The sequence below is a fragment of the Rhinatrema bivittatum genome, chromosome 7, assembly GCF_901001135.1.
Source record: "Rhinatrema bivittatum chromosome 7, aRhiBiv1.1, whole genome shotgun sequence".
In the NCBI taxonomy this organism is placed as follows: domain Eukaryota; kingdom Metazoa; phylum Chordata; class Amphibia; order Gymnophiona; family Rhinatrematidae; genus Rhinatrema; species Rhinatrema bivittatum.
In genome coordinates this window covers 142,629,025-143,782,457 of record NC_042621.1, presented here as the reverse complement: position 1 = coordinate 143,782,457, position 1,153,433 = coordinate 142,629,025, and the positions used below count along the sequence as shown (strand labels likewise).

Genomic DNA, 1,153,433 nt, shown 5'->3' with positions numbered 1-1,153,433 from the left:
TTGTATGATCTTTATCCTGTTGGACTCTATACCCTCCCGGTCATAAAGTGCCACACCCCCACCAAGTTGATCCTCCCTATCATTACAATATAATTTGTACCCTGATATAGCACTGTCCCATTGGTTATCCTCCTTCCACCAAGTCTCTGTGATGCCAATTATGTCAATTTCATCATTTGCTGCTATACACTCTAACTTTCCCATCTTACTTCTTAGACTTCTGGCATTGGCATTCAGACATTTCAAAGTGTGTTTTTTGTTTGTTTTAACAACCTGCTTCTCAGTTGTTCGGGATAATTAGGAAATCATTAGCTTTGGTGATTTTTTACATATAGGCATATGGACTATGTTTACTTTTAATGGAACCTCTCTGTTGGGTTGCCCTAACTCTCCTGTTTCATTAGTATCCTTCAAGGTTACATTTCTCCGAACCATGCACTGCTGAGTGACTGTCGGCTTTCCCCCTTGCAAACTGCTAAGAGATCGTACTACATTCAGAATGACATGAAATTTGTTATTTATTTTATTTTTGTATTTCTCATCTCATGTCCTGATCTTTAATGAATATGTATTTGAGAATTCAATTGATAGATGTTAAGGTCTGTTTATGAATACTTCCTATGTAATTATCATTCTCTGCTGATTTATACCTATGAATGTCATTATTGTAAACCACTGTGATCTTTACATGGCATGACGGTATATAAAATGTCTAAATAAAGAAATAAATAATGCTGTTACGTAAACAGGCATCTTAGTTATGAGTGTGTGCACTTTCATAGCTGCCCTTTGAATATTTTATTCTGTTCTATATTTTAGCTGAATATTAGGTTGATGTACCAAAGTGCACCAATGCTTTTACTAGTGTTAATGCGCATAGAAAGCACTATTAGTGCATGAATCGAATTGATGCATGTTAATAGAGCTTTAAGTAAATGTTAATTAACTTTCAAGTGTTTTAATATAAAATGCTGGGATAATGATATGCTAAACTATACAACACAGCTCATTACCTATTATAGCATAGAAAAATAGCATGCAATTAAATTCACATAAATGAACACAGTCCCGTTAACCCAAAAATCCTATCTATACTTCAGGGAGTTAATTTTAAGTTTTGTGATAACATCTACATTAAGATGCTGACTTTAATACTAGTAAATTAATGCAAAACTCATTTACATGTCATTAACATCAGTCATTAACACAAACTAACTTGTTAACAGATTATGTTAATGCTCTTTAATTCATTGGTCTCTATTTGAATAGATTATGGACAGTAACAACTAAAATAAGCTGTGCCAATCACATGCTTAAAAGATTTTAAACAATAGATAACTGTTCTCAACCCTGTCCTGAAGTCATACCTAGCCAGTCTTGGTTTCAGGATATTTGCGATGAATATGCAAGAGATACGTTAGCTAACATTAGAAACCCAATGAATAGAATTTTCTCTCATGCATATTCATTTTGGCTATCCTGAACACTAGAGTTGTTTGGTGTATCTCAAGGACAGGGTTGAGATATGTGCATGAGCATACATTAAGAAAAGTCCTGAAAATATTTTTGCTCCTATTAAAAAGAAAAAAAAAGTCCCATATTTTAGCCATCAGTGTCTCTTTTTCTGTAAAATGATGAAAATATCTACAACAGTGGAAGAAGCAGTAGTTTGGGGGGGGGGGGGGGAGTGGGTTGTTTTGGTAGCTAGCAACAAGAACTCATGGCATTCACAATCGACTCCACTGAGTTTAATAGAAATGCACCAGATCTGCTATGGCCCTTCCTCAGATTCCCATCACTCATTAGCAATCAGTATTTTTTCAACGTTATGTAATTAACATTTGTTGTATACTTCACTGTACGTAAGTAGCTATTATGTCCCACTGTAATTCCTGTAAGGCTTGTTTTAAACACATAAAAGTTACATTATACAAGTCACAGTGCAACCATTGCTTCCTCTGTTTATCAAGGCGCACACAGTACAAGTGCCAGCTACATAAACGTCGTGCACAGCTACTGAAAACAGTAATGTACCCAACGCTTAGGAGCTCCCTCAGGCAGTGTCTGTGCATCCAGTGGGGCTGCTTGCTACATTTAAATGAGCAGCAGTCCAGACTTGCCCTTTATGTTGTTAACTGTAATTAAACCTCTTTTCTGTATAGGGACCATACATATATGCCTCATGCAAACATATGGCCTTATTTAAAAGCCTTTTTCCTATTCCGTGCCTATGGAAAATAAATCTTTATTAAATAATGCTCATAGACTCTAATGATATATACTTAAATTAAACAGAGTACAATGGATGTCATTAATAACATCACTAGTTAACTAAACTATCAGGGAGGATAACTTTCAAACGAATGCGCAAGGCAGCAGATATGCATGTATATGGTCATGCATAGTTTTACTGCAGTATTTTTTAATCTGCCATTATGATATATTCCTTTTTTTTTTTTTTTTAATAAAATATGCATACCCTTACCCCTCAACATACATATGTGTGTAGTTTTACGTGGAATATATGCATTGTATTAAAACCGAGAATATATTGCATTGAACGTGTGCACTTTTCCTACGTATTTTAAATATAAACATGCGTATATTTTACATGCAAAAGTAAAGTAAGACTTATTTGGGTATATTGGGTTTTATGCCTGCAAGCTGGCCAATTTTAAAACGTGCATGTGTCAAGCAAATTCCCAGTTTTACTATTTACTCCACCAGTTCGCCCAGTCCATTGCCAGGTCATTGAGACCCTCCTGGCTTTTTAACCTGAACTTCCCCCCAGTATACTCAGACCTCTCACCCAGCCAATAGTATACAAGAACATGTTTAATATCACTTATGCCAGATAATTAGCAGGTGTATAAAGACATGAGTAAGTTGGCAAATGTTCATGCGTGTCTTTTAAAATAGCAACTTACCCATGTAAGTGTTGCCACGACCCAGAATATCCCTAGACCTCCCCCTATTTTAGATATGTATATGTGTGCCCAAAAGTGAATATACACATTTTTTTCTACTTTTATAAAATATGAAATATACAAGCTATGTACATGTACATATGCTAATTTTTACATGCATACATTTTTAAAAATTCACCTGACAGTGTCATCTAGTCTGGATATAATACTGAAAAATAAAATATATATTTTATATTTAGTAAAGTTTTGCTTTACCCATACACTACACATATGGTTACATCCTAATTAAAAAAAAAACAGTTCTCCCTTAACAATGCATTTGTTTGATTGCCAGTGCTACAGAAATTCATGTGAATTTTTATGCTATTATAAAATGGACAGTTCTCGCTTGCTGATCTGAAACACCAATATCATCTTCTCAAGCACAATCTTTATTTTTCTACAGATCTAGCTGCAACATTTACTTTTTGAAGAATTTTCCACATATCAATCTCTCAAGTCAATTAAAGAGCAATTTCTGATTTGCAACAAAAGTTTTATCAATTTTAAGAAGCCAAAAGCAAAAAAATAGTATTGGAAAAGGGAAGACAAAGAAAGAAGAGAAATATTGCACAAAGTTTAACTGCTAGAAAAATAATTGTCCTCCATCTGCTTATCTGTGAAGCCCCAGCACCACCTACTGTATTTCCTCCACTGTGTTTTCTTGGTTCACAGAGAATGCTGCTAATCTGCTAAGGATGTCATAGAATGAAAGACTGAAGGCTTAGAAAAATACATTCTAGGAAAGGGCAGGGCAGGAAAGGGTTTTGTCCTTTTATTAATTGGACAGACTCAGAAGCAAATGTAATAACTCGCATTGCACATCATGGAAATGAGCATTAGTGCACAATATGTTTCTCGCAATAGCGCATAATCATTCAAATTCGGTTTGCATTAATTTTTGTGCATTTAAGTTTGTGTGAAATTGCAGACTTGTTATTGTTTGTAAGGGTTTGGTTGGACCCTTGGACACTGTGGCAGATGACCATGCCCATGGGGGGAAGTCCCGTGAGGGGCCACAGGTCAGGCTCAGCTTTAGGACACACAACACAGAATTATCTTTTAGTAAACAGAGTTGAGAAGCCACCAGAGGTGGCAGTAGTGAGCAGAGATGAAGCCTGGCTGGGCTTGTAGTCCCTCAGGACACTGGAACAGCGATCCCTCAATAGCTGTGCTGTAGTGGAGAGAACCTGAGATAGTGAGTACAGTGGAGCATACACAGGGTCCTGGTATAGACCCTCGTTGGTTGATTACTCACACAGCGGTTTCTCTCGGAAGGTAACACAGAAGGCTGGAATAGAGGCAGGCCCTCGAGGAGCGAGTACCTGGTTCCAGGGAACAGCTCTGAGAGAATATAGATGGTAACTCACTGATGGTGTAGGCAGCGGTTCTTCCAAGCAGAAGTGAAGTTCAGGCAGAGAGTCCGAGAACACAGGCCTTCAAGGAGCGAGTACCGGTTCCACAGTGACCTGAAAGAAAAGAGAGAGGTCCCCGAGGAGCGGGTACCCCGATAGAGTAAGTCCAATTAAGAAAAGGAAGAGTAACTAGGTACGGAGAGCGAATCCAATCCGTAAGGAGTCCCTTGCTAACTCGATTAGGTAGCAGAGTAGGCTTTTGTATCCGGGATGAGCGATGTCATCGCAGGGGGACGCCCCTGAGGTTCGCACCAAAGAAGGAATATGAAGCAGGGCTGCATGGCGCGTGTGACCTATGGCAACTGAACAACATGGCGGGATTGTTAGTGTTTGTGGTAGTTGTGGGTGGATCCGTGGGCCGGTAGCAGATGACCACATCCCTGGGGGAAGATCCCGAGAGGGACCACCGGTCAGGCTCAGAGTATGGAGATAGACACACACTAGTTCTTTTATTAAACAGTATATTGAGAGGCAAGATGGCAGCATAGTATGTGACACGAAACGCTCGAGCTGAACCTGTTCTGTTATTTCCTGTAAACTACAGCATCATGCCTGCAAAGAGAAAAGGCAAAGTGAGGATTTACCCCTCTGAATCCTTACCGCCACTTACTCAGCTCGATATTGAACGTTTCCTGTCCACTCCAGAGGAACGCGGAACTGATGAGCCCGTTGGGAATCCCTGTGAAGGAGAGCGGGGAGTTCCCCTGGAGGAAGCTTCCCTGAGCCCCGATTTATGTCAGCCCCCAGCTCAGCGCGATTTCGGAGGAGAATCAGCCCAGGCGCCTACCGATGATGCGGTGAAGGTGACAAGGCAGGAGGGGGGACTCACCAGCGAAGCGCTGAGTGCTGCAAGCTCTCTGAACACCGCGGAAGGAATAGACCAAGGCGACGGAGGAGAGGAGACTGGACGGTTGGAGAACCCCGGAGAGATTGTGAGAGAAGGGGTGTCTTCACAAGAACAGCGCGTCCAGATGTCATCGAGTACAGGGGGTGAGTCAATTGCAATACCACCCAGACCGGAGAATATCACTTTGGAGTCTATTTGGGAGCTGATGGTGGGGCTTGGGGCTTCACTGAATAGGTTGGAGAGAAAAATGGACTCTATGGCCTCTAATTTTCAACAGAAAACAGATGTAATTCAGGAACAAGTTCAAGAAATATCAAATAAAGTCGGTGTGGCAGAGAACAAGATAAAAGCTATACAAGATTTAAATGGGACTATTCTTAGAGACCAGATATCCTGTTTAAGACATTTGGAAGTCATTGAAAATAATTCTAACCACCTCAATATAAGGATTTTAAATTTTCCTAAAATTGCAGGAGAAGTTCTCTTTATTACATTAAAAAGATTTCTTACAGAAGCTCTCTCTTTTTCATCTGAAGATATTCCCTCTATTAATTTTTGTTATTTTTTGAATAAGAGAGCTTCATTAAGAGGAACAAATGCAGTAAATATACCAGCAAATTTGACTAGCTTTTTGGAAAACTCTAATATTGAGGTTATAGAGAGGAATACTCTCTTGGCATCTTTTTTGTACAAACAGGATGTAATTAATATTATGAAATCCTATTTTAGGAAGTTTCCATTAATGTTCTATGACCAGCCGGTAAAGTTATTTCCTGATTTGGTCCAGGTCACTCAAATCAGGAGAAAAGAATTTCTAACTTTACGTCAGAAAGTTATTGATTTAGGTTTTTCTTTTATGTTACGATATCCGTGTAATTGTATTTTAAAAAGAGGCATAGAGGTATTTATATTTTTTCAGTTTGATCAGTTTCAAAGATTCGTGGAATCCAGACAGCCTATTACCTCATCCCCAAATATTTCCAATGATGTTGGGGTTTAAATAAAAGAAATCCTGGAGTTTAAGCTATGTTAATGCCCTTGATGAAGAATTGTTTAGTTTTTCCTTTTTTTTGAAATCTCCTCAATGTATTTCACTTGCCTCCGAGTTCCAAGTTACCTATGAAGTTAGTTGCTAAAATATGATTTGAATGATATAATTATGATAGTGATTAAATTATCATAGTATAATGTTAATATCACCAATATGGTTAATTTAAGTTTTCCAAATTGTAAAAGAAAAATAGAATAAATAAAGAATTTAATAAACAGTATATTGAACCACCAGAGGTGGCAGTAGTGAGCTAGAAGTGCCCGGCTGGGCTGTAGTCCCTCAGATACTAGAACAGCGATTCTGGATAACTGAGCTGTAGAGAAACTGAATATAGTGAGTAGGCAGGGTAAGCAGAGTTCAGGAACAGAACCTTGATGGTAACACTCACACAATAGTCTCTTAGAAGCAGCCCAGGAGCGGGAATGAAGTAGGCCCTCGAGGAGTGAGTTCCTGGTTCCAGGGAATGCTCTGAGAGAGAGATGGTAACTCACTGGTGTTTTAGGCAGCGATGACTTCCTGGCAGAAGTAGTATTCAGTAGCAAGTCTGAGAAAGTGGGCCCTCGAGGAGCAAGTACCGGTTCCAGACTGCGATCTGAAAAGCAAAAGAGAAAGCGAGGCCCCCAAGGAGCGGGTACCCCTCATAGGTCCGAGGAGGCAGAGTAGCAAGGTTTGCAGAGAGCGAATCCCATCCGCCGATACCTGGAGGAAAACCCTTGCTAACTCGATTCGTTAGCGATTTCAGAGACCTTAAATATCCGATGAGGGTGACGTCACCTCAGAGGTTCGCGCCACTGCTGGTACTTGAGTCGGGGCTGCGCCGTGCGCGCGCGCCCTTAGGCTGCTGGGAAACATGGCAGAGTGTAGCGTCTAGCCGGTCCGGGGTCGGAAGCCAAACGTCCAACAGGCAAAGAGGGAGTCGCCAAAGAGGTAAGGTGGGCGTAGTCGAGACGTCAGGCAGCAACAGTCGCAACAGGGATGCAGCGCCCAAGCCGGACCGGGGACACCAGAGAGGACGGCAGGCAGACGCCGCGGCAGCCAGATGTCCATCAACGCGGGAGGAGTCACCAAAGAGGTAAGTACCCCCGTTCAAAGGGCGGTCTCCTCTGCGGGCACCAGGTTTAGGCTTCAAAGGATGCGTGAGATGAAATTGACGGAGCATCTCTTTATCAAGGATGTTAGCCTGAAGCTCCCAAGAGTTTTCTTCGGGGCTAAAACCTTCCCAAGAAAGAAGGTATTCAAGTGTTTTGCCTCATCTTCAGACATCAAGAATTTCTTCGACCTTAAATTCTAGGTCATCTTCTGTGTTGATGACAGGTGGTTCCTGAGTCTTGGAAGAGAATTCACTGAGTATGAGAGGTTTCAAGAGTGAAACGTGAAAAGTCTTGTGGATGTTTAGTCTGGGTGGTAGCTTCAGACTGTAAATGATGTTGCCAAGATGTCAGAGGATTGAAAATGGTCCAAAGTAGTGAGGAGCAAAACGAGTGGAGGGTAACTACAGTCTGAGATGTTTGGTAGATAACCAGACTTTGTCACCAGATTTGAAGACAGGCGCTTGAGAATGATGAGCATCATAAAACTTCTTAGCGCGGTCACTCGCTTTAACTAGCATGTCTTTCATCTGAGTCCACAGATTATGGATTTCATCAGCAGTAGATTGAGATGCTGAGGATGTCACTGAGAGTTTCAGTGGAAGTGGTGGTGTTGGAGAGCATCCATATACCACTTCAAAAGGTATTGATCCAGTTGATGTTGCTGGATGAGAATTGATGGCGAATTCAGCCCAAGGTAACAGTTCAGCCCAATTATTCTGACGGCAACTCACATAGGCTTGAATGAACTGTTTTAAGGTTCTATTCATCCACTCTGTTTGGCCATTTGATTGCGGATGATAGGCTGAAGTGTAGTCTAGAGAGATGTCGAATAACTTGCACAAGGCTCTCCAGAATCTTGCCGTGAATTGAGATCCTCGGTCTGAATCAATGTGTCTTGGTAGGCCGTGAAGGTGAAAAATGTGTGATATGAAGAGCTTCACAAGCTCCAAGGCTGAAGGTAAGCCAGGCAGTGCCATGAAATGGGCCATCTTGCTGAAGCGATCAAATGTTACCCAGATGGTATTCATTCCTCCAGAAAGGGTAAATCGACTACAAAGTCAATAGCAATGTGTGAACAGGGCTGTTCCGGAACTGGCAGTGGCTGCAGCAATCCCCATGGTTGGCCAGAAGCAGGTTTGTGTTTGGCACAGTTGGTACAAGATGCCATGTAGGATAGGGTATCTTTCTTGATAGTAGGCCACCAATAGAACTTCTGGATCTTGAGCAGGGTGCGGTGTTGACCAGGATGTCCAGCCATCTTGGAATCGTGTGCCCAAAAGAGCACTTTCTTCCTGAGGTGTTTAGGCATGATGGTCTTACCAGCAGGCACAGAATGTGTAGTCGCCAAGATGACTCTCTTCGAGTCAATTATGTGCTGAGGTTCTTCAGGCACATCCTCCGAGAGAAAGGAGCATGACAAGGCATCAGCTCTGGAATTTGTGTCTCCGGAGCGATATTTGAGCACAAAGTCAAAATGATTGAAGAATAAGGACCATCTAGCTTGTCTGTGGTTAAGACGTTGCGCATAGCGGAGATACTCTAGATTTTTATGGTCCATGATTTGATGTTGAATGCCTTCGAGCCAAGGCCGTCATTCCTCGAATGCTAGCTTAATAGCCAAGAGCTCTTTATCTCTGATCCCATAGTTCTTCTCTGCCAGGGAGAAACTTCGTGAGAAGAAAGAGCAGGGACATAAGGATTTAGAGTCTCCAGTTTGGCTCAATACAGCCCCCACGCCGACATCCGAAGCATCAACTTCTACAATAAATGGCTTGTTGGGGTCAGGATGCTGCAAGCATGGTTCCGTGGAAAAGGCAGTCTTTAGTTTCTCAAAAGTGGAAATGGCCTCCGCAGACCATTTTGAAGCATTGGCACCCTTGTGGGTCATTGCGGTCAAGGGTACTGTTAAAGAAGGGTAGTTCTTTATAAAGCTTCTATAATAGTTGGTAAACCCCAAAAATCGTCTCAGGGCCTTCAGTCTGGTAGGTTGGGAACAATTTTTGATACGCTCTAGCTTTTGAGGGTCATCTGGAAGCCATCTTTAGACATGATATAGCCAAGAAAAGGCACGGAGTCGTTATGAAATTCGCACTTGGATAGTTTGGTGTAGAGCCAGTGTTCATGGAGTCGGCGTAGTACTTGCTTGACATCCTCTAGATGAGTGGGCAAATCCTGAGAAAATATCAGGATATCATCCAGGTATACCACGACACTCTTATACAACAGGTCCCGCAAGATGTCGTTCATCATGTTCTGAAATATAGCGGGTGCATTGCACAGGACGAAGGGCATTACTAAGTAATCAAAATGGCTGTCTTGAGTGTTGAAGGCTGTTTTTCCATTCGTCGCCACTGCGAATGCGAACTAAGTTGTAGGCCCCCTTCAGGTCAAGTTTTGAGAATATTTTGGCCCCCTGAATCTGGTCAAACAGCTCTGAGATTAAAGGCAGGGGGTAGCGGTCTTTAATCATGATCTCGTTCAGACCTCGGCAATCGATACAAGGACGTAAGGTACCATCCTTCTTCCCCACAAAGAAGAAGCCTGCGCCGGCTGGAGACTTCAATGGTCTAATAAATACCTTCTGTAAATTCTCCTCGATGTATTCGGACATCGCCTTGTTTTCAATCGCTGAGAGTGGATAGACACGTCCTTTAGGAGGTTCAGTATTGGGTTTTAGTCTTATGGCACAGTCATAGGACCTATGCGGAGGAAGATTGTCGGCAGCTTCTTTGGAAAACACATCACTAAAAGATGCGTATTGGGGCGGCAGTCCCGGCATCACTGGAGTTGTAGGCATGCAAATGACAAGAGCAATCTCCTTAAGGCACTTTCCATGACAACCTGGGCCCCAGCGGGAGAGTTCCAAGGATGTCCAATCAAATTGGGGTTGATGTGACTGGAACCTGGGTAACCCCAGGTCGATAGGGTGCATGGCCTTCTCTAACACAAAGAAGAGAATTGACCTGGTATGTAGAGTTCCGGTGCGAAGAGTTACTGGTACAGTTTGGTAAGTCACATCACCCGGTAAGGGCTCCCCATGGATGGAAGATAGGAGAAGTGGAACCTTCAAAGTGACAAGGGGGATCCTCAAATATTCCACTAGGCATCAAAGAATAAAGTTGCCTCCTGCCCCTGAATCCACCAGGGCAAGAGTTTGAAACTCAGACGGTCTGCAGATCAAGGAGACTGGGAGAGAGAGCAGAGGAGAGGGCATAGTAAGGCCTAAGAACAGTCCTCCTGCAGGACTTAGGTCCATCCATTTCCTGGATGAATTGGGCCTGTTGGGACATCGTGACCAGCCTGTCCACAGTACATACACAGACCATGCCTCTTCCGAAGTCTTCTCTGTTTGGAAGTCAAATGACTGCAATCAAGTTGCATCGGTTCATCTCCACTGGCAGCAGGAATTACTGGAACCATCCGAGGTGCAGGTTTAGCACTAGTCTCCTGCTGACCTGGTCCTCTATTAGGCCGGAGTTCTTTCACCTTATCACGAAGTCGGTGGTCGATCCTAGTAGCCAAAGCCACTAGTTCATCCAACGAGTCAGGTGTTTCATGAGTGGCCAGTTCATCTTTCAAGTGAGTATCCAGGCCTCTGAAGAATAGAGTTTTCAGGCATTTGGGGTCCCAGCAGAGTTCTGTAGCAAGAGTCTTAAACTCTATCGCAAAATCAGCCAGTGGCCGGTTGCCTTGCTTCAGGTCCACCAGAGCAGAACCGGCAACGGTCACATGGGCAGGATCATCGAAAATGGATTTGAATAAGTCCAAAAATCCATCTATATTCTGCAAAATAGGATCCTTGCATTCCCACAGTGTAGAGGCCCAAGAAAAGGCTCTTCCATCAAGATAAGATAGAATGTAAGTAGTCTTGGCAAAAGCTGTGGGGAAGTGAGAAGGCTGTAATGCAAAATGCCTGCAGCACTGGTTTAGAAAGCCCCTGGTCTTCTGAATCTCTCCTGAGAAACGAACTGGAGCAGCCAGCAGTACAGCAGTCTTTAAAGTTACCTCAGGTAACTGACCTTCATTACTGGAAGTAGCGCTTTGGGTCTTCTGTGCGTGCAGCTGATGAAACGCTGAAGTGAGGTTCTCCAATGTGTCTTGCTGTTCCGAAATGTGAAGGGCCAGGTCCGGAATGGCCTTCAGGGCATTGAGCTGTGCCGGATCCATGGAGTTAGCAATCTGTTATTGTTTGTAAGGTTTTGGGTGGACCCTTGGACACTGTGGCAGATGACCACGCCCACAGGGGGAAGTCCCGTGAGGGTCAGCAGGTCAGGCTCAGCTTTAGGACACACAACACAGAATTATCTTTTAGTAAACAGAGTTGAGAAGCCACTAGAGGTGGCAGTAGTGAGTAGAGATGAAGCCCGGCTGGGCTTGTAGTCCCTCAGGACACTGGAACAGCGATTCCCTCTATGGCTGTGCTGTAGTGGAGAGAAACTGAGATAGTGAGTACAGTGGAGCATACACAGGGGTCCTGTTATAGAGCCTCGTTGGTTGATTACTCACACAGGGTTTCCCTTGGAAGGTAACACAGAAGCTGGAATAAAGGCAGGCCCTCGAGGAGCGAGTACCTGGTTCCAGGGAACAGCTCTGAGAGAATATAGATGGTAACTCACTGATGGCGTAGGCAGCGGTCCTGCCAAGCAGAAGTGAAGCTCAGGCAGTGAGTCCGGGAACATGGGCCCTCGAGGAGCGAGTACCGGTTCCAGACAGCGACCTGAAAGAAAAGAGAGAGGCCCCCGAGGAGTGGGTACCCCAATAGAGTAAGTCCAATAAGGAGAGGCAGAGTAGCTAGGTACGGAGAGTGAATCCCATCCGTAAGGAGTCACTTGCTAACTCAATTAGCTAGCAAACAGAGTAGGCTTTTGTATCCGGGATGCGTGACATCATCACAGGGGGACGCCCCTGAGGTTCTCGCCAAAGAAGGAATAAGAAGCAGGGCCACGCGGCGCGCATGCCCTATGGCAGCTGAACAACATGGCGGGATGCAGGACTCAAGCTGGACCGAGGACGCCGGAGAGGATGGCAGGCAGACACCGCGGCAGCCAGACATCCATCAACCACAGGAGGAGTCGCCAAAGAGGTAAGGAAGGCAGAGTGGAGACATCGGGCAGCGACAGTCGTAACAAAACTTTAACAAAATCTTAACAACACCTCCCAAAGGTTCAGTTTTGCACACACAGGCAATTTTGCACATCTTATCACATGAATATGAACTTTGCGAACATAGGTGATGGGCTGATTTGCATAATTTAACTCATTATCTATTTTGCATCTATTTTGAATTTTTTACACAAATGCAAAGTACCATGCATTAAATGTGTCTATTTACAGTGCTTTTTTTTAAGGAATATTAAGTTTGCAAATGTAATTTAATACTTCACTACTCAAAACTTTAATACTTTACTCTCAAAAAAGGTTTGCTTGATTTTGATTTATTCTGGAAACCAGAAAGTTTACAATTACTTAAAGATACCTGCTATCTTTGAAGATATAGACTTACCTCATAACCTCCCCAAAAATTAGATGTATTTTTGTGATTTTATTCTACTTATTATGTTTTATTATACTTATATGTATGTTATCTTGTATATCTCTTAGACCTATTTTTTAGTGTTAGGCGATTCATTAATTTTAATTAATGTAAATATATATATATATATATATATATATATATATATATATATACACTAACAAGAAACACTCCAAGGAGTGGAGTAAAAGCACAATGTATTTATTCCAAATCAATCTTTTTTATTGTATTCAGAGAAAATTATAAAAAACAAATGTTCACAATACATTAACCATTCATAAAATCTAAGTTAATCATTCACATCTTTATTTGATCACATCACATAAAAACCATACCCATTCATACTCGTACGTACTCAAACATATAAATTGCATTCAAAACATACTTCCAAAATTATACAATCCTGAATATTTTTTTGCAAAAAGCAATAAATATGTTTTTTTTACAGAAAACAATCAATACTCAGTATTTCAATACAACAATTTTAGAACACAAAGCCCTTGATGTTTACATTGATATCTCAAAGCAGAAATCACACAATATTAATTTCAATGTTTTCATCATTAAGAATAACCGGGCCCTCGTTTCACCTTACGGCTTCATCAGGGGAATTTAAAATCGTTGAACTAGTAATATTCGTATTGAAACATCATGTGCACGATATTCTGCCAATTTGATAGACACACCACTGGTCTTCCTTGAAATTCCAATTTGCTTCAGTTAACACTCAATTTCTTCATCTGCATTTCTGCTTACAACCCGCTGACTTGACTTCTCCCGTTGACCATCACAAAGCTGTAACTTGTATCTCTTCAATTCTATTCAATACTGCTTAATTTTCTTAGCCGCAGACTTTGTCCTTCATAGACTTAAATGCTTCATACTTCCGCTGCGTCTTAGCCTCAGAAATTAAATCTCCAAATGTTTATTCTTAATACCTCCTTCTGCTCTCCTTGCGGCTTTACAAACGGCTTTACAAACTGACTTACATTTCCATCAGTTATGTGACTTTCTTCTGTTTGTTTTTCTTTGTTTTTCATTTTTTTTATTTGTTTCTCCACTTCTAAAGTCACTGTTCTTTTTCTCTTTTTTCTTACTGTCATCCTGTTCTTGCCTTCCTTTTGTATTTTCTCCAATCATCTTATCCCCTTCTCTCTCTTCCCCAGAGTAAACACAAACTTTGTCCTTCATCATCAGCCTCAGCGCTGGCATGCATTCTTTTACCTCTGATGCCAGTATCAGTATCAGTCTGCAGCCTCTCTTCTTTCCTGTTGACCCTGCCTCCACCACATAACCTCACTTTCCTCTTCTGCTGTTCCTGGTATTGGCGTACTGTCTCTCTGTCATTTAGCCTCTCCCTGCTCTAACACAGAACTCAACAACAGTGGACAGCTTCTCCTTTCCTCAATATAAATTAAATAATCTCTCATTCATTTCCCACAAGCTTTGACACACAGGAACTTATGTTCTAAAACTTATCATGCATGCTAAGGCCATTCAGTATATACATTAAACCAGTTATAAAAGTTACACATGAAGGTCCTAGCATGCACATTAAAAGTTATACATGATGGGGCGGATTTTAAAAGGCGCGCGAATAGCCTACTTTTGTTTGCGCTCCAGGCGCAAACAAAAGTACGCTGGATTTTAGTAGATACGCGCGGAGCCGCGCATATCTGCTAAAATCCTGGATCGGCGCGCGCAAGGCTATCAATTACGTATAGCCGGCGCACGCCGAGCCGCGCAGCCTACCCCCGTTCCCTCCAAGGCCGCTCCGAAATCGGAGCGGCCTCGGAGGGAACTTTCCTTTGCCCTCCCCTCACCTTCCCCTCCCTTCCCCTACCTAACCCACCCGCCCGGCCCTGTCTAAACCCCCCCCTTACCTTTGTCGGGGGATTTACGCCTCCCGGAGGGAGGCGTAAATCCCCGCGCGCCAGCGGGCCTCCTGCACGCCGGGCCGCGACCTGGGGGCGGGTACGGAGGGCGCGGCCACGCCCCCGGACCGCCCCGGGCCATAGCCACGGCCCCGTACCCGCCCCCAAAACGCTGCCGACACGCCCCCGAAACGCCGCGACGACCGGGCCCGCCCCCCCGACACGCCCCCCTCGGAGAACCCCGGGACTTACGCGAGTCCCGGGGCTCTGCGCGCGCCGGGAGGCCTATGTAAAATAGGCTTCCCGGCGCGCAGCGCCCTGCTCGCGTAAATCCGCCCGGTTTTGGGCGGATTTACGCGAGCAGGGCTCTGAAAATCCGCCCCGATGGTCCTAGCACACACATTAAACTAGATATAAAAGATGGCAGTGTCACACAAATTGTGTGCCAGCATGTAAATGAAGGAATATCATATGCAAATAAAGCTTTTGTGGGCGCACACAAATAGCATGGCATGCTCTACTCCACACACTAATTAGTGCATACTTGTTAATGCCTAAAATTTAACATCTGGGTTGGACCAAGTACTAACTTTTTAACATGCATGCTGTCAAAAGGGCTCAATTGTCAGTAAAAATTTTGGCTGAAATGGGATGTAACTCTCCACAATTGAGAAAGCACAAGGCATTTACTGTCTCTAATAGAGTCATTCCACAATACAATAGCATCATTGTAATGATGATCATTGCAGTTATGGATGTGGATAATTTAAAAAAAAAAATTTTTTCTAGCAATAAGTTCAGATTGATGCAGGTGAAAAAGTATGGTTGTACATTTTACTTGGGAGTGATAGCTCTACCTTCCCCACTTTCTAAACAGTTTCTCTTCCTCTTCTAATTGTGTGTGTATATAATATAGGGAGGTTAATTTTTAAAGGGATTTCTGCAGGTAAAGTATTGATTTACCTGCAGAAAATACGCTTAAAGAAACTGTGCAACCAAAACATACATAAAATTACTTTCATACTCACTGTATACATATACTTTCATGCGCACAGGAGAAAGGCATTACAAGGGATAGAGTTTGGGTGGGGCTGGGACTTACATCCCAACCTCATGGGATCACCATCGTCTTAAAAAGCTGCTGGCCCCAAAACAAAACTAACCACGGCCATACAGGGAGGATGAGCGGGGGTCAATGCTGACCCCCTATTTCAACATGGGGCTGCCAATTGAGGTGCCTCCAACTCCTCCAAAAACTTTAAAAAGTGAAATAAAGAACAGTGTGGTGATGACCCCTGTCCCCTTCCCCCTCCCCAAAGCACACAATAACATGTGGCCCCAATATCACTAACCCTGGCCCCACAAAATCCCTCACATATCACCCTCCCCACCACCAAATGCAATCTTCCCCGCCTTACCTGATGGCAATCAGCACAGCCCCCTTGAGGGAGCCATGGGATGAGTGGCTTTCACATCAAGGGGGGCCAGGGAGTAGAGGGATGTGCTGATTTCTGTCAGGGGGGAGGCTTGGGGGTAGGTGGAATGTGTAGATTGCCATCGGCAGAGGGGCTGAGGGAGTGGGTGGAGTAGTAGAATGTACTTTGTGGGGCCAAGAGGCAGGGATGGGGTTAAATGTATTTCAGGCGGGCCACCTTGAGCTGCAGACCCAGGTTGAAACTGGGGTCAGCACTGACCCCCGCTCAACCTCCCATTTAGCCATGGTTGATTTATTTTTTTTTTAATGGTGTTGAAACTTTAAAAATCAACTTCAGAGTGCTGCCCCAAGAACACACAGAGGTCCAAATTTAATACAAACAAATTCAAGTTTATTATTTAATATTGAAAGCCAATCATATGAGACTTCTGGAAGATCCAGAGTGAGAGCTCCATCTTTTTTAAAGCTCTCCCTGCGTGTCTTAGCGTTTGTCAGTGAGTGCTGACTTTTTATAGGTAAAACATACCATGATCCCTAATAGGACATCATAGAGTATCAGGTACCACGTGTCCTGTGTCCAAATCAGACAGACTATATCTAAGATACCCTGGTCCCACCTCCCATATTGAGATCCAATTAGACCTAGCGGATACCCACGTGTCTACTGATTACTTTCAGTAGGCCTTTGTTCTGTCACTCTTTCCAGTCTTTTGATCAGACTCGTAATCTCATGGGGATCTCCAGTTATACTGGGCCCCTCAAGTCGAGACAGTATTCTATGAGAACATGGCCTAGTCCATGTGTTCGTTGTGACCTCATAACCCTCCATCATATCTGAATAGGTTTGAATTCATTCCAGATGTCTCCCAGAAGCCATTCAAGCTCGGGTCAGTCTGAGTTCCTTGTATGCCAGAAATTTCAGTTAGGCTGAGACAGCAAAGAATTCTGGATAAGCTGAGTGAACTAAAGTCTGAGCCAAAGCCTTCATGTTAGGCTTCCCATAATCTCATTTCCCTCTTGTGCCACTTCAAATGGCAAAAGTGGCACACCAAAGCATCAGAGACGATGACAGCAGACAGTCTAGGGCAAATAGTTCTATAGGTATATTCTAGCCACTAACCTTTGGTTTGTGTTGGGTGTGTCAAGCATGTGTTCCTCTAGATCCCTAAATTAGGTATGTGATACTCACAGATTCAAGCAGTCTTCAGATAGCAAATGGCAGCATTAAGGCTGAAGTTACAATAAAAGTCAGTCAGCTCTGTCGTTGAACTGCAAATACATCTAGATTATCATAACATTAGTCTTAAGCTTCAATTTACATTACATAAGTATCAGAAAGCAGTGTAAAAAAACTAATCAATTGGCAGAAGGAAGAAATCATCCTTAAAGGGTACAGAGAAAGTAATAAGAGGCAGTCCATTGTAGTGGACAAAGAAAAAGAAGAAAGACATAAAAGAGCAGTGCAGGAAAAATGTTTGAAATCACATATAGTATTTTCTAAGTCAAAGCACTACATAGTGTTGGAGCCAGGATAAGGATGAAAAGAACAATGAGAAATTAGTATGCAAAAAAGATATAGTAATAGAATAGTTTCATATTCCTATGACAGTGAGCATCATGTATAAGGGGTGCATTTTTTGCAAGGACACCAATCTCATAATAAAAATCAAAGGCCACACTACCAGGAAACATTAGTGAGAGGGTGTAAACAAACTCTAGGTAAAACCTAATAGGTAGTGTTACATGAAGAGATGTTCAAAAAGGGTTACAGGGAAGAAATCAGAGTAAAAAGGGAATAGGATATTGAGATATTAAAGACCAGCAAAGTGATTACCATAGGAGCAGGCTGCAGAAGAAAGAATAAAATAAAAGACAACTTGTGCAGAGGCACCAACAGTAAGGCAAGCGAAAGAATGCTAGAAATAGCTTACAGCAAATAGAACAGCATGTATTTAACATATGCTGGTGTGGCAGAAATATATATATCCCTCTTGAACCGTGAATTATCACTGAAACCGCAAAAGACACAATAAGAAAAAGAAGATCCAGAGAAAAAGCCAGATACTCAAAAATAAGGAATTCAAGAAAACATTTGATCCACACTGAGACATATCACACTCTAAAAGGGCAAGCAGTGGGATATGGTATTTGAGTAGTGAGATCAAAACAGCTTTCATTGTCAGAGGTAAAGAAATACATATTACATAATCATTTAGCTGATTCAGCAAAGAAATGCATATAAGTATTAGAAGTTCTAAGACTGGAAAATGCTACAAAACTTGGAATGTACAAACTAATAAAAATGGCATCACTTCAGACAATGTCATTAACTTAAGAACCTAAGCAATGGCAGTTGCAGATAGATACTTAACCAGATATTAACTAGGAATATCATAAAGAATAATTTTAGTGGCAATCAGTTATCACATGTCAGAAGCCTCAGAGAACAAAGGAAACCAGATTCTAAGTAAAGCCACTCCCGTAGAACAAGAAAAAACAAAGATCAGGTATAAATTGTAAGCATTTCAGTCCATATAATGCATGATGACTTCTGTAGCAAAGGATAATTTCTGAAATCAGTGCATATACAGTTCTCTCAGTAGGGTTCAGTGCTGACATCGGAACAGAGTCTTTCAAATCCTTATTAGATTAGATGCATATTTATGAATTAGAGCCTAGATAAGAGTATAAACAATCAAATTAATCAATAAAAAAATTCCATCATTTCATGAAATCCCTGCATCTATTAATCCCTACATCTGCATAATATTCCCACGTTATTTCAAAGCAGCATGCGATAGTCCAAACCACAAACAAATTAAGTACCCAGACATTACATAAAAACATATATTTCACTGAACCAGTTACATGAATGCATGCATTCATTCATTCTTCAGTTGCAATGACCCACAAGTAACACATAACAGACAACAGTTGACAAACATTTGAGCTCAAAATTAGAATAAAAATTATTAAAAAGTACTTAAAAAATTAAAAATAATTGGATCGATCCAAGAATAAAACAAAAATCAGAATTAGAATAGATCTATTTAAAAATGAAAATGAATCAAACTGGAAAAAAAAAACTATAATCGTCATCTCCCATGGGACAGAGAAGGATTTGCTTTGTTTGTTCACCCTGGAAAGAAATCTAGCATAGACACAATTAATGTAATGATTAAAATTAAATTTAAAAGTGACATTACAGTTTTCTTAAAACTTAGCAGTCTGATATACCTTAATTCAGCAAAAAGCAGTCATAAAGCTACTTTCCTGTCTCTAGCGTTCTACCTCTAGGAGGCGCTGTCCCTTGTGATAAGAACTACTTCCATTTACAAATCTAAAACCTCATTTAGTGGGACACACAAAAAGGCTTCATTTGTTATACTAGAAAGCAATTAATTCCCTTCTGTCCGCTACATTAATATGCATTAGCCAAGATCTAAAACTGTATATGAGGGATTTCCTTTTTTTTTTAAACACCGGCTTACGAAGCATTGCTGACACATGAACTGATGCTAACCACCATTGTTGCTTAAACTAGCAAATACTGCTATTCACTGTCCCACAATCTATTTCTCCTTTTGGATATTTATTTATTTATTTAAAATCTTTTCTATACCGTCGTTAAGCTAGTTGCCGTCACAATGGTTCACAATAAGGCACATAATTTCAAACTTAAATGTGTTGAATTATATTAACTAAACAGGTGCCATCAAATACTGTAACATAGTTTCATATTAAATATTACTTAGTGGTTGTGATAAGTCATGTCTACTTTAAGTATATCAGCTATAAGATAAATTAACACTTAAGTCTGGTCCTCTGTGGTTGCAATCTAATAGAGGTAAAGTAAAATAAAATATACACACACACACACACACCATTCGAGTAAACTGATGTGTGTGTGTGGGAATTCTTCGGACTGCATCATACAATTCCCTGGATTCTACTCTTCATTCCCTTTGTGGTATGCTTGCTTAAATAGCCATGTTTTTAAACTTTTTTTGAATGCTTTGATGTCTCTTTGTGTTCTGATTTCTAAAGGCATTGTGTTCCATATTATAGGTCCTGCTAGGGATAGGGCACTATCCCTTACTTGCGTTAGTCTGGCTGTTTTTACTGAGGTAATAGTTAGTAGGGCTTTGTTTGCTGATCTCAAGTTTCTATTAGGGACGTGTATGTGAAGGGCTGTGTTCAGCCATTCTGCCTTTTCGTCGTGTATTAATTTATGTATGGTGCAAAGAGTCTTGTATTGAATTCTTTGTTCAATGGGTAGCCAGTGTAGTTCAATTAGGGTTTTGGTGATATGGTCTCTTTTACTTTTACCGGTTAAAATTCTTGCAGCTGTGTTTTGTAATACCTGTAGAGGTCTTATCGTGGTGTGGGGTAATCCTAGTAGAAGGGCATTACAGTAATCAGTGCTTGAAAAAATTAATGCTTGTAGTACTGACCGGAAGTCATTTGGTATTAGTAGTGGTTTAAGTCTTCTGAGAGTCATAAGTCTGGCGTAACCTTCTCTTACTTTTAGAGATATATGTTGTTTCATACTTAGTTCCATATCGATAATCACTCCAAGGTTTCGTACTTTCTCTGCTAGTTGTATTTTTTGGTTGTTATTGATTGTGATTGGGTTTTGAATGATTGTGATGTTTTTTCGTTCAAGATGTAGGAATTCTGTTTTCTCTATGTTAATAACTAATTCCATCTGGTTTAAGAGCTGTTTTATTATATCTAGATACATGTTGGCTAAGGTTAATGTTTTCTCAATTGAGTCATTAATTGGAAGTATTAATTGAATATCGTCAGCATATATGTAGTGTGAGATGCCCAGACCAGCTAACAGGTGGCATAACGGCAGCATGTATATGTTGAATAGTGTGGCAGATAGGGCTGATCCCTGCGGAACTCCTGTTTGAAGGTTTATTCTTTCTGACATTGCTTTTTTGATTTGTACTTGGAAATATCTGTTATCTAGGTATGATTTGAACCATTTGATTGTTGTGTTGCATAGCCCTATTTCTTCTAATCTGTTTAATAGGATCTCATGATTTACTGTGTCGAATGCCGCTGATAGGTCCAGCATTACTAAAATGTAATGTTTACCACTGTCAAAACCTCTCATGATGTTATCAGTTAGCGTTAGTAGTAGTGTTTCAGTGCTATAGTTTTTGCGAAATCCATGTTGTGATGGGTACAGAATATTATTGTCCTCTAAGTGTTCTGCTAATTGATTTTGTACGTTTTTTTCTATTAGCGGTAAATTTGATACTGGTCTATAATTGCTCAGGGTGAGTGGATCGCTGTTCTTTTTTTGTCTCAACTTTCCACAATATGAACGTTCAATACCTGAACTCCCACCAAAATAAAAAACCCAATTCATTCCCTTCCTCTAGCTCATTTCCTTCCTCTAGCTCCACCATCCCTCTTCCAAAAGTTTCAATCTAGTGAGGTATAAGCAACACTGAGAGATGTCTATCATCATTAGAATATAACATAAGTTCTTTAATTAACAAATACTGCAGCATGGAGTTCATGCTTTTCTTTTCTGACCTTTGTTTAATTAAATAACTCATATCTTCAATCTACTTTCCTCAGTCTAACACATTTAACTTGCCACATTTATAGCATCCATTGACATATGGGAAGCCTAACATGAAGACTTTGGCTCAGAACTTTGTTCACTCAGCTTATCCAGAATTCTTTGCTGTCTCGGCCTAACTGAAACGAACATGCCCAGTCTCCCAGTTTTGCAATGTCCTCTTGTAATTTCTCATAATCCTCTTGTGATTTGACAACTTTGAATAATTTTATGTCATCAGCAAATTTCATCACCTCACTTGTTGTTCCCATTTCCAAGACATTTACATATATATATACATATATATATATATATATATATATATACACACTAAAAAACCCCCAACTTAGAACTATGGGGGAAAAATAATCACTCTCATTAATCAATAAATCATTCCAACAAAATAATGTTTCTTAAAATTATTGATGTTTTATTGAAAATTTAATAAAAATATTAATTTATCAATATTCTATGAAATGAATCTGTAATGTATCAATAATTTAATTTATACCTAATAACCATGATCACTAAATCTTATTTTAAGTCCATATGATCATAACCCTCATCCCTATCCTGCTTCTTACCTCAATCTTGCCCTAGATGGACTTTACAATACTTAAATATGTTAATGTTGTGGTTGGTCTTTTATGCTGGAAACACCACTATAATTATATAATATTAAATCTTAAACTATTCAGATCACATTACTGTCTTCTTTAATTAAAAGTGTGTTCCATTCAGATGGTTTTATCTTCTATCCCTGTAAAGTCCAGGGCTTTAAAGGACTGTAAAGTCCATCTAAGGCAAGATTTAGGTAAGAAGCAGGATAGGGATGAGGGTTATGATCATATGGACTTAAAATAAGATTTAGTGATCATGGTTATTAGGTATAAATTAAATTATTAATGATACATTACAGATTCATTTCATAGAATATTGATAAATTAATATTTTTATTAAATTTTCAATAAAACATCAATAATTTTAAGAAACATTATTTTGTTGGAATGATTTATTGATTAATGAGAGTGCTTATTTTTCCCCCATAGTTCTAAGTTGGGTTTTTTTGGTGTATAACAGTCACGGCACCGGAGGAGACTATATTGCCTTTCCTTTTTTGATTTATATATATATATATATATATATATATATATAAGCATCATTCCCAGAACAGATCCCTGGGGCACTCCACTATTCAACTTTTTCCACTGGGAAAATTTGCCATTTAGCTATATGCTCTGTTTTTATCTTTTAACCAGTTGGCACTCCAAAATAAGACACAGTCACGTATCCCATGACTTTTTAATTTCCTAGGAAGTTTCTCATGAGGGACTTTCTCAAATGTTTTCTAGAAATTCAGATACACTATATCAACTGGCTCACCTTTATCCACATGTTTATTTAGAACTTCAAAATAATGTAGCAAATTTATGAGGTGAGACTTCCTTTGGCTAATCCATGTTGGTTTTGTCCCATTAAACCATGCAGATCTATATATTCAGTAATTTTGTTCTTTGTTATAGTTTCTACCATTTTGCTTGGCAAAGCCATCAGACTCTCTGGTGTGTAATTTCCTGGATCACCCTTTCATCCCTTTTTAAAAATGGGAGTTACATTGGCAACCTTCCAGTCTTCAGGTACCATAGATGATGTTATTGATAGTTTACAAATTTCCAATAGCAAGTTCATAATGTCATTTCTCAGTTCTTTCAGCACTCTGGGATATATGCCATCTGGTCCAGGTAATTTGCTACTCTTTTGTTTGTCAATTTGCCCTAGTACATCTTCCAGGGTCACTGAGATTTGTTTCAGTTCATCTGGCATGTGTATAATCTCTTAAATCTTCCTCAGTAAATACTGAAGCAAAGAATTAATTTTGTCTCTCTGCTAAGTGCTTCTTTTACCCCTTGATCATCTAACGGTCCAAATGACTCCTTCTCAGGCTTTTTACCTTGAATGTACCTGAGAAAGGTCTTATGAGTTTTTGCTTCAACAGCAAGTTTCTTTCCAAATTCTCTCTTTGTCTTCCTTATCAATGCTTTGCATCTGACTTGCCAGTGCTTATGCTGTTTCCTGATTTCTTCATTCGGATCCCTTTTCCATTTCTTGAAAGATGTTCTTTTAGATATTAAAGCCTCTCTCATCTTACCTTTCAACCATGCCAGTAGTCATTTAGTCTTCTTTCCACCTTTTATAATACATGGAATACATCTGTTCTGGCCTTCCAAGAAGGTATTTTTACAACATCCATGCCTGAGCTAAACTCTTAATATTTGCAGTTGCTCCTTTCAGTTTTTTCCTAAACAGTTTCCTCATTTGAAAGTTAAATGCTTGTTTGTGCTTCCTCCAGTTATTTCATCAAATTTGATAATGTTGTGATCACTATAGCTAAGTGGCTCCAACACTGTTACCTCTCACACCAAATCCTGTGTTCCACTAAGGACTAGATCTGAAATACTTTCCCCTCTTGTTGATTCTTGTACAAGGTGTGATGAAGAAAAACCATCACATTTGTATTACTTGAAAGATGTGAGAGGATTTGGATATTTGGGCAAGGTTTTTGGCTGAGTTTAATGGGACATCTTTGTGGCAGACTAATGCCATGTCTAGCCAGGACTTGGAGTTGTTTATTGATGCAGTAGGAGTTTTCGGTTTTAGAATTTATTTTCAAGGTTCCTAGTGTGCTGCTGCTTGGCCTGAAGAGTTGAAGCAGTTGGGTACTACTAGTAACATCACTTTCTTGGAGCTGTTTCTGATTGTGGTGGCCTTGTATCTGAGGGTTCACAGTTTCATGACAGGAGAGTGGTATTTTGATGTGATAATCTTGGGGTAGTGGAGATTATCAACAAAAGATCAGCAAAGAGTCTGATAGTTTCTTATTTGTTGCATGTCCTGTGCCCGGGGTAGCTAATGTTCTTGCTGATTCTGTTTCTCATGGCAAGGAAGCTCAGTTCCAGAATCTTGCTCCAGAGGCAGGGCGGCAGTGCCAAGTTTCCTATGGAGGTTCGGTTCCCGGAGGCATAAAAAACTGCTGCGAGCATCCTTAGCTCTATCTAATTGGATGGGATATGTTTATGGAGTTAATAAGGTGCCATCTTTTGTTTTTCACTAGGTTGGTCATAGGGCTCAATTTCAGATGTAATGTTATTGCAGTATATTGAAAGGGCTGAGTCAATGGTATGTCCAAGGTGGCCATATCAAGGCATCTTTCCAGATTCTCCTTTTTCATAAGGGCACACAGGTGGAGCATTCCCACGGGGCATTTTGTGGTACTGCGTTTATTGTTGGGTTGAGCGAGGGGGACAATGAAAGCACCGGAGGCATGGTTTCTCATCACGCATGATATATTGCTTGATTTGTGAGATACTCTTCTTAAGATTTGTGTTTTAGGCTTTGAGTCATGTTTGATTTGCTTGGCCTTTGTGTTGGCATTTTTTGGGGCCTTTCATGTGAGTGAACTGGTAGCTAGAGCAGGGCTGAGTGATGAACAGATGGGCTTACAAATCCAGCCTGTAATATTTGGTGAGAGTAATATAACCTTGCACATTCCTCAGTCTATTTCTGCCAAGGGGGAAGAGGGGCTACGTTGGTTCTATGGGCGGTGAGAGGTTTACAGATTTGCCCAGTTGCCAATGCAAAGGCTTATTAGAACATTCATCCAGTGGGGGTAACACATTTTTTGGTACATGAAAATCTCAGATTGCTAAGCAAATATCAGTTCAAGATGGTTTTGAGAAAGGTTTTGAAAGCCGTTGGTCTGGATATGAGTCTGTTTGATACAGCATCCGCGGCGCTTTCAGGCTTCTCTGTAGAGGTCATTCAGAGGACTGTGCATTGGAAATCCAATGCTTTTGAATCTTATGTCAGGTCTGGGTTTGGGTTCTGTTAAATGTGTTGACTAGTTGTTTTCACGTTTTAGATATCGAATGGTGGGGGTGCAACATGAGGATAGTGTGGCATTCCTATGTCGTATGGGATATAAGCATGCACATTGGTGAACTTAATATATGCACCTGGGCTTGGCAGTGCACAAAGTGACTGTTCATTGGTTGGGGCAACAGGGTATGCTGTGGAAAGAACTGTTATTGTGTATGCTATAATGGCTAAGTCAGATGGTTCAGCCGATGGCATTGTGCTGGTAGGGTTGCTTGGCCCGAGGTAGGGGTTGTGCTACCCTTAGGGCAAGCTCCATGGGTCCCCACCGTTGGGAGACAGAGAAAACTGGGGGACGGAGGCTGATTGGAGCTTCGCCAATACCAGCCCTCATTCCCCGCAGGTTCAGCTCTTGGGTCCCAGGGCCGGCTGTCTTAGACAGGCCTCTGTCAGATGACTCCCAGTGGAAGTTGTAGCAGGTAGCCAGGGACCAGTAGAGGTATCAGAGGGACCGAGGCAGGTCTGGATGAGGCAGGAATCTAGAGGGCCGGGCGACAAAGACAGTCCAGGAACAAGAGTAGGTGATGCCCGGGCAGTAGAATGCTGAAGCCTAATAAGGCCAAGTCCAAGGAGTTACCAGAGGTGAGGTCAGGAACAGGCTGGAGTTGGGGCAGGTGGCAGAGCTAGGCGAGGTACAGTAGAGCAAGGGTCAAGACAGGGAATCAGTCCAGAGCGTAGTTCAACGAAGCAAGGGTCAAAGCCAGAAATCAGTCCAAAGCAAAGGATAGGTAGGAACCAGGAACGGTGTCAGGAACAGCAATCAGGAACGAAGTCAGAAACAGGAACCAGGAACAAAGTCAGGAACTGGGACGAGCAACTAAGCACACATCTAGCGTGGAGACCTGTCGCCAAGGAAAGGAATGAGTGGCAGGCCCTGCCTTAAGTAGCAGGGCCCAATGATGTCATCATCTTGGGCCACAGGTTAGTTTCCCGCCGTGGGCCCTTTAAAGGTCAGCAAGGCACACACACGCACGCCTAAGAAGAGACAGGATGCTGGACGGCGGCATCTCCCTGCAGCACACATGGGGAGACTTGCCGGGAGCCGGAGGTGTCCACAGAGGAGCCGGAGGTGTCTGCAGAGGAGCCAGGAACGCCCGAGGAGGCAACAGGGGTGCAGGAGTGCAGACGGCTGCCTACCGCCACCAGAGAGGACGGGCCAGGTCCGGGAGCCAGGCACTGGAGGTGAGTAGGCCCAGTTGCGGGCCTGTCGTGCAATATCTCTTGCTAGTCCAAAGATTTGGATCTCACTCCCCACAGAAATACACCTACAACAAAACTTAGAGATATTTAAGATGCTCTTTACGAAGGCTCTTTACGAAGGCTTTCAATGATTCTAATTAAGTTACTCGTATACACTAACTTTTAATTTATTTTTTTAATATCTTAAGATTCATTTTAGGTGCTAAACATGCCATTCATTTATATGCTATTTTATTTCATTTTATTGTAAACTCTATTTTAATGTTATTTTATGCTAATTCAATTTTATTGTAATTTTATTACTGTTGTAAACCGTTATGATGGCTACACTGAATGATGGTATATAAAATCAATCAATCAATCAATAAATAAATAAATAAATAAATAAGCAAACATTAATTTGACTTGTCAAATGTTTATAAGTATGGTTCACAAAGATTTATTGATAATTTCTGTTTGGCTGCCTAATGCAGTGATTTACTGAACAGACATCATTCCCAGGCCTGCTGAAATGGAACAAGTTGTTTAATCCTACACACATCCGGTTCAGAGTAACGCTGAGCAGTGCCTTATTTCCACTAGTCTAGAAAATATATACTTTAATAAGGACACTGGTCAATGGTTTTCCTGACGTGAGGAACCGTTATTTTACCGTCAAAAATTATTTTTAACACAGGTACTACTATCCAGAGAAATAAAACAATAAGGAATTGTAGTGACACATTGATACCTTATGAAGATAATACCTTGCTCAGCTAATTAACAACATAGGAATATAGAGTGCTATACAACCCCTGAGGCAGCCCATTGGTTTGGGCAAAACTCGGCCCAAGTCGGGTAGCTTCTTTGCTACATGATTAAATAAAAGTCTTTCCCTTGACATCGATCCACCCCTTTTTTTTTTGTCTGTCTCTAACAAGTTGTATGGAGGCATAGTAGGGCCAAGGCTAATCAGCAGATTGGCTCTTGGTGGGTCTGATGCGGGAGGGGGGACACATCATATTAAGATTGAATGGTCCTGGAGTGTGGGTAGTAGTCTTTTCTAGTCTGATAGGGTGCACCTGTTCTTTATTGGGCAGGGTTTGCTGATTAATACATTTCAGGAGGCCTTGGAGAGTATTCTGCTTTAGTAATCAAGGCCTCATCTTTGGGGGTCATGGGGCAGAGCTAGCTGCCTGTGCTCGTGGCGGGTTGCCCAAGCCGGGATTAAGGTTTTTGTGCTACACTAAAGGGTTTGTTGACTTGATGGTATGGTTAGGTAGGGGAAATTCTTGGGCTGGAGCAATTGGGTGCTGTTGTTCCAGGGATACCTCCTTGTTGGACTGTGGCAGGGGCTGTGCTATCAGGTGGCTTGGAGCTGCCAGTAGCCTGCAAACCGGGTGGCCTAGGGCTATGTTCATCTTGCTGGCGGCATGGTGGATGACCACCAGGACTAATTATTTAGGGTTGCTGGTTGGCTCTGGCTCATTGATATGTTGTTGGCTATTAAAGCTATGGTCTATTTGAGTCCCAAGCAGGTGTCTGTGTATTTATTTTTTGTGTTGTGTGGTTATTATAAAAGGGCATATGCAGGGAAATGTCATGGTCCTGGTACCCATGTTATGTGAAGGACAGGCAAGATGATGTGCCAGGCTACCCAGGATAACATGGGTACCAGGCCTGACCTCGACTGTCTCAGGTAGAGGGAGGGGTGATTGAAGAGTGGGCTTGTGGGATTGGTATAGCCATTAGGGTTTGGGTTAATGGTAAGACATTCATAAGGCAGAAGGGTAGATTCAGGCAGGCTGATTGGTTAAGGGCTGCCAGGACTCAAGGGAAAAAGGGAGGAGTTTGGGGGAGACAGTGGACAGGAGACAACAGAGTTACTTGTCTTCTGTCTTTCTGGTGGTGAGCTGCATCCCTCCCACCCACCCTTATTGGTTTTTACGTGTGGTGTTTTATTGTTGCAGCATGGGGTTAGGCAGGTTGCCTGAGCCATATTAAGGTTTCTGTGTATGCTAAAGGGAAACTCTTGGGCTGGAGCAACTGGGTACAGTTGTTCCAGGGATGACTCCTTGATGGACAGTGGCAGGGGCTGTGTTATCAGGTGGCTTGTTGCTGCCAGTAGCTTGCAAGCTGGGTGGACTGGGTACGTGTTCATCTTGCTGGGAATGTGGCGGATGACTGCAGGGGCTAGTTATTTGGGGTTGCTGGTTGGCTTGGGCTGGTTGATATTTTGTTGGTTATTAAAGCTGCAACCTATTTGATTCCCAAGCAGGTATCTGTGTATGTATTTTTTGTGTTGCGTGGTTATTGTAAAAAGGGTGAATGCAGGCAGCGGTCCTGGTCCTGGTTATCCATGTTATAGCAATGTATTGGTTACACTTTCATTGTTTCTTGTTATATTGTTATCCTGCTTTAGTGCAGATCCTATACTGCATTCCTGTAACATGTTTTGATTTCTTATGCTGGAAGAGCATGTAATAAATAAATGATTGCATGATTGATTGGTTGATAGAGATGTACCAAGTTTTTCTACCATAGATTCAAAATGGGGAAAAGCCCATAGTACATCTGGCCCTTAGAAAATTGTTTGCAATTTTAGCTGCTTGTATTGGTCATAGAATAAAAATGTTTTTTGAAGAGTCATATCTAGTATGCTGTGTTTTGGTTACTTTTTTCCCTTTGGAGTTCAATGTGCTGGCAGATGATATCTTTTAGAAACATTAATTTTTACTCTTACCAGTTATTGTTAAATTAACTGAGGCATACGTCACTAATTTAGATACTACCCAGTACACCTTCAATGACATAATAAATGCAATGATGAATCACATGTCATTACATAGTCCCCACTAAGAAGAAAAAAAAAACAGGAATGAGTCCATTAAAGCTGCAGAATTTGTCTAAAAAACTACTTTTAGTTTTGGAGCTGAAAAAGTACAGAAACTCTGTTCCAACTGGAATAAAGCTATATTTCTCAACTCACCCTTAATACAAGGGTGAAACCCTTCATAAGAAGACAATCACCCTTGCAACCACATAATTCCTCTCCAGCGACTTCAATGGCATCATTCTATTAAGTACAAAAATGTCTCTATTATAGCTGATGAAAGCCAAATAACTCTCATTCCTCAGCAACTCAGAAGGTAGAGAGGTAGTCTAAAGCCCAGCATGTCAAAATTGAATTCTCAACCTTGGTCACATAGGGAATACATAGCTTACAAGTGAGCTCTCATATAAGATCTTGTAGCCCCTAGAGCAATCCCATTTTTATTTCATTTTAACATCTATTACAATATGAAAATATTTAGAAAAGGGATACAAATCAGTAAAGTAGGAATTATAGAATAGTCAGGATTAAACTTAATATTTTGTAGCAAGTATAAATAAGTGGTCCCGGAAGTCTGGTTTGTTCTTATATTTATGTTTTCCAGATATTGATATCTCATATTTTTCTCTTAAACATGCAATGCTCCGCCAGAAATAGATATCCAATTGCTCAATATAATCATTATTCCAATAGACAGCAAGATATCAATTCTACTCTTTTAAGCAAAGTCCTTTTAAAAAAAAAAACCTTGCTTACTGAATTCAAAATACACAAAGTAAACTGCATACAGTGTTTGTTTTATCAGTTCAGTTTTGCCGTTATATAGCAAATAAATATGTGGATTCTCAGTCCATTTGTTCCAAAGGGAAATTACAGCCATTCAGTCCTCTAACCACTAGGCCACGCACACTTTTCCCTCTTTATTCAGGAGGCAAAATTCTCAAACATTATTTTTATCTCAAGAATAGAACAAAAGCTAAAATAAAATAGGAGTAAAGAAATGTGCTTGTTTCCATTTCAAGATATAAAAAGAAGCAAACACTGAGCCATTGCAGCTCACAAACTACCATGGGCCATATGTGCTCAACAGTTCCTCCCACTGTGCACATTCCAAAAATGAATAAAACATCTGGTTCTAGCCTTCTATTCTGCAAAATTCCTGAGCAGGGTGTCTAGCCAATTATCTATAAACAGCTGACCCATAGCATGTTTTCTTATGCTGCAAAAAAATCTTATTGGCACCAGCTTGAGAAATACTTGTCTTTCTGCAGAGCCAGGCATTCTAGGTGATCACCTAGAGTGCAGCAATTTTGAGGGCGGCACCAGCAGCTTCCATGGAAGAGCATACAGGGCTCTGCTGGATGAATCTATCGGTCAGTGCCTGAATCTCAAGGAGCAGAGAAGCAGGTGCAGGAAACAGGAGCTGAGGGGAGGAGGAGAGCCTAGAGTACACATAGCAGAGAATAGATCAATAAAGAGTCATATGTAGTCCAGGATGATCATACTTTCCCTTTCACCTTTTAGGAACTTTTAGGATGGGCAATTTTCAAACAGATCTTTTATGCAACTAAGTCGGTATTTACCCCTGTTTTGAAAATTGTCCTCCGTATAACCAATTATGTGTTTTTGTTTTTTTTTTTACAGTATTGATCTAGGAGGAATGATGGTGACGTCATCATGATTGTTGAGTTTAATTATCAGAATTGTAGAGGATTTTTTTTTTATTGAAATATGATTATTAATATCACAACACAACCACTGCAGGTATAAGCAATACTTTTATATTACCAATTGAAAGCAAATTTACAGGATAAGAAACATGAAAACGAATCTGAGGACAAAATATTTTCATCCCATTACTACCCTACCCCTACTCCCACCCCACCCCTATGTCATCTCATTAAAAGTGGCTGCCTTGAAAGTCTAAAAGCATACAAATGTTCTGGGCTGATCTTGCAAACAGTGAGCAACAGGCTGCCATAATCATTTGTGCCGTGCCTGTAGCTTCGTCATTTCAGACTTAGCTGTCTTGCCCTCCAGCAAATAGAGATCAGAAATTATAGTTTCCATAAGTCCAAAGAAGGGCCAGTGGGCTGCATCCACTGTTGTAGAATTAAATGCAAGGCAACTAAACAATCCTTTGGTCAACAGCAACAAATGATAAGGATGTATTTCTTCCTCTTTGTTGCAAAGCCCTAGAAGACGAAAAGCAGGAGACCAACAAGGCACCAGCAGATGCAGCAAGCCAAAGAACTTCTGTACAGAGCTCCAAAAGAAGTAAATTACTGGACAGTCCCATAAACAATGAATAAAATATGATAACGGATGGGAGCATTTCAGACAATTTCCACAATCAGCTTTATAAATTGCATATGCTTTGTTCAGCCAAAACACCAGCCTGTGTAGTACTTTATAATGTGATTCCCAAAATCTCACTCCCTTTATAGCTTTACCAATTCACATTTCACTAGCAGCCAGATCTTTCACTGAGATAGTGAGCTCAAGCTCCTGTCCCCATCTGGCTGCTAATACATTACATATTTTATAAGAAATAGTGGTATGTAGAAATGTATAAAGCTGTGATAAGAAAAGCTTGGGAGCAGAGATTAGGCTTTAAAAATGCTGAAATGGACCGTTAACAATATGGTCCCAGTTTCTTTGCGCTAACTGTCTAATGTAACTGCATAATTGCAAATATAACAGGAAGTCCTTTTGTGAAAATTGTAAGTTTTCTATACAATGTTGAAAAGAATACATAGATTTTGTTTGTAAGTCAAGGAAAGCTAACAGTAATGTCAACCCATGAGAGCGTAAAAAGTTGTTTAAATTTCCCTCCCATCCTGGTACAAAATTAGGATTACCAACCAAAGGCAAGCATAAAGAGATTTGCTAACTTAAATTTCAATGGGAATGCGGTGTTTTCCAAGCTCGTCTCATCGCTCGAGGCAACATTGAGTTCAGAATAAACAGTGGTAAGCTTTCAGAGTGAGCTTGGAGAAGATATTGTAAACTAAATGGTTGAACAAATGTGCTTCCCTTGTGTGCAATGGAGCCAGGTATTAAAGGCCGCAGCCATTCACTTAGGATTAGTAGTAAACAAGCATGATCATATTTTCGTAAATCAGCAAATCCCAAACCGCCTTCCTCTTTAGGCATGACAAAGTATTGCAAACTTCTGTCTTGCCCTGAGACCTTGCCAGAAGAATTGCATAAACAAACATTGTAGTAATTTGAGCTATTTACTAGAAATATAAAAGTTTCGGTATAAGTATAATTTTGGTAATAGTCAATCTACCTAATAAAGATAGTGGAAATGGCATCCAGCTAGACAAGTTACATTTTATTTCTTGTATGAGAGGTGGGAGGTTTGCTGAACACCACTGTCCTGGGAGCCTGAGGACGTTAGTGCCTAAATATTTAATAGTATCCGAGGCCCAGCCCAAAGGGAACTGAGGCCAAGGAGAACGCAAATGGCCAAATATGTCCAACACTTCAGATTTCTGTAAATTAAATTTTAGCTCTAGAGGGGAGGGTTTGACGTGCATTTCTCAATATTAGGAGCATGTCATCTGAGAAAAGCATCATCTTTATTTCATGGGTGCCCACTGTTACCACTGATATTTCACAGTCTTGCTTAAATTTACAAGTTACATAAAATATAAAGCACTGGCAATAGGGGGCATCCTTGTCTCGTACCTCTTTGTAAGCTAAATGACTAAGAGAAAGAGTTATTGACATTTATGTGAGTCTTTGGACACTGATATAAAAGACATATAGGGGCAGATTTTAAAAGCCCTACGCACGTAAATCCAGCTGGATTTACACGAGCAGGGGGGTTACGTGCGCCGAGCCTATTTTGCATAGGCCCGGTGACGCATGTATATCCCGGGGCTTGAAAAAAGGGGTGGGGCATGGGCAGTCCGGGGTGGGGAGGGGCATGGCCAGAGGCCTTCGAAGGGCTGCTAGGCCGGGGGATTGCACGCCGGCACTCGGCCGGCACGTGCAACCTATGCCTGCCCAGAGGCAGGTGCAACTACTAAAATAAAGGCCAGGGTTTTTTTTAGGTAGGGCTGGGGGATGGGTTAGGTAGGGGAAGGGAGGGGAAGATGGCGGGGGGCGGAAGGAAAGTTCCTTCCAAAGGCCGCTCCGATTTCGGAGCAGCCTCGGAGGGAACAGGGAAAGCCATCGGGGCTCCCCTAGGACTCGGCGTGCGCAAGGTGCACAAGTGTGCACCCCCTTGCGTGCGCTGACCCCGGATTTTATAACATGCGGCTGCGCGCGCATGTTATAAAATCGGGCTTAGATTTGTGCACGCTGGGTTGTACGCACAAATCTACGCCTGTGCGTAGGTATTAAAATCTGCCCCATAGTTTGAAGAAAAATCCTTGAAAACCAAACTTCCTTAAAATTGTGAAATGGTAGTCCCATTGCACCCTATTGAATACTTTTTCAGAGTCAAAGCTAATTAGTATTAGGTCATGGGGACGATAGTGGTGACAGGCTTCCAACCCTAAAAGAAAGCACCAAATATTAATCTGGGATTTGCAACCGTGTATGAATCCAGTTTGTTCCAAAGATACAAAGCCAGGCAATATGTTTTTGTCTATTGCTAATATTTTCATATACATTTTGATGGCTTGGTTTAAGAGCGAAATGGGGCGATAAGATCTGGGGTCAGAGGGGTCTCTTCTCAGTTTAGGCAACATTATAATTGTCGCTTCAGCCATAGAATTTGAGATTTGCTCTTCATTTGCCATGGTGTTAAATAATACATCTAGAGCTGGCATAATGTGAGGTTGTAAGATTTTATAAAATAAAGAATTAAGACCATCTGAACCGGGCGATTTGCGCAGTTTTAAATCTTTAATCACCCCAGCTACTTCATGGTCCAGGATAGACATATTTAGGCCATCTAATTGTTCTGGGGTTAGTTTGGGCAGACTTAGGGGGTCATTTATCAAAATGAGATAAGGCGTTTTCGCATGCGTTAAGGGCTCATCGCATGCGAAAAGCCCCGTTATCGAATGCGATCGCACCATATTGTATGGTGCGATGCAAATTCAGAAAATAGGAGGAGTTAGGGGTGGAGAGTGGGCTAGGTTAGCCTGTCTGCGAGCTGCTGTGACCGTGTGGTAAGGTTTCATTGCCATTTGTGATGTCTCCTGTAAGTCCTATTTCAGGTGAATTGATGAGAGAGAGAGAGAGAGAAACTGGCCATAATGTCATGGCCCATAGGTAGGTATTTGTATCCCTATGGTAGGCCCACCTAGTAACTCGAGGTGGGGTTTAGGTAAGAGTGTAGGGGATTAGGGACCACTTTGACATTCTACATGACCCCTACTAACAGAACAGTGGTCTTGTGAAGATTTACTGGCCTTCGGAGTGAGGAAACTCACTCCAAGATGAGATTTGGGCAATGTTCTCTCAACCTAGCTTGATGTTACCCAGGTAGAGAGTCCCTTACTAGGTAGGCCTACCTTAGGGATACAAATACCTACCTATGGGCCATGACATTATGGCCAGGCTCTCTCTCTCTCTCTCCCCTGTGTGTCTAGGAAAATGGTATCACAATTTGTGCTAACTTAGCTCTTCGCACAGGTAATTAACATAAATTGCGATAAATGATATATTAGCATAAAACACGCCCCTTTTGCTATCGCATGCAGTACTTACCGCATTTTGATAAATCCACCCCTTAGATTGTAAAGAAATGCTTCCTGATTTGCCATATCCGAGTTTTCCAAGCTGTATAGAGATTGATAATAGTCTCGAAAAACTTCTCCTATATGCAAAGTAGTGGTGGCTATTGTACCATTGTTCCTATGAATATTACATATAAATTTAGATGGGCGTTGCGATTTAGTTACATTTGCCAATAGTCGTCCAGGTTTATTCCCTTATAGGAATAACTTATGCCTTTTGGTGTAATAGGTCATTCCAAATACGCTGTGCAGAGAAAAAATCATCTTTCCATACCATCAGTTGAGTAGAATTCCATTGTTCTTTATAGAACATCAATTTATTCCCTAAGAATCATTATCTCCCCCCTCATTACGGCTTTTGCTGTTTCCCAAAACAGGCTAGGGTTTGTACAACGTATTTTGTTAAATTCTTCCTACTCTCACCATTTCTTTATCAAAAAGTCATGGAATTACTGATCCAACCCAAGCCACTCTGCCATACACCACTGAGACAAGCAAATTACATAGTATCGGACAATGATCTGAAATAAGCAGTTGTCCAATTTCAACTGAGGAAATGTTTGAAAAAAGGGACTCTGAGGAAAGAAAGTAATCAATTCTGGATTTTGTTGGATGGACCTTTGCATAATGTGTATAGTTCCACTCCCCTGGGTGTAAAGCCTTCCAGATGTCTTTCCCCAATTTAGGGATCTTGGTAGAGGAGTGACAATCCAATTCAGGATCTGCAACAAGGTTAATATCACTGCCCATAAGCACTTCACCTCCTCCCAAGGAAATCCAACCCTCTATAATACAAGAGAAAAAAAGAGTGTTCATACTGATTCAAAGCATAAGCAGAAATTAGAGTAACTTCTTATCTGAACAGGGCACCCTTAACCATAATAAATCTTCCACTAGTATCCTTCCAAACCTTAACATGCTGAAATGAGATCTGGGAATGAATTAAAATTGCCACCCCCTTATTTTTAGTAGAACCAGATGAAAAAAAATACTTGTGAGAATCCCACCTTGCCCAACTTTTCGTGTTCCCTGTCTGACATGTGCATTTCTTGGAAAAACACAATATCCCCTTTAGATCTTCTTAAATGAGATAAAATGTTTTGCCTCTTAACCGGGGAACCCATGCCATTTATATTCCATGATATATAAAGCGAATAGGCATAGCTATTCCTAAAGTATGGAGGACTATAATCTGAAAATCCCACTAAACACAGTATTAATCCAATGGGACAAAGTTAGATTCCCCCTCTCCATAAATTATTTCCACCGAAATTAACCACAACCGACTGATGAAAGGAATTACAGCCATGAATATCGCACAGAATGAAGAAACAAAGCTTATGGATGACCCCTCCCCATGCCTCCTTATCCCCCCATCCCCCTTTTCCCTACTACCCCTGAGCCCGGGTCAGTCTTGTGTGTTCAGGTCTCTCACCCCTAGAATAAAGAAAAGTAATACAATTTGCTAACCATTGTTACCGGCCAAACGTGCATCCTGAGATGCTGTAAGTTAAAACCATTTCATACAGTCTTAAAGCTTTTAAACGAGAGAAATGTAAATGTGGTGACCATAAAAACCCTGTACACCTCTATCCAACAAATTATTAAGTACAGATATCTACTTCGAAGTTTCCTTCATATCCCATTGACACAGGGGATTTGTGCAGTAACTCCAACGTTTAATAAATGATCCTGCACAGTTAAAGTAGGAATGGTTGAAAGCTGGATTTAGGTGTTATCTCTGTTCATTGCTTCAATTAGTTGACAAGGTTTCCACAAATTGTGATGCCATGGTAGAAGAGTCAAATAAATGGATTTGATTCTCATGCCACACCCAAAGTTTAGCTGGGAATTGTAAAGAAAAGCACATTTGTTTCTTTGATAATATGGAACAGACAAGCGCAAATTCTTTCATCTTCACTACAACGGTAGGTGAGAAATCCTGAAATATCTTGACTGGAGAATCGCCATATGTTAGTGAGCTTTTCAGCACGAGGCAGCCCAGATGAGCTGCCTATGCTCGAAATTCAAAAAACATGTAATGACAATTCAAGGCTGTGTCTCTGTGTTCTTTCGGATTCCCAGTCTATGGGCCCGTTCTATTGCCAGATAGGAAACAAGAGCAGGACGGAGTCGGCGGTGTCTGAGGTGAGAGGTGGCGGCTCCCGGCCGTGGGAGAAGTCTTGGCAGTGGCAGCAAGCCGCGAAAACAGTTGGCAGCATCGGAGCAGATAAGTAGGTGGAGAGGCATGCTCGTGGAAGGTAGCTCCGCGGGCAGGAATCGTAACAGGTACATCCTAATATATTCCAAGATCTTGCTATCTCTCTATAGGAAGATATTTTAAGCATCTTATCTCTATTGGGCTGAAGGAAGGAGAATATGGTGGACCTCAGGACAATCTGAAGGTGAGGGGTTTTTCTGAGTTTTGTAAAGACACCTAGGAGAAACATAAGGCTTTTCTGGGGATGCATTCCAGTCTTGTCTCTCTGAGAGTAGATTTTTTTTTTTTTTTAATGTATAGTAAAATATAAGGGGTGCATTTCGGCTTTTTTGCCCCATCTCAATTGAAGAAATTCTTACAAGATCATTCAGATGAGCAGCCTAATCTGTTTCCATTTAATTTATGTCTTCTCTATTATGGCAGGGTCAGGGGTACCTTTAGATATTTAGGGATCATTTAGCTTAATCAAATCTGACATCTTATTTTCCTATTTAAAGTAGACAACAACTGAACGTATTTGTTATATTTTCCACTGGATTTTCAAATTTTTGTCTCCTTTCTAATAGAGGGCTTGAAGCTTATGTGCCAAACAGTTTTTCAAAACTTCTTCCTGCTGTAGTCTACTCTCCATGGTGCAGTAGAAAGAGGTCTTGAAAAACTGCTTCTCCAAATAGATTGTCAGTTCTTGATGTGTTATTGAGGCAGTAATGGGACATGAAAGTGCAGACTGAGGACCACATCGCAGCTTTGCAGATGTCTTCAATGGGAACCTCTCTGAAGTGGGCAATTGAGGAAGCCATTGCTCATACTATATAAGCTTTGACTGAGTCTATTAGCTGAAGTCCAGCCAAGGTATAATAGTGTTGAATGCATTCTGCTATCCAATTGGCTAAAGTTTGCTTTGTAACCGCTACTCCAAGATGGTTAGGATCAAAGACAAAAAGCTGGTTCAATTGACGATGATACTGAGCATGTCATTTGTAATATGCTAAGGCCCATTTGCAGTCTAGAGTATGAAGGGCTTTTTCCCCATCAGAATTGCTCCACTGCAATCCTCAGCTTGGAACTTAACCATGTAATGGCTAATTTAGCCTGCTTATTGACAGAAAATGCATGTTTGCTTACAGTAAATGGTGTTTTCTGTAGATAGGAGGGAAAATTAGCCATGGAATACCTTCCTACCTCTCTGAAGAGTCAACTACACAGCTAGCTCAACTCTGTTACTGACTGAGGAGGCTCACAAGGCAACACCCAAGCAGGAATTCTCACACATGCTCAGTAGAGCTAAAAGCTCTACAGGTTGGAAAGACAACTCCATTCTGTGCCAGCAGATGATATCATCCACATGTAATGGCTAATTCATCCTGCTATCTATGGGAAACACCATTTATGGCAAGCAAACATGCTTTCTCCCATGGAGATCTGAAATTCAGGGGATGGGGCTTATTGCCTGGATAGTCTGTTCATCTTAGAAATTATTGTTAAAATTGAGAAATAGAAAATAATAATCATTAAAAAAAAACCATCCCTGGTTCCATATCAAGCTACTTGGCTAGCTCAGCAGATTGAAAATAAACTAGGTTAAGCCTGCTCTACTTCCACAGTAGATGCCAAGCCTGCTCACTAGGAAACTGGCCTGGTATCACAGCCTAGCTTTAGATGTGAGGTACTATATCATGACCTCTGGTTGCACAGCAAACATCCTTTTTGGTTGCACAAGATGGCGCCGGCCGTCCATTGCTCCTACCATGTGACAGGGGCCGACCAATTGCACCGGTAGCCCCTGTGATATAGTAAGGGCAAAGGCTATTGGCGCCATTTTGAATACCGGCAGCCGACAGCCCGAGTGCAGGAGATCACTCCAGGACCCCCGCTGGACCACCAGGGACTTTTGGCAAGTCTTGGGGGGGTCAGGAGGGTGAGGGGTTATAGTTAATTAAATTTAAAGGGTTGGGATGGGGGTTTTTGGGGGAAACGAATACATATGTAACTAATGAATGGATCGGGGTCCCTCGAGAACGGATGCAACGGATTTGGGTCCCAACGAATACGAATACCGAATGGGACGAACCGTCCCTGCTGCACATCCCTAGAAAACACCAAACCTCTACCCCCCTCCTAAGCCTAGAATTGCAAATCTGTGGGGGAGAAAGCACCAACAACAAATCTAACCCAGTAATAACTTTGAAACCTCCAGCTCCAGCAGAATCAGCAAGGGAGGAGAGAGATCCAGATGCACCCCATCCCCTTAGATCACAAGGAATTGACTGAGGGTCTAATTCTTTCCTTTTGCTGTATGTAAAATGTTGTACTATTTGTTTGTCTAATGAGTGTTGTTGGCTCTCATATAATTTGTTTTGTGTAATGCTGTGACAAGCTGAATAAGAGTTTCTGCTGAACTCCAGTGGACATGTTGTGCAGAGTGAGACATGTGTTCATTAACTTGTATGTCAGAGAAAGAAATTGCAGGTAGTAATGCTACAGGAAGTAAGTGTGAATGATTCATGCAATGCTGTAGGACAGTAGTATTTGTGTCTTCTGCCGGGACAGGTTTGGCATGCCAGCCCACCTAGGCACTGATTCAGTGACCATGCATTGCTGATCCCCCAGCCAAACGGCCAAGAACTTTATGGTGGCTCGGCTCCCAGCTCCAGTGGTGATCCTCACAGTGAAGGAAGCACAAGGACTAAAATAATGCTCAAAGTCTCTACCCTCCACGTGGTATCCCAGAGAGGGCAGGGTCTGGGACCGCAGGCTTAGTCTCTGGGCTTACTTCACTATGAAGATGAGCATTGGAGCTCTGCGGGGCAGTAACGGCAGCAGCATCGGTAAAGCAAGATTGCAGGGTGGCAGAAGGTGAGGAAATTTGCCTCCACAAATTTTGCTGCCCTGGGCAGGCCTGTGTGTAAATCCAGGCTTAGTCTTCAGATTTCTCTACAGGACTGGGGATCGAGAATGCCATGGATGTGAGCTGAATGTTAGATGAGTAGTGACAAGTCAAAAAGGGGTTTTATGCATGTAAATAGTGAGGTGGAGATGCACCTGATAGAAGAGTAGCTCCTTAAATTTCAGAGGAAATCTCTATGGAGTTATTTTTAACATACAAAACTCTATATAGCACTATTATTACATATTAAATTGGTACTGTTATTAAATATTTCAACATATAATTACATTTGTTCTTACACTCATTGAAATGCTACTGTAAGTCATCTGAAATGAATCACCCACTTTCTTCAAAATAAGGAGATAACTACTGTTCTCTTTCCTGAGACAGGGAAGTTCCTTTGTTCTCAGCTGTGGCACTTGTCTGAGCTTCTAGCAGGAATAATAGTACTTTGGCTTGTCACATCACCAATTAACTAGCCTCAAAAATAGTAGTGTCCACAATGTTCCAGGAGACATATTTAATAACATTTTTAAAAATCTATAACAGTATGAGAAGGTACTGCCAATATAATCTTAACACAGCATTAGTATATATAGCCATTGAATAATAAAAGACTGGCTGATAGTTTTAGCTGCTCCCTCCATCTTCCTTGCCAGAGCGATGTTAGTTGTGCACAAAGACTTTGTTACCATAAAAATAAATAAAGACCCTAAACCACAAATGCTCAACTAAGAACTCTATTTCTCTGAAAATCAATGCAATATGTAAGTGGGCTTCCACTGTTGGAGGATATTAGATGCAGTCAATCGTGTCCCTCTGGCATTTCCATATATACTTCAGACCGGCTATTTGTAAAGTTAGACCCACTTCCCTGCAGCTTCACTTAAAAGATGGAATTAACAGATTTGTCAGTTCTTCTGCCATATTTAATTAGAACGCTACTCTTAGATTTCTCTCATACATTTCTGACTCCTATCTCCCACTTTTTCCCCTTTAAAGTGGCTGTGCCAGTTAGATTCCTCAATATATCAGCTTCCCTATTTCTTGGATATTATTCCAAGATCACCTTTATTTTTTGTCCAAATATATATTATTTCTTATATTTCTATGCTTTAGGCATTCTTTATAGTAAGTGAGTGCCTCATGTCCTCAGTGATTTCTATCTAAGTCCTTTTTCAACTTAAGTTAAAGACACAGTCAGAAATAGCCCTCAGCATAGTGCACCATCATTATGATTAGTGGCTCAGTGGATGCTGGGCATGGCAGGGGGTTTAGATATTTATTTGGGATATCTCAAAACACAGGCAGCTTGGTATCCATGAGGACTGGAGCCTGCCAAACCCTGCCATCTCTTCCCAGGTCACTGATGAGTTGGCTGGCAAGCAATGACTTGCCTGGAGATGGCAGGATTAACTGGGCCAACATCAATTACCTGATGGGTGGCAACTATCAGAAAGGTTTCCATAAAACCAAGGTACCTGCTGCTTCCTCCTCCTCTTCCTCTGGGAGGGAGGACAGAAGCACAAAGCAAAGACTCAGTGGTGCTCCAGCTCCTTCACCCAGGGCTGGTGCAAGAGTATTTTGCACCCTAGGTGAAGCTTCAGCCATGCACCCCTCTTCCCCAATTTACCTACTGATGGCAGCTCCAGCACAGCACTCCCTTCTTTGCCAGTATTGGCTTGCCCCAGCTGGGCCCTGCACTGGTGGGATTTTGCTGCCCCCAAAATTTTGACACTCTAGGCAACTGCCTAGTTTGCCTAATAGAAACACCGGCCCTGCCCCCACCCCAAGACATACAGGAACTGTAGCCTGGAAACTTTCATCTGAGCATCCCAGTCCTAACCAAAAGCAGAACCAGGGAATTATAGAGGACATAAGCAGAATATAGCATGTAAAAATTTCAAGAGAAAACATTCCAGGTGTCAGGAATGTTAATTAGGGCTTCCTGGGACAAGCCTATAAAATACATTTTAAAAAACAGATAAATATGAAAAAGTTACAAACATAAGATGATTGAACTCTATGTACTAGTAGAAGTGCCTGTTTTTCACAAAGTTGAAAGATTTTCTTCATAAGAATATTTGTAAAAAAAATGTAATGTAATCTTCCTGATGTATGGTAGTTGCTGTTTTCCACTTGGTGAGAAAATGCACAGAAAATGTGGACCTTTGAAAATTTGCACATGGTATATATATTTGTATTAGTGTATGGGTGAATGCTAGTGGGACTTTTTGTGTGAATATTGTGTATCGTGTATATTTATGTTTTGAGTTTGCATTTACATGTCTGTGCTTTTTTGTGTATGTCTGTAAGTTTCTATATGTCTGTGACTGTGTGTGTTTTGTGGATTCATGTGTATCTGGGTTCATGGCTAAAAGATTAGTAATGTGGTAAAGTCTCATTAGCCATTGAGCAGGAGTGGTCATCCAGTAGTTGTACAGATTGGTCAACAAAACTATCACATTGCAAACTCTTCAGTCAGGAACCCAGACAGAAATCCAGCCAGCCACGCAAAACCCTTTACCATCAAATGTATTTATTTAGACATGTTACATACGTGGTTCCATGTACAGATGAATAAATAAATAAATATGTAACTCGATATCTTGCCTTTCCAGGCTAGGAACATGGCAGGTTAATATTAACATATTTTATGTGTTTATTGGTGCAATTTTATATTCTGTTAAATTACAATAAAATCGATCATAGTGGATTACAATGAAAACATTCATAATTTAATAAAACAGTCAGATAAAACTGAAATAAAGTATAAAATATAATCCATACAAAAATGTGATAAAACATAGCATTCTTACCTAGCCATCCTAACCACAATTTCAATCCAACCACCTCAGCTGCAATCCACAACCCCATGAAAACCTTAAAAAAAAACCCAAAACAGTCTAATATCTGCTTCAATCATTTCAGATGGAAACCATTAAAATGTCCCTCAGGTAAATATCCTTTCATGATACCCTCAACCCTTCCATACTACAAAACCTCAAATATATTTGTCCCCAGTCAATGACTTCTCTGAACACTTTGGCCAAATAAAGACAGAAAGTCTTAGGGACCTTCATTTCCAGTTTTTATTTTATGTTTCCTGGGAATTTAATGTTGTGCTAAAAAATAAATCATTGAAAAAATGACTATTATAACACATAGGAGAAAAATTAGCGGAGAAGTAATTTTTCCACCAATATCTTTTTTTTTTTTTTTTTGCAAAATCTTTTTTATTGCAAAGACAGGCATTGCCACAAGCATGAAGAAGTACACAAGAAAATCGATACCAACAAGAGAACAATCAGTACAGTGGTTATGCAAGTCTCCTTTTAAGTAACATCATCCACCCCTATAATCAAACGAAACCCCTGAACCAATCCCCATTCACATTCAAGCTATGCATACCAGTCACGCCTCATACGTCCCACTCATACAACCACCGCATCCAACAGACACAGCCTCACCCCCCCCCCCTGAACCCTGCCCAGAATAAGTCCCAGCAAAAAAAACAAACAAAATAAAAACTGAAACGAAGGTCCCTAGTCATACTAAATATAACTGAGGGTAATTTACAACAGTCCACATAGGGCTGAAGTCCGTGACTACAAAGTATACGCAAACTTCAGTCTAATTTTCAAAGTGGACCATTTTGAAAATTAGTGGGATCTTGTGCACAGCATAGGCAAGTACATATAAACCTACTAGAGAGCAGGTATAAATCTAAAGTACTCAGATAAATGATTTCCCAGTCTCCAACTCCACCCACGGGACTACTACTTTGCAGTACATGTAAAGGTACACGCAAAATCACTTCCACATGCATTTTATGCCTACAAGCCCTGGGATAATTTTAAAAAGCCAATTTATGCACAAAAAAACATGTTTTATGCACATAAATATTCTTTTAAATCACTCCCTTTATTTGTATACCATGTATTAAAGCTTGAGATGTTACTATTTGTTGACCTACAGCTTTTATCCTTGCTTTCATTTGATTTATATTCAGTTTTCGGCACTTCAAAGCGGATTACATTCAGGTAAGTCCCCTGAGCCAATGGAGGGTAAAGTGACTTGCCCAAGTCACAAGGAACAGCAGAATTGGTTCGGACAGGCTGCTACCATGGTTCCCTGTAAACTGTGCATGTGCAGAGCTTCCCATTCCCCCGCACACAGCTTTCTCTTCTGTGCACGCTTTGCCTGACTTTGAAACCAGTGGCGGCACAGAAGGGAAAAAAAAAAAAGGAGAACGACAAGATCTACAGCATGCTCAGAAGTGCTAGCTGCAGCAGAGGGTCTCTCAGATGCTCAAAACTAGCTAGCCCCTGCTAGTGCAGCACAAAAGAGTCCCCACATTCTTTTTCTGATTGGGCTAGTACAGGATTAGACCTAGACTGCCTTTGCCTCTGTCTCCTGGCACTGTCTGACCCTTTGTGCTTCTCTTAAAGGGAAAGTGTGCATGCAATTTCAACTGGTCTGTGACTGTTAGAACAAATTAGTTTGGTTCAGAGAGCTACTTTTTATAGATGTGGAGTCGAGTGGATGAGGTTTTATATGACAAGGGGCAGAGTTTGATACTGAGGGAGAGGGGTAACTGGGGGGGGGGGGAGCAGAGATGTCATGGAGAAAATCAGTTGGGGGCATTAGGGTCACGATCAAGTTACCCAGCTGTAAGAGAGAGATTTCAGCCCAGTCCTGGATTTCTGATTCATTATGGGACCTGCAACACTGATTTCAATAGGTAAACTCAGGAATTACTAATTACACAGTACTATAGGATATAGGTTCAAAGCCAGGATTGGCCAAAAATTCTCCCTCTGGTTAACTTGGCAGATCAGAAATTGGGCAGGGGGTTGGGAGAGCAATGGGCTGCATAAGGACACCACTAGCTGAGGAGGGGGTTTCAGATAAAGGATCACCTGGAAATGGGGATTAAACCCAATATGGGGAGGAGCAGAGGATGGATGATAGAGCAAGCAGTAAAAGCATGAGGGCATAGGAGTAAAATAGTGGGGGCTGGGGAAGGGGAAGGGGTGAGAACAGTGCTTTTTTTCCTTGGAAGAAAAAGTACCAGTACTACCATATCCTTACACAGCTTGTGTCACCTCCTCATATTATACTCCTCCCCCCACCCAAAAGTCTCCCTACCTCTCTGTCATAGCCCCACCCTGTCTCCAAGTAGCAATCTCTCTCCCTCTCATAGCCACCACCTTGCCCTCAGGCAGCAGTCTCTCTCTGTCTCTCTTGCTCTCATAGCCCCCACACTGTCCCCAGGCAGCTGTCTCTCTCTCATAGCCTCCACCTTGTCCCCAGGTAGCAGTCTCTCCCTCATAGCCCTCTCAAAGTGCCCAAGCAGCAGTCTCTCTCTCTCATAGCCCCACCCTGTCCCCACATAGAGGTCTATTGCTCTCATTTCTCCCCCACCCTGTTCCCAGGTAGCAGTCTCTCTCTCATCTCCCCACCCTGCCCCAGGTAGCAGTCTCTCATTCTCTCTCTCATCCCCCAACTTATCCCCATGTAGCTCTATCTATCATTCCCCCCACCCCCTTATCCCCAGGTAGCAGTCTCTCTCTCTTTCATCTCTGTCATGACCCATTCCATTGGGGCTGGAGAGTAGGCACCGTGTCTAGGTAGGGGCATACCTTGGAGAGTCTGGGTGATCCGGAGCAGTTGTCTTCTGCCTGAAGCAGCTGCCATTACTTACAGATTGAGACCTTGGGTGCAGGTGGCTGCCAGGACTTCCAGGAGGAAGCAGGAACCAGGTAAGATTGAAGGCCGGGTCCAGAGCCAGAAGGATTGTAGATGAAACACAGGACTGGAGCAGGAACTAGGAAATGCAGGAATACAGTTAGGCAACAGCATATCACAGAGCATACTCTTTGTGGACCTTTGGACCAGCGTTCCTAGAGGAGCTAAGGGAGACAGAGATATATACAGAAGACCTTCAGGGACATAGTAGAGAAATCCAAACCCCAATCTGCCTTGGAGGAGAAAAGTCACCTGGAAGGTGATATTTATTTATTTAACATTTTTTTATACTGGGATTCATGTAAAATTTTACATATCATCTCGGTTTACATTGTAACTGAAAACAGGCATGTGAGAATGCAATTACATAGAACAGGGCATAAAACTTGGATCAGAATACATGGGGAAAAAACTTGGAGTATAATAAGGGGAAAAAACGCATATTTTTATTATTAGGTGCATATATTTAATATGAGAGACATAAAAACTTTGGGGTAAGCTGATGTAGAGAAAGGTTACTAAATTGTAAGGGTAGTATGATTGGATAGTCTTAATTTAGGGTGATGGATAGTGCGATGGTGTTGAGGTATGTTGTTATCATAATTGGAATGCTTGCTCAAATAGCCAGGTTTTTAGTCTCTTTTTAAAGTTGATTGGGCAATGTTCTGAACGGAGTTCTGGTGGTAGAGAGTTCCATTGTGTTGGACCTACTACTGACATGGCTCGTTTGCTTAGAGAGGATTTGATGTATGTTGTAAGGAGAGTGTTTTTGTATGCTGTTCTCGTCGGTCTGGTTGGAAGATGTGGTTGAAGAGGAATGTTGAGTTCCAGTGGAGTGAGCTTGTAGATGGTTTTGTGAATGATCGTTAGTGTTTTGTATAGGATTCTGTACTTGATTGGGAGCCAATGTAGGTTCCTTAAGATGGGGGTAATATGGTCTTCTCTTGTTGGTCTTAGTCAGTATCCTGGCAGAGGTGTTTTGCAACATTTGAAGAGGTTTAAGGGTGTTAGCTGGAAGGCCGATTAGCAGAGAATTGCAATAATCAATTTTAGAGAAAATGATTGCTTGGAGTACTGATCGGTAATCTTGGAAGTGTAAGAGTGGTCTGAGTTGTTTAAGGACTTGCAATTTATAGAAACCCTCTTTAGCAGTGTTATTGATGAATCTCTTTATGTTTAATTGATCATCCAAGATGACTCCGAGGTTTCTCACCTGGGACGAGAAGGAAGGCTGATTTACAGGGTTCGAGTTTGGCCTAGCGTAGTTACCATCTTGAGAGATGAGGAGTATTTCCGTTTTGTTGGAATTGAGGATTAGGTTAAGGCTTGAGAGCAAGTTGTTGATGGATATAAGGCAGGAGTTCCAGAATTCTAGTGTTTTTTGAAGGGAATCTTTAATTGGTATCAAAATTTGTACGTCGTCTGCGTAGATGAAATGTTTAAGTTTTAATTTGGAGAGGAGTTGGCATAGCGGTAAAAGGTATATGTTGATATAGGATAGATGTCTAGGAGCATGTTCCCATGAGGAAGGGTTAGGACGGCAGTTATAGTTGGTGATTCAATTATTAGGAAGGTTGATAGTTGGGTGGCTGGTGGACGTGAGGATCGCTTGTTAACTTGCCTGCCTGGTGCAAAGGTGGCGGACCTCATGCATCACATAGATAAGATTTTAGATAGTGATGAGGAGAAGCTGGCTGTTTGGTATATGTGGGTACAAAGACATAGGAAAGTGTAGGAGGGAGGTTCTAGAAGCCAAAGTTAGGGTTTTAGGTAGAAAGATGAAATCCAGAACTCCAGGTAGCATTCTCAGAAATGTTCCCCGCTCAGCAGCGCATGGTTCGAAGAGATGTATCTTTAAAGGATACTAATGATGCATTAGAATTAGGGCATCCCGACAGTGAGGTTCCAATAATTAGAAAAGTAGTCCAAGTACCTGTAACTAAAAACTCACCTGAGCTAAAAAATTCTAACTTATCCCTATCAATTAAAAAGCAGAATAAAAATACAAACAAAAAACAAACTTTGAAATGTTTGTATGCTAATGCCAGAAGTCTAAGAAGTAAGATGGGAGAATTAGAATGTATAGCAGTAAATGATGACATAGACTTAATTGGCATCTCAGAGACATGGTGGAAAGAGGATAACCAATGGGACAGTGCTATACCGGGGTACAAATTATATCGCAATGACAGAGAGGAGCAGTCGGGAGGAGGTGTGGCGCTTTATGTCCGGGATGGCATAGAGTCCAACAGGATAAACATCCTGCATGAGACTAAATACAAAATTGAATCTTTATGGGTAGAAATCCCTTGTGTATCAGGGAAGACTACAGTGATAGGGGTATACTACCGTCCACCTGGTCAAGATGGTGAGATGGACAGTGAAATGCTAAGAGAAATTAGGGAAGCTAACCAAATTGGTAGTGCAGTAATAATGGGAGACTTCAATTACCCCAATATAGACTGGGTAAATGTATCATCGGGTCACGCTAGAGAGATAACATTCCTGGATGGAATAAATGATAGCTTTATGGAGCAATTGGTTCAGGAACCGATGAGAGAGGGAGCAATTTTAGATCTAATTCTCAGTGGAGCACAGGACTTGGTGAGAGAGGTAACGGTGGTGGGGCTGCTTGGCAATAGTGATCATAATATGATCAAATTTGATTTAATGACTGGAAAAGGAACAGTGTGCAAATCCAAGGCTCTCGTGCTAAACTTTCAAAAGGGAAACTTTGATAAAATGAGAAAAATTGTTAGAAAAAAACTGAAAGGAGCAGCTACAAAAGTAAAAAATGTCCAAGAGGCGTGGTCATTGTTAAAAAATACCATTCTAGAAGCACAGTCCAGATGTATTCCACACATTAAGAAAGGTGGAAAGAAGGCAAAACGATTACCGGCATGGTTAAAAGGGGAGGTGAAAGAAGCTATTTTAGCCAAAAGATCTTCATTCAAAAATTGGAAGAAGGATCCAACAGAAGAAAATAGGATAAAGCATAAACATTGGCAAGTTAAATGTAAGACATTGATAAGACAGGCTAAGAGAGAATTTGAAAAGAAGTTGGCTGTAGAGGCAAAAACTCACAGTAAAAACTTTTTTAAATATATCCGAAGCAGAAAGCCTGTGAGGGAGTCAGTTGGACCGTTAGATGATCGAGGGGTTAAAGGGGCACTTAGAGAAGATAAGGCCATCGCAGAAAGATTAAATGATTTCTTTGCTTCGGTGTTTACTGAAGAGGATGTTGGGGAGGTACCCGTAATGGAGAAGGTTTTCATGGGTAATGATTCAGATGGACTGAATCAAATCACGGTGAACCTAGAAGATGTGGTAGGCCTGATTGACAAACTGAAGAGTAGTAAATCACCTGGACCGGATGGTATACACCCCAGAGTTCTGAAGGAACTAAAAAATGAAATTTCAGACCTATTAGTAAAAATGTGTAATTTATCATTAAAATCATCCATTGTACCTGAAGACTGGAGGATAGCAAATGTAACCCCAATATTTAAAAAGGGCTCCAGGGGCGATCCGGGAAACTACAGACCGGTTAGCCTGACTTCAGTGCCAGGAAAAATAGTGGAAAGTGTTCTAAACATCAAAATCACAGAACATATAGAAAGACATGGTTTAATGGAACAAAGTCAGCATGGCTTTACCCAGGGCAAGTCTTGCCTCACAAATCTGCTTCACTTTTTTGAAGGAGTTAATAAACATGTGGATAAAGGTGAACCGGTAGATATAGTATACTTGGATTTTCAGAAGGCGTTTGACAAAGTTCCTCATGAGAGGCTTCTAGGAAAAGTAAAAAGTCATGGGATAGGTGGCGATGTCCTTTCATGGATTGCAAACTGGCTAAAAGACAGGAAACAGAGAGTAGGATTAAATGGGCAATTTTCTCAGTGGAAGGGAGTGGACAGTGGAGTGCCTCAGGGATCTGTATTGGGACCCTTACTGTTCAATACATTTATAAATGATCTGGAAAGAAATACGACGAGTGAGATAATAAAATTTGCAGATGACACAAAATTGTTCAGAGTAGTTAAATCACAAGCAGACTGTGATAAATTGCAGGAAGACCTTGTGAGACTGGAAAATTGGGCATCCAAATGGCAGATGAAATTTAATGTGGATAAGTGCAAGGTGATGCATATAGGGAAAAATAACCCATGCTATAATTACACGATGTTGGGTTCCATATTAGGTGCTACAACCCAAGAAAGAGATCTAGGTGTCATAGTGGATAACACATTGAAATAGTCGGTTCAGTGTGCTGCGGCAGTCAAAAAAGCAAACAGAATGTTGGGAATTATTAGAAAAGGAATGATGAATAAAACGGAAAATGTCATAATGCCTCTGTATCGCTCCATGGTGAGACCGCACCTTGAATACTGTGTACAATTCTGGTCGCCACATCTCAAAAAAGATATAATTGCGATGGAGAAGGTACAGAGAAGGGCTACCAAAATGATAACGGGAATGGAACAACTCCCCTATGAGGAAAGACTAAAGAGGTTATGACTTTTCAGCTTGGAGAAGAGACGACTGAGGGGGGATATGATAGAGGTGTTTAAAATCATGAGAGGTCTAGAACGGGTAGATGTGAATCGGTTATTTACTCTTTCGGATAGTAGAAAGACTAGGGGACACTCCATGAAGTTAGCATGGGGCACATTTAAAACTAATCGGAGAAAGTTCTTTTTTACTCAACGCACAATTAAACTCTGGAATTTGTTGCCAGAGAATGTGGTTCGTGCAGTTAGTATAGCTGTGTTTAAAAAAGGATTGGATAAGTTCTTGGAGGAGAAGTCCATTACCTGCTATTAAGTTCACTTAGAGAATAGCCACTGCCATTAGCTATGGTTACATGGAATAGACTTAGTTTTTGGGTACTTGCCAGGTTCTTATGGCCTGGATTGGCCACTGTTGGAAACAGGATGCTGGGCTTGATGGACCCTTGGTCTGACCCAGTATGGCATTTTCTTATGTTCTTATGTTCTTATATGCAGGACCCCAGAAGCAGGCAGAGCTCCAGAGTCTCAATGCATGAATGAGACGATGGTGCAGGGAAGAGGGTTTTAGGTTTGTTAGGAACTGGGCTTCATTTTGGGGAAGGGGGGGGCGCTTTTCAGCAAGGATTGGCTCCATGTTAACCAGAGTGGAACCAGACTACAGGCAATAACCTTTAAAAAGGAGAAAGCACATCTTTTAAATTAGATGATGGGGGAAAGCAGACACTCAGAAGTGCATGGTTCAGAATGATGTATCTTTGAAGGATTAAGAAATGGTTGGATAAGTTCCTGGAGGAGAAGACTATAAACTGCTATTAATCAATAGGGAATAGACACTACTCATTGCCGGTGTTAGTAGCATGGGATTTATTTAATGTTTGGGTACTTGCTAGGTACTTGTGACTTGGATTGGCCACTGTTGGAGGCAGGATAACTAGGTTTGAGGTACCCTTGGTTTGACCCAGTATGGCATATCTTATGTTCTTATGAGAGATTCTAATAAATGCCAAAGTGGACCAGATGTCTAAGTAAAGTGCAGAAAGATTCCAAATTACCCCTGTCAACTGTTGAGCAGGTTGTTAATACAAACAATAAAACATACATTGACATTTCAGTATACAAATGCTAGAAGCCTAAAAAATAAGATGAGAAAGTTAGAGTGTACAGCACTGGATGAAGAGGTGGATATAATTGGCATCTCAGAGACCTGGTGGAAGGAGAATAACCAATGGGACACTGTGATACCAGGGTACAAATTGGGCCAGATTTTAATTTTATTTATAGAGGAGGTTACGCGTGCCAGCGACGCACATAAAGCCCCGGATGCGTCTAAAAAAGGGGTGGGACAGGGGCGGGGTGGGGCGGTCTGGGGCGGGTGAGGGCGGGGCCAGAGTCCTCCAGCACAGCGGCCACATGCTGCTGTGTCGGAGGATCATGTGCCGGCAGGCTGCCGGCGCGTGCAACTTGTGCCTGCCCGGAGGCAGTCACAAAAGGTAAGATAGAGGTCAAGAGGGTTAGAATAGGGCTAGGGGGTGGAAAGGTTAGGGGAATGGGTGGGAAGGTTAGATTAGGGGGAAGGGAATGGGGGAAGGTCACGGGCGTCAGCGCGTGCAAGATGTACTAGTGTGCACCCCCTTGTACTCACCGACCCCCAATTTTATAACCTGCACGCGCATTTTATAAAATCATGCGTCCATGTGTACATGCCGGGTAGTGCGCAAACATGTACACCCACACGTACCTTTGAAAAATCTACCCCATTATGTTGAAATGATAAGATGGAGCAAATTTTTGGAGGGGTGGCACTATATGTTAAAGGAAGCATTTGGTCAAACAGGATAAAAGTTCTGCAGGAAATATAATATAATGTTGAAACTTTATGGATAGAAATTCCAGGTGAAAAGAAGAATAAAATAGCAGTGGGGGTGTATTACCATCCACTTGGCCAGAATGAACTTACAGACAATGAAATGCTAAAAGAAATTAGGGAAGCTAACAAAATCAGCCAGCAGCACAGTAATAATGGGAGATTTCAATTACCTCAGTATTGACTGGGTGAAAGTCACATCAGGACATTCTAGAGATATAAAGTTCCTAGATGAAATAAATGACTGCTGCATGGAGCAACTGGTACAAGAACCAACAAGAGGGAAACTATTTTAGACCTAGTCCTTAGTGGAACACAGGATTTGTTGTGAGAGGTAACAGTGCTGGAGCCACTTGACAAAGGTGATCACAACATTAACCCATTTGACTTAATAATTGGAGAGAAAGCACTATAGAAATCTACTGCGACAGCATGTAACTTTCAAAAAGTTGACTATGAGAAAATGAGAAAAATGATTAAGAAAACAGCATATTTAGAAAAATTCCAATGTGGAAGTGATTGATAGATCTACTTTGCTTGTGTCCTTCTTTTCTGAGCAGGATCTATGTCTTGTTATGAAATTTTACTTTAAGAGTTTGAATGTTTCCTTTCTTGAGGGCATAGTCCGAATTTATCCAGATCTTGCCAGAGTTACTCAATTACGTCGCAAAGCTTGCCTGGAAATGCGCCCTGAAGTTATTGTTTTGGGTGCAAGCTTCTTGCTATGTTATCCTTGTAAATGCATAATCAAGCTACGTGATAATACATATTTTTTTTAGTTCAGAACAGTTGCCGGAGTTTTTGAATGCTAGAGAGACAGTCCCTGCAATTAATTTATAGATCGAGTATGTGGGTTATATTATTATGTGTATGTCATGGATTAAGAAATGCTGCTATTTCTTTTCAAAACCTGATGAAAAAATATTTTGTGATATGCTGGATCAGAGTGTAATTATATATCTGACATCTTAAGATGACATCTTGATATTTTCCAAAGATCTAGCAGAGCATGACCAGTGTGTCTCTCAGGTCCGGGAGCGACCTCCTGCACTCGGACCGTCTGCTGCCAGTAATCAAAATGGTGCCAATAGCCTTTGCCCATACTATGTTACAGGGGTTACCGGTGCCATTGGTCAGCCCCTGTCACATGGTCGGAGCACAAGATGGCACTGATGGCCATGTGACAGGGGCTGACCAATGGCACCAGTAGCCCCTGTGACATAGTAGGTCAAAGGCTATTGGTGCCATTTTGAAACCAGCACCGAGGGTGTGAGTGCAGGGGATGGCTCCTGGACCCCCCCGCTGGACCACCAGGGAGTTTTGGTAAGTCTTGGGGGGGGGGGGGTCAGGAGGGTGGGGGTTTGTTTAAATTGGTTTCTTTAGATGGCCAAATAATTCGGCGAAGATTCGTGTATTCGTGGGGAATCGCGATACGTTTCGCTTCCCCATGAATACAACGAATATGGCCACATCCATTGCAGATTGCCAATACGTAGGGACCGAGTGCACTATCCATCTCTTATCATGGAGTTAATGTGTTTTTTACGATAGGGTTCTCATGTGCTTTAACCTTCAATTGTATTTACCTGTCTCTTTCTGTAATGTGTTCATATGACAATATGGCTGCTTTCTCCAGATCATGAATCTGGCTGAGCTGTTGCATATTGAAACTAATTGTCATCATGCACATATGTGGTAACAGACGTCAGTTACTTATTATATATCTAGCATAATGTTGTAGGGACAAAAGGAGGTGATCAATCAGCTGCTCAGAGGTATACTCGTTCGTTTTTCATGGTGTTAATAGCTTTTCTTTGCCTCTTTTCAACATGGTCAGCTCTCATTATTTGAAGTGTTGGCACTTTCAGTAATGTTCTGCTTTCTGATATCTTACTGTGAACTTTTTTTCTGTCACTGTTTCCTTCCTCAGTTACTCTTCACCTGTCTTCTGTGCCTCTTCCTGTGTAGAAATGGAGTTAAAGATGGGCATTGTAAGTGGCTATCTAGGCTTTAAGGAAGGGTTTAAGTACATGATCTTGTCTCTCTTCTTTTAAAGCCACACAACTACATTCTGCACTTGTGACTGCAGGATTAGCCAAGCAAAAATAGAAAGAGGAGAAGGGGAGGTGGACCCCAGTAACTCTTGCCTACCATACCCCCCACATACACCTCCAGTAGCAAAAAGAAAGGAGGCAAGGGGTCAAGGCATGCCCCATTCCATCATCTCTTCAGCCATCAAGGAAGAGGCTTACAGTCTGGTGAGAGATTGCTTATTTTCTTTGTTCTGTAAATATACTGTACACTAGAAGTAGATCAAATATATTTGATCTACTTCTAGTGTGTCTTGACAGTTCATGAAATAAAGGTTAGCAAAAAAAAAAAAAAAAGGTGATACCTTTTTATATTGGATTAATTTAATACATTCCTTACTAGCTTTCAGGAGCCATTACTCCCTTCCTCAGGTCAGAACAAAATAATCAAAAGATTACATTTACCAGAAGATATAAGTGAATCATAACAGGCATTCCAATAATAATAATGTGAAAGTTAAGAGAGTTGGGGGGGAAGGGAACTGTTGAATAATCAGAACTCCCACCTCCAATTCCCTTCCCCTTTACATTATCATTCAAATGTGTTTTATGATATACTTGCATTTTCAAATAATGCCATCTTGGGCTCATTCTCTTCTGACCCGAGGAAAGGAGTACTAGCTCCTCAAAGCTAGTCAGGAAATGTATTAAGTTAGTCCAGGAAGCAAGTTTCAGTGTTTTTTGTTTGCTGATGATATTTAGGTGGTGGCTTATATCCACCAACTGAATCTTGCGGAGCTGAGGAATTTTTATGCTTGTCTTAATAGAATTGCCCATTCGCTGACAATTCATAAACTAAAGATGAAGCCAAAAAAGACAGAGGCACTATGGATGAGTAGGAAGAGGAAGGCTTTTCCACTTCCTCCAGTTATGTTGGATCTTCTATTCCACTGAGTGATGTGATTTCTATTCCGGGGATTAAGATTGATTCCTGTCTATGATTCATCAGTTTGCTTCCCTTGTTTGTATTTGGGGTTTTTTTAACCTTCTCTTTGTTAGGCGTTTGAGACCTTTATTGATTAGATCTGATTTTATTAAATTGTGTCATGCTACTCTATTACAACATTTTATAACAAGGGACTTCCTACTTCTTTGAGGAGATTGCAATATTCTTGCAAAACACTGCAATGAAAGTTATTTAAGGGTTAAGGAAGTATGATTATATGGGATCAATTTTGTCATATCTTCATTGGCTTCCAGTTTTTTATAGAATAGGGTTTAAGATATTGCTTCTTGCTTTTAAGGCATTACAGACAGATCAGTCTCAATATGTGGCAAATTTGCTGATCCATTGTATACCAGAAAGACTGATACACTCCTATGATTAGATCTTTTGTGATTGTTATCTCCTGTTCAGATTAGGCTTGAGGCAACTTGTTATCATACATTTGATTATCAGGCCCCAACTTGTGCAATTCATTAAATTTAGATTTGTGCTCGGAGTTAAATTTGATAAGAATTTAAAAGAGTTTAAAAATATGCTATTTAAACGAGCTTTTGTTAATTGACTGGGAATTATATTTCTTTTAATTGTTTATGCAGAAATTTTAGATTTAATTTTTATTTATTAGTATATGTTTTATTAATGTTCTATTAAGGAATGAGGCTAGTTAGAACTCATTCACAGGCCTTTTCTATTATAGGCCCAAATCTATGGAATGCTTTGCCTAAGGATCTATACTTAATATCTAATATTAAAGTCTACCAGAAGCAGCTTATTTATGTATTAAAATTTTTTAGATTACACCTATATTGATATCTATCATGCTAAGCTTAAAGCTTTTCTATTGTTGGAAGCTTTTGGAAATAGTTTGGGCAACAACTGAGAGTTTATGCATTGAGAGCAGAGAGTTTAGAGTCCAGACTCTAGTAGAATTCAATTGTTCTATTATGTGATGTATGTAATTATTTTATTTTCTATTTTTGTTTTTGATTTTATGTCTAGGTTCATAGATTTTCTTTTATTGATGTATTGTTACTGATATTTGAATATTTTTTATAGAGAGTGGATGCTGAATTCACCAGTACAGAAACAGGCACTGGACCTTTATTTACAGCTTGTGCTGACTTCATTGATATGGAAGCAAGCACTGGAGCTATAGAGACAGCCAGAGCTGTATTAATGGGCACAAGAACTAGAGCTGACGCTGTAAAGACAGAAAGCAATTACTTCACCAGTGTGGAGATAGACACTGGAGCTCTAATAGCAGCTGGCACTGACTTCACTGGTGCATGGACAAGAACTGGAGCTGAAGAGGCAATTGATGTGGAATTCACCAATGCAAGAGCAGGCACTACAGCTATAGAGACAGCTGACATGGATTTCACCAGTGCAAGGTCAGGAAATAGACTTGAATAGACAGCTGTCTTCACTGGTGCAAGAACAAGAACTGAAGGTGAAAAGGCAGCTGTCATGGACTTCAGCTGTGTAAGAGCAGACACTGGAGCTATAAACACAGTTGGTGCTAATTTCACTAAAGCTAAGGCAGAAACTGGCTCTTTATCTGCGGCCAGGTAGTGGTAAGCACCTCTTCTAGATGCAAGCTCATATGAGGAAAAGATGGAGGCTGGTTCTGGAAATGGAGACACAGATTGCATAACACCCCCTTCTAGGTGCAAATCCAGGTGAGTTAAAGTCAAAAGCTGATTGCATGATCAGACATTTTCCCAGATAAGGCCCTCACAAATCCTTGGTAATATTCAAGGAGAAGGCTGTTACTCTCTAGCAAGGGCAAGCTGGGCTTAAAGACTTCCCCAATATTAGGAGAATCAGCAGGGCCACCTTAATCTTGTCACTTGGGTAGTGATGAGGAAATTGCTGAAACAAGAAATAGCTTTACTCTTTAAACTTAAAGAACTTCCTTTGAATACCATCAAAGTGATCTTAGAACCACTGCAAGGGTCCTAAGGGGGCTGGTGCAAGAGTCATCAAAGCAATAGCTGGTTCAGCGTCGAACAGAATCACTTGTGCAGGGATAGAAGCTGCTGTAATAGCTGGAATCACCAGTGCACAGACTGAAGCCGGAACGGATGGAACAGCTGGAATCACCAGTACATATGCTGAAGCTGCATGTACAGGCTGGAGTGGAGTCTTTGGCACTGCTGGTGCAGTCTTTGGCTTTGTTGGTGCAGCCTGGAATAGAGACCTTGAATTTGCTGGTGCAACCTGCAGTGGACTCACTAGCAGGCCGATACAGTAAAGTCCACTCGCCGGTGCACGCAATTCAGTATTTAAATTAGGCCTGGCAGTAAAAACGGGTAAAAGGAGACGCTAGGGACACTAGCGCATCCCTAGCGCCTCCTTCTTGACAGGAGCGGCGGCTGTCAGCGGATTTGACAGCCGACGCTCAATTTTGCCAGCGTCGGTTCTCGAGCCCGCTGACAGCCACGGGTTCGGAAACCGGACGCCGGCAAAATTGAGCTTCCGGTTTTTGGCTCAACAGCCGTGGGCCGAATTAAATTTATTTTTTTTTAACTTTTTTTACTCTTCAGGACCTCCGACTTAATATCATAGCGATATTAAGTCGGAGGGTGCACAGAAAAGCAGTTTTTACTGCTTTTCTGTGCACTTTCCCAGTGCCGGAAGAAATTAGCGCCTGCCTTTGGGTAGGCGCTAATTTCTGAAAGTAAAATGTGCGGCTTGGCTGCACATTTTACTTTCTGAATCACGCGCAAATACCTAATAGGGCCCTCAACATGCATTTGCATGTTGAGGGCGCTATTAGGTGCCGCGGGTTGGACGCACGGTTTCCTCCCCTTACTGAATATGGGGTAAGGGAAAATGCACGTCCAAGAGCAGGCTAACAGTGTGCTCCGTCGGAGCGCACTGTACTGTATTGGCCTGTAGAGGAGCTTGCTCCTATGGGACAAGATCCCAGTCTGCAAAACTGATCGCAAGCATGAAGTCTTTCATACTGTTTAAACCCTAATCATAGGGGTCCCCTTTGGACTATCAGGGCTCGACTATCAGAGACTGCCCCAGAAGGAAGGTGATTCTAGACCTGAGGCATGATAGTGGAGCCCAGGGGCTGGTCAGGATCCAGGAGAGAAACGTGGAGCAGGAGCATTGGACCTAGATTACAAGGCAGGGATTTCAAAGCAGGAACAATGGAGCAGGGTCAGAATCAGTGGCCAAACAAACAGAGTTTCTATGGGGCAGATGATGAGAATGCTGTTGGATCAATAACTGTTTGCTTTCTTGGAATGCCTTATATGTTGGTGTCAATTTGAGGCATACCTAGTGCTGGTCTAATTGAATTGCTGCAGAGGCGTGTCTAGCTATCCCTAGTACATAGGGTGAAAATGCTAGGAATTCTTGGCGTAGCCCCTTTAGCTTCATAGCAGTTTTACAGCCTGAAACTTGTAGGGCTGTGTGTTCAAATCCCATCAACCCTGACAGAAAAAGGTTAGGCACATAGTAACCTCCTCCTATACCCCCCAACAGCAACACTCCCACATTAAGTAGAGATCTAAAAGACCCGAGTTTTGAACTTCAAAAAAACAGACTATGGGGAAATATCTAGAGGCAGAACTTGAAGACTGGGAGAAAATGGGAGAAGTCGAACAACAGTGGGTCAAACTAAAAGGAGCAATTACAAAAGCAACAAATTTGTATGTTAGAAAAATAAACAAAAGTAAGACAATTAAGAATCCAATCTGGTTCACAAAGGAGGTGGCTGATTTAATAAAAGCAAAAAAAATCAGCTTTTAAGAAATATAAAGAATCCCAAAAAGTGGAACACAGGGAGGATTATCTGGTGAACCTAAGGGAGAAGAAGTAGTCAAGAAAGCAAAAAGTCAGGCAGAGGAAAAGATTGCCAAGGAGATAAAGTGAGGTGACAAAACATTTTTCAGATATATCAGAAAGGTACATAGTGGTATAGTGAAATTGAAAGGGGATAAGGATCAGTGGGTGGAGAGAGATGAGGAATTAGCAGAAATATTAAACAAATACTTCTGTTCAGTGTTCACAAAAGAAGACCCTGGAGAAGGACCGTCATTTGTTATCAAGACTATAGAAGGGGATGGAGTAGACAAAACTCCATTTACGGAAGAGAATGTATGGGAAGAGCTAAGAAAGCTGAAAGTGGACAAAGCCATGGGGGGCCTGATGAGGTTCACCCCAGAATACTGAGGGAACTCAGAGATGTGCTGGTGTGTCCACTATGTCGCCTGTTCAATAGATCTTTGGAAAAGGGTGTAGTGCCTAGTGACTGGAGAAGAGCGGTGGTGGTCCCGCTTCACAAGAGTGAGAGCAGAAAAGAGGCTGGAAACTACAGGTTGGTTAGCATCACCTCAGTGGTGGGAAAATTAATGGAGACTCTGCTGAAAGAAAGGATAGTGAACTATCTACAATCCGGTGGGTTGCTCGATCATAAGTAGCATGGATTCACCAGGGGAAGGTACTGTCAGATGAATCTAATTGATTTATTTGATGGGGTGACTAGAGAACTGGATCAGGGAAGAGTGCTTGATGTAATTTACTTGGATTTTAGTAAAGCTTTTGATATGGTCCCACACAGAAGACTCATCAACAAAATGAGAAGCTTGGGAGACAGCTCCAAAGTATTGGCATGGATTACAAACTGGTTGATGGATAGAAGACAATGGGTGATGGTAAATGGAACCTATTCTGAAGAGAGAATGTTGTTAAGTGGAGTGCCACAAGGATCGGTGTTGGGATTGGTACTATTCAACATCTTTGTGAGCGACATTGCAGAAGGATTAGAAGGTAAAGTTTGTCTATTTGCGGATGATACTAAAATCTACAACAGAGTGGACACGCCGGAAGGAGTACAGACAATGAGACGGGATTTAAGGAAGCTGGAAGAGTGGTCGAACATATGGCAGCTGGGATTCAATGCCAAGAAATGCAGAGTCATGCATCTGGGGCATGGTAATCCAAAAGAACTATATGCGTTGGGGGGTGAAGGGCTGATGTGCACAGAGCAGGAGAGAGATCTTGGGGTGATAGTGTTTAACGACCTGAAGTTGACGAAGCAGCGTGACACGGTGATAGGCAAAGCCAGAAGAATGCTAGGCTGCATAGAGAGAGGAATATCTAGTAAGAAAAGGAAAGTGATAATCCCCTTGTACAGGTCCTTGGTGAGGCCTCACCTGGAGTATTGTGTTCAGTTCTGGAGACCGTATCTCAAAGGAGACAGAGACAGGATGGAGGTGGTTCAGAGAAGGGCAACCAAATTGGTGGGTGGTCTCCATCAAATGACTTATGAGGAAAGGTTGAGGAACCTGAATATGTATACCCTGGAGGAGAGGAGGAGCAGGGGTGATATGATACAGACCTTCAGATACTTGAAAGGTTCTAATGATCCATGGTCATCAACAAACCTTTTCCATTGGAAACAATTTAGTAGAGCTAGGGGTCATGATTTGAAACTCCAGAGAGGAAGACTTAGAACCAATGTTAGGAAATATTTCTTCACTGAGAGGGTGGTGGATGCCTGAAATGCCCTTCCAGAGGAAGTGGTGAAGACTAAAACTGTGAAAGATTTCAAAGGGGCATGGGATAAATACTGTGGATCCCTAAAAGGCTAGAGGATGGGAATAAATAAAAAAGCTAAACCGGCATGGAATGGCAGTTACTACCCTTATGGGAAACATGGGGGTAACCTGCACAGAGCGGCAGTTACTACCTTGGGAAGCTTGCTGGGCAGACTAGATGGACCATTTTGGTCTTTTTCTGCTGTCATTACTATGTTACTATGTAAAAAACAGAGAACTATAAATAAGTGAAGATTAACAAAGTAAAGCAGCACCAGCAAATACCCCCAAAAAGATTATACATTAACAAAGAGATTTCCTCCTGCTAACAAATGTTTAATATGAAAACTTCTTAGAGGAGGTCATGGCTTTTATAGCATGTGTGGTAGGACCGAACCCCCCCCCCCCCCCAGTTTGTCCACCAGCTCTCATTGTCTCTGTATAGAACCCACTTTAGAAGGAGCTATTCTATTCCTCTCAGTCCCTTCCATCTGGAGGGTCTGGATTGAATGCCTCAACACTATTTAGCTCATCCATTTTAGAACATTTTGAAGCAGTTTGAGGAAAGCTTTGAACAGTAAGGATGTTTAAGGTTTACACTCTGGTGAAGCCTCCCAGCTTTACCCAATTGGAGTTTCATTTAGAAGTGAAACCTTATTGTGCGCTTCCTGCCAGTGGATCCTTCTACTAATTTAAAGAGAGATGGAATTTTACATCTGAAACCCTTTTGGGGGCAATAGGGCTCTCACAAGGGGACCAAAGACCTGTGAACTTACTCTAAACCTTAGGAAGGCAAGCACCAGTGATGGATCCTGCTGCGAGAGACAGTGAAGGCAGATTATATATCTAGTTTAATTTTTGAAGTATTGTTTGGACTTGAACAGAGTAGGAGGCATTTGGATCCCCCCTCCTCACTGGGATTGCAGTGCTGAGAACTAGCCTGATCCCTCCATCCATGCAGAAACAACAAATAAGGATGGAAGAACAAGATCAGGAGATCCCAACTGAATCTCCACACATATGGCACCAGGACACCAGGTTGGGTGTCTGAGGAGATGATCACCTAAGGTAGGATTTTTGCTGTGATGTTGAGGACTTGTGTTGTTTTGCCCATTGATAATGTCACTGCCCAGCAGTGGGGGAGGGTTGATGCTGAAGATGTGAGCCAACTGGGCTTCTCTCTTTGAGTGAAAACCTGAGAATGGATCCTGTCAAGTTTTATGTCATAATGCCTCTGTATCGCTCCATGGTGAGACCACACCTTGAATACTGTATACAATTCTGGTCACCACATCTCAAAAAAGATATAGTTGTGATAAAGAAGGGTGACCAAAATGATAAAGGGGATGGAACAGCTCCCCTATGAGGAAAGGCCGAAGAGGTTAGGACTGTTCAGCTTGGAGAAGAGACGGCTGAGGGGGGATATGAGAGAGGTCTTTAAGATCATGATAGGTCTTGAATGAGTAGATGTGAATCAGTTAGTTACACTTTCGAATAATAGAAGGACTAGGGGGCATTCCATGAAGTTAGCAAGTAGCACATTTAAGACTAATAAGAGAAAATTATTTTTCACTCAACGCACAATAAAGCTCTGGAATTTGGTGCCAGAGGATGTGGTTAGTGCAGCTAATGTAGCTGGGTTCAAAAAAGGTTTGGATAAGTTCTTGGAGGAGAAGTCCATTAACTGCTATCAATCAAGTTTACTTAGGGAATAGCCACTGCTATTAATTGCATCAGTAGCATGGGATCTTCTTGGAGTTTGGGTAATTGCCAGGTTCTTGTGGCCTGGTTTGGCCTCTGTTGGAAACAGGATGCTGGGCTTGATGGACCCTTGGTCTGACCCAGCATGGCAATTTCTTATGTTCTTATGTACACAATATTGTTCTTATGTACACAATATTGTGGTATTTATCACTGAATGATTGGGCTTAGATGAATTGGTAGACGATTATAAAACGTAGGGGGAAATCCCCAGGCTCACAGTGGCAGATCCAGTCCCCGGTTCCAATTGAGCTGGCAGGCCAAAGGAGCAAGAAGAATCTGCCAGGCCCTAAAACATAAAACAAGACCAGCAATTCAAAAACATTTAGATATATCGAGGAAGAGCCCTTCAAAATTGTTGTGCGTCCTGTCCGCGCTTGGGCCTGCTCACCTCACTAACTCCTCCACGGGTCCCGGGTTCGTCCTCCCCAGCTGCAGCAGCAAGTATAGCCAGGCCTTGGCATCCCGCGGCAGCGGTCGCCGGGCCTTCCACCTCCAGCCAGGCCTCACGGCAGGGCTCGGCATCCTCTGTGGCGTTGGCCTCATCCCTAGGCACGCACATGCGGACCGCCCAGTCCCTTAAAGGGTATGGGGCGGATCCCAGCTCTGCGGCGCACCCTGATTGAACGCTGTATAAGAGGAAGTACCTGCCATCACTTCCTTGTCTTGGCAATCACTCAGTGATTTCTAGTTTGCCTCTGCGTTTCCAGTCTTTGTTCCAGTCTCATTCCAGCCTTGTTCCAGTTTTGTTCCAGTCTCGTTCCAGTGTCCTTCTGTTCCAGCATCCTTCTGCTCCTGCTTCTCCCCAGGTAGTACCTCTCAGACTGTCTTCTCGGTACTGACCTCTGCCTGTTCTTGACTACGTTGATCACCGCCTGGATTTGACCTTTGCCTGTTTCACCGACCACGTCTACACGCTGCCTGGAACTGGCCTCTGCCTGATTGCTGACCACGTCTGCACGCTGCCTGGAAATGACCTCTGTCTGACCTCTGACCACATCTGACTACTGCCTGGAACCTGACCCCTGCTTTGGCTGGCTATCCACGGACTGACCACTGGTATTGACCCCTGCTTTGGCTGACTACCTTGATTCTGGCCTTGATCCTTACGCATACATTCAGAGACTCTCTTCTGGCCTTCTCTGGCACCCCGGACTTCTAGCCTGAACATCGACCGCGTACCCTTGATCGTGGTGGGCACACTTCTGAACTTTCTCTTGAGATCCTGCGAGGCCCACCTAAGACCAGGCGGCCCGGGTAACCAAGGGCTCAACTTGCGGGAACCCCGAGTTGCTAGGGGGTGAAGCTCCAGCTAGCTTCTGTCTCCTCTTGTGCTCTGCCTCCTGGTGGCAGGCGCTCTCTGGGTCCGACCAGGGAGCCTACCAAACCTGCACTAGGTCAAGGGTCCACCTCCCGGCGCAACAAAAACATTTACATTATAAATAAACTAGGATAACACTGTAACCTACTATATGAAAGAGGCAAAACTCTAAAAAGGACCAGAAGAGAAAAATATTGCAGCTTGAAATTCTGTATGACATCTTGAGTATCATACCTATAAAATCACTGTCAGCTTAGATTCATTATTTTACTAATATGGCTAGAGCAAGGAATAAAAGATGCTCCTGCACTGGAAGGGATATCCAGTTCCCTATCACCTCCAATCACCCACACAGGGCAACAAATTTCATGATGCCCTGTGTGTCAGGATTCCCTTCTGGATAGTACAAAGGGAGAGAAGACGATAGGCCAGTATGAACCCTTTGATTTCTGGCTGTCTGGATTGTGATCTAATTATTTAATCAGATTTCCATGAGCATTGCTTGTCTGGAATTCTCAGTTATTTAGAAGAGATTATTCACCAGTTCCTATTAAAATGCACAGGATTTTAGATGTAACATGAAATGTGCACCTTTTCTCATTTCAATTATTCCTCGTCTGTCATAAGCTCTGACAGTGCACAAGACCCGCAGACTGGTGTGTAGTAAAGACCGGTGATTGCACATATAGGCCAATGTTAATTGTTAGGTTAATAAGGCGAATGTGATTGAGATATATTATGGGGTTGATGCAGTATCGGCGTGTAGAAAGCGGGTGCTGAAAGCTGAGTGCCTGCTTTCTTAATGCTCACCCAACCACCTCTCCCAGGGATATGATGTCATACTTCAATGGCCTGCCGCACTAAAAAGGATGTGCTAGAGAAAAATGTGCACCCTTAGCATGTCCTTGACATTGGGTGCCTAGGAAACATGGCTGACCTGCCCTAAGCGCTCTCCCCCCAAGGTCTGGCCCGATGAGCCAAGTGGTTCGGGTCAGATCTGGGGGGGGAGGGTTCAGTACCTAAATGGAGGTCCTTAGGAAAGCCCTTTGAAAACTTCAAATCTTCTCCCTCCCACGAGCTGGGAACCCCTACTGGAGAACCTCCTCCGATAGGGCTGGTCCCAATTGGTCCTTTTCACTGACATTTGTCAGTGAAAGGACCAATCCCCTTTCAGAACAGCCTTCTGAAAGGGGATTGTTTCTTTCACTGACATGTGAAGGTGAATGGACCAATCGGCAATAAGTGAAGGAGTGAATAAATTAATATTAAGTCCCCGACACTTTAATATTGATCTATTCACTCCTTCACTTATTGTCGATTGGTCCATTCACTGCCACATGTCAGGGAAAAGACCAATCACCTTTCAGAAGGATTGGTCCTTTCACTGACATGTGACAGTGAATGAAGTAGTGAATAAATTAATATTAAGTGCCCAACACATGCACTGGGATAGAACCGGGAGGGCCCTAGGAAAAGATAGTAAAAAAAAACAAAACTCTGCAGTCTTTTTTTTTCTTTGGTGGTCAGCAGAGCCACACCCTTTCTTCAATTGCTCAGAAGCTGCACAACAAACTGTTCCTCATCACAGTCCTCCCTGGGCTGATTTTCTCCTCTGTGCCTGGATTAGAGGGATCCCACCTCTGCCACCATATATGGTACAGAAGTGGTCAATGGCATGGATAAAGCCAGAGGAATGCACACATTCACTCTGGCTGTGCTTTAAGTGCTCCTTATTTACAGTGATGTGAGACAGCAAACATTGGGCAGCAAACAAAGCAGGCGCCTTGAACTCAAGCAGTCTCTGCCTTAAACATATATAGGTTTACCCACCTCACAGATATGTGGGCTCTCTGTTGTCTGAGACTCCTTCAGCTCCCTGGGGACCATCTAGCTTGTCTAGGACCTTAGGTTTTATGCTCAGGGTTTGAACTCCTCCCTCTTCCTAGGATATCTTGGGGAGTCCAAGCTTAAGAAGGACCCAGTGGAACATCTGAGTCTGGTTCTTTAAGGTAGTCTGAGAGAGTCAGCTATACACTCCTTCACACTGCCTATATAAAGCTCTACTTTATCTAATTTAAGTTTAATTAGCTCCTCATGAACATGCTTTTCTGAAAACCGATTAAGATTTACTTCACTTCCAATCCTAGTTTTTGTTTTATATGGTCCAGCTCCTGGCTCTTCTAATGTGAACAGACATATTTGTTAAGTAATTTTACTTTTTCCTCATCAGCCTCTCTTTCACCTCCAAGTCTCACAATACCACTTGAACATTTCCTCCCATCATTAATATACTTGAAAAGTCTTGTCCCCGTCACACAAATACACCTACTTTACCATTTTTGCTATTTTTACTTCCATTTATGTTTGCATTCCTGACTGCGTTTCCATATTCTCTTAGCTTTTCCAGATAATCACCTGTCTGCTTCTTTCTATAGTCTCTTATAGCTTATGAACACTTAACTTTTATTTTGTTTCTTTTTCAACTATTTCTTTAAAAAACCATAGCAGCCTCTTTTTCTTCTTTCCTTTCTTTCCTTTCCCAACAAAACTTTCATTATCCTTACATCATTTCCTTTTAGTTTTTCACCCTGTGCTTCCATTTCCCCTAAATTTTCCCAGCCAGCTAATGAGTGATGACACTTTGAAGTAGTCCCCCACTTTAAAAAGTTAGTTTTCTTAAAATCTAGCACCCTCACCTAGAACGAATCCTCACCAACTCTGCTCTGATTCTGAACCGTACCATCTGGTGATCACTGGTTCCCAGATGATTGTCCACTACAGCATCAGAAATGCTGCTCCCATTGGTGAGCATCAGGTCCAGTATCTCCCTTCCCCATTCACTTTGCAGTTCCTTTTTATTGCACTTCTTTGATTTCCCTATATACTCCTCTTCCCAAGCTTTGAATATCAGGTAAGCTACTCTCACCTGCTCTCTTTTTCCCCATTGCCAAATCTCATCACTGCCCCTTCTGTCTTGATGCACCAAATGCCTGGAATGGACTTCCTGAATGTTTGGGACCCAGCCTCTCTCTATTACCAGATTCAAAGCCATCCTAAATGTTCACCTCTTTGAGGTTGATTTTAATGCCTGAACTTCAATTCTTCCTGTTCATGTAACAGAGTTATCAATCTAAGGACAATGTCTCTCAGTTTCTTACATAGAACTGGAGCTGATATTCCATACCTACTTCACAACACTATCAGTTTCTTAGACAGGACTGGGGTAATAGAAATTCATACATCCTGCCACAAAAGCTGATTAGCAGCCTTTAATGTCATATTTGATTATATACTTTTGAAAGCTACCCCTGCTCAATTTAATGCCACCTACCCTTAAATCTTCTCAGTCATGACCTTGCTATCTTACCCAATATCTCCTGCTTGTTATTCATTGTGTGTCCTGCCTTTCTGTCTTAACCAGATTTTAAGCTCCAATGAGACTGGAATATCCACTATGTGTCTCTGTACGGTGCTCACTGCTTAATACATCTGGTATGCACTATACAAATCATGATGATGACGATGCTAATAATAATAATAATAATCTATTAAAAAAGTTAAAAGGCAGAGCTTTGGCTATCCTTAAGTATGTAAAGCAGATACAGGCCTTAAGAACATAAGAAATTGCCATGCTGGGTCAGACCAAGGGTCCATCAAGCGCAGCATCCTGTTTCCAACAGAGGCCAAAAGAACCTGGTGTTGTGCTTGGGGGTGGACCCTTGTCCTGAGGCAGTGGAGAACCGCCTCCTGGTAGGGACCAGGAGGCAACTGCCCCCAAGGGGCGGAGCACTGGAGGAGATAGAGGCTAGGAAGAGTTTTACCACTGGAAGCCCAAAGTCCCCCCGGGAGGAGCCAGTAGGAACCCGAGCTGCTTGGACTTAGGTGGGCCTCGCAGGGTCTCCTGGGAGAGTGGAAGTACGGCGTGCCCACAGGTAGAGGGGGAGTGCGGTCAGGTTCGAGACTGGAGGTCCGATGTAACAAGGAGGACCAGAATAGCATAGGTGATGACAAGGCTAGGAACAGAGCCAGAATCTAGAAATGAGGTCAAGCAGGCAGAGGTCAAAGTCCAGGAATCAGTCCGAGGAGTGGTCAACAAAGCAGAGGTCAGATACTGGAGGTCAGACAAGGTCTCAGGCAGGCTGAGGTCAGGAGGCAGGCAGCAGGCAGGTGAGTCGAGTAGCAGGCTGGAGTCAGAAGACAGGCAGCAGGCAGGCAGGTTGAGGAGCAAGCTGGAGTCAGAAGGTAGGCAGCAGGCAAGCAGGTCAAGGAGCAAACCGAGGTCAGTATCAGAGAGTCAGTCCGGAGGTACTACCTGGGAAGACGGACAGACGAACAGGAACAGGAGGACGCTGGAACTAGGATGCAAGAACAAGGCAGGAACAGAACTGGAACAGAAGGATCCTGGAACGAGACTTGGAACAAGACTAGGACAAGAATCAAATGCAGTGACAATCTAGCAGAACGCCGACCCAATTTCCAAGGCAAGGAAGTACAAGCAGGGACTTCCTTATAACAAGGAATCAATCAGGGCACGCCGTGGAGCTAAGACCCGCCCTTGGCCCTACAAGAGGCCAGGTGGTCCGCGCGCGCATGCGTAGGGGCGTGGCCAAAACAGCCGAGGATGCCGAGCTCCACCATGAGGCCTGGTGTGCAGTGGAAGGCCTGGCGACTGCCACCACAGGACGCCAAGGTCTGGAAGTGTTAGCAGCTGCCGCTAGGGAGGCCAACCCGGGACCTGCTGTGGAATCATGAAGGTGAGCAGGCCCGTGCGTGGGACGGGTGCAGAAGGGACACGTAACACCTGGCAAGAACCCAAACACAAACACTAAGAAGATCCCATTCTTCTGATGCCAGTAATAACTGAGACCATTCCCTAAGTCATCTTGATTAATAGCAGTTAAAGGACTTCTCCTCCAAGAACGTATCCAAACCTTTTTTAAACCCAGCTACACTAACTGCACTAACCACAACCTCTGGCAACAAATTCCAGAGCTTAATTGGGAGTTGAGTGGAAATAATTTTCTTCAATTAGTCTTAAATGTGCTACTCACTAACATCATGGAGTGCCCCCTAGTCCTTCTATTATCCGAAAGTATATATAACTAATTCACTTCTACTCGTTCAAGACCTCTCATGATTTTAAAGACCTCTATCATATCCCCCCTCAGCCGTCTCTTCTCCAAGCTGAACAGCCTTTATACTGTCTTAATGTAAATGTGGTGTTATTCAGCTCAGAGATCGCCCACCTCCATGGAACCAATATCAGTGCAGTTCCACAGGGGTCTCATCATTGCTAATGTGCATCATTATTTACAAGAGATTCCGCATCCTGCTCTAAACTTAATAGGTTATAATAACCCAGCCTCAGACTTAACATCCTGGAATCTCTTTTAAAGATGAAACCTTTCTTCTGATGTGTTTTAATTTTATAAAAGTGATGAAACAGTCTATATACCCAGCATAAATTAAGAATTTGTTTTCTTTTTAACTACATTCATGGTATAAAAAGAAATCAACAAAGTTGGTTGTATTTTTCAATCTTCAATTTCCAATTGAGAGGATTGATGAGAAGACTTTTTTTTTTCACTGATTGAGGGTAGAAAGGAAGGCACAATCCCATCTAAATTAGGAACAGATCTCATAGCAGTAATTCCATAAAATGTATCCAGTAGGGATGTGAATCGTTTTAGGACGATTAAAATTATCGTCCGATAATTTTAATATCGTCTTAAACCGTTATGGAACACAATACAATAGAGATTCTAATGATTTATCGTTATAAATCGTTAGAATCGTGAGCCGGCACACTAAAACCCCCTAAAACCCACCCCCAACCCTTTAAATTAAATCCCCCACCCTCCCGAACCCCCCCCCCAAATGAGTTAAATAACCTGCGGGTCCAGCAGCGGTCCGGAACGGCAGCGGTCCGGAACGGGCTCCTGCTCCTCAATCTTGTTGTCTTCAGCCGGCGCCATTTTCCAAAATGGCGGCGAAAAATGGCGGCGGCCATAGACGAACACGATTGGACGGCAGGAGGTCCTTCCGGACCCCCGCTGGACTTTTGGCAAGTCTCGTGGGGGTCAGGAGGCCCCCCACAAGCTGGCCAAAAGTTCCTGGAGGTCCAGCGGGGGTCAGGGAGCGATTTCCCGCCGCGAATCGTTTTCGTACGGAAATGGCGCCGGCAGGAGATCGACTGCAGGAGGTCATTCAGCGAGGCGCCGGAACCCTCGCTGAACGACCTCCTGCAGTCGATCTCCTGCCGGCGCCATTTTCCGTACGAAAACGATTCGCGGCGGGAAATCGCTCCCTGACCCCCGCTGGACCTCCAGGAACTTTTGGCCAGCTTGTGGGGGGCCTCCTGACCCCCACGAGACTTGCCAAAAGTCCAGCGGGGGTCCGGAAGGACCTCCTGCCGTCCAATCGTGTTCGTCTATGGCCGCCGCCATTTTTCGCCGCCATTTTGGAAAATGGCGCCGGCTGAAGACAACAAGATTGAGGAGCAGGAGCCCGTTCCGGACCGCTGCCGTTCCGGACCGCCGCTGGACCCGCAGGTTATTTAAGTCATTTGGGGGGGGTTCGGGAGGGTGGGGGATTTAATTTAAAGGGTCAGGGGTGGGTTTTAGGGGGTTTTAATGTGCCGGTTTTGCGATTTTTAGATTTTTAGATTTTTCACGATTTTTCACGATATTTTACCCCCCCAAACGGCAACAATACGATTCCCTCCCCCTCCCAGCCGAAATCGATCGTTAAGACGATCGAGGACACGATTCACATCCCTAGTATCCAGCTTTAGCGGATGATCAAAATCAGTTCCCAGTATCTCAGCCAGCAGCACTGTGATCCTTCCTGTAAGAGAGCCCTCAAAATACTTCTCTTCAGCACTTTCAAACAACCAATAGGTCTAATATTTCTAGTTCTCAATCTATGTATTAGTCTTCTTACAATGCTGCCAAACATTATCTTTCATTGCCGCTCTGAATGCAATGCCATTGGCTTCTGACTGATCCTTAATCTTACTCAGTTTCACTATCAAGTCCTTCATTTCCTTCTTAATCTCTTTTATACAGTTTAAATATTTTTTCAGTTTATCTAAACTCCTAAATTTTGATTTGTTTATAACAAAGTTTTAGTTTGTTGTTTTTTGTTTTGTTTTTTTTTTAATCGATACCAATTGATCTAGCAGAAAAGAACCACGACCTGAAACAGGGGGTCCTCTCTGAAATACCCTCTGTTCCTAGAGTCTTCTGTAAAAGCAGCTGATTATCCCAGCTAGAAATGTGAAGAGAAATTGAAAATCATTTCTATTCTTTGTTAAGAATTCTGCAGGTTTAGTGGTGGAGACACTGTGGCAGAATTCCCATCCCAACAAGGCTACCTGTCCCCCTTTTACATCTGTCAGCTTGTCTCTAGCAATCTGGATCCTGCTGTAGATGTAACTTTTCTGCTCTCTCCATGTCTGGCAGTTCTGATCTAAAATGTTAACCAGAGTCCCTGTAGTAGGTCAAGTAATTAAACTGAAAACCATCATATCCAATGCCCTTCTTTAACTTTCTGCCAGCATCCCATAGCAACAAATGCATTCTATGTTCAAACATATGTGCATGCATTCCCTCTGAAGACTGGTGTAACTTATGTTGTGCATTTGCCACATAACTTACCTGCAATGAACAAATAACCTTCTCTATGTGAAGATCAATAGTTCACAAATTAAAAAAAAAAATTAAGTATCTTGGCGTGACAATAACAGAAGAGGGAAGAACTGCAGTGAAAGTGTAACAATACAAGATGTGTAAAAGCAAACAGTGTTAAGAGAGTTGAAAGCCTTGCGCCAACAAAAATAGGGAATTCTTGGCATTGGGTGAAGAATAGTTTTATTTTATTTATTTTAAAACGTTTCTTACCTGCCCTTCCTAAGTTCGGGGCAGGGTACAACATAACATCCATAGGGCCCGATGCTATATTAAACGCGGAAGCTGACTTTTCAGCGCATGGTGCCCGCAAGGGGGGGCGACATGCTATAAACAAATTAGAGGGTCGCGCTAGCAAGGAGGCACTAGGGTCGCTTGCGTGACTTTAGCGCCCCCTTGCTAACGCGACCCCGCCGTGGCTGACAGTTACAAAAACCTTATCGGCGTCCGTTTTTGTTACTGGCAGACGGCTGGTTATGAAAACTGATGCCGAGTTTACCGGCGTCGGTCTTCATAACTCGGCAGTCTGCCGAGGTTTGTTTTTTTTCTTAAATAAAAAAAAAAAAAAAGTACAGAAAAGCAGTTTTTTCTGCATTTCTGTACTTCTTTTACAAGTGCTCAACTATTAACGCCTGCTCCAGGCAGGCGTTAATATCTGAGAGCTAAATGTGCATCTGAGACGCACACTTTTTTTTTTTTAATGCGGAGTGAATGAATAATAACCTCATTCACATGCATTTGCATGTGATGAGTGCTATCGCATTCACTCCGCATCGGACACATGTTAAATAGATGCTATTAATCCCCCTATTTAACCCGCGTCCGAGTGTGGGTTATACAGTTTGTTAACATAGTGTGGGTTTTCCCACAAGGCTGCTGTGGCAGCCCTGAAGGTCAACTCGAATCACACTGGCACTATTGCCAGCTAAGATAAACAATGGAAGTGCAAATAGATGGATCACAATACAGACGACATGGAAACAGAAAAAAAGTTACAATATAGGAAACAAATTACAAAGCTCGCAAGAATAAATGTTTCAGTGATGGAGAATAAAGAAGAAAAACAATGAGATTTTGGAGAAATCTGTGTGTTGGGCCTGGCAGATATACAAAAAAAGTACAACGGAAGAAAAAACAATGCACAAAGACTTCATGATGAAGGACTCAGCAAAACATGAGACAGCTTTCATAATCAACCTGAGGATGGCAATGAACGTCTTAAAAATAATAATAAATTAAAAAATGTATGTAAGAGCATCTCTAAACTAAGATTATAAAATGACATGGAAATTGAAACATTCCTACAAATATTTGTCCCATGTAATGACACCTATACTGAAGAACATCTAGATTAGTTTTTAAGAAGACTCACATTTGGACTATGGATCCAAATGACAATTCAATATCAAGCTATCTAAAGAACACATCAGCTCTTTCTTTCCAACACACCCCAAATAAATGCATCAGAAACATCTTCTCTAAACTCCCTTCTTTACATCCCTCTAGCTAGCACCTTTTGTTATAATTGCACTCTCACCCCTGCTACCCCATCCCTTATTATCTCTCCTTTACCTGGCCACCTCAGTTAATAATATATGTGTCTTTCACCTAAATTGTGTCTTATTCCTAAATTGTATGAAGTCTGAACACAAAGTTAATGTAATCAGTTCCTATAATATTTATGTCATGATGTAAACCGTTGTGATTTTCACTTGGAACGATGGTATAAAAAATGACTAAATAAATAAATAAATAAATAAATAAATAATTGATGATTTTTAATTGCATGGTTGATACAAATAGGAAGGATTATGAGAAATGTTTGTGCCCAAAAGAGGATAAGAATGATACCAGAAATGTATAAGGAGAGAGAAAACTTGCAATGTGTATTGAACATGATCTGTTCATAACAAACACATTTTTCCAGCATAGAGAATCTCAAGTTTATTAATGGAATGGCCTAAAATTAAGGGCTGAATCTTGGAAGCCATTTACATGTAAATGAACCTTGCTTGGGGATCTCCCTAGTCCCTTCTGTGAGTATCTTCCAGGAGCAATCTCCAGTTGCTCCTGTCTCACCATCATCCTTTTAAAAAATGGTGCCTGTCAGCCCTGAGAACGACGGCAAGTTGATGACAACAAAATGGCACCTGTCTCAGGGCTGACCTCTGCCATTTTGTTGCATGGCCAAATATTTGTATGGACAATGTAACAAAGAACTGCGGCACTCGTCTTACCAATCAAAACCCAAACGTCAAAAAGACGAGATAGAATAATCTCCACTGCTGTGCAAACTTTTAATAGATCGCAAATTTTCATAAATTGAAATGTAACCGCATCAGCAAGCCTGACGGCGGCAGTGCAAATCACTTGCCGCCCGGACTACTCGTCACTTGCGGTGTATAAGTATTGAAAGTTGTATATGAAGAACAATCCTGAAAGTTATATCTAGAAACTATCTTAGGATATCAGCTGGTCCCTCAAGGTATGCTTCAGAAAATCCCCGACAGCGGCCGGTGTTTCGCGATACTGCGATCGCTTCCTCAGGAGAACTCTTATGAAAGTTAAAGCGGGTGCTGATAAACAAAAAATCAAATTGTCAATAGTATTTAGAACACACTCAAAGAAAAAATACTTATCTTAAAGCGGCACAGCATTCACACCTTCTATACGGACGAAAGCATCTCAAGCATAATAGTAAACGGGACAGCAAGAGCCTTGAAGACGCCGTCTCTTTAAAAAGCCCGCGTTTCTTAAGCGTGATGACGTCAGAATACCGCAAACGTCGCTGACGTATCTGACGTAATATTACCATGGTTGCAAGTAAACAGACCCAAAAGGGGAAACGATTAAAGAAACACTTGGAGTTCCAGAGAAGAATTGCGACCTTCAGGTTCCACGCAGCCAAGTCGATGAATCCAACGTTGTTCGGCTCGGAGGAGCCGAACATTAAAGTCCCCTCCTCTCCAACTAGGAGTGAGTTGTTCTAACACACAAACTTTCAGGTCATCAAAGGTATGTTGTAATTGAGAGCAATGAGCAGTCAGCGGAGCTGTTAATCTGCCTGTAGAAATGCATGATCGATGCTCAATTAAACGAGTCTTCAGTGCCCGTTGTGTTTTGCCAACGTACAGGAGATGACAAGGGCATTGTATGATGTAAACAACCCCTGTGGAGCGACAGTCTGTAAACCGTTTGAGAATGAAGGTAAAATCCTTTCTCGTGAAATAAATAGCTGATGTATCAATCATCACGTGACATACTGAACATGTGCCACAGGAAGTATGAGCTCCTATCACGTTAGCTGTATGCGGTACTGTAGAATCGGAGTGAACCAAGAGATCTTCCATATTGGAACTCCGAGTGAAGGAGAATCTTGGAGCATCCTGAAATTCATCATGTGTCTGTAAAATGTGCCAATTGTGATGTACAATATTTTTCATACTCCGTGTCATTGTGGAGAAAGGCATCACATAAGTCAAGATATCTGCAGATTCTGTTGAGCGAGGTAAAAAAAGCCACTCTCTATTAGTGAAACGTGCTCGTGTATAAGCACGTTTGACACATCTTGGGGGATACCCTCTGTTAATAAAGCGATCTTTCAAAAAGCCAGCTTGATAGGAAAATTCTTCTGTGGACGTGCATAGCCTCCTTAATCTGAAGAACTGGCTGACCGGAAGATTATTCTTGAGAGATTGAGGATGTGCACTAGTGTAGTGTAGAAAAGTATTAGATGCAACAGGTTTTCTGTAAATGGTAGTGTCAAAACCAAAGGATCTCTTCAAAATCTTAATGTCCAGAAAATGAATAGTCGTAGTATGAAACTCTAGTGTGAAATGTAGATGAGAATTCCGCATGTTGAGCCAGGTCAAAAAATCTTGAAGCAGAGTAGATGATCCTCGCCATAAGAGAAGAATGTCATCGATATACCTTTTCCAAGTGTGGATGTGTTGTTCAAAAGGGTTGTTTTGGTATATCCAATTGTCTTCAAAAGTGGCCATATAAAGATTGGCCAAATCTGGGGCCATAGTCGCACCCATGGCGGTGCCACAAATCTGCTGGTAAAAAGTACCTTCAAAGGCGAAGAAATTTCTGGTCAAAGCAATGTCCAGTAAAGATGACAAAAAACTTGTGGGTATTCTATGAGGACGCGGTCTGGCTTCAAAAAATGTGGATGCAATGTGTAACATGTCCTGTTGCGGAATGCAGGTATAAAGAGCTTCCACATCTAAAGTAACTAACAATAGTTGAGAAGTATCTTCTTCAAATGATTCCAAAAATTGAACAATCTGCTGGGAATCTCTAATGTAAGAGGCTTGAGTGTGTACAAAAGGTGCTAGGAAGTGATCAGATACGTCAGCTAGATACGTCAGCGACGTTCGCGGTATTCTGACGTCATCACGCTTAAGAAACGCGGGCTTTTTAAAGACACGGCGTCTTCAAGGCTCTTGCTGTCCCGTTTACTATTATGCTTGAGACGCTTTTGTCCGTATAGAAGGTGTGAATGCTGTGCCGCTTTAAGATAAGTATTTTTTCTTTGAGTGTGTTCTAAATACTATTGACAATTTGATTTTTTGTTTATCAGCACCCGCTTTAACTTTCATAAGAGTTCTCCTGAGGAAGCGATCGCAGTATCGCGAAACACCGGCCGCTGTCGGGGATTTTCTGAAGCATACCTTGAGGGACCAGCTGATATCCTAAGATAGTTTCTAGATATAACTTTCAGGATTGTTCTTCATATACAACTTTCAATACTTATACACCGCAAGTGAGGAGTAGTCCGGGCGGCAAGTGATTCAGGACCTAAGTAAGTGGTGGCGGTAACTCAGTAAGGCCTCATTTTGTTTATTTTTGGAGAGGGTTAAAATGTCTACTCTGATTTGGCAAACAAACCAACCCAAATAAACATTAAAATGAATACCACTAGCCCTCTCCCCAAAATGAAACAATGAAACAAAATGTTTCATCCATATCAAATATTATCATAGGCACAAGTCATAAAATGGTGATGCTTACAAGTAGGGAACTGAAGAAAAGAGGGAAATCAAAGCTCATGAATAAGAAAAAAGATATTATTAAAACATTAAAAAGAAAAAGAGAATGTGAATGTGAATAAATAAAAAGAAGGTAAAGGAAGTCTTCACAGGACTATCTGAACAAATAAGACCAACAGAAGGCAAGGTCTATGGAATTAAAAAAAAGTAGTAAAGTACGTGAATGATCAGCATGATGTACTGGAATAAATCAGTAGATAAAGAAAGGGGAAAAGAAAGCATACAAAGCTTAGATCATCTGGAGAATAGAAGAAAAATAAGAGGCTTATAGATTGGCCAAAAAACAAGGGGTAGATTTTATAATTTTGCGCGAGCGCGCACTTTTGTTCATGCACCAGGAACGAACAAAAGTACGCTGGATTTTATAAGATACGCGCGTAGCCGCGCATATCTTATAAAATCCAGGGTCGGCGCGCGCAAGGGGGTGCACATTTGTGCAACCTGCGCGCGCCGAGCCCAGAGCGCTGCCTGTTCCCTCCGAGGCCGCTCCGATTTCGGAGCGGCCTCCTAGGGAACTTTCCTTCGCCCTCCCCCCACCTAAACCACCCCCCCGGCCCTATCTAAACCCCCCCCCTTACCTTTGTTGGTAGATTTATGCCTGCTGAAAGCAGACGTAAATCTGCGCGCGCCAGCGGGCTGCTGGCGCGCCATCACCCGACCCGGGGGCTGGTCCGGAGGCCTCGACCATGCCCCCGGGCCGGTGCCACGCCCCCGGGCCCGCCCCCGAAATGCCGCATCACGCCCCCGAAACGCCGCATCATTTATGCAACGCCCCCGACACGCCCCTTTTACGAAGCCCCGGGACTTACGCATGTCCTGGGGCTCTGCGCGCGCCAGCGGCCTATGCAAAATAGGGACGCCGGTGCGCGAGGGCCCTGCGCGCGCCAGCGGCCTATGCAAAATAGGGACGCCGGTGCGCGAGGGCCCTGCGCGCATAAATCCAACTGGATTTACGTGCGCAGAGCATTTAAAATCCGGCCGTAAGTGAATAGAGAAATAAGAAAAGTAAAGTAAGAACTCTGAGATGTCTTTCATAAGATATTAGCACAGGGTAGAAATCAGGGATTAAAACATTCTGTAAAAATCTAAAAGCAGTGGGGACTGGAGATACAGAGCACAGTCCAACATAATTTGTCAGTGATAAACAAAGTAAGGTCAATACTGCAACCAGCAGATATAATGGAAAAGTAATTTGTTAAACCCTCAGGAATATTCACAAGCAAAGTAGGAAAAAACCATAGGGCAACTAAGCTTGAACCAGCTATTCTACTTTCAAAAGTGGTAAATACTATGAAAAGGGCAATTTTCAAAGCCAATTACTGGTGTAAATAGTGATTTACATGCATGAATTTGCCGTTTGAAAACTGACCTCCCTTAATGCAACTAAAAGTAAATGGATTATTCCATAACATGCATACTTTACCCTCATTAAAGAGGAATTCTCGGGGAGGGAGGGTGAGGAGATTGGTTAAAGACAGACAATAGGGAGGACTTACTGGCTGGACAACTCTCGCAAGAGAGGAAGGTTCGGGGACCTGATTCAACTCTCCTTTTTTGCCACCTGGAGTGATACATCTGATCGGCACGAAACCGAGCCCCCCGGAAGTGACGTCAGCAACCGGGTTGAACGCCGGGATAAATCCAGCACAAGCGCGACTTGTAAGTGGAGGACTTACTGGCTGGACAACTCTCGCAAGAGAGGAAGGTTCGGGGACCCGATTCAACTCTCCTTTTTTGCCACCTGGAGTGATACATCTGATCGGCACGAAACCGAGCCCCCCGGAAGTGACGTCAGCAACCGGGTTGAACGCCGGGATAAATCCAGCACAAGCGCGACTTGTAAGTGGAGGACTTACTGGCTGGACAACTCTCGCAAGAGAGGAAGGTTCGGGGACCCGATTCAACTCTCCTTTTTTGCCACCTGGAGTGATACATCTGATCGGCACGAAACCGAGCCCCCCGGAAGTGACGTCAGCAACCGGGTTGAACGCCGGGATAAATCCAGCACAAGCGCGACTTGTAAGTGGAGGACTTACTGGCTGGACAACTCTCGCAAGAGAGGAAGGTTCGGGGACCCGATTCAACTCTCCTTTTTTGCCACCTGGAGTGATACATCTGATCGGCACGAAACCGAGCCCCCCGGAAGTGACGTCAGCAACCGGGTTGAACGCCGGGATAAATCCAGCACAAGCGCGACTTGTAAGTGGAGGACTTACTGGCTGGACAACTCTCGCAAGAGAGGAAGGTTCGGGGACCCGATTCAACTCTCCTTTTTTGCCACCTGGAGTGATACATCTGATCGGCACGAAACCGAGCCCCCCGGAAGTGACGTCAGCAACCGGGTTGAACGCCGGGATAAATCCAGCACAAGCGCGACTTGTAAGTGGAGGACTTACTGGCTGGACAACTCTCGCAAGAGAGGAAGGTTCGGGGACCCGATTCAACTCTCCTTTTTTGCCACCTGGAGTGATACATCTGATCGGCACGAAACCGAGCCCCCCGGAAGTGACGTCAGCAACCGGGTTGAACGCCGGGATAAATCCAGCACAAGCGCGACTTGTAAGTGGAGGACTTACTGGCTGGACAACTCTCGCAAGAGAGGAAGGTTCGGGGACCCGATTCAACTCTCCTTTTTTGCCACCTGGAGTGATACATCTGATCGGCACGAAACCGAGCCCCCCGGAAGTGACGTCAGTAACCGGGTTGAACGCCGGGATAAATCCAGCACAAGCGCGGCGCGCAGCCGCCGGCGCGCAGCCGAAGCCGCGCGCCAAAGGGGCGCGCCCCTGGGTAAATTTTTTTCCTAGCTGCCCTACTGAACTTGTATGGGCAGAAAAAGAAAAACGAAGGCTTGGACTTCATCTCCGGCGGTGTCGCAGGCTAAGGGTCCGATGGATTATCACTTGTCGAGACGGGTGAGTCAAAATGCCCGTGAGGCAATACCAGATATTTCCTTTTCATCTGGAGCATCGGCTAGCCCCATCCAGCAGCTGATACCGATACCTCTATTAGAATTATCTAACCCACCACTACCAGTTGCAATTGAATCGTTGAACAATAGTAGTGACTCTAACTTGGTAGTAGGAGTCCAGGGTCAAGATTTGGGGAACGCGGGAGGAGCCGACCTACAAAAGATAGTGTCGGACCCCACATATCCCCAAAATATAACACTGGTAGATGTTTGGAGGGCAATAAATGAGATGCAAAAAGTAATGTTAGATTTTATGGCTCAGAGTAATAAGTCATCCATTGAAACCAGAAATGTATTGGAAGTTCATGGGAATAAGCTGAAACAAATAGAGGAAGGAAGTAAAGTAGTTAAACTGCAGATAGATACTTTACAATCAGCTAATAATGTTTTTATTAAAGATAGTGTAAGTATCCACAGGCAGATGGAAAGTCTTGAGAATGATAACAGAGTGAGAAATATTAGATTCTTGAATTTTCCTATTACGAGACTTCTATCTCCTGTTGAACTATTAAAAAAATATATTGTGGAAAATCTAGCGATAAATTCATTGGATGACAAATCATTCTCTAAGATTTATTATTTAACAACTACTAAGCTAAAAAAACAGGAAGGGGAGGAAGAGATGGATCTTATCCAACAACAGTCTCCAAATTTAACAGCATTTTTGGAGTCTTCCTTGGATGATATTCCGCAGAGATCAACATTAATTGTCACTTTCTGTAGAGAAAGTGACAAAGTATTAGTTATGCAGAAATATTTTAGAAATAAAGAGATTTTGTTTTGTGGGCAAAGAGTTCAACTCTTCCCAGACGTGTCACGAACCACACAGGTTAGGAGGAAGCAATTTCTGAATTTGAAACCTAGAGTGTTAGCTCTAGGAGCAACATCCTTCCTAAGGTTTCCGTGTAAATGTATTGTAGTGTATCAGAGAAACAAGTTTATTTTTCAGGATCCCCCTCATTTGGAAACCTTCTTGTCAGATAAAGAAAGAGGTTAAGTAGAGATAGCTGCAAGAAATAGATAAAATAGCCAGATTATGTAAGATGTATTACATATTTCTTGATAATTATGTTATATGTTCCTCCCTTAATGTGGACTAAAAAAATTTTTGTCAAAATACTTATGTATAGATATGTTGATTATTTACCTCTGACAAAATTTTGTTCTTTGATTTTTTGCATTGTAAAAATGTGTTAAATCTTAATAAAGTATAAATTAAAAAAAAAAAAGACAGACAATAATGCACGTGGATTGCATTTTCAAATCTATACATGTTATTTTCCACAAAGAAAGTACCTGTAGAAAAAAATCAAGTGTCATGGTCCATGAGTACTTTGAAGCCATGGCAAATTTCAAAGCAAAATTATGCATATACTTTTGCTTTCAAAATTGGAAAAAAGCCTGCAGGTAAAAAATTACCCATAGATGTTGTCCCATAATGCGTAGGTTGCCAATTGTCCTCTACGTATGCATCAAAATATAAAGGGGTTCATTTTAAAACATAGTGCGCGCGCAAACAAAAGTACGCCGGATTTTATAAGATACGCACGTAGCCGCGCGTATCTTATAAAATCCGGGGTCAGCGCGCGCAAGGGGGTGCACATTTGTGCAACTTGCGCGCGCCGAGCCCTGCGCGCACTGCCCGTTCCCTCCGAGGCCATTCTTAAATCAGAACGGCCTCAGAGGGAACTTTCCTTCCGCCTCCCCCCACCTTCCCCTCCCTTCCCCTACCTAAACCCCCCCCCCGGCCCTATCTAAACCCCCCTACCTTTGTCGCACAAGTTACGCCTGCTCGAAGCAGGCGTAACTTTGCTTGCACCGGGCCAGCTGCCGCACGCCATGTTCCGGTCTGGGGACTGGTCCGGAAGCCACGGCCACGCCCCCAGAATGCCCCTGGGCCGAAACCACACCCGCAGCACCGCCCCAGATGATGCGCCGACCACGTCACGCCCCCCGAGACGCCCCCGATGACGCGCCGACCGCGTCACGCCCCCAGACACGCCCACCCCAAGAAGGCCCCGGGACTTACGCGAGTCCCAGGGCTTTGCGCGTGCCGGAAGCCTATGCAATATAGGCTCGGCGGTCGCAGGGGCGTTTTAAAAGGGTTATGCGCGTAACTCTTTTAAAATCCGGCCCACAGTGCTTAGCATAGATGAGTTATTAAACGAATGAGTAAAACACGACAAATGAGGCCATTTTTGGTTTATTACAAATGACACAAAAGGAAAATAACCCCTGATGAAAATTCTCAAAAATCTTTGTGTATTTTCATATTTGTGTAATTTTTTTTTTTTTAAATGGGCCTCTAGTGGGACCAGGCCTTGGTGATAGGATCCAATCTTGAGCCAAGCATGACATCAGGCCTAGGATCTCAGTGATGGGACCCGGCCCCAGCCCATTTTCTCTTTTTACATTGAAGTGAATGGGGTCTATGGATTGTTTCTCACATTCACTTCAATGTAAAATGAAAAAAAGAAATGAAACACACAAAAAATATTTTTTTGGTTTTGACGTTTTTGACATACAAAATTAATGAATGAATGAACCAAAACAAAATATTTGACTCTGAGCACCCCTATGGATTATCAGTAGAAAAAATGCACAAAGGATATTTGTGCACATCAACCATATTTTATACATGGAAAACATGATTTGGGCACATATACCATGTTTTCTGAACAGAAATATGATTTATGCACATAAATCATGTTTTGCTGTGTGCGCTAAACTCTTTCCTTGCACATATTTTCAGGTTTGTGCACATTGTTTAACTCCTGATCTACAGCATGCCATTAGCTTACTGAGTCAGGAGAAAATAATCTGTGCATTAAGAAATTATGCACTGAATTTCAGTGCACAATTTTAATGCTCAGCTTTTTCCATCGACCCCTATATTAGGCAACAGCAAATTGTATGGTTTGGCCATCTTCTTAGAATGTCCTGGAATAAGCTGTGCCAGAAAGTTTACAAATAGTGATAGAATGGTTAGGAAGCCAGAGGAAGATCACATAGAAGATGGGTAGATGGCAAAATAAATACATCAGAGCAACATCAAATAGAAATTATAGAAGCAACATCAAGAGCTTATGACCATTCTTTGCACTTTTCCTGAACACCTAATGAATAATAGATGATAGGAAAATATAAGAAAAAGTTTCTTGGAAACCCAAAACAGTTCTAAGACTAGCATTAGTTTCACCTTTAAATATGAAAAACTGGAATGTCAAACAAGCACATGAAACTCTGGTAGAAGCAAAAGCATAAAAAAAAAAAAATCAACACATCATCAATTTCATCAGCAGTGTCAGGTTTTCAAGCTATCCATAAAGAATATGCATGAGATAGATGTGCATACAATGGAAAAAGTACATTCAAAATCTATCTTATGCATAATCATTGTGGATATCCTGAAAACTCAAGTGGCTGGGAGTGTTCCAAGGACTGGATTGAGAAGTACTGTTGTAGAAGAAACTATTTTAACATGTCCAATGATGTGGTAGAAGGGTGCAGGAAAAACTGTGGGGCTGAACCCTCCCCTCCCCCTTTATTATACAATGACTGCTGGGGATGCAGTGATGAAGTTCATTTATATGGCAAATATGGTTCCAGTGTCCAGTGCTTCTAGCATGCCACCCTGTGCTAATGTATAAAAGAAGGCTGTAAGATCATGACACCAATGCTGAGGTTGACAATTGCATTGTGTGCATGGAAAAAAGTGTGTAGCCTAGGTCCTATAAGAACTGTCCCTCCATAGATGATGAGTAAAGAATATCTAGATGGAAAAAGGTGTTTTTATATTTTTACGCATGAGGTCTGTAGTGCAGCTTGTTAAGTCAATTGCGGGCACGCTGGGCATTGAGGAGGTTCCACACTGCAATAAGCAGTTGGTATGTATGTGAATGTCGGGGTATTTTTCTCATTAACTCCTATGAAGCTGGGACAAATGAGTCTAAGAGCATGCAAATGAGACAGTACTGTGATTGAAGGGCTTCTTGTTTTTAATTCAAGTTGATGCAATCTTTTTCTTTAAGAGACCAGTGTCATTTGAGTGATTTTGCATGACTGAAAAGGCATAATGAGGGTCAAGCACATTGTAAAGAAGCTGATGATACAGTCTGGCCCGGTCTCAAATGCCTCATTATGCACTCATTATATGATGGAATTACTATCGTTTGACCTTCTGCACATCCTCTCCTCAGACACTGAATTATACAGTATTTTTATTTGCCTGAGCAGCCTCAAATTGAATATATTGGCTATTATTTCTATTTTCTTCACAATTTGGTCAAAGCACCTTATGTGGGGCATTTAAACAACTGATACTATTAGTTTTAAATTAGATTATAAGTACCGGATGTGTCAAGAGAAAATCAGTGTTATCTTTTATAGTTACATACAATTATAAATTGATGTTCATGTCAAAAGGACATAAACCAAATTGTAAAGACATATATATATGCTATAGGTAACACCCCCAGTCAGTTGATTTTCAGGCTATCCACAATGAATATGCATGAGATAGATTTGAATACAATAGAGACAGCACATGCAAATCCATCTCATGTATATTCATTGTGGATAGCCTGAAAACCTGACTGGCTGGGTTTGTCCTGAGACTGGATTGAGAACCACTGCTATAGAAGATGAAGAAAAAAAGAAGAAAAAAAACCCAGGATTTTACAATGAAGGTGTACAATATCCTGAAAAATATTTTGATGAAAAATGGATGAGATGAGCACTAAACCTCATCTCCCAGGGGTTTTGCACTATTGCCAAATATAAATGAAAGCTTGAGTAGCTTAAAGGATGCAAAGTATTCCAAACTATTTATCTTCTGCTTACCATAAAATTTCCCTGATGAAAGAATGCCCCAGCTGCACCACAGTCATGCTGACAGAAGGACTATTAAAATACAAATGAGCATTCTCTGAACTTGCATCTGCAGAATCTGTCTTCCAAAGGATACAGAACATTTTCAGGAATATGCCAGGGGAGACTTTTCTCAAGACGACATCTTGGTATTGGAGCAATTCAAACCAGACCATAAGGCAGCTGTATGGAAAGTACTACAGAACCTAAGAGACCATGAATTGACAATGATATGCTAATGCAGATTAAATTTGGTTCCATAACTAAGGCACCTGATCAAAAATGAAGAAATAAGCCAGATCATTTAAAACTACCTTTAAAGCCCCTGAACCAGAAATTAAGAACCACCTACAGGATCTATGTACTAAAACACGTTATCACCAATAAGGATGTTTAAGGTACGCAAATGGCCACATTAGACATTGCACAGGGTCTTAGGGTCCTAACACATGTTATATGAACATTAATGTGCCTCCATTAACCCTAGCAAGGGCCCACATTAAAGCAATGTTGACATTCATGTTAATGAGTTTGATGAGATGCAAATTTATTCTTTTTTTTAATGCATTTCAAACATTAAAAAAACAAACAATGTTGTATACATGTAATACAGAAATGTTACCATGAATGTTAACAATTTTAGTTGAAATAAACTAATTACATTTCTGTATGTTCTCTAAGCAATTCAGGAGAGTTAAGTTTTAAAGAAAATGAGCAAACCTTAAGAAAAATAATAAAGGAATATTCTCACTGATCTGAGATATCAGCCAAAAACTCTCTTTTGCTCCTAACCTAATGCTGAGTTTATGGGGTGGGACTCCAGAAAGGCGTGTAAATGAGTTATCTTAAAAAAAAAAACAAATTTATGCTCCCTATAATTTATCTCACATCGACAGGGATACCTTAACATAAATCTTGCTCCCTTGCTAACATTTCAGATTTCAGCTTTAAAAATTCCTCTCTCCTTAATTGGGTCACTCTCACCAGATCTAGATAGATCAGGATAGATCCAGATCTGTTGCCCATGGAATTTCTCTGTGCGATGTCTTAAGAATAATCTTAGAACTGTGTCTCTTTCAGTTTGGAACAAGAAAGAGACATATAATGTAGCTCTTGAAGAAATCTCAGTATGCAAAGAGGTTTCTAATATTTCGGTCAAATTCAAAGAAACTTCAGGCTGTATCTTACCCCCTTGATTTCCTGTCACATCTTTTAAAGGTACATAATACATTTTTGCAAATACAGATATAGCTTGATTCGACATTTCCAATACTTTTTGTAGATATTTTATAAACATATCTTTTGCAGATACTATTTTCTGGAAAGGAAAATTTAAAACCCTCAGGTTTGAGTATCTCAGAGTATTTTCCAGATATTCTACCTTCTTTATATTAGATAGCTCAGATTTAACAAAATTTTTCTGAAGGTTTTCTACCTTTACTAATCTCTCTTCGTAATTTATCATTTTGTTGTTACATAAAGATATGACATTTTCCAAATCTAATACTTTTTGTTGGAAAGTAGCAGTTTTTAAAGTCAAATTTGTTATTGCTGATTCGAAGGATTTCATTGCAATCCACAAGGTCTCCATTGTAATTTCTGAGGGTTTAGATGATGATAATATAATCTCAAATTCTGGCCTGGGTCCTCCAATCCCCTGGCAGCATGGTCCCCATTCTCCATCTGCTGTTTAGAGGCAATGTTCCATTCACCCGAGGCCTCTTCAAATGCAAGAGGACCTGTTTCATTTTTTGTTATAACTGGTGGGGAGGGAGTGCAAGGAGCACCGGGGCTTAATGATATGACTTTGGCTTGTGGGTTCACATCTCGCTCAAGAGTGATACCCTCTGCAGCCCTTTCCTCTGGTACTATATTGACTGATGGCAAAAAGAAGGATGGTATCTGGGGTTGCAATGCTAGCAGGAGGGGAGACAAAGTCATTGCCTCCCTTATCCGCGCTTTCCTTTTAGTATGTGGCATTAATATAAAAAGATAAGAAGCCAATTAAACAGAAAAGTTCCATGGTGAAATCCTCCTTTCTTATTTCTCAGACCATGAGTGTTAACTTATCTCTCCTGATGCGGGGGATCGAGAGTGAAAATTAACTAAATTTACTCACTTATTTAGTATGTTCTTCCTTGTATGTTTCCCAAAAACCGAGAGACTCCAGCAAAGCTGTGTGTCCCGTAGGTGCGCGCGGCTTGGGCTGCGCGCCGCTAAGAGGGCCTATTAAGTACCTTCCGGTCCCTCAGTAGTGATGCCAAAAGTGTGGCGGTGACTCCTCCTTCAGGGCCGGGAACAGGTCCTGACCCGCTTTGAAACAGGTAAAACTTTATGAAGAAATCCAGGTAACTGCCGTCGCCGCTAGATGTTTGCACTCTCCTCTCCCCCAAGATGCAAATTCATTCTAATAAACTTATTACATTGTAATATGGGTGTGATGAGGTGGGTACCCCATACAGCCAGAGATGGGGAGTACATATCTATCCATGCAGTGCCAAGGGCAATTAAAGAAAATCCCAGAGGTAATAACATTCTAAGAAAGAGAAGAATAGAGAACTGGAAAATCAATCAGAAGCTCTTCAGGAGGATGCACCTAGCTCTTTAATTAGCAGGTTTAAAAGATATATCCCACTAGAGTCCTAAGGTCAGCTGACCAGGGCTTTCTACAGGTACCCACTATTAAAACAGCCCGACTTCAGATAATTCATATTAGGGAGTGTTCTGTTATTGGCACTAACCTCTGGAATGAGCTGCCACAAGAGTTACGGGTCAATGCAGATAAGAAACTTGTTTTAAAAGAAAACTAAAGGCCTACTATTTTCAGGTAGCCTTCCCTTGGGTAAGTCCTGCAATTATTTACAGTCTGTTTTAATATGTTATTGTTTTGTGCTGCATTTTATTGTGAAATATGTTCTGTATTAATAATGTATTGGTCTGTACACTGCTTTGCACTGAATGTCCAAATTAAGTAGTATAGATAGAAGCACTTTCAAAAAATATATATAAATATTAATGATAAGGTTCCTTATTATAGCCAAGGAATGTGATAGCGCCAGTGCTGCAAGTAAGCTTGTCAGGTTTCTTTTTATACAATGCGCAGTTACAATAGTAACTGGACACTGTAATCTCCTGTCGAGCAGGGAGCCTGCGTCATTGCCAGTGCAGTGCTGCCAATGGGAGCTCACGTAATTGCGGTACCCATTTCTGTCCCAGTTCTGTGACACTTCTCCAGAGGACCCACGCAACCCCAGAAGAATAACATGGAAGATGGGTGCAGCAACTGGGCTTGCATGGAACCACTGTCATTGCCTTTCAACCAGGGCCGGTGCAAGGGGATTTGGCGCCCTAGGCGAGCCTTCTCCCTTGCGCCCCCCTCCCGGGTCGCGCCGCCACCCCCCGGTCTCAGCCCCGACTCCTACCTCATTCTCGATCACGCCCGCCGACTGTGTGGTTTTCTGGGTCACGAGCAGGATGGGCACTGCTCGCAGCCTGCCAAATCTCCACTCCTCTTTGCCACCGCTTGCGGCCTCATATGGCTCGCAGCCAGTGGCGCACCAAGGGTCTCTGGCACCTGGGGGCCAATGCATTTGTGTGCCTCTCCAGCATCCCCCCCTTAATCTTTCTTGTACTAATGCTTAAGGTCACAGAAAATCAGTGGCGTCTCTAGACAGAAGAATTGTTGGGGGGGGGGGGGGAGCCAAAATGACATTTCTTCATCACAACCACCTCTATAGCATGGATCCTGCTTTAAAATTGGTTATAAAAAAAAAAGTGTTAATAAAAAAAGTCCAAAGGGTCTTCTGCTTAATTTAAAAAAGCTGGCCAATTTCACACTATAAAATTATTTGATAGCCTCATTCAACTAATTCTATATGGATTATGAGAGTGAAGTCTGGAATATATAGGAAGGGACAGAATATCAATACAAATCCTGCGCCTCCAGTTCTGTAACTCTGTGCATCCACTGAAATTCCCCCAAACAATCGAGCTTGGATGTTTCCCTTACAGCTCATCATACTAAAAGATATTTTCAAATTCTGGTGTCACCTCACAGTAACAGCAGCACAAACACCTTCCACTGCCAGGCACATTGTGAACTAACACAAAACCCTGCAAAAAAGACACTCAAAATCTATACTGCAATCCCATTGTAACATAACAGTAATAACACCAAGGACTCAAACAACAATAACCCTATGTTGTGATTACTGTGGTAGTGATACAGTGGACCCTTGGGCTGGACTGCAAGGAGGCTTCCTAAGCAGACCGGGAGGCGGAGTCTATGGGTCTGGCAAGGCTTCACCCGGGACCCAGAATCCCCCCAGGAGGAGCCCGTAGGGATCCGGGCCCTTGGGACTTAGGCTGAAGGTGGACCGCAGAGGGTATGGCAGAAGCAGGCCCAGGGAAGGTAGAGATCAACCAGTAAGTTCAGAAGCAGGCCTGGGGCAGACAGGCTGCTAGCCCATAGAGTACTGAGGCCAGACTGGGTCAAGACAGATAGCAGGCAAACAGAGTTCGGAAGTGGGCCAAGGGCAGGCTCGGCAGCCAGTAGGCAGAGTTCTGAACAAACCGAGGTCATGGCTGGCGGCAAGCAGGCAGAGCACTGAAGCAGACTGGGGTCGTGGCTGGTGGCAAGCTGGCAGAGTGCTGAAGCAGACCAGAGTCGAGGCAGGCGGCAGGCAGACGAAGAACTGAAGCAGACCGGAGTCGAGAACCAGGAAGACAATCGAGAAGTCTCTGAGGCAGGAACGGGAACGGAACCAGGAACCAGCAGAGTCCGGAAGGCAACTAGCATTCAAGGAACTTCATTGCAAGGTGTCAACTAGGAGTCTAGACGCTGGTTAAATGCAGGCCCAGGGTGTGACGTCAGCTCGGGGGCTGTCCCGTACATCCGGGTGCTGGACGCACATAAGGGCTTTCCTCGCGCGCGAGGCAAAGTGGGGGCGGAGCTTCTGGCAGCCTGGACGGCGTTCTCCACATGGGGAAACTGCGACCATGCGGCCCACAGGACCGGGACCTTGGCGCGTCTTCTCGGGGACCGGAGTGGAGGTAAGCGGACCCGACCGCGAACATGGAGGAGGCAGTCGGGACTGCAACAGTACCCCCCCCCCCCCCCTTTTACGCCCTCTCTTCAACGGGCCAGGTTTCCCTGGATGATCGAGGTGGAACTGTCGGAGGAGGGATTTGTCCAAGATATTGCGGGCAGGCTCCCAGGTATTGTCCTCATCTCCGCAGCCCTCCCAGGCTAAGAGGTACTCCATCTGCGATTGAAGAAGCGCACATCAACGACCTCTCTTACTTGGTACGTGGGATCTTCGGCCACGGGTGTAGCAGTGGTGTCAGGAGGTTTGCGGTGGAAGCAGGAGAGGACCAGTGGTTTCAAGAGGGAGACGTGGAAGACGTCGTGGATCCATAAGGAGGATGGCAACCGCAGCCTGTAGGAGGCCAAACCTACCCTTTCAGCTATCCGAAAGGGTCCGCAGAACTTGGGTGCAAATCTCCTTGAGGGCATCCTTAAATGGATGTTCCGAGTGCTGAATATGAAGAAGTGGTACGGACAGAATTTATTAAAAGCCAATCTTTATTCTACTATGGTCAAAATTTAAAAAAAAGTGTTTTTTATATAGAGACAGAAACCTCAGAACTGGTAAACCTTGTATTTTTTGCAAAGGTTTTTGAAGAACCAGTAAGTTCGATCATAGGTTTCCTGTTGTCTCTTTTTTTTGTTTTTTCTTTAAAAAGATTTTTAACTTATATATATCTTATTGGACATAATGTTCTAAATGTTTAGTGAGACTTGACATATTATGTTGGAATGAACTTCCCTTACAGTTTTGTGTTACCATTAGTAGCACAGCCGTTATTTTCTGGCTTGTAAATTTTAAGCTGATTCGGTTAATATACCATAAATTAACCTCAATGTGTATTTAGTTCAAATTTTTCACTGAGAAAGTTCTTATGCCTTTTCACGTTACAGAATGTCCTTTGAGAACAGTGTCCGTATCAACATGGGAATACAGCCCAGGTTGGAGCAGGCAAAATAGTTATTGTAACTTTATGCCTTTAGACAAAATGACATGGTTTGAAGACTTATTGCTTTGCCTTCTATAATGTAGCACTAATTTTGTAAACTTGTTGCAATATGAATGTTTCAAAACAAGTCTGTGCTTATAATCCCCGCCACAGTGTTGCACTTATCTTTCAAACTTGTTGCGATATCTTTCACCGCTTGAAACAAGTGTGTGCCTAGAATCGCCAACGTCAACGTTTCACATGTAGTTTCTTCAGGGCAGCCCGCTTGTTACCAGCCACAGACAGTTTCAATCTGCCCTGAAGAAACTACAATACAATAACTATTTTGCCTGCTTAAAGAAAAAACAAAAAAAAGAGACAACAGGAAACCTATGATCGAACTTACTGGTTCTTCAAAAACCTTTGCAAAAAATACAAGGTTTACCAGTTCTGAGGTTTCTGTCTCTATATAAAAAACACTTTTTTTTAAATTTTGACCATAGTAGAATAAAGATTGGCTTTTAATAAATTCTGTCCGTACCACTTCTTCATATACAGCTGGTCAATTTTTTCTTTTGTTCCGAGTGCTGAGCCAGACGCGATCCCCGGGAAGGAATACTGGAGCGGGTCGGCGGTGTCAATCGGCACATTGCTTGGCTGCCATGGCGGCGGTGGCAAGTTTGTTTTGGGTAGCCTGCCACAGGCTCTGTAGCTGTTGCGCGGATAGCTGAGCAGCGGGAGAGGAACTGGGTGTAGCAATGGGCAACGGAGGCTTGAGTTGCTTCCTGTACACAATCTGAAAAGGAGAACTTCCGGTGGCAGCATGTCTTTGGTTGTTATATGCGAACTCCGCCCAGGGTAGGAGCTCGGTCCAGTTATCCTGTCTCTAATTTATGAAGGTGCGCAGGAAGGTTTTCAAGGAGCGATTCATTCTCTCGGATTGGCCGTTACTTTGCGGGTGGAAGGCCGTGGAGAAGCTGAGCTGAACCTTGAAGCACTTACAGAGAGCTCTCCAGTATCGGGCTGTGAACTGCGGACCCCGGCCGGAGACGATGTCCTGGGGGAGCCCATGGATACGGAAGATATGCTGTGCAAACAAGAGTTCTAGTTCCGGGGCTGACGGTAGCTTGGGTAGTGGACGAAGTGGGCCATTTTGGAAAAATGGTCCACGGTAACCCAGATTACCGTTTTCCCTTCAGAAGGAGGCAAGTCTACCATGAAGTCCGTGGCAATGTGGGTCCATGGTTCTGTAGGAATCGGAAGCGACTAAAGGAGGCCACAAGGGGGTCTGAGGTTGGGTTTCTGTTGAGCATAGGTGGGACAGGAGCTCACGTAGACCCGAACGTCTCGACGGAGGTTGGGCCACCAGTAGTATCGGTTCAGTAGCTCCAGGGTCCGCTCCTGCCCTGCATGACCTCCTGTCAGAGAGTCGTGGGCCCAGCGTAGTACTTTTAACCGGGCGCGCTTGGGGACCACAGTTCTACTTTGGGATAGCACAGTCAGAGCCACCAGGCGAACTTTAGATGGGTCAAGGATGTACTGCAGGGGTTCTTGGTCTTCCTCAGACATCGAGGTCCGCGACAGCGCGTCGGCTTGGACATTCTTAGAGGCAGGACGGTACTGAAGTGTGAAGTTGAATCGGTTGAAGAAAAGCGACCACCTGGCTTGTCGGGGGTTCAACCGCTGAGCTTGGGACAAGAATTCCAAATTCTTATGGTCTGTGAGGACCGTTACCGGGTGAGCTGCACCCTCTAGCCATTGCCTCCACTCTTCGAAGGCGAGCTTGATGGCTAGGAGTTCTTTGTCACCAATGGAATAGTTAGCCTCGGCAGGCAAGAATTTCTTAGAATAGTACGAGCAGGGTAGTAATTGTCCAGAAGGTGAGTGCTAGCTAAGGACTGCTCCTACTGCGACGCTGGAGGCATCTACCTCTACTACAAAGGGGCGTGACGGATCCGGGTAGTGTAGACAGGTGTCAGTCAAGAAGGCTTGTTTAAGGTTGGTGAACGCTTCAGCAGCTGAATCGGGCCAAGACTTGACATCAGCTCCCTTACGAGTCAAGGTCGTGAGAGGAGCCACTCTACGAGAGTAATGGGGAATGAAATGTCTATAGAAGTTGGCAAACCCCAGGAATCTCTGCAGAGCCTTCAATCCAGACGGGCAGGGCCAGTTGGTGATGGCGGATATCTTCTCGGGGTCCATCTGGAAACCTGTAGAGAAGACTATGTAGCCCAGGAAGGGCAATGATTCACACTCGAACAGGCACTTCTCCAGTTTGGCGTATAGGCGGTTATCCTTTAAAACCTGTAACACCTGCTTAACGTGCCGTCTGTGGGACTCCAAATCTTTGGAATATATCAGTACATCGTCCAGATACACGATGACATGGGAATGGAGCATCTCCCGCAGGACCTCGTTCATGAGGTTCTGGAAGACTGCCGGGGCGTTGCAGAAGCCAAAGGGCATTACGAGGTACTCGTAATGCCCATCCCTGGTGTTGAAGGCAGTCTTCCACTCGTCTCCAGGGCATATGCGGACAAGATTGTAGGCTCCCCTAAGGTCGAGTTTGGTAAACAGCTTGGCTCCTTGGAGCCTATCCAAGAGCTCAGGGATCAATGGGAGCGGGTAGTGATCCCTCTTGGTGATGGCATTCAACCCCCGATAATCGATGCAGGGGTGGAGCGAGCCGTCCTTTTTCCCCACGAAAAAGAAGCCAGCCCTGGCAGGAGATCGAGAGGGACGAATAAAACCCTTGGCGAGATTTTCTGTGATATTCTTGGACATGGCAGTAGTCTCCGGCAGGGATAGGGGGTATACCCGGCCTCGAGGCGGTGTGGTACCGGGTAGCAAGTCTATAGCACAGTCGAAGGGCCGATGTTGAGGGAGGATTTCCGCCATCTCCTTGGAGAACACCTCTGCGAATGCTTGGTAGGGCGCTGGTAAGAGGTTCGAGGCACTGAGCAGGACTGGTCGTGGAGGACGTGGTACTTGGAGGCAGTGCGAGAAACAGAGAAACACTGGGTCAATTGGAGAGTGTCCCACTGAATCACGGGGGAGTGGCGGCGCAGCCACGGAAGTCCTAGTACCAAGGGATGCACGGCCCTTTCCAACACTTGAAAGGATATTTCTTCGGAGTGGAGCGCCCCTGTTTGGAGAGTCAAAGGCGCGGTGGAGCGAGAGATGGTCCCGGGGAGCAGGGTGCCACGGATGGAGGTGATACGTAACTGAGGATGTCTGGGCAGCGTGGGCAGGCGTAATTGCTGAACCAGGTCCGCTACTATAAAGTTCCCCTCGGCACACACACATTGACACACACAAGCACCCTCCCTGTCTCACATATACAAACACATACAGAAGCAGCCTCCCTGTCTCACGTACACAAAGCAGCCTCCCTGTCTCACATACCCATTACACTCTGACAGAAGCACTTTGCTTTCAGACTTGCAGCATTTTTCACTTTTACTAAAAGTGAAAGTGATTCTCCCAACCATTAAATAAGAAAACCACATTCCTATCAGAAGGCAAAATGACTCCCTTCCTTCAGGTTCTGCCCTCCCAAGAGACAGCCACCCACACTGCACAGCTTCTCTTGTTTTACGCTTTCAGTCAATAAAGCAAGTGTCTTTCTTCAAACTATCAGTCATATGATTATTCAAGTGGGAGATATGGAACAGAAAGACATCCTTAGTCAGCTTCCCTTTTAAATGGGAAGATTCCAGTCTTAGTCATTTAAAAATATACATTTTCTAAAGGCTTAAAAAAGAAAAAAAAGCAAAACCGTTTCAGATTGGAACTATTCTAGTCTTCATGCTTAAATTATGCTTCAAAAAAAACAAGCAAACCCCACCTGGCATCAGTATCTTAAATTTGTGATTTTGCTGAGATGAACATTTTAAATACTTTAATTTTTTTTTGCTTTAGTATTTGTCTCTACCCACTTTGTTAAATTTTATTTTCCAGAAGAGGGATGCTTAAAATTCAGTAATTTCATCTTTCATCCAACTTTTCAAAAGTTGCGCTACCAGCACAAAAGTTGAGGTATATGTATTACCACATTTCTTTTTTTTTTTAAACTGGCAGATTCCTTTCTCACATACACCACACATTTACACACACAGAAAGAAGATTGGCGCAGCCGGTCTAGCTGATCACGTGGCCAAAGAAAGGAAGATTGGCGCAGCCAGAAACCAGACGCCGAGACTTAGGGGGCGCCGTGGCAGGCAGCCAGCCCCCGACACGCCCTGCCCCCCCCCCCAGTGCCACCCTCCCGACGCCCCTGTGGTGGTCCAGCAGAGGGCCCGGGAGTGATCTGCCACTCCCAGGGCCTCGGCTGCCACTAACCAAAATGGCGCCGATGGCCTTCAGCCCCTACCATATGACAGGGGCTACCGGTGCCATTGGTTGGCCCCTGTCACATGGTAGGGACTACAGGTCACCGGTGCTATTTTGCTTACTCTCAGCCGAGGCCCCGGGAGTGGCAGGTCGCACCCATGACCTCCGCTGGACCACCAGGGGGGGCGTCGGGAGGGGGGCACTTGGGGGGGGGGGGAGGCAGGGCGAGTTGGGGGCTGGCAGAATTTTGAAAGGGTACTTTTTGCCCTTTCAAAATTCTGCCGCCTGCCGCGGCGCCCCCTAAGTCTCGGCGCCCTAGGCACAGGCCTAGCTCGCCTAGTGGTTCCTCCGGCCCTCAACCTCTGGAGCAGACAGCAGTGTTGGAAGGGTGATTATATATTTTTTTTTTCAATATTGCATCACAGAGTCCGTCTTTTGGGGGTTTCTATTTCAAGTTTTTCATTTCTAATTGTCCATTATTATGTATTTGGTGAGGGTCTGCCTGTGCTGTGCGTCCATGGCAGAGATGAGATAGTCTGCTAAAGTGTAGTTTCTGAGTAAGGATCTCTAGTTCTCTGGGGCCACTTTTGTCCTTTCCTCCACTACCTGTGCAAGGGCATGGAATGAGGGATGAGGTGGGACCCTCCCTACAAACACACACTGCTCAAGCACCAGTGCTTTGCAGTGCACAGAGTGAAAAGTCAAAAGTAAAACCCTTGACAGAATTTCCTGCATAGAGCAAGGCACCTAAATGCCAGGAGGAAGCCAAGAGAAGAGGGTGAGGACCTATGGCTGGATTGCAAAGTGAAAAGCATTTTAGGAATGCGGGAGGGGGGGGGGAGTGAGGGAGAACCAGAATAGCAGCAGGAAATTGGGGAGGGGGGGGACAGGAATACATTTGAAAAGCTCTTACAACCTTGCCTCTATTTTTGAGATTTAGGGTACTTATTATAGCCACTGTTTTTCCTCTGAAGTGGTGTCTGTGCCTGATCTGAAATTTCTGCTTCAGAGACTCAGAATACATTGTGCCTTATCTCTGTCCTCTTTTAACTGATCTGCCTTCCACACTTCTTAGGCTTCAGATACTCAGCACTACTAAACCTCTGCTCTGAAAATTTTCAGAATGATTAGATGAACCCCAGAATTCAATGCCAGGTTCATTATTTCTTATTTTATCCGCATTCTGTATTATTTCAACATCTGTATTTTAGAGATGGGCTTCTTCTCTCTTTTTATGAGTCAGTCTGTGGACAGGGTTGATCTGGAAGCAGTTCACCAGAAACTGAATCTGCAAATCACAATCCATGATCGGGCTGTTTCCAGGTCTAGCTTGCACTGAAAACCTTATGCATTACTTCTTCTGGTGATTGTCAGAACATTACAGCTTTTGACAGCTCTGAGTATATGCAGATAACTCTTACACTGCCATTTCAGTACAGCTCTCAGCATGGGAGCTTGAGCTGAGTGTCTCTCTGATGCTGGGAGGAAACTGGAGAGAAAAGAAAGACCAAGATAAAAGCCAGGATCAACAGTGAGAAAAGGGCAGTTAAAGAAAGACAAACATTCAGGCTGATCCAATAGCGGCAAGCGTAAAACAGGCGCTTATGAATGAGTGCCCACTATCATAACGTGCATCGATCCACCTCTCCAGGGCGCCCAATGTAATATCTAAATGGGCAGCAGCAGTAAAAAATAAAGAAGGAGCATGGGGAAATTGTGTGCCCCTAGCGCCTCCTCGGCATCGGGTGCCCAGGACATGTGGCTGTCAGTGCGGGTTAGCAAAATGGACGCTCAATTTTACGTGCATCCGTTTTCCTAATCTGTGCACAGCCATGAGTTAGGAAAATGGATGCTCGTTTATTAAGCGTCCATTTTTTTTCCCTTACTCCTTTTTGTGGTTCCTCTGACTTAATATAGCCATGATATTAAGTCTTTTGGATTTTGGATGCTCGTCCAAGCACATGTAAAGCCGTGTGTTTGGCTGAGTGCACTATACTGCATCGACCTAATTCTGAGATACATTTAAGAAGAGAGAAGGAAAGTGAAAGGGGAGGCAAGTGGAAAAGGTGGGGAGGAATGGGCAGTAAGAGTGAGATTCGCATGGTATACCTGCTTGGCTGGGCAATGACAGAAACTCAATGGGACATCAATTGACCAGACTATTCCTGATAATAGTGGGGAGGCATAGCCAGCTGAAGAGAAGACGATAATGAAAGCTGCTTTACCCACAGAAATGGACGGCTTGATTATTGCCCATTTTCTATGCAGGTAAAAGTATATACGAATGTCAACGTGAGTGCTTTGGCATGTATTTCCGTAGGCATGCCCAGGTCAGGGTTAGGTCGAAGGAGGCAACTACATGTATGTATAGTTTTGGTTATTCAAAACTATGTGCTTTGTCATGCCTTAATTAAAAGTGTTCATATAAAAAGCAGGCACTGATTTGTACAGGCACTTTTGAGGGGGCAATAAAGCAAAAACTACCATTATATAGGTTTGCTTTGATTATTTGTTGCAAATCTAGCAGGTAAAATTTCACAGGGTTTGCCAGACAGCGGGTAATTTTGTTATCTGCCCCCTAAGTGAGTGAACATGCTACCAAAACCTTCCTCCATCCAGTATACAACTGAAACACAATAATAACACACTCATACACACATTCCAGCAAAGCAGATGGTGCCAGCATTCCCAGCAACACCCTAAATAAGTACAAATGTATACTGGCAGAGTGGCAGCAGTAACAGCAGGAAACCAAAAACTGACAATCTGAAACTACTTCTATTCTCCATGTTTTGATAGCTGTGGGTCCTCCAATGATAAAAGTCAGTGTGCAAAAAATACTACCTTTGCAGTACTTCTGGGTGACTGTTTTATGATTTTGGAGTTAGGATCCCTATAGTGAATGTGGTTCGCACTGATGATATGCTTTGATCACTGGATTTGTTGTTGCTGTGTCTATAAACTCTAAGGAGCAGATTTTAAAAGGCCCGCGCGCACCAGCGCACCTATTTTGCATAGGCCGCCGGCGCGCGTAAAGCCCCGGGACGCGCGTAAGTCCCGGGGCTTTCGAAAAGGGGAGGGAGGGGGCGTGTCCGGGGGCGTTCCCAAAACGACACGGCATTTCGGGGGCGGGCCCGGGGGCATGGGGCTGGCCCGGGGGCATGGTCGAGGCCTCTGGACCAGCCCCCGGGACCGGAGGACGGAGCGGGGCTGCCGGTGACGCGCGCAAAGTTACGCCTGCTGAAAGCAGGCGTAACTTTGCCGACAAAGGTAAGGGGGGGGTTTAGATAGGGCCGGGGGGGTGTATCTTATAAAATCCAGCGTACTTTTGTTCGCACCTGGTGCGAGAACAAAAGTACGCGCTCGCGTATTTTTTAAAAATCTGCCCCTAAGGTTGGATTGTTGGGTTTTTTTTTTTTATGATGATGTTATTATAAACCGTTAGTAAAAGTTCAGCTCACTCTTACAGTAGAACAGAAAATGTAATGAAAAGAATGGTGTGGAATGTCTAAGAGAGCTGGGGTTAATGCTTCCTCAAAATCTGGTGCTGGTGCAGCATTACCAACCTATTAAAATACAGCACAGCACCTCCTTACCAGTGAGGAAAATTGACCATTGATTGCCATGGAACAATCAATTTTCCAGCTCAGCTTCTCGACCAAACTATGTCCACTAACTTACAAAATTTAAAAAAAAATTGCTGTTATAAGCTATTGATTGAGGTTTAAAAAAACAATAATTCCCTGAAAATTGATCATTTAGAGCAGTTAACATTTGGTTCATGAGGCTGTGCTGCAGACTGTTAGCAAGATAAGCCACTCATTAATTTGCAGAAATAATGGTCAGTCTTTATATTTATCAGTCTGACAAACAGCAATGTGCTGTATTAAGCTGCAGGGTTCAAGAAAAGAGAGAACAAGCTTGCAAGACAGGAACACAACTTGTAATGCATTATAGGGAAGGCTTTCATTTCAAATATTCTCTCTATTTTTTCATGTAATTATGAAACTGAAACATAAAAAAAAGCACACAAAATTTTGCATGTATTCATTTTATTTTCATTTTCCATGCACACTGTTGCCATTCAGTGCATATTATTTGCAATAGTGTGCATTGATTTTATTAAGCACTATGGTAATTAACGCACACTAAATACAAATAATGTGCACTAAAATGTTACCCAGCAGCTTTGAAACCAGTGGGGGAAGCAGTCTGTTTGCTTCCCACTGATTGTCCATTGTTTTGTGCTGCTAAAGTTTCAAAGTAGACTGGGGGATGAGAGTGGGCACTCACTTGGGCCGAAGGTACTTTGTAACCAAACACATAGCTTGAATTTTCCAATCCAGGATCCAATCCATGTGGCAAATATATAGTTTGAGTCTGTCAATTCTGCTTTGTTTGCAAGGGTCCATGGCAAGTGGCAAACGCATGGCTTGAATCTGCCAAGCGTACTTTTTTTTTTTTTAATTTTGTTTTCCTAATCTGAGACCAGATATATAAAGGGAATCTGACATGGCTGCTGCTTTTTTTTTTTTTTTTTTTTTTAGTAAAATAGATGATATGGTGACTGCAAATTAATCATTGAATTGGGTGATTGATTTGTGTCATGACCAGTCTGATTAGTGTTACTCTGTGTGTTTCAGCTTCACTACCTAAGATATGGTACTTACTTTGTGCATTTGGTCTGTAAGACAATATCTAAAAGACTGGGAGAGGAACATTTTAGCTGTGGCAGACTAAGTTTCTTCACACAGTAACACTCTCTGCCTAGCCTTTTCTGAGAAACTGGGTTCTTTTTTGAAAACTCCTTTTCTTTTTTTCTGGCCAGTGATATGTCAGAAGCACACTGGATCATGTCATAATCATCTGACAAAAGACATGGTAGCAGAAGTACCTTTAGACAGGCAGCAACAGTAGGCAATGACACTAACGACCACAGCAGCTCCCCAGTCAAGATACTGCAAGGACTCTTTGGAAGAGGAAAGACATGGCTAATTTAGGTTTATCGGAAAGAGCAGCTGAAGATGGCATGGAGGCTCAAGGGAGGAGGAGTAGATCCAGAGGGGCAGCTAAAAGTAAAAGCAATACAGCATACCCTCTTCTTAGATAACCAGCCAGTGCTAGACAAAATGTCAAATTGGATATCTTTGGGAATGTAATTCCTAGGCTGATATCTGATGCTGAGGAGAAGACTAATGGAAGTGCAGTTGTAAACCAGAGTGTGGTGTCTGAGAGCAGCACCCCCTTTCCCATCTGTTCATCTGTCAACCAGTGCCACTGAATTATGGCTTCCCATACATCATTAACTGCAGCAGTAGCAAAGCCACAGGAGCAAAGAGGAGGTTCTAGTCAATCTCTTATCCTGATTCCCCCAACCCCCACCCCAGCCCTCATCCCTATCCTGGCTGCAGCAGCAAGCTACCACAAAGCAAATAGAGTTCTGGGGCAGAAAGCAGGCAGTATTCAATGTAGCTTCACAGTGCATTGGAGAATTGATTGCTTTGGATGATTAGCCACCTGCAAGTGGTAGAGAATGTGAGGTTTAAGAAGCTGCTCTACCTCTTAGCACCAAATTGCAAAGTTCCCTGTAGAATTACATTTAGTCGGCCTTCAATCTCTACCCTGTAGAGATAGTGTCATGCCCAAATGAAGGCTCGGCTGGCTAAGGCAGAGGAGAGGTGCATTCATTTCACAACTGACATTTAGACTAGTCAGAATGTAATGCGAGCACATCTGTCCCTCATGACACACTAGATGGAATTTCACATCTTATGCTACAAAGGTTGGTTGAATAGCAGGCACTACTTCACATATTGTCTCTGGAATCTAAAACTGGGCTGGCTCAGGTGGTGTATGTTGCAAAGTCTTTCTAAGATTTTACAGAAGTTCCAAATTCAGTCACGGCCTTCTTGGGTGGGGACATTCCTGAAGTGAACTTCCTGGAGAGGACATTAGAGGGCTTTCAACAGGAGCAGGAATGTCAAAGGAGGTGTTGGTGCTAGCTGAATGCTTACTGTAGCAACTTGAAAAAAAGGCTAAAACCTCTCACCCAGACAGACTGCTGCATGTTAACCACTGTGTGTGGCCCATGGATAAAAGGCAATATTACCCTCAAGTCCAATACTTTAACACACTGGAAAAAGAAGCTGATGGCTATGGTGGAGAAGGAATTTGTCAGAGGGTCAATGCAGGGGACAGAGTAGGTTCCCATTCCAGCTCTGGTAGTATCAGCAGCACCCTATCAGCTGTATCCTCATCCCCTTCCTTGGGTGACTGCTATCCTCTACCACTGAAGGAATGACACTCATGACAAAGGCCACAGTGGCATTAACATTTCCCATAGGAGAACCCTACAGGAAATGTGGTCAGTGATTATCTGTCTGAGTCAATTGAGATCATTGCCACAGACTTCTTGTAAGTGATACAAGGTCATAGTCTGGCTACACCTTGCCATTGCAGCACAGCACTTTCTTTCATAGCCCCCAATCAGTGTACCTAGTGCAAAGGTTTTCTCTATGGAAAGGGTTACTGGGAATCCACATCATTCACTCTTGGCACTAGAGTTGGTAGCTCTTATACGAAGGTCACCTCATTAATCATCTACACACAGAGTAGTTGAAATGTTCCTCCAAAAATATACAAGGTTTTTGAATATTTGTCTCTTTTTTCTTTTTGCAAATAAAATCAGTAATCAACTTATCTTAAACGATTGCTTGCGATCTTGCGATCTCATTCTCCCGACATGCGCTATATTTCAAAAATTTCATCTGCATCAAGAGATTTAAATTGTCAGCAAATATTTATTCAACATTTCTCTATAAGGGAGCATAGTTATTATTATTAGATAAGAATGCAGCTTCTAGCACACACAGGGGCCAATGCAATATTTATGCGCAGAAAGCGGGCAGTGAACAGTCAGTGCCTGCTTTAACGTGCTTCCAGGCGCTCCTCCTGGGGGCGCCAAGCAATATTTAAATTAGGGGTCATGTTAGCAAGGAGGTGCTAGGGTCGCTTGTGCACCCCTAGCGCCTCCTTGCTAACGAGAGCCTGAGAGCATCGGCTGTCCGTCGGTTAGGAAAACCGATGCCTAGTTTATCGGTGTCGGTTTTCCTAAACGCCGCACTGCCAGGAGTTCAGGAAACGGACGTTTCTCAATTGAGCATCCATTTCCTGCACCGGACTGCAGGCACTTTTTTAAATTTTTTAAAATTTGTTAATTTACTTTTGTTTTTCCTCCTACTTAATATCGCAACGATATTAAGTAGGAGGCAGTACAAAAAAGCAGTTTTTTCTGCTTTCCTGTACTGGTTTTAGGAGCGCTCAGTTGTTATTGCCTGCTCCAGGCAGGCATTAATTTCTGATTGCTAAAATGTGCGTCTAGGACGCACATTTTTTTTTTTTTGCAGGAAAGTGAATACCTAATAGTCTTAGTCTCATTCACATGCATTTGCATGTGATGAACGCTAATAGATTCACTCCGCATTGGAGCTGTGTTGCAGAGGCGCCAATCCCCTTGTTGCATAAGGGAATTAGTGAGCGCACTGTATTGCATCGGCCCCAAAGTAACAACTTCACTCAACACCTATATTTCACCTTGGTATCCAGGCTCAGAATCTCAATTTAAGGTAGCCCAATTGAAACAGATGATTAGTAGTGTTGCATGAATTCATTAGTAATTTTAATTATCCATTAAATAAGGGAATACCATTTTAACTCAGTGTTCAGTCCCCATGGAGTAATAGAATTTAAAGAATAAATCCAAAACTGTTCTCTAAAGTTGAGTCTTGCATCTAACATCTCCCTTTGATTTGAGGATGGAGCTTGATCGATAATCCACCACCACAAATCAGTAGATTCATGGGAAAACTCCATACAATGAGCAACCATCAGTGGCCTGTATGGTTCAAAAAGCTGATAATTGAACTGTGCAAGCACAAATGAGATAGAAGAACCCTGGGGCCAAACTGTAAATGTCATTCAGGGTTTGGAGAAAGGATATGAATGGGAGAAAGAAGCAGGGGTAGGGCAGCTGCAACAACCAGCTTAAAGCTAGAGAGGGAAGCTAGGGGGGCTAGAGAGGATGCAGAGATTTGGGAGAATATTAATTTTAGGATGAGGGGTGGGGGAGAGTGGCAACTTGTGAGAACATAGACTTGGGGACTGGGAGAGCAGGGACTTTGTGATTGGATGGGAGAAGAATTAGGATTTGATGGGGAAGTGGAGATTCAGGTATGAGTGAGAACGTCCAGATTTCATGCATGAATGGGGAAGGAGGAATAGAGTGTGGAGAATTTCAGGTTGTGGAAAGGAGGGGGGAACAGCAGGGAGTCCTAGATTGGGAGGAAGGGGAAATGGAGATTGGGTATGGGTATGGGGGAGAGGATAGGGGCTCTGATGTGTAGGCAGAGTGTAGATTTAGAGATTTGGAAGGGAAGAGTAGGCATTTTGGGATTGAGAAAGAAGAGATTCTGCGATGGATGGGGGAAATAGGATCTCAGTAATTGGGTGGAGAGATGAGTGAGTGTGTGTTAGATGTGCTGAGAGGTATGAAATGGATGTGAGATGTGGAGTAGGAGAAAAGGACTTATCAGTGGGGAGGGATCAAGATAGGGTGCAAAGGACAAGGAAAGCAAGAGAGAGAGTAAAAGGGCAGTAGAACAGGTGGGTCTTGGTCTATGAAAGGGGTAAGAGAGGGTGGAAGTTGGCTAAGGAGGAGGTGGCTGGGTAGGGGGTAAGAGACAGAGGTTGAAGGCTGAAGGAAGTGAGCCTAGTGAGGGAAAGAAAAACAGAGAAAAGTAGTTGAGGGCTGAAGAGGGAATGAGTACAGAGGGTGGGAATGGGTTCAGAGGGAAATGGTGAAAGACAAAAGGGAAAATAGGTAAGGAAATGGCAGAGAGAAGATGAATTGGAGGGCTGGGATGGGTATCAGAGCAGGGAGGGGATGAACTGGGAAGGGGATGAACATGGGAGATTAAAAGCTAGTAGGTTAGTGTGAGGTGAAAAGAGAATGAAAGAGGGGAGAAGAAGGGATGAAATTGATCTATGATTGAATAAAAAGGCAGAAAAGAAAAAATGGATAAGCATACATTGTGACATGGTAAAGACATCATAAAAAGACCAAATGGTCCATCCAGTCTGCCCAGCAAGCTTCTTATGGTAGCAACTGCCACTCCATGCAGGTCACCCCCATGTTACTGTTAAGGATAACTGCTGCTCCGTGCAGGTTACTCCCATGTTAATGTTAAGATTAGTAACTAACACTCTGTATAGTTAACTCCAAGCCTTATGATAACCCATCAAAATTACTGCTAGGTACATTTTTATTGGATGATGAGCCGTTTTGAAAATTCAGACAGTGCTACTTAACTTGCTTTGCTTATGGATTTGGGCATAGAAGCAGTCCTGTGCTTTTTCTCTTATATCTGCGTATCTCTAGGCCCATGATGGTTGTCATCTGAATCCAATTCCCCCTTCCCCACACCGCCTAAGTGGAGAGCAATGTTGCAGTTGCATCAAAGTATCAAGGCTTATTGGTCAAGGGCAGTAATCCCCATGCCTTCTGTTAAGAGTAGTAATTGTTGCTTCGTGCAGGTTACCCCCTTGCTTATGAGTACTCCAGAACATTGCTCCTACCATGTGACAGGGACTGACCAATGGCACTGTTAGCCCCTGTGACATAGAAGGTCAAAGGCTATCAGCGCCACTTTGAATACCGGCAGCCGAGGGTGTGAGTGCAGGAGATGGCTCCCGGACCCCCTGCTGGACCACCAGGGAGTTTTGGTAAGTCTTGGGGGGGTCAGGAGGGTGGGGGGTTGTACTTAATTCAATTTTAGCCGGGAAACGAATAAGAATTAACGCATGTACGTATCGGGGGCCTCCCTTGCCGAATGCAACATATCTGCCCCCCGACGAATATGAATCCCGAATGCAACGAATGGCATCCCTCTGCACATCCCTAGCCTCTCCTCATAAATCTTCAGATACAGACCCCCACCATTTGGGTCATCCTTCTTTGGACCACTTCTATTCTGCCTCTATCCTTTTTGAGTTGTGGGCTCCAAACTGAACACAATACTCTAGGTGAGGCCTCACCAAGGACCTGTACAAGGGCATCACCACCTCCTTTTTCTTACTGGGTATTCCTATCTCTATGCAGCCAAGAAGAGAGATTGAAAGAGAAAAATCAATGTCAGAGGCAGATATATGGGAGGAAATGAAGAAAAAAGGAGGCAAGAGAAGAAAAATAATGGACAGGAGACTTTGGAAAAGGAGAAAGAGGAAAAGAGGGGCCAACTTGATTAGAAAAATAAACTCTTCAGACAACAAAGGTAGGAAAAAAGCATTTATTTTTAGCTTAATTATTGGAATATGTCAGTTTTGGGAAATGTGTGTCTAATATCTTTGTGGTTTACTCACTTCAGGAGGAAATGTATTTCAATTTGTTTAATGATGCACTGCATACAGTCAGGCTTCTCAGAGTTTCCATTTCAGTTTTTATTTACATAAATAAATAGATACACATCTATATTTCAAATTTGTGAGCACTTATTCTGTATTTGGTGTGAGTCTATGTGACACAAGTAGAATATTTTGCTAGTGTGTAGAGTCTGTATAGGAATCTATAACATTCTGGCTTGTTTTGTTTTTTTTCAGTATGAGGTATTTTGCTGTTCTAGGGATGGCTGTAACATTTGCATTGCTACCATTTCATGGGTAGATTTGATACTGTTTGAGTCTTGTAGTTATTGTGTTATGGGATGGCAGGTTTGCTCTATTGTTACTTCACAGGATTGTTCTCTGGGGGAGGAGGGGATAGGAGAGAGCTGCTGATTGTGACTGAGTTATTTATCAAAACCTCAGAGAAAGAGAGACAGAGAGGGAAGGCAAATGCTTACGGACCTATGTCCTGTAGCTTTTAAATATTTAGCAATGTTTCTGATCCTGCTTCAACAGCAGGAGAGGACAAGTTTTACATCTTTAATAACTTCTTCTTGATACCACTTTCATGGTGGTGAGGCCAAGGAGACAACGTTCCCCCAGCTCCTCTTCACCTTCTCCACTGGGAGAACTGTTAGATAGTCCTGTATCTAAGACAAAACTTTGAACTGAAACTTTCCTCACTGTCACGGAATACGAGTCCTTAGACTGTGGCATGGTTGATACAGCCCAGCAGGTGAATCAGCTGGGCCCATGCCGACAGCAGGCAGACGCACTCAAACTGGGACTAGGTCTGAGTATCACCTATACCAATCCCTTGACCCACAGGTTGAGCCTTTGGGTTCTGGGACCAGCAGGACTTAGTCAATGGTCCCCAGAGTGGTCAGGCAGAGTCAATAGGCAGACTAATGCCGGAGCAGGCAGAAAGCAAACAGCGACAGTATCCAGGCAGTGGTCAGGGCAGGCAGAGATCAGGCAGTATTGATATCCAGGCAAAGGTCAAATCCATGAGACAATCAGAAAGAAAGGGGGATACAGTGGAAGGAAGAGCAGGTACTAGGTCAAGGGACAAGGAAAGGAACTGGAGCGGTGGCAACCAAGGCACTGGAACGCAGGCAAGGCAAGGACAAGAATAGAAGAGAAATATGTACTGCAGGCAATGCACAGCAGGGGGCTAGTTACGAAGGCACCAGCTGGGCGTGCAGCAGAGGTTTAAATAATCTGCTGTACTGACATCATCTCAACACGCTGCTCCACTGTTTCCTGCCAAGAGGCCTTCTCAGGGAGGTGCATGGAACATGCGGCTAGGGCCAGCACTATGCGTATGTTGGAGGGACAGCAATTGTGGAGTCTTGATGGTGGTGTTAGGAGCATCAATATCCTGGGATGAGTGCGGCCAGTCATGGGGCCATCCCCTGGCTGGCCAAACATTACAGTAACCCCCTTCTAAGCCCCCTCCTCAAGCTCTTGTTTAGGCTTATGAGAAAAGAGGTGATGAAATTCTGCAGTGAGATGGGGGGGGGGGGGGGCTTGGACATTGGAAGCAGACTCCCAGGTATCTTCCTTGGGACCAAAGTCCTTCCTTGAGATGAAATAATGAAATTTTCTTCTGATGCGCCTGGAGTTCAAGATGGACTGCACTTCATATTCAGTATCCACTTCCAAAATCACATTGGTAGGTTTAGGTGTAGTGAAACATGGCCAGGACAATAGCAGAGGCTTTAGCAAAGAGACATGGAAGGTACTGTGAATTCTTAGAGTGGGAGGCAGTAAAAGTTGATAGCTGACCGGTCTTACCTGGTGAATGACTGGAAAGGGACCGATAAAGCATGGAGAGAATTTCATAGAAGAGTCTTTAGTCAGAGGTTTCCTGTATTGAGACACACTCTGTTCCCTGGTCTGAATTGGGGCACCAAACGCAGTTTCTTGTATTTTTCAGTAGCAGAGACAAGGGGTTGTCGAGTCTTCTGCCAAAGTTCTCCAAGATCCTGAACTAGGGTATTAGCCGTGGGAAAAGGAAAGGTCAGAAGAACCGGAAGTGGAACTCAAGGATGCTTGTCGTAAACTATATGGAAGGACGAGGTGCCCGCAGACTCACCAGGCTGGTTATGATAGAATTCTGCCCATAGTAGTAGGGAAGCCCAATCATCTTGCTGGTCATTTACATATGCCCTTAGTAAGGCCTTGAGAATCTGATTAGCCCATTCCGTCTGGCCATTGGTCTACAGATGGTAAATCCAAGGGGACTTTAAATTTTAGGAAGAGATTCCTCCAGAATTTTGCCCAAGAAAAAACTACCCACAGAGATCTGCAGCTGCTTTTTTTTCTGTGGGTATGTTTTCCCTTCAAAACTACTCACCTTGTTGAATTTCCTGACCTATCCCTGCCCCTCCACTCAATGCAGGTAAAAATATGCCTGTTGTAGAACAATGCATGTATTTTACCTAAGGGGAGCATGGGGAATTTTCAAAAAGCCCCTTTGCTTTCTTAAAGGTTACTCTGCACTTGCCATGGAAACATCTGCTCTCTGCAGCTGTGTGTATGCTCAGACATATTCAGCCCTATTAAAACCCAGTTTGCTCGTGTTTGCTTTGTTTTCTAAGCTCTCTGATATTAAGGCCTGATGTTCAAGTATCAACAGAGGACTGATTTTCTCCTTCAGATACTCCCTGGGAGGTGCAAATGAAATCATTCCATTGAGATAAGAAAAGCTACACTGCATAGTTTTTCTTTCAGGATTGGTATACAAGAATTCCAAGAAAAGTTTCACCCACTGAGTGCAACAGATACTTAAGTGTGAAGTAATCCTTGAGGTGATTATTTTTTACTGGTACAAAAGGCTGTAGGTTATCTAGCATCCTAGTATTTGAAAGTTATTAAAGGACCATTGGATAACCTTATCCAAGAGGTTTTTTTTATTGCTTTCAAAATGCTTTGAAAACAAAACCAAAAACAAAAAAGTAAAGAATGGAGAGAGAGAGAGAGAGAGAGACAGAGCAGGGAAGAAGGGAGGAGCAAGACAGTATTCACCAGGTGCATGCACAACAAAAAAGCTCCAATGTAGGGAGATGAAGAGCTGCTTGGAGTTTGGCTCTTGCTTTCCATTTTGTTATTCTGTAAAAAGTAAGAAATCAGAGTGTGTTTGGTAAAGGCCCCTGCAGCTGCGAATGGCCCTATAGATACCTTTGCTCATCCTGTGGTGGTGTTTATTCCCTCAAGTGGAACTGGGAAACAGATGGAGGAATCGGAGTTCATACCCAGCAGCCTTGGAAGTGTCTTCCACCTGGTTCCCCTTTAGATGTAGGGTTGCCAGATGATGATATACCTGACAATGCAGGAGACTGATCTCGTGGCTCAGATGCTGATGCCATGACAGGAGCATTGGAGTTGGGGTGAGAACAAAGCTCGCAGTACTCCTCCAACCTTAGAGAACTTATGAGTGGTGACACTTCATCTAAGATAGGATCCAGAGGAGCTACTGGAGACTGCTTTTTTGCCTGTCACAGTGAAATTTATACCTTCCTTACTCCAGTAGCACCCTAAATAGTCTCCTGGCAAGAAATTTGATCTGTCTCAAGAACTGAATCTTCCATGACTGGATGTCTTGGTTAGTTCTGTACTTTCTCCAAAATGCTGCCAAGATTGGAAATCAGGAACAGAAATTAAGGCTTGTAAGGTATTTCTGCAGAGACATGAGTTTTACCTCTTATCCTTGCATGTAATGGATGTGGTCCTGTGCAAGGACAAGCTGCATTTACATAATAAGTAGGCAAATCTTGAAAATGCGGTTAGCAAATGCATTTTAAGATTTATTAATTTTCCTAAATCTTCTGTTTCTTCTCCATGAAATATGTTAAGTTAATTAAATACTACTATGAAATACTTTATTTAAAATGTCATTACCCACACACGCCACTGTTTATTTAAAACATTTATTATCCACTAATATCAGGCCTACTGTAGCAAGCGGAGTACAAAACAAAAAGCAATAAAAAAATAATATATACATTATCAACCTGAAATGAACAGATATTATTTTCTACTAGAACATAGACTGACATCTTACCATATGCTTCCTGAAACAAGAAGACTTTTAGCTGCTTCTGGAAGGAAGAAATCATCAATGGGTCACAAGGCCTCATGCAAACTGTTCCACTGGGAAGGGCCCACAACTGAAAATGCCCAGGCCCTACTTTCTTTTAAGCGGGCAACCTGCACAACAGGGATAGACAATAAACCCTTCCCCTGAGACTGAAGGCTCTACAAAGGAACATAAAAGTCAATAAATTTGATAAATAAAAAAGGCCGTCCATTTTTAAATATTTAAAAATCAAAACCAAAATCTTGAACTTAATGTATTGCTCCACAGGGAACCAATGCAATTGAATTAAAAGAGTTACATGTATCCAATCCATTGCAAGCCTCTTAAAATCAAATGAGCAGCTGAATTGTGTAATACATGCAATGCTTGTAAGTGAGAAGATTGACAACATATAGACCATTACAATAGTCAATGGATGATAAAACAAATGATTAGACCATTATGATTAGATATGGATGTGCACACACGCGTTTTAAAATCTATCCTTTAGTGTATTTAGCTCACACTTTTTCACTGTAGCTCAAGGCGAGCAGCATTCAAGCACTGTAGGTATTTTCTGTATCCCTGAGGTATAATTTTGGACCAGCAGATTTTTGAGGATGGCCATGATGAAGTGAGATGGCTCATGTCTTACCTGATCGTGTTCATCAGAGCTACGCTGTCGCCCTTGCCTAAATCGTTGCCACCAAGGTATATGATGATCAAGTCAGGCAGTGTCGGATTCACTCTTCCCGAATGCAACATGGGCCAGAGCTGGTGCCAACATATGCCTCCTCGACCCAGCCGTTTGATTATACATCCTTTCTCCACCTACCCAAGCTCAAGACCAAATTTCCCTTTTAAGGCCCTTTTCTGGGCATGCCTGATGAATGAGTGACCAACGATCTATGCAGAGTGACATTGGATGGTAGCTGTAAGTGAAATGCAAAACTTAGGTCATTGCGCACGCCCAGCGACAGCACAGGGGAACCGTCATCATGCCTAATGTTATGACGCATAGGCTCCAGACCTCCATCGACCCATCTGCTGTATAACTGTCTGAGGAATCCTGGCGGTGGCAGCACTGGAAGCAGCACTGATGCAGAATGAGTGAATGCCAGCAGCTCCGTTCAGGGCCAAGGAGGAAGAGGCTGTGCGCTGAAGTGAGGTGGTGGGTTTTAAATTGCCCGCTGGTTGCTCCCCCCCTTTGGTCGGTGGTATATGTGCTACTCTGGGCCAATCGGGTGGCCTGGCATTGGGGTGCGCCTTGATGACATCACTGATCCTGAAGCTGGGCCAACCTGGGGGAGCGATATCATCGGTGGCACCACCACAAAGAGAACCCAGCAGTGCCAGCAGCACAATGCCAGTGCCATCATGGCCACCACGCAGAGGGGCGAGGAAAGGACCCCCCTAGCGGAGGTAAGGCCATGTGCATCAAGGGCACAAGCCTACATAGGTAGGCTTGTGCCTACATAGGTAGGCACAAGCCTACATAGGTATATCGGGTGCCCGGTTATTTGCGGCACTCACTGAGGGGCCACCCATTTCTCAACAGTAGAAGGAACTTTCCATTTAAGATGAGACTGCTGGACAATCTTTCAGACAGGAACTTTTACTTTGACAGTAAACATTTGTGTGTTAATGTTGTGATAATTGCTTTTTAATAGATTTCAAAATCCTTTTGTGCTGCTTTGCTCCTTATTGTGATAATAAGTCATAAGCAAGTACTTTGTAGCTTGAAAGAACTGAAAGTGATATCAGGATATTCATTTTGCACATGTGCTGACTTTGCTATGGCTCAAGGGCTATATGATTTGGCAAGCCATGGCCATTGTTGAAAGTGTTGTCTTCTGAGCTATAGTTCCTATAACAATAAATGCCTGGCCTTAAACTGGCCTGATTGGTAGGGTTCCCTTATTCCCTGCTAGCTGAAACACTTATAATATACTTGTTTTCACTTATACATGATATTAAGTGCTCCTTTATGCATACAAGTCTTTAGGACGTTTGTCATTTTTTTCTATAAAATTTGTATGTCCTCTGTCCTGCAAGATTTGTATCTTTGGGGGCTTGAATGTCTTCTAAAGGCCATTTCTATTACTTTAGTTAATTCTGTAAGTTTGTTCTGTAGAGCATGCAGGCCGAATGTTGATTCTTGTTTATTTACTAAAAAACTTGCAAAACTCCTTTGACTGCATAAACTTGATTTGCACAAGCCTATGGTAATCCAGCTCTAGCAATTTGTATCCTTCCAGGACAGGATACATTTCTAGTTTATTCATAGATAAATCAATTATACTGTACCATAACTCCCAGAACAGTTGTTCTGCTTGAGATTTTATCAGAATCTTTATTTAGCAGCTGTGTTTTATGCTTCTATTTATTTAGAAAGATGATCTTGCTGTTCCTTCTGGGACTAGCAAGCAGATCAACTCAATGAAATAGTCACAAAAAACTGAAATTTCTTTTTCTATCAAATAGAGAATTTTCACACACATTATCTGAAACTTCAGCAGCCAGATATGGTGGCAAGCCTTTGAGATAAAAGTAAACAGTTTACATTAGTATACTCTTTCTATAGCACCATAACAACTGAAATATATAAATAACTGATTTTCAGGAGACAAATACAATACATAGGTTATATGTGTTGGGTGGATAAAATTAAACCGCTACCCAGACTGTCTATAACTGCACTCCAAATGCCCCAACTCCCTTTCAGGACCCAGTCTGTATATCCAAAAAAAGTACTTGTCAAACCACATCTTTTTATTCTTCTTATTCTTCACTGTTTACACATTACACTACTCCTATGATATTTATTGTAAACAAAACCACATCCTTTTTAAACTTCACTAATTGCACATTACATTACATCTATAACATTTATTGTGTAATCAATGTTATCTGATATGTATGCCTAACTCTCACTATTTTGTTTCAAGGTGCAATAACTGATTATGCACACTGGTTTAACAGATGGTCTCCAGGAGTTGAAGGCAGAGGGGCAAAAAATTGGCTGCCCATTGCTCCCTGTTCCATGTGCAAGTACCCAGAGGCAGGCAGACCTCCGGAGATTCAATCTGTGGATGAGACGATGATACAGAGAAGAGGGATTCAGTTTTGTAAGGAACCGGGCAACTTTTTAGGGAAGGTGGAGTCTTTTCCAAAAGACCGGGCTCCACCTTAACCAGAGTAGAACCAGGCTGCTGGTGCTAACTTTTAAAAAGGGGATAAAGCAGTTTTTAAATTAGAACAAGGGGGAAAGGCGATCATCACTCGGCAGTGCATGGTTCAGAGGGAGATATCTTTGAAGGATACTAATGAAACAGGAGAGAGGTTCCAATTAAAGCAAAAGTAATCTATGTGCCTACTGCCTATAAGTAAAGAATCACATGAACTAAAGGATTCCAAATTATCCCTATCAACTGAAAAGCAGACTAATAAGACAAACAAAAAACACACTTTGAAATGTCTATAAGCCAATGCCAGAAGTCTAAAAAGTAAAATGGGAGAGTTAGAGTGTATAGCAGTGAATGATGAGACAGACAGAGACCTGGTGGAAGGAGGATAACCAATGGGACAGAGCTATATCAGGGTGCAAATTATGTCACAATGATAGGGATGATCAACTTGATGGGTGGTGGTGCTTTATGTCCAGGAGGGCATAGAGACCAACAGGCTAAAGATCATACAAGAGACTAAATGTGCAGTAGAATCTATATGGGTAGAAATCCCTTGTGTGGTGGGTAAGAGTATAGTGATAGGAGTATACTACCTAGGGATGTGAATCGGGCTTCGGACGATTGAAAATATCGGCTGATATTTTCAAAATAGTCAGAAATCGGGGGCTCCCCCAAAACGATAGGAAAATCCCACGATATTGATCGTGGGGGTTCTCTTATCATTTTGGGGGAGGGCAGGAAAAACGACACACAAAAATAACCCCTAAACCCACCCCGATGCTTTAAAACTAATCCCTTAGCTTCCCCCACCCTCCCAACCCCCCAAAAAACTTTTTACAGGTACCTGGTGGTCCAGTGGGGGTCCCTGGAGCGATCTCCCGCTACTGGGCCATCAGCTGCCACTAATCAAAATGGCGCCGATGACCCTTTGCCCTTACCATGTGACAGGGTATCCGTGCCATTGGCCGGACCCTGTCACATGGTAGGAGCACTGGATGGCTGGTGCCATCTTGTGCTCCTACCATGTGACAGGGGCTGACCAATGGCACCGGTAGCCCCTGTGACATAGTAAGGGCAAAGGCTATCGGCACCATTTTGAATACTGGCAGCCGACGGTCCGAGTGCAGGAGGTCACTCCCGGACCCCCGCTGGACTTTTGGCAAGTCTTGTGGGGGTCAGGAGGGTCCCCCAATACTTGCCAAAAGCCCCTGGTGGTCCAGCAGGGGTCCAGGAGCGATCTCCTGCACTCGGGCCATCGGCAGCCAGTAATCAAAATGGCGCCGATAGCCTTTGCCCTTACTATGTCACAGGGGCTACCGGTGCCATTGGTCAGCCCCTGTCACATGGTAGGAGCACAAGATGGCACGGGCCATACAGTGCTCCTACCATGTGACAGGGTCCGGCCAATGGCACGGATACCCTGTCACATGGTAAGGGCAAAGGGCCCTCGGCACCATTTTGATTAGTGGTAGACGACGGCCCGGGAGCGGGAGATCGCTCCAGGGACCCCCACTGGACCACCAGGTACCTGTAAAAAGTTTTTGGGGTGGGTCAGGAGGGTGGGGGAAGCTAAGGTATTAGTTTTAAAGGGTCGGGGTGGGTTTTTTGTTTATCGGCTCGGGCGCAGCCGATAAACAAAACCGCGATCGGGCCCGATGAAAAAAAACCACATGTGAATCGGAACTGGAATCCAAACCGATTCCGGTTCCGATTCACATCTCTAATACTACCATCCACCTGGCCAAAATAATGAGACAGATGATGAAATTCTAGGAGAAATTAAGGAAGCTAACAAATTTGGCAGTGCAGTAATAATGGGAGATTTCAATTACCTGGAAGAAGACGTTGTAACAAGAATTTGACTAAATAGGTATCAAAGCTTAAACTCTAGTATTCACACTAGCATATCGCATTTGTAGCTTAGGGACCTTCATAACATCCACGGTGCTGCAAGTTAGTACTTGTGTTTTGCACTTTTGTGGATCATGTTTAATCATAGGTCCATTAGTCCATTAAATAAGCACAGAGTTATATGCATTTTAAAACTTTAGTTATATGCATTGTAAGACTCTGATATTGTATTTTTTTCAGTTTTTGAATTAATGTAAAACTGAAGGGATTACTTCCCTATTTGTGCTCAGCTCAGCCAGAGTCAGGGGTCCGACGCGCGCGTTTCGCGGTCTGCTGCTTCAGGGGTGTTTCTGGCTGACTTGCATGGCTCGGTGCACTTCACAGCAGTGCTGCTGCGGGTACAAACTCCACTTTTACGAATTCACGGAGGTCCCGATAGTTATTTCTAAAAGATGAGACACTTTGAAATTGTAATATCATTTAAAAGAACTTCATCGACAAACTTTTACATAAACTCAGTCGCCAAACTATTTATAAATGAACACATCGTGCTCAGTGGGAAACACCGGCACTTACCGGACCTGTCTTCACATACAATTTCGTCATGTCAGTGGCTATGAGGCTGGAAAGACCTCTATTTTATAGGTAGATTTCCTGATCTCACCTGATGCAATGAATTGGCTATGATTTTACCAGGAAATCACAAGAAGTGATGCCACTCGATCTCCTTATTAAGGCCACCCGGGGTTACTGATTGCAATAAAAAAAATCCACTTTTGTTCACATTGCCGCAGCTGTAAAACTCTGTCACCGCCCCTCCACTGTGGTTTTACTGTCTCCAGGATTGTCCACTTAATATCCTTAAAGTCATGTTTGTGTTCCTTGAAGTGAGCAACCAAGGGTTCCTCAAGTCTATCTGTATTCAAGCAACACTTATGCTCGGTTAGCCGGGTTTTAATTTGGCGTTTAGTCATACCCACATAAGTGAGTGGGCATGGACAGAAAATTGCATATATAACAAAGGTGGAATGACACGTGAATTTGGGTAACATAAAAACTTTGCCAGTGGCTGTAGTAATGGAATCCTGTGTGGATTTGAGAGGATAGCACATGCACTTAGTGCATGGTTTCAGCAGCTCAGACCTGATATATGCGATATATGCGATTTTCTGTCCATTAAAATCGTCCATTGTACCTGAAGACTGGAGGGTGGCCAATGTAACCCCAATATTTAAAAGGGCTCCGGGGGAGATCCAGGAAACTATAGACTGGTGAGCCTGACTTCAGTACCTGGAAAAATCATAGAAACTATTCTAAAGATCAAAATCACAGAACATATAGAAAGACATGGTTTAATGGAACACAGCCAGGATGGATTTATGAAAGGGAAGTCTTGCCTCACAAACCTGCTTCATTATTTTGAAGGAGTTAATAAACATGTGGATAAACGTGGATGTAGTGTAGTTGGATTTTCTGCAGACCTTTGACAAAGATCCTCATGAGAGGCTTCTAAGAAAACTAACAAGTCATTGGATAGGAGGTGATGTATTTTCATGAATTGCAAACTGGCTAAAAACAGGAAACAGAGAGTAGGATTAAATTGTCAGATCTCTCAGTAGAAAAAAGTAACAGTGGAATGTCGCAGGGATCTGTACTTAGACCAGTGGTTTTTAATATATTTATAAATGATCTGGAAAGGGATATGATGAGTGAGGTGATCAAATTTGCAGATGACACAAAATTATTCAGAGTAGTTAAGTCGCATGTTGATTGTGATAAATTGCAGGAGGATCTTGCGAAACTGGAAGATTGGGCATCCAAATGACAGTTGAAATTTAATGTGGACAAATGCAAGGTGATGCATATAGGGAAAAATAATCCATGCTGTAGTTAGTTACACGATGTTAGGTTCCATATTAGGAGTTACCAAACAGGAAAAAGACCTAGTGGACCATACATTGAAATTATCACCTCAGTGTGTTGCGGCAGTCAAAAAAAGCAAACAGAATGTTAGGAATTATTAGGAAGGGAATGGTGAATAAAATGGAAAATGTCATAATGCCTCTGTATCGCTCCATGGTGAGACTGCACCTTGAGTACTGTACAATTCTGGTCACTGCATCTCAGAAAAGATATAGTTGCACTGGAGAAGGTACAGAAAAGGGCGACCAAAATGATAAAGGAGATGGAACAGCTCCCCTCTGAGGAAAGGCTAAAGAGGTTAGGGCTGTTCAGGGCTGAGGGGGGATATGATAGAGGTCTATAAACAATGAGAGGACTAGAATGGGTACATGTGAATCAGTTATTTATTCTTTCAGATAATAGAAGGACTAAGGGGCACTCCATGAAGTTGGAAAGTAGCACATTTAAAACAAATTGGAGAAAATATTTTTTCACTCAATGTACAACTAAGTTCTAGAATTTGTTGTCAGAGGATGTCATTAGTGCAGTTAGTGTTGCTGGGTTTAAAAATGGTTTGGATAAGTTCCTGGAGAAGAAGTCCATTAACTGCTATTAATCAAGCTGACTTAATGAATAGCCACTGCTATTAATTGCATCAGTAGCATGGGATCCCCCACCTCGGCTCAAGGGTCCACCTCCTGTGCAACATTGGCCTGGTCCTGGATACTGTCTACTCACTGCTAGCCCTGACTGATGCCTTACCTGGACTCTCCTATAATGCCCATTGAGGGACATTTTCCTAAATCCTGCCAGCCCCTAGAACCCAAAGTCTCAATTTGTGCCGAAGCTCCAGCTTCTATCCCAGCAAGAACATGGCCACCAGCCATCAGTGTGAGCCTAATAGGTTTTCCTACTGGGTTGCGTTAGCCATGGCACAGCCTAAAGACTCACTGACCATGACAGTGTTCAAGCTTCAGCAGCCATTTTGTTTCTATAGGGAAAAGAGTATTCTTTAAAGTCCCATTCAGATCAAAGAGCCAATCAGAACATCTCAAACATTCAAGAGTCAATCTATTTGCTAAAAATCAAAATTATAATCCCAATATTAATGACTTAATTGAATGTTAGTATCCCTTAAAATATCTTAATTCATAAAAAAATAACTCCAATGGTTACATTTAAATCTCTAGCAAAAATTTCCAGAGTTATTGCTACTAAATTATTTGGATTCCACAATCTTCCGTGCAGAGGTACCAATATACAATAAATGACAATATTATAAATTTGATTAAATGTTAATATCCTTCAAAATGCCTTAATTCATAAAAAGTGGCCCCCATTAGATGGCTACTCAGACATAGAGAATGTAAGTGTAAGTGAAAAATCCCACTGTTCCAAGGTTTATTGTCAATAAACATAGATGAAGTCGAAAGATAGCATAAATTGAAGCCTCGTGTAAATGCAAAGCATAGAAGTGCTTTAAAACATTCATGTAAAGATAAAATGCTCCAATGTTTACATATAATAAAGACAATGTTTCTACATAGATTTGAAAACTATAACAGACAACCTCTGGAGCAGAAATCTAGCTTTTGTCTTTAGGATGTAATAAACTCTCTGTTCAAATACAGTTCTCATTTATATGCTCACCATACTGCAGGAACAGGATATCCTCGCTGAATAAATCGAACTGATAAAATCCGTGCTTGATTTTTAAACTCACCAATTTGTGAGCAAAGACAATGATATTGAAAGAACTGAGAGTATAGAAGATTATACCTCAAATGTTGTAGATACATATTTGTAAAATGTAATACTGCATATCTGTCAGTTGGTTTCTGAAAGAAGATAGCTGCAAACTCTTCAGATATCTTCATTATCCAAACATCCAAAAACAAATTGCCACCAAATCATACTTGAAAGCAAAATTAATATGAAGGTTGCACTGATTCAGCCAATCAAAAAAACATCTCCAATGATGTAACAGGACTTTTTCATAAAAGAAAAATGTCTTATGAAGCACTTCCAAAGAGCAACATGCACTGGAGAAGACCGAAGAATAAACCTAACATGACTCAAATTCATTGCAAATCTGTTTGACTAGATGGTACAAACATGGCTCCCATTGCTATCCCCAAGATCTGTTCATACAGTTGTCCAATTTGAAAATAATTATTTTTCCAAAGATATCATGGCATGATTAAGAATAAAATCAGTAGGGACTTGAAAGGGTCTTAGTTTATCTTCCACTGCATATCTGACAACCTCTACAGCTTCGTCCTACAGACTTGATGTATATAAAAAATTCACATACAGGCTGATACAGTAAGGGCGCGTAAGAAAAAGTGCAGCAGTGCCAGGCGCCCGCTCGTTTGCTGCGCACACAGTCCGGATCACATACCGCTTGATACAGTATTTAAATGGCATGCAAATGCAAGCCGCGTCCAAAGCGCGTCCAAGAAGCGTCCATGAAGTGCAATCCATTTTACTGTATAGGCGCTATACAGCGCCTATACAGTATTCTGGGTGCGCTAGAACCTGTCATTTCAAATGTCATTTAAAATGACGTTTGAAATGACAGGTTCTCCTGCAGACCCCGCTACCTTGAGTGCCCGGCACCAGCAAGCCCCAGCAGCCGGCGATCGGAGGCAGGGAGCGCAACAAAGCACCCTCCTTCGGACGGGCAAGAGAGAAGAAATTTCACAGTCCCAAACCAAACCAACCCAATCCAAGTCCCAGCAGAGAGAGACGAAATTTCACAGTCCCAAACCAAACCAAACCAAACCAATCCAAGCCCCAGCAGAGAGAGACGAAATTTCACAGTCCCGGGCATACTTTCTCCCAGCCCCCGCTCACCTGCCCTGGCCGCGCCCATGCAAGCCCCCAGCAGCAGCAGTAGAAGGGCGTCGAGAGAGAATGGCTTCAGCAGCCCGGGGCGGATCGGGCGCTCCCCATGCGAGGCGGCTTCCAGCAGCCCCACCAGCGAAGGTGAATACGTGCACGCCTGTACATCCAATAAGGGCGCTCAAGGCAGCAGGCGCATGAACGCACGCCGTGACCTGAGCGCCCGGCTGGACGTCGGAGGTCACGGCGTGCGCGTATTCACCTTTGCCGGCGGGGCTGCTGGAAGCCGCCTCGCATGGGGAGCACCCGATCCACTGAAGCCGCTCTCTCTCGCCACCCTTCTACTGCTGCTGCTGGGGCTTGCATGGCCGCGGCCAGGGCAGGTGAGCGGGGCTGGGGGAAAGTTTGCCCGGGACTGTGAAATTTCATCTCTCTCTGCTGGGGCTTGGATTGGGTTGGTTTGGTCTGGGACTGTGAAATTTCATCTCTCTCTGCTGGGGCTTGCCTGACGCTTGGATTGGGTTGGTTTGGTTTGGGACTGTGAATTTTTGTGTGAAATTTTGTAATTTACCGCCTACCCTGACCCTGGCATTAGTGTGAAACCACACTAACGCCAGGGTCAGGGTAGGCGGTAAATTAGCAGGTAAAAGACGCGGCAAGATAGCAGGTTAAAAAGGAGATAGTCGGGGCTCACGTTACTGTATGAGAGGGGATAGCTAATCGGATCATTTACATACATATACATTCCGCGGGCGGAAAGGGATATGCGTCGAGTAAAAGAAGCGGTAAGGATTGGTAAAAACAGATAGTGAATCGCGGGTTAGACTTACGCGGCCAAATTGTGAGTACACAGCGGGTTAGAAACGAGCTAACTGCGGCCGCGCTTTACTATATCGGCCTGATAAAGAGTAACTAATATCCAATCTGAAACATCCTCCTGAATCGTTGATACCATTCAAAAATTGTGATGAATCTTTAACATACGAAGGACTACATGGCACCATAGAACTTACTGAACAGACAGATTTCATAGTAGAAATATGCAACAGGTAACAGATAGCTCTGGTACAACCTTCTGTCAACCCTCCCTTTTCTCTTTGAATTCAGAGGATGGTTTTCAGTAGGTCTAAATAGGGACAACAGCTGCCTAAAATTTGTCACAGATTTTTAATCAGCAGCAATAAGATCTGGGCTGTTCTAGAAATCTGATTATCACTGCCCACAAAAATACACAAGGTGGGGTCATGACCATATGCATACTTTTCTGCAGGTAGATAGTACACATGCAATTTGCAAGAATACTATTTCTAGTTCCTGTGTGTGCTGAGCATGTGCTAAGATGGCACTGAGGGCAAGGAAGTCCAATTTCACCAGGACTTACTGCTCCTAACTGAGCTGTACCTGCTGGAAGTGGGCTACCTCTTCTTAACAGCTTGGAGGTAGAGCCACATAATCACGATGCCCGCTTCCTGGCAGACTCTCCTCTAGCAATGCAGCTGCCATGCATCCTATCTAGGGAATGTTGGAGGATCTTTAAAAAAAAAAGTCAGGAGCTCCATCTCTACCAATATGGAGGCTGCTGATGGTAGTGTAGAAAATTGGATATCATACTGCATTAATTCTGCTCAGTTGAATTAGAAGTACTGTCACTGTAAGTCAGATATTTCAACACTACTGGGTATGTCTTTCTCTTGATCTTGTGATTCTGTGCACACCCGCAAATTTCCAAAGTGAATTTATGTACATAAATCCACTTTGGAAACTCAGGCTAAAGTCTGCGAGTAAAAAGTACCCTGAGCTTTTGCCTTATGTGGCCCATTTAAAAATACTCTCCCAAATAGCAGTCCTATGGTAGACGTCTAGGAGGTCCTACACTTACAAAATCTCATGTGACATGATACAATATAACAATTTTCAAAATCACAATTATCTTGCTATTTCCTGCTCATTTCATCCTGCATTTTTAGTCTCACAAAAGTAAAATACACTAAAGGAATATTCCTTTATGAATAAAATACTTTGAAAACATAGATATGGTTATTTCTTGTAACCCAATTACAAAATGGAGCCTTTTAAAACTCAAAGTAGTTGATACTATTACATTCTTAATAGGGAATAAGGGTAACACTTTATTTTAAGTGTTCATTAACTCTTGTTTAACTAATGATGAATGGTAGACAGAGAAATAATGGTGAAATTCTCATGAATACCAAATGACTTCTTTATGATCAGGGCTGTTTCAATGAATACCTAAGGCCTGCAGAAAGATGAGTCAGCTAAATCATTACACATGCAAATAAAACACACAAAAAGAAAATTTCTCAGAGTTTATTAAGCAATTCATCTATAATGATTCATGATAGGTAACACATTCCATTTTTTTTAATTGCTTACTTATGAGCAATGGATAGCAGATGTCTAATGCTGCTGTGGTTTTTATATTTCAGATATCTGGAAAGTTCTTTAAGAATCCAAGAAACTGTTGTGATTAGTTTGGTTCTGCAACAATTGTGTTTTGGATGTAGTTTAAGGAATAAACTTCCAGGTCCAATTCTACAGAATGAAGACAATACTCATTTAAATTCGCTCTTACCTCCGTTGGATCCGGGCCCGACCACGCGGCTACCTGTGCCATCCCTGCCGCCCTCCGACCGCACGAACGCCGCGAAGGCCCGCCCCCCACCAGCAGCCAGCCAACCACAAGGGGCCCTGAGGCTCCTTAAAGCCAGCTGCAGCTCCGGGATCCCCCTCTTCACCGGCGATCCTCTGCAACCACGACGACCGGACCGAGCGAAGGCCTGCGCGATCGGCGCCACGGACCCACCGGGGTAAGGCCCTTTAAATTCGCTCTTACCTCCGTTGGATCCGGGCCCGACCACGCGGCTACCTGTGCCGTCCCTGCCGCCCTCCGACCGCACGAACGCCGCGAAGGCCCGCCCCCCACCAGCAGCCAGCCAACCACAAGGGGCCCTGAGGCTCCTTAAAGCCAGCTGCAGCTCCGGGATCCCCCTCTTCACCGGCGATCCTCTGCAACCACGACGACCGGACCGAGCGAAGGCCTGCGCGATCGGTGCCACGGACCCACCGGGGTAAAGCCCTTTAAATTCGCTCTTACCTCCGTTGGATCCGGGCCCGACCACGCGGCTACCTGTGCCGTCCCTGCCGCCCTCCGACCGCACGAACGCCGTGAAGGCCCGCCCCCCACCAGCAGCCAGCCAACCACAAGGGGCCCTGAGGCTCCTTAAAGCCAGCTGCAACTCCGGTGCCGCGCGCCGTGCGTCGCGCGCCGAAGGAGCGCGACAAAGGGGCCCGCCCCTTTGTGCGCCCCTTCGTGCAGCCCATTCGGACTGCCCTGAAGGACCACGAATCTTGATCCAGACCACCCTCGCTCTCTCAGCAGGCCCACTGGACCCGAAGCCCACCTGCCAACCCTCAGCCAAGACCAACCTGGCCTCAGGAACGCAGGAGTGAGTAGGCACCCCCACAGATCCTTTCATCCCCTTGCCCCTACCACGGGACTACTCCCCACCCTAACATCTTAATACGCCCCAAGCCGTATTAACTGCATATTACCTACATGGTCTTGCATTGTTACCTGCATAACCTGCATTGTCTTACCTACATAGCCTTACCATGTCTAAGAACTGCACATTATCTGCATTGTTTTGTATTGTCTAATCAGTACTAACTGTATATTACCTTCATTGTCTAACCTGCAATACCTGCTTTGTTTAACCTGCATGGTGTACTATCGACATTACTCGCACTACTGCACCAGCACTGTACCCTTTCCCTCAGCCAAACTCTCCCTATACCTTAAACCCCGCCCTGTATTGCCCTCCACGCTCTCACTACAGACGCCACCCTGTTTTTATTCTCTGTTAGTCCCCACCACCCAAGTCCCCTCACTTTTCTAGAACCATGTGCCTACTCCCCATCCCAACACGGCACTGCCCACTACTACGCAAACCCCCAACAACACCCCCCCACCCACCCATACTTCGCAAATCCCTCATACCAATTATGACCCCACCTTTCTCACAACTCCTAGGTTTAACAACAATAGCCATTACTCTCTTCAATGCCCAATCCATACAAAAAAAAGGAACTATACTAAATGATCTGCTTACAGACGACAACCCCGACCTTTGTGCCATTACCGAATCCTGGTTAAAAAATACCGACCAGGTTTTCCTAAACCAGCTCCCCATAAAGTCATACGACCTCCTCTCCATACCAAGGCTGAAAAAGAAAGGAGGTGGTCTACTCTTGGCAGCCAAGAAAAGACTCAACCTCAAACTCCAAACCACTCAACCACCACCCAAAATTGAAATTGCACTATTTGCATCCAGATCCCTTCAAATCTGCCTAGTCTACGCCCCCCCAGGCCTAATTGAAAAAGATCCCTCACCCATCACTGAATACTTCACCGTCAACCTCAAAACAGACCTTCCTACCATTATTCTAGGGGATTTCAACCTCCATGTAGATACCCGCCCCACCACCCCCGCCTGCGAGACTCTACTGGACACCCTCAAAGCCCTAGATTTCAACCAAATCATCGCCGAACCCACACACAAAGCAGGCCACACACTCGATCTAATATTTGTGAATTCTAAAATAACCATAGCCACTCCACCCGTAGTCACCCCAGTACCATGGTCCGACCATTTCCTCATTAATGCAACCCTTGAAACCAAACCCCTCACACCTTCCACACAAAAACACCATAAAACCATCGCCTTCCGTAAACACTGTAGTACGGAAGAGCTCACCCTAGCTTTCAACAAAATAGCTAACAACATCGATCTCACCAATCCAGACACCGCACAACACTCCTGGAACAATCTCACTACAACCATAGCCAATAAATTATGCCCCATTATTCACAAAGAAATACCCTTTACACAACAGGAGAAAAGGAAACCTTGGTTCTCCGCCAAGCTAAAAACCTTGAAACAAGAGCTAAGAGCCAAAGAACGCGCCTGGCGCAAACAACCATCGGCTTCACTTAAAGCCACATATAACAACACTTTACACGCATACCGTCATGCAATTACCCAAGCCAAGCGTGATTTCCACGCGGCAAAGATCCACGACTACCAATTTAATGCAAACGCCTTATTCACATATGTCTCAGAACTCACCAACCCCAATACACCAACACTCAACGATACTGTCTCCAACAAAAAATGCGAAGAACTAGCCCTATACTTCAAGAATAAAATCGACAATATTCTACTCCGCTTCCCAGACAACACTACCCCCCTCCCCCCCATCCCCAATGACAAAAAGATCACCCTTAAAACATTTGACCTCACCACCAACATAGAAGTAGAAGCAATACTAAAAAAGATGAAACCATCCACACACTCTTCAGACACCATCCCTTCAAAAACCCTCCTCTCCATCATCCCCGCCATCACCAAACATATTAAGGACTTTATCAACTGCTCTATTACTGCAGGCAGTGTCCCAGACCCACTCAAACTGGCTATAGTCAAGCCCCTTCTAAAGAAACCCACCCTCGACCCCACAGACCCAGCCAATTACCGTCCAATCTCCAATCTCCCTTTCTTATCAAAAGTACTAGAGAGGGCTATTAACAAACAACTAACGGAGTTTTTAGAAGACCACAATGTCCTCCACACTCAACAGTTCGGTTTCCGTAAAGACCGAAGCACCGAAACCTTACTACTAGCCATGACAGACACCATACTTAAAGGTATGGACCACGGAAACTCGTACCTACTCGCCCTACTAGACATCTCAGCTGCCTACGATACTGTCAACCATCAGATACTAATGACCCGCCTAACAGAAATAGGTATCACCGACACAGCCCTCTCATGGCTCTCCTCCTACCTCACACACAGAGAGTATCTAGTAAAAATAGACAAGCACGAATCCTCACACATACCTATCACGCAGGGCGTACCCCAGGGATCATCCTTATCCTCCACCCTGTTTAATATTTATCTCATACCCCTATGCCACCTTCTCTCCAAACTGGGCCTGAAATTCTTCCTGTATGCAGATGACGTACAGATTCTCATCCCGTTTCAGGGATCCATAAAAGAACCTCTGCAACGCTGGGAATCCTGCCTTGCCACCATAAGCGCCTCACTATCCGAACTCCATCTAGCTCTAAACTCGTCAAAAACAGAATTACTCGTCATTTCTAAGCAGCCTGAATGTTTCACTCTCCCCATGCGACAGAACACTCCCCAAAATACAACCACAGCCACCCCTCAGACCCAGGTTGTAAGAGATCTGGGCGTCTACATAGACCAACACCTAAGTTTCAAACCCCACATCAAAAACCTATTAAAGGGGGGTTTCTATAAACTTAACATCTTAAAAAAACTCAAACCCCTCCTCCACACCCACGATTTCCGCACAGTCGTACAGACCACAATGCTCACAAAACTAGACTATTGCAATTCCCTATTGCTAGGACTCCCCGCCACCACCATCAAACCCCTCCAAATTCTGCAAAACTCCATGGCTAGAATCATAACAGGCACACAAAAAAGGGAACACATCACCCCCATACTAAAAGACCTACATTGGTTACCCATCTCCTTCCGCTCACAATACAAAACCCTCACCATCCTTCACAATTCCCTACACAAACATAATCACACCTGGCTCGACGAAATGCCTCGTTACCGGTCATCCGACCGACCCACAAGAACAACCCATGCAGGTACTCTACACACCCCATCCCTAAAGGCAGCACATTCTACTCACACCAGAGAGAGAGCCTTCTCCATCGCTGCCCCCACCCTCTGGAACTCCCTCCCCACCCTCCTACGCCAAGAGACATCCCTGCAAATTTTCAAGAAAGGAGTCAAAACATGGCTATTCTGACAGGCCTATCCCGACACAAACCAAACTTAATTTCTCCCCAGCCCCCCCTGTTCGAATTTCCCCCTCCCCATCCTAAGTTTCCCCCCGCCCCTCCCATGGATACCCTAGAAGAAACAACATTCCCCTACGGCTTAATTTAATTTATTTTTTGATCAAGATCGGTTAATGTGTACTTTTGTAAGAAATAGTATGTTGCTCCAAGATTACATTGTTATGGTTTTACTTTATTTTATTCTTTATACATCGTTTTGTTTTAATGTTTTATTGTATCGCCCATCTGAGTTCTTTGTAAACCGGCATGATGTGCTGCACGAATGTCGGTAAATAAAAGTTAATAAATAAAATAAATAAATAAATAAATACTAGAGGTGTGCATCCGTTTTCCACGTATTTGTAATCCGCAACTTATTTTTTGCTATCTGTTAAATACGTGGAGAGGCGAAACGCATCGCGACTCCCCACGTATTAAACAGATTTCTGTTTTATTCGGCCTCCTAAATAAAAATTTAAACCCCCCACCCTCCTGACCCCCCCAAGACTTACCAAAACTTATTGAGTATAGAGAACCTGTTAATTTACACCCTCTGTATTAGTGTTACACTCAATATCTGAGCAGGATCCGTTGCTGAGGCAAAGTGCTGGAGTCAGGGCCAGGTATATATACCCGCCCTGGCTGATGTCATCTTCACTAAATTACAATGAAATCTACAAATTACTTCAGAACCATTCATACAACCTCAACAATAGTGCAGGCACTTTGTCACAGTAGAGGCACCGTATGACCATGCATGAAAGAAATAAGGGTTAGGACTGCTTAGTTTGTGTCATAGTTCTGCCTGCTATGCAGCCCCAACACCAACAGGCTATCATCAGCCTCACTCACAGCTGCTCTAGCCTCCTTCTTGCTGATTACTTGACATGGCAGTTCCAGTCCTATTTAACCCAGCCTTTCCATACACCACTTGCCTCTTTAACAAATCACCTCGGCTCCTTAACTTGGCCATCCTCACCTTCTTTCCTTCCTTGTAACCTTCTCAGCCTCCTACCTCACCTTGTGGCCTTCTCTGCCTCCTGCCTTGCCTTGTGGCCTTTTAGGTTCACCCAGGTCTTGTCCTGTCCTACTCAGTCAAGTCTGTTTCCAACCCTGCCTGTATTCAGCTCTCAGCCAGTGCCTTGTTCAAGCTAAGTCCTGCCAGCCACCAGAACCCAAGAGCTCAACCTGCAGGGGAAGTGACTGGTCCAGGCAGAAGACTTTGCTCTGCCCTGTCTAGAAGTCCTGTGCTGCCCCTTGTGGGGAGTCCCCTAGTCCTAGCCGTATTGCCAGTTTGACAGCACGAAGACGCCAAAAGAAACCCACCGGAGTGGATGCAGGGTTCCCTGCCAGTCTGAGTCCAGAAAAAATGTATCTCATCCTGCAGTCAAAGTCATTGCCTCAGCACTGAAAGCCATCCCTGAAACTGCCCTTTACTGGGTATTCCTCAGTTGCTGAATCCAGAACCCACCACCCTTTCCAGAGTGTTTTAATGCCATTTCCCTAACTCTGCCAAGTGGGTATATAAAGAGTGTCGGTTTGCAAACCCTCAGTTCAGATACCTGTTTTGGCTGTGATTAATTGAAAATGGCTTTCCAGCTACAGACAGCAGCCCAGCAAGCTTAAGAAACAGAGATTGGCAAGCCACAAGCTAAGATAGCTTCTGTGTTTACAAATGCTAGTAATTCTATGCCAGCATGAAATCTGCTGCTCAAAGTTCCCAGCCCAGCAACCCTGAAAATCACAGCACACCTACTCACAATTAAAAGCAGCCAAAGCAATTTAAAATCAGTACCTCTAAAAGTAAATTCTGCTTCAAAATCCAGCACTCTGTCTGATCTTCGGCCGCTGTGTCACATCGCAGGAGTTTCAAAGCCAGTTCCTGTGACTCAGCCACCAGCCTAGCAGGCTGTTGAAGAATCCAGGTCTACAAGGGCTTCAGAGTCCACCCCCCTAGTTTGTAGAGTGCAGCATAGCTTTGAAGATCGTTAAGCCATCATCTGTTTCTAGCCCATTTTCTCCGCATCCAGACACTTTAATCTTAACACTGACCTCTCCAAATCAGCAGCTAATCCAGCCCTGAAAAGAACTGCTTGGACCACAACAAGGGTAGCTTGTGCCTTTCAAGTTAATGCAGCTCTGAATAAATCACATGTGTTTAACCTATCCCTGCTGTGAATGCCTCAGCCAAGCTGAAACTAGTGCCAGCTTCCAGGACAGTTCTTGAATCCATCCCTTTTACATAGAGATCTGCACCTGAGGATACCTTAGTAGGTAAAATCCCAAAACTGCCTCTGCTTGCTGAAAAAGAGGGTAACCGTGAGTCTGAGTGTAAACCTAATACCGAGTCTGTTCCACAGAATGGATTCCGGGCTGCTGTACCACCTCATCAGAAAATTCAGACCAAGCTTCTTCCTACAGCACCTCCTCTGGATATGACCACAGCACATCCTAGGACTCCAGCTCTAAATACTCCTGCAATCCAGTTCAGACTGCTATTCCCATGAAAACTAAAGCTCTGTCTACAAAGAAGTCAAATACTTCTGTTCAGTCATCGAGAGATGTGGTAACTCCTCTGATGCTTTCTGGCTACTCTATGTTGCCTTTCCTACCTGAGAGAACAGCTTTTGCAATATCTACTATAAGCTATGCCAGTTTCTGCTATGCCACAGTACCAGACTAAATCAGCTGGTGTTCCAGGAGGGGCCCAGTCCACTCAATCCACTCCCATAGCTCCGCTATAGGAGCCTACTCCCACAGCCCAGTGCCAGAGAAACATCAGTCCAGCACTTGAACATCCAAGAGACTCTGCTCTAGTATCTCAGCTTCAAAGATTCTAGTGTATCACTTTGGCCCCAAGCAACCTTTTCTTCCCACGAAGCATGGACTATGCTGCCTGTGACCCCCAGAAAATCCATTTCCTGCTGGCCAGACACCCAAAGTTCCTGCTTTTGCCTTGAACAACCAACCTACTGGCCACAACTCCCATAGCAAATGGGGCCCAGGAGGAGAGGATGTTAAAAGGAGGGATACTGTCACGATTCTGCCTGCTATGCTGCCCCACTACCAGCAGAGATTATCAGGAAGCCTGGCTCACAGCCACTCTAGAAGCCTCCCTGCTGATCACAAGGTGCAATAGTTCCAGGCCTATTTAGCTCAGCCTCTCCATGCACTCTTTGCCTCTTCATCAAGTCACCTTGACTCCTTGATCTGACCTTGCTTGCCTTCCTTGTGGCCTTCTTGGCCTCCTGCCTTGCCTTTGGCCTACAATGGCCTCCTGCTTTGCTCAATGGCCTTCCAGGTCTCCCTGCCTTGCTCTGTGGCCTTCCTGCCTTACTTAGTAGCCTCCTGGACCTACTTGTCCTGCCTTGTGGCCTTCAAGCCTTCTAGCCCTGTGCCCTGTTGGGCCTTCTTGTTTATTGTTGCTTTTACTTCTTCCCTGCCCAGTCCAGTTCTTGTCCTGTCCAGTGTGTTTCCAGTCCTGTCTGTATTCAGTTCCCAGCCAGTGATTGTTCCAGCTAAGTCCTGCCGGCCACCAGAACTCAAGGGCTCAACCTGCAAGGGAGGTGGCTGGTCCAGGCAGAAGACTTTGTTCTGGTCTACCTAGAAGTCCTATGCTGCCCTGTGGGGGTTCCCTAGTCCTAGATGGACCACCAGCTTGATAGTCTGCTAATTGCTGATGTCTTGTGCATATTTTTAGTGTGCTGAAAGTATTCCCTATTTAGGGAGGGTTTTAGTATATCAATCTGTAAAGGAACTGCATATGTAATTACTTTCAATGCAGGCAAGCATGCTACCAATTAAGGCATTTTACTTGACCTTTAGTGCTGAATCTTTTTCTTAACTCCTGGGTTTTAGTAAAGGTTTATCATCCATTTAATTGTATAGGAAGTAAATGGATGTTTAAACAAAAAACAGCACCCAATGACATGGGATCCCTAAGTTGGGAACTCTGACCTAGGATTCCTGGACCTAGACCCTCTGGGCATTGACCAGGGACTCTCATACTCAGGAACCCTGCACCAAGGAAGCCCAGATCTTGGAACCCCCACTGCAACATGCCCCCAGCCACCCACCTAAATACCACCCACTAACCAATTTTCCACCGACCTATATCCAATCTACTCACTAACCCATCTCCTTACTCACACATACACTAACCCAGATGAATTGCCTCCAGAAAAGGAACCAGTGGAAATACTCAGATCTTGGGTATATGGCTGGCTCCAGAAATTAGCCAGACAAACCCTTTGAATATTGACTTTTATATTATTGCTATACTATATGTGGATGATATCAACCTCTATAAACTCTAGGAGTCAATATTTTCAAAGGGGTCTCTCTCACACAATATTTGCTTTTGGCAAAACTGTTTAGAAAATATTTATTTATTTATTTAATACATTTATATACCGTTTCACCAAATACTAGAAATGACCGAAGCGGTTTACAATATTTTCAAAAGAAATTTAAATTAGTAAGTTTTATAGAAAAATAAAATAAAATAGGGTCCCCTAAAGCCTTCAGCTTATTAAAGACAGCAAAAGCAATATTCACTAGCTCCTTCAATAAAGGAATGTATTATTGGTGATGAAAAAAGCCGATTCTACATTGATTCAAAACTCATTAAATATATCTTTGGAGCTGTTCCAGATAAGGCAACAGTAAGGCTGCCAAGGGGCAGGGTAGGGAACAAACCAGGATGTGAGGAGCTTGTGCAGTTTCTTACGTTTAAAGTGCAACAATTAGCCAATGGTTTTGCAACTAATGCTAATTGCGTGAGAACACCTTTAGTTACCTCATTGGAAGTTTTCTGGGCTGAATTTAACTGCATATCTAAGAATTCTTTGGAAGGGATATGTGGGCAGGTGAAATTGTCAGCAAAAGAATTGGACCCATGCCTCTCCTATTAGTAAAGAATAAGTTTAAGATGTTTGTGAGTTGTTTATTGCAGATTATTAATCTCTTTTAATTTCAAGGGTTGCTCCTGCAAGTTTAAAGAAAGCCATAGTTAAGCTTTGTTAAAATATTCTTCTATCTCTGGTGAGCTTTTAACTAATTATCATCCAATTTCTAGTTTGTGTTTTCTTGATACATTTTTTAAAAGGTATATTTTACAACACTTAAAAGTGTTTTTAGATGATCACTGTATACTGGATGGTAAACAGTTTGGATTCCATAAAAATAAAGGTACGAAAATACTGCTAATTTCTATGTTGGATGATATTATTTATTTATTTAAGATTCTTATATACCGCACAATGGGTAGGGGACTATCCGTCTAGGCGGTTTACATATTTGCACATACACAAGCAATATTACACATTAACAAACAAGTCATAAAATTGTTGAGATTTGATCAGTAAAAAGACTGGTATTTTGGTACAGTTAGATATAAAGGCTGCCTTTGATACCATCTCATATGCTGAGTTAATCGATAGGTTGGCTGAGATTGGTATCGGTGGTACAGTCTTAAAATGATTTATGTCTTTCTTTGGAAGGAAGAATGCAAAGAGTGCAAATGGGGACCAGTCATTCTGACTGGCAGCCTCTTAAGAACATAAGAACTTGCCATGCTATGTCAGACCAAGGGTCCATCGAGCCCAACATCCTGTTTCCAACAGAGTGCTGGACTTGAGGAGTTCCACAAGGATTGTCACTATTGGCGGTATTGTTTAACATTTCCCTGCACCTTTATGTGCATTGTTGTCATCAAAACAAATAGTTTATTACAGCTATTGAGATGACATTCAATTTTACCTACCAAGTGTTGTCAGTGAGTTTCCAGTAGTTTCACTCATAGAATATTTAGGTAAACTAAATATTGGTTTCAGGAAAATGGGTTGGTGCTTAGACAGGAGAAACCCAAGATATTGTGGTTGGTTCAGTGCTGGCACCTTCTTTATCTCATATACCAACTTTAGGTAATGGTCAAGATTATCTGATAAACAAACAAGAAAAAGAACCACAACTTGTCTTGTTACTGTAAATACGAAAAACCAAAAAGACTAAGGATCCACTTCTTTAAAACTGTATACACCCGATATGCTGATAATTATTAAAGATTTATAATTTATAAATTTATAATGTTTTTGATAAGACCGCATCAGCAAGCCAGGCAACGGCAGTAGGGTAACTTGCCGTCCGGACTATTCATCACTTGCGGCGTTGTTGTTAATAACTACTCGTCACTTGCGGCATTGTTATTAATAACAATGCCGCAAGTGACGAGTAGTCCGGACGGCAAGTTACCCTACTGCCGTTGCCTGGCTTGCTGATGCAGTCTTATCAAAAACATTATAAATTTATAAATTATAAATCTTGAATAATTATCAGCATATCGGGTGTATACAGTTTTAAAGAAGTGGATCCTTAGTCTTTTTGGTTTTTCGTATCAAGATTATCTGATGCCAGACATGTAATTTAGGGTTTATGTTGATTCTAAATTGTAATTGAAGTCTTAAATCAAAAACGTGGCTAAAACTGCATTTTTTTAAAACTCAGGCTGTTACGACTTTTACAATCTATATTTTTACCACTCAATTTAAGTCTTATGGTTCAAGCACTGGTATTGTCACATATTGGTGATTGCAATGCTCTTTAAGGCGAGTTGCTAAGTATTTGATATGGATGCTGCAAATAATTTAAAATTCATCAGAACAATTTTTGGTTTGCAGGGAAATATCAATATTTCTCCATATTTGAAGGATCTTACTGGCTTCTGGTTGCACAAAGGATTAAATTTAAGATACTAACATTAGTGAATAAAGTCATCTATGCAGGTGCATTTGTCTAAGAAATATAGCATGTTATGTGCCCCATCGTGTATTATGCTCTGCTTCGCAGTATTTGTTATCTGTACCATATTATCTGTTGCTCATTTGGCTACTACTAGGTCTAGGGCATTTTCAGTTCTAGGCGCAGAGCTTTGGAACTCTTTACCATGTCAGATACATAGCAACAGTGATTATCTGAGTTTTAGAAAAAAAAGTAAGCACATTACTGTTTATGAACATCTTTAATTGATGTTGTGCCTTATGTTCAATATAAAGCACTATGCACAGTTCATAAGCTAATAAAAGACGAAAACACAGACTGGCTAAACACCACGTTACGACTACACGTCCCCCAAAGAAATCTCAGATCGGCCAATAAAGCTCTACTAACCATACCCTCAGTCAAAACAGCAAAGTTGACCCAAGTTAGAGAAAGAGCACTATCTTTGGCAGGACCATTACTATGGAACACATTACCACTAGAATTAAGACTAATGAAAGAAATAAAACTCTTCAAAAAAGGCTTAAAAACCTGGCTCTTCAAAAAAGCATTTCACAGTGAGGTAATGGAATAACAAATGCACAAAACAGGAAATTGCCAAGATAAAGCAGTATTGCCTACTTTTGTTATTTTCTCACAATCTAAGTATTAAATTATAAAGACAGTTAATAGTAAATGGTAACCACACCCTCTCACATTTAAGTATATTATCGAACTATGTAACCGTATAATAATGGCACCCTTGGATAAATTAGAAACGACATATTTGTGCCTAACTGTAAACCGTTGTGATGGTGCTCTACTATACGACGGTATAGAAAAGTTTTTAAATAAATAAAAATAAATAAATAAATGTTTACAATTTATTTTAATTTGTACTTTTATAATCCACATTGATAAGTGCAGAATATAAATAAATGGAAATAAATAAATTTACATGGGAAAATGCCAGGTAAATTGGAAGTGGGAAATTTTCCAACCCCTTTACCTAGATAAAAGTATGCACAGGGCTCAAACTCACATACTTTTCCTGAGTAAGAAGTTGGGGTTTTTGGAGGTCAGGAGAGAGAAATAACCGGGCGGATTTTCAAAGCCCTGCTCGCGTAAATCCGCCCGGATTTACGCGAGCAGGGCCATGCGCGCCGGCGCGCCTATTTTCCATAGGCCGCCGGTGCGCACAGAACCCCGGGACGCGCGTAGGTCCCGGGGTTTTCGGAAGGAGGTGTGTCGGGGGCATGTCGGGGGCGGGACCGGATGACGCGGGGGGCGTGGCGCCGGCCCGGGGGCATGGTCCAGGCCTTCGGACCAGCCCCCGGGTCGGAGCACGGCGCACCAGCACTCCGCTGGCGCGCGTAGATTTACGTCTGCTTCTCGCAGGTGTAAATCTACGGACAAAGGTAAGGGGTGGGTTTAGATAGGGCCGGGTGGGTTAGGTAGAGGAAGGGAAGGTGAGGGGAGGGCGAAAGAGTTCCCTCCGAGGCCGCTCCGATTTTGGAGCGGCCTCGGAGGGAACGGAGACAGGCTGCGCGGCTCGGCACATGCCGGCTGCCCAAAATCGGCAGCCTTGCGCGTGCCGATCCAGGATTTTAGAAGATACGCGCGGCTACGCGCGTATCTTCTAAAATCCAGCGTACTTTTGTTTGCGCCTGTTGCGCAAACAAAAGTACGCGAACGCGCTTTTTTTAAAAATCTACCCCAACATGCATAACTTTTCATTTTCAAATCTATGTGAATTATTTTATACAGAACAAGTACCGACAGCAAAACCTGGTACAAGTCACTGTCAGTAGTTTTCCTCAGGGTAGTTGTCAAAGGGAAAGTATACAACTCGTGCTTCCCCTTTGAAAACTGGCGCAAAGCAGATGCATGAAAGTGCCTGGGAATTTTGCCTCAATGTGGGCATTTTTTTAAGTATTGACTTCATTATGACTGGTTAATAAGTTAACAAGGAAAAAAAAAAAAAAGGAATCACCAAGTAGAAGGAATTCATGGGTTCACCCCAGGATGGGGGAAGGTAAAGTGTTCAGCGGTGTTCAAAAGAGACAAAACATGGATGTCTTCCAATAAAGAATCCTCTCTTGTAAAAAGAAAAAAATCACTTTGGCAATACCCAAGCAATAGAGGTCATAATAAAGAGAAATTTAAAAGGAATGTGTCTGGGTAACTAAGGAATTACCCAAGCAAATTCCTTGAAAATTGCCCTCTAATCAACGGTCATAATTATGCATTCATAATGTTAGCGATGAGAAAAAAGGGGCTGGGGCTGGAGCAACAGGACTTCAGGGGAGGTAAGGAACATGTGAGGATTTAATTTTGAAATCTCCATGGGTAATTTGCACTTATTGGGGTAGATTTTCAAAGGGTTATGCACGTAACCCCTGAAAACCTACCCCTGCTCAGCAGCGCGCACAAGTCCTGGGACGCATGTATGTCCCGGGGCTTCGAAAAAGGGGTGGCCTGGGGGCATGGCTGGGGGGCATGGTGGCGGTTTGGAGGTGAGCAGGGGGCATGGTGGTGGTCCGGGGCGGGGTCGAGTACTCCGGCACAGTGTGCTGGCAGCCTGCCGGCAGGCATAACCATTGGAGCGAAGGTAGGGGGGGGGGGGATTTAGTTAGGGATGGGGGGTGGGTTAGATAGGGGAAGGTGGGGGGGAGGCCGGAAAAAAAGTTCCCTCCAAGGCCGCTCCGATTTCAGAGTGGCCTTGGAGGGAACGGGGAAAACCATCGGGGCTCCCCTCGGGCTCGGCGCGTGCAAGGTGCACATGTGTGCATCCCCTTGCATGCGCCAAGCCTGGATTTTATAACATGCGCACGGCAGCGCGCGCATGTTATAAAATCAGGCATAGATTTGTTCGCGCCGGGTTGCTTGAACAAATCTAGGCCCGCACATAGATTTTAAGATCTGGCCCATTGGTTTTACAAAAATCTCCAAGAAATATTTCATCAGCTACTTAGTGGATCCTTGTTGCTGTGGTGCAGTTCATACTAGACGTCGAGGACCACCTCTGAGAGTGCCCTGTGACGCTGCCACAAGGTGCATCCTTCTGCTCTCCTTAGGTGTGCACGCGCCTGACCTCCTCCTATTTAAAGGACCTCTTCACCGACAGCTGGCAAAGGTTCTCTGGTGGGAGACTGGTCTAGGGCTTCACCTTTGCCAGCCCCTTTCCCCACAGGTTGAACTCTTGGGTTTTGGGGGCCAGCAGGTCTTAGGCAGGAGTCTCAGAGAATGGCATCGTCAGTGGTCCAGGGCCAGGCAAGGGTCAGAGGCAGGCAGTAAACAAAGAGTAGTCAGTCTCTTGGCAAAGGGTCAGTGGCAGGTGGCAATCAAGAGTAGTCGGTGTCCAGGTAATGGGTCAAATCCAGTGGTCAGTCCGAAGAGAAGACAAGGAGGAGGCAGGAGCAACTGATACAGCAGGGCAGGAAGGGTGTACAAGGACAGGCTAGAGGGACGAGGCAGGACAGGCTAGAGGGACGAGGCAAGACAAGATTCAAAGCAGGGCAGGCTGGAGAAACAAGGTAAGGCAGGACAATACAAGGCAGGGCAGGCTGAAGAGATGAGGCAAAATGAGCAGAAAGCAATGTGCACTACTGCAGGTAGGAGGACCTGTTGCAGAGACAAGGCAGGGAAGTCTGGAGAGCCCTTATACAGGGCCAAGGGGCTGACATCATCTTAGAGTGCCGTGGAGCCCTTCCCATGGTGGGCCTTTAAATAAGAGGCAGTCAGGCTCATGCACGCCTAAGGAGAGCAGAGGGATGCACGTTGTGGCAGTGTTCCAGGGCACTCTCAGCGTTGGTCTTGACAGGCAGTATCTAGGCTATTCAGGGACACAGATACACATGGAGCTCTCAGGGTTGTCCCATGAGTTGCCACACATAAGGGAAAGGGCTGCTTTGTTGTTGAGAGATTTGCTTTGGGGGGTTTTTTCCTGCCTTTTTAGGTTGAAAAGTTCAAAGAGGGAGATTTGTTTGAAGTCTTTGCAGTTTAAAGGAGCTCATTATCTGTGGATGAGGCATTAATTGTGTTTCCTAAGAAAGTGACCTCTGTGCAGTATATAACTTAGTCAAGCCAAGAGTCCTCTGCCATTCTTGCAGTAGTTAGATTACAAAGATCATTTTCCTAACTATTGATTCAAATGCTGTGACTTAATTTTGAAAAAGGGATAGGTTTTCAGTTTTTGAAAAAGGGATTCTTTTTGGCATTGCTTTTCTGTTTACTGGGTTATTATTACTGCTTAATTTATAGAGGGAAAGGACTGCTTTGCTGATTGGTTATTTCTTGCTTTTGTCTGCCTTTTTAGGTTGAGCAGTTGAAAGTGGATGTTTGTTTGAAGTCTTGGTGATTTAAAAGGACCTTATTATCTATGGTAGAATTGCAAATTTTATTTACAAGGAAAGAACCTGTGTACAGTTTATAACTTGGCCATGCCAAGACAGATCTTCTTGCATGTTTTATTTACTTTTATTTTCAATTTTTTATATTCTGCCAATAGTGATAAGGTCATACAAGGTGGATTATAATAACTTAATATACATGGCTGAATTACAAATAGGGGCATTTTTTCCTGGGTATTAATTCAAATGTTATGATTTAGTTTTTAAAAATTGATATTTTCTCATTGCTTTTTAATAGTTTTTGAAAAGGGGATTTTTTTCATTACTTTTCTGTTTACTGAATTAGCATTACTGCTTAGTTTATAGAGAGAAAAAGCTAACTTGCTGTTGGGAGATTTTCTTTTTTTTTTTTCTGCCCTATCCCACCCAGCCCATATTATATTATTATTATTTAGGCTAACCACTAATTAGAGGGTTGAATAACTTGAAATTGGTTCACAGGGAAACATAAGTATGTAGTTTAGAGTAATTGTTAGTCATTTGTAAAAACAACAGTTAAATACATTTCAGAGAGCTTAATTAGTAATGTCAGATTTTTCAAGTAATTATTTTTATTTGGTGTGATCTTTTGTAATCAAAGCAATATGATTTTTTTTATAGAATAAACACCAGATACATACAAAAAAACATTTTATAAACTAAAATATAAGATACATTACGCCATACCTCACAATTACTTATGAGCAAGCAAATAGGATCGCACAAAGGGAATCAATCTGTAGGTGCTAGATTTCACAGAAAGGAAACCCAGTATCTTGCCTCCAACAGTGGCCAATCCAAGTCACAAGTACCTGGCAAGGACCCAAACATTAAATAGATCCCATGCTACTATTGCTGGCAACAAGCAATCGTTATTCCCTATTTATTAATGTATGGACTTCTCCAGGAACTTATCCAAATATTTTTTAAACCCAGCTATACTAGCTGCCTTAACCAAATCATCTGGCAACAAATCTAGAGCTTAATTGTGTATTAAGTGAAAAATAATTTTCTCAGACTTATTTTAAATGTGTTACTTGCTAACCTTCTGCAGTGCCTCCTAGTCCTTGTATTATCCAAAAGAATAAATAACCATTTTATATTTACCCATTCAAGTCCTTTCATGATTTTCTAGCCCTCTATCATATTCCACCCTCAGCCATCTCTTCTCCAAACTGACCATCCCTAAGCTCTTCAGCCTTTCCTCATAGGGGAGCCGTTCCACGACCTTTATCATTTTGGTTGCCCTTCGCTGTACTTTCTCCAGTGCAACTATATTTTTTTGAGATGCATTAATTAGAACTGCATACAATATTAAAGATGCAGTCTAACCATTGAGCATTACAGAGGCATTATGACATCTTCCATTTTATTTGCCATTCCCTTTTGAAAAATTCCTAACTTTCTGTTTGCTTTTTTGACTGCCACAGCACAGTAAACTGACAATTTCAATGTAATATCAACTATGATGCCCAGATTTTTTTTCTTGGGTGGTAACTCCTAAAATGGAACCTAACATGTAGCTACATCATGGGTTATGTTTCCCTATACACATCACCTTGCCCATCTGCATTATATTTAATCTGCCATATGGATGCCCAATCTTCCAGTCTCGCAAGGTCTTCATGCAATTTATTACTAACCACTTGTGATTTAACTACTCTGAATAATTTTGTGTCATCTGTAAATTTTATCACCTCACTCGTCATACCTCTTTCCAGATCATTAATAAATATATTTAAAAGCACAGTTCCAAATACAGATCCATGAGGCACTCCACTGTTTACCTTTTTCCACTGTGAAAACAGACCATTTAATCATGAATATGTCATTGACAAGCTTTGTGTCTTTACTTTCACATTAATAAACCATTTTGTATAACTGATCAATTGACATTTGAACATTTGACCTATAATTATACATAAGGAAGATGATAATGAGGTGAAAGCCAATCTGATGCTTACTAAGATGTCAACTACATTATTTCATGCAAATTAACAGTTAAGGTTTCTAGAAAAAAGTACAGTAGAATGGGATATACAGTTTGTTGACATATGATTTGTTACCAGAAGAAGATTTTATGGGGTGAATTTAAGAGTTGCTCTTGTTAAAAGGCCCATATACAAGATTACATGGGTCGAGCAGAAGCAACATATTTTAAAACCGGCAAATTACACATGCAACTAAACAATATTTAGTGAGTACAAACTATTAGCATGTAAATGCTATGCTTTTAAGTGTTAATGTATACACTAATAAAAAAAAATCTAGGCATCATAGTGGATAATACTTTAAAATCGTCGGCTCAGTGTGCTGCAGCAGTCAAAAAAGCAAACAATGTTAGAAATTATTAGGAAGGGAATGGTTAATAAAACGGAAAATGTCATAATGCCTCTATATCGCTCCATGGTGAGACCATACCTTGAATACTGTGTACAATTCTGGTCGCCGCATCTCAAAAAAGATATAGTTGCGATGGAGAAGGGTCAGAGAAGGGCGACCAAAATGATAAAGGGTATGGAACAGCTCCCCTATGAGGAAAGGCTGAAGAGGTTAGGGCTGTTCAGCTTGGAGAAGAGACGGCTGAGGGGGGATATGATAGAGGTCTTTAAGATCATGAGAGGTCTTGAACGAGTAGATGTGACTTGGTAGAGGACATTAATGAAGAGTGGGTGGCTCACGGGAATGACGGCTACTGCCTGGAGATTATACCCTTATTCAATAAACATACACACAGTTAATGTGACTCCAACATTGCTCTAAGCTTCAACGGCAAGAGGAAGTGTGGAAAAAAAAAAGGATTTGCATTCACAAAAAGTGGGGAGTAGCTTGCTTGTTACGGCAGTTACTACCCCAAACTAAACAAGCCAGATACTTTACTTTCAATGCTTATCCAGCATAGCTCTCTGCTTCTACGGCAGGGGAGAAAGTCTGATACTTCACTTTCAACGCATATCCAACACAGCTCTCTGCTTCTACGGCAGGGGGAATGTAGAAAGGTGGATCTATAAACAGACAATAACCAACAAGGACTGAGTTACATAGTCTGGGTAAACAAAGGCATAGATGTAGCTTGCTTATTGCGGCGGTTACTACCCCTAACTATGGTAGATATTCACTTGGATGCAGTTCCATCACTGCTCTCTACAATAATGGTGTGGGTGGAAGGGAAATAGAACTAAAAGGTCACTAAGAGCCAAGAGTAACAGAAGTATGAGAGAAATTAAAAAAAAAAAAAAAGTGCATAGCTTGCTGGGCAGACTGGATGGGCCGTTTGGTCTTCTTCTGCCATCATTTCTATGTTTCTATGGTTATTTACACTTACAAATAATAGAAGGACTAGGGGGCATTCTATGAAGTTAGCAAGTAGCACATTTTAAGACTAATCGGAGAAAATTCTTTTTCACTCAACGCACAATAAAGCTCTGGAATTTGTTGCCAGAGGATGTGGTTAGTGCAGTTAGTGTAGCCGGGTTCAAAAAAGGTCTGGATGAGTTCTTGGAGGAGAGAAGTCCATTAACAGCTATTAATCAAGTTTACTTAGGGAATAGCCACTGCTATTAATTGCATCAGTAGCATGGGATCTTCTTAGTGTTTGGATAATTGCCAGGTTCTTGTGGCCTGGTTTGGCCTCTGTTGGAAACAGGATGCTGGGCTTGATGGACCCTTGGTTTGACCCAGCATGGCAATTTCTTATGTTCTTATGTACACAATATTGTGGTATTTAGTGTGTGCATGAAAACATTTAGTACATTGCTCATTAAGTGGCATTTTAGCATGCACATTAACATATAGATATTTTTAAAAAAACTTAGCAGGAGTTTTAATGCATAGGCTCCAAAGTCACATTAATTTATATTATATTAGCAGATGGTTGAATCATTTTATCATTTGATTTATTTGTTGCTTGTATTAAAGGTAGGGGACCAAATAAGATGTTCCTTAACATTGGTACCTTATGTACAAGGACAGCCCTGCATACAAGAAATCATTAATTTTTGCTGCATTAGGCTGGCGGTGGTTGTCATAGGAACCGTACACTGTCTGCAGTACTGATATTTAACTTTTGTGGGTCTATTTTATAAAGTCATTTCTCTCCTGGTAATCTGCTTCTGCACAGAAGACGAGCACTCATTTTGGATGTTTGCTACAGCAATAAAGCCAGTTTCCATATTTTGTGTGTCTAACCATATCTGTCAAATTCACTCTAAGGTAGTTACTTTATTTAATATCTCGCCTTTCAGTATTGTATCAAGGCAGTTTTAAAAATGCAAGTTGTAATTATTCATCTGCAACTCCTCCTTCCCTTCCCAGGTGATAGCCTTAAAATCCTCTTAAGTCATATTAAAGTGACTTTGATTGAACACCTTTTATTACACTTTATCTTTCTAAACCCAGTAATGTGATGCTAGCAAACCAGTTTATTCTTTTAAGCTTTATCCCTTGTGCTTTGTCTTTTATTCAGAGGCCGTGGCCAACAAAGACTAATGTGGCTCTGGGAAAAACTAAATAAATTGACTTCCTTGCTTTGACTTGTAAGAGAATCTTGTGGGATACATCAGAATCCACTGTCAATATAAGTTATGGAGCAAAGGGGCCTCCACAGTCAAATACATCCCAGATACATGAAGCAGTTAGAGCATCTGAGAAGCAGAGAACTCCAATAATGCTACTTTATGGAAAAGTCTACTGAGAATGTGTTGCCAGAGGGACAGGACCCAAGATGCCAGGTGAGGATAATCAAGGTGTGGTTTAGGTCAGAGAGAAAGAGGTGGGCCTGACCCGAATGGCCAGAGCCCACCCATAACCAATGCACCGCCCCCCCTCCCCCACCGAGGACGGCGTCCCGGCAAAAGGGGGGGAGGAGAGGTGTGCGCCGACGTGGCAACAACGGCGCGCGAATGGCCCACTACCTGTCCCCTGTACGCGCGAGAGCGCGATGATGTGGGGCTAGGCAAGCCCCGGCGCCGGCGCACAGGAGGAGCATCGGCGACACCGGCCGATGACGTCATTGGCCCTTTAAAGGGCCGCAACGGAGGCCAGGACCCCCCTTTTCGCCCAGCATGTGCCCATAAAATCAGGATCGTGGTAAGGTTCTTGAAGGGGATCGCCAGCGGGGGCCCAAGGAGGGGAGTCAGCCCGATTGCGGGGGTTTGTCTCGAGCACATTGGAGGGGGCACGGAAGCATAGGGATCCTGCAGCCAGTTTTGGGGGCATGTTAGGGTCGGGTTATTGCTGTTACCAGCCGCGAGGTAGGACAGCCAAAAAGTTTCAGGGAGGCCACCGCGTGCAGGGAACGTCGCCGTTCGGAGGCGGTGGGGGGGGGGGGTTTCACCCCGGTAAAAGAGGATGGATGCGCTATAATGCCGGTGGTTGGCGCATTAAGGGATATGGCCTCTGAGAGCACTGGTCGGGTTATTGCTGTTACCAGCCATGAAGTGGGACAGCCAAAAAGTTTCAGGGAGGCCACCATGTGCAGGGAACGCTGCCGTTCGGGGGCTGGGGGGGAGAGGTTTCCCCCGGTAAGAGAGGTAGGACGCGCTTTAATTCTGGTGGCTGGCGCATTAAGGGAGATGGCCTCAGAGCACTCTGGGCCATGAATGTAAGAGCTGCCTGACCCGAGGGGAGTAAAAAATTAAAAAGCCACAGATGGGGAGGATACTTTTTATCTGGCTGGGGGGGCCTAGTAACGACGGGAATAGGGGACTGTTCCCCGAGTACCAGGGGCCGTAAGTTAATTTGGGTGTGCGGAGTGCCAGAGGACTGGGGGAGGGGGATAGACCTAGGAGGAAGAGGCAGAGGATAGGGATGGCGCCGCCTAACTGACAGGGGAGGGGGGGGGGGGGTTTGCCGAGCGGATTCTCACATGAGGATTGGGGAGGTGATAGTGGCAGCAGACGATCCGCAGTGCGCAACTTCAGAGACAGCATGTGACACAAAAAACAAACAAAAAAAAATGTATAGTAAAATTAATCAGAAATAATTCTTTTTCACGCAATGCACCGTTTAACGGTGAATTTATTGCCAGACGATGTGTGGGGGCAGTTACTGTGGCTGTGTTTTTTGAAGGGTACTGGATAGTTTCTGGGAGGATGGGTCCATTGCCTGCTATTAATTAAGTTGCCTGACAATATAGCCACCGCAGTCGCTACCAACAGTGAGATGGAATATACTTAGTTGTTAAAAGCAGAAGGCTGGGCTTGAGGGACCCTTGGGCTGACCCAGTATTGGCATGTTCTTATGTTATTACGAGGGTGACCGGACCGGAGGTCGGGACATAGGATGGGATGGACCCACCGGAGAGGAGGTGTCTCAGGTGAAGGAAGTTGAGATGGGCTGTGCGAGTGGCCCCCTCCGGGAGTGGGAATTGAAAGGAGATGGTAGTCAGTAGAACAATAGGAGAGGGTAGGCAGTGAGGCAGTGGGTCTCCATAGAATGAGTGCCATAATTTTCAGCCCACTTAGGAATAGGAAGTGAGGTTGAAAGTGTGTATGAGTCAACTTTTTATTAGGGGGGGACGGCACTGGAATGTGGAGCTTGCAGGGGTTGGCACAGGGATGTTCCAACCACGGCACCCCACGGTTAGGCGAGCCGGGGGGCCTCACTGTGGCCCACACAAACCAAACACCCGAGAGGGGGCGAGGGACAGGAGTGGACCCCCAGTCTGGTGGAAACCGGCATCCCAATTGGGGGGCAGAAGGAATGGAACAGCTCCCCTATAAGGAAAGATGAAAGAGATGGGGACTTTTCACCTTGGAGCAGAGACGGCTGAGGGGGGAGGGATGGAGGTGTTTAAAATCATGTGAGGTATAGAATGGGTGGATGTGATTCGGTTAGTTGCTCTTTTGGATGGTGGAGGGACTAGGGGGCACCCCATGAGGTTAACACTTTTCACTCAACCCAGAATTATACTCTGGATTTTGGATTTCGCTGCCAGAGGATGTGGTGAGTGCAACTAGTGTAGTTATAAGGGATGACTGGATGAGTGCTTGGAAAGAAGATGGAGGAGTAGGCTAGTGGTTATGGCAGTGGGCTAAAAACCCATGAAACCTCGGTTCAATTGGATAAGTGTGGGGAGGAGAGGCCCATTGCCTCCTGTGGAGTTGAATTGGAGGATGGCCGCAGTGGTAGCATTGAGTAGACTTGGTTTTGGGGTGCTTGCCGGGGTCGGAGGGGCCACTGTCGGAAACAGGATACTGGGCTCAGGCACTCTTGGTCTGACACAGTATGGCATGTTCTTATGTTATGGTAGCAGAGGGCACGGAACACAGAACAATAAGCACTGTGCGGCCGACAGAGTACATTTGGATTGGAGGGTAGAGAGGGGAATCCATTGTAGGAAATTGCGATAACCACTCTGCATCCATACTCAGGGGTGTGGCTGCCCTGGCACCAGTAGAGAGGTGAACCAGTTGGCCTAAGGGTGGTATCACACAAAACAAAACAGGATGACATCAGGGAACACCATTACACACGGATACAGCAGGTCCCGCCGGATCTCATTCATTATATCTTAAAACACTGCTGCTGCGCGGCTTAATCTAAAAGGCATAACGAGATACGCGATAGGGCCCATCGTGGGCATTAAGGCTGTTTACAATCATTGCCAGAGCGGTTAGGCTTCAAGATCCAATTTAGAGAAGATTTTTTGCTCCCTGGAGTCCGTCAAACTATTCTGATAGTAAAGGCTAGGGATACAATCTTGGAAAGTAAGCTCATTCAGACCCCTGTAATTGTTGCAGGGCTAAAGGATACGGTCCTTTTCCATAAACCAGAGTGAAGGCCTCTAGCTGAACTTCGGTATTTAAAAAGCACAAAAAAAAAACAAACCTGAGCCAGCCAGGGATTGAGAGGGTCTGATGCATCCCTTCTGAAGGTTCGCTGGTAGTTAGGCAGACATAGCCTTACTCTCTGATTTAGGCAGACATAGACTTACTCTCTCCTGCTGAGAGAGGATAAACCTTCCCGGGGGAGGCGCAGATTTAGGTTTCAAATTGCTAGCACAGCCAAAACCAGGTGAGGAGGAAGTACATATGTTGCTTTTTCGAGAATACATCCTACAACGCGTAGTGAGGAGGGATGCCCGATAAGATGTTATAGTAAGCATACAGCGTACTGGAACGACTTCTGAAAGGCAGCTACCGAACAGCCAGATCCCTATCATTATAGTTCCAAGGGGGCCCAGTTGAACTGCGGCATAGGGTTGGGTAGCCATGGCTATCCGAGCATCACAGGGTGCAAGTCTTTTCCAATATGAAGAAATGTAGGGACTCGGAAAAAAGCACCCCATTGCATAGGCCTAAGGGCTGTTTGGTCGATGAGACGCCCCAGGAAGGGTTCTCCATGTATCGGGCATACAATGGCATGGCCATGGGTGTAGTGGGATACGTTGATGTTCCAACAATCCTTTTAAGATAAAATTGTCTTCTGGCCCCAGAGTCCTCAAAGACAAGGGTTTCAAAATACAGGCTTTTGCAGATCAGCGAGATAGGCAAAGAGTGTGGGAGCGGTTACTCCAGGAAGAGTCATGTGGATCCTCGGTCTGCAGGTTTCCCGGACAGTTGGGACAACGTCAATGGCGGGGATGGATGGCCATTGTACAGGCATAACCCTATGCTATTGTGAATATGTCTCTCTTGGAAGTTAAGTGCTACGACCTATATGGCATAAGCTCATCGGCTTCCTCGAAAGGAGAAGGTAGACCAAAGTATGAATGGGTTTAGGACAATTACTTGCCTGGACATGCTTACAAGGACTCCTGGCCTCCAGAGTCCGGTATCGAATGTGGCAGTCAATTCTTCCAGACAATTATTGAGAGACTCAAGGGTATCAGGTAAATTACGAGCCAATACTTCGTCCTTCAATTGGGGGTCACAGTTATACATCCTAAGTCCCTGCCCATTCCGGATGCCAAAGTCTTAAAATTCCACCGCAGAATATGGTAATAATGGTTGGTAACAGGGTAGATCCAGCAATGGCTCATTGAGCGGGGTCATCAAATACGGACTTAAAGAGATCCAAGAAGCCAACCAAATCATTCAATATGGGATCACTGCATTCCCATACTGGTGAATCTCGCATCAGGGCTCCTCCAGCAAGTTGTGATAGAACATAAGTGGTCTTGGAGGTCCATGTAGTTCGGCGGCAAAGAGAAAAGCATAGTACATCTGTTCATAAAGTCTTTGCACAACCATGCTTCCCCAAGAAGTGTTTAGGTGTTGATAAATGCACAATAGCTGACAGACACCACTGGAGATACAGTTTCTGGTTCAGTTGAGCATGTAACGCTGTAAAAGCGGCAGACAGATTTTCAGAAGACTTTGTGGACCCTTTGCCCTACTCCTCCCATGGGGAGGGGCCCCGAGGGGAACCTCAGCGATGGGCTAGACCCAGTAGTAAGCACACAGGGGAAGATGCTTTACTGTACAGCAAGGGCATACCCGAGGAGCGGGCAAGCCTGTAGACTTGTGATTCTGCTGCCAGAATCGGACTACAGTCGTAGAGTGCTTTCACTTGGTGGTCCGCAGAGCGGGATAACTCGAGAACACGACTCCAGCAAGACTGAGGTAGATCTGGTAGGTGTCCGCAACATGCGAGGAGCGGGTGTCCTGAGTGGTTAAAGCGAGGCAAACCCCAGAGGGTTGATAGAAGCAGAAGGGCCCCGAGCGGGTACTCAGAGCAATCAGTGAAGTACTCCTAAGGGTTTTGCTCTGGATGAGGTGACCATAGCTAACAAAAGGCCTAATTATTTCATGCACATGCAACGTACATAAACGGTTTACACTGGTCTTGGGGAGTCAATATATATATGCGGAGGTCAAGGTCCGATAAGTGAGCTCATGGATGACCCTTTGGGCTATACGTTAGGTTGGCACTGCCAGGGTGGGTCTCAAAGCATAGCGTGCGTTCAAAACAGTTATTACAACAGATATGGTGCCCGAAAGGCATGAGGGTTGCTACACAGGTAATAATAATAGTAAGGATACAGATGGGGGGGGTAAGGACTTTTGACACCATGGACCACACTTACGACCGGCACAACCGAGGTGGGTCGTCAAATGGAGGCGAGAGCCTGGCGTGTCAAGAACTACGGCACCCAAGAGTTCGAGGGTTGCTAGAGGGAGGTAATAATAAAGGACTAGTAGGCTCTTGGATGACTGAGCCATATTTAATATGCTCCACGGGAGGCTATTGGGGCAGAGTAAGGCAAGACAAGGCACAGGCCGCAGCTTATTCATGAAGTGGGGGTCACGAGGCAAGGGTCCATCCACCCTACCTCGTGTTTTGGCGGTTACCCGGGCCGGTTGGGCATATTGCAAGTAGTGCTGGTGACATCACAGGACGGCGTGGTAGCTGATCAGCGCCTTGGGCGGCGCAAAAGGTGGGGGCGTGGAATGCGCTGATGGTCAGGGGCCCCCTTGCTGGCAGACAAGGTGGGGGACCAGGGATTAAGACTGCCTTGCTTGGTCCCTACGGCGGGCAGTGGTGGAGACATCACATCGGCTCGGGTACCCAGGGAAGTTTTTTCTGGATGTGTTAAATAAAAGCTGCGGCCTTATTTATACCAACGACAGTTCTCTGTGTTTTTCATGTGTATAAAGTGAATGCTTACATGTCTAAGGCGAGTAAGAAGTCAGAAGGTAGGGACGACGGCCACGTGGGTAAAAAGTGGTGGCTGCTAGAGTTAATGTCTCCTGGAGAGAATGCAAGAGACACACCTCAGAGGGCCAGAAACCTGCCAAAGGAGGCAGGAGCTGGACTGGATGATACGCGAAGAAGCAGCAAGTCACCACTTACGTATTTATTTGTTTGTACGTGAACATCTGTGTAAGCAGGGCGAGTCTGCTACTGGGCTTAGAAGTCTGAAAAGCCACAGTAGCTAAAGTTGTTGGATTGCTGCATAGGGCTCACGTCAGTCTGTCTATGAGACACTTGCCCTACTGCCTGGAAAGTCCTGCTGTTTAAGGAAATAAGACTTGTATTGCTCTCTGTGGAAGAACAGGCTACACAAAGAAAGAAATGCATTGTTTTAGTGCAAGTGCTTGGTTGTTTCTGGCAGTCTGACAGTGGCCAAGTGCAATGCGTTGTCATGATATAATGGGATCCCAATACCAAATGTAACTTTTCAACAATGAAAAAGACCAAAGGCCCAGTAAAGAGCAGTCATGTTTGAAGCCACAGCCCAAAGACATTCAGAATTAAGGCTTTCTGCAAACAATAGTGAATGCAGCAACTGTTGCCTTAGAAAACGGGTGACACAGAAACTGTCCGAGGTGACCAGTTAGGGCTGGTGCGAGCTTTTTTGCAGCTCTGTGGGAACAATTACTGTGCTACCACCCCCTGATTCATTCAGTGTCTGTCCTGGGCTCATATAAAAAAAAAAAAAAACAGCTCCCTCCAGCAATCCTTTTTTGTTTTTTTAAATCTGACACCCTCCCCCAAACAGAACCCATCGTCAAGGGAAGGGTATTAGGTAACCTAGGCAAACCTTACAGCCTTGCACAAACACACACACAATTCAATTATTCATTTATAAGATTTTACATGAAAAAAGCACATTCAAAAGTACAGTCTTCTGAGGCAAAATGTCACTTACAACATGCATATTATATTTTCTTGCACTGCTGTGGTATGAACCAGAAAACGCTGCAAAAAAAGACACTTTGAACTCCTATGGAATTAGACTTTTTGTAATGCATGCTGCGTGTGGGCTTGGCCCTCAGAAAGCCATGAATAAATGGAGTTATTACAATCTAGTAAATCTCCCATACCAAAACAACCCTAACTGCCAGCACTCAAAACAGTAACAACTGTATCTATAAAAAGGCAACACTATACAGTATTCCCCTTTTTTCCTGTACAAATTTTGGTTAGCCCTGAACCCTCTTCTCGTATTTTCCAGCTTATATCCCTTCTGCCATTAATTTTCATTATCACTTACCATTGTTATTATCTATCATTGTCATTACTTACCATTGTTATTATTCACCTTGTTAGCCCTGTGCTTTATACCCCATTAATATCAGTACAGACCTCCTCCTGCTTCTATTTAGCATTCTTATTTGTCATTATTCTTTGTTATTATTTACTTTGTTTCCCCAGCACTTTACACCTCCGTGTATTTCAGTACATACCCCTTCCTTCTATTATGTACCATTTCCCTCGTATATGCATTATCTTGTATTATATTGTATTTTGTACCATCCACCTTGTATTTACATTATTCCAGTTTAAAGATGGCGCCGGCCAGCCAGTGCTCCTACCATGTGACAGGGGCAGGCCAATGGCACGGATACCCTGTCACATGGTAAGGGCAAAGGGCCATTGGCGCCATCTTTATGATTGGCAGCCAACGGCCTGAGGACGGGAGATCGCTCCCGGGACCACCACTAGAGCACCAGGTAATTTTAAAAATGTTTTGGGGGGATCGGGAGAGTGGGAGAAGCTAAGGGGTCATCTTTAAAGGGTTGGGTGGGTTTTTCTTTTTAATCGGGCCATCAGCGCCATTTTTGAGTGGCAGCCAAAATGGCGCAGATGGCCCGAGAGCGGAAGATCAGTCCCCGCGCCCCCACTGGACCACCAGGTACTTGTAAAAAGTTTTTTTGGGGGGGGGAAGGTAAGGGATTAGTTTTATAGGGTCGGGGTAGGTTTCGGGATTGTTTTGGTGTGCCAGTTTTCCCGCCCTCCCCCTAAATAACTTCCGTTAGTGGACACTAATGGGAGTAACGATTTTTCATGATAAATCGTGAAAATTTCTATTGTATCACGCACTGTACCGATTTTTGACAATTTAAAAAATATCGGATGATTTTTTTAAATAGTCAAAAAACGATTCACATCCCTACCATCCATCCTCTTCTTCACTTCAGGCCATGGTGAAATGAGCTCCACCATGGCCCATGGGTTTGACTTTCCTTTGGCCCTGCTGGCCTTCTTGTGATTAAAGGAGAGGGAGGGGCAGGGGCCAGAAAGAATTTTTTTCTTAAAGACACCCGGTCTTGACAAAATTGAAAACGGGACATGAAAAAATTAAAAATGGAGACTCCTGAAGAAGCATTCAGTAGAATGCGAAACACCGGCCGCTGTCGGGTCTTATACATTAACAACGGGTACAGACCGAGCATTTAAAATAGTGATCTAAATTCTGCTGTCAAAGCATCGAAAGGTGCTTTTATGAACTTTGCCACATATGAGGATAAGACCGAACGACTTTGCTGTGTGCATCGTCTGTATCAGGGTTGCTGATGCGGTTTTCTTCAAAAATCAAAAACTGAATTTGAAAATTGCTAGCGTGGGCACACGTGAAATATCAAAAAAAGTCCTTTTGCTGTTTGGGGTTTTAAATGAGCCAGCTATATATATGTATTAGGCAATTGGAATAGTGTATGTGTCAGACTGTCAGAATCTGCCTTAAGTAGGCCCAGATTAATGACATCATCTCCGAGGGCCGGCAGCTTTTGCCTGCTGCGAGCCCTTTAAATAAAGTAAATAAAGCACGCAGCTAAGGAGCTCAACATGAGGAGCAGTCTGTGGCGGCATCCCCACCATGTTCCCGAACACGCCGGTGGCTGGCAGGGCCATGAAGAGAAGTGCAGCACTGGGGGTACCCCCTCCACATTGTCAGAGAGCCGGGCCCGCCCCTGGCGAGGTGGCGCGATGCCAGGTAGGGAAGGCTGGTCGCTATGACTGTGGCCGGCCGATGCAACACTATCCTCTTTAGCTTTCTTCATAGGGGAATTTTTCCATCCCCTTTATTATCTTGGTCACCCATGTCTGTACCTTTCCTAATTCTGCTATATATTTCTTGAGAATTGGTGCCCAGAACTGAATACAATACTCAAGATTAGGTAGCACCATGGAACGATACAGAGGCATTATGGATATTCTCTGTTTATTCTGCATTCCTTTCCTAATAACCCCTAGCATTCTATTTGATTTCTTGGCTGCTGCCGCACACTGATAAGATTTCAATGTATTTTCAATGATGACACCTATATCCTTTTCCTGAGTGGTGACTCCTAATGTGGAACCTTGCATGTTGTAGCTATAATTTGGTTACTCTTCCCTAAGTGCATCACTGTGCACTTGTCCACATTAAATTTCATTTTCCATTTGCATGCCCATTCTCCCAGGTTTGCATTGTCCTCTTGCAATTTCTCAGAATCCTCTTGTAATTTGACAACTTTGAATAATTTTGTGTCATCGGCAAATTTGATCTCCTCACTTGTTGCTCATTTATAAATATATTAAAAATCATCAGTCCCAGAAGAGATCCCTGGGGCACTCCACTATTCACCTTTTTCCATTCAGAAAATTTACCACTTAGCCCTACTCTCTGTTTTCTATCTTTTAACCAGTTGACAATCCACAATAGAATATTGCCACCTATCCCATTACTTTCTATTTTCCTAAGAATTCTCATATGAAAGACTTTTTCAAATGCTTTCTGGAAATCTAGATACACTATATCAACTGGCTTACCTTTATCCACATGTTTATTTACACCTTCAAAAAAAATGTAGCAAATTTGTGAGGCAAGACTTCCCTTGGCTAAATCCATGTTGGCTTTTTCCCCTTAAACAATGCTTATTATATGTTCAGCAATTTTGTTCTTTACGATAGCTTCTACCATTTTGCCTGGCACAGACATCAGAGTCACTGGTCTGTAATTTCCTGGATTACCCCTTGATCCCTTTTTAAAAATTGGTGTTACATTGGCATCCTTACAATTTTCAGGTACCATAGTTGATGTTATTGATAGTTTACAAATTTCCAATAGCAGGTCCACAATTTCATTTCTCAGTTCTTTCAGCCCTCTGGGATGTATACCATCTGGTGCAGGTGATTTGCTACTCTTTAGTTTGCCAATTTGCCCTAGTGTATCTTCTATGTTCACTGAGATTCATCAAGGGCTTGTCCCATAGACAAAGAATGGGGGAAAATCCTAGTCAATTGACCCCAGAGCAAGTGGATAATTATAACCTAAATGCTGGAAAAATATATGTGAAACTGGTTGCTAAGAATGAGATCCCTGAATTTTGTGTAACTGGTGGAATAACTGTGGGTAGAAGAAAGGGTTCAAACATCCCCTATATGACTAGTATATTGCAGGAGCTAGCTTGACACTGTTGTGGTTAGTAACCTCAGCATAACTGCTAAGAATTGACTTGTCTTATTCAAAATTATAGTAAACTATTCTCCCACTCCTAGCTCTAGTTACTCAAGATAATATGGAAAATCTTTTACTGCTACAGTCTTTGCTGTATCTGTTCCATATATAATAGGATTGTGCCATGTATAAAGAGTCAGAACTTTAGGATATAGGATCAAAATTCTAGTAATATATTCCACAGATATGATCTGACATAATATTCAAAAGGACAAGTCAATTGCAGCATAACAGCCCCAAGGAGGGAGGGAGTTAAAGTCATTGATTAATTGTGACACCTAGTGATCATATTTAGGACTCATGATTGCAGGATTCTGAAAGGAGCCATCGCTTCTGATGCAGGGCTATCATTGCAAAGTGTTGTGAACCTGCCCGCGAGGAGTGCAGGCAGGTCCTCTACCTTCGCGGCAAGTTGGGCTGCTGACTCACCTCTCTGCCCCACAGCTGTTTTCGGCGCGGCAGTCCGCCGCCGATGCCGTCCTCTGCGGCATGGAGGCCGCGTTCCTTCTTGCCCTGCATGGCTGGGCCGAGCCGCCAGGAGCCCTCTCATGCGGCTGGGACCGCCGCTGCCGCTCCTGCTCCCCGATGCTTCAGTCTTCGTGGCTGGAGCCACTCCCGAGGTCCTTGCTGCTGCCGGGGTCCTTGCCTGGCAGGAAAGCCGTCCCTGCCAGTGCTGCTGCTGACCTTGTCCATCTCCCAGCAGGGAGGCCATCCCTGCCGGTGCCTGCAGCCTTCTTGCTCCAGTCTTCGCGGCATGGAGCAGCCCCTGCAGCCTGCCTTTCGTCCATCTTCTTGGCAGGGCTGCTCCCGCTGCCTGCCTTGTTCTTCAGGCCTTCCACGTGGCTGGGAGGATGCCACCAAAGATCCTACCTGACCTGGATTTCCTTAGGCGCGGGCCTGCGCCTCTCTTCTGTGTTTCAAGGGCCAGCCAGGTGTGGCCCTCTGCATCTCTACAAAAGAGCCCAGCGTTCATTCTGGCTTTGCCTTCACAAGGAATTAGATGCTGCTGGATGTTCCTGTCTTCGCTCCAGGAGTTTTCTCTGTTCCATCTCTTCTTCAAGGTCCTGTGTTCTTTGTTTCCTGTCTGAGCTCCATGTCTCCTCCTGAAGTCTGTGATCTGTTCCTGATTTCCATCTCCTGTTCCTGATTTCCGTGTTCCAGTCCAGTTGTCCTGAACCCCTGGTTCCTTGTTGCCACCCTTCCTGGCATGCCACGTCGTGGTCCACGACCAGTCCCATGGGTGGGCTGTGTAGGGCGCCTCGTGGTGCAATGCTTTCCTCTCTTCTGCAGCACAAGCCTCCGGGAGACTTCCTCTTGTAACCTTGTCCAAGAACACACATTCCCCTGGTAAGCGGAACCGCTCTCCTAGCACTCCCTAACACAAAGACTGGACTAAAGTTGGGAAGGGGTATAAAACAGGAGATATAATCACCAGCTAGTTGTAAATGATTGCTCATTTTGGCAGATCCCAGCCCTGGTTCCAACTGAGCCAAAAGTAGAAAAGAAACTTCCTGGTCAAAAAGAAAGACAATCCAAAATAAGCCATAAGCAAAAACTAGAACTACCAAATAATGTGGATCATCACAAATCAAAACATTTCACATTAGAGAAATACTAATTAAATAATATAGAGCTCATATTCAAAGCATCATAGAACCTTGAATGTCTCTGCAATATGTGGGTATAATCATAGGCAACATTTATTTTTCTAAATGTATTTTCTGTGATATATTTCAATGTTTGATTGTATTCAATCAGCATTTCTCTGATGTGAAGTGCTTGATTTGCAGCAATTCACATTACCTTGATAGATGGACATAGTATTGACATACCCATGCAAGCAGTCAATAACAAAACATTACAGGACATGCTTGGCCCATTTTTACATCCTACTATAAATCATCTTGTTCAAATATACTATTAAAAGGATAGTGCCTATGGGAATAAACGTGGATACTTCAGCATGCTGACTAGTCGTGGTTTGTCTTCAACAACATAGTAGGCTGGATTCTATGCAGGCTATGATATCTTTTATTGGACCAAGACCAAAAAATATTCAGAGATAGTGTATGTATAACTCAGTTATTTTACAGCGGCACAACTTGCAAAGAATTCAGTTGCCTCCAAAACAGTATGGCTACTAGAATTTGATTTTACAAGAGTAAAAGGCAGTGAGACAGAGTGAATAAGACATTCATTTCCTTTTTTTTTTTTTATCAAATAGGCCGAACTGGAATCATTCAAGATGCAATTTTAAAAATACTCTGCCTGTTTACTTAACATAAAAAAAAATATTGTAAGGCATCTAGACCACCAAAGAATTTAAAGATATGTTGTTGAAAGAAAGGAAGAAAACCAGAATCTGTAGATGTCAGGGAAGCATCTCTGAAGGTTGGGCATTTCCATGGCTTCAGTGCTAAAAGGTTAATTCATGATTATTCTAACCAACATATATTTAAAAAAATGGCATGGGGAATGATTAAGATAAAAAAAAAAAAAACTAAAGATGCTCAGAATCCCAAAGAGTGTTTGTGCTAGTTGTAATGGCTAAGCCTAAAGCCCCCCATTCCCCTACCTGTGCAATATTATGCCTCAAGTGCCATGTTTTCCTTCCAATCCTTACCCCCCCCCCCTCCCAGTCCAGACCAGTGCCGTAGCTCTGAAACGGTGAGTCACGCTGTGCATAGATACTTCCCATTGATGTCCTGTGTTTTTCTGACAATGTTCTGGGGGTCAGGGTTGGAAGGCAGATATGGCACTTAGGGGCTTAATATTGCACAGGCAGAGAGATTAAAGGATTCAGATGCTAGTCATTAGAGTTGTGTATTTTAAAAAAAAAAAAAAATTTAATTATTGAAGGGGATGGGACAGGTATGAAGAGTGCGGGGGGCCAGCACACTTGTACTCTTTCATTCTTGGAAATGGGATTGGAAGGTGGAGTTAGCAGGAAGAGCCCAGCACATATTCATTCATGACAAGGGGATCAGGAGGTGGGGATAGCGTGTGGCACCCTTATGCTGCAGGGTTTTTACTTAGGAGATCAGCACATATTTTCAATGCTAACCTGCTAACTTTAGCCAGATGGAGGAGGGGATAGTTAGTAAGATGGCAATTGGCTTAATTTACCCAGATAATATTATTAGGGTCACTTTAGTCAAGTATGTCCCGCTGACTAGTTGGCTAAAGTTACCCGGGTAGATAAAGGTGAACCGGTAGATGTAGTGTATTTGGATTTTCAGATGGCATTTGACAAAGTTCCTCATGAGAGGCTTCTCGGAAAAGTAAAAAGTCATGGGATAGATGGCGATGTCCTTTCGTGGATTACAAACTGGCTAAAAGACAGAAAACAGAGTAGGATTAAATGGACAATTTTCTCAGTGGAAGGGAGTGGGAAGTAGAGTGCCTCAGGGATCTGTATTGGGTAGGGATGTGAATCGTTTTTCAACGATTAAAATTATCGTCCGATAATGTTTATATCGTCTTAAATCGTTATAGAACACGATACAATAGAAATTCTAACGATTTATTGTTAAAAATCGTTAAATCGTGTTAGTGCGCACTAACTCGAGTTAGTGCGCACTAACTCCCCGTTAGTGCGCACTAACTCGATTTAGTGCGCACTAACTGAAAATGATACAAATAAACACTTTCCAGGTCACTGAAGGTCAGTTAGGAATGAATATGTGTTCCTATTGGCTGGCTGCCCTCTTATCTATTGATGTTACCAAGGTTACCACTGAGGTGATGGTTGGGGGGATGGGAAATGGAACTGGAAACTAACGAACACCAACAGAAGATTAAACAAAGTGTTCACACTTCCCAGGTCAGTAAAGGTCACTTAGGAATGAATATGTATGTATGTATTCCTATTGGCTGGCTGTGCTCTTATCTATTGATGTTACCAATATGGTTGGGGGGATGTGAAATGGAAACAGTTGGAAGCTTGACAAAAAAAGTAATGTAATGATCAGCACTCACGTGACTAGAACTTGTTTGTTTATTATTTTTGTTAGCAGGCACCTGAAATGCTAGTGCATGTTGAATTTGCCAATCACTGTGCATTTTAGAAAGGTGGTCCTGGCTGGAACTGTACACAGTTCAAATATATGTAATTGATTGTTGGTAAGTGTATTTTTTAAGTAGCCACACTGGCACCAGTATGTTTACTTTTCCTCCTACTTAACTCACTAGCTCAGCTTTGTAAGAAGGGCTTCTCTGCTTGTGTGTTGTTTTTGTTTGGTGTGAGGAGAGCAGAAACATCAGATCTTTATTCAATCTACTACAGTCATCTCTTACAGTGCCCTATCCCTATTAATACCAGGAGTGTTGTGATCTTCCTGCACACAGTGCCCTAACCCTCATACCAGTCTGAGACAGCTCCCTCCCTGCATTACTAGTGAGAGGCTGGCTTCACAGACAGGGGGGAGCTGCCTGACCCTCACTCTTGACTTCCCCCATGTCCCAGCTAGTGAATGGTGTGTGGGTGAGGGGGGGGGGGGAGGATGGTGAAGTCTGAGACAGCTCCCTCCCTGCATTACTAGTGAGAGGCTGGCTTGACAGACAGGGGGGAGCTGCCTGTCCCTCACTCCTGACTTCCCCCATGTCCCAGCTAGTGAATGGTGTGTGGGTGAGGGGGGGGGGAGGATGGTGAAGTCTGAGACAGCTCCCTCCCTGCATTACTAGTGAGAGGCTGGCTTCACAGACAGGGGGGAGCTGCCTGACCCTCACTCCTGACTTCCCCCATGTCCCAGCTAGTGAATGGTGTGTGGGTGAGGGGGGGGGTGGATGGTGAAGTCTGAGACAGCTCCCTCCCTGCATTACTAGTGAGAGGCTGGCTTCACAGACAGGGGGGAGCTGCCTGACCCTCACTCCTGACTTCCCCCATGTCCCAGCTAGTGAATGGTGTGTGGGTGAGGGGGGGGGGGGGGATGGTGAAGTCTGAGACAGCTCCCTCCCTGCATTACTAGTGAGAGGCTGGCTTCACAGACAGGGGGGAGCTGCCTGACCCTCACTCCTGACTTCCCCCATGTCCCAGTTAGTGAATGGTGTGTGGGTGAGGGGGGGGGGGAGGATGGTGAAGTCTGAGACAGCTCCCTCCCTGCATTACTAGTGAGAGGCTGGCTTCACAGACAGGGGGGAGCTGCCTGACCCTCACTCCTGACTTCCCCCATGTCCCAGCTAGTGAATGGTGTGTGGGTGAGGGGGGGGGGAGGATGGTGAAGTCTGAGACAGCTCCCTCCCTGCATTACTAGTGAGAGGCTGGCTTCACAGACAGGGGGGAGCTGCCTGACCCTCACTCCTGACTTCCCCCATGTCCCAGCTAGTGAATGGTGTGTGGGTGAGGGGGGGGGGGTGGATGGTGAAGTCTGAGACAGCTCCCTCCCTGCATTACTAGTGAGAGGCTGGCTTCACAGACAGGGGGGAGCTGCCTGACCCTCACTCCTGACTTCCCCCATGTCCCAGCTAGTGAATGGTGTGTGGGTGAGGGGGGGGGGGAGGATGGTGAAGTCTGAGACAGCTCCCTCCCTGCATTACTAGTGAGAGGCTGGCTTGACAGACAGGGGGGAGCTGCCTGTCCCTCACTCCTGACTTCCCCCATGTCCCAGCTAGTGAATGGTGTGTGGGTGAGGGGGGGGGGGTGGATGGTGAAGTCTGAGACAGCTCCCTCCCTGCATTACTAGTGAGAGGCTGGCTTCACAGACAGGGGGCAGCTGCCTGACCCTCACTCCTGACTTCCCCCATGTCCCAGCTAGTGAATGGTGTGTGGGTGAGGGGGGGGGGGGGGGAGGGTGAAGTCTGAGACAGCTCCCTCCCTGCATTACTAGTGAGAGGCTGGCTTCACAGACAGGGGGGAGCTGCCTGACCCTCACTCCTGACTTCCCCCATGTCCCAGCTAGTGAATGGTGTGTGGGTGAGGGGGGGGGGGGAGGATGGTGAAGTCTGAGACAGCTCCCTCCCTGCATTACTAGTGAGCGGCTGGCTTCACAGACAGGGGGGAGCTGCCTGACCCTCACTCCTGACTTCCCCCATGTCCCAGCTAGTGAATGGTGTGTGGGTGAGGGGGGGGGGGAGGATGGTGAAGTCTGAGACAGCTCCCTCCCTGCATTACTAGTGAGAGGCTGGCTTCACAGACAGGGGGGAGCTGCCTGACCCTCACTCCTGACTTCCCCCATGTCCCAGCTAGTGAATGGTGTGTGGGTGAGGGGGGGGGGAGGATGGTGAAGTCTGAGACAGCTCCCTCCCTGCATTACTAGTGAGAGGCTGGCTTCACAGACAGGGGGGAGCTGCCTGACCCTCACTCCTGACTTCCCCCATGTCCCAGCTAGTGAATGGTGTGTGGGTGAGGGGGGGGGGGAGGATGGTGAAGTCTGAGACAGCTCCCTCCCTGCATTACTAGTGAGAGGCTGGCTTCACAGACAGGGGGGAGCTGCCTGACCCTCACTCCTGACTTCCCCCATGTCCCAGCTAGTGAATGGTGTGTGGGTGAGGGGGGGGGGGGGAGGATGGTGAAGTCTGAGACAGCTCCCTCCCTGCATTACTAGTGAGAGGCTGGCTTCACAGACAGGGGGGAGCTGCCTGACCCTCACTCCTGACTTCCCCCATGTCCCAGCTAGTGAATGGTGTGTGGGTGAGGGGGGGGGGGGGTGGATGGTGAAGTCTGAGACAGCTCCCTCCCTGCATTACTAGTGAGAGGCTGGCTTCACAGACAGGGGGGAGCTGCCTGACCCTCACTCCTGACTTCCCCCATGTCCCAGCTAGTGAATGGTGTGTGGGTGAGGGGGGGGGGGGGGAGGATGGTGAAGTCTGAGACAGCTCCCTCCCTGCATTACTAGTGAGAGGCTGGCTTGACAGACAGGGGGGAGCTGCCTGTCCCTCACTCCTGACTTCCCCCATGTCCCAGCTAGTGAATGGTGTGTGGGTGAGGGGGGGGGGGTGGATGGTGAAGTCTGAGACAGCTCCCTCCCTGCATTACTAGTGAGAGGCTGGCTTCACAGACAGGGGGGAGCTGCCTGACCCTCACTCCTGACTTCCCCCATGTCCCAGCTAGTGAATGGTGTGTGGGTGAGAGGGGGGGGGGGGAGGATGGTGAAGTCTGAGACAGCTCCCTCCCTGCATTACTAGTGAGAGGCTGGCTTCACAGACAGGGGGGAGCTGCCTGACCCTCACTCCTGACTTCCCCCATGTCCCAGCTAGTGAATGGTGTGTGGGTGAGGGGGGGGGGAGGATGGTGAAGTCTGAGACAGCTCCCTCCCTGCATTACTAGTGAGAGGCTGGCTTCACAGACAGGGGGGAGCTGCCTGACCCTCACTCCTGACTTCCCCCATGTCCCAGCTAGTGAATGGTGTGTGGGTGAGGGGGGGGGGGGGAGGATGGTGAAGTCTGAGACAGCTCCCTCCCTGCATTACTAGTGAGAGGCTGGCTTCACAGACAGGGGGGAGCTGCCTGACCCTCACTCCTGACTTCCCCCATGTCCCAGCTAGTGAATGGTGTGTGGGTGAGGGGGGGGGGGAGGATGGTGAAGTCTGAGACAGCTCCCTCCCTGCATTACTAGTGAGAGGCTGGCTTCACAGACAGGGGGGAGCTGCCTGACCCTCACTCCTGACTTCCCCCATGTCCCAGCTAGTGAATGGTGTGTGGGTGAGGGGGGGGGGGTGGATGGTGAAGTCTGAGACAGCTCCCTCCCTGCATTACTAGTGAGAGGCTGGCTTCACAGACAGGGGGGAGCTGCCTGACCCTCACTCCTGACTTCCCCCATGTCCCAGCTAGTGAATGGTGTGTGGGTGAGGGGGGGGGGGGGGGGATGGTGAAGTCTGAGACAGCTCCCTCCCTGCATTACTAGTGAGAGGCTGGCTTGACAGACAGGGGGGAGCTGCCTGTCCCTCACTCCTGACTTCCCCCATGTCCCAGCTAGTGAATGGTGTGTGGGTGAGGGGGGGGGGTGGATGGTGAAGTCTGAGACAGCTCCCTCCCTGCATTACTAGTGAGAGGCTGGCTTCACAGACAGGGGGGAGCTGCCTGACCCTCACTCCTGACTTCCCCCATGTCCCAGCTAGTGAATGGTGTGTGGGTAAGGGGGGGGGGAGGATGGTGAAGTCTGAGACAGCTCCCTCCCTGCATTACTAGTGAGAGGCTGGCTTCACAGACAGGGGGGAGCTGCCTGACCCTCACTCCTCCGGGGTATTGTGATCTTCCTGCACACAGTGCCCTATCCCTGATACCAGGGGTGTTGTGATCTTCCTGCATGCAGTGCCCTATCCCTATTAATACCAGGAGTGTTGTGATCTTCCTGCATGCAGTGCCCTATCCCTATTAATACCAGGAGTGTTGTGATCTTCCTGCATGCAGTGCCCTATCCCTGATATCGGGATGTGTGCAAGAAGATCACAACACCCCCGGTATCAGGAATAGGGCACTGTGTGCAGGAAGATCACAACACCCCCAGTATCAGGAATAGGGCACTGTGTGCAGGAAGATCACAACACCCCTGGTATTAGGGATTGGGCACTGTGTGCAGGAAGATCACAACACTCCTGGTATTAATAGGGATAGGGCACTGTGTGCAGGAAGATCACAATACCCTGGTATCAGGGTTAGGGCACAAGTTCTAGTCACATTGACTGATCACATTACTTGTTTTGTCAAGCTACCAACTGTTTCCATTTCCCATCCCCCATATACTGTCAGTAGGAAACTTGGTAACATGAATAAATAAGAGGGCAGCCAATAGGAATACATATTCATTCCTAAACTGACCTTAACTGACCTGAAAAGTGTCAAATTGTATCATTTTCAGTTAGTGCGCACTAACTCCCAGTTAGTGCGCACTAACTCGAGTTAGTGCGCACTAATCGGAAAAAACGATTTTTAACGATTTTTTAACTAAAAAATCGTGCCTAAGACGATTTTCTTGCCCTGCCACACGATTTATATCGTTAAGACGATATGGAAAACGATTCACATCCCTAGTATTGGGACCATACTTTTCAATATATTTATAAATGATCTGGAAAGAAATACGAGTGAGGTAATCAAATTTGCAGATAATACAAAATTGTTCAGAGTAGTTAAATCACAAGCAGATTGTGATAAATTGCAGGAAGACCTCTTGAGACTGGAAAATTGGGCATCCAAATGGCAGATGAAATTTAATGTGGCTAAGTGCAAGGTGATACATATAGGGAAAAATAACCCATACTATAGTTTCACAATGTTAGGTTCCATAATAGGAGCTACCACCCAAGAAAGAGATCTAGGCGTCATAGTGGATAACACATTTAAATCATCAGTTCAATGTGCTGCGGCAGTCAAAAAAGCAAACAGAATGTTGGGAATTATTAGAAAGGGAATGGTGAATACAATGGAAAATGTCATAATGCCTCTGTATCATTCCATGGTGAGACCGCACCTTGAATAGTGTGTATAATTCTGGTCGCTGCATCTCAAAAAAGATATAGTTGCGATGGAGAATGTACAAAAAAAAGCGGCCAAAATGATAAAAGGAATGGAACAGCTCCCCTATGAGGAAAGACTAAAGAGGTTAGGACTTTTCAGCTTGGAGAAGAGACGGCTGAGGGGGGATATGATAAAGGTGTTTAAAATCATGAGAGGTCTAGAATGGGTAAATGTGAATCAGTTATTTACTCTTTTGGATAATAGAAAGACTAGGGGGCTCTCCATGAGGTTAGCATGTGGCACATTTAAAACTAATCGGAGAAAGTTCTTTTTCACTCAGCGCACAATTAAACTCTGGAATTTGTTGCCAGAGGATGTGGTTAGGACAGTTAGTGTAGCTGTGTTTAAAAAAGGATTGGATAAGTTCTTAGAGAAGTCCATTACCTGCTATTAATTAAGTTGACTTAGAAAATTGCCACTGCTATTACTAGCAACAGTAACATGGAATAGACTTAGTTTTTGAGTACTTGCCAGGTTCTTATGGTCTGAATTGGTCACTGTTGGAAACAGGATGCTGGGATTGATGAACCCTTGTTCTGACCCAGTATGGCATGTTCTTATGTTCTTAAGTTATGTTCTTAACTTCACCCAAATAATTTTTTATTGGCTGACTTACTGATAGTAGCCGGTCCACTGTTTGATCGGTAAAACTGCATCCGGGAGTATTATGGGTCCAGATCCAAGTCTGGATTGGGGGAAAGTTATCTTCCTGGGCCCCTGGCAAAGTCAGCCACAACTACAGTCAAAGACTCACACTCTAGTTCAAAAATCATCATCAGATGCATAGGTGTCCAGTATAAGTGTAAGGAAGCCAAAAGTATCAAAATGGGTAAAAAGAAATACTCACACCAGTCTCCAACCATTCAATCCGTGCAGTGGGACACAGAAGGAAAAACCAAGTAAGAGTCCAAAGTGGAGTTCAAAATAATCTGTTTACTGTAATTTAAAAATATCAAAGCCAAAATCACATAAATAAAAAATGTCACATGTGCTCCTACCATGTGACAGGGGCTGACCAATGGCACCAGTAGCCCCTGTGACATAGTAAGGACAAAGGCTATTGGTGCCATTTTGAATACCGGCAGCTGAAGGCCCGACTGCAGGAGTTTGCTCCAGGACCCCCACTGGACCACCAGGGACTTTTGGCAAGTCTTGGGGTGGGGGGGGGGGGGGGTCAGTAGGGTGGGGGTTGTAGTTAAAGGGTTGGGATGTTTTGTTTTTTTTCAGGAAACAAATACATAGGTAACTAATGAACGGATCGGGGTCCCCCGAGCACGGATGCAATGGATTTGGGTCCCGACGAATACGAATACAGAATGGGATGAATCCATCCCTGCTGCACATCCCTAGTGCACATACAGTGGTCCCAGCTGTAGTGTACATCAAGGCACTGCATCTGTGGGCAGTTTTGCAGACTCACATATATTGGGACAGCGGTGCTCTTTGAAGCCAAATCCCCAGTAGGCCTCTTTTGTAGTTACAAGTTTGGGGTGCACATACAGCGGTCCCAGCTGTAGTGTACATCCAGGCACTGCATTGTGGGCCTGAGGGCAGTTTTGAAGACTCACATATATTGGGACAGCGGTGCTCTTTGAAGCCAAATCCCCAGTTGGCCTCTTTTGGAAATAATTCTTTTAAATGAAATCTCTAGTAGGCAGTGACATTAAATCCATGATGTCAGGGAAAGCTAGACGTGGTCGAGTGATTGGGACTGGCAGAGGAGGCACTTCAAAAGGCAGTGCCAGTCCCCCATTACAGTTAAAAAGGGACCTGTTCCAATCTAAAATCTCTAGAGGGGCAGGCAGTTCCATCCGGAAAAAAATGAAATTTAAAGATGATGCATCACCACCACCTGTTTCAGACCCTGTAGTTTTGGAGGTGAGGGAAGGGGAGGCTGAGTCATGCAAGACTAAAAGGCGAGATCCAAAAGCAGCAGTGCGACAGCAGATTTGGCTTAGTGTTGAAAATGTAGCACAGGCACTGTTTGCTTCTGAATCAGATGAAGAATCATCTTGTGTGGGATTCTCATCATCAGAAATGGAAGAAGTAATAGTTGAAGAAGGTTTAGGAAGATTAGTTAGTTCTGTCTTAGCCTCCACTTCAGTGCTGCAGGGCAGAGATGAAACTGATGATGATGAGGAGGAATAGCAGTCAGCACAGGCAGTGTGTAACTGATGCCCCTGGCATTGCTTCTCAGGGTGCACCCACTACTTCAGCTCCAGTGCCAGCATCCACCCTGAAGGCTATAGGGAAGGGATCATGAAAGAAATCTGCGATCTGGAGCCACTTTAAAGTGACGGAGCACCCACATTTTGCTCAGTGTAATTACTGTGCCAGGGCTATTAGCAGAGGCAAGCAAATAGGACATCTAACTAATTTTAGCATGATGCATCATATGCAGAAGCAACACCCAACAGTACTGCCATCTGGGGATGGTGGCAGTACCAGTCAGGGGACCCCTTTTTCCAGGCAGCGTAAAGTGGTTGAAAAGGAGCAGAGTCACCCCACGCCCTCAGCCCCTTCTAGCAGTCAGGTGACAGGCCAGCAGCCCCCTGCCATGTGTCAGAAGCGACAACCCACCATGGAGGAAAGGGGGTGGTCTTCGGTAATGCTATCCCAGGGAAGGAGGCAGGCATCCTCAAAAGTTGTAACCAGGAGCTTTGGGGAAATGATTGCCCTTGATTACCAGCCATTGCAGATAGTGGAGAATGTGGGTTTCAAACATTTGCTGAAGATCTTAGTTCCAAATTACAAAGTCCCCTCCAGAACCATATTTAGCAGAAAGGTCATCCCCAGCCTGATCAACCAGTGTCACAGTCACAGCCAAGCACTGCTAGCTAAGGCAGAGGGGAGTATGCATTTCACCTGCGATATCTGGACCGCACTGAATGCTGCACACTCTTACCTCTCCCTGACAGCACACTGGTGGGACCTGGCTGAGGCAGGGGCAGGCAGCAGCTCTATTAGTGAACAAGTATCAGAGTGGAGGTGGCCTTTACTGCACACCCACCTGACGGATGATGCCCATACCTCAGCCAATATTCTAGCATGCATCAGACAGATGCTGGCGGGCTGGCAGCTACACCCGAGAGGCAGGGTTGTCACAGACAATGGTGCAAACATGGTAAAGGCAATATCAGACGGGGGGCTTTCAGAATATCTGACGTTTTGCACACACTCTGCACCTGGTAGTGAAGTCAGCTCTGGGGTTGGAGTCCAAGCACCAAGAGAATGAATACCTGCAGGACTTAATACACAAGTGCAGGAACATAGCAATGCACTTCCACAGAAGTGTGAAGGTGGGGCAGGTTCTCCGACAAAAGCAGACTGATTTGGACATGCCTCACAAGCGTCTCATTCAAGACATTGCCACCCGATGGAATTCCATCTATATGATGCTGCAGAAGTTAGTAGAGCGAAGGTACACAATAAGCAACCAGATGTCCGATCTTGTAAAAATTTATTGTGTAGAACAAATGTATGCAAAAGAGCCCGACTCCAGCCGAGTTTCGCCCTCTTTCAATAGGGCTGCATCAGGGTCTAAAAACATACAATAAATAATATAAAAATAAATTAATGAAATTAATAAAAACATATAATAAACAAACAAACATATAAAATGATACATATAAAATGGTAACATGGATATATGTGTGTAAGCATAAAAACCACAAGATAAAAGTGAATATAAAATTGTGAAATGAAATTGTACAACCTGCACAGTAAAATTAGCAAACACCAGCTAACAAAATGTGTACAGTACATAAAAATGAATATTGCCTATCACTATACATTATTAATACAAATGCCATTGGTAAAAAAAAGTATTAATTTAATTAAAAACCATTATAAATGAAATGAATATGAAAAGCTCACCACGCCTGTGAAAATGTGTTGTTTTTTTTTTAAAAAAGAAAAAAGGAAAGAAAACAAGGACAAAAATGAGATGTGCACAGTGAAATAGGTGAAGAGCTTATAGATGCTTACTATTTGCGTGTATAAATACTATATCTTCATCAAATTGTTGTTTGTGTGAGCTATGGGTGATGCCTATGGGATTGATATGAAAAATAAAAATTCAATAAAAAAATGTTACATTAGGTAGCATCTGTAATTGGACATGCCCATAACAGATGTGACCTAATGTAACATTTCTTTTTCATTGAATTTTTATTTTTCATATCAATCCCATAGGCATCGCCCATAGCTCACACATACAACAATTTGATGAAGATATAGTATTTATACACGCAAATAGCTGGAGGTTTTATCACAAACCTGCAGACAAAGGGGGCATGATAGTCTTGATGAATCGCACACAATATTCTACAGAAATACTGCAACAATTACATGATAACGCTTCTATAAAAGATTATCTGAGAATCCTACGGAATCCATCTTCAGTGAAATTGAACTTCTAGTAAAAGAAGGTACAGAAGTTTGTTTTTTGACATCTCAAGAAGCCTCTTTTCTTCTTCGTAAATGCTCTCAGGTCCCAGTTTTTTACATATTGCCTAAGATTCACAAAGACATTGATAACCCCCCAGGAAGACCCATAGTCTCTAGTAAGGGTTCACTGTTGGAACCTCTGTCCCAATTTGTGGATTTTGTTTCTTGTACCTTTTGTTCGACAATTAAAACCATATATCAGAGATTCTCAACAGCTAATACAATTTCTAGACAATTATCATAATGATCATGTTGATTTTTCATCAATACATTTGGTAACCCTTGATGTGGAAGCATTGTATACGAACATTCCCCAGGAAAAAGCGATTGATATTGCAAAAGATTTAAAAGATTGCGACCTCACAGGATCCCGTCCTCTTTCTTGGTGGCATTGACACGCATAGCATTGACAAAAAACTTTTTTGCATGGGAGGGGACTTTCTATCAACACATTTGTGGGACAGCCATGGGGGCCACGATGGCCCCTGATATAGCCAATTTGTTTATGGGCCATTTTGAGGATGAATGGATATATGTGAACAATCCTTTCTCACGGTATATTTCCTCGTGGAAAAGGTACATTGATGATATTCTCCTGTTCTGGATCGGATCAGTGGAGATTTTTCAAGATTTCTTGGTATGGCTCAATAATTGTAATACACATTTGAAGTTCACAGCGAACATACATACAACACAGATTGATTTCTTAGACATTCATATTTCAAAAACGTCAACTGGTTTTGAAACCACCCTCTTTAGGAAACCAGTATCAAGCAATACTCTGTTTCATTTCTCGAGTGCCCACCCTAGGTCACTAAAAGAGAGTTTACCTACCAGCCAGTTTTTTAGGCTGAGGCATCTATGTACCACTCTGTCTGAATTCCAACATCAAGCGAAAGATCTATGGACGAGGTTTCTTCATAGAGGATATCCATCCAAATGATTCAAGAAGGCATACATGAGGGCAAAGTATACACATCGTGACTGGCTTTTTTTGCCACGAGTTGATGATAAGGATGACATTAACTTGTATTCTGCCCTATTCTTCAATGGCATCAAAAATGAAGCACATTATTTCTCAAAACTAGAATATATTGCAATTATACACTGAATTTCAAAATAGTCCAAGATTCACATACACACGTGGTGCTAATCTAAAGGATCAGTTGGTACATTCAGACTCTTCAGTGCATGGTATTATCCATCATTCGGGTTTTCATACGAAGTGTGGCTCTTGTACTGTTTGCCACATTATGATTTTGACCTCTGTACTACATTTCTCTAGATTGAACAAGAATGTGATTTTGCATCACAATACAGACTGTCTATCATCAGGGGTTATTTATATCATACAATGTCCCTGCAATCTATGTTATGTGGCCAAAACAAAAAGGTCACTGAAGACACAGCTAATTGAACACCGTTCATGTATTAACATGCAAAGAATCACTGCTCCTTTAGTCACCCATTGTCTAGAATTTTCACATACTTTTGATGATTTGAGAGTCTGTGTGCTCGAACAGCTGACTCCATCATGGTGGAGACTTTGATAAAAGACTACTTAAAGCAGAACAATGATGGATCCACCGTCTGGACACAGTTCACCCGCGGGGCCTCAACAACATTCTGGAATATAATGTTTTTCTATGACAACTCTTTTTGACGGACATGTTCCGGCGTTTTTTGTTCTCAGTTCTTTTGTTCTCAATTCTTCTGATGGTTTGCCTTGCTTTTGCTTACAGGTTACGTTACCTGCAAGCGTCCTGTTTCCATGGTAATTGTAAACGTCCTCTGACGTCATCACGCCCGTAAAAGAGCGGGCTATTTAATCCTTGATACCGGTTTAATGTGGTCTCTAGCCCGGCGTTGTTCAATGGGATTTCATCGAGACTTTATGTCCTGCTATGAATAGGTGGCTACACCGTTGCTAGTTAAGTATATTCTATTTTGTGTTTATTATCTAGCACCAATAGATTTTGTTTTTCATTTTTTAGACATGTCATTAAGATTATTTGACTCCTGAAGAAGTAGCCATAAGGCTGCGAAACACGGCCGCTGTCGAATCAGCATTTAACACACATTGAATACAAGATATGTGTATCAACAGTCATCTATGTTAAACGGATCATACTATGAGACATCGAAAGGACAATGATAATCTATCCTGCTAGAGAATAGTGCTTGAGGCTATTGCGCTGTTGGACTATTTAATTTAATTTAAACATCTTTTGAGAGTACAATGTGAATATATAAGCTGCACATACTGATATATAATTTGAGCAACACCGGAGGGTGTGATTCCAGCATACAGGCTGCAAATGATTGAAAAGACCGGACGGCTCGGTGTGTCCTTACTGAGCACGTCGACAATGGCTTGCTGATGCAGTCCTGTTTACTCTAAATATTTTTTGGCAAATGGTGGTAACTGTAGGTGTTTGGCGTTACCTTTTGTGTTTTTACCACTAAGATTAGATAGGTTCGCAATATTTGCTCTTTGTGATTTGCTAGTGATCCCCATTTCAAAACATGATGACCATGCTAGGATAAATCTTTTCCTTAAAATTAGAGGTCATTTACTGTCTTTTGTTATACTGATGTGGCACCCCTAAGGACTAGCCCCTAGAAATCACTAAATCCCTGTATAGAACACACTATCAATGAGCCTTCTATCCCTTCACAGCCCCTCCCAAGATGGAGGATCTGGATTGGATGTCTCAACCCTATTTAGCTGAGCCATTTTAGGACTCTTTGGGATCAGTTTTAGAAAGCCTTGTGAAAATAAGGATGGCTTGTTTTTACACTCTGGTAAGGCTTTCCAGTTTTATCCTGGAGTTTCAGTTGGAAGTGATATCTTGTCGTGCACTCCCTGCCAGAGGAATCCTTCTCCTACTAATTTACGCAGATAGATTTTCATGCCTGATTCCTTTTTGGGGTAAAAGGGCTCTCACCCAGAGGACTGAAGACCTGACAGCCCCCTCTAAACCATAGGAAGGATCCTGCTGGGAGAGACAGTAATGGGTGAATATGTATCCAGTTTTAACTTTAGAAGTATTTTTTGGACATGAAAAGTGTGGGGAGGTATTTGGATCCCCCCTCCCCATTAGTAGGCAGTGCTGGTATGGCTTGATTCTATTTGACTTTTCCCCCAAGAGAATTCCCCAGAAATATCAACTAAGGATGAAAGAACAAGATTGGGAGTCCCCCAACTGGATCTCCACCCATGGGACCAGAATGGGCTGGGTGTCCAGAAAGGAGATGGATTAAGGTAGGACAGTTTTTTTATGTGAAGTGGGGACCCCTCCAATAAGATTCCCGGTTAGCTGCTGGATGAGCTTTGCACAAGTAAAAGCATCATGGGAGCTCTACCCAGAGGCCTGAAACAAAGGAGACCTACCTAGAGAGAAAATCATTGATGTGTCAACAGTCAGATGTAACTTCACTATTTATGGACAAATTGACTTATTTAACTATTATCAAATCAGTACTTTAACACCTTAAGCCTAGAACCCAAAAAATATTGGATAAATCACAAGCTACTGTTGCTTAATAATTACCTTAATAGCAATTTATGAATTTTTCCTGTTGGAAAAGTATGACACTATGGTCCTGGCCATAAGTGAGAGCTTCCCCCCCCCCCCCCCCCTAGAAAGAGTTCACCCTGGGATAAAGAGTTTGAACATAGGAGTTAACTGCTAGTCAGGGCAGCCCCAAAGAGTATACATAAGTTTGTATGCCCTTGGTTTTAAAATCCCCACTAAGGGTTACATGAGTTGGTGGATGTTTTAATGCAAGACAAAATTTTTTAAAAAGACACAGATGTTAAACACAGACTGAGACCAATGATTATAATGGTGATGTAGGCACCAGATAAACATTAAGTTGTGCTGGTCCACATCTACGCATGAAGGTCTCTAATTTTCAATACAATATACAGATTTAAACTGTATTTTTGACAGAAGGTTTAGAAAGTGGGTTAAAATTGTATATTTTTCAAGGTCTCATTGTTAATCTATGGTGTTTTGTTTCTTCGTGGAGTATATTACTACTAATACCATTACTATTTTGTCATTTCTATGTATATGTAGCACTGACCAAATATGCATAAGAGGCAGCCACTTCTCAGTAGAGCTTACAATGACAAACAAGAGCCTTAGGACATATATTTATTATAGAGGAGAGGTTATGATGTAAAAGCAGCCTCAAAAAGGTCCATTTCAGACTGGATTTAGATATGAGCAGAGAGGAAGCATGATGTACTGACTCAGAAAGTCCATTCCAGTCATATAGCATTGGAAGGTGGAAAGCACAGAGTTGAGGAGGAGGACAAAAATAAGAGTAACTTTCCCAATGAACAGAGGAAGGGTGTAGGGAGAGAGAGAGAGAGAAATAGGATAGGTAATGAGGGGCTGCAAAGTGAATGCATTTGTAGGCGAGCAAGAGAATTTTGAATTGCATGTGGAAATGAATGATATAAAGAAATAGACTCATACAGCCAGGTCACTGTGTCCCAATGCCATTTAAGATCACATCCATAGAATGGCTTCTCAGTGGCTCAGTAATACTTCAGGGTGCATTATCGCTGTAGGGCAAATGTCAGTGATTAAACCAGAATGTGCTTCATTGAACTTGAGGCCTGCTGCTATGCACACAGACTAAACCAAAAAGTACAGACTATGCAACACAGAGATGGAGACTTAGCAACTTCCGATGAGACTGATTCACACAAAAGAGAAGAAGCTGTGATTGTTCTTCTATATCAGACATTTGTCAGCACTCACAAATGAGATGAGAACCTTAGTCAAGAACTGTGTACATGTCCTTGGTGAAAATTGAAACCAGCTATGAAATGGGTATTGTTCTATACCTGACTGCTGATTAACTTTATGAACTCCACTAACTTGCATTGGAGATACTCATAGGCATCTGAACTTATGCATCTGGACTCAGATGATGACATTTGCATTCTACCAATCCTGTGTCTATAGAATATAGTAACAACCAATCAAGATCAATGATGGATCCTAAAAATATCCCACTGTGCTGACATCATCAATGGGTGACTGCAGAAGTTTTCCTGCCTCAGGGGCCCATGTAATGTGCATAGTGATTTATGCACCTATGGCCAGTGGGTCAGTAAGAGCTTGGCGTTGTGGCGACACGCCTGCCACTGGAGATCTTATGGGGTGAGAGTGGCTGGGTGCAGGGTTGTCCTGCAGCCAGTGCAATATTACGGTCCTTTCTAAGCCTCCTCCCCCGATTTCTGCCTATGGGCTTATGTGGGAAGAGGCGGTGCAATTCTCGAGTGAGATGAAGAGCTTGGACAATGGACACAGGTTCCCATGTATTTTCTTTTAGACTGAAGCATCTCCAAGAAATAAAGTAATATAACTTGCTCCTAATTTGCTTGGAGTCTAGGATGCCTTCTTCTTTGAGTGCAGTATCTTCAACAGTAGTTACACTAGTAGGTTCTATGATGAAGTGAGATGGCAAGGGCAAAAGTAAAAGTCTGAGTAAGGACAAATTGAATGTATTGTGAAGCTTAAAGATAGGGATAGCTTGATTTGAAAGCTGACAAGCTGGGTAAGAATTTCATAGATGGGTCTTCCACTGAAGATTGCAGATACTCAGCCAGACCCTCTCACCAGGTTCAAAGTGTGAAGCTGGGTGGTGCTTTTTGTCCACTTGCCTTTTGTACTTCCCTGCCGCTAGGACCAAGAGCTGTCAAGTTCTTTGCCAGAGTTGTCCAAAGGTCTGGCCTATGTTATTAGCAGAGGGGAAAGGGTTGGTGAAAGGAACAGGCATGTGGGTACGTGGGTGCGTACTGTACACAACCTTAAAAGGTGATAAGCTAGCAGCCTCTCCGGTGATGATGATGTGGCAGAATTCTGCCCATGGCAAAAGAGATGCCTAATTGACTTGTCATTCGACATATGCATGTAGAAAACATCTGAGGATCTGATTGGTCCTTTCAATTTGACTATTGGTTTGTGGGTAGTATGCTAAGTAGTCCAAGAAAACCTTAAACTTACAGTAGTGTTTTTTTCCAAAATTTAGCAGTAAATTGTGTTCCACGATCCAAAAGGATATGTTCAGATAGACCATGAAGTTGGAATATATGTTGAAAGAAAAGATGTGCTAACTTCTGGGCTGAGGGAAGCCAATGAGAGGAAAAAAATGGACCATTTTCGAAAACTGGTCTACCACCACCCAAATAATAGTGCAACCATCACAGCTAGGAAGGTCTGTGACAAAGTCCATGGCAAGATGTGACCAGGGTTTCTCATTGGCTAGCAAGCATTGTAGTAGACCCTACAGATGGGCATGAGAAGATTTGTTGACGACACAGTTGTGGCAAGATTCTATATAGAGTTGTACATCATCCTTCACTTATGGCCACCATTAATACTGCAAGAGCAGGTCTAGAGTTTTCTTAGCACAGGGATGACCTGCAAAGCGAAAGTGTGTGCTCAGCATAGGACTTTCTCCCGCAGATGCTTTGGAATAATGGTTTTCCCAGGAGGCACAATGAAGACTATAGTTCCAGCAAAATCTTTTGTAGCTGCAATGTGATGAGGTAGTTCTTGCATGTCTTCTGCCTCAAAGGAGCAAGAGAGGGTGTCCACACATTGATTTTCATAGCTGTTCAATACTTGGGTTCAACTCAAAATGACTGTCATAGATTCAGGTGTTGTGCCTGTAGTAAATATTGCAGATTGTGTGGTCAGTATAAATCATGACTGGATAAGTGGTTCCCTCCAGCAAGTGGTGCCATTCATCCAAAGACAAGTTGTTAGCCAGGAGCTCTCTGTCTCCAATAGTACAGATTCTCTCCAATAATATGAACTTCTTAGAATAGAAGAAACATGGTATGAGAGTACTCTTGTCATGTTGCGAGGGAACAGCCCCTATCACAGTGGCAGAGGCAAGTAGCTCGACAATGAAGGGTTTTTCATGGTATAAGGATGCTGGAACCAAGAGACTTTGAGGAAGGCTGCTTTAAGATGAGCAAATGCCTTGATGGCTTCTTTGGACCTTCTTTGTATCCGAGCCTTTCTTGGCAAAGGAGGTGAGCGGTGTGGATAGCATGGAAAAATTGTGAATACATTGTTGGTAATAGTCCTTGAAGCCCAGAAACCATTGCAGGGCCTTACGGCCCACAGGTTGGGGCCATACTTGAATAGCCTTCTATTTTTTGGGGGTCTATCTGAAGCTCATGATGTGAAGTGATATAGTCCAAGTAGAGTAATTCCACCTGCTTGAAGATATATTTCTCCAATTTGGCCTACTCCTTAGCTTACCAAGTGATTCTCTTGAAGTCTCTGGAGTATCAATTTAACATGCTCTTGGTGCTGGGTCAGGGAATGGAAAAAAAGAGAATATTATCTAGATAGACCACCATGTAAGATTGAAGGGGATCCCAGAATTTATCATTAACAATACAGTATGCTGGAACACAGCCAGAGCATTGCAGAGGCCAAACAGCATCACTAAATATTTATAATGCACATCACAAGTATTAAATGCCATCTTCCATTCATCTCCATCACAGATGTGCTTGAAGTTATAAGCACCCTGAGGTCTAGCTTGGTAACTACTCAGGCTCCTTGCAAACAATCAAATAGTTCCGCAATCAGTGGTAGAGGGTATCTGTTCTTCCAAGTGATAATGTTAAGGCCCCTGTCGACAATGCATTCCTGAGGCACCCATCCTTCTTTCCCACAAAGAAGCAGCCTGTCCCTGCAAGAGACAAAGAAGGTCGAATAAACCTGTGTTCTACATTTTGCTCAATATAATCAGTCATGGCTTTGGTTTCTGGGACAGACAAGTATCCCCTTACCTCAGGGATGTATTTTCTCAGGATGCAGGTCAATGGGGCAGTGATAGGTTCTGTGAGGTGGTAACATCTCAGAATGTTTCTTGCAGAATACGTCTAAAACTCAGCATATTGTGGAGGAAGACCAGAGGGAACTAGAATGGAGGTCCAGGCTATGGCTACAGATGAGGAAACCTAGGGAAAACATTGTTACCAGCATAAGGATTCCCAATAGAAGGTTGAAATGTCTGCCAATCAAAAGTCAGATGGTGATTAATTAGCCAGGGCAGACAGAGGATAATTGGATTCACTGCCTTCGAGAGGATGAAAAAAGGTGATCAATTCCCTGTGCAACATTCCAACTTGCAAGGACAGAAGAATAGTAGTCGTGGTCAGGAGACTCTGGAGGGGTTCTCCATAGACAGAAAAGATTCATACAGGAGAATCCAGAAATACCTCCAGGAGATTGTATTGTCCAATTAGGGCCTCCTTGATAAAGTTACTCCCAGCTCTGGGATCCAAAAAGACCTCCATGTGGACCTCTATACCATTAGATGAAAGAGTAACAGTTACTAGAAATGGAGGAGAGGCTAGTGAATAACCTAGGGTTGCCTCTCTGATCAACCCTAGGCTTGGAAGTTTCCCACCTTCTGGGGATATTGGGAAACATAGTGCCCCTTACTAGTACAATAAAGACAGAGATTAAGTGATGTCATGTCTGCTTCTCATCATCTGACAACCTGGCTCTTCTCAACTGCATGGGTTCTTCAGGCATCAAGGCCAAAGTGGAGTTCTTAGGAGGAGAAAGCAGAGGATGCTGGAACTTAGGAGCTTATTTCAGATGATTCAGATAGATGTTTTCTCCCTGGCATGTTCTTGAAACTGGAGCTCAGTTTTCACACTCAGCACTATGAGATCTTCGAGAGTGGAGGAACTTCCCTGCCTGTGAACTCATCTTTGATGCAGTCAGCCAAACTTTGCCAAAATATGGCAGTAAGACTCTTCATTCTACTTCATTTCAGAAACCAAAGTTCTAAACTGGATGGTGTAGTCACCCACCATCTTAGATCCTTGTTGGAGATGAAGCAGCTTGGTCGCTGCAAAGGAAGAGCACCCAGTTTCATCAAAGGCTAGCAAAAATTATCTGAGGAAGTCCCTGAGATTTCTATTGATAGGGAAGCCAGAAGCCTGCAGCTCAAACTGTATCAGACATTGGTTTAGGAAATCCCTGCAGGTCTGTGGAACTCCAGCATACCTGGGAGGTGAAGCCAGATGGAGTATTGGCCCCAGAGCACAGTTTGAGCTGGAGCAGTCTGTGCAAGTGCTAGTAGTCGGGCCTGTATGGCATCCATTTGATCTGCCAATCCATGGAGTACGCCAGCAATTTGGCTTAGCTGTTCCTGCTGCTATTGAATGTAGAGAGCCAGTCCCAGAATGGCCTGACCTGAGGACAAGTCCCTTGACTCAGCAATCTGTCACAGGGTGTGAACCCTTCTGGCTGGGGCGAGATTAATGCAGCATCATAGGCAAACTTGCTAGGCCCACCCTGATAGCTGATGAACATGCTCAGGCTGAGACAAGGACAAGCTTCACTTATACCTACCCCGTTCCCTGCTGGTTGAGCCCTTTGGCTCATGGACCAGCAAGTCTTAGACAAGGGTCCCAGGGAGAAGAACAAAGTGAGGAAATGGGCCAAGGTCAGGGCAGGTGGTAGGCAGAAGAATAGCGATCCAGGCAAAGGTCAGGCACAGAAGAGCAGTCTGAAGGAAGGAATAGGGTAGGACACAAGCAGAGCTAGAACAGGGAATGGACCAGAGATATGGTGGGATGAGGCAAGGCAGGGCAGAAGCAAGGCAAGATGAGACAAGGCCGGGCAGAGGCAAGGCTCTGACAGCAACACACACTGCAAATGATATTGGAGGACCTGTTGCTGAAGTGCTGGCAGGGAGCACAGCGGGGGTAAAAATACCCCACTGCACTGATGTCATCAATGGGAGACTCCAGGAGGGTTCCTGGGGTGGGGCCCATGTAATGTGCACAGTGGCGAGCGCCTATAGCCAGTTGCATCAGAAGAGACTTGGCACTGTGGCAGTGTGTCTGCCGCTGGAGATCTTCATGGCATCGTGGGGTGCATGTGGCCAGTTGTGGGGTCATCCTGCAGCCAGTCCAATGTTACAACTTCATCTCCAACTACAACTGAGAGGCACCACACTGAAGCTATATTCAGGAGAGCGCATAGTGTCCTTGGAACATTTTCAAACACAATGCAGCATAGGTGGACGTACTTATGAGCTTGAGATAGTGAAAACCACTCAGAAACCACTGCTGTCTAGTTTAACATGTGCGCACCTTGATTTGATCCAGTTCATCATTCCTGCTGAGCTAAACTGCATAGAGCATCAGTGCAGCAGACTGTTGTGGAGACAACAACTGATCAATGCATACGATGATGTGTTTCATAGAACAGTGGAATCTGTTCCAGGAGAAGTCTAATTTGAGCTTGATCCCAATATTTCACCATGCAGTATACCAGAATCCATAAAGCCAGAGGCAAAAGCACAGCTGGACAGGCATGAGGTTGATGGTCATCTCGCACCAGTGACTGAACAGACTGGTTAAGCAACATGGTTCTAGTAAGAAAGCAAGAGAAACTGAAAATTTGTTTGATCTACAGTTTCTAAATCTAACATTGAGGAGATCTCACTAATTCTTACCACCACATGAAGAAATTTTATACAAGCTAAGTTTTATACTTGTTGATGCAAAGGATGCGTTCTGGCAATGTAAGTTAGATGAGAAAAACAAACAGTCTCATGACAATGTTCTGGATCCCCTGATGCAGAAAAAGATGGTTCAAACTACTTTTTTGAGTCTCAGTGGCACCAGAAGTGTATCAGAGGAAGCAGTACAAACTATTAGCAGGGCTAAGTGATATCAAGTCAAGAGCAGATGACATCCTCCTTGTGGGCTGTGGAAGCTGATGAGGAAGTAGAGCACGACCATGCCAAATTCTTGGCCCTAGTAGATCCATGCAGACAGGTGAAGCTAAAGGTTCACTGCGAAGAAATTGCAATTCAAGATGAAGGAAGTCTGCTTTCATGGGCACATCCTGTCCTCACGGAACTGAAAGTGGACCCAAATAATCTTAAAGCCATACAGAATATGCCACAGATTAAAGATGTAAAATCTGTGCAGCGCTTCATTGGGTTTGACTTACCTAGCAAAATGTATGCCATGTATATCAGAGGTATATGAGCCCTTTGACGACTTCTGGATAAGAATGCCATTTGGGACTGATTTCTAAAGCATGACCAGGTAGTGCAGGAAATAAAGCACTTAATTGTAGATCCACCTGTATTGAATACTACAATGTCAGTAAGCCTGTTGTGATACAAAGCAATGCTAGTAAAAATGGGCTTGGAAGTTATTTGATGCAAGAAGGTTAGCCAATGGTCTTTACTTCTAGGGCACTTACCCTAAATGAACAGAACTAGTCATAAATCGAAAAGGGATGTTTGAGAATTGTTTGCCTACTACCATTTTCATCATTACTTGGTAATGATGAAACTGGTTTTAAATATGCAAAAAAAAATGAAATTATTTGGTTAAATAGAAAATAATCCCTTAATAAATCCATTACAGGTTACAATAGGGAATTGCATGAAGGAGATTGTTGATAAAGTTTGGGATTTAGGGGTGATAATTGACAAAAAGACATCAATACAAAAATTAAGACTGGTTACAACAAGTTGCACCTATTAAAATGATTAAAACTATTGCTGAACGCAGGTGACTTTCACACAGTTTTGCAGACTATGATTTTTTCAAATCCTGATTACCGTAATGCGCTATTATTGGGTTTGCCAATCGCAACCTTAAGATCTACAAAATGCCACAGCAAGAGTTTTATCCGGAGGCAAGAAGCATGATCATATTACCCCAGTTTTGATGTCATTGCACTGGCTACTATTTAAATTTTGCATTCAATATAAAGTTCTAAGCATTATACATAAAATAGCATGTAATAAAGAAGCAGGTTAGCTGGCAGCAACATTACATTTTCATACCCCTCAAAAAAATTTAAGATCAGCAAACAAGGGTCTGAAAGTATTCCAACAATTCAAAGCGCCCATTTGTGAGAAAAGAGACCCATTTTGAGAAAGAGACCCATTTGTGAGAAAGAGACCCATTTTGATTGCAAGGAATACCCTGCCGGAGGTGCTAAGGATGCAGAAACATCTTATATCTTTTAAGAAGGAATTGAAAACATGACTATTTAGAACAGCATTTGAAACAGTTCAAATTAAAAAAAAAAAAAAAAAGGAGCTGATAGGTATGAACGAATCATTTAAAAGACGCTTGTCAAATTATGTGTTTCATTCATGTTTTAATTATAAATGTTAACTATTGTAAACCACCATGATTGGATTACAGAACAATGGAATGTAAATAAATATAAATAAATACATTTATAAAATACCTTTACAGTTGTAATTTTATTATATGTTCAGTAGCATGGGATCTTCTTGGTATTTGGGTACTTGCCAGGTTCTTGTGGCCTGGCTTGGCCTCTGTTGGAAACAGGATGCTGGGCTTGATGGACCTTTGGTCTGACCCAGCATGGTAATTTCTTATGTTGTTATGTACACATGATCAGTTGGTTCAGATGTGAAAGCAAGGCTGAGCATTGATAGCAAACAGGGTAACTAGTCACTGGTTGGCCCAGTTCCTTTGTATTCTGATACAGCACTTGTGGTCCTGAGGTACTTTTCTACATGAACTTGCTCCACAAAGCACTGAAATGTGAAAAACAAATTACATGAGATGTTTGCTAATAATATGAAGGCAGGCTTGCCTGTATAGTCAATTTTCCTTTCTTGCATTTTGAAATAATGGACATTTCTTTTTATCATTCAGATTGTTATGCCCTTATTTCTCTCTGTATCATCCAGTACATTTCATTTCAGCTGTGTACACAAATTCTGATAAACAGAAATCAGTAAAATGACAATACCCTTTACGTCGATATTTTTTTGTAGTATTACTTCAAACACTTTTTCTTGTTCTATTATTCAGATATTCAATACACATTCAGGTCATCTCTGGTCATGATAATTTGCAAAGAAAAACAGGGATAAAAAGAACATTTTTCAGTGAAATAATGAACCATATTTTGTATTAATGTTGAGCAGTCTTCAGGCAGGATTGTGCTACTGTTGCTGCTTCATGACAGTGACGAATAGGACAAGAGACTATGTGACCTTAATTGAGTCATAACAACAAAAGAAGATAAGATTTGCCATACTGAGTCAGACCAAAAGGGCATGAAGCCCAGTATTCTGTTTCCAACAGTGGCCAATCCAGGTCACAAGTACCTGGTAGTATCCCAAAGGGTAGATAGATTCCATGCTGCTTATCTCAGGGGTAAGTAGTGTATTTCCCCAAGTCCATCTTCATAATGGTATATGGATTTGTCTTCCAGGAACTTGTCTAAACTTTTTTTTTTTTTAAATGTAGCTACACTAACAACTTTCACCACATCCTCTTGCAATGAATTCAAGCTTAATTATGCACTGAGTAAAAAAATATTGTATTAGTTTTAAATGTACAACTTAGTAACTTCATTTTGTGACCCCTAGTTTTTGTACTTTTTGAAAGAATAAACTGATTCACATGTACATGTTCCACTCTACTTATTATTTTATTGACCTCCATCATATCTCCCCTCAGCTGTCTCTTCTCCAAGCTGAAGAGTCTTAACCTCTTTAGCCTTTCCTCATAAGAGAATCATTCCATCCCCTTTTTCATTTTGGTCACCCTTCTCTTTACATTTTCTAATTCTGTTATATCTTTTTTTAAAATATGGTGACCAGAACTGCACACAATACTCTCACGATAAGGTCACACCATGGAGCGATACAGAGGCATTATGATATTCTTTGTTTTATTCTCCATTCCTTTTCTAATAAGTGCGAGCACTCTATTTGCTTCCTTAGCTGTTGCTGCACACTGAGCAGATATAAAATATTTCATATATATTTTCACACTTCCAAGATTATCACATAATTAGATACACATGCATATCAGATAAACCATACAGTCAAAATCAGACAGATCAAACACTATTTATAAACAGGAGCTCTTAGAGCATAATTTGACTTCCAGAAACCAATACTGTAAAAGATTTACTTTGGCACAGGACTTCAGTTTATTATAAAGACAGACTTTGATATAAAGAGCAATGATTGTATTTTGAATCCAGGTAATATCAAATATATGGAAATTTTATTTTAAAATCCCATGGCATGCATGCAAACAGAATCCACTGTACAAAGGGAAATGCAGAGAAATAGTACATTTTCCAATATCAACATTCTGGCTAATGAGACCAAAGTTAAAATGAAATGCTACATTTCACACTTGTACTCCCATACTACAGTAGTACAGCAAACTGAGAACACGGGGGGTGGGAGAGGGGAGAAGACAGCTTTTGAAACAGCCACTGAAATCTCATGCCCAGCCCAGGGACTGCCAAGTTTTTAGAAAAATGTCCCACAGAGGACTGAACTTCTCCAGCAGAATCAAGATACCAGCTGTGATATTACAGTTGCCTACCCCATGGGCATTTTCCATTTCTTAAGACAGATACTGCTACCTAGTCCTTCTGGAGCTGTATGCTGTCTAACCTGAGGCAAAGAGTAACAACAATCAACAGCAGGAGAAAACCACAAAAAGAAAGCAGCAGCACATACTACAACAGGATCAAGACGACTTCAGAATCCCAAGCTACATTTTGCTGGCATGTGGCTCTCTACACATAACAAATCTCAACTGAAAATGAAAGTGCTTTTTATTATAATGATAATGATTACCTTTTCTGTTTTATTGAGCTCAGCTGCCAAGATGGCTCAGTGAGAAAAGTGGCATGCCGTGAAGCTTTTCAGAGACTCCAAATAAATATTAGCTGTTTAATGTTTTGTACAAGCCATCTAATAAGTGGGTCACAAGAACATCGACACAAAAGAGGTACCAAGCATCACAGCTGAAATTTCTGTTTGTATCTAAAAAAAAAAAAAAAAAAGCTATTCTTTATTTTTTCAAAAAAAAGAAAAAAAGATTGAAGGTTACTTTATAAACAAAGGAAAAAACACCCTTTCTTGCTTTGCAGTTATGTCAATGGTAGCTTTTGTGATGCAAATAGGCTGCCACAGTGGAATCATGTAATGTAAGTAAACGAGAATTTTGACTTTTATTAATGTGACATCAGTTAACAAGGGGCTAGCAATGCCGATCCTGGAATATTACAGTTCAGTCAGATTCTCAAGGCATTTGAAAATTATACATAGATACAGTAGATAAATTATCAAGTACAATCTTTAATATGAAAATTGGCACCTGTGAAGAACTAGTTCTCTGGATGCTACTTCTACTTCTTACTTCTAAAGTGCTAGTAGATTTTGTAGCACTGTACACAGAGTTAGTTCCTGCTCCATGGAGTTTACAGTCTAGTTAAGACTACATGACAAACAAAGGTCTTGAGGAAGCATATTAGCTATAGAGAAGTGGCTATGATTTAAACGCAGACTCAAAAAGGTGAGATTTTAGTCTGAATGTGAATATGATCAAATAGAGAGCTTGATGTATTGATTCAGGAAGCCTATTCCAGGCATACAGCACAGCAAGGTAGAAAGTGTGGAGCTCGCAACAGAGGAGACAGGTACAGATACAGTAAAGAGTGACTTGCTTGTAAATGAAGTTCACAAGAAAGAGTGCAGGAAGCGAAAAGCAAAAAAGGGCAGTCCTAGAACAGGTGAAAGAAATGACAGAGAAAGACGAACAATGTCTGGAAAAGTTACATAGAAACATAGATATGACGGCAGAAGAAGACCAAACGGCCCATCCAGTCTGCCCAGCAAGAACATAAGAACATAAGAACATAAGAAAATGCCATACTGGGTCAGACCAAGGGTCCATCAAGCCCAGCATCCTGTTTCCAACAGTGGCCAATCCAGGCCATAAGAACCTAGCAAGTACCCAAAAACTAAGTCTATTCCATGTAACCATTGCTAATGGCAGTGGCTATTCTCTAAGTGAACTTAATAGCAGGTAATGGACTTCTCCAAGAACTTATCCAATCCTTTTTTAAACACAGCTATACTAACTGCACGAACCACTGGCAACAAATTCCAGAGTTTAATTGTGCGTTGAGTAAAAAAGAACTTTCTCCGATTAGTTTTAAATGTGCCCCATGCTAACTTCATGGAGTGTCCCCTAGTCCTTCTACTATCCAAAAGAGTAAATAACCGATTCACATCTACCCGTTCTAGACCTCTCATGATTTTAAACACCTCTATCATATCCCCCCTCAGTCGTCTCTTCTCCAAGCTGAAAAGTCCTAACCTCTTTAGTCTTTCCTCATAGGGGAGTTGTTCCATTCCCCTTATCATTTTGGTAGCCCTTCTCTGTACCTTCTCCATCGCAATTATATCTTTTTTGAGATGCGGCGACCAGAATTGTACACAGTATTCAAGGTGCGGTCTCACCATGGAGCGATACAGAGGCATTATGACATTTTCCGTTTTATTCATCATTCCTTTTCTAATAATTCCCAACATTCTGTTTGCTTTTTTGACTGCCGCAGCACACTGAACTGACGATTTCAATGTGTTATCCACTATGACACCTAGATCTCTTTCTTGGGTTGTAGCACCTAATATGGAACCCAACATCGTGTAATTATAGCATGGGTTATTTTTCCCTATATGCATCACCTTGCACTTATCCACATTAAATTTCATCTGCCATTTGGATGCCCAATTTTCCAGTCTCACAAGGTCTTCCTGCAATTTATCATAATCTGCTTGTGATTTAACTACTCTGCACAATTTTGTGTCATCTGCAAATTTGATTATCTCACTCGTCGTATTTCTTTCCAGATCATTTATAAATATATTGAACAGTAAGGGTCCCAATACAGATCCCTGAGGCACTCCACTGTCCACTCCCTTCCACTGAGAAAATTGCCCATTTAATCCTACTCTCTGTTTCCTGTCTTTTAGCCAGTTTGCAATCCACGAAAGGACATCGCCACCTATCCCATGACTTTTTACTTTTCCTAGAAGCCTCTCATGAGGAACTTTGTCAAACGCCTTCTGAAAATCCAAGTATACTATATCTACCGGTTCACCTTTATCCACATGTTTATTAACTCCTTCAAAAAAGTGAAGCAGATTTGTGAGGCAAGACTTGCCCTGGGTAAAGCCATGCTGACTTTGTTGCATTAAACCATGTCTTTCTATATGTTCTGTGATTTTGATGTTTAGAACACTTTCCACTATTTTTCCTGGCACTGAAGTCAGGCTAACCGGTCTGTAGTTTCCCGGATCGCCCCTGGAGCCCTTTTTAAATATTGGGGTTACATTTGCTATCCTCCAGTCTTCAGGTACAATGGATGATTTTAATGATAAGTTACAAATTTTTACTAATAGCTTTCACATTTTTTTTTCTCATAAACTTATCTGTTACTCTTGGCCCTTATTAGTAACTTTTTGGTTCTAATTACCTTCCACCCCCACCATTGATGTAGAGAGCAGTGCTGGAGCTGCATCTAAGTGAAGTATCTAGCTTAATTGGTTAGGGGTAGTAACTGCTACAATAAGCAAGCTACTCTCACGCTTATATGTTTACCCAGCCTGTGCCATTCAGTCCTTGTTGGTTGTTGTCTGAATATAATTCCTCTTTTTCTTTATTACCCCTGCCGTTGAAGCAGTGAGTTGAGCTGGATATGTATTCCAAGTGAAGTATCTGGCTTAATTGATTCGGGGTAGTAACTGCCGTAACAAGCAAGCTACACCCATAATTATGTATTTACCCAGACTATGTAATTCAGTCCTTGTTGGTTGTTGCCTGAATACAAATCCTCTTTTCCTCTTTCTCCCCTGCCATTGAAGCAGAGAGCTATGCTGGATATGCATTGAAAGTGAAGTATCAGACTTATTTGGTTTGGGGTAGTAACCACCACAACAAGCAAGCTACTTCCTGGTTTTTTTGTGAATGCAAATCCTTTTTACCATATTTCCTCTTGCTGTTGAAGCATAGAGCAATGCTGGAGTTGCATTGATAGTGAGTATGCTTATTGAATAAGGGTATTAATCTCCAGGTAGTAGCTGTTATTCCCGCAAGCTACCCCCATGCCTCTTCTCTTCATTCACATCTTCTAGACTTTATGGATCCACAGTACTTATCCCACGCCCCTTTGAAGTCCTTCACAGTTTTGGTCTTTACCACTTCCTCCGGAAGGGAGTTCCAGGCATCCACCACCCTCTCCGTGAAGAAATACTTCCTCACATTGGTTCTGAGTCTTCCTCCCTGGAGTTTGAAATCATGACCCCTGGTTCTGCTGATTTTTTTTCAATGGAAAAGGTTTGTCATTGTCTTTAGATCATTAAAACCTTTCAAGTATCTGAAAGTCTGTATCATATCACCCTCTGCTCCTCCTTTCCTCCAGGGTGTACATATTTAGATTCTTCAATCTCTCCTCATAAGTCATTCGATGAAGACCCTCCACCTTTTTGGTCACCCTTCTCTGGACCGCCTCCATCCTGTCTCTGCGCCTTCGGAGATACAGTCTCCAGAACTGAGCACAGTACTTCAAGTGAGGCCTCACCAAGGATCTGTACAAGGGGATAATCACTTCCCTTTTCTTACTCAATATTCCTCTCTCTATGCAGCCCAGCATTCTTCTGGCTTTAGCTATTGCCTTGTCACATTGTTTCGCTGACTTCAGATCATTAGACACTATCACCCCAAGGTCTTTCTCCTGCTCTGTGCACACCAGCCCTTCACCCCCCTTCGAATACAGTTCTTTTGGATTTCCACACCCCATATGCATGACTCTGCACTTCTTGGCATTGAATCTCAGCTGCCATATCTTCAACCACTCTTCCAGCTTCCTTAAATCCCATCTCATTCTCTCCACTCCTTCCGGGGTGTCCACTCTGTTGCAGATCTTAGTGTCATCCGCAAAAAGACAAACCTTACCTTCTATCCCATCCGCAATGTCGCTCAAAAGATATTGAACAGGACAGGTCCCAACACCGATTCTTGCGGCACTCCGCTTAACACCGCTCTCTCTTCAGAGTAAGTTCCATTTACCATCACACATTGTCTTCTGTCCGTCAACCAGTTTGCAATCCAGGCTACTACCTTGGCACTCACTCCTAAGCTTCTCATTTTATTCACCAGTCTCCTGTGCGGGTCCGTATCAAAAGCTTTGGTAAAATCCAAGTAGATGACATCGAGTGCTCTTCCTCGATCCAATTTCTTAGTCACCCAATCAAAGTCAATCAGATTTGTCTGACAGGACCTTCCCCTTGATGAAACCATGCTGCCTCTGGTCCATCAATTCTGCTGCTTGTAGATAGTACACAATTCTTTCCTTCAGCAGCGACTCCAATACCTTTCCCACCACCGAAGTGAGGCTAACTGGCCTGTAATTTCCAGCCTCCTGTCTGCTCCTGCTCTTGTGAAGTGGGACCACCGTCGCTCTTCTCCAATCACTCGGCACCACACCTATTTCCAGGGAACTATTGAACAGGTCACACAGCGGAGCTGCCAGCACATCTCTGAGCTCCCTCAGTATCCTGGGATGAACCTCATCAGGCCCTATGGCTTTGTCCACCTTCAGTTTTCCTAGCTCTTCCCAATCATTCTCTTCCGTAAACAGAGTTTCATCCATTCCGCTTCCCTCCAGTTTCTTGTTAACTAGTGTCGGTCCTTCTCCGGGGTCTTCTTTAGTGAATACCAAACTGAAGTATTTGTTTAATATTTTTGCCATTTCTTCATCTGTCTCTACCCATTGATCCTTTTCACCTTTCAATTTCAGTATACCACTTTGGACCTATCTCCTTTCACTGATGTATCTGAAAAATGTTTTGTTACCTCGCTTTACCTCTTTGGCAATCCTTCCACTTGAATTTTCATTTTCTTGTTTGCTTTCTTTGTCTCCCTCAGTTCCGCCAGATATTCTTCCTTGTTTTCCTCTCTTTGGGATGCTTTATATTTCTTGAACGCTGTTCTTTCAGGGGGTAATTTTCAAAAGGAGTTACACATGTAAATGTAACTACTATTGTAGCAATTTTCAAAAGCCATTTACTGGAGTAAAGTGCACTTACACAAGTAAATCCTATGGACAATTCAATGGCATATATTATAGCAATTTTCAAAAGCCCACTTACTCAAGTAAAGTGCATTTACTCGAGTAAAACCCTGTTTTACTCGAGTAAATGCTTTTTAAAATCAGGCCCTTAGCTTTTATTTTGTCAGCTACCTCCTTTGAGAACCAGATAGAAAAATAAAGAAAAACAAGAGAAAAATGAATCCTAACATATAGATTAGTTGCCTTGGTAGCTGTTCCTTTTAGTTTGGTCCACTGTTCCACATCTCTCTCGTTCTCCCAGCCTTCTAGTTCTTCCTCCAGGTAGTTCCCCATTTCATCAAAGTCCATGTTTTTGAATGGCAAAACTCGAGTCTTCGTGCTACTTCTCCATATCCTATTTGTGATATGAAACCATACTGTATGATGATCACTGGTGCTGAGGTGGGCACCCACCTGGACATTAGAGACATTATCTCCATTAGTGAGAACTAAGTCGAGTATAGCTCCCTCCCTCGTGGGTTCCATTACCATTTGTTTGAACAGAGCCCCTTGCAGGGCATCCACTATCTCTCTACTACTGTTAGATTCTGCAGAAGGGATTCTCCAGTCTACATCTGGCAGATTAAAATCTCCAACAATCACCACTTCTCCCTTCTTTCCCATCTTTTGGATGTCTTCAACTAGATCTTTGCCAAGCTCTTCCATTTGATTTGGAGGCCTGTAAACCACTCCAATAGAAACGGAAGCCCCATCATCTTTTTTTAGGTCGGCCCATAGTGCTTCTTCTTTGCCCCATCTTCCTTGCATCTCAGATGCTTGGAGATTGTTTCTGACATAAAGAGCCACTCCTCCCCCTTTCCTGTCCTCTCTGTCCTTAAAAGAAGATTGGAAAGAGGTCAGGAATGCAAAGATGCAAATGTAAGAAAAATAGCACATATGGAAAAAAGGGAGAGATAAGACTTTATTTTTTTTAAGACATGTTACTGATTAGAGGAAGTCCAAAAGTGACATTTCAAGACTCAGAGGTGAAGGGGAAGAATATGCAGTGCCTGATGAGCAAAAAGCCAAATTGATTTACAAATATTTCAGTTTGATGTTCACTGTGGAAGGGCTGCAAACATTTGAGGAGTTCCTGTACCTGCTGAGGCTCCTTATGCAAATGAATGCCTTTCAGGGTGGCCTCGCTGTAAGGCCATTCACCTAATATATCTGTAATAGTTTGTCAGTTTTCTGGATGTGATATTCTGCTACATCATGGTGCAGCTAGTTTCTGGTAAGTTGTACACAAGTTCCATAATCTACTTTGCAAGGCTTATAGAAGAGATTGGTGTGATGTGCTACAGCCCAAATTTTGTCACAAACCACTATACTTCCTTGGAGAACAAAGGAAAAATTCAGTAAAGGCAGTGAGCTCTTGGAAGAAGAACCAGGACATAAGGCATCCTTGTTACTTCTCAGGGTGATTCTGATGACATTTCAGAAAAAACTCTTAAGTATGGTGGTAAGGTTGAAGACTTCCTCCCCATTAGGTTCTCCTTGAAGAGAACTGCACATTTCATATAACCCATCTTGGAGCTCCAAAGAAAGGAGAAGACTGATCCTGTTGATGTTTTTGGCTACTAGAGCATGGGGTGAGCTAATGAATTCCCTAAAGTAATGATCACAACAACCAAAAAGAAGCAGCTACCTCTCTGATTGATCACCAACTAAATACAAGGAGCGAGGAGACAGAATATAATCTATAACTCCACGAACTGTTTTCACATGATTCTTAATCTCACCAAATGACAATCTCATAGATTTAGAGCTCTATAGAACTTTAATCTGCAGCCTCTCGCCATGCAATGGGCCGCAGGCTGTATTCAGCCTTTAGAGCATGTTTCTTTTTAATCATTTATTGTCATTTGTATCTACACACTGTTACTTTATTGTACTAATAGTTCTTTATCCAATCTTATACTATTATGTTCAACGTATCTTACACTCTATCACCAAACACCAAAAGTAAAAAGAATACTTAGCCAACAAATCTGTTATATCACCCAGCTATGCTGTTTACAGATGCTCCCAACATGAATCATGTTTCAACTGAACCTCAGTCTTCTTCAGGGGAATTATTTTAATTTCATATAGGCCAAAATATTCTGTTAATCCCGGACACATATTCACCGTCTCTAAAGGGATTCAAACATGTCCGGGATTAACAGAATATTTTGGCCTATATGAAATTAAAATAATTCCCCTGAAGAAGACTGAGGTTCAGCTGAAACATGATTCATGTTGGAAGCATCTGTAAACAGCATAGCTGGGTGATATAACAGCATAGCTGGGTGATAGCTGGGTGATATAACAGATATAAATCTGTTATATCACCCAGCTATGCTGTTTACAGATGTAAGTATTGGCTAAGTATTCTTTTTACTTTTGGTGTTTGGTGATAGATTGTAAGATACGTTGAACATAATAGTATAAGATTTGATAAAGAACTGTTAATACAATAAAGTAACAATGTGTAGATACAAATGACAATAAATGATTAAAAAGAAACATGCTCTAAAGGCTGAATACAGCCTGCGGCCCATTGCGAGGCGAGAGGCTGCAGATTAAAGTTCTATAGAGCTCTAAATCTATGATATTGTCATTTGGTGAGATTAAGAATCATGTGAAAACGGTTTGTGGAGTTATAGATTATATTCTGTCTCCTCTCTCCTTGTATTTAGTTGGTTCCCTAAAGTAATTGCATAATTCTGGGGAATGCAGCAGAGAACAGGTTTCAAAGAATTTCCCTTACTGCTAAGTGTCATCGCTTTCACTGAAAGTAAATAAGATATCATATGATACATTAGCCCTATACTTCATCCAGGAAAATAGCATTCAACACAATGGACTGAATTTTCAAAGGCATATGCAAAATGCACTAAGGCAGTAAGCTCTTGGGAGAAGAACCAGGACAAGAGGCATCCTTGTTAAGTTTTGTGTGTGTATATAGGCCTTTTGAAAATGACCCTGTGAGTTATACACAATTTCATGAGCATTATTACACATACTTGAAAGAGGCATTCTTGGGCAGAGTTAATGCGGGGAAAACATTTACAACATATACTTTTGAAAATTCAAAGTGTGCATGTAAACATAAGTGTGAACATTTACTCTTGCTGTCATGCAAGGATTCACACCTAAGTCCACTTTGAAAATCAGGGCTGAAGTCTGGGTGTATTTCAGCTGTAAGTGCTATGTTACAAAATTGCACTCAATGGGCCAGATTTTAAAAGCCCTGCGCGCGTAAATCTGGCCGGATTTACGCGCGCCTATTTTGCATAGGCCGCCGGCGCGCACGTAGCCCCGGGACACGCGTAAGTCCTGGGGCTTCGTAAAAGGGGCGGGGGGCATGTCTGGGGGTCAGGGGGCGGTTCGGGGCAGGACTGGGGACGTGGTGCCAGCCCGGGGGTCTGGTCAAGGCCTCCAGACCAGCCCCTGGGTCAGGGATGGCATACCAGCAGCCCGCTGGCGCGCGCAGATTTACGCCTGCTTTGAGCAGGCGTAAATCTGGCAACAAAGGTAGGGGGGGGGGTTAGGTAGGGGAAGGGAGGGGAAGGGAGGGGAAGGTGAGGGGAGGCGGAAGGAAAGTTCCCTCCGAGGCCGCTCCGATTTCGGAGCGGCCTCGGAAGGAACAGGCAGCGCGCGCCGGGCTTGGCGCATGCAGGTTGCACAAATGTGCACCCCCTTGCGCGCACCGACCCCGGATTTTATAAGATACGCGCGTATCTTATAAAATGCGTAAATTTATGAAATCTACCCCAATGTGTGGAAGACTCCTTATACAAGATATATACATATTTATTATTATATTTTATTTTAAAATAGAGGATACATATAGAAAAAATATCTAAGCAATTGGTTAGCCAGCCATATTTTCATTTCTTACCCTGGGCAGTGGATTACTGAATGCATTTAATTTGCTGTGTTCATGCCAACCTTTAACCTAGAGCAAAGGCTTTTAATAAAAAAAAAAAAAAAGTCCCACAGCTATAGTTAGTAATATGGTTGTCAGACTGCAATTGGTGTCTTGATAGATAATTATAACTTCATTAATAGATACCATCAAACGTGGCCTAGATAATGGTCAGCAATTTCTACTAGTTTCATTAGATATCTCTTCAGCTTTTGACACTATTGATCATGAGATTTTTTGTTTTCGTCTGTGTGAATGTGGGAAACAAGAACCAGTTTTAAAATATTTCCTATCATATTCATAAACGGACCCATTAAGTTAAATTCAACAATCAGTTCTCTACATTCTATCTACTAAAATCTGGTGTCCCTCAAGGTTCTGCCTCATCAGCAGTGTTATTTAATATTTATCTAGCTCCAAGTTCCAAACTTCTTGCCAGTGTCACAGATGGTTACAAAATATATGCTGATGACATTCATTTTTTCATTCATTTGCACCCTACATGGGATAAAAATCTTTGAACATCTTCAACTTTGTATTTCTTCTTTTAAACAAACTTTCCCTTAATACTGCAAAAACCAAGTTTCTATTAATCCATAGGCCTCACTCTGTTTCTCAGGACGACTCTTGTCCGTTGACAACCTCAATTTTCCTATTAACCCACCCATAAAAAGTTTAGGTGTCTGGATTGACTCCTCTCTTTCTAACCCTAAATCAAGTCTGTAATTAAGCTGGTTTCTTTAAATTACGTATAATAGCCGGACTACATCATCTTTTACATTATCAAGATTTTCTCATCATCATTCATGCGATTATTTTTCCTCATATTGACTATTGCAGTAGCCTTTAATTTGGTCTTCCCTCTAAATTCTCTATATTCATTACAATGCCTTAATTCTGCTGCAAGACTGATTACTGGTGTTAAATGTTTTGATCATATCACTCCTGTTCTTGAAAAATTGAAGTGGCTACCAATCCAACAAACAATACATTATAAAATTGGCATGACTATCTTTAAGCTCTTGTGCAGATTCTTGTTCATGGGCAAATGCTTTATTGAAAATCTATAAACAATCTCGAGAATTGAGATCTTCTCAACGTGGACTTTTGGACATCCCATCTATATCTCATGCCCGCCTTTCAGTAACAAGGGAGTCTGCTTTCTCTGTTGCAGCACCTATTTTTTGGAATTCATTACTGATGGATCTCCAGCTACAAGACTGTCTTAAGAAATTCAGACTTCTTTTAAAAAGTTTATTATTGAAGCAAGCATTTCTTTGATAGCAGTTTGCTAGATTTCTTTTATTAGGCATTAGCAGCTCGTAATCATTTTTTGTTTGTCTTCTGAATGTTTTTATATGTTTTATGTTTATATTTTGATATTTATGTTTTTATTATGAGTATTTTTATTGTAAATCGCTTAGACCTTTTTGTGTTAAGCGATTAATAAATTTAATAAATGAAATTAAAATTATAGAACATGGCCTTTTGGTCCAGCAAACACACTACTTTGTGTTTCTGTTTCCCTGATATGATACAAGATATCACATCCACGAAACTAGTCTGTAAAACATTCCCACCTTTCCCCATCTATTCTCTCTAAACACTTGGAGAATCGTAGCCTGGCTTTTTCTGCTGAAAGCTCTTCTGAAAAGGTGGTGTAGAATCAAGTGAATCATGCTCAGAAGCGAGGGTAATTTTATAATCCTGCACAGCAGGGTAAAGTCTGGGCGTACCTTGTACATGCAAACTTTACCCAGAATTTCCACAGTGATCTTAGAAAATTCCCACCCAAGTATTCTGGTACGTGTGCAAGGGTGCACCTGCTCTATTGTGGACATAACTAGAATGCACATGCCAGGTTCTTGTGGCCTGGTTTGGCCTCTGTTGGAAACAGGATGCTGGGCTTGATGGACCCTTGGTCTGACCCAGCATGGCAATTTCTTATGTTCTTATGTTCACAAGTCGCAAACTCCTCTCCCTGCCCCCAGGAATGCCTCTTCTCAGCGCACATATGAGTACATATGAAACTGACGTACGTGTGTACTTTTAAGCCCACTGGGCCCTGGTTGATTTTCAAAATGCCGATTACATTAATGGAACAGGGTTCTGTGCATGTAAGTCATTTTAAAAATGAAGGTCTCATTGTGTAGCATTTCATTAATGCTGCAAAAATATGATCTGATCTATCCTCTGGAACTATAGTTTGTATTTCTAGAAATCCAAGAAACAAAAACTGTACCATAAATATGATTAGGGTCCATATTCATAAAGAGTCAATAATGCAAAACAAAGGAAGCTTTATAGCTCAGTGTCCATATTTTAATCATTGAAAGAAAGGTGCTAGAAACTTGCAAGGACCTTACACCTTTCCTTGAATTATTGGAATTTGGATACCCATTAAAATATGTACACTGAACAATAAAGTTTCCTTTGTTTGCATCATTGACTCTTTATGGATACAGACCCTAATCGTATTTATGGTAAACTTTGTTTCTGGGATTCACCAGCATGTGTACCTTTCTGTGTTTCCACTTAATATTTTTCCATTCCAAGAAATCCAGTCCTTTCAACTCATTTACATTGTTTCCATCACAGCAAAGAGATTTGCAGCTCTTTACAACTTTGCCCTTCTCTAATATATCATACATGCGTGTAGTCTATGTAACCTTCCATCTCCAGCATGCATCTCTAACAAGTCGAAAGATCTGGGATTCTTCTAAGCATCTGAAAGATCTTGCATGCTAGCCAAGAAAAAAGCATACAGCATAGCAAAATCAGAGAAAGACCAAACCCAGCTTAGGAATTCCCATTTGGTACTCTTGAAGCAGTTACTGTTTCAGGTGAGTGTGTTTATCAGGTTACTTATTTGTTTGCTTGCTATTCTTTGTCGTTTTGCCTTATCGGGCCCACCTTATAATTTAAATTGTTTTCTTCTGTAGTTTAAAGGTCCCTTCCAATGCAGCTTGTTGAAACATGGTTCCTTGTTGGGGGACCATGTAAAACTCATCACTTAACCTACAGTGCCATCCTAAAGCTGTGAATAAACCTGATCCTTTTGCATTTTGAATGCCTTTGTGGACTTTGACATTTTTGACCACCTTCGTGTTTTCGTGGTTTAAAGAAAAACCAAAACAGTTCCCTTTCCAACAAAATCATTCAGATGCCTTACATGCTGGTCCATATAAAATTAAAATAATTTTTATTTAAAAACAAAATTAAATCAATGGTTTCTTTTTCTTCACATAAAGCAAATCAGATAAAAGCTTTTCCATTAACAGGTCATATAAAGATAAAGCTATACCTATTGGTCTTAAGTTTTCAAGTTAACATTCTGCAGCTCGAAGCACAATCTATTCATATTTCCCAAACACTGAACAGCAATAAAATCTATTACAGAAAATTCCATTGACTCCTCGGTCTCCAGAGGACCTAATCTGCCCCTCCTCCCATGCAGAACTGGCATGAGTAATGAACAGTTCCTCAGAAAACCTTTTTGTAGAGGAAGAAAATAATGCTAAACCTGAGGCAGGTGGTCATAATCTGTGGCCATGCCAGAGAGGGTTTTCCTCATTAGGGTTTTCACTTCTCGTAAACTGATGCAATCTGAAGAGTGTCCCAAACGTTTTGGATCAGGATCGGTTGCGGAGCAAAATTTCCATTTTAAGCCGCATCATGCTCCCAACTCCAGTTCCCCTTCATAAAACCATCAGATGGCGAAAACATTCTCAGGGGAGATGGAAACGGGACTCCCTCCCATGGATTAACTCCCAGGTTACGTCTTACCTGCTATTCTCAGGATCTGACTCACTAGAAACATCCTAGCTACAGTAATAGATTCCAACTGAACAGAGGGGAGTGCTAGGCAACACCATTCTATAATTAGCAGTGAGTTGCATACACAATGTGCTTGCAGCAGTGTAATGTTCTTGCAGTTGAACATTATATGAGATTCAGCACTTGTTGGAAATAAAACAGATAACTATGGCAAAGTATTTTAATATATACATTAACATTTATTGTGACCATATATAATCAAACATTATTACATCTGTGTAAAGTTTCTCTGCATTTTACAATAAACATACAGAGAAAGGTAGCCAAAAGACAGAGAAAGCCATAAAGGCACATTTCTCTTTGGCATATTGTGTCTAGTAGAATGCCAGTTTTTATTACTGACATTTCAAAATTATAGGAAAAGAACTAAGACAGAAAGCCACTGAGATAGAGGAAGAGAGCAAAAGGAAAATAAAACTTGCCGTGCTGCTGAACCCTCTCCAGTATTAGTCATAATTAGAAAGTATTTCTCCTTCTGCAGTGCAAAAAAACTTACTTGACCTGGCATTGCCCTAAGCAGATGCTAGACAACAACTAGACTACTCAGGCTGTCTGAACAATAAACATTCAACTGCATCAATAAAATTACTTGCGGCACTCTAAAAACACAGCGATTGATCCTTGGTCTTCAGCAAGGGGTCTAGGCTCTGCTGAGAGCCAGCCTACCAAATTGCAATATCATCACATGACTGGAAGACAAACACAAAACAGCTGTCCCCACGCAGGTTAACAGAATGCAAATGTCAAGATTAAAGGTTAAAAAATGCATCCTTTATGGGGGAAGGGGAGATGAAGGGTACGAGGTAATTAGTATAGCTCATCGATTCAAATTCACATAGGTCAGGGCCACCACCGTTTGTTGCAATCCAAAATTGAGGGCCTATGCAGAATGAGTTGGTGGTCAGAGTCCTGTTTCTAGGGGGGGTCAGGTAGAGTTGTCCCTCAGAGGCTGATCCAGGTCTGGTTTAACCCCCATTGATTCTATGGGCTTGTAGGAAAGACAGGGGCTACACAACCTCCCGGGGGCTTACCTGACTCAGGTGGCAGGCCTATGGACAGCTGGTATCCATAGCATTTATTTATTTTGCTCCTGATATGTGGAACACTGTGCCATATGATTTTCATTCAGAAACTTTATATCTGATTTTTATCAAAACATTGAAAACTTGGTTTTACAAGCAAACTCTTTTAAAAAAATAAATCTCTTTATTGCATGGGAGATATATTATTGCTACTGTTATTTTTATATTTGTTAATCAAGATGTTTTTCTATTGCTAATCTTTTGCTGAAGCTTAATTTGAAATATTATAAAAATCAATGCAAATAAATTATCTGCTTCGGTATGTTTTTTCATGGGAAGTAGACTACAAAATTTGATTTTAAAATGAAGCAAAATAAAGCCAAACCTTTAAACACACATACAGTTGTGCTCATAAGTTTACAAACCTCTGGCAGAATTTTTAAGATCTGTAGCATTTTAAGAAAACACGAGTGATCAGACAAACATATTTTTAATGCGTTTCAAATTAAACTATTATGCAACAGATCTTTAAACTTGAAAATATTAACCTCTCTGGAGCCTGATCACCAGGGCCAGTGCAAGGGGATTAGGTGCGCTAGGCACCTTCTGTTTGCGCCTCGCCCCCCCCATCCCCACGACACACCCTCCCGTCCCCGATGGCAGCCCCAACTCCCACCTCTCGCAAGCGGTGGCGGCAAAGAGGAGTGGAGATTCGAATCCGCGCTCCTCTTTGCCACTGCTGCTTGCGGCCCCACATGGCTCGTGAGTGGCAGCCTCTTACCTCCCTCTTCTCTCTCTCTCTCTCTCTCACACACACACACACACACACACACACAGAGAGAGGAGGTATGTCGCATATCCCAACCAAGCCTGGGAGGGTTCACCCCCATGAAAACTCCTTTAAGTCCTCGGTCCTTACCTCCGGCGACAGCGACAGGAGGTTCGGGGCTGCTCGGGGTCTTCCAGGGCCCAGCAGCGGGAGGCGCACTTTGCCAGCCCGGTTCGGGCTTTCTTGCGGCAGCGTCTCCATGAGGGAGACGCCGCCAAGTCTCGGGATCCAGCTTCTCCCTCTCTAGGCGCGCGGCTAGTACTTAAGCCGGCGTCTGCTTCTTCTCTCTACCTTTCAACGAGGTTCCTCTTACAGAGTGCTAGTTGCTTCGTGTTCCTCATCCAGCTCCTGGACCGGTTTCTGACGCTCCTGTCCTGCTCCTGCTCCAGTTCCAGCTTTCCTGCCTTCTGTGCCTCCACTTCCGTCCTCCCTGGTTGGTCTTCCTGGCTTTGACCCCGGCTTGCTCCTGGTTCCGCTTCTGCCGCCTGCCTTGACCTCGGACTGTCTCATCTTCTCCCTTGCTCTTGATCGCCTAAGTCCCAGCGTGCTGGGACCTCACGAGCTCCTCTCGGGGGGGTTCGCAGGCTTCCAGGGTGAAGACTCCGGATCGTCGTGTGACCTGACTCCGCCCGCCGGCCTGCTTCTTCTCTGCAGAGTGCCGTCCTCTTCTTCCATCTCACTCTGCCAGGCTGGTCCAAGGGTCCACTATTACGCCAGTAACATATTTCCTCAAAATATTCCACAAAGTCCATACTGACAAACTGTCCTGATGCAACCTTTTGCCTTCCTACCTGGTACGGTATAAGATTCTTAAGCAAATGAAAAAGTTTCCTGGGTCTGTTCTCTGACACATTTATTTGCTTCTGACAAATTTATTTTTTTAGCCTCTCAGCTCTTCTCTATGGACATGAACCTTTGACTTACAATGTAAACTCACTAGGAAAGATCTGTATTTATACCACCAAAGCTCCAATTGGTGTGCATGTTGCGTGAGCAAATGCAACCTGCTGCGATACCATGGTGCTTTCTTAGTAATCAAGCTTCTATATCTTCACAATGAAACCACTTGGTTAATAACTTGGTTCTCAGCTTGATGTTCTTGGTATTGACCAATTTATCAATTTGTACACCTTCAAACTCTGTATCTTAAAAGGTAACTTTAATCTTATTTGCTAACTCCTCTAAAGCCACATCCTTTACATTTCTGGAAATGAACTGATGTCACATTTGGTTGCATTATTTTCTACTATCTGCTCCATGCCAGGCTGCTGTACTCAGGGCCCACCCCACCTGCCATCTACTCCCTCCATCCTCTCAAGCACTACTCAGTGGACCTAAGGGGCAATGATCATGAAAACATGATCTGATTATTGCTCCTCTGTGAGTAAACATGAATACGTACATATGTCCACTGTTTGTCCCTAGTTTAGGCCATGGGTTTGTGTAACCCCTGGATGGGATAGAATCTTGATACTCTCCCTAAAATCACATAAAAATAAAATAGACACTATCTGCAACCACTTTTCCATGGACAGCTTTTCCCTTCTGATGTCCAGGGCTCCCTGTTGGGAGTGCAGAGGGGGGAAATAGCTTCAAGATCCTTTTGCATTTACCAACATAGACAGCCCGGTTCCAGTTCTTCTAAACAGCCTATAGAAACAATAATCACATTAATGTGGTTTCCAACTTCTTTACTGATAGTTTATATTTTTGACTGAAGATTCTTTACAGCACTTAGATGTTCAATAGAATTTATGAACAATAATGAATAATAAAGTTGAATAAAGTAACCTCACTTCTAGTAATGTCTTTGAATTTAGAGAAGTCGCTTCCTTATCAATATCTCTACTCCTTTCTAATAACTCAGACTGAAGAAAGCATAATCCTTCTTCCAACTCCCAAATGTATCTCAATCTTCTCCCCACTATAAAATGGTTAGAATTTAGTTCTAATTACTTATCAGAACACAAGTCCCAATTTTCATACCTTTCCTGCAGTTTTCCTTCTGTATTTTAGATCTCCTTCTGAAATCACCAGTGGGCACACTCCTTTCATATGCAGCACACGGAGTCCTCTGATAATGGAAAGGAATCCATTTCTCTCTGATGAAACCTCCACTCCTCAAGGATTTTCTAAATGAAAGACACCTCTTCCTTCCAATGAATCGGGAAATGGGTTCCTGGTATCAAGGGCACTCAGATCCAAAGGAAAAAGAGAACTGTCTTAAAAAGTGGGAGGGGGGGGGGGGGGGAATGAGACAGGAAGGGTGAAAAAACTTCTTTGTCTCCCAAACAAAGAACAGTCACTGAAGAAAACGGCTCAAATGTGGAGTTCCTCTGCATTGGGTCATTGACTGATCTATTTACTAGAGACAAGAGAGAACAGAATCTTAACTACCCCTTGATCTAACCTTACACAGGGACTCCCAAATCCTCTGTGAAGGAGTATCAATGATTTCACAAGGAAGGTTTCCAAAACTGGATCAAAAAGAGTAAATAAGCCAAAATAAGTCAGACAAAAAACTGATGCCAAAAGGGCCACTAAGGAGTCCTAAAAGACTGGCAAAACAGAAGACACGAAACTCCTAGTTAACTAAAAATCCAACTAAGAATCCACTGAGGTCTAACTAAAAATCCAACAAAAATCCACACCGTAAGATGGTAGCGAGTGTTTATATACTGCTGGAGCACACCATCTGCAGCTCCCACTTGGGGGAGCCAAAAACAAACTTCTCCATTAAATCTCTCTGAACCTGCCCAGCTAGTTAGAACATTCCTTCTGGTAAGGAAACCAGAGGTTCCTTACGGTATTATTTAAGGAATAGTAGAGGCAGGCCATCCCTGACAAGCACTTCCAGTGAGACTGCCTGGATTGGTCAGCTAGCCTGTATAAAAGCAAGCAGAGCGGGAGGTCAGTATGGGAGATTTCAGTTAAGTTTTTGTGAAGGAGGTACGCACTGTTTTCAAAGTTTCCCTAGTCTCCAACTTTAGACCCTAATGGCCTGGTACCTTGGAAAGGGGAAGAGGCACATCCCTATTTCAATATTTCAACCAGTCTGGAAGGGGGTGTCTCAGAAGAGAGAGAGTGTTTTAGAGTCTTTATTTTTGTGTGAATCCTAGCTCTGCCTCTGGGAGTCTTACTTCTGCCTGGAGGTGTTCAGGAAAAGAGCTGCATTTCTCTACCTGCACTACAAGAAGGGACAGCAGGGTCTAGTAATCAGAGAAGCAAGTTATATTTTTGGAGAAGATTTTTGTTCCTTTTGTTCAGGAGGACTTTTTCCCCCCTACTCCTGTCTGTGAGAAGGAGCTTTGGATGATAGCGTTTGTGGTTTTTGGGACTTTCTACCAGAAATATCCTTGGAGATGGAGGAGAGACAGGAGACCCGGTACACCCACTTAAAAACCTTTACTTCCAGGTGGTGAAAGCCAAGTTATCTTAGCACTGTGCCATTCTGAGGGGCACTAACAGAGGACCTGGACTGAGACTTTTTTTTACCTTGATTTAGAAGATTATGAGAGAATATTTTTGTGATTTTCTCTAAAGATTTGGTTGCAGTAAAGTTTGTTTGTTTGTTTTGGTTTTTTTTGAACTCCCTGTCCCTGTGATTCATTTGGTGCTGGGTACAGATATTGAGTGAGAGAGAGGTCTTCAGCAAACACTGACTACTCCTGAGAGTAAGAGAGAGAACAAGAGAAAAAGAGATTATATTCTCCTCCTGCTATACCTTGGAGGTTCAGCCTCCCCCCTACTCAAAGAATCCACACCCCAGGGTGAAAGGACTAAAACTGGTGAGCTGGAACTTAGCCAGGAGATTGAGCATGTCCCCTGCACCAATTCAGCCATAACACTGAAATATGAGCCTACACACTGTTCACAGCATTGCATACTTTTAGCTGCAGGGAAACGTGGGTGGGGTTAGGTCAGGGGAAGGAAATTACATGCGGAGATTCACCTCGAAATCTCAACGCATTGCTTCTGGCACATACTTTGCTCCTCCACACCTTCCACCCCAGGTCTGATCCTTGACTCTTTCTCCCTCTCCCTCCCCTCATGACAATGTCCTGGTGATTTAGAAATGGCCAATGAAAGGTGTACTGCTAGACCTGGCATTACGCAAGGAGCTTGGTGGCACTGCTGCCAGCAGCAGGTTGTCCTGGAGGGCTTTGCTTGGGAGGTGATGGTGGTTGTGGCCTACAGCTAGCAGGAAGCTCTGATTGTGCAGAAAGCCTTCCTGAAGAACAGTCCATGGTACTATATAAAGGGTTCTGATTTTCTATCCCATCCCTAGACCACATTCACAATAGGTTCTTATTGCAGAGGGGGTCTTGCTTACCCAACAAGAGTAGGGAAAAGTAGTAAACCACTGCTGAGGAGACCATTTGAGGACAGCTATCTTCTGCAAAAGAAAACTTTTCTGTGAATGCTGGGGTCAATATAATAATGGTTTGCCAGGCTAGGTTCCAGACTTAGCCATACAAAAACTCCAGGCTTTTAAAATTCTAGGACTCTGAACACTTTCAAATTATCCAGCTAAATAGCTAACTGAGTAAAATGTATCCAGATAACTTGGAGGTGATCTGGGTGTATTCCAGGATAGAATTAAATTAACCAGATAAATTACCTGACTAACTTCAATATTCAGAGTTGTCTGGATAACTTATCTAAGTCTGGTCATGCCAGAGAACAGACCTAAAGTTAGCCAGTTAAGTATATCCAACTATATTCAGCAAAGTGCTTAATCGCCAACAGCGATCCACTCCCTCTGCTGCTGAATATTGGGCTCACTGTATTGCAAGTCTCCTACAGATGAAGTAATCTACTATCATCTTGCTTCTTTTACCCAACTCCTAGTCACCATATTTTCCCAGCAACTAACCGGGAAGGTCGGATGGTGGGAATTGTTCTCTAGATCCAGATTAATCTCAGCTGGAATTTAGTACCTTGCAGCAATATTGCAATACATATTGTGGACAATTGATATTGACACTTTTTCAGGGGAGTACAAGGTACCACCCTCAGTAATAGACTTTTGAAGGGAACTTTTAATATTCCATATGTGCCCTTGTCAGAATAAGTGAATATGTAGAGTTCATTGAATTTTTTCTCTGCCAGATACCTTGGGAGAGACACAGGAATAAAGAGAGCCAGGGTTAATATGCATATCCTGCATCATCTAGGAACAGACAATAGCTTGGAAAAATCATGGAGATTTTCCTTAGACAGCATGAGCTTATGTGTTGCTAAATAGGTTGTTAACATTATAGATGTTGCAGTTATGTATGTCTTCCAGGCCATGTACATGTAAGGATGCAGGAAAGTGCTTAATGAGTGGCAGTGTTAGGTAGCTGTACTTGTAATGCAGAGGCTCTTGCTACCTGTGTTTCCTTGTCTTTTTTTTTTTTTGGCTGTTGCAAGAAGAGGTACCCCTGAAAATCAAGAGTAAGTGGCCACAAATCAGAAACAGAAACATGCAGGCAAAAACTGAACTCAATACCTTCAGAAGCCCGACTCTGCAAGCAGTGCAACACCAGAACATAAAAGTTGAAACACATTTCCTCCTATGCTGTGCAATTTATATCAGAATTCACATTTTCTAAAACTGACAGAGATAATACCTCCCCCCACCCTCATAAAAAATGAGTAGCAAAAAACTCTTTATAGAAAAAACATGACAGCTGAAAAAGACCATACGGCCTATCTAATCTGCTTATCCACACCAACTATTCAGTTTTAAAATCCCTATCACTCCCCTAAGAAATCCTCTGTATTTATACCAGGGATGCTCAAACTGGTCCTTTGGGTACCCCCAGACAGTCAGGTTTTCAGGATCTCTCTAGTGAATATGCCTGAGATGTATTTGCATGCACTACTCCTATGTATGCAAATATTTCTCATGCATATTCATTAGAGAGATACTGAAAACCCAACTGGCTGGGGGGGGGGGGGGGGGAAGAGACCCTGAGGACTGGTTTGAGCATCCCTGGTATAAACACAGAGTTTATACCATACTTTCTTGAAGTAAGATACTGGCCTTGTCTCCACAACCTCCACGAGCAGGCTGTTCAATGCATTCAATATCCTCTCTGTAAAGAAATATTTCCTTAGATTACTCCCAAGTCTATCTCCTTTCACCCTCATTCTAGAACCTCCTTTCCTTTGAAATAGGCCTGCCTCCTGCACATGGAAACCTGGGAGGAATTTAAATGTCTCTATAAATGTTTCCCCATCCAAACTTTCCTCAAGGGTATACTTGTATAGATCTTTAAGTCTGTCCCCATGTGCTTTAGGATGAAGACCGGTGACATTTTATTAGCCATCCTTTGACATTCTCCATCCTGTTATATCCTTTTGAAGATGGTTTCCAGAACTGTTCAGTATTTCAAATGATGTCTCACCAGTATTGAAACAGGGGCAATAACACCTTTTTTCTGCTGTCCATTCCTCTCCCTAAGCAGTCAAGCATTCTTCTGGTTTTGGCTATCGCCTTATCCATCTGTTTGGCTACCCTAAGATCATCCGATACAACCACTCCCAGATCCTGCTCTACTTTAGTGCTTAGAAGAAATGTCACTCCTCATGCCGCTCCCTTTGTTTTTTCCAGTCCAAATGCATAACTCTGCACTTTTTACCATTAAGTCTGAGCAGACTCTAGATTATTCCTCAAGTTTTGCTAGATCCCACCTCATGTTTTCCACACCTTCCTGGCTACTTACCTTGTTGCTGGTTTTGGTATTATCAGTCAAAAGATAAACCTTTCCCAACCAATCCTTTCACAATGTCACTCAAAAAGTTTGAAAAGAATTGTCCAAGGACTGATCCCTGCAACACACTGCTAGTAATGCACCTCTCCTCAGAGTGAATTCCATTTATCATTACCCTTTGTTGTTTCTCACTCAACCAGTTTGTAACCCAGTCACTTTAGGGCTCAGTTTATTTATAAATTGCCTATGCAGAACCGTGTGAAAGGTCTTGGAAATCCAAGTACACTACCATCTATCGGTCTCCCCAGAACCAACTCTCTGGTTACCCAGTTAAAGAAATTGATCAGATTATTTTGACCAGTACCAGAACCCAGGAATTGTCCTGGTTATTGTCCTTTCTGTACTCAGTCATTTTATTTTACTGTTAATATCAATTATGTATTTTATTTTAACCATCTTGAGGGCAATTTTATAGCTCCCTGTATAGTGGCAAAGTCTATATGTTCAATGATGATGGAGACTTTGTTGAACATTTTCATAGCAAACTTATGCACATAAATTTGCTTTGAAATCCTCTTATGTATTTATTTTATTTAGGCATTTTGTATACAGTCGTCCCAGAATAAGATCACAACTGTTTACAAAATCAGCTTTCAGTTACTGATTCAACAATCCCATTCTGTCTCATTTTTCATATTCTAGGTCAATATAATAGTAAATACATTTTCTAGGTCATATTAATACATAGTCTATTTAGTCTCAAAAGCAAATCTGTATTCAGAGTCAGTACATCAACATTAAGTACAAAGTAATTAGGGTGCTTTGATGTAGAGTTATTACCTGTGTTTCCATTTCATCTTCCTTCATGTTATACTCAGTATATATTTAACATCATTCAATACTTACTGCTCAGTCTGTTAGCATAGGCTATGGTTCTGACAGTGATGTAATCAGCATATTGGAGTTTTGTTAGTTCATAATCATATGCATTTCTAAAAAGCCATGTTTTCAGTTCTCTTTTGAAACTCTTTTGGTTATCTGGCATAGAGAGACTCAGGAAGAGAGTTCCATAGTTTAGGGCCCACTATGGAAAACATTCTGTCTCTTATGTGTGTTAGGTGTGTGTTTTGCATTGTGGTACCTTTAGAAGTCCTTTGTTTTGTGATCTTAGGGCTTGCTGCAGGTTGTATGGTTAAAGAGTCACTCCTATTAAAAATGGGATAATTTTGTTGATGATATTAAAAATTATAGTTAATACTTTAGAATGAATTCTGGATTGTACAGGAAGCCAGTGCAGTGCGATCAGCGAGGGGGTGATGTGGTCAAATTTCCTTGTCCCTTGTAAGAGTCTAGGTAAGGCATTTTTTAGTAGTCCTGAGGGTAGGCCTAGTAATAGGGAGTTGCAGTAATCTATGTTTGAAAATATTAATGTTTGTAAGACTGTATGGAAGTCTTGTATTGTTAGCAATGGTTTTAGCTGGTGTAGTATTCTCAGCTTGGAGTATCCTGATTTAATTAGTTTGCTTATATGCTTTTTCATTGAGAAGTTCTAATCAATCTGAATTCCTAGGTCTCATACTTGATCTGTGGGTGTAATGTTAAAATTTCCTAGGTCTAAGGTTGGTGGTTTGATTATTATGGAATTTCTCCTTAACCACATAATTTCAGTTTTTTGTGTTTACAGTTAGCTTTAGATGAGATTGTTTTTGTTAAATTGCCCTCATGTAGGTTGATAGGGTCGCAGCTTTTTTTTCAAAAGATTTGTCAAATGGTATGTAGAATTGCATGCCATCAGCTTATAGGAAGAATTCCAAGTTCCACTTGTAATGTACATAGAGGTAGCACTTATACGTTGAATAGTGTAGCTGAGACTGCTGACCCCTGGGGGACACCTGTATCGATTGGGAAGGTGTCGGATAAGGGATTGTCTAATTTGACTTGGAATGATCTATCTGCTAGGAAGGAAGAGAACCCATCAATGACCTTTCAGTCTATTCCAATTTTTCTAAACTGATGGTACTATGGGCCTCATTTTCCAATATCGCATTGGTAACGCATTAGGGGGCGTTACCAATGCAAATGAGGCTTCTTTCGTGCAGTGGGGAAACCGTGTGCGGCGATGTTTTCGCCATTCACGGAAACATTAGCACCGCACGCGATGTTTTCCCAGTGTGCGATGATTCTTTCGGTGTTTCTCCTCTTGGAGTGAGTTTCCTCACTCCGACGGCCAGCAAATCTTCACTAGAGACCACTGTTCTTTCCGTAGGTCTCATGTGGAATGCGAAAGTGGCCCCCAACCCCCGAACGCTGATACCTAATCCCCACCCCGAGTTAGTAGGTGGCCCTCCATAGGGATTAAAATACCTGTCTAGGGCATAGGCACTATAGTAAGGCGCTCTCTCTCGCTCTCTCTCTCTGCCTGAAACAGGCTGTCCGGGACTATCGTGGATGGCGATAATCCTTTTCTGGCCCGTAGCGCAGTCCATAACGCAAATTTGAGGGTTGTAGTTAGCAGCCGCGCTAACACTGTGGCTGTTTCGCCGCACATGATAAACAGGTTCCCGCTTTACATATGCTCCGCCCCAACTCCGCCCCCTGAATACCAAATTACTAATTTGCATTCGCAAATCTGTTAACGCGATTTGCAAATTTATCGCACGCGGTAAAGTGCTTGGAAAATGAGGCCCTATGTCAAAGGCTATGTAAGATCAAGTATTACTAGGACATATAATTTATCATTGTCAAATCCCTGTAGTACTGGGTCAGTTAGGGAAATGAGTAGGGTTTGGGTAGAGAATACCATTATCTTCTAAGTAGTTTTCTAATTGTGATAGCACTGCTTTTTCTAGGACTTTGGCGCAGGTTGGATATTGGTCAATAATTGTCCCTATCATCAATTCTGCAGTTTTATTTTTTAGGAGTGGTTTAATCCAGCTTGTTTTGCTCTGTCTGGGACTAATCCGTCTGATAGTGAGTACTTGATCATAGTTGTGATTGTTGGAGTTATGTACTGTTTTCAGAGAAGTTGTGGGGATTAAGTTGACTGGCTGGATAGCAAGTTTAATTTTTATAATTATTTGGTTAGTTCCAAGTTTTGATACTTGCTTGCTCATGGTTTTTTTTCCTGTTCTTTTGTTGGTAAGCCGGTGGAGAATTGTGTTTTCAAGCTATTGATTTTGACTAGCAACGATGTGGCATATTCATTACAGGAATTGCTTGTAAATTTCTGGTTATTCGAGACTGATGTTGATGGGTCTTTGATTAGGTTTTTGACTATTTTGAATAATAATTTTGAGTTAAATATTACACTGCATCCTCTTGTTGTCGCCTCTCCAAAGTTGGGGCTCAGGTTGAGGTGAGACATGGCTCCCTGATGTCAGGACTCAGGTGAAGGAGAGACACATCTCCCTGCTGTTAGGTTCAGGTGGAGGTATTTAGCATGAATACACAAAATTACACCTGCTCCAAAGCCAGTATAACTTTATTATGGTAACTTATGTGAAGACTTTCGAAAATACAAAACTATTCAGCCAAGTTATATCCCTACCCCAACTTTACTCTCTGGAATATCTCTCAGTGCACTTAAAAATAGGTGTGAAATAGGGTTACTTTTACACCTATTGGCTCCTGATCAATTTCCAAAGTGGCACTTTTGTGCACAAATCAGGGTTTCATCTATGTAAATCGCTTTGAAAATCTGGCCCTTTGCAGGTTACTCTGGCAATATATGTACAAACTGAATCAACATGTAGGTTAAGAGTTGACCTAAAGGAGTACTTACTCACCACCATGTCTAATAATGCTCAGAAATATTTGACTTCAATCCACAAGGATGCTCAGGAGAGTTTGAATGCAGCTGCTGACATGATACCTCCAAGAAGCATTCATATTTAATAGTGCTTTGTCCCAGCAAATGGAATTCTTATAGCAACAAAAAGAAATGATCTCTAATTACCAGGCTCTTGCTGGAAAGCCCTGGAGACATGACATCAAGGTGAATTAATCCGTGTCTCCCTTGGGAAAAATCACTACACCACAAAGTTTACAAGCTCTTTTCAAAGAATAAGCTTTTTCCTTCCCAACTTTCAATTTTCCAATAGGTTACTGTTCTTCAGGGAAGGCACAGGATCCTGCACTGTTGCCATGATCAGGTGTTGTAACAGAGCAAAACATTAGGGACATCTTAGGAGATGCTGCCTCTTTCTCCAGCTCGCTCAGAAAAAGTTTAAACCTTCCCTTTCTACCAAAATCTGTTTACCTCTTGTGCATTACATAGACTTTTACTCCCATTTATTCTTCCCGTACATTTACACCTTTATGTCACATTCTCAGCTGCTTTTACTGTGGTTATCAATATCATAAATACACTCTGATAGTTACATTGATGTCAAACTTGAAACAACTATATTACGATTTTAGCATTCACACACAGAATAAATAAAATGCATGATTTTAAAAAATCATTTATTAGATGCAGAGTTTTCTTTTTCTTTTTTTATATAAACTATTCACTCATGAAAGGAAAGGTTTTACCACTCAAAAATTATAAAACCCTGCCCTCACTCATGATCAGGAGGAATGGCCAACTGCTATATTTAGTGGCAAATCTCTCCAGCTGCACAGCTGAGTTCATTTAAGTTATTGTTAATGCAAGCTGTCAAATGTGTAAAATGCATATAGTATTAAACTCACAGTATCTTTCTCTCTCATCACTAAAACAGATTAGTTGTGAAAACTGTACTTTTTCTGTTTGCCAAAGGCATTGTTCTATCAACTCTTCAGAAACATCTAAAGAAATGATCAATCTATAACATTTTCTGTTCCTACCTTGTATTGCAGTGCCCTCTACTGTATACATATGCTAATAAAGCAGTGGGTGTAACAAGAGATCCTAAAAGTGAATAGAATAGATAAAAATGTGACCAAAATTGTGTAATTGTAATTCTGATACCAGACATTCTTTAGAAAATTGTTTCGAGTTTTTTGCAGGTTGACTGAACATACAAAGCTTGAATTAGCACAAGTATGAAATTTGTGAGCCCTAGCACAAGGCATCAACCTTGTAGGATAAATATAACTGAACTACTTTCTTGTGCCAACTAACCATGTATTGGTGGCTCCCTATGTATGCAATTATTATGCTATAGAGTGAAATGTTGTTCTTTATTATATGAAAAATTCAAGGTGGTCCATCTTGAATTATACATTTGTTTAAAGTTATATTTAACCAGGAGATGTAAACCATCACTGGCAGAGGCTGATGGGGTTGCTTAATCAATGAATCAGGATTCGGGGTGCACAATGAAATAATTTCATCTGATTTAGGTGTAGCCTCTGCCCCAAGTCGTTTTCGGGGACAGGGGCTCACATAGGATATCATAGGCTATTCCAGCTTCCATTTTCTTGGGCTCTTCTTGCACATAGGGGGTTGGGAGAGGTGGAAAGAACAAGTCTTTCAAGGCAACAATCCAGTAAAAATAACATACACCACCACTGTGTTGTTCAAAAATAAAGCCTATTACTGGTAAACCTGATTATAGGTGAAAACTCAGTTTGTACACAGAGGTCGATATTCAGACACCAAATAGTCAGATAAGTAGGACTTATCCTGCTATCTAGCAGTCGCTGAATATCCGATTATATTCAGTGGCTTCTAGATAGCCAGATAAGTCACTTATCCAGCTATCTTGTTAGCTGTATGAGTTGTGGGCGGGCAATGAGCAGATCAAGGCAGCACTATTTAGCCAGATAAGCAATCCATCTAAGTAGCAATATAGACGGATAACTTATCTGGCTAAGTTAGACCTGCCCAATAGCAGGTCTAAACTTAGTTAGATAAGACATTTGTCTAAGTAGCAATTTCTATGGAGATATTCACCAGCATAGCTATGCTGCTGAATATTCTAAGTTAGCTGGATATGTCTGTCTATCTGGCTAACTTAGCTAACCAGCTAGCTTTTAAATATCTACCCCACTATGTTTAGTGGACATTCAAAACTGAAAAAATAAAGTTCCATGAAATCAAAGCCTCAGTCGATATTATAGTTACACATAAGAACATGCCATACTGGGTCAGACCAAGGGTCCATCAAGCCCAGCATCCTGTTTCCAACAGTGGCCAATCAAGACCATAAGAACCTGGCAAGTACCCAAAAACTAAGTCTATTCCATGTAACCATTGCTAATGGCAGTGGCTATTCTCTAAGTGAACTTAATAGCAGGTAATGGACTTCTCCTCCAAGAACTTATCCAATCCTTTTTTAAATACAGCTATACTAACTGCACGAACCACATTCTCTGGCAACAAATTCCAGAGTTTAATTGTGCGTTAAGTAAAAAAGAACTTTCTCCGATTAGTTTTAAATGTGCCCCATGCTAACTTCATGGAGTGTCCCCTAGTCCTTCTACTATCCGAAAGAGTAAATAACCGATTCACATCTACCCGTTCTAGACCTCTCATGATTTTAAACACCTCTATCATATCCCCCCCTCAGTCGTCTCTTCTCCAAGCTGAAAAGTCCTAACCTCTTTAGTCTTTCCTCATAGGGGAGTTGTTCCATTCCCCTTATCATTTTGGTAGCCCTTCTCTGTACCTTCTCCATCGCAATTATATCTTTTTTGAGATGCGGCGACCAGAATTGTACACAGTATTCAAGGTGCGGTCTCACCATGGAGCGATACAGAGGCATTATGACATTTTCCGTTTTATTCATCATTCCTTTTCTAATAATTCCCAACATTGTTTGCTTTTTTGACTGCCGCAGCACACTGAACCGACAATTTCAATGTGTTATCCACTATAACACCTAGATCTCTTTCTTGGGTTGTAGCACCTAATATGGAACCCAACATCGTGTAATTATAGCATGGGTTATTTTTCCCTATATGCATCACCTTGCACTTATCCACATTAAATTTCATCTGCCATTTGGATGCCCAATTTTCCAGTCTCACAAGGTCTTCCTGCAATTTATCACAATCTGCTTGTGATTTAACTACTCTGAACAATTTTGTGTCATCTGCAAATTTGATTATCTCACTCGTCGTATTTCTTTCCAGATCATTTATAAATATATTGAACAGTAAGGATCCCAATACAGATCCCTGAGGCACTCCACTGTCCACTCCCTTCCACTGAGAAAATTGCCCATTTAATCCTACTCTCTGTTTCCTGTCTTTTAGCCAGTTTGCAATCCACGAAAGGACATCGCCACCTATCCCATGACTTTTTACTTTTCCTAGAAGCCTCTCATGAGGAACTTTGTCAAACGCCTTCTGAAAATCCAAGTATACTATATCTACCGGTTCACCTTTATCCACATGTTTATTAACTCCTTCAAAAAAGTGAAGCAGATTTGTGAGGCAAGACTTGCCCTGGGTAAAGCCATGCTGACTTTGTTTCATTAAACCATGTCTTTCTATATGTTCTGTGATTTTGATGTTTAGAACACTTTCCACTATTTTTCCTGGCACTGAAGTCAGGCTAACCGGTCTGTAGTTTCCCGGATCGCCCCTGGAGCCCTTTTTAAATATTGGGGTTACATTTGCTATCCTCCAGTCTTCAGGTACAATGGATGATTTTAATGATAAGTTACAAATTTTTACTAATAGGTCTGAAATTTCATTTTTTAGCTCCTTCAGAACTCTGGGGTGTATACCATCCGGTCCAGGTGATTTACTACTCTTCAGTTTGTCAATCAGGCCTACCACATCTTCTAGGTTCACCGTGATTAGATTCAGTCCATCTTGTTACAAAGTTTTATAATAAACCCCACTAATCACCAAGGTTAGTAAAGCAGTGGTTAAAAAGAAAAGAGAAAAAGATGTGGTCTCCCCATACTAATTAAAGTTTGGGTTCCAAACATGGTCCGCCATGCAGGTCCATCCAGCCTTCTTGGAACCCCTTGTCCATCCTGGCTGGCACTTTTTGATTGGCTACCAGTCATAAATGGTTTTCCATTTTAATGTCATTATGAATAGCTTGCTTTCATGGCCTCCGGCCAAACTGAGTTGCTCCAAATGATTGGCAATACCATCCAGAGCGGGATTGTATACCCCCAAAATTATGCCCTGACCCACAGCAACACAAAGTTGTGTCCATCCCAGCCAGCACTTTCTGAACTGCAGCAACATGAAGCACCTGTCATCTTTAATCCTGTGTCTGAGAACTTTTCCAGATCAAAATGCCCCAGAATGGACTGTTCTGAGCATGTTACGCCTTCCTGAGTGACTTACCTGTCTGTTGGACCCAGGGAAGGAAAGAAAGGCATCCCACCCAAAAGTTTGGACCGCACCGTTCTACCAGTCCTATTTATGGTTGCAACCACCAGTTCCTGCAGATTTACCCAATGCTTTCTTGGAGGACCAATGAAATCATAACACTCTCGTTTACGGTTGTAACAGCTGCTCCATGCAGATTAATCCAGTGCTTCATGACCATCCTCATGTCCAGGCTTCCTCTGCATTTATCCCATACTTTTTTCAATTCCATTAATGTTTTCGATTCCACCACCTCTTCCGAGGTGGCATTCCAAGCATCTGCCACCCTCTCCATGAAAAAGTATTTGCTGGTGTTGTTCCTGAGTTTACCTCCTTGGAGCTTTATCATCATGACCGTTAATTCTATAAGTCCCTTTCCATTTAAAAACTTGCTTCATGTGCAAGAATACCTTTCTGGCATTTAAATGTCTGTATCATATTCCCCACCCCCATCTTGCCTCTCTTCTAAGAAAAACATATCAGGTCCTTCAGTCTAATCTCATAGGGCTTTTGGTACAAACCCCACACCAGTTTAATTGCCTCTGTCTGGACTGGCTCTAGCCTATGTCCTTTTTGAGATATGGCCTCCAGAACTTATAATACTTTAGTTGAGGCCTCACCAGAGACTTATACAGAAGAATTATCACCTCTATTTTTCTACTGGTAATGCCTTTCCCCAAGCATCCCAGCATCTCTCTGGCTGCATGCATATCTTTTTTAGGGTGTAGCATATTATTATTAGCCAGTAATTTAGATTTGTTTGTGTTGTAACTAGAGATATAAATATACTGGAATTTTCTAATTGAGAAAAACAATGAAGAAAAGCAAGGGGTTCATAAGATGCCATTTTCTGGAACTATTCCTAAATGGTAGGGAAAATAGTTTTTTTTGTTTATTTTTACCTGTAGGTCTGTTGTATGGAAATGCTAAAAACATGTTATTGCATTTCTTTCTGCAGTGTTATTAACTATTCTTCTTATGCTGCTGATAGAGTTGCAGAGGTAGAAGACAATATGTGGTCCTGAAGAGTAAAGCTGGGAAAGTGAAGGGTGACAAAAGTTGGGCCCATAGCTATCAACAGGATGCTCATATTTTAAAGAAAAGAGAGCACTGAAAAAAAAATCATTTCACAGCAACTCATTCAAAAGCTAAAAAGTGAAGATGTGTGTACTGAATGCCAAAGTTACAGGGAAGTTTATACTTTTATGGAAGCTATTCTCTCTAGTGTACATAGCACAGAGATATTTGAATTGGCCAAGCTAGAATACCTTTAAAATGTGAAATTTAATTTGTGTCCATTACATGAAAATTTTCTTACTTCCTCATGATAAGAAAACAAATTAAGGGGGGGGGGGGATAGAGAAGGTACATTTACGCAGAACAAAAGGAGAAAAGAAATTACTTACCCTGGATTAGGGAATAATCCTGGCTTTCAATACACCAAATAAATGTAAAGCACTTTCTATTTATTTATTGCCATGTTTTTATATGCTGCTTATACAAAGCTCTAGCCAGTTTACATTTAAAAATATTAAACATCCTTACTCCCTTAGCATCTTAAATAACTAACAATTCAACTATTAATCTGCAAACATGATTATGAATGGAATGGAGAATAAAACAGATTATCATAATGCCTCTGGATTGCTCCATGGTGCAACCACATCTTGAGTACTGTATTCAGTTCTGGTCATGGTATCTCAAGAGAGCAGAATTAGAGAAGGTACAAAGAAGGGCAATCAAAATGATAAAAAGGGATGGCATGATTGCCCTGTGAGGAAAGGCTAAAGAGGTTAGGGCTCTTCAGCTTGGAGAAGAGATGGCCAAGGTCTATAAAATAATGAGTGGAATAGAATGAGTAAACACAAATCAGTTGTTTACTCTTTCAAAAGTCAAAGACTAGGGGAAATACAATGAAGTTATCAACATTTAAAAAAGGATATAAAAATTCAAAGAAATGTTTAATCAAAATTATATAAATTTAAACAAATGAACTATCCAAAAATCCAACCCATAAAATTCACAAACCACCACATTAAATCACCCCTGTTCTACTGAGCCATACCCACCAACCACACACACAAATCATTCGTAACTCCACTAACACATCATTCACACACATATTAAAAGAAACATTCCCACCCTCCCAACATGTTTTGCTTAATCAAGCTTCTTCAGAGGAGAAATACACATTGCATATTAAAAGTAACATTTGTTAGAACATTAAAAAATGAATTAACACAATCTCTCTTAAGAGTTTCAAATTTGGTTTTTCTTAAACCCTAATGAAGAGTTCAAATATAATGTTCTAAAATTCAAATACATTCCTTCACAAATAGTCGTGGAGGATTCCATGATAGTATTCCAAATTTCAATGCCGTATCCCCCACAGCAGAGCTTCTCAACTAGTGTGTCGCAGCAAGATTCCTCCTGTGCCATGGTGGACTCTTTCCCCACTCCCTTCTCCCATGGTAGTGTTATGGTAGCCAACTGGACAGTCCAGTTTTACAGCCGGGTGAACAGCGTCCAGTTACAAAGGTAACCGGATACTGCAAAGCTAGGTCAAGCAAGGCCAGGGTCAATCAGTGATGAGGACATGAAGAAGCTCCAATAACCTGTCCTCTCTTTTCTGGCACAGCCGCAGGAGAGACAAAGATACATGCTCGGAGCTGTCCCTTCGCCTGCCATCGGTCATTTTCAAAGTGCAAGGGTCCTGCAACCCCTCTGGCCTGCTGTTCCTTTCTTTTCCTACGGTTCTAAAGTTGGCCCTCGATTGTCTGCAAGGCAGCTGCTGCCTACCCATTCCTGTGGGGCTCGACTCTCCTCTTCAACTCCTGTTTCGCCAGTGCAGTGACTCCCACAGCCATGGGGCAGAATTGCCGCTGATGCATGCCTGTGACTTCCTTAGTTCGGCACAGCCAGACAGTATTAAGCAGCATAGCTCACACCAAATTAAAGACAAGTACATTTGTTGCACCTCAATCACTGCTCAGTTACACTGCTTGCTGCCTCCTTCTTCTGAGTTCTGGGCTGGTCCAGACATCTCAGTATGTTTCAACCAGGTGGCCTTATAAAAGTAAAGTTGTATTACTGCTGTACTTATACAATTTGCATCCCGCTTCAAAAAATTAAGGTGCCTTGTACTGCTGGCTGCTGCTACTTAATTCAGTCACTCACTGCCTGCTTCCCTCTCCTTGGCTGTCTCAAGTCCACACAAACAGCATCCTTGGTCTACACTCACCCCTTTCTCCCTCCTTCAGGTCTCATTCTCCATCAGGCCTTGTCCTGGTTACCATTATCAGTCACCAAGAAACAAGAAGAGAGAGAGTGAAAGAGTATGTGTGAGAGTGTGTGTAGGTGAGAGGCTGTGTGTGTAAGTGAGAAAGCATGTATGTGTGAATAAAAATGAGAAAGCATGTGTGAGGGGGTTTGTCTGTGTGAGGGAATATTTATGGGAGCATGTAAATGTGAGAGAAAGAAAGTATGTATATGAAATGAAGAATGTTTGTGTAGCCCCCATCAATAATCTATGACAATCTGTGTCACTGGAAATAAAAAAAATTCCCAGGTATGGATAGCAGGGGATTTTTAAAATCCTTATTTGTTTTAATTATTTGGTGTTATTTGATGTGTTAGAGATTTGAACTATTTTACTGGTGTTTTGAAATAATAAAAAAAAAAAAAAACTATATGAATTTTTAATTACACTGGGCAACAAATTTTCACAAAAGTCATGTTACGGAAATGAAATTAGTCAATTCTTATACATTTCTGTGTGCTAAACACGAATGTGACTGTGAAAATGCAAAATTGGCTCTACTTTTTTTGTAATATGCAATAATATAATTACATCTTGAACTGTATGCCAATAGTAGGAGATCTATGGTTAATACCGTTTGAAAAATGAAGTCATAGACTAAGTCTTAGATTTCTTTGCTTGTCTCTTGTACACCTGTTCGGGAGCATCTCTGTGGAGTGTCCAGCAGCAGTTAGCCAGCATGAATATTTCAAATGCTCACCCTTTCTGACTGGGCTTCATATAGTACACTGCTGACGTCAGCTTACTCAGCAGCAGCATGGCAGTAGAACTGCATTGCATCAGAAAATGATGTAATAAACCCTGGATGATGTGTGCATGATGGTATTATGCAATATTACATCATTCTAGGCTTATTTACAGTCCTACTGGATAAATTTACATGACTAAACATAGAAAGTGAACTATATTAAATATCTTCAAAATGAGAGCCAATAAAAACTTTTCATGGTCATATTCACGTTCAGCACATCAAGATACTAGAGAGTAGAGATGTGAATCGTGTGATCAATCGTCTTAACGATCGATTTCGGCTGGGAGGGGGAGGGAATCGGATCGTCGCAGTTTGGGTTTTTTAAATATCATGTAAATCGAAAACCGGCACACTAAAACATCCCTAAAACCCACCCCGACCCTTTAAAATAAATCCCCCACCCTCCCAAAATGCCTTAAATTACCTGGGGTCCAGAGGAAGGGTCCCGGTGTGATCTTTTACTCTCGGTCCTCCGTGCGTTGTAGAAATGGCGCCGGCACTACCTTTGACCTGTCATATGACAGGTCAAAGGTAGCGCCGGCGCCATTTTGTTTTTTTGTCCCCCGACGTCAGGAGCGTAGGAGATCACTCCCGGACCCCCAGGGACTTTTGGCCAGCTTGGGGGGGACCTCCTGACCCCCACAAGACTTGCCAAAAGTCCAGCGGGGGTCCGGAACGATCTCCTACCGCGAATCGTTTTTTCCGTACGGAAAAACGATTTGACTGCAGGAGGTCGTTCCGGACCCCCGCTGGACTTTTGGCAAGTCTTGTGGGGGTCAGGAGGCCCCCCCAAGCTGGCCAAAAGTCCCTGGGGGTCCAGCGGGGGTCCGGGAGCGATCTCCTACGCTCCTGACGTCGGGGGGACAAAAAAACAAAATGGCGCCGGCGCTACTTTGACCTGTCATATGACAGGTCAAAGGTAGTGCCGGCGCCATTTCTACAACGCACGGAGGACCGAGAGTAAAAGATCACACCGGGACCCTTCCTCTGGACCCCAGGTAATTTAAGGCATTTTGGGGGGGTTCGGGAGGGTGGGGGATTTATTTTAAAGGGTCGGGGTGGGTTTTAGGGTTGTTTTAGTGTGCCGGTTTTCCCGCCCTCCCCCTTCCCCTTCCCCCGATTTATGATTTTTTAACGATAAATCAGGGGAATTGTTATTGTATTGCGGCTCTAACGATTTTTGACGATTTAAAATATATCGGACGATATTTTAAATCGTCAAAAAACAATTCACATCCCTACTAAAGAGTAGGACCTTTTTAGGTCAGTAATACTTTCATTGTTGCCCAGTGTTATTAGATGTTTTGTCAGCTGTTGTTTTGCACAAATGGAAGGAAATGGATTGCTGTTTCCTTTTCTCCAGTGTTGCACTGCATACAGAATGTCTTCTTGGGGTTTCCATTTCAGTTTTTGTCTGCATCTTTCTGTTCCTAGTCTGTGATCCCTTATGCTATGTAGTGTTTAGTGAGGGTCTGCCTGGTTTTTATGCATTTGCGACCAACGTGAGGTATTCTGCTGGCGTGTATTTTCTGTGTAGGGATCTGTAGCAGTCCATCTTGTTCTGTTTTCCAATTTGCTCCCCCCCTTCCCCCAATAGGATGTGTATTGGTATTCTAGGGCATGTTGCAATATTTGCATTCCTGTCTTTTCATATGCCAGGTTATAATTGTTTGAGGGCAGGTTTGCTACATAGGCCCCGAGTCTGTTTTTCCCAGGGTTTTGTGTTATTTCAGAGAGTAGAGGAGGGAGTTTGTGTCATTGTTATTGAGATAATGCCAAAATTTGAATTTTCTTTTTTACATGAGTAGTAAGGGCAGGCATTCTAATTCTGCTCTGCACCCACTATTAGGGGTATTTCTGTGGATTCAAAGTATCTGTTTGCAGAACAGAAAGTATATGATTTCTACGGGAGTTGAGTCCCATTCTTTATAGTTCAGGATTAATGAAAGACCCTACACCTCTTACTGAGGGATTGTATTTGTCCAAAGGTTTCTTTCTTACATATAGTATAGGGCTCTAGGAACCTTTTCTTGTACTTCTTACAACATATATAATACACTTGTTGTAAGGGATATTTTTTACCTCAGAAGTCATTTAAATACTTGAAGGGCATAAATGATGATTGAGAATTGAACCTTTTCCAATGGAAAGAAAGCTGTAGAACTAGGGGTCATGACATTAAACTCCAAGGGGGTAGGACTCATGAACGGTGTCAGGAAATACATCTTCACAGAAAGGGTGGTGGATGCATGGAATGCCCTGCAGGTAGAGGTAGTAAAATGAGAACTGTAATAGAATTTGGGATAAACACAGAGGATCCCTAGTGGCTAAAGGATGAAAAAGAAGATACAGGGTAACCTGCATTGGGGTAACCTGTCTACAACAGCAGTTACTACACTTAACAATATCAAAAAGTAAATAAATTAAAAGAATACATTAAAAAAAGCTTGTTGGGCAGTCTGGCTGGACCACTTGGAGCTTTTTCTGCTATCATTTACTAATGTTAAGACTGTACCTTGAATGTCTTTTTTCATGTAAAATTTGTTATAAATGCATAATTTTTGCAGAGGTCTTTTAATTCATACACAGATGCATTCCTTAAGTTGTTCACACACAGGCAGGATCTAAAATGTATGCAAATGAGGGACTTATTTCTCCCCTACCAGTGTCCAGTTCTGATATGTAGAAAAGCTGGCAACCCCAGGTAGTAGCTAAGTGATTTACACCCTCCGTCATGCACTGCAGCTTGGCCTATTGGGGGATCGAGCATGCCCTGGTGGACCAGTCTAGCCCTTTCATGTGGTAACCCCCAGCCCCGCACTAGCTCCTACTTTGCATTGCTGCTCTATGTGCCTGCACTGTAGTGGTGAACAGCACAGCAGACTACCTGACTGCTTCTTAAGTTTATTATGCAATTTTGCTGCTCAATAAACTGGTACCAGGTAAGATGGCTTGATCACTCATTTGTTAACATATGACACAAACAAAAAAGTGTTGTTGGTCCTGCTCCCCAATAAAACGTAATCGCTTTTTTCTACAGATGCCACCCAGTAAAATTGGGTTCATAGGTTTACGTTGGCCTCCTTTTAAAATAAAAATTAGTGTTGCTGCTGCAGTGCTGCAGATCCTGTGGTGGAGTGGCTGTAGTGCAGGCAGCAAGGCCACCATCTTCCCATGTTCTTCGGTCATCAACCCACCAATTACCATCTCTCTCTCGATGAATCAAGTGGTGGGGCCGGGTGGCAACTAAAAAGGCTAGAAGATGGTGGGCAGGACCTACACTACAGCTGCGCCCCCATGGGACCAGATGCCAGTCACTATGGATCAGAAGCCTTTTTTTCATGCCTACAGCGATTCAATAATTAGGCAGGGCTGGCCTTCTATGGTGCAAAATATTAGAGAAGCAGAAAATGCCCCCGCAGGACACATACACCCCTGGGGTGACCATTTTGTCTTGCTCCAAATGCCAGCACAGCAGCAACCAGCAAAACGAGTACCTGTACAGCCGCACTCAGAAGATTTGCCATAGATCATGCTGTAGGCTAGGCAGGCTGTGGGCCCAATGGTGACAGAGTAGGCTAAGAGAAGTGGAAGATAAGGATAGGGAAGGGAAGCTGGACTGGGAGGGAATCAGGGAGCTACTTAGAAGGGACAAGTGACTGACTGGGGGGGGGGGGGGGAAGGGGGAATCAAATGGTGGAGAAGTGAGAGGAAGGGAATGGAGTGAAAAGGGTTTGAGAGGGAAGGGTGTGGAAGAAAGGGAAGGAGGTGACAGAGGGTTGAGGAAGGGAAGGAAAAGGGGTGTGAATGAGGGGGGACTGAAGGTGAGATAGAAAGGGGATGTTAGGGAGGTGAGGAGGTGAATGAGTGGGAGTTTGAAAGGGGATGTAAGAGGGAGGGGGGGGGGTGAATGAATGGGATTTCAAAGGAAAATCCCACTCATTCAGCCCTCCCTTCTCACATATCTGAAGCCCCTGATCCACCTACAGCCCAAGCTCCTCCCCTCTACCTACCTCCAGAACCATAGTGCCATGTACAACCTGGAGCCACATCACTATCTACACCCCAAGCCCCAGAGCCACCTACAGCCCCAGAATCACACCGCCATCTACCACCCTAGCATTAGAGCTATTTCCAGCTCACCCTAACCACACCCCCAGAATCACAGCACCACCTGCAATAGTGGAGCTACATCACCACCTACAACCCAACAGTCCCAGAGGCACATCTCCATCTACCACCCTAGCACCAGAGCCATCTCCAACCCTCCTCACCTACCAAAACAACAGTGTCACTCAATACTGGAGCCACACCACAACCTACCATCTTAGCCTTCCCACTTATTCAATCTCTGCTCTCCCCTCTCACATCCTTCCTTCCGACTTACCTCCCATTTCCCATTTACACCCCCCTTCCATGTCATCTCCAGTCACCCCTTTCTTCTCACTCCCTTTCCTTCATTCACACCCCCTTTCCTTCTCTTACTTACCCCTCTCTTATCTCCACTGCCTTCCCTTTCATATCATTCTCACTCACCGCATTTCTAAAATATATAAAAGCATATGTTTTTATATATGAGAGAGAGGAGAATAGTTTGTTTGCTGCTTCCTTTCCCCCTCACTAACACTCAACAATCTCAGGGTGACTGGAAATCAAAAGTTCCCAGAAATGGAGAGTGGGAAATTTCTATATCCTTATTCATTTTAATTGGAGGTTGTTTGATACATGTTATTTTGAAATTTATTTTGTTTCTGGGAAATGTTTAAAATTTGTATTTTTTTTTATCCTTTAGCTTTAATTAGTAGATATTATTCAATTTGTTTTGTGTTTTCCAGTTCATCTTTTGTCTGTTTCTATTTATACTTTTTGGTCTCTTTATTTTGTATTTTGTGAGGGTGTGTGTTCTGCATTTGTGACAGACGTGAGATATTCTGCTAGCCAACATGTAGTTTTCTGTGTAGGGATATATAGCAGCGTGGCTTGTTTTAATTTTCCAAATAAGAAGTGAATTGGTGTTTTTGGGCCCTGTGTAACATTTTGCAGTGTTACATTTTCATAGGTAGGGGTTGCTCTTGTTTGGGTGCACTGGCTTGGAGTTTCTAAAATCTACTGTTAGGAAATTTAAATATGAATGGGGAGTAGAAACCTGCAGGGAATGCAAAGCCGGCTTGGGGAAAAAAGTAAAAGAAAAATCACAAAAATATTAGAAGTGCATACATTGCCATTGATTCTGCCATGATCCCCATCCTATATTTCTGAACTTATCTAATTATATTTTAGAATGTTCAATTTAGTTAAAAGTACTTTTCTTTTCATGTTTACATCACATGATCAGTTACCAGCAGGTAACGAACATATGACAGTGTAAAATTTGGTTCAGTGCACCTTGAGGATCAAGCAAACTTGAAAGTGTGCCCTGATATAAAAAAGGTTGAGAAGCTCTGCCCCACAGCACCAACGATCGAAGATCCAGTTATATCAAAGTTCATATGTCAAAGGTGTTCCGTTTCTTCAAATATCAGAAGAATCAGAGATACCTAAAAAAGAAAAAAACCCCAAACCACGTAAGATTATAAAATTTCACTACTTCACTTGGCAAGTCTGAAATCCAGAAACTCTCTTCATAAGAAAGCAGAGTTGCTTACCTGTAACAGGTGTTCTCACAGGACAGCAGGATGTTAATCCTCACATATGGGTGACATCATCAGGATGGTGCCCAATCACGCAACACTTTTGTCAAAGTTTCTAGAACTTTGACTGGCACCACTGGGCATGCCCGGCATGCCAACAACCCTGCATCCAGCAGGGGTTCCCCTTCAGTCTTGTTTATAGTAAAAAGTACGTGTGAAAAATAATAAACCGTAAGCGAACCGAACTCTGCAGGGTGGCGGGTGGGTTTCGTGAGGACTAATATCCTGCTGTCCTGTGAGAACACCTGTTACAGGTAAGCAACTCTACTTTCTCACAGGACAAGCAAGATGGTAGTTCTCACATATGGGTGAATAGCGAGATGAGGATGCCCGAGCAATGCACCAAATGCACCCAAAGATGTGCAAGAGGCACAACAGGGGTAGATTTGGGTAGGAGGGCATCCTGAAAACCCTGAACGGGTCCACTGGAAGGATGTTGGGAAGTTAAGCTGAGAATAAGTTGCATAGAACAGACGGGCCAAAAATAGAATCTTGCCTGCCAGCCTTATCTAGGCAATAATGGGCTGCGAAGGTATGGAGAGAACTCCAAGTAGCAGCCTTACAGATGTCAGTAAGTGGTACCGAATAGAGGTGCGCCAGAGAGGTTACCATGGCCCTGATAGAATGTGCTTTTACACGTTCTTGTAGTGGAAGGCCTGCTTGCTGGTAGCAAAAAGAAATACTGTCCACCAGCCAGGAAGAGAGGGTCTGGTTTGCCCACCGGATTACCCAATTTGCTTCCATCGAAAGAAACAAATAGTTGAGTGGATTTCCTGTGGACTGACTTGTGCTCTAAATAGAAGGTTAGGGCACGTTTACAGTCCAAGGAATGCAAAGCCTGTTCTCCTGGGTGTAAGTGGGGCCTGGGAAAGAAAGTAGGCAATATGATGGATTGATTGAGGTGAAACTCCATACTACTTTTGGCAAAAACTTAGGGTGGGTGCACAGCACTACCCTGTCATGCAGAATTTTAGTATAAGGTGGGTAGGTCACCAATGCCTATAACTCACTAACTCTGCGAGCTGACATTATAGCGAGAAGAAATAGCACTTTCCACATGAGATAGTGAAGATCGCATGAGTGGAGAGGCTCAAATGGAGGTTTCATGAATTGTCCTAAAACCACATTAAGGTCCCAAGCGGGGGCCGGAGGGGCATAGTGGAGGTTTTAGGTGGAGTAAGCCTCTCATGAATTGCACTAAGGGTTGTGTTGAAATAGACACATCCCCTATCCCTTTATGGAAAGCAGCCACCGCACTGACATGCACCCTTATGGTGGAAGTTTGTAGAACAAACTCTGACAAGTGCAAGAGATAGTCTAGGAACTTCACAGTGGAATAAGTAAAGGGGTCTATGGACATGGAAGCGCACCAGACGGTAAACCTCTTCCATTTGGAATGATAAGAGTCTAGTGGAAGGCTTTCATGAAGCTACTAGGACTCGGGATACAGACTCAGAAAGGTTAAAGGGTCGAAGTATAAACCTTTCAACATCCAGGCTGTCAGTGACACAGCTGGGAGGTTGGGGTGGTGTAGTCGCCCGTCATTCTTAGTTATCAGTAGCGGGTCTGCCCCCAGACAAATGTGCTGATGTACTGAGAGGTCCTGGAGGATTGGAAACCAGACTTGGCACAGCCAGTGAGGGGCTAAGAGAATTATTAAGCCCTTGTTCCTTCGTAACTTCACGAGAGTCTTGGTAATGAATGGAAGTGGAGGGTATGCGTAGAGGAGTCCGCTGGACCATGAGAGGGTGAAAACATCACTCGGCGGTGACTGGTGGCTGCGAGTGAGTAGAAGTTCTCTACTTTGCGTTTGCAGAGGGACGCAAAGAGGTCTATGTGCGAATAACCCCAGCATTGAAAGATTGTGTCCGCTACCCTGGGATTGAGAGACCATTCTTGTGGATGAAAGGTTCGACTCAACTTGTCCACAAGAACATTGTCCATGCCTGCCAGATAGGGTGCTCTGAGGTACATCAAGTGGGAAAGAGTCCATGTCCATATCTGTGCAGCTTCCTGTCACAGTAGGTAGGACCCAGTTTCCCCTTGCTTGTTGATGTACCACATCGCCACTTGGTTGTTGGTTTGAATCAGGATGGTTTTGTTGGATAGGCAATCCTGAAAAACCTTCAGGGCATATTTGATTGCCCGAAGCTCCAGGAAATTTATCTGATATTGGCATTCCTCTGTAGACCAGGTTCAGAGTCTGCAGGTCATCGACATGCGCACCCCAGCCAAGGTTGGAAGCGTCCATCATCAACGTAATTTGAGGCTCTGGAGCCTGAAAGGGAAGGCTTTTTAGGAGATTGGACTGTTGAATCCACCAGGCCAGCGAGAGGCGGAGCTGGCTGGTGACTTGACAATACTGGACATTGGATGGTAAGCCTGAGCTCCCTGGAACTTCAGGGTCTACTGTGTTACTCTCATGGCTAGATGGGCCAGCGGAGTAACATGCACCGAAGATGCCATGTGACCGAGCAAGTGAGAAATTGATGAGCTGTTGTGTATCAGAGCCTGGAGTTGCTGCGCCAGGCCAGAGAGAGAGTGCAAGCTCAATCCTGTGGGAGAAAGGCCTTTGCCTGTATAGCATCCAAGTCTGCTCCTATGAAGGAGAGGATCTGAGACGGAATCAGTTTGGACTTGGGATTTTATTTATTTATTTATTTTTAATTTTTATATACCGGAATTCCTGTATGCAATACAAATCAGTCCGGTTTACAAGTAACGAAAAGGTTGCCCTGGTCTGGTAGATTAGACTGGGGTTTTTTTACATAGAACATAGAACAATAACAATCAACTATTGAACATTATTACAAGGAACAGTGAAAGTAACAATAGTATTTAACAAACATATAATATTATTATAACATTATTCGTGTTCACGTTTTACAAGGAACTTTGGTAGCGTAAATAGTCTGCAAGTAATCGGTTAAATAATATAATATGAAAGGATGACTTAAATAAATAGATATTGTGAATAATCAAGTCCGTGTATGAAATTGAGTGTCAATGTGTTTGTGACACCTTGCAATGGTTGGATCTGAAAGACAGGAGGAGGTGCCTAGTTTCACTCTGGGAATTGGAATGCTTGCCTGAAGAGCCAGGTTTTTAACCTTTTTTTGAACTCTGGTAGATTGGGTTCGAGTCTTATGTCTGGTGGGAGCGCATTCCATTGATGTGGTCCCGCAGTGGATAGTGCTCTTTTTCTTAACGTTGATTTGGCGGGAACTGCGACTAATGTGCCTTTGTAGGCACTTCTGATGGGTCTGGCCGATGATTGTAGACGAAGTTGGGTTTGTAGAGATATAGGTGCGACGTTATGAATTGTTTTATGGATAATGGTTAAGGTTTTATATATGATTCTCTGTTTGATGGGTAGCCAGTGGAGGTAGCTCAAGGTGGGGGTAATATGGTCTCTTCTATTAGTGTTAGTTAGGATTCTGGCTGCGGCGTTTTGTACCATCTGTAGGGGTTTGATGCTGTTGGAGGGGAGGCCCAGTAAGATTGAGTTGCAGTAATCAAGTTTCGAAAAAATAATGGATTGAAGAACGAGGCGAAAGTCATTGAAGTGAAGGAGTGGCTTTAGCTTCTTTAGGACCTGTAGTTTAAAAGAAGCAGTCCTTGGTGGTTGTGTTTATGAATTTTTTAAGGTTAAGTTGATTGTCAAGCCAAGTACCTAAATTCCTGACGTCTGCAGAGAGCTCCATGTTTAAAGATGTGGTTTGTGCCAGACTAGGTGGGTGGTTGTTCGGGTTTTGTGAGATTAGTAGCAGCTCTGTTTTGCTGGAGTTTAGAATCAGGTTTAGGCTGGAGAGTAGTTGTTTAATTGGTTTAAGACAATTCTCCCAGTAGACGAAGGTTTTTTGAATTGATTCTGTGATGGGGATTAGGATCTGGATGTCGTCTGCATAGAGGTAATGAGTAAGCTTGAGTTGACTAGAAACCCAAGTGTTGACTAGAAACCCAAGTGACTAGTTGACTAGAAACTAGTTGACTAGAAACCCAAGTGACTAGTTGACTAGAAACCCAAGTGACAGAAGCACATGGAGGGTTAGATGTAAGGAGGTTAGTACGTCCTTTTGGGATGGAGCCCTTATCAACCAATCATCGAGATAAGGGTAGACATGAACCCTCTGCCCCTGAGGTAGGCTGAGACTACTGCGAGGCATTTGGTGAAGACTCGAGGCACCAACGCTAGGCCAAATGGCAGTACACGATACTGGAAGTGTGGGGAGCAGACTAAGAACCGAAGGAATTTGCGATGAGACTGAGTTATCGAGATGTGTGTGTATGCGTCTTGGAGGTCTAGAGAGCAAAGCCAATCTTCTCTTTGGAGAAGAGGAAGAAGAGAGCCCAAGGTTACCATCCTGAACTTTTCCCTTTGGAGATATTTGTTTAAGGTACATAGGTCCAGAATTGGACGAACGCCACCTGACTTTTTTGGAATGAGGAAATATCGGGAATAGAACTCTTGTCCCTGTTGGGAGGGGGGCACTGGTTCTATCGCCCATGAGTTGAGGAGGGTTAATACCTCCTAATCTAGAAGAGTGGAATGGTCGGATGATCCCCATGTCAGCCAAGGTGGGGAGGCCGCCGGTACAGTTAGGAAGTTGAGATGGTAACCTTGAGTCACTACAGAGTGTACCTATTGATCTGTAGTGATCATGTGCCAGACGTTGGTGAAGTGGCACAACCGACCGCCGACTGGTACAGATGGTAGAGGAGATTGGCATATGCTCTCCAGTGAGGAGTCAAAATCCCGAAGCTGGTCCCGGTTGAGAAGCTGGCTGGGTCTTCTGAGGCCTTGATTGCCGGGACTGACCCATCTGGTAAGGCCTGGAGGGGGGGCCCCAAGTCGCAGGAGGATAATAGCTCCGTGGCTTGAAGGATGGCCGCTTAGATTCTCTTCTGAATGGCTTCTTGGAGGTGGATGAGAAATCAGAAAGCACCGAAGAAAGCTGACATAGCGTTTCGTGGTGGTCCTTAAGCTGTGCTACAGTTTCCTGGATCTTGTCCCAGAAGAGATTATCTCCAGCACAGGGGAGGTCAGCCGACCGGTCCTGTACATCTGGTCTTAGATCAGAGGACTTCAGACAGGCCCACCTCCGAGCACTAATCCCCACTGCAGACACCCTAGAGGCTGTGTCGAAGATATCATATGCAGCGCGGACTTCATGCTTGCCAGCATCAGTTAAGTTGATCCTGAAATTGGTCAGGCAAGGAATCAGAAAAAATCCTGGATTTTCTTGAAAAGGTTCCTGTTATACTGGGTCATGTACAGTTGATTGGAAGCAATGCGGGAAACAAGCATGATCCATGAAAAACACGATGACCAAAATTATCCAGGAACCTTTGCGCCTTCCTGGAGGTGTGGAAGAATGGGGCTTAGAATGACGTTCCTTCTGCTGGGCTGACTCCACGACCATAGAATGATGAGAAAGCTGTGTCTTCTGGAATCCAGGGGCTGTCTGTACCAGGTAGGTAGCATCTGTTTTTTGGTTTACTGGTGGTACAGAACCCAGATGCTTCCAGTTTCGCTTGAGCAGGTCAAGAAGGACTTCATGAACAGGGATGGACATGATTTCCTTGGGTGCATCTACAAATTGGAGCACTTCCAGCATTTTGTGTCTGAGTCCTCTTCTGTCTGAAGCTGGAATGGGATAGCCTCAGACATTTCTTTAATAAAATGTATAAAGGACAGGTCCTCTGGAGGAGAATGTCTTCTCTCCTCAGGGGGAGATGGTTCAGAAGGTATATCATCTGAATCCTGAGAAGAATCATCTATACAAGGTTGGTAAGGCTGGTCCCCAGCTCCTATGGGATCTTCAGGGCACCGATCAATGTATCCAGTCTATCCAGCAACGGTGCGAGCACCATGGGTATTGGGTCTGCGAATGGAGCCAGAATTGGTGCTGGCATCAATGGAGGCTGGAAGCCTTGTAAGCGCTTTAACGATGACCTCTTGGACCATCCAATCCAATTCCTCGCGGAAGCCTGGGGCCTACAAACCCAGTACCGGAGTAGGAGGCAGCACTGGCGTAGTCAGAGGGTCCACCGGTGAAAGTCGCGGCTCCCGGCACCAATGAAGGTGGGAACGCCTCTGTGACCCAGTCTCAGAGGAGGATGGGGGCTTCTCTGGACGGGATTTTTTACTGGGAGGCTCTATCAACACAGATGCTGAGGGCTTGCCTGGATCAGCAGACTGAACCTTACGATGGCGGTGCCGGCGTTCCTCCCAATGCTTGCCTCGGTCCTTTTCCAGTGCCAAACACAAAGAGGTGGACGACTTCGGAGCAGCTGACGGACGGGAAGCTCAGGTATCCAGCTGCTGACGAGAGATCGACGGTTCCGGCTCAGATGATGTCGAGGCCTTCACCGGAGTCAGTGGTTTTGCCTGGAAAAGAAACTCCATCTTTTCTGAGCGGGCCTTACGGCCCTTCGGTATCATTTGGTGCATGTTAAGACGTCATGGTCCGCCCCCAAACTCAGAACACATACCCTATATGTGTCTGTGATAGACATTGTCTGAAGACAATCGGGGCAGTGACGAAAACCTGACGCCATGACTTTGACAAAAAATTTAGCCACGGTACGGTCGATGGCCGGTAGGCTCTGAAGGGAAAAACTGACGGGAATAGACCGCAATGGAGGGTAAAGCCTTACCTACATGACCATGGGTATGGAATAGATAGGGGGACCCCGGATGGGGTAAACATTTTTAAACTTCAAAGAAAAATTCCATGAGGAAAATTCCTGTCAGGAATCTCTAGAGAGCTGCTCAACCCGTGTGGCTACTGCTGCGCGGAAATAAAAAAAAGACTGAAGGGGGACCCTGCTGGATGCAATGTTGTTGGCATGCTGGGCATGCCCAGTGGTGCCAGTCAAAGTTCTAGAAACTTTGACAAAAGTGTTTCGTGATTGGGTTCCATCCTGATGATGTCCACCCATATGTAAGGGCTACCATCCTGCTTGTCCTGTGAGAAAAATTATATCCTTGTTTCAATATAATAAAAATCCAAGATTTCAAATACATTACAGTGATTCCAAAGCTCATGAACACTCTCCACTGGGAAGATAGATTTTCTCATCTCATCATTTTTCATAGAGTAAATACAATGGATGGTCATATTCACCAACACATTCTAGAAAAATAATTTAAAAAATGCTATAAAAAACAAGCCCAAAACAAGTAAATAAAGATTGAAACTCACCAAATAATAATGCAAGCTCAAAACCATCTAGCATTCTCTGTTCTAAGACACCATTGTTTTTTTAACTAATTACATGTCCAAACATCTAATCAGTTGTTATATCCACACATGCAAAAAACCTACCAATCAAAAATAAGACTCATTGGGAAGAGAGTCCGCCCCATGAAATAAATATTGTGCTGTTCAATTTCTCCCCTTCCATCCCAAGTTTATTTTCCTTGTTTTTTGTAACTTTCCCTCTCCCTTTTTCTGATTCACTGTATTTAAAGTTCAAGGTTCTTATTGAAAATATTGTTTTTTACGTTACGTTATGCTTTACACTCCTTGTTATTTGTAAACCGGGTTGATGTGATGCCTATCATGAAACTCGGTATAACAAAAACAATAAATAAAATAAATAAATAAATAAATAAATATCCTAAATACAGTGATTCCAATCAATTTTGTCATTTAATCCTCCAAGAGCAATTTTCAAATTAAAAATCCATCATTGCTCAATCTGTAATAAAATTCTGTTGATGTCCCCATACCAAGGACTAACAATCTGACATATCACAAAGAATTGAAGATCATCAATAGAATGCTCCAAATTTACTGAATGATGTACCAAAGGTGCTTCCGGCACCCTATAGCGCATCATGCTGCAGTGGTTCTACAATACAAGAACGAATCTTCCTAATTGTTTTTCTCACATACAACCCCCCACAAGGGCATCTTATAATATCAACAATAGCTGCAGAATTGCAAGAGGTGGAGTACCTTAAAATCAATTCCTTGCCTGAAATTGGATATAAAAATGATTAAAGAGTCATTGATATATCACAGACAGAGCAGTGGGAACAAGGACAATAACCAGTAGGAGTGACATCCAAAATGGATGGGGAAAGAGACTAAGCCATATAGATAACTTCAAGGCATGACTGAAAACTTGGTGTAAAGAACAGTTTTGGATATATTGAGGGCTAGGGCCATATATGGAGCAATAAAAGGCTCTATATCAAAGATGGCTTACATCTGTCTGTGGCAGGAAAAAGGATCTTAAGTGATAAATTCAAATCCTATGCCATTAGGCATTTAAACTAGAGGATGGGGTGGCAGAAAGAAATTGGAATGTTACCCCCCCAAGTCTCAAAGCAATGGGTGAAGGGGATAACAAAAGTCAGATGAAAAAGGCACAAAAGAAGTCCAAGAAGAGCAGTAACCTGAAGGAGACAGGCTAGAAAGCTGTGAGTACAAATGCTCATAGTCTGGGCAATAAAATCCCAGACCTGGTGGAGGCGGACTTGGACATTGTTGCTGTTACGGAGACATGGATTCATTGATTCTCATGATTGGGATACAGCCATACCGGGCTATAACTTGTAAGGAAGGATAGAAAGGACAGAAAAGGGGGAGTAGCAGCTCTTTATGCCAAAAACAATATCCAAGCAACTGAACAGCAAGGAATGCGGGGTAGAGAAGAAGCATTATGGGCCACCTTAAAAAAAAAAAAATGATGGTGCATCCGTTTTTACTGGAGTGGTTTACAGGCCTCCGACTGAAATGAAAGAACTGGACAGAGATCTGGTCAAAGACATCCAAAAGGTGTGAAAGAAGGGAGAAGGGTTGATTGTTGGAGATTTTAATCTGCCGGACAGACTGGAGAATAACTTCTGTGGAATCTACCAGAAGTAGAGAGATAGTGGATGCCCTGCAAGGTGCTCAGTTCAAACAAATGATAATGGAACCCATGAGGGAGTGAGTTATACTTGACCTAGCATTCACTAACGGAGATGTCTCTAACGTCTGGGTGGGTACCCACCTCATCACCAGTGATCATCAAATGGTATGGTTTGATATTGCAAACAGGATAGGGAGAAGTCACATGTAGACCTGAGCTATTATAAAGCCAACAAATCTATATGTTAGAAAAGCAAACAAAAGTAAGAGAAATAAGAAACCAATCTGGTTCTCCTAAGGAGGTGGCTGAAAAAAGAAAAGCAAAAAGAAAAGTGTTTAAGAAATAAAGGATCCCAAAAAAAAGGAACACAGGGAAGAATATCTGGTGAAACTGAGGGCGACAAAGAAAGTAATCAAGAAAGCAAAAAGCCAGGCAGAAGAAAGGATCGCTAAAGAGGTAAAGGGAGGTGACAAAACATTTTTCAGATACAGAGAAAGGTTCAAAGTGGTGTAATGAAATTGAAAGGTGACAATGATCATCACCCCGCCGAATAATCTTCAACTGTATATATTGTACTTAGAATATTTACTGTTCCAAACTATTCATACTCTGTAATTATCTTTTTTCCAGCTTATATGCTTTTTCCATCTCTAGACCAGTTATACATTCACCTAGTTAATTTACTCTAAATACCACCATGTAGTTTTTTGTTCCCTGTAAAGGCTTTTGTCTGTGTGACAACTGTCCTGTTCGAGTTTCAAGCTACATGTAAACCGATACGATGTGCAAACAGTTATTGGTATATAAAAATGTTAAATAAATAAATACATAAATGGTGGAAATATTAAACAAATACTTCAGTTCAGAGTTCACTAAAGACAACCGTGGAAAAGGACCATAACTAGTTAACAAGACTGTGAATGGGGATGGAGTAGATAAAATTCCATTTACAGAAGAGAATGTATGGGAAGAGCTAGGAAAACAAAGTGGACAAAGCTATGGGGCCTGATGAGGTTCATCCCAAAATACCGAGGGAGCTCAGAGATGCGCTGGTGGGTTCGCTGCATGACCTGTTTAATAGATCCCTGGAAACAGGAGTGGTGCCGATTGATTGGAGAAAAGTGGTGGTGGTCCTGCTTCACAAGAGTGGGAGTAGACAGGAAGCTGGAAACTACAGGCCGGTTAGTCTGACCTCATTGATGGGAAAATTAATGGAGACTCTGCTGAAGGAAAGGATTGTGAACTATCTACAGTCAGGAGGATTGCTGGACATGAGGTAGCATGGATTCACCAGGGGAAGGTCCTATCAGACAAACCTGATCAATTTTTTTGATTGGGTGACTAAAGAATTAGATCGAGCAAGAACACTCGATGTGATCTACTTGGATTTCAGCAAAGCTTTTGATAACTGTCCCGCATAGGAGACTTGTGAATAAAATGAGAAGCTTGGGAATGAGCGCCAAGGTGGTAGGGTGGATTACAAATTAGTTGATGGATAGAACTCAGCATGTGATGGTAAATGGAACCTACTCTGAAGAATGCAAAGCAATGTTAAGCAGAGTGCCACAAGATCGATGTTGGGACCGGTCTTATTCAATATCTTTGAGTGATATTGTGGAAGGGATAGAAGGTAATGTTTGTCTATTTGTGGATGATACTAAGATCTGCAACAGAGTGGACATGCCAGAAGGAGTAGAGAGAATAAGAAGTGATTTAAGGAAGTTGAAACAATGGTTGAAGATATGGTAACTGGGATTCAATACCAAGTAGTGCAGAGTCATGCATCTGGAGTGTGGTAATCCAAAAGAGCTGTATGTGATGGGGGGTGAAGGGCTGTTGTGCACAGAGCAAGAGAGGGACCTTGGGGTGATAGCGTCTAGTGATCTGAAGATGGCAATGCAATGTGACAAGACAATAACTAAAGCCAGAAGAATGCTTGGCTGCATAGAGGAATAATCAGTAAAAAAAAAAAAAAAAAAAGGTGATAATCCCCTTATACAGGTCCTTGGTGAGGCCTCACCTGGAGTATTGTGTTCAGTTCTGGAGGCCATTATCTCATTAGGGACAAAGACAGGATGGAGGTGGTCCAGAGAAGGGCAACAAAAATGATGGGGGTCTCCATCAAATGACTTATGAGGAGCATTTGAAGGACCTAAATATGTATACCCTGGAGGAGAGGAGGTTCACAGGAGATATAATACAGACCTTCAGATACCTGAAAGGTTTTAATGATACACAATTGACAAATCTTCTCCGTTGGAAAGAAATCAGTAGAACTGGAGGTCATGAAATGAAACTCCAGGGAGGATGACTCAGAACCAATGTCAGGAAATATTTCTTTATAGAGAGTGTGGTGGATGCCTGGAATGAACTTCCAGAAGAGGTGGTAAAGTCAAAAAACAGTGAAAGTTTTCAAAGGGGCATGGGATAAACACTATGGACCCATGAAGGCTAGAGGATGAAATGAAGAAAAGAGTGCATGGGTGTAACTTGCTGGTGGGGCGGTTACTACCCTTAACCAATAAGGCTTCATACTGTTAATGTCCCTTCAACAGTGCTCTTTGCTTCAATGGCAAGGGAATAAGAGGAAAGAGGGAATTAGATTCAGACAATAAAAAAGGACAGAATTTTGTGGTCAGGGAAAACAAATAAGCATAGGGGTAACTTACTGATGCGGCTGTTTCTACTCTTAACCAGTAAGCCTGAAACTCTTGATGGAACTCCAACATTGCTCTCTGCTTCAATGGCAAGAGGTAACGGGCAATTGCACTCAAACAGCAATCAACAAGGGCCCTTACACTCAATTTCCCAGAAAGTGAAAGTTAATTATGAGAGTGACTTGGACAGCCAGAACTTGCTGGCTGTCCAGAACCACCATGAACTTGCTGGGCAGACTGGATGGACTATTGGTCCTTTTCTGCCATCATTTCTATGTTTCTATAAACAGAATTTTATTACGAACTGAGCAGTGGTGGATTTTCAATTTGAAATTGATTGCTCCTGAAGGATTAAACAAAATTGGATTAACTATATTTAAAATTATCTCATGGGAATGATTCTCTTCTCAGTGAGCCCTATTTTTGATTGTTAGTTTTTTTTTTTGCATGTGCGGATATAACTAACCTTGACTGGATGTGTGATGGGCATGTGATTAGTTAAAAAAATTGATGACGTCTTAGAACAGAAAATGCTTGATGATTTTGAGCTTGTGTAATTTGGTGAGTTTCAATCTTTATTTACTTTTTTGGTTGTTTTATTATGGCATTAAGTTTTTGTATTTTTGGAGAATGTGTATTGGTGAATATGACCACCCATTGTATTTACTTTCTATGACGAATGACTAGATGAGAAAATCTATCTTCCTGGTGGAGAGTGATCATGAGCTTTGGATTCATTGTAATTTATTTGAAATCTTGGATTTCTATTATATTGAAATGAGGATATAATTTTTCTTATGAAGAGTGTGAGTTTCAGAATTACCAAGTGAAGTAGTGAAATTTTATATTTTTATGGGATTTTTTTTTTTTTTAACATATTGAATGTGTAATGAAGAAGCTTGGTGAAGTGAAACATGGGAGGGTTGGAATGATTCTTTTAATATGTATGCAAATGATAGTGTGTTAGTGTGCTTTATAAATAGTTTGTATGTATAACTGTGGTTATGTCTCAGTAGGACAGGGGTAATTAGGTGTGGAGGTTCCATGAAGAAAGCTGCACAAGTTCTTGGATTTTGCCAGCACTTGCAAAATGTTCCTAGGCCACCCCGGGGACAATGAATGGCCTGCTAGCCTGTGAGGCCCTCACTTTCCTGTGAAAGTGCTTGCTGCTGCTCAGTTAAGATTGGAATCCTGGCAGGAAGAAACCTCAACCAGTAGGTAATGTGGCAAGGTAATGAGCATTCTCTAGAACAACATATAGCATGTTGGCACTTGTCAAAACAGTTGCAAACTCACTGCTGCTGCCACTTCATGCTTCTTCCCCCCAACCCAAGTTTAAATGTATGTTCGGCCTGTGCTGAACACACATTTTACAATCTACGTGCTTTTTTAAACTCCTGACGCATTAGCATATCATTAGCTTACTGCATCGGGAGTTAAAAAATGTTTTAATCTGTGCATTCGAACTGTGAGCTGAAATCCAGTACACGTTTTCTTAACTCACAGATTACTGTATCAGCCTGCAAGTGTGTTTACCCATTTACTCAAGTTACCTGATAGGGAATAGGGCATGTGATCTCCATCCTCTTATGAAACATCTGAACTGGCCTCTTTCACAGTGACATCTGCTTTTTATCTGTGATTAAAGAAGCAAGAGAATCTCGTGCAAAAGGACACAGTGGTAGGCATCCAAATTAACACTTACTAAAACCCTTTATAGATTGTTGGCAATTGATGGGGTGTCCATCCATACATCAACAAGCATGAAAACTCCACCATCCACTAAGGAGCATACTCTTGGAGATATGTGCATACCTTGGGACTTACATATGTAGCTCAGAGGCTGGTGGGATGTGCACATGCTCCACACTGCTGAACTGCACATGTTTATTTATTTATCGAGTTTTATATATGTTATTCGGGTTTGCCATCACAATGGTTTACAATTGTCGATGGGAGGGGGTATGTTAACAGGTTAGCAATTCAATATGTTAGATATAAGTTACAATATACAATTACTGTTAATTGATGATGGGAAAGGGAAAGTTAGCAAATCAACATGTTTATAATCAGATTACAATATACATTTACAGGATTAAGATTCAAATTACAATATACAATTACTGCAATAAGTTTGTTTGTAGGAGCTATTGAGTATTTGTCTCTTTTGGTTTGATGGTTGCTAACTGGATGGATGGTTTTCATTGATGTATGGTTTTCATTGAGTGTCTAAGTAGGGTTTGGTGAATGGTTTTCAATTAGTGTCTGAGTAGGCTTAGGTGGATGGTTTATTGAGTGCTTAAGTAGGCTTTGGTGAAAAGCCAGGTTTTTAGGTCTTTCTTGAAGATTTTTAGGTTGGGTTGTGTTCTTATTTTGAATGGAAGGGAGTTCCATAGTTTGGGGTTTCCAATGGATATGGCTCTTTCTCGGGTTGTGTTGAGTTGCGTGGTTCGTGTGGGAGAAATTTTTTGGAGACCTTTGTTTGTTGAGTGTAGGTCTCGTTTTGGGGTGTGGAGTTCGATTGTTTTAGTTAACTAGCTGGTTTGTTGACCTATGATAGTTTTGTGTAGTATTGTTAGTATTTTGTAGTCTATTCGATATTTGATTGGGAGCCAGTGTAGCGATATGAGGGATGGAGTGATATGGTCGTGTTCTTTTGTTCCAATTAGTATTCTAGTGGCTGTGATCTGTAGGATTTGGAGTGGATGGATTGTGGTGAGAGGTAGGCCGAATAGTAAGGAGTTGCAGTAGTCGAGGTTGGAGAAAACGAGTAGCTGTAAACTGTTCTGGAGTCATCTTGAGAAAGGAAGGGCTTGAGTCGTCTTAGGGTTAGAAATTTGTGGTATCCTTCCTTTGGTGATGTGGATCTTGAAGGATAGTTCGCTGTCAATGCTGATTCCAAGGTTTCTGGCGTGTGTGACTGGCAATATTGATGATTTTAGGTTATCCATTTTGAGTGGTGGTGTAGTAGCATTGCTGTTTTCCTGCCTAGGATGATTATTTCTGTTTTATCTATGTTTATTATGAGTTTCAGAGCATTTAGCAGTTGTTTAATCTCTGAGAGATATATAGCTGTTTTTTTGTAAGTTTCTTCCAAGGTGTTGTCTAATGGGATTAGTATTTGTATGTCATCTGCGTATAGGAAATGAGCCAGACCAAGGCGATCTAGCAGGTGACATATTGGAAGGAGGTAAACGTTGAAGAGTGTTGTGGACAGTGCTGATCCTTGTGGGACTCCTGTGTTGAGGGTTCCTTTCTTTGAGAGGATGTTGTTGAATGTTACTTGGAAGCTTCTGTGTTCTAGGTAGGATGAGAACCATTGTAGTGTTTTACCAGTGGCTCCAATTTCAGTCATTCTGTCAAGAAGGATTGTATGGTTTACTGTATCTAATGCAGCTGATAAGTCCAGGAGGATCAACAAGTAGCTTTGGCCCTTGTCGAAGCCTCTGAGTATGGTGTCATTTAGTGAGAGGAGTAGTGTTTCTGTGCTTAGGTTTTTTCTGAAGCCAAATTGTGAGGGGTGTAGGATGTTGTTCCTATCTAGGTGTTCAGAGAGCTGGGTGTGGACAACTTTTTCTATGATTTTGGCAATGAAGGGTAGGTTGGATATGGGTCGATAGTTTAGTAAATTTTCTGGGTCCAGATTGTACTTTTTTTTTTTTAATAGGGGTTTAATTATTGCTGACATTCAGGCCGATTCAGTAAAGTCCACGGGAGAGCGGAAGAACGCACCGGCCACTCGCCAGTATGCGTGATTTAGTATGCAAATTAGGTGGTGCAGTAGAAACGGGCAAAAGGAGGCGCTAGGGACACTAGCGCGTCCCTAGCGCCTCCTTTTAGCCCGGAGCAGCGGCTGTCAGCAGGTTTGACAGCAGACGCTCAATTTTGCTGGCGTCTGTTCTCGAGTCCGCTAACAGCCACGGGCTCGGAAACCGGACGCCAGCAAAATTGAGCGTCTGGTTTTCGGCCGGACAGCTGCCAGCCCATTAAAAATTTGTTTTTCTTTTTTAACTTTTTTTACACTTCGGGACCTCCGACTTACTATCGCCATGATATTAAGTCGGAGGGTGCACAGAAAAGCAGTTTTTACTGCTTTTCTGTGCACTTTCCCGGTGCCGGCAGAAACTAGCACCTACCCAAAGGTAGGCGCTAATTTCTTAAAGTAAAATGTGCGGCTTGGCTGCACATTTTACTTACTGTATCCCACGGGCATATCTAATAGGGCCATCAACATGGATTTGCATGTTGAGGGCGCTATTAGGTGCCGCAGGTTGGACGCGCGTTTTCCTCCCCTTACTGAATAAGGGGTAAGGGAAAACGCGCGTCCAAGGGCCTCTAAGCAATCCGAGTAGTATCCTTCCGTGAGGGAAAGGTTCATTATGTTGGTTATTGTAGGCTCGATTATTTTGATTGTTGGTATGGGGATGCTGTGAATGGGATGATTTGCTGGATTCATTTTTTTGATGATTATCTGTATTTCCAGTGAGGAGGCTGGCTCGAGGTTGTGCCAACTTGTTGTTGTTTTGGGTATCATTTCTATGTTATGGGTGTTTGTGCTGAGATTGTTCTTTACTAGATTATTTTCTCTGTAAAAAAGTCTGCAAATTCATTGCATTTATTTATGTTGGTTGGTATTCTTGGTTCATTTGTTGACTTGGTGAGGCTTTGGACTATGGCGAATAGCATTCTGGGGTTGTGTTGGTATTTGTTTATTTTGCTCGCGTAGAATTCTCTCTTTGCATTGTGGATCGTTTTTTTGTAGAAGGCTAGTTGTGTTCGATAGGCGGTGAGTAGGGATGGTGTTTTGTTCTTGCGCCAGGGCTCTCTTTTTTTCTGAGTTCACGTTTTGCAGTTCTTATGCTGTCGTTGTACCATTGGATGTGAATCGGAACCAGAATCGGTTCGGATTTCAGTTCCGATTCACATCTCTAAGGTGTTTTGTGTTTTATTGTTTTTTTGATGATGGGGTTTATATTGTTTGCTATAGCTTTGGTGATATTGATCCATGAGGTTGTGGCCGCTTCCGCGTTCGTCAGGTCTATGTGTGAGTTCAGGTTGTAGTTTTTGTTGAAGTGTTTCGCTATTGAAAGGAAGATGGTAAGAAATTGTCAGTGGATTGTTTATTTCTAAGTTTGGAGTTGGTCTGTATTAGAGAGTGATCTGACCAAGGGATTTCGGTTATGTATGTTTGGTGAGTTGACCAGGTGTTGGTATTGATAAAGACAATGTCTAGTGTGTGTCCAGCTTTGTGAGTTGTGCTCTTGATAATTTGTTTTAGTCCTAGGGGTGCTAGAGCTTCTGTAATTGTTTCATATGTGGATGAGAGGGGCAGTGTGTCCATGTGTATGTTGAAGTCTCCTAGCAAAATGATGGGCTTATTAAGTGTGAGGTTGGAGGTGATAAATTCAATTAGTGGGAAGCAGTTTCGGTCTAGAGAACCTGGGGGGCAGAATACTAAGCATATCTGTAATTTCGCTGAGTCGAATAGGGCAATTTTGAAAGGTGAGCATATTTTTGTTGGGATAATTTTCAACTGAAGGTTCTTTTTGGCGATTAGCATGACTCCTCCACCTTTTTGTTTCGGTCTGGGGATTGAGAAGGTTTTATAATTAGGGTTGTAAATTTGATTGATTAGAACGGTGTCTGTTTTTTATCTATGTCTCCGTTATTACTATGAAGTCTGGTTTTGAATCGCTGAGTAGATCGGAAAGTATGGGGATCTTTTTCACTATGGACTGTGCATTAAATAGGATGAATGATAGGATAATGTATTTGCAATATATATATATATATATATATATATATATACACATTACACACACACACTCATGAACAGATTATTATATTATTATCAAGAAGACATAAGAGAAAAAGCACAGGACAGCTTCTATGGCCAAGTCCCAAAGCAAAGAACATCAAGCAGCATTCTCTCAATTATCAAGAAGGCTCTTCACCCAGTAAAAGTGTTGCTAGCAGTAATTTATGGGTTTGACAGTTTCTTGATTTTGATTGATTGCAAATATTGCTACTCTTTTCATAAAGGCTTGGGGGTAACTGCATGCAGCAGTAGTTACTACTCTTGAGAAAAACATGGGAGTATCCTGCACAGAGCAGCAAAAACTACTATAAGAACCTTGCTGGGTAGACTGGGTGGGCCATATAGTCCTTTTCTGCCGTCATTACTAAGTTACTATGTATGTTACATATACATTATAGCAGCAAAAACAAGAAACAAAAGGCACAAAACAGCAAAAACAAGAAACAAAAGGCACAAAACAACAAAAGTTCAAATACCTTCAAAAATCGTTTTACAAAATTATAAAGAACACAGCATCAGAAAAAAACTGTGTAACCTGATATACATCCATCACCTCTCGCCTCGCAATGGACCACAAGCAGTATCAGCAATGGACACCTATGATCTCATTCATTTGCAGGTTCAGACACAATTTTTTGTACAAACCACAGTTACCAATAAACCTCAATAATAAAAATAAATATGAAAAACAAGGTTCACACCTTAAGCATCTATCCCACCACTCTTAAATCGTGATAGAAAAAATCTTACTATATCTTGCAAATGTAATGAATCTTCCAAGCACAAAAAATGTCCCTTCTCGCTAACTCTTCACAACTCAGGCCACCCGAATGAGCCCATGATTCGGCTCATGTCGGGTGGCCTGAAGTAGTTACTTCAGGAGTAACTACTTAGGCAGGGACAACCATTACACAACATTCTGTTGCCCAAAATCTGGCAGCGCGATTCTGTAGGTGCCCTTTAAAAGGCTCTCTGGCACCGGCTTATGGTGTTCCCATGGTGCTCCCGCTGATGTCAGGAAGTGGGAGTGGCTGTTGGTGTCGAGGTGGTGAGGTGTGTGGGCAAATCCCTGTGTCCGTTCGGGCCAGGTTTTGTCATCGAGGGGAGGCGGAACAGCTTCGCTCTTCCCCTTCCTCTCGGCAGCCTCCTCTGGCGGCACGGCCCAAAATCAGGGTTATAAATTTCACCCGTTCAAAGACAGGAACTTCTCTTGCTCAAAACAGTAATAATGGCGAAGAATGCTCATATACATATACATTATAGACATATTAGAGGGAGCATATAATCATGATATAAAAAAGGCCCACATAGGAAAGCTCTTAGAATGTAAACAATGATAGTCATCTAGGCATTTACAAATATTACTCTGAATTTAAAGGAATACCTTTTAAATAACACTTTAAATTAACCAGTAACAGATTTTTTCTGTCAATACTCAATTAAGTTGGTAATCTAGCTAAGTTTAAAAAAATTTGGAGGCTCTGGAGGACAGGCCCATTAACCATTATTAGCCAGGTAGACAAGGAAGTCTCTACCACTTACTTCTAAGAGACTTTCATATTGGGATTTTCTGGGTACTTTGCCAGTGGCCAGTCTGAGTCATCTGAAGAGATAGTATGCTGGGCTCAATGGACCACTGTTTAATGTTAAATAAGCATTCGCAATCTAGAACAAAACTGAATAAAATGAATTCCTTGCATAGTCTATTTAAAATTAATAGACCGATTTCTTACCTGTGTGATTTCATTTTACAGAACTGTGCCCTACTTATAACTGGTGTCAGTTCTGAAGAACAAATCAATGTCAATTTATCAGTCATTAAACATTTACAAATTTTAAAAATAAGATTTTAAATTATAAAATGTTACCCCATTAGTAATTAGATGAAGTTTGCATGCTGTAAGTCATCACAGCTAAAGGGAAAAATCACATGTTTAAACAAAGTATGTCACATTGCGAATGCAGAGTGCTCAGAAAATACCTGCTGGGGCAAGAACTGTTTTCCTCGGGTTTATTGGGACCAAGGATGTCGCTAAAGCAGTTTTCATGGCTCAATGGAGGGAATCTCAGCTACTGCACAACAACGATATCTCAAAGCTACTCGGGAAACACACATACATTCTGGAGAAAGCAGTGGGCTGGCCCATGCCTTAGGATTGTTGCAGAGATAGTTGGGCTTGGGGAGGAAAACTAAAAATGTGGAAAAGCCCAGGATAGTAACCAATGAAGGTTATTGTACTAAAGACCAGCGGAGAGTGGTTCTGAGCTGGAAACCCAAAGGAGCAGAAAAACTCATAGTGAAAACCCTGAAGAGGGGGGTAGGCAACTCCAGTCTTCAAGTTCCACAAGCTGGTTGGCTTTTCCAGATATGCACACTGAATATTCATGGGATGCATTTGCTTGCACTGCCTCCATTACATGAAAATGCATCTCATGCATATTAATCCTGGATACCCTGAAAACCCAATTAGCTTGTGGCACTCGAGGACCAGAATTGCCTATCCCTGGCCGAATTCATAAGTTATTACTTTTATGAAATTGCTACCTTTTGAAGGAAGGATTCCTGGGTTTTGTTTCAAATGAAGTGGCATTTGATAATCTCTTTATACCTTATTTAGGAATAAACTGTTCCAAAATCACAAACACTGAGTAGGAGGCAGCATTACATCCTGGGTTCCCCCTACTAATGCAGTGAGTGCTTCTTAAGGATTTTCCACTCAAGGGAAACCATAAACAGGGTAGAACACATTTTGAAATTATTTTCAAAACTGGAACAATTGAAAAATTGTGGGGAATACAGACAAAATCCAGCAGCCATTTCAATTGTAAGTGGAAGATTTCGGTGCTCTGGGCTATATATATATATAAGCAAGTTGTTGGGACTTCAATGGAATGTATGGTCAAACAGTAAAATATCACTATAGATGGCATTCCCATGTGAATGAGGTGTTCTGCTTGTGAAAATAATTAACATTAGCACAGACCAGCATGATTCTTAGACATTTATATTTTCACGCGTGCAGGCACACATGCATGCCAGCTCACAGCAAAGGACACCTCCAATTTATAACATATGCACGTATATGTATGCATGTACGTGTGCGCACAATGAATCCAGCTGTAAGATTGGTAAATTGAATTTTGTCATGCTAAAGGTACTGAACCTTGAGAAACTTTATATTTACCACTGGTTATAAGCCCATAGCTCTGAGGAGAAATCATCTTCAATGATTCCAGCATTTGCATGAGGTACAAAAATTGATACATTTTAGTTTTTACAATAGAATTCACAGCTGAAGCATACATCAAGACAGTCCAGACTTTAGAATTATCAACCTTTATTTTGTCAGTTTTAATACTGAGGAAATTTTTACATACATACAGTATTTTCAGATATCTTTTTACAGGGTAATTCCAATATACAGTATTTACTTTGAATAAAACAAAGGATGCAGATGTTTATCATGTGCTCAGCTCAAGATATTAGATGATAATTCTTTCTAAATTATGTAGCTTCCAAACCCAAGGCAGAAGTGAATAGCTGTGCCACAACACTGACTGACACAATTGTGTTTCACCTGCTGGCATGGGTTTCATTTCTATACAACTGCTACATGTTGCAAAATAATTTATATATTGAAGGAGCTATCCGTCTTTCTACAAAATCACTGCTTGCTTTTGACATTCAGTCCAAATAAGGTGACCAGCAACCTATAATAAAATCAATTTATTTTCTGTCCTCTAGCTGATTGAAGCTGGTATGCCATATAAAACATGATTTTATGCTGTTTCAATATTTTGAAAAAAATTACCATTTTATAAGCATTGAATAAAGGCTTCTTACTGGAATGCCAACATCAACACCAACCACCACCACCTAAACAAAGCTTTCCTGAGTGCAGAGAATGGCTTGCTGCTTTCAAAACAAGGCTCTGTTTAGGTGGTGGTGATCAGAAACCCATAGCCAATTACTGTATCACAATTTAAAATTGAAACTAGATTTTGTATCTGAGGATACTTACTCCACAATCAGTTGTACGATGGAAAAAAATTCTAAATTTTGTTTGCCTGGGTAATAATTTATTAGTGAAATTAGTTTAGGCAACTATACTTATTCCTTATTCATGGCATACTGAGAGCAATGTTAAATCAACCCAGCTTACAATTTGGATCCCAAAAGAAAATGTCTCAAATTTAAACACCAACAAAAAGTAAAACAAGACATTGTAAATAGCCAATTATATATTGCACAGCCATTTTATCTTCCTTTCATCATCTGTATTAGAACAGTTTATTTTCCCTTGGGAGACTGAGGAGACATTGATTGGTAAAGTAATGTAATATAGGTCTCAAACTCATCATCTTAGTAGACAAGGATAACTGCTGATGTTGACAGATCAGAAAAGGACTAATGAAGGAAAACAGATTAATATTAAAAAACAAACCATGGAACATACCCTTTCTCCTCTGAAAACAGTTTGAATAAAGAATACTTGGCTAAATTATTACCATGAAACCGCCCTGCATGTAGGTGGCTTTAAGTGCTAAAGTACATAAAAATAATACTTGTGCTTTTCTAGGGCTTATCCATTATGCAATTTGTCCATGGATTAAGTTTTATTACTTTTTGAACAGTTGGAAATATTTTGTGTTATTTGAAAGGTCTTTAAAAAAGTAGCAGCTTTTAATTTATGTCCTGGGAAAGTTCTCTTTTCTCTCTCTCTGTACCAACCATTTTTACTATCTGTAAGCAGAGATAGAGACCTTAATGTTCTATTTCTGCTCTGATTCAGAGCAAAAACATGGACAGTGTGCCAGGTTTTATTTTAAAAGGGCAATACTCTAAATATGTAGTCATCATATATTAGTTATGCAAGAAGAGGAGATAAAATGACCAGGTTGGCAATATAAACAATTTAAAAGAAGGCAATACCTTTAAAACAGTTATAGAAAGCAAAAATGCCCATTACATAAATATTTTTATTGTTAATTCAATTTATATTTTCAAGCTGCCCCAGAAAGAAGCTATGCTGGCAACAAATTACATCCCTGTTATTGTATCTAACTGGCGCATACTAAATATGGTCCTGCAAACATCTTCTCACAAACTGAATGAATGAGCTATTCACAAGTGTGATTTTGACATTCCTGTTAATATGGTCACTCTTCTGTATACAATAGAATTATAGGAGTATGGTTTACAAAATAGAAAAATGATGTATGGTTTTTATTTCTAAACAGAGAGGGGGAAGTCTTGCAGCTTATGATATGTACTATTCAAATTCTGATCAGTAATACGGGGTACAGATTTCTAGTTTAAAATAAATACTGTAAATTTTTCTTTTCAATTATATTCAGTTTAGACTGTGACTACAGCATTAGGGGGAAGGGGCAGCTAATGATAGCTTGACCTCGATGACATGGGTGGTATAAGATGAACAAACAGCTACATGTTTTAAATGTCTGGGTAATCTACCCTAGACTGCTGTTCACGAGCACCACGCAACTGTAGTGACCTGCTGTTACAATACAAATAACTACAGTGGGATTTTAGTGGTACAGTAAGTTAAAGTAGGCAAGCCTCCAGTCAGAGAAACACACAGTGAAGGCCAGTGTGTAGGAAACCCAAAATTCAGTAAACAGTCATGAAACAAAAGGGTTAAAGTAAGTGTACAAAAAGGACCCACATTAGTTGCAGCCCTTATACAGAACTGACACTGAGGGACCGTATTAAATGCTTATATTATGGCAGTCTTTTTTTTTTGTTGTGATTTGGACTCCTCAAAATAAAGATTCCAACAAAGAAAATTTGATTTTAAGTGGCCAGGTGATGATTCTCTTCTCTTACTTATCAATGAGTTAAGTGCATAGTATATGTGGTTCTTACCATTACCACCACCTGTGCTGCAAAGAACATTGTTTTCGGAGGGCATACCAGCACCAGGAAGAAAGGCATCAATGTGCTATATTAATGCCAATAAACCTTTTATCATGAGAAAGAAACATAACCCTATCAGTGGAATACTAACATGCTATGGTGTGTAATATTTATGTGCAGTACTGCAGAGTGTCTGTACCTCAGAAACAGTATCTATTATATAAATTATTCTCTCTGTTTTATAAGCCACACACAGACGCACAACAGGAGACATTTAGATTTTAGGCACAACTTCAAGCATTAAAGCTCATTTAAAGTGCAATTCTGTTGTCCTGCTTGTATTATGTTATTTCTTAAAATGCTAATTGTTACTTTTTAAAAATATTTATATATATATAAACAAACAATTGTATATATTTATGAATGTGTGCACATATACACACACATACATGTATATACACACATAGAGCAGTAGTTTATGCGTGCTTTAGAGGATATTGCACAAATGAATACACAAGAGGGAAGGACCCAAAGATGCACGTAAACTAGATGAGAATGATTAGTAACTAAAGACAACTTGGAACACACAGTAATGAACGAATTCTTTATTTTTAGGGCTAATCAAAATTGGGAATTATCTGGCAATGCTCAGAAATCATAGGCCTTCAAGCAGTCTGCAACACCAATTTCCTTGGGCTGCCGGCAGCACAAAAACCTCAGCTGCTATGCTGACAGGAGTCTGCACTGAAGGCCACTCTGACCAATCGTGTTGCTAGCTTTGCCAGATAATCTACAATTTTCAGAAACCCTGTTTATTTGGTGTACATACATCAGCTACTAGGAAGAGTGCAGTCACCTGTTTATTTTATGCACATCTGTACTATCTACAGTTAAGTTTGTGCTCAAAAACAGTTTCTTGACTTTCAAACAGTGCATGCAATTGAAAGCCTTCTGTTGGAGCTTTATTCTACTCTGCCCATCTAGATAAGAGACGTATAATGGGATCCAATCAGAGGAATCAGCTGTCTATAGGCAGACTTTTTGATTGAACCCTACTGCCTGTGAAAGGGGAGTGGAGAAGGGGCTGGGGCCAGAGATAAGAGGAGTCCTGAAGCAGTAACACCACAGCAGCAAATGGAATGAAGCACAAGGCAATTATTAAAAAAAAAAAGAAAGGACAATCAGGTGGCGTTCTTGATTTTATTATACATCAATAACAAGGGACACTTGTCAAAAGAGTTTTGTGTCTATTCCATTCTACATATTTTCTTTTTTCATTTTGGTGGTTGCTTTAGTGCATGTCAGGCTTTTGCTACCTTAAATTTTCATCTGTTAAGCTCACTGTGATCCAATGTGCATTAATATTTAATAATACTGCACACAGGTAGCAGCCAAGTTTAAAAGCACAGAAAACATGTTCATGAATATCCTGTTATGTTCTCGTAAAAACATGTTCTTCTGAATTAAGATTCCCAATTGTTTTAAAATAAAGTACATTGGATGAGAATATGCAATGTTTTCCTGATTTCTCATCTCCACCTGAGTTTCTTCCTACTAAGCCTTTTTATTTCACACTGGGCTTTAGAATTCTTTAAGGCCAGGCAGAAACAGATGTTAAAAAGAATATACCAGGCCAGTGTACCTGATTTCTCTTAACATGAATATGTCATGGGAGAGGACACTACTGAACTCTTCTTTATACGCTATACCTTATTCGCTATACTCAGTTACTGAATAATATAAACCTTATAATGAAACATAGGGTCAGAAACCTCATTTACTGATTGGTTATACTAGTGGATGCCAATTGTCTGCTACCATAAACAGAAAAGCTCCTCCTTTTCCTTCTCACCCCCCTGCATAAACTGTTTATTACGTATTCTCAATTATGTGAGTGCCCAACAGGTGAGATATTTCATATTTGTTTATGACTGACTGCATTACAGACTTGTGATGAAATCCTATATTTCATTAAATTCTGGACAATAATGCACTGTACTTTGTTATTCAACTTTCCTGAACCTAGCCAGAAAGCTGCAGAGCCTTCTAAAGAAATATCCATGTAAGTTATTAAAATGTCTTAATTTAAATCCAGGAGAAGTTTTCTGTATTTCCTATGAAATTGTTTTAGCTTTTTACTTTGACAGCTTTCCATTTCTCACTAACATTTGGGGACTGCCATGCCTTTGTCTCTGTATCTGCCCAATTCACCTGTAACATCGCTACACCACTTCCATCACCCTTACATATTAGCCCACACAAGCTCATATATTTCATGATGCAGGAAAAGAATTGCAGCCGTATTTTAATTGGATTTTCAAACATTTGATGTTGAGGTATTTTCTACTAACTCTGAGAAACATGGAAGTGAACAAGTTGGATGAAATAGATAAAAATCACTTTATGCCCACTCACTTTTGACCAAAAATAAGAAAGCAGGGGCACTGCTGCTTTAAGCATTGCTGAGCCTTTTTCATCATATGCACATTAAGTAAAGGTGCAGCTTTGCTCTATCATTAAAAGAGTCACATGTGGAAAGAAAGCTAAAACATAGGAACATGAAAACATTAGTAATTGTGGCTCCTGAACCAAATTGACAACAGTTGGACAACATGGAAAATTACAAGAACATTATATCCCTTTCATCTCTATCCCATTAGTAAAAAAGCTATCTTGGAGAAACTGTGGTGTGTATAAAATTCTTTTTCGATGACATCATATTACTACAGTTATATTTTGGACTGATACCATCAACAAAATCCAAACATTTTAAAATGACCCTACACTGAATGTCCCTTCCCCCCTTCTCCCACATAAAAAATGTTGCTGTGATTAGTTTGAATTTTTTAATTCAATTTTCTATTCCCTAATATGCATTTATGGAAGTTGGAGGCACTTTTCCTGGTTTCTCCTCTGAATACTAAAACACAATGTCTTAGCTTTAATTCAATATATGAAATGATGAGGAATCTTTGAGGCATAGACTGAAAAGAAGAGATGTTTCTTACAAAAGATACTGCATAAAATAACTTTTTTAATGTGTGTGTATATGTATATATATATATATATATATATATATATATATATATATATATATATATATATATATAATATATATATATATATACATACATACATACACACACACATATATACACACACACACACATATCTCATTTCAGTCCAGAACAAGCAGCTTCCTCTGCAAGGGAAAGTACACTGCAGGGCAAGGGAAAACTACAGACTTGTGGAAAAGTTTCCTGCACCCTCCACAAAAAAAAAAAAAAAATCTAACTCTCTTAATGATTATTAAAATGTCAGTAAAAATTCAATGAGCAGCACTTTGTTACTTAAGTGTTTTATACTGAATCAGTAGTTCTGTCAATCTAGATATTACTTTGGAAGGAAGGAGTTGATGCCAAGAAAGTACTATGATTTACACTGAACAGCAGTGTAATTAATTGGTTACTGGTGATCTGATCTCACATAAAAATTGAAGGAAATTCGGCATCAAACATTGGATCACAGGAAAAATCAGTCACTGCTTTAAGCAGCTGAGTAACGAGGTATGTACTTATGACAGTATTTATGTAGCCTAGCTGGAAATATCCATTTATGTCTTCACATGCCATAGGTTTAAATTGGTATCAGTCACTGAGGCCAATATATTTTGGGGTCTAGGAAACAATGAAGTTAAAAAAAAAAAAAAAAGTGTGTATGGAAGGATGTAAAGCTCAAGAATGTACCATTAAAGGAAAACTATTGAACATATGTTGCAGTATTTGACAGTGAATACTTTGTTTAATGAATTAACATTTATGGTGTCTAAAGAAAATAAAACTAGCATTTTAATATCTTGTTCACTGACACCAGATTATCTTTTTAAGTAACTTAAGAAGCTCAGAAACTAATTTCAACTCATTATTTTACTGCCAGCCTTGAAATAAATCAAGGAAAGCACCGTCTACCAGGATACATGCCCAGTAATGTTGCACCAGTAATGTGACTAACAAACACACTGCCCTCCAAATTGGTTCTGAAAGTCCATCCCATGATAAAACTTTACTGACATGCTAAAATGTCACAAGAATGTAACAATACAGATTGCTTGTACTGTGACATCTTTAGGAATTTTGGCTGCCATTTGTGCTCAGGAAAACTGAATTTTCACTTTTTATTATCAAAAAGTAGATTTATGCGAGAAGTTAAAAAATAAACCAAAAACATTCAAACCTAAATTAAATAACAAAATATATTAAATACATCAAGTCATGAGATAAGTACTGATAAATAGGACATTTCTTTTTACACAGGTTGCTAAAATGAGTAAGAATTATAGCCACTGAAGTAATAACCAGATTTTGTAAATATTTAGCACAGGTCCCCATAAAATTGCTAATTAAAATGTCAGTTTACAGTCAGAACCCAGCCAGCAGAATGGGCAGTAATCTCAATTTTTAATATTCTAGATTAATATGGATTCCAAATGATTTCTGGGGATAAACTATCTGTGAATGGAAGGTGCAGAAGACTGATAATGCATTTAGCTGTAAATGCAGGTTCCACTATATGCTAAATTGTCTGTTAACTGGATTGATGAACAATGCAATCAATTTCTACTGCAGGCTTTTCATACAGCTAAATAACCATTATGCTCACTTAAGGAAAGCTGCACAATTCTGATAGTGTGGGCTTCAAATGGAGACTCAGAATGGAATAATGAAATCTAATGATGGCCGCCAGTCTATAATGCAATTCAGGACTTGCAGACTCTAGATAGAGAAGCACTTTTCTGATGCAACAGATGTATGGCAAGCAAGTACAGAGTAAATCAACCTTTCCAGTGGAATGTGCACATAGAAGTTATATCCCTAATGTGTCTTTGGTTTTGGGAGTCGGGAATGTCGGTTGGAAGCAGTCTTCTCCCCAACATACAAACTATTACTCTGGGATTGCTGCATGCTCTCCTTTTTCTGTGGCTGTGACTTTGAAACTTTAGAAGTTGCAGCCTTAGAGGAGACATTCTGAGATTCTTGAGGAACAGCTGTAGAAGGGATAAGAAAGCTCATTTGTTTGGATTTAGACAGCAAAGCGTTTGGTGGGCGAAGCTTAGAGGTTTTTGGGCTCTGTATGCTTTTCTGACTTGGACTAGTAGCTGGTCTTCGTAGTTGCGATGGGCTGGTGGCTGGAGTTTGCAACCGCGGCGATCTAGCGACAGACGCCTGCAACCGCGGCGATCTAGCGACAGACGCCTGCAACCGCGATGGACTAGCGACAGACGCCTGCAACCGCGACGGACTAGCGGCAGACGCCTGCAACCGCGACGGACTAGCGGCAGGCGTCTGCAACCGCGACGGACTAGCGGCAGACACTTGCAACCGTGGACTAGCGGCAGGCGTCTGCAACAGAGACGGACTAGCGGCAGGCGTCTGCAACAGAGACAGACTAGCGGCTGGCGCCTGCAACTGCGAAAGACTAGCGGCTGGCACCTGCAACTGCGACAGACTAGCGGCTGGCGCCTGCAACTGCGACAGACTAGCGGCTGGCGCCTGCAACTGCGAAGGACTAGCGGCTGGCGCCTGCAACTGCGAAGGACTAGCGGCTGGCGCCTGCAACTGCGAAGGAGTAGCGGCTGGCGCCTGCAACTGCGAAGGAGTAGCGGCTGGCGCCTGCAACTGCGACAGACTAGCGGCTGGCGCCTGCAACTGCAAAGGACTAGCGGCTGGCGCCTGCAACTGCGAAGGACTAGCGGCTGGCGCCTGCAACTGCGACGGACTAGCGGCTGGCGCCTGCAACTGCGAAGGACTAGCGGCTGGCGCCTGCAACTGCGACGGACTAGCGGCTGGCGCCTGCAACTGCGACGGACTAGTGGCTGGCGCCTGCAACCGCAACAGGTTAGGGATAGTTGGTTGCAGTGCAGATGAACTGTTATCTAATGAGTGCAATGGCAACTGAATAGCAACTGGTGACTGCCTTTGTGACAGATTATCAGCTGTTACTTGCAGTAATGGACTAGGATCTGGAAAATACAGCTGCTGATCATTGTTATCTTGGGAACTTTGAGATGATACAGAACAGGTCTTTGTATGACACGTCAAAGTATTCTGTCCTTTGGATTTGAAAAGGTACGATGTCTTCATCCGAGATGCTGGACCTATCATTGATGCTTGACCTTTTACAGCTGAATTAGCTTGTGGCTCTGTTATTGTACTATTTAGAGTAGTTATCTGAATGGAGGAGGGTGAAGTCTGTATATCTAATAGTTCATTATATGTTTGCTCTCCAGACTTGATTGGGTTCTTTTCTATTTTCTGATTCTCCGCTGGTGGCACATCCTCTTCAAGGTCCTTTATTTTTAGCTGTGTACTTAATAAATCACTTAGCCCAAAGGGGTCATTTTCAGCACAGTTTACAAACTTTTGTTTCTGGTGGTATTTACTTTCATGCAAGACCTGGTCAGTATGTTTATTGTGGTCCTCGATATGTGCTGTTTTTATTAAGATTCCCTGGGTGTGGTCTGTGGAACCGAGGGTGTTGCTGGAACACTGTAGTACTGGATGCTGTTTAAGAAAAAAAAAGAAGGAAAAATATGTTATGATACTTTATGCTACAAGTTGGATAGTCACACAACAATCCTTTGCAAGCAGCACATGGGGTAGTTAGCTACTCAATACTGCCCAAGTCCATAGGCTTGTACAAATACACATGTAGAGTCCTAAACAATGTATATATATATTACTGGTAAATCATTTGAATAAAAAAAAAAGCTACACTAAAAGGACAATCCCAAGATTGCACAAATCTCAAAATATAAAATATAAGTAATACAATAAAGAAAATGCATCTTTCTTTTTTATTTAATGTATAGAAAGAATAATAGATTTGATTCACTTGAAATCTTCCATATTTTGCGTTTCTGTTCCACCATAGTAAATGTAAATCAGCTCCTCTCAAGATACTAGCAATATTCAATGGAAAGGTCCTTAAAAACTAAGAAAATATGAGTTCTTCCATTTGAATATGATGGAATCCTCACGAGAATAAATATTATGAGTAGCATCTATACCAGCTTTGATCTATTTTAAAGGTTTCTTGGGAAATGGATATGGGGATATTGGTTGCTGGCTATATTTATGACTGATTTACATTTTAAGACCATCTTTTCAAAGACTGAAACTTCAGAGCAAACCTAGATAGGGACAAAGGACTTGCAATGAGAACATCTTAGTCAAATTATTGAGCAGATTTATAGAGTTTTACCTTAAAAGGCATTATATTTACCTATAAAAACATGCTGGCTTTTATATTGTTATTCACAACTGCATCTGGAACTGGCAAGTTACCTGCTGATAAGCAAGTTTAACAAAGATGCTGCATTTTCTTGGAGATAAGATTCCGATTTTATAAAGGTAGAGAATTGCCAATATATCTTTAAGACACGTATTCCTCCCAAAGCAAGAATTTTATTGGATTAACGCGACATTTCACTGTTGAAGCGAAAGCCTCTTGTATGCTAATCAGCCAACAATTTTCTGTATTTTGAGAACGGGGCTTGCTGATCTAAAGACTTTAAGATGTTTAAATGAGATCTGTAATGGATTTTTCACAGACCACCACTGTTGCGCTGAGATCAGCTGTGTAAAACTGGTGAATATTAGAAACAGAACATCTGATGCCACAAGGCTTCCTTTTCAGAAAACCATAATTTAAAAACATAGGGCAAGTTTTCCAAAGGTGACACAGATAAGTTAAGCATGTAGTTTTACCTGCATAGCTATAGGTGGATTTTCAGTCTCAAGCTACTTACAGTTTGAGCGTGAAAATCTGCTACCTCTAACTCCTTAAGTTACACGGGAAGATCCTTTGAAAAAAGATCCCTCTCTTCCCTCACTGCAGACCTCCAATCTTTGTATGAGGACCCAACCCCAGCAATGAAATCTCCTCCTGGACTATGCACTCCTCCCCTGCCCCCCAACTGGTGGCATTCGGAGCTCAATGCTGAAGCAGGAATATACCAATCAACTACTAACAATCCCAATTAATTGTCTCTGTCTGCTCAATCCATTTAACTATACAAATATACACTTAAATGTATACATTTTTATAAATGGGCGGTGGCAATTTCATATATTGGCTCTAGTACCAACCACGGTTACCGTGTCTTCATCATTTTAACCTCCAATGCCAACTACCCATCCCTTTTTTTTTTTTTTTAAAATTAAATTGCATCACCTCTCCTGGGCGTGCGATGCTATATTTTAATGAGATACTGCGTTAAAAAGCATCAGGCGCCCAGAGGAGTTGTGGCTGTGCGTACGTTAGGAAAATGAACACTCAACGAGCGTCAGTTTTCTCGCCCTGCAGGAATATGAGAGAATGAACAAGGCGAGCAGGGTGGCTTTTTTGCAGTGGGAGGAATGATACACTTTGCTTGAATACTTAGTAGGTAGAAAATACATCTATATTGGGACAAACAAAAAAAATAAAATATCCAGCTAAAAGTGAAGGTGTCGAGAAAGGACAGCGTGGCTTCTTGCAGTAGCACATCCCTCCCCATAGAAAAGCGTTTTTTTTTTTTTTTTGTTGAGCCCTGGATGCGTGGCAAGACTTGATGCCAACTCCAGGGCTGGGGTTAAATTTGCCATGTTAAGAAAATGCGCATTGGACGCATGGTGATTTTTTGAATTGGGGATAATAGCTAATAGCCTCATCTATATGGCATTTACATGTTATGAGCGCTATAAGCTTCACATTAGTTTAGATGTGTGCTCTGGATGCGCTAATTCCCTTATTGCAACAGGTGTTTGTCTAGCACGTCTAAAATGCGTGTCCAAATGTAGGTTAACCTGTGTGCTAGGCTGAGAGCACTTTATTGCATCGGCCCCTCAGTAGGCATAGGAAGCTATATTCAGATCCTCCATAGGGTAAACGTATAAAGAAGTTGGATCGAACTGCCTAACTCAGATATATATATATATATATATATATATATATATATATATATATATATATATATAAGAACATAAGATATACCATACTGGGTCAGACAAGGGTCCACCAAGCCCAGTATCCTGTTTACAACAGTGGCCAGTGCAAGTCACAAGTACTTGGCAAGTACCCAAACATTAAATAGCTTCCATACTATTAATGCCGGCAACAAGCAGTGACTATTCCATACTATTAATAGTTTATGGACTTTCCTCCAGGAACTTAAATAACCCATTTTTAAACTTAGCTATAGTAACTGGCTTAACCACATTCTCTGACAATGATTTCCAGAGCTTAATTGTGCACTGACTGAAAAACTTTTCTGTTTTAAAAGTGGTACTTGCTAACTTCATGGAGTGCCTCCTAGCCTGTATATAATCTGAAGGAGTAAATAACTGATTCACATTTACCCATTCAAGTGCTTTCATGATTTGTAGACCTCTATCATATCCCCCCTGAGCCATCTCTTCTCTAAGCTGAATAGCCCTAGCCTCTTTAGCCTTTCCTCATAGGGGAACCATTCCATGCCCTTTATCGTTTAGGTCACCCTTCTCTGTACTTTCTATAGTGCAACTATATCTTTTTTGAAATAGTGATCAGAAGCGCACTCAGTATTCAAAGTGCAATCTCACCATGGAGCAATACAGAGGCATTATGATATCCTCCATTTTATTTGCCATTCCCTTCCTAATAATTCCTAACATTCTGTTTGCTTTTTTGACTTCCACAGCACACTGAGCTGACAATTTAAATGTAATATCAACTATAACTCTCAGATTTTTTTCCTGGGTGGAAGCTCCTAATATGGAACCTAACATCGTGTAACTAAAGCCATAGGTTATTTTTCCCTATATGCGTCACCTTGCACTTGTGAACATTATATTTTATCTGCCATGTGGATGCCCAATCTTCCAGTCTTGCAAGGTGCTCCTGCAGTTTATCACAACCCACTTGTGATTTAACTACTCTAAATAATTTTGTTTCATCTGCATATTTGATCGCATCACTCGTCTTACCCCCTTTCCAGATCATTAAAAAGCACCAGTCCAAGTACAGATCCCTGAGGCACTCCACCATTTAACTTTTCCCACTATGAAAATAGACTATTTAATCCTAGACTCTGATTCCTGTCTTTTAATCAGTTTACAATCCACAAAAGGACATCACCTCATATCCCATGATTTTAGTTTTCTTAGAAGCCTCTCATGAGGGACTATGTTAAGCAGCTTCTGAAATTCCAAATACACCACATCTACCTGTTCACCCCTTCATCAAAATGTAGCAGAATTTTGAGGCAAGATTCCCTTGGGTAAATCCATGTTGGCTGTGTCCCATTAAACCATGTCTATCTGTAATTTTATTCTTTATAATAGTGTCCGTGATTTTTCCCAGAACTGAAGACAGGCTCACCAGCCTATAGTTTCCTGGATCACCTCTAGAGCCCTTTTTAAATATCGTGGTTAGATTGGCCACCTTCCAGTCTTCAGGTACAATGGATGATTTCAATGATTGGTTACAAATTACTTGTAATAGGTGTGAAAAGTGTTTCCGGAATGGATACTCCCCAATGTCCTCATCAGTAAACATCATTTAGTCTTTCCGTGATGGCCTTATCTTCTCTAAAAGCCCCTTTAACTCTTAAGTCATTTAATGGTCCGACTCCCTTGCAGGCTTCCTGCTTTGGATGTTTTAAAAAGTTTTAATTATGAGTTTTTGCCTCTATGGCCAACTTTTTTTCAAATTCCCTCTTAGCCTGTCTTATCAATGTTTAACATTTAACTTGCCAATGCTTATACTTTTTCTTGTTTTCTTCAGATGGATCCTTCTTCCAATTTTTGAAGGAAGATCTTTTGGCTAAAATAGCCTCTTTCACCTCACATTTTAGCCATGTCAGTAATCATTTGACTTTCTTTCCATCTTTCTTAATGCATGGAATGACGCATCTGGCTGCGCTTCTCAGATGGTATTTTTTTTTTTTTTTAACAATGTCCACACCTGTTGTACACTCTTAGGGGTAAATTTTCATACCTACGTGCGGGCGTACATGTGTGCGTGCTACCCAGTGAGCGCACATGTATGCCCGATTTTAACATGTGCATGTTATAAAATCGGGGGTCGGCGCGTGCAAGGGGTGCACACTGGTGCAACTTGCGCATGCCCACGCCCACAGCTATCCCCCTAAACTAACCTTCCCACCCCTTCACCTAACCTTTCGCCCCCCCAGCCCTATTCTAACTCCCCCGAACTCTGTCTTACCCTTTTGCACCTGCCTCCGGGCTGGCACGTGATCCTTCGACAAAGTGGCAAATGGCCACTGCCAGAGGCCTCTGGCCCCGCCCCTGGACCGTCCCTTTTGTAAAGCTCCGGGACTTAGACATGTCCTGGGGCTTTATGCACGTCGCCAGGCCTTTATAAAATAGGCCCTACGCTCGTAGGGCTTTTAAAATCCGGCCCTTAACCTTTGTAGCTGCATCTTTCAGTTTTTTTCTATTTTTCTCATTTTATCAAAGTTTACCTTTTGAAAGTTTAGTGCTAGAGCCGTGGATTTACTTATCTTCCCCTTTCCAGTCATTATTTCAAATTTGATCATGTTATGATCACTACTGCCAAGCAGCCTCATCACCATTATGTCCCTCACCAAATCATGCGCTCTACTAAGAATTAGATCTAAAATAGCTCCTTCTTGCATCAGTTCTTGAACCAATTGATAAATAAAACTGTCATTTATTCCATCCAGGAACTTTCTCTCTCTAGCATCTCCTGATGTTACATTTATCCAGTAAAAATTTGGGTAATTGAAATCTCCCATTATTACTCTACTACCAATTTGCTTAGCCTCCCTAATTTTTCTTAGCATTTCGTCTGTCTTATCAATTTGGCTAGGTGGACAGTATTATACTCCCATTGCTATATTCTTCCCCACACACATGGGATTTCTATCCAAAGAGATTCTATTTTGAAGTTTCTTGAAGGATCTTTATCCTGTTGGACTCTATGCTATTCCGGACATAAAGCGCCCCCCTCCTACCAAGTTGCTCCTCCCTATCATTGTGATATATTTTGTACCCTGGTATAGAACTATCCCATTGGTTATCCTCTATCCACCATGTCTCTGAGTTGCCAATTAAGTCTCTCTCACCATTTACTGTTATACACTCGGACTCTCCCATCTTACTTCTTAGACTTCTGGCATTGGCATACAGACAATTCAAAGTGTGGTTTTTTTGTTTGAATTAATCTGCTTTTCAGTTGACAGGGATAATTTGGAATCTTTTAGATTAGATGATTCTTTACTTATAGGCACATGGACTGCTTTTGTGGAACCTCTCTGTTAGGATGCCTCCTGCTTCATTAGTATCCTTTGAAGATACTTCCCTCTGAACCATGTGCTACTGATCGACTGTCTGCTTTCCCTGTGGTTCTAGTTCTAGATGTATGGCTAGATCCTTTAGAAAATGTACCCCAAAATATAACAAAGATTATGGTTGGAAAGGGTATGAATAGCTTACTGACTGTCTATCTGGCTATTTAGGTGAAAACTGCTGTAAATGATAACTGTATAACTACTAATCTTCAGCGGCGGACCACGAATGCCGGTATAAAAAAGTGTTAAATAAATAAATACTAATCTCTGTCATGGTAATAGAAGCACTATTGTTAGTTGGTTGGGAGACAAAACCCTAAAGTTAAGTGGTTCTTTCTACTTCAAGTATTTTTATTTATTTATTTATTTAGACATCACATGAAATTACGCAGATGTATAATAAAAGCAGGTGTGAATTTGATATTTGTAAGCACTTTTTAAATTGTATTTTAAAAAATGTTAGGTGGGGGGAAGTTAGGTTAGTGTAATGGAACAGTTTTGTTGCTGTTTTTTTGGATACATGCACACAGGACAGCACAACGGGGCACAAGATGTTCAACCAGTTTATAGCAATCTGACTGAAAGTATATCTTTTGATACTTTATGATTAGATAAGCAAAGAAATATCCTTGCAGATATTTTAAACATTTGAAAACCTCTGCAAGCAATCTAAGATACCTATGGCTGGATTCACTAAAGCTTTTTTCCTGTTATCTATTGAAAAATAAAAGGTATAATAATCTTGGAAAGAGGATATACAATGGATGATAAAAAGCTTACTGGAAATTTTGGTTTTATTAAAAATGCCTTCTCATGTTTTATATTTTTCAAGATACTATAAATTCAATTTATAATTTTCATGAATACCCTGAAAAGTAATTAGAACAGATAATATGATACAATAGGGATTCTTCTGAGACTGCAAAGGCAAAATTTTCTCTGTACATAGCTCAGTTTAAAGGAGACAGCCATCTAGCATAAATGACCTTCATTTATGAGTTTGTGGTAATCAAGAGGACGGCAAACCCCTCTTCTATTACCTGTGAAGCCCCCTGCCCCAAGGGAGAGAGAGTAAAGTGCATGCTACCATTTAAGTAAACTGCAGCAGAGAAAAAATAAATAAATAATAAAAAGAGAGAGGACAATGCAGCCATGTAACATGATGTACCAGCCCAGGAAACCCAGAATGAGACTGAAAAGTTTGCCAAGACCTCTTACTGTAAAGGTGCTTAAATGACCATTGAATAGATGAGTCAGAGAATCAGGTAGGGGAATTTGCATGTCACAGCCCCCTGGACCTACTGTTGGTAACTTGCAGTGAAATATCACTTAAAATCATACAGAAATATGACTGGAAAAGTCCTACACTGGAGAATTCTCAATGAGATAGGGATTTGTGAGAAAAATGTACTGCAAAACAGTCCTAGGAAGCAAACAGATTCTCACCTTGACTAACAGGGGAAGTCAGACCCCTGGGTACCTAGTTCTCAGACAATAGAAAGAAAAGCCAGGCAGGATGGAAGGATGTGCACACATTCTCTTTCCATGGTCCTGCTTGAGTCTTGGTCTTTTAGCTGAGAGAAGGTGACAAATCCAGGCTGGGTAACAGTGAATGACTAGCCATGAGCTTAATGGAGCTAAAATCACTAAAAGCTGAAATTGTGGAGGGCCTGAATCATTGAATGCTAAATAAGCCATAGGCCTATTGGAGCTGTAATCCCAAGCCAGGAAAAGCCCTTCTACCAAGGGAGAGGCACCGAAGGACTGAACCAGATTGGAAAGTGACCCAGCAGCAGATTAAGTGGTCCTCCAGGAGTCTGTGGACCTCAGCAGTAGATCAGGAGGTGATCTTGGGTCGTCCCCCTTGAGCAAGGGGCACCCAGTAGCAGATCAAGTGATCCACCAAGAAGGTGTGGACCTCAGTGCCAGGTCCAGAGGCACATTTGGGTTCCTTAGGAGGTCGTGGACCCTAGCAACAATCCAGGAAGCAGTTGGGTCCTCCAGAAGGGTGTGGATCCCTGCATTTGCACGGACCTTTCAGCAGAACAGAAGTGGCACCAAGGAAATGGCAGTGGTTTAGATAATATGGACCCCCCTCAGGCCAACACTGCCCACCTGTCTAGTTGCATCTTTTCACATGGGTGAGACTTGGGAAAAAAAGAGGGAGGATAACAACACTTGATTAAGTGGGAACTCAAGAGGTTCCTTCTAATCTATATGGTGGTATACTGTGGGAGCAAACAACCCTAAATTTTCAAATATTAAATGTTCTTGCTACCTTGTAGAAATGTATATAGTTGTATGGCCTGAGACTATTAACCATGAGTAGATAAGTGTATTGTTTGACATCTTATTAGCAATGAACACAGTCATGTAGAAATATATATACTTATATAATCTAATAAACCTGTGTATATTTATACATACTGCCAGCCACGTTCACAGTCCCATTTTTTTTCCTAGATGAAGGGAGGGAAATCCCATCCTCTAACACCTTCTTCCCCAGGTGGCGGCACTAGGCGCCAAGAACATGAAGACCAACGGAGTCTGCCATAGGGAGGGCTCCCGCCAGGTCGGTCCCAAACCCAGGAACGTCCCATGAAGTAAGCAGTTAAGGAGGCATTACACTTGTACAACTTTAGAGAGAGTCCCTAAATCCTAATATACTACATGGATTTAAGACTGGATAAGGACTGTCAAAATAACTTTCCACTAGCCACTCTGAAGGCAATGAATACAGGTATTGCAAGAGAGAATGACACCAAATATACATAATGTAATATATTAAAACTTGATATGGCAAAGTCATATGTACACTGTATTGATGATAAAACCTGTTTATAGTTCAGATTATTTTTTTTTTTAAGATGCTGTCCTGCAATTCAATTCCCCTGACCTCCAAAGGATTTATATTTAGGTCACTGATCGTAAACTCACAAATAGTGGCTACAATTGGCTTATTTTGGTAAGGATGTCATAAATTAATCAGTATTATAAAACTGTATAACTGCTTCTCACCGAGTTGTTTAAGGGGAACTGCAAAAGGAAGGCTTAAAGAACTTCAATAACTGAATGACCATTCTAAAATTAAATACAAAAAATGTGAATGAAAAAATATCACCACTCAGTACAATAATCCTTAACAAAAAGAAAGGGTGAAAAATGTAGAGATTACTTACCTGATAATCTCCTTTTCCTTAGTGTATGTAGATGGACTTAAAACAAGTGGGTATAGTGTGCTCGTGCTAGCATTTGGAGACGGATCTGACGTCAGCACGGGTACATATACCCCCACAGGAAGTGTAGCAATTCAGTAATCTTCCTTGCAAAAGCTGTAGCTGACCGATCGTTTAAATGAACAGGATTACCCTGACCAATTGATGGTAGCTGGAGACCGCCAGTGTTCTCAACCAGAAGGCGTCGACACCCGGCAGGGTGGAAGCCCTATATAAGCAAAACATGGCTTACCGTGAGTCGGCGAATCCCCATGTATACCGGCAGCTGGGCGGGATGCTGAGTCCATCTGCATACATTAAGGAAAAGGAGATTATCAGGTAAGTAATCTCTACATTTCCTAGCATGTAGCAGATGGACTCAAAACAAGTGGGATGTACAAAAGCTACTCCCAGACTGGGCGGGAGGCTGCCCGAGGACAGTGTAGGATTGCCCTCGCAAACGCTGTGTCCTCCCTGGCCTGGACGTCCAGACGGTAGAATCTGGAGAAGGTATGGAGGGAGGACCACGTCGCCGCTTTACATATCTCTGCAGGCGACAGCATCCTAGTTTCTGCCCAAGAGGCCGCTTGCGCTCTGGTAGAGTGAGCCTTGACCTGTAGAGGCAGTGGTTTTCCCGCCTCAACGTAGGCTGCCCTGATAACTTCTTTGATCCAGCGGGCGATGGTTGGCCATGAGGCCGCTTCCCCTTGCTTCTTCCCGCTATGAAGGACAAACAGATGATCCGTCTTTCATACTGCTTCTGACATTTCCAAGTATCTGGCCAGTATTCTGCCGATGTCAAGATGACGCAGTATTCGACCTTCTTCTGACTTCTTTAAACCTGCCGTAGATGGCAATGATATGGTTTGGTTGAGGTGAAAGTGTGAGACCACTTTGGGTAAGAAGGAAGGAACCGTGCGAAGATGGATAGCTTCTGGAGTGATTCTGAGAAACGGATCACGGCAGGACAGTGCTTGTAGCTCTGAGACGCGGCGTGCTGAAGACACAGCCAGCAAGAACACCATCTTCAGGGTTAACAAACGGAGAGACAGGCCTCGAAGGGGCCTGAAGGCAGATCCCGCTAGAAATTCCAACACTAGGTTGAGGTTCCACAAGGGCACTGGCCACTTCAGTGGCGGGCGAATGTGTTTGACTCCTTTCAGGAAACTTGAAACGTCTGGGTGTTTGGCAATGGTGTTGCCGTCACTCCTGGGACCGTAGCAAGACAGCGCTGCTACCTGAACCTTGATGGAGCTGAGGGACAGACCCTTCTGAAGTCCATCTTGTAGGAAGTCCAAAATGATAGGAATCTTAGCGGCATGTGAATTGGTGCTGTGAGAGTCGCAACAGTCTTCAAAAACTCTCCAGATCCTAATATATGTCAATGATGTGGAGAACTTGCGTGCTCGGAGGAGTGTATCTATTACCGGCTCCGAGTATCCTCTTTTCTTCAATCTATTTATTTATAGATTTTTTTTATACCGGTGTTCCTGTATGAAATACAGATCACATCGGTTTACATTGAAACAGAACATAAATTTAAATAAATTTAAATAAACATAAATCTAGCCCTCTCAATGGCCAGACCGTAAGAGAGAATTGAGTTGGATCCTCGTGGAGGATGGGACCTTGCCGCAGCAGGTCCCTGTGTGGAGGCAGGCGAAGAGGATTCCCTGCCAGTAGTCTTCTCATGTCTGTGTACCAGGGTCTTCTTGGCCAGTCCGGGGCCACTAGAAGAACTAGGCCTCTGTGTCGCTGAATCTTGTGTATAATGGCACCCAGCAGGGGCCACGGAGGAAAGGCATATAGCAGGATTCCCTGAGGCCAGGGCTGTACCAGGGCATCGATCCCCTGGGATAGCGGATCCCGCCTGCGGCTGAAATATCTGGGTACTTGAGCGTTGGACCTGCTGCCAATAGATCCATGCCCGGGGTCCCCCACTGATCCACAATCATCTGGAAAGCTGTGGGCGACAGCTGCCATTCCCCTGGATTTAGGCTTTCTCTGCTGAGAAAGTCTGCCATGGTGTTCTCCTCCGTTCACATCGCCAGGAAGGACATGTCCTGGAGATTCGCTTCCGCCCAAGTCATCAGAGGGGCTATTTCTAGATATACCTGTTGGCTTCTGGTTCCGCCCTGTCGGTTGATCTATGCCACCGTGGTGGCGTTGTCTGACATCACTCTGACCGCTCTGTTGCGAAGTCTGTGGGCAAATCACAGGCACGCTAGCCTGACTGCCCGTGCCTCTAGTCGGTTGATGTTCCACCTTGACTCTTCTCTGTTCCACCGCCCTTGGGAGGTGAGTTCTTCGCAGTGTGCTCCCCATCCGTTCAGGCTGGCATCTGTAGTGAGCAGGGTCCAGGTTGGGGAGGACATTCTTGACCCCGGGCTCATGTGGCCGGGCTGCAACCACCACCGTAGCTGATTCCGCACTCTGGCTGGTAGAGGTAGGTGTACGGTGTAGTTCTGTGATCGTGGGCTCCACCGAGAGAGGAGGGCGCGTTGTAATGGTCTCATATGCGCCCGCGGTATCACCTCCAGAGTGGATGCCATGAGGCCGAGGACCTGTAGGTAATCCCGAGCTGTGGGCCGGCTGGCGCTCAGAAGGGCCTGCAGATGATTCCGGAGTTTCGACTTCCTTTTGGAGGTCAGGCTGACCTTGTCTTCCTGGGTGTCGAATTGAACCCCTAGGTATTCCAGCGAGTGGGACGGCTGTAGGGAACTCTTGTTTATGTTGACTACCCATCCTAGGCTTTCCAGAAGAGCTATAACTCTGTTGGTTGCCCGGTGGCTCTCCTCCGGTGACTTTGCCCTGATCAGCCAATCGTCCAGGTAGGGATGGACGAGAATTCCGTCCTTCCTGAGTGCTGCCGCTACTACCACTATGACCTTGGTAAAGATCCGCGGCGGCTAACCCGAAGGGTAAGGCTCGGAACTGTAACTGCTGATTCAGGACTTTGAAGCGTAAATAGCGCTTGTGATCCCGATGGATTAGAATATGCAAATAGGCTTCTGACAGGTCTAGGGAGGTGAGAAACTCCCCTGGCTGTACTGCATTCTTGACAGACCGTAGAGTTTCCATGCAAAAGCTGGGGACCCGCAGGTATCGGCTGACTGACTTGAGATCCAGGACGGGCCTGAAAGTGCCCTCCTTCTTGGGTACTATGAAATAAATGGAATAATGCCCAGAATTTATCTCCTCTGCAGGCACTGGAATTATTGCTTTTAGTGCCAGGAGCCTCTGTAAGGTCACTTCTAGTGCCGCTTTCTTGAGAGGTGAACAAGGAGATTCCACAAATTTGTCTGGCGGGAGCCGAAGAAAATCCAGGAAATAACCTTCTCAGATGATGGCGAGGACCCACTGGTCCGAAGTAATCTCGACCCACCTGCGGTAGAAGAGGGTTAGCCTGCCCCCTATGGCCGCTACCGCCGGATGGGTCGGCTGATTGTCATTGTGGGTTGCGGCCGGGACCAGAACCCAAGCCGGTTCTCCTCTTGTTGTGCTTAGCCCGAAAGGGCTGGTTCCTGGCCTGAGAACGAGGTGCTTGATAGCGAGCCCTGTAAGGGTTGAAGCGCTGAGAGTTTCTACCTCTGGATGGTCTAGAAAACGAACGCTGGCTCCTCCTCGACCTGTCTTCTGGGAGACGGGGTAATGGAACAACACCCCATTTATTAGCCCATTTCTTGAGATCGCTGCCAAACAGTAGGGATCCCTTAAAGGGCATTCTTGTGAGGCGCGTCTTGGAGGAAGAGTCGGCAGCCCAATTGCGTAGCCAGAGCTGTCTCCTGGCTGCCACTGAGGATGACACTCCCTTGGCTGCCGTACGGACGAGGTCGGAGGCTGCGTCAGTGAGAAATGCGAGAGCTGATTCCATGTCTTCTCCCGGGGTGTTTCTCGCTTGTGATAAACAGGAACGCATCACCACGGTGCAGCAGGTCGCGATTCTTAGGGACATGGCTGCTACCTCGAAAGCTTGTTTCAGAATGGTGTCCATGCGCCGGTCATGTGCATCATTGAGGGCCGCTCCCCCCTCCACCGGAATTGTGGTGCGCTTCACAATTGCGTTAACTATGGCGTCTACCTTAGGGCACGCCAGCAGCTCCTTGGATGCCAGGTCCAGAGGGTACATGCCTGACAAGGCCCGACCCCCTTTGAATGCAGCCTCCGGCGCAGTCCATTCCAGGTCTATTAGCTGCTGTGCTGCTTGTAGGAGGGGAAAATGGTGAGCTGTTTGGTGCAGGCCCTCTAACACGGGGTTCATGTGAGGGTCCCCTGGGGTGACTCGGCCCGGAATGTCCAGTTCTGATAGGCATTGTGAGACCAGGCCTGGAAGATCCTCTTTCCGAAAGAAGCGTCTCATGGTCCGATATGGTTCTATCTCCAAGGGACGTTCTCCCTCCTCGGGGGGCTCCGCATCTTCCTCGGAGCAATCCGAATCCCCATACGTGGGGCTTCTGGGTGGCAAGTGGCCGCACCTAGGTCTCGAGGGTCCAGGGGCCGGATCATCTGGAACAGAAAAGCCCATTCGAGGAGCAGACTGCATCTGGACAAAGGCGTGGATTCCCTTGAATAATTCCACCCAGGAGAGTGAAGCCGGATCTGGCCTTAGGGGCACCAGGTCTCTCGGGTTCCCTGGCTGCTCACCGCGGCCTGCTAAGTCCGGAGTGTTCCCTGAGGAACCGCTGGGCTTGGACCGGTCCTGTCCTGAGACTCCCATGGCCTCCTCACATTGGGCACATAGTGAGTCTGCTTCCTCGCTCTGTGTGGCTCTGAGGTTGCATGCTGAGCAGAGGCTTAGAGCTCTTATGCCTGATTCTGGAGGTGCCGGCTCTGCGGAGGTATGGGCTCTCTGATGCTCCATACGCTTTGCAATATGTATCGCCTACTAATATGCGCTTATGAGCGTGCGCTTATCAACCTGCGCTTAGCTGCTTGCGCCTATAAACGGGCGTCTCAGGAACGTGCGCCTACCAACAGGCGTCTTATGATCGTGCGCTTATCAACGGCGTCTTAGGAGCGTGCGCCTATAATGTGCGCCTATCTACGGCGTCTTATGATCGTGCGCCTATCAACGGCGTCTTATGAACGTGCGCCTATCAACGGCGTCTTATGAACGTGCGCATATAACGTGTGCCTATCAACGGCGTCTTATGAATATGCGCCTATGAACGTGCGCCTATACTATCGGCGTGCGCCTCGCCCGCTTGCACCTATCCGCGTGCGCTTAGCGACGTGCGCCTATCTCAGTATGCACACAGCAACGTGCTGCTAGGTAGTGAAGGTGAGTAGGCAGATAAAATGGCGACCTCCTCGGCGGGCTGCCCATGAGGCAGGCCCTGCGAATCCTCACTTCCTCGGAGACCACAGTAAAGATGTACGCCTTACCTTGTCTTCGGCGCTTCCCGGCTGCGACCCGGGCTGTCTCCGGCTGCGGGGGGAGAGGGTGAGTACCTTCACCGCCGCGCTCGAGGAAGTGCACCCACTGCCTCTAGGCCGCTCCCAAACTCGTCTCGCTCGGGGGCCAGACCCCGCCGGGACCGAGGCTGCCTCTAAGCCACTCCCGAGTCCTTCTCACTCGGGGGCTAGGTCCCTGCCGCGGATCGGCCACCGGACCGAGGCTCCTACCTCCAAGGGACCACAGAAGTCAGCTCGGGAAACTCAACTGGGTGAGTGACCGACTGGTATCACCACAGGAGTGCGGGGCTCGTCTTCAGTAGGTTTTCTTCTAGGAATTTAGTTGTTAGAATTTGGAAACACGCTCAGCGAGCATGAGGTAGCTCCAAACTGCTTTGGAGACGGAAATTACTGAATTGCTACACTTCCTGTGGGGGTATATGTACCCGTGCTGATGTCAGATCCGTCTCCAACTGCTAGCACGAGCACACTATGGGGTAGATTTTCAGAGCCCTGCTCGCCTAAATCCGCCCAAAACCGGGCGGATTTAGGCGAGCAGGGCCCTGCGCGCCGGGAAGCCTATTTTACATAGGCCTCCCGGCGCGCGCAGAGCCCCGGGACTCGTGTACGTCCCGGGGTTTTCGGAGGGGGGCGTGTCGGGGGCGTGTCGGGGGGCGGGCCCGGTCGACGCGGCGTTTCGGGGGCGTGTCGGCCGCGTTTTGGGGGCGGGTACGGGGCGTGGCTACGGCCCGGGGCGTGGCCGCGCCCTCCGTACCCGCCCCCAGGTCGCGGCCCGGCGCGCAGCAGGCCCGCTGGCGCGCGGGGATTTACGTCTCCCTCCGGGAGGCGTAAATCCCCCGACAAAGGTAAGGGGGGGGTGTAGACAGGGCCGGGCGGGCGGGTTAGGTAGGGGAAGGGAGGGGAAGGTGAGGGGAGGGCAAAGGAAAGTTCCCTCCAAGGCCGCTCCGATTTCGGAGCGGCCTTGGAGGGAACGGGGGGAGGTAGCGCGGCTCGGCGCGCGCAGGCTATACAAAATCGATAGCCTTGCGCGCGCCGATCCAGGATTTTAGTGGATACGCGCGGCTCCGCGCGTATCTACTAAAATCCAGCGTACTTTTGTTTGCGCCTGGAGCGCAAACAAAAGTAGGCTGTTCGCGCTCGTCTGAAAATCTACCCCTATGAGTCCATCTGCTACACGCTAGGAAAATCACAATGTGAAAGAATGTCAAAGGCCTAACTCACAATGGCTGAATATAAAGGGGCATCAGATAAAAGTGGAAAGTAACTCAAAAGCCCTAATTAAAACCACAATAATCAATCACGTATCCCTGAAGTGTATATATTTTTTTAAATGTACATAAAAACTAGAAATCTGAAAATTACATGGTAATGCTGATTCTAATGGAGACTTGGAGACAGTCCCAATACCAATCAATGTTTTAGTGTTGCCAATATGGCAGTGCCTGCTTCAGAGGAGGACACACAAAGTACTCATCTGAACAAAGGGCTCAATAATGGCTGATACTCTGTTTCATGATTACACAAAGCAGCTGCATAAAGTGGCCTAAGATACGGGAACCACACTTGACTTCACCATGATAAACCAATAAGAATCATTCATGTGTGATCCTGAAGCACATTTAAACTAGCCTTGCAATCAATAGGACTGGAGGACAGGCATATAGAAATATCCCAACATAACCGAAAAACATAAGGAACTGAGCTGAACCTACTTGGAAGTATGGAGCAAAACTTTCCAACTTTTCTGTTGCTCTCTGTAGCACATAAGCCAATTGTTGGCTGACTCTAAAGGTTGAACAGACCGTCCACTGCACCTATTGATCCCATCAACCATTCATGGGAAAATAAGACTCGACTGAGGTGGCCCACTAGAATGTTTTGGGATCAGAAACATATATTACTAGCAGATAAGTTCTGTTGTGGATAGCACATGCCCAGATCCTGAGGGCTTCTCAACTAAAGGTGAAGGAGCCTGTGCCCTTCCTTGCTTGTTTACACAGAAAATGGCAACGTGATTGTCTGAAACAAGATTCTCCTTCACACTAGAAGGTAAAAGAAAGCTTTCAATGCATACCAGATAGCACATAGCTCCAAATGTTTGATCTGAAGACTATTCTGCGATAAGGACATTGTCCCTTGGGTTGGAGCTGTATGTATATTATCTCCCCACCCCCTGGTGGAGGTGTCAATGGACAATGTCACCTGCAGGGGGAGTCCAAGAACCAGAACTGATGGTTTAAACCCCAAAGATCTTTCTTCATTCTGGCTAATACACTGTTGTGATGGGCCAATGGTTGTCTTAACTAGTCCCACTTACACCAGAAACCTCTCATATGCAACCAAGTCAATGGGATGACATGAACTGCTGCTATGTGTCCCAAGATGACTAGGGCTGATCTTACTGGATCTTGATTCTGCAGCAGGGGGATCTTTATATTAGTATATAAGATTTGCCATACTGGATCAAACCAAAGCATACTTTTTCCAACTGTGGCCAATCCAGATCATAAGTACCAGGCAGGATCCAAAGAGGTAGATATATATTAGCCCCTTTAGCATTAAGCTTGATCCCAAACTGATTCTATGCATGCTTCTATGAACAAATCCTCTGAATAAGAGTGAGTGTTAATTTGGTTAAGCTGATCAGAAAACCTACGGAGTGAAGATGTTTGATGCTTTTCTCCAGGAATTCTATAACTACCGAGTGGGAGCAACCTATTACCAACCCATTGTCCAGATAGAGGAAGATGCAGAACTTCATTGGGCTGCTACCACCGCCAGGCACTTGCTGAATAGTCTACTGGCAATGAGATCCCTCGACTCTGAACCTAAAGTATCTCCACTAGAAATGATGAAGTGGGATATGCATAGGCATCCTTTAGATCCAGGGCACCAATCCAGTTGCTTGGCTGAATGAACAGAAGGATCATATGGAAATGAAGAAAAGAGTGCATGGGAGAAACTTGCTGGTATGGTGGTTACTATTAACCAATAAGCCTTCATACTGTTGATGCAACTTCATCATTGCTCTGCTTCAACTGCAGTGATAAAAGAGGAAAAGGGGAATTAGATTCAGACAGCAACCAACAAGGACACTGAATTTTACGGTCTGGGAAAACAAATAAGCATGGGGGGGTAACTTGCTGATGTGGCTGTTACTACCCTTAACTAATAAGCCTGAAACGTTTGATGCCACTCCAACATTGCTCACTACTTCAATGGCAAGAGGTGATGGGGAACTGGACTCAAACAGCAACCAACAAGGGCCCTGATTTTGATGATCTGGGAAACTGATAATTTGTATGGCATGGCAAATATTACCATAAGCTTGCTGAGCAGACTGGATGGACCGCTTGGAACTTTTCTGCCATCATTTCTATGTTTCTGTATAGAAGTGATTTCATCTTGAACTCTGCCCACATCAGAAGTTTGTTCAGCTTTTGTAAATCCCCCAGTTTATTGAGAACGAGGAAATAATGGGAGTAAAATCCCTGGCCTTGTTCCTACAGAAGAACCAGCTATCAATCTCTGTTGAAGGAGCAACTCTATCTCCACATGAAGACAGACCAACAGACAGATCTGAATTGAAGACTGAAAATTGCTGGTTTGAGAGTAGGCCAGAGAGGTGCAAGTGGTAATCACATTCCAAAATTTTCAGGCCCAGAGATCCTTGGTGATCTTTTTCCATTCTGAGAAAAAAGACTGGACCCTCCCCCCCACCTGAAGATGGTGGGTAGTTGGGGCTGAGACATCAAAAATTGGGCCCAGGTAACACCTGCAGTTGCTGCAGGGCATTTGGTTGATACCTTTCCCTTTGTGGTCCTCTGGCAGAAAGCTGTTGCTCTTGTAAGAAAGGAGCGATAAAGGACACTAGTAAGAATGGAAGGGGTGTCTCTGGAAAAACACACATCTAACAGAAGTACTAGCCCCTGGGAACCAGATGATGGTCATCCCTTCCCAATGAAAAAGACTGAATAGCAGCCTGATACTCCTTAATCTGTGCTACAGTCTCCTTAACTTTGTCCCCAAACAAGTTGTCCCTAAATAAGAGACATCCGCAATGGATGTCTTACCAGACAGCTTACAGACTGTAGTTTTGAAACCTTTATAGACCAAGTGGACCAGAAGCCATTCATACTCTTCAGCATCCTCAACTGCTTTACACACTGTGGCCTGCTTATGGTTTAAGGACTCCATTAAGGGCTTCATCTTCATAATAGATTCATTCTTTCTGATGTACAACCATACGAGCATGGAATTTTGAAAAACTTTCTTCCCAAAAGTTTCCAGCATCTTTGGGTTCTTATCCGGTTGAGTGTTAGAGATTACCCTAGTTTTCTTGGTTCTTCTCAGAGAAGACTCCATCACTACTTGATAGTAAAGGGGGCAAACACCACACCAAACTTAGGAGCTGGCTCTACTCAATATTTTAGATCGAGTTTATGGTCACTGTCAAACATGTGATGGAGTTTTGCCACATCCTGAATGGGAAATCCCGGAGCAATCTGTATACAGGGATTGCTGCCAAGTCCATGGGGGGTTCTAGTTGCTGAGGAAGGTAAAAACCTGCATTCTTGGATATGCCTCCTTCCTGACATTAATGTCTTTGTCAACTTATCTAGGAAGCTAGAATTGCAGAAGCCCTCAGGTGGTGAAGAGAACTGTGATAATTTCAAGAAATTCTTGTTGAGCCTTCTTCTGATTCAGGCAGTGGGGAATTCCCATTGAGCCTTCTTCTGATCCAGGCAGTGGAGAGACACTGATTCATGGCCCAAATCATTAACAGTGCAACCAGGGCAGAATTTTGTCACCTCAAAGAAGACATGTCTCAAAGGGATGCTGACTTAGGGGAAGCTCCCTCATTGACTTCCATCTGAGGATGGGTCTCCTCAACCAGGGGCGGATTGGCCTATCAGGGCTTTGGGCATGCCCCGGTGGGCCGGTCAGCCCAATCAAGTAGTTGGTGTTGGTCACAGCGGTCCCATGCTTACAGAGTCACTATGCCTAACCCCACCCCACAGGAGCTCTTCTTTCTGTTCATGCTGCCTTTTCATTTTCAGGCAGCATGGCCCTGGGACCTGCTCCCTGAATTCCTCCCCCATGCAGTACTGTGGCAGCAGGAGCTACTCTAGCCGCTTCTTCTTGCAGCCTGCCTCTGCCTTCCACGCTGTCATGGTTGAAGAAAAGAGCTGCTCTGCTGTGAGCCACTGGTGGGACCAAAAACAGTTGCTGCGGACCGCCACAGGAGCTTAGGCCAACGGGGCCGAAGCACAGGAGCTGCTTAACCGGGGGCCATCGGCAGGCCCTGCAGCAGTTTTATGTTTTGGTTTTTTTTTTGGTTCCCCCTAAGGCTCTCATTTTTTGGATTCACATGGTGACAGCAGTGATAAGGTGGCTACATGGGCCTGCGCTTGCTTCTCTTTTCTCCTGCTGCCTTCCTCACACCTGCCTTGTCACATTTGGTCTCGAGCCTCCTCTGCCACAGACAAATGCACAAACCTCCCAGGACTACCTCACTGGGGACTGAGCACTTCCTGCTGCTCCCAGGCGAGACTGCTTTCATGCTCAGCCCACTACAAAAATAATAAGCAGAGCCCCTTGTTAGCATCTGGGCCTTCCAGCCTGCCCCTACCTTTAGGGAACACCACCTGCTGGAGTAACATGGTGCCTACCCAGACCCTATTCTTTTGGAGCCCTGTTTGAATATCCCCTTCACCACCAATGTAAAATCAAGTAACTTTTTTTTTTTTTTTTAACTTATTCACAGGCAGAGTGAAAGTGAGTCACTGCCTATATATGAGCCGGTATGAATTTTGTGCATGTGTGAGCCTGTGTGTCACTGAGCATATGTGAGTGTGCATGAGAATGCATGTGTGTGTGTGCGTGTCAATAAGCATATGTGAGCACACATACGACGGAGTATGTATGAGAATGAACATGTGTATTAGAGAGTGTGTAAGTCAGAAGAGTGTGTGCACCCCTGTGCCTGCCTGATCCATGACAATCTCAGGGTGATAGGAATCAGAAGTTCCCAGGTATAAAGAGTGTGGGATTTTTAATCCTTTTAAATTATTAAATGTTATTAAATGTGTCCGCTGTTTTAAAATTTCTATTGGTTTCTGATTATTGGATGTTTTGTCAACTGTTTTGAAAATTTATTTTTTTTTTTTAGTATGGTTTTACTATTATGGTTTAAGTTTTATATTTTATGAAGAAAGATGGTGATTCTGTTTTTCTATTGTTGCGGTTTCCAGTTCAGTTTTTCCTTGGATGTTTTTGTTTATACCTTATGGTCTTTTTATTGTGTTTGAAGGTCTTTTTTTTTTTTTTTTAATTGATAGGGATACATTGGAATCTTTTAGTCAGGTGAGTTTTTAATTACATGCACTTGGACTACTTTATTTATTATTGGAACCTCACTGTTGGGATGCCCTAATTCTAATGCGTTATTAGTATTCTTTGAAGATACTCCCCTCCGAACCGTGTGTTGCTGAGCGACCGTCTGCTTGCCCCTTTGTTCTAGTTTAAAAGCTGCTCTATCTCCTTTTTAAAGGTTAGCGTCAGCAGCCTGGTTCCACCCTGGTTAAGGTGGAGCCCATCCCTTCGGGAAAAGACTCCCCCTTCCCCAAAAGATTCCCCAGTTCCTCACAAAACTGAATCCCTCTTCCTTGCACCATCGTCTCATCCACACATTGAGATTACGGAGCTCTGCCTGCCTCTGGATACCTGCGTGTGGAACAGGGAGCATTTTAGAGATTGCTAACCTGGAGGTTCTGGATTTCAGCTTTCTACCTAAGAGCCTAAATTTGGCTTCCAGAACCTCCCTCCACATTTTCCTATGCCATTGGTGCCCACATGGTACCACGACAGCTAGCTCCTCCCTAGTCTCATCTAAAATCCTATCTAGGTGACCTGTGAGGTCCCCCACCTTTGCACCAGGTAGGCATGTTACCAGGAGAACCTCACGCTCATCAGCCACCCAGCTTACATGCCTAATAATCAAATCTTCAACTATGACGGCCAAACTAATCCTTCCTTCCTGGGCAGTAGCCCTTGGAGACATCCTCAGAGTGAGAGGACAATGTACCACCTGGAGAGCAGGTCCTTGCTATAGGATCCTTTCCTGTTGATGATCTCCGATGATTTTGATGTACCTTCGATCTGACTTGCTAGACTTGATATGACTAGAAAAAGAGCCTTTTCTGTTGCTGATCCGCTATTATGGAACTCCTTGACAGATTCACTTCGCCAGACAAACAATTCAAAAGAATTAAGAAAATCTTTTAAAACGTATGTTTTTGAAAGCATTTAATACACTAAATACTGATCATATTTAACCTTTGCACTGATATTACCATGATTTCCTTCCCTCCCCTTTTTTTCCCCGATTTAACATTTTATTTTTAATTTTACTTATTTTACTTAACGTATTTATTTATCCCTTAGATTTATACTTTGCTTGTTTTTAATTTTTATGTATTATTTCTTTTATTTATGAATGTATTGTTACTTATTTTATTGTGAATGGTTTTGATCTTTTATTGAAAGAGAGGTTATATAAATCAATGTTAAATAAATAAATGAGACCTTCTTCCTCCAAGGCAGCACCGGGGCTACCAGTCGGGAGTTGGGACTTGGCTACCTTGTCCCTGAAGGTTTTAACTATATACCTCTCTGTCTGCCTCAGCTCCTCCAGGTCTGCCACTCTAGCCTCCAGAGATCAGACTCGTTCTCTGAGAGACAGGAGCTCTTTGCATCAGATGCACACATACAACTTCTCACTGGGGGGTAAAAGAAATCATACATGTAACACTCAATGCAAAAGACTGGGAGGTCCCTCTCTTGCTGCTGGACTGCTGCCTTCAACTGAAATTTGTTCAGTTCCTAGTTAAATTTTAGGTTGCTAAGGGTACAGGATTGCGTATGATTAGGGTCCTTTAAATGTATTAGTGTATTCACTATATAACTACAATGGAATGATCAAACTCTTGATAAGTTGTGGGGAATTTCTGAGTTTAAATTAAAAGGCTGATTTTTATTTATTTATTTTTAAGTGTGAAAGTGACACCTACCTATAAATTAAAGGCTGAGCTAGGGATGGGTGGGAGAAGGGTGGGAGGTGGGGAAAGCAAATGTTGCTTACCTGTAACAGGTGTTCTCACAGGACAGCAGGATGTTAGTCCTCACATATGGGTGACATCACAGGATGGAGCCCAATCATGGAACACTTTTGTCAAAGTTTCCAGAACTTTGACTGGCCCCTACTGGGCATGCCCAGCATGGCACTAACCCTGCAGCCAGCTGGGTTCCCTACAGGTAGTGCCGAAAAATAAAATAAAATGAACCCACCACCGTGGGGTGGCAGGCGGGTTTCGTGAAGACTAACATTCTGCTGTCCTGTAAGAACACCTGTTACAGGTAAGCAACATTTGCTTTCTCACAGGACAAGCAGGATGGTAGTCCTCACATATGGGTGAGTACCGAGCTGAGGATGTCCGAACATGCACCAAATATAGCCAAAGGCGTGCAACAGGCACAACAACTGGGGCGGAATTTGGTAGAGGTCATCCTGAACCCCACCGGGCAGGCGGAAGGGTGTTGGTACATCACGTCGTAAATAGATTACGCAAGACAGACTGGCCGAAGATTGAGTCTTGTCTTCTGGCTTTGTCTAAGCAATAGTGGGCTGTAAAAGTATGGAGAGAACTCCAAGTGGCAGCTCTGCATATGGTAGGAAGCGGCACCAATCATAGGTGTGCTACTGAAGTTGCCATGGCCCTCACAGAGTGTGCTTTAACACGGTCTTGGAGTGGAATGCCCGCTTGCTGATAGCAAAAGGATATGCAGTCCGCTAGCCAGGAGGAGAGAGTCTGCTTACCCACAGGCTGCCCCAATTTGTTAGGATGGAAAGATACAAATAATTGAGCGCTTTTCCTGTGGGCAGCTGTACGGTCTAGGTAGAACGCTAGAGCCCGTTTGCAGTCAAGGGTATGCAGAGCCTGCTCTCCTGGATTGGAATGGGGCCTGGGAAAGAAGGTAGGTAATATAATGGATTGATTGAGATGAAATTCTGATACTACCTTAGGTAAAAATTTAGGATGAGTGCGAAGTACCGCCCAGTCCTGCAGAAGTTTTGTGTAAGGCGGCTAGGTAACTAGGGCCTGTAACTCACTAACTCTGCGAGCCGAAGTGATTGCCAAAAGGAAAATCACTTTCCATGTGAGAAAGTGAAGTTCACAGGATTGGAGAGGCTCGAATAGTGGTTTCATGAGCAGACCCAAAACCAGGTTGAGGACCCAAGAAGGGGCTGGAGGATGCAGTGGAGGCTTGAGGTGAAGCAAGCCTTTCAGAAATCGTGTGACAAGGGGTTGTATTGAGATAGGGACATCCCCGATACCTTTATGGAAGGCGGCTACTGCACTGACATGCATTCTAATGGAAGAAGTTTTAAGACCTGACTGACAAGTGCCAGAGGTTGTCTAGAAACTTCGGGATTGGACAGGTAAAATGATCAAGGGCTTGAGTAGAGCACCATGATGTGAACCTGTTCCATTTGTAGGAATACGATTTTCTTGTGGAAGGCTTCCGTGAAGCAATCAAGACACGGGAGACTGGATCAGAAAGGTTAAGTGGCTGAAGGATTAACCTTTCAACATCCATGCTGTCAGAGACAGGGCATGAAGATTGGTGTGACGAAGGCACCCATTTTGAGTTATTAGAAGCGGGTCTGTTCCCAGAGGAATGTGCCTGCGAATGGAAAGATCCTGAAGGATTGGAAACCACACTTGGCGGGGCCAGTGGTGTGCTATCAGGATCATGGTTCCCTTGTCCTGACGTAACTTCACGAGAGTCTTCGAGAGAAGTGGAAGTGGAGGGAATGCGTATAGGAGAGCGGTTGACCATGATAGGGAGAATGCATCTCTTGGTGGATAATGTTGGCTGCGAGTGAGAGAGCAGAAACTGCCTACTTTGCGATTCTGGGGTGACGCAAAGAGGTCTATTTGAGGATAACCCCATTTTTGGAAGATGGCGTTCGCTGAGAGGTTTAGAGACCACTCATGCAATTGGAAGGTGCGACTCAACTTATCTGCCAACACGTTGTCCACTCCCGGCAAGTAGGTGGCTCTGAGGTACATTGAGTGAGAGAGGGCCTCCGTCCATATCTGTGAAGCTTCCTGACACAGAAGGTAGGATCCTGTCCCTCCCTGCTTGTTGATGTACCACCTGGCTACCTGGTTGTCCATCTGGATCAGGATGACTTGATTGGACAGGTGATCCTGAAATACTCTGAGAGCGTATCTTGTTGCTCGAAGTTCCAGGAAATTTATTTGGTGTTTGGCTTCCTCTGGAGACCAGGAACCTTGTGTCTGGAGATCGGCCACATGGGTTCCCCACCCGAAGTTGGAAGCATCGGTGGTTAGAGTTATTTGAGGGTTTGGCGCCTGAAAGGGCAAGCCCTGTAGAAGATTGATGTGATTCATCCACTAGGCGAGAGACAGATGGAGTGAGTCAGTGACGTGGACAATGGTCGACAGGGGCTGAAGGGACTGTGTCCATTGCAACCTTAGAGTCGCAATGGACACAACTGAAAACCTCGAATCTGAGCCAATCGATATCACAAGGGGTGTCCCCCAAGGCTCCTCCTTATCCACCCTCTTTAACATATACCTCCTCCCCCTCTGCCAGCTACTCTCAAATCTCGACCTCCCACACTTTGTCTACGCAGATGACGTGCAAGTCCTTATACCCATCACAGATTCCATCGCCAACGCCCTAAAAAGATGGGTAATGCCCTCTCATCCATCAACTGTCTACTCACTCAACTCAACCTAGCGCTAAATCCCAATAAAACCGAACTTATGATCATTTCACCCCAACCCACCAATCCTTTACCCACCTCCTCAGCCAACTCCCCCCTTGCTCCCCCAGTTATTCTTGGGGTTATTCTTGACCCTCAATTCAGCTTACAGAAATTCATCTCCTTCACCCTCAAAGACTGTTACTATAAATTACACACCCTCAAAAAACTTAAACCCATCCTGCACTTCAACGACTTTAGGACAGCCTTACAATCCCTAATATTATCTAAAATTGACTACTCAAATGCTCTACTCCTAGGTCTCCCGAAGAACAGCCTTGCCCCCCTGCAGTTGCTGCAAAATGCAGCTGCACGCGTATTAACAGGCACCCATAGAAAGGAACATATCACACCCATTCTCAAGCAACTTCACTGGCTCCCCATCACAGCCAGAATTCAATTCAAAACCCTTACCCTTATCCACAAAGCCATACACAATCCTGACATGCATTGGTTCCCTGACAGCTTACATATCCGTTCCTCTTCCAGACCCACCAGAACGCCCTACACCGCAAACATTCACACTCCCTCTCCCAAACTCTTCCATCTCACAGCCACTAAACAACGTGCAATTTCCCTAGCTGGTCCATCTTTATGGAACGCTATGCCCACCCACCCTCGCCTTGAGAAATGCTCTAAAACATTCATACAGAATCTCAAGACCTGGCTGTTCACACGAGCCTACGCATGAGTCGCACTTCCCTTCTCTTCTATTCCCCTGCACCGATTCTTTCGCCTTCCCGACTCAATTCCCCCCCTCAATCCTCTCCTCCCAGTATAATATTATACATTTTCTTGTATTTAAGTATGATTTTTGCGTGTAAATATTTGTACAGTTTAAAATTATTTTCCCTTAACCCTCTACCCCCCTCCACATCCCCTCCCTCAATTTCTCCTCAGTTTCTTTGTTAAGTCTCCTCCCTCCACCCCGTCCCCCCCCCTTTCACCCCCCTCCCCTCTAGTTCTTTTATCAGTTGCATTGTAAAGCCCTGTTGGCCAATTATTGTTCTATGGAAACCGATGTGATGTTTTCTTAACGAATGTCGGTATATAAAAAACTTTAAATAAATAAATAAATAAATAAATAAATAAATAGAGTCCACTGCATGACTCACATGGCCAGGGGGGCCATTGGTGTGACCTGAACTGAGGACGCCATGTGTCCTAGAAGGATGAGAAAACGATGAGCAGTCGTCGAGCGTTGAGACTGCAGCTGTTATGCCAGAGACACGAGAGTGAGGGCTCGTTGTCGAGGCAGGAAAGCCTTTGCCTGTAAGATGTCCAAGTCTGCCCCAATGAACGATAAGGTTTGAGATGGGACTAAGGAGGATTTGTCGTAATTGACGAGAAATCCGAGTGAAATTAGAGTGTGTAAGGTGAGATGTAGGGATGACAAAGTGAATTGCTGAGTCGGAGCCCTGATTAACCAGTCGTCCAGAGGTAGACGTGAACACCTTGAGTCCTGAGGAAAGCGGCAATCACGACAAGGCATTTTGTGAAGACTTGTGGTGCAGATGCTAGGCCGAATGGAAGCACTCGGTATTGATAGTGCTTGGGGCCTAAGAGAAACCTCAGGAATTTGCGATGAGATGGAGTTATCGCAATATGAGGGTATGCGTCCTGGAGGTCGAGAGAGCAGAGCCAGTCTCCTCTTTGCAGAAGAGGAAGCAGGGAGCCCAAGGTTACCATCTTGAACTTTTTTCTCTGGAGGTACTTGTTGAGGGCTCGTAGATCCAAAATTGGACGAACGCCTCCTGATCTTTTGGGGATTAGGAAGTACCGGGAATAGAACCCAAGGCCTTGCTGAGGCAATGGTTCTGGTTCTATTGCTCTGGACTGGAGTAGGAGGGAGGCCTTCTGCTCCAGGAGCAATGAATGGTCAGATGTTTTCCACATCATTAGAGGTGGGGAATCCAGCGGGATGGAGAGAAAGTTGAGATGATAGCCTTGAGCAATTATTGCTAGGACCCAGTGGTCAGACGTGATTGATTGCCATATGTTGTTGAAATGGCACAAGCAGCCTCCCACTGGGAAATTTGGTAATGGAATCTGGCTGCTGCTCTCTATGCGAGAGTCAAAAACCAGAAGCAGGGCCCGGTTGGGGGGCTGTCTGTGGTTTTTGCTTTCGGATTTGACGAGACTGTGATTTGAGGAATGGTCTTGCAGAACGGCATCTAGCTGCTGGTGGGTAGGACTTCTTTGGTCTATAAAAAGACTTTTTAGAGTCCTTCCGGAAAGGCTGTTTAGAAGGATAATCCGAAGGAAACAGAGAGCTGTCTGAGAGTCTCATGATGGTCCTTTATTTCAGCCACTGTCTTTTGAATCTGCTCGCCAAATAGACTGTCTCCTATGCAGGGGAGGTTGGACAACCACTCTTGCACTTCTGGACAAAGGTCTGAAGACTTGAGCCAAGCCCATCGTCTTGCTGAAATAGCGGCTGCAGATACTCTGGTTGCAGTGTCAAAGATATCGTAACATGATCTAATCTTATGTTTGCCTGCCTCCAAACCCTTATTAAGTAGGGTGTGGAACTTTTCTGGAAGCGACTGAGGCATGGAGCTTGTCAAGTTTTGTAGTTGCTTAAAAATGACTATTATATTGGGTCATATATAGTTGGTAAGCAGCAATTCAGAGGATCAGTATTGATCCTTGAAAGACTCAGCGACCAATGGTATCCAAAAACTTCTGTTCCTTGCTTTCTTTTGTGCAGATTCAACCACCACAGACTGGTGATCCAATTGAGGCATTTGAAAACCTGGAGCTGACTGCACCAAGTAGGCAGAGTCAGTTTTCCTGTGGACTGGTGCAATGGAGCCAGGATGCTCCCAGTTCTTTTTGAGAAGGTCATGAAGAACTTGATGGATGGGGATGGAGGTGATTTCCTTGGGTGCGTCCAGGAATTGAAGCAACTCCATCATCTGATGTCTGTCGTCCTGTTCCATCAGTAACTGGAAGGAGACCAATTCAGACATGTTCTTCACAAAATTTATGAAAGAAAGGTCCTCTGGAGGAAAATGCTTTCTACTTTCAGTGGGTGAAGGTGGTGAGGGTAAGTCATCAATGTCTGGTGAAGAATCATCAGTCCAGGTATCATAAGGATCAGCACCTGTCGCTCTAGGAACTGTAGAGGGACGGGGTAGTTGGATACCCGAAGGTCCAGATTTAGGCTCCGAAGGCATCGGATGAATAACCGGAGGCAACAATGAAAGTAATGAAGGTCCTGGCGCAGGCATCGATGGCATCGATGGATGGCTCGATGGCGCCGATGGAGGTATCTGTATCTATCTCAATGGCTGAGGCAGAACTCCCGATGGAGGAATGCGGAACGGTGTTTCTCCTCCCGATGAAAAAGTCAGCGGGGAGGGCACCAGAGCCATCGATGACCTGGGGTCCACCGGTGGAAAAGCGGCAATAAGCACTTCCATCCTCGATAGCGGTGCCAATGCTGCTGGAATCGTGTCAGTGCTCGGTTCCACTATCGGCACAGATAGCGGTGCTGGGGGAACCTGAAGTCGTTGCATCGCCTTGTCGATGGTCTCCTGAACCATCCGGTCCAGTTCTTCTCGGAGTCCTGGAGCAAGCAGCCCCGGCTCCGGAACAGAAGGAGGCAGAGGCATAGCCGGAGAGACCACCGTTAAAGGCGGCGTTGCGGCTCCCGACACCCTGTCAGGTGAGGATTGCCTCGGTGACCCGGTCGCCGAAAAGGACGGTGCCTTTTCTGGACGGGGTTTCTTTGGCGGCGGCTTGGACGATGGCGAGGTAGATGGTTTTGATGCCTCGATGGTCCGAGATTTTCGGTGCCGATAGAGATGTTTCTCCTTACGATCCCCTCGGTCCTAAGAGGGAGAAGAGGGTGTCGAAGGCCGGGAAGGGATCGACGCCGGGCAGTTACCGATCGGTGGACAATGCTGGCGCGACGTTGATGGTGCCGGTTCAGATGACGTTGATGAAATGGACGGAGTCAGGGTTTGAGCACAGAAGAGAAGTCCCATCTTCTCCATTCTAGCCTTGTGACCTTTTGGTATCATTAGGGCACATTCGGTGCAGGTCAAGACATTGTGCTCTCGTCCAAGACACATTACACAGACTTTATGCGGGTCTGTAATTGACATGGTATGAGTACATTCTGGACACAGACGGAACCCTGATGCCATGGCCATAGAAAAATCAAGCCGCAGTACGGTCGACGGCCAGTAGGCCGCGAGGGCCAAACTCGACGGTAATTGACGGAAAACAGGTAAAAACCTACCGGAGTACCGCGGACTGAAAAAGTTAATGGAGGGACCCCTGTGGGGCAATTTAACTTTAAATAATTCCGTGAGGAAAATTCCTGTCAGGAATCCTTGCAGAGCTCCTTAACCGCGTGGCTACTGCTGCATGGAAAAAAGAAGACTGAAGAGGAACCCCCTGCTGGCTGCAGGGTTAGTGCCATGCTGGGTATGCCCAGTAGGGGGCCAAAGTTCTAGAAACTTTGACAAAAGTGTTCATTGATTGGGCTCCATCATGTGATGTCACCCATATATGAGGACTACCATCCTGCTTGTCCTGTGAGAAATACAAAACACAAAAACTTCAGTTTGTTGCCTGACTTTCTGACTCCCAGGCCTGAACAGCTTTTGATGGGAGAAGAAAAAAGGATTCACACTCACAAAGCGGGGAGTAGCTGGCTTGTTACGGCGGTTACTACCCCAAACCAAATAAGCCTGATACTTCACTTTCAATGCATATCCTGCTTCAACGGCAGGGGAGAAGAAAAACTGATACTTCACGCATATCCAGCATAGCTCTCTGCTTCAACGGCAGGGGAGAAGAAAAACTGATACTACAAGCATATCCAGCATAGCTCCCTGCTTCAACAGCAGGGGAGAAGAAAAACAACCAATAAGGGCTGAATAACACAGTCTGGGTAAAACAAATAAGCATGGGTGTAGCTTGCTTATTGCGGCGGTTACTTCCCCTACTACCCATAACTAATCAAGCTTGATATTTCACTTGGTTGCAGCTCCATCACTGCTCTCTACATTAATGGTGGGGGTGGAAGGGAAATAGAACCAAAGAGCTAAGAGAAACAGATAAGTATGAGAAAAAAATGTGAAGCTTGCTGGGCAGACTGGATGGGCCGTTTGGTCTTCTTCTGCCGTCATTTCTATGTTTCTATGGCATCTTCCTGCAGAAAGTAACATTGAAATGTTTGTGGCCTTCACCCAACACTTATAGCAATGCTGATGATAATCCATCAAGGATATCAGGGAACCTTTTGAGCACCTCTTGAAGCTCATAGTTTGCTTTTCAAATACTTGATGCAAAACTGAATGATGAAATATTTTAAACCAAGAATGATTCAAGAGAAAAAAAAAATGTATATATACCAAGCCACAAGCATCCAGTGAGAACACTGAGAAGAGGGTCATCTTGCTGGTGGCTGTAGAGAATCTGCAACTACTGCTTTGGGACATTTTAAAACTTAAAAAGTTTTGGGGAGAAGTAAACTATTGGGGTATATTCTTTAGTGTGTACATGTTTGTTTTAAAATGCTAGATAGAATGAAGGCAAAAGCTAGGGTGTTTGTGTTTGTCTTTCCCTTCCTCCCACCCACCCCTACCTTATCCCTTGATTTATAAGCAGGAGAAACTTTCACATTAAAAATCAATTAGCCTTTTATCTTAAACATAGGATTACCCCAAGCCTTATAGTCTAATTATCCCGCTGCAAGTTACTATCAGATTAATAGTGAATACACCATTAAATTTAAGAGACTCAATTATACATTTCTAATCCCTTAGCAATCTAAACTTAACTAAGAACTAAACAAAATTTAAAATGAAGGCAGCAATCCAGCAGCAAGAGGGGGCCTTCCAGACTTATACACTTTTAACCGCAGGGTGAGAGGTTGTACGTGTGCACCCAGTGCAAAGAGCTCCTGTCTCCCAGAGAACAAGTTGAACTCTGTAAGCTAGAGTGGCAGATCTAGAGGAGATGAGGTAGACAGAAAGGTATATAGATGAGACATTCAGAGACATAGAGCCAAGTCTCAACTACAGTCTGGCAGCCCTGATGTTGCTTGGAGGAGGAAAGTCTCCTGGTCAGAGAGCATCAACCTGGAGCAGCAGGAAATGATCTTGTAGCAAGGACCTATGCACTAGGTGATGTATTGTCATCTTGCTCCAAAGATGTCTCCTATGAGGGAAGGGTTAAGCCATCCATCATAGTTTGTAATTCAATTATTAGGAATGTAGACAGCTGGGTAGCTAGTGGGCATGAGGATTGCCTAGTAACATGCAAAGGTGGCGGACTTCACTCATCACCTAGATAGGATTTTAGAGTGCTGGGGAGAAGCTAGCTGTCATGGTACATGTGGGCACCAGTGACATAGGAAAATGTGGGAGGGAGGTTCTGGAAGTCAAATTTAGGCTTTTAGGTAGAAACCTGAAATCCAGAACCTCCAGAGTAGCATTCTGTGAAATGCTCCCCATTTCACATGCAAGTCCTTAGAGGCAGGCAGAGCTCTGGAGTCTCAATGCGTGGATGAGACGATGGTGCAAGGAAGAATAATTCAGTTTTCTAAGGAACTGGGGGAGTCTTTTCCACAGGGATGAGCATCCCAACAGATGTTCCAATAATAAGAAAAGTAGTCCAAGTGCCTATAACTAAAGACTCACCTGAGCTAAAAGATTCCAATGTATCCCTGTCAACTGAAAAGTAGAATATTAATTCAAACAAAAAACACACTTTGAAATGTTTGTATGCTAATGCCAGGGTACAAATTATATCGCAATGATAGAGAAGAGCAACTTGGTGGGGGGAGGGGGGGTTTGGCGCTTTATGACAGGGATGGCATTGAGTCCAACAGGATAAAGATCCTGCAAGAGACTAAATGCATGACCAAATCTTTATGGGTAGAAATCCCTTGTATATTGGGGAAGAGTACCGTGATAGGAGTATACTACCATCCACATGGCCAAAACGATGAGACAGATGATGAAATGTTAAGAGATTAGGAACACTAACCAAATTGGTAGTATAGTAATAATGGGAGATTTCAATTATTCCAATATTGACTGGGTAAATATAACATCAGGACACGCTAGAGAGATAAAGATTCTGGATGAAATAAATGACAGTTTTATGGAACAATTCATTCAGGAACTAAACGAGAGAGGGAGCTACTTTAGATCTAATTCTTGGTGGAGCGCAGGATTTGGTGATAGAGTTAACAGTGGTGGGCTGATTGGCAATAGTGATAATAACATAATCAAATTTGAATTAATGACTGGAAGGGGGACAGTAAGTAAATCCATGGCTCTATCACTTAACTTTCAAAATAGAAACGTTGATAAAATGAGAAAAATAGTTAAAAAAAAACAAAACAAAAAACCTAAAAGATGCAGCTACAAAGGTTAAGAGCATGAAGCAGGTGTGGACATTGTTTAAAAAAAAAAAAATTAAAGCGCAGTTCAAATGTATTTCATGCAATTAGAAAGTTGGAAGGCCAAACGATTGCCGGCATGGTTTAAAGGTGAGGTGAAGAAAACTATTTTAGCCAAAAGATCTTCTTCAAAAATTGGAAGGATCCATCTAAAGAAAAAAGGGAAAACCATAAGCATTGGTAAATTAAATGTAAAATATTGATAAGACAGGTTAAGAGTGAATATTTGGCCCTCGATGCAAAAACTCAAAAACTTTTGTAAATATATCTGAAACAGGAAGCCTGCAAGGGAGACAGCTGGACCATTGGATGAGCGCGGCATTAAAGGGGCACTTAGGGAAGTTAAGGTCATCGTAAAAAAACAAAGTATTCTTTGCTTTGATGTTTATAGATGAGGATGTTGGGGAGATACCTGTTCTGGAGACAGATTTCAAGGGTGATGATTCAGATGAACTGAACCAAATCACGGTGAGCCTGGAAGATGCAGTAGGCCAGACTGACAAACTGGACTGGATGGTATACACCCCAGGTTTCTGAAAACTCAAAAATGAAATTTCAGATCTATTGCAATTAATTTGTAACCTATCATTAAAATCATCCATTGTACCTGAAGACTGGAAGGTGTCCCATCTAACCCCAATATTTAAAAAGGGCTCCAGAGGTGTTCTGGGAAACTACAGACCAGTGAGCCAGACTTGACTGCCAGAAAAAATCGTAGAAACTGTTAAAGAATAAAATCACAGAACATTTAGATGAACATGGTTTAATGGGACACAACCAGCATGAATATACATAAGGAAGTCTTGCCTCAAAAATCTGCTATTTTTTTTTTAAAGGGGTGAATAAAGATGTGGACAAAGATGAACAAATAGATCTGGTATATTTGGATTTTTGGAAGGCATTTGACAAAGTTCCTTATGAGAGGCTTCTAAGAAAACTAAAGTCATGAGATAGGAGGCGATGTCCTTTTATGGATTGCAAACTGGTTAAAAAACAGGAAAAAGTAGGATTAAAATGTCTGTTTTCACAATGCGAAAAGGTAAACAGTGGAATACCTCATGGATCTGTACTCGGACCAGTACTTTTTAATATATTTATAAATGATCTGGAAAGCGATATGACTAATCAGGTGATCAAATTTGTGGATGACACAAAATTATGCATAGCAGTTAACTCACAAGTGGATTGTGATAAATTGCAGGAGCATCTTGTGAGACAGGAAGATTGAGCATCCAAATGGCAGATGAAATTTAATGTGGACAAGTGCAAGGTGATGCATATAAGAAAAAATAAGCCTTGCTGTAGGTTAGATGATGTTAGTTTGCATATTAGGAGTTACCACCCAGGAAAGATCTAGATGTCACAGTGAATAATACATTGAAATAGTCGGCTCAGTGTGCTATGGCAGTCAAAAAAGCAAACAGAATGCTAGGAATCATTAGGAAGGGAATGGCAAATAAATAGTGGATGTCAAAATGCCTCTATATTGCTCCATGGTGAAACCGCACCTTGAATACTGTGTGCAATTCTGGGCACCACTTCTCACAAAAGATATAGTGGCACTGGAGAAAGTACAGAGAAGGGCAACCAAAATGATAAATAGCATGGAACTGCTCCCCTATGAGGAAAAGTTAAAGAGGTTAGGGCTGTTTAGCTTGGAGAAAGGACAGCTGATGGGGGATATGATAAAGGTCTACAAAATCATGAAAGGACTTGAACCAGGAAAATGTGAATAATTTACTCTCTCAGATAATAAAAGGACTAGGAAGCATTCCATGAAATTAACAAGTAGCACATTTTAAAAAAAACATGAGAATATTCTTTTTTACTCAACGCACGATTAAGCTCTGGAATTCATTACCAGAGGATGTGGTTACGGCAGTTAGATGTAACTGGGTTTAAAAAAAGTTTGGATAAGTTCCTGGAGAAGTCCATAAATTGCTATTAATCAATAAGGATAGTAGCTTGGGATCTATTTAATGTTGGGTTGTTGTCAGGTACTTTTGACTTGGATTCGCTCCTGTTGGAAACAGGATATTGGATTTAATGGACTTAGGCTGACCCAGATTGGCAACTCCTTATGTTCAAACAAGGATGCAAGCCTAAAATGCAATCACAGTAAGGCAGCAATGAAAGAAATTTGAAAAACTGCTTAAAAGCCTAACTTGTGAGACAAAAAGAAGAAAACATGGATATCCTGTATAGAAATAGGGTTAGATTCCTTAACAGACAAAAGAAAAGTATTCTTATATTTGAACACCAAATACATCAGTAATTTGGCAAAGCAGCCTCCTTCAAAAAAATTGAACAATGGAAGTACAATGCTCAAAAGCTAAGAACATTCTAGAACAGTCCTCCAGCTTCATATCTGATGCAGCTCATGTGACTTAGTGTTGCTCAATGTTGTAACTTTTTTTTAGGATAATATAGACTCTGGCACCAAGACAATGTTATGCAAATTTTGCAAAGCCTTAACAACCTATAAATGCTAAAACAATACTGGAAATCTTAATCACTCAGGGGAAATTTTCAAAGGGATTTGGTAACTGATTGTTACCTGTGGGAAAAACCCTTTGAAAACTGCCCCCCCTACTCTGTGAAGGGAGAAGGGACAGCATGGGGGTGGGGGTTAGGTGAGCCTGGTAAAGTACACATGGGGATTTCATTTTGAAATCCCTGCATGTTCTTTACCCTGTGTAGTTTGCAACTGCAAATTTCATGGCGTAAATAATCTCCATACTACTAGTCTAATGTGGGAGTCCGTAGGTACAAAGTGCCCATAAGCCTGTAAGTACAACAGGAAGTATGGTTAACAGAATGCATGAGGGTAACCTGTATGGAACAGTAGTTACTACCCTTAACAGAACACATGGGGGTAACCTGCACGCAGTGGCATTTACTACCCTTAACAGAATGCATGGGGGCCTGCTGCTCCATGCAGGTTGTTACTACCTTTAACAGAACACATGGGGGCAACCTGCATGGAGTGACAGTTACTACCATAAGCAAATTGCTGGTCCTTAACTGTCATCATTACTGTGTTACTATGTTTTTACTATGAATTTGTTCTCACTAGATTTCCCCACTGAATAGCAGCACAAAATTCAAAGTGCAAGATTCATACTCTGGCTGCTGATGCATATCTTCTGCAAACTGGCAAAATACTTGCTGAAAAAAGCTAAAAACATTTAACCTGGCTGATTCTGCATTTTCTGGTATATATGTCCCCTCTGTGTAGGAGATATGTACCAGCAGGTAGTTGAATTAGCCTCATGGTAGATGCAACCCTGAGAAATAATATTCTGTTTTATTATATAAGAGGTTATACACACAATAGCTTTGGGGAAGAGATGTCTGTAGATGAATGGGGCTGTAAACCTGTGGACTGACTAATGGTTAATCTGACGACTAAAGAAAAGATATTAACGATAAAATACATTCACTCAATATATACTAACAATGGATATACAGATGGCTTTTATGGCACAGTATTTTTTTTTGTGGTTGCTTTAGCTGCTTTAAAGGAACAAACAGATTTTATGTTCATTTTGTTCTCATCATAAAGGGAAAAGAATCTTTGATCAATTGCATTATGCATGAAGCTTAATATACATTATAATTAGAAATGTTCCAAACTGCCCAAAAGTAATTATGTTTGTCAGCAAACTGGGGTTAACAGAATATAAAGTTAACATGAGTATGAACAACACAACCATGAGTATGAACAACACAACCACTAGAATGACTCATCAACAATCATCTACATCTCCCACCACCCTGAACAGATTTTATAATCAATGAAATTTAACAGTGGCTTAACGTTACTATTATTTGGGTCATACCACTGCATCTTAGAAATATATCTACCTACCTGGTTAGAAGCACATTGTCTCGGGTTTACTGTCACTAGTCACAGCAACCAACTTAGATGCATCAATGAGCTTCTACAAGCAGGCATGGAAACTGAGTAAGTAAAATTGAATTAGCTTCACTGTCTGCCAATAGAGGTGCTAATAGAGGATTACAAAGGTTACTAAAGGATTACTGTGCAGCTTGGTCTGGAAAACAGTGCAAGAAATAAGCATTTAACAAAAGAGCTCTATGAATGGTCAAGAATATAAATTGAAAGACAGCTATAAGAGATAAAAGGACAACATATGGAAGCAAAAGAGAAACGACGCACAATGAAGGCTGGGAAAGAAGAGAAACAAGAGGGAGAACCAAGTTTTTCACAATAAAAAAGAAACCTATGGACAGTGATTTAGTGAATGTCATACAAGGATATCGCTTATTTTGTCTTCTTACTGATTATCATCCTGGGAAGATGAACATAAGAACATAAGAAATTGCCATGCTGGGTCAGACCAAGGGTCCATCAAGCCCAGTATCCTGTTTCTAACAGAGGCCAAACCAGGCCACAAGAACCTGGCAATTACCCAAACACTAAGAAGATCCCATGCTACTGATGCAATTAATAGCAGTGGCTATTCGCTAAGTAAATTTGATTAATAGCTGTTAATGGACTTCTCCTCCAAGAACTTATCCAAACCTTTTTTGAACCCAGCTACACTAACTGCACTAAACACATCCTCTGGCAACAAATTCCAGAGCTTTATTGTGCGTTGAGTGAAAAATAATTTTCTCCGATTAGTCTTAAATGTGCTACTTGCTAACTTCATGGAATGCCCCCTAGTCCTTCTATTATTCGAAAGTGTAAATAACTGATTCACATCTACTCGTTCAAGACCTCTCATGATCTTAAAGACCTCTATCATATCCCCCCTCAGCCGTCTCTTCTCCAAGCTGAACAGCCCTAACCTCTTCAGCCTTTCCTCATATGGGAGCTGTTCTATCCCCTTTATCATTTTGGTTGCCCTTCTCTGTACCTTCTCCATCGCAACTATATCTTTTTTGAGATGCAGCGACCAGAATTGTACACAGTATTCAAGGTGTGGTCTCACCATGGAGCGATACAGAGGCATTATGACATTTTCTGTTTTATTAACCACTCCCTTCCTAATAATTCCCAACATTTTGTTTGCTTTTTTTGACTGTACACTGAGCAGACGATTTTAAAGTATTATCCACTATGATGCCTAGATCTTTTTCCTCAGTGGTAGCTCCTAATATGGAACTTGCCACAAACGCCATGAGGCTCCTGAGGAGCTAAATCCCACATCACACAGTATGTACAACCCTGGTAGTACTGGGTATAAAGTTCTGGCCATTTGAATAGCCTGTTTGGCTGCTTCAAAGAAATCTGGACATTCCTGATCAAGAGAACTGAACCCTTTTCTTGCATAACCTATGAAAGGGACGTAGTAACAGAAAAGTGTCAAATATGTGCCCTCAAAAAGTTAAACACCCCACACACTTGTACTTCTTTCTTTGTCTAGGGGACACACATGCATTGCACTTTATATTTCACTAATTGGGGGGGGGGGGGGGATCATGCAAGCACCCAAATTCCATTGAAGCCCTAAAAATTTCACTGAATGTGCCAGACCTCGCACCTTAGCCCTATTCACTTTTCATCCTTGACTCTCCAAACCTATCAACATACTTAATATTTTTCTCAACTTCCTGTTTCTCTATCACTATAATCAAGATATCATCTACATAGTGACCTGTTAATCCCCTTAGGTAACAATTTTCTCCAGATCATCTGCCACTCTCCTTTGACAAATGGTGGGACTATGAATGTAACCTTTTAGCAGATTGGTGAAGGTATATTGGCAATCCTCCCACATAAAGGCAAAGAACTTCCGGTATCCTTCTGAGACAGGTATTGTAAAGAAGATGTTACTTTATACAGGGAGCCCACTCAAAATCCTGCTTTTGACACTGTTCCTCCATTGTGTAGTGGCAGGAACTGCTTAAGGTAAAGAGGGTGTTGCCTGATTCAGGAGACAGTAATCAATAGTTACCGCCCAGAACTGTCTGACTTGGGAACTGGCTACACTGGACTATTAAAGGAGGAGTGCACCGGTTTCAGTACTCCTTGCTCCAGCAGATCTTTTATGATCTCAGAAATGTAATCACTGTAATCTTTACTGTAACCGATTAACTATATGCTCTGGATCCAGGACAGTTACTAGGTCTACTACTTTTCCCAACCATATAGCAGAAATCAAAGCTTTAAAGTCATTCACTCCTAGAGATACTTACCCTTTTAAAAGACAACAATCAAATTTACTCAGGAAATCAATACCCAATACATTGTCCTTTTGAGGAGAAATTATTTCAGGGTGAGTGAATACTAGGCCCCCATTGATTTGTAATTTGTGAGTTACCTCTACTCCTTTAATTTCCTGTCCTATATAGCCTATCAATGTGACACAATGACCCCTTTCATTTATCGAGTTGCCTGGGTTCCCACAGATAATGGTGGCCTCTGCCCCTGTATTCACATACAGTGACGCATATCACTGTGGTAAATGGATACAGAGGTTTGACCAATTTCCTAGGGGCAAGGGGCAAACAGGTAGACAGTTGGATCGAGACTCAAGGGGCTAGATTGTTTGACAAGCAAATTGGGCGGTCTCCACAAATCATACTGTTGACCAGTTCCTCTGTTGGGAACCCATCAATGTCAGGCTTGGCAACTCCCATATAAAACAATCCAGTGGGAGCACAGAGGAGAGGATCACCTTGCTGGTGGCTGAAAAGAATTGGTAAGTACTGCTTGGGGAAATTTTAGAACTTAAAAGTTTTAGGGAGAAGTAAACTATTGGGGTATACTTTAATGTGTTTCTGTGTCTGTATTAAATAGTTAGTCAGAAGGTAGGCAAAAACCAGGAGTTTGTGTGTTTTTCTTTCCCTCTCTTCCACCCCAGCTCAACCTTTAATTTAAAAGCAGTGACACTTTCTCACTAAAGAAAACAAACAAAACCCCCCCAAAAAAAACAATCTTTTATCTTAAATTCAGAAATTCCACATGCCTTATCAAGAATTTAATCATTCCCTTGTAGGTCACTACCAGATAAATAGTGAATACACTAATACATTTAAAAAGACCCTAACTGTATACATTCCTACTCCCTTAGCAACCTAAACTTAACTAGGAACAGAACAAATTAAAGATGAAGGCAACAGTCCAGCAGCAAGAGGGGGGCCTCACAATCTTTTGCATCAAGTGTCACGTGTATGATTTTTTACCCACCGGTGAGAAGTTGTATGTGTGCACCTGGTGCAACGAGATCCTGTCTCTCAGAGAACAAGTCCGATCTCTGAAGACTAGAGTGGCAGACCTGGAGTAGCTGAGGTAGACCGAGAGGTATGTAGATGAGCCCTTCAGGAACATAGTAGCCAAATCCCAACTCTAGTCTGGCAGTCCTAATGCTACCTTGGAGGAGGAAGGTCCCCTGATCGGAGACCATCAACCTGGTGCAGCAAGAAATGATCCTGTAGTAAGGACCTGCACTCAAGGTGGAGCATTGTCCTCTTGCACCAAAGATGTATCTCCCACAGCTACTGCCCAGGAGAGACCGGTTAGGTCAGCTGTCATAATTGGTAATTTGATTACTAAAAATGTAAACAGCTGGCTGGATGGTCGGCAAGAGGATCACCTGGTAACATGCCTACCTGGTGCAAAGGTGTCAGACCTCACACGTCGCCTATGTAGGATTTTACACAGTGTTGGGGAGAATACAGCTGTTGTGGTACATGTGGGCACCAACGACATAAGAAAAAATGGGGGAGGGAGGTTCTGGAAGACAAATTTAGGCTCTTAGGTAGAAAGCTAAAATCCAGAACCACCAGGGTAGCATTCTCTGAAGTGCTCCCTGTTCCACGTGCAGGTCCCCCAGAGGCAGGCAGAGTTCCAGAGTTTTAATGTGTGGGTGAGACGATGGTGCAAGGAAGAGGGATTCAGTTTTGTAAGGAACTGGGGAATATTTTGGGGAAGGGGGGAGTCTTTTCTGAATGGATGGGCTCCACCTTAACCAGGGTGGAACTAGGCTGCTGGTGCTAATCTTTAAAAATGAGATAGAGCAGCTTTTAAACTAAACCAAAGGGGAAAACCAACAATCGCTCAGCAGCCCATGGGTTGAAGGGAGGTATCGTCGAAGGATACTAATTAAGCATTAGAGTTAGGACAACCCAACAGAGTTCCAATAATAAGAAAAGTAGTCCAAGTGCCTATAATTACAGACTCACCTGAGCTAAGAGATTCCAATTTATCCCTGTCAACTGAAAAGAAGATATTAATACAAACAAAAAACATACTTTGAAATGTTTGTATGCTAATGCCAGAAGTCTAAGAAGTAAGATGGAAGAGTTAGAATGTATAGCAGTGAATGACGACTGACGCAATTGGCATCTTAGAGACATGGTGGAAAGAAGATAGCCAATGGGGTAGTGCTATACCAGGGTACAAATATTGCAATGATAAAGAGGAGCAACTTTGTGGCAGGGTGGCGTTTTATGTCAGGGATGGTAGAGAGTTCAACAGGATAAAGATCTTGAAAGAGACTAAATGCATAATCGAATCTTTATGGGTAGAAATCCATTTTGTGTCGCAGAAGAATATAGCAATAGGAGTATACTACTGTCCATCTGGCCAAAATTGGTAGTGCAGTAATAATGGGAGATTTGAATTACCAAACCAAAAACAATAGGAACTGTAGAATTATATCTCATTAATCAAGAAAGCCTAAATGAAGGTGTCAGCAAGCTAGACATTGCATGTTTCAGAACAAGCCATGAGAGGTTTCTAAGAAAACTAAAAAGTCATGGGATAGGAGGCAATGTCCTTTTGTGGATTGCAAACTGGTTAAAAGACAGGAAACAGAGAGTAGGATTAAATGGTCTGTTTTCACACTGGAAAAAGGTAAACAGAGGAGTATCTCAGGGATTTGTACTTGGACCAGTGCTTTTCAATATATTTATAAATGATCTGGAAAGGGGTATGACAATGGAGGTGATCAAATTTGTGGATGAGACAAAGTTATGCAGAGTAGTTAAATCTCAAGCGGATTGTGATAAATTGCAAGAGGACCTTGTGAGACTGGAAGAGTGGGCTTCCAAATGGCAGATGAAATTTAATGTGTACAAGTGCAAGGTGATGCATACAGGGAAAAATCACCCTTGCTGCGGTTACACAATATTAGGCTCTATCTTAGGAGTTACCCTCCCTGAAAGAGATCCAGGCATCACAGTGGACAATACATTGAAATCTTCAGCTCAATATACTGTGGCAGTCAAAAAAGAAACAATGTTAAGAATTATGAAGGGAATGGCGGATGTCATAATGCCTCTGTATTGCTCCATAGTAAGAAAACACCTTGAATACTGTGTGCAATTCTGGTCGTCACACCTCAAAAAAAGATATAGTTGCACTGGAGAAAGTGCAGAAAAGGTTGACCAAAATGATAAATAGCATGCAACGCTCCCCTATGAGCAAAGGCTAAAGAAGGTTGGGCTGTTTAGTTTGGAGAAGAGACAACTGAGGGGGATATGATAGAGATCTACAAAATCATGAAAGGACTTGAACAGGTTAATATAACTCTCTAAGATAATAGAAAGTCTAGGGGGCACTCGAAGTTAGCAAGTAGCTCATTAGAATTCGTTGCCAGAAGATGTGGTTAAGATAGTGTTGCTGTTTTTAAAAAGGTTTGGATAAGTTGCTGGAGGAAAAGTCCATAAACTGCTATTAATCAACAGGGAATAGCCACAGCTTACTGCCGGCATTGGTAAAATGAGATATACTTGTCTGGTACTTGTCAGGTAGTTGTGAATTGGACTGGCAACTGTTGGAAACAGGATGCTGGGCTTGATTGACCCTTGGTCTAACCGAGTATGGCATATCTTATGTTTGTTCTTAACAGGGTTTTCCAAATTTTTAGTCATTGAGACCACTTGTTGGGGTCTTGGGAGGCATATGGGGGCAGAGGTGCCCTACCGCATTGAGTGTGCTGTTCTACTGCCCTGATAGCTCTACCCTTTTCATGCGGAGGGGCAGTAGGTCCCCCACCAGTTTCAGAGTTAGGTACCAATTTCTGAAGGGCTCATACTTTGCCTGAGAGGTGATTATAGGAGTCATGACCTTGAGTTCCCTCAGTAATTGCTTGTTGCAGATGTCCCATTAAGGAAACCATGGTGAAATATCAAGAAGGAGCAGCAGAGTCACACAGTTGGTGCACGTCACTGGAATGAACAGCAGTATCCAAGGGTAAGCTTGCATCATCTCTCCTCAGCAATGTCCTGTGCAATACCAGTGCAGTGACCCTGTCAGCTAGTTCCTGCAATGAGCATATAGCTGGTCCCAGTGCCTTAGCCACCATCTATCCTTCAGAAATAGAGTGGCCCACCACGTCCCCTATCACTGTTAGGATATTTGGGATATCTTGTCTGCATGGCAGTTTGTGCAGTGCTTCTCTAATGGCCGAATTTACATGGGCATACTGTGTTCGCCCATATTCTATATTTCAGTAAACGAGAGGCAGATAATCCCTGCCTCATCCCTAATAATTGGCATAACTATTCCCAGAAAGATTCCTCTGGTTTCTGCTACAGCCTTGTACTTAAACCCCCAAGCTCTTTGGTTATGAAAGAGCACACCGAAGGTTCCCATTTAGTCTCTTTCCCTCCTACAGGTTTTCTTGAACTTTCACTGCTAATCAAAAGATCCTCCTCCCCTCTCTCCCTCTGTTCTGCCTCCTCTCTCATTTCAATTTTAGCAGGTGCAGTTTCCTGATGTTGCGACCGTCGCTGCCCGACATCTCCACTCTGCCCATCTTTGGTGACTCCCTCTTTGGTTGATGGAAGTTTGGCTGCCGCGTCGTCATCTTGCTGACCTCCTCCAGCGTTCCCGGACCGGCTAGACGCTGCCTTCCGCCATGTTCTCCTGAGGTCTAAGGGTGCGGCACGCGCGCAGCGCGGCCCCGACTCAAGTACCAGTTATGGCGCGAACCTCAGGGGCGTCCCCCTGAGATGACACCATCATCGTCAGATATTTAAGGTCTCTTGTTTTGCTAGCTAATAGAGTTAGCAAAGGGTTTTCTACCTAGCTGCCTCCAGGTATCGCTGTGGATGGGATTCGCTCTCCACTTACCTTGCTACTCTGCCTCCTCGGACTTTACCAGGGGGTACCCGCTCCTCTGGGCCTCGCTCTCTCTCTTGCTTTTCAGGTCGCAGGCTGGAACTGGTACTCACTCCTCGAGGGCCCATGTTCTCGGACCTGCTACTGAATATAACTTCTGCCAGGAAGTCACCACTTCCTACAACACCAGTGAGTTACCATCTCTCTCTCAGAGCTTTCCCTGGAACCAGGTACTCGCTCCTAGAGGGCCTACTTCATTCCAGCTCCTGGGCTGTTCCAAGAGACTATTGTGTGAGTGTTACCATCAAGGTTCTGTTCCTGAACTCTGCCTACTCACTATCTCAGTTTCTCTACAGCTCAGCCATCCTGGGATCGCTGTTCCAGTGCCTGAGGGGCTACAGCCCAGCCAGGCTCTTCCAGCTCACTACTGCCACCTCTGGTAGTTCTCCAAAACAGTTTAATAAAAGAACTAGTGTGTGTCTGTCTCCCAACTCTGAGCCTGACCAGTGGTCCCTCTCGGGATCTTCCCACGTGGGCGTGGTCATCTGCCACTGGCCCAAGGATCCACCCACAATTCTCACAAATAACACCTGAACTGTTTCTGTATTATCTTCAATGGATGCAACTGGTGCCTTACCTCCTCTTCCTGCTGGATATGGTCAGTCACACAGTTCTCTACCATTCTTGAACATTGTTTCTCAGCAATTTCTTTTGCTCCTGTGCCATCTGCACAAGGCACTGAGGTTGCAAAATGTGTACCCTTAAGAGCTGGGTTTTCCACTTGGAGGGTGGCGATCTGAGTGTGGGCATCAATCCACAGGTTCTGTAACATGCAGCAGCCTGTCAACATGATCCAACACCCCTAGAGCGCTCCAGGGTGCTTATGTAGTTGTAGCACTCAAGCCTGGTACATATGGCTAAATGGAGAGACGTCTGTAGTTCAACTATACTTGTGTGCCAGTCCCACACCAGTAGAGACTAGGCAGGCTGGTTTGGGAAACTAAGGGTCACTAGCTTTCCACCCATAATGTGCAGAAAAGGTGCAACATCTTTAGATTTTTTTAAACACTTTAAACAAAGGAGGAGGCAGTAACCAGAAGGTAAACAGTGGGGAGTGGATGAGTGTTACAACAATCCTATCAACTACGCCAAGTGTAAATGCTCATGACCCACAGGTTTGCAGGACTGTAATTCACTCATGCACACAAAAAGGAAACTCCCACGGCTGAAGGGTGAACAATTCTTATTTATAAATCAGTAGAAAGTTCAAGATAGTGATTCAGTAAAGATACAAGGAAGGTATATAAGATAAGATATAAAAGACAAAAAAAAAAAAAAAGGGTAATAGTTACACAACATTCTTTTAGCAATATGCTGAGAGAGAGTCCCCACCTTTTTTCTCTTCCTTGCTGCAGGTGAATTTCTGGGGAAAGACTGTACCAGGGCACAATCCCTTGTCTACAGTCAGGCAGGATCCAAAGTGCTGCCTCTAACTAACAATATTTATATTCTTTTCCCTTTGGATGTGCATACAAAGTTACAGCTTCTATGTTTATACTTCTCTATTTTTTGTTATTGGGTGAAAAGGGAACAAGGAAAACAGCTGCAGACTGCCTTTCAGGGGGAGTGGGCTTTCAGACACTGCATGGGTTATGTTTCATGTCTCCCTAAGTCTTGCACGTCACATCTAGATTTCTTCACACTAACTGCTCTGAAAGCTTTCTTTAAATTTAAACCCCTCATTACATCTGGCAACTTTCTCCCAATTCCAAAATTTCAATCAGTTTCCCTACTTATTGAGCATGTCTGAAACAAGAATGTGTGCATGTTTTTGCATGGTCACTGCTCTCTTTTGCTAAATCCTAATGATGTATCCATTCTCACTAACTAATTATATTGCAGGAGTCAGCAGGGATGTGAGAGAGACAGCCAATGGGAAAGCCCTGTAGGCAGTGATCTTGAAAGCATGTTTAATCACAGGAAGAAAGAGTAAGCCAAGGGAAACTCGAATGCCTACAACTGCAATGGGGGGGGGGGGGGGGGTACCTATCTGCGATGACAAGTAGCAGGATGCATAAGCGTACAGTCAGCCTGGCTGTGCTACAGTGAACCCACAAGGAAAGAGGCATAGGAATCTGGTACTGAATGAGTATGTGCATATGGGGTCTGGAGGCTAGCTTTACCATTTTCGGCAGCATCTTGTAAGGAGTGTGTAGGAATATTTGCAGATGTCAGAGAGTTAACTGCAATTATTTGTGAAAAAAAACAAAATATAATGCAGAGAGAACAATCCATAGGAAAAATCTATTTTGCTTTTTACTGGATTTTTGTTTTAGTTCTAACTGCAGACTACAACAATTACATTTTTTTTAATGAAATGCTCTCTCTTTAAAAAAATAAAAAGTGTCTCTACATTGCAGTTTGCATACAATTTTTAGGATTAAAAAACTAAAAAAGATAAAACAGATCAGTTATTAAACGAAGATGACATCAGAAGATAAGAAAAGTTTTGGAATGTAGGAAGATGTATAGAGATCAATTGTTATATAAACTTGCTCTATACTTGCACAAACAAAAAAAACATAGTTGAGAGTAAACAGTAATGTTAAGATAGCTGCTGGTTTGGTGGTAAAATTAACTGCACTACCGGATGCTTTCTCTATCAACTTAATCTGAAGTACCTCAAGAGTGGCTGGACTGGAGCCTGGTAGTATTTCCTATGATTGTTCAGGGTAGTAGCAGTGCCTATCCTGGCCTAATGAAGCTTGTGTGTGAGGGAGCAGCAGGCCAACTGGAGACAAAGCCAGAGAGTGAGGGAGAAAAGAAAATGTAATGGGGCTGCTACAAGCTGGGGATAGGCTGAGAGCTATTTTAAGAATACACATGACAATGCCAGCCAGCTGGTGAGGGTTGGGGAGAACACATAAGCAATGGAACAACAACAGAAGTATGTTTCAGACAAAGAAAGGATGCTGTGCATGTTTGTGTCAGTTTGTGTGGGTGTAGAGACACCTCTCACCAATCTACACCAACCTTAGTTGGTGTAGATTGGTGAGAGGGAGAGATGGAATAAAACTGATTATTTAAAAAATTATTCAATAATAAGTATTCTTGGGTGAAAAGGTACATGAATCCTTCTTTCGGTAATTGGAGGTACCACCATGGGCAGCAATAAGTACAACATTTTCTGTAACTGGTGATCAGTCTCTTACATCTTCACTGGAGAATTTTGGCCCATTTTTCTATGCAGGACTGTTTCAACTCTGACATTTGAGGGCTTGCCACAATATTCCAATAGGATTTAGAGCTAATCTGACTTGGCCAATCCAAAATCTCTTCTTCAGTCATTTTATAGTAGATTTACTTGCATGCTTAGGGTCACTATCTTGCTGCATGATCCACTCATCTCAGCTTCAGTTCAGACATGGACAGCTTGACATTGTCCTCTAGAATTTTCTGTCATACAACAGAGTTAATGGTTTCATTAATGATGGCAAGCTGTCCAGGTCCTCATGCAGCAGAGCATCCCCATGCTGTGATATATCCATCACCATGCTTGACAGTCAGAATGAGGTTGTTACTTTTAAAGGCAGTGCTTTTTAGCCACATTTCTTATGGTTATTGAAAAGTTCAATTTTTGACTCATCTATCCAGAGAACACGAGACAAGACCTCTTGTGGTTCATCCAAATGTTCTTTGGCAAACTTGAGGCAGGCAGCAATGTTCTTGGTAAAGTGGTTTTTTTCCTACTTTCCCAAGAAACCATTCCCATTCAGATTTTTCCTGATGGCAGATGCATGAACCCCCATATCAGCTGAGACAAAAAAGGCCTACAGAACTTTAGGTTAATCTAGTTTTATTTTTGTTTGTTTGTTTTGTTTTTGAGATTTCATGGATGAGTTTTTTATTTGCTCTTGCAGGATTTGATCTTGGCAGGATGATCACTCCTTGGTAAAAAGTCTCTATAGTTTAACTTTTTCTATTTGTAGATTGTCTGCCAGCAGATGGATGAAAGAGCCTCAAACATTTAGCAATGGTCTTGTAACGTTGTCCAGAATTATGAGCATCAACAATTCTTTTATAGGACCTCTGAAATTCCTTTTGGTCATGGAATAAGGATGTCCCATTAACTTTAATGGTGAAGACCAAACAAAACCTTTTGGACCTTTACATAAAGAAGGATGCTCAAACGCAAGTCATGCAGATTTAATCTGCAGGGTAGTTTACTTGTTAGTCAACTATTTAAGCATCTGATTTTTTTTTATAACTATTTATAACTTTACAACGTAAATAAGAAAACTACACAACTACACAAGGCACATGTCACAGAGTTAAAACAGAATGGTGATAAATTAATATTACTGAACTGAAACCTCTCTCCAAAATGTAAGAGCACATAATCCAAAGTCAGAGTCTCCGCAGATCTATCTGAGCTTGTTTCCCCTTCCATATAAAATGTATTCATGCATTTGTTTAAGTCTCTAAAAAAGGAGGCTGGAATGAAACAGGGTTCATGTTGAAATAAATATAGTAATTGCGGGAGGAGATTCATTTTAAGTAAACTGACTCTGCCTGTCCAGGAGATAGTCAAATGGTCCAAGGCGGAGAGCTTCTGCTTGAGGTGAGGTAGCAATGGGGCAAACTTCCTCCAAAAAAGATCCTTAAAGTTTTGGAGGATGAAAACTCCTAAATATTGAAATCCATGCTGAACTACTTTAAACTCCCTGAGCGATTCCGTGATTAATAATTTCGGGTCAACAGGAAAGAGCTCAGACTTATCAAAATTAACTTTGTACCCAGCCAAACAGCAACAGTACCTCAAAAGGGTATGAAGGGCCTGCCCAGAGGTTTTAAAGGAAGTCATGACATCATCCGCATATAAAGAAATTTTGTGGGTTTGGCCCCCAAACATGAATCCAGAAATGTGGGGATGCAGCCTGATAGTGGCTGCCAGGGGTTAAATAGTAGTAAATCACCCAGATGGTATACACCCCAGGGTTCTGAAGGAACTAAAAAATGAAATTTCAGATCTTTTAATTAAAAATTTGTAACCTATCATTAAAATCATCCATTGTACCTGAAGACTGGAGGGGTGGCTAAAATAACCCCAATATTTAAAAAGGGCTCCAGGGACGATCTGTGAAACTACAGACCAGTTAGCCTCACTTCAGTGCCAGGAAAAATAGTGGAAAGTGTTCTAAAGATCAAACACACAGAACATATAGAAAGACATGGTTTATTGGAACAATGTCAGCATGCCTTTACCCAAGGCAAGTCTTGCCTCACGAATCTGCTTCACTTTTTTGAAGGGGTTAATAAACATGTGAACTGGTGGATGTAGTGTATTTGGATTTTCAGAAGACATTTGACAAAGATCCTCATGAGAGGCTTCTAAGAAAAGTAAAAAGTCATGGGATAGGTGGCGATGTCCTTTCATGGATAACAAACTGGTTAAAAGACAGGAAACAGAGAATAGGATTAAATGGACAATTTTCTCAGTGGAAGGGAGTTGGCAGTGGAGTGCCTCAGGGATCTATATTGGGACCCTTGCTTTTCAATATATTTATAAATGATCTGGAAAAGAATACGACAAGTGAGAATCAAATTTGCAGACGATACAAAATTATTCAGAGTAGTTAAATCACAAACAGATTGTGATAAATTGCAGGAGGACCTTGTGAGACTGGAAAATTGGGCATCCAAATGGCAGATACAATTTAATGTGGATAAGTACAAGGTGATGCATATAGGGAAAAATAACCCATGCTGTAGTTACACGATGTTAGGTTCCATATTAGGAGCTACTGCCCAGGGAACAGATCTAGGCGTCATAGTGGATAATACATTGAAATCGTCGGCTCAGTGTGCTCTGGCAGTCAAAAAAGCAAACAGAATGTTAAGAATTATTAAGAAGGGAATGGTGAATAAAATGGAGGATGTCATAATGCCTCTATATCGCTCCATGGTGAGACCGCACCATGAATATTGTGTACAATTCTGGTCACCGCATCTTAAAGATATAGTTGCGATGGAGAAGGTACAGAGAAGGGTGACCAAAATGATAAAGGGAATGGAACGGCTCCCCTATGAGAAAGACAAAAGAGATTAGGGCTGTTCAGCTTGGAGAAGAGACGACTGAGGGGGGATATGATAGAGGTCTTTAAAATCATGAGAGGTCTAGAATGGGTGAATTTCAATCGGTTATTTACTCTTTCGGATAATAGAAAGACTAGGGGGCACTCCATAAAGTTAGCATGTAGCACATTTAAAACTAATCAGAGAAACTTCTCTCACACTCAACACACAAATAAATTCTGGCATTTATTGCTAGGTGATGTGGTTAGTGCAGTTAGTGTAGATGGGTTTAAAAAAAGGTTTGGATAAGTTCTTGGAGAAGTCCATTACCTGCTATTAATCAAGTTGACTTAGAAAATAGCCACTGCTATTACCAGCATCAGTAGTGTGGGATATACTTAGTTTTTGGGTACTTGCCAGGTACTTGTAGCCTAGATTGGCCACTGTTGGAAACAGGATGCTGGGCTTGATGGACCCTTGGTCTGACCCAGAATGGCAATTTCTTATGTTCTAATAGCCAGGTTGAAGAGCAAGGGAGAGAGAGGGCAGCCCTACCTCGTACCCTGCAACATGCTGAAAAAGGGGGAGAGACGTCCATTGATGTTCAGTCACACTCAAGGCCCCTCAGACATAGCCCAAATTCAGGCAATTAAGAATTCTGAAGTCCAGCATTTTCCAAAACGACAAATAAGAAGGGCCAAAGGACGCCGTCAAACGTCTTTTCAGTGTCGAGAGAGATGATGGCTCTGCCACAGCCCTGGTTTTAGCCAAGTGGAGGAGGTTGAACAATCTCCTAGTGTTGGAAATGGAGTACTTGCCCTTCACAAAACCTGTTTAGTCAGGATGTACCTGGTGGGGTAGTAGGGTCTAAGGTCGCAGTTGTTATACCTTCGCAAAGATCTTAATATCAGAATTCAACAGGGAAATGGGCCGATAGGAGCCGCATTCTAGAACATCTTTACCTTTCTTATAAAGAGGGTAATTGTCACGTCAGCCATAGACCCCAAGGAAAGCTCTCCATATCCAGCCCTATTAAAAACTGGGAGGAGAAAGGGAGAAACCTGAGCAAAACATTTCTTGAAAAATTGAATGGAAAAGCCATCTGGACCTGGAGATTTCCCTCCCAGCAAAGCCTTCACCGCTGCCTGAATCTCAAGCAAGGATGTAGGCTCAGCTAGCATCTTCTGTTGAGGCTCAGGCGGAGAAGGCAGGCCCAATCCAAGTAAAAACTCTGGGAGATGATTACCCTCCAGCTCTTGATACAGGTCAGAAAAGTATTTCAAAAAGGCATTTTCTATATCTTGGGGGGCTGATAGCTACACCCTGCACAGCTTGGCATATTTGGGCAACATGCACGCTCTCCTTTTAGTCACCCTAGGCAAAAAAGCCCCAGGCTTATTGAATATTTCATAAAATAGAAGCCTGGTATATTTTATAATTTTCCCAATTTTATGAACCTCTAATGATTGCAAGTCTTTTCTGCATTTTTCCAGCATGTTAAGAATCTTAGTGGAACTGGATCATTATTGAATAGCTTCCAAATCTTTAATCTGAGCCATTAGAAGAACCTTTTTTTGTTTCCACTCCTTGGGGAGGTGGTAAGCAAAGCTAATAATTTTACCCCAAAAGAAGGCTTTAAAAGCCTCCCATCACAGGACTGGGGCATAATCTGCTTCTGGGTTGTGTGTATTGAATTCTGCAATTGCATCTTTCATTAGATCCGGGAACCTTTTATCAGCTGGAAGCAATGTATTAAGTGTCCAAGTAAAGGATCTAGGCTGGGGAGCTTCAAGGGCCAGGCAAAACTCGACAGGGTGGTGGTCTGAGTGCATGCAGGCAAGGAGGTTGCTAGCAGTCACCTTGTTAAACAAGTTGGGGGAGCAAAGGAAATAATTGATCCTGCTATAAGAGTGATGTGGTGAGTATAAGGTCTAGTTCTTGTCTCCGGGGTGGAGCTGGCACTAGGCATCTAACAAATTAAATGTATGAATTAGGTCCTGGAATCCCAAGTTATGAGGGCTTTACTGTCAGGAGTGAGAAGATCTATCCAGCACTGGGTCCGGATTTAAGTTCTAATTGCCTCCCAGACATAAGTAGTCAAATCCAAACTGGGCTATTTGATCAGTAAGAGCATGAAAAAACACCGACTGATCTGTGTTAGGGGCAAAAACATTGACAAGGGTAAGAGGAACAGAGTGAAGCAGCCCCTCAATCATGACATACCGGCCAGCTACATCTGCAAGGCAGTGACGGATAACAAAGGATAGGTTTTTGTGAATTAAAATGCAGACACCCCTGCTCTTGGAGTTATAAGAGGAATAATATATTTGACCCACCCAAGCCCACTTTTAATTTTTCGTGCTCAGAGTAAGATGAGTTTCTTGTAAAAAAAACCAAAACAAAAAAAAAAAAAAACCATCTGAGCATTACAATGCTGGGTTGTCTGGAGAATATATGTCATCTTTTGATCAGAGATGAAATCCCCCGAATATTCAGGGATAGCCATCTAGTAGTCATGACCCCACAATATATGCATAGTATATGAAGAAATTCCAAAAACTGTGCAGCGCTTTCAAAGAGTCGCCAAGTACAGAGGTATCTGACATAGGTCACCAGAAATACAATGTATACAGGAAGAAATAACAGAACACGATAAGAGCAACCTGATCCTTGTGCCAGTTAAGAAGGGCTATAACACTGCCTAAGAGAAAGACATGTGCCTTTAACTCCCCAACTTTCCTATTATCTATAACCCCCCAACCCACCTCTTGCCCTTTGTAATAAATCACAACCCGGCTTTCCAATACAAAAAAACTCCATTTAATTGTATGTACATATTATATTATATTATATTTATTATTACTATGTTAAATTGACATCCGGTTTTATTGTTCCTTATGTTCTACAGTTCTATGTAAAGCCCCCATCTGCTGTTGGGCAGTTCATCGTTTTATGTAAACCGGAGTGATTTGTAATTCCAACAAGAACTTCGGTATATAAAAATTAAAAATAAATAAATAAATAAATTCCTAACCTAATCCTAACACACTTTAAACCTACCACTACCCCCCCCCCCAAACATTGATCCAATCTCTTCAAACCTCCCAAACACCCCCCAACCAAAATTCCAAACTGAGAAATAAGGAGCGATTAACCCTGTGGGACCTAAATAGAGACCGAAGGCACATCTTCCCTCCCGCAACCAGACCCTCTAACCTTTAGGGAGCTGGTGATGTGGACACCTACTACCCGCGATACTACCCATGAGATGCCCAATATATAAAAAGGCGTTGAATCTATAAGTATAAGAAACTAACTGCCCCAACCATATATGGTCAGGGGTTAAGGTAAGGCGTATAAAAACTGAAAAGTACCGTCTAAGACAGAAAAAAAAAAACATTCATGACAGCAAACAAATGTTCAATAGCGATAAAAATGGTTCATAGTAGCAACGAAAAAAAAGGATAAACCGTAAGCATTCCCTGGGAAGATGGCATTATACTGAGATGCAGCTTTGGTTGTGGTGAAACCGTAGAATGGTCAGGTCAGGGCTCTCGCTGAGCTATGCTGGGCTGTGAAACAAAGTAGTAAGGTGGCAGAACTAGGCCAGGACGTAGGAGTTAATCTGAATGCTCTGCTGACAGATTGTCTTTTAGCCATTGTTCAGCCGTTGCCAGGGGCGGATTGGCTGAACAATCACTAGACACTATCCTAGACTATCCTAGGCCATTTGACTATCCTAGACACTGTTGCAGCGGCCCCTGGCCGCTGCAACAGTGTCTAGGATAGTCAAATGGCCATGGCTGAAAACAGAGAGGTGGGCAGGGTAAAGCAAGGCATATTTGTAGTTACACCATTGTAGCTTTTTCTTAAGTGCAGCAAAGGCCTGCCGCTTCCATTGGAGCTCAGTAGAGAATTCTTGAAAGATCATAATCCGGGAATCTTGGTAGCAGATATCATTAATACTGTGAGCCGTGTTCAGGATTTTCCATTTAAGAACATAAGAAAATGCCATACTGGGTCAGACCAAGGGTCCATCAAGCCCAGCATCCTGCTTCCAACAGTGGCCAATCCAGGCAACAAGAACCTGGCAAGTACCCAAAAACTAAGTCTATTCCATGTTACCATTGCTAATGGCAGTGGCTATTCTCTCGGTGAACTTAATAGCAGGTAATGGACTTCTCCTCCAAGAACTTATCCAATCCTTTTTTAAAACACAGCTATATTAACTGCACTAACCACATCCTCTGGCAACAAATTCCAGAGTTTAATTGTGCGTTGAGTAAAAAAATTTTCTCCGATTAGTTTTAAATGTGCCCCATGCTAACTTCATGGAGTGCCCCCTAGTCTTTCTACTATCCGAAAGAGTAAATAACCGATTCACATCTACCCGTTCTGGACCTCTCATGATTTTAAACACCTCTATCATATCCCCCCTCAGTCGTCTCTTCTCCAAGCTGAAAAGTCCTAACCTCTTTAGTCTTTCCTCATAGGGGAGTTGTTCCATTCCCCTTATCATTTTGGTAGCCCTTCTCTGTACCTTCTCCATCGCAATTATATCTTTTTTGAGATGCGGTGACCAGAATTGTACACAGTATTCAAGGTGCGGTCTCACCATGGAGCGATACAGAGACATTATGACATTTTCCGTTTTATTCACCATTCCCTTTCTAATAATTCCCAACATTCTATTTGCTTTTTTGACTGCCGCAGCACACTGAACCGACGATTTCAATGTGTTATCCACTATGACACCTAGATCTCTTTCTTGGGTTGTAGCACCTAATATGGAACCCAACATTGTGTAATTATAGCATGGGTTATTTTTCCCTATATGCATCACCTTGTACTTATCCACATTAAATTTCATTTGCCATTTGGATGCCCAATTTTCCAGTCTCACAAGGTCTTCCTGCAATTTATCACAATCTGCTTGTGATTTAACTACTCTGAACAATTTTGTGTCATCTGCAAATTTGATTATCTCACTCGTATTTCTTTCCAGATCATTTATAAATATATTGAAAAGTAAGGGTCCCAATACAGATCCCTGAGGCACTCCACTGTCCACTCCCTTCCACTGAGAAAATTGTCCATTTAATCCTACTCTGTTTCCTGTCTTTTAGCCAGTTTGCAATCCACGAAAGGACATCGCCATCTATCCCATGACTTTTTACTTTTCCTAGAAGCCTCTCATGAGGCTTCTAGGAAAAGTCGGAGAAATTCTGCAGTTTGATGACTACGGTACATGGCCGGTCACCAGCCACCGGGGCAGGTCCCAGGGCAGGTCCCGGGGCCCTCTGAGTGTGGTCGATTTTAATAAGGGCACAAGGCTCCTCAAATTGCAGCACAGCCGGCAGCCATTTGCCGAAGAAGGTGACAGCATCGTCTTCTTCCACCTTCTCAGGCATTCCTAGGATACGAACGTTCTCCCATCGCGACCTATTCTCGAGCTCATCTAGTTTATCTTGCACAGCATTGTATCGCCGTTCGAGTTGATTTTGGCTCCGGTGAAAGTCAGCGCCATTTCTAGGTTGAGTATTTTGCCACCTTGCACTTCAATCCTGGTGGAATTATCCTGAACCGATTCCATCAACTGGGCTAACTTGTCCACTATTACGGCCAGACAATCATCTAGTTTAGTGGAAATTCATTCCGTAAATTCTTCCATCTAGGCCCAGATAGAGGTGGCCTGGTCGTCTGCCTCACTTGGCACAGCAACCATGTCTTCCTCTAGAGCAGACTCAGGCGTCGTAGATGGCCACGCTGTATCAAGCTTTTTAGCAGATTTTTTAAGCGTTACCGCCCGATCAGCCCATAGGGACGGCAGAGACCGTTTCCCCATCTCCTTAGTTAGTGCCATGGCTCACCGAAGTAGCTCACCCGGAAGGATTAACAAACAAAATGATGATTATTGGCAGGAGCTCTCACGACATGCGGCTGCCTCGCTCAGAGCATAACCGGAAGTCAAGCATCTGATTTTAATTAGACAATTAATTTTACTAAGCAAGCTAAAGGTTCACTTGCTATTTCACACACACTGATTCTGAATTAGCCTTTTTGTTCCTTTTGTACCTTATTTTGTCTCAAGAAATATGGAACTGTTTAATCTATGCACTTTTTATTGTGAATGAAAAGCCCATTCTCACTTAAACATAGAAACAGAAAACATGATGGCAGAAAAAAAAACATATAGTAACATAGTAATGAGGCAGAAAAAGACCAAAATGGTCCATCTAGTCTGCCCAGCAAGGTTCCCAAGGTAGTAAATGCCGCTCTGTGCAGGTTACACCTAAGCTTTATTTATTCCCATCCTCTAGCCTTTAGGGATTCACAGTATTTCATGCCCCTTTGAATTCCTTCACAGTTTTTTAGTCTCCATCATTTCTCCTCTGGAAGGGCATTCCAGGCATCCACCACCCTGTCTGTGAAGAAACATTTCCTGACATAGGTTCTAATTCTTCCTCCCTGGAGTTTCAAATTGTGACCCCTAGTTCTATTGGCCTATCTAGTCTGTCTATCCACTCAACTAATTTAGCTTTACAATTCCCACTTTCTCAGAGATCCTTTGTGTTTATCCCATGTATTAATTCAGATAATGTTCTTATCTCCACCACCTCTACTGGGAGACTATTCTATGCATTCACTTCCCTATCTGTAAAGAAATATTTCCTAAGATTACTCCTGAGTCTATCATCCTTTTACCCTCATCCCATGAACCCTTGCTCTACAGTCTTCTTTCCCTTGAAATTTTGGGAGGTATTTAAATGTCTCTATTTTATCTCCCCTATCCCACATTTCCTCTAGGTTATACATGTTTAGATCTTTAAGTCTGTTCACACATACTTTAGAAGGAAGACCATGGACCATTTTAGCAGACACTCTTTGCACTAACTTCATCTTTTTGAATGTACTGTTTCCAGAATTGTACACAGTATTCCAAATGAGATCTCATTAGGGTCCTATACACGGGCAATATCACTTCCCCTTTTCTGCTGACCATTTTTCTCCCTATGTCGCTAAGCATCTTTCTGGCTTTTGCTGTCATTTTATCCATCTGTTTGGCCACTTTAAGTACATCAGATACAATCACCCCCAAATCCCACTCTTCTTTTATAAGAACTTGTAATTCTCATTTTTATAGGTGGGGTTCACAAACTTTCACAGCACTGTACAATAGATTCATCAATTTGTGCTCTAGTTGCTCAGTTTCTTACATAGAACTGCGGCAGATATTCTATACCTATTTACACTCAATAAGAAAAGACTGATTAGTAATATATAGACCCCAAATATTTCATTAAATATTTATAGTCCCCAAAATCCTCAATTTAATCCCATCTATAACAATCAACTTTAATTTTTTTCCATCATGGCTTTGCTGATTTAGATCAAAGGCTGTTTTTGTTTTATGTCTTGTCTGTCATAATTAGACTATAAACTCCAAAATGTAAGGACTGTCTATTATGTGGCTCTATGCAGCGCTGTGTATATCTGGTATGCAATATACAAATCATGATAGCACTAATTTATTTTAATTGCATTGCTTTATCAATCTATTTTTTATTGTATTTGTATGGAAAGGCAGTATATAAATTAAAAAAAAAAAAAGTGGCATGCCTATTGGGATAATCAACTAACAGGAATACAAATCAAATTCTTTATTCTGTCAGAGAAGAAAAAAGGGATTCTGACTTTGTTATAGTTCATTTGAGGACTAATGAACTAGCAACAAATGAAGTTAGTGTAGCACAAACAAAACCTCAAATTTAGGGATCAAGCTCAGGTACCTGGCACCTAAGGGAGAAGACAGACTCGTATTGCTGATGACAAATTTCAGGCAAGTAAGCCCTAGAACCTCTGTCGGATTAGTACAGTCTAGTTCACACAGACATGGAGTAGGCCCTGACAGACAGCCGCTGATGTGTCACAGACTAAGTGGTCACCTCTGACAAAGAAATGAAGATTGTGGAGAAAATCACAAAAGTAAGAAGCTCACTAGTCTACTCTTGTGCAACAGGTTAGGTAAGGTGAGCATGTATGAGGCTATAGATTATGTAGACAAGCCAAGGAGAAACAGTTGAGACTACCAGGCTAATTTTAATATAAGAACACATGTGCCCACACAAACGCATGCTGGCGTGCGAGCAGAGATAAGCTTGAATTTTAAATAATGTGCACACTTAGGGGTAGATTTTACAAATTTACGCACACGCGCACTTTTGTTCGCGCACCAGGCCAATATCACGGAGCGTAAGGTTTCCATGCAAAAAATAGTCACCCTCAAATGACGACTGACACTTCTGAGATTCAGGATGGGATGAAATGAACCCTCCTTCTTGGGCATGACAAATTAAATGGAATATTGCACCATACTTTGAGACATAGGCACTGGAACCACAGCCCTCAGCCAGAGGAGCCTTGGAAGCATAGATTCCACTGCCTGCTTCTTCTGCGGGGAGTGGCAAGGAGACACCATGAACACGTCCTGAGGAATACTGCGAAATTCCAGTACATATCCTTTGTGTATCACTTCCAGGACCCACAATTCACCTCTGATGAAAGAGAGAGAGGCATCCCCCTATCTCGTGTTCCTGAAGATGGGTCGGCAAACCTTCATTGGGAAGCTTGGGAGGATCCACCACCCGAGCCCGCTCCTCTCTTGGGCTGTTGAGGAAGAAAGGACTGAGACCTACTGAAAGTTTGACTCCTCTGAAAGGTTAACTCTCTGTAGGGACGAAATCACATGGAACCCCAAAGACGACCCCCTCATATCAGAGGGGCGCTGCAACTGCTTCTTATCCACCAGCAACCCAGGAACCGGAGAAATTACTGGCCAATTTCTCCAATTCACTCTCAAACAAGAGTGAGCCTTTAAAGGGCAGTTTCATAAGATTAGCTTTGGAGGCTGCGTCAGCTGTCCAATTTCACAACCATAGTGGATGCCTGGCCGCTATCACTGAAGCCAGTCCCCTGGCCAAGGTACAGACAAATCACGGCCCACATCTGCTAAAAGGGCAGCAGCGGGTTCCATAACCGCTCTGAAATTCACTCCAGAATTAGCTTCCTGAGAGAGAAGCAGACAATATTGTGCCACTAGGGTGCAACAAGATGCTATCTGTAAAGTCATCGCCCCTGCTTCAAAGGCTTGCTTAAGGATAGCCTCAATCCTCCTATCATGGACATCCTTCAAGGCCGCTCCTCCTCAACAGGCATAGTTGTCCCTTAGAGATGGCACAGACCAGCGCATCCACTTTGGGAAAACACAAAACACTCTCTCACCACTGGTTCTAGGTGGTACAGGCCTTCCAATGTCCGACCCCCTTTGAAATTTGCTTCTGGGACACCCCATTCAAGATCAATCAATTCCTGAATGGTGTCCATAACAGGGAAAAAAACAAGAGGCTTTATGCAAGGAAACCAAAATAGGATTCATCTTCAGCTCAGACATGGAATCTAAAGCAGGAACACCTAGCATCTTCAAGGTCTGGGAAATAAGGGCCTGAAATTCATCTCTATGAAAGAACCGAAACATGGTCTGATACGGTTCCAGTCCCGGAGGAATTTCCCCATCTTCCAGGGAATCAGGATCTGCCTCATCATCAGTGCCATCCGGGTTCCTGTCTGGATTACCCGCAACGAACAGAGGTGTGCTCTGGCGCTTAAACAAAGGACTGGAAGAGGGAGGGGCCACCGGCTGAGAGTCCGACATGACGGGATTGGGCGAAGCAGAGGACTGCACCTGAAGAAAGAACTGCAAATCCTGAAAAAACTCCACCCAAGAAAAAGCAGCTGGATCCAGGCCAAACCCTCTATACTGTCACTGCCTCTAAATTCTTCTTCTTTTTTTTTAAATTTACCTGAGGTCAGCCCTTACCAGCTGAGTACAGAGATGGTCTCCAGATCTGGGGGGAGGGGGAAGAGGGTATGTGCAGTCACCGCCGTGCTTGGCCTCTTACACTTGCTGCCTTTAAGCTGTACAATCAGCTAAGTCAACTAGGGGAGGGACCATCTGTTATCACCGCAGGAGAGTGGGGATTTTCTTTTTCTATGTTAAATTCGCCTTCCAAAATCTGAAGCAATTCCACTTAAGGACATGCACGTCCACCATCTGCTGGAGACTGAGAATACTGGCAGGCTGGTGTCACTGCAGGAATATATATACTGTGATGTTAGCTTGCTCCGTCTCCATCTGCTGGCAGGGGAGCATAACCCACTAGTCCTGAGTCCATCTGTCTACACGCTAGGAAATAATTGTTTTTAACCATCTGTATACATACTTTTCAAACTATCAAGGTAGCATGAAAATTTGAATAGATTGTCAGATTAAATTTGTTTTGCTTCTATTTTCATGTCACTAGTTTTCTTGTATTTAGCTAAGAAAAATTTACCAGAAAGATACATTTAAAAAATGTTTAAGATTTATGTTGCTGTAGTAGAAAAAGATTGAATTATCACACGTGTGTGGTAATTAAACTCCTTTGTATGTCTGTCTATTACCATATGTACAATATATAAGCACAAATGTTTCAGCTGCTAAAGCAAAACAGCCTTATTAAGCAAGGATTTATTTTTACCACAAAATTATTTTTGGGCATGGCTTCACAAGGAAAGCAGGGAATGGAAAAACTGTACGGAGGCCTTGAAAATGATAAGAAACAGGAAGAGAAAAGGCAAAGGAAGTAACAATTATTCTGGCATACCTAGTTTGATTTTAAGAATTCATTATGCTATTTAGGGCCTGTTCCTACTAGAGCTCTGACACCCGTTTAATAGCTTAAATGTGTTTCACAGTTGCTTCATAATGAAGTGCTATTAAAACAGATTTCAGGAGGCGTTTTGAAGATTTGCTTACAGAATAATCTCAAGCATGGACCTACAGAGACCATTTTTAGCCCAAATTTTCAGCCTTATACCTTTACTAAAGCCCTGATTAAACCCATATTACTACTTCTATAATGGGCATAACTAGATCAAACACAAAACAGAGCAGATGACAGCAGAAAAAGATCAACTGTCCTCATTATTCCTATCAACATTGCAAGGATACATCCCAGCTGCCAGCCATAAAGCACAACCACTTGTAAAATATCTCTGCTTATTAAGGACTACTTTTGTCATCTTTTTCAGATGGGCAGATAAGCATACAACTTCCTCAATGAGTTTACACCCAGCTGCCCTCCCATCCCATATCTATCCACAAAGTTAAATTACTAATTTTAACAAATCCTAAATGTGGATGCCCTAAATCAGTTTAGTTATACTGGTTTGGAAAACAGATAAAGGTGCACAGAATATTAAGTAGTGTGGATTTACCACAGTGTATCCCATGTTTTGATCTGTAGCATTTACAGTAAACACTTACAGTAAATAAAATACAACGGATAATTATGCCTTTAAAAATCCATTTAGAACTGATCTAACAAGTTTAAAAGTTCCTTTATTGGTATTCATGTTTCCTGTTAGATTGTCTTTCTGGGACAAGGACACATACTGAAAGTACAAGAGACAGCATGATTGTATAACATGCAGGGTGTCTTGACACACATGCATCATGCAAGTAGCATTCAATAGTCATGAAGGAGGAGGCAGAAGAAGTGAGAAGAAATCTGAAATTTGTACTATACCACGCTTTATCACAGAAGTAATGGACTAATTCCTCAACTCCTTGCCAATGGCATAATGGGAAAGCAGAGACAGAAAAAGACAAGGACAATGGCATCAGAGGAACACACGCAAAAATGAGCATTGTTATGACTGAGCATTGATTCATTACAGTACATTCCAAACATTTCACATCTCAGAGTGTAAAGTTCTAAAGCTAAGTATGTTTAAAGATAGTGGTGCTTAGATATAAACTATAACTTACATTAAAATAGAAAGATTATACACGTGCATTTTTAGGTATTGAATATAATACAACAAGCTGGAGTAGTGCTTATTGTAGATAATCCGAACATTTATAATTCATACTTTTTAACACAACTAATGTAGACTAGTAGATACATAAAAACAAGTATTCATATATCAAGATTATTCAATATTTACCTTCTGCCACTCTGCCAGCTCCTCATCAACCTGAATATCGTCCACTACTTATATGCAGATGATGTTCAGATACTGATTCCAATTACCGAATCTCTCCAAAAAACTCTGGACTTCTGGAACTCTTGCCAACAAGCCATCAACAACTTACTCACTAACCTCAACTTGATCCTTAATCAAAACAAAACAGAATATCTCCTCATTTCCCAAAACGGAACCTACACACTTCCAAGTACCATCTTGTCAACTCAATTAACAATAACCCCACAAGTCAGAAATCTAGGAGTTATATTGGATAACCAAATGAATTACAGATCACTCATAAATAACATTGTAAAGGATGGATTCTTCAAATTACAAGTCTTAAAAAGACTGAGACCACTCCTACATTTCAAAGACTTCCGATTAGTTCTACAAGCAATCATTCTCACGAAAATAGATTACTGCAACTCTCTTCTACTGGGTCTCCCTGCCAACGCCATAAAACCGCTACAGATGCTGCAGAACGCTGCAGCGAGGATCCTAACCAAGTCCAACAAAAGAGACCACATCTCACCCATCTTAAAAAGCCTACACTGGCTTCCCGTCAAATTCAGAATACTATTCAAAGTGCTCTCAGTAACCCACAAGGCAATACACAACCTGGCACCACTCGAGCTCACATTCCCTCTCCAACTCCACACATCTTCCAGACCAGTGAGACAAGCCTACAAAAACAACCTTCAAATTCCACCGATGAAGTCAGCATTAAGTAAAAGAGCTTTCTCCACAGCTGGGCCTAAACTCTGGAACTCTCTCCCATCAGAGCTCAGATCACTGCAATGCTCCACTACATTTAAAAAAAGGCTCAAGACTTGGTTATTCAAACAAGCTTTCCCATAACATCAACCTGCGAAATATCCCTGCCAATATCCCCTCAGTGGTAACACGCTAGAGAACTATATAGATCTTCTCTAGAAATCACATGATCTTTGGCAGTCTATTATCTTTGGCAGTCTATCATTAAAACCCAGCCTCTAGCCTATATTAGGCACCGCTCATGTTAATTATGTTATTACCCCCATATATCTTAATCCAAGTTAATTCGACCTGTTCATTGTAAGACATTTACTTGTCATTGTTGTTATTGTTTAAAATGTAAACCGAATTGATCAATAATTTTGTTATTGGAAAGTCGGTATAGAAAAATGCTAAATAAATAAATAAAATCAAGAGCTCCATTCCCCAAGAGTTTTGTCATATGTGCAGAAAGAATACATTTGAAACTAGGGTTTAAATTTATCATAGTTTCTGACCTTTCATGTAAAGCAGGCAGTAAGATTCAATATTCTATATATACTCTACATTGTTGGGGATAAGGAGCAAAACCTATTTTCCATTACTTCACTGTTGCTTAAATCAAAACAAGGACGATATAGATAAAAATACTTCAATTAGCATCTACTGAATTTGGAAGAGGAAGCATTCAGGCATATTTTAAGATATATCAGAAGAACTATCCTTAGAAAATGAACAGTGCATTAGTAAAATGCCATCTATATACCAAAGGTTAGCAGAGAAGATTGGAATTCAAATTAGATTATTCTGCTTAGCAGTATTTAAACTCCAAAATGGCTCATTTTTAAATCCAAATCAGAACAGAGATGTCATTTAACAGAATTATTACCATTACCACCATTATGTTTGTTTCCACAATGGGCCACAAAATGTAATGTTTAATTGGTTCAGCAATTTAACACCAAAAGACATTTTAACACATTAGGTGTCAAACATTTGAAGCTCCTTATTCAGACTCTCAGAACCACAATCTAATCAAATCTTACCACTCAGATAACCAGATAATACAATAAAATATCTAGAGACTTATGTATTAAAGGTTGATCATACTTTTTGTAAGAAAAGAAAGCTTTTCCCATGAAAATATTACAGTCCTGTGTACTAAAAAACCTAAAAGTGGCAAGATAAACCTATGATGAGCACATTAATGGATTGTATATAAGAACACAAGATATGCCATACTGGGTTAGACCAAAGGTCCATCAAGCCCAGTATCCTGTCTCCAACAGTGGCCAATCCAAGTCACTAATGCCAGCAACAAGCAGTGGCTATTCCCTATTGATTAATAGCAGATTATGGACTTCTTATCCAAACCTTTTTTAAACCCAGCTACACTAACTGTTTTAACCACATCCTCCAGCAATGAATTCCAGAGCTTAATTGTGCTTATTTGCTAACTTCATGACGTGCCTCCTAGTTCTTGTATTATCCGAAAAAGTAAATAATCGTTTCACATTTACCAGTGTTCTTACAGATTCCGTGGCACAGGTACTGACCCACTTGTTTATGCAAATGAATATACTGTTCAAAATTAAGCTTTTTGTGATATGTACAAAACCATGAGAATTCTTAATGCAGTGAAAAATGTTTCTCACAACCTTAAGGATGGCAAAAACAGGACTTGATAGTCTTTAGTATGAACAGGCAGAAGGTAACCCCCCCCAATCCTCCTGCTGGAATCTACAGGACTCCTCTGGTGTGGAGAAGGAAGAGTGGGGCCTGTCAGGCCTATCTTCACTTTATAGAAGGGTGGTGATGAGGCCCATCAGACCTCCACCTCTCCCTTCCCCCTTAATAGGAGGAGGGGGCACAAGCCACAAGGGGGTCTCACTTCTACCCCCAAATATGGTGACTAAGAGCTAAGAAAGAGGAGGAAGACTGACACACTTTTCAGGCTTCTTGTCCTTCTCCTAGCAAAGAGGCAGCAAGAAGGAGGTGCTTAAATTCATCAAGCAGTCTAGTCTCCCATGAAGAGAACAGGAGGTGCCTATGGGTCAACCAAAAAACAATGCAATAAACATTATTTTTATTCAGATATGAATTAGGTATGCAAACCACTTTGAGGTGATAATTTTACACACCTAATTCTTAGCAACTACTGTGAAAACACGGTATATTTTTGCAACAGTAAAGTTGGAATTTGATCAATTTTACCAGGGTTCAGTACACAGGCCCCACATCATGCAAATAAAATGATTATTAGCATTGGCTATGGGGGATAACACTTAACATTTAAGCTTCCAGATATCTGTATTTACCTTCTGGAATATTTTATTGCACCCTCAGCTATCTTTCCAAAATAATATGTTGAAGGCTACCCTTTGCAGGTATTATCATACCAGCATCCTTTCCATTTCTATCCATCTGTAATCAATGCCCATTAACAGCAGAACTCATATAGGGGCCGATGCGGGTAGTATAGGCGCTAATCAATCCCCTAATGCAATAAGGGGATAGCAAATGTTGCTTACCTGTAACAGGTGTTCTCACAGGACAGCAGATGTTAGTCCTCACATATAGGTGACATCACAGGATGGAGCCCAATCACAGAACACTTTTGTCAAAATTTCCAGAACTTTGACTGGCTCCTACTGGGCATGCCCAACATGGCACTAACATTGCAGCCAGCAGGGGTCCCCCTTCAGTCTTGTTTAAAAGCTACAGGCAGTGCCGAAAAATAAAATAAGAAAACATTACGAACCCAACACCGCGGGGCGGTGGGCGGGTTTCGTGAGGACTAACATCCTGCTGTCCTGTGAGAACACCTGTTACAGGTATGCAACATTTGCTTTCTCAAAGGACAAGCAGGATGGTAGTCCTCACATATGGGTGAGTACCGAGCTGAGGATGTCCAAGAATGCACCAAACGTACCCAGGTGTGCAAGGCACTAGGACTGGGGTGGAATTTGGCCGAGGGCATCCTGAACCCTAACGGATAGGCAGAAGGGTGTTGGTACGTCACATTGGAAATAGGTTACAAAGGACAGACTGGCCGAAGATGGAATCTTGTCTTCCGGCCTTGTCCAAGCAATAGTGGGCTGCAAAGGTGTGGAGAGAACTCCAGGTGGCAGCCCTGCAAATGTCAGGAAGCAGCAATGGTAGGTGTGCTACTGAAGTCGCCATGGCCCTCACCAACTCTGCGAGCCGAAGTGATTACGAGAAGGAAAATCACTTTCCATGTGAGATAGGGAAGATCACAAGATTGAAGAGGCTCGAATGGTGATTTCATGAGCCGACGCAAAACCAGAATGAGGTCCGAAGAAGGGGCCGGAGGACACAGTGGAGGCTTGAGGTGAAGCAAGCCCTTCAGAAAACGTGTTACAAGGGGTTGTACTGATATGGGCACATCCCCGACACCTTTATGGAAGGTGGCTACCACACTGGCATGCATTCTGATGGAAGAGGTTTTTAGACCTGACTCTGATAAGTGCCAGAGATAGTCCAAAAACTTCGTGATAGGACAGGTAAAGGGGTCAAGGGACTGAGAAGAGCACCAGGACGTAAACCTGTTCCATTTGTAAGAGTAAGATTTTCACGTGGAAGGCTTCCGTGAAGCAATCAGTACATGGGAAACTGGTTCAGAAAGGTTAAGTGGCTGAAGGATTAACCTTTCAACATCCATGATGTCAGGGACAACGCTTGAAGATTGGGGTGGCTGAGGCACCCGTCAATTTGAGTGATCAGAAGCAGATCCTTTCCCAAGGGAATGTGCCTGCGAATGGAGAGATCCTGAAGTATTGGAAACCACACTTGGAGTAGCCAGTGAGGTGCTATCAGGATCATGGTTCCCTTGTCCTGACATAACTTCACGAGAGTCTTTGAGAGAAGAGCAAGTGAAGGGAATGCATAAAGTAGACCAGTTGCCCACGAGAGGGAGAATGCGTCTCTGGGCTGAGAGTGTTTGCTGCGAATGAGAGAGCAGAAGTTCTTTACTTTGTGGTTTTGAGGAGATGCAAAGAGGTCTATCTGAGGATATCCCCATTGTTGGAAGATGGAGTTCGCTACTGAGGGGTTGAGAGACCACTCGTGTGGTTGAAAGATGCAACTCAGCTTGTCTGCCAACACATTGTCCACTCCCGGCAAGTAGGTGGCCCTGAGGTACATTGAATGGGAGAGAGCTTCCGCCCATATCTGTGCAGCTTCCTAACACAGAAGGAAGGAGCCCGTGCCTCCCTGTTTGGTGACGTACCACATGGCCACTTGGTTGTCCGCCTGGATCAGGATAACTTGATTTGAGAGGTGATCCTGAAATGCCCTGAGAGCATATCTGATTGCTCGAAGCTCCAGAAAATTTATTTGGTGTTTGGCTTCCTCTGGAGACCAAGATCCTTGTGTCTGCAGATTGGCCACATGGGCTCCCCCACCGAGGTTGGAAGCATTGGTGGTGAGAGTTAATTGAGGGTCTAGAGCCTGAAAGGGCAAGCCTTGGAGGAGATTGATCTGATTTTTCCACCAGGGAAGAGACTGATGGAGTGAGATGGTTACATGGACAACGGTCGACAGGGGCTGAATGCTTTGAGTCCATTGAGACCTTAAGAGTCCACTGCATGACTCTCATGGCCAAACGGGCCATTGGTGTGACCTGAACTGAGGACGCCATGTGTCCCAGGAGGATGAGAAAGTGGCGTGCAGTCACGGAGTGCTGAGACTGCAGCTGGTGCGCAAGAGACACGAGGGTGAGAGCTCGCTGTCGAGGCAGAAAAGCCTTTGCCTGCAAGGTGTCCACAACCGCCCCAATGACAGACAATGTTTGAGATGGGACTAAGTAGGATTTGTCGTAGTTGACGAGAAATCCTGATGAGATTAGAGTGTGTAAGGTTAGATTGAGGGACGACAGAGCAGCTTGCTGAGTGGGAGCCTTGATTAATCAATCGTCTAGATAGGGGTAGACGTGAACACCTTGAGTCCTGAGGAAGGCTGAACTACTATGAGGCATTTTGTGAAGACTCGTGGCGCAGAGGCTAGGCCGAATGGAAGCACTCTGTACTGATAGTGCTTGGAGCCTACTAGAAACCTCAGGTATTTGCGATGAGATGGAGTTATCGCAATATGAGTGTATGCGTCCTGTAGGTCCAGAGAGCAGAGCCAGTCTCCTCTTTGTAGAAGAGGAAGAAGCGAGCCTAAGGTTACCATTTTGAATTTCTCTCACTGGAGGTACTTGTTGAGGGCCCGTAGGTCCAGAATAGGATGAACGCCTCCTGATTTTTTGGGGATTAGAAAGTACTGGGATTAGAATCCTACGCCGTGCTGAGAGTAGGGTACGGGTTCTATTGCCTTCGACTGGAGAAGTAGGGAGACCTCCTGATCCAGAAGGATGGAGTGATCGGATATTCTCCACATCGGTAGAGGTGGGGAGTCCGATGGCACGGTGAGAAAGTTCAGATGGTAACCCTGAGCAATTATCACCAGTACCCATTGGTCTGAGGTGATTGAGTGCCATATGTTGTTGAAGTGTCACAGTCGACCTCCCACTGGAATGTGAGGTAATGGAAGCTGGCTGCTGCTCTCTAGGTAGAAGTCAATAACCTAAAGCATGACCTGGTTGAGGAGGTGCTTGCGGTTTTTGTTTCCGTGTCTGACGAGACTGGGCTTTTTGAAAAGGTCTCGTGGAATGGGATCTGGTTGGTGGCGGGTAGGACTTCTTTGGGCGGAAGAACGACTTCTTTGAGTCCTTCCGGAAGGGCTGTTTTGAAGAGTAGTCAGAAGGCATCAGAGAGAGCTGTCTTAGGGTCTCATGATGGTCCTTAAGTTAGGTGTGCTATAAAATAATACCAGTTTAACCAGTTTTGATTTTGTTTACAAATAAGGTTACTGGAATGCACTATTGGTGTACTGGTGGGTGTGGTTGGTGATTGGTCCTTAAGTTCCACCACCGTCCGTTGAATCTGTTCGCCAAACAGATTATCTCCTACACAGGGTAGGTCGGATAACCTGTCTTGTACCTCAGGGCGAAGGTCGTAAGATTTAAGCCAGGCCCATCTCCTTGCCGAAATAGCAGCTGCAGATACCCTAGTAGCAGTATCAAAGATATCGTAAGATGATCTGATCTCATGCTTGCCTGCCTCAAAACCCTTGTTTATCAGGGTTTGAAGCTGATCTTGAAATTGCTGAGGCAGGGAGTCTGTGAAATCTTGTATCTGCTTAAAAATGATCCTATTATATTGGGTCATATAGAGCTGATAAGCGGCAATTCGGGAGATGAGCACTGATCCTTGGAAGACACGGCGACCAATGGCATCTAGAAACTTCTGTTCCTTGCCAGGGGGAAAAGAAGTGTGAGGCTTTGATCTCTTTGCTCTTTTCTGTGCAGATTCTATCACTACAGATTGGTGGTCCAATTGAGTTTTCTGAAAACCCGAAGCTAACTGCACCAATTAGGTAGTGTCAGCTTTTCTGTGGTCTGGAGCAATGGAGCCAGGATGTTCCCAGTTCTTCTTGAGGAGATCCAGAAGAACCTGGTGGATAGGGATGGAGGTTAATTCCTTGGGAGCTTCCAGGAATTGTAGTAACTCCATCAGCTGATGTCTACCATCCTGTTCAGTCTGTAATTGGAAGGGAACCAATTCAGACATTTCCTTCACAAAATTTATAAAGGAAAGGTCCTCTGGGGGAGAATACTTTCTGTTTTCAGTAGGTGAAGGTGGTGAAGGCAAATCATCGGTGTCTGGGGAGGAATCATCAGTCCAGGTATCATAAGGATCAGCATCTGCTCCTCTGGGATACCCAAGGGTCCTGGTCTAGGTTCCGAAGGAATCAAAGGAATAATTGGAGGCACCGATGAAGGCATCAAAGGCACCGGCGCAGGCATCGATGGATGGCTCGGTTGCGCCGACAGGCGTATCGGCAGAGATGGTTGGACCGGTGGTGATGGATGTATCGGCATCAATGGCTGAGGTAGAATTCCCGATGGAGAGATGCGGAATGGTGTTTCTCCTCCCAATGACATAATAAGCGGCAAGGGCATCGGAGCCAACGATGACCCAGGGTCCATCGGTGGAAAAGCAGCAATGAGTGCTTCCATCCTGGAGAGCAGCGGTGCCAATGCTGCTGGAATCAGATCGGTGGGTGGTTCCACAATTGGTACCGGTGCCGGAGGAACCTGGAGTCATTGCATCGCCTTGTCGATGGCCTCCTGAACCATCCAGTCCAGTTCTTCTCGGAGACCTGGAGCAAGCAGCCCTGGCTCCCAAACAGAAGAAGGAGGCAGAGGCATAGCCGGAGGGAATACCTTTAAAGGCGGAGTCACGGCTCCCAATACCCTTTTGGGTGAGGGTTGCCTCGGTGATCCGATCGCTGAAAAGGTCGGTGCCTTTTCTGGACGGGGTTTCTTCGAAGGCGGCTCGGACGATGGAGAGGTCAATGATTTTGCTCCCTTGATGGTCCGAGACTTTCGATGGCAATGTTTGTCTCTATGATCCCCTCGGTCCTGAGGTGGAGTAGAGGGTGTCGAAGACTGAGATGTCGTCAATCATGGACAATCACCGGCCGGTGGTCGATGCTAGCGCGAAGTTGACAGAGCCGGTTCTGATGACGTCGTCGATGCAATGGACGGAGTCTGGGTTTGAGCACAGAAGAGAAGTTCCATTTCTCCATTATGGCCTTGCGACCTTTTGGTGTCATTAGGGCACATTTGGTGCAGGTCAAGACATCGTGCTTTCGTCCAAGACACATTACACAGACTTTATGGGGGTCTGTGATGGACATGGTGTGATTACAGTCCGGGCACTGACGGAACCCCAATGCCATGGCCATGAAAAAAATTGAGCCGCGGTACGGTCGACGGCCAGTAGGCCACGAGGGTCAAACTCGATGGTAATCAACAGAAAATGGGTAAAAAACTTACCGGAGTACCGCGGCTTGAAAAAGTTAAAGGAGGGACCCCTGTGGGGCAAATTAACTTTTAGTAATTCCGTGAGAAAAATTCCTGTCAGGAATTAATGCAGAGATCCTTAACCGTGAGGCTACTGCTGCATGGAAAAAGGAAGACTGAAGGGGGACCCCTGCTGGCTGCAGGGTTAGTGCCATGCTGGGCATGGCCAGTAGGGGCCAGTCAAAGTTCTGGAAACTTTGACAAAAGTGTTCCGTGATTGGGCTCCATCCTGTGATGTCACCCATATGTGAGGACTACCATCCTGCTTGTCCTGTGAGAATACTGCATATTCAACGCACGTCCAACGTGGAGTGAATCTAATAGCGCTCATAACATGCAAATACATGTGAATGAGGCTATTAGGCATTCACTCTGGATGCAAAAAAAAAAAAAAAAATGTGCGTCTCGGACGCACATTTAACTGTCATCTACTAACGCCTGCCTGGAGCAGGCGTTAATAGCTGATCGCATCTAAAACAAGTATAGAAAAACTGCTTTTCTGTACTGCCTCCTACTTAATATCATTGTGATATTAAGTAGGATGAAAAATTAAAGAAACAAAAAAAGTTAAAAAAAACAAAACAGTCGGGTTCAGGAAACGGCACTAGAATGACAAGCATTCGCTTCTGAACCCTCAGCATCTGTTTTCCTTACCAGCGGACAGCCGAATCACGAAAACCGATCGGGTTCTCGTTAGCAAGGATGCGCTAGGGTCGCGCAAGCCTCCTTGCTAACGCGGCCCCCTAATTTAAATATTGCATGGCGCGTTAAGAGAGCAGCCGCTGACTGCTCAGCGCCCACTTTCTATGCGCATTTATTGCATCGGCCCCATAGTATTTTCTCATGACTATATTTTACCAACCCCTCTGTATAAGAAGGGTGGGTCAATACCTGTACCACTGAATCTGTAAGAATACTTTGATCAATCATTTGTTTCTGGGATTTATTTATTTATTTATTTATTTAAAGGCTTTTATATACCGATGTTCATGTACTAGTACATACCGCGTCTGTTGACATAGAACCAAAGTTGGAAATTACATCAAACAAGTGGGTACAAATAACAGGGATAACTTCATAAGAACTTAGATGGGGAAAGCAAGTTTGGATTTAGGCATAGGTAACAGACAATTGCCAAGGGTACCAAATTTTGAAGGCACTCATTGCCATGGCACTCTCTATGGGCACCACGATCTTAAAGCTAGCCCTGGGGGGACGGACCCTTCTGAACATAGTGTAACCATGCTAGAGACAGGCTCCTTGGGTACCACTTTCCCATTTGAATAAGCCACTGCTTCTGGTAGTTATAAAATAATCATCACCATAAATATTTACATATCAGTACATTTTCATAAAGTAACAGTTTAACAGTCTTGCTCATAGCCAGATACTTTTTGCATGCTGAGTCTGCATAGGATTCTCTATACAGAGCCTCTGTTAGCAGCATAGGTCATACATTTGCTTCCCTTTAGAATCATGAAACTTATCTGCAAAGACAAGATCATATACATTAGAAATAGAGATGGTGTGAGTTTTGGGATCATGAGGATTGTGATCGCTCCCCCCCCCCCAAAAAAAAAAAAGGATCCATCTCTAACAAGGCAATGTGAGCAAATCTTCAATAAGGAATAAGCAAAGTCATCTCACTGATGACTTACTATAAATTGAATTTGAACCCAGCTCTTCAAAAGGTAAAAGACTAGTGCACCAACCCAATAGAACATCCTCCAAAAGAATAACACAGCTCATGAGTAGACTATAACTAAAACAATTCTATGAGCAGACTAATCCTTGTGCATAATCAAACTCCATAGTAGCACTTGTCATCTAAAGTAAGCAAGGCCTGAGAAACTGCCCAAAGTTACATTTCGACTAACAGTATGGATATTTGAATCAATGGGACATATTCCTAGTTTTATCTTCTTAGCTTGGGGAAAGCAATGGCCTACTGATATTTGATGGCACAACTAAAAGCACACAAAGGAATCAATATTTCCTCTGTTTAAAATAACTTACTATGCAGTCACAAAACAAAAGCAAATCAATATGATTTCTTTTAACAAATAAAAATAAGTCCATAGAGAGGGGCCAAATATTTCCTCTAAAGGATTTGAATCTTTGTAGGTTGAGATGTCTTGTATCACACTAAAATAGAATAATCTAAACATGCTGTGCATGAGCTTTCAAGACCACAGATCTGCAGAGCTATCAGAACTCTCTCCACTTAAAAAAAAAAAAAAAAAAAAAACCACATTTGGGAGGTTTCCACATTTGAAACAATGTGGGCTGTATTCTGCCATGTTCAAAATAGGAAAAAAAAAAGATTTGATTCTGGTTAGCAACCTTAAGTCTAAAGTAGGTTAAAATAATCTTTCAAGAAACTTTTTCATAACTCCATTATCCAACATCTCATTTTTACTACAAGTAGAAATTTTTATACATATTTTAGATATCAAAATATGATCAAAGATTGTAAAACGTCTTAGTATTTCAGGTCTATCTTACATTCCAAAGTTTAAAAGTTTGTTTGCATTTAGAATGGTATTAAATTGTTTTAAATGTTGATCCAATATTTGTTTTATTTCCTACTGTTTCTTCTCAAAATATTTGGGAGAATAAGTGAATAAATATATAATTTCATCAATTTATTTTATTTTTTTCTCCAGACACTTAAATACATTAAAATAAAAAGGGAGACCATCTTACCATTTTGTTACTATACACAAAGAATAAAGAGGTAAATCTGAATCTTGCAATTGCAAGAAAGTGAAAGCTTGCATGCATTTTCTCTCATGCATATGTAAAAGCAGTGAATATTAGTATAACATGCATGCCACTGGCTCATAATATAGTAAGTTGTGTTTCAAAAGAAGCAATGCAGAATCCTTCTGGTCACTAAGAATGTAACAGTTGCTATTGAGTGGGCATATCTCTTATTTCAAGATGAAAATGCTCCCACATAATATCATAAACAGCACAATCCCACATGCCATTTAGTAGATTAATTTCAATGCATGACAGTAATCCCACTTATTAAACAGTGAAAAAGATCCTACACAAAGTATATAATAAATTCCCATTCAAAATTTACTAAATTAATTTATATCAGTTGCAGCAGCTCCAATTGATTTCAATCCATTTGAGCAGTCCAATTTCAATGGACTGAAATCAATTGTAAATATAATACATTTTGAGTGGAATTGTGTTATATATGTTATTGTGTAGAATCTTTTTCAGTGTATAATAAGTGAGGATTACTATCAAGCATTGAAATTAATCTAGTAAGTGGTGTGTGGGATTCTATTTATGGTATTATGTAGAAGCATTTTCATCTTGAAATGAGATATTTATAGAGGTGTATAGGTGCAATACAACATTTTTTAGGGAAGTTTTATGGGAATGTGTGAGTGGGTAGTGAATGGAGTTTGTGCAGTGGATAGAATGAACGAACATTAATGGATATGTGTTGAGTGCCAGTTAATTGCTGTCCGTGAAGCGTTTTATGCAAAAATAGAAATGTAATAATTTTTTTTGATAGTGTACAATAAAAAATGTGTGAAGTGAAATGGTATAGGGTATCAGAGGCATTGTTCTTTATTTATATGTGTACCCAATTTTGAGTATTCATAGTGTAAATTTGTTTAAAGCCAATATTTTCCATACTATATCTATATATCTATCTATCTATCTATATATATATATATACATACACACAAACATATATCAAACATGGTGAGGCTTGTGTATAATATTGCAGCCCTATAGCATGGAAACATAAAAAGTAGAATAACATGGTTCTTATAATACTTTTATAATCATGTTTCCATTGTGTAGGGCTGCAGTATTATACATGAGCCCTGCCATTCATGTTTGAAATTATATATTTAGATTATATATATATATATGTACATGTATGTATAAACATGCATGTATATAAACAGTTACAGAAAAATTCCTAGGCAAGTTTATTTTTACAGTCTACCAATTATGATTTGATCTAAATATAGGACTTTTTTGGGTATTCATAAATTTTGGTGTTTGATATTTATGTATTTTACACTCCTTTGTAGAGATGTTAAATATGCTTTTTTGGGAATTTCACAAAATAGTGTATGCTCCTTCCTCCCCTCTGACTTTTACTTTCCATTCTTGTTACTTCTGATTCTCATGAGAACAGTACAGAGCATGGGCACCATATGGCTTACAATCATCAAAGTCTGCATGGAGCTAGACGTATCAATTGTACCAGGAATGGCGCCTGAGATGAGAACCAAAGATGGCATTGACAGAGCTGGGGCAGGAGATTAAGAGTGCTAAAATCTTCAGTTATCTTTGGGCAATTGCCTGGTTTGGCCTCTGTTGGAAATAGGATGCTGGGCTTGATGGACCCTTGGTCTGACCCAGCATGGCAATTTCTTATGTTCTAAGTCTATATTATATACAACACGTTTTTTGGTAGTATGGGTATTTAATGTAAATTTTCTTCAATTAACACCCCCCCCCCCCCTAAAAAACAGAAGCCCTAAATCTAGGTAAATCAATCAGAAAGCCTCAACTTAGTAGCATGTGGATATGAGTAACTATAGCACTATGTATCAGAGATCACCAAGACAAGTCTTGCTGTGGCCTGTCAAGCAGGCTCAAATGCGTGCATATATTTGAGATACATTTGAAACAGCTGTGATTCAACGTGTGATCACCAAGCTGGAAAGATTTCCTAAACCAGTCCTCTGTGTGCATTGTGCTGATGCTCTTTTACATGGCAAAACTCCATAGCAAAACTGACAAAGCCTCAGTCAGTAATGGAAGAATGAAGAGAATCAGAAATCAGCTAGTTCATCAAAGACTTACAGCAGCAAACAGTATTGTCATTCTCTTCATGTCTGCACAATATTTTATATTTAGTCTTGTTTTTTGTTCCATTTTAGTAAGATGTTCTACTTGTAAACCCAAAGTCTTTTTTCCTACTTTGCTATGTGCAAAAAAAGATCAGAAACCGATCTGCAATTTTATATACTTGCAAACAGCATCAAGACTGAGTCAGGATAAACCCTGTGCTTTAGGACCAGTAGTTTTCAACTTGGTCACTGGGAATCACCTAGTAGGTTTGGTTTTCAGTATATCTAGAATATGCAAATCTCTCTTACATGCTTCATTGTGGATATTGTAAAAACTAGACTAGTCTGATGCTCCCCAAGGACCAGGTTGAGAAATGTTGCTTGAGACAAGTGGTGCGCACAATGGGGAGCATACTATCCTGGGAGGGTTTGAACTATCTGGCTAAGAGTTGTGAACAACAGTGACGTAGGAGGTGGGCAGCAGACCAGGAGATTTGCAATCAGGTGAGGGGAGAGCTTTAAACTAAGAAGTAAGATGGGAGAGTTAGAGTGATAGCAGTAAATGATGAGATTGACAGAATTGGCATCTCAGAGACCTGGTGGAAAGAGGATAACCAAAGGGACAGTGTTACATCAGGGTACAAATTATATCACAATGATAGGGAGGACCAACTTGGTGGGAGTGTGGCAGTTTATGTCCAGGAGGGTATAGAGTAAAACAGGATAAAGATCATACAAGAGACTATATGCTCAGTAGAATCTATATGGGTAAAAATCCCATGTGTGTTGGGTAAGAGTATAGTAATAGAAGCATACTACCATCCACATGGACAAAATGGTCAGACAGATGATGAAATGCTAAAAGAAATCAGGGAAGCTAATCAATTTAGCTGTGCAGTAATAATGGGAGATTTCAATTACCCAAAATCAAAAAAGAGTCCAACAGTTACCCAAACAAACCAAAGCAAAAACAATGGGAACTACAAATTTATCTCTCAATGAAGCCTAAATGAAGGTGTCTTACAACGTCAGGCTTGCGGACACCTTCATTTAGGCTTCATTGAGATATAAATTTGTTGTTCCCATTGTTTTTAGATTTCAATTACCCCAATACTGACTGGGTAAAGGTAACATCAGGACATGCTTCATGGAGCAATTGGTTCAGGAACCAATGAGAGAGGGAGCTATTTTAGATTTAATTCTTAGTGGACAGCAGAGTTACTTATCTGTAACAGGTATTCTCCCAGGACAGCAGGATGTTAGTCATCACACATGGGTAACATCATCAGATGGAGCCCTGTCACAGAATACTTTTGTCAAAGTTTCTAGAACTTTGACTGGCACAATGAGCATGCCCAGCATGCCACTACCCCTGTGGCCACACAGGGCCCCCCTTCAGTCTCATTTGTAGCAAAAAGTACGAGCGAAAAATAAAAGAAAACGGTATCGAACCCAACTCTGCAGGGTGGTGAGCGGGTTTCGTGAGGACTAACATCCTGCTGTCCTGGGAGAACACCTGTTACAGGTAAGCAACTCTGCTTTCTCCCAGGACAAGCAGGATGGTAGTCCTCACATATGGGTGAATATCAAGCTACAGGCTGACTCATAATGAAGAGGTCAACCACAACACAACATGTGCAACAGGCACAACTGGGGTGCTGTTGGCAATGATGAGGCAGCCTGAAAATTCACAGTGGGTCGAGGTAGGACAGTTTGGGTTTCTACACTGGGAATAAGTTTCGTAGGACAGACTGGCCAAAGACTGAGTCTTGTCAACCAGCCTTGTCAAGAAAGTAGTGGGCTGCGAAGGTGTGGAGAGAGCTCCACACCTTCGCAGCCCACTACTACTACATGGCAACGTCAGTAGCCATGGCCCTTACTGAGTGCGCCTTCACTCGTCCCTGAAGTGGAAGGCCTGCTTGCTGGTAGCAGAATGCAAAAGTATCTGCCAACCAGTTGGAGAGAGTCTGGTTGCCCAACGCAACTTCAAGCTTGTTTTTATCAAAAGAAACAAAGAGTTGGGTGGACTTCCTGTGGGTTGCAGTGCGGTCGAAATAAAATGCAAGCGCACGCTTACAGATCAAGGTGTGCAGAGCTCACTCACCCGGGTGAGCGTGAGGCCTTGGAAAGAAAGTGGGCAAGACTATGGACTGATTTAAGTAAAAATCCGTTACCACCTTAGGAAGGAATTTAGGGGGAGTGCGGAGAATCACCCGGTCATGGAGAAACCTTGTATAGGGCGAGTAGGTCACAAGGACCTGTAACTCACTTACCCTGCGGGCAGATGTGATGGCTACTAAGAAAATTACTTTCCGTGTAAGATATCTGAGTTTGCAGGAGCTCAAAAGGATGCATGAGCCATGCAAGTACCACATTTAGGTCCCATGCCACGATTGGTGAATGTAAAGGAGGCTTAAGTTGTAATAAGCATCTCATGAAGCAACCTACAAGGGGTTGAGTCGTTATCGGGGCATTCCTTGATGATATGCAGAGATGGCACTAAGGTGTACTCGTATGGTGGACGTCTGGAGACCAGATTCCGAGAAATGCCAGAGATAGTCTAGGAGTTTTGGTGTGGGACAAGAAAAGGGATAAAAGCCCTTCTGTGTGCACCACAAGGTAAACCTCTTCCACTTAGAGTGGTAAAATTTTCGCGTGGAAGACTTTCATGAAGCTACGAGGACTTGAGAGACACTACTAGAAAGACTGAGGGGCTATAGTATCAACCTTTCAACATCCAGGTCGTCAGAGATAGGGTCTGGAAGTTTGAGTGGCGTAACTTGCCATGATTCTGTGCTATGAGGTTGGGCGCCGTGCCCAGGCGAATGGGTTCCTGGACAGATAGGTTGAGAAGTATAGGAAACCAGACTTGGTGCGACCAATACGGGGCAATGAGTATCATTGAGCCTCAGTCCTGTTGTAACTTCATGAGAGTCTTGCTTATTAGCGGAATCGGAGGTATGCATATAGCAGACCTGTGGTTCCAGGGGTAGGCAAAGTCATCCATGGTTGGTGCTCTCGATCCCTATGCAGGGAGCAGAAGCATTCTTTGCGGTTCTGAAAGGATGCAAAGAGGTCAATATTTGGCTGACCCCACCGGTGGAAGATTCTGCTCACAACAGAGGGATCCAGAGACCACTCGAGGGGCTGGAAACTTCGGCTGAAGCGGTCCGCTACTACATTCTGTGTGCCTGCCAGATAAGTGGCTCGCAGTAGCATTGAGTGCGATAGGGCCCAGGCCCAAATCCTAGCCACCTCTTGGCAGAGCAGGTAAGAGCCCGTGCCCCACTGTTTGTTCAGGTACTACATTGCAACTTGGTTGTCTGTTTGAATCAAGACTACTTTGTTCAAGAGGCAGTCCATGAATGCATAAAGCGCGTACCACATCGCTCGAAGCTCTAGGAAGTTGATCTGATAGGTTGCTTCGGCTTTTGTCCAAATCTCTTGGGTTTGAAGGCCTTCGACATGGGCTCCACAATCTAGGCTGGAGATGTCCATGGTTAAAGTCAAGTGAGAAGCTGGTTGCTGGAAGGGAAGACCTGTTTGTAAGTTGGCCTTGTGAGTCCACCAGGCAAGGAACAGATGAAGCTGTCTCGTTAAGTGGACAAGGGAGGAAAGTGGTTGAGTGGCTTGCTGCCACTGAGATTTTAGCGTCCGTTGTGACACTCTCATGGCTAGGCGTGCCATTGGGGTGTCGTGGACTGTTGACGCCATATGGCCGAGCAACGTGAGTAATTGGCGAGCAGAGGCTGTTTTTGTTGATGGCGGATAGAGCTGGTGAGCTTGGACAGCATGATTGTGTGATCGGGTAAGAATCCCTTGCTAGTGTGGTGTTCAATTCTGATCCTATAAAGGAGAGATGGTGAGACGGTGTCAAGTGGGATTTTGGGTAGTTGAGCAGAAATCCCAATGAGTGCAGTAGACATATGGCGAGAACAAGGGAGTTGAGAGCTCCTTGCCTGGACTGGCTTTTTATGAGCCAGTCGTCTAGATATGGAAAGACATGGACACCCTTGCGGCATTACTGCGCAGCATGACTGCCAGGCACTACGTGAACACATGGGGCACCAAGGCTAGGCCGAATGGTAGTACCCTGTGTATTGATAGTGCCCGTGACCCACCACAAATTGAAGGTATTTGTGATGAGGAGGAACGATTTCAACATGGGTGTATGCATCCTGAAGGTCCAGAGAGCATGGTCCCCAGGGACACCATTCTGAACCGTTCCTTGTGAAGAAATGTGTTTAAAGCACGGAGATCCAGAATAGGCCGGAGGCCGCCAGTCTTTTTTGGGATTAGGAAGTACTGGGAGTAGAAACCTCTCCCCTGTTGAGTCGAGGGAACCGGTTCTACAGCCCTGACTGACAGAAGGGTCGAGAGCAAACAAAATGTTGGGAATTATTAGAAAGGGAATGGTGAGTAAAACGGAAAATGTCAATGCTTCTGTATCGCTCCATGGTGAGACCGCACTTTGAATACTGTGTATAATTCTGGTCGCCGCATCTCAAAAAAAATATAATTGCGATGGAGAAGGTACAGAGAAGGGCTACCAAAATGATAAGGGGAATGGAACAGCTCCCCTATAAGGAAAGACTAAAGAGGTTAGGACTTTTCAGCTTGGAGAAGAGACGGCTGAGGGGGGATATGATAGAGATGTTTAAAATTATGAGAGGTCTAGAACGGGTAGATGTGAATCTGTTATTTACTCTTTCGGATAATAGAAAGAATAGGGGGCACTCCATGAAGTTAGCATGGGGCACATTTAAAGCTAATCGGAGAAAGTTCTTTTTTATTCAACGCACAATTAAACTCTGGAATTTGTTGCCAGAGGATGTGGTTAGTGCAGTTAGTATAGCTGTGTTTAAAAAAGGATTGGATAAGTTCTTGGAGGAGAAGTCGATTACCTGCTATTAATTAAGTTAACTTAGAAAATAGCCACTGCTATTACTAGCAACAGTAGCATTGAATAGACTTAGTTTTTGGGTACTTGCCAGGTTCTTATGGCCTTGATTGGCCACTGTTGGAAACAGGATGCTGGGCTTGATGGACCCTTGGTCTGTCCCAGTATGGCATGTTCTTATGTTCTTATATGAGGGGATGATATTGGATCCAATGCTGACCAATGAGGACAGAGTTTCTAATGTCATAGTGGATGATCATCTTGAATCCAGAGATCACTGGATGGTGTGGTTCAGTATAAGAGCATAGAAAGTGATGGTTCATTCTAAGGAGAGGGCCCTAGACTTCAGAAAAACTAAGTTTGTTGAAATGACTGATTGCTGGGGTGGGTCTACCTCAAGAAGTTGTTAGTTTGATGGGAAAATCTAGAGGAAGTAGAAGAGCCGTGGGCCAAACAAAAAGCAGTTACTGTAAAGGCAATTCATCTTTTCATTAGAAAAATAAACAGAGGTAAGAAGAAAGAGGCTATGATATTTTTTTTAAAGCAACTGAAAAGAAAAGAAAAAATGTTAGCATTCATAAACTACAAGACTGGAAAAAGAGGAAGACAGGCAACAATATCTGGAAAAGGTAATAAGCTGGGAAAACAGGAAAGTTAAAATGCAAATATGATAAAATGAGGGACTTTTTTTTTTTTTTAATCTTAGTGATATGAGGAAATGCAAAGTGTTGCATTTTGAGACTTAGTAGATTATATGAAGAGGATGAGGAGGGAAAAAAAAGGAATTGCTAAAATTTTCTGTTCATTGTTCAGAGGAATGGCCAGGAGTAGACACTAGACAGACGCAAATAAGATTAGAAGGGCTAGGTATATCTCAATTTTCAAAAAAGCATTTTCAAGGAACTAGCAACACAAAGTATATAAAGCCATGGGGGCCAGATAGGATGCATGAGGGTTTTAAGGGAAGTTCTAGAGGTTTCACTGGCTGACATTTTCAATGCTTCTTTTGAGTCAGGAGTAGTTCCAGAAGTCTGGAGAGAGGTGGATGTGGTTCCTCTTCATAAAAGTAGTTTGCGGCGGCTAGGAACTAAAAATCACTTAGACTGTGATGAGTTAATGGAATCCCTGCTAAAACAGAGGATAGTGCAGTTTCTGAAATCTAACGGATTACAAGATCCGAAGCAGCACGGGTTTACCACGGGTAGTTTTGTCAGACAAATTTGATAAATTTCTTTCACTGAGTGACCAATGAGTTGGATTAGGAGAGTGTATTAGATGTAGTATACATTGATTTCAACAAGGCCCTTGACATGTTTCCATATAGGTGGCTTATAAACCAAGCACCATTGGTGTAAACCCTAAAGTGACTGATTGGGTTACAACTGGTTGAGTGGGAAGTGACAAAGAGTAGTGGTAAATGGAGCTCACTCCAAGAAAAATAGAAAATGGGCATTACTAGTGGTGTGCTGCAGAAATCAGGAATCAAACCTTGGACAAGTTGCTTTATTTAACATTTTCCTAAGAGATATTGAGGAAGGACTATTGGGAATGGTTTGGTTTTTTGCAGATGGTACAGAGGGAGGCTATTAAAATAGTCACTGATGTTCATTGTAAAGCACATGGGGCCATATTTAAAGATCTCAACATGTTTATGCCTAGAGAAAAGGCAGGATGGGGGATGTATGATCGAGATATTTAAATTCCTTAAGGTATCCATGCAGAGGAGATGGGCCTCTTTAAAGGTAAAGGTGGCTCTGAAACAAGGGGTCATGGGATATGAGGGTCAAAGAAGTATTCTATATTTCTTTACAGAAAAGCTTGCAGATGCATGGAACAGCCTCCCAGTGGAGGTGGTAGAGACAGTATATGAATACAAAAAAGCATGGACAAGCACAGGAAATCTCTGATGGTGTGATAGAAATTACAAGCTGAGCAGTTTATGGATGGGCAGACTAGATAGGCCATATGGTACTTTTCTGCTGTCATATTTCTATATTTTTGTGGGAGAAAGACTGGTGGGTATAGGGTTTGAGAGTGACAGATTGCTAGAACTGAGGAGGAGAGAAAGATTTGATAGTAAAAACATGGATTTAACACCATATCTAACATGCTTCATCTAATACGAAAATACAACTGGGCAGGTGTGAACCTTTTTTTTTTTTTTTTTCAAATTAGAAAACAAAAAAAGGTATCCTGCACATTTTACCCTGGTGTAGTCAGGAACAAAGTATACATTGGATTAAATTGGAGGAGGAGACACAACAAATCTTATACATTGAAAGGGCCACAACCTGAAAAGTATGCACGCCATTGACCCAATGAAAAATACCTTCTGTGGTGTATGAGATCTTATCAGAGCTTTGATAGTCAGTAAAAAATAAGTGACATTGTTTATAGTAATTTAGAATCACTCACACCTAGACACCCTATACATACATGAAAATCCCAGGTGATTATGCAGGCATACATGTATGTATTTACATAATCTCCAAAAGCTTCATGCTCATATAGTTTAAACAAGGCCATCAAGGAATTAATCATGCTGTGGTGTATCACTGAAACAATGGAATTATAAGACATGCAGGCAGGTTTAGATCAGCCTCAAGTACTCCTACTGTGATATGCTTATATTATTTGCTTTAATGGCATAAGATGCAGCTGTTTGAAAATGGACAAAGCAGCATTTAGAGTTAGATGACATCAATTTATTACTTATGTTTGAACATCTGAGGCTGGAAAGGAGGGGATACTAGTTGAGGAAAAGGGCATGCAAGGGGATACATCTAGTGGCAGTGCAGGATATGAGTGAGAGATACACAGACTCACTCTGTCTGCGGTGCGGCGGACCAGTCCGAGGGATGCCCTGGAATGAGCCCTGCCAGGGAGAGAAGGAGGGAGCAGAATACGCACCCTGTGCAGAAAAAAGAGAGGGGAAAAAGTATAATAAAACAGAGAACAAGAAAAAAAGATAAGCACTAAAGCCATACTCTTTCCTTTCCGAACAGGTAAATTAGTGTTGCCAACAGATCCTGGGATGCTTTTCTCATACAGTAAAGTGCACAATATATAAAGCTAGATATATATCCAATTTCTTAATTTTAATTTTCTTTAATGCCAGGGCTTATTTTATTGCTTGAGTTTTTATCTACAACTGTACAAAACTAGGACTGTGTGAAATACTTTACACTATTTTGCCCATTTGTGAATATTTGCAAATTTAGGCAAATGGTTGTCAATAACGGCTTTTAAACTTTTAAACTTGGTTTAATTTTGCAAACAGTCTGTGAACTCTAAGAGGCTCCATAGGTGGATACTCCTCCCCCCCCCCTCCAAAAACAACTTTAAAAAAGTGAAAATTTGCAAACATTTACAGCTATAATCTGGAAAGTATACATATCCTGTTTTCACAAATTAATTAGCAAAGCAAAAGAATGATGTACTCACACAGTCATAAAAAATAGGATACATTTAAAAAAAATTTACTGTATAAATGCTAAAAATTGACTTTAAAAAGATAAATTTTTTTAAAAATTAAATTCATGTCCGACAAAAGTTTTGCAGAGAAAGCATGGCTTTAAAGTGTTTAATTATATTTCCCCAAAACAACACCAAGTTAATCAGATAAAGAAGGGCCATACTGATTCAAAAGAGAATTTTATATCTTTAGTAATCCAAAGCAATAAAAATAAAGAGGAGAATTTTCAAAGCCACTGATGTGGCTAAACAGTGATTTATGCACATAAACTGGTAGGCCGAAAATTGCCCCTCATTGTAGCTGCATTTAAAGAAATTCCCTATGAAACATTTCAGACAGGGAAGGAAAATCATGCATGTAGATTATATTTTCAACACTACATGTTTGACTTTCCATGGAAACAAAGTACCCACAGACAGAGCAGAAGAAAATATCTTCAACTACATTGCATTTTCAGCAATTTTCGCTTTGAAAATTGGTGGAAAACCCCTGGGTAACAAGTATCCCCAGACCTGTGTTCCAATGTAGACAGTCTGAATATTTGCCCCCATTGTGTGCAAGACAGCTCAATTTCATACAAGTCTTCAGAAGGTAGACATGAGAAGTGTCTTAACCTGCTCCCCCCCCCCCCCCCAAAAAAAAAAAAAAAAGGGTAAGAACAAACATCAAAAGAAAATGGATGGAAGAGACACTTATTAGGATAACAAATGTCTTGAGGTGCAAGTTTTTGGGACCTCGAAGGTCTCATTTTTAGGCAATGTAATATAAATGAGGCTGGTTTCTTATGAAAGGGGTTGCAGGTTGTGAATATCTGTGCATCTATCAAGCTTCACTGGCATTTTAAATAAGATTTGTTAAAAAGGAATAAAACTGCTAAGTTGCCAAGTTGTAAAGGTGCTAACTGGTAATTTTACAGTTTAGAGCTGTGAGTTAAAGGTGGTATTCATGGTTCATTTTTTTTATTTGAAGCTCACCTTCCAGATTGTCAACTTTATTTTTTCTATAAACGTTCTCACCCCACTTCTATGTCTGCAACTTTCTGATGCTGCACCAGTATGTGCTCATTTTTTTTTTTTACTCTCTGGCTCACTGTACCAATACAAAAGCTATGAGTCAAGCTATGGCCAGGGAACATTTCATATAACAGTCACTGCTTAATAAGACAGTTTATGTAGCAGTGAGTGAAAACTATGCAGTAAATTTTAAATGCAAGCATGATTAAATATACTTTTTTCTAATTTTTCTGCATCCTATGCTTTCCTCCTCCATTCTTCTTCCATCTCATTATCCATCTATTTTTCTTTTTCTTCAGTTTTTTCATACTGCTTTGTCATTTCTGGTGTTCTTTCACCAAACTAATCCTCCTTTTACTTGCACTCTTCATTTTGATAACTCCATTCCCTTCTTTTCCTCCCTTCAGTACACCTCTGAAAATTTTCATTCCCTGTCAATATTAATTTCCACACCCTATATCTCTCTTCAACCTTCTAACACAACCCCTCACTGTGCAGTCCTTTTTCTGACACCCCTTACTCCCGTTCACCCCTGACCCCTCAACTCTACTTGGCTCCTTCATCATACCTCCAGAATACCACAGCCTTACACAACCCAATTCACAGGCCATTGAGGCTCGCCTGTTCCCATTAACCTATTCCTTCTCTTTGTTGGCCTCTCTCACACCCAACTCCTTCAGTCTCCATCCCTCCAGTGTTTGGCTAATCCAGACCCACTGATCTGGTACCACATCTCCCACCACTGGCCTTAGACTCCAATCGCAGCCCTCAATGGCTTTGGCCCTGTTGCTTCTGCTGGTTGACACTGATGGAAAGAACCATCACTCTTTTTACTGGCAACTTCTACTGTGTGGAAGATGCCAGTCTCCTTCATTCAGCAGAGGGCACTGATAGGAGAGGAGTATTGCATTGCTATTCATGCATTGTCAGTCTGATATTAAAATTAATAATGCAATATTGTAAACAGATTTTGCATCCCTTGTATTAGAAGGAAATATCCCATATTTTATAGCACAATAAAGTAATCTGATTCTGGCAATAAGCTATTTCTGGTTTCTGTGGTTCTTTGTAAAACTTACCTTAATTTCCCGTCTTTGCAAAGGATGGACTGGAGATTTTTAGTGATCCTGTGTATGACTTCTAGCTAAGTGTTGTAGCTGACTATTAGGTGAACTCTTAGTTTTCTGTTTCTGCATCTTAAAATCATTTATAAATCTAATAAACCTATCACCTGTAATCAACTACTTTGTTTACAGTTTATAAGAGTATCATTGATCTCTCTCTACATTATAGTATCAACTGAGGTAAATCTAGAAAGGATTGTTGGAAAGAGAATAAAACAAAAAAAACCCCTAAAACTCAACAATTAAGTCTACATGCTGCTGTTGAAATGTTCACCTGACAATGGGTTCTTTTAATGAGATTGATGTTTCTGTGAAGTAAGAACATTGCCACTTGGATTTAAAATGCAATTACATTTTCTGTTCAGTTAAAATGTTAATTGTAAGGGATTTAAAATGTTTTAAAAGCACAGCCAGAACTTGGTTTGAGTTAATAAAGTTCATGTATACTACAAAAGCTGTTCTAGTACATAGATCTGTTGGCAAGCCTAAATTCTGTACATAGGGTTTAGTATATATCTTTCACAGTTGGCTGGATCAGTTACTGAATGAAGAAGAGGAATAACAATTATTTTTCTCAGCTTATCTTCCCTTTGGTAGCTCCCAGCATTATGATTCCAGTTAATACAGAAGCTAATAATTAAACATTGAATAAATTTGGGCTTTCAGAATAAGTTGCTCATATTGCTCCATTCCATGAAGTAGCCTGATGATGACATTTAAGGGGTATAAAAATACAACTTAGTTATTCCAGGCTTTCTACTTAGCGCAGCACACTGTGGTACGATTAACTTCTAAATCATCATAATTAAGCAGGTCCAAATCAACAAAACTGTATTTTATTTAAAACATTTCCATTCCATCAACAACAGCTGCTGTCCTATGCAGATAAGGTCAAAGTGAATAAAAACATACATATCTTTGAAAATATTACACAAAACAGGCACAAAGGCAAGAATGCAGACTGGCCAATTCTGCAATTAGGCCATATAGGCCAAGCTATACAAAGGGTACAATATCCCACTCCTTATAAACCAAAATGACACTTTCAAACATCCTTATCTTTTAAAGATTTATATTTTTACGCTCAATTCTTTTTAAAAATCTGACAAAAAGTCACATTAAGCGAAAAAGCCAAAAGCCACACAAAATACTTCACAAACAAGTATATTTTAAAAGGTGCGCGTGTGCACCCATAAACATGTGCATTGGACACACAAGCAAAAATACGCTCGATTTTATATCGTGTATGCAAGTACACGATATAAAAAAGGAAGAGAGAGAGAGTGTGACAGAGCCTCTTTTAAAGTTCAAATCACAATATATATATATATATTCCACTGTAAAAGGGGCACTTTCAACTCAGGGTGAGTTTTAGGGGGAGCAGTGTTACAAGGGTCTACAGACCCTTGCGCCCTACACAGACCAATGTAACACTGTCCCCCCCCCCCCAAAAAAAAAAAAAACACAACCCTGAGTTGAAATGGCCCCTCTTACATTGGGATATATAGAGAGATTGTCAATTGGCTTTTTAAAAGAGTCTCTCTCTCTCACTCCCATTGTCAAAATCTCCAGACTTGTGCCTCATCAGGACGAGTAGTAAAGTTACCTGCATAACTTGGCATGCGTTGCCATGGTCAGTCTTGCAAAATTCAGGGGCTCTGCGCAGATGTCTTGGCCCCACCCCAGAGCACCTATATCCCACCCTTTTTCTGCCTCCTTATGCTTCTTAAAATTCATGCTGCTTGCGCGTGGCCCACTTATACGTGTATGGGGCCATTTTTCTGTGAGCAACACTTAAAATCTACCAACCAGATTAAAAAGATTCTCCAAAAAAATAAAAAATTTGGAGAAAAATAGCTCTCATACGGATAAGTACCATCATCAGTTAGAAAAAAAATCCTTCCAACCTAATTATATTTTTTATATTTTTATTTCAAAAAAGGGAAACCTCACTTAACTTTTATATATTAAAATTGAATGGCTGCAGCCCATTGGATATCCTGAAACTTCAGACAGGTCCACTGCATCTGTCATAGACTACTAAATATCCTTTTATTGAAAGACAACCACAGCTTCTTAGCTGTGCATTAAAAAGAAATTCTGGTACCTCCAGGTTGCTCAGACTTGCAAGTAGAGAGGTAAAAGCCAACAGCGCTCTCAAATTTCATAGCTCTCTTTGTTGTTAACAGGCTGAGGACTCAGTATATTAAGTAAGTGGCTAAGAATCCAACTCATTTTCAATGTGAGTTTTTGCATATATAATTGTTTTACAAATGGACATGAATGTTTCCTCTATTGCTAGGTATTAATGGAAAACTAAAGGGAAACGGAGATAACAAAATATTTATTTCATTAATTATCAAAATTATTGCATGCAATGCATGCCTATTTGACCACAATTTGATTAAAATACTTTGATCTTTATATAAATGAAATAACACAATTCAGTTTCTGTGGTCACTGAACTACATGTGCTTCCCAAAGCTGAAAGGTCTCAGTCTTTGCCCTTGGGCCTTGCAATACACTTATTGGCTGCATATTTAACTCTACTAAGGATGTACTTTTGTCATCATTGTTTCCTTTAGTTTGAGCTGACAATAGCCAGTCCAGGTCACAAGTACTCAGCAGATCCTAAAAAGTAGATCTATTTCTTTATACTACTCCAGAGATAAGTGATGGTTTCCCTTATTCTCTCTGTCTAATATTTTAAGGACTATTGTTCCAGGAACTTGTCCAACCCTTTTTTAAACCCCATTATGCTACACAGGCTACACAGCTTGACTGCACACTAAGGGAAAAAGTACTTTCTCTGATTTGTTTTAAATCTGTTGATGGTTAGTTTCATGGAGCATCCCTTGTTTTAGTATTATTTGAAAGGGTAAATAAACCATTCTTTATTTATATATATATGCATTCTTTATTTACCTGTTCCAGCCTACTCATAATTTTATAAACTTCTATTATGTCCCCCTACCCACTTGCCTCTTTTCAAGCTGAGGAGTCCTAACCAATGTAGTCTCTTATTAATAGGAAAGCCATTCCACCCACTTTATCATTTTTGTTGCCCTTCTCTGCATCTTTACTACTCCTCTATGTCTTTCTTGAAATAGGCGGCCAGACTGCACAAAATACAAAATTTTCCATTTTATTTGTCATTCCTTTCCTGATCATTCCTAACACTATTTGCTTTTTGACTGCCACCACACACTGAGCTTAGAATTTCAATGTATTGTCCATAAGAACTCTGAGGTCCTTTTCCTGAGTAGTGTCTCCTAATAAGAAACCTAGCACTGTATGCCTGGAGTTGGGATTATTTTTCCTGATATGCACTTTGCACTGTTCCACATTAAATTTCATCAGCCATTCAGATGTCCAGTCTCCTAGTCCCCCTGCAATACCTTGTAATCTCCTGATATTTTAACAACTTTGAATAATTTGGTGTCATCTGCAAATCTTATCATCTCACTCATTGTTCCTTTTCCAGAACATGTATGAATATGTAAAACACAGGTCCCAATATGATCCACTAGTGCTGTTTCTCCATTCTGAAAACTAACCATTTAGTCCCATCCTCTGCTTCCTACCTTTTAATCAGTTACCTGTCCATAATAGGATACCACCTCCTATCCCATGACTTTTTAATTTCCTGAAGAGTCTCTCAGGTGGGACTTTGTCAACAACCTTTTGAAAAAGCAAGTGTTGCTTACCTGTAACAGGTGTTCTCACAGGACAGCAGGATGTTAGTCCTAACATATGGGTGACATCACAGGATGGAGCCCTGTACGGAAAACTTTTCTGTCAAGTTTCTACAAAGCTTTGACTGACACTGGCACACTGAGTGCACTGAGCATGCTCAGCCTGCAATTATCCCTGTGAGCCACAGGTTATCTCCCTCAGTCTCGTCTTATAGCTAAAAGCGCAAGTGAAACTAAAATAAACGTAAAAACATATACAGACCCAACTCCGCGGGGTGGCGGGTGGATTTTGTGAGGACTAACATCCTGCTGTCCTGTGAGAACACCTGTTACAGGTAAGCAACACTTGTTTTCTCACAGAACAAGCAGGATGGTAGTCCTCACATATGGGTGAGTACCGAGTTGAGGATGTCCGAGAGTGCACCAAATGTAAGCGAAAGGTGCAATGACGGGGGTGGAATTTGGATCGGAGGGCATCCTGAAACCCTTAACGGGTTGGTGGAAGGATGTTGGGTAGTGAAACCGAAAAGAATAAGAGTAGACGGACTGGCCAAACATGGAGCATCATGCTGGCTAGTTGTATCTAAGCAAGAATGGGCTGCGAAGGTATGGAGAGAACTCCAGGTTGCAGCCTGATAAATATGTACAAGCAGCAGCGGCCAAGGGAAGCTATTAAGGCCAGGACGGACGCAACAGAGTGTGGTGACACACAGTGTTGTAGTGAAATGCCTGAGAGATACAGACCATCAATTAGGAGGAATAGGTCTGGTTGCCCACTGGAACTCGCAGCTTGACTCTTGCCACAGAAGGAAAGAGTTAGGTGGAATTCCTATGGAGTGTAGTGTGATCAGATAGAATGCAAGTGCACTATTACTGTCCAAGGAGTGTAAAAACCCTCTCGCTTTGGTGAGAGAGAGGTGTTGGGAAAAATGGGCAGAGTATATTCTGAGTAAGGTGAGATGCAACGTCTATCTTAAGAAAGATATGAAGTTGAATATGTAAAACCACTCGGTCACGGAGGAACGCAGGGTCGGATGAGTATGTAACAAGGTGTGTAACTCACTGACCCTGTTGGCAGAAATGACATTTATGAGGGAAAGAATTTCCCATGTCAAACTGTGAAATGAGAGGAATGGAAAGGCTCAAAAGGAGAATGTATGAGGCTTATAAGGATAACATATAGGTTCCATTCCGTGACTAGTGAAAATAGAGGTGGCTTGATCAGTGGATAATCCATGGTAAGCTGACTCAGAAGGGGTTTACCGTTAGTCGGGTATCCCCACTCCCAAACGATACACCAATTGCAACAGAAGTGTACCTATGCGGAGGATGTCTGGGGAGCAGAATCCAAGGGAGCAAGAGAAAAGAGTGGTGTAGAAAAAGAAAAAGGGAAATACCCTTTTGTATGCGTCATGTGGTAAATCATGCTTTTTTGAATGGTAGGATTTATTTGTGGAAGATTTTGTGACGCTACCAGTACCTGAGAACATCAGTGAGTCTACGATTTGTGTCTGACTGGTGAGAAGGCGAATTGGTTACTGGTGTGATAGATTGAGAAGTATGGGAAGCACACTGGTCTCGGCCAGGACGTGGGTCTGAGGAACAATGAACCCCGTCCTGGTTCAGCATTAGAAGAGAGCTGGCTATGAGAGGCAGCGGAAGAGACATATTTAAGAGGCCCTTGATGGAAGAAAGGCGTCTATGGGAACGCATTGGAAACATGTGTAGCGAGGAGAATCCGTGTACCGTATGGTTGGATGCGGACGCAGAGGGCAAGTTTGGTTGACCTCAACACTAGAAGATTTTTCACGCCACAAATGTAGTCCGAGACCATTCGAGAGGATGGAACATACATGGAGGTGGTCTATTAGTGCGTTCGGTAAATCTCTTAGATAAGTGGCCCTAGGATGCATAGAGTGAGCAAGGGCTAAGGGTAGAGCTGCGCAGGTTGTGCGTGCTTGTGTGTTGGTAAGCACATTGTCCCTATGCTGTCTGTCTGTATGCACAAAGATTTGTTGCAGAGGCAGTATTGGAAGACATAAGGGTATAATTCATTACTACAAGCTCCAGGAAGTTTATGTGAAACTGCGCCTGAAGCAGAATAGACGCATATTGGGTTGAGAAGATTTTAGGTCAAACTTACAACCCTGAGGAAATGCGAGCATGAGCGGGATCAGACTAGGATTTTGGTTCTAGATCTGCAATATAGATGGGGGACGAAAGCGGTTGAACAGCTTAGACCCACTGATAATGGAATTTCACTGAATCTAACCCATAGCAGTTTTGGATCTATGAGGAAAGTGCATAGTGAAAAAACCCCATAGCCAGACACTGAAGAATTGAGGGGCTTAGGTTATGGAAAAATGCGCGCAGGGACAGGTAAGAATTTATTAGAATGTCTGAGTGTATGCTGGACAGGAAGGTCATTGTGACTGTGGTGTCCAGAAGTGTTGTATAAGGGATTTATGGCAGTGACAGTAATCCCAGTTAGTAAATGTATAGTGAGTCATGAAGAAGTTAGAGCTCCTTGCGTGGACTGACTGTGGTTATGCAGCTGTCCATGCAAGGAAAAGCGTGAATGATGTTGCACTCCGCAGAGAAGCAGCATTCAACGATAGTGATTCAATGAATACCCCCAGTTGCTGAAGCTGGTGCAACCGGCAGAGCTTGGAATTGTAATATTGTTGACTCACCATGAAGCACATAGAAAGATTAGAGGTAATGTACTTACTGCGATATGGAAGCATGGTAACGAGAGATACCATTTTACCTGTGCCTTCTGAAGAAAGTTGGTATTTCTGAGGTCCAGAATGGGCAGAGAGTAACTACTTTCTGTTGAAAGAAAGAATAGTGTAATTAAAACTCCCCAACCCCCCCTTCCCCCCTCTGCGCTTTGTAGCGTCTGGGGGAGTGTACGGGGAACCTTGGTACAAGGTGGGGTGGCCGCTCTGGTATCCGGCCAGTTGGGAGCCCAGGAGATATCCAGATTACATCAGCTCCCTCCAGTTGGACATCATGTAACCTCCCACGGGAGAGTGAGCGGTAAAGTCTTACCCGCATTTCTGTGAGCTGTACAAGGAGACATCGAGACCTGTCATCAGCATCGTTGCTGAAAACGGGAGGATGTCGTGATGCAATCCCAAAGAAAAGATAGAGAGGTTCTCTTGGTATTGTGGCTGACATTGCTGGATTAGCGATATGTGACACTAATACGGTTCTTGGAAGGTACATGACCTAGAACTTTTCGAACCATGTGGCCCGAATTAGAGAACACATCTCAATGGAAATGCCGCAGAAGCGGGTACTTATCATCCAACGTGGATCGCCAAAGGACGAGCTGGTGAGGATTGCTGGCTCCGTGGATTCCAGGAGTCAGAGGGAGTAGACGCCCGTCTCAACTCTGATGCCTGGTATGGTGGCGCAGGTATAAAGGAGACATGCTGAGCGTGGCTGGCGCAACCACGGTAGTATTTTGTGGAGGGCCACAATCCCCCACCGATGTCAGTGGGGCATGCCTTGGGAACAGGGGAGCCGATTAACGAGCTCATGAACCTGGCCCTCATCGCAGCAGCTCGATGTCTCGTGACTCCAGTGCAGAATTCTTCGGAACTCATTCCGGTGTTTCTGGAGCACCAAAGACTGCAAAAACTGTGCGGAACAGTGCCGATGGCAGTGGTGACGTTGCTCAACCCGAGCATTGTCCAGCATCGAGAAGGATAGCACCGATGTGCTGGATGGCATCGGTGACGATGCATGCCACGGTGCTCGGCCCGGTCTTTCCCCGGCACCGAGATGGATGCCCTCGCTATCTTGAATGGCGACTGATGATGGACTGTCAGCATGCCTGCACTGCTCCTGGCACTATGTAGTGTTGTAGGCTAATACGGGGCTTTAATAAGAACCCAAAGCATGGAGCACTGTGTTTAGGCGAGGGCATTACGTGGCAGTGCTATGTCGGTATTGACGGTGTCGATGGCGGCCGAAGCGGCCTCGAGGGTATCGTCAAAAATATATATGAAAAAACATCGATGACTTGGCTAGAGCAATGATGACAGTGACTGAGCACTGACAGCATCGGCGTAGGTATCTATGGGAACGATGTGGCATCGAATCGAAAAACCATCGTTGGTAACGGAAAAATGATACCAGCATCGACAGGAACGTCGAAGACATTGATGGAAACAGACCTGGGCATCGATGGCATCCATAAAATAAAGGATGGCATAGATGGAAATGACCCTGGCATCGAGGGAAGTGCCTCGGGTGACGGTGACATCAACCCGAGCATGGAAGGCAGCGACAAGACAAGGTGTACGTCGATGGCATCCATCCGGGCAATGATGGCACCGATGAAACCCAAGGAAAAATCAGTGCCATGGATGAAAAAACATGGATGGCACTGATAGAAACGATGCAGGGATGATGGCATCAGAGTACCGCGGGGGGAGGGGTACCGATGGCATCTAAGAGTCCAGGACGGTCTGAAGGGGGTACAGACGGTAGCGATGGGGGCATCGACTGCGCGAGGGTACCGAGGAAATTGAAGGACCTGAATCGACAGGGGCCCTGGCAGCAACGGAAACCGTGGAGGTCCCTGTCCCTCTAGCGCTAATAACCAGGCAGAATGTCACAGAGGGACACTCGCAGGCTATGTGTGGCTAACTGACAACATAGGGAGAGGGAAGGCCGCAGTCGGCTGGCAAGCCAGGGAGGTGACAGGAACAGACCGAAAAAACAGGGCAAAGTACTCACAGAGTGTCAAATAAATGTACACGAAGGGAGACCCGTGCAGGGAAAAAGTGTTTATGAAGTAAAAGTTGAAGTATTTCCGTGAGAAAAAGTGTTAGAATTTCTCAGAGCTCCTAACCGCTATGCTGACTGCGGAGCGGAAAAAAGAAGACTGAGGGAGACACCTGTGGCTCACAGGGATAATTGCAGGCTGAGCATGCTCAGTGAACTCAGTGTGCCAGTGTCAGTCAAAGCTTTGTAGAAACTTTGACAGAAAAGTTTTCCGTACAGGGCTCCATCCTGTGATGTCACCCATATGTGAGGACTACCATCCTGCTTGTCCTGTGAGAATTAAAATATACTATTTCAACCAACTCATCTTTATCTACAAGTTTATTTACATCTTTAAAAAAACTGAATAGATTTGTACAGCAATTCTTCCTTTTTCTGAAATGTTGATAAAGTTTGTATTTCTATCCCTAAGCGTTTCTACAGCTATAAATAGCTTTTTCCCCCAAAGTGAGAAGTTCTGATTCTGTTAAAGCCTTTGGTGAAAGAATAACTAGAAATCCTTATTTAAAGAAATGTTATTGTAATAAAGAAAGCACAGTTGCTTACCTGTAACAGGTGTTCTTCTAGGACAGCAGGATGTTAGTCCTCACAGATGGGTGACATAATCAGATGGAGCCCGGCACAGAAAAACTTTTGTCAAAGTTTCAAGAAGCTTTGACCAGCATACTGAGCCCAGCATGCCACTATCCGCACGTCCACGCGAGGTCCCCCTTCAGTCTCATAACATTGATAAAAGTAAGAGTGAAAAAAGAAAATAAAATGCAGAAAAAGCCCAACTCTGCGGGGTGGCGGGCGGGTTTTCTGAGGACTAATATCCTGCTGACCTAGGAGAACACTTGTTACAAGTGAGCAACTGTGCTTTCTCCTAGGACAAGCGGGATAGTAGACCTCACAGATGGGTGAATACCAAGCTCCAGGCTGTTCCCAATTACATTCAAGACCAACAGCTACCAAACAAGGTGCCAACGGACATAACTGCGGTGCTAATGATCAGCAGGGGGACAGCCTGGTCCAATCAGGGGTCTCAGGTAGGGTTGGGTTTAAACCTGGAAGAGATTGCGCAAGACAGATTGGCCGAAGGCACTGTCCTGTCAACCATCTTTGTCTAAAAAGTAGTGAGCAGTGAACTTGTGCAGGGAACTCCATGTCACTGCCTGGCAAATGTCTGACAGGCACTGCTTGCAAGTGGGCTATTGACGTCTCCATGGCCCTCACAGAGTGAGCTTTGATTCGGCCTCCAAGCTGAAGGCCCGCTTGTGCATAGCAGAAGGCAATACAGTCTGCCAGCCAGATAGGACCACGGCGCTGGTTGCAATTTCCTCAGAGGAGGACCCAATGATGGGAATTGCTCACGAGGGGGGCATCGGTGGCTGCTGGGGAACTGAGGGTCCCTCAGGCACCGGTTGCATTGGAAGGGTGCCCAGGCGGATGTCCAGATACTCAAGCAGGGGCACCAATATAGACAGCGGAGCCTCTGGCACCGGTACGGGGGCCGATGGCAGAGGTGGCTCAATGCTCTGTAGAGCTCGGAGCACCACACTCTGCACCCTGCAGGCAAACTCCTCCTGAAAGTCCAGTGAGGCCAGGTCTGAGGGAGGGGAACATGTCGTCACCAGTGCCTCCTTGGGTCTCCAAGGGGGCATGGTGCCTGGCACTGATATCGGTGGGGGAACACCTGGTACTCCCAGGTTTATCGGAGGATGGGGCCTCCATACCATGGGGGCCGCTTCGGTGGTGGTATGGCAGCCAATACCACACCGGAACCGGAGCCGTGTGCTGACGGCGACCAGTGTCTATGCTTGCAGGATCTCCCACGGTGCTCAGCCTGGTCTTTCCCTGGCACCAAGGAGGCGGAGGATTCCGATGTCCTGGAGATCAGTGAAACTAAGGGGGCTCGGTCACCAGCCACTCTGTCTTTAGACGATGTTGGGGACATGGCAAGTGGGAGCATATCGAGCAGTTCCCCGTGACCCCCGAGTGTCGATGACTCCGATGCAGGCGTGGATGGAGCAGATTTTTTGGATCTAAAAAGTTTCTCAATTTTGTTGAAGAGCGCACGACGGCCCTTGGGGGTCATCTGATCACACAGTTGACACCCTCTGACGTCGTGAGATGCCCCCAGGCAGAGGATGCAGACCTCCTGCGGATCCATGATTGACATGATCCACGGGCATTGGGAGAACCGAAGGAAACCAGACAACACCATGAAAAATAGCTGGCATGCGGTCGATGACCGGGGGCCACCGAGAAGTGGGATGCTGGGAATAGACTGAGAAGAAGGAAAAAAATTTTTTTCTACCTACCGTGCCGAGGGGATAACCTGACTGGCGAAGGGGGGGACCTGTCGATGTAACGGAAGAAAAACAATATTTTATAGCCAAAAGGCAGAAGAAGCAGAGCTCGAAAAACTGAGAGGCAACTGCACCGCGGAAAGAGAGACATTGAAGTGGGACCTCGCAAAGACACGCGGATAGTGGCATGCTGGGCATGCTTAGTGTGCTAGTCAAAGCTTCTAGAAATTTTGACAAAAGTTTTTCCATGCTAGGCTCCATCTGATGTTGCCACTCATCTGCGAGGACTACCATCCTGCTTGTCCTAGGAGAATAATGTAACAACAATTTTTTTCACATTTCCTCTAATACTTTCTCAATAGTGATAAAATATGATAAATATTTAGTTTCAGTCACTTTTCTATAGGTAAACCCATACCCAATATGGGTAACAATACATAAAAGATATTCAACAAATCAATTAACTATATCAGCATACACACACATATATAGATACACACACTATTCTCCAATAAATCCACAAACTAATCTATCCTAAACTGTGGACGTTGCCAGAGGATGTGGTCAAGGCAGGTAATATAGCTGAGTTTAAGAAAGGTTCAGCCAAATTTCTGGTGGACTTGTCCAAACAGACTTATTTCTCCACCTCTTACATCTGAGAGTGAACAGCATGGAATGGACTTTCCTATTGGATTTGCCAGGTACTTCCAGGTGACCTGGACTGGCTATTGTTAAGAGACAGGATGCAGGCTCGATGGAACATTAGTTTGACCCAGCATGGTACTTTCTATGTTTTTATGGCCATAAGTAGTACTACTTATGGCCATAAAAACTTTCTATGTTTTTATGGCCATAAGTAGTACTCTATTTCACTCAAGCTTTTACAGCGTTAGTTGTAGCCTTCTCCAAGTTTCTGTCTCTGGAGGGAACCGCGAGTTAGGGAGACTCAGCAGGTACGGGAAGAAAGGGTGTTCAGTAGTATGGAAGAAAGTAAATGAAGCTTTAAAACATGAGAAGATGGAGGCAATTCAACACCTTTTCTTTCATTATTCTTGTACTCAAGAGCAGTGCATATTGTTTGATAAGTTTGTTAATAAAGCTGTTGCCTTGTTTATCACAAGAATAGCGGTTAAGTAGTATTTGGATTTTTGGGGGGGAAGTGGACTGTAAGGATGACAGAGGGTGGTAGCAGGAGTAACACATAGTGACCTGATTAAAGGGCATCTGATCAAATTATTGAGGTCCATATTCAGCTGCTGGCCAGCTAAGACAGTCAACTGGATAAATTTATTCAGCTAAATTAGCCGATATAAGTCAGTGGCATGGGTATGCCGCTTATTAAAATTAGCCAGATAAACTTTAGGACTGCTCACCTGTTGTCCTAAAGTTATCCGCTTATACTAGCCAGATGTTGAAACACTTATCTGACAAACTTAGAGGGTCATTTACCAAGCTCAGTTAGACGTTACCATGAATTATTTTACCCTCCAAGAACACTAATGAGCTATTTTGCATGTAAATGCTTTGCAAATGCATGCATAGTGGCTCATTACTGGGCAATTTTATGTAAAGAAAACAACTTGCCTGAAAAATCACAAGTTGCGTTATTTTAATGAAAGTTAGCGACAACTCAGGAGTTGTAGATAATTTTTCCCGGGACCATTGGGACACTAAAGCAGGCCCTGATGCTCCCAAAGCTAGAAGTTAAAGGGCCAGACCACCCCTCTCCACCCCTGGGACTACTGTGAGATACCTGTCCCATCTCCTCGCCATCCCTAGAGGTGACCTCCGTGCCCAATAAAATAAAAAAGATACAAATGTAGCGTAGGCTCCTTCCTTCCCAATCCAGCCCCTTTATAAAAAATACCCACCTTTCCCCGAGTCATACCCTCTGGAGTCTGCTCTGTATGAAAAAAAATGGTGCTGGCTGGCCACATTTCAACTTGTGCTCCATCACATGGAAGAACCTTAAACTATGTAATGAAGTGCAAAGTAAATCTTCACTGTAAAAAGCAGAACTGTAAAAATTATCAGACTACCAAGTGATTTAAAAAAAATTAAAACATTTTCTTACTTATCTTGCTTTTCCATTTGATATAACTTCTTTTGTAGAATGCCATTCATTCCAAAGCAATAAAACAAAGCTTTACAAATGTAATGTCTATGCTTGATTTACAATGCCTAAAAAGCATGGACTTGAAATGCAATCCTCTTCAGCTGTCTTATCTACCTAAGCCAAGAGTTTACAATAAACTACAAATTAAACTGGAACGAAACTGTGTCCGAGAGCTTGCGGTAGCTCTGTCCATGTCCATTTGTGTAGCTCTTAATCTAATTTATACTCTGTTCCATGGCAGAAACACAAACACACACAGACTGCATTTAATTTTATTGATTAGCTTGCAAGCCATAGGCTATTTTATGCTATAAATCTTCATTCTTTTAACCAATTCCTTTACTGCCCTCCTCACCCAATATATTATGCTTCTAATACAAGGCAGCTAGGCTTTTCATACTCTAGTTCATTATTTTTCAAATCTGCAATCTGATGTCACTCTTCAATATTCAACAAAAGCCCCCTCCAGCGCTATATAATAATCAAGCTGTGCAGATGAAGCACGCATGTAAAGAAACCTAAAGGCACATACTTGGGCTGGATGATTTGAAGCTTGTATGCATATACAGTATCAAGTTCTGCCAAATTTTTATTGCTACAATTGATTGGGTACTAAGGATTTTTTTTTTTCGCAATGGATACACAATTAAAAGAAAATCTTTAGTTACTAGGAATTTTATGGTAGCTGCTTATTAACAACTAATTGCAATTTACAACAAAATTTAAGAAATCTAAGTTGCAGCAGCTTACTCTTCAGGTATTCATTTTTTTTTTAAGTGGCCTAACTATGGTGTGCTGATCATAACACTGGCCTCATTATACATTAAAATAATGTCTGAAAGACTGCATATTTCTAAAAGTCTGTCAGACTTTCTCTCAACAGTCAGATCAGTTTGGTAAAGCAATTCAAATGTTCTTTTATAGTGTAATAATGGTGAGTTACTGACTTGCTTCATTCAGCCAAGCAGAACATAGGTACACCATCCAAATATACTTCTTAGGTTTACCGCATATCAGGGATTGGAAACCCCGGCACATGGCCACATGGCAACAAACAAAGATACTGCGCATGGCAAACTTTTCACTGAGCTAGTATGCTGGCATCACAAGTATTTTCAAGATCTTGTGACAAGATTAGCACTGCTCACCAATGAATTCTGAGAATGCTTATGGTACTGGCAAAATAGCAAAGTTGGAACAACATGCCAGGTGGGCAGTGCTGAAGCAGGATTCATGGGGGGGGGGGGGGGGGGGGGGAGAGAAACCTCTGGCACTTCAGCCCCAAGTTTATATTAGAAATTATAACTCATAGAGAATATTCTATGGCAGGCAATATACTGGTGAAAGAATGTATCTGAAATAATTTACCAGGCACTAAAACAAGAAATGACCACTTTCTTATTTATTTCTTATATTTATAAATCACCCAAACCTGGCAGGCTCTGGGCAATGCATTAAAATATAAGAAATTGAACAAAAGAGTTGTGGAAAAAAACAGATGCACCCTGTCCAAATGAAAATCCACAAAAATAATTTAATAATGGCAAAAATACTTCACACATCTCAGATACAAGTGCTAGGAATATCCCAACATGGGCTGTGTTCTGCATAAGCTGCATCGAGAGGGACAAATATCTGAAACACAAAGAATCATATAATAAAGTCCAAATCAATACAGGCAAATAGCTGTATATGAAATAAGAGTTATATAACTTACCCACAATTCAGAGTAATTTAAACAATAAACACTAATGCAAACTAGCATCATGTATACTATGAACAAGTCAGCTCTTAAAGTACTACAAATGGCACCAAAATAATCACAAGAATACACAATCACAAAACAGAAATAACTTTTAAAGAACAATATCATAAAAAGTCAATAAAAATATAACAAAGAATTTAACCTTATGGACATAAAACATGCTATACATAAACGTACAAAAATCTTATGTACAATTATTTAATAAGTAGCTCTAGAAAATCATTTTGTAAATGGAAACCAATCAAAATTACATGCATATGCAGAGTAGTCCATCAACACTGGTGTATAATGAAAAAATATGAAAAACCAGAAGGTTAAATAAAAAGATCATTTGATTCCTTATTCATGCCTCCAGTATGTAATGTATTTAAAACATAAATCCAGCATTGTACATGCTGGAGGAGATAAAGGGAGAAATCCCCTTTATAAAGAGGTTTACAGTATTCAAAGACTAAAAAAAAGCTGCCATAGATAAAAATGTTGTGAATACTGTATAAAAAATATATCTAAAAAATGTATTTATACTAAATTTAAAGTAAATAAGACATAAAAATATACAATCATTAAAAAACCACCAAATTATATATAACCATGCTAAAAAGAGCTGCCATGGCCATGTTTTGGATAACGCCTGCATCAGGGGCTGAACATAAAATCTATAAAAATAGAATGATAAAAGACAAATTAATACATTACCATAAATTATATAAACATATAAAAAAAGGTCAGACAGAAATAAAACTAAATTTAAAATGGGACCATACCTTGTACATGTAAAAACAACAGTAAAACAGCAACAAGAAAACCCTGAGATACCTGTATTGAAAAATATGTAGACGTAATATAAAATCTCAAAAATTAAAAAAAAAAAAACCTCATTTACAAAATAAATACAAAACAAAGATAAAATGTATAATGTATCATGTTTATAAGTATAGCCCAAAAACTTAAATGAAAGTTGCTTGTTCACTGCAAGGGTATTGCTATTGTACCATCCAAATATCTGTTGGTGCCACACTCCAGGATGCACATACAATATCTAGAAATAAGGGGAGGGGAAGAAGACAGGAAGGGGGAAATAAAAGAAAAAAGAAAGAAAAGGTAAAGAAGAGAGGTGGAAGGGAAAAAGAGGAGGAAAAACAAGACAAAGATGGGGAAGGGGGTGGAAAAGGAAGCAATGGAAGAGGGGAAAGGAAGAGGGAAGAAGGTTGAGAAAAAAAGGAGGGAGGTGGAAGGGAAGAAGAGACAGAAAGGAGGAAGGAAGAAGAGAAAAAGGGATGGAAGGCAAGAGTGAGAAGGGATAGAAGAATTGCAAACAGTAAAAATTACCCCAAAGTAAAACTGATTAAAAATTAAAATAACTACCTCTTAAAAAAAGATACTAAGTAACGTCTATAGATTCTATGATGAGCAAACCTACTCGAATGCTGTCTCCACACAGAGTATAACTTTCCTGCACCGTACTGTGTATTCTCTCCAAAAAACAGTAGTGCACAATACCTCCTGCAACTTTAAGAAACCAAAAGCAAGATTTTCTCTCTTCAGTTTACCCCCCCTAAAAAAAAAGGTATTTTCAGAAAAAAAGTGGATATACCGTAATTAAGGTTTCCATATGTGTGTGTGTCAGTGTTTCAAAGCAAATTACATTCTGGTACTTTTAATTATTTCCCAGTCCTCAGAGGGCTTCCAATCTAGGGGGCTTCATTTACTAATCATCTCATACAGAATGGGAGAGACACCTTAGTAAAAACAGGCCCTAAGTTTGTCCTGAGGTAATGGATGGTTACCTTCTTATTTTAACTATACAGTGATGTGCATCTTTATTATAAAGCTAATAAAGGCAGAAATTATATTGAAATGTTATAATTACCATAGAAATTTGTTGAAACCTCTAGTAAAACCCACAAAAAGAAAGACAAACTCAAGGCTTGTTTAAAAAAAAAATGCAGGAACACATGCCATTTTTAAACATACGTCTTGATTGACAGGCAATCTCCAAAGGAGAGAGAATGCCATGCAAGGGGAGAAGCCATGTGTATCCAAAGCCCCAAGGAAGAACATCACTCATTTTAACCTTCATTAGGTTAACATACTGGATTTTGCTTTGGTTACAAAAATGAAAAATGTAATAAATGATGGAAAAAACAAAAAAAAGGTGAAAAAGTAGTTCTAATCTCCTTATGATTATAAAATGTTTTAATATTTTATTGGATTTTTTATGTCCTTTGAAAGTTGTTTCTGCTTTGTGATTGATTATTCTTGTGTGATTTTTTTGGCTGACTTGTTTTGTTTATGGTATACAAGTGCTAGTTTTCATCAACATTTATTGTTTAAATTACTCTGAAGTATCTAAGTTATGTAGCTCTTGCTTCATTTACTGCTGTTTGCCTGTATTGACTTGTCCTTTATTATATGATTTTTTTGTGTTTCAGGTATTTGTCCTTTCTGACGTATCTTGAGCGAATCATGGTCCTTGTCGAGGGATCCTGGCACTTTTATCTGAGATGTGACTCATTTTTGCCATTAAATTATTTTTGTGGATTTCCATTTGGACAGTATCTTTTCCACACCTCTTTTTTCCATTTATTTTTTGGTGTGTGTCTTTCCACCTCTTTTGTTTTGCCAAACAAAAAATAATAAAAACATAGAAAATAATAAACAATATAACATAATGACAACAAGACCATATAAAAAAATACAATTCCAAAAATGAAAGAGACATCCCCAAAAGACAAAGCCAATACTACTATTTTATACATTACCATCAAAGCTCTAAATTAAAATGAAATTGCTTGAAGAAAGGACCTTACAAATTTTGGAAGTCTGTATTTTGAAATCTTTGCTAGCCTTTAAATTGTATCATCTCTACCCAGCTATTTTGTTAATCTTAGTTTAATTACTTTAGTTTCTAATGTTAATACAAGAAAAATGTATAATTTATTGATGCCAGAAGTAAACAATAATCACAATCTTATACATTCACTACAAAAAATCCCAATGTATCAAACATCAGAAAATGAAAAATGATACAAAAGAGTTATATCCTCAGATATCTGGTCCTCTAGGAAGCAAAGAGTCAAATATTGCATTTTGCTGATTGGCTACTGTTACAAAAAGGCATTTCAAAAGGGCTTGAGTAAATAAATTCATAGTGCACAAGAAATGGAACCCTCTCTAAAACCTTTATCCCAAACATTTATTCCTGTTCAGAACAGGAGCAAGTCTGGTCAGCCTCCCTTTGCCTGCATAGCTCCCATCATTTCTCAAGGGAGGAAAAATATTTTTTTTAATTACTTTCCTTCCAAGAAAAATCATGGCAGCCAACCCATGCTACTCTCTTCTTTTTATTCTATCCAATTTCACTGGATTGGGATTGAACAAAAAAAAAATCTCAGGATAGAAGTGCAAAAACACAAGTCTGCTTACCTGTAAACAGAGTTCTCCTTAGACAGCAGAATGAGTTCGTCATTACACACAGGTGATGTCAACTGACATGGACCCAGTTCTCACAGCTTAAGAGAGGAAGATGTCTCTCAAGGGAAGTGAGTGGATATAAAGAATGGATAATTTATTCTGCTGTCTATGGAGAACCCTATTTACAGGTAAGCAAACTTTTTTCTCCATTGACAAGGAGGCATGAATTAGTTATGATTGAAGAGTCACAAGTTGAGGGTTGCTCTGCAGAAGCAATGCATCCCCACCAGATAAGGTATGAGCTACTGGATGAACATGCTGTCTTCAGAGCTCAAGGAGACAAAGAAATTCTTCACTATTTCTGATAACTAGGCTTCCACCGGATGAAGGATCCCCTAGGCTAGAGCTGGAGGGAAGCATCCTTCCTTCAGAGACCCAGATCTGCTCATCCTGACTCAGGGCTGCTGATAAAGCAGAATAGGAACCCAGGGCCATGTTTGTATCCCTCGCCACACAGAATGCCTGTTCTGAGGTGCTCCATGCTGGCTGCTTCGGCAGCAACTGCCAACTAGCATCCTGTTACAAAAATGGCTCTGGCTTTTCTTATGCCATAGTAGGGACTTGGCATTGAGGGCGGCCCTTCTTTATGAAGCCCTGTGCCAATGGTGCTGACTTTTTCTTCGGCTTTGAGGGGGATGGGGTTAGCCCCAAAAGGGAGTCCCCCATTTACTTCATTCTTTTCTTGGCACCTTCTCCTGCGACACAGGCCTCTGTGCCATATTAGCCCTTAACCTGAGGTGCATCCAGATGCTGGTGCCACAGGGTGGTGAGGGAGGGGGATGCAGAATAGGGAGAGCTATCCCATGCTTGAGGGATCAGAAGGAGGACATGTGACGTCTTGTGTCGGGAGCCAGAAGATGCTTCACTTTTCAATGAGAAGTGGTTTCACCTCGCACAAAGGTTTAGAGCTTTTACTCACTGACACCTTTCTCAAAGCTTCCATTCTCCAGGCACTGTATTGCTATATGCTTGGTGACACATGACCACAGCTATAGCAATTTAGAGAGTCATGGTTAGGACCTAAACAGCAGTAGCACATGGAGTGTGTGTCTGATGGAAACCCGGTGCTCACAGACACAGACTTTGGACCCTCTGACTATGGGGCATTTGGGTCTTGGTTTCTCCATGTTTCTCAACATCTTTTCAACTTTTTTTTTTTTTAAATAACTTAAAAAGTTGTGTTTGAGAGGCTACTGAAGCACCAGCAGAAAAGATATTCAAGCAATAGGCAGGTCCAGGCACAAGTTTAAGTTTCCAAAACGAGAGAAATATCAAGAGACTGGGACATGTCATGCAGTAGCTCACACAAAGACAGACTGAGGGGCTCATGAGGCAGCATGCAGATTTGGTAATTCCCATGCATGATCAGCAAAGTCTTTAATGAGCTCTGAGAGCTGGGATCTGAAAGCTGCCATCAGATGACCTCACCCATATGTAATGGCTAATACATGCCTGTTTGTCAATGGAGAATGCCCCATTTTAGAGCTGTTGCTTGCCATTTTCTATAGACAGACAAAGTATAGTGTTCAACACATCATCCAATGGCAAACCTGTGGTAATAAGCAGCTTTGCTAAACCTACCTATCTGACAAGCATCTTAACACTACTCAACTGCTCCTTTCACCAACTCCCTATTCATGCCTGTTTCCCATAATCAGTCATAAGTATACATTATCTGAACATTAACCTGTCATTCTGTACATACTCACTCACATTCCGACCCATCATCCATGCACACTTGCCCCCAAGCCTAGGCAAAACTAAAAAGGACACAAAATGGCAACCAGAGAACAGAATTTGTATATCACATAGCCAATTTAATTGTATTTAACATTCTTCCCATTTCCTTGGGGAAAGGGGGTCAGGGTCAGACAGAGAGGCAGAGAATTCTGGGCTTCTAGAGTTTCAGTGTAGTGTGGGAGTGACCTGCCTTGAGGGTCCTATTTTCCTTCTGTTGATCCCAGAGCAAAACCATGTCCAGGTGAGGCCAGCAAGCAGCAAGTGAAAAGCAAGAGAAGGCAACAGATAACTATGATGGTAACTCTGAAACAGCCAAGTGGGCGCACATGTACGCATGTATACCGGCCCAAACTAAAGGAGACGGCCATATAACATGTGCGCGTGGTATAAAATGGACTGTACACGCGTACATGTGCGCACAATTTTAAATGGATGCGCGGATGTCTGCACAAATACCACCTTTACTGCGTAAGTGGGGGGATTTTAGTAGACATGCGCACTAACTCAATTACCAGTTTTCCCAGGTAAGGGATTGGACTTCCTAACCCCCCTCCCCCCTTAGTTAAACAGCCTCCCTTATAACCTGTTAACACCAAGCCTTAAAATTCCACTGACTAGCCTAGAATTTTTTTTATTTTATTACTTATTCACCATCCATAGCAATAGGAAAGTTACACGGCAGGGAACCTTAGCGTGCGCTAGTGCACGTAAATACCTATGCATACATTGCATGTTAAAGCCCTGGAACGCCCAAGTCCCACCCAGACCACATCCACACCTCATCCATTTTTTGCAACTTATTTGTGCATGTACTGGGAGATACGTGCATTCTCGATCGCCTTATAAAATGCAGTGTGCGCCGGCAGGACATACTTTCATATCTCCCGGCTTTGGCGCATGCTGGGCTTTTAAAATTCATCCCATACCTTCAGTAGGGGAGCAACTCTTCACCTCCAGAATAAACTCCAGGGGATGGATGTATTCATCCACTGGTGTCATCACTGGTTTACAGAACAATGGGCCTTTAAAGAGGCTACTATGTGCTTTGAGTTTTCCAGAGGAAAAGAGAAATGGAAGACACTCAGATACAAGGAGGTAACAGTTATGCCAAAACATGAACAAAGACAGACAAAGACCAGCATCATGACAGAAACTATTCAGAGAACATGAAAACGTACATATCTTTCCACTGCATGCAACAAAGAATTGTCATTCAAGTATGAAAAGGAAAGAAAGCTACAAATCACATGTAGAAAGAGATAAAAGGTGGGAGCATAAAATCTGGAAATTAGATAAATGATGAAGACAAACAAAATTGGAGAATACAGCTGGGATCTTTATTTTCAATTTTTCTTTTATTTCCTCAGGAATTTATTCATGTTTATCAAAACAAAATATACAGGAAAAAAATCAGTGAAAAGAGACACACTGTTTTCTCCTCTGATATTAATCCCATTTTTGTTCATTATGAAAGACACTGATAAATATCTGGAGAAAATAAAACTGGAAAAAAAGGTCCCTAAATATAACAGATGCCGGACAGATACCTCATGAAGGCACTTGCAGACACAGGGACAATGGAAAATACTCATTCACTAGATCTCCTCCATCAGCCACAGCTGGTCCTCCAGACCCTTGTATCTAACCTTGTTCTAACCTCATTAAGCAACCTATCCTGTAAATACTGATATGTTCCTTGTACCTTTCTCAGTTGCTGTCTTTCCTCCTTTACCTCTCTCCCCCCTCTTCCCCCCCCCTCTTTTCACTCCTGCTCCACTCCCCCACTCCCTGTTTTTTGTAATTTCCTCCTTTCTCAAGTTTATTGTAAACCGGCGTGATGTGCTTGCACGAACACCGGTATATTAAAAGCTGTTAAATAAATAAATAAATAAATAAAAATGAAGTTCCCTCTATCGGTCAATGGGGAAACCTTGCCCATTCCACCCTCTCTTCATATTCTTCAATCCCTAAACCCGAATCAACCACCTCATAGGGTCTGAGTCAGTCTGAAAAATATCCTTCCCCCACATAAAAAAACAAAAATAAAACATACCAAAAAATGACACTCATTACTGGACTGAGTCCAATAAGTGCAAAGCAAAGTCTTAGTCAAGAGAAAAGACTCAGTCTAGTAGCACCCAATGGAATTCATCAACAATGTGTGCAGATCAAATCCTACACATACACACAAATAATCAAGACGATACATGCCAAAAGACTTATTGAAGTTGGCCAGGATGACATACCAGTGATAGTCTTCCATGTACCACTGTTAATCTGGAGGACCAGCTACCTGAATGTAAACTGGTGGAGGCTAGGGGTTTCAGTGCAGGTATAGGTTGACATCTCCTTTACTCAGTCAGGTAATGAGCATTAAGTACCATACTTTGTTTCCAACCACCACTAGAGGGATGGATTACTAGCATTTAGCATATCCATAACTGTTTTTACTGCCTAGAAGCAAATGAAAATCATTCTGTACTCTCTGGTGATCCTAGACAACAGGTTTTGGGGCAAAACAATGAGTGACAATAGTCACTCTTTGGCCTCTTGATATGTATGCTTGTATATGGCACGGTTACTGCTGTTAGTATTGACACATGCATCCCTATTCAATGCAGTGACAACAGATACTAAACAGGCCATACTATCCCAGAAGGCACCATGCCAGCCAATATAAATAATGGCTGTGTTGTAAAAGGTAGAAAGAAGCTTTCAAATGTGAGACAGAACGCACATTTTTATTGCATTCAACTAGGGATGCAGGAAAAGAAATGCAGGTGAGGTAATACAGTTCAAGAGTCCTTGTGTGCAACAGATAAGCTCCACTGACCAGTCTCTCTAGCCTTATCAATTGTTGTATAACAGGGTTGTAAGTTTGCAAGACCATGACAACTATGTAGGGATTAAGCACTGCACGGTGTGTGAAAGAGAAAGATGTGTGATTAATACCTTGTCAATGTTTTCCCTTGATTTCTAAATTTAATTTCTGCATGCATTTTATGTGATCTAACCCCACCCTCAAGTACTTTTCCCCATATGGAAGGAAAGATTTTAAAATATTTTCATCATAGGTAAACAACTGTTTACTCAAGGAAATACTTTTGAAATTTTTCACCTTTACATGTATGTTGGAATTTCCCCCTGTAATTTCTATAGACCCAGGGTGAATAAGTATTTCAGAGTATGCAAAATGAGGAAGTGTGGGGTAATTATTGTCTTGTTGTAAGTTCACACTGATATCATGTCTTGAGAACACTCAGTGTTATTTCCTGCATTTTTCTATAGGGGAATGATGTCATATGAGTTTCTCTGTATGTCCAAATAGAGGTAACCAGGCTCATGCATCAGGAAATATATCAACTAATCATTTCAGCAGCAGGGCAGGCCCAATACACTTCATTATAAGGTTATTATTGCCCAATTTGCTACAGAGTCTCCCATAGATTTAAATAGCAATTATTTGTATTTGCTGGCCTTTCCAAATAGCTATACATCTCAGTTTCTTTTTCAGCCTTAAACTGGGTATATTAACTCAACTTCTTGCTGTGCTATAAAACTGGTAGGAAGAAAGTTTAGTGTAAAACAGATCAAAGGGAGGACTAAATGTTAAGGGAGAGGCATACTTAGTAGAAAAACAAAACGTGAAAATGTCTTAATACAGGTTAATAGCAAAATTTCACCTCTAATATTGCGTCCAATGCTGAAGGCTGTACCTATGAAAGGATACAGACAGGGTGGAGGCAGTCCAGAGAAAGATTACCAAAATATTGCCAGGATTACAACAAAAGCCATAAAAGATGAGACAAACTAATAAATATATTCTAGAGAGTAGGGATATGATAGACATGTTCAACTATCTAAAAGGTAAACCATGGGCACAAGAAGCAAACCTTTGTCATAAAAAAACAATGCAGAAGAATAAAAGATCACAATAGGAGGCTCCAAGGAGGCAGTCTAAGGAGCCACATTAGAAAATATTTTTTCCACAGAAATGGGATGGATGCACGGTGGAAGTGGAGACAAAAAACAGTAACGATGCAATTAACCATTGGATTAACACAGAAGATCCTTAGGGATGAGAAAACCAAAAATCAGTTGCAACTGGAATGAAATTGGGCCAATTAGATACACCTTACAATCCTTATCTAACATCATATCCTATGTTTCAAACCTACAAACCTTCATTTGTTTGCAAAATAAATCTTGCCATACTCACAGAACTTCTCCTCCACGATGTCTGTGTATATTTGTCAAAATGTGTATGTCTCCCGCCTTTAACATCTGGGCTCTCTCTGTGGCACTTGCACCTAGTTGTCTTTACAGCAAACATGAAAGACGAAAAAAAAAAATCCCATGATAAATGAATCTCCATCAATTTGTTTTGCATTCATAAGGGATGAATGTCGTCATTGTAATGTCATTCTAATATTAATACCAGAAATATTTTATGTTTTGCTAATGTTCTGTTTGCTTTTAAAAGTCATGTCATTTAATCTTGTATTTTAAGACTGAAATGTTCCACAATTATACAAGACAAGAAACAATATCACTAAGAGGCCCATATTCAGTAAGCCAGCAAGCGGACAAGTTATCCAGCTAAAGTTAGCCAGATAATTTGACCAAAATATTCAGAGGGATAAAAGTTAACTGAATATACGCGCCTAACGTTATCTGGCTACATGTAGCTGGATAACTTAAAATTCTAATCAGTTATGTTTGAATATCACAAGTTAGATTTCTTAAAGTATGTGACCGTGTGTGGCTAGATAACTTGCTACTTAAACTGGATATCTTCAAAGATATCTAGCTAAGTTGCACTGTGAAAACTTTTTTTTTTTTTTTAAAAGAAAATCTCGGAATATAACCAAGTTGGTATTTTAACTTTAAGGTCTTGATAACTAAGTTTAAACATCAAGTCACTTCAAGAACTACAGTAATGGAGAAATTACTTACCTGATAATTTCGCTTTCCTTAGAGTAGACAGATGGACTCAGGACCAATGGATATAGTGTACTCCTGATAGCAGTTGGGAGACTGAGTCGGATTTCAATCTGTCAGCCTACATATACCCGTGCAGTAAGTGCAGCTCTTCAGTATTCTCCTCAAAAAGCAATTGTGGATATATATGTGTTTTAATAACTTGATTAACTTGTGCTGGTTGAATTTATTTCCAACTGGAGACTGCCAGTGCACTCAACCAAAAAACGCCAACACCCGGCATTTGTCTTACTGCTGGGGATTGTCCCCCGAGGTTTCCGGATTTTGGGGCAGCAGTGAGCGGGATGCTGAGTCCATCTGTCTACACTAAGAAAAACAAAATTATCAGGTAAGTAATTTCTCCATTTCCTAGCTTGTAGCAGATGGACTCAGGACAAATAGGATGTACAAAAGCTACTCCCGAACCGGGTGGGAGACTGCCCGTGGCCCACTTAATACTGCCCTTGCGAATGCTGTATCCTCCCGGGCCTGGACATCCAGGCGGTAGAACCTCGAGAAAGTATGTATGGAGCACCACATCGCTGCCCGACAGATCTCGGCGGGTGACAGCATCTTGGTTTTTGCCCAGGACCCTGCCTGGGCCCTTGTAGAATGGACCTTGATTTGTAGAGGTGGAGGCTTCCCTGCCTCTATGTAGGCCATCTTGATTACTTCTTTGATCCAGCGGGCTATGGTTGCCTGCGAGGCCGATTCCCCCTTTTCTTCCTGCTGTGAAGGATGAACAGGTGGTCCGTCTTTTGTACAGATTCCGATCTTTCCAGGTATCGGACTAGGAGTCTGCTGATGTTCAGATGGCGAAGGCGGCGTGCGTCTTCAGAGTCCTTATGCTTGTCTGGAGATGGCAGCGAGATGGTTTGGTTTAGATGGAAATGAGAGACCACCTTCAGAAGGAAAGACGGGACAATGCAAAGCTGTATGGATCCCAGTGTGAACCTGAGGAACGGTTCCCGACAGGATAGTGCTTGAAGCTCGGAGATATAGCAGGCTGAGCATATTGCCACTAGGAATGCAGTCTTCAGGGTCAGGAGCCGTAGTGACAGACCGCGTGTAGGCCTGAAGGAAGCTCCCGCGAGGAAGTCTAGTACTAAGTTGAGATTCTATAGGGGGACCGGCCACTTTAGAGGTGGTCGATTTTGTTTGACCCCTCTCAGAAAGCGGGAGACATCTGGATGGGATGATAGGTTGATGCTGTCCACTTTGACTCTGAAGCAAGCCAGTGCGGCCACCTGAACCTTGAGGGAGTTGAGAGAGAGAACCCTTTCTTCAAGCCGTCCTGCAGAAATTCCAGGATCATAAGGATTTTGACTGTCCGCGGAAGGATGTTGCGGTCCACACACCAGGCTTCGAATATTCTCCATATTCGTATACAAGTTAGAGAAGTGGAAAACTTGCGTGCTCAGAGCAAGGTGTCAATCACTGCTTTGGAATAACCGCTGTTCGTCAGGCAAGTCCTCTCAATGGCCAGACCGTAACAGAGAATAGAGTTGGGCCTTCGTGGAGGATCGGTCCTTGCCAGAGAAGGTCCCTGTGTGGAGGTAGATACAGAGGGTTCCCCACAAGAGGTCTTCACATGTCTGTGTACCATGGCTTTCTTGGCCAGTCTGGGGCCACTAGAAGTACTAGCCCCTTGTGGTGTTCTATCTTGCAAATGATCCCGCCCAGTAGTGGCCACGGGGGAAAGACGTACAGGTCTTCCTGTGGCCAGGTCTGGATGAGGGCGTCGATTCCCTGGGATTGTGGCTCTCATCTGCAGCTGAAGAACTTGGGAACTTGGGCGTTGGACCGGGTTGCCAGAAGATCCATGGCTGGGGTTCCCCAGCAGTTTATTATCAACTGGAAGGCTGTGGTCGACAGCCTCCATTCCCCTGGGTCTAGACTCTCTCTGCTGAGGTAATCCGCAGTGACGTTGTCTTTTCCCGTGATGTGGGTGGCTGAGATTCCTTGGAGGTTTGCTTCCACCCACGCCATTAGGGGGACTATTTCCAGGGACACCTGTTGGCTTCTGGTTCCTCCCTGGCAGTTGATATAGGCAACTGTTGTGGCATTGTCTGACATGACTTTGACAGATTCGCCCCACAGTCTGTGACTGAATAGCAGGCAGGCTAGTCTGACTGCTTGGGCTTCCAGTCAGTTTATGTTCCATCCCGAATCTTCCTTGTCCCTGGGCCGTCAGTTCCTGGCAGTGGGCTCCCCACCCTCGTAGGCTCGTATCCATGGTGAGCAAGATCCAGGTCGGTGGGGATAGCCTTACTCCGATGGTTTTCTTGTAGCCACCATTGGAGCTGGGTCCGCACCTCTGCTGGTAGCTGGAGACTAACGGAGTAATTCTGGGACATCGGGTTCCATCGTGACAGTAGGGAACTTTGCAGTGGTCGCATGTGGGCCGACTTCTAGGGTCAATGTCATGAGGCCGAGGACTTGGAGGTGGTCCCATACCTTGGGGCGAGCATACCTCAACAGTTTTCACAACTGGTCCATCAATTTCCTTCTCCTTGTAGGGGGAAGAACAACTGTCTTGTTTGGTTTGGTGTCGAACCGGACTCCCAGGTACTCTAGCGATTGGGAGGGCTACAGGCAGCTCTTGGTTGTGTTGACGACCCACCCGAGATTCTCAGCAGTAGGTTCTTGATTCTGGTGGTCGCCTGGTAACTTTCCTCTGGAGATTTTGCCCTGATCAGCCAATCGTCCAGATACGAGTATACAAGGATTCCTTATTTCCTTAGTGTCGTCGCCACTACAACCATGATTTTGGTAAACGTCAGAGGGGTAGTAGCTAATCTGAAGGGTAGCGCCCGAAACTGGTAATGATGGTCCAGTATCACGAAGCATAGGAAGCGCTGATGGTCGTGATGGACCGGATGTGGAGATAGGCTTCTGAGAGATCCAGAGAAGTCAGGAACTTTCCCAGTTGTACTGCCCTTATGACTGAGCGTAGGGTTTCCATGCAGAAGTGTAGTACCTCAGGTAACGATTGACGGACTTTAGATCCAGGATGGGCCGGAACGTTCCCTCTTTCTTGGGGACGATAAAATAGGTGGAATAATGACCAGTATCCGGTTGTTGCGTGGGCACCGAGGTTATCGCCTTTATGCAGAGTAGTTTTGTCAGTGTGGTTTCCACCGCCATCCTCTTGGAGAGGGAGTGGCACAGTGATCTTACAAATTTGTCTGGAGGGATGCTATGGACGTCCAGGTAGTATCCCTTTCGAATGATGGTTAGGACCCACTTGTCTGAAGTTATCTCAACTCATCTTTGGTAGAAGAGGGCAAGCCTACCCCCCCCTATGGCTTCTTCCAGTGGATGGGTCTGTTGATTCTCATTGGGTGCGGCTGGGTCCTGGACCTGAGCTGGCTCCCCTCTTGTTGTGTCTGTTCCGAAAGGACTGGCCCCTGCCTGCAGGGCGAGGTGCTTGGTATGTGTTTTTGTATGGTCTAAAACGCTGGAATCCTCTGCCCTTGGATCTTCGGGGAGAGAGGCGTTGGTTCCTTTTGTTTCTGTCCTCCGGTAACCGAGGTACTGGGTATTTGCCCCATTTGTCGGCTAACTTCTCCAGTTCGCTTCCGAACAGGAGGGCTCCTTTAAAGGGCATTCTCGTGAGTTTCGTCTTGGAAGTCGCATCGGCTGACCAATTTCAGAGCCAGAGTTGCCTTCTGGCTGTCACTATGGATGAGACGCCCCTGGTTGAGGTGCGCACCAGGTCGGAGGTCGCATCTGTGAGGAAAGATATTGCCGGTTGTAATGTTTCAACGGACATGGTTGCGTCCCTGGAAAGGGACAAGCAGGCACGTGAAACCACAGGGGAGCAGGCAGCAATCTGCAGGGACATAGCTGCGACATCAAATGACTGTTTAAGGATGGACTCCTGACGTCTGTCCTGGGTATCCTTGAGTGCAGCTCCTCCTTCGACTGGAATGGTGGTGCGCTTTGAGATGGCACAGACCATGGTGTCCACTTTTGGGGAACCCTAGTAGTTCTGTGGCTAAGGGTTCCAGGGGGTATAGGACTTCTAGGGCCTGTCCTCCTTTGAAGTTGGCCTCCAGGACATTCCACTCCAGGTCAATCAGTTGTTGTACGGCCTGTAGCATTGGGAAATAGCATGAGGCCTGAGGAGAGGCCGAGCCGGAGATAGAGAGGTCTGGGGTACTATTGTTGATGGAGCCGGATTCCTCTACTGGCAGAGAGGGGTTTTGTCTCGGTTCCCCCAGAGCCTCTTCGCACTGCAGACACAGGGCCAAGGCCATTTCATGTTGCGCAGCTCTCAGGTGGCAGGCTGGGCAGAGGGCTTGTCCCTTGGCTTTCGTGGCTGGTGGTGCCATGATTTCTGCGCGTGGAGTGGCTCAAAACTCGTCTGTGCACGTAGGTGCGCACGCTGGGAGGCTTAGTTGTGCGCTCTGGGTGCGCCAACGCTGTGCGTGCACGTGCTAAATGTGCGCTTAACGGGGATGCACGTGCCGCTATGCGCCCAGCACAAATGCGTGCGCCGCTGTGCAAACAAGTAGTTTTTGTGCCCGGCTCGTTGCTGTGCGCACGGCTCAGTTGTGCGGACAATATGGCAATCAAGGGGGGAAAAATGGTGCCAACGACCACGCGGGCAAGATGGTGACCCCCCCCTTCCCCTGGAGGGTCTCCACTTGGAAGGACCCTCGCACCGGATCGGGGTCTAGCCTGGATGGGGCTACTCAACCTAATAGACAGACGTCGGAAGGACGATCTGTGCAGCTTGCTGAGCCTTGGAGACCGGAGACTTTAAGAAAGTTTTCTACCTTACCTTGTCTCGGCGCTTCCTGGTCTCATGCCAGGCAGTCTCCGACTGCGGGGGGAGAGGGAAAATACCTTCACCACCGCACTCTGTATTGCACCCACTGCCTCTCAGCTACTCTGGGGCCTAAGTCTACGCCGGGAACCGGCTTCCGGACCGAGGCTTACCTCTGAGTGATCTTGGAAATCACCTCAGGAATTCTCGACTGGGGAGAGACCCTTAGGTATCACCACAGGAGAGCGGGGCTCGTCTTGTAGAGGTAAGATTTTCTTCTTTGGTTTGGATTTTCTAACACTGAGTGAGTGTATATGGAGTCCCAAACTGCTTAAGAGACTGAAAAATACTGAAGAGCTGCACTTCCTGCACGGGTATATGTAGGCTGACGTCTGATTGAAATCTGACTCCATTTCCCAACTGCTATCAGGAGTACACTATACCCATTGACCTTGAGTCCATCTGCTACACACTAGGAAAAGAGGAAATTTCTAAACTGTTCATGGGTACTTTTTTCATGGAAAATAGCATGCTTAGATTTGAAAATGAAATCTGCATGTGTTATTTCTCACCACTAGGAACAGTTTCCTCTTACTGCAAGTACAAGGATGTATATTGTGAAATAATGTGGGGATTTCTAGCCTCGTTAAGGAAGGGTCATTTTCAGTTAATCTATTAACACAGGTAAAATGCTTTTTACATGCATAACTTGATTAGGCATATACTTTTCCCCAACATTTGCTGTAGGCATTCCATGGAGCAGAGCTATGGCAACGACAGCATTTACACACTTACTTTCAATGTGTGTAAATGTACATGTAGAAAGTTAAACCTGCTCAGAAGCAGATGTAATTGTCCTGTGTGTATGTGGACATATGTGTAGAGGACACCTGCAAATTTTGCAAAGCGGATTTATGCACATAAGCCTCTTTGAAAAATGTGGTCCTGTTGAAAATTACCCTCCATATGACTAACAAGAAAGATTTGAAGTACATGGGCTTACAAGATCTCATAGACCTCATCACAAAAAGCTGAGCTTCATAAGTGCAAAACAGCATCATCATAAAAACAATTAAAATAAGAGGTATTGAGGTAGAGGGAGAAAAGACATTTTTCATGTGTATTACAGTAGATTTGTGAGTATTAGGATTTCTTGTATGAGGCAGAAGTTAAATGCCATAATAAAATAGCTGAAAAATTCTCTGGGATCCTAGAAGAGTCAGGTCTGAAAATGTTTTAGGTGTGAAGGTGGTTGAATAAAGCAGCAGAAAAACTAGGTAACTGACACTGGCACCAATGACATATAAAACTGTCAGATTCAACATACCGAGGCCTGTTTTTCAGATTCCCTGCAGAGTTTGCAGGCCTGCAAGTACTTTGTATTCATGTGCCTGCAAACTCATTTTCAAAGGAAAATGCCAAGCCTGGAAGGATGCACTGGAAATTAAAATAAAGTCCATGTGCACACTTTGCCAGGATATCCTGGGCTGGGCTCCACCCTTTTCCCTGCATTCGGGAGGAAAGCAATTTTTGAAAGGGCTTTAATTGTAGGTTAACACCTATTAACCCATGAAAAATTCCTCTGAAAACTGCCCTCTTCAAAAGAAAATAACCCTCACTAAGTCTCTCTTCCTTCTTGACATCCTACCTTAAGATGAAATTTTAATAAGTGTTGTGGGTTTTTAAGGAAATTTTTTTTTTAAATAGTCAACTAATATAAGAATGCCTTATGTGCTACACATTGGTATCCATCAGCGTCCATCTGTGTCCTTTTCCAACTCACCTAAACAGGACATTTTATGCAGGCAATTTTCCTGACAGCAAAGAGTTAAGCACACAAATTTAAGAAAAACAAAAAAACAGATGCACATTAGCAAGCAGAACCAAGGGCTAAAAGGGAGCAGCCAGTTTTGGAAGTACAATGGCTGTTGGGGATTCTTAGGCCTTGCCAGCCAAAGCTATGAGGAGCTGGTTTAGGGACAGCATGTAACCAAGCAGGGCCAAAGAATGCCATTTCCTGGAAAGCAGAGTTGCTTACCTGTAACAGATGTTCTCAAAGGACAGCAGGATGAAAGTCCTCACACATGGGTAAGATCATTAGATGAAGCCAAGTTTCTAGAACTTTGACTTAGCATCTCTGAGCATGCCCAGCATGCACTATACTATATATCCACATGGGGTCCCCACAGTCTTATAATACAGAACTGAAAAATGAAAAAGACACAATGTGGAAACCCAATACCATGGGGTGGTGGGCAGGTTTCGTGAGGACTCAGATCCTGCTGTCCTCGGAGAACACCTGTTACTGGTATGCAACTCTGCTTTCTCAGAGGACAAGCAGGATGGCAGTCCTCCCACATAGGTGAATTTCTAGCCACAGGTTGCCTTCCCCCCACCCCAACACAAAACGGGACCAACAAAACACCAAAACAAGTGATCTCCATGAGAACTGCTCGCAAGTGAGCCACTGACACTGCCATGGCTCTGACAGAGTGAGCCTTGACATGACCCCCAAGAAGCAATACCACCTTGGCACAACAGAAGGAGATGCAGTCTGCTAGCCAATTGAAAAGCATCTGCTTGGCAACTGCGATCACCAACCTATTCTGATCAAAAGAAACAAAGTTGGGTGCACTGTCTAATGGCTTCTGTCCGCTCCAGATGGAAAGCTAAGGCACTTAAGCAGACCAAAATATGCAGTGCTCATTCACCTTCGTGCAAAGGGGGACCGGGAAAAAATGTTAGCAGGATGATGGACTGGTTAAAATGGAAATCAGACACCATCTTAGGCAGGAACATAGGGTGTGTGTGCAAGACCATCCTATCATGAAAAACTGTGTGGAAGTTGGCTAAGTCACTAAGGCCTGGAGCTCACTGACAGCGACCAAAAATATGACCTTCCAGGTCAGGTACTTCAGGCCATAGGAGGCCAAAGGCTCAAAGGGAGCTTTCATCAGCTCAGTTAAAACCACGCTGAGGTCCCAGGACACAGCAGGAGGCCTTAGGGGAAGCTTCAACTGAAGCAAACCCTGCATGAATTGTACAACTGTACAAAGATGGACTTACCTTCTACACCATGGTGATATGCGCCATTTGCACTGAGGAACTCTAACAGAGTTTGTCTTCAGACCAGTCTCTGAAAGGTGTATAAGATAGTCAAGCAGTTTTTGTGTGGAGCAGAAGAAAGGATCTAGGGCCCTCTGCTTACATCACACTGAAAACCTCCTCCACCTTCAGTGCATAGGACTTTCTAGTGGAAGGCTTTCTGGAAGCCACCAGGACCTGAAACATATCCTGGAGCGGTTATGGTATCAGTCTTTCAATATTCAGGCTGTGAGCGACAGGGCTGGAGGTTGGGGTGCTACAACCTGCCTCGATCTTGAGAAATGAGATCTAGAGAAGTCCCCAATCTGTCAGTTTCCTGGTGGACATCTCCCAGAGGAGCGGAAATCAGACCTGTCTCGGTCAATGAGGGGCTATGAGGATCATAGTCCCTTTGTCCTCTTGAAGCTTCAAAGTCTTCGACACCAGTAGAATTGTAGAGATTACTTACCTGATAATCTCGTTTTCCTTAGTGTATGCAGATGGACTCAAAACAAGTGGGTATAGTGTGCTCGTGCTAGCAGTTGGAGACGGATCTGACGTCAGCACGGGTACATATACCCCCACAGGAAGTGAAGCAATTCAGTAATCTTCCTTGCAAAGCTGTCATAGCTATATGAGTGCTGACCGATCGATTAATTACACAGGATTACCCATACCGGTTGATGGTAGCTGGAGACTGCCAGGATTCTCAACCGGAAGGCGTCGACACCCGGCAGGGTGGATGCCCTATGTAGTAAAACATGGCTTACCTTGAACCTGTGAAATCCCATGTATGCCGGCAGCCGGGCGGGATGCTGAGTCCATCTGCATACAGTAAGGAAAACGAGATTATCAAGTAAGTAATCTCTACATTTCCTAGCGTGTAGCAGATGGACTCAAAACAAGTGGGATGTACAAAAGCTACTCCTGGACTGGGCGGGAGGCTGCCCGAGGTCCATGTAGGATTGCCCTCACAAATGCTGTGTCCTCCCTGGCCTGGACATCCAGACGGTAAAATCTGGAGAAGGTATGGAGGGAGGACCACGTTGCCGCTTTACATATCTCAGCAGGCGACAGCATCCTCGTTTCTGCCCAAGAGGCCGCTTGCGCTCTGGTAGAGTGGGCCTTGACCTGTAGAGGCGGTGGTTTACCCGCGTCTACGTAGGCTGCCTTGATAACTTCTTTGACCCAGCGGGCGATAGTTGCCCTTGAGGCCGCTTCCCCTTGCTTCTTCCCGCTGTGTAGAACGAACAGATGGTCCGTCTTTCGTATTGCGTCGGACACTTCCAGGTATCTGGGCAGTAGCCTGCCTATGTCGAGATGGCGTAGAACTCGACCTTCTTCTGACTTCTTCAAACAGTCTGTGGTAGGTAAAGAGATGGTTTGGTTGAGATGGAAGTGCGATACTACTTTGGGTAAGAAGGAAGGAACTGTGTGAAGATGGATGGCTTCTGGCGAGATTTGGAGAAACGGATCACGGCAAGACAGTGCTTGTAGCTTGGAGACACGGCGCGCGGGGCAAACAGCCAGCAGGAACACCATCTTCAAGGTTAACAAACGGAGGGACAGGCCTCGAAGTGGACGGAAGGCGTGTCCCGCTAGAAAGTCCAAAACTAGGTTGAGGTTTCACAGAGGTATGGGCCACTTCAGTGGCGGACGAATGTGTTTGACTTCTTTCAGGAAACGTGAAACGTCTGGGTCTGTGGCAATGCTATTGCCATCACTCCGTGGACCGTAGCAGGAAAGTGCTGCCACTTGGACCTTGATGGAATTGAGGGACAGACCCTTCTGAAGACCATCTTGCAGGAAGTCCAAAATGATAGGAATCTTAGCGGCATGAGGATTGGCGCTATGAGCTTCACACCAAGCTTCAAATACTCTCCAGATCCTTATATAAGTTAGCGATGTGGAGAATTTGCGCGCTCTGAGGAGCGTATCTATTACCGGTCCCGAATATCCTCGTGTCTTCAGTCTAGCCCTCTCAATGGCCAGACCGTAAGAGAGAATTGAGCCGGATCCTCGTGAAGTATGGGACCTTGGCGCAGCAGGGCCCTGTGCGGAGGCAGGGGTAGTGGAGTCCCTGCCAGCAATCTTCTCATGTCTGCGTACCAGGGTCTTCTTGGCCAGTCCGGGGCCACTAGAAGAACTAGGCCTCTGTGCCGCTGAATCCTATGTATAATGGCACCCAGCAGGGGCCATGGCGGAAAAGCGTACAGCAGAATCCCCTGGGGCCATGGTTGCACCAGTGCATCGATCTCCTGAGACCGAGGATCCTGCCTGCGGCTGAAATATCTGGGTACTTGATCGTTGGACCTGTCCGCTAGTAGGTCCTTGCCCGGGGTCCCCCACTGATTCACAATCATCTGGAACGCTGTGGGTGACAGTTGCCAATCCCCGAGATGTAGACTTTCTCTGCTGAGGAAGTCCGCCGCGGTGTTGTCCTTCCCGGCAATGTGGACAGCGGAGATGTCCTGGAGATTCGCTTTTGCCCAAGTCATCAGAGGAGCTATTTCCAGTGATACTTGTTGGCTTCTGGTTCCGCCCTGTCGGTTGATGTATGCCACCGTGGTGGCGTTGTCTGACATCACTCTGACTGCTCTGAGTTGTAGTCTGTGGGCAAGTTGCAGGCACGCTAGCCTGTCCGCCCGTGCCTCTAGTCGGTTGATGTTCCATCCTGACTCTTCTCTGCTCCATCGCCCTTGGGCGGTGAGTCCTTCGCAATGTGCGCCCCAGCCGCTCAGGCTGGCGTCTGTTGTGAGCAGGGTCCAGGTCGGAGAGGACATCCTGGACCCCCGGCTCCTGTGGCATTGCTGTAGCCACCATCGCAGCTGATTTCGTACCCTGGCCGGCAGAGGGAGGTGTACGGTGTAAGTTTGTGATCGCGGGCTCCACCTGGATAGGAAGGCTCGTTGTAACGGCCTCATATGCGCCCGTGCCCATGGTATCACCTCCAGAGTGGATTCCATCAGGCCGAGGACTTGTAGGTAATCCCAAGCTGTGGGCCGGACGGCGCGCAGCAGGGCCTGCAGACGATTCTTGAGCTTTTCTCTTTTGAGAGTCAAGCTGACTGTCTGCCTGAGTGTCAAATAGGACTCCTAGGTATTCCTTCGACTGAGACGGCTGTAGGGAACTCTTGTTTAAGTTTACTACCCAGCCTAGGTTCTCTAGAATTTGGAAGAACGCTCAGCGAGCGTGAAGGAGCTCCAAACTGCTTTGGAGACGGAAATTACTGAATTGCTTCACTTCCTGTAGGGGTATATGTACCCGTGCTGATGTCAGATCCGTCTCCAACTGCTAGCACGAGCACACTATACCCACTTGTTTTGAGTCCATCTGCTACACGCTAGGAAATGGATGATAGGCATACAGAAGGTCTGCGCCCCAACGATGGGTGAAGGCTTATAAGGCTGGTTTATCGTGTGACATGTATAGGGAGCAGAACAGAGGAACTTTCCTGTTTCAAGGCACCACGAACAAATCCACGTCTGGGCTTCCCCACAGTTGGAAGATCCAATTCGCTACCCCTTGCTTAAACAGACCATTCGTGGGGTCTGAGGGAATGTCACAGCTGTCCCCTATTGCATTCTCCGATCTGACCAGATACATGGCTCTGAGCATCATTCCTTGGGAGAAGGCCCAGGACCAGATCTGAACTGGTTTCCATCGCAGGAGGTACGAGCCCATATACCCCTGTGCTTGCTGACATACCACACTGCCACTTGGTTGTCAGTTTATATCAAAACAATTTTGATGGAAGCTGATCTCTGAAAGCCCACAGAGCATACTGGATTGAACAGAGCTCCAGAAAATTGATCTGTCACATTTGTTCCCAGGCAGCTCAAAGACCTTGGGTGCGGGGACAATCTACATGAGCTCCCCAACCCAGGGTGGACGCATCCATGGTGAGGGCAATTTGAACCACAGGTCTTTGGATTGGGATATCCTCTGTTCCAGATTGGAATTGACTCACCACCAGGACAAAGACTCCTGGAAAGATGGGCTGACCCAGTTGCAGTACCAAAGCTCGAATAGCATGGCACCACTGGCATCACAGTATCCAATGGGTTCGCTGCATATGTAACTTTACTCAGGAGAGTGATGTGTACTGTTGTGGCCATGTGACCCAAAAGCCTCAACATGTGTCACACAGACCTGGTGGCTCTCTTGAATCTCCATCGCAATGGTCATCAAGTTGATGGCCCTGAACTGTATCTAGCAGGGCTCCTATGAAGTCCAATTTCAGTGACAGGCTGAGATGGGATTTGGGGTAGCTGATGACAAACCCTAGCAATGCCAATACCCAGATGGTCAAACACATGGGCTCTTTGGCCCCTGCCCAGGAGGTGCTCCTGACCAGCCAATCATCCAGGTAAGGGAAAACATGGACTCCAAGTCTGCGAAGTTTTACCACCACCATGGCCAGGCACTTTGTAAAGACAAGTGGAGTTGACACTAGCCCAAACAGCAGAATGCAGTACTGGAAGTGGTTTCCCCACTACAAATCTGAAATACTTCCTGTGACCCTGGAAGACCTCAATGTGGATGTACACATCCTTCAGATTGACAGAACATAGCCAGTCCCTTTTTTGCAACAAGGGTTATCACAGAGCTCAGAGAAACTAGCCTGAATGTTACCAGTTTGAGAAACTTGTTCAGAGCCCTTAAATCTAGATTGGGATGGAGTCCTGTTTTCTTTGGAATCAGGAAGTACCGGGAGTAGAATCCCCACCCTCTTTACCCTGGTGGAATGGGCTCGACCGCTCTGGCCTGTAAGAGGGAGGACAGCTCCGTGAGGAGTACTTCCTGATATGCTACTGGCGCCCCAATAGGGGCTTGGGGAATAATTTGGTGGGATACTCAAAAGATTACATTTTTACCCTCCATGGTCAATGGACAAGGTCCACTGGCTGTAGGTTACAGTGGGACACCACTTCATGTAGAACCACAGCCTCCCCCAACTCGGGGTCCAACGCTCCTGGTACAGTGGAATTGGCTATGCTATCTGCAATCCAGTCAAAACCCCATCCAGGAGCTGACTGGAACATTGGGGCCTTCTGCAGCCTGAGATGGCTGTGAGGGGCCTACTGCTGTTGATGGGGTTAAGGAGGTCGAGGTTAGTATCTCTTCGGGCGGAAGAAAGATTTCCTCTGGCCAGACCTTGAAGGCCTCCTAGCAGAGGAGGATGGGTCCTGGGTGCCGGCAGAGAGTCTTAAGTATCACATGATGCTCCTGCATCTAAGCAACCATATGCTTCACTTTATCTCTGAATAGATTCTCTCCAGTACATGGCATGTCAGTGAGTTGTTCCTGCACCTCCTGGTGTAGATCGGACACTCTCAGCAAGGCGAGTCTGCGGGCGCACAGATTCCAGCTGCAGAGACCCACGATGCCATCTGAAAAACATCATAGGTCTACCGGACCCCATGTTTTCTACACTCCAGGCCCTTATGCACTAGTGACTGGAGTGTGTCCTGCTACTGAGACAACTGCTCGGTCACCTCTTGCACCTGCTTCCTGATATCCCACGTATACTGATTCATATAGAGCTGGTAAGACGTTATTAGGTCGATAAGCACAGTGTCCTGAAAACCTTCCTCCCAAGAGCATCCATGGCCCTCTGATCTTTCCCTGGGGTGCTGAAGAATGGGTCTGAATGCGCTTGGTCTTTTTGGGGAGCGGATTCGACCACCACAGATTGTGCAATAGCTGAGACTTGTCAAATTAGAGCACTTTCTGGACCAGATACAACACATCTGCCTACCTACTGATGGGAGGAACTGAGAGAGTGTGTTCCCACATCCTCATGAGCAGCTCCACAAGGATCTCGTACACTGGGACTGCCACAATCTCCTTGGGTGGCTTCATATACTGAAGCATCTTGGGTCAGGTATCCTTCTCAGTCTGTAACAAATTGGATGGCCTCTGCCATTACCCTCAAATCCTGTGAAGGAGAGGTCTTCTGAAGGAGACTTCCTTCTGTTGGCAGGAGGAGGCGGGTCTGAGGGCAGACCATCCAACGGTTCATCAAAGACAGTGGAGTCATCCCCTCAAGGGTCATAGGGGCCCTCAGCCTTACTGCCTGAAGGCAGAGACAGGGCCCTAGATGCTCGGTCACCTGCCAATAGTATTGGTATAGAATCAACTCACCATGGGGGCTCAGGCCCTAGTGCTGTTTTGGTCCCCAGAGAAAGAAGCTTCCTCCCCCAAGGAACCATGAACCAGCACTGGATCAGCCAGTGAGACCACCGATACCACTCCAGGAACCTACACAGGCTGCATCAGCAACACTCCTATCAGCACATGCAGGGATTCCAAAGTGGCTCGAGGATGGACGATGCCAATCCCATTGCCCCAACTTCAAACCTCCACACTGCTTTCTCCATGGCAGTCTGCCCAAGCCTCTCCGGCTCCTTCTTGAACAGCCAATGTCAAGACCAACTGGGACCCAGGTAGTATAGCCACATCCTCTTTGGAACTGAGAGGAGGGTCGCTGGCAGGTATCAGACCCAGTGGAGACCATCGCATATCTCGGGTATCTATGGAAGCTTAGCTCCCCTTGCCATGTGGGCGCTTCAGGGGCATCACAGCCAAAGCTGGTACATCCCTATGCCCGGGACCATGCATCGGAGACCGATCCTTCTATGCTTGGATCGGTCCATCCCTGGCACAAAGGCCAAAGATTAAAAACCCAATGTTTTTGACCTGGGGGAGGCAGACAATGGCCTGTCTCAAACATCTGTGGCAGTCAACAACAATGATGGAATCAACGATCCTGCAGATGTCAATGGCTCGGGTCCAGTGGTGTGGTTCCGTGTGTCCTCAATGCAGATAAACCAACCTTCTCCGATTGAAAGAGTCATTCCATCTTATTGATCCAGATCTTACATCCTTTTGGGGTCATGTGGGTGCACTTGCTGCAACCCTGGACATTGTGCGATACCCTCAGAGGATACACTGATCATGGGGGGTCCATATTCGACATAATCCTCAAGCACCAAGGGCAAACAGTTGCTTACCTGTAACAGTTGTTCTCCTAGGACAGCATGATGTTAGTCCTCACATGTGGGTGACATCATCTGATGGAGCCTGGCATGGAAAACTTTTCTCAAAGTTTCTAGAAGCATTGACCATCAGACTGAGAATGCCCAGCCTGCCACTTTCCTCACGTCCATGCGAGGTTCCCCTTCAGTCTTGTAACATAGCAAAAATATGAGCGAAAAATAAAATAACAAACCGAAAGGAGAACCCAACTCCATGGGGAGGTGGGCGGGATTCCTGAGGACTACCATTCTGCAGTCCTATGAGAACATCTGTGACAGGTAAGCAACTGTGCTTTCTCCTAGCAGGATGGTAGTCCTCACATGTAGGTGAATACCAAGCTAAAGACTGCCCCTGCGAACATCAAAGACCAACAGTGACCAAACAAGGTGCCAACAGGCACAACACAACTGCTGTGCTTTGTAACAGCAGGGAACTGTCTGGTTACCACAAAGGCACAAAGAGTTGAGTTCAGGCCTGGAACAGGTTGTGCAGGACGGATTGACCAAAGGCACTGTCCTGACGTCTGTCTTTATCCAAGCAATAATGAGCCGCAAACATGTGAAGAGAACTCCAAGTTGCGGCCCGGCAGATCTCAACGACGGGGACTGCACACAAATGCGCCACAGATGTCTCCATAGCCCGCAAAAAGTGAACCTTTACTCTGCCAGTTAGCGGAAAGCCCGCCTGTCCATAGCAAAAGGCGATGCAATCCGCCAGCCACTTCGACAAGGTCTGTTAACCCACCGCCGCTCTCAGCCTATTGGAGTTAAAGGACACGAAGAGCCAGGTGGACTGTCTGTGGCTGGCAGTGCGATCGAGGTAGAAAGCCAACGCCCTTTTACAGTCCACGGTATGAAAAGCCTGCTCTCCCAGGTGGGAATGAGATTTCAGAAAGAAGATGGGCAAAACGATGGACTGGTTGATATGAAAATCAGTCACAACCTTGGGCAGAAAATTCAGATACATACGCAAGACCACACTATTGTAGAAGAACTGCGTAAGTAACCAGAGCCTGAAGCTCACTAACCCTACGAGCCGAAATAATTGCCACCAGGAATATGACTTTCCAGATGAGGAACTTCAGGTTGCAGGAGTGCAGCAGCTCAAATGGAGGACGCATGAGCCACGCTAGGATAACATTAAGGTCCCAAGACGCAACTGGAGGCCGAAGAGAGGGCTTCAGCTGGAGGAAGCCCCGCATGAAGTGGCCCACTAATGGTTGGACCGAAATGGGCGTGCCAGAGACACCACAATGATACGTGCTGACGGCACCAAGGTGCACTCTGACTGAGCTAGTTTGAAGCCCAGACTCGGACAGATGCCACAGGTAGACCAACAGCCAGGGGAGGGGGCATGAGAAAGGATCCAAACCATGGCCCTCAACAAATGGAAAATCTCTTCAAGCTGTAGGACTTCCTGGTGGAGGGCTTTCGGGATGCCACCAGGACCTGGGAGACAGTCCAAGAGCTCCAGAGGCTGGAGGTGTATGCGCTCAACATCCAAGCCGTGAGGGCCAGTGTCCGGAGGTTTGAATGGTGCAAGGCGTTTGAGAAAGCCCTCATGAGAGGCTTCTATGAAAACTAAAGCCATGGGATAAGAGGCGATGTCCTTTTGTGGATTACAAACTGGTTAAAAGACAGGAAACAGAGAGTAGGATTAAATGGTCAATTTTCTCAGTGGAAAAGGGAAAACATTGGAGTGACTCAGGTATCTGTACTTGGACTGGTGCTTTTCAATATATATATATATATATAAATGATCTGGAAAGGAATACGACGAGTGAGGTTATCAAATTTGCAGATGATACAAAATTATTCAGAGTAGTTAAATCACAAGCAGACTGTGATACATTACAGGAGGACCTTGCAAGACTAGAAGACTGGGCATCTAAATGGCAGATGAAATTTAATGTGGACAAGTGCAAGGTGTTGCATATATGGAAAAATAACCCTTGCTGTAGTTACACGATGTTAGGTTCCATATTAGGAGCTACCACTCAGGAAAAAGATCTAGGCATCATAGTGGATAATACTTTAAAATTGTTGGCTCAGTGTGCTGCAGCAGTCAAAAAAAGCAAACAATGTTAGGAATTATTAGGAAGGGAATGATTAATAGAACAGAAAATGTCATAATGCCTCTATATCGCTCCATGATGAGACCGCATCTTCAATACTGTGTACAATTCTGGTCGCCGCATCTCAAAAGATATAGTTGCGATAGAGAAGGTACACAGAAGGGCAACCAAAATGATAAAGGGGATGGAACAGCTCCCCTATGAGGAACGGCTGAAGAGGTTAGGGTTGTTCAGCTTGGAGAAGAGACTGCTGAGGGGGGATATGATAGAGGTCTTTAAGATCATGAGAGGTCTTGAACGAGTAGATGTGACTCTTATTTACACTTTCGAATAATAGGAGGACTAGGGGGCACTCCATGAAGTTAGCAAGTAGCACATTTAAGACTAAATCGGAGAAAATTCTTTTTCACTCAACTCACAATAAAGCTCTGGAATTTGTTGCCAGAGAATGTGGTTAGTGCAGTTAGTGTAGCTTTTCAAAAAAGTTTTGGATAAGTTCTTGGAGGAGAAGTCCATTAATGGCTATTAATCAAGTTTACTTAGGGAATAGCCACTGCTATTAATTGCATCAGTAGCATGGGATCTTCTTAGTGTTTGGGTAATTGCCTGATTCTTGTGGCCTGGTTTGGCCTCTGTTGGAAACAGGATGCTGGGCTTGATGGACCCTTGGTCTGACCCAGCATGGCAATTGCTTATGTTCTTATAAGGTGTCCTGATTCTGCGAGATGATATTGGGTGCCATCCCAGCCAAATGGGTGTCCACACAGGCAGGTCCTGCAGAAGCGGAAACCAACCTGTCGGGGCCAAGAAGGTGCCACGAGTATCATGGTCCCCTTGTGCTGCTGAAGCTTTGGTAGAGTCCTCAAGAGGAGCGGTAAAGGGGGAAACGTGTATAATAGGCCCTTCCCCCAATGGAGGGAGAAAGCATCACAGGCCAGATGGCTTTCCTATGACACCAGGGAGCAATACCTGCTCACCTTGTGGTTTTGAGGGGAGGTGAGGACATCCACATCCGGCATATCTCACTGGTGAAACAGTGCTGCCGCCACTTCTGAGTTGAGGGACCACTCATGTGACTAGAAGGAGTGGCTCAAACGGTCTGCTAGCACGTTGAGATGACCCAGCAGGCAGGTCACTCGCAGAGACATTCCATGTGAAAGGGCCCACACTTGTACTGCCTCGTGGCAGAGGAGGAATGAACCCCTGCCGCCTTGCTTGTTGACATACTACATTGCAACTTGGTTGTCTGAATTAGGATGTCCTTGGACAACAGTCTATGAATGCCCAGAGTGTACTGAATTGCTCGCAGCTCCAGGAAGTTTATCTGAGAGCGGGCTTCGAAGGCAGTCCAGAGTCCTTGTGTGAGGATCCCGTTCACATGGGCTCCCCCAGCCTTGAGAAGCATCGGTGGTGAGAATCACCTGAGGCAGAGAAGGTTGGAAGGGAAGTCCTCTTTCTAGATTGGAAAGATCTTCCCCTCAGGATAGACACACTATGAGAGGGTCCGTGACTGAGACGGGTGCCTCGAGATCCTGGGAAGCCTGCTGCCACTGGGACCTTAGGGTCCATTGGGCTTGCCTCATGCAGAGGTGAGCCAGAGGGATCATATGAACAGAGGCCGCCATGTAGCCTAGCAGGTGGAGAAGGCGGCAAGCTGGCACCCTCCGGCTGTTCCAGACAAGGGTAGACAGCGAGGCAAGGACGATCGCCCGGTCTCGGGGAAAAAAAGCTTTTGCATACACCGTGTCCAGCCTGGCGCCTATGAAGTCCAGCTGAGGAGACGAGCAGAGATAAAACTTGGGGAAGCTTATAACAAACCACCCTGCCAGAGCGGGAGTCACTCTTGACCAGCCAGTCATCCAGGTAAGGGTATATGTGCACCGAGCAATGCCTGAGGTAGGTGGCCACCACCTCTAAGCATTTGGTGAACGCAGAGGGGCCAATGCCAGCCCGAAGGGCAGCACTTTGTACTGGTAATGTGCTTTCCCCACCATGAAGCAGAGGTACTTCCAGTGGCTGGAGAAAATTGCAATGTGTGCGTAAGCCTCCTTAAGATAGAGGGAGCAAAGCCAGTCTCCTCTCTGGAGGAGTGGGATCAGCATGTTCAGAGAGACCATCTTGAACTTTTCTCTAACGAGAAACTTGTTCAACACCCTGCGGTCAAGAATGGGGCGCAATCCGCCATTCCTCTTCAGAATGAGGAAATACCTCAAATAGAACCCTTGGCCCTACTGATGACGAGGGACCGGTTCTATTGTGCCCGCTAAGAGGAGGGCAGCGAGATCCATCTGGAGTATGACCTGGTGGGCAGATGAACCTCATGAGAGACATGGGGGAGAGGTCTCTGGGAGCTGGCTGAAGTTCAGACGGTACCCCTGATGGACGATAGTGAGGACCCATCAGTCCAAAATTTTTTTTGGACTGATGGGTTAAAAAAAAACCCAAAACTTATGGACATTGCCAAACTTATGGAGAAACTAGTCAACACCCAACTCTCTGACTATCTAGACACTCACAAGATCCTGTTCCCTGCTCAGTTCAGATTCCGTAAATCACACAGAATCCCTCCTTATCTCCCTCACTGACAACATCATCATGGGTCTTGACAAAGGGCAATGCTACCTACTAGCCTTACTGGACATCTCAGCGGCGTTTGACACGGTAAATCACTCCATTCTCATTAATCGCTTAGCTGACACTGGCATCTCAGGCTATGCCCTTAGCTGGTTCAAATCATTCCTCAGCAACAGAAACTTTAGGGTCAGAATAAACAACAAAGACTCACACCCCATAAGCTCCACACATGGAGTACCTCAAGGTTCATCACTCTCTCCCACTCTCTAACATTTATCTTCTCCCCCTCTGCCAACTCCTTGAAATTTTAAAATTAACTCACTATATCTATGCCGATGATGTACAGATCCTGATCCCCATAACAGAATCCATCACCAAAACCTTTAACTTTTGGAAAAGCTGCCTCAATTCAATCAACCACCTCTTAACTAGCCTCAACCTAGTCCTCAACACTACAAAAACAGAACTTCTCCTCATCTCTACCAACATCAACTCCTCCATCAACAACTTCTCTACAGCCACCACATCACATGTGAGAGATCTTGGAGCCACTATAGATAACCGGCTGGACTTTAAAAAAATTAATCAATAATACAACAAAAGAATGCTTCCATAAGCTACACACACTAAAAAAGCTCAGACCTCTCCTGCACTTTCACGATTTCCGCACAGTTCTTCAAGCCACTCTTCTCAAAAATAGACTATTGTAACTCTTTACTACTTGGCCTCCCAGCAACCTCCACCAAACCTTTACAGATGCTCCAGAACGCCGCCGCAAGGATACTAACCAATTCTAAATCGAAGAGAACATATCACACCCATCCTCAAGAATCTACATTGGCTTCCCAATAATTTCAGAATCCTCTAAGTCCCTCACCACCATACACAAAACTATCCACAATCAGTCCTCCCTACAGCTAAACATACCATTCCAAATTCACACCACCTCCAGACCGATTAGAACTGCCTACAAAACGTCCCTGCTCACCCCCTCCGCCAAAGCTACGCTCCACCCCTCACTGAGAAAATGCGCCTTCCCTACCGCTGGACCTATGCACTGGAACGCTTTACCCCCAGAGCTTCGCCAGGAACAATGCGCGCTCACCTTTGGAAAGAAATTGAAGACCTGGTTATTCAGACAAGTCTTTCCTTAACACTAACAAGGACTCCTGATGCAGTTAACGTGCAATTCTTGCTGTTACTACGTCAAATTTTCTCTCCCTTCCTGACCCCCCCCCCCGGCCTCTCCCTCCCCCCAGTACCCCCTTTTTACCCTGTCTCTATTCAAGAACAGTACTATGTTCGGATATAGTCTTTAATCTAGTTTTTTCCTCACATGAGGTTTTTCTTCTACACTGTTTTTTGATCAGCCCTTGTTATACGTTATGTCCTGTTATACTTTATTCTCTCATCTATGTTTACATTTTAATTGATTTGATTGAAGATACTTGTTATTTGTAACTTTTCCAATTTTGGTTTGATGTAAACCGGTGTGATAAGAATCTTCGTCTTGAAAGTCGGTATAGTAAAAAGATGTAAATAAATAAATAAATGAAATGATCTCCCAGCGATGGGTGAAGCCCAAGAGCCTGCCTATAACTGGGGGATCCGGCGTCAGGGGTATGGTCAACTGACCTGCGCTCACTCACTGCCAGTCAAAAGCCCGTGGCCGGGGCTGGCTGGGGTGCTGGTTGGGGTCTGGGTACTCGCTGTTGACAAGTATGGCCCCTGGAACTGATGAGCGGTGTTTCAAGCCCAGGAGGCTGGAGGATATTGCCTCTGCCTGTAAAAGGGCTTCCAGGAACCCGGCCTGAAGGATTTCCTGGCCGAGGACGGGCCTTCAGAGGCACTAGCGGATAGCTGCTGAAGGGTATCATGATGGTCCTTCAATTGCACTACCGCATCCAGGATCTTGCCCCCAAAGAGGTTTTTACCTGTGCAGGGGAGGTCGGCCAGCCGATCCTGAACCTCTGGCCGGAGGTCAGAGGCCCAGACCCATGCCATTTTCTTGGTACCAATGCTCACTGCTGCTACCTGGGCCGCTGTCTCGAAAACATCATAGGTGGAACGCACCTTATGTTTTCCCACTTCGAGACCCAGCACGGCAATGGCCGAGAGGGCATTTTGCTGCTGTTGAGGCAGGCCCTCAGCAAAGTCCTGGACCCTTTTCCAGAGACTGCAGTTATATTGGGTCATGAAAAACTGGTAGACGGTGATGTGGGCCACCAGCATGGCACCCTGGAAGCTTTCCTGCCCAGGGCATTGAGTTCCCTGTGCTCACGACCCGGAAGAGCAGAGGCATGGGTGTGGGAGCATTGGGCCTTACTTGAGGCAGACTCCTTGACCACCGACTGGTGGGGGAGGTGCTGCTTCTCAAACCCCATGGCCTGCTGGACCAATTAGGTGGCATCAGCCTTTCTATTGACGGGGGAGAAAGAAATGGGGTGCTTACACATGTGGAGGAGGAGGCCCTTAAAAGATATCTTGGATAGGAACTGCCACGATCTCCTTAGGAGCGTCGAACTGGAGGACTTCCAGCATCTTATGTCGCACATCCTTCTCTGTAAGGAGCTGAAAGGGAATGACTTACAAATCCCACAATGGACAAATCCTCAGGGGGCCATAGGTGCCGCTCCACCGGAGAAGGTTCCAAGAGGGGGTCGTCCGAATAATCCGAGGACGAGTCTATGCAGTCATCACCCCAAGAGTCGTAAGGCTCCTCCTCCTCACTGGGACCAGCATGCAGAGGGCAAGGTCTGTGAGGGGTATCAACCCTGGGCTCCAATGGCTTCGGAGGCCTAGAGGGGGCCGCAGGCACTGACTGTTCCCCTGGTATCAAGGGGATAGGAGGCCGCGGTAGGCTGGAGAGACCCGGCACAGCTCGAGGAACCGTGGTCTGGGAAACATGGTACTGGCCTTATCTTCCTCGGAGGACCCGAGAATCGAGATCGCTCCAGTGGGGGGCATCAGTGGCTGCTGGGTAACAGAGGGCCCCTACAGCACCGGTTGCATCGGAAGGGCGTCCAGGAGTATGACCAGACACTCCAGCAGGGGTGCTAGCATTAAGGGCGGAGGTCTTGGCACCTGCAGCTCAACGCTCTAGAATGCTTTGAGCACTGCGGACTGTGCCCTGTGGTCCAGCTCCTCCTGAAAGTCCAGAGTGATCAGGACTGATGGAGGGGGAACGTGGCGCTACCGGCTCTTCCTCTGATCTCCAAGGGAGCACAGTACCCAGCAATGGTGTCGGTGGGGAATGCAAAGGATTACCAGGGGCATCGAAGTATGGGGCCTCTGATGGCCACTGTCGCTTCGAATGTGGCTCGGCAGGCACCGATGCCGCGCCGCAACTGGTGCCATGCGTCGATGGTGAACAGTGTGGTGCTTGCGGCATTTCTCTGGCACTCTACCCAGTCTTTCCCTGGTGCCAAGGAAGCAGAAGATCCCATCAATGATCTGTTACCATCAACTCTATCCTTAGAGGTACAAGCGAGAGGAATAGCCAGAGGACATGTATCCGAAGGTTCCCCAAGACCTCTTGGCGTCGATCGAACTGATGCAGGAGCAGAAGGTGTGCCGAAAAGTTTCTCCATCTTATCCAAGTGCACCCGACTCACTTTGGCAGTCATCTGATCACACATATGGCACCCAGGGACGTCATGTGAGGCCCCGAGGCAGAAGATGCAAACCTCATGTGGATCTGTGATGGACATGGTCCACAGGCACTGTGGACACCGACGAAAACCTGTTGACGCCATAAAAACACCCAGTGTGCGGTGACCGGCAGTCACCACAAGGCGAAAGTCGGGAATCAACCACAAAGTTGGGAAAAATGGGTAATAGAAAATCTACCAGACTGGGGAAATACAGACCGCGAAGCAGGACCCAATAAGGAAAGACGACAAGAACGTGAAACTTGATCAAGAAAACAAGAAAATTAAAGAGATCCACGATCACGAGGCAACTGCACTGTGAAAAGAAGAAACTGAAGGGGGACTTTGTGTGGATGTTTGGATAGTGGCAGGCTGGGTATGCTCAGTCTGATGGTCAAAGCTTCTAGAAACTTTGACAAAAGTTTTCTGTGCCGGGCTCCACTGGATGATGTCACCTACATGAGGACTCCCATCCTGCTTGTCTTAGGAGAATGGCTTAAACCAGGACATGGACATGCTGACCCAAAACAAAAGGGACACAAAATTGAACTCAGCAGTGGTGGCCTATGAAGGTTGGTGAGCACTGAAAGCACCACTGCCCAGTGGTAGCGACAGTGAAAGAAAACTTACCTGGCTAAAGACACTAAGGGGAGAACCGGGAGGACTGTGTCGATACTACAATGAAAATTTTTAACATGTGAAAAACATGAAAAAAGAAAACTTCAAAGAAGTTTGAGAGAAAAATATTCAATGCCATGACCTACAAGGCTCTGCAGAAAAAAAGGAGACAGTTCCTGCGAGGATGCATGTTCTAGTGTATACTGGGCATGTACAGAGAGACTCAAACTTCTAGAAACTAAGTTTTCCCTGCCATCCGACATCGTCACCCATGTTTGAGGACTGCTATCCTGCTTGACGTCAGAGAACCCAATGCTTCTGACATAGCCACAGAGGCTGAAAACAGCCAACACCTCAAATAAGAAGATCATTATTTCAGCCCTCATCAGACTGGGATTATAGAGAGCACTGCTGAAAGAGGGAGGAGGAGGCAGAGGGAAAGAGAGAGAGAGTGGTGGAGGAGGGAGGGAGGAGAAAGAGGGCTGTATGGGGAAAGGGGGTGTGAACTAGTAAGGAAACCAATACACTCACCATGTACTCCTATCACCCACCCTACTCAAACCTTGTGTGTGTGGAGGGGGGGGGGCGGGGGGAGAATGTATCTTAGATCAAAACTACTGGCATGATACTGTTACCTATATCTACCACTCCACTTTATCCATCACACTTAATAGTAGCAAAGAACCCCAAGTTTACTCTCAGATGTGACAGAGAAAGCTGGTATCACCAGGAGCTTTTATTTCATGGCAGCTGATATTTTCAAGAACAAACCTTCAAAGCTTTTGTTTCAGCCTCTGAAGATGGGAAATCAATTCTGCAAATTTTATTATAGCTAGGAAGGCAGCATCAGGGGATCCTGAGTGGTCAGAGGGAGAATTCTAATGAGGTTACTCTCTCTTTAAAATGTATGAAATGTAGGCAGTAAGATTTGTTTTAAGAAAAAAAATATGAAAAACAAATTAGTGATATTTTATTTTTTTTATTTTTATTGTACCGCTTCAATTTATGAATCATTCTTCCAAGGAGATTCTCAGTGCTGAACAAGAATAAATATCAATAAAATAAACTATTTAAACAATAAAAACATACATAATACTAAAAATCCACATCTCAGACAATAGAAGGTAAAAATTTGTAACCTATCATTAAAATCATCCATTGTACCTGAAGACTGGAGGATAGCTAATGTAACCCCAATATTTAAAAAGGACTCCAGGGACGATCCGGGAAACTACAGACCAGTTAGCCTGATTTCATGCCAGGAAAAATAGTGGAAAGTGTTCTAAACATCAAAATCACAGAACATATACAAAGACATGGTTTAATGGAACACAGTCAGCATGGATTTGCCAAAGGGAAGTCTTGCCTCACAAATCTGCTTCACTTTTTTGAAGGAGTTAATAAACATGTGGATAAAGGTGAACCAGTAGATGTAGTGTACTTGGATTTTCAGAAGGTGTTTGACAAGGTTCCTCATGAGAGGCTTCTAGGAAAAAGTAAAAAGTCATGGGATAGGTGGCGATGTCCTTTCGTGGATTACAAACTGGCTAAAAGACAGGAAACAGAATAGGATTAAATAGACAATTTTCTCAGTGGAAGGGAGTGGGCAGTGGAGTGCCTCAGGGATCTGTATTGGGACCTTACTTTTCAATATATTTATAAATGATCTGGAAAGAAATAAGACGAGTGAAGTAATCAAATTTGCAGATGATACAAAATTGTTCAGAGTAAATAAATCACAAGCAGATTGTGATAAATTGCAGGAAGATCTTGTGAGACTGGAAAATTGGGCATCGAAATGGAAAATGAAATTTAATGTGGATAAGTGCAAGGTGATGCATATAGGGAAAAATAACCCTTGCTGTAGTTACACAATGTTGGGTTCCATATTAGGAGCTACCACCCAAGAAAGAGATCTAGGGGTCATAGTGGACAACACATTGAAATCATCAGTTCAGTGTGCTGCGGCAGTCAAAAAAGCAAATAGAATGTTGGGAATTATTAGAAAGGGAATGGTGAATAAAATGGAAAATGTCATAATGCCTCTGTATCGCTCCATGGTGAGGATAACAGAATAGATTAGATGCCCAAAGGTAGTCCCAAAATGAGCTTTATTTCAATGGAGACGTGATGTTTAAAAGTGCCCGACTCAGGCCGAGTTTCGCCCCACGTAGATGCTGCCTCAGGAGCTGTGTGTAGTTCGTCTTTAATGTATATGAGTGTGCTCTCATAACATTAATTCACAATTTCTCTGATAGTCTGGTGGTCTGTGGGTAATGCATAAACGTTTTGTGGATATAGCGATCAAGTATCGTCCCCACTCGAAAAGCAGAGGTTAGGACTTTTCAGCTTGGAGAAGAGACGGCTGAGGGGGGATATGATAGAGGTGTTCAAAATCATGAGAGGTCTAGAACGGGTAGATGTGAATCGGTTATTTACTCTTTCCGATAATAGAAAAACTAGGGGGCACTCCATGAAGTTAGCATGTGGCACATTTAAAACTAATCAGGGAAAGTTCTTTTTCACTCAACGCATAATTAAAATCTGGAATTTGTTGCCAGAGGATGTGGTTAGTGCAGTTAGTATAGCTGTGTTTAAAAAAGGATTGGATAAGTTCTTGGAGGAGAAGTCCATTACCTGCTATTAATTAAGTTGACTTAGAAAATAGTCATTGCTATTACTAGCAACAGTAACATGGAATAGACTTAGTTTTTGGGTACTTGCCAGGTTCTTATGGACTGGACTGACCACTGTTGGAAACAGGATACTGGGCTTGATGGACCCTTGGTCTGACCTAGTATGGCATGTTCTTATGTTCTAAATATCCCATAAATCTATTAAAATGGGATAAAATTAAAAACATCACAGTAGTAAATATCCACACAAAATTATACAGTAATAGATACTCAAAACATCCTAACTTAAATGACCACATCTTCACGGTCTATCTAAAGTTCATGTATTCTGTAGGAAGCTTCCTGATCACAAGTCTTTTTAATATGCTAAATTTTTCCCTCTTCCTCATAAATCTATTATACCAAATTATTTATAGCATGTTCAATATAATGTACCATTGGATCAATTTTCAAAGTATTTAGGCTCCAATGTTTTGGAATTAGGTTCCTAAATTGGCAATTCTGAAAATTTACCAGTACTGAGTGCCTAAATTTAGGATCCTAATTTCACTAGGTCCATAAATTTAGGATCTTAAAAGTGGATTACTAAGTTTTTGGCTCCTAAATTTATGTGAATTTTCAGCTGAAAACTTAAGACCCTAAGTTCTGCAGAAATAGGTTCTTAAATAAAGAACCTAATTTAACATTCTAAAATTAGAATCTTATGGGGTTTTTTTTTATATTAGCCTCAATGTTTATAGACCAGCAATACAATCAAGATGCTTCAATGGTATTTTCAACTGATCTTAGCACACCTTTTATTTTAAGATCATAAGAAATTGCCATACTGGGTCAGACCAAGGGTCCAACAAGCCCAGCATCCTGTTTCCAACGGTGGCCAATCCAGGATACAAGTACCTGTCAAGTATCCAAGATCCCGTGATACTGTTGCCAGTAATAGCAGTGGCTATTCTCTACATCAACTTGCTTAATAGCAGTTAATGGACTTCTCCTCCAATAACATATCCAAAACTTTTTTAAACCCAGCTTCACTAACTGCACTAACCACATCCTCTGGCAACAAATTCCAGAGCTTAATTGTTATTTGAGTGAAAAAGAATTTTCTCTGATTTGTTTTAATTGTGCTACTTGCTAACTTCATGGAGTATCCCCTAACCCTTCTATTATCTGAAAGAATAAATAACCGATTCTCATTTACCCGTTCTAGACCGCTCATGATTTTAAAGACCTCTATCATATCCCCCCTCAGCCATCTCTTCTCCAAGCTGAACAGCCCTAACCTCTTTAGCTTTTCCATCCACTTTATCATTTTGATCGCCCGTCTCTGTACCTTCTCCATTGCAACTATATCTTTTTTGAGATACAGCAGCCAAAATTGTACACAGTACTCAAGGTGCGGTCTCAACATGGAGCGATATAGAGGCATTATGACATTTTCCGTTTTGATTCACCATTCTCTTCCTAATAATCCCCAATATTCTCTTTGCTTTTTTGACTGCTGCAGGACACTGAGCCGGCAATTTCAATGTATTATTCACTATGACACCTTGATCTTTTTCCTGGGTGGTAGTTCCTAACATCGTGTAAATACAGCATGGATTATTTTTCCCTATATGCATCACCTTGCACTTATCCACATTAAATTTCATCTGCCATTTGGGTGCCCGATCTTCCAGTCTCTCAAGGTTCTCCTGCAATTTATCACAATCCACTTGTGATTTAACTACTCTGAATAATTTTGTATCTGCAAATTTGATTACCTCACTCGTCATATTCCTTTCCAGATCATTTATAAATATATTAAAAAGCACCAGTCCAAGTACAGATCCGAGTCACTCCACTATTTACCCTTTCCCACTGAGAAAATTGACCATTTAATCGTACTATTTCCTGTCTTTTAACCAGTTTGTAATCCATGAAAGGATATCATCTCCTATCCCATGACTTTTTAATTTTCTTAGAAGCCTCTCAGGAGGGTCTTTGTCAAACACCTTCTGAAACTCCAAATTCACTACATCTACCAGATCACTTTTATCCACGTGTTTATTAACCCCTTCAAAAAATGAAGCAGATTCGTGAGGCAAGACTTGCCTTGGGTAAATCCATGCTGACTGTATTTCATTAAACCATGTCTTTGTACGCTCTGTCATTTTGATCTTTAGAACAGTTTCCACTATTTTTCCTGGCAGTAAATCAATCTCACTAGTCTATAGTTTCCCAAATTGCCTCTGGAGCCCTTTTGAAATATCGAGGTTACAATGGCCACCCTCCAGTCTTCATGTACAATGGATGATTTTAATGACAGGCTACAAATTTTAACTAATAGATCTGAAATTTCATTTTTGAGTTCTTTCAGAACCGTGGTGTTCATACCATCTAGTCCAAGTGATTTGCTACTCTTTAGTTTGTCAATCTGGCCTACTACATCTTCCAGGTTCACAGTGATTTGTTTCAGTTCACCTGACTCATCCCCCTTGAAATCCATCTCCAGAGCTGGTATTTCCCCAACATCCTCATTAGTAAACACAGAATCAAAGAATTAATTTAGTCTTTCTGCAATGGCTTTATCTTCCCCAAGAGCCCATTTAACCCCTCGGTCATCTAACAGTCCAACCAACTCCCCTCACAGGTTTCTTGCTTCAAAAATATATTATTATGAGTTTTTGCCTTTACTGCTAACTTCATTTCAAATTCTCTCTTAGCGTGCCTTATCAATGTTTTACACTTAATTTGACAGTGCTTATGCTTTTTCCTATTTTCTTCAGATGGCTCCTTCTTCCATTTTTTGAAGGCTAAAATAGCCTCTTTCACCTCACCTTTTAACCATGCTGGTAATCGTTTTGCCTTCCACCTTTCTTAATGCGTCACTAGATCCCACTTTCACATTACCAAAGTTAATAAAAGGTGTCTAATCATATTTTCTCTCATCTAGTTTTCTCTCCAATAAATCTATTTTTACTCTCTAATCCCATATGGCAGGTGGCCCAAGTCATCAGTAATGTATATTTTTTTATACTCGTGTAATCACATAATTACCGTATAATGCTGCAAAGAAACCTATGTAAACTTAAGACCTGACTAGTCTGATAAAGAAAACTTAAACTCTTTATATAGTTGATTAAAGCAGTTTCCACTTTGAATTGTGTAATATATTATCTTTATTACCAGGGTTTTAAAAATCTACTTGCCCACTTTCTTGGGGCAAATGGATTTTTTTTGGCAGGTGAAGCAGCAGTATCTTTGGTACCGATCTATTGCCTTGGCAGTTGCAGATAATTGTATATTTGGCCCTGTTCAGACATGTAGTGTTTTTTTACCTGATCCAGCCTGGAAAAAAACTGCAGACAATGTGGGGGAGGGGGGAGAGAGGATAAGAGACAATGGAGAATTGAAGGAGAGGACTGCACCTGGGTGACATGGGTACAGAGGAAGATAGGAAGTGGTCTACATGGGAGTGGGGTGGAGGATATGGGGAAAAAAATGCACGCACTATTGTAATGTAAGCAATACTGTGGAAGGGCTATTGTGAAAGTTTGCCTTTTTGTAGATGAATCCAAAATTTGCTACAGGGCAGACACACCCTGGAAAGTGTGGAAAATTTGAAGAGGGATCTAGCCTAGAGCTTGCCAGGTTAGATTTAATGCTTAAAAAAACCCTCCACAGGGTTATGCATTTGGAATACAAAACCCAAAGGAGAAGTACTGTATAGAGAATGAAGTTTCTTTGCATAAAACAGGAGCAAGATGTGGGAATATCTGATGATCTTAAGATGGCTAAACAGATAGACAAGATGATAGCAAAAGCCAAGATACTTGGGGCCATAGGGAGAAGCCGGCAGGAAAAAGGCAGTGATAATGCCTCTATAGAAGTCTCTAGTCAGACTTAATTTGGCATATTATGCACAGTTCTGAACAGCGTACCTTCAAAAGGTTATATACAGAATAACTTCAATCCAGAAAGCAGTTACTAAAATGGTCAGTGATCTTCATGACGTATATGGGGACAGACAAAGATGTAAACATGTATTCCTTGGAGAAAAGGGAAGATATAAAACCATTTAAACACCTCAAAAGAATAGGAGGCAGGCCACTTTCAACAGAAAAGAGGATCTGTTTGCAGGGTCATGGGATGCGGGGGAAAGAAGGCAGGAATAAACTAAGGTTTTGTTTTGTTTTTTTTACAGAAAGAATGGTGGTTGCATAGAACAGTCTTCCCTATGGAAGTGGTGGGGACAAAGTATCAGAATTCAAGACAGCATGGGTTGAACACAGAGCAACTCTGAACGAGAGGAAGGGAGCTGAACTGGAGAAGTAGATGGGAAGACTGGATGGGTTGTATGGTCTGTCCTGTTCTCCATTTCCCACCATCATCCATTCTCTTCCCCCATCCTCAAAAAAGTAAATCACTGGTGGGGGTGTAATGGTGGGAGGGCATACAGAGTGCTTCCTCTACTTGGCAAATAAATCCTGGAGAAAACTTTAATACCTCGTTTATCAGACTAGGCATGAATCTCGCTACCCCTTTCCCAATATGCAAAGTTGTTCTTTTGCCATCACCAATCTCTAGAACTGGGCAAAACAAGCACTAGCAGGCCCAGACTGTGATTCGGACTGAACTGCAGGGAAAGAAGCTAAAACATACCTTCCCACTCCAGTTGCTCAGCTCATTCAAATATGCTCAACACCACAGGAGGCAATAAGGATAAAGGAAAATTATAAGTATATGGGAACTGTACACAAAAGGTCTAACAATAATTAGAAGTGCTAGATGAAAGCTCCTAATACTTTGACAGCATTGGCTGTACTTACAATCTGATGTTCTAATTGCTTAATTCTTTCATCCTTCTTCTTTGCTTCTTCTTTAAGCAGCCTGATCTCATTCAGCAGATCATCAGCCTATGATAAGAGAATAAATAAAATAATCAGAAGTTTGCAACATGATCTAATTTAGCATTTTTCCAGAAAAAAGGTACATGAGGTTCAGAAGTTTTACTAGGGAAATGTGCATGAATCATAGAGAATTCATCCTAGAACATGTTATCCGGTGGTAGTAAAATAAAAGCAGAGGCTGAGTATTCATGTACCCACAAACAATGGAAATAACTTGATCGAGTTGAGTCTTGAATCAAATGGATGAGATTCAACAAAAATGTTCCCTACTGTTTACACTGTGCTATTTGTGAGAACATTTTGGCGGTAAATGAAAGCATACTTCATCTCCTTGTTACGAGGAGAACCATAAAACTGATGAGCACAGAAAACCCAGACTCAAGTTTGCCATCAAAATGTTATAAATAAATTGCAATTCAACAATCACTATAATGCTGCAAAGAAGAAAGCTGAATTCTCATGGTATCGTAAAAGCACAAGAAGCAGCACAGTGGAGGATATCAATTTATTTTTCTGTATTATTCTTCATACACTCAAATGTGCTGAAGGATAGCTCTTTCTGGGCAGGAGACGACCGGGTTCGGCTACTGCAATATTGTTACTTTCAAAACAAAATACAGTTTTACACCTGTACAAAGAGGTGAACAAATATGTAGAGAAAACAGGCATGTACATTTTCCTTTGGTATCGTAAGGCACCATCTGAATAGTATCACTATTTGAGATTTTCAAACTGGACAAATAAGAGCTCATACTATCACTGAATCAATCGCTTTCAACTTCAGAAAATATAGTCTGGAGGCTATTGCTTTTGTCTCTAGTCATTTTAAATATTTATTTGTGCACTAGCTTCCACAGTTTACAGTTGGTAGAAACAGCCTGCCTGATCCTGGTTTAAGTTCACTAAATTTATGGCATCTACTGACTTCTTTTTCTTTGAGATGAAAGATTTTGGTGTACAGTTTTATACAGAGTGGCCCATAGAAAAGTAGCCTGCCTCCAATACCAGTACCAGAGGCAGGCTACTTTTCCCATTGGCCACCCTGTATCTATGAAGCCAGAAAAAAAAAAATTCACAAAGGGCATACTGCTAGCTGCTTTTCAATAATGAAAAAGAAACCAACTCTCTCATAATTGTTCAAGTGGAAAAGTGCAAGATGGCATGAATAAAATCAACAGGACAAAAAATTAAGGTAGCAAAATGAAAGTTAAAAGAAAGCAAAAACAGGACCAATGTTAAATGCAGAAGTAATGCAACATAATGACTTAAAAAATAAATCCTCATTTTGCCATGAATGTTTGAGAAATCCCAGTCTTGCTTCTATTTGTTATTCTTAGCTGTGACTTACCCTTAAAAATCTCTAGATAGTTCCATAATAAAATTTATCACCAATAAACAATGGCAGGGACATTTCCATAACCCAATAATCCTTTCAAAACTATCATAAAACTAAGAACAGCAAAATCAAGTTAGCTTGTAACACACATTATCTCTACCCCTGAATTCTGCATGCTCATTAGATCTCATTCTCCTTCATTAGCAATAAATCCCTTACTTATTCCACAGCAAATACTGGGGCCGATGTAATAAGCTGCGCTAAAACTGCAGCAGGATTTTGTGATTACTTGGTGCGTGTTTTTCCAGCTCTACTCGTACACATGTACGTAATAACGTGGTCAGCGTGTGAAAAACATGCGCATAAATCCGCAACTGGTTTTCTGAGAGTGCATGCAAATGGCATGCAAAAGAAGCAATTAACTATTCACGGGCTATGCAGGGAGCCGTGCATCGGTTAGTGCGGGATTTTGTACGTGGGTGTTTTAGCACCTGGGTCAGGGCAGGAGTTAAGTTAAAGTGAGTGTCTGGAGGGCCGGTTTATTCCATCACTGGCAACGTGGTTGTGAGTCCACCCGGCTCTGGGATAATCATGCATTACCTTCACTTTTTCCGGATACTTTGGTATTTGCAGGTCAGCTGAAGAAATCTCTGCTGTATTTCCTGCTCTTACTGGCATCTGCCAGTACAGCTGCCATGCGATCAGAGACGGAATATGAAGGGGGTTAGACATTGCCCTACCCACCCTTCAGTCCCACTCCCGGACCATTAACTTCTTCACTATTTTATGAAAGGGGAAGGCTTTTCGCCCCAGGAATCAGTCATGGGTCACCACATTAATGCGGGTTTCAGCACGGGTTTCTGTGTGGTTTAATACATAGGGCCTTGACCGCGCGAATTTGTGCCCATTTTACTTTTGCATGCATCTCATTTGCATACCCATTATTTATTACATCCAATGAAGGCTCCTACTTTTGCTGCATACACTAAAAAAAATATATGCACAGACAACTGGCGCAGACTTCACTGTTGGTTTTGTTACATCAACCCCACTGTTATTTGCAGCACTGTATTCAGTTCGCCCATGTGTTCAGCATATATGACCGAAACTTTGTTTCCACTGATAGTGGTAGTGGTTGTTGCTCTTTTAAGAGCACAGTGGAGATGGCTGTTTACATTGCATACAGTTATTCCAGAAGAAAGCAAATGTTGCTTACCTGTAACAGGTGTTCTCACAGGACAGCAGGATGTTAGTCCTCACATATGGGTGACATCACAGGATGGAGCCCAATCACGGGACACTTTTGTCAAAGTTTCCAGAACTTTGACTGGCCCCTAATGGGCATGCCCAGCATGGCACTAACCCTGCAGCCAGCAGGGGTCCCCCTTCAGACTTGTTTAAAAGCTACAGGTAGTGCCAAGAAATAAAATAAGAAAATGTTACGAACCCAACACCGCGGGGTGGCGGGCGAGTGGTGTCACGGCTCCCGATACCCTGTCGGGTGAGGGTTGCCTCTGTGACCCGGTCGCCGAAAAGGTCGATGCCTTTTCTGGACAGGGTTTCTTCGACGACTCGGACCATGGCGAGGTCGATGATTTTGCTTCCTCGATGGTCTGAGACTTTCGATGTCTATGTTTGTCTCTACGATCCCCTCTGTCCTGAGGGGGAGTAGAGGGTGTTGAAGGCCGAGAGGTCCTTGATGCCGGATGGTCACCGGCCAGTCGTCGATGCTGGCGCGAAGTTGACGGAGCCGGCTCTGACTACTTCGATGCAATGGATGGAGTCAAGGTTTGAGCATGGAAGAGAAGTTCCATCTTCTCCATTCTGGCCTTGCGACCTTTTGGTGTCATTAGGGCACATTTGGTGCAGGTCAAGACATCGTGCTCTCATCCAAGACACATTATACAGACTTTATGGGGTCTGTGATGGACATGGTGAGATTACAGTCAGGGCACCGACGGAACCCCGTCGCCATGGCAAAAATTGAGCCACGGTACGGTCGACGGCCGGGAGTCCGCGAGGGTCAAACTCGACAGTAATCGACAGAGAATGGGTAAAAAACTTACCGGAGTATCGTGGCTTGAAAAAGTTAAAGGAGGGACCCCTTGGGGCAAATTAACTTTTAGTAATTCCGTGAGGAAAATTCCTGTCAGGAATCTCTGCAGAGCTCCTTAACCGCAAGGCTACTGCTGCGTGGAAAAAAGAAGACTGAAGGGGGACCCCTGCTGGCTGCAGGGTTGGTACCATGCTGGGCATGCCCAGTAGGGGCCAGTCAAAGTTCTGGAAACTTTGACAAAAGTGTTCCGTGATTGGGCTCCATCCTCTGATGTCACCCATATGTGAGGACTAACATCCTGCTTGTCCTGTGAGAAGATTGCTTTCTAATGGCACCCTGAATTTTCATGCCCTTCTTTAATATTCCTGTTCCTTGAAGTGACTCCAATTGTGTACACTGGAACAAGCTAATTACATTTTTACTTTGACTGCCATCTAAAAAATAAAATGAAAGCAAAACATGTACTGTCTTTAGGTGGTACCCAGCACCATTGAGGTTTTGCTTTTACAGTTTCTTTCATAAACCTTTAAATTCCCAACAAATGTTATGAATAAAAGAAAATCATCATACATTTTAAGATGGTATCATAAGACAGTACAAATTTCAATAAAGTTAGGTATGGTCTATAACATCATACCCCAAAGAACAGTACTACTGGGATGACATTTCCAAATTCTGGGGGTGTTCAAATGTTCTTTATAGTGTGTGTACTGTAGAACACTGGTTGAATTATGATGGTGAGGTGCCATTTTAACACAAAAAAATGCATATTATTTATTGCATGTCAATGGGACCTATTCACTAATACTGCCCATTTTTCATGTTAAAACAGTACCACATCTATGTGAATCAGCCCCTTTATGTGCCTGATGACGTGTTCGTCTATGCCCTTTTTTTTATTTGTACATGTGCCAGGCTCAATGTGCCACTTATACATATACTGGAGCTAATTTTCAAAGAAGTTACATATATAAATGTAACATACTATCATAGCAATTTTCAAAAGTCCATTTACACGAGTAAAGGGCATTTACACATGTAAAACCCAGTTTTAAGCATGTAAACCCTTTTGAAAATTACCTCCAATGACAGACCCTGCAGGAGGCAGCAAAGCTTTCATCCTGAACAGAGCCTGTGAGGTAACGGTGGTGGTGATGGCAGCAGAGAAAAGCAGCCCTGGACTGGCACATGCTGCCAAATTGACCCAGCAGTACACTCTTCCCCCCACCTGCTGCTGATCTAGGCTGGTAGGAAAGGAGAGTGGTGCTGCCTTAGGACACGTTGTCCTCCTCTACAGCCTGGAGTCTGGATGGCACTTTGAATCACATGGCAGTACAGTTTAAAGACAAAGTCAGGATTTGGGCAGCAGAGGAGGACATGGCTCGAGACAACATCACTCTGCTCCTCCTGCTGCTGACCCAGATCAGAAGCAGTGAGAGCGGTAGGTGTTGGAGTGGATCAATTTAGGAAGGTGTGTGTATATGAGAAGAGGCTGAGGGGGATTTATTTATTTATTTATTTAAAATTTTTATAGACCGACATTCATCAGGGATATCACATCGGTTCACATTGTAAAGCAAACAGACGCCTGGGGAGGCGTTTTACATCGAACAGAGTTATATCAACAATTTATAACAAATTAACAAAAGAACAATTGAGGGGGGGGGGGTAAGAGGGGGAATATAAGGAGGGAAAGTAACATTGAATGTTAAATGTTAAGAATAGGCTTTACTAATATATATAAAATAAAATAATATTATAACAGTATATACATATCCAATATGTATATGAAAGGAGGACAGACTGGAGAGAGGTGGAGAGTGACTGTGGTGGATGTGCGGCTGGGGTGGTATAAAAAAAAGGCCTGGGGGGGGGGGGGGCGATGCTGCGAGGAGAGTCTGATGCAGGATTAAAGAATGATTGGCTGGAGCTGAATGGAGGGAGCGTGAAGAAGACTGTCTGGGAGGAGTGACTTGGGGGGGGTGTTGAGGCTCAACTGGGGCACAAGCAAGGGAATGGATGGGGGGATAGTTATGAGGAGCTGTGGGTGAGAGAAGATTGGCTAGGAGCATTTACAATAGAGAGAGAGAGAGAGAGAGGGAAGAAGGGATGTATGTGAGAGCAGAATGATGAGGATGGGAATGAGTAAAAGGCATGTAGAGAATACCTGTGGAAATTTGTACTTGAGGGAGGAACCTTTTCCAATCTTGTTTTATTCAGTTTCTTACACAATACAATAAACATAGTAAACTGTTCATTCATACCACAGTAAACCCAGAGACAAAATGGAACTGGCATTCAAACTATCACCTACACTGTAAGAAAATAAGAGTTCCAAGAGGCCTCTATGTTGAGATGAAAATTATTCAGAGGAGTAAGGGGGTTAATTTTCCATTTGCAGCTAAGTGCAGGGTACAGGTGTCCTTTTATCTGTGCACTTTATAGGAAATTTTTAAAGAGAAAGTAAATGGGAAATTTCTCTTCAGGACACCCATTGGGTAAAATAACCAAGTTCCCTCACCCCATTTTAGGGTTTCTATAATCAAAGTACAAAAAACTAGACTGCACACATTAGCAACACAAGCGAAAGCAGTTTGGCTGCTACAGTTCTGTAACGCTCAAGGATGACTTTGGATTTACCTTATAAACAGGTTCAGCTTCCTGAGGTTCTGGGGATGGCGGCACTGATAAACGGATGTCCTGCAGTGATTCAGCCTCATCGCTCTGCTGAGAGAAAGGCAAAGGACAGTCAGCTGGTTTGCTAGAATTCCTCGCAGCTATGTTAAAAAAAAAAAAAAAAGTTATATAAATGTACAGATAAACAATTGTTTAACAATATGTAAACTCCATGAAGAATGAACATTTAGGACTTGGCTTGGAACTTGGAAATTTTCCTGCCAATAATACTGTAGTATCCTGAGAAGTTTTCCTTTCAGCATAATTTTTCTTCCTGTTTTAGCCTGCAGTAAAGACACAGTCACTGAATTTGCGAGGTCATTTATTTCCATAATACATAATGAAGGCCAACTCTAATCAAGGTTATTATGGCTTTAGAGTTTAAAGGGAAAAGTTAAATTAAAATACCTACAACTTAAGTAATACAGTATAGAATCTAAGAGGTAAATGAAAACCTCTTTCTTCAAAAATTAATCTCTTTTCTTTTAAAGATACATAGAAAGCAATACCTTTTTATTGGACTTAACAAATCCCTGACTAGCTTTCGAGGGCTATGACCCCCCTTTACCAGGTCAAAGCAAAATGAGCCTGTTACCAGACTTTTTTTTCCCAGTAACAGGAGAGGACTGGTCTTCCTACTCTGCCCAATTATTCCTGTCAGTGCTGCAAGATATAGATAGCCTAGCTGCCAGCTATGGAAGCTTGACTGCTTGTAGGATATCACTTGGTATCCAAGGCAGTTTTTAATTGACCTGATGAGAGTGAGGACATGGTTTCCTCACCAGTCATAATCCTGCTGTCTCTCTAATATTTATTTATTATTTTTATATACCGACATTCGATCTGAGATATCACATCGGTTTACATTCAGGTACTGTAGGTATTTCCCTATCCCCAGGGGGCTTACAATCTAAGTTTTGTACCTGATAATAAACCTGTTACTAGTCATCTGAGACCTATCATTTAAAACATCCTGATAAAGGAAAGTAGCACTCCAAAGCTAGTCAAAAAGGTATTAATTTAGTCCAGTAAAAAGGTATTACCTACACTTTTTTGTTGACCTTTATTTCTATATATCCAAAACTAACGAATGTGGTGACCACAATACTTTTAAAGAAAGACAATGATGATAAAAGGTTATTAGTGAGCTGGCAAAGACAAGTGGGTGGCCTGTACAGGATATTTGCATTGAATTTACAACAGGTGTTGGGCGGTTGTTTCACATTGTTGATTGACAATATGTGCATTATGCCAAATAGCTTTTTTCTGAAGCTTAAGATGTTATATACACAGGTAACAATTTGTGGTGAACTTGGAAGTTCTTTTTAATCAGGTGAGTGGTACCCAAGCAAATAAGACTTATTATATCTTTAAGCCACATTTTCATGGACTTTGATTCAATGTCTTGGTACCTGTTGTTCTTCTTGCTCTCCATACATGGTACAGAATAGTCTTTGTACTGACATTTCTATTAGTAATGCGTTTTTGTTGTTTTCTCCTTTACCACTATGTCTAATTTTCGAGCATGAAACATTTAATTGATTTGGGAATGAATAATCATAATCTATGATTTATGCAAAGAATGTATGTAAGATAGAATGTAAATGTAAAGTAAAAAAAAATTGGCAGTGGGAACATGGGTGGAGCTTGGCTGCCACCTCCCCCCCGCACATCCAAAAAGGCATTCCACTTCCTCTTAATAAATGGATAAGTACTCAAATATACTTAAAATGAATGCAACCCTTCTTCCTTAAAAAGTTTGGAATGTTTTATGCTTTCACATTTTTTTAAAACACGCACAAACATTTGAAATTCTAATAGCAATACCTGACAAGCTGAGGCTGAAGGCATGAGATGCCATGTCTAACCAGGATTACTCTACTAACAAATATTTTTTTTTATTATTATAATAGAGCACCATTTACACCTGTCAATCCATTATCCAGAAACTCGTTATCTGGAAAACAGATCTATGGCAGGGTTCTTCTCCCTTCGGTGTGATGTACAGCTCACAATAATTTATGGAGCACACCGCAGTTCAAACAGCTGATTGGAGCCATGAACCAGGTGGAAGGGAGAGATAGTGGAGACACGAGAAGCAGGTGAGAGAAGGGCTGGGCCAAGTCGGATCCGGGGACAATTGGGTCAGGCCATAAGGAGGTGAAGAGTCTAGAAAAATCCATTACCAGAATGATCTTGGTCTTGACCCCAACTATTCAGGATAAATGGTGCTCCACTGTTCCTCAAAAATATGTCCACATATAAAAGGTGCTAAATGTCCTTTGTGGCAATACTTTGCTTTCTGCAGTAATTTTGGTGGTTCAAACATACAAGTATTTTGTTTTCCTACTCTCACAAGAGGCCAATAATTTGCTTTAGTAATGTGCCAGTTTAACCCATTCTTCTTATGAGCCAAAATGAGTTAGACAGTGGCAAGTCATTATAGAATCCCTGGGTAACAACAGATCTTCAAACTATGTACTTTTTGGCAAGTAAATTTACAATGCAATGAAAACTGCTTCTATTCAAATTGAGCTTTTTTCTTCTTGAATGAAAAACTGAGGAGATGAAACAAAATGTCTAGGGACGTGTAATTCATGTTTTTTAAAAAGCCCTCAAACCGTGACCTGAATTTGAAAACTAGTACAACTAATAAAGCAGAAAAGAGAACAACTAGATATTCTGGACAATAACCTTTTCCTCTACCCCTATCCTCCCAAACCCTTTAGCTTTTTTCCAAGCAGATATTCACTTAAATATCTGTTAATACAGCACATTTGATACAGCACAGAGGGCAAGCTGCAAAAAACATTTACCTGGGTAAGTACCAACTCACTAGGGTTCAAAAGCTGTTTGTGAACTGCTCATTCTTAACCCGGCTAAAAGCATGCGAGGTCTTCCGCAAGGTGTGCACTTTTAACCACTGTGGAAGGTGGCAGTCCCAAGAGCATGTTTAGGTTAGGAGAGGAAAATAATGCACATGGGGATAATTTTCAAAAGGATTTATGTGCTTAAAATTGGGTTTTACATGCATAGACTTTTGAAAATTGCTACGATATATACTACTTTTAGGCGTGTAAATCCTTTTGAAAATTACCCTCAGAGATTGCACTTTCAACTCTGTGCACATTTTTTCCTCTGGAAAAAGTATCTGTAAAACAATGTAGGAACAAAAGTGAAAGTGTAATGTAACTTAGAAAATGATTCCCAAAATGCATTAGTTTACTAAGCTATATATTTGTGGATTTTGTACAATGGAGACCAGGGGAAGGAGGAAGCCCTACACAACAGAAACCTCCCTTCTAGGTCTCTGTATAATAATTTATTTTTTTTTTAAACTTACCGGAACTCAACCTTACCTGGCTGAGTACAGAGACAGACTCCGGCTGTGGGGAAAAGGGCATGTGCCGACACTGCCGCACTCTGCTTCCTACACCCACTACTTTTCAGATGTTCAAGCAGCTAAGTCTATGCCGGCTGAAACCAGCTACTGAACCAAGGCACTCATCTGAGGGACCATGGAAATCAACTCAGGAATTCTCAACTGTAGGAGGGACCATTTGGTATCAACGCAGAAGAGTGGGGAGAATTTATTTCTTTAATTCTCCTTTTCTTTAAAATGAAGCAATCCCCAGTGGGGAGATAAAATGCCACCATCTGCTGGAGACTGAGAATACTGGCAGGCTGATGTCACTGCGGGGGTATCTATACTGTGGCATCAGTTTGCTCCGTCTCCATCTGCTGGTAGAGGTGCATAACCCACTGGTTCTAGACACATCTGACTGGAAGCTAAGAAATGAACATGTAAACTACCACTGTACAAACAATTATATCAAGCATGCATTTTCCATCAAAATATTTAGTAAAACAAATTACATAAAATCCAACCAAACCAAAATCTCAATTCACAGAGAGAAGCTCGTGAAAGGAAGCTTTTTCAGTAGGCTAATGTCCTAATGACAGCCACGTTAGAATCCACTTTTCTCTGCTGTCTATGAACAGTCACTCAGTTAAGCTTTGGCATTAGCAGAGAGAAACTCCTTGTCTTCTCTATATGCACACATATGGCACAAGGCACCAGAAAACAGAATGAAATTCACAAACAGCACTGACCTCCAAAAAATCCTCCAAAGCAACTGAACTACAGATTCATAGCATACACATTGTAGCCTAGATAAGTGTAAGGATTAAGACTAAAAAAAAAATAAAAAAGAGATTCAAACAAAAAAAGCTAAGGAAATATCAAAAGGGGTAAGTAAACAATTTGAATGCCAGTCTCAAATTCATTGTACAAAAAAGCTTTACACATTTAACATGATTGCACTGCCCTGGATGCCGAAACTGTTTGCTACACTTATCTCCTAGCTTCACCAGCTGAAGAATGCCATAAAAGAGCCATAAAAATATCAGAAGCACGATAGTGATTTACTGCAATTCCTGTATCACACCTGGGAATGGCGTGCTTACAGTATTTCTACATTAACATGAAAATATGCCTCAATCACAGTAACACAATACTAAGGCAGAGAATGCAAGTTCCTGCTCATCTCAGGCAAGACAGAATGCAATTCCCAAATGAATCCTCTAAACAAAATCTGGGGGCCACCTACGTTTCATTTCACCTTTTCATTACTCGTATGTCAATAAGATAGCAGAATATGTTTCTTTAACACAATTATTTGCTTCCAGAAGTTAGAAAATCTGTCTCTTCTGAGAAGACAACAAAAAACAGATGTGTTAAGACCTAAATGCATGTAAATTACCTTTTCTATTATTTCAGACAGCGGTGCAGAGTTCCAATAGCTGTATTAGTCTTGCAGCTAAGTGGTCTTTAAAGCTCATGCACCATATCATTTTCTTGGTCCAGTTAAAGGTATACTATAATTACCAAGAAAGCCCCTGATGTATACCCCCAAAACCTAGAACATAAAGAATGATACAGGGTATTATAGCTTAATTGCCAAACTCCAAAGTCTAATACATCCACTATAGGTAGTAACCATTCTCTAGGTCAGTGATGGCAAACACCAGTCCTCGAGTGCCACAAACAGGCCAGGTTTTCAGGATATCCACAATGAATATGCATGAGAAAGATTTGCACGCACCGCCTCCATTGTATGCAAATCTATCTTATGCATATTTATTGTGGATATCCTGAAAACCTAGCCTGTTTGTGGCACTCAAGGACTGGAGTTTGCCATCACTGCTCTAGGTTATGATGTGAAACTATGTAAACACCGTTTTGCTTTCATTCAAACAGCAATTAATGTGATCTCATAAATATAATTTTTAAAAATATTTGTGTATATGCAAATAAAAACTTGCCGCTAAACTGCATTCAGTCTCTTTATATGAAGCAACAAATTCTCTCGATGTCTACTTTCTCACAATTATGGAGGGAATAAAACTTGTTGCACTTATCTTGAAAGTTATTCTGGTTGGATTTACTTAGCAACTTCCTGTTCAATATATTTTCCTTAGTTGTGACAAGTGCCTGCCTGAGACTGCCAGTGTTTCGACACCACGCGTCTGCTTCAAGGGCTGGAGAGAGTTGAAAACAGAATTCTTCAATTATATGGTTGCCATCTACTCTGCCATTTTCAACTCTTTTCATCCCCTAAAGCAGACGCGTGGCGTCGAAACACTCATAGTATTGGGCGGGCACTTGTCACAACTAAGGAAAATATATTGAACAGGAAGTTGCTAAGTAAATCCATCCAAAATAACTTTCAAGATAAGTGCAACAAGTTTTATTCCCTCCATAATTGTGAGAAAGTAGACATCGAGAGAATTTGTTGCTTCATATAAAGAGACTGAATGCAGTTTAGCGGCAAGTTTTTATTTGCATATACACAAAAAATATTTTTAAAAATTATAAGTATGAAATCACATTAATTGCTGTTTGAATGAAAGCAAAACGGTACTTACATAGTTCCAGCTCATAACCTAGAGAACAGTTACTACCTATAATAGAGTTACCGGACATTAGAGTTTGGCAATTAAAGCTATAATACCACATATCACTCTATGTTCCAGTTAAAGGTATACTCTATGCTAATCATCATCATATAGATGGAAACTGTTGTATATAATATTTTTGTGAGTAAAGACCTCATATATAATTTAGTGGAGGTAACTTTCTGTTTACTCACACTAAGTAGAGACAGTTCTTGCTTAATGTACCCTGTAATTCCACATTGAGTTTAGCATCGAGTACCAGTTAAAGGTATGACAACCTACAAAGATTACTATTTTAGCCAGAGACAGCCAATGAGCCCCTGTGATAAACTACTTCATAGATAGCCCCTGTGATAAACTACTTCATATATAGTCTTGTCTTTCAGCTGGTAATGCAATTTGAACTTGAAATACAAGATGGACGCATTATGGAACAGAATACAGGTCTTGAGTTTTTGTCTGTCCTGAGGCAAAGATGTGCATCAAATGTATGGGCCTTATTCAATAAGGGGCAGATTTTCAAAGGGGTACAGGTGTAAGATACGCCCGTACCCCCTGAAAACCTGCCCCAAGTTCCCCCTTGCTTGCGCTGAGCCTATGTTGAATAGGCTCGGCGGCGTGCATAAGTCCCGGGGCTTTCCTGGGGGTGTGTGCCAGGGACCTGTCAGGGGGCGTGTCGTGGCGGCGAGTCATCTGGGGCGGGGCTGAGGCCTCCGAAACTACTCCCGGGCTGGGGAATTGCGCGCCGGCTGGCACGCACAAGTTGCAGGCATAACTTTTCGAACAAAGGTAGGGGGGAGTTTAGATAGGGCTGGGAGGGGTGGGTTAGGTAGGGGAAGGGAGGGGAAGGTGCAGGGGGGGGGGGGGGGGGAAGGAAAGTTCCCTCCGAGGCCGCTCTGATTTCGGAGCGGCCTCGGAGGGAACGGAGGCAGGCTGTGCGGCTCGGCGCTCGCAGGCTGCCGATTTTGCACAGCCTTGCGCGCGCCGACCCCGGATTTTAAAGGCTACACGCGTATCTATCCCCATACAGTTCTTTTTACTCCTCATGTTCCTCTTTTTTCTCTCTCCCAGTTATTCTACCCCTGGTTTTTTGTAACTGCTTCCCCCTTCCACTAGTTTAGTTCTACTGTTCAATGCACCCCTTGTTTCTATGTAAACCGGCATGATGTGACCTGTTCATGAATGCCGGTATATAAAAAATCCAAATAAAATAAATAAATCTATTAAAATACGGCGTACTCTTGTTTGCGCGGGCGTACTTTTTAAAAATATACCCCTAAAGTTTTTCTTCCACAGGCACAGAATAGAAAAACAAATTCTTATTTGGATAATCCTTTGAAAAACATAGTATTAATTTCTTAAAATTAAAGTTAACACTACAACAGACTATTTTCCTTGGACATAAAATATACCAGAGACCCTGAGGAGCACTTAAAAGGCAAACCTTTTGAATTTAAAAAGAAAGTTTATAATACACTCCACATGACTCCTCTTTGCTTTTCTTACTAAAGGAAAAGAAGTACCTCAGAACTATTCACTATGCCTTAAAGAATATGCAATGTGTATTAAACAATGAACTTGATTTATAAAAGGCTTTTAACATAGGCAAAGAATATCAGAAAACCCTTGAGAAATCTGACACTGTTTTCCATTATATAAGCATGGTCAAAACAAGCAATACAGATTAGATGAACAGAACAGAGATTGTGCATTTTCTTACCATAAAAATAGTTCTTCAGTAGTAAATAACTGACCCAAAGACACTCTTTAAATTCAATAGGTTTTGTCATGATATAATAGCCTAGATCACATTTTAAAAAGAATGCTTTTCTCCTCAGACTAGCATTGGGATCAGAGTCCTAATAATCTAGACACTCCATACACAGCCACCAGACTGATTTGACCCCAAAAGTTTAGTTAATTACAGAATAAAATATAAATCCCAAAGAAACAAGAAGTTCTGCCCAGACCTAATCCAGCTTGCTTTCCAGGATAAGCATGCATGTCCAAGTCAACACATATGGATGGATTTGGGGGACCCACCCCACCCCCACCCCCCTCTCCATACACACAGACAAACACGCTAGTCACAATTCTCAAGTCCCCTTGACAAATTCTGAAACTTGTGTGTTGACATCAACATTTTTTTTTATTGGGGGGCGTGGAGTGAGGGCAACAGGGACACATGTATAGACATGGTGAGTTCACGAGCTCTCTGTCTTAGGAAAGTAGGTTAATAAAAAGGGAAAAACAAGCATACAATAGAATTGGCAAATACAATCTCATCTGAATTTTGCATAATGAAAACAAATTACAATCATCACAACCAGCTAGGGATTAAGACAATTTTCCCTGATTTCCTCAATTAAAAACAGATTCTGGCAAGAGGAGGTGAGAAAATGATTCCAGTAATTCCTAAATAGTCTTCAAATTTGTTTTGCTGAAAATAAGCTAACAGATATGATCTAGCATCACTTAAACGAACCCTTCTACCACTGGGGACCTGGGCAACACTGAAGTTTTGCTTTGTATTGCAAGGACTCTAGCTTTCTGTGTTTATCTATATGTGAAACTTGACATTTGCAGCTGGGCTGCAAAATAGTGTTTGTAGAACAATCCTACTACTGAACTTTGTCTACACGAGCTACCACTTGCTCAGTATGGCACATTTTTTTTTTTATAAAACATTAATTGTTGCACTCCCTACACACCTTGCCAAATGAGAGAATTGCATATTTCTGCTGTAATATACATGACTTTTTTTTTTAATCTGTATTTTGGGTTTTTTCGCCAACCAATGAATACCAGAAATTATTCTAGCTCTGAATCAAAGCACAATACAGACCAAGCTAGTCAATAGTGGTGGGGACAGGGGGAGGGGACTGGAATTAAGAGTTTTTGTTAGTAAAAATCTGATAGAAGCCGTTATTCAGATAGGACACCACAGCCATCCTCAGGCTTACATCTCATTTAGACAGCACCCTGAGCCAATAAAAACTCATTTCTATTATCTAACACCAGGGGTGAGCACTCAGACTTGATGGCACCCTAACCGTTTGGTTTCAGGATATTCCTAATGAATATGTATTAAAATGTATTTGTATGCACACTCCCTTAACTGTATGCAAATCTCTTTCATTCATATTCATTAGAGATTTCCTGAAAACCCAACTGATTAGGGCAGGGCTTCCCAAATTGTGGCTCAGGACCCCAAATGGGGTGACAAACCTTTTAGCTGGGGCTCACAAGTGCCTCAACTGGCAGCAGCATTAGTAGTATAAGTTAGCGCGGGACCTGTGAGCCAGAATGTATTCACTGGCCCTGCTGTATCCCTGCCCTTGCACAAGTTTATGTAGTAACAGGAAACCCTGTATGTGGAGGATTTAGGGCAGTGATGGCGAACTCCAGACCTCAAGTGCCCCAAACAGGCCAGGTTTTCAGGATATCTACAATGAATATGCAGGAGAAAGATTTGCATGCACTGCCTCCATTGTATGCCAGTTGAGTGCCTTAGATTTAAAAAAAAAAAATACAAATTAAAAAACATGACTGGTCTCCATGTTTCAAGGGTAGCATGGATCAAGTACATTCAGAACATCCTTTGCTGATATGCGGCTCAATGTGAAGGTCTGTCATCTGTTTCCATGGACCCAGTGAGGAATTTTCCAGTGGAGAGAACAGTGATGACCTGGTGCATGCTATTAAATGCAGAGATAAATCACTTAAAAATGTTAGTTTGTTTATGTTTGTATAATTTTTTTTAAACTTGTTACAGGTGCATTCTATAGTGCTATATACTTCTTAGGAAGAACTTCAACACGGGTTATTTTTAAGCCAGCTGTTGTAGTGCTACTATGAAAATGTAGTAAGATTATACATTTAATTTATTACTCTTGTAAATTAAAAAAAACAAAACCAAAAAACACACAAATAGAGTTTACATTAAAAGCTAGCAAAATGCTAAGATTACCCACAAGGTAACTGGCCTCCCATTTCTGCATGTCAGACTTCATTTCATTTAGTCTTACCCTTTCTTTAATGAAACACCTTCCCTTTGTACAGAAAACTAAGTGGCAACTGGACAGCCATCACCTAGTACCCAATTTTATTTATTTATTTAGCACAGTTTTCCGGCAGTAAATCTGTGCGGTCACTTTTCATCTGTTTAAACCAGACACTGAGCTGCTTGGAATTTTGCAATCACAGTAGTTACTATTCAGAGTGGCACTTAAATTTATTCATGACATTTTTATTTCAGTCTTCAGAGCAGGGGATGAAGCAGTCTGTAGCCCACACAGAGAAAGTTATCATGCCAATGAAATCTGGAATGGTTTTCTTTCAAAGCGCTTATATCAGGCAGACTAGTTGATTTTTTTGTCTTGGAGTGAGCCTAATGGGGTTTTATTACAGTACACCTAGGAATAATGTTTAACATTCTTTCATTTCAGAAAACATCAAGCTTTTCAGCTGCACTTACTTTATCTTAAATTGTACATTTACTGTGTATGGTAGAGCTCAGTTTCATAATTTTGTTTTAAATACTAAGGTTTATGAAATGCTGCCAATTTGGATATCTAATAGTATATTAATTGGAAGCACATTATTTTACCCATTTTAATGCCAGCCTAGGAAAACATTCCTATTGAACAGCAAAGTTAAGATCACATAGTCTGCCTGATATAAGCAGACTATAAGATGAAGATGGTTTGGTACAAAAAACCCCCCCAAAAAACCAAAAAAAACCCAAAACAGTCTTTTGGCTTCCCAGTCTTTTGCATAGAGTGTCACATGTATGATTTTTTACCCACCAGTGAGAAGTTGTACATGTGCATGCGATGCAAAGAGCTCCTGGCTCTCAGAGAACGAGTCCAATCTCTGTAGGCTAGAGTGGCAGACCTGGAGGAGCTGAGGCGGACAGAAAGGTATATAGATGAGACCTTCAGGGACATAGTAGCCAAGTCCCAACTTCAGACTGGCAGCACTGGTGCTGCCTTGGAGAAGAAGAAGGTCTCATGATTGGAGAACATCAACCTGGTGTAGCAGGAAAGGATCCTGTAGCAAGGATCTGCTCTCCAGGTGATGCACTGTCCTTTTGTACGGAGGATATCTCCCGAAGGCCTACTGCCCAGGAGGGAAGGGTTAGGTTGGCAGTCATAGTTGGTGATTCGATTATTAGAAATGTAGAGGTGGCTGGTGGGCATGAGGATCGCCTGGTAATGTGCCTACCTGGTGCGAAGGTGGTGGATCTCACATGTCAATAGGATTTTAGACAGTGCTGGGGAGGAGCCAGATGCCGTGGTACATGTGGGCACCAACGACATAGGAAAATGTGGGAGGGAGATTCTGGAAGCCAAATTTAGGCTCTTAGGTAGAAAATTTAAATCCAGAGCCTCCAGGGTAGCATTCTCTGAAATGCTCCCTGTTCCACGTGCAGGTCACCACAGGCAGAGCTCCGGAGTCTCAATGCATGGATGAGACAATGGTGCAAGGAAGAGGGATTCAGTTTTGTTAGGAACTGGGGAACCTTTTGGGGAAGGGGGAGTCTCTTCCGAAGGGATGGGCTCCACCTTAACCAGGATGGAACCAGACTGCTGGCGCTAATCTTTAAAAAGGAGATAGAGCAGCTTTTAAACTAGAACAAAGGGGAAAGCCGACAGTTGCTCAGCAGCGCATGGTTCGGAGAGAGGTATCTTTAAAAGATACTAATGATGCATTAGAATTAGGGCATCCCGACAGTGAGGTTCCAATAATTAGAAAAGTAGTCCAAGTGCCTGTAACTAAAAACTCACCTGAGCTAAAAAATTCTAACTTATCCCTATCAATTAAAAAGCAGAAAGAAAATACAAACAAAAAAACTTTGAAATATTTGTATGCTAATGCCAGAAGTCTAAGAAGTAAGATGGGAGAATTAGAATGTATAGCAGTGAATGATACTGAGACAAATAACAATATCATCTCTTAATGAAAAATATTTTTTAAAAAATGTCTAAGATTTCACCGAAATTATTCTAGTCCTACCTGAGGGTATTTTCAACATTTATATGTTTCACAACAAAATTTCTTTTCCTCAAAAACTGAAAAAAAATTTTAAGGATGGTAGGAACGCCCGTGGATGTCTGAATGGAGGTAATTAGTGCTTTTTGGGAACAGTATGAACAGTTTCCCCTGCATATTGTATTCGCCACCACTGTCGGTGGGTTGTATATGCTGGAGTGTACAACTCGATCTTTGATATTTTGGCCTCTTGAATAGGCTATCCGAATGGGGTCTTGTAATTGAAGGTGTATTTCCTGCAAGATCCTCCAGTGTTGTCTGATGGCTCTGCTAACAGCAGGAGCTGCCAGTGTGTGTCGCAACACCACAGTCTGTGGGTTTGAATCCTCCCGATTTTTGGGCAAAAACAGATAATCTCGGTTTGAGTATAACGCTCTACGATATGCCTTTTTAACACTGGAAATAGGGTATCCTCGTTGTAAAAACCTTTCAGCAATGTTTTGTGCTTGATTCTTGAATTCTCTGTAATCTGTGCATATACGTCTCAATCGCAAAAAATAAGTACAAAAGACCATTTTAAGGTTCTCAGGACCAATGATTAAAGATGACCCAATGTGGCTGAGAACACAGGCATAAAATGCGTGTAGACCACGGGTGTTATGACGGTCCTTAATAGGTTAGCAAACGCATCATATTTAGTATAAATACACACATCAAAATTGAAAACATTTATTGTACAACGTTCTTTTCAATAGTGTTTACATAGTCGTATTTTGAGTAAACTTGGATATTTTTGGTAGACTTCAATTACCCCAATATTGACTGGGTAAATGTATCATCGGGACACGCTAGAGAGATAAAGTTCCTGGATGGAATAAATGATAGCTTTATGGAGCAATTGGTTCAGGAACCGATGAGAGAGGGAGCAATTTTAGATCTAATTCTCAGTGGAGAACAGGATTTGGTGAGAGAGGTAACAGTGGTGGGCCGCTTGGCAATAGTGATCATAATATGATCAAATTTGATTTGACTGGAAGGGGGACAGTAAGCAAATCCACGGCTCTCGTGCTAAACTTTCAAAAGGGAAACTTTGATAAAATGAGAAAAATAGTTAGAACAAAACTGAAAGGAGCAGCTACAAAGGTAAAAAATGTGCAAGAGGCGTGTTCATTTTTAAAAAAATACCATCCTAGAAGCACAATCCAGATGTATTCCACACATTAAGAAAGGTGGAAAGAAGGCAAAACGATTACCGGCATGGTTAAAAGGGGAGGTAAAAGAAGCTATTTTAGCCAAAAGATCTTCATTCAAAAATTGGAAAAAGGATCCAACAGAAGAAAATAGGATAATGCATAAACGTTGGCAAGTTAAATGTAAGACATTGATAAGACAGGCTAAGAGAGAATTTGAAAAGAAGTTGGCCATAGAGGCAAAAACTCACAGTAAAAACTTTTTAAAATATATCCGAAGCAGAAAGCCTGTAATGGAGTCAGTTGGACCGTTAGATGTTAAAGGGGTTAGAGAAGATAAGGCCATCACAGAAAGATTAAATGATTTCTTTTCTTCAGTGTTTATTGAAGAGGATGTTGGGGAGGTACCCGTACTGGAGAAGGTTTTCATGGGTAATGATTCAGATGGACTGAACCAAATCATGGTGAACCTAGAAGTTGTGGTAGACCTGACTGACAAACTGAAGAGTAGTAAATCACCTGGACCGGATGGTATACACCCCAGAGTTCTGAAGGAACTAAAAAATGAAATTTCAGACCCATTAGTAAAAATTTGTAACCTGTCATTAAAATCATCCATTGTACCTGAAGACTGGAGGACAGCTAATGTAACCCCCATATTTAAAAAGGGCTCCAGGGGCGATCTGGGAAACTACAGACCTGTTAGCCTTACTTCAGTGCCAGGAAAAATAGTGGAAAGCATTCTAAACATCAAAATCACAGAACATATAGAAAGACATGGTTTAATGGAACAAAGTCAGCATGGCTTTACCCAAGGCAAGTCTTGCCTCACAAATTTGCTTCACCTTTTTGAAGGAGTTAATAAACATGTGGATAAAGGTGAACCTGTACATGTAGTGTACTTGGATTTTCAGAAGGCATTTGACAAAGTTCCTCATGAGAGGCTTCTAGGAAAAATAAAAAGTCATGGGATAGGTGGCGATGTCCTTTCGTGGATTACCAACTGGCTAAAAGACAGAAAACAGTGTAGGATTAAACGGACAATTTTCTCAGTGGAAGGGTGTGGGCAGTGGAGTGCCTCAGGGATCTTATTGGGACCCTTACTTTTCAATATATTTATAAATGATCTGGAAAGAAATACGACGAGTGAGATAATCAAATTTGCAGATGATACAAAATTGTTCAGAGTAGTTAAATCACAAGCAGATTGTGATTAATTGCAGGAAGACCTTGTGAGGCTGGAAAATTGGGCATCAAAATGGCAGATGAAATTTAATGTGGACAAGTGCAAAGTGATGCATATAGGGAAAAGTAACCCATGCTATAGTTACACAATGTTAGGTTCCATATTAGGTGCTACAACCCAAGAAAGAGATCTAGGCGTCATAGTGGATAACACATTGAAATCGTCAGTTCAATGTGCTGTGGCAGTCAATAAAGCAAACAGAATGTTGGGAATTATTAGAAAGGGAATGGTGAATAAAACGGAAAATGTTATAATGCCTCTGTATCGCTCCATGGTGAGACCGCACCTTGAATACTGTGTACAATTCTGGTCGCCGCATCTCAAAAAAGATATAAATGCGATTGAGAAGGTATAGAGAAGGGCGACCAAAATGATAAAAGGGAATGGAACAGCTCCCCTATGAGGAAATACTAAAGAGGTTAGGACTTTTCAGCTTGGAGAAGAGACGGCTGAGTGGGGATATGATAGAGGTGTTTAAAATCATGTGAGGCCTAGAACGGGTAGATGTGAATCGTTTTTTTACTCTTTCGGATAATAGAAAGACTAGGTGGCACTCCATGAAGTTAGCATGTGGCACATTTAAAACTAATCGGAGAAAGTTCTTTTTTCACTCAACGCACAATTAAACTGTGTAATTTGTTGCCAGAAGATGTGGTTAGTGCAGTTTATATTGCTGTGTTTAAAAAAGGATTGGATAAGTTCTTGGAGGAGAAGTCATTACCTGCTATTAAGTTGACTTAGATAATAACCACCGCTATTACTAGCAACGGTAACATGGAATAGACTTAGTTTTTGGGTACTTGCCAGGTTCTTATGGCCTGGATTGGCCACTGTTGGAAACAGGATGCTGGGCTTGATGGACCCTTGGTCTGACCCAGTATGGCATGTGCTTATGTTCTTTTATCAGTATCATTCATAGCCTACGGGAGGCTCCCTTCCTCCCTTCCAAAGAAAGCTCATACAGATTTTACCAAATTGCTGGCAAACAGAACTTGATAATTCTAATATGCTAATTCACTGGTTTTCAAGATACATGATAGAAAAATGGATACTGGTTTTGAGCAATATCACAGCATGCATTTTGAGACAATTTTTAAAAAATCTTAGATTTAAAGTTTAATATATTTTACTGCTGAATGCTTTCTTTACAATAAACATTAAGTATGACTGTAATATGTGGAAATAGTATCATTTTGCCAGTCCAAAAGAACAGATGAATCAGGGTTCAGATACCATTTTGTGTCTATTGTATAGATTTTTAGAACATAAGCTGCTTAGCCTTTCTTGTGAAAAAAGGCATAAATCAAGGAAACAACTTTTAAAGAATAGTATGCAAAATAGAGACCATTTTATATAAAAAAAAAAAATTCTCCATGAGAAACGGCAAAAGCAAGTATATAGTATGACAAACAGGGAAGGCTGGAATGTCAGCATCCACTCCTGTTTGTGATCATGCATTCATTAATACAATATGAAAAGCTGTCAACTTCCTGGACTCTACCACAAATGACCAGCTCTGCTCATTTACAGGATAAAAGTATTGGGGTTTTTTGGGAGTAGAATAATAATGTACACTGCTTTTGCATAATCTTGTCAATTTATTAGAACCTTCAGTAAAAAGACTTTGGATGCCAATGAAATACTAAGGTGACTAATCATTGTACCCTAGTAATCTGCACTGGCATTTAGATAATAGATTTTGTCCCATGATACTTGCTAAATACTACTTGCTGTCCTTAAGTTGCAGTGTTTTAGGATAGACTACGTAATGCACCTGAAGTCACATTTAATATTCTTCATTGTGTAAAAAATTACAATGTCTGCATGTTTAATCTAAAAATAAAAAACCAAAATACTGCACCAACCTGAATACCAAGTCAACATTGCAATTTAAGCATAATTGACAGTGGGACTCGGTAAACTATAAGGAAGAAACAACTCCATTGGATGAGCAGCATAATTTTTAGGTTTGTAAAACACCACTCTAATTTCTGGAAACGGACTCTTCTTTCAAAATGTGGCACTTTCTAGAATATTTCAAGCTGTTCAGTTAAATGTTGAATGGCTTTTCAGGACACAAGGGGTACAGTTCTCCAAAAACATGCTTCTGAACAAAAAAATATGGCTGTTAAGCCATTAGTTGAAACACAAAAGAAATGTTTATTCTTTTAAATAATGGTTGATAAAAGTTGAAGTCTATACCAAGATGTTTACAGAAAATGTCTGGTCTCAGGAATCTTACAGAGGCTCAACTTATTATTGATCTGCCTGTATTGTTGGGGCTTACATATTTTGTATGTATAGATGCATACACACAGTAACATAGTAATGATGACAACAACATAGTAATATTGGTCAATAGTCTGTTTTATTTATTACATGTTAATGCTTTCAAGGTACCCACTTAGAATAGTTGTTCTATGGTAAGTGGAATATAAACAACTTAAATAAAGCTGGCAAACGCTGGCCTAAATTAAACAAATCGGTAACCGATCCAGTGAGCTGTGTAGCAGTGCCGACAATGAGAATCGGATAAAAGAAAGCCCTTTATTAAAACGCCCGACTCTGGCCGAGTTTCGCTCTTTTGCACAGAGCTGCCTCAGGGGCAACTAGAAATGGACATATAAATAATTAATATACATATATATGAAATAAAACAATATTTGACATACATAAATAAAAAACTGAATATAGACATATATTGATTTGAGTTATGTTATAAAATCATTGTGTTATAAATAGCATAAGATCAAAAAAAGTTAATACATATATATGTGTTTAGACTTATGGATACAATAACTTAAAAAACAACATGTATATATGAAAAAAAAAATTAATATGAACTGGTTGTAGTGTATCAAGGAGTAAAAAATGTGACAATGTAAAAATGCAAAGAATTTAGAGGTGGTGGTCCTGTGTCATAGACAATATATGAAGCTATAAACAACTTGGAGTCAATAATGGTTTTCAGATGAAATTTAAATAATATAATCGTTATATATTTCATGCGTATTGATTGTCCTAAATATGCAAAAATTTGTTTGTTTTTGCATATTTAGGACAATCAATACGATATTTTCTACATTGACTTTTCCAAGTCCTGCTTGAATGAAGTAAGCATGAAATATATAACGATTATATTATTTAAATTTCATCTGAAAACCATTATTGACTCCAAGTTGTTTATAGCTTCATATATTGTCTATGACACAGGACCACCACCTCTAAATTCTTTGCATTTTTACATTGTCACATTTTTTACTCCTTGATACACTACAACCAGTTCATATGAATTTTATTTTTTCATATATACATGTTGTTTTTTAAGTTATTGTATCCATAAGTCTAAACACATATATATGTATTAACTTTTTTTGATCTTATGCTATTTATAACACAATGATTTTATAACATAACTCAAATCAATATATGTCTATATTCAGTTTTTTATTTATGTATGTCAAATATTGTTTTATTTCATATATATGTATATTAATTATTTATATGTCCATTTCTAGTTGCCCCTGAGGCAGCTCTGTGCAAAAGAGCGAAACTCGGCCAGAGTCGGGCGTTTTAATAAAGGGCTTTCTTTTATCCGATTCTCATTGTCGTCACTGCTAAATTAAACAAGACATTTTTAATGAATTTGTCCTTGGAAATGGTTAATATACACATTTATTTTAAAAGAGAAAAATGGAAATGTTTCTAAGCCGAAGAACATATCATCATAAGAATTATCATATTGAGTCAGACCAAGGGTCCATCAAGCCCAGTATCTAACAGCAATAAATCCAGGTCACAAGTACCTGGCAAGATGCCAAACAGTAGATAGATCCTATGCTGCTAATGCCCAGGGATAAGTGGCTTTCCCGGAGTCTACCTGGTTCATAACAGTTTATGGACTTCTCCAGGAACTTGTCCAAACTTTGTTTAAACCCAGCTACACTAATTGCCTTTACCACATCCTTTGGCAATTAATTCCAGAGCTTATCTGTGCATTGCGTGAAAAAGAATTTTCTCCAATTTTTTTTTAAATGTGCTTCTTGCTAACTTCATAGAGTATCCCCTAGTATTTATATTTTTTGAAAGAGTAACTGATTCATATTTACCAATTCTATTCCACTCATGATTTTATAGACTTCTATACCCCCCCTCAGCTGTCTTTTCCAAGCCGAACACCCCTAACTTCTCTAGCTTTTCCAATTCAGTTATATATTTAAGCTGTAGTGACCAGAATTGCATACAGTACTACAAGTGCTGTCTCACCACAGAGCAATACAGAGGCGTTATGACATTCTTCATTTTATTATCCATTCCTTTTCTAATTCCTAACATTCTGTTTGCTTTACTGACAATTTCCACACACTGAGCTGAAGATTTCAAAGTACTGTCCACAATGATGCCCAGATGCTTTTCCTGGGTGATAACTTCTAATATGGACCCTAACACCATGTAACTAAAATGTGGGTTACTTTTCCCTATGTGCTTCACTTTGCACTTGTCCACATTAAATTTCATCTGCCATCTGGATGCCCAGCTTCCAAGTCTCATGAGGTCCTCCTGCAATTTCTCACAATCTACTGGTGATTTAACAACTAGGAATAATTTTGTGTCATCTGCAAATTTGATCACCTCACTCATTATTCCCTTTTCCAGATCATTTATAAATATATTAAAAAGCACCAGTCCCAGTACATATCGCCAAGTCACTCCACTGTTTACCTTTCACCAATGAGAAAACTGACCATTTAATTCTACTTTCTGTTTCATGTCTTTTAACCAGTTTGTGCCAGGAAAATGGTAGAAACTATCAAAGAACAAAATTGCTGAACATATACATTGTCCCATTAAACTAAGCCAACATGGATTTAGCCCAGGGAAGTCTTGCTTCACAAGTTTGCTACATTTTTTTTAAGGGCACAGATAAACGTGGATAAAGGTGAACTAGTTGATATAGTGTATCTGGATTTCAGAAAGCATTTGACAAAGTCCCTCATGAAAGACTTCTTAGGAAATTAAAAAAAAGTCATACAATAGGAGGTAATGTCCTTTTGTGGACTGCCAACTGGTTAAGAGATAGAAAACAGAAAGTAGGGCTAAATGATAAAGTTTCCCAATGGAGAAAGATGAATAGTGGAATGCTCCAGTGATCTGTTCTGGGACCACTGCTTTTTAATATAGTTATAAACAACTTGGTAATGGGAACAAGTAAGGTGATCAAATTTGCTGATGACAAAATTATTCAAAGTTGTTAAATCATAAGCGGACTGTGAGAAATTGCAGGAAAACCTTGAAAGATTGGGCATCCATATGGCAGATGAAATTTAAATGTGGACAAGTACAAGCTGATGCATATAGGAAAAAATAACCCATGCTGTAGCTACACAATGTTGGGTTCCATTTTAGGAGTTACCACCCAGGAAAAAGATCTGGGTGTCATAGTTGATAATACATTGAAATCATCACTTCAGTGTGCTGTGCTGTCAAAAAAGCAAACGGCATGGCAAATAAAACGAAAGATGTCATAATGCTTCTTTATCGCTCAATGGTGAGACTGCACCTTGAATACTGGGTGCAATTCTGGGTGCTGCACTTCAAAAAAAAAAAAAAAGATATAGTTGCACTGGAGAAAGTACAGCATTTGCTGTGATGGCATATCAGTTTTGGAAAGCATTACCTATTACTGTGCAGGATGAGTTAAATTACTAAGATTCCAAAAGATGGTAAAGGCACTAATATTTCCTTCAGAAACTTGAGACAAAGGCTGTATTAGGGGGAGCTAAGTTATATCTGGAATTATTTTTAAGAAGGGAGGTAGCTGGGAAGGTGGCAAAAAGGACCATGGAAGAGTCTGGGCAGGTGCAGCAAGGGGTTGTCTGTTGATTTTTGTTGGATATTTTTTGCTATGTAATGTAGTGCTCATAGTTTGTACAATATTTTTATGTATTTTTATTTTGTATGTGATACTGTACATTGCTTTTTTCATCTCGTACATTTTCTGCAGGCAATACATTTCTTACCTAAATAAATAATCTGATCTAATGTCACAAAAGGCAGAATGTAAATAAAATTTATTTATACACATTTGATATTCTTTCTGGTCTCAGGGTAGATTGCTATCAATTTACAGTTGAATTCCTGTACATTAGCATTTGGTTTACAATAAGCATTAAAAAAAAAAAAAAAAAGAGGCATGCATAAGAAATGGTAGAGGTTCAAGGAGGGTTGTAGCAATTACCTAAGAATTGGTGGTAGTAAGGGACTCCTAGATTCCTTACACAGCAGGGTAATGGAAGATACCTAGAGACCTTTATTTGCAATTTTTGTTATTGTTCTTTATTTTTCCCAAGAATTTATCAGGGTTTATCATGATAAGAAAATAAACAGGAGAAAATCAGTTGATAAAAATAAGAAAATTGGTTCTTAACTGCTAATTTTCATTCCTATAGTACCAAAGATCAGTCCAGAGAAGTGGGTTGTGTATCCCTACCAGCAGGTGGAGTCCGAGAACAATTAGAACTTTGGGCACTGCTACATAACGAGAGTGCCACCTGCAGTCCCTCAGAATTGACCTGTACCCAAGCCAAACAACCAATACTAACAGGCGAAGGGGTGACCAAAAACCACTGTCCCACACTTCGCCCCAAGGAAACATGAGTAAATAAACAGTTAGAAAAAAATTGCTCCAACAATCGTATTCTGCAAAAAAGGAGCTCTATGAAAAACTAGGCAAATTGTAGCCAACACAGTCTTTCGTTAACTGAAGTAAGGGGTAGGCCTCTGGACTGATCCTTGGTACTATAGGAACGAAAATTAGCAGGTAAGAAACAATTTTCTTTTTCCTATACGTACACAGATCAATCCAGAGAAGTAGGATGTACCCAAGCAACCCTACACTGGTCAGGAATCCGAAAGACCTGCACCGAAGGAAGCCTCATCAGAGGCTTTAACACCTAAGCAATAATGCTTAGTAAATGTGTGCAAAGAGGACCACACCGCCGCCCGGCAGATCTCCTGAGGTGATAGCAACTTACACTCCACCCAGGAAGTAGCCTGAGCCCTGGTAGAATGAGCTCGGAGACCCAAAGGCACTTGGCGGCCGCGGACCAAGTTGCTGAAGTAATAGTCTCTTTAATCCATTGAGAAATGGTCGCTTTAGACGCCTTGTCCCCTTTCTTTGCACCCTCGAAAAGAATGAACAAATGATTGGAGCGTCTGAAGTCATTGGTAACCTTTAGATAACGCAATAAGACCCGACGCACATCCAAAAGAAGAAGATCCTTGTCCTGAGGCGACCCCCTGGAACCCTGGAAGCTCCACTGTCTGATTAACATGAAAGGCCGAAGCCACCTTAGGAACAAAGTAAGGAACTGTGCGTAACGTCACCCTATCGTCGTGAATCCGCAAAAAAGGGTCACGGCATGACAGGGCCTGCAATTCAGAAATCAGACGTGCCGAGCAAATGGCCACCAAGAACACCGTCTTCAAGGTTAGATCTTTCAGGGAAGCGGTGCATAGAGGTTCGAAAGGAGCGCCACAGAGAACATGCAATACAAGATTTAAACTCCAATCTGGACACACCGCACGGACAGGAGGTCGTAAATGTTTGACGCCCTTGAGAAATCTAACAATGGCAGGGTGTGCCTCAAGCGAACCACCGGCAAACTTTCCCTGCAAGGCTCCCAAGGCCACTACCTGGACCCGAAGAGAATTGAACGCCAAACCCTTCTTGAGCCCCTGGTTGCAGAAAATCCAGTACCAGAGAGACCTCGACCATTAAAGGATCACAATAGCGCTGATGACACCAGGTCTCAAAGAACCTCCATACCTCACATAGGTCAGGGAAGTGGACGGACGTCTTGCCTGCAACAGAGTGGAAATAACTTGTTCAGAATAACCACTCAATCGTAAACATCGCCTCTCAAAAGCCAAGCCATGAGAGAGAAGCGATCCTCCCGATCCGAAAAGATGGGACCTTGAAGTAGATGCGGTAGATGAGCCAACTGCAAAGGACCCTCTAGGGTCAAGCGAATCAGATCCGCGAACCATGGGCAGCATAGCCACTCTGGAGCCACCAGCACCACCCTTCCGGGGTGAAGTTCTATGCGACGGAGAAGCCGACAGATGAAAGGCCAGGGGGGAAAGGCATACAACAGAATCCCTGTTGGCCAGGGGCACACCAGAGCGTCGAGACCGACTGAGCCTTGTTCTTTTCAACAGCTGAAGAAGCGTTCTGTCTTCGCATTCTCCCGCGCTGCCATCAGATCCAACTGTGGGACCCCCTCCCCCATCTGGCACAAATGCGGTTCCATGCTTCGGGAGACAGTTCCCACTCTCCCGGGTCGAGTTGTCGCCTGCGGAGAAAATCTGCCTGCACGTTGTCCACGCCTGCGACATGCGATGTGGCAATTCCCCCGAGATGATGCTCTGCCCAAGCGAACAGAAGACATGCTTCGAGGCCCACTGTGGGACTTCTCATCCCGCCCTGTCGGTTGATGTAGGCCACCATCGTCGCATTGTCGGAGAACACCCGAACCATGCATCCCTGAATCCAGGGTAGAAATGCTTGAAGGGCAAGACGTACCGCTCTTGTCTCGAGACGATTGATGGACCACGAGCCCTCTGTTGGAGACCAAAGCCCTTGGGCGGATCTGGTTTCGCACACAGCTCCCCAACATGACAGCCAATTCGGTGGGTTCAAATCCACCCCCTTCTGCAGATTGTCACGCGAAAGCCACCATGACAGACTGGCTCTGGACTCTGGAAGCAGAGACGAGGGTAGGTGGAACTGCTCCGACACCGGACTCCACCGTGACAACAGCGCACGCTGTAGCGGACGTAAGTGGTTGAACGCCCACGGAACCAAAGTCTAAGGTGGACGCCATGGATCCCAGAACTTGCAGATGATGCCACACAGCGGGTGTTTGTCTGAGAAGAAGCGCCTGTATCTGGCTCTGCAACCTGGCTACCCGGTCAGACGCCAGAAAGACTCTGCCTCGCAAGGTATTGAAATAGGCTCCCAAATAGGTCAGCTCTTGGGTGGATTCCAGGTGACTCTTCTGAAGATTGATGACCCATCCGAGCGATCTCAAAGTGAACATCACCATGCGAACTGATCTTTCGCAGTCCTCCCTGGTCTTGGCACGAATCAGCCAGTCATCCAGGTATGGATGGACCAGGATCCCCTTCTTGTGAAGGAAGGCTGCTACCACCACCATGACTTTGGTGAAAGTTCGAGGAGCAGTTGCCAGACCAAATGGAAGGACCTGAAACTGGAAGTGTTGTCCCAAGACCTTGAAGCGTAGAAACCGCTGGTGACATAGCCATATCGGAATATGCAGATAAGCCTCCATAAGATCCAGGGACGCAAGGAACTCTCCCGTCCGAAACGCAGCCAGTACCGTCCGCAGGGTTTCCATGAGAAAACGAGATATTCGGAGACAACGGTTCACCTTCTGTAGGTCTAGGATGGGACGAAACGTGCCCTCCTTTTTGGGAATCACAAAGTAAACCAAGTAAAGTCCCTGACCCTCTTCTGCCTCCGAAACTGGGAAAATGGCCTGTAGCTGGATCAGGCGCTGCAGAGTCTCCCGTACCGCTTCCTGCTTGCTGTGCGAAGCCACGCGGGACTCCACGAACACCTCAGGCACAGGACATGAAAACTCTAGAGCGTAGCCTTCTCTGATCACCTCCAGGACCCAACGGTCTGAAGTGATCCTTGCCCATTCCGTGTAAAAGCTGGACAATCTGCCCCCGACAGCTTCGATGACGGTATGGGGACTTGTGGCTTCATTGGGAGGGTTTACTACCTCCTGTCCCGAGGTATCCAGAATCCTGGCCGGGACGACGACCCCTCAAAAGGACTGTTGCCGTCCTGAGATCTGCTTAGATGTGGAAGGCGAGGAATACTTGCCGGAACGAAATCGGCGTGAATCCCGAAAATGCAGCTGCGAAGGAAACACCTTTCTGGTGGGCCTTTTATCTTCCGGCAACTTATGCCCCTTAGATTCTCTGAGTAGCTTTACCAACTGCTCCAGTTCCTCACTGAACAGGAGTTTATACCCTTAAACGGGAGGTTACACAGCTGAGATTTTGAAGACAAATCCGCTGATCAATTGCGCAGCCACAGCAGTCCGTGCACAGTCACTACAGAAACCATGCTGCGCGCTGAAGTTTGCACTAGGTCGTAAAGCGCATCTGCTACATATGCAATGCCCGCCTCCAAACAAGTGCCCTCCAAGGCGGCACCACTGCCAGCTCCTATAGTGGCGTTAGAGGCCTGAACCCAGCACAAGCATGCCCTCTGCATGAGGCTGGCGCAGATCGTGGCCCGAAGACTCAATACAGCTACTTCAAAGACTCGCTTCAACTGGATCTCCAGCTTATGATCCTGCATATCTTTTTTTTTTTCCTATGTCTTTTTTATTAAGTTGATATGCATACATAGTTTAATGTGCGTATTGTATAAACAGTAACAGTAGCATAACAAACTATTTTAGAGAGGCATTGAATTACAGAAAAGAGTCATTAACTGTTGCCAGCCCAATGTGAAAGCTGAACCTTCTCTGAGCCAGCTTCTTTTTCTACCCTTCCCCTCTTCTCCCTTCATTTAGCCCCCCCCCATCCCTCCCCTCCCACCCCGTCCTGCTGATATGTTGCTATTCTGTTTTGTAGGCTATGTTTATGACTATATTTAAACTGTATTTAGACTCTATGTAGACTGTATTGCGACTGTCTTTAAATTCCAGTTATTTATACTATGATCTGTTACGGTGTGATATTGCCTCTGCACGTGTACCCCCTCAAAGTACAACAGTACAGCAATGAGCAAATGGTAACATAGTGGTAAACAGGAAGAAACAAGTAAAAAGATAGATATAGAGATAGGAGTACGCTCTATCATTTACATTAGACTGTGGTTAGTACCTCACTTCTTTGTAGCTTAGCAGTTAGGCCAAGAAAGTCCTAAACATTTGTTGAATCTCCGTGGTATGGCTTTGTATATATGGGGTCCATATCTCCCTTGTGATTTTCCAACGAAGTCCATGAGCTGGGTTAATTGTCTTGCTTTCGAAAATAGCCATTTTCAACATCTTGTTTGTCCAGTGTTGAAATTCCGGGGCTTTCTCCGATAGCCATTGGGATAGTATAGTCTGTTTAGCTAACAGGGCAGCCTTGCACAGAAATAGTTTTTGTGAATTTCCAGATCTTGATTGGTCCACCACAAACTGCCCCAACAACCATACCTTGGGGTCTGCCGAAATAGAGTGAGGATACAGAGTAGAACATAAAGCTATAATTTTTGACCAGAAGGAACATATCACTGGACAATACCAAAAACAGTGGAGGTAATCTCCCTCAGATATTTTACATTTAAGACAAAGTGCTGATTGACATATTTTCATCTTAAAAGCAGTGGCAGGATCGTAGTAAAGTTGCCAAATGAATTTAAATAGTAATTCTCTATGGTTTGCATTAACAGACACCTTGTGAATGTGTCGTATGTATTGTTTAACATCATGTTCTGAGAGGTCGAATTGTGGATAGTGTGCCCATCGTGCTACAACCTCCGAATAAAGTTTATTTGGTATATTGTCCCTAAACATTTTAGCATAGTGCGAACAAGATATCTTACCTAAGCGTGTATTTGAGAAAATGCTTGTTAACTTGGTAAGGTGATTTTCAGGGAAAGTATGCAAATTCCAAGTAATCACATAATGTCTAAGTTGCAAATAAGCATAAAAGTCTCTGCTGGATAATTGGTACCTATTCTGTAATTCCTGAAAAGTGTATAGAGCCGCTGGTGAGTGCGTGAGAATCTGACTGATGGTAACTAACCCCTTCTGTGCCCATTGACGAAATATTGCTGAATCTGATCCGGGAGCAAATTGGGGGTTTCCCTGAATGGTTAATAAGGGGGTAAGTGTGGACCTTAGCCCGAAGAGCTTGCACACGAATTTCCACGCTAGTCTTCCAGATTCCAAAATCATGTAATTCCTAAGTTCGCTAGGTACCGAGGAGGGTGGTATCTGAACTAAAGTAGCCAGTTCATAGCCCTGGAACCAAGTCTGTAGATGGGTATGTGGTGAGCAGTATGTCGTGCCTGTGAACCAGTCTTTCAGATGTCCCATTAGACATGTAACATTATATTTCCTAAAATCTGGACATGCCAAACCTCCCTCTCGAGAGGGTGCTCCTAACCAATGAAATGCCAGCCTAGCCCTCCTTCCTCCCCATATAAAGTGACGAAGGCATTTATGGATTTCTTGGAGGTCCTTCTTATGCAACCATAGAGGAAGCATCTGCATTACGTACAACCATCTGGGCAGCTCAATCATTTTGAAAAGATGTATTCTTCCCGTCAGAGATAAAGGCAGTGATGCCCATTGTTGTAAGTGAGATTTAAGTTTCTTCAGCATTGGGAGTATATTACTATGGTAAAGTTTGTCAACTTCTGTAGGGATGATCACCCCCAAATATTTGAGGTGAGTAGTTGACCATCTAAGCGGGAAGTGAGTGCCCCAATTTTGCTGGAGGTTACCGTGCACTGCCATGGCCTCTGACTTCTCCCTATTTATTTTGAGCCCGGAAAAACTACCAAATTTATGCTGATGTTCTAAGACTTTAGGCAATGAGTGTTGGGGGGTAGTAAGAAAAATTAAGACGTCATCAGCAAACGCCGCTACACGAAAAGAGTGTATTCCCATTTCCAAGCCTTGGATGTCATTATCCTCAGCAATAGCCCGCAATAACGGGTCGATGGATAATATGTAGAGGAGTGGTGAAAGAGGGCAGCCCTGCCGCACTCCTCTTCCAGGAAGAAAGGCATCTGTGATCATGCCGTTAACCAACAAATGTGACGTAGGGTCTGAATAGAGAAGAGACAGATATTGAATAATTGCCCCCGAAAAGCCATAGCGTTCTAAAACTGAAAAAAGGTAAGGCCATGAAACCCGGTCGAAGGCTTTTTCAGAGTCGAAACTGACCACTAATGATGGTATCTTATGTTTGTTACAGTAAGCCATGGCTGTGATAAGTTTATTAATATGTAGACTTGCCGATCTGCCTTTGACAAAACCCACTTGATGATTAGATATCAAATGAGGAAGGATAGCACTCAACCGAGTGGCCAAAATGTTAGCTAACAGTTTCAAATCACAGTTAAGTAAGGATATTGGACGGTAAGATGCTGGTTGGGTCAAATCCTTCCCCGGTTTAGGAAGTATTGTTATATATGCTTTATTAAAGTCTGGGGGGAAAAACCCTTGGGATAGGCCAGCTTGGAAGAATTGACATAAAGGCTCTTGTACTTGGTTCTCAAGTATTTTATAATAGTCATAGGAGAACCCATCTGGGCCTGGGGATTTGCCTACCTTGCAGTTTTTAATGACCTGTGAGACCTCTGAGGGCATGATGGGTTGATTCAAGATTAATAGTTGTTGGGGAGTTAAATGAGGTAACTGAATATTTTTAAAGAACTCATTTTCCTCTAGTTTCCCCCCTCCCCTGTCATCAGTGTATAAGGCAGCATAAAAAGCACGGAGAGTCTCCCCTATTTCCACCTCCCGAGTCGCCCAAGTACCCATAGGGGTTCGTAGTTTCTGTATAAATGTCTTGCTACGGCGTGATCTGACCAGATTTGCAAGTAACCTTCCGGATTTGTTGCCGTACTGAAAGAAACTATGTTCAGCAAATTGGAGTTTCTTAACTGCTCTCGGATGTAAATAATTTTGTAATGTACTAAGAATGGTATGATATTGCGTCATATGGATTTCAGAAGGGCGTTGGATCATCAGCTTTTTGGCTTGTACTAATTCTCCTTCTAATTGTAAAATGTTTTCATTTAGTTTCTTATTTCTTTGTCGCAGGTAAGATATTATTTCCCCCCGTAGCACGGTTTTGCTGGTTTCCCAAAAAAGCTGGGCATTTTCCAGGTGTTGTGCATTACTCTCCTTAAAAAGAAGCCATTTAGAGCGGAGGAATTGATGAAAATCTGGGTCATTTTTCATATATGCGGGGAAACGCCACCAGCGCGTTTGCTGTGCCCGAACCCCTATGTTGAGGTCCATCCATATCAAGGAATGATCCGAGACACTCGCATGCCCTATGCTGGCATCGGAAACAAATGGAAAAATCTCCTGGGCCCCCAAAATGTAATCAATACGGGAGGAGGTTTTATGGACCTTAGAAAGGTGTGTGTAATCCCTTTCTTCTGGATGTAGGAGCCGCCAGGGGTCCAGAACCTGTAGGTCCTTGCAGAGGTTTGCTAGACAAGTATTGGATGGGCATACCGTTCCCTGATATGGTGTTGTGGATCTGTCTAGTAGGGGATCCAAACTGTATAAAATCCCCTGCAATAATTAGCCAGCCTTGCCTGTGGGTCAGCAAGAGGTTTCTTATATTTTGGAAGAAACTCGGAGACATGGAGTTAGGACCATACAGATTACATATCGTAACTTCTTTCCCCTCTAATGTTCCTACGAGTATGGTATATCTGCCTTCTGGGTCTGCAATTTCGGTAACAAGTTGAAAACTTACATTTTTGTGAAATAAAATTGCAACCCCAGCTTTCTTCCCTTGTGCCGGAGAAAAGTATACTTGACCTACCCATTCACGGTGCAATTTTTTTACTCTCGACTGAATTCAGATGGGTCTCTTGTAAGCATGTTATATCTGCTTTCACCCTCCGGAGAGCCTGTAAAACTTTTGCTCTTTTAATAGGTGTCCCCAACCCATTGACATTTAAGCTTGCTAATCGTATCTTAACTTACCTAAGATTACAAACAATTGTAATACCTAGTGTGATGTCTGCTATAATGAGTCTATGAGCCCCCCAGCCTAGGCTCACAGACTTGGAGATCCATCTCCATACTATGTTATGACAGTTTAAATAATAGTGAAGCAATACCTGAACAGCCAGACCAGTTTCTCTCCATTCTCCAGCTAGGACTCCCACCCCTCTCTCCTGAACCCCCCCTTCTGCCCTCCCTTCTCTCCCCCTCCTCCCATTTCCCATCCCTTCTAAAACACATTAGTAAAGTTACTACCTCTAAAATTAGGGGTAGTTAAGAGGACACGTTCTGATGTGTTTCAGCACCATCCACCAGGTAAAAAAACATTATTACAACTTTTAACAGGAAAAAAACCCCACAAACAACATTTTACCAGACTTTAAGAGAAGAAAGAGAGGATCCCTTCAGCATTGAAAATGTTACCAAAGCTGCAACTGTTCGGATGCTGCTTGAGGGTATAAACAAAACAAATGCTTGAACACTCCCTCTATTCTCACTCCTCGATGAGTCACTGATTAGATACCAGGTGGCTGGGGTCCCGTCCTCAGTGTCAAGCTCTTGTATTCAGCCAGCCCGAAGAAAAAAGCAGTGCATAAACCTCTGCATCGCAGGATCCCAGAATGCTCTCAAATTACATGGTTCTCCCTCTATCTGCAACGTGCTGACATCATAGGGAAAAAAAAACAAACAAACCACTGAAACTTTATTCTGTGTGGTTAATGAACAGGAAACAACATTTTCTTTATCAGAATTAAACTTTCATAACTTGAAATCTTCCTGACGGTTAATTCTACTGTGACCTGCTGAGGAGTCCCTGGTGGTGTTTCCTTTCCTTCAAAGTTTTGTTTAAGGTAAACTGCCAGTATTAGCATATATATTATTCAATTCCTTCTGCAAAGGCTTTTGCTGCTTCTACCTCGGAGAAAAAGTGAGCTTTTCCAGCATGCCATATTTTCAGCGTGGCAGGGTACTGAAGTTGGAATCTGATGTTTTTCTGATAGAGTGCTGTACAGATCGGACTGAAGATTTTCCGCTTTAGAGTAAGGGGTGCAGAAAAGTCTTGAAACAAGCGCACTTGGGATGTTTGATACTTAAGATTCCCCTGAGTTCTGAAGGTTTGTAGTATTTTTTGTTTGTGGGACCAGTTTATGATCCTTGCAATAACCATTCTTGGTCGGGGTTCCCCATCCTTTTTTTTACCTAAGCGGTGCGCACGTTCAACTCGTAGTTTTCCTTCTAATTCTGCTAAACTCAGTGCCTCTGGTAACCATTTTTCAAGAAACTGTTCCATAGTTTGCTCTTCTATGGACTCTGGTAAGCCTGTTAGCCTGATATTATTTCTTCTGGACCTGTTTTCAAGGTCATCAAGTTTATTTGTTTGTTCCTCTACTTTCTTTTCCAGTGTGAGGATTTTTGTAGTCAGGGAAATATTGTCATCTTCTAAACTGGAAATACGAGCCTCTGCATGGTCTAAGCGAGGTGGAAGTTCGCTGATGGTGTTTTTAAGTTCCTGAAACTGAGAGGCCAACTCAGCAAATCGGGAGTCTAAAGCCTTCACCACCGCTTCTGTAACTTGAGTTGTTAAATCTGGCATAATGTCTCTATGCTGCTCTGTGGCTTGGGGGGAGGGGGGATTTCGGCCTGGTGCCAGCGCCATCTTGTCTGAGGTTTCCTTAGCTTTATCTTTTTCTTTTTTTCCCCCTCTCAAGGGCATGCTAGTTGCCGATTTAAGCATAAATTTATCGATAGACATGTACAGCACTTATCTGTTGCAGAAAGAATAGTTTTTCCAGTCTATGGAGGCAGATTACAGTGGATTAAGGTGGATGGTGCTTAGAGCTGGCACGAAGCACGTCCTTCCAGCTTCACCACATCACATGACCTCCATCCTGCATATCTTTTAAAGCGGCAGCACCCGCTACCGGAACAGTGGTCTTTGTCACGGCCAAAACCACCGCATCCACCTTCGGAATTTTCAGAAGATCCAAGACATCTGTTGAAAGAGGATAGAGCTTGGCCATAGCTCTGCCCACCTTGAGTCGTGCGTCCCACTTGCGGGTCACCAGCTTGTGAACCTTTTTAGGCAGTGGAAAGGACGAAGTGGGCCCCTGTATTCTGTCAAGAACTGGATTAACCCCATCACTATCTGATTATTCCTGAGATCTCTGAAGCCCCAGAACTTCCAACACCTGGGGAATAAGGGGTCATAGTTCCTCCCACTTAAAAAGGCAGACCATGCTGGGATCATCCCCTTCTGTAGGTGGCAAATCATCATCTGCAGCATCTTGATCAGGGTCTCCAAGATCAGGAACCAAATCCGGAACCTGAGCCAAATCTGGATTCCGAACTCCGGAGGGTGGGGCGGGGTCTGCAGCCCCTGGGGACCATCACTTCCCCCGTGGGCCTGCTGTTCCTAGAGTCGACCCTTCTTGAGCAGCGGCTTGGAAAGACCCACTGACTGAATTTGCCTCCTGAAGTCCACCTGCTTTCTGGCCAGGAAAGCCTGGTGCATTAACAAGACAAACTCCGGGGAAAACCCCTCCGGGTCTCCATTTGCCGGAATGGGATCCTGAGGAGCCGGTTCACCCAGTCCCCCCAGCGCTGTCCTCCGCCACAATGGCTAAGACTGGAGGGGATCCCTCCTCCCTTGAGCCTCGGCATGAAGACCCGCCATCCTGGGGGAAGGGCTCAGGGCCCGACGAACTCTCCATCCCTAGGAAGGATAAGGGAGGGAAACAAACCTAAATTCTGCCTTCGCGCCCACATGCCTGACAGAGCATGGAGAGAAAGCGAGGGCCCCTTGAAAAAAAAAAAAAACGCGCAGCCACATGGCCCAGGAGCTAAGGGGAGGAACGGAAAAAATAGAAAAAAATGGCGAGATGTCTGCGGTCCGATATTGGGAAGGAGCAAGGCTGCGATAACTTCCCCCACTGGAGCTGAAGAAAAAAAACGCGCACCAAAACTGAGGCAGGAGAAAAGATGCCGACAGACCTGTTGCAACGGGTCATGCTGCCGAGCGTGGTGAGCCGCGCCAAAAACTGGCCGGCGAAAAAAACACTTACCCCGTTCCTTCAGAGCAACCCGGAGCCCCGGGAGTAGAGGGAAAGGGGGCTGGAGGGCTGCCAAACACCCCGGAGTGCCTGCAAGGCTGGCTGTCCCGACCCAACTCCTTACCTCAGCTCAAAACCACAGAGGAAGTCCCACTCACTTTTTTTTTTTTTTTTTAAACTTTACTGAGTCCTGTAGAGCAGTGGTCCCCAACCCTGTCCTGGGGGCCCACCAGCCAGTCGGGTTTTCAGGATATCCACAATGAATATACCCCAGGACAGGGTTGGGGACCACTGCTGTAGAGAAGAGAGGGTGGAAGGAGCAGCTTTGGGGGGAGCAGCCACGGAGGTGAGTAACCAGGAGCCCCTGGTCTTTACACTCCGAGTGGTGACAGATGAAACCCAGACGGAGGTAACCAACCTCCCGGACGTCCAGCTTCGACTGAAGGATGGCCCACGAAGGTGCCTAACACCTCAGGAAGCAATCCTGAAGAAAAAACCCGGAGAAAAAAATCTAACTAAACTGAAAAATTAACTAAGACTGCAGAAGCCTCTCTTCCAGCTGCTGGAGTCAGAGAAATACTGAGGGACTGCAGGTGGCACTCTCGTTATGTAGCAGTGCCCAAAGTTCTAATTGTTCTCTGACTCCACCTGCTGGTAGGGATACACAACCCACTTCTCTGGACTGATCCTTGTACGTAAAGGGAAGGCTCATTATCTTTTGGGGTAAATATTGGAGTTTATTTTGGTGTACAGAAGCCATTATCTGATTCTCCCATCCACCCACTCAGCAGCATCCCCATCTCTACCTCTATCTCCTGTCTAACATGCCCCTCTCTCTCTCCTCCCCTCCCCCCACATACACACTGCAACAGCATTCATCCTTACCGGTGGTGACTACAGGCTTCTCTCTCTCTCTGCAGCATGCTTACTGAGGCTCCCTTGCTCTGCAACACTGCACTTCTGCTTTTATGCAGAGCTAGGGAGCCTGCTGGAAACTGCTTCTGCTGGACAGGGCCTGCTTGAAATGCATTCACAGCACCAGACAGCAGGCACTTTGGCTGCTTCGGGGGGTGAAGAGGCAGGACTTGAAAAAGGCACTGGAGAGTAAGCATTTTCACTGGTGGAGGGTGGGACTTGAAACACAGCATGTGCTTTGGCCCACACTGGCTTCCAGTAGTGGCTGGACGTGTTGAAACGCTTCATCTGCAGCTCTGGAGCAGTTATTTAATCAGTGTAAAATTAGGGTGAAAATCGGTTTAAACAGACTGTCACCTTTGGAAAAATCCAAGAATTTATTAGTGAAAATCAGTTTAAACCGAAAACAAAGAACCCTAAAGAAACCTGAGGGTGGACACACTGATAAAAGGCAGGCACTTAGTGCAAGAGAAATGTAATTAATAAGAGGAAGTCCAGAGGGTTGAAGATATGGTTTCATGGACAAGTTCCAGTAGTTAAGTGGCAAAAAGGGAGCCTGTTATCTAGTCGCAGTTGACAGTTTTTCAAATGAGTTAGAATAGTCTAAAATGGCCTATACTTAAAATTCATGTTAGGGTTAAATGAGATCTGCATCGCACAGCACAGTACTAGATAAAACATATGGCTGGAATGTCTTTGTCCCAAAGAGTTCATATTATATACCTGAATAAATGGAGGTTAAGAGACAAGCTCTCACAATCACCTACTTTATGGAAGGAAGAAAACTGAACTGGGTCTTGAGGATTCACAACTATTTTCTTCCCACTATACTATATTTCTTGCCCAAATATAACCTCTGAAGTAAGAATAGCCAAATTACTAACTCAGAAGCAAAACAGTCTTGTGAAATTTGAGGATTACAAGGTCTATGATTAACAAAACAAATACCTCCAAACACAAACTGTATATAGAGTAGTTTCAAAGGCACATAATGTAGTGGATCTAATGGTGTTATCTATCACTTAATCAGACATAAAATTCTGCTGACTTGCATTTTATTAAGGCTCCTACTGCAGTAGCCATTTAGTATTTTAAACAGAATATAATGGCAGTTAAAGACTGTAAAGCTTATCTAAGTCTGCCCATCCCTTGCGCTAAATACCAAAAATTATTTGATCTTTGACAGTACCTTCACTTCCCCACAACTAAAGATCCTTCGTATGTATTTCATGCTTTGTCTCACGTCAGCATTCATGGTATTACTTTTTTTATCCTACTGTTCTCTCTGCAATTTATTTTTTAATGTCTCTTACAAAATTGCATAACTAAGTTATGATCAGAGACAAAACCTTCCTCTGAATCAGTCTTGTGAACATAAACCCTCCCTCAGAGTGCCTCAAATGCATCTTTGCTCCCCATCTCATATAAGCATGCCAAACCCCAGTCTCCATGTCATGTACACTCCAACCCTGCACTTCCTCTCACACAAACCAAGATCAAAGGGACAATTTGAGAAACCTTAAGTCTGCTTCCTTCTGTCTTTCACCCCTCCATGTCCCCAACTTTTACCCCCTCCACTGTCCCATGATCCATCCACCTTCTCTCTCACCCTCTGTCTTTTCCTTTCCATTTATCTTCCCTCCGGTGCCATGACCAAGGCATCATGAGAAGAGCAAAGCATTTGATGTGAGATATCACATCTGTTTACATTCAGGTGCTCTAGGTATTTCTCTATCCCCAGAGGGCTTACAATTTAAGTTTTGTACCTGAGGCAATGGAGGGTAAAGTGACTTGCCCAGGGTTCACAAGGAGCAACAGCAGGACTCAAACCCTGGTCTCCTGGTTCATAGCCCACTGCTCTAACCACTAGGCTATTCCTCCTCCTGAGAGCTTCCCTGAGAGCTTCCAGTAGTGCCACAAATGACAACATACATGATTGACCTGGCCTGTTACATTACATAAGAACATAAGATATGCCATACTGGGTCGGACCAAGGGTCCATCAAGCCCAGTATCCTGTTTCCAACAGTGGTCAATCCAAGTCACATATACCTGGCAAGTAACCAAACATTAGATAGATCAAAAGCTACTACTGCTTATTAATTACCATCATAGCAGTTTATGGATTTATCCTCTAGGAACCTATCCAAACCTTTTTAAAACCCAGTTACACTAACTGCTGCAAACACATCCTCTGGCATTATTTGAGATACAGGTCAAATATGTCTATTCTCAAGGATGCAAAAGGAAATGCAGAAAGAGCCTTCAAGCTTCATATGTGAATATCTGAATGGTACAGGAGTTTTCTACCCTGTGCACATAGCGAAACTTTCCTTTAAATGGAAACCCCTCAGCCAGTACTTTCATGCCTTGGTTTCTGTAATTATTTTTTTCTTAAAACTGCTAGTCAAACTGTTCTCTTGCATACAGTACCTACTGCATCCTTTTATCTCCAGTTGTGAGAGTGGGCAGACAAGTGGCTTCCCGCAGAGCAAATACTCTTCCTCTGCTGTCAAGCGCCCCTGAGCTGGGGGAGGGAGGGGTGACTCCTTTGTATAACATCTCAAATTCTAAGATGCTCAGTTTTAAAAATAACATTCAAGGCTATTTTATTCACATTTCTGTATCCAGAATTTTAAGTGACACCTTAGAATAAACCAGTAAATAGTGCAATATTCTACTTTTATTTATTTAAAATTCTATTGTTTCTTTCATAACAATATTCAAATCAGATTACAAAGCAGCAAACATTTATAATATAAATCTCATTAAAACAAACCAATCTTATTCTACTCAAAGTTGGAAAAACAAAAAAAAAACACAGGAGGCATAAGAGAACTTAGGTCACAAAAATGACTGATAAAAAAAAAACAAAACCCAAAAACAAACACACCTGCACAACCATTTGGATAAAACAAAAAGTAAAAGTACTAACAGCCAGAGTGAAAAAGTTCCACCTCATTTCAATCGCCATTTTATACAGCAAAATTGATAATTTTATGCCTACCCCCCCCTTGCCAAGCTAGTCACCAACTGCAAACTCCAGGGTCTAATTCTGCCCAAGGACCTACCACTATACCAAGGGGTCATTTACTAAGCTGCAAAATGGATACAATATGCGAAAAAGCATTTATTGCACAATAAATGCTATATATGGTGCAATATACTAATATCGCTTCAATACTGCATGTTATTTGGGGCCGAAACACTCTCCTATTAAGATGAGCTGCTTTGCATGCGATTTCCAGGCATACATTTTGCAAATTGCATGTAAGCAGCTCATGCCTAGATAATAAAATGAAAGTGACTTAATAGGGCTTGCCAAAAAAAAAAAATAAAAAATTGCAAGCCATGTTCATTCCTGAAAAGCTAGCAACAAATCAAATGGTGTAGCTAATTTTTCTGCACATCCTGATGCTCCAAGAAAAAATGTAAAGGGCCAGCACTGGTCCTAACCTCTGCTTGCCAAACTGTAAAAGTCCACTTGGGGGGGGGGGGTATCTTGGCAACCTCCCCCCCCCTCCCCACACCTCTAGAGTTAGCTCAGCAGGCCAAAAAGTATTTAAAAAGTGTGCAACACCCTACTCCCTTCTAAAGTCACTCTACTTTTAATAAAATTAACCTCCCTAGTTCTTGCCCCCTCCCTCCTAGATTGCATGTTTCCATAGAATCAAATCTCTGGTAGTCTAGTGGGCCATACCATACCTAGAGAAGACATCCCTGGTATTTAGTGGCGGCCCTGAGTGCCCCGGGCCAGTCAATGTGATTTTCCAAAATGGCACTGACTGGCCTTTGCCCCATCAATTATGACTATGCTGTCAAAATAGGGCGAGAGTCCAATGTAGAAATCTCATCCTTGTGTACCTTTCCTCATTCCAAATCACATGAAATCTTCACTGATGTGACTGTGCTATTTGTACCTCTGACTGTGTATGTAAAATTGCACCCCAAACCCTAGACCACCACCAAAACCTCACCTTGAGTTACTAATTGATCCTCCTTCACTAGTATAAATAGATGTCAAAAACGAGTGCCATCCCAGAGACTCTCTCTCTACTTTACTCCTCTCCTCCTCCCTCTCCTGCCTGAAACGCCATGAGTGAGAAATATCGCAAATCCCGGTTCGGGCATATCGCACAGCATAACGCCAGGAAAAAAGGTGTAGTTATTTCCAGCATTAAAACATTAGATAATGTGCATTATGCTATCGCACACAACATTAAACACCCCTCATTTTCATAAACTCCGCCCAAACTCCTCCCCTTGACTACATTTTGAAAATTTGCATACGCATCTCACAATACAAAAAATAACACATGCGTTATCATGGGCATTAGGGCCCTAACACATTTTGATGAATGACCCTGTAAGTTTGCTAAGCCTACATGCAGCCATTTTAGTTTACATAACAGTACAAATGATGGTACACAAAACAGGAAATTTGCAAGGCAACTCTACAACAGTGCAGGTGTCTTGAGTTCTGAGGGTTTGGGGTACTGGTATAGAAGTGAATTGGTATGCAACTAAGCCATTCAATTCTCTTTCCTGCATTCCTAGATCCAGCACTGCTTAAGTTATGTCTTGAGAATCTGTAATTGATTTTGCCCAACAGTAACCAGTTTTCCACTTTATAAAGTATTTATTGTCTGCTTTATCTCAAGTGTTTTAACCAAATTTTACCTAAAACAGTATGCAAACCTATTTTAATTATAAGACATCCTCGTTTATATTATCTGAGGTAGCCAATGAACTCTATAAAATCAGGGCAAAATTTAGTCACCAAAAGTATCCTGAACAAGCTTTCATGAGTTATGGAGAGGTAATTCTGCTTCCAGTACTAATATCTGCAATATATTTATTTCTAGAGTGAAACAGAAAAACTCAGAAAACAGGTTAATGTCATTAGGTTAATTATTATATTTTAATTAGATGAAATCTGAAACAATAAGTAGTCTTGGTGCAAACCTATAGTTTAAACACAAGAGTGCATAATCATGTACAGTATTATAACACAAAACCTGATGTCCTAAACAAAGGCCAAGCAGTGGGGATGGTTGGATACTAGTGCAGTAGGATAACAGATTAATACATTTGGGATTTTGGGTGGGCTGTTTTGTCTGCCTCCCTTCATTAATTTTGCTCATGCCTTTTTTCATCAGTAGCTCAAAGTGAGTTACATTCAGGTACTATAGGTATTTCCTTATCCCCAGCGCACTTACAATCTAAGGGCCTGATTTACTAAGGCTTTTCTCCCATTCTATGTCTATGCGGGATAAACCTTAGCAGTTTGTAGTTAAGGCAATGCAGGGTAAAGTGACTTGCCCAAGGTCATAAGAAGTATCAGCAGGATCTGAACCCTGCTTCCCTGGTTCTCAGCCTGCTCTCAGAAAGTCTGCCTGCGAGATCCTAGTCATGTGTGATGGTTGAGGGCTGGAAAAAATCTCTAGGGCTTAGCTCTGAATCCTATAGCACTCTGCTGGTCACTAGGGGTGTGCATTTGTTTTTGCCGTATTGGCGATCCGCAACGTATATTGCACTATTCATAGAATTCGTGGGGAAGCGAAACGTATAGTGATTCCCCACAAATACACGAATCTTCGCCGAATTATACGGCCACCTAAATAAAAAATTTAAACAAACCCCCCACCCTCCTGAACCCCCCAAGACTTACCAAAACTCCGTGGTGGTCCAGCAGGGGTCCGGGAGCCATCCCCTGCACTCACACCCTCGGTGCCTGTTTCATCAAGGAGCCGATAGCCTTTGTCACAGGGGCTACCGGTGCCATTGGTCAGCCCCTGTCACATGGCCATCGGCGCCATCTTGTGCTCCTACCATGTGACAGGGGCTGACCAATGGCACCGGTAGCCCCTTTGACATAGTATGGGCAAAGGCTATCGGCGCCATTTTGAGTACTGGCATCGGACGGCCGGAGTGCAGGAGGTCGCTCCGGGACCCCCAGGGACTTTTGGCCAGCTTGGGGGGGGCCTCCTGTCACAGGCCCCTGTGACATAGTGAGGGCAAAGGCTATCGGCGCCATTTTGAGTACTAGCATCGGACGAACGGCGTGCAGGAGGTCGCTCCCGGACCTCTGCTGGACTTTTGGCAAGTCTTGTGGGGGTCAGGAGGCCCCCCCAAGCTGGCCAAAAGTCCCTGGGGGTCCAACGGGGGTCCCGGAGCGACCTCCTGCACTCCGGCCGTCCGATGCCAGTACTCAAAAAGGCGCCGATAGCCTTTGCCCATACTATGTCACAGGGGCTACCGGTGCCATTGGTCAGCCCCTGTCACATGGTAGGAGCACAAGATGGCGCCGATGACCATGTGACAGGGGCTGACCAATGGCACCGGTAGCCCCTGTGACTAAGGCTATCGGTGCCATGATGAAACCGGCACAGAGGGTGTGAAAGTGCAGGGGATGGCTCCCGGACTCCCCGCTGGACCACCAGGGAGTTTTGGTAAGTCTTGGCGGGGGGGGGGGGGGAGTTTGTAGTTAATTTTAATTTTAGCTGGGACACGAATAGAAATCGCCGTATTAACGCATCGGGGCGCCATACGGCCGAATGCAACGTATCTGCTGCTCGACTAATCTGAATCACGAATGCAACGTATGGCGTCCCTCTACACATCCCTACTGGTCACTCTCTCTTCACCAAAGTGGAACCCATTACAGACAGCTCTGAGTCCGGTTGCTTAACCAACCTCTCACCCAGTTTATAATTTTAACTCCTCCCAAACTATTTTGCTCACCAATTTTGAAGCTGGCAAAGGATTCCCATCAAGTAAGAAGCGCTGCTCTCCTCCTGTCAGCGGGAAGGAGGGCAAAATCACTAGAGTTCTGGTGGATGAATCAAGGACACTTGCTCCATGTAGTGCTAGTAGTGAGTGAGTTTATTTTGGTGGTTGGGGGAAGTCTGGTGGATTGTCCGCACAGAAAATTGTACTAATCTAATCTACTCTCAAAATATTCTTAAAAGCACTTTTTTTTTTTTTTAAGTTCAGTTATCACAAAATATGTTTTAGCCCAATACAAAATCCTCCATGCTGGTATGTCCTGCATACAAGAGAAAGCAGAGTTGCTTACCTGTAACAGGTATTTTCTTAAGACAGCAGGATGTTAGTCCTCACATATGGGTGACATCATCAAATGGAGCCCGGCCCAGAAAACATCTGTCAAAGTTTCAGAACTTTGACTAGGCACACTGAGCATGCCACTATCCACCCATCCACGCAGGGTCCCTCTTCAGTCTCCTAATATAGAATTCACGAAAAATAAAATAAAATATTAGAAACCCAACTCCGTGGGGTGAAGGGTGGGTTTCCTGAGGACTAGCAACATGCTGTCCTAGGAGAATACCTGTTACAAGTAAGCAACTCTGCTTTCTCCTAGAATAAGCAGGATGGTAGTCCTCACATATAGGTGAAAACCTAGCTACAGGCTGCTCCCATATGTGCCAGGGTCACAGACTTAACTGGATGCCAACAGGCACAACAAACTAGTGCTGGTGACGACAGAGGGAGTCAGCCTGAACCCGAATAAGGGGCATAAGGCCAGAAGAGTTGGGTTTAATTACTGAAAAGGTTCTGCAGGACCTACTGACCAAAATGACTGTCACGTCGACCTTCTCTGTCCAAGCAGTAGTGTGAAGCAAAGGTGTGGAAGGAACTCCAGGTTGTAGTTTTGCATATTTTGTTCATAATGACCGCACGCAAGTAGGCCACCAAAGTCGCCATGGCTCAAATGGCGTGAGCTTTGACACAGCCACCCAACTGTAGGCCCACCTGCATGTAGCAGAAGGAGATTCAGTCTGCGAGCCAGTTAGACAAGGTCTGCTTGGATACGGCAACTCCCAGTCTATTTTTGTCGAACAAAATGATGAGTTGTGTAGACTATCTATGGTCTGTTGTTCATTCCAGATAGAACGCTAAGGCCCTTTTACAATCTAGGCTGTGCAGAGTTCGCTTACCCCGATGCGAATGAGGCTTAGGAAAGAAGACTGGTAGGACAATGGACTGATTAAGATGGAACTCTGTCACCACCTTAGGCAGGATCTTAGGTTGAGTTCGGAGAACCACCCGATCATGGAAGAATTTTGTGTAGGATGGATAAGACATCAGCAGCTGAAGTTCACTAACCCTGCACACAGAGGTAATCGCTACTAAGAAAATGACCTTCCAGATCAGGTACTTCAGGTCATAGGAGCGCAAAGGCTCAAAGGGAGCCTTCATCAGATGGGCCAAGACCATATCAAGGTCCTGAGGGGAGGTTTCAGCTGAAGTAGACCCGCACATGAAATGCCTCACAACTGGCTGCATCGAAATGGGTGATTCATCCACTACTTGGTGGTAGGCTCCAATCGCACTGAGATGCACTCTACCTGACTATCAATCTGGATGAGCACGACCTTACCAGACAGTTGCTCCCAAAACGCCCAAAGGGCATAAAGGACTGCCCGCAGCTCCAAGAAATTGATCTGGCACCTCAGCAACTGAACTGACCAACAACCCTGGGTGTGGAGATACCCCACATGAGCTCTCCACCCCAGATGGGAGACATCTGTGGCAAGCACAACCCAAATGGGGGATGCATAGAACAGAACCCCCACCTCCAGATTGGGAAGGGCCATCCACCACGATACTGTGGTGACCTGAATTTGTGCCCTAAGGTCCTGAGTGGTCTGGCACCACTGAGACTGAGGGTCCATTGCACCATGCCCATGTGAAGGAGAGCAAAGGGGGTGACAGTCATGGCCATGAGCCCCAGCAAGCGCAACATGGTATGCACTGAAATCTGGCGACTTCGCAAGATTATCACCGCTAATGAAGCCAGGATGATTGCTCGATCCCTAGGCAGAAACGCCTGGGTTTGAGATGGGTCAAACCTGATCCCTTGAAGTTTAGATGCGAGGATGGGAGTAGCTGGGACTTGGGGTAATTGATTAAAATACAAGTTCTCCAAGATGTGAATCGTGGCCTGTAGGGACTGCAGCACTATGTATGGAGGTGCTGTTGACCAGCCAGTCATCCAGTTAGGGAAAGACTTGCACACGTTGCCTTCACAGATGCGCAGCCACCACCGTAAGGCACTTGGTGAAGACTTGGGGCATGGATGCTAGTCTGAAGGACAGCACCCTATACTGAAAATGGTATTCGCCCACCACAAACTGTAGATATTGTCGGTGGGCACAGGCAATCCCTAATGAGAATAGGCATCTTGTGGATCGAGGGAGCAAAGCCAGTCCTCTTGGTGCAGAAGGGGAATAAGGGCATCCAGCGAGACCCATCTTGAACTTCTCCAAGTGAGGAATTTGTTCAAGGCCCTCAGATCCAAAATCGGGCAAAGGCCTCCTGTCCTCTCTGGGATAAGGTAATACCTGGAGTAGAATCCGCTTCCCCACTGACCAGGAGGTACGGGTTCGACTACGCTGGCCATTGTTAGGGCAGAGAGCTCCTTAAGAAGTATTTATCTCTGGATGTTTTCCAGGATTGACACAGTGGAGAGTTCAGCGGGGTCTCCTGGAAATGTAACCTGTATCCCTGATGGATGATGGAGAGGACCCACCGACCTGAGATGTTGGCTCTCCAATGGTCCACAAAGATGTGAGCTGACCTCTGACCGGAGGGCCCACTGCTGGCTGCACTGGGGACTGGCTTAAACTCTCTTGCAGCCAGTCAAAAACCAGTGATAGGAGTTTGCTGCGGTGCCTCCTGGGTTCTGGGGACAAGCTGCTGTCTAGGCAGAGACCTTGGTCCAGGCCTCTGAGTTTGTACTCTGCTTGTTGGAGGGCAGTACTTCCTCGGACGGTAGAATGGTCATCGAGGACTCTGCCTCAAAGACTTTTTGCCTGAAGACTGGGGGTCCAAGATGCTTGCCAATAGATGCCACAAGGTCCCGTGATGAGTTGTGCTACTGCCTTCTTGATTTTTGTCACTGAAGAGGATCTCTCCAGTACAACATAAGTTAGCAATGCGGTCCTGTATCTTGGGTCGGAGATCAGATGCGTTTAGTCAGGCCATATGACTAGCCCCAATGCCCACCGTGGCCACTCTTGTCTCTGTCTCAAAGACATCATATATAGATCGAACTTTGTCTATTTCCAATCCTTGCTGGACAACTTAAGAAATTGTCCTGAAATTGTTGAGGGAGGTGGTCTATCAAATCCTGCACCTGCTTCCAGAGATTTCTGGAATAATGGCCCATATATAACTGGCAGCAAGCAATTGCGGCACAGGAAGAACTTCCCTGAGGCTCACTGGTTGAGCAGCACTGCTGGATTGCTTAGGATACTATAACTGGAGCCCCTGATTTCCTGCAGCAGATTTTTCAAGATTCTGTGGCAAGAGTTGGCAAATTCTGTGGCAGATTTTTCAAAATTCTATGGCAAATTTGCATAATTTTGTATATATTTGGAATTTAAAACGGTTTTTACTTTATAAAAATAGCTGTTTTCTGATATTTCTGCATCCAGTTAATTTATTTGTATTTTTATTAGTGGAAAAGTGATTGGGGCTGAGGAGGAAGAAGGAATCTCAGAATGGGAAGAGAGGAGATCGTAGAGAAGGAAAATGAAGTAGTCTTAGGCAAGAGTAGAGAGATAAGGGACTGGGAATGACAGAGGCACAGAAGGAGAGGTAGGAGATTATGGGGGATTCAGGGAGGATAAGCAAAGGGAATAAGAAAGGAGGGAAGGGAAGAGAGATGAAGAGTGGTGAGGAGGAAGAAGGATTGGAGGTGGGGAGGTGGGAAGAAAGGAAGTACTGGTGATATAGGTAGAAGGAAGGAAGACTGAGATGAAAAAGAAGAGGAGCACATAGGGAGGCCTAGGGATAAGGGTAAAGAAGAAAGGAAGCCACAGGCCCCACCCCTCCCAATTATACCCCAATCCCCTCTTTCCCTTATCTTTTCTTCCAAAATCCTGATCTCTTCACTTTCCCTCTTTCACTTTCTCCCCTGTACACCCCTCTCTCCCCCGGTTCAATCCCTCAGATCACTCACTCTGTTCCCCCCCACGCCAACAGGCTACTCAGTTGGTTCACTCCCTTTCTGCCCCTTCCGGATCCCTTCACTCACCCACTCCTGTCATTAAACAGGAAGAGGACGGTGACATCCTTCTAGCTTGGAATCACATGAATCAAAACATGCCAGTAAGGCCTCAGGAGGCCAATGACAATAATGTGCTGGCAGAATCACAAGGCTGCCATGCTCCTCTTCCTGTTTTGTAATAGGGGCAGTTGAGGGGATACAGTAAGAGCAGATTGTGCCATCCCACTGCCACCAATGTTTCGGCAACATGTCACTGCTGCCAATGCTTTTCTTCTGATAGGTGCTTGATGTTCCGTGGAAATTTGGCCAGAACTGGCCAATTCCACAGCAAGGGCTGAATTTTGTGATCCTTGCCACAGCATCACAGGAGACCAGGGACTCTGTCTATAACACACGGGCTTCAAGGTACTGCACTATTCTGTCCTTCAAGAGTGTTTCCATTGCTTTGCCCACAACTAATAGGAATGTAGTTTTCTGCTTACTCTGTTTGTGGAATATACTTATCTGTCCTTCTCATTTAAAGTGATATGAGGAATAAAGCTGTGAGGGATACAATCAGTTCCTCCTTATGCTCCTTTGGGTATTCTGGGATATACCCCATCAGATCTCATCACTGTCTACTTTCATGTTTGCCAGTATCTTGAACATTACCCTCCTTAGTAAATGGTAATTTGTTTGCTCCACAGTTGCATACGGCCTTGTCTTTTTGTTTTTGGTCCATCACCTATTCCTTGTTGTTTGAATACTAGGTAAACGTATGTGTTTAAGGTATCTTCTTTTTATTGCGCCTCCTCTACACTAAACCTCTTTTCACTAATATATCTAAAAAAAGGGTTATCCCCTACCTTTAATGCTCGAAAAACACCTACTTGTTTGAGCCATGGTCTTTGTATCTTCCCTTACTGTCTTACTTTTCTTGGTAATTCTGCCCATCTTCTCTCCTGTGTCATTTGTATTTTTTTAAATGCTTCTCTTTGCTTATTTATTCTTCTAATTCATTAGTGAATTATTATGATCTGTTTATTTTCTTCTCCTAGCTAACATGGCTGTCAAAAATATTTGTTGTAATTTTAGCACTCCTTTTCATTGCTGACCATAGTTTCTCTATAGTTTAAATAAAATGTCCATTTTGTTTTATTACAAAAAAGGTTGCAAGGTTAAATTTCCCACTTTGTGCTATCACACACTGCATGAACAGTTGAACAGCAGTTAATGAACGTTTTATGCAATGGATCAGATTTAAGAAGCTCAGGTTGTAATTTTGTTTTACAAGCTATTTCACTCCAGTGCTTTATAAAATAACCTACTGTACACTTTAAACCGCTGCCCACTACTAAATTAAACCTAAGAACAACATATATATTCTCCTGCATCAAAGTATTGTGTAGTGCTTCAATCAATTTTACAGAAAAGGTTGCAGTTTGGTAAAAATGACCCTATAAAAAAAATTCCAAATATAAGGTAGCATAGGCAGTAACAAAACCTCCAGAATGTTATTACACAATGTTATGAAGCACAATTGTGCTTCAATGTTCACAGCTAACAATTTACAATACTATTTTCCATGACTGATTTCATTTCTCCCTTTACTGGATACCACATTAGACAATACTACTGAAAAATTAAGTTACTTACTTACCTTTAATGGATGTTCTATGTGTACAGCAGAATAATCAGCCAAACAAGTAGACAACACTCAACTGACACAGAACATTTCTTCAAAAGCTGTAGAAAAGTCTAGAAAAATTTGACATACAAAGAACTTCCTGCCCTACAATGTGGGGTGCATATAATAGCTTACAGTGGTTCTCAACCCAGTCCTTAGGACACATCTAGCCAGTCAGGTTTTCAGGATATCCACAATGAATATCCATGAGATAGATTTGCATACATTGGAGGCAATATATGCAAACCTCTCTCATGCATATTCATTGTGGATATCCTGAAAACCTGATTAGCTAGTAGGGTTGCCAACTGTCTGGTTTTGAAGCAAACAGTCCAGTTTTCTGTTGACCTATAACAGTATCCGGTCAGAAGAACTGACCAGAAACTAAAAATGACTCCTGCGGAAGGCAGCTCCTTTACCCTACAGCCTGTTTACAGATCAGGGAGGGGACTAAGGCAGAATGAGCAGCTTGAGAGTGGAGCTGCAGGCCTATCCTATCTTCTCTCTCCATGCTGTGACTGGCAGCTGTGGGGAACAGGGGAGGGACCTTACCTGAGCACACTCTCCTTAGCAGCTACTCTACAGCTCTTCTCCCACCTCCTCTCTACTGGGACTGGAAGCTGTGGGGAGAGGGGACAGGGACACAACTCAGTCTCTCCTTCCTGTCGGCTGCTCTAGCAGTGCTTCCTGCACATCTCAGGAATGCCTCAGAGGAGAGAAGAGAGAAAGAGGCAAAGAGGCAGCAAAAAGGGATGGGAGAGGAAAATAAGTATACAATGAATGGAGATGGAGGGAGGTAGCACAGGCTGGATAAGAGAGCTAGAGGAGACATGGGAGAGAGGGGCACAGGAGATGGAGAAAGGAAGAAAGAAAGAATAGGGGTACAGGGCTAAGGATGGAAAGAGACAGGAGGACAAAGTTGATGAGGTAAGAGGGGGGGCCTAGGGCCTGGAGGAGGCAGGACATGAGACACGGAAGGGCACAGGAGAAGGAGGGTGAGAGATGGGGGCAGCAGGAGGGGAAAGACTGTCGAGCCACCCTGAACCAAATCACAGTGAACCCAGAAGATGGGGTAGGCCTGATTGACAAACTGAAGAGTAGTAAATCACCTGAACCGGATGGTATACACCCCAGGGTTCTGAAGGAACTAAAAAATGAAGTTTAAGACCTATTAGTAAAAATTTGTAACCTATCATTAAAATCGTCCATTGTACCTGAAGACTGGAGGGTGGCTAATGTAACCCCAATATTTAAAAAGGGCTCCAGGGGCGAGCCGGGAAACTACAGACCAGTTAGCCTGACTTCAGGGCCAGGAAAAATAGTGGAAAGTCTTCTCAATATCAAAATCACAGAACATATAGAAAGACATGGTTTAATGGAACAAAGTCAGCATGTCTTTACCCAAGGCAAATCTTGTTCACAAATCTGCTTCACTTTTTTGAAGCAGTTAACATGTAGATAAAGGTGAACCGGTAGATGTAGTGTATTTGGATTTTCAGAAGGTGTCTGACAAAGTTCCTCATGACAGGCTTCTAGGAAAAGTAAAAAGTCATGGGATAGGAGGTGATGTCCTTTCATGGATTACAAACTGGCTAAAAGACAAGAAACAGAGAGTAGGATTAAATGGACAATTTTCTCAGTGGAAGGGAGTGGTCAGTGGAGTGCCTCAGGGATCTGTATTGGGACCCATACTTTTCAATATATTTATGAATGACCTGGAAAGAAATACGAGTGAGGTAATCAAATTTGCAGATGATACACAATTGTTCAGAGTAGTTAAATCACAAGCAGATTGTGATAAATTGCAGGAAGACCTTGTGAGACTGGAAAATTGGGCATCGAAATGGCAGATGTAATTTAATGTGGCTAAGTGCAAGGTGATGCATATAGGGAAAAATAACCCATGAAATATTTACATAATGTTAGGTTCCATATTAGGGGCTACCACCCAAGAAAGAGCTAGGCGTCATAGTGGATAACACATTGAAATAATCGGTTCAGTGTGCTGCGGAAGTCAAAAGAGCGGACAGAATGTTGGAATTATTAGAAAGGGAATGGTGAATAAAACGGAAAATGTCATAATGCCTCTGTACTGCTCCATGGTGAGACCGCACCTAGAATACTGTGTACAATTCTGATCGCCACTTCTCAAAAAAGATATAGTTGCGATGGAGAAGGTATAGAGAAGGGCGACCAAAATGATAAAGTGAATGGAACAGCTCCCCAATGAGGAAAGACTAAAGAGATTAGGACTTTTCAGCTTGGAGAAGAGACGGCTGAGGGTGGATATGATAGAGGTGTTTAAAATCATGAGAGGTCTAGAACGGGTAAATGTGAATCGATTATTTACTCTTTCGGATAATAGAAAGACTAGGGGGCACTCCATGAAGTTAGCATGTGGCACATTTAAAACAAATTGGAGAAAGTTCTTTTTCACTTAACGCACAATTAAATTTTGGAATTTGTTGCCAGAGGATGTGGTTAGTGCAGTTAGTGTAGCTGTGTTTAAAAATTGGATAAGTTCTTGGAGGAGAAGTCCATTACCTGCTATTAATTAAGTTGACTTAGAAAATAGCCACTGCTATTACTAGCAACAGTAACATGGAATAGACTTAGTTTTTGGGTACTTGCCAGGTTCTTATGGCCTGGATTGACCACTGTTGGAAGCAGGATGCTGGGCTTGATGGACCCAGTATGGCATGTTCTTATGTTCTTAAGGAGCAGAGCGAAAAGAGAAGAAACAAGAGCATGGGACAAATATATGAAAATTTATGCTAATGTAAGAAACTGATGGGGAGCCTCCTCCTCCCAGTCCTGAAGAATCCAGTCATGGTCTATGGAAAAGCTGGTAACCCTACTGGCTAGATGTGTACTGAGAGCTGGTTTAGGAATTTCGGACTTAAAACCAAGACCAAGTCTAAAAGGAGAAGTTGGAGGAAGTACATGGTTGATTACCTTGCTGTCCACAGAATACACGTTTCAAGTAAACAACTTAGTTTTCTCCATAGGCAAGCAGCATGAAAACAGCCACACAAGTAAGAATCCCTAGCTAAAAGTTGCCATTCAACAAATAAAGGGAAACAGCAACAAATGACCAACAGGAGAAAATGCTTTTGTGGGTAAAAACCTATATAGAAAATAACCCAAAGGCATATAAGATGTCCAATGTGCGATAGAGCTGGATTCTGTCCCTCAAGAATACCCCAGAGGACAGACTTAGCAAACCTATGGTCACAGTGGGTGTCAGTGTCCAAATAGTAATAGGAACTAAATGTGTGGATAGAAGTCTGTGTCACAGTCTTGCAAATCTCCTCAGAGAATGAGCTATGACTACATCAAGCTTCCAAGGCGGCAGTGGGGGTAACCTGCATGAAGCAGTGGTTATACCCTGTCCAGCAGCACTGGGACTGCAGCGCGCTTCCAAAATGGCTAGGGTAACTTGCATGGAGGAACAATAGTTAAAAGCCTAACTTCAATGAACGTGAGGGAGGGGTTTTTTCCTCCAAGAGCCTCACTAATTTTACTGACTGTAGGAATTATTATAAAACTTGGTAAAGCAAATGTTGCTTACCTGATGTAACAGGTGTTCTCACAGGACAGCAGGATGTTAGTCCTCACAAATGGGTGACATCGAGGATGGAGCCCACCACGGAAAACTTCTGTCAAAGTTTAATAGAACTTTGACTGGCCTCTACTGGGCATGCCCAGCAAGGCACTGACCCTGCAGCCAGCAGGGGTCTCCCTTCAGTCTGATTTTCAAAGCTACAGGCAGTGCCTAAAAAAGTAAAAACTAAAACGAACCCAACACCGCGGGGTGGCGGGCGGGTTTCGTGAGGACTAACATCCTGCTGTCCTGTGAGAACACCTGTTACATCAGGTAAGCAACATTTGCTTTCTCACAGGACAAGCAGGATGGTTGTCCTCACAAATGGGTGAGTACCGAGCTGAGGATGTCCTGGCTTGCACCAAATGCACCCAACGACGTGCAACAGGCACAACAACTGGGGTGGAATTTGGGAAAGGGCATCTGCACCCTACTGGGAAGGTGGAAGGGTGTTGGTACATCATGTTGGAAAAAGGTTACGCAAGACAGATTGGCCGAAGATGGAGTCCTGTCTTCCAGCTTTGTCCAAACAATAGTGGGCTGCAAAGGTATGGAGAGAACTCCAGGTTGCAGCCCTGCAGATGTCAGGAAGCGGCACCGATCGAAGGTGTGCTACTGAAGTCGCCATGGCCCTCACAGAGTGTGCTTTTACACGGTCTTGAAAAGGAATGCCAGCTTGCTGATAGCAAAAAGAAATGCAGTCCGCCAACCAGGAGGAAAGAGCCTGCTTACCCACAGGTTGTCCCAACTTGTTAGAATGGAAGGAGACAAACAATTGAGTGCTCTTCCTGTGAGCAACTGTACGGTCTAGATAAAACGCTAGAGCTCGTTTACAGTCTAGGGTATGCAGAGTCTGTTCCCCAGAGTTGGAATGGGGCCTGGGAAAAAAGATAGGTAGTATGATGGATTGATTGATATGAAACTCCGAAACTACCTTAGGTAAAAATTTAGGGTGAGTGCGGAGCACCGCCCTGTCTTGCAGGAGTTTAGTGTAAGGCGGATAGGTGACTAAGGCCTGTAACTCACTAACCCTGCGAGCTGAAGTGATAGCCAATAGGAATAATACTTTCCATGTGAGATACTTCAATTCACAGGAGTGCAGAGGTTCGAAAGGTGGTTTCATTAGACGACCAAGAACCAGATTAAGGTCCCAAGATGGGGCCGGAGGACGTAAGGGTGGCTTCAGATGGAGCAAGCCTTTAAGAAAGCGTGTCACCAGGGGTTGTACTGAAATAGGGACACCTGCTATACCTTTATGGAAGGCGGCTACCGCACTGACATGCATCCTAATGGAAGAGGTCTTTAGACCGGATTCTGATAGGTGCCATAAATAGTCCAAGAACTTAGAGATTGGACAGGAAAGGGGATCAAGGGACTGAGAAGTGCACCATGATGTGTACCTTTTCCATTTATATGAATAGGATCTTCTGGTGGAGGGCTTTCGTGAAGCTATCAGGACACGAGAAACCGAATCCGAAAGGTTAAAAGGCTGAAGGACTAACCTTTCAACATCCATGCCGTCAGGGACAAGGCTTGGAGGTTGGGATGGAGGAGGCATCCGTCGTTTTGAGTGAGCAGATGCGGATCCGTTCCCAGAGGGATGTGTCTGCGGATGGAGAGATCCTGGAGTATGGGAAACCACACTTGGTGTGGCCAGTGGGGAGCTATCAGGATCATGGTTCTGCTGTCCTGGCGTAGCTTCACGAGAGTCCTTGACAGAAGAGGAAGTGGAGGGAATGCATAAAGCAGACCTGTCGTCCACTTGAGGGAGAAGGCATCCCGCGGCTGAGAGTGTTGGCTCCGAATGAGAGAGCAATAATTGTCCACTTTGTGGTTCTGAGGGGACGCAAAGAGGTCTATGCGGGGAAAACCCCACTTGTGAAACAGAGAGGTCACTACCAGAGGATCGAGTGACCACTCGTGTGGCTTGAAGACACGGCTCAGCTGGTCTGCCAATACATTGTCTACTCCCGGCAAGTAAGTGGCCTTGAGGTACATGGAATGGGAGAGGGCTTCTGCCCAAATCTGTGCAGCTTCCTGACACAGAAGGAAGGAGCCTGTGCCTCCCTGCTTGTTTATGTACCACATGGCCACTTGGTTGTCTGTCTGGATTAAGATTATCTGATCTGATAGATGATCTTTGAAAGTTCTGAGCGCGTAGCGAATTGCTCGAAGTTCCAAGAAATTTATCTGGTGTTCGGCTTCCTCTGGCGACCACAACCCTTGGGTTTGTAATTCGTCCACATGGGCCCCCCAACCGATGTGGGAAGCATCGGTGGTTAGGATTACCTGTGGATCTGGGAGGAGAAAGGGTAAGCCCTGAAGGAGATTGACTTGAGTCGTCCACCAGGTTAAAGACAGGCGTAGCGCTTGTGTAACTGTGACGATGTAGGACAGAGGCTGGAAAGCTTGAAGCCATTGGTGTCGCAGAGTCCATTGCGTTACTCTCATGGCTAGTCGGGTCAAGGGAGTAACTTGAACCGAGGATGCCATGTGTCCTAGGAGGATGAGGAATTGGCGAGCTGTGGCAGTGTGTTGAGACTGGAGCTGGCGAGCTAGAGACATGAGAGTTTGGACTCGTTGAAGTGGAAGGTAGGCTTTTGCTTGTAAGGTGTCCAAGTCTGCTCCAATGAAGGATAAGGTCTGAGATGGGACCAAGCAAGATTTCTCGTAATTGACAAGAAACCCTAAGGAGAGGAGTGTGTGAATTGTTAACTTTAAGGAGGATTGCGCAATTTGAGGGGTGGAGGCCCTGATTAGCCAATCGTCCAGATAGGGGTAGACGTGGACACCTTCCTTCCTGAGAAATGCTGCTACTACTACGAGGCATTTGGTAAAGACTCGTGGAGCAGATGCCAGCCCGAAAGGTAGTACCCGGTATTGATAATGGTCGTGGCCTATCAGAAAACGCAGATACTTGCGATGAGATTGTGTTATCGCAATGTGGGTATAAGCGTCCTTGAGGTCGAGAGAGCACAGCCAATCCCCCTTTTGCAACAGAGGGAGCAAGGCGCCCAGGGTTACCATCTTGAACTTCTCTTTTTGCAGATACTTGTTGAGGGCCCGAAGGTCCAGAATTGGACGTAACCCCCCTGATTTCTTTGGTATTAGGAAGTATCTGGAATAGAATCCTTTCCCTTGTTGACAAGGAGGGACGGGTTCTATAGCATTTGATTGTAGAAGAAGGGATACTTCTTGATGTAATTGAGTCAAATGGCTGGTTAGACTCCATGCCTGAAGGGGCGGGGAGTCTGGCGGAAGTGTTATGAAGTTGAGGTGGTAACCCTGTGCGATAATTGCTAGCACCCACTGATCTGAGGTAATCTGTTTCCAACGGGGTAAGAAGTGGTACAGCCGACCTCCCACAGGGATGTGTGGAAGAGGGAGTTGGCATGTGCTCAATACAGGGAAGTCAAAGGCCCGCCGCAGGCTCAGGAGGTGGGGCTACAGTAGGTCTTTGCTTTCTCGGCTGACGAGGCTGAGGCCTGTTAGAGGACCGTGCAGGACGAGCCCTAGTTGACGGAGGGTAGTAGCGGCGTGGTCGAAAGAACGACTTCTTAGAGTCCTTCTTTTGCGGTTGCTTGGAGGTCACCTCAGGTGGGACAGATGAGAGTTGTTTCAACGTCTCATGGTGGTCTTTTAACTCCGCCACAATCTGTTGAATTTGCTCTCCAAACAAATTGTCGCCTAAGCAGGGCAAATCAGCAAGACGATCTTGGACCTCTGGGCGAAGGTTGGATGACTTTAACCAAGCCCAACGTCTGGCTGAGATGGCTGTGGCTGAAACCTTCGTGGAAGCATCGAAAATGTCGTAGGCAGTCCTAATTTCGTGCTTCCCTGCCTCAAATCCCTTGTGAAGAAGGGCTTGAAGCTGCGGTTGGTATTGGTCCGGCAACGTGTCAGCATAGTCTTGCATCTGCTTAAGGATGGCTCTGTTGTATTGAGTCATGTAAAGTTGATATGAAGCTATGCGTGAAATCAACATAGCTCCATGATACACTTTCCGTCCCACACTATCTAGGAATTTGTTGTCCCTGGTAGGTGGGGTAGAAGAGTGCGGCTTAAGACGCTTGGCCTTCTTCTGCGCGGACTCAACCACAACAGAGCGATGATCCAGTTGAGGTTTTTGGAAGCCTGGTGCTGACTGGACAAGGTATGTGGAGTCAGATTTCTTGTTAACTGGTGACACCGATGAAGGAGATTCCCAGTTTTTCTTGAGCAGATCCAAAAACACCTGGTGTATAGGGATGGAAGCGATGATTTTTGGAGCATCCAGAAATTGAAGTAGTTCCATCATCTGGTGTCTGTCATCAGCTTCAGATTGTAGTTGAAAAGGTACAACTTCTGACATCTCTTTCACAAAATTAATGAAAGATAGATCCTCAGGAGGAGATCTTTTTCTACTCTCTGTAGGAGATGGTGGCGAAGGCAAATCTGTGTCAGAAGAGGTATCATCATCATCACCCCAGGTATCGTAGGGATCATGTGGGGCTTGTAGCCCTCATGGACCTGGCTGAGGCTCTGAAGGCATCGATGGAAACAGAGGTGGAATCGGTGCGGTAGGTGGAACCAGAAATGGCATCGATGGCTTCGGTGCTGCCGATGGAATCGGTGCCTGGCGCGGAATCGATGGAGCCGAAGGATAAATCGGTGGAGATATACCAGAAGGTACCGATGGAACTACCCCAGAAGGGGGAATTCGAAACGGTGTTTCTCCTGCCGATGAGAAACCAGTCGGAGACGGTGGTGTTGTCGATGGCACTGGAATCATCGATGGAAGGGCCGTCATGAGTGCCTCCATGCGGCTCAGTAGCGGTGCTAGCGCTTGTATCAACGGCTCGGTGGCCGGTTCTCTCCTCGGTGGTGAAGCCGGTGTCGGTGCCGGGGGCGGCACTGGAACCGGTGCCGGAGACGGTACCGATGGTGGTTGTAATTTCTTCATCGCTTTCTCGATGGCCTCCTGGACCAGCCGGTCCAGTTCTGCCCGGAGACCAGGGGTAACCATACCCGGCTCGACGGGAGAGGGAGGCTGAGGCAGGGCCGGAGGGACCACCGTAACCGGTGGGATCACGGCCCCCACACCCCGAGAGGGTGAGGTTTCCTCGATGCCGGCGAACGAGACGTGGAGGGCGTCCGGTCTGTTCGCGGCTTCTTCGTCGGTGGCTCGGCTTGAGCAGAGGTCGATGGCTGTGGATCCTCGACAGGCCGAGACTTGTGCCGTCGATGGCGGTGCTTTTCCTTCCGATCCCCTCGCCCATCCGGGGAAGGGACGGGAGTCGACGGCCGAGAAGCGATCGATGGCGGACGGTCACCGGAGGGTTGACGATGATGGTACAACTTCGACGGTGCCGGTTCCGATGACGTCGATGCTATCGATGGCGTTGGGGTGGGTGCATGGAAGAGGAGCCCCATCTTCTCCATCCTGGCTTTGCGACCCTTGGGTGTCATTAAGGCACATTTGGTGCAAGTCAGGACATCATGCTCACTACCCAAACACATTACACAAACCCTGTGGGGGTCTGTGATGGACATAGTCCGGGTACAATCCGGACAACGACGGAACCCCGTTGCCATGGCTGGAAGCCAAAATTTAGGCTGGGGATCGGTAAGTGCCAACAGGCCTCGAGGGCCAAATTCGACGGCAGTCGATGGAAGAAGGCAAAAAACTTACCGGGTTCCGTAAGATGACTAAAAAATTTGTCGAAGGGAGACCCCTGAGGGGCAAATTTTCTTAGGAAATTAATTTCCAAATTCCTGTCAGGAACGTGGTTAGAGAGCTCCTTTCGCCGCGTGGCAACTGCTGCGCGGAAAAAAGAAGACTGAAGGGAGACCCCTGCTGGCTGCAGGGTCAGTGCCTTGCTGGGCATGCCCAGTAGGGGCCAGTCAAAGTTCTATTAAACTTTGACAGAAGTTTTCCGTGGTGGGCTCCATCCTCGATGTCACCCATTTGTGAGGACAACCATCCTGCTTGTCCTGTGAGAAAATATTATATATATATATATATATATATATATATATATATATCTATCTTCCTAGATAAACGAAGCTTGACCGACGTGCCGCAAATGCGCAGTAGAGACCAGCTCTACCGCGCATGTGCGGGCGAGCACGTCGGTCTGAGCCAGCGTCAGAAAGAAAAAAAATGGCGGCGTCCAGTGGCAGCAGCGGGCGGCGACGGCGGTAGCGGCAGCGAGCGGCGGCGGCGGTAGCCGGCGGCGGCGGCAGTAGCGAGCGGCGGTAGCGGCCAGTAGCGAGGGAGGGAGAAGAGAGAGAGAGGGAGGGACGGACTGAGTGGGAGGGAGGGACGGAGAGAGAGAGTGGGAGGGAGTGACTGAGTGGGAGGGACTGAGTGAGAGGAAGAGGGGGGACTGAGTGAGAGGGAGTGGGACTGAGGGAGGGAGTGGGACTGAGTGAGTGAGAGGGAGGGAGAGGGGGAGGGAGTGACTGAGTGAGAGGGAGGGACTGAGTGGGAGGGACTGAGTGAGAGGGAGGGGGGACTGAGTGAGAGGGAGTGAGTGGGACTGAGGGAGAGAGAGGGAGGGAGAGAGAGGGAGAGGACGGAGGGAGTGGGACTGAGTGAGAGTGAGTGGGACTGAGTGAGTGAGAGGGAGGGAGAGAGGGGGGGAGGGAGTGAGTGAGACTGAGTGGGAGGGAGGGACTGAGTGAGAGGAGAGGGAAGGTAGGGAGGAGTGGGTGAGGGAGGGAGGGAGGTAGGGGGTGGTGAAGAGTGAGGGGAGAGAGAATGAGGGGGAGGTGAGAGACAGAGGGATGTAGCCCGTTTTAACGGGCTTAACGGCTTGTATATATATATATATATATATATATATATATATATATACACACTACCTTCTCTGCAATTTTTATTGTGGATATAAGAATCAAAATTGCAGAGAAGGTCTGATGCAGACTACCAGCAGAAATGGAGGGCAGCATTGTGGCACATTTTAGGAATGCTTGGGACAGAAAAAGAGGGCAATGGTAGGTAAAGGGTTGAGAGGTCAGGTAAAAGACAAAATGGTGTGGGGAAAAATCTGTGCTGGGTTGCATATGGGAATTTATGTGCTCACCTGCTCAAAGTGGAAGAATGTGAACTGGGTACCCCAATTTGGTCTTTACCTACTGTCACCTGCAATTTAAGTAATTATACAGTGCCAAATGACTGTGGATTTTGGGGGAAGGGTGGACAAACACATTCTGAACTACTTAACATTAGCACTAAGCACAAATCTGAAAGGATCAAAAATCTATGCACAGAATGTTTACATGAGTAACCTAACACACACACACTGTTAATGTAATTCACTTTAAAATGTCAGATGATTAACTAGCTCCCCATCTAGGCCATTTGATAAAGAGAGTAACGATACTCTCCTGAAAGAGAGAAGCACAAACTGAATTGCCTCTTGTAATGTTATAGTAAAAGGGTGGGTGGATTGGGTTGGGATGAAAACATTTCTATTGGCTTGGTGCGTAAGAGAGACAATTATGACTATGCTATATGGTATATTCTGTTGGTTAATAATGAGATTAAAACAAACAGATTTGTTAATCAGCAAGTCTAAATCTTCCAGTCCGTTCTCTTTCATTGCAATTTCTGTCTCCCTCATATTTGCAGACACTGGCACATAAATATTGTTGTCCTCAGGAACCATACATAGTACCTGCTCAAATATGCACAATCATAATCCTATTCACAGATACACACAGCACTCATATGCAGTCACAACCCCTGCAGAACAGATGAGCAAAAGTACTTATGGCACTCCTGTTTCCCAGCCCCACTATGCTTATCTTTCCCCCAGTTCTATACCTCCAGGGTTTATTAAGTTGCAGTATTGCAGCTTTTTTAAATCCCACAATATTTTCTCCCCCGAGAACAGTACTGGATCTTAGCAAATAGGAACTTAAGATTGTACCTGATGCAAAGAAAGATGTGACTTGCCATTTGGTCACAAGGAGTGTCAGTGGGATATGAACTTTGGCTTCACAAGTTCTTAGCCTGCTGCCCTAACCTTTAGGCTACTCTTCCACTACATGATACACTATACCTGTGCTCCTACTTTCCTTTCTACAACTGCTAAGCCTTCCTTTACCCCAGAACACTGAGCTCACTTAAAGTGGAATGCAAATGAAAGGACTATGGGACAAACAGCAGTCCTCGTCCAAAATGATCTGTGGATCACATAAAACCTGTGTAATGGTTGCTGGTTCATGGGATGCCACATGGCCATTACTGGTCTGCATAATATTTATTGACAATGTTTTAAAAGGATTTATATCCCACCTCTTCAAAGTTAAAGATGGGTTACATAGTACACATACAAAAAATGTTACACAAAAACAAAAATGTACAATAAAGCTCAGGGAGTCATCAGGACGTTTTAACTGCAGCACTGCCCAGAAAGATGGTTATCTCAATAATGAGTTCTCCATTAAACATGCCTTCAGTTACTGCTGAATGCTTCTTTTAACAGAGAAGTTTTAAAAAAAATTTTTTAATTTAGCCTTGCCAGCAATCAGCCTGATATTTTCGGGGAGTGAATTCCAGAATGAAGAGCCTGCCACAGAAAAAGTGTGATCTCTAGTTTCAACGAGATGGGCAAGATTTATTGCCAGGGTTTCGAGCAGACCTTAAACTACATAATGGTTGGTAAATTTGGGGTACGGAACTTGGCCATAAATTCTCATGGATTTTCTTTCCCAAATTTCAGAATCTATTGAAAGTTCAAGTAACTCAGATATCCAATATATTCCGCTCTTCTTTTCCCAGAACATTTCTTTGAGGCAAATAATAAATCTTTGTACAAACAGGCAAATGAGTATCCGGAATTTTCAAAGCTTGCTTCATGTAAGTTTTAAACAAGTCAAATGGTGAAATGATTCTGATAACAGGAAAGTTTATAACTCTCAGATTCAGTATCCTCAAAGTATTTTCAACTTTCTCCATTTTCTTCTCCATAACCAGATCGGACTTTATGGTATTCTTTTGAACAGTTTCAATTTGTGTAATTCTTTGCTCATAACCTTCTATCTTAGAGTTGAAAGTAGTAATCAACGAATTATTTAACAGTCTGATTCTTGGTTTCTAAAGTTGTAACTGTTAAAGTTTTTAACGTGGCTTCAATTGTCTTCAAAGCAGACCAAAGATTTTGTAAAGAAATTTGCTGAGATTGACAAAATGTAATACTTACAGATGCAGGGTCTGACTGTTCCTCTCACCTCCCCAGAGGCTTCAGGCAACTCCACACCCGTTGTGATCATCTCCACGGGTCTCAACTGACTCTCCTCCCCGAGGGAGCCAGACCTCCGCACCAGTCGGGCGACTCCTCTTCATGGGGTTCCACTCACTTCCTCCCCGCTCTCGGACTCAGTCTCCTGCCAGACCATCTCCTGCAAGCCGGATGGAATTCACTTTTGGTCTTTGTTGTTACCGGGGGTGCCGCAGGCTGTGCCGGCTTAGTCGGCTCGCTGGGGCTAAGAGTTACTTCCAGGGTCAGAGGGGACTGCGTTTGCTCCTCAGCAGTCCCCTCAGCGACCAACCCCTCCGGCGTTTGAGGTACTCCTTCGGGGAAGAAACCCTCAATTCAACACTGAGAAGGGTCTATGTCGGGTAAGCGAGACAAGGCTCCCCCTATCTCGGCCCTTCCTTTTGGTATGGGGCATTTTTTTCAAAAGTGTAAAAAATTATACGTATAAATCGACGAGAGCCTCTTTCTACCACGACCTATCAGGCGGCCATCTTGCCCCCACAGGCTTTGCTAAGTGTCTTAATATGTTATGCTTATTTCAGGTAACAGGTGACTAATGCACTTCGTTTGGATCATAGGGCATTCTTATGTCTGCTAGGCACATAAACGAGCTGTCAAGTCCATGGGGAATGGCAGAAGCTCTAGTGACAGTAATGTGGATGGGAAATCAGGGAATGAAGTGGGACCAGCTGATGCCCCTAATTTGGAGATTGCACAAGGAGCAGACACCTCCCTAGGCAATAATTCTGCACCTGTGGGGGAAACAATATTACCTCCAGGCACAGTGCTGCAGTTCCATTGCAGGTTACTTCCCGGGGGCTTACATAGTCTGGTCCTGCATCATTCCTAGGAGGGTATGGTGGGGCGAGAGAGATCCCACCAAGCAGTAGAAAAACATGGAGGAAACAAGTGGATGTGCAGGTTTATGCCCATTTTAAATGGGTAATACCTCCCACATGATTTAATCGATGAGAGTTGCCCAGGTCTATTCAATCCAGATGGAGTGTATTTGTCCGACACTGGACTAGATATATTCATTAGCGGCTTACATGATGTTATTGAGTGTGTCTCAACACTGTAGGGCTGCAGCAATGGATTTATAGTGGGGGTACCCTGGAAAATGAGGTTCCATTACCAGGGGGGCCGTGGTGTAGGAGGCTACCCTGCACAGTTAGTTAGTTATTTTTATATACAGACATTTGAACTAGTATATCACATCGGTTTCCAAAAAATAATCAGGGATGTTTTCAAGCAATGAACATGATTGGTTACATAGGTATCTTACCAGAGAATCTTAGGGTAGTATATAAAAATAACATAGGTGATAGTGTATTATGGGGGTAGAATGATTTGGTGTGATAAACGTTTTTGATTTTAGCAGACTTAAGTGAAGAGGGAGGTAACACATTAAGCAACATTATAAACAGGAGACATTTAACTTAGAACTGTTCAAGTGGTATCTATTTCGTCAGAATGGGTAGGGGGTGGGCAAAGGCGAGTGCGACATTTCTTGACAGGATGCACTAAGGGGGGCAAGGTTGTTTCAGAAAGAGGGAATGGTGGTTGTTGACAGGCTGGTTGTGTTCATCCGAAGGCTTTTCGGAATAGACATGTTTTTAGTTTTTTCTTGGGTCCCGCTAAGGATAGTGCATGCTCTCAGTGTGTGTTCAGGTGCGCTGATTTTGGGGAGGGGGTTGGGAAACTACCAGTATCTGAGGATCGTAGGTTTCTTTGAGGTATCTGAAAATGCAGGGTGGTGCTGAACCAATCTATGCTCTTGTTGTACAGTGTTTTATGGATGAGAGTCAAGGCTTTGTATTGGATTCGGTGTATGATCAGTAACCAGTGTAATTCTTTTAGTATTGGGGTTATATGATCTGATCTTTTACTATTTGTGACCATTCTTGCAGCGGCATTTTGTAGTAGTTGCATTGGTCGTAAGGTGGATGCTGGGAGGCCTAGGAGGAGAGCATTGCAATAATCTAGTTTAGAGCAAAGTAAAGAGTCAGTTAGCTGACTCTGCGTGGAGAGTGACATTTGACAGATATGGCCTCCACCAATGAATTGCTGGTTGGCAAGCTGAGCAGCTGCATGCCATAGCGACACTTTTCTGTTTCAATGGAGTGAAGTGGAAACAACATAACTGCAATTGATCCTCTGCTTCGATGGCAGGGGATTGCTGAGTCAAGGTGGGAGCTAATGCTTACTATGCTTACAGTTTATGCAGTGCAACAGCTTTGACGGCTGAAGCAAGCATATTGTTATGGATGTGATTGTGAATCCTTTAGTAGACAATAGTCTTACCTTAGGCCGTGGTGAACACCCTAGAGCAGAGGTTTGAGTAGACAGTGGAGAGCAATTCGCAAGAACAATCCAGAGTCAAGGCAGGCAGCAGGCAAAGAAGAATCAAATCCAATCCGGTTCGTGGGTAGGCAAGCAGGCAGGCAATTCAAAAGGTACAGTCCCGAGTCAGGGCAGGCAGCAGGCAAAGAAGAATCAAATCAAATCCGGGTCATGGGTAGGCGGCAGGCAAGCAATCCAAAGGTACAGTCCAGAGTCAAGAACAGCAATGCAGCAAAAACAAACGAAAGCACCAGCACAAGCAAGCCTGTAGCCGAGGCATTGCTGTGCTGGGCTCAGGGCTTTAAATCCAAAATGTTCCCACACAAATGAGGGACTGGCTGGCGCCATTTTTTATTACTGGCAGCCAACAGCCCAAGAGCAGGAGATTGCTCCCGGGACCCCCCCTCCCCCCGGACTACCAGGGAATTTTGGCAAGTCTTGGGGGGGGGGGGGGGAGTGGTCAGGAGGGTGGGGGTTGTAGTTCATTTTTTTTTTTATATAATATATTCGCTCCATAAGACGCAGAGACATTTTCCCCCCACTTTTGGGGAAAAATAAGTGATTCTTATGGAGCGAAAAATACGGTATGTGTCTATGCTGCAGCCCATTATTATTTCCACATAAAGATACTTTTCGAATAAAATGTGTCTGTCTGTCTGATCTTTTGCATGGGGGTACAGGGGTGTGTCTTTTTTACAAATACACATGTTGTGTATGTAGGGCAAGTAATGTACTAGATCTTTAAGTTCACTGTCCTTTCTGCCTGATAGTATTGCTTCAAACAGCCAAACTTTCCATGTTAAGAATTTGAGAGAAGATAACTCCAATGGTTCAAATGGCAGCTTCAAGAGTTGTGTAAGGATCATGTTTAGATCCCATTGTACAGGAAGTTTGTGACCAGAGGTTAGTCTGCCATAAACCATAGCCCTTTTAATTTGGACACTAACAGATAAATGGAGATAGCTGCTTACTATACTCAGATCAAGAATAAACCTATTGCCCTGAGATGTACTGAGTTCTGAAGCAGACAAAGAAAACAAGTAGTTAAGCAAGTTTTTGGGGCTGCATGAGAATGGGTCCAAAAAATGTAGCTGACACCATGCGGAAAACCTTTTCTATGTAAACCCATAGGCTCTCCTAGTTGATGGTTTTCTTGCAGATAATACAATGGCCTCAACTTCTTTTGATAAGACTAACCAAGCAATTATTCAGTGCTTAACATGCATGCTGCCAAATTGAGAGATGGTAGGTTTGGATGAAACAAGCTACCTCCTTCGTAGATTAATAAAGGCAAATTTGACCAGAGATGGATTCGAGGGCTGCTAGATAGTTGCACTAGATATGTATTAAAAACTTGTCTGGGCCACACTGGAGCTATGTGAATCAGACAGGCCCAATCTTTGAGCACAGTTTTGCACCATTCTGGATATCAGTGGGAATGGTGGAAAAGCAATTCAAGACCCACATTCCAATCTAGTAGAACAGCATCCTGAGCTGTTCTGAGTTTGCTAGGATGAATGGAGCAAAACCTTTCTAATTTTCTATTTTGTTCTGAAGCAAATAGGTCTATTGCTGGTAGACTCTGCAGACTGACAAACTTGTTGACTATTGATTGTTATAGAGATCAACTGTGTGGTTGAAAGACTCTGCCAAGGTGATCTGCCAGCATATAGGAGATTCCCGGAAGGTACGCTGTATGGTTGCCCATTCCCATATCTTTATCGCTTCTAGACGGAGTCCATGACCCTTTGCCGTCTTATTTTCATAGAACACTATGACCTAGTTGTTGGTCTGAATGAGGACGGTATTTTCCTTAAACATTCGTGAAAAGGTTGTTAGAGTAGAGTGTATCTGATTTCTCTTAGTTCTAAGAGACTGATTTGAAACTATCTTTCTTGGAATGACCAAGTCCTTTGAGTCTGAAAAGGGGCTGGTGTGGGCTCCCCAAACTTTTTAAGGTCTTTTATAGGAGTAGTAAGGAAGCCTAATGGAAGGTGGTTCTTCTGGTCCTTCAGAGAAGGACCAGACTGCTACATTCCGTTGTCTGATTTGTGCCACTGTTACCCTGATCTTTTTTCTGAAGAGGATGTCACTGAGGCAGGGTAGATTCATCAACTTTATGTGGACATCATTGCGAAGGCTACTGGCTCTGAACCAAGCCATCCAGTGTACTCCCATGGAAGCTGAGGAAGAATGTGCAATTATGTCAGATGTCTGATAGATGGAACAAATCAGATGACATATACATTCTTCAGTATCTAAAAGTGGTTGAGGGAATACAATATTACCATCTCTAGCTAGAAAAAAAGGACTTTAGCTTTTGTATATAGTCATGTAAGTACTGGACTATGGGGAATTGATGGCTAGAAATCATTGCAGTTAGCATGGAGCTTTGAAACATTTTTCCAAAATTGTCTAGAAGGCAGGGGTCCCTCCCTGGTGGAATATTTGAGTATATCCTAGTTTTCTTCACTTTCTTTAAAGCCAATTCTACCATTACATATCGATGGGGTAGTTGCACAATTCCAAACCCTGGAGATTTTTGAATCATATTTTTAAGGTCTAGTTTCCTTGATACTGGGATGCAGGTAACTATTTTCTCCCACATTCTCATTTATAATTCTTGCAAGATTTGATGGATTGTAAGGACTGCTGACTCTGCTAGAATTTCTAGAATTTGGAAGAGACCCAAAACATGTGTGAGGGTCTTTGTCCTTATGCAGATTTACAGCAAGAGTTTTTCCCAACTTGTCTAAAAATTTTGAGTAGGAAAGATCTTCTGGGGCAGACAAGTGTTCCAGACATTCTGGAGGAGGGTCAGATGGTGTTATTAAAGCTCTGTTGTAAAGCTGAGAGATAGCAAACTGTTATTAACAGAGTTGGAGATAGCAATCTGTTATTTAGAATAGTTGTGGGTGGATCCTTGGAACAGTGGCAGGTGACCACGCCCCCGGGAGAGCTCCCGAGAGGGACCACTGGTCAGGCTTAGTGTAGGAGACACACACTAGTTCTTTTATTAGACAATATATTAAACCACCAGAGGTGGCAGTAGTGAGCTGGAAGCACCCGGCTGGGCTATAGTCCCTCAGGTACTGGAACAGCGATCCCAAGGTGGCTGAGCTGTAGAGAAACTAAGAAAGTGAGTAGGCAAGACATTCAGAGTTCAGGAACAAGTCCTTGGTGCACCATAGTCTCTTGAAGCAGCCCAGGAGGAGTTGGAATGCAGTAGGCCCTCGAGGAGCGAGTACCTGGTCCCAGGGAAAGCTCTGAGAGATAGATGGAAACTCACTAATGTTGTAAGCAGCGATGACTTCTTGGCAGAAGTGATATTCAGGAACTGGTCTGGGACGTGGGCCCTCGAGGAGCGAGTACCAGTTACGGACTGCGACCTGAAAAGTAAGAGAGAGAGCGAGGCCCCTGAGGAGCAGGTACCTCTAAGTGAAGTCCGAGGAGGCAGAGTAGCTAGGTTTGCGGAGAGCGAATCTCCTTGCTAACTCGTCTTGTTAGCGAAAACTGAGACCTTAAATATCTGGAGCTGATGACGTCATCTCAGGGGGACGCCCCTGATGTTCGTGCCAATGCCGGTATATCAGTCGGGCCATGCGCGCCCTTAGGCATCTGGTCAACATGGCGGCTTGCAGCGTCGAGCCAGTCCGGGAACGCCGGAGGAGAACAGCCTGGAGACGCCGCCGAGCTAGCCTTCCATCAACCCCGGAGGGAGTCGCCAATGAGGTAAGGTGGGAGGAGCAGAGACGTCGGACAGCAACGGGCACAACAGATGGTATCCAAGTTAAACACTCTTCAATTCTCAAAGGTAGGGGCATGCTAATCCAGGACTCAAATGATGAAGAAAATAACTGCGTCAGGGTCTTTGGTAATCTTGAAGGGGCCTGATATCCATCCTTCAGTGGCTAGAGTCCACTGCAAGAGAAGGCCACAGACTAGAACTTCCTTTAGGGATTGTAAATGGCATATACCATAAGTATGAACTGGAGTCAGTGACACTCTTTCACATGGGAATAAAGTTGAAATTTTGGAAAGGAGAGGCTAGTATAAGACCCACAAAAGTCTTGAACCACTTATCCTAAGAATGGTAGGCTGAAGCCCTCCCGAGTAAACTATGCTTATGGTAGAAGCAGTAGTGCTGTCACTTTCCAGGTACTGTGGGCTAGGCTGCACCCAGCCAGAGGCTCATTAGACCGAAAGTAGTCCTACCCTTTCAGAAAATTCTATGCTGGTTCAATATTATTCCCTATCCTTAGGACTGGGTCTGAAGACTAATACACTGAATTTTATCAAGCTGTTTAGACCTCAATCTTTGCTTGCCCAATAAGGGAAGCCTTCTTGGATTATTCATCTATTCTCCTGTATTTTTGTAAGACAGGAAGCAAAGGTTATGTTTGATTTATGCTCCTTTCATTAAAACTGTTGATGAAGTGAGCCTATTGTGCCTGTGTCTTAAATCAGCTCCTCAAACAAACGTTCAAAAATTGCAAAGAAGTGGAATCCAAATATCAAAAACTTCTCATAAAATACTATTTCAAGATACTATAGGTAGTTTCAGGGAATGGTGGAGTTTTAATTTTCAAAGGATGTTTTATTTTTGCAGTATTGACTGATCCCCTGAGGCAGGCACACTAGTGCCGAAACATCAACAATGCTGGGATCTCCATGAAAGAAATTATATGACATTTGTTCAAACTGAGTGCAGTCATTTTTTAAGATAAGTTTTTAATTGGGTTTTCTAAATTGAAAGTCTTGAGAATAAAATATAGATTAAGTACGGGTATTGATAAGTGATTACATATGATTATACATAATTGTATGATGTCTACAAGTTTTAGTTGGGGCATTTTGTAGGGGGTCGTATTTAAAAGGAAAGAGTTTGGATGGCGACCCCTGGTGATATTAATGATCCTTATCAGAAGTATTGGTGGCTTATGATTTTGGTGGTTAATAATTGCAGAAGTGTATTTTGTTTTTAAATATTTGTTTTATACTGTATTTTTAATGTAAATCGCTTTGGGCATTTTTAATACTAAGGTGATAAATAAGTGTAATAAATAAATATACCATTTATTAAATAAATGGTATATTTATAAATAAATTATACCATTCAATGCACTATATGACTACAGTTTAAAGCCCATTGCGGGCAAAAGATTACAGATTGCAAATTGCATTATAGGATGATATAATTCCCTCTCCTGAAATAGTATTTTATGAGTTTTTGATATTTTGATTCCACCTCTTTGCAATTTTTGAACATTTTTGTTTGATCTTATCTGAGGTGGAGTGCTCCTTCATATATTTTTAAATAAGATCTTGACAACTGGATGATATACTCTTTTTCCTTAACCATCAGAGGTAAAGACATCTTTCACTATGGGGGTTAAGTGGTTGGCATGTCCACTAAGCTGGCGTGGATGATAATCATCCTCTTCTGAAACTAGGACTGGAATGTCTTCCAGACTCTGTAAAATTTGAGACAGAGGTTAGTTAGAAATTAGAGGCCCTAGAGATCAGATGGCATCCGGTATTCCTAGATACGTTCCTTGGCAATACTGATCTAGTGACCGTGGGGGGGAGGTTAGCGATTATACAACTTCAATGCTTCTAACTGTAAAAGTGTCAAGGAATTATGTGTAGATGATTTATATGTCGATAGCATAGACTATACCGATGCAGCTCTGTACGCCAATGGTGTCAATGCTGCCTGTGCACTCAAGCATCAATACTTCTTCGATGCAGAATACTCAGTGATTAGTGGAGTGGCACCTCTTTCTTAGATGCATGCTGGCTATGTCTACTTGACCTGATGATCTGTCCTTTTCTGATGGGGAAGATATTTTGATGGAGTTCCTGCTCTACACCCTTCCCAATGAGGAAGATGAAGCTGTACTTAAGGAGGACTGACTTCTCTAAGCCTTCTACAGTTCCTCTATTTTATAGGTCCTTGCTCTCTGTGTATGCGGGGACATAATGTCCACAGTTATAACAATTTCCTCATCATGATCAGGATCCAGATAAATTTAGACATTTTATATACTGTCGTTCCAAATGAAGATCACAATCGCTTACAAAAGTAACTTTTATACTATAGATCAACACAACAGGGATTAATATAAATCTACTGTGATTTTCTAATACATATTAACTAAAGGTCTAGGACAGCAGGTTTGTAGTACAGAAGTTCTATTTCAACAATTTTTCACATAAGTCAGTGAGTTGTTTTAAGACAACTGTAACTAAGATCATGTCCAACTGTAATGGACATTTTTCTGCTGCAAATGAAGTCAAAAAACCACTTACTGTGGACTTCTTTCCTGACATTGTGAGGTAGAAATCTCTTCTCTCTCTTTAAAAAAGTAGCACTGCTGTTTGGGGGCTGCTGAAGCAGAAAAAATATATACGCAGGAATGTAGAGCAAGAGAGATAGAGGTTCACGTCCATGCTGTTGCTTGAACAAAAAAAAAAAAAAAAGACTGAGGTGCTCATAAGACAATGCCTGAGTGGGAATTACCGCACATGCCCAATAGAGTAAAAGCGCTACTAGCTGAGAGAGGTCCGATCGGCGTCGCCGAATGACATCACCCAAGTGTCATGGCTAGTTCAACCCTACTTATTGAAGGAAAATTAATTAAGAAGTTTCAACTAGAAACTATTTATACCATGATATTATTGTGTGGAATATAACAACTCACCCTGGGCTGCAATGAAATGGCATGTAATCAAATCAATAATAAATAAAATAAACAGATTGTCAATACTATTCTCTGTTATATCCCAAGGGTTCTCAACTGTATGTAAATCTACCTCACGTATATTCATTGTGGATAGCCTGAAAATCTAACTGTCTTAAGGATTAGTTTCAGAACTATTGGTTTAATCAGTCTCCTGTGAGACAGATAAGATTTGACTCTCTTACCCTGAATCAAACATCCATCCCCATACCAGGAGTATGCAACCACTAATAGAAACACCTGAGCACTGAGACAAGACTCAAAAAGTCATATTAAAGTCTTAGATTATGATACCTTTTAAAAGAACCAACCAAAATGATGTAGGCAACCCTAATCCGAGTGCCACAAATCAATCAGGTTTTCAAGATATCCACAATGAGTAGTCATATGCATTTGCATGCACCAACTGCACTGCATGCAAATGCATCCCATGCATATTCATTGTGGATATCCTGAAATCCCAACCAGCTTGCGGTACCACAAGGAATAGAACTGATGTAGCATAAGAGCTTTCAAGAAAACACAGATCCTTTCCTCAGATGACATCTGATGGAAGAACCTATACAGTGTCAAAAAAAAAAAAAAAAAAAAAAAAAAGAGGTGGGGCGGGAAAAATATTTACATACACATTTCTAAAAATCAACATTATACACATGAATTTAACTTGATCTATAGTAGGTATTTGTGCATACATTCACATGCCTACTTCTGAAAATCAACAATATACAAGAAAGCCTGCCCAGATTTTCACAGCCCTAATTTTCAAAGCAGATTTACACAAGCAATCTGGGTTTTTACTCACTAACTCTACGCGCAGAATTATAAAGTTACCCTCCATGTTGGGAGAAAAACATATTATAGAGTCTGAAGAGGTGCAAGTGGCCTTTGATCATTAGATTGTGTAACATGATGCTACACTGAGGTATCTTAGTGGAACACAGCTGTCACTACCTGATACAAGGGTGTCAAACTCCAGTCCTCATGAGCCACTGAAACGTCTGGTTTTAAGGATATCCATGATGCATATACATAACATTTAGTGCATGCAAATCTATCTCGTGCATACTTGTTATGGATATCCTGTAAAACAGGCCTGTTTGTGGCTCTCCATTTCTAATATACTTCAACCTCAATCTGTCAGAACATCGCTACATATGCTATAATGGGCATTCTAAAACTTAGTACATATCAATGTTATCAGTCTGCAACAACAGAATGCATACCTATACCTCTTAAAATAGGGAAAACTTTATAGATTTGTTAATGAAGGCCAAACCTAGTACGGTCTCGTTTATGTACTAGGTATAGCCTAAACAGAGTGGGGATAATGATTTTAACACTGAAAAGAAAAATAGTGTAACAACTATGACAAGCACAGAAAGCCCAACATGCTAATTTGTGTAATTTTCTTATAGAGCTGCCACTGTGTCTTACAGAAGCTCAAAGATGCTGTACTGCAAGTTTGAATAGATCTCTTCTGTAAATATTCAAGGATTATCGTTCAAGTACATGTGTATATGCAAAAAAAGGTCCCAGTTTAAAAATCCAAATCCTATTATTGAGCATAAAAAATGTAAACATGTATACATATTGTTACACAAAAATTAATTACAGTTAAATACTTCTGAATATAAAAAGTATTTATCAGGTAAAATACTACTCTAAGTGAAAGAAAATAAAAATAGGTAACAGTGAAATTATACCTAAAATACCACTAATACTCTTAAATAGTGGGGTTAAGGTCAAAGTTTTCAATAACATGAGTACACAAAGGTAAACTTGGAAGTGTTTTGTGTCTACATGCAATTACATCTTGGCATGCCTATTATGGACTTCATGGTGATCAATTTTCCTCAGATTCCTATTTGGTGAATTTCTCTCCTTGGATTGGTTCAGTCAAATCTTTAATTCGAACAGGAAGGATAAGCCTCCATCAATTAATTAATGGAAAACTTTCTTAGCAGCAAAGAGAGAAAAGTCTTCATAGGTGCTAACAAGTAAAACTAATTAAGCCAGACCTACCCACAGAAGCTCTCACTTTACCATTACAGGTACTAATTTCAATATTTTCTGAATAATATCCGTACTACTAACCTCCTGCATCAGACGTTTCAGCTTCAGTAATTGTGTTTTCACTGATGTGCAGTCTTGGACCATGTGAAGAAGGGTCATTTCATCAAGCATCACCGTGTTCTCATGCAAACCAATTTGTTTACTTCTAGGAGATTGGTAAAACTGTGCCATTCCATAGCTTTCAACAGGTCCAGGAGGAGGTTCAAGGTAAGCAGACCCCCTAAAAAGAATAATGGTGCTGAAATTAACTGGATTACATTTGCAAGTCTTCTGTGCTGAGAAAATATCTGAATTGGTACTGTTTAATCCTTAAATATAACAGAGGCAAAAACAGTTTGTAAAGTACACTAATGGTTAATGGTTATGTTCTTATCAATTGATACTTACAAAGGACACATTTATTAAATATCATCAAATGTGATGTACTCTGCTCAGTCATTTGAAGTGAGTAAATGGCAAACCAGGTGGATAAAAGAGCACACAAAGCCCAAGAATATGGCAGCCAATATAAGTTCACTCAGTCTTTTATATTTTACCAGTGGATTTTTAGTCTTGTTAAGGGAGTAAATTAATATTTTTGGTGTGCCCAATTGGTCCCTTCCCCCTTTCTAACTTATATACTCTATTATCCTGAATTCTGGGCTTAAGCAACACTGGAGGCATGCAATAAATTCCCTATGCTCTACACAATGTAAGAATAAAAAGTTTTCACATAACCCAAAGAAGGTAATACAAGGGTGTAGCAGACAACCTTGAAACCTCTGCTCAGAGAAGGGAAACCAAAATTCTGCTAGCAGGGCAAGGAAGCGCATGACAAGCCCAAGAGCTAGGGTGGAGCTTGAACAGGCACAAACAGGCCATGAATCAGAGACTACAATTGAACTAGAACAGGGACACCGGTGGGGTGAGGGTCGAAAAGAAGAGGAAGGCAGTCTTTAGAAAGTATACTACCTTACTGATACAAATGCTTTCAGTCAGAAATCAATTTCTTCTCCAAAAATGAAACACTGAATCAACACTATGCATTTCTAGTAATGTATTAATTGTTACCAGGCCTCTACCTATTTAGATTGTTTTTGCCATTGTGATAGTGATCAGCATTGCCTAGGTGGTAGTGTTCTTTTCCACTCCAGCGATGAGGTGCCCTCTTCCACAGTTCTGGTTGCTGTTGTCTGACATTTCTGTCTGGTCTCTCAAAATGACTCATAGTTGAACTGTCAACTGTAAGATAAACATGTCACAAATACACATTAATTGGCTGCTAATGGTATGCTCAAACAGCTGCTTCATTAGTAACAAAAATCTGAACTGCATCACCTCTAAAAATACCAACTCCAGCATAAAACAGACTGCAAGTTAGTCTGAAGAATACATAAGCATTGCATTAAAGCAACATACAACTAGTACTCCAATTAAGAGAGAGTACTTAAACTTTTTGGTCAGATTATGGATTTTTTTTTTCATCAAAGAAAAAGGAAAAAAAGAAACCCCGTCTCTCAAACATAGTACTCATAAGATTAATCAGATTCAGAAACAATGGAAAAAAAAAAAGAACATGTTTTCCAGGGGTAAATTAAAGCTGCTTAGCATTTAGTATGCATACCTAAATACAGGCAATAGGGATATAAGCCAATATATAAGTCCTGGTGGTATTACAATGATCCAAATCAAAAACATCTAGTACGAATCACATCAACGGAGATTAAAGATAATTATCTCTACAAAGTCCTAATGACAGATAATTAGACATACTGCAGAAGTCCAATAAAACTCAAATTACTGCAATCTCCATCCATTAAATCCCCACAATATAATGCTCTCAGACAATAACTTTTTTTCTGACCAAAGACATGATTACAAAGTTATAGCAGGAGAAAGTCTGCTCTACCCTGGAATTCATTTACCCCTCTTAAAACAAGGTTCCACCATGGAACCAGACCATTTAGTTTTAAAATCCCTTCTTTTCTAGGTTCAGTAACGCATGCATGGGGAATGACCCATGCCGATCAATCAAATATGGCTGTTATCTGACAACCCCCTGCTTCCTACACCAGGCTGGAGCATGCAGGGAACAGGAGAGGCGGTGGTGGTGAGAGTGAACAGTGATGAGTAGAGAAAAGCTACTCTGCTTCCTAATCTAACCCCTTCCCCTCCTTCCTGCACAGAATAGAGCCTCTGTGCCCCTAATGTTGCTAAGCATTCTGTTTAAATTTTCTTGGCTGCAGAATAAAAACAAAAAGCCTGCTGCTAGATGCTGGTTAGTTAGGCTTTCTGGTTGGTTGAGTACCAGATAATGGGGCTTTTACTGTTTTCACATTAATGAATCTCATCTTCCAAAACTAGCTTGAAGTGATTAACAAACATAAAATAAAGTATAAAATAGTTTCTATCCATAACACACACATACACACATTATACAAGCACAATCCTCGTGAAGCTACCAGCCCAATCTAACCACCTTAAAGACATTTAATTCCATATAAAAAAAAACTCCCTCTCCCAACCCTTAATTATAAAAATAGGGGCATCATAGTAAATATTACACCTAAAATCTCAATTTATACCTGTTACCTTGCCCCTCTAGAACAGCCCAGATAGTCTTAGGGGGCCAAGTACCAACTTCTAATAATAAAAGGTGCGCTTATCAAGCCATCCCCATCAATTTAGCATTACTTATCACAGTCATTAGTGGTTTTAATGTTTTGTTATAGTTTTTCTAACTCATGTTTCAAATAATAGACTTCTTTTTTAAATAGCACTGGAATTTTATTTTAAGTTGGGTTTCAATTAGATGCAAACTTGTCTTTACCTCAAGATTGAGACTGTTGATAAACTGTTTCGGAGCACCTCAAGAGTGGGTAGAAGGCTCAGAAAGGCCCTCTTCCTACATAAGCAGCACTCTTGATATCAGAAACTCTTTCTTTAACTTCAGCTTTAGAGTGAATAAAGATATACTCCATCAGTGCTGGGACAACCCACAGCAAGTCCTCAACATTCAACTCAGCAGCTGGCTCATTGCCTCCATGCAGCATTTCTACCTTTAAAAGTATTAAGCCCCACAGGAAAACAAAACAAACTAGCAGGCAAGCAGAAGACATCCCAATCATTCAAATGCCACAAAGAGGCAAAAATAAGTGCCAGCTTCAATGGCTGAAAGCAATTCTAACCAGAAACCCACCAAAGCCATGTCTGTACAAGATGGCCATCTTCCCGTTTGTGGCTATGTCCAAGACAGTAAACACTACCAAGCCAAGCAGTGGTTAAAACCTATTTTAATTTTTAAAACACAACCAAACAAAAAAATTCCCAAACAGCAAGCAGTTGCTTAATTCACATCAGTTTGTTGAAATGTACAAAAACGCAAGAATAAAAAATAAATTATATAACAGCCATCAATAGGGCTACTTGCTCCTTTATGACAGTATTCTCGTTCATTTTAAATAACTTATAAAGACTGTAAAACAATATTTTAAAAGGCTGTTATCCTTTTAAAACTAGGAATTTATAGAAAATAAAATATATATATATCACATAAATACACACGCACACATTTTTTCTTACAGTCTCAATCAACTATACAACTAATAGATCAGACAGCGTGCCTCAGAAAATAAAACTACTGTAGTTTTAAAGTTTTCAATAAAACCATTGTTGAAAATATTTTATAAATCCTCCATCCTTCCCATACATTAATTTAGAATAACTTCTTGTTAAATTCAAGAAGCCAACACACTGAGGTGAAAAAAAAAAGTCATAAGAGCAGCATTCTCTAAAAATACTCAATTTGGTAGCTGCTGTATTCTCCTTCAAACACACTTTTAGTTAGAAAAATACCTGAAAAAGTTATAAAGGAATTATCTTACTCTGGATGTTCTTGACATTTCAACCGACTATACAGACAAAAATAACTCTCTAAAGCGTTAACATCTGAGAGTTAAACAAGGTGGCTGTATTTTCCACAAAAGCCTCACATATTTGGCAACTTCTTACATAACCACTAAAACGAAAGCCAAAAAACAAAACACTTTACTGTGCTCCTCACTTCCACCAATCAAAACAAAATCTGTGCGTTTCACCATGAAAAGTTAAAGAAAAAGCCATCAGGATTTTTAATTCACTTACCCAAAGACGTTTTTTTCCTTCACATTGTCAGACACTCAAAGCAGTAACTTTACACAGAGAAAACATTATGTCATCCTAAGTCGAGTAGGCCGAAGTTCCACATACGCCGCCGTATAAGCAAACCTTCCTTCCTACTGAATTCCCAGCCTATGTGCTGCTGGGAAGTGGGCCTAGTTTTACCCTGTGACTCCTATTCTAACTAAATCACTTGCATAGCTGCAGAGCTAGGGCTGTGACTATAAATATAGTCACCACCCAAACTCAGAATGGGAGGAGGGAAGTTATTTACAGTAGGCCAAAGCAACAGTACAATGGCTAAGTTTCAGTTAACTTGCACAAACACAAGACTGCCTAAAGGCTCCAGAGAGGCTTGCAAGCTACAAAACAAGAAAATGTTGAAACAGTAATGTAAAAAAATAAGCCATGAAGAATGAGAATAAAAGAAATGCAGAACCCCACCTTGGGAATTGTATGCAATTCTGGTCACCACACCTCAAGAAAAAGTATAGTAGAACTAAAAAACGTACAGAGAAAGGCAATAAAAATGATTGCGGGGCTGGATCAGCTGCTTTAGGAAAATAAGCTGAACAGCTTAGGACTCTTCAGCTTGGAGAAGAGACAACTTAGAGGGGATATAATAGAGGTTTATAAAATGTGTGGTATGGAACACGTTAAAAGTTCTAGGACTAGGGGACACTCACTGAAACTAACAGGTTGCAGACTTAAAACAAGTTTATAAAAAAGTATTTTTTCAGTCAACATACAATTAAGCTTTGGAACTTGTGTCTAAGGCTAGTAGTATAACCATTTAAAAAATGCTTGGACCGGTTTCTGGAGTTAAGGTCCATAAACAGCCAGACTAAGTTTATTTTCACCACAATTCTTGCAGACAGCAACATGAAACAGACTTTCAAACAGGGGACTGCTGGATACTTCCAGGCGACTCAGACTTGCCACTGTTGGAGATGGCTTGCTGGGCTCGATGGGCCACTGGTGTGACTCAGCATGGTATTTTTTTTTTTTTAAATATAAAAGACTGCCCCCAAGAAGAATCTGAATTTAAAGTAACTACAATTACCCATTTAACACACACACTCCTTTAAAAAGTGACATTGTGCATAGTAATCATTAAAATCTAAAATGTTTACATCATGTTGTGTATCTACTTTTGTGGTTGGGCAAGCACTAAAGAAGAATTTCATTTGTCCCAGGTGATCAAACTTCTTTGTTCTCTTCAGTTCTGTTTGGATCGAGGTCTCAGTGTTTATCTGGTACAGTGATGTATTTATACCTTTTTCCAATTAAGAAGCTGCGCCACCCTGCTGTGCCTCTATGTATACAAGCCTTCTGACTTCAGCACGTCATACCCAGTGACGAGATGAGTAACTGTTCCCAGTTTTGTTTTAACCATATTTTCTATGCTGGCTATGAGCCATCTTTGTCCATAGTCCACTCTCCGGTGCTGCAATTATCAGTCTCAACTTTAGTCTAAGTGTGACTCTCCTCAGCCAAGGCAGTGTCAAATTCTGATCAATGGGGTTTCCAAAGTAACTTTTATAATTCCCACTATATGATTCTGCCAATTGTTTTTTCTTGTTTACTGAGCTGATTCTGTAGTTTTTTTTCTCCTCTTGTTTTGCAAATTCTGTTGCTTCTTTCCCCTTGTGCGCTAGCAGATTCTCACTCATTTTTTCTTATATGCCGAACATTTGTCCAAGCTTTAGAACAGAGACCGACAGTAGCTGTTCACTTTTGTACTTCAGCACTTTTGGGGTATTTGAGTGTTTCTGCCATTTAGTATGCTAGAAAGCTTATGATGATAGCTCCATTTTTGTAATCTATTCCTATAAGGCCCATGCCACCTTCAGCTCTAGGGATGTACAATCTCTGCATACACTTGTATTTATAGATTACCTGATTAGCACATAGGAGTTTGGGGGTTTTTTTAAAGATCTTTAGGGGCCCAGTTTACAATTCCAAAAACTGTACGAGTTCTTTAAGATCATGAGAGGTTTTGAACTAGTAGATGTGAATCAGTTATTTACACTTTCAAATAATAGAAGGACTAGGGGGCATTCCATGAAGTTAGCAAGTAGCACATTTAAGACTAATCGGAGAAAATTCTTTTTCACTCAACACACAATAAAGCTCTGGAATTTGTTGCCAGAGGATGTGGTTACTTAGTGCAATTAGTGTAGCTGGATCCAAAAAAAGGTTTGGATGGGTTCTTGGAGAAGTCCATTAACGGCTATTAATCAAGTTTACTTAGGGAATAGCCACTGCTATTAATTCCATCAGTAGCACAGGATCTTCTTAATGTTTGGGTAACTGCCAGGTTCTTGTGGCCTGGTTTGGCCTCTGTTGGAAACAGGATGCTGGACTTGATGGACCCTTGGTCTGACCCAGCATGGCAATTTCTTATGTTCTTATCGGGATTGCAAGCTGTTTGACAGTTTTATTTTATTCTGTGCTGTAAAACACTTTTCAATATCAGTTTCTAGGGACGTGAATCGTTTTTTGACGATTTAAAAAAATCGTCCGATATTTTTTAAATCGTCAAAAATCGTTAGAGTGCGCGATACAATAGCAATTTCCCCGATTTATCGTGAAAAATCGTAACTCTGGGATTTGGGGGGAGGGCGGGAAAACCGGCACACCAAAACCACCCCTAAACCCACCCCGACCCTTTAAAACTAAACCCTTACCTTCCCCCACCCTCCCGACCCCCCCAAAACTTTTTACGAGTACCTGGTGGTACAGTGGAAGCCCCGGGACCGATCTCCCGCTCTCGAGCCATCGGCGCCATTTTGATGCCACTAATAAAAATGGCGCCGATGGCCCGATAAAAAAAAACCACTGACCCTTTAAAAACAGACCCCTTAGCTTCCCCCACCCTCCCGACCCCCCCAAAAATGTTTTAAAATTACCTGGTGGTCCAGTGGGGGCGCGGGGAGCAATCTCCTGCTCTCAGGCCATCGACTGCCACTAATAAAAATGGTGCCGATGGCCCTTTGCCCTTACAGGGTATCCGTGCCATTGGCCGGCCCCTGTCACATGGTAGGAGCACTGGATGGCCGGCACCATCTTTAAAGATGGCGCCAGCCATGGCCCGTGCCATTTTTTTTTAAGGGTTGGGGTGGGGTTTTGTTTATCGGATCGAGCGCAGCTGATAAACAAAAACCCAATCGGGCCGGATGATAAAAATTAAGATTTGAATCTGAACCGGAACAGATCAGATTCCGGTTCACATCTAATTTTTTTTTCCCTCAGTGATCTGTGCTTGATTGTTGCACTTACTTGTAGATATGCATATACACCTTCCTCTAAAGTTCCTTTATATTGCAGTCTTCAGTCAGAGAGATGTTTTTAGTTTTACGTAGTTTTCCTCTAAGTAAGGTCATCTTTGCACATTTGTCCAGGCGAAATGGGAAGCTGAGACGCTTTTCACTATTTGTAGTTATTCTGTTAAATGACCATCTCAGGAGCTGTAGAGTTTTGAGTCATCTACAAACAGCAGGTGATGTAAATCAGTTGGGCACTAGTAGCTCTAAGTTTAAGGCTAACCCCATAACACAAAGGAGTTAATGAGAGCACTCACAGGATTTAGTGCCAGACAAAACAAGAGTGGTGATGGGGAAACTCTACAAAATTTTCTTAGTTGAATCTTGATATTAGGAATGATATGTTGCCATCGTCATAATTCAGATGGCATGTCTGACATTTTCATGCTGAACGCGATATACTATGTCAATTCAGGGTTTACTCTGTACACGTCGATGCAATTTATTATCAAAAAGAGTAGAATGCTATCAAAAGCATTCTTATAGTCAATGCATGCTGTACTGAGGTTTTGACCTTGCTTATAGCTGGCCATAATGGTTTTATTCATCATCAAATAGTCTTTGCTTACATATGCTCCACTCTTCTAGCACAATGTTATTAGTGCCGATATGACTGTATATTCTACCTGTGTCTTGCAGTGAACAGCTTATAGATCATAAGCAGGCTGTTAGGATTTTGCCTTGTTTCACAGGCTCATCCTGCACTGAGTCCACCTATGACACCTCCTCACCAGCAGAGGTCTCCAGTGAACTCTGTTCAGAGCTATCCAAGTCAGCTCCTCAATTGAATCCTGACTTAACCTCACACCAAGAGTCTTCAGTAAGCTTAGCTTCTAGCCTTGCCAAGCTCCTCCTCTCTGCCTGCACTATTATCCAAGCTCCAGCCCCATTTAACACTGACTTGTCAGTGTCACCCTTAGCTCTGTGACTTGGCCCTCATTCCTTGCCTTGCCGTCTATGGACCTTCCTGCTCCTTGGCTTGCCTTGTACGGCCATGGAGGAAAGGAATATAGCAGGATCCCCTGAGGCCATGGCTGTACCAGGACATCGATCCCCTGGGATAGAGGATCCCGCCTCGGCTGAAATATCTGGGTACTTGAGCGTTGGACCTGTCCGCTAGTAGGTCCATGCCCGGCGTCCCCCACCGATCCACAATCATCTGGAAAGCTGTTGGCGACAGCTGCCATTCCCCTGGATTTAGTCTTTCTCTGCTGAGGAAGTCTGCCGTGGTGTTGTCCTTCCCGGCGATGTGGACGGCGGAGATGTCCTGGAGATTTGCTTCCACCCAAGTCATCAGGGGGGCTATTTCTAGGGATACCTGTTGGCTTCTGGTTCCGCCCTGTCGGTTGATGTATGCCACCGTGGTGGCGTTGTCTGACATCATGCTGACCGCTCTGTTGTGAAGTCTGTGGGCAAATCGCAGGCACGCTAGCCTGGCTGCCCGTGCCTCTAGTCAGTTGATGTTCCACCCCGACTCTTCTCTGTTCCACCGCCCTTGGGCGGTGAGTTCTTCGCAATGTGCTCCCCATCCGTTCAGGCTGGCATCCATAGTGAGCAGGGTCCAGGTTGGGGAGGACATTCTTGACCCCTGGCTCATGTGGCCGGGCTGCAACCACCACCGTATCTGATTCCGCACTCTGGCTGGTAGAGGTAGGTGTGTGGTGTAGTTCTGTGACCGTGGGCTCCATCGAGATAGGAGGGCGCGTTGTAATGGTCTCATATGAGCCCGCGCCCATGGTATCACCTCCAGAGTGGATGCCATAAGGCCGAGGACCTGTAAGTAATCCCAAGCTGTGGGCCGAGTGGCACTCAGCAGGGCTTGCAGACGATTCCGGAGCTTTGATCTTCTCTTGGAGGTCAGGCTGACCTTGTCTTCCTGGGTGTCAAATCGGACTCCTAGGTATTCCAGCGTCTGAGAAGGATGTAGGGAACTCTTGTTCAAATTTACAACCCATCCTAGGCTTTCCAGAAGAGCTATAACTCTGTTGGTTGCCTGGCGGCTCTCCTCTGGTGACTTCGCCCGGATCAGCCAATCGTCCAGGTAGGGATGGACGAGGATTCCCTCCTTCCTGAGGGACGCTGCCACTACTATTATGACCTTGGTAAAGGTTCGCGGCGCGGTGGGTAACCCGAAGGGTAAAGCTCAGAACTGGAAGTGCTGGTCCAGGACCTTGAAGTGTAAATAGCGCTGATGATCCCGATGGATTGGGATAAGCAGGTAGGCTTCCGACAGATCTAGGGATGTGAGAAACTCCCCTGGCTGTACTGAATTTTTGACAGACTGCAGAGTTTCCATGCGAAAGCTGGGGACCCGTAGGTATCAGTTGACTGACTTGAGGTCCAGGACGGGCCGGAAAGTGCCCTTCTTGGGCACGATTACATAAATGGAATAATGCCCAGAATTCATCTCCCTTGCAGGCACTGGGATTATGGCCTTTAGGGACAGGAGCCTCCGCAAAGTGACTTCTAGGGCCGTCCTCTTGATGGGCGAATAAGGAGATTCCACAAACCTGTCCGGCGGAAGCCAAAGAAAATCCAGGTAATACCCCTCTCGGATGATGGCGAGGACCCACTGATCCGAGGTAATCTCGACCCACCTGCGGTAGAAGAGGGATAGCCTGCCCCCTATGGCCTCGACCCCTGGATGGGTCGGCTGATTGTCATTGTGGGGTACGGCCGGGACCCGAACCCGAGCCGGTTCCCCTCTTGTTGTGCTTAGGCCAAAAGGACTGGTTCCTGGCCTGCGAACAAGGTGCTTGGTAGCGAGTCCTGTAAGGGTTGAAGCGCTGAGAGTTTCTACCTCTGGATGGTCTGGGGAAGGGGCGCCGTTTCCTCCTTGACCGGTCTTCTGGTAGACGGGGTTATGGAGAGGCGCCCCATTTATTGGCCAGTTTCTCAAGGTCACTGCCGAACAGGAGGGATCCCTCAAAGGGCATTCTCGTGATGCGTGTCTTGGAGGAGGAGTCGGCCGACCAATTACGTAGCCAGAGCTGTCTCCTGGCCGCCACTGAGGATGACACTCCCTTGGCTGCCGTACGGACTAGGTCGGAGGCTGCATCAGTGAGGAATGAGAGAGCTGATTCCATTTCTTCTCCCGGGGTGTTGCTCCTAGCCTGTGATAAACAGGAACGTGTCACCACGGTGCAGCAGGTCGCAATCCGTAGGGACATGGCTGCCACCTCAAAGGCTTGTTTCAGAATGGTGTCCATGCGCCGGTCATGTGTATCCTTGAGGGCCGTCCCCCCCTCCACCGGAATGGTGGTGCGCTTCACAATTGCGCTAACTATGGCGTCTACCTGGGGGCACGCCAGCTTCTCCTTGGTTGCCGGGTCTAAGGGGTACATGCCAGCCAAGGCCCGACCCCCTTTGAATGAGGCCTCCGGCGTATTCCATTCCAGATCGATTAACTGCTGCGCTACTTGTAGGAGGGGAAAATGGTGAGACGTTTGGCGCAGGCCCTCCAACAGGGGGTTCATTCTCTGTTCCTCTGGGGCATCATGGCCCGGAAGAGCCAGTTCCAACAGGCACTGAGAGATCAGGCCTGGGAGATCCCCTTTCAAAAAGAAGCACCTCATGGTCCGATATGGTTCAACCCCCGAGGGAAGTTCTCCCTCCTCGGGGGACTCGTCTTCCTCAGGGCAATCTGAATCCCCATAAGTGGGGGTCCCGGGTGGCGCGTGGCCGTGCCTAGGCCTTGAGGATCCAGGGGCCGGGTCTTCCGGTATGTATGGACCCGCTCGGGGAGCAGCCTGCATTGAGACAAAGGCATGAATCCCCTTGAATAATTCCACCCAGGAGAGCGAAACAGGATCTGGTCTGAGGGGTACCAGGTCCCTCGGGGTCCCCGGCTGCTCACTACTGCCGGCTAAGTCCGGGGTGTTCCCTGAGGAACTGGCAAGTACGCTGGGCTGTGACCGGTCCTGGCCTGGAACTCCCAGGGCCTCTTCACATTGGGCACATAGGGAGTCTGCTTCCTCGCTCTGTGTGGCTCTGAGGTTGCATGCCAAGCAGAGGCTCATGCCTGATGTTGGAGGGGCCAGCTCCGCTGATGCCTGGGCTCTCTTACGCTCCATGTGCGTCTAGGAACGGATGCTTATCAGCGGGCGCCTATGAACGTGCGCTTTACACCGTGCGCGGAACAGCGTGCGCCTAACAAATCAGGCAGAAAAATGGCGACCTCCGTGGCGGACTGCCACATAGGCAGACTCTGCGAATCCTCACGTCCTTGGAGACCAAGTAAAGATGTATGCCTTACCTTGTCTTCGGCGCTTCCCGGTTGCGACCCGGGCGGTCTCCGGTTGCGGGGGGAGAGGGTAAGTACCGTCACCGCCGCGCTCGAGGAAGTGCATCCGCTGCCTCTGGGCCGCCCCCGAACTCGTCTCGCTCGGAGGCCAAGTCCACGCCGGGACCGAGGCTGCCTCTATGCCACGCCTGAGCCCTTCTCACTCGGGGGCTAGGTCCCTGCCGCGAGCCGGCCACCGGACCGAGGCACTTACCTCCGAGGGACCACGGAAATCGCCTCGGGAAACTCAACTGGGGGAGGGACCGACTGGTATCACCGCAGGAGTGCGGGGCTCGTCTTCAGGTAGGTTTCTTCTATGAATTTAGTCGTGTAGAACTTGGAAACACGCTCAGCGAGCGTGAGGGAGCTCCAAACTGCTTTGGAGACTGAAATTACTGAATTGCTGCACTTCCTGTGGGGGTATATGTACCCGTGCTGACGTCAGATCCGTCTCCAACTGCTAGCACGAGCACACTATATCCCACTTGTTTTGAGTCCATCTGCTACACGCTAGGAAAGGCTGCTTTTCGCGCCTTGCTCCGGGAGGAGGGGAGAGAGGACTGGCAATCTCAAGTGGCTGCGAAAAAAAAAGTTAGTCGTTGCTTTACACATGGGACTGTGAGGAGGCCTTAGCTGCTGGGGGGAGCAGGGAATTGAAGTGGTGAAAACGAGAGTCCCCCAAAAGAAAACAGGCAAAGTGCTGGAAGAAAGTGGAGGGAGGGGAAGAAAAAATATGGGAAAGCTTCAAAGCGTTTCAGGTAAATCCAGTAAAGTAAAGTAAAGCAGCCTTGCTTCGGGAGGAGGGGAGAGAGGACTGGCAATCCCGACCATCCACTTCATTGCTACATTTTTTTTTTTTTTCGCTTTTTAGATTTTTTCCGCTTTTGTTGCTTCGGGAGGAGGGGGAAGAGGACTGGGGCTGCCCCAGAGACCAGCATCCATTGACGCGGCCAGGGCAGGTGAGCGGGGGCTGGGGGATAGTTTGCCGCCTACCCTTACCCCTGCCTCTAACACAGGGGTAAGGGTAGGCGGTAAGTTAGCAGGTTAAACGCGCGGCAAAACAGCAGGGTAAAAAAGTGATAGTCGGGGCGCGCGTTACTGGATGGTAGGGAATAGCTAATTCGATCGTTTACATGTAATATACATGCCGCGTGCGGAAGGGGTTACCCGGGGATTTAAGGACGCGGTAAGAGTAGGTTAAAGGGGATTGTGGATCGCAGGAAGGGCTAACGTGGCCGGAAAGTGAGTAGAAAGCGGGTTAGGAGCGGGGTAAACGCGGCCGCACTTTACTGGATTGACCTGTGAATTATCAACCCATAATCATTTAGAGGCTATTACCCAAACTTAGTCCAAAAGCATTAAAGAAAACACTTTACACAGTCTCAAAAGGAGCCTTAACAGAAAGAAAAACAATTGCCTGGGTTAAAAAAAAAAAACATTTGGCTGAATATTTTAAATAAAACATTGCACCTATAATACTTGAGATTTTAGGACCTTTAAATATGCTAAAAGCAATAATTGTTTGTGAGCTGATACACAGTTTAAGGTGACTAGGCGTTTATTTATTTAAAAAATTTCTAGACCAGTCACCATTTCTTGGCAGATTACAGCATAACATTTATAATAATAATAAAAGAAACAAATTATACAGAAAATACGACAACCAGTTATCAATTGTCTTCCCAATGTCCATTACAATCATCCCATTGGTACTGTAATGCACATTGAGAAAGTTGGGTGTCAACACAGAGCCTCTCTGCAGATTATATTTGATGTTCTACTCAAGCTCCACTATTCTATATTCTAGATCGGACCTTGGATGAACATCTGGCACAGCATGTAGATTATTGTAGTAGATAAGGGTTCATGTTAAATCCTGGTGAAACTGTCGAGCATAAGCTATCTTCATAATGCTAAGGTCAAACAGGAAATGAATATACAGTCATTTTACATTCACACACACAAAGACAGGCAGGTGCAAAAACAAATAGTCAGAGGTTAATGTACAATCTTACACAGATACATCTGGGGGTAGCAATGGATAGATCTTGACCATTCAGGAACATCTCAGAATAACTTGCTAGCTAGGCTATTGTGGACAATGTTGGAAGCTGTTATCTTGTCATACTCAATAGCAAAGTACAGCACACTTGTGTGGCACAGGACATCACTCATACAACCTGGCTGAACACAACTATATGCATCATATCTAGACTTTTCCATTCAACACCTCTTTGCTTGTTCCCAGTCCTTGCTAACATCATTCTCTTGCATGTCCACTAGTAATGATGACCCAAAATCTTGTCAACCATATGTTTGCTGCACCCTAACTACCATTACAGTATATGATGACCTACTCAATCAATCTACTGCTTACTTTTCATCATAATGCCCTAAATGAAGTAGCCTTACTGCTCAGGATGTATCTATAGACATGCTTTGGAATAAAAAATGGGATTCAGCAAACAGAAAGAACAAAGCTTGTGACTAATCCCACTCACCGCTCCAACAAGTTTGATTTGCCACATAGTGGACTCTATTCAATAGTCTCAGAACAGGCTATTAATCTTTACCGTGGAGCTTTCACGTGAACCTTTAATACAGCTGTAGTGAAATTCAGACCATGTCATATACTATTCAGGGACTGTCTTACCAAATTTAGGAGGAGTATAACCAAAAGTGAACTGAGCATATGAGGTAGTAGTCATTTGGCTTCATGAAATATTACTCATGGATAAAAAACCTAATCCAACTCTGCCACCTCTGACAATTCCTGACAAACATATCATAACTATACTCCCTACCAATTATACCAGAAACCTTGGAATTACCATTGATAAGGAGCTTTCCTACAAGAACCACATAAACAAAACCAAGGAAGGATACCACAGACTCCTTACACCATTCCTCAACCCCCACGATTTCAGAACTGTACTCCAACTTCTTATCTTCTCCACCTTCGACTATTGCAACTCCTTACTAATTGGTTTACCTCTCTCAGCCCTCAAGCCTCTCCAAATATTACAAAACTCAGCTGCCAGAGTCCTAACTGGAACAAAAAGAAGTGAACACATCACACCAATTCTGACCGCACTTCACTGGCTACCTATCAACGCACGTATTGCATACAAATCAATGACTATAATCCACAAAATCCTAAATAATGATAATCAAGGTCTTAACTCACTAAACATAATCCCTCAAAAGCCTTCAAGAAACCTACTCTCCAATAACTCTGGTTACCTAAATATTCTCCCTGTCAAAGATGCGCATCTGGCAACCACGAGAGAAAGAGCATTCTCAATTGCCTCACCCAAAATGTGGAACACCCTACCTAAATTCATACGAATTCAACATGACCTAAAAACATTCAAAAAGGACTTAAAAACACTAATGTTCCGCAAATTCCTCACTGACTTTAAGTCATCTAATCATCCCAACTCTCAACTGAACTCTCAATTGTTTACCGCATAATTCACCCCTTCTCCCTGTACCTGCATGCCCTCCCCCTCTAACCTAATAATAATTCATTCTGGACTTGATATCCATTTCTCTGATATTGTTTAAATGGTTTTGTACTGCTACCCAACTGTTAAGATTCTGTTTAATGTTCTTATTACTGCTCAATTACAAGATAAATGTATACTTTTGTAAACCGTTATGATGGCTCAACCGAATAACGGTATTATAAAACTCATCAAATAAATACATAAATGGTTTTATGTTTACTAAAACATCTACATATCAAAATGGCCAAAATGACAATCATACTACTGGATCACTATTGTTAACTTGAAGAATTATTGCATTTAAGTACTTCCTCAGATAATAGTGGAGACAAACAAGACAAACAAGGCCAATACCAAGCACAATCAAGGAAAAATTATGTTGTGACAAAACTGCTAATCTTAGAATAAGGCATTCAAAATCACATCTATTATCTCTGTTACAAATAGAGGGAAAGGATCTTGATATGCTTCAACCCTTTGAAATCTGGAGCTTCTAATTTCTCAAAACTAATTCTAGCAAATTTTGCTAGTTTACACAAAATATTACTCTCAGAACAATACGCTTAAAGGCAACAAAAACTGGGCATCTATCTCTATAAAGGAGAAAGCCATATAGTTTACAGTGAAAAATAATTATCCAAGCTTAAATTAGTATATAATGCTATATAATTATCTACAAATTCTACAAATTGAGAAATTACTACTTATCTGATAATTTCCTTTTCTTTCGTATAGACAGGTGGATCCAGAACAAATGGGTTATGCATCTCTACCAGCAGATGGAGATGGAGCAAAACTGACATCATAGTATATATACCCCTGCACTGACATCAGCCAGCCAGTATTCTCTGCAAAAGCCAACTGTGGTCAGACTAACAAAACTCGATTATTAAATAATCATTCCACCACTGATACAGCAGAAAAAACAGTGAGCTCGGACAAAGAATGTATTAACACTAGTCTAGGGACTGGACTAACACTTACCAGTAACCCCTGGAACACACAGCCACACAGGAGGACAAAAGCACACCCCGCCGGCAGCCAAGGGGGTGGAAGATGGATCCACCTGTCTATACCAAAGAAATGGAAATTATCAGGTAAATAGTAATTTCTCAATTTTTTTAGCATTTAGACAAGTGGGGTGTACCAAAGCTACTCCCGAATATGGCAGGAGGCTGCCTGCGGTCCAGTCAAAACCGCATATGCAAAGGCTGCGGCCTCCCAGGTCTGCACATCCAGATGATTATACCTGGAAAAAAGTGTGTAAGGAGGACCACGTCACAGTTTGGCAAATGTCTATGGAGACAACAATCTAACCTCCACCCATGACACTGCCTGAGCCCTACTGGAATGAGCCCTAATCTGACTAGGCAACAGCTGCTCAGCATCCACATACGTGGTCGTGACTACCTCCTTAATCCAGCAAGCTATTTGTAGCCCACAAAGCCGGCTCGCCCTGTTTACTTCCATCGTGGAGAACAAACAGACGATCTGTCTTCCTGAGAGATTTAGAAACCTCCAGATACCTCATAATATGTCTCTTGATATCCAAGGGCTGCAACAGGCAATATTCCTCTGCATCTCCTTCCCTGTCCAGAAACGGCAGGGAAATAGATAGATTCAAGTTAAAATCCGAAACCACTTTTGGCAAAAAGGAGGAACAGTATATGCAGCTGTATCACCCCTGGAGTCACTCAAAGGAATGGCTCCCGGTAAGACAAAGCCTGCAGTTCGGATAGTCTACATGCCAAAAAATATTGCCACAAGAAACAGAGTTTTCAAGGTCACTAACTGCAAGGAGAGGGCATGCATCAGTCAAAAAGTAGGGCTCGCTAAAAAATCAAAAGCCAGATTAAGACTCCACAAGGGCAGCAGTAACTAGCAGTAACTGCAAAGGAGGATGAAGATGTTTCATTGCTTTCAAGAAAAGGGTCATATCTGGATGAGCCATTCACCTGATCTCTGAAACAGGCAAGGGGGGGGGGGGGGGGGGGGGGAGTCCACCAGGAACCTTTGCAGATCTGTATACCATGGTATTCTTGGCCAATCTGGCACCATCAAAAGTACCATCCCCCTGTGATTCTCGAATATCCAAATCATACTGCCCAACATGGACCATGGGGGGAAGGAATACAGAAGTTTGCTCTCCAACCATTCCTGCACGAGTGCATCGATGCCCAGGGACTTTGGATCTCTCCTGTGACTGAAGAAATGAGGAACTTTTGCAGTGCGAGAAGTCGCCAGCAGGTCCAGGAACAGAAGGCTGAAACATTCTCTTAGGTTCAAGACTGTCTGCTGAGAAAGTCTGCTCGTACGCTGTCTTTTCCTGCAATGTGAGAAGCTGAGATCTCCTGAAGATGCACTTCCGCCCATTCCATAAATTGGGCAATTTCCTGTGACTCTTGCTGTCTTTATTCCTCCTTGCCGATTGATGTAAGCCACAGTTGTTGCATTGTCCAACATTACTCGGACCACTCGGCTCTGTAACCGATCGCTGAACCACAAGCATGCCAACCGGAAAGCCTGGGCTTCCAGCGGATTGATGTTCCAGATAGACTTCTGTATTCCAGCACCCTTGCACTGTCAGCTCCTGACAGTGAGCTCCCCCAACCCTGGAGACTCGCATCTGTCGTGAGTACTAGCCAGTCCAGTGATTTTAGGGAAACCCCCTATTCTCAGATGAACCGCTTCTAACCACTGCAGAGGTGTGCAGACGTCCATCAGCAGGTGAAGCCGAATCGAACAGTCCTGAGACTGTAGACTGCAACAAGACAGCAGAGTGTGCTGAAGTGAATGTTTATGCACCCTTGCCCACAGCACCAGGGTCGCTGCAATCAATCTAAGTACCTGTAAATAGGACCATACTGTCGGGCGCATTGTGTTCATCAATAGATGCACTTGCATCATCAGCTTCTGAATACGACCCACTGGCAGGAACACCCTGCCCTGCTTCATGTCGAACCGAACACCATGATATTCTAACAACTGAGATGGCTGAAGACTGCTCGCATCTAGGTCCTTGTTACCAGACCTAGATGCAAGTCTCTAGGTCCGGTAACAAGGAAATCACCTTGCGCGACACCTGAAGGCTCTCTTCCAGAGTCTTGGCCTAAATCAGCCAGACGTCCAAGTACGGATAGACTAGAATCCCATCCTCTCTCAACACTGCTGCCACCACCACCATACCCTTGGAAAAATTTCTGGGAGTGGCGGTCAAACCAAAAGGTAGTGCTCAAAACTAATAATGACCCGGAGACGCCCACAAGATGGCTGCCTGAATAGACGCGTCTGTGAGAAGCTCCCGAGGTTTCGTCTTTAAACTGTTTTCCTGAAGAACGTTATGCCCCATACTAAAAGAAAAGCGAGGGTACGGGGGACAGAGATGACATCTACCCCGTTGGAGTCAAGTCAACCCCGCATCGGGAGTTTTTTCGCGGCGGTCTTGCCTGGAACACCCGGAGAGCAAGTCGCTGTGGGAGCGGATACGGAGCGTGATCTGCTCTCCCTGACTCTCGAAACATCTCTTAGCCCCGGGTCTCCACGTAAACTGGCACCACCAGGACTCGTGGAGGAGAGAAGAATGTTGGAAGCTGTAGCCCCCCAGGAGTGGGAAGAAACAGCTGGACGAGAGATACCACCGGAAGGTCGTGGAAATCTAGAGCAAACGGCAAAGGTACAGCCCCAGAGGGGTAATGGCGTCCTGGGACTGGAAAGTGCTGTTAGGCTGTGTAATCTGAGCCTGGATATTGGTGCCGGGGAGATAGTGGGCGGAGGAGACGAGAGGGAAGATTTAACTAAGACTGAGAGAGTTATAATTTCTTCAACAGAAATTTCCCTAACAATGATCTGGAATGCTTTGCAAGCACTGGAAAAAGCAGTTGTGGGTCTCACTAAAGAAATTCGGGAAGTTAAAAACCAAGTAACAAAAAATGCAATTGAACTTACACAACAAGAAGTGAGAATACAAACAATGGATGGACGTATAAAGGAAGTGGAAAAAACACAACTAAATTTAATTCAGAGTGAATCAATTGCTAATAAGAGGCTTGAGAATATAGAAAATTCCTTGAGATCCCACAATCTGAGATTTTTGAATTTCCCGGTTTTGAAAAACATTTCCCCACTTGATCTGTTTAGACTTTATACAACTCAAATTTTGAAAATGCCTGAAGAGGTGAAACCTGTAGTAACGAAAGCATACTACCTACCAACAGCGGATTCTAATCCTGGAAATATAGATGAACATTTACTACCTGATGTTACCACTTTACTTGAATCCTCACAAGAGATGATTGTGATCCAGAGGAGAACTTTACTGATTTCTTTTGCGTTTCTTATGGATAAAAATAATGTTTCTAAATATTTTTTTAGAAACAGTCAAGAAAAATTCTTTGGTCATAAATTGTGGTGCTTTCCTGATATTGTTAAAGCAACCCAAACCAGGCGTAAACTTTTCATTGATATGAGAGCTGAAGCGATTCAAAAAGGGGCTCAATTTAAACTGCATTTCCCGTGCAAATGTTTTATTTTTTACCAGCAACAGAAATATATTTTCTTAGAACCCTCCCAGCTTAGGGATTTCTTGGCTTCTCGCCCCTAAGAAGTCTCACTATATAAGTGGAAATTGAAATAGGCAAGAGTTCTATCAGGCTGTTAATTTTCACGTAGTAATAGATTACCTTAAAATCGCTCCTTTTATGAGGTGTCTCCGTATTTCCTATATTATTTAAAATACAAATAGTATGTTGCCTTATAAGATGTAAAGATTATTGTGTTTCCATTTGTACTTTATAATTTTCAAACAAGTTTTGACTTGGATGTATATTAAAATGAGAAATAAAAAATTTAAAAAAAAAAAAAAAAAAAAAAAATCTAATAATGACCCTCCAAAACCGCAAAGCGCAGAAATTGTTGATGCTCTAGCCAGATGGCAATATATAAGTACACCTCTGACACATCCAAGAACGTCAGAAACTCCAACTGAACTGCCATTATCACTGAGTGCCTGGTTTACATGAAAAAACGAGTCAGCCATAAATGACAGTTGACCCCCTTGAGATACAGGATGGGACAGAAAGAGGCCTCCTTTGCGGGCACAAAAAAGTTAATGGAATATTGGCCTGTATTTTCTTGAGACGTGGGCACTGGGACCACAGCCCTCAGATTGAAGAGTCTTGACAATGTACACTCCACTGCCTGCCTCTTCTGTGGGAAGTTGCAGGGAGACACCATGAATACTTCCCCGAGGAATACTGTGAAACTCCAGCAAATATCCATCTCGTATTACCTCCAGGACCCACTGGTTAGATGTGATTTCGACCCAATTTTGATAAAAGAGAGAGTTGATTCCCTATCTCCTGTTCCTGGGCACACCTTCACTGGGAGGCTGGGGGGGGGCTCCACTGCCTAAGCCTGCACCCCGTCTGGGCTGTCTGGGATGAAAGGACTGAGACCTACCCAAAGGTCGAGCCCTCTGAAAGGCACCTCATCTGTAGGACCAAAAACGTTTGGATTCCCTAGTTCGAGCTCTCATGCTAAAGGATCGCAGTGTTTGTTTTTTTATCCTCTGACAACCAAGGAATCTGGGACTCGCCCCACTTTTTGGTTTTCTCCAGCTCGCTCCCAAACAAAAGTGAGCCTTTAAAGAGAAATTTTGTAAGGTTAGACTTGGAGGTTACATCGGCTGACCAATTTCTCAGGCATAACTGTTGCCTGGCTGTTATTACCGAAGCCTCCCTTCTGGCAAAGTGCGGACCAAATCACAGCCTGCATCTGCCAAAAGGCCAGCTGCCAGATCCATCACAGCCCTGGAATTCACAGCAGATTCATCAACCTCCTGAGAGAGAAGTAAACAAGAACAAGCCAACAGAGAACCACAAGAAGCTATCTGCAAAGTCAATGCCTTTGCTTCAAAGGCTTGCTTAAGGATGGCTTCAATTCTATCTCACGCATCATTCAAGGCTGCTCCTCTCTCTAGGTAAATTAGTCGTCCTCTTAGTGACGGCAAACACAAGCGCATCCACTTCGGAAAACGTAATTACTCTCTGGCCACCGGATCCAGGGGAGTACAGTCCTTCAAAGAACATAAGAACATAACATAAGAAATTGCCATACTGGGTCAGACCAAAGGTCCATCAAGCCCAGCGTCCTGTTTCCAACAGTGGCCAATCCAGGCTAAGTACCTGGCAAGTACCCAAACACTAAGTAGATACCATGCTACTGATGCCAGTAATAGAGTGGCTATTCCCTAAGTCACTTGATTAATAACAGTGAATGGACTTCTCCTCCAAGAACTTATTCAAATCTTTTTTAAACCCAGCTCTACTAACTGCACTAACTACATCCTCTGGCAACAATTCCAGAGCTTAATTGTGCATTGAGTGAAAAAGAATTTTCTCTGATTAGTTTTAAATGTGCTACTTGCTAACTTCATGGAGTGCCCCTAGTCTTATTATCCGAAAGAGTAAATAACCGATTCACATCTACCCATTCTAGACCTCTCATGATTTTAAAGATCTCTATCATATCCCCCCTCAGCCATCTCTTCTCCAAGCTGAACAGCCCTAACCTCTTTAGCCTTTCCTCATAGGGGAGCTGTTCTAATCCCTTTATCATTTTGGTTGCCCTTCTCTGTACCTTCTCCAGTGAAACTATATCTTTTTTGATATGTGATGACCAGAATTGTACGCAGTACTCAAGATGTGGTCTCACCATGAACAAATATAGAGGCATTATGACATTTTCCGTTTTATTCGCCATTCCCTTCCTAATAATTCCTAACAGTCTGTTTGATTTTTTGACTGCTGCAGAACACCGAGTCAAAAGACTCCTACCCCTTTACAATTGATCTTGAGTGGTATGCCCCCGGAAGCTAATCAATTCTTGAATGGCCTCCAGAATAAAAAAAAAAATCAAAATGGGATATTTCTTAGACTCAGACATGGATTCAGCCACAGGACCTCCCAGCATGTTCAAAGTCTGGAAAATCAGAGCCAATATCTCATCTCTATGAAAGAACTGCAAAATATCTCTATGTGGCTCCAATTCTGGAGGAATTTCCCCCATCCTCCAGGGAATAAGGATCGGCTTCATCATCCATGCCATCTAGATCTCTATCGGGAAGACTAGCAAATGATCTAGGCGTACTCCAACACTTAGCTGCACCACCAAGCGTGCAGGATTTCACCACCTGCGACTGACCTGGTAAGATTGGTCGGGGCCGAGGACTGAGCCTGGAGAAAAGACTGCAATCCAAGAAAAAATTCCATCCAAGAAAAGGCAGAGGGATCCATGCCAAAACCAGGGGGCATCTATCCTGTGCTTACTGAACTATCTTCCCCCGCTGACAAACCAATTAGGGGAGTTCTAAAGTCAGAGGACACTTCTGGCATCTTTTTATCCAGGCCTGCATCAGGCTGGGAAGAACCAGGCTTAGTAAACTCAGACGAGAGCAATTCCCCCTGAGCTTCCAAGCAACACTGACAAGTTAGAGGGAATGCCAGGCTGAGGTGACAAGCAGAACAGAGAGTAAGGCGCTTAGGTTTCTTCGCTATAAGTGCAATGAGTCTATCAGCATGCTCTAACAAGTGACTGAGAAGTGTGCATCCAGGTGTATCCACGCTGCAAAAAACTAGGCGTCCAAAATTTAGGGGTACAACCCTGTGCCTCTAAGAGCGTCCAAAAACTGAGCTCCCACAAAGCCACTCAGATTGTGTGCATAAGTAAGCATGTACACAAACGCTCAACTAGGCACCTAACCAAGCATCCAACTAGGTGCCCAACTGGATATACAAACTGGGCACAAAGCTGCACTTGCATGAACAGACGGAACTGAAGTGGGCATGCCTAATGCACAGGAAAACGTGCGAAACAGAGCCATTGCCTATCACGCAGCGAACAAGGGAAAAAAAAACAACCTAAGAGCGGGACCTAACCAAAAACAGCTGCTTATGGCCCCCCAAGCCCCTCTAGAGGCAGAAACAAACGTCAAATCGGCACGCCAAGCAGGGAGACTGAAGGGAAGAGGAATACCTACAAAAGAATTCTGTTTTTCTTTAGTTTTTTTTTTTAATTCTTCGTTACCTGAGCTCAGCCCATCCCGGCTGAGTACAGAGTGTCTCCGGCTGCGGAGGGAGAGGGCATGTACCATCACCGCCACCAGGAATTTTGAGGCCCCATACAGCAAGCAGACAGCGACGGCCCGCGCGCTTTGCCGGCGCATACTGTCTGACGCGGCGGTGACGTCACAGCCGCGTCAGACAGTGAACGCTGGCAGGACAGAGCGCGCGGACGAGTCTCTGTCTGCGGTGCTCTGTAAATCAATGCTATGCGTGTCTAAAAGACACGCATAGCATTGATTCTCTCCCTTCTCTGGGGCCCGCACCCAGGGCCGGCTCCAGGTTTCAGTAGGCCCCTGGGCGACAGACTGTCGGAGAGAGCCTCAGTGGGCCTCTTTGCCATGAACTAATACATCCCCCAAGCGCACCTGCCGCCTGGCGGCTGCGGCGGCCCCCATATGTGGCAGTAGATCCTGGGGCCCCATACTGCAGGCCCAAGAATACTGCCCTGATGGCGGCCCTGCCGCCACACTCTGTTTCCTACACCCGCTAGCCTTTCAGCTGTTTTACAGCAAAGTCCACGCCAGTTGAAAACCAGCTACTGGATCAAGGCACTCATCTGAAGGAAGGATACAATATCTATCACCTCAGGAATTCTCAACTGAGGGAGGGACCATATGGTATCACCATAGGAGAGCAGGGCGAATTAATTTTCCTTCTTTTCTCCTAAAAACTTTAAGCAATCCCCAGTAGGGAGATTCATGTCCACCATTGGCTGGAGACTGAGAATACTGGTGGGCTGATGTCAGTGCAGGGGTATATATATATCGTGACTTCAGTTTTGCTCCATCTCCATCTGCTGGTAAAGGTGCATAAACCCATTTGTCCTGGATCCACCTGTGTAAACACTACGAAAAACACAATTTAAAACTGCATCTTCACTTCCACAAAAATCAAAAGAAAAATGATGTTGAAAATAAAAAAAGATTGAAAATAAATAAACTTAACCAATGATGATTTTAGAACTCATTCCAAATAATTATAGAGCCTTAAAATAAAAAATTACGATATTTGTTTTCCTTCATTTAGATTAGAACCAGCAACAATATGAAAAGCAATTTGATGCAAGAAAACTTGTAGGCTCAACTGAGATGTGAATTATGTTCAAGTTTCAGGTTTGGTTTAATTGCCAGTTTTAATTGTTATACAAACCATTATCATAAAGCGTATCCTCAGGGAGGTCCACATCCAACATGAGGTCATCATCTTCCAAATCACATGAGTCAATGTTATTCAGAATATCCTACAAGAGAAACGATAAGAATATGAGGAGAGGAATGGTGTATGCAACAAACATTTTTGCATTATATGAACCCTGATTTTCTACATGATTACACTTATGATATACAATGTACTTGCATTATAACATTAGAAAATCTGAGTTGACAAGTTTTTATCTAACTAATCTTGCAATTAATACTTTCTAAAGACAATTCTTCACATATGAGAATTATTGACCATATTACTAATAATTCTGGTATAACTAAAGTGTAAAATATAAGTGTAAAATTGAAAGAACCTCTACATTTGAAATTGTTCGCCATGGTGAAATCAATTCTATGAGAGACTGGAATAAGATATGAAAAAATAAGAAACAGATCAAACATTACAGATGATTCTAGTCCTAGAGTAATATGACAAATGAGGAAATCATGGACCATTTGTATTAGGGAAACAAGATAACAGAAAAATGTTAGGAAAATTTTGTCACAAATTCCAGCTTTTAATATGTAGCTTAAATAAAAAGGATGGGCTAAACAAAAACATTAGCACATGGTGAAATTAACAAAAAAAAAAAAACAAAAAACCAACATTGTTCATAGAAAAAAAATAGCATACTTATAAAAAGCAGCCCAATTAAAAGCATTAATTTAAAAGATGTAAAAAACTAAGAATATCAACACAAATTAAGGAATAAAGGAACAAATTAAAAAATAGATTCAAATCAAATGATCTTGAGGAGACTCCAAATTTGACTACAGATAAGATTCATAGAAGATAAGAATTCACTACAGAATTATGCATAAGGCCATTACCACAATATTTAAAGCCATCCATCACCAAGCTCCACTAAACCTACAAATCCCATTCAGAAAACATACCTCCTCCAGACCTACTAGAGAAGCTTACCGAGACTCACTACATGTCCCCCATGCCAAAACCTCTCAACATATATCATTCAGACACCAAGCTTTCTCTACAGCAGGACCATCTCTATGGAACTCCATTCCTCCGGAACTTAGTCAAGAACCGTGCCTTCGAACATTCAGAAAAAGGCTTAAGATGTGGTTATTCAAACAAGCATTTCCAGACCCTATTTGAATCGTATATTAACGACAACCACAATCAGACATTCTTATAATACTGTAAATAATAGCTCTTACCGTTAAGTTCCTTTAGACTTTCTTCCACCCAGTTTTAGCATCCTGTTTTATTGTAACTTCAGAGTTTTTTCAATACACTTGTTACAGTTCTGTTTAGTTATTTATTTTACACCCCCTTGTTTAATGTAAACCAGCATGATGTGATACTAATCTTGAATGCCGGTATAGAAAAACGCTAAATAAATAAGAAAATTGTGGAAAAGTGGACAAAACATGAAAGCACATGAAACATGAAAGCAGCATGCATAACCACTAAAATCCTAATTAAAGAATCTTAAAAAGCTGAACAATGAGATTAACAAAGTTAATATATAAGTAAATAACTAGAAAACTTCAAGAAAGATTGTAGAGAAGTGAAAGATGCTTTCAATCAAAACAAGAAGAATTCCAAAAACTGGAAAAAGAATACCTCCTACTGTTTAAAATGTTTTTATTTTTTATATATATGAAACAAATATAGAATGAAATTAAGCATAAAAGACAATGAAATTAATTTACAAAAGAGGGAAAAATTATCCAAGAATAGAAGAGTTCTTGGAAAATAACTTTACAACTATTACCTGCAGTTAAAACTCCTTATATCCACTAACAAAAAAATATCGCTATCATCAATGAAGAGGAAGTAAAAAAATGGAATGCTGAGTTTGCCAAAAAATAAAGTGCCTAGAGCTGATACATTTGCAGAGTTTCTGCAGAATTCAGGTGAACTAAGATTTAGAAGAGAAAGAGGAACAAGAGATGTATCTACTTACTGTGGAATGCTCAAAATTATTCAAGAAAGATCAATCTGTTTGATTATGCCAAGCCAACTGGTAGAGTAACTGATGGCAAACTGGTAGAAATGTGTGGCTCTGATAAACCAAAATATGAAGGGTTTGATATTCAAAGCTATATATGCACATAAAACATGGTTTTATGTATGTAAACAGCTGTTATAAAATAGCCCGAGGCTTTATGAGCATTAAAGTATGCACACAACCTGGTTTAGCATGAACTTTTACGCAATCTGGGGAGAAGCAGTTTACAATTAAAACCTATGCACACATTTTTGGATTTTAAAAAGTATGCAAACAGTGTCCAATCACACCCTCCAAAGTAACTTTGTGCAAATTATTTTGTGCATGTACCAGGCCCAATAATTGTAAATTTTCAAAGCAATCATATGCACATAACTTTGCTTTAAAGGTTCTGGGTAAAGTCTGTACGTGAACGGTAATGCACAGACTTTCCCCAAGCTTGAATAGTTACTAAACTACCTTCAAAATCAGGTTAATAAGAAATTATTACTTATCTGATAATTTTGTTTTCCTTAAACCAGACAGATGAATACAGGACCACTGGGTTATTCACCTCTACCAGCAGATGGAGACAGAGCAAACTGAAGTCACAGTATATATATACTACTACAGTGACATCAGCCTGCCAGTATTCTCTTCAAAAGCCAACTGTGGACAGACTAGCAAAAACTTGATTAATAACAGACAACTATTTCAGCACTCACCAACAAGAAACACTGAGCTCAGACAAAACGTATTAACACTAGTCTAGGGACTAGATTAACACTTACCAGTAACCCCTGGAACACATAACCACACAGGAAGAACACAGCACAATCATTTGGCAACCAAGGGTGGAAAGCTGAATTTATCTGTCATCTGGTTTAAGAAAAAGGAAATTATCATGTAAGTAGTAATTTCTCATTTCCTAGTACCCATACAGATGAATTCAGGACCAATGGGATGTACCCAAACTACTCCTGAATAGGGTGGGAGGCTGCCCACAGTCCTGTCAAAACCGCATGTGCAAAGACTGCATCCTCCTGGGCCTGCACATCCAGACCTGAAAAAGGGGTGTAAGGAGGACCACATCATAGCTTGGCAAATGTCAACGGGAGACAACAACGTAACGTCCACCCAATACAGTGCCTGAGCCCTAGTGGAATGAGCCCTAACCTGAACAGCAAATGGCTTGTCAGCATCCTCATATACATCTGTGACTACCTCCTTAATTCTGCGAGCTATTGAAGCCCGCAAAGCTGGCTCAACCTGTTTATCTCCACCATGAAGGACAATCTGGCCAGTCCTGCACAAAAGCATCAATACCCAAGGACTTTGGATCTCTCCTGCGACTGAAAAATAGAGGAACCTTCTCATTGCGAGAAATTGCCAGCAGATCTAGAAATGGAAGGTCCCAGCAATCCACTATCAGCTGAAATGCCTTGTCTGACAATACCCATTCTCCTGGGTTCAGACTCTCTCTGCTGAGAAAGTCTGCTCTTACATTGGCTTTTCCTGCAATGTGCGAGGCCGAGATCTCCTGAAGATGCACTTCCACCCATTCTATAAGTTGGTCTATCTCCTTCAACACTTGCTAGCTCTTGGTTCCTCCCTGCCGATTGATGTAAGCCACTATCGTTGCATTGTCCAACATTACCCGACCCTGCAACCTGCCACTGAGCTGCAAGCATGCCAACCAGATTGCCCAGGCTTCCAGACGATTGATGTTCCAGAGAGACTCTTCCACACTCCAGCGCCTTGCGTTTTAGTTTCTGACAGTGAACTCCTCAACCCTGGAGGCTCGCATCCCTTGTGAGTATTAACCAGTCTGGCAATTTCAGGGAAACTCCCTTTCTTAGATGATCCACTTGCAACCATCACTGGAGGTGAAAGCAGACTTCCATTGGCAGGTGGAATCGAATGGAATAGTCCCAAGACTGTGGGCTCCAACAAGGCAAAAAAGCACTCAAAAGGACGCATATGCACTCTCACCCATGGCACCACTTCCAGGGTTGCAGTTATCAGAGTACCTGTAAATAGGACCACACTGTCGAGCATATAGTGTTCATCAAGAGATGCACTTGTGCCATCAACTTCTGAATATGAGCTTCCAGCAGGAAAACCTAGCAACTCCCAACGACTGAGATGGTTGATGGCTGCTCTTGGCTAGGTTCACCTCCCAACCGAGCTCCAGCAATAGGGAGGTCACCAGGCAGCTCTCTTCCAGAGCTTGGCCCGAATCAGCCAGTTGTTCAAATATGGATGTACCAGGATCCCATCCTCTCTCAACTCTGCTGCCACCACCATCACTATAACCTTGGAAAAAGTTCTGGGAGCTATGGCCAGACCAAAAGGCAGTGCCAAAAACTGATAATGGCACCCCAACATTGCAAAACACAGAAAATGTTGGTGCTCCAAATCGGATGGGAATATGGAGATATGCCTCAGACAGATCCAGGGAGGTCAGAAATTCCCCTAACTGCATTGCCATTATCACCAAGCGCAATGTTTCCATGCGAAAATGAGTCACCCATAAATGATGGTTAAACCCTTTAAGATCCAGGATGGGACGAAAGGAGCCCCCTCTTGGGCACAATGAAATAAATGGGATATCAACCCACATTTTCTGGAGACATGGGCACTGGCACCACAGCCCTCAGACTGAGGAGCCTTGACAATGAACACTCCACTGCCTGCTTCTTCTATGGGGAGTGACAGGAAGACACCATGAACACGTCCCAAGAAACACTGCAAAACTCCAGCGCATATCCTTCTCATATCACCTCCAGGACCCACTGATTTGATGTGAATTCGACCTACCTCTGATAAAAGAGAGAGGTGCCCCCCCATCTCCTGTTCCTGGGGGTGGGTCAGCAAACCTTCATTGAGTGGCTCGGGAGGTTCCACTACCTGAGCCTGCACCCCACCTGGGCTGTCTGAAGTGAAAGGACTGAGACCTACTGAAAAATCGAGTCCTCTGTAGGGTCAAAAATGCTTGGAACCCCTGGTATGACCCCTCATGCCAAAGGGGCATAGCGTTTGCTTCTTATCCTCATATAACAGAGGAACTGGAAATTCACCCCACTTACTGGCCAGTTTCTCCAATTCGCTCCCAAACAATTTATCAGCCATAACCGACGCCTGAGCGCTATTACGGAAACCGCCCCTTTGGCTGAGGTGCGGAGCAAATTGCACCCCGCATCTGCTAGAAAGGCAGCAGCTAGCTCCATAACTGCCCTGGAATTCTCTCCAGAGTCATCGACCTCCTGAGAGAGAAGTAAACAAGAGCAAGCCACCAGGGAACAACGTGAAGCTATCTGAATGTCACTGCCACTGATTCAAATGTTTGCTTAAAGGTGACCTCAATCCTCCTATGTGCACATTCTTCAAGGACACTCCTCCCTTCACGGAAATACCCGTCCACTTAGACACAGCACAGACAAGCACATCCACTTCGGAAAACGCAGATGCTCTCTCATCACTGGATCCAGGGGGTATAGGCCTTCCAAAGCCCAACCCCCTTTGAAATTTGCCCCCAGGTCATCCCATTCAAGATCAAACAATTCTTGAACAGCCTCCATAAACAGGGAAAAAACAAGAAACTTTACACAAAGTAACCAAAATTGGGATTTTTCTTTGACTCAGACATGGAATCTGCCCCAGGTACTCCCAGCATCTTCAACATCTAGGAAATCAGAACCAGTGGCTCATCATTATGAAAGAATCATAACACAGTCCCGGAGGAATTTCTCCATCCTCCAGAGAGACAGGATCAGCCTCTTCATCAGTATCATCAGGATTCCTATCAGGAGGACCTGCTGCCAATCTAGGTGTACTTTGGCACTTAACAGTAGTACCGGATGAGTGAGAGGCCACCGCCTGTGACTCTGACCTGATAGTATTGGATGGGGTTGAGGACTGCGCCTTAAGAAAAGACTGCAATCCTTGAAAAAAAATTATACCCAAGATAAAGCAGAAGAATCCATGCCAAAACCAGAAGGTACCTGTGCTGCACCCACTGAGCTACTGTCCCCCGATGATGAACCAGTTAAGGAGTTTGAAGGACAGGAATCCCTTCTGACATGGCCTTACCCAGGCCCTCATCAGGCTGGGAAGAACCAGGCTTAGTAAAATCAGAGGAAGATAATTCTCCCTGAGCCTCTAAGCAGTGCTGGCACAAGTTAGAGGGTACTCCAGGCTGAGATGCTTGAATATGACAGGCAGCATAGAGGGAAAGGCGCTTAGGTTCATAGCCACATGCACCATTGGTCCATCAATATGCTTAACAGGCGACTGAAGGTGTGCATTGAGCTGAATTCATGCTACAAAACTTAGAAGCACAAAATTTAGGAACACACAATTTAGGCACCCCAAGGCTAGGTGTCGCAAAACTAGGTGCACTTCCGCCATGCCAAACTCAAGCACACAACCAATGCATCCCAGACTGTGCACAAGCAGCGCGCCCAAAAGAAACCAGGCACACAAATCAGACGCACAGCCAGACACACTTGCACACAAGACAGTCCGGAAGAGAGCAGCCTAACACGCAGAAAATAGCTTGCGGAAATGCTGCCACAGTCTATCGCACGGTGCACAGAAAAGAAAACCTAATAGCAGGGCCTAGCCCACCCAGGCTTTTCAATCCGCCAGGCTGCCCAATTCCCTTCACCTCCCACGGGAGTGGGAGCGGGAACGAATGTCAGAATTTCGCGCCGAGCATAGAGACCAGAGGAAGGGGAAGGCTTACAAACAATCCACAGTCTACCTTTTTTTTTTTTTTTTTAAACCTTACCTGAACTCAGCCTTTCCTAGCTGAGTACAGACATGGTCTCCGGCTGCAGGGGGAGAGGGCATACACCTACACTGCCATGCTCGGCTTCCTGCACCTGCTGCTTTTCAGCTGTTTTAATCAGCTAAGTCCACACCGGCTGAGAAAACCAACTACCGTACCAAGGCACTCATCTGAAGGACCATGGAAATCACCTCAGGAATTCTCAATTGAGGGGAGGGACCATTTGGTATCACCGCAGGAAAGCAAGGCAAATTAAATCTCCTATTTGTCCTCTAAAATTTGAAGCAATCCCCAGTAGGGAAATGAATGTCCACCATCTGCTGGAGATGGAGAATACTGGCAGGCTGATGTCACTGCAGGATTATATATACTGTGATGTCAGTTTGCTCCGTCTCTATCTGCTGGTAGAGGTGCATAGTCCACTGGTCCTGAATTCATCTGTCTGGATGCTAGGAAATCATGAATTTATATTGGAATCAAAGAGCTACAAACAGAACAGCAGAAAATATGAAGAAAGTGAAAATAAAAAGAATATAAAGACAAACATGCACACTCTCCCCTCTTTTATTCTATTTATTGAATTTTTAGATCTCAGTTGTGAAATAATAGGGCGACAAACTTGAATGGAGGAACATTTGATATGCTGATACAGTACTACTGATTCTAATAAAGAAGACCTACAAGAAATGATAGATTATGAATAACCTGTAACATCTATGAAATAAGTTGAATACAAAGATGATGAATTATAAGTCAGAATAAAGAATATTATAACAGAGATATGTGCTGACCCTAACAACCTAATCAAACAAAATAAATACTCATATTTTCTATCCTCTGTGATCAAAACTATTTAACAGAATTAAGGAACCGGGAAAGCAAAAATTTATTTTTTGGGATTGTAGGGAGCTTCTTAGTAGTAACAGATGTAAAGCTAAAAAAGGCTACCGAATACATACATTTTTGTGTAATGATATGGAAGTGAAACATGAAAGTACAGTAAAGATATCAAAAAGAAAATACAGGCATATGAAATGTGGTATGATAGAACAATTATGAAGATAAGCTGGAAGAAAATGATATCAAATTGGAGGTGGAAGAACCCTGCTAGGAAAAAAGAAAGATTTACTGGTCATGCACTTAGAGATTCTAGTTGCAAATTAACAAATTTAATAACAGAGAGAACAAGAAAGAGGAAAGCTAAGAGCAGTTTTGGGGAGTGGCATTAAAAATGGTCAAGATCAGAAAACATGGGCGAAAGAAGAGAGATTCAGCACATACAGAACTGGTGCATCATAGTTGCCAACCTTTTTATCACAGCTAGTATTTGATGATGACACCAAAGCTCTCTCAATTCAACAGTAAATGATAAATCTTCAATAAGTGCACATTTAAATTTAATACTGTGAAACTATGCAAGTCTTGAGCTTTCCCTACTGAAACAATGGTTACAAGATATAGACTTGCCCATGGCATGCGTTTCTTCCCTTTCATGTCCAGTCTGACCTCATATGCACATTCTGTACTACACAACAATAGCAGTCAGGTCATAATGACTGGCTCCTAGCTCAAGCAGTTGGCTGACTTTTTTGTAAACCAGTTATACTCTCAGTGATTGCACACACACACACACACACAAATACACACCCCTCAAATGCCTTAAAGGAATACCGACAATCTTCCTGTAATCATTTACTCTGTGGAAGGTAGGGCAACATATTTGCAATTTTTCAAGTATTCACATTAGACTAATATAATGCAACTAACAAGGACAACCATTTTTTCTAACCTGCATATAAGCCCACCAGGCCAGCAGCACGTTACTTTTTGAGTATGTTTCATACATATTTACAGTTTAAAGAAACAAACAAGCAAAATGTACATAAAAATACCACAAGATTGTGGGTGGAATGAATGACTGGCAACTGCTAGTGTCTATATGAGAAAAATGGTAGAATATCAAAAGTTGGAAATCGTGATAGATACCATATTTTTTGCTCCATAAGACGCACTTTTTTTTTCCCCCTAAGAGGAAAATGTCTGTGCGTCTTATGGAGCGAATACTAAAACAAACAAACAAAAAAAAAACCTAACTACAACCCCCCCACCCCCCTGACCACCCCAAGACTTGCCAAAAGGCCCTGGTGGTCCAGCGGGGGTCCGGGAGCAATCTCCTGCACTCGGGCCGTCGGCTGCCAGTATTCAAAATGGCGCCGATAGCCTTTGCCCTTACTATGTCACAGGGGCTACCGGTGCCATTGGTCGGCCCCTGTCACCTGGTAGGAGCACAAGATGGCACCGGCCGTCCATTGCTCCTACCATGTGACAGGGACCAACCAATGGCACCGGTAGCCCCTGTGACATAGTAAGGGCAAAGGCTATCAGCGCCATTTTGAATACTGGCAGCCGACGACCAGAGTACGGTGAGAATAGTTGGATTCAAGACTGGAATAGATTGCGGAGGACAGACTGGCCAAAAGCACTGTCCTGGAGACTATCCCTGTCGAGGCAGTAGTGCTGCTGTTTGCTCCGGCCAACTTGCCTTGCCTCCTGAACCATCAGAGGCCCCGTTTTGCTCCTTCCTGACTGCCGTGGAAGCAACCTCCAGCTCGGGAAATACCGCGTTGCGCTGTTCACCCCCGGCTGCTGCAAGTGACGTCATCGGCATGTGCCGAGGGGGTCCTAAGCACAGCGCAGGGCCCGAAGGTGCCGTGTACCGAAGGAGTGCGACTAAGGGGCATGCCTCTTAGTGAAGCCCTTCAACACTCGTCCACTGCTAAGGGTACAATAATGGTGTGCAACCCATTATACACGTTTCCAATTCCAATGTGTATCAACCGAGGTAATTATGGTAAGAAAAACATAAGAAAATTGAAAAAAAAGACATCACCACCTAAGGGAAACTATTTATACAAGGAATGTAATATCAATCAATCTAAAAGAATCCAACCTTATTAGTAATATTTTATTAATATCTTTTTTACTTATCAACGCACAAACAACAAAAAATGGCCAATCGTGTCAAATTTGCTGCAAGATTACAAACCGGACTTTATCGCAATTACAGAAAATTGGTTAAAGTCTACAGACTCTGATCGCCAATCAAGTCGCCATAGGAAATTATGAGACATTTTCTTTACCCAGGGAACACCGCAGAGGAGGACGACATGCTAATAGCAAAAAAAGAACTTGGCTTTAAACTTTTACCATTGAACATATCCCAAAATTTAGTAACATAAATGAAATAAACAATGCACAGTCAAAATATACACCAGTACCATGGTCAGATCATTTTCTTATTCATGCAAATATTTCTTTTAACCATAACCTAGAGTTAGATTCAAGATACCCCAAGAAGTTCCAATATCGACCCATATTTAATACGGAAGAAGTACAAAAGGAAATCATTGATAATATTGATGAAATAGATATATCCACTGGAAATACTGCAGTAAATACCTGGATTAATGTGACAAACAGGATAGACAGGATAAATCCAATTAAAACAGTTAATATTCCAAATGCTAAAAACCAACAGCCTTGGTATAATAACCAAATCAGAGAAGCCAAAAGAATGCTGAGCAAAAAAAGAAAAAAAGACAATGGAGGAAAAATAAATCTATAGAAACATTAACTGCCTATCGGGCCTTCCTTGCACATTATAAAAAATTGATGGAAAAATTAAAGAAAGAATACTATGGATCAAAAATTCAAAAGTTCGCACATAATCCCAGACCACTTTTTAGCATAGTAAATAAACTTACTAATGACAACAATCAACACACACTGGAACTCCCTGAACAACGATGTGATGAAATTGCAACGTTCTTTAAAAAGAAAATTGATAACTTACTAGAGAGTATAAAAATCTATCCAACAGAGGAGATAAAAATGCTTACCAGAGAGTTAACTAAGTGGACTAATTTTAATGAAGTATCAACATTAGAGGTAGAAAATATGATAAAAAAACTAAATCTGGCAAACCATATAATTGACGCGATACCCACACTGGCGCTAAAACCTCTAGTACAATTTGTAGCACCATATATCACTACTATTGTTAATCTATCATTAATGGAAGGATCTTTTCTAGATATACTAAAGGGAGCTATTATCAAACCTATTAAAAAGAAAAAAAAATTTGGACTCATCTGTCTTAAGCAGCTGTAGACCCGTATCTAATTTACCTTTCCTGGATAAATTAATTGAAAAAACAATACAAATTCAACTGACTGAGCATTTAGAAAGTAATAACATTATATATCCTTCCCAACATGGATTCAGAAAACACTATAGTACTGAAACATTATTATCATTAACAGATATAATACTTAGGGGATTTGACAACGGCCAACAATACCTACTGATTTTACTAGCCCTGTCTGCCTTCGATACAGTGAATCACGCAATATTATTGTAAAGACTTAAAGAAATAGGACTTAGCGGCATTATCATACAATGGTTTGAATCATACTTACAGAACCGATTTTATCAAGTACAGATAAACAATAAGCTTTCAGAAAAAATCAGGCTAGAGACAGGAGTACCACAGGAATCGCACTTTCAGTTACGCTTTTTAACATACACATGATGCCGCTATGTCATCTTTTAGCCGGATTGGGGATTATTCATTATCTATATGCGGATGACATCCAATTGATTTTACCAATAGCCGATAACCTAGTCAAAACTTTTAAACTAGCAGCCATGTATTTAAACATAATCAAACAGCTTTTAACACAAATGGAATTAGTAATAAATACTGATAAAACTGAATTTATTTAGAAAGAAAAGCATCTCAAATTACTCAAACACCAATAATAATGACAATTTAACAATTAATGTGATAAGGTACGTGATCTGGGAGTGATAGTGAGCTCAGTCTAAAATAACATGTAACAGAAGGTTAGAGAAGGCTACAGAAAATTGATATTAAAATGATTAAAACCATTACTTAAGCCATAAAGATTTCAGAACTAGACTACAGTCATTAATATTCACAAGTACCGACTACTGTAATGCACTTTTATTGGGTTTACCGGCTTCCACCATAAGACTATTACAAATATTACAGAACGCAGTGGCAAGAATATTAACAGGCAGTAAAAAAAAAAGGATCACATCACTCCAGTATTAGCGGAACTACATTGACTCCCAGTTGAATACCGTATTCAGTACAAAGTTCTTAGCACATTACACAAACTGATTTACGATGAACATGCAAGCTGGCTCAACACTACAATACATTTACATACTCCACAAAGGGCTCTATGATCAGCAAACAAAGGCTTATTACCAATTCTGTCAATAAAAACAGCATATCTCACACAAGTCAGGGATAGGGCCATTTCACTGGCAGGGCCAAAAGTCTGGAATGCAATGCCAATAAATCTTAGACTGCAACAAGACTACAAGCAAATCAAGGAGGACCTGAAAACTTGGTTATACATACAGGCTTTTAAACAAATGGAAGGAGATCCTAAGAGCAAATAGTTGGTATTTTTCTTAGTCTTTTATTATTTGATTTCTTTTATGCTTTTTTAGTAATTTTATATTTATTCAACAATGATTTTAAGTTTTATTCTGACACTATTTTATTATTTACTTAAACCTTTAGTATCATTTTATAATAATTTGAATTATAATAGTTATTTATATTTTATTATGCGATTTGTAAACCATTGTGATGGTACCCCCAAACGACTGTATAGAAAAACTGTCAAATAAATAAATAGTGAGCTGCGAATGTGTGGAGTGAACTCCAGGCTGCAGCCATGCAGATTTTGATGATAGGGACTGCACGCAGATGGGCTACTGACCCCGCCATAGCCCACACAGAGTGAGCCTTCACCCTGCCAGCCAGCTGGAGGCCTGCCTGCTCAAAGCAGAAGGCAATACAATCCGCTAGCCAGTTGGATAGGGTCTGTTTCCCCACGGCTGTTCCCAGCCTGCTGTTGTCAAAGGACACAAAGAGCTGGGTGGTCTGTCTGTGCCTCGATGTACGGTCCAAGTAGAAAGCGAGCACCTGCTTGCAGTCCAGGATGTGAAGAGCATGTTCCCCCGGGTGAAAATGAGGCCATGGGAAGGATAACTGACTGGTTGATGTGGAAAGCAATCACCACCTTTGGCAGAAATTTTGGATGCATGTGCAGCACTACATGATCGTGGAAGAATTCCGTGTAGGGAGTGTATGTAACCAGGGCCTGGATCTCGCTGACCCTGCAAGCGGAAGTGATCGCCACCAGAACATAACTTTCCAAGAGAGGAACTTCAGGTCACAGGATTTGAGAGGCTCGAACAGATGCCGCATGAGTCTCACAAGGACCACCATGAGATCCCATGGAGTTGCCGGCAGGTGAAGCGGGAGCTTCAGTTGAACTAGGCCCCGCATAAAACGCCTGACCAGAGGCTGGACTGAGATGGGCACCCCCGTGACACACTGATGGTAGGCGCTGAGGTGTACTCAGACGAAACTGGTCTGGAGACCAAACTCAGACAGGTGCCACAGATAATCCAGCAGGTGGGGGATCGGACAGGAGAAAGGGTCCAGTCCATGGCCGCCGCACCAAGTGGAGAAACGCTTCCATTTCGAGCTGTAAGACCTCCGAGTGAATGATTTCCGGGATTCAATCAAGACTCTGGAAACACCATCCAAGAGCTGTAAGGGCTGGAGGATCATGCGCTCAACATCCATGCTGTGAGGGCCAGGGGCCAAAGGTTTGGGTGGCACAGGGTGCCCTGGTTCTGCGATAGGTGGTCGGGAGCCGTCCCCAGCAGAACCGGTGTGCTCATGGACAGGTCCTGGAGCAGAGGGAATCATACCTGCCTTGGCCAGGAGGGTGTCACTAGGATCATGGTCCCCAAGTCCTCTTGCAGCTTTGTCATATTTCTTGAGAGAAACGGAATAGGTGGGTACGCATACATGAGACCTTGTCGCAGGCTGGACGGTCCTTCCCCAGAATCAGGGAGCAGAACATGCTCACCTTGTGATTGAGGGGAGAGGAGAACAAGTCCATGTCCGGCATGCCCCAGCGACAGAACAGGTCGGCTGCCACCACTAGGTTCAGGGACCACTCGTGAGGATGGAAGGACCAGTTCAGATGGTCCACCAGTGTGTTCAAGTGGCCCATCAGGTATGTTGCCTGTAGGTATATCCCCCGGAGAGGGCCCAATCCCAGACCTGTATTGCTTCCTGGCACAGGGGGAGCCCGTGCCGCCCTGCTTGTTGATGTACCACCTCGCCACCTGGTTGTCTGTTCTGATGAGAACAGCCTGTCCTGGAAGGCCCACAAAGTGTACTGGATCACCCGCAGCTCCAGAAAATGTATCTGGCAGCGGGACTCTGCCACAGTTCACAGGCCCTATGTACATAGGCCACCCATGTGGGCCCCCCACCCCTGAGGCGAGGCATCAGTGGTGGGGGTCACCTGGGGTGGTGCAGGCTGGAATAGGAGCCTGAGTTCCAGATTGGACTGGGCCTCCCACCAGGTTAAGGAAAGGCAGAGAGGGTTCGTGACAGTCACTGGTGCTTCCAGATTCTGGGATGCCTTGAGCCACTGGGACCGCAAGGCCCACTGCAGGTCCCTCATGCAGAGGAGGACCAAGGGGGGTCATGTGGACTGAGGCTGCCACATGGCCCAGCAGGCAGAGCAGCAGATGGGCCGGTACCTTCTTTCTGTTGTGAACGAGGGTAACCAGCGAGGAGAGGGAGACCGCTCGATCCCTGGGCAGAAAAGCTTTCACTTGTGCCATATCCAGCCTGGCACCGATGAAGTCCAGCCGTGGAGATGGATGGAGATGAGACTTGGGGAAGTTCATAACTAATCCCAATGACTGTAAGGTTTGAATAGTCAAGGCTAGAGTATCCATGGCCCCGGAGTATGACTCACTCCGGATAAGCCAATCATCTAGGTACGGGAAGATGTGTACTGAGCGACGCCTGAAGTAGGAAGCCATCACCGCCAAGCATTTTGTGAAGACGCGTGGGGCTGAAGCCAGCCCAAAGGGCAGCACTTTGTACTGAAAATGTGCTGTCCCCACCAGAAAGCAGAGGTACTTCCAGTGGTTGAGGCGTAAGCCTCCTTTAAGTCGTGGGAGCAGAGCCAGTCTCCTCTTTGGAGGAGCTGGATCAGCGTGCCCAGAGAAACCATCTTGAATTTTTCTCTTACGAGAAACCGGTTTAACGCCCTGAGGTCGAGTGGAAACCATTGCTCGCAGGGGACTGGTTCTACCGCATCTGCTGTTAAAAGGGCGGAAAGCTCCAATTGAAGGACGACCTGATGGTCGGCTATACCCCATGATGAACATGGGGGGGGGAACGGTCTCTGGGTGCCTGCTGAAATTCAGGTGGTAGCCCTAGCAGAGAATGGATAGGACCCAATGGGCCGAAGTGATAATTTATTTATACTTTAATATACCGACGTTCAAGACCACAGTCTTATCATGCCTGTTTACATCAAACTTAACCAGGGAAAATTACAAATAACAAAAAGAGTAATGAAGATAAACAAGGTAAACATGATGAATAAGTTACAATAACTGGTGGAGTGAACGATAAATAACTTAAGTAAATCTAGAGTGATGGAATTTGAAGTTAGATTCCATTAGATTTGAAAGTTCCATTGAAGTTAATCTCCCAGTGGCGGGCGAAGCAAAGAAAACTTCCGCCAACTGGGGGATCGGCTGCCATGGGAACTAGCATTTGGCTTGTGCCCCTTGCTGCCAGTCAAAAGCCAGCAGATGGGGCCTGCTGGGGGGCTGGTTGACCCTCGCAACTCACTGCTGCCTGTCACAGCCTCAAGGGCTGGACAGAGGCGGGCGAGTACAGGCAGCCGGAGGGAAGTATTTCCTTGACTGGTAGAAGGGCTTGCAAGAGCCCGGCCTGGAGGACTTCCTGGCGGTAGAAGGAACTGGCAGAGAGTTGCTTAAGAGTATCATGCTGATCTTTCAGCTGCACCATGACCTCTTTCACTTTATCCCCAAAAAGGTTCTCTTCTATAAAGGGCAGGTCTGTGAACCTATCCTGAACCTCCATTTGGAGGTCAGAGGCCCGAAGCCAAGCTAGCCATCTGGCGCAGACTCCACCAGCAGCTAGGCGGGCAGCGGTTTTGAAGACGTCATAGGTGGACCTGACTTTGTGTCTACCAGCCTTGAGTCCCAGCAAGGCAATGGCTGCAAGGGACTCTTCCTGTTGCTGGGGGAGGCCCTCCGCAAACTCCTGAACTTGCTTCCATAGGTTGCAGTCATATTGGGTCATGGGCAGCTGGTCGGCCGTATTACGGGCCACCAGCATAGCTCCATGGAACATCTTTCTCCATATGCCATTGAGCTCCCGGTATTCGCACCCCGGAGAGGCAGAAGCATGTGTCCAGGAGTGTCTGGCTTTCTTAAGCGCGGTCTCCACCACCGCAGACTAGTGGGGTAAGGTACCACTGTTCAAAGCCCATGACCTGTTGAACCAGATAAGTCGCATCAGCTTCCTTGTTCACCAGGGCAACCGACACCAGGTGTTCCTACATACGGAGGAGGAGCTCTTTAAAGAAGTCGTGGACCGATACTGCCACGATCTCCGAACTGGAGGACCTCCAGAATCTTATGACTGGTATCCTCCTCCACAGGTCAAAAATAAACGTATATATACGTTCGCTGTACAAACATGCTGTGATTATAGGGATGGTATGTTTTCTGGTTACAGGGGAAGCTTGAGTTTTTTCATGATGTATGAATTACAGGGACTTGTGATTAAATTATGTTAATTGACATGATGGGTAAAGTAAGTATAAGTTGTTAGAAAGAGGTCCTTGCGTGTATGTATGGATTTATGACTGGAACTGTGGCGGGATTTGAATGCGTTATAGAGACGTCCAACAAGTGAGCCGGTTCCCGGATGTGTTAAAATGATGGCAATATAGTGTTCAAGTTTGATAAAGTTGATTGAATAGTAAATGTCCCGGATGTAGGGACTCTCACGTGCACACGTAAGAGCGTGCAGTACGATTGGTTATACCTCATTTAAATAAGCCCGGAGTGGCGTTGGTAAATTATCCAACCATACAGGATCTGCACGTTTCGGTGGGAGAATATTTGAAGGTTGCTTTGAGTAAGTATTGGGTTTCTGGGACTGGTTGTAGTAGAATATATATTGAGTGGTTAACCGGATAAAAGAATTAATTCCTTACCGTGAAGTTTAGTGAGCTGTGCACGGGTCCAGATTGAGTATTTCAGATATTATTGGAAGAACATAAGGCAAGTTAATATGGAAACTTTTAGGTCTAATGTTAGCTCTATCATAATCTTGATGCAAACACTATGTGGATAGGGGTTAATTTCCAGTATATATTTATGTTACAGATATGGGAGCATATAAAGCTATATAAGGAACCAACATGTGATAGTCTTGTGACTTGATCATAAATCCCATGAAAGGCAACACCCTGATGAAGAAATGTGTTGGCTGTGAGATCTGCCTGCCCAAGATGACATTAAGCTGGTATTGTCCATGTGAATGGTATTAGTATATATAAGAAGGTGTAACACTTTGGGAAGATGAGATAATGGTTGCTTGATAATAGTACGTTATTTGCTGTGGTTTATAGATATCACTGCTATGGAATAGACCTCATGCAGTACTAAAGTACTTCTATGGAAATTCATTACTGATCCATGAATATTGTGAGGAAATACATCGCTTGATGATAGTCTGATGAAAGTTTGATGATCCATATTAGCATTGTAGTTCCCTGAAGAAGCCCTGTTCTGAGGGTGAAACGAGGCTCTCATTGGAAGTGGAAGTGGATATATACAGAAGGGACAGTAAAATGTTCAATGACAACAGGATTAAGCGTATACAACATTAAAGGATTGGAATTTAATGTATAAAGCAGATGTATATTCTTTTGAATTACATTTCATTGTGCAATGTGTGGGTTATCATGTGATTTATACATTAGAATGTTCACTGTATTCATCACATGTACGTGGTGAGGTATCACCTGGGTCATTATTATGGAAAATCAGCAATGTTAGGCTCATGGGATTATGTTTTAAGTGATATTTGGTATGGATGGTATGAGTGATGTGAATGAAGGTTAATGTATGAATGGAGTGTGTTTTTAAATAAAATGAGTATGAAGGTCACATAGCAGTGTCATGTTGTAAATGCTGTTTAAAAACTATGTAAACAATAAAGTGTGGGCATAATACTTTGCCGAGTTCCTATGAATTGATTGAGCAGTATGGTATCCTCCTCCAACAGCTGCTGGAAGGGAATGGTCTCTGCCATGGCCCTCACAAAGCTGGCGAAAGACAGGTCCTTGGGCAGAGAGCGATGCTGCTCCTCTGGAGGGGAAGGCTCCGAGAGAGGGGTCGTTTGAGAACTCTGATGACGCGTCCGAGGAATCATCGCCCCACAGGTCATAGGGACCCTCCCCCTCGCTAGGGTCCAGACGCCGTTGGCAGGAGCTGGGAGGAACAGAAGGCCTGGGCCCCAAGGGCACTGGCAGCATCGATGGATGCCCAGGCAGAAAGGGGTATCAGCCACGGTACTGTGGTAGGAACTGGCAGCGGTCCGGGGAACCACGGGAGTGGGCGCCCGTTCCCAGAGGCCTCGTACTCCTCAGAGGACCCAGGAATCTGGATTGCTCCACAACCGCGAGGCTACTGCACAGCAGAAAAGAAGAGACTGAAGGGGGACCCTGCGTGGACATGCAGATAGCAGCAGGCTGGGCATGTTCAGTCTGCCACTCAAAGTTTCTAGACAAAAGTTTTCCGTGCCGGGCTCCATCTAATGATGTCACTCATATGAGGGCTACCATCCTGCTTGTCCTAGGAGAAAACTGGATATCAACTGCATATATTTTTTAATCAAGATTAAGATGGGCCAGAATTCTGCAAATTGGGCAGACAGATATATATAGATAGAAAGATATAGATTTATCTATAATCTATATATATATTAAATAATGTGGCCAAAAAGTAGAGCCTTGAGGAATGCCCACCATGAATGGGAACCAAGAAGAGTGCAAAAATTGATTAGCCTGCCTGCCAGCTTTCACCCTGCTTGCTTCCTGACTGCCACTACTTCCAGGTCTGCCAACAGACAACTGATTTTCTTTTTCTTGTGTTTTCGTCTTGGGCCCAACTTCCAGGTTTGCCTCTGTTATTTGCCTATCAGACAGCAGCAAACCCAGAAATCAGGCCCATGTTGAAAAAGAAAAGTAAAATCAGCTGTTCACCAGCAGAAAAAGGAGGCCATTGCAAGGCTCAGTGCTCACTACAGTACCACATGCAGCTCAGGCACTGGCAGATCTGTATAACTGCCTACCCCCTCTGATTCTCTCTCCTTCCCTTCCCACACTAATTGGGCAGCAAAAGGGAAGAGAGCAGAGGCAGCACACTGAGCCACATACTCTTCTGCCGCCAGGGGTCAAACTGCCATTTTGATCCGCACAGCTGTAGTGTGTCCTGCCTGGTTCAAAACAGAATCATGCCCCAAGCAGTAGAAAAGGATGATGGAGCCAGAGGTCATGTTGAATTCCTCTTCCTTATTGCTACATCAGATCTCAGCCTAGAGAGATGGCCCAAACTGTGTTTGGAACACCGGGAGAAGTGAGTGCTTACAGCGAATGCATCTGGGAGTTGTGTGAAAGGGGTTGGGTGGAATATGTGAAAGAGGTTGTAGGGGAGGTTAGGTGAGGGGTACTGAGGGAAGGCTCTGTGAAGCATGGCAGATGGAAAGGTTATGTGAGGCAAAGGCCAAGAGTGGGGGTTGGGGGTGGAAGTCCAACATCAGGTAGGGACTTCCTATGGCGCTGGCTGATGGCATCACATCCTGTATGAGTATATAAGGAAGTCCTTTGCAACCAGCTAGCACCTCAGCAACAGGTCCCTACTGCCTCGATGCAGTGTGTGCTGTTCCTGATCCTGCCTTCGTTCCAGCTCCTGACCTTACCTTCCCACTCCAGTTACCTTGCCTCTGTTGCCTGACCTTGTTCCTCTCTTTGCCTCACCTGACCCACTCTCTGCCTCCGTGCCCTCTGGACTGATCTCTTGGGCTTGACCCCAGCTTGCTTCTTGACCTTGCTTGTACGCTGCCTGCCCCGCCCTCTGCTTGGAATTCTGTTTATGTCTGAGCGCTGCCATCCCAACACCTGCCTGGTAACCATCTATGCCAGCCCCGATTACTACCTGTCCTGATCCCTGGTCTGCCTCTGCTCATTGGGACCTCGCCTCTAAGACCTGCTGGCTTCTGAACCTAAGGGCTCAACCTGTGGGGAAAGGGGTTGGTAGAGGTGAAGACTAGCCTCCGTCCCTGAGAGTATCTGCCTACTGATGGTGTGGGCCTAGTGAATTTGCTTATTAAGCAATGCTAGTCATGCCTCAGCACAAGGACTCACCAAATGTGACAACCCTCCACCTGTTTCTGCACCTCTCTCATTAAATTAGGGGAAAGGTGGTGTGTCTCCTATTCCTTTCTCTCCTCATCAGCAGTGGAAGTACCAGGAGGTGGTGACTGGAAGGAAAAGTTGGCAGGATAGCGAAGACTGGAAAGCACAGTAAAGGGAAGTGGCATTAGAGAGTGAGAGAGGTTAATAGCAAAGGCAAATCAGTGATGGGAGCAGAGAGACAATGCAGCACTAGGAAAAAAAAAAAAAAGGGAGAGGGGAAGAGAAGCAAGACAGAAAGCACAAACACTGGGTGGGTGAATGCATAGGTCCCCATAACTCCTGTGGTTTTCCTGTTTAGCAATAAAGAATGCACTGGAACAATGAAAAGGAATCACAGGGACTAAAAGCATCCACTCACTGTCCCCATGCTGCCAAAGCATCGATACTTAGGGACCTTCATTTTTCCCCCCCCAGGAAGGTATCACAATTTATTATGAGAAGAACAAAAACAAGAGAAAATCAGTTCAAAATATAACTCTTTTTTTTTTTTACGGCTAAAGAGAGTTTATTTTAGTGGACAGAAGCCAAGACAGTAAAATATTAAGCAGATTGCCCCACCTATCCACTCAGCAGCATATCCCTCTCTACTCCCATGCCCTGCTTAGTATGACTCTCTTTCTCCCTGCCCCCACCAAGAATCTCCCTCTCTTCTTCCCCTAATAAAACAGCATTCACCCTTACTGATGGTGGCTCCAGGTTCCTATTCCCTCCTTCTTTGGTAGCATGCTTGCTGTGGCTTCTGCGGTCTGCACTTCTGCTTTTGTGCGGTGGCAGGGAATCCGCTGAGAAGAGGTTCTGCTTGGGGCGGGGGAGAGGGGGGCCCACTTCAAACGCCACATCAGCAGCACCAGATAGCAAGCAATTCGTTTGGTTGGGGAGGGAAGACACGACTTGAAACATTGCATCAGCAACCATTTTCACAGGAGGGGGCTGGCGATGGGACTTGAAGCACAGCATGTGCCTTTGCCCACACTGGCTTCCGACAGTGGCGAGAGGCCTTGAAACCCTGCATCTGTAGTTCTGCAGCTGCTCTTTAGTCAGCCTAAAATTAGGGCGATAATCGGTTTAAACAGATTGTTGTCACCTTTGGGAAAAACCTGGTAATTTATGGATGAAAATAAGTGAAAACTAAAAATAAAGGATCCTACTGATAATCTAGTCCTGCAGGAACAAGCCATCCCAAACGTAGGGCTTGCTATGCATCAAAGAGTCATGCTTCAGTTTAGGAAACCTTACTTTAGAGGACAATGTCTTTACTGGATCTTGTGACCAATGCGTGCAAAAATTCCTAATGACAACATTTAAACACTCTAGCTCATGCTTTGTCTAGACACTTCAATGCTTCTTGGGCACGCAGACCTTTAGCATCATGTCTTTGGGGGGGGGGGGGGGGGGGGTAAAAGGCATGTTGAAACAGCCAGGTATATTAGAGAAGTATTTCTCAAGCTGGTCCTGGCCAGTCTGGTTTTCGGCTATCCACAATGAATATGCATGAGAGATTTAAAAGCACTATCCCATACCTATTCACTGTGGATATGCTGAAAACCAGACTAGCTAGGGGTATTCCAGGACCGGCATGAGAAACATTGCATTAGGAGTACTCTCTTGCATGTCTTAAAACTATATTAGTACATAATAGAAAGTGTTCTGATTCATAGACAACAGCTTGGATATATGAGTTCTAAGAGTTTATGCTGAGAATTGCAACAGTCAAATAAATCACAGCCTTTAAGATCATTTCATTTACTCAATTTGACCTTAAAAGTTTTGGAACATCTTTCAAGGGCTTCCACTGAGCATTACAATACATACACAATGACAGAAAAGTAGTTGTATCCATTACTCAATTTACATTTATTGGTTCCCAAACACAAAATATACAATTTATAAAATATATAGGATTAAGGGAGCTTTTTGACTGCCTGAGAGCACTCCCTGGGTATACTAGTATTGTAAAGTATAGTTTGAATCTAACTTAACTTATCACTGCGTCACCTATCGACATACCCAAGACTGGAAAAAAAAATAATGCTCAAAGATACTCTCAATTTAAATAATCAAATTTAAATCACACAGCTTTCAACCTTCAATTTAGATTCCATTTCAAAGAAAACAAAAAAAAAATGCAACCTCCAATTTTAATTTTTTTCCTAGATTATTTTTATCCTTATATCTATAATGCTACTAGATATATAGAGCACTGTATAGTTACATAATCACAACTACAAGATTTCAGTTTCAAAGTAATACTTGAATGTTAATATATTTTAAAACATTCAGGGGGCGGATCCAAGATGGCTGCTCCATAGACTCGCTCTTTCGGGCGTGTATACTTTGTTAACTCTTGCTGTAAGTTTCTTGCGATGGGGAGGAAACGCAAGCCAAGGACAGAACTTTACCCTCCGGTCCCTCCGACGATGCCTTTCTCCGGCCCGATGGATGCCCATGTTGTGCGCAGCGACACAATGTCAGGGCCTCAGCCGCTGGAGAGTGGGGGAGGGGAATTGGAGCTCCCTTCTCTCCCTGGCTAATTATCTCCACTTAGCCCTGCAGAGAGAACACCGCCAGACAATCCTACCGCTATGAGAGGTGCCCTGGAGTTGAGGGAGACGCCACCAGACCACTGTGCTGGAGGGCAGAGCCCTGTAGGGTCCGACAGGGCAGCGTCAGTGACAGTGAGCCCGGAGCTTACATCGGGGAAATCCGGTTTGGGAAGAGAGGTACTGCCAGAGAATCCCCTGTGGTGAGAATATCTGCTGTGGGTAAGACCTGCAGTTTTCTCTCTTCAGACTATATGGGAAACTATAGTGGAAATGAGAATTTCTATACTACAACAATTACTTCCAGTAAATGTTAAATTTAAAGAAGTAGAGGATAAAATCAAGGCGTTGTCTAATACAACTATAGAGCTGGAACAACAAGTATCTTCCATTAGAATTCAAGTAAATGGAATACAGCAAGTTCAGTCAGCAATGACTAGAGAAAGAATTAATTTGTCTTTGAAAATGGAAAATTTGGAAAACATGGTCAAAAATAGAAACTTGAGATTTATAAAATGTCCCTCAAGTACTGCTAAATTCTCCTAAAGAACTGTTTAGAAGATATCTTATTTAATATTTATTTATTTATTTTAAATCTTTTCTATACCGTCGTTAAGATGGGTACTGTCACAACGGTTTACAGTGAGGCACATAAAAGTAGTGATACTACAATCTGTCAGTTTATACAGGTGCCATAAGGTTCGGTAACAGTTTGTAATCAATATTAATTGTTGAATGTGATAAATGTCCAGGTCTCTCTATATCAGATTTGAGTACAACACTAGCTTTGTAATTGTAACTTATCCTTTAGTGATAAACTATCAGTTAAAAACTACACACTTAGTGATTCCTGCAGTGTGTGTGGGTGTTCAATAGTTCATACCTTGCACTTCCCTGGGTTCTATTCTCCCTTCTCTTTTTGATAAGCTTATTTAAAGAGCCAGGTTTTTAAGTTTTTTCTAAAGATTTTGCTGTCTCTTTGTAATCTTAACTCTAAGGGCATAGAGTTCCATAGTGTGGGTCCTGCCAAGGATAGCACCCTCTCTCTTACTTGGTTAGTCTTGCTGTTTTGACTGATGGAATAGTTAGGAGTGCTTTGTTGGCTGACCTTAGGTTTCTGTTAGGGACGTGTACGCGAAGGGCTGTGTTCAGCCAGTCTGCTTTTTCGTTATGTATTAATTTATGTAAGGTGCATAGTATTTTGGAAACTCTTCAAGTTACAGAAAATGCAATTCCACCAATTTCAAAAATGTTCTACTTGCCAAAGTTTAAAAGAAGGGAAGAACAAAGTGAAAGAATAACACCTTTAATACCAGTTCATGACCAAAGCTTGAATATTTCAGCTGTTTTGGAAACCTTGGATACTGAACTAGCAGTTCCTGTGACGTTGATAGCGACTTTAGCACTTGAACCGGATAAAGAATGGCTAATGAGACTGTGTTTCAGGCACAGAAATGTTTTCTTCCTTGGATATATAAAATGAGTGTTCCCTGATGTCTTACGTGAGACTCAAAAAAAGGAGGAAAGCTTTCCTCTTATTGAGGCCGCCTTTTTCTTAAAATTCCTATGCAAGTGATTGGTAAAATATACAAATATATACAAATAATACTTTTGTATTTTATGACCCTCCGCAATTGACACAGTTTTTGATAGGGAAATCCTCCGTGATACCAGGAGTGTACAGTCCATTACACTGAGTTCCCCATAGATGGAATAGGGTTGCTGTTGTTCTATTGAGAATTTCTTAGTATATAAAATGTTACTTTAGGTTGGGGTCAATTCTCCCCCCCCCCCCCTTTGAGGACTTTATTTCAGAAAAAGGAATAAGAACTTGCTTGGTGTTTTTTTCCTGTAACTAGATGTATCCTATTTTCTATGTTTCTGTTCAAGATTGTATCTTGTAATTATTGAAAATGCATAAATAAAAAATGAAAACATTCAATTTGTTACATGCAACCACATTTAAGCTAACATGTATAACTGCTATTAAGGCTATGAACCACAAGTTCAGCATTGCAGTTCTCGGAATCCCAATTTAAACGGAGGATGTATATTTGAAGAAGAGACTTATCTGCTTTTCAAAGTTCAAATACAGCATCTTTTCTTTGTAGGTCCTTTAAAAGGTATTGTAACATACAATTCCATTTGTCAGAGGGAAAAACAACTGGATGTTTCCGAAGGAGTACTCAACAGGTGGTTTAGCCTCTATCAAGAAAAAACAAGAGCAGTTCAGAGGGAGTAGAGGTACAACTGCCCACGGACTGCAGAGTTAAGCAGTTACTTAAGTGGAGATTTGATTTTTTAAAAATGGGACTAAGGAAATGTTTTAATTTCCCAGTCAGTACCTTACTTGCTATAAAATTAAATTTCTTCAGGAAGAAGTGAAACTACTTCTTTGTCTAATAAACGATATTCCAAGTTTATTTCTACAAATAAAGCAAATGAAACATAATAATGCCTAGCTCCGAGCAGCAATGCTGTCCTAGCTACAGATGTTTTTTTTCTACCCATTTTAAATGGTAATGTGAGAACGTGAACAGAGATTCTCAGAGTTCTGTTCTTTGGCAAAAAGAACTTCGCAGAAAATATGCTAAGTGTTCTTTCCTATCGCTCTCCAGAAATAATGAAGCACACACAGAACAAAACTCAACTTTACAATAACTGAGCAAACTGTATACAATCCATCATCACAGCAAAATATTCTACTTCGCAGTCAAATTCAGCTTATAATCATTGTTCAGTCCCCAGCAGTGGGTGCATGTTTGTATCTGTATATACTGTAGTTTATCTGTGTTTAGTGCAGTCCTTCCTTCTGAGTATTCTTGATACTGAAACACTTTTTGTAACCCATGATAAAAAAGTCTGTGAGCCTTGCCTTTAAGAGGAGCCTTTGCCCTTAAGAGAAGCTCCCTCCCCCTCCACTTTCTCACTATCGGAAGAGCTTGAATGCCCCTCAATCTAACCTGAGTCTTCCTAGATGCCTTATAGGCTCAAGAGATTGCCCTTCATGCTCCCCGTGTCACATAGTTCTTAGGCTTGCTGCCATTGGACCTTGCCCCCTGCCCCTAGCTTGTGGAGGTGTTTCCTTCAGCAGCTGTTGACGAGAGTTCAGTTCACCCCACACTTCCTTCCGAGCCAGCAGCGCTCTGTAAAACTCCCTGAAACGATCGAGTTTTTACCTTTTTTACTGCCTTCATCTGAAGACTAAATCAGCCTCATATCCCTCAAGCTCCCTACCCCTACCATAAACTAACTCCTGCAACACAAGAAACTTCCTTCTCCCTCCTGCTACCCTGTCTCCAGTTACCAAAGATCTTAGCCTTGGGGCTTACGTTTGAGATGCAACAATTGTAAGTAGAATCTACCTGTACAATAAATAATTTCAAACTTAAAGAATCTTTGTCTTGAGGACTGATTGGAAAGAAAGTTTATCTGCCTGGATGGCAAACTTGGATGTCTGTCTGATCCAGAACAGTCATCTTGGTAACAAACATGGCAACATCCTTGTAGGTATGGAGATTAAAAAAAAAAAAACCCAACAACATTGATTCAAAACTGTTCAATGACGCTTCACAAGACTTGGCAAAAACAAAATCAATGTATTTTCCACCTAACAGTATTTCAGAATGGTGTCTTAGCTGAGAAATTCTTCAGGAGTTCTTGGACTTCCTTTGCTGAGGTTTCAAATCTAATTGATGAAGCACGACAACATGGACTTCTATCCTATTTACAAGCCAATTAAAAAAATGTGTGGTATATTAGGATTTTTTGAACACCAATAGTTGCCCACAAATTCATTGAACCACCACTAGCTCTGAAAGAAACACCTTTTCCTTGGTTGAGGAGACACCAAACTAAACTCAGTAATCATCTATAATATAGCTGTTCAGATATAGTTTACTCATGGGAGGAGGGTGAAGGGGTAGATTCAGGAGTAATCTAAGGAAATATTTCTTTCTAGATATGGTATTGGAACAACCTCCCTGTAGAGGTGGTGAAGACAACAATATCTGAATTCACAAAAGCATGGGATAAACATAGGGGATTTCTGAAAAAGTGGTAGGGACTGTAAAGCTGAACTAGTTGGTGTGGGTGGGCAAACTATATGAGCTATATGGTCTTGTTTTGCTATCACATTTCTATATTTCATGAAAAGCAAACAGCCATATTCAGTCAGCTTTTGATTTCTTCTGGAAATACTGCCCTATTTACCTAGCTGGCATTTTAAACAAGTTTTGGTACTTTGATAGTTGTCATTTCCAAATCAAGAATTAAAATAAAAACCTCTACCCTCAAGCACTGATCTCTTATGTACCCAATCAGACATAACTAAAACATAGCTTAAAAAACTGACCAATAAAAAAGCATTAATTTCGATGATCTTGAAAAAAACATATTTCTAAGCCTATGGTGTTGAAGTGACTGCTTTTTCACCATTTTCTACACATTCTAGACTTGTACTTACAGTGCTCAAAATGGGCTGAACAAAGTGCAAATATAAGAAATGAAACATTATATATGGATAGTTCTTTACTATAGATATGTGTGATCTATAGCAGGGTTTAATTCTTAAATATAATAAACTCATTAAAACTTCCTTTTAGATGTACGTTTTAATGAGAAAAAAAGAACCTCTTCATTATGGTTCCTGTAAAGGGGTATACACAAGAAAACCTCAGAATACCTTAAAGGGACAGGATCCAGAGATCTGGCCTTGTCCATCGTAAGCCCCCATACAACAGGGAATCCTGGTTCAGGAGGAGGTCCCAGGGAAGGTAGATATCTAGTCAAGCCCAGAAAGGTACAAGAGGCCCCAGTGAAACAGGAGGAACCTTAGGAAAGGCCCAGCCAAGAGACGGTAAGTTGTGATACTGCTTCTTTGTTGCTACAAAGATATGCAGAGTTGTTTTTCAGTTGTGAATTAATAAAAATTAATGAATATTCAGCCATAGCTAACCTGCATCTATTCTCTGGCCATTCTGACTGCACACAGTGCCATAGTTCCCTGGAAGGATTATTCTTGTAGAACTATTTTAGGTTCCAGGTATATTACCAACAGTTTTAAACTGCTAACTATCCCCCCATGCACTTGCTCCATCATCTTCCATGGCATCAAAGAGAATCACTGTAACAAGTTAGGCAGCAATTTAAAATTGGTAGTGCTGTAATAAGTTCTCAAATTCTATGTAATTGCTGAAAATGTTTTTGAAAGAACTATATTCTTCCATTCTTAATTATTCCGTTTATCCAGTCTTTACACTGATTTCTTAGCAAACAATTTTAGGAACATAAAACATCCCACCATGCATAACACATTCTGGAATCTTTTTCTGATTGAAAATGATCAGGTATTTTCTCTTACTGCTTCATGAATTCAGGCATATATTACAAGAGATATTTACTATTGGATTATTGTGATGCTGGCTCATTGTACAAACTAAAAATCTGATCTAAACAGGATTTTTGTGATGGTACAAATGTGTGTACATTTATCGTGTTTGTGCCAATACTGGTCATTTTCTCCCAAACTTGATACTGCCTGGGAGTGTTCTCTACATCAAGAGCAGCGGGACTGTTTCCAAATTAAATAAAAGCATGCCCTCAAAGCCCTCAATAGTGTTACTTCACATAAATCTCATAAGCAGCTAATTTATCATCACTGGAGCTCTACTGATTATTTAGATTCCATTACAGAAGAACTATTCAGCATTTGTAAGGCATTGTCGTTTCCTGTTACCAAAATGGGCCCTTTTTAAAGACAAAGGCCCCAGATACCAATTCCTCCAGGAGAACAGCTAATGGTTATGGACTATGTCCAAATTAAAGTAACTTAAAAGAAAAATTTCACATCAGGCCACAACTTCTTATTTTATTGTAAAAAAGATATTAGAAGAGAACTAGTGGCAATCACTAAAGCTGTTCTGAATCTCCAAGCACTTACAATCAGTTATATAAATCATAAATTTCATTGAATACATATCAATCCCAATCTATAATTGTGATGTCCTTACGTATTTCCCACTTAGAAAACAAAATCTGTACAAAACAAATGATGGAATCTTATAATGTCAACTTTCTAAATACCATCAAATTAACAGTGCTTGCTGTAGCCTGAATTTTTGTAAACAGTGAGACCTCATAAAATGTGGCGGGCTCACCGTGTGAACGCCCGGAACGCCACTTTCAAGGTAGTGCGGTGATAATTTTTCGAATACACTGTCAAAGAAATTCAAATCATCGGTCTCTCTGTTAAGATTTACAATAGGGTAATGGCAACTTGTGTCAGTTTGCTACAAGGTAAGGCAGTGAAAATTCAGTATCATAGCGTGTCACTTATCGTAGCGTATTGTAGCGGAGTATGCAGTAGGGATATGGAGCGTTGGCACTGGCCAACGCTCCATATCCCTACTGCATACTCCGCTCCATATCCCTACTGCATACTCCGCTGGGCCAGTGCCAACGCTCCATATCCCTACTGCATACTCCGCAGGGCCAGTGCCAACGCTCCATATCCCTACTGCATACTCCGCAGGGCCAGTGCCAACGCTCCATATCCCTACTGCATACTCCGCTGGGCCAGTGCCAACGCTCCATATCCCTACTGCATACTCCGAAGGGCCAGTGCCAACGCTCCATATCCCTACTGCATACTCCGGGCCAGTGCCAACGCTCCATATCCCTACTGCATACTCCGGGGCCAGTGCCAACGCTCCATATCCCTACTGCATACTCCGAAGGGCCAGTGCCAACGCTCCATATCCCTACTGCATACTCCGCTACAATACGCTACGATAAGTGACACGCTATGATACTGAATTTTCACTGCCTTACCTTGTAGCAAACTGACACAAGTTGCCATTACCCTATTGTAAATCTTAACAGAGAGACCGATGATTTGAATTTCTTTGACGGTGTATTCGAAAAATTATCACCGCACTACCTTGAAAGTGGCGTTCCGGGCGTTCACACGGTGAGCCCGCCACATTTTATGAGGTCTCACTGTTTACAAAAATTCAGGCTACAGCAATCTTACGTATTTCCCTGCATCATATTCTAAAGTTCAGATGCTATGCCCCTAACCAATCATGGGTCCAGTCTACCAATCCCAACCACTTATTACCCCATATACCTATGCACTAATGCTAAAGCAATACCCTTTTTCCTCCATCTTAGATCTCAGTCATTTCATGCTTTAAAGCAATGTGTCTTTAGGCCCTCCATTTTGAGAGCTGGGCATCTGTAGCAATACTAATGCAATACCTCATGATGTTTTTAATTATACAAACAGCAAACAATATTCACTGTGACTTAAGGATCCAGGTGCAGATCCAAAATAACCTTATTTCTTTGATTTCAACACAATTTTACCATCATATCATAAGACTTTAGCAGCTTATAGTAAACAACTGACTTGCTACGCTTTGCAAAATATATGTTCCTCAGTATCATTCTCTGTGTAGCTGATCTACAAATGGAGATCTCAAGACCTACAAAATAATCTTTCTACTCTAATTCCACAGTTCCTCCCTTTTCTTGGGTCTCCATAACCTAGCCCAGCATTACCCCACACTGACCAAAGGTCTCAATCAACCCGGATACAGGCATGCCACAATTTGAACACTAATCCTCTCCATCTTTTCCATCCCCACACTCCCTGATCTCCCTCATTTCAATATGCTTGTTTTTTTCAGGCCAATCTATTTTAATCTCAAATTTACATTGCCAAGATGGGAGATGCAGAGGTCATAGTCTTTCTACACATTGGCAACCCACACAGAACAATAAGACTCCAGCTAATCCCACCACAATATTTAATATTCAGTCAACAAAACTTTTTCCAAGTTTTCATATACTTTATGGGCTTTATTGGACAGGTCATTAAAGAATGTTGACACGTGGGCCATACATTTTGAATAAAGTATTTATAGAATGAGCAATATGTCCAGAATTGTCTACATATGCACAGCAGGAGACACTGATCACTTGACATATACCTCCCTTTTCTGCCAATAAGATGTCTAAAGCCATCTTAATTTTAAGAACCACCCCTGCCAGGGCCTTGAATTCTCCCTGCAATCCTGTAAGGGCAGCACTTGTTTCAGTGGAAATATTTTCCACAATAGCAGACAGGGTTCTAATATTTCCACTGAAATCATCTAATTCCACATTAACAGTGACAATCCCAACATTGGGCAGGAAAAATCCTAAAATAGCTCCCCAAATTGATCTTCTTACTCAACGGCCAGGGTGATATTTGATTGATGTTTGTGCTGTTGAGTCATGAGGATGAGTGAAATACTGGAGTTTAAAAATGGAATGGTGTATCCCAAAGAAACAAAAATAATCTGTATGTTTATAGCTTTCACAACTCAAAAGAACTTGTTGAAAATATTGATCTTTACAATCTACAATAGATGTTAAACTTATATAGGAAAATGGTATCAAATGTTAAATCAATAGCGATCACTTTGGCTACAGAGCCATTTATAATCATTTAACAACCCCTCCCTTATACCCTCCTTTAAAAAGGGCCCATTTTGGTAAGAGAAAATGAAATTTGGTGTTGAACTCTTAATGACTTTTTTTTTGAGCACTTTGCCCACTTCCTCCAGTAAGTATTTCCTAATACTTTACATACTCTCTGCTTGTTAGTGTATTTTATATTTTTTTCTGCTTAACAAGCACTCTCTTTGTTTCTTTCTCCTTCCCCAACCTCCTTTGATCCAGCCCGGTTACCCTTTCAGGCTTTGGGACTGTCCAAGAGGTGGTGTCTTGTGGATACTGGTTGGTTATTCAGGTTCAGCTGCCAGCTCTCTTCTTGCTCCAGTGTTCTGCGCTTCAGAGAAAGGAAGTCATCTGATTTTGTATGTGGTTGTTGTGGTGGTGCATGAGATAAATATAGCCGGCTTTTTGTGATTTCCCTCTAAGTATGAAGCCCATAGGAAGAGAACTGATTCTCATTTCGTATGAAGTCCTGAATTTAGGATGAGGGTATAAAGTCCCTCTGATTTCTCATACGGGGTATGAAGTCCAGGAATTGAAATCTCTGTGGGTGATGAGGGTATGAAGTCCTTCTTATTCACATGCACTTATAAGAACAAAAGAAGTTGCCATACTGGGTCAGACCAAGGGGCCATCAAGCCCAGCATCCTGTTTCCAACAATGGCCAATCCAGGTTACGAGTACTTGGCAAGTACCCAGACATTAAGTAGATCCCATACTAATGCCAGTAATAGCAATGGCTATTCCCTAAGTCAATTTGATTAATAACAGTTTATGGATGTCTCCTCCAGGAGCTTATCCAAACCTTTTTCAAACCCAGCTACACTAACTTCCCTAACTACATCCTCTGGCAACAAATTTAGAGCTTAATTGTGTGATGAGAGAAAAAGAATTTTCTCCGATTTGTTTTAAATGTGCTATTTGCTAACTTCATGGAGTACCCCCTAATCCTATCTGAAAGAGTAAATAACCAATTCACATTTACCCGTTCTAGACCTCTCATGATTTTATAGACCTCTATCATATCCCCCCCTCAGCAGTCTCTTTTCCAGAGGTCACAGTGAGCAATAAACCTATAATGTAGCAGTAGTATTGCTACAGATACCCAGTATGGCATAGCTCTCAAAATGAAGGCCCTAGAGATATATCACCTTAAAGCATGAAATGGCTGACGAAATCTGAAACCCCAGACTAACATCTGAAACATCCTCTTCAGTACAAGGGTGATACCTAAATACTTTGGGTAATAAAGGCAATGAATTAAGATCATATCAAGCTAAACTGGAAGCCACAAAGCTCAGAGACATATATAACACTATTTCCCATCCAGAGTGTATTCAGACCTCATCAGGTGTGCCATGAAAAAAAAAGTCACCACTGTCTGATGCAGGCCAGTGCCTTGAGTTCTATTCTCAGCACCTTACATCAATGGCTATTACATTTTGAGGAACTCCTTTCTGAGAACAGGCATAACCATGCCTGCCTCTTCTTACTAGTTACAGCATGAGCTCTGGAGTGTGGTAATTAACGGGCAGCATACAGGGCATGGAGAGCTGGGACCTCCTTTGTGTGGCACATAATTGCAGAGTACTTCCTCATCTTCTCCGTCTGATTTCTTCCAGCCTCTTGTCTTACTCCCATGCTGAACACTGGATATGACTCTGGCAGATACATGCGGCAACCTAGCTAACAGAGCTGACTGCCCATACCACACAGACTTCTCCCTTATCCTGCACTTGCATATAGAGGGAGCTTGGTCCACCATTATGGGTTTATGTATGTCTCCACCCCCTCTCCCTTTATTTTTAAATTTGGAACAGACTAATGGGGCTTTGCAGTAATTTCCTAGCTTTGCTTTTGGGCATATGAGTCCTCTCCATGTCTGCATAGCCTGCAACATGGAAGTTAGGTATGCTACACAATATTTTTGCTAATGTAGGAGTACTTTGAGCATGAAAAGGTTAGGAAAGACTGATATACAATAAAGATTTCTGTGTTAGTTTAATGCATTAAAAAAAAGCTGAACTGGGCATTCATCACCTACATATAACTCATATAACTTGCCATGTATTGAACAAACTCTGCCTCTGTTTCCTCTTCCAGTTTAGTTCTTTCATACTTTGTTTCATCTGGATTTTCTGGGTAAAATATGGAAAGTTTCAAAAAGGCTATTAACTCATTATGAAGTATGCAATCAAAGATACTAAGCAGCTGAAATTAGGCCTACTTGTACAGTTTAATATGGCAATAAACTATCTCATGTCCTGAAATATATCATATTACAAATGAAGTTTAAATATGAAGTTTAACATTTTAAAAAAATATAAAAACTTTTTCATTTCCTTTACCCTCCTGTTCATATTGATAGTTTATATGCTTTGTAAACAGTATTTCTTTTCTCTTATTTCCTGTTAGAAATACTCACGTAGACCCATAAAGATAATTGCCTTGTTTCCTGAACACAACTTATGTTCTCTAATATTCTTATAGACCACATTTTCTAGCTTTTCAACTTTTAGATTCAGCTGAATAGCTCCAGAGTCATTTTTCTATTTAATTTAACTACATTTATAGGCTGACTTTTCATAAAATATGGTCAAGGCAGGACAAAAATACTTAAGATACAGCATTTAAAGAAAATATACAACACAAAAATATAATAAAATCTAATAATAAAACACAAAAAAAGAAAAATCTTGTATTAATAGATAAAATATTTACACAATAAAAAGCAGCACACAGTTATCTAACAATAACTAAAATAGTTTAATCCACCCAAATCCCAAATTTGGTTCACCTCTGGAGTTTGCTTCCTACATTCCTGTCCTGCTCTGCAGATCATCATTAGTTGAAGTCTCATTCCAATGTTAACTTTATTCATTTCAAGTTCATTCTCAGACAGCATGCAATGGTAAATGGAACATATTCTGAAGAGCGAATCATGTTAAGTGGCTTTGCCACAGGAATCTGTTTTGGGACTGGATCTGTTCAATATCTTTGTGAGTAAAATTGTGTAAGGGCATTGTAAGTTCAATGTAAACAGATTTGATTTGCATATAATGCAAGAAGACCAGTATATAAAAACCAAAAATAAATAAATAAATAAGGGACAGAAGGTAAAGTTTGTCTATTTGTGGATATTACTAAGATCTGCAACAGAGTGGACAGTCACGCCTGAAGGAGAAGAGAGAATGAAAAATGATTTAAGAAAACTTGAAGAATGGTTGAAGACTTGGCAGCTGGGATTCAATGCCAAAAAGTGCAGTCTCATATCTGGGTTTTAGTAATCCAAAAGAGTTGTATGCTATGGGGGTGAAAGACTAACGTGGACAGATTGGGAGAAGGACCTTGGGGCGATAGTGTCCTTTGTGGCGAAGCAATATGACAAGACGATAGCTAAAGGCAGAAGAATGCTGGGCCGCATTGAGAGAGGAATAACCAGTAAGAAACAGGAAGAGATAATGCCCTTCCACAGGTCCTTGGTGAAGCCTCACCTGGAGTACCGTATTCAGTTCTGGAGACTGTATCTGAAAAAGGATAGAGACTGGATGAGGTGGTCCAAAGAAGAGCAACCAAAATGGTGTGGTGTCTATACCGGAAGACTTGAGGAGAGGTTGAAAGATCTGAATATGTATACCCTGTAAAAGAGGAGGTACATGGGAGATATGATACAGACCAGATACCTAAATGGTTTTAATGATCATGTTCCTCAAATCTTTTCTGGAGAACTAGAAATCACGATATGAAACTCCAGGGGGGATGACTTAGAACCTGAGATGGTCAATATAGTGTGTCAATTTTCAGAAGGCATTTGAAAAAGTCCCACATGAGGCTTCTCAGTAAAATTAAAAATTCATGGAATAGGAAACAATGTCCTGTTCTAGACTGGTAACTGCTAAAAGACACTTTTTTTTTTTTTTTTTTTTTTATATAAAGGTGGTGGTGGGCAGGGGGAGGAGCCTGGATTCTCATTTTCCTTTATTTAAACAAAACTAATCTAAATAAAACAAATGAAATGAAGCAGAATGAAGAAAAGAAGCTAGACAAAACCAAAACTTGATTGCATATCCCTAAAATCACTGGAAGAAAAAAAAAACTACACATACAACGCAGAGTTGGACTTTTCAAGCTGATTGCAATGATAGTGTAAGGGGGAAATTGGTATCTCATCCCATACTAAAAAAAGATTTAATAACATAGGTGATTTAAAAACTCCTTCCTATAGCATTCCAAATTTTTTCCACTTACCTCTTAAAAATTCAACCCACTTATTTTTTTCAATTAAAGATGTATACAACTAATTTGTCACTCTGTTCCTTTTACAGGGGCCTGTAATTTCAAGGATAAAAAGGGATTCTTCATTCTGAATACAGTTTCACTCAAGTACCACCTTCAGTATGAAGGATGGCAGCTATGATACCCTAGTTCTCTCTCTGCTCAGGTTTCATTAATGTTGTCTGTTTCCATCTTGACCAAACTACATTCTTTTTCTCTTTTGCCCTCTACATGCCCTTCAGTACTAATGTGGCAGACCCTCCTGGTCTGGCCAACAGATGTCACGGACCCTGTGTTTTAACACTCTAGTAAGAAGCCATCCAAACCCTTCAGTCCCTCCCCACCTGAATGCCTCAACACTATTTAGCCCAGCCATTTTTGGATTCTTTGGGATCAGTTTAAGGAAGCCTTTGAACAGCGAGGATGTTTCACTTTCATACTTAGGTGAGGACTCCCAGTTTCACCCAGATTTCATTTAGAAGTGATTTCTTATCGTGAACTCCCTGCCAGAGGGTCCTTCTCCTACTAATTTACAGACAGATTTTTGAGCCTGATATCATTTGGGGCAAAAGGGCTCTCACCAAGGGACCAAAGACCTAGGAGCAACCAGTGATGAATCCTACTGCAAGAGACAGTAAGGGCAGAAGATGTATCCAGTTTAACTTGAGAAATATTTTTTGGACTTGAATAGCATGGAAAGGATTTTGGATCCCCATTCCCCACAGGGACTGCAGTACTGAGGTAGCCTGATCCCAATGACTTTCCCTATGAGAAGTCCGCTTGAAAGAACAACTAAGGAAGGACAAGATCAGGAGACCTCCATGAGGATTTCCACCCAAAGGACCAGGACAGGCTGGGTGTACAGACAGGAGATGGAGTAAGGTTGGACTTTTTGCTGTGACGTGGGGCCACCTCCAATAGGATTCCTGGATAGCTGAGGTGAGCTTTACACATTAAAATCACCATGGGAGCTCTATCCAGAGGTCTGACTAAAGGATACCTTCCTACAGAGGAAAAATCATTACTGTACCATCAGTCGGATATAAAGTCATTTTTATGGACAAATGGACTTAATTTAATGACTTTAATAAATAAAAGACTTTAGATATGATTTTAAACACCCAGACCCTAGTCCTGTCTAATTTATTATAGCCTCTCACTGCTTGAGATGCACCTACAGTCTACACACACACTGGGAGCAACACAGCACCATATGGGCCATAAGCGAGAGCTTAATCCCATAAAAAGACTCTCCCCCACCCCCCCCCAAAAAAGAAAAAAAGGATTAAAAGTCTACCATGAGAGTAATTTGCTAGCTGGAGCAGCCTCTAAAGAGAAATAAATTAGTTTGTGAACCCCTGGAACTAAACAACCCCACTAAGGGTTACACTAAATTAACTATTTTGCCAGAAGAACCCCTGAATATAACACCAACAAATTTAATTTTCCTTATGGTCAGGTCTTCTACCAGGGTTCTTCCATCTCCCATTATCTTGCACATACTTTCCTTTAGGGTAAATCGCTTTCCAGCTAATTTTCAGAATTCTTCTGTAACACCGTATTTCAAATCCTTGTTCCTCTTCTAAATCCTAATCATGTCTTGTCTAGATGCTGTTCAACGATCAGTGGTTCAATTTTTAATAACCTGCAAACCATCTTAGAAGATGAATGGGATATCAAACGTCTTTGTAATCTCCACACTACAATGCTTTGTTGATTTTTTGGATTAAAATTAAGGTATTGACGATTTCACTACATATTTAAAAAAAAAAAACAAAAAAAAAACTAGCTGCAGTTATAGGAAGAATTCAACTTTTAAGCATGCAAAGTATCACCCATGTGCAATTTTGGGGAACAAGGATTTAAATTTTGCAAATTCTATCTTTAAAGTCTTTAATGCATTTCATTTTGCATTCTTTGGATTCAGATTTTTCATCCACATTTCTAAATGATGCTCAAGAGAGTTTACATCATTAATATTCAGATACAATAAGTCCTGGCCCAAAGAGCTTGCAGTGTAAGTGGGTTGCAAAGGCAACTGAAGATAGTTCAAAGTCACAAGGAATATCAGTTCTATGACTTTATAAGTGAAGTACCTTTAACACAGTTTAGCTACTAAGTGCTGAACTAGAAAGAAACTTCAATCTGCTGCTGACGAATCCAAGAGGAGGCATGCTCTGTTTCTTATGCTTCTATGAGTTTTGTTACTGAAGTCATAAATTCAAAGATATATTGCTTGCTCTGCAATTATTTTCCAGGAAAGATAGATAGCTTAACACAGGACACAACAACATGGCTGGAACTAGTACTGTATTTCAAATTAAAGACAGACAGCACTATATACTATAATGCAATAATTACTTTCCTTCTTAACTTAACCTCCATAACTGTCACATGTATCATCTACTCAAAGATGAGTCTCAGCTATATCTAAAAGGCCTTAAAAATGTACATAAATCTAAAAACTACAAATACAAAGTGTCACATTATTCCTATGATGAAATCCTGATTTGCTTTATCCTAATTATGCAAGTCTTTGCCTCAAAATCTGATCCCTGCTGTTTTCACATAATTAATCCTATCACTTACTGTTATAATTATGGCAAACTGATCTGTTGTGATTTTTTAAATATACCCATGTGCCTAAAATGAATAAATATTGGGGGCAAAGGTAAAACAGACAAAAGCCCATGTTCATGTACTGTAATCTGTATTTTCAATTACTTTTCGTTGCTTATCAGAAAAGATTAATTCATACTGCATTTTATTCAAATAGAATCCCAAAGTGCAACAAATGCTAAGTTTTGCTCTCATGACTCGCCTTTCTAGGCCCATTCTCAAGGCGAGTTACAATTCAAGTGCAGTTGGTAGGTCCCTGCCCAAGACGGCTTATAATATAAGCTTGAGCCTGAGGCAAATGATGGTGGAATGACTTCTACAAGGTCACAAGTAGCTTCAGAGAGAACAAGAGGATATGAACCCCTGGCTTCTCAGCCTGCTGCTCTAACCACTAATCTACTCTAAAATGTTTCTGAAGAACAAAAATGACAGCACCTCTGAGGTAGAAAACCAGAAAAACTATTTGCTAGCACTTGAGTCGCATAACTGTTTTGTGAAGGGAGATAAATATGGCACAAAATTCTAGTTATTATTTAAAATATTTTTATACTGCCAGTCAGTACACAACTGGAACATTCATAATAAAGTCAGACAATGATACAAATTAAATATTAACAGATGTTAATAGATTAAAAACAAAATAAAAACACTTTGTAAATAAATATCACAGCACAATAAAGACTGACCTCTCTCCTCACTGCTTATCAATTAATTAGCCACGCTCAGAGTATTATTCTATTATACTATCGGTCTGATGCTTCCATTTACAAGCAATTCTCATTTTTTTTAAATTTGGGCCTACAATGAGAGATTCAGCTACAATGCAGGGTATAGGTGCTACCCACACCAGAGAAATCACAACATGCAGAGGCCAAAAAAGTTATAGATTATGAGATTCCCTGCTTTTCTTCTTCCTCCCTCGCCCCACATCTCATTTTCTCAATGCAGTTCAAAGCAAGTGAGCCTATTGAATGTGGTCTTAAAATTAGCCAGTACTTGCAAAATTTAAGCCAGAAAAATGTTGCCTAAGGCATTAGTCGATGACATCTCAATGGACATGGAGTTCCAAGTATCAATTTTGGCAAAACTAATCTCATTTCTAGCTTTCTAGTATAGATAAAATGAGTATCAATAGTAAACACTGGCTGTTAAAGCAATTTGAAGAATGCTTTGGACATGTAGGACTATAAAAATTGACAATGTTAATAACAGAAATTAAGTAAATATAGCAAATTGAAGACAAAAGATCACACTGCAGAGAAACTCAGGCATTTGTTACCTTTTCCTGTTCCACAACTCCAATCTAATACCCCAAGAATGTGTCTCTCTCTTCGGTTAGGAGTATAAAATATGCACTACAGACGCTCCCATTCTCTGAGATGAAGGGTAAAGTAGCTACAGAGCAGCACTGCTCTTCCCACATGCATCACCTCTTTCCTTTATATCCCTGCAATTACTCAGCTGTTAATCCTTGAATTCTCCCTCAGTGCTCAAACAAGTTGCTTCAAATCCCACTACTAGGAATAAAATTGGCAGAGTTTTGAAAATCCACTCATTCATTTGCCTGGAGAGAATGTATTAGCTTGGCTGCTATTTGTGGTCTATAGTTTTTAAATAAATAGCCCCAGAAGCAGGAGGCATAGTCACTCTGATCAAAGTGTGGAAGAAGGCAACAGTGGAGGTGTTTTCAGTTCCAAATGGAGCTTAAAAAAAAAGTGCCATCATCAGCTCTGATGAAGTTTCTGGGGTTCTGAGGAGGTGGCATCTTTGGACTTAATAGGAGCCTGGGAGGTGGAAACAGGGTCACAGAGGGCATAGCTACAGTGAGGCTGGGGAGCAAGAGGAGGATTCTAACAGAACTGCATCCCAAGGCCCCATTCCTCCCAAAAAAAAAAAAAAAATTATTGGAGGGGAGCCTGAGAAATTTGCAACTGCATTTCATCCCTGACTACTAAGTCCTGAAGGAAATTAATATCCAATGAACAGGGAAACATTTAGCTTCACTGTATTATGGGATGAAATTTCACAAAATTATGTACAATAAAGCTTCCCTAAATAGTTGGACCTCAAGTGCATCACTGAGGTAGTGCACTCAGGCTCAGCGTGGGTAGTAAGTTGGCTGCTATGGTGGCAGCCCCTCCAGTCAGCTGGGGTTTCCCCGAGATGCCCAAGCATGCCAAACCTGGAGGTGGAGGAGGAAACAAGAGAAATCAAAGATGAAAGGATTAACAAAAGGGGGAAAAGAAAGAAAACATTTCTAAATATATCCAAAAAAAATCAGTGTATTTTTCCACTGCTTTCTCACAAGTAGTATATCTGAACAAACTTACCAAAGGAAAGAGCAAGATAAAAAAAAATTAAAAAAAAAAAAAGATTACAAATATACTTTTAATAAATTAATTTGCTCATCTTAAAATGTTGCACAGAAATATTTACCTCTCCTTACAATCCTATTCATATGCTTGATCACTTTATAGTCTAAATTATTTTCCCCCTTACCCAATCACTCTAGTAACATTGAATTGCAGTAATCTAGAATAGCCATGAGGGATGTGCATTAATTTAAAATGAATAAGAAATCTGAACCAAATAAGGTAGATTTGTTTTAGATCATAGAAAATGAATACGAATGGACAGTACCCCTAAAGTCAGCAAACATTTTCATTTGAAATTGATTTTATTTCCCATTAAAGTCTATGCGAGACCAGCAAAACTGCAGGGATTTTTTTTTTCTCCTGAAGGCAGCTAACAACTAATCATGTTACACATGACCCTAGATTGACCAGAGCTGGGAAGAGAAGGGACAGCGAACTGACAAGGAAGCAAGACTAATCAAGGTCAAGAATGTTTTCATCCTATCCTAGGTACATCTGCATGAATCGATGGTAAAATCTTTTTCAAGCTGAAAGTAAAGAAGACTCTCAGGCTCTATTTTGAGCTCATTTGTTTCTAAGTGGGAAAACAGTGATTGTAGGTTTTTAGCAAAATGAGATGAAGAAAAATTGAAAAAAAAAAAAAGTGAGAAGGGAGTAGGAGAATGGTAAGATGGGCTTAGGTTCATTTGCTGTGTCCTTTTCTGACACACTGTAGCTGTGTCAAAAATCTTTTCTCCGTCTTTTTCATTGTCCTAGGTGTACTAACAGTAACAGAGTATTAAACAGCAGAAATGCAGTGTAAATGACTAGATAACGTAGGAAAATAGCCAGGCTAGAATGTTTCCTTCTGAGTCTCATCCTGGAGTGGGAAAAGGATTCGCCCCAAGTACAGTGTGTGTATGTGGTGTGCTGTCTTTCCATAAAACTCATCTCAAGAGAAAAACAACCACTACCAGAAAAGGAAGCCATTCATTAGTCAGGCAGTGGCATTGCAGCAGTACTTGTACAAAGACAAAACACCTGCCATAGTTGCTCAATTAGTGACTGTGTCAAATGTCTATCATGCCATAAAGAATGGGAAGAGGAGGAAAGAACTGTGGTAACAAAGGCAGGAGAAAAAAAAACAAAAAACCAAAAACTTCCTCCTTCTGGAAAAGCATTAGTAGTATAGATTTAGGTACATCTGGTAGTAAAAGTACTCTCCCACCCACGTTAGAGACTATTTTTTGCAGGAGGAAAAGACAGGCACAGGTAGCGTTAAGCAAGCAGCAGCTGAGTCTGGAAGAGATTATGATGCCTTGATCTATTCCTGTGGAGCAGGGGCAGGAGAAAGAAAGTCAGTGGAGGGTGGCGTTGGCACTGGAGGGGAGAGAGCAATACTAACAGCAGAACAAACAAAAACAGCACAGAGCTCCTGAGAAATGTCTGCAGCAACTGCTACCAAAAAAAAAAAAAAGTACACATTCAGTAATCATGTGAAGGCTTCTCAGAATTAGATAGTGTAGAACAGCTATTAGCTGAGGAGAAGATGGGAAATGTAGTTACTAGGGGTTGATGCCTCTCCTCTTGCTGTGTTGCTTTCCACCTATGGTTTATCTTTTACAAATTGCAGTGCTCTTGCTGCTCCAAGCCTTTATAACTTAACTGAACCAATTGGCAATGATCCCTTTCTCTGGGATACAGAAGCATTTTTATCTGTCAGGACTTTATAGATGTTGCTTCACCAAATCATGTAGACCTGAATTGCACAATGATTGCTATAACAGCTGTAAATAATACCTTGATAAATGTGGTGGACTAGTATACACTTTTTCCAAACATCTGCCACACTTTTGCAAAATAGGGATTAGCCAGACATGTACAACTTGAAAAGCCTCTTGTACCATTTCTACAACCTTTTAATATTACTATTTCATGCATGACATCAGCATTGGAAGTGTCACGTTTATCATCCATGCAGATTTTATTGCCAGCTTGCAAGCATTCCCCCCTAATCCAATCCCAAAACTCTACCTTCTTCATCCTAATTTTAGCACTCTTCACACAACTGAAAACCAAGGATTATTTTCACCTCTGCGCAAACAGATCTATTTTATAGTATCTGCCAGAATGACGAGTACTTGTGACCCAGATTGGCCACAGTCAGAGACAGGCTATTATCCTTGACCTGACCCACCATGGCAGGGCACATCTAATCTTATGTTTTTATTGTTAGGCAATAGTTATATTTATCGGTAGCCTAATTCTAAAAAAAAAAAAAAAAAAAGCCAAACAAGCAAGATGACAAAAATACTGTTGAAGTCTTACACAACTACAGAGCAGGAGAAAAATCCTTAAAATTCTCTCTCAAGCTGATCATGACAAATCCCAAGACTTTGCAGGGGCCAACTGAAATTGCCTGTCAAAATAAATCTTCCCAAGCCCACTCTCCCTACCACCAACTCTAGCATTCTCTTCGCCCCACCACTGATGCCATAGGGAATCTAGCTACATCAGGACTGCCTCATACCTCCTCCAGAATTTCCTCGGACTTCTGCTCACTGTTCAGAATGCCTTGCTCCATTCATAATGCCTTCAAGAGTTCTTGCTACTGCACACGACTACTCTGTCCTTCTCATGATGCTTTGGAGGTCTTCTCGTCACTGTTTGTGCTGATTTGACCTTCCACTGGTGTTGGGGTATTTCCTGCTACATTTGCTGTTTTGTTCTCCCTCTCATAATGCCTTGGGTTGTTCGTGTCACTATTGGTGCTGCTTTGCACCTGTTTTGCTGCATTGGGGGCTTCATGCCACAGTTGTTGGCGTCCTTTGTTCCTTTTGGAGTCGTGGGGTATTCTTGCCACTTTTTGGTGCTGCTTTGTTCCTCTCATGGCAGTATGAGACCAAGTCCTACAAGAGACCACCCTCCAAGACCCTCCTTGCTAGCAAAGGCATAACAACTCAAAACTGTGTGTCTATGTGTGGGGATGTGTTACTAAAAAGAAAAAGGAAAAGACAGAACAAAAAAAAAAACTATTTAAAAAAAATTCCTGAAATGCTTGCAATTTATCTGTTAAAATTAATTCAGGCCATCTGTATTTGTAGATTCAAAAAATTAACTTGAACAGACACATCCACATAACAAATACATCAAATCACATATTAAAAATGCAACTTTTGTAGCTTCCGGTGATGCTTGATGCCTGACTGGATGAGGGATTTGAGTGCTGCTGTGGAGCTCCCCCTGTGATCTTTCATATTTCCAGTTCCCTCAATTCTGATTTACTCTAAATTATGATCTTGGTTCAGGGAGCTCTATGAGAGACAGGAATGTGAAATCGAAGAGAGTGACCAGAGCCAAACTTCGGAATGGAGAAAATAAAATGGCACTGGAACCCACCAGAGAATCACCAGAAAAGTCTATGGCAGAGCTGTCTGTGAAGGAAATTAAAAACATTTCCAAAAATGTTTCTGCAGCACTAGAGGGCAGATTATCGAAACTGCAGTCCATGATGGATAAAATCTGTGCGAATTCTGAGTCTTATTCGTAGAATAAGCAGAACAAAGGATTTTGATGTAAGAGGAGAGCTTTGTGTAGCTTGAGCAAGAAGTGGCGGACCTCAAGCAAGCAAAACGAAAAGCTTCTTGATCACAGAAGAACAAGAGAATAGGGGCTGTTGCAATAACCCAGATCCGATTGGAGTGCCTGAATCAGTGAAGGAAGGGGGGGGGGGGGAAATCTTCCTCAGATGTTTGTGAAGTGGTTTCTGGAGAAACTTGGCCTTGGAGACACGCTGCCAAATATTGTATGAGAGCAAGCACATCGGGTAGATCTTTATAAAGAGGGAGCTACTAGGCCATGGCCTACTGTGGAAAAATTTTAAATTGGAACCACAAGACTACACTGATGCAAGACTTCAAGGAGAGAGAGAGAGAGAGACTATGGAGGACATCACCTGCTGCTTTTTCAATGATTATAGAGCACTAGTGGTTATGCAGAGTCAAGAACTCTCCCCAGTGTGTGTGCAGCGCTTTCATACAGGGATCTGTTTCACGCTTCTTTTTCCTGAAAAAATCTGGGTCTCCCACAAGGGTAAGAATATTTTCCTCACAAGTGAGGAACAGAAAGGTTTTTTTGAGGAGTTTTTTTTGTTTTTTTTTACAGCAGTTTGGTTCCTAATGACTACTACTAATTATCCTCACTAGCAATTGAGTTGATCTAATACTGAGATAGAAGAACAACATTTAGCCAGGTGCTCATATGGAGAAATTGTTTGACTTTTCACAGAGCCCGTTGCTAAGTCAAGTTGGATTTTCAGAGACAGAGTCCTGTTTACTTTTTCATATGCATATAACATAAGTATGTTCAAGTGTTTTGATGAATGAAAAACGATGTTTTTTGGGGGTGGGGGAGGGGTTCTATGTGATTTTACTGGATTTCTCACAATGATCAATCTTTCATGCAGTTTGGGATAAAGAGATGGAGTCCCATTATATTTTGTTATGTGCTTTTGCACTTTAATCTACAATATTTACTATGGCCCATGTCTTGGTGGTGTTTTTTCTTCAGCAAAGGTGTTTAGCCTCTTCTAGAAAGCATCTGGACTTTTTAGTAGACTAGTATTCTCGTCCATTGAGCATGGTCTGAAATTCTCTGGACCAGCAATTTTTTTTTTTTTTTTTTTTTATTGCTTTGCCATAGAGCAGGGGAGGCCAGTTCCGATCCTCGAGAGCCTCAAACAAGCCAGGTTGTCAGGATATCCACACAATGGAGGCCAGTGCATACAAATCTCTCTCACACATTCATTGTGGATATCCTGACAACTTGGCTTGTTTGAGGCTCTCGAGGACAGGAGTTGGCCACTCCGCCATAGAGTATTTTGCTTTTTTTTTCATGGGGAAAATTTTAGACCTTCCAGAGGGTTCATTATTTTATCCAGCTTGTGATTTAGAGCCAGAGATACATTTTTCTTTTTATATTCTTTTTTACAATCGGATCTGCAGCCTTTTTTCAGACATATTGTCTGGTTGATAAATAGGAATTATTGAAGTGACCGAGCAAAGAGTAACCTAAATTAAAAAACTGAACAAATTATGATGTATCAGTAGTCAACAGCTAATCCACAAAAAAGATCCCATGTCCTAGTTAAAATTAAAATGAGGTGACAGTTCACTAAATGGCAAATATTTAAAACCCTGCGCACACCAAAGCCGGAAGATACGCATCCAAGTTGGACCGGCGCATGCCGAGCACATTTTATAAGCCGCCCATGGATGCACGTATCTCCTGCTAAATGCACAAAATGTAAGGTTTTTTTGGTTTTTTTTAAATGGGTGAGGAATGGGCTGGGCATGTTGGGGGCAGACCAAGAGGTGTGTGTGTAAATACTTATGTGCACTGGCGCACACCGGGATCCTCTGATGTGCAATACTTTTGCTATGGATGGTGTGTAAGTTAGAAAAGTAAAGAGGTGAGCGGTGTTTTAAAGGTTGGTATTAGCAGGGTAAAAGGGTGGCTATTTAACTAGGGGGGGTTAGGAAGTTCTATCCCTTACCTGGGAACAAACTCAGAAATCTGGTAATTTTGTCGGCACACGTGTCTACTAAAATTCCCCCACTTACATGGTAGAAGCAGCATTTGCATGTGCCTACTTAAAATTGCACACAAATACGTGTGTACAGTCTATTTTATTCATATACGCATGCATGTTATAAGATGGCCACGTCCCTGGATGCGAACCGACAAACACGCACTTGTGCGCCCCTATAGCTGTTTCAAAGTTATCGTCTCTGTATTCACTAAGTTATGCAATATATGTTTCTTATTTTTATGGGTTGAATCTGAAGGTGTGAACTCTTATGTACATGTTAGGATTGTATGGTTTCAATTATGGCCATTTCCCTTCTGCTGCAACTAAGATGTAGGTCAGTGTAAATGCAGATGTATTGTGGTCTCTTGGAACGAAGGAGTTTGGCTTGGGATACTATTGATATCTGTTGGATGGCTAGGAGTATGACAGCATGAGTTGTATGGTGTGAGGCAGTAAGTGTGGGGGGAATACGGGAATTGAGGATTGTAACAGAATGGATAATATAGAGGTGGCGATTTTAGGATTCTGCTGAGGGGTGTGCTCCATTGGGGCTCTTTGTACCTAGGCTGGGGGAGTACAGGGAACCTGATGGTATTGGTTCAGTCAGAGACTTTTTATAATTTTTTTGTATCGGCAGACATAAAATTTACTCTTAAATGTAGACAATATGGGCCGGATTTTCAAAAGGGTACGCGCATAATCGGTCATATGCACGCCGGGTCATTTTTCAAAAGGCCCAGCGACGCACGTAAAGCCCCGGGACGCGTGTAAGTCCCAGGGAGGGGCCAGAGGCTCCCGGCACAGCGGCCATTTGGCGCTGTGCTGGGGATCGTGGGCTGGCAGTCAGCCGGCACATGCAACTTACTTCAGCCCCAGGGCTGAAGTAAGTTTTACAAAAAAAAAAAAGATAAAGGTATGGGGGAAAGGGTGGGGGAGGTAGGGGGAAGGGAAAGGAAGACGGTGTGGAGGAGTAGGGAATGGGGGGGGAAGGCAGTGCGGCTTGGCGCGGGCTCGGCACGCACAAGGTGCACAATTGTGCACCTCGTTGCACGCGCTGACCCCCGATTTTATAACATCTGCGCGCCTGCTCGCGCATGTTATAAAATCGGGCGCACATGTACTCCCGCGCGCACATCTTAAAATCTACCCCTATATTTACTGGTAAAAACGTACAAAATGTCTTTGCTAAAGAAAGCTAAAGTAGGTGTTGCATACTTACAAAAAACTTGCTTATCTGATGAGAACTCTTGAAATTGAAATGAGACAGTATTTGTGGCTATGCCTCTTACTCCTCCTGTAGGCAGAGAGGAATGGCAACTTTAGTTCACAGAGATGTTCCTTTCCTTTCAGAAAAAATAATCAAAGATGAGGAGGGTAGATATCTATTACTGCTTAGAAAATTGTAGGGGATTAAATATATATTGGGCAATGTTTATGCTCCTACAATATATTCCCAGTAATTTATTTCTAGGTTAATAGCTACATTTTTGAGTTATCCAAATTATAAACTGATTCTAGGGGATGACTTTAATGTGGTAGCAGATGGTGGAGAAGACTGCCAACCTCCCAAGACCTCAGGATGACCTGAGGGGGTTAATCTGTTAATGCAGAGGTTAGGACTGCTGGATATCTAGAGAATATTCACCCAGGGGAGAAGGATTTTACTTTTTTTTTTTTCCCTAACCCTCATAAAACTTTTCTAGAACTGATTTTATTTCTTATTTTAGAGGGATTCTTCCCAGCAGTAAAGTCTTCTTCTTTAGGTTCTATTACTGTTTCTATCATGCCCGGGATTTCATATCTTAGTTTTGGGAGAGAGACAAAAACAATTTTTTTCTTGGAGAATGAATTCTGGCTTATTCTGGGATGCAGAATTCTATAACCTATTTAAAAAATAAATGGTCTGAGTATGCTGAACTGTACACCACCCCAGGAACAGCTCCACTTCTTTATGGGACATGGGTAAAGCTGTAATGGGAGATGAGATAATGGCTTATGTAGTCAAAAAGAGAAAGCAGAGTGATGCAGAAAATTTACATCTATCCAAATTGTTGCAGAGCTGTAAGAGGGCACATATCTCTTCTGTGTCTGACGAACACAAGCTAAAACTGGATGAAAACTAGGGCTTCACTGAAGCACTTGTTCCATCTCAAAGCCATTTGCTCTATGAACTACTTTAAATTCCAATTTGACAAACACAGAAGTAGGGCTGGGAAGCTAATTGTTCATCTGGTAAAAGATGTGAAACAGTAAAGTGTTTACACAAGGTTACAAGATGAAAATGGTAGACCAGTAAATGGTAAAGGAGAAGTCTTGGATATTTTTTAAGTCGCATTACCAAAAGGTTGTACTCTTGCCGGGAGGTGAACGAAGAGCAGTGAAGTATTTTTTGATGGTCTGCAACTATCCACAGTCCAGGAGGAGTATATGTATATTAAATGTACACATTTGAGAGATAGAGGGTTTTTTTTTGAGTCATTAGCAAATTAAAACTGGGGAAGCTGTCTGGTGCTGATGGGTCTAGACCCTGAATTTTATAAAATTACGGTTGCTCATGCCACTATGTTTAATTATGTTCTGCAGCATGGATTTTCAATTCTGCTATGAATCAGGCTGTGATAATAGTGTGGCCGAAAAAGGATAGCGATCTTGGAAGTCCTTCAGCTTACCGACCAATTTCTCTCCTACACATGGATCTCAAACTTCTTGCTGCCATTTTGGCAATGCAACTAAGTGGAGTGTTCCCCAGAATTGTGGAGGTGGATCAGACATGATCTGTGGTACGCAGATGTAGAGATAATGTACATAAGTTACTAGTGGTACTAGAACGTCCTAGACAGTGACAGAATACAGGTATGGTGCTAAGTTTGATGCTGAATAAACTTTCAATAAAATTATTTGGTCATATATTTTCTGGGTAAGAGATAAATGGGCATTCAGGGGCACTTTGTGAATTGAATAAAATTGTTGTACATCTCTCCTAGTCTTAGCTATTAGTAAATGGCTCTTTATCTCAGCAATATGAGCTTCAAAGGGGAGACTAGGTAGGGATGTCTCCTATCCCTGCTTTTATTTGTATTGACAGTGGAAGCTCTAGCAGTGAAGTTAGGGGAGTTGGAGAATATACAGGGTATTCATGTTCATAACTGCAACTTATTTTATTTTTATGGTTTTATTTATTTGTATTCTGCTTTTTGACACTTCAAAGCGGATAACATTCAGGTACTTAAAGATGAGTGTTAGTGGACAACATCCTTCTTTTCTTGGAATACGCTAAAAGTGCTAGAGATCACATATTGAATTTTTCAATGCTTCTGAGTCCTTTGCAGGACTGAAGATTAAACTTTGAGATGTCTGAGGCTATCCTCCTTCTGTATTACTCTAATGCAGGGGTCGGGAACCCATGGCTCGCGAGCCAGATATGGCTCTTTTGAGGGCTGCATCTGGCTCGCAGACACGTGTCGCCATACTTCGCGGTTCCCCGCTGACCCAGCTGCTCCCCGGTCCTCCGTCGCCCGGGCTTAAAATGCTGTCAGCCAGGGCGGAACGCGGCAGGACAGCTGGAGTCAGCAGCACCGGCGTGCTCTCTTCTCCTCCCCCCCCCCCCGCGGCCCGGAAGAGGAAGTGGAGAGCATCGGGTGCCTGCGCGGGAAGAAGAGACCACACTAGCGTGGTCTCTTCTTCCGCGCAGGCACCCGATGCTCACCACTTCCTCTTCCGGGCCGCGGGGGGAGAGGAGAAGAGAGCACGCCGATTGGAGTCATCCGGGTGCCTGCGCGGGAGTCATCGGGTGTCAGCCGGGTGCCAGCGCTGGAGTCATCGGGTGCCTGCGCGGGTCTTCCCGCGCAGGCACCCGATGCTCTCCACTTCCTCTTCCGGGCCGCGGGAAGAAGAGAGCACCGGCGTGCTCTCTTCTTCCCGCGGCCCGGAAGAGGAAGTGGAGAGCATCGGGTGCCTGCGCGGGAAGAAGACTGCAGCGCGGCTCGGAGGAAAATGAAAATCTTCAACCGCGGCCGATGGGACTCCGCCTTCGCCTCCGCGAGGGCTGAAAATGAAGGAGGTTAGCGTTGGGAGGTGGCTGCTGCTGCCGCGAGTTCCGGGGGGGGGGGAGAGAGTGAATGAATGAGCGAGCAAGCATGTGTGTTTGAGATCCTGTGTGTGTGAGTGAGAGAGCATGTATGTGAATGATTGAGAGCCTGTATATGTGAAAGAGAGTATGTCTGTGATTGAGATCCTGCCTGTGAGAGAGAGAGCATGAATGTAAGTTTACCATTGGGAACCTGTATGTGTAAGTTTGTAATTGAAAACCTGTTTGTTTGAAAGAGTATGTGTGTATGATTGAGATCCTTTGTGTGTGAGAGAGATCATGTGTATGTATGATTAAGAGCCTGTGTGTATAAGTAAGAGAGAGATCATGTGTGTCTGTGTCTGATTGACAGCTGGTTTAGGTGATGGAGCATGTGAGTATGTGATTGAGAGCCTGTGTTTAAATGAGAGAGAGAGACCATGTGTGTCTGTGTGTGATTGAGAGCTGATTTAGGTGAGGGAGCATGTGAGTATGTGATTGAGAGCCTGTGTGTAAATGAGAGAAAGAGAGGACATGTTTGTAAGCATGTGAATGAGAGTCTGTGTGTGAGAGAAAAAGACAGCATGTATTTATGTGATTGAAAGCCTGTGTGTGTGTAAGCGTGAAAAGATAGACAGCATGTGTGTAAATGTGTAATTAAGAGCCTATATAAGTGAGAGAGAAAAAACATTTGTATATGTGAGTGACTGAGAGCATGTGTGTATAGGTGTGTCATTGAGAGCCAGTGTGAGAGAGAGCGCTGGTATGTGACAGAGAGGAGAAAGTTCCAAGCAAACCACCCCACCTCCTGCTAATTCAGAACAATCTCAGGACACCTGGATATCAAACGTTCCCAGGCATGCAGAGCAAAAAAATTTTTGTATCCTTATTATTTTTCATTACTGGATCTTTGTGTCTGCTATTTTGAAATATTTTGTTGGTATCTGGAAATGTTTTATATGAGTTTTTAATTATTGGATATTCCACTCATCAGCTGTTTCGAAATATGTTCTTTTTGTTAGTACAGTTTTACTGCTGATGATTTTATATTTCTTGATTTGTTTTATAAGGATGTGTGATGTTTCTTTTTTCCTTTGTTACACTGCATACAGAGACTCTGGCTTGTTGCAGTTTCCAATTCAGTTTTTGTCTGCATGCTTCTTGTTATGCGTTTTGGTCTCTTTATTCTATGTTAGGTGAGGGACAGCACGTGATTCAGGTGAGGTTTTCTGCTGGCGTGTAGTTTCTGTGTAGGACTCTATAGCAGCCTGACTTGGTCCGTTTTCCTAATAGGAGATGTATTGGTGTCTTAAGGCCTGGTGTAATATTTTCAGAGACTTATTGTACTTTAAAAGTGTGATCTTACATAAAATGCACACATTTACTTGTATTTAGTTTTAAACATATTGTATGGCTCTCATGGAATTACATTTTAAAATATGTGGCGTTTATGGCTCTCTCAGCCAAAAAGGTTCCTGACCCCTGCTCTAATGGAACAGTGACAAGATAATTTCCCTTTTCATTGGTCCCCACTAAACAAATATTTGGGTCTCTGAATCCCAAATGATCTCACTTTGCTGTATTAAAATTTAGGGATCTGCTTGAGGGGTTTCTTATGCAATTAAAGACATGGCATAAGCTGCAAGTGTCTATACTGGGGAAATGTGCACTTTTCAAAATGATTTTATTACCAGAGTTGCTTTACCCTCTGCAACTGCTTCCATGATGGTTGACGCAGAGTGATTTGCCATTGTTGAAATCCATATCTATATGGTTTATTTAGCGAGGGAGAGACTTAAAATAGGGTTTGACAAATTGATGCAGGGTAGAGATCAGGGGATAATAGATGGCCCTAATTTTCAGTTTTACAACTTAGCTTGCCAAATGCATTCCTTAGGGGAAATACCAGGAGAGTATAAGTATGATGTTTTTAATCAATGCAATGCTTTAGTGTTCCCATTGTCCCTTTTAGGATTGTTACATTTATCTAACATTTCTATGCCCTCAGAGCTTAAGGGTAATTTTTGTTGAGGCCTATGATGCTGCTGGGAAGTTTTTTCATAAGCCCGGGATGCTGTTATGAGGGGAAAATGAATTTAATTCCTGAGCTAGAAAATAGAAAATTTACAGACTGATGTGCTGGAGGGATAGCATACATTAAATACCTAATGATCATGTGGGGGACCTGTATAGTTTCACCAATTCATACAGGTCCATCATTTCTCATTTTTAGCATTTCTTCTGAATTAATTTGGAGGGAGATTAAGATGGCCTATGATATGGAGCAAACTGGTAGGGGGAAGAATTCTAATAGAATAAATATTGTAAGCAGAATAGTAGAGAGTGGAACATGAGGGATCTGGCTGCATATTGGCAAAATGAACTTGTGGCTTCTTTGAATTCTGAAAAGATGAGTTAATTATTCAGAGAGGCTCACAAATTCCTCATGGACACAAGTCTTAAGGAGATACAGTACAAGATTTTGCATCACTGCTACATTGATGGCATAAAACGGAAGAGGATGAGGCTAGCAGCTACTGATATCTGGCATAAATGCAAATTGAAGGGGGAGACTATGGTTCATCTTTTTCTTTTATGTAATTAAAAAAAAAACTTTCAATTTTGGCAGGAGCTGCGTTCTGTTTTGGCAACATTTACTGGGGTCACACTGTTCTTCCAGGGAGAAACTTTATTACTAGGGGATCTGAAGTCAGGAGCAGTCATTTCTGCTTATGTGGGTTTCCTTTGTTCTGTGAAGTTGGCCTTATTAGCTGACCGTAAGTACATCTCATAGGTCTGGATAGTAGAGGGCCCTCTGCTTTTATGGTATGGCAGGAGAAAATGTTGGCCTTTATGCAGGTGGAACATTATACATCTTGGCTTATAAGGTCTCTAAAGAGTACATATTAGTTTTGAAAAGATTTTACGATTTATTGCCAAGGTTAATAAGGTTTTGAGTGAAATAGGCTTCCACACTGAAGAGCAGTGGGATATTGAGGGGTTTAATTTCAATGAGAGGGATAGGATGGAGTTCTGCAAGTGTGATATCCATGGGTATGAATGTAGATGTGAGTGTGAGATGGGAAGGGGAGGGCTACAATGAATTGAAAACGGATGACATGGAGATGATGATAATAATGGGAAGCATGTGATACTGTACAATATCCTGCATTTGCAATGGTCAATATTTTGCATTGGAGGAAAGAGCTCAGCCCTCTGACAGCTGGAGCCACGGTCACACAACCGAAAAACTAAAAGAGAGAAATTGGCAGCAGCATATCTAAACTTTCGGCATGCCAATAAACAGATTTTGAAAAAGAAAAAGCAACTTTTGTTGGAATTGTTTTAATGTATGCATGCTATGCTGCCTGTCCATACAGTTGTTTATGTTGCTAGACAAATTATTTAATGTGACTCAATCATTAAGGAGGAAGATATGCAAAAATCATTAAAAAGCTGAACTAAACAGGTTGCCTTGAGATGTCTCTGAATGGGCATACCAATTCAGAGACATCTCCAGGCAACCATAATACACCTACAGTTGCTAAAAGAACTGGGAAGGTAACTTTATATTGACAAAGCAGCATAGAGTACATTCACATTTTATTTATAGTATTTTGTTTTAAAAGACACTAGTACCAGTGCCTACTGCAAAATCAATGTTTACAGTAAATGGGAAGGATAAAGTAAAAAATTCTTGTATAGTAGCAGCAAAGCATTTAAACATTTATAGAAAAAAATTTCAGAGTGGAGAATATTAGTCGCTGTATTTTTCAGAATCTTAACTCTTCCTCAGTGCTTCGACCTTGGCAAGCCAACCAATTTGCTATCTTCTTAAAACAAGAAAATCCTTTCCAGGTCTTTTTCTTTTTTTTTTTTAAATGACAGTACATATTCTTTCATTTGCTTTCTTAAGTCTACTTGCTGCAGACGTTTCTGTTGTAGCACACAGGAGGCTGTGCCGTTTTAAAAGCAAAGAATGCAGCGCACTGATCTAGAAATTACACACTATTAGAGGATGCAAGAGTGGCTTAGAGAGAGACCATCTGTAGCTGCCACTGCTTTGTATCATGGCTTCTAAATCCAGGCACCTGGTATCACCCTTAAAACGAGGACCTTGATTCCCCCCACTGGGGCTATTGATGCTGTCTCAGTAGCAAACACCTAAATCACATTATGATTTGCTGTGAACAAAAGCATTGCCAAAGATCATAGTAACTTCAAATGTAGATTACATGAACTTGACGACCAACAAAATAATATACAAACAGCAAATAAAAACTAATGCATGATGTTTCTTTACCAAAGAAAGAATATACACTAACATTATCCATATGAAATTCAAGGTACCATGATTGAAGCAATATTCTGGAGTTACACAACATCATTAGAGTAAGATTTTATTTTAGGGCTGCTTTTTAAATTATTGGTGGGAAAAAAAATTCATGAAATCTTTGACTTCCTTAAGTGGTGAATACAGCCACAATGTCTCAAAATCCATCTCAATGATATATGATCAGTCTGTGCTAGTCACAATGTCACAAATGACAGAGACAATGTGTGCAAGTATAAGCACAAATGCATCCACATACAATGAAATTTGTGAAACCCTGTACAATACAACCTCACAGGAAAGCTACTGCTTTTGAGGGTTTTTACATAACGTAAAGGGAAATTTTAATTTATAAATCACAAACTCTACCTTTCACTACATGTGACTTTCTGAAGTGCGCACAACTTATTGTATGCTATCTCTTCAAAATATTCTAGTATGATTGTTTATATTGTACACTGTTGTGGGCTTCTAAATAGAATATACATTTAAATTAAACAAAGATATCAATAAAGTAAACAATCAACACAAATTATAGACCAGGACAATGTCAGATATTATACAATATAACAATACAAACAAGGCAAGGACGAACATAAGCAATTTACAGATCAACTGTAATCAAAACATCATGCAGTTTTTTTTGCCAGACCCTTGATACATGACTTAGGCACTGAATTTCTCTGATCCAAGAAATATGCTGCAATATTTGCTTTTTGTTGGAATGGCCTGATAGCACAGTGGTAGTGCTGTAGACTACCAAGCTTGAGAACAAGGTCTGATTCCCAAAGTCAGTTTCCTTTCCTTTGGCTGGCCAAGGTTGGAGTACTGTGTAGACAGCATTCACAGTCCCCGAGGAGATAAAGTCTCAGTCATCACGCAATGACGACGTCCAATGGCCAGACTCAGAATGTGAGAGCCACAGTATGCAGCCTCTGATGAAAGCATGACACTAGAATGCCTGATCTAAATGGAATTGAGAGCGTTAGTAAAATTAGGCAAAGCCCTCCAACCCCACCCCCATAGATGCAAATGGAGCTCAAGACCTGTGAGGTCAAATCTGATTAAGATGGAAGACCAAAAGAAGCAGAAAGAAACTGACTGGTCAAATTATAATTATAAATTCTATTTTCTACTGTATGCTTGTCTAACTGTGTCCAGTGCAGTACTAGAAGCCATATTTATTGTGTAGGAAACTAGAATCTTAGTATATTGTCAGTCCAAAAGAGCAACAAAAATACTGTATGTTATAATAGAGAAGCTTTCAAGACTACACAAGTCCTTGTTCAAATGACCTTTGTGATCTTCACATGTTGGTCTTTTGGAAGGTATCACAATATATTATGACTAAATACTGTAAATCTAGATCTCATGGTTTTAATTTTCAATTTAAACTATAAATGTGGTTCGTGCAGTTAGTGTAGCTGTGTTTAAAAAAGGATTGGATAAGTTCTTGGAGGAGAAGTCCATTACCTGCTATTAAGTTCACTTAGAGAATAGCCACTGCCATTAGCAATGGTTACATGGAATAGACTTAGTTTTTGGGTACTTGCCAGGTTCTTATGGCCTGGATTGGCCACTGTTGGAAACAGGATGCTGGGCTTGATAGACCCTTGGTCTGACCCGGTATGGCATTTTCTTATGTTCTTACTACTGGGTTGTGCAATTTAATTACGATACACAAAATAAAAAACACACACAAACATTAAGTCCAGTAAAACATAATTCCTATTCATGGCAGAGAACCAAAGTCCACCTTACTGCTGGCAAAATTACAGCGTTCAGGAAGAAACATCAGCCTATAAAATCTGTAACTGAAAAACCTGTTACCAAGCAAATAATTTCTCCATTCAAATTCATGACAGCAGTCATTTGAGAGAAAATGCTACATCTCTGTGAATATTGCTTAAACTTACACTGTCAGCTTTCTGAAAAACTGAAATCATTTTTTCTCCTCTGAAATCTGTGCTGTGGGACTAAACTGCATAATGCATTTTGTTACCAATAATCAAGCAGATGTACTGTATGCAGTTAAATGAAAGAGTAACAAAAGTCATATTTTGGTTGGTTAGTTATATAAATAGGGCATGCTTAAGGAATTAAAATGAGACTAATTACAAATGTACTTTGCTACATGTGTAAAACATGTTCCAAAAGTAGTAAAATGTCACAGTAACATAATAAACAGGAGAAAAGGATGAATTGGCCAATCCAGTTCCACTACACAAGTGAGGACAAGGAGGAGGCATGTAACTACAAACTAGGAATATGCATTCATTTTTTCCATTTTGTTTAGTGCACACAAATACTCACTAATAGCCACATATCATACAATGACACCAACTAAGGAACCAGATCCTTCCAGAAACTTAGATGCCACCAACTCTATCCACATATTAACTCCGGCAACACCATTACATGACCCATCAACTTCAACATCCTGAGCTCATTCACCTGCTCTTCTTCCAATGTAATATACACCATCACCAGCCAGCAATGTTACTCTGCTGACTACATAGGATAAACAAGTCAATCCCCAAGTAAAAGAATAAGTGACATAAATCTGACATAAGAAATGGCAACATTCAGAAACCAGTAGAACATTTCAACCTTCCAGGATATTCTCAATCTGACCTTAAGGCTGCTCTACTCCTACAAATGAACTTCAAAGGGATCACACTATCAAGAAATTGCTGATTTGGATCTCATCGAAAAGCTTAGGTTTGAACAGAGAAAATGGGCTTCATGACACTACAAATATCTATGAATTTAACTATTCTCAGATCATCCTAGCTTTTCACACTTACCTCAGTTGCCAGTAGGCTACACTCTAATCTATTAACACTATTCTCATATCCTGCCTTGCTTTATTCAGTGCCACCTTTTTGCTCTATATCCTTCCTCCCACCCAAACATATTTTACCCACCTCCTCTACTAAAGGTCATGCATCTGACAAAGTAGACTCTATCCTCGAAAGCTCATGCCTCAAACTGGTTAGTTTATAAGGTGCCATTCACTTCTTATTTTTGCTACACCAAACACAGCTATCCCTCTGAAGATACTATTTAATGTGATTGTGATTTGTATTTAATGTATTGGGGTTTTCCTTATAATCCATTTTCAGCATTTTGCATAAAGAAGGGTAAGAAAAGAGTACATGTATATGGTATTAAAATTTGTAAGCGAACAGACAACCCTAAAATGGATAAAAAAAAATAGAAGGGACATGAAAAAACTAAAGAAAGATCAAATGTTTGGAAAATGGAAGGCTAAAGTGTAAAATTATGCATTTGGGATGTTAAAATCAATTAACTACATATCAATTAGGAGGACAAGAACTGAAACCTGTCAAACAAGAAAGATCTAATAGTAATCATCTCATATGACCTTAAGGTTATAGGAGCACTGGTTAACAGCAAAGTTTAATCCTAGATGCAGTTTTAAATCAATAGCCATTCACTTCATTTTAGGTACACCTGCTGTGAGAAAATGTTGGACACAGCACTTAAATATAAACATTAAATTCAAATCAGATTAAATAGCCAAAGGGCAGAATTATAAAAAGGCAAAAGGTACTTTAAAAAATTCCAGTGCTAAGTAACCCTGGTGACTATTTAGACAAAGAATGGCTATTGTTTAAGTAAATTTAGTAGAAACATGAATGTCAGCAGAAAAGGACAATTTCATCTCCCCATTTCTATCTGCGTACTGTGCAGCCACAGGTGTTACCTGATCTTTGGTCTTCTCCCTCCCATTACCACTGAAGTCTCTCTGTCCCAAACAAAAATAATTTTAAAAAATGCACAGATGTATACAGCCGACCCTTCAAGAAGCTTTGGTTTTTAGTTTAGAATCAGGTAATAATTACAAAGATGAGAACTGGGAGTTATATATAGTAGTTATATAGCACAGAGCTGCAGACTTAAGACACTTCTTTAAGTTCTCTAGCTATTCACTGTGACCTATACTCAAACAGATATTGTAAGTATTTAAACAAAAAGGTTTTGTAAACGTGAATTTTCATGTGTGGTGCATTGTATAATTTCATTTCATTAAACCACTGTTTCTACCAAGCAAATCCAAATGGTGTCCAATTTAAAGATTTACATATATAATCTAATACAGAGTCCTACATTAAAACAAAACAAAGCCATACCACAACAAAATAGACAAACTAAAAAAAAAAAAAAAGTTACTTCCAAATATACAAGATGTCTTACAAAAATAAACTAAAAAACAAGAGTAAGTCAAGAATTAAAATATATATAAAAAAAAAACCACCCTGATTAAAAAGTCAGAATTTTATATTCTCTCTCAATTTTAAATAATTATGCTTCTGCTGCATAAACATATGCAAATGGTGCTACAAATAAATATATTGCTGGGTGGTAGAGATACTGAGTGGTCCATTAATACCAGAATGAGTAGGATGGGATGACAATTTCAAATTATTATTCAATAGTGTATAAATGGAGCTCCTACACCTTAAGCTTAAGGTCAGCTTAAGTCTTCATACTACGCATCATATGTTCAAGATGGACGAAAGTAGAATACCCATTTTTCTATGCTGCAGAAATGTAATGATGGGGCAAGGAATTTAAGATATGTAATATATTATTGTAGCCTGTATTCTTCCTGGTTTAATATGTACCTCCTAGCAGATTCAGAAAGCATTTGTATAAGTTTTCTCCATTACAGGAGTCTCTTCATAGGTTCCTTGTACCAAAAACAGGGAAGGAGAAGATGGGGCAGAGAAAATACTTTTGTCAAACTCAGACTAGGTGAAGAGCCACAAAGCAGAGATACACTCCATGTCTCCTTTTCATATACAGACTTCTGTTACTGTAGGGTACTTTATAATTAAGATTTGAATCATAAACCCCTTTCTTCACAAAGAAAAGCCTACACAAGCATGACTTTATATTTTTAACAAAGTAAAAGCCTGCAGCACTACAGGAAAGTTATATGATAACATATTTCCTTGTGTGATAAAGATAGTCTACAAAGCAAGCTTGAAAAATGCTAACAAAAACTACAGAAAGCCTCTTCTCGTGCATTGCTTAAATTGTAATTATTCAATTGTTAACTCAGTTCCCTACATTTTTCAGTTTTTTATGGTTTATTTTGCACATCGTGTATATAGACTATGTCTTTCTACACATATAAAAGACCCTCATGTTTGTTTATTTTCATGCTCCCTCTAATAATCAAGAAACATGCATGGACTAGTAGTTAAAGTATGGAACAAGCTATTAAAGGCTCCTTCAGTTCATCTCTGTCCAAAGGCTGTGTGGGATACCTTAAGCAGGGCCCCTGTCTGCCCCCCATGATTCTGCATCATGGGCTGCAAAAATCCATTTCTTCACATGGAGTTTGTCCATCTCCACAGAATTATCGCAGGAAACTGGGAGCCCTGTTGGCAACACATTCTAAGTCTCTCCCTTCCCTGCACTAATCTAATGGCAGAGAAAGGAGGAAAGCAGTAGTAGCACATCGGGCTGCTTCCCTCTCTCTTACTGCTCAGGCCAAACTGCAGCTTTCAGCCATATGACTGTGTTGAGCTACACGGCTGAAAGTTGCAGATGGGCCCAGGCAGCAAAAAAAGAGGAGGACACCGTCCACCACCATGCTGATGTTGCTTTCTTCTTCCTGACACTGTTCAGCATAGGGTGGCAAGGAGTACTCAGGAAAGAAAAGGGAGGTAGAAAGGCTTGAGGGATAGAAGTAAGTGACAGGATGGGTGGTAGAGACAGGAGTGAATGAGGGGAGAAAGAGTGAATGAGAGATTTATGCAAAAATGAGGCGTTGGGGGTGGTAGGCGATTAGAGTGAATGAGGGAATGGGGGTGAGTGAATTGGAGGGCATGAGAGGAAGTGAATAAGGTGATGGGGCAAGAGTGAAGGGATGGGATAAAAAGTGCCCTCTGGGTTATCCATATGAGAGTGTATCTTGTGAAATAAAGACAGGAGGAGGGGTGCTGGTATTATATAAGAAATGTTTAGGATGAATAAAGATTCCTTTTAAATGTATTGAGGGATGTGAAGGATTACTATTGAAAACAGAAAATTGGGTATTTTGTTTGGTTTTTTTTCTCCCCCCAAATTGTATTGCTGAATGAGTTGATGGAATTGTTAATGGCTCTTTGTGTTCAATACAATAGTTTACTCATATTAGGGGATTTTAATATTCACTGGATGCTAATACGTCTTATATTGCAAGAATTTTAAGGATTTCCTTTTGTCAACAGGAATTTCTGAGAGGTTTACTACACCTACACATAATGCAGGTCATATTATTGATTTAATAATATCACCAGAACAATTCATTAATGATGTTTATATATCAAATATAAAAATTGGGTAAATACCATGGGAGGTGCACATATGATTTTAAGAATGTCCTTGTGCAAAAATTGTCTTTGAGATACATGTGATGTTATGACCATTTCTTATCTTAAAGGGTATTAATTACCATGTGAACCAGACGGGTGTCAAACCAAGACCTTGAGTACCAAGTAAACCTTTGACGGGCATTAAACCTTGCAATTTTTGAGTTCAGGTATAACAACCTTTTGATGTGGATACAGTCCCTGACGCAGCGCAAAGCGAAACGTACGTCGGACTGCGCAAGCATCTTTAACATCGAAAGTTCATCCCTTCAAAGCCTTTCCTGAACAACCTTCACCTGCAAAGCGCGGTAGCGCTGCAGACGAAATCGGAAGCGTGGAGGCGCTCAGCACAAGTAAGGAAACACCATCTCTTGGAAGCGCGGTGGCGCTCAACACAAGTAAGGCAAATACCGTCCTTTATTACTGTTAACACCGTCACATTCAAAATCATTTTAATAATAAAAAGAAGAAAATATAACCAGAAAAACATCAAAAAGAAAAAGAAAAAAATTGATTTAATAATAAAGCGACATTTTGAGGAATTAAAAACTATAAGGGACCGATGATTAAATATGACCCGCTGTGGTTGACAGCTTGGCTTACTGCCTAAATCAACCCTGGGTGGTATGATGGTCCATCACCTTTAATAAGTTCATTGCACAGAAAATTTAAAAAACCATAGCTAGCGACGTCTTTTGTGTAAAGTAAATACCATGGTCCAATCTGTTACTTTTCTTTTTACAATTGGGCACAAATTTTAACTTGCCCCAATGTGAGAACAGGATAGTTCGAGGCAAGTTGGATTTAGAGATTAAGAATTCATGGAAGTAGAGATTGCTAATGATTCCAATGAACAGAAAGTAAAATGGTGGAATTCTACATGGCAGCAAATATATAATGTTGCTGCACCAATTGCAATAGCATGCAGAAAAGTGCATCATAATTATGCCCCATGGTATACTAAGGCGTTAATAGGAAATCGTAAACTTCTGTGCCAAAAGGAGAGAAAATGGTAGTATAGATTGAGATCTATTGTAAATAAACAGGATTGGGAGGAGATAGCCTAGTGGTTAGAGCAGTGGGCTACGAACCAGGAGACCAGGGTTCAAATCCTGCCGTCACTCCTTGTGACCTTGGGCAAGTCACTTTATCCTCCGTTGCCTCAGGTACAAACTTAGATTGTAAGCCCTCTGGGGATAGAGAAATACCTACAGTACCTGAATGTAAAACAGATGTGATATCTCAGATCAAATGTCGGTATATAAAAATAATAAATAAATAAATGATCTGGCCATGCCATCACATAAATCTGTATTAGAATCTACTAAAAAGATAGCAAATTCCTTACTTGTAACAGTTGTTCTCCGAGAACAGTAGGATGTCAGTCCTCACACATGGATGATGTCATCGGATGGAGCCAGGCCCGGAACTTTGGTCTCAAAGTTTCTGGAACTTTCAAACACTGAGCATGTGCATCTGTAGATATCATCCTGCCCCCTAGGCAGAGTTCCTCAGTCTATGATGTAGCTGATGTATGGAGAAATCAACTCCCAGGGGAGGTGGGTGGGTTTTGTGAGGACAGACATCCTGCTGACCTTGGAGAACACCTGTTACAGGTAATCAACTCTGCTATCTTTTTAGTAGATTCTAATATAGATTTATATGATGCCATGGCCAGATCATATTCCTGCTTATTTACAATAGATCTCAATCTATACCATTTTCTCTCCTTTCTCTGAGGACAAGCAGGATGGCAGTCTTCACAAGCTATAGGCTGCCTGAGAAGGACAAGCGGGAAACCGGAAAGTGCTGAAAACATCACTCTCCCCCCTTTTGCCTGTGTGGCAGCCAACCCAAAAACAGATCTAGGTGGGAAAACAGTCGGGTTCTACAAAAAGAAAACCATAGAACAGATAAAACCCCAATGCGTAACAGAGGCGCCTAAGGTAGGGAAGTGATGCGAATGCTAGCAAGAAACATACTTCACATCACAAAAAATATAACTAGGGTTTCAGATCAGCAATCCCTGCCAACGCATTAGGTCTAGTTCTGCTTAGATACAGGAAAAGGCCTAGAGAAGCAACCAAGAGAAAAACTCTTGGATGAAGATCATACAGTTTCCTTCGATGTCACAAGACAACTGAAAAGTCAGCTAGCACCAGAGAGCCTTCAGGAAAGAAACTGCAGTCCACTGGCATCTGAAGGACAGAATGCATTTGCAGAAGTATGCCCCGTGTTTGGCTGATAAGCACAATGGGCATTGTCAAGTTAAGTGTAAAACATTGATAAGACAGGCGAAGAGAGAATTTGAAATAAAGTTGGCCATAGAGGCAAAAACTCATAATAAAAACTTTAAATATATCCAAAGCAAGAAACCTATGAGGGAGTCGGTTGGACCATTAGATGACCCAGGGGTTAAAGGGGCTCTTAGGGAAGATAAGGCCATTGCAGAAAGACTAAATGAATTCTTTACTTCCATGTTTACTAATGAGGATGTTGGGGAGATACCAGTTCCAGAGATGGTTTTCAGGGGTGATGAGTCAGACAAACTGAATGAAATCACTGTGAACCTGGAAGATGTAGTAGACCAGATTGACAAACTAAAGAGTAGCAAATCACCTGGACCGGATGGTATGTATCCTAGGGTACTGAAGGAACTCAAAAATGAAATTTCTGATCTATTAGTTAAAATTTGTAACCTATCATTAAAATCATCCATTGTACCTGAAGACTGGAGGGTAGCCAATGTAACCCCAATATTTAAAAAAGGCTCCAGAGGTGATCCAGGTAACTATAGACCAGTGAGCCTGACTTCAGTGCCGGGAAAAATAGTGGAAACTATTCTCAAGATCAAAATCGTACAGCATATAGAAAGACATGATTTAATGGAACACAGTCAACATGGATTTACCCAAGGGAAGTCTTGCCTAACAAATCTGCTTCATTTTTTTGAAGGAGTTAATAAACATTTAGATAAAGGTGAACTGGTAGATGTAGTGTATTTGGATTTTCAGAAGGCATTTGACAAAGTCCCTCATGAGAGGCTTCTATGAAAACTAAAAAGTCATGGGCAAGGAGGTGATGTCAGTTCGTGGATTACAAACTGGTTAAGAGAAAGGAAACAGAGAGCAGGATTAAATGGTCAATTTTCTCACTGGAAAAGGGTAAACACTGGAGTGCCTCAGGGATCTGTACTTGGACCGGTGCTTTTCAATATATATATATATATATATATATATATATATATATATATATATATATATATATATATAAATGATCTGGAAAGGAATACAATGAGTGAGGTTATCAAATTTGCAGATGATACAAAATTATTCAGAGAAGTTAAATCACAAGCGGACTGTGATACATTACAGGAGGACCTTGCAAGACTGGAAGATTGGGCATCCAAATGGCAGATGAAATTTAATGTGGACAAGTGCAAGGTGCTGCATATAGAGAAAAATAACCCATGCTGTAGTTACATGATATTAGGAGCTACTACCCAGGAAAGAGATCTAGGCATCATAGTGGATAATACTTTAAAATCGTCGGCTCAGTGTGCTGCAGCAGTCAAAAAAGCAAACAGAAAGTTAGGAATTATTAGGAAGGGAATGGCTAATAGAACAGAAAATGTCATAATGCCTCTATCGCTCCATGGTGAGACCTTGAATACTGTGTACAATTCTGATCGCCGCATCTCAAAAAAGATATAGTTGCGATGGAGAAGGTACAGAGAAGGGCAACCAAAATGATAAAGGGGATGGAACAGCTTCCCTATGAGGAAAGGCTGAAGAGGTTAGGGCTGTTCAGCTTGGAGAAGAGACGGCTGAGGCGGGATATGATAGAGGTCTTTAAGATCATGAGAGGTGTTAACCGAGTCACATCTACTCGTTCATTTACACTTTCGAATAATAGAAGGACTGGGGGGCATTCCATGAAGTTAGCAAGTAGCACATTTAAGACTAATCGGAGAAAATTTTTCACTCAATGTAAAATTAAGCTCTGGAAGTTGTTGCCAGAGAATGTGGTTAGTGCAGTTAGTGTAGCTGGGTTCAAAAAAGGTTTGGATAAGTTCTTGGAGGAGAAGTCCATTAACGGCTATTAATCAAGTTTACTTAGGGAATAGCCACTGCTATTAATTGCATCAGTAGCACGGGATCTTCTTAGTGTTTGGGTAATTGCCAGGTTCTTGTGGTCTTGTTTGGCCTCTGTTGGAAACAGGATGCTGGGCTTGATGGACCCTTGGTCTGACCCAGCATGGCAATTTCTTATGTTCTTAAAAAACTCAAACACCACTTGTAAGAAGAATCAGCAACAGTAGTATCTGTGGCAGACCCTACCTACCAAAGTACCAGACATAGCTGATCAGCATAAACAGTGTCAGGGGATGAAAGGCAATCCCTGAAATGGGATTGCTAGCCCAAACCCCCCAAGCAGAGAGTTAAACTAGGCTTGAAGCTCACCCACACTGCACCCTGTCAAGGGTAAACCTATCCATTTTTGTCTACAAGATAGCTCAGGTGAGCGGGCAGGCACTTTGGACAACCCAGTGAAGTATCAAAAGCTAAAGGCAATAGTGGCAAGAACCTGGCGAAAAAACAGGGAAAAAGGTGGTGTATTGTTCCCTGCAGGTATACACTAAGGCAAACCATGAATGTCCTAGCTTTTCTTTCCCTCCCCCTGACATTCCTCTGTCAAAATGCAACCACAGAGTATGTGATGGCACCCTCCTCGCCAGTGTCCCCTAGCAGATGACGAAGCTGATACCTTGACATGATGGCAGAAACCTGGTATGGCTGTGTACCACACAGACACAGAGAATGCCGCTTGCCAGCGCCTCAGGCCATGGATGAGCAGACAACCCCCACCGTACTTGACCGTGCAATGCTGCGCTCCACTGTCGCACTAATGCCTAACTGAGTCAATAGGAACAGTGAGAGCCTCCCCAATACCACTGGGGCTCTGATTATGGTATGGTGGTGGGCAGCATTCTGTGAATAGTCTACTGCCTTTTCCATAATGTTAACGGCAGTAGCGAGGTCCATGGTGCTTTGCAGCAGTGTTCTGCAGCATCCGACCTTGTCCACTGGTGCCTACTATAGTAATGGCACCCATGGTGCCCATAGCGCTCTCACGCTCACCAACACTGGATCTCATCAATTGTGCCAAAAGATGCTGCTCCCAGGGCTTCAACGCTGCAGGCTTGCAGTACAAAGGTATACAGAGCTGTCAACAGTGCCCCAGGCACCTGCGGATGTTGACAGCCTGGCAGCACCCATGACCCTTGGCACCTGAAGGCACTGATGATTCACTAACACCAAAATTTGAAACTTTGTAAAGGGGGGGTCGGCACTCCAATGGAGATCCTGGTGCCGAAAGGCATCCATGGACCCCAAAGGAACGGATGACTGCCGGCACCCTCGACTGCTCCCCTCTGCTCACCTATATGCTGAAGGGTGACGATGCTGCAAATTCAATGGTGTCCCTCGCCAGCACCGATGTCTGACAGTAGCCTTGACAAACCCAAGTGCTCCTCAGCACTGATGGTGCTCAAAGTCTGAAGCCCCTGTTGCCCAAGAGTTTCAGTGGCACTCGAGGCCTCTCAGGAGCCCTGATGGTCGGAGGACTCTAGAGTAACCAGGGTGCTCAATGGCAATCCCAGTGCTTCATCAATGGTGCTCGACATAGTCAAAAGTGGCAACAAATGGAGTCGCTGGCAAACATGCTCCTCGATGGCCTCAAAGGTGACAATGGCACTTGACGGCAGTCCTGGTCCCAGTCACGATCCAGATCATGACACTAGAAGTCTGTGCCGCTACTCCTCTGCATCAAGGCCCATGGTGCTCGATTACACTTAGGTCGATGCTGTTTCTCCAGTGCATCGAGTGCCCATGGATTTTAAACAGGCATTGATAAGACATGTATTGAAAAATAGCAGAGCCAAGTTCAGCATTATCTAATCAACCAGTGTCAACCTTTGCTCTTTGAGCAAAGTATTGGAGAAATGTATTTTGATACAGTTGGGGGAATTTATTGAAGAAAATCAGATTTTACATAAAAATCAATTTGTTTTTTTTGTAAGGGATATGGGATGGAGACATTGTTAGACTCATATAGTATTTATTCTATTTTATTGCACTTTATATATTTATTGCTCCGTTCACCCCTTCTTTATTTTCCTACTCCAAGTTAAGGCTTCCTTGTTATAATGTAACTGTATGCTCTGTATCTCTTGTTGATTGGTTAATTGTATATTCTACTTAGTTCATTGTAAACCGAATTGATTTGATTTGTATCAAGAAATTCGGTATATAAAAGCCTTAATAAAATAAATAAATAAATAAATGATATATATAGAGAGATCTAGAGATCATAATCAACCTGGTGTACTTGTGCAGTTAGATGTCAGTGCTGCTATTTTACACTATCCCTCACAACAAGCTCCTATAAAATTTAAGTGAATCAGAAGTTGGAGTAGTTATTCCATGGTTTCAACCATATTTGGCTGGTAGACAGCAGCAAATCCATTTTAATACAACTTCTTCTACATATTACCATTAGCATGGGTGTTCCACAGGATTCTTCATTATCCTCTGTACTATTTAATATTTATAATTGCTCTCTCACTGATGTGATAGAATCACTTGGTGTTTTATTTTAGGCTGATATTCAATTTTATATTCCAAGCCCATTATTGAAAGAATTCTCTCTTGAAAGTCTTACTCACTGGATGAATAGATTAAATAAGTGGATAAATGCACATGGTTTGGTCTTGAAACATTGTAAGATCACAATAATGTAGTTAGGTAAAAGTGATCCACCTCGTTGTCCTGTTGATTTTAAAGTTATATGATCACCCTGTACAGTTACATGATACAATAAGTAACTTGGATTATTTTAGATACTAATTATTGTTGAAGGATCAAATAGCTAATATAGCAAGAGTATCTTTAAGTTGAAAACTATTCACCCTCTTAAGCATATTCTTTTTTTTGATGATTTCAGAATGTTGGTGCAAGCGATTATATTAAGAACTACTACTAAACATTTCTATAGCACTGCAAAACTTATGCAACGCTGTACAAACATACAAAAAGACAGTCCCTGCTCAACAGAGCTTACAATCTAATAAGGCAAACATACAGGACAAGAGACCTTAGGAATTTCATAAAGCAAGACAATGGTTAAAAAGAAAAGAAAGTTAGTTAAGACTAAAAGTAGACAATCAGGCATAAGATTTAAAAGCAGTTTATAAAAGGTGGGTCTTTAGATGGGATTTAAACATGGTAAGAGGGAGCATGACCCACCAGTTTCAAAAAGGCAGCTTGATTATTGTAATTCATTATATTTAGGATTACCTAAAAATTTAATCAAGGTTTTAGAGTTAGTACAGAATACAGCCATCTGTATGATTTTTAGTTTACCCTGGGGAGCCAGCTTGATAGCATATAGAAAGAAATTACACTGGAAGTCTATAGCTAAGAGAATTCAGGTTTAAGGTTTTAACTATTGCACATAAATCCCATTTTCTGCATAATTATCGACTTGCTGATAGGCTTAATTTGCATGTAATCCATAATCATCAGATCACAATTTGATAGCAATTCCATCAGTTGCTTCTTTTTGATTATAAGCTACTTTACATTAGGTTTATTCTTTAGCTGTGCCACAATTATGGAATTTATTGCCATTGGATGTATGGTGGGAATGTGATTATTTAATATTTAGAAAGGTGGTAAAGGCTTTTTTAGTTAGAAAAGCATATACTGTTTTGGGGTGATCTTTCTGAACTGTGAATACTGTAATTATGCTTTGTTTTAATTGACTAATATTTGAATTATGCTGTATTTTATGCTGGTTTTAAATTGTGCATAATGTATGTAATGTAATTATTAGTGCACTATAACATGGAATAAGTAAATGTGGGGAAAGAAGGGAGTTTATGGGGGGATGGGGCAAGAGTAAATGAGAGAATGAAGGGTAAGAGGGAATCAGAGGGAGGGGAATGGACAGTGAGTAAATGGACAGGGGCAAGAAGAAGTGGAGATCAGAGGATCAGAGGGGTGTGAATGGAGGGGAAACAAGTGTGTGAAAGAAGAAATTAATGTTGGGAGGAGGTGTGCAAGTTAATCTTCCCTTCCTGTCAACCCTGCTTCCCCTCTTTTTTTTTTTTTTTACCTCCCCCCTCCCTTGATCCCCTTACCTCTCCTCCACTCATTCCTTTTCCCTCTGATCCCTGATTACACCTATCACCCCCTCCATATTTCTACTCCCTTCTGCCTGAGATTCATTCTCCATTGTCCTCTCCCCTCCATTTATCAAAATGTATATCCTCTATCTGCCTCTGTATCGCTCCATGGTGAGACCGCACCTTGAATTCTGTGTACAATTCTGGTCGCCGCATCTCAAAAAAGATATAATTGCAATGGAGAAGGTACAGAGAAGGGTGACCAAAATGATAAAGGAGATGGAACAGCTCCCCTATGAGGAAAGACTAAAAAGGTTAGGACTTTTCAGCTTGGAGAAGAGACGGCTGAGGGGGGATATGATAGAGGTGTTTAAAATCATGAGAGGTCTAGAACGGGTAAATGTGAATCGGTTATTTACTCTCAGATAATAGAAGACTAGGGGGTAGTCCATGAAGTTAGCATGTGGCACATTTAAAACTAATCGGAGAAAGTTCTTTTTCACTCAACGCACAATTAAACTCTGGAATTTGTTGCCAGAGGATGTGGTTAGTGCAGTTAGTATAGCTGTGTTTAAAAAAGGATTGGATAAGTTCTTGGAGGAGAAGTCCATTACCTGCTATTAAGTTGACTTAGATAATAACCACCGCTATTACTAGCAACGGTAACATGGAATAGACTTAGTTTTTGGGTACTTGCCAGGTTTGGCCACTGTTGGAAGCAGGATGCTGGGCTTGATGGACCCTTGGTCTGACCCAGTATGGCATGTTCTTATATTAAATCAGTAGTTACTAGATGGGGGTCACAATTGCATCAAAAGTCCCTGTGGCATTAAAAAAAAAAATCCAAAACAAAACGCATGCATAGCCAGTATCATGTGACCGCCTCATGCAAACAAGTAGGAGTTTCCTCAACAGCCATGTGCACCTGGTGGCCGAGAATGCTTAAAACGGATCAAATGGGGAAATGTGAGAGAAGGACTGGAAGATGTAAAAGATCAGATGGAGGGGGAGTTTGAGAGGTGAGTGATTTTTGTAGAGAGAGCATATAATATATATATATAATTTGTTTTGGTCATTTTCTGGGGGGTCATGTAAATTTTTAAGTGCTAAAATTTGGTCACATTGGCTAAAAGCTTGAAAGCCTAATTTCTCAGATTCCCTTTTTCTCCAATCCCCTCTGCCCTCCCCTGTAACATGATAAATGGCAGATAAAGACCAAAATGGCCCATCCAGTCTGCCCAGTTGAGATTCATCCTCTTTTAGTAGATGCACATATAAAATTACCAAATGCAATCCCTCACCACTCTCCCCCTTGAGTCTTTCACCCACTAAGATGCCTTCCCCCAAAAAGAACCAAATAAATTAACTGGACACGTGTTCGGAAAGGACTTTTATAAAATAAAATAGTTCAAAAATATGTAAATATATGCACAATTATACAAATTTACATATAAGATTTTTAAAATATCTGACAGAATTTACTATTGCCACAGAATCTTGAAAAGTTTGCCAAAAGAAACCAAGGGTATTGACTGCAAGCAATTCATTTAATCTCTCTCAATTAATACAGCTCCAAGAATAATAAGAACATAAGAACATAAGAAATTGCCATGCTGGGTCAGACCAAGGGTCCATCAAGCCCAGCATCCTGTTTCCAACAGAGGCCAAACCAGGCCACAAGAACCTGGCAATTACCCAAACACCTAGAAGATCCCATGCTACTGATGCAATTAATAGCAGTGACTATTCCCTAAGTAAACTTGATTAATAGCAGTTAATGGACTTCTCTTCCAAGAACTTATCCAAACCTTTTTTGAACCCAGCTACACTAACTGCACTAACCACATCCTCTGGCAACAAATTCCAGAGATTTATTGTGCGTTGAGTGAAAAAGAATTTTCTCCGATTAGTCTTAAATGTGCTACTTGCTAACTTCATGGAATGCCCCCTAGTCCTGCTATAACAAAATATCCTTACACAGAGCAACAAAAACATATCACATGGTAAGAAATCCAAATTCAATCAATTCTGTAAGCTAACTACGAGAGGTTCAGTGAAGAACAGAAGTTGAGTCTCTGGATCTTACAGCTTCTTACAGATCTTACAGCTATCTGATTTCAACATTACACTTATTTGCCAGATTACTATTTATGATAGTTTCTATTTCCCCTCTCACATTTCAAAAGATAGAATTGGCAGCAAGCTCCTCCATTCCAAATTTGAGCTTTATGAAGTGAAAAGAATGAAGCATATTGCATCATTGGTTACAAAACACCTTGTTGGCAGATGGCACCATTTATGTCATCTTCTACTATATTATTTTTTAAAGATATAACTCTAAAATAAATGTGTTTCATCTAATCACAAAATTTGTGGATAATGGCCTAAAACAGGAAGGGCAATACATAACAGAATAGGAGATTTAATCCTCCTGATTTGGCTGTGGTTGTAACATTATGTCCCAAGTGGGGATATATGGTAGGGTTTTAAATGCTCTCCCTGCTCCTCCCCCCCAAAAAACAAGGCTTAGTATTGTATAGATTCACAATCTCAGCCAAAAGCTCAAGAAGGGTGTGTCCTCTGCCCACAGCTCAAACCTTCCACTTGATCTTAGCCAAGAGGTTGAGAAGCAATTAACACATATAGCAGCATATCCTGATATTCTGTTTATGGTGGCCAGTCACTTGTGTATGTTTGTTTTTTGAATATGCTGTTTTTTAAAAAAAAATTTGGTCAGCACTGTCTTTTATAATGTATATTTTTCTGGGTCAGAAAACATTCCACAAATCAGTAAATTAAGCCCCTTAAAGATCAGCTCTAAATGGTATCAAAGAGCTGCCTTTACAGCAACATCGTCAAGGCACTCTGATAGTTGCATTCAAAATCAGAACAGCCAGAAAAAAAATACAGACAATCTGATTGTCCTCATCTTCACCTAGATCATGAGCTGTCAGGAGGTTAGATGAGAAAGACCATCACCTTCAGTTAGCAACAGCTGTGTGCAAGCCTTACAAGCATGCCAGCAAAAAAAAAACAAAAAACTTCCATCATACTGATTTAAAAATCAGCAAGTCAATGACCTGTTCCCAAGAATCTCTTGCCTTCCTCAGGAAACAGAGTGCAGTCAAAAGTATTTAGATGAGTACCATTCTTTCAGAAAGCTGGCAGTTTAGGTAGTGATATCACAAACCACATCTCAGATAATTAAACATCACTATTACTCCAGCATCTATCTGCTAAGGCCTTCTCTTTGAATACAATGAGAATCATTTTTATTTCCTGGTCAATTTCTGATGAAGAGGAGAAATCAGGCATTGCCCTTCCGTTAGCTGGAGACAGAATGGTGAAAGATTCAGAGCTAGTACTACCACTGCCTGTTTGCAGGGAGAGTATGTTACATCTGGCATGATCGTGTTTGTTTGCACAGTTAGGAATGAAGCATTAGTTTTGCAAATTGAAAGCAAAAATCCCACACTATTAGACATAAAAATAACCAACTCCCCTGAAGCAGATCCACATATTTATAGGTTATGCAGCATTCACCCTTCTACAAATATTGAAACGCATTGATCTTTTTCAGCAAAGAATAATGTTCCTTTACTGCCATCTCGTGGGCTAATTTGTGCCTTTTTTCTTCTTTTTATTTTTTCATGCAATCTGGTGCAGAATGCCACCATATGGATTTAGAAAATCTCGCAAAGCTGTTTAATTCCAAAACAGAAGTGGAACTGACACATTCCTTTGGCACATATTACTGCTATTTTGACACTAATTCCTTTTAACCTGCAGAATGAGTCATATTTTTAAACAGATACAAAAGATTAACTACACGTTATCACAAATAAGAATCAAAGCCAGAAAAGCGATACTGTAAGAAAATACCCAATTGTTAGAATATCCCATGAGTTACACAGGTTGCTGAATTTTAGAAAAGGAAGTTATTACTACAGCAAGCTAGCAATGTGAAGGTTTGAAACCAGACAAACTGAAGTATTCTGTAGCACAGTGCCTTCTAAACTAATATATTTAGTTAATGCTTAATTGCCCTGAATGAAAATTCAAAAACAGTAAGGGGCGGGGGGGGGGGGGTGACCCTTTTGTACTAATTGTTACTGGGGCAGTGATCAATAAGCCATCAGCCCACCTTTTCCTAGAGCAGCTGCAAAGTACAGATCAACTCTGTACTGTGAAAAAATAGAGACAGACATCAGGAACAGTATTTTCAGTGTTTCCTATTAGGGGCTAGGCCATGACCAGTTGTTTTTTCAATTTAGAGCTACCAAGACAGAGCACTGGGTAGTTAGTTATCTTAGTTTAGATATCAGAATATTGCTGAACAAGATCCAGTGCCAATGACCTCACTCTGCAATTGTTTATTCCTTTTGAAAGGTGGGGGGGGGGGGGGGGATTTGGAGTAGTTTCATTAATTTTCTGCTTCCAGAGGGGTAGCTAGCTGTGTTAGTCAGCAAACATGTCGCAGAGGCTGAGAGCATCCTACAGACTAATAGGTTTATTGAGGTGCAAATTTTCAAGGACAACTTGAGTCCACTTTGCCAGATGCGTATGGACTCTGATCCTTGAAAGCTTGTGCCTCAAATCAGATTAATTTTCAAGTTTCAGACAGGATTCTACTACTATACAAAGGGAAAAAAAGAGAAATTATGGTGTTCCAGAACAGCGCTTCTCAACCAATGTATTGAGATGCACAGGGGTCCCGCTGACCCGGCTGCTCTTCCCTCCCCCCCCCCCCCCTCTGCCCCCCCTCTGCCCCAGGGAGCCACGAGAACTCTTCCTTCGCCCAGGTTGAAAATGCTGACAGCCTGGGTGGGATACGGCAGCAGCGTTACTGGAAGCAGCAGCAGCACGGCCTCTCCTCCTTCCCACCATCACGGCCCAGAAGAGGAAGTGGTGTGCAATGAGCCCCGACGCAGGAAGGAGTACAGGCTATAGTACAAATAGCATAAGCCCTGGGTCCAATTAGTTAGCAAGAAGAGAGCAAAAAGAGCAGGTGGCAGTCGTCAGGATCAGGAGGCAGAGCAGTGTCAGCCCCACAACGAAGGGACTCTTCTTTCTTGAGGATGTGGAGGCAAAGGACCCCCTCATTCACACACAGGAATAGGCTGTTATAGAGCAGACTACCCGAGCAAGACCAGGCACATTTTACTAGTATTAAAAAAAAAAAAACGAATAAAGTATTTTTTTTTAGAAAAAAAATATAAAAATGTAAAACTTAATTTAATACATTTTCTCAATATACATACATATTTCTCTCTCCAGCAACTCTACAAATTTTGCCCTGAATCATTAGGTGCTGGGACTGAAGCTTTCTTCCAATGCTAGTTTAGCAGTTACATTGCTCATCCTGGTAAATTCAAGTGGTTAGAGTACATGCAGCAGTACGTTTGCTCCTGCGTTTTGTGTATTGTCAAAAGGTGCTAGCAATATAGCTTCAGAACAGATTCAGTACATGCTAAGAGAGATTTTCTCAAACAAAAAGTATAACAAGTTTTTCCTACTTTATGAAAGCAGACATGTGGAGGATAATATTTTTAAAGGCATTTCTGCACGAAACAATGCTTTACCCATAGAAGTGGGCTTTTTAAAATTTAAATTGCCCTCCCTATGTGCAAGTAAAAAGTCTGTAGAGCCTCTGTGTATGCACTTTTACCCACAGTGAATAGGTGGTGTTCCCAGGGGCGGGGCTTGCACTGATTTGTTCATGTCTATTTTTAAAACTATGAGTGATTTTTCCCCAAATAATCTACCTGTACAAACTGCCAGATATAAATGTGAAAAAGTAGTTTTATCTGGGATAATTTTTAAAAGGGAAAGCTTGTGCATACTTTCCCTTTGAAACAGTGAACAGTTACACAAAATGTTCATTGCACTAATGCAGAGCAAATTACAGAAGAGATTGATTGGGTGGTACTTGATACATACTTGCCAAGCAAAAGGATATGCCTTAGCCTTCTCTTAAAATGCATGGTACGAGATAAACCTGTGCTAGAGATGAATAATGGAAAAAAATTGTCATTTCTCTGACATGCTATTTGTACTTTACTTGCTATTCCCTAGCATGCAGTGACATTTTCATTCTTTTATGCTTTTTACATCTGTTCAAAAAAAAAAAATATATATATATATATACACACACACACACACATATACATACACCAAACGATTTTCTGAGACCAGGAGACGCCGAGAAGTTGGCGCGATGGTATATATAAAGCAATAAGAGTGGCGATGGTCTACTGGGATTGTTTCGGAACGGAGTATGTGTCTAAACGCTTAGAGGTAGATCTTCAAAACATACGCCAGCGCAAACAAAAGTACACCAGATTTTATAAGATACGCGCGGTCGGCGCGCGCAAGGCTGCCGAGCCGCGCAAAATTGGCAGCCTGCGCGCGCCGAGCCGTGCAGCCTGTCTCCGTTCCCTCCGAGGCCACTCCGAAATCAGAGCAGCCTCGGAGGGAACTTTCCTTCCACGTCCCCCCACCTTCCCCTATCTACCCCCCACACACACACACACACCTTTGTTGGGCAAGTTACGCCTGCTTCATGCAGGCGTAACTTGTGCACCGCCCCAGCATCCCCCGGCACAGGCCGCAGTGCCGGGGGACTCGGGTCCGCCCTCCCGGCCCGCCACCGAACCGTCGCCACGCCCCCAGACCCGCCCCCTCCCATCCCTTTTACGAAGCCCCGGGGCTTTGCGCGAGCCAGCGCGCGAGTGACCTGCGCGCGTAAATCCTCCCGGATTTACGCACGCAGGGGTTTTAAAATCTACCCCCTTACCCAGAGATGACCAGGACGGCTGATGAAAAATATGTCAGCTGCATGTTTTAAGCCCTAAAAACTTTTTGAGCACATGAAAGTCTCTTTGTTTAGAACTGAGGCAAATTCCAAAGAGGAAGTTCAAGAGAGGTTTATGCCTCTGGTACAAAATCATTTGGTGAGACTCTCCTGCCAACGAGCTGAAAAAGTCACAGAGCGGTTTAGTTAAATCAAGAGGTGGGGCTGATTTATTTACTGTTGATCGGTTCCTTTCGAGTTATTTCTCCTGAAGAAGCCAGTAAGGCGAAACAAGGGCCTTGTTGGGAAAGAAAATAATTCAACCAGGAAACACTACAAATCAGGGTGTTTTAATGTGGTATATTTTGGACATCTGCATGTTACAGTGGAGATTACAAATAGTGGTTTAAATACTATACAAAGAATTGTTAAATGGTAAAAGCACTGTCATGTTGATGAATGTAAAAATAATTTACTGTAGTGTTTTTTGTTAGTAGTGATCAACACTATACGATTAAATTGAATATGTATTACATCTCAGTGAGAGATTCAGTTTAGTAGTAGAGTAGTGTTAAGGGCTATAAATATTTATATGGACATGTTTGTGGAGACCTGTTGAGGAATTTGAACATCATAGTATTTTCAAAGAGGAATATTATATGTGAATGGTTTTATATAAAAAGAATTGAAACTGAAAAGAAATTAATTGTTTTAATAGATCTGAAATAAATTGTTTTTAAATATTTGAAAAAAATATTGATGTATGGTATCTTTTGAAAGTCAAAGTGCTTTTTTCCTTTTCTCCTAAAATTTGCTTTTGGGGGGTAATTTTGTGTAATACAATAAGCACAAGTTGAGATATACACATTGGATGTTTCCTTGTTAAGAGAAGTCTGCTCTCCTTGTTTGCATTCAGAACCAACAGGCAAATATATATATTTCCTACTGCTGCTGTTTGAACAATTATATATATAATTGCCTGTTGGTTCTGAATGCAAACAAGGAGAGCAGACTTCTCTTAACAAGGAAACATCCAAGTGTCTGGATGTTCTAGGATATTAAAAATCATGCAACTACTTCAAATTTTACTCCACAGAAGCTATTGTCACTAGAAAATAATTTAAAGTACCACATAGCATAAGGATTGCTAATGTAGCTACTTTGAGATCCATTAATACCCAGAGATAATCATCAAAACATTTAGCCTAATGACAATAAAAAAGTTTCAGCCTGTCTTTTTTTTTTTATTATTATTATTTTTATTTCCTACTGCTGCTGTTTGAACACAGCCACCCAAAGGAAAATATTGCCCTCCTCTGACCACCACATGCAATAGAGTCAGCCTCTCTCTCCCGGATCTGGAGTAGTCAAAACAGGCAGGAGCATATTTAGACGATTTCACTTTCTATCTCTAAACATATCTGTCAAAAAGTTCACCTTGAATCACTCACCATCCTATCAGGTGATGCCAAACAGTCCCATCACATTTTTTTACACTCACAATAACTTGATAAAAATACAGGCTATGCAAGTTAGCATTCACTGCCAGCGTGTTTTAAACACATAGGGGTGGATTTTCAAACACTACGCGCGGGTACTTTTGTTCGCGCCACTGGCGCGAACAAAAGTACACCAGATTTTATAAGATACGTGCGTAGCCGCGCGTATCTTATAAAATCCGGGGTCGGCGCACGCAAGGGGGGTGCACATTTGTGCAACCTGCGCGCGCCGAGCCCAGCGCGGCCTGCCTGTTCCCTCCGAGGCCGCTCCGATTTCGGAGCGGCCTCGGAGGGAACTTTTCTTTGCCCTACCCCCACTTTCCCCTACCTAACCCAACCCCCCGGCCCTTTCTAAACCCCCCCCTTAACTTTGCGCGCGTTGCCGGCAGCCTCGCTCCGTCCTCCAGTCCCGGGGGCGTGGTCCGGAGGCCTCGACCACGCCCCCGGGCCGGCACCACGCCCCAGGCCCGCCCCCGAAACGCCGCAGCACGCCCCTGAACACGCCCCCTCCCTCCCTGTTTCGAAAGCCCCGGGACTTACGCGCGTCCCGGGGCTATAGGCGCGCCGGGGTTTTAAAATCCGCCCCATATTGTTTTTGTAGTGTACACATCATAGTACTATAAAAATCGCAGTAATTTAAAAAGCATGTCATACATTTTCTTTTCTTTTTTTGTGAATGCATGTACGTGTTTGATGGGGGGAGCTCAATGTGCAGCTGAAAGGTAAGAGGGCTGCAAGAACAAAGAATGTGCTACGCCTGGGGAAGTTCTGCACAAAAATATTACAAATTCTACACACAATATTTTAAAAATCTGCAGACTGATTATATTGTGTTATCTGAACATTATCTTTGAATAATATATTTAAATAAATAAATAAATTACAATGCAGAAAAAAGTTATTACTCAAAGATGCAGATTTTAAATATTTTTGGGCAGAATTTTCCTATCATAAGGCCTGGCACCTCCAGACTGTTTGTGCCCTCCCCAGCTCTCTCCCACTTATGGCTTGAACCTCTTTCCCATGCTTCATTTTTCCTCCCCCTCAACTTAATCGCTACATCCCCCCATTCCCATCCTTTTCCCTCAGCAGCATTTTCTTTCTGCCCACCAAGCTCAAACCCATTCCCCAGGAAGACCCTCTGTCCCCCCTCCCCAGGCTCAGTTCACCTTCCCGCCAGCTCTCTTCCCACCTCAAGCAAGATCCCTAGCTTTCTCTCACTTAAAGCAAATCCTCCAGCTTTCTCCCCCTCCCAAGACTTTATTCCCCCAGCTCTTGCTTCCTGCTCCCCACAAAATTCTAACCCCCCTACTCTCTCTGCTCCTCCACAGTTCTCTCCTCTCACTTCAGCAAGACCACCAGCTTTCTCCATCAATCTTTGACCCTTCTTTATAAAGACCCCAGTTCTCTCTTTTCTTCCCCAAAACTAGCTATTCACTTCTCTCATTCAGGCTCCACTGGACCCTCGCTGCTCTCTCCTTTGTTTAAGCTGTGCAGCAGGCTCATCTCTCCAACCTGTGTGGGCCAACGCCAACTCTCCCAACTCTATTAAGTCTCGTCGGCCAGCCCACTACTGCTCCTGTCTCACTTCCAGTTGATACACATTACATTTCCTTCATCTTCAGCCCACAAAAGCCTCCACTGACATTGCTGCTATTTCCTGGTCCCTGATCCAAACTGTGGGGCAAATGCAGAATTCTGCATGGAAGGAAGGGAACACTGGCAACACAGAATTCCCCCAGGAGTAAATGTGCTGTACTTCACCAATGAGGGTACAGCAGCAATTCAGATTAAACATTGCTTCATAACATGGGGTTCCTCATCACTGTTTCAACAACCACCTACTCCCAAATGTGAAAAAAACTTATACGATATCGATCAGACTATATTAATATTAAATAAACATGTCATTAAGAACATAAGATTTGCTATACTAGGTCAGAGCAAAGGTCCATCAAGCCCAGTATCCTGTTTCCAACAGAGGCCAATTCAGGTCACAAGTACCTGGCAGGATTCCCAAGGGGTAGATATATTCCAAGCTGCTTATCCCAAGAATAAGCAGTGGATTTCTGCAATTCTACCTTAATAATGGCTATTACTAGCAACAGTAACATGGGATAGACTTAGTTTTTGGCTACTTGACAGGTTTTTATGGCCTGGATTGGCCACTGTTGGCGACAGGATGCTGGGCTTGATGGACCCTTGGTCTGACCTAGTATGGGATGTTCTTATGGACTTTTCTTCTAGGAACTTGTCCAGACATTTTTTTAAACGCAGCTTCACTAATAGCTTTCACCACATCCTCTGGCAACGAATTCCAGAGCTTATTTATGCATGGAGTTAAAACAAAAATTATTAGTTTTAAATGTATTACCTAGTAACTTCATTGTGTGTCCCCTGATCTTTGTACTTTTTAAAACAGTAAAGAACCGATTAATGTTTACTCATTGCATTCTACTCATTTTATAGACCTCCCTCATATCTCTCCTCAGCAGTCTTCTCCAAGTTGAAGATTCCTAACCTCCTTGGCCTTTCTTCATAGGGGAATTGTTCCATCCCTTTTATCAATTTGATCACCCTTCTCTATACCTTTTCTAATCCTGCTATATTTTTTTTTATGAGATGTGGTGACCAGAACTACACACAATACTCAAGATATGGTCGCACCATGGAGCGATACAAAGGCATGATATTCTCTGTTTTATTCTCCTTTCCTAATAATCCCTAGCATTCTATTTACTTTCTTGGCTGCTGCTGCACACTGAACAGAAGATTTCAACATACTTTCAATGATGACACCTAGATCCTTTTCCTGAGTCGTGACTCCTAATGTGGAACCTTGCATTACACGTAGCTATAGTTTAGCTTACTCTTCCCCAAGTGCATCACTTTGCACTTGTCCACATTAAATTTCATTTACCATTTGCATGTCCAGTCTCCCAATTTTGAAATGCCCTCTTGCAATTTATCACAATCTTTTTGCGATTTAACAATATTGAATAATTTTGTGTTATCAGCAAATTTGATCACCTCAGTTGTTGTTCCCATTTCCAGATTGTTTATAAATATATTAAAAAGCAGTGGTTCCATAACAGATCCCTGGGGCACTCCACTATTCACCTTTTTCCATTGGGAACATTTACCATTTAGCCCTATTGGGATTTTTTATTTGCAATGTACCATAAGCAGTAAAATGTCACCAGTAAATAGTTACTATAAAACAATCTCATGGTCAGACAGAAAATAATAAAAAATATTTATACAAACTAACTGGGAGCTTGTATCATCACTAGTAACTCTGACACAAATGGTATTGCAGAAGATATGGGTAACAAATAATTGCTCAGATTTTTTCAGGTCATATAGTTCCCAGTTTATACAACTTCCTTAATTAAATATTACTGGCTCTCCATTGAAAAGTAGGCATGAATTAGCATTGGGTGATGTCAACGAACAGCATCAACATGAACTTAGCTCTCCAACTTTACTGAGCATGAGAGGGAGTTCCCACAAACATATGCTGCATCATGAGCTTCCGCATGGACTGTGTCCTGGTCTCCATTTTTTTTTCTTTTAAAATTTTTACCCTTGTGTCTTGTTGCTTCTTCAATTTTTGCCAATGCCTCCACCTCCATTCAAACAAAACTTTTCAGTTCTAACAAAAAACTGAAGAAAGAAGAAATCAAAGATGGTTATGGAGGCCAAAAAGCCAGTGCTCAACAGCTTCAAGGCAATGGGTGTCTATCATGGACACAGATGTCATCTGGTATCACTGCCTGGACTATGACACCTTCAACTGTTATTAGTGATCAGTTCTCTCCTAAGATGAAGTAGCATCACATCTAGAAAACAGAGGCCCTAAGGAAAAGGCGGCAGGTAAGAACCCCAAGCCTTGGCACAAAGCTGGGCAGTGGAGACGCTCCTAGTCCATGAGCAAGGCGTAGGTGGGCTCTTGTCTCAGGAAGTCAAGGCAGGAACCCTCTCCATATAAATCCCACAAGCATCAAGAAGGCTCCCCTTTGAAAGTGTTGTTTCCCTGACTCACCTCATGTCAGGGGTTGAGCGTGGTATGAAAGTATGTGGTGCTGACTGAGGCACCAATAATAATGCCCAAGCAATATGAAGGACCCACTTCGGGGCTATCCCCCTCAGAGATGAAGCAGTCTGTGGCATTGGTGCAAGGCTCCACCAAGATGGGAGATAGTCTCCCCAGCACTGGTCACTATATCCTTTATGACATGGAAGATTCCCATGCTCCTCAGCTGCTTTACCAGACCTGGGTCACACCAGAGTTCTGTCCACATCCTCAGCATAGGGCTTGCACTCTAAACAGAGTGGACACGTCAGAAGGACTGGAGAGAATGAAACTGGATTTAAGGAAGCTGGAAAAGTGGTCGAAGATATGGCAGCTGAGATTCAATGCCAAGAAGTGCAGAGTCATGCATATAGGGTGTGGAAAGCTGAAAGAACTGTATTTTATGGGGGGTGAAGGGCTGATGTGCACGGAGCAGGAGAGAGATCTTGATGTGATAGTGTCTCACGATCTGAAGTTGGCGAAACAATATGACAAGGCGATAGCTAAAGCCAGAAGAATGCTGGGCTGCATAGAGAGAGGAATATCTAGTAAGAGAAAGAAGTGATGATCCTCTTGTACAGGGCCTTGGTGAGGCCTCACCTGGAGTACTGTGTCAGTTCTGGAGACTGATTCTCCAAAGGGACAGAGACAGGATGGAGGCAGTCCACAGAAGGGCGACCAAAAAGATGGTTGGTCTTCATAAAATGACTTATGAGGAGAGATTGAAGAACCTAAATATGTATACCCTGGAGGAGAGGAGGAGCAGGGGTGATATGATACAGACTTCCAGATACTTGAAAGGTTTTAATGACCCATAGTCAAACCTTTTCCGTTGGAAAAAAATCAGTGGAACTAGGGGTCACGATTTGAAACTCCAGGGAGGAAGACTCAGAACCAATGTCAGAAAGTATTTCTTCACGGAGAGGGTGGTGGATGCCTGGAATGCCCTTCCAGAGGAAGTGAAGACTAAAACTGTGAAGGATTTCAAAGGGGCATGGGATAAACACTGGGGATCCATATAGGCTAGAGGATGGGAATGAAGAGAAGAGCCATGGGGGTGGCTTGCTGGAATGGTGGCTACTACCTGATGATTACTACCCTTACTCAATAAGCCATCACACAGTTAATGCAACTCCAACATTGCTCTCTGCTTCAACGACAAGGGGAAATGTGGAAAAGAGGATTTGCATTCAGACAACCAACAACGACTGAACTACAAAGTCTGGGTAAACAAATAAGCATGGGGATAGCTTGCTTATTGCAGCGATACTACCCTAAACCAATTAAGCCTGATACTTCACTTTGAATGCATATACAGTGTTGCTCTCTGCTTCAACAGCAAGGGGAAATGTCTGAATATAAATCTTCTTTTCCACAACATCCAACAAGGCATTGATCTGTGCAGTCTGGGTAAACAAGCATCAGGGTAACTTGCTTGATGCGGCAGTTTCTACCCTGAACCATTAAGCCTTATACTCACCTTTGATGCAACTCCAACATTACTCTCTGCATCAATGGCACGGGGTGGCAGGAAATTTGAATCAAACAGTTACCAACAAGGGCCCTGAACTTGATGGCCGGTGAAACAGATAAGTATGGGAAAATAAGTGTGGGAGCTTGCTGGGCCGATTGGTCTTTTTCTGCCATCATTTCTATGTTTCTATGTTTCCTTGCCCTCCTAACAATGACTACTACTTAGCTTCTCCCTCCTCTCAACTTTTTGCCAGGTCTAGACATGGGAGCAGCAGCTGTGCAGCAACAGAAAAAATCATCTCTGTCTGTATCTCTGTCTGTGTGTGTTTCATGCAGCAACCTCGCCCCTGGCTCAAGTTTTCTTGGTTATAGGAAACCCATACAGGAAACAGCAGGACCACTCATGATGATTTTCATTGCTGCATGGATCACAAAAGACCTTCTCGGCTCCCCAGGCATTCTTGCATCACAGGAGAGGGTGTAGAGAGAAATAGGAGAGATAATGAGCTGCAGAATGAATGTTTGTAGGTGAGTAAGAGAAGCTTGAACTGCATGTGGAAGTGAATAGGAAGCCAATATGTTGTGATTTTTCTTCTCTAGAATATATAGATTTATGTCCTTGACTTCCAATGTGTAGAAGTTTTGTACAAGTTTCATTTTCAAGTGATCTGCTTCCTTCTTTTGTATTCTTCTGTGGTTTATTTATTTTTATTTTCCTTGCACATAATTTGTAGATGTTAAATTGGTATAACAATTTATGAGCCAACACTGGACTGTAGCCATGGATGCATCTGGGTTACAAGATTTTTTTAAAACACATTACTACTTGCAATACTGTGATGGTGGTCTACCTTATACAATGCCCATGTCATCTTCTTTATATCGGCAAGACCAAAAGGGCTTTAAAAACTAGGATGATAGAACATCGATCAAATATCAAAAATAAAAGAGAAGATGAACCTCTTGTAACACATTGTATGGAATTAAATAACACTTTTTCAGATTTGCTTTTCTGTGGAATTGATCATATTCCACCGCATTGGCGTGGTGGAGATCGAGAACGCTTACTTTTGCAATCAGAACAACGATGGATTTTTCGATTGAATACTGTTGCTCCTATGGGACTGAATGCTGAGTTGGATCTATACTCCTTTCTTGGATGACAATGGGAACTTCATTATTTTTACTACCTACCCTGATGGATGTCGTCAGATGATACGTCATGAATATCTGGCGTAATTAATGACATCATGAAATCTCGTACGTTTAAAAAGACGTGTGGTTTGGCTTCTCCTTTCCTCCCTCCATTTTCCCGGTTTGAGACGTGATGTCCGGATGAATTGGTAGCTGGCTTAACTTAAAGATAAGTACAAGTTTTTCTAACCTTGAGGATAAAGAATGTAATTGTTGCTTTATTACTATTATAGGATGCAGACTCTTGTCTATATGTTGTTCATACGCCCCTGAGGAAGCTTTCGGGTGAAACACGGGCCGTGTAGGGCCGTATTGAAGTTAAGCATTTATGTTTTAAGAGTCTATGACTGACGGAGGACATTTTAAGAAAAAAGAAAAAAGAAAAAATTTTTGAAAGTAAATAAATTTAAAAGAAGGCGAATGATTGAAAAGACCGGTTGGTGTCTCTGTAAGAATACACACAACGTCAGGCTTGCTAACACCTTCTTTAGCCATTATCTCTAAATATAATTTTGTTCCACTTTTGTTGCTGGTAATTGAAATCTCCCATTATTATTGCAGTGCCAAATTGGTTTGCTTCCCTGATTTCTCTTAGCATTTCATCATCTGTCTGACCATTTTGTCCAGATGGACGGTAGTATACTCCTATCACTATACTCTTACCCAACACACATGGGATTTCTACCCATATAGATTCTACTGAGCATTTACTGTCTTGTATGATTTTTATCCTGTTGGATTCTATACCCTCCCGGACATAAAGTGCCACACCCCCACCAAGTTGATCCTCCCTATCATTGCGATATAATTTGTACCCTGATATAGCCTTGTCCCATTGGTTATCCTCCTTCCATCAAGTCTCTGTGATGCCAATTATGTCAATCTCATCATTTGCTGATATACACTCTAACTCTCCCATCTTACTTCTTAGACTTCTGGCATTGGCATACAGACATTTCAAAGTGTGGTTTTTGCTTGTTTTAACAACCTGCTTTGCAGTTGTTTGGGATAACTCGGAAATCATTAGCTTTGGTGATTTTTTACATATAGGCATATGAACTATGTTTGCTTTTAAAGGGGGGTAAATACCTAATTTGAAACATTAAGGTATAAGCACAGATGTACCCCGTTGGTATCAAGTGAAGGGAAAGCTGGAGATCAAATGAAGTCAATGGTCTTACAACAAATTAAACTGAGCAGCCTCTATGGGTCTTACTGTTCTGTTCTTGGAATATAGTGACTGTCCACATGTACTGCATTGTATGGCATGCAGGATTTCTGAACAATTGCATTTAAGTAAAGTATTTGGTAGGCAAAAGCATAGCAAATCATGGGCAATCAATCACTGGTACAGAGGTCTGTAAAAGTCTTAACATCTGAGTATATTTTTCACATTCTGATGTCTATAAATTACATATAAAATACTAAATTAAGAGTTTCACAGATCTATATATCATTCTATTCTTTCATCATTAAATAAACTTTAGAAATATTTCAAAAGAAATTAAGAATAACACAAAAAGTCTTAATTGCATAAGTCTTCACACCCTATGTCACAGCAAGCCTAAATATGCTCCAGTTCAAAAAAGCCAATTTAACAAGGCCCATAATAAGTTACATAGAGTCCGCCTGTGCCAAACACAGCAGATGAGCTCATTCAAATATTCCTGGATTAAGAATTAAGCTGTACCTGTTATATATCGTAAACTTGATACAAAGGTAAGAACATAACAGAGCTGCTGAAAGAACTCCGGGATAAAGTTATTAAAAGATAGAGATTGGGGGATGGCTATAAGAAAACTTCAATGTGCCTGAATATCTCTTCCGTCACTATCAGATCCATCACTGTAAAGCAGCAATGGGCACCATCAAGATACTGCCATGACCAGGCCCTCCGGCTAAAGTCAGTAACCCTAGGTTATAGAAATTGCTGTGGAAGGTCATGTGGCTTAAAATTACTTTAAAATCACTAGAGATATCTCTGGCTGACACTAGGGAAAATGTTGACTGTTCAACAATTTTAAGATAACTCCATAAACATGGCCTATATGGGAAGGGTGGCAAGGAAGCAAGGCACTGCTGGAGGGGGGGACAAAATATAGCCGTATTGTGTCAGGGGAGCCCTCCGGCTACCTCTGTCATGGGATGAATTGTGAACCTTTTGGACCACTGCTGGATTGATGCTGCGAGCAGATCTGGCTCCAATAGGTGGCAGCTGATAAAAGATGTTGGTGCACAGAACCAAGAAAGTGGTGAAACCAGACAGGCAAGGTTTGGGGCAGATGGAGTCTGTTCACAGAGAGAAGTACCAACCCAAGGTAAGGGCGGGCAGCAAGAACAGAGAGGTCAGAACAGTCTGGATCAAAGCAAAAACAGCAACAGGAGGCAGCAAATACTCCAGGTTCAAAGTAACTGGATCTGTTGCTTAGGCAAGTGTGAAATGAACTGGCCTTCCTTAAATACTAAAACAATGCAGGACTTAGTCTTCAAGCCCTAAAAAGTTCAATATTTCTTGGGCGTGTCCCTAGTCAGCTGCAGGATGCAGGGCAGAGTCAGGACACAAGCAGCCATGCTAGAAGGCCGCAAAGCAGCCCAAGAAACCAAACCGGGCCCATAGTACATGCCACTGGATTTGGTGACACAATACACATATAAAGTACCACATAGTATTTACAAAACACTTAGGGGATAGTGTATGCATGTTGGAGAATTTTTTTTTGTTGTCCGATGAGGCCAAAGTGGAATGTTTGGTCTCAATGCTAAGCGATGTGTGTGGCATAACACACAGCACATCACCCTAACATCATCCCTACAATAAAGAATAATGGAGATAGCATAATGCTGATGAGATGCTTTGCAGCAGCAGGGACAAAGAGGCTTGCAAAGAATGAGAGAAAGACAGGTGGTACAGAGCACAGGAAGAAAACCTATTCTAGTCTGTCATATACCCGGGACTAGGGAGAAGATTCAGCAAAACAATGATCCTAAGCACAAAACAAAAGCAAAGCAGTGGCTCAGTAAGAAGAAAGTGAATATTGAAGTGGCCTAGACAAAAGCTCAGACCTGATGACAAGTCTTGAAGACAGCAGTCCACTGACAATCCCCAACCAACTTGAAAAAGCTTGAGCTATTTTGCAAGGAATGGGCAAAAACTGTACCATCCTACTGTGCAAAATTGGTAGACACCTATCCTAAATAATTCATGGCTGTTCTTGCTACAAAAGGGGCTTCTAGCAAGTACTGAGCAAAGGTGTGTGAAGACTAAAACCCACCCAAAATCTTGGTTAAAAAATTCTTACTTTTGGAATATTTCTATAATAGTTTTATCACGATGAAAGCAGAATTGCTTACTTGTAACAGGTGTTCTGAGGAAAGAAGGATGTCAGTCCTCACATGTGGATGAAATCATCAGATGCAGCCCAACATGGATGTCCAGCCTGCTATACATCCAAGTGGGGCTTCTTCAGTCTATGATTAGCTCAGAAACCTGAAGACAGAGGCAGGCAGGTTTTACGAGGGTTGATATCCTGCTGATCTTGACCACCACCTGTTACAGTTAAGCAACTATTTTTTCAGAGGACAAGGAGAATGACAGTCCTCACATCTGAAGAATCCCTAGCTACAGACTACCTTGAACAAAAAGAAAGAAAAAAAAACCATGACTGAGAAAAAAAATGTTTGATAGCAACAGGCTATTTTAATAATTTTTCTGATTTTATTTTTTAATGCGACAGTCGGGATAAAAAAAACAACAGACCCTAGTGGGGATGGAGTGTAGTTTTACACCTCAAAAAGACTCCACAGGACAAACTGGCCAAACTTCTTACATCAGGAGTCCCTGACAAATAATATGATGAGAATGTGTGGAGAGAACTCCATGACATAGCCTTACAGATCTCCTCCATGGAGGCTCATCTTAAGTGGGCTTAAGATTCTACCATGGCTCTGAAGCTATGAGCTTTGATATGTCCAACCAGATTTAGGATTGCCTTGGCATAACAGAAGATGATGCAATCTTCTAGCCAATTAGTAAGAGAGCACTTGGCAATGGCAATATTAGGTTTATTGGGTCAAAGAAAACAAAAAGCTGGGTGGACTTTCTAAGGGCTTCAGTTCACTCTACTTGGAAGGACAAGGCTTTCTTCAAACTGTATGTTGCTTGTTCATTTTTGTGGGTATGTGGCCTGGAAAAAATGCTGGAAGGACGCTTGACTGGTTAGCAGGACTTCCACCTTAACCAGAGTCAATAAGTGAATGCAAAAATTACCATGTAGAATAAACGTCACTCACATTATACAAAAGGCTCTACAATTTACAAGTCCATCCTGCAAATACTCAGTAATATAATTATAAGTCCTGTATGGCTTCAATTTTTTCAAAATTTTACTGCATTTAAAATATGTTTTTTAAAAAAGTGTGTTACTTCCCTTCAAATGAATCAAGTATTCAGCCTGACACATCACATTTCAAAGCACTAGGTTCCTTCATATTATTGGGATTCTTTACCAGTTTTTAAACCAATAGTATATGACTTATGCCACACATTTAAAACATGAAAGCAAAAGTACTAATATTAAAGGAAGAGAGCTCAATCAAGGTCAGTGTTCAAACCCACTAGATTAAGCATTTTTTATTTATGAATTTTACAAAATTAACACAAGAATTCTTGTACCAGAAAAAATTGAGAGATGTGCCATATAATAGACATAATTAACATCATATTGACATCATATTAACATGTGAAAAATACAGGTAATCATTTCCGCACATTTCTCAAACTATTTGTAGGAAAAAGGGGAGAAACAAGAAAGAAAAGGAGCGATGACCATTGAAAAAGGAAAAGGAGAAACGTACCAGACATTATTTTCAATTACCATACTATCTTAATGAGCTTCTTGGGCATGCGAATCCAATCGTAGTTGAGAAGGTTCAAAATAAAGATAATTAACATTAAGATGTTTCACTACACATTTACATAGATATCTCATGGTAAAGTATGCACCTAAAGACATAACCTCAGATCGCATGGAAAGAAATTTCTTCCTACATTCCTGGGTTACTCTAGTTAAAACAGGAAATATCCAAATCTACTGACCATAAAATGGCAATGATCTGTTACAAAAGAAAAATCTAAGAACAGCATTTCTATCATTCAGAAAAGCAAATGAGACCAATAAAGTTCCCCTTTTAGATATAAGAACATCTTGTGAAGACTCAAGAAAGTCCGTTAGATTTAAGGAAAGATTTTGTTCTTAGTCTTCACAAATGCCAGCAAACTGCTGTGGCAAATGGTACGCTTTAGTGATAACAGGCATTGCCTCCTTGGAAATCTTGAGAACTTGTGAAATATAATTCTTGAAAAGTTCCATAGGTGGAATCAATTTAATAACTGGAAAATTGAGAACTCAAGTTCAAACTTCTCATAGTATTTTCAATGTTCTCAAGTTTTTTTAGATTGAATTTTTTATTTGCTTTTATATACCGACATTCAATGGGATATATCACATCGGTTTACATGTTAACTTGGAGAATAGTAAGACTAATGTCTTATTTTTACATGGTAATGGAGGCAAATCAGCAGTTAATATAATTACATTTTAACAGAAGAGAACATTGTAAAGCATTAACTCAACAATTCAACAAGACAATAACTATAGTTACATTAGGAGGTAGGCATCTCAAAAATTATTACATTGGAAAAATAAATACATAGGAGACCTAGTAGGGCTTATTGTGGTACGCGGGCATGAAAAAGGCTAAGAAGGATTGTGACATTTTCATTTTATCATGAGATTGGGATGGGGAGGGAGGGGTTAGGCCTGTGGGCTGAGTGAACTAGATTAAGCAATTTTAGACAGAAAATCCATTCCTGCTTTCTCCAATGTAGAAGCTGTTCCCAGTCTCCACCCTTCCAGTCCACTCACACTTGATCGATCGGATATATATTGAAAAGAATGCTGATGCTATAAGAAATGACTAACCAATAGTGTTTCTAGCTTTTCAGTCCCAATTCAACTTTTGTGTTTCTCTTAACCTAGTTTTCATCATTAGTTTCATTTTTACAACAGTTTCATTGGATGAGCATTCTACTAAATGTTGCTTTACAATTGGCAAACTATTTTTAATGATTTTTTGACCTGTATGTATTTTTTTTTTCAGAACAGGTTCCATATGCAAACTGAAGTGGAAAAAAAGAAGCAAACAATAACTGGATAAGTATTAAATTGTGCTGGATGTTTGCTAATAAATTTTAAGTTATATTTTGTATTAAAAAAAATTACATCTCCTTTAATTGCAAATGACAAACATTACAATTTCCACAGCATAAACAGTTTCCCCTTGTTGTTGCATGTTTCTGGGTTGCTAAAGTCTATGGCTTCACTAAAGAGGACTTTACCACGAATTCCTTAATATTTTGTCCCCCTTGAGGAAATAAATAGAAAGAACAAGAGTGGATTTTTCAATAACATGAGGGAATCTAAAGTGCACAACCCATCCGATTGGCTGTTATGGACATTTAAACCTTTCTATAGTCATGTTTGCAGTTACTTTCAAAGTGAGACGGTATCTGTTTTGAAAAGTGGCTATTTGGACAAGAAATATAGCCCCCAAAACAGAGCCTAGTGCCTTGAAATGTGACATGGCAGGCTGAACATTTGGTTCAACTGAAGAAAAATAATCTGAAACTGAAGCCATAAGGGAACAATGATTATATTACTGAGAATTTGCAGGGTGAAATCAGAATATCCTGTGCTTCACATATGATGGTCCCTTAGTTGAACAGTAGAGCTTTTGTATAATGTGAAATATTGTGACTGCTCTTTATTCTATAAGGTACCGGACAGAAAGTCATTCAGTTTAGATCATTCCTTACTAAAAGATCCTTTCAAAGTTAGGACTGGGCAACACAATTCAAGTTGGAACACTTGAGATCTGCATTATCGGCTAGTTTAACATCTACCTGCAGCCTTTAGGGTCTGTGATTTCCATCTGATATAAAATATATTTATGCAGATTTGCAATTTACTGTACCTGTTAATCCTGATTTGCCATCTACTCTTCTTCATCTAGCATTAAAGCTGTTAATTCATGGGATGTCAGAAAATATGATAATGCTTAATATACAAAAGACAGATATGCTGGCTCAAACATACCATCCCAGTTCCTACATCACAGCAGCTCCAGTTGGAAGCTTTGATCCCCTTTTCTGAAAAGATGTGTAACCTTGAGATTATTGTTGAGACTATTCATTTCATATAGTCACTGATTAATTCTGTGCTTAAAACTACTTTTTACAAACTAAAGTTGATTTGCTGTATTAGGCATTTAGTTGATAAAGGGGATTTTAGGATTATTGTGCAATCACTTGTTCTTGGCTCATTAGACTATTCTGATGCTTTATATGTTGATTTTCCAAAAAATAAATTAAATGTACTACAGGCCGTACAGAAGTTTGTGACAAATTTAACAGATTGTCCCTTAAGAGATATTTAACCCAAACTGCAGGAGCTCCACTGGCTGCCTGTTGCCTTTAGACTTAAATTTGTTTCCTTTTGTTTAAAGCATTACATGAAGATGCACCCAGCTATTTAATTAAATAGATTTCCAAATATGTCCCTCAGCGTGGTTTACTTTCACAGCAGAAACATGATTTGTCTGCTCCAACCGTAAAACTAGTTCACCTTCAGGAGTCGAGAAAAAGAATGTTTTCTGTTATCAGTCCAATTTTGTGGAATTTACTCCCAGATTACGTGCAGAAAATTTCTAATTAGAAAGATTTTAGGAAGCAAGATAAAAAGCATATGCAAAATAAGCTTTAACTAACTAAAATGAGCCTCGACTTTTTTTAAATCTGGCATTTTTAGCCTTTTAATCCAGATTGTGTTTTTGTCATTTGATGCATCGTTTTATATTTATTCTTTATTATTTGTTATGAAGGGTGAGCTTGTTACCCACTGAGAACAAGATGTATTAGATGTTGTGGGCTACAACCATTTTTAAATAAATACTTTAGGCAAAAACTTAGGGTCTTTGTGCAAAACCACCCTATTCAGAAAATTCTTAGTGCAGGGCTTCCCAAACCTCTTTTGGGGACTCCACAACTAGTCAGGTTTTCAGAATATCCATCATCACAATCCTAACTCCTAGACATCATCCCCACTAGTAGAGATCCTCACTGAGTCGTGCTTTCTCCCGTCTAACCACTTACTTGATGGCCAGCCTTATTTAGCCATGCCTCTTCATAGAGTCGCCTTGGCTCCTTGCATTAACCTACCTTGTCTTGCTACGGCATGCCCCTGTGGACTTCTTGTCTTATCCTGCAGCCTCCTTGGCCTTCTGGCCCTGCCTTGTGGCCTTCAAGCCTTCTAGTCTTGCCTTGCTCCACTTTGTGGCATGCTTAGGCTACTGCTTGTCGTATATGTATCTTGTTTTACATTAGTTCCCTGCTTTCCTGTGTTTGTATTTTATTTGCCCTATTCTAATGTTCCTTATAGTCCTAGTCTTGTTCTGTCCAATCCTAGTATTTCCCTGTCCTTGTCTTGTACTGTCAAGTTCTCCCTGTGGTCCTAGGCTCCTTGTGAGCCTTCAGTTCCAACCCATGTCTCCCACTACCTTGCCTCCAGTTCCACCCCTTATCTACAACCCCTGCCAGACTCCAATTCCAATCCCTGCCTTGTCTGCAGTTCCAGCCCTGCCTTCCATTCTAGCCTTGTTTCCAGTTCCTGTCCTACCCATTAGCCATTATGTACCATACCAAGAGTCCTGTCTACCCTCAGAACTTGCAGGCTGAACCAAGGGGGGAGGGGGCTGGCCAGGCGGAAGACCTTATCCTGCTCTTTCCCGAAGTACTGTACCAATCCTGTCGGGGAATACCAGAATCCTAACCATGATATCCACAGTGAATATGCAAGTGATAATTTGCATATCATGGGGACTCTGTATAGGCAACTTTATTTCATGCATATTCATTGTGGATATCCTTAAAAATAGACTGGCTATGAGATCTGAAGGGCAGATTTGGGAAGCAATGACTTAGTATAAGATGGATAAGTCACTGGAGCCTGGAGCTCACTGACTCTGCACATTAAAGTGACTGCCACCAAGAATATGACCTTCCAGGTCATCTCCTTCAGCTCACAGAAGTCTAGAGGCTTGAAGGAAGCATTCTTCAGCTGAGTCAGTACCAGACTGAGGTTCCATGACAGTGTGAGGCTTAATGGAAGACTTCAGATGAAACAAGCCCCACATGAAATCGCCAACTAAAGGCTGTACAGAGATAGGCTCACCTTCTACATGGTGATCAACATCAACTGCACTGAGGTAAACTCTAAATTGGTTTTCAGACCTGACTAAGAAAAATGCAGAAGATAATCAAACAGTTTTTGCATGAAGCAGGAGAAAGAATATAAGGCCTTTCCCTTGCATCAAAAGTTAAAACTTCCTCCATTTCAAACCATAGGTGGAAATCTTCTTGAAAGCCAGAGGAATGAGACAAACCTTTCGCTCTCCTTGAGTGGGAGGACCCAGGCAATAGTCTGTCACCTTGGCCCTGTCTGGTGTTCACTGTCGAAGGGAAATCAATAACCTTTTGATGTCTATGCACTGCCAGTGGTCTGTGCAGCTCCTGGATCCTTCAATATCAATGCCTCCAATGCAGATACTGATGGGCCAGACTTGCAATACCCAAAGTCATTATCCAGAAGGTCAATCTGGGTGGTTGGGCCTGCACGAAAAGGTGTATCTATCATGGTGATCTGTGATAGACACTATCCATTCGCACAGGAGGCACTTTTTGAAGCTGCTGGCTATGATCAAAAAATTAATGAAGCAAAACCAAACAACTCTATGGCAAGAACATGGACAGATAGTGTACTATATAGGTTTTTTAAGTATTATTTTGTTAGCTATCTAAAGGTGACTAAAGGGATACAGAAAACGAGTGGGCTTCTCAGATAACAAATCCTGTGATTCTAGGAAACAAAATCCCTGGCAAGCAGAAGAGAGTTTGGCTCTATAGAAAAAAATGAGCCAGAAGTGGCACAGTGTAAACCCATGGATATATATATATATATTAATTCAGAAAAAGGCTTAAGACTTGGTTATTCAAACAAGCCTTCCCCAAGTCTAACTGATGCTCCAAAACAACTATTAAGAGACCTTTCAGCACAATGTAAATAACTACTACTTTAAAAGTTACTCTCTCTTGTCTCCTTCCTCCCCCAATTCTTGCAACCCTGTTTTGCAGGTGGACCTATGTGGTATCAAAAGCTCATTCACATCATCATACTATTACTAATTCTTTCTAGACATACACAATGCTGTACAGATACACATGGAAGATTCCCTGCTCCTTGGAGTTTACAATCTAGTCAAGACAAACATGACAAGAGTCTATAGGAAATGCATCTATTATAGAAAAATGGTTAAGATTTAAAAGCAGCCTCATGAACATGAGTTTTTGACAGAATTTAAATAAAGTCAGAGAGGAAGCATAACTTATCAAGTCAAAGTCTATTTCAGAAATACAGCACAGAAAGGTGGAAAGTGCCAAGTCAAGTTGATAATAAAGGAGATCACCTTTTGATAATTTCTATTTTGGTCCAATAAAAAGTAAAAAAAAAAAAAAATTCTACCAAAAACATTAAGTTAGAACAAACAAAACCATTGAAATCTCTATAAATGGATGCCTTTTTATTACTCTTACTTAGAATAGCCATGTCTATTATGATTATTACAGCAGTGCTTTACAAGCAGGGACGAGGAGAAGGGGAGACAGGGGTTATGGACATACATCACAGGGAGGGAGGAACAGATTAGCCAGCATTTTAGGAAACAACCCACCTGTCCTACCAAAGAAGAAATGAAAACAAGTGGGGCTCTCTCTTCCTCTCTTCTGCCTATTCTATGAATAAGATGAGTGAGATGAGCAGAGCAGTCTGCCTCCTCCTTCTCCTCATACCCCACCCTCTCTGATTTTCCTCAGACCTCATCCCATCATAAGAGAAAAGGGAACCATCTGTCCTACTAGAAAAAAATGGAACCAGATGTAAATTATGAACTATAGAAGAGAAATACAAATCGAATACTGTAAATGTAATGTGATGTGCAACAAATGGGTCATAAATCTTAAGAGATATACAATAGTTCTTAGCTGGTTTAGTGTTGGAAAATATTACTAGCATCATTCATTGTGGAACGCCCCATCATAAAGATGAGATAGGATGTAGATGAATGGACCCTGCTGTGTTGTTTAAGAAAAGCTAGTCAGACAACAGTAACAAAGGAAAGGAATGAATTATAAAGTTAATTTTAAGAAATTACTTCCAGTGCAGACTATGCAATTATCACCCTAAATTCAAATCTAAGTCATATGAAGGCTTTGAATATTGCAGGCATTTTTCAGTCTCTTGCCAGCCATGCAAACTACTTGATAGATAAGAAATCCAAATCATAGATTTCTTCATGTCCAATCAGAGAATGCATATCTTAAATTATTAAACAGGATTCAGGGGAACCACTGTATATTTCATTTGTGTAGCCATATGCATCCTACATTATTCAAAATAGATTTCCATTACATTGATCTTTAGACAATAAATGACCTTGAACAGAGTGTGTGTTTCACTCTAAGGGTCTGATTCATCAAGGTCTTTTTCCAATGGAGAGAAGAAAAGCCTTAGACTCAGGTAGGTAGCTTTCAAGATCCACTGCCAAATGAAACCAAGGACAAAGTCTATGAAAGTTCCATATTTTAAGACAAAAGAGTTGTACACTAACATATTAAAGTATCCCTCTAATGATGAACATCATTGTAAAAAAATAAAATAAAAAAAAAACAAGGCCTCTAGGCTGCCAAAAGGGCCTCTAGGTAATTTTTAACTCGTACTTGTTCAGTTGACAGTATAACAAATATAGATACAGAAATAAAGTATTAACAGGATGGTTCTTTTCAGAAGCTCGTGACAATTATCTAACATAATACAGACACACTCCTATTGTTGCGTGTGTAGTACTAACATTTGAAAATGTATTTATTTATTTATTTTTAACTAAAACTGGTTAGCTGTAACTAGGAAGTTACAAGGTAATCATACATGGACAACCCCTGGATCTCGCTTTATATGAGAACATATCAGTGGGACAAAAAAGAAAATACAAAGTCACTTGTGGAAGACCAACTGGTGTTTCCCAGACTGGAGGCACAAAGCCTCACTGACTCCAGCCTTTTCAAATGCAAACAAACTTTTATTTATAGAACAGCAAACATCATAGTAGACCATCTTACGTCTAGACAGTGTACATTCCATATCTTCATACAGCCTCTCAGAGAGGTTCAGGAGCTCCTGGAGACACCTCCTGACCCCAGCTGGGCTCACAAACTTATCCTGCCCCAGTTGGTCTCACCCTCAGCACTCTCCCTGCCCAGCAGGGTCCCACCTATAGAGCCTGGTCCTGCATAGGTTTAAAGGGGAAAATAGGGGCAACTCTGTCACATACCTCTTCTTCAAAAGTTAAAGCTACACCCATTGCAAAATTCTAATCTGCTGCAGCTATGGACTTGTTAATGGATACCTAGATTGGTTTTAACCCCCCTATCAATAACCAGGTCTCTCACAGATTTCTAAGCTATTCTAAGCATTTTTTATAAAAATATAAATGTATGTAATTTGGAGCATTAATACTAAACAGAAAAACTTAATAGATTGCTAGATTGACATATAGTAACACAAATTCAAAGTATTCTTAATTTCAATAAGCACCTCCTAAAATGTTAAACTAGGAAAGAATGTTTACAAGATACTGGGATCTGTAAGCTGCAGCTTTACCATAAAAAAAGAAAAAAAAATGTTACCAGAAAGCAGTGCAGTTTATTTCACTAGCTATAACTTCTGGGTCTCATCACAATCCTTTGAGCGATTTCTCTGAGCTTGTCATAAAAAAAGAATCATCACCACTTAAAAGCTATTTATCTCAGTTTTCCAGAGATATTAAACCATTTGGGGGACAAATTGCCCCCAAGGTAACATAATAAAACTGTTTGGTGTAGAATGGAAATATTCTAAAATACCAGTTTAAAATAAATGGGACACAGAAGCTTCCGTAGCCCTTCAGATGTGTCAAATGTGAAACACTGAAAATAGCCCAAATAAGTTGTAGCAAAATGGGGGGTAAAAAAAAAAAAAAAAGGAAAGATTACTTTTATTGTTCTTTTAGACAGCTGACTTTCTGAAAAGGTTGAAAGTTGTGGTGGAACCTGTCATTTTGATTAGCACTTTTTTAGATTCATAATATTTTTCAGTATAGTATCAATCAACATGAGCAGAACATCTTAATAAATATGTATACAGATAAGCAGGACCACAAGCTCAGCCAATCAGAAATCTCTCAGTCCCAGCCCATTTATAATATATAAATAAATTCCAAGCACTCAATGCTCAAAACAGTGTTCAATTCCTGGAAATAGCTTCATTCAATAAATTTAACTGTTACATATCTGAGTTTCTGCTTTAAATAAAACCTCAAGTCAAGCAATTAAAAATATATTTAGAAATGTATAGCCAGTATAAAATCAATTACCTTTGCACATGCCATGCATGTCAGTTTATACCCTACATGAATCAAAGCACTCCACATTAGGTTTGGGTAAAGTATGTATATATTTAAACAATTTATATTCTGCTGATCCATAGTCTCAGTAGATTACAAGTAACATACACAAAAATATTTAATGACAGCAACATTACATCATGAAACAGCAACTGATTACAAAACAAATAGTGAAAACCAATAAAACAGTCAGAGTATCTTAACTTCTGAATCTGCAGGATGCTGCTTGAACCATCTCAGTTCTTTTCATTTCCCTTTTCAAATCATATTTATCTACAAACCTATTTCCCCGTTGTTTTTTTCAATTTCTCAGGAAACACGGATGCCCCCCCCCCAGCACGGATGTGCAGGCGCCACGAATAACCGGACACCTGATGCACCCGTGAGGCCCCCGCTAATAGCTCCCCTCCGGTCGGTGGAGGTAAAGGTCCGACACCCTTGCCCTCCATGTGGTGCTTGGAATGGTACCGGCATCATGTTGCAGCACCGTGGCGCCGCCTATAATGTTGCACCCAGCCGACTGGCCCGGCCTCAGGAGCAGAGTCATCATCAGGACGCTCCCCGATGCCGGGGCACCACGCGACGTGACATTGGGGTGGGGGGGGGCGGCCGGCAGGCAATTTAAATCCCGATTCCCTGTTGTCCGGTCTCTTCCAGCTCAGCCTCAACCGGAGCTGTTTCTTCATCCTTTGCACGGCGATCGTACCGGCTCCATCCCGGCATGCCGAGGGTTGAACTGGTGAGTACTGCTGAATCAGCACTCCCATTCCTTTGTGTGTTAAAAAAAAAAAAAAAAAGGAAGACGACTTCCTTTCCCATTGGGGATTCTAAAGCTTGAAGCATTACCCATTTTCTCTTAGCTAAAAAAAAAAAAAAAAAAAAAAGTTTTCTGGCATGAGCCATTTATTCCGCTCATTCCTCCTTCGGCTCGATCCCCTGCTTGCTCGGGCTCAACCTCAGCTCCCGCCTCTGCTGCCGGAGCTGCAAGTGTGCCTACAGCCCATCCAGCTCTACCCCTCAGAGGGTCCGTCACTTCTGACCCTTAGATAAATGTAAAGTTAGGGTCTTGGGGGTCCGCAGAAGTTACTAGGTAATTCATATTAGGGAGATGAGAGAGCAAATCAGGTGACTCACTCTCTTCCCTTACCTGCAGGCCATGGAGCAAGGTAAGCTGCATGCAGTTACCCGGGGCTCTCCCCATGTGGCAGCCCAGCCAGTTCATCTCCCCTCATTTTTTCTGGTTGCTCCCCTCCCCCCCGCATTTCATCCCCTCTCCTATTCAGGGGTTCACTCCCATTCATCTCCCTCGGACCCCTTCCTCCCAGGGCTGTGTTGAAAGGAGAGGTTAATACTCCCCTTGATAAGATTGGAGGTCCTCATGGCCTTTTCAACACGCATATGATTAAGGTATGGCCACTTACTTCATCGCTCCATGATCTCAGACTACCCATCTGCTTGGGGGGGGGGGGGGGGGTGGAAAGTTGGTAAAAATTGGAGGGATACAGTGTTGCAATGCTGTGGGCAACTGCCAGGGCCGGGAGCTCAAAGCCCAACCAGCAGTTTGTAGGGGCTGTGCCACCAAACTGTTGGAGCACTGGGGAAGGGGGGGGGGGGGTGTGTGTGAGAGGAGAGCAATACTTATAATTGCCCCTCATGGTCCTACAGAGCATGACTCCACATTCCTTTGCCCTCGTTGACCCCTGTGTCTGGGTGGTGGCATTCATGTAGCTCCCTAATATCTCTGAGCAAGCCACCTTGGATGGCTGATCAGGGGCAGGAAGCCATCATGTCACAGTCAAAACACGGACACCAGGATAAGGGTTACCCACCCAGTAAGGGTCAGGTAGAGTAGGATACCCAGCCGGTGGGAGACTCCACCTATTTATTCCCCAGCTGATCCCTGCCCCAGCATAGGAGAGGCACTGTAAACACATCAAGGAAGAGGCAGGAAGTGCACCTCTTATACCATCACAGAAGGAAGCACCTGACGAACAAATGCAGTGCGGCATTGACAGAAGCATGAGGGCTTGTGTTCCCGGCTCACGGTTCTTTTATAGATGTACAGTATCTGCTAGCGGTGCCGAGACTGCTGTTTAAAAGCATCCAGCATTACAGGGTACAGTTTGGCATTCTCCTGCATGTAGGGCGGGAGCAGAATGATATCTGACCCACACAGCCCCAGTACTGTTTGGTCGTTATTAGGCAGCCTTCTAGTTCCAGCTTGTAAATGTGCATTGGGGAAAGGAAACAACATAGCAGCTGTGCTGATTTTTGGCCCTACCCTCATGGAGCGCTTGCATTCACAACTGCAACAAAGCAAATCCATTTCTCTTTGCTAACTGCTGGTCCTTGATTAACTTCATGCTGTACACCATACAGCAGGGAATGCCCAGGAACATGGTTCATTACTTTAAAGGGGAAGTGACATTCTGCTCCCAGAAAGTTGTTATTGGCGGTGGAAAATTAGTGTTTCTAAGAATCTGAATCAGTTTCCTCCTAAATCGGTGCCGCAGTAGCTGTGCAAAGCAGAGGAAAACTTATACGAGAACATTTCTGTTCATTCACTTTAAGATTCCTTGTCTATAAGCGGGAAATGTTTCAGAACTTTCTTTGCGGTGAGGGGGAGCAGAGACAGCCACAAATGTTCACCAATACGTAGTTCAGTATTTGCAGGCAAGGAACAAATTATTCACTTAAGGAAAGCATATTTTCCCCTACTGTTCTTATCTGCATCTAAGAATAACAGTTTGGTTCTTCTGGAACAGTGGCCTGCGCAAGACAGAAGTCTTTAGAATAGATTTAACACTGCCGGCAACAAATTGCAAGGTGAAAGCGCTCATACAGACATGCCTGTAAGTTTGTTCATGTTTCGGATTTCTTTTGATTGGCCGCGTGGAGCAGCACTTCGCCATTTAAAGGATTAATGCTCGGTGGAGCCAAGGGGTCCCCCTGCCTCAGTGTGATGTACAAAGGCCTCTGCCGCATGACCCACGTTCATGGCTTTGATGAGTCTTGCCCTGTTAGCAATAGGCGAGTTTGAGACTATGCTCTTCCGGCTTGCATTCTCACTGGCCCTCTTTGGAGCCTGGCACGTTTACAGCGCCATTGTGTAAGGCATCACAGCTACGTGGCTTAATGGGGGATTGCCTTATACCTAGCATGAACAGCCTAGCTCAAGACCAAAGAGGCTAACCTTATGCCCAAAAGGAGACTATCTGTTTTATTTCATCGCAATAAATCCCCTTTAGCCGTTACCAGTTTTCGAGAAACCCTAACAGAAAAAGGGCTTCAGAGCAAATATTGCTGCGCTCACTCATCCCACGTTAAGCTCTTCCAGTGCTGCCACCGCCGATATCCCACCAGCTGTTATACAGCAGCTGTCAATGGAGGTCAGGAGCTTACACTTGATTCATTGACCTCGATGGGTACCTTTGTCACGTGCATGCTAAGATTTAAGTTCTCCTCAACCCACTGCTGTCGTCCGATGTCGTTTGGCGTGGATAGTCGGCTAATTATCTATCATGCACGAGAAATGTATGTGGACTGGACTATCAAATGCCTCATTCAAGAAGGCACATGATGTCACCTGGCCCTTGATGCAGTAGGGAAGAGTGAGTCCAACAGCAGGCCAATTAGTAAAGACCTGGCCCAGTTGTACTTATATTATTCAAGTATATGCCAACGCATCAGGAGCCAGCAGTTTGGTGTTATGTCGAGGAAGCTTGGTGCATATCGTGCTGCCCAGTCCACTGGACACAGGTTGCTCAACCAGGAACTTCACAGCTGTCTCCCCATGGTAATCTCCCCATCATAGTCGGCACGTGCATCTAAGGTGATGTGCTTGATCATTGACGGGGATATTTTGGCAAGGCAATGCTCGGTTGTCCAGTCAGCAAACAAGCAGGCTTCCAGGAGTCCTGGCATTGGAATTGCGGTGGGACTTCATGTTCTACGTGCGCATGTACATAATGACCCGAGTGAGGCATGTTCTCGGATGTGTGGTGAGAACGCGGATTTTCTCACGGCACAAGCTGAGATGAGCATTGGAGAGTTACCCGGGCAGCTGTGGTCCTTCGAAATCTGAGGGCACACGAGATGTGGCATTCTTTTTGTTCTTCACTGCGATACCATGTTCCAAAGGGTCTCTATTAGCTGCATAGTTTACATTAAACGGTAGGGACCATCTAAGGACTTGGTACGTTCGCACCTTGCCGCTCGCTCGAAGCTGGAAATGGGCCATGCAGAGCTCTCATTACCACCTTGGCACGTCTTCAGGGCTTTGGAGCGTTCTGCCCATGGCAGCAGCAGGCACGTGCATCAGTGAGCTGCAGAGCCTTGACAGAATGTGTTATAACAGCGGAACACATTAGAGCTGTGCAGCTTGAGGTGGGAGAATGTCAACATCTGGAACAGTCCAGGACAGATCGAGGTGTATGCGGTATGATCATTTCTCATCAATCTGACAAAGTCGGGGGGGGGGGGGGGGCAAACTACCCAGTACCCCCTCTGGTGAAGGTGGTCATAAGGGGAACTCGCCAGGTGCAGGACCCTATTCAGAAGCTCTGGATTATTCTGCCACATCAGGCCTTAACAGCTCAGTGGCTGGACATGTCTGAGGGGCTGGTTGGTCCCACCACATAATAGACTGCCCAGGTCCCCTCTGGTGAAGACTGTCATAAGGGGTATTTGCAGGGAGCGAAACCCTGTTGGAGAGCATGCGGCCTTGTGGTCACCCCTCAGCACTTGAACCTTGGGCGCTAAGGTCAAGCCCAGAGATTAGGCCTGATGGACAAATAGCTGGACACATTTGTGAGGGGCCCTGGAGGGTCTTGCTTTGTGGTGGACTGCCCAGGATCCCTCAGGTGAAGGCAGTAATAGCAGGACCACCCCTCGACACTTGTGTTGTCAGAGAAGAATGGATAATCGGGAACAGTGAGCTCGACACCACCTGATCTTATCATACACTGCAATGGCAACAATTTAGGTAATGGCATCAGCATCAATCACGGAAGACTAGAGTTGCCTTGCCTCATCGTGGCCATCCACAAGAATCCGCTGGCCAGAAACCATACTTCAAAAGTACATTAAGTGAATTGGGGGTGGGGAAAGCACACTGCCAAGTGCAACTGGCAGGTAGCCAAAACTATACAACGACAGGGTGGTTATCACTGGCAACATGGTGGTATCATTTGCGACATGAATGAGTGGATAGACATTGAGCAGAATTATATGCCCCTGACTGAGTACACTTGTAGAACTCTGGAAACAATCTGTTCCTGCAAGCTATATAGGGGCTATTTACCCATCCAATGTAGTAGCTGTAGCCATTGTTTGGGGGATGCCCATCACGCGCGGGCGGAACATACTTCCTGATCCACGTATGCTGGGCCCCTGTGGCGGCGGCAACAGAGTCCAGCAGAGCATTTGCAAATGCAAAGGGATTAGAAGTAAGTTGGGAGGTGCCAATATGTACATGAGAGGCCTAAGGGCCTTCACTCGTTGCCACAGATGATCAACATCGGGCCCGGGCACACCTCAACTGATCTAGGGCTGAAACCTCCAGCAGATGGGCTCTGGCAAGGGGCATGCTTTGTGGTGGTCCGAGCTGGGGAGCCCATCCAGTGCTTGGCAGTCACAGCACCTGTTCCAGGGGCCTGCTAGGGGTGGGACCCCATGGCTCCGCGGGGACGGAGATTAAAGTATCAGCACCTGCCCAGCTGCAATTTCTGTAAACGTTACAGACTAGCACCTGATTAGACTCCCATGTTAGGGATTCTAATAAATGGCTACGGCCTTTGCATCCATAGAAACATAGAAATGACAGCAGAAGAAGACCAATCGGTCCATCCAGTCTGCCCAGCAAGCTTCATACTTTTTTCGCATACTTATCTGTTTCTCTTGGCTCTTAGTAACCTTAGGTTCTATTTCCCTTTCACCCCCACTATTAATGTAGAGAGCAGTGATGGAGCTGCTTCCAAGTGAAATGTTAAGTTGGATTAGTTGAGTAAGCGGCAGCATAGCTCTCTGCCCTTGAAGCAGAGATGTGTGTGAAGTATTAGTTTTTCTTCTCCCCTGCCGCTGAAGCAGGGAGCTATGCTGGATATGCATTGAAAGTGAAGTATGCCTTGAAAGTTACATTAGCTATCATCAAATATTGAAAAGCCTAATAATTGATAATTGAATAAGCCTAATAATTGGTAATACCTATAGCCCATGAACCCATCCCTGTTTTTTTTTTTGTTTTTTTTTTTGTTTGTTTTTTTTCTTTTTTTAATTGGAAGATGGCAGCCCTCCATCCTTCCGCTCCATGAAGGTGAAACACCAACCACTGGCATCCCGCTCCGTGAATGCCTCTGTGGCTACTGCCGCTCCGTGCAGTGTTTTGCTGCCTGCTCTTTATACGCGTCCTCTAGACCTGATGGATCCACAGTGTTTATCCCACACCCTTTTGAAGTGCTTCACAGTTTTGGACTTCACCACTTCCTCCGGAAGGGCATTCCAGGCATCTACCACTCTCTCCATGAAGAAATACTTCCTGACATTGGTTCTTAGTCTTCCTCTTTGGAGCCTCAGCTCGTGACCTCTGGTTCTGCTGATTTTTTTCTGACGGAAAAGGTTTGTCGTTGTCTTTGGATCGTTAAAGTTTTTCAAGTATCTGAAAGTCTGAATCATATCACCCCTGCTCCTCCTTTCCTCCAGGGTGTACATATTTAGATTCTTCAATCTCTCCTCGTATGACATCCGATGAAGACCCTCCACCACCTTTCTGGTCGCCCTTCTCTGTTTTGTGTTTTCCTTGTGTGTAACTGGTGGAGTCCAGCAGGCTGGGGTGGGGGAGGATTAGAGCCCAAGAGTGTCTGGACTGCCTGTTTATTGAGTCTTCAGACAAGTAAATTTGAGATATACTCTCTACTTTAGACACTTTTTTTTTAGAAGATGATTTAATTATGAATGTGTATGAAAGTTGCGCAAAGGACACTAGCCAGGGTTGAAACCTTGACAACTGGGGCTACTGCTCATAAGCTTCAAACCTATACTAATTAAACTCCATGCATCTGTAAATATGTCCAATATATGCACACATATTTTCCTGATATATCAAGAAAACCTGAACATTTTCTGTACCAAAAAATACTCCAGAAAAAAAAAAAAAAAAAAAAAAACATTTCAACCATAATACTATATCAACAGAACAATTAATCTCGTGCTATAAAATGAAGTTACATATTACTCCATTTCTAAATGATCAATGGAAGTAAAATAATGTACAATGTAATATTTTCTGTTCAGATGCTATAAGGGTAAAATGAAATTTGTCTCCATCATAATAAAGTGTTTTTAAGGACATTTGGCATCTATCCTATTTTGTCTACCCTCACAGCGTTCATAGATTGCCTTCCTTGCTGTTTTCTGGGCCCATCCCTGTTTAGATGCTGGTCAGACACACATTAGCAATAAGTATTATCAAAGGTTTTCCTTCACAGGGCCCACATCACATACATCCTTGGGAAAGTGCACAATACCACCCTGCACTGCTAGTACGAAGGTCACTGGATGTCATGCATTTAACCCTCAATAATATGTAACTATTACAGGTAAGCTAGCAGACAGCTAATTAATGCCAGTTGTTTCCTCAGATACACACAGATGATCCAATCTATAATAAAGTGTTCCACACAGGAAATATGAGAGTTTAATTATCCCAAGTTGAGGCAGTGGTAATGGGCGTGGGAGGCGGGGGGAGGGAAATAACCACTCGAGCGGCATTTTTTGCTGTCTTCTGGAAAACTGAAATGATTGCTAAATTAAATCACAGCATGCAAAGCTGTGATAAATACAAGCACAAATCAAGGTTATAAAGCTAGCGCTCTATCAATGAAATCCTATTTAGTGTTTTTCTTCCTCAGTTTATAATCAGATACCTTGCTATTACTACACAGTCAGACTGATGAAATATAACATTGGAAGCCTTTCTTGAGTTCTAGTTTTGGGTTAGCTGCTACAATGAAGTTTAAGCCTGCAAACAGAAACTGAGAACTAGGATGACTAACACGTACTTTCCAGAGTAGAATTACGCAGAAGAATTGGAATGGGGCTGGAAAAACACAATCTCATGCCAGCTGCTAAAGACAGGCTGCTCAGTATAGAAATGTACTGCTGCAGTAGCTCAGATTTGGTCCATGAAACAAAATGCAGCTTTTCAGCAGATGTCTGTAATGTGAGCATTATCCAGCTTAACCCAAGCAACTTCAAGTCCACGGGAAGAAGTCCTTGATTTAAGGCACTTCAGCTACAATGATTCAGTTACTTTTCTAAACTGATAGCCATTAACCAACTTGCAACATTTGTTTTAAGACAACCAAGAGTCCCAACAGGTACACAATGCTATGCTGCCTGGTGAAGTTATGTTAGTAGGAAGCATACCAAGGACTTCCTCTCCTCAAAACAATGTCAGCACAATGTCCTGTTAGATTGCCTTGGCACTTTCCACTCTGTGGATTCAACTAAGACAACGGTGGGAGAATTAGGAGTGGCAACTATTTCCTTAATTTATAAGAAAGGGAAAAGATGCATCTGAATGTGGCTCATACTGCCCTATATCATTATTGAATTCAGACGTAAAGATATTAGCAAACATTTTACAGTTCAGGTTGGAGAACTTTCACCCACTGTTGATCCACTGAGACCAAACAGGCTTTGTTAAGAGGTGGCTCTCTACTCAATACCTTGCACTTAGCCAAGTGGAGCAAGATGACAAGCCTGGTCTCTGACGTGGAGAAGGGTTTTGATCGCGCCACCTGGCCGTTTTTATTTGAAGTGCTTAGTAATGCTAGGTTGTCTGACAGTTTATGGCATGAACAAAGGGTCCGATAACAGTACCTTATCCCCCTTTTTCATGGTTGGTCGTGGCACACCATAGGTGTGCCCTTTATCACCCTTATTGACTGATCTAGCCATAGAGCCACTGGTGGCAGCTATTAAGAAACATCCTGATATTAAAGGTTTTCAGCTAGAGGGGTGCAAGTACACAATATCTCTCTCTGCTAATGATGTTCTAATATATGTCAAATCCATGAACTTAGGGTACTTTGCTTATAGCACTTCACCAATATGGTGACTTGGCCAAGTACAAAGTCAACTATGATAAATCTGAACTCTTTCCCATGGGTCCTGCGTCGTTTACACAGTCAGGTAATATATACAGTCCTAAAACCATAGTTCCGGATTGTATGTTGGCCTTCAAGCAAGTCCGAGAAAGGTTTAAATATATGGGGATTTGTATCCCTAAGGATTTTAAAGACCTGTTCTCTAAGAACTATGACCCCCTTCTAAATAAAATTAAGCTAGATTTCCAGGTATAGATGGATTTACCTATATCACAGGCAGGTCGAATAAATTTACTAAACATGAACATTATTCCTAAATTACTTTATCTTTTTCAGCATATCCCTTGTAACATTCCCAATTATGTGTTGGAAGCCCTGCAAAGTACAATGTCCAAATTTATTTAGCATCATAAACAGGTGCGCATTAAGCTAAGCCAGCTCTGGCTCCCCAAACAGAAGGGTGAGGTGGCACTTTCCAATTTACTGATAGATGGTATGCTTGGTCACCAGTTTACTGATAGATGGTATGCTTGGTCACCAGGACAAGCCGTAGTTGCCCTTGGAATGCCTACAAGCTGACATAGCAAACCTGGACATGTTGCCATTTATCACTGTTTCCTCCCTTTGTTACACAGAGTATCCAGAAAGAGTCTGATTCTGGTACACATGCTTAAAATGTGGGGCCAAGTATTGGATTATTTGGGGATTAGGGGGGATAGGATCTCTCCACTCACTCCTATACATGGGTATGTGAATATCTCAGGCCACACTTTTTCCTGGGTGTTTCAGGACTGGAGAGCTAATGGTTTATTTTGCATAACCCAGCTATCAGAAGATGGGATTTTTCAAACCACTGAGTCGCAATATCAAGAGTTTGATCTCTCCACATACACGCAGGCTGACTATTTGCAGCTCCGACAGGCCTTGGGTAGCATAGTAGACTTATCAACCCCTATGCAAGAGCTGAATAGTATGCAGAATTTCTTAGGTGACCCTGATGCCGCTATTAAAGTATTACTACTATCTATTGAGGAATACTGTCCAGCAAATTCAGATCTGAAACTACGCAATCACTGGTTGATAAATGGAATTTGGATTTGGGCACAGAGCTAGACACTAAAGATTGGAAAGGTATTTCGTTAGCTGCCAGTCATAGTTCACTTTGTATAAAGAGAGTGGAGTTAAGTTCTGTGTAACAGTTGGACAATTATCATACACCAATGTTTTATATTAAATTCTCTCCGCATGATGATATTATGAGTTGGGGGTATGGGGAAGTGGGCACTCACAGCCACATGTGGTGACACCGTCCAGGGATAGAGCAGTTTTGGTCACTAGTAGCTCAAGAAATTGTTGATATTCTGGGCCAATCAGTCTTTATAGTGGGAAAATGGGACAGGTCCCTAGTTCCTTGGAAACATAGGAAACTTTTGGGGTGGTTGTTATTAGTGGCTCGATTAGCTAGTGCCACATTTTGAAAGCATAATCCCTGTTTAGAACATTAGCGTGCCCAAGTAAGGGTGACAGCCGATACTGAACAGTTGCATTATGCAATGAAGAATGAACAATACAAATACAAGGCAGTGTGGTAATTGTTTCATAGATTTTATACTGCAGCCAGGCCTTAATAATTTTGTACAGATGGGTAAAGATTTAGGCCACATGATGTAATGTATTTTGGGTCACACTGAATATATGTATGCATGCTGCTCCAGTATAACTACTGTTATTGATGTTTCCACAACTATTACTTAGTTTTTTGCATTGATTGTATGCCAAGAAAGTGTTTATAAATAAAGAGTTTCAAATGTAGTGCATGGAGAACTGTAGTTATCTAATCATAATGGGATGCACCTGTCAAAATCCTGTCTCCTGAAATTTGCACAATCTGAAAAGCCCTAATAGGATATTGAGGTAACCCTAAGTAAATAGAATTACAATAATCAAGCATTTATAAAACTAGGGAATGAAGTATAATTCTAAAATCAGAAATCTCAAGATGAGGTTTAATCTTTCTTAAGATGTAAAATTTGATAAGATTTTTTTTAACTTCTTTCACATGAGATTTAAAAGAAAGATCAGACTCCATTATGATTCCTAAGTTTCTAACCTTTTCTGATACAGGAAGAGATTCCTTCAACCTGTACTGCAGTAGAAAAAGTAGACTGAACAATGGCTTAATCTGATAAATCTTAATGTCTCAAACTGAAATTTACTTGTTAAAACCACCAAGGTAGAGAGAAAACTGGGGGGGGGGGGGGGGGGGGGGGCGGGGGGGGGGCTGTAATTTGCATTTAGTGAGTAATGTAATTCAAGCCCTGACAACAAAGCTTTTGATATGGTCCCACATAGGAAGCTTGTGAAAAAAATGAGAAGCTTAGGCGTGAATGCCAAGGTGGTGGCAGGGATTACAAACTGGTTGACTGATAGAAGACAACGTGGAATGATAAATGGAACCTACTCTGAAGAGAAGGCTGAGTTAAGTGGAGTGCCACAGGGACCCGTGTTGGGACCGGTTCTGTTCAATATCTTTGAGAGGGACATTGTTGAAGGAACAGAAGGTAAAGTTTGTCCGTTTGCGGTTGATACTAAAATCTGCAACAGAGTGGACACACCTGAAGGAGTAGAGAGAATGAAAAGTGAGTCAAGAAAGTTTGAAGAGTAGTTTAAGATTTGGCAGCTGGGATAGAATGCCAAGAAGTGCAGAGTCCTGCATCTGGGATGTGGTAATCCAAAAGAATTGTATATGATGGGGGGGGGGGGGGGGTGTGAAAGAGTGATGTGCACAGACCAAGAGAAGGATCTTGGGGTAATAGTGTCTGGTGATCTGAATATGGTGAAACAATGTGACAAGGCAATAGCTAAAGGCAAAAAAATGCTGGGCTGTACAGAGAGAGGATAGTCAGTAAGAAAAAGGATATGATAATGCCCTTGTACAAGTCCTTGTGAGTCCTCACATGGAATACTGTGTTTAGTTCTGGAGTCCATATCTCAAAAGGGAGAGACACAGGATGGAGGCAGTCCAGAGAAAGGTGACCAAAATGGTGTGGGGTCTGTAACAGAAGACCTATGAGGAGAGTCTGAAGGATCTGAATATTTTCCATGGGAAACAAAACTATAAAACTAGGGGTCACAAAATAAAACTCCAGGGACGACGACTCAGAACCAATATCAGGAAATATTTCTTCACCAATAAGACTTGATACTTGTAACTAGAGATGTGAATCGGAACCGGAATCAGTTCCGGTTTCGGGGACTATCGGGAACATTTTTTTCCCGCAGTCCGATTTTTTTATTTTTTTTATTTTTTTTTTTTTAAATTGGCTGCGCCCAAGCCGATAAACAAAAAACCCACCCCGACCCTTTAAATCTGATTCTTTAGCATCCCCCACCCTCCCTACCCCCCCAAAACTTTCTTAAAGTACCTGGTGGTCCAGCGGGGGTCCCGGGAGCGCTCTCTCCCTCTCGGGCAGTCAGCTGCCAGTAAACAAAATGGCGCCTATGGCCCTATGCTCTTACCATGTGACTGGGGCTATCTGTGCCATTGGCCGGCCCCTATCACATGGTAGGAGTAATGGATGGCCTGCGCCATTTTTAAAGATGGTGCCGGCCATCCATTGCTCCTACCATGTGACATGGTAAGAGCATAGGGCCATCGGCGCCATTTTGTTTACTGGCAGCTGACTGCCCGAGAGGGGGAGAGCGCTCCCGGGACCCCCGCTGGACCACCAGGTACCTTAAAAAAAATTTGGGGGGGAGGGGGATTCAAACTAATTAAATTTAAAGGGTCAGGGTGGGTTTGGGAGTTGTTTGTGTGCCCTTTCTTCCCCCCCCCCCCCCCAAAATAATGAGAACCCCATGAAAAATGTCATAGGGTTTTCCTATCTGATTCGGGGCTTCCCAAATTCTGAAGAGTTTGAAAATATCTTCCGATATTTTCAATCGTCAGATAAACGATTCACATCCCTACTTGTAACTGCAACATTGTTCCCTGCTTAGCTGGCAAGAGGACAGAAATGAAGAATAGCTTGCAGGGGAGTAACTTGCTGGTGCAGCAGTTACTATCCTTAACAGATGCTCCCCGCTCAGTCGGCAGGGGGGAAAAGAGGCCTAGGATTCAGACAACAACAGGGGGCCCTGACATCTATAGTCTGGGATACTGATACACAGACACAAGGGAAAAAGCACAGGACTGCTTATACGTCCAAGTCCTAAAGGAAATGAAGAAAGCATGCATGGGGATAACTTGCTGGTACAGCAGTTACTACCCTTAGCAAAAAGCATAGAGATTACTACCCTTAACCAATAAGCCTTGATACTTTAAATGCAACTGAAACATTGCTCCCCACTTCAATGGCAGGGGAAAAAAGAGAAATGGATTCAGACAACAAACTAGAGGGCCTCTGACTTATGCGGTCTGGGGTACTGAAACACAGGCATAAGGGAAAAAAGCACAGGACTGCTTCTACAGCCATGCCCATAAGCAAAGCAAGTCAAGCAACACTGCCTGAATTTTCCAGAAAGCTCATCACCCAATAAAAAAAAATGTTACTAGCTGAAATTTTTATGGGTATGATAAGGTTTTGAGATAACTGCACATAGCAACAGTTACTATCCTTAAGAGAAATATGGGAGTAACCCAGAGTGGCAGTTATTATCCTAATCTTGCGAGGCAGACTGGATGGTCCATTTGGTCCTTTTCAGCCATCATTTCTGTGTTTCTATAGGATGAAGATATATATTAAACAAGGAGGCTGAAAGTGATGATCCCTGAGGGATCCCTGTAGAAACTAGGTATACAATACAAAGTTTCAAAGGCTGTAGATAAATCAAGAGGAACCAATATATAATCTTTGCCTTGATCAAAGTCACAGTATAGTGAAAGCTTTAAAACATGCCTGTGCTATACTATATATTACTATACAGGTACTATATATTAAAATACAAGTTATTTTGGTGAAAACAGAGTATTGAGTCCTGGTGTTGGAACCAATTCCTTCTCCCCTTCCCCCCCCCCCCCCTCCTTTATAACAATGTTCTTAAGGGACAATCTTACAATCTACCACATTTTGACTTAAGACAATTTCCAGAACCAACTGTGTCTTATATGAAAAATGGAACAAGACTGCCCAATACAATACGTTGACTCTCATTTCACTATAAATCACTGGGGATCCAAGGCTGAACATGTTACAAGTGGCAACTGCGTAATATTTCTAGTAAAATTCATTAGGGCTACAGTTTTGCGAATTCTAAAGATATAATGAATATTGCACAAAATATTCATTGACCCATTGCTCTGCTTCCACAGTATGTAACAGCTCTTCTGAGACCCATGAAGCAGAAAGATGTGTGAGAAATTGCAAACGTAGCATACCATCAATTATATAAGTTTTCCCCCTAGCAGCTCCCTTCTTCCTCTTACCTAACATTTAATCACTTTTAGCCTGGTGGGAATACAAAAACTAACTAGCAGTGAAATGCATTACGGATTATTAGCCTGGAGGACACTGCAGAAAAATTTGTAACAATATAAGTTGCCAATATAAGTTTGCCATTAATAGGTGGGCCTGGACCGAATGGCCATAGCCCACCCATAACCGATGCGCCGCCGCCCCCCCCCCCCCCGGGGACAGCATCCCCTCAAAGGGGGGAGGAGAGGTGCGCGCCGACGCGGCAGCACCAGCGCACAATCGGGCCATCACCCGCTCCCCCTGTGCGCAAAAAGAGTGGGGCTAGGCCACGCTCCCAGGGCCGGCGCACAGGGGAAGATTAGACGGCGCAGGCCAATGACGTCAACGGCCCTTTAAAGGGCCGCGACAGAGGAGAGGACCACCCCCCCCCCCTTTCAGCCCCAGCGTGCGCCCAGAAATCCCACCCACCCTAAGAAAATTATTTTGCTGAAATGGAGATTGTTTGTAAAGAGTGAGCGTACAATGAAAAGAATAACACTGTAGCATGTTCAGCTTGCAATATTATAAGTGTACACTCTTATACCCGATTAACTTATGCATCAGATAGCATATTTATGTTAGGCACACAATATTTAAGTGTACATTTTATAACAGATATACTTATGCAGCTGATAGCATACTTATGTTAAACATGCAATATTATAAGTGTACACTCTTATACCCGATTAACTTATGCATCAGATAGCATATTTATGTTAGGCACACAATATTTAAGTGTACATTTTATAACAGATATACTTATGCAGCTGATAGCATACTTATGTTAAACATGCAATATTATAAGTGTACACTCTTATACCCGATTAACTTATGCATCAGATAGCATATTTATGTTAGGCACACAATATTTAAGTGTACATTTTATAACAGATATACTTATGCAGCTGATAGCATACTTATGTTAAACATGCAATATTATAAGTGTACACTCTTATACCCGATTAACTTATGCATCAGATAGCATATTTATGTTAGGCACACAATATTTAAGTGTACATTTTATAACAGATATACTTATGCAGCTGATATAATATTGCATGTTTAACATAAGTATGCTAAGTGTACACTCTTATACCCGATTAACTTATGCATCAGATAGCATATTTATGTTAGGCACACAATATTTAAGTGTACATTTTATAACAGATATACTTATGCAGCTGATAGCATGCTCATGTTAAACATGCAATATTATAAGTGTACACTCTTATACCCGATTAACTTATGCATCAGATAGCATGCTCATGTTAGTTAGTACAATTCAAATGCTATTCATTGCTGGGGTTATTGTCGCAGCTGTGAGGGAGAGGGCGGTTACCCAGGCCAGTAGGGCATATTGCAAGTGATGCCGGTGACATCACAGGACGGCGTGGTAGCCGGTCAGCGCCTTGGGTGGCGAAAAAGGTTGGAGCGCGGAACGCGCCGATGGTCGGGGTCCCCCTTGCTGGCGGACAAGGCGGGGGGCCCAGGGAGTAAGACTGCCTTGCTTGGTCCCTACGGTGGGCAGCGGTGGGAGACATCATATCGGCTCGGGTATCCAGGGAGGTTTTTATCGATCTGTTAAATAAAAGCTGCGGCCTTATTATGCCAACGATAGTTTTCTGTGTTGTTAATGTGTATAAAGTGAATGCTTATGGGATTAAGGAGAGCAAAGAGACAAAGGTAGGGACGACGGACACGTGGGTAAAGTGGCGGCTGCTAGAGTTATAGGATTTTGCCTACTGAATCCAGGAACTTATTTCAAAAGAAAATTTTCTGTTCTCTATTTCAGAGACCTTGTGAGATAATAGAATTAATAATCATCCCTCAGGGAAAAATGAGGAACGGGTAAAGTCACAAGTAACTTTTTGGAAACCATACCCTCATGAGAATTACTACATGATGGAGTACCTTTACATGTATCAATCACAACCTATTTACCCAAAACCACTGTATTCCAGTGTACCGAACTGTCTAACAACAATATCAAAAATACTGGTACATCAGGTATATCTTAAATACCTCGAAGGTTATCTTAGCCAAATATATGTAGGCCCCTTACTTCGAGGGTCTGTATTGTGTGACAGACTCTATTATTGTGCAGGGTCACCTTACTTTAATTTTAATATTCACTCATCAATCCTATCTTTTTTTAGTAGAAATTTTTCTTTATAATAAAATCAGTCATTGACTGTCAAGCAATCTTCATGAATACACACAAGAGACACTAATACTCATCTACTCCATTCCTGGTAGTTCACCAGACACAGCTGTGTTTCGGACATCATCGTCCTGCTTCAGGGGGTATCCTTCAGTATCGACACAGCTGTGTTTCGGACATCATCGTCCTGCTTCAGGGGGTATCCTTCAGTATCTCCTTATAAGAGCGTTGTCACGGAGCCTTCTTTAATTTGTTGGCTTACTTCTTCTTTTTAATTCCACGACAGCCCCGTTGGGCTGCGTCTGCTCTTGAAATGCCAACCTCCTACAGTGATCGTTATATACCCTCCAAACCGGAAGTCTTCTTCGCCGGAAGCTGTAGTCTTCTTTCACGTCCACAACGGACGCTGTAGTCTTCTTTCACGTCCCGTGTTCCCGTCTGAAGCAGAAGCTATTCAGGCGGCGGCCCCCGTCTTATATCACGTCCGGTTAGTTGTTTTTAAAGGCACATACTATACTCTGTATTCCATTATATGTTTTTCAAAGACACATGCTATACTCTAAGCTGTGATCCATTATATATCCGCCATCGAATCCAATAGCTTTCATGTCGTATCCAGTCTTCTTTCACGTCGTCTGCATTTAAATAAACTCCTCCTCTACCCCCTCAGTTCACCACTCTGATCTATCTTCGCGTCATCGAAACTGTAATCGAAATTATATTCAATACTTGATTCATATTTCTTCTTCCAATCCAGATCAGCATGTATTAACAAAAGTTAACCATACGTATGAAAATTCAACAATGTCTCCAAATTCAGCTCACATTAGTCTCCTGCTCGTACTTATATTGACTCTTCCTTCCACACTACGACTGATACCACTTCCAAGTAAGCTACTAGATGAGCGAGTACCAATTCACTTTCTCATTCAATCCTGCTGGATCTACTGTATTTAAAGAATAGATCCAATATTGCTCATGCATATTTAGACGGAGTTGGATATCCCCCCCCACGTGGGTCTAAGCGCACCTGTTCAAGGACTAGCCATTTTAGATCCGTAAACTCATGCTGTTGTCTAATATAATGTGGTACCATCGGCGCAGTCACTTTTGCAGTTCTTATGCAACTTCTGTGCTCAGACGAGTTCTTATTTTGCGTTTAGTGCGACCAATGTACAGCAGTTGACACGGACATTGAATGGCATAGATCACTCGTTCAGACTCACAATTCGTAGATCCATCTAGTATGAAGATTTTGTCAGAATTGGGTGCTTGCCACTGATTCCCTGTCACTGCCAAGGTGCACATATCACAGTGACCACACTCTTGGTGGCCACCGGAAAGCTGGGGTACAATTGTGGACTCAAACGTGGATTTAACCACTATGTCTCTAATGTTTTGACCCCTAAAGAATGCAAACCTTGGTTCAATCTGGAAGATGGAATGGAGGGTCAAAACATGCCAATGAGTTTTAATAATGTTGATTAGTCTACCCACTTGTTTCAAATACTGGAGGGTACATGTAGTTGTCTGGGAGAGGCATAGGGAACATGCAAAGAGACTTTCCATCCCAGACCGTACAGAGGACACAGAGGCGAGAAATCCTCGAACTGGCAAAGACCGACAACACGGGCACAACATCGCAGCCAACAGAATTTTTGAAGTCGGTAGATAATCAGGAGGGTCCAGGAGTAATAAACATCTCTAATTTGGAATTATCGGATACAACTTTGAAAGCACTAGAAAAGGGTTTATCATATATACCCCTATGTAAATACAATCCATTCAAAACTAGGATAGATTTATACCGGTTCTTTAGAAGACTACAATTGAAGTGGTTTTTCAAAGATTGCAATCTGCAGGATAATTCGATAATTACACCACGCTCCATGTGGATCCCTCCAGGTCCTATGGACCCGGCCATCGCAACATTCATACAATTGGTTTTGAGAGATTTGGGACAATTAGAAGAACAAGGCTCGATGTATGACCAGACTAGGGCAGTTGATTGGTCTTATGACCAATATCGGGCTATCAAACAACTAGCAGATAACCCGCAGGTCATAATTAAGCCTGCAGATGAAGGTGGAGCGATCGTTATCCAAGACACCAAGGATTATCTATTAGAGATTGATCGCCAACTTAGCCAAACAGATTATTATCAAGTTTTACTTGTTGATCCAACGGAAGAATTACAAGATATGATTGACATCCTTGTTGAGAAAGGGTTACAAGAGGGCTTTCTCACTTCGAGGGAAGCCCGGGCATTAAGGGTGAAACAACCGGTTACTCCGGTGCTATACACCCTCCCGAAGATACATAAAGATATCAGGACCCCACCTGGTCGCCCCATCGTATCTAGCAGAGGCTCAGTTTTCGAACCTCTGTCAACATTCTTAGATTTCTTTTTAAAACCATTTGTTGTGGAATCAACATAGTTTTTGCAAGATACTTCACATATGCTGCGGATTTTGGATGAGGTGTCAGATCTACCAGACGAATATTGGCTAGTCACTTTGGACGTTACTGCATTATATACGAACATCCCCCAACAGGAGGCATTTGAGTTATTAGAAAAAAAATTTTCATTCTCGTCCACGTCCACATGATGTACCTACCAATTTCTTACTTGATCTGTTGAAATTAGTCTTGTTCAAAACCTTTTACAAATTTGATAAGACACTTTATCTTCAAGTCAAGGGTGTAGCAATGGGGGCCACAGTTGCCCCAGATATTGCTAATCTTTATATGAGTGATTTTGAAACCCAAATATTATACAAATCGCATTGGTATCAATGCATGTGGGTATATAAAAGATATATTGATGATATATTTTTTATTTGGGTGTCTTCTGTGGATAATCCTCAGTTGTTTTTGACTTGGTTAAATACAGTAAATAACAATCTAAAATTCACAGCACACTTCAATCATCAATCCATAGCATTTTTAGACATCTTGATTCAACGGAACAACGATGGTATCAGTACAAACCTGTTCAGGAAAAAGTCAGATCGCACCAACTATTTGAAGTACTCTAGTGTCCACCCCTTGGGTTTAAAGAACGGCTTGCCCATTTCTCAATTCTTAAGATTGCGGCGCATTTGCTCATTGGTTCAAGAATTTCGGGTTCAAGCAGCAGAACTAACAAATAGATTTGCCCTAAGGGGATATCCGAAATCAATTATCAAAAAGGCATATAAAAGGGCACTATATGCCAATCGAGATCTCCTATTACAATACCAACAACGCCCTTTCTCCCAGACAACTACATGTACCCTCCAGTATTCGAAACAAGTGGGTAGACTAATCAACATTATTAAAACTCATTGGCATGTTTTGACCCTCCATTCCATCTTCCAGATTGAACCAAGGTTTGCATTCTTTAGGGGTCAAAACATTAGAGACATAGTGGTTAAATCCACGTTTGAGTCCACAATTGTACCCCAGCTTTCCGGTGGCCACCAAGAGTGTGGTCACTGTGATATGTGCACCTTGGCAGTGACAGGGAATCAGTGGCAAGCACCCAATTCTGACAAAATCTTCAGACTAGATGGATCTACGAATTGTGAGTCTGAACGAGTGATCTATGCCATTCAATGTCCGTGTCAACTGCTGTACATTGGTCGCACTAAACGCAAAATAAGAACTCGTCTGATTGAGCACAGACGTTGCATAAGAACTGCAAAAGTGACTGTGCCGATGGTACCACATTGTATTAGACAACAGCATGAGTTTACGGATCTAAAATGGCTAGTCCTTGAACAGGTGCGCTTAGACCCACGTGGGAGGGATATCCAACTCCGTCTAAATATGCGTGAGCAATATTGGATCTATTGTTTAAATACAGTAGATCCAGCAGGATTGAATGAGAAAGTGAATTGGTACTCGCTCATCTAGTAGCTTACTTGGAAGTGGTATCAGTCGTAGTGTGGAAGGAAGAGTCAATATAAGTACGAGCAGGAGACTAATGTGAGCTGAATTTGGAGACATTGTTGAATTTTCATACGTATGGTTAACTTTTGTTAATACATGCTGATCTGGATTGGAAGAAGAAATATGAATCCAGTATTGAATATAATTTCGATTACAGTTTCGATGACGTGAAGATAGATCAGAGTGGTGAACTGAGGGGGTAGAGGAGGAGTTTATTTAAATGCAGACGACGTGAAAGAAGACTGGATACGACATGAAAGCTATTGGATTCGATGGCGGATATATAATGGATCACAGCTTAGAGCAGGGGTCAGGAACCTTTTTGGCTGAGAGAGCCATAAACGCCACATATTTTAAAATGTAATTCCATGAGAGCCATACAATATGTTTAAAACTAAATACAAGTAAATGTGTGCATTTTATGTAAGATCACACTTTTAAAGTACAATAAGTCTCTGAAAATATTACACCAGGCCTTAAAACACCAATACATCTCCTATTAGGAAAACGGACCAAGTCAGGCTGCTATAGAGTCCTACACAGAAACTACACGCCAGCAGAAAACCTCACCTGAATCACGTGCTGTCCCTCACCTAACATAGAATAAAGAGACTAAAACGCATAACAAGAAGCATGCAGACAAAAACTGAATTGGAAACTGCAACAAGCCAGAGTCTCTGTATGCAGTGTAACAAAGGAAAAAAGAAACATCACACATCCTTATAAAACAAATCAAGAAATATAAAATCATCAGCAGTAAAACTGTACTAACAAAAAGAACATATTTCGAAACAGCTGATGAGTGGAATATCCAATAATTAAAAACTCATATAAAACATTTCCAGATACCAACAAAATATTTCAAAATAGCAGACACAAAGATCCAGTAATGAAAAATAATAAGGATACAAAATTTTTTTTGCTCTGCATACCTGGGAACGTTTGATATCCAGGTGTCCTGAGATTGTTCTGAATTAGCAGGAGGTGGGGTGGTTTGCTTGGAACTTTCTCCTCTCTCAGTCACATACCAGCGCTCTCTCTCACACTGGCTCTCAATGACACACCTATACACACATGCTCTCAGTACTCACATATACAAATGTTTTTTCTCTCTCACTTATATAGGCTCTTAATTACACATTTACACACATGCTGTCTATCTTTTCACGCTTACACACACACAGGCTTTCAATCACATAAATACATGCTGTCTTTTTCTCTCACACACAGACTCTCATTCACATGCTTACAAACATGTCCTCTCTTTCTCTCATTTACACACAGGCTCTCAATCACATACTCACATGCTCCCTCACCTAAATCAGCTCTCAATCACACACAGACACACATGGTCTCTCTCTCTCATTTACACACAGGCTCTCAATCACATACTCACATGCTCCCTCACCTAAATCAGCTCTCAATCACACAGACACACATGGTCTCTCTCTCTCATTTAAACACAGGCTCTCAATCACATACTCACATGCTCCATCACCTAAACCAGCTGTCAATCAGACACAGACATACATGATCTCTCTCTTACTTATACACACAGGCTCTTAATCATACATACACATGATCTCTCTCACACACAAAGGATCTCAATCATACACACATACTCTTTCAAACAAACAGGTTTTCAATTACAAACTTACACATACAGGTTCCCAATGGTAAACTTACATTCATGCTCTCTCTCACAGGCAGGCTCTCAATCACAGACATACTCTCTTTCACATATACAGGCTCTCAATCATTCACATACATGCAATCTCTCACTCACACACACAGGATCTCAAACACACATGCTTGCTCGCTCATTCATTCACTCTCTCTCTCCCCCTTCCCCCCCCCCGGGAACTCGCGGCAGCAGCAGCCACCTCCCAACGCTAACCTCCTTCATTTTCAGCCCTCGCGGAGGCGAAGGCGGAGTCCCATCGGCCGCGGTTGAAGATTTTCATTTTCCTCCGAGCCGCGCTGCAGTCTTCTTCCCGTCGGACACTAGGGTGCCTGCGCGGGTCCGATGCTCTCCACTTCCTCTTCCGGGCCGCGGGGGGGGGGGGGGGGGAGGAGAAGAGTGCACGCCGACTGGAGTCATCCGGGTGCCTGCGCGGGAGTCATCGGGTGTCAGCCGGGTGCCTGCGCGGGAAGACCCGCGCAGGCACCCGATGACTCCAGCGCTGGCACCCGGCTGACACCCGATGACTCCCGCGCAGGCACCCGGATGACTCCAGTCGGCGTGCACTCTTCTCCTCCCCCCCGCGGCCCGGAAGAGGAAGTGGTGAGCATCGGGTGCCTGCGCGGAAGAAGAGACCACGCTAGTGTGGTCTCTTCTTCCCGCGCAGGCACCCGATGCTCTCCACTTCCTCTTCCGGGCCGCGGGGGGGAGGGGGAGGAGAAGAGAGCACGCCGGTGCCGCTGACTCCAGCTGTCCTGCCGCGTTCCGCCCGGGCTGACAGCATTTTAAGCCCGGGCGGCGGAGGACCGGGGAGCAGCTGGGTCAGCGGGGAACCGCGAAGTATGGCGACACTTGTCTGCGAGCCAGATGCAGCCCTCAAAAGAGCCATATCTGGCTCGCGAGCCATGGGTTCCCGACCCCTGGCTTAGAGTATAGCATGTGTCTTTGAAAAACATATAATGGAATACAGAGTATAGTATGTGCCTTTAAAAACAACTAACCAGACGTGATATAAGACGGGGGCCGCCGCCTGAACAGCTTCCGGTTTAGACGTGAACACTGGACGTGAAAGGAGACTACAGCTTCCGCTTCAGACGGGAACACGGGACGTGAAAGAAGACTACAGCGTCCGTTGTGGACGTGAAAGAAGACTACAGCTTCCGGTGAAGAAGACTTCCGGTTTGGAGGGTATATAACGATCACTGTAGGAGGTTGGCATTTCAAGAGCAGACGCAGCCCAACGGGGCTGTCGTGGAATTAAAAAGAAGAAGTAAGCCAACAAATTAAAGAAGGCTCCGTGACAACGCTCTTATAAGGAGATACTGAAGGATACCCCCTGAAGCAGGACGATGATGTCCGAAACACAGCTGTGTCTGGTGAACTACCAGGAATGGAGTAGATGAGTATTAGTGTCTCTTGTGTGTATTCATGAAGATTGCTTGACAGTCAATGACTGATTTTATTATAAAGAAAAATTTCTACTAAAAAAAGATAGGATTGATGAGTGAATATTAAAATTAAAGTAAGGTGACCCTGCACAATAATAGAGTCTGTCACACAATACAGACCCTCGAAGTAAGGGGCCTACATATATTTGGCTAAGATAACCTTCGAGGTATTTAAGATATACCTGATGTACCAGTATTTTTGATATTGTTGTTGTACCTTTACATTTAACATATGCCATTGTTAGTTTAATAATAAAGCACAGCAAGCTACAGAACCAGTAGTTAAGCATAATACTTTGCTGTATTATGCCAATGAACAGGAAATAAAACCTGCTAAATAGTTTGTAGAAAAATACAGGAGTTCAACTAGAAAAGCCACCTGACAAGGCATACCTTTAATATGCATCAACAAGATGAGAAAGGTGTATTCTATAGGGTAACATTTTCAAGAGGTGTTCTTTACAGTGTCCTTTTCATGTCCCTCTTCCAGTGTTGCTCTGTTCTTACTGGTGCAGGCTCTCTCACTGGGGCCTGCACCTTCTTTTATGTAACCTCCCCCCCCCCCCCACCACTTCTTTCTCTCTCTCCCTCCCCAACCACTTTCCTGGCCAAGCTGCTTCCTCCCAATCCCCGATTAGGGCCAAAGATCAGGAGTGCTCAAACTGGTCCTTGGGCGACCCCCCCCCCCCCTCCCCTCCCCCCAGTCAGTCAGGTTTTCAGGGTATCCGTAATGAATATGCATGAGATTTATTTGCATGTCCTACCTACATTTGCAAATATTTCTCATGCATATTCATTAGGGGTACCCTGAAAATCCGATTGGCTGAGGGGGGGGGCAAGGATCGGTTTTGAGCACCCCTGCCATAGATGGTCTCCTGCTCTTCAGCTGGTGAGGACTGGGGAACCCCACCTGCCGTGCTGCTCCTGCCCCGACTCCACTTCATGTTGTCAATCCTTATGTTAAACTCGCACAGAACTTTGTTACCTGCGTAACTTTGCATTGCCAATAAAGTAACGTGTGTAAGTTTCTGCACATGCACAGATGAAAAACAGATAAACTTATCGTGCATGTAAGTTTTTACAGTACTTACTGTAAAGAATACCTAAAAAGAAATGAGGGTAGTTAGTTCAAATTATTACAAATGCCACCTCATGGTATATGAAAATTGTGAACATTTCCAGTAGGGCTTCCCAAATTTGTCCTGACAGCCAGTCAAATTTTCAGGATATCCTCAATGAATATACACGAGAAATCTCCATACACCAAGTATCACTGTATGCAAATTTCTTAGATGCATATTTATTGTGGCTATCCTGAAAATCCAATTGGCTGTGGGGTTCCCCAGGTCAGGTTTGGGAATCACTCACCTAGTGCTTGGGAGTCACTTGGTCTTATCCTGCATATAAGTCATATGTTGCCATCAATGTGATCATTTAATTTACTATATGGAGAATAAAAATAACGAACCCAATATTCAAAAGCAACTTAGCCTGATAAGTATGACTTATCTGGCTAAGTGCTGACTGCTGCCTATCTAGTTTTGTTCAGCAGTCTCCACTTAGATATGTCACTTATCCAGTTATGTAGATAGCCAGATAACTCAGGGGTAGGGAATGGGCAGATTAGGGTAGTGCTATTTATGTCTAATATAGTTGATAAGTTAAATCTGCCACAGAGCAGGTCTAAATAGAGATTTGTACATGGATATTCAATCCCATGCAAGTTAGCCAGATAAATCTTATCTGGCTAATTTACACAGATGGATAATTTTGAATATTTTGGCCCACATGAATAAAATCATATTATCTAGTTACACCATATAAGAACAAATGAATAATTATGTATAATAAATCCCTAAAGCAGTTAAGCAATGTCTTATGGCATCTAAATGAAAATGTACTCTCCATGATCTGTGCAGTGTTTCAAAAGTAAAGTTAATACTCACCCTCCACCAACCACAAATAGAAATGAGTCTTTTTATTACTATTATTATTCCTTCAGCTGCCGGGCTGCAAATTTTCCTGGTAATGTCTGAAACATTGTAACAAAGCCTCACACAGAATGGTCTGTCTGGTTGATGCAGTCTCTCTGCTGTCATATGTGACATCACAGTTGATACTAATCTATTGAATTTAGTGAATGTGAGTCAACACAGGGCTCTTGTTCACATGATTCCTACCAGTGCCATAGGAAATTTCAAAAGAGCTAAAGTATTGTAAATAATGAATTTAACACTAATATTTGTAATTGATGAAGGGTGATCATTACTGCCTAAAGGGTGTGATTCTGAAATATAGCAAAATTGCTTACCTTGTAATAGGTGTTATCCCAGGACAGCAGGATGTAGTCCTCACATATGGGTGACGTCATCCACGGAGCCCTTAAGCGGGAAAACTTCTGGCAAGTTTCTAGAAGCTTTAAACTGGCTGCCTGAGGCTACTGAGCATGCCCGGCATGCCATGATATTCCCTGCCACAGGGGGTCTCACTCCAGTCTTGTATGTAGCAATAAGCGATAGCAAAACGAAAATAATAAAGTCTGATGCCCAACTCCTCGGGGTGGTGGGTGGGTTTCGTGAGGACTACATCCTGCTGTCCTGGGATAACACCTATTACAAGGTAAGCAATTTTGCTTTATCCCAGGACAAGCAGGATGCTAGTCCTCACATATAGGTGATTAGCAAGCTAGAGGCTGAGTCATTGTCCATGCAGGAAGCAGTGATGCATGTTAGAGGAAATGATGCAGCCGAAGATCACATCAGGCTGGATGTAGAGGGAGTTGGGATTAAACTGGAAACAAGTTCTTTAAGACAGATTGTCCATAGGCGGAATCTTGTCGTCCTTCCTTGTCTAAAGAGTAATGAGCTGCAAAGGTGTGAAGGGAACTCCATGTTGCTGCTTTACAAATGTCAATGATTGGTACTGAACGAAAATGTGCTACTGAGGTTGACATTGCTCGTACTGAATGTGCCTTTACTCGCCCTTGGAGAGGAAGGCCTGCTTTTGTATAGCAAAATTGTATGCAGTCTGCTAACCAATTAGATAGAGTATGCTTTCCCACTGCTTTACCTGGCTTATTTGGGTCATAAGAGACAAAAAGCTGATTGGATTTTCTGAGGGACGTAGTGCGATTCAAATAATAGGACAATGCTCGTTTACAGTCCAAAGTGTGTAAAGCTCTTTCGCCTTGATGAGAGTGAGGCTTTGGAAAGAATGTGGGTAGAACTATAGTTTGATTTAAGTGGAATTCCGTAACTACCTTAGGAAGGAATTTTGGATGTGTTCGGAGAACCACTCTGTCATGGAGGAACTTTGTATAAGGTTCATATGTGACAAGTGCTTGCAATTCACTAACCCTCCTAGCTGATGTAATGGCTATGAGGAAAATAGTTTTCCATGTGAGAAATTTAATTTCACAGGTATCTATGGGTTCAAAGGGAGAACGCATTAAACCTGTTAAGACCAGATTGAGGTCCCATTGTGTAGCTGGGGGCCGAATTGGTGGTTTAAGCTGAGTTAGACCTCTCATGAATCTACTGACTAGAGGTTGTGTGGAGATAGGTGCATCTCCTATCTTGTTATGATAAGCTGAGATTGCACTCAAATGTACTCTGATTGACGATGTCTGAAGACCAGAGTCTGAGAGATAGTACAGATAATCTAGAAGAGTAGTTGTGGGGCAAGTGAAAGGATCCGTATTGTTTTGCTTGCACCAGGAAGTAAATCGTTTCCATTTGAAAGAATAATTCTTTCTTGTGGAAGGTTTGCGGGAAGCTATAAGCACTTGAGAAACATTAGTTGAGAGATTAAGTGATTGTAAGATCAAGCTTTCAACATCCATGCTGTCAAGGATAGGGATTGAAGGTTGGGATGGCGCAACCGGCCCTGATCCTGAGTGATGAGAGTGGGAGCTACTCCCAGGCGTATTGGATCCTTGATTGACAGGTCTAGCAGTGTGGGAAACCATACTTGTCGAGGCCAATATGGGGCTATGAGAATCATGGACCCCTTGTCCTGCTGTAGCTTCACCAGCGTCTTGGTGATAAGCGGTATTGGAGGATATGCATATAGTAGGCCTGAGTTCCAAGGGCGAGCAAAAGCGTCCTTGGCTGGCTGGTTCTTCTGGTTGTGTAGAGAACAGAAGTTGTCCACTTTGTGGTTCAGGTGCGACGCAAAGAGGTCTGTTGTTGGTTGTCCCCAGCGTTGGAATAGTTTGGTCGCAACAGAGGGATTTAGAGACATTCGTGCGGTTGGAACTGGCGACTGAGTCGGTCAGCTAGCACATTTTGAATCCCTGCTAGATAAGTGGCCTGTAGGAACATTGAGTGAGTCAAGGCCCAGTCCCAAATTTGTGCAGCTTCCTGACACAGGAGATACGAACCCGTACCTCCCTGTTTGTTGATGTACCACATGGCTACCGTATTGTCTGTCTGAATTAGCACCGTCTTGTGTGAAAGGCAGTCCTTGAACGCATGCAGCGCATAACGTATAGCTCGAAGTTCCAGAAAATTGATTTGATAAGTGGCTTCGAGTTTTGTCCAAGTTCCTTGCGTTTGGAAAGAGTTCACATGAGCTCCCCATCCCAAGGTGGATGCATCTGTAGTTAATGTTATCTGAGGGATCGGTTTCTGGAAGGGCAGGCCCTTGCGCAAATTGTCCTTGAGTGTCCACCATTGTAGCGATGAGCGTAGCTGGTGGGTTACTTGAATGCGCGAGTGAAGCGGTTGAATGGCTTGGATCCATTGTGAGCGAAGAGTCCATTGGGTTAGTCGCATGGCAAGTCTTGCCATCGGAGTAACATGAACTGTGGAAGCCATGTGGCCTAGCAAGATGAGAAACTGATGAGCTGTCCCTTGTGGTTGTATGGACATGGAGTACGCCAACTGGGACAGTGTTTGAGCACGATCTTCTGGAAGAAAAGCCTGTGCAAGGTTTGTGTCTAATTCTGCTCCTATGTATTGTAGCAGATGAGACGGATGGAGGTGGGATTTTTGAAAATTTATGAGAAAACCCAGTCTGTGAAGTAACTGTATTGTGTAACGGAGAGAAGTTAGTGCTCCTTGGTGCGACTGGCTTTTTATTAGCCAATCGTCTAGGTAAGGGAAGACATGAACACCTTGTTTGTGCAAATGTCCTGCTATTACTGCTAGGCATTTGGTGAATACTCTGGGAGCTGAGGCGAGGCCGAATGGTAGGACTCTGTATTGAAAATGCTGGTGTCCCACCTTGAATCTTAGGTACTTGCGATGAGGTGGGAATATAGGTATGTGCGTATAAGCGTCTTGGAGATCCAGAGAACAAAGCTAATCCCCCCTTTGTATGAGAGGAAGCATGGTGCCTAATGATACCATTCTGAATTTTTCTTTTTTTAGAAATTTGTTGAAATTCCTGAGATCTAGAATGGGACGAAGTCCTCCGGTTTTCTTTGGAATGAGGAAATATCGGGAATAGAATCCTCTTCCCTTCTGTGAGTGTGGTACGTGTTCCACAGCTTTTGCTTTCAGAAGAGTAGATAATTCCATTTGCAATTGAGGAATGTGTTCTAGATAGGAGGTTTGTGGTGGAAACTCCTGCGGAAGAGTTGTGAAGTCCAGGCGGTAACCCTGATGAACTATGGATAAGACCCATTGATCTGTGGTGATACTTTCCCATTCGTTGTAAAATTGGGAAATTCTTCCCCCTACTGGTAAATCTGGAAAGGGGTTTGGTTGGCTCTGTTCTCCGGGACTGCTTTCAAAAGCCAGAGGTGGAAGCTGTTTGGGGCGGAGGCTGCGGCCTTGCCGCTCTCTGCTGTCTTTGCTGAGGCCATTGTTGAGGCCTTGTAGAGCGTGGTCTAGAGGTCTGAGGGTAATATCTCCTCGGCCTGTAGAAAGGCCATCTGGTGTCTCTACGTGGAGGCCTGCGGGCAGGGTGAGTTGTAGGATCATGGGACAAAGTAGAGAGCTGTTTTAACGTTTCAGAGTGCTCTCTAAGCTGTGTTACGGCGTCTTGCACCTTTGTTCCGAACAAGTTGTCACCTTGGCAAGGCAAGTCCACTAGTTTATCCTGGACTTCTGGACGTAAGTCCGAAGCCTTCAACCAGGCCCATCTTCGCGCACTGATGCCTGATGCTGCAGTTCTGGAAGAAGTCTCAAAGGCATCATACGCCGCTCGCACCTCATGTTTGCCCGCATCCAGACCCTTCTGCACAATCTGTTGTGCTGCCTCCTGCTGTTGTTGAGGTAGAGATGGGAGAAATTCCTCAATCTGCTTCCACAGATTTCTTTGATGCTGTGTCATATACAACTGGTACGCAGCAATCTTAGCATTCAGCATCGCTCCCTGGTAAATCTTCCGCCCCATAAGGTCTAAGAATCTGTTATCTTTCCCTGGAGGGATAGAGGCGTGCGTTCTAGACCTGCGTGACTTCTTTTGCGCAGATTCCACAACTAATGAGCTATGTGGCAGTTGTAGCTTCTGGAACCCTGGGGCTGCTTGGACTAAATACGTAGAGTCCACTCTACGATTTACTCCAGGTGTTGTACACGGGTGCTCCCAAATCCTTTGTTGAAGTTGCAGCAGCACTTCGTGTACTGGGATAGCTAAGTTATGTTTTGGGGGATCTACAAATTGTAGTATCTCCAGGGTCTGCTGTCTTTCATCCTTCTCCGCTTGTAGCTGGAAAGGGATGGATTCTGACATTTCTTGAATGAAAGAAGCAAAGGATAAATCCTCAGGAGGGGATTGTTTCTTGGCCTGAGGCGGAGTACCTTCTGATAAAAAATCCTCTGAAGAATGCGCCGATTGTGTATCTGACCATGTATCTGTTGGGGGCTGGTATGAATGATGGTCCCCCCTTTTAGCTGGTGATATCCCAGATGGTCCTTGTAAAGGATCTTGGGTGTCTGGCACACCATCACTGGCATCACTTTCTTCCTCAGGCTGTGAAGGCAAGGAAGCTAAAAGATCCTGATATCTTTTTGTAAGAATTGCATGAAGTTGTCTTTCAGAAGAAACTTCTGGGGCCTGCAGGGATGTGTGCTTAGACTTCCCTGATGCCTTTTTTCCTTGCCCTGGAGCTCTAGAGGGAGCTAGGGTGTATTGTGGTGTTACTTGTGCAGCAGGAGGAAGTGCTGAAGTTAGAAATGAGAACATGGAAATGGTAATCAATGAGGAGATAGGCCTGGAAGCCATTGTGGACATCGAGGTTTGTAAAATAGTCGATTCCATCGATGGCCCTGAGAGCTGTATCGAAGATGAAGCTGTAGAAATCATTGGATCAGCCGATATCACTGAGGAGCAGCTGGCCGCATCCATCGGCATGGAAAAAACTGTTAACGGAGATGCGGCAGTCGTCCTCTGCATCGAGATCGACGATGATGGCACCGGCATCGAGATAGACGATGATGGCACCGGCATCGATATCGAGGAGGGCATCGACTCGATGGTCGGCATCGATTGAACTATCGGCATCGGCCCGATGGCCGGCATCGACTGAAGAGTCGGCATCGGTCCTAGGGCCGGCATCGGCGATGTCGCCGGCATGCTCTCTTTAAGGGCATCCGTAACAATTTTCTTAATCAAAGCGGTTAAGTCTGTCACGGACGTCGATGGTATCGATTCCTCTGTAGGTGTTGAGGAGGTCGATGACAACTTCCGCTGTTTAGATACCGGTTCCTCCGGCGGTGGTAATGGAGGAATTGAATGATGTCTGCGATGCTTATGTTTTGTGCGAATCTCAGACACAGACTTTGACGATGCCACAGATGGTGTTGGCGATGAAGCATCCCCCGAACCTTCTGGGATTCTTGTCTTTAGAAGTATCTTCTTCGATAAGCCTACCGGTGAAGATTTAGTTGATGACGAAGGCGATGCCCGGATTTGAAAAATCTGAGCCATTTCTCATGGCGAAGTTTCCGTCCTTTCGCCGTCATTTCTTGACACTGGGCACAAGAGGCGATGTCATGGTCTCCACCCAAACAGCGAACGCACTCGACGTGCGGGTCAGTGATCGACATAGTCCGGTTGCAGGCCGGACATTTTTTGAATCCGGAAGTTTTTTCCGTCGACATTGTCGATTTCGGATTCCTTTTTCGCGAAAAAGAAACACGATGTTTGTCACCAGCCGGTGACAAACGGAGCGAGACCCGTAAAGGGTAAAAAAATTGAAATTTAAGTTTGTCGTTGTGAGGTAACTCACGGGGCTCCTGGAAACCGCGATGCAGCTAGCAGCGCGGAAAAAAGAAGACTGGAGTGAGACCCCCTGTGGCAGGGAATATCATGGCATGCCGGGCATGCTCAGTAGCCTCAGGCAGCCAGTTTAAAGCTTCTAGAAACTTGCCAGAAGTTTTCCCGCTTAAGGGCTCCGTGGATGACGTCACCCATATGTGAGGACTAGCATCCTGCTTGTCCTGGGATAATGCACAATACAACCTTTTGGTGCCCTTATTTCAGAAACTTGTTCCAAGCATTCCCTTCAGTAAGTCAGAACAGGAAAAATAGCACAAGACATGCCCTTTGGAGGATGAATTGGCACAGTTTAAAAAGAAATATATATAAAAAAAAAAAACAGACTTGTTAAACAATTCTTAAAATAAACAGCACTATAACAAACCATAATGTAACAAGTAATACAAATATATAAACAAAAACTTTGTTTTTTTTGTTTTTTTGGGGTTTTTTTTAGCTGTAAGAACTGCTTCCTATGACATTGTGTAATATTGGGAATATATACATATGCTGACCACAAAACAACTTATCCTTGTAAGTACAAAATTTCTGAAAAACTTGGTTCTTATCTTGTTCTACAATAAAGGAACAAACAAACCAAACAGGACCAGCAATATAATAAATTTGCAGAGCGCATCTGTACCAAAATATATTATAATCTGTCTCCAAAGAGGTGTCAGCAAGCCGGGAAGCCAGTGAAAGACCACCTAAAAAGGTAATTGCCCGGTCCTCTCAATCATTCATCCCAGGAAACAGTGTGGAACAGAGTAAAGTCCAACTCAGAACAAAGTATCTTTTTATATTTTTCAATTCTGCAATTAAAATGTGCTTGTGAATCAGTTGTGATATGCACAATGCTATTAGCAAGTCCGTCTCCAACTTAGTAATTGCATACACATAAAATGAACCCCTCTCTGACTCAGTGATTACATACACAGAAAACAAACCACAACATCAGCTGATGTTTCAGACTACCCTGCATCAGGGTAAGACGACGTATTTTAAAGTTTCCATGGTGTATCTGTGAAACGCTTCCTGTAGATCCTCCGGTCTTCAATGTCTTCTAAATAAAACAGAGTGGCTCTAGATAGTATATTATCTATACAGGACTCCAAGAACTCAAAAAGAGTAGGACTCTCCATCAACAGGGAGCCAATTACTCCTTCTGATGCTACCACTCTCCTAAGCTTTGGAAGGCAATAAATGTTTGAAAGAACAGAACACTTATTCTCAGAAATAGCCAAAATCCCTATGATATACTTCTTAAATAACTCATCATGCAGAAAGCAATCTTGTCTGAGGAAAATCTCAGATTTTTTCCTCCAATTGGTTTTCCATATTTTTCATCTGTGTGTGTATTACACAACTATCTTTAATGTGAGCAAGAGCAGCAGTTTGCAAAGAGCTCTGCTGGGAGTTCACATTAGACAGAGAATCATCAATACCATTATGATGAGAATCTTTTTAATTTAGACCTAGTATCTGCAGTTATTTATTTATTTAGAATTTTTATATACAGACATTCTTGATAAAAATATCAAATCATATCGGTTTCCATTGAAATAGAACAGTCGCAGCTATGGCGTTACATTGAAACAAGTCGTCAAATCATTAAATAACAGGTGAATATAGAAAAAAATTATAAATAAGCAATTATAAATAAAACCATTATAGATAACAGTTGATTATAAACAGGTCGTCAAAAAAAAAAAAAAACGAATGACAAATATAATGGGGCAGCATAAACAGTGGAAAAAAGTGATACATAAAGTAAGGCATCTAATATATATTGCTATGAGTAAGCGGAATAGAAAGGGCGTGGCGGGGCCCAGAGGAATCAGGTGGCCATGAGGAAGGAGGGGGTTGAGAAGCTCAGGCTGAAAGATGGATTGAGAAGATCAGGTTGAAGGATGGGGGAAAGGAAGAGCGAGGAGGGGGAGGGATGAGTGGCATTAAATCAGGATCGGGGGATATGCTAGAGAGGTTGAGTCTCTCTACGGTTCAGTTAAGTCCATTGACCAGTGTCTCCCTAATGTCCTGTTATGTCCTTTGACCAGTGTCCGAAAGTTCTCGAGCCTCCGGGAAGGCTTGTCTGAAGAGCCAAGTTTTGAGGTGTTTCTTGTATGTTTGAAGACACAGTTCTTGTCTCAGCTCCGGAGGAAGCGAGTTCCAAAGGGTGGGCCCGGCTGTAGAAAAGGCGCGTTTTCTTAAAGTGGTTTTGATCGGAGGTGCGTATAAAGATCCTTTGTAGGCGTTTCTGATTGGTCTGGTAGATGTGTGTGTGCGAAGTTGAAAGCTTAGCTTGAGAGGAGCAATGCCGTGAATGTCCTTGTGAATCATCATCAGTATTTTGAAGGTGATCCTGGATTTTTAATTGCATAACTGAATTAGATAAGGTCTTTTCAACCTTCATAACTTCTCATCAGATTATGAACGGCAGGGGTGAAAGTCTGATACTTCACTTTCAATGCATATCCAGCATAACTCTCTGCTTCAACAGCAGGGGGAATGAAGAAAGGTGGATTTATATACAGACAACAACCAACAAGGACTGAATTATTTAGTCTGGGTGGGCAGGTGGGTGTGGGTGTGGCTTGCTTATTGCGGCAGTTGCTACCCTAACTACTACAGATGAGCTTCGTTTTTTACTACCAGGTCGTTTTTTTGAGTCGGACGCTTCGGGGTAAAGTTCGGTTTTCCTGTTAGTTTTTTTGAAAAACTAAAATCGGGGAAAACCGAAACCGGCCCCAAAAACGACGCGGGAAAATGAAGCTAAAAAAAACCCACCCCATGCATTAAAACTTACTATAAAACATTAAATACAAACCCCCCCCCCCCCCCCCCCACTATCCCGATCCCTCCCCAAGACTTACCAACATCCCTGGCGGTCCAGCGGGGTCCCGCGACCGATTTATCCCTCCATGCCCGGAGTGCCTGCCTCGCTCAAAATGGCGCCAATAGCCTCTGACCTACTATGTCACAGGGGCTATCGGCGCCATTGGTCGGTTGCTCCTACCATGTGACAGGGGCTGACCAATGGCGCCGGTAGCCCCTGTGACATAGTATGGACAAAGGCTATCGGCGCCATTTTGATTACTGGCAGCCGATGGCCCGAGGGCAGGAGATCGCTCCGGGACCCCCGCTGGACTCCCAGGGACATTTGGCCAGCTTGAAATTTGCTGCCAATAAATACAGTCATGGCTAGTAATATAGCACAGTTTTAAAATGTTTTTCAGAACTTTCCTCAGTATTGGTCAGTTACCATCAGGGCACACTGTCTCCCACGATTCCATGGGCATGGGATGGGAACACAAAATCCAGCCCTTCCTGCAGAAATAGCCAGTTCCTGCAGAATTGGCCGCAGGAGACGGGGACAAAACTGGATCCGGAAAATAAGCTGTGGGCATGTGATTAACTTACCTTCCCCTCTACCGGCTAAGTTCTCCACCCGTGGCAGCTCTACCTACCTCTTCAGATCATGCAGCAGGGAAAAAAAGAGCCACGGGAGCAGTCAGGCCATGAGTTTTTCCTCTGCCACCTGCGGCCAGGCAGCTGCTTCCTGCTACCCATCTGAAGGGAAGGGGTGAAGTGAGTTAAAAGGAAGATGGAAGAATGGCTTAATGGGCTGGGTGGAGGGCTGGCTGGCCAAAGACACAAAGCAGAAGAAATTCTGCTCAAAGGCAGGAGCTTCTGACTGCTTTTTCCCTTTTTTTTTTAATTTTTTTAAACTTTATTGAAGGCTACAGAGAACAATTTAAAGCTCAAACTACAGAAAAAATAAAACCTAGGTGGCGTTTTTTTTTTTAGGATATGAAGGATCAGAAAGGGGGAAGGGATTGCAAGAAGAGGGAGCAGGAGTGAGGAGTTGCTGGGGGGAGGAATTGTAGGAGAAGGAGTGAGGGGATCAGAGGACTTGCGAGAAAAGGGAGTGAGGTAGCATGAGTGAGGGGTATGGGGAGGACTAGAGGAGACATGAAGGGATGCAGGGAGTTAGTGAGAGGTTCAGGAGGTGCTGTGGGGTGTCAGTGAGGGAATGGAATGAGCTGTGCTCTGTGAATAAGGATCTAAGAAGCACTTCAAAGTGCCCCAAACTGGCCATTGTTGGAGACCAAAAGCTGGGCATAATAGACTGTTCATCTTGGCATTTATGTTGTAACAAAAAAATATTAGAAAAATCAAAGTGTCAATGTATTCAAAAGGGAGTACTATGATCTCAAACTGGAAAAAAGAACATGGCTCCATTCATCACTAAAGAAATGGCTGCATCAGGGAAAGAAAATCTGACTGATCAATTACTACAAGAAAAATATTCCTAAGGGTTATTATTTGAAAATAAGGCAAACAAAATGCCTGCACTCAACATAAAAATTCACTGCTGTTCCACTCTAGAAAGAGCAGGCTTACATAGCATCTGATCTTAGCAATAATAAAGAAATGACAATCATCCACATTATGCCTCTCCATCTAAAGGGGCTTCAGTTCTACTGCTCTTGAAATAACGCAGATGTTCAATGAAACAAGTCTTAATAGGGCATTTACTCTTGCCAACATACAATAAACCATATGAGCATAACATATGACTATTAGAAACATAGAAATGACAGCAAAAGAAGACCAAACGGCCCATCCAGTCTGCCCAGCAAGCTTTCACACTTTTTTCTTTTTTCTCTCACATACTTATCTGTTTCTCTTGGCTCTTAGTAACCTTTTTTATTTATTTCCCTTCCAACCCCGCCATTAATGTAGAGAGCAGTGTTGGAACTGCATCTAAGTGAAATAGCTTAATTAGTTAGGGGTATTAACCACAGCAATAAGCAAGCTACACCCATGCTTATGTGTTTATCCAGACTATGTAATTCAGTCCTTGTTGATTGTTGCCTGAATATAGATCCACCTTTCTTCATTCCCCCCTGCTGTTGAAGCAGAGAGCCATGCTGGCTATGCATTGAAAGTGAAGTATCAGCCTTGCTCCCCTGCCGTTGAAGCAGAAGGCTATGCTGGATATGCATTGAAAGTGAAGTATTAGCTTATTTGGTTTGGGGTAGCAACCGCCATAACAAACTACTCCCCGCTTTTTTGTGAATGCAAATCCTTTTTTTCCACATTTCCTCATTGCCGCTGAAGCTTAGAGCAATGTTGGAGTCACATTAACCGTGTGTATGTTTATTGAATAAGGGTATTATCACCAGGTAGTAGCCATTGTCCCCGTGAGCCACCCACTTTTCATTCACATCCTTTAGAGACTTTATGGATCCACAGAGTTTATCCCATGCCACTTTGAAGTCCTTTACAGTTTTGGTCTTCACCACTTCCTCCGGAAGGTCATTCCAAGCATCCACCACCCTCTCCGTGAAGAAATACTTCCTGACATTGGTTCTGAGTCTTCCTCCCTAGAGTTTTAAATTGTGACCCCTGGTTCTGCTGATTTTTTTTCCAACGGAAAAGGTTTGTCGTTATCTTTGGATCATTAAAACCTTTCAAGTATCTGAAAGTCTGTATCATATCACCTCTGCTCCTCCTTTCCTCCAGGGTGTACATATTTAGATTCTTCAATCTCTCCTCATAAGTCATTCGATTAAGACCCTCCACCTTTTTGGTCGCCCTTCTCTGGACTGCCTCCATCCTGTCTATGTCTCTTCGGAGATACGGTCTCCAGAACTGAGCGCAGTCCTCCAGGTGAGGCCTCACCAAGGACCTGTACAAGGGGATCATCACTTCCTTTTTATTACTCGATATTCCTCGTTCTATGCAGCCCAGCATTCCTCTGGCTTTAGCTATCACCTTATCACATTGTTTCGCCGACTTCAGCTCGTTAGACACCATCACCCCAAGGTCTCTCTCCTGCTCTGTGCACATCAGCCCTTCACTCCCCATCGAATACAGTTCTTCCGGATTTCCACACCCCATATGCATGACTCTGCACTTATTGGCATTGAATCTCAGCTGCCATATCTTTGACCACTTTTCCAGCTTCCTTAAATCCCATCTCATTCTCTCCACTCCTTCCGGTGTGTCCACTCTGTTGCAGATCTTAGTGTCATCCGCAAACAGACAAACCTTACCTTCTATCCCGTCCGCTATGTCGCTCACATAGATATTGAACAGGACCGGTCCCAACACTGATCCTTGCGGCACTCCGCTTAACACCGCTCTCTCTTCAGAGTAAGTTCCATTTATCATCACACATTGTCTTCTGTCTGTATTACAGTTTGCAATCCAGTTTGCAAGAGACTATTTAAGTAATTAAAGAATTACTATTAGAGCAACTGGAAGGGGAAGTGATGTGGAGTCTACTCTAGCCAGAGTTGAATTTTTATGCTGAATACATGAAACCTCATTGTACAATTTACAATTGTAAATCCATATAATTTTCAATGTACCAAGTCTTGAATATTTGGCTATTTTGACTCAGTTATATATATTTTTATGCCCATTTATTGTATGTGCCTAGTATTATGATTGTTTGTTTTCTATCAGACTGTACTGTGGTTCAACAAAGCAAAGTATATCTGTCTTCATTTAGTTACTATTGTAACAGGTTCGATTTCAGTAGGTTTTTCTCATTTATTTTAAATTTTTGTAGTTTATGAATAAAGCATTTTTAAACAAATTTCACACAGGTGCTTTCTTCCCTTTTGGGGAATTTTTTTTGCCATAATTTGAAACCCTGATAGTGTTGTTCTTTCCCAGAAAACAACTTATAGATCTAGTCAAAAATTGAAAAAAAAATCATTTTTAGAGCTCCAGTACCACCAGTGCACAACAGATGGCAGTATTCCATTATTATAAGAAGTACTGACACTTTGCGGCCACTGTAAATACTTCAGCTTGCAGAGATAAATGGATACCACCAGTTACCAAAATTATTAGTGTTGGGAGAAAAAAAGCTTCTTATAATAATTGCTGTGCAAATCATCCCTTACTAGTCTCTTGCAGTAATAGATCCAAAGGAATGTTTCTCTCTAATGTAGCCATTTTTTTTTTATACAGACTTGTCTTAGATGAAACAGATTAGCATTTTTTTCCCAAATTATTTCAGATATTCACACTTAGTTTTTGCAATAATTTTATAACTTGCATTCACTTGTTCTTCATTCATACAGAAAAAAATGTATGATTATACTAGCTAACCTACCAGTGTTATTACCATTGTGACTGTAAAGCAATAAATATGATAGTACCTACATATATTTGATCTGAAATCGTTTTGGTCACTTTTTTTTTTTTTTTTTTACACATTTTGAATGGTGAAAACATGCAGAGGCACACACTGAAGGCCGGATTTTAAAACCCCAGCGAGCGTAAATCGCGGGGTTTATGCGCGTGGCTGGGCCTTTCGAAACGCGGGGCCAATTTTCAAATGGACCCAGCCACACACGTAAACCCCGGGACGCATGTAAGTGCCGGGGCCTTAAAACAGCAGTCCGGGGAAGGGACAGGGCTAGAGGTGTCCAGTACAGTGGCCATTTGCAGGAGCAAAACGTGAGTTAAAAAAATGGGAGGGGGGCTAGGATAGGGGGTTGGGAAGTTCCTTCCCAGTCCGCTCCAATTAAGGGAACTGGGGAAAGCCCCAATGCATCGTTGCGCAAATTTGCTAAGTTATACCCCCCTTGCGGCACAGACCCACAATTTTATAACATGCACGCACTAGCGCGTGCTCACGTTATAAAATTGTGCGTCCATGTGCGAATTTTTTTTTTTTTTTAAATCTACCCCTAAGTGAGCCTTTTACCGCCTTTTAAAATTTATGAATTCAATTGACTCTATAATCAGAAAATCATTATAGAGATCAGTCTGTTAACTTTGTAGTCATGAAGTACTCTATTTAGAAATATTGTATTAAACACAAGGCCCAGACCAGAGGAACATCTCCAGTGCTCAAGGGATGCAATCGGATTAGTTTTCAGAACAACCAATTTATTTATTATATATTTTATTTGATTTATATTCCTCCTTTGAGGTACTTCGAAGCAGATAATGTTTAGATACTGATGGCATTTCCCTATCCCCAGAAGGCTTACAATCCAAGGGCCTTATTTACTAAGCATTTTTTCCACAGATGCAGAATATCAGAAAAGCCTTAGTAAATCTGGCGCTAAATTCATACCTGAGGCAATGGAAGGTAAAGTGAGTTGTTCAAGGAGCAGCAGCAGGTTTTGAACTCTAGCTTCCCTGGTTTGCAATCCTCTGCTCTGACCACTATACAACTCCTCCACGATTTAATATTCATTTTATATAGAAATATAAACATTGTTGGCAAAAAGAACCACTTAGTCCACTTTGCCCATTTATGCCTGCCTGTGCTGGCACAAGTAATTTGTGGTCTTCTCCCTTCATTCCCCTGCCAGTGTGTCTGTCCTTTGCATGCTTGAATTCTGCCACTGTTTTAACTCCTACAGTCTCCATTAGAAACCTGTTTTAGGTGTTTACCTCCCCCAGTGAAAATGTCAAATTCCTTCTCAGCTTCCTTCCCTTCAGCTTCATAGGGTGATATCTTGTCCTTTTTTTTATTCTATAGAAAATGCTCCCTTCTGACATTTTACTGACGCTTCTAGGTAGTTGAAGTGTTAATATCTTATTTACCCTTCCCCTCCTTTAAGAAAATACATCTTTATTTCCTTAAGTCTCTCTATGTAGAGTTTACAGTAGAGATCATGCACTATTTTGGTGGCCCCCCTTTGAACTGTTTCCACCTTATCAAATCTATTTTTGTACATCTGGTCTCTAGAATTACATGCTGTATGCAAGGTGGGGCCTCACCAGAGACCTTTATATCTCAATTGAGATCAAATGTCGGTATATAAAAATAATTAATAAATAAATAAATAAATTAACCTTTACCAAGGTAATATCAATTCCCTCTTCCTACCAGTGATACAATACTGTTGGCTTTCCCAACTGTTATGCACACACATGGGCTACCTTGACAGAGTCTGTGATCTAGCTAGCTAGTTGGACAACATGCGCTTGGCTACAACTATTCACTGTTGGGATCAAAAGAGACAAAAAGTTGAGAAGCCTGGTGATGCAGTTAAGTGGTCCTGTTAAGAATGGAACAAAATTTGTCAACTTTCCTGTTGGTCTTCTAACATGAACAAGTTAATTGACAAACCCTCATCCAAAGGTTGAATAGTTATCTGCCACACTCATGGTGACACAAAACCCCACTGCGTCAATCTGCCAGCACATTGGAAATTCCAGAAAAATAAGTTGCTTGGAGAAATATTGTTTGTTTGGGGGGTTTTTTTAATGTTTTCAAAAGTCAAATATCTTAAGATTTCAACTGAAAATTCATTTTCTACCTGCTTGGGTCACCCTGTTTTCAATCTCTCTTAGGTTTTGTCTGTCTCCTAATTTCTTTGGCTCTGCTTCTTCCTCCATTTTGCTCTCCTCTTCATATGACTAACTAATATCTAATTGTTCCATGCTACTATTCCCTCTTCTCCCCTTACCATCTACCCGACTGCTCTGTCTGCCTTGCTTCCAACCTGGCACCAAGAACTTTGCCATCTGTTTCCCATTTTCAGGTGCTTTCCACTCTCCCACAGTTGGATCATCTTGGCCCCACCCCCAGTGACATCTCTGCAGGGACATTTGAGACCAACAGCAATATCAAATCAGCAAGTACCCTTTGCATGTGCAGTAAGGGCTGCACAGTATGGTTTTGGTTTTAATGTTGTATCTCTACCTTTAATGTTATTTGTACAAGATCTCATCATCTCAGTATTTAACGTTTTTATATACCGTCATTCCATATTCAATCACAACAGTTTACAATAAATACAATAGTAAAATAAAGAAATTATAAAATATAAAATTACAATAAATATCTTAATAAAAACAAATTACCAAAATAAAAACAATAATAGTATTAAATACAAACCAAAAGACAAAGTTAAAATAAAAAAAAAACATGTGCCTCATTATTCAAAAGTTCAATAAAAACATCCTTGCCAAAATATCAAATTATTCCATTCCCTGAAAGGTTTCTTTTTTTTTTTTTTTTTTTTTTTGGGGCCTCCGACTTAATATCGCTATGATATTAAGTCGGAGGATGTACAGAAAAGCATTTTTTTCTACTTTTCTGTACACTTGCCCGGTGCCGGGTAGGAGTTAATTTCTGAGAGTAAAATGTGCAGCTTGGCACATTTCACTTTCTGTATTAAGCGTGACTAATAGGCTCATCAACTTGCATTTGCATGTTGAGCGCGCGCTATTAGTTTCGGGGGGGGGGGTTGGCCGCGCACTTTCCATGCGCTATTACCCCTTACTGTATAAGGTGTAATAACAGCGCGTCGAAAACGCGCGTCCAAACGGGGGCTAATGGTGCACTCTGCCTGAGCGCACCATACTGAATCGGCCTGTAAGATGGGCCATGCGCACGGAGAGTATCACCAAAAGACCTTTATTAGACAATCTTAAGTTTCTTTGAGGGGTGTAAAAAATGCAGTGCTGCATTGAGTCACTCTGTTTTTTAACCATTAATACATTTATATAAAAGGCAAAGAACTTTAAAATCAATTTTGTATTTTACTGGTAACCAATGCAAAGAAATTAAAATTGGTGTGATATGATCAAACTTTCTACATCCAGTTAAAACCCTAGCTGTAGTGTTCTACATAAGCTGCAATGGTCTTGTCGTATTTTCTGGAAGGCTAAGTAAGAGGGCATTAAAAGAAATCTAATTTTGAAAATATTAGTATCTGGAGTACAGTACGAAAATTTTCATGAGTGAGGTTTTAAACACCTTAATGTAAGGAGTTTATTATAACCATCTCTAATTTTTCTACTTATGTGCTTTCTCATGTTCAGGTCACTGTCGATTATTCCTCATACATGGGCGACTAGTTCAATTTTGGTAGAATCCATTTGAAAAAAAAAAAAAAAAAGAAGGGTTAATCAATCTCAGAGTTTTCTTTTTAATATAATCTTAGTTTTATTAAGGTTCAAAACCAATTTCATATGAGCTAATAATATTTATATTTCTGCAATTAAAGAATTAACTAATTTCAGAGTATTATCTATCGTATCTTTACTTTGTACCAGAAATTGAATACCATCTGTATATAAATAATGTGTGATACCTAATCCAGCTAATAGTTGACACAGAGGTAAGAAATTATTAAAGAGAGTGGCAGATAAAATGATCCTTGTCATACACCGGAATCCAAAATAATTTTCTCAGATATTGAATTACCAATTATCACTTGAAAAGATCGATTCTGTAAGTAAGAACTAAACCATTGCAAGGTAGTGCCACTAAGGCCAATTTTGGACAACCTACGAATTAGAATCAAGTGTTTACCATATCAAAGGCAGCTGACAGGACGAGTAATACCAATAAATATGACTGGCCTGCATCAATTACAGTGTCTGACAGGGTAAGCAATAATGATTCGATATTAAAATGTTTTCTGAACCCATACTGAAAAGGGAAAAGAATGTTATTTGTATAGATATGCTCTGCGAGTTGGGCCTGTACCACTTTTTCTAAAATCCTGGATATAAATGGTAGATTTGAAACAGGACTGAAATTATCTAAAATATTGGGGTTGGAATTTTTATTTTTTAAAACTGGTCTCACAACCGCACATTTTAAAGGGGGGAGGTATCTTGCTCTCAGATAGAGCAAGATTTATTATGTTAGCAATGGGAGAAGAAATCGACTGAACCACTGATTTTAAAGCTGAGGTGGAAATTGAATCTAAAGGATGTGTAGAGGATTTAATTTTTTTTTTTTTATGATTTTTTTCAATTTCTATAATAGAGACATTTTCGAATAAGGACCACGAAGGTACATCTCGTGGTTTCAAAACGATTGATCTGTGGCTGAGGGGATCTTATTGAGAAGGTTGTGACTCTTTCCTTAAAAAAAAAAAAAAAAAAAAAAAAGCATGCAAGCTCATTACATTTATTGCCTGGTAAGATTAAGTCATCCCCTAACATATCTTTTGTTGGATTTTGGACCATGGAAAAATAATATTCTAGGGTTAAACCTAATATCATGAATTTATTTTTAGTAAAATTCTCATTTTGTAGTATTAATTAATCTATATTTTGAGAGGAAGACTCTGTAAATCCCCAATGTTTTGTTGGACGGATACTTTCACTATGTTCTTTATGTCTAAAAGTCTTTTTGACTTATTTCAATATTACACCAGGTCTTGTTTTTCCCGTTTCTAAAACTTTTAGTAATAACAGGGCTAAGTTAATCAGCAATGATGGTAATAATGTCAAACCAAGACTCAATAGCATTATCAATATTAACATAATTAATATTCAGAACCTCTGGCTGCTTTACAATTAAGACACCATCTTGATCGATTTACGATAAACATTCAATCATGCTTCTTGGTAGCAGGAGGGTTAAATTTGAAGGATATGGTTACTTGAATAAGACTGTGATCAGACCAGGGAAAAGAATATAATTATTTATGAATAATAAATCACAGGTATGTCCAGCCTTATGAGTAAGATTCCTTACAATTTGTTCCCAACCTAAAGCAGAGTATCAAGAAATGTTTCACATGCTAAGGATAGCAGTTGGGCATCTACATGAAGATGGAAAAATATGGAAGGGGCATCTTTATCTAAATTATTTGCTAATAATTCAATAAGAGGAGAACTGTTATGGTCTAAAAGACCCGGGGGGGGAAATAGACTAAACATACCTGAAGCGCTTTTGATTTAAATAGACCAACTTCAAATGGTGGAGCAATAGAAATCGGGATTTGTCTTATATTTAATTTTTTTTGGCTATTAACATCAAGCTACCACACTTACGATTTGTTCTTGTTGAAAAGACCTCAAAGTGAATTACCAATTTTGTTTACTAACACTGAATCATGAGTTTTTAGCTATGTTTCTGTAACACATAAAAAGGCAGGATGAAAATCATCTAAAATATCATTAATTACTGGAATTTTTTTTGCAATCGATTGAACATTAATTAGTAGAATGGTTAAGACAAAAAAAGCAGGCACAAATGTTTCAAAATTAATGGGAATTTGAAGAAGAGATCTATGTCTTTTTTGTTTTGAACTGTGAGGGATTACCCTTTCGTCATTTGAAATATAAAGGTAGAGTCCCATATCTTCCTCTGTTTAATATAGTGTTTATAGGATTATCATAAAGTTGAGCCATATTATCACTCACTTATATGTAAAGTCCAAGAATCAAGGGGAGAACCTGAATACTTTCTTTGGCGGGGTGACAATAAGGGGCGCACAAAGAGGCCTGCTCCTTGTATGTGCTCCTTCAGCACGCGGTGCCTCTGGCGCCGCGCTCATGTTTCTATCCCCTCGCAGCACGAGATGATGCCAGAAGGGGGTGGAGACAACATCCGAAGGGGAGTCTAGCATGGCAGTGTTCCAAAGCTGAAGAGAAGGTGCAGAGGATGCTGGCAAGCCTCGGGTGTCAACAGGAGGCAGTGGCAGAAAGGAAGCAAGATGAGTCTGTGATTAATTTGTTTCAGATTCCTTAGGTCTCTAATGTATCACAGTGGCTGTTACAACTGATACAAACATTTCTACACAATCTATTTTGGTACAATCTGGTCGTAGGTATTATGGTAACCTCACTAGGGTGCATCAAAGAAAGCAAAATGTTGCTTACCTGTAACAGGTGTTCTCACAGGTCAGTAGGATGTTAGTCTTCACAAATGGGTGTCATCACAGGATGGAGCCCAATCACGGAACACTTTTGTCAAAGTTTCTAGAACTTTGACTAGCACCTACTGGGCATGCCAAGGATGGCACTAACCCTGCAACCAGCAGGGGTCCCCCTTCAGTCTTGTTTGAAAGCTAAAGTGCCAAAAATAAAAATAAGAAAACATAACTACCCCAACACCGCGGGGTGGCAGGCGGGTTTTCGTGAGGACTAACATCCTGCTGACCTATGAGAACACCTGTTACAGGTAAGCAACATTTTGCTTTCTCACAGGTCAAGCAGGATGGTAGTCCTCACATATGAGTCAGTACCGAGCTGAGGATGTCCGAACATGCACCAAATGTACCCAAGGACGTGCAACAGGCACAACAACTGGGGTGGAATTTGGTAGAGGGCATCCTGAACGCTCTACATCAAGTTGCAAAAAGGTTGCACAAGACAGATTGGCCAAAGATGGAATCTTGTCTTCCAGCCTTGTCTAGACAATAATGGGCTGTAAAGGTATGGAGAGAACTCCAGGTAGCAGCCCTACAAATGTCAGGAAGTGACACCGAGCATAGGTGTGCTACTGAAGTTACCATGGCCCTCACAGAGTGTGCTTTAACACGGTCTTGAAGTGGAATGCCTGCTTGCTGATAGCAAAAGGATATGCAGTCCACTAACCAGGAGGAGAAAATCTGCTTACCCACAGGCTGCCCCAATTTGATGGAATGGAAAGAGACAAACAATTGCGTGCTTTTCCTGTGGGCAGCTGTACGGTCTAGATAGAATGCTAGAGCATATTTACAACTTTCTAAATACCATCAAATTAACAGTGCTTGCTGTAGCCTGAATTTTTGTAAACAGTGAGACCTCATAAAATGTGGCGGGCTCACCGTGTTTATGAGGTCTCACTGTTTACAAAAATTCAGGCTACAGCAAGCACTGTTAATTTGATGGTATTTAGAAAGTTGACATTATAAGATTCCATCATTTGTTTTGTACAGATTTTGTTTTCTGAGAGCATATTTACAGTCAAGTGTATGCAGAGCCTGTTCTCCTGGATTGGAGTGGGGCCTGGGAAAGAAGGTAGGTAGTATAATGGATTGATTAATGTGAAACTCTGATACTACCTTAGGTAAGAACTTAGGGTGAGTGCGGAGTACTGCCCGGTCCTGCAGAAGTTTAGTGTAAGGCGAATAGGTAACTAGGGCCTGTAATTCACTAATTCTGTGAAATAGCGAAGATCACAGGATTGGAGAGGCTCGAATGGTGGTTTCATGAGCCGACCCAAAACCAGATTGAGGTCCCAAGAAGGGGCCGGAGGGTGCAGTGGAGGCTTGAGATGAAGCAAGCCCTTCAGAAAACGTGTTACGAGGGGTTGTACTGAAATAGGAACGTCCCCGATACCGTTATGGAAGGCGGCCACCGCACTGACATGCATTCTGATGGAGGACGTTTTTAGATCTGATTCTGACAAGTGCCAGAGATAGCCTAGAAACTTTGTGGTGAAACAGGTAAAGGGATCAAGGGACTGATAAGAACACCATGATTTAAACCTGTTCCATTTGTAAAGATAAGATTTTCTCGTGGAAGGCTTTCGTGAAGTAATCAGGGCACGGGAAACTGGTTCCGAAAGGTTGAGAGGCTGGAGGATTAACCTTTCAACATCCAGACTGTCAGGGTCAAGGCCTGAAGATTAGGGTGGCGTAGGCACCCGTTCTGCGTGATCAGAAGCAGGTCCTTCCCCAGGGGAATGTGCCTGCAAATGGAGAGGTCCTGAAGAATCGGAAACCACACTTGACGTGGCCAGTGAGGTGCTATCAGGATCATGCTTCCCTTGTCCTGACGTAGCTTCACTAGAGTCTTCGAGAGAAGTGGAAGTGGAGGGAATGCATATAGGAGACCGATGTCCCATGACAGGGAGAACGTATCTCTTGGCTGTGAGTGTTGGCTGAGAGTGAAAGAGCAATAGTTTTCTACTTTGCGGTTCTGAGGTGATGCAAAGAGGTCTATGTGAGGGTAACACCAAAGTTGGAATATCGAGTCCGCTACTGTGGGGTTGAGAGACCACTTGTGTGGTCAAAAGGTGTGACTGAGTGTGTCTGCCAACACATTGTCCACTCCCGGCAAGTAGGTTGCCCTGAAGTACGTCAAGTGGGAGAGGGCCTCTGCCCATATCTGTGCAGCCTCCTGACCACAGGAGGTGGAAGCCTGTTCCTCCTTGTTTGTTGCTGTACTACATGGCTACCTGGTTGTCCATTTGAATCAGGATGACCTGGTTGGAGAGGCGATCCTGAAATACTCCGAGCATATCTGATTGCTTGTAGCTCCAGGAAATTGATCTGGTGTTTGGCTTCCTCTGGAGACCAAGTCCCTTGAGTCTGTAAATTGGCAACGTGTACTCCCCAACCGATGTTGGAGGCATCTGTTGTAAGGGTTATTTGAGGGTCTGGAGCTTGAAAAGGTAGGCCTTGAAGGAGATTGGCCTGATTCTTCCACCAAGCTAGAGATAGACGAAGTGGGTTGGTTATGTGGACAACAGCTGAAAGTGGCTGAGATGACTGAATCCACTGTAACCTTAGAGTCCATTGTAGGATCCTCACGGTGAGACGAGCCATGGGAGTGACATGGACTGAGGACACCATGTGTCCTAGCAGGACTAGAAAGTGACGTGCAGTGGAGTGCTGTCGAGACTGCAGCTGATGGACGAGAGAGGAGATGAGAGCTCGTTCTAGAGGAAGAAAAGCCTTTGCCTTGGGGGTGTCCAAGACTGCTCCTATGAACGACAGAGTTTGCGATGGGACCAAGCTGGACTTTGGATAATTGATGAGAAAACCCAGAGAGATCAGGGTGTGCAAGGTGAGATGTAGGGACGTCAAAACAGCTTGCTGTGTGGGAGCCCTGATCAACCAATCGTCGAGATAGGGGTAGACGTGGACACCTTGAGTTCTGAGGAACGCTGCTACTACTACAAGGCACTTGGTGAAGACTCGTGGAGCAGAAGCTAGGCCGAATGGTAGCACTCTATATTGGTAGTGCTTTGGGCCTATGAGGAATCACAGAAATCTGCGATGAGACAGAGTTATTGCGATGTGTGTAAGCGTACTGGAGGTCTAGAGAGCAGAGCCAGTCTCCCCTTTGTAGAAGGGGGAGGAGGGAACCCAAGGTCACCATTTTGAACTTTTCTCTTTGGAGGAACTTGTTTAAGGCCTGAAGATCTAGTATCGGGCGAACGCCACCTGACTTTTTTGGGATTAGAAAATACCGAAGGTAGAATCAGAGGTCCTGTTGAGAGTAGGGCACTGGTTCTATTGCTCTGCAGTGGAGGAGGAGGGAAATCTCCTGTTCCAGGAGCGGTGAATGGTCTGATGTTTCCCACATCAGCCGAGGTGGGAAGTCCGGTGGAATGGCAAGAAAGTTGAGATGATAACCTTGAGTTATTATGGTGAGCATCTACTGGTCTCTGGTGACTGAGTGCCAGATTTGGCTGAAGTGGCACAATCGGCCTCCCACTGGTACATGCTTCAGTAGAGTCTGAATGTTGCTCTCTAGGAAAAAGTCAAAAACCAGATGCTGGACCTGGTTGAGGAGTTGTTTGCGGCTTTTGCCTGCGAGGTTGCCTGGACTGGCCTTTCTGGTAAGGCTTAGTAGAGCGACCTTTGGATGGAGGAGGATAAGATTTCCTTTGGCGATAAAAGGATTTCTTCGGCTCCTTTCTGAATGTTTGCATAGCAGGATATTCAGAAGGTAGCAAGGAGAGTTGGCAAAGAGTCTCATGGTGATCCTTGAGTTGCGCCAGTCTTTTGTATTTGCTCACCAAAAAGATTATCTCCAGTGCAAGGCAAATCAGATAGTCTTATTCTGGGCCGTAGGTCGGACGACTTTAGTCAGGCCCATCGCCTTGCAGAAATGGCTGTTGCTGAAACCCTGGAAGAGGTGTCAAAAACATCAAAGGCAGATCTTATCTCATGCTTGCCCGCTTCTAAACCCTTTTGAGCTAGGGCGTGTAATTGGTCTTGAGACTGTTGAGGTAGGGATTCAGCAAAGTCCTGTATTTGTTTAAAGAGGACCCTGTTGTACTGGGTCATATAAAGTTGATAAGAGGCGATGCGGGATATAAGCATAGCCCCTTGAAAGATACGACGACCTATAGCATCCAGGAATTTTTGTTCCTTTCCTGGAGGATAGGAAGAATGAGGCTTGGATCTTTGGGCTTTCTTTTGGGCTGACTCAACCACTGAATGGTGGTCCAATTGGGACTTCTGGAAACCAGGAGTTGACTGGACTAGGTATGTAGTGTCAGCTTTCTGATTGACTGGTGCTACAAAATCAGGATGTTCCCAATTTCTTTTGAAAAGATCCAAGAGGACATCATGGATGGGAATAGATGTTAGTTCTTTAGGAGCATCTAAAAATTGAAGAAGCTCCATCATCTGATGTCTATCATCTTGTTCTGTCTGAAGTTTAAAAGGAACCACTTCAGCCATTTCCTTCACAAAATTAATGAAGGACAAGTCCTCTGGCGGAGAAGGCTTCCTGCTTTCAGCAGGAGAGGGTGGCGATGGCAAGTCATCGGTATCCGGGGATGAATAAATCTGTCCAGATATCATAGGGATCATCTCCAGCACCCCCAGTATCCTTGGAGGGACGAAAAATTGGTATACCTAAAGGTCCCGGACGAGGCACCAAAGGCATCAATGGTGTCACCATTGGCACCGAGGGCACTGATGGAAACAAAGACGTAATCAGTGAAACAGATGATCTAGGCATCAGAAGGACTCCTGATGGCGGAAGGAATGGTTTTTCTCCTTAGTCTGCCGATGAAAGAGGAATCTGAGAGGAAGGCACCAGGTCCATTGGAGTCGTCTGATCCCTCGGAGGAAAAGCAGCGATCAGCACTTCCATTCTCAATCGTAACTGTGCTAGCGCTACTGTAATGGATCGGCTACCGGTTCAGGCATCGGTACTGGTATCTGCGTCGATGGAACCTTGAAGCCTTGCATCGCTCTGCCAATGGCCTCCTGAATCATCTGATCCAGTTCCTCCCGGAAACCTGGAGCCCCGATGCCGGAGGAGAAGGCGGAGGTGTAGCCGGAGGGACCACCGTTGGAGGTGAAATTGCGGCTCCAGGTGAAGGTTGCTTCGGTGACCCTGAACCAGATAGGGACGGTGCCTTTTCTGGACGGGCTTTCTTCGATGGCGGTTCAGACGATGATGACATCGAGGCCTTGCCTGCGTCAATGGTCTGAGACCTGCGATGTTGATGCTTTTCTCGACGGTCACCTCTGTCCTTTTCATGAGAGGGAACAGATTGTCGATGGCCGTGGAGTCGTCGATGCTGGTCGGACACCGGCCAGTGCCAGATGATGGTGTGACGTAGACTGTGTCGGTTCAGACTACGTTGATGCTATGGACGGCGTCAGGGTTTTTGATCGAAAGAGAAGTTCCATTTTCTCCATTCTAGCCTTGCGACCTTTAGGTGTCATAAGGGCACATTTGGTGCAAGTAAGGACATCATGCTCGCTACCCAGACATATTACACATACCTGGTGAGGGTCAGTAATGGACATTGCCCGTACTGCACCCGCACATCGACGGAACCCAGACGCCATGGCCTGTGAAAAAATTTAGCCGAGGTGCAGCAGACGGCCCATAGGCCGTGATGGCCAAACTTGATGGGAATAGACCAGAATCAGGTAAAACGCTTACTGGATCACCGCAGACGTAAATATGAAAGCAGGGGACCCCTGTGGAGTAGAAAGTTGTATAGTAATTCCGTGAGGAAAATTCCTGTCAGGAATCTCTGTGGAGCTCCTTAAGCCACGTGGCTACTGCTGCATGGAAAAAAGAAGACTGAAGGGGGGGACCCCTGCTGGTTGCAGGGTTAGTGCCATCCTGGGCATGCTCAGTAGGTGCCAGTCAAAGTTCTAGAAACTTTGACAAAAGTGTTCCGTGATTGGGCTCCATCCTGTGATGTCACCCATATGTGAGGACTACCATCTTGCGTGACCTGTGAGAAATTTACATACTAGAGCTCCTTGTCTCCCACTTGTATCTGCAAATCTGTTATATATTTAGCTGTTTCGCCCCTATCCATTATGCTGGTTAATGTACAATCAATTAAAAAGAAACCCCCTATTATATATGATCTGCTGCACATGAAATCTTCCAACTGCCTTTTTTGTGATGGAAACTTGGTTGTTTGACTATTTCGCCTGCTAGGTCTGGGTTGAGAAAGCAAATGTTGCTTACCTGGTGTAACAGGTGTTCTCACAGGACAGCAGGATGTTAGTCCTCACAAATGGGTGACATCATCAGGATGGAGCCCTGTACGGAAAACTTTTCTGTCAAAGTTTCAACAAGCTTTGACTGACACTGGCACACTGGGTGCACTGAGCATGCCCAGCCTGCAATTATCCCTGTGAGCCACAGGTGTCTCCCTCAGTCTCGTCTTATAGCTAAAAAGCACAAGCGAAACTAAAATAAAAGTATACAGACCCAACTCCGCGGGGTGGCGGGCGGGTTTCGTGAGGACTAACATCCTGCTGTCCTGTGAAAACACCTGTTACACCAGGTAAGCAACATTTGCTTTCTCACAGGACAAGCAGGATGGTAGTCCTCACAAATGGGTGAGTACCGAGCTGAGGATGCCCGAGAATGCACCAGATACACCGCAGACACGCGAAAGCGTAATGACGGAGGTGGAAATGGGAACGGAGGGCATCCGCAACACCATAATGGGTTCGTGGAAGGATGTTGGGTAGTGAATTGAAAAAGGTAAGAGTAGTCGGACTGGCCAAACATGGAGCATGCCGGCTAGTCAATGTAAGCAATAATAGGCTGCAAAGGTATGGAGAGGACTCCAGGCTGCAGCCTGATAAAAAAGTACAAGCAGCAGTAACCAAAGGGAAGCTGTTAAGGCTAGGACGGAAACAACAGTATGTGGATACCCACAGTGTTGTAGTGAAGTGTCTGCTTGTTGGTAGCAAAGGAAATACAGACCACTTAGTCAGAAGGATTAGATCTGTGTGGCCACTGGAAGTCGCAGCTTGAGTCTTGCATGGAGGAAAGAGTCAAGTGGAATTCACATGGAATGCAGTGCAATGTAGATAGAATGTAAGTGCAGCATTACTGTCCAGGAATGTGGAAAACCCACTCTCTCCCTAGGGCGAGAGAGAGGGGCTAGGAAAAATTGGCAGAGTATTTCCTGAGTAAAGAGAGATGCAACATCTACCTGAAAAGGATAGAAAGATGAATGCATAGAACCACTCAGTGACGGAGGAACGAGTCAGGTGAGTATGGAAAGAGTGCATAACTCACGGACCCTGCTGGCAGGAATGACATTAAGAGGGAAAGAAGTTCCCTTGCCAAACTGTGGAAGAGAGGAATGGAAAAGCTCAAACGTAGAATGTATGAGACTTAAGGAAAATATATATGTTCATTCCGTGATTAGAGAAATAGAGGCGGCTTGATCAGTGGATAATCCATGGTAAGCCGACTCAGAGAGGTTTACCGTAAACGGGAACCCAACTCCCAAAATGATACACCTACTGAGAGAAAGGTGTAACTATGTGGAGGATGTCTGGAGAACAGAATCCGAGGGAGTAAGAAAAAATGGTGGAAAAGTAAAAGGAGTAATACCTCTTTTTTTTTTTTTTTAGCGTCAGGAGGTAAAGCCTGCCATATTAAACGGCAAGATTTATGTTTAGAAGGTTTTGTGACGCTACCAGAACCTAAGAACATCAGTAAGTCTATGATTTGGGACTGACTGGTGAGAGAATAAAAGGTTACTGATATGATGGATTGAGAAGTATGGGAAAGCATACTGATCTCAGTCAGGGAGTGGGGAAAAGAATACTGAACCCCATCCCAGTTCAACATTAGAAAAAATGCTGGCTAAGAGGCAGCAGAAGAAATATATTGAAGAGGCCTTTGATGGAAGAAAAGGCATCTAAGGGAACGCATAGGAAACATGTGTAGGGAGCAGAACCTGTGCATCGTATGGAATGATGCAGACGCAGAGGAAAGTTTAATTAACTCAGCGTGAAAAGATTTTCCCTGTACACATGTAATTGAGACCATTCGAGAGGATAGAACCTACGTGGAGAAGGTCTGATAGAGCGTTCATTAAATCTCTTAGATATGTGGCCCAAGGAGGCATGAAGTGAACAAGGGCCAAGGTAGAGCTGCGCAGCTGTCTAGCAGAGCAGCTAAGAGGTAATGCGTGCTTATGAGTTGGAAAGCACATTGTCCCTATGCTGTCTGTCTGTATGCACAAAGAATTGTTGCAAAAGCAGTATTGGAAGGCATAAGGGCATAACTCATGGGTGCAATGTCCAGGACGTTTATGAGAAACTATGCTGGAGTGCAATAGACGCATAATGGGTTGAAAGCTTTCAGGAGAAACTTTATAACCCTAAGGAATTGCGAGCATGAGTCGAAGGAGACTAGGTCCTAGTTCGAACTGGGATAAGAATCAGGGACGAAAGCAATGAAACCACTTAGGTCCATTGAGTATAGAATGTCACTGAATATAACCCATAGCAGTTTTGAATTATGAGAAAAATGCATAGTGGGAAGAAACCCCATAGCCCAACCATGAAAAGTTGAAGGGCTGAGGTTATGGAAAATATGCACAGGGACATATACGAATGTATCAGAATGTCTGTGCGCATGCTGGACAAGAGGGTCTTAAGACTGTGGTGTCCAGAAGTGTTACAGAAGGGATTTATGGCAGTGACAGTAATCCCAGTTAGTAAATGTATAGTGAGTCATGAAAAAAGTGAGAGCTCATTGCATGTACGGAAAGTGGTTAGCAGTAGTCTATGCAAGGAAAGTGAATGATGTTACACTCCGCAGAGAAAACAGCATTCACCATGATGCAAGAGACAGTTCACTTACCGAAGCTGGTGCCAACGGCAGAGCTTGGGGTTGTAATGTTGACTCATCATAAAGCACATAGAAACATTAAAATAATGTACTTACTGCAATATGGAGTGATGGTAACCAAAGATACCATTGTACCTGTGACTTCTAAAGAAAGTTGGAGTTTCTTAGGTCCAGGATGTGCGGAGAGTAACTATTTTCTGTTAAAAGAAAAAATAGTGCAATTAAAACTCCCCAACCCCCCTCCCTTCTCCCCTCTGCACTTCGTAGCGCCTGGGGGAGTGTACCGGGACTTTGGTACAAGGTGGGGTGGCCGCTCTGATATCTGACCAGATGGGAGACCAGGAGGTGTCCCAATGGAGGATATCATGTAGGCTCCCGCAGGAGTGTGAGCGGTAAGTGGTACCCGCATTTCTGTATGCTGTACAAGGAGACACTGAGACCTGTGGCCAGGCTTCAAGGTGGACTTGTACATGGGGCAATGGTTGCTGAATCTCATGTTTAGCAGATCAGCCAATGCAGCTGGAACTTTGGTTGGGAGGGAACCAAGAGTCAGAGCATTGGTCGGCACAGGGACTTGTTACTGACAAGAGAAGAAGCCCTGCTGCAATCCCAAGAAGATAGAGGGGTTCTCCTGGTATTGTGGCTAACATAGCTAACATAGCGATATGTGACACTAATACAGCTCCTAAGGCACATGACCCAGAACTTTTCGAACCACGGTCCGAATGGGAGAACACAACTCTATGGGAATGCCGCCGAAGCGGGTACTTACCATCCGACGTGGATCGCCGCAAGACGAGCCGGTGAAGACTGTTGACTCCGTCGGTCTCTGGAGTCCTCGAGGGTAAGGCCGGGGACGTAAACGTCCATCTCACACTGAAACCCAGTATGGTGGCACAGGTACAGAGGAGACAGGCCAGGCGTGATTGGCGCTTAGACTGCTAAGTGTAACAGATGGCCACAGTCCCACACCACTTGACGGTGGGGCACGCCAGGAACAGGGGAGCCCTAACGGAACTCATGTTCCCTTCCCTCATCGCAGCGGCTCGATGTGTCGTGACGCCAATGCAGAAGCCGTCGGACCTGGATCCGGAAGTTCTGGATCACCAAGGACTGCCAAAACTGTAGGAACAGTGCTGATGGCAGTGGTGATGTTGCTCTGCCCGAGCGTTGTCCAGCCTGGAGAAGGATGGCACCGACGTGCTGGATGGCGTCAGCGGCGGACGATCACGATGTCGGCAATGATGGGTGCCACGGTGCTCGGCCCGGTCTTTCCCCAGCGCCGAGATGGAAGCCCTTGTCGTCCTGGAAGGCGATCGATGACGAACTGTCCGCACGCCTGCTCTGCTCCTGCAACAATGGAGTGTCTTAAGCTAATACGGGGCTTAAAAAAGAACCCAAAGCGTGGAGCAATGTGAGGAGGCGAGGGTATTATGTGGCGGTGTGCTATGTCGGGTATTGACGATATTGAAGGCAACCTAAGGGGCTTCGAGGATATCATCAAAATGGGTATGAAATCGTCGATGACTGGCCAGGAAAATGATGACAGTGACGGGCACTGACAGCACTGGTATAGGTATCTTTGAAACGATGTGGAATCGAATAATCGAAAAACATTGCCGTTATTGAAAAAGATACCGGCATCGACTGAGTCGAAGTCGAATCGATAGGGCGTCAAGGACACCGAAGGAAAACGTAGGTGTCGAGGGCATCGATGCATGGAGGCGGGCATTTATGCCTTTTGTGGCATGGCCACAGGCATCAACTATAGGGCCACAGACGTTGACGGTATCGATTTGGACAGACTCAGATTTCTAAGTGTACATGGTATCGGTGCCCCAGACATGTGTGTCGGTGGCATTGATATGGGCACGTATGGAATCGATGGCATGGATCTCCCAGTCGATGAATTCCATCCCGGCATCAACGCCAGTCCTGGAATCGACATGGGCATCAATGCCAGCCATAAGGCTGGCAGTGGCATCGACGCCCATCCGCTGAATCGAGCCGGCATGGATACCCATCGATGGGACCCACCTGGGCATCGAATTTCACCGATGGGAGCAGCCTGGCATCGACTGCCCTCGATGGATGCATTCTAACATAGATGCCCATGGATGAAACACCTGGGCATCGGTGTCCATCGATGCAAAAGGACCTGGCACCGATGCCATCGACGGACGGCCATCCGGCACCAATGCCATTGACGGACAAGCCATCCAGCACCGATGTCCACCGATGGGGACCATCCGGCACCGATGTCCACCGATGGGGACCATCCGGCACCGATGCCCACCGACGAATCGATGTGGCACCGATGCCCACCGATGGAAAAGGGCTGGACATCGGTGGGGAGGATGGGGCATCGATGGCATCCCCAAAAGGGGGGGTGGCATCGATGAAGTGACCCTGGGATCGTTTAAAAAGTGTCTCGGGCAGCGGTGGCGGCGACCCGAGTATGCATGGCAGTGACTAACAGCGTGTGCGTCAATGGCATGCATCCGGGTAGGGACAACACCGAGGAAGCCCAAGGAAAAAAACAGTGCGTAGGAGGAAAAAGCCTGGTAGCACTGAAAAGCAAAAAACATGGATAAAGGCATCAGGGCACCGTGGGGGGAGGGGCGCTGATGACATATAAAAGCCCAGGGCGGTTAAGGAGGGTACCGGTGTAGCGATAGGGTATCGACTGCGTGAGGGTACCAGGGAACGAAGGACTTGAAGCTACAGAGGTCCTAAAGTTAAGGAAAAAATCCCTACCCCATTAGCATAAGCAAGCAGAGTGTCACAGAGATACTCGCAAGCTGTTTAAAGCTAACTGAAAAATGGGGAAAGGGAAGGCTTCAGTCAGTTAACAGCCTTAAGATAGTGACAGGAACCGACCGAAAAATAAGAATTAGTACTCACCGAGCGTCGTAAAAACGTACACAGAGGGAGACCTGTGCAGGGAAAAGTGTTTTTTGAAGTGAAAAGTTAAGTGTTTCCATGAGGTAATTAGTTAAAAAATCCTCACAGAGCTCCAACCGCTATGCTGACTGCAGAGCGGAAAAAAGAAGACTGAGGGAGACACCTGTGGCTCACAGGGATAATTGCAGGCTGGGCATGCTCAGTGCACCCAGTGTGCCAGTGTCAGTCAAAGCTTGTTGAAACTTTGACAGAAAAGTTTTCCGTACAGGGCTCCATCCTGATGATGTCACCCATTTGTGAGGACTACCATCCTGCTTGTCCTGTGAGAAAATACAGTACAACGAAGTGGGCACATTTTATTTAACAAGACTGAATCAATGGCCTGATTATAATCAAAAACAAGTTTAAACTTCACAAGTCATAACTGATTCAGTATGAGTTCCTACTAGTTGCCTTAACAGTAGTAAATATGTCTCCATTACTATCACTCTGGCTATTGTTCCATAACATATTGCTTCTGAAGTTCTATCCGCTGAGAGAGTAGATTTATAAGTTACAATAGTTCTTGAAGACTAACATCCGTGTTGACCAGAGCCCTCTCTCTGTAGGAGAGCTTTTTTTTTTTTTTTTTTTAAATCATGTCCAGTCTAGGGTGGGAACAATTTGTGAACTGTCCCACCCACAGACATGGTCAAACATTGGACTTAAACCTAGGACACAGAAAAGTTAATACACAGACACCTCCCAACAGACCCCTCCCAAAATAAGAGTCCCAAGTCATTCCTTGGTCTAATCACTATTTCCTGTGCCTGCTTTTTTTAAATCTAACAACTTCAGACTTTAACCAGTATATAACTAAACGTGGATACATGGACGCTGAATGCTTCAAAGAGCAATTAGTGGACTTTTCTGTGGAGAACTTAGATCAAGCAGTGAATTAATACCACTCACCCATCTTGTCAGTTTATCTAAATAGCCCATTTTAGGTTTGTACATGTAAAAACCCATAAATCACCCCATGGTACAATTTAAAATCATTTAAGCGAGAGTTGAGGCGACTAGAATGTAGCTGGCATCGACACCCCTCTGCAGCCACTAAAACTTCCTATTTAGTATTTATTTAAAATTATGTATAACCTGCACCCTCTGAATAGTTCAGTTGGCAACCTATCAAAAACAGATTAATACCACCAAGAGGCAATACTTTAGGTACAAAATTCACCTGGATAGAAATAATTTGAATTGTTTCATCTGGTTAAATCCTTGACATACAAAACAAAAACCATGGATTTTGTGGTGCTGCCACTGAGCATGCAATAATGAATTTGCAGCTTATTTTTCTTCTAATATCTCTAAAATTTGCAGTGGATTCATCATTAATTCCATGGAGGTCTCATGACCCTATTCATGAATTCCTCTGTATGGGATGCCTTTATAACAATTTCTGAAGATATTATTGTTTGGATGATTGCCAAAATGAATTCATCATCCACCCCCTCAATCCTTGTTCAACTGCTATCTTAAAGTTAATAAGGAATGCAGTTTGTAAACTCATCACTAATATTACAAATCTTCAATAGACTGGAAGATTACCAGATTCCCTCAAAAAAGGCCTCAGTTTGGCCTATCTTGAAAAAGCCCACTGTTGATCTTGCAATATTTCCAAACTATTGATCAATAGCCTCTTTTGTCATTTCTCACTAAAGTAATCAAGTCAGTGGTCTTAAGTCAGCTCACAGATTTCATTGAAGAGAATGCCATTATTAACCAATTTCAATTTGGCTTCAGGAAGTCACTTAGTACCAAGACTCTATTAAGAAGTTTTGACAACATCATAAGAGGGTTTTAATAGAGACGTGGACTATGTAATGGCCCTCTTAGATATTTCGGCTGTGTGTGACACATGGCCATGTCATTTCCTTATACTACTTCCGATCTTTTGAAATATCATGAGCTGACTTAAGCTAGTTTTCTTCCTACCTGTCAAACTGCACTGGCAAATCAGAATGAGTTCTGCCATGTCAGATTGGAATGCTGTAACCACAAGTTTTTGCACTACAGTTACCCTATTTAACATTTATCTCTCTCTACCTTGGCTTGTCTAGATGTACACTACAAATTTACACAGATATCCATTGTTTTGTACCATTTCACTCATGATCGGAAACATTCAACCCAGTGACGTTAAGTTTAAACTTCTGAAGCATTGACTGTACTTCTAACAAGTTAATGTTAAATGTAGATAAGACAGAAGTATAACATTGTATTTTTATCTTTTTTTTAAATTTCAAATAAAATGCACTTGTACTTAGCTTCTCTGCTGCAGTAGCTATGACCCCGATATGGAGCCGTGTTTCCTAATCTGCATCAGAGTCAAAAACATAAGCATTTACAAAAACACCATGATTCTGGCGCACAATTTAAACACATCAACATCTAAAGAGCTGATATGCATAGCTCAGAACTTATGTGCACATTCAACAAACTAGGTACATAGCTCTTGGTGTGCATGTGTATCGGAGTCACATGTGTAGACACAAATTCCAAGTTAGAGAGGAGATGGAGTATACTTGGAAGAGGATAAAGAGAAATGAGCTTGCGTTGGGAGGGACGGACAGCATATTCCGAGCTCTGGCTGGAAGGGAGGAGAAGACTGCTGGGTTCAGGCTGGGGACAGGGATTCCACCTGTGTTGGGGTGGGCTAAGGATGTGAACAGAAAACTCCAGGGAATTTCACCAGGTATCAGCTAGTGAATTAATTATTAGCGTTAATTTGGGGTGTTTTATTTTTGTAATGATAGGTAATTTTTAAAATGAAGTTTTACTACCAGGTATCAGTCAGTTATATCTTCCTCACCCACCTGCCCTTTCTTTTTTTTCTTTAAACATACATTTCTGGAGAATGTGGAGGAGAAAATATTTTCAAAGCTGTATTTAGTAATTATTCTTTGTACCTGAAAAAATGATAAATAACTTTGAAATCACTGAGTGTATGGCTTGATTCTTATAAAGATGTCTAAAATGTGCAGCAAACAGTCTAAGGACCATCAGCAGAGCAAAACATAACATCCAGCTGTCATTATACAACAAGCCTACAATATTCAATTCTGAGGAAGTTATTTCTAGAGCTCCAGATAAAAATTCATCTGAAGAAAGAGAAAGGCTTTCATCCTAATTAGGTTTTTGTTTTGTTTTTTAACCTCAGGTGAGATATACATTCTTCCTATTCTTACATTTTAAGCCACATGTTTTTCATAATCAGATAAATCATGTAGTCTGCTCTTGGTACTCTTTCCCTGCAGGCCTCCTGTAAAGAAACAATTCAACTCAGCACACCACTTGGCAATGACATACAATTGACATTACCACAGGCTTCCTAACACAATCCTCAGAGACCATCAGAGCTCATATGTCACAAAGATATGGCTATCCTGCATTTCTTTAATTATGCATCTGAAAAACAAAGGTGTAAAGTTCTGTGGCACTCTTGCTTCCCCAACCCAGGGGACCACTTAGCTCCAGGTCTTGAGAAACAAGCCCATGCTTATTCTTTCAACGCTAGTTGCAGAGTATTCTAGTCACTGTTCAATGTGAAAATCTTTAAGAAAGGAGCTGACCGACTCACTTTCTTTGGTATGACCTAGAATCAAGTGATCACACTAAGGCAAAGGAAAGTAGGGCACAACAAAATCCGCAAATTCAAATGTCTACAGAAATTGTCCAGCTGCTCCAGCTTATGCTGTGTAGTCCGTTTATTACAAACCACAGCCACATTAAATAATTTAATCTCAGTAACAGACTGCTCCAAACTCACAATCTTCCCTTTATATTGCAAAAGGAAATTATCCCACTGTTGTGACAAAAACTGAATAGAGTTAAAAAGATAAAAAGTCACCATTTCAGAAGAATATTTTTTAAATATACAATTCCATGTCCACCAGCATGAATCAGGGGTAACTATTAGAGGCTTCACCAGAGAGAGTCCGACTTCCCCATCCATCACCAAGGCAGAATGATCCAGAGACCTTCAAGCTTCGCCCTACGCAGAGGTTTATCCTTCTACTCTCACATTAGAACATAAAAACATATCAGAAATGCCATGCTGAGTCAGACAGACTTCATCAAGTCCAGTATTCTATTTCCAACACTGGCTAATACATATCAAAATTTCCTGGCAAGAACCCAAACTGTAGATAGAGTTGCTTAACTGTAACAGGTGTTCTCCCAGGACAGCAGGATGTTAGTCCTCACATATGGGTGACATAAGATGGAGCCCCGTCAAGGAATACTTTTGTCAAAGTTTCTAGAACTTTGACTGGCACACTGAGCATGCCCAGTATATGCCACTAACCCTGTGGCCACACAGGGTCCTCCTTCAGTCTCGTTTGTAGCAAAAAGTATGAGCAAAAAATAAAATAAGAAAACTGTATCGAACCCAACTCCGCAGGGTGGCCTGCTTGCTGGTAGCAGAATTCAATGCAGTCTGTCAACCAGCTGGAGGGAGTTTGCTTGCCCACTTCAACTCCAAGTTTGGTTTTGTCAAAAGAAACAAAAAGAGTTGGGTGGACTTTCTGTGGACTGTGGTGCAGTCTAAGTAAAATGCAAGTGCACGCTTACAGTCCAAGGTGTGCAGAGCTCGCTCACCCGGGTGTGAGGCCGTGGAAAGAAAGTGGGAAGACGATGGACTGATTTAAGTAGAAATCAGTTATCACCTTAGGAAGGAATTTAGGGTGTGTGCGGAGAACCACACGGTCATGGAGGAACCTTGTATAGGGCAAGTATGTTACAAGGGCTTGCAACTCACTGACTCTGCGAGCAGATGTGATAGCTATCAGGAAAATTACTTTCCATGTAAGATATCTGAGTTCGCAGGAGTGCAGGGGCTCAAAAGGAGGACGCATGAGCCATGCAAGTACCACATTGAGGTCCCATGCCATGACCAGTGGTTCTGGAAGACTATTCCAAAGGGTGTAACCTGTGATACTGTAAATACAAGAATGTGACTAAGCTAAACAAATGGACTTATGTGTAGGGGTTACCAATAATCTATGATCTGCTGAGCTCAAATTGCGAGGACATTAAAAAAAACTGGTTGTGGAAAAGAAGAGGAAATAAGACCCTTAATAGCTTTAAAAATCAGAGTAAGTATTTTAAATTGGATCCGCTGCTCTATTCTGTTAAGGTGCATTTTGTAGGGGTCGTATTTAAGAGGAAAGTTTGTATGATAATCCCTGGTGATATTAATGGGCCTCATCAGAAGTGTTGATGGTTTATGATTTTTATGATTAATAATTGAATAAATCCATTTTAAACTTTGTTTTAAATATTTGTTTTATGCTGTATTTTATTTTAGTGTACATTGTTTTGGGTGTTTTTAAACAGTAAAGCGATTAAGAAATGTAATAAATAAAATATTAGGAACCAGTGGAGTGCAACCAAAACTGGGGCAATATCTGCATGTAACGAAGTGCCAGAGATCAGGAGGGCTGCTGAACCTTGGATAAGTTGTAGCACATGAATTGTGTTTTTTTGCAGACCTAAATAGAATTACAGTATTCTAGTGAGTTCATGATCAATGTTTGAGATACCAGCTTAAAATCTGAGAGACTTAATGGAGTATAAAAGGAGGAATTTATGGAAAGTTCCCCCTCACCAAAAGATGGTATACGAGGTCGTAAAGAGAGCTTAGAGTCAGTCAAAATGCTCAGGTCTCTAGCTTCAGACCTGCTGGGAATAGTAAGGCCATTAAATAGCCATCTAACTAGGAAATTGTCCAGTTCCAAACAATAAGATATTAAAATTCAGGGCTAGATTATCATCAGAACGCCATCTGCTAATGTGAGAAAAGCAACTGGAAAGTTTATCAAAATGCTGCACAAAGGGAAGTCGTAATGGGGAAAAAAATGTCTGTCATCTGCAAACAGTTTAAAATATGAAGCTGAGACAAATAATACAGAGTGGTAACATGTAAATATTAAAAAGAAGCGGAGAAAGAGATGAACCCTGAGGAACACCTATATCCAATAGTAATGAGCTACAACTGGAATCTACTCAGTAGGAGCGATTTGAGAGGAAAGAAGAAAACCATTGAAAGACTGCAGATGTAATATCTATGGATTGAAGTTGGCCTAAGAGATTAGAATGGTTAAGCGTGTCAAATACTGCCGAAAGGTCCAACAATACCAAAAGGTATTTAAGTCCAGAATCAAATCCTGTCCAACTGAATCAATTAGTTAGAAGTAGTGCCTTCCATATTATGGCAGGGGGAAAAATCCAAAATCGAGCCTCATGTAGAATGTTATTGTCATCTAAGAATTCCTGTAGTTGGGTGAGGACTACCTTCTCAATGACCTTCGCTAACACTGGAAGTGAAGAGATGGGATGATAATTAAAGTCTAAGGATCAGTGCCTGATTTCTTAATGATAGGATGGACAACTACAGACTAATACTGATGGTAAGAAGCCTTCAGACAAGGAAGCATGTACTGCAGAATTAATATGTATTAAACAGGCATAGATTATCCTTCAATGAGACCATAATAGAACCGATTTCTGCTGTGGGAGGAAGGCAAAAAAACCTCACTCCAACCAGGATCAGTGGCGATAGCGATAAAGGTTCACCAGAATTACTAGAAAAGCTTGTCAGCTGTATTTTTGTTACGGAAAAAAATTCTAGGTTCTCACAGAAACTTGAGGGCTCAGAACAAGAGCCCTCCCCCCCCCCCCCCCCATTAAGTGATTACACTAAAGAGTGAATCACTCTGAACAATTTATGAAGGTGGGAAATGGAAGCCAGGATTTTACGTGAAATATAATCCCTCTTAGCATAATCAATGGCAACTCTGTAGGCAGCCAGTTTAGATTGGTAAAGGTCCAAATTGTTAGTGGACTTCATTTTCCTCCAGATACGTTCTGCACACTTCACCTTTCTTTTTAAAACTTCTCAAATTGAGAGAATACCAAGGAGCTTGGTTCTTACGAGAAAAATGATAGTTTCTTTGGAGCTAGGGCTACCTTTCACAACAAATGTTGCGTGCCACTAAGAATTAGGATTTTTTTTAGTTTTTATTTTATCTATTTATTTATATGCTGGCATTCTGTACACAATCATGGTAGTTTGCAAAAAATTAAAATGCAAAGCCATCTAAAACGAGGTTAAAAATACATTTATCATGACAAATGCAATATATTGTAACATTTTGTTTGCCTTTCTCTCTCCAACAGTTTTACTTTTACCTTTGCGATTTTTCAATTCAGTTTATTGTTCTCAAATGGCTCATCTTATTGGTTCCCAGACCAATTGCTCCATAAAGTCAAGATTTAGAACCTTTACCCCAATATTGACTAGGTACATATAACATCAGGACATGCAAAGAGGTAACTGAAATTTCCCATTATTATTGGACTGCTAAAATTGTTAGCAGGTCATCATTCATCTTGTCATGTTGGCAAGGTAGATTGTAGAATATCCTACTACTACTCTTTTCCCATCACATATGGAATTTCTACCCATAAAGGTGTGCCCTACTAGAAGCCTGCGGCGATGCTGTGTTAGCACTGCTGTCTCTGCCCTTGCCTGTGCTTAGTCTAGAACTGAGTGCAAAGATGATTGCCAATTATCAACTAATCTCTGTACATCAGCATGGGCTTGTACATCAAGCAGTGGAACCCACTGTTCACGTAAATAGTCAGCTTCAATATGTGGATATCGAGCAACACTAAAAATCCAGGCTGGGGTGTGCAAATCCTGGCCTGGAACAAAGGGCACCAAAAAATAAATAAATTAAAAATCAATAGTAGTCTGACCAGGGAAATGGTAAAACTTGATAAGACATTTGTAAGGGTTGCTTGTAATCCAGTCTTCCCAAGTAAAAATCAGGTCTCACATATGTCCTAACTTGTGGGTTGGTGAGTGAATTAACTGTGACCAGCCAAAAGATTGCATAAATGAAAGAAATTAGTCACACTTTGACAAGAGGGTGTAGTATCAGCATGAATGTTGAAGCCCCCTAAGATAATTACTTTTTTTGTTTAATAAAACAGTATCTGAAGGAAGAAGCCAAGACTCAGTAATGCATAGGAGGTCCAAAGAATAGTCTAGGATTAGATCAATCAGTATTGGAATTTTGCAACAAATTGCTTGTCCATTTATGAGACAGAGTTAAAGGGAACCAATACTAGTTGTTGTAGGGTTAGGACTATTCAGTGGTACCTGAATAACTGCTGAGCTATGTTCACCCATGTTCCTAAAACTGGGAAAGGAGGCAGGGAGAGACCCATACCATCCTTTTCCTCATACCACAAGAATATATTCCCCCATAGCTAGAATAGTCACAAAAAGTACTAGGAATGAAAGGGGTAGGATGCACAAGGGAACACAGCTAATCACAGCGCTGCCCTGAGAAAAACAAAAATGAGCACTCTCAGTCTAGAAGCAAATCAGGCAATCAGAATCAGTGTCAGGAAGCAGCACAGGCCACAGCAGAGATAGCAGTGCTAACACAACATCACTGTGGGCTTCAAAGTAGGGTATCCCTTTATGGGTGGAAAGTCCATGTGTGATGGGGAAAGAGTAGCAGTGGGGGTATTCTACAATCCAGCTGGCCAAAATCACAAGATGAATGATGATATGCTAACAGAGATTAGGAAAGCTAATAATTTTAGCAGCACAGTCATAATGGGAAATTTCAATTACCCAATATTGACTGGGCAAATGTAACATCAGGACATGATAGGGAGGTAAAGTTTCTAAATGTTGGCTTTATGGAGCAGATGATCTGGGAACTGACAAGAGAGTAAGTCATTTTAAACCTACTTCTTAGTGGTATGCAAAATTTGTTGCAAGAGGTAACAGTGGTGGGGTCACTCGATAACAGTGATCTTAGTGCTATCAAATTTGATTTAATGACTAGAGGGAGGATGTCAAGTAAATATAGCATTAAATTTTCAAAAGGGAGACTGATAAAATGGAAAGGTGCAGCTACAAAGTTTAAGAGTTTACATCAAGCATGGTCATTGTTTAAAAATAGCACACAGGAAGGACGGAGTAAGTAGCACACACACATAGTTAATGCATGGCAAATATAAATCACTGGTCAATACGTCTTAACATGAAAAGTCTTTATTGTTGATACAGTCACATCAGTGGTACACATAAATCAAGGAAGTTGGGGTTAATGGTGTAGGAACAAGGACCCTGACAGGGCCATGTTTCGCATCAGGGCTGTGTCAGGGGGACCAGACTGTGCAAATCTTACATAGGGGAACTTTTCAGTGCAAACAAACTTTGGAGATGACTGTATATGATAGGGAACACTGTCAATGGAGACGCAGAACGGGTTCTTGCCTTTAGAAGAAGTGATTATAATGGCAAGGTCAAGCGCTAGTTGCTGTGGGTCGGCGAAGGAAACCAGACCGCGGCATAAGGGGAGTTATCTGATCTTATAGATAGGACGCAGAGTGGGCTCTTGCATATGAGAACAGTGGTTTATAATGATGGGGTCAGGTGCTGTATGCCAGGGGTCGGCTGGGGAAAGCCAACCGTGGCATGAGAAGTTAACAGGTCTTTAGACAGCGAGATTCCTTAGAGCAACAAACCAATTAGGTAGAAGTACTGACCCCAAATTTTCAGTAGAAACTGTATCTTTATCAGTGTTTGAAAAGGCTTTGTGCAATTGAATACAGAGTAGCGATTTTGAAAAGAAGCTTTTCATAGAACCAAATTTCACAATAAAGTTTTTAAAATATATCTGAAGCAGGAAGCCCGTGAGGAAAGATTGGACAGTTAGATGATAAGTGGTTAAAGCAGGCAGGGAGAGACCCATACCATCCTCTTCCTCACACCACAAGAATACACTCCCCCATAGCTACTAATGCATAGGAGGTCCAAAGAATAGTTGAAGATAAAGCCATTGCTGAAAGACTAAATTAATTCATTGCTTTGGTGTTTACTGAAGAGGATGTTGGGGAGATACACGTGCCGGAAGCAGTATTCAATAGTGATGATTCAAAAGAACTGAAACATTATATATATCTTCCAGCTTCAACATGATTTAAGTCAGACTGACAAATTAAAGAGTAGCAAATCACCCAGACCAGATGGAATACACCCCAGAGATTTAGAAGAACTCAAAAATGAAATTGCAGATCTATTACAAGTAATTTTTAACCTCATTAAAATTGTCCATTGTACTCTAAGATTGGAGGGTGGCCAATGTAACCAGAATCTTTAAAAAGGGTTCCAGGGATGATCTGGAAAATATAAACCTGTCTGTATGACTTCAGTACCGGGAAAAATTGTAGAAACTATTCTAAAGAACAAAATCACCATAGAAAGATATGGTTTAATGGGACATAGCCAACATGGATTTATACAAAGGAAATCTTTCCTCAATCTGCTACTTTTTTTTTTTTTTTTTTTTAAATGTGTTAACAAACATGTGGATAAAGATGAGCCAGTGGACGTAGTATATTTGGATTTTCAGAAGGCATTTGACAAAATGCCCTATGAGAGACTCTTAAGAAAATTAAAAAGTCATGGGATAGGAGGCAATGTCTTATGGATGGCAAACTGGTTAAAAGATAGTATGAGAGTAGGACTAAATAGTTTTCTCAGTGGAAAAGGGTAAATAGTGGAATGCTTTAGGAATCTGGACTGGGACTGGTATTTTTTAATGTATTATAAATGATCTGAAAAAGGGAAGAATGAGTGAGATGATCAAATTTGCAGACGATACAAAATTATTCCAAGTTGTTAAATCACAGCAGATTGTGAAAACTGCAGGACCACTTTGCAAGACTGAAAGACTGGGCATTCAAATGGCAAATGAAATTTAAAGTGGGCAAGTGCAAAATGATGCACATGGAGTAAAGTAACCCATGCTGTTATTACACAACATTAGATTCTATATTAGTTACCGCTGTGAAAAGGATCTGGGCGTCCCCATGGACAATACTTTGAAATCCTAAGCTCAGTGTACAGTGGTAGTCAAAAGAAGCAAACCATGTTAGCAAAGGAATGGATAATAAAACTGAGAATCTTCTAGTGCCTCTATCGTGCTATGGTATGGCTACACCTGGCATACTGTGCAAGTTCTGATTACCACATCTCAAAAAAGATAGCTGCATTGGGAAAGATATAGAGAAGGGCAACTAAAATGTAAAAAGAATGGAACAGCTCCTCTATGAGGAAAGGCTAAGGAGTTTAGAGCTGTTCATTTTGTAGAAAAGATGAGTGGTGGGGAGGAAATATGATAGAGGTCTATAAAATCATAGTGGAACAGAACTGGTAAATGTAAAATCAGTTATTTACTCTGAAAAAATACAAAAATTAGAAGACACTCCATGAAGTTAGTAAATAGCACATTCAAAACTAATTTGAGAAAATTTCTCTCATTCAAGACACAATTAAGCTTTGGCATTCATTGCCAGAGGAAATGGTTAAGGTAGTTAGTGTATGTGGGTTAAAAAAAGGTTTGAACAAGTTCCTAGAGAAGTCCATAAGCCATTAATAGCCAGTAGATTTAGGAGATAGTTACTTGTATAACTCCTTCTTTTAAAATTATCATAGCAATTTTAAAAACCCATTTATGCATGTAAAATGCACTTACATTTGAATATGTATGGCAGAGGTTCTCAAACCTGGCCTGGGGGACCCCCCAGACAGTCAGGTTTTCAGGATATCCACAAGGAATATGCATGAGAGAAAATTTGCATGCTATGGAGGAGATGAATGCAAATGTATATTCATTGTGGAGATCCTGAAAATCCGACTGACTGTGGGTCCTCCAGGACAGGTTTGGGATTCACTGACCTATGAACAATTCAATGGCATATATTGTAGCAATTTTCAAAAGCTCACTTACACAGGTAAAGTGCATTTACACATGCAAAACCCAATTTTAAGCGATAAATGCTTTTGGAATCAGCCGCTGTGCAATAACAGCATGGGATTTATTTACTGTTTGGGTTCTTGCCAGGTATTTGTGACCTGGATTGACCACTGTTGGAAACAAGATACTGTGCTTGATGGACCTTAGGTCTGACTCAGTATGGCAAATCTTATGTTCTTAAAGAGATATAAAGCAAAAGAATGGGGGAGGGGAGGAGGATGTGTTTGTAGAGGGGCGAAAAAATTGAGGGAGACGAGCATCAGGATTTACTGTGACAAGAGCACTATGTATGGTAAGATACAAAAAAGGAATTGAAATAGCACAAGTCAAACTTGTAAGCTGTAGCACCAGCGGTAAATTTCTTAAGAAACAAGATAACAGGTCAGGGATAGCAGCAACCTTCACTTTCCACTCCAGTTGCAATGGGAAAAAGGAAGTCAATTCAAAAAAGCCAGGTCAGCAACCTGGTAGAAAAAAAAACTACCGAGCAGTGTCAATTGTCAAGGCTTCAACCCTGGTGTGTATGTTAATGGGTGAGGAAACATATGTTAAATCCACTTATGTCTGTCTGTTTCAAAGTATTTTTTCAGGGTAATTTCATACGTTTTACATACTTGGATAGTTCTGAAGTTTTAGCATCCTGATTAGGTGAGCATTCACGCAATAGTTTGGCCCCAAAAAATGTAACTTCCAATTCTCTCTGTAATGCATACCTTGTGTCTGTAAAGATTTAGTCTAGTATTTTACTACTTTAACACATCACAGAGATTAGAAAGGTGACAGTTCTGTGGGGGGTATCTTCCATTAAGACATTCAAAATTCAAATGATCATACAAATACAAAAAGGCATGTAAAAAGGACATTGGTTTCCTGGACCAATGTAGCTATAAACTCTGCTCTTTTGTCTCCCTTTGCTTTGTGTAACTTTTGTAAACATATTCCCTCCATCCCTAACCCCCACCATCCTTTTATGCTACAACTCTTTACAGTTTTCTAAACAAACACCAACACTAAATCACTGGCCCTGCCATAGCTCAACAATATCTAATATTTAAAAAATTATAAACCTTTCAACCTACAATTCTTGGCAGTTTACAGATTCACATTCATAATTTTAACAAACAAAAACCAAGGTGTCATGTGATGTGCTACACGGGGGACCAGATGTGGTTTTTGCCTGCTCTGGGGGTCATCCATGATCCAACTCAATCTGCTAACTAAACTACCCCAAAATTGGGAGATAACAGACTATATCCTTCATAATTGTTCAGTGAGTGCTTGAGAGTCAGAAATACAGAGGGTATGTCACCTAAAATAGTTTAAAAAAAAAAAAAGAGACAAGAAATCAGATCTCTTGATTCTAAGGTGGTGGATCCTGCAGCTACATCTGGTTGATCCACTAGAAAGTGACACCTTAGTACAAGCGATCACAACTGCGGTTGTTACGATGCTGGATGAAACATTTCAGCAATTACATACCAAGTTGATGGAGTCTGCAACCACTGTAGCAACTTTTACTAATAGAATAACTAAGATGGAACAACCTTAGAAGATGAAACTCATGTAAAGAGACTGTGGGTGTAATTGCCCTAAAAGACCTTCTGCACAACTACGAAGATAAGCTTGATCTGGAAAATAGGTTGCATCGTAATAATACTCAATTTGTGGGCCTGCCTAAAAATATTGCTGACCATGAGCTCAGGGGATACTTGGATCCTAATCACACTGCAGGAGGATAAAGATCTTGTCCTCTTTAAGATTGAGCACATGTATCAAGCCAAGACTAAGTAGGCTGGTTATAGCGCATGTGCTGAATTTTTCACAAAGAGAGCAAATCCTTTAAGCAATTCTAAAAGGAATATCTCCTACTACTGATGGCAAAAATGGTTTGATATTGCAAGATAATTCTGCCAAACTGGTGATGAAATGTAAGGAATTCTCCCCCCTCTATAGTAATTTGTTTGACCACATTGATTCGCTTTATTCTGCAATACCAAGGCTGCGTGTATTCAACAACAGGGAAACGTTTTTTTATTTGCGCCAGCATCTGCCCGCGCTTTCGTTAATGGGTGGGGGGAAGGTGGCTCAGCTTAATTTTTTTGTCAGGTTGTTTTCCATATTTAAATGCTCTTGTTTCACGGATCATCATCATCATCCAAGTGAATGGACGAAGGTCCTTTGAAACTGAGTTGGAGCACTTTCATAATGGAATTTATAGTTCAGTGTATTGGATAGAGAAAGTTTTCTAGATTTGACTTTTTCATTGTAAGAAGTCTTACAGGATGTAGAAATAATACTCTTCCTTCTTTTTCCGGTGCTAGTGACTACGCTTTATCTAAGTTTATCAGATGGCTCCTGCAGTTTGTTTTGTACTTTGCCTTTCACAAAACTATGCAATATTTTTAAGTACCATGATACATTGTCCCAGTGCAGATGTTTTGAACTACAGAATATGATGTTTTATTTTTCCTCTTCTCCTACTGGGGTTCTAGTTTGTGCTTTCTGTTTTTAATAACAATTTGACATCATACCATGATATGGGTTATTTAGTATTTTACAATAATCAGGTTATTGTAAAATACTAAAGAACCCCACTAAATAACCCATATCACGGTATGATGTCAAATTGTTATTAACATCTTAACTTGACTACCTAGTTATGGGTTTCCTGAAGGCTAGTGTAATGGCTTGGGGAAGTGAGGAATGGATACTAGGAAAGGATAGGGAGGGTATGATGGAAAGAGGGAGCTGCTGGGTTCTAAAAATGTTTGTTGATGAGAAGAGAATAAGGTTTTTATGGACTATCTTTGGAGTGGACTGAAAATTCGGGGCAAGTTTTTTTGTTTTTTTTTGGGTTTTTTTTGGGGGGGGGGGGGGGCTCCCTTAGTAATGGGGATGCTAAACTATTAGGAATATTTCTTTTGATGATGGCATTGGTAACGATTTTTTTTTTTTTTTTTTTTAAAGGTTCATCTTTTTGAATGCTGCTGGTATTAGTTCTCCAATCAAGAGGCACAACTTCCATGTTTTTCTTAGGCAGAAAGTACACACTGCAATGTTATAGGAGACATCTTAGCAATGTAGAACATAAACTGAAATGGTGGGTGGAAGAGGCAATTTGGGCTTCATCAGGCACAAGGAGAAAAGGAGTGGTCATTCTAACAAACAAGTGTCCTTTGTGTCAAGGGTAAGTTAATGGTGTAAATCTTGTATCGTCAATGCCTAACACCTAATAATTATGACCACAAATTTTATACAACTTTGCTACAAAAATTGGATCCTTTTGATAGTTATCCTATATTATATGGGGATGATTTTAATGCTGTTTATGACCCATCTCTAAATACAGTTGTGCTCATAAGTTTACATACCCCTGGCAGAATTTATAAGATGTGTAGCATTTTAAGAAAACAAGTGATCGGACACAACACATGTCTGTTATTTTTAATGCGTTTCAAATTAAACTATTATGCATCACAGAATATTACAATCATTAAACAAACCATAACAATAAGGGAAATAATAAAATGGTCTTGTTCAAAAGTTTACATACCCTTAGTTCTTACTATCGTCTATCGCCCCCTTTTGCATCAATGACTGCTTCCAGTCTTTTGTGATAGTTGTGAATGAGGCTCTATTTTCCCGTGTGGTAAAGCTGTCCATTCCTCTTAGCAAAAAGCCTCCTGATCCTGTAAATTCTTTGGCTGTCTAGAACAAACTGCATGTTTCAGTTCTCCCCAAAGTGGCTCAATGATGTAGAGGTCAGGAGACTGTGATGGCCACTCCAGAACCTTCACTTTCTTCTGCTGCAGCCACTGAAGGATTGACTTGGCCTCGTTTTGGATCATTGTACAGCTTCCTGGCTAATGAATGCAAATTCTCCTCCAATATTTTCCGATAAGGTGCTGCATTCATCCCGTTATCAATTTTGACCAAATTCCCTGCACTGCTGTAGCTCACACCCCCAAAACAGCAAAGATCTACCTCCATGTAGGGATGGTGTGCTTCTCGTCATTGCGTTTATGGGTGTGACCACTCCAAATTATTTTGTTCCAGACGTTTTGAGGCTTCTCTAGGTGCAGTTTGGTGTATTGTAAGTGGGCTGTTTTGTGGCAACTCTACTATGCAGCCCATTTTTGTTCAAGTATCTCCTTATTGTGCATGCTGAAACGCCCACACCACTGTTTCAGAGACGCCTGTATTTCAAAAGAATTTGCTTATGGGTTTTTCTTTGCAACCTGACAAATTTTCCTGGCAGATGTGTCTAAAATTTTTCTTGGTCTACCTTGGTATTAATGGAACCCATAATTTTCCAGGGACAGGGTCTGCCGGCATGCAGAATTTACTCCTACTCTGAGAAGCAGGTAAGTTCAGCAACAAGAAAAATGAGGACAGATAGGAAAAGGGAGGAAGGGTAGGTAGGGGGGATAGGAAAGTTCCCTCCTAGTCCACTCCTTAAATGAAGCGACTGGGATGGAACTGGGGTAAACCCAATTGTGTCGCCACACATTTTTATTTTAGAAAATCCCCCCTCCCCCATGCGCGCAAGTCGCAACCTGCCCACATATGCGCATGCCTATATCTCCAAAACAAAACTTTCTGAGCAGACCGGATGGACCACCTGGGTCTTTCTACCATTATTTACTATGAAAATATTTACTCTTTCGGATAATGGACTAGGGGGCACTCCATGAAGTTAGCATGTGGCACATTTAAAACTAATCTGAGAAAGTTCTTTTTCACTCAACGCACAATTAACCTCTGGAATTTGTTGCCAGGGGATGTGGTTAGTGCAGTTACTGTAGCTGGGTTTAAAAAAAGGATTGGATAAGTTCTTGGAGGAAAAGTCCATTACCTGCTATTAAATTAGCAGTGGTTATTTTCTAAGTTATTACTAGCATTAGTAGCATGGGATAGATTTAGTTTTTGGGTACTTGCCAGGTTCTTATGGCCTGGATTGGCCACTGTTGGCAACAGGATGCTGGGCTTGATGGACCCTTGGTCTGACCCAGTATGGCATGTTCTTATGAGGCTGTATGCATACAGTGAGTCCAACATTTGTAGTAGGCGAGCACACACTTGCAATCCAAAGTATGGAGTCTCCCTTCACCCTCGTTATGGTGTGGCTTTGGATAGAAGGACGGAAGGGCTGTGATCAGATTGAGGTGGAAGACTGAAACCACCTTGGAAAGGAACACCAGATGTGGCTGCAGTGTTACCTTATCATGGTAGAATTCCAGGTAAGGCAAGTAGCGTACCCGTGCTTTTAACTCACTGACGCGTCTTGCTGAGGTGAGGTAGACTAGAAATAGTACCTTCCAGGAGAGGAAACTCGGGTGACAAGTGTCCAGAGGCTCAAAGGGTGGTAGCATTAGCTGCTCTAGGACTACGTTTACCCATGGAACTGGAAGTTTCTGGATCGGCGGCCTCAGACGGAGAACCCTTTTCATAAATTTGGAGACAAGTGGGTGGCAAGAGATTGGGGCCTCGATGAGAAGGGAATGGTAAGCTGCTATGGCACTGAGACACCGTGGCCCTTTTCAATAGAGCAGATGGAGGTATTCCAGCAGTTGCTCAGGAGGGCAGGTGAATGGATCTGAACTGTGTTCAGAGCACCAGGTGGAGTAGCAGACCCACTTCCTTTGATAATTCTGTTTGGTAGAGGGTTTTCTGGAGGAAACTAGGATATCTTGAAGCTGCGAGGAGAGATTCAAGTGGTGGACTACCACCCTTTCAATCGCCATGCAGTGAGATGCAGGGATGACTGAAGGGGGTGAAGCAGGGAACCCCCTTCCTGGGTGAGCAGATTCAAACTGCTGCCCAGCGGAAATCGGTGTGTCCACAGATAGCTGAACTAGATACGCATACCACGGTTGCCTGGGCCATGCTGGAGCAACGAGGATCCGATCTGCATTGTCCGCGATGCACGATATCAGGGGTATGGGAGGAAAAGCGTAGAGAAGACCCCCCCCCCCCCCTCCATTCGATGAGGAATGCATTCTGAGCTAGGCGCCGGGTACTGGGGTACACTGAGCAGAAGGTCTGCAACTTGCAGTTTTGCTCTGTAGCAAAAACATCAACACACAGAAGACCCCAGGTTTGAAAAAGAGTCTTTCCGCCACATCCTGGCAAAGTTCCCACTCGTGGGGGTGAAACATTCTGCTCAGTCTGTCTGCTCTGGAGTTGTTTATGCCCAGCAGGTAAGTGGCCTGCAGGGTGATGGATTTACTTTGCCCATTCCAGGATCCTTACGGCCTCTCTGCACAGGTTCCAGGAACCAGACCCTCCTCCTTTGTTGATGTAGAACATGGTGACCTGGTTGTCCGTGTAGACCATAACAGTCTTCCCCGAAGCATGTTCCGAATGGTGCATAGTTCCAGGTTGATCTGTTGCGACCATCCCCAGTTGGACCACAGGCCTTGAGTCTGGAGGTGGACTAGATGGGCGCCCCACCCCTCGATGGAAGCATCTGTGGCGAGGACAGTGCGATGTACTGGGAGGCCGTAACGGCGCTCCCACTGCGAGCACCAATGGTATTAGCCACCACTCCAAATCCCGTTTCATGCTGGACGTGAGGGTGACTGAAGTGGAGAGAGAATTGAAGAACTGGCTCCACTGGGACTTCAGACCCCATCTGAGACGACGCATATGGAGGCGTGTGTGGGGAACAACATATACAGATGTGGCCATGTGGATATTGTTCAGCCGGGAAGGGTAAGGTCTATAGGCACGCTGCTAGTTGTAAGGCTTTCTATGATGAGTAGTACCGTCAGGCAGCCGCTGAATCTGAAGGGGTGGTTAATGACATGACTGCTACCTTCTGCTCCTTGAGTTGTGCTATAGTCTCCCGTGACTTGTCTCCAAAACATTTGTCCAGGAGACAAGGGAGGTCGGCCAGCTTTTCGTGCACGTTCTCACGAATTGCACTCGCCCGAAGCTATGCTAAACGACATGCCGCAATGGCATTTGCTGTAGATCTGGCTGAAGTGTCGAAGGCCTCAAATAGTGTGGACGAGGTGCCGCAGTCCTTCCTCCAAGTCATGGAACTGGTCCGGAGATCAGTGGCCGAGGAAGCTTCCTGTAGCAGTGGTTTTAGTGACTGCAGATACTCAAACAGCTGTTGTGTAATATAAAATTGATGCTGTTGAATTTTGGCATTGAACATCCGACTGAAAGGCCCGCTTCCCGAAGTCAACCAAATACTTGCCATTTTCCTGGGGGGGGGGGGGGGGGGGGCGTGTTTGAATGCAGACGTGACTTCTTTGCTTTCTGCATCGCCGTCTCTACTACAACTGAAGCATGTGGAAGCTGATATCATGGAGTAGAACGGGGATTGCTTCATATGGAATTTTAAATCCGTTTTGTGGGAGATGGGCAGACCAGCAAAGGAGGATTCCCAGGCTCTGGTCAATACTGCATCTAAGACAGCGTGGGAGCATAAAGCTATGGATTTTGAGGAGGGGACTCAAAAACTTTTAGGATACCCAGGACTTCTGCTCTTGGGTCAGGTATTTTCAGTCTCGATGTTTAAGCGTTGCCCCAACTTCTCCACAAATTTGGAGTATGAAAGATCCTCCGGTGGAGATACCGTTTCTGGCTGTCCTTCCACAGGATATCCGGTGGAGGAACCCACAGAAGTGGAAGGAGCTCGGGGGGGGGGGGGGGGGGGGGGGGGGGGGGGGGGGGGGGGGGGAAAGCCGGTGAGCATGGACAAGGAGAAGAAGGACCCTGGCTGAGGCTCTCCTGTGGAGATGGAGGGGCCTCCAGGGACGTCTCATCCTGGTGCTTTCCTTGATGCTCAACAGTTTTAAGGAACTGAGATAAGATGAGCAAAATCTGTGACATAGCCTGGGAGCTAAGGTGTCCTGGGGGGCAGGCGTAGGCTCTCTGGGAGCACCCTGGGTGGTACTGATGCGAGAAGTATGTCCGAGTCTGGTCCCCTTGGTCTGTGGGTGTCCTTAGATGGCCACTTCTCTTTTTTCTTCAGCGGCTCCTGGAGGCTTGATTTGTCCTTGTGCTGGGAAGCAGTAGACAGGCCCGAATAAACTCTAGATGAAGTAGAGGGGCTGTGAGAGGCAGCTGGAGATGCCGAAGCTACATCAGAGTTCACCACCAACAGAGGAGAAGGTTCCCTATGGCGTTTATGGACGGACGAGTGCTTCTTCGGGGCTTTGGGAGCACTGTGCATTGATGGAGTCTGCGTCTGCATCATTTTGCATCACTGCGTCGTTGACGCTTTATGCTTGTGCTTCATTGAGTGCTCATGTGGTCGACACTGACTCTGTTGCGTCGGGGCTTGACGCCGAGCGGCACTAATGGCAGCGGAGGAACAGACACATCCCCTGCATTATGCGTCACTCCAATGGGAGCTCACTTCGGTGCCGGCCTGGATGAACCAGGCCCTACAGAGGAGGCTCTTCAATATGTCGACAGTTTGGAGGTCTGGGGGGGGGGGGGGGGGGGGGGGCCCAAAGAGGTCTTGGCAGACCCCTCAGAGGATGCATACGAATCAGATGCTGCTTCTTTTAGCTTGGAGATCCTGGTGGCCCGCTGCCGCTAGGCCCGAGAGGACAAGCATCCGCAGTCCCTAGGACCAAGGCAGATGTAACACTTGGCGTGACTGTCAGTCACGGACGTTATTTTGCCGCAGTGGCAAAATTTAAAGTCAGGCAGCAGCAGCATTCTGATGAAAAAAGACAAAAAGACTTTTCAAACATCTGCCAAATTCAGAAGAATATTTGTACTGAGTGTCAGAGTTTGTTTTTTTACCTGACAATCCAATTTTTTTTTCTGTCAGTATTGCTGTGTAAACATCTGGGGAAGGAAAGCTTTTCTCCCCTCAAAGATTATGCAGAATAGGGAGGTGGAGTGAGCCAGAAGAGAGAAAAAGCCGGGACTGTTGACTATACAGAAATTTACATACATCTTAAAAGACATTTACAGACAGATCCATTTTTCCACCTCCCCCCCCCCCCCCCCCCCCCAAAATCATGGGCGGTTGGCACTCCTTCTCGGCAAAACTCTCCTTCCACTGCTTCCATTCCCCTGGAAAGTTCTCCCTTCTCTTCCTCCCTGTCCCTAACAGTCTCCCACTCCTTTCCCTGGCAAGCTCTATTCCTACATTCTTGCCCACACTGGACACAAAAATCATCATTCCTTCTCCCCCAGTGGCAGTTGTGTCTTGGCCTATTTATTTATTTAAAGGTTTTTATATACCGATAACCGTTTGCACATCGTATCGGTTTACAATTAACGTATAAAAGATATAGAAGTTACATGGAACAATTTGGTTACATGGTATAGTAAGGGAAAGGTATATAACATAGTATGCCAGCAGTTGATTCTGGACCATGGCCATGGGAGATGCTATGATCTAAAAATCTGAAATGAGGTAGCACTACCCATTCGCCTTGAACCATGCTATCTCACCTTCCAGAAAAAAGCAAAGGCATGGCTATTCAATCAGGCCTTCCCCTAGCCAGTCTGTTAGAAGCAAATTAAGTTCCTATGTCTGGTCACACTGGAAGTATGACTGCTCACGATACTTAACTAATGTAACTGCTCATGTACTTGCTAGTCTTAAAATTGACTAATCTGCTCTGAGACCAATACTGGAAAATACTGGAATATCAAATGTTTGTAAATAAAATGGCAGCAATGGCATCACAGGTTTAGAGTCTAGGCCATAACATCACTGACATCTTGTGTAGTATTTCTGATGCAGTCAGAGAAAGTTTTTTGCCCCTGCAGGCATCACCTGACTCCCAGTGACAGAGGGAGTCAGAAAATATGTGGCAAATGAAAAGGCTACAACGAGAAATTTAGGAACTTTACAGACAGGTTCATTTTCTTACATTTTTATTTTTATAACACACAGTTGACAATCTTAAATGGTAGTCATAATTAGACTACATCTTAAAAAATGATTTCTAAAACTAAATGAGGAATTTAGGAATAAATTAACTTTTCTAGGAGTTACAACTGGCTGGTTGTTGGCGATATCCAACAAGGCCATGGGATCTAGGCAGCTGGATATTCAGGAAAGTACTTCACTAGTTTTGATGGCTGATTAGATTATTACAAGGTTTGGTGTTAAAAATGGAATAGGAGAAGTTTGGGAACTTGTACATTTCATCTATTCAACATAGTACAGGACTAATGAGGAAGACAATGACAATACAGCTGGCAGCTGAAGATATCCTTAGTGTGGACTGGAATAATTGGGCAAGTCTTTATCTGCTATTAGCAATGGTTACATGGAATAGACTTAGTTTTTGGGTACTTGCCAGGTTCTTATGGCCTGGATTGGCCACTGTTGGAACAGGATGCTAGGCTTGATGGACCCTTGGTCTGACCCAGTATGGCATTTTCTTATGTTCTTATCTACTATACTGCAACTTAACTCCAACTAATGTTAAATAATTTGTCCCAAGTGTAACTCACTAACATCTATGGAGTCCCATGCCTCAATGCTTTCTATCAAGAAACCTCAAACCCAACCAAACTATATTGTTATGATCACTGTATATATCAGTTTTCAAGAACCAATAAAGTTCTCAGATCTAGTACTTCATGAAAATCAAATTTTACATGGCAAATTCTAGCTTTATTCTGCTCCCACAAAGACAAGTGAAAACAAATCATATATTAATGGATTTTGAAATGCCTTTCAATTTTGAGCCATTGAATATTACCTCACCCTTATCAAGTCGCCATTTTCAATATGGTAGATCCCAGGTCTATGGTCTATTTTCTCCTCTTTCCCCCAAATTATCACCTGTTCAGTCCACCAGCAAGTTAGCATGCCTCAGGACGGATGGATTTAACCAGTGCATTAGTGCCTTACAGGTTTGATAGAATAGCTAAAAAGATCCAGAACAAGTACATACCAGGCTGTTCATTTCAGAAGAGTCGTAGCTTCCACATGGATGAACACTTCCAATGGGCTCCATGCCTTCCTCATCCCACATGTATGTTCCATCAGAGCTATCAGATGGGGAAAGCTCTAAAGATGAACCTTCTCTGTAATTCATGTCTGGGGAGATCTGGCGATTCCCAAAGGAATCCTCTGTATTTTCATTTTTACTCTGTACTGCTTAAGCAAAGAAAGAAAACAAACATCAATCAACAAAAAAAAAAAAAAAAATTAAGAATATAATAATGGGGAAACAATGGGGGTAAATGTACAAACGTTTTGCTCAGTTTTAACACAGTAGGTTTTTCCTTCTATAAAAATACTGTGAATTAAAATATAGCAAATGTGGAGCAACTTTTCCATGGGAGCAAAATTAATGGTGCCAAGAGAATTCTGTCTCATTTCAGAAGCAGGAATGCAGCTAAATTTATGAATCTTTATGATGTCCAAAAATGTAAACTCACATTTTTTAGAATTGTATTGCTCTGCACTATTCTTGAGCAATTACTTCTAACCTCTAACCTTTGGAGACCCTTTGAAGGAAAACCCTCCACATAAAATAAACCATAGCCCTCATTGGGAAGAGAGATTTAGTGAACATAGAATTAAGTCTTGGTAAACCCTCCAAGGTCCATACTCAGCTGCTGGCTGGCTAGCAAATTTAGCCAGCTAACTTTGCACGGATATTCATTCAGCAGCACGAGCACAGGCTATCCCCTAAGCAAGATAATTTTTTCTGATCAACATAACCAAATAATTTCAGAAAGCCAAACAGCAATCCTAAAGTTAGTCAGATAATGCTGAAAATCTGTTTAACCAGCTAAAAGGTCTATCCAGTAACGAGCGGTAGGAAGAGCTGCGTTAGTGCCTGGCGCACCTGCGGTTGCCGCACGCACAGTGCAGCTCACCTACCGCTCGATCCTGTATGTAAATAGCTTGCAAATGCAAGCTGCGTCTAAGAAGCGACCGTGAAGCGTTAGGCCCGCGCAACCCATTTTTACTGTATAGAGCGCCTATTCAGTAACCTGGGTGCGCGGGCCTAACGCTTCACGGCCACGCTGGTATCTGTCATTTCAAATGTCATTTGAATTGACAGATACCAGGAAGTCGGGATTGCCAGTCCCCTCTCCCCTCCTCCCGAAGCAGGGCGCGAAAAGCAGCCTTGCTCCGGGAGGAGGGAAGAAGGGACTGGCAGTACGAAGCGGCGAAGCGACTTACTTTTTGCAGCCCCTCCGGACATCGGACGACCTCTCCTGACTCCAGCTGCTCGAAGATGGACGCCTGCACGGCCGCTGAAGACATGACGTCACGACGTTTGGCGTCACGGCATGTGATGTCACGTCTTCAGCGGCCGTGCAGGCGTCCATCTTCGCGAGCAGCTGGAGTCAGGAGAGGTCGTCCGATGTCCGGAGGGGCTGCAAAAAGTAAGTCGCTTCGCCGCTTTACACTGCCAGTCCCTTCTTCCCTCCTCCCGGAGCAAGGCTGCTTTTCACGCCCTGCTTCGGGAGGAGGGGAAAGGGGACTGGCACGGGGGAAGCCACGATGTCCGGAGGGGAGCTGCAAAAGTACGTCGCCGAGCGTAGGATTGCCCGTCCTCTCCCCTCTCTCTCTTGCAACTTTTTTTTCGCTTTTTTTTTTGCTTCGGAAGGAGGGGAGAGGACTGGGGCCGCCCCGGAGACCAGCATCCATGGACGCGACCAGGGCAGGTGAGCGGGGGCTGGGGGAAAGCTTGCCGCCTACCCTTACCCCTGCCTCTAGCGCAGGGGTAAGGGTAGGCGGGAAGTTAGCAGGTTAAACGTGCGGCAAAACTGCAGGTTAAAATAGCGATAGTCGGGGCGCGGGTTACTGGATGCTAGGGAATAGCTAATTCGCTCGTTTGCATGCAATATACATGCCGCGTGCGGAAAGGGTTACCCGGGGATTTTAGGACGCGGTAAGGGTAGGTTAAAGGGGGTTGTGAATCGCAGGAAGGGCTAACGCGGCCGGAAAGTGAGTAGAACGCGGGTTAGGAGCGGGGTAAACGCGGCCGCACTTTACTGGATAGAACTTAGCCAAATAGGGGTGTTCTGAGGCAGAATTGGCTAAGTTAGATGGATAACTTTACAGCATAATAATAAGTTATCCAGCTAACTTGGGGCCAGTCGGCACAGCCAGATTTTCAAATCCCACTATTTGCCCAGTTAAGTCCACATTTAGCCAGACAAATGGCACCAAATAATTGCCCTCTTCATTTCACTTGTGGTGTTAACTTACATGAGATCTGCATTTAGAATGAATCAAGAAGCTAGAACTGGGAACTAAACTATAGCAAATCTTTGTTACAGAAATAAAACTCAGTCCCGGATCAGAATAATGAATGTTGCTTGCCTGTAACAGGATGTACTCTAGTGACAGCAGAATACAAGTCCTTATAGACGGGCAATGTCATCCATCAGAGCTCACCCAGTGAAACTAGGGGGAGGGGGGGGGGGGGGGGGTTGATATACAAAGCAAATTATGTACCCATTATAACTAAAATACACTCGGACCTTCAGGAATGGAAGGGTTTATTGCTCTCATGGGCAGAGGAGTCCTCCTGAAAGTGAATATTCTACCTAGGCTGATTTATCTATTTCAACATGTTCAATGCTCGCTGCCCAGGTGTTTTTTCACAGCTCTGGCCGTGAAAGATAGATGCCCAATCTATTGGGATGAGGCAGTGTATGCTAAGAAGTTATTAACTGGCTTTCCATCCTCACTCGTATGTGCAGTAGTATTAAAAATTATCACAATATTTTCCTTATAATTATTACAGGTTGAAAGTCCCTCGCTTTTTTTTTTATTTTTGCATTGCAATATATATACACACACACACAAACATATAGTCAACATATCAACTCACTATATTAGTGACTCTAGCTATAACATTTCAATATATATCTTTCGCAGTTAGCCAATTTGTATGTATACTTACAAGATAAGTTTAGATCTACCCAAGCATCAGTTTTACAGCGGGAGATGTTATTTTCTGCCAGAGATTTGAATGACAGTGATGCATCACTTTTAAAAGGGTCTTTTCGTAGAGATGTTTCCACTGGCTGGACATGAAGGGTTTGATTTTGATCTCCTAAGTCTATGAAATCATCACTAAAGTCTTCACTCAACTCATTCTTATCAGAGGAAGACAAAGATGATATGGATATTTCATCTACATCATCGCTCAAAGATCTAAGTTTTGCATCAGTTTTGTCCACATCACCACACACAGTGTAATTACCAACTTGCCTGCTGGTTTCAACCAACTCTTTTTGCTTATCTATAGCTTCACGTGTGTTACTTGATAAAGACTGTGCTTTTCCCACTGTGCATGAATCTGTGGCAAAATCTGTACCGACATCCACAACAATCTCTCCAGAAAACAGGGGTTTATTGGATTTCAGTAAAGAAGGTCGGCCCATTCTGTACCCTAAAGGGGCCGCTATTCCAGATCCATTTGATAGTCCCGGCTTTTTCAAACTAGATCCTGCATATGTCCTAGTAAAACCAGATTTTATATGTGGTTCAATGCCATTGGGTATTTCTGACTGCCTTGCACTTCTTGACTGTAGATTTGACCTTTCAGATGTTCTGCTGCTAATGTGCTGATTCTGAGGAGGCCTTGTAAGATCCACTGCCCGGTTAAAGGAATATGATCTGGTTAAGGATGTAGTAGGGAGCAAAGAACTCTGAATGGAATGCGAAAAACTTTGGGATCTAACAATGCTCTCACAAGAAAGAGATTTCATACTGGCAGTGGGTTGCATCAAACTTTCTTTAGAACTGTTCCTGCTTGTACTGGAGTTCGCTCTAGGTCTTTGCAATCCAGTATTGGATAGATTTGTGTAAAATCCATTAACATGTGATTTAGCAGCATTCAGTCCAGAATAGGCAGTCCTTCTTAAAAATGAACCTTTGGTAAATTTAGCTGAATTAGATAGCCCTGATAGAGACTTTGGGTTCAGATCTTCCAAGGGTGAAACAAGCATGTTTGTTTGCTTTGTCGGCTTTGATGACAGCAGAGATGAGCTCTTCAAAGTCACTTTGGAGGCATCCTTATTACCTGCCCCTTGGGATTGGGAATTTTTTGCATCATCTACTTTATCAATGAAATAAAGAGGCGGCCCATCAGGATTCTGATCATTTTGTTGGGGTCGCTGTGATTTTCTCCAGTTCAAAGAAACAGAAGGCATGTGTGCAATGCCACTGTGCTTGTTGTAGGTTTTACTGTTCGAACTGCCCTGTAAACTAGCAGCAGGGGCATTTGGCATAGTTTTCAGGAGCCTTTCCTCAGATTTTATTCTTCCAAATTTAGGTAACTTGGAACTCAGAGAGGTCCTGGCACGAATTTTTTCTTCCATGAGCTGTCAACTGCATTGGTCCTTTCAAAAACTGTCTGAATCTGGAAAAAACAAAATAAAATAGTCACAATATATAAAATATCAAATTTTAAAACTTTCACACTAGGAAAACATAAGATTTCTATTTCACTTTATGTTATTAGCTTGTGTTACCATAAAGCAAATAGGACATGACATTTAAAAATTCATAGCAAAAAAATTATATACCCACACACACACACACATATATATATATATATATATATATATATATATATATATATATATATACATACACACATATATACACACACATATACACACACACACATGTGTGTATGTATATACATACATACACACAGACATACACACTTCAAAAGAATATAAGTAGCATTTTATGAAGGAAGAATAGGCACACTGCACCTGATCAAGTTAATATATGCCAATGAGATATCACTCAAGTTTTGTTATTTCTCCTCTTTGCCTAATTCCTTCTAGGAAAAATAAACTATACAAAAATTTCTAAACTGTATTTTTATTCAAATATACAACTCTTCCTGATACTGTTCTATATAGCAGAACTCACAGTACTGATCAATGTAACCCAAAAATTACACCCAGAAAAGTTTATGCCTTATATGCAAGTCAGATTCTACTTCAATTTCATTACATAAACACTTCAAAAGGCTTCCCAAATCTGAATTGATGATCCCACAGCCAGTTGAAATTTCAGGATATCACAATGAATATGCTTGAGAAAAATTTGTATAAAAACTGGAACTCTAATATATGCAAATTTTTCTCAAGCATATTCATATGCACAATGATTTCTATTTCACTTTATATGCACCAGCACTCTGGAATTCCATCCCTCCGAATCTCCGACAGGAGCCCTGCCTCCCAACATTTCGAAAAAGACTTAAGACCTGGTTATTCAAACAAGCTTTTCCTGACCCCTCCTAATCGCTGCCTTAGCAACTTCCACAACTCAGTCACAACTGCCCTTGTAAATAACACCACGAGATGTTAATCCAATTCAGTATTTCTCGACACCACTAGTTCGATGTTAATCTACTTCTGTATTTCCCTTCTCTCCCAGTTCGATCGCCCTTGTTATTTGTAACTGCAATTTCCTTGCACGTGTTTTTAGTTTTAATGTATTTGCACCCCTGTTTAACTGTAAACTAGCATGATGTGATTGTATCATGAATGCCGGTATATAAAAACCTTAAATAAAATAAATAAATAAATGTTTTGGAAGTCCTGAGTTAATAGAAGGAAAATCAAACACACTTCTTCCACAAACAAAAATATAAGGAAAGCAGACTACGCCAACATCTGCCAGATATTCGAGTACAAGACATCTGGCTATACATCCTGGCCCATGGTAGCATCTGCATGTATGATTTAAATCTAGCAGCAGTTTTGCAAACATAGAAAATTCAGTGTCTATTTTGTCATGCAGTACACACAGCTGAACCTCCTAAATTAAAATTTCTTTGTAAAGCTTCAAGAGTGTCAGAAGTGAAAATATTTTTTTAAAAACTGGGTGCCAGGATAAAAAGTTTCTTTAAAAATTTCTCTGTATATTATAAGAATATTAAAGACTCATGTGATCATTTCAGCACAATTGTGCATGTGCATGTTCCAATGCACGCAACAGTTAGCAAATGGTATGGGAGGGCTGGTTCCACCTAGGCAAAGAAACAAAAACGCCAAGGGGGAAGGACTAGACAAACTGCTGGACAGAAGATGAATGCATTCTGCTGCTGTTTCACACACCCATAGAGTCAACGAGGGGCCGGCAGAAACGGCTGGCAAGAAACAGACAAACAAAACATTCAAACTCCTACCAGGGCTTTACAACATCAGAATCTGTGACAATTGGGTTGGGGGGAGGGCAGCAAGCCGAAAACCAATCTGCAAACAAAACCTGCCAAATTTCAGTCACAATCAGCAGCTCACTGGTCAAGAGCATAATAGGAGGAGGAATGGGGAGGGCAGACAGGTGTAGCAAATGCATGCAGGTGAGAGGAAAAAAAGGTCAAGTAGTAGTAAGACAGTAGGAAGGATGACAAAGTGGGAACTGCAATCAGGGGAAAACAAAAAAAAAAAAAAAAAAAAAAAAAGTGTCCACACTCCTACACTCACCTCCCACAACAGTTCTCCCCATACCCCATAATGCATGCAATCCACAAACATGCCTCTCCCCCATCCAATACCATTCACCCCCCAAATACCCACTCACCCCACAGACACCATCCACTAGCTACAAAAATATATCCTGACACATCCCTCTTGAAACCCCCACCCACAAACTCACCACAGCCATTACCAGAAAGCTACTCACAACACTCACCCGACCTCTCAGATACCACCACCACCACCCACCCACACACACACAACATAACCCGTAACTTCACCCCCACAAACCCTGCTAACCTACTACTGGAACCCAGCGACTAACCCCCCCCCCCCCACCACCACCACATAAACACACACACCCTGTAACCACAATCATCTATACCACGCAAACCGCTGAACCCTATCACAATACTCGCCCCTTCCCTACATATAGCCACTTACCACTTCACACAACATCCACATATGCCCTCCACAGCCCTATAAAACCAACTGCAACACTCAGTCCCCCTGAAAGTTTACTCATCCCTAGCCATTCATTCCCAACACCACAAAATCATCTAATCACACAGCCCTCACAGTTACTCACACAACCAACTATGGGGCCGATGCAATTTTGCACGCTGAAAGCGGGCGCTGACTTTTCAACGCCCCGCTTTTTTAACACACGCATAACACATGAAAAGGGGGCACAATGCAATATGGAAATTAGAGTGTCGCGCTAGGAAGGAGACGCTAAGGTCGCTTGAGCAACCTTAGCGCCTCCTAACACGAGCTGCCGGTTATGAAGACCGACGCCAGTAAACTCTGCCTCGGTTTTCATAACCTGCCTGACTGCCAGTAATAAAACAGACGCCGAGCTTACCAGCTGTCTTCATAACTTGACGGTCTGCAGAGTTTTTTGGGGTTTTTTTTTTTAACTTTAAAAAAGAAGAAGTACAGAAAAGCAGTTTTTTCTGCACTTCTGTACTTTTCAATGGCGTTAATATCTGAGACGCACATTTATCTTTTTGCATTCGGAGTGAATGAGTAATAGGCTCATTCACATGCATTTGCATGTGATGAGGGCTCTCTCATTCACTCCGCAGACGCGCGTTAAATAGGCGCTAATCCCCTATTGTGTTAGGGGGTGGATTAGCGCCTATTTATCCTGCGACAGACTGCGTTGGCCCTTATGTAACCACACTCATCCCAACTTAACCTATTATTTTAACCTAATACACCGTTATGATCTAGTGTTTCTGACCTGGAATGACTGTATATAAAAATTCTAAATACATTAATTTGCCTTTCCCAGAAGCACCACATATGCATCCTTCACCTCCACCCTTCCAACTATACCACGTGCACACTACAAACCCACTTGCCCCCCCATTCACCACAGACTCAACCTTCACATCACCACAACCAACACATTCCACCAATGTGCCCCCACACATACACCCAATGCTTCCAAAATAACCCTCCCCACACCCAAACCCTATCCACAAACCCTCTGTGCTATCCACATGCCACTCCAACCTCAAAACAAGGAAAGCACTGCAGCACCATATGTGCATGTGCATACATAGCAATGCTCATCCAGAGCAGGACAGGCCAGCACACCACTGAAGTCGATGCAGGAAACTTTAGATAATACAAGGCCAGGGCTGGTGCCGAAGAGGTTGGGAGGTGACAGCAGCAACAGAAAGGCATCTGGAGTTTCACAGACTCCACTACAGGAAAAGAAGAGAGGAGCAATGGATTAAGAACATAAGAAATTGCCATACTGGGTCAGACCAAGGGTCCATCAAGCCCAGCATCCTGTTTCCAACAGTGGCCAATCCAGATTACAAGTACCTGGCAAGTACCCAAACATTAAATACATCCTGCACTACTAATGCCAGTAATAGCAGTGACCATTTCCTAAGTCAGCTTGATTAATTGCAGTTTATGGACGTCTCCTCTAGGAACTTATACAAACCTTTTTTAAACCCAGCTACACTAACTGCCCTAACCATATCATCTAGCAACGAATTCCAGAGCTTAATTGTGCATTGAGTGAAAAAGAATTTTCTCATATTAGTTTTAAAGGTGCTACTTGCTAACTTCAGGGAGTGCCTCTTATCTGAAAGAATTAACAGATTCACATTTACCCATTCTAGTCCTCTCATGATTTTATAGACCTCTATCATATTCCCCCTCAGCCATCTCTTCTCCAAGCTGAACAGCCCTAACCTCTTTGACCTTTCCTCATAGGGGAGCCATTCCATCCCCTTTATCATTTTGGCTGCCCTTCTCTGTACCTTCTCCAGTGCAACTATATCTTTTAGGGATATGGTGACCAGTACTGCACACAGTACTCTTAGGTGCAGTCATACAAAGGCACTATGATATTAATTTTATTTACCATTTTCTTCCTAATAATTCCTAACATTGTTTGCTTTTTTGACCACCACAGCACACTGAGCCAATAATTTCAATGTATTATGAACTATGAAACCTAGATCTTTTTCTTGGGTGGTAACTCTTAATAAGGCACCTAACTGTGTAATGATACGTGGGTTATTTTTCCATACATGCATCACCTTGCACTTGTCTACATTAAATTTGATCTGCCATATGAACGCTCAATCTTCCAGTCTTGTAAGTTCCTCCTGCAATTTATCATCAATAGTCATGTGATTTAGCTACCTTGAATAATTTTGTATCACCTCACTCATCTTATCCCTTTCCAGATCATTTATAAATATTGAAAATCACCGGTCCAAGTACAGACAGACCCCTGAGGTACTCCACTGTTTACCTTTCTCCATTGAGAAAACTGACAATTTAATCCTACTCTTTCCTGTCATTTAGTCAGTTTGCAATCCACAAAAGGAAATTGCCTCCTATCCCATGACTTTAGGTTTGTTTGTTTTTTTATAGAAGCCTCTCATGCAGCACTTTGTCAAACACCTTTTGAAAAACTAAATACACTACACATCTACCAGTTCATCTTTTTCCATGTTTATTAACTCTTTCAAAAGAGTGTAGCAGATTTGTGAGGCAAGTCTTCCCTTGGGTAAATCCATGCTGGCTATGTTCCATCAAACCATGTCTTTCACTATGTTCTGTGATTCTGTTCTTTAGAATAGTTTCCACTATTTTTCCTGGCATTAAAATCAGGCTCACCAATCTATGGTTTCCCAGATCATCCTTGGGGCCCTTTTTAAATATCAGGGTTACACTGGCCAGCCTCCAGTCTTCAGATACAATGGATGATTTTAATGGTAGCTTACAAATTTTTATTAATAGATCTGAAATTTCATTTTTTAGTTCTTTCAAAATCCTGGGGTGTATACCATCCTGTCCAAATGATTTGCTACTCTTTAGTTTGTCAATCTGGCCTTCTAAATCTTCCAGGTTCACAGTGATTTGGTTAAGTTCATCGGAATCATCACCCTTGAAAATCATCTTCGGAATTGGTATCTCCCCAACATCCTCATTAGTAAACACAGAAAAATAAATCATTTAGTCTTTCCATGATGTACTTATCTTCCTAAGCCCCATCAATAGCAGGAAGACTAGGATGGAAATGGATAGCGGGGAAGGAAGTCAGACGGTGGGCATGAGTTACAGGAGTTAAATGGGAAACAGGAGAGGAGGTGAATTACAGGAGTGAGGGAGAGGGGAAGGAACATTGAGGGAGACAAGCAGAGAATATGACAGGGAAACACACACAGGCTTCCATACCCCCTTTACCTCACCTCCATACACCCACGCCACTATTGTGCCCCTACCCTCTCACAAAATCACCCCCACACCCACCTGCTCTATAAGCATAGCCCCCCCCCCCCCCCCACGCACACACAAAGGGTAAAGGAGATGGGGAAGAAGTGTTTTTATTACTGGCAGTCAGGCAGGTAATGAAAACAGAGGCAGAGTTTACTGGCTTCGGTCTTCATAATCGGTTATTTGTAATTTCTATTTCCTTTTCTCCAAGAGTTTATTGTGAACCGGTATGATGTGTCCCACGAATATCGGTATATTAAAAGTTCTTAAATAAATAAAAATAAAATAAATAAGTGGAGAGTGTAGTGGGAGAGCAGGACAAAGTAGAGAGTAAACACAGAAACATAGAAAGGACGGCAGAAAAGAACCAAATGGTCCATCCAGTCTGCACAGCAAGCATATGGAAGTATCTGTCACACCATACAGATTATACCCACACTTATTTGTTTTCCCAAACCGTAAAAGTCAGAGTCCTTGTTAGTTGCTATCTGAATCCAATTCCCCTTTTCCCCTGCCATTGAAGCAGAGAGCAATGATAGAGTTGCAGCAACAGTATGAAGGCTTATTGGTTAAGGGTAGTAACCGCCACACTAGTAAGTTACCCCTGTGCACTCTTTTCTTCATTTCCATCCTCTAGCCCAGGGGTCAGGAACCTATGGCTCGGGAGCCAGATAAGGCTCTTTTGATGGCTGCATCTGGCTCGCAGACAAATCTTTAATAAAAAAGTAAAAATCTAACAAAATCCCCCACCCTCCTGATGCCCCCCAAGACCTGCCAAAAGTCCCTGGTGGTCCAGCGGGGGTCCAGGAGCGGTCCGGGAGTGATCTCCTGGACTTGGCCTGTCGGCTGCCAGTAGTCAAAATGGTGCCGACGGCCCTTTGCCCTCACTATGTCACTGGGGTCGACCAGTGGCGGTGGTAGCCCCAGTGACATAGTGAGGGCAAAGGGCCATCGGCGCCATTTTGACTACTGGCAGCCGACAGCCCAAGTCCAGGAGATCGCTCCCGGACCCCCGCTGGACCACCAGGGACTTTTGGCAGGTCTTGGGGGAGGGGTTAAAGGATGGGGGGTTGTAGTAAATTAATTTGGCAGGTCTTGGGGGCGTCAGGAAAGTAGGGGGTTGTAGTAAATTAATTTGGTAGGTCTTGGGGGAGTCAGGAGGGTGGGGGGTTGTAGTTAGTATGGCTCTCACGGAATTACATTTTAAAATATGTGGCGTTCATGGCTCTCTCAGCCAAAAAGGTTCCCGACCCCTGCTCTAGCCTTTAGGGATCCAGTGTGTTTATCCCATGCCCTTTAGAATTCTTTCACTGTTGTTGTCTTCACCACCTCCTCTGGAAGGGCATTCCAGGCATCCACCACCCTCTCCATGAAGAAATATTTCTTGACGCTGGTTCAGAGTCATCCTCCCTGGAGTTTCATTTTGAGATCCCTAGATCTACTGATTTCTTTCCAACAGAAAAGGTTTGTCAATTGTGCATAATTAAATCCTTTCAGGTATCTGAAGATCTGTATCACATCTCTCCTGCACCTTCTCTCCTCCAGGGTATACATATTTAAATCCTTCAACCTCTCCTCATAAGTCATTTGATAGAGACCCACCTCCACTCTGTCTCTGTCCCTTTTGAAATAGTCTCCAGAATTAAACACAGTACTTCAGGTGAGGTACACAGTACTCACCTGAAGATCTAGGAGTCTCAAAATGAAACTCCAGGGAGGATGACTCTGAACCAACGTCAAGAAATATTTCTTCACGGAGAGGGTGGTGGATGCCTGGAATGCTCTTCCAGAGGAGGTGGTGAAGACAACAACAGTGAAAGAATTCTAAAGGGCATGGGATAAACACTGTGGATCCCTAAAGGCTAGAGGATGGAAATGAAGAAAAGAGTGCACAGGGGTAACTTACTAGTGTGGCGGTTACTACCCTTAACCAATAAGCCTTCATACTGTTGATGCAACTCTATCATTGCTCTCTGCTTCAATGGCAGGGGAAAAGGGGAATTGGATTCAGATAGCAACTAACAAGGACTCTGACTTTTTCTATACTGGTTATTCTTCTCTCTGTACAACCCAGCATTCTTCTGGCTTTAGTTATCGCATTCTCACATTGATTTGCCGTCTTCGGATTCCTAGACACTATCACCCCAAGGTCCCTCTCTTGCTCCGTACACAACAGCCTTTCAACCCACATCACATACAGCTCTTTTGGATTACCGCACCCCAGATGCATGACTCTGCACTTCTTGGCATTGAATCCCAGCTGTCATATCTTTGACCACTGTTCAAGCTTCTTTAAATCACATCTCATTCTCTCTACTCCTTCCTGTGTGTCCACTCTGTTGCAGATCTTAGTATCACCCACACAGACAAACTTTACCTTCTATCCCTTCCACAATGTTGCTCACAAAGATACTAAACAGAACCTGTCCCAACATCGATCCTTGTGGTACTCCACGTAACACTGTTATCTTTTCAGAGTAAATTCCATTTACCATGACACACTGTCTTCTATCCATCAACCAGTTTGTAAATCCATGGCACCACCTTGGCGCTCACTCCCAAGCTTCTCATTTTATTCACAAGCCTCCTATGCGGGACCATAACAAAAGTTTTGATGAAATCCAAGTAAATTTCATCAAGCGCCCTTTCCTCGATCCAATTTAGTCACTCAATCAAAAAAAATAAAATAATCAGATTAGTCCAACAGGACCTTTCCCAGGATTTTTGCAGCCTTGAAATGTATAATTTTTTATATAGCCACCTCATTATTTGGAAACTATTGAAAACTGTATACACAATAGTGATAAGTAAATGGATAACAAACAATCAAAATTTTGCTCATTAATGTCCAAAAGTTTCCAACATCTGTCAATTCAACCACATTTCACAACTTTTACCAAATATTCAATATATGCAAGGTAGATTCTGGTAATATTTTAAACATATAAATAGAATACTGAGCCAAACAGCTAATACTTATTAATGGCTCTTAACATTACATGCTACTGAAACATTTTTGCCTTTTTGTACACTCTACTCTTTATTGAAGAAGGGGTGCTGCAGCTATACTTCTAAACCCAGGTATTTAAAAAAAAAAAAACAACCCTACTCTGCCTTGTTACTTTAATCTTCAATTCAGTCAACCATTACACAAATTCTTCAGGCAGCCTCTTGTACTTCAAAACAATTATTTTTTTTCTGATATACTCAGCAGAACTGTAGAGTCTGGGTGGGGTAAAATGTAGAATGTTTAACAAACTACACAGGGCCTAGACACTGCAAGCAATTTACTTGTCAGGACACACCATAAGAAAACCTTCATGTGAAAGTTCAACTCCAACAACATTCCATCTGAAACTTAAAAAGGTACACAAACCCTTGTAAAGCACTCAGAACACCTCATATGAGCAATCTTAGAACATAAAATATTCATATGCTTTGCACTATGCTTGGCCAGTCCTTTTCCCCATTCTTTTTGCTTCACTGCAGATAGTTCTACGAAACAAATACACTTGTTCAGACTGTTCCCTTTGCTGTACCTTGCACAAAAAGCCAAGAGCCAAATCATCTAACATATTCATGCAAGTGACTAAATCATTGGGGTTTTTTCCCTGTACTGTCACGTACAGAAAGTAAATGAGCCGAACACATAGCTAAAAATGATAATGATCATAAAACAAAAAGGTCATGCTTGAATATAATAGCTGAAAGCATATCCTGAGACATCTTTAAAAAATACAGAATCACGTAGTTTTCAAAATCATAAGTTCATCCTAAAAAGTTACCATGTATTTGTAGCCCAGTCTGTCTCAAAAATTGTATCCATGACAATTCCTCAGGACAAATTTTCTATTTGCTAAATAGTTTCTGGAGCACCTCTGTAAATAAATAAGCAGCCTCACAATTAGTAAAGATAAGTAAAATAAATAGCAAGTTGGTTATTTAAGCATTTGTATGTTTGATAATCAATTCTCAGTATATACAGGAAAACAAATAAATTGGGAACATAATTACAACAAAAAAAATATTTTACATCCTTGCTTAACAGCTGTGCAACTATTTGATTATAAATGCAAATCAATTAGCAATATCAACTATGCTGCAGGCTTCACCTCAAAATAAACTATACATTAAAAGCCTTGTAAAGAAGTTATGCCTTTAGCTGCTTCCCAAAATAAAAACAGGATGATTTGTTCCTAAGTTCTTCCGGAATGGCATGCCACAACAGTAAAGCTGTCTGCCAGATAATATGCATATAAAAATTATGACTTTTAGACATAAATACCACAGCAGTCTTCCTGGGAAGTATTGTCTCCATCTTAAACACAAAGTTAAAATATCAGTTAATAGCTTTGTGACACTTGACTTCTTGTCTACATGATGTCTGCTCTTAATGACAGTTGTACTTTCTCAGATCAGAGCCACATACAAGTCTATCTACAGGATCTTAATTCTCATGAGGAATCTTAATTCTCATGAGGACCACCAACCAGTCGTGTTTTTAAAATACCCCGAGAGAGATTTGCATGCACACTACTTTAACTATATGCAAATCTATTTCATGCATATTCATAGCTATCCTGAAAACCCAACCAGATGGTGACCCTCAAAGGACTAGCCTTACCCATCCCTGCAGTATACCACTGAGTTTTTACAGCAGACAGTATTAGTCACAGACAGTAATAATTCCATCTCAAGGTTTGATATAATTTTTTTTTAATTTCTGTTCCAGATTGGGGAGGCAGGGGAAGGGGGAATCACATGATGTGCTGAGCAGGAGAAGTCACGCACTCATGATTCAAATAACACACTAAATTCAGCTTTGAAATTTAGGAGAATTTTATAAATTTACCCCTGAACTGTGTTTCAGAGACACTGATGATCCAGAGCCTGTTAGTGGAATACGTTTCTGCCATGGCCACAAAAGAGTCATGCAAAAATAAAGAGAAGACCAAGAAAGCAGACAAAAAAAGGCAGATGGCCCACAGGACACAGCCCCAGGCTATACCTGACTCCTTGGTAAGCGATGTCACTGTGATGGTAGCCTTTGTTTTTTGGAGAATAAATTTGAGAAGCTTTACCAGAAGATTGAAAAGATTCAAGTACAGATAAGAGATATTGCAAGAAACATGAGGCAGAAACTCTAATATTGGGAGTTGAGGACAGAACAAAGGTGCTAGGATCTGAAGTTAATCGATTAAAAACTGTGACAGAGAAACTAGAAAAGAAACTGAATGATCTAAAAAGTCACTCCCTTGGAGTTATTTGCAGTTTATCGGGCTCCAAAGGAAACTGCAGATGTGGGCATGATGTGAATATTCCTGGTTGACTAGATGAGCGATTCTCAACCCAGTCCTCAGGACACAGCTAGCCAGACAGTTTTTCATGATCTTCGTAATGAATATGTATGCCAATGTATCTCATATACTGGAGGCAAGGCATGCAAATTATTTCATACTTGTTCATTGTAGATATCCTGAAAACATGACTGGCTAGGTATGTCCCAAGCACTGGGTTGAGAATCCCTAGATTAGAGAGTTGCAACTTGGGGTGGACTCTGGGTGTTTGAGAATCAAAAAAGGCATGTAGGCTAGGCCCGAAGCCTGGACTGGTGAATCATCCATATGTGGTAACTGCCAAGATGCTCAATTTTGTTCATAAAATGGAAGGACAGCATATGGGAGGAAAAATAAGACATATGAAAAAGAATTATGATTTTTCAAGATTATTCAGCAGGATAGCAACAAAAAGGAAATATATTTCTCTGGTGTGCATACAATGCTAAGAAAAACAAAGTTCACACTTCAATTTCCAGCCAGATTACAGCTACTATTTAATGAGGAGCCAAAGATTTTTGAGTCTGTGGAGGCGGCCAGAACTTTCCCTCAGGATTTGGAATTCACCTGGTCTGCTGAATTATTCAGGATTTTGATCTTTTGCCAGAAGAAGATTTAAAGTTTGCATAGGATTCTACAATGAAATAGAAAATTTTGACACTGCTCAAAAGCTACAATCGCCTTTTTTTGAGGAGGAGGATTCTTTGACTGGATAAGGACTTGAACAATGAATTATTTGCAGCCTTTTTTTTTTTCTAAGATTTTAAGAGACATTTGCCGAGAGCTTGGCATTATAACTCACATAATTGGGGACAGAAGGAATGATAAGTTTAATGGTAAAGGATTAATTTGGTAACTATATGGGAAAGGGAAATATAATTTTGGAGTATTTTTTGTGGGGCGGAATTCTATGTCATACAATGAGAAAAATAGTTATAAAAAAATTGAAAGGAGCAGCTACAAAAAGGTAAAAAGTGTGCAAGAGGCGTGGACATTGTTAAAAAATACCATCCTAGAAACACAGTCCAGATGTATTCCACACATTAAGAAATGTGGAAAGAAGGCAAAACGATTACTGGCATGGTTAAAAGGGGAGGTGAAAGAGGCTATTTTAGCCAAAAGATCTTCATTCAAAAATTGGAAAAAGGGTCTAACAGAAGAAAATAGGATAAAGCATAAGCATTGGCAAGTTAAATGTAAGACATTGATAAGACAGGCTAAGAAAGAATTTGAAAAGAAGTTGGCCCTAGAGGCAAAAACTCACAGCAAAAACTTTTTAAAACATATCTGAAGCAAAAAGCCTGCAAGGGAGTCAGTTGGACATTTAGATGATCAAGGAGTTAAAGGGGCACTTAGAGAAGATAAGACCATCGTGGAAAGATTAAACAATTTCTTTGCTTCGGTGTTTACTTAAGAGGATGTTGGGGAGCTACCCGTTCCGGAGAAGATTTTCATGGTTAATGATTCAGATGGACTGAACCAAATCACTGTAAACCTAGAAATATGTAGTAGGCCTGATTGACAACTGAAGAGTAGTAAATCACCTGGACCAGATGGTATACACCCCAGAGTACTGAAGGAACTCAAAAATGAAATTTCAGATCTATTAGTAAAGCAAAATTGCTTACCTTGTAATAGGTGTTATCCCAGGACAGCAGGATGTAGTCCTCACATATGGGGTGACGTCACTGATGGAGCCCTATCATGGAAAACTTTCTCTCAAAGTTTCTAGAAACTTTTGACTGGCACACTGAGCCCACTGAGCATGCCCAGCATGCCATGATCTCTCGAGCCACAGGGGTCTCCCTTCAGTCTCAAATGTAGCAATGAGCTCCGTGGGGTGGCGGGTGGGTTTCGTGAGGACTACATCCTGCTGTCCTGGGATAACACCTATTACAAGGTAAGCAATTTTGCTTTATCCCAGGACAAGCAGCATGCTAGTCCTCACATATGGGTGATTAGCAAGCTATAGGCTGAGTCATTTTGTAGTGAACCAACACTAAAGTATTGTTGGAGAAATTGAGGCAGCCTAAAATCACAGCAGGTTGGATGTAGAAGGAGTTGGGATCAACTGGAAACAAGTTCTTTAAGACAGATTGTCCCATAAGCTGAATCTTGTCTTCCTTCTTTGTCCAAACAGTAAATGAGCTGCAAAGGTGCGAAGAGAACTCCATGTTGCAGCTTTACATATGTCAAGAATTGGCACTGAACAATCATGTGCTACTGAGGTTGACATTGCTCTTACTGAATGCACCTTTACTCGTCCTTAGAGAAAGGCCTGCTTTTTCATAGTAGAACTCTATACAATCTGCTAGCTAGTTGGACAGAGTTTGTTTGCCCACTGATTACCCGGTTTGTTTGGATCAAAAGAAATAAAGAGTTGAGTGGATTTCCTGTGGACTGCAGTATGGTCTAAATAGTATGCTAGAGCACGTTTACAGACCAAGGTGTGCAAAGCTCTCTCATCTTGGTGAGAATGAGGCCTTGGGAAGAAGATGGGCAAAACTATGGACTGATTCAAATGGAATTCCGTAACTACCTTGAGAAGGAATTTTGGATGTGTACGAAGTACCACTCAGTCATGCAGGAATTTTGTATAGGGTGAGTATGTGACAAGTGCTTGTAACTCACTAACCCTTCTAGCAGATGTAATGGCTATTAGGAAGATAGTCTTCCATGTGAGAAATTTAACATTGCAGGAATTCATGGGTTCAAATGGAGAACGCATGAGTCTTGTTAGTACTAAATTAAGGTCCCATTCTGTGACTGGTGGCCATAATGGTGTTTTAAGGTGAATTAAACCTCTCATAAATCTACTGACAAGAGGTTGCACGGATACTGGTGCATCTCCTATTGTATGATGGTAAGCTGAGATTGCATTTAAGTGTACTCTTACGGACGAGGTCTGGAGACCAGAGTCTGAAAGGTGCCATAGATAGTCTAGTAAAGATGATGTGGGGCAGGAAAAAAGGGTCAATACCTTTTTGTGTACACCACAAGGTGAATCTTTTCCACTTCGAAGTATAGGTTTTTTGTGTGGAAGGTTTATGTGAAGCTATAAGCACTTGAGAGACATTAGTTGAAAGATTGATTGGTTGTAAGATCAAGCTTTCAACATTCAGGCTGTCAGAGATAGGGATGGAGCAACCTGCCCTGGTCCTGAGTTATGGGAGTGGGAGCTATACCCAGGCGAATTGGCTCTGTGATCGAGAGGTCGAGAAGTATGGGAAACCACATTTGTCAAGGCCAATACGGGGATATATCATTGACCCCTTGTCCTGTTGTAGCTTCACTAGGGTTTTGGTTATTAATGGTATCTGGGGATACGCGTATAGAAGACTTGAATTCCAAGGGCAAGCAAAGGCGTCCTTGCCTGACTGGAGTTTCTGTTTGTGAAGAGAGCAGAATTTGTCCACTTTGTGATTCAGCTCGGATGCAAAGAGGTCTATTGTTGGTTGACCCCAACATTGGAATATCTTGGTCACTACTAATGGATCCAAAGACCATACGTGAAGTTGGAACTGACGACTGAGGCGATCTGCTACTATGTTGTGAATGCCCGCTAGATAAGTGGCCCGGAGAAATATGGAGTGTGTCAGGGCCCAATCCCAAATCTGTGCGGCTTCTTGACAAAGGAGATACGAGCCCGTACCTCCTTGTTTGTTTAAGTACCACATGGCAACTGTGTTGTCAGTCTGCACAAGTACAGCTTTGTGTGAAAAGCAGTCCTTGACCGCATGTAGAGCATAACGTATAGCTCACAGTTCCAGGAAATTGATTTGAAATGTTGCTTTGAGTTTTGTCCAAGGACCCTGGATTTGGAGATTGGCTATGTGAGCTCCCCAACCTAAGGTGGATGCATCTGTAGTTAAAGTTATCTGTGGAACTGGTTGTTGGAAGGGTAGGCCCTTGTGCAAGTTGTCCTTGTTTTCCCACCATAGGAAAGATGAACGTAGCTGGTGGGTTATTTGAACTGGAGACGACAGTGATTGAATTGCTTGTATCCATTGTGATCTCAATGTCCACTGGGTTATTCTCATGGCTAATCTGGCCATAGGAGTAACATGAACTGTGGAGGCCATGTGGCCTACTAAGATTAGAAACTGATGAGCAGTCGCCTATTTTTATAAGCATAGCGAGTTTACTAATCAGGAGAGTGTGTCCGCCCGATCCTCTGGTAGGAAGGCTCTTGATAGTATTGTGTTCAACTCTGCTCCGATGAATTGCAGTAGGTGAGACGGGATGATGTGGGATTTTTGGTAATTGATGAGGAAACCCATCGATTGGAGCAGATTGATTGTTAGTCTGAGAGAAGCAAGAGCTCCTTGTTGAGATTGACTTCTGATGAGCCAGTCATCCAGGTAGGGAAAAACGTGTACACTTTCCTTGTGTAAGTGTGCCGCTACTACTGCCAGGCATTTTGTGAATGCTCTGGGTGCTGAGGCAAGTCCGAATGGTAGAACCCGGTATTGGAAATGCTGATGACCAACCAGGAAATGCAGGAACTTGCGATGAGGAGGGAATGTGAGCATAAGCAACTTGTTGATCCAGAGAACAGAGCCAGTCTCCTGTCTGAAGAAGGGGAAGCATGGTGCCTAAAGAGACCATCCTGAATTTCTCTTGCCGTACAAATTTGTTGAGATTTTGGAGGTCTAGGATGGGACGTAGGCCTCCTGTTTTCTTTAGAATGAGGAAATAACGGGAGTAGAATCCTCTGCCCTGCTGAGGCCGGGGTCCCGGTTCCACAGCTCTGGCTCTCAGAAGGGTGGTCTCAGAAGGGTGGATAATTCTGCTTGCAAAAGAGTTTATCCAAAGAGACTTTGGTGGAGAGTCTTTTGGAATTGATAGGAAATTGAGTTGGTAAACTTGTGATATAATGGAGAGTACCCATTGATCTGTTATCCTTGGCCAATGGTTGTAATAGGAGACTCAACCTGCTACTGGTATGGTTGGGCTGGGTTGAGTTGGCTGCTATTCTCTGGCATTGTCTCAAAAACCTGCAGCTGGGCCTGTTTGCGGTGGCGGTTGAGACCTAGCGGTTCTAGGTTGTCTGGGCTGAGATCTTTGTTGTGGTCGGGAAGATCTGCCCCGAGGTGCTGGTTGATAGTACCTCCTTGACCTGTAGTACGGCTTCCTTGTATCTTTTCGTGGCTGACTGTGTGACACTGTGGAAGAGTCTTGTGGGACAGCAGATAATTGATGCAGTGTCTCTGTATGTTCTTTAAGTTGGGCTACTGCGTCCTGAACCTTTGATCCAAAGAGGTTGTCGCCCACACAAGGTAAGTCTACCAATTTGTCTTAGACCTCAGGCCCAAGATCAGAGGCTTTAAACCAGGCCCAATGGCGTGCACTGATCCCAGAAGCTGCCACTCTGGAAGAAGTTTTGAAACCGTCGTATGTAGCATTATCCATAAAGGATTAGAAGCTGTTTTCCAGCTTCTAATCCTTTATGGATAATTGCATTAGCTGCATCCTGATACTGCTGAGGTAGAGAATCAGCAAGCTGTTGCATTTGTTTCCAGAGATTTCTCTGGTATTGCATCATGTAAACTTGGTAAGCGCTATCCTGGAATTAAGCATTGCTCCTTGGAAGACTTTCCTTCCTGGAGTGTCCAAGAATCTGTGTTCTTTCCCTGGTGGGGTAGATGAATGAGGTCGTACTCTTAGATGTTTTCTGAGCCGACTCGACCACTATTGATTGGTGTGGTAGTTGTGCTCTTTGATAACCAGGATGTTCTGTCCATTCTTCTATTGACTGGCGGGACTGAACATGAATGTTCCCACAATCTATGTTGTAAATCTACCAGAACCTCATGAATAGGGATGGCTAAGACTTCCTTAGGGGGTGGGGGATCTACAAATTGAAGAACCTCTAAGGTTAGCTGTCTCATATCCTCTTCACACACTAATTTAAAAGGAATAGTGTCTGCCATGTCTTTCATAAAAGTGGTGAAAGATAAGTCCTCTGGAGGTGACTTCTTTCTTCCTTCAGGAGGAGATGGTTCAGACATAAAACTTTCTGACGAGGAATCAGTGTTTCTATCCTCCCAGGAGTCATATGGTGTATGCTTGGAAGGAGAAGCAGAAGACATCGGTGGCATCGATGGTATAAATTGGTCTGGACAGTCCTAAAGTTCCTGAGGATCGTATAGTGGGGATGTACCAGAAGTATCTCCCATATCTGCTGGTTTCGTAGAGACAGGTTGTAAAGGTATAGCACCGATGAGGGCATCGAGTTTTTCCATTAGAGGCTGAAAAATCGATACATCTGGTTGTATTGGAGTCCCTGGTAGTGGTACAGGTACCGGCATCGGGAATGGTGATGGGATCAGCATTGGTGCTGGTACCGGCATCGACAATGGTGTCTGCTTCGGTGAGAGCATCAGCATCGGAGGAGTCATCGGTGTCAATGAAAGTCCTGAAGCGCTTCTCACACTGTCTGGCGGATGAATCCGCTCAGTTCCTCCGCTATAGCTGGTGAAGTTAGAGCAGCTATAGGTGGTGGCAGTGAAGCGTCACTGGCTCTACCACAGGGCCCTGTGGTGGCTTGATGTCCGGCACCTCTAGAGGTGGGGAACGCCTTGGGGTAGCAGGCATCGGTGACTCTTGTAGACGAGGTCTGTTGGCCACTGGTTGTTCCGGTGATATCAGGGCCTCTGGAATCGAAATGTGTCAATGCCGATGTTTTAAACGATGTTCGGTGGCTTTTTCAAGCCTGGACATTGATTTTGATGATGCCGCAGATGGGGGTCAGTGACAACCGGTCTCCCGCGCCCACCACTCCACGTTTTCGGATAACTAAGTGTTTTGACACTCCGGCCAGAGACGAATGAGTTGACGTAGACGTGGAAGGCATTAGCTGGATGTGGAAAAGGTGTTCCATCTTTTCCTGACGTGCCTTTCTTCCTTTGGTGGTCATTTCCGCACATTTTGGACATGAAAAAACGTCATGGGATTGCCCTAAACATAAGACACACTCAAGGTGTGGATCAGTAACCGACATAGTTCTATTACATTTAGGGCATTTTTTAAATCCTGTGGCCATAATAACCAGGACAGCCGTCGATGGCTTTCTGACCAAAAAATTTTTAAAACTCGAATCGAGTCGGAAGAAAGAATTTAACTCACCGGCCAGTGGTCGAAAAGAGACACTGATGTGGGGAATGAGAAGGATTTTAATTTGTTTTCTACACAAGATTGTGTGAAGACATTCACACAGGGCTCCTTCTCCATGATGCTAACTGCAGTGCGGAAAAATGAAGACTGAAGGGAGACCCCTGTGGCTCGAGGGATCATGGCATGCTGGGCATGCTCAGAGAGCTCAGTGTGCCAGTCAAAAGTTTCTAGAAACTTTGACAGAAAGTTTTACGTGATAGGGCTCAGTCAGTGACGTCACCCCATATGTGAGGACTAGCATCCTGCTTGTCCTGGGATAAACATTTTTCACCCGTCATTAAAATCATCCATTGTACCTGAAGACTGGAGGGTAGCTAATGTAACCCCAATATTTAAAAAGGGCTCCAGGGGCGATCCGGGAAACTACAGACCAGTTAGCCTGACTTCAGTGCCAGGAAAAATAGTGGAACATGTTCTAAAGATCAAAATCACAGAACACATAGAAAGGCATGGTTTAATGGAACAAAGTCAGCATGGCTTTACCCAAGGCAAGTCTTGCCTCACAAATCTGCTTCACTTTTTTGAAGGAATTAACATGTAGATAAAGGTGAACCGGTAGATGTAGTGTATTTGGATTTTCAGAAGGCATTTGACAAAGTTCCTCATGAGAGACTTCTAGGAAAAGTAAAATGTCATAGGATAGGATGCGATGCTCTTTCGTAGATTACAAATTGGTTAAAAGACAGGAAAGAAAGAGTAGGATTAAATGGACAATTTTCTCAATGGAGAGCCTCAGCGATCTGTACTGGGACCCGTACTTTTCAATATATTTATAAATGATCTGGAAAGGAATATGCGAGTAAGGTAATCAAATTTGCAGATGATACAAAATTATTCAGAGTAGTTAAATCACAAGTGGATTGTGATTAATTGCAGGAAGACCAAATTCATCTGCCATTTGGGCTTCCAAATGGCAGATGAAATTTAATATGGATAAGTGCAAGGTGATGCATATAGGGAAAAATACCCACACTATAGTTACACAATCTTAAGTTCCATATTAGGAGCTACCACCCAAGAAAGATCTAGGTGTCATAGTGAATAACACATTGAAATAGTCAGTTCAGTGCACTGCGGCATTCAAAAGAGCAAACAGAATGTTGGGAATTATTAGAAAGGGAATGGTGAATAAAATGGAAAATGTTATAATGCCTCTGTATCGCTCCAGGGTGAGACCGCACCTTGAATACTATGCACAATTCTGATCACCACATCTCAAAAAAGATATAGTTGCGATGGAGAAGTTAGAGAGGGAGGGGGGACCAAAATGATAGAGGATGGAACAGCTCCCTTAATAGGAAAGACTAAAGAGGTTAGGGCTGTTCAGCTTGGAGAAGAGTCGGCTGAGGGGGGATATGATAGAGGTTTTTAAAATCATGAGAGGTTTAGAATGGGTAAATGTGAATAGATTATTTACTCTTTCAGATAATAGAAGGACTAGGGGGCACTCCATGAAGTTAGCATGTGGCACATTTAAAACTAATCGGAAAAAGTTCTCACACTCAACGCACAATTAAACTCTGGAATTGGTTGCCAGGGGATGTGGCTACTGCAGGTGGTATAGCTGGGTTTAAAAAAGGATTGGATATGTTCTTGGGGGAGAAGTCCCTTACCTGCTATTAAATTGACTTAGAAAATAGCCATTGCTATTACTAGTATCAGTAGCATGGGATAGACTTAGTTTTTGGGTACTTACCAGGTTCTTATGGCCTGGATTGGCCACTGTTGGAAATAGATGCTGGGCTTGATGTCATGAAAAAGACCCAGCGTGTGGTCGATGGCCAACGGGCACCGGGAGGTGGAGAGTCTAATCGACCGCAAGATTGAGCAAAAGCTGAAAAGAACCTACTATACCGGGAGGGCACCAACCGCGAAGGGGGACCCGATGAGGATTAGAGAGAGCTCTAAGAAATGTAAGAAAAAAAAATTTGAAAAAAAAGTGGAGCTCCATGGACTGCATTCAACTGCACCACAGAAAAGAGGCTGAAGGGGGACCTCGCATTGATGCGCAGATAATAGCAGGCTGGGTATGCTCAGTCTGCTGGCTAAAGTTTCTAGAAACTTTGACAAAAAAAGTTTTTCATGCTATGTTCCATCAGATGATGTCACCCACATGTGAGGACTACCATCCTGTTTGTCCTAGGAGAACAAAATATTTCCTGAAATTACTATTAAATCTTCCCCTTTTTCCCCTCATCCCATGACTCCCTCATTCTACAGCCTCCTTTCCGTGCAAAGAAGCTCACCTCTTCTATATGCTAAACCTTTGAGAAATGTAAATGTCTACCTTGTCTCCCATATCTTGCCTTTCCTCTAGGGTATATATGTTTAGCTCTGTAAGTCTATCCCCTTATGCTTCAGAATGAATACCACTGACCATTTTAGAAGCCACTCTCTGGACCAGCTCCATCCTGTTTATATCTTTTTGAAGGTGCAGTCTCCAGAAATGTATACAATATTCCAATTGAGGTTTCACTAGGGAACTATTCAGGAGCAAAATCACTTCCCTTTTTCTGCTGGCTATTCCTCTCCCTACGTAGCAAAACATCTTTCTGGATTTTGACGTCCCTTTATCCAGCTTAAGATCATCAGATACAGAGGAAGTGAGAGGAGAGCCGGAGCCAGGTGTTGGGAGCTGGTGGAGAGAGTCCCCTCCCACGCTGTTTTACCTGCACACTGACATCAGAGAGAGGTCTGGCCTAACAGCTTATTTCATTTCAGGCACTAATGGCGAGCCACCACTGGTATGCAGTTGAAACAGTGCGCCAAAGGGACACACCCCTTAGCACCAATTTTATTTCTTTGCATTTCTATGGGAAGGAAATGGAAGGCCAAAATCTTTATGACATCTCCCACTGTCCAGGGCCCAATGGATCGTCGTCTTATATGGCAAGTAGGGGAAGCCAGAGGATTGGCAAGGAAGTTGTCTTCAATATCAGGGACCTCCCTAAGTCCTGGCATGAATTTACTACCTCTTAACCAGAAGTAGCTACCATCACTCCTATTTCAAAAAGCTAGTCGGTGGTGAGTCTCCCTGGATTGAGCAGAGAGGGTCGGATGCCCAGTCTTCTTTGATTTATAGACGCATTCATTATTGCCCTCCTCAGTTAGTTAAATATCCTCCCCCCTCCCCTTGTTTGGGAGTGCTTCCTTACCTGCAATTTTGTCTTATTCTGAGGAGTCTGTTGATACTTATAATATCAAAGATATTATTCTTGTGGACCTTTGTTAGGTGATAACTCAGCTCAATAAATCTTTACCTAATTCTATGTCACAGCTATGTAAAATAACATACTAGAGGTAAATTATATGAGCATTATTTACATTTGAAATCCCCTGATGAGTCTATTGCAATGGGAAACCTCAAAGTGTGCTATAGGCTTCTAATATTACTTATATTAAGGACAGTATAATATTTCATACCCAAATAGATAATCTGGGAAACCAGTTCAGAAGTAAAAACTTGATATTCTTGAATTTTATTTAAAAACTTTTCTATACTGTCACTAAGTTAGGTATCATCATAATGGTTTACAATAAGGCATAAATATTAATATTGGAAAAGATTATGAATTCTATCATTATACATGTGCCAAGACTTTATGGTAACAAAGTAGTTATAAAAACTCATAATTGGATGTGTTATGTTATGTCCATTTATTTTGAGCGGGAATAAAAGAGAAACTATGTCATCTTATTCTAGATATTTGAGATTAAAGATTAAAATAAAATATGTACCCGTGTTGATTTGGGTAGTGTGTTTAGGGTGTGCTGCCAATCGCTTTTCTTTTTCCCAGTGTTCTACTCTCCTTTCTCTTTGTTGTATGCCTGTTTGAATAACCATGTTTTTAAAATGTTTTCTGAAGGTTTTGATGTCTCTTTGTAAGCGGATCTAGACGGGCATGGAGTTCCATAGCATAGGACCTGCTAAGGAGAGCGCTCTTTCCCTTATTTATTTTTTATTTATTTGCATTTCTTATATACCGGCATTCGCGATGGGAGTCGCATCATGCCGGTTTACAATTAACAGGGTGTGACAAAAGAAGAAATACTTAGAACATTAACATGTGATAGAAGAGGAAATAGCAGTTACAATAAAACAGGGACATAATGCAACTTGGAATGTAAAGAAAGCGATAGAGAAAATTAACAATGAGGTAAAAGAAACAACAATGTAATAAACCTGCCAATTTAAAAGAGAAAGAGTCTTATGGAGTTGTCGAATTTGTTGATTACACTTATATAATAATATAGGGGAGGTCTTAGTTGCTTGGATTGAAAGAAAGTTCAATTGGTATCTGGAAAGGCTTTCATAAATAACCAAGTTTTTAGTCTTTTTCTAAATGTAGGAAGGCAGGGTTCCTGTCTCAGTTCTGGTGGGATGGAGTTCCACAAAGTAGGTCCTGCTGTAGAGAAAGCCCTGTCTCTAAGCGTCATATGGTGAAAGGTTTTGGCAGGAGGAACCTGTAGTGAATCTCTGTAGGACTCTCTAATAGGTCTGGTGGAGGTGTGTTTTTTAAATGGTATTTGGAGGTTAAGCGGAGAGAGTTGATGGAGTGCTTTGTAAATGGTGGTAATGGACTTGTATAAGATTCTATAGTGCACTGGCAGCCAATGTAAGTCTTTGAGAATCGGAGATATGTGGTCACTTCTTGTGTTTGTCAGAATTCTGGCTGCCGTGTTCTGAACCATCTGAAGAGGTTTCGTATGGGAAGATGGGAGACCTAATAGAATGGAATTGCAATAATCTAACTTAGAGAAGATTATTGATTGCAAGACTGTTCTGTAGTCGTGGAAATGGAAAAGTGGTTTAATTCTTTTTAAGACGTGCAGTTTATGAAAGCAGTCCTTCGTGGTTTGATTAATAAAAGATTTTAGATTTAGCCGATTATCAATGATGGCTCCTAGGTCTCTTACTTGTGAAGTTTGAAAGCCGGTTGGAGGATTTGAGGTGAGGTTACTGTTTTCGGGGGAAATTATGAGGAGTTCGGTTTTAGCGGAATTTAAGATTAGATTTAGACTGGAGAGGAGGTTGTCAATATTATGTAGGCAGTTTTCCCAGAATTTAATAGTTTTAGTGAGGGATTCTTTGATGGGGATGATAATCTGGACGTCATCTGCGTATAGAAAGTATTTGAGGTTCAGATTTGTTAAAAGTTGACATAGGGGTAGGAGGTAAATGTTAAAGAGCGTGGGGGAAAGAGAGGAGCCCTGTGGAACTCCTAGCGTGGAAGGATAAAACTGTGATTCTTTGTTATGTATTTTGACTTTGTATCCTCTGTTTTCCAAGAATGACTTGAACCATGTAAGTGCTGAGCCTGTTATTCCGATGTTCGCTAGTTGATTTAGGAGAAGGGCGTGATTCACGGTATCAAAGGCGGCCGATAGGTCGAGGAGTATCAGCAAGTAGGCGTGACCTTTATCGATGCCCATGATGAGGTAATCTGTCAGAGATATGAGAAGTGATTCTGTACTTAAAGATTTCCGGAAGCCGTATTGGGTGGGGAATAATATATTGTGGTCTTCGAGGTATTCTGATAATCTGGTGTTGACTAATTTTTCTGTAACCTTAGCTATAAAAGGGAGGTTAGAGATCGGGCGGAAGTTGGAAGGATCTTTAGGATTTAGATTAGGTTTTTTTTAATAGAGGTTTGATAGAAGCAATTTTGAGGTCGTCTGGATAAATTCCTTGGGCTAAGGAACAATTTATGATGTCAGTCAGGGTTTTGGCGATGGTGTCTGGTATTAACAGCAGAAGTTTGGAGGGGATATGGTCAAATGGGTGAGATGAGGGTTTCATTCTCTTCAATACTGACATGGTTTCTGATATTGCAATGGGTTCGAAGGCTTGTATAGCAATGTCTTTGCATTGATGGCGGTATGTGCTGAAAGGAGTTATGGTATTTGGTTTTAGTAGTGATTGCAGGTTGGAAATTTTGTTACTGAAGAAGATGGCCAGCTCCTCAGCTTTTTCATGCGCTTGGTAGAGTGGAATGTCTGGAGCGTTGACTTGAGTTAAGTTCGAGACGTAAGTAAAGAGGGCTCTTGAGTCGAAGATGAGGTGATGTATCTTGTGAGCGTAGTAGTCCCTTTTTGTTTTTAATGTGGTGCTCTTGTATATGTGAAGAGCGAGTTTGTATGCCGAGAGGGAGGTCTGAGATGGTGCTTTACGCCATTTATTTTCTTTTTGTCTGAGTGAAAGTTTGAGTTTTTGCAATTGTTCGTTAAACCAGGGTTGTCTTCTAGATGCATTATGTTTTGGTTTTTTTGTTGCCAGTGGGCAGAGTTTTTTTGCTGCCGATACTGTGATGTTGGACCAAGAGTGGAGAGCAGAGTTGGGAGTGGAGATGTCTATATGAGGGAGTTTAAGGACAAGGTGTTCGTGAAGTTCATTGGATGAACAGAGGTTTCTGTAAGTAAATTGATGTTGAGGATCGTGTTTGTTGCTTGATTGTGCCAGCGAGAATGTGGTAGAGATTAATGCATGGTCTGACCAGGGGACTGATTGGCATATGGGTGGTGCTGAGTGTGAGATGCCTGAGTTAACAAAAATGAGATCCAACGTGTGTCCTGCTCTGTGGGTAGGATTGTTGATTATCTGTTTGAATCCCATGGCAGTCATGGCGTTTAGGAAAGTTTCACAGTTTGTAGAAGGAGAAGGGTCGTCAACATGTAAGTTGAAATCTCCTAATATGATGGCTGGAGACTCAAGATTTAGGTTAGTGGCTATTATTTCTAGAATGGGAGAGGCGTCTGAATCCAGAAGTCCCGGAGGGGCGTAAACTAGAATGATTTGTAGCAGGTCTGATTTGAAGAAGCCGGCTTCAATTTTTGTAGGAGAGTGTACTGGGAATTGAGTAAGTCTCAGCTCTTTTTTGGCTGCAAGGAGAATACCCCCACCCTTTTTTTTCTGTCTGGGAATAGAGAAGAAATCATGGGTTTCTGTTGGAAGTTGGTTTATTAGTGCAGTGTCCGTGTGTTTAAGCCATGTTTCCGTTATTGCGCAGAGGTCGGGTTTAGTGTCCAGTAGAAGGTCATTGAGAATTAGTGTTTTTTTGGTAAGAGATTGGGCGTTGAATAAAATCAGAGAGAAAAGTGCTAGGCCTAGCGTCTGTGTAAGGGGGGAAATCATAATGGGAATGAGTGATTTATAGGTAGGTGGACGTGAGATCACTGAAGGATTTCTTATGAAAAAGGACCTTTGTTTGAAAATTGGAATAGGGAGACCAATATGCATCGTGGTTTGTGGTTACCGGAAAGCTGGTTAATTAGTCAGTTAGGAGGTTTGTCTGTAAAGATTGATGAATATTGGAGGAGTGCTGAATCCTCGAGTGTTGGATGTGGAAAGGTGACTGCTGGAGTGCTGGATGACTGCTGGAGTGGAAGGAAGAGCGCTGGATGATTGCTGGAGTGCTGGATGATTGCTGGAGTGGAAGGAAGAGCGCTGGATGATTGCAAGAGTGCTGGATGACTGCTGGAGTGCTGGATGACTGCTGGAGAGTTGGATGGCTGCTGGAGTGCTGGATGATTGCTGGAGTGGAAGGAAGAGCGCTGGATGATTGCAAGAGTGCTGGATGACTGCTGGAGTGGAAGGAGGAGCGCTGGGTGGTTGTCTGTCTAGGACTGGTGTATTAGGAATTGTAAGGTGTGGCGAGGCTGGGTATTGATGGTATGAGTTACTATTATTATTATTACTGTTGGAGTTTCACCCTGACTTCAGAGTCTCACCAAGGGGCTCACTAAGGGGCAGGCCCCTTAGTACGCGCCCCTTCGGACGCGCGACGCCCGGCGAGCGACGCCGCCTGAGACGCGCTTCTTTAAAGGTCTCCGGCTGCAGTCTGATTGGTCTAATGCCCTTCCGGGGGCGTGGTTGACTCACCGCGTGGGTCTCTTCTTTTGGCTTTCCTTTTTATTTAAAGTATTCTTTCAGTTCTTCTCGGCGCAATTTACTTAGGATGCGCTTGCCTTACTTCTGCACGGCTCACCAAGGAGAGAGCGGGCTCTAGCCCCGAATGGGCCACGGGAGCCCCGGCAGAAGGGGAGAGGTAGGCGCTGGAAGCGGGCGGGAGGCGAAGAAGAAATGCCGCCGGGAGACGCGCTTCTTTAAAGGTCTCCGGCTGCAGTCTGATTGGTCTAATGCCCTTCCGGGGGCGTGGTTGACTCACCGCGTGGGTCTCTTCTTTTGGCTTTCCTTTTTATTTAAAGTATTCTTTCAGTTCTTCTCGGCGCAATTTACTTAGGATGCGCTTGCCTTACTTCTGCACGGCTCACCAAGGAGAGAGCGGGCTCTAGCCCCGAATGGGCCACGGGAGCCCCGGCAGAAGGGGAGAGGTAGGCGCTGGAAGCGGGCGGGAGGCGAAGACTTGGGTTAGTTTGGCTGTTTTGATTGAGGGGATGGACAGTAAAGCTTTATTAGCTGATCTCAGGTTTCTGTTAGGGACGTGTACGTGGAGAGCTGTATTCAGCCAATCAGCATTTTCATTATGTATTAGCTTATGTATTGTACAAAGGGTTTTATACTGTATTCTTTGCTCAATGGGTAGCCAGTGTAATTCCATCAGGGTTTCCGTGATGTGGTCTCTTTTACCAGTCAGAATTCTGGCGGCCGTGTTCTGCATTATTTGGAGTGGTCTAATTGTTGTGTATGGTAAACCAAGTAGGAGGGCATTACAGTAATCCGTGCTTGCGAAAATAAGAGCTTGTAACACTGAATGGAAGTTACTTGTTGTCAGTAGAGGTTTTAGTCTTCTGAGGGTCATGAGTTTGGCATTTCCTATGTGTTGTTTTAGGTTCAGTTCTGTGTTAATTATTACTCCGAGGTTTCTCACTTTCTCAGCTAGTTTAATTTTTTGGTTGTGATAGGGTTTTGGATGATTTCAATGTTTTTGCGTTCCAAGAGTAGGAATTCTGTTTTCTCTATGTTAATCACTAGTTCCATCTGGTTCAGTAATTGTTTGATGATATCCAGATACATATTAGCTATGTTCAGGGTCTTTTCCACAGACAAGGCTACTTTCTGCTTTCAAATTATTGAAAAAGTATTTTGTGGAAGTTTTAGGGAACCCTGAAAGCACATGCCCTTCTATTTCTAATATATATTATCTTCCCTTAGGTAAGAGGGTAACTACTGTTGAGGGGGGTATGGACTCCTTATCAATTGAGAGTCCTAACCTTACTGAATTCTTGAATCATTCACCGATTATATTCCTACTAGAGCCACCCTTCTTGTTTCCTTTGCATATGAACAGGATAAAAATTTTATTCTTGTAAAAATAGAGATTGTTTTGTGGACAACAAATTAATGATTTTCCAGATGTTTCTAGAATAACAAGCCCATCAGAGGCAATTTCTAAAGTTAAAGAATAGAATTATTGATTTGGGAGCTACGTTCTCTCTTAGATAGCCAAGAAAGCATTTGAATATCTTTCAAGGAATGAAATTCGTATTTACTGATCCTATTCATCTTGAAACATTTATTAGGGATAAGACATGTTTAGAGGGTTGAGTAACTGTAATTTGTATCTTTCTCCAATAAATATTTTGCTTAACATATATTCTTTTTTATTCTCTCCCACATATATTTATATTATGGGGGAATTTATATTATGAGATTTTCTCTTTTTTCTGCTTTGGTATTTCTGTTTGTTTTATTGTTATGAAATGAATAATAAATAGTAAATATTTAAAAAAAAAGAAGATCAGAAGCAAATCAATCCCACTCTTCTTTTGCACTTAGAATTGCACCTCCAATAATGTACCTCTCCCTTGGGTTTTTTCATCCTAAATGATTATTCTGCATTTTTTAGCATTAAATCTTAGCTGCCAGACCCTAGAAAGTTTCTCTACCCTCCTATTTTCAACACCATCCTGGCTGACTACCTTATTGCAGATTTTGTTATCATCCACAAAAGGCAACAACATTTTCCTGACAATCCTTCTACAATGTCACTCACAAAAATGTTGAAAAGAACCAGTCCAACGACCAATCCTTAAGACACGCTGCTAGCAATGCCAACTTTCTTGGAGTGAAATCTATTTACCACTTCCCTTTGTTGCCTCTCACTCAACCAGTTTATACCTCAGTCAGTCATTTTAGGGCCCATACCAAGGGTGTTCAATTTATTTATAAGTTATCTATGCAAAACCATATCAAAGGCCTTACTGATATTTAAGTACACTACATCTAGCATTCTCCCTTCATCCAACTCTCTAGTAATCCAGTCAAAGAAACTGATCAGATACATCTGATAAGAACTACTTTTGGTAAAACCAAGATGCCTTGGATCTTGCAATCCACTGGATTCAAGAAACTGCACTATTCTCTGTTTTATAATAAATCAAAAGAGCAACACCTCCCTAAACAAAACAAAGTCAAAAAAAGGGGGAGGGACAAAAGCTAAATGATCACAAAAATATCTATATATAAACCAATCTCATATTCCTATGTTATCATTAGAAGGAGAGAAGATATCAGAGAAACAGATACAAGGATTTTAATCTACTGTCTTGCCCGCAACAGGCTTCAGGCAGTATCAGTATATTAAACACCAAGGAGTAGATTTTCAAAAAGTACGCGCGCGCGTCCATGCTGGCGCGTGCATGATATAAAGTTCTGGGTCAGTGCACGCAAGCGGGAGTATAATTTTGTACATATGCGTGGCGACGCATCAGGGCCTTCCTCAGTTTCCTCCCAGCCCACTCCAAATGGCCGCTGTACCGGGCGCCTCTAGGCCCGCCCCTGGTCTGCCCCTTTCAGGAAGACCCACACTTATGAGCGTACCGGCCTTTACGCCAGTGGCCAGATCTTTTTGAAAATAGGCTCGGAGCATGCATGACTTTTTGAAAATCCGCTCTCAAAGATTCAAATCATATACGGTCACTCCTCCGGTCAATATATCTAAAAGAAACTTTCATTTATAACTTTCAAATATTCCAAATGTAACTATCAAAAAAATTATATCAAAAACATTTTTTTTTTAAATATACTACCAATTCAAAAATGGCAACCAAGCTTGATCAAACAGTTTATACTTTAACCAATAATTGTCCATTGAATACTTAGCTCTAATAATTAGACAGGCTTTACTTTGTGAAATTAAGCTGGTGGAGTTTTCTATCACCACATCAACCCAATATGGCCCATGTTTCAGCATAAAAATGCCTTCTTCAGAATGTCATTAATGTATCACTGTTAAGAATAGTGATGCATTAATGAATTCCTGAACAAGGCATTTTTATGTCGAAACATGGGCCATATTGGGTTGATGTGATTGCAAGATTAAGCTGGTAGAGTTTTCTACTAAGTAAAGACTGTGCAATTATTCAGCTAAGCATTCAACAGGTAATTGCTGGTTAAAGTATAAACTTATTTGATCAAGTTCAGTTGCCATTTTTTAATTGGTAGTATATTATTTAAAATAAAATTTTGTTGATATTTGATGAAAGTTAAAGTTTTGTTTTGTTTTTTAGATATAGTGACCGGTGGCGATTTGAATCTTTGGTGTTTAAAATACTGATACTGCCTGAAGTTCATTGCAGGCAAGAAAATAGATTACAATCTTTTACACTTGCTTCTCTGACACCTTTGCTTCTAATGATAATATACGAATATGAGATTAGTTTTACACAGACATTTGTGATCATTTAGTTTTTGTCCCTATTCTCTGTTTTAGCAACAGTTCCATTAATTTGCTCACCACAAAGGTCAGGCTAACCAGTCTGTAGATCCCAGCTTCCCCTTACTTCCATTTTTATGAACAGGAGCCACATCTGCCCATCTCCAGTCCTCTGGGACTACTCCCAACTCTAAAGAAGAATTGAAAAAGATCAGCCATTGGAGCTGCCAGAACGTCACCAAGTTCCCTTAATACCCTTGGAGATATCCCATCTAGCTCTATCACCTTATCTACAATGTTTAGTTAGCTCCTCACAAACACATTTTTCTGAAAATCTACTGAGGTTTACCTCACTCCCAATTTTATTTGCATTCATTTTATGTGGTCCTGCTCCTGGCCCTTCCACAGTGAACAGAAATATCTGTTAAGCAATTATTTTTTTCCTTAGCCTCTACATATACCTCCCCTTCACTTCTGAGTTTCACAATGCCACTTATGCATTTCCTTCTATCACTAATATCTAAAAAAAGTCATCTCTCAGTTTTACCACATTTTGTTATTTTTTTCTTCCATTCCCGACTACTTCTCTCAACTTTTTAAGCTTTTCCAGATAATGTTGCCTGTCTTCCTTTGCTGATAAAAACTGCTGATGAGCAGGCGCTTAAGAGCAACATTTTTTTTCTTCCTTTCTGAAATAAGAAAAACGTAACATTTTTCTCAAATCTTAGTAAAACAGAAAATACTCTTGAACTACTTTTCAAATTGGTCAGTTTTCTGGCATCAGCATTGTATCTACCATGTCACATTCAGAAGTACTGACCGCCAAAGTCTTTGCCGCGATCTTTTCAGATACAATACAGAAAATTCAAGCAAACTTCATCCCAGCCATTTCCTCACTTCCATCTAAAACCCTAGAAGCTTCTATAGACAAAATAGATAATACTCCTGTCGATGTTATTCCATCAGTATTGTCACTTCCTTTTGAGACTTTGAATAATTTGATAAAGAGGCATCCAGTCATCAAGTATCTGCTTTTAATAAGATCTCTTTAACCACCTGCCACTGATTTTAAAACAAATTAACAACGTCCTCTCTTGCACAGGATCCATTACTTTTCAGGTTGCCTTTAAACTCTGGTCTTGATTTGTCACCATTTCTTGCCAATATTGTAAATATCAGACACAAGGCTTTTCTCAAATGAATTAAAGAATGCTAAGATCTATCCCATATTTGAAAAGTCACACTTTGATCCCACTATTTCGGAGAATTATAGGCCCATTTCAAACCTGCGTTCTCTTTCCAAAATTATCAAAAGATTAGTATTCGCTCAACTTTCAACTTTTCTTGACAAAATCTTTGTTCTTCATCTAAAAGTCAGGATATCGTAGGGGTTTTAGTACTAAAACACTGTTAGCACTTTTTTTCAGAAATCCCTTTGTATCTAGATAATGGTTGCCTTTTTAGATACGTCAGCTGCCTTTGATACCAGTGACCGCCATTTATGTATCTCCCAGTTGATTGAATTTGGTCTTTCTAGTTCTGCTTTAGAATGGTTCAGATCTTCTCTTACCAACTGAGTTTTTCAGGTAGATTGGAATTCCAAATTTTCAGACCCATGTTTTCTTGTGGTGTCCTGCAAGGCTCAGTACTGTCACCTATTCTTTTCAATCTTTACCTTTCAACTTTAGCAACTTTTATTCAGAGTCTTGATTATAGTCCTTTTTTCTATGCTGTCATCCAAATTGTTGAAAGCAAATGTTGCTTACCTGATGTAACAGGTGTTCTCACAGGACAGCAGGATGTTAGTCCTCACAAATGGGTGACATCGAGGATGGAGCCCACCACGGAAAACTTCTGTCAAAGTTTAAACAGAACTTTGACTGGCCCCTACTGGGCATGCCCAGCAAGGCACTGACCCTGCAGCCAGCAGGGGTCTCCCTTCAGTCTGATTTTCAAAGCTACAGGCAGTGCCTAAAAAGTAAAAACAAAACAAACCCAACACCGCGGGGTGGCGGGCGGGTTTCGTGAGGACTAACATCCTGCTGTCCTGTGAGAACACCTGTTACATCAGGTAAGCAACATTTGCTTTCTCACAGGACAAGCAGGATGGTTGTCCTCACAAATGGGTGAGTACCGAGCTGAGGATGTCCTGACTTGTACCAAATGCACCCAATGACGTGCAACAGGCACAACAACTGGGGTGGTATTTGGTAAAGGGCATCCGCACTCTACTGGGAAGGTGGAAGGGTGTTGGTACATCACGTTGGAAAAAGGTTACGCAAGACAGATTGGCCGAAGATGGAGTCCTGTCTTCCAGCTTTGTCCAAACAATAGTGGGCTGTAAAGGTATGGAGAGAACTCCAGGTTGCAGCTTTGCAGATGTCAGGAAGCGGCACCGATCGAAGGTGTGCCACTGACGTCGCCATGGCCCTCACAGAGTGTGCTTTCACACGGTCTTGAAAAGGAATGCCAGCTTGCTGATAGCAAAAAGAAATGCAGTCCGCCAACCAGGAGGAAAGAGCCTGCTTACCCACAGGATGTCCTAACTTAAACTGAAACTCTTCTCTTATCACTAACTGACCATCTCACCATGGGCTTGGACAAAGGACAATCGTTCCTACTAATTCTACTAGACTTGTCGGCAGCCTTCGATACGGTCAATCATGCCACCCTCCTCAACCGCCTTTCAGACATTGGAATTACAGGCTCTGCTTACACTTGGTTCAAGTCTTTCCTCTGTAACAGAGGCTACAAAGTTAAAATCAATAATAAAGAATCTCCCCGCTACAATTCCTCACAAGGAGTTCCTCAAGGCTCCTCACTATCCCCAACCCTTTTCAACATATACCTTCTTCCTCTATGCCAACTGTTAACCAACCTACAACTAAAACATTTCTTATACGCCGACGACGTACAAATCTTGATACCCATCAAAGAAACCATCTCTAAAACCCTCAAATACTGGGAAAACTGCCTACAAGAGATCAACCAACTCCTCGCTAACCTAAACCTGATTCTAAACTCGGCCAAAACAGAACTCCTCCTCATCTCCCCTGAAAATAGCAACTCCCCACACTCTGCAACAGTTAACACCATTGCTACACATGCAAGAGACCTAGGGGTAGTAATAGACAAACACCTGAACCTAAAAGCATTTATAAACAATACAACCAGGAACTGCTTCTACAAGCTGCAGGTAATCAAGAGAATGAAACCACTACTACACTTTCATGACTTCAGAACAGTCTTGCAATCAGTAATTTTCTCCAAGATGGACTACTGCAATTCAATATTGCTAGGTCTCCCAGCCTCATACATAAAACCACTTCAGATGCTACAGAACGCGGCAGCCAGAATTCTGACAAATTCCAGAAGAAGAGACCACATCTCGCCAATTCTATCTAATCTTCACTGGCTGCCAATACACTACAGAATCCTACACAAGTCCATCACCATCATCCACAAATCCATCCACTCACAGGCCCCTCTCAACCTCCAAATCCCCCTCAGAATGCACTCATCATCCAGACCTATCAGAGACGCCTACAAAGGCTCCCTGACCGTTCCTCCAACTAAATCTACACTCCATAAGGCACTTAGAGACCGGGCCTTTTCTACAGCGGGCCCCTCTCTTTGGAATACCTTACCACCGGACCTTAGACTTGAACCCTGCTTACCAACATTCAAAAAAAAACTTAAGACTTGGCTATTCAGGCAAGCCTTTCCGGAGTCAAATATCCATTGAGAGACCTCACTGCACAATGTTAATATCCATAAAGAGACATCACTGCACAATGTAAATAAGTTACCTCTGTAAATTTTTACGCTACTATCCTTATTTCCTTCCTCTCCCAGTTCTACAACCTTGTTTTATTGTAACTTTTGCTTCCGTTGCACTTGTTAAAAGAACAGTTTTTGCACCCCCTGTTATATGTAAACCGGCATGATATGATCTTATCATGAATGCCGGTATAGAAAAACCTTAAATAAAAAAAAAAATAAAAAACTTGTTAGGATGGAAAGAGACAAATAATTGAGTGCTCTTCCTGTGAGCAACTGTACGGTCTAGATAAAAAGCTAGAGCTCCTTTGCAGTCTAGGGTATGCAGAGTCTGTTCCCCGGAGTTGGAGTGGGGCCTGGGAAAAAAGATAGGTAGTATGATGGATTGATTAAGATGAAACTCAGAAACCACCTTAGGTAAAAATTTAGGGTGAGTGCGGAGTACCGCCCGGTCCTGCAGGAGCTTAGTGTAAGGCGGATAGGTAACTAGGGCCTGCAATTCACTAACCCTGCGAGCTGAAGTGATAGCCAAAAGGAATAACACTTTCCATGTGAGATACTTTAATTCACAGGAGTGCAGAGGTTCGAAAGGAGGTTTCATTAGACGACCAAGAACCAGGTTAAGGTCCCAAGATGGGGCCGGAGGACGTAAGGGTGGCTTCAGATGGAGCAAGCCTTTAAGAAAACGTGTTACCAGGGGTTGTACTGAAATAGGGACACCCTGTACACCTTTATGGAAGGCGGCTACCGCACTGACATGCATCCTAATGGAAGAGGTCTTTAGACCGGATTCTGATAGGTGCCATAAATAGTCCAAGAACTTAGAGATTGGACAGGAAAGGGGATCAAGGGACTGAGAAGTGCACCATGATGTGTACCTTTTCCATTTATATGAATAGGATCTTCTGGTAGAGGGCTTTCGTGAAGCTATCAGGACACGAGAAACCGAATCCGAAAGGTTAAAAGGCTGAAGGACTAACCTTTCAACATCCATGCCGTCAGGGACAAGGCCTGGAGGTTGGGATGGAGGAGGCATCCGTCGTTTTGAGTGAGCAGATGCGGATCCGTTCCCAGAGGGATGTGCCTGCGGATGGAGAGATCCTGGAGTATGGGAAACCACACTTGGCGTGGCAAGTGGGGTGCTATTAGGATCATGGTTCCTCCGTCTTGGCGTAGCTTCACGAGAGTCCTTGACAGAAGAGGAAGTGGAGGGAATGCATAAAGCAGACCTGTCGTCCACTTGAGGGAGAAGGCATCTCTCGGCTGAAAGTGTTGGCTCCGAATGAGAGAGCAGTAATCGTCCACTTTGTGGTTCTGAGGGGACGCAAAGAGGTCTATGCGGGGAAAACCCCACTTGTGAAACAGAGAGGTCACTACCAGAGGATCGAGTGACCACTCGTGTGGCTTGAAGACACGGCTCAGCTGGTCTGCCAATACATTGTCTACTCCCGGCAGGTAAGTGGCCCTGAGGTACATAGAGTGGGAGAGGGCTTCCGCCCAGATCTGCGCAGCTTCCTGACACAGAAGGAAGGAGCCTGTGCCTCCCTGCTTGTTTATGTACCACATGGCCACTTGGTTGTCCGTCTGGATTAAGATTATCTGATGGAATAGATGATCTTTGAAAGTTCGGAGTGCATAGCGGATTGCGCGAAGTTCCAGGAAATTTATCTGGTGTTCGGCTTCCTCTTTGGACCATAACCCTTGGGTTTGTAATTCGTCCACATGGGCTCCCCAACCGATGTGAGAAGCGTCGGTGGTTAGGATTACTTGCGGATCCGGTGGAAGAAAAGGTAAGCCCTGAAGGAGGTTGACCTGAGTTGTCCACCAGGTTAAGGATAGGCGCAGGGCCTGTGTGACTGTGACTATGGAGGACAGAGGCTGAAAAGCTTGAATCCATTGGTGTCGTAGAGTCCATTGTGTTACTCTCATGGCTAGTCGGGTCATGGGAGTGACTTGAACCGAGGATGCCATGTGTCCTAGGAGAATGAGGAACTGGAGAGCCGTGGCAGTGTTTTGAGACTGGAGCTGGCGAGCCAGGGATATTAGGGTGTCGACCCTCTGAAGAGGAAGGTAAGCCTTTGCCTGCAAGGTGTCCAAGTCTGCTCCAATGAAGGATAAGGTTTGAGACGGGACTAAGCAAGATTTCTCGTAATTGACAAGAAACCCTAAGGAAAGGAGTGTTTGAATTGTCAATTTTAGGGAGGATTGAGCTATGTGTTGGGAGGAGGCCCTGATCAGCCAATCGTCCAGGTAGGGGTAGACGTGGACACCTTCCTTCCTTAGGAATGCTGCTACCACTACGAGACATTTGGTAAAGACTCGTGGGGCAGAAGCCAGACCGAAAGGTAGGACACGGTATTGATAATGGTCGTGGCCTACAAGAAACCGCAGATATTTGCGATGGGATTGTGTGATCGCGATGTGGGTATAAGCGTCCTTGAGGTCGAGAGAGCACAGCCAATCCCCCTTTTGCAACAGAGGGAGCAAGGCGCCCAGGGTTACCATCTTGAACTTTTCTTTTTGCAGATACTTGTTGAGGGCCCGAAGGTCCAGAATGGGACGTAGCCCCCCTGATTTCTTTGGTATTAGGAAGTATCTGGAATAGAATCCCTTCCCTTGTTGACAAGGAGGGACGGGTTCTATCGCATTTGATTGTAGAAGAAGGGATACTTCTTGATGTAATTGAGTGAAATGGCTGGTTAGACTCCATGCCTGAAGGGGCGGGGAGTCTGGCGGAAGTGTTATGAAGTTGAGGTGGTAACCCTGTGCGATAATTGCTAGCACCCACTGATCTGAGGTGATCTGTTTCCAACGGTGTAAGAAGTGGAACAGTCGACCCCCCACAGGGATTTGTGGAAGAGGGAGATGGCATGTGCTCAATACAAGGAAGTCAAAGGCCCGCCGTAGGCCCAGGAGGTGGGGCTACAGTAGGTCTTTGCTTTCTCGGCTGACGAGGCTGAGGCCTGTTAGAGGACCGTGCAGGACGAGCCCTAGTTGACGGAGGGTAGTAGCGACGTGGTCGAAAGAATGACTTCTTAGAGTCCTTCTTTTGCGGTTGCTTGGAGGTCACCTCAGGTGGGACAGATGAGAGTTGTTTCAACGTCTCATGGTGGTCTTTTAACTCCGCCACAATCTGTTGAATTTGCTCTCCAAACAAATTGTCGCCTAAGCAGGGCAAATCAGCAAGACGATCTTGGACTTCTGGGCGAAGGTTGGATGACTTTAACCAAGCCCAACGTCTGGCTGAGATGGCTGTGGCTGAAACCTTCGTGGAAGCATCGAATATGTCATAGGCAGTCCTAATCTCGTGCTTCCCTGCCTCAAATCCCTTGTGAAGAAGGGCTTGAAGCTGTGGTTGGTATTGGTCCGGCAACGTGTCAGCATAGTCTTGCATTTGCTTAAAGATGGCTCTGTTGTATTGAGTCATGTAAAGTTGATATGAAGCTATGCGTGAAATCAACGTAGCTCCATGATACACTTTCCGTCCTACACTATCCAGGAACTTGTTGTCCCTGGTAGGTGGGGTAGAAGAGTGCGGCTTAAGACGCTTGGCCTTCTTCTGCGCGGACTCAACCACAACAGAGCGATGATCCAGTTGAGGCTTTTGGAAACCTGGTGCTGACTGGACAAGGTATGTGGAGTCAGCTTTCTTGTTAACTGGTGACACCGATGAAGGAGATTCCCAGTTTTTCTTGAGCAGATCCAAAAACACCTGGTGTATAGGGATGGAAGCGATGATTTTTGGAGCATCCAGAAATTGAAGTAGTTCCATCATCTGGTGTCTATCATCAGCTTCAGATTGTAGTTGAAAAGGTACAACTTCTGACATTTCTTTCACAAAATTAATGAAAGATAGATCCTCAGGAGGAGATCTTTTTCTACTCTCTGTAGGAGATGGTGGCGAAGGCAGATCTGTGTCAGAAGAGGTATCATCATCATCACCCCAGGTATCGTAGGGATCATGTGTGGCTTGTAGCCCTGATGGACCTGGCTGAGGCTCTGAAGGCATCGATGGAAACAGAGGTGGAATCGGTACAGTAGGTGGAACCAGAAATGGCATCGATGGCTTCGGTGCTGCCGATGGAATCGGTGCCTGGCGCGGAATCGATGGAGCCGAAGGATAAATCGGTGGAGATATACCAGAAGGTACCGATGGAACTACCCCGGAAGGGGGAATTCGAAACTGTGTTTCTCCTGCCGATGAGAAACCAGTCGGAGACGGTGGTGTTGTCGATGGCACTGGAATCACCGATGGAAGGGCCGTCACGAGTGCCTCCATGTGGCTCAGTAGCGGTGCTAGCGCTTGTATCAACGGCTCGGTGGTCGGTTCCCTCCTCGGTGGCGAAACCGGTGCCGGTGTCGGTGCCGGGGGCGGCACTGGAACTGGTGCCGGAGACGGTGCCGATGGAGGTTGTAATTTCTTCATCGCTTTCTCGATGGCCTCCTGGACCAGCCGGTCCAGTTCTGCCCGGAGACCAGGGGTAACCATACCCGGCTCGACGGGAGAGGGAGGCTGAGGCAGGGCCGGAGGGACCACCGTAACCGGTGGGATCACGGCCCCCACACCCCGAGAGGGTGAGGGTTTCCTCGATGCCGGCGAACGAGACGTGGAGGGCATCCGGTCTGTTCGCGGCTTCTTTGTCGGTGGCTCGGCTTGAGCAGAGGTCGATGGCTGTGGATCCTCGACAGGCCGAGACTTATGCCGTCGATGGCGGTGCTTTTCTTTCCGATCCCCTCGCCCATCCGGGGAAGGGACGGGAGTCGACGGCCGAGAAGCGATCGATGGCGGACGGTCACCGGAGGGTTGACGATGATGGTACAACTTCGACGGTGCCGGTTCCGATGACGTCGATGCTATCGATGGCGTTGGGGTTGGTGCATGGAAGAGGAGCCCCATCTTCTCCATCCTGGCTTTGCGACCCTTGGGTGTCATTAAGGCACATTTGGTGCAAGTCAGGACATCATGCCCACTACCCAAACACATTACACAAACCCTGTGGGGGTCTGTGATGGACATAGTCCGGGTACAATCCGGACAACGACGGAACCCCGTTGCCATGGCTGAAAGCCAAAATTTAGGCTGGGGATCGGTAAGTGCCCACAGGCCTCGAGGGCCAAAATCGACGGCAGTCGATGGAAGAAGGCAAAAAACTTACCGGGTTCCGTAAGATGACTAAAAAATTTGTCGAAGGGAGACCCCTGAGGGGCAAATTTTCTTAGAAAATTAATTTCCAAATTCCTGTCAGGAACGTGGTTAGAGAGCTCCTTTCACCGCGTGGCAACTGCTGCGCGGAAAAAAGAAGACTGAAGGGAGACCCCTGCTGGCTGCAGGGTCAGTGCCTTGCTGGGCATGCCCAGTAGGGGCCAGTCAAAGTTCTGTTTAAACTTTGACAGAAGTTTTCCGTGGTGGGCTCCATCCTCGATGTCACCCATTTGTGAGGACAACCATCCTGCTTGTCCTGTGAGAAAGTATTAATCCCAAATCCTCTTCATCTATAGCTGAATTTAAGATTGGTTAAACAAGATTGCAAATTGGCTTTTTCTCCTTCAAATTAAAAGTCATCATACATCAGAAGCAATATGGATCCCATGACCCTTTCTTCCCTCCTTCAATGACTACCATCATCCAGCTAAGAGTTCATACTAGGTGCCAAGATTGACACTTGACTATATTTTTCAAGTCAAGTCTCAGCACTTGTTCAAAAATCTATTTTTTACAGCTTATTCACAGATTAAAACCTTATTTGAATAAGCATGATCTCAAAGCTTTAACATATTCTTTAATTTTAAGCCAGATTAACCAGTGTAACCTGATTTACCATGGTCTTACTTCCAATTTAAATTCACAAACTCCAGATTGTGCAGAATACAGCAGCTAATTTATAGCAAAAAAAATTTGATCATCTCTCTCCTCTTATACAAAATCTTTATTGGCTCCCAATTTCCACCAAACATTTAAAGTCCTTCACTGGGGTATCCCACCATACTTAGCAAAATTTCTGGTTCCTTACCAACCTGCCAGAATACTTTGTTCTTCTCCACAAGAACTTCTCAGATTACCTTCTTCCAGAGAAACACAGTTAGAGCACACATGCAAAATGCTTATCTTTTATCTTGCTCTGAGCTTTTGCAACATCCTTCCATTAATGTTACACTTGGAAAAGGACCTATTTGAATTTATAAAGAAGCTTAAGACTGGCTCTTTACAAAAACTTGACATTTGAGGGTCTGTGAAACAAATTACCTTTACGGGGCATGATCACTTGTGATAGCATTTTGGAATTAATATGTTTTTAAGGTATCATCATCTCATTTTACTATGTTGATTTTTACTCTTCATAATCATGTTTTAGTTACATCCTATTCCATTTCTATTAACTTTTAATTCTCATTTTGTTAATTCATAGGTTCTATTTTTTTGTATGTACTATGATTGATTGTATTTTTAGTGCTTTTAATTATATTGAACATTGCCTTGATTTTATCCCAGAAAGGCAATTTATTAAATATAAACTAAAACTGATCTCTTGTATTTATTTAAAAGCATTTATATACTGTTTTTTTAAAAATAATTTGTCAAATCTGTTTACAAAAATATGAAATAAACAAAATTAAAATATAAATTAAAAGAATTAAAATACATAACCTGGTATATAACTAGTAGGTAACAATTTTAACAAAAAATTTAATACATGGGGACTGGGCCATGGATCGCTTTGAGGTCATAGGAAGGGGAAGACAAGGGAAGGACTAGAAGTTATCTAGGGAAGGATAGTCTCAAAGGAAATAGGGAAGGGAGTGAATGTATCTGTTTTTTAAAAGACTGATGGGGGGGAATAATATGAAGGGGAAGGGGAGGGGGAATGGTGTTGAGTAGTGGAAATTGAGTGGGTTGGTAAAATGTTAAATAAATATGTTTTTAGAGATTTTTTGAAATGTAGTGGATTTGATAGTAAACGAAGAGGGTTTGGTAGAGAATTCCAGAGGAAGGGTCCTGCTACAGAGAACACCCTCCTTCTGGTGATGTCTAATCTTGCCTGTCAAGGTGATGGAATGTTTAATAGATTTTGTGTTAATGATCTTAAGTGCCGAGTGGGTTTGTAAAGGTGAAGCAGAGAACAGAGCCAGGTGGAAGACAAGTTGTGTATTAAACCATGAATGATAGTGAGTACTTTATATTTTATCCTGTATTTTATGGGGATTTCCATGGAGAGATAGAAGAGTAGGTGTGATGTGATTTCGGAGAGAGACGCCAGATAGAATGCGGGCTGCACTATTCTGAACCAGTTGTAGAGGGTAGATTGAGGAGTCAGGTAATCCTAGATAAAGAGCGTTGCAGTAGTCTAGAGCAGAAAAGATTAAGGACTGTAGAATAGTTCGGAAATCATGATGAAAAAGAAAGGGGCGAAGACGTTTTAAGAGCTGCAGTTTCTGAATGCTAACTTTTTCTCACCTACCATTTCAGTTACATCTTTAGAAAACCATAGGGGCCTCTTTTTCCTCTTTCCTTTAATTTCCTAGCAAAAAGTTTAGTTGCCCTTACAATATCTTTTAGTTTTGCCCACTACTCTATCTCCCCTGGATTTTCCAATCCAGCTAATGACTCAAGTTACTCCTCATTTTAAACAAAGTTTTCCTGAAGTCTAGGACCCTCGCCTTTAAATGAGCCTTTATCTCCTGTGCTCTAATACTGAACACCATCATGCAGTGATTTCCTAGATTCCAGAAGATCATCCACAAGACAGTATCCCTGTTGGTAAACACCAGGTCCAAAATCACCCCCTCCTGTGTGGGTTCTGTTACCAGTTGATAGAACTGTTCTCCCTGCTTCTAGAAGATACCACATTCAGGATGACCCAATCAACATCTGGCAGATTGAAAAGCCCTAACAATAGCACCTCCCCATTCATAGCAATTTTGTGAATATCCTCCATTAAATCTCTATCCATTTCTTCTGCCTGTATATTTCACCAATATAAATATTTATTCCCTCTTTCTGGATTAACCCACAGTGCCTCCTCTTTTCCATGTAAGCCTTGCAATTCTGTTGCATTAAGCTTTGATATAGATATATCTTAAAGCTTAATGTCTCCCCTAACTCCTTCCTTGGTTCTGAATTCTTTGCTGTCAAAGAACAAGGAAGGCTTTGGAAATATGAATTGATCATGTTGGGGATAGAAAATTAATCTGAAGGTTCATTGTCATTATAAAGTTGTTTGAAATTAGAAGAACAAGTGGTTAGATAATAGATTCATAAATTTACTCTGAAAATTGACCGCAACTGAACACAGATGTATATGGAAGTATTTCTTGCTGCTGAATGAGAATTGGAGTACATTTTCAGTTTAAAAAGGAATGCTGTTTTAATATGTACAGAAAATAAACAATCAAGCAGGGTCTCACAGCTGTCATTAGTTCTAAGCACACTGTGCATCTGTCAAGCCTGTGCATTATGGAACTATTATCCACATTACAGAAGAGTAGACCGAGCAACAGCCTGAAGCAGGGACCTTAGTCTTACATCTTTATACATGTATTAGCTTAAGACATGTCTCCCCAGCTCCTTCCTTGATTCTCTTTGCAAATTGCTTTCCTAAACATCTAGGATTCTCCATGTTCTGCAATACTGTACTAGTTCAGTTCAAATTTGTTCAGATCCCAAAAATCTTCTTATTTGAGTATATACTTAGTCCTCACTCTGTCCCAAACAAAAGCCAAAATGCTTTCACATAAAGAACTATAACAGAACAGAACATATCCATTACCACAGATTTTTTATGTTTATCAAGTGATCCATCCACCTCGGTTGCAATGGTTCCCACATGACATGAAAACATTTAAGCACAACTCAATAAACAGCTATGAAAGCCAAGACAACCTTTGGTAGAAATTTCGGGTGAATGGGAAGGACTACCCGATCATGGAAGAATCACATGTATGGGATATAGTGAACATGAGCTTGGAGCTCATAGACTTATTGCAGAGGTAACTGCAATTAAATGCACTACTTTCCAGGTCAGGAAATTAAAGAAAAGGTAGTCTGTAGTGGCCCAAAAGACATCTTCACATGTTGAGAAAGGACAACATACAAGACCTACATAAGTGAAGGTTATCATGTCAGGGGCTTAATGCGGCACAAGCTGTTCATAAATCTCAACAACATTGGATAAGTACAGATGGGTTTAACATGTACTTGAATGTGATAAGCCACAGAGATATACATTCATCAACTATGTGGCAAGGCCTGAATTGGAAAATAGGAGCAAGAAAATATATCCAAGATTTTGTGATGGTACCACTAGGAATATTCAATCCATTTGAAGGCAAAGCTGTTTTTGGTCAGTAGTTTTCTAGCTGTAAGCAAAATGTCCTTGATCGCTGAAGGGAGAGAGATGAAGGTTTGGATGAGAAAGTGTTCTTTTATTCTGAGTGAATAACGTAGGGTCTGTTCAGATTTATAGTGAGAATGTTGGAAAGTTGTACGATATATGAAGAGCATATCTGTCTGGACCATGCTGGAGCTATAAGAATCAAACAAGCACGGTCTTGCAGCAGTTTTTGCACTGTCCTTGGAACCAGCAGTGTTTGTGGAAGGAAATCAAGAAGGAAAGAGACCTGAGCTAGTCAGATTGGTGGGCAGAATTGTGGAAAACAAATCTAGTTTTCTGTTCTGCTCCACTGCAAACAGGTCATTTGACAGCTAACCCTTATGTCAACTAATTTGTTGGCTGTCAGCGTCACAAGAACCATTCATGGGTTGGAATACTCTGCTGAGGAGATCTGCCAGCAAGATGGCAATTCTTGGACGATAGGTGGCTTGCAGGGCAGGCCATTGTCTGGTTGCTGTAATGAACGTGGACTCTTACGCTGTGGCATGGTTGGCGCAGCCTAATAGGCAAACCCACTAGGCCCATGCCAACACCTGGCAGACACACCCTGGGCTGGGACAGAGCTGGGGATTCACCTATATTAGCCCTGTTACCCACAGGTTGAGCCCATAGGTTCCAGGGACCAACAGGACTTAGGCAATGTTCCCACATGGCAAAGACTCTTATAGCTCCAGCATGGCCCAGACAGACATGTTCTGCATATAAAATTGGGGCCAAGCTGAGATCAGGGCAGGCAGGAATCAGAATCACCAGGCACACACCAAGGGTCGGGGCAGGCAACAAAAAGAGCATAATCCGGGTCCAAAGTAATAGTGACAAGCAGCAGGCAAGAGAATGGTCTAAGTCTGAAGCAAAGGTCAATCCAAGTCTAGGCAGGCTGGATAAGACGAGGCTAAAGCAAGGAAGAAACAGGATTATGATGAGCAACACATACTGAGAGACAAGGCAAGAGACCCATTGCTGAGGCAAGAAACCGCATGCTAGGAGGGGCTTATCTAGACCCAGGCATGTGATGTCAGAGCACCACAGGGAATTTCCCACAACAAGCCTTTTAAAGTATAGCCATGCAAGTGCCTAGTCCCCAGAGGAGCATGAAACATGTTGGCGTTCAGATGTGGTGCTGGCATGGCAGCACCCCGGGGTAAGTCAGCAGGTCACAGGGATGCCCATCGTTAAAGCTGCATACTCCCAAATATTTAACACTTCCTTGCAAACAGGCCACAATTCTGTGCCTCCGTTTGCTGACAACAACCTGGTTGTCTGTTTGAATTAAGATGTTCTTCACTTGAAGATGATGTATGAACATTGATAGTATGCATCTGATCACTCTTAATTCCAGCAGACTGATTTGAAAGTGGTTCTCCTTGCAAGACCAGGTGCTCTGAGATCATCATGATCTCATGCGTGTGCCACCTTCTTTCAAGCTGTCAGCTACTAGCGAGAGACTCGAAGAAGAGTGCCAAGCAGCGCTCCATCCTGAAACATGTGGGGGTTTTAGTACCAGCATAACTCTCACCTTAAAAACCTAGACTGTGGTTGATAATGGGTATGAAGGCGGGTCAGTGGGACTGCCTGCAGTGGCCACTGCCCTAACGCACGAAGAACCACTCTGGCTGCCACGCATTGAAATGTCTGTAGTTTGTGTACGAGCAAATCATCTCTCCTGCAGCTATTCATGCTCCAATTGATTTTATCCTCTAAGATACTAAATTTGACTTCTCAAAACTGATCAGAAAGACAAAATTTTGTAATAGATTGACTACCTTGTTCAGAAAAAAGCAATGCTTATTCCTGAGAGCTTGCTGTGACTAACCAGTCGTCCAGGTACAAGAACTCCAAATCCCCTGGTGACACACATACTGCTGTAAAGCATTTGGTAGAAGCTCGAAGCTGCAGATAAGGCAAGCAGGAGTACCTTATACTGGCAGTATGGAGGGAAAAAAAAAATCCAACCTTGAAGCAAAGATAGCACTAATGGGAAGAATAGATGTGTATATGAGTATATTCATCCTTCAGACTAATAGCACACATCCATTCTTGCCCTTTGGATTTAAAGTAGAATAGCGATGAAGGAATTAAATTCAAATTCCTCTCAAAATAGATGTTTAAGAGTCTCTGATCCAGAATGGGCCTCAATCCTCCTGATTTTTGGGGGATAAGGAAATTTGAGAGTAGAAACTGTCTATGCAGGGAGGCAGGGACTAGTTCTAATCATTCGCTGATGAAGTGATCACATTTCTCGGTGTTGGGCCTGTTGTGTAGTCTCCTGCTGACAGAGGTTACGCTGTCGGGATCCGACCAGAAATGGTTGCCAACACTGTGCCAAAACCCAAGAATGGACGCCTGTGAAAGTATGACCATTTGTAAGCGTAGAAGGTACTTCAGGGACCCTCGAAAGAGCTGGACTACTACATTTAAATTTCTTAATTTGTCACCCACACCAAATGTCGACTGGTGATTTCTCATGAACATCACAGATGCTACTTGCCCTGAGCCTCATCATATGCCATACTCCAATTGAAGCAGAGGAAATGCATGGCAAACGGAGTCAAAAACTTCATGGACAGAATGGAGGAGATACCAAATGAACTCTTCCATCTTCAAAAGCGGTTGTTGGTAATAAGACCCTCCTTCCGCAGGTTGTAGAAAAGCCTTCAGACTGTGAATACTGTCATGAGGATATTGCACCATACAGTAAGCAAGCATGAAGCTTTGGAAGACTCTTGCCAAAATTGTCTAGCAGCCTTTTTCAGGGTGGACTCAACATCAACTGACTGATGCCACTGTTGGAAGACGATGAACTGTGGAGATATCTGAACTCAGAATTTGAGATCTAGCGTCCTAGCTTTAACACCAGAGATAGATGTTTTCCACATTCTCATCTGCAACCAGAGTAGAATGTTACGGACTGGGAGAGCCACAGGATCTGATGGTGCGTCCAATATCTGGAAGAGCCTAAAGACTTAAGCGGGGATTTTTGACACTAAGCTTTGTCCCCATCTTTTTCAAGAACTTTAAATAGAATAGGTTTCCCAGGGCGAGGTATGGTCAAGTATATGCAGACGTGGGCTAGAAGGCATATCTTTAGAACCCTCTGCTAAAGGGGGGAATTTACCAACCCATGACCCCCAATGATAATGGTGAACTGCAGGGAGGAGAGGAGGGGGCTCTTCCTGTTGCCTTAAAGGGGAAAAATCCTTGTCAACTGCATCTGACCATCTTGATTCTGCTGCCATTGCGTAGGAAAATGAAAAACCCCATATCAAGGGTTCTGATGATGTGTTCACTTCAATGGGAAAAAATTGGGATTTCAGTCTGAGGCATCACTGCAGCAATGTGAGAGGGAGCAATTAGATTATTCTTTCCATGTCTGTAGTTGAAGTATGGAAATTTCTCACTAGATCTGCAATCTGGTCGAGCAACTGACATGTCCTCTGACCTGATGCAGGTGGAGGATAGATTCCTGCACCTTAAGAGAAGTTTTTTTTCTTTTTTTAGAACCAAGTAACAGTATGAAGCATACTGGAGCTGGAGTCTCTAATCTGAAGCACTTTCCTATCAACTGAGAAGGAATGAGGGTTGTTGTAATTAAAGGGGGCAAAAGGTAACATGAACCCTTCAGCAGCTGTTTTAAAGTGGCTTGCACACAGCTGTATAGGTAATGCAACTCAAAGATTGTGGTTAAGACTCAATGCTTGAACAGTTCAAGAAGTATACAGTGAGGATGTTTTGGTGATGCATGCATCGGTTGCATTGAAGTGACTGGCTTCAAATGGGCAACCACACTTGTTTTTGCACAGTACAATCGGTGGGCCCTTTAGGATGGTGGGTCAAGCAAAATCAATGCTTCCTGTGCATGAAGAGCATCGATGTGTTGTGTATCGATGCATTCAACTAAGCACCATGTTAATTGCATCGCATCGGGCATTGAGTGCACAGATGCACCTTTAGCCAACAGTGCCGAAGCTGACTTGGGTTTCTTCAATGCAGGGTGACTTTCACTTGACACCATGGCTTCGATTTGGGCCAGTGGATGAGTCCTTGAGAAGCTCCTCCTAAACTCATGTCCCAGTGATGCAGATGACACTGCATTCACTCACGGTGGGTTTCTTCTTGCGAGCCATTTTGAGGATGTAAAGGTTTTTTGTAGTTTTTTTGTAACACTAAAAAATACTATTGTGGGCGCTGCAGTGAAGCAAGGCAACTAAGTAGGAAAACTGAAAAAAATAATGAAAGTAAAACAAATTTTAAAGGATTTTGAGAAAAATATCTAGAGAGCAAGTACACATCCTTATTGTGCTTGGGTAAAAAATGACTGAGGAGTCTCACAAGGCAATTCCCGCATATGCTCAGTACAGCCCAAAACTCTACTAGCTAGGAGAGATGTCATCAGGCAGCACCAAATGGGTTCATCACCCACATGTAGTTGGTTAATTCAGCCAGTTTATTGACTGAGGGGGGGGGGGGGGGGGGGGGGGGGGGGAAGGATACAGCACATTATAAATGCATGAAACCTGAAGAACTGAATACTTCTCTCTGTTGCCGGGACACAAGGAAATAAGATAGTGAATTAAATATTTACTTTAAGCATGATGAAAACCCTCCGTTTATATTTGCAGTTAAGATACAACCTTTGTTTTAGTTTAGTAGGAACAATGCCACCATAAACACGATGTATAAATTACAGCTACATATTGGGATATTTCCCTGTGTGTTAGCTAAAGGGATGCAATAAACTCAAACACAAATGGTTTTAAATTCTACTATGCAAATCTATGTAATCCAATTCCTTATGAACAAAAAGTGGGTCAGACAAAAACTAAATTTTCACAATTAATTGCAAATACCATCGGTATCATAGAAAGTCAAGTAAATGTGTTTCTGAATTTATGGATGATTGAAGTGAGTCTGTGCAAAAAAAAAAAAGTCACATAAAGGTATGTTTTGATTTCTAAACTTGATGTTGGTATTTGGAAAAAACGTTTTTGCTACATTTTATAAAAACACTGGAATAAAAAAAAAAGCACAAAAAATGGCAGATTAAAATAAGGAAGAATCAAATCTGCCTTTTTTAGGTTTTTTGTTTTTTAAATTTGTGTTATTTTTATAAAATGCAATAAACACTACAGCTGTCCTCAGAGTAGGACTACCAGTACTTCTGAAACAAGGAAGAAGAAAGTGACAATTATAAATTTTCTGGTGCTTTTCAACTTTACCCTATCGAAAAAGACTTCAATATCATCAGGATGAGGTCATTTTCAATAAGATATATCCCAGGCCCATGTTCATTCCAAAAGTAATCCTCATCAGTCCACTCAAAGGAAAGTTACCGTGTCTCTGGACAGAAATTCAATTGTTGCACAAGGGCTTTTCTGACTTGAGCTGAAAAGCACTAAAAAAGGAGGAAGTTGAAAATAACTAGATTGACAAAGGCAGTAAGTTACCATCTTTGAATTTTCTCACGAGGACCCACAAACTTCATGATGTAAATTGCATTGCACATATAATATGCTTCAACAATGACGAACACTGGAGCGAACCTTTTCAGTTAAAAAAATAACCTGGCAGCAGTGCTGAGGGCCCAAAATAAAGTTAGACTTCAAGGCACAGAAAGTACCATCAAGGAGACTCTTACTGCTATTAAAAGTTAAAGCAGCAAACGTACTCATACTACAAACAGGAACCTGAGAGAAAATTAGCAATGAGTGATCCATTTTAAATAAATGAAAGGCCAATATTTGGAAAGCTACATGCCAATTTATAAATTAAACTGTGCTTTATAAAAATGTCAGGCAGTCTGCATCAGCACTATCTGCTTCCTCTCAGCATATCCTCTGCCATTCACAGGCCAAACCACCAAAGGGATGACTTATCAAAGCATATACCACAAATAAATTATATGTTCATTTTAGTGCATATATCCTCTTTCACATTCTTCACCTTTTGTGCAAGAACAATAAATGTCAGATACCTCCCTAGTAATGTAGAATTTCTTCATGATATACACCAGCACAAATTTGCAAATACTTGCAGCACATAATAATGAACTCTGATCCAGGGATACACTGCATGATTCTTCTGAATTTATAATAAATGAAAAGGCGTCCGGAAATGAGAGCCCAGAGTACTGTTTTCTTCATTGAATGTTTCCGATATTTTTGGAAACATAGGGATCAGAGCCAATTTTTGCCCACAAAGAACGTAAAAACAAGGGCAACAGCATTATCCCCCGCCTCCTCACTGCCCTACCAATATGTGCCTCAGATCTACATTAGAAGAGCTGCCTCTTTAGGGCGAGAAGCCAATTCAGTTTCCATGTTTGTTTAAATTGATTTTCAAAGGGAAACTGAACTTTGCCAATGCCTACACAGACTTTTGAAACCCAAGAGAGTGCATGTAACAGATCTGTGCTCCATTGCAGATACTTAAAAATAAATAATTCACAGTACTGGCACAGGTATGTAATCAACAACTCCAACTTAAAAATATTTAATAAAAATACTGCATTTAAGAAGCACATATACTTGTTTCTTCTAGTTAAAAGCACATACTCTAAGAAAAGACCAATAAAGCAAATTATGTAAAAGGCTGCAAAAAAAGTGCAAGCAAGGGCCATAGTGGCATTTCAAACTATTGGCCAAATGCAGTCCAAGCAAGTGCTGATTCATCACAGCTTTCTAACCCAAACAGCTCCAAGATTCTGACAAAATATTGTTTACCTATTTATTGACAGAAAAATAAGGCAACACATAACCCATGTTCATATCTTTTTGAAGGTAAAAATGAATACATACACTATGTGTGCCACTTGTAACTGTCAAGCCAAGGCTACGTGATTGCAGATAAGTTGCTAAGTGTTTGGAAATCTTGCTTTAGCTTGCAGGGATCAGTGATTCATTCCTTGCTGACTTCCAGTTTGCAATGTTTCCCTGAATAAAACCATGCAATAGGAAACCTAGAGTAAATTCCAGTCTGCCTAGTTTCTCCAGACTCTACTAATAAGGATATATCCCAGCTAACAGCTGTAGAAGCATCACTACTTGTAGAATTTCTCTTGTAGGAGGGGAGTAGCAGCCTAATGGTTACAGCAGTGGGCTATGAACCAGGGAAGCCAGAGTTCAAATCTTGCTTCTCCCACTGATGCTTCTTGTGACCTTGGACAAGTCGCCTTGCTCTCCACTGCCTCAGGTACAAACTTAGGGCCCCCTTTATTAATCAATCATTTTTCCCATAGACACAAAATGGGAGAAAATCTTTAGATTGCAAATCCTATCAACTGTGCCTGAATTTGTAACTCACTTTGAGCCTAAATTTGGAAAGCCAAGTAGTTCCAAGTTAATTTTTATTGTCTATATCTTTAGCTCTTTACCCACTGTAGGCAGAAGAAGAAACATTTCCATATTTAATCCATACACCCAGTTCCTACCATCAGCTTTGAAATTAACTAAGCTACCACCAGAACTAACCAGGCTGTTCTAATAAATCGGTTGCCTATATCCCCACAGCTTTGATGGATACTACCTGGACAAGCATGACTAAACTGTGTCACAGTTTTGATTTCCAGTAGGCTATTCCCAGCATTTACCACCCTCTCAGAGTTTCCTCTGAATCTTCCTCCAACTTCAGATCAAGACCCATTGTCCTTCAATTTCCATTCTCATAGTTTATTGAAGCCTATTAAATATTTAAACGTTTCTATCATTCACCTTTCCCTTCTTTCCTCCAGCAAGTATCAAACAGATTTATTCATGTCCTACACAAAAAAAAAAAAATCATATAAAACAGCTGTTTGGAATGCTGAACCTGGCTAGAAGGATACTATTATAGGAGGAAACAAATACCCAAGTCATTTATCATTATGGTCAAAATACCAGGTGTGTGCATAAAGCAATTCAGAGTTAATCTGAACAATATTACTTCTCAACCTTTTAGTCCAGGATCTAATAAAGTCAGAGTCCTGAGAAGAGTCCTTTCTTGCCTTTTTTTTTTTTACATTGAGAACCTATATAAAACATGAGTCTGTAGGGGTTAATACCCTGCTAGCTGAACTCACTGGGGGATTCAAAATTGTTTGAACCCTGGCCAAAGTAGGAGGATTAAACCCCCACTTAAAAATATAAAATTAAGTTTAATAAAATAAGTTTAAAAAGTAACGGGGTAGAGGCTAAGTGATTTTTGTTGATCAAGTAGGGTTCTAAACCCTACTACTGATGTGTATGCCATTTGTTTTTTAAATTTCTCACAAAACTAGAATAAATGTCCTAGCATGTATAACCAATTGGGCTGATGTATAACACAAGTAATTTTTTCATTGGTGATGCAACTAAAATCAATTTGGAAAAGGAAAACTGCATATGAACAATGAGCACAATAACATACAGCTTTCCCAACCACTGCACATCTACAGGTTGGCTCAAGGGTATACTCATGTCAGGTTCCTGTTTTTCAGTAAATTAATGCTTGCCTGTAAAAACAGGTGTCCTCCCACACCACCCAACCCCCCACCCAATCCTTGCTATGACAAAGTGGTTGCCTGTGAAATGGATCTATAGCTGGATGTGTTAATAGAACCGAAGGCACATCTCCTCAGAACTGAAAGAAGTCAAAAGGATTTAAAGTCCATTTAAATGCCAATTTTAGCAAACTGTTTCCATGCCTGTCTAAAAGCAAAAAAATCAAACAGGGACTAGCATGTTAAGAAGAAATGATACAACAAAGCTTTTATGGGAGACGGCAGCTCTTCTGTAGGATAAAGTAACTGATTAACTATGAGTGAGATTGCATTTCTAAGCAGGGTAATGATAACATATTTTAAATGTTTTTGGCATTATATGCATTGTGGTTGGTGGTGCCATAGCTCAAAAATTGGAGAATTACAAGCAAGGCTGGATTTCTGATGAAGGTAATGATATTTTATAGTTTAAATATCTTGCCATAACGTGTGTTATGGGCTGGGGTTAGTGGCTCCTGTTTTGGCTCAGTAGTTTTGTTTTCTGTATGTTTGTTTGTTGTTTAGGGTTATGTTTGATGTTTTGAATATTATTGGTGTTAAATTTGTATACCGCTTTGGGCGATGCATTTTGAAGCGAAGAAGCCAGCTGCTATGTCATGAAGTTCACCCGGTCTTGCTTTTATCACAGGTGTTCACAAGATGCTGTCAAAAAGGTAAGGCTGTGATCCAGGGTCATTTCTAGATATTTTAAATTAAATTAGTATTGTACTTGCCCACCAGACAATTCTACCAAGCTCAATTTTTGTGGATTTATCATCTATATGGAAAGAGAGGAACTACTCAGGAGGGTTTTTTTTTTTTTATTATTTGGCCATAGTTCCCACATTTGAAAGTAATCTGCCATTAATGCAAGGTCAATGGTTAAAACAGGGCTTCCCAAATCCTATCCTGAAACCCACAGCCAACTGGGTTTTCAACACATCCACAATGAAAATGCACAAGATGAAGGCTTGCATATGCTTGGACACTCAATATATGCACATTTCTCTCGTGCATGTTCATTGTGGATATCCTGAAAATCTGACTAGTTATAGGCTCACTAGGACAGGTTTGGAAAGACCCAAGTTAAAGTATAATAGAAATAGAAACGGTGGCAAAGAGAGACTATATGGCCTATCTAGCCTGCCCACTCCCAAAAACAAAATTTAGCTTTACAATTTCTATCACTCCCTCAGAAACCCGTGGAGGTAGATCTTAAAAAAAGTACGCATGCACATACTTTTGTTCGCGCAATCGGTGCAAAAAAAGTATGCCGGATTTTATAAGATACGCGCGTAGCCGCGCGTATCTTATAAAATCTGGGGTCGGCGCGCGCAAGGCCGCACAGCCTGCCTCCGTTCCCTCCAAGGCCGCTCCGAAATCGGTAGGATTTACACGCGCAGGGCTTTTAAAATCTACCCCACTGTCTTTATCCCATGCTTTCTTGAATTCAGATATCATTTTTGTCTCCATTACCTCCACTGAGAGGCTATATCATGTATCCCCACTATAAAGAACTATTTCCTACGATTACTCCCAAGTCTACCCCTTTTTACCCTCATTCCATGACCCCGTGTTCTAGAGCCTCCTTTTCATTGAAAGAGAACCACCTCTTCTGCATGGAAACCTTGGAGGTATTAAAATGTGTATCATATCTCACCTTTCCTCTAGCACAGGGATGGCCAACTTCGGTCCTCAGGAGCCACAAACAGGCTAGGTTTTCAGGATAAATAATCACAATGAATAATGAATATGCATGAGATAGATTTGCATACAATAGAGGCAGTATATGCAAATCTCTCTCATTGTGGATATCCTGAAAACCTGGCTTGCTTGTGGATCTCAAGAATCTGAGAGTTGGCCACCCCCTGCTCTAGGATATACATGTTTAGATCTTTAAAACTGTCCCTATATGCTTGAGAACAAAGACCACACTGATCATTTTAGTAGCCACCCTCTGGACTGACACCAACTGGTTTATATCCTTTTGAAAAGTGAGGTCTCCAAAGTTGTACACAGCAATCCAAATGAGATCTCACCAGAAGTCTATACAGGGGCAATATCACCTACCTTGTTCAGCTGATCATTCTTCTCCTTATGCAGCCAAGCATTCACCTTTTCGGCCACCTTAAGTAAATCAGAGACACTCGCTACCAGATTCCCGCTCTTCTTTTGTGCTTAAAAGAATTTCACCCCGATATTGTACCTCTCCCTAGGAATTCTGTAAGCTAAAAGCATAACTGGAATTTTTAACATTAAATCGTAGCTATTAGACCCTAGATCATTCCTTGAGCTCCGCTAGATATCTCATTTTCCACATCTTCCTAGCTGTCTACCCTGTTGCAGATTTTGCTATCACTGGCAAAAAGAAACTTTTTCTGCAATCCTTCTGCAATGTCGCTAACGAAAATGTTGAAAAGCACCTGTCCAAGGACTGATCCTTGGGCACACCACTAGTAACACCCCCCTCCTTGGAGTGAACGCCATTTACTATTACCCTTGTCACCTCCCACTGAACCAGTTTCTAACCCAGTCAGTCACTCTAGGGCCCATATGAAGGATATTCAATTTATTTATGTCACCTATGTGGAACCACTTCCAAAGGCCTTTCTGAAATCTAAGTACACTATATCTAGTACTCTCCCCCTTGATCCAACTTTCTGATCACCCAGTAAAATAAAATTGATCAAATTCATCTGACAAGATCTATCTCTAGTAAAACCAAGCTTCCTTGGATCTTTCAATCAATTGAATTCCAGAAATGTTACTATCCTCTATTTTATTTTTATTTATTTATTTAACTTTTATTTACCGACATTCGTGAAGCACATCATGCCGGCAGCTATTCCATTAATTTGCTCACCATAGAGGTCAGACTAATCAGTCTGTAGTTCCCAGCCTCCTCCTCATTTCCACTTTTACGAATACGAATCACAACTGCCTGTTCCCAGTCCTCCGGAACTACTCCAGACTCCAAAGTAGCATTGAAAAAGGTCAAGCAGCGGAGTTGCCAGAACATCTTTAAGTTCCCTAGTACCCTCAGGATGTATCCCATCCAGCCCCATTGTCTTATCTACTTCAAGTTTAGTTAGCACCTCATAAACATGCTGTTCCATAAATAGATTGAAGTTTACCTCACTTACAATCATATTTGTTTTATGTGATCCTGCCCCTTCCACAGAAATGTTTAAGCAATTTTGTTTTTTCCTCATCAGCCTCTATCTATTTCTCCTCTTTACTTCTGGAGTCTCACAATACCACTTTTGCACTTCCTCTGTCAATAACATTTGAAAAACAAAAAAAGTCATATCCCCTGTTTTACTGTATTTGCTATGTTATCTTCAATTTAATTTTTTCATTCCTGATTACTTTCCCAGCTTCTTTTAGCTGTTCTGGATATTGTCACCTGTCTTCTTTCTGTGATCTCTAGTAATTTATGAATGCCAACCTTTACTCCCTTACCTTTTCAGATACTGCTTTTAAAAAAAAAAAAAAAAAAAAAAAAAAAAAATTTGATTAGTGGCCTCATTTTCCTCCTGCCTAATAAAAATAACTTACTTTTGCCCACTGTTCTTCTACTTCCCCTAGAATTTCCCATCTAGCTAACTCCTCCTTGAGGTACGTTCCTATTTTAACCAACCCCTAGATTCATTATTCTGCTATATTTATAGCTGAATGATGAGACAAACAAAAAAACAAAAAAAAGGGGATGGGCTGGGCGATAGTGGGCAGAAGGCCACATTGCAGTGGTGCAGTTTTGCCCGTCATGAGGCAGACATGCCACACACTATCGCCCCCATAGCCCCACAGGAAAAGGTGTAATTTCCCCGCAGTGCTGCCAGCGATATGTGAAAAACATAATCATGCGCAGTGCGGCCAGGAGATAACACTGCCCAAACCCCACCCACACTTCTTCCCTTTGCCTAATTAGAATAATACCACCACGATACCGGCATATCGCAGAATTAAGAATGACCCTGAAAGTTAGTTTCCCTAAAGTCTAGGACTCTCGCCTTTGAATAAACCATCATCCCCTGTGCTCTAATACCAAACCATCAGATCATTACTTGATCACAGTTGATCATTGTCAGAGGTACTGACCCCATTAGTAACCACAAGGCCCAGTATCACCCTCCCTCCCATGTGGGTTCCACCAGTTGACAGAACACTTCTCCCTGCAGAAAATCCAGGATTTCCCTGATTCTAGAAATACCGTAACCAGAACATCAGAACATAAGAAATTTCCATGCTGGGTCAGACCAAGGGTCCATCAAGCTCAGCATCCTGTTTCCAACAGAGGTCAAACCAGGCCACAAGAACCTGACAATTACCCAAATACTAAGAAGATCCCATGCTACTGATGCAATTAATAGCAGTGGCTATTCCCCAAGTAAACTTGATTAATAGCCATTAATGGACTTCTCCTCCAAGAACTTATCCAAACCTTTTTTGAACCCGGCTACACTAACTGCACTAACTACATCCTCTGGCAACAAATTCCAGAGCTTTATTGTGCATTGAGTGAAAAAGAATTTTCTCAGATTAGTCTTAAATGTGTTACTTCTTAACTTCATGGAATGCCCCCTAGTCCTTATATTATCTGAAAGTGTAAATAACAGAGTCACATCTACTCATTCAAGACCTCTCATGAGCTTAAAGACCTCTATCATATCCCCCCTCAGCCGTCTCTTCTCCAAGCTGAACAGCCCTAACTGCTTCAGCCTTTCCTCATAGGGGAGCTGTTCCATCCCCTTTATCATTTTGGTTGCCCTTCTCTGTACCTTCTCCATCGCAACTATGTCTTTTTTGAGATGCGGCGACCAGAATTGTACACAATATTCAAGGTGTGGTCTCACCATGGAGCGATATAGAGGCATGACGACATTTTCCGTTCTTTTAACCATTCCCTTCCTAATAATTCCAAACATTCTGTTTGCTTTTTTGACTGCTGCAGCACACTGAGCCGATGATTTTAAAGTATTATCCACTATGATGCCTAGATCTTTTTCCTGGGTGGAGCTCCTAATATGGAACCTAACATCGTGTAACTACAGCAACGGTTATTTTTCCCTATATGCAACACCTTGCACTTGTCCACATTAAATTTCATCTGCCATTTGGATGCCCAATCTTCCAGTCTTGCAAGGTCCTCCTGTAATGTATCACAGTCTGCTTGTGATTTAACTACTCTGAATAATTTTGTATCATCCGCAAAATTTAATAACCTCACTCGTATTCCTTTCCTTATCATATATATATATATATATATATATATATATACATACAGATCCCCGAGGCACTCCACTGTTTACCCTTTTCCACTGAGAAAATTGACCATTTAATCCTACTCTGTTTCCTGTCTTTTAACCAGTTTGTAATCCACGAAAGGACATTGCCTCCTATCCCATGACTTTTTAGTTTTCGTAGAAGCCTCTCATGAGGGACTTTGTCAAACGCCTTCTGAAAATCCAAATACATTATATCTACCTGTTCACCTTTATCCACGTTTATTAACCCCTTCAAAAAAATGAAGCAGATTTGTTGAGCAGGACGTCCCTTGGGTAAATCCATGTTGACTGTGCGCCATTAAATCATGTCTTTCTATATATCCTCTTCAATTTTGATCTTGAGAATAGTTAGATTGAAATCCCCTACCAAGAGAACCTCCCCTTTCATAACAATCCTCCATTAGATCTACATGCATTTCTTCTGTGTGTGATAGAAGCCTGTATATTACACCAATATAAACAGATGTTAATTCCCTCTTTCCAGATTAATGTACAATGCCTCCTCCTTACCTCAGAACCCCTGCAGTTCTGCTGCTTTAATATTTATTATTTAATTTATATTTCACCTTTTAGCTACTTCAAAGCTGTTTGCATTCAGGTTCTGCAGATATATTTTATAAATAATGCCATGCCTCCTCCCTTCCTTCCTACTCCTGAACAGATTGTAGCCCAGTTTAACTATATCCCCGTCATGATTTTCCTTGTACCACTCCATCCATGATTGCCTCTAAATCTGGGAATTTAATTTTCCAAAAACTATGAGCATTAGCGTACAGTTTTCCAGATGTTGGCTTTTTTCCCATTTTTATACAAAGTAGGTTTTTTTTTGTTGTTTTTTTTTTAAACTTACTTTAGGTTTTTGTTCCACCTTCCCTGATGATCCTAGTTTAAAACACTCCCCAGTAGGTTTGCCAATCTGATTTGGATGACGCTGTGCCCCTTTTATGACAGGTGGATCCCATCTCTGCTAAGCAGTCCTTGAAACGTGTATTTCATTCATTTTTTTATATTCTGCTTTTTGGCATTTCAAAGTGGGTTACATTCAGGAACTGTGGTTATGTCTCTATCCACAGGGGGGCACAACGTAAGAGGTGAATTTAAAAGCCTGATGCACGCATTAATTAGGGGATGCGTGGAGAAGTCTGGCTCACGCGCACCAAGTGGATTTTAGAAGGCATCAAAATACACACATCTCCCGCAGCACTCACATCTCGAAAGTTTTCAGAAAGGGGTGGAGCATAGGCGTGGTCTGGTCATGGGCCTATTGGAGCGTAAAACTAAAGGCCCCCTGCTGCATAACTTTACTTCTGCTATGGATACCGTGTTAAGTTAGAATTTAAAGAAAACTGGGCAGATCTGCGAGGTTGGAGGACCTCTCCCAACTGTGCAAACTGGGGATGAACCAGTAAAACTGGGAATAGCATCAGCACGCCCCTTTTAAAAACCCCAAAATTATGTGGTAGAAGCAGGATTTGTACACATGTGTGCACCCACTTAAAATTAGGTGCACATGTGCACGCAGCCAGGCTATTTTATAACATGCTATGTTATAAAATGGTCATGCCCCTGGGCATAGGCCAATGTATTTGTGCAAATGTGCGCACGCACGCTGGTTTGAAAGTTACTGTCTTCTTAGTTCAACTCTTACATAGTCCGTATTCTGAATGGAAAGGCTGAATTGATAATTGTATACATTTTTAAATTATATTGTATTTTATGTATGTAATACTGTAAACTGCTGTGAACATTACTGGAATGGCGGTATATAAAACTTTTTAAATACTGTCCAAGTACCTGATTCACTAAGGGTTTTTCCCATAGACAAAATAGGAGAAAAGCCTTAAATAATCTGGCCTTAAGTTTGTACCTGAGGCAACGGAGGCTAAGTGACTTGCCATAGGTCACAAGGAGCAGCAGTGGGATTTCAACCCTGATTTACAGCCCATACTCCTCCACTAGGCTTTTTGTTCTACCAGAGTAATTTCATCTGTATAATTGGAGAAATTACTTACTTGATAATTTTGCTTTCCTTAGTGTAGACAGATGGACTCAGGACCAGTAGGGTTTATGCTCCCCTGCCAGCCGATATCACAGTATATATAGACCAGCAAAGACCCCAGCCTGCCAGTATTCTCTTCAAAACAACTATGGACAGACTAGCGAAAAATATAATTAAAAACAGGTAATCAGAACTGTACGCAACCAACCATATACACGGAACTCACTTGAGATTCTAGGTACCCCAAGATAGGGACTGGATGAACACTTACCCCAGAGCCCCACTGGAGGATTATTGACACTCATGCGGCAGCCAAGGGCAGGAAGCTGAGTCCATCTGTCTACATTAAGGAAAACAAAATTATCAGGTAAGTAAGGTCTCCATTTCCTAACATATAGACAGATGAACTCAGGATCAGTGGGATGTACCAAACAGGATGGGAGGCTGTCCACGGTCCAGTCAACACCATCCATGCAAAGGCTGCATCCTTCCAGGCCTGCACAACCAGATGATAAAAAGAGGACCAGGTCGCAGATATTGATAGGACTAATTTCCGCCCATGACACTGCCTGAGCCCTAGTGGAATGGGCCCTAACCTGAATAGGCAACGACTTTTCAGCATCCACATGTGGCTGTGACCACTTCCTTAATCAAACGAGCTATGGTAGCCCACGAAGCTGAAACACCCTGCTTATTCCCGCCATGGAGAACAAACAGGTGATCCATCTTTCGAAAAGACTCTGAGACCTCCAGATACAGCATGACAAGAGTCCAAGACCATCTTGGGCAAGAAGGATGGAACAGTATGCAGCTGTAATGCCCCCGGAGTCACCTGAAGAAATAGCTCCCAGCAAGACAAGGCCTGCAGCTCAGAAATCCAACACGCAGAACATATAGCCACCAGGAACACAGTCTTCGAGGTCAACAGCCATAAGAAAAGTCTACACAGTGGTCAGAATATAAGACCCACCAAAAAATCCAGCACCAAATTAAGACTCCACAATAGAATTTGTAACCTCACGGGAGGCCTAAGATGCTTCAATACCTTCAAAAAAAAAATGGGCCACATCAGGATGAGACAAGGAAACACCATTCACCGGGCCTCTGAAATAAGCAAGAGCCGCAACCTGCACCTTCAAGGAATTAATGGCCAAGCCTTTATTCAATCCATCCTGTAAAAAAAAAAAAAAAAAAAAAAAAAAATACATAATGAGAGGGATCTTAACTGAATGAGGAAGAACACACCGCTCCTCATACTAGGCCTCAAAAAAACTCTCCAAACCCACACATAAGCCAAGAAAGTGGAGATCGTGCGAGTGCGGCGTAAAGTGGTAATCACTGCAGAGGAATAACCACACTTTAATAGGCGAGCTGGATTCTCGTGAAGACCCAGTCTCTGCTGTAGCAGATCCATGTGTGGCAGAAGATGAAAGGGGGCCTCTACCAGGAGAAGTCGCAAATCTGCATACCACGGACGCCTGGGCCAGACTGGCTCCACCAGGAGTACTTGCCCCTGTGGCCTTTGATCTTGCAAATTATCCTGCCCAGCAAGGGCCACAGAGGAAAGGCATAAAGCAATCTGTCTTCTGGCCAGACCTCTACGAGAGCATCTATTCCCAGGGACCACTGATCTCTCCTGCAACTGTAGAATCTAGGAACCTTCACATTTAGAGAAGTCACCAGCAGGTCTAGGAACAGAAGGCCTCAGCGACCCACAATCAGCTGAAATGCCTTGGCTGACACCACCCATTCTCCTGGGTCCAGACTCTGCTCTTATGTCGTCTTTTCCTGCAATGTGAGAGGCCAAGACCTTCTGCAGATGACCTTCCGCCTATTCCATCAGCTGGTTTATTTCCTGTGACACTTGATACCTCTTGGTTCCTCCCTGGAGATGAACAACATGACGGTGGCCTATATCAAACATCACACAAACCGCTTGATTCCTCAGCCTGTGGCTGAACTGCAAGTATGCCAGCTGTACTGCCCGGTCCGTTGATGTTCCAGCGGGACACTTCAGCATCCCCAACCGTGGAGACTCACATCTGTCTCAACTACCAACCAGACCAGAGAAAACAAGGGAACTCCCATTCTCAAATGATCCTCTGCAACCACCACTGGAGGTGGAAGCAGATTTCCATTGGCAAGTAGAGCCAAACTGCATAAACCTGAGAGAGCAGCGAGCGCTGAAAAGGATGCATATGCACCCTTGCCCATGGCATAACTTCCAGGGTAGCTGCCATCAAGCTGAGTACCCGTAGGTAGGACCACACCGTTGGGCGTACAGTGTTCAACTGTCACACTTGGGACATTAATCTCTGAATCCAAACTTCCGGCAGGAAAAACTCTGTCCTGTTCCATGTCAAACCAGATCCCCAGATACTCCAACAACTGGGATGGTTGAAGATTGCTCTTGGTCAGGTTCACCACTCAACCGAGCTCCTGCAATAAAGGAGCTCACCTTGTATGTCACCAGGTGGCTCTCTTCCTGAGACTTGGCATGAATCAGCCAATCGTCCAAGTACGGGTGTACCAGGATTCCTTCTTTTTGCAAGGCTGCTGCTACTACCACCGTAATCTTGGAAAATATTCTGGCAGCAGTGCCTAGACCACAAGGCAGCGCCCGAAACTGATAATGGTCCCCCAACACCGCAAAGCGTTGCTGTTCCAATCGGATGGGAAAATGAAGGTAAGCCTCCGATAGGTCCAAGGAGGTCAGAAATTCCCACGACTGCACCACCACTATCACAGACTGTAAGGTTTCCATTAAAAAATGAGTCACCTTCAAGTGACTGTTGACCCTCTTGAGATCCAGGATAGGACTAAAGGAGCCCTCCTTCTTGGGCACAACAAAATTAAAGGAATATCGCCCCATACTTTGAGACGTGGGCACTGGAACCATAGCCTTCAGTCTGAGGAGCCTTTGAAATGTGAATGCCACTGTCTGCTTCTTCTGCGGGGAGTGGTAAGAGGACACCATGAACACATTGAGGAACACTACGAAATTCTAGTGCATACCCTTCGCGTATCACCTCCAGGACCCACTGGTCCGATGTCATCTCGACCCACCTCCAATAAGAAACATCCCCTATTTCCTGTTCTGGAAGGTGGGTCAGCAAAATTTCATTGGGAAGCTTGGGAAGGTCCACCACCCGAGCCCACCCTCTCTTGGGCCATCAGGGATGAAAGGACCGAGACCTACCAAAAGGCTGAGTTCGCTGAAAGGGTGTCCCTCTGTAGGAATGAAAAAATCTGGAACCCAGGAAACAACCCTTCATTTCCCAATAGGAAATGTATTAGTGTTTAGGGCCTGGTTTAATAGTTGTATTTCTTAGATAGGGTTGTTACTGTTTCAGTATGTTCCATAATACAGGTATAACTTTGTGAGGGTTAGTTTGTGTGCATTATTGCAAATCCTGAGAGAGTCTGTTAGATGCTATATATCTCTTTCCATTTCTCCAGGTTCGCACTGCATGCAGAGTGGCTTTTTTGTTTTTCCATTCAAGTTTCTGTCTCCATATTTATAATTTGTGGTTTTTCTGTACTTGGTGAAGGTCAATTCTGGGTGTATGACAGAGGTAAGATATTTTACTAGCATGTAGGCATTTGTATCAATCTTATTTGTTGTGTTCTCAACAGGATATGCATTAGTGGTACATTACAATAAGGCACCAGAGTGGTACATTACAATAAACCGAGGCACCGGAGACTCACCCCACTCACTGGCCAGTTTCTCCCACTCGCTCTAAAACAAGAGTAAGCCTTTAAAGGCCATCTTGGTAAGATTGGCTTTAGAAGCTGCGTCAACTGACCAATTTCACAACCAGAGTTGACCCCTAGCCGCCATCACCAAAGGCACTCCTCTGGCCAAGGTCCGGACCAAATCACAGCCTGCGTCTGCTAAAAAGATGGTAACAGGCTCCATAACTGCTATGGAATTCCCTCCAGACTCATCAACTGACAGAGAGAAGCAGACAAGATCTCACCACTAGGCCACAACAGAAGACAAAAATCGGTAAATTTACCGCCACTGCCTCAAAGGCTTGCTTAAGAATAGCCTCAATCCTTCTATCATGTACATCTTTCAAGGCCGCTCCTCCCTCTGCGGGGATAGTCGTCTGCTTAACAATGGCAGATACCAGAGCATCCACTTTGGGGAAACACACAAATGCTCTCTCAAAGCTGGATCCAAGGGGTACAGGCCTTTCAATGTCCGACCCCTTTTAAAGTTTGCCTCTGTGGAATTCCATATCAATCAATTCCTGAATGGCATCCACCACAGGGAAAAAATAAGATGCTTTTCTTAAGGAAACCAAAATGGGATTCTTCTTCAGCTCTGATATAGCATTCAAACCAGGGACACCCAGCTGTTTCAAGGTCTGGGAAATCAGGGCTGGCAGTTCGTTTCTATGAAAGAACCGTAACATGGTTTTACACAGTTCCAGTCCTGGAGGAATTTCCCCATCTTCCAGGGAATCAGGATTGACCTCATCAGTGCCATCCAGATTCCTGTCGGGAACACCCGCAGGAAGCAGAGGCAAGCCCTGGCATTTAAGCAAAGGACTGGAGGAGGGAGCAGCCACTGGCTGAAGGAAGCGGAGAACTGTGCCTGAAGAAAGGCTTGTAAGCCTTGAAAAAAAAAGTTCCACCCATGAAAAAGCAGCCGAGCCAGGACCAAGCCCAGAAGGAGCTGGTCCCTCAGAACCTCCCTCGTCAGTGGAGGAGCCAGTCAAGGGGAAACTAAGATCTGGTGTCCCCCCCAGTCAAGGCTGTGACCAACCCATCATCAGAATGGGAAGAGCCAGGCTTAGCAAAAGCCAAGGAAAACAACTCTCCCTGAGCATCCGAGCAGCGCTGACACAGGTTAGAAGCCAGGTCAGGCTGAGAAGCCCTAATATGACAGGCAACACAAACAGGAAGATGCTTAGGCTTCTTGCTTACCAGCTCCATTGCTGCCATAAATGTGCTTCGGAACGGCTCGTGCTCAAAAATGAAATGTGCCCAAAAAAATAAGTGCAACAAGGCACACACGCATACAACCTGTGCATAGAGTTAAGCGCAGAAAAAAAGTTTGTGCGCGTAAAAAGCACACCCAGAAAACCAAGCACACAACCCATATGCAGAGCCGACACACTGCGCACACTGACTGCCTATAGAGGGCAGCAGAACAGGCACAAAAGCGTGCGAAAACAGCCGCCGTAGCCTACCACACGGCATGCAAGAAAAAAGGCCTAAATGTTGGGCCTAGCCCACCGGGGGCCGCTCAACCTGCCAGGCTGCCCTCTTCCCAACCCTAATGGGAGCAGGAATGAACATCTGAATAGCACGCAGAGAACGGAGAAAGTCTTGAAACCCCTCAAAACTCTCTCTGATTCAGGGTAAAAACCAACTTTTGTTTTTCTAACCTTATCTGAGCTCAGCGCTTACCAGCTGAGTACAGAAATTGTCTCCAGCTGTGGGGGGAGAGGGCATCTGCTGTCACCGCCATGCCTGGCCTCCTGTACCTGCTGCCTTTCAGCTGAGCTAGTAGCTGCTCAGTTTTTTCATAGCCCTTCAGGAGTAATTCAGATTTCTCTGATCAGCAAGGGGTATAAGCTTAATGGAATCTCTGAGGGATGTACTTTTTAGCAGTCAGTCAATTTTAAAATGATAATAAAGCAGCCAAAGTTTGTTGGGATTGGGTGAAGTCATGGAATTCTATGTTCTGGTTCACTGTGAAAGATGACCAACAGAGCAATATAGGAAATTCGAACCCCAATATAGCGTAATAGCCAAACCCCGAGCTGCTCTTGAAAAAAAAAAAAAAAAAACTACCACCTCATATCATCTCCTGGTTCCCAAACAGGATGCTTATGCCACTCTAGAGAAGAAATACCTGGCTTTAGTGTGGGCTCTCAAAAAGCTGCAGCCGTATCTATCTGTACAAGACTTGACTTATCAAAACAGCATAATGTCTTGGTCTTGCTGAAAAGAGTCTCAAGAGAAAATGGAAAGTTGCTGTGCTGCAGTCTGTTGTAAATGTACAACTTCACCAACCAGTACAATAAAGGCAATGAACATGGAAATGCAGATGGACTCTCTAGCACAGCGCTTCTCAACCGGTGTATCACGACACTCTCCCGGTGTCCCACTGCCCTGTTGTACTTTCCTTCTCCCTTTTTCCTGCCCCCAAGGGTCAATTGGAAGCCTGTCTCCCTATCCCCACTGCCCAATGGGAAGCCTCCTTCATTCTGCCTGCCTCCGCGCAGGCCAATCAGAAGCCTACTCCCTTCTACCTGCCAGTGGGAGTAGGAAGAAGGAAGGACATCTTTGATTGGCCGGTGAGGCAGGCATCGCATAGCCTAGGGGTGGGGTGGGAGGAATGGCAGTGTCTAACCTCAATGAAGCAAGGCCACCACGGGAGCCCATCCCCATGGCGGCAAAGAAGAAACCCGACCCTGACCAAGCAAGGCTCCCATGGGAGCCCATCCCCGTGGCGGCGAAGAGGAAACCCAACCCCGACCAAGCAAGGCTGCCACGGTAGCCCATCCCCGTGGCGGCGAAGAGGAAACCCAACTCCGACCAAGCAAGGCTGCCACGGGAGCCCATCCCCATGGCGGTGAAAAGGAAACTCGACCCCATCCCTGTGACGGCGAAAAAAGAAGGCCTGCCAGAGTAAAGCTGCGGCAAAACTGGAGCCCATCCCTGCAGTGAAGGAAGAAGAAATTTTGGGTGAGAGCTTGTGTGATTGTGGGTGTGAATGGAAGCCTGGGTGAGAGCATGAGTGTGATTGAGAGAGAGACTGGTCAGGAGATTGGTGTGAAAGACTGAGACTGGTCGTGTGTGCGTGTGGGTGTGGGTGTGTGAGTGTGTGTGCTAAGGAAGAGGACAAAGCTTCAGCAGCCCTTGCTGCTTCTGGTGAGTGCTATTGGCCTGGAAGGGAAAGGAGTAGGAGACTTGCTGGAGAGGGTAAGTAAAAGGTGGCTTTTTAAAAAAAATTTTCTTGATTGACTGCCATGTTAATTATTGGGTATAATGCAATGTCTGTTTTGAAATATTTTATTGATATTTGGACATGTTTTAATTCTTGGATATTATTCTGTTCAGCAGCTGTTTTGTAACATTTTTAGTATAGCTTTACAATTATTTCTATGTGGGGCTCTATAGCAGCTTGGCTTATTCTGTTTTCCCAATAGGAAATGTATTAGTGTTTAGGGCCTGGTTTAATATTTGTATTTCTTAGATAGGGTTGTTACTGTTTGAGTATGTTCCATAATACAGGTGTAACTTTGTGTGCATTATTGCAAATCCTGAGAGAGTGTGTTAGATGCTATATATCTCTTTCCATTTCTCCAGGTTCGCACTGCATGCAGAGTGGCTTTTTTGTTTTTCCATTCCAGTTTCTGTCTCCATATTTATAATTTGTGGTTTTTCTGTAGTTTGTGAAGGTCAATTCTGGGTGTATGACCGAGGTAAGGTATTTTACTAGCATGTAGGCATTTGTATCAATCTTATTTGTTGTGTTCTCAACAGAATATGCATTAGTGGTACATTACAATAAGGAAGTAAAGGGAGATTGTTTTGCTTTTACTGAGATGTCATCAGAACCAGAATATCTTTTTTGTATGGAGAATTGTACAGGGTAATGCCCTAGATCTGCTCTGCACTCATTGCTGGGGGTTGAGGGGATTCCTGTGGATTTATTTATTTATTTATTTATGGTTTTTATATACCGATCTTCTTACATAATATGTAAATCAAATCGGTTTACAGAGAACAGTTGAAAAGCTTGCTTGTGTGCAATTACATATAACAAAGAACTTTTTAGAGTAACATATTGTATAACTTTTTGAGTAACATTTAAACAGTGGCAAAAAAATACATGGCTAAACATAAACATAAGAACAAGATATACATCTTGTTCTTATGTTTATGGATGCAGAGTTTGATGTAAACCGGCCTGATATGAAGCTTGTCATGAAGTTCGGTATAGAAAAATGTTAAATAAATAAATAAAAATGTTTACATTTAGCCTCGTGATGGTCACATGTTCAGTGTGTCATGCATGTGAGAACCATCTGTCAGGTGTGTCCCGACCAAAAAAAAGGTTGAGGACTACTGCTCTGGCAAACACAAACCAATACTGTCCTGACGATGGCCTGCAGAGACTCAATTAGTGATCTAAATAGACCACAGTCCAGGGGCTCCCTGTAAGGGGGGGAAGAGGGGAGAAGGTGTGGTAAAACAAGAGTATCACTGTAAATGTTTGTCATTTAAAACTCCTTCTACTGGACAACAGGTGGCAATGTTCCACAGTCACCACAGCTGGCACTGAAGGGATTAACCTCAGACACAGCCAATTGATGGTGATGTCATTGCTGCTGCTAGAGAGAGTCTGGAAAAAGTGTGGGTTAGAAACTGTCTGTAGGAAGTGACAGTTGGTAGCAGCTGGCAGCAAGAGAGACAGACATACAGCTGGAGTTAGACTGCCAGAGTTACTAGAACTGTCACTGTTTAAAGTTAGCAAAGTAGTTATTCTACAGTTAAGTTCAATATGAAATATGTAATCCCTTTCCCCTGCAACGCAGATAGTTGTGTTCTTTTTCATTCGCTGTTCCTCCTTCTCAAATTCAGTTTATTAGTGCTGTGCTTGATCATTTGAAATCCCAATTAACAGGTCGATACAGTAAGGCCGCGGTAGAAACAGTGCGGCAGTGTCAGGCGCACCCTTCCTCCCCGCACGCACAGTCCTCTAGACCTAGCGCCTGATACTCTCTTAAATCGCATGCAAATGCATACCGAGGCTGTGAAGCGTTAGGGAAGGGTTATGCCCGCGCAACCCATTTTACTGTATAGGCGCTTAATACAGCGCCTATACAGTAACCTGGGTGCGCTGGTACCTGTCATTTCAAATGTCATTTCAAATGACATTTGAAATGACAGGCACCGGGAGGAGGGAGGCGGGAGGCGGCTTACTTCCTGCCTTTGGTTTTTTTGCTTTGCCGCTGTGTCTCACCTCCTCCCGGAGCAGGGCACGAAAGCAGTCTTGCTCCGGGAGGAGGTGAGACACAGCGGCAAGCAAAAAAAAACCAAAGAAAAAAAAAAAACTTTTCTGAGCCATCAGCAGCGGCGGCGGGATCCGGGGGGGGGGGGGGGTGGGTACGTGTTCGATCGGGCGAATAGGCAGGTAGGCGACGGCGGCGCAGCAAAAAAAAAAAAAAACCAAAGCGACAAAAGTAACTTACTTTTCCGCGGCAGCAGGGCAGGGGCAGCGGCATCGGGGGGGGGGGGTAGGCGGCATGTTCGATCTGAGCCATCAGTAGCTCCCCCGACGAAGACAAAAAGATGGCCGCCTGCACGGGGGAAAGCGTGCAATTGGCCGCTGAAGACGTGACGTCACGACGTTTGGTGTCACGGGGTGTGACGTCACGTCCTCAGCGGCCAATTGCACACTTTCCCCCGTGCAGGCGGCCATCTTTTTGTCTTCGTCGGGGGAGCTACTGATGGCTCAGAAAAGTTTGTTTTTTTCCCACCTACCCACCCGAACACGCCGCCTACCCCCCTCCCCCCCCCCCGATCCCGCTGCCCCGGAAATGTAAGTTACTTTTGTCGCTTTGGGTTTTTTTGCTGCGCCGCCGCCCCTGTCGCCTACCTGCCTACTCGCCCGATCGAACACGTACCCACCCCCCCCCCCCCCCCCGGATCCCGCCGCCGCTGCTGATGGCTCAGAAAAGTTTTTTTTTTCACCTACCCGCCCGCCCGAACACGCCGCCGCTACTGATGGCTCACGCCGCCGCTGTCGCCTACCTGCCTACTCGCCCGATCGAACACGTTACAGTGCAGATAAGTGTGGGATTGGGGAGAGGTCCCCCAGAAAATTAAAGAACCCCCCCCAGTGTTTAAAAAATTATAACAGTTCTTAATAAAAGTAAAACCTCTCTTTTCCCGTTCCCTTTCCCGTGCGATTTTGGCACTACACTACACTAACACCTACTAGGGGGAGGCGGTAAACTAACACATTAAGACCGCGGCAAAACAGCAGGTTACTGAGGAGATAATATCAGTGCCCATTACAGTATCGGAGGGGAATAGCTAATTCCTTCATTATACAGCTTTTTCGTTCATTTACATGCTGGGTGCGGAAAGGGTTATGTGTCTATTTTAGGAAGAGCTAAGGACGCGTGAAACTGGAGACTGTATCGCTGGATGGCCTTACTCGTCTGTATTGTGCGCTCCCAGCACGTTACAGACGGGGAATCTTTAACTGAACGTTACTGTATCGACCTGTAAGTGAGAAACTAGGTGATGCCAGTGTTTTGCATGTATGGTCTGAGCACTTCCCTGGCCACAGGTTCAAGTCCTGGTGGTTGTAAAGGAATATGCAAAGACATTATGTGACATCTCCTTTATCAAATATCTATACAATTCTGGTTACTCCATCTCAGAAAAACAATGTCACAGACATGGAAAGGTATAGAGAAAGGTGACAAAAATGATAAAACGGAATGCAAAAGCTCCCTTACGGAAAAAGGCTAAACAGATTAGTGTTTTAGCATGGATAAGAGATGACCAAGAGGGAGTATGATTGAGATTTATAAAATCAAAATCATGAGTATGGTGGGATGAGCAAATAGGGAATGGTTATTTACCCTTTCAAACACCACCAAGACAAAAAGGTACACTCCATGAAACTAGAAGCAAGATTTAAAACAAAAAAACTATAAGAAGTATTTTTTCACTTAATGCACTATAAAAGTTATGGAATCTACTGCCAGAGGATGTGCTTAAGGCAACTAATAGTGGGGTTCAAAAGAGAGTTGGACAAGTTCCTGAAGAAAAAAATCCATAAAGTTTTTAGCTAGGCAGACTCTGGGAAAGCCAGCACTTATTCTTGGGAAGAAGATATAAGAAATAGATCAAGCCAGCCTGGTGGGAAAAAAAAAACTATCTTGCAGGTCTGGCGTTCCACGGACCCCCCATCCTTCTGGGCCTGGAGGAATCAACTGCACGCGATGCTGACTATGGAGGGTACGGCGGCTCGAGGTTCTCCGCGACGACGACAGCGGTTTTTCAATATCTGGAATCCATATCTTCAACAGCTGTCCCCTCGGGCGCGTAGCCTCGTGCTCAATGAGTGAGTGAGACCGCCGGTGTTCTGATTACCTTGCCCGGCGCCCGGGTCTCCCAGGCCTGTCACCATTCGTCTGTTCCACCAGTATTGGACTATGAGGGTAGGGGGGAGGGGAGGGATATGGGGGTAATGTTGTTATTGTGTTGGGTTCCTCTTTTGTGGGGGAGGGATCAGACCTCACCCTCCCCTTTGTTAATGTATTTGTTAATGTATCTGTTGAAAATCCAATAAAAATTGTTTAAACATAAGAAATAGATCAACTACTGGGGGTCTGCCGGGTACTTGTGATCCGAACTGGCCACTGTCTGAGACAAGATGCTGGCCTTAATGGATCTTAGTCTGACTCAGCATGGCAATTCTTATATTCTTTATGTTACAAAGAGTTTTAATTTAAAAAAAAAAAAATTTACTCGATACTCAAATACTTTGTGACAATGAATCAATGTGCCGAGAAGAAAAAAAAAACCAGCCAGATATAAAAAACAGACATTAAGGTTTTTTAATATTTGTTCCTTTTGCTTGTTTGTGCATGAATTGTATCCCCCTCATTTGAATTGCCTGTACAAAAATAGCAGAATGCAATAATTCTGTAAACAAACTAAGATGTTGTGCAAATCACAGAATTTTAAAACCTGGTCTCTCTGATAACAATCAATTAGCCAGATTTCAAAAAAGGGAGATAGAGTAAACTATCACAATTTAAGTATTTACAGGTGCTTTGATAAATTGCCCAATGCCTTGCTTCCCAAGAAAATATAAATTTAAAACAAATAGTCAATTTTCAAAAAAAGGTTTCAGATTCCCGTAAAGCACTATTTCAAAATTTTTAAAAAATTCCTCACTTAATGCAAACTATAATACTTGCACCCTTGAAAGGCTTGTAGGGAACAGAGTCTGGAAGTAGTGAAACTGGATACCAAGCTTTCAAATGAAGTATTTAATACCTTGCTAACTGCAAAGAAACATACTAATTACAGATCTTGAACTGCAATAAATGACCAAAGCAGAGATGACTTAGAAAATAGCCACTGCTATTACTATAAACAGTAATATGAAACAGACTTAGTTTTTGGGTACTTGCCAGGTTCTTATGGCCTGGATTGGCCACTGTTGGAAACAGGATGCTGGGCTTGATGGACCCTTGGTCTGACCCAGTATGGCATGTTCTTATGTTAAACTTTAGCAGTGATGCATTTCTACTAAGTTCTCAGAATTCATGGCTAGCACCAGCCCATATTAGGCTGTTAACCCATGAATGACGTCTCTGCCAAATTTAACTGCAATAGAACACCAAAGGAGTCTAATATATGGTGTTGATTTTAAGTGACCTTGTCAGACTGTACATAACAGGGAGTAACCTCCTACCTCTAGTTATAGGTGGTGCCAATTGACAGGTTTCAAAGCCAGCAGAAAGGTAAGATTTAATTAGTATAGCCAAGAAGCAATTATAACATTAAAGTATTTTAAATATGAAATTGTACATTTTACAGGATTAAATATTAAGAAACTCTAAATGGGCATGCTGTGTTAATCTTTGTTAGAACTCCCAACAGGCAGCACAAAGCACAAATACATTGATTTTAGCTCATTAAAAACAAAATGAATGTGCAACCAGGACTGGTGAATCTGTGTCCACTAACTATACAAAAGACCTGAGTCTAAGTCCCATACCAGCTGGGGCTTGGAACACTGAAGAGACAGCATTCATAATACCTGGGCAAAAAAGTTTGTGTCTCTCAACAGTAGCACCTAGTGGCCAAACTTAGGTCCATGTAAGCCCCATTCCAGAGAGAGCTGTGGTTTGTGGCTCCTGGCCAATTACTTTTGATGCAATGGCTGGGCTAAGTTGGGATGGGGATAGAGATAGAAAGTTCCTTAAAGACATGCTGCTTTTACAGGTCTGCTCAAGAAGCTTCCAACATCAGCCACGAAAAGCATGCTGCAGAAGCCAACTGGGGCATGCTGTCCAGAGCCCTTAGTTCAAGTGCTGCTTCACCTGGCAGTTCCAGCCTGCTGCTACTCTCTCTACTTGATGTTATCCATGGCAGATTTCTTAAGTGAACCCCACTGCCACACATGGCTAGCTCCCAAAGGCACAAAGAAGGATAGGGAGGACAATTATGTTTTGTTTATGCAAGATTAGTAAGAAGTTAGATTGGGAGCTGGCAGTTAAGTCTTCTTTAGGCTGTTGGAAGGAAATGTCTTAGTTATTTTTCCCCTGGCTTCTCTGGAAGAAAGGGAGGTTGGGGTTTAAGCAAAGAGGGGATATATGTGGATATGCTGTAATGTATTTTATATTTTTGAATTTTAAAAATTGTAGATATTGCATCTATTGTATGCTGTTATACTATATTTCATGATTATGTATTAACTGTTCAGGCCTTCTGTGAGAAATTAGACTTATCAGATCTTTTGACAGTTGGAGTTTTGATCATATTGTTTTTCATATTTTGTATTTGTTGTTTTAAAATAACGTGTATTAGATTGTGTATTTTTAGGATGCGCTTGATTATGTATTTTGTTTTGCTTTAAACTGCATTGGGTGGCCCTTTGATAGGCCAGAAAGACCACACAAACTTCAAATCCGGGAAAAGCTGGAATATTTGCAGAGAGAAGGTTCATGGAACCGTAACCCAGATACCAGTTATCACTAAGCTAGAAGCCCAAGGGAGCAGAAGGAAAATGCCAAGCCAAAAAGCAAAAGCAGGGAAGTAGGGACAGTGCTATACCGGGGTACAAATTATATCGCAATGACAGAGAGGAGCAGTCGGGAGGAGGTGTGGCGCTTTATGTCCGGGATGGCATAGAGTCCAACAGGATAAACATCCTGCATGAGACTAAATACAAAATTGAATCTTTATGGGTAGAAATCCCTTGTGTATCAGGGAAGACTACAGTGATAGGGGTATACTACCGTCCACCTGGTCAAGATGGTGAGATGGACAGTGAAATGCTAAGAGAAATTAGGGAAGCTAACCAAATTGGTAGTGCAGTAATAATGGGAGACTTCAATTACCCCAATATAGACTGGGTAAATGTATCATCGGGTCACGCTAGAGAGATAACGTTCCTGGATGGAATAAATGATAGCTTTATGGAGCAATTGGTTCAGGAACCGACGAGAGAGGGAGCAATTTTAGATCTAATTCTCAGTGGAGCACAGGACTTGGTGAGAGAGGTAACGGTGGTGGGGCCACTTGGCAATAGTGATCATAATATGATCAAATTTGATTTAATGACTGGAAAAGGAACAGTGTGCAAATCCAAGGCTCTCGTGCTAAACTTTCAAAAGGGAAACTTTGATAAAATGAGAAAAATTGTTAGAAAAAAACTGAAAGGAGCAGCTACAAAAGTAAAAAATGTCCAAGAGGCATGGTCATTGTTAAAAAATACCATTCTAGAAGCACAGTCCAGATGTATTCCACACATTAAGAAAGGTGGAAAGAAGGCAAAACGATTACCGGCATGGTTAAAAGGGGAGGTGAAAGAAGCTATTTTAGCCAAAAGATCTTCATTCAAAAATTGGAAGAAGGATCCAACAGAAGAAAATAGGATAAAGCATAAACATTGGCAAGTTAAATGTAAGACATTGATAAGACAGGCTAAGAGAGAATTTGAAAAGAAGTTGGCTGTAGAGGCAAAAACTCACAGTAAAAACTTTTTTAAATATATCCGAAGCAGAAAGCCTGTGAGGGAGTCAGTTGGACCGTTAGATGATCGAGGGGTTAAAGGGGCACTTAGAGAAGATAAGGCCATCGCGGAAAGATTAAATGATTTCTTTGCTTCGGTGTTTACTGAAGAGGATGTTGGGGAGGTACCCGTAATGGAGAAGGTTTTCATGGGTAATGATTCAGATGGACTGAATCAAATCACGGTGAACCTAGAAGATGTGGTAGGCCTGATTGACAAACTGAAGAGTAGTAAATCACCTGGACCGGATGGTATACACCCCAGAGTTCTGAAGGAACTAAAAAATGAAATTTCAGACCTATTAGTAAAAATTTGTAACTTATCATTAAAATCATCCATTGTACCTGAAGACTGGAGGATAGCAAATGTAACCCCAATATTTAAAAAGGGCTCCAGGGGCGATCCGGGAAACTACAGACCGGTTAGCCTGACTTCAGTGCCAGGAAAAATAGTGGAAAGTGTTCTAAACATCAAAATCACAGAACATATAGAAAGACATGGTTTAATGGAACAAAGTCAGCATGGCTTTACCCAGGGCAAGTCTTGCCTCACAAATCTGCTTCACTTTTTTGAAGGAGTTAATAACATGTGGATAAAGGTGAACCGGTAGATATAGTATACTTGGATTTTCAGAAGGCGTTTGACAAAGTTCCTCATGAGAGGCTTCTAGGAAAAGTAAAAAGTCATGGGATAGGTGGCGATGTCCTTTCGTGGATTGCAAACTGGCTAAAAGACAGGAAACAGAGAGTAGGATTAAATGGGCAATTTTCTCAGTGGAAGGGAGTGGACAGTGGAGTACCTCAGGGTTCTGTGTTGGGACCCTTACTATTCAATATATTTATAAATGATCTGGAAAGAAATACGACGAGTGAGATAATCAAATTTGCAGATGACACAAAATTGTGCAGAGTAGTTAAATCACAAGCAGATTGTGATAAATTGCAGGAAGACCTTGTGAGACTGGAAAATTGGGCATCCAAATGGCAGATGAAATTTAATGTGGATAAGTGCAAGGTGATGCATATAGGGAAAAATAAACCATGCTATAATTACACGATGTTGGGTTCCATATTAGGTGCTACAACCCAAGAAAGAGATCTAGGTGTCATAGTGGATAACACATTGAAATCGTCGGTTCAGTGTGCTGCGGCAGTCAAAAAAGCAAACAGAATGTTGGGAATTATTAGAAAAGGAATGATGAATAAAACAGAAAATGTCATAATGCCTCTGTATCGCTCCATGGTGAGACCGCACCTTGAATACTGTGTACAATTCTGGTCGCCGCATCTCAAAAAAGATATAATTGCGATGGAGAAGGTACAGAGAAGGGCTACCAAAATGATAAGGGGAATGGAACAACTCCCCTATGAGGAAAGACTAAAGAGGTTAGGACTTTTCAGCTTGGAGAAGAGACGACTGAGGGGGGATATGATAGAGGTGTTTAAAATCATGAGAGGTCTAGAACGGGTAGATGTGAATCGGTTATTTACTCTTTCGGATAGTAGAAGGACTAGGGGACACTCCATGAAGTTAGCATGGGGCACATTTAAAACTAATCGGAGAAAGTTCTTTTTTACTCAACGCACAATTAAACTCTGGAATTTGTTGCCAGAGAATGTGGTTCGTGCAGTTAGTATAGCTGTGTTTAAAAAAGGATTGGATAAGTTCTTGGAGGAGAAGTCCATTACCTGCTATTAAGTTCACTTAGAGAATAGCCACTGCCATTAGCAATGGTTACATGGAATAGACTTAGTTTTTGGGTACTTGCCAGGTTCTTATGGCCTGGATTGGCCACTGTTGGAAACAGGATGCTGGGCTTGATGGACCCTTGGTCTGACCCAGTATGGCATTTTCTTATGTTCTTAGTCATAATATTTAAAAAGTACTAAAATTGTATTAATCAAAAGATATGCAAAATAGTAAAATAAATTATGACAAAATAATTGAAACTCAAAAAGAAAGGGTAGAGTCCAGTAACTGGCAATTTGATATTCTGAGGCATCTAACTAATACTATTTTAAAGTGTTTTGGTCATATCCTTAGGACCTAAACATAAAAGGTATGTTTCAGTTTTTCTATTTTTTTCCCCTATTGTTTCCCTCTTATCCCATTAAAAAAAAAAAGGCTTTATTACTTTTTTCCCCAAGTATCCAGTGGATCCTTAATAGTTTTCTCATGAATGCCAAATCTGGCAAAAATCTAGAAAAACAGCCTGAAAACAGGTCTGAACAACAAAAAGGATTTCAACCAAGTTTCAATATTAGTACACCCAAAAAGCAAGTTTGCTTGCCTGTAAACAGGATTCTCTGCAGACAGTAGGATAACTTAGCCATAACACGTGAACTGATGACATTCAACACTACAGACACAAATCCAGGGCTCAGAGCTCTGTAAAAGCTCAATGAGTATATGCAAAGCTTCTTCATTTGTTCACATTCCACTGCTGTTTGGTTAGCATTTCCTGAGGAAACTAGCTCTTTGCAGTCTGTTCACCCAGTGGGGCTGGATTGTCTTAAGTAATTGCTCTGCAATGCAACCCTCAGCTTGGCACTCCCGATATGTTCATGGACAACTCATGCCGAAAGATATGCAGAGGCAAATTTGGTAAGAGATCTGAAGTAGTCCCCGTGGAATAGTCTTCCTTCCCTAACCATGGGGGCATAATGAACCATGACCCCAACGATAATGAAGGTGAGAGGAGGAAACATCTGGCAGTGATTCATAATAAACTGGTCCCTCTTCTTCCCCTACCAATCCATGAAGGTATTCCACTAGAGCAGATCTACCACTTCAGGGAGGGATGTACTCCCATCCACTGGAAGCCCCTGGGAGAAACATGAACCTCAGACTGAATAGCCTCACTATGTGGGAAAAATTCCTCTCTTAAATAGAAGACGTTCCAATCTCCGTCTTCAGGACTTAAAAAAGAGGCAAAGAAATTCACCAGCTCTGACAACTGGGCTCCCACTGGCTGAGGTATCTTTGCACTGGAGCTAGGAGAAACATCCTTTTCACAAACCCATATCTATTTTCACCAAGGGTTGCCAATGCCAAGCAGTAACTCGGACCCACAGTTGTAGCTATATAAGTGGTCGGCTCAGAAGTGCTCTGCATTGTTTACATCAATACCTCTTGATGGTTGGCACTAGATCTGATAATTGGCTTCAGTGAAACCTCTCTGTACCATAGCAGGATTCACATGTTTATGTACAGAGACACTCTGCTCCAACAAGGAAGCAGCATTATGAGTGTGTACCAATGAAATAGAAGCACCCTGGTCTGTTTTCAATCAAGATAGAATAGATAGATCAATGCCATGGGGATCTTTTGCAGCATAAATGACAGTACCTGTGCTGAAGAAGTAACCTGCCATCTTGGGGGCAAGGACAATCCCGCTCAAATAAAGCCTTGTATAGACAGTACTGACTTCATCATCACCAAGGAAGGCAGCCTTGGTGGGGGTCCCTTACACCTCTTCAGCACCTTTTCCTGCGACTCAACTAGCACTTGAATCTTCTGGATCATACCCAACCCCTGACCTGGGTCAAATCTAGAAACTGGTGCTATGGATGGTGGTGGTGGGCAGCTTTACAGAACTCAAGGGAAAGAGGATGAGAACAATCTCATCTTAACTTCTTACGCTGTGAATCCCTAGACATCTCGCTCTGAGAAGAGAAGCAGCTCCGCTACTCTACCTCTTGCCATTGTTCTGGGCTGTTATCCAACAGCACCTTCTGCAGGACCTCCATTTTCCAGGTGCAACACTATTGTGCCCTCAGTGACATCCTACCACACCTCCAGCAGTTGACGGTATCATGATGCAAGACCAGGCAGCAATAGCCTACGGAATGCATATCTGTAATGGACATCCAGCACCCACAAATACAGGCCTTAAAACTGCTGACCACAATCTTCTTGGCTTTGGGCTTTTTTTTTTTTTTTTTTTTTTTTTTAAAATAACTGAAAGTTCCGTTAAGCCGCTGCTAAGGCAGAGGCAAAACACCAAAAGATGTCACAAGCATAATCAGGCCAAAGACCTGGATGAGCGAGAGCGAGACACACCGGGAATACATCCGTGTAGCCGTTCTGACAAAGCAAAGACAGAGGGGCTCACAAGGTAGTGTATGCGCATGGGAACTCCCATGTATGCAACAGTAAAAAACTTACTGCACTCAGAGCTAGTTCTGTGCTGGCACTGTCAGACGATGCCCTCCCATCATCTGACAATGGTGAAGACGAAAACAGTTAATGAATTCAAAAGGGCATGGGACAAACACCGTGGATCCGTAAAGGCTTAAAGAAAGGGATGGTGCAACATTTCTGCATGTGGTAACCTGCAGGGAGCAGCAGTTACTATCCTTAACAGAACGCATGAGAGTAATATGCACAGAACAGCAGTTATTACCCTTAACAAAATGCAAGGGATAAACTGCACGAAGCCGCAGTTACTATCCTGAACAGAACACACTGGGGTAACTTGCATGGAAAGGCAGTTACCACCATAAGCAAGTTGCTGGGCAGACCGTTTGGTCTTTATCTGTCGTCATTACTACGTTACTAATTCATGACTGTCTGGAGACAAAGAACTAGGCTATACTTGCAGAGTCCTCTCACGCTATAGAGTGAGTGCAAGTCAAACTGGCATTCATTTCATGCACAGAATAGAGTTTTAATAGGTTGTGGTACCTTTTAAAGGACTAAACAAAAAAAAAAGAGACGCTGTACTTAATACATGAGCTTTTGAGACAACACAGGTCACTGTCATAACACAGAAACTTATGTGGTCTCAAAAGTTCATGTACTAGGTGCAAGATCTTTTTATGTTGGTACTTTAAAAATTAAGTTATCATAACCTACTCAAAAGATAGATTTTCTCTAGAACCAGAATTGTACTAAAATTTAAGATTTAATGGCATTATTTCAATACTGAGTTTTCATAAACAAGTACATTTTAATGAAACACAGTATCCTCTCTCTTTTCATGTTAATATTTTCACAATATCTAAGTTTGTTTTATTGTGACAAAAAGGAATTCTTCACATGATCCTTCTAGGCTCACATGCAATACAAAAAGAAATGAGCTGAGCCATTCTGTACAATGTGGGGCCTCTGGGAGGTGCAACGAATCTGTAAGCAGATGGGAGAGAGAATCACACAAAGACATCCTTCATTCCTGGATTTGAAAGGACAAATGGTTAAGCTTGTCACCTAAATTCCTACCACACTAAATCTATTTCACATGAAATGACCCAGAAACGCTCTTAAGACATCCTACTTTCCTCCCTTTCTTAGTCAACCATCCAAAAAAACAATTCGGTTTACAATAAACAAAAAGCTACATTTAGCATAGACATTTGAAAGCCAGTACAAACTACAAATATTCTTAACTTGGTATGAAGCTTTGTGCTGTGTTCAATTATGAGCAACCAGAAGGATTCTGCATCATATCACTGTTTAATCACTGGATCAAAACTACGTAAACTACTACTACAGAAAGAAAGGCAGTGTCCAACCTGCTATGAACTACACAGGATGAACTCTCCACTCATAAGGATCTTTATATCCCGCTACAATCATCCTTTGGTAGTCTGTTTGCAAAGATATTATGTATATTTTTTAGAAATGTATTTGATATGCAAATAAGAGATAAATAAATGCATACACATTCATTGTATGTTTTTATTAAAGAAAAAAATTAAGAACTTTTTTTTTTAATAAAATGAGTACATATGCGTCAGCTCAGACTGAACAGATATGAAATGTACCACGTGTTCTGGATAAAAATTCAGAAGCTGGGAGCATGACCTGTAATCATGCTCAGAAAACCCATACATTTCTGGGTAAAAAAACTAATGGGGAGGGGGGTTGGAAATAGGAAGAAAGTCATCTGAAGAGGGGCCTGGATTTGTTTCCCTGCAAAGTTCATCATGCAGATAACAAAGGCACATGCAGAGAACAGATGGAAACTGCAAACCTGTTATACTTTATTCCAATTTATTATTTCATGGTCCATAGAGCTTCTCTTTCAAGGTAATGGACTTTTCCCAAAAAAACAAAAATCATTAAAAAAAAAAACACAAACACTTATGACCAAGCACATTAAAAAATAAAATTCTATATTGCACTATATATTGGTAATGCCTTCAAAAACCACATATACATAACACAACCTAAAATAAGCATAACATTCTGAGTTGCTAAACTTAACAAGTCTGAAAAGTCTAGAGAAGTAAAACACTCCACCACCCAATACACCAAACAAGGCAAATCCAAGGGCCATTTACCCAGAGAAGGTATTAAATGCTAGAAAAACCATCCTGGCCAGTGGCATTCTTACCATTAGAAGTTAAAATATGCCCCTTTCAGATCAGAAGTATGCTTGTCAGCTCTACTGAGGCTACGCACAATGAATATTCATGATATGCTGGAAAACATATGGTCTTCCAAACATCAGTCTGCATGGGAGTGGGGGAGTAGCTTAGTGGTTAGAGCAGCAGGTTATGAACCATGGAAACCAGGGTTCAAATCCCAGGGCTGTTCTTTGCAGCCTTTGGGCAAGCCACTTTACCTCCATTGCCTCAACTACAAACTTACAGGCTGATGCAGGGAAAATGGGCACTCCTGATTTAGCACCCAATCTACTAACATGTATTGATAGACCTCTCCAGGGTGCCTGATTTAATATTTAAATTGGGCGGCTGTCAGTGGGTTAGGAAAACAGATGCTTGTTAATTGAGAGTTCCTTCTCCTAATTTGACCGCCAGCACACTATTTTTTTTTTTAAACATTCTCCCTTTTGTTCCTCCAACTTAATATCACCAAATGGGATTGCTCAAAAATTAAACGGCCACCCTGGGCAGCGTTATTAGCTTTGCAGGGGGGGGGGGGGGGGGGGGGGGGTTTGGAAGCGTAATTTGGACGTGCTAATCCCCTTATAGCATAAGGAGTTGTGGTCCTGCATCCAAGACGCACATCCAACCATGGGTTAATCAGTGCACTAAGCTGAGTGCACTGTATTACACTGGCCTGTTAGATTGTGAGCCGTCTGGGGTAGGGAAATACCTACAATACGTAAACATAATCCGTTTTGGAAGTGCAAAAAAAAATGGAATATAAAATCTTTTCCTTTATTTAAAAAACTAAAACACTTGAATTCTAAAGACCAGAGTTCTACCCACCAGTTTACAGTTTTAAAATAGTAAACAAAAACAAAAAAATCCAAAAAAGATTCCAGGCAAATTGGTTAGAGGATTACTCTATGCTCCAACTAATCCTATTGTTGGTAGTCAAAATGAACATTGAATTTAATCAAAAATGTTATTTTATAAGCTAACTACATTTCACAAGGAAAGAAACAAAAAAAGTTATTTTATGCTATAGTCTGCATGATGTTTCTACCCAGAAATTGTATCAATAGGTGTGTACACTGCTACTTAGGAACATTATGCTTTGTTTTGGAAAAAAAAAAATAAGATTAAAAGAGGACACTACTACAGAGAAAATAGATTTTTAGTACATACTAATGTATCAGTGCAGTTGGGAAATCAAATGTTATGGCTGACCCCTAGGAAAGAGCTTAAGATAATGGCGCTTGAAAGCACTGGATCAATGACAGCTTCCTCTGCTTCCATAAAGTAACATATCAATTACAGAATCACACTAACAACAGTATCTGGGTGCAGTGAGTCATCTCTACTTCAGTGCAGCAATTAACAAAAACAAAAAATCCTCTAGCAGCTGGCATGTGCCAGTCAGTATCAAGTTGCAAGCCTCCTAAAAACATTTCTCTATGGAAAAAAATCAAAGAAAGACCACCACCTAAATTACCAAAAACCAACCCTCATTGACAGGGCTTGCAGGGTCAGATGAATATTCAAACCTCAAAAACACACAAAATGCAGAAACAAGAAACTTGCAAGCTCAACGTAAATATAAACTAAATCATTATAATAATAAATTAAAAAGAGTAGGGATTTCTAGCAAGTTGAAGTGTCTATATACAGACAAGCATCTGAGCACCTGTTTGTTCTTAGTTCCATTTAGCATGGTTTAAGTTGAAAAAAATAATGGACTTTATTTGAATAACAGCAGATATTTAAAGAAAAATAAAATGTAAAAAGTTCAAAAGCAGAACTTTAGTCCAGCAATGTATAGGCAGCATCACACCAACTGTCAGGAACTCAGACACTGGAAAGCTCCTCTGTTATCCAAAAGTATACCTGGTCAGCCAACTAGCCAAATTCCTGCCCAGTAAGACTTCATATGGTAATACCTGATCTGCTCCACTACAAATCCAAGACAAATGTCAAGACAACCAGAAAAGATGCAATATTATCCACAGTTCATCAAGATTTTTCCTGGAGGTTTATATTAATTATTCAGCATAAAAAGTAGCCATGTTAGCCCATTAAGCTACAGTATATAGAAATAAGGTCAAATAAGCTATAGGTATTTAGGTTTTGTTTACATTCCTGGACTAACTTTAAATATTTGTGATTAGCTTGCACGAGACAAACTCCCTTTCTCAAATCCATGCAGGTTAAGAGGAACACCACATTACCTTTACAGGGAAAATCCTATTTGTGTAAAAAAAAAAAAAAAAAATCTTCTTTTCATAGTCAGAATTAACACGGAAATGTTCCAGAAGGCAGCTGATAAAATGGTGTGTGAGATAACATCAAGTAGTGTCAAGAACTGCATTGACCTCTTCCCAATCAGTTGTAAAATCTGTGCACAAGTGTCAGGAGTGGATGGTTCCTATTTTGACAAAGACAATTCCTAAATTAAATATTACTTATAGGCATGCTTAAGACCTCTGAAACTTAAGCAAAGGAGCAGATGCAATACAGCGCGCTCAGTCGAGCGCACTATATAACCCACAGTTGGACACGGGTTGTATAGGCGCTAATTAATCCCCTTATGCAGAGGCAGGCGCAACTTGAAAAATAAAGGTCTTGGGGGGGGGGGGGGGAGGGAGGAGGGAGGAGGGAACAGGGAAAGCCATCGGGGCTCCCCTAGTGCTCGGCACCCCCTTGCGCGCACCGATCCCGGATTTTATAACATGTGCGTGGCTGTGTGCACATGTTATAAAATCGGGTGTAGGTGCTAAGATCTGGCCCAAAATGTTTTTGTCCTTTTGTATTCTATTTTGAATATTTTTATGTTTTGGAATAAAAAGAGATACAGCTAGTTAAGCCTTACCCCTGTTTTTAATTAATATCCTTTCCTTCAGCTGTTCATGCTACAGTTACATTAAGACTTTATACCAGGAGGTTCGAACTTCAGTCCTCAAGTACTCGCACTACTATTTAACATTTCTATAGAGATACTTGACGTACATAGCGCTCCTCTAGTTCTCAGGGTAATTAAAATAAATATAATCCTAGTTCTTTGATTAAAATTATGTAAATGTCTCGCATGAACTTTTACTGCTTATAGCTCCCCCCCCCCCCCGCCGCAAAAAAAAAAAAAAAAAAAATCTGACCTGTTTAGTGAAACTAATGGACTGGATTTGGGAACCACTGCTTCACAAAGACCAGTGTAATATCTGGATGGGGGTCCAACAGAGTAGTACTCTGCTTCATTTAGATATTTTATGACAGGAATGATTAACTAGAAAGAACTTAAGATTACAGTTTTGTTTGGTTTGAAGTTAAGTTGCTCTGAGATACCTATTATCTATAAAAAAAAAAAAAAAAAAAATCTGTTAGTACATAATTTCCATACTGGGTCCGACCAAAAGGTCCATCAAGCCCAGCATCCTGTCTCCAATAGTGGCCAATCCAGACCACAAGTACCTAGCAAGTTCCCATTCACTAAGTAGATCCCATGCTACTGATGCCAGTAATAGCAGTGGCTATTCTATAAGTCAACTTGATTAATAGCAGTTAATGGACTTCTCCAAACCTTTTTTAAACCCAGCTACACTAACTGCACTAACTACATCCTCTGGCAATATATTCCAGAGCTTGAAAAATAATTTTCTCCAATTAGTTTTAAATGTGCTACTTGCTAACTTCATGGAGTGCCCCCTAGTCCTTCTATTATCCGAAAGAGCAAATAACAGATTCACATTTACCTGTTCTATACCTTCATGATTTTAAAGATTTCTATCATATCCCCCCTCAGCAGTCTTCTCCAAGCTGAACAGCCCTAACCTCTTTAGCCTTTCTTCATAGGGGAGCTGTTCCATCCCCTTTATCATTTTGGTCACCCTTCTCCATCACCACTATATCTTTTTTGAGATGCTATGAGGCGACCAGAACTGTACACAGTATTCAAAGTGTGGTCTCACCATGGAGTGATACAGAGGCATTATGACATTTTCTGTTTTATTCATCATTCCTTTCCTAATACTTCCTAACATTGTTTGCTTTTTAGACTGCTGCAGCACACTGAGCCAACTATTTAAATGTATTATCCCTAGGATGCCTAGATTCCTTTCTTGGGTGATAGGTCCTAATATGGAACCTAACATCATGTAACTACAGCATGGGTTATTTTTCCCAGTCTTGCAGGTCCTCCTGCAATTTATCACAATTTGCTTGTGATTTAACTACTCCTAATAATTTTATATCTTCTGCAAATCTGATTACCTCAATCGTCTTATTCCTTTCCAGATCATTTATAAATATATTGAAAAGCACCGGTCCAAGTACAGATCCCTGAGGCACTCCACTGTTTACCCTTTTCCACTGAAAAAATTGACCATTTAATCGTACTCTGTTTCCTATCTTTTAATCAATTTGTAATCCACGAAAGGACATCGCCTCCTATCCCATGACTTTTTCATTTTCTTAGAAGCTTATGTTCCCTTTTTCATCTGCTGGGAGATTTTTATATTTTTGGATCCTCCCCAGGGGATGGGGATGGCCATGCCCCTTGTTTTAGGGATTGGTCAGTGTTCCCCATATAAACTGGGGTTGAGCAGGCTCAGCAATAGTTGAATTGTTATTGAAGTGAGCTGGAGTGGACATGGGGTGTCTACCTTCGTGAAGGTTTGGAGGTTTTATGGATTCCAGTGGGCCTCTGCCTGCTACAAAAGGAATAACAGAAAGAAAATCCTATTTTGGTGCCTTGCTGGTTCTGAAAGGGTCTCCCTGTGTGTGAAGGAGAAGAGAAAATAGATTTTGGGACTTGCAGAGAATGTGGGCCTGTTTTTGTGTGTTTACCAGCTTAGTCCCCATACCCATGGCTTCTTGGCAGTAGCAACACTGGGACTTTCTGCCTACTTAACAGTCAAGTGGGCTTGCAGTCTTCAAGAAAAGAGTTTTGAGACAAAGAAAAGCAATTGTTAAGAAAAGTTACTTTCGTAAACCATTATGATATTTACGTGGAACAACGGTATATTAAAAATGTCTAATAAATAAATGTAAGGACAGACAAGGAGACAGTTATTTAGGAAGTGATTATTTTGCTTTTCATGATGGTTTTTGCAATCCTCAGACATTTTTTAAGTTACATTAAATCCTTTTACATTTGATTACTACACCCAGCTAGTTACCTGAGTTTTTGTCCTCATAGCTGGAGCATCTGGTAGAAGAGAGGTCTACCTGAGTGAGTGCATTGTGGGATATTGAAAGCAAGAAACTACACAAGATACCCACTGTGGACCCCAGGTACTTGTCTTCCTTCCTGCCAGTGGACCCTCAATGCCCAAGGCCAAATGTCTGGATGCATGAGAAGAGGAGAGGACCAGGACAATGCAGGAGACCCTTGGCATTGCAGTAACATCTGCATTAAGGATTTTGTAATTTGCAGGAGGTAACCTCCTCTTTTTGGTTTCAAATGATAAAATAAACACAGCAAAATATAATTCTTTGAGGAAGGTCCTTACATAGGGTTCTTTTTATCTATTGTCAATAGACCTATATTTTATGCCACTAAAGTCATTCTGTAAGTCATAACTTGAATGGCTCCTGAATTTAAAAAGCCTGGGGAGATACTGCTCCACAATATACTCTCTCCTGGACACATAGAACATGGATGCATTTCTTTAAAAAAAAAAAAAAAAGTGGCTTGAGAATAAGCAATGTTGATTTGAGTACGATACACATGATTATTTACAAAACAGTAGCATTTATAGACAGAACTATCCAAAGAACAAGTGGGCAATGTGTACCCCCACCGGCTACAAACAGAAATGGCAATGGAATTCTTTACTAACCCCACCCCAATCCTGCCCTGCTGATACTAGGTCACAGACAGACATGACCTGCCGATAAGTCATTCTTTTCACAAACACCACCTAAAAATGAAACACTTCCAGACTCTGAAGACAAGGTTTGCTATAATTATTTTGCAAAACCAGTTTTGATGAACAAGCACTTCAATGGTTCTAAAACATGACTAAAGCTATGAACACAGACTCAGTGAGATTCATTATGGTCTCAGTCTTTAGAAGAAATCAAATCCTTGGCTCAAAAAGAGCACTTATGGGGCAGATGCTTTGGATGTCAGTATTTTTCAATCTATAATTAAGAAATTATTACCTGCTGTAATGTTCATCGCTTTCATGTATGAGTTGAGATTATAAAATTTATAACCTTGCAGATTTGCAAGCAATCTCATTAGATACTAAGTTTTAATGTAAAAATATAGAGAATCATGTATTTGGAGTTCAAAAACTCGAGAGCAATACATGATTGGGGATGATATGCAATAATCAGGAGTGAGATTTTGCAGTTATAATATCAGATAATCTCAAGGTCACAAAAAACGACAAGAAAGTGGTCGAAGCCCTTGGAACACTAGGGTACAGATGGAAAAGTATTACCAATATAAAAAGTAGGGATAATGCTTTTTACAAATTAATTTTAAATACCTCACCTGGAATAGTATGTCCAATTCTGGAGGCATGTCAAAGCAATCCAGAGAAGAGCTGCCAAGGGTACAGCGCGACCCCTAAGCCCTACAAATGAGACTTAAGGACAATCTATATTCCATAGTGAAAAGGAAAACATGGCAGAATATGATAAAGACCTTGAAATACTTCAAAAGATATAAATAATGCACAAGAAGCATGTTTCAGTAGAAAGGTAGTTATAGTATACAGGGAAGACAGACGAGCAACTTAAGAAAATATTTCTTCACAGAAAGATTACTGAATAATTGAACGGCCTCATAAGGAGATGGCAAGGGCAAAAACTACATTGGAATTCAAGAAAGTATGGGAAGACCAAAAGATCCTTAGCAGCAAGAAAATGAAGCTGAAGTTACAGGTAGGGTGGCCTCTACTGTATTGCAGCAGAAAGGGTAATAGGTAGACTAGATGGGCCATATGGTCTTTGCTGTCATAACTAGATGCTTCCAGTTAAGCTCTATGGTTAAACAGAAAGGAACTTTGAATGACTATGTACAGAAATTGATTCACATAGTTATTAGATTTTTGAGGAGGTGGATTTTAACCCAATAGTTTTCTTATGCTCCTTTGAGCTTCCAGCTCAATCGGAAATCACCTCTATTGGGCTATCCCATAAAAAAAAATATATATATTAAATTCATTCGCAACTATGCAAGGTTCCTCCCCTCCCTCTATTTTGTTTATATCCCCTCCCCCACCACAAATGTAGCCTAGCCTTCACAGTGAGTTCTTGGCCAAGGTCCACAACTGCAGTTCTTTCCCGAACCTGGAAAACATGGAAGCTAACTGCCTCCTAGGAGTCTCAGTTATTTTTAAACTCCAATTTCCTTTACTAATTATTTTCCTTTTGTGCCCCTTGAGTTTTAAATATTTGGAATCTTACAACAGTGAAACTCTATAATCAAACATTCGTACTGACACGAGCAACAAATCTCGTGGCTTGTTTGAGAATTTGGAGGAAGGAGCTTAAAAATGCAGGATGTGGTAATAATCATGTATGGAGCATGTTGAGCATTATAGGGGTTATTAAAATGTATTCAAGGGTTTTGAAAGATAACATAAGGAAAGACAACAATGGCAAATGTGCAAGTTTGACAGGAATTTCTAGGAAATGCCTAAGAAATATTCTTAAGTGTTAATAGGGGGGTAATATAGTAATGATGGCAGAAAAAAAAAAGCGGTCCATCCAATCTGCCTGGCAAGTTTCTTATGGTATTAACTGCCACTCCATGCAGTAATTTTAAAGTAGTAAGAGAGACTGAGTTATGACAAAATGCTAGAATCGGAGAGGTGTGGCATAGTCTTATGACATTTTCAATAGTTAACATATTTGATATAGCAAATGTTGCTTACCTGTAACAGGTGTTCTCACAGGACAGCAGGATTTAGTCCTCACATATGGGTGACATCACAGGATGGAGCCCAATCACGGAATATTTTTGTCAAAGTTTCTAGAACTTTGACTGGCCCCTACTGGGCATGCCCAGCATGGCACTAACCCTGCAGCCAGCAGGGGTCCCCCTTCAGTCTTGTTGGAAAAGCTACAGGAAGTGCTGAAAAATAAAATAAGAAATGTAACAAACCCAACACCACGGGGCGGCAGGCGGGTTTCGTGAGGACTAACATCCTGCTGTCCTGTGAGAACACCTGTTACAGGTAAGCAACATTTGCTTTCTCACAGGACAAGCAGGATGGTAGTCCTCACATATGGGTGAGTACCGAGCTGAGGACGTCCGAGTATGCACCAAATGTACCCAGGTGTGCAAGGCACTAGGACTGGGGTGAAATTTGGCGGAGGGCATCCTGAAACCTACCGGGCAGGCGGAAGGGTGTTGGTATGTCAAGTTGTGAATAGGTTACGCAGGACAGACTGGCCGAAGATGGAATCTTGTCTTCCGGCCTTGTCCAAGCAATAGTGGGCTGTAAAGGTATGGAGAGAACTCCAGGTGGCAGCCCTGCAAATGTCAGGAAGCGGCACTGAGCGTAAGAGTGCTACTGAAGTCGCCATGGCCCTCACAGAGTGTGCTTTAACACTGTCTTGAAGTGGAATGCCTGCTTGCTGATAGCAAAAGGATATGAAGTCCGCTAACCAGGAGGAAAGAGTCTGCTTACCCACAGGCTGCCCCAATTTGATGGAATGGAAAGAGACAAACAATTGAGTGCTTTTCCTGTGGGCAGCTGTATGGTCTAGGTAGAATGAAAGAGCCCGTTTACAGTCAAGGGTATGCAGAGCCTGCTCTCCTGGATTGGAATGGGGCCTGGGAAAAAAGGTAGTTAGTATAATGGATTGATTAATGTGAAACTCTGATACTACCTTAGGCAAGAACTTAGGGTGAATGCGGAGTACTGCCCGGTCCTGCGTTTAGTGTAAGGCAGATAGGTAACTAGGGCTTGTAACTCACTAACTCTGTGAGCCAATGTGATTGCCAAAAGGAAAATCACTTTCCATGTGAGATAGCGAAGTTCACAGGATTGAAGAGGCTCAAATGGTGGTTTCATGAGCCGACCCAAAACCAGGTTGAGGTCCCAAAAAGGAGCCAGAGGACACAGTGGAGGCTTGAGATGAAGCAAGCCCTTCAGAAAATGTGTTACAAGGGGTTGTACTGATATGGGAACATCAGACACCTTTATGGAAGGTGGCCACCACACTAACATGCATTCTGATGGAGGAAGTTTTTAGACCTGACTCAGACAAGTGCCAGAGATAGTCCAGAAACTTTGTGATTGGACAGGTAACGGGGTAAACAGATTGAGAATAGCACTATGACTGAAACCTGTTCCAGTTGGTTAAAAGGAGAGGCGAAAGAAGCTATTTTAGCCAAAAGATCTTCATTCAAAAATTGGAAGAAGGATCCAACAGAAGAAAATAGGATACTGCATAAACATTGGCAAGTTAAATGTAAGACATTGATAAGACAGGCTAAGAGAGAATTTGAAAAGAAGTTGGCCGTAGAGGCAAAAACTCACAGTAAAAACTTTTAAAAATATAACTGAAGTAGAAAGCCTGACTGAGGGAGTCAGTTGGACCGTTAGATGATCGAGGGGTTAAAGGGGCACTTAGAGAAGATAAGGCCATTGAGGAAAGATTAAATGATTTCTTTGCTTCGGTGTTTACTGAAGAGGATGTTGGGGAGATACCTGTACTGGAGAAGGTTTTCATGGGTAATGATTCAGATGGACTGAATCAAATCACGGTGAACCTAGAAGATGTGGTAGACCTGATTTACTACTCTTCAGTTTGTCAATCACCTGGACCGGATGGTATACACCCCAGAGTTCTGAAGGAACTAAAAAATGAAATTTCAGACCTATTAATAAAAATTTGTAACCTATCATTAAAACCATCCATTGTACCTGAAGACTGGAGGTTAGCTAATGTAACCCCAATATTTAAACAGGGCTCCAGGGGCGATCCAGGAAACTACAGACCGGTTAGCCTGACTTCAGTGCCAGGAAAAATAGTGGAAAGTGTTCTAAACATCAAAATCACAGAACATATAGAAAGACAGCATGGCTTTAACCAAGGCAAGTCTTGCCTCACAAATCTCTTCACTTTTTTGAAGGAGTTAATAAACATGTGGATAAAGGTGAACCAGTAGATGTAGTATACTTGGATTTTCAGAAGGCGTTTGACAAAGTTCCTCATGAGAGGCTTCTAGGAAAAGTAAAAAGTCATGGGATAGGTGGCGATGTCCTTTCGTGGATTGCAAACTGGCTAAAAGACAGGAAACAGAGAGTAGGATTAAATGGACAATTTTCTCAGTGGAAGGGAGTGGGCAGTGGTGTGCCTCAGGGATCTGTATTGGGACCCTTACTTTTCAATATATTTATAAATGATCTGGAAAGAAATACAACACGTGAGATAATCAAATTTGCAGATGATACAAAATTGTTCAGAGTAGTTAAATCACAAGCAGATTGTGATAGATTGCAGGAAGACCTTGTGAGACTGGAAAATTGGGCATCAAAATGGCAGATGAAATTTAATGTGGACTAGTGCAAGGTGATGCATATAGGGAAAAATAACCCATGCTATAGTTACACAATGTTAGGTTCCATATTAGGTGCTACAACCCAAGAAAGAGATCTAGGCGTCATAGTGGATAACACATTGAAATCGTCGGTTCAGTGTGCTGCGGCAGTCAAAAAAGCAAACAGAATGTTGGGAATTAGAAAGGGAATGGTGAATAAAACGGAAAAATGTCATAGTGCCTCTGTATCGCTCCATGGTGAGACCGCACCTTGAATACTGTGTACAATTCTGGTCGCCAAATCTCAAAAAAGATATAATTGCAATGGAGAAGGTACAGAGAAGAGCGATCAAAATGATAAGGGGAATGGAACAGCTCCCCTATGAGGAAAGACTAAAGAGGTTAGGAGTTTTCAGCTTGGAGAAGAGAGGGCTGAGGGGGGATATGATAGAGGTGTTTAAAATCATGAGAGGTCTAGAACGGGTAGATGTGAATCAGTTATTTAGTCTTTCAGATAATAGAAAGACTAGGGGGCATGCCATGAAGTTAGCATGGGGCACATTTAAAACTAATCGGAGAAAGTTCTTTTTCACTCAACGCACAATTAAACTCTGGAATTTGTTGCGAGAGGATGTGGTTTGTGCAGTTAGTATAGCTGTGTTTAAAAAAGGATTGGATAAGTTCTTGGAGGAGAAGTCCATTACCTGCTATTAATTAAGTTGACTTAGAAAATAGCCACTGCTATTACTAGCAACGGTAACATGGAATAGACTTAGTTTTTGGGTACTTGCCAGGTTCTTATGGCCTGGATTGGCCACTGTTGGAAAAAAGGATGCTGAGCTTGATGGACCCTTGATCTGACTCAGTATGGCATGTTCTTAATAAGATTTTCTCGTGGAAGGCTTCCATGAAGCAATCAGGACAAGGGACACTGATTCAGAAAGGTTAAGTGGCTGAAGGATTAATCTTTCAACATCCATGCAGTCAGGGACAAGGCCTGAAGGTTGGGGTGGCGTAGGCACCTGTCGTTTTGAGTGATCATAAGTGGGTCCTTTCCCAAGGGAATGTGCCTGCGAATGGAGAGATCCTGAAGTATTGGAAACCACACTTGGCGTGGCCAGTGAGGTGCTATCAGGATCATGGTTCCCTTGTCCTGATGTAACTTCACGAGAGTTTTTGAGAGAAGTGGAAGTGGAGGGAATGCATATAAGAGACCAGATGTCCATGAGAGGGAGAACGCATCTCGTGGCTGATAGTGCTGGCTGTGAGCGAGAGAGCAGAAGTTCTCTACTTTGCAGTTTTGAGGTGACGCAAAGAGGTCTATTTGAGGGTAATCCCATTGTTAGATCGATTCCGCTATTGAGGGGTTGAGAGACCACTCGTGCGGTTGAAAGGCACGACTTAGCTTGTCTGCCAACACATTGTCCACTCCTGGCAAGAAGGTGGCCCTGAGGTACATCGAGTGGGAGAAGGCCTCCTCCCATATCTGCGCAGCTTCCTGACACAGGAGGTAGGAGCCCATGCCTCCCTGTTTGTTGATGTACCACATGGCCACCTGGTTGTCAGTCTGAATCAGGATGACTTGGTTGAAGAAGCGATCCTGAAATACTATGAGAGCATATCTGATTACTCGAAGCTTCAGGAAATTGATTTGGTGTTTGGCTTCCTCTGGAGACCACGTTCCTTGTGTCTGCAGAATGGCCACATTGGCTCCCCCGCCGAGGTTGGAAGCATCGGTGGTGAGAGTTAATTGAAGGTCTGGAGCCTGAAAGGGCAAGCCTTGGAGGAGATTGATCTGATTTTTCCACCAGGCAAGAGACTGATGGAGTGAGTTGGTTACATGTACAATGGTCGACAGGGGCTGAATACTTTGAGTCCATTGTGACCTTAGATTCCACTGCAAGACTCTCATGGCTAGGTGGGCCATTGGGGGTGACCTGAACTGAGGACGCCATGTGTCCCAGTAGGATGAGAAAGTGGCGTGCAGTCGTGTAGCGCTGAGACTGCTGCTGGTGTGCGAGAGAGACTGGAGTAAGAGCTCGTTGTCTAGGTAGAAAAGCTTTTGCCTGCAAGGTGTCCAAGTCTGCCCCTATGAATGGTAAGTTTTGAGATGGGACTAAGTAGGATTTGTCGTAGTTGACTAGAAATCCTAGCGAAATCAGAGTGCGTAAGGTAAGATGTAGGGATGACAGAGCAGTTTGCTGAGTGGGAGCCCTGATCAACCAATTGTCTAGATGGGGTAGACGTGAACACCGTGATTCCTGAGGAAGGCTGCAACTACTACGAGGCATTTTGTAAAGACTCGTGGTGCAGACGTGAGGCCGAATGGAAGCACTCGGTACTGACAGTGCTTGGGGCCTAACAGAAATCTCAGGTATTTACAATGAGATGGAGTTATCGCAATATGAGTGTATGCGTCCCAGAGAGCAGAGACAGTCTTCTGTTTGTAGAAGAAGAGAACCCAAGGTTACCATTTTGAATGAACGCCTCCCGATTTTTGGGGGATTAGGAAGTACCGGGAATGGAACCCTAGGTCGTGCTGAGAGTAGAGTACTGGTTCTATTGCCTTGAACTGGAGAAGGAGGGAGACCTCCTGTTCCAGAAGTATGGAGTGATCGGATGTTCTCCACGTCGGTAGAGGGGGAGAGTCCAGTGGGATGGAGGGAAAGTTGAGATAACCTTGAGCGATTATCGCTTGGACCCACTGGTCTGAGGTGATTGAGTGCCACCGGTTGTTGAAATGGCACAATAGACCTCCCACTGATATGTGAGGCAGTGGAAGCTGGCTGCTGCTCTCTATGCAGGAGTCAAAAACCGGAAGCAGGGCCCAGCTGAGGAGCTGCTTGTGGCTTTTGTTTTCATATCTGACGAGACTGGGTTTTTTGAAATGGTCTCGTAGAACGAGTTCTAGCCGGTGGCAGGTAGGATTTCTTCGGACGGAAGAAGGACGTCTTCGTGTCTTTTCGGAAAGGCTGTTTTGAGAAGTACTCAGAAGGCATCAGAAAGCTGTCTCAGGGTCTCATGATGGTCTTTGAGTTCCGCCACAGTTTGTTGAATCTGTTCACCGAACAGATTGTTCCTACCCTGGGCAGGTCAGCTAATCTGTCTTGCACTTCAGGGCGAAGGTCCGAAGACTTGAGCCAGGCCCATCTTTTTGCCGAGATAGCAGCTGCAGATACCCTGGTAGCAGTGTCAAAGATATTGTAAGATGATCTTATCTCATGCTTGCCCACCTCAAAACCCTTGTTTACTAGGGTTTGGAGCTGATCTTGAAATTGCAGAGGCAGGGAGTCTGTCAAGTCTTGTATCTGCTTAAATAAGACCCTGTTGTATTGGGTCATATAGAGCTGATAAGAGGCGATTCGGGAGATGAGCATGGAGCCCTGGCGACCAATGGCATCTAGAAATTTTTGCTCCTTGCCTGGGGGAAAGGAAGTGTGGGGTTTTGATCTCTTTGTCCTCTTTTGGGCAGATTCTACAACCACAGATTGGTGATCCAATTGAGGTTTTTGAAAACCTGGGGCTGACTGAACCAAATAAGTGGTGTCAGCCTTCCTGTTGACTGGAGCAACTGAGCCAGGGTGTTCCCAGTTCTTTTTGAGGAGATCCAGAAGAACTTGGTGAATAGGGATGGAGGTTATTTCCTTGGGAGCATCCAGGAACTGCAACAGCTCCATCATTTGATGCCTGTCATCTTGTTCGGTCTGTAATTGGAAGGGAACCATTTCAGATATCTCCTTCACAAAATGTATGAAGGAAAGGTCCTCTGGAGGAGAATGCGGTGAAGGCAGGTCATCTGTGTCTGGTGAAGAATCATCAGTCCAGGTATCGTAGGGATCAGCACCTGCCCCTCTGGGAGCCCGAGGGGGAGGGGACGGTGGAATCCCTGAAGGTCCTGGTCTAGGCTCCGAAGAAATAATTGGAGGCATCAATGAATGGATCATGGTGCCGGACGCATCGGCATCGATGGCTGAGGCATCAGAAGGACTCCCGATGGAAGGATGGAGATCGGTGTTTCTCCTCCCGATGACAAGGTAAGCGGAGAGGGCACCGGAGCCATCGGTGGAAAAGCGGCAATGAGTGCTTCCATCCTCAAGAGCAGCGGTGCCAACGCTGCCGGAATTGGGTCAGTGGTCGGTTCCAGGATCAGTACCTGTGTCTGTGCCAGAGGAACTTTGAGTCGATGCATCGCCTTGTTGATGGCCTCCTGAACCAGCCGGTCCAGTTCTTCTCGGAGACCTGGAGCAAGCAGCCCCGGCTCCAGAATAGAAGGAGGCAGAGGCATAGCCGGAGGGACTACAGTTAAAGGCGGAGTCACGGCTCCCAATCCCCTTTCGGGTGAGGGTTGCCTCGGTGACCCGGTCGCCAAAAAGGTCAGTGCCTTTTCTGGACGGGGTTTCTTCGACGGCGGCTCGGACGATGGAGAGGTCGATGATCCGAGACTTCCAATGTCTGTGGCGATGTTTCTCTCTACGATCCCCTTGGTCCTGAGGGGGAGTAGAGGTGGTTGAAGGCCGAGAAGTCGTTGATGCCGGACAGTCACCGGTCGATACTGGCGCGAAGTTGACTGTGCCTGTTCTGACGATGTCGATGCAATAGACGGCGACGGGGTTTGAGCATGGAAGAGAAGTTCCTATTTGTTGTCATCAGGGCACATTTGGTGCAGGTCAGGACATCGTGCTCACATCCGAGACACATTACACAGACCTTATGAGGGTCTGTTATGGACATGGTGCGATTGCAGTCTGGGCACCGACGGAACCCAGACGCCATGGCCATGAAAAATTTGAGCCACGGTACGGCCGACGGCCAGTAGGCCACGAGGGCCAAACTCTATGGGAATCGACTGAAATGGGTAGAATACTTACCAGAGTAGCGCGGCTTGAAAAAAAACTGAAGGAGGGACCCCTGTGGGGTAAGAAAAGTTGTAGTAATCCCGTGAGGAAAATTCCTATCAGGAATCTCTGTGGAGCTCCTTAACCGCGTGGCTACTGCTGCGCGGAAAAAAGAAGACTGAAGGGGGACCCCTGCTGGCTGCAGGGTTGGTGCCATGCTGGGCATGCCCAGTAGGGGCCAGTCAAAGTTCTAGAAACTTTGACAAAAGTGTTCCATGATTGGGCTCCATCCTGTGATGTCACTCATGTGAGGACTACCATCCTGCTTGTCCTGTGAGAAAGAATGATGCAGAATTCGTTCAGGAATGTAAGTATGGGAAATTGTTCAGTATGCTAGCTATAGCATACTTTTTAAAGCAAGCGAATGAGATTAACTGGATGGATATTTGCAGGACAGAATTAAAAACAAATACTTCTGGAATAAATGAGATGTTGAGTCTAGAAAGTGAAAGAGAAATGGGAAGCAATTAGATTTGTTAAAAGATTATTTCCAATATCTAAGGATGAATTTTCTATAAGCCACTCAATAGCAAGATAGCCAGCCAAGGATAGTCTCAAGTATTGTATTTCTGTAATAATGCAAGACAAATTTGGATGAGGATATGGGAAGGATTAAGGATATACTATACTTAACATCCAATATGACTTCATTTCAAACTATCCTTAGCCTTAAAACTCATCTTTATAACTAAAAGAATAGTTCCTTTCTAGAAATAATTACTTGGGGAAATATAGTATGTTTGATCCACAAATAAAAAGGTATTACAATCAAAAAAATAATAATATTCTTAGAAAAAATTTCAGGAAAGTTGAAGATGATTGTATCCCAGGTGTTGCAACCTTTTTTGTTGTATCACTAGATAAAACTCTGCTATAAAATAGTACTCTCCAAGATGAATTAATAGTATGTTCTCTACAAATAAACTTATGAAATAAAAAATATTAACAAAATAAAAACCAAAACACAGATGCTATGAATGTAAACTCAGTAATGAAATGACTGAAGAAAAATCAGAAATCAATCCAATACAGATTCTATGGACTAAGCATTTATCCCAGACACAAAACAAGAGAAAACCTTTGGTACATAGGCTCCTTATTGTTATAAAATCTGATTTAAAAAAAGTCTTTCACTCCACAAACAGTCATTACATAAGCAACTTTCAAAACAGCCCACGTAACCAAAAAGTCCAGTTTCAAAGAAACTTAAAATATTGTGTGCTAAAAGCACCCCCAGTCTTTGCATCTATTTTGCACAGGCTGGCAAGAGGGGTAAAAATAACAAGCGTACTTTTGCAAAATGACAGGCTAAATATATCATATAGAACAAAAATATACTGGTATAGCTTATATAGTACCCTACTACCGAATTTTTGTTGGACCTTTCAATCTCGAGTCAGAATTTATAAACAGACTCATTTGTGATAAAGGGTCACTTTACTTTAATAACATTTCTATTTGATGCATCTTATTTATATATTTTTCAATTTTTCATAAAAATTCAAAACAAAATGCTGATGAGTATGCAAATGAATGTAGCAAAGCAATTCACTCTGTCACAATCCCAAAAGTTTTAGTATATTTTCTTAATACTTATCGCCAAAAAAGAGTCCCGAAAGTCCCGACATGGCCATGTTTCGGACAGAAGTCCTGCTTCAGGGGAACTGCACCGGTAATCCAATCCAGAAATATATATCAATCCATCATCACGCTGCTCATTCCATCAGCATCTCAAGGTGGCTAACCCTGTGCAAATACTTTCTTCAAGCGGTCTGAACTCAGACACGCATAGTTCACATGCTAAATACATCCCCAGGAACACCTCTTTGCAATGCAGCTAAAAGTAAACAGTCTGTGGAGACCATATGTCCTTTTAGCCAAATGGAAGGCAGCATTTTTTTTTCTAAGCCATGTTACCCAAGTAAAAAACTTTGAAAATTGTCCTCTACACGTATAATGTATGTTTCACCTCCCTCGGCATAATTAAATATGCCAGGATGGCAATCATAAATCAGCACTTCTCTGATTTATTAGCAGTAGTTACCCAACAACGAGCCAGATGTTCTAAGAATATCAGGTCCAATGTGTGCACGAGCTGTGCAATTTTGCCCCTATTTATTTATTTATTTTTTAAATATGGCTTACCCTCCTTTGTAAGGCTTTTTTTTTTTTTTTTTTTTTTTTTTTTTTTTTAAACGCATACTCTCCCTTCCCACCAAGATCTCATTTTGGAACCACATTTGGTAAGCTTTTTGGTTTTTCTTACATACAAGATAAGATCTTCAGCAAATTCACTCAAAAAAGTAGAAGGTAGATCCCTTGCAAATTCTTCTTTAAAAGATCTTCTCTTACCCAGCACCCTACAAGCTTTGATAGTTATTTAAATCAGTGCAACTAACATGGTCCTGAATTAGAAATCAAACACAGACGTCCTGCCCAAAAACCATGGACCTCTACATCAATAAAAGGCCAATGTGCAACATCTGACCTAGCAATTTCCTGCCACTTTGTTTAAGCAACTTACCATCTTGTACAAGTGAAATTTCAAGCTATTTACAGCAGATATTTTTATATTAAAAATGATCAAAAATTATACAGTCATCTTTGCTAAACGAGTTTTCCATGTTGTGATACCTGTTACTGGTCAAACCTAAGAATAATCTAAAGAAGACTATACATGAACTTTCAAAATTGCATACTTTCTTCAAATACTGAAGAAAAGAGCCAAGTGGTCTCAAAGTCTCATGTACATCATCTTTGAACAATCATTATTACTAGTTCAGTAAAAGGGATCAATCTGTAAAGAAACCAGTTTTCTCCAAGACCAGTTACTTAAGACTCTGCATTGTACATTTGCTAATGAATGCATTAAGATTTAGTTTCCTCCTCCCATATGTAACAACATTAAATGTAAAGCTATCTCACAAACCAGAATGTTGTATGCTACGTAGACCAGCCCTGAAACTATTGCTCTTTTCTTTCAAGTCAGGGTGGGAAAAACTTGGGAAAATTGCACGAGGGTGGCAACGCTTGTGTTCCTAAAATACATAGCAACAAAAAGCTGCTCATCATATTATCATAGATATTTCATTCTGAAATTTGTTTTCTACAAAATTAACTACTTGCTTATTTTCTTCAGGATTTAAAAAGCAAGCTAATCTCTTAGACATGGTTGGTTATACTTAATCAAGTACCTATACAGCAGTCATACTGATGTTCTTATAAACTATGTACTAGAGAATCCAATATAGCTGGAATGTCAGTCTATCGTTATCAAGAGGCTATGCTAAAATGGCTATATCTGCAGTTCCTACCCACTGCAGCCCCATAATGAGTTCCCACTTCAGAACACACATAAGTGCAAGCATGGGCACTTCACTTAAAAATATTGTACAAAAAGTATTAATTTGTACCCTATTATAGTCATCTAGGTGGGTGCTGCATAGTTACAATTCTTACTTGAATTCACTGCTTTAAAAATATGTTGCGAAATACAGTGACTTGGCAGCTATCATTGATGTGGCCTGCCTCTTCTTCCATCGCTAGGCAGCTATCTACTTTTGTTTGCTCTTTGGTGTTCTATCAGCACCAGAGTGAACAGATACTGAATATCAAAGCTGGGGCAAGCTTCCTTGTATTGAACAGATATTCAAACTCTACAGGTTTTTCTGTTATAAGATAGCTTTTTTAAAATAGCTATTTCAACCGTCACATAAATAGACAAAAATCCCATAGGATTTGGGTGACTGGCAGGCAATCACAGCTGCAGCTTGCCTCAGTTTCCAACATCTACTTGCATCCTCTAGTGCTGATAGAAAAACACCAGAGAGACAACCACAGAAAACAGAAATCCACTGATAGAAGAGACAAGCTGCTGAACTCGTGGATCGCAATAACTTTTGAAAGTAGTCAAAGTAATGCAATCATAACGGCGAAACAATGTGACAAGGCGATAGCTAAAGCCAGAAGAATGCTGGGCTGCATAGAGAGAGGAATATCGAGTAAGAAAAGGGAAGTGATAATCCCCTTGTAGAGGTCCTTGGTGAGGCCTCACCTGGAGTACTGTGTTCAGTTCTGGAGGCCGTATCTCCAAAGGGACAGACAGGATGAAGGCAGTGCAGAGAAGGGAGACCAAAAAGGTGGAGGGTCTTCATCAAATGACTTATGAGGAGAGATTGAAGAATCTAAATATGTACAACATGGAGGAAAGGAGGAGCAGGAGTGATATGATACAGACTTTCAGATACTTGAAAGGTTTTAATGATCCAAAGACAACGACAAACCTTTTCCGTTGCAAAAAAATCAACAGAACCAGGGGTCACGATTTAAAACTCCAGGGAGGAAGACTCAGAACCAATGTCAGGAAGTATTTCTTCACGGAGAGGGTGGTGGATGCCTGGAACGCCCTTCCGGAGGAATTGGTGAAGACCAAAACTGTGAAGGATTTCAAAGGGGCGTGGGATAAACACTGTGGATCCACAGTCTAGAGGATGTGAATGAAGAGAAGAGGCAAGGGGGTGGCTTGCTTGCGGGAATGACAGCTACTACCTGGAGATTAATATCCTTAATTCAATAAACATACACACAGTTAATGCGACTCAACATTGTTCTATGCTTCAACGGCAAGAGGAAATGTGGAAAAAAGGATTTGCATCCACAAAAAAGCAGGGGAGTAGCTTGCTGGTTATGGCGGTTACTACCCCAAACTAAATAAGCCTGATACTTCACTTTCAATGCACATCCAGCATAGCTCTCTGCTTCAATGGCAGAGAGAATGAAGAAAAGATGATTTATATTCAGCATAAACCAACAAGGAATGAATTACATAGTCTGGGTAAACAAGCATGGGCGTAGCTTGCTTATTATGGCAGTTACTACCCCGAATCAATTAAGCATGATATGTCACTTGGAATACATATCCACTGCAGCTCACTGCTTCAACAACAGGGGGGAATGAAGTAAAGAGGATTTATATTCAGACAACCAACAAGGACTGAATTGCACAGGCAGGGTAAACAAACGGGAGTAGCTTGCTTATTACAGCAGTTACTACCCCAAACCAATTAGCTAGATACTTCACTTAGATGCAGCTCCAGCACTGCTGTCTGCATCGATGGTGGGGTGGAAGGGAATTGGAACCAAAAAGTTACCAATAAGGGCCCTGACCTCAGCAGTCTGAGTAACAGATAAGTATGAAAACAAATAGGTGTGAAAGCTTGCTGGGCAGACTGGATGGGCCGTTTGGTCTTCTTCTGCCGTCACTTCTATGTTTCTATAACAGTGCAGCACCTGGATAGACAATATTTTAAAAAGGTTGCAAACTGCTATTTCCAAATAGATATTTATTTTTACATTTAAAATTACCTTGTGGAGCTATGGTCAGGGAAAAGACAGAATAATTCTCATTTTTCTGGGACATATTTCTGAAATTTGAAGGTTGATATGTATTTGCAGTTTTCCCTACTGAAGACTTCCAGAAATGTCTAAAAGGAAAATCTACAAACTATCACATCCCTGTACAGTATCAATAAGGCAAAGTTAATTACTCCAATTTTTTCTCTTCCTACAACACTGAAAATAATTTTTCCAAATCTAGTACACATCAGCGAGCTGTGTATTAATGTACAGTCAATGTCTATGCCAAGATGAACGCATGTGCTACCACACATGCATCAATCCTCACTGCCCAACTCAGAAGAAGAAACCACAGAGGAATTGCAGCAGTTAAGCATTGCTAGGACATGGCAAACATGAACATTAGCTCATGCCTCATTCAAACTGGATATCATAATCCTCAAAAACGACAAATAAAATATGAATACATGTACATGGCTTTTGCAAATCAGTAATCTGATAAAAGAATTACTTTCCATATGTTTATAGTCTTTTAGAATACTTTTGTCCAATTGATAAAGAAATTTGTTTGCCGATCATCATACAGCACAAGATTCAATTAGATTTTACCTGCTAATTGTCTTTCCTTGAGACCTGACAGACCAGTCCAGACATGTGGAATTCATCCTCTATACCAGCCGTTGGAAGCAGAGTGCAAACTGTTTGTAGTGACATCCCTCCCTATATAGCCTGCTGCAGCACAGAAGGCATCAGTAACAGTAGTGCTCTTTTGCTGAAACTGGATAACGGTTCCCTAGAACTCAACCAAGAGTTATGAATGATATCTAAGATCAACTGAGAAAGTAATAAACCCCCCCCCCCACAAAAGGTGTCATAGGAGGGAGCATCTCTTATCTCACCCCCCCCCCCCCCCACACACACACACACATTCTCTTCTTCTTTAGCTGTATTCAATTTAAGCCCCTTTAGTGAAAGGAAAAAGGTCTGTTCTCGCTCGTTTACCATCACCTGTTTCAATCAATGAACCTAAGGAAATAAAAAAAAATAAAGTATCACTTCCCAGAGTGAGTTCTGCACTGGTCTGTCAGAATTCAAGGAAAGACAATTAACAGATAAGATCTAAATGAGCCTTCCTTATCATCTTGCTAGACCAGCGAGATGTACTTAAGCAGTACCTATCCAGGCTGAGAGTACCCTAGAACTGCCTCTAAGACCCCGTGGCAAAGGCTGTATAACCTCTCTCTTGCATTTTCAGTCTGTAGTGAGAGCCATGTTATTGCCCTAAAGATTTCTACTAGGTCTACTAATCTGTGTTCTGCTTATGAGGCTGAGCGGGTCTTGAGTCCCTCTGGCACTTGCTTTCCTTTCACTGTGTATGCCAATGCAATTTCTTCTTTAATCCATCTTGCAATTGATATCTTCAAGGTCTCACACACTCACACACACCCATAGAAAACAGAGTCTATGACTTTATGAACCTATTTGTGGTTTCCAGATACCTTAACAAGCACCTCCTCACATCTAAGGACCTAATATATTTCTTTTGGCCATGACACTGTTCTCTTCTGAACTCTGGTAAGGTAACCGCTTGGTTCAGATGAAATTCTAAGACTATTTTTGGCAAGAAGGATGGAACTCCTCCTGATCATAACCTTTTCTCTTGAGAAGGAGAGGTAAAGATCCCTGCAGGACAAGGCCTGCAACTCTAATATCCTCCTGGCCAAATATATTGCTAGCAATAGAGCCATTTTTTTCAACATTAAGTCCTTTAAAGTGATCTCCTTAACTGGTTCGAATGGGGCTCTAGTGAACTAAGTATAGGTCCCATAGTGGCACCACTGGTCTAATGGGTGGCTTAATACAGCCTGCCCCTTTCAAAAAGCATGCCACATCCAGATGAGACCCTAGAATGGCCCCTTTGATCTGCCCTCCAAGAGCAAAAGTTGCCATACTGGATCAGATCGAGGGTTCACCAAGCCCAGCATCCTATTTCCACCAGTAGCCAATCCAGGTTACAAGTATCCGGCAAAATACCTAAACATTAAATAGATCCCATGCTACTAATTCCAGTAATAGCAGTGACTACTCCAAGAACTTATCCAAATCTTTTTTTGAACCCAACTACACTAAATGTCTTTACCACATTGTCAGGAAATGAATTCCAGAGCTTAATTGTGCATTGAGTGAAATAAATTTTCTCCAATTTTTTTTAAAATGTGCTACTTGCTAATTTCATGGAGAGCCCCTAGTTTATTATCTGAAAGAGAAAATAACTGATTCACATTTACCCGCTCAAGTCGTTTCATGATTTTATAGATCTCTATCATATCCCACCTCAGCCGTCTTCTCCAATATGAACAGCTACAGCTTCTTCAGCCTGTTCTCACAGGGGAGCCATTCCATCCACTTTTATCATTTTAGTCGCCCTTCTCTATACCTTCCCCAGTGCATCTATATCTTTTTTGAGATGCAGCAAACAGAAATGAACACAGTACGCACCATGGAGCGATACAGAAGCATTATGACATTCTCTGTTTTATTCACCATGCCTTTCCTATTAAATTCTTAACATTCTGTTTGCTTTCTTGACCGCCGCAGTACACTAAAGCAGACTGTTTCAATGTATTTTCCACTTTGATGCACAGATCTCTTTCCTGGACCAGAGTCCTTGGATCACCCTTCATTCATAGTATGCCCCCATTCGGTTCTGCTTGCATATGTGGTTACTATCACCCATTCTGGTGCTTCCAGACTGATACCTTTTGTCAGGTTGTCCCTAACAAGCTACCATTGCAGGCCTGTGGAACTGCTGGCTGCATGGAGACCACTGTGACAACAGATTCTGCTACAAGGAGCAGAGATGTGTTCTTGCCCAGGGTACCAACTCGATCGTGGCTGTTATTGAGTCCAAGAGCTGAAGGTAGTCATGCGCCTCTCAGGGCGATCTTGAACATACCTTTGGCTCATGCCTGTATATTGACAATTGTGTTTTCTGGTAACTACACCTTTCCTGTCCTTGTGTTGAACTGTACTCCAAGGCGAATCAACTGTTGTGATGGTTCCAGGTGGCTTTTGCTCTTGTTCATTACCCATCCCAGTTTCTCCAACATTCATATCACTGGCAATCCTCTTGCAACAAGTCTGTTCTTATTAACTTGTTCAGATATAAGTGAATACTTATTCCCTCCCTGCTTAGAGAGGTCACTACAACTACCATTATTTTGATGAATGCTCTGGGGTCCGTTTCTAGGCAAAAACGGTAAGGCCTTGAATTGGTAAGCTTCTCCCAACACTGAAAATCGCAAATACTGCCTCCTTATGCGATTGTGCAGACAGGCTTCTGAGAGATCTATTGCTGATAGAAATTCTCCTCTTATTACCATAATCAGAGTCTTCAATGTCTCCATGTGAAAATTAGGCACTAGCAGTGACTGGTTCATCCCTTTTAGGTCTTTCACTTGAAAAAATGACCCTTCTTTCTTTGGCACCACTAAGTAAACTGAGTGCCTGCCCTTCTCTTTTCTTCTACTGGGACTGGTACTATTGCTTGCAAATGCAGTAACTTTAATATTGCATATTCTGCCATCTCTTTGTGTCCTTTGCATGGAGACTGAACAAACTGATTCCTTTACTGGGGATTTCAATTCTAGTGCATACCCCCCCCCCCCCTGTATCACTTCTAGTGCTCACCAGTCTCCTGTAATTCAGGCCCTCTCCTCTTATTGAGTGGCCCTGGGTTTCTCTGCTTGTTGAGGGCCCTTTGCTGCTCTTGTCAGTGCCTCCTCTCCTGTTGTACTGAAAGGGTTGTACACAGCCTAGCAGCTTACATTTCTGTTGTACCAGTGGCCTACCTGGCCCTTGCTGCCTGACCTTTAACCTATTTCTAAAAGGTAGATTCCCTTCAAATTGGTTCTATATCTGTCTTCCAGCAATCTCTGAGGCTTTGATTCTACCCAGCTTTTGACCAGCACCTTTAGATCTTCCCCAAAGAAGAGAGTTTTCCCATAAATGGGAGTCTACCCAATTTTGCTTTACGTAGACTCTCAATCCACTGCTCAGTTTTTCAAATCATAAACTGCATGGCCATTACCATGAATGACAGCTGTTTGGCTAAAGATCTATTAAATTATACATGGCGTCTGCCGTGAAGGCTGCTGCCGATTGTAGTTGTGCTGTCTGAACAATACTGGACTGCGACCCCCTGGTTCCTCGCCCCATGATGACTGTTGTATCCATTTAAACAATGCCCTTGCTTCACAACCTCCTCAAATAAGCTGCCTGAAAAGAGAGACTAGCTACTTCAAATGACTTCTTCAAAGCGGACTCTCCTTTCCTATCCCGAGGATCCTTAAGTGATGCCTGGAAATCAACCGGGATTGTGGTCCTCTTTGTCACTGCGGCATCCAATTTAGGAAGACAGAATAATTGTTGTTTCTGTTGTTATATAGGATACAACTTCTCCATTATCCTTCTGGATTTAAAAACTTTGCATCCAGCTATTCCCATTATTGCTGAGTGCACCAGGAATGCCTGTGGAGGTCCTCTGTATGCTCTTCAGTATTGAATCTTTGGGTCTTCCTGTTTAGGATGCGCGCCTCTCCTCCACCTTTAGCAAGTGGGAAATCTTAATCACCAATTGTGCTAGTTTTTCACTCCTAAACAGTCTTAATGCAACATCTGCTGACTGTTTTGCCATTATTTTCAACTGTGCTTGTTATGAATCCATAAAGGACTCTACTTCCTTCTCTGGAAGGAAATCCCCTTCCAAGGGCACCTATTGCTCTAAATGTAACTTTGGCCTTTTTTTGCTTCAGAGCTCCCTGTCCTCACCCTCACTAAATCCAATTATTTTTATTTGTGAGTTTTTCTATACCGAAGTTTGATACAAGCCTTCACTCCGGTTTACAGTTGCAATGACTTTTACAGTAAATCACTAACATTGATAACAGTCATAACAGTGTAAACAATATATATTAAAATGTAATTGGGCATCAATATAACATTAGTAACAGTGAGTGTAATGGATGATAGTCTGTAATTAGTACATTAAAATCTAGATATGAACAAGGGTGGAAAGTATATTGAAATTTGAATCCATTTGGTTATGAAATCACAAATTACAGCACATATTACATGAATCAATCAAATCCTATTCCCTGTGAGGTAATATGTGCCACTATTATCAACATGGCAGCTTCCAGGGTGGTCAAAAACTGATTTAATAAGAACATTTAAATTACAAGTGGATGTATACTTTTGACATTTTCCAACTTAAAAAGCTCACGATATCTATGTAGACCCTCAGCTTAATGATGGATATTTTTTTTTTTTTTGCATTTATATCAAACATTGTATTAATGACAACACATACCCAAAGCCAGTTTTTTGTTGGGCTTTTTTTTTGGAGAAGGGGAGAGAACAGAGTTCTCAAAAATACGCCTGGATCTGTCAATAGGAACACTAGGCCTGTGCCTAGGGTGGCAGTTTCTAGGGGGCAGCAGGTTTGCTGAAGATTTACTTCCAGCTGTGCTAAAATCTCGCTGAGCAGAGAATAGCCCTCTGCTTTCTGATCCAGCCCCTCCCTTTCCAGGCAAGATGCAGGGAACAAGATGAGAGGGGGAATGAGCCTGAAGCACTAAGAACAAAGGGAGATCATTTTGGAAAGGTTAGGTGGGGCTAAATGACAATCATTGGGGCAAGACGTGAGGCTGAGGGAGAAGTGTGGATCAGCTTGGGGAAAGGGATAGAGAGACAGAGAGCATGAGGGTAGTTAAAGAGGGGATGCAAGGTGGAGCAGGCCCAGAGCACAGTAGGGACACTTGCCTTCTCTCCTTCTCTTTCCCTCCTCCCTCCACCCCCACTGCAATTCAGGTTCTTTCTCCCTTGATCTTAGACTCTATTCCCCAGCTCTTAAAACCCTGCCTTCCTTCTCTTCAGATCTTGGAAAGCCCCCCCCCCCCCCCCTACATATCCTACTCTCGCTTCCCCTTTCTCAATCCCAGAATCTCCTTACTATCCCAGATTCCTGATTTTCCCCCTTTCCTCCCCCATCCTTAGTCCTCTTTCCTTCTCATGCTCCTCCCTCCTATCCTCAGTCCTTTTACCTTCTTATCCCACTCCTAGTTGTCCTTTCCTCTCCCCAACAGTATAAAATAAAATGCCAATGTGCTACTCAATTTTCCAATTTTTGCCACAGAATCTACTGAGGGGGTTGCAATAGTGCCTAGTGGTGGCAAAACCATAAATCCGTCTCTTCTCAAATAGTAAAGAATACTGGAAATACAATTATTTACTTGCACTAACTGAACAGGTAATTAGAGTATTTATTATTCAATGATCTATAAATGCACTAAATGCTAACATTTATAATCATGAAAACCCAAAGTCAAGCAGGAAGCATTTCTTTACACAGAGATTTATAGTTGTTTTCCTTTAAGTGATAGCAAATTATGAGATTGCAGGTCATATGTTTCAACGAAGGTAGTCTGCTGAAAAAAGATGGGATACACCCATCAAGAAATGGGGTGGGGCTCAAACTCACCAACCTAGCGAGGAAGACAATTTTAAATTAAGTTCATTAGATGTCAACAACATAAGCCAGCAGGTAAGCAGCACATGTATAAGTCAAAATGAACTCATAGGAAATGTGGAGATATACACAGTGTTATGTGTTAGCACATCAGTACACGGGAAGGCATTTAAAATACCAAAAGGAAAAATTGGAAGACTGAATTGGAGAGAGTAACAGAACTGGTGCAAATACTAGGAAGGAACAGATAGGAAAGAGGAGATAGAAAAACTGGGAAAAGCATGTGCACAACGTCTTAAACTCACTAATCTAAAAAAAAAAAAAAAAAAAAAAAAAAAAAAACATCTTGTTGGAAAAGGACATTGCTATGGTTGCCGTACTGAATTATGATTCAGTGATACTCGGGACTGGGAGACGAATATACCAGGATATTATGTTCATAAAAGGGCAGGACAGCATAAGAGAAACTTTGCGTTAGGTACAAAAGCCATCAAGATATCAAGTGAACAAGGAGCAGCTGAGTTACTGTAGATTATACTGAAGAGACCTAAAGGATCTAATATCTACGTGGGTATAACCAAATAGGCCGGGGGGGGGGGGGGCCCAATTGCTGTCCGAGAGCACGAACAGGCCTGGTTTTCAGGATATCCACAATCTCCACTGTATGAAAATCTCTCTCATGAATATTCATTGTGGATATCCTGAAAACCGGGCCTATTTTTGGCTCAAGGACCGGAGTTGGCCCCCTTGCTATAGATCAATCAAAATACAACAGTCAAGTGAAAAACCTATGGGCAATTACTCAAACAAAAAAAAAAACCTTCACTTACTTGCAAATGCTTATATACATGAGATAAACTTAATTTCTGAGGAAAAAGAGCTCAGAAGTACCCTGATGCTTCTATGAAATTATAAACAGAACATATGCCTGATTTAATCACTGGTCTTATAAAGAAACATTTTTTGCCAAACTCTGAGTGTCCTTTGTACTTCTTTTTTAAAACTTTTTAAATAAATAAATAGAACAGAACACCACACACACACTTAGTTTGCATGAAACAAAGCTGACTTGGAAGCAAAAATAAGGGCTCGCCTTAATCACTGCTTCACTTCAACCGTCAAACACCAAAGATGGCCAGCATTTCATAAAGGATGCTTCAGGGTGGTACAGCATTCAGTTTATGCAAACCAGAACAGCAATTTGACAGAACAGACTGCTCATAATCTACATTGAGAGCAGTTTGTATCACAGTGAATACGAATTAAAATCCTGAGCTTTGACCTTATGCTGTACGTTTCCTTCAGACATTTTTTAAAACCATTTTAAAATATTTGTAAACCTGCAATTAAATTAGTTACAAGAAAATAAGGTGGAGAAATATATAAATGCATTGACTTGATCAGGGAAACCAGAAAAACGGTAAATACATTGAGGACACATTTATCGCAACACAAAGGAACAATCTGTTTTATGTGCCCTCAATTGTGAGTTAACTTTACTTCACCCCTAAAGCTGATTTCCCCGTGTTAAAAAAAATGTGCATTGGGCACCCAGCCTTTGGGTGCACTTTCCTATGTATGGAATTTAAATGCATTGGATGCTATCCAGTATGCCTTTGTTAGGATACATGTTACAGCTTTGAGGGCTATTATTGAACACATGAAACGCATACTCAACTTAAAGCAAACTCATGCACTAGGCTGGACGCACCTTATTGCATCAGCCTATGGGTGAGAAACAGGTCTCTGACTGATAGTCAAAAGATATCTGCTGTTAAAGGGAAACTGGCCAGTGGGAATGCCACAAGAATGAGTGCTAACCCAGTCCTCTTCAATGTTTATATATTACATTGGGAGAAGGGTTAGGAAGGAAAGTGTGGCTATTCATTAATGAGATGAGAATCAGCAACAGAGGGGATAAAAAAAGAAGAAGAAAGATGATTTAAAATAATAGAGAAATAGTCTAAGGCATAGCAACTATGACAGAGAGAGTGAGAGCAAGCAGAGTTGCTTACCTGTAAACACAAGTATTCTCCCAGAACAGCAGGGTCAGTCCTCACACATAGGTGACATCATCGAATGGAGCCTGGCCCGGAAGTTTCATCTCAAAGATTCTAGAGCTTTCCAACATGCTCTACTGAGCATGTGCAGCTATAGTCATCACCTACCCCCTAGACAGAGTCCCTCAGCCCATGATACAGCTAATTCTTGGAGAACCAACTCAAAGGGGAGGCAGGCGGGTTTCATGAGGACTGACATCCTGCTGTCCTCTGAGAACACCTTTTACAGGTAAGCAACTCCGCTTTCTCTGACAAGCAGGACTGCAGTCCCCACACATGGGAGATTCCCAAGCTATAGGCTGCCCAATCAGGACAAAGCAGGGAAGCCCACAGTGCTGAAAGCACCACCTTCCTCCCTTTTGCCTTGAGGCAGCAGACACAAAAAACAGGTACAGGTGGGGTGGGGAGTTGGATTCTACAAAAAGAAACCACATAACAGACAGACACAAAAACCTGAGGCATAGCAGAAGCGCCTAAGGCAGGGGCATGATGTGATGTCCAGCGAAAAGCATACTTTGCCTCACAGAAATATTATATAGTCAGAGTTTTGGACCAGATAACCCTGACAAGCAAAGTAGATGTAGATCCTCCAGTATACAGGAAAATGCCTAGAGAATCAACCAAGAGAAGAACTCTTGGACGAAGACCACACAATGTCCTTCAGTGTCACAAGATAAAAAAAAAAAATCAGGCCAGACAGCCCTCCAGAAAGAAACTGCGGTCCACTAGCATACGAAGGCCAGCATGAATTTGCAAAAGCATGCCCACTGATTGTCTGATAGACATAATGGGCAGAAAATCCAAGCAACACATAGTAAAAAACTGCAGAATCGGTAGGGTCTGTGGCAGATCCTATCTGCCAAAGCACTGTACAGATCTGACCAGTCAGGTCCAACATCAAGAGTATCAGGGGATGAAAGGCAATCCCTGAAACAGAATCACTAGCCCAAAGCACCTGAAAAGGAAGTTAAGTTAGGCCTGAAGCTCACCCATGCTCCATCGTGTCAAGGGTAGGCCTATTCATCCTGTCCACACGATTCTTCAGGTGGGCAGGAGCACAATTTGGTCAACACAATGAAGTATGAAAAGCTAAATACAGTACTGGTCAGAACTTGGCAAAAAAAAACAAAAACCAGGGAAAAGGTGGTGAACTGTTCCCTGCAGGTATATACTAAGATATACCATGAATGCCTTTTTTTTGGGCGGGGGGGGGGGGGGGTTGGGGGGGGGGGGGGGGGGGGGGGGAAGAGAAAAAAAAAAATAAAAAAAAACACACACACACCCATTCCAAATGGAAATCATAAGGAACAAAGAACACAAGGAGGCAGGCTCCGGGGCTTCAAGAATAAGAAGAGCCGCTAGGCTATAAACCTCAACCCCAACCAAACAATTCACTGCTGAGTCCAGTAGGGAGTTGCTTCCAGAGGTAGACCTCTCAGCATGAAAGCAACAGTCAAAACTGAGAGTGAATCTCCCAGGAAGAAATCTAGAAACTCTCCACCAAGAGACAGACAGCAGGGATACCATAAATGCAAACCCCTGTAGAAACAGATTTTCTTCATCGTCCTGGAAACCCAAAGGGTACCAGGGCAGGATCTGGCAACAGACTGCCCATCAACTTGCCCAGGTATCAAAACTTGCTATGATTACATATACTTCCCCCAAAGAATCATGCAGTCCAGTAAGTGGAACAACTGTTGAGAACCAGGACCTCCCTGCTGGCAGACAGGGTTAACCCTAAAATGGGAAAATACAGCTCACAAGCCACCATAACAAGAGTAACAACTCTGTTGCGGAATCCCTCATCCTCTAACCTACACAACGAGAGGCTAACAGGCATATCTGCCAAGTGAGATGCAAATGAACCAGAACCCTCCTCACTGAGGTAGGGTCCCACATGCAAGAGTGAATAACAAAACAAGTCATCCGTGAAAAACTCATATTGTGCTCAGAAGGTATCAAAAAGTGGACTCCTGCTCAGGAGAAACCACTAATCTTTGCCGGGGGAGCTGCCCAGAAGGGGAGATCCTGAATATGACAGATCAAATCCAGCATAGTACCCTCACAAAATAAACCTATTGCACCTTAGGATAAGCTAGGAAACAGCGTTCTCAACTAACCTGCTCTTGGATCCAGCTGAGAACAGAAAGTAGTAAAAACAGTGAAAGCCCCAAAGAACGATGGCCACCCCTTGTAGGGGTGGACAACCAGGCATCCAAAGAGGAACCCATAAGGACTGCCTTTGGAAACCCAGTCATATCTCCCCTTCCTGAAGGGACAGGAAGTAATAGGAATTGGGGCCTCCCGATCCCAAAAAAACATTCCTACTCTTCAAGCGTGAGTGGGATAAAGACACTGACTGCTGAGGTTTATAAGCAACAGAATTGGCAGCCGGTGGCCACCCAATCAGATCGGGTAGGCCAATATGGTAACCAGAGGAACCTCAGAGAGAAATGGTCCAAACGACCATCACTGCTGTTCCCCAATGCCCGTAGGTCCTGCCCTGCAAGGAGGTGCATCGATTCAAAAGAATTGAGGCTCCAGTTTGGCAATGGGCCTGCAAGGGACAGAGCCCAGGAGGGTTCCCCACAAAGAGGATTCAGACATAAGCTAACATGGGAAGGGTTGAAAGACAAACTCCTCTTCTGTGGGGAGGGAAAGACTCTTGACACTTCCCTCCTGGTATCCATGCCCATAGTAGTTTGACCAAGAGCACACAGTCTTAGATCAGCCTTGTGGCTGCAGTGCACAACCTGTTGTGCTCACCACGAAGAAAAAAAACAAACCCACACACACAATGAGGGCAACTGGAAAAGTGTCCTCTACTTTAAAAGCACAATGACCAGTACTCGTGCAGGGGAACCAGTCTTGCAGACGGCGGCACACATACGCTCCTCATCGCTGCATTTGTTGGTAAAATTCCACAACACAGCAAGGATCGAGTACCACCTGTTAAGAGTCAGCAGCTGCACAATGCCAAAAAGCAAATCAAAGAATGCGTGATGACTATATCCTCGCTACAGCCCCTTGGCACCCTAAGGTGTGAAGTAGGGAGAAAGCTGACTCCTGGACGTGATGATGGTGATCCCACTATCTCTGACATGGCTATACAAAGCACCCGATAGAGAGAATGCCACCCACCAGCACCTGAGGTGCATGGAGTAGACTACTCCCATCAAACCCAAAACACACATAATGTGCTCCACTGTTGCACTAACTCCTAATGGAGTCAACATGTACAGTGTGACAAAGGCATCCCCAGTGCCACTGGGACTCTGACTATGGTGATCCACGGTGGTGAGCAGTGTTCTGTAGCATCACGCCCATAGTACCTGATAATACTCCAAGAGGCCCATGAAATGGCATTGTGAATAGCTCACCACCCTCTTCGTAGTGTATCAGCATCAGGGAAGCCCATGTGACCAACGGTGCTCTGCAGCAGTGTCCTGTGGCATCCGACCATGTCCACCAGTGGCAAAAGAGGCGACAGCCCCTGCAGTGCCACCAGCGCTCTCTGCACTCACCAGTGATGGATCACATCTAGGGCACCAAACAACACTATGCCCAGGACTTCAATGGTGTTTGACTGCGCCGCACACTCGACATGTTTAACAGCATACCATGCCATGGAATGTGCCCCATTCACCTGTGGACATCAACACCCCAGTAGCACACATGGTACCAATTACTCAAAGGTGCCAATTACTTGCCAACACTGAAGGCCAAAAACTTGAGGGTCAGTAATGGAGACCCCGGTGCCTGAAGGCATCGAGGGTCCAGCAATACCGATGACACCCACGATGCTCGAAAGCGGAGGCTCTGTGGCACCAATACATTGCATCAGTACCCATGACTGCCAGCGCCATCAACTGTTCCCCTATGCATCCGAGGATGTCAATGTTGTGAGCTCAATGGTAGCCATATATGCTGGCGATGGAAGACTATAGCCTCGACAGCAACCCCAGCACTCATAAGCACTGATGGTGCTCAAAGCCCGGTGGCACCCCCAACATCCTACAACCCCCCTCACCTTCAGTGCTGGACAGTGGCTCAGGCTGTCCATTGGCCATAAGCCATCCATGGAACACCACAATGCCCTTTGGTTCCCTGTCCTGACACCACAAAAGGGGCTCACTGGCACCATGAATGCTCAATAGCCTTGAGGACACCAGACCATGGTGGACCCTGGATGCCTTGGCACTCAAGGGTATCTTGCGTCAAAGGTGACCCTGGCATGGAGGCTATCCAAGGCCTGAAGCCTTTGGCATTCGAGGCTCTCTAGACCCTCGCACCCCAGCAATCAACAGCCTCAAGGGCAATTAGGGCGCTCAATGGAGATCCTGATGACTCCTTCTGGCAACGGTGCTCACGCCCGATGGCATTGAGAGCAGCTATGGTACTCAATGGCTGTCCAAGCACCCGGAATGGTTCTGACTCAGACATCAGTCTAAGGCCTTCGATGACACTCTGTTCAATGCTGTTCCTCCAATATATTGAGCGCCCATGGCGCTCGATGGCATCTACAGAGCAAAACTGTGCCCATCAACGCCTATGGTATGGAAGGGCTCTTGGCTGCATCCAGGGAGCACGATAGCATGCACAGCACTCAATGGTGCCCACAGTCAATGGCCCTTACAATGTCAAGGGCAGCCACAGCACCTCAATGGCAGACAAGTGTGACCATGGCGCTCAATGGCAGTCCTGGACCCCAATGTGGTCCTGACATCGTACCAATGGTCTGACATGCACAGGCAACAGATACCAGCAGGGCACTGAAGAAGTAGCAGCAACTCTGCCTGCCCAAGCTTCTGCTTACCCTCTCTCACAAGGAGACTTCACTGCCATCACTGGCAAGCAGGAGGGGAGGCTACATCATCCAGGGCTCCTGCCTGTGGAGCCTAGTTCCTTAGAGAATGTGGGGAAGATGAGCTCTCCCCCCCCCCCCCCCCAGGAACAGTGCAGTCCTCAATCCCTTCACTATCCGAAGCCTCCATCGATATCAATCGATCTGTGAAATGACATGAAATTCTTGCCCAGATAGAACAGAAGTGAGTCCCCAGGCTTTGTGGCCTACAAGGATCTGCTTTATGTCAGTCCTGCCAGCACCAGACAAAGGCACAAAAACAGACAGAGCAAGGAGAGGACAGAAACTAAACTGCAGATTGAAGTATTTATTTACCAAGGACTAGAATTAGACTCTTTCAGGCTGCACAGCAACTAAGGCTTGCCATGCAGCTAACAGACAGTTGAAAGGATGAGAAAAAGAAAAAGCAAAATAAAACTACTGTAAGGTAAAAAATAGAAAAACAGCTGCAGTTTCAGAAAAAAAAATTAACAAAAACTGTGAAGAGAGAGCAAAGCTGAATACCACAATTACACAGCTCACTCGACCACATGGCTCTGCAGAAAAAGAGACCGAGAGACTCTGCCTGGGGGGGGGGCAGCAGGATGATAACTACAGCTGCACATGCTCAATAGAATCTAGAATCTTTAAGAGCAAACTTCCAGGCCGGGCTCCATCAGATGATGTCACCCATGTGCGAGGACTGACATCCTGCTTGTCCTTTGAGAAAAAGAGAAAATTTGGAATGCAGAAATCTAGCACCAAAATACCTTTTGGAGGGAAAGAGCTAACAAGAGAAATAGATTACACATATACAGCTACCAGCAAAAGCCCTCCAGGCATATTTAACAGCATCAGATCCAAATACCCAAAAAGTGTTGAAGTATGAAAATAAATGGCTACAGTCTATCTTAAACTTGTACATGCATTCCAAAGACTGGAAGGAATGAGTGAGGGAAGAAGCAACAGAATTTGTAAGAGGAAAAAAAAATTTAAGAGTCATGCCAGCAAACAAAAAACAAGGGGCAAGTGCATGAATGCAGGGGGAATGAGAAATTAAGGATCAAAGTAATTGTAGGCAATACATTTTTACTGAACTAGCTTAATAAATATATTGCAAGCTTTCAAGAGTTACCCTTAATACTTGCATTATGCCAAAGATAAAGATCAGAAAAGAAGAAACTCTTGAAAGCTAGTCACAGCTGCATTTAAGCCAGGAAAAAGGCTATCGCCTACAGCTGGTTTGTTGACAAATTCCACATATTCAAGTGGACCAAGATGGCAACCACAGTAAAGAAATACAGATTTGCTTCTGCAACAAAAGGACAGCAGTCTACAGACAAGATGGTTTACAGCCAGCACAGAAAATTAAAAAAAAAACAAAAAAAAAAGATGAATGCACAGAATGTGAAAACTGTTACACATCTCATTGCTGTATGTAATGTGTTGATGCCAGAAGGTCTGTTTACAGAAAGGCACAACAAGGTAGTATGGCTCATCCCCTGGAAAATGTGGAAACAATGACCTTGCTGTACCAGAAAAATACCCAGATCATAACCCTGACAGAATTGCAGAGAATTAACAGGTTGTGATCCAACTAATAAAGAGTTTGATACTAGAAAAGCAGACATTGAGATGAAAAAGAAAAACAGAACAGCATTACTAAAAATAAATAAATGTTACTACAAAGCACCTATATGCATGAAGAAACAGAAGATGTATCAAGAGATGAAGTCAATGACCAAGAAAATGTGGGAGAAAGATACAGAAATCATCAAGTGCCACCATGTACCACATAATATGTTTCCTGTACATACTGCACCCTTTGAGCCTCAGCAAAGAAGCTCTGTGATACAATGCAAGTACTGAGGTGAGCCCTTATCAATGAATTTAAGAGAATGAGATCATACTCAACATATCCTGTCTTGCCATGATGTGCATAAAACAAGCCCATTTGGAGCTATCACCCAGTGAGAGAGACTGTACGAGCTAAAAAAAATGTACTCCCAGAAAGAAAGGAAAGGGGAGATGATACAATCATTCAAATATCCAACAGGCTTCAATTAAAAAAAAAATAAGTACTGAAAAGAAGCATTTTCCATACAATGAAACATTCAAGGGGGTCATCATATGAAGCTGAAGAGAGGGAAGGACAAAAGCAATGGGAAATACTAAAAACTATTTTCAGCCAAAACAGTGGCAGAATTCAAGCATTCATGAGACACAAAGGGACCTTAATGACAGAGCAAAAGAGACCTGTGACAGCACAATAGGCAGACTGAAAAACAGGAAGAACTAAGTAGATCAATGCTCCTTGTCCGACATCTTCTGTTTCTACCACCACAGTAGGGGGGGGGGGGGGCTGTAAAATGTTTTTTTTCTTTTTTTCTAAATGACATTTACTCCACTGATCAATTCTGGTTTTGCTTCCCATTTCATTGACTGGAGAAAACTACAAAGCAGTGCGGATTAGTTTCCATTTATCTTCATACTACCAAACAACTGGAGTGGGGAAGTGTTCTCCTTTGCATATTGTATACAGCATATGGAACCATTTAAGAATGAAAAACCTCTTAAGTAGCAATGAAATAATGCCTAAACATTTAAATATAGTTCCAGAACACTACCAAATGCCTAAAACAGGAGATAAGTGGCAAGGTGCTCAGTTTCTTCTGGAACATCCAGAGTCCAAAATTCTAGTCACAAGTATTTAACCAGGCAAAAGCCACTAAACCAGGATCAAAGTAACTCCTTCTGTGTGAATAATTACTCTAGTAACAGAGGACTTCTTCCTCTATGTTCTAACTAGGCTTAACATGTTCAGCTACAATTCTGAAAGAGACTCCACATTAAAGTCAACAAGAAAAACTAATAATCCAATTTAAAAAAAAAAAACACCACATACTGGAATCTCTTCATTGATGAGATTTTTTAAATCTGTTTATCTTTTGTGTTGTATTGATTTAATCAGAAACATTGTTTATCAACTCTCTTGGATAGTTTATGCTTCATTTCTCAGAATACAGTAACCACATCCCCAGCAGGCTCTCTATAAACATTCTACTCAACAGCAACTATACAGGAAATGATCTTTACAAGAAGAAAGGTAACATATCATTAAACTGCTCAATATTATAAACACGCTTTTAAAGTATTTTAAAGTCAGCAGCACTACCAAATAGTTTAGATAATTTTGACAGTTAATGCAAATATGTTAATCTCCAAGATCCCTCTATCATTATGGATATTTATTTCTGAGGTGTGTGTAGTTTAGTGGGCAGTTGTATATTAAACCAGGAGTGACCAACTCAGGTCCTTGCGAACCACAAACAGGCCAGGTTTTCAGAATATCCACAATGACTATTCATAAAATAGATTTGCATGTGAATCTCTCACGCATATTCATTGTGGATATCCTGAAAACCAGGCCAGTTTGTGGCTCTCGAGGATTGGAGTTGGCCACCTCTGTACTAAATGATGACATAGAAAGACCAAGTGGCCCAATCTGCCCAGATTGAGACTCTTACTTGCTGGTACTCTTTCTATCACCTTGGATAAATGAGCACACAAAAACTCCACTGCCCAAATCCTCACTATCTTCCCCCTCCCTGCACTCTTCTCAATCCTTCTTCCTGTCACATACATGCCTGGTATCACTGTAGTATGCCTTCTCTGATCCATTCATTCCCTCAATATCTCAATGAAGGTGTGGTTTCCAGAACTGAACATTACCTATTTTTCTTTAATGATAACACCACCTCTGCTTATGCAACCCAGCGTACTGTTAGCTTTCCCAGTTCTTTATTACAGTGACTGTCTATTTTGAGGTGATCTGAGACGATTACCGCTAGATGACTCATACCTGACAGGTTCCAATTCTTATCTTTCTGATACTTAGCTAATAGATTTTTGTGTCCCACATGGACAAGGCTGGACGAAGGTGACATGCACCCATAGATAGTAAGGGAATGGGAGATATTTCCCACCTCCTCCCTGCTGGGACAATCCCTCCTGCCCAAGCCACAGCCCCATTTCTCTCCTCTAACAGTGCCCAAAGACAATTAAAAATCAGGGCAGGACCTTCAGAAGGGCTCTGTGCTAACTGACCCTGTGATACCCCACCCAGGTTTCCATGGTAACAGGAAGCCCATGCAAGAAGAGGGGGAAGGCACCACAGGATCTGTTAGCACACGAGGGCTGATAAAGGCCTCACAATGAATTTTTCTTCATCTTCGAGTGTCGCTACAGGGCAGAAGCAGGCTCCAATTTAGGAATGATGGAGACACTCCAGCACCTATAAGAATTTGGATGGCAGGCAGTTGCCTACATTACCTTTGTCTAAATTCAGGCCTACATATGAATGATATTGCACTATTTCACACAATTTCATTTTTCAAACTCTTGACCATTCTAGATTTTTCAAATACCTTCATTTTTATCTACCAATTTTTGATTTGTCTATTCTGTAGCACATCTCATCATCTACAAATATGCATATCATTTTCTCAAATCCCTCAGCAATGCCAATAAAGATATTGAAAGGAAGCGATCCCAATATGGAGATCTAGGGAACCCCAGTGATTACTTTGCCTTCACCAGATTAAATCCCATTTACCACCACTCTTAGCTCAACCAGTTCCTCACCAATTTGCAATCTTTTGGCCAATTACCATAGCTTCCAGCTTGCTTAGAAGTCTTTTAAATAAAAGAGTGTCAAACTTACTGAAGTCCTGATATGCTGTGTCTACCACACTTGCCTGATCCACCACTTGTTACCTCATGAAAGAACTCAATCAAGTTTGATATCCTGTTTGTGCAGCACCTTGAAACAATCTTTTTTATTTAGAAGTGCTTCCATAGCTTAACTGCCTACTGGCATTTGACTAACTGGTCTGTAGCTGCCTGCCTCCTCCCTGTTTCCACATTTGTGTAATAGGATCAAATCTGCTTTCTTCCAGTCTCTTACAGCATCTTGTCTTCAAGGACAAGTTAAATAAAACTGCAAGGGGGAGACTAACAGCATGGCACACCTGTGGTGCTGATTATTAATTTAAGTAAATCAGGGAGAAAGGATATTAACATAAATGCATATGAAACATAGATACAGCATAAATACCTGAAGAACTTACACACACACACACAGGAAATGGCCATAACAGATGCATATCACTCCCTATCTCCTTTTTGCCCCATTATTTTGTTTGAGGAAGGTAAACAGTACAACCCTAGTTGTAGGAAAATAATCAGAACAGAAAGAAAATAGCTGTTCCCTCTTAATCTGCTGATTCACTGAGTGAAATGTTATGATTTCAAAAGCCAAAATAAAATGCCTCTAAAATGTAGACAAGTTATGCTGAGTCTTTGGCAGCAAGCACAGTATAAATGTGTTAACAGTGTCAGCCGCACAATGATGTTAAGGAGAGAAAGGCGTAGGTTACACAAGCAGACGGGGGTCCTTCACAATAAACAATTATAGGTTTAAATGAATCGGGATGTAAAGGCTATAAAGTCTCTCTCCTTATGTATCTTTAATGCAAAGGAAAGCTTGAGACCAGCCTTTGGTGAGATCATGTTATGCGTGACATCTCCAGGGCCTCGGATCCCCTACAGCCTGCTAGAGCATCCTCTTCCATCAAAGGCACTATCACCAGTCCTTGCCCTCCATCCACACTCAGCGGTGGTACCACTCTTACCGGGCAACCAACCCCGCGCCACTAGTGTGACCCTTCACAGCGGCGTGTCACAATGCGTCCCGTCACCGCACAAAAGAGCCGCTCTCCGGGAAAAAGCCAGCCACCCACCCGTGGCGGCGGCGGACGGGACACGGCCCCAGAGCGGCCGCACAATACCCACCGGGTTCCCGGTCTTCCCGTCCCTGACTGAACGGGGACACAGGCACTCACCATGTCCCTGCTCGCCCGGCTCTCACCGCCACTGGAGCCGGAGGTGAGGAAGGAGGGGCCCTCCCGCCGGCATTATCCCTTCGTCCATCGGGCCCGCCTCCGCGCCCTCTGACTGACACGTGCTACCTTACGGTCCGGGCTGCGCTCCTCCCTTCCCGGCCCTACACAGCCGCCACTGCCTCCTCTCGCTGATTGACAGTGACGTTAGGTTTCTCGCCGGCTCGCGCGCGCACGCGCGCGCGCAGGAGAAATACAGAGAGAATGAAAAAAAAAAAAAAAAAAAAAAAAGACCGCGCACAAGAGCCTCAGATGGGGCGGGGCGGAGCGGGGCGTGACTGTGAGCGGCTGCTGACGTAAATGTGGAGCTCCGTTTGCCCTCGCGCCGACTTCTGCCCTGCGAGGGTGGTGCCCACCTCCTCGCCTATGGCTTCTGCGCCGAAAGGGAAGCAGGGAAATGCTGGCTGCTGTCCTAGACTGATTAACTAGAGTGTTTGGGTTTTTTGTTTTTTTTTTGAGGGCGGGATTTCCCCCATAGGCATAAAATAGGACATCTTCGATAGAAACTGGACCCTCCGCTCAATGGAGTGCTGCCCCCTAATGCAAGGGTTCACAAACTGGTGTCCATAGTTCTAAGGAATGGCAACATTGAAGAGCACTGCCACAAAAATAAAATAACTTTTCAACATCCAGGAAAATAAAGGTCATACATCCAGGGGGAAAGAATAAGCATTTTCACAGCACTAATATTTTTGAATGCCATATGCATACAAGTGTTAAATTCTTCTTGCCCTGTTGTACTGTGTTCAGTGCCATAACTGAGAAAATGTAGTGTGCCCTGTGCTGACAACAGTAGAGAGTATCCTCCCTTGCTTTTTCTTAATAATGACCTAGTTTGAAGTAGAAAAAATGGAAAATGAATTAGTGATCTATTCTATGTAGACATAATTAATCTTGTTGAACTAATGTAGGTTAGGAACCCCATAATTTTAGCATGATGCATGCATAAATGCTTGTAAAGTAGGAACATTCAGATTACCTTTCATTGTCAGTGGTAATGTTTTTCAACAAATAGATGCAACTCTGACTCAGCAATGCAACAATTATCAGTAATTGCTATCACCAAATGTCCGTCTGCCATATTCGGTGCTCTTGTGCAATACAAGGGAGGAGGGAAAAAAGATGTCAAGGAGATTGTGAGAAACAAGCTTTCGGTAATATTCTTTTAAAATTTCTATTCTTTTCATTTAAGGGAGCATTAATATCAGTTCTGTCACTATGTACAGTCTCTTAACTGTGCACTCTGTGCCCTCTCAAAACTGCTGTGCATGCCGCTAAATAGCCCACTTCCCAGAGATATATAGGGTAGTCCATCCTAAAGATTGAGATTTATACTCCAGTGAAGGGAAACTGAAAGAGAGATTTTTCAAGTGCTATGTCTAGGGTATAAATCTGTAAAGATCTGAGTGTTGTATTGTTTTGCAAATGAAAGGCATAACACAAAAATATTTACCATAGCTTTCTTTAGTTGTATTTAGATTGTAATTCTTAAATCATATATGAAGAAAAGGATGAGAAACATATAAAGAAACAGCACTAACTGCCAAGACTCAAACAGCAACAACCCAGCCTATGGAAAGACAGCACTGCAAATATTACAGCAGGCCCTAGAACTCCAGTACACCTATTGGGAAAACAAACAAGCTAAACTGCTTTAGATGCCTACAGAGAGAAAATGCACTTGCTTATCTGCCAGGAGAAAGAAAGTCTGAGTATTTTTGAAGTTTTTTCTTCATAGAGTGCATATGATGAACAGTAAAAAAAAAAAAAAAACCTGATAAGAGGATATGCAAGCAGAGAGTATGATGTTTTGAAACAGCTTCCTGACAAAGAGATCCAAGATCTTTTCCTGATGAAACTAAAGCATAGGATCTTGCTTGCTTTTGCATTTTCTGAGCTGACTCTACTACTGAGTGATGGGGTTACAGACATCTCAAAACTGGAAGCTATCTTTAGCCAATATTTTTACATCCAGCTTTCCCTACTGGATGGCTAGTAAGAGGTGTCTGCCAGATATTTCTCTAAAAATCTCTCAGGTTTTGATGGACTAGAATTGCTACAATATCCTTAGGTATGGAATGGAGGAGTAGCTTAGTGGTTAGAGCAATAGGCTTTGAATTAAGGAAGCCAGGATTCAAATCCTACTAATACCTTGTTGTGATTCTGCTTGTCTTGCAGCCTCCCAACCACCAGAGGTCCTCTGGGAGCTGCACCCACCCTCTTTCCAGCTCTAGCCTTGGCGACCTCATGACTCAGCATATCTCTGCTTATTTAGCCCTGCCTCAGTCTACACTCTGTGCCTTGTCATTGAGTCTGAGTCTGCTTGGCTCCTTGCATGGTCCCTCGTGCCTTTCCAAAGCCTTCTTGCCTTGTATTCCTTGTGGCTCTCTGCAGCCTTCTGCCTTTCCAAAGCTTTCTCGCCTTGTATTCCTTGTAGCTCTCTGCAGCCTTCTGCCTTGTGACTTTCCAAAGCCTTCTCATTTTGTACTCCTTGTGACTCTCCTTAGCCTTCTGTCTTGTGGCTTCCCTAAGCCTCCTTGTCTCAAGCCTTGATCCCTGGCTTCCCTAAGCCTCCTTGTCTTAAGCCTTGTTCCCTGGCTCCCAGGCCTCTTGTCTGAAGCTTGCCAGTATCATTAACTTCTGTCTTGTTCCAGTGTTCCATCCCAGACATTAGTTTCTGCCTCAGACTCACCAGACATCAGCCTCCAGTCCTGCAGCCTGCATCCCATGTCTCCTCTGGCTCCTGTCTCCAGTCCTGTCCAGTGTCAGCCTATAACCCTGCAGCCTGCGTCTTCTTCCTGCCTGACTTCTCCCTCCACTCCCTCCGGAGTGGAGGGAGAAGTCAGGCAGCTTTAGCATTAGGTCTCTCCCTTGTTCAAGTCCTGCCAGCCACCAGAACCCAAGGGCTCAACCTGCAGGGAAGGTGGCTGGTATAGGCAGAAGATCCCCTAGTCTAGCCTGTCCCTAGAGTCCTGTATTGTTCCCGTGGGGGTTCCCCAGCCGAGCTGGGTCCACAAACCCAACACACCACACCTCTTGTGACTTTGAACAAGTCACTTCACCCTTCATTGCCTCAGGTACAGACTGAGGGTCTGATTTACTAAGCTTTTATAGAAGAAAAGCCTTAATAAAATAGTCATTTAGATAGTAAGCCCTGTGCGAATAGGGAAATACATATCGTACCTGGAATTAATTCACTTTGAAGCAGCTGACCAGTCAAAAAGGGTGAAATATAAATAAAATTAAGTATATTAAGGTACTTTAGAATTCCTAGCAATGAAGCTCTTGCCCCTGCCTTCTTTGTAAGTCATAAGAAATTGCTTGTGTCATCCTCTTAATACTGGGAAGGAAAGGTCTTCCAGGAGCAGGTGCTCTTAGCAGGAGGAGGTGTGAGATCAAATGGTAAGCCAAGTGAGTCAAGTTTATCAGAATCTAACTCCATAGAGTAGAGATGTGAATCGGAACTGAAATCCGAACCGATTCTGGTTCCGATTCACATAGAGTAATAGTTGATCTCCCATAACTGTTCTGACTCCGAATCAGAGACATATTGTTATGAATGTTGGCTGCGGGTGGCCGCGGCCGACCCAACTCACATCATGTGCTGCCCTGCTCTCCTCGCTGGGTGAACTTGAAGCTGTGGTTAGCTGCTTCTGACACATGCTGCCTATCTCCCAGGATTTCTCATGGCGGCTGAGACGATACCGACCTCCATGCCTCTCCTGGGCCTTCCTAGGCGTGCTTGCACGCCACTGAGTCTTCATTTAAGGACGCTATGACGGGAGCCTCAGGGGCATCTCCTATTGATGACATCACCAGCCGCGATTCATAAGCCCCGCCCAGGGCCTGCACTAATCGACTTGGCAATGAGTTCCTTCACTACTGGTGCTTGTGTCTGTCTGCCCTGATGTCTGTTCCTGCTTGGATCTCTTCCTCGGTTCCTGGACTCTGGCTCGGGTACCCGTTCCTTGGAGGCCTTTGTGTGCTTCTCAGGAAACTTGTCTCCAGACCTCCCCGCTCCTCGGGGTGGTCCCTGCGCCTTTCCAGAACTCCCACCTGTGGGCCTCCCCGCTCCTCGGGGTCACCCTGGAACTACTCTACAGAGACTCTTGCTCCACACTTCCCCACTCCTCGGGGCTGTGTCTATATCTGTGCTTACGTCTCTACACCAGCAACTTGCGTTGCACTTCCCCGCTCCTCAGGGCAATGCCTACTAGGGATGTGAATTGTTTTTCTGACGTTTGAAAATATCGTACGATATTCAAATTTGACTCTGATGAGGAGGTGGCCACCTTCAAATCTGAAGGCTCATTGAGCGAAGTGGATTTTGATATTGATAGCTTCAAAGTTGATGACTTTGATGTTTATGACTTTGATGTTGATAGTTTCATTGTAATGCTTTTGAAGTCTAGACAATGCCAGTCTCAATACTGAGTTTAGAATTACCTGGAACAGTGTTTCCCAACATTGTAAAGCACCAGGCACACCTACATTAAAAATAAATGCTATGTGACATACAAACCTCCATGGACCAGACTGCAGACACAGGACTCATCTGGTTAAGAGAAGAGTTGAGGAAAGACTCAAAGCCCTACCAGTTTCTCTTCCAAATTTAAAAACAAAGAGAGAGAGGACACAGATGACTTGTTACAGTGAAACAGTGTTCCAGTGACTTTTGAAATTAATTGCCTTGCCTGTGTCACAGCAGGAAGTTTCTGGCTTCTATCTGTGTACACATATATACCCTACAGATGATCCTGTTCCCTCCACTAATCACTGTCTGTGGGCTTCTGCTCTTGCCTACCCTCAGCAAATCGCCACTCATGGACTCCTCTCTCTGCTCCCTACCTTCAGTTCCTCGCAGTGAACAGACCTCCTCTTTCCTGGACTCCACTTCCCTCCATATGCAGAAGAAAGTAGGGATGTGAATCGTTTTTTGACGATTTAAAACAATCGTCAGATATATTTTAAATCGTCAAAAATCGTTAAGAGTCGCGATACAATAGAAATTTCCCCGATTTATCGTCAAAAATCGTAAATCGGGGGAGGGGGGAGGGTGGGGAAAACCGGCACACCAAAAAAGCCCCTAAACCCACCCCGACCCTATAAAACTAATCCCTTACCTTCCCCCACCCTCCCGAACCCCCCCCCAAAGCTTTTTACGAGTACCTGGTGGTCCAGTGGGGGCGCGGGGACCGATCTCCTGCTCTTGGTCCATTGGCGCCATTTTGGCTGCCACTCAAAAATGGCGCCGATGGCCCGATAAAAAAAAAACCCACCCGACCCTTTAAAAACGACCCCTTAGCTTCCCCCACCCTCCTGATCCCTCCAAAACATTTTAAAATTACCTGGTGGTCTAGTGGTGGTCCCGGGAGCGATCTCCCGTTCTCGGGCCGTTGGCTGCCACTCATAAAGACGGCGCCGATGGCCCTTTGCCCTTACCATATGACAGGGTATCCGTGCCATTGGCTGGCCCCTGTCACATGGTAGGAGCACTGGCTGGATGGCCTCATATAGATGGCCCTCATATAGATGGCCGCCGCCGTATTTAAAGATGGCCGCCGCCGTCGTAAAGATGGTGCCGGCCATCCAGTGCTCCTACCATGTGACAGGAGCCGGCCAATGGCATGGATACCCTGTCACATGGTAAGGGCAAAGGGCCATCGGCGCCATCTTTATGAGTGGCAGCCGATGGCCCGAGAACAGGAGATCGCTCCCGGGACCACCACTAGACCACCAGGTAATTTAAAAATGTTTTGGGGGCTCGGGAGGGTGGGGGAAGCTAAGGGGTCGTTTTTAAAGGGTCGGGTGGGTTGTTTTTTTTATTGGGCCATCGGCGCCATTTTTGAGTGGCAGCCAAAATAGCGCCGATGGCCCGAGAGCGGGAGACCGGTCCCCGCGCCCCCATTGGACCACCAGGTAATCGTAAAAAGTTTTGTGGGGGGTTCGGGAGGGTGGGGGAAGGTAAGGGGTTAATTTTAAAGGGTCGGGCCTCACTAAAAAAAAAAAATAACGATGTGAATCGGAACCAATTCCGATTCACATCACCCACGATCAGATTTTTCCCCCCCTCTAGCCGAACCCGATTGTTAAGATGATCGGGCACACGATTCACATCTCTAGAAGAAAGCAGAAACCTGTGAAGTGCAAGCAGCTGGCTCGGTTTACCATAGCTGCCACATGTGCTCCAACACTGCTGCTGCTACCAACACTCAGAATGCGTCACATCAGGTGCTCAGTGCACAAGTCTCAGGCAGCTAACATGTTGAATCACAGGGTTCAATCGTAAGTGCACAAATTAAATTTATCCTTAGGTTTTTGGTTTTTTTTAACATGGTGAGCAGCACCAGCATGGCAGCCCGCTCTCTCACAGAAACAACTCCCAGGCCAATTGGTGTTCCAAAAGACTTTGGCTTTATTTGCAGAAGGCAGACCACAACTCAGAAGTGAGGACATTGTTAGTCCAGCGCTAACTTAGAGCAGGATTCAGTAGTACAGAAGACATGTAACAGAAGAACACACAAAAAAAACATAGAGCAGACCTCCCGAGCTCAAATATGTTTCTGGAACCTATAATTTGTACAAGCTGAATCAGGTGAAACTACTGGGCAGCTCTCACCAGCTCCTTGACCCAGAACCTTCTCTCAGTGGCCTCTCTACTCCCCTTTTATAGGCTTGTTCTCTGCACTAGAGGTTTCATTTCCTCCACACAGGACATACTGCAAGATTTAAAGACACAATAGCATACCTTTAAACCATATCCCCCATACTGTTTATTTTTTGCAAAAGGAAAACTATGTGTTAGTAACACATGGGTATTACACACATTCTCCCCATCTCAGTCAACCTAGGGAGATTCAAAGGGGGATGCTCAGGTGGAGGAAGTAGAGGATATGTTACGTGTAATGATTGCACAGCACAAAAGAGACCAGCTACCTGCATACTACCTATTAATATACACATTGTAGCTAGGAAGGAGAGGCATCTGTGCCCCCTACTGGCCACTAGAAAGAAAAAGTAGAGGTTGTAATGGCGTATTTATTATCATTAGGAACTTTCCAGATGTAGAAAGCTTTTGGACGTGTGAGTATTGTGTGGAATGACAAGGGGTGCCTTCCCCCAAAAGCAGATGGTTTGGGAGAGGGCAATAAAAGGGGCTTCCACAAGCCCAAGAGAGGAGTCCACAAGAGGACTTCAGAGAAGGAGTGCGTTGTGATTGCTGAGGAAAAGAGTGAAGATGGGCTAAGGCTCCCATGAGTCAAGAGGCCAGGGTGTATATTGAGACTGCTGGAGGAATTTAGAGAAGTTCCTGCCAGTACTATGTGCCAGCTGGGAGAAATTGGACCCCAAGGTTCTGCCTGGGGAAACCATAGTCAGAGAAAGAGAGATAAAGAAACACAAAGATGGTCATTTTAAAATTAGTGCGCATGCGCCCATATACACATGTATTGGCACACAAGCGAAGATACGCTGGAATTTTTAATTAAGTGCTCACTGGCGTGCGCATGTTTTAAAATATACTAACTGCACTTAAGTATGCCCCTAATTTTAAGAGGGTACTCGAGCACAGCTAGCGTGCATGTCTTCCAATGGACTTTGTTAGATTTTACGTGCATTCAGAATGTAAGCAAACTTTAAAACATGCTCGCACGAGCTACTTTCCCAGTTTTCCAGTTTATCCACCAGTTTGTCCAGTTAAGATTGAGGTCTTTCAGACCCCTCTGGTTCTTATCCTGCATGCTGCACAGCTGTCCCGGATCTCTCACCCTGTCCTATAAGCCCTAAAACTCGAGATCTATAGACTTGCTCTTCATCAGGAGCAGCAGTAAATTTATGCAGATATCTCACATGCGTGCTCTCCAGTTTTCAGTTTTAAACTACGGAGTTACGTGTGTAAGGTTCGGCTGCACCCGGGAATGCCCATGTCCCGCCCATTCCCTGCCCTTTTCACCCCCTTATTCCTCACACATGAACACATAATTGCGGCTTTTAAAATCCTCGTTGCTCGCACACGGCCCATATATGCATGCATGTGAGCATTTTTCGATGAACAACGCTTTTAAAATCGACCTCTGTCTTTTTCCAGCAAAGGATCTGGAGGAGAAAGAAAGACTGTTGATGTGAGCAACTAGGAAGTTTTTGAAAGTGTAGTGAAACTGTTTTAAGGATTCTTTTCTGGTGTTTTTTCTGTACAGTACTGTAATCTGCCTGCTTTTTGATGGACTTTGTTTTTTTTTTTTCTTTTCTCTGAATAAATATTCTCTGCTTTGAAGCAACACTTGAGTATGGACTTGCTTTTTGTTTCCTTGTGAAATGCAAGTCTTCCCTTGGGCATCCCAGATTTTGCTGATCCTCAACTTATTGAGTTCTGGGGCTGCAGAAGGGTCGCTCACCAACCCTACATCTGACAAAGGTGATCCCTAACAAAGGGAGGGATACACTGCATGACTGCACATATGCTCAGAAAGGAGCTCCAGCACATTTAAGAATCATCACTAGTATCTCTCATTGCTGTGAGGCACTGCTGGTCTGGACCCAAGCATCAGTCAGTGGTGAGTAACCAGGTCTGATGGCATACCAGTATACTTGGCACACTAGTTCGGGGAAACAACAATCTTGAAGATGTCTTGAAGTCAAAGCCATCATCATTTTAGGGCCCCAGGAGATGAAGTCAAATAAATTAAACAATGTTTAATATCATATTCAGAGCCTAGGCATCAGATATATTCAGTGGGATAGCCAGTGATAGACGTTTTCCTATTTCAGGCAGGGCACTGTTTGAACCCTGTGGCTTTCTTGTTAGTCATTGTGGGGGAAAATGGTATCTGCTAAGTCAAAAGAAATATCTTTAAATAATGAAAGCCCCCCCCCCCTCCCAAGCCTCCTTTATTTGAGGTTAGGCAGTTTGAAAAAGATTCATTTAGTTAAAATGAGGGAGCCTTGCAACTGATGTAGATTCCCAAAGTAGACACATCCAATTCATGAACCTGGAAGATGTAGTAGGCCAGATTGACAAACTAAAGAGTAGCAAATCACCTGGACCAGATGGTATGCATTCTAGGGTTCTGAAGGAACTAAAAAATGAAATTTCAGATCTATTAGTTAAAATTTGTAATCTATTATTAAAATCATCCATTGTACCTGAAGACTGGAGGGTGGCCAATGTAACACCAATATTTAAAAAGGACTCAGGGGTGATCTGGGAAACTATAGACCAGTGAGCCTGGCTTCAGTGCCAGGAAAAATAGTGGAAACTATTCTAAAGATCAAAATCACAGAGCATATAGACATAGTTTAATGGAACACAGTCAACATGGATTTACCCAAGGGAAGTCTTGCTGCACATATCTTCATTTTTTTGAAGAGGTTAATAAACGTGGATAAAGGTGAATCAATAGATGTAGTGTATTTGGATTTTCAGAAGGCGTTTGACAAAGTCCCTCATGAGAGGTTTCTAAGAAAACTAAAAAGTCATGGGATAGGAGGCAATGTCCTTTCGTGGATTATAAACTGGTTAAAAGACAGAAAACAGGGAGTAGGATCAAAAGGTCAATTTTCTCAGTGGAAAAGAGTGGGGTGTCTCAGGGATTTGTACTTGGAGCGGTGCTTTGCAATATATAAATCTTCTGGAAAGGAATACGACGAGTGAGGTTATCAAATTTGCAGATGATACAAAATTATTCAGAGTAGTTAAATCACAAGCGGATTGTGATACTTTGCAGGAAGACCTTGCGACTGGGCATCCAAATGGCATATAAAATGTAATTTGCATATAGGGAAAAATAACCCTTGCTGTAGTTACATGATGTTAGGTTCCATATTAGGAGCTACCACCCAGGAAAAAGATCTAGGGTTCATAGTGGATAATTCTTTGAAATCATCAGCTCAGTGTGTTGCAGCAGTCAAAAAAGCAAACAGAATATTAGGAATTATTAAGAAGGTTTTGGTTAACAAAACGGAAAATGTTATAATGCCTCTGTATTGCTCCATGGTGATATTATCCAACAGCACCTTGAATACTGTGTACAATTCTGGTCACTGCATCTCAAAAAAGATATGGTTGTGATGGAGAAGGTACAGGGGATGGAATAGCTCCACTATGAGGAAAGGCTGAAGAGGTTAGGGCTGTTCAGCTTGGAGAAGAGACGGCTGAGGGGGGATATGATAGAGGTCTTTAAGATCAAGAGAGGTCTTGAATGAGTAGATGTGAATCTGTCATTTACACTTTTGAATAATAGAAGGACTAGAGGGTACTCCATGAAGTTAGCAAGTAGCACATTTAAGACTAATCGGAGAAAATTATTTTTCACTCAATACACAAGCTCTGGAATTTGTTGCCAGTGGTGTGGTTAGTGCAGTTAGTGTAGCTGGGTTTAAAAAAGGTTTGGATAAGTTCTTGGAGGAGAAGTCCATTAATTGCTATTAATCAAGTTGATTTAGGGAATGGCCTCTGCTATTACTGGCAACAGTCGCATGGGATCTTCTTAGTGTTTGGGTACTTGCCAGGTTCTTGTCACCTAGTTTGGCCTCTTTTGGAGACAGGATGCTGGGCTTGATGGAGCCTTGGTGACCCAGCATGGCAATTTCTCATTTATTTTATTTGCAGTTTTTATATACCGACATTTGTTTAGTAACCTCACATTGGTTCACAATTAACAGAAAATTTTCTTATGTTCTTATGAAAGAGACCGAGGGAGCTTCTTGACACATGGCTATACAGGGACCGGTCTCAGTCTAACTCAAACTAGCTACGTTCCATATTTGATGCTGTTGGATAATATTACCCATATCTGGGATTGATTTGGTCCTGCTTATCTGTTGTGTCCGTCGTGCTCGATGCCCTCTCTCCACTCTCCTTACCACTGTGGCGACTCCCTCCGGGCCTGATGGACGGTTTGCTGCTGCGGCGTCTTCTTGCCGTCTTCCTCCGGCGTCCCCAGAGCGGCACAATGCTTTGGATCCGCCATGTTCCTGATGACGTAGGGCGTGCGCTCCGAATGATGTACCAGCAAGGGCGCGAACCTCGGGGGTGACCCCCTGAACTGACGTCATCCGCTTCCAATATAAAAGGGCTCAGAAATTGCTAACGGATTGAGTTAGCAAAGGGTTTCGCTACCTATGCTACTCTGTCTCCTTGGACTTACCAGGGGTACCCGCTCCTCTGGGGGCCTCGCTCTCTTTTCTCTGTTTCAGATTGCCAATAGGAACCGGTACTCGCTCCTCGAGGGCCCATGTTCCTGAACACTCTGAAGATTCTCTACTGCCTGGAAGCTATCACAGATACAGACAATTGTGAGTTACCATCGCTCTCTCAGAGCTTCCCCTGGAACCAGGTACTCGCTCCTCGAGGGCCTAACCCTTTCCAGCTACTGAGCCTTCTAAAGACCTTATGTGAGATCTGTCATCCAGGTCTGGCTATGAACACAGTATACCTGTCTACTCACTATCTATAGTTTCTCTACAGCTCAGCCTCCCTGGGATTGTGGTTCCAGTACTTGAGGGACTTCAGCCCTGCTGGGCGTAACAGCTCACTACTGCCACCTCTGGTGGTTCTACTACCTGTCTAATAAAAGAATTATGTGTCTGTCTTTTCCTTTTGGGGCATTCTCTGTCTGCCAACTGTAACCTTCTGTGGAATCTATTATTGGTAAGAAAGTAAATAAGTAAATACCACCTCATGCACTGAATGCTTTCTGTGTCCTTCCCTCTTTTTTTTCAATAAACAACCACCTTTGACCTTTAGATTCAGCTGTGGAACATAAGAGAACTGTAGCTGATGATGTTTTCTGCAGTTGGCAATACTCCAAACCAAGCTCTAGTGTCTGCCTTCAATTCTTGAGCATCTCCATGTGGTTCCCTTAATGGAAAGGGCTGCAAGACAGACAACAGCACAGTAGATGAGCAGAGAGGTAAGACTCCAAATATATTAGATTTCAAGAACTGCAGTAATAACTATAGATAATTCAATGCTATTGGCACATTTTGTTCATATACATGCTAGACCATAGATTTCAGTTAGGAATGAGACTTTTTTTTAACTTGTGTTCTCTGCAGTCCTTTACATATGATGTTTATTACCTCTTTTCAGTTCTTAAACCATTTTTTTCTGATAGGTTATATTATGTATCATTCTTATTGTCTGCTTGTCATTTGCCAGTGCATTTTTGCTATGAATTCCATCAGGCATGACAAAAAAAAAAAAAAAAGAGTGACACTGATATATAAAGACAATGTAATAGTTAAAATGTGGTGTAAAAATAGTGGCATGGTTTAAAGAGTGACATGATCATCTTACAAATATGTAGAAAAAATACTTTGTATTGTAGCTGCTGCCATTATCCTTTTTAATTTTTTAAATCTGAATTATTTAAAACAATACAGAAAATACTTAAAGGGTATGTATGACAAAGGACCCAGTGCACTAAGCATTTTCCCCTTAAGCACCAAGGAAGCAGTTTTAAGTAGCCTGAATTGTTGTAAATTATGCAAGCATTTTTACTGTGTGTACGTTGCAGCTAATTTTAAAAAGGGAAACTATCTGAGCAGTGTTCTTTTGAAAATTAGATAATGAGAAGTGTGTGCACTGAAAGCAGCTGATATTTTTGTGGCTGACCAAGAGGCGGGGGAAACAGTGTGGGTACTTTTACAAATCAAATGTATGTGCACTGTCTTGCTCCTCAAGCTAAACATGCTCCTAGGAATGCCCCAAGCCCAAGTCACCTAAAAGCACACATGCTGTGAAATTCCCTGTACACTTTTGGCTGGGAAAGAAAGGTACTTTTCAGACAGGCCAATTTACTCTAGTAAGTGGCTTTGAAAATTGCCCTCAAAATGCAAGAAAATGTTTAGTACATCGGCCCCAAAGTGTAACTTTCTACCACCTGCTTAATCTGTTGCAGCAGGTAGAAAATTGTAGGGTCCTCCTGTGGGTTTGAAAGATTTTTGCATACTTACTGTGGATGGATTAAAGACTAGGGCTGTGTATTCATTTTTAAGCAAAATGAAAAATGCAACAAATCACACACATTTCATTTTGTTTCAAAACTAAATGAAAAACCAAAAAAACCCTGAAATGTGTTTGTTTTCCCTTGACTTTGAAAGACAACCCCCAAAAAACTGAGAGCCACCCCCCCCAAATAAATAAAAGCAAAATTAACTCTTCCACACCTCTTTGGCCTTTCCTCATAAGACCCTTATCTTCCCCAGAGATCTCTTATGTCCTTCCTGGGGTCTCTGTAGAAAGGGGAAAGAGGCTCCCACTCCCTAGTCCCTCCTGCTCTCTCAGGTCCTGGTTAACAAATGGCAGCAGCCGACTCTGGGAGGGGTGGGGAATGTATTGGGAAGGAATGGGGGGGGGGGGGGGGATTTTGTTTTGTTTTTTCTTTCAAGGATTTTTAAATGTAATGTTTATTTCAGTTCAGTAAACAAAATATAGAAATAAATAAATTAACTGAAATATGAATTAAATAAAACCTACCCAAAATAAAAAAATGAAATAAAAAGAATGTACCTATATACCCCTATTAAAGAATAATAATTAAAAAATCTGGAGTTCTGCTTCCATAAAAGCACTGGACAGACAATTTGTGCTGGAGATAATTTTTATTTTTAGCCTACCTGCCCAAATGATGATCAAGGCAGTTTACAGCATCATTAACGTTCAGGTACATTAAATCTCTTTCCCAAAGAGCTTACAATCGACATGAGTGCCTGGGGAGGAAAAGTGACTTGCCCAAGGTCACAAGGAATGTCTGTGGGGTAAGTGGGATTTAAACTCTGATTTCCTTGCTTTTCAGCCCATTGCTCCAACCAGCAAGCCTCTCTTTCTCTTGTCATTTTGCCATATGATTACAACATCAGACCAAAACTTATTTATTAAAATTTGTATTCTTCCTTCCCAAACAAAAGAACGGCTGAAGCAGTGAACTCAAAGAGAATTATCAGAGAAGTACTGTAGGTAAGATTGTTCCACTGAAGTAAATTAAGATAAAAGGGGATAAGGGAGCTGCGTGTTTTACGGCAGAGTTGCTGAACCTAAAACAGCTCCGCTGAAGACTCGAGCGTAAATGGAGCAAATTTTCCTAGAGGAAGATAAGGCCATTTGCAGAGCATATTATTTGATTTATAATGAGGCCATAAGTGCACCCAGATGGATCTATTTCTCCTCTGCAGTTGCAACTGCTGAAAGTCTATGCATGAGCTGTTTGCTTTAGTCAGTTCATTTCTTACTCCTGTGACAGGGACTGATCAGTTCTGTCAGGGCGTACTGCCAGTATTATGACCCTAAGAGCAGTAGAGGAACTAGATGCTGATGAGCAGGCTGGAGTATGACAGGAATACAGGAGTCTTCTACCTATAATGGCCATTTTCCCCTCGGGTTGAACCCTCAGGTACTGGTGGCTGGCAGACATAGACAAGGGTTACTCACACCAGAAACTAGAAGCCACTCACGGGAGCAGGGCTGAGCTGCTCAACCAGAATAGGAAGGCACCTGCTGAAATAAATAAGACTCAAAAAGACAAGTGAAATTAGGACTGCAAAACAGGAAGAGAACAGAACCAAACAAGACATGGAATACATGGCCCAATAGTGGAGCCAAGATAAGGCCTCAAATTAGGGCCAAACAGAACCAGAGACAAGAACTGTATTGTTCTCACAAATCAACTGCCTTTGCTTAAAATGCTAAACAGTCAGCTAAACCTTCTTTTTCCAAACTTCCAAATATCAGAGAACTCAGTTCTTGAATGCCAAGCCAACATTTATTAGAATGAAGAAATAATGCAACACTTAGAATAGCTGTACATATAGCAACCTGGTTCAGTCTCTGAAGCTCAGTAATCAGAAGATGACAACTTCAGATGATATCGAAGTTGTGGCTCCTCGTGAATAGTAGAGACTAGCAGCAATGGGAAAAGAGATATAGGTGAGAAAGCGATGCTTCTAGGAACTTGAAGAGGACCCAAGAGACTAGTTGGTTTTCCAAGAGCCTTTTTCTAACTGAAAGCCCTAGAGAAAATGAGTCAGTCCCAGGCTGCTTTGAATCAAGGGACCAATAGGAAAAAGCAAAAAAAAAAAAACAAAACCCACAGATAGAGAAACAAATGAAAAACAGGAATAGATTCAATAGAGAGATCAGAAACATTCAAACAATAAACCAATCAGAAAGAAATGCTCTACAACATACAGAGAATATAATTTGTGCAATATCGCAAAAATCACAGAAGCAGAACAAGAACACAAGAGCTAAGATTAAGACCAAGAGCAAGGACTAAGGTTAGGAGCAAGAAAAAGAATAGGGACTACCAAGCGTGTGGCCAAAACTAGAACTTCATTGGGGATCAAATTATGACAGAGTACAAATTGTGAAACTGGAAAATAACAGGGACGTCCCAGGAACAGCATGGCCACCAGCAGGATGAACATGACATATAGCTGGGAGGACGAACCAGAGTGTCTCAGGAGCAGGCCACAGTGCTAGGAGGCTCAGACAGACAGTCACAGAGGCTCACTGAGGCCCCTTCTGGTGGAAGGCAAGAACTGCCCATTAGGTCTTCTCATTACCCCTCTCTAAAAGGGTGGATTCCATATGAACCCCCAGTATCCCATACAAAAATGGGATCAGAATCAGCTTGAGCTCAGAAACATCTACTAGGGACAGGTGGCATGTCCGGGCTGGTGGTCTGATCAGGCTGAGTGTCTGTCGGATCTGGCTGGCGAATGGGCATGTTGGAGCGAGGTGAGGACTGCCAGCTTGGTCCCATGGCATGAGGCATGAGAGAGTAAAATTCATATCCAGTTGCAGGGGGTGAGCCAAGGGGTACAAGCAGCTGGTGCTCTTTTGGTGGCTGCTGGAGCTGCTCCTCCTCCTCTTCCTCACTCCATTTGCCTCTACATCCAATAGAAGGGTTGCTGCAAGAGCTGCTGCTGCTGCATTGCTGGTCACTGGGACTGTGCGGTTGGTCATGGTAGCTTGATAGCTGGGACCGGAAGTTTCCCAGGCAACAGCTGTGGAAACAAAGAAGACATAAGTATAAATGCTAAGAAGTACACATGTAATGTTTGGCATAAGATGTGCACTTTGCATCATTTAATCAGTTTTTCCATGTGAGCATCGTATGCCAAAAAATGTGTACATCTGTGTTATGATCCTGCCCGCGAGGAGCGCGGGCAGGCTCTTACCCCCGCGCGGCCAGCCGGGCCGCTGACGCCGCCGCCGCGGTCCCTCGCTGCAGTCCGGGCTCCTCCCCGGCTGCCTTCTGCTTCAGGCAGCGGGGCCGATCCCCCACGAGCCTTCCCTCGCGGTCAGGACTCCCGCTGCTGCTCCGGAGTTCCCCAGCGTGTTACCGACGATCCCGGGGTCCTCAGCCGGCAGGGAAGGCCTCCCTGCCGGTGCCTGCAGCTTTCTGCAGCCAGCCTTACCTTCCTGCTCCCCTGCTTCAGTCGTCGTGGCCGGGAGCCGTCCTAGCAGCCTGCCATCTCTCCAGCTTCAGGGCAGGGCTGCCCCGACGTTCGTCTGCTTCTCCATGGATCCCCCACGTGGCTGGGAACGCCACCAACATTCCAGCACTCATCTCTCCAGCTTCCTAGGGCGCGAGCGCGCGCCTCTCGTCTGTTCTTCAAGGGCCAGCCAGGTGTGGCCCCTGCTGGCTCCTCCCTGGGCGTTGTCCACCTCAGCTCTACAAAGGGATTCAGAGTCCAGTCTGTCTTTGCCTTCGCAAGGAGTTGGTCACTCCTGAGATCCTCACTCCAAGAGCTGCCTTGTGTTCCAGCCTTCTGCAAGGTCCAGTGTTCCATGTTTTCCGTTGAAGCTTCTTGTCCAGTTGTTCCAGTCCTGATGTCTCCAGTTGTTCCAGTCCTGATGTTTGCTTGTTCCTGTTCCTGCCTTGAGGTCTGATTTCCTAATCCGGTATCCATGATCCAGTCCAGATATTACAACCCTTGCACCTTGTTCCTGAAACTCGCCTGAAAGCTAAGTACCTTGCCTTGAATCTCCTGAAAGCTAGCACCTTGATTCTGTGTCCTCCAATGTCCTGGTACCTCGCGGCAAGCCACGCCGTGGTCCGTGACCAGCCCTCGGGGCGGGCTGATTAGGGCCATCTGTGATACAAGCCATGTACCTTGTTTCTAAGTCTCTGAGAAGTCCTTGTTCCTGACCCTGTCTCCTGCCTTGGCTGCCGGTGTGCAGCAAACCAGCTTCTTTCCTGTTCCCTTGATGTTGGTGCCAGATCCAGTTCCTGATCCAGTCCCATATGTTCTGCCCTTCGTTTTGTCTGGCTCCTGAGCCTTCTGGCCTGTTGGGCCCTGGAGTGGCCAACAGGTGGGATTCGTCCCTGCGCTTTGGAGCTTCCCTTCCTGCCAGCCGACGGGGCTTCGGATGTCAGTATCCCAGCATCGGAGTTCGCTTCGCCTGGTTCTCTCCTGCATTTTCCCGTTCTCTGCGTGGTCCGTGACCTGCCCTCCAAAGCAGTGTTGGGGATGCGTGGGACAGGGTGGCCCGTGTCTCAGTCCCAGGAGTGGTCTGAGCAGGGTACCCTGAGGGACTGTGCTCAAGTCTCCCTTCAGTCCTTGTTCCTGAGTCTACATCTGCACCTTCAGTCCCTCGCTTCTGAATCTACCCCTGCATCTTCAGTACCTCGCCTTTGAATCGACCTCTACACCTTCAGTACCTTGCTCCTAAGTCTACGTCTGCACTCCCAGTACCCTGCTTCTGAGTCTCGTCAGAATTTATGTTCCAGTCTTCGCTGCCCTGGCCTCTGTCCAGCCTGCCGCTTCGTGCCGTATCCTGCGGCAGGTCCGAAAGGGCTGGGAACGGTCGGAGGACTGTTCACAAGACCAACATTGCGTTGTTGGGTCTTCCGAAGCGTGCAGGTCCGGAGGAGGGCCTGTCGCCTGGTCATCACTCCAGTCTTGCTTCCGTCCTACCCATGCTCGGGCATACCACGCCTCCCGCGGCCCTCTTCGGAATCCTCTGGGGTCGAGCCGCGGCCCGAGACCACACCTCTCTCAGGAAGTGGGATCGCTCTCTGAGCGCTCCGCAACATCTGTAGTAGACTTGACATTTACAAGTGAGGTGAACTTACCAGCCCTGGCTTGCATGGTGTCCAGGGCCTCTTCCATCCCCTCAAATGTGTTCAATCCCAGCATTCAAACAAGCACTGCTCCATGAGGGTCAGGATGAAGGGGCAAGGGGCTCCACCTCCCATTTGTCACCAATACTTGTTCTTGCTTGCCACCTTGCTCTTGAGCTGTGCCTTTATATCGTGATAGCAGTGGGCCATCTGCTCTCCAGTCCTTCTGATTCCACTGCGCCGGAATATGGCCTGGGCAATTGTGTAACACAACCAGACAAAAAAAAAAGAGTCAAAAGTAATCACAAAATCAAATGAAGGGGAACAACCAGCAAAGATTATAAAGCAAAAAATAGCCTTTATGAAAACAACCTTATATATCCCAAGAATAAAAGCTGCCAGCAAGCCTGTCTGTGAATGCAGATCACCCGGACATCTCAATCACTCATTTTGTTCAGGAGGATTTTTTTTAGAAAAAAATGTTTTGAAATGCACATAAAGGGACAGATTTTCAAAGCCTACGCGCATAAATTCAGGTGGATTTACGCGTGTAGGGGGGTTACGCGCACCGGGCCTATTTTAAAAAGGCCCGGCGGCGTGCGTAAAGTCCTGGGATGCGCATATGCCCCGGGGCTCAAAAAAGGGGCGGGGAGGGGGCGGAGCCTCCAGGCACAGCGGCCATTTGCTGCTGTGCCCAGAATCGTGGGCCAGCCGTTGGCCGGCGCACGCAACCTACACCTGCCCAGAGGCAGGCGCAACTTATAAAATAAAGGTGGGGGGGGGGGGGGGGGGGATTTAGGTAGGGCTGGGGGGGCCAAAGGAACGGGAACGGGGAAAGCCATCAGGGCTCCCCTAGGGCTTGGCACGCGCAAGGTGCACTAGTGTGCACCCACCTTGCACGCGCCGACCCCGGATTTTATAACATGCGCGCGGCTGCGCACGCATGTTATAAAATCCGCCTGTGGGGTCGGGCCTGTGGGGAGGAGCCCCACAGGCCTGTCCGTCATTAGGTGAGGCTGAAGAGGAAGCAGAGATCCCGCGGGAGATTCACCACTACCAGCCCACGTTCTCCTCAGGTTGAGCCCTCGGGTGCTGGAGCCGGCTGGACTTACATGGAGTCACTGTAGAACAGGGAGTCTAGGCTAGAGAGGAGACTGTAGTGCAGGCCAAGTTTGGAGCAGGAGAGAAAGCCCCAAAGGGAGATCCACACAAGGACTGAGACGGGTGGTGAAACTTTTAGTCAATATCCAGGCAAGGATGTGGCTGGTGGCATAGCTCGTAGTCAATGTCCAAGCAAGGGTCGTAGCAGGCGGTGTAGCTCTTAATCAAAGTCCAGTCCGAAGTCAAAGCCAAGTCAAACCAAGGAATGAGGAGGGGCTCAGGAACTCAAGAACAGCAAAGCACAATGGTAGGAGCATGGAGACTTAATGCCAAGGCAAAGGCTGGAAGCAGGATCCGGCCTTATATAGTGTCCCGGAAGTAATGTCATCTGAAAGGACTGGCAACACTTTCCTGCCATGGGCTCTTTAAACGGCAGAGGAAGGTGCGTGTGTGCTCACCTAGAAGGAGATCCCATGCCAGAGGAAGTCAGTGGCATCCCAGCCACAGAGAGAGGAGATCCAGCAGCGTCGATGAAGTTTGTGACATTGGGCTGGCAGCCCGAGGCAGAGGGCGGTGCTGTGTGTCGGCATCGATTCCCCACCATTGCTAGGGAACCTGGGCCTGATCCTATCTCAGAGCAGCGTCGGGTAAGGGAAGATGGCCATAGAGTCCTGCGGCTGGCAACCGCAACAACCAGCGTCTTTTAAATGTCAAAATGCATCAACGCACATGACGTAATTGGGGATGCCGCTATGAAACAAAGAGAGATTAGTTCCAGAATTGAAATCAACCAAGAAAAACACTCCAATCTAACTCGGCTTTAAGTCCATGTGGAGTCACAGTCTGAAATCTATATATCTACCGCTGTTTGAGTCAAAGATGTAAATCCAAATTACTACCACACCAGTTGTCAAGGAGTTGGACTATAACTCAGAAGTGAAGTTTATCAATGAATGATCAAATTCCACACAGTGGGTCGCTAAAGGTGCACTATCATGAATCTGGTGGATATTTGAATGATGTTCAGTCATCTGTGTTTTAATCATTCGTATAGTTTTCCTGATATAAAGCAAATGACAGGGGCATGCGATAAGGTAAACCACCATCTTGGACAGGCAAGTTGTAGTCTTTTAAACACTATTTTGTATCCAGAAGGAACAGCAAGTGATGTGGAAATAGTCCTAGATATAGAACATTTGCACACAAGGATGGTATGAACCTGTAGGTATAGGATTGACATTTTGAGCAGAAAAAGTAAAATCAGAATGTACCAAAAGATCACGAGTGAAAATAATATGTGGAGGTTCTTTGAAAACTTCATGCGTTTGTAAAATCCACCAATTTTTCAATATAGATAATCGAATCAGTCATGCCTCAGGAGAAAAAGCAGAACTCATTTTTAATTTGAGGGAGGAAAAGTCATTCTCGATGGCTAAATTTTGTACGCAAAAAAAGCCTTGAGCACACACGATCTCGGGTACCCTTGACTTAAAACAAACAACAACAATGGTTCATACTCAAATCTGAAAATCTGTAATAGAGGAACAAAGATGTCAAAGCTGAATAAATTGACTTGTTGGAAGGCTTATTTTTGAAGGTCGTAAAAATGCAATAATGTGTTAGAACACTGATTTACGATATAGGGAGGTAGTAAAGCCTTTCGATGTCTTCTGTATGATAATATCCAAGAAAACAATAGCTTAAAATAAGTGTTCGCTCGAATCACTAATGCTTAAGTAGGGCCTGTGGCGGGAACCGAGCCATGGCCCCGGATGATGATGTCAGTGGAGCACCGGTACTTAAGCCCGGCTTTCGCTCCCTAGCTTTGCCTTTGCAACAGGTCTCCTTGCTGGTCGAGTACCCGTTGCCTCCTGAGAGAGATTCGTCTCACACCCGTGTTCCTGTTCCTCGCTGTTCCTGGCTCCTGACTCCTTGCTCCTATGTTCCTGCTCTTTTCCTTTCCTCGGATTGCCTACACGGACTTTGACTTTGCTTTGCCTGACCACGCCGTTGACTCTCTCCAAGCCTGGACCTCTGCTTCGCCTGACTACACCGCTGCCTCTCTCCAGACCCAGACCTCTGCATTGCCTGACTACACCGCTGCCTCTCTCCAGACCCAGACCTCTGCATTGCCTGACTACACCGTTGCCTCTCTCCAGACCCAGACCTCTGCATTGCCTGACTACATCGTTGCCTCTCTCCAGACCCAGACTCAGCATTGTTTGACTACGCTTGACAATCTCCGTGATCAGACCTCAGTCTTGCTTGCCACTGCTTCCAGATTGCCACCAGCCCTGACTCAGGCTTGTTACTCAATGCCTCTTCAGCCTACTTCCTGGACTTGGTCTATTCAGGCTTTGGCCTGCTCTTGCTCTGGTGCCCCCTGTCTGCCTTTGTTCCTTTGGCACCTGAGTCTCCAGGATACTACCTTGTCCAGTGTAAGACTTATACTTCTTGACATATCCGCCGCATTTAACACTGTCAACCACAACACCCTCATTACCAGACTAAGTGAAATCGGTCTAGACGGCACCACAATCAAATGATTCAACTCATATCTATCAAACAGAACCTACAAAGTAATCCTCAGCAACAAGGAATCAAAACAACTCCCCCTTTCACATGGCGTACCTCAATGATCATCAATCTCCTCCACCCTTTTCAACATCTATATGCTCCCACTCTGCAAGCTCCTCACCAATCTGGGCCTCCAATACTTCATCTACGCCGATGATGTCCAAATTCTCATCCCTACGAATGACAACATACAAAACACCCTCATTCAATGGAATGCCATCCTATCTCAAATAGCACTCACCCTCAACCACTCAAAAACAGAAATCTTACACATCTCAAACAAACCCTCAGAACAGATCATTCAGAATGGACAGTCCACACAAAGATCAATCAACCTCATCACATCAGCAAGAAACCTTGGTGTCACCCTAGACTCCCAGCTAAGCCTTAAAACCTACATTAACACCATAATAAAGGAAGGCTACTTCAAACTACAAATCCTCAAAAAAATCAAACCGCTACTACTCATACAGGATTATCGATCTGTACTCCAAGCCCTCATTTTTTCCAAACTTGACTACTGGAACTCCATCCTCCTTGGACTCCCATCCTCCTCTCTAAAACCCCTCCAACTACTCCAAAACGCAGTAGCCACCAGATCCCTCACGAACAGCAAACGCTCCACACACATCACCCCCATACTAAAAGAACTCCACTGGCTCCCCATCACACACAGAATTCAATATAAAGCCCTCTCCCTCATACACAAATCCCTCAACAATGAAAAGTCAGACTGACTAAAAGACACCCTTCACCCGTACACTTCCAATGAAACCCATGCTCCGGTAACACTGGATTACTCTCCAACCCCTCCAACAAAATGGCCCACCTCGCCTCAACCCGAAAACGAGCAATCTCAATAGCTGGCCCCACTCTATGGAACAAACTACCAGAAGATCTCAGAAAGAACCCTCATCACAGAACTTCAAGAAATCACTAAAAACATGGCTATTCAAAAAAGCCTACCCAGATGACAGCTAACACCACAACACCCACCACAAACTCCACAAAACCAAACCTCAGCCCGCCCTCATTAAGCTTTTAAAATCATCTGACTATCTAAATGATATAATGCTTACAGTAGTCTAGTTTATATTGTTTTTATCATGCTTACATATTTAAGTATGTATATTGCTTATATAACGCTTACATTAGTTAGCTTAAATTAGTCAGATTTACAATCTTTTTGAAACCCCAAATGATATAATGCTCTCAAAACATTTTTACCTTGAAACCTTTCACTATAATAGACAAGATGAACAATAGTTTGCTTCTATCTTTCTTTGTTCATTATTATATATATGTAACAAAACCGTACCTCACTGTAATTACTCTGTAAAATAGTGTGACCTATAAGCACACAAAATGTATATTTATATGTATGTATAGGTATCAAAACCTCACCTCGATATAATTACTCTATGTTTTGTAATACAGAATAATGTGGCCTATAATCGCACTATCTCTCTCATACATCATGTAAACCGATGTGATACCCTGTGTGAATATTGGTATATAAAAACAAACAAATAAGTAAGTAAGTAAGTAAGTAAATAAATCTCCCTCCTGCTGTCTCTGGGCTGATCTTGATCTCCTCATCGACCACATTCAGAGGCCCACCTAAGTCCAGCTGGCCCCGGCATCCAAAGGCTCAATCCACGGGGAATGAGGGCTGGTATTGGTGAAGCTCCAGCTGGCCTCTGTTCAGCCCACTCCGCCTGCCAACGGTGGGGACCCGTAGGTCCCAACCTACGGGTTGCTTCAATCCCACCTCAGTCCAAGGGTCCACCTCCAGCGCAGTAGGTTGCAAAGGTCATGGACTGAATGTGCAACGTGTAAAATGAAGCGCAACACATAAAATGACGCATAAAGTGATGCGCGATGCAATAACATTGCATGGGTTGCACAACTTTGCTATGTGATGCAGTAAATTGGATATTTGTCTAAACATGCCTCTTTTTTTATTGCAGACACTAGCGCACAATATTTCTGCTTTATTTATAGCATTTTGATGATTCCAGGCCTTAAGTTAGTTGGATAAGAGATCCTCCTTGTTATACCCCATCCCACTCAAGTCTGTTAACTACTTATCCAGATAAGTAGTTTTCCAGCTAAGTCATAGCAGCTGGATATTCAGACAGCACCACATAGCTGGATAAGTCAGAACTTATCTGTCTAATAGGCACTGAATATTAGGCCCTTTAGGTCCAGCTAATCCTTATAATTTTCAGCTTGTGTCACATCTACCTTATGTCAAATATTATTGGAAAAATTATATTTATGTAGTTGCAACAATTTCTTGATCTGCATTACTGCCTAGATGACTGTCAGGCTTTAGGTCTGACCACTCTACGGAGTGACATGAAAAGAATTCACCTCTAACAACATTGAGAATACGATACTATAAATTGGTATATGTGACCATCATACATTCCGAGACGCTGACCACACAGAAGTCAGTGACTGACATTCAAGCAATATGCATCTCATTGTATAATTATAGGTCACCCAAGGTTTTAAAAACATTTTTTATGTTATAGATAAAAACACTTATCTAGTAGAAGATAACATCCAGATGACAGTATTTTGTTCAAACATTTTACCAGCAATTGAGATGCTTTAATTAAAATGAATAAAAGAAAATTTAAAGGGCCTGGTAAAGTGAATAAAATTTGATGTGCTTACATTTTTGCTACATTTTTTCAGAATCCCAGAGAAATGTCACAATAGCTACTGACTTTATGTTTTCAGCATTGTGATTCATGTGTCCCTAGACACCTAGGGCCAGATTTTAAAAAGGTTGTGCGTGGGGAGGGGGCGGGGCTTGGGCGGTCCAGGGATGGGGTGTGGGTGGGGCCCGAGGCTCCAGGCACAGTGGCCATTTGCCACTGTGCTTGGGATCACGCTCCGGTAGTAGGCCGGGGCGCGCAACTTACTTCAGCCCCAGGGCTGAAGTAAGTTTGGAAACAACAAAAAGAAAACAAAAAAGGTAGGGGGGGAAGGGCAGGTGGGGTGGGGGATAAGGGAAGTTCCCTCTGAGGCCACTCCGATTTTGAAGCGGCCTCAGAGGGAATGGGGGAAGGCAGCATGGCTTGGCGCACAACTGTGCACCCTCTTGCGCGTGCCTGCGCGCACATGTTATAAAATCAGGCGTACATGTGTGTGCCGGGTAGCGCACATACATGTACGCCCATGCGTAACCTTTTAAAATCTACCCCCTAGGCTTTTTTGCAATATTAGGAGGTTGTGATTGCCTGTAACATCCTATCCATCCTCTCAATCCTGAGAAGCAACCAACTATATAGACTGTGTGCGCGGTAGCTGTTAGTACCTGGCACTCTAATCTATATAATCTGTCTGGTTTTCTCCAAAGCCACCCTAATTTATGGCATGATGGTACATATACTTTTCTTGTATGCAGGAAGACACATATACACAGATGATGAAGAGACATTGTCTTATGGTGATGGCAATTGTATTCTCACTCTTCTCATCCCCAGTAAGTAGTATCCACTTTTTAAATAGGATAATTTATTTCTCCTTGTATGAATATAAAGCTGCAAACGTGGCAAGGGGAGCCGTGTTGCTAGATATGAGGTTTCATCTCAGTACAAGTTGTGATTAATTTTATTGGAACAATATAAGAATTATCCAAATATTAGGGTATACCTGGAAAACATATTCCTCCATTTCATTTATTTTGTTTTGCTTTAACATCTATAGCGTTTGCTTCGATCATTTATTTTTAGTGTGCACTTTTTTTTTTACAACATGCATGCTTTACTTAATTGTACGTGTAGCACATGCTGGAAGACTTTAACATGCACTGAAATGATTTAGCTTGTACTAAAATGAAATACATGACAAAAATAATATTTTGTTAGATTTTTGTGTGATTTTGGATGTGAAACACAAATGATATAACAGATATCACTGATATTTTCAGATTATTGTACATTAACTTTTGAGGAACTACTTGGTAGAGATGTGAATCGTGTCCTCGATCGTCTTAACGATCGATTTCGGCTGGGAGGGGGAGGGAATCGTATTGTTGCCGTTTGGGTGTGTAAACTATCGTGAAAAATCGTTAAAATCGTGAGCCAACCCCCTAAAACCCACCCCCGACCCTTTAAATTAAATCCCCCACCCTCCCGAACCCCCCCCCCCCAATGCTTTAAATTACCTGGGGATCCAGCGGTGGTCCAGAACGGCGGCGGTCCGGAACGGCCCCCTCAATTGAATCCTGTTGTCTTCAGCCGGTGCCATTTTGCAAAATGGCCGCCGCAAAATGGCGGCGGCCATAGACAAAAATGATTCGACGCAGGTGGTCGTTCCGGACCCCCGCTGGACTTTTGGCAAGTCTTGTGGGGGTCAGGAGCCCCCCCCAAGCTGGCCAAAAGTTCCTGGGAGTCCAGCGGGGTTCAGGAAGCGATTTCTTGCCGCGAATCATTTTCCGTACGGAAAATGGCGCCGGCAGGAGATCGACTGCAGGAGGTCGTTCAGAGATCGACTGCAGGAGGTCGTTCAGCGGGGACCGCCGCTGAACGACCTCCTGCAGTCGATCTCCTGCCGGCGCCATTTTCCGTACGGAAAACGATTCGTGGCAAGAAATCGCTTCCTGAACCCCGCTGGACTCCCAGGAACTTTTGGCCAGCTTGGGGGGGCCTCCTGACCCCCACAAGACTTGCCAAAAGTCCAGCGGGGGTCCGGAACGACCTCCTGCGTCGAATCGTTTTTGTCTATGGCCGCCGCCATTTTGCGGTGGCCATTTTGCAAAATGGCGCCGGCTGAAGACAACAGGATTCAATTGAGGGGGCCGTTCCGGACCGCCGCCGTTCTGGACCACCGCTGGATCCCCAGGTAATTTAAAGCATTTGGGGGGGGGGGTTCGGGAGGGGGGGGGATTTAATTTAAAGGGTCGGGGGTGGGTTTTAGGGGGTTTTAGTGTGCCGGTTTTCCTGCCCTCCCCCTTCCCCCGATTTACGATTTTTTAACGATAAATCGGGGGAATTGGTATTGTATCGTGGCCCTAACGATTTTTGACGATTTAAAATATATCGGACGATATTTTAAATCGTCAAAAAATGATTCACATCCCTACTACTTGGTCCCTGAAGAAAGGAATTACTTGGTCCCTGAAAGGTCATGTACATCATCTTTGAATAATGCTTATATTGGTACAATAAAAAGTATGATAAAATGCAAAGATTCCGGTTTTCTCTGGGTCCAGTATAGTTACTACAGCTCTGTATTGTATAGGGTTTCTAACAAATAGAACACATGAAGAGTATCATACCCTTCCATTAATTAAGCAGCACAGCTCCCTCTGGGTCTGTCTGTATCAGTGGCTCTCTAACCAGAACTCACAGTTCTTCCAAAAATCAGAAGACTAATCCATCGGATCTTTCTGACTCTTTCCACTGATGGGATGCATCAAAGGTCTAGCTGTTTAGGATAAAATATCCTCTCAGTTTCAAAAGAATAAAATTTAGAGAGTTTGCCACATTCAGATGGAAATTAAACAAAGATGATTACGCTCCCTCATGTTCATTCCAGTTTTGATGCCATGTAAATCTAGCAACATTCAAACTATTATGCACAAGAATAAGCCTTTGTTGGATACAGCCAATATCCCCCAAAGTTGGGGAGAGTAAAAGCCAAGACTGAATATAGCCAGGCATTTGGGCATTTACAGTATTTTATTCTGGAGTTTTGCAGAATAGAAGTATGAGATTTTATTTCATTCGATTAATGATCACTTCTCCCCATTCATCCATTCATAGTGCAGACATTGCAGCAGTAATGTTCCAAAGCAAATACAAACCACAGCTTTGGAGCCTCTTGCAAGTGGGTTCTTAAGTTGGCCAGTAGTGATTGCTATTGAGTAATTTCCAAGTCTCCCTCATTTCCAACTCTACAAATATGACCACCATGTCTGAGGGGAAGGACAACTGTATGACAAACAATGATTTAGTGTCCATCAAAACCTAAGTCCCAAGCTTTTTCTGACATCCACCCAGAGAGATAGGATATGAGATACAGACTAATTGAAGGTGGGAGCTGGGTCCACCAGATGAAATACTCCTTGTTCCAGTATTGGGCCTAGAGGACCAGTTGCAGAAAATCAGGTGGGTGGAAGGCAGGCGGAAATTGCTGAATATCATTCTGCAGTTTGGAGTAGCAGGCCTAAAATGCCTCTTTGTATACCCACATTTGCCCTATTCATCCATATTAGGCCTCCTTTGCATCATCTACTCCAGTTTTACATAAGAACATAAGAAATGCCATACTGGATCAGACCAAGGGCCTATCAAGCCCAGTATCCTGTTTCCAACAGTGGCCAATCCAAATCACATGTACCTGGCAAGTCCCAAACATTAGACAGATCACAAGCTATTATTATTTATGGATTTAACCTCTAGGAACTTATCCAAACCTTTTTTAAACCCAGTAACACTAAATGCTGAAACCACATCCCCTGGCAATGAATTCCACATTTTAACTATACGCTGAGTTAAAAACAATTTTCTTTGATTTGTTTTAAATGAGCTATTTGCTAACTTCATGGAGTGCCCCCTGGTCCTTCTATTATCTGAGAGAGTAAATAACCGATTTACATTAACTTGTTCAAATCCTTTCTTGATTTTGTAGACTTCTATCATATTCCCCTTCAGTTGTCTCTTCTCCAAACTGAACAGCTCTAACTTCTTTAGCCTTTTCTCATAGGGCAGCCATTCCATGCCCCATATCATTCTGGTTGCCCTTCTCTGCACTTTCTCCAGTGCAGCTATATCCTTTTTGAGATGCAGTGACCAGAACTGCATACAGTATTCAAGGTGCGGTCTCACCATGGAGCGATACAGAGACATTATGATATCCTCTGTTTATTTTCCATTCCCTTCCTAATAATTCCTAACATTCTGTTTGCTTTTTTGATCGCCACAGCACACTGGGCCAACGATTTCAATGTATTATCCACTATGACGCCTAGATCTCTTTCCTGGGTGGTAATTCGTAAGGTAGAACCTAACATTCGGGCTGATTCAGTAAAATCCGCGGGAGAGCGGGCAAATGCCAGCTCTCCTGGCGCGCGCATAGGCCACTCGCCTCTGCGCGTGATTCAGTATTTAAATTAGGTCCAGCGGTAGAAACGGGCAAAAGGAGGCGCTAGGGACACTAGCACGTCCCTAGTGCCTCCTTTTGCCCCGGAGCGGCGGCTGTCAGCGGGTTTGACAGCCGACGCTCAATTTTGCTGGTGTCGGTTCTCGAGCCCGCTGACAGCCACAGGCTCGGAAACTGGACGACGGCAAAATTGAGCATCCGGTTTTTGACCCGCCAGCCGACTTCAACATTTTTTTTTTTCATCCTTCGGGTCCTCCGACTTAATATCGCCATGATATTAAGTCGGAGGGTGCACAGAAAAGCTGTTTTTACTGCTTTTGTGCACTTTCCCTGTGCCCGAAGAAATTGGCGCCTACCTTTGGGTAGGCGCTAATTTCTGAAAGTAAAATGTGTGGCTTGGCTGCACATTTTACTTACTGAATCGAGCGCGAATACCTAATAGGGCCATCAACATGCATGTTGAGTGCGCTATTAGGTTCGGCGGGTTGGATGCGTGTTTTCCGCCCCTTACTGAATAAGGGGTAAGGGAAAACGCGTGTCCAATGGCTGGTACTGTATCGGCCCGATTGTGTAACCATAGCAAGGGTTATTTTTCCCTATATGCATCACTTTGCACTTGTCCACATTAAACTTCATCTGCCATTTGGAAGCCCAATCGTCCAGTCTCCATCCGCTTGAGATTTAACTACTCTGCATAATTTTGTATTATCCACAAATTTGATTACCTCACTCATCGTTCCCCTTTCTAGATCATTTATAAATATATTAAAAAATACCGGTCCAATACAGATCCCTGAGGCACTTTTTCCACTGTAAAAAGTGACCATTTAATCCTACTCTCTGTTTCCTGTCTTTTAACCAACTTGCAATCCACAAAAGGACATTGCCTCCTATCCCATGACTTTTTAGTTCTTAGAAGCCTCTCATGTGGGACTTTGTCAAATGCCTTCTGGAAATCCAAATATACCACATCTACTGGTTCATCTTTGTCCACATTTTATTCACCCCTTCAAAAAACTATAGAAGATTTGTGAGGCAAGACTTCCCTTGGATAAATACATGTTGACTGTGTCCCATCAAACCATGTCTATGTAAATGTTTTGTGATTTTTCCCAACACTAAAGTCAGGCTCACCAATCTATAGTTTTCCGGATTACCCCTGGATCCCTTCTCAAATATAGGGAATTCACCAGTGGTTGGTGTAGGCCTCATAGGTTCGTCTACGAGACTGTGTCAACTATGCTACAGCATTAAGGGCTCACTCCCATGCCACTCATCACACAGCCAGGTAGCATCATGGGATCATCAGTTACAGCAGGGATGATCAAACCAGTCCTACAGATCCCCTCCCCCCCAGCCAGTCGGTTTTCAGAACATCCCTAATGAATGTGCATGAGATTTATTTGCATGCATTATCTCCTGCGTATGCAAATGTTTCTGTTGCATATTCATTAGGGATATCCTAAAAATCCAACTGGCTGGGGCGGCCTGTAGGACTGGTTTGAGCCCTCCTGAGTTACAGTATGGAGAAAAAGAAGGGAAAATACAGAAAAGTACAGAGTGATCTTATATTGCCCAATTTCACAATTTATAAAAGTATCAAAATTAATAGTAGGTGTTCAGAACATGTATGCTTAAAAGGTTTAACTGTGACCTTGTTGACATCCCAGCTGACCTCAGAATGGAGCCCTGCCTACCAACATTCAAGAAAAAACTTAAGACCTGGCTTTTCCGCCAAGCCTTCTCAGATACCCATGACACACAATAGTCGACAGAACTTCCTTTAGGAGCAATGGATTTCCATTTTACCCCTAAGCCCAGAATAAGAGCCTCCTGACTGCTCTGTTTATTCTAATAATTTCTCCGCTATCTCTAGCCTTTCCTTCCTTCCAGCAGTCTATGCCTCCAAGTTTAATTTCCCTGTTAAATGTAACTTTGCTTTTTCATGTTCAACCTTTTGTTTTTGGTTACTGTTCTTGGTTCAGTTCCCCTATTCGATGTGAACCGACCTGATATGGTCTCCACCATGAAGGTCGGTATAGAAAGTGTTAAATAAAAATAAATAGTATTTATGTTTCTTCTCCCAGTCCCAGGATTAGTGAGGAGATATGTGGGTGGACAATGGTGGCAAACGGAAAAACTATCATCTGTCATTTAAATCCCAGGGGCATGGCTAGGATAATACAGCCAACTAATCAAGATGTGTTCCCAACTTGCTTGGGTCTCCTAGAAGATTAAGTGACAAGTCATAACTCGATGGGGGGAAGGGAGATCGCCAAATGCATTGTAATATTTAGTTGGTAGGTCTTGGATCAACAAAAAGCAGGAAATAAATAATGTGATCTACATGAGAGGCTTACAAGTAAGGGCATTGCTAGCCATGGGTACACAGGCCTTGTGCCTTAAGTCTATTGGCCAGTGTCCCAGATTCAGGCAGCTGAAAACAGCTGTTAGTGTTCTGTTTTCTGCTCCAACCCCTCTCCTCCAGACAGTGTGCAGGGAATAGGAGGGGAGGGACTGGAAAAGAGAACAGAACAATTGATTTCTTCTGTGTAGTTTCTGCTCCAGCTTCACCCCCTCATTCTCCTGTCCCTGCAGGAAGGAAGGGATAAGACTGCAACAGATACCCCATGCAACAGTAAGGAGAAACATAAGGGGCTGGAGAAGGCAGCAAAGCAATTGATTTCTGTTCTGCGTGTCACTCCAGTCTCATCCTCTCCCCATCTGTCACCTTATTACAACAGAAAGCACGAGGAGAATGGTTGGAGTAGACACAGATACCACCTGTGATCCCAGGACTGTACTCAGGTGAGGTCAGAGTTGGGGAGGAGAAAGGGGTCACCCTGGAGCACAAGTCAGGGAGCTATACGTTTGGGAAAGGAGGTAAATGCTGAAAGGGGGTGAGAAGAAAAGGGAGCGTGTGCTGGTGTTATGAGAAGAGTGGTGGTGCGCGAAGAGGCGAATGCTGAGAGAGGTGAGAAGGGGTGAATGCTTGAGGGGGATGGTGTAAGTTAATGTTGAGGAAGGTGAGTGTTTGGGGGAGGTACAGAGGGGGTGGCACAAAAGGGAATGAATTTTAGGGAGGAGAGGATTATATGCTGGGCGTTGCATAAGGAGGGGAAACTATTATGGGATCATGAGAAGGGGAGGTGAATGTGGTTTCCTTTCCCCTTTCCCTGAAATCAGCAATGCAGCCTGAGACTATCTGTGCTGATGAGAAAGGGCCAGGGTATGGGACTGTATACAGAAGAACCATGTGGGAGGACCGTGATGTATGTAAGGGGAAGGCAAGGGCACAAGATCTGGGAAGGGAGTGAAAAAGAGCTGATGGAAATGGGGTGGAGGTGCAAGACAGAGCCAGAGGGGGAATGTCTGTGTGAAAGAAGGCCATAAATGGTGATGGGGTGAAGAGAGCCAGAGAAGACATTGGGGTTGGAGAGGGGCACAGAAGATAATAGAGGGTGGGTGGGAGAGAAAACCAGAGGTGGTAAAGTGGGTGTGAGGGTGACAGTACCAGAGGTAGTAGAGGATGATGACAGAGAGCCAGAGATGGTGATGGGGTGGAGGGGGTGAGAGACAGTGGGAGGTAGTGATTGGGAGGAGGAAAGGGTTTGAGAGAGAGAGAGAGAAAGAGAGAGAGAGAGAGAAAGAAAGAAGTTAAGGGGGTGGGTACATGAGCACTAGAAGGGGTGATGAGGGAAGGTATATGATAGCCAGAGAGGATATTGGGGGGGGGAGGTGATAGTATTTAAGGAGATTTCTGAGTGGGAGAATGAATCAGAGGAGTGGATGAGGGAAGCATGAGAGGAGATAATTACAGGTGAGGGAGTCAGAGCAGTGATGATGAGGTGAGACAGGTGAACTAGAGGGGAAGGGAGAATGTCAGAGGTGTTGAGTGAAATGAAATGATTTGGGGGTGGGGGAGTGGGGGGTAAGAAATTCAGTATAATGATAATGATGGGAAGTAGTGAGAGAGAGAAAAAGCGTGGCTGGTACCGGATACCGGAGAAGGGAGCCAGATAGATTGACGGGGGAGTAACCTAGTGAAGAAGAAATGGAGATCTGAGAGTGGCAATGGAGAAGACAGCTGGGGAATCAAAGCGTTCTGACAGAGAGAACCAAAGGGTGAAAGATAGAGTTATCCATGGTAAAAAGCTAAGAACATTTGAAGTCTTTTTGCTTCTTCTTACATTGCATGTAAATATGCAAAAGATAAGAAGCACCAATGAATATTACAGTGTACCAAAGGCAATCCAGGAAGGAAAAATAAAACCTTCATGGATAATACAATAAAAGGCACCTATATGAAAGCTACCTGTGTTTCTCCTCTGAGATAAGCCTTTTGTATCAGGTTATACTAGTCCCATGCCATTAATCCTCAGTTTAAGATGCAGTGCACAAAGATCCCAATCTAAACCATAAGACAAGTGAAGCACTTGTCACCTGGTTTAGATTGGGATGTTTGTGCATCACAGATAACAGATGTGCTACTGGCAGCTACTACAAAGCATTCATGCACCCTAGGAATTTTGATGAGTTGGACAGGCAGAACTCTTAGTTTTGCTTTTAATGCCAAAATATAACAGCACATTGCATTTTGGTTTAAAAATAAAAAGTAAGCAAAGGCATGTCCGTGCATCACTAAAGCAGTTGGAAGCAATTCTGAAACGGGCATAAAATAGATTTTATTGACCAATTCTGGTTTAGGAAGAAATTGAAGTGGTTTGAATCTGAGAGAGAGGTATTGTGTTCAAACATATTGTATTCATATGTTCTGTAAAAAAAGACAAAGAGAGAGAAATCATCACTACTATCATATAGAGCCCCCACATCTAGCAGCAAGAGCAAAACTAATTTTGACATATGATAAGCCCTGCTGAATCAGTCCCAAGCATCCTGTCTCTGATGGTGGCCAATCTGGTCACAAGTACATGATAGATTCCAAAGAACAGATCCATTTCGTATTTCTCACTCTCAAAGATAAGCATTAGCAGTGGCTTTCCTAAGCCTACCTGGCTAATATTGATGTATGGACGTTTCTTCCAGGAACTTGTCCAAACCCAATTTAAGCCCAGCTATGCTAAATGACTGGTTATATCCTCCAGAAACAAATTCCTCAGCTTGATTGTGCGTTAAGTGAAAAAACATTCTCCAATTTGTTTTAAATATGCTACCTGTTAGTTTTATAATGTGCCCCCTAGTCTTAGTAGTATTTGAAAGAATAAATAATTGTCCTTTATTTACTTGTTCTACTCATGATTTCATAGCCCTCTATATCCCTGTGAGGACCTGTTGGGCAATTCTTGCCTGCCACCAGCAGGGGTGCTCAGTGGGTTCTATGGTCTATCTGCCAAGTCCTCCCAGCACTGTGGCCTGCTGCTTGGGTGCTCTGGTAGGTCCTCTCGGCTGTTTGGCTTATTCATTTTGCTGACGGCCATGTTATTCTATAGTGGTGCTAGTAAAGATGCAGTGGAAGACAACAAATATGATATAAGGCAGGGGTCAGCAACTTATGGCATGCCAGATCATTTTACCAGTTCTAGCTTTAAAAGATCATTTTTAGTGGCACACAACATCTGAGTTGTTGCATCTCGTGCATAACTGCAGCGGCGCAATGATAATGTACTCGTGGGTTGAAGACACAATTGAAACAGCATGAAAGAGGCCGGGGACCTTCAGAATAAAAAAGCATTGGTGACAGTAGGCCAGCTTCTCCCCCATACCCCCTCCAATCCCTTAACTCGCCCGCTATTCTAAAACAGCAGAGGATGACGGGAGTTGCAGCTGCTCAGGCACATCCTCCCTTCTCCCCTGCCAAGACCTGATTGGCATGCTTAGAAGCACGTGGTTCAAAGTGCAACACTGGGACCCCACAGAGGAGGAAGGAGGATGTACCTGAGCAGCTGCAATACTCCTGTCATCCTCCTTTTGTTTTAGGATAGCTGCAGAGTGAGTGAATGCCATGGGGAGGCAGTTAATGAACAAAGGGAGTGGGAAGGAGGAGTGAACAGCATGGGATCACTATGGTTGGGGGGGGGGGGGGGGAGAGAGAGAGAGATGAACACACTGGACAGGGATCGCCGTGGGGAATGGAGGAGGGGGTGAGCAGACTGGAGATTGCCATGGGGGGAAGAGGAGGTGTAAACAGACTGGGGATCGCTGTGGTGGGGGAGAGAAAGGGAAGGAGTGAACAGACTGGAGATCACTATGGGAAGGGAGGGAAGGAGTAAACAGACTGGAATTGCTGTGGGGGAGAGGTAGGGAAGATGTGAATGGACTGGAGATCACTGTGGGAAGGGAGGGAAGGAATGAACTGACTGAGGATCAATGTAGGGAGGGGGGGAAGGAGTGAATGAACTGGAGATTGCCATGGAGGGGGAGGGAAGTAAAGGAGTGAATGGATCGAGGATTACTGTGTGGAGAGAGGAGGAGAGGTGAATGGACTGGGGATAGCAATGGAGGGGGGAGAAGGATGGGTGAATGGACCAGGGATCACCATGGGGGGAGGGAAAGGGAAGGAAAGGAAAGGAAAGGAGTGAATGGACTGGGGATCAATGTGGAGAGGTGAATGGACTGGGGATAGCTATGGAGGGGGGAGGAGGAGGAGTGAATGGACCAGGGATAACCATGGGGGGAGGGAAGGAGTGAATAGACCTGGAATTGCCATGCAAGGGTGGGGAGAGGAAGAGGAGGGATTAACAGAGAAAGCATGAGTTTGTGTGATTGTATGTAGGAGAGAGATAAAATGAGTATATGTAATTGCATGTGGGGATGAGAGAGAGGGTGTGTGATTGAGTGAGGGGGAGAGGGATAGCATTTGTGATTGCATGCGGGGAAGAGAGAGAGAGAGAGAGTGAGCGTGTGTGATTGCATGTGGGACGAGAGAGAAAGGGAGAGCAAGTATGTGTGATTACATGCAGAAGAGAAAGAGAGTGTGTGTGTATGTGTGTGTGTGTCTGTGTGTGTTGGAGAGTGTATGTATATATGGGAGAAAGGAGAAAGTTTGTGACACCCTCTCCCATCCCAACTAATTTATGACAATCTCAGAGTGATGAAATCAAAAGTTCCCAGTTATGAAATATTTTATTGGTGTTTGGAAAATGTTTAAAAATGTGTGTATGGGTTTTTAATTATTGGATGTTATTCTATCCATCAGCTGTTTTGAAATATGTATTATTTTTATTGCTATGGTTTTACTATTATGATTGATGTTTTATATTTTTTACTTTTGCTGTTTGATGTTTTATGAGGCATGGTGATATTTACTTTGTTGTACTGCATACAGAGTTTGGCTTGATACAGTTTCCAGTTCAGTTTTTGTCTACATTTTTTATGGTCACTTTATTCAATATTTGGCGAGGTTCTGCATATGTGACTGAAGTGAGGTTTTCTCCCAGCTAGTGTGTCGTTTCTGTGTAGGGATCTATAACAGCCTGACCTATTTTCAAAATAGGGGGTGTACTGGCAAGAAGGGGGCAGAGAGTGAGAGATATTTTTTTCTGCTCCTTTTTCAATTTTTTCAACCATATTTTTTACATAAATCTTGACTTTTTTTTTTAACTAAAAATGGAAATTAAAATTGATATTCAAGAGTTATGTGAAGGGAATCTGGCAGATCAGGGTGCCAACCGGCTTGTGGCACTCAAGGACCAGAGTTACCCAAACCCGATTTAAATCTTGGCACATCACTTCAAAAAGGTTGCCTGTCCATGATATAGGGAGAGGAATGGCTCTCCAGTGATGAGAGGCTATGCAGGCTAGGGCTCTTCAGCTTGAAGAAGAGATTGCTGAGAGGGGACCTGATAGATATATCTGGAAACTCTCTGGATTTCCCCTGGAGATTTAAGGAATTTGCATCAATTGCCAGGTCTCTTAAGAAACACTAAAAAGCTCAGGGCCTCTCTGTTTACAGCGCCAGCCACTTCCCTTCCTCAGTAAGCCTGCAGGGAACAGGAGAAGAGAGGCGATTCTTGAGCAGTCACTACAGCAGCATGTGGGGAAAAACAAGAGGGGCTGCCAGTCACAAAGCACTGTTTGCAGTTGTGATTCCAAAACTAAGGACGCTGAGCACAGAGTGAAGAGCACCCGTCAGGGAGCTGTGACTTACAGGAGGGGCTGGAGCAAATAGAGTGCTGGGATCAGGGAGAGAGGAAGGGGAAAAATGCTGGGATCATCACCCTTGGATGGGAGAAAAGTGTTGGTGGGTGGGGGGAAGAGAGAGAAAGTATGGATTAGTGGGGGATGGTGGTGGAAGAGAGAAAGCTGATGCACATTAATCCTTTCTTCCTCCCCTCCCTCCCCCATTATTCAACAACAATCTCAGGAAAACCACAACTGGAAAGTTCCCAGATGTGATGATAGAGGTTTATAAAATAACGAGTGGGATGGAACAGGGAACCATAAAAGCAGAAGACTCTGTAGCATTCAGTCAATGGGAATGTACTGGAATGGTGGCAGGGGCACGGAGGAGAGAAAGCAAGCTACAATCACAAAAAGGAATGGGGTAAGCCAAGAGGAAATGCCTATGCAGTGTTGGGGAGGCTTCTGAAGGCTAGTCTTTCTTCCTGAAAGGGTTAGCTGGCAGTGGAACCAGTGAGCTTCCTGGATTTGGGGTGCCAAGAAGGGTGAGGGTGGGAAGGGGAAAGGGAGAAGGCTACTGCAGGCTGGGGAAGGGCTCGCAGCAAGCAAAAATGTTTTACATAATGCTGTGGCAGTACTGGAGCAGGGGCACTCACTGTGTAAGCATATGAGCAGCAGCACAATGACATAATGTGTGTGTCAGAGAGAGAGAGAGAGAGAGAGAGAGAGAGAGAGAGAGTGTGTCTGGAGGGGGAGGGGTGTCTTTCTCCCTGACTCAGAAAGACACCTATAGACATTTTTTCTCTATGACACACACATACACTGAGAGTGAATGTAGATGTGGGGGTGTTTTCGTGACTGAGAGACTGTGAGTGAGTCTGAAACTGGTTGGCAGTGTGGTTGTTACATTACTTCGCAACTGGTTCAAGAGCTGATTGGTGGGCAAGAGACTTTAATACCAGACCATGAATTCAAGATATATATGAGAGATATAAGTAGACTTGGGGGTAGATGGCAAGCGACTGCATTGATGGAAGAAGGCCTGCAGCTCTGTTTGCTCACCCCTGGTCTAGGGTGTTTTCTACTTCTTATTTAAGAAAAATGTGCAATTTATGTTCCAGATGTATTGGCTCAATTCTGCCAGGCTTCAGGTCACATAATATACCTCTGAACGGTCAATTTGGTGTGCTTTTGGGAACTGTTGAAACACATCCTGCAGGAAAGTGCACAAGGGAGTCAGACAGATACCACGTGGACTGGTTTTGAAAAAAATCCCCTGGGCTGATATTTTCCTTCAAACCACTCCTGGCGGTCAAGGCAACTAGCATTAAGGGTGAAGGTGAGTTTGGACAAGTTCCCGGAGGAAAAGTCCATAAAATATTATTAGACAGGTATAGGGAAAGCTATTGCCAACCCTGGCAGTGAGTAATGGGAAATAAATCTACTTCTTGGGATCTGCAGAGTTCATGTGACCCAGATTAGCCAGTGTCAGAGACAGGAAGTTGGGCTTCATGGTCAGCGGTGGACTCACAATGTCGGACCGGCCCGGGTATTCGCCGCCTAGGCCGGCCCAGGACACGTCACGTGGTCTGCCGAGCGCGGCTCTGTCACGCCCGCGCACGGCAGACCACGTGACTGGAGCGATCGGCCCACCGGGGGATGCCTGATCCCCCGATAGGCCAATCCGCCCCTGTTCATGGATCTTGGTCTGATCCAGCATGGCATTTCTTATGCTCTTAATAGGTGGAAGTAAGATGGATAGAGATGTGAATCGTGTGATCGATCGTCTTAACAATCGATTTTGGCTGTGGGGGGGGAGGGAATCTGATCGTCGCGGTTTTGTTTTTTTAAAAATCATTTAAATCGTAAATTGGGGGAGGGCGGGAAAACCAGCACACTAAAACAACCCTAAAACCCACCCTGACCCTTTAAAATAAATCCCCCACCCTCCCGAACCCCCCCAAAATGTTTTAAATTACCTGGGGTCCAGTGTGGGGGTCCCGGTGTGATCTTCCACTCTCGGCCCACGGCTGCGTTAATAGAAATGGCGCCAGCGCTACCTTTGCCCTGTCATATGACAGGGCAAAGGTAGCGCCGGCGCCATTTTGGTTCCTGTCCCCCGACGTCACGAGCGCAGGAGATCGCTCCCGGACCCCTGCAGGACCCCCAGGGACTTTTGGCCAGCTTGAGGGGGCCTCCTGACCCCCACAAGACTTGCCAAAAGTCCAGCGGGGGTCCGGGAGCGACCTCCTGCACTCGGGTCGTATTGCCGTATTGCAAAATGGCGCCGGCCATATTTTGCAATACGGCCCGAGTGCAGGAGGTCGCTCCCAGAGCCCCGCTGGACTTTTGGCAAGTCTTGTGGGGGTCAGGAGGCCCCCCCAAGCTGGCCAAAAGTCCCTGGGGGTCCAGCGGGGGTCCGGGAGCGATCTCCTGCGCTCGTGACGTCGGGGGACAGGAACCAAAATGGCGCCGGCGCTACCTTTGCCCTGTCATATGACAGGGCAAAGGTAGCGCTGGCGCCATTTCTATTAACGCAGCCGTGGGCCGAGAGTGGAAGATCACACCGGGACCCCCACACTGGACCCCAGGTAATTTAAAACATTTGGGGGGGGGGGTTCGTGAGGGTGGGGGATTTATTTTAAAGGGTCGGGGTGGGGTTTAGGGTTGTTTTAGTGTGCCGGTTTTCCCGCCCTCCCCCTCCCCCTTCCCCTCCCCCGATTTACGATTTTTGATGATAAATCCGGGTAATTCCTATTGTATCGTGCCTCTAACGATTTTTGACAATTTAAAATATATCGGACGATTTTTTAAATCGTCAAAAAACGATTCACATCCCTAAAGATGGATAATAGGCTGTGGCATAGCCTCACCAAGGTCGTTACTGTGGCAGACTTTTACCCTTTCACAGAATTAGCCTCTGATCAGATATTTCTTCAGTAAGGCCCTTTGTATTTCCAATAACAATTTTGCATGCATGGAAAGTGGCCTCGATAATTAGGTTTTTCTCTTTGCCTAGGCTCTGGTAATGAAGGCAAGGTTTACTGTCATGAAAGGACAGAGCTGAAAGTATTTCTAAGAATTAAAAGATAAGGTAGTTCTTTAAACTTAAATGTGCATCCTGGAACATAAGAACATGCCATACTGGGTCAGACCAAGGGTCCATCAAGCCCAGCATCCTGCCTCCAACAGTGGCCAATCCAGGCCATAAGAACCTGGCAAGTTCCCAAAAACTAAGTCTATCCCATGTTACTGTTGCTAGTAATTGCAGTGGCTATTTTCTAAGTCAACTTAATTAATAGCCGGTAATGGACTTCTCCTCCAAGAACTTATCCAATCCTTTTCTAAACACAGCTGCACTAACCACATCCCCTGGCAACAAATTCCAGAGTTTAATTTAGTTTTAAATGTGCCACATGCTAACTTCAATGAGTGCCCCCTAGTTGCTCTCTTTTGCTGAGGCACACTGCAAGGTTTTACCTGATGGTTTCCATGGTGACAGATATATGAACAAATTGATTCAATTAAATCCCCCTACCTTCCTTATACTGATTTTAAACATATTATCAAGTAATATATTTCAAACAATCAATGGATATTTAGACAGCAGCACCACATATCTTGGAGAAGAGCCAAACTGCCTAGGCAGTCATGTAAGCAATTCTTGCCTGTTCCTAATTTAACTTAGATACCTTGGTGAGAGAATTTGATAGAAAATGGTTGCCTGCTGCTCAGCTGCATGCATGAAGTGTATTCGTACACATGCACACTGATTTCAAAGAGTACACACGTGCAGTTCTGTGTCATGCAGCAGTTTCACCCCCTTGCAGAAAGAAGCTTGGATCTAAAAGGGGAGCTAAATATACAAGAAAATAGGTATCCATGTTTCTAAATGGAGTAATTATCAAATGAGGAAGTGTCATCTCCTGATTAGAACAGTGAACTATGAATCAGCAGAGCTATCTCACAAACTCTCAGTAGGGCTTTCAGTAAACACTAGGAATAATCTTTTTAATTGGAAACACTGACAAAGTCCAATTGGCTGCCTGGTTGAATCCTGGAAAAACAGTGCAAAAGAAATGATTTTAAACTGTAAGTGCAGCTGGGCTCTGCTATCTTCACTCACAATGGGTGGCAAGGCAAACCCAAACCAAATACATTTTAAAAAGTCAATATTTGCAAAGAGGTAGCAATTGGAGAGCTTGCAGCAGAAGCAGCAACCAGGTGATCAGAAGCAGACAGGAATGACAGACAGCAGGATAATGAGAGCAGAGGAAGAAAAAAATAATCTGAAAATGAGTGAAAACCTAGCTCAGTAAAACTGAACAGACTGGGGAGATTTTACTGATTAGAGAATAGTGGAAGGAAGGAATTAGTCTACAGCCCAAGTTTATCTCATATTTGATTTCGTGAATAGAACTGCCAAGTTATCCATTTCCAGAGGGAAATTTTATATCAGACCTGGATTTCCGACAACCCCATTCTGATGCATTAGGGGACCTGCAACACTGATGTCATGGGTAGAAACGGGGACTTCAAATACCGCACTACATAGGAATGCAAATTCAAAACCAGGACTGACCAAAATTTCTCCCTCCTGGAACTGGGTAACTTGGCAAATCTGAGCTTCATACAGAGTGGAGCTGTGTAGTAGTAACACAGTAAATGATTGATAAAGGGCTTCTGGATATAGACCGGCAGCTAGACAAGCATTACTTTTAGAAAAGAGCTGACATACTTGGAATGGCTAATGCTATTTGCATATCCTGCTCATTTCTGAAAGGAGCTCAAGTCAAATAAATAACACAGAGCTGTAATCACTCTCACCTCCAGGTGGTGGATAGAGACCAGGCATCCATGCACCATAGCACAGATTAGTTTAGTTTAGTACCTTGCTATACTGCTTTATCTACAAAAATCAAATTGGTTTACAACAGAACAAAACTTGTAATACATAATTAAAAAAAAAAAAGCACATGTGTCCTTGATGTAATAATGTATAAGGATATCCAGCTAAGATTTAATGCTAAAAAATGCAAGGTCATGCATTTGGACTGCAAAAGCCCAAGGGAGTGGTACGGTATGGGGATGAAACTATTCTATGTGTGAATCAAGAGCGAAATCTGGGGGTGATTGTTTCTGTTGATCTTAAGGTGGCCAAACGAGTGAATAAGTTGATGGCAAAAGCTAGACAGTTGCTTGGGAGCATAGGGAAAGGAATGGTCAGCAGAAAAAAGGAGATGATATTTACCCCTGTATAAGTCCTTGGTAAGACCTCATTTAGAATACTGTGTATAACTCTAGAGACCACACCTTCAAAAGGATATATTGCAGATGGAGTTGGGACCAGAGGGTGGTTACAAAAATGGGCATTCCCTGTGCGTACCAAGATCAGTCCAGACAGAGGGTTATGTCCCCCGTCCAGCAGATGGAGTCAGACAAGGCTTCGGAGGGTGCTGGCATAAGTACGTGTGCACCCTCTACAGGAGCTCAGTATATCTCTGACTCCAGCAGATGAGAGCAGGGGAACCTGGAGCTTCCCCTCTTTGAAGGCTATCTGTCTTTTATTTTGTATGTTTGCTAGGCTGGATCAAGCTGTCTTTTAAAGTTTATAAAAAAAAAAAAAAGTTTAATTAGTGGGAGGAGTGTCTTGGGGGCTTGCAGGCAGGGCTGCTTTCAGTCTCCGTTCTACCTCCTCCCTCTTTCCTCCCTCCTGCACTTTGATATCTTGCCGGGGTAAGTTTAATTGTGATTTTTTTTGTGCTGTTTTGGGTTTCTTTGCAGCGAGGTTCCTCGGAGTGCTGGGGAAAAGCTGGTGGTGCCAGCCTCTTCCCCCTTTACCGCTTGTGCCCCCTCGGCCCCGAGACGTTCCCATTCCCCGGGGCCGCTGCAGCAGGGAGGTTTCTTCCCCTGCTGATTTTCTTTGGACGTCCAGGGCAGCACAGGGACTTGTCCCTGCTCTTCGCGGTACTTTTCTCTCCTCCTCAGTTTCCCGCGTGGCTCGCCCCTCCCCCTCCCCCTCCCCCAGCTGCTCCATGCCGCGGCCGGCCCGCTGCTCTGCTTGTGGAGAGCCGGGGGCAAGGATTTCGAGGGAGGGCATTTGCTCCAGGTGCCTCCCTGGTGGTGCTCCTTGGCGCAGAGAGCAAGTCTTCGCTGGGTACAACAGCTCCTCACCTCTCAGGATTTGCCACCGGAGGAAGCGCAGCAGGCGGACCGCCTGGAATCCGCCATAGCGTATGGAGCAGACGCCCTTTACGACATGTTCCACGTCCTGGCAAGGTCCATGGTTTCCGTGGTTTCTGCCCGGCGTCTCCTATGGCTCCGCAACTGGGCGGCGGACACCTCCTCCAAGTCTAGCCTGGGTTCGCTCCCCTTCAAGGGCAGGTTTCTCTTCGGTGAGGACCTTGACCAGCTCATCAAGTCGCTGGGGGAAAATCCAGTCCACCGGTTGCCAGAAGACCGACAACGGAATTCCAGGAACTTCAATGCCGCCAGGTCCCGTTACCGGGGGCAACGTCGTTACCGCGGATACAAACAACAGGGATCTAGGACCCCTTCTTCCAGATCTCAGTCCTGGCAGCGTTCCTTTCATGGCTGCAGGCTCGCGAGAGACGGTTCGGGCCAGGGGGGCTCATCCAAGCCTACCCAATGATGCCGAATTCGCCCACTCCTCGACTCCACGGATTGGAGGACGGATCTTGAGCTTCTACGAGGAGTGGGTACGCATCACCTCAGACAAGTGGGTCCTAGACATCTTAAGGAATGGCTATGCTTTGGAGTTTGCCCGCCGTCCACGGGACAGGTTTCTCTTTTCGCCTTGCGGCTCCGCTCTCAAGAGGATGGCAGTGCAACACACCTTGGACAGACTCCTGAGCCTCCGAGCCATCGCGCCCGTCCCCTTCGGAGAGGTGGGCTCGGGCCACTATTCAATTTACTTCGTCGTGCCCAAGAAGGACGGCTCCTACCGCCCAATTCTGTATCTCAAGGAGATCAACAAGTCCTTACGGGTCTCCCGCTTTCGCATGGAAACTCTGCGATCAGTGATTGCGGCAGTACACCGAGGGGAGTTCTTGGCCTCCCTCGATCTGACAGAGGCGTATCTCCACATCCCCATCCTCGAGGCGCATCGAAGATTCCTTCGCTTCAAAGACCTGGATTGGCATTTTCAATTCCAAGCCCTCCCCTTTAGGCTGGCGACCGCTCCGCGGACCTTCACAAAAATTATGGTGGTGGTCGCGGCTGCTCTGAGACAGGAGGGAATCCTGGTCCACCCCTACCTGGACGATTGGCTCATCCGAGCGAAGTCCTTCTCCCAGGGATTGATGGCGGTTTCCAGGGTTGTGCATCTCCTCCAGTCCCTGGGCTGGGTGGTGAATTTTGCCAAGAGCTCCCTCACATCCTTGCAGCATTTGGACTTCCTAGGAGCACACTTCGATACACTTCAGGGCAAGGTTTTCTTGCGTCCGGACAGGGTCCAATCTCTCCGAGAGCAAATTCAGCGTTTCTCTGGGTTACCACAACCCACATCCTGGGACTACCTGCAGCTTCTGGGTTCCATGGCCTCCACGATCGACCTTGTCTCATGGGCTTTTGCGCATCTCCGCCCCCTGCAAGCGGCTCTTCTGTCTCGCTGGAAACCGGTCTCTCAGGACTACGACATGGTACTGCCCCTTCCTCAGGCAGCCAGGGTCAGCCTGGCCTGGTGGCTGGAACCACGACATCTGGCACAGGGTACCTCGCTGGAGACGCCGGATTGGGTGGTGGTCACCACCAATGCCAGCCTCTCCGGCTGGGGGGCCTCCTGACCCCCACAAGACTTGCCAAAAGTCCAGCGGGGGTCCGGGAGCGACCTCCTTTCACGGTGTCCGTCCGATCCCAATACTCAAAATGGCGCCGATCACCTTTGCCCTCACTCTGACGGCGATCGGCGCCATTTTGAGTATTGGCGGGATGGCGATTTTGAGTCTCAAAATGGCGGCGATCGGCGCCATTTTGAGTATTGGGATCGGATGGACGCCGTGAAAGGAGGTCGCTCCCGGACCCCCGCTGGACTTTTGGCAAGTCTTATGGGGGTCAGGAGGCCCCCCCAAGCTGGCCAAAAGTTCCGGTTGGGTCCAACGAGGGTCCCGTAGCGACCTCCTGCCACATGACCTACCTGTCACGTGGTAGGAGCACAAGATGGCGCTGGTGACCATGTGACAGGGGCTGACCAATGGCAATGGCAGCCCCTGTGACACAGGCTATCGGCGCCATGAGGAAACCGCAAACGAGTGCAAGGATGGCTTCCTGACTCCTCGCTGGACCACCAGGGAGTTTTGGTAAGTCTTGGGGGGGGGGGTCAGGAGGGTGGGGGGTTTAAATGTTTATTTAGGAGGCCGAATACAACGGATATCTGTTGAATATGTGGGGAGTCGCGATGCATTTCGCCTCCCCACGTATTCAACAGATTGCAAAAAATAAGTTGCGGAATACAAATACGTGGAAAACGGATGCACACCCCTAGTGTGCAGTTCTGGTTGCCCAATCTCAAAAAGACATGGCAGATATAGAAAAGGCACAGAGAAGAACAAGCAAATGGTAAAAAGGATGGAGCAGCTGCTTTATGAAGAAAGCCTGAACAGGCTGTTTCTTCAGCTTGGAGAAGAGATGACTGAGAGGGGAAATGGTAGATTAGAAAATCATGAATGGAGTGGAATGGGTACATAATGGACAGTTTTGTATCCTTTCAATTAATACTAAAACAAGGGGAAACTCCATGAAACTAACAACCAGCAGATTTAAATCCAATCGTAGAAGATACTTTGGCAATCAGCCCAAAATCAAGTTGTGGAATCTTGCTAGAGGATGTGGTCAAAGAAACTAGCACAGTGCGGTTTAAATAGGTCTGTACAAGTTCCTGGAGGAAAAGTCCATAAACATTATTAGCTTGGTTAGTTTACATCATTTCATATATCACCTTTCAATATAAAATCAAAGCAGTGAACAGTAGCAAAATATAACATAAAACACATTAATGGAAATATAAATAAAATAAAGTAAAAACAAACATCATCAATAATAACAAATATAATCAATACACAAACCAGGTAGATTAGAGAAAACCCATTACTAGATCTACTTTTTGGGATCTGTTAAGTACTTGTGACCCTGACTGGCCACTGTTGGAGATAGGATGCTGGGCTGGATGTACCTTGATTTGACCCTGCATAGCATCTCTCATGTTTTTAACAGTGAACTCAAAACTAAACTAGCAGTTGAGTTTGTCATAGGTCTTCTCTATCTGTGGTGTTTTCCTTTTCTCAATCACTAAAGTCCCACTTGTTTGACTCCCTTAATCTCCGCTGGAAGACAGGAGGTCAATTTGCCAGTGGTGGTGCAGCAGTCTCATGCAGTTAGATGCTATTCAGGCTGAAGGGGAGGAGACAGAAGATTGGAATGAGGAGAGGAGGATTGCAACTGTGGCCAAATTCTGTGCCTGCCACTGTCCCCTCCCTCCTTGAACCTGGAATGCCCATGTACCTCCCTTCCCCCTTCAGTGCTGGCGCTATGGGCACACTGTAGAGATGATACGTTTGAGCCTGGGAAAGAGGGAGAATGACGGCTGCTGCAGCAACCTCTTCCAGTCAAGGAAGGGTGAGAGAGAATCTGAGCCGAGACATCCCTCCAGATATCAGAGTTAGTGAGGGTTCCCTGTGCCATCCAGGAGTACCCTCTGGGGCGGGAGATTCAATAATCAATGAACAATGGGTGTGGGGGGGTGGGGTATGCCACATAAAAAATACATGTATTTATAGCTAGAAACATAAAAAAAAGTGAAGATAAAAGGGGAGAGATGAAGGTTAAAATACTCCACATTACAAATGCTTTTATTTATATAAAGGAAAAAAAAAGAGCATGAAGCTTTGTACTGCAGACACAAAGAGAGAGAGAGAGAGAGGGTGGGCTATTGAATCTGCTGCAGGCACCATGCGACTTCTGTCCAAATATTTGAATTATGCAATAGAGGTGGCTCATGCATGTTGATTGTGCGGCAGCTTGAAAATTATGTGGCCGCTTACTAAATTTGCAGTTTATCCTGCAGCCATGGGAAGCTGGGGGCACTGACCATAGCATCTTTTTCTTGTTGGCCCAATAAAAATTATTGTGGGGGACCCTTGATCTCCTACTAGCTGGCCCTAGATCCCTGTCTGGTAGGTAACAGCTGGGAGGGACAGACCATTCCTCGCAGCACCTTCCCCTGAGGATGCCTGCAATGGTTCAGTTCTTGTCCAGAAGGGGGGAGGGAGGGGTTGGAGCCTTATTTATTTATTTCACAGATGCAAAGTCCGCAATTCGCAGAGCATCAATGTGGATTACAACCAAAATACACAATAAAATATACAGTACAATAAAATACATAATCAGATAAAACAAAATATAACAAACATTAATTAAACGCTTCAGAGACCAAATAGGTTTTCAATGCCTTTCGAAACATCATATAATCAGTAATAACCTGAAGCTCATTTGGTATAGTATTCCACAATTCAGGAATGTGGTTAGTTTAGGTTTTCTTGAGATAGGAGCTGTTTTACTCCTGTCCTGGTTTTGGATTGGGAGATTGCTCTTTTTCCAGTGCACCCCTTGCCTGGTAGGGGCTATGCCTTCCAGAGAGTAGAAAGGACTTTAGTAAGAAGATTTAAAATTTGTTTGTGTCTGAGTGAATCCTGTTCCTGCTAGTGAGGCAACCCCCATAATCAAAGGACAGGAAGGAGACAACCTGGTTATTCCTTTCCAGCAGGTGAGAGGACTACAGTGACTTCTCATCCAGTGGTGATGTTTTGGATTTTTGTGCAGAGTAGCAGGTTTAGTGAGGACGAGTTTTGTACCACCCTTCTTCACTGTGTGGCTGGATCGTAAAAGCCTTGCTGGTATCCAGAAAAGGACCTTTTCCCTTAAGAGGTCAAATACAGAAAGAGTCCAGAAGAGAAGATTTCAAGATCAATTGGAAACCCCCAACCATTTCTCCACCCCAGGGAACACAGGACACAAGCTGGTAACATCTGGGGCTCAGTTGGACTGCAAGTACAAGACATGTTTCAGGATTTAGGGGACTCCCCTCAATAGGTTTCCCTTCCTGGCTTGGACCTTTGCTCCATAGGCAAGAAAAGGGGGTGAGCTGCTCCTAGAGAGCAGTACCGAGGACATCTGCACAGAGTGAGGAAGAGAGAGTTCCCTGTATGACCCAGATTGAACACAGATGTGAAATAAATCTAGTATCACCTTGACTGGACATTTATTAAATTTCTACAAAACAAAGTAAAGAATCTTTTTTACACCCACATTGGGTTCTGCCTATTTATACAGCACTAACAACTAACTAACTAGCTTTTTCAGTGGCAGGCCCACTCCTCTGGAACTGTATACCCAACACACTTCGCCAAATATCCAATAGAAAGCAATTCAAAAAATAACTTAAAACATATCTTTTTCAGCTACCCTATAATATTTCAGAAACTTGACAAACATTACATCAATCTCAGTAGGTTTTCTGGAGGTCATTTGTAGCACTATAAGACACACATTCTCCTTTTCTTGTTATGTAAGATGTAATATTTTACTTTTATTTTTTTTAAATTTATATTAATGAAATTTTTATAATTTTTTATTCTTTATTTACTTTTATTGATTTCATATTTATGTTTTACACTTGTAAACAATTTTGACCAAGTAATTGTAAAGGCAATATATAAACACTTTTAAATAAGTAAATAAATATCATCACCAAAGGGGATAGTATCACACCTCAGAGAGGATTCCCATTCACTGCCTGGGCTTAAAAGTTTAAGCTTTCCCCATAGAAAGAATCCACTCCTTGGGACTTGTTAAAATTGGGGAAGTGGAAAAAGGAGATAGACCCAAGAGAAATTATTTTGTGTGCCCTTGGACTACCATAAAATCAAAAAAAGGGTTACGTTACCATTACCTACAAATATTCTTCTTAATAGAAGTAATAGTTAGATAGATTATGTGATTTTTGAAAGTTTTATATAAATTTTTATATAAAGTTTTATATAAATTTTGCACTCTTTGCCTAGGTGGAAAATGCAAGGAATGCCCGGGTGGGGCAAGTGCTTTAACAAAAGGAAGGGCCAGGAGAGAGCTATAGAATTCTCAACCCTGCCTCTCTATGAATGAGTGAACGTGGATGTTAAGGGGACCTCTGAAAAAGAGAGATTGATAACTATATGTCAACTTCCAAAAGTGTGTTTTATGACTCTTTGACCTGGATGTGTGCATTGCCTTCTTGAGGTGGAGGAGTCGGTATAGGTGTCTGTGGTTGTACGTTCAGACGGGAAGGTGTGGAAAAGGCTTTGGGACAAAAGGCTTGCATGGAGTGTGCAAGGTTGGTGTATATGGTGAAAGGTGGGGGTGCATGTATGTGGTATATGTTGTGGGGTTGGTGTGCAGATGTGAGTGGTGTGTGTGTGTGTGCATATTGGGGGGGGGGGGGGTATGCTTGCAATTTTTCCCTTAATGTATGTGTTGGGGATATGTGAACGCTTATTGTGTGCAAGTGTGTCGGGAAGGTGAACTTGGGTGGGGTATGGGCGGAACCCTCCCCCATCTTTCTAGCCCTCTCCATCTCTGTGTGAGTAGGGTGGTTTGAGTGTGTGTACACACTCTTTCCCCTCTGCTACATTGCAGTTTCAATTGTGTCTCTCTTGCCATTTCCTCCCTCACTTCCCATGTATGTGTGTGTTGGGTGGGAGCCACACTCTTTTCTCCTTGCATAATTCCCCATATTTGTATATGTTTCTGGGGGGAGGGCTGTTATGCTGTTGGCATGAGTGGTGTTGCAGAGTGACGTGGTGTTGTGTGTATACACTCTTCCACTTCCACTCTCCACATTGGCGCCCTCTGCTCTTGCGCTCTCCTCTTTGACCCTCTCCATAAGAACATAAGAACATGCCATAATGGGTCAGACCAAAGGTCTATCAAGCCCAGTATCCTGTTTCCAACAGTGGTTGAGCCAGGTCACAAGTACCTGGCAGGATCCCAAAGAGTAGATGGATACGAAGCTGCTTATCCCAAGAATAAGCAGTGGATTTCTGCAACTCCACCTTAATAATGGTTTATGGACTTTTCCTCCAGGAATTTGTCCAAACCATTTTCAAACGCAGCTACACTAATAGCTTTCACTACATCCTCTGGCAATGAATTCCAGAGCTTAATTTTTTAAGTAGGAGGAACAAAAAAATGTGAAAAAGTTAAAAAAAAAAGTTTTAAAAAAGTGCAGATGGTCAGGTTCAGGAAAAGGATGCTCAGTTAACAAGTGTCCGTTTTCCGAAGCCCTGAGTGCCGATTAGGAAAACAGATGCCGAAAAATTCTACAACAATGAACAATCATCAAACCGACTGCTTGTGGGCTCCTCTGTCAAGGAGGTGCTAGGGGCTCACAATGATTTTAAGTAGGAGGATGTACAGAAAAGCAGTATTTTCTGCTTTTCTGTACAACTTTTGGGAGTGCTCAGCAAATTAACGCCTGCACATTTATTTTGCATTGCAGATGATTCCCTAATGCATTTGCATGTGATGAGTGCTATTAGTTTCACTGCGCATTGGACGCGTGTTGTGGAGGCGCTAATCCCCTTATTGCATAAGGGGACACACCGAACAGTTAGGCTTTCAGGATATCCATCATGAATATGCATGAGATAGATCTGCATACAATGGAGGCAGTGTATGCAAATCTATCTCATGCATATTCATGGTGCATATCCTGAAAACCTGACTGGCTAGGCATGTTCCAATAACTGGGTTGAGAAACATTGTTCTATAATAATAAATATTTCCTATACCAGAATGCACTCTACAATTATGAATACATTTTATCATCTATTGCATAGTTTAGTAGTGAACATTATTACTCTATGTATTCATTCAGTGAAAAAAAAAATCTACAACAATGAACAATCATCAAACCCAAGGCTTCATTCTATAGTGCTGGATCTACAAATGGATTCATTTATAGATCCCAAAAAGCTATACATGAAGTCTATGTAATAAGGCTCATTTTTATTTTACTTTTTAACATTTGTGGGTTTTTTGCAGGAGTTCAGCAGAACATCGGGGAAACTACAAAGTCAAATACAAGAGGAGGCCATAGTCCTGCCTTACTTAGGCCGGGTGGATGCAGGTACTGTGCAGTGTGACTGGAGAATCTGCAGGTCAGCTTCAAAGACGCCATCTTGGTTTCAGCTTCTGTGAAATTACTTGCTTTGAGTACAAAACTCATGTTTAATCATACAGTAAACGTGACTTCAAGAGCCATTACAACTTAGAAACTCAAAAACTAGTCAAAGTTGAAATGCTTCCCAAGGATATATAGTGCAAAAATATAACTGTGCACACTCAGTGCTGAATTGAAAGTGATGTATTAAGGGATCCAGGGCTTGTTATGTCTTTTGCCTGTATGATGTTGGTTGGGCTGTAACCTGGGAGAGGCTTTTCGGAGCTGGCACAAGGACTAGAAACAATGTTATGATTCCACCTAGGATTGTAGACAGTGATGCAGCCAGGTTCACAGCCATAAGCCAGGGGAGCAAAAACAGCTCACAGGCAGACCGTACCAACTGCTGAGTTTTACCCTGAGTGGTGGATCAGGCAAAAAAAATCATAATCTGCATTGTGTTATTAAGATGATTTTCATTTTGTAGGAGCATAAGGCAAATATATATGCAAGCACACTAAAGAAAATACCTGTTTAATCAAAGTCTCTTCCCATACACATAGAATGGGGAAAAGCTTTGGTAAATCAGGCCCTAAGAGTATTTTGGGAAACAGAAGGGCACTTTGCAGTACCAATAAGAAGAAGAAGATAGAGGATTCAAAAGAATTATTGACATTCCTTGAATTAGAAATATATTTAGGTAGGATGGCAGTAAGGCCTCCATAGAAGAATGTAAAGCACTAGAAGAGGTTATGTTAATGGCTCAAAAGGCCAAGAAGATAACACTAAAAAGCCATTACAGTTCCTTATAGGAGAACTGAATTTTGCTTGCAAGTTTACCTCAGGTACCTACTTAGATTGTGAGTTCTGTGGGGCAGGCAGTTCTGTATCTGAATTACTCATAATACTTGGAAAGCTGGGCTAAAAATCCAATTATTTTTATATGTGGGAGGTTTCTAGTGTTGTGTTCATGGACCCTCGGTCTGAGGAAGGATTGGTGCAACTTGCAGGGAGGAGCGCTGCAGGTTCCCACCTTCAGCAGGCAGACTTGGACGAAGCAGAGACCCAGCTGAAGCTTCCACTATACCAGCCCTCGTCCCCCTCAGGTTGAGCCTTTGGGTACCGGGGGCAGCAGGTCTTAGGTGGGGTCTTTGCAGATTGCTGAAGTGGAGGTCCTTGGATGGCAGAGTTGTAGGTAGGCAGAGGTTGGTGACAGGCAGCAATTGAGCATATCTGGAGGCAGAGTGGTCAATGGCAGGCAGCGGTCATGCGTATCCAGGAACAGGCAAATGGTAGGTGGCAGGCAGCGGTCAAGCTTATCCAGCAGGAAACCGAGGTCAATCCAAGTATCCATTTGAGGAGAGAAGGGACAGATAGGCAGGGCAGGCAAGCAAGGATAAGAATAAGAAGCCCATGAGGAATGAGGTGAAGACAGGAGTCAAGGCACCAGAACTGAAGACAAGCTGAAGACAAGACATTGGAGCAACTCACACTACTAGGAACTGAGGACCTGTTGCTGAGACATTGAATCCAGGGGCTAGTGAACCCTTTTAACAGTGGTTCCCAGCTCCGTCCTGGGGGCCTACCAGCCAGTCAGGTTTTCAGGATATCCACAATGAATATGCATGAGAGAAAATTTGCATGCTTTGGAGGGAGTGCATGGAAATTCTCTCATATGCATATTTATTGTGGATATCCTGAACACCCAACTGGCTGGTGGGCCCCCAGGACAGGGTTGGGGACCACTGCTTTATAGGGCTTAGGCCGTGATGTCATCATCTAGTGCCGCTGGGCTTTTCCTGACACTGGCCCTTTAAGCGGGCCAAGGTTCAGTGCGTGCTTGCCTAGGAAGCATGGTTTCAGCAGGAGCTGGTACCGTCAGCTGCGTGGAAGGTCAGCAGTGTCTTGCCGCAGTGGTGCATGGCGGGCTGCCGCTTGGTGTGCGTCGGGAGCTAGCCGGGACTTCCAGCTGAGGAGGTGAATGCGGCGGTCCGCGGTCCATGGCCTGCAGACCACCAAACATAACATGTAGTTTTTAACATATGATTGAATTGCTATGCTGAAGCACATAAATAATTTTATTGCATTTTTAAGATGTTGCATATTCACCCAGATTAAGTTTATATCATTATGTGCGCAGCACCATAAAACTGCAGACTATTTCATCACTAAGGCAATTATGTTCTGGTAATGATTTAAGAATGCATATGGTGCAGGGCAGGTAGTGTTAGGGGGTGATCTGGTTACGACAGTATGAGCAGCTGCTCCTCATTTTCACCAGTCACTGCCAAAAAAAGATTGAAAATCAGAAAAGTATGGCATTTGTCTTTTGGTTTTATAAGTACTGTGCATATTTTTATGTGAGCTGCTAAGGACATGCAATTATGTGGCATACAGATATTTTAAAATAAATAAATAGGGAGTTAGAATCTCCATTTGACACTGCCAATTGGACTTAGCTGGGGCTCGCCAAGAATGACTTCCTCAGAAGCATTACACTTGCTAATTGCATTTGCAATAAAGTGGACTGGAAACTAACAAACTAACAGGGACATATCAGACACCAACCAACTGTAAATACATTAGGTTCAGGCTGTAAAATTGATAAACTGGCTGTAATTGAATCGTGGCTCCTGCTGAGGTGGTGAGAGCACACAGTTAGAGTGACAAAGAGCAATAAACTCAAGTTACAGGCTTAGCCTTCTGCTACTTGCCAGTTGTTGCTATTCATAACAGGGAATAAAGAATTATTGGCAGCATTAACAGAGACCAAAACAAGTGAGTCTTTTGTGTGAGATGGGATTAGAGGATTTTTAAAGATGTGCAGCTTGGTTGAATCTGCCTTAGACAAAGGATTGTGATAGTAGGTACCTGAAGAGGCTACGTTACATTTATTTATTTGTTTTTTATATACCGACATTCAAACATGGGTGTCACATCGGTTTACATGAGAACTTGAGTGATAATGTGACAGCGGTCATATTATCTTTACATTGTAACATTGTAACATTTTGAAAATTACATTTAAGTGAAAAGTTTAACAATATTGACATTTTAACAAAACCTTGACTGACGAACGCTATTTAGTTTCTTGGCATTATCGTTGTAATAGCTGATGGTTTCAAGATTGAGAGAACCTTTGCTGGTGGTGTTAGGGGGTTCTCTTGGTGGGTTAAGTGGGGGGTTAGAGGGCTGGTTGCTTGGGGTTGGAGCCCAGTAGTATGGGTTAATTGTTGACAGGATACTCTTTGCGGAGTAGCCATGTTTTTAAGGTTTTCTTGAAGTTCTGTGTTGAGGGTTCCGTTCTGAGTTTTGCTGGTAGTTTGTTCCACAGTGTGGGGCCTGCTATGGAAATTGCGCGTTCTCGCGTAGAGGTGAGGTGTGCCTGTTTGATTGAAGGGACGATTAAGAGTCCAGTGTTTTTAGAACGTAGGTTTCTTTGAGAGTTGTATGGGTGGAGGGTGTCCTTTAGCCAGTCAGTCTTTTCGTTGTTGAGGGATTTGTGCATGAGAGTGAGGGTTTTATATTGAATTCTGTGGGTTATGGGGAGCCAGTGGAGGTCTTTCAGTATGGGGGTGATGTGAGTGGAACGCTTGCTGTTTGTGAGGGATCTGGCTGTAGCATTTTGCAGTAGCTGGAGTGGCTTGAGGGTGGAGGCAGGGAGTCCTAGGAGAATAGAGTTACAATAGTCAAGTTTAGATAGGATGAGGGCCTGGAGTATTGACCGGTAGTCTTGCGTGTGTAGTAGGGGTTTGATTTTTTTGAGGACTTGTAGTTTGAAATAGCCCTCCTTTATTATTGTGTTTAAGAAGGTTTGAAGGTTGAGCTCTGAGTCTAGTGTGATGCCTAGGTCTCTTACGGTTGCGACAAATTGGCTTTGGCTTAGGGAGGAAGTGGGATCTTGGATATTCCATGTAGGGGGTTTGTTAGAGATGTGTAGGATTTCAGTTTTGGAGTGGTTAAGGGTGAGTGATATTTGTGATTGGAGTATTTTTATTTGAGTCAGGATGGAGTTCCATTGAGTGAGGGTGTTCTGCATGTCTTGTTTCATGGGGAGGAGGATCTGGACGGAGAGAGACATCATTTGGACTTACGATCTCAGAGCAGCCAGCGAAGGTAAAGCCCTGCGAAGAAACTGGAGGAGCTGGGCTGGACTCTGCTGGATAGCTGGAGTCTTCAGGCGTGTGTTATGGCGTCGGCCTAGCAGCGGGCAGAGGAGGTGGAGAAGGGAACCAAGAACTTCCAAGGCAAGTAATTTTACAACAGCCTGGTGAAATAACTTTATCTACAATTTGGATAGCCCTACAATCAATTGAGAAAGCTATAACGGGACTTACTAAAGAAGTGCACGATGTGAAAATGCAAGTAAATTCAAACGCAAATGAATTTATTCTCAGAATTCTCAGAATTTATTCTCAGAATAAAAAAATAGAAAAAATGGAAGTCCAGATGTCAGAAATGGAAAAAATACAAACAGCTATAATACAAAAAGATGGAGAATGGGACAAAAGATTGGAAAGGATAGAAAATAGCCTTAGATCTCACAATCTAAGGTTTATAAACTTTCATGTATTAAGAAATATAACACCTTTGAATCTTTTTAAGTTGTATGTGTCTCAAATATTGAAAATTCTTGAAGAAATAAAACCAGTTATAACTAAGGCATACTACTTATATCCGAATGATCGAAATCAGGAAAATTTCCAAGGGCAGGATCAAATGCCACCTGATTTAACAGCGTTGTTGGACTCGTCTCAAGAACTGATAGTATCTCAGCGAAGACCACTACTAGTCTCTTTCGCTTTTCTAATGGATAAAAACATCTTTAAACAGTATTTCAGAAATAATCAAGCTCTTTTTTTTGGTCAAAAAATATAGTGCTATCCTGACCTGGTAAAACAAACGCAAATAAAAAGAAAATTGTTACTAAATATGAAGGGTGAGATGCTCCAAAAGGGTGCCTCACTCAAATTACAATTTCCTTGTAAATGCTGTTTGTTTGTTATATCAAGGGCAAAGATATGTTTTTTTCGAACCTCAACAGCTAAGGTTCTTCTTGGATACCCACTCCACACCTAGTTAAAGCCTGTTGTTTTGGTGAACTAGTAAATTTGGTTGGGTGGGTCTGCTTCGGTTATCCAGTATTTATGTATTAATACTTATATGTATTCGCTCTGTATTTCCTGGTTCTCCCGTATTACTTCTATTTTTGTTTAAGTTCAGAGTATTTTTTTTCTTGGAAGCAAGGTGGAAACATGTTTATTTCTATTTCTGTTATTTAAGAGATTTCTGTCACAAGCTGATACTTGTAATATTGTTAAAATGCAATAAATAAAAAATTAAAAAAACAAAACATCTTTAAGTAAAAAATAAATTTAAAATTACATAAAGATTAAATAGAACAAGTTTTACAATAAAACAGATAGGTAAAAACAAAATAATATAGATAAGAACAGCATAAGAGAATAAGATTAATAAAATGATTTAGTCAGCAATGCTATAAGCTCTCTTAAATAACCAGGTTTTCAAATTTCTTTTAAAAACTTTAAAATCCGGTTGCATTCTTAGTTCAGGTGGCAGCTCATTCCAATGCTTTGGGCCTGCTAATGAGATTGCTCTCTCTCGCACTAAAGTTAATCTAGCTGTGGTAATAGATGGTACTGTCAGAAGGCCTTTATTTGCTGACCTGAGGTTTCTTTAGGGGGGGGGGGGGGTTTGTAATCGTATTGAAGCTTTCATCCAGTCATTTTGACCATTAAAAATTACTTTTTGTAAGATACATAAAGTTTTAAAAAGAATACGTGAATCAATTGGGAGCCAGTGAAGGGCCATTAGGCTTGGTGTTATATGCTAATTTTTCTTTTTCCCCATTAGTATTCTTGCGGCTGCATTTTGAAAAAGTTGGAGAGAGAAAGAGCTAAGGTGAGACTAGAAATTAGGAGAATCAAATGGATTGTAGTATGGTTGAAATTCTAGCCCAGATCCCCTGAGCCATTAGCCACAGTCCTACATGCCTGCCAAATGAAATGAGAACTGGGTGACTTCAAGATCCATCTAGTCTTCCCATTTTTGCTTCCTAGAGCAAGCCCTGGGTTTGAATTGACACAGGCCAGCATCAAAGGCAGGATACCAAGCAGTAGGGCCATAGGAACACAAGGGAAAGAGAAATACCTATAGGTAACAGGACATCTAAACTGGGTCCAGGGAGTATGGCCCTGGAAGAGATTTTGAGTGATGGCTCCCCAAGGTTTCTTTTGGGAGAAAATTGGAAAAATTATTGTGTGTGTAGTTCCCGTGAAACACCAATAGATGGCTTAGTAAATGATTTGTAGATCCTGCTGTATGATATTCAATGGGGAAGTTACTAGATGGAATTAATGATGGGTTCTAATTATTGTAGTTCCTTTAAGAGGTTGAAAGAAGAGCCTCTAGGCTGAGGGAATGTTATGGTCTTACAATTTTGGTTTAAAGCTTGGTAGGAGAAGACTCCAAAATGGATTAGGGGACTGGAGGGTGTAGCCATTATACGATTAGTCATTTTGATAGTTTTATTAATGTGTTCAGTAAAGTCCATCAAGTATGTAAATGCTGGGGGAAAAAACAGAGGAAAATACCTATTCCTTCAGAAAAGCTGCATTACTACTCTTTTTAAGAGAATTAGGAGACGGGAGGGAGCTGCCAGCAAGACTGATGAGGTTGGGGACCCCTCTTTTGGAAGAGTATCTCTGCAGGGGTTTTCCCCCTCAAAGGGAAAGGCCAGAGGCTGAAAAGGTGCTTCCTCTCATGAGGAAACAACCAGAGTACCCGGCCTGGGTCTCTGAGGAGTGGAAAAGGAATTTGGCTCCCCAGCCAATGTAGAACCAGGGGAAAGAGAGGCATTTAAGAAGAGGAATGTACCGAAGACGCCCTTGGATACATGCCTGGGTCACTGGACCTAACACAAGGTGGTTTCCTGTTGCCCATGAGTGAGTACATAGTATTACTGATGCTGATGTTAAGGATTGTGAGGAAGTAGATGACGTACCCTAATCATGAGTGGTGTGTGATATTGTCAATATAGGATTGAGAATTGATGGGAAATGTGAATAACTAATTTCTGCAATACTAGGAGGAGGAATATGGAGCAAATAGAGAGATCAGAATAATTATCTAGGATTTGTATACTGTTGCTTGATAACTCTTTGATAACCTTAAAACTGTATCTTGTGATCTCATATGTGTGTGTGTGTGTGTAACTGTTGGGTTAATAATCCCAGATAAGATCCCAGGACCAAAACCTCAAACATAGTTTCTTAAACTTAAATTCTTTCCATGCTGTTAATGTATCTGAGTGTCCATGATCCCATACCATGAAGTTAACAAGTAGCAAATTTAAAACAAATAGGAGAAACTTATTTCACTCAACGCCCAATTGAGCTCTGGAATTCATTGCTGGAGGATGTGGTTAGGGCAGTTAGTGTAGCTGGGTTTAAAAAAAGTTTGGATAAGTTTCTGGAGGAGAAGTCCATAAACTGCTATTAATCAAATTGACTTAGGGAATAGCCATTGCTGTACTGGCATAGCATGGGATCTATCTAATGTTTGGGTACTTGCCGGGTACTTGTCATCTGGATTAGCCACTGTTGAAAACAGGATGCTGGGCTTGCTGGACCCTCACTCTGATCCAGTATGGCAACTTTTTATGCTCTTATCCCCTGAGCAGGTGGAAGAATTCTTTTTTAGGCCCTGTGCATTACATTTTCTCAAATCCCAATTTAAATTCATTTGTAAACAGCCTTGATGATCACTTGAAAGCAAACAGCAGCAATAATCATGTTGCAACCATTGGGTTGTTTCCAACATAATGTTTACTGATAAAGTGTATATATATATATATATATATATATATTGTTACAAATTAAATTCTTGAATAAATTTATGACCTTTCTTCTTTCAATCAATTTTTTTTGATGGTGTAAGATAGCACAAGCGGTCTTGGGCATTTACAAGTGCTTCATTTTCAATAATAAAAAAAAAACCCCCATCAGCAATCGACTCACCTTAGAATGTATTTATTGAAAAAAAATTCTATTCTGTTTCTTTGAAGTTTGAAGCAGGTTACAACTTCACATATAGCATTCTTGATTAGGCCAGTGTTGCAATAGTAGCTGCGTTCTCATGGAACAAAATCTTGTAACATTCACAGTCAAACAATTATCATACAGGAGCTGAATAATAATGTTAAAGGGATTCCCTTTCCCTCATACTCAGAAACTGACAGATATTTTACAGGAGCTGCCTTCTCCTGGAGTCCCTGGAGCCTGTCTGTTTCCACTTGGGCTCAAACTCTTATTCCTGCCCTCTGGGGAGCTGCCCTGAGAGCTAACTTAATTTCTGTGCTCTCATAAATTGGATCAGGTTCAGTGCCTGGTCCTGCTCTGTTAAGTAGTGTTTAACATACATTCCTTTACAGATAGTTTAATTCAATTCCAATTAACAAGTCCAACTTTCTCTCCTTTCCAATAAATTTTAAGTCAGTTTGTAAGCTCCCTCTCATTTGATAAGGGATAGACTTTTTATTCAGTTTACCCAAAGTCTATAGAAAAGTCCCAATTTCTCCTATATCTCCTGTAGTTCTTCTCTTCTTCCTCTCCTTAATCATACTCCGAGAATACCTGATAGGTACCTGGTTTACTTCTCTTCTCCTCTTATCTCCTTGACATAATAATGAACCTAAGGATGGGTTCACCAAGTCTCCTTCTTTCCTCCTCTCTTCGCTACTCCTCCTCCAGGACTAAATATAATCTACCTGTGTTCCCTGGCTGAGAGGCACCACTCCTCTAAATGGCATACACTGAGCCCCTGGTTGAGTACTCAGGCATGTTGAAACATAAAAGGTTCAGAAAGGGAAATCAAAACATGAGATGAGGAGGGTAGAAAAACTCTAATCTCAAGAAACACAAAAATTACCAGGTTTCCAGACATGATACTCAAGATTTTAGACATAATCCTTCAAAATGTGAAAGCTCTCTGTCTTCATTCTGAGCCCAGGTTTCAATCCAAGAGACCTTCCTCTTAAAAATAAACAAAAATCAGGGAACAGCCATGGACATGCTGTCCCTAGAAAGGTCAACTAAAAATTCTACACAAGAAAATGGTAGCTAGGGTTTATATAGGCTAGGAGCATTCCATTCTCAATCTCACATGGGGGAACTACAAATTCTTACTAGCTATTCTGTTCCCTTCCATTCTAGGTTGGAACATTCCTTCTGGTACAGATCTAACATGATCTCTACATATGTAACCCCTTCTCGCAGGGCGTCACCTTTAGGCACTGCAGGGCTGGGGAAAAACAGACTGCAGACCCAGATCAGAATGAACAGACAATCTGCCAATTTCTTCAAGGATCCTCCAGGCCCATCTGCAGATTGGGCAGCAAGAGGAGAAGAGCAGTTGCAACATGTCTGGTTGCATCTTCTTCCTCTGCCTCCTGGGCCCAACTGCTGCTTTTAACTGCGAGGAAATAGCCTCACAGTTAAAAGCAGCAGACGGGCCAGGGTGGCAGAGGAAGAAGACGCGGCCAGACTGCTGCCACTGCTCTTCTCTTCCTGCTGGCCGATCTACAGAGGAAAGTGGCCAGCAGTGTAGGGAGGGAGTTAATGGCATCACTGCTGCTTTTTGCCCAGTCTGGCTCAGCCCCAGGTTTCCCGCAGCAATTCCACAATAACTGGCTAGTTCTCTGGGAAGGTCTCAATTTTGTGGTCCTTTATGCAGCCACGGATTCGTGGGAGATTAGTATCCTTGGGAGTGAAGCAGTAGCCTGTGAGCCAGGAGACCAGCGTTCAAGTACCACTGTTGCTCCTTGTGACCTTGGGCAACTCACTTTACTCTCCATTACCTCCAATCAAACTTAGATTGTAAGCCCTCTGGGGATAGGGAATGTAATCTGCTTTGAAGTGCTGCAAAAAGTGGAATATAAAAATCTATAAATAAATATACCTCTCTATATACTACTGCCTTTGCCTTATTAAACTATTTAGCAGCTTTGTAATCATCAAATATGATCACCTCTAGATCGTTCTCAGGTTTGGTGTACATCAGTATCTAACCCCTCACAAACTGCAAGTGGTCTTCTTAAATTGTGCTAAAGGCCATGGCTTGCTTCTCCAAGCTGATCGGTGCCCAGAGGTGTGCATGGCACTGTTTATAGAGCTCCCAGTGGGATCACACATGGGACTGTGAGCCAATGTATGCTCACAGTCCCCCTTCCCCATCACCTTGCCCCTTTATAGTCCTGCTGCCAGTTGCATGACCAGAGTCTCAAACATCTGTATCGGAGAGTAGGGTTGAGTGAAAGCTATATGGTGAAGGGGAGATGAGTGTAAGTGCAAAGCAGAGCATGCAAGTTAGGTTTTCTTCTAATTCTTGAGGATTGTAAAACACTGTCACCAGGTTACAGAATTAGTACCTGGGTAACAATTTTTAAAAGGACAATTATAATGCCAGCAATAATTAAACGTAATGGCTTTAATTGACACAGTATCTGAGCCAGCGTGCCCAGGATGACTATGAGAAACTATATTTTTCATCTCTATGTGTTAGAAAGCTTCAAAATCAGAAAGACACTGGTTTACAATCTAAAGCTTTATATAGAGAAGTGCATCTCCTTTCTTTGTACTTTTTACTATAGGGGAACATAGGAAACATTCTGTGTTTAGAGATCTTCATTTTCAGTTTTTATTTTTTTTCCCTAGGAATTTCTCAATGTTTATTATAACATACAAAAATGGAAATCAATGAGCCCTCTTTCCCACTGATTTTTGCCCATTTTTGTTTGCTTATAATAAATACTGAAATATTCCCTGGAAAAATAAAATAAAAACTGGAAACAAAGGTCCCTCTCTGTGTTCAATATGTTTTACTTAATTTATAGTATCTAAGGCTGCATATATTTCATGGTTGTCACCAGTTTCATAGTGTACATAATATTAACTTTACCTTTAATGGGAAGGTCTCACAAATTGCTAAATATAAAATTAAATCTTCACCACCTATTTAGGTATTTTGAGAATTTTTCAGGGACATAAAAAAGTTAAGAAACTAAAAAATACATAAGGTGAGGCTTTTTTCATTAGACTAACAAAGTATTTCTTGACTAGCTTTTGGAAGATATTCTCTGATGAACTGTAGCTCTCAATGAAAATGCAATATCTTATATATTTTATTGATCTTTATGGAAGCTAGTGGTTTGTAGAATCATTTATTAAGCTAAATGTTTCCCTTCTGCCAGTAATTCCTAAGTTTAAAAGACAAATGGTGATGTAAATAACTCTTTACAGTTCTTTTGTTTGTCAGTCAAGAAAGAAATATCAAAGGGTTGCAAGTCAATAGAAAGGCCATTAAAACTTCCATGTGGTAGTTATTCCCTTCTTCTGATCTCCCTTGGAAAATTATAAGCTTCTGTTGGTAAGGTTGTCTGCTGTCTAACATAGACACTAAGTGGATATTATTGGAAAGAGGGGGATATCAGAATTTATTATAATTAAATTTTTATACACAGCTTTTGAAATTCTAATTTATATTTGAATTGGTAAATGATATATCTTTGTATCAGAGCTTAGATGGGTGATACCTGCCTGGATACAATGAGAGATGGGGATTGAATACTAATGAGTGTTTTTAATTAAGTATAAAATGTAGCTGCTTGTGTTGAGAGACAGAGAGCAGGAGTGATAGAGGGTTGTAGTCATAGATGAGGCTTTGATTTCAGCTTCTAGCTGGCTGCTTTGCTTTTAACAAAGAAAAAGCAGTTTCAGGTAGTTGGAAGTTTTCATGTAGTTATTATCGTGAAGAAAAGTACTTATCTAGTATTACCTAGATAGTAGTTTATTATTTTCTAGCAAGGGCAGGAAATGTGATTTTAGATATTTCCTGATTTTATTGTATATTATGCTACATGAACAGTACACACTATTAGTATTAGTTTAACTAAGTTAGAGGGAATTTTCAGAAGATTTACTGTGAGTTTATTCAGAATTGAGAGGAAATTTTCTTTTAATTTGGCAAAGATTGTCTGGTCCATATTTAGTATCATCAGGGCCGGTGGAAGCACTAGGCGAACTAGGCGATCGCCTAGGGCGCCTAGCATTAGGGGGCGCCGAGCCGCTGGTGGCCGATAAGAAGGCTCATATGGCCGCCGAAGATCGGTAGGGCCGTGGTGGACCTCACGTCACCACGGCCCGAAAAAAAAGGTCGCTCTAAGCCTGCAAATACTCCTCCTCCTTCTTGCCCCCGCGGCCCCGGAAGAAAAATGTTGCCGGAGCCAAGCGGGCAGGAAGGAGGGGGAGCATCAGCAGCGTGCCGGAAGGAAGAGGAGCATCAGCCGCGTGCCGGAAGGAGGAGGAGCATCAGCCACATGCAGAAGAGGAGCAGCGCTTACGGGCGGATTCGAATCCCACATTACAGGCGGCGGCGAATCCCACATTGCGGGTGGCCTGAGAAGACCAGGGCCGCTGCAGAGCCCATCCTGCTGCGACCCGTGAAGAGGAGGCCCAGAGGTGAGAGAGAGGCTGAGGGTGTGTGTGTGTGCGTGTATGAGATGAGTTGAGAGATTGTGTGTGAAAGTGAGTTGAGAGACTCTGTGTGGGAGTGAGGACCTGAATTTTTGCAGAGGCAGCATGTGAGAGCCTCTGTGTGTGTGTGAGAGAGAGATAGCATGTGACAGTGAGAGCCTGTGCTTGAGCAAGGCAGCATGTGGGAGTGAGAGAGAGCCTGTGTGTGTGAGTCAGACAGCATCTGCCAGTGAGAGACTGTGTATATGAATGATTCTATGAGAGACAGCATGTGACAGTGAGAGCCTGTGCTTGAGCAAGACAGCATGTGGGAGTGAGAAAGAGCCTGTGTGTGTGAGTCAGACAGCATGTGCCAGTGAGTGACTGTGTGTATGAATGATTGTAATAGAGAGAGTATGTGAGAGTGTGTGTGTGTGAGAGAGAGAGAGAAAGCATGTGAGAATGAGAACCTGACTGTGATTTTGAGGGAAGAAGACAGATGGAGAGAAAAGAAATAGAAAAAAAGACAATATAAAAGGAATTGGCAAAAAAAATAAGAAAGGAAAGGTGGAAAAAAATCCTGTGACCAACCGATTAGAAGACTAAGATCGGACAGCAAAGTAAAAAAAAAATAAATTACTTTTTACTGATTGGCACATGTAATCTTTGGGAATGTGCAAGAGTAGCACTTTGGGGTAGATTTTAAAAAAGTGCGCCTTCGCGTACTTTTGTTGGCGCATCAGGCGCAAACAAAAGTACGCTGGATTTTAGTAGATATGCGCGTAGCCGCGCATATCCGCTAAAATCCTGGATGGGCGCGCGCAAGGCTGCCGATTTCGTGTAGCCGGCGTGCGCCGAGCAGCCTGCCGCTGTTCCCTCCGAGGCCGCTCCGAAATCGGAGCGGCCTTGGAGGGAACTCGCTTTCGCCCTCCCCTCACCTTCCCCTCCCTTCCTCTATCTAACCCACCCCCCCGGCCCTATCTAGACCCCCCCCTACCTTTGTCGGGGGATTTACGCCTCCCGGAGGGAGAAGTAAATCCCCGCGCACCAGCGGGCCGCTAGCGCGCTGAGACGCGACCTGGGGGCGGTTCCGGAGGGCGCGGCCATGCCCCTGCACCACCCCGGGACGAAACCACGGCCCCGGGCCCGCCCCCGAAACGCCGCGCCGATCCGACACGCCCCCCGACATGCCCCCGACACGCCCCCCTCGAAAAACCCCGGGACTTACGCGAGTCCCGGGGCCCTGCGCGCGCTGGTAGGCCTATGGAACATAGGCACGCAAGGCCCTGCTCGCGTAAATCCGGGCGGATTTACGTGAGCAGGGCTCTTAAAATCCGCCCCTTTATGCGGATCTCACAATGTAGGAGATCAGCATGGAGGAAGTGGAAGCCCACGGGGCCTGCAGAGAGGAGGCAGCAGAATGGGCTTCAGTGCCAGTAGCAGCAATCAGTGGCAATAGCCACGCAGCAGCAGTGACAGTGGCACCAGAGGAATGAGAGAGGCTCTGAGGTTGCTGGCAAAAGAAAGAGAGGGGGTCTGCCTTTAGTGTGTGCATGTGTATGAATGGGACTTTGCTTGGGGGTGTATGTGTGTGAATGCATGGGTGCCTGCCTGAAGGTGTGTCTGTGTATGAGAATGAATGGTTGTCTTCCTGGGGTTTGTATGTGTGAGAATAGGTGCCTGCCTGTGTGTGATGCATGTGTGTGTGTGAATGAATTGGTGCCTGCCTGGGGGTCTGTGTATGTGAGAATGAATGTGTGCATGCCTGGGGGATGGGGAGGGAGTGGTGTGAAAATGAATGGGAGCCTGCCTGGGGGTCAGTGTAAGAATGATTGGGAGCTTGCCTGGGTGTGTGTGTTTGTGTGTATGTGAGGAAGCCAGTGAGCGTGAGAGCATGAGTGTGTATGAGAAAATCCAGGGGTGTAAGAGTGTGTGTTGGGGGAGAGAGTGTGTCAGTGTCTGTGAGAGCGAGAGGTTATGGTGGGTATAAGAGCATGAATGTGAATGTATGTGACAGTGTATGTGTGAGAGAGAATGGACATGTGAGTATGTGTGAGAGAGAGAGAATAACCTCCTAATCCTCGACAATATCAGGGTGACTGGAAATCAAGAGCTTCCATGCATGGACAGCAGGGGCTTTTTAAAATCCTTATTAGTTTTAATTATTGGGTGTTATTTGATATATGTGCTGTTTTGAAATATTTTATTGGTGTTTGGGAAATTGTAAGAAATGTATATGATTATAATTAACAGAAATTCTATTTATCAGTAGTTTTAAAATATTCTTTTATTAGTATGGTTTTACTATTATAACTGATGCTTTATGTTTCTTGATGTTATTGTTTTGTGAGGAATGGTGGTTCTGTTTTTCCATTATTAATACACAGAGTCTGGCTTCTTGGGGTTTCCATTTCAGTTTTTTCTAATTTGTGCTCCTTTATTTTGTATTCTGTATTTGGTGAGGGTCTGTTTCTGCTCTGTGTGTGTGACCATGATGAGAGATTCTGCTAGCATGTAGTGTCTGTATAGGGATCTATAGCAATCGGGTTTGTTTTGTTTCCTCAGTAGGTGGTGTATTGGTATTCTAGGACCCAGTGTAATATTTACCCTTGCTTATTCACAGGTAGGGTTATTGTTGTTTGAGTGCTTGGTGTTATTACTGTTATGTTATGATGGGATTGCAGTATAGTTTTGAGTGTCTTTTTTGCAGGGTTTTGTGTTAGTTCACAATGTGTCTGACAGTGAAAGGTGTTTGTTCTGCTGTTACTGTGAGGTGACACCAGAATTTGAAAATATCTTTTAGTATGATGAGCTGTAAGGGAAACATTCAAGGTCCATTGTTTAGGGGAATTTCAGTGGATGCACAGAGTTACAGAACTGGAGGTGCAGGATTTATATTGACATTCTGTCCCTTCCTATATACTCCAGACTTCACTCTCATAGCCATATAGAATTAGCCTCATTCAACTATCAAAATATTTTATAGTGTGAAACTGGCCAGCTTTTTAAAATTACGCAGAAGACCCTTTGGACTTTTTTATTAGCACTTTTTTTTATAACCAATTTTAAAGCAGGATCCATGCTATAGAGGTGGGTGTGATGAAGAAATGTCATTTTGGCTCACACCCCCCCCCCCCATCCAAATTCTTCTGTCTAGAGATGTCATTGATTTTCTGTGACCTTAAGCATTAGTATAAGAAGGATTACGGGGGGGATGCTGGAGAGGCACAAATGCATTAGCCCCTGGGCACCGGAGACCCTTGATACGCCACTGGATGCGAACCATATGGGGCTGCAAGCGATGGCAAAGAGGAGTGGAGATTTGGCGGGCCACAAGCAGTGCCCAACCTGCTCGCCACCCAGAAAACCACACAGTCAGCGGGCGTGATCGAGAATTGGGGCCAAGACCGGGGGGGGGGGGGGGCGCAAGGGAGAAGGCTCACCAAGGGCGCCAAATCCCCTTGCACCGGCCCTGAGTATCATCAAGGATCTCCCAAGTATCAGAAACTTCTTCATCATCCAACTGGACTGCAGAGATGTTTGTATAAATGATTCAACAATCACGTGAGATTGAACTAAGAAATTATGGTAATATTCTGGTCAGAATTTAGAAGAGAATTTTGAAACCCCAATTTTTTCATTTTCTTGAACTGAACTAAGATATAGGGCAGGATTAGTAGTTTTCTGTTATAATTTACAAAAACATGATTTTCTTAATTATTCTATGCTAATAAATTCTTCTTTTACTATAATTCCATGTGCTTCTGTTTCCTATAGAGTATAGGAATCTCACGGGCAAATTTTCAAAGGTCCGCGCATGTAAAAATCGGGACTTACGCGCTTGGCCGGGCCCTGCGTGCACCTTGCACATTTTCAAAAGGGCCCAGCCACACATGTAAGTCCTGCTACATGCATAAGTGCCAGGCCCTGAAAAAGGGGCGGGCTGGAGGGCGTGGTCTGGGGCAAGGCGGGCTGGAAGCTGGCTGGGACAGCAGCCATTAGCCGTTGTTCAGGGAAAGCAGCCATTAGCCGTTGTTCTGGGGAAGCGGACACCGGCAGCCAGCTGGTACAGATAACTTGCTTCTGCTCCGGAGGAGCAGTAAATAATAAAATTAAAAATTCAGAGAAAGGTAGGTTAGGTTTAGGGGTGGGGAGGAGAGGAGAGGGGAAGAGGGAGGAAGTGTAGGTAGGGGGATAGGGAAATTCCCTTCCAGTCCACTCCTTAATTGGTATAGTCTGGGAGAGAACTGTGGAAGCCCAGATTGCATCGCCATGCATATTTACGAAAATTTGCCCCCCCCCCCCCCTGCGCACACTGCCCGCACATGCACATGCTGATTTTAAAATCCAGCGTGCATGTGCGCACGGCAAACCAATTTTATAACATGCGTGTGCCAGCACCCGCCTGTTATAAAACTGGCGCGTCCATGTGTGCGTACTGGGAATCGCATGCACATGGACGGGCAGGCACTGCTTTGAAAATCTGCCCCTAAATGTATTATGTAAATGTGCATGTACTGATTTTGCTTATGCTACTTTCAATAGTAATATTGTGTGCTTTATTTTATTTTATGTTACTTTTACTTTCTGCTCCAGTCCCTTCTCCTCACTGCTAGGAGAACCTTTAGTTGTATGGGCATGCTACACATGCCCATTCTAAATCACACAGCTGAGAAATGGAGTTATTTATGTGGCCTCCTCCCACAGATGGGTTTACATTTATTTCCACAAACTGAAATGGACTAGCACAGCAACCGCATTACTTTATCAATGACATAGAAAATCAAAATAACAATACTACTATTTTTTTCTGTTCTATTTGGTACAAAATGTTACTATTTAAATGATCTATGAAATGGGGATGGGAGGAAGCCATCTTTGTTTCCAACTCCTTAAACTCCCATGATGCTTTAAAAGGTAGTTTACACATTCACTACAGAGAGGAAAAAGCCATTGGACTGCAGGCAGTCAGCAAAGAGCACTGATAATGCTGCTTTGGTGAAATCCTGGAAAATGTAGCGCTTTAAAAATGATTACTAGTAGTAGTAAATGAATGACTGTTGTCTGCTGAAAGAATATTTCTTCTTGAAGATTATTTATGATGATATTGTAGAAAATTCCCCTGTGCGTCTGATGACAGGAAATAATCGCTGCTTCGTCTTGCCCTGAAACAATATCATTCTTCTGACTTCTTGTACATAACGTCATCATTATGCCCCAAGGGACAATAGCAGCTCTGCCTGAAATGAAAGTCAATATGATTTGGGAGATAATCAGGAGTGAAATGTGGGAGATCTCAGGACTGAATAATGGATCCACTTTAGTTGCTTAGAAGATATGTAAAATAAAGATTCGAAAGGTGCACTCCGTGAAGTACACAACATTTTCCAAAGGCAATCTTTATTTTCCACACTTCCACGCCCAGAGACAAAATGCATGCCCCATGTACTCTCGCCTTCACTACATACACTCACAAACATACACAAGATGGCAAGAATACATGGGGAGTGCATTTCTTCCCTGGCAAGTGCGCCCCCCCCCCCCCCCCTATTTCTTTCCTACTTTCCCCTTCTCCCCCTCTAACCACATTCACCTGCTTCTTCTTCCCTCTCCCACTTATCCCCCACTTAACTCTGTTTCCTTTGCTCTGTTCCTTTAATCCTTCTAGTCCTTTCCTCCACTTGCCCCACTTCCAGTGGCAGTGCTGTTTTAAACGTCAGCCAGATGGGATTAAAGACACAGCCCATGCATACTGAGCACTGGCCGTCCATTGGCCTCCTTACCTGCATTATAGGTAGAGAAAGCATTTTGTCTTAGATTTCTGGGGGTCTGGAGATCAACCCCAGCTCTGTTGGTCTTAGCTCCTAAGCTCCTCTTTCTCTTCAGCTAGATGACCAAGGGGAGTACAGACCTGGCCTGGGAATCAAACCAGGTTTCCTTCAGTACTTGCCATTAAGTCACTGGGATGGTCTTAGATAATTTACAAACACATTATATACATACAAGTAATTTTGAAAGCAAAATGTAAATGTAACATACTATTGGAGCAATTTTCAAAAATGTATTTACCCACATTCAGTGCATTTAATGCAGGTAAATGGGCTTTTGAAATTGCTCCAATAATATGTTACATTTACGATACATTTCCTTTCAAAATTACCCTGACTATTAATAAATAATAATGTTGAAGGATGGGTATCCCAGTTTCCTGTGGGTCAGAAATAAACAGTGAATAAAAGATTTGGAACTGAATATGGTAGGGATGTGCAGACCCCAAAATTTCATTTTGGTTCATTTTTGTTTTGTTTTGTTTTAATGTTTAGTTTGGTTCATTTGTTAAACTGAAATAAACATTAAAAAAGAAAATGAAATGGGGCTCCCCAGTTCCTCGCCACCATTTCCTGGGCCCTTTCCAGGCTCCTCCCACCCTGCTTAAATGAGCCGGGGCTGAGCATCGCCCTGGACCCCACTTAGCCATTCTGTTGGGGTCCTGCAACTAGAAAGGGGCAGGAACGATGCCCAATCACGCCTTCCCTACTTTTCTAAAAGTATGGCATCTGACGAAATGGACTCTGTCCTCAAAAGCTCATGCCTCAATACATTGGTTAGTCTATAAGGTGCCACTCGCCTTTTGCCATTTTTCCCTACTGTAATCTCTATAAAAATGGCACCATCCAGTCCTGAAACTGTGCTGTTTTGATTTCACTTAGCGGTGGTCTCAGGTCTGTCTGGCATCGTCTTGAAAGAGACTCATACTGAGTCTGGACTCAGTGGACATTGTTCCTGCCCCATTCTGGCTGCAAGATTCCCATAGAAAGGGTAGGTCCCTGGAGGGGGCTCACTTATGTGGGCTACAAGGGGGGAGCAGATCGGAGCTGATTGGAGAGCCCCCAGATGGGTAGACCTGGGTCCAGGCTTATTGGTGGGGGTGGTGGGAGCCACAGATACTTAAATTTCTTGACAAATAGTGGATGTTATTTACTAATAGCGTGCATTATTGGCCAAAAGGAAAACATCTGAATTTTGGGGAGGGTTTCAGATACAGTAGGGATTTGTTTTTGCTTATAATGAATTGAACTGGAAATGCCTATTTTGAGTTTAGATTCCTTATTCATTTTTTATGAACCCTTATCCTTAATAGATGGTTACATTTTTCTAAGGGTCGCTAAGCGAGAGTAACTTGTTACTTTTCTAAAAGTAAGGTGAGGGACGAGGACGAGGTTCACTTTGCTTCCATGGGCCATCTGGAATATATAGAGAAATCCAGTTTTCAAGATGTTTTCATATATTCTCGGCTGTCACACAGAGTTAGAGGTGAAGGGGGTTAGCTTGCAGATGGGATTTGCTGCTTTAGTAGAGGATTAGCATTTGGAAGCCAGATGGAGGTTCTCCACTATCAGGCATTACAATTCTGCCAACATCACAGGCTTTATTACTATAATACTATATAGGGGGACTTTATAGAGAACACATAGCATACATGTTTATGTTCTACTGTGAATTCAATATATACTCTGAATGTTTATATTCAAATTACAGTTCACTCTGTTGTGCACATCACACTACAGAGAAGCTCATTACAGATTAAAGGCCATCATTTACCTGAATAATATTTTAACTGAAGTTGAATATTTAGCCAAGTTCTACAAATTTATGCGCAGGTAACTATGGGGACTGAAGAAGAAACCATGTTAATTAACGATTTGTTTCTATTTATTCTGCTTTTCTCCTTTTCTAAGATTTTCTGCTGCTCTTCAGTCATTCCTTCTTCAACTTTCTTTTTCCCTAACCCAGATGCATTAACCCTTCTCCATCTTCAATTCCCCCATCTCCTTCAATCAGAACACCATAACACCCTGTTGAAGATCCAATTCCTTGTTTTAGAGATCTGAAAATATTTTTAAAATGGTTTGTTGGGAACTATAATATTAGAAAACAAAATAAAATCTACAAGCATCCAATGAAATGTAAATCGATTTAAAAATCCAAGCAAAACATCCATTTTTTGACTTTCAATGAATTTATTGGCAAACTCTGCCAAGGTCACAGCATGGCTTCTGAAGGGCCTACCTCCAAAAACAATCTGAGGGACTTAGGTAAAAGAAGAAGGGACCATATCACTAAATACTCTAGCAGAATTACACTGGTTACCCATAGAACACAGGATACAATACAAAGCCCTATGTACAATACATAAATTAATACATGATGAAAAGGCAGACTGGCTGAACACAGCATTACGGGTACACGTCTCACATAGAAACCTGAGACCAGCTAACAAAGCACTCCTAACCATTCCCTCAGTCAGGACAGCGAGACTAACCCAAGTTAGAAAAAGGGCTTTATCCTTAGCAGGTCCCACACTGTGGAACACAAGGCCAGTAGAGATCAGATTACAGAGAGACCTTAACACCTTTAAAAAAAAGTTTAAAAACCTGGCTTTTTAAACAAGCTTTCTACAAAGAGAATGGAGAATAGAAAGTAAGCAGGAAGGAACAGGCAGAAGATCACCAGCACACAGCACTGTTTGAAACATGTGCGTTGTAATAGTTTACTAGTCTATCTCACAATTAACTTAACAGAATTACACAGAGCATGAGAATTATACCTGTAAATAAGTAACTTACATGTATATATGGTCAAGACTTACCTCACTCAACAAATAAGATTTTTATGACATGAGGTAACCGGCACTTGTTAGAATGTACCACCATATGCATTCACCTACTTTAAAATTATGTGCCTGTATGTAAATTGTTGTGATGGTATATAACTTAACGACAGTATAGAAAAGATTTTAAATAAATAAATAAATTTGTCAAATCACATTATGGTGTTATTATGGGGGTTAGGGCCCTAACGCCCACAATAACGCCAATATACATGCGATAAAAATTGCATCACAAAATGCGTATCCAAGTTTGAAAAATGTATTCAAGTGGAAGGGGTTTGGGCGGAGTAAATGGAAATGAGGGCCGTTTAATGTTGCATGCGATAACATAATGCATGCTGTCATGGGATTTATCACCAGAAGTAACTACTACATCTTTTTTCTTGTCATTATGCCTACGATAGCTGTGAGTTATGGCTGAACTGGGATTTCTGATAAAATGTTGGGGGGGAAGAGAGAGAGAGAGAGAGCCCCTCTATGGAGGTCCACTGATTTGTGAACTTTTTATATCACTGTAAAAGGGGGCATTATGAATTCGGGGTGAGGTTTGTGAGGGTGAGTTGGGTTTTGGGGGGCAGTTTAACATGCACAGTCATTCGTACGGATACCACAGTCACCATCACTGAAGATTTAATGTGATTTGGAATGATGAAAGTTGAAAGAAGAGTAGATTTAAACCATGTTCTCTCTACATAGCTTGATTGCAGCTAGGTAGATAGTGCATGAAGAGATGGGAGAAAACGTACAAATAAAGATACGGGCAAGGGTGGTATAGAAGGGAAATGATTGGGCTGAGTGTTTGGGGGGGGGGATCTGGAGCTTGCGAGATATGCTTCAAAAAATAAAAGGTGAAGTAGTAGAGGGGGAGGGGGAACTCTCAGCCCTAATAATTTGTTTTTAACATGAAATGGGCCATTTTGGGGAGGGTGTGGCAGGTTTGGCCCCATAGGGCCTTTGTAACTAAAGTGTGAGGAAGATAAGGGACAGGTTAGGGACTGTAGGCCTGCAACGTGAGATTTATTTTTTTTTAATTGGAATGTAACTTAACCGGCTATATTCTTTTGAATATATTCTTTTAAATATAGTCGGTTAAGTCTAAAGTTATACAGCTAATTATTGCTGAATAACTTTATATATAACCGGTGATATTCAAAAGAATATCCGGTTATGTTTAAAGTTATCCGGCTATAATAAAGTCAGGTAACTTTAATCGAGGATGTTCAGTGGGATACTTCTCCTACTGAATATCCAGGACAAGTTATGCAGCTAACTTTAATAAGATAACTTGTCCACTAGATGGCCAACTGAATATTGGCCTCAATGTTTTTTCTCTTTATTGAATAAGGAGGAAATGCAGAGGAAGGAGTGGTGCTGGCAATGATGAGGAGAAAGGGTGGCTGGAATTCCACATGATTCACTGCAGCATTTCTATGACAAGGCATGGGCCACCCAGTTCACCACCACTGTCAGTGGCTATTGCTACTTTTGTCCAGGAAGACATGGTAAGTCAGAGTGAGTAAGCTCAATTGATGGCACTGGTGGTCAAGCACCAGCAGCAGTAACTGAAGAGGGCAGAGGATAGATGTTGTAGAGAGGAATGAGAAAGGGAAAGATGGAGGAGGTGAAAGCAGTAGAAAATGAGCCATTCCAAACAAAAAGGCATGGGCCACCAGTACCCTGGCAGGAGATCATCAATCGTTGGGGGCTCATTTTTTATTTCCCAGATGATGGCGGAATTAAGGACTCAGCAGTGGTATACTGTGTGGAGTGTGGCACTATTGACGCTGCCCTTCACGTGATAAGGAGGGCTGCTCCCTGATAGCCATCCATTATAGTTCACATGAAGCAACATCCCAACAGAATCCTTCAGGTGCTAAAGGCAGAGCTCGTCCCAACAGTGGATTGATTCTTCACATTCTCTCCCCCCCCCCCCCAAAACAAAACAAAAGCAAACCAAACCTGTCAGTTTGTGAAGCTGGCACATACACCTAACCAGGGTCCTAAACCTGAAGACAGATTATGGGCAGTGACTGGGGTGCATCGCATGGTGTGCAGACATATAGAGAGTGAGACCTAGGTTGAGCTAGGTTATGATGCAAGAACTGATATTCTGCCTCTACATATCCACAGTAAGCACCACATTATCTATCTGTGCAACCTTATGGGAACTCCTCCTCTGCACACCAGCTCTCTGAATAAATACCAAAATGGCATGAGCAGGCAGTTGTCTTACAGTGTGGCAGTATGCAGGCTGAACCATGCATGGCTGGACCTGCAGTAGCATAATGCTTTCATAAATGTTAGCACACACACACACACACCTGTCCAGCACTCATTGTACCCTGCTGTCTACATTGTACCATGCAGTAACACTAGCATCAGGCTGACACACATGTTGTCTCTCACATAACAAGTACATGTTTTGCACTTGTATGTTGTGTACATCAGTTAGTGGCAGCAATAGACAGACAGGGCTTACATTATGCTTTGCATATTTGTTAGTGTATATAACACTTCTGGAGCACCAAAGATGTATTCCGACAACTACACCAGGGTAGGCAACTCCAGTCCTGGAGTGCCACAAGCTTTCAGGACATCCACAATGAATATGCATGAAGTATATGTGCATACAATAGAGGCAGTGCTTGCAGATACATCTCCTGTATATTCATTGTGGATATCCTGAAAACCATATCTATTTGTGACACTCTGGGATAGGAGCTGCCTACCCCTGAACTAACTACAACAGTTTCAGCAGACCCCCTTGTATCAGGCAGACATACAATCTCTCCCTCTCTCATGATGAGCTAATATTGCAAGGGATACTCATTCACTGCATGTGTTACTCAGAACAACACCAGAAGTATCATCGGGCAAGCAGGCAGGGCTTGCAATAAAGCGTAGTCTTGTGTTGACAATTTCTATCAGTTCAAATGTAACCAGTGTACCAGGCAGAACAAGAGTCTGTATTTCCGTGGTCTATCAGATGGTGTTGAGGACCATGGGTTGAATAACGTCATGGCAAAGGTAGACATTCTCTCTTTCATAATCATGTTCCTGTGCTCCAATAATTGCAGACATTCTCAGCTGGCGTGGCTCTGAATTTATTTACAAGAGAAATTAATTGAACAAGTGGCTCTGTCACAGGAAGCAATGAGTTTTAAAAGTTCTCAGTTTCAATATACAGCAATCGAATATACAGTATTCAGGTGAAATCTCCTTATCTGAGGCAGTACCAGCTTCCATTTTACTTCGTAATTTCCCATAGCAATTTTAACCTAGTAACATAGTAATGATGGCAGAAAAAGACCATATGGTCCTTTCAGTCTGCCCAGCAAGTTTCTTATGGTAGGAACTCCTGCTCCTTGTAGGTTACCCCCAAGCCTTATGTCAAGGGCAGTAATATATTAACATTCAAAACCAACACCTGTCAAATCAATAACAAAATCACTGCTAGCAACATTTTATAGGGTGAGCAGTCCTCTTGATAATTCAGACAATGCTGCTTGAACGTGCCTTTGCTTTTGGACTTGGTCGTAGAAGCAATCCTGCACTTTTTCCCTAATGTCTGCTTATCAGTATCCCGGACTGTAAAAGTCAGGGCCCAACATTGACTTTCATCTGAATCCAATTCCCCTCCCTGCCCCGCCTCCTGCCGTTGAAGCGGAGAGCGATGTTGCAGTTCGTATAGTAGAAGTCAGTATAGGTACTCACAGAAGATGATTCCTGGAGAGATAGAGAGACCTGAGAAGCAGGTCTGTAGCAGTCAGGCAAGTAGGCCCCTGAGGAGCGTGTACTCAGAGCGTCCAGATGCCAAGAACAAGTCAGGAGCAGGAAGTCCTTGAAGAGGAGAATTCAGCAAGACGGAACTCCTTGCTAACTCAAGAAAGGCAAGGGCTAGTTGGATTAAATACGCAAGCGGGTTAACGTTATCAGGAGGGGATGCCCCCGAGGTTCCCACCATGACATCTTCAAGAGAGGCCCTTGCGCGCGCGCCTAGGTGATTCCAGGTCCAAGATGGCAGTTGGCAGTGCCCACGCTGTCCCGGGAACGCCAGAGAGGTTGGTGGGGATTGGCAGAGGCCGCCATTCTTCCCAGACTTGATGGAGCAGGGAAAAAATAGGTGAGCATGAGAAGTCGCAGCCGCCTGCGACCGACAGGCGTAACAGGCACCAGTGAGCCAGCACATGCTCACAAGACCCGTAGTGGCCCTGCACCTTCCACTTGCGTGGGCTCCCTGTTACTATTTATTTATTTATTTAAAAACTTTTCTATACCGTCGTTAAGTTAAATCACCATCACAACGGTTTACAAAAAGGCACAAAAGGATATTCATGGTTATTTAATTGGTGTAGATTACAAGATATACATGTGCCAGTATGTAACAGTAACATAATTTTAATAACATAGCTATGTGATAATTAAGGCTTAAATGTTGGTGGAAAAACTGCTAAAACGGTTCAGGTCTAGTGTTAATATGTATTTTGTCATTTTAAAGAAGAAACTGATTACTTGGTGCTTACTTACTTGTTTTCCTCCTTCTCTTTGTAGAAAGCTTGTTTGAAAAGCCAGGTTTTTAGATTAGTTTTAAATAGCTTCAAGTTACTTTGTAGTCTAAGTTCGAGTGGCATGGAGTTTCACAGAACAGGTCCGGCCAGCGACAGGGCTCTCTCCCTTACTTGAGTAAGACGTGCTGGTTTAACAAAGGGGACAGTTAGTAGTGCTTTATTAAACGATCTTAAGTTCCTGTGTGGTACATGTACTCGAAGTGCCGGGTTAAGCCAATCGGCCTTTTCGTCATGGATTAGTTTTATAGATTATACACAGTGCTTTGTATTGTATGCTTTGTTCGATAGGTAGCCAGTGTAGATTAGCAAGTGTTCCTGTGATGTGGTCTCTTTTTTTTTTTTGCCTGTTAATATTCTCTCAGCGGAATTTTGAAGTATTTGGAGCGGTCTAATGGTAACTCGCAGAGAGTGAAGCATCTTTGGCACCTGTGAGTACATGCTGGCTGGCAAGTCCCATGCAGAATTGATGGCTGACTGCTGCCATCTGCTATTCCCTCCCTCCCCCACCTACACACAAATACATTTATTTATTTATTTATTTAAAATTTTTATATACCGACATTCATCCAGGATATCATATCGGTTCACATTATAACGCAAAAACAAACGCACGGCATGGCGCTTTACATTGAACAGTAAAAACATTAAAAACATTAAAAACAGTAAAAACTTTAAAAAACATTGAACAGTAAAAAAATACATCCAAAGATGTCTTCCCTGGACCATTTCCCCCTCCACTTAATCCAGCTCTGAAGAAGGCCTTACCTTCATCTCTGGGTCAGAGCTATATCTAGCCTATGGCCAATATGGCCTGGGCTGTAGACACCCTTCTCCTACAAACCACAGGGGAAAATCAATAGGAAGAGAGAGGATTGATTAGGGAGCAGAGGAGCTCTTCTTTGATCTGTTCTCCTCTGTGAACTCTAAATTCTCTCCTTTCTTGCAAAACAGGAGTGGAAGGGTTGGATTAGGAAGCAGAGTGACTGTTTTCTACTCTCCTCTCTTACAGCCTGTGCCTCACTCAGCCCTTCCCCTACTCTCCAGACTGCCTAGTAGGAAAAGGTGCCATTTCTTCAGCTCTTCATCCAGTTCCCAGGTCCCTCATCTGTCCACCTCTCTTGGCGTGCCATGTTGTGGTCCATGATCAGCTCATGGGATGGCTGTGTAGGGTGCCTCGTGGTACCAGGCCTTCTTCTCGTCTGTAGCGCAAGCCTCCGGGAGACTTCTGTTTTTTAAGCCTTGTTCCTGAGTATCTTGTTCCCGGTCTATGGAGTTCCCTGGTCCTGCATCCATCCATGCCTAAGACTCTGCCAGAACCTCCTCCACTCCAGCGTGATCCGCGACCAGCCACAGGCGGCTGTGTAGGGTGCGCCCCACTGCAGGCCTCTACTGAATCTTCACCATGTTCCAGTCTCAAGTTTCATGTCTTCGCCTGGAGTCTGCTTCGCGTTCAGCATGGTCTGCGGCCAGCCATGGGCGGCTGTGTAGGGTGAACTGCAATGCAGTTCTCACCCAGTACTTTCGTCTGACTTCTGAATCCTTGCCTGAAACTTCCAAGCAACTTGAATCCTTGTCCGAGTCTCCTGAGTATCCTGAATCCTTGTCTGAGTCCTCTGAGTCTTCTATGTATCCTGAGTCCTTGTTTGAGTATCCAAGTCTTCGTCTGAGTCTCCTGAGTATCCTAGTCTACGTCTGAATCCTCTGAGTATCCTGAGTCTTCGGCCAAGTCTTCATGTTCCTGCCCTCTGTCTCCGTGTGGCCTCACGCACTCGTCGTTCTCCAGCGATGGGTCTGGAAGGGCTATCGAGTGGCCGGAGGGCTACTCTCGAGATCAGCATTGCGTTACTGGATCTCATTGGTGCGTGTAGGTCCAATGGAGGGCTGATCCTGCCTAGTTCCTATTCCAGAATCCTCGCCTTGTCTTCGCTCCAGTCTTGCTCCTGCTCCACCCATGCTCGTATCAGCTCACCTCCCACGGTGTGTCTTGGGGCTTCTCCCTGAGCTGGCTCACATCCTACCTTAGATGGGACTGCGCCTCCGAGCTCCTAACAGGGCCTGAGGGCATGCTCCACAACAGATATTTTGCGCAAGCCCTGTGTACCTATGGCTAGGGAAGGAGTGAGTACTATGTAGAAGGGGTAGAGTGGTGAGGTTAGGGCTTGGAAACAAAGGGGAGAATGTTGGAGTCATCCCTGAAGAGAAGAATATATAAATGGAAGAGAGAAAGTTGACGTACACACTTCCTCCTCCAATCCACACCAAATTTCAGAGTGACCACAACTCAAACTTCCAAAGGTATTGAATTTACAGAGAGGTTAGTGGTTGGGGAAAGGGGCTGGAGGGAAGGTTTATTATTTCCTTGCATTGGAAATGTAACCTGACCTGGATGTGTCTTTTGAAGTGAGGAAAAATAATGATTGGGTTAAAAAAACTAACTAGCTGTGAAGGAGAAACGTATTACTGACAAGACATATTGGACTTGTGGCAAGCAGAAGAATCTAGTGAGAGACTATAAGCAGTAAAAAGTGTTTAGAAAGAGGGCAGGTGGGCCAGTCATGTGTGTGGGGAGAGGAGCCGGTTGTGCAAAGGACCGTAGCTAGCAGGAACCGGAAGTCCTGTACCTGTAGTTAGGTTGTTGCTGTGTGAGTCCTGGGTGTTAGTGCTGTTATAGTTAGTATGGAAAGTTTGCTGTAAAGGTTCTGAGTGTTTTTTTAGCAGGGTTTTGTGGTACATCACAATGTACCTGGTAGTGGAGGGAATGAGATCTAGAATAAAATATTATCAAATATAATTCAATAGAAGCAAAAAATAAACTGTCATGACACGGTTTCACTAAAATGGTATACTATGTTCAATCATTAGGAACTTTCCGGCAATGAGAAGCCAAGACGGTGTGCAGAAGATAGTGAATGAAAGGGCATGGGTTTGAAAATATATATAAATTTAGTTCCAAAGAGCTCTTGACTTTTCTATATGTCTTCCTTGAAATTCATGATGTGACTCCCCAAGGAGGAAGTGTCCAGGACTGGATAATCCCTTCTCCTGTTAAATATTGTTTTATTTCTTTCAGCATCCTGCCAGCAGCTGGAGGATGAATTGGATTTGGTAGAAGATTGTCCTCTTATTTAAGTGTTTAGTGTCAGGACTTTTAATTTCTCCAACCCAGACATCTTAAGTAGCTCTGTAACCCAGAGACTCCAGCAATGATTTGAGAAGGTGTTTCTTCCCAATGGAGATTACGGTATATAATGGTGTGGTAATTTCTCTAACCCAGATTTTTTACAGCTCCAGTTTGGTGTGCATCTTCTCCACCCAGGAGATTAGTGCAAAGAAGTGTGATGAAATGTTCCCTGCTGTTCCCCTTAGTCACTAGTGGATGATTTTGAAAAAAATTAGATTACCTGCCAATTCCCTGTGTAGTTTTGGTGGATGATTTCAAAAGATAAAATGGTTCCTTGCCAGTTCGCAGTGTGACTAGTGAAAGATTTTTGAAGTTAACATGTTCCTTGCTGCTGCTAATGAACCAGCGGATTTTTTTTTAATACTTTTGTATGGTTATTATTCTGTAATTGGGTTTGTTATTCCCATCTCCAATAGTTAATGTTGTAGGTAAAAATGGCTATAGTATAACCTTTGGATACAAGCTCTCTCATGAGGTCCAAGTTGCTGGAGTTTCTACAGAGCTCTAACATATATTTCTTAATGTATATCTTTTTACTTGGCCAAAGGAAAATCCTACGTGGTTTGTGATTTTTGAATGTACTGTTCAATTACCATTCGTTGTCAGCAGATGGCAGTAATTTCTCTTTTCTCTAATTGCTGTTCTTGTGCTGGACACAGAGTCATCAAGATAGCCACTTGGTATATCCCACATGGATGTCTCCATTATTACAGATTTTGCTGCTAATATTGTCTTTTATGTTTTCTGTGAATATGATGTGTTATGTTTTAAATAAACCTCCCTTCCAAAAAATATTTTAACAGTCTCCCAACATATGGGGTTATGTGATTTGTAGAGTGTGGGTGCTCTTTCTCACTTGACCATTGGGGCCAAATTGCCTGGTCATGGCTCTGCCCTGGGTTATTGGTGGTGGCAGCAGATAGCATAATTTTGGGATACAAAGGTTGGGGACCAGCAATCTCTTTGCCCCCTCCCAGCTCTCAAAAAATGATAAAAATAAAAGATTCTTTCTCCTTTTTTGTTATGATTTTTTTCTTCTGTCTTTGTTTTCTTTCTCCAACTTTTCCCAGGTTCTCCTTTTTCATTTGTTCTTTCCCTTTCATCTATTTCCCCATTTCTTTCTTCTTACCACCTCTCTATCCCCTTGTATTGGATTTCACCTAATCTCCTTCCCATCATCATCTCTCTCACCATCCAGTTTTCCCCAATCCAACCCCTCACCTCGACATCTTTTCTTCTGTTGCCTTTCTCAACTCTTTTCTCAAACTCTCCCCTTCATCTCCCCTCTCATTCTGCACACACTTATTCATCCCCCCATGCTTTCATTCATACTCTTTCTATGTTGTCACACTCTGCCTTCAACTCCCGGGCTCTCATTCTCCCCTTATGTTCTGCAGTCCCCTGCATCATATCCTCCATGCTTTCTTTCATGATGTCTCTTCCCTTCCTTCTCACACTTTTTCCCAGACCTGTCGCTGGGCCTAGCAGTGCCCCAGGCAGTCTATGGGGAAGGGTCAGCTTCCGGAAGGGGCATGGCTAGCCATGGGGGAGAGGGGCAGGGCCCCATTGAATGATGCAACTTACTGGCCTGGATCCCCTTCCAATGATGTGGCAGCGTACAAGCTCCGGAGAACTCCTGCTGCTGCAGTGGTGAGATGCAGTGCTGACACCCTACCCCCTGACAAAGTCCATAAGCACCCCCTGAGCAGTCACCCACCTCACCTGTTCCTTCTGACAGCCTTGATCCATCCCTCACTCTTTTCACCTCATAACCCTCTCTAACGCTGTCTTCCCACTCCTCAGACTTTCTTTCATCCCTGCATTCTCTCTCATGCTTGTTCCAGTCTTCTCTCTTCATATGATGGATTATTGTCTTCCCTGCCAACATGCATTCAGCTCCAGTCTTCTGGGTCAGTTGGGATCCTAACACTGGGCTTTAGAGAGGAAGGGTGCAGGGAAGAGATGGGGCAGCTTGTGCACCTCACTGCCTGTCCCTGTGCTGCTGCTGCTGCTGCTGCTGAATTAAAAAAAGGAGCAAACAGATCTGCTCCCATGTTAGGGTACCAGCTGACCTGGGAATTCTAGTAGACTTGGGCAGCTGTTAGTGGTGGAACCTTATGGCACAACAATGACATTTGTACAATGTTCTCTCAACCTAGCTTGATGGACCAGCTACCTGGGTAACATCATGCTAGGTTGAGAGAACATTGTACAAATCTCATCTTAGTGTGAGTTTCCTCACTCCGAAGGACATCAGATCTTCACATGAGTGCACTGTTCTGTTCGTTCATCCTACTCTGCATGTAAAAGTGGCCCCTAACCCCTACACTACTACCTAAACCTCACCTCGAGTTACTAGGTGGGCCTCCTATATTAGCATAAATAGCTGCTTACTAGAGCACCACTCCCAGAGGCTCTCTCTTTCTCTCTCTCCCCCCCCCCCCCCCTCCCCAGGCCCTTCTCCAGCCTAAAAATGCCTACAACGGAATTTGCAAGCAAATTGCTTTATGGTTATATCACGTGACATTGCTATTGCGTTATGGCTTCACACTTTGTGAAGCCAGCCCACTTTTACAGAATTCCCACCTTCAACCCCACCCCAATCCCTCCCCTTTTAAAAATTTGCATCATACCATGCGTTATGGTGTTTTTGCATGCAAAAATGCTTTAATGCATGCGAAAAAGCCATAACGCGATTTGATAAATGCTCCGTTAGTGTGAAACAGGAATTATCACAGGATGTGAAAAATTTACTGTACTACCAATGCAAAGTGCTATGCTATTGTATACTGAGGTAATTCTAAAATTTCCATAAACACACCCCTTTTTCTTAGTGCGGGCATTATCCATGCGTTATTATAGCATTTTGAAGAATCCAGGGGTAAATTTGCTACTTCCCCATTCCTGGGAACTCTCCAGATTGGCCTGGAGGCTCCAGAATTCAAAAGAAATTGCTGAATCTTCAGCCAACATCTAAAAACTGCAGGTACTGCAGCAGAAGCAAGCCCTGGAATTAAAAGTTGCCCGGGCCACACAGGGAGGAGAGGAGGAAGAGTGTGGGATTCAGACCAGGTGGCCAAAACAAGGAGGGGCATCAGCCCCTGCATGAGGGAAGAAGGAATAGGAGGAATCTGTATGCCATGTAGGGGAAGGAAACTGGAAAAGAACCATCGTCCCCCAAGCAGGGTAGAAGAAGCAGGAGGACATCCATCCCCCCACCTCCACCTATGGCAGAAGAAGAAGAAGGAGATCTGCAGGCCTGGAGGAGGAGGCTTCTGTCCCTGAGAGGTTTGGAATGAGGAGAGAGAATGAGTGAATATGTGTGTGATGTAGAGAGAGTGACTATTTGTGTGTGTAAAAGGGGGAGAAGTAAGTGAATGAGTATGTGTGAGAGGTTGTGTGTCTGTAAGAATGACAGGAGTGAGAGTGAACATGTGAGTGTGTTAGTGTGTGTATGCATGAAATAAAATGTGTGTGCATGCTGCTGCAGCCCTGCCCCCATCTCCCTGCCAATCCACATTCCGCAATAATCTCAGGATCAGTGGGAATCAGAAGTTCCCAGGCATGTACTTCACTAAACAGGCTAATGGCAACAGCACACAGGACGGTAAGCAAGGGCGGGTGGACCCAGCAGCAACCAGCACAACGCAGACTCTCCTATCCTTCCTGTCTTCTCTACTAGTACTGCTACAACTTATCAATTCTACAATACTACTCGATATATGCAGTCAGGGTAATTTTTCAAAAGAAAATGTAAATGTAACATACTATCGTAGCAATTTTCAAAAGCCCATTTTATTTTTTTTGGGGGGGGGGGGGCACAAGAGAGAGGAGAAGAGAGACAAGGAGGACGTACCATCTGTTCCTCAATTGGCTGTCATACTTTTCCTAGCATTGTGTCCTGGACGCCATCATCTGACATCATCTACTGGCATTCAGGGCCCATAAAAAAAACCTCAAGCTGCTGCACTTAAAGGGGGGCACAAAAGATGGGAAGAGAGAAACAAGGAAGACGTACCATCTCTCCTGCGATTGGCTGCCATACTTTTGCTTGCATCGTTTCCTGGTTGCTAGCGTCTGACGTCATCTCCCAGCACCAAGGTGCCATAAAAGACTCCAGGCCGTGGTGCTTAGCCAAAGCCGTGCGCCAAAGTGGCACGCCCCTAGGAGCAGATTTGAAGACTCTCTGTAAATAATTATATTGCTTTGGGCAATTTTTTAAATCAGTGAAGCAGTTCATATATTATTAAATCAATAACTAACTAAATAATGTTTCTTCCTCTCCTTTTTTGTGGATAGCCCTTTGTGATTGCTAAGGGGAAGAAAAGAAAAGGGATTATTATGACTCTTCCATCGAGGCCTGGTATTCCTAATTCTCCTTCCCAACCTTTGATTGAGTGCTCTGTGCTTTGTTCAGCCATTGATTCCTGGCCAAAGAAGCTTAGTGATTCATTCCCCACTTTAGACTTTTCATCTGTGACTCTGAGCCCTGATTTACTTTCTTCTCCCTCTGTGGGAGCTGATGTTAATGCAAGTCCTGAAGATACACTCACAGTTACCTGTGATGTTATTGTGGGGCCTTCTCAAGATGCGCAGTTACACACTCAGTTGGAGTTAGTTCAATAGCAATCTTTAGAAGTAAGGACTATTCCACTCAGTCCCCTGGTACTTCTACCCCTTATAATGATAAACCAGCCCTAATTAAATTGGAGACCTTATGGAGCATAATAAGAGGATTTGAGCAGTCCCTAACTAGTAGGGTAGACAATATTCTATCTTCTATAGGTGAATCACAAACTCAAGTTACCCTACAGAAACAGACAATCCAAGATCATACAGTTAAGTTGGTCTGTCTAGAAGCACAGTGTGAAGCTTTACAGAATTGTGATGCTATGTTGATTCAAGATAAACAGAATTTGTTTCAAAAATTAGAGATGCTTGAGAATCATTCTAGAAGATTAAATCTTTGGTTCTTAAATTTTTCTAAAACACCCTTTGGAGATGTTGAAAAAGTTTTATGTTGATTTCTTAAAGTCCAGGTTGGCTCCACTTCACCAGTAGCTAGGGCCTATTACTTTGTACTGGGAGTACTGGATCTGTTACTTGGATGGCAGATGTAACTATTGACAATGGTGATTTGACAAATTTCTTGCAGAATTCACATGAAGAGATTCATACTTAAGCAACGTTACTTGTTACATTTGCACTAGACCCAGATAAATTGTGGATCTTGAAAATATTTTTCTGATCTAGAAAAACTTTCCTACTTATTTCTAAAATAGCAATTTTCTCTGATGTCTCACGTGAAACTCAATTGAGGAGGAAATCTTTTTTGGAGAAAAAGCATAAACTCTTGGCTCAAGGTGATACATGTATGCTCCAGTTTTCATGTAAATGTTTATTAAGTTAAAAAAAGCTATAATGCTCCATACATGTTTTCAGGTCCCAGTTTACTAGAATGCTTTCTTACTAATAGAGAAAGGCCGGTGACGAGCTTACCTAGATAAGTATTATCATTTAGCATTTGCATATGTAGAGCACTGCATATGCACAAATTATATAGGCTGCATTTCCACTTTTTCAGTGTTTTTTTTATTCTCCTATATTGAGGTTTTTTTTAATGGATATGATATTGATTTATTATTAATTTCTATTTTCTTATACTGTATCAATTTTGTTCTGATTAATAAGGTTATAAAAGTAATAAAATAATTTTTCAAAAGCCCACTTACCTGTGTTAATTGCACTTAGGGTAAAACCTATTCACAATTCAATAGACTATATTGCATCAAGTTAAAAAAGCCTTTGAAACTTGCTACAATATATGCTATTGCCCTAATGAAAGAAGTCATGCAGCTGAATTTTGGATAGATTGTAGTGGAGAGAGATGTTTCACTGGAGACCTGTTACCAGCAGATTGCAGTAGTCTAAGTAGGAGGTGATGCTCATATTGACAGATGGCAGAGTCAGTCACCCTTATTTATACACTCAGGCAAGAATTTTCTAGCATGTGGCAGATCACCAATATTTTGGAAATGTTTTGAAATAAAGCTCATGTCTGTTGGATTTATGTCAGTCTCCACAAAACCAGCAGGAAGTAAATCAAATGAGTATATTTTTACTGTGAATCTTGTATAACTTGAAAAAAAAATCCATCAAATTTGAAACAGGCTAAAGCTTGCCTGGTTCGAGTTTGACTTGAAATTGTTTGTACAATTCTGTCTAGAAAAAAAAAAGAATATCATTAAAACATTCTCCATCTTACCTAGCAACTCTTGCTCTGCTTTAATATCTCCCTTATTTATGAGCTGGATGTAGGACTGCATGAGAGCTGAATGAACAGATAGTACAAGAGATGAAGCTCCGATGATGGCAGTGCTGCTCCCAAGTTTCAAACTGGTGTGACTTCAGCCATTTTTCTTTTTACAATAAAACTGTGAAATGGATCTTGCTGCTTGTCGGCAATTCATTCTGTTAATAGCATTGCTAAAGTCAAAGATCATTAACGTACCAGCAAGAACGGGAAGTATTAACAATGCTCCTAATTAAATATAAAACATCAAAGACTACTGACATGATTAAATAGCAGGTGGTAATTCCATTAAGGGCTGTTCTAGTGTTCATGAACTGTGAGATCCCAGCACAGCTGGAAGTGTACAAAGTAAAGATTAGAAAGTCTAATCTCTGTCTCCCCTTTCTTGTCATGTTTTTTAAGTACTGTGCTCACTCTTGGGAGTACAATGAAAAAATAGTGTGTGAAATCATGCTTGATTTAAGTTTACAGCACTTTTAAAATCTTTTCCTTTAGCACCCTCTGCTGGCCAAACTGATAGCATCACCAATCTGAATAGGGAAAAGGTGGGAGAGCAGTGAGTGCAGAAGGATGCTAGGGAAATAGTTTAGAAGTTGCCTTTGTTAAATATATGCCACCCCCGGGTGGATAGTCCTGGATAGGAGCCTGAGGGCACACACCTCTGTTCAGATTTTAAGTGCTCAGTTCTCAAAAAGGTGTCAAGTCACACACAGACCGAAACAGTAATGGATGCACTAAAAATGCACAACCCCCTCTCCTGGGTGCGCGATACACCATGCAAATAAGGGGGTCACGCTAAAAGGAGGCGCTAGGGACAATTTCACACCCCTAGCACCTCCTTGGCCCAGAAGAAGTGACTGTCTGTGGGTTAGGTAAACGGACACTCGATTTTACTAGCATCTGTTTTCCTAACCTGTGCACAGCCATGGGTTAAGAAAAAACGGACCCTCGTAAAATTGAGCTTACGTTTTCCTAACTTGATCCGCTGACACACATTAAACATTTTTTTTTAACCTTTACTTCCATCAACTTAATATCACCATGATATTAAGTCGGAGAATGTATAGAAAAGTAGTATTTTCTGCTTTTCTGTACATTTTTTCAGGCTGCTCAGAAAGGGCAGGCATTAATTTCTGAGTGTAAAATGTGCGGATTGGGCAGTCCCTTATTTATTTATTTATTTATTTATTTATTTATTTATTTATATATAGTAGCTGGGATGAATGACTAATAGCCTCATCAACATTAATTTGCATGTGATGAGCGCTATTAGTTTCGGGGGGGGGGGGGGTTGAACGTGCATTATGGGTCATGCTAAACCTCTTAATGTATAAGGGGTTGTAGACGCACGTCCAAAATGTGCATCTAACCCGGGTTAAACAATGTGCTCAGCTGAATGTGCTTTACAGTATTGGCCTGTCTAAGAATCCAGAATTCCCTGTGGGGGTGCAGGGGAAGTTTAATTTCTAGTCCCTTTTGCATTGCTTTACACCAACATAAGAACATAAGAACATGCCATACTGGGTCAGACCAAGGGTCCATCAAGCCCAGCATCCTGTTTCCAACAGAGGCCAAAACCAGGCCACAAGAACCTGGCAAGTACCCAAACACCAAGAACATCCCATGCTACTGATGCCAGTAATAGCAGAGGCCATTGCCTAAGTCAAATTGATTAATAGCAGTTAAAGGACTTCTCCAAGAATGTATCCAAACCTTTTTTGAACGCAGCTACACTAACTGCACTAACCACATCCACTGGCAACAAAGTCCAGAGCTTAATTGTGCATTGAGTGAAAACAAATTTTCTCCGATTAGTCATAAATGTGCTACTTGCTAACTTCATGGAGTGCCCCCTAGTCCTTCTATTATCTGAAAGTGTAAATAAACGATTCACATCTACTCATTCAAGACTTCTCATGATTTTAAAGTCCTCTATCATTTCCCCCCTCAGCCATCTCTTCTCCAAGCTGAACAGCCCTAACCTCTTCATAGGGGAGTTGTTCCATCCCCTTTATCATTTTGGTTGCCCTTCTTTATACCTTCTCCATCACAACTATATCTTTTTTGAGATGCGGTGACCAGAATTGTACACAGATTCAAGGTACGGTCTCACCATGGAGCGATACAGAGGCATTATGACAATTTTCATTTTATTAACCATTTCCTTCCTAATAATTCCTAACATTCTGTTTGCTTTTTTGACTGCTGCAGCACACTGAGCTGACTTGGCTAAATCCATGTTGACTGTGTTCCATTAAACCATGTCTTTATATATGCTCTATGATTTTGATCTTTAGAATAGTTTCCACTATTTTTCCTGGCACTGAAGTCAGGCTAACTGGTCTATAGTTTCCCGGATCGCCCCTGTAGCCTTTTTTAAATATTGGGGTTACATTGGCCACCCTCCAGTCTTCAGGTACAATGGATGATTTTAATGATAGGTTACAAATTTTAACTAATAGATCAGAAATTTCATTTTTGAGCTCCTTCAGTACCCTAGGATGCATTCCGTCCGGTCCAGGTGATTTGCTACTCTTTAGTTTGTCAATCTGGCCTCTTACATCTTCCAGGTTCACAGTGATTTGGTTCAGTTCGTCTGACTCATCACCCTTGAAATCCATCTCTGTAACTGGTATCTCCCCAACATCCTTATTAGTAAACACGGAAGCAAAGAATTAATTTAGTCTTTCTGCAATGGCCTTATCTTCCCTAAGAGCCCCTTTAACCCCTCGGTCATCTAACCAAGCCACCCTTTAGTCCATTGGAACTAGCACTGATTGATGATTGAGTAAAACAGCAAACAGCAGTGATCACACTGGAAGGTGGACTGGTTTCCAACTCAGTTTTACTGATAATTTGTAGAACTGAATGAATGGTTCTTTACAGTTCTTGATGGTTTTGTCCAATTGATTTGTGAACTTAAAATACCAGCAAATGTCTTTAATTTATAAACCCAATTCCTACAGTAATTTATCTCCTTCTCCAGTCCAATTAATACATTTTGCAGTAGTTTTTCCCTTTGTGAAATGGTTAGAAATTTAGTCCAAATTACTTAACAAAATGAAAAGTCCCAGTTCTCACACCTCTCCAGTAGTCTTCCCTATTCTTCTTTCCCGTCTGACAGTGCCAGATTAGCACTGGCTTATTCCTTTTCATCCCAGGTATTGCTGAGCTGGGTCAGTAGTAAGTTGCTCTTGAATAATATTCTCAAACTCATCTCTCTGTTCATGGATGTGGAATCCATTCCTCCTTGCTGACACAGCTACTCTTCAGACTCTTTCTAGACAAGACACAACTTCCTTTAGATGACACAGAATCTAAATCCCTGGGTTCTAGGACACTCAGAGAACATGAAAAGGAAAAAATCGTATTCGAAAGGGAAACCAAACAAAAGGCAGGTCAGTGGAAAAACTTCCTACTTACCACCAGAAGATCTCTAAAACCTGGACAATATAATAAGGTACTCTGTCTCCAATTCTTTACCCATGCTTCTGTTCATGAGAACCCCATAGACCTTTTTTCCAGCAAAACAAAATAAAGGTGGGGACAGCACAGACATGTGGTCCTGCAGAAGGGAAACTTGGGAAAATCAAACTAGAATCCACACCCTAAGATAGTGGCAGAGGTTTATAAACCGGTGGAGCACATCATCTGAATCTCCAATATGGGAGATTCAAAACCCAAAACTACTACTAACTGGATCACATTGCTCCGCTCCAAAGAAATTAGTTCAAACCTTGTAATAGTGAATCCTTCAGGTTCGCTACATAGAGCAGCCTCTAGCCTGAAGCAATAAACCTGAGAGAGCCTAGTTGTTCTTTGGATTCCAAATCTATTCCTAGCAATTCCTGTGCAAGCTTTTCTCAGGGAATGAGTTGAAATGAATGTCAATAAGCTTTAACTTGCTGACATGTTCCTTCAGAGTGTCACTATATTTTTCTCTACTATGTTCAGGCACAGTCCACCCATCCTACAGACCCTCCAAGCCTCTATAATTTTGCTGACATTTGCCAACATTTTTCCCCATGTTTCTGTGTTTTGCTGGAGTCTCAACATTGTCTGCTTCTGGGAGTCCAACATAAAGTCGCAAATGCCATCAGTGGTGAGCCTGCCAGACAGAAGGCAACATATTTACAACTAGATTCACCCAAATTTGGGACTTGACAATATTTCCACCAGAAGTAATCACATCTTGTCTAGTAAAGCATGATTCGAATGGCCTGTGTATTTCAAGAAAACTAACCCTTGATAGTTTTCTAAAAAGAGAGGCACCAGGTTGGGAACAGCATCAAGCACCATCTTCATTCCAGCTGCAGTGAGGGCAAAAAGAAGCAATTTGCCCCACTTCCAAAAGATTCCAGGTTGGTGCTGGCAGAAAATTGGCATTACAAACAAACCGTTTTTTTGCTTTTTAGACTGTTCCTTGCTCAGAATCTGGAATCTCCTTTAAGCTTTATATGCAGAGTTGCTCTTGTGAGATCATTGGCTTCTGGATTTGGACAACTTTGGTATCAGCTTGAACTAAGGACAAGAAGCCAAAGATGTGCCTACACTGTAATGTGGCTTTATTGAAATATGCTCATAACCACTCCTGCAGTGGGGCAAAAGACAAATGGCCTTTACTTTGTGCTTTCAGAGCATTTATATTTACTAGGAAGTAATAGCAATGTTATAGTGGAGTTAGGGAAAAGTCATGGTATAATCTGAGAAAAACACTATTTCCAATAGGGTCAATGGCGTTTTCGCATGCATTAACACGTTTTTGCATGTGAAAACGCCTTAACGCATGTGAAAAATGCCATAACGCATGGTGCGGTACAAACTTTTTAAAGGGAAGGGATTGGGGAGGAGTCTGGGGCGGGATTTCTGAAAAAGTGGGCTGGCTTTGCAAAGCCATAATACACAATATAGTACAGTTTTAATGCCGAAAATAACTACAACTTTTTCAATTGCGTTAAGCTGTGCGATGTTGTGTGTTATGCCCAAAACGCAATTTGCGATTTTTTCGCAAATTCTGTTTTGGACATTTTTAGGCTGGGGGAGGAGGGTGGGAAAGGGACAGAGATGTGGGAGGAGAGTGGGAAAGGGAGAGCAGAGAGGGGAGGGGGAGGAGAGAGAGAGAGAGAGAGAACTGAATATTTTGGGGGGCCCAAGATTAACATGGATGGGCCTTGTGGCCAGCCCCCACTCTGCCCCATCCTTTACCCTATCCTATGTGGATCTTCATGGTAGTGGTTACAAAACCTTTTAATTTCTGGCAACATTCTGTATCTCCTGCCTCTTCACTATTTCCCTGCCCTGTTTGTTGCTCTAGAGGTGTACCCGTGGCCTGGTGCAGGATTGGTACGGCCCTCTGGTTGGACCCAGAGAGCGCCTGCCACCAGGAGGCGGAGCACACGAGAAAACAGAGGCAGGTTGAGCCCTTGGGTATCTGGACCAGCTGGACTTAGGTGGGCCTCTGATGGTCTCCTGGAGAGGTAGCAGAGGGGTTTGCCCACCACGAGCAAGGGTGTGGCTGATGCAGAGAGGATGGACCAGAGCCGAACTGGAAGCTCTGGAGACCTCAGGGAGGTAACAGTTCAGGAAGGCTCTCCGGGTGAGACAGGCAGCGCCTGCGGGTCTAGTCGGGTGAAAGCTGCTGTTGGAATCCAAGCAGGTTGGTCTGGTAGTCACGGTAGGCCAGAAGAGAGTGTCCGAATGAAGCGCAAGGGTCAAAGCCAGAGTATCCATCCAGAAGTGGTCAGCCAAAGCAGGGGTCAATACCAAGGTCAGTCCTATCGTAGTCAAGGCAGGCAGTGGTCAGTTCCAGGCAGCAGACGAAGAGAGTGGTCAGGCAGGCAATGGTCAGTTCCAGGCAGCAGATGAAGAGAGTAGTCAGGCAGGCCGAGGTCAGTACCAGAGATCAGTCCGAGAAGGTACTACCTGAGTAAGGACACAGGAACACACGGAGACGCTAGAACAAGGAGACGCTGGAACAAGGAAACACTGGAACACAGGCTTAGGCAAACTAGTACATCATGGTGTCATCACAATTGCCAAGGCAAGGTCCTGGGGACAGGGCCTCGCTATTTATACTAGGGCTACGTGATGTCATCGGGATGCATCAGCGTTGGTCTTCCCATGCTTGGCCCATTAAAACTGAGGACATCGGCAGCTCGCATGCCTAGGGGCGGGGCCGAGGCAGCCAAAGACGCAGACCCCCGACGGGAGCTCTGCTGTGAGGCCTGCGGCGTGGAGGAAGCTGGAGAGGGCCACGGTGAGTGTCGGGGACGCCGGGAGCTAGCAGCAGTGGTGAGATCGGAGCCAGTAGAGGGCAGCGCGAGGTGAGCAGGCCCAGTCGTGGCACCGATGCGGCCGGGACGCACAACACTGTTTCTGCTGTTTCTCACTCTCCTTCTGTGGTTAAGGCAGATACCTTTTATAGGATAAATCTCTCAGGATTGTCAAAAGCAATTATATTATTAAGCTTCCTCCTACTTGTTCTGAACTTTTAAGGATCTAAGTGGAGGGTGATAAATAATTATCTGCTAAAAGTAAACAAACACTTTGATGGTCTTATACTTTTACATGTCTAGCCCAATATTAAGCCCCTCACCTCTGATCCAAAGTGATTCCAGCAGCATGCTGTTCTAAGGACCTGGGACAGCACTTCCTGCAAATTTGGACTTCCTTTATAGGTCTCCCAGCTGGGACTTCATGTAGCGCTGGCATCCTCCATGAGTATATAAGGAGCTCCTTTGCAAGCAGCAAGTCTCCTGGTGTTGCTTTGTCTTGTTCTGTGGTCCTTGTCTTGACCTAGCCTTTTCTGTGCTCTGTTCCTTGCTGTCTGTCCTTGTTCCTGGTGCTCCTGTTTGTCTCAGACCGACTACCTGGATCCTGACCCTGGCCTGGCCTCTCACCTTCTGTTGCCTGCTGACCGCCCTGACCTCTGGCTTGTTACCTGTTCTTCTCTCTGCTACCTGCCATGACCCTTGCTCAGATTGGATTCTCACTCAGGACAGCCCTAGTGACCCACCTAAGTCCTACTGGCTGCCAGAACCCAAGGGATCAACCTGTGGGGGAGGCGGCTGGTATAGGTGAAGCTCCAGCTGATCCTGCCTATTAGCTTCTCTGCCAGCTGCTGGCGTGGGCCTGGTGAGCTTGCTGACGAGGTGGCACTGACCATACTGCAGCCACTAGGGTCCACTTCCTTTGACAGTGTTACACCCAAGGGGAATTGAGTTTTCCTGTTCAAGTTAGCCTTCTTAAAGGTGTAGGGGTCATAGACTGGCAGTGATTCCAAGACATCTAATTGCTGCATATTTAAGTGGTTGACTCAGATAGGACACCACCCGGCTGTTAGGGGACAGGGCCACTGCCACAGATGAGGGGACACAGGCCCCCAATGTCTACCTGTGGCTATGCCACTGGCTTAAAGATAGAGGAGCCAGGATAGGGATGTATCTGCCCATGTCTAGCCCAGAGAAGGTCCAAGTAGAAGAAACTGACTTCATAGAGCTAATCTGACCTGTCTGTCCCTCACTTGAAGGGGGCTAAAGTTGATGTACCAGCTGCTTTAAAACAGGCAGGTTACATGCTTTACAATGCCAGTTTTGACATGGATTAATACATAAATTCCTTAATATTAGCTCCTCTTGCTGTTCTTAACTGTTATAGCCAAGCACACTAAAGCCCTTAATTGTTCCCTCTTTTCATATAGGAAAAAGCAGAGAGAGGGCTAGTGCTGGATGTGCTTATCTTATTTTGTTTAAAAGACAGTGCTGTCTTCCTTCTTTATACTAGTGCCAGGAAGAGAGGGAACCTTGGAACTGTGGGCCCCATTGCAACCTAGAGTGATTTTCACTTAAGTAGTTCAAGATTTAAAAGCAACAACAACAAAAAAGCAATATAATCTTGGGGGCTACCCTGCTGTCCATCTCAGCCTTTTCTTTCACAGGCAGAGAGGAGCAAATTTAGATCAGAAGGCCACTGTAAGAGTGAAACAAGTTATAATGTTAGTCTGTTAACTGGAATCACCTACTTTTCTTTCTTCTCCAGTGGAACTCTGCAAATTAATGAAGTGCAAGAATCCAGCAGGGTCTTGGTGTCAGGTGGTGAAAGAGAATGGAATGAAGAAACCCAAATGCCTCTGTCCACAGACCTGCCCAAAGTAAGGAACTGCACTGAAATTGTAATCCACTATTATTAATGAAAATGATTCGTTCCAGCACCTTCTACTCCCCATGTGGGAGATGCTGATAGTTTGATCTTTTGCTTTGAGCACGCACGAGTTTTGAGTTGGTCTTTTCTCACTCTTATTAGAGTTTGCTGCTTTGGAGGAGTGGCTGACATCTTGCAGCCTTAGTGGATCCATCTCCCTGTGGAGCATTTATTGGCTCCAGTTGTGAGTACCATCAGGTCCAGGTGATTTTTTACTATTTAGTTTGTCAATTTGTTCTAGCACCTCTTCAACATTCACATTGATTTGTCTTCCAAAATATCACTTACAAAGAATGGTTCCTGTTTGGATATGTTCTCAACATCCTTCACAGTAAAGATCGAAGCAAAGAATTTGTTAGTTTTTCTGCTATAGCCTTATCCTCCCTCAATGCCTTTTTTCCCCTCTTCATCATCTGATGGTCCAATTTTGAATGTACTTGAAAAATCTTTTATAAATATTTTTTGTTCTGTGGCAAGTCTCTCAATAAATTCTTCCTTGGCATGTTTTATTAGTATTTTACATTTAACTTCTCAGTGCTTGTGCACCTTCCTAGTTTCCTTGTTAGGTCCTGCTTTCTATCTTTTAAAGATGCCTTTTCAGCTTTAATAGGCTCTTTCATACCACCATTTAGCCATTGTGGAAGATGCTTTTTCTTCTTTTGACTTTTTAAATTTGTGGAGTGTATTTGTGACAGGGGTGCAAACTTGTGTTCCTGCTTAAATGAGCTTACCCTGGTTTTTAGAGTTTGAACAGCAGTAAAGCAATTCTCAGTTGGGAACCCAATCAAAGGAAGGAATGTGCCTAAGACACAGGACAATGGACAAGCACATACCTCATTTCCAGAGCTGTAGCTGAAGAATCTGTGCTATCAATAAACTAGACTTGAAGCCGCTGGCCTCCCTCTCAGCTGGATGCCACCATCTTCCTGCTGCTGTGCTTCCCCTAGGCACGTGCGTGGCTGATGCTGATAGATTTAAAGGACCTGCAGTGGGAAAAGCCCCACGGCATGGGCTGATGACCTTACACAGCTAAGTCTATAAAAGGCCTCCAGACCTTCACTTTCTTGCCTCAGTAACAGTAGTGCATGCTGCTCCAGCGTTCCTTATCTTCGTTCTCCAGATCTTGTGGTCCTTGTCTTCATTTTCCAGTTACAGTGATCCTTGTCTTTGTTCTTCAGCCCCAGTTCTTCAGTCCGTCTCTGCCTCCCTTACTGCCCACATGTTCTTCTCTGTGCCTTCCTGCCCTGCCTATCTGTTCTGATTTTCCCTTCAGATGGATACCCGGTACTGACCACAGTCTGACTCTTGGACATTCTTGATTGCTGCCAATCACTGACCAGTGGCTGACTCCTGGATACTCCTTTTTGCCAACTGCCATGGACACACCTCACCTATGCCTCCTGTGACTGATCTACCTTGATCCACCTGCCAGCCCCAGCACCCAAAGGCTCAACTCAAGTGGAACTTTGGCTGGTAAAGGCAAAGCTCCAGTTAGGCCTCTGCCTCATCTGGGTCTTCCTACCGATGGAGGAGACCTGCAGTGCTCCTCCATGCAGGTTGCGTCAACCCCACCTGGTTGCCGCATCTCAAAAAAGATATAGTTACGAAGGAGAAGGTACAGAGAAGGGCAACCAAAATGATAAAGGGGATGGAACAGCTCCCCTATGAGGAAAGGCTGAAGAGGTTAGGGCTGTTCAGCTTGGAGAAGAGACGGCTGAGGGGGGATATGATAGAGGTCTTTAAGATCATGAGAGGTTTTCAACGAATAGATGTGACTCAGTTATTTACACTTAAGAATAAAAGAAGGACTAGGGGGCATTCCATGAAGTTAGCAAGTAGAACATTTAAGCCTAATCAGAGAAAATTCTTTTTCACTCAATGCACAATAAAGCTCTGGAATTTGTTGCCAGAGGATGTGGTTAGTGCAGTTAGTGTAGCTGGGTTCAAAAAAGGTTTGGATAAGTTCTTGGAGGAGAAGTCCATTAATGGCTATTAATCAATTATACTTAGGGAATAGCCACTGCTATTAATTGCATCAGTAGCATGGGTTCTTCTTAGTGTTTGGGTAATTACCAGGTTCTTGTGGCCTGGTTTTGGCCTCTGTTGGAAACAGGATGCTGGGCTTGATGGACCCTTGGTCTGACCCAGCATGGCAATTTCTTATGTTCTTATGAGTTTGCATAGACTGTTGCACACATAAAAATGAAGTTTCAAAGAAGTTACTCGCATAAATGTAATATACTATTATAGCAATTTTAAAATGCCATTTATGTTGCCCTGGCAGGGCCAGTCACGCTAGTCACGTGGTCTGTGGAGCATGGCCGTGACAGAGCCGTGCTCCATGTGGTATCTCCTGGGCTGGCCTGGGCGGCGAATCCCCAGGCTGGTCTTCATCGGGAATCCGCCGCTGTGCACCGGAGGTGGACCCTTGGGCCGAGGTGGCGGAGTGGGCTGATAGACAGAGGCTGCTGGAGCTTCACCTATACCAGCCCTCGTTCCCTGAGAGTTGAGTCTTTGGGATCCGGGGCTGGCAGGACTTAGGTGGGCCTCTGTGTGTAGTCGAAGTAAGGATGGGTGCAGCCCAGAGACAGCAGGTGAGAGATGATACAGTCTTACTCTGGACAGGATAGTGTCCTGGAAACTCAGGTGCCAATGGAACAGAGGCAGACAGGGGGCGCTCGAGCAAGAGCAGGCCAAAGCCAGAGTAAACCACGTCCAGGGAGTAAGCCAGAGAGGCGTCGAAGAACAGGCTTGAGTCAGGGCTGGCGGCAATCCGAAGGCGGTGGCAAGCAAGGCTGAGGTCTGATCATGGAGATAGTCAAGTGTAGTCAAGCGAAGCAGAGGTCTGGGTCTGGAGATAGGCAATAGCATAGTGAGGTGAAGCAGAGGTCTGGGTCTGGAGATAGGCAATAGCATAGTCAGGAGAAGCAGAGGTCCAGGCTTGGAGAGAGTCAATGGCGTGGTCAGGCGAAACAGAGGACTGGGCTTGGAGAGAGTCAATGGTGTGGTCAGGCGAAGCAAAGTCAAAGTCCGTGTAGTCAATCCGAGGTATGGAGCAAGGTAGGAACAAGGAGACAGGAACCAGGAACAACGAGGAACAGGAACACAAGGATGAGACGACTTTCTAGGAGGCAACGAGTACTCAACCAGCGAGGAGACCTGTTGCAAAGGCAACGCTAGGGAGCAGAGCCTACACTTAAATACTGAAGCTGAGTTGACGTCATCATCTGGGGCCGTGGCTGGGTTCCCGCTGCAGTCCCTACTTAAACATCAATGATGTGCGTGCACATGCCTAGGGAGGGGAGTGGCACCATGTAGCAGCGTCTCTCCGTGGGCCACGTGGAGAGGCCCAACGAGAAGTGGCAGCAGGACCGGGAATGCCAGGAACTGCGGCAGGGTCAGAGGCACCGGGGGAGGCCCGAGGACAGAGCTGATGGCCCACCGCTGTCAGCGAGGAGGAACCAGGAGCTGGAGTCACTGTAGAAAGGTGAAGGGGCCGTGCCACAGGTCTGCCGTGGAAGGTATGTGTAATAATTTATGTGCATAAAGTGCAATTACCCAGGTAAATCATATGGACAATTAAATGGCATGTATTGTAGCAATTTTTAAAAGCCCACTTACTCGAGTAAACTGCATTTACATACACAAAACACAGTTTTACGCATGTAAATTGTTTTGAAAATCAGGCTCATATTGTTTCTATTAGCTCATTATATATTACTATTATCTATTGTCCTTTTGAATATTTTACTTATATTATAATGTGCTTTTATTTATTTATTTATTTATTTAGAGAATTTTATATACCGACAACCGTTTGCACATCGTATCGGTTTACATATAACTTATAACTAGTTGGGAATGCCCTTACATAGAACAGGTGTTATGAATCCCGGCCGCGGCAAGCCGCGACCGGGACCGCCCACTTACCCCAGGACCCGGACGGACCTTCGCCGCTGAAACCGGCATTGAGGACTTCTTCAGCGGAGTCAGCCGCTGCTGACTCCAAGATGGCCGCGGCGTACCTCCCCGCGTGGCTAAGCTCCGCCCCCTGATGTTGCTAGAGCCGTGCGGGCGGCTATAGCCTGTAATTTAAAGAGATATCACAGGAAGTGCTCTGATCCCTTCCTGCTGCTTCCAATTTGCTTGGGACTATTTAAGAACATAAGAACATAAGAACATAAGAAAATGCCATACTGGGTCAGACCAAGGGTCCATCAAGCCCAGCATCCTGTTTCCAACAGTGGCCAATCCAGGCCATAAGAACCTGGCAAGTACCCAGAAACCAAGTCCATTCCATGTAACCATTGCTAATGGCAGTGGCTATTCTCTAAGTGAACTTAATAGCAGGTAATGGACTTCTCCTCCAAGAACTTATCCAATCCTTTTTTAAACACAGCTATACTAACTGCACTAACCACATTCTCTGGCAACAAATTCCAGAGTTTAAATGTGCGTTGAGTAAAAAAGAACCTTCTCCAATTAGTTTTAAATGTGCCCCATGCTAACTTCATGGAGTGCCCCCTAGTCTTTCTACTATCCAAAAGAGTAAATAACCGATTCACATCTACCCGTTCTAGACCTCTCATGATTTTAAACACCTCTATCATATCCCCCCTCAGTCGTCTCTTCTCCAAGCTGAAAAGTCCTAACCTCTTTAGTCTTTCCTCATAGGGGAGTTGTTCCATTCCCCTTATCATTTTGGTAGCCCTTCTCTGTACCTTCTCCATCGCAATTATATCTTTTTTGAGATGCGGAGACCAGAATTGTACACAGTATTCAAGGTGCGGTCTCACCATGGAGCGATACAGAGGCATTATGACATTTTCCGTTTTATTCACCATTCCCTTTCTAATAATTCCCAACATTCTGTTTGCTTTTTTGACTGCCGCAGCACACTGCACCGACGATTTCAATGTGTTATCCACTATGACACCTAGATCTCTTTCTTGGGTTGTAGCACCTAATATGGAACCCAACATTGGAGCCAAGGCAAGGTCTGAACCCTCAGACCTTGCCTTGGCTCCTTGGCTCCTGCGTTGTTTTGTTCCTGGTTGTCTTCCTGTATTTTGGTTCCTGGTCCGGCTGATGTTTCCTCTGGTTCCTCGATCCCTGGCTTGGCGACGTATCTCCTCTGGTTCCTCGATCCCTGGACTGGCTGCGGACTTCTCTGGCTCTCGACCCCTGGACTGGCTGCGGACATCTCCGGCTCTTGATTCCTGGACTGGCTACGGACCTCTCTGGCTCACGACTACTGGATCGGACTTCTTTAAGAGATCCTCGGGGTTGGTTCCTCGACCCGCTGAAGGCGTCAGCTATTGTTGTTTCGACCAGCTGGAGGTGCCAGCATCTTGATTACACAACCAGCAGGAGGCGCCTGCATCCAGATATTCTTCACTCTTACTTTCCACTCCGAGGATCGGCCTCGCCTACCGACGGTGGCCTAATCAGTCATCGATGGGCCAAGGGTCCACTTCTGTGAGCATAACAACAGAAACAAAATGTACAGTAACTTACAATAACAAGATAAATTGTGTAACTGAGAAACTATTTACAGAATTCGATGGTATATAGACCATAATTTGGTTAGAGAAACAGTCGTCCCCCCCCCCCCCCCCCCACCGGTTTAAGATTAAGCAAAGAGTTTTCTTGCATTTCTAGTATTGTGTTCTTTCTGTTTTGGGACCTTGTGGTTATGGGGCTGGGTTTGCATCCATCTATCCAAACCTCAAAAAGCCTACTGCCGATCCAATGTATTTTTTTCAACTTCTGCCCTATCTCCTCACTGCTGCTCCTGTCAAAGATCAAGTCTATTGTCCTCAAACAGCTCACACAATTTCTCAATGTTCATTCAATATTAAATCAATATCAATTTGGCTTCAGAAAACAGCACAATATGAAAACTCTCCTCTCTATTAAGTAATTCACAGAGGCTTTGACTCTGGGACTTCTTGTCTGTTGATTTATGGATATCAGTGCAGCTTTCAGCATCATAAATCATGATATACTTCTTGCACGTCATTCTGATATTGGTCTCTTGGGTTCTGTTCTTTCCTGGTTTTGATCCTTTCTCACAAATAGAATTCAGAAAATAAGGATAGCCAAAGCCATCTCAGCCTGGTTCCATGGGCCTTCACCCCTGCCACCCCGTTTGCACCTCTCTGTTGTCTTCTTTCCACCTTGGGTCTTTCCTACAGGATCTATGCAGATGATATCCAGTTCTTCTTTTCTATCACAAAATCTTGATCGTTGACTCCGCAGTTCATTTCTCTGACCCTCTTCCATCAGAACATGGCTTACACACAATAAAATCTAAGTCTATTCCATATTTCTGTTGCTACTAATGACAGTGGCTAATTTCTAAGTCATCTTAATTAATAGCAGGTAATGGATTTCTCCTCCAAGAACTTATCCAATCTTTTTTTAAACACAGCTATACTAACTGTTTTTATCAGTAAAAATGTCCTTTTGTTTAATTTTGTTGTGTGTGAGCATGATTGATGGACATGAGTGCAGAAGTGTGCGTGCATGTGTACAGTGTAGGTACATATAGTGTAGTGGTTCTTAAACCAGTCCTCGGAGCACACCCAACCAGTCTTGTTTCAGAATCTCCACAATTGTTAACAACATAAAACATAACATCAATCTAAAATGAACTGAAGTTAACAAAGTAGTTGCTCTTGTGTTTTATTATGTTACTTTATTAAACTATTTTTTTCTTTTTCTGCTGTTGTTGGATTTAGGGATTGAGTCACTACATTATTTATTCCCATAAGAGCCTCAAATTGATTTTTTTCCCCCACTGGTTCTCCATTGTATCCGTACCTCTAATTTTATTTATTTATTTGCTTATTTGCAATTTTTAAAAAATTGTTTCTTTTAGCCATTCAGTTTATCTCCATTATGTTCCTGCACTAACGAGAGAGAGCTGTAAGTACTGCTGTCAGTGGCCCTCGCTTGCTCTCTCATTGTAGCATATGAGAAGGATGAATGAGGCGGGGTGCCAGGGCATCACTGTGTACAGTCCCCATGTACAGTTCTGACACTCGTGTTGTCTCCCCATTGTGATCACTGGCAGCGCTTCACTTGCACTCTTCCTCAAGAGACGTACCTCAGATGGAGGTGGGGGCATTTTAAACTGTCAGCATCGGAACAAAGACCATGCGGGCCTTTGTTTTTGCCCACAATCTTTGTGCCAGTTCTCAAAACAAAAGTATAGAGGTACTTTCACTTTGAAACTTGCTATGAGTATAAAGTACATGCAGGCACTTACAACCTGCTTTATCTATGGGGGGAGCTTTGCTGGAAAAATGCATGGGTGGAGTTGATGCAATTTTCACTCTCCCACCTAACCCCCTGTGAATGCCTCCTCTTAATGTAACTTAAAGACCACGCGTGATGGAAGAATGAAGACTTTTAGCAGTTTTGAGGGAGAGCTATTTTCAACCAACCAGTTAACACGGCTAAAATCACTTTGAGAATTGTCCTCATAAGCCGGGTTCAAATGCCACTGCTGCGTCTTATGACCTTTGATCGTCATTGCCTCAGGCACAAACTCAGATTATGAGCCGTCTGGGAACAGGAAAGTACTTGCAGTACCTGAATGTAATCCGCTCTCAAGTGACTGAAAGGCAGAATAAAATAAATAAAACAAATAAAACTGCATCCGGCTATGTCCTGACTCTGCAGTTTGACTTAGCAGCGTCTCTTCATCTTTTAGCTGTACATTTGTCTTAACTTGCGCTGGTAGTCCTGGTCCGTGTATTCCTGGATCGTTGCATGTTCAGTTACTATTTTCTTTCTAGGCTCTGCTTCTAATGCCTCCTGTGTGGTCTTTCCTTTCCAGAAGCAGCTTTGTGTTGTGAAAGCCACGGCACTGCACTTTTTCCAGGTCCATTCAATCCTTTGGGTTTGCCCACCTCATTCATACCTTCTGTTCTGCTGATTCACTAAGGAAAGAGTCCTTTTTTGTGGGGTTTTTTTCAGAAGAACTTTCACCATTACAATGGCGTTAATCTAATATTCATTGGAATCCATTAATGGAAATAAACACTGGATGAAAGAGAGGGCTTTGACATGCAGGTGTTAACTTAAGTACAACAGTAGAAAGTCCAAAGGTGCTAGCCCTTCATTTTGGTTTAGGTTAAAAACATGTTGGGAACTTAACTTGCTTGGCTCCTGCAATTCCTGTTCAAGGCAGTAGGGATGATCTGGTTCTTTGGGGCTGTGGTCATTGGCTCTGTCATCAAGTTAATTTCCTCCAGCACCCCAGCTATGCCCTTGCTGAAGATTTGGCTTATGGGGCCCAAGCACTGGCCTGCTTCCCCCAAGGATTCCCACCAGTAGCCGGACCTGGCACTGACTGTCCAGTAATCTCAGGAACCAGATCATTACTGGAGCCAAGGAATATTTTAAGCCTCCTGCCCTGTAAGTGGTTTGAGTCATCCCAGCTTTTATTTTGAACTTAGACCTTTTACCTGCATGTCCTTAGGGCTGCTTACCTGTTCAGCTCACAAAAAAAGCTGACATGACTCAAACTATACAATTGCAGTCTAGAAATATTCTCTAATTAGACTCTAGAAGTGGGTATGTGGGCTCCTTTATTGACAAGTGATCATGGAATTCCTATTCAGTCTATGGACCACCACTGACTTTTTAGCTGGAAATCCTCTTATACAGAGTGTTATGACCGTTGGCCGCGGCCGCCCGCGGCAGGCTCAACTCACGTCATGTCGTGCTTGGTTCTCTAACTCCGGTACTCTCGTGGCAGTGGCCAGCCACTGCCGCCGCGTTCCTTCTGGCTCCCTGCACTCCACATGGCAGCTGGGACACCAGTGTTCCAATCCTGGGCCTCTCTAGGCACGTGCACACGCCATCTATCCGCCCTTTAAAGGGCCAATGGCGGGAACTCCAGGCTCGTCCCTAGCTGATGACATCACTGGCCCGGAGTACTTAAGCTTCACCTCCAGCCTTCACTAACTGACTTGGCAACGAGTTCCTTGGCTCCTTCTAGGTGCCAGTTCCTGTTCCACGGACCAGTTGTTTCTGCCTCCGGATCTCTGCGCTATTCCGTCCGGGTTCCTGTCTCTGCGCTTCCCACTCCGCGGGTCCTGGCTCAGTGCTACTTTACCTGGACTTCCTCTCGGCGCTTCCCGCTCCTCGGGGCCAGGTTCAGTGCCATTTCACCCGGACTCTCTATCAGTGCTTCCCGCTCCTCGGGGCCAGGTTCAGCACCATTTCACCTGGCTCAGTACTGCGGGTCTGGGCTCAGTACTACTTCACCTGGACTTCCTCTCAGCGCTTCCCGCTCCTCGGGGCCAGGCTCAGCGCAACTTCATCCGGACTCTCTTTCAGCGCTTCCCGCTCCACGGACCCTGGCTCTGCACTACCTCACCTGGACTCTCTCTAGAGTTTCCTGCTCCTCAGAGCCAGGCTCAGCGCCATCTTAATCGTGAGTCCCATCTGCAGTGTCCTCGGCTCCTTGGGATCCCCATGGCACTCCTCCTTGTGAATTCTACAGTGCCTACTCTCTTCAGGATTGGATTCAGCGCAGTTCTCCATCAGACTGTGTCTCAGTACCCCGTTCCTTGGGGTACACCTCCCTGCTCTGCTACTTTCTGGACATCAGCTTCAGCGGGTCCCCCGTTCTAATCCTTACTCAGCATTCTACAGTTCGTGTCTCTGTACCTGCATCTCCTCATCCCAAGGTCACTCTCACATGGCCCTGCTCTACTCCCTTCAGAGCTGCAGTGGCCTTACACTCCCTGAGACTCGTTTTCCACCTCCCTCCCAGAATGCTCCTGTCTCGGATGTTCCTTACCTCTCTGACCCTCTCTGCCACCACTCGCCTACCCTCTCCGGGACCAGCCACACAGAGGTGCTCTAAGTCCTGCTGGCCGGGGCACCCAAGGGCTCAACCTGCGAGGAACGAGGGTCGGTATAGGCGAAGTCCCAGCTTGCCTCTGTTCCCAGCCAGCCTCACCTCTCGACGGCGGGGACCTTTGGGGTCCAACCCTTCAGGTAGCAACAACCCCACCTCGGGTCAAGGGTCCACAATTCCTAACACAGAGATCACAAGTGCTGTAAAAATCATTGTGATTCTTTGCATTCATGTTTTGAAAAATCATGTTTCAGTTTCTTCTCATATTTTACTACACCTCAAATTATATAATCCTGGTCTTTTGCTTGCTCATCAGTATATTTTTTGTATAAATGTATTTGCTTGTGATATTTTATTTATCTTTTTTGTGAGGGGTTTTTTTTTTTTTTTTTTGCTATTTTTAGTGGAACATTTCTATAATGCTTGTGACTCTTTCTTAGTATGATTTGTGATGTTTTTGTTTTTCCCTCTGGATATGTATTACTTTCTTCCATTTTATTGTGTTTGGATTACACTGTCACAGTTCTTGTGATATTTATTTGGTTGTCTCAGTTGCTTTATTTGCCTCGATTTTCGCAGACACCATGCCTTTCCTTTCCCCTGAAAAGTCCTTTCTCCACGGTGTCCGAGGTATTGTAATGCGTAGAGCTAAGCTCCGTCAACAGAACCACTTATAGCTCCAGCAGATGTGCCTACAGGTTTGGGACCCAGCTGTGAAAAGCTTTGCCGGGCCTTTTTTCTTTTCCTCTCAGAAGAAACATGTCAGCAGAATTGACCTGGAGCAAATTCACTACTTGGAAGGCTCTTGAAAGCAGACTTGTGGTGCCAGGACGTGGGCTCCTCTGGATAAAACCAGACAGAAAGATTAAGCCCCTCTATCAGCAGTAACCAGACAGGAAGGGAACTGTGTGCTCGAAGTGGGTCAGGTGTACTTTCTTCTTTTCTCTCTCTTTTTGTTTTTGCAGAGAGGACGATCCAGTGTGCAGTGTGGTAGGAAAATCCTACCCCAGTCAATGCCTGCTACACAAGGAGGCCTGCCACAAGAAGCGCAAGATAGGACTGGCTCACCGTGGCCCCTGCAGAGGTACAGGGTCGGGATGTTCCATTTTTATCCAAAAGCAAATGTTTTTCCATGTAGTTCTTCTTATGATTTCTAATTGAGAAAAGAAACAACCCACCGGAGTGTTGTTTGTTTTTTTTAACTCAGCAGTTTTTTTTCTGATCCTTTCAGTTTACAGTTGGAACCAGGCCTGGGATCTGTTGCCATAAGCCTTCCTTGACAACTACCTGGGGGATCTGTCTTCCTGTTTTCTATTCCCTCTCAACTTACTTTAGGTTCATTCATTGCAGCCGCAGTTCGCGACCAGGGGCCATACAACAGGGCTCCTTCCCAAACTCTACAAACACGAACCTTAAATTCAGCTGCTAAGTGTCGCTGCTCTGCACTGATTGAGATGCGTTCCTCCCCAGGGACTGTGAACGCTGTCTACGTAGCATCTCCGGCCGACCCAGGGAGTGGAAGGCCTGGGGAGGAAAACAGATTCTGCCGCATGATGAGCGACCAGGCCTGCCCAACCCAAAAGAGTTTTTAAAAAAAACAGTTCGCACTATCTTCCTCAAACTGTGCTGAAGACAAAAAATTCGTAGCCACACCTTTTCCATTCATCTAGTGCATTCTTGGCAAGTTGTGATACTTTGATTGGATCCACATAAGAATTATCCAAAGATGTCATGCGGCACTGTCTTTATGTAATTCTTATGCTGGGTATCAAAAGGTATCACAGCCTGCAAACAATCCAGATTTCTCAAAGCAAATATGGCTGCTAGAACTCTCTGTTCATATATCCTCAGCATTACTCTACTGTTTTCCCTTTGATTTCAAAATTCTTTTTGCTATTTGTCTTCTTTCATTTTTTTCCCATGTATTTTACTCTCCTCAGCATTGGAAACTGTCTGCTCTGAGAAGGAGTTCAACCAGTTTCCATACCGCCTCCTGGACTGGTTCTTGCAGCTGCAAGAGATGTCGGGGAATAACCGCAGCTGGGGTACAGAACAGCCTTGTATGAGTCGGGAGGAGAGACAGCAAATGGCGCAGGTCAGACAAAGAAAGCATCTCGTCTAGCCTACTGAGACATTTGCTCCTTTATTGGTGGTTTATATTTTACAGGGATTTTAGACAGCTGCTGCTTAGCTGGTAAGCTCTTCAACATATTATTCAGCCTAAATAAGGCAATTTGGCATATTCGAAGAATGAAACAGGATTATGATGGCTGGATCCAAATCTATTTTTATGGTGATTCCTCATTTAGTTACTTCAGAAGAGTTCTGCAGTGCATTTCCAGCCTATGTCTGTTACATTAATACCACCAGAATCTTGACTTTCAACTGATAGGTTTGATAGGATAGTCTCTCTTAGTTCCATGTCAACTGTAGAGCTAGCAAACTAGTAACACACTGGGAAGTTAATCTGTTTCTGATTTTCTTACTTCCATCCTCCATGAAGGCCGACTCTTGTCTTATAGCAATGGTTTTAAAATCTGGTCCTTCAAGTTCTCAGAAAACCACAATTTTCAGGGCAGCCTCCATGAATAATCATGAGATACATTTAGTCTAAGAGCCAGATACATTTGAATAGTTTGGTCCTGATAGACTTGATTAAGGGCCTTCAAGTACTGAATTTGAGAGTCATTGTCCTACAGCTGGGAGTCATGAAACCAGACTGAAGTAAAGTTTACAACCATGAAATAACAATACTGTATAATTTTTTTTTTCAAGGGGGGGGGAGATAAAGTTCTCCTTTTTTAGTTCTGGTTTCTGATGTGCTGGTGGATTTTCCAGTCTCTTATAAATGGAAACTGGAGAGTCCTACAGTACAGAAATGAGCTTTTCAAAGATAGTGCTTGACAAGTAAAGGCCTTCACTTGCTGTGAGCTCATCCGCAAAGTTTTTACCCAGAGCAGTGGGAAAAAAATGCTTACTGCTCACTTTTAATCTTCGCCTCACTGGGTGAATGGCTTTATTGTGCGATGCGGTGCATGCTGTGCACCCCTCATTCCTGCTCAAACAGAAGATTAGGCTTAACAAATCATCACTGCTGCTTCTCTACCCTAAAGAGATCTGATTGGAGGTAAATGTGGATGTGCCACCTCTTGGGTGGAGGAGCTAAGTGCCACGGTGACAGCTCCAACATTTCTGCCTCTGGTAACCAGAAAGGGGGTCATTTTCTAAAGGTTTTCTCCCATTTTGTGTCTATGGAAATAATGCTTAGTAAATGGACCCCCAAGTTAGGAGAACCATTGTGTTTCTGGTTTTGGTCCCACAGTCTCCTGAGGCTGATCCTCCCCCTACAGATTTGATCATAGCCCTGAAAGCCACATAAAATCTTTCCCTTTTGGCCCAGTATAAAACTATATACTGAAATTCAGGACAAACGTTTTTAAAGAATGCAGAAAAAAAAGTAACTCCTGCTGCAGTAAGCAAACGGTATGCTGATGCATGGGAGTTAAAAAGCATGCAAAGTTGAGCTAAAGTGTGCTCTCAGTCTTTTGCATAGGCTGAGTGCATATTTTGCTCCAGTGTGAAAACTGCACAAAAAACAAGCATTTGTGCACATAAAAATCTTTTATGCATTGAAAACATGCTTTGTTTATACAAAGCATGTTCTATGCACATAAAATATGATTTTTGTACACAAAAATGTGCTCAAAATATGTTTTCCACACATGAAATCTTGACTACAGTTCCTGGCACCGGAACTCCAGCTTCTGACATAAGAACATAAGAAATTGCCATACTGGGTCAGATCAAGGGTCCATCAAGCCCAGCATCCTGTTTCCAACAGAGGCCAAACCAGGCCACAAGAACCTGGCAATTACCCAAACACTAAGAAGATCCCATACTACTGATACAATTAATAGCAGTGGCTATTCCCTAAGTAAACTTGATTAATAGCCGTTAATGGACTTCTTCTCCAAGAACTTATCCAAACCTTTTTTAAACCCAGCTACTCTAAATGCATTAACCACATCCTCTGGCAACAAATTCCAGAGCTTAATTGTGTGTTGAGTGAAAAAGAATTTTCTTTGATTAGTCTTAAATGTGCTACTTTCTAACTTCATAGAGTGCCCCCTAATCCTTCTGTTATCCAAAAGCATAAATAACCGATTCACATCTACTCGTTCAAGACCTCTCATGATTTTAAAGCCCTCTATCATATCCCCCCTCAGCCATCTCTTCTCCAAACTGAACGGCCTTAACCTCTTCAGCCTTTCCTCATAGGGAGGCTGTTCCATCCCCTTTATCATTTTGGGTGCCCTTCTCTGACCCTTGTCCATCGCAACTATATCTTTTTTGAGATGCGGTGACTAGAATTGTACACAGTATTCAAGGTACGGTCTCACCATGGAGCGATACAGAGGCATTATGACATTTTCCGTTTTATTAACCATTCCCTTCCTAATAATTCCTAACATTCTGTTTGCTTTTTTGACTGCTGCAGCACACTGAGCTGATGATTTCAATATATTATCCACTATGGTGCCTAGATCTTTTTCCTGGGTGGTAGCTCCTGATATGGAACCTAACATTGTGTGACTACGGTAAGGGTTATTTTTCCCTATATGCAATACCTTGCACTTATCCACATTAAATTTCATCTGCCATTTGGGTGCCCAGTCTTCCAGTCTCACTAGGTCCTCCTGTAATGTATTACAACCCACTTGTGATTTAACTACTCTGAATAATTTTGTTTCATCTGCAAATTTGATAACCTGACTCATCGTATTCCTTTCCAGATCATTTATAAATATATTGAAAAGTATGGGTCCAGTACAGATCCCAGAGGCACTCCACTGTTTACCCGTTTCCACTGAGAAAATTGACCATAGACTAACATTAACCCTAGAATCTTTACTCCACCTCAGACCAGGAGTTAAGTTTCCAGCACTAAGAAAACATGAGGGAAGCCAGTGCACCTCTCTGCAGTGGGGGTAATAGCTAATTCTATTATTAGCATGGGATATACATGAGAGGTTGTTAACCTGCATGCACATTGTTGTGCACAAAACTCCTTGTGCACAACAATGTCATTATGGGGAATTGTGTGTAAACTGAGGAGGCAAAAAATGCATATTATCTATTTTAGAATAAGGATGTAACATAACAAAATGTGGAAAAAGTGAAGGGGTCTGAATACTTTCTGAGTGCACTGTGTACAACAGGGAATCGGGGCACATAACATAAGTAATTAAACAGCTTACTGGTTCTAATCACCTCTTATTTTATTTTCCTTTTTTCTTATTCTTATTTCCTGTTCAGTTAATTGGAATGAAAAATCTCTAAAGGAACAGGAGAAATACCAGATGCCGAAGTAGTAAAAAGCTACATAGCCTTTATTTTGCAGCTTTTCTAAGTACATTATGGCTATCTGGATAATTCTGTATCATCCTGAAATTACAGAAGTATCAGGCTTGATTCCTTGTGGCTGTGAGAAGTGTGGGTTTGTGTGTATTGCAGGGCAGATTCCACATCTTAGATCGTAACAGGAATGGGAAGCTGGGCCGTCGAGAGCTGAAGAAGCTTCATTATTTGTATTTGCCCATGGAGCACTGTGCTCAAGCATTCTTTCAGTAAGTAATTCAGAAGGCTATGACATTGCAAGGGGAAGTATTCCTAGCTCTCCTAATTGATATGCTGCACAAGTTTGTATTTTTCTCTCATCTTTGTATGACAATAGATTCTGCTGCATAAAACCTGCAGTGCAATTGACTGACCAGGGCTATGGTTGACAACCCTCCAGGATTGCCCTGGAGCAATGGTGTGGCCAGTACTGATTATTTTGGCAATGCTCAAGATTAACATAGGTAGGCTCTAGGCCAGGGGTCAGGAACCTATGGCTCGGGAGCCAGATAAGGCTCTTTTGATGGCTGCATCTGGCTCGCAGACAAATCTTTAATAAAAAAGTAAAAATCTAACAAAATCCCCCACCCTCCTGATGCCCCCCAAGACCTGCCAAAAGTCCCTGGTGGTCCAGCGGGGGTCCAGGAGCGGTCCGGGAGTGATCTCCTGGACTTGGCCTGTCGGCTGCCAGTAGTCAAAATGGTGCCGACGGCCCTTTGCCCTCACTATGTCACTGGGGTCGACCAGTGGCGGTGGTAGCCCCAGTGACATAGTGAGGGCAAAGGGCCATCGGCGCCATTTTGACTACTGGCAGCCGACAGCCCAAGTCCAGGAAATCGCTCCCGGACCCCCGCTGGACCACCAGGGACTTTTGGCAGGTCTTGGGGGAGGGGTTAAAGGATGGGGGGTTGTAGTAAATTAATTTGGCAGGTCTTGGGGGCGTCAGGAAAGTAGGGGGTTGTAGTAAATTAATTTGGTAGGTCTTGGGGGAGTCAGGAGGGTGGGGGGTTGTAGTTAGTATGGCTCTCACGGAATTACATTTTAAAATATGTGGCGTTCATGGCTCTCTCAGCCAAAAAGGTTCCCGACCCCTGCTCTAGGCGAACTTTGATGGGAAGATGAACTTTCTCACATACACTCTGTCTCTCACTCACACACACACACACACACAAATACATATATGCTCTTATCCGTACCCATTCCTACCATCACGGCTGCTGCTTCATCTCTGAGTCAGCCCATGTGGGCTGATTCAGCCACCATGGCTGCTTCCTCCTTCTTCTAGCCTGCAGAAGAGCTGCTGCCTCTATTCCTTCTGGCCGCATAAACCGATACCTCTGCCTTCTTCCAGTTCATGTGGCCGCTGCCTTCTTCTCCTTCCAACCATGCAGGCTGATACCTCTTCCTCCTTCCAGCCCATGAGAGGACAGGAGTTCAAAGTGTCTTGATCACAGAGGAATCTGATGCACCACTTAAGCCTTGATTCACTATGGCTTTCCTCCCATTCTGTGTTTATGGGAAACAACCTTGATAATTCAAGTCTTGTTGATCTTTAATTCCAGGTGACTCCACCTAGGCCCATGCCTGGATATGTCATTTCTGTGGAGTCTCCAGAAATTCTAGGACACTGCTGCGAATAGTCCTGGAGAAAATTCAGAAGGAATTCTGCAGACAAGAACACTAAAGACCTGAATCATCAAGGTCTTTTCCTATAGACAAAGAATGAGAGAAAAGCCTTAGTTAATCAGGCCCTAAATGGTAGGGGTGTGCATTCGTATTGACCGCATATGTAAAACGCTACGCATATTTTTTTTTTAACTTAAAAAAGTGATGTGACATAAACGATCGGATTTCCCACATATCCAACATAGCTATGTTGGATATGTTGGAAATCGCGATTGTTGAGCCAAAATAAAAATTTAAACCCCCTCACCCTCCTTAATCCCCCCCCCAGACTTACCACAACTCCCTGGTGATCGAGCAAGGAGTGAGGACGCCATTTCTGCAATCCTTGGCGAGAAGCATGTGACGTCGGCGCCACGTCGAGTGACGCGGCGTCACGTGATTCCCGGCGAGTTCGCGCCGGAAGGCTCGTTCGGCCCAAAAGGAACTTTTGGCCAGCTTGGGGGGGTCAGGAGGCCCCCCCAAGCTGGCCAAAAGTTCTTTTTGGGCCGAACGAGCCTTCCGGCGCGAACTCGCCGGGAATCACGTGACGCCGCGTCACTCGACGTGGCGCCGACGTCACATGCTTCTCGCCAAGGATTGCAGAAATGGCGTCCTCACTCCTCGCTCGATCACCAGGGAGTTGTGGTAAGTCTGGGGGGGGGATTAAGGAGGGTGAGGGGGTTTAAATTTTTTTTTTTGCACATATGGACATATACCCAACTCATTGAATTCTGTTTATGTCCATATTGACCGCAAATGGGACCCCCTTTGGACATATTGACATATGGACATAAACTTTTGCTCTGCACATCCCTACTAAATGGCATATCAGATTCCTCTTGTGATCGGCTTTTCACAGCTTTTACAGTATATATTCCAGCAGTCTATAGTCTAGTCAATATTTAAGAAGTACAGCAACATGAGCAATGATACTAAATATCAGGCAAATGACTTTTGTGAGGTAAGCGCAATGCAATTGATTCAATTTTTCTTTTGTTCAATGAACGCAGTTTGTGACAGTATATTTTCTTTTTGTCTTTTTAAAAATCTGAATGAAATTATAACATACAAACACACACCATTAACATGCATTTACAAAAGAAAGTAGAGGCTCATCATCTTTTTTTCAAAAACAAAAATTCACAGGATGGTAGTGATTTTTTTTTAATATTGTTTGTTTATGTTAATTTGAACATTGCATGCACATGAAAAACCTGACAGAGAAAGAACTTCAGCCACTGAGACTTTTCTCCCATTCTCTGTCTACAAAAATAAAAAGCTTGGTGGGTAGATATTCAAAACACTGCTGCGTGACAAAGTTAACTTCCTCTGAATATTCAGCCACATCAGCCTGCTAAAGCTGCAATTGAATATCTGGTAAATCCATCCCCACAAATAGCTTTAGGACAGGCATTTGCATGGGCAGAGTTGTTTGCATAGATCTGGCTAATTAGCCCTGGCTAGTACCAGTAGTGTAACCACGGGTGGGCCTGGATGAGCCATAGCCCACCTATTTTGGGCTCAGGCCCACCCAACTAGGACTTTTGCAATAATGCCATTGTGGGTCCCAATCCCATGATGACAAAGAGGAGGGCCTTGGCAGAAGCAAGGCCAATGCAGGATCCCATCCCCACAACAGCGAAGAGAAGAGCCTCGGAAGAAGCAAGGTCGCAACAGGATTCTATCCAGTGGCGTAGCCAGAATTGATTTTTTGGGTGGGCACAAGGTTAACATGGGTGGGCTGTAGGCATGCAGGTCTACTAGTTGTTTTTTTACTGATAAATAATGCCAAATTATGCAGCATAGCATTCACATCTACGCCTAAGTATGAGGTTTACTTAATGATACAAACATAATTCACGGTGATTTGTGGTACTTTAGCCTTCTTATTATTACGATTTTATACACGGCTCCTACCTGTCCATAAATTTTGAGAGAGTGGTTGTGTTGCTTATATTTAAATTGCTAACATCTCAAAATATAGATATATATTTTTACCTTTGTTGTCTGATCTTTGTATTTTTCTAATCAGTTGGTCCTGGTCTCTTTTTCCCATTTTTTCCCTTATAGCTCATTTCCTAATTCCTTTTCAGTGTCTTTCTTCTATTACTGTCTTCTTCCCTTCCACACACACACACACACACACACTTTCTCTCACAGACTCCCTCTCACACACTCAAGCTGTCACTCTCATATGCTCTCCCCCCCCCTCCCCACAAGCTCACATTCAAGTTCTCACTTTCTCACCCCTCCCCAGGCTTATATTCTTATGCACACACAGACGCACATCCAGGCACCCATTCTCACCCACACACATAAACCCAGACTCCTATTCTCACCCACAAACCCATGCTCCCAGTCTCACCCACACATATTCAAGCTCCCATTCTCATCCATACATATACACATTTAAGGTACTATTCTCACCCACACATACACACATTCAACCACCCATTCTTATCCACATATTCAAGCTTCCATTCTCACCCACCCACACAAACCCAGGCTCTCATTCTCACCCATATATACACACATTCAAGCTCCCATTCTCACCCACCCACAAACCCAGGCTCCCATTCTCAACCACACATACACACATTCGAGCTCCCATTCACCCACATATTCAAGCTTCCATTCTCACCCACACATACACACATTCAAGCTCCCATTCTCACCCACACACAAACCCAGGCTCCCATTCTCACCCACACATACACACATTCGAGCTCCCATTCACCCACATATTCAAGCTTCCATTCTCACCCAGGCTCCAGTTTTCACCCACACACACTCCCATTCTCATCCACACATACACATTCAAGCACGTGCACAGCTTCCGCTTTCTCCCCCAGAGCAGGAAGATCAGCTGCCTCTCCTGCTGCCACCGGCCTCCTGCTATCTTCGGGCGTCGGGCCGTACTGCCCGCCGAACTTCCTGTTGGGGGGGGGGGAGCGGAAGCGCAGCGCACAATGTCTGCTTCCTCCCTCCCCCCCCCCCAGCAGGAAGATCGGCGGCTCATACCGCCTGACGCCCGAAGATAGCAGGAGGCCAGTGGAGCAGGAGAGGCAGCTGATCTTCCTGCTCTGGGGGAGAAAGCGGAAGCTGTGCGCGGCGCTTCCGCTCCCCCAAACAGGAAGTTTGGCGGGCCGTTTGGTCCGAAGATAGCAGGAGAACGGGTGGCAGCAGGAGAGGCAGCTGATCTTCCTGCATTGGGGGGAGGAAGCGGAAGCTGCGCGCGGCGCTTCCGCTCCCCCCCCCTCAACAAGAAGACCGGTTGGCCATACGGCCGCAGCAGCGCTTCCCCATGTGTGCCGTGATGGCGCGCGAGGCGTGGGTTCTCTTGTTCGCTGTCGCGGGGATGGGATCCCGCGACAGCCTTGCAGTTCCGGTGCCAGTTGGGTGGGCCTGGGTCTAAGTTGGGTGGGCACCTGCCCACCCAGGCCCACCCGTGGCTACGCCACTGATTCTATCACCATGGGGGCGCAGAGGAGGGCCGGAGATGCAAGGCCACTGTGGGATCACATCCCCACAACGCCAAAGAGAAGGGCTGGAGCAACAAGGCCGTTGTGGGATCTCATCCCAGTGGCTGTGCCTAATGGAAAGGCCTTGCATGTGTGTATGGGTGAGACTAGGAGCTTGATTATGTGTGTGTTTGTGGGGGGGGGGGGCTGAGTATGGGAACTTGAATGTGTGTGTGTGTGTGTGTGTGTGAGAATGGGAGCTTGTGTGTGTTTGTGGATTAGAATGGGAGCCTAGGTGTGTGTGTGTGGGGGGGGGGAGGTGAGAATGGGAACCTGGATATGTATATGGGGGTGAGGATGGGAGCCTGTGGTTGTGTGTATGGGGGGGGTGAGAATGGGAGCCTGTGGGTGAGTGCATGTGAGTGAGAACGGGAGTGGTGTGGGTAAAAATGGGAGCCTGAGTGTGCATCTGTGTGTATAAGAATGAGAGCTTGTGTGTGTGTGTGTGTGTGTGTGTGTGTGTGTGTGTGTATGGTAGAGCATGTTAGAGTGAGAACTTGTGTGTGTGTGTGTGTGTGTGAGTGTGTAGGAGGGAAGAACATATGAGAGTGAGAGCTTGTGTGTATAAGGGAGTCTGTGAGAGAAAGTGTGTGCGCGTATATGAGAGAGTGTGAGGAAGGAAGGGAAGAAGACAGTAGGAGAAGAGAGACCCTGAAAAGGAATTAGAGTATGACCAAGGGAAAAGTGGGGGTAAAAAAAGACTGGGATCAACTAATTAGAAAAATACAAAGATCAGACTACAAAAGTAAAAAAAAAAATTATTTTTAGCAATTTGATATGCCATCTTTGGGAATGGATATTTCTTATATTTTTGTATTTTGCTCGCTCTTCACTATTCCACTGTTCTCAGGCTTTCTATTTTGGTTTTGTCTGCATGTTTCTGTTTCTAATTTGTAGTCCCTTCTGTTTTGCCTGTGTGACTGAAGTGCAGTATTTCTGCTAGTGTGTAGTTTCTCTGTAGTAGCCCAGCTTGTTCTGATATTCCAGTAGGTGATATATTAATGTTCTAGGGCCTGGTATAGTATTTGCATTGCTGCTTTTTCATGAGGTTACTGTTATTTGAGTCCTGAGAGTCAGTGCTGGGCCTATATTGTCTGGTAAGGTTCTAGATGTCTCTTTCTTTGCAGGAGTTTGTGTTACTTCACAAAATAGCAGTGGAGGGATATTTTTTGCTGAGGTAACACCAGAATTTGAATTTTTTTTCATGCTGGTTGTAATGTGGATTGTCCTAGCTCTGCTCTGCACCTGTTCTGATGATTAAAGCTATTTTATTGTAGCGATGATGATTTCTGGCTTTCTGCAAACAGAATTCATGAAAAAATTGAAGAATACATATATTTTTGTTTTTTTACGATTGGATCTGTTTGTTTTCTTTGCTTTTTACATGATATACTTGTGCATTTATAAACTGCAATAAATATAACATAATTTAACACAGATTAATAAGGAATTTTGAATTCTGGTAAGTGCTTGAAATAATTGAGGTAAAATGTTTTAAAGTTTCATACATGATGCATAATGGCTGTTGCAAACTGTGGCTATGCCACTGGCTAGCATGCTAACCAGCTAAGGGAAGGGGGGTGTCATTTACTAAACCTTGATATTTTGCCATAGGCGGGGCAACATATTATGGGGGGGCATTTATTATTTATTAAAAACATTTATAAATCACGTTACAACAAGGAACTCGTTCTAAATGGTGTATGATTTAACATAATCATATGTATAGCAAATTAAAAAATAAAACAGAATTAACATGCAAAAGGCTAAATAATACATACAGAACAAGTACCTAAAATGTCATGAAATAAAATATAAACAAAATTAAGACATCTCGTCTTCACAAGCCTCCCAAAATAATAAAGCTTTCAGCTGCTGATGGAACATTTTTAGATCAAAGGTAAGATGTAATTGAATGAGCAAGGCATTCCATAGTACAAGGCAATGTCTAATTTTTCATTCCAGTTGCATGCACTTGGATTGAGACCTTTGAAATGCTTTCCATATGTCTCGAGGCAATGCAGTCCTAGCTGACACACAGCATGCTAACATTAAACTTAAAGATCCTATAAGGAGCAGGCTGGAAGCATTGGGATGTAGGTTAACATCCCAATACCTCCATGGAAAAGTTAGCTACAACTCCTGAGCTGTAGCTAACTTTTCAGGAAGTAAGCAGCTTCAGGAAGCAATGCTATTTTATTTGCATAGTATTACCTATGCATTATCTGTTTTGCATACCTTAGAAAATGTTATGCATGCAAATTCATGCAAAGCAGTAATTTAAATAGGGGGGTGTTTTAGATGGAAATATGTTTTACAAGCGATAAACACTGTTTTTCATGACTTAACTGCTTAGCTCAGCTTAGTAAGAGACCCTAAATTTGAAAAACTGGCCCCCAAGCATGCCTCAACCCAGCTTCTCTTTTTTCCAACTAAATCTGTGCACATGGCGATTTTGTGCGCACAGATTTTAACCGGACAGGAGGGCAATTTAATGTTGATTTTGTCTACATGCATTTTTTGAACATCGACCCTTTAGTGAAACAGACCTATATACTTGTGCTTATTTTCTACTGGGTAAAGTGCAGGCTAGATGTTCGGTCTATAATGATTTTCAGTAAATCCAATCCTTCAAACCTCCAGGTTCAGTTGCTATTGGCAATTCTAAATGTTACACCTCTGTTGAAATTGGCAAGCAAAAAGCATTTATTTATGATCTGACAAAAATGAATAAAAATATTATTGTTATTTTGATAGCATTAAGAAACTTTAGTTAATTGTTTACCTTAGTAATCCAAAACTTACTGAATTATGTTCTTTAAAACAAAATCCTGAATTTCAGATTTAGGACTGTAAGGGATCTCCATAATTTATGATGTCTCCTTCTAGAAGAACATTTTAAATAAATAAAAGTAAAGGAAAATAAAATGAAAACCAGAGGGCAGCCATCTTTATTTTCAAGATACTCCCATGATACTTTGCAAGTCAAGATGTTACTGCATGGAGATGAAGGAAGTGCATATAAATGAAAGCCAAAGAAAGAGAGAGCTCTGGACATGCTTAAAGGTGAATTTTAAAAGCCTGGTGTGTGCCAAAACTGGGAGATACATGGACAAGTCAGGTCAGTGAGCACCAAGTGGACTTTAAAAGCTGCCCAGATTCGTGTGTCCTTGCTACTGCACGCATTAATGGAAAATTCAAAAAAGGGGTGAGGAATGGACATGGTCTGGGTGGGGCATGGGTGTTCCTGGATTTTAACTTGAAATTAGTGTGGAAATACTTATGTGCACAAGTGTGCACAAGGGTCCTGTGCCGTGCAACCTTACTTTTGCTATGGATGACATGTAAACTGTAAAACAAAAAATTCTAGGCATATCAGCAGGGTTTTAAAGGTTGGGGCCAACAGGAGAGAAGGGAGATTATTAAACTAGGGAGGTTTGGAAGTCTTATGCCTTAACTGGATAAACTGGGAAAACTACCAATGGCGTTAGCACGCATGGCTTTTAAAAGTCCCTTCTTAAGCGGTAGGCGCAGCATTTCCATGCACATGTACACATCAACTTAAAATTGCGCCCACATGCTTGCGAAATCAGGCTGTTTTCTAACATGCATGCATATACACGTATTTGTTATAAAATGGCCATGTCCCTGGGTGCAGGCCAACAAATGTTTAGTAAGAGTAATATGTAAAACAAACGTGCGCCCGCACACCACTATGAAAGTTACAGTCTCTTTGTCTTGGGGCAGTGCATAGAATAGAAAAGGTTGAGATCCAGGAAATGAATGACTGGAGCTGCCTACTGAGAAACGAAATAGTCTTCCAAGCAGAGAATATGTGATACTGTAAAAAAATGTACTTTGCGATGCTGATGAAAAGAGTGTTTCTGTCTGTCTCAAAACCATAGTACTTGTCCATTATTTCCTTGGGTGACAATAAAGGGATCTACCTGAAACAAGAGTCTACCATGATTATTAAAACAATCCTAAGAAGAAGAGTTTCAAACTAGCAAATGCTAGGGAAAACAAAGATCTCGTCTAGATGATACTCCGGGTATATGGAAAGAAGAAAGAGAGAAAAATGCAGGCCAATCATCTTGGCTACACTCTGTCTACAGGAGCCTTGTTTACATGCACCTCATCTCGACTAGCGGAAACAGGTCCTACCTGTGTCCCCTCACCCACCCTCTGACAATTCCACTAAAGCAGCCCCTGCTCTTAATGTCTGTCTGTCTGTTGATTAAATTGTAAGCTCTTCAGAGAAGGGACTGTCTCTTCTATGTGTCTGTACAGCACTGTGTAGTATACATCTTTCAGCACTTTAGTAAGAGTAATATGTAAAACAAATTGCCTACCTCCAGATACTAGAGGTGTGCCCGCTGAATTTTTTTCATTTCACTTTATCTGGGTTAGGACTTTTTCATTCCATTTTCCTGGTTTTTTACTTTTGTGTCATTTTTAAACGTGTGTTATTTGTAGAATATATTAGAGCCAGCATTTCCCCACCCTCTCCTCAATTAAACCTGGCCCTCAAAAGCTTTTTAAAGAGCCCCCAGCCTGGGCTTGCCCTCTGACCCTTCCACCCCCTTCTCCCTTCCCCATCTTACCTAAGCCATGGGGCCCAAAGTGAGCAGGAAGATTTCCAGTCGCTCCTGCCCTGCTGGTACTGTCCTCCAACATGGCATCAGCTGGCCTGACCTCAGGGGGATTGCTCCTGCCTCCTTTTGACCTTGGGGCTTGGATAAAAAAAAGGGGGGTTGGGAGGGATGGAAGTCAGCCCTGGGAATGGGGAGCACTTTTTAAAAGTTTTCCTGTAAATGAAAGGACAGAAAACTGAGCTGAATCATGTTAATTTAATTTACAAAACAAAACAAAATAGGAAATATTGTTTCAAATGAAAGCACATTTCTGCCAGATGCTTTTATGCTATATAATAATATGGTCCGATAGTACTTTCAGCAGGCTCTGCATGCATCCCAGCATTCTTTGCAATCCACTTAACATTCTAGAAACAATCATTTCTGGATGCTGAGGCCATTCCAGATGCCATATCTGAAAAGGCTAGGAGGTAAAAAACAATTTGTGAATTATAGTTCACCATAAAGCAAAATATTACAATGAATCTTGTGAGTAAACTATTATTTGAGAAATTTTGCTAAGAGGTGAACCCTAGAAATGTTTCCATCTTTGTGTAAAAGGAGAGTTTTGTGTAGGAAAAGACATTTTTCTTGCCAGAAAATGATTTGCCAAGACTTCTCCACCATGTTAGGATGGGATGCTACGTTAGGCATGAAAGCTGAGAGTGTACGACTTCAAATGCCTTCTGAGGATCCAGATAGTCTGCTGACATCCACATTAGCCAGAATGAAACGCACAGTCTTCACCAGACTGTGGCCCAACACATCTTTTCCTGGCATTGCATTGAGTTTTGTGTAGTGTTTCACTGTAACTTCCCCAAGCATTGGTGAACCAAACTCAATCTCTCTTCTCATCTTATTGTAATCCTCCCTCCCCCGCTCCCTTTCTCTATCTGTGACCTTTAGGTCTTGCGACACAGACAGAAACAAGAAAGTAACTCTGGAGGAATGGCTTACCTGTTTAGTCGATCGCTCGGAAACCTGGTATGAAGAATTCATGTGTAAGTATGCGGCATGCGTGACATGTGTCTTTGCAAGCACACAGTAAATGTCATGGCAGAGGTCCCATATGGCAGGGAAATAGCCTGGTTTGGTTAAGGCGGGATGTATAAATGGGTCGATTTTCCAAACAATCTTAGCTACCGATGCAGTTAGCCCACAAGATCAAAAGGTTTAAAAATTCCTTTGGGCAGAGCTGCTTAAAAAGTGGGTGTTTAAGGGAGGTGGGAGGTGGGGGTCGGAGAAACATTTTTGAATACAGGTGAGCATTTTCCCCTGCCCCAGCTGCAAATAAAACAGGATTAAAGTTTGTGGTTAATTTTGTGCACACTTAAACTTTGGCAAATTGTTGAAAGAAAGTATCTGGGTAGCTTCTCTTGAAAAATTCACTATAGCTTGCACTCATGATTCTTGCTGCTAGGCAATTTAGTGCAAAGTGCCCCAAAAATTCACAACCAGGCCAGAGGTTTCCATGTTCAGTTGACTATAGCAATTAGTGTTTAATGGCAAAATAACTTTTTTCTTTTAGGAAGTGACCAATTACTTTCAATGTCTTAAATAAATGAAGGTTCCTATGGCAGACCTCATATCTGAATTCTCTTGCGTTTATTTGCAGCAACATGTTGGATACAGCAGTTATATTTACAATATATATAATTTAGGGTTATCAGATGACTTCAGGTCAGGGACCAGCTGAGCTAGTCCTCTTTTGCGCCACAGCATGTAGAGCAGGGATGGATTGTAGGAAACTGTCAGCCAGGGGATTCTTGTCAAAGTCAGTCCACGAGGTCTAATCCCCTCTTGCCAATTTCTGTGCCTCACATGTTTCAAGACTCCCGAAAGCTCCCCAAGCTAACCCTTGTGAGATACATCATGTGCCCTAGAGTGCATACACCTCTGATAGCAGAAATGGGCAAACAAATCTCCTAAATAACCAAGAAGTAGAGTACACACTAGAACAGGAATGAGCAAACCTCCCTCCATCCATGCAATTGGTTAGATCTTCCTCACCCCATGTTTGGTTTCACCTTTTTCTTATATATTCTGGTTTCTTGGCTTGGCATCTAGCAAACCAACCAACCAACTCTTGAACCACTTGCCAAGCAACCAGGCAACCACAATGCCTGTCAGCAGCTCAGGTTTATTTGTCTTCAAGTTGTTGAAAAGAGAAAATACACAGACACAGACACCCCTCACCCATCATCACATAATGACAGATACCCCAATACCTAGATAAAAGCAGACACAGCATATGCAGACAAAGGCAGACAGGTAACACCACACATACAGGCCGATACAGTAAAACCGCGGGAGAGCTGGCGCTCCGAGGCGAGCGCCCGCTCTCCCGATGCATGCACAAGCCACTCTCCTGTGCGCACGATTTAGTATGCAAATGAGGGCCCATGGTAAAAAGAGGCGCTAGAGACACTAGCTCGTCCCTAGCGCCTCCTTTTGACAGGAGTGGCGGCTGTCAGCGGGTTTGACAGCTGACGCTCAATTTTGCCGGCGTCGGTTCTCAAACCTGCTGACAGCCATGGGTTTGGAAAACGGACGCCAGCATAATTGAGCGTCCGTCTTCCGACCCGCGGGCCGATTTTAAATTTTTTTTTTTTTTTAAATTTTTGGGGCCTCCGTCTTAATATCGCTATGATATTAAGTCGGAGGGTGTACAGAAAAGCAGTTTTTACTGCTTTTCTGTGCACTTCCCCGGCGCCGGCAGAAATTAACTGCAGCCTTTGGCAGGCGTTAATTTCTGAAAGTAAAATGTGCAGCTTGGCTGCACATTTTGTTTTCTGGATCACGCGGGAATAACTAATAGGGCCATCAACATGCATTTGCATGTTGCAGGCGCTATTAGTTTCGGGGGGGGGGGGGGGGGGTTGGATGCGGGTTTTTGACGCGTTATTACCCCTTACTGAATAAGGGGTAAAGCTAGTGCGTCAAACGCGCGATATCGGCCTGATAGAGACCACACCACAGCAGACAAACCCAGAGACAGACATATCACACCGGAGAGAAAGAGAAACATCCACACCCAGACAGACACAGACTCAGAGGAAGGCACTGCAGAGCTAGGACAGACACAGAAATAGACACACCACACCACACCACAACACATCTGGGAATTTGGCTATGAAAATCCCACAAGAAAAAAATCCCAAGGGCCTTCTATGTAATGAAGAAATCTCTGGCCAGTTTTAACTGTTCAACAACTTCAGCCTCACTTTAATCCTTTTTTTTTTTTTTTTTTAGTGTGCTCAGAGATTCCTATTGCTATCATGACTAGCAACTCCTCGGGCATTATATACTGTATATATGTTTATGATTGTGCATTAGTAAAGTCCAATTAATTAGTGTCAAATACGGGGGATTTTTTTATTTTTTTTTAAATCCCTATATTTTTTATAATTCTGGTACAAAAGATATTGGTAAAGTTGATCGTGGCTTTGAAAAGGTAATCTTCCTAAGAAACTCAGCAGATTATCTCTTCAAAGCAGTGGTTGATTTTTCCCACATCTGAATCATTAAAAATATAGGAATATTATGGACATTAAAAAAAAATCCAAACCAAACTACTATAGGTTCCTAAAGAAATTACGTTAGCAGTGTTAGAATTGTGAGTATACTGTGGAAACAGACTTTGTGCTGTGAGCTAGTGTAAGTTTGAGTCACAAAGGTCATTTACTTGACCTGAAAAGGTGAGAGTACTGGTTCTTGGGCAACTGGTTACTAGCTTGATCGCCACACACTTCACATTTTTTATATAGATTACTACCTCTACTAAGAGGAAAATCTTCAAAATAACATTCAATTAACCCTGATTTTGGTGACTGACTAATTTTAGTCCTGTTACTGGTCATTCACTAACATAAGAAATGATATTTAAAAGCCACATATTTAAAAGACACTTAATATTTTTTATTTTATGTATATATATATTCTGCTTTTTGGCAATTCAAAGTGGATTACATTCAAATAAATGTAAAAACCTTACTCAAATTTAACAACCCATATTTTGAGATATAGCCACTCCTTAATCAGCTTTTTAAAATTAAGATGCAGACAAAAACCCAGCAGTGATTTGAGGGCTATCCAGTCTTTTGCATGAGTGCCACATGTATGATTATCTACCTGTTGGTGAGAGGTTGTACGTGTGGGTACCTAGTGCAAAGAGTTCCTGGCTCTCCGAGAACGGCTCGGTCTCTGGAGGGCCAGAGTGACAGACCTGGAGGAGCTGAGGCAGAGGAGCTGAGGGATATAAAGAAGGCCTTCAGGGGCATAGCAGAGCGGTTGCAATTCCAGTCTACCAGCTCTTGTGCTATTTTGGAGTACCAGGATCACCTGGCAGAAGACCATCACCCTGGTGTGGCAGGAAGTGATCCTATAGCTAGGACCTGCCCTCCAGGTGATATTTTATCCTCTCGCACCAAGGATGAGTCTCCAGCGGTCCGTGCCCAGGAGGGAAGGGTTAGCACAACCATTGTAATGGATGCTCACTTATTCCATCATTAGAAAGTAGATAGCTGTGTGGCTGGGGAGCATGAGGATCGTTTGGCAGCTTTCCTGCCTGTTGCGAAGGTGGCGGACCTCACGTGCCATCCAGAAAAGATTTTAGATAGTGCTGGGGAGGAGGTGGCTGTCATGGTACAAGTGGGTACAAATAACATAGGAAGATGCAGGAGGGAGGTTCTGGAGGATAAATTTAGGCTCTTAGGTAGGAAATTGAAATCCAGAACCTCCAGGGTCGCATTCTCGGAAATCCTCTGCCGTTTCACAGGCAGGACCTCAGAGGCAGGGAACGAGACGATGCAGGGAAGAGGGTTTTTTTAGATTTGTTAGGAACTGGGGAACATTCTGGGGAAGGGTGAATCTATTTTGATGGGATGAGCTCCACCTTAACCAGAGTGGGACCAGACTGCTGGTGCTAACTTTTAAAAAGGAGATAGAGCAGCTTTTAAACTAGAACATGGAAGAAAGCCAACAGACGCTCAGTGGCTCATGGCTAGGAGGAAGATATATTCAAAGGAGACTGGCAAACCAAGCCCTAGATTCATCATTCTGCAGAATGGCAAACCAAGCCCTAGATTCATCATTCTGCAAAATGGCAAACCAAGCCCTAGATTCATCATTCTGCAGAATGATGAGTTGCGAAAAAAAGGGGCGGGGTAATAGTGGGCAGCCAGCCGCATCGTGGCGGTGTGGTTTTGCCCACCGTGGTTTGGCCGCGCTGCACATTATCGCCCCCATAGTGCCACGGAAAAAGGTGGTGTTGGCCACCTGGGGCCAGATCTGGTTTGGCTTCAGATCCAGCAGCAGGCAGTCAGAAAAGGAAGAGCTGGACTGCAAACATTGGTGCTGCTGCAGCACTGTAGCCCAAAATCTGGAGCATCACAGATGCAGAGCAACACAGTTCCAGCAGGAGTCCTGCTTTCCCATGTGAAGCTAGTGCAGCCACCCCATGATGAGAACCTGGGAGGGTTTGCTGATGATGATGGCCTACAATTTATGGCAGCCTACCATATATCTGCTCTGACTGACCCACTGGGGCATGCACAAACATCAGATAGACTGATATGTCTCTGGTGTAGAGAATTGTATTTTCACCTCTAATTAAAACAGGACTATGAGGACAGATGAATGGGGCAAAATCAGGATTCCTGACTTAGTTTGTCCCTGAGGTCCTGAAGCCATCTGGTAGCCCTAATACCAATCAACATTTGCAAAATATTATTCCTACAAAATTCTATTTTTACTGGGTGCCTAAAATGAAATGCTCGTTTCAGTGCAAACAGTAATGCATACAATATTTGTTAGAACAAATATTTATTAATGCTTTCAATCTCAGCACGATTGCTTTTCCAGAAGCTTATCTCAAAATGTTGCAAGACGCACACAAAATATGGGAAGCTGAGAAGGTATCTGGAATCACAGAGCTGCACCAGAAACAAGAAAACTAATATTATTCAGCTGATTTTTACTTTCTGTATGTGATACATATTTATAGCTCAAGATAAAATTTGAGCTTGGGGGGAATTTTGCTTGGCTATATTGTAGACAGTATGATGTCTTCCACTGCATCATGATTAAATAGCATTTCATATCCCACAGCTATTCTTCCCAATTTTAACCAAGTGATAAAAATAAGAAACAAACTGTTTAGTACTTCCTGCATAGCATAACCAGTACTCTTTGTTTTCTTGAGTTCAGGTACATGAAATGGAATTCATTTGAATATTGTATTCTAAGCAGACACACATACACTCATACACACACACACATTCATACACATACATACACAAACACACATTCACACACACATTCATACACACATACACACATTCATACACACACACACACATTCACGCACACACATTCATACATACACATTTACACACACACACATTCATACACACACACATTCATACACACACATACACAAACACACATTCACACACACATTCATACACACATTCATACACACACATTCATACACACACATACCCACACACACATTCATACACATACATACATACACACACATACACACATATATACATACATACCTACACACACACACACATACATATACACACATTCATACATACACGTACACACATACACACATTCATACACACACACATTCACACATACACACATACATACATACACACACACATATTCATATACACACACACATATTCATACACACACACATATTCATACACACACACACACACACACATACACACAATGCCCGTGGCTTAAAAAAATAGGATTCGGTGTGTTGCCCCTCTGTTTCATTTTCAGAATACATTCCAGTTAGGGTCTCCTGTTTCAAGTCTATAGACCATGATTAGAGACGAACACATTGTAATGGGACATCAAGTTTCAGTTTGACTGAAGTGTGTGTTGAACCCAAGCAAAAACCTTTTTTTTTGCCTACGATTTGTTTTTTCTTTATGCAGCTGTCAAAATGGGATCCAAAAGGATTTGTGGGAAAGAGAACCAACCAATAAACAATCAGTAGACAAGTTCCAAGAGGATAAGCTCAGTTTCCAGAGCCGTCTATTCTTTCACCCTCACGTTCGTTCAGACTGGAGGCCAGAGTTGATCTTCCCACCCAGCCACTAGCAGTGACAGTGACATTTTTCAATAGCTCAAGCACATGCTAAATCCCCAGCAAAAACTGGAATGGGCACTTGGTTGGTGCGTAAGATGGAAGGTGTTAGGAGGTAAAATGCTGTCGGGAAAATTCAAACAGGACATTCGTGGGGGGGGGGGAAGCATTTCTCCCCCACAGCAGTTTACCTTGCGACAGGGTGGGGATGGCGTAGTTCATGAATCCTATTGCTTTAAGTGAGTTTTGACAGGATAGCCACACAATAAGCAGAAATACAATGGCATATTTTTCGTTTTTGGTCATCGAATATTCAGAGCATGCCTCCTCAGCTGCCCAGATCACAATAGAAACCTCCGGGTCAGTGAAAGAAATTGTTGTACCAGGTGTAGATTTTGTATTTACTCTAATCTGCACTTAATGCCATCCTCCAGGTGATGAGACTTTTTTCTTACTTATCGCGTAATAAATATCACCCCACGCATTGCACTTCAATACATACCAGTGGGAGTGGCTTATCAGTTCATTATTCTTCATTTGCATGCCCATTACTATATTAACTAGACAACTGTGATAAATATTACAGTCTCAATAACCCCATTTATTGCATCTTAAGAGATGTGCTAAATGGGCAAGGCATGTATCATGCAGCAAGCATTTTGTCACACTCTAGTACATATATCCCTTTATCTTGTGCATGAACTTATGCATATCTTTTTAGCTTCCTAGAACAGAGGCCACAGTGTTCACTATAAGCGCAGAGCAAGTAATAGTGTCCTGCAGATAAGAGTGAAATTAGTGTCTTAGTGGACAATGTGTCTTAGCAGTGGTAAAGACAGGTGAAGTGAACATCAGATAAAGTAGGAAAAATTAAAGTTGCAGTAGTACCTAGATTCTTTGAAATATAAATGTTCCTCTTTTTTATAGCTCTCTAGCTTCTGCTGTGGGTTTATCTCTTTCCTTTATAATAAAATGTGTTGCAACATCATTTTTTAAAAATCAAGTGTGTGCACCTTTTATTTTTTTCCACATGACCTGTTTAGAACACCTTCCCTTCCCAGAGTCCCCTGTTCAGCTGCTTTGATGTTTCACTTCTGTATCTGTCTTCAATGGGTTCTGCTAAGGGTCACACAGCATAGTAGTAGCACCACCACCACTCATTGAGATTCATGACAGAGGACCTTTCAAAAAGCTTCAAAGACCGATGCCTTTTCAAGAATGAAATATAAATCATAACAGAAGAAAAGGGAGAAGGCTACTAATGCAGTTTGTTTAGTTGAATTATCAAAAAAAAATTGCTAGTGGTGTTTTTTTAAGAAGGAAAAGATGTGTCTTGAGTTGTTGTAGAAAGAGGTAGTTGAACAGAAAATGGGGAGTGGTTTGGAGTAGTGAGAAGGCAGCAGATAAGCTGAGAAAAACCTGGAGACCAAGGATGAGAAAGTAGAAAATTAGAACAATGAGGAGGAGTATGGGGACCACACAAGGAGTGTTGAAGGGTTGAAGATAACACGCACCCATAGAATGAAAGGAGCTATAGGTAATGGAATGAGTTTTGCATTGGATGAGAATTAAAAACTAAAAACCGAACCAATTTTATATGTGAATAATGTGGATTTATGCTACAGGCTAACAGTAGAACCATCTACCTCATTTATCATTTAAAGTTATCATGGCCTAATTTGCACCTTAAATTGCAGTAGGGGTTTCCGCACGCAAGTTCTGTTCAAAAAGGCTCAAATGTAACTCTTATAGCATGAGGTACCTCCTGCAAGATACACTAACTTTTTATTAATCGCCTATTAATTTCACATTTGATGGTATTTTGTGATTTTTGCCAATAGAAACAAAGAAAAGATCCCCTGCAACCAAAAGCCATCCAACTGCATGTGAGGGCATACTTAACGCCAGTCCTCAGGCAACAGTTTGTCAGTTCTAGTATTTCAACTCTCTACTCCTAGTATTCTGAAATTTGCAAGTCTATAGTTTGTTTTTGTAATCAAGAAAGCATGATGATAAATCCCGGAACATTAAAGGGTGAAAATTTAAAAGCCAGAACAAGTTAAAATGCCTCTGATGGATCAGAGTCTGCAGGGTAGGAGGAGCACACGTCAGTAACTCTGCAAACTGCACAGACTGCCGGTGCTGTGTACCATGCAGGGGAATATCCAGCTGGGCTTGAAACATGATGCAGAGATGAAAGGAAGTGCTTCATTCCCCTACTGCCTAGATATTTTTACACTAAAACTTGTTCAGATTCCATAAGCCTGTTCAGATACTCCATGAAGTTAATCAGTTTGGAAGCTTTCATAATGTTCAATGTGTCAAGGATTTTATATGTTTACAAAGCTACAGAGGTTACCATCTGCAGAAACTTCTCTCCAGATGAACTGTAGATTTAGCTAACAGTATGGCTCTGCTTTCAAAATCTGCAGAAAACAACCCTTATTTCTGTACTTAATAAGCTGCCTGGGGTAGCTCTTTTCTCCTGTCTACCACTATGACTTGTCACAGCAGAGAAGGCTTGCATCATCAGCCGATATATCTGCATGCTTTCTTTGACTCATGCCTTCATGACTGCTATGTCTGTTTTGAGAACAGTGTAAAACTGATCTGCAAAAGTTCCATTCAGGATATATGTATATATTTAGTAACATTTCTTAATCACCTGTCCTCTGATCTAGATGTTATACACATGATAAAAATCATAACTACAATAAAAAATGTTGGATAAATCAAACAAAAATCATAAATGCAATTAAATATTTTAGGTAACTCATAGAAGCATAATAAATCATTCAGTAAAACTGAGAGAAAATTATCCCACAATTAAGCCAATCAAAAATTATATCCTTTAGTAACAACCAGAAATTGAAACTTAAATCCTGAGGCCCAGGCCTTGAAAATACTCAAGATAAAGCAGACTGGAAAAAATATGTTTTCAAAAGCTTCCTAAATTTCAAGTAGTGTTTTTCCAATCTTGGTTCCTTTGGGACGTAGTTCCATAGAACTAGAACAATGCAGATAAAGGCCTGAGCTCTAGTTTTGGCCAATGTACACATTCTACAAGAAGGCATCCAAAGGAGTCAAATATTTTCTGACTTAAGATGTCTATTGAGAACATACTTTGACAATTTACCCGAGAGATAGATGGATGTCAGGCCATACAGAGCTTTAAAACCTAGGCAGAGTATCTGGATCTGTGGTATATAAAAGATTGGTAGCTGATGGAGATGGGGAAAAATTGGTGAAATATACTCTCTTATACAGCACCCAGAACGCAACCTTGCAGCTACATTCTGAATCAACTGCATTACTTTTAAACTTTGCAAAGGAACACCCACTAACAAGAAGCTACAGGAATCCACTGCAGCTGAAACTAAGGACTGCGTGCAGTTTGAAACTGCTTACTAGATTGAAACGGTTTCAAAGACCACACAAGATGCAGATTAAACCAGGCTTTCTGAGAAACCTGGGAAATGCAGTTCTCAAAACTAAGGCCTAGATTTATCAAAATGCAGTAAGTATTGCATGTGATAGCAAAAGGAGAGAGAGAGAGAGAGACTACTAACTAGCCATAGTGTCCTCTCCCTAGATAGGTATTTGTATCCCTATGGTAGGCCTACCTAGTCACTCGAGGTGAGGTTTAGGTATTAGTGTAGGGGGTTAGGAGCCACTTTGACATTCAAAGTGAGACGTAGGAACAGAACAGTGCACCCTTGTAATGATTTGTTGTCCTTCGGAGTGAGGAAACTCACCCAAAAATGAGATTTGTACAATGTTCTTTCCACCTAGCTTGATGTTACCCAGTAGAGAGTCCATCAAGCTAGGTTGAGAGAACATTGCCCAAATCTCATCTTGGAGTGAGTTCCCTCACTCCAAAGGTCATCAAGTCTTCACAAGAGACCACTGTTCTGTTCCTACGTATCACTTTGAATGTCAAAGTGGCCCCTAACCCCCTACACTAATACCTAAACCTCACCTCGAGTGACTAGGTAGGCCTACCTAGTCACTCGAGGTGAGGTTTAGCGCTCTCTCTCTCTCTCTCTCTCTCTCTCTCTCTCTCTCTCTCTCTCTCTCTCTCTCTCCCCTTACCACCCAGTCACAGCAGCTATCACACAGCTTAACACTATTCAAAAAGGTGTAGTTAAAATCAGCATTAAGTCTGTGCAATAGCTCGTCACAGACAGGCAAGCCCACCCCCAACTCCTCCTATTTTCCAAATTTGCATCACACCATACCATATGGTGCTAACGCATGCGAAAATGCCTTAGTGCATTTTGATAAATGACCCCCTAAGATGGGAATCAAAGACCACACCTGGCCTTTTGGCCTGGGATTTCAGCAAAAATGTATGCAGAATTACCTAACAAATTAGCTTTGGCCTTACTAACCACCAGCGATAATCAGTGACAAATGGATATATTTCATCTAGTCAACATTTCCTTAAGAAAGGCGTTAGTGAAATCTGATACCCCAAGGATATTGAAATCTTATCCCTTTTTTGTGACTAAAACAAGCATGGAAATTTTTATGTACATACTGGGGCTCTTCTTGGCAAAATTTTCATTTCTTGCTTTTATTTGGGAATCCAGAATTTGAACCAGGCAAGACTGGTTTAGGAAGGGATTATTATACATATCTCTAATCTCTATTATCCTGCAGCAATTGATGCTCTATTTTCTTTTCAACAGCTAAAGAAATATTTTAATTTGCCAACTAAACATTTTTTTGCAGACCTTCAAGCTCGGCATTATGAGGTGAATTTTAAAAGCCTGCCATGTGCCAAAATTGTGCACGCATGTAGGATGCGTGTGTCCACCCGATTCTGAAAGCCGCCTACAAGTATGCACATCTCCCGATATGTGAATATCTCACTAGGAACAAAAAAAGGGCATGGTGTGGGTGGGGTATGGGCATTTCAGAGTGGGGTCAGGAGATATGCATGCAAGTACCTAAACGTCTGGGCACGCACCCGGGCGTAGTGCCACATATGTCTACTTCTGATGTGGAGGAGGTGTAAGTTTAAAAAAAAAACAACAAAAGCAGGAATCTGTGAGATGTTTGAGGGGGCTGGGGTAACTCCGAGAAGTGCAGGCTAAAGAACCAGGGGGACTGGGCAACTAGTGGATGAACTGGTGAAACTAGTCATGGCGAGGATGTGTGCCTTTTACAAAATTCCTCCACTTTCGCTGCTTAAACCTGACTTTGCGTGGCTGTGCACACCCACGTGCAAAATTGGGCACACACATATTTATGCCTCGGCTATTTTATAGCATATGCATGTATGTGCGTGTATGTTATAAAAGTGCCCTGTCTCTGGGCATGCACTGACGCACATGTGTAAATGGATGCCCGCGTGCCTGTTTGAAAGTTATCGTCCCTGTGTTTGCTATAAGTCAGCAGATCCCAAAACTGTTTACCTCTCAGTCAGTTACTAATTTATTTCTTAGATTAAGACCTAATGATAACGAAATATCTACTTGGTATAAGTTACGGTATCAAAAGTTATCTATTGCAACATTGGTAAGATTGGCATCTAGATGGTCTACTGAATTTGGCACTACTGTTACTCTGGATACCCTAGAAACTTTATTCAAAATATATATAAAGTCATGGTGAATGTTAAGTAAAAAAAAACCCAATATAAAATGTTTACTTAAAATTTATTTTGCCTGTAATAGGACAGTACGATTGGGTGTCACACTTCTGGTTTCTGTATTAAATAATAAGATTCACAGAGCACAACATTTCTTGCTTTGTGTAATATTTTTGGATATATTATACTGGCTACCTGTTAAGTAGCAGATCCAATTTTAAATAGCAAATTTAATTCCTAGATTCATTTTTGAGGATGGTGACTGCTGAATGAACGGCCTGCTGAGAAGCTACAAACATGCACGCTCTTTAAGATCTGCTGGGAAGTTACCTGCTTGAGATTCCCTCAGTAAAGGTAGCACATTTGGATCTAAGTGAGGAAAGAGCATTTGCTGTGGCAGGTCCTCGAATCTGGAGCTCTTTACCAGATGATATAAGATCTATTGCCGGCAACAAACTTTAAAAAAGTGCTAAAACCATATCTGTGTAGGCAGGCTTATAACATGGATCTTAGTGCTTGATCTGCCAGGTCTGTTGTTTGATTGACTTATTTTTTTAAGTGTATTTATCCATGGCAATTTCATGTTCCGTTAAGTTTTCTTTGGTTCCAGCAGCTCTCTTGCATTTCTGTATCTTACGCTGCACTTTTTATGTATTTTTTTAATGGAATCCACCTTGAAATAGCCTGCTGTGATAAGGGTGGACTACAAGCCTTAATAATATTTAACAATTCCAAAATTATGCACCTTTTGGGACAATGTACTGATGGCTATACAGAGGGTTACATTACTGAAACCACCTTTTTTGGGAGAATCCCTTTTATTGGTGAAACCATTGGGCAACATTGTTATATAACAGCTTTCTTAAGTTTACCCAAATTGCCCTTTTATTGGTAAAATTATTTATTTAAAATCTTTGTATTAAAGAGGATTCACTGCCCACTCACTTATGGTATACTCAACATGTTTGAATGGAAACAGATTGAAGATCTGGATGTAAAATTGTCTCATAGGTCTTTGTCCCAAAAATATGCTAAAGCATGGGAGAAGTTTGCTTCGAATGTACCTAAATGAAATCTGGAATGGTATTCTATGTATTTGATTGGACCCGTCAGATTGGGGTGCATGAGTGTATTTGTCCTATGTTCAGGTAGTTGCTTTGGCAACAAGTTGAAGTGAAAAGATGCAACAGACAATGCACATCATATTTTTTCTTTACATTATTTACAAATTTATTATACTGATGCATGTCTAAATAAACATAGAAAAGAAAATGCATTAATAGTTTCCATGGAATTTGCCAGATTATCATCAAAAGGGATCTCTAAACCAGTCGCATAAAATTGTGATTACTATTTATTTGGGTTATTGATTTATTACCTGCCGTTTATCCAGGACCTTGGAATAGATTACAACAAAATGGCACACAAATAAAAAACAATTTACCCAATCCAGCCAGCCCCACCAGTAACAATCAACCCTATCCAAAAGATCTAATAGTATCCAGGACTGGATGCAAGCTCATGTTAAAGAAAGCAGGGAACAGTACTGGGGAACTCTATAATTCAGAGGACAATGAGATGATATTTCTCCCCCCCCCCCCCCAGCCCCGTCATACTTCAGACTGAGTAAGATTTAACAGAAATTATTTGAACTATTAGACAACCCTGACTTCAACACCAATGACTGTGAATCTGACCAACAAATTCTCATGGTAAATAATGTCAAAGGCAGCTGACTTATCCAAAGAATCAATAAAGTGACTTACCCTTGTTTAGCCCTAGCCTTAAATCATCCATCATATTTACCAGAGCTGTCTCAGTGCTTAAACTGGATCAAAAGACAGACTGACAAGGTCTAAACAATGTTTCTTGGAGAGAACTTCAAATTGACTCAAAACAGATCTCTCCACCAATTTGGCAAATTGTCTGAGTGGCATCTAATGTGGATTTCTTCAACATTGCTTTATTACATTGGTTCCCAAACCTGTCCCGGGGAACTCCCATCCAGTCAGATCTTCAGGATAACTGCAATGATTATTCATGAGATAAATTTGCATGCAATGGAGGCCGTGTATGCAAATCTACCTCATTTATATTTATTGCTGATATCCTGAAAATCTGATTGGCTGAGAGTCCTTCAGGACACGTTTGGGAACCACTGTTTTAATGAAAGCATATTTAAAAGATTCTGGGGACATTATTAATAATAGAAGTCAAAACAACAATAAGAATAGCTCTGACAGCTTAATCAGAGATGACAGTCATGTGTCTGATCTACAAGTAGCTGGCCAGGTATTACTCAAAAGGTCAGTAACCTTAATACTATTAATATCTTAATACTATTAATGTATATTGTTGTATATAGTGCTTTTTGGAGAGTATAATTTATATATAGTGTATAAGGTTATCCACAGTGTATAATGTTACACAGACGTTATAGAGGCCTTAGCAAGAGGCTAATCCAGTGCTGAACAGTGGAATGAAGGGGAGGGCGGGTATACACAGTCCCTTTTTAGTGTATAATTTGCAATGTTACATATTATGTTGTTTGGTTGTTTTTCCATCAAGTACTGTTCCTATTCTCCTCTTCCTCTTTTTCCCTCTCTTCTCTCGCTGCTTCTCTCTTCCTAGCTGTACCCCTCCCCCCACCCTTGTTTTTTGTATTTTCTTCCTTCAGTTAATATTGTAAACTGGCAGGATGTGTTGCGATCCTGCCCGCGAGGAGCGCGGGCAGGCTCTTACCTTCCACGCGGCCAGTCGGGCTGCGGACGCTGACTCCCTTTGCGGCGGTCCTGCCGCTGTGTTTGGACTCCTCCCTGACTGACTTCTGCTCTACGCAGCAGGGCCGACCCGCCGCGAGCTCTCCCTCGCAGCTGGGCCCTTCATTGCTGCTCCTGCCTCTCCCCGACGTGCTGCAGCCGATGCCGGGGTCTTCAGCCGGCAGGGAGGCCGTCCCTGCCGGTGCCTGCTTCAGTCCGGGTCCTCGCCCGGCAGGGAGGCCGTCCCTGCCGGTGCCTGCAGCTTCCTGCAGCTCTCTGCTCTGCCTGCAGCCAGCCCTTCTTCTCTTCCTGCTTCAGTCTTCGCGGCTGGGAGCCGCTCCTGCAGCCTGCCATCTCTCCAGCTTCGGAGCAGGGCTGCTCCGCTGCCTGCCTGGCTTCCTCGGGCCTTCCACATTGCTGAGGACGCCACCAGCTTCCAGCTCTCTCTCTCATCCAGCTTCCTAAGGCGCGGGCGCATGCCTCTCTCCTCCTCTTCAAGGGCCAGCCAGGTGTGGCCCCCTGCTGACCCCTCCCTGGGCGTTGTCCTCTTCAGCCCTACAAAAGGGTTCAGCGTCCATTCCAGCTTTGCCTTCGCAAGGAGTTGGTCACTCCTGGGATCCTGCTGTCCTTCGCTCCAGGAGTTGTCCTTGTTCCAGCACTTCTTCAAGGTCCTGTGTTTCCTGTTCTTCGTTGTCTTGTCTATGTTCCAGTCCTGATGTTCACCTGCTGTTCCAGATGTCCGTGTTCCAGCCCTAAGGCACAATTAAACTCTGGAATTTGTTGCCAGAGGATGTGGTTAGTGCAGTTATTATAGCTGTGTTTAAAAAAGGATTGGACAAGTTCTTGGAGGAGAAGTCCATTACCTGCTATTAAGTTCACGTAGAGAATAGCCACTGCCATTAGCAACGGTAACATGGAATAGACTTAGTTTTTGGGTACTTGCCAGGTTCTTATGGCCTGGATTGGCCACTGTTGGAAACAGGATGCTGGGTTTGATGGACCCTTGGTCTGACCCAGTATGGCATGTTCTTATGTAAATACTGTAACTGAGTTGACGTCATCATCCAGGGAAGTGGCTAGGTTCCCGCCGTGGTCCCTACTTAAAGATCAATGGTGAATGCACGCGCAAATAGGAAGGGGTGTAGCGCGAGTAGCAGTGTCTCTTCGCGGGCCACATGGAGAGGCCCGATGAGAAGTGGTGGCTGGGCCAGGAATGCCAGGAGCTGCAGCAGGGCCGGAGGCACCGAGAGTGGCCCAAGGACGGAGCTGACGGCCCACCGCCACCAGCGAGGAGGAACCAGGAGCTGGAGTCACTGTAGAAAAGTGAGGGGCCATGTTGCGGGTCTGCCGTGGACAGCATGCATAACACTTTCAAAAAGAGAATATAAAGTAGAAAACAAATGATTAGACAGCTGAACCAGGTCCCTTACTACTGCAAAACACTGCTGCATATCATTCTTACCATTCTCAATTCTAGATTATTAAGAGCATTTAGTCTCTAAAAACAGCATGTATAGATTTTAACACAGTCCTGATTACACAATCTGTCCAGTTCCAGCTTGGATTTATGCCAAAGTGATTCTGAGAATTGATTTTGCTGCTTCAACACTGAACCAGGGTGAAGATATTAGACAGGAAATTTCTCATGTTTTCTCCAACACTAATTGCTCATACAACTGGACTAAAGGCCTGTTTCAGACCATTACTTGATCATCCAATGCCTTAGTTATATCAAAAGGAAGGCTTTTAACCTGAATCAGTTTTCTTCCTAAATTTAATGCAATGAAAGTTAGAAAGACCATCAGTAAGAAAAAGGCAACATGTTAAAAGGAAGAACAAAATCATCTGACCAGAAAATATCATCAAGCTTCCAATCTACGTTAGATATACAAATATTGCTATTTAAAGAATAGAAGACTGGGTCTAAAATCTAACTCTTTTACATGAGATGGGTGGAGGAATTCTGGTCTGATGGGGGCAGGGCTGGTGCTAGGGTTTGCTGGCGCCCTAGGCAATGAAGTCACTGTTCACATGGTTGTTTACTATTTAAATCTCTTTCTCTCGCTCACTCTCTAGGTACTACGTGCTCGCAACAGTCACAAACCGAAAATAAAAGGCCACATTGTTATATATAGAGAAAGCATCTCGAACACCTATCATGTATACCATGACCATAAATGTTTGCGCTGCATCTCTGCATTTAAAAATGCCGCCCTCTCCTTCGCCTCTCCTACGTCTGGCACCTTAGGCAATTGCTTAGTGCACCTAGTCTACCCGCCTGCCCTAGTTGGGGGCAGGGGAGAATAATCTCTGATGGAGAGACCATGTTACTGTCAGTTCCAGTTGATATATAAAAAAAACCCCCAAACTCTGCACACTGGGTAGTTTTTCCCATAAAATTCTTCTTGTACTTAAGGTAGAGAGTAAAAAAGAATTTAGCGCAGAAGACACACTTCATCAGCTTAATTGTGCATTAACTGAAAAAAATACTTTGTTTTAAATCTGCTAGCTGTTAGTTTCATGGAAGTTCCCCTAGTCCTGTTCCACCCCACTCATGATTTTATAAACCTCTACGATATTCCCTCTCAGTTACCTCATCTCCAAGCTGACTTGTTTAGTCTTTCTTCATAAGGGAACAGTTCCATTAGGAATACACTTTCATTTTGAAATGACACAGGAGCATCAATAACAGTTGTTTTAGTCTGTGACATTTCCAAAATGAAACAACAACAACAACAAATTTAATTTTGTTTGGTTTTCATTTTAGCGCACCCTAAAACCATTTCATGCATTTCATGCACATGAAATGGTTTTAGCATGCACTAAACGGAAAAACGAAATGAAATTATAAAAAATGAAATGAAAAAAAAAAAAAAGCAACTAGAAAAGAAAACGAATTGAAACTTTTTGGACTGCGCAGCCCAGCATTCCTTCCCTTTATCAGCTTTGTTGCCCTCCTCTCCACCTTTTCTAGCTCTGCTACATCTTTTTAAAAAATTCTTTATTTATACACTTTAAAATGATACTAACAAATCAAGAAAAATTGATTTACAGCAAATAGATGTGATTGAAATAACTATATTAAAAAAAAGAAATATAACAAAAAGAAAAAAGTTACATCATACGCTTAGATCAAATAAGGAGGGTAAAAAGATAGCATATCCAGTACCATGAGACTGACCTGATGGATACTGAAGGAAAAAGATGTTCCTAGAGAAATTACTTTCTGGTTTTTTTTCATGAGGAAAGATTTATGTCTCAATTGAGTCACTCTGATAATGTCCGGAAATAAGGAAATCCAATCACCAAGAAAGAAACTACTTTTAAGTTTAAAAATGTTTTTCATTATACAGACCTTATCAACGTCTGAAAAAAAAAGGAAACTCCACAACCATCTGGGCCTGCTGAGAGAGCACAGAAGGAAAGGCACAGCCCTCTCGGGGGTGCCAGTCGCTTGACCCTCATTCCCTCTGGTAGAAAAGCAAAAAACTTTAACAACCTGAGGGGACTGATTCAGAGGATCAGACACAAAGTTGGGGGGAATGCGTATGACAGGGCTGAGAGAGATGACAGTCCCTTCTCAAGTGACACGATGAATGCTAAGCTGAGCAGAGCTGTACTGGAGTTCAACATTCAAGCTTCAGTGATTGGCTGAGTCAAAGAGGGGAACTTCTTGGGAGAGTCCATATGGTTCCCTTTCTCTTTTCCCCCCATCAGCAAACAAGGTGGCAGAACTACGTGTCTGGAAGAGGTGAATACGACACCTACAAAAAGCTCTCCCAACAAAATCTCTCCCAGGGTTGTGCGGCTTCAGCTGAGCTCTAGCAGCTGCGTGCTGCAGCCAGCTGAAATATGTGGAGAGAGGAGGCCCTTTCTGATGATGCCAGAACCTTCCACAGAACACACTGGAAAACTAGAAATCCCGGTCTGGATCCATAGATGGAAGTTTAAGCCAAGCATCTGCCTCCAGCCCAGCACCCCCACCTCCAACCCGGCTACATCTTTTTTTGAGATGGGGTGATCAGAACCGTAGAGAATGCTCAAGGTGGGCTTGCACAATGGATCGATACAGAGGCATTATAATGTTTTTAGTTTTGTTTTCTATTCCTTTCCAAATAATTCTTAACATTATATTTGCTTTCCTAACTGCTGCTGCACATTCATTTTTCCCATTTCCAGATTATTAAGAAACGTTAAAAAAAACATTGGTCCCAGTACAGATCCATGGGACATTCCTCTATTCACATTTTTCCATTGGAAAAAGTGATCATTTGATTTCCTATCTTTATTTATTTATTTATTTAAAATTTTTATATACCGGCATTCATGTTGCAAACACATCATGCCGGTTTACATATAACAGGGGTGTACAGTGAACAATTCAATAACCTATTTGTGTAGAAGGAAGCAGTTACAAATAACAAGGTAAAAGAACTGGGAGGAGAGAAGAAAAGGGAGAGAATAACATTAGGTATAGGTATTTACATTAGTAATAACATTTTTACATGTGGAAGTGGTAGAATCTGGCTGAATAGAATTAATCGGTGTCCGGGAAAGCTTTTTTAAACAGCCAGGTCTTAAGTCTCTTCCTGAAGGTTGGGAGGCTGGGCTCCTGTCTAAGGTCCGGTGGGATGGAGTTCCATAGAAGGGGGCCGGCTGTTGAAAAGGCCCGATCTCTCAAGGTAATGTGTTTGGTAGATCTGGCTGGGGGCACTTGAAGAGATCCTCTGAGTGTGTCTCTTGTTGGTCTGGCGGAGTTATAAATTTGGAATGGGAATTGTAAGTCGAGTGGGGTGTGTTGATGGATGGTTTTGTATATTATGGAAAGAGATTTGTAGAGGATTCTAAAGTGAACAGGCAACCAGTGGAGATCTTTTAGGATTGGAGATATATGGTCCCTCCTCCTGGAGTTTGTCAGTAATCTTGCCGCAGCGTTTTGTAACATCTGGAGGGGTCTAGTATAGGAGGAAGGTAGGCCCAGTAGGATAGAGTTACAGTAATCGATCTTAGAAAAAATGATAGCTTGTAGAATGGTTCTGAAGTCCTGAGTGTGGAAGAGTGGTCTAATTCTTTTCAGAACTTGGAGTTTGTGGAAACAGTCCTTGGTGGTTCTGTTGATGTAAGCTTTAAGGTTCATCCGGTTATCAATTAATACTCCTAGATCTCTCACCTGTGTAGTAGTTGGGATAGTTGGAGGATTAGAGATGGCATTGTTATCTGGGGAGATGAGAAGCAGTTCTGTTTTAGAGGAGTTTAAAACTAGGTTTAGGTTAGCCAGGAGATGTTTAATTTCGAAGAGACAGTTTTCCCAGTGAACCAATGTTTTGTGTAAGATTCTTTAATGGGTATCACGATCTGGATGTCGTCGGCGTAGAGAAAATGTTTGAGGTTAAGGTTGGAGAGGAGTTGGCAGATAGGTAAAAGATAAATGTTAAAGAGTGTAGGTGACAGTGAGGAGCCCTGAGGGACTCCTATGGATGCGTCCATTCGTGAAGATTCTTTGTTCTGTATCTTAACCTTGAAGCCTCTGTTGGAGAGAAAAGATTTAAACCATGAGAGAGCGGTGCCTGAGATACCTTTGCCTCTTAGTCCATAATGTTTTAATTTCTTTTATCAAATGCCTTTTGAAAATCCATCCATATTATATCAACCTGCTGACTTTTATCAACCTTCTTATTTACACTTTCAAAAACTTCTAATAGATTAGTATAGCATGAATTTTACCTTTGCTAAATACATGCTGGCTCATTGCCATAAAGCCATGTTTATCCATATGATTAGTAATTCGCTTCTTAACAGTAGCTTCTACCTTTTTGCCCAGAACTAATTTTAGGATCACTGGTTTGTAGTTTTTTGGGTCATCCCTGGACCCCTTTTGAATAATTGGTGTTACACTGGCTACCTTCCAGTTCTCAAGAACAATAGCAGATTTTAATGGTAGTTTACAGATTACCAGTAACAGGTCTGCAGTTTCATATTTGAGTTCCTTCTGAATTCTAGGGTGAATAGCATCAGATCTTGGTGATGTGCTAATACTTAATTTGTCAATTTGCTTTGCTCTCATCTACTTCTTCCAGATTCACAGTGATTTGCCTCAGTTCTTCACAATCATCTAAGGAAAGAGCTGATACAAAGACCAATTTTTTAAATATTTCTAACTGCTTTTAAAGAAACAGTTGTGCAATTGCTATAGTGCACAGTGAATGCTGGGGAAATACCCGTTCTAGTAACATTTTTCAAGGGTGATGAGTCAGATGAACTAAACCAAATCACGATGAACCTGGAAAATGTAGTAGGCCAGATTGACAAACTGAAGAGTAGCAAATTGCCTGGACCAGATGGTAGACATCCCAGGGTTCTTTCAGATGAAATTTCAGATCTATTACTAGTAATTTGTAACATCATTAAAATTGTTCATTGTACCTGATGATTGGAGGATGGCCAATGTAACTGCAATATTTAAAAAGGGCTCAGGGGTGATCTGGGAAATTATAGACCCATGAGCCTGACTTTAGTGCAGTGAAAAATCATGGAAACTATTCTAAAGAACAAAATCAGAGAACATATAGATAGACATGGTTTAATGGGACACAGCCATCATGGATTTACGCAAAGGAATTCTTGCCTCACAATCTGCTTCATTTTTTTGAAGGAGTTAATAAATATGTGGATAAAGATGAGCCGGTAGATGTAGTGTATTTGGATTTTCAGAAGGCATTTGACAAAGTCCCCAGGAGAGAGTCCTAAGAAAATTAAAAAGTCATGTCCTTTTATGGTTTGCAAACTGGTTAAAAGACAGGAAACAGAAAATAGGATTAAATGGTCAGTTTTCTCAGTGGAGAAAGATAAACAGTGGAGTGATCTATACTTGGATCAGTGCTTTTTAAAATATTTATAAATGATCTGGAAAGGGGGAACAATGAGCAAGATGATCAAATTTGCAGATGATACAAAATTCAGAGTTGTTGAATCACAAGTGGATTGTGATAAATTGCAGGAAAACCTTGCGAGACTAGAAAACTGGACTTCCAAATGTCAGATTAAATTTAATGTAGACAAATACACAGTGATACACAAAGGTAAAAATAACTAGGGATGTGAATCGGGCTTCGGACGATTGAAAATATCGTTGATATTTTCAAAATCTTCAGAAATCGGGGGCTCCCCAAAATGATAGGAAAGCTTCATGATATTGTTTGTGGGGGTTCTCTTATCGTTTTGGGGGAGGGCGGGAAAAACGGCACACAAAAATAACCCCTAAACCCACCCCGACCCTTTAAAACTAATCCCTTAGCTTCCCGCACCCTCCCGACCCCCCAAAAAACTTTTTACAGGTACCTGGTGGTCCAGTGGGGTTCCCGGGAGCGATCTCCCGCTCCCGGGCCGTCGGTTGCCACTAATCAAAATGGCGCCTATGGCCCTTTGCCCTTACCATGTGACAGCCTATGGCCCTTACCATGTGACAGCCTATGGCCCTTTGCCCTTATCATGTGACAGCCTGGGTGAAACTGTCAATGCTGCTTTTCAAAAGAAAAGCACCACATGAGAACATAAGACATGTGCCATTGGCCGGCCCCTGTCACATGGTAGGAGCACTGGATGGCCCGCGCCATTTTTAAAAATGGTGCCGGCCATCCAGTGCTCCCTCCATGTGACAGGGGCCGGCCAATGGCACAGATACCCTGTCACATGGTAAGGGCAAAGGCCGTCGGCGCCATTTTTATTAGTGGCAGCCGACGGCCCGAGAGCGGGAGATTGCTCCCGGGACCCCCACTGGACCACCAGTTACCTGTAAAATGTTTTTGGGGGGGTCGGGAGGGTGGGGGAAGCTAAGGGATTAGTTTTAAATGGCGCGGGCCATCCAGTGCAGCCGATAAAGAAAACCGCGATCGGGCTGGACAAAAAAAAACCCCACGATGTGAATCGGAACCGGAATCCGAACCGATTCCGGTTCCGATTCACATCTCTAAAAATAACCCATGCTGTAGTTACATGATGTTAAGTTCCACATTAGGAATTAGCAACCAAGGAAAAGATCTAAGCGTCATAGTGGACAATATATTGAAATCATCGGCTCAATGTGCTGCAGCGATCACAAAAGCAAATAGAATGTTAAGAATTATCAGGAAAGGAATGGTGAATAAAACAGAGAATGTCATAATGCCTGTACCTTGAGTACTGTGTGCAATTCTGGTCATCGTATCTCAAAAAATATATAGATGCACTGCAGGAGGTACAGAGAAGGGTGACCAAAATGATAAAGAGGATGGAATGGCTCCCCTATAAGGAAAGGCTAAAGGGGTTAGGGCTGTTCAGCTTGGAGAAGAGATGGCTGAGGGGGGGATATGATAGAGGTCTATATAATCATGAGAGAACTAGCATAGGTAAACATGAATCTGTTATTTACTCTTTCAGATAATAAAAAACTAGGAGGTATTCCATGAAGTTAGCAAGTAGCACATTTAAAACAAATTGGAGAAAATTCTTTTTCACTCAATGCACAATTAAGCTCTGGAAAATTTTGCCAGAGGATATGGAAAAGGCAATTAGCATAGCTGGATTTAAAAAAGATTTGGATACATTCTTGGAGGAGAAGTCCATAAACTGGTATTAATCAAGTTGTCTTAGGGAATATCCTCTGCTTATTACCGGCATTAGTAGCATGAGACTTATTTAGTGTTTGGATGCTTGCATCTTGGATTGCCCACTGTTGGAAACAGGATGCTGGGTCTGACTCAGTATGGCAATGTCTTATGTTCTCATGTGGTGCTTTTCTTTTGAAAAGCAGCATTGACAGTTTCTCCCAGGCTGTCAAGCATTCTCAGCACAATAAATAACTGCAAATTTCTCACCCCTCTGCCCTATCATCTATATATCATCCTCACATTCACTGTAATACAACTAACGTATTGGTAACTACTCTGTACACATGCATTCATACTCCAGTGCTCAGACCTGTCATTCACACTCATACATCACTCAGCCTAGATATTAGCATAGAAGAACCCAGAAATTCTACAAAATGAAAAACAATTATTTAAACAAAAGTGAAACAAAAGCGTTGTCTTTTCGTTCTTTTTCCCCAAGGTGGATGGTAGTGGTATCCCAGTACCTCTTTGTGGAGAGGGAAAAAAATGCGGGCCTTGTTCTCATTTCCAGGGTGCCCCCTCCTCCTGCTGTTCCCAGAAGTGGAGCAGCAGCACATTAGGATGAGATTCAAAGGAAGAAATAAAAAGCACAGTCGGCCTGGAAGCTTCACAGAAAGCAGCAGGTTGAAAGCTGGAAGGAAGGCAGCATATGTCTGCAACTACACTTCCGCTAGGGAGCATCTCTTCACCGCCAGAGAAAAGTCCTGGGAATGCATTCATAGATGCATGCATGCTTCCACCGGTAGCTGCAGGGCCGGCGGAACCACTAGGCGAACTAGGCGATCGCCTAGGGCGCTGAGCATTAGGGGGCGCCGAGCCGCTGATGGCCAATGGCCGCCGGTAGACGTCATCCCAATGGCGGCTGAGCGGTGAACTACTGCTATGCTGTGTGCCGGATACACACAGCAAGAAGATCGGCAGGACCGTGGTACAGTCGCGTCTAAGCATGCTGGTGCTCCTCCTCCTTCCTGCCCGCGCGGCTCCGGCAACATTTTTCTTCCGGGGCCGCGCGGGCAGGAAGGAGGAGAAGCTCCTGCATTGGCTGGTGCTCCTCCTCCTTCCTGCCCGCGCGGCTCCGGCAACATTTTTCTTCCGGGGCCGCGCGGGCAGGAAGGAGGAGAAGCTCCTGCATTGGCTGGTGCTCCTCCTCCTTTCTGCCCGCGCGGCCCCGGAAGAAAAATGTTGCCGGAGCCGCGCGGGCAGGAAAGAGGAGGAGCATCAGCCGCGTGCAGAAGAGGATCAGCGCGGCTCGAGAAGACCGGGGCCGCTGCAGAGCCCATCCTGCAGTGGCCCGTGAAGAGGAGGCCCAGAGGTGAGAGAGAGACTGAGGGTTTGTACAGTGTGTATGTATGAGATGAGTTGAGAGACTGTGTGTGTGTGTGGGAGTGAAGACCTGAATGTTTGCAGAGACAGCATGGGAGAGCCTCTGTGTGTGTGAGACAGCATGTGACAGTGAGAGCCTGTGCTTGAGCAAGACAGCATGTAGGAGTGAGAGAGAGCACCTGTGTGTGTGTGTGAGTCAGCATGTGACAGTGAGAGCCTGTGTGTAGGAATGATTGTATGAGAGAGAGCATGTGACAGTGAGAGCCTGTGCTTGAGCAGGACAGCATGTGGGAGTGAGAGAGAGCCTGTGTGTGTGAGTCAGCATGTGACATTGAGAGCCTGTGTGTAGGAATGATTGTATGAGAGAGAGCATGTGACAGTGAGAACCTGTGCTTGAGCAAGACAGCATGTGGGAGTGAGAGTTAGACAGCATGTGCAAGAGAGAGACTGTGTATAAATGATTGTATGAGGGACAGCATGTGAGAATGAGTGCCTGTGTATGTGAGAGAGAGAAAGCATGTGAGAATGAGAACCTGACTGTGTGTTTGAGGGAAGCAGACAGATGGAGAGAAAAGAAATATGTTATAAAAGGAATTGGCAAAAAAATAAGAAAGGGAAGGTGGAAAAAAAAAAAGCCTGTGACCAACCGATTAGAAAACTAAGATCAGACAGCAAATGTAAAAAGAAATAAATTACTTTTTACTGATTGGAACATGTAATCTTTGGGAATGTGCAAGAGTAGCACTTTCTCTATGCGGATCTCACAATGTACGAGATCAGCATAGAGGAACTGGAAGCCCATGGGGCCTGCACAGAGGAGGCAGCAGAATGGGCTTCAGTGCCAATAGCAGCAATCAGCACCTCCGCAATAGCCATAGAGCAGCAGTGACAGTGGCAGCAGAAGAATGAGAGAGGCTCTGAGGTTGCTGGCAAAAGAAAGAGAGGGGGTCTCTGCCTTTATTGTGTGCATGTGTATGAATGGGAGTCTGCCTGGCGGTGTATGTGTGTGAATGCATGGGTGCCTGCCTGAGGGTGTGTCTGTGAATGTATGGGTGTCTTCCTGGGGTTTGTATGTGTGAGAATAGGTGCCTGCCTGTTTGTGGTGTATGTGTGTGTGTGAGAATAAATTGGTGCCTGCCTGGGGGTCTGTGTGTGTGAGACTGAATGTGTGCATGCCTGGGGGATGGGGAGGGAGTGGTGTGAAAATGAATGGGAGCCTGCCTGGGGTTCAGTGTGAGAATGACTAGGAGCTTGCCTGTGTGTGTGTGTGTCTGTGTGAGAACGAGTGGGAGCTTGCCTGGGAGTGTGTGTTTGTGTGTATGTGAGGGAGCCAGTGAGAGTGAGAGCATGAGTGTGTATGAGAAAATCCAGGGGAGTAAGAGTTTGTGTGGGGGTGTGTGTGGAGGGGGAGAGAGTGCCTGAGTGTGTCAGTGTCTGTGAGAGCGAGAGGTTATGGTTGGGTATAAGAGCATGAATGTGTATGTATGTGACAGTGTATGTGTGAGAGAGAATGGACATGTGAGTATGTGTGAGAGAGAGAGGATAACCTCCTAATCCTCGACAATATCAGGGTGACTGGAAATCAAGAGCTCCCATGTATGGACAGCAGGGGCTTTTTAAAATCCTTATTAGTTTTAATTATTGTGTGTTATTTGATATATGTACTGTTTTGAAATATTTTATTGGTGTTTGGGAAATTGTAAAAAATATATATGATTTTAATTAATAGAAATTCTATTTATCAGTAGTTTTAAAATATTTTATTAGTATGGTTTTACTATTATAACTGATGCTTTGTTTCTTGATTTTATTTGTTTTATGAGGAATGGTTGTTCTGTTTTTCCATTGCTAATACACAGAGTCTGGCTTCTTGGGGTTTCCATTTCAGTTTTTTCTAATTTGTGCTCCTTTATTTTGTATTCTGTATTTGGTGAGGGTCTGTCTCTGCTCTGTGTGTGTGACCATGATGAGAGATTCTGCTATCATATAGTGTCTGTATAGAGATCTATAGCAATCGGGTTTGTTTTGTTTCCTCAGTAGGTGGTGTATTGGTATTCTAGGACCCAGTGTAATATTTACCCTTGCTTATTCACAGGTAGGGTATTGTTGTTTGAGTCCTTGGTGAATGTCGGTATATAAAAAAATAATAAATAAATAAATTACTGTTATGTTATGATGGGATTGCAGTATAGATTTTGGGTGTCTTTTTTGCGGTGCTTTGTGTTAGTTCACAATGTGTCTGGCAGTGGAAGGTGTTTGTGCTGCTGTTACTGTGAGGTGACACCAGAATTTGAAAATATATTTTAATATGATGAGCTGTAAGGGAAACATCCAAGCTCCATTGTTTGGGGGAATTTCAGTGGATGCACAGAGATACAGAACTGGAGGTGCAGGATTTGTATTGACATTCTGTCCCTTCCTATATATTCCAGACTTCACTCTCATAATCCATATAGAATTAGTTGAATGAGGCTATCAAATAATTTTATAGTAGTTTTACTAGAAGTGTGAAACTGGCCAGCTTTTTAAAATAATGCAGAGGACCCTTTGGACTTTTTTTAACAACACTTTTTTTTATAACCAATTTTAAAGCAGGATCCATGCTATAGAGGTGGGTGAGATGAAGAAATGTCATTTTGGCTCCCCCCCCCCCACCCAAAACAAATTCTTCTGTCTAGAGATGCCACTGATTTTCTGTGGCACACAAATGCATTGGCCCCTGGGCGCCGGAGACCCTTGGTGCGCCACTGGGTGCGAGCCATATGGGGCCGCAAGTGGTGGCAAAGAGGAGTGGAGATTTGGCGGGCCGCAAGCAGTGCCCAATCTGCTCGCGACCCAGAAAACCCCAGTCAGCGGGCGTGATTGAGAATGAGGTAGGAGTCGGGGCCGAGACCGGGGGGGGGGGCGCAAGGAAGAAGGCTCGCCTAGGGCGCCAAATCCCCTTGCACCGGCCCTGGGTAGCTGTCTGCACTGCTTTTCGCAAGCTCTTTTGGAGAGGCCGTTGCGTGCTCTGGGTAGTCAGGGGAAAAGAGAAGACATGAGAAGAAAATTAGATAAAAGGTGGTATCATTTGCACTAAGAAGCACGAACAAAGAATGGAAAAGCAGAATGCATGCAAGAGAAAAGGATAAAACGTCACAAAGAATGGCTAGATCAACATGAAGCAAGAAACACCGAAACAATGCAGAGGAACGTGCCCAAAACACAAAAGTAGAGAACGCTACAGTGTGTGCGCAGACACATGTACACATACACCCACTCAGACAGCCACAACAAGGACAGAAGGAAGGAGATGCAAATGATATAACCAAGATAGAAGGACAATCGGATGCCACGCCCGTATGCCAGGAAGAAATGTCATAGGAAAAGACATTTACAGATCCACACACATTTACAAGGCAAACTATGCACTGGAAAATACATGTGGTATATTTGAAAACTAAATATATACAAGTATTTTCCAAAACATGCCTCCTAGAATGTCCATTTTGTCAGTGGCTAACTATAGCCATGCTGTGAAACAATAGGGCCATATTGAGCCACTGTGTCTGGGGCAATTTTCTTTCTCAGGGATTTAGATGCCTAACTCTGTAGTTGATTGCCTCTGTAATGTCCTCGTTGTTGCCCAGGTTGCTGCTCTTTTTTTCCCCACACAGCCTCTGCTCCAGCTTTGAATAGCAAATTTTCACTGGTCCTTCTGAATAGTTATTCCCTCTCAGCCTCCTCTGTAGCCTCAAACTGGATAAACTGACTGTATAGATTTTAAATTCTTCAGGGACGGCGTCTCTTCCCTGAAGAAATCCTGGTTTTGGCTGCCAGGATAAATAAACCAAGCAGCTGAGCTCTACTTCATAAGAGCTCTTATGTCATTATTTTCACAGGTGATTGCCCTCTGGCAGACAGGGAATCAGTTTCACATTGAACATGAACCATGAATACCTTTAATTCAACCTCCTTCTTTAATAACTTAAACTGTAGTGTACAATAAAGCTATTTCTATTGGAAAACGCAAAGATCTTTTTGTACGGTGTGAGAAGCCTCTTCTGCTGGGATGTTATTAAAGGGGATTTATTAGAAATTCACTTCATTATTGAGTCCAATAATCAAAATTAGTTAAATTATAAAACATGCTGTTAATTATTCTGCATCATTGATTTAAATAATATCTTCTCTGCTAAATCTGTTCGTGAGACTCTATGAACAGAAAAGGGGACAGAAAAATGTATGCCATATGATCTAGCGATGGAGGGTGACAGCATGCATTTATTTGCAATAACCGCATTTAGCAATCTTGTACCTGGGGTGGTCCAGGAAAGGTCTGAAGTGCATTGATATGGAGAGATGAATGAATAAGCTTTCACAGCTGCAGGCTATTGCCTACCTGCTCTACCAATAAACATAGGATTTCTGTTTCCATTGGCATAGGGCACTTGCCGCAAGCATGAAACTCGCTAACAAATTAAATACCTTCCTCTATTAATTAAGAGGTCTATGTACTAAGACATATTAGTGTTAAGTTAGCTGTTTAATCCATGTTAAAAGGGGTGTTAGCCAATGCAGAGGTTCGCAGGACTTAATACTCATTGGGGCCGATGCAATACCATGCACATAAAAATTGTACGTCCAAAGTGGACGCACGTTTTTTTTTAATTCGTGTATATCCCCCCTCTCCTGGGCACTTGATGCAATTTGCAAATGAACTGCCATTCTAAAAGGGACATGCAATGGATAATTTGTGCGTCCCTACCACTCTGCATCAGGCGCCCAGGAAAAGTGGCTGACATGTGACAGTGAATGGAATAATCAGCAGTAAGTGAAGCAGTGTATAAATTAATATTAAGTGCCCTGTGAGTGCAGGTTACCAAAACACACTCATCTTATGAGTGTCTGTTTTATCCCGCAGCAGCTAATTTACTGGCACAATTTGCACACACAATATAAACGGTCCTGAGCATGTATATTGTGGGTGTATATTGGGCACCCTGGAATGTTTAATTTTTTACGCCAAGACTGTTTTTTTTTTGCATGGTGCTGCTTTCTGTGGTTCCTCAAACTTAGTATCATCGTTTTTTGTTTTTAAGTTGAGCTCTTGACGCATTGGGAAGACTTTACGCTTGCTACGGGCAGGTGTAAAATTTGACGGGTTAAAAAGTGTGCCTTGGGCACAAGGGGATTTTTTGCATCGCAGGGTAATAGCTAATAGCCTCTTCTACATGGAATTTATATGTGATGAGTGCTATTAACTACACGCGAGTTTGGATGTGTGTTTTGGATGTGCTGATCCCCTTATTGCATTAAGGGTTATAGATGCAAGTCCAAAACATGCGTCCGATCGCTCTTTAACCTGTGCGCTAGGCTCAGCACATGATATTGCATCGGCCCCATTGTGTTGACACACCTTTGTTAACCCTAATGCAGACTGGTGTTAAACTATCAACTATTGCCAGTGGTCACTGCCTATGTTAATGAGTTGATGAGATACAAATGTATGTAAATAGAGTTATTACACTCTGACACCAGAATTGATGTGCATTAGATCTGATGAGGTTTAACATAGCCCCATTAACACCCCAAAATTAGCTACACCTCAAGAGGCCTCACTGTGTAATATGGGTAGCTAGGACCAACTCATCTCCCAGCACCCATCCTCTCACAATCAGTAGCAAGTAAACACTCAGACAAATAAGTGGGGATCAAACAGGCTGCAGGTTTATTGTACAACAATCAGGTGCTCAAGCTCAAGTAAATTACATAGGCCTCACTCTGCAACTGCCACCCACCAGCAAGGTGCACAGATCCAGACCAGCCAAACCTTGAGCCATTAACATTTAAAATATTCACACTCATGACCCCCGCCACCCTCCAACAAGGAGTTGTGACAATAAGCCCCCACAACCCTCCAGCAAGTAGCCTCTCGCAGGACAACTGCACCCAATTGTCCCGTAGTAATTCCGACCTGATATCTGTCAGGTCATTACACCGTTAAACACCACATTGCATGTCTATTGGCTTAGGCAACCTGCCCCCAGCTGCGACAACGCCACCCCTAACAAACAACAATTAACATATCCAAGAAATATGAGGGTGGGTAGGCGGGAAGCGACTTCAGGGAGCTACGGCAGGCAAGACGGTGCTGCTGTTGCTCTGGGGTAACCAAATAGGCAAGGCTCCACCTGATTGGCTACCCCCATCCCCAGGGGAACCAATGGGTTCCCAGCACACTCCCAGAGGTTTGATTCAAACCTCACACTCAAGGCCAGCCAATGGACTGGCACACCGGCGCAAAAGCTACTGTGTGCACAGCGGCCCTCCAGGTTCCGGTGCGATTCGTGCCTGGCACCCACATTACTCCGGGCACCCTGATACTTTATCGGGGTGCCCTTCTCAAATCTAATTTTTCTGATCCACCTTGAATTTACTTGGCTCAGGTTTCTACATTTTCTCAGGGTCCCGATTTTTTATGCAAGTCAGTTTGGATTTGCATGGTTTGCCATCTTAAGTCAGCAGAACCTGCAACATTTTCCAACAGCCCTTGTCCAGATTATCATATATTAATGTGGATATTAGTGGTTAGTCTTTGATAACCTAACTACACCTTGGTTAGGTGAGCAGCATGAGTCCTGTCTATGACATACTTACCTGTTATCCTTGGGATCCAATCCCTTTGTAGAGTGAGGAGGTTGAGGTGATTTACTGTTGCTATTTTTTTTTCTTAATGTGCTGTATGTATATTGAAATTTTTATATAACCCATTGTCTGCTACAAAAGGGAAATTGTGGAATATAGTAAATAAATAAAAATTAGTATTAATCTAATTTCTGCAAAATGAACTGTAGTCTTCTGCATCTCTTATGCAAATTTGATGCTGAAGAATGGGGTTATTATTTGAGCATCAAACCTTTAAAATTACATGTAAGGAGCCATAGGATTCCTTGCCAAAAGGATTGAACTAAGACCATGGGGTGGTAGAGAGAGATTTAATGAATACAGGTTGGGTTTGAGCTTCCGCATGTGAGAGAAAGAGATGGTGTGTGCTTGAGCCTTTATAAGCCCTGGATGTGGATTCTTAGTTCAGTTTTTCCTGTGTTGCTCTGATGTGGGACAGTTCTGTCTGTGCGGTCCCTCTTTTGTTTTCTGATGTTTTTTTTTTTTGGGGGGGGCAGGGAAAGAACGCTGATGGTCTTCTTCACAGAGACCACGTTAAAGAGAGTTGGAAACAAAGGGCCTCATTTTCTAAACGGATCGCACACGATAAGGTACGTTTCGCACGCAAAATATCCTTTATCGCGTGCGATATAAAAATGGGGGTGGAGTCGGCCCTGGAAGAGGAGGAGTCGGGGCGTCACCGGGGTCGACTCCGCGAAGACGCTGCGGACGACGAAAAGGTAAGACCCTTTTCGCATCCAAGTTCGCACCCAACAGCTACACCTTCTATGGTGGTGCTATTGGGTGCGAAACCGGCAGCGATCGCACCGCGACGGTGCGATCGCTGCCGGCTAGCGCAGGCCCACTCCCCGTTTCGGCCCCCCGCCCCTTATTCCCTAAAGTATCGCAGGCCTGCGATACTTTAGAAAATGAGGACAAAGTGTCTTAACCCCTTTTTTGGTCCAGACGTTTGGAGACATTTTGTTTCTGGAGAGGAAAGTTTTTGCTCCTTTCCTTTCTTTCATTTAGATCTCCTTTTTCATTAAGAGTTTTGTCCGTGTCTTTATTGACTGAGAACTCAGTTTATTCTGAGGAAGAGGTGTCTTTCACCTAGAAAGAAGTGTGTCATTGCCGAGGAATGGAATCTCATCCAGTAAGAGAAAGAAGGAGTCATTAGGGTATTATTGAAGAGCATTTTCACTACGACTCAGGTGTGCTACACTTGGGAGGAGAATGCCAACTTGGTACTATCAGAAGACTATAGAAAGATATGAGAACTGGAATTTTTCATTCTGTTAAGTAACTGGGACTAAATTTATATCCATTGCACAGCAGAAAGAATTTTCAAGTAAATTTGGGAAATTGGGAGAAAATGTACACGTTCTTCAGTCTGATTCATTGGAAAGGTAAAGGAGCTAAATCTTTAAAGAATTGGCCATTACAAATTCTAACGATTTACTGGAAGATCTTTGCGTTGATGGTCCTGGGTAAGATGTCATATACCAGGGCTTCTTGCAGAACTCTTGCGTGATAACCACAACACCATTCCTCTCTGGGGGATGTGATCACTGTCTCCGCAGTTGGGTCTTCTGCACCCAAGCCTTAGCCAACTCAAGGAGCAGAAGACCCCACTCAGAGATTGAACTGAGAAACTTCTGCATCGCTAAAGTCATGTAACAATAAATCAATATAAGACAATAAAGCATAGCATGTAAATCAATAATCAATAGAAAATAAAACAGATCAATAAATATAGTAATAAACAGTACAATAGAAAAAACAAGGCAGACAATGATCAATAAAATTATGAAACAAGTATAACAATAAAAAAACAATAAATGTAATCAGTAATAAACTGGAAGATAATAATCCAACTAAAATAGTAAAAAAACAGCTAAAATAAGTCTATAATGCTAAGTTTGTAAATCCTAAAATTAATAACTACAAATAATGGATAACCCATACAATTACAGAATACATAAGATATGGGCAGGTCATATACTGAAATTCTATTATTATACGTCTCTTATTCTATATTCTTTTAATGGAGACAATGAAAATCAGATGGTTACAGAAAATGACATTTTCAGGAAACTTTAATTGCAGCTATAGATGAAATATTATTATTAGATAAATATTATTAATATAACACACAAAATACTATTATATACTTTTAGAACCGGGTTCTTTACCTCAGTGCCAGGCCTGGTAAGGAGAGATAAATGGAGCAGCTGTCCTGGGTGTCATGCTGCAAGTGGCATCTTTAGGATGCCGCCACTGTCCCCAACTCTAATGCAGCCCACAGGGGTATCTTTCCAGCAGTCTTACCCAAAATGGCTCACCTGCTGCTACCTTCACCTTTGCACTGACCTGCTATAACCAGCTTAACCTGCTGGAGGATTGATAACAAAAGGTCATCCTCCAGACCAGACATCAAGGGGTCAACATTTCCTAGCTGTGTCACCTGAACCTACATGGGAAGGGCTAGGGCTGTAGGATTATCTAGATAGGGTGTAACCTGTATGAGCCACTCTTAATTACCCGGAGTCTACTGCTCTTCCTCCCTGCTATTGTGTCTGGTCATACCAGCACTGCCCCTCATGAAAAAAACCATGTAACCATGTATATAATGTTTATTATTTTTCTATCCCAGTCTCTCAAGTAAAGTGTCTTTGCATGCTGAATTATTTCTACTTCACAGTAAGCATTTCTCCTGGAGAGTTTGGGAGGGTCCCTCCTTCTCATAGGCTGTTCTGACTCTGAAGAATAAGATTGGTCAAGACCGGTGCTACTCCGATGCTATAACCAAATGCTGTTTCTCCCGCACCTCCTGCTGGTTTAACAGGACCAGCACAAACCACTCCATGCCCTGCTGTCAGTTCTGCATTCCAGACCCCCTCTACTGCCACTGGGCCCCACTCTATAATACTGGGCTGAGTCTTAAAGAAAAATCTCTTTCCCACGCAAGAAAAATAAAACCCAAATATGAACAAGTAGATAAACAAATGAGCTGCCGGCTTACACTAATATCCTTCAAGTTTCATTATATGTATTGGAAAGGATTTGGGATGAGAAGTAGCTTATTTTTTGTGTGTGTGCCCTTAAGAGAATGAAACAAGATTTCTTTTTTTTTTTTACTCTTCTCATTCTTTCCTGCTCACTTAACTGCCTTTGTCCATAATCTTTTCAGTCTAGATCACCGTCTCTGTTTGGAAACCTAAGTTATGTGCATCTGCTCCTACTGAGAGGAAAACTTTAAGACCTCTTCAATTAATGCCCATCTGTCTCTGAGAGACAGAGACACAGTAAACCCTCCACTGTGATGGGGGCTGGAGGGGGGTGGGGGGGTGGGAGGGGGTGTTCAGCCTGGGTGATTATTTAGAGCTCATGTTCCTGCAGGAACAATAACCATCTTGCCAGCAGTGCTTATGATGATAGTTTAAGTGTGAATACTATTCTGTGGGCAGACATGCTCATCTATCTTAGGATGCCTGATGAGCACCAAAGTTCACTTTTCGGTGACCTTGAACTCTTCCCCTCATCCACTCCCACCCAGACAGGAAACCTCTCAGTATAAATGTCAAGAGGGATAAATGGGGAGCACCGCAGGTCAGACAGGGTCATAGAAGTAGATTCCCCAAGGAGTAGAAAATCCTATTATTCCTTAAGCTTTCCTTTGCCTTGACAAGAGTAACTCAGGATCTTATAAATTGGTTGGAGGGGTGTTAACCATTGTTTTGACTGCAAATGCAAGTAGAATGAAAAAAAAACCAATCTAGATTAAAAGAAATATAAAAGGTTTATTATTCTGTTTAGCACTCAGTTTAATTCTTATGCCTCAAACCCATCTCCAGAGTCACTGTAGACTACAATAAATTACCCTTAAAGTATAGTGACATAATTCATTATATATTGCATAGGATGTTCAGATTCAATCTAAATAATCTGCGTCTCAGACATATTTGCAAAATACAAGAGCTTGAGGTTAAGATGAAGGCTTATTAAAGAAAGGAGACAATCGTTACCAGCGTTAAATTAGGAGCACCTTCTTGCAAACTTCTTCCATATTTAATCTTAATGTGAATTAGAAACATATAAACTCAGAAATTAATGACAAGTAAAAGCTCCTTGCCAATGTTGTCTGCTCAATTTCTGTTGCTTATGCAATATTGCAGACTGGGGGTGAGGGCTGGATTTGTCGGGGGTGGGAAGTGGGGAATCAGCAGGCTGGCTGAAGTTCTGCTGCCTTCCAGCTGTGCTGAATCTCATTCAGCAGAGAACAGCTCTCTGCTTCCTGATCCAGCCTCTCCCCTTCCCCATGCAATGTGCAGGGAACAGGAGGAGTGGAGTGAGCCTGGAGCAGACAGAACAAAGGGGATGATTTTGGGGAGGTTAGGAGAGACAGTGGGGAATCACTGGGGAATAAGAGAGGATCAGCCTGGGCGGGAGGGGGGCATGAGTCTGTGTCAGAGAGAGAGAGAGAGAGAGGAAAATGGGAGAGGGAGGAAGTGTTTTTGTGTGTAAAAGAGACGGGATGGCTTATGTGGGCCCATCGGGGTAAGGCCCAAAAATCTCGCTCCTACCGCCAAGGGCCCCCTCACCGACCACGAGGCTGTGCGCCGTCTTCCACCCCTCCGGCTCGAAACCCACGCCTCCGCTTGACGACACCCAACCAGATTCAGGACACGCTGGTGACCACATCTGACCGCGACTGCCTGGGATTTAATCCCAGTTCCTCCTCCAGGCGCCGCACGCCAGGCATCACACGCTGAAGGAGTGCAACAAAGGGGCCTGCCCCTTTGTGCGCCCCAAAGTGCAGCCCCAAAGTGCAGCCTTAGGTTAAGCCTGGTTATACCGGCACAAAACCCGCATTCCTACTCAGGCTTCTACCTGCTTCGAGCTGGACACTAACTGCTCCTCAGCAGATCTCCTCCCTCCCCGCATCCACACCCATCTCCACTTCCCAAGAATGCGCACCTTTGCTATTCCCATTTTCAGCAATCACCTCAGAATCCGCTCGAAACCTTCTTCACCTCCCATCATCCGACAGCAGAGGCTAATTCTGATTATGATCTCTCCTGTCACACAACTACTTGGTCTCTCACTTTTCTCTCTAACTCTATTTAATGCCCAATCTCTCACGGAAAAAACCCCCACATTCTTAATGACTATCTATTGGAAGCCAAACCAGACATCTGTGCAATCACAGAAACATGGCTGAAACCCACTGATATAGTGCTAACTAATCAACTTCCCACTCAATTATATGACCTCTTCTCAATCCCCAGACTCAAAAAGAGGAGGCGGTCTTCTATTAGCTACAAAAAAAGGTTTAGGGCTAGCCCTACAACAATCAAATCCAATACCCAATCTTGAATTATCCTTCTTCAAATCCGATCATCTTCAAATTGGCTTAATTTACGCTCCACCAGGAATACTAGAATCAGACCCTTCTCCCCTCATTGAATGCATCGCTAAACATATCAACTCTGACTCACCAGCCATAATAATGGGAGACTTTAACTTGCACGTTGACACTTCGCCACAATCCCCCAACTGCGAAACACTACTCTCCACTCTCAGCTACATGGGATTCAAACAAATTGTCAACAGCCCTATTCATAAAGCGGGCCACACATTGGACCTAATCTTCATAAATGAAGGCATCTCTCTCTCCTCCAAGCCTACATGCTCACCTGTCCCTTGGTTGGACCACAGGATTATCACCATGGTACTTGAGATCACAGAACTCCCACCCCAATCCTTCCCCCAAACCACAGTCCAATTCAGGAAACCCTGCTCCACGGACTACCTCAGCATCCAGCTCTCCAAGGAATAAGCCCAACTCGACCTCTCAGACGCAAGTGCGGTCACTACTTCCTGGTTCAATATTACCAATGAAGTCGCAGACCAAACTTGCCCCACAACCACTAAAGTGCTACATCCTTCCCCGGACAACAGAAAACCGTGTTTCACTCCAGAACTGAAGTCCCTCAAACAAGATTTAAGAAGCAAAGAACACAGATGGCATAAAAACCCCTCTAACAGAACACTACATGCTTACAAATCCCTCCTCAATGCCTACAGGAATGTTATTCTTACAACAAAGAAAGATTTTTTCGCAAAAAAAAATCCATCATTTCATCTTTGACTCTAAAGCCCTGTTCTCATATGTCTTGGCTCTCACCAAAGCATCCCCACCTATTATTCCAGACGACCAAACACTTAGCAAAGACACAGAACTTGCTAAATACTTCAAGAACAAAATCACCAATCTGATCGCCTCCCTTACCTCATCCAATCCCTTGCCCCCTCTCCCACTCACTACCTCATCTCAACGAAATATAATATTCGAATCCGAGCCCACGTCATCTCTCGAAATAGAAAATATTCTCAAGAAACTCAAACCTTCTTCCCATCCTTCAGACCCAATACGGCCTAACCTACTCATCTCCATCCCGAATACCATTGCTAAGCCTATCATAGAAATCATAAACTGCTCTCTAGCACAAGGTCTAGTGCCAGACCCTCTAAAGCTTGCAATCCTAAAACCCCTATTAAAAAAAACAAACTTGTCGCCAGCGGACCCTACTAACTTCCACCCTATCGCCAACTTGCCTCTTTTTGCCAAACTCATGGAAAAAATAGTCAACAAGCAACTCTCAGAATACCTGGATGAATATAAGATACTCGCCCCAACTCAGTTTGGCTTCCACAAATCGTTAAACACAGAATCCCTTCTAATCTCGCTCACGGACACCATCCTCTTAAACCTTGAAAAAAAACAACCCTATCTTCTTGCTCTCCTAGATCTGTCAGTGGCCTTTGACACGGTGAACCATGCAATTCTCTTAGACCGTCTCGCAGACATAGGCTTCAAGGGAACGGCACTCAGTTGGTTCAAATCCTTCCTTTGTAACAGGTTCTTCAAGGTCAGGATTAACAACAAAGAATCTCATCCTGTCAGCTCCAACCTGGGAATCCCCCAAGGATCATCCCTTTCACCAACCCTTTTCAACATTTACCTTCTCCCGCTCTGCCACTTACTTACAAATCTAAAGCTAACTCATTACCTCTACACTGATGATGTAAAAATTCTCATCCCGATCACGGAATCTCTACACAAAACCCTGAGCCACTGGAATAGCTGCCTTCAATCAATTAACCTTCTTCTCACAAGCCTCAACCTAGTCCTCAAAACCAACAAGATGGAGATTCTTATCATCTCCCAGGATGACAACAACGTTCTCCTCAACTCACCAAACTCTTCTCATTGCGCTAATTTAAATTTAAATCACTCCCCTTAGGAGAGAGATCTAAGCGTTCTTCTGGACAACCATCTAAATCTAAAAAAATTTGTAAACACCACCACAAAGGAATGCTTTTTCAAATTGCAAGTCCTAAAAAAGCTGAAACCACTCCTACACTTCAATGACTACCGCACGGTGCTTCAATCCATCACCCTTTCAAAAATCGACTACTGTAACTCTCTACTTGTGATAAATTGCAGGAAGACCTTGTGAGAATGGAAAATTGGGCATCCAAATGGCAGATGAAATTTAATGTGGATAAGTGCAAGGTGATGCATATAGGGAAAAATAACCCATGCTATAATTACACAATGTCGGGTTCCATATTAGGTGCTACAACCCAAGAAAGAGATTTAGGCGTCATAGTGGATAACACATTGAAATCATCATTTCAGTGTGCTGCGGCAGTCAAAAAAGCAAACAGAATGTTGGGAATTATTAGAAAGGGAATGGTGAATAAAACGAAAAATGTCATAATGCCTCTGTATCGCTCCATGGTGAGACCGCACCTTGAATACTGTGTAAAATTCTGGTCGCCGTATCTTAAAAAAGATATAATTGCGATGGAGAAGGTACAGAGAAGGGCTACCAAAATGATAAGGGGAATGGAACAGCTCCCCTATGAGGAAAGACTAAAGAGGTTAGGACTTTTCGGCTTGGAGAAGAGACAGCTGAGGGGGGATATGATAGAGATGTTTAAAATTATGAGAGGTCTAGAACGGGTAGATGTGAATTGGTTATTTACTCTTTTGGATAGTTGAAAGACTAGGGGGCATTCCATGAAGTTAGCATGGGGCACATTTAAAACTAATCAGAGAAAGTTCTTTTTTACTCAATGCACAATTAAACTCTGGAATTTGTTGCCAGAGGATGTGGTTAGTGCAGTTAGTATAGCTGTGTTTAAAAAAGGATTGGATAAGTTCTTGGAGAAGTCCATGAGAAGGGATCTGGCAAAGCTTGAGGAATGGTCTAGAGATTGGCAACTGAGATTTAATGCTAAAAAATGTAAAGTAATACATTTAGGTTGTAAAAACCGAAGGGAGAGGTACAGTATTGGAGATTAAATTCTTAAAAGCACAAAAAAGCTGGATCTGGGGGTTACAGTATCTGATGATCTTAAGGTGGCCAAACAGGTGGATAAAGTGATGGCAATAGCCGGAAAGATGTTTGGCTGCATAGGGAGAGGAATGGTCAGCAGAAAAAGGGAGGTGATATTGCTCCTGAATAGGTCCCTGGTGAGACCTCACTTGGAATACTGTGCACAATTATGGAGACTGCACCTTCAAAAGGATATAAACGGGATAAAGTCTGTCCAGAGGGTGGCTACTAAAATGTTGCGTGGTCTTTGTTCTAAAGAAAATGGGGATAGACTTGAAGATCTAATCGTGAGAAGGAAAGACAAGATAGGGGAAATATGATAGAAACATTTAAATATCTCAAAGGTTTCCATGCACAGAAAGCTAGCCTCTTCCCATGGAAAGGAGGCTCATGGAATGAGGGTGAAAGGGGGCAGACTCAGGAGTAATCTTAGGAAATATTTCTGTACAGAGATTAGTGGATGCATGGAACAGTCTCCCAATGGAGGTGGTGGAGAAAAAACAGTATCTGAATTCAAGAAAGCAAAGGATAAACACAGGGGGATTTCTGAGGCAGTCAAGGGATTGTAAGGCTAGATAAATTGGATAGATAGGCAGACTAGATGGATCATATAGCCTTTTTCTGCTATCATGTTTTGTATGTTTCTATCTCTGTTTTTGGAATGTTTAATGTAAGTTTGCAATCCTGAAAAATAAATCTCTAAATATATGAATATATTAGCAATTGGATGTCTGGCAGGGACGATGGATGTCATTGGCAAATATCCAGAAATTCAATACTGAATAATAAAGTGGAGAGTGAGGAGCTCTGTGGGACATCTGTTTTAACTGATACCCATTCAGGTGTGACATTACCTATTTGTTGTGTTAGACCTGCTAGAAATTAATTGAACTATTTCATAACTGAACCAGTGATACCAAACTCCTCTAGGCATGTATCCAAATTATTATGATTGATCTTATTGAAAGCAGTGAATATGTCTAGAAGAACCTGAATATAACGTTGACCACTGTCAAATCCATGCCAGATAATATCTGTTATAGAAAGGAGTAGTGTTTTGGTACTATAATTTTTTTTTAACCGGCATTAATTTGAATGTAATAGGGAATTATCTTCCAAGTATTCATTAAGCTGTTTATTGACTGCCTTTTCCACAACTTTAGCCAAAAAAGGTAAGGAGGATGTTGGATTCATGGACCCTTGGGCCGATCGGAACCAGGGGAAGAGTTGCTGAAGGTGGTTACAGCAGAGGTCCCGACCGGGAGGCGGCAAGGACAGACTGGTGGCTGGCCGAAGGTGGAACTCTGGGAGCCCTATGCGACCAAGAGCTTTGGCGAGGAAGAAGGAGATGGTGGCGCTGGCACTGTGGTAAGAAGATCTTCGCCCTGGAAGCCGATCCTCCCCCGAGAGGAGCTCGTAGGAGTTCGGCCGCTGGGACTTAGGAGATTCACCCTGGAAGCCGGAGTCCCCCCAGGAGGAGCCCGTAGGGACCCGGCCGCTGGGACTTAGGAGGGCCCTCGGGGACCTGGTCAGATGAAGTCCAAGGTTGTGTGCCGAAGGATCGTCGCTCGCCAGTCCAGAGTCAGGAACCATAGGATCACCGTAAGCCAGTCCGGGGTCAGAAGCCAGAGAGTCAACGTAAGCCGGTCCGGGATCAGAAGCCAGAGAGTCACCACAAGCCAGTCCGGGGTCAGAAGCCAAGAATCACCGTAAACCAGTCCGGGGTCAGAAGCCAAGAATCACTGCAAGCCAATCCGGGGTCGGGAGCCAAGTAGAAGACACTGAAGAAGGAACGCAGCAACTGGAGACAGGAAAACCTGGGAACCTCGTTGCAAGGCAAAGTCCTAGTCCAGCTGCAGGGCTTAAGTACCCTGCAGCGTCTGATGTCATCAGGAGGCGTCCCTGAAGTTTCCCGCGCTGGCCCCTTTAAATTCTGGGCTGAGACGCGCGCGCGCGTCTAGGGGGCTGGGCCTACTGCCGAGAGACGCCGGCTGCTCCGGCGCGGCGAAGAGGCAGGAGCTGAAGGAGCTGCAGGCCCGGGCGAGGTGGGGAGACGCCGGGCCTGCGGCGGCGGAGGTCCCTGGAGGCCCGGGGAGCGCGGGACCCGTGTGGACTCACGACGAGGTGGGTGGCGATTCCGGGGGCGACCCGGAATCGCAACAGTACCCCCCCTCCTACGCCTCCTCCCGGGCGGCCGCGGCTTATCCGGATGCGCCAGATGAAATTGACGAAGGAGACCCTTATCCAGAATGTGGGCGGAGGGCTCCCACGAGTTCTCCTCAGGACCGTATCCCTCCCAAGAGAGAAGATACTCCCAGCGATGACGACGGAACCGAACGTCCAAGACCTCTTTCACCGTGTACGTGGTCCCAGGATTAGAAGCGACCTCGGAAGGCTCCCGAGGCAGAGGTCGAAAGCGAGAGAGGACCACCGGCTTGAGGAGAGAAACATGGAAGACGTCGTGTATCCGAAGGGTAGATGGAAGACGTAAGCTGTAGGAAACCGCGCCAACACGTTCGGCTACCCGGAAGGGTCCGATGTAGCGAGGAGCTAGCCTCATGGAGGGAATCCTGAGCTGGATGTTCTTGGTAGAGAGCCAAACCCTGGAACCGGGCAGAAATACTGGAGCGGGTCGCCGAGACTTGTCTGCGTAGGCCTTGAACTGGGCGGCAGTATGATGGAGCTTCTCCTGTGTGGCATGCCACAGCTGGTGAATCTGCCTGGCCGTCAGTTGCGCTGCTGGTGAGGAGGTAGTTACTGGTAGAGGTAAAGGAGGTTTGGGAACCTTCCCATAAACCAAGAGGAAGGGGGATCGTAGCGTGGCGGAGTGTTGATGGCGATTGTAGGAGAACTCGGCCCAGGGAAGAAGAGTGACCCAGTTGTCCTGCTGCTCCCCGACAAAAGCCCGGAGGAACGCCTTCAGAGTACGGTTCGTGCGTTCAACCTGGCCGTTGCCCTGGGGGTGAAATGCCGTGGTTAGATCTAGCTGAACCCCAAATTTCCTGCAGAGCGCCCGCCAGTATTTTGCCGTGAACTGAGGCCCTCGGTCCGAGACAATATGTTGAGGCAACCCATGCAGGCGGAAGATATGCTGAATGAATAGTTCAGCCAACTCAGGGGCCGTAGGCAACTTGGCAAGTGGTACAAAATGGGCCATTTTCGAGAAGCGGTCAATAGTGACCCAAACCACGGTCTTCCCTTGAGACGGGGGCAACTCTACGATGAAGTCCGTGGAGATGTGGGTCCAGGGCTCCGAGGGTACAGGGAGTGGCTGGAGAAGTCCCCAGGGGCGGCCAGGCGGGGGCTTCTGCTGCGCACATGTAGGACAGGATTGTACGTATAGACGAACGTCCTCCTTAACTCGTGGCCACCAATAGAACTCCGTCAGCAATTGAAGAGTTCGAGCGATCCCGGGATGACCACCCGTCAGGGAGTCGTGAGCCCATGCTAGGACCTTCCGTCTTGCACGGACCGGAACTACCGTCCTCCCCGCAGGAGCGAGTTCATTGGCTGCCAGTTGGACCTTAGCTGGATCCAAAATGTATTGCGGGGTTTCGGAGACGTCCTCAACCTCCGTCGTGCGTGAGAGGGCATCCGCCCTGGTATTCTTGGCTGCCGGTCGGTACCGGAGGGTGAAGTCGAACCGACTGAAAAAGAGGGACCAGCGTGCCTGTCTGGGGTTGAGCCTTTGCGCATGGGACAAGTATTCTAAATTCTTGTGGTCCGTGTAAACCACTATGGGGTGTTGGGCCCCCTCCAACCACTAGCGCCATGCTTCAAAGGCCAGCTTAATGGCCAATAGCTCCTTGTCCCCGATGCCGTAGTTCTTCTTGGCAGGGGAAAACGTCCGAGAGAAGTAGGAGCACGGCCGAAGTTTGCCGTCCTTAGAGACCTGAGACAGGACGGCCCCCACGGCTATATTGGAAGCATCCACCTCCACGATGAATGGGCGCAAGGGGTCCGGGTGTCGGAGGCAGGTGTCCTGAAGGAAGGCCTCTTTGAGATCCTGGAAGGCCTGTACGGCAGTTGACGGCCAATTTCGTGCATCAGCTCCCTTGCGTGTGAGCGCCGTTAACGGCGCCACTAAGGAGGAGTAACGTGGGATAAAGTGGCGGTAAAAGTTAGCGAACCCTAGAAACCGCTGGAGCGCCTTTACTCCCACAGGTTGTGGCCAATTCAGGATAGCAGCGACCTTATCGGGGTCCATACGGAAGCCGGTGGAGGAGACGATGTAACCCAGGAAGGGCAACGACTCCTCCTCAAACTGGCATTTCTCCAGTTTAGCGTATAATTGGTTCTCTCTTAGTTTAAGCAAAACCTGGCGCACATGTTGCCGATGTTCCTCAAGGTTCCGGGAATAGATCAATACGTCGTCGAGGTAGACGATGACTGAGGTGTACAGGAGATCGCGGAGGACCTCATTCATTAAGTTTTGGAATACCGCTGGAGCATTGCAGAGGCCGAAAGGCATGACGAGGTACTCATAATGACCGTCCCTGGTGTTAAAGGCGGTCTTCCACTCGTCGCCAGGTCGGATTCGCACGAGGTTGTACGCCCCTCTAAGGTCCAGCTTGGTGAAAACGCGAGCTCCTTGTAGGCGATCCAGGAGCTCCGGAATCAGAGGCAAAGGATAGCGGTCTCGTCGGGTAATCTGGTTCAGGCCCCGGTAATCAATACAGGGCCGAAGAGACCCATCCTTTTTGGCCACAAAGAAGAAGCCGGCTCCAGCCGGAGAGTTAGATGGTCGTATAAACCCTTGGTCCAGGTTCTCTTTAATGTAGGCGGACATAGCCTTGGTCTCCAGTAAGGATAGAGGGTATACTCTCCCACGAGGGGGCGTGGTATCGGGTAGCAAGTCGATAGCACAATCAAAAGGACGATGCTCGGGGAGTAACTCTGCCTTCTCTTTAGAAAAGACATCTTGGAAGGTCTGGTATTGTGGTGGCACAGTGAGGGGAGTAGCCAGAAGCGGGAGTGTCTGTAGCGGGCGAGCAGGAAGACAATGACGGGCGCAGCCTGGCCCCCACGATGTGATCTGGAGTGAGGACCAGTCGATTACTGGAGAATGCTTCCTTAGCCAGGGTAGTCCTAAAACAAGTGGATGAATGGACCTCTCCAGGATGAGGAAAGAGATCTCTTCTTTGTGAAGAGTCCGACCTGAAGCTGGAATAGTTGTGTACGAGTGGTAATGGTCCCAGGGAGAGGGACCCCTTGTATGGATGATACCCGCAAAGGTGGTTCTTGCGGCACTACTTTAAGTTGCAGTTGTTGTACCAGATCTCGGAGGATAAAATTCCCCCCGGACCCGGAGTCGATCAGCGCCAGAGTATCGAGACCTCCACCCGGAAGACATAGTCTCGCTGGAACAGTACATGGGGAGTTCGAAGAGGTACTGCCTAGAATCAACTCCCCACTCGATTCTAGGTTCGGCCGTTTCCCAGACACTCTGAGCAGCGAGCCAGGAAGTGGCCCTTACCACCGCAGTAGAGACATAACCCCTCCGAGCGCGGCGCCTCCGTTCCTCAGCAGATAGCGGACCCCGACACAATTGCATGGGTTCTTCAGGCAGGAGGGCAGCTGCCGCCGGTGGTGGGGCTCGGGCCCGAGGTGGTGTGATTCGGCAAGCGGCCTGCCCGTGGATTGTCCTTCGCTCCCGGAAGCGGCGCTGGATGCGTCGGTCCACTCGCCCAGCCAGCTCTACGAGCTCTTGGAGATCGTCGGGAAGGTCTCGGGCAGCGAGTTCGTCCTGGAGTCGTGGGGAGAGTCCCTCCAAGAATATCCCATGGAGGCTGTCTTCCCCCCATGCCAATTCGGTGGCAAGGGTCTGGAACTCCATCGCGTATTCCTCTAGGGGACGATTGCCTTGTCTCAGCTGGAGGAGTTCTGAGGCCGCCGTAGAAGCACGGGAGGGTTTGTCAAAAATCCTCCGGAAGGCCTTGACGAACTGTACAAGATTATTCAGGCGGGAGTCTTGTCGTTCCCAAAGGGAAGAGGCCCAAGCCAGAGGTCTCCCATCGAGAAGAGAAATAATTTAGGTCGTCTTAACCTGGTCTGTCGAGAACTGTGCGGGCAAAAGGTCAAAGCGGATATAACATTGGTTGAGGAATCCCCGACACGTCTTCGGGTCCCCAGCATACCGCGGCAGGGACGGCATCTGTACTGGGACTGGGGAACCCGTGTGAGCTTGCGACGAGGATGCGGCGGGGCGAGCCGCGGAGACCCCTTCAACTCGATCCGCCAGGCGTTGAACGGTGGACATCAGGGTATCGAGGCAGGACTGTTGTTGCTGAAGCTTCTGTGCTATGCCCGGAATAGCCTTAAGGCCGGCGAGGTCCGCCGGGTCCATGGCCTTGCAATCTGTTGGATTTGTGGACCCTTGGGCCGATCGGAACCAGGGGAAGAGTTGCTGAAGGTGGTTACAGCAGAGGTCCCGACCGGGAGGCGGCAAGGACAGACTGGTGGCTGGCCGAAGGTGGAACTCTGGGAGCCCTATGCGACCAAGAGCTTTGGCGAGGAAGAAGGAGATGGTGGCGCTGGCACTGTGGTAAGAAGATCTTCGCCCTGGAAGCCGATCCTCCCCCGAGAGGAGCTCGTAGGAGTTCGGCCACTGGGACTTAGGAGATTCACCCTGGAAGCCAGGGTCCCTCCAGGAGGAGCCCGTAGGGACCCGGCCGCTGGGACTTAGGAGGGCCCTCGGGGACCTGGTCAGATGAAGTCCAAGGTTGTGTGCCGAAGGATCGTCGCTCGCCAGTCCAGAGTCAGGAACCAAAGGATCACCGTAAGCCAGTCCGGGGTCAGAAGCCAGAGAGTCAACGTAAGCCGGTCCGGGATCAGAAGCCAGAGAGTCACCGCAAGCCAGTCCGGGGTCAGAAGCCAAGAATCACCGTAAACCAGTCCGGGGTCAGAAGCCAAGAATCACTGCAAGCCAATCCGGGGTCGGGTGCCAAGTAGAAGACACTGAAGAAGGAACGCAGCAACTGGAGACAGGAAAACCTGGGAACCTCGTTGCAAGGCAAAGTCCTAGTCCAGCTGCAGGGCTTAAGTACCCTGCAGCGTCTGATGTCATCAGGAGGCGTCCCTGAAGTTTCCCGCGCTGGCCCCTTTAAAATTCTGGGCTGAGACGCGCGCGCACGTCTAGGGGGCGGGGCGTACCGCCGAGAGACGCCGGCTGCTCCGGGGCGGCGAAGAGGCAGGAGCTGAAGGAGCTGCAGGCCCGGGCGAGGTGGGGAGACGCCGGGCCTGCGGCGGCGGAGGTCCCTGGAGGCCCGGGGAGCGCGGGACCCGTGCGGACTCACGACGAGGTGGGTGGCGATTCCGGGGGCGACCCGGAATCACAACAGAGGATATCAGATTCCAAGATAACTTGCTATATCATTTGGATCATTTATATATTTTTAAGCATTGGATAAACTAAGGTTGTTTTGATAGAACATAAGAATATAAGAACATAACATATGCCAAAAGATCAAGGGTCTATCAAGCCCAGTATCCTGTTTCCAACAGTGGCCAATCCAAGTCACAAGTACCTGGCAAGTACCTAAACATTAAACAAATCTCAAGCTACTATTGCTTATTAATTAATAGCAGTTTATGGATTTTTCCTCTAGGAACTTATCCAAACCTTTTTTAAACCCAGTTACACTAACTGCTGTAACCACATCCTCTGGCAATGAATTCCAGAGATTAACCATGCTCTGAGAGCAAAATAATTTTCTTCAGTTTGTTTTAAATGAGCTACTTACTAACTTCATGGAGTGCCCTCTAGTCCTTCTATTATTTGAGAGAGTAAATAACCAATTTCATTAACTTTTTCAAGTCCTTTCATGATTTTGTAGACTTCTATCATATCCCCCTTCAGCCGTCTTTTCTCCAAACTGAGCAGCCCTAGCTTCCTTAGCCTTATTTTATAGGGCAGCTGTTCCATGCCATTTATCATTTTGGTCGCCCTTCTTTGCACTTTCTCCAGTGCAACTATATCTTTTTTGAGATGTGGTGTCCAGAATTGCACACAGTATTCAAGATGTGGTCTCACCATGGGGCAATACAGAGGCATTATGACATCCATTGTTTTATTTGCCATTCCCTTCTTAATAATTCCTAACATTCTGGTTGCTTTTTTGATTGGCACAGTACACTAAGCTGACAATTTCAATGTATTATCCACTATGATGCCTAGATCTGTTTCCTGGGTCGTAACTCCTAAGATAGAATCTGGTATCATGTCCTCAAAAATAAATTTATGATCTTAGTCACATAGGATGATATCACTGACTAGCATTTTTAAAGCATTTGCTGAGATAGCATTAAGGATACAATAAGATGATTTTAACATAGCTATAATAATTTGTTGTCTTTGCAGTTGATAACGGAGAAAAATACTCCCAGCACACATCATATTTGTAGGAGGGTTTTTTGCATTGCAAGAAGTATTGGAGGAAACTTTCTGCACAGACCATCAGCTTTCATCTGAAAGAATTCTAAGAATTCATTGCACTTGGTAGGACACAGGTGTGATTTTCTATTTGATTGAATAATGAATATTGAAGCCAGATTTAGTCAAACACTTCACGGTTGAAAATAGAAACTTTGAATTGTACAAAGGCCCGTGGATTTTCATTGAAAAATATTGCTTTTTCATTGTATTGGTCAGGTCCCTGTATTTCTGCAATTGTCTCCTGTGTAGTTCCAAATTTGACACAGGTTTCTTCTTTCTTTATTTGTGCTCAGATTGGAGCAATGTACGTTCTTCCTCCCTCAGCTTCATTGTGTAACATGAGGCGTTTTTCTTGCGCTTTGTGACTATTGTGAAGGTTATGCGCAGGGGTCAGTTCATCTGCTGTCTCTAGCATAGCACATTTCCATTCCATTGCATTTGTTAGAGCTAAAGAGTTATCAGAATTTCAAAATCATTGAACATCTAGGAATGTGAAAGTAAAAAAAAAAACCCCATAAGAAAGTGAGGTTTGGATGCATCACAGCAGTTTTTAACGATGAAATGCCCTCCCCGCCCTCAGCATGTATTAAGTGAAGGTGGAATGAGAGTACATTGGAACCTGAGCTTTTACCACAGAGTAAAAAGACCACTCTGTCAACCAGCTCCAAATCACATGCAAGCCACCATGTTTTTACAGGTTTTGCCAATATTTGTTTAACTGCTTAACAAACATTTCATGGACCCAGGTGTCCTGCAGCAATGCCGCAGTAATTTACTTTTGCTCTCTGGGACCAACCTCTCATTTAATTAAGCCTGAATTAGACTTTGTTGAAAAGGGCCATTGAGGAAAAAAGAAACTCAGCAGGATCATTTTTCTAACCAGTGTGATCGGTTTTAATATTTGATAATTTATAATCCTGGTCACAGAAACTATAGGCAAAGAGAAAAATGAACATATTCACTGCTTGCCTGACCTCAACAGAGTATAAAATAACTAGATATCATTTTGCTACAGTAGGGACCACAAATAGGGTGGGAAAATCTTTGGCCAGGGTCACAAGTGCCTCAAGGGGCAGAGGTTTTCAGGCACCAGCAGCAGCTTTAGTGAAAGTCAGCATGGAGCCTTTGAGTCAGCACACACCCACAGGCCCTGTGGTGGTCCTACCCTTGCATGAGTTTCTGTGGCAACAGGAAGCCCTACATGAGGAGAGATAAGGATCACTGCATGGTCTGTGAACGTGCACTGACTCACAGGCCTGATGCTGACTTTCATTACTAATGCTGCTGCCACTCGCAGACCACAATCAGGTCTGGGACTGGCCATGAGGCAAAGGGTGGGCTCATGGCCAGTCCCTTTGCCTCATGGCCAAGGGACTGAGTATGCACAGGGAAATTGCCACTGCTCCTCTCTACACCCACTACTGAACCTACCCAAGAGAAAAATGTTGGCCCTACCAGCATCCTGTCCTGTCTTCCCACCAGTTGTCATCCACTTTTGGCTCAGGGTTTAAAGGAAAATGTTGCTGCTGACTCTGATCAGAGGGGGTGTTTAGAAGTGGGGCAGTATGAAGGGAGGGATTAGATGCAGGAGAGGTTTGAGGGTTGGATCAGCTTGAGAAGCATTGGCTGTGAAGGGTGAGAGGGGAATGACAGAAGATCAACTAGGGTATGTAAGAGAGGAGCAAGGGGTGAGAGGGAATCAATTGGGAGGGATGTGAGAGAAAAATTGGAGGAAAGGAGGTGAGGCTGGAAGGTTATAGCGAGGAGTTGGGCAATGGGATGAGAGAGAGGGGATAACTGAGGATCAATTGGGTATTATAGAGGTGAGAGGGCAGGGATGACTGAGGATCAATTATATGAGTTAAAATAATTACTGGGAGGTGAGAAAGGATCACCTGGGATGATATGAAAAGGATTGCATGGGGTGAGAGAGGGGATGAGCTGGGTAACTGAGAGTTATTGGGGGATGTAAAAGGTGCTCTGCTAGAGGGCAGAGGTTGAGAGAGGAGGTCCTCTGGAGGGGATAGAGGTTGAGAGAAAGGATCAACTAGAGAGGGTGGAGGGTGAAAGTGGAATGATTGTTGGAGGGGGACCACACCCCTGCTAATTTGTTTTCATTGCCCTCTGGGTTCATGTGAATTTTCAAGTGCTTAAATGAGGTCACACTGGCTAAGAGTTTGGGAAGGAGGGAAACCCAAATAATTGAAAAACGAAGGCTACTAATGTGAGCAATAATTAAAGTCCTGTTCTGTTAGAATTCTTTAACTTTTTCAATTCTTATTTTAAATATTTTCTAAGGTGTCAGCATGCCAGACAATGTGTTCAACTTTCAATGAACCGCCCGGTCTATTAAATCATCCACCTTGTTTCTTTTTGTAACGTGCCAAATTGTGTACTAATATGTGCCAAATAAAGTTTAACAAAATTCTTATAACAGTTCCCAATTCCTGATGGTTATTTATCTCAAACATGTTATAAGAATTTTGTTAAACTTTTTGAGTATATTTTATATGGGTAACCTTGGTGGCTTATTTTTTAAAATAAGAATTTGGGAAGCCATGTCCTACAGCTATGGTTTCCCTGTGCAATCAACCTGGATCTGGTAGACAGGGCTGTTTACACCAGTTACAATACTATCAATCTGATTTCCTGAGAAAGAGATTTATTGCTTTTTATATACTAACATTCAATCTGAGATATCACATCAGTTTATATTCAGGTACTTCTCTATCCCCAGAGGGCTTACAATCTAAATTTTGTACCTGAGGCACTGGAGGGTAAAGTGACTTGCCCAAGGTCACAAGCAGCAACAGCAGGACTTGAATGCTGGTCTCCTGGTTTGTAGTCCACTGCTCTAACCACTAGGCTATTCCTCCTCCAGTTGATTATAGATATATATATATATATATACTGTAGGTACAATGTGATTAGCCTTTGTATTAGACTGCATTACAGCCCAGCCAAGCATTGTTTTCTTAGGCCCGATTAATGTTATTAGCCATCTCTTACTTATAATGTCTATAGCAGCACACGTTAACTTTTGTAGCTAGGAGTTCAACTGCTGCGTCTTCTGGGCTTTAGGGAACTGCAAGTAGAGCAGGGAATGGAATGTAAAACCTTTGCAAGTTTGAAATCCAGTACAGAAAAATAAACTGCCTATAGTTGAAATAAATGCTACCAAAGTATTTTCACACACTCAGGCTGCTTAGAATAGCTCTTGCAAAAGTGGTCGTTTTTGTGCCTTAATAAGTTGCTAATTAATTCAATTCAAACAATTCACTATTGTAAACTGTTTTTATTCTCCCCAGAAAGAGAGACGAGAACTCCTCAGAACCCCAAATAAATTAGCCTGGTTGTTGCATGTAAAGAAGAGCCCATGCCAATGAAGAATTTGTATTTTTTCTATGCCTTAATTCATCTGGCAAACAGATCTCTGAGAAGGAATGGATTTGTATTTTGTAAAAGTGAATTGTTTGGCTCCATATGCAGAGCCCAATCCATTTAAGATGGTTAAAGGTCTTTGGTATTGTGCAGATTTTGCTTGGGGTGTTCTGGGAAGAACTGTGGCAACCCCCTGAAGCAGCTGGCATGCCCAAGGGCTTCTTAAAAAGAAGACAGTATTTAACTCCTTCGGTACCGTTATTGCCTACCGCAAAAACTAGCAGTGTCCTCAGTAGGGACATCCATGAGTGAAGAAGACCTTCCAAATGTTTTGAGCGTTGGTGGAACAATCTTTAGATCACCGAAGCAGGTGAGAAGAATTCACACCCATAATAGCGCTATTTTCAGGTGCCCCCTTTGCAAAAGCCACATTGGAAAAGAAGAGACACTTGACCTGCGTATTGATGGTTACTTCATAGCACAACTTTATTTTAACAGGGGAAGTGGAACATCTTTTTGATTGGGGGAGCCAAGCCAACTAAATTCAGCCATAACACCCCCTTTCTCCCTATCTCCTCCCTCTCTGTCCCCTTACCTCCACTTGTCTCGTTCTCTTTTTCTCCATGACCCCTGCTTCTATACATCTTTTTTCTCTCCCTTTCCCATGCCCCATTTTTCTCCCCCTCTCCTACTATCACTCTTTCTTACTTTCTTTCTTTCTTACTTTCTTTCTTTCCTGGCTCCCCCAACCTAGGCTCTGAGTGTAACCAACAATAGTTACACAAACCCGCCATCCCCTCTAGTCACTCACCCACTTTAGCCTGGTGATCCCCTTCCACATCCTTCCACCCCTTGCACTGATTAGTAGCGGGAGAAGGAGAGCAGTGGTGCCTCAGCCACATCCTCCTTCTCCCTTACCACCTGACTCAACTGCTGCTTTGAACAACAATGGCTATAGAGTGTCCCATGCAGAGGGGAGAGGTTGCAGTCCAATGCATCACTGCTCTTCTCCTCCTGCTGGTGATCAGCAAAGGAAGGGATTGAAACACGCTACCAACCAGCTGGCAGCTACTGCCTGTCGACCCAGCCTCTGATCTCCCATTGCAGTTCTACAGGAAGGGTCAGATTTTGTGGCCCTCCCCAAACCATTGCTATGCTGCCCTGTTCAAAAATGGTCAGGCCCATGGCCTCTGTAGTCCTCCCCATTCCAAAGACAATGTTTTACACTCTGAAGAAAACAAATATAACCATCAAGCTTCTTGTTCATCATGATATTATCAGATAATCTGTTGGCAAATGTTTGATGATGGCATCCAGGATGAGAAAGAGCACATGCTATAGCTCTTCTGTGTCATTTTTAACATCCAGTCAAATTAAGCAAAGGTAACCTGAAAGTAATGGAACAAAGATTATCTATAGAAATGCCAACACTATAGAGAACTTTGAACATATAACTTTTATGATAGGGATACTTTAAATATTAAGTTCAGAATTCCAGATAGAAATAGATATTAGTATATTAGAAGGAGTAGCTGTAATGTTCTGCCAGATTGGCTGACATATTGAGATATAATTGGTCTGCCACTGCTGTTGCTTGCTTGAAGCTAATAATATTGACTTTCACAATGCATGCGATACAAGATGTGTCATCTTTCATTTCAAGTGTGTTTTATGGAGGATTAATGCTATTTACATTGGGTTAATGCCCTGAGGCATACATTACACACACCATTTTGCAGCTCAAAACAAAACAGAGGCTTGTGGTGTTTGAGAGACACAGATTAGATAGTAAAATGTGCTCTCTCATTCACTTTCTAACCTTTTCATCTATAATTCCATGGAGGGTCTCCAAAGCTTGTGTGACTGTTTTTTGTTTCCTGCAGTTAAGACCTAACAAAGGTATCATTTTCCTTTAAGAAAAATGATGTAACCATTACTGCTTTTGTGTTTCTGTTGGCTTGAAGGGCTATACCCTTTCAAATCAGCATTTAATCACATTTAATCCAATGTACGAAAAGCTGAGGGGGGGAGGGTGATGGGTGGGGGCAATGGAAAAACCTCAGCAGAAGCTGCTCCAGATGCTGGGTTCTAATTCCTGAACCTATTGTTGAAGCTGGATGAGTAATGCTGTTGTGGGGGATTTCTGCCATTCCGCTGTGCTGAATTTTAAATGGCTGAAGTACAAAGTACCTGATATAAAAGTAAGAGCTTGATGGTTAAATCTGATAAAGCGATTCAGGCAACTAATCTCCCAGTAAGCACGGATTCTGAGCCATGGTTGTCTCCCTTCTGCTGAAGGGATTTACAAAGCGGATTACAAATGTCCTTGTGCGAAGGAAAACGAAACCGCAGAGTTCTCAGTTCTTTCTAGTTAGGTGGATGGAGACACCCTTACTTTTGGTAAAATTCATGCCCTTTTTCCTATTGCTCTGCTTCCTGAAAACTCCCTTGTTCCATAGAGGTCTAGCAGGTCTGCTAAACCTCCCATTTCTGAAATAATAGCATCAGCTACACTATTTTCTTGTATAAAACCTGCATACTGATATAACCCACACCTAGAAAGCAGCATTTATGTAAAAAATGTTTTCCATTAACCACACCTGTGTATTCCCCACATTCCTATAGGTTTTGTTTGCATTCCTAATATGTCTTTTACATTGCCTATAGATATTAAGACTCATGCCTGACCAAACAATCATTGACAATACTAGTGGCTTCTTTTGAGGCCAATCAAGAAACAATTCATGTATTGTTAAATAAATAGTATTTTATAATTATAGTCAGTAAAAGTGTTAATGTTAGTGTTATTGTCCTATTCAATGACATGAGAAAAAGCAAAGTAAGCCTATATAAAGGAATACCAGTATATGGTCTACTATCCTGTCGTTCAGTTCCAGTTGAGTAAAGTACTTCTGAAGCAGTTTTAAATTGGCCTATTAACAATTGTACACAGCTGATTTCAAATTATCGGCAGTTGAAATGTGAAAGAACATGGAAATCGGGAAGCTGGATGTATATTTTCCATTGATGAGAATCATCAGAATCTATCCACGAATGGCACAAAGCTGAAGAAACATCGAAAGAACTCCACCTTAGGACTTGTGCACGATGTGGTAAATCTGCCAAATGGACACATCTGGAGGCAAATTTGAAACAGTGGGTTCTTTCACAATGAGTTAGCTGCAGGGTCATTTCCAAAATCAGCATCAAACAGAAGGTTAAAGCATTAGCCATTGATATGTTTAATGCCTCTCACCACTAATCTGAAATACCTCCAGTATCATGCTGCATCCAAAGAACATGCCTGAACTACCAGTAGCTCTGGACTCCTTTTATAGGTCCTACAGCCGGGACTTTCTGTAGACTTTGTCTGATGACATCACATCCTGCATGAGAATATAAAGAAGTTTCTTGCAACCATTTAGCACCTCAGCAACACTGCTCCTGCAATGCTTGTTACTTCAGACGCTGTCATTTCTTTGCCTTGTTCCAGTCCTTGCATTGTCTTGTCTTTTCCTTGCCTTGTTCCAGTCAGTGCTATTGCTTTGTCTTCTCCTTGCTTTGCTCCATCCCTTGTCTTTGCCTTGTCCTTGTTCTCACTCCTGTTCTTCCCTGCTTTCTGTTCCCTTGGCCTGATCTCTCGTTGCCTGACCTCTTGCCCGATTACTGACTCTGCCTGATTGCCACCTGCCCTGACCTATTTGCCTGAACTCCGACACTGTCTGATTGCTGCCTGTCCTGACCCATATTCCGCTCCCTGTCTGTGGACACTTGCCCAAGTCCTGCCAGCCTTAGAACTCGAGGGCTCAACCTATAGGGGAAGAAGCTGGTGTAGGTGAAGCCTTCATCCCAATCCCAGCCCAGAACACGTCCACCTGCTGTCACCTGCAGTTCTCTCCTGCGAACTGGGCAGTATCAACTATGCCATAGCCCAAAGGACTCACATGTCGTGACAATATGACGATCCCCAATTTTTTTTGTAGGCATTAACTGGGTGTATAAGTTTATGTGCAGGAATGTTTTATGCATTTGGGCTAGAACTACAATGGGTTAAAAACTACCAGATGATTGGGAGGAGAAAATGGGTAAATTAAATGATTTTGTGCAAGAAGAACGTAAGGAAAATAACCTGCAACCAGGAGATATAATTAACATGGATGAGGTACTGGTGAATTTTGATATTCCGAGTACAAGAACAGTTGCTGAGTGAGGCATAAAGACAGTGATTGTAACAACCGGCAATGAACGAAACAGGTTCACTATAGCCTGAGCATGTACTGCAAATGGCAAGAAGTTGAAACCTCTAGTTATCTTCAAATGCAATTCCTGATGTTGTTCATTATTGTCACATGCAACAAAAAGGGATAGATGAATGATGATATCATATACTGGATAAATACATGTTTTTGTGCTTGCTCAGGTGGGAGTTTCAACAAGAAATCATTGTTAATATTGGGCTCCACGGCAACCCACAAGTTGGATTTAGTTAAGAAATTGTTGATTGCCATTGGAGCTCACATAGCAGTAATCCCTGGTGGGCTTATTTGCAAGGTACAGCCTTTGGACAAAGCTGTTAACCATGTGTTTGAATGTCTCCGAAGGAGAGAGTGGGATAAATGGATGCATGAAGGCCCATACTCATTTACACCTTCAGGAAAACAGAAACGTTCTACTTATGCAGAAATCTACAGCTGGATTGCCACTGCATGGCGGGAAGCGAGACCGCATTCCATTATCAACGGATTTCAAAAAGCAGGCTTACTTGAAGAAGGAGAGTTGTTTTATGATACTGACTCTACTGACAAAGAGGAATATGAATTCACTGCTGAACATTTCTCCTACTTAGATGATGATAAGGGTTTTGAAGGTTCTCCTTTGAGGGACAAACAAGATAATGTTTGAGACCCTCTAATGAATTTGCACCATCAACTTATGTTTTGTAATAAAAAGTATTTTATGCACACCGTTTGCAAGGTTTTTTTTTATTATAGAACAATAGAATGTCTTTTTATAAGCTTTTTATGTGTCGAATAGTAGAAAGACTAGGGGGCACTCCATGAAGTTAGCATGGGGCACATTTAAAACTAATCGGAGAAAGTTCTTTTTTACTCAACGCACAATTAGACTCTGGAATTTGTTGCTGGAGGATGTGGTTAGTGAAGTTAATATAGCTGTGTTTAAAATAGGATTGGATAAGTTCTTGGAGGAGAAGTCCATTACCTGCTATTAAGTTCACTTAGGGGCGGATTTTAAGAGCCCTGCTCGCGTAAATCCGCCCGGATTTACGCGAGCAGGGCCCTGCGCGCCGGTAAGCCTATTTTACATAGGCCTACCGGCGCGCGCAGACCCCGGGACTCGCGTACGTCCCGGGGTTTTCGGAGGGGGGGCGTGTCGGGGGCGTGTCGGGGGGCGGGCCCGGTCGTCGCGGCGTTTCGGGGGGCGTGTCGGGAGCGTTTTGGGGGCGGGTACGGGGGCATGGCTACGGCCCGGGGCGGTCCGGGGGCGTGGCCGCGCCCTCCGTACCCGCCCCCAGGTCGCGGCCCGGCGCGCAGGAGGCCCGCTGGCGCGCTGGGATTTACGTCTCCCTCCGGGAGGCGTAAATCCCCCGACAAAGGTAAGGGGGGGGGTTAGACAGGGCCGGGCGGGGGGGTTAGGTAGGGGAAGGGAGGGGAAGGTGAGGGGAGGGCAAAGGAAAGTTCCCTCCGAGGCCGCTCCGATTTCGGAGCGGCCTTGGAGGGAACGGGTTAGGCAGCGCGGCTCGGCGCGCGCCGGCTATACAAAATCAATAGCCTTGCGCGCGCCGATCCAGGGATTTTAGTGGATACGCGCGGCTCCGCGCGTATCTACTAAAATCCAGCGTACTTTTGCTTGAGTCTGATGCGCAAGCAAAAGTAGGCTGATCGCGCTTCTTTTAAAATCTACCCCTTAGAGAACAGCCACTGCCATTAGCAATGGTAACATGGAATAGACTTAGTTTTTGGGTACTTGCCAGGTTCTTATGGCCTGGATTGGCCACTGTTGGAAACAGGATGCTGGGCTTGATGGACCCTTGGTCTGACCCAGTATGGCATTTTCTTATGTTCTTATGTTCTTATGTACTCCAGCTGGTATTTAGCGTGAAGCTGTAGCCTAGTGGTCAGAGCAATGGGTTCTGAACCAGCAAAGCCAGCATTCAGTTCCCACTCAGGGATTGCTAAGGCAAATTACCTCTTTCTCTAGCAAAAATAAATGCAGTGAATAACCTTTTGTTTAGGTACTTGTGAATTGGATTGGCCATTGTTGGAAACAGGATACTGGGCTTGATGGACCCTTGGTCTGACCCAGTATGGCATATCTTATGTTCTTAAAGACAACCATGGGGTTATCCAGCTATAGCAATTCTTAGCTTCTTTCTTATTATTCCTTCACTATTGTATCCATGGAGACCCTACAAAATCTCTCAGATACACCGTTAGTAATGACATCTGACATTGTTATACTGTTTTTATGTAACACATATCCACTGGTTGGAATGTAAAGACGAGTATAATTTGTACCCTTGTTTATCCCACACACCAGTCACCAGCATCTAAAAACGTGTATATCCCATGGATTATATACGTGAAAATATGGCACCTTCCAGGAAAGGCTAGCTAATGGTTTATGTCTGGGAATCTCAGAAATGTTTTCATTTTTACTTTTCATCTAAATGGCATTTATTTGTTGCCTTTTGCTTCCTCTCTGTGACATCAGGATGCCATTTGATGTTACTGACTACCATGCTCCAACAGTGGGTTTTATGAGATCAACAACCCTGAGCAGCTAGCTAATCATCCTCGTTAAACACTGAAAGCGGGCACTGGGATAGCTATTCTGCCTGGGTAGGATTCAAGAGCTGTGACATGGTCTTTCATTGTTCCAACAGGCCAAATGATTCAACATAACAGTCTTATGGCCATAAAAGCTGTATATGCACAACTTATTAACAATGCACCGGATTTTCAAAGGGTTACGCGCGCCGGGCCTATTTTCAAAAGACCTGGTGATGCGCGTAAAGCCCTGGGACACGTGTAAGTCCCTGGGCTTTACTAAAGGGGCGGGAAAGGGCATAGCATGGGCAGGACGGGGCGGTCTGGGGGCGGGGGGCAGGGTCAGAGGCTCCAGGCACAGTGGCCATTTGCTGCTGTGCCAGGGATTGTGCACCTGCAGTCGGCCGGCACGTGCAACTTACTTCAGTCCCAGGGCTGAAGTAAGTTTTGAATAAAAGAAAGAAAAAAAAAGTAGGGGGGAAAGGGCGGGGGAGGTAGGGGAAGGGAAGGGAAGGTGGGATGGGGGGTAGGGAACGGGGGAAGGCAGCACGGCTTGGCGCAGGCTCGATGTGCACAATTGTGCACCCTCTTGCTCACGCCGATCCCTGATTTTATAACTTGCATGCACAAGTTATAAAATCGGGCGTACATGTGTGCGCGCCAGGTAGCGCGTGCACATATACGCCCTTGCGCTACTTTGAAAATCTACCTCAACATGTTTAGCAATATGTCCTACAACAGTTAAAAAAAAACAAATCCTTAGCAGAAATAAGGTCTCCTTATTAATTTTTAAACAATGTGTTTCATCACTCTCTGCTTCCAGCAGCTAGAGGTGTTCTTCTGCAAGCGAATCAAGCCATTCGAGAATACAAGCACAACACAAAATATGTCATTTGCTGTTTATAATTTTTTCAGTTTCTAACATCACAAACACTTTTTTTTCCCAAAGGCAGGGTTCTGTTTTAGCAGCGCTGCCCACGATAAAAAAAGGGGTATAGTTAGGCATCACATAGGTATTTTATAACAATGTGCATTAAATTTATTGCAGCATTGATATTTTTCATATTGCAAACGGAGTGTTTTGGGCTGTTCCTGGGGGAGAGAGAGAGAGAGAGAAAGCACAAGCCTCGTTATAAGGTGTTCATATATAGTACTAGGTCAAGAGTACAATGTGCAAATCTCATCTTTGTGTACCTTTCCTTGCTCCAAATCACATCAAATCTTCACTGATGTGCTATTCGTACCTCTGACTGTGCATGTAAAACTGCCCCCCCCCCCCCCCCCAAATCCCAGACCACCACCAAAACCTCACCTCGAGTTACTAGCTGATCCTCCTACAGTGGTATAAAAAGTTGACTATTATATCTATCTCTCTTCTTCCACTCCACTCCCTTCTCCTGTCCAAAACAGCATTTGTAATATTTAGCACAAATCCCAGTTCAGGCATATCACACAGCATAACCCCAGGGAAAAAGGTGTAGTTATTTCCAGTACTAAAACATGCATTATGCTATCACATGCAACATTAAACACCCTTCATTTCCATAAACTCTTCCCTTTTGACTAAATTTTAAAAGTTTTCATACACATCTCGCGATGCGTTATTTATCACATGTGTTATGATGTTATCGCGGGCATTAGGGCCCTAACGCCTTTGATAAGACCCTAATAAGATTTGTTGAATGACCCCATTGATAGATATTTTTCAATGTTTAAGATGATTGACTTGTGAATGTATATGAAAGATTCATGAATAAATAGCAGCTATGGTACTGATTGGTGCTACTGCTCACAAGTTTCGAACCTGTCTTAATTCTACCCCTTTTTGTGTCTGGTCCTAGATAAAACTGGAGCACTATATTGAGGAACAGAAAAGTCATTTATAGCTGTTTACCACTGAGCTCACTAGGAAATAATAATTTCTATTTCATATTCAGCATTTTTACATTAAAATTGAAGTTGATGGTGTCTAGTTGGCAATTCCAAGTGCTACTGTATTTCTTTTTTCTTTTATAGATATCCTTCAAAATCCATCCCAAAAGAGATCACTTACTACCCTTCCGAGAACATCTTGTCTTAAGAGTGAATAAAATGCCATCTGCCAGTAAGACATTAAGAACCCGATTCACTAAGCTTTTATTTGATAGAGAATGAGAAGAAAGCATTGGTGAGGCAGCACTAAAATCCACCAGCAACACAAACATGCAAATGAAGCAGAACTAGGCATTTTGTAACGTCAGGTCTAGTCTCTGGGTATACTAGTGACCCAGAATTGTCAAAATAAAATTTAAATAAAAAATAAATAAAAGATTAAATTGGAACAATTTGTCCACAGGCATAGTGCAAACCCCTGGCAGTTTCAAACACTCATGTATGCTCCCATCTGCTGAACACATCACCCGGAGCTGGAAAATGTGGTTGGCTGGCTGATTTTCAATTTTTCATGCAAGAATTCTCACTCTCTGTCAATACCTTAGATGGCAGGGACCTCATATTGTACAGAGTGGATCGTTCTTAATTTCACATTTCTTCCACATTAGTACAGTTTGGCAACTTCCAAGAAACAGTTTAAGCAACTGCTAGAGTCATTAGGACCTATTCACCCAGGTCCAGCCAAGTCTGATACCAGCAGTTTAGACTTTCCAACATTTCACTTTTTAACATTATTTTTTTTTTAATTCTGCTAACAGTATAGCTTAGTGGTTGGAACATAGAGCTATAAAGCCAGGAAAGTAAGATGTAATTGCTACTGTCACAATTCGCTGGGCGACTGTAAGTCACATCACTTTCTTGTGCTCTAATATGGATTTCAAACTCTTCAAAGCATTTAGTTCCACAGTTTTTGATCTTGTACACTCCCATACATTACACAAACTACACTGGCTATATGTGTATGTACAGATGTATATGCCTGAGGGCTCTGGTGTAGTATTTCTGAGCAACGGGTACAGAGAGCAGTCAGTCAGGTGGATTGTTCAGTGCCTGTTGTTTCTATGGGAATGGCATTCTCTGGGTGCTCCAGGTGTGTAATGTCATGCCTACCTGCATTGTTCCTTTTTCTAGTCATAAAAACACTAATTCAAATACATTCACATCTTGCTACAAAACCAGAAATGTTGAATCTCATCACTCTTCTTATCATGGAAAAAGCTATCATATGGTGTTGCGTTGTGGACCCTTGGACCGAGGTGAGGTTAGCGTTACCCACAGGGAGGAGCCCTGCAGATCCTCACTGTCGGCAAGCGGAGCTGGCTGGAGCAGAGGCCCAACAGGAACTTCACCAATACCAGCACACGTTTCCCCGCAGATTCAGCCCTTGGGTGCCGGGGCTGGATGGACTTAGGTGCAGGAGATCCATCGTGGTAGAAGAAGGCCAGCGAGAAGAAGACAGGTCAGTTTGGGCAGAGGTCGAGGCAGGCAGAAATCTAGCATAGTCCAGGAGGTCAGAGGTCAGCCAAAAATCCAATACTGAAGAAGAATCTGAAGTCCAAGCCGAGGTCCAAGGCCAAAGTACAAAGTCGAAGAGATAATCTGAAGGGAGGAAGACAATGCGAGACAGCAGGGAATGGATGAACCAGGAACACCAGACAAGGAGACAGGAACCAACAAAGGAACAGGAACCAAGGGATCAGGAACTGAAGACTGAGCACAGGCACAGCCTGGCAAACAGCTACTCAATAGTGTTGGCCTATTACCAAGCCATCTGAGGCAGGTCCAGGCAGGCTTTAAATACCAGAGGCCCCATGTCATCATCTGAAGGTGCCTCTGCAAGATTCCTTTTCTAGCCCTTTAAAAGGGCTCAGTTAGTGTGCATGTGTGTGTAGGAGAGGCCCGGGGAGCAGAAAGATGCAGGTTGTCTGCTTCAGCAGGGACAGCCAATGCCAGTGGTGCCTGGCATACTAGGCGCCTGAAGCAGGAGCCCTCCCCCACCGCCAGGATATGCTGCAGGCAGTGGGCAGCACACAAGACTTTGTCCCCATGATGAGGCATGGTGCTCCCGCCCAGTCGGTTGAGGGTGAGTGCAGCAGTCCACGGCAATGGCCTGTGGACTGCCGAGTGTAACAGTACCCCTCCTCTTAAGCCCTCTTCTAGAGGCCTTGAGTTTATGGGGATACCAACCACAGAAATTATTTGGATCCCAATGGGCCTCCTGGTTTGGGCAGTAGGTTCTATAAAATGATTGGTTTTGCCCCCTAGTTTGTGCAGTTCTGGGGACTGAACGCTTGCTGTGGGATGGTCATCTCTGGGTTACTTTGACAGAGAACAGGGTCCACTATTGGGGTAAGGTTAATTTTGTCATTCCCAATGTCCAGAGAGGCAGGATAAAATAGAAGTGGAAGTTTCCTTTCCCTTTCCTGTTGCAGAACAGCATGAAGGGTTTGTATTTCTTCCTCTTTCTTGGTTACAAAGGACACAAATCCTTTCATGGCCCGGTTGTGCTTCTTTACCAGATCTTTGTGTTCTGATCTTTCTTGAGCTAACTGATCTCTTAGTTGTGCAAAGAATACCTTAAGAATATTCTCCAGGAGGGAGCATGGGATAGTTTGAGTTTATTGAGACTTCTTGCCAGGGATGAGAAGGTTCAGAAGGGTGGTAGCTATGATCAGCGAGCGGGAAAACTCATCGGACCTCAAACAAGATTCCCTGAACCCTGGTCTCCACTGGGTAAGTTCTGTCGTGGACCAGTCAAATTGTGGTTGGTGATTTTGCAGCAATGGCAGACCCAAGATGTCTGGATTTGCAGCTCGTGGAAGAACGTGGAAGGAGATGAGTTCCATGTGTGTGGGTCCTACTCTTAGTGTAAGCGGTAGGGTGGTACAGGTCACCAAACCAGGAAGGTGGTCCCCATGGATGGAGAAAAGTGCCAGAGGTGGTGTCAAGGGAATCATGGGAATTCTGTACCAGTCAACGAGCTCCTGTCACACGAAATTCCCCCCAGCGCCAGAGTCCACCAAGCTTGGGTGGTGAAACAAGCAGAGGACTGATCCAGGGAGACAGGAAAAAGGAATTGAAGCAATGGAATAGCCAGGCCAAGGGTCACTTATTCCAGTGCTTTATGGTGTAGGATGGTTCCCCTTCTCTCAGGACACTGAGTCAATAGGTGATCAGATGTTCTACAATACAGGTAGAGGCCCTATTGACGACGACGAGTCTTCTCTTCCTTCATGAAATAAGAACGGCCCACTTGCATGGGCTCCTCTAGAAAATCCCCTGAGGGCATGAAGACAGAAGTGATACTCTGGCAAGACCTTTATGAACTGAATGAGTCTCCTGGACTTGTTCCTGGAGGCGTCTGTCAATATTCCCTGTGAGATCGATGAGACTTTTGAAAGAGGTGAGATGTTCTCGTGCTGCAAGCTCATCCTTAATCTTGGGAGATAGGCCCTCCAAGAATATTTCACGTAGACTGTCTCCCTGCCAATTTAGTTCTGTGGCCAGAGTTTGAAATGTGATGGCATAATCCATTAATGTTCGACTTCCTTGGCGCAGGTGCAGGAGATCTGAGCCCATTATGGGTAACCAGCCAGGCTCATCAAAGACATGCTTAAATCTGAGACAAATTGTTGGAGGTTCATGGGAAGGGGATCCAAGCGCTCCCACAGGGGGAAGCCCAGGCCAGAGATTTACCGTTGAGGAGGGAGAAGATGAATGTCATCTTAAGTGAGTCATTTAGAAGAGTGCTGACTAGAGGAAAAAATGCATATGGCATTGATTCAGAAAACCCCGACACCCCTTAGGGTCCCCTGCATAACTATTGCATTTGTGGACCCCTGTGCCGAGGTGAGGTTGTTACTACCCATGGGAATGGCCCTTGTAGGTCCTCACCGTCAACTGGCAGTACTGGTTGTAGGAGAGGCCTTCAGGAATCTTTTAGATCTGGTTCTGCAAAGGCAGGCAGGAGACGGTAGATAACCCCCAAGCCCAGAAGACGGTCAGAGGACAGGACCAGCAGCAAGCAGAGAGTCCAGTAAACAATCTGAGGTCTGGGCAGGCAGCGAGCAGAGAATATCCAGAAGCAATCTGAGGTCAGGGCAGGCAGCGAGCAGAGAGACCAATAAACAATCCAAGGTCAGGGCAGACAGTGAGCAGAGAATATCCAGAAGCAATCCAAGGTCGGGGCAGGCAGCGAGCAGAGAGACCAATAAATATTAAATAATCTGAGGTCAGGGCAGGCAGTGAGCAGAGAATACCCAGAAGAAATCCAAGGTCAGGACAGGCAGCGAGCAGAGAGTCCAATGAACAATCTGAGATCAGAGCAGGCAGCGAGCAGAAACTATCCAAAAACAATTCGAAGTCAGGGCTGGCAGCGAACAGAGAATATCCAAAACCAATCTGAGGTCAGGCAGGCAGCAGGCAGAGAGTCCAATAAACAGTCCAAGGTCATGGCAGGGAGCGGGCAGAGAATATCCAAGACAATCCGAGGTCAGGCAGGCAACAAGGATATCACGAAGCAAAGAGCAGGCCGAACAGCAGGGACAAGGAGGACCTGTTGCAGAGGCATCAAGGAAGAGAAGTGTGGGCCTGAAATAGGACCTGCCTCTTGATGTCATGGGGAGGGGTCAGAGCCATTTCCTGCCATGGGTCCTATAAGGAAGCCAGATCCCCATGCATGTGCGCCTAAGCACTCTGCCAGTGCAGTGACTCAGCGCGGCACGGAAAGACTTTGAGGCAGTTGGCCGTGACTCCGGAGTAGGTGAGGATGGCCAGCCGCAGGACAAGGATGCAGCTGGCCGGACGCAACAATATTAGGGCAGTGCTGGCAGGGGAGCTAACACTGGAACTGCAACAAGCAGCAGCAAGACAGTGGGCAGGGTCAAGGAGTCCAGGCATGCAGCAAGGAGGTTCATGTCTGCCACAACAATTTCTAAGGATGACTGGAGGGTTTGCAGTTTCTGGGCTAGGCCAGGAAGAGCTTTCAAGATGGCAAGGTCCGCCGGCTCCATGGCCTCAGCAGTTTGTTGCATGATGGACCCTTGGACAGAGGTGAGGTTACTGCTACCCACAGGGAGGAACCCTGCAGGTCCTCACCGTTGGCAGACGGAGCTGGTTGAAGCAGATGCCCAACAGGGACTTCACCAATACCAGCCCACGTTCCCCGCATGTTGAACCCTTGGGTGCCGGGGCCGGCTGGACTTAGGCATGGGTCTCTGAATGAAGGAGATCTGTCATGGTAGAAATTCAGGGAGAAAAAGCCAGGTCAGTTCGGGCAGAGGTTAAGGCAGGCAGCAGACTGCAAAAATGAAGACAAAACAAGGTCAAGGCAGGCAGCAATCTAGCAAAGTCCAGGAGGTCCAGGATCAGCCGAAACTCCAATACCAAAGAAGAATCCGAAGTCCAAGCCAAGATCCAAGGCCAAAATCCAAAGCTGAAGAGACAATCCAAAGAGAAGAAGATAAGGCGAGACAGCAGAGAGCGGATGAACTGGGAACCACCAGACGAGGAGACAGGAGCCAACGGAGGAATAGGAACCAAGGATCAGGAACAGAAGACTAAGCACAGGCTCAGCATGGAAAACAGCTACTCAATAGTGTTGACCTATTGCCGAGGCATCTGAGGCAGGTCCAGACAGGCTTTAAATACCAGAGGCCCCATGACATCATCAGAAGGCACCTCTGCAAGATTCCATTACTGGCCCTTTAAGAGGGCTCAGTCGGCACGTGCATGTGTAGGGGAGGCCCGGGGAGCAGAACAGAAGCAGGTTGCCTGCTTCAGCAGGGACAGCTGATGCCGGTGGCACCTGGCACACCAGGTGCCCTGGAGCAGGAACCCTCCCCCACTGCCGGGATGTGCCTTCTCGGGCCTGGAGCCAACTATGCTTCCACTGTGGAAGGCGGTTGACATGCAGGACTTTGCCCCGTGCCAGGGCACAGTGCTCTCACCCAGCCGGTTTGGGGATGAGTTTGGCGGTCTGTGGCAATGGCCTGTGGACCACTGAGTGTTACATATGGTCAGCAACAAGAGGGACAAAAGAGAGGCTGAGGAGACATGAGCTTCCACAAAAGCCAATATTTAGAGAATACAACTCTCTAATCAAGACAAGACAATATTTTTTTAGATCCAGCAGACGAAAGAAACCAATAGAAATTCTGATTGGTTAGGACTGGCATCAGTGTTTCTCATTATATGTCATAATAAAGCTGAGATGGAAAAGCCAAATATATTCTAGCTCAAATTCTGGTCCATATGGATCATTTTAGAAATAAGGCTGTAATGTTCAAGAACAGCTATATTTAGGGAGCATCCCAGGGCTGGATTTAAGATTTTGGCACCCATAGGCAGCATCCCTTTGAAGCTGAGCCAGCATATGGCCTTAAAGCAAGCAGATTTGGCACGTTTCAAATTTGGCATTCCAGGCAGTTACGTATGCTGCCTATACCTAAATCTGGATTTAACTTTTTGATATGATAAATCTCTTTTAATCTCACTGTGTATATAAGTCAACATTGGCAATGTTTACAAACAAGGTGAAAATTAGCTGTAAAAATACTGAGAATTTTTACAGCCATCAATGACAAATGAAGGATATTGCAAAGTTTTCCCACATTTATAGTAGGAAAACTGAAGTTCAAGCTGTATGCACTTGCAGTCAGCACCATTATATGGTTTGGAAATATTTTGCAGTACAGAAAATGTTTCCTGTCCTGGGTTTCTATGAGACCTGCTGGTGTCCAGTGAAATAAAGGTCTGTGAGATCGTCACAGCCCACAAATCAAATATGATTAACCCTTAATTTGTACTTCCAACTCTTTTTAAAAAAAACAATCTGCTTTTCAAGTCAATGATCAGTGCAGAGTTGGATGCAAGATCTGCTGTGCCTGTTGCCTCTTAAGAACTCATTTCATCTCTGTTACCAATGCTTAACCTATAACCTTGTCTGTGTTCTTTTCTGGACCACCCTGCTAATGTTTTCCATGATGAGATGGGCTGAGGAAAGGAACTTAGGAGCAATGGAGGAGGAGACTAAAGAAGCAGAATAGACTTAACACAGAATGAAACTACCGTATATCGCTCTCTCTGATCTGCTTCCAGAAGCTAAAGCAACAAATGATGGATATAAGACAATTTCATAAGCTATAATTGCAATGAGAAATAATAGCTTGCTGAGAAACTGAAGGGACACGATGCATATGTTGTGCCTCCTGATAGCCCGGGATGGCAGATCTGTTGCCAGCTTCAGGCTTGCTACAGTATCTATGCAAATATTGTAATGCTAAGTAAGTGATGCTTCATTTGTGCCAAATAGGTTTCACAAGACATATTTGTGAACAGCCATTCGGCTGTTTCTGCATTCGTTCTTTCCCTTGGCCAATACAAGAAATGAGCAAAATGAGCAGGCTCATCATCATGGGCAGACTAGAGAGACCCTATGGTCTTTTCCTGCCATCATTTTTCTGTGTTTCTATGTTTCCAATGTTTATCCCAATTTATTGAGTTTGGATTATTGTGACAGGTGATTGCGATCAAATGAATTCTGCCTACCAGTGAGAAGTCAAATTATGGTTGGGATTGATCATCCTGACTGCTGCCCACAAGTACTTTGCCAACCTCCATTTCTTGCATTTTGCTGGGACACTTGATAGTATGTTGAAAAGAAATGTGATTTCTCAGGAGGAACAGCAGCTATGAGGCAGGCCTTGCTCCTAAGCAGTGCAGCAAAATGTGAGTTCAGATGCATTGTCTGACAGCTGAAGCAAGGCCAGGACATACCCCACCCCCCGTAGACTAGAGTTTTGTGGGCAAGGCTGCAAAGTAATAAGTATTCGGATACCCTTGCAAACAGAGAACATTCTTTTTGACTTATTGCCTGGATTCACATGTGGAAACAGGTTTACCAAACGATTTCTGTTGGCCAAGAAAGTCATCTTGCAATCTGGTTGGATAATGATCCCCCTTCTGTGACGCAATGCAGGGATTTGCTCTATCAAGATTGTCTATTTGAAAAACAGGTTGAGCAAATGGATATTTTAAGAAGAAAAAAGAATGGCTGCATGTTGGGCTATTGACAGTCTGTGCTGTGTTTAACCTGGATTGGCTGGGAAGTGTCACCGAGCTACCAGGTGTTGTACATTTTTTCAAAGCTTTAGATGAGGGGAGAACTGCAGCCTGTAGACCTTCAGCTGGGGAGAAGGGGTAAGGGTCTTCTCTTTTGGCCCTCTTGGGTTTCTTGTCTATCTGGCACACATGAAGGGAGAGGGAAGGAGAAATAAAAGAGACTTTTTACCTTTTTTTTCCATATCTTTCTCTCCTGATCAATTCTTGTCTTGATTTTTGACTATAATCTGTCTATATGTGGTTTATTCTACTATGGATTTACTGGAAATCCTTGTGACTAATCACTTACAGGTCGATACAGTAAAGTGTGCTCCGTCGGAGTGCACTGTCACCCTGCTCTGGACGCGTGTTTTCCCTTACCCCTTATTCAGTAAGGGGAGGAAAACCGCGGCCCACCCGCGGCACCTAATAGCGCCCTCAACATGCAAATGCATGTTGATGGCTCTATTAGGTATGCCCGAGCGATCCAGTAAGTAAAATGTGCAGCCAAGCCGCACATTTTACTCTAAGAAATTAGCGCCGCCCAAAGGTCGGCGCTAATTTCTTCCGGCGCCAGGGAAGTGCACAGAAAAGCAGTAAAAACTGCTTTTCTGTGCACCCTCTGACTTAATATCATAGCGATATTAAGTCGGAGGTCCCCAAAAGTAAAAAAAAGTAAAAAAAAAAAATTTTGAATTCGGCCCGCGGCTTGAGCTGGGGACCCCCATAGCCGGTCAGGTTTCACGAGATCCACAGTGAATCTGCATGAGATGAATTAACGTATGCTGTGTTTCAAAGTATGCAAATTTATCTCATGCATATTTTTTGTGGATATCCTGAAAAACCCAACCAGCTATAGGGTCCCCAGGACGGATTTGGAAGCTATGTGTGTGCATTTTGTGTACTATCCATCCAAAATTTTCAGTACATGCTAGATGGGATCACAGGGAATCCTTACAGAGTTTTTAAACTTTGTTCTCTCTATATAGGTGTGGATGTGTGCATATGTATATCCAGAAAGTAAGCTTGATAAGTTGTGCACATAACTTCTTGTTTAAAGATTTTCAGATATATTCCTTGTGAACTTAAGTGGCATAGCTGGTTTGGATTTCTCCCCCACCTTCTAATCTTTGAGGGAATACCCCTCCCCTACTAAGACAGTTTATAAATTTAGTGCCTATGGGGACAAAATCATGAATCCAATCCTGGACATGACTGAACTATATTTATTTTATTTATTTATTTACGGTTTTTATCTACCGACATTCGTATATACATCATGCCGGTTTACATAGAACAGTGTTAACTAGAGATGTGAATCAGAACCGGAATCGGTTCTGGTTTCAGATTCGTGGACTATTGGGAAATTATTTTTCCCGCGGTCCAATCGTTGGTTTTTTTTTTATTGGCTGCACCGAGCAGATAACCCAAAACACAACCCGACCCTTTAAAATTAATTCTTTAGTCCCCCCACCCTCCGGACCCCTCCAAATTTTTAAGTACCTGGTAGTCCAGTGGGGGTCCCGGGAGTGTAGTGTTCTCCCGCTCTTGGGCCATCGGCTGCCAGTAAACAAAATGGCGCCGATGGCCCTTTGCCCTTAGCATGTCACAGAGTATCCATGCCATTGGCCGGCCCCTGTCACATGGTAGGAGCTCTGGTTGGCCCGTGCCATCCAATGGATGGCCGGTGCCATCTTTAAAAATGGCGCAGGCCAACCAGTGCTCCTACCATGTGACAGGGGTCGGCCAATGGCACGGATACCCTGTCACATGCTAAGGGCAAAGGGCCATCAGCGCCCTTTTGTTTACTGGCAGCCAACGGCCCGAGAGAGGGAGAACGCTCCCGGGACCTCCACTAGACCACCAGGTACTTAAAAATTGGGGGGGTTGAGTGGTCCGGAGGGTGGGGGGATACTAAAGAATTAATTTTAAAGTGTCGGGCTGTGTTTTTGTGTTACTTTTAAGTGCCCTTTCTTCCCGCCCCCCCATAACAATAAGAGAACCCACGAAATTAATCGTGGGGTTTCCTATCGCTATCGGGGACCCCCCCCCCCCCCGATATTTGACGAGATTGAAAATATCGTCCGATATTTTCAATCGTCAGATAAACGATTCACATCTCTAGTGTTAACATGAGAAAGAGTTACATAAAACTGGAGCAATGGTAACAAAAGAGTTAAGGAATTTAAGGAATTTCAAGAGATAGGGTAAACGCAATGAAATAACAATATGAGAACATAGCAAATGGTGAAGCCAATTGCAAAATTACAAAACAATGGAATGGGCATGTACAATGGGAAGGGGATAAACAATGGACTGGGCATATACAATGGATTGGGCTAAAACAATGGAATGGGCATCAAAATATGTATTGAGAAAGAGGTAAGAAGGGTTAAGGGTAAGCTTGTAGCATACCTGCCATTTCTGGACTATTATTTTGACTGACAGTGGAAAAAATGGTCCCCTTCAACTAAAATAAACTGGTGCAAGAGTGTCATTTCAAGAAGACAAAGAAATTTCAACCTTACTACTTTTGAATAAACATACTAAATTGATATAGAGGGGTTTTTTTGTTTGTTTGTTTTTTTTTGCTTTTATATCTTTGGAAACATTTTTATTGTGGTAAAATAATTTACTAACTTACAGGTCGATACAGTAAAGTGTGCTCCGTCGGAGCGCACTGTCACCCTGCTCTGGACGCGTGTTTTCCCTTACCCCTTATTCAGTAAGGGGAGGAAAACACGCGGCCCACCCGCGGCACCTAATAGCGCCCTCAACATGCAAATGCATGTTGATGGCCCTATTAGGTATGCCCGAGCGATCCAGTAAGTAAAATGTGCAGCCAAGCCGCACATTTTACTCTAAGAAATTAGCGCCGCCCAAAGGTCGGCGCTAATTTCTTCCGGCGCCAGGGAAGTGCACAGAAAAGCAGTAAAAACTGCTTTTCTGTGCACCCTCCGACTTAATATCATAGCGATATTAAGTCGGAGGTCCCCAAAAGTAAAAAAAGTAAAAAAAAAAATAATAATTTTGAATTCGGCCCGCGGCTGTCGGGCGGAAAACCGGACGCTCAATTTTGCCGGCGTCCGGTTTCCGAGCCCGTGGCTGTCAGCGGGCTCGAGAACCGACGCCGGCAAAATTGAGCGTCGGCTGTCAAACCCGCTGACAGCCGCCGCTCCAGGCCAAAAGGAGGCGCTAGGGACGCGCTAGTGTCCCTAGCGCCTCCTTTTCCTCGTTTGCACCGCGTCAGCTCATTTGAATACTGAATCGCTCGCACCGGCCAAGGGCCGGTGCGTGCGCCGGGAGAGCGGGCGTTCGTCCGCTCTCCCACGGACTTTACTGTATCGGGCTGAAGTCCGTGGGAGAGCGGACGAACGCCCGCTCTCCCAGCACACGCACCGGCCCTTGGCCGGTGCGAGCGATTCAGTATTCAAATGAGCTGACGCGGTGCAAACGAGGAAAAGGAGGCGCTAGGGACACTAGCGCGTCCCTAGCGCCTCCTTTTGGCCTGGAGCGGCGGCTGTCAGCGGGTTTGACAGCCGACGCTCAATTTTGCCGGCGTCGGTTCTCGAGCCCGCTGACAGCCACGGGCTCGGAAACCGGACGCCGGCAAAATTGAGCGTCCGGTTTTCCGCCCGACAGCCGCGGGCCGAATTCAAAATTATTATTTTTTTTTTACTTTTTTTTACTTTTGGGGACCTCCGACTTAATATCGCTATGATATTAAGTCGGAGGGTGCACAGAAAAGCAGTTTTTACTGCTTTTCTGTGCACTTCCCTGGCGCCGGAAGAAATTAGCGCCGACCTTTGGGCGGCGCTAATTTCTTAGAGTAAAATGTGCGGCTTGGCTGCACATTTTACTTACTGGATCGCTCGGGCATACCTAATAGGGCCATCAACATGCATTTGCATGTTGAGGGCGCTATTAGGTGCCACGGGTGGGCCGCGTGTTTTCCTCCCCTTACTGAATAAGGGGTAAGGGAAAACACGCGTCCCGAGCAGGGTGACAGTGCGCTCCGACGGAGCACACTTTACTGTATCGACCTGTAAGTTAGTAAATTATTTTACCACAATAAAAATGTTTCCAAAGATATAAAAGCAAAAAAAAACAAACAAACAAAAAAACCCCTCTATATCAATTTAGTATGTTTATTCAAAAGTAGTAAGGTTGAAATTTCTTTGTCTTCTTGAAATGACACTCTTGCACCAGTTTATTTTAGTTGAAGGGGACCATTTTTTCCACTGTCAGTCAAAATAATAGTCCAGAAATGGCAGGTATGCTACAAGCTTACCCTTAACCCTTCTTACCTCTTTCTCAATACATATTTTGATGCCCATTCCATTGTTTTAGCCCAATCCATTGTATATGCCCAGTCCATTGTTTATCCCCTTCCCATTGTTCATGCCCATTCCATTGTTTTGTAATTTTGCAATTGGCTTCACCATTTGCTATGTTCTCATATTGTTATTTCATTGCGTTTACCCTATCTCTTGAAATTCCTTAAATTCCTTAACTCTTTTGTTACCATTGCTCCAGTTTTATGTAACTCTTTCTCATGTTAACACTAGAGATGTGAATCGTTTATCTGACGATTGAAAATATCGGACGATATTTTCAATCTCGTCAAATATCGGGGGGGGGGGGGTCCCCGATAGCGATAGGAAATCCCACAATTAATTTCGTGGGTTCTCTTATTGTTATGGGGGGGCGGGAAGAAAGGGCACTTAAAAGTAACACAAAAACACAGCCCGACACTTTAAAATTAATTCTTTAGTATCCCCCCACCCTCCGGACCACTCAACCCCCCCAATTTTTAAGTACCTGGTGGTCTAGTGGAGGTCCCGGGAGCGTTCTCCCTCTCTCGGGCCGTTGGCTGCCAGTAAACAAAAGGGCGCTGATGGCCCTTTGCCCTTAGCATGTGACAGGGTATCCGTGCCATTGGCCGACCCCTGTCACATGGTAGGAGCACTGGTTGGCCTGCGCCATTTTTAAAGATGGCACCGGCCGTCCATTGGATGGCACGGGCCAACCAGAGCTCCTACCATGTGACAGGGGCCGGCCAATGGCATGGATACTCTGTGACATGCTAAGGGCAAAGGGCCATCGGCGCCATTTTGTTTACTGGCAGCCGATGGCCCAAGAGCGGGAGAACACTACACTCCCGGGACCCCCACTGGACTACCAGGTACTTAAAAATTTGGAGGGGTCCGGAGGGTGGGGGGACTAAAGAATTAATTTTAAAGGGTCGGGTTGTGTTTTTGGGTTATCTGCTCGGTGCAGCCAATAAAAAAAAAACCAACGATTGGACCGCGGGAAAAATAATTTCCCAATAGTCCACGAATCTGAAACCAGAACCGATTCCGGTTCTGATTCACATCTCTAGTTAACACTGTTCTATGTAAACCGGCATGATGTATATACGAATGTCGGTAGATAAAAACCGTAAATAAATAAATAAAATAAATATAGTTCAGTCATGTCCAGGATTGGATTCATGATTTTGTCCCCATAGGCACTAAATTTATAAACTGTCTTAGTAGGGGAGGGGTATTCCCTCAAAGATTAGAAGGTGGGGGAGAAATCCAAACCAGCTATGCCACTTAAGTTCACAAGGAATATATCTGAAAATCTTTAAACAAGAAGTTATGTGCACAACTTATCAAGCTTACTTTCTGGATATACATATGCACACATCCACACCTATATAGAGAGAACAAAGTTTAAAAACTCTGTAAGGATTCCCTGTGATCCCATCTAGCATGTACTGAAAATTTTGGATGGATAGTACACAAAATGCACACACATAGCTTCCAAATCCGTCCTGGGGACCCTATAGCTGGTTGGGTTTTTCAGGATATCCACAAAAAATATGCATGAGATAAATTTGCATACTTTGAAACACAGCATACGTTAATTCATCTCATGCAGATTCACTGTGGATCTCGTGAAACCTGACCGGCTATGGGGGTCCCCAGCTCAAGCTAGGGAAGTGTTAGCAGAAGGAATCCCAAATGATGGGAGATTAAAAAAATAAATAATGGATTGACTCAGACGATCCCTAATGACCTGGAGTGAGCAGCAGCTCTTCCGTTGTACACAGCATTTGCTCCCCTCAGGCTGCGTATACATTGAATCAACTTTGGGCGCTGACGATATTTAAGAGCTCTGACTCCTGCTCAAATCAGTTATGCAGGGAAAGCTCTTGCCGCTTGAATGAGATTTTCAGTAAGAATTAACTACACACAGTACTCCAGGGAGAAGTAAAGGTCTCCAAAACAAAACAGCAGGGGACTGTTACTTCCAGGCGCCGAGTGAGGTTTTACGCTCTGCCCTTCCGTGAAGGCTGCAGCCTTTAAAGGGTTAAGTGTGTGAGTCTTTCCCAGCTCCTCCCCCCCTCCCCCCCAGCATCTCTGTCAAAGCCCAGAGCCGGCTCCCCTCATCCCGCCTTCACCCCTCGCGCAGGGGATTCCCTGACCAGCAGCGCAGAAAAAGAAATGCCAGCATTGAACGGGGCACGTATTTTGCAGCTTGCAAATTTCTTAAATTCAGAGTAGGAGAAAACGTAACTTTTTGTGTAAAAAAACCCCCAACAAAACCAAACCGCCGGCATGACTGATTTGATTTGAGTGCTGCGGCTCCCAGTTATTGCAGTTATTCTTCCGCAGAGGCAGACCGAGGACGGCAGCGGCTCCTCATCACACTAGGTAAGAGCCCGAAAGAGACTTCTTTTTTGTTAAGAGTTTTTTTTTTAAAGGGGAAACGTTGTGAAATTGGTGTTAACAAGGGATCCCATCTCGAAAGGATGAAGCTTTGTGGCAACAGATTTCATTTGAAAAGACAAGATCAGGAAAGCCCAGAGTCTCTGGCTCTGAGACACGCGTTTGTTTCAACACCACCTTTTCTACTCTGAGAGATGCAATTTATCATTTCACAGTAAAGGCTAACTACACTTTACAAAGTAAAATATAAAAGACAGTACATTTCATTGGTTTAATTCATCTTCATCCTCATAGATTAGGGATACTCGTTTTGTACCCTTTATCTCATTGTTATGTTCATTATTATGCTATAGACCTGTGTTATAATTGCTTGTGAGCGTAAATGGCTTGTTAGAAAATGTCCTGGTTTTTGTGCACAAAAAGTATGTGCATAATTCAAGTTTAAGCATACATTCATTTATGCAAAAAAAGGCATTCCAGGGGACGGAGTTGGGACAGAGTTGGGACGGAGTTTGGATTTCTGCATGGGCTTTTGATGGCTAAAGCTATGCACAAGTGAGACCTTACCTTTAGCAGTCATAACTCTGCCAGCGAGTTTGTTCACCTATAGGGGCTAATTTTCATAAAGATCGTGCTTTCCCTTTGAAAATTGCTGGAAAATCTTCTGGTAGAAAATACTGGCAGACTTTCCATCTTTTGAAAATTACCCTCCCTGCATATTGCTTTGGTAAGATGTGTGCAAACTGTCATGGCAATAAGGTTTCCAGAATCACAAGCATTTTGGGTTCTAGCCATTTCCCATTTGAAATTTTTTTTGTCTTATGCATGTTTGAAAATCCCACAGACTCTTTTCTTGGACAATGATTACTTTATCACCTGGGAAAATTACTGCATGGGTCATCACCCACACTGTAAGGCAGAGAGAGCCAACTCTGGTCCTCTAGTCAGAGCCACAGACAGGCCAGCCTGGTTATGGCTCTCTAGGATTGATGTTGGCCACCTCTGCCATAAGGTTAACAAGGACCCTAGAATTAAATTAATTAATTCCAACTAACAACAACAACACACACCCACACAAAAAGAACCCAGGCTATTCTGATACAAACAAGTGCTGTTTACTTGCCAATAGCTAGGACAGCACAAACCCGTGCAAAGCTGGCTGGCATGAGAACTGTTCCGAAATACTCATTTTTAAAAAGTGTTTTCACAAGGGGACAAATCAAATTCTTTCCGGAGTTGATAGGGTAATAGTGTACATCAGTGCTTCTCAACCCACTCCTCAGAGCACACATAGCCAGTCAGGTTTTCAGGATATCCACAATGAATATGCATGAGATAATTGCATACAGTGGAGGTAGTGTATGCAAATCTATCTCATGCATTTTCATTATAGATATCCTGAAAACATGACTGGCTAGGTGTGTCCCAAGGACTGAGTTGAGAAGCACTGGTGTACATGACTTCAGTCCTCCTTTTCCCTGCATGTTGCATGAATTGTAATCGTGATATTTATTGTTTGTAGCTATTCTAGGCAGTATTTGACAGTGGAGAGGTGGGGTAAAAATCCAGTGTTATGCTGTCAGTATGGATAAGAATTGCATGGTAAATGGGTGCCTTACCAGTGCCTTCAGACAGTGAACCAGACATTTCTAAATCTAAGCAATCACTTGAATTTCTAAGAGGCTTTCTAAAATCAGAAGAAACTTCAGTACATTCTGTTCCAGTTTTAGCAGTTTAAAAATGTGCATCTAGTCACCACCGAGGTCAATGATCTGGTCACTCGCATTTGCTACATTACCAGGATAGCTCCGACAGGGAGAAGGAACAGTGTTATTATTACAGTTTGCAGTTGCACTTGGGTAAACAGGATGGAGATAATTTAAGTTGTCTCAGATCACAGACAGGATTAATGACAGAGTCTGGATCTGAACTCCAGCCACTAACCCTCCCCACTTATTTAACAAATGATACGTAATTTTTTTTCATGTCCATGTACTAATGACTATTCTTCAGTGTGTCTTACTTGCTAATAAAAATAATTATCCACCATTTTCTTCATAGTCTCCTGAACTCCTCCCTTCCTTTCAATTAGAAATTTAGTTGTTTAAACCAGAGAACTTCCTTACTAATTGTACTTATACAGCTTGTGTTCATTTTCCATTGACTTATGTCTGACCCTTATTATGTTGCAAAGATTTAGTGTTAAAAATATATATTATGGTTAATGCTATTGTATATGTCCCCTGCAAACTACCAGATTTCTCCTTACCCTCTTTACTTAACTGGTGCGCTCTCAAAGAAGCTTTCCTGGGTTCAGTTCAGATTAAATCTGAACCAAACCCAGAAAAACACCCTTCAGAGCTCACCAGTAGGCGAAGTCTCTCCCCGTCTGATTGGTTCACTTGAAGTGTGGCTCCTCCAGTGATCCTTCCCAGCATGGATACTGGGAGAGCTTCATAGGAGGAAATCAAGATGATGTGGCAAAAAGATACAGAAATGGCATTCAGTACAATGGAGACCTTTGGCTTAATTAAAAACGAACTTCCAAGTGCACCTTCATATGTTGCCTGTACATGTTACACCCTATGAGCTCTCTTTGGTGCAACGCAAGGATTAAGAAGAGCACTAGCAGTAAATTTGAGAAATTTAGATCATACCCAACATACAGTATACCCGCTTACAAATGAAGTTCATTCTTGACAAGGTGTGCCCAAAAGAAACCCGTTTGTGTTACAGTTTCAGCTGCTATGCAGTCTCCCCTCCACCAGGAGACCCCAAAGAGTATACCCTCCAGGCTAACCAAGCTCCACCCTCCTGTCTGCACCACACCTTGACTCCAGCACTACTTAACCCTACCTTGTCTGTCCTAATATGCTTTTGCATCGAGTGTCCCTTGGCTCCTTGCCTTAGCTACCTTTGCCTTGAGGCCTACCCAAGCCAATCCTCATCTTGCCTCATGGCCTACAGGCCTTCTGATCTCAGCCTTGCCTTGCCTTGCCTTATGGCCTCCGGGCCTTCTAATCCTTGTCCTGCCCCTTGGGGTCTTCCTGAATCACTGCCTTCGGGTTTTATGTTCCATGTTCTGTGTTGTCCTTGACTGTTCCAGTCCAAGCCTTGGTTCAAGCCCTACCTGCACTCTGTTCCAGTCAAAGGCTTGCACCTGTCTTACTAACATATCCAAGCCTTGCTTCCACTGTACAACTCTGTCCAGGTCTCGCTCCAGCTTTGCCAGACTGTCCAAGTCTTGCTCCAACTTCATCAGTCTATCCAAGCCTTGCTCCAGCCTCACCCTGCTGTCCTGCACCACTCCAGGGGTGATGATCCCCATGCTCCACCCGGACTGAAGCCATAACAATTTGTACACACTACCCTGTGGAAAATTATATCATCAAGTATACTAATGGATGCTCACAGGAAAGGATGTCATTCGTTCACTGGCTTGAGGCTGTAATGATTACTTTTGGGAATCATACAGTAACTCAAATATTAAGAATGCATTTACACAAATGGACAATATGGAATAACAAAATGGAATTAGCACATATTAAAATATCAAATAGAAATACCCTATCCTCACTAATAACTTAATACACTAATTGCTGCAGGGTCACTGATGCCCAATTAACTTATGTCTGAGTCAGCTATGAGATTAGTAACACACGAGAGGTGAATATGTTTAGGCATTTCAAAGGTTTCTGAGTCAGTCCAGGATGAAAACAGATCTTTTCACTAAGTATCTCTTCTTATGCCAGGGTTTAAAGCTCAGTCCCAAAGTAGCAAATCCAAACTCCCTGACTACCAGGCTACAATCCAGTATGATCGATGATTCTGAGGTCCTCCAGTACTCCCCTCTCCCAGAGTGTTCTTGATCCTTTAACTGGAAAAAGTCAGGACATAGTCTGGGGAATAAATCTGTGGTGCTTCTTGCACAACAGGTAGCAATAGACTCTAGATGAGGAAAAAATATCTACCCTGTAGTCCCAGGACAACTGCAGTTTGCTCCTGGAGCTCTTTCCGTAAAGTGAAACTGTCACTAACTAGTTAACTTTTCAGAACTTAAGAGCTACCTGGACATACTCCTACTGCACGGGGAAGGGTCGCAGTACAGTACACATAAAATATACACACTTGACAGTCTGTGACCTGTACGTTGGTATCCACAGCATTTACAGAGCTCAAGCCCAGATAGCAGACTTTCAGGGACTGCAAGTGTATATGAATAATATTAATGTTAATAATGATATCAGTCTATCCATGGGACACAAATATGGCAATGTGAGTATGGAGCGTGCAGAAGCTCCACCCAAGGAGGGAAAAGGAGTGCTGTGACTGTGAGTACAGCCTGTGCTGGAGTCCCTGAGCTGCCCCAGTGAGGTGGGAGGAGAGAGCAGGCATGCTAAGTGGGTCCAGATTTTCAGGACAGGCTGATCCAGTCCTGGCTTTACTGTCCCACCTGTATGAACATGTAGTCTTGCTTTTCTTAAGAAAATCACTAGGGACACCAAAACTACAAATTTCATGCAGACCATGGGATAAAAACAGTAGTAGATCAACTTATCCTAGAGCCAAATGGCAGTCCTTGGGAAAAGATAGAGAGGGATGGATACTGCTGGCAGGAAGAGAGAGAGGGGGAATGGATGCTACTGGGCCAGAAGGAAGAGATAGAAGGGTTGGAGGGGAAAGACAAATCAATGGATGCTGTTGGGTGGGGGAGGGTCTAGGAGACAGAGGAATGCTTTGGGGCTTCTGATGTTGGACAGATTCTCCCCCTTCTGATCTTTGGGGGGATGCCCCTCCCCTACTAAGAGAGTTTCTAAATGTAGTGTCTATGGGGGACAACATCACTAATCCAAGCCTAGACATGACTGAACTATCTTCCTCATTGGGCAGCAAGATTAGGGGCACTGGCCATAGGAACATCATCTATGAAACTCAAGAGCCCGATCACCGCATCACCTACCTTTCATCTGCCAGCACTCACACCAGAATACAGAGGGTGCTGCCTTCTTTCATTCCATTGCTGCAACATTTTGCAACACAGCCGTCAGGCACATTGACTAGCATACCATTTTCCAGGCCAAGATGCCCCCTTTCCTCCTGCTCTCACTGTTCTGAACAGGGATGCATGTCAGTGCTTGTGGAGGGAATTTTGCAAAGCAATAACCAAGGGCTCAATGTGCAGGCTAAAGAGAAATTATTTCTAGTGCCTCTTCTTGCATCTTTTCTAAACCTGCTTTATATGATAGAATCACCAAAGAACACAACAGCCTCTCAGCTGTGCCTAGGTAGTTGATACAGATATAGCCCGATTCAGGGTTTGAAAGATCCTGAACCTGTAACCATACAGGGCGCAGTATAAAAAAGCAAGCATCAGGGGCTCATTCTCATTGCTGACTGAGAGTCAACATGGCCAATGCTCTAGTCAGCAGCTCAGCCACTGCTCCCAGCCACCAGAAGCCTACATTTCTCCAGGACTTCTACTAGGAGAAGAAGGACTACCTTGGATTTATTTATTTATTTATTTATTTAGGGTTTTTATATACCGACATTCTCGATATACATATCAAATCAAGTCGGTTTCCATAGAACAAAACTGTCGCCGGTAAGGCGTTACATTAAACAATAAACAGAGTATTGAACAAAAGAACATACGGCTTTACCTTAAACAATAAACAGAGTATTGAACAAAAGAATGTAAATCAATAAATATTAAAAATTAAATATAAAAATATAGAATAGACAACAAAAATTCATCAAATAACATGAATAAATGATACGATTAACTGCAAATAATTGGTAGGTAAGGTTGAAATATACTGGTTGGGGTATACAGGTGACAGTGAGCACTGTTGCAGGGCATAACTATGGGAAGAGCATGAGTTAGTGAGCTAATGCATCAAGAAAGGGTCTTTCATAACAAGTGGACTACAAGGATGGGTCCTTTTACAAGGATGGGTCCTTGTAAAAACTCTGATATGTTTGGCATGCCTTATCTCTTGTTTTCTGTGTGACTAGGGTAAGATCTACCCACATTGTTGATGGGTCCAAATCAGAGGCCACAAATCCTCAAGGGTCACAAACTGATCTGCTTTTCTGAATTTTCATAATGACTAGGCATTAGATATGTATGGTATTCAACATTAGATATATATATTATTCAACATTTATCTACTGCCCATCTGCCACCTACAGTCTGAACTTAGTCTCCCACACTTCATATACGCAGATGATGTGCAGATTCTTATTCCAGTTAACAACTCCCTACCCAATGCCATCAACACTTGGGAATCCACCTTATCTGCAATTAACAATCTCCTATCCAAAATACATCTTGCCCTTAACACTGCCAAAACAGAACTTATGCTCATCACACCGCAACATAGCATTGACTTCTCCCCCCTCCGCATGCCCTCCATAGCAATTGCGTTCACACAGCATGTTAGAGACCTCGGTGTCACCCTAGACAACCATATGAACTTCAAAAAATGCATCAATTCCACACTCAAAGAGTGCTTCTTCAAACTACATACCCTGAAAAAACTAAAACCCCCTCCTCTATCTTTCCGATTTTTGTACAGTACTACAGGCAACCATCTTCTCGAAAATTGACTACTGCAACTCCCTCCTACTAGGTCTCCCCAAGAACACCATCCACCTACTCCAAATACTTCAAAATGCTACCGCCCGCAACCTCACCAACACCCTTAGAAACGAACACATATCGCCTGTCCTCAAGGATTTACACTGGCTCCCCATTGAACACCGTATCCAAAACAAAACTCTCTCCATTATCCACAAAGCCCTCCATAACCCCGACATGAATTAGTTCAAAGATTCATTAACATTCCACACCTCCGCAAGACCAACCAGAAATCAATACCTGGCAACCCTACGCACACCCTCGCCCAAACTCTACAACCTTGCATCAACAAAAGCTCGATCACTGTCCATAGCTGATTCTGCACTATGGAACTCTATGCCAGTTAATCTATGCCAGGAATTCTGCCCAAAGAAATTCAAGCATTTCAAGCTGAAACTAAAGACCTGGCTGTTTAAACAGGCATACACCGACACTGGCTAAACACCTCTCAAAATCCCCCTCAGGCTCTCTCCTCCCGCACTCCCACCATACTTTTTCCCTCCCAGGCCTCCTCCCTCCAACCTCCCACTCTTGCAATTTCCTCTCCCCCTTCGTCCCCCCCTTCCCAAGCCTCCCCCACTTTCTTCCTCCCTTTAATCTTTTTCACAGTTTCCTCCAGCCGCCTTCCCCCCCCTCCCTAACCTCTAATAAGTCACTCGTATAAAGAATCTTCTGTCAAATACTGTAAACCAAGTTCACGTTATTCGTTTTAAGCTAAGTTTCTGTATTCACATTTATAATTTTTAATTTATAATTTATAATTTTTTAAGTTACTCTTATATACGAATAGTTCCCTGTAAAGCGTTATTAAGCCAAGTTCATGTTTTATGTAAACCGATGTGATACTCAAAGTGTATGTCAGTATATAAAAATCTTTAAATAAATAAATAAATAAAGAGATGAAAATATATCTCAACCCTGTTCATCATGGAAATCCTGGAATGAAGACTAGTTTGCAGCCATCGAGGACCAGATTTGAGGACCCCTGGTCTAAAGTGTGCTGCTGGAGTGTGAGTGAATTTTCTTTCTTTCTATATTAATACTTTGTTTTGCCCTTGGTGAACTCTGCCTACTAATGAGTGTCTTCTTGGCTTTTTTGTATTTCAGACCAACCTGGACCCCATGATACAGCTGTTCCTGATCTAGATTTGGATTGGGACACCCTATCTCCCAGCTACTGGGAAGCTGAAGTGGAGGGACCAGGGTGCCATGATGGCCAATGGAGGGTCTTCACGGGTTCCAGGGCACCGAGGACCAGTTTTCGCTGGAAGAGTTGATCCACCCAGTGAGCATTTCTGTGCAGAAGTCTGTCATTGTCCATCATGGAGTCTGATGTATATACATGTGCAAGTCTCTTATCTTGTGGTGTCTGGCTCAGTCTGGCATGCTTTTTGGGTCCCTGCTGTGTTTTTCTGGGAGCAGCTGGAAGTGAAAGACAATTGTCTGGAGAACATTATGAAAAACTATCAGTTTGAGTTATGAACTACCCCTGTTTATCAATTTAAACAAAGTTGGTTCTTTGATGTGTACTTTGGTTGTGGTTTTTGGGAGGTTGAGTGGTGTCTGTGTTTGAGTCCTAGGTGTGAGTGCAGGAGTGTTTGTGTCCATGTAAAGAGTGTATTACTGTGTTCAATTGTATTGTATTGTGGCTGTTTCCTAATAAAATAGTATTAAAAAAAAAGAGTAGGTCCCAAGTGTATGTACATGTCAGAGTGATTGTGTCTAGTGGAGGGAAGAGGTCGGGGGTGTTTGGGGTGAGGAGTGGGAGTGGGTAGGGACATGTGTGGAGATGCTTATGCAACAGGTAGGCAGGAATAGTAACCACTGGTTTTCAGGAGACAAGTGCAGAGCTGTACTGTGTTGACTGCAGGACTGCCTCTTTAAAAGTGGTGAGAAATAGCACAGAAATGAGACTTTAAAAAAAATAATTTTCCTGATCCTTCGTTGGGCTTCCAGTCTGGTGTCATGGGATAAAGAAAAAGATTTTTTTTCAGGGACTGGCTCCCGTGTGCTTCAATGGGAGAAAAAGAAAATCAGAGATTACTTGCTCTCTTCCTACAGGAAACAATAGGTGCGATTTGGGAAAAGGAAGGCCACCCAGATTTACTCCTGCCCTGAGCACAACTAAATTTATCCAGGGAGGCAAATACAAGTCACATACTGTATTTAGGAAGGTGATTCTCTAGTGGTGGGCAGCAGCAGAGTTGGATGCTGATAATGGTGACTTTAGACAGATTCCATCTTCTGCACCCTCTAAATATCTTGTTTCAGGCCCTTCTGGATGTTTGTTTGAAAGTTCCAAAGTGCCAGAATAGCAGCTGAATATCTCCTCTTACAACAGCAGATTTAAAGCAAAAGTCGCTATTCTGCATTCTTCACCAAAAGGATGCCCAGATTGCTGGGAATGTATCAAACCCCATGTAACAATGAAAAACTAATATAGAAAATAAAATTGTTTTGTGTAGTTTCCTTTTGGAAACCTTAATTTTCAGTTCATATGAATATTCTGAATTGAATATTCATAAAAGTGATCAGGCTTAGCTGGCTAAATTTATCCAGATAGCTCTGATATTCAGCACTATCCAACTAAGTTTCAGCCCCACCTCAAGAATGCCTGTCTTTTATCTGGATAAGTTTTAGCAGCGTAATAGTTTACCCGGCTAAAGCTTTTCTAGTCGGAAAGGCTGGACTCCTAGATGTGTCCAGCTAAGTCCCAAACTTAGGACATCATTCATTAACCTGTTTTAGGCCATTTAATATATGATAAACATCGTTTACCACATGGTAAATGACCTAATGCAGTGATAACATGCAGTATTTAAAATACCATACCTTATTCTGCCCCATGGCAGGTGCATGCTGATCAGCTCATTACTAACCTAATACATGCAAATCAAATAATATGGCTTGCCTTAAAAATCGCAAGCCACATTATTTAATTCCAAGTTAGCTACTTCTCAAGAGTCATAGCTAACTTCTCCCAGAATCATGGTAGCACATGTCCTGATACTCCTGGGGTGATGCCTTAAAAGGGCCAATCGGCAACAAGTTACATCCAGCCCACATGTAGATAAGATCCCAGAGATCTTCATAGACCCTCTGTTCCCCCATTCCCCAAAGTTGCAAAAAAAAAAAATGCCAATGTTTGTAATCCCATTCTCACACGGGTCACCTTCAGTAACTGCAGAGGAGGTGAGTGACACTTCTTCAGCCCTGGAATGGTCCCAGTCCAAAAAGGTTCACCAAATGGGAACCAGAAAAATTCTGGAATGCCCAAGGAGAGACTTAAACAAAACAAAGGGTCCATAACTTTGATGTAGATTCAAAAAAAGTCCAGAATAATGTCCAAAATCAGAAAGCAAATTCAGGTTTTACAGATATAGTCCAAAGAAAAGAACAGGTAGAATTTTGAAAAAAAAAAAGAAAGAATCACTTACAAATGCAGAACAGTTCAGTATCCCAAACAGCAGAATTCTCCTCAGTTGCCACTTCAGGGTCTGAGACTTTACCCCCAGGACCTTCGGAATAATCTCATCTCCACTACTCTGGGCTTTCCCAGCCAAGCTCAACTCCTATTCCTCCCGGAAGGGCTCACGATCTTTACTTAACTTCTCTCCTACACTACTTCTTTACACCTGGGAGGGCGGAAGCAAACTCTTATCACTCAGAAGACTCACTTGTCACTTTACAACTTAGTTGGACTCATGGGTGAGGGCTCCCCTCTCTTCTGCTTTCAACTCCACTCTTCAACCCGGCTCAGCTCAGCTCTGCTGTTGTGTCACATGCAGAAGCAGTATTTATACTCCCATCCATCTCATCCTTTAAAGGGAAGGAAGGGGATAAAACAAAAAACACCTTCTGCCCTGCAGAGCAATTTGCAGAGAGCTCAGTGCACTCTGTATTTTATTGGGAGAAGGAACACTCCAAAACTCAAAAACCTTTTTTGGCAACTCTAGGCAGTGATACAGGTCGAACCTCTGAACACAGGCCCCTCCCTCCTCTCAACCCCTCCCCATTGACAAAAAAGGGGAGGGCCTGGGGTGGGGCACAGCCCACACTAGCGCCAGTTTGGTAATTCCAGGGGGGTCGGGAGGGTGGAGGTGTGTGTAACTTAGCACAGATTGGCCCCTTTAAAGCATGGCAGTTTCATAGTCTGGGGCCACCATCACACACATTTTTCAGAGGCATCTGGTGGTATTTTACTGCAAAAGAAAAAATACAGTGGGGTTCACTAAGCTGCTTAGCAAACCCTGTGGTATTTTCCCCTCCAGTAAAAATGCCTAGGCTTAGTATATGAGACCCTTAGCCAAACAAATTTGAATATTGACTTCTATATATTTTCAGAGCAAGAACCACATGGTTACAACTAGTTTCTTTTGACTTTTACATCCCAGATTCTAGATCTGAAGATGTCCAGGTTCTGGGTGTACCTTCTTCTTGTGGTGAGGACTCTGTGTGAGCCTAAGGTACCACTACCCACCAATTTCAAAAGTGAACTCTTCAACCATTATCATCACTTGATTCTCCCTGATGGGAAGGAAACAACAATCCATCTGTTGAAGGATATGCTGAAAAGGTAAGGCAAACTGAAGGAAATATTAGCAAATGTGTTGGCTTTTATTTTCTAGCTATTGTCATCTCTTATGCCTTGCTAATGTAGATTACAGCATGTCACACTCAAATGCACCTAAATTCTTACGTATTTCAGAGAGATTCCAAAACTAATACGTACTTTTAACCACAAAATCACCTCATCAAATGATGTTTTCTTCTATTTAAACTTTCAAAATATCGAATTCAATCTCCCAAATGGGTTTCTTATGAAAATATTTTTTATAACATATTTTTAGAAGAATTTTTTTGAAAAAACACACAAACATTTTTTTTTTGCTGGAGAGGAAAGTTTCACACTAACTTTTATCCCCAACCGGGTGATATCTCTTAAATGTAATCATGAACCAACCTCCACCAGCCAATGTGGTTTTCTGTGAAATTTTATGTGTGTGGATTAAAAATCTGCCATTTCAATGCAAAATTGCAAAAATATATTCTTTCAAAGAGTTAAGCTGAAACTGCACAGTTGTTCCTTACAAACAGTTCTCTCCAACTTATTTAGATGTATGCCGACTTATCTGCACAGCCATTCCAGTTCCCAACGTGGCTGCGTTTCAAATCCTTCACGGATCTTTCCTCAGGGGATATGGATCTTTTTCATGCAAAGTCGAAATCTTCCTTGTACAGAACAAACTTTTACTCGTGCCAACACTCCATTATGGCAGTTTTACTTCAATTTCAATTACAAGATCTTGTTTCATGGCGGCACAGCCATCTGTTTCCGCCTATTGAAGCCCAAACACATACACAGAAAAACACATTGGCTGGTGGAGGTTGGTTCATGATTACATATAAGAGATATCACCCAGTTGGGGATAAAAGTTGGTATGAAACTTTCCTCTCCAGCTAAAAAAAATTTTTTGTGTTTTTTTCCAAAAAATTATTCTAAAAAAATGTTATAAAAAATATTTTAATAAGATACCCATTTGGGAGATTGAATTCGATATTTTGAAAGTTTAAATCGAAGAAAACATCATTTGATGAGGTGATTTTGTGGCTAAAAGTACGATTACAGCATGTCAAACATTGCTGGAGTGAAATCAGCTTGCAAAAGCTCCTGCCATAAAAAACAAATCAAAACTAAATCATGTCTCAAAATTTCAATGGAAATAATTATACATTCATATATGGTCTAGAGTGTGGTACACCAACAAAAATAAAATTATGAACTTGTTCCTGTAACATATTGATCATCCAAACTATACTTTCATTATCATGTATAAATATCCTTTAATAGTATGTATGTATATATATAAAATTCGCTCTCTTGCTCTCTCTTTATATATGTTGAGGCTTATTTCAGTTGGTCAGTCAGTTGTGTTGGTCTCACTGTTGTACATGTCTGTGGTCACCAAGCGGTGCCTGGAACAGTAGAAGGTGCAATGTGCAAACACTATATGCTCTGTCTACAAAGCACTGTTGCAAAAACACACAGAAACACACATTCACGCACGCACACACAGCTACACATACATAGGCCCACTCTTAGGAGCACAGGTATTCACACACAGGCACAGGCATGCATATGCAGAGACACACACACAGGCAGACACACACTCACACAGTGTAAAGCTTACTCTATGCTTATGGCCAGGGACACAATAACACTTAGACTCAGTAAAAGTAAGGCACACACACACACAGGCTGCCCCAATCCAGGTACAGGCACACACACATTAGCGCATACACACAGGATGTTATGGACCAGACAGCCCAAGCAATCCAAGTAATATTTGCTAACATACTCTTTCTCTGAAGCCCTATCTCTCACACTCCCATGTACAGTGACAGAGAGGCATAGGCACACACACATAGGCATACATAATCTTGTATAAGTTCACACAAGTGCACACAAGTGAGTACAAACTCACACAAGCACGCCCAAGCTTGAACAAGCATGTACAAACACACAAGCTCATGCTAGAGTGCAGAAGCTCAAACAAGCTCACAAAAGTGCACAGGGGTGCACACAAACCCACAAAACCATGCACAAGTATGCACTCCCTGGCTCATACACATACACAGGCTCCCACATGGATATGCACACATGCACACACACACACACACACAGACATACGCATACACATACACAGGCAGGCACAGCCAACCACATACAGGGACAGTTCCCCACACACAGACACAGACCCACACAAACACAGGCTGAGGTCCCCACACACAGATAGGCACAGGCAGACACATAGGTTGAGGCCCTTCCCTAACACACACACACATAGGCACAGACTCCTACACACACAATGCTTAGGCACACATACAGGCTGAGGACCCCCCACCAACACACACATACACCAACACACACAAGCACAGACCCCCCCCCCACACACACACACAGGCTCCTCCAAACATACATACATACATACTTAGGCACAGGCATCCACACACACAGCCCCCCCCCCCCAGTCCCCACACATACACAGGCACAGGCACACACATACAAACTGTTATAGACCAGACTACCCAAGCAACACTGGGTATATTGCTCAAATATAGATCACTAGGAATATTTCTCTGCTGATAATAATAAGTTAGGGATGCACAGCAACTGCAGAAATGGAAATTTTACCCATTATGGCTAGAGTATGTAAATAAAAAATACCATCCAGAATAAGTTACCAATCAGATTATAGTACACAGAGTTTTATTAAAAGACACAGTCAATACAGTTCATTCTTATTGACATCAGTCAATAAGAAAATCCAAATACAAGCCAGAATGCAAAAAGATGCAGCTTTTCAGAATCTCTTGCTGGCTAGTACTTAACTGGTAAAAAGTCACGACTAAGAGTACTAAATCATGGTCTGTGCTTGTGAATTATGAGTGTAGACAGCATATTGCAAATAGCAACAAATGCCCATCATTACATTCATTCTACTGGACTCATAAGGATATTTTACAAAATGTGAATGCCATTCTCTGGCAGTATACTGATGAACCTCAGCTGATTCAGGTTCTCTATATTAACATAATCTTGCCAGTATCATCAGACAAGAGACTTAAAACAGTAAATTCAGCTATAAAAAAGTATCAAGGAGTCAGAATTTCATAGGCTGTACATGTAAAGATTGAGGTGCTCACTCTATGGAGAGAGGACTGGTTCCAGCTGATTTTTCTCACAGGATATATAATGTAGGGGTGTGCATTCGTTTGCAACGTATTGGTAATCCGCAACGTATATGCCATATTCGTTGTATTCGTGGGGATCACGAAACGTATGGTGAACCCCCACGAATACAAAGTATCACTAATGAATAAGCCCCCACCCTCCTGACCCCCCCCCAAGACTTGCCAAAAGTCCCTGGTGGTCCAGTTGGGGTCCTGGAGCGATCTCCTGCACGCGGGCTGTCGGCTGCCAGTATTCAAAATGGCACCGATAGCCTTTGCCCTTACTATGTCACAGGGGCTACCGGTGCCATTGGTTGACCCCTGTCACATGGTAGGAGCACAAGATGGCGCCGGCCGTCCTTGCTCCTACCATATATCTCCTAAATATCTGCAGTTATGATAGTTGCTATGTTTTTCTGATGTTTGCCCTCCAGAGGCCAAAACAAAGTTGGGTGAATCAGATCCCAAAGATTATAAAAAAAAATTCTGTCTGTATTTTAAATCTTCTCAGGTACTATTGCATCTTAGAACCAAGCAGCATCCCTACTCCTTTTACAATCACTGTGACACCATGTGATGTCCCTATTGAGTGGAATATTTTGCAATATAAGGCATCACAAGTATTCTACGGAAAAAGATATGGTAAGCAAAAGCCAAAGGTAAATTTTGCTATGTGTAACCCTTACCTGGGGTGTTTAGTCCCAAGGAAACACAAACACATTTATAACCTCTGGGGCTCTGGCTAGCCAACTCCTTCCCATCTTGATTCTTGATCCCGGGGGCTGATTCTTTCTATGGGGGGAGACTCTCGTCTATGGCCCAGACGGTGAGAAAGAACTTTAGGGGCAAATTTTAAAAGCCCTATGCGCGTAAATCCAGGAGGATTTACGCGCATAGGGGGGCTACGCACGCCAGGCCTATTTTCAAAAGGCCCGGCGGCGCACGTAAAGCCCCGGGATGCGTGTAAGTCCCGGGGCTTGAAAAAAGAAGTTATGCCTGCCTCTGGCAGGCATAACTTCTGAGTCAAAGGTACCGGGGGGGGATTTCACCTGGGGGGCGGGACAGGTAGGGGAAGGGAGGGGAAGGTGGGGGGAGGGAACGGGGAAATCCAGCACTAGTGTGCACCCCCTTGCGCGTGCCGACCCCTGATTTTATAACATGCGCGGCTGCGCGCATGTTATAAAATCAGGCATACATTTGTGCGCGCCGGGTTGCGTGCACAAATCTTTGCGTGTGTAGGTTTTAAAATCTGCCCTCAAGCGTGTCCCTTGTGTGTTTTGTAGTGGTGGCATCCCCAGGAGAGAGAGGCTGTGAATAAATAGGCAGAACCAAGAACTGGGTGTTAAATAATAATTTACTGGTTAATTTAAGGCAAAATATAGTCCATAATTCAGAAGTGTGTGAGATTACATCTGACTGATGGTTCAGGAATGTCTTTTGAGTAGGTAGGTGTCCTTTGTTCCAGACATCTGGGTGGAGCCCATGGTGATTTTAATTGTGCATTCACCCCCATTGGCTGTAAGGGATTCCTATGGAGGGGGTCTCACTTGCATTGTGAAAATCTTACCTTTAGAGTCTAGAGATGTGTATCATTTTTATATATTGTATCAGTTCATACTACATTTTTCCCGTGGTTAACTTTGTTTTTCTACATATCGGGATTTTTCTTTTGGTATTTCACTAATTTCGTGCTAATGCGCACTAACAGGACTTAGTGTGCACTAATTCCCATTAGTGCGCACTAACACAAAATTCAAATTATTCCCAAATTTTGGCAAATTATTCGTTTCGGGGCACTCCCAAAACAGGACGAATTAGACAATTTTGTTGAAATTATCTAATTTGTCCAAAATGAATGCACATCTCTACTTTAGACTTCTTCTTCCTCACAGACACTCAGCCTGTCCTGGTTCCTTGATGAACAGAGATCTGGATAGTGTCTCCTCCTCTTGCTCTTTCTTCCTTTGACTCAGTTGTTCCTTTTCTTTAGTTATTATATCTGGGATTTTTCTTGTGGAAAAATCAGGGGATCGGGCTATTTCTCAGCACTGGCATCTCAGTTTGGAAGAGCGTTCCGAAACCTCCCCACTTAACTCAAAGTCCAGATCATGCTTTCAAAAGTTAAAGTGGGTATCTTCTGCCCTCATTGTCTCTCGCAGCAGGATCCATCACTGGTGCTTGCCTGCCTAATAAGCAGAATAGGCTCACAGGTCTTTGGTCCCATGAAAAGAGCCCCTTGCCCCAAAGGAGTCTCAGGCTTAAAATCTCTCTCTCTGTAAAACAGGAGAAGGACCTTCAGGCAGGGAGTGCACTGTGAGGTGTCTCTTCTAAAAGAAACTCCGTGGACTGAGACTGGGCAGCCTCACTTGAATGTGGAAAAAATACATCTTTCTCTCTGACTTCTCTCTAACTGAATCCCACAGTGTCTTAAAATGGCTGGGCTAAATAGCCCTGCGTCATCCACTCAGAACCTCCTGGTAGGAGGGACTGAAGGGTATGGATGGCTCCCTTTCTAAGTGTACTTTAAGGACAGGAATAGTGGTATCTAGTGGCCAGACCGGGAGGGTCTGCCACATATGAATAATGTTTTTGATAGTTTTGTTTTTTTTAATTTATCCCTTGTGCTCTATCTTCCACTTCTTTCCTTCTCTTGAAGATCTTTCCCGGGTGGCACACGAAGGCCTTCCCAGTCCCAGGACTGGAAGCACTCCTTCCGTGCCACTGGTTGGCTGGTAGGTGATGCTCATCCATTGGCAGCAATCTCCTCTCCTTCCTCGAGTCAGGGTAGGCTATCTCTGCAGCATTCTTAGGCCCGACTAGCTGCACCAGAGGGGAAATTTAAACCCAAATTCCCTGCAAATGTTTTATTAATGCATAACAGAGATAAACCACAAGAAAAGATGGGCATATCTAGTATTATAAAAACAGACAGAAAAGAAAAGAAATCTCTCAAGAAATGCAATTAGCATCAGTCTTGATAGGGTTGATCACCTTTGACTGGTCTTGGCTAACAACCCCATCCAAAACCTTATATATGGTTGTAGTCTTTAATTTGGTTTTATTATTTAAAAACACCGATGTCTGATGAATCATTTTTGAACCTGAAATTAGAATACAATATCAAACTTTCTAGGAATATTCAACCTAAACCTTAGACATTTGGGGGCGGATTTTCAGAGCCCTGCTCGCGTAAATCCGCCCAAAACCGGGCGGATTTACGCGAGCAGGGCCCTGCGCGCTGGGAAGCCTATTTTACATAGGCCTCCCGGCGCGCGCAGAGCCCCGGGACTCGCGTAAGTCCCGGGGTTCTCCGAGGGGGGCGTGTCGGGGGCGTGTCGGGGGGCGGGCCCGGTCGTCGCGGCGTTTCGGGGGCGTGTCGGCAGCGTTTTGGGGGCGGGTACGGGGGCATGGCTACGGCCCGGGGGCATGGCCGCGCCCTCCGTACCCGCCCCCAGGTCGCGGCCCGGTGCCCAGGAGGCCCGCTGGCGCGCGGGGATTTACGCCTCCCTCCGGGAGGCGTAAATCCCCCGACAAAGGTAAGGGGGGGGTTTAGACAGGGCCGGGCGGGTGGGTTAGGTAGGGGAAGGGAGGGGAAGGTGAGGGGAGGGCAAAGGAAAGTTCCCTCCGAGGCCGCTCCGATTTCGGAGCGGCCTCGGAGGGAACGGGGGTAGGCAGCGCGGCTCGGCGCGCGCCGGCTATACAAAATCAATAGCCTTGCGCGCGCCGATCCAGCACCTGGAGCGCAAACAAAAGTAGGCTATTCGCGCGCCTTTTAAAATCCGCCCCTTGGTGAAGAAGTGAAATATCCAAAATTCACACAGCCCTAATGTTGGTGCTGTATAGTTACTGTTACAATTGGCAATAAATAACTAGACGTGGCCAGGCTTAGGTGGGGTTAATGCGTGCTACTTAATAAGAGTTTGCAGTCATGATACTAATTTTTGTAATGTGATTTTTGAGATTATTATCAATCACTGCTTATGCTAGTGAATGTTTCCTTTTGCTGTAGGATCTAATGACCAGCCAGAAGCCTCTGAATCTCAGATGAATCTGAAGACTGTGTCCACCGTTTTTCATTATAAGGGAAATTCTGTGGAAACATATGTGGGTATGTCTGCCTACCCTGACCTCTTCGTGCTGGAATTTCTATCAACAGAGAGAGATACCCACATTACTGTATATTTCACAACAGACATGACATTGGGACATTTGTTTCCTGAACTCCCACTAGATCCACGTATAGATGTTATTGGTACTGGCCATACCACCATCACTTTGACCTGGAAACCTAGTTCTTCCATTTTGTACCAGAAAGAAAACATTCAGTACTGTCTTCTTGTCAATGAAAAACACAACTATAAGAGCTTATGTGCAGCTGAGACGGCAGTCAGGTATTCTGAAGCAAAAGATCCAACATCACTAGCCTTATCCATCCCCCACTATGTTCTGGATCCTCAGCAGGGGATGGTGGGATCTCACAAGGAATTCAGCATCATCAATACAGCTAATTATGAGGAAATCCGGCAAATATGCATTGGCACCAAGAACACTTACACAGTTTCCAGTCTGCGTCCCAATACTCAGTATTATCTTGATGTTTTTGTGGTCAATCTTGTGTCTAATGCCAGTGCTGCTTACACAGGAACCTTTGCAAAAACCCTCAAACAACCCGAGCCCAAAGTTATTGAGCTCAGGGAGGGAAAAATAATTCAGCTCAGCCTTGATGGAAAAAAGCAGAAAATCTACAGCTTGCAGTATCAGGCCAAGCAGAAGATGGTCCACTTCACATTTCAGTCTTGTAAGGGAAAAGTTTGGGCTCAAATATTCAAGAATGGTAAGATATTGATTTCAGAAAGTTTTGATGGTTTTCGACATTTCACCTTGAAAGGAAAGTTACTGGACACGTACCTGGTGCAGCTGAAAGTGGCAGAGGATTCTTCCAACTCCTCTGTCAAAGTCCAGGTTTCTTTTCATTTCTACAAGCCCCTATTCCCTCTTCTTCCAGAAAGCTTAAGAATTAAGTCCTTCAGCAAACTGAGAACCTGTAATTCTATTACCATCGCCTGGTTGGGCACACAAGAACGGAGCAAGTACTGTGTGTACAGGAAGAAAATTAAGGAGAACCACATGTGGAAAGCCATGGGCAGCCCCAGCAGGTGCTCTGGTCCTGAAACCAGGCCCAAATCAGAGAAAGTGCTGTGTAAGTACTTTCATGACATCAATCTACAGAGAGCAGTGACTACAGAAACCATTGGGGGGCTGGAAGCAGGTACTCCGTATCTATTTGATGTTTACCTTCTTGGATCTTCAGGCATCCCAGTCAGTTATCACAGTAAAGTGGTAAAGACCAGGAAAAAATGTTGAGAGTTGTCAATGAACCATTTCTTACCAGATTTACAGTACAATAAACTCAGAAGGAAATGGAGAAGACCATAAGACCCAAATGCATGTGCAATGTACCTCAGTTCTTTTGCAGAAATCAGGGAATAAGGGAAGACAGACAGGGACTCATAAGACTTAATTCAGGAACACTGTTTAGATCAAAATGGAATATCTATTAAAACATTTTATAACAAATAGTGAAATATGATTGTAAATGTTGACAGCTGAGCTTTGAGTCTTTGTTCTTTCCAATGATTCTGACGAATTTAGAGAAGGCAAATTAAATTTGATGTAGGAAACTTGATCAATAGATGGTTACTGTAGAGAAGAAGTCATGTGAATAACTCTGTATTGTATATTTGGAAGGCTCCCTTTTGATATGCACTTATCATTCTATATGGGCACTACTCCACTGAAATTACCAAGAGGACAATACGAACTTTGAAAAGTAGATGTAGCACATCAAGGCACTTATTTCTTGTAAAGCAGCTTTAACAATCCCTACCATCCCGACAAGAATCCAAACCTACTCACTAACAATATACTCCCCTCCCAATTCAAGAACTCATATGCCATCCTCACATTAACACTCATACACCTACCCTACCAGAACCTACATCATTCAGGTGCAATCACACTCCAGCACTTTGACTCCTCATTCTTGCTCACACATTACTGAACCTATTCAGTAACACCCACTGGACACATGAGGAGAGGGTGATGAGTGGCTGTTCCCTGGTGCTTCTTTGGTATAGTGGAAGATCCTGACCCTACCTCTGGAGGGCATTTCCCTCATGCTGCTGCTTCCAGAGGTGGAGAATAAGCATGTCCTGATCAGGCTGAAAGAGAGAATTTGGACAGTTACTCAAGATGCTTCACAGACAACAGAGACTGCAGCAGGTACAGAGCAGGAAAGAAGGCAACATATAAATCTATACCTCCAGTATCTTTTCACCACTCCAACAAATGCTAAGAAATGCTTACATGCCGTCATCCATTGGTGACATGCCTGAACTATAGGACAACAGCCCTTTGAAGAGTCTACTATAGGTTCGGGGTAGTCAGGGAAAAGAGAAGTGTGAAAAAATTCAAATACATTGGGGTAATAGTTGCATTAATAAACTTGAACAGAGAATACAAAAGCAGGATGCACAGGAAATCAAAGACACACGGGGTCAATATTCAGTAGCATTTCTCTAGGTACTGCACAAATTATTTGGCTAACTGCTGATTTTTCAATACTTTCCCCTCTTATCCGGCTAAAATTTAGCCATATAACATTATCTATCTGAAATGTAGCCGGATTACACAGGGGAATTCCAGGGCGGAGTTAAGTTAGCTAGATAAGTTATCTGGTTAACTGTAGTTGTGCCCATGAGTAGTCCCAAAGATAGCTAGATAAACTTATCTGGCTAAGATAGTTGCCTATTTTCAATAATATGGCTGCACCACTGAATGTCCCTGCCATGTTAGCTGCTAACTTTGCAGTCCGGCCAATGACTGAATATTACTGCTACAGTATACTCAAACAAATCTTTCTGATTTCAAGCCGAGTGAATTGAGTCCTGAGATTTTAAAGCATGTTTTTTTTTTCCCTCAGTAATGGATGTATTGGATTCCATTTTCATGCTCATGTGATCGATTTAAATCCATTTATTTATTTATTTTTTTAATCCACTGTTCTAAACCCATTTCACAACATTACTGTCAAGGCCATATTCTCCCAAGGCCCCATGAAGACAATGTTTACAGAACAGCACAAAAAGGCTCATTCAGATATGATTGCTTCAGGTGTCAGTTTACCCTTTTATATCATTTGTCACAACAAAGCATACAAATTCTCTGAATTTCAGTCATGCTAATTAGAAATATGACAACATGCTGTTTTTTTTAAATATGAATTGCTTTTCAGTAGAACAGATAGAGAATTGTCTAGTAATAGTTGACAAACACTTTAATTCTGCCAATGTCTCATATATCTTAAGTCAAGCTTTGAAAAAGTTATTTGACATCATGGTGACTGTGTGGCATTTTGCAGCACATAATATTCCATAGGGATGTGCATTCATTGTGAACAAATGCGCAATCCGCAATGTATAGGTCCCTATTCATTACATTCATGGGTTCGCGAAACATATGGCGAACCCCCCACGAATGCAACGAATCCTGAACGAATAAACCCCCCATCCTCCTGACCCCCCCCAAGACTGCCTAAAGTCCCTGGTGGTCCAGCGGGGGTCCTGGATCGATCTCCTGCACTCGCGCCGTCAGCTGCCGGTATTCAAAATGGCACCCATAACCTTTGACCTTACTATGTCACAGGGGCTACCGGTGCCATTGGTCGGCCCCTGTCACATGGTAGGAGCAATGGATGGCCGGTGCCATCTTGTGCTCTTACCATTTGACAGGAGGCCCCCCCAAGACTTGCCAAAAGTCCCTGGTGGTCCAGCGGGGGACCTGGATCATCTCCTGCACTCGGGCCGTCGGCTGCCGGTATTCAAAATGGCACCAATAGCCTTTGCCCTTACTATGTCACAGGGGCTACCGGTGCCATTGGTTGGCCCCTGTCACATGGTAGGAGCACAAGATGGCGCTGGATGTCCATTGCTCCTACCATATGACAGGGGCCGACCAATGGCACCGGTAGCCCCTGTGACAAATAAGGGCAAAGGCTATCGGCGCCATTTTGAATACCGGCAGCCGACGGCGCGAGTGCAGGAGATGATCCAGGACCCCCGCTGGACCACCAGGGACTTTAGGCAAGTCTTGGGGGGGTCAGGAGGGTGGGGGTTTGTAGTTAATTAAATTTAAAGGGAACGAATGCCGAATTCAACGTATTAACGGATCGGGCTTTCCCCCCCCCTTGACCGAATGCAACATATCTGGGCCCCAACAAATACGTATCCCGAATCCAATGAATACTTTCCGGCTGCACATCCCTAATAATCCATCTTGGATGTTACCTATGAAACACATTGTGCCATTCTCAAATGGATGGGAAACTTGGATTCCAGAAGTGGATGAGGGCAGTTAATTATGCTCCTCATGCACCAGTCGCCACGCTAAAAGAATTTTACAGCGGTTATAACCTTTGTGATGTCTATTTCTGCTGTTGCAGCTCTATACAGCAGCACAATGACATGATGGGCTTCTTGGGAAAATGATGGTCGTCATGATGCTCCATGATTGCTGACCAACAAGGTGAATATTAGAAGCCAATTTTCAATTGTATAGTACAAAAATAATTCATTAGGATATAGAATGGACTATATATAATTATAGATTATTTCCACATGTAGAAATGCCTGATAAACAAGCTGCAAATAATTTTGACAAGGAATTCAATGAATAATAGATTGAAATAGAGGAAAATAAGGTAAAAGCCTCACAGTGCAGTGCAAGTTATGGAGGTTAGATACTACTATGGAGGCCAATTTTCAAAGGGTTTAGATGCCTAATTTTGGGAGTTAGTCTACTAAATTGACCTTTTTGAAAATTTACTAGTGCATAAATATGGTGCCTAGTTTCGCTGGGTTCCTAAATTTAGAATCCTAAAAAGTGGGGGCTACAGGGTGGAGTTAGGGTGAGGAAAGATAGTTCGATACTAAGCACTGATTTTCAGCATTTAACTTAGGACTCTAAATCTAGAGCAGGCTGTAAATTTTAGGTCCCTAAATTTAGGTGAATTTTCAGGTGAAAACTTAGGGACCTAAAAGCTGAAAGCAGTTGCCTAGTGAAAGTGGGAATCCAAATTTAGGTGCTCTGACCTAGTAGATTTTCAAATGGCCAATTTAGGAGCCTAGTTGTCAAAGTTAAGCACATAAACCTTATGAAAATGGACCTTTATATGCTTATTTAGGGGGCAATTTTGAAATTGTCCTCATTGCGACAAAGACTGTGCTTACTTTTCACCCAAGGGCTTTCCACCAATTCTCAAAGCAGACGTACATGTGTACTTGTGCTTTGAAATTTTAGGTGGGTGCAATTACGCTTTCTTCTTTTGCGGATGACATTTTGCTGGAAGACTATATACATAGAGTTTGAAAAAGGAGTCTGTGTGCAAACATCCCTGGGAACTTCTTCTCTCAATGCAGCTAAAAGTAAAGGCATAGTGGAGCAATTTGCAGGTTTTCAACTGCATTAAGAGAGAGCAAATTATGCAGGTAAATTACTTTCTCCCCATATAAATTGATTTAAAACTTGTCTCCTCAAAGTTTTGAGTTTGCTTGATGAGCTTGAAGTCAGCAGGCACACATGTAAAAGTGAATTTTAAAAGCCCAGCACGCACGAAAACCAGGAGATCCGTGAATATGTTGGGCCTGGCGCACGCCGAGTGTATTTTAAAAGCTGCCCATGTACGCGCATATCTCCTGCAAAAAAGGGGCAGGATGTGGGCATGGTCTAGGCAGGACATGGGCGTTTCTGGATTTCAACTTCAAATTTGCGTGTAAATACTTAGGTGCACAGGGACGCACGTAACTGTACTTCTGATGAGGAGGAAGTGTGAATAATAAAATAAAGAGAAATAGGTAGATTAGCGGGGTTTAAAGGGTCAGGGCTAACGGGGGAAAAGGAGGCAATAAAACTAGGGGTTTTGGAGGTCCTATTCCTTACCTGGGTGAAATGAGAATGAATTGGGAAAACTGGTAATAGTGTTGTAAATTTTATTATATAGATCTCCAGGAAGGTAGAAGTTAGCTTTCCTATCATAGCAATTTGGAAAACCTGTTTATGCCAGAAGGGTATCCCAGGGGCCTCGTTGAAGACAAAGCAATGTTTATCTAGTTGCATGAATAAGATGATCTATTAGCTTTTTATTGTTTGAATGCTGGTTTGCAATCTCAATATTCCAGCAAATACAGCACAGGGGAAAGTGAGAAGCAAAAACCCTAAATGGCACTGATCTCCTGTTTCACCTATGCAACATTTTTATATTTCAAGTTATGTTCATCCGACATGTAGTTGTGTTCTAATAAGTTCATGTCCATGACAACAAAGGGGAGTAGCAGAGGATGAGAATTTGATGAAAATTTTTTAAAAACTTTATGGAAATTTGTTTGAGTAGGGCCATATGTGAACCATTATTTGCACTCTTTGACAGCATATCAACACCCAGTGGACTGTATGTCAAATCTCTGGCCACACATCTCATTAAAATCAATCTGAAACTCGCTATTCCAACTATATATTAAATTTAAGACATTATTGTTGTTTAAGCTTAGATCTTGTATACATTTGTAAAATAAAGATATATTTTACTTTGAGTTTTGGCCTGACAAATCTTTCTTTAGGTGTTGAAGAGATCATCCTTACTCCACTACTTTTGAACTTTGAGAGATATCATACTTAAGAACATAAGATATGCCATACTGGGTCGGACCAAGGGTCCATCAAGCCCAGTATTCTGTCTCCAAAAGTGGCCAAGCCAAGTCACAAGTACCTGGCAAGTACCCAAACATTAAATAAATCTCAAGCTACTATAGCTTATTAATTAATAGCAATTTATGGATTTTTCCTCAAGGAACCTAACCCAACCTTTTTTAAACCCAGTTACACTAAATGCCGTAATCATGTCATTTGGCAATGACACTTAAACGTTAGTGCACAAATCTACCAAAGTCTCAAGTCTGAGAAATATTAGCAGTAAGATATATCTGGGTTGTTCAGTAAGGATGAGATAGGTGAAAAATTGCCCTTGGGTATATTTAGAAGACTGTGTACCACATGCCAAATCCCCAGGATATGAACGATAATGGAATTTTTCCTTGAAATGTAATGAATCAAAGACATAGTAGATGAAAAGGTTTTTTCAAACGCTTTGCTTGATACTTCTCCATAGATTCTATCATGTCCTACCATATCCACACTGGAAGGCAAGCCTCCATGCTGCCCAGTAATACAATTTAATAGGTACATCCAGAATTCCCTATTACTTATGCAGACATATCAACCCTCTCCTGATATGGGAACCCTGCATTTCATATAAAATTTGACATCAAACTATTGAGTCAGGATAATGTTTTGCTTGGTACATTGCTTCAAACATGCTGAAATAAATGCATGAGATGAGGTAAAATACACATCTTTAGTAAACTGATATCGCCTACCCAGGATACATGTAAATCCATCCATTCATTTAAATCATTCTGAATTTTCTGTAACACAGAAGTATAGTTAATATTTTAAAGACTTTGGAAGTGAGAGGAAACCTGATACCTGAATATGAGACTTTAAAGTTGGATAGACATGGAGGCAATTGTGTCTTTAGTCTCACTGGAAGGACTTCAGACTTAATGAAGTTTATCTGATAACCAGAGACAGAACTGTATTTGGATCGTAATAGCCTCTAATCCTCCTACCTGGTCGATGCAAGGTGAGCATGCATTCAGATGTCAACTCTTCTGTCTCATGTAGGCTGATGAAAGTACAGTCTCCTCTTTATCTTCTGGCCAGCACAAGCAAAATATCCTCCTCATTCTGGTCTCTGTTGGCCAATGCTAATTCCTTCTGCTTCAGGCCCACATGGATTAATGAAATCACATCTTTCTGTTTGCTCTCTGGCTGGTATGAGCCAACAAAAGGGGAGCCTCTTACATTTGGGGTACATTAGCCACCCACCCACAAACTCCACCCATGCTATCCCCTAAAAAAATTTTTATGTATCCCACTGGTAGGAGAGGTAGAGAGACTCTCTGTAGATTGTGAGAACTCTTCTATTTGCTTGTCAATATAGCATAATAGTGAAGAGCACCCAGGTCTGAGTTGAGATATGTGGGTCCTAAACGTCAGAAATCGTGGGATTAGTGCCAAGCCCAATGATCCAGAGCAACCCAATCAAACCTGTGGATGGAACTGACCAAACTTTGAGTCATCTTAATTCAGGATAACAGACAAAGCTTTATGTAGGCAAGAGTCTCCTTTTCACACATCTAGGCATCAGGACCATCTGGACCAGCTTATAGCAGGAGTTTGACATTAACACTGCACTGCTTCTTTCCCAGTCTTTCCATGCAATAGGGTTGTGAATTTGTTTACAATGAATGTGACACCTGAAACAAATGGGTCCTCAAAATGAATGGGGACCATCCCATAAATGAAACATATCCTATTAGTCCCTCAAGTTTTGTTCCCTATTTATTTCTATGGTCCACTGAAACCTCTGGGGCACAGAAATAAATGGGAAGTAGGCGACAGTCAGAAATTGTAACTATATAGCAAGTTAGCAGTCAGCCCTTTCCAGCGAGTAATATGTGAGGCTGTGATCTGTTGTCAAAGAGATCACAGCACAGAGACAACATATAACAGTGATCCAGTCTATTGCTGCTCTCCAGATCCAGTGACACTGATCTTGAAGAATGAGCTTAAGATGTACTGTGCATTTCCCCTATAGACATTGTCTTGGGAGGATACTGTTACCTACCATACCCCTACTACCAACAGAGGGGACTTGCTGCCACATGTCTAAATACAATACCCCAGAAAATCAAGAGATGGAAGAGCCTGAGTTCAGCTACATAATATGGGAAAGCCCCACAAAAACTCTTAGTCAGAAGGAAGATAAGATAAGCAGGAAGAAACATTTTGATGTTCAAATATGGTAAAACCGTCACTAGGGAGTGAGAACTCATGCAAAACCAGAAAATCAAGAAATGAAGCCTAAAGTCAGCTACAGAATATGGTAAATGCTTTCTGAACAAAGCAAACCTCACAACTTACCAGGAAACCCACAATGATTAAAATTTGAAACCATGTTCCGAATGTGATAAAAGCTTCATTTGGAAAGCCCATTTCAAAAGAAACACATATAATTCCACCCAGTACCAAGATTAAACTCAAGTAGGGAATGTAATAAAAGGTTATGTCATGAAAATTATTCTTATCACAGTTCATTCACTTGTACTAAATGTGTCAAATGGCAAATACTTCAACAGAACAATATCTCTCATGCTACTCTGCCCTGCTGCTACACCCCTCATGCTACACCTTGGAAGTCTCTGACCCTCAGACTTGCTACCAGACCCAGACTTCTCACATTGGAGATCTTTCTGCGAATCAGTCTTGCTGCCATACCCCACACCTTACATTTTGAGGTGTTCCTGACACTTGGTGGGGGGGGGGGGGGGGGGGCGGGCGTGAGGGGCCTGCATTTCACCTCCTATTTTGCTTTGGTGTTTTTCTGCCACCTTGTCTTCTTTGTTGCCCCTTCATGGTGCCATAGGATGCTGATGCCACTTTTGGTGCCGTTTTGCCTCTCATGCATGCATTTCATCTGAATAGATGAAGTAAGTTCCACGCGCCGGCAGCTGGCCAGCTTGTGCTTCCCCGGGACAGTATCTAATGGCGCAGTCCTAGCTAACCCCCACCCCGCCCCCACTCCACCCCTCCCTGATAAGACTCCAGCCCCCGGCCCACTCTTTTTTGATGGCTCGGCACTTTTGCACATACCGGGGGCATGCGCACAGCCCGGCCACATGCATACCCCCTGGTTTTTACGTGCGCCGGGCTTTTAAAATTCTGACAATAGGGAATATAAAGTTACCTCTTCTGATTTCTTAGGAGGAGAGAAATGTTCCACTGATGACTGAAGCAGAGAAGAGTCATGGTCTAAGACAGCAGGCAGCATAGCTGCCCCCAAATTCACCAAAGAAACTGACAAGGAAACTAACACTGGAATCAAATCTTGCCCTCATGAAGATGGAATGCCAGATGTGAAACCTCCCGCACCAGTAGCAGACCATCATCATTCTGCGCCGTGGAACTCATCAGGGAGGAAACATATACGGGAGCCAGCTGAGAACCTTGTTGGCAGGGGCTGAAGGAAACCTTCTCCCTTGGGGAGATCAACGCTCCTCTGTTGACTCTAACACTGGGACCTCCGCCACCCGATCCAGGTGTAGGAGAAGCGAATGAGGTGGTGAGCTGCTGTCCTTCAAGGTAAGGGGTCTTAAGGGGGTAAACTTTACCTTCCCTTTATGTTTGGGAGCCATAGAAAGGCAATAATAAAGAAAGAAAAACAGCAGGATGGAAGCAACCAAAGTCAGCATCTCAGTCAAGTGGCCATCTTGCTTCCACAATGACAGTGCCATCTACTGGGGTGAATGCATATATCATACCCTGTCCAAAATAATATTTTTCACCTGTTAGCTCAATACTGAAGATTACCATTCTTAAGAAAAGAGTACAGCCATTCCTTAATGCTGTTTACCTGTTGTTACACTAGTATCTACTCCTCCTTTCCTCCAGTGGCTATCATTGCATTATGTCACTGTAAATATTGTATGACATCTCAGGTTGGGAAATTGCCACCTATTCTATCATCTAATGTTTGCTAAGCTTCCAGCTGAAAAGGCAGTCAGCAAAATCAATACTGGAGAGTAATGAGGATTAAAGAAAAATACATAAAGCTTTCTTTGGAACATTTTTCTATTGTAAATATATTTTTGTTTGCCTTAATTTTTTTTCAAGGTGGGCAAAACAATTTTTTCATTTCAATGTCTCAATAATTTCTTTACAAGATGATATTTTTCTTCTCTTTTTTTTTTCATTCCAGGGTCTTCCAATGCCTTCCTTTCTTTAGTAGATTAAAAATGCATTAACCTGAAACAAAGCAAACACGAACAAAAACATACAGAAACAAATGAAATGCTTATTCAGGCTGATGCAATAAAGCAGCATGGAAAACCGGCACTCAGTGTTGAGCACCTGCTTTCCTGACGCATGCCCAGCCACCTCTCCTGGGCACGCGATCGAATATTTAAATGAGGGGGGTCACACTGCCAAGGAGGCACTATGGACAAATGTGCACCCCTAGTGCCTCCTTGGCAGTGGGTACCCAGGAGAGATGGCTGACAGTGGGTTAGGAAAATGGACGCTCAATTTTACAAGTTGTGCACAGTTTAAGAAAACAGGCACTCGTATAATTGAGCGACCCTTTTCCTAACCTGACAGCCGCCAGACTCTTTTTTGTTTTTAATAATATCTTTATTCCTTTTATTCAAGGTGGAACATATAATTATGGATACATATAAACAGGAAGAGGTTTACAACAATTTCTCCTTGTCCAGCCTCCGTAACTTGCCCTCTCCTCCCTTTCCCCCCTCCCAGTTTTCCCTTTGTACAGTAAAATGTGAGAGAAGAAAATAAACACCACACAGATAAGGTTTACCCTCTTATTGATATGGTAGGGGTGATACCAGAGATAACGTCTTATGACTTTGGTGTATTTATGACCCGAGATTTGGCCTGCAAAGTTGGGTTCAACTGGGCAAGAAAAGGTCCCCAAATACTAGAGAATCATTTGGCTACTTTGTCCCTGCATTCCAGGCACCAGGATTTAAAGTCTAGCATTAGCAGGTCTAACATTTCAGCGTGCTACAGTGAGTAGGTGGGGGCATCTCCTGACACCCAGTGCAATAAAATACATCTCCGTGCCACACCTAGGTCCTTCATCACCAGGAAACCTGTGCACTCTGAACCCAGTTCTTCTATACCAATACCCAGTATACAAAGGGCAGCCTGGTCTGGTATCTTGTACTTTAATTTATCCTGAAAGAACCCTCAAACCTGTGTCCAGAATTGTTTTATAGGAGGACATTCCCAAAAATTGTGGTGCAGGGTTGCAATAGGTTCCCTGCATCTCTGGCAACTGGAACTGTCCTTATGTTTCATCAGGTGGGCCTTATATGGAGTTACTACAATTCTATGCAAAATTCTTAAGTGTTCTCTAATGGGTGTGGAAATAAGTGTGCGATTGAACAACCACAGGCTCTCCTGCAAATCTTCTTTTTCCAGGTCTTGACTCCATGCTAAGATTTATTATCTTCTGGCAATGAAATGCAAAGTTAGGAGTGATAATCTACATTTGTTGGCGTTTCTCAAGTTTTCGCAGGATGTAATTACAAATAGGGCCACGCTTGTCATCATCTATTGCTCTGAATCTTTATCTTTATTTTTTCTTTATATTTATTAAAATTTCTTAATCGCCTAAGAATATACTAGGCAATGTACATAATAAAACATGCATCTGATAAAGACTTGGTCCTTAAATATTATTTCAAAAATAAAAAGGCACTCTTTTGTGGATAGAGAATTCAGATTTCCCTGACGTTGCTCATGTGACTCCATTAAGAAGGAAAGCTTTTCTCCAGTTGAAACATCAAGTAGCTACACCGGAAGTCCCTTTCTTCTTGTAATTTCAATGCAAATATCTATTATGTTATCAAGGGAATAAGTAAATTTTCTCTGATCCCTTGCATTTGAAAAGATTTCTTTTTCATGAAAATGTATCAAAGTAGAATTTTTCATTGTTATTACTCTGGAGGGGGAATAGAGGATTGATGGTTTTGGGGTTTGAGTTGAAATTGAGACTTGGCTAGCTATACTATGTTCTTGATTTATTTTCTTTTTATTCCCCTCCCCCCTTATTTCCTTATAATGTTGACTTTGGTATGTAAAATATGTTTTCCCTCATATTTTTGCCTTATTAAATGTAATTTCCTACATGCTACATTCTTTTCTTGTATTCATTCAATCAATTCATTAAATACATTAATTCATTTAATTAATTCCCATAATTTAAATGCTAATAAAAAGTAAATTAAAAAAAGAGAGCTCCCATAAATCTCTATGCTTCAGCAGGCTGACAGGTATGATGGATTAGGTAGGTTTTACCTCTTTGAGCAGCACAAATGCACAATGTCATGGCTTTGTTCCAGTTAGCACAACTAAACTGTGGATTTTGGTGAGGTAGCCAGGATAGAAAATAGTTATACAAACATATCTAGGAATCCTGCATCCAGGGCCACCCTGTGCACTAGTGGCACACCCTGTGCGAGAACTGGCAATAACACTGCCCCCCCCCCCCCCCCAAGCTGGGAGATAGGGGAGCTGCATATCCCTAAAGCTGACCCTTTTGATCCTCACCTTCTACCGCCACCTCCCCTAGTGGCTGGTGATGGGCACCTTTAACATTCTTTTGTCAACTGGCACTGCTCTCCTGCCAGTTGGGCTACAGGGAGGGAGGAGAGAGGATGGCAACAGCTGTTTTTTGTTTTTTTTTTTGCCAGCCTCCCCCACCCCTGCAGGCCAAGTCAGGAGGTTAGGTGGCAGAAGCTCTTGGGTCCTGTAGGCCATGTGGGCAGGTAACAGGAGTGGGCAGGAGGAGAAGCTCTTCAACCCCATGGGGTTTTATTGGAATGGGGGTGGCAGCTCTTCTTCAGCTGCACTGGAATGGAAAAGTGGTGCCCCCTAGTGCATGGCACCCTGTGTGATTACACAGGTCACATGCCCCAAAAGCCGGATCTGCCTGCATCATTGAGGGGTGAGATTCCGTTCAGAAGCCATAACAGAACTTATGAAAATGCATAAAATTAACTCTCTTCAAACACTACTTGCACTTTATACCAGTCTTTAAAATAAAAATATAGTCTTTCCTGCATCTTTTCACATGGCTTCCAGCCAAGAGGTGCAGTCAGCTGTTTCACAGCGCTACCTTTTCACAAACATCTTTCTCCTCATTTTAAAGCTATTGTCATTTATTGCAAGTAATGTGCTAATTATCAAGGTGAAGGTCAGGGGTTCATCATACGGTGCCTTCCAGAGAGATCTTACGCAGTTGCCTCATCCTCCATATCACCATGGCTACTGGAGGCAGTCCAATCATTGTGCACATAACAATAATGGTAAACAGGATTACTAAGACAATTTCCCATATCTCCAGAATGTGCTTCGGCATACTGCCTCTCTGAATATCTTCACTGTGGAGAAGTCTGTGAAAACAATTGTATGAATTAAAATATCTTGTGTTAAACATCCACAAGATTACATAGAAATAACACTCTTTCTTGCAAAAGACATTCTCTATGTATGCACCACATGTAAAATCTGTCTGGATCCGTTCAAAATTGCAATGCTTTTATTTATAAATCTGTGAGCATCTATACCTTCTTTATTTAAGGTGGGGAACATTAGACATTAGAGAAATGTTATTCAAATTTTTCATTTTGCAGAAAGTCAGAGAAACAAAGAACCAACTCTCAAGGAATCTTGCTCTTTTACTTTAACATTTATGTAAGGCTACCCATGCCATGAGTCCCTAACTAGGCTATCCTATGTCTCCACCATGCCCATCAAGTAATCTATAAGCATCAGTGGATGCCAAGATTGTACATTCTAAGACCTGAAGGTGGTATGGGCTTTAGAGAAATAGATTGTAAATGTATACCTGCTGTTACAGGCCTTCAAGCATACCTAACAGCATCAATGGATCCCAATGGTCAAACAGTATGAAAGTGAATGGCTGAACGTGGCCTTCATCCTTAAGCTCAGACAACATAGATCCAGCAGTAGACTCAGCAAATTTCAACACAGCTGTTTTGCACCATCCCTATATCAGTTCAGCTAACTCAAGCCCAGTTAGCTGAACCCATGGAAACCCATGGAAATCTATGCCTCGCTCTGGGAATTTACCAAATGTTAAAATTTACCAAATGTTGGGAAAGAAGCATAAGTCCCAAATTAAAAGAGAGACCTTTAATTCCCAGAGCAAGGCATAGATTAGGAGCAATGGAAGAGACTACATATCCCAGACTCCTTAGAAGGAAGAGATGTAACATGAGTGATTTATGGGCGTACAGGTGCTCTGGGCGTGGAAGTCCAGAGAGAAGAGAGAATGCAGGGCTGTCAGCCAGCACCTGTCCTCGCCATTGTGGAGGGAGAAAGAGCAGGCTCATTGGAGAAGAACACTGAGCATGGAGTCATGAAAAAAGAAACACCAGAGATAACAAACATTAAGAAGAAAAGCTACCAGGTGGAGGAGAAGGAACCCATGGAAATTGGAGAAGATCTCTGAGCTGAGAAAAGTAAGAGGGATCACACGGTGAGGATTTATTTCTCTAAGCTTATATTTAGAGGATTTTTTCCTGGTTTTCTTTTCTGAAGAAAGCAGTTGTGGATGGTTTGTAGCCAATGAATCTATTGTTGCCACAGAGGGAGGTTGGCCTTAAAAGACAGGATTGATTCATATGGAAGATCCTGTCTAAAACAGGAAAAAGCAGCTGCATTTAAGTTTGTTGAACCTCTACAGCAGAGCTTTCCAAAGTGTGTGTCGGGACACATTAGTGTGTCGCCTGTAGTGTGGAGGTGTGTCGCCCGGTCCACAGGGCCGGCGGAAGCAGGGAAATATAGCAGGAAGATTGGCGGCCAGTGGTGGAGCTTACATCACCACAGCCCGAAGAAAAGGGTCACGTTCACTCCTCCTCCTTCCTGCCTGTGCAGCCCTGGAAGAAAAACGTTGCTGGAGCCGCGTGGGCAGGAAGGAGGAGGAGCATCTGCTGCGTACAGAAGAAGAGCAGCATTAAAGGGCCGTTGCGGATCCCACGTCGCGACGGCCCGAGAAGAGGAGGAAACCCGATAGCAGGGCCGCTGCGGATCCCACGTCGCGGCAGCCCGAGAAGAGGAGGAAACCCGATAGCAAGGCCGCTGAAGATCCCATGTCACGGCCAGGGAAGATCAGGGCCTCTGAAGAGCCAATCCTTCGGCAACCCGTGCAGAGGGACAGCATGTGCCAGTGAGAGCCTGTGCTTGAACAAGAGAGCATGTAGGAGTGAGAGAGCCTGTGTGTGTGAGAGTGAGACAGCATGTGCACGAGAGAGACAGTATGTATGTATGTATGAGAGAGAGGCATGTGAGAGTGAGAGCTGTGGATGTGTGAGATTGCATGTGAGTGAGAGCCTGTGTGTGTGAGAATGTGTGAGATAGCGTGTGAGAATGAGAACCTGATTGTGTGTTTGAGGGAAGACAGATGGAGAGAAAAGAAATAGAAAAAAAGACCCTGTAAAAGGAATTGGCAAAAAAACAAGAAAGGAAAGGTGGAAAAAAAAGCCTGTGACCAACCGATTAGAAAACTAAGATCAGACAGCAAAGGTAAAAAAAAAAAATTACTTTTTACTGATTGGCACATGTAATCTTTGGGAATGTGCAAGAGTAGCACTTTCTCTATGCGGATCTCACAATGTATGAGATCAGCATGGAGGAAGTGGAAGCCTGCAAATATTTATTATGAGATAGGTTGTGTTGTGAAACATTTTATTTATGTATATATTTAAGGAAACATACATAAATTGTTGAAATACATTTCGTTCGTTTAACCTTTAACCTCTGGTTTGCTAGTAGACTGAATTACTGTGTCACGAAATTATGTTTGTCTAAAAAGTGTGTCACCAACATGAGAAATTTGGAAAGCTCTGCTCTACAGGAACTGTGAAAAGCAACTGGGTTTAAGTTTGCTGAACTGCTACTGGAGCTGTGCTAGCCAACTGGGCTTGAGTTAGCTGATCTGATATAGGGATGGTGCAAAACAGCTGTATTGAAATTTGCTGGATCTACTGCTGGATCTATGTTAATAAAGAGGGGTTCAGATGATACCAAGAACTGGTACAGGCACTGTGCTACAGAGTATATTTTGACAGAAACTATTATGACTAAAAGCAACTGTGTTTTATTTTACTGAAAACTGCTATCTGCATGAAATAAAGCCAGTCACATATATGGCAAATTGTATGAATCCAATGTGATTTGTGACACAACACATGTGGGGAAAGAAGCAATGGAGTTTGCCAAACAAGAGGAAAAACTCTTTAAAGAATCCAACCAGCAACCAAGGAAAACCCATTGGCAAAAGCACAAATACAATGGGAAATACAAAGTTACTTCAGAAACCCTATGTGGAGGAAAACCTGACTCGGGAATGGCTAAGCTTAAACCTAAAGATGAGAGATTGATAATTGCAGCACAGATTAGTGAATTACGAACAAGATGGTTCATAGCCAACATAGAAAAAAATGGTAAAACGGATAAATGCAGATTCTGTAAAACAGAGCTAGAAATGTTTACTCATCTCATCACTGGATGTTAAGTGCTAAGATCAGAAAGGAATAATAAAGGTGGCTTGGCTCATCTACTATACACTGTGCAAACCATATAACATCGTTGTACTAGAAAAGCACTGGGATCATGACCCAGAGAGAACTGTAGACAATGAAGAAGTTATAATCATCTGGGTCATTCCCATTCCTACACATAAAAAGCTCGATGCAAGAAAATTGGATATTGTGGTAAAGGAGAAAAGCACCTGAATAGCATTACTGAGAGAAGTATCAGTAGCAAGAAAGTATTCTGTGGACTGTATGGAGAGAGAGAGAGAAGATCTTCAAGTATCAAATGATGCAATTGGAGACCATGAAAGTGTAGCAGAAAGATACAGAAATTGTCCCAATTATATTGGGTGCCAGTGGCCTGATTAAGAAGCCTTTCCTCCCCTATGAGAAAAGGCTAAGAATTAGGGCTGTTCAGCTTGGAGAAGATACGGCTGAGGGGGGATATGATAGAGGTCTTTAAGATCATGGTTCACAACATTTATACAAACTGAAAAGGGCCTCATTTGTTGCATTTTGACACATCATGCATAATGAATGCACATCCCAATTATGTTCAGTCTGTTTCTTAGAAGTTGCAGAGACACAGAGTCTGAGCTTACACACATAGAACAGACAGACACTGGAGATACTGCTGGGGTGCTCCAATATAAAAATTTACTGTAACCAAAAGTCTCCAAAAATAATCAACAGACAGTATCCATTTGATCTTCACAAAAATCCATGTATTCTTTTGGGCTCTAGGCCTGCTCCTCTGAATAAATGTCCTATTAGTAGCAGGCACCAGGGAAATCCCTTCCTTCTAAGGTGGTAAAAGGTGGGCCCCTAATGATGGATGCTGTACACAATTTATTATAAATTTATATAAATACATAGTATAGTTTACTATTGCATTCAGCACTGATTGAGAAAGCCCCTACACAACAGGGAATCTCCTGTGAAGCGAGTAGGGGCTGGTAGTGGTAATGCAGTTCGTCCTGAAACCACAGATGATGAGGCATTTTGTTCAGATGTAGATGGAGTATTCAGTTGAGAATTCAACTGATTAAATGCATTAGTCAAAGTCTCTAAAGTCCTCTGTTTTTCAGTAATACGTTGGGCCAGGCCAGGGATGGCCTGGAGGGCTGAGACTTGAGCTGAGTCCATCGAGTTAGAAATCTGTTATGAACTGGTATGTCTGTGGACCCTGGATCGAGGTGAGAGCTGACTCCACCCACAGGGAGGAGCCCTGTAAGGACTCACCACGATAGGTGTGGCCTCAGCTGAGACAGACACAATAGCAAAGAGACTTTATTGTACTGGAATGTTGAGGAATCCCACCAAGTGGGAAGAGAGACACAGTCCAGAGTAAAGGTAGCTCAATGGTGATGTCTCTGGTAGTGGTCCGCGAGGCAGAGTACGTTGGGGAATGCTTCCTCAGATGGAACTTCTCTAGTAGATCCGGTAGTGGCCTGCAGTCGGGGTACGCTGAGAATCATAGGAGAGTACTTGAGAGTAGTGCAGGAGGTCTGCAGAGCTGAAGGAATGATGGTACTCACTCTGAAGTATGCCAGGAAGGTTGCTGAGAAGATCACGGTAGTGGCCCGAGACATGGGGTATACCGGAGGTTCCAACAGTAGAAGGAAGAGAACTCAGGCTGAACTAGACACACCCAGAGTAGATGGAGAGTGACTCTAGGCAAGAAGGCCCTCCGAGGAGCGGATAGTCTGAACATAACAAGGCCCCCAAGGAGCAGGTACCTAAGGCGTTCGAGTCTCAATGTCAGGAAAGAGTTCAGCATAGCGAAGCGAAGCATCTCCGAAGGAGTGGAATATAGCAGGAAGGAAGTCCTTGCTAACTCGTAGGTACCTCAGTCCGGCAGGGTTAAAGACACATAGGCAGATGACGTCATGCGGAGGGGACGCCCCCGAGGTTCCCACCATGACTTGTATAAGATGGGGCATGGCACGTGCGCGCGTGCCTTAGGTAAAGCCCGATTCAAGATGGCGGACGGGATTGCCCAGGAACGCCGAGGATAGCGGCATGAAGAGACAGAGGTCGCCAAATGACCGAGATTCACCGAAGCAGGGAAAAAGGAGGTGAGCAACAGAGGTCGCAGCCATCTGTGACCAATGGGCGCAACAGAAGGAAGAATAAGAGCAAGAGACCCCATCTGAATCTCTACCATCAAAGGCCCAGGATGGGCTGGGTGTCTCAACTACAGTACCTGAATGTAAACCGATGTGATATCTCAGATCGAATGTCGGTATATAATAAATAAATAAATGTTAAAAGTAGAATTTTTGCAGTAAAGTTGGGGATGCCTCCACTAGGATTCCCGCACAGCTGCTGGGAGAGTTTGCACATATAAAATCACCATTGGCTCCTCCTAGAGATCTGGTTAAAAGATACTGACCTACCCAGAATTATACCTGTACCATCAGTCAGATGTAAATTCACATTTCTGGATAATGGACTTTAATTTATGAGTATTAATCAGTAAATTTTATTTTAACACCCAGACCTGGACTTGTCTGAGTTATTACAAGCTTTCACCCCATGAGAAGCACCGACATTACTGACACACACTGACAACCCTTTCTCATCGTCTGAGCCATAAGCGAGAGCTTCCCCCCATAAAAAGGGGGATGGAATGGTTTGCCAGCGCTGCCCCTGAAGATATAAATTAGTTATAGGGGAAACAATCCTCCAAAAAGGGGTTACATTAATAAATATAATTTCTATGGTGCTACTGGCCTTGTGCAGCTCTGTACAATGGTGATACGTTTTCAGGTACAATATAGTCCCTGCCCAAAAGAGCTAAACATCTAAGTTGGTAGCTAAGGCAACAGGTGACAAAGTGACTTGTCCAAAGTCACAAGAAGTGTCAGTGGGGAAAGTGGGATTTGAACCTTGGTTTCCCTGCTTCCTTGTTCTAACCATTAGGCCATGTCATCATAAAATAATGATGCTAATTAATACTTATGTTTAATACTAAGTACTATCCTTTTTCTATAGCTAGATCTTCTGTACCTGAGCTAGATTATTCACTAAGATAGACCTAGAAATGTATGTTTTAGCCAGAAAACCCTCAGCGCTATACACTGAAGTCTGTTGCCTATGTCTTAGCCTGAATTACTAATTTCATTTTTCCATCATTTCAAGCTCATGCTCCTATAACGAAAAAAAATTACAAATGTTCATTGTCATATGATTTGGAAACAAGTTCAGATATTGAAGAGTTAGCATATATCTATCTGATAAATTGAGCAATTAACTCACAATCCCAGGAAGAACATCTTGCTCTCAGGGGTGGACCCCTGTCCTGTGGCAGTACAGTGACTGGCCACAGGGGGCAGAGCTAGACAGAGGCAGAGTAGATCTTCACCACTGGAAGCCCCAGGTCCCCCCCAGGAGGAGCCCATAGGGACCCAGGCGGGCCTTGCAGTGTCTCCTGGGAGAGTCAGAGTCCGGCATGCCCAAAGACACAGGAAGAGTGCTATTGGGTATGAGACTGGAAACAGGTTGGAGGAGAGTGAACCAGAATAGAGTTGGTGAGGACAAAGCCAGAATCAAGCAAAGTCAAAGTATCAGTCCAAGGAGTGGTCAATGAAGCAAGGGTCAAGATCCAGAGGTCAGCAACAAGCTGAGGTCTATACCAGTAAGTCAGTCCAAGGTAAGACCAGGGAGACAAACAACAGAACAAGCAGGCAGGCACAAACACAGAGGCAATCTAGCCAACCCAACACGTAGACACTCTTGGAATTCTTGAAGTGGGAATTTGAAGCTTGGAAACAAGTGTTTTTAGAATCAAGGATGTGTGGGCTGGGACCCACAAGCAAGGAATCAATTCTAGGAAGTGCTGAGAGTAGGACTTGAACCCATGACTTTCAGATCAAGGTCTCATCACCTTAGGCATTGCACCATATGCCAAGGCAAGGAAGTGAGGCCAGGAACTTCCTTATAACATGCGATCAATCAGGGTGCGCCGCGGAACTAGGCCACGCCCTGGGACCTACATCAGGGTGGCTGGTTCGCGTGCACGTAGGGGCGTAGCTAGCTGCAGAGGCGCCGAGGCCTGGCGTGAGGCCCGGCAGGACACCGGGGCCTAGCTGGACTTGCAAGGGCCGCAAGGGAGAGAGGACCGGGACCTGCCATGTGACCCCGAAGGTGAGCGGTCCCATGCGTGGGACAACCGCTGGTGGGGTGCGTAACAGAACAGAGCTTAAAAACAGGTGCAAATAGCTTGAAACACAAGAGAACTCTTTGTAAGGTGAATTAATAGTAAATACTCCCTATCTGAGGATTTTTTTGTTCTAAGAAAATAAAAATCTGGAACAAAGCGTATGTTTTAAAACAACAGGTAAGCTTGATATGGTCAACACCAGTTAATCAACTGAACCTTTTGCACCAATGGCATATCAGTAGACCTGTACACCATGGTAGCTTGAAAGCAGTCCAGTATAGGACACATGGCTGGATGCAGGTGCATCTGCAGCCTCTTCTCTCACACCCTAGAAGAGTCCGGGCACTGCTCCATGAGTTATCAATTCAGGAGCCTGCTGCATAGATAACAAATAGGAATATTTCTGTTCTTTAAACTGGATAGTCCAGGGTCAATGGATCTATTGTGTCCAGTCACTACTATTTTCAATATCAGCTCCACTCAGTCCCTCTGTACAAAGAGATGCCCATGATAAAAATCAAAGGTTTAAATTCATTCTTTAAAATCTGGTGAACTATGTAAATCTGTAAACAGCAGCTTCGTAGCTTACTGCTCACCCCTATGTGTATTACGTTTCCTGCTTCAGCTTAGAGCAGAAGAGCTGATGCTTTGTAGGTGACCCCCAGATTTAAAAGATTGATGAGAATTAGTTGCTCTTTAATCTTTGAACCGGCTCATGAATGGTAAAGCAGGCAATGGTGTGTTACATCTGGAGCTGTTAATGAAGGTAACAAACATGATTCTCAGTGCTGAAGGCGGTCAGGTACTCAATGAACTCTAGTTGTTTGTTTAGCAATATTAATGCATTTTGGGTTTATTAATGAGAGTTGGTATTGCATATGAAGAACAAATCTGTACCAAATTAAAAGAAAATGGCAAAAATATAGTACTGGCATTAAGAAAGACTGCGCCCTAAAGCACATCTATCCAGATGCACTAAGTCTGCACCACTGTTTTGCAAGAGGAGACTCTCAGGAGCCCCTTCCTAAGTGATTTTGTAAAACAAAGAAAGGATTTTTCCAAGTGGTGCAGAGCTGGCAGGATTCTCTTGATAAGAAACTGGCAGCACTTCACTGGTATTTTCTCTTTATGATAAAAACCTTCTGATACATCTGGTCGATACAGTTATGTTTATTAAGGGAGTTCTCTATTTAATTTCTATATTGTGGAATAAATCATTAACAAATTAGGGATGCAATGTTTTTTTTCAAATTATCTCTGTTGAAAACTTAGGGACATAAAACAAAAATGGGCGGGCCCCCCAGCTTGAATGTGTGGACGCTGCAAATAACCGGATACCTGATGTACCCATGTGTCCGTCTGCCCCTACCGTGCCAATGGCTCGCCTCCGGTCGGAGGAGGAAATAGTACAACCCCCCCCCCTTCTCCTCCGCGGCGTCGGCATTGTGTTGCCGGTGCCGCGGGGTGGTGCTGCTGCACAGTAGCGCCGCCTATGTCGCGCCAGCCGACTGGCCCGGCGTCGGGAGCTGCGATGTCATCAGGAAGCGCCCTGATGCCGGGGAACCTGATTGGCCAGGGCAGCATGCAACGTTACATCGTTTAGGAGGGGGGGGGGAGGAGGTGGCCAGCGGGTACTTTAAATCCCGCCGGCTCTCCAGGGTCCGGCCTCTTCCTCCTCAGCCCTAACTGGAGCTGTTTCCCCACCTGTTCCCCCCTTTGCATAGAGAGAGTTATCTGTTAGATAGCTGGGTTTACACTTATCTGTTAACTTGTCGCGGTGGTGGCAACTGAGTCCAGGAAAGCATTTGTAAATGCAGAAGCATTAGAAGTAAGCTGGGAGGTGCCAATATGTACGTAGGAGGCCTAAAGGCCTTCCCTTATTGCCACGGACGATCAATGTTGGGCCTGGGCGCAGCCTCAACAGATCTAGGGCTGATACGAGGGGAGGGGTTCCTGCAAGGCTTGCTTTGTGGCGGCTGGGCCAAGATCCCCTCCGGCAGATGGGCGACGGCAGGGGGCTTGCTTGTGGCGGGCCGAGCTGGGGAGCCCATCTGGTGCTTGGTGGTCATGGCACCTGTTCCAGGAGCCCGTTAGGGGCGGGACCTCGTGTCTCCGTGTGGGCGGAGATTAAAGTATCGGCACATATCCATCCTCAATTTCCTTAAACATTATGGACTGGACTTGGTGCCTGATTAGGTTCCCCTGTTAGGGATTCTAATAAACGGCTGCGGCCTATGCATCCAAATTGTGTCGTGTTTTCCTTGTATTAACTGGTGAGACCAGCAAGGCTGGGGTGGGGGCAGATTGGAGCCCAAGGGTGTCTGGGCTGCCCGGTTAGTATAGGTTTAGCAATCTACTGTGACTAGGCAGATTACCTTTCCTTTTGAAAAGCACCAAGCCCCGACTGACTGAAACACCTTCACCTTCTTATCCTATCCCAGCAAATTAAGCAATAATAAAATATTAGAAATAAAGAATTCCCAGGGCTTCATAAAAAAAATTCATGTCTTGCAAGAGGTACCGCATTGCATATAAGTGTTACCCCAACAGATGCTGATTTTTAGAGTCCATTTGGCTTACAAGTAGGCAGAGACTACAATTGTAGTCTATGCACATTTGTAGGCAAACTAGACTCTAAAGATCAGGCTATGGCTACCCCAGTGGGCTGAGAGAAAATCTTTTCTTTTTTCTTTTTTTTTGAGCAGGAAGTTTTATATTTGAAAGGGTCTTAATGTAATCATCTGCACAATGGGGTTGCGTGGCAAGGTGTTAACCTCATATAGAACGGAGTAACAGCCTAGTGCAGGGGTGGCCAACACCGGTCCTTGAGAGCCACAAAGAGGCCAGGTTTTCAGGATATACCCAATGAATATGCGAGAGATAGATTTGCATATACTGCCTATGCAAATCTAACTCATGCATATTTATTGGTGATATTCTGAAAACCTGGCCTGTTTATGGCTCTCAAGGACCAGTGTTGGCCACTCCTAGCCTAGTGGTTAGAACAGGGAAAGGCAGTGTTCAAATCCCACTGATTCTCCTTATGGCCTTAGGCAAGCCACTTCACCACAAACTTAGGGCCCTATTTGATAAACATTTTTCCCATAGACACAAAATGGGATAAAACCTTTAGTAAATAGGCCCCTTAGATTGTAAACCCTCTGGGGAAAAATAACAATACCTGAATGTAACTTGCCTTGAGCAAACTACGGAAAGGTGTTAGCTAAATATAAATAAACTGTATAAGTTTTTGATCTCAGCCAAGGGACCATCCTCTGCTTAGACCCTTCACTTGGATCTTGGCCAAAAATCTGATCACCCTACTTTGAAAATGTAATGCTTTTGTGATCTTCAGCAAGCCACATAATGTCCCAGTACTCTAAGCGTAAACTGCAAGCTGTCTGGGTCAGGGATTTATCTTGTGCAGCTCTGCATCCACTGATGGCACAATATAAATAGAATTATTTTTGTTATTTGGGTGCTGCCCAAACAGTCTGAGAGGGCATAGCATTACTAAGGAGAAAGCAACGGTAGCACCTGGGTATCCTCAGTGCTGAGAATTGTGCAGAGTTGCCATGCTATTTAGAAGGGAGATTCCCTCTTACTTGATAAAGAAAAAACTAAATAATATTATATGTCCCTTCTAAAACTTCCCTTCCTTGGAAAATTAAGACATTTACTCCTTCCAAGTCCTGACCTGCGGTATTGCAATTGAAGGGAATGTTGTTTTATTTTCCTCAAAGTGCATGCTAACCATTTTTCAATCTCCCTTCTCTGTCTCCCTGGCTTTATGGCAACTAATCACATTAATGCAAGGCTAATGTACATTATCTACAGCTTTTCTCTTGGAGCCAGCGTGCCCCATATGACCTACATACATCATTTGAATCGATAGTTTAGCAGGAAATGAATCCAGAGGACTCTGGCACAACAACAGTTTTTTCTCATTGTTTCTGCCCTACACCAGAGATAATAGATCTACAGCTCACAGCCCCAAGCTGGTACACAGTGCTGGGTTGAAGGGTGCATTACCCTCCAAGCTGGCCGCCATGGCCCAGCAGCCTGGTAGCAAGGGCAGCAGAGAAGTTCTGAAGAGCTGTAGTGTAGCACAAGTGCAACAGCTAGGGAGCTTTCACGTGCTGTCCTCCGTGTACTGCCATCGCTCTTTCAGGTTTCTCATCTTCTTGAAATACATTCTTGATTTCTTTTTCACTGGGAGCCCTTTCTGCCCACTATAGAGTAAAGTCATCCGAGTAATTTTATTCTGCCAAAATGAGCCGAGAACCATTATTCAAGCAATTGTGCTGTTCCACCTGAACTACTGAGACATCGAGGACCTAGGAATCGCAAGAAAAACCTTATCTACAGATGGTTCAAAAACACTGTGGCCAGGTTAGTTATAGGACATCACAAATGGGAGTTGGGACAGGGCTGCACCCTGCTCATTTCCCTGCCTTGGTTGCAATTTGAACCAAGTCCATCTTTAAGATCCTGGTCTTAGCCTTCCAGGCACTGAGAGGCATTGGCCCAGAATAGCTTTCCCACTTACAGGGTCATTCAAAGTGCATTATGGCATTAACGCCCACGATAACGCACAAAATATTCATCACAGCACATGGTGCAAATGCAAGTTTGGTAAATTTATTCAAAGGGGCAGGATTGGGGAGAGGTTTGGGTGGGATTAATGAAAATGAGAGGCATTACCGCACCATACGATAGTGTAACACACACTATCGCATGCTTTTAGCACCAGAAATAACTACACCTTTTTTGCAGGCATTAAGCTGTGCGATATGCCCGAAACGGCTGTAATGCAGTTTCCGATAAATATTGCAAATTCCATTTCAGGTATGGCAAGAGGAGGGGGGGAGAGAGAGAGAGAGAGAGAGCCTCTGGGGTGGCACTCATAGTAGTCAACTATTTAAACTGCTATAGGAGAACCAGCTAGTAACTCAAGTTTTTGGGCCAGTTTTAGATGCAGAGTGAGACGTACGACAGCACAGTACACCTCACTGAAGATCTGATGTCATTTGGAGTGAGGAAAGTCCCACAAAGATGAGATTTCTACAATGTTCTCTCGCCCTAGCTAGATGGACTTTCTACCAGAGTACTATTAAGCTAGGGCGAGAGAACATTGAAGTAATCTCATCTTAGTCTGACATTCATCATTCCAAATGATGTCAAATCTTTACTGAGGTCTACTGTGCTGGCTCACTCTGCATGTAAAACTGGCCCCAAAACTCTACACTACCACCAAAACCTCACCTCCAGTTACTAGCTGGCCCTCTTATAGTGATATAAATAGTTGACTACTATGAAGGCCTTATAAAGAGTCTCTCTCTCTCTCTCTCTCTCTCTCTCTCTCTCTCTCTCTCTCTCTCTCTCGTATCATGGGGTGCAAAAGCTTTAACACACTTCATGATAAACTACCTGTATGGTAATTCTAAAATTATCAAAGACACACCCATTTTTCTTATTGCAGGCATTATTCAAGCAAAAATTATAGCATTTTGATGAATCTAGGCCTGAGTGAACTGGCACACCGCCAGCAAAACCATGAACATCCAGCCTGGAGGCTCAGCTGATGGATCTGCCACTGACAGGCAGAAGACAGTGCTCCAGGCCTTCTGCAAAGACGTAAAAACCTCTCTTTTCACCATGATTTATTAATCCAGGTCTCCATACCTCTTTAGTCCCCACTAGGATCTGCTTTTCTGACAGACTGTTTAATTTAACCATAAGTGGTCTGTACACTAATCTTTTGATTGCAAGTGATTCATCCTTGTCTATAATGTACCATATAGCTGTATATGCACCCTCAAATATAGACACTCCCCCCCCCCTCTCACTGTTACCTGCCATGAATGTGTTTTCTTCCTTTGGAAATATGAGATACAAATCTCTAATTAAATTAATTACATTTCCTGGTACAATGTTCCAGAGCACTGATTGTTTTTTTTACCAGTAGGTGGCAGTGCAGAGATCCAATCAATGTTTTCAGCCACAAGATTATTTTCTTTGGGAATCACAAAATTCAGTGTCTTGCATGCTATTTGGATGTGAAATGTGGCTAAACTACTTTGTGCCTGTGTTCCAATTTACTGTAGGACCTAACCAAGATCTACTTGGTCCCCCTCTAAACAAAATGAGCCCCATATTATAAAGTGTTTTGTGTGTGTGTGTGAGACAAATTGAGCCAACTGGTGACATTTCTGATGGAAGGGAGGTTGCAGCCTCTTCCCTACATTCCTGCAATCTCACCACCCTCCTTCCCATTAGATGTACATGACCTTTCACTGCCTCTCCTCCTCTGCAAACCCTACTGCCTCTTGTCCCACTCCACAAGTTTGGATCCTTGGGAGCCTGCTGCCTGTACAAGGTCTAGAAATTTGCATTTGCATTTTTGAATCTTTAAGATTGAACATCTGTCCCATGAAGGAGTGTGAGAAGCATGACGCTGGAAATTCAGAAGTACAAAAACATGAAATCAGAGATTTTGCTCTGCAGGGCTGTTAATGGAACAGTGGAATGGACTGCTGATGCTCTGACAGGGAAAGTGGTCATACGAGGGATGTCATGGGCCCTGAGATTAGAAGCGATGGCAGGACCACCATGGGGACTGTGAGCATGTAGATGCACTCTGAACAGCTCTGCGGCCCATACTAGCAAGCAACTGCATCCTGCTGGGGAGGATTATCAAAGCTGGGTGGGGATTAGTAAGGCTGGGGTGGAGGAACACGAATGAGTTTGAGAGAAGCTTTGGGGAAGGATAGGAGAGGCTGGCAGGGCGCACTAGGGTTAAAAGGTGAAGGTGAGAGGTGAGCACTAGCGAGAATGAGGCTGGGAAGAACTGAGCAAAGGTAAGAGATGCTGGAGGGTAGGATGAGTGAAATTTCAGGAGGAATACTCAGGGGAGGAAAATAAAGAGAGACTGAAAAGAATCAGAGATGGGAAAAAGGAGGAACTAAAAGGAGAAAATGGAAGACTGTAGTTCACTAGAGAAAAGCAGTTTTAGCATAGTAACAGGGGCTTTGCTATGCATGAGCACACAGTGATCTACCCAATGATTCTATTGGCCAATGCCCAAATCTCAAGCAGCAGAGAACAGGACTTGCTCCATCAAGTCCCCTTCCAAACAGAGTTCAGGGACTTGGAGGGGAGTTTTCAGAGTACAGGAGGAGAGGGAGTGAGGCTAGAGTGGACAAAGCAGAACAAGGAACAACCACTCTCCTCCCTATCCAGCCCTTCCCTTCCTATATTTTCCCTTCCCTTCTTGTCCTGCAGGGAACAGAAGGCTGGGGGCGAAAAGGTTGTGGCTAAAATAGACAGAGCAAAGCAATGAAGCAGCACTCTGCCATCTAATCCAACCCCTGTCCTTCCCTCTTGTTGGTTCCCCCTTCCCCCTCCCCCCTCCATTCCTGTTCTGCAGGGAATAGGAGGGGAGGGGTGAGGCTAGAATAGACAGAACACAGCAGATTCAGATTACTTTATTGGCATGATAATGTGTGCATGTTGCCCCAATAATTCATAAAGGAGAAAATTAGTAATAAATTAGCCTGCAAATAAGCGCATAATTTACACCAAGTTTCAAAGCAGATTTGCTTGCACGAGTCCACTTCAAATGTTATTCTGGAAAAACTACTTGCACACGATTACATCTATTTGGTGCACACAGTTTGCTTGCATACTTTTTAAAGTCTAAATGTATGTGCTTAAGTCCCAACCTCGGCCTCACCCTGTCCCTTGAAGCACTTCTCCCCATGGAGGTAAAAGTAATCTATTATATTTCTTTTCATAAAGGGTGGTGGACGCATGGAACAGCTCTCTGTAGCGGTGGTAGAGACATGGACAGTATCAGAATTCAGGAGAGCATGGAAGGAGCACAGGGATCTGTAAGGAAGTATAAAGCTGAGCAGGAGATGTGGATGGGTCATATGGTCTTCATCTGCTGTCATTTTTGTTTTTCTGTATCCTTAATTTTATGCACATGTCAGTCATGCAGTTTTCAAAAGGGTCATATCTGTGGGTAAAGCATTACATTACCTGCAGAAGTGGTTGAAATGAAAGGAAAACCATTTACAAAATAGTGATAATAACAATTAGATTATATTATAGGGTACAAAATGGACAATAACTAGGACAGTTCCCAGGTTCTGGTGTTGATTTGTAATGTCCTTGGTCAAATTACATGCTGCTATAGGTGCTGTTTCCCTCAAGATTATACAAAGTTTTCCCTGCTCATTCTTTTGTGGGAAGTGTTTGATTTTCTCTGGCAGCTTTAGGAAATGTGCATGTCTCATAACTTATTTTGCATTGTACAGGAAGAAATGCAAGAAATGCATGAATTGCCTATACGGGTAGAAAAGAAAATATTCATCATGCATCAAGAAACTATAGGAAATAGGTGGAGCACAAAATTAAATTTGAGTGAAAAAATATGAGGAGACGAGATACAATATATTGATGAGAAAAAAAATGAGAGAACAGTGTTCTCATAATATAATGCCAATAACAAATCAAAAAATAAAGGTTAGTTGACATGAGAATCCAAATAAGATTTAGATTGAAAAGGTTAAAAATATATAGATCTTGCATTTTTGTATGTTATAATAAATTTGCATGGATAAAGTAGGATAAACTTTGCACCAAGGGGCAAAACCTCTTGGTGCATAGCCAGAACTTTCTTTTGGTGTTCTTGTGTCATTCTAGTGATATCTGGAAATATCCAAATCTTAAAACTCAAAAATAAGGAAAGCCTATTTCGAAAAAAACCAATTTCAAGACAGTTGCATGGTTCTGTGAAAAAAAAGAAACCAAAAGCATCCCATGTTTAATTATTTGGGTATCTCCAGAATTTTCCAAAAACTCTGTTAGGCTCAGCTCTGGATTCAGACTTGATTCCTCGAGATCTTCTTTGGGCTGAGATGTTAAATAGTATACCTTTGCAATCAAGGCATAGCTTCAGAAGGGATTTTGAGGAATTCAGAAATATATTTTTTTAAATAAATCTAGTGGAGTCAAGATTAACCCCTGGAAAATTCAGTACTCTAAGATTAAGATATTGTAGGGAATTCTCTATATTTTCCAACTTTTTTTGCATGAGTCATATCGCTTTGAATTAAATTAGATTTAACATTCTGAATAGTGACAACCTGCTTCCCTAACTCCTCAAATTTTTCATTTTGAGAAGAAAGCTATGTTTCAGAAACCTGGACACAAGTCAGAGGATATATTCACTAAAGAGGAAATAGATTTCTCCTGAAAAACCAGAACGGTCCAAACAGAATTTAAAGTGACCACAGCAGATTTTTCCAAGAACAGACTAATAATCTGTTTCTCCAAACCTTTATGGTTGGAAGTCAGAAAACTGCTTCCAACACCTTCCTTTCCCTCTGAAGGTATCAAGGCCTGGATCCAGGGTCTCACCGAGACATCTCCTTCCAGCCAGCCTGCTCGATGCTCCCCTGCTGAAACCGGCGTCTCTCCCAACACACCCAGAAATGGTCTCACAAGACTATGCAGGAATACCTCCTCAGAAACTGCTGGTCTAGGTCGATTTTGCAGACCACGCGGCTGAGTAAGTTCCCCTATCGATGTAAAACCATAAGAAGAAGAGGGAGTTACCGGTACTTTGGGGCTTAGGGTTAGCTCAGTGTCCAGCAGAGAGGCAGCTCGCTCCGCAGCAACCTCCACAACGGATGGCACATCCGGAGTAGTTTGAAGCACTGAGGTAAGGACCCCATTGACCTTCATCTGGGTGGGTCAATCTGCAGAATAAGGGAAGTCAACTCCCGGATCTTCACCTGCCTTCCATTTTTCAACAAGGCAAAAGGAAAAATGAAGAGGGGCTTCTTCCTACGTCCTCTCAGGTAGCAGCCATCTTGGCTCCCCCAATTTCCGTTTTTATTTCTCTGGTGTTGCATTGCAAACAAAGTCTGGATTGTTGGGGTTTCCAGTTCAGTTTTCTTGTCTGCATATTTCTTTGTCTAGTTTGTGGTCACATATTCTGTATTTGGTGAAGGTTTACATTTGTGGCTGCCATCAAGAATTCTACTGGCATCTCTATAGGGATCTGAAGCAGTCTAGTTTCTTCTGTTTTGCCAGTAGAGATGCACTGCTAATAATACATTTGGATTTTTAGCCCACCTTTCCAAATAATATTCAAGGCCATTTACAGTATTTTAGACTTCATATAGAAAAAGTCCCTCCTATGGGTTTAAAGGTGAATTTTAGAAGCCCAGCGCATAAGCCAAAACCGGGAGATATGTGACTATGTCGGGCTGGCACTTGCTGAGCAGATTTTAAAAGCCACCAGAGTACATGCGTGTCTCCTGCTGCACGCACAAATAAAAAGTTCGAAAAAGGGGTGGGGTGTGGGCATTGTCTGGGAGGGGCATGGGTGTTCCCGGATTTCAACCTCAAATTTGCGCGTAACTTTACTTCTGCTATGGAGGATGTGTAAGTAATAAAATTAATAAAAATAGATTGGTGGGGTTTTAAGGGTGGGGGCTAACAGGAAGAAGGGAGACTATTAAACTAGGGGGTCTGCAAGTTATATCCCTTACCTAGGAGAACTGGGAATGAACTGGGAAAACTGGTAATGACATCAGCACGCGTGTCTATTAAAATTCCCCCACTTATGTGGTAGAAGCAGCATTTGCCTCCACTTAAACTTGAACGCACATGTGCACGCATTCAGGCTATTTTATAATATTCGCGCACATATACGAGTGTGTGTTATAAAATGGCCACATCCCTGGGCACAGGTCGACGAACGCACGCCCTTGTTTGCCCACGCATCAATTTAAAAGTTACCGTCTTACAGGCTCTTTCTCTTCTCCCCACCCAACACACTGTCTACCTTTTGCTTGCCTTTTCCACTCCCCTCTGGCTCTCAGTTTCATCTAAGCCCTCTACCTGCTATCCAGGGTAAGTTGGGTATTTGAGGCAATGGGAGATAAAGCAACTTTTCAGAGATCACAAGAACTGTCAGTGTGAGATGGGGGATTTGAATTCCAGTTTCTCTGGTTCTTAACCCATAGCTTTAACAAAAGGGTCACTCTTTTTTTCCCCTCCTGGGAAGAATAGTAATGCAGTTCTGGTGTAATATACCCAGTAATATAGGGAGTTTGGGTCACTATTACTGAGATGACAGATGATTTTTAATATTTTTTTATGTTGAATAGTTAGGAGAAACATCCTAGCTCTGATCAGCCAATCATTTCCGGGATTACCTTCAGGCAATGTGATTTGGATTTCTTTTAATTTTTATCAAAATGTTTTTCCTGATGCTTGGGGAGGGGTTTTTTTTGGCAGTCTATCCCCATAAATCACAGATGACATTCCATGGACACTGTGACATGATTTCTGAAACTTACTTGTAATATATGTTTCTGTATATAAATTTATATATACAGAGAGAGAGATACATACACAAAAAAGTTTAATATTTAAAAGTTCAGAGGCAATTTTCAAACATATGTTTTGTTCCAAAGTCTGCACATACCAGTTCTCAAAGTAAAAAAATGAAATGTGCATGCTTATAGGGTGGACAATTTTCAAAAAGTCCCTTTACCTGGGTAAACTAGTTTGCATTTGTATAAATGTCTTTTGAAAATTGCCTTATGTCCAATTATGTATTTTGGGCACAAGCATATATAAAGGGCGGAGTTAAAGGCACACACATTTAGGTAAATCACAACAGAAGAATGTGCGGCAATCAATTAAACTGGACAATAGCACTATAAATTTATAGTGCTATTGTCCAGTTTAATTGATTGCCGCACATTCTTCTGTTGTGGTTGCAATTATGTAGTTTTACAGAATTGTTGTAAGAGGAGTGGTAGTGGGGTCATCATGAGTTTAGCTATCAAAATCTTGGGGAGTGGGGGTGGCCTGGGGGTCTGAAAGTTAATGGAGGGGGAGGAGTCAAGGCTGCAAGTTTGCCCAGTAAGCTTAGTACCCTTGCACTTACCCTGGATAGCAGGTAGAGGGCTTAGATGCAATTGAGTGCCAGAGAGGAGTGGAAAAAACAAACAAAAGGTAGACAATGTGTATGGGAGAAGAGAAAGAGATAAAGACAGGGAGATGTGATTAGAGATTGAGAGGTGAGATGAGATGAAGAAAAAGATGGGCAGGATGGGGAGAAGAGAAGAGACAAATAGCAGAAAGATAAAGGTGGAGAAGAGCAAAGGTGTTGAAAAATAAAGTTTAGCGAATTACTTGATATGTTTGCACAAGCTAGCAAACTGTACAGTTTCTTCTAGTTCAATCCATACAGAAAGCAAACCCAACTGAATACACAGTCAATGATTTTATATTCACAGAATTTGAAGACTAGGGGATTTTCTCTTCACACACCCTTAGCAGGATACTCTTAAAAGATTCTCCCACAACTGGGACTGTCCCTGCTTTGGAACCTGAAACAAATTTCAGATTTTTTTTATCTCTAAGCAGGAATTTGAACTGTATCCTAGTTGAAAATGAAATCTTACTCTGTCTGGTTGATGGTTCCTCAGAGTTGAAAAAATTGTCTAAAACCCATGCTATGAACTGTTTGCTTCCACTACTTGGAACAGAAACTGCTGAGGTTAATCCACAGGCTTGGTCTTTTGCATTGAGTGTCACATGTATGATTTTTTACCCACCGGTGATAGATTGTATGTGTGCACTCAATGCAAAGAGCTCCTGGCTCTCAGGGAACGAGTCCAATCTCTGGAAGTTAGAGTAGCAGACTTGGAGGAGCTGAGGCAGACAGTAAGGTACATTGATGAGACTTTCAGGGACATAGTAGCCAAGTCCCAAATCCAGTCTGGTAGCCCCAGTGCTGCCTTGGATCAGAATGGTCTCCCAGTAGGAGAACATCACCTTGGTGTAGAAGAAAGTGATCCTGTAGCAAGGACCTGCTCTTCAGGTGATGTATTGTCCTCTCACACTGAGGACAAGTCTCCCAGGGCTACTGCCCAGGAAAGAAGGGTTAGGCCGGCCATCATAGTTGGTGATTCGATTATTAGAAATGTAGATAGCAGGGTGGCTGGTGGATGTGAGGACCATCTGGTAACTTGCCTGCCTGGTGCGAAGGTTGCAGACCTCACGCATCACCTAGATAGGATTATAGACAGTGCTGGGGAGGAGCCGGCTGTCGTGGTACATGTGGGCAGCAACGACATAGGAAAATGTGGGAGAGAGGTTCTGGAAGCCAAATTTAGGATTTTAGGTAGGAAGCTGAAATCCAGAACCTCCAAGGTGGCATTCTCTGAAATGCTTCCTGTTCCACGTGCAGGGCCCGAGAGGCAGGCAGAGCTCCAGAGTTTCAATGCATGGATGAGACGATGGTGCAGGGAAGAGGAATTCAGCTTTGTAAGGAACTGGAGAAACTTTTGGGGAAAGGGGAGACTTTTCCGAAAGGATGGGCTCCACCTTAACCAGAGTGGAAACAAGCTGCTGGCACTAACTTTCAAAAAGGAGATAGAGCGGCTTTTAAACTAGAACAAGGGGGAAAGCCGACAGTCACTCAGCAGTGCATGATTCGGAGAAATGTATCCTTGAAGGATACTAATGAAACAGGAGAGTTAGGACATCCCAACAGAGAGGTTCCATTAAAAGCAAACATAGTCCATTAGCCTATATGTAAAAAATCATCAAAGCTAATGATTTCCGAATTATCCCTAACAACTGAAAAGCAGGTTGTTAATACAAACAAAAAACACACTTTGAAATGTCTGTATGCCAATGCCAGAAGTCTAAGAAGTAAGATGGGAGAGTTAGAGTGTATAGCAGCAAATGATAAGACTGACATAATTGGCATCACAGAGACTTGGTGGAAGGAGGATAACCAATAGGACAGTGCTATATCAGGCTACAAATTATATCGCAATGATAGGGAGGATCAACTTGGTGGGGGTGTAGCACTTTATGTCCGGGAGAGTATAGAGTCCAACAGGATAAAGATCATACAAGAGACTAAACGCTCAGTAGAATCTATATGGGTATAAATCCCATGTGTGTTGGGTAAGAGTATAGTGATAGGAGTATATTACCATCCACCTGGACAAAATGGTCAGACAGATGATGAAATGTTAAGAGAAATCAGGGAAGCTAACCAATTTGGCAGGGCAATAATAATGGGAGATTTCAATTACCAAGCAAAGACATGAAGCAACGTGCCTTGCACATCAGAAAATATCCACGTATACAACGTGCAAGGAAATGGTAAATCAAGTCCACCTTCAAGTTATAATAGTTTTTTATTTGAATTTTCTCAGTATTGTTAATGGCAACTCCATATATCTTCAACAACAGTCATTTAAAGTCCCCCTTTGACACGGTCCGTGTTTCGCGGTAGCTGCATCGGGAGGGACCCACAATCAATATCATCTAGAATATAAAGACAATAAAGCTGATGGACTTGACAAATATGGCTATATAATTTCAAGTTTCTTACAAACATACCTTGTATATGCATCATGGAGCGCATCGGCTCACACGACTAAAGGCCATTTTAAAAGGTCGTTTGGCGCCAAAAAGCAGAGGCTATCGCGATAGATTCATTGGTGTAAACCACGCCCACCCTGTACACGGTTCACCCAAAGAGGTACCATTCTACGTCCTTATTCAGACCCTTGGGATGGACGGAAGAGAGCGTGTAAATCCATTTCTGTTCCCGTCTTCCCAGAATCTCGGAGACTTTAAATGACTGTTGTTGAAGATATATGGAGTTGCCATTAACAATACTGAGAAAATTCAAATAAAAAACTATTATAACTTGAAGGTGGACTTGATTTACCATTTCCTTGCACGTTGTATACGTGGAGATTTCAATTACCCCAATATTGACTGGGTAAATATAACATCAGGACTTGCTAGAAACATAAAGTTCCTGGATGTAATAATTGACTGCTTCATGGAGCAATTGATTCAGGAACCAACAAGAGAGGGAGCTATTTTAGATTTCATTCTTAGTGGAACGCAGGATTTGGTGAGAGAGGTAACGGTGGTGGGGCCACTTGGCAACAGTGATCAAATTTAAACTAATAACTAACTGGAAGGGGGACAATAAGTAAATCTGCAGCTCTAATACTAAACTTTCAAAAGGGAAACTTTGATAAAATGAGGAAAATAGATAGAAACAAACTGAAAGGTGCAGCTGCAAAGGTTAAAAGTGTTCAACAGGCATGGACATTGTTTAAAAATACAATCCTAGAGGCGCAGTCCATATGTATTCCACACATTAAAAAAGGTGGAAAGAAGGCAAAATGATCACTGTCATGGTTAAAAGGTGAGGTGAAGGAGGCTATTTTAGCCAAAAAAAATCCTTCAAAAATTGGAAGAGGATCTATCTGAAGAAAATAGGACAAAACATAAGCATTGCCAAGTTAAGTGTAAAACATTGATAAGACAGGTGAAGAGAGAATTTGAAATGAAGTTGGCCATAGAGGCAAAAACTCATAATAAAAACTTTTTAAAATATATCCGAAGCAAAAAACCTGTGAGGGAGTCGGTTGGACCATTAGATGACTGAGGGGTTAAAGGGGCTCTTAGGGAAGATAAGGCCATTGCAGAAAGACTAAATGAATTATTTGCTTCCGTGTTTACTAATGAGGATGTTGAGGAGATACCAGTTCCTGACATGGTTTTCAGGGGTGATGAGTCAGACGAACTGAACGAAATCACTGTGAACCTGGAAGATGTAGTAGGCCAGATTGACAAACTAAAGAGTGGCAAATCACCTGGACCGGATGGTATACATCCTAGGGTACTGAAGGAACTCAAAAATGAAATTTTTGATCTATTAGTTAAAATTTGTAAACTATCATTAAAATCATCCATTGTACCTGAAGACTGGAGGGTGGCCAGTGTAACCCCATATTTAAAAAAGGCACCAGGGGCAATCTGGGTAACTATAGACCAGTGAGTCTGACTTCAGTGCCGGGAAAAATAGTGGAAACTATTCTCAAGATCAAAATCGTAGAGCATATAGAAAGACATGGTTTAATGGAACACAGTCAACATGGATTTAGCCAAGGGAAGTCTTGCCTAACAAATCTACTTCATTTTTTTGAAGGGGTTAATAAACATGTGGATACAGGTGAACCAGTAGATGTAGTGTATTTGGATTTTCAGAAGGCATTTCACAAAGTCCCTCATGAGAGGCTTCTAAGAAAACTAAAAAGTCATGGGATAGGAGATGATGTCCTTTCATGGATTACAAACTGGTTAATAGAAAGGAAACAGAGAGTAGGATTAAATGGTCAATTTTCTCAGTGGAAAAGGGTAAACAGTGGAGTGCCTCAGGGATCTGTACTTGGACCAGTGCTTTTCAATATATAAATAAATGATCTGGAAAGGAATACGACGAGTGAGGTTATCAAATTTGCGGATGATACAAAATTATTCAGAGTAGTTAAATCACAAGTGAATTGTTTTACATTACAGTAGGACCTTGCAAAACTGGAAGATTGGGCATCCAAATGGCAGATGAAATTTAATGTGGACAAGTGCAAGGTGTTGCATATAGGGAAAAATAGCCCTTGCTGTAGTTACACGATGTTAGGTTCCATATTAGGAATTACCACCCAAGAAAAAGATCTAGGCATCATAGTGGATAATACTTTATAATTGTCAGCTCAGTGTGCTGCAGCAGTCAAAAAGCAAACAGAATTAGGAATTATTAGGAAGGGAATGGTTAATAAAACGGAAAATGTCATAATGCTTCTATATCGCTCCATGGTGAGACCGCACCTTGAATACTGTGTACAATTCTGGTCGCCGCATCTCAAAAATGATATAGTTGCGATGGAGAAGGTACAGAGAACGGCAACCAAAATGATAAAGGGGATAGAACAAATGATGCAATTGGAGACCTTGAAAGTGTGGCAGAAAGATACAGAAATTGTCCCAATTATATTGGGTGCCACTGGCCTGATTAAGAAGCCTTTCCTCCCCAATGAGGAAAGGCTGAAGAGGTTAGGGCTATTCAGCTTGGAGAAGTGACGGCTTAGGGGGGATATGATAGAGGTCTTTAAGATCATGAGAGGTCTGGAACGAGTAGATGTGAATTGGTTATTTACACTTTTGAATAATAGAAGGACTAGAGGGCATTCCTTGAAGTTAGGAAGTAACACATTTAAGACTAATTGGAGAATATTCTTTTTCACTCAACGCACAATAAAGCTCTGGAATTGTTGCCAGAGGATGTGGTTAATGCAGTTAGTGTAGCTGGGTTCAAAATAGGTTTTGATAAGTTCTTGGAGGAGAAATCCATTAACGGCTATTAATCAAGTTTACTTAGAGAATAGCCACTGCTATTAATTGCATCAGTAGCATGGGATCTTCTTAGTGTTTGGGTAATTGCCAGGTTCTTGTGGACTGGTTTGACCTCTGTTGGAAACAGGATGCTGGGCTTGATGGACCCTTGGTCTGACCCAGCATGGCAATTTCTTATGTTCTTATGTTCATCTGTTCTAGATGGCAAATCCACCTCATGGCCCTGAACTAGAAATCTGCCTTGCTGACAAAGCGTTTGGTCACTATTCCTTCTACTAAGAGATCACCTTTGGGTTCTCTCTCAGTCAAGATCTTCCTGGACTCCAAGCTTACACATACACGCTCCTTGAAGGCATGAGGGCTCTGACCTTGTACCTCAGCCACTTTTCTTGGAAGAGAGCTAGAATGAAAAAACAATGGGTCTTATGGGTTCCTCTGTTATGTAAACTTTAATCTCATGACCGCAGAGGCATCAACACAAACTTGTAATCTCTGACATCATCTACAAGTTTCTCTGGAGACACTTAGATAAGTTGAAAATGTAACCCTTTTCTTTGGAGGGGTTTAATCTCCAAGGGCACACAAAAGAATGTTTTTCTTTAGGGGCTGTCTCTTTTGCCACTTATCCCCTTCTGATGCTGGTACCTTGGGGGGGGGGGGTGTTCTTTCTCTGGGGGCAGTGAGATGAATCCTCTATTTGTGTGTATCAGAATTGGTGTGGTATTGATGCTTGGCTGGGACAGATGAAGCAGGACACAGGACTGGGTGTTCAAATAAAGATTTTACTGATTGTTTTAAAATGTAATCAACGTCCTAATGCAATAAACAAAATAACAGAAGTGCATCCTTTCTGTCTGTGTGAGAGCCACAAACTCAGGTTCCTTGAGGAATTCCTAACATTTCTTTCTTAAGTGTGTAGGAAACCCAGCCTCTTGAGGGAAATCCTATTCTGCACAGGGTCCCCTTAGAGTAAAGAATTGTCCTACCTGACTCCACTGTTGATCTGAAATGTTTATCCAGTCCACACTTGTGTCCCAAGGGATGAGGATCCTGTTGAGGGTCTTCTGATGTCTTCTCTTTTTTTCTGTAAGGATCTGACCTTCCAGTAGAAAAGTCCAAATCCCACTGCAGGAATGATCTGATACAGCCCCAGCTCCAAATGAGGATGGGTGGCAAAAAGAACCTCCTCAAAAACTAATTACTAGTCTTTAACAGACAAAATCTTCTCTGGAGTAAGTACTGACCCAGTAGCCCCTTTTCTTCGTTGTGAGTCTTCAGTTTTCCTGGCCTCTGGATCTTGGGTGTTACCATCTCCAAAAAGCTCCAGGTTCTCACCTCCTGTCACAAAAATCCTTAACTAAGTCAAAATTCTCAATCAATATCTATCTTGCTTTAGGGTAGCCCTTCACTGGCAGGCAATGCCTGGCAGGGATTTCCCTTAAACAAAAGTTCACCAAAGAATAGGCCTCACTTAGGCAACAGAAACTAACAGAGCTCTTTCCTCTTCATGAGCCAAACTAAAAGTCCACACCTACTCCTCTTTCATTTCCTAGTTATAAACAGGGTCAACCCACTCAAACTGCCTCTAGAGGAGGAGCTGAAAAGTGGTATTCCCTCTAGCTGGTTAACATATATAAGGACCTAAAGACATCTAGTGGCCAACCCAGAAGGGTGCCACAGAAACACAAGCAATGCCATACTGGGTCAGATCAAAGGTCCATCAAGGCCAGCATCCTGTCTCTGTCAGTGGCCAATCCAGGTCACAATGACCCCAAATAGTAAGGGATACCTTGGGCATACTCTTATATAGGAGCCAACTTTTGAAAATGTTTGGGGTGCTGAATTCAACACAAATTCAGCACTCCTAGCAAAAAAGAAAAAAAACCAAAACTGAGTGGGTTGTAAGTGTGACTGACCAGCTTGTATTTAAGGTCAGAGAGGACATTCACTTTTTAATCAATACCAATTTGAATTCCATCCCCACCATAGCACTGAAATTCTGATCAATTTCTTTGACTGGATGACCAAGGGATAGTGCTTTATAGTGTACTTGGTTTTCAGTAGTGCCTTTGGCATTGTTCTGCATAGGCAAATAATAAATAAATTGAGTATGGGTCTGTGGGAATGAGCAGTGATTCCCAGAGGCCAGGAGACAAACTAGTCTGATTCCAATCTTGCTTAAAACAGTATATCTTTATTACATTTCACACATGCATAACAGTAGACTGTCTTCTCTTCAGAACAGTGTACTCTCTTTACTTACAGGTCAGTTTCATCTCAGCTCAGTGTTTGGACAGTGTTACGTTACAGGAGCTGCCTTCTTCCTGGAGACCTGGGCCTAGTCTGGTTTTCCCCACCTGGATACCAGCTCTTATTCCCCAGTCTCTGGTTACGCCCTCTGAGCCGCATTTGCCCCACAGAATCCCACCCATACAGCATACTCTCCTTAAGGAATTTAAGGTGGACCAGGAGTCTAGCCTGGTCCTGCACAGGTAAATAGGGAAATACTAGGGGCACTGCCTCACAGGGTCCTAGGTGATTGGGTTAGAAAAAGGAATGTGCACCCCTAAAAATTTTGTTTCATTTTCTTTTTTCATTTTTTGGGGGTGAGATTCTGAGTTTTGATTCATTTCATGTTTCTTTCACTTTGATTCATTTGTCAAACCAAAATAAACTTTAAAACAAATCCCAAACCCCCCAAAAATGAAATGGGGCCTCTCCAGGGTTCTCTTATTCTACTTCATTTTATTTATTTATTTATTTATTTATTTATTTGTTGATTGATTGATTGATTGAAAATCTCTATACCGGTAATAGGAAAAAACCGTTATACCTGTTTACAAAGTTCTATAATATAAAATAAAACAAAGTGAACAATACAGACAGTATAAAAACACATCCTAAAATTATTCATTGTGTTACAATATTTTTTATAAAAAGGCCTAAACAAAAAACATATAATACTAATACATTCAACACTCTTTTTTTACTCAACCTCTCTTAACACTTATCTCCATATAATGCTTCTTTCACATGTTACTGTTGCCTTCATCAAATATTTGTTGAAAGAGCCATGCCTTGACTTTTTTTCTGAACGTTATTATGTTTGTTTCTAATCGTATATCAACTGGTAATTTATTCCAGAGATTTGGGGCAGCAAGTGACAAAGCTCTTTCTCTCACTGATGTTAATTTTGCTGAAACCATCAAAGGAATAGATAATAGGCCTTTATTGGCAGATCTTAAATTTCTTTGGAGTATATGTACCCGTATTGCGGCATTCAGCCATTCCACCTTCTCCTCGTGTATTGCTTTATGAAGAATACAGAGGATTTTAAACTGAATTCATTGTTCAATTGGTAACCAATGGAGTTCTTTTAGTATTGGTGTAATCTGTTCTTTTCTATTGGTACCTGTAAATAGTCAGCGGAAGTTTGCATAATTTGCAGCGGACGGAGTGTTGAATGAGGTAATCCAAGCAGTAGAGCATTGCAATAATCAGTTGATTGAAAAATTAAGGCTTGCAGAACTGTTCTGAAATCTTTTGGTTTTAGCAATGGTTTTAATCTTTTTAAGATTAGCAGTTTATATTATCCTTCTTTTGTCTTGTTAGCAATGTGATTTTTGAACATGAATTCTTGGTCTATATAAACCCCTAAATCAATCTCTCTCTCTCTCTCATAAACCTTTACTGGCATGTAATGCAAATGAAAGAGGTATAATTATTGGCTGTGGCACATGATAAATCCTCCCTACTTTACATTTGCTCCACCCCCTAAATTAAAAATTTGCAAATCACGTTAATGGCTGTTAGCGCGATTTGTGGAAATATCACCCGTGGTAACTCCTTGGAAAATGAGGCCCTTAGAGATCTAAACCTGAGTTCCCTAGAGGAAAGATAGATCAGGGAGAGATAAAACATTGAAATATCTCCAATGGAGGCTCTGGAACAAAGGGTCATAGGATGAGCATGAAAGAGGGTAGACTCAGGAGTAATCTAAGGAAATATTTCTTTACAGAATAGTGATCGACGTATGGAACAACCTCCCAGTGGAGGTGGTGGAAACATAGACAGCATTTGATTTCAAGAAAGCATGGAACAAGCACAAGGGATCTCTATGGGAGTGGCAGGGCTTGTCAAACTGAGCTTTTGGTGTGAATGGGCAGACTAGATAGGCCGTATGGTCTTTTGCTGCCTTCATGTTTCTGTATAATTTTAGGCTATCAATCAAATGTTTGTGTTATGTTTTATTAAGATTTATAAATTGCCTATACATACCATACAAAGAGATCATACAGTAAACATCTTCTATGGCTCTGCTGTATCTATCATAGTATGTAATGTATAGATAGAGTTTCCATGGATATTGATTACATCTAATCATCTTCTTTTCCTGGAGTATTTCATCTAGTCTCCCTTTAAACACAAGCAAATACTTGTTCCAGCTCTGCATTATGTAATTTGATAGAGATACTAACTTCTAATAGTAAGGGATTCTTTTATATCACAAACCTTGGTCAAGAAAACCATCTCAAAATCTGGATTTTCTTCTAGCTCATAACAGGGACCCATTTTGAAAAGATTGCTGGATTAAGCTAATTGGTTTTGATAATATTTTGATCTGTAAAATTGTTTTTCCATACAATGAATCAGTAAAAACACCCCACAAATGGTTATCGACTGATTGCTTTTAAAACTACAATGCTAGCAACCATGTTGTATTAACTGATTTTAAAACTAATGCACCATAGAGAGAAAATAGGAAAAATCCCATTAATATAGCTGGCACTAGCTCATTAAAATCAAGTCTTCTCATTCTGATTTTTCTTCTTTTTTTTTTTACTGAATTCCTGAGGAAATATTACAAAAGTTTTGGATAAAAGAAAGGATAAAATCCCTGGATAGCTGCAAATGAAGGCTTATGGTACTTTGGACCAGCTGGGACAGGTTCTGATTTGAAACAGAGCATATGACAGCAGAGAATGAGTGTAAGGCTCACCTTGCCAGCCCAATTTTCTTCTTGGTGCAATGCCAAAAGTAGCGCAGGAAGAAACCGCAAGATCAAAAATCTGCTATGGCTCTGTGTAAACTGGTGGTGCTACTGTGCTGATCACTATCAGAAGATCATCCAGTCCTCACTGTAGCTTGAAAAGCTAAAAAGAGGGCTTTGTGAAAATGCAAGAAAATAGAAGAAAGGGAACGGATTAATGCAGAAAAGAAAGAAGCGCTAGGACATAAAAAAAACGAAGGCAATGTATTAAAAATATTTAAAAAAAAATATGGGCAAGTTGCTCTTTAGACGAAATTAGCTCATCTTCCTGTTTTTGAAGGATAAATAAATACAATGCACCATCAAAAAATTCTCAATGTGGAGAACATGCAAGTGGTTTTGCCTTGTCAAATTGTACAGAAGAAAAAACTAAACATGGAATAAAAGGGAAAGGGAAGCTGACTTTTCATGCTGGGCTGCTTCTGGAGATGGATAGATAAAAGAAGGAAACAGAGGAAACGCTTACTGTACCTGTCTCTCCTTTGTATAAGCAAAGATAATAAGCATCTCTGGAGAAGGGAACAAGGTCTCTCTCCTCTTGTTAAACCTCAAAGAGAATTCATCTCCCAGGGCATTGTGAAAGCGGCTGGTCCATGCCCTCTCCTTGTGCTGTGCTGGTGCTGAGCCTGCAGGTGTGTGAGCGACCCAACTGTTAGGAGTCAACAGAGAAGCTTGCGAGCAATAAGCTAGGAAGGCTGCTGTGAAAATAGCCAGCTGAACTCAAGCACAAACACCAGAGGCTGAATCTCTTAGTCTTCCCAGGCAAATGGATCGCAGACTTTTTAAAGGGACAGTGCCAGAGTTAGCAGGCTTTCTTAGTACAGGAGGCTGCACAATTGATAAGGCCCTGAGGAGAGCCGAAAGGCAATCAACAACGAGGCCAGTGATAGAGGTCTCCCTCTATCATGGAGAGTGAGAAAGAACTTCTCAAGCAAAGTATATTTTTACCTTTTGCGGGACTTTTACTCTATAATACAACACTCTGCACCTGGAAATGTGCATTCCAACAACCTAGAGTCAACTTTTGATTTGCCTGTGCCATTTGTAGACCGGGTAGGTCTCCTATTGATGGTTCAACTGAGGAGAAATAGAGACCAGGTAGGTAGAATCATCAATAGGAGACCTACCCGGTCCAGCTTATCTTCAGAACAGTGTCAGGATCCATAAGGTCTTTCCTGAAAATCTTGTAGGAGTAATGTTTCCAGCATTGTTTAACACAGTAGACAATATTAAGGTGTGAGGGTCCGTGCCAGGATCCCGATCATCAACAATAAATTTGATTAAGGTTTACTATTTCTTCTGTGCCAGGGTTAAGTTTCCTCCGTGGCTTCGTGCACAAAAGTTCCACAGTTGTTGAACTAAGCTTTGTGCTTATCAGCCTTCAGATTTTATTTTGCATCATGACTTTCAACAAACACTAAACTTGCGGATACTTTGGTCCCCCTGCCGCAGCCCTGATGCGAAACACGGCCGTGTTGGGGTCTTCTGTTTACATTTTACAATTTGTAGTTAAGTATTAATATGCACAATTGATGTGTGTGTATGCAAAATTAAAAGTCTTTGTTGTTAACTGTTATTGACCAGTAGATTATTTGTCACACATTAATTTTGCTGCTATTTCTCTATATGTGTGTGCTGTTTACTCCTCCTTCCCTCTGTGCTATATTTTTTTGTTACATGACTTGCACACCATCCATAGCAGAAGGAAAGTTACGCGGTAGGGGACCCCCAGTGTGCCCTTGTGTGCGTAACTACTTACGCGCTGGGTTCTTGCTTACACACCCGGCCTACCCGTGTCCACACCCTTTTTTTTGTCAAAAAGATGTTTGTGCGCATAACGGGAGATATGCGATTGGCTGCGGGCCTTTTAAAATCCGTGCAGGTCTGAGTTGTGAGCGTACCTCCCAGTTTTGCCGCGCTCAAGGCTTTTAAAATCGACCAGTATGGGTAGAGGTTAAGAATCACACCCATACAGACCCAAGGGTCACACTTGTAAACCATAATAAGCTTTTCTGTGTGTGAGACATTTCCAGCCTCTCCAGCTAGTCATTTTTTCACTTAGCAATGTTTATAATCACTTACCCCAGATACTGAGCAGAATTAAATATGCGCAAGTAAAAGACATACATACCTCACTTTGGCAGGTTTTAAAATAGCAACTTATGCAGGTAAATGTTGGTTCTGCCCTGGAATGCCCCTGGCGCGCGGCTTTCTTACATGCGCAAACTTACTTGTGGACCCCGATTTGTAAGTTGTAAGTTGCAGTTTTGTAAACAGCATGTATTTCATGTGCTATTTTATGCGTGCAAGTGCTAATTTTTACATGCGCAACATTTGAAAATTCACCTGTTAGTGAAAAATAATATCTATTTGCTTTAGCAGTAGAGGTGGTATAAAGGTTTGTGCTTTTAAGTCACGATGATGTCAACAGTGATACATATGGAGTGTTGTGGGATTCTTGTTCTTTTTGGTATAGAGATCAGTTTGCAGTAATTAAAGGAGTAGAAGCAGACTAAAGAATTGCCGTGGAGGCAGTACATTCTATACTCTAGTCCTAGGCCAAAGGCCTCTATCCTGAAGAGCCTGTGAGAGGATCATGGGGGAAACAGACAAAAGGAAATGCTATTGTTGGAAGTCTCAATTGCTTTCTGGAAATCTCAGCTTCAGAATTTAGTAAGTGGATCATCTGCGTTGAGAATGAACTGTACAATTCTATATGTTGAGGAAATATATTTGCTTCTCAGGGGCAGCTAAAGGCAACATGCTGCCATAAGTGAGGCCTGGATTGATCATTCTTTCGCAGAATGATGAATCCTGCGAAATCGGGGGGCGAAGAGGGGGCGGGCCTGCGAAAGCCCGCAGCCTTCGCACCACGGCGGTGTGACGGCTACCGGTTTTCGTATCGAATAGCACCACCATGAAAGGCGGTGCTATTCGGCGCGCTACTGCCAACAATAACGTTACTAACTGCCGAATCCGCCCCATCCCCACCCTGACTCTAATTTGCATGCTATCCCATGCGATACGGCCGTATCTCGTGCGATAAGCCTTTAGAAAATAACCCTGTTAGATTGGAAAGATACACTGCATGGATTACACAAAATTTCCAAAGGTGTTCTTTACCTCCAGCAGTTAATTATAAGAGACTCTCATCCCTTCAGCCCCCTTTACCCCCCCACCAATTATCATCTATCTCTCATCCCTCCAACTTTCCCTCTATCCCATAGTTGATCCCCCTGCCCCTTCACAGCCTCTCTTCATCCTAAGAACATAAGAACATAAGAAATTGCCACGCTGGGTCAGACCAAGGGTCCATCAAGCCCAGCATCCTGTTTCCAACAGAGGCCAAAACCAGGCCACAAGAACCTGGTAATTACCCAAATACTAAGAAGATCCCATGCTACTGACGCAATTAATAGCAGTGGCTATTCCCTAAGTAAACTTGATTAATAGCCGTTAATGGACTTCTCCTCCAAGAACTTATCCAAACCTTTTTTGAACCCAGCTACACTAACTGCACTAACCACATCCTCTGGCAACAAATTCCAGAGATTTATTGTGCGTTGAGTGAAAAAGAATTTTCTCTGATTAGTCTTAAATGTGCTACTTACTAACTTCATGGAATGCCCCCTAGTCCTCTCGTTCCGATTCTAGTGCTTTGCTCTTCCGATTCTAGTGCTTTGCTCTTCCTGCCGGTTCGAGTGAACCGGCAGGAAGAGCAAAGCAGCAGTACATTGGGCCATCTCTTCCTTCTCTGTAGCTCAGCTCTGTGTTTTGAACCGTGTGTTTGTTGGGAGGATGTTAATGCGTGTATGTTAGAGGAGTGAGGGGTGTATGTGTGAATGGGTGTTGGGTGGTCTGTGTATGTGTCTTTGTATGCTCCAGCAACTAGAAGAATGTGTATGTTCCTAGGGGGGGTAAGCTGTGGGAGATACATATGTGTGTGTGCACTGCAGATGCTATTGAGGATGTGTGGGTACTCTAGCCCTGTTGGTTGTGTGCACATATTCTCCTGTTATCAGCGCCTCCTGCTGTTCTTTCTGTGTCCTTTGTCATGTGTGGACCACTGATGCACATAAAATTCCTGGCTGTAGGAATTTAAGTACATATATTTCCTAGCTGTAGTGTTTCACAAGCTTAGTTTCCTGCCTCTGGAATTCTATGCACATAATTCCCCACAGCCAGGAATTTTATGCATGTACACTGACCACACATGAGCTTATGAAAAAAGAGAGATGATCAGCAGCAGGTGCATAAGACATTTACTTCTTGGTAAAGAACAGCTAAAAGGATATCAGCATAGTTTGGCACAACTTGGCACTTTGGTTGGCACATGCATAGAGACAGAATTACCCTTTCAGCCTAGAACAAGGTAAATATACATTGGTGGGGCAATGTAGGGAAGATTGCACTTCAGTTGCCGGTGCTGTAGATCAGTGGTCCCCAACCCTGTCCTGGGGGCCCACCAGCCAGTCGGGTTTTCAGGACATCCGCAATGAATATGCATGAGAGAAAATTTGCATGTTATGGAGGCAGTGCATGCAAATTTTCTCTCATGCATATTCATTGCGGATGTCCTGAAAACCCAACTGGCTGGTTGGCCCCCAGGACAGGGTTGGGGATCACTGCTGTAGATAAATGGAGGTGTTTTGTATCTAGTGCTGTCAATCTAGTATCTGTCATGAGTACTAAATTCATGCTAAAAAAAAAAAAAAATAACATGTTGAACACATAAGCAAAAAAGCAGCATGCCAGGACTGAAAAGGCTGGTGGATTGGGGAATTACCTGTTATCCTAGAATGGAAACAGGCCGCTTGCTTAGGCAGGATCCAACACATTCTCCTTGTCTCCTCTGGCAACAGTCTGTCTGTCTTTTGTTGTTCTATGTATCTTTATCAAGTCAATTGCAGTAATTTTTGCCAGTTGATTAGTGTAAACATTACACAGTTGGCTACAGCTGTGACCTTTGAGGTAAGTGGAAACGTATACAGTTTACAGATTTAGCTAATCCATCAGAAATGGATAAGTAGAACATTGTTTTATTGAAGTGGCCACAGGAGGTCTCCACTGCTCCACTCATATCTGTACAGGATTCTTAGCAACTTGGCAATTGATCTCACTAGCCTGCACCAGACAGGACTTCCAAAGACTTTCAGACTAATGCTGAAGGTTTTCAGCATATTTCTAAAAGATAAAAAGCACACGATATCAACTCTCAATTGGTGAAGATGCTAAAACTATTGGAAACTATAATACCCATTTCTGTACTACAAATAGATCTGGTCAGTCTCACTACATAGTAGTCTGTTCTCTGTACTGCCAAGTTAGAAATGCAGAGTCCATGATGCCATCTCTGTCTCTTTAGACCGACTAATGGTAAGGTAGCTGCTAAACCAGCATTCCTAGCTCCTGAAGAAGGGACAGGCAAGTTCCATTGTCACTGAAATACCATGAGCTGGCAACCCCAAAAAACAGAGCAGGAGTTAGCTCCCTAGAGTACCATAGACCTGATGAGTCCTTGCAGAAAGCCGGATGGAAGAGAAAAGATTCAAAAAGCCACAGGAAGTGCAGAAATGGCTGAAGAAGCCTACAGACTTGTTAGGTCGGTTTAGGACCGCAAAGGTTCAACATGTAGACCCAGGCTCTGGGGATTCTCTTAAGCAATCACTTGTTTTACATGTTTGCTCCCATGGGCACTCGGGTCTCCTTACCCTTCAATGAATCAGAAGCCAGAAATGTCCGATCAGGAATCTTTATTACGGTATATGTTTAAGATACATGACTCCATATAATAAAAATTCCTGATCGGACATTTCTGGCTTCTAATCCACTTTGTTGCCCCCATGGCTTTGTTAGACAGCCTTCCTTGCTGCTTCGTTGGTCCTTCAATGAATCAGACTGGAATCATTGAATAATTTATTTATTATTTCTTTAGGCAGGCCATATGCGAGTCCAAAATTCAATACAAAGAGATTTCAAATGTACTAATTGTAAGACTTAGACATATGAAGCAATAAATACAGTATTAAAATATAAATACCGAACATTTAATTTAGTGACAGGCAATATTTCCAAGGAGCTTTGAAAATCTATGTTTTCCAAGAGGAAAAGGATAATGAAGCCTTCAAGGAATTGTGTTGTAATTAACGTAATTTCCTGCCGTAGCAGAGCGTGCTGTGAAGGTCCAGAACCTGCTTAATGGCCAGGTCAGGTAAGTCCTCAGCGACTCAACAGAACACAAGCGTTCTTCCTCCTGCAGCACGGTGCTCCTCCACACACACACCCATGGCAGCACTTTCTCCACTATCAGAATTTTTCTATTATTGCCACCAACCATCACAAGATTACTCACGTTAGCAGGCACACCAAGCTTTGAAAGCTCTTCCTAAGAGGGAGATGGCAGAGTTCAATCTAATAGGAAACCGCCAGGCCTCGTCACATCAGTTTTCTGATTTATACATGGTACAGTACATTGTATTTATGTGAAGCTTCTTTCATTAATTTCAAATGCAGGTATTAGGTTGGATGGGTGCAGAGCTGTCAAGTTATCCTGTTCCAGGAGGTAGACTTTTTTTCGCTAGGCCTGGTTTTGAACTTCTATCCCACAGCATTGTAGTATTTGTGGTTCCTGTTTTTTTATCCTTCAAAATCAGTGCTGCAGGTCCCAAAATGTATCAGAATGGGGTTGTCAGAAATCCAGGACTGGACTAAAATCTCCCTCCTGGAACTGTGTAACTTGGCAACAGTATGGGTGTAAGTGCTGTACTGTATGCAGAAGTCTTATGAGCTGGGTTTGTAATTTTAAGGGAACTTCTTCCCTTTAAACTAAATGCTTTACTCCTGCTTTCAAGATGCCATGTAGTTTGGAAATTTAACAGAGGTGGCTTTGGTTAAGTAAAAGAGATGGAAGTTAACTGTTCTAGCATTGCCCCTCCTGACCCAAACATTCCTCCCATTGTGTTGTGTGCAAATTGTACACTGCAAACCTAACTCAGCTATTTGAATATAGAATTAGACATTTTTTGGAATGCAACCATGTTTTTGCCATATTGAGGCCTGAAAAATCACTGATTTGCTCCCATTTCCCATTTATAGTCGGAGGAAAACAAATATGGTGATTTTGGCAGTAATGTATCATAGAGCAATACCACCAATAAGGAAGACAAGGCAAAGCAGAATCTGCTGAAATACTTTACCTTTCTTTAATTCCAACCATGGCATTGACACAGACTTGGCCTAACGTTGGGAACCAAAACTGTAATCCTGGGGTAGGCAATGTCGGTCCTGGTCTGGTTTCCAAGATATCCACAATGCATATTCATGAGGTATTTATGTATGCACTGCTTCCTTTGTGTGCAAACATATATCATACATATTCATTCTGGATGTCCTGAAAACTAGACCTGTTTGTAGCACTGCAGGACCAGAGCTGCCTATCTCTGTTGTAATCTGATTCTGAGCAAGCAGTTCCATCATCTGATGCTCCAAGAACAGATTCTTCATATTCTATCCACAGTTCCATACAAGGTGCAACAGAGTGACCAAATATTATACCATAGCTCAGAATATTTTTTTCAAAACAGCCATGTTCTACAATATCTTTTATTCTGTAAGGATTGTGCATCATCTGTTGGATTGTGCATCATCTGTTGGTATGACGGAGGAGGTAATTTAACATCGTATCCCACTGCATCGCTAATCAAAGGACACTCTATGGAAACGCTATTGCCTGCTGCTTTATTTGTTTGTAATTTTGTTTAATCTTTTCATGCACTGGTGACACAGAAGACTTCCTTCCTGTGGAAGCTCAGGCCTGTGCTGCTGAGATGGCGAGGTGCTGTTGAAGGTGGTTGATAAAGTCTACTTGACTCTGGGACGTGGCATAGCTGACAACAGATTTGGGAATCCAGCCCTTTAAGTGTAAGAGAGAAAAATGTGCATTTAAAAATATAGTAAATGAGATGGAGAAAATCACAAGAACAGGTTTGTTTGACTTTTGGGAAGAAGACGTGAGGAAAGTGTCTGAGAGGGTGCCACCAAAGATTTTACCCACTTACAGTTAATGCAGTCTAAAGGGAGCCGTCACCATTTCCCAAACTCTTCTGGGAAAAACTGTATAAAGACGTCAGATGTGGACACTTAATAACTTTCAGCCTTTGAACACTAAGGACAATATTCAGTGCCATTTGTCTGGCTAAATTCAGACTTAGCTGGACAGATGGTGCCTTTTGAATATCCAGGTACACTCAGTGACTGGCACTTATCCAGCTATCTATTCAGCAAGCTAAAAGCTTAGCTGGATAAGTCGGGGATGGGGTGGGTGAATTCCAGAGCAGAGTCAGCTCTTCCTCTAACTTAGGGCCTCATTTTCTAAAGTATCACAGGCCTGCGATACTTTAGAAGATGAGGGGTGGGGGGCCGAATCGGGGGGCAGGCCTGTGCTAGCCGGCAGCGATCGCACCGTCGCGGTGCGATCGCTGCCGGTTTCGCACCCAATAGCACCACCATAGGAGGTGCAGCTATTGGGAGCGAAAGTGGACGCGAAAAGGGCTTTACCTTTTCGTCGTCCGCAGCAGCTTCGCGGAGTCGGCCCCGGTGACGCCCCGACTCCTCCTCTTCCAGGGCCGACTCCGCCCCCATTTTGGTATCGCACGCGAAAAGGGACATTTTGCGTGTGAAACGTCCCTTACTGCGTGCGATAGCCTTAGAAAATAAGGCCCTTAGCCAGATAAATGCTAATATCCAGCATTCTCCAGTTAAGTTAGCTGGATGATGCTAGCCCCCATAATGTTTGTCCTAAAGTTAAATGAACTAACTTATCCAGCTAACTATGAAATAGCTGTGGATACTCAATGCTGCAGCTGCACTGCCGAATATCTGAGCAAAGTTAGCTGGATATGTTTATCCAGCTAAATTTGCAATCTGGCCAGTGGCTGAATATGGACTTCACTATTGAATACATTGATGTCATTTCTAAGAGTATTCGTTGAGGGAAGAATTTATGAGTGTAGTGTTGTTCTAGACACTTTACCCCTTTATGCTTCACCTATGTCTTGCTGCAAATATATACTGATATTCCCCCTCTCTCTGTTATAAAAATCAGGTACCAAGCCTCTGTTTAAGGAATCCACTATTTGAACAGTTTCACGAGGAAGCCTTCTATGGGCATTTCTGTTTGTTGGCGGGGAAGGATGCCCCTGATCCTAGACACATGCCTCTCTCTCTCTTTCCACTGAAAGAATACAACTGTGTAAAGTGCTAGGCCAATCACCCAGGTCCATAATTTGTAATCTGCAATTCATAACTCCTGATCAAGATGTTTTGGGAATGACTGCAACTACCCAAATGAAATGTGACAAACCAATCAAGCAGATTGTAGGTCATGAGCTACAGTTCAGAAAATTTAGTTTACCCTCTCTGTTATTCCATTTAAAAAACAAATATGATCATCCAGCTAAGCATGCATGCTTCCAAAGTGCTATAGGACTTGTGTGCCTGTAATATGCTGCAGTGGAATTTCGCATCTGCTTTTTGTGTAGGTAGATTCTGGATAAGTTCATGCTTCTTCAGCAGTTATGAGATAGGGCAATTTCCATGTGTGCATCCCTATTTGCCTGCACAAATGGCTTTGAAAATCGCCATGTAGATCTGAAAATCTTACTGCAATCTTGTTTGCTTGATGAGCACTATAGAAATGTACAGAAACTATTTATAGAGTCTTATATTCTGCAAAATTCCAATAAACTTTATCATAGCGGGGAGCAGACCAGCCGGCCTCAACAGCGGCAGCCATCTCGAGCGCCGACACCAGGGGCAGCAGGAAGTCGGGCTGCACGCACTATACCCCCATGCAGCGAGAAAGAGAAGGAGAGGTCACAGTGCTAGGTAGGTGAGCCCGCCTTCTGCCTGCCCACTGCCATCCACCCACCATCCCAATGAGATGCTCCAGGCAGCGACGCCGAAGGCAGGGAGAAGACCAGTCAGCCTCAACAGTGGCAGCCAGCTCGGGCGCCGACATCAGGGGCAGCAGGAAGTCGAGCTGCACGCACTATACCCCTGTCCAGTAAGAAAAAGGAGGAGAGGTTGCGGCGCCAGGTAGGTGAGCCTGCTTTCCACCCAACCACCATCCTGACGAGATGCGCCAGGCAGCGATGCCAAAGGCGGAGAGCAGACCAGCCGGCCTCAACAGTGGCAGCTGGTTTGAGAGCCGACACTGGAGGCAGCACACGTATACACCCATCCAGCAAGAAAGAGGAGGAGAGGTCACGGCGCCTTCCTCCTCCCTACCGCCATCCACCTGCCCTCCATCCCTACGAGGTGCTCCAGGCAGCAGCGCCAAAGGCGCTTGCGCTGGGAGGCGCATTCTTGGCGTGTGCATGAAAGAACACAACAAAGGAGCTTGCTGCTTTGTGCGCCCCTTCTTGCATGCCTGAAGTGCAAGCCCAAAGTAATTATTTTATTACCTCCTACCTGGCTTTACTACAGAGCTCCCCCTTACTATATAGCTAACTACACCAACTAGCTGCTTTCTCTACCTGGCTGGCTTCACCATCTAGCCAACCTTCCTACCTTGCTGGCTTTACCAACTGCTGGCTTGCACCTGAAATAAATACATTTTAATCCCAGCCCTAACCATACGTATAAGAAAATGGAGCCAGCCCACTTTATTGAAATCATCACAGGACGTGGAAACCATGGAAAGTGCCAGAGAACCTCAAAACACTTGCAAAGAGAAAATGAAACCCTTATCTATCCAAAGTTAAGTAACAACTCCTCTGTAATTTCTCCCTGCCTAATGTTTACACTCCTATTACTAACTGCATAATTGTTATTAAAAAAAAACCCCACTAATAAATGATCTACTAGTGGAACTAAATCCCTCAATCCTCTTTTTTTACTGAAACATAGCTGAAAAATAGTGATAATGTCCTTCTAAACCAAATTGATCACCCCAACTATGATATCTTTCACTTCCCCAGAAAAAAACAAAAAGGTGGGGGTTCATTAATAGTCCCAAAAAAAAACCCCTCAAACTTAAACCCTACAAAATTGAGATGAACCCTCCCTATGAGGTTGCAATACTAAAATCACCACTTCTAAACATTGGCTTTATCACTCCAAATCACCTCTAATCGAAATCTTCACTAAAGCGTTTCCAGCTCTTGAATCAACTCTAATTGTAGGGGACTTTAACTTACATGTAGACAGCACACCTATATCTACAGCTTGTGAAATCTTTCTAGATACTTTGAAGCCATGGGCTGGTCTCAATTTATAACTGAACCTACTCATAAAATCGGAGCGGCCTCGGAGGGACCTTTTCTTCCGCTCCTCTCCACCTTCCCCTCCCTTCCCCTAATTAACCCACCCCCAGCCCTATCTAAATCCCCCCCCCCCAACCTTGTTGTCAATAGTTACGCCTACCTCTGGCAGGCGTAACTTGCGCGCACCGGCCAGCTGCCGGCGCACCATCCTCCGGCACAGCCGCTGTGCCGGAGGCCTTGGTCCTGCCCCCAGACCTGCCCCATGCCCACGACCCTGCCCCCTTCCCGCTCCCTTTTTCAAAGCCCCTGGACATACGCGCGTCCCGGGGCTTGCGCGCGCATCCGAGCCTATGCAAAATAGGCTCGGCGCGCGCAGGAGGGTTTTTAAAGGGTTACGCGTGTATATTACGCGCATAACCCTTTGAAAATCTACCCCTATATGCTCATTACTGGCAAAGCTAGGAATCTTCTTCTTCATATATGCAGATGACATACAATTCTACATCCCTTTTGACAAAACATTTGAAAAAATAGTGTTGTCTCTGTCAACATACATGAAGGAAATACAACAAAAACTTTCTCAACTGAAACTAATGCGAAACCCAAAAAAACCTGAAATTGTGTGGTTAAGGAGAGATACAATGATAATCAGACCACAAACACTAGACCTAGGAATTATTAATATTACTCCATCCAATCGTATGAGACCTAGGAATACAGATAGATGAGAACTTCTAAGCAAATTAATAAAAACAGGATTCACCAAGCTGAGAATATTACACCGGTTGAAACCTCTACTAACAATCCAGGATACCCGCACTGTCCTACAAACACTAATATTTCAAACTTAGACTACTGCAACTCCCTATTACTAGCCCTACCTTCGAGCCTACTGAAACCCCTACAGTTACTCCAAAATGCCTCTGCTAAACTATTTCTAGTGACAAGGAAATTTTGACCACATCAGCCCCTCACTGATGGCACTTCAATGGCTTCCTGTACAATCCAGAATTCATTATAAAGTATTAACCTTAATTTGCAATATCATCAACAATTCTGACCCGCTCCTAATAGGAGTTACACATTTAACATTACTCACCACAGAGAACCCTAATAACACAAAACAAAGGACTTCTATCAGTACCGTCCATTCAGAATACACACACCTAATGCAAATAAGAAACTGAACGTTTTCCACAGCAGGCCCCAAGCTGTGGAACTCCTTTCTAGAGCCATTACACCAGATAACAGAAAGAAAGATTCAAACTAAAAGCATGGCTCTTTAGAAAGGCTTACGATTTAACATAAAATACCAATACTCTGAAAACTTCAATGTCAGTACCAGAGATAATAGTAATGAAGTGAGTAAAGTGTATAGGTAACAGAACTAGAATCTGCAGTTACTGTAATGCCGACTCTGAAAATGTATGAATATGAAGTAGTCCATAAATCTGCAGTCATGTTGACCAAGAATATGTACAAATATGAACTAAAACATATATCTGCTGTGATGTTGACCTAGAGTGTGAATGCTGTGACAGAATGTAATTGTTGACTAAGAATATGAACGCTGATTTTGTCAATCATTGTGATGTTATTCTGGAAAGATAGTATATAAAACCTAGTTTTCAGGAAAATTGGCCAACTTTTACAGGACAATTTTTAAAGCATTTTACCCACATATACTAGTCCTCCCTCAGCATGGCTAAGAGGACACCCGGTGGACAGATGGTATAATTTTAGCTGCTTTATGAGGAGATGTTTCCGGGGCTGGGTTTAGGTTGGGGGAGGAAAGCAACAAGTGTAGATTGAGTTTTCACATTTCGACGTACTATTTTTCATGTAAAAAAAAAGTACCCGCACAAAAATCAGGGACAAGCATCGCATTTCACAGGGAGCAGACTCGCAGAATTTGTCCCAAAGGGGGCAACTGGAAAATTCCCCTCCCTCCATTAGCTTACACTGCAGTCATTACCCAAGTGATTAGCAAGTGCCCAGGGACCTTCACTTTCAGTTTTTTATTTCATTCTTCCATGCAATTTAGCAGTTTTTATTATAATGAACCTAAAATGGGAGAAAATGCAGTGGGGGGGAAAATAGGACCCATTTTTTCCCCACTGAAGTTCTCCTGCCTTTTATTCATTATAATAAATGTTGATAAATTCCTGGAAAGAATAAAATAAAGTCTGAAAATGCAGGTCCCTACAAATGCCCTTATCATTTTCCCTTCGTGTGCTGTGACCTGTGTACTCTCGTGTAACCTCCCTCCTCAAAAGACCATAAGATTGTAGGGTATATGTTGATGGTTTGACTTTCATGCAGCATCAGTATGAGGGGCACACGTGGCTTGCACAGAAATATTACCCCTGGGCATTGCCTGGAAGTGGATTGCATTAAACCCAGCAAACATGATTTCTAATTTATAATAGCTGGCTGCTGCCTTCACGTTGCAGCGCCCCTGGCTACAAGAAGCAGCTTTTCCAGGGTGGTGCTACTAGAACTTACCTTGAGGTCTGTGCTCAAAAGCCAAGTGAATTTGGTTTTCTTTTTGTCACTTTCCAGGGGCTTCAGAACAATACAGGTGAGTCCTGTCTCAGCCCTGTCAAAAAACAAGAGTGAAATGTTTTGGGGTTGTTTTTTTTTATAGATGATTTTATATTAAATATCAAAATTCGTTAACATGGAATTTTCAGTGATTTCTACAATACTTCCAGTCTTGTATTTCTTGACATGAAACATTATAGAAAACCAGATGGAGCTTCAGCGACACGTTTATGATAAGCCCATCATTTGCTTTTCATTGAAAGTCACTGGTTATTCAAATTCTGCCTTTATACAGAAGCAAAATGCTAATTCGGTCATTTTAACAGAAACAAAAAGCAAAAATACAGACTATCTCAGGCTGTGAATAGAAACAAGGGCTTCACTGCCCGGAAGAGTTCTTTTTGCATCTGCCAATATCTTCCTGCTGCAGTGGGCTTCCAGTTCAATTTTATTATTTTAGTTATCTAGAAGTAGGCATTGAAAAGTTAGCTGGCTATGAAAGCTAGCTGGATAAATATATCTGGCTAACTTAGCCAGAATAATCAGCAGTACAGCTGCACTACTGAATATACCGTATTTTTCGCTCCATAAGACGCACTTTTTTTCCCCAAAAGTGGGGGGAAAATGTCTGTGCGTCTTATGTAGCGAATGTAGCATCTCTCCCTCTCGCGCGCCGTCCCCTTACTCCTCCTCCCAACTCAGCCCAATCAGTATGGTGCAGGTCAAACATCAGCTGTTTCAACCGCGTGCGCTACAGAAGCCCCTCCAGTTCAAACAGCTCCCTGCCGGTCTGCTGTTCCCAGAGTGCCGCCGACCTTCGCAGTAAGATGCACCACGAGAACAGCAGACCGGCAGGGAGCTGTTTGAACTGGAGGGGCTTCCATAGCGCACGCGGTTCAAACAGCTGATGTTTGACCTGCACCACGCCGAGCTTCGCAGTAAGATGCACCCCAGGAACAGCAGACCAGCAGGGAGCTGAAGCTCTGCCAGCAGAAGACGATGCATGGCATCAAAGTTAGTACTGGCCATTTCCTTCTCATTTGTTTAGATATATTCGAAAATCATTTGACCTGCGCCACCATACTGATTAGGCTGAGTTGGGAGGAGGAGGAGGGGGACCGCACGCGAGAGGGAGAGACGCTACATTCGCTCCAGGGGGAACTCCGTACAGAGCCCGTCATGGGGACAGAATTTTTTTTTCATATTTTCCTCTAAATCCTAGGCGCTTCTTATAGTCAGGGGTGTCTTATGGACCACAAAATACGGTACCCAGATATCTGAGTTAGCTTGATAGGTTTATCTGGCTTCTTTTAGATCTGCTCAATAGCAAGTCTAACTTATCCAGCTAACTTAGACCTAGATTCATCAAACCGCTATAAAAATCGTGGAAATAGCGCTCATGATAAAAAAAAAAAGGTGGGTTTAGGTTAATTTGCAGCCTGCTGCATCGAGTAGGTAAATACCGCACGCAGTGCTGTGTCAGTGCATGCTGTCTTGGGTCGGCGTCACGTGTTCCACATCACTTGACAGGAGCAGAGAGAGGCAGGAGGGAAGGGATAGGAAGAGGTGGAAGGGGGAAGGGGGAAGGGGATAAGCAGGCAAGGACGAAGGGAGGAGGACAGCAGGCTAGGGATAGCGAGAGAGGGCAGAGGGGAAGGGAATTGGCGGGGCTGGGGCAGGAGGGGAGGAAGAAGGGAGGGTAGAGGCGAGTGAGAGGGAGAGTAAGGGGAAAGGAGGATACTTCTCCAGAAGTGGAAGTGGCACCCCCTTTTGGCAGGCAGGTAGCAGGACACCCTCATCTCAGAGCTATCAAGTTTTGCATGCAGGAGAATGATATGATCTTTGCAGGGCTACTGCACCATTATGCCATGCTCTTTGGCAATCAGGCGACCAAGATATCTAAGGCAGTCAAGGGCCAGATATGGCACAACATAGCCCAGGGTATCAGCATGCACAGCGGAGTCCAACAAAGCGGGGAGCAGGTGGTGCACAGGTACTGGGACATCATGGCACAGCTGAAAGCCAAGGTGGCCATGAGAAATAAATATCAAGGCAGATCAGAGGAGAATCACCTTGTCCCATTGTCCTCACCACCATGGAGGAGCACCTCATGGAAAGGTTGGGACTGACTGTCTTTGAGGGCATGGATGAGTGGCTGGACACTACGTGAGCTGCAGCTGGTAAGTTCACCTCAGCTGTAAATGGGAAGGCAGCAACAGGTGCATGCATCATTTGGCATTAGATGCTCACAAATCAAAGAAGCAAAGTGCACCTCTGATGCCAAATGAAAAAAGGATACTAGCTGCCATTGGTACATATATCTTACCATTTGTTTCTACAGCTCTTTCCCATGACTAACTAGGAAGATCCAGGGACCAGTAGTGCACCACCACCTTTCCATAGGGCCTTCCTCATGAATGCACAGACCCAGGTGAGTGAGGAGGAGGAGGAGGGACAGCAGTAGCTACTGGCTCAGGAGCCATTGGCGATGCTGCAACCCCTGGGTTCAGCAAGCCCACTCAATGTGTCCTTCATCCTCTCTGGTTTAATGGAAGAACAGAGCCTTGACTGGGAACCTCTACAATCTGCACAACTGTGAGCTAGCACACAACAGCGCCAGCCCGAAGAACCACGCTCTCAGCAGGAGCAGCCTACAAGCCCAGTGATGACAGATTTGGAGGCCCAAATGCCAACGCCGACACCAGGCCTGGCACCAGGGCCACCACCAAGACCAACATCCCCACTACCCACAGACAATTCCATACACAAGTAGCTGGACCAGCTCGAAAGTAGGCATAGGGTACACCTGAGGCACATACTGGCAGAGTTACAGTGCTTCAGGAGGGCTGTAAACAGGCAGAACCAGATCCTCCACAATAAAACTGCTAAGACCCAGAATATCACAACGCTGGTTGCTGCAATGAACAGCATAACAAAGATTCTCACCCAGATCCTGTAAAGGATGCTCGAGCAGCTGTCAGAGTCTTCCCCAGCATCAATGGACTCCACACCCCACAGCAGTCCCCGTGCTGACAGACGCCAGAAAGGTAGCCCCCCAAAATTCATGCACCCCTTCAAGTGGCAAGCCATGACGTGGCAAGAGGCCATGAACACCTGAAACACCTGGCCTCTACAGCTAAAGAACAAGATTTGTAAGATAAGCCTGGCCAGGCCTCTGTACAGGCTAGATGGAATAAGTCTGCTGGGCCCATTCTCACTACAGAGGTGCTGTGCCAGCATGCAGAAGGGATGGTCTACGGTCAACCATTCTGGTGCAGCAGCCTTACTGTAAAGCCCTCCTCGATGCTCTGCCCATATTTCATCCTCCTTGAAGCAGCCTCCAGTCACGGTCCAGCTGCTGCCTCATCTCATCTCATCATGTCTCATCTCCTGCCCTGGATGCTGGTGTCTCATCTCATCTCAGCTCCTGCTGCTGCTGCCTCCTGCCTCCATGCTGAACTCTGCTGCCTTGGACTTTAGGCTGTTTCCTTGATTGCACTCTTTCAACATGGACTATCTGGGCCTTCGGGTTAATAGCACGTATTAGAGCTACTTTTACCTATAACATGAGAGGTGTACTAATTGGGGGTGTCACTTCTGTTTTCTATGTTCTTAGTTGTAATCATGATTGTGCCAAAAGGATAAGATGCTAAGCCTGTATATGTAAGGATCCCATTTCAAACAATGTATGTACAGGTCTACACAGAATGTGCTGTTCTTAAAATTTACAATGGCTTGTGCTATTTGCTATCTTGTCCTTGCAGTTTGTGATTACCTAACACATTGACTTTATTTCAAACAGTGCACTACATGTCTTCGCTAATAAAGTGGTCACTGGTTTGAAAACTACACTTCCTGGTTGACTCATTTCATTGTGTGGTTCTTGTGTTAACAGTTCACTAGGTACAAAGTTTGGCCTCCACATGACCTTGCAAGCTAGAAAACCCTTGCATATTCCAACTTGCCACTTATCTAGTAGGCAAGACCATAAGACCTAGGCTATACAACTGAATGCTCAGTGTATGCTCCTAAGAAACACAGCAAGAGGTAAAGAAGAAGCTCATTACTGGGGACTTTCAGTATTGCCTCTTGTTGCCTTCTTCACACTACATACTTTTAGCTAACTCATGCTTACATGGGCCTTTATATGAGATGGACAGTAGGTAGCTGCCTTACACAGTTTATTGTGTACATGTAGAGCTTGTGTGGTATTAAGTGGAGGTTTGAGTAATCGTCACACAAGACTTCATGTTCGGACCCCTTACTTGTGTCATGACTGAAAGGCTATTCTGTAACCATTCAACCCTTTGACACTTTCACAGTAAACCTAATACAATATCTACTTGCTGACTGATGTAATAGAGTGTGAGCTGCTGTGTGACAACTAGGGAGGAGGAGTGAGGGAGTAGTGTGTTGTCGACAATGTGCACAGACAAAGAGCACAGGGCCTAGAGGGCTGCCTCTGCTTGGGACCAGGCAGACTTCCACAGACTGGTTGGCACCCTCGTACTGGGTTGGCTTGGGGATCTGTATAATGCATATAAGGTAAGGATGACCTTTCAGGTAGTGTCCAGATCCTGAAGGCAGCCCACTACAGGGATGGCAGTCCATCTGTGGAAGTCCGCCTAGTCTCAAGCAGCAGCAGCAGGAGCAGCAGCCCAGTAAGCCTTGTGCTCTTCGCCTGTGCACATTGTCGACAACACATTACTCCCTCACTCCTCCTCTCTAGTTGTCACACAGCAGCTCACACTCAGTTACAACAGTCAGCATGTACACAGTGGTGTCGAATGGAAAGGTTGGTTAGTTTACAAGTGAAGCATCTACAGTGCTAAGCAAACCTTATCCCCTACATTCAACAGCAGATATGGATGTACCATCTCTATGTATGGACAGGAAAGCTATTGACCTACACATGGCAGAAAGAAGGTGGCCCTACCCTGCCAGCATATACAGAGGGTATAATGAGTGTGAAATGATGCGTCCTGGAGTGGCAGCCTCTATGTCAACTGTGCATGATATGATCAACGGAGAGGAGGCAAAGCAGACCACAGTCAGCAAAAAGGAACTGTCAAATAGGACTTCCGCCAGGCCGCAGCACCTGCTTGGCAAACCATCCCTACACACATACACACATACACATACACATACATACATACATACACACACACACACACACACACACACACACACACACACACACACCCCTGCACTAGCTATCTGACTACATGCTGTCAGTAAGCCATCATCATCATGCAAACCATTCATCTAAATCAACCCTACATCAATTCCATCATGTGATCCTTGACATTCCATGTTCCAGCCATAAGGACATCCCCACGTTCAGTGGACAGCTGCTAACACCCACTACTTCTCTCCCTAAATAGCAAACCTCTGTGAGAGCTTATGCTCTGGGTAGCCTGCATATTTGATCTGTCACGCTGGCAACTTTCACACCTCCGACCCACTCTCAATGCTAGGTATAAACTGTGGGCGTAGTAGGGGAAATTTCAGAATACGAGGAGTGAGGGCATTCTTACTGCAGGCCATATGCTAAACTGTCAGAGGCGCCCCTTCTCAAGAGTGGAAGCACTCGAGCACTGCTGTCCTAAAGCTGTGTGTGAAAATTTCATATACACACAATGCCTGCTCTGGAGTATGGATTGCTATGGCAAGGGAGGGACCTTCGAGTGCAACAGCATCCCCAGATACAGAGATTGACAGAGAGTTACACAGCACGTCACTCAACGAGGTGCACAATAATACTCTTATGTTTGCAGCACGGACTACCTGCAGCACTTCCTGCACCTACTCATGGGCAATGCGTATGTTCCTGGAATGTTTGTCATCAAACAACATTGATGTCTGTGGCAGCTTGTCCCTAACACCTAATAAGGGAGTCAGAGTCCTTCCTCAGCACTGATTATCTACACCTGCCCACATAAAACACACCTGTCAGAGGCACATATGACACCTACTTTGTCTGAGGCTGTGACATGGGCCCCTCAAGGGATTAGGTGCCTCTAAAGAGGAGTGCGACAAGAGTCCACAAAATAAATGCCATCAGCCTACATGGATACCACATGAAACCTCTGGGAGCAGTAGGCCTATACATTCAGCACGGTCTCCTGTGTACAATGGAGCCAGCTTGTATGCTCATCGAGTCATCAGCTGACAACAGTTTCTCTAGCCTTAATGCTATTCACAGAGCAGATCATTCACAGTGTAGGAGCACACCTGCCCTGCTCACCAAACTGTAAAAGTGACTTATACCACATGAGGAAGCAGCTCTTCCTGATTCCCCACAAGTCGTGACAGGCATGTGGATGAGCAAGGGCCAGAAAGCATGAAAGCACAGAAATGTGTAGAGTGACGGTGGGAATGGAACTATCTGCAAGCTGTTGAGCGCAGGAGTGCTCAGCCTTTGTGCTGAAAAGAAAAGGTCACTGTCAGCTGGGCTGTGCGGCCTTCTCTTTTCTGCCTTGCAGCCCAACTGACAGCGGCCTCTTTTCTTCATCCGTGCGGCTGAATCGAAGAGGCCCCTGTCAGCTGGGCTGTGAGGAGGAAAATAGAAGGCTGCTGTCTGAGGGCCACACAGATGAAGAGAAGAGGCCCTGTCAGCTTGGCTGCGCTGAGGAAAAGAGGCTGTTGCTGGGAGCTGCACCATTTAAGAGACTGTTGCACTGGATGAAGAAAGAAGTCTGATGCTACCTGAACCCTTTATGTTCCTTGGAGAGAAAGTGAGTATGTATATGAGTAAATAGAATGTAAGAAAGAATGTGTATCTGTGTGTGAGAGGTGTTGCACAGGCCCAAGGAGCAGGCTTCTGTTATTGGTGTGTAAAAGGGAAGAGAGAGAGAAAGTGATTTTGTGTGTGTGTGTGTGTGTGTGTGTGTGTGTGAGAAAGAGCATATGTATGTGAAATGGAGCATGTATGTATGAGAGAGCATGTGTGTGTGCGAAAGAAGCTGTGTAGGCCTGAGGAAGCCTCTGTTTGTATGTTCTGGGGAGAGAGTGTGTGCATGAGAGAGAATGTGTGTACATGTATGTGTGTGAGAGAGCATATGTATGTGAGAGAGAAAGCATATGTATGTGTGTGAGAGAGAGAGAGAGAGGAGAAAGTTGTACCACTCCCTTCCCAAACTAATCCATGACAATCTCAGGGTGACTTGAAATCAAAAGTTCCCAGGTATGAAGAGCAGGGGATTTTTGTTTATCCTTATTAGTTGTAATAATTGGGTGTTATTTGATGTCTTCTGTTTTTAAATATTCTATTTATTTTGTTTATATTCTGCTTTTAATGGTATTTGGGAATAATTAAAAAAATAATTATTGGGTATTCTTTTCATCAGCTGTTTTGAATATTTATTCTTTTTATGATTATGGTTTTACTATTATGATTGATGTGTTATATATCTTGATTTTATTTTTTTATGTTTAATGAGGAATAGTGATGTTTCTTTTTTTTACATTGTTGCACTGCATTCAGAATCTGTCTTGTTACGGTTTCCAATTCAGTTTTTGTCTGCATGTTTCTAGTTATACTATGTCTCTTTCTTCTGTATTTGATGAGGGTCTGTCTGTGTTCTGTGATTGAGGTGAGGTATTTTGCTAGCATGTAGTGTCAGCTTGGCTTGTTCTGTTTTCCTAATATCAGGTATATTGGTGTTTTAGGACCTGGTATATTTGAAGCATTGCCTTTTCATAAGTAGAATTGCTACTGTTTGAGCACTGGTGGTTAGTGTTTTTTCGTATGTGAGTTTTAATATATTGTAATTAAGTTTACTTAAAGCTTTCTGAGGGCCGACACGCTTTACAATAGTCTCAATACCATATGACTGCAGGTGTCTTTTTTTGCAGAGTTTTCCGGTTGGTACCACAATAATGCATGTAAATAATGCATGTAAATAATATATGTTTTAAGTGATATTTTTACCTTAGAACACTGAATATTCTTTTTCATGTAAAATCTGTTACTATAAATACATATTTTTAAATTATAGATGGGAAGGTTGGGACCAGGAGTGTGTGCATGGCTGTAAGGTTCGCTTATAATACCTAATATCCTTGCACCAGCTTTGACTGCACTGGCTCCACAAGAGAAACCAGGATTGCATCTGGAGCTATGCTACTTTGGGTTAGTGGTTCTCCCCAGTTTAGCCAGTGTTTAATTTTCTGTTTTTATAAGCCCAGGGAACAGTAAGGGGGTCACTTCTTGTCCCCTCTCCCCTGGAGTCGGTAGGCAGAGCAGAGCCTGGGGAACAATAAAAGCAGCAGCCTGTGTAGCCTGCATTCAGTGGGAATGCACTAGAGTGGTGGGATTGAGGAGAAGTGGAGGCAAGCTACAGGCACAAGTTGGAAGGGAGTAAGCTAGGAGAAAGTGCCTATGCAGTGTTGGGGAGGCTTCTGTCTGAGGTGACTGCGCTGAGCTCTGAGAGAAGCAGCTGGCTCTGGAACCAGCGAGTCTCCTAAAGAATGGGATTGAGAAAGGGAGGGGGCTGCTACGGAATGGGGAAGGGCTGGCAGCAAGCAAGAACTTTACACCATCATGCGGCAGTGCTGAGCTGGGGGCACGCTCTGTGTGAGCACATAAGCAGCAGCACAACTGTAGCATGTCAGAGAGAGTGTTTGTGTGTCTTTGTCAGAGAGAGTGAGAGACACACATACCCTTCACACAGTTTATGAGAGAGAGAGTGTGTGTGTGGGGTTATCTTTGTCTCTGACACAGACACACACACACACACACACACACACTGTGTGTCTGAGAAAGAGTAGGTGTCTTTGTAGTTGTTAGTGTGTATGTGCCAATAAACTTTCTACAATCTAAAAAATGTTTGTGACTGAGCGTGTGTGTCTGACACTGGCTGGCAGTGGCATTACTTGCAATTGGTTAAAGAGCCAGACCAGGAATCCAGGATATATCTCTGTAAGAGATATAAGCAGATGTGTAGGAGGCCCAACCAATTTGCATGGATGGAACGGGGGCTGCAACTCTGCTCACCCATGGTCTCTAGAATGTGTTCAACTCCTTAGTCATTTAGGAAAGATTAGGTTTATTTTGGAGATATTTTGGCTCAGTTCTGCTGGGTTCTGGGGATGACTTAGTGTGCTTTTGGAAGCTATTGATACACATGCTGCAGGGAAAGTGCATGAAAGCGTCAGATACCCCCATGGGCCAGTTTTGAAAAAAATCCCACGGGCCAATATTTTCCTGCAATCTGCCCCTGTTTGAGACTCAGGAGGCAGTATTTGACCACCCCTTCCTACCTGAAGGGAACATCAGAAGCTTCTGTTCCATCTGGATTCCTCTCATAAGGGATCCAAGCACCAAGAGAACAACAAACTGCGAGTAACAAATAAAGTGAGAACACTGAGAACACCACACAGGCATCTTTGCCCCAGGGAGAAGGAGAGAATTTTGCAACTCTCTGTGCCAAGACTGTTTTGCATATTTTTATCCAGGGTTGGAGGGGAATCCCTGCCACAACACCATAAGCGGGTACCTTTTCCACCCAGGGTCTCCTCTTCTTTTGCTTCTTGGACGTGGGGACACCTGGGTCCCTGTGAGGAATACTTCTGCACAGACTGAGAGAAAGAACTGTTAAGTGCACATATTAATTGTGGGCTGAGACTGAATAGATTGAGCCCATTTACCACTGCTTATCCGAAAAGAAACTTTACTTTTGGACACCACCTCGGAGTCTGGAGTGGTTTTTACATCATGGGCTCACAATGTGAACTTCATCTCGGGATGCTCCTCTCCCAGGGGAACACACACATTCCAGAGACACCCTTGGCACTCGAGGTCTTGGAAGATAACTTCCCTCCCATCCAACAAAGGAACCACATCTTGGGGAGAAAAGAGACCTTCTCTACCGCTAGCCAGGGTCCCTGCCCCAAAGAGACTATAAATTCTTGTATGGCCCCACCTGTGCAGGACAGGCTCACTGGGATGAGGATACAATCGTAATGACAGTCCTCAACCAGGAGCCCTAGGCAACTCTTCCCTTTGAAGCCTTCAACTTGTGCAACCTTGATTTTAACCAGTAGGTGTTACTGTTGAGCAATAACTGGGACTTCCTCTCCCAGCTGCTTTAAACACTGCCTCCGAAGTATTCCAAGCCTCAACCACTGCAAGAGCTCGCACTGAGACAAAGGTCATTGACAAGTTGCTTTCACATTATGTTTCTGCACCTTTTTAAATTTGAGAGCCTTTTTGATGGCAATAATTAGAATGTTTATTGGGAGTAAATGCTGAATGAGGTTCTGATAGCTCTATTGTAAGAAATGCTTAAACCATTGAGCACAATTGGCTTTACTGGGTTTTAGACAGAGATGGATATTGTGCACATTTGTTATGGGTCACCATGCCACAGAACACTGAATAAAGGGGGGAAATGTTGTAGATCCCAGAGCTGCTTATTTACCACATCAAACAAATATGAACAGTGGGAACAGAATGTATCAGTAATTTTGTAATAAATTTTGTGTTTTACACCATTTTTCTTCTTTATGATATAGGATGATTTTGGCTCACCACTGGTACTGGACCATGTACTGCCTACTAATTGTGGCACTGTATATTTAACCTGCTTATAGAACCCTTATTTGTCACATCTTACTACACATCATAGGCCAATACCTTCACTTTCGCACCAGGTAAATTTGAATCTTTCTGAATAGTGCTTTTCAAAACAGGAGAACCTGACTCGGAGGTGCCATCATAGAGTTGTCCAGTTCAGGCAGGAACTCAGATCTTGTGACATTAGAAATCAGAATGTGAACATCCTCATCTACTTCGCTAACTGGCAAACTCACAGATCAATACTATTATTAATAATTAGGCATTTGACAAAGTTCCTCATGAGAGGCTTCTAGGAAAAGTAAAAAGTCATGGGATACAAACTCTCTTAGGCAGTTTGTAATCCTTTCATGGATTACAAACTGGCTAAAAGAGAGGAAATAGAAAGTAGGATTAAATGGACAATTTTCTCAGTGGAAGGGAGTGGGCAGTGAAGTGCCTCAGGGATCTGTATTGGGACCCGTACTTTTCAATATATTTATAAATGATCTGGAAAGAAATACGATGAGTGAGGTAATCAAATTTGCACATGATACAAAATTATTCAGTCATTAAATCACAAACGAATTGTGATAAATTGCAGGAAGTCCTTGTGAGACTGGAAAATTGGGCATCAAAATGGCAGATGAAATTTAATGTGGATAAGTGCAAGGTGATGCATATAGGGAAAAATAACCCATGCTATAGTTACACAATGTTAGGTTCCATATTAGGAGCTACCACCCAAGAAAGAGATCTAGGTGTCATGGTGGATAACACATTGAAATTGTCAGTTCAGTGTGCTGCGGCAGTCAAAAAAGCAAACAGAATGCTGGGAATTATTAGAAAGGGAATGGAAAATAAAATGGAAAATGTCATAATGCCTCTGTATTGCTCCATGGTGAGACCACACTTTGAATACTGTGTACAATTCTGGTCATCGCATCTCAAAAAAGATATAGTTGTGATGGAGAAGGTACAGAGGGGTGACCAAAATGATAAAGGGGATGGAACCGCTCCCCTATGAGGAAAGACTAAATAGGTTAAGACTTTTCAGCTTGGAGAAGAGACGGCTGAGGGGGGATATGATAGAGGTGATTAAAATCATGAGAGGTCTAGAATGGGTAAATGTGAATCGGTTATTTACTCTTTCGGATAATAGAAGGACTAGGGGGCGCACTCCATGAAGTTAGCATGTGGCACATTTAAAACTAATTGGATAAAGTTCTTTTTCACTCAACGCACAATTAAACTCTGGAATTTGTTGCCAGGGGATGTGGTTATTGCAGTTAGTGTAGCTGCATTTAAAAAAGGATTGGCTAAGTTCTTGGAGAGAAGTCCATTACCTGCTATTAATTAAGTTGACTTAGAAAATAGCCACTGCTATTACTAGCAACAGTAACGTGGGATAGACTTAGTTTTTGGGAACTTGCCAGGTTCTTATGACCTGGATTGGCCACTGTTGGAGACAGGATGCTTGGCTTGATGGACCCCCTTGGTCTGACCCAGCATGGCATGTTCTTATGTAAACTTTCCAACGTAAGACATCAGGATGGTCCCCTCTAGTATAATATTTGCACAAAGCACTAAATACTGTAACCCTACAGTATTCAGCAGGTGATACCACATAACTCTGGAATTATTCACACATTTCAATTAAGCTCAAGAACATTGTGAATTCACTGTAAGAACACTTGGAAGAATACCTGATTGATCCTTTTTGAGGAGGCATGAGGTCAGAGCAGGTTGCTGTGCCAACCAAGAAGAGAGCTGACCCACGTCTCTTGGAATGGTGGACACTGACAAAGTCCCTTTGACCAATCAGATTTCCAGGACACTGTACAATGTCATGGGTCACGAGAGTATCTTTTCCAATTCTTTGCAGGACCTTAATAAAATGTAAAGAAGTAAACAAACACAAAAAAAAATCAAGTAAAACTGGGACAGATTCAGAAAAATTGCATTCCCCTAATAAAGTGCAAAGATAAATCAGAGACCCCACTGAGCACGCTAAGTATTTCTACCTCCTGCTGTGCTACTCAACTTTCAGGAAGGATATTCACAGGGGCAGATCCCTGATTAGTGTTATGACATCATTACCATAAGTCCTTCCAGCAGCTTCCACAAATTGCTGTATGTCAGGGAGTAATGGGTCAGTTGAGCTCACTTGATTGGATTGGAGCAAATCCTTAATAAATGTGGCCCTCTGTTCACATTGTTCATGCTGTATGGTCACATATGAAACAGTATGAAGGCATTTTCAAAGAAGTTATGCATGTAGACGTAACATACTTTCATAGCAATTTTCAAAAAAGCATTTATGCCTTTAAAGTGCACTTGCAAGTGTCAAACCTATTGACAATTCAAAGCATATATTGTAGCAATTTTCAAAAGTTTTAAGTATGTAAATCCTTTCGAAACTCAGGTTCTTTGGGTCTGCTTTAACAAGCTTACCCCCCTCCACCTCCACCACCACAACAACAAAGTATGAGAAGAAAGCCTTAGTAAACCCAGATCATTACAAACATAAGAATGCCTCTGCATGGCTCATTTAATAGCATGTTGTCAATTATTCACAGGATTGCTGGCAGGCAAACTAGGCAGTCCCCTAGAGAACACAGATTTTGGGGGTGGAAAAATCCTGCCAGTGTGAGAATTAGAGGGGGTGCTGTGCCAGAGCCAATGCTGCCAAAGAAGGAAGCACAGTCTTGGAGCCACTGCTGTGGGTAAGAGGGAGTGTTGTGCTGAAACCACCTCTAGATAAGTTGGGTATGGGGTGAATGACTGAAGATTCACCTAGGGTGCCACAAGACTTGCACCAGCCCTGATTGTCGGCTCATCCAAGTCACTCCAGAGGTTGATCCAGTACTCGCTTCATGCTCAGAATTATAGGTCTCATGTCCCTAGGAAATGTAGTAAATATGCAGGTTTCCAATTGAACCCGTATGGCAGCTGCTGTACCACTGCTGGAATCTTCTTTATTACCACAATAGAGAAGAACTGGAGTTGGGCACACTCTCCTGACAAAGAAATATTGTCTACAACTATTTCACAGACAAACTCTGAACAATATAGCCCCTGAAGCAGCCCCTGTTTATGAGCAAAACTCAGCCCGAGTCAGGCAGTTTATTATATGATCAATAAAATCCACTTCTTGTGACATCGATCCACCTCTGGGTTTCCGATTTCTCCTCGGAAATGTAGGACATCTCTGTGCATGCAGTGGGGGAAACCCGGGACTAGATCAGACTTTTTTCTTGCCCTGAGTGGCAACCTGACTCAGATATTTATGCCATACTTCTTATCATCAGATTTAGATGTTCTAGAAAATACAGAAAGATAAGTAATCAAAGAGCTAAATATGAGACTTTATCACCAATTGATCACAATGCAGGGGATTTTAGAACAGAGGCTATGGCGGTGAAGTTTGCGTGTATCTTTTATGCGTAGAATTTGCCACCCATTTTGAAAGTGATTTTATGTGCATAAAATGGCTTTCAAAGTGCTTGGGTAAAGTCCCCTAGCATGTATGCAAGTTATATGTGGAAAGGCACACCTGTTGCTAGCACTGCACGGAAAGAAAAAACGATGCATCTACTTTTGAAAATTCAAAAGTCTGTATGTAAGTTCTACCCCTGCCCCAACTCCACCCCTGGAATGCCTACCACAAGAGCATGTAAAAATACCAGTATAGATCAGATTTCACTTGTACTTCTACATATATTCCTGCCAGGGCAATTTTCAAACACCCACTTATGTACATAAAAGCAGATGTTATGCACTGAAGCAGCTTTGAAAATTACTGCCAATATGTTTTGTTCACCTTCAAGTTTAGAGCCAGGAACTCTGTATGCCCCTTCCTGTCTGGGGTAGAGATATCTATGGAGAATATTTGCAAAAGAGCATTAAAAATACAAACTTTTACCCTCTCCCCCCTTGAATGTGGGGCTCACTAAAAGCTATTACGGTCTTAATGCTTCATGAATTCCCTGTCACCTCTGCTGCAAACTTTTAAAGGGAGAGCCAGTTAGCTCTGAATGATATCCCCATCATCACTACCAAATGAAAAAAATTGCCTCCCCAAACCTGAATGCCACACCCCCAAGCTCCAAAGCTCACGCTGGCTCAAAAACGTCCTCTCCACTCAATACACAAAAAATTGCACCCCACACTGACTATATGCCACTCTTCCCCCCAGCCCCCACAAACACACCCCCCTGCTATAACCCCAGGTCCCCAATCATACAGGAGCAATCCCGAATTACCCCTGCCCTGCCAGTGTCAAAATCCAAAATGGCACTGTCTACACTGAAGCTCCCCATAGGGTTGCCAACTGATTTCAGGACTGGATGATCTAGATTTGCAGTTCTGATTTCTCTATTGCATTCCCTATGAAAGACAAGACTACAGGTCCCTGCATACAGTAGGGGTAAAACCAGGACTGGATGAGCCTGTCCTGAAAATCTGGAGCCAGTTGGCAATTCTATCTCCCCTTTTTCCTGCACATGCAGGAAAAAGGGGAGCAAATGCAATGAGTCAGTTTGCACCAGTTGGATTACTGTACTGATAGAGAAGGAGCGACTACCCAATTGGGAACCTAGGATTCCAGTGTATAAAGGGGAACTGGGGAAGGATGGGTGGTGAGAGGGAGAAAAAATGTGAGTATTGTTTGTGGGAGGACGACGACTTTATTTCAATCTATAATGAGGGGAAAGGATTTGGAGGTCCTCACTGAGGACTAGTTTCCCCTTTAGGGATCTAAAGGGAGAGCCTGACAGCATCGACCAACACGTCTTCAGAGCTGATTAATTTCAGAGACTTATCACAGATCACGCATTTTGTCACAATCTATGTTAAGACTTTTTAATTTTAATGAAATACGTTGCATGTATTTGCATGTAATGCAGCTTATTCATATTTTCCTTGCATTGGGCAGAATTACCAATAATGTGCATTAATACCATTTAATGAATAGTGCTGTATGCTAGCTAAATTTTTTTACAATTATAGCATGCCTACCTCCCTTTGGCTGATATGATTCCAGTCGTTCATTTCTTCAACTTTTTCAAACAGGTGACTATGTAACCGATCTACTGGGAAATCCACAACTGCTTCAGCTCGGAAGACTTTGCCAAGACTTGGAAGAAATTTACTCTGTACCAAGATGCCACTCTCCTAGACATAATAAGGTAATGCTATAAACTTAAGATAAGCTTAATGTATTTTGCGATGCATGAAATTACAACAAAATGAATTAACAAAATAAGCCTTATGCAATATTCATTGAGCACTATTTTCACATGGGTTTGTTTTTGCAACAATTTTTTCTCCATTGACAAGAAGACATTAATTAGTAATTACACATAGGTGATGTCATCCAAGAGTGCCAACACAGACCAAACTCTCAGTAAAACTTTACTGAGCATGTGCAGGATTTCTTGTCCATACATGCTGCCCAGTGAGCTCCTCAGTCTCTCTTTGGACATGTCCCATTCTTTTATCTAAAATTTTTACTCTTGAGACCTAGTGTCAACTTTTTTTTTTGCCTCGTTATAAAAATTTTCAGCTCCTCCAACGGAACTTAAGATCTAGCAAAAATAAAAAGAATCTGTTTGAATCTGAGAAGCCCCAAACCATAAAGCCTACATTAAGTGGGTTTAAGGCTTGTATCTGCTGACACCGTATGTCCCTCACAGATATTCACTTCATCTGTTATTGATGCTTGGAAATGGATCATGATTCTTTGAACTGTTACAGCTGTGGGCACTAGTGGTGTGCATTTGTTTTCGCCGTATTGGCGATCCGCAACGTATGCTGCACTTTTCATTGTATTCGTGGGGAAGCAAAACGTATAGCGATTCCCCACGAATACAACGAATTTTCACTGAATTATTTGGCCGCCAATTTAAACAACCCCCCACCCTCCTGACTTACCAAAACTCCCTGGTGGTCCAGCGGGGGGTCCGGGAATCATACCCTGCACTCACACACCCTCGGTACCAGTATCAAAATGGTGCCGATAGCCTTTGACATACTATGTCACAGGAGCTACTGGTGCCATTGGTCAGCCCCTGTGACATGGCCATCGGCGCCATCTTGTGTTCCTACCACGTCACAGGGGCTGACCAATGGCACCGGTAGCCCCTGTGACATAGTAAGGGCAAGGCTATCGGCGCCATTTTGATTCCTGGCACCCGATGACACAAGTGTAGGAGATCGCTCCCGGACCCCCGCTGGACCCCCAGGGACTTTTGGCCAGCTTGGGGGGGGCTCCTGACCCCACAAGACTTGTCAAAAGTCCAGCGGGGGTCCGGGAGCGACCTCCTGCACTCGGGCCATATTGCCAGTATTCAAAATGGCACCAGCGCTACCTTTGCCCTCACTATGTCACAGGGCCGACGGTCGGCCCCTGTGACATAGTGAGGGCAAAGGCTAGCGGCTGCCAGTATTCAAAATGGCGCCGGCGCTACCTTTGCCCTCACTATGTCACAGGGCCGACGGTCGGCCCCGTGACATAGGGAGGGCAAAGGTAGCGCCGACGCCATTTTGATTCCTGGCACCTGACGGCCCAAGTGCAGGAGGTCTCTCCCGGACCCCCGCTGGACTTTTGGCAAGTCTTGTGGGGGTCAAGAGGCCCCCCCAAGCTGGCCAAAAGTCCCTGGCAGTCCAGTGGGGGTCCGGGAGTGATATCCTGCACTCATGCCGTCAGGTGCCAGGATTCAAAATGGCGCCGATAGCCTTGCCCTTACTATGTCACAGGGGCTACTGGTGCCATAGGTCAGCCCCTGTGACATGGTAGGAGCACAAGATGGCGCTGATGGCCATGTGACAGGGGCTAACCAATGGCACCGGTAGCTCCTGTGACATAGTATGTCAAAGGCTATCGGCGCCATTTTGATACTGGTACCGAGGGTGTGTGGGTGCAGGGTATGATTCCCGGACCCCCCGCTGGACCACCAGGGAGTTTTGGTAAGTCAGGAGGGTGGGGGGTTGTTTAAATTGGCGGCCGAATAATTCGGTGAAAATTCGTTGTATTCGTGGAGAATCGCAATACGTTTCGCTTCCCCACGAATACAACGAAAAGTGCAACATACGTTGCGGATCGCCAATACGGCGAAAACGAATGCACACCCCTAGTGCCCACAGCTGTAACAGTTCAAAGAATCATGATCCATCGCAGTACGCAAATTCGTTGTATTCATGGGGAATCGCAATACGTTTCGCTTCCCCACGATAAAAACTTAGGACTGAAGCACAAGTCTTCCAGAGGGTTGCACTGCAGAGATGAGGATGGCCTTTGTACCGTGAGGCACCCTACACAGCCCACCCGTGGGACTGGTCGCGGATCACGACAACGGCACGCCAGGAAAGTGGACATCAGGGAACCAAGGCATTGAGGCAGAGGTGAAGTCAAAGGCATCAGGAAGGACATCGGACAACAGGAGGTACGAAGAACATCAGGAACATGAAGACATCTGAAGACATGGACGAAGGACATCAGGAACCTGAAGACATCTGAAGACATGGACGAAGGATATCAGGAACATGAAGACAAAGCTGTCAAAGCAGAAGAAGACCATGGAGGACCTGGACCGGTCAGAAGACACAGGCAACCGTGAACCCAATCCGAAGGTCAGGAGTGATTGAAGAGGAACCCCTTTTAAAGGGCTGAAGCAGGAAGTGGTCATCAGGTGGAGCCCAGGGCATATCCAGCCACGGGCCCTTTAAATGAAGAGAAGAGGCGTGCGCCGGCGCCTAAAGGAAGCAGGAAGAGGAAACAGCACCAAAGACAGTGGCATCTGCCTGCACGCAGATGCGAAGGAGCAGGCAGGCTTCTGGGCAGCCTCCAGGCCGCAGGATGATGTCGGAGCGGCAGCGGGCTTTCCCCTGCCATTCAGGAGACTGGCTTGTGGCTCCCTGCTGCGAGAGGAGCTGGCTGGTGCAACCTCCAGGCCGCATGAAGATAGCGTCGACGGCATAGGCCGCGAAGAGGAGAGGCTCCGGACGGCGTCAGTCCTGCCATGCAGGGCAGGAGACAGCCACAGCCTCCGGGCCACTGAGTAAAGAGTCCGCGGCGTCCTGCCGCGTTTGAGAGAACAGGTGGGTGGAGGGTCTGCCCGCGGTGAGCTGTAGGCAGGGCCGTAACAACATCAGTGCAAGACCAAGCAATGGAGACCTCTTCATTGCAGAGTAAAGCTTTTTCAGATTCCTGGTGCAAGGAGTCAAGGCGGGATGTTTCCCCTTCTTGTCTCTGAAAACACAGGAAGGCTCACTTGTGGTGCTGGGCTTCAGATTTATCTCAACTCAGGGGTTCAGCATGGCATGGAAGTTATCAGAGTCAGAGGAAGCATGGAGAAATGTGCCTAAGCAACAAGAGGACTCTCTTTGAGTCTGTTGCCATCAGAGACATAAAGGTTGTTGCCCCCAGCATAGGGTGCTCCCTCCCAGGAATGGGCCCCTTCTTGATGCCAAGATGAAATGGTGTGAAGTCATTGTTCTATCCAGACCTGGGGCTGATCAGGGTACTGTCCATGTCTTTGGCACAGAGCACTCACTCCAAGGTATCATCAACACAGAGGATCTCAGCATATAAGTTTAAGAGTCCTGCAGCAGACATCATGTTTTGAAAGGAATTACCAGCGCTACCTTCAGAGCAGAGTGCGTATTTTTGAGAATTATCAACACAACTGATGTGGAGCACCACAACTGATGCGGAGCACCAGCCATCTTTGGAACTGTAATGCTGAGCTCTTTTTCAGTCTTCTTGTCAACTTTAAGTGAGGATGATCCCATCTTGGTTTATAAGGTAACTGAATCTCATTCCAGTGCCACCTCAGAGGGTTCCAATTGTCTTTGCTTCCTCCACACCTGAAGACATGAGAGGAGGGGTTAGAGCCTATACTGTCCAAGATGGGAAAACGATTTTCACACAGTGAGGCTTCTCCAAGTTCCATACCAGTGCATACTTTGCCACAGGAACTGCCAGCACTGGGTGTAGGTCCCCACCAGGAACTACTGGATTCTTCTCCTCCAAGAGAGTCCCTTCATGGATCAGAGGGTGAAAAGGTAGGCTCCATCTGCTTTGAATTCCTTCTGAATGTTTAATCTCCAGGCCAGTATAGGTCACTAACTCCATCATCTTTTTTATCATTGCGGGTTGTGCGTTAGCATTCCTCCATGGTTAGGAGATGAGGAAGAATCCATGAGGATTCTATCTGACCTACTTCCTGATTTGCCACAGCATTCACTCCCCCACCTCAGGAAGATCTGAGCTATTCCAAATTCTTGGATAATTGGCTAAGACTCTAAACATCAGTATTAGGAAAGAAAAGGAGCCAAAAACAGATGCCTTCAGTCTCCCTTTAGTTTCTGCAACCTCTGGTGGATTCAACAGCTATTCAAATCCATAAGCTTTTCCAGACCTCCAAATTAGGATGTGGCAGAATATAAATACAAGCTGCTCCTGGTTTTGGTATGGTCCAAATCTTGCACCACTCTGTGGTGTCAAGTCAGCATTGAAGTGTGCTAAGTACACCCATGACCATTCCAATATGTCCCCAAGAAAAGACCCAAAGTTATTGGACACATTTGGCAAAAATGTTGTTCAGGATTCTATGTTGACTACCTAAGTTACAGCTCACCAACTCTATATGGTGAAGTATCTGCATGATTATGTCCAGAAATTAAAACCCTAGATGGAGTCATCAGATCCAGAGCAGACAGTGGAAAACATGGTGAAATGCGAGAATCATCTTATTCATTCCATCTATGAAGTGTTCAATAACACAACCAAAATTTCACAGCAACCACTGGGGCCCAGGAGACTTGCACAGTTGCAAGCTAATGGCCTCCAAGAAGATTTGCATGGTCATCTCACAGATGTGCTTGGGGATAACCTGTTTGGTGATGACAGGTAGCTATGATTAAGAAGCACCAGTCATTGCTACAATCATTGTCAGCTGTAGTGGGGGGATCAGATAACTCTGGTTAGACCCCATTCTTCTCTTGCAAGTTACTGTTCTTCTAAAGACATCCTTTGTACTCTTTTCAGAATCATCGAGTCCCATCCTCTCTACAGCAGCAACAGCTTTATGCTTGGGGTGTCAGAGGGAAAGGCATCAGCTTAAAACTCCACAGCAAATGCAGTCCAAGTCAGGTGTCAGTTTATGATGGCTCTGAGGCCCGTCCTTTGGTAGGGGGAAGGTTCCCATGTCCTTTGGTAGGGGGAAGGTTCCAATCTTTCCTACTGGAGTAGCACCAAGGAATAGTGGATCCTGAAAATTGTGGAATATGGCTACTGCTTGTGTTTCTCTCACATTCCTAAGATCCAGTGGATTTTGGTCTTCAATTCAAATCTGTCTCAATATGCCCAACTACAATTAGAAGTGGAGTGACTCCTTCTGCAGAAGGCAATTAAACCTGTTCTTAGGAAGAGTATGGCCAGCGGTTCTATTCCTGATATTTCCTATTGTTGTGTTCCACGGTCGTGGCACCCCACGACCACGGCCTCCTACCTTAGCCACAGCGTTCCTGCGCCGCGGGAGCCCCGGGGGAGGGCTCCAATCCTGGCCGTCGCCCTGCACGGCCTCCTGAGCTGCCCGCTGCAGGGGAAGCCATCCTGCTCCCCCCTCGCGGCGTCCAGCGGCGTCTCTCCTCCGCGGGACAAAATCAAAGATGGCCGCCACCATCTTTAGGCTCGAGGCCGCGCCTCCTCATTAGCCTTAAAGGGACATGATCCCTTTAACCAGGCTCAGCTGTTCCCTATGAGCTGGAGCAGAGGAAGTATAAAGGGAGACTTCCTCTGCTCATTCCTCGAATTGGCAACGTCCCACTAGCGCTGTCTAGTCTGCTTGCTTCGGAGAGTCTTCAAGCTTTGGATCTCGTTCCTGTTCTGTCTTGACATTCCTGGTTCCTGACTTCAGATTGGCTTATGGTGATTCTCTGGTTCCTGACTCCGGACTGGCAAGCGGTGATTCTCTGGTACTCGACTTCGGACTGGTGAGCGTTGACCCTCTGGCACTTGACCTGGGACTCCTTCAAGACCACCGCCTCCAAGGGCCCACCTAAGTCCTAGCGGCCCGGGTCCCTACGGGCTCCTCCTGGGGGGACCGCGGGCTTCCAGGGCAAAGCTCCAGTTGGCCCTTGCACCGTTACCCTGACCTCCCTAGGTCCACCTAAGTCCCAATGGTTGGGTCCCTATGGGCTCCTCTCGGAGGGGACCGCAGACCACCAGTGGTGAAGACACAGCGCCTCATCTCGTCTCTTCATCGCCTCCGTGTTCGCCTCAGTCTCCAGTGCCAAGGGTCAGCTGGTCCTGCCTCCTGTTCTGCCTTCCCACCCGGCAAGAGAGCCTACGGACCCTCCGAAAGGTATACTATCCTCTCGTCGGCCAAGGGTGACACAAGCCTGAGCATAACACCTAGAGCTGGAAGGACTGAGGTCTATACTGGATTTATAAAGACTGAACAAGCTACTGATTCAGGAAAGGCTCAAGATGAGCTCCATCCAGACCATTCTCCCTTTTATCCTACCAAGGCATGGGATATCTGTTCTGGATCTAAGAATGCTTATGTGCATATCTCCATTCACGCCACCCACTGAAATTTCCTCAGATTTATGATGAAGGGCACACACTACCAATATAAGAAGCTCCCTTATGCTTTTTTGCAGCATCAAAGGTATTCACAAAATGTTTGGTGGTGGTGGCAGCATAAACTTTCTTAATAGGAAGTTTTTACCTTCCCATACCTGGATGATTTGCAAGCCCATCCCTATCAAGAGTTTTAGAGTCCCTTGGGAAGACTATTTGACTTCTCCAGTCCCTAGAGTTTCTAGTCAAATTTACCAAATTGAACCTGGTTCTGGTTCAGTGGATTCAGTTTACAGGAGCCTGGATAGACACTCTTCAGGAGAAAGTGTTCCTCCTAGAAGAAAGAGCTGCAGTGCTGAGGAGGTTTATTAAGGTCTCTCTTTCATAAGCACAGAACATCAACAAGGTCAATCTTGGTCCTAATCAGATATATGTCAACTATAGTGTACATGGTTCCTATGAGTCATGTATAGATGCAAAGCTTTCAGTGGGGTCTTCACAAACAGTAGTATCAATTGTGTCAATCTTTATCCCACCAAATTTTGGTGTTTCCCAGAACGATGTCATCCTTTAAGTGGTAGATAAATCCAGAAGTTCTGAGGATGGACCTATCACTATGTGTCCCACTATATCAATTGATTGTCTACCAAGGAGTGGGGGTTTCATATCAGAGCTGCATGGACACAAGGATTGTTATCCGAGGGCAGAGTCATCTGCAAATCAGCATATTGGAATTGCAAGCCATTCGTTAGGCTGAGAGAGCATTCTCACCAGACAGACAATCCGGTAGTCATGTTTTACATAAACAAGCAGGGAAATATGGGCTCTTAAGCTGTCTACCAGAAGGCCATCTAAATCTGGTTATGGGCAGGTCATCACAATGCTCATCTACAGGCAACTTATCTTCCAGGAATTCAGAATATGCTGGCAGACCAGATCAGGAGAGTATTACATACACATAATTAATCCTTAAGAACATAAGAACATAAGAAATTGCCATGCTGGGTCAGACCAAGGGTCCATCAAGCCCAGCATCCTGTTTCCAACAGAGGCCAAAACCAGGCCACAAGAACCTGGCAATTACCCAAACACTAAGAAGAACCCATGCTACTGATGCAATTAATAGCAGTGGCTATTCCCTAAGTATAATTGATTAATAGCCATTAATAGACTTCTCCTCCAAGAACTTATCCAAACCTTTTTTGAACCCAGCTACACTAAGTGCACTAGCCACCTCCTGTGGCAACAAATTCCAGAGCTTTATTGTGCGTTGAGTGAAAAAGAATTTTCTCCGATTAGTCTTAAATGTGTTACTTGCTAATTTCATGGAATGTCCCCTAGTCCTTCTATTATTCGAAAGTGTAAATAACCGAGTCACATCTACTCGTTCAAGACCTCTCATGATCTTAAAGACCTCTATCATATCCCCCCTCAGTCGTCTCTTCTCCAAGCTGAACAGCCCTAACCTCTTCAGCCTTTCCTCATAGGGGAGCTGTTCCATCCCCTTTATCATTTTGGTTGCCCTTCTCTGTACCTTCTCCATCGCAACTATATATTTTTTGAGATGCGGCGACCAGAATTGTACACAGTATTCAAGGTGCGGTCTCACGATGGAGCAATACAGAGGCATTATGACATTTTCCGTTCTATTAACCATTCCGTTCCTTAGACCTAAAGTATCATGAATTATTTGCTCACTCCCTGAGGAAAGCCAGTGATCAACCTGTTTGCCTCAGATGACAACAGAAGTGTAGAAGAGTTCTGCTCCATGCATCCAAGCAAGTACAAATCAGCTCCTGATGCTTTTCTGATAAACAAGACTGTCAGTCTACTTTATGCATAACCTCCTTTCCCTCTATCTTTAAGAAAAGGTAAAGATGATCTTCATTGCACCAGCCTCAACACTGTAAGTTTGGTTTCCATATCTCATCCATCTATCAGTGCATTTTCCAATCTCATTGGGAAAATCTCAGACCCTCATCACTCAGGAGAAAGGCAGGCTTTGCCATCCAAGTCTGACATTTCCTCCTTGTGCATTTTAAAGGAAATGGAATGTGCAGATTTTGTCTAGAAAGCATTCAACTAGAAGGTCCTACAACGTCAAATGGAAGAGGTTCTCAACTTGATGTTGGACCAGTCAATTGGATCCCATTTCCTGTAGCCTGAGGGATTTACTTCAGTATCTTTTCTTCCTTTCATTTTCTGCCCATAGTAGGTTTTTCAGCCACGTTCTTCTTGGCACTGTGGTGGCGTATCATCAACAGATGGAAGGGGCTCCAATTTCACTTCACCCTTTGATATCCAAATTTACAAAAAATAGATTGTGGCATTTCAGACCTCTGGTCTGAAAATCTCCAGTGCCTTAAGACCTCAACATAGTACTGGCCCTTCATGAAACCTCCTTTTGAACTTTCAAATTGTTGGACTAAAATAGAAAGTAGTGTTCCTTGTAGCCATCATATCTGCTCATAGAGGGGTAGATTTTAAAAGGTTGCGCGCACGCGTCCATGTGGTTCTACATACTCAGCCTCTGTACGTTCCAAAAGTGATGTCTGTATTCTACATTAACCAAACTAATGCTGCCCACCTTCTTCCTGAAACCACATTCTTATAGATGAGAAATGGTCTTCACTCCTTGGACTGTAAGAGATCCCTAACATATTATTTGACTAGGACTAAGTCTCATCGTCAAGAATTTCAACTGTTTGTATTCTTTGATCCCAATGGATTGAGAATGTCAATAGCCAAACAAACTCTGTCCAATTAACTAGCAGACTGTATCACACACTGTTATATACTAGCTGGCTTACAGATTATGGACTCTTTCAAGGCTCATCAAGTTAGAACCATAACGACTTCAGTGGCCCATCTCAGGGCCGCTTCCATTGAAGACATTTGAAAAATTGCTACTTGGTTGTCTGTGCACACCTTCACATCCTACTACTGTCTGGACAGCATGTCCTGAATTAATAGTAACTTTGAGCAAGCAGTTGTGCAGCTTATTCTCCCAGTAGTCTATTCCCTACTGGTGGGGTCAGGCTGTCTTTAAGTAAGTGCTTCTACTGCACAACCCTCAGTTTGGGAGTCCCCATGCATAATGACTCATTCCTGCTTATCAATGGAGAAAGCAAGTTTGCTCATCTGTAAAAGGGGTTCTTCATAGACATCAGGATGAATTGGACATTATTAATACCTGACTGCCAACTGAAGAGTCAATTACCTTGCTAAAATTTAAGCTCAGTAAGAGACTAAGGGGCTCACAAAGGTATAGATATACCAAGTCTCACTCATTAAGCGTGAGACTCATGCAATGGAAGATGGTCTCGCACATGCACACTGTGAGCCTCCTCTCACTCATTCAGCTGAGAGTTCTGGAGTCCACATATTTCCTGTCTGGTTTGCTGGGGGTCTCTGGCCAATGGAATAGAGTATATCGGTGTCATCAGTAGCCACACAAGTGAACCAATGCCTGACAGAGCCGCATCAGCAAGGTGCCAATAGAGATCCAGAAGCTTAGCTAAGAAGCAGAATAGGCAAATGCTAGAATCCTTGTAGAAGTCCACAATGACAGGATGGACCTGACCATTTTAGTGAGTGCTGTAATTGCCAACGTTGACAGACAAATCAGCAGCAGTGAGCCAACTTTCTTCCTATTTCAGGGCAAAAATAATCAGCATTCCAGTTTGGCATGGAGAAAAGGAGGTTGTTCATCTGAGCAATGATGATGCTGTTGGAATCATCTTGTGCAAGAGAGGTGTGAGGGATGAGTGTGATACTACTTGAGGAAGGCATGAGAGCTGAGTGTTTGGAATGTGTGAGATTGCTGCTGGAGATGGGCGGTCATGAGGGAGAGAGTATGAGACTTCTGGAGATGTGGGTAGTAAGGGGCACATGTGAAACTGCAGGGATGGAGGGCAGTGAGGGGGCAAGTGTGAGACTGCCGGGGATGGGGATGCAGTGAGGGTACAAGTATGAGACTACTGGGGACAGGGGGAAGTTAGGACTGAGTGAGAGACAGCTGGGGATGGAGAGGGACTGCTGAAGATGGAGGAGGAGGGCCCTATTCACAGCAGTCTCTCAAGTCTCAGCTGTCTCTCTCAACACTCCTTCCCCTCATCAGGGTCTGTCATCATGGGGAAAAGACACATTGCAAAAGACAACTTATCTGTTATCTTTTTCTATGTTTCAGTGGAACAGTGAGTGTGTTAATAAGTGTATATCTTGTAAATGTGATAAAAGATATATGGACTATGATGACTAGATCTTTCCCTGTTGCTCTTTGAAATCTGTAGGATACTTGTGATCTGGACTGGCCACTGTCAGATACCAACTTAGGACCCTATTTTCTAATCATTTTTCCCATAGACACAAAATGGGAGAAACCCTTTAGTAAGCTCTCTGGGGCAAGGAAATTCCTACTGTGCCTAAATTGTAACTTGCCTTGAGCTCAGATTTGGAAAAACAAGCAATTAACCCCCCAAAATTGTGTTTGAAGTACAGTGTAAAATATATAATTATCATTTAAATAAAATCAAAGAAAGCTAAACATCACTTTTTGTGTGGGCTTCTTTAATTTGCTAAGCAATATAACATTCAGATATTTCAAGATTTATACCCCAGACACACTGCCTGAAAAATGTCACTCTTTGGCCTTCAATATCAATAATTGGGGCAGTAAATCTCACTCTTTGGGATGTACCACCCTTGACTTCTCTGGAGGCAGCGCACGCAGGAACTCCCAAGCATGCTCAGTAAAGTTTTCCGGAGCTTTGAGAGCCAGGTCTCTGTCAGTGCCATTGGATGACATCACTCATGCGTAATAGCTAATTCAAGCTGCTGTTTGCAGAGAACCCTCTTTACAGGTATGCAAACTTGCTTTATTTTTCCCTCGTGAGAAAATTAGACCTGGGACAAAAAAAATCACTTTTTCAGAATTCCAAACTGACCTGCAGATTTTTCTTGCAATATTATTTTGAAAACATTTCCAGTATGCAAGATTACATGTTAATTGGCATGTCCATTTTTAAAGAGGAGTTTCTTTTTGCAAAATAAACACATCAATGATATTTATCCCTGATAGAGAAAACTCAACAACTTGGAATTTGCATTTTTTGAGAGAGAGAGAGAGAGAGAGAGAGAGAGAGAGAGAGAGAGAGAGAGAGAGAGAGAGAGAGAGAGAGAGAGAGAGAGAGAGAGAGAGACTTACTATAGTGCCTATGCCCTAGACAGGTATTTTAATCCCTATGGGAGGGCCACCTACTAACTCGGGGTGGGGATTAGGTACAAGCTAGGTGGAGAGAACGTAGCCCAAATCTCTTCTTGGAGTGAGTTTCCTCACTCCGACGGCCAGCAAATCTTCACTAGAGACCACTGTTCTTTCCGTAGGTCTCATGTGGAATGCGAAAGTGGCCCCCAACCCCCGACGCTCATACCTAATCCCCACCCCGAGTTAGTAGGTGGCCCTCCCATAGGGATTAAAATACCTGTCTAGGGCATAGGCACTATAGTAAGGCGTGTTCTCTCTCTCTCTCTCTCTCTCTCTCTCTCTCTCTCTCTCTCTCTCTCTCTCTCTCTCTCTCTCTCTCTCTCTCTCTCTCTCTTTCCCCCCCCCCCCCCCCCCTGAGCCTGAAACAGGCTGTCCGGAACTATCGTGGCCCGTGATGAAAAACATTGTGAATTGCACTAATGTTTTCGCGAATGGCGAAAACATCGCCGCACGCAATGTTTCCCCACTGCACGAAAGAAGCCTCATTTGCATTGGTAACGCCCCCTAATGCCCTAAGTAAAATAAGGAATTGCACTTTTTTTTTTTTCACCCAGAAGAGAGGCTAATACAGACACATGCTCTGAATCAATTTATCTCAAATTTATTAAACAAAATGAATGACATAATTATACTGAATTCTGAAAAGTAGTTCATTTCAAAGGGTGTTTACAGCAAAACCTTTGGTTCATGTCATTATTTCTTTTCATTTTTTTGGATTTAGCATTTGCTAGTTAGTATTATCATGCACTACAACTATTTAGCACATGCTAGAGCCAAAGTGAAAATGTTTGGATTTTTTTCTGTTTGAAAACAACAGAAAACAAAACACCAGGAGGCCAATATTCAGCACTACTTAGCTGGGTAAGTAGCAACCTATCCAGCTAAGTAGTGGCCACTGAATATCCAGCTACTTTCAGTGGTCACCACTTAGCTAGATAAGCACTTATCCAGGTACATAGAGAGCCAGATATCTAATGGGTGGGCAATGGGCAGATCGGGGAGGATCTACTTTTGCATTATTTGGACTTAATCACCTACGGTAGATAAATAAGGTAGACTAGTTCAATAGCAGGTCTAAACTTAGCCAGATATGAATTATCCGGCTAAGTGGCAATTTCTACAGGAATATTTATTTATTTATTTATTTATTTATTTTTATTTATTTGTCTTTTTTATACCGACATTCGATTTGGTATATCACATCGGTTTACAGAAATAACTCACGGTGTAATATGACAACGGTGTCATTATTATTATTAAATTTAACATAGAAACTTAGTTAAAACAAATTGGAACTTATGTTTGATTTAAATATTTAGAAACTATGTAAAAAAGGAAATGTCACAATGAATTTCTCTGAATCGCCGTATCCCCACCGGAATAGATATATTTATTTTGTGTTTGTTTTATGTTTATTTTAAATTGTATAGCCGCATCATCAAGCCTGTCAGCGTGTTCTCTGAATGTTGACAGGAGAGCCGCCCGGACTTCTAATCATCTGCGGCAGTCTTTTTTTAGGGTTTTTTCAATTTTACATTTTTTACTGAAGCACTTATTTATAATGTAAATCTTAAATGAAAGCTCTCATGAGAGCTTTCATTTAAGATCTACATGATGATGATTAGAAGTCCGGGCGGCTCTCCTGTCAACATTCAGAGAACACGCTGACAGGCTTGATGATGCGGCTATACAATTTAAAATAAACATAAAACAAACACAAAATAAATATATCTATTCCGGTGGGGATACGGCGAATCAGAGAAATTCATTGTGACATTTCCTTTTTTACATAGTTTCTTAATATTGATGGAAATTGTCTGAGTTCTTTTTGTATACGTGATTTAAATATTTAACAGCTTAGCTTTGCTGCTGAACATCCCTTATAAGTTAGATGGATAACTCCTATCTGCCTATCATACATAGCTGTTCAGCTTTGAATATTAAGGCCCAGATGTCATTGGTGTTTTCATTCACACCAAAAAAACCCACATACACCAACGGTGTATTCCAGTACACACCAATGTAAACAATCAAAAAACAACAAGTGTCCTGGTACTAAATTTTAAATAGCACCTAATACGCCAAACTACTTGTGTATGACCCTCTATTCACGGGCAGACATTATCAGTACTGCTCGTTTCGCATAGGGGTCACTAATCCTTTAATCGAATATAATTTTTTTGTTAATTTTCAAAAATTTTTAAGCAATTGCAATCGAGAGTAAAAAACGGATACTTATCCGCACTCGGAACCCAAACATTTTTGAAAATTAACAAAAAAATTATATTCGATTAAAGGATTAGTGACCCCTATGCGAAACGAGCAGTACTGATAATGTCTGCCCGTGAATAGAGGGTCATACACAAGTAGTTTGGCGTATTAGGTGCTATTTAAAATTTAGTACCAGGACACTTGTTGTTTTTTGATTGTTTACATTGGTGTTTTCATGTCATTTTCAAATTATTAAGTTACAAATTATTAAGTTACAAATAATTAAAATATTCCTGTATACTTTAAGCTTTATATTATTATTTATCATGTCTGACCTCAGAAATGTATGGGGCCTGGGATCAATCAGCCACAGTGGAGATTCGGAGCATTGACATGCATGACTCCACCACCGAGCTGACAGGAAATTATAGTTCCAGGGCTATAGCAGTGGTGCAGAGCCCCCCCCCCCCCCCCAAAGTGAGAAGCCTGAAACGGTCCCCCTATTCACGCCTCCTCCCCCCTGCAAGAACAACCTGATTATTATTATTTGCATATCTTAACAGATACTTAACAGACACATATATGGACAGTCCCGATATCTTTGCACTTATAATCTAATAAAGATGACGAGGCAAGAAACACAGACAAAAACATAATGGAGGGATAGGGGCCTTTAAATTAAAACAGCAACATGAAGGCGTGAGAGCCAGGATTAAGATGTAGGCCTCAGAGCTAGAACAATAGGTGGAGTCTAACCTAATATAGGGTTAAATTACCTACAGGCCGATACAGTAAGGAGCGGTAGGAAGAGCTGCGTTAGTGCCGGGCGCAACCGCGGTTGCCGCACGCACAGTCCAGCTAGTTAGGTGAATCAGTAGGACAAATTTTGCTCTAGAAACATTACAATCTAAATAAGCGGAACTGAACAAGGAGTAGGTAGGAAAGACCCTAAATAACAAATGTCACCAGCAGTTTTAGACTCACTGCCTTCTCTGAAACCATTGTTAGAACTAAAGCAAATAAGCCACAGGGCAAGAATTTAAGAAAAAACAACTTACCCTGTGCTGCCACCCCAACTAATATGTATGTCTGGAGGAGAGATCTGCAGGGATATTTCAGATTCGGGTGACTTTTATCTTAAATTATACTCCCGGCCTAGACTCCTCAGGCACATTCATGCATTCAGTGGCAGCCTGGGACTGAACTTCAAAGGAACTGCTCAGTCAATGCTCCTCTCGAAAAAATGGTTCGCCATTTTTTCGAGAGGAGCATTGACTGAGCAGCGTTTTGCAAGCTTTTTAATGGATTGAAATAACGGAAGAGGTCGAGCTGGGATGTGTAGCGATCAAGTGGCTTCCCCGGATGAAGAAGCAATTCGAAACCTGGCCTTGTTGGGGCACATGCTGCTAAGGATTACACCGAAGCCTGAGGATTTGAATTGGAGATAAGTGTTATTTGAGATTGGACTCCGTTTTTTGAATGATTGGGTTGGCGACCTGAGTTCCTCTGTTTTAAACTGTTTGGTCACACTTGTATTTATAAAAAAAAAAGTTTTTGAATATAGAAAAATAGCAAACCAAATAAAAAAGAAGTTTTTTTGAAAAGGAGCATTGACTGAACTTCAAAGGAACCACCTTATGCTTTGCAAACTATTTCTCAGATTGCTTATGTGCTTGCTCCTTCAGTCTTACTCTATGAGAAGAGGCTTAAAGACTTAAAATGTATACCCTGGAGCAGTGTTTCCAACCAGTGTACCCTGCACGGATGTGCCTTCATATCTGATCAGGTACGCCATGGGAAAGTCATCACTGCCTGATGCAGGCCAGCACCTGGGCTCTGCTCTCAGCACCTCACAGCAACAGAGTCACCAGCAGCGCCCCTTAAACATGTAGAAGCTCCCTTCTGAGAACATGTGTGATCATGCCTGCCTCTTCTTCCTACCTACAGCATGAGCCCCAGAGTTTGGTAATTAATGGGCAATATGCAGGGCACAAATAGTCAGACCCCGCTTTGTTTTGTGCACACAGCACCTCCTCATCTTCCCCCCCTTGAACTTCCTCTTTTGAATCAGTGCACAGTGCCTAGGCCTCATTTTGCTCTGGATTCATCTCATTTCTCAGTGCGTAAGAACTGGTAGAACAGTTAACAGCAGAAATGTTGTCCAAGCAGGAGCCGCATGACAGACGGCAGCGTGACGAAGGGATGGCGAGCCTTGCGCACCAAAATGAGACTAATCCGGAGAAACATGAGGCGTCGGCATTAGACAGTTATGCATACAGGTAATGCTGCACAAATGTGGCAAATGTGCTCCTATAAGTGCATTCCCTAGAGAGAAGCACTTTTATCATTTTATACCCGTCGAGCTCACCTATGTGCACAAAGTCATGTTTTAAGCACACATTCCCCCTCCGTCCACTGTCTATGGGCACCTACTGCCTTAATCCAGCCCTGGGCAGGGCACAGCTACAAATCAAGTCCTTGCCCAAGTGGGAAGGGCACAGCTAGAGATCAAGGCTTTGGGGGCTTGTTAACCTTTTACGACTGGCACACTGAAAAAAAGCTTTCCATCACAAGAAGCCTGATGGCTGCAAGGAACGGCCCTCAAGTGGAGGTACAGAAGACACAAAATGTAATCAGAATTCCTGAAAGTCTGGGCCAAAGTCTAGGCTATAACGTTTGGAGAGGTCGTCTGCTACGCCACAGCATTTTCTGTGAACGTTAAGATGTTTCCAGCATTAAGGACAGCAGAGACAGAACTTACTTGGAAAATTTCCACCTGCCAGCCATCCTGTTGTTGCAGGATCCCCACAGCACAATGCAGAGTGCTCTCTCCCTGTTTCACGTAGGACAGGTCCGCACTGGAGGGCACCCAGTGACTATCAAGGCGATCCACCTGATCCATCCCTGAGGCAGAAGAAAGATAACGTTAAAACCATTACAGTTTCATTTGGCAATAACCCCACTGAATTATTAGATTTTACCCGAGATCCAAACATTTTACAATCACAATTCAAAGGGGCATGGGATAAACACTGTGGATCCCTAAAAGTTAGAGGACAGAAGTGAAGAGGAGGGTGCATGGGAGTGACCTGCAAGAGCGGCAGATGCTGACCTTGAAGGAAGGTATGGGGGATTGCTACCCTTGATCAATAGCCTTGATGCTTTTGATGCAGCTGCGGCATTGCTCCCTGCTTTGTCGGCGGGGGGGGCGAATGGAGAACTGGATACAGACAGCAACCAACACAGGCCCTGACTTTTACGGTCTGGGGTGCTGGCACGTGGGCATGGGGTATGGGGCATGGGATGGCTTCTATGGCCAGGTCCCACAGCAGGGAGCATTGGGCAGCATTGTCTGAATTATGGAAAAAAACACGGGGGTAAAGGCACAGGATGGCTTCTGTGGCCAAGTTCCAGAGCAGGGAGGGTCGGGTGGTATTGTCTGAGTTGTCTGGAAGGCTCCTCACCCAGTGAAAGTGTTGCTGGCTGTAATTTATGGGTTTGACGGTTGCTTGGCTTTTACTGGTTGTAAATATTACTATCCTTCTCGTGGGGCTCGGGGGTAGCATCGCAGAGCGGCAGTTGCTGCCCTTGAGAGAAACATGGGGTGTCCTGCATGGAGTGGAAGATGCTGCTATGGGGGGTGTGCTGGGCAGATTAGATGGGCCATCTGATCCTTTTGTGCCATCATAACTATGTTACTAAGTTACCTCTAGGCCAGAATGCAGTGGCAATTTTTTATGTACTGTAATGTTGCAGCTCATTAAGGGGTGGGAGAAAGGTTATGGAAAAGAGGAAGGAAAATGAAAATTTATGAGACACAAGACTCAGGTTCCCAGTGGAAAAAGTAAGAAAGTCTGGGAATCGATGCATCAGCTCATGAACCATTTGGATCTTACGTGCCAGTGTGCCCCCATCAAGCAGCTCTGCCTTTACATATTTAGACTTGGGCTCTGTTGAGCCTCATCACTTCATAGACTTTGCTGACAGAAAAGGAGTACTTGGTCCACCCAGCCTGCCCACATCTGCCTACTTACTGTGCTGCTGACACAGTATGCCTGCATCGCGAGGCTCCAACACAGTATCGCCAAGGTTTGCAGTTCCCCTAATAGGCGTCTACATTATGAACACTCATCCATCCATAACATGTAGTACTTTTTATCTAAGGACAAGAGCTCATTATTAGACTAAAATGGGATTATCTGATGCTTTACTAGTGATCTAAACCAAATTAAAATATGGCCCTCCAGAGATGAAAGATTAGTGTATTGATTTAACCCAATGTACCGCCTAAGTTACCAAAATGCTCCATATCAAGCCTTCCGGGTGAAAAAAGAATCAGAGAACACATGGGATAAGCATAGGGGGATCATTAACGTCAAGGATATGAAAGTAAAGCCAGGGATGAGGTGGGAATTGTGGGATTGCAACAGGAAAGGAAACTGGCCAGACTGCATGAATCTCCCAAATCTTATGTGCTGCCATACTCCTTGAAGGCAATTTCCAAACATTTTTTACCTGAATTTTCAAAGAAGAACCAAGTGGATGCTTTTCCTTTGAAGACTTATATTAATGGGTACACATCAAAACAAATTGTGTACTTTGAACTTGCTATTTTTGTTTGGGTGGCTGAGATGGGAAAACTAAATAGCATGTGGGCTCTGACAATGTTGAGTATGAGGGCCATTTCTCTGCGGCCTAATCATGCCCAAAGCAGTCCCATTCAACTGGCGCAATCTTATTTTCTGTGACAACAACCCCTACTTGCCTACCCTTCTTAACCTCAACACGTACCTTTGCTCAATCAATCTCCTCCCTAAATTGTGCAGGCAGGGCGGAAAAACTCAAGTAACTTAGGTAACTAAATTAGCCTTTCGCCTGATATTTTTCACACGCAGCTTGAACCTGCCCTATCCATTGTCTACTAAACACCTGCAGTTGATGGTAAATTGCTCTCTTCTGTTTAAACCGCCATCCCACCTGACCCCAGCCAGTTTGAATAGGCTTCCAAGTGATGTCCCTTAAGGAGACTGGAGACAAATGGTTGCCATGTGGGGCAGGCAGCATGGGAGGCTGCTATCAGAGCCAGGTTTGCAATATATGAATTGAAATTACAGCATGTTTTTTCTGGATTCACCATGTTGTTCACTATGATAACGTTTTCTTCATGCTAATATTCAGTGCCTCTATAAATGACATTCTGTGCAGGATCACTGGTATATTACTTTGTGATCATAGCTGAATTGGAAACGGGGCTGGAAACTGTGTCCTACAATGTTATAACTACTGGACCATCCACTAATATTTATTTATAGCTCCACAATGCATAGGGCAAATGAAAAGACAGACATTCCAAGGGTGAACAGAAAACACAGGAAAGAACTACAATTAATTGTCACTCTGAGATGGAGTTGAACACCTGATTCAGACTTCTAGAAGACATGGTAGGCACCAAAACAGTGAGAGAATTTAAGAATGCTTGGGACAGACGCAGAAAGATCTTGGTGACAGGGGAAGGGAAGGATCTGTGGCAGCACAGCAGCCAAGCACAAACAGGTAGATTAGGTGGGTCAAGTGCTCTTTATCTGAGGATATCTTTTGTGTACCTTTGTAGATTTTTGACCCACTATTATCTCTAGGGTGGAAGTTTCCTTTATCATAGGAACTGCCAGAGGCAAGTTTGTAGGCTGATTTCTGTTAAAAATGTGACTTTTCATCATGGACAATACATTCAGGCTGCCACACGCATTACTTTTCCATTCTCGGTCTGTTCTTCAATCTGATACCCTTATTTTAAGGCTAGTAAGCCTGCCTGTTTCCATTTATCTCATCACATATATCCATCGCAGTATGAGTCCATTGAAAGTATGAAGTTTGACCTTTCCATTTGATAAACCACAGTATCTCTCTCTCTGGGGAGCCAGCAGATTGAATAACATTCTCAAAGCCACATGATAAGCTTCAGCCAAACCCTCAGGAAGCACACGCTGTAGCTAATGTATTATGCATTTACAAGAATACCAAGGCATCAAAAGGATGACCATAAAATTCTTTGTGAAGGAGCACAATCCTGTTCTCCTTAAGGAAATTGGAACTACATTTCCATGCATGCAATGGGGTAAAAACCAGGGCTAGCTCAGTTTGTCCCCCTTGACATGGAACCATATGGTCACCCTAGATATAAAGCTCCACATAAATCAGTTGAGAAGCATGCACACCACAGACAAGGCATGCACAGTTTTCTAGAGATGAATCTATGGCTAAAATCAGTCATCCCAGAGCCTGTACTTACCCATATCTTTATGCACCATCCTTTGAAAGCGATGCAGGATGTTAGGAAAGAGAGAGTGAGATCCCCTGCACATGAGCTTTGTCATATTTTGTTCTATAGCAGCCACAGTTGTTCTTTTCACACCTGAAGGAACATGCACAGTACAAGCCGTGACGCTGGCATGCACTCATTCAGATATATTTCACATGCACTCTACTGACATTCATGCATTTCAACAAGTTCTTGAACTGATCAAAATATTAATTTAAAAAAATTAATGGAAAAAAGTTTAGATATCAAAAATCTATCAGTTCTGTGATACTGCAGGACAGTGTAAGATATGAAAATATTCTCCCCAAATAACAATATTGGTATCACAAAGCATTTAATTCTTCAGGACTTTTACTCTAACTTATTTAACTCACAGATGAATTGTTTTGCTTTTTTTTAATTTACTCTTCTATTTTTTATTTTTAAAAAGAATATGTTAAAAACTGAAGAGCCCATTTGCACAATTAATGCAGGCTTTTAAATCAAACACTGAGCACAGCAAACAAAAAATGATTCAGTGAAGAAAGTTAATTTAAAAATAACTTCACAACTAAAACTTCCTGACTAATGAGTATAATGCAATTATTATTGACATAACAAAGGATAGAGAAACTTATAACACAAAAATCCATTGCTTCTCTCTTACCTAGAATAAATTGTACTCTTTTTTTTTTTAATATATATAGCATACGGATGTGTTCCTAAGAATGTATGTGAACGGTGTGCCTGCCTGAATGAGGCAATGTTTGGGTGATGGATTTGTGTTGATCACAAGCCCTGAGCTGCCTGGAGGGTTGCTCGCTTAAAAACAGCAGATAGGCACCCAACACAGATAGCCTCTTGCAGCCCCAGTATCAAAGGAACCTTTTGGTTCTGTCCTTATCTGCCCTCACCCAGGAAAACTTATCAACTAAAAGCATGTGGAAATGTATTAAAGTGAGCCCCATTTCTGCTGCTCTCCATTACTCTCTCAGTTACAGCTACTAACAGTGAACCAGACTGGCATGCATGAAAGCAGTCAGCCCTCAAACGAATGACTGCAATAGAGGAAAATATATGGCCTTAAATAACTGAATGGCTCAGAAAGACAAACATAAAAATCAGCAGAAGTTAGTTAAGATGGTCTTGAAATCTAGTTGTGCATGGAAAGGAGAGGTATTCGGCTCTTACCTGTCATCTGTCGGAGGTGTTCGTGGGAGATCCCACAGCACAGCTTGAATGTTGCTGGCAGCATGGTGGGGTAGCAGCAGCGGCCTCCTGACCTCAGCACCAGGGCTGTCCACGCTGAAAATGTCTGTCTTTATAGTGATCCTGAAGGACAGCACCTGATGATAGGGAAGCTGCGATTGCAGATAGGAGTAGGGAATGGAAGGGATCCAAGGACAAATAAAAGCATAGCAGGGAGGGGGGTAGAGGAGAGTAACACATACAAAGGAAGCAAACCATTATGTATCACTGACACCAATTCACACAGATAACATCACCCAAGCATTACCAATCCACAAATGCACAAAACACCAAATACCAAAACTTCAGATTACCCTGCAAAGGCTCACAGTCCAGCACAACTTGCTGGCAGAGAACAAATCAATTCATCCCAAAGAATTTTAAACTTTGGAGGGCGAATTGCAGCAGATGATCTGATTTCATGAATAGCAATCAGCATAAAATGCTGAAGCAAGCAATTGTCAAACCCGTCCTAAAGAAACCCAACCTCGACCCATCAGAACTCTCTAACTTTCGACCAATCTCAAACCTTCCTTTCCTAACCAAAATCACAGAAAAAGTAGTCAACATCCGTCTTTCCGAATACCTGGACAAATACAAACTTCTATCCCCGTCTCAATTTGGCTTCCGGAAATTCTTCAACCTGGAAACACTCCATAATCACTCACCGACACCATACTCAAAGGTATAGACAATGGGCATTCCTACCTCCTAGCAGTTAGAGATGTGCAATTGTTTATCACGAATTAGGCAATTGCAACAAAATTGCCTAATTCATCATGGTTCGGGGACCCCGAAACCCGAAAAGGATTTTCCCCGAACTTCGGGGAAACTTCGTTTTTTGGGTTTGTGTGGGGAGAGGGGCACATTTTTTTTAAAATTAAAAACCACCCCAAACATCAAGATTAAGTATAATACAACCACCCTCCCCCCATCCCGATCCCTCCCCAAGACTTACTAACATCCCTGGGGGTCCAGCGGGGTCCCGGGTTCCATTTGTCCCTCCGTGCCCGGTGTGCTACTGCAAGCCGTGCTCAAAATGGTGCCGAATAGCCTCTGAACTACTATGTCACAGGGGCTACCGGCACCATTGGTCAGCCCCTGTCACATGGCCATCAGCGCCATCTTGTGCTCATACCATGTGACAGGGGCTGACCAATGGCGCCGGTAGCCCCTGTGACATAGTATGGGCAAAGGCTATCGGCGCCATTTTGATTCCTGGCAGCCGACAACGAAATCGCTCCCGGACCCCCGCTGAACCCCCAGGGATTATTGGCAAGCCTTGGGGGGGGGTCAGGAGGCCCCCCCAAGCTGGCCAAAAGTCCCTGGGGTCCAGCGGGGGTCCAGGAGCGATCTCCTGCACTCGTGCCGTCGGATGCCAGAAATCAAAATGGCGCCGATAGCCTTTGCCCATACTATGTCACAGGGGCTACCGGCGCCATTGGTCAGCCCCTGTCACATGGTATGAGCACAAGATGGCGCCGATGGCCATGTGACAGGGGCTGACCAATGGCGCCGGTAGCCCCTGTGACATAGTAGTTCAGAGGCTATTCGGCACCATTTTGAGGAGCACGGCTTGCAGTAGCACACCGGGCACGGAGGGACAAATGGAACCCGAGACCCCGCTGGACCCCCAGGGATGTTAGTAAGTCTTGGGGAGGGATTGGGATGGTGGGGGGGGGGGGGTTGCATGTAATGTTTTAAAATGAATTTAAATGCTTGGGGTGGGGTTTTTTTTAGCTTCGTTTCCCGCTTCGTTTTTTGGGCCGGTTTCGGGTTTCCTCGTTTCGTTTTTCAAAAAAACTAAACGAGAAAACCCGAATTTTACCACGAAGTATCCGAGTCAAAAAACGACCCGGTAGAAAAAAACGAAGCACATCTCTACTAGCAATGCTCGACATATCATCAGCATTAGACACTATCAGCCATAAAATCCTATTAAACCAACTCACAAACATCGGCATAACAGGGACCGCCTTCCACTGGTTTGAATCCTATCTCAAAAATAGACACTACAAGGTCAAATTGGGTAATTTTGAATCCGACCCCATCCACCTGACCCGAGGTGTACCTCAAGGCTCCGCCCTATCCTCTACCCTCTTCAACATCTACATGTTACCCCTATGCCAACTCCTAACTGACCTAGGCCACACCCATTTCATATATGCGGAGGACGTCCAAATTCTCATCCTATCACTGATTCCCTACACACCTCACTAAAAAACTGGGATGAGTGCATCAATGCAATCAATCAACTACTCACAAAACTTAATCTCTCACTCAATACCGCCAAAACAGAACTCCTCATCATCTCTCACAATCCCCACATCATTACACGCACTCACTCCAACACCTTGCCCCTTCCTACACCCATCACACAACATGTACAAAATCTTGATGTCACTTTCGACAACCAACTAAACTTTAAAGCCTTCATAAAATCCACCATGAAGAATGTTACTTCAAACTTCATGTCCTAAAGAAACTAAGACCTCTCCTACAATGCAATGATTTTCACACAGTCCTTCAGGCCATAATATTTTCAAAAATTGACTATTGCAACTCCCTCCTCCTAAGCCTCCCCGCCTCCACCATTAAACCCCTCCAAATGCTACAGAATGTTGCAGCCAGAATCCTCACAAATACACGCAGGAATGACCCCATTACACCTATCCTAACAGACCTCCATTGGCTCCCCATATCCTGTAGAATTCTTTATAAGAGCCTCTCCCTTATACACAAGACCTTACACAACCAAAACAGCCAATGGCTCAATGACTCACTTCATTTCTACTCATCCAATAGACCCACTAGATCTGCCTATAAAGGATCCCTTCACATACCACCCCCTAAACTCACACACCTTACCTCCACAAGAGATCGAGCTTTATCGATAGCAGGTCCCATAAACTGGAACGCAATGCCACCTGACCTCCGCATGGAACCATGTACGCAGAAATTTTTAAAAAATTGAAAACTTGGCTATTCAAACAGGTTTTCACCTAATACCCCTTATCTTCCTTTTTCCTTTTTCTCCCCCCCCCCCCCACTCCACCCTTTCCCTCTATTTCACCCACCATTTCCCCTCTCCCGCCCCACTGCTATCCTCCTTTTAGATACTCCCCCCTTACTTTTTCACTTGTTAATTTATTTATATTCCTTTTTGGAAATACTAAACTTTTCTCTTTATACCAAGTATTAAGATTTTATTACTACCTTCATAGTTATGTACCTATTTAACCATATGTACCTATTTTAACTTATATTACAAACTGTTTCATGTTAAAGTTATCTTCATCTTCTGTTACAAACCGTTCCATGTAAATGTTTTCATCCTACATTATTTAATCACCCTGTTCCTTGTAAACCGATACGATGTGCAAACGGTTATCGGTATAAAAAAGCCTTAAATAAATAAATAAAATAAGTTAATGGGGAGATAGTCGGTATCATCCCTAAGATATTCACCATTACACCAGACAAGATATTCAAAGCACACAGGAGGAGGAGGCACTACAGACACTCCATCACACTATTCATTCTACCCAGAAACACCTATCCACCCACCTATATCTGCACCTTTTATTCACCTCCTGGAACCTTCAAACTTGAAAATATTTACCAATGTTTGAGGCTGGCATAAGTCTGGGAAGGAACACTGCCACAGCCCCCTTCAAGATTAGTGGGAGATATCTTGATGCTTTAAAATGTATTTATGCAAGTGATAAAATAGGAAAGCTAGCTAATAATCTACTATTTCACCTATTTTTGCAAGCATTCTCCTATGAGCAAACAGTGACTACATTTTCTCATATAAAAGCCTGCTTATCCTGTAGGAGATTATGGTGCCCTTTCAAAAAACTGCTTAGCCCAATCCAATCCAATCCTGTACAGAACATACCCTCCTGCAGTCTGAAATTAATGCAACCCTCTCTTTCTTTGTTTTCAGATCATTACAACCTATGCTTCTTCATATCCCACGTCATGTACTGTAAACATAAATGGAGATTCTTTCCTACCTATGCACCACTAATGTTTTCAAGCACACAAACTGCATGGGGAGTAAATATCTCCTCTACAGGATGCATATAAAGACGGTCCAGTCAGTACACATAAAGCAGTGGTTCCCAACCCTGTCCCCCAGCCAGTCTGGTTTTCAGGATATCCACAATGAATATGCATGAGAGAAAATGTGCATGTTATGGAGGCAGTGCATGCAAATTTTCTCTCATTTTGATGAGAGAATTATACTTCATAGCACTAGTAAGTAGTACTACTCCACACCCGAAAATAAGCATCACTGAACAAATTATTGCTAGCCATTCAAATTACCAGTATTATCAGTAAAGACACATTGACCTCAATATTCAAAGCTGAATGGCTATGTAAATTCGCTGGATAAGAGTTATCTGGCTGTCTGAGGGCCTCTTCTGGTGGAAGGACAGCACTGCGGACAGTGTCCTCACACATATATTCATTAGGGATATCCTGGAAACCCCAGCCATTTTCAGCCCTGGAGGACTGGAAGTAAACAACACTGGGCTATTGAATGCACTCATGTGGGCATTGTTCCTCCAATGGTCCAGGTGTGCGATGCTATTTGTGATGGTAGATGTGGCAACTCCTGTAGGGAGCTGATGAAAAATCAGGCAGGACCAGGCACTGGGTGTTAAATAATAGTTTTACTAATTAGTTAAAGGCAAATAAAAGTCCATTTTTTAAATGAGTGTTCAGTTACAGATGCTTCCTTCCACCATTAGGGTGTTTCATTCTGGGTAGGTGTCCATTTCTTCAGCAAACTGGTAGAGCTTCACATGGTGATGGTAATTGTGCACTAAAAGCTCTCCCAGCAGTTTAACCTGGGTTTCCTACGTCAGGTATCTCCGCTTAGCATAGCAAAAACTGTCCTACCTTGATCTTCAAATTCTCACCGATCACCCAGCCCTGTATCCTGGTCCCTTGGGTGGAGATCTGGATGAGGTCTTCAGGTCCTTTTAAAAGTTCTGAAAAGGATGACTCCTCAGGTTGAAAAGTCTGAGGTTCATAAACCTGCTAATCCAGCCTGGTTCCCAGTGAGGAGGGGCAGCTCAAAAACCTCCTCACAAAACAAAAGAGAAAATACTTTCCTAATCAGAAAATCTTCCCAGGCTGATGTTCTACTGTCACAGATGTTTGCTACATTCAGTCCCCTCCAAAAACAGGATTCTTCTAGCCTTCAGTCGTCTCACACAGCCAAGCCTGTCATAGTTGCTTGCCTCATTTAGGGAGTGAATAGGCCCACTGGTCTTCAGTCCTGGAGCGGAAGTCCAATGGGGTTTCCAGCAAAAAGAGCTCCTTACTGTAACTAAACTCCTAGAAACCCTCTGGCAGGGTGTGCACAGAGAAGTCCCTTCCCAAAGCAAAAACCTGATGAGGCAGGCAAAGTAAAACAAACCTCTTTACTCCTTGGTGTCTGTACTGAAACTGAAATTAGCCACACCTAAATCTACAAAATGGCTGGTTATAAAGCAAAGAACAACCAATCCCAGCTCTCCTAGGTAGAAGGAGGGCGAGAGAGGATGGATAGCTCACAAGGTGTTAAATCTCAGGGAATGGAACTGATGGTTTTTAGTGGCAGACTGGATAGTCCTGCCATACTCTCCCTGCCCCATGAAAACATTTTCTGTGAGGAAGGACACTTACTCATCATTTTTCCACAGTAGCATACATTAGTAAGCAGATGTAATAATAAATCTTGCCATCAGGTTGAGCTCTTACCCTATGTCCAGCATAGCCTAAAGACTTGAGGTCTTACTTTGAACCCAAAAGACATATGAAAAATATACTTCACAACATATACACAATCCATGGATCCATATTCCCTGTAGCATGAATGAAAGATTATGTGAGTCATAAAACGAGTATTGCCACCACCCAGGAATTGCTGCGGATTCTCTCACCATCTGTGGAGCTTCAAGAAATATCTAGGACAAAAATACTTATCACAAGTCTCTCCTTGATTGCATCCCTGCCATTTCAAAACCATTAAAGATCTTCCTAATCACATTTGGATAGTCGCGGAAGGGGAATACTGAATACACTAAAACACTTCCTTATGCAGATGACCTTCACTTTCCTTGACAGAAAATCCACTTGTAAGACACAGAAATTTATTGTATCTGCAGAGTGGCATCCTGTAAAACAAAAATTAGTATAAGGGTGTCGAATCTTATTAAGATAATCCACCAGTAAATAAAATCAATAATCATGAAAATGGCAATAAATAAATTAAAACACCTGTTTTTATTTGATTTTCCTCTAAAATTTTATAAGTAACCTTAATGCAGAAAAAACTCAATAAGATGAATTAACATGATAGCATGGAAAATATTCTAATAACATGTAAATAGCAAATAATCAAAACATTTATTTTATTCAATAGCAGTATGACTTGAAAGTAAAAGTCTCAAGTTGATGTACGCCCTCACCCAGAGTGTGTCTTGTGCTTCACCTTCCCATAGAAGGCTGGCAGCATTTCTCTGTTTTCACCTCCCCAGAGGGCAGGCAACCACCTCAAGGCTGGGTCTTCACCCTCCCATGGAGGGCCATCAAACATTTCTTTTTTTTTCTCTAACTTGGGCAACAGGCCAACAGGAACACCATTTTAACAAAACACAGACACACAATAAAGAAGAAAAATGTCCCTTCAGAGGTGTCTGTACTCTGTACATTCTTCTATTGAAGTCAACCCTTCCTCAAAGGGCAAATAAATTCATCAACAGGAGGGACCTCAGGCTTCAGCAGTCTTCGGGGCTCATAGTGTTAGGGATTAGGCATCCGGAAGGTGACTCCTTTTGGGAGAATGCCGTTTACAGAGTAGGTATGCTGGTCTCCACCCCTGAGATGATATACAAATGCATGCTTGTATATGTTCCTTCCCAAGTGCAGCTCTACGATTTGCAGTCTAAGGTCCTTTGATAATTCGGATGTTCTCGGCGGTACTCTGGTATAGTTGTCTTTGATTATCATTCTGTCAGCATACTCTGCTAACCAGGAGTCCCTGTTTTCTTTAATAAAGTTCATTACGTGTACTGGAATGTAAGGATATTGTAAGAACATAAGAACATAAGAAATTGCCATGCTGGGTCATACCAAGGGTCCATCAACCCCAGCATCCTGTTTCCAACAGAGGCCAAACTAGGCCACAAGAACCTGGCAATTACCCAAACACTAAGAAGATCCCATGCTACTGATGCAATTAATAGCAGTGGCTATTCCCTAAGTAAACTTGATTAATAGCTGTTAATAGACTTATCCTCCAAGAACTTATCCAAACCTTCTTTGAACTCAGCTACACTAACTGCACTAACCACATCCTCTGGCAACAAATTCTATAGCTTTATTGTGCTTTGAGTGAAAAATAATTCTCTGGAAAATAGTCTTAAATGTGCTACTTACTAACTTCATGGATTGCCCCCTAGTCCTTCTATTATTTGAAAGTGTAAATAACCGATTCACATCTACTTGTTCAAGACCTCTCATAATCTTAAAGACCTCTATCATATGTCCCCTCAGCCGTCTCTTCTGAACAGCCCTAACCTCTTCAGCCTTTCCTCATAGGGGAGCTGTTCCATCCCCTTTATCATTTTGGTTGCCCTTCTCTGTACTTCTCCATCGCAACTATATCTTTTTTTAGATGCGGCGACCAGAATTGTACACAGAATTCAAGGTGCGGTCTCACCATGGAGCGATATAGAGGCATTATGACATTTTCCGTTTTATTAACATTCCCTTCCTAATAATTCCTAACATTCTGTTTGCTTTTTTGACTGCTGCAGCAAACTGAGCTGATGATTTTAAAGTATTATCCACTAGGATGCCTAGATCTTTTTCCTGGGTGGTAGCTCCTAATATGGAACCTAACATCGTGCAACTACATCAAGAGTTATTTTTCTCTATATGCAACACCTTGCACTTGTCCACATTAAATTTCATCTGCCATTTGGATGCCCAATCTTCCAGTCTTGCAAGGTCCTCCTGTAATGTATCACAATCCGCTTGTGATTTAACTACTCTGAATAATTTTGTATCATCCGCAAATTTGATAACCTCACTCGTCGTATTCCTTTCTAGATAATTTATATATATATTGAAAAGCACCGGTCAAAGTACAGATCCCTGAGGCACTCCACTGTTTACCCTTTTCCACTGAGAAAATTGACCATTTAATCCTACTCTCTGTTTCCTGTCTTTTAACCAGCTTGTAATCCACGAAAGGACATCGCCTCCTATCCCATGACATTTTAGTTTTCGTAGAAGCCTCTCATGAGGGACTTTGTCAAACGCCTTCTGAAAATCCAAATACACTACATCTACCGGTTCACCTATATCCACATGTTTATTAACCCCTTCAAAAAATGAAGCAGATTTGTTAGGCAAGACTTCCCTTGGGTAAATCCATGTTGACTGTGTTCCATTAAACCATGTCTTTCTATATGCTCTACGATTTTGATCTTGAGAATAGTTTCCACTATTTTTCCTGGCACTGAAGTCAGGCTCACTGGTCTATAGTTATCTGGATTGCCCCTGGAGCCGTTTTTAAATATTGGGGTTACATTGGCCACCCTCCAGTCTTCAGGTACAATGGATGATTTTAATGATAGGTTACAAATTTTAACTAATAGATCAGAAATTTCATTTTTTAGTTCCTTCAGTACCCTAGGATCCATACCATCCAGTCCAGGTGATTTGCTACTCTTTAGTTTGTCAATCTGGCCTACTACATCTTCCAGATTCACAGTGATTTTGTTCAGTTTGTCTGACTCTTCACCCCTGAAAACCATCTCCGGAACTGGTATCTCCCCAACATCCTCATTAGTAAACACAGAAGCAAAGAATTCATTTAGTCTTCCTGCAATGGCCTTATCTTCCCTAAGAGCCCCTTTAACCCCTTGGTCATCTAATGGTCCAACCGACTCCCACACAGTTTTCTTGCTTTGGATATATTTTAAAGAGTTTTTATTATGAGTTTTTACCTCTATGGCCAACTTCATTTAAAATTCCATCTTCACCTGACTTATCAATGTTTTACACTTAACTTGACAATGCTTATGTTTTTTTTTGGCTAAAATAGCTTCTTTCACCTCACCTTTTAACCATGACAGTAATCGTTTTGCCTTCCTTCCACCTATCTTAATGTGTGGAATACATATGGACTGCGCCTCTAGGATTGTATTTTTAAACAATGTCCATGCCTGTTGAACACTTTTAACCTTTGCAGCTGCACCTTTCAGTATTTTTCTAACTATTTTCCTCATTTTATCAAAGTTTTGAAAGTTTAGTGTTAGAGTTGCAGATTTACTTATTGTCCCCCTTCCAGTTATTAGTTTAAATTTGATCATGTTATGATCACTGTTGCCAAATGGCCCTACCACTGTTACCTCTCTCACCAAATCCTGCATTCCACTAAGAATTAAATCTAAAATAGCTCCCTCTCTTGTTGGTTCCTGAACCAATTGCTCTATGAAGCAGTCATTTATTACATCCAGGAACTTTATGTCTCTAGCAAGTCCTGATGTTACATTTACCCAGTCAATATTAGAGTAATTGAAATTTCCCATTATTAATGCACTGCCAAATTGGTTAGCTTCCCTGATTTCTCTTAACATTTCATCATCTGTCTGACCATTTTGTCCAGGTGGATGGTAGAATACTCCTTTCACTATACTCTTACCCAACACACATGGAATTTGAATATGACTTGCACACGATGTTCTAACAGGCATTGGCTGTGAAAAACTTTTTATAAGTTTGTCTCTCTCCTAGAAGGCTTATTACAACCCATGACTAGCCCTAACCTCAGGGGGTAGTGGTTGGTCCAGAGGTTCCTCCCTGATGAATGCCTCAGATACTCCTGATGGAGCAGTAACCTCAGATGGAGTTGGCCTTCTTCCACAGAAGTAAGGTGATCTGCTGGGCAGTGCAGACTCGACTCCTGACAACACTCCAGAACTGGAGGCAAGACCGATATCTCCATTGCCATCCAGCAATACTCTTAAGAGGTCTTGGGAACTTGAACCATCAAGTTCACAGTCGGTGTGAACACTCTATATAATTCTTCCGTTAGTTCAGCCATGATGGCGATGCTCCAGTCTCTTCTGTCAAAATACTGGTAGTTCATAGCAGGCCATAAATGACCAAAGAACCAGCACTCCCTGATTCAGTATCCACATCCACTGATGGTATCCTCCCCTGACCCAGGTAAGGGGCTGGCATTGCAGTAAGTAATCCAGGGGAATTCACATTGGGGTCAATGGGCAAGGGGCTTCAGGAAGCATTGATTGCAATAACCCATGGCTTCACCCAATCACGGAGGCGATCATGGCTGCCTTCAGTTCTTTCTGTTCCAGGGCCTCCATTTTTTCAGCCCAGGAGATCTGGCTAGTGTTGTCACTAGTCCATCCAAAGGGAAATCTTCATTGGGGCTATTACCACCAAGTAGACCTGACCACGCACAGTATCCATCATGGCCGCAGTTGCCACTATGGGGCTAACCAGCACAGTAGGGGTAAAAGTAGTTTCTCAGCCATAGCTGGTTTGTCCTTTTGAGTGCTATTGCTGCTTTTGTTGGACCCCACTGAAGAAATATGTCCACTGCTCTGATGAATAGCCATACAGCGAAAAGCACTTGTAGCCGACGATCTTCCCTGCCAACTGACCGTGATGCCGAAGCCCACACTGACATTCTGGGAAAGGGGGCCTTTACAGTAGTAAAGGGAGTAAATACTTGGTTGGGTTGCTGACACGCCCAGCAGTTGACATACTCAACAGCAAGAATTGCCCTCGTTCAAGCAAATGACATCCAGAGACCTGTCCAGTTCTTTACTGGCTGCGCTGTTTCTGGAGTCCAAAAACATGCTGTAGCCTTCTAAGTCATCCACTGTCCTCACACAGTTTGAATGGCATAGGATTCTTCATGCACTGTGTCTGGGCTACTGTCACTGGAGCTAGAAGGATTAAAGGTAGGTTTGTCTGCCATCTTACTTGATGAAAACGTCATTGAAATTTTCTTTTCTTACTGTTTCACTCAAAGCGTATTGAAATCACTAAGTTTGGAAAAGGTTTTTAATAAATAATTTCTTGTGAGGTAGTATGGCTAGATTGCTCGCGTCAGCTATCCCTTAGGATTCAGGAGTCATGGCCTGTAGTTCACGATCTCTTAGTGCACACCATTCCTTGTGCTGAGGATGACGTCCCATGTGTACCGCCACTTTTATAGTTCTCTATTAGCTGTGTGTCGCCTACATATTGATGATGTCAGATGTCTACTTCACTTGGGTTTTCTCTTTTGGTGCACTTCCTTTTCTGCCAATGGCCAATGAGGAAATAGCAGCCATTCTGATGTAAGTTCTACAATTCACATTTTCTGCTCTAAGTACATTGTACATATGCCGAAATTCACGTTTTTGTCCAAAACACAAAATCACATTTCTCCACCATCCGCAAGTCCCACATTCTTTAGGAGCTAAATATGTAACCTCTTTTTTGGGACTGGGCACATATCTAATTTATACTCTTTGGAGTTGCTCCAGCCAGCATTCCTCCCGACTCCTGAGCTCTCTATTTATTTATTTATTTGAAAACTTTTCTATACCGTCGCTAAGTTATATACCATCGCAACGGTTTACAAATAGGCACATAGACTAAGGTAAGTAAATGTAGGTTATCGTACATTCTAACAGGTGCCAATAAAGTTTGGTTACAATTTCATAAATAAAATCATTATTTGAGTATTGTTGGTCAAGTCCAGGTATATTATTGAGTTACTATCTCTTTGAGATATTACTTCTTAAATGTAGGATTGAGTAAATTCATTCTCATCTGCATTATCCTGTACTTTCATTCTCTACCCTCCAGACTCTTTAGTGAAGGCTTTTTTAAAGAGTCATGTTTTTAAATTTTTCTTAAAAGTTTTGAGATTACTCTGTAATCTGAGTTCAGGGGGCATCGTGTTCCATAGTATGGGCCCAGCCAATGATAAAGCCCTTTCTCTCACGTGGGTTAATTTTGCTGACTTTACTGAAGGGATTGGTAGTAGTGTTTTGTTTGCTGAGTGGAGGTTTCTTTGTAGAACGTGTACTCGTAAGGCTGTGTTTAGCCAGTCTGCTTCTTTATCATATATTAGTTTGTGTATGGTACATAAGACCTTGTATTTTATCCTGTATTCGATGGGCAACCAATGTAAGTCTGCTAGAGTTTTAGTTATATGGTCCCTCCTCTTTTTTCCTGTCAGTATTCTGGCTGCAGTATTTTGAAGTATCTGGAGTGGTCTTATCGATGTGCTTGGGAGTCTTAGTAAGAGTGCATTGCACTATTCAGTGCTGGAAAAGATAAGTGTTTGCAATACTGTTCTGAAGTGGGCGGGTGTGAGTAATGGTTTCAATCTTCTGAGGACCATAAGTTTTGCATAGCCTTCTCTTACTTTTATAGATATGTGTTGCTTCAGGTTGATTTCTGGGTCCATTATTACTCCCAGATTCCTTACTTTTTCGGATAGCTCAATTTTCTGGTTATTTCTTAGGGTTATCGGTGTTTGAATGATTTCAGTATGTTTTCTCTCAAGGTGAAGGAATTCAGTTTGTCAATGTTGATAACCAGTTCCATTTGGTTTAGTAGTTGTTTAATTATGTCTAGGTACATGTTAGCTAGACTTAATGTTTTTTCAATTGTGTCGTCTATTGGTAGAATTAATTGAATATCATCTGCGTAAATGTAATGTATTATCCCTAGGCCTGCCAGCAGATGACATAAGGGTAGCATATATATGTTAAAGAGGGTAGCAGACAGCGCTGAACCCTGAGGTACTCCTGATTCAAGTTTAAATTTTTCTGATAATGTTTTTTTATCTGGACTTTAAAGAACCTATTGTTTAGGTAGGATCTGAACCAGTTTATTGTTTTGTCACCTCTATCCCAGAGGTAGATTCTTTTTATGCTGGGAGATTCTCGTCCATGGCCCAGACAATGGTGAGCAGTCCTGTGTGTAATGGTAGATGTTGCAACTCTTGTAGGGAGCTGATGAATAAATAGGCAGGATCAGGCATCCTGAGTGCTGTATTCAATGGGGGGTGAAGGACTGATGTGCACAGAGCAGGAGAGAGACCTTGGGGTGATAGTGTCTAACGATTTGAAGTCAGCAAAACAATGTGACAAGGCGATAGCTAAAGCCAGAAGAATGCTGGGCTGCATAGAGAGAGAAATATCTAGTAAGAGAAAGGAAGTGATGATCCCCTTGTAGAGGGCCTTGGTGAGGCCCCACCTGGAGTACTGTGTTCAGTTCTGGAGACCGTATCTCCAAAGGGACAGAGACAGGATGGAGGCGGTCCAGAGACGGGCAACCAAAAAGGTGGATGTTCTTCATAAAATGACTTATGAGGAGAGATTGAAGAACCTAAATATGTACACCCTGGAGGAGAGGAGGAGCAGGGGTGATATGATACAGACTTTCAGATACTTGAAAGGTTTTAATGATCCATGGTCAACAACAAACCTTTTACGCTGGAAAAAAATCAGTAGAACTAGAGGTCACGATTTGAAGCTCCAGGGATGAAGATTCAGATCCAATGTCAGGAAGCATTTCTTCACGGTGAGGGTGGTAGATGCCTGGAATGCCCTTCCGGAGGAAGAGGCGAAGACTAAAACTGTGAAGGATTTCAATGGGGCATGGGATAAACACTGTGGATCCATAAAGGCTAGAGGATGGGAATGAAGAATAGAGCCATGGAGGCGGCTTGCTGGAATGTTGGCTACTACCTTGTGATTACTACCCTTACTCAAAAAGCCTTTGCACGGTTAATGCAACCTCAATATTGCTCTCTGCTTCAACGGCAAGGGGAAATGTGGAATAGAGGATTTGCATTCAGATATCAACCAAAAAGTACTGATCTTCACAATCTGGGTAAACAAATAAGTGTGGGGGTAGCTTGCTTATCACGGTGGTTACTACCCTAAACCAATTAAGCCTGATACATCACTTTGAATACATATACAGCATTGCTCTCTGCTTCTATGGCAGGGGGAAATGTGGAAAACAGGATTTGCATTCAGACAACAACCAAAAAGGACTGAACTTCACAATCTGGGTAAACAAATAAGAGAGGGGGTAGCTTGCTTATCACGGCGGTTAGTACCCTAAACCAATTAAGCCTGATATATCATATACAACATTGCTCTCTGCTTCTACAACAGGGGGAAATGTGGAAAAGAGGATTTGCACTCAGACAACAAACAACAAGGACTGAACTTCATAATTTGGGTAAACAAATAAGCGTGGAGGTAGCTTGCTTATTATGGCGGTTACTACCCTAAATCAATTAAGCCTAATACATCACTTTGAAAGCATATACAGCGTTGCTCTCTGCTTCAATGGTAGGGGGAAATGAGGAAAAAAGAATTTACATTAAACAACACCCAACAAAGCATCGATCTGTGCAGTCTGGGCAAACAAGCACTGGGGTAATTTGCTGGATGCGGCGATTACTACCCTTAACCATAAGCCTTATGCTCACCTTTGATGCAACTCCAACATTGCTCTCTGCATCAGTGAAAGGGGATGGCAGGAAATTTGAATCAAACAGTTACCAACAAGGTTGATGAAATAGATAAGTATGGGAAAATAAGTGTGGAAGCTTGCTGGGCAGACTAGATGGGTCGATTGGTCTTTTTCTGCCGTCATTTTCTATGTTTCTATGTAAATAATAGTTTTTCTGATTAGTTAAAGGCAAATAAATGTCCATTTCTAAATGAGTGTGCAATTATAGATGCTTCCTTCTACCGTTAGGGTGTTTTATTCTGGGTAGGTGTCCATTTCTTCAGCAAACTGGTAGAGCTTCCCATGGTGATAGTAATTGTGCAATAAAAGCTCTCCCAGTAGTTTAACCTGGGATTCCTATGTCAGGTGTCTCCTCTTAGCATAGCAAAATCCGTCCTACCTTGATCTTCAAATTCTCACTGATCACCCAGTCATGTATCCTGGTCCCTTGGGTGGAGCTCTGGATGAGGTCTTCAGGTCTTTTAAAAAATTCTGAAAAGGTTGACTCCTCAGGTTGAAAAGTCTGAGGTTCAGAAACCTGCTAATCCAGCCTGGTTCCCAGTGAGGAGGGGCGGCTCAAAAACCTCCTCACAAAACAAAAGAGAAAATACTTTCTTAATCAAAAAATCTTCTCAGACTGATGTTCTACTGTCACAGGTGTTTGCCACATTCATGAGGTCAATGGGCTCACTGGCTTCAGCCACAGACCGCTGAGTCCAGGCAGCGAGGATGACCTTTCCCAAAGGGCAGAGTTTAAACACAGTCCCCTCCCAAAACAGGATTCTTCTAGCCTTCAGTCGTCTCATACAGCCAAGCCTGTCATAGTTGCTTGCCTCATTCAGGGAGTGAATAGGCTCACTGGTCTTCAATCCTGGAGTGGAAGTCCCATGGGGTTTCCAGCAAAAAGAGCTCCTTACTGTAACTAAACTCCTAGAGACCCTCTGGCAGGGTGTGCACAGAGAAGTCCCCCTCCAAAAGCAAAAACCTGACGAGGCAGGTAGAGTAAAACAAACCTCTTTACTCTTTGGTGTCTGCACTGAACTGAAAGTAACCACACCTAAATCTACAAAATGGCTGGTTATAAAGCAAAGAATAACCAATCCCAGCTCTCCTAGGTGGGAGGAGGGTGAGAAGGGATGGATAGCTCTCAAGGTGTTAAATCTCAGGGAATAGAACTAAGGGTTTTTAAGTGATGGACTGGATGGTCCTGTCACACATTATTTCAGCCTGCAAAAATATATTTCCTTCAGCAAGCTAACAAACCACATTTATTTATTTATTTATTTATAACTTTTATATACCGGCATTCGTAAAAAAACATCATGTCGGTTTACAGACAACTGAGAAAGGAAATTACAATGATAGATGGAGGAAGGATAGGAAGTTAAAAGGTGACAACTTTACTGTAGAGCCAACGGGCGCCACAGTTATTAAATGAGATTACATGTGGTTAACCAGGTTGGACATAGATTAATTATATACAAGAGGCGACAGAGTGGGGGGTAGCGCGGTGTGGGGGAAGAAGCGCATAGGGGAGGCGGGGTGGGGTAGGAACTGTACAAGGGGGCAGGTGGTGGCGATGGGAAGGAGGGGTGGTGACTGAATAGCAGGAAGCCATAAAATGGGTGGGGTGGTGAGGGAGGGAGGGTGTGTAGGGGGGCGGGGGAACACTGTACTAGGGAGAGGGAAATAATGAGTGTTGAGGAGAAGTCAAATGCTAGGGTTGAGAGGCGTTGGGATAGGCCTGTTTAAATAACCAGGTCTTGATTCCTTTTGTGAATTGATTAAGTGAAGGTTCTAGTCGGAGCTCGGTGGGGAGGGAGTTCCAAAGGGTGGGGCCGGCGATGGAGAAGGCTCTCGCTCTGGTGTTTGTGAGGTGAGCAATTTTGAGTGAAGGGGTGTGGAGGGTGCCCGCAAGGGAGTTTCTGGTAGGACGGTTGGCCTGGTGGAAGTGTGGCATATCTTCGATCCAGGGGGAGTTATTTTTATATAGCGTGTTATGTATGATAGTAAGTGTTTTGTATTGAGAGCGATAGGTGATTGGTAGCCAGTGGAGGTTTTGTAATATGGGAGTAATATGATCAGTCTTTCTTGAGTTTGTAAGGATGCGAGCCATGGCATTTTGTAAGATTTGGAGGGGTTTGATTGTGGAAGCTGGAAGGCCTATTAGCAGTGAGTTGCAATAGTCAAGTTTTGATAGTATAGTGGTTTGCATAACGGTACGGAAGTCATGTGCGTGGAGGAGAGGCTTAAGTTTTTTGAGGGTTTGGAGTTTATAGAAGCCCCCTTTTAGGAGTGATTTGATGTGGGATTTGAAGCTAAGTTGTGTATCTAAGAGAACTCCTAGATCTCTGACAGTGGACTAAGGGTTTTTAAGTGATGGACTGGATGGTCCTGTCACACATTATTTCAGCCTGCAAAAATATATTTCCTTCAGCAAGCTAACAAACCACATGACTAACTCAAGGACAGTGCATTCTCAGGCAAGAGATGGTGTTTACTTCTCTCCCAGTTTCCTGCAAGAAATAACCAGCTACTGAACCAACTCAGTCAAGTGATGGATCAAAGAATCTCTACTACTAATTGGAAAGATAAACAAAAAACCTCTGGCTTAGCACCCAATGCAGCCTGTGCAATAAATGGCTTTAATAATGTGTGTATGGAAATCAATAGAGTACAGTAGCATCAGCTTCTGGCCATAGTGAGGAAATTGGCTGACTTGGGTGAGAAATAGTCCTGGTTTTTTTTGGTAGCTTGGCAAATGTAGTACCACTGATTGGTCTCTTCTATCTCTATATCCCACATGGTTTCCTGGTAGTCACTTTGATGGCAGAAATATCCCCAATGCCTGGGAGTAGAATTCTATAATATGGTTAATCTGTTTAGTTTAGTTTATTGAATTTGATGAAATGCCTTTCTTTACAAATAATCAGGACTATATACAATTTTAATAATACAAACACTTTCAAAGTGAAATAAAAATAACAGTATTCAATGAAAATGTTATTTTTATTTTATTTTGCTTTGTTTGAAAGTATTTGTATTATTATTTGTATTATTAAAATTGTACAACACCTTGAGATTGAGATCTTTTTTTCAACAATTATTGTTAATGTAATTATTTTAACATATATATATATATATATATATACTGCATTACCTGAGCTGCTATATCTTAATTTTACAGTTAATTTTATAACTGCATTTGCTAATAACTGACAAGCTTGCAAATGGATTTTAATGACCCTGAACTGCCCACACACAGAGGTACAGTCCTGTTTTATGGGTAGTAGACTCTCCTCTCTCTTTCCTCTCTCTCCCCTTTCAGTCTCTATCTACTGCACTCTCTTCGTCCGCCTTCTCCTACTCCCCACCATCTCAGGCTTCTGCTCTCATTTCCTCCTTTCAGCTCCCTGCTTCATCTTTCCCTTTCAGTTTCCATCTCTCCCTGTTGTCTCAACCTCCTGCCTTCATCAGCCCCTCTCATCCTTTATCACCTCCTCTGAGCCTCCATCTCACACCCTCCTCAGCCCCCAAGGAACGCCATCTTTTTTCCACCATTCACTCTCCCTGAACTTCAGTCCATCTATTTCACGTTCTTACCTCAGCGGTAATCTCCTAGAACAGCAGTAGCCAAGGAGGCATGGTGCTGATGAGCAAGCAGGAGCAGGCAGCCCAGACTGTGGGGACTCTTAAAAAGCATACGTGCTTTCCCCAAGGCAACACCTCCTCCAGTTCCTCCTCTCTTTGTGATGTCTTTATAAGCATCCTGTTTGAACTTGAAAAAAAAGTCATCGTAAGGTGCAGCAGAAGGATATGCCAGAGGGCATAAAAAGCATGTAGGTACTTTCCAAGTCCCCACAGCCTATGCTGCCTACTTGCTCGCTGGCACACTGGGTGCGAGTGCTCCAGGAGATCTGACAGTGGAGCTGGGAGTTGGAAGGGAGGTCAGCCAGCCTGGGAATCTCCTAGAAGATACAAAAGGCAAGCTGTGCACCACCTGCACCCCACCTACAGCACCTGATATGTGATAGATCAATAATCATATGCATAAATGTCAGATGTGCTATTTTCTAAGTGCATTTTGTGTTTGTCAGTTTAACACTGTTTTACTTTATGGTCAAGATGCAGACCAAAAATGACACAAAACTAAGTCATCCATAAAATCCATAAAATCTCTTAACTGAGCTAGGTAGTTCTAGTACCTGAAATAGTCCTGGAAAAAAACCATAAATCTTAGTGCATAGTAATACTTTTGATAAAGAGCCAACAAAATAGATGTTTTGATTACATATACAAACAAAGAAGTGAATACTGGGAAAATTGATTTGCAAGAGGCATATATATTTTGAGGTCAATATTCAGAAACAAGGTGAGCAGCAAGTTATCCAGTTAAAGTTATCTGATTAACTTGTAACAGATATACAGTGGGACAAGCCTCTCACTACTCGGCTAAAGTTATCTAGCTAGCGTTACACAGACACCTTCAAACCTAACCGGATATATTCTGAATACTGAATAGAACTGTATAGCTGGGTAGGTTTGAAGGTGGGTATCTGAAAAAGAATGAAACCTTTCTGGGCCTTTAGGCCTGAACCCCTAGCCCCCACCTTCATTCAAAATACTGTAAGGTATGTGCAGGCCATTGCCCAATTCCTCCCCTCCAACTCCCCTATCCCCCAAATTAAAAAAAACAGATCCCTGTCTGGCACATTTAGAACTAATCGGAGAAAGTTTTTTTTCACTCAACACACAATTAAACTCTGGAATTTGTTGCCAGAGGATGTGGTTAGTGCAGTTAGTGTAGCTGTGTTTAAAAAAGGATTGGATAAGTTCTTGAGGAGAAGTCTATTACCTGCTATTAATTAAGTTGACTTAGAAAATAGCCACTGCTATTACTAGTAACGGTAACATGGAATAGACTTAGTTTTTGGGTACTTGACAGGTTCTTATGGCCTGGATTGGCCACTGTTGGAAACAGGATGCTGGGCTTGATGGATCCTTAGTCTGACCCAGTATGGCATTTTCTTATGTTCTTATGTTCTTCCCACTCCAAACTTCCTCAGACCCCATCTGGGAGTGTGATACAGTTTTACCCTTCCCCAGCCATTGCTGGCATTGCTCTGACTTTGCCGGACAACATTGCTCTAGCCCAGAATGTCCTGGCTTGCCCATGACGTATCTGGTTAAGATTTTAGCCAGCCAGATAAGTCTGGGAAAGTGAAAACCCACTCTTTGTCAGGCTAAGTCCCAAACTAACAGGGTCATTTATCAAAATGCATTAGAGCGTTATCGCGCGTGTTCGAGCCCTAACACCCACAATAACGTCATAATGCATGCAATAAATACCGCATTGAGAAATGCGTATGGAAATTTGAAATTAGTATTCGAGTGGAAGGAATTTGGGCAGAGTAAATGGAAATGACGGTCGGATAAAGTAACGCACACTATCGCGGGATTTAATGCATTATGCCTGCGTTAGCTGTGTGTTACCGGCCGAAACTGTATTTATCACAAATGCTGGTTCAGAAGGGAGAGGGAAGTGGGAGAGGGGAGAGAAAGAGAGAGAGATCCCCTCTGTCGAGGCTTACTTATATTTGAACTTTTTATACCACTGTAAGAGGGGCATTATGAACTCAGGATGAGGTTTGTGGTGTGAATTGGGTTTTGGGGGGGGCAGTTTTCCATGCACAGTCATCATAAGAGCAGCACAGTTACCATCAGTGAAGATTTAATGTGATTTGGAGTGATGAAAGGTGAAAGAAGAGTAGATTTGTACCATGTTCTCTCTGCCTAGCTTAGATAGAGAGAACATGTTCGTACATATGACTGTGCATGTAAAATTGCCCCCAAAACCCATCCCACCCCCACAAACCTCACCCTGAGTTACTAGTGCCCCCTCTTACAGTGGTATAAATAGTTAACTTTTTTGTAAGCCTGTACAGAGGTGCTCTTTCTTTCAGGAAAATTATCCTAACCATGCCCCTTTTTTATCGCAGGCGCTATTTTAGCTATATTTATAACAAAATGATGAATCTAGATCTAAGTTGGATAAACTGTTTGAATAATGGACCTTTTAATGTATTATTAAATACACAGAAAATATTGTAGTATATGACCTTTTGAGTTCACAGTTTTCTTCCTCAGATGAGCAAAGTAGACTTCTCTGGCTGGTGCTGTTGTTTTGTAGGTAATAAATTAAAAATGGCACTGGCCTCAATCTGCCAGCACCACTTCTAAGAATTCAACTGGTGGAGCAGGGGTGACCAGGAAGGGCTTCTGCTCCACGAAGAAAGAAAAATATGCTAAAGGTTTCTAAGGGGTGTGAGATCAGACTGGAGGCCTGGGAGGAGGGTTTTTCACTGTTGGTGGCGGCAAAAAATGTTTTTTTAAATGAAACAAACAAAAATGAACAAAATTGTTTGTTCTTTTTTCATTGCATTTTAAAAATGAACTGAAATGTAACAAGAAATTGTTAAAAATTACCCATTTCGTTTCAAAGGAATGCATATCCCTACTGTTAATATTAAGATGTAAAAACTCAGTTGAGATTTATTGTACACTTGTCCTGGTCTTCAACGCTATTAAGTATTGACTAGCAGATACCCACAAAATATTTTTGAAGGAATGAGCATTTATATGTCCCCTTCCATCTCTGAGCTCAGTATTTGCCTCCCCTCCTTCTGCATCCTCTGCATCCATCCTCTGCATCCATGTCATTTGTCCTACTGATGCTTCCCTCTGCTGACCCACATGGGCCAATTGAGGGACCCAGTCGTTTGCTCCATTTGTAGCCCATGTAGGCGATTGTCTTCTGGCTATGCACCCAATTCTCTTCAGTTTTTGGGCCAGTCAGGCTGGGGGCTAATGCCTGAGCCTCCCTTCAGTCTGTTTGGTCACCAGAACCACGCATGCACACCCTATGATCACCAATGGACAGACCACACCATGCTGTTTGTATACTTATTATACAGAAAAATGTTTTAAAGCAGTATTTCTCAGGCCACACCTGGATTATATTACATAACATAATAGCATAACTTTATTCTTTTTTGATGCCTTCTCAAATGTTCAAGGGAGCCAATATTCATACATATCCAGCTATGTAAGGGGATCATTTATCAAAGGCTTATCGCACGCGAAAAGGGCCTTTTCGCATGCGATAGAATGCAAATTAGGGGGAGGGGAGGGGAGGAGTTGGGCCAGGGAGGGGAGGAGTCGGGAGGGGCAGAGTCGGCGGTGTCTTCGCTGCCGGCAATAATGTTACTAACATTATCTTCGGCAGTAGCGCACCGAATAGCACCACCTTTCACGGTGACTCTATTCGGTGTGAAAGCCGGCAGCAGGTGCACCGCCGTGGTGTGAAGGCTGCGGGCTTTCTCAGGCCTGACCCCTGTTTTTACAGGATTCATCATTTTGCAAGGAATGATGAATCCAGGTCTAAGTTACCTGGATAAGACTGCCTGGCTATGAAATATCTACTAACATGTCTATGCTACTGAATATCCCTGTAAAAATTGCTAGTTAGCCAGATATGTCTTATCCAGCTAACTTTAGACCTGCTATTAAGCAGATCGTTGAATGCAGCCGGATATTTAACCACTGCCACTTAGCGGGATGTCTTTACTTATCGGGCTGATTGGCACTAAATATCGGCCTTTCCATGTATAATAGCATATAAAATCACAATCAACAAATACACCAAAATACAATAAAACAAAACAATAAAAATATAAATTTAAAAACATATCTAATATGAAATAAATATAAAAATAACCATGATTAAGAGCAAGAATAATAATAGTCTTCTGCAGTTTATCTTACAAGTACTCTATAAATGGAAATCAATAAAATGCTGAACTAATTGCCCCACTGCACATTCCAATTTCTAGATTTCATGACTATATTTAATCATAAGATGTGCCATGTGTCTGTCAAACACAACATCTTGTGTCCACCAGTGGCCAATCCAGGTCACAGTTACCTAGTAAATTCCAAATGTAGATCTATTTCTGGTACCTCTCAAGGACAAATGATGGCTTTCCCAAGTCTCCCTGGCTAATAAGTGTTATGGACTTTTCCTTTCAGGATCTTGACAAAACCTCTTTTAAACCCCACTATTTTAGTTGCCTTAACAATGTCCTCTGGCCACAGATTCCACAATTTGATTGTGCACTGAGCGGAAAAAATTATTTATTTATTCACTTTTTGTATACCGATATTCGTGGAGACATCATATCGGTTTACATCTATACAATAAAACATGACATGATCAAACTAGTATACATTCATAAAGGTATATAAATCATTTAGATTAAAATAAAAATGCATCTAATTCAAATCAACTCAAACTACCTATAAAATATTAATTATAATAAAGAAAATAAATGAAAGTATAGTAAAATAAGGTAAAAAAAACACAGCATAAATAGAATAAAATAAATATAATGAAATAAAATCAGATAAGAGTATAATATTTTCTACGGATGGGGTTGAGTCTTGCTGTTGTTGTGTAATCTTCTTATCTATTTTTCAATAAAAATTATTTTGAAAAAAAAATCTGCTAGGTTTTTTCATGGAGTGTCCCCTTCTTTTAGCATTATTTAAAAGGGCCAATAACTGGTTCCTATTTACCTATTCCACCCCTCTCATGATTTTATAAAACTCTATTACATCCCCAAAAACCTGTGTAAATAACCTGGTCTTTAGGGTTTTGTTTTGTTTTTTTTTTAATGAAGGTAGCATAATCTTGGAGCATTCTCCACACTTCTGGCATGAAATGTACGCATGAACATTTGCACCTGCTCCCATGCAGGCATAGATATGCACATGTGCATTGTGCAAGGGTTCATGTGTACTGGCTAATTTTCAAAATGGACATCTGCATCTACAACAGTGTTGTCCAATCTTTTGGTTTGGGGGGGCCACATGAACAATTGTTGAACAGCTTGCGTGCCAGATTAACAATATCGCTATTATTAAAAATACCAAATTACAACCTGAGAAAGTTTTTAGACCAGTATAGTCCAACAGTCTACTCTATTCTAATATTTAGATTCTAAAAAGTTACCCAAAGTCTCTCATGCCATAAAAACTAGAGATGTGAATCGTGTGATCGATCGTCTTAACGATCGATTTCGGCTGGGGGGGGAGGGAATCGGATCGTCGTGGTTTTGTTTTTGTAAATATCGTGTAAATCGTAAATCGGGGGAGGGCGTGAAAACCGGCACACTAAAACATCCCTAAAATCCACCCCAACCCTTTAAAATAAATCCCCCACCATCCCGAACCCCCCCAAAATGCCTTAAATTACCTGGGGTCCAGAGCGGGGGTCCCGGTGTGATCTTTTACTCTCGGGCCTGCGGTGCATTGTAGAAATGGCGCCGGCGCCATTTTGTTTTTTGTCCCCCGACGTCAGGAGCGTAGGAGATCGCTCCCGGACCCCCGCTGGACCCCCAGGGACTTTTGGCCAGCTTGGGGGGGCCTCCTGACCCCCACAAGACTTGCCAAAAGTCCAGCGGGGGTCCGGGAATGACCTCCTGCAGTCGAATCGTGTTGCCGTACGGCCGGCGCCATTTTGCGCAAAATGGCGCCGGCCGTACGGCAACACGATTCGACTGCAGGAGATCGTTCCCGGACCCCCGCTGGATTTTGGCAAGTCTTGTGGGGGTCAGGAGGCCCCCCCAAGCTGGCCAAAAGTCCCTGGGGGTCCAGCGGGGGTCCGGGAGCGATCTCCTACGCTCCTGACGTCGTTTTGCCGTACAAAATGGCGCCGGCCATACGCTGTATGGCCGGCGCCATTTTGTACAGCAAAACGATTCAACTGCAGGAGGTCGCTCCCGGACCCCCGCTGGACTTTTGGCAAGTCTTGTGGGGGTCAGGAGGCCCCCCCAAGCTGGCCAAAAGTCCCTGGGGGTCCAGTGGGGGTCCGGGAGCGATCTCCTACACTCCTGACGTCGGGGGACAAAAAACAAAATGGCGCCGGCGCTACCTTTGACCTGTCATATGACAGGGCAAAGGTAGTGCCGGCGCCATTTCTACAATGCACCGCAGGCCCGAGAGTAAAAGATCACACCGGGACCCCCGCTCTGGACCCCAGGTAATTTAAGGCATTTTGGGGTGGTTCGGGAGGGTGGGGGATTTATTTTAAAGGGTCAGGGTGGGTTTTAGGGTTGTTTTAGTGTGCCGGTTTTTCCGCCCTCCCCCTTCCCCTCCCCCTTCCCCCGATTTACGATTTTTGACGATAAATCGGGGGAATTCCTATTGTATCGCGCTTCTAACGATTTTTGACGATTTAAAATATATCGGACGATATATTAAATCATCAAAAAATGATTCACATCCCTAATAAAAACGCAACGTCATAAGCTAATCACGTTTGGTGAGAAATCTGACATTGCTTTTGTTTACACAAGTAGTCTATGTCATCTCCAACTGTAGATTTTGCAATGCGCAATGATGCTGTTAAATGTCATCTGTAAGCAGAGACCATGACTTTGTTTTTGCGCTTTTCATTCTTGAAAACAACTATTCACAGCAGTAGGTGCTACCAAACAAAGCAATGAACTTCTTGGCATCTTGTGACAGTTTGGGGAGCCTGTGTGGTGAAACATAAGAACTGTAGAATCTCTGAAGATCATATTCAGTAAAAGTTCTTTTCAAGTCCCTGTCATTCTTGATGTCAATGAGTTCCATCTGGTATTTATCAGCACAGTCTTTCAGATCTGTTTGAAATGGATTACTCAGTAGCTTCATGACATCAATATGTTTTCTGAAATCCTCGAACCTTTATTTGAAGTCATCAATCAGTATGACAACTAATTCTGAGTACTTCTCATGTTGTACTGTGTCAGTAGGTCTCGTGGAAAGGACTGTCAAGTGTACAACTTTCTTCAGAATCAACTGTGAGTGAATAAGCTCCAATTTCTAAATGAATGTTAACTACATGTTCGTACAATTTGTACGCCAGCTGATTTTTTCCTTGAAGTTTCATATTCGAGTCTGCCATATATTTGGTCATATCAACCAGAAATGCCAAGTCACTCACCCATGAATTATCATCTAGGAAACTTATATCCTTCCCTTTATTGGCCATGAATATCTTTATTTCATCACATAAACTCCAGAATCTGGATAGCGTGCCTGACCTGTTGAGCCATCGAACTTCGCTGAAGTAAATCACATCATCATAATCTGAGCCCATTTCCTCCAGAAAAGATGTAAACTCCCTGTGATTCAGACCTCTGGATCATATGAAGTTGACACTTGATACAGCTTTTTCCATCACATTCTTAATTTCCAGTTTGTTGGCGCACAAGTTTTCCTGGTGAATGATGCAGTGGTGTATGATGACTTCCTGTGGCACTGATTTCTTCAACAAGGTCACAAATTCATTCCACTTCCCTGCCAAGGCTGGCGCTCCATCTGTTGTTATGCCAATCAGCTTGTTCTCACATAGATTGAACTTCTCCTTTCCTGTTGTTGTGCCCTTCATAGGACAGATATCAAACAGTTCCTCGACAATGGAAAATGTTTCTGTAACTCCTCTTACAAATATTGTCAGTGCTCGCATCAACTGCTAAGCTGTAAAACTTGCAAGCATCAAGTCTCTTGATCAAAGTTTCTTGAATGTTTGTCACAGGTCATTAACTCTTCTAGCAATAGTCTGATGAGAAAGGCTGACATATTGCACCCCAGACTTCTTATCTGGGCAAACCACATCCGTAAATAGTTCCAAGCATTCCTTAACCAAATTCCCTTCTGCAAACAGTTTTCCTCTCTTGGCTATGGTGTCTGCTATTAAAAAGCTAACCTTTGTTGCTGCTTCGAACTCTGATTGGCTACTTTAAACCAAAACTGGGATATTGGGGGAGGAGCCAAGATGGCGGCTTAACACCAACATTACTCTGCCCTGCTCTTTTTTCCTGCTTCTTCTTTGGGCTAAAATGCCTTTACTAATGCCATCTAAGAGGAAGGGGAAGGTTAGAACCTTTTCCTTGGACCCCCATCCTCCGACTGGGCAGCAAATGATTCTGCAATGTTTGGCGGTGGCTCCTGTCTCGAGGACATCAGATTCGGCTGCTGTGGTGAGTGGAGGAGAACTCACCCAGGCCTCAGAAGAGGCATCTTTGAGTCCCTTGGATGCTCGGTTACCACTGGCTGCATGGGGTGATCCACAGCAGTTCATCGCACTGAGTACTGAAGTGGTCTCTCAAGTTGTGGACGCCAAGGGAGCAGCTTCGTTGTAGCCCCCTGTGCCAAGAGTTTTTACAATCTATGCCGGTGGCCTGGACTCCCTCCCACCTGGTAACAATCCCCATGAGGGGACTGGAGGTGAGGAGAAAGTGGTTGGATCTCAGGCCTTGGAGGGAGTTCCATTTTCGATTCAGAAACTTTTGGTGGTATCATTGGAATCACTGTGGGACCTTGTTTCCATGATGGGCAAAGCTATTTCAGAGTGTTCCTCTAAGGTTAATGCTGTATCTCAGCAAGTTGATTCTCTTTGTAGAAATAATATATCACAACTACAAGAGTTTCATCAGAAATTCACACAAGTAAAAGAAGAAATTCACACTATTAAAGGAGTACAGAATACTTTAATTCAAGATAGCAGCCCATTGAATCGAAGAGTAGAATTCATAGAGAACAGACTGAGGCATTTAAATTTTTGATTGATGAACTTTACAAGGATTGTGGGAGAGTTACCATGGTTAACCCTTAAGAGGTATTTCCTTGAAATTTTGGAGTTTTCTTCTGACACAACTCCCCCCCTGGATAAAGTTTATTTTTTACCATCTAACCCAGGCTCTCAAACTCAATCACCTGCTGTCGATATGGCAAATTTGACAGAATATCTTGAGTCATCGAATTATGAAGTGATAGAATGAGCTACACTATTGGTATCATTTTTCTCTGATAGTGACTAAAGTTCAGTAATGAAGAAATACTTCAGGAAATCCACTGTACCCTTTATAGGTCAATCTGTAAGGATATTCCCTGACTTAGCAAAGGTTACACAGGAAAGAAGGAAAGGATTCCTGGTGTTACATCAGGATACCTTAGCCATTGGGGCTACTGTTGCATCTGTCGCTGCTCAATGCCCTCACTCTGCCCTTTTTACCTCTGTGGTGACTCCCTCCGGGTCTGATGGACAGCTGGCTGCCACGGCGTCTCCATGCCGTCTCCCTCCGACGTCCCCGGACCGGCTCGACGTTGCAGATCCGCCATGTTTGCCTGATGACCTAGGGCACGGGCGCGCGCTCTAATTGAAGTAGCAGCAAGGGTGTGAATCTCAGGGGCGTCCCCCTGAGATGACATCATCCGCTTCCAGTATTTAAAGGTCTCTTATTCACATCTAATTGAGTTAGCAAGGAGAGGATTCAGATACGGATTCGGCTACATTTCCTCCAAGCTATTCTGCCTTCTCGGACTTACCAGAGGTACCCGCTCCTCGGGGGCCTCGCTCTTTTCTTTACTTTCAGATTACAGATAGGAACTGGTACTCGCTCCTCGAGGGCCCATGTTCCTGGACATTCTGAAGATTCTCTACTGCCTGGAAGCTATCACTGGAACCAGGGCCTAAACCTTTCCAGCTCCTGAGCTTCTTTGAGACCTTATGTGAGTTTTGTCATCTAGTTCTGTTCATGAACCTTGTCTACTCTACCTACTCACTTTCTACAGTTTCTCAACAGCTCAGCCATCCTGGATCACGGTTCCAGTGCCTGAGGGACTACAGCCCTGCCAGGCATATCAGCTCACTACTGCCACCTCTGGTGGTTTCCAAAACCTGTTTAATAAAAGAACTAATGTGTGTCTGTCTCCATACTCAAGCCTAGCCTGTGGTCCCTCTTGGGATATCCTCCCAGGGGCGTGGTCATCTGCCACCGGCCCAGGGATTCACCACTACTATCTCAGATTCATAACAGATTGCTAACTACCAGCATAACGGAATGTAACAGAATCTGAGGCACTACAAGATAGCTGACTCTTCCTTCTTAGGAGCCATTCATTCAGATTGCTCCTCCCATCAACACCCAGCTTTCTTAACAGATATTACAGATTGCTACTCCTCACGGAGAACCCTAACAGATTGCTAACTCCTTAGCAGATTTCCAACAGATTGCTAACTCCCTAGCAGATTTATAACAGGTACCTTCTTTCTAAGATATCCATGTAAATGTATAGTCAAATATAATAGAAACAGCTTTGTTTTCCTTTTACCTGAGCAACTTAAGATCTTTATTGATTCTAAGAAATTGTTATCACTTGGAAGGGATAAAGTTTAAGTGACATCCAATATATAATTTGGGGGCCATAGTAAGTTATGTCTTTCCTTTGTTTGGATTACCTTTATTTCTCCTTACTAGGTTGACCTCCCCCATTGATTGTGGTCTAATGGATACAATGAATTATTTTGATTAATATGTTTCTTTAATTTTATTTGTATATATGAATTTTTATGTTTCTGAAACAAAGTGCATTCTTTGTGGAAATGTTTTTGAAATTTCAATAAATAATACATTTAAAACAAAAACAAAGACTGTTGGCTGTTTCCATGTTGATGTGATGTGATGTTGATGTGATCAGTTTGTGGTTGACCAATGAGGCTATCAAATTTACTTTCATGCTTTGTAGTGTAATGTCGTTTTATGTTGTACTCCTTTTGAACAGAATTGTTTTTGGCAAATCAAGCACAAAACTTTACCTACATTTTCCACCATGAAAAGTCATCCATCCAAGAACTTTTGAATACTTGGTTTTCGACATCAAGCTTATGTTTTTTACTCATCCTACTTCCACTCACAGATGCCGCCATTTTTGCTGTCAATATTTACAACGTGTGTCTGTAAAAGCTGGAATGGACTGAAACAGACTTTAACTTTCTCCCTCTGTCCCCCTCCTCAGGCAACTTCTCTGTATCCCCTCCTTATGCAGTTCTCCCGCACACCCTCCTTCAGGTCCAGCACATTTACAGCTCGCTCACACACACATTGTCCTCTCCCCTTGTACTCTCCACCCTCAGATCCCTGAATCTACCCCCTCACCTCTCACCTACTGGGTTTTGGGTCGATTGGTGCCGGCAGCAGAGGCAATTAAAGGTTTCCTTCGCCTTCCTCTGCCGCTGTTGGGGCCTTTTCTGCTACACAGCATCCAGCCTGTGTGACAACAGGAAGTTGCATCAGAGGGGGGTGGGATGCAGTGTAGCAGAAAGGCCCCAATGCCGGCAGAGGAAGGCGAGGGAAACCTTTAATCGATTTTGTTGCTGATCGACCAGGAACCCGGCAGGCGGGAGGTGAGGAGGTAGTGTAGGACATGGGAGGACAAGATGTTGCCAAAGTGGTCCGTCCACCCCTGTTGCAGCATGTGGCTCAGAATGTGTGGGCTTGTTTTCCAAGAAGTGGGGGGGGGGGTTTCAAATCAGAGGGGGGGGGGGGTGTTTCCCATCGGAAGGCAGCCATGACCCCAAATGAGAATTCTGCAACCCCATTTGCGGTCACGACCCACCATTTGGGAACCGCTGCTTTAACAGTTGCTAGATATGGAAAGGAGTTTTCCCTCACACCCGATCCTCTGCAAGATAGTTCCCAAACCCCTGCCTTGCACCCAATCCTCTCCCCGATAGTCCCCACACCCGATCCACTTCCCAATAGTCCTCGCACCCCTCACTCACACCCAATCCACGGGCCTAATAGAAAGGCTTGGCAGACCATATTCTGGCCCGAGGCTGTACGTTGGACAACCCTGATCTACAAGGTTCGAGTAGAACTTCAGCTCTAAACTGGGCTCCAAAATATCTGGTCAACTAGTTTATACTTTAAAAAACAATACACGAAGGTGGTGGCATAACGGCTTACTGCTGCATTTGTCTCTGTATTTTTTCCTTGTAATTACACCTTCTAAATGTAAAGGTCATCTTGGAATTTTCCCCTCTGAATTGGTCCACCAAATATGTGGATTGGATTTGTTGGTGATCTTTGGGTCTGAAGAAGTATGGAGGATGAGCCCGCTGGAGTTCTAATGGAAGTGACCTGGACTCTCTCCTCCTAAACTTCATCCTCCAAAGCAGCCTACAGTGTTAGGGTCTTTGCTAACAGATCCAATGCAGATTGATGATGTCTTTCTGACATGCTCAGAGGGAAATGAGACCGAGATAAATACGCTGCAGCAGGAAACCATCGCAGCAGGTGCAGCAAGTGAAGCAGTAGCTGGAGAAACTCTGCTGGCGCTGATGTCCTCTACATGGTCTAGCTGGACAAATTTTCAGCTGTTGAGTAGTTGTTGTTGCTGCTGCTGACAAGTTCATCAGAGGTATCTTTAGATAATATATGGATTGTTCTTTCACAGGTAGACATTGCTATTTCTAATTGTGTCTCAGATATAGCCTCCTAATTAAAGTGGTTGCCAAGATGTGTAATGCCCAATCTGAAGATATAGCTGCTTTGAAAGGGAAGGTGAAAGGTATGTTTACAGATATTCAGGTTATTCAAGTGAACAGGTTAGAAATATTATTAAATTAAAAGTTACCTAGCTTGTAGGCTGCAGAAAGCAGTGCTGGGCTGGCCAGGCAGAAACAGAATGCTGCTCTTTTGTTTTGGTACTGACTTTCCCCGGTATCAGCTGTTTAAACCAGAGAACAAAAGGAGCTGCTGCTGGTTTGGTTTCACTAGCAGCCCTGCAATGATGACATCATAGCCTGGATGCTTAAAGGATCCAGGTTATATCAACACTGCAGGGGCAGGCACAAAAGTAAAATAAAAGAAATCAAAGTAAAAAAAAGCTAAGAGAGTAAAATAAAGGCAAGGGGGAAGAGAAAAGACAAGCAGCAGAGAGCACTTATCAAGCTCCTGCAGCAGTAACAAGCTACTCCAGCCCCTCAGTGATAAGCTACTACAACCCCTCCTCCCTGGGAGTGATAGAGGCACATCGGAGCACAGCAGGGACAGCAGCAAGGGATGCTGGGATATCCTCTGTTGCTTGACTGTATGAGGGTCCTGGAAAGAAAGATGTAAACCAGTCCATGTAGCCCCCAGAAAAAGAATAGTTTAAAAATAAATGTTTGAACTCGATTGAGTGTTGGGGTGACCAGTGCTAGCTCCCATCGCATGTGCAAGGTTGGTTTAGTGTGGCCAGGGGAAGCCCCTCTGCTGGGACTTCAAACTAGCAAGAATCCAGTTCAGGATTTCACTTTAACTTTCTTGCTGAGATTCAGGCTTGGCAGCTCACCAAGTAGTTAGAAATTCCACAAAGTATTCTCCATGTGAGAAAATGCAGTGAAGATACCAGTGGAAGCATACTCTATTTCCTGTAGTGCTTCAGTTTAATTAAGGTTACTGAAAGTTATTTCAATGATCTAGACTGTGCCAAAATGATCATTCCTGCTGGCTATTGTAAGCAGGAGGAAAAGGAACATTTTTTTGTAATTGTACATGCTACCCCCAAGGACCCCTGGGTACTATTTTCTCTGGAAATTATCAGCAGAGGATGGTACCCCAGATCAGAAAAAAGGGTCTGGCTACATGTGCTTTAGCCAGAAGCAAGCAAGGCAGTAGCTGTGAAAGAAATAAGCAGGCTAGAGAAAGAAAGCCACAGAGAGAAAGAAACAGCATCAAAGTGAGAAAAAAAGCAAAGAAAGAAAACAGCTGGAACAGGAGAAAGGCAAAAACATTGCTCCTGCCATTCCAAAAAGGATCTGCTCTTGTGCCAAAAAGAAGAAGATACTACAAAACAATAAGTATATTTGGTTTATTGCTTATGTTGAGTACAGAAGATACAAATCAAGAGTTAGTTAATGGTAATTTCCCAGATGAAGTTGCATGTTTATTTAAATTCAGCTTATTAAGACAGAACTGTATACTCTTTATTGTTGAAGTATTTGAAAGTGAACATTTATTTATTTAATTATTTTTTAATTTGCTATTTGATACCACTTGTTTTGTTGAGAGATACCTCAGAGACTTAAACTTTAATACAGAACAACAGTAGATTTTGATAATCCTTAGCAAAGGAAATCCAAGTTAACTGGAGAACCCACCAAGCTACCCTTGTTTCCCAGTTACTGTGCCAGGGAAGGAAGTTGCAGCAGAAACAAACATTGTGACTGCTACAGTCAGTGCAACTGCTATAAAAGACACTAACCATCTTTTTATTCTTTCCATACACAGAGAATAAGGAAACAATTGCTTATCCTTTTATTTTTCCCTTTTGCTAGAAATACAGTACCAACAAGTCATCAGGACCACACAGAGTTAACACATTTTTTTAAGTACACCTTCAGAAGATTGTCATGGAGAGTAGCTAGTCCCTCCCCATTTTATTTAATTAAAGCATAGGTAACACATTGAAGAAAGAAGATCTACAAATTGCTGATCCAGCATCTGTATTGACTGCAGGACCTAGAGAGAACCAAAATACAGGATCAAGATACAGGAGCCACCTACAGTTTAGCTAGATCAACTCTCAGGAAAGACAGCCTTAACAAAGAGTGTGCACTTACACAGGCAAAGAAAGGCACAGCTACAAGACAACTTTGAGTAGAAAAGGTTTAAGAAAGGAAAACATGATTAACAAGACACAGCTACAGTCTTAAAATAAAAGATAATTACCTTTTTGCCTGGCAGCAGGAACAGGGACGCCTGCAAAGGACAGTGAATACAAAGCATTAAATTCTTGAGCCCACTGTTCATATTTTGGATTATACTTAACATCTTGAAGTACTTATAGAATACTTACCTGACAGTCTTATTCTTGAACAATCATTCTTGATTGAAGGACAATGAACATACTGCCATCTCAGGAATAGTTGCATCTTTAGTGCATATAAAAACATTTTGTATATAAAATAATTTTTCAGCATTGTTATCAAGATTGTTTACGGTTCTTTGCATTTTATCGCTGTTCTTGCTATTTTACTGTACAGCAGAAGAAATCCATTCATTCAGAACCCGTCCCCCTTTCCCCTCTTTTTCCCCTTCCCTCCCTCCCTACCTGCGGGAGACGATATTGAAACACCCAATTGGAGAGAAGGCTTCTGAGAGTGTCCCTTGCCAGCTCCATTGTAAGTCTCTGCCTTATATAATCTTGGCCCACATATAGACACCATAATGGAAGAGACTTTCCCTGGCAGGGCGGTTTACATTCAGCGTGTGAATTTGACCCTAATTCAGGACAAAAATCTTGTCCACAGGAAGATTGAGCAGTTAGAGAACTGTTCCAGTCACTTAAGTTTAAGGAGGTCGATATTCAAAGCACATTCAGCACTATTTAGCCAGATAAGTAGGACTTATGCAGCTAAGAAGCGGCCGCTGAATATGCGCCTATGATCGACCGCTGCTGCTTAGCTGTATATTTATTTATTTATTTATTTATTTATTTATTTATTTATTTAGCACTTTTATATACCGATTTTCCAGTAACAGAATTATATGTCCCTTATCCAGATAAAAAGTTAGCTGCATAAGTTGTGGGTGTGTAGTGAGTGGATTGGGGTGGAGCAAGTTAGCTGCATAACTTATCTGGCTAACTAGCGATATTCATTAGCTGCATAAGTTATATGGCTAACTTAGAAATGCCCGATGGCAGGTCTAGACTAAGCCAGTTACAACTTATCCAGCTAAGTGCTTAGTTATATGCATATATTCAGCGGCTTAGCCATGCCACTGAATATACATCATAACTTATTTATTTATTTTATATACTGTCAATCTGTAAACAATCTAGGTGGTGTACAATTAAGAAAGAGAAAGACTTAGTAAAAGAAAAAAAACCAATAAAATTAAAGTATACAAGTACAAAATAAAATTCATATAAAAATAGTAAAATACATGAGACAAAAAAATAAAAGTTATCTAAAAGAAAATATCTAAAAAGAAAATAATAAGAAATGTTTTATCTGGCTAAAATACTTAAACAGCCAGCTCTGAATATCAAGCCCTATATTTCTCAACTTTCCAAAGACTCCTGTTTTTTCTCCTAGGGATACACTTAAGAAATATTTTGTGCAAATTTTGAGTATACCTGATAGTAACACTCCATCTTTGAACAAAGTTTTCTTGATACCAATGGGAATAAGGACTATGGAATCAACAAGTCCTTATATTGCTGGTATTTTCATGCAGAAAGCTTGGATGGATCTGCCCTGTTGAACAATTCTAGTCCTGGTATTGAGGAGAGGGGCATCCTTTTTGCTATCTTTGTCTTTTAACAAAACCTTAATATGGTTTTGAAATTGTATTTTTGTATATCACAAGCTTTGTACTCTGGGAAGAAAATTTGGATATACCCAGATGTGTATAGGATATTTCTACTTTTGTGCAGTATACGTTGTTGAGCAGGCTGATCTTCCTGATTTTCAAAAGAAAAATCTACACAGGACAGGAGGGAATTATTTGTAGTTATGCGACAGATAGTGTCAGCTTTGGGAGGCTCTTTTCTTCTTAGATATCCCTGTAAATGTACTGTATAGTAAAGTATGCAGGAATATCAGTTTTTTCCCCCTGAATAATTGTGTTTTTTTCTTGACCAAAAGCAGGCATTTTTGAGAACACCAGCTATAGCTTGATTGAGGTTGTTATATTAATAAAGACCCTTTTATGCAATGCCTTTTCTTCTATATTTCCTTCAATTGCTATGTTCTTCTCTCCCTTTCCTGATTTGATTTGAGGGCTAATTAATTTGGTACATTATATGTTTTGCATTTTTTTTTTAATTCCTCATGTAAATTGTTTCTGCTGTTTCTTGACAAGTTTATTCTTGTTATAATTGTAAATTGAAAAATATAAATTAAAAAAATACACAGTCCTATATAACACAATATGTAATGAAAATACATAAAATACATCAGTATAAACAAAAACATGTTTTTAAAATGAATATCCAGCCATTAGCCAGATATGCTGAACTGTTCTGCAGTTAACTTTGTGATTTCCAATTCTCTGCTTTCCTAATTTGCAGACCCACAAATAATCAAAAGTTTATTGTCCCTTGTATTTCCAATGAAGCAGAGCCATACCAAGGCAATTTGGCATCTATGGCCAAGTGAAAAAAGTGCACCCTCATGCTCATGCTTCACGGTACCTGGACACATTCACCCCAGCCTCTTTACAGCCCTGTAGAATTTCACTTTGTGGAAGGAATTACTCCTCTGTTACTAGGTTATACTGCTTTTACTATTTAGCAGTGTTTCAATAACATAATTTATATGAGTTATGACTTTCCCTCTTTATAGGAAAAGTTCCTCTTTTTTTTTTTTAACCAAAATTAACATTTTGCACACTCTTCCAGAAAAACATCCTTTCTTCCAAAGCATTTTGCTGAACGATTAAGCCATTATCCTCTATGTTTTACCAAATCTCCATGGAGAAAATGCCCAGACTTCTCCCATTCAACCCGAATTTCCAGGTCTCTGAGAGAGCTCCTAATTTCTCTGGTGTTTAGGAGCACAACAGTAATAAAGAAAAATATTCTATTGACACCACTAGTGCACAACACTGTTCTTACCATCTGACACAGATTATAAATTAAAGGAAACATCATCCCAAAAAAATTAAAAAAAATACTTTGGGATGTGAACACTGTTTTGAGTTGGCAGCAATTCTCCTTCAAACCAGAGACAGCAGAATGCCTTTTTGTTGGGGGGGGGGGGGGGTGTGTGCAAGCAAACTAAACCAAGCTCCACCCCTCCGCATCCCCTCCCCCCGGTTCTCACTATCAATTTCATACTTTATATTTGCACTTAATGCCATTCTTTTTTACATCAAATCTTCCCGTAAATCATATTGAAGGTAATTTTAAAATACCATAAACTACAAATACAGCATTATTAATATGTGTCAACACTAAGTTATAATATGCAAGGAGAAAGAGAAGGTAATCAAGTACCAAGAGATGCAATCAGAGAACAAGAAAATGTGACCTAAAGATATAGAACTATTCCTAATTGTTTGGACTCTACTGACCTGATTGAAAAGAAGAGAGCTTCCAAGGTCACCTTGATATGTTGCCTGGATATATTACACAGTACAAGCCCCGAAAAGAAGGTGTTTGGTACAATGCAAGTGTTAATAAGAGCATCAGCAGTAAATCTGAGTGACGTAGATCATACCCAACATATCCTGGCTTAAGGGTGACGTTCATTCCTGTTGAATGCGCAAAACAAACCCAATATAAATTCACTACCTCCAAGTTCTGTAAATATACACTCTGTATCCACAGAAACTCCCTCCCAACCTCCAGCAATAAAGAACAGAGCAAAACTAGGATATTTCCCCTGAACACCTCACCACACAAAAAAAATATTCAAATTCTGGTGTCATCTCGGTAAGAACAAGATAAATTCCCTCCTAGGTACATTACGAAATTTAAAAACATCCTGCAAAAAGCAACCACTCAGCATATATAGTTTGTAGAAAACCCTGTCATACCATAGCAACATTAACTCACAGGACTCCAGCAGTAGCAATCTCCCAACCCATCTAAAAAGATAGCTCTGCAGATACAGTGCACCCAACAACATCGATACACGTACTATTTGGAAGACATGACAAACAAGAGTGAAATAGATCCCTACGTGCTGGAAGAATACTCAGCTCGGTCAAGCATTGCAGAACACAGACAGGTCTTCAACAAATACAGAATGGTTGACTACAAATTACAAATATACAGACAAAAACTGAAATGGAAACCCCAAGAAGCTAAATGCAGTGCAAAACTGGAAAACTAGCAACAGAAATTAATTTCCTTCTATGCTAAGCCCAGCCCCCATCATTATTCTTGTGTGGCAATGGAGATATTATGGTGGGACTGCCAAGCTCCTGTCATTGTTCTTGTGGAGAGTAGAGGTTGTGTAACACCCATCTCCATCACCCACCACCTAGAAGAACAGTGAATTCAGCTTGGGATTCAGCTTGTGGTACTTTGCTCCCATCCCCACCCTTTCCCCAACAACAGTATCCCCCCCCAACTGCTCTCTCTTCCCTCCTTACCAAAATGCCCATCAGCTTCTCCTCTTCTCTCCCATCTCTTCACCTTTGCTCCCATCTCCTCTCTCTCTCTCTCTCTCCCCTGAACCCACCAGAGGACCTGATATGAATAAATAGAGGAGTGAATGAGAAGACTGGAGATGGAATAAGGAGAAGAACAACAGATGAGAGATGGGGAGAATTGAGGATCTGGATTGGGGGATAGGAAGGGAGAAAGGCTTCTTGGATAAATGAGAAATTTAGATTGGGGGGAGGAAGATAGATGTCTTTACCCCTACTTTGGTCATGCTCTTTCTTACATACCCACACTCTCTCTAGCCTCTCTTGCCTTCTCACACACAGTCACACACAGCCTTCTCTCTCTCCCCCACATCAGTCATTCCCCCCAAACAGCTAGCCTTTCCTTTCCAAGCCATTCTGCCCCTAACCAACCGTTCTTTCTGTATTGACCATCCTGCCCCTCCAGCTTGCAAGCTAGTTCCCCTAATCAGCCAGCTCTCCAGTGCTGCTTGCCAGTGTCCTCCTTCAATTCTGCCCTACATGCAGACCTAGTAAAACAATTATATGTGTAGTTTGTCTGTTTAATGTGGGGGATAAGGGATGAGGAGGTCAGATTGGCTGGGTGAGAGGAGGTATACTTCCCCCCCCCCCCCCCCAAAAAAATGGCATAGATTCATAGGCAAGGGGCACATTTTCTGTCTTTCCCCACAACTCACTCATACACACCTACCCAACCAGGCATTCTCATATTCTCTTTCCCAACTCTAGCCCTGTCTGCACAACTTCACCCTTGACCTTAGTTCTCTCTCTTTTCCCCTTCTCAACCTTGACCTTGATGCCTGTGCTCTCCCTCTTCTTCCCTTCACTGATCCCTATGCTCTTCTCCTTCCTCTCCCCACACCCCATGTTCTTTTCCCACCAGTCCAGTATTATTCACCTTCCTCCCACCTTCCCTGTTTTCAGTAGACTCTTCCTTCTCTCTTCCCCAAGCTGGACCCCACCAACAATCGATAACCCTGCCTTCCACCTGTTCAGCTGCAGCTTCTTCCTCCAGTGCACTTTCAGCTGGCAGGACTATGGCCTCATTTTTGCCTTCCTGCATGAGGCAGCATGGCATTTTGATCCCTTTCAATGTTGGTCAGGACAGTGCTAGTGCATCATCCTCAGCTTTCCTAAACAGGCCATCACCAGCATAGTATCCTAGAGTTTCCCCACACAAATTAGCATCTTGTCCTCAACTTTGCACTAGCACAGGCTGCCCCCAAACTCTGCCTATGGGGGGAAGCAGACAAAAGAGAGAGACATGGCAGAGAACAATAGTAATCTACCCTACTGCCTCCTTCTCCGCCCTGCCATTCCCACCTCAATGAGACTCCAGTGCTGGCTGCTGTGATTGTTGAGGGTGGAAATGTGACATGTCAGTTGGTGCTCTTCCATATACAGCAGAGGTGGGCGGGCACCCTTTGGACAGTAGCATCTATAACTAAGGCCATATTGGCCTTAGGATAGATGTGGTTTTGATAAAGAACATGGGTTGGCTAGTGACGAAGTCATGATTTCTATATTTAAAGAGCACCATGGACAACTATAGTGAGTATGAATCTTGCTGTACTTTCTTAGGATGAGGGGACTGTGAAGCTGAATCATCTTCGATCCCTCAGAATACAAGAGATACTCAGTGCTGGTCTTTCATCCACCTTTTATGATGTCCTAATGGACCAGCCATAAACAAACTAGTCAAAGACCTAATGGACATGTGAACTAACTGTTCACGATAGATTCTCCAAAACCACAATAACATGACAGTGTGGGCAAAGCTTGCACTATCAATGCCTATACTGTACCTGTTCCATGAATCAAGAGAAGACTTATATTTCCAGTGCAGTTAGGTACTAACTGCAAACACTAACAAAAGTAGCTCCACAAGAAGCCTAATGAGAATTTTATGGCTGTAACCATACGCTCTAAGGCCTCCTCTATTATGTCAAATTTAAAAATGTGGAAACAATTTTACTCAGGAAAAATCTCGGTTGGACAGAACTGAATATACCATGTGCTGTCCTGTTTCTAGTTTGAAGAATAAAAGCCTTCAGAGAGGGTTGAGGAATCTGGCAGAGTCAAAGTCAAAAGAATAAAATGCAGTGGCTTGGGTTTTCTATTCAATTCCCAATTATCATTTCATGCTCAAGTCCATCACATTTAAAGGGCAGGTTTTTATAAATTGAGTCTTCTCAGACATCTACAATATATCCTGGATAAAGATGATTTTCAAACAATAGTGCAATCTTTTGTGTTTACAGTGATTGATTACTGCAACTCTTTATTAGTTGGTTTACCGGTCTCCACCATCTGTCTTCTACAGTTGCTGCAGAATTCAGGTGCTCGCCTAATTTCGGGGAGCCATTGATGGGATCATGTGTCCCCATTATTAATTGAGCTCCATTGGCTTCCCTTCAGCAGGCGAGTTGAATTTAAAATGCTGATACTTGTTTTTAAAGCTTTTAATGTTGAGGGATCTTCCTATTTGACCTCATTGCTTAAAAGATATAAACCCACTAGGAATTTGAGGTCCCAAGGGAAAATATTATTTCAAGAACAGTCTATTAGGCAAGCACATTTAGTGGAGACTCGTAAATGAGCTTTTTCCGTCATTGGTCCATTATTGTGGAATTTGCTACCAGAAGTTTTGAGAAATATTGATGACATTTTACAGTTTCACAAGCATTTGAAAGCATTTTTATTTTGCAGAAAGTGACGTTGTTGCAATGGTACATTTGTTTTTATTAATATTGCGTATTTATTAGTTTAATTATTGTTTTATCGTTTTTATGTTTTTATTGTATTTTTATCTCGTTATCCACCTAACATGGAGATCCATTATAGGCATAATAGAAATTGTTTTATTCTTTATATATGCATTTTCCAATACATTTTCAAGAAAACAATCTTGAAATAGAAAAAGAAGAGAAGAAAGGAACATTTTCAAATATAAACAAGGAAGAAAAATATATCTTATTCTTCATTTCCATGAGTCCAAAATAAGGGATCTAATAACAAATATTTTAAAGAAAAACTCAAAGGGGAATTTAAAGGAAAAAGAAGAGTAGTGTAAATACAGCAGGTATAAAGAATATTTAGGGTACTCAACCTTTTAAAAGAGGGACAGGTTGAACAAAATCATTACCTACAGACTGCAAGACTGGTTTATCACTAAGAAAAAAAGCTAATTGAGGACGAGTGAAGAATACATATGAAAGACCTTAGTATTTTATAAGGCATTTGCATGGGAATTTTAAAACAAAAAAAAAAGCCCCAATCTGTAAAACTCTAGGTCTCATCACAAGAAATTTTTTACTCCTCTTCTGCGTTTGCCTGGAAATAAAATGGAGAAAAGCTTCACAGCAGTGCCTAAAGAATAATCTCACAACCCAATCGCGATCAAGGTTAAAGGCAAAGGAGACCACCATAGTGGCCGCTTGTACCAGGACACTGTCTGAAGTTTCCAGCAATTTAGATAAATCCAAATTTGGTGTTAAGGAATCCATTCCCAGTGCACCTTCTTGATTTTCTTTCTTCCTAAATGGAGGTAAGTAGTATGATTTTGATAATGGAGGTACTGCCGACTCAGGAACCTTGAGGATTTCCAAGAGATATTTCCTAAACATATCCTTTGCTGAGATATGTGGGAGTTTAGGGATGTTTATAAAATGAAAGTTTTTCCCATGCATTACATTTTACAAGTTCTCAAGTTTGTTCTGAAGCAGTTGGTTCTCTTTTATCAACAGATCTTGAGTGGGCTTCAAATTTTTCACTTCCTCTATTTGTTTTAAAAAGGAAACTTCTGATTTTTCCAATGACAATACTCTATGTTCTGTGGTGTTTACTCTATCAATGACAGGGTTCAATTGCAAAGTCATAGAAGTTCCAAGATTCACTATAGCCTTTCAGATAGTCAAGAGTAATCAGTTTAGGTTGTACCAGGGCAGGTACAGGAAAATTACTCAGAGGGCTTGAAGCAGGGGTAGAGTCATATTCAGCCTGGATCTGAGAGCCTCCCTTCATTGGTGAGCCAGCACTACCCACATCAGGGCCATCTCCAGCGACTCCTCCAGCACTCCCAGGGCATCCTGACCCAGCATGGGATCGCAGAGCATCAGCATCTTTGACGCATGCCCCTCCTGACAGTACATCCTGGTCTCTGGAGGCACCCTGGTTCACCAGTGGAACCCTAACAATCGGGGAGAGAGAGGTTGACAAGTCTGGTGGAGAAGCCGGCAACTTCTCTTCAGCCTCCTCCCCCAAGAACAGCACTCCCAATCGACTCCCATGCTGAATGTGAGCATCTATGGGGCCCGAGATGGAGGAATATAAGAGGACTGCGGGGTAAGTGCTCTCCGTTGCTCTGCGTTTTCGGGCCGTGTGCAGCATTAGTGAAAGGCAAAGCCTATTCGAGGCAAGGAGGAAAAATGCCAGAGCTCATGCAGACTGCTCTGCAGCCGCCATCTTGAATGTCTCTTGAGAAATTGTTTTAAATAAGTAAATAAATAAATACATAATCACAAAGTGGATTATTAATCACTGAAATACAAGCAGAATTATAACCCACAGCAAAATTTACAATGGAGCAGTTTTCATTCATTCTATGGCATCCAAACACAACATTTATTTATTTATGAAATGTATATAATGCCTATACACAGCTCTAGGTGGCTTATATGTCAAACATTCATAGTATCTGCTGTTCTCGGTGCCGTTGGTACTGAAAGAGCAGTCCAGCAGCTTGAGACTGACATGGAAGTCTCGAGCTGTGACAACGGTATTCTTCTTTTCCCAGTGATTTTGGCAGCTACATAATCAATTGGTGTCTCAGACCTGGCCAGATGTGGCCAGAAGGGAGACACAGGTGTTATGGTGATGCCTGGGGAAACAGCATGTGAACCAGCTGGTGGAGGAGTATGGAGCCGGCAACTTATGGGAGAGAATGGTGAGAGTCCTGGGGCTATTGGTGCTCAGTTCTCACTTGCGGTGAGTGTTTCTTCTTTCTTACTGCCGCTGACCTCAAATTTGATCAGAGCTGTGAGCCCCATGCTCATGGCTGTTAGACCTTGTACCTCAAAACCCTCTCCCATAATATTGGAAAGCATTTGGACAGTGCTATCTTCAGTGGAATCTTGTTTAGCAACTCTTACTGATACTATTAACAACATTTATAGCCAGACCCAATCTCAGGAAGAAACTTTGGTGGCCTACTCCAATCAAATGGAGAAGCTGAAACAAAAGTACTGAGAAATTAGATTCTGTCCAAACTACCCTTGTTCAGAATAGCAATGTGATGCATCATAAGATAGAAAATCTGGAGAATTCCGTTAGAAGTTTTAATTTGCGAGTTCTGAATTTTCCTGTGATGGCCATGATTTCTCCAGCTGAACTATTCAGTTCCTATAAGTGAGATGTGCTTGGCATTTTGCGTGGGGCCATGTCCAGAATTAGTCAAGCTTTTTACTTCCCTCTTAGGAGGCGTACTGGCACTAATGATAATGCTCAGGATTTATCTCAACCAGTGGCAGAGGTTTTGGATGTTTCGGCACTATTAGAATCTACCGTTGTGGATGAGGCTCATTGGGCCACCTTATTAGTAATATTTACTAGGGATGTGCAGAGCAAAATTTTATGTTCATATTTTTTATGTCCGAAAGGGGGTCCCACTTGCGGCCAATATGGACATAAAAAAAATCCAATGAGTTGGGTATATGTACATATGTGCAAAAAAAAAATTTAAACCCCCTCACCCTCCTTAATCCCCCCCCCAGACTTACCACAACTCCCTGGTGATCGAGCGAGGAGTGAGGACGTCATTTCTGCAATCCTTGGCGAGAAGCATGTGACGTCGGTGGCACGTCGAGTGACGCGGCGTCACGTGATTCCCGGCGAGTTCGCGCCGGACGGCTCGTTCGGCCCAAAAAGAACTTTTGGCCAGCTTGGGGGGCCTCCTGACCCCCTCAAGCTGGCCAAAAGTTCTTTTTGGGCCGAACGAGCCGTCCGGCGCGAACTTGCCGGGAATCACGTGGCGCCGCGTCACTCAGACGCGGCGTCACGTGATTCCCGGCAAGTTCGCGCCGGACGGCTCGTTCGGCCCAAAAAGAACTTTTGGCCAGCTTGGGGGGGCCTCCTGACCCCCCCAAGCTGGCCAAAAGTTTTTTTGGGCCGAACGAGCCGTCCGGCGCGAACGAGCCGGGAATCACGTGACGCCGACGTCACGTGATTCCCGGCAAGTTCGCGCCGGACGGCTCGTTCGGCCCAAAAAGAACTTTTGGCCAGCTTGGGGGGGCCTCCTGACCCCCTCAAGCTGGCCAAAAGTTCTTTTTGGGCCGAACGAGCCGTCCGGCGCGAACTTGCCGGGAATCACGTGACGTCGCGTCTGAGTGACGCGGCGCCACGTGATTCCCGGCTCGTTTGCGCCGGACGGCTCGTTCGGCCCAAAAAGAACTTTTGGCCAGCTTGGGGGGGCCTCCTGACCCCCCCAAGCTGGCCAAAAGTTCTTTTTGGGCCGAACGAGCCGTCCGGCGCGAACGAGCCGGGAATCACGTGACGCCGGCGTCACTCGACGTGCCGCCGACGTCACATGCTTCTCGCCAAGGATTGCAGAAATGGCGTCCTCACTCCTCGCTCGATCACCAGGGAGTTGTGGTAAGTCTGGGGGGGGGATTAAGGAGGGTGAGGGGGTTTAAATTTTTATTTTGGCTCAACAATCGCGATTTCCCACATATCGAACATATCTATGTTCGATATGTGGGAAATCCGATCGTTTATGTCGAATCAATTTTTTAAGTAAAAAAAAAATATGAGTTGCGTTTTACTAATGCGGTCAATCCGAATGCACACCCCTAATATTTACCTCATTACAGGATTGGGATCTGGTGGTACAGTTATTTTTTGGCTCTTCTCATTTGTTGTTCATGGGTTTTAAAGTTTGCATATTCCCTGATTTTTGTAGAGCTATGCAAGAGTGTAGGAAGACATTTCTGGACCCAGAAAACAAATCAGAAGCTGATCCAGTTGACTGTATAGCAGTAAAGATAGCGAAGATCGGTATATGAAAAAAGAAATTTCTGGCAATGAGGCAGAAGATACTTTCTTTGGGGGCTAGATTTCTTCTTCATTTACCATGTAAATGTTTAATTTCCCTTTCTACTGAGAAGTCTGCTTTTCTGAGCCCTCTGAGCTGCACTGCCATATTGATTCAAGAAGTCTCCATGACAGACCTTCCAGTGCTTAAAATGTTTTGTGCATGAGGGTACAATTTGTGGGATACTCCTGTGTTGTTTTGTAAAGAGCCTTTTCTCTTCCAGGAACACTTTTCCTTCTTTCTTTGTTTCTTTTACTCCTTTAATTTCCTTGGGCTTCTCACGTAGGGGTAAATTTTCAAAACTTTACGCATGTGGCCAGGCTTATGCACGCCGGGCCAATTTTCAAAGGCCCAGCCACGCACATAAATCCCCGGGATGCATGTAAGTCCCAGGGCCTCGGGAAAGGGGCGGGGAGGGGGTGGGGCGGGGTGGGACATGGCTAGAGGTGCCCGGCACAGTGGCCATTTGCTGCTGTGCCAGGGGATCACGTGCCGGCAGGGTGCTGGCACGCGCAACTTATTCCTGCCCCGAGGCAGACAATGATTTGGCGGGAAGGATAGGAGAAGGGGTAGGAAGGTTAGTATAAGACTTAGATTAATTCCGCTTTTTGCACTTTTTTCAGTGCTTCAAAGTGGATTACATTCAGGTACTGGAGGTATTTCCCTATCCCCAGGGCATTCACAATCTAAGTTTGCATCTGAGGCAATGGAGGGTAAAGTGACTTGCCCAAGGTCACAAGGAGCGACAGCGGGACTCGGAAGTTCCCCCCCAGGCCTCTCCTAAATTGGAGCGGACTGGGAGGGAGCTGCGGAAGGCCGCTGGCGTCGGCGTGCACGGGATGCACAAATGTGCACCCCCTTGCGCACGCTGATCGCCGATTTTATAACATGTGCTCACGCATACGTTTTTTAAATCTATCCCTTATTGTGGTCTGTAATAGCAATTATATATTGTCTTTGTTTTTATTGCTTTTTTCATATTTCTTGCCTTGTTTTGTTGTGCAAGTTATGCTTGCATTATAGTTTGAAAATCATAACGAGTAAAAAAAAAAACACAGCATAAAATAAAAACAAAGAGCTGCATATATTGTAAAAACATAAAAACAAACAAAATAAATACCACCACCAGCCTTACATAGTCCTATGCATATAGGGCCAGATTTTAAAACTTACGCGAGTGCGTAGATTTGTGCGCGCAACCCAGCGTGCACAAATCTACGCCCGACTTTATAACATGCACGTGCAGCTGCGCGCATGTTATAAAATCCGGGGTCGGCGCGTGCAAGGGAGTGCACACTTGTGCACCTTGCGTCACTGAGCCCTAGGGGAGCCCCGATGGCTTTCCCTGTTCCCTCCGAGGCCGCTCCGAAATCAGAGTGGCCTCGGAGGGAACTTTCCTTTCACCCCCACACCTGCCCTCCCTTCCCCTACCTAACCTGCCCCCAGCCTTATCTAAAAACCCCCCTCACCTTTGTTCGCGAAGTTGTGCCTGCCTCTGGGCAGGCGTAGGTTGCGCGCACCGGCCAACTGCTGGCGCGCGAGCCCCCAGCACGACCACTGTGCCAGAGGCCTCGGTCCCACCCCTGCCCCGCCCCGAGCCTGCCCAATCCTCGCCAATGTTTTCAAGCCCCGGGACATATGCGCGTCTCGGGGCTTGCGCGCGTCACTGAGCCTATGCAAAATAGGCTCGGCGCGCGCAGGAGCAGTTTTTCGGGGTTACGCGCGTAAGTTATGCACGTAAGTAACCCTTTGAAAATCCGCTCCATAGCTTTCTAAGACATCTAGCCTGACTGAGAACCAACCTACATTAAAACAACCTAGACCCACAAAAGGACCTGATTTGTTTTAGGAAGCTGCTAAAGCCTTATTTCTTTGCCCTGGCTTTCCCTGACTGATGTGATTCCCTTCTGCTTCTTACCTTTCAGGTTTCTGATAGCTTTTGCTCCTTAATTTTTAGAGCTGCTTAATATTAATTTGTTTGCCCAATTTTATTTTTTATGTTGTTTGTACTCCACTGAGATCAGCATAGAAGTTTATATAAATAAATAAATATTTAAAAACTGACAAAGCCTGGCAAAATAAATAGGTCTTTAAAAGCTTTTTAACAGTCTTGGTGCAATCAGCAAGCCGAAGCTCTAATGGCAATGAATTCCACAAAACTGGTCCAGTGACTGAAAAGATCCTCTTGTGAGATTCTGCTAGTCTAATTGGATGGATGGAATATCTAACAGTCCTATCTGTGAGGATCTCAGAGTTCGTGTAGGGTTCTAAACATGCAACATCTGGTTTATCCTTGGTACCAAGTCAACTCTTAAGCACCATAGGATGTCTGCTAGTTATCAGCTAACACTCAGTCCCCACAGTTTTAGAATATCCTGCTCACTCCTGCCCTGCTAATGAAATTGTAGAAAATGGCACTGGTTGATATGAGGCTGGTGCCATTATGGATAATTGCCATACAACAAAATTGTGCCAACTGACCTGAGGCAATTTTATGGCAACTGTCCAAATGATGTTGGCTTTGGTTTGACCAGTGCCATTTTCTACAATTGCATCAGTGAGAGAAATCACTTCAAAACCTACAGATGAGGAAAAAGGATGGGATGGGGGTGGGAGATCAAGGACTATAGGGCAGTGTTTTCCAGCTCCCTCCTGGAGGCACACTTATCCAGTCAGATTTTCAGGATTGCCTCAATGAATATGCATGAAAGAGATTTGCATAATTTGAAGACCCCCCCCCCCCCCGGTGTATGCAAATCTATCTCATACATATTAACTGTGGGAATTTTGAAAACCTGACTGGATAGGTAAGGTTTTCTTTTTTCATTTTCTTTTTAAAACAAAAGGAAACAAAACAGAGGATGTTGTGAAAATATTCTATTTTGTTTCTAATGAAAGCACATTCCTAGTAAGCAGCAATGGGCAGATAAGGGAAGCATCTTTTCTAGGATTCTGTGGCAAGGGACTAATTCTGTTGCACTTACTGTGTCTGCAGAATCATGAAGAACTGGGGCTCTAGGAAACGCAACATTAGTCAAGCTCAGACTTCCTAACAATATTAACAGTAAAACAAAATAAAAAATGATATGGTTGGAAGGCCCTTGAATGTGAGCTTTGTCATGGTGATAGGAAAGGTAAGTACTATTTGGTATAGTTTCTATTGTGTTATAAGTAACTTTCAAGCCTTAAAAAGATAAAATGAGACACAAGGGCAAGAACTGTTCCTGGGTGTGAATTCCAAGGCATGCCAAGGACTGTGTGGAAATCGTAATGGCATGATTAAAAATCAGACCTTAATGCATATATTAACCAATATAAAAAGGTGGAAGATGGAGATGACTTCTTAAAACTGCTGAAACTGATTTGAGTTGAATATCCCTGCTCTTATCTGTGCCCTTCTCCTCCTGGCCCAACTCTACATTTCCCACCTTGCTGTGTGAAAAGCTTTCTTGAGCCAGGGCCTCATGTCTCCTCTCTGGCTATTTATTTTTTGGCACGTCTGTTCCCACTTGCACTAGTTCTCCAGCTCAATGGAAACCAGAGCTGGGATCTCATACCATAAGCCTTCACAACTATCTGAAGATCTTACCGTAGTCCAATCATTATAAAGACAGTCCTCAGCCAAGGGCTATGCATGGGGGCTATCATGAGCCCTAAATTCAGCTGCTAGGTGTCACCATTGCACAACGACAAGGCCTCTCTCTCCTCCAACAGCTGTGAATGCTGCTTTCACTGCATCTCCAGGCCGAATCCAGGTTCCTCTGCATGGCAGTACACAAGGCCGGCCATTAAGAGTGCTTTGAAATCTTAAACTCTTGTTCTTCTTGGTCACTATGTTGTCATTTTAACTGTGTTTACTATAATGCATATTCAGTGCCTTCAGAAAGTCTTCAGACCCCTTCACTTTTTTTACATTTTGTTACATTACAGCCTTATTCTAAAATGGATAGTATGCATTTTCACCCTCCTCAATCTACACACAATACCTTATAATAACAAAGTGAAATCTGGTTTGTAGAAATTTGTGCAAATTAATTTTAAAAAAACCCTGAAATATCACGTTTACATAAGTATTCAGATC

The 1,153,433-nt window shown here is 43.0% G+C and overlaps 3 protein-coding genes and 1 pseudogene across 13 annotated transcripts; 2 read left to right on the top strand and 2 right to left on the bottom strand.

Annotated features, from left to right (window-relative positions):
- Positions 1-248,402: 248,402 nt before the first annotated feature.
- On the bottom strand, positions 248,403-796,127 carry CCSER2 (coiled-coil serine rich protein 2). Of its 9 annotated transcripts, none has more exons than XM_029609306.1 (11): positions 795,911-796,127; positions 674,325-675,788; positions 671,346-671,551; positions 493,389-493,479; positions 469,927-470,086; positions 468,887-469,085; positions 398,970-399,056; positions 392,857-392,943; positions 360,837-360,935; positions 333,951-334,035; positions 250,575-250,812 (listed from the first exon to the last, which is right to left on the bottom strand). In XM_029609306.1, the coding sequence occupies exons 2-11, from the start codon at positions 675,745-675,747 to the stop codon at positions 250,718-250,720; spliced, it is 2,532 nt and encodes an 843-aa protein (XP_029465166.1). In that variant the 5' UTR covers positions 675,748-675,788; positions 795,911-796,127; the 3' UTR covers positions 250,575-250,717. The 9 variants fall into 9 exon arrangements, with proteins under 9 accessions (XP_029465160.1, XP_029465164.1, XP_029465163.1 ...); XM_029609307.1 differs by having other exon boundaries at positions 398,970-399,053; XM_029609300.1 differs by lacking the exon at positions 333,951-334,035 and having other exon boundaries at positions 248,403-250,812.
- On the top strand, positions 592,461-592,576 carry LOC115096309 (annotated as a pseudogene).
- A 195,150-nt stretch (positions 796,128-991,277) lies between the features above and the next one.
- LOC115095513 (protein NDNF-like) lies at positions 991,278-1,013,408 on the top strand. Of its 2 annotated transcripts, none has more exons than XM_029609299.1 (4): positions 991,278-991,520; positions 1,002,570-1,002,751; positions 1,006,421-1,006,551; positions 1,009,919-1,013,408. In XM_029609299.1, the coding sequence occupies exons 2-4, from the start codon at positions 1,002,585-1,002,587 to the stop codon at positions 1,011,271-1,011,273; spliced, it is 1,653 nt and encodes a 550-aa protein (XP_029465159.1). In that variant the 5' UTR covers positions 991,278-991,520; positions 1,002,570-1,002,584; the 3' UTR covers positions 1,011,274-1,013,408. The 2 variants fall into 2 exon arrangements, with proteins under 2 accessions (XP_029465159.1, XP_029465158.1); XM_029609298.1 differs by lacking the exon at positions 991,278-991,520 and adding an exon at positions 999,131-999,460.
- A 46,235-nt stretch (positions 1,013,409-1,059,643) lies between these two features.
- Positions 1,059,644-1,104,769, bottom strand: LOC115096127 (steroidogenic acute regulatory protein, mitochondrial-like). 2 transcript variants are annotated; one of them, XM_029610645.1, is made up of 7 exons: positions 1,104,626-1,104,769; positions 1,103,426-1,103,548; positions 1,099,898-1,100,040; positions 1,083,089-1,083,244; positions 1,079,776-1,079,957; positions 1,067,473-1,067,566; positions 1,059,644-1,061,615 (listed from the first exon to the last, which is right to left on the bottom strand). In XM_029610645.1, exons 1-7 carry the CDS (start codon positions 1,104,687-1,104,689, stop codon positions 1,061,511-1,061,513), a joined length of 867 nt encoding a protein of 288 aa, XP_029466505.1. In that variant the 5' UTR covers positions 1,104,690-1,104,769; the 3' UTR covers positions 1,059,644-1,061,510. The 2 variants fall into 2 exon arrangements, with proteins under 2 accessions (XP_029466505.1, XP_029466506.1); XM_029610646.1 differs by lacking the exon at positions 1,103,426-1,103,548 and having other exon boundaries at positions 1,104,626-1,104,755.
- Between the last annotated feature and the right edge of the window lie 48,664 nt (positions 1,104,770-1,153,433).

Excerpts from the sequence above, each read along its gene's own strand:
- CCSER2 (XM_029609300.1), bottom strand. The coding sequence starts at position 675,747 with ATGGAAGAAAAAATTCGTGCCAGGACCTCTCTGAGTTCCAAGTTACCT. Across the intron at positions 493,480-671,345 it reads CTTCTGAAATGAACAGCCTG|GATATTCTGAATAACATTGA; the intron begins GTATGTACTTGT and ends TTTCTCTTGTAG. Across the intron at positions 250,813-360,836 it reads CATCGTGGAGGAGAAGTTCT|CATCCAGTACTACAGTGTTC; the intron begins GTGAGTATGGCA and ends TTTCTTAAACAG.
- LOC115095513 (XM_029609298.1), top strand. The coding sequence starts at position 999,395 with ATGGAGGGTCTTCACGGGTTCCAGGGCACCGAGGACCAGTTTTCGCTG. Across the intron at positions 999,461-1,002,569 it reads TGGAAGAGTTGATCCACCCA|ATTCTAGATCTGAAGATGTC; the intron begins GTGAGCATTTCT and ends TTTACATCCCAG. Across the intron at positions 1,006,552-1,009,918 it reads ATTCTACGGAAAAAGATATG|GATCTAATGACCAGCCAGAA; the intron begins GTAAGCAAAAGC and ends CTTTTGCTGTAG.
- LOC115096127 (XM_029610645.1), bottom strand. The coding sequence starts at position 1,104,689 with ATGCTGCCAGCAACATTCAAGCTGTGCTGTGGGATCTCCCACGAACAC. Across the intron at positions 1,083,245-1,099,897 it reads GGCAGGTGGAAATTTTCCAA|GAGAGTGGCATCTTGGTACA; the intron begins GTAAGTTCTGTC and ends TATTATGTCTAG. Across the intron at positions 1,061,616-1,067,472 it reads TTTTGAGCACAGACCTCAAG|GGCTGGATTCCCAAATCTGT; the intron begins GTAAGTTCTAGT and ends TTACACTTAAAG.